At 37.0% G+C, this 1,153,433-nt stretch overlaps 1 protein-coding gene and 1 non-coding gene across 2 annotated transcripts; both read right to left on the reverse strand.

Moving 5' to 3' along the window:
• Positions 1 to 120,752: 120,752 nt before the first annotated feature.
• Positions 120,753 to 863,406, reverse strand: GRIK2 (glutamate ionotropic receptor kainate type subunit 2). Its single transcript, XM_069599226.1, has 17 exons — positions 863,263 to 863,406; positions 857,732 to 858,138; positions 578,553 to 578,720; positions 574,166 to 574,423; positions 515,687 to 515,868; positions 509,083 to 509,136; positions 504,979 to 505,152; positions 390,181 to 390,324; positions 386,618 to 386,725; positions 369,192 to 369,305; positions 335,732 to 335,938; positions 281,370 to 281,593; positions 247,235 to 247,353; positions 243,427 to 243,644; positions 162,437 to 162,662; positions 136,498 to 136,748; positions 120,753 to 122,457 (listed from the first exon to the last, which is right to left on the reverse strand). Exons 2-17 carry the CDS (start codon positions 857,844 to 857,846, stop codon positions 122,293 to 122,295), a joined length of 2,727 nt encoding a protein of 908 aa, XP_069455327.1. The 5' UTR covers positions 857,847 to 858,138; positions 863,263 to 863,406; the 3' UTR covers positions 120,753 to 122,292.
• A 14,291-nt stretch (positions 863,407 to 877,697) lies between these two features.
• Positions 877,698 to 877,770, reverse strand: TRNAG-CCC (transfer RNA glycine (anticodon CCC)). The gene has a single exon. It is a non-coding gene; the product is annotated as a tRNA-Gly (tRNA).
• Between the last annotated feature and the right edge of the window lie 275,663 nt (positions 877,771 to 1,153,433).

Here is a 1,153,433-nt window from a genome sequence, read left to right on the forward strand (position 1 = left end):
CATCATTTCATTAACATTTTGGAAGACAGAAAGTAAAAGAAGAAGCAGTTACTGGTGGAGAGACTTCAGAAAATTTGAGCTTTTATCCCTGGAAAGCTAAAGAATACCTGGAATGCCTGGGACTACAAAAAGGCAGGAAACAATGAGATGGAAATTTAAATTTGAATATTATTTGAAAGTCTGTGGTGGAATAATCAATCTCATCTCTCTTTCACATATATACTCTTCACTCTACCCTATATCCATTTTTAGAAAGTAAATTCAGAGTTACTCCAACACTAGAAAATAAGCTGGGAAGGAAAATATACAATATAAGAAATTGTGGCTATAGTCCAGGAAATCAAACAATGGTGCTAGAAGAGAGATGTCATGAAGATGGCAGAATAGAATGCTACAGACCTTCTTTCCCCGCAAAGACATTAACACTGAGTTAATAGTATATAGACCAGAACTCTAGTTGACAAGCTATAAAATTTACATATATATAAAATCAAAAAAGAATTCCAGCAAAAAGGATTTGAAAACCCACAAATGTTAAATACATATTTGTTCCTGTCTACCTACACAGTATTATGTATACGATCAGAAAAAAAACTACCATATTTGGACTCTCCCATTGGATGGAAACAAGAGTACATCCAACACTCTAGCTTGTTAGAAAGTTGCCTGGTGGAATGGTTTTTATCTTACATTTCTTGGACCACTTATGGAGCTGTGGTAGAGTCTTGAAGCCACTAACAATAAGCAAGCTCCATTGCATGTTAGAGCTGTATTTCCACATGCAGATTACAAGGGGAACAAGCAGCAAGAAAAGGTTTGAGAGGTCCTAATACTTTTAGCTGGGCTTCCCGGGTGGCTCTAGTGGTAAAGAATCCACCTGCCAATGCAAGAGACATAAAAGATGTGGGTTCAACCCCTGGGTTGAGAACATCCCTTGGAGGAAGGCATTGTATCCCACTCCAGTATTCTTGTCTGGAGAATCCCCAGGCAAGATGAATAAGTTTTGGGGGTGAAATGTATGATGTATTGACTATACTTAACAATACTAAATTAATTTTAATATTGTATGCTCGCAAACTGTTATATAGTAGATATTAAAATTTCTTACTGTACAGAGTAGCCTGGCAAGGTACAGTCCATATAGTCACAAAGAGTTTGACATGACTAAATCAACTTAGCACATGTGCAAACCTTTATCTAGGCTGACTAGCAAATGTTCGTAAAGTCAATATGTATAATAGGAATACAGAGTTTTTTTGTTTTATTGCCCCCCAAATTCCTGTGTTCCAGAAAAAGATTAAAGGCATATAAAGAAATAGCAAAAATGACCCACTCAAGGGAACAAAATAAAATTACGGAAACCAAAACTAAAAATAATACAGATGTATGAATTAGCTAACAATAATTTAATAACAACTATCATCAGTTCAGTTCAGTCACTCAGTCGTGTCCGACTCTTTACGACCCCATGAATCGCAGCACTCCAGGCCTCCCTGTCCATCACCAACTCCCAAAATTCACTCAGACTCACGTCCATCAAGTCAGTGATGCCATCTAGCCATCTCATCCTCTGTCGTTCCCTTCTCCTCCTGCCCTCAATCCCTCCCAGTATCAAAGTCTCTTCCAATGAGTTACTTCTTCGCATGAGGTGGCCAGAGTACTGGAGTTTCAGCTTTAGCATCATTCCTTCCAAAGAAGTCCCAGGGCTGATCTCCTTCAGAATGGACCGGTTGGAACTCCTTGCAGTCCAAGGGACTCTCAAGAGTCTTCTCCAACACCACATGACTACTGGAAAAACCATAGCCTTGACTAGACAGACCTTAGTCAGTAATGCCTCTGCTTTTGAATATGCTATCTAAGTTGGTCATAACTTTTCTTCCAAGGAGTAAGCGTCTTTTAATTTCATGGCTGCAGTCACCATCTGCAGTGATTTTGGAGCCCAAAAAAATAAAGTCTGACTCTCTCCACTGTTTCCCTATCTATTTCCCATGAAGTGATGGGACCGGATGCCATGATCTTCGTTTTCTGAATGTTGAGCTTTAAGCCAACTTTTTCACTCTCCTCTTTCACTTTCATCAAGAGGCTTTTCAGTTCCTCTTCACTTTCTGTCATAAGGGTGGTGTCATCTGCATATCTGAGGTTATTGAGATTTCTCCCGGCAATCTTGATTCCAGCTTGTGTTTCTTCCAGCCCAGCGTTTCTCATGATGTACTCTGCACAGAAGTTAAATAAGCAGGGTGACAATATACAGCCTTCACGTACTCCTTTTCCTATTTGGAACCAGTCTGTTGTTCCATGTCCAGTTCTAACTGTTGCTTCCTGACCTGCATACAGATTTCTCAAGAGGCAGGTCAGGTGGTCTGGTATTCCCATCTCTTTCAGAATTTTCCACAGTTTATTGTGATCCACACAGTCAAAGGCTTTGGTATATTCAATAAAGCAGAAATAGATATTTTTCTGGAACTCTCTTTCTTTTTCCATGATCCAGCAGATGTTGGCAATTTGATCTCTGGTTCCTCTACCTTTTCTAAAACCAGCTTGAACATCAGGAAGTTCATGGTTCACGTATTGCTGAAGCCTGGCTTGGAGAATTTTGAGCATTACTTAACTAGCATGTGAGATGAGTGCAATTGTGCATTAGTTTGAACATTCTTCGGCATTGCCTTTCTTTGGGATTGAAATGAAAACTGACCTTTTCCAGTCCTGTGGCCACTGCTGAGTCTTCCAAATTTGCTGGCATATTGAGTGCAGCACTTCACAGCACCATCTTTCAGGATTTGAAATAGCTCAACTGGAATGCCATCACCTCCACTAGCTTTGTTCATAGTGATGCTTTCTATGACCCACTTGATTTCACATTCCAGAATGTCTGGCTCTAGATGAGTGATCACACCATCATGATTATCTGGGTTGTGAAGATCTTTTTTGTACAGTACTTCCGTGTATTCTTGCCACCTCTTCTTAATATCTTGTGCTTCTGTCATAAAAATGTTCAATAACTTAAAGAGACTACCTATTTAAAAAAAATGTAGCCAGGAAAGCAGCCCATGAACTAAATGAGAATACCAACAAAAAGAAATTCAAAAAGAACCAAAAAGAAAGTCTAGAGTTGAAAAAAAAATTCACTGGATGATTTCAATCGCAGACTTTTTTAGGCAGAATAAAGAATGATCAAGCTTGAACACAAGTTAATTGAAGTCATTAAATAAGAAGAGAAAAAAATAGAAGTAAGAAATATGAATAAAACCTAAGAGATTTATAGAATAACATCAAGTGCACTCTGCATTTAAATGGGTATATCTTTCCTTTTGTCTTTTGCCTTTTGCTTATCTTCTTTTCATAGCTATTTGTAAGGCCTCCTCAGACAACCATTTTGCCTTTGAAATGTTGATGTGAACATTGACATTTTAGGAATCAGCAAACTAAAATGGACTGGAATGGGTGAATTTAACTCAGATGACAATTATATCTACTAGTGTATGAATTTAATTCAGATGACCTTTATATCTACTACTGTGGACCAGAATCCCTTAGAAGAAATGGAGTAGCCATCATAGTCAACAAAAGAGTCTGAAATGCAGTACTTGGATGCAACCTCAGAAATGACAGAATGATCTCTGTTCAGTTCCAAGGCAAACAATTCAATATCACAGTAATCCAAGTCTATGCCCCGACCAATAATGCTGAAGAAGCTGAAGTTGAACGGTTCTGTGAAGACCTATAAGACCTTCTAGAACTAACAGCCAAAAAAATCTCCTTTTCATTATAGGGGACTGGAATGCAAAAGTGGGAAGTCAAGAGATACCTGGATAACAGGCAAATTTGACCTTGGAGTACAGAATGAAACAGGGCAAAGGGTAATAGGGTTTTGCCAGGAGAACACACGAGCCATAGAAAACACCCTCTTCCAACAACACAGAAGAAGACTCTACAAATGGACATCACCAGATGGTCAACACCGAAATCAGATTGATTATATTTTCCTCAGCCAGAGATGGAGAAATTCTATACAGTCAGCAAAAAAAAAAAGACTGGGAGATAACTCTGGTACAGACCATGAACTCCTTATTGCCAAATTCAGAATTAAATAGAAGAAAGTAGAGAAAACCACTAGACCATTTAGGTATGACCAAAATCAAATACCTTGTGATTATACAGTGGAAGTGACAAGTAGATTTAAGGGATTTAGATCTGATAGATTGTCTGAAGAACTGGGGATGGAGGTTTGTAACTTTGTACAGGAGGCAGTGATCAAGACCATCCCCAAGGAAAAGAAATGTAAAAAGGCAAAATGGTCACCTAAGGAGGCCTTACAAATAGCTGTGAATAGAAGAGAAGCAAAAGACAAAGGAGAAAAGGAAAGATATACCCATTTGAATGCAGAGTTCCAAAGAATAGCAAGGAAAGATAAGAAAGCCTTCCTCAGTGCTCAATGCAAAGAAATAGAGGAAAAGAATAGAATGGGAAAGATTAGAGATCTCTTCAAGAAAACGAGAGATACCAAGGGAACATTTCATGCAAAGATGGGCACAATAAAGGACAGAAATGGTGTGGACCTAACAGGAGCAGAACATATTAAGAAGAGGTGGCAAGAATACAGAGAAGTACTATACAAAAAAGATCTTCATGACCCAGATAATCATAATAGTGTGATCACCCACCTAGAGCCAGACATCCTGGAATGCAAAGTCAAGTGGGCCTTAGGAAGCATCACTACAAACAAAGCTAGTGGAGGTGATGAAATTTCAGTTGAGCTATTTCAAATCCTAAAAGATGGTGCTGTGAAAGTGCTGCACTCAATATGCCAGGAAATTTGGAAGACTCAGCAGTGGCCACAGGACTGGAAAAGGTCAGTTTTCATTCCAATCCCAAAGAAAGGCAATGCCAAAGAATGTTCAAACTAATGCACAATTGCACTCATCTCACATGCTAGTTAAGTAATGCTTAAAATTCTCCAAGCCAGGCTTCAACAGTATGTAAACCATGAACTTCAAAATGTTCAAACTGGATTTAGAAAAGGCAGAGGAACCAGAGATCAAATTGCCAACATCTGCTGGATCATGGAAAAAGAAAGAGAGTTCCAGAAAAATATCTATTTCTGCTTTATTGACTATGCCAAAGCCTTTGACTGTGTGGATCACAATAAACTGTGGGAAAGCCTGAAAGAGATGGGAATACCAGACCACCTGACCTGCCTCTTGAGAAATCTGTATGCAGGTCAGGAAGCAACAGTTAGAACTGGACATGGAATGACAGACTGGTTCCAAATAGGAAAAGGAGTACGTGAAGGCTGTATATTGTCACCCTGCTTATTTAACTTCTGTGCAGAGTACATCATGAGAAACGCTGGGCTGGAAGAAGCACATGCTGGAATCAAGATTGCTGGGAGAAATCTCAGTAACCTCACATATGCAGATGACACCACCCTTACGCAGAAAGTGAAGAAGAACTAAAAAGCCTCTTGATGAAAGTGAAAGGGGAGAGTGGAAAAGCTGGCTTAAAACTCAACATTCAGGAAACAAAGATTATGGCATCTGGTCCCATCACTTCCTGGGAAATAGATGGGAAAACAGTGGAAACAGAACAGACTTCATTTTTGGGGGTTCCAAAATCACTGCAGATGGTGACTGTAGCCATGAAATTAAAAGATTCTTGCTCCTTGGAAGAAAAGCTATGACCAACCTAGACGGCATATTGAAAAGCAGACACATTACTTTGCCAACAAAGGTCTGTCTAGTCAAGGCTATGGTTTCTTGAGTAGTCATGTATGGATTTGAGATTTGGACTATAAAGAAAGCTGAGTGCTGAAGAATTGATGCTTTTGAACTGTGATATTGGAGAAGACTTTTGAGGGTCCCTTGGCCAGCAAGGAGATCCAACCAATCCATCTTAAAGGAAATCAGTCTTGAATATTCATTGGAAGGACTACTACTGAAGCTGAAACTCCAAAACTGTGGCTCATGATGTGAAGAGTTGACTCATTTGAAAAGACCCTGATGCTGGGAAAGATTGAAGATGAGAAGAGAAAGGGACAACAGAGGCTGAGATGGCTGGATAGCATCACCAACTCAATGGATATGAGTTTGAGTAAATTCCAGGAGTTTGTGATGGACAGGGTGGCCTGGTGCACTGCAGTCCATGGGGTCTCAAAGAGTCATACACAAACAGAGCGAATGAACTGAACTGATCCAATGGACTGAAATACACATTATAGAAATTCCAGAAGGAGAGACAAAAAGGGACGGAAAGCTTATTTCAAAATAATAATGGCTGAAAACTTCCCACATCTGATGAAATAAACTGACGTATAATTTTGAAAACCTCTAAATTCAAATAGAACTGCACAGTTACACATTCATTTTTATAAACTACCAGGAGTCACAAAGAATCTTGAAAGCAGCAAGAGATAAGTGACTCATCACATAAAAGAAAACTTTCATAAGATTGTCAGCAGATTTCTCAGAATAAACTTTACAGGCCAGTACAGATTGGGATACACACTTAGATGCTTAGAGACTAAAACTGTCAACAAAGAACATTAAATTCAGGGAAAAAAATCCTTCAAACGTGAAAAAGAAATTAAAATATTCCTAGATAAACAAAAACTTAGGGAGTTTATTAACACAATGCCAACTCCATATGAAACACAAAAGGGAACCAAAGGATGCTAGATGGTGTGAAGCTAGAACATGAAACTACATGAAAATATAAAGTTTTGTAGTAAATTTAATACATGGATAGATATATTAACCTGTGTTATTAAAAATTTGGTGCCTAGAATATGTGACAAAAATATTTTTAAAAACTGTTAGTCTATCTTAATGGGTACACAATATGTAAATAAATGAAAGGGGGATATTACTACCTATGACACAAGAAGATAAATGAATTATAAAATAGTGTTATAAACAATTATATACCAACAATTTTGATATCCTAAAAGAAGTGTATAAATTCCTAAAAACACCCACTTATCCAGACTGAATTATGAAGAAATAGAAAAATCTCAATAAACCAGTAGCTGGTAAGTTATTTCAATCAATAATCAAATCCCCTGTCGCTGTGCAACCCAACAAAGCCTAGGTTCACATGGCTTCACTGAACAGATGTACCAAACATTTAAAGAAGAATTAGCACCAATACTCTTGAAACTTCCAAGAAATTAAAGAGGAAGAAATAAGTCCTCATTTTATGAGGACATCATTACTTTGATGCCAATGCCAGACATAGACAATACAGCAAAACTATAGACCTATCTTTCTTATTATTATTTGTGTAAAAATCTCAACAATGCCCTTGCAAACTGAATTCAGCAGCACGTTAAAAGATTTATATTGCATGACAAAGTGAGATTTATTCCTGGAATTCAAGTACAGTTCAATATATGAAATAAAAAATGAAAATCAACCAATGTAATAGAGCACATAACGGAATGGACAAAAAAATAATTATATCAATTGATGAAGAAAAAACATTTGACAAGATTCAAGACCTTTTCATGATAAAAACACTTAATGAACTAGTGATAGAAGAAAACTACCTCAACATAATGGAATCCACCTATAAACAGCCCATAGCTAACATCATTGTCAATGGTGAAAGACTGAAAACTTTGCAAATACGTATTGTTTAACCATAAAAAATAAGAAAATGCTATCATTTGCAACAATATTTAATTTAAATATTTAAATTTAAACTGAAATAAATATGAGAAAAACAAATATTGTTTGACCTGAATTATACCTGTAATCTATACAACCCCAATTCATAGAAACAGAGAGTAAATTACTATTGCCAAGAGAGGAGTGAAGGTGGTCAAGGGGTACCAACTTAAGTGATGAGATTAGTAAGTTCTGGGGATGCAACGTAAGGCATAGTGACTACAGTTAACAGTATTAGATTTTGTACTTGCAGATCATTAAAATAGTAGGTATTAAAATTCTTACACAGAAAAAAAGATAACTATGTGGGATAATTAATATATTGACTACCCTCACTGTGGCAATACTTTCACAGTATGTGTTTATCAAATCATTGAATATTATACCTTAAACTTACACAACTTTATATGTTAATTTATCTCAATAAACCTTGAAAAAAATAAAATTAATACAACAGGAGTAGCATTTTGTTTATATGAATTAGAATTGTGTTCAAAAGAGTCTAAAGAGTTTATTTTCCCTGAGTGAGTGGGATTAAATAAGAATGGCAACATGGAGCCAGAGGAAAGCAGTGCAGAAGGATCTTAGATTTAACAGAAGTTATATTGATACAATTTAATTCATTAATGTATGCATGAAACATTGATAGGATATATACATTATTTGGGGGCTTCCCCAGTGGCGCACTGGTGGTAAAGAACCTGCTTGCCCATGCAGGAGACATAAGAGACACCGGCTTGATCCCTGGGTCAGGAAGATTCCCTGGAGAAGGAAATGGCAACCCACTCCAGTAGTCTTGCCTGGAGAATCCCCATGGACAGAGGAGCCTGGCAGGCTACAGTCCATGGGGTCACAAAGAGTCAGACGCAGCTGAAGTGACTGAGCACATATGCATTATTTTAGAGTAAAAACAGCTGGGTTTTGGCTAGAATACTTGCAGTATAAAATGGATATGGAAGAGATGTGTTCTACAATGTAAGTATTCTATACTTGGTTGATTAAGAGATTTGAAAGATAGCATACATTGATTTACCAACTCATGTGTCAGATTTGCATGAGTTTTTCTTTAAAAGGCCACTATCTTACTAGGGAGGGGCTGAGTATGGATCAAGGAGAAAAGGGGTTCAATAGCAATTCTTTAGTTTCAATTATTGAAGAAGCAGAAAACTACTCATGGATACTGCGGAGGACAGAGCAGAGACAAGGATCTTGACATCTCTTTTCTATAAGATGTACAAATCAATAAGGGTAAATAAACTCAGACAATGGCACCAACCTCCACAGAAACTTTAAACTAGACATCTTTGCAAGAATATACATTCACACTCTATGAATAGGTTAATATCAATTCATGAATTGCTAATTAGCAATTAACATTTAAACAAATAGAGAAAGCACTGTATTTTCTCTTAATTCTAATACATAGGTGTCTTTTAGCTGTTCTCCTTAAGACATGTAATTCCATCATTTACGGACTTTTCTTAAAAAGTGAAGTTTCCTTTATTGTGCCACAAATATTAGACTATTTTTTGCGGTTATATTTTCTTTCTGTACCATCTGCCTACAAAGCAAAAATTCAACAAGTTTGAGCTCAAAATAGTACCACTATCTCTGAAATCTCTCCTTTAACCTCAAATGTCCCAAATTAAATACATCATCTTCCCACAGTTCCCCTTCCTCCCTCCCCACCAGACATGTTCAGGCTGCCTTCCTTAGAGTTATCAGAAAACAAATCCCTTCATCTCCAGCCTCAGTCTCCAATATCTAAATCTCTGTCTCCATTCTGTCACTTTCTTTTCTGTAACTGTTCTCTCAGAATAATTTTTATGCCCAGACATCTAAAAAATTGTGGCAGTTTAAATCTGGTTGCTTTAACTCCAGTTGTACCCTGCTCAAAACCATGCCCACAATGCTGTCAAAATAATCGAATTACAAACCAAATATGTGTCTGTCTCTCTGCTGTTTAAAATGACACTCTTTTAGCTTCAAGATGAAAGTGAAGCATTAAGGATAGTTTATAAAGTTTTCCATGTTTTGATCTCTGTTGTTCCTTTAGCCCTGCTGCCTTGCTCTCACTGTGGCAGTGATGACGACCATAGCATCTTTGTACTCTTCCCATTGAGAGGTGGTGTCCAGTCACTGTCACCACCACCATACGCTCATGACTGAGTTTCTCCACTTGAATATGGTCGAAGTCATGCTGTTTACCTAATATCTAAACTCAGCTAATGAGTTTACATATATTACCCTGTGTGTCATCTCTATAATATAAGCTTACAACTACCATGCTATAGGTGAAGAAATTAAGGCCCAATAACTTTACAGATGTAACTAAGATTCAAACCCGAAAGCCAGGCTTAAAGAGATTTGCTTCTGCTTTCACCCTTGTCAATAATATTCATTCTTGGAGTCCAGTTTTAAGGTAGATCTTGTGGAGAGATCCACATGGAGGAGAACCCCAACTTGTAGCAAATAACTTCAGCTAAGATGCACCCAGTGACCAGCTCCAATGGCCAGTCGTATGAGTGATGCTTGTGCAGCAGATGATGTATCCCTGCTAAAATATGCCCTGATTGTATAATCATGAACAAGGAAATGATTATTAGTCCATTTGCCAAGTTGACAAAAAATCAAAATACATATGATTAACAAGTTATTTATATATATTATTTGCATATATGTGTGTATATATGTGTGTGTGTGTTGTTGTTATTCAGTCGCTAAGTCACGTCTGACACTTTGCAACCCCATGAACTGCAGCACATCAGTCTTCCGTGTCCTGCATTATCTCCCTGAGTTTGTTCAAACTCATGTCCATTGAGTCAGTGATGCCATCCAACCATCTGTCTTCTGTTGTCCCTTTGTTGTCCTCCTGCATTCAAACTTTCCCAGCATCAGGGTCTTTTCCGATGAGTCAGCTCTTTGCATCAGTTGGCCAAAGTACTGGAGCTTCAGCTTCAACCCCCAGCCCTCCCAATGAATATTTAGGGTTGGTTTTCTGTAAGACTGACTGGTTGGATCTCCTTGCAGTCCAAGGGACTAGCAAGAGTCTTCTCCAGCACCACAGTTTGAAAGCTTCAACTCTTTGGTACTCAGTCTTCTTTATGGCCCAACTCTCACATGCATACATGACTACTGGTAAAGTCATAGTTTTAAATTTTTGGACTTTTGTTGGCAAAGTGGTGTCTCTGCTTTTTAATATGCTGTCTAGATTTGTCATAGCTGTTCTCCCAAGGAGCAAGCATCTTATAATTTTGTGGCTGTAGTCACCATCTGCAGTGATTTTGAAACCAAAAAAAATGAAATGTGACACTGTTTCCACGTTTTTTTCCATCTATTTGCCATGAAGTGATAGGACCAGATGCCACAATCTTCATTTTTTTCAATGTTGAGTTTTAAGCCAGCGTTTTCACTCTCCTCTTTCACCTTCATAGAGAGGTTCTTTAGTTCCTCTTCACTTTCTGCCATTATACACATGATATAGTTCCAAAAACAAAGAGTTCTTGTCTATGCCTCTCTTATTCTATAGGCTTTTTCTAAAATGCCTTTCTTATCTAGAAACTCATTTTAACATGATTTAAAATCATTTAACATGATTTTCTCTTTTCACAGATAAAGAAACAGAGAGTATGTTTCTGTTTCATACAGTATGTCTGGCCTTGAGAAGTCATTATGATTAACAAGTGGCAAAGCAAAAAAATTGAATTCAGGATATCCTGATTACCAGTTAAAGGCTTTCATTGCATTTCAGTGAGATTTTACTTGTAACACACGTCAAATTTTGACTATAAGAATTTCAGTTCAAACAAAAGAAACAAAAGTATGTGTGTGTGTATATATATATATATAGTTATCTAAATTTTAAAAAAGAAAAAAAAATACAGGTGAAGGCAAATTCTTCACTCAGATGCATTCTTTGACTCTACTATCTCATCCTATCTCACATTGCAAAGTTGGACTTTGTATCCTTAGTTCTTCTCAATATTTATTAGAGTGAAACTTTCTGAGAACTGGTGGTGTGTATTATTCACTTTCGTTATATTTTCTTGTCACCTAGTCTCCCTGTCACTTGTACATGCCTAGACAAAAAATTATCAGTTAAATATTGAAATAACTAAACTTTCTTATTGTGTTAGCTGCCTGAATTGTGGACAAATCATCTTTGCAATAAAATGAGAGCAGAGAGTTAGGAGGAAGGTGGTGAAGGAAGGAGGAATTAAAATCTAAATGTAATGCACATAATTACATGTATTTAACACTTGTAGGCCAATACTTTGGCCACCTGATGTGAAGAGCTGACTCATTTGAAAAGACCCTGATGTTGGGAAAGATTGAAGGCAGGAGGAGAAGGGGATGACAAAGGATGAGAGGTTTGGATGGCATTACGAACTCAATGGACATGAGTTTAAGTAAACTTTGGGAGCTGGTGATGAACAGGGAAGCCTGGCATTCTGCAGTATATGGGGTTGCAAAGATTCTGACACAAATGAGCAACTGAACTGAACCCTTATAGGATCATTATGAAGCAATGTTAGTCCGCTTATTTTAGAAATGAAGAAATTGAGGTTCAAAGAGTTTACAGAGATAAATGAGATTCAATCTGAAGTGTAAGTGACTTCAGAGTTCTTACTCTTTCTACTATACTGTTGTGCCTTGTGTTCCCATGCAGTCTTCTAAAATTATTAAAGTCATATAGAATCAGGAAATTTACTAAGTTAGTATATTGTTCAAAGTTGGACATAGCAATGTGCTGATGCCTGATGTTTCACAATGTAGCGCCACAAAAAATGTTTTCTGGAAAACCATCTGTCATCACTACAAAGGGTGCTTGTAAAAACTGTAAATTCATGACCCTCACCCCTGAATTACTAAATCAAATCTTTGGTGTGGGGCCCAGTAATTTGCATTTAAGGAAGCCCCATGAATGATTTTAATGTTTTCTTATTTGAGAACCACTATCTTTGAATATCACAACCTTTGTGATCACAGCCATTTAACATGATTTTCTCTTTTCACAGATAAAGAAACAGAGGGTAACTATGTCTGGCCTTGTGAAGTCATTATGATTAACAAGTGGCAAAGCAAAAAACATCGAAGTCAGGATATGCTGATTACCAGTTAAAGGCTTTGATTGCATTTCAGTGAGATTTTACTTGTAACACACGTCAAATTTTAACTATAAAAATTTCAGTTCAAACAAAAGAAACAAAAGTATGTATACATATATATAGTTATCTAAATGCACTGAGATGACAATTGCTCTCAAAAGGACATGTGCTGAAAAATGAATCTCAGCAGGCTCCCATAGACAGCTGGAGTAGGGCAACAACAAGTGAGGTTCACAAAAGAAACACTTCAAGGATACACGGAACCAGCGTGAATTGATGAGGCATGATTATAGAGTGCAGAGACATAATCATAGCATAAAGAACAGGCTCAAGTACCAAAATCAGAAATGTGAGAAAAGCTCTGCAAACATCTGCTTTCACCCAACTCAAGAATACTAGTTACATTTGCCTGGGGTAAAACAATCTGCTGGTCACACTTTGTCAAACTTAGATAGAAATTCTGAAACATGAGATGGCCAAGAAAATGGATCTGTGTCCAATGTACAGAAATACCCAACACAAAACTTCATAAATATTATATATATATATATATATATATATACATATGCAGATGAATTTAGATACATGTCATTTTAGCACTCCCAAAGCCATAAAATATCTTTTTCATACTTTGAAACATTTAGGGAAAAAATTGAAAATGATAATAGAGTTCTGCCAAGAGAATGCACTGGTCATAGCAAACACCCTCTTCCAAGAACACAAGAGAAGACCTTACACATGGATATCACCAGACAGTCAACACTGAAATAAGATTGATTCTATCCTTTGCAGCCAAAGATGGAGAAGCTCTATACAGTCAGGAAAAACAAGACCGGAGGGTGACTGTGGCTCAGATCATGAACTCTTTACACCAAATTCAGATTTAAATTGAAGAAAGTGGGGAAAACCACCAGACCATTCAGGTATGACCTAAATCAGATCCCTTATGATTATATGGTAGAAGTGAGATATAGATTTAAGGCACTAGACAGAGGGCCTGATGAACTATAAAGGGAAGTTTGTGACATTGAACAAGAGACAGGGATCAAGACAATCCCCAAGAAAAAGAAATGTAAAAAGCAAAATGGCTCTCCGAGGAAGACTTAAAAATAGCTAAGAAAAGAGAATTCAAAAACAAAGGAAAAAAGGAAAGATTTACTCATTTGAATCCAGAGTTTCAAAGAATAGCAAGGAGAGATAAAAAAGCTTTCCTCAGCGATCAATGCAAAGAAATAGAGGAAAAGAATAGAATGGGAAAGACTAGAGATCTCTTCAAGAAAATTAAAGATACCAAGGGAATGTTTCATGCAATGATGGGCTCAATAAAGGACAGAAATGATATGGACCTAACAGAATCAGAAGATATTAAGAGGAGGTGGTAAGAATACAGTGAAGAACTATACAAAAAAGATCTTCATGACCGACCCAGATAATCACAATGGTATGATCACTCACCTAGAGCCAGACATCCTGGAATGTGAAGTCAGGTGGGCCTTAAGAAGCACCACTATGAACAAAGCTAGTGGAAGTGATGAAATTGCAGTTGAGCTATTTCAAATCCTAAAAGATGACGCTGTGAAAGTGCTATACTCATTATGTCACAAATTTGGAAAACTCAGCAGTGGCCATAGGACTGGAAAAGGTCAGTTTTCATTCCAATCCTAAGAAAGGCAATGCCAAAGAATGCTCAAACTACCGCACAATTTCACTCATCTCACATGCTAGTTAAGTAATGCTCAAAATTCTCCAAGCCAGGCTTCAGCAATACATGAACTGTGAACTTCCAGCTGTCAAACTGGTTTTAGAAAAGGCAGAGGAACCAGAGATCAAATTTCCATGATCTACTGGATCATGGAAAAAGCAAGAGAGTTCCAGAAAAACATCTATTTCTGCTTTATTGACTATGCCAAAGCCTTTGACTGTGTGGATCACAATAAACGGTGGAAAATTCTGAAAGAGATGGGAATACCAGACCTCTTGACTTGCCTCTTGAGAAACCTATATGCAGGTCAGGAAGCAACAGTTAGAACTGGACATGGAACAACAGACTGGTTCCAAATAGGAAAAGGAGTATGTCAAGGCTGTATATTGTCACCCTGCTTATTTAACTTCTATGCAGAGTGCATCATGAGAAATGCTGGGCTAGATGAAGCACAAGCTGGAATCAAGATTGCCTGAAGAAATATCAATAACCTCAGATATGCAGATGACACCACCCTTATGGCAGAAAGGGAAGAAGAACTTAAGAGCCTCTTGATGAAAGTGAAAGAGGAGAGTAAAAAAGTTGGCTGAAAGTGCAACATTCAGAAAACTAAGATAATGGCATCTGGTCCCATCACTTCATGGCAAATAGATGGGATACAGTGGAAACAGTGGATGACTTTATTTGAGGGGGCTCCAAAATCACTGCAGATAGTGATTGCAGCCATGAAATTAAAAGATGCTCACTCCTTGGAAGGAAAGTTATGACCAACCTAGACAGCATATTAAAAAGTAAAGACATTACTTTGCCAATGAAGCTCCATTTAATCAAGGCTATGATTTTTCCAGTAGTCGTGTGTGGATGTGAGAGTTGGGCTATAAAGAAAGCGGAGCACAGAAGAATTGATACTTTTGAACTATTTTCTCAGAGAAGACTCTTGAGAGTTCCTTGGACTGCAAGGAGATCCAACCAGTTCTTTCTAAAAGAAATCAGTCCTCGGTGTTCATTTAATGACTGATGTTGATGCTGAAACTCCAATATTTTTGCCACCTGATGTGAAGAGGTGACTCTTTTGAAAAGACTCTGATGTTGGAAAAGATTGAAGGCAGGAGGAGAAGAGAACAACAGAGGATGAAATGGTTAGATGGCATCACCGAGTCAATGGACATGAGTTTGAGTAAACTCCAGGAGTTGGTGATGGACATGGAGGCCTGGCGTGCTGTGGTTCATGGGGTCACAAAGAGTCAGACATGACTGAGTGGGTGAACTGAACTGATGCTGTGAAAGATTGAGGGCAGGAGGAGAAGGGGATGACAGAAAATGAGATGGTTGGATGCATCACCGACTCTATGGACATGAGTTTGTGTAAATTCCAGGAGTTTGTATGGACAGGGAGGCATGGCATGCTGTGGTTCATCAGGTTGCAAAGAGTCATACACGACTGAACGACTGAACTGAACTGAACTGAACTGAACTGAACTGAATCTCCTCTCGGAGGTTTTCATATGCTTTAGTGTATCAATATCCTTAAGTGTTCTAGAGGAAATCAAACCTTCTTTAAGTCTTTGTTACCCATTCTTCTTTGAACTAAGATTTAGAAAACAAATTCTAGCAAGTGTATACTCTTTTATTAATGACAAACCCCTGTCCTCTTACTCTCCTAGGATATCACTGCCTCTGTTGCCTATTCTTCTCTTGGAAAAGAAGCAAAGGCTTTATATGTCAAGTAGCACTAATACTCCTGTGGGAAAGAAATCACATGCTGAAGAGATTTTATATAAAATTTTGGGGTTTTGCCTTCTCTGGGGAAAAAAAAAAGTCTGAAAATATTTCACTTGCATTCTTGTAAAGCAACAATTAACTCTTGAGACAAAAGTTTTTGTGTTTGTGCAGTGGAACCAGAGATCAAATTGCCAACGTCTGCTGGATCATAGAAAAAGCAAGAGAGTTCCAGAAAAACATCTATTTCTGCTTTACTGACTATGCCAAAGCCTTTGACTGTGTGGATCACAATAAACCATGGAAAATTCTGAAAGAGACGGGAATGCCAGACCACCTGACCTGCCTCTTGAGAAACCTATATGCAGATCAGGAAGCAAGTTAAAACTGGACATGGAACAGCAGATTGGTTCCAATAGAAAAAGGAGTATGTCAAGGTTATATATTGTCACCTTGCTTATTTAACTTCTATGCAGAGTACATCATGAGAAACACTGGGCTGAAAGAAGCACAAACTGGAATCAAGATTGCCGGGAGAAATATCAATAACCTCAGATATGCAGATGACACCACTCTTATGGCAGAAAGTGAAGAGGAACTAAAAAGCCTCTTGATGAAAGTGAAAGAGAGTGAAAAAGTTGGCTTAAAGTGCAACATTCAGAAAACTAAGATCATGGCATCTGGTCCCATCACTTCATGGGAAATAGATGGGGAAACAGTGGAAACAATGTCATACTTTATTTTGGGGGGCTCCAAAATTACTGCAGATGGTGTTTGCAGCCATGAAATTAAAAGATGCTTACTCCTTGGAAGGAAAGTTATGACCAATCTAGATAGCATATTCAAAAGCAGAGACATTACTTTGCCAACAAAGGTCCATCTAGTCAAGGCTATGGTTTTTCCAGTGGTCATGTATGGATGTGAGAGTTGGACAGTGAAGAAAATTGAGTGCCGAAAAATTGATGCTTTTGAACTGTGGTGTTGGAGAAGACTCTTGAGAGTCCTTTGGACTGCAAGGAGATCCAACCAGTCCATTCTAAAGGAAATCAGTCCTCGGTATTCATTGGAAGGACTGATGCTGAAGCTGAAACTCCAATACTTTGGCCACCTCATGCGAAGAGTTGACTCATTGGAAAAGACTCTGATCCTGGGAGGGATTGGGGGCAGGAGGAGAAGGGAATGGCAGAGGATAAGATGTCTGGATGGCATCACTGACTAGATGGACGTGGGTTTGGGTGAACTCTGGGAGTTGATGATGGACAGTGAGGCCTAGCATGCTGCGGTTCATGGGATCACATAGAATCGGACATGACTGAGTGACCGAACCAAACTGAACTGAACCACTGCCACAGTTATTTTTATCAGTTATTTTTTAAAATGTACTCAGTTATTTTTATCTGCTTGACCCTCTAAGTTACAGAATTTGTTATCCTTCCCCTGGGACTTAGAGGGAAAAGGGTCACTCACTTTGGGTGACAGGATATTGCTAGTGATTTAAGTAGAGTTTGCGATTAATTACTTTGCAACTTCAGCTTCCCTGGTGGCTCAGACAGTAAAGAATTTGCCTGCAGTGCAGGAGACCCATGTTCAATCCCTGGGTCTGGAAAATCCCCTGAAGAAGGGAATGGCAATCCACTCCAGTATTCTTGCCTGGAGAATTTCATGGACCGAGGAGCCTTGTGGGCTATAGTCCATGGGGTTGCAAAGAGTCGACCATGACTGAGCAGCTAACACAAACACACACTTGCAACTTAGTGGATTTAACTCTTGCTTGAACTACTTGCTGCTGATATTCATAGGTGAGAATACCAATACTCACTCATGTTGTTTTCCTGCATACTCACTCCTATTCTGCCTGGTTATGGATGAAAATAATGAAGTCAAAGAACTATTGATAATTTGTGGCCTGAAATATATGTGTAAATAAAAAAAAAGTTTTCCTCTACATTTTAATAAGATGATTTAAAAATCATCTCATCTCTGCTCTTTAGAAAACTTATCTTCATTAATTAGCATTCCAGGCAGTCCTATTCCCATCTTCTCCATGAACATGAGGGAATCAGATTGCCATTTGCTTTTATTCTGTTTAAACACCTATGAGGAACAAGAGTAAAATAATAAATATGCTAAACTTCGTATTTGAACTGTGTTTAGTACAATGCCTAGATTTTGCTATTTGAAGACTATTCCTCCAGCAATAAAATTATTTTTTTTTAAGTGTGGAAATAATACATCATATTCACCATTTCTTTCCTCTGGTTTCTAAGAGCTGCTTTTCTTCTTCCTTCTGGGCATGAAAAGAAGATAAGCCACTCTGACTTTCTACTTCTGTTCACTTTTCACTTCTGATTATGTTTGTTCCTCAGGGAAAAGAAAGTGTCAGTAGGCTTAGGAAGCAGCTTAAGGGTTATATAGGCTGGTTTGTCCATTCTCTGCCTGCTTACTAAGGAACTGTGTTGTATTTGTTAGCCTCCTCAGTATTGTTAGGGACTTCCTGGACAAAAGAGAAAAAAAGGTAAGGTAATAGAGAGCATTAATTAAAAAAAAGAAAAAACTTTCTATGACTAGATAATTTTACATTCACTGAAGAGTTGCAAAAATATTATATATAATTTCTATATATATATCTCCACTAGTTTTGCCTTATGCTAATAACTTATTTAACCATAGAATATTTATCAAAACTAAGACATTAACACTGATACAATGCTATTAACCAAAATATATAATTTACGTGAAAAGTTATGTGAATTTCATCTTTTTTTTTTTTTAACTATTGTCCTTTTCTTTTCCAGGATCCAGTCAAGGATCTTGCATTGCATTCAACTGTTATGTCTCCTTAGTTTCCTGTAATGTAGGGGAGTGCCTCAGAATTTTCTTTTCTTTAAAAACCCTTATGCTTTTGAAAAGTACTATTTGTTTTATAGAATGCCCCTCAGTTTGATTTTTCTGGTATCTTCTCTTGATTAAATCGATGTTATCTGTTATTGGGAAGGATATCTCAGAGATCACATGCCTTTCTTAGTCATAGCAGGAGTATATGATAGACATATATCTATTACTGCTGATGTTAACCTTGCTCTTCACCACCGGGTAAAAGTGATGTTTGCTCTCATTTTGCGAATTTTCTTTGTTTTCCCTTTTTCAATGTTAATCATTTTGTAGGACATACCTTGAGACTGCACAAAGATCCTATTTCTGCTAAAAACTAATTTCTGCATCCACGATTACTAATTTTCTAATTGCTATTTTCCTTCTGTTGCTAATATTTGAAACTCTTCCGTAGGGAATATGTCTTATCTCCTCTGCTTGTTACTTTATTTTGTTATTATTGTATCATATGGACTCATGCATCTTGTGAAGTGACTTGAAAGTCACTCAGTCATGTCTGACTCTTTGTGACCCCATAGACTGTATAGTCCATGGAATTCTCCTGGCCAGAATTCTGGAGTGGGTAGCCCCTCCTCTCTCCAGGAGATCTTCTCAACCCAGAGATCGAAGCCAGGTCTCCTGCATTGCAGGTGGATTCTTTACCAGCTGAGTCACAAGGGAAGCCCAAGAATAATCGAGTGGGTGGCCTATCGCTTCTCCAGGGGATCTTACCAACCCAGGAATCAAACTGGAGTTTCCTGCATTGCAGGCAGATTCTTTACCAACTGAACTATGGGGGAAGCCCTCATGAATCTTCAGTTCACTTCAGTTCAGTTCAGTTCAGTTCAGTCATTCAGTCATGTCCGACTCTTTGCGACCCCATGAATCGCAGCACGCCAGACCTCCCTGTCCAACACCAACCCCCGGAGTTTACTCAAACTCATGTCCATTGAGTCAGTGATGCCATCCAGCCATCTCATCCTCTGTCGTCCCCTTCTCCTCCTGCCCCCAATCCCTCCCAGCATCAGTGTCTTTTCCAATGGGTCAACTCTTTGTATGACGTGGCCAAAGTACTGGAGTTTCAGCTTTAGCATCATTCCTTCCAAAGAAATCCCAGGGCTGGTCTCCTTCAGAATGGACTGGTTGGATCTCCTTGCAGTCCAAGGAACTCTCAAGAGTGTAAAAAAAAAAAAAAAAAAAAAAAAAAAAGAGTCTTCTCCAACACCACAGTTCAAAAGCATCAATTCTTCGGCACTCAGCCTTCTTCACAGTCCAACTCTCACATCCATACATGACCACTGGAAAAACCATAGCCTTGACTAGACGGACCTTAGTCGGCAACTTGCAGCACAAAAAATCATATATACCACAGAAATGAATAAATGTGATTATGTTCCAATAAAACTCTATTTATGTACACAATTGAATTCATATGATAGTTATATGCTATGAACTGTTATTTCTTTTATTTTTTCAACTATTAAAATGTAGGAATAATTCTTAGGTCACAGATGGTATTAAAACAACCAGTGGATAGGATAAAGCTCACAGACTAGAGTTTGACATTTTCTGGTCTAATTCATAAATTTAACCTTTTCTGAAATACCTGATGCAACACTTGTGGAAGAAATCCAGAATAACCAGGCTAAAAGTATCCAAGGAAAGAGACCTCTGAATATAAGAGACCTCAATATAAAGAGACCTCAAAAATATATTTAATAGCTTCCAGAATAGGAAGAGTGAATCTCACCAGTGTTTATTTGTTAGCTTGTCTTCTTTAACAGATTATTCTCAACAGAAAACTTTATTTTTTTAATCAATTAATTTATTTGTCTGCACCAGGTGTCAGTTGTGGCACATGGGGTCTTCTAGTTGTGACACTTGGAATTTTTAGTTGCAGCCTGAGCACTCTTATTTGTGACATGTGGGAATAGTTTCCCAACCAGGGATAAACCCTGGTCCCCCTGTATTGAGAGTATGGAGTTTTAGCCACTGGACCACCAGGAAAGTCCAAGACTTCTTTATATAAAGTCTACTAGAATCACCTTCTGAGAATGGAGTTGTAGTTTTGTTGCTTGTTTTCCCTGTTGTGACATTTATTTTTCAATAAATCTACAACAGATATCTTTGTCTAGAACCTCTAATTTGTCAGGAATTTTTCTAGACTCAGGATATAATTGTGAACAAAATAGGCAAAAATCTCTGTATTCATAAAGCTTATATTCTAATGTGTTTTGATGAGAGAGGGTAGAGATAGACATCAACAAATAAAAGCGATATAAATTTAAATAGTGAGATACCTTTGAAGGGGTTAAATAGTATTTAAAAAATGATCAAGGCAAAAGAGAAGGAGTAATGGAGTTGTGTTAGTTCTATTTTAAATCAAACAGAAGAGATATCACTGAGAAGATGACTTGAGAAAAAAAGATTTGAAGGAAGTTGGTGAATTAGCCTTGGAAAAAGCTGGGAGCTGAGAATTCCCAGAAGCTATAAGAACCAGTGGGAAACCTGTAATTTCCCAAGGCCTATACATCTGCAGCAGAGTGAGGCAAGACAGGAATTGCTGGAACAGAAGATACAGGGTTGAAGTGGACTGTTTGTCTTGATTTAATTCTGTGAAGACAAATAGCTTAGCTAATTAGATGCATGTCAGAATTTAAGAGAGAGAAGGGAATAAGAGAGAGAGGTAGTGGGAAGAAGTGAATGAGATGCTAAAGTAAAATGAAGGCCAGGCTTGAAAATCCCTCAGACAAAACCAATTAAACCATGTAAGCAAAACTAAATCTAGTTTGTCATGACCAAGCAAAATTTAGGATGTTTCTTATAAATCCCTCCAATGATAATTATAAAAAAAACTTTAGTATCTTTCTAAAGTGGCATAGGATAGTCATTTTTAACCAATCTCCTAATGTCTGGAACCGCTATTGTAACAACCTCTCATTGTAAAGGTTAAAATAACTTCCTTATTTTCACTTTATAAGCCATCCTGTAATATTACACCTCTAAGTTTGTATCCCTTTTGGATTTGAAAACTCCCAGTTTATGAGGTGTTCTTATATGTGCACTATACTCTTAACAAATCCTATTTTACTCATCTGGTTTTAACATTTACTGTTCCTGGATTTTTGACAGAGGGAAGACTGAAGATAAGGAGTAAAGGTGGGAGGGAGGGAGGAAGCAAAAAAGGAATCAAGGAGTGAAGGAAAGAAAGGAGGAAAAATACACTAGTTGGCCAAGAGGACGTTAATCTTCTGGTGTTATATACATTTTATTTTATTATGTTTATGAATACTGCCTACTATTAATTGAGGATTTAAGAATTCTGTAAAGGTAGCCATTGATTTGAATAAAATTGATAGCAGTGGCCATGTTTCATGTCAAATAGCAATGCAAGTGAATGTTCATATGCAAATAGAAATATTTTTATTGTCCACTAGGAAATCAGCCTCTTTTGTTCTTTTGTGTGTGATTCTGAAATGTTATTCTAGCATTCTATTTTTCTAAATAGAAATAAAAACTTTGAATAGAAATACCTTTATTTTCCTTAAACTTTTAAAAGTAAGGTTTCTCATTGAGAAGTTTAATAGATTTTTGAAAATGTTTATTCCATATTTCTATGAGAACTATCATTTTAATCTTTTGAAAGAGAATTTAAATAACATGAGTCATTAAACGGTATCCCCCTGATAAAGCCTAGATGAACAAAATAAACTGTTAAATGGCTGAAGCTGCAAGAAAGATTCTGGACATGTTCTTGACCATGTATATTCCTGTGGACCAAAATCTGTAGAGAGTATAGTCTACAAAAGCAGAGAGATAAAATGGAAGATGTATAATGAAGATTGACAGGATGATATGGGAAGAATTTTGATATTGTTCAAGTACTGGATTCTACTTTACTCTGAAGTCTAGCTCAGATCCTATCCGTGACTTCCACTGTACAGCCTAGAATAATTATTTATAAGTGCATTATTTTTAAGCTAATTTAAGTGGTACTGTTATTTGGTTGTTTGTAATGAAAACCCAACTTTAAAAAAAAAGTAAACTATAGTTCAAAATGTAGCGGGCTGGGCAGTAGATTCAACTAAGGATTCTTTCACAGTGGGTTGACAGATACCAGTCATTTTTATATTAATCACTCTAAGGCACATGCTAGGAAAGCACAGGAATGGGAGATTTAAAGTGATGTCAGGTTACCAGCTCATATATATTGTGTGATATGTGTGAGCTCTGCTCTAGAAACCATGGAAATATTACCCAAGTAAACTGACGAAAATGTTTTACCTCAGAGGAGTTTCAGTTCAGTTCAGTTCAGTTCAGTCGTTCAGTCGTCTCCGACTTTTTGCGACCCCACGAATCGCAGCACGCCAGGGCCTCCCTGTCCATCACCAACTCCCGGAGTTCATGAACATCGAGTCAGTGATGCCATCCAGCCATCTCATCCTCTGTCTTCCCCTTCTCCTCCTGCCCCCAATCCCTCCCAGCATCAGAGATTTTTCCAATGAGTCAACTCTTCTCATGCGGTGGCCAACGTACTGGATTTTCAGCTTTAGCATCATTCCCCCCAAAGAAATCCCAGGGCTGATCTCCTTCAGAATGGACTGGTTGGATCTCCTTGCAGTCCAAGGGACTTTCAAGAGTCTTCTCCAACACCGCAGTTCAAAAGCATCAATTCTTCGGCGCTCAACTTTCTTCACAGTCCAACTCTCACATCCATACATGACCACTGGAAAAACCATAGCCTTGACTAGATGGACCTTTGTTGGCAAAGTAATGTCTCTGCTTTTGAATATGCTATATCGGTTGGTAATAACTTTTCTTCCATGGAGTAAGTGTCTTTTAATTTCATGGCTGCAGTCACCATCTCCAGTGATTTTGGAGCCCCCCAAAATAAAGTCTAATACTGTTTCCACTGTTTCCCCATCTATTTCCCATGAAGTGATGGGACCAGATGCCATGATCTTCATTTTCTGAATATTGAGCTTTTAGCCAACTTTTTCACTCTCCACTTTCACTTTCATCAAGAGGCTTTTTAGTTCCTCTTCACTTTCTGCCATAAGGGTGGTGTCATTTGCATATCTGAGGTTATTGATATTTCTCCCAGCAATCTTGATTCCAGATTGTGCATCTTCCAGCCCAGCGTTTCTCATGGTGTACTCTACATATAAGTTAAATAAGCAGTGTGACAATATACAGCCTTGACGTACTCCTTTTCCTATTTGGAACCAGTCTGTTGGTCCATGTCCAGTTCTAACTATTGCTTCCTGATCTGCATATAGGTTTCTCAAGAGGCAGGTCAGGTGACCTAGTATTCCCATCTCTTTCAGAATTTTCCACAGTTTATTGTGATCCACACAGTCAAAGGCTTAGGCATAGTCAATAAAGCAGAAATAGATGTTTTTCTGAAACTCTCTTGCTTTTTCCATGACCCAGCGGATGTTGGCAATTTGATCTCTGGTTCCTCTGCCGTTTCTAAAACCAGCTTGAACATCTGGGAGTTCATGGTTCACGTATTGCTGAAGTCTGGCTTGGAGAATTTTGAGCATTACTTTACTAGCGTGTGCTTATATTTTGTTAAATAGTTGTTCACAGGGAAATTTTGTTCTCAGTAATAAAGAACTTACAACTGAAGCTAATTTTGTAAAAGGAAACTCTTTTTGCCTACCTTCAGATATATGTGGGAGAATGTGAGATTACCATGATCAAGAAAGACATTCTGGAAATGGCAGGGGAAATTCTTAATCTCTTGAGGCAATACCATTGCTGTGAATCCTTGCTAGGCAGCAAATGGCAGTGTATCTAAAAAAAGAAATACTGAGTCTCCATGCTTATTACCAAGAAACAGAGCCAAAAGTGTGGGGTCCAAATCAAATAGCAAGATTTCACAAAATTTCTGGATTTTTGCTAGCAGCAAACAGAACTCCTTCGAATGAAATTGCTAATACCAAAGTTTTAAGGATTAAAAAGTTTAAAGTTGATTCATACAGTTTATATTATTTTTGAATGATAGCTATTCTATAGAAGAATCCTCAACTTACTGAAAGCTTTAATTAAAATATGGACATGATTCATATGTTTGAGGAGTTCATAATTAGGCTGTGCAAAGCTGTGAGGAAATAAATAACAGTGCAGAGCAGAGAAGAAAAATGTCCAGAGGGATGTGCACAATCATAGATACGGCAACTGCCAAAGGGCCCAGATTTACTCTAAGCCTGAATCTATACACTTGACATTCAGAGGAAAGCTGAATCTCACTTTAATGAGACAATTTTATCATCAACTTCTGCCTTCCTCATATAAGAAGCTAGCTGCTAAAAGCATTATGTTAATGATTGACTTTAAAAGCAATCCTTGAAATAAGAAGTCCTAAAATGCCTACTTTATTCATATATTTTTACATTTATTTAGTGGAAAATTTTAAAATCATTTTCTATGCATTCTACTATGAATGCATTTGTAAACAGTGCCTTAGTGTCCTGTGGAAAAATAAACACAAAATTCATTCAAGAATAACAACAATAAAATAATAGAATAAGACAAGGAGACCTAATCCATAGAATCTCAGACTTTAGAGCTAGAAGATAATTTAGAGATTATTTATATCAATTCCCTTCATTTTGAAGAAAAGTAAAGGTCAAATAAGTTAAATGCATATACATTGCCAGGAATAGATTCAGATATTCCAAATGAAAGTGGCAGCCAGAACTAGAGGAGCCAGAGTCTATATAGTCTTACAGCTAAAGAAAACACTCATACACACACACACACACACACACACACACAAACATACATGAGCTCCATTTTCAAGTGTTCTTTGTTCTTATTTTTGTTTAATGCACAAAAGCACTACATTTTATTGATTCATAAATATATATTGAGAACATACCATATACCAGGCTTTCTATTAAATGTTAGCAAATACAGTGTCTGCCCAAGTATTTGTCTTCTAAAACAAATAAACCTACATGACCATGCTTTGAAATAAAGGTTATATTAAATCAGATTTTATCTATACCATGAAGCTATGACTCCTAATTCTCACTAAAATTATAATTCTAAAGTCATAGATATTGCTTGAAATTGTATTTTCAGAAAATTGCAATGGATGACATAAATAAATAGCATGCCATGCTAAAGTTTCCTATAAGAAAGAGCAGATCAAGTTATGATTGCCACAGGATGGGAATCTGAGAAGCTGATAGAGGGGTATTAGTCTCCCCTGCAGGATCAGGCCATCAGTTCAAGAAAAAGGCATAGAGAATTCAAATATCATCCATATTTTTCCAGTGGCGAACAATGTTCCCTCTGAGATAGTAAAGGATGACATGCATGGGTGGATTTCTGTAGGACAGTCATTTTCCACAGCAGCAATTTTTACAAGTTATCTAGTTAATTAGAGGGATATCAAAAGATGGCAGTATGATGGAAAGGTCCCAGAAAGCAGAGAAATATTTGAGGAAGTCAAGATTTCTAGATAAAATCTACCTGAAGACCAGGTTCTATATAACATACTATATAATCCTTAGGACATAGTAGGCACCTTATCAACTTGGTGAATTTATTGACTAAATTAATGATATTGTTATCAATCACCTTTGTAAGTAACATATTACATTCAGTCTTTCTTTGAATACAGGTTGCTTTGATACCTATAATATTCAAAGTAATCTGATAGCTTCTATTGATAATAAATACAAAGTAAAATGGACACAGTTCTGAACTCAAAGACTACAGAGTATAGTCAAGGACCCGTAACAAGCTTACCCATATCTAATTGATAAAGAAGTATAATGAATGCAAATAATTGACAGAAGTAAAATTCAAAGGAAAAAGTCACTGTTGTCAGAAGAAAAACCAGTATCTACAATTTGATTATAAGCAACAAAGAAACTGAGATGGAAAGAACAGAGGGTCATTGGCTTCTAAGAGAAACAGTGCAGAATATGGTTGGGCCAGGTTATAATGTATAAAAACAATGAGTAATCAGAAAAGGGGTTACAAGTTACAACAAGATCAAATCTTGAAAGCTTTGTAAATTATCCCTAATTTTCACTTTACTTGATGGTATAAAGAATCTGAAGGTCTGTGAGCAGTAGGGTCACAATTAAGCGACTGTGTAATGTTTAATGCGACAGTCATTTGTGATAGATAGAAAAGGAAGAATTCAGAAACCACATGCATAAAAATAAATTTGATGGCTATAACAAAGGCCCATATTAATAAACTTTAAAAAAAAACTATTATTTCCCATGAATTTTAATGTAGGAAGATGTAATTGCAAAAAAATAATACCTTGGTTCATATAAATTGGATATTTTATAGTAAACTCTTCTAAAGTCAAACATTGTGTGTTTTAGCAATGTCAAAGGAGTAATAAAAAATCAATGTAATATTAGTACTCCTATCTTACATTATAGCAAACTCGTAGCTATTATCGACTAAATGCTTTGAAAGTTCTTTAAGGAACATTATAATAGAGTTTTTAATGGAAAAAAAGAAGGTCAGTTTCACAGCAAGAGAGGTCTGCATCAAATGATAGAAGAAATTCACAGTTCACTGCCTTTTCTATAGTGCATCTTCTGTTTCTTGCTTGAGTTTGGGGCAGATAACAATGGCAGGTGGAGGTGGCAAAGGTCAAATTGCTCTGAAGGTGTTGAACTAAATCATTATATATATACAAGAAATGATAGAAAAGGCATGAACAGAATTCTCCAGGGAAAGAAACATTAAAATAAAAATTATTTGCCACTGTCCTACAAAGGCTGGATCTCTGTTGTCCTAATGTTGCAATCAGTTCTTGATTACCCACACTAATTGGAGAGGCAGTGGCACATTAATCTCAAGTTCATTTATATGTGATGACTGACTCAAGGACACTTGATAATACCCATGGCCTGTTGAGCCTCTTTGAGAACCATGTTCTAATGATCCAATACCAGTATTCTATCACAGATTCTTAGGACTTGTAGAGTACCCTTGAGAAGACCGAAAAGGAGTGAAAGAAACAGAAAAAAAATGAATATTCCATTTTACTTCATTAACTATAGAGAACCAGGAAGGGCATAACAACAACTAAAATACAATTTTCACAGAATTCAGCTAGGATATACTGCCAAGGCAGCTGTGAATTTCATTCTATGATGGAAATGTTCTTTTCTAAAACTACAGAAAATAGAATAAAATCTAAATCTACTGTACAGTAGGTACATTATGGTAGCATACTACCATAGTGTCCTATGGTGCATGTAGATACAACTATGTAGTTGTACCCTGCACAACTATATCAATTCAAAGTCTGACTTCATAGACCAATAAAATCTGCCATTCCTCATGTTCAAACACATTAGAATTGCAGAAAGTAATTAAAAAAACAGTGGATGGTGCAATTTCTCACTTCCCCCACCCCTCTCACATGTGCGCATGCGTATGTTACTCACAGATCAATGTGCACTTCTAATGGAAGTTGTATTCCATAATTCAGAAAAAAATATTAAATGTGCCTAATAATTTCCACAAAGTTTGAGGATGTTCACCAATCCCCTAAAACTTTCTCTAGTGAAAGAGTGAGGGTTTTTTGTCTAGAGTATAAAGCCTTCAGTTCTAGTCAGTTCTACCCAGTAGTTAGTTAAGCCTTGTGCTATGGAAAAGAGACTGCATCTGAGTGTGTCTGTCTTTCAATACGGATGTCTAGGAAGTGAAAATAATCATAGTCATACTCATAATTGTAAAAACAATAAATGTCACACCAAAATCTGAAGATTATATTTAAACTTCTTAATATAAGCCTTTTGTTTAAAGTAACTGGGGGAAACTGTGGCTTTATAAGTGATGAATAGGAATTCTCAAGAATTTTAAAAACTACTTAATCCAGGATTGTAATCTTAGTCTAAACATCCCTTTAGAATAGGAAGTTCTTAACACTGAACCTGTTTTAACTAAAGCAATGATTTGCCCGTGATAGTTTTCCTTTAAAAGCTTAGCGCATCTTTTCCTCTAAGTTTATGTTCTTTATCATTTTATATCTTGTTTTGATAGATATGTGGCTTTGGGATACACCGAACAGTTTTTGTTATTTCTAGAAGAGAATCAGACAGCTCCAAAACCTGTCAGGGAAACCTAGGGGAATGGTAAATATGGCTCACTTTTAAGGGGAAATCTTTCAGTGTGCCTGGTGTTGCAACCACTGACTTGCTCAAGGGGCAGGCAGAGAGATGGAAAGCAGAGTCTGCAAAGTGATTGAAAGATAAGCAGTTGGGAGGGTAGAATCCCTGCTGTGAGAATGACAGGCAACTTCTTGCAGGCTTGATGAGATTCTCACCTTAATCAGGTGGTATCAAAGCACTGGGACCTGAAGACTAGGGAGCTTGTTCTCCCAGCAGGGCACTGCTGCATGTTATTTTCCCATATACAAAGAAAACTGAAGCTTTTGAAATAGAAACATTTGTTTACGAATTTTGGAATCTTTTTTCTTAAACATTACCACCCTTGTGACAATCCAGTTACACATCTACTTTAATATGAATTAGAACAATGTGGTCCTTCTCTACATGTTTTGTTATTGTTCCTGTTGTTATTGATAAAAGTATAGATGGCCTAGAGATATGGCAAAAACTTAACTGTTTTAACTAAAGATACTAAATTTGGGAAAGTGATAAGGCATTTTTCCAACCAAGGTTATGCTTCTACTTCATCCATCACTCATATAACACCTTCTATATTCTTGATGGTGGCTTTCTCCCATTATCTGTCTTTAGCATATGCCTCAAGATTGTATCTTTGGTCCTATTCTTATTGTTTCATCAGTTCAGTTCAGTTCAGTTCAGTCACTCAGTCATGTCCGACTCTTTGCCACTCCATGAATCGCAGCACGCCAGGCCTCCCTGTCCATCACCAACTCCCGGAGTTCATCAAGTCAGTGATGCCATCCAACGATCTCATCCTCTGTCATCCCCTTCTCCTCCTGCCCTCAATCCCTCCTAGCATCAGAGTCTTTTCCATTGAGTCAACTCTTCGCATGAGGTGACCAAAGTATTGGAGTTTCAGCTTTAGCATCACTCCTTCCAATGAACGCCCAGGATTGATCTCCTTTAGGATGGACTGGTTGGATCTCCTTGCAGTCCAAGGGACTCTCAAGAGTCTTCTCCAACACCACAGTTCAAAAGCATCAATTCTTCAGTGCTCAGCATTCTTCACAGTCCAACTCTCACATCCATACATGACCACTGGAAAAATCATAGCCTTGAGTAGATGGACCTTTGTTGGCAGAGTAATGTCTCTGCTTTTGAATATGCTATCTAGGTTGGTCATAACTTTCCTTCCAAGGAGGAAATGTCTTTTAATTTCATTGTTCTCAAACCTTGCCCTGCATTTTAGTCTTTGCTTCCACTTAAGATGCACAGTCTACTCCCTCTATCTGGTTCATCTTCTCTTTTCTTTCATGACTAATTCTTTCATTAATTCATGCATGACTTTCTAGGTCATAAGATTCACTGTCTTGTCAGTGTCCACAACACTATATTTAATTTTCCACTTCTATGTTCATTTTGCATTAAATTTGCTTAGATTCCTTCCCCTTTTTGAAAAGCTTGTCATTTAAAAAAATGTTTAAATTTGTGCCATTAAATTAGCATTCACTTTTCTTCATTGCTCTTTGCTATTTTTACTTTCAACTTATCTTTTTTACCCCACTTTTTGTCATTACTTTCAGTCTCAGGATAATTAAAGAATTATCCAGTCATATTTTTTCTCGTCCCTGTTGCTTGAAGGAGGAAAGTGCTAGTGTAATGAGAATGAATGTGGTCAAAACATTTTGTGATCAGACAGAGCTGGATTTTGCATCCAGTGCTACCTAGATATGTAGACTTAGTTACCATTCCTATCACTTTCAGCCAATAGTTATAATACTTACAATTGAGGATTTTTAAAAGATAAATGTGTTAGGGAAAGCACACTGACAGAAACTGCCCAGCCTTGCCAGGCACCATAGTAACCATTTGCATGAGTTGTTTTAGGGCTGGAGGTCCTGGTAAGGAACATGTAACTAATAAGCCATCCCAACCAGAAGAGGTCAGGAAAGGTCAAAAGGAGACACCACATGTCCAGCCACCTCCCAGAATCCTCCTGTCTGGCATCCATCTTGGCTGAACAAGGCATGCACCACCATGAAGGACTCTGAGTCAGATGATTGGCTAAAAACAACTGAGAAACTAATCCCATCACCATAAAACCCAAGACTGCCAGCCACGTGGCAGAGCTGTTCTCCTGGGTTCCCTTACCTGATTGCTTTCCAACAAGGTGTCCTTTCCCAATAAAATCTCTTGCTTTGTCAGCACATGTGTCTCCTCGGACAATTCATTTCCGAGTGTTAGACAAGAGCCCAGGTTTGGGCCCTGGAAGGGGACCCTTTCCTGCAGCAAATGCATTATCGAATGTTCAGTGCTTGGGCAATTAGAGGCGTTAAAATACATTATTTCCTTTCTTCCCTTATATCTCAATACAAGTAAAGAAATAGGTAAACTTAATTATAAACCATGTAGAGAAAAACTCCCACTCTGGGCTTTAATTACAGCATTAAGAATATTATTTTATGATTCATACTTAACAATGTTAATATCCCACATGTTTGCTTGTGAAGAACAAGGCTGTATGATGTAAAAGACCTGAGTTCCAATCCCAGCTATGTCAGTCCTTGCTATATGACTGGGAAAGTTAATTAAACTGAAATTCAGCTTACATATCTGTAAAAAGTCAGTGTAATAATACTTATCCCTCAAAGGATCATTTGAAGATTAAATAAGATAGAGTTTGATTCACATTTATACCTATGCATGTATTGATCACAATTCTTGAAGGAAATAGTCTATGGCTTAATTGTTGCCTAAAGTTGAGTAACATAGCATCCAGAATTCACATGAAATTTTGTAAAATAATCAAATCACTCCTAATAGGAGTCTATGGAAAACAGTTCTCTCTATAATGTGCTTCTCTTATAGAATAAGAAACAAATGGGGTGGTGGAAGCTCAAGAGGGAGGGGGCAATTTATATATATATATATATATATATATGATTATGACTGATTCACATTGTTGTATGGCAGAGACAAGCACAAGAAAAAAAAAGAAACAAAGTCATAGCCTATTAAATATCTTGCACACATTCTTTTCTCTTCATTCTATTTTTATCCATTTTGCTCTAGTTCCTTGTGAATTTGACTTCACATAGGCATCTACTTCTTACTACTGTCTTCTGATATTTTCATGGTTTACAACTCTGACTGTACATTAGAATCAACTGAAGAGCTGTAGAGAAAATATGAATATCTACATTTTAGATAAATTGAATGGGGATCTCACAACGGTTCTTTAATTTACCATGAATCAGAATCATCTGGAGAGCCTCAGAAGACATAAGTGTCTAGAATTTATCCTGAGTTTCTGATGTAGTAGATATTTCCAACAAATTCTAAGGTGATGCTGATTCTACTGGTCCAGGGAATATTTTTGAGAACTACTACACTAAGGGGTAGGACTCTGATGTTAGCATTTTTATAAAAAATTCTCTCATGATCCTGATCATACTCAGAGATGAGCATTCCAGTGTTAGCCTTCACTTGGCTTCAAAAGCTACTGATTTTACCATTCATTGTTGTGCCCACCATTACCCACAGCCTGGACCTTTGGTTGTCAAGATAGTACTGTCAGCATATCATCCATCCGTTAATTCAGTCATCCAGGCAACCACCTGTTAAATAAATACTTACAATGAGATAAATTCCTTACTATCAGAATTTCAGGAGCTTGTGAAGAAGACTAACAAACAAAAATTTTAGTATAACAAAAATGTGTTTAATTTGGGATACTGTTATTGTTATTTAGTCACTAAGTCAGGTCCAACTCTTTGTGACTTCAGTGACTGTATCCCTTCAAGCTCTTCTGTCCATGGGATTTCCCAGGCAAGGATACTGGAGTGGGTTATTATTTCCTATTCCAGGGGATCCTCTTGACCCAGGGATCAAACCTGCATCTCCTGCATTGCAGATGGATTCTTTTACTGCTGAGCCATCCAGGAAGCCCCAATTTGTGGTGCAAGATTGGAGAAAAAAACTCTTTCTGACTTCATAGATCTCATGATGTTAATGTCAACTCTCAAATTATAAGTACAGATTCAACAAGTTAGCCAAGTAGGGCAGATAATTCTAAAACGCTTTTTGGTTTTGTTTCAATGTTTATTTGCTTAGAAGAATGGCACAAATTAAACTATAAATATTTTATTTCTTAAGTGATTAATTTTATGATGAAAGATGTTAACTATGTGATCTAGGCTGACTGTGAGATACTTGGGTGGGATATGGGTGAGAAAAGGAAAAATAACTTTTGTCAAACTATTCTGAAATTCAGCCCAAGTTTTAACATCTGTCAGCACAAATACACATTCTATAACTCAGAATAATCCTTACTTAGCAAAAAGAACAGTAGGACAGAAGTGCAACAATTTTCATCTAAAAATTTATCATAGTTATTTATCACTGAGCCCTTCCAGCGCCCCCATCGCACTTGGCATCTGGAGTTACTTATGTTTGGTCACTAACATGAAGATAGGCTGTAAATCAGGCTCCACTCTCTAACTGCATTGTTGCCACTGAAAAAATAATTAGCACCTGCACCCCAGGCTCAGACTGCAACTCCACTGCCTGTGTATGCATCATTCCAAGTACAAACCAAACTGTTTCTGCTGCCTGCTCTGACCACCTGCTATCCAAACCCTACATCATTTCTCTAAACATATGGTTCAGAAGTCATCTAAGGTGTGACAGACAATGTAACAGCTTTTTTGAAAGCCTCAGTTCTTGTGCCTGTTCATTTGAATGCTCGGTGCCAATTCTGTGCCCCTTTGTAGTACTGTCTGCCTACCTGCTAAATTGTCGCTGCCAGTTCCCATATTCTTGCTATTAACAATGGCTGCTGTTGCCATGTCTTCGTTTCAAATATCTGAGGTGACTACACAGTTCAAATACACTTGTGACAAACATAAAAATGCTTAATTTGTTCCCATGACTCCAGTGCTGAAGGAAATAATATCTGCATTGCTCCTGTCTGACACCTGCACTGAACATACAAATGTTTCACCTGCTTCAGTTTCTAATTCCATTTCCCAGAAACATTTAACTTGTCTGTGTGTACCAAGATGTTTTCATTAATAATCTCAAATTAACCTCAACTAATTTATAGTATATGAAAATAACAGTGTGCACATTTGTTTGTAATGCATGCAATGCAAACCAAGTATTTTGGGCATATATCTACAATACTAAGTGGAACACTTACAGGATCAAAGAATCACAGAGTTTTAGCAAGACCTTCCCTGGTGGCTCAGATGGTAAAGTGTCTGTCTACAATGCGGGAGACTGGGGTTCAAGCCCTGGATTGGGAAGATCCCCTGGAAAAGGAAATGGCAATCCACTCCAGCACTGCTGCCTGGAAAATCCCATGGAGAGAGGAGCCTGGTAGTCTATAGTCTGCTGCTGCTGCTAAGTCACTTCAGTCGTGTCCGTCTCAGTCTATGGGGTCGCAAAGAGTCGGATACAACTGAGCAACTTCACTTTCTTTCTTTTGGATATAATCTAGTCTTAACTTACATACACATGAGGATATTAAGATACAATAAAGTTATGTAACACAGACCTTTAATAGAACTGAAATTCCACTTATTCCAACTTCACATCCAGGAATCTTTTTATTAAGCTCAATTTTCAAAGTGCTTTCAAAAACAAAACCTGCCTAACATGGCAAAGTTAATGTGTAGAACTAACCCAGAGATTGAACCCGGTCTCCTGCATTGCAGCCAGATTCTTTATCATCTGAGCAACCTGGGAAGCCTAACATTGGCATGCAGGTTTTTTACTACAAGTGCCAACTGGGAAGACTCAAAATAAAATTATATATTATCTAATTAAAATGTCTACTTTAAAAATCTTCGATGCTGAACTCCTGCAAAATCAAAAGTGTGTACTTTAACTCTTATTCATGTTCATTTGTTAAAACTGCTTTTATAAGGCCATTGTAATTTATTCATTCTGCTTTAATGATTCCATTTCTCCACTTTTTATATGACAACAGTATTCACTTGTCTCTTCAGAGCATCACAGACAGCTGCAGAGGAGAAATCCAACTGCATATTGGCAGGAACCCACAGACATATAAGGCTGTTTGGGGTACAATCGCAGTTTAATTTAGGTTAATGAGAAAACACACCAGAGTTTGCTTGTCAGGAATCTGGCCATTTTTGCTGAATATTTATGCCCTTCCAAATTTCTACTATTCTTAATAAGAATTTTTTTAATCTATTTTACACTGTGTATATTAAAAAGGTAGGAGTTTTTTCACTGTTCCTTTCCACTTTAGAGACTAAGGTTGTCTAGTTCAAGCAGAAATTTTGCAGATGAGAAAACAGATCCTGAGAGGTTAATGGATACTGGCAAAGTCACACAGCTACTTCATTACAAAACTAAATTTCAGGATCCTCAGTTAATTCTGATTACCACTGGAATATAGTTTTTTTTTTAACAGGCATCATTAAGCAAAAATGTTTCAAAATTATTTTTTCTTAATTCCTAGATAAAGTAATGCAAAATCCATGACTCCCACTTCCCTCTCACCCACTCACTTCACCTAAATTACCACAATGCTCTCACAATATACTATGATGATCTAAAGCCATCCAATAATTATTTCCTGCTCTATTTTTTTAAACCGTAGTGTCATCCTTTTTATTTTTCTAATAATCTTAAAATTAGACTCCGCTTCTAAGAGTTTGTCTTGTATGATCTCCTTCATACTTTATTAACCTCTGCATTTCCCACTGTGTTATTCACCTAACCTCTCCTTGAACACTTTCAGTAGCAGGAAACTTTGTGAGGCAAGCTTTACTTTGTTAATCAGCTCTAATAGATTTTTATTTAATTTATGCTTATCATGAGCAAGGTGGTATAGTAAAGCATTATGACAATTACAAAGGAAATCACAACTGGTGATATCAGTAGTTCTTAGTCTAGCTGAGGACGAAAGAAGGCTTGTATGCACATAAGCATGATATGAATTAAAACTGGTAAGTTCCACAAAGGATTTAGATGAAATAACAAGAGCTAGAATTTCCTGAGTCATTTCTCTGTGCCAGACACTGTCCATGTAACTGTGATGTGGTAAGTGCTCATGGAGGTAAAGACAGTCATCCTCTAAATATTACTCATGAGGAGGTCAAAGCTTGGAATGCCAGATGCTATCTCAAAGCCACACAGCATGTTAATGGTGGATCTAGAACCTAAACCAAGGTCTGTGTCTAATCAACATTTTGGCACTAAGGTATTTTGCCAATCTTAAAGGGAAAGGGTGATTAGTAGAATTAGAGGTGGGGTTTAAAAAATTCACAATGAGAGAATAAAATCCACAAAAGCAGAAAGAAAGAAACATTTGATCAGAAGCAATAAAAGTGTTTCAGTTTCAAGAAAGAGTGTGAAAGGACAAGCAGGAAACATCAGCTGCTGTCAGATTACAGAGAACGTGGACCACCCACCCACAGTATGTGTTGGTTATTGAGGAGCTATTATAATTTTTGAGCACAAAAGACATGGCAGAGTAAAATTCAGGGATATTAATTTTGGAGGAGTTTAAGAAAATGTTGGGTGAAGCCAGAGATAGAGAGGCATATAAATTCAGTGGTGGCAGGGACAAAGAAAGTGATTTTTTTTTTACCATGAGCCAACATATTTCTCACTACATTTTTGTATTCTTGATCATATTTCTGCCTTCTGGGATGACAGAGGATATGTGCGCTGATATTTTTTGACAACCTAATATAAGGTTATAAGAAAAAAATTATATTTTAATGTATTTGTTCCAAAATGTCAAAGTTGTCTCATGCCCTACTTGCTAAATATTCTATTCTGGAAACCTGGCATATAATTGAATATGTATTTTATGTACTTTACAACGATAGCACCTAGAAAGTAACTATATAATAGATATGGTAATACTTTCACGATTTATACAAAGGCATGAGAAAATTTCCTATATGCATATTGCACAGTAATGTATCATTGCATTTGATTAAGTGATTTATGATACAGATATATGAAGTTTTTATGGTTTGACAACAGAAGTACAAAAATTTTTATCAAGTCCAGTACTATAGTTAAGTAATAGGGATGGATTATACCCATTATTAGACAATTTATATTATTAAAATGGATATAAACTCTTAACCTGTATCCTGAAACTGCTTGTCCTAAGCAACAAAATAATAAAAGCTATATTTTGATGACCTTTATGTATATATATTTATATTTCACATGAAAGGTGGATGCTAAGACAATTGGTTTTTTAACCAATTGATCCTTTTAAATACATTCAAGATTAAAGTCAAAATTCCTAAGAATGTGCATCCTACATGAACCATCAGTTTCCATTTTTCTAAGTATACAGTAATGACTATATGCCAGAATGTAGCTGCAAGCATGTCTGTCATACCTTTGCTAATATTAGAGAAAATTTGAAGATTTATTGAGTAAATGATGTTCTAACACCTTATAGATTATTTAGTGTTCATTTAATAAATAGAAAAATATTTTAAATAACTCAAGTGAAGAATCTAGGCAGTAGGACAATAAATAGGAAACAGTAAAATATATCATTTCTAATGCATTTCACCGTTTGGTAGTTTCATAGTTTTTTATGCTTTTATTCATTTAGCAAATTTTCTCCATTGGGACATATCTTGGAAAAGTATATTCTAAGACTTTTTGTGTGAACTACAGTGAGTCCTTTTGGTTCCCATACTTTGAGGCCATTTAGTTCACTGCAATTTTCTTCAATCATGTTACTGATTATGGCTCTCACCCAAAATTTTCTATTTCAGATATTTGTTTTCTCCATATGTACCAGCTTCTCACTTGTTATTTTCATTCATTCTTAAGCATTCTATAAGAAATAAACTATACCTCTAAACTACTCATTCAAGTTTTATATTGTTTACTTACCTTTATAAGTCCCTTGATATTTATATTTCCTTGTGATACATTTAGTTCCTTTCAGTCCATGCCACACATAATATTAACGTGGTATTTTTTTCATCTCCGTGTATATCCTCTTCATGGTGTTTGTTTCCCTCTCAAGGTAGAACTTCTATGTGTTATTGAGGATGCTAGTAGAATTCTGAGTAATTCTCTGAGTCTTTAGTAAGTAATTTTCAAAAGACTATATGATCCTTACTATAAGTCTTCAAGATTATGTTTCCATTTTTAGATGCTCATTATAGTTCATCAGTTGCTTTGCTTATTTAAAAAGAGATATGTATACTCCATTTGGCTTGAGTCCTTATTCAGTTGTGTCTTGATCACATCTCCTTCACAGACGCAGCTTAATAAGCATGTTTAAATGCATAATTTCCAGCTTGGTCTCTAGTGTCTAATGAGCATTCTTGGATCAAGATTATCCTGTTAGTATAGTATAGTTGTTAAGAGCATGAATTTTGAAACCAGAGCTTGAGTTATTTCACTAGCTATTTGAACTTGAACAAGTTACCTGAACTTTTCATAACTCAATCTCCTCATTCAAAACAAAAATAATAATAATCCCTACTTTACTGGCTGTTCTGAGAGTTAACTGAGTTAACATGCATAAAGTGCTTAGAATAACACTTGTCACACAGGAAACATCACAAAAAGTGTTGAATACTATTTTTACCCCACCCCTCATTCCTTGGCTCTCTGAAACTCTAATCATGAGCTAGAAAGGAGAAGAAAAAGGATAGTCTCAAGTATACAGTGATCTCTACCCCAACCTGTAGCATAAGGATTGCTGAGCCCAAACCTTCGGAGAAGAGACTTGGCCATCTTACCCAACACTTTTTCATCTACTATACTATGTCTCATCCAGACGCATTTTGTTATTTAGCATCTTAAGGTGGTTATTTAGAGGCACTCATGAAGATAATGATGGTGGTATGAGGACAAAATACTTTGGATCACTCAGTATGCAGTATATACACTATAAGAATAATATGCATTTTAAAAGTTCATTTCTCCTTTTTTTTTTTTTTTTTTTTTTTTGAGCCAAAGACCATACCTGAGAAAGCAGTGGATCCATTTCTTACAGACTTTCAGGAGACAGGATGTCACTTTTGTCATTGTTGTATGTTTTTTGATTGAGTTCTATTTTTGGTCATTTGCTGATTTTTTTATTAGATTCACCATAATTTTCATTAGTAGAAATGTTTCCTAAATATTATTAATAAGTTGAATATCAGATCTAGTTTTGGAGTTTCATTCTTATTTCTTTTATTTGTTCATGTTTTTATAAAAATGTAATGGGAATTTGGAAGAAGCAGTAGCAAGTGTTGCTAGTTAGATGCAAATGTAACTAAGGTTACCTATAAGGGATAGATTTATACAAGGGTTTGGAATGAGATTTTCTTTACTCTCTCTCAAAGCAAGAGAAATGGATGAAGTGCTAATGATTTATAGTGCAAAACATTTCACACTCCTTAGGAATATTGTGTTTCTGATGCTTATTAACTTTCTTGCCAAGAGTCCATTAATATACCCAGTATGAATTCTGTAGTAAGCTAGATGAAATTTAGGCAGATAGATGATTGATGGATAGATAGACAGGTAGGTAGATGACTGATAAGATAGATACTTAATGACAATTGATTATAGATGATCTATTTATAATTGATAGATAGATATAGATAGGTAATTGATAGATAGTTGATAGAATTAGAGACTAAATGAAGGAGGTGGCTGAGAAGATTCCTGTGTTTTTAGTTTCAGCTATTGGGTCCTGCATTGTCATTTAGTGGGATAACAAATCGTAACGATCTTCACAGAGGTTTGATGATAAGTCAAATTTTGAATATACTGAATTTGATATGCTAGTAGGGCATCTTATGGAAATTGGCAGTAAACTATTGGAAAGGAGAAGAGTATGATCACATTAAATCACAAATTATTTAATAAATACCTACTATAACATACAATGTGTCAGACACTGAACCAAGATCTGTGATATGACAAGACATAAGAAAAAATCCACTCTTTCTCTTCTACTGGAGACATAATTCAGCAGAATGAGTCAGGACAAACTCTGCAGGATGCCATTGACAAAAATAACAACTTGGGTTTTACTGATTGCTTTTTTGTTTTTGCTTTGTATTATTTACTTGTTTGTTTATAAACCAGCACAGAATATACCAGAGGTTGTAAAAGGATATGTAAGAGAAAGTGACAATCAGTTCTTTCCAGTTTCTTGTGGATATGAGCTCAAAGTTCTAAATATGTGGAATGAGAGATAAGAAACCTTCTAGGCAAAACAACCCCAAACTGAGGACTTGCTGTGTTTTGTCGCACTTTAGGCTGAAAGTTCTACATTAACTCTCAAGGGTCTATATAAGGGAATTTTGTTGTACCGCAATTACATATTTGCATTCCACTTCTTAACATGTCACTATTTCTACTTAAAGTTTCAACAGACAGTCCTGGTCATCTAATCACAGACAGTCCAGAGGCAACAAGCATCCTAACAGGTTATATTCTTTGATATGTTTCATACAATACAGAGTAGTACAGGGGGCTGGAGCCTAGTGCCTTGCTCTTTCCTTAACCCAATCCCAGTTGGTTACAATACTTACTTATTGGAATACATCAAAGATCTGAAAAACTATATTAATGCCCTCTCTCTCTTTTACTTTCTCTCTGTCTCTCTCAGTCTCACACACACACACACACACACACACACACACACACACACATACACACACACACACACACACACACACTCACAACCTGGAAGTCTAAGCTGTTTTTTCCGGTCTTCCAACTGATTGTCAGACCATGCAAATGCAAATTATTCAGGATAATCTCCTTTACTTAAGGGCAACTGGTTAAGGAGGATATTTACATCTGCAAAGTCCCTTCAGCAACGTATAGACTGTTGTTTCTCAGCTGTTAAGTTGTATCTGACTCTTTATGACCCATTGAACTGCAGCATGCTGGGCTTCCTTGTCCTTCACTATCCCCCAGAGTTTGCTCAAACTCATGTCCATTGAATTGGTGATGCTATCTAACCATCTCATTCTCTTCTGCTTTCAGTCTTTACCAGCATCAGGGTATTTTCCAGTGAGTTGATTCTTCACATCAGGTGGCAAAGTATTGAAACTTTAGCATCAGTTCTTCCAACAAATATTCAGGGCTGATTTCTTTTATAATTGGCTGATTTGATCTCCTTGCAGTCCAAGGGACTCTCAAGAGTCTTCTCCAAAATCACAGTTCAAAAGCATCAATTATTTGGCACTCAGCCATTTTTATGGTCCAACTCTCACATCTATACAAGACCACTGGAAAATCCATAGCTTTCACTACATGGACCTTTGTCAGCACAGTAATGTCTCTGCTTTTGAAGACACTGCCTAAGTTTGTCATAGCTTTTCTTCCAAGGAGCAAGCATCTTTTACTTCTGTGGCTGCAGTCAATGTCCACAGTGATTTTGGAGCTCAAGAAAATAGTTTGTCACTGTTTCCATTGTTTCCGCATCTATTTGCCATGAGGTGATGGGACTGGATGCTATGATCTTCGTTTTTTGAATGTTGAGTTTTAATCCAGCTTTTTCACTCTCTCCTTTCACCTTCATCAAGAGGCTCTTTAGTTCTCTTCACTTTCTGCCGTAAAGGTGGTATCAACTGCATTTCGGAAGTTGGTGCTATTTCTCCTGGCAATCTTAATTCCAGCTTGGGATTCATCCAGTCTGGCATATCACATGATGTACTCTGCATATAAGTTAAATAAACAAGGTGACAATATACAGCCTCGTGGGTCAGATGGTTAAGACTCTGCCTGCAGTGTAGGAGACCTGAGTTCAATCCCTGGGTCAGGAAAATCCCCTGTGAATGGAATGGCAACCCACTACAGAATCTTGCTTAGAGAATTCTATGGACAGAGGGGCCTGGCAGGCTATAGTCCATGGGGTAACGAAGAGTTGGACACGACTGAGCTACTAACATACTACATATGTAAGGTTATCTGAAAATTTTACATATTAATTCCACTAACTTTTCACTAGGAAAAACATAATCGTAAGACCCTACATTGCTACAAAGGATACAATGACTGGCAGTCTTCAACTGATAGTTGTGTACCCAGCTAAAACTCCATTACCTGCATTGATTATAAATTGCATATAAAACTTTTATAAAGTCATGTTGCTTTGTCTAGTAAAGATCCATCTCTCTCTTTTTTTCTTTATTTGGTTCTTCAATTTAATTATTAGAATTTCTAATCATTTCTATATAGTTTTTTGTATAACTTGCTTCTCCCCAGCTGTCATTTCTGGGCTTCATTCTTATCCTTCTTTCACTTTGCCTCAATTTTTCCCTTTCTAATATTACAAATATTTCATTTTTTAAAACAAAATTTATAATGAAAGCATCCACATCACATACTTCAATTAATTTTGTCCCACATCCATCTTTCTATCATTTATATCCTTTAGAGCTCAGATAGTAAAGAATCTGCCTGCCATGCAGGAGACCCAGGTTCAATACCCGGATCAGGGAGATACCCTGGAGAAGTGAATGGCAACCAATTCCAATATTCATACCTGGAGAATCCCGTGGACAGAGGAACCTGGTCATCTACAGTCTATGAGGTCACAAAGAATTGGACATGACTGAGTGACTAACATACACACACATACATATATATGTATATATCATTTTATTTTGCTAATGTATTATTTACTTCTTTTTTCAATGTTTTTGTTGGTAATAGCCAAATGAAATTTTCTCTCTTATTCCTTCTCTTCATCTCTTTAGTAAGAGAGTAAATAAAACAAAATTCACTAGTTTAATAAGATATTGAAGTTTTGCTATGGTCAACATCCTTAGAAAAACTTTATCTTATAGACACTTCATTAGAAAGCTAATTTAACATTTAAAATTTCCTCTTAGTATAATATATCCAGTAAATACATGGTAATATCTTGCTGGATAGAATGAGCAATTATAGCCAGCACATCAGGATTTGTTGATACCTTTTTTCTGAGAGAACTGGTTTTTTGAGAGGAGGATAAAAGAAGGGAAAATACTGATATCATGATGGTGGAGGTAGGGGAAAGGAAAGAAAAGAAATGAAAGGAGAAATCATGTAGAGAATGATTTTGCCAGAAGCCCATCTAAGATTTATCCCATTTGGACTCAAAGAGCACAATTCTAGAAGAACATAAAAGGCTTTGTAATAAGTATTGACTTCTTTTTTATAGATTGTTTTTATATTGGTACCTCACCAAATTTTAATTATCTACCAAGAGAATTACATTAGAATTCTTCATCTTCCCCAGTGAAGTGTCACCTTCAGAAGAATAAAGAGCTCTCTTTCATTTCAACACTTAGCACTACTCCAGGCACCATTGTTTGAAATATTTAATAAATAAATCATTCATGAAATGGACCAAGTTTTGAGTCAGAACTCCAGGATGATCCTTGGCTGATATTTATCTCTCTGATGACTTGATTTATATAAACAAGATGCTTCTTTCCTCCACTTGACTCCTCACAGTGTTCACCAAAAGGTGCAAAATTACTGGAGGCATTTTGGACTGTTTTTCACATTTTGTCCCCCGATCACAAGGAAAAAGAATTGAGTCCCCTCTCCCCATGAAAACTAAGTGTTGGAATACTGTGTCCTCTGCCCGCATCTTTATTGGGCTCTCCCCAAGTAAGTAAAAATTGAACATCTTATTAGTCCAACATTCATGAAGTCATATCTTACAAGTGTAGTGAAAGTTAATGCATATTCACCAATTCATTGTCTTCTGTTTCCTCAGTAAATAAAGGGCTTACTAATCAAGCTGGCTTACTCCAGTGTTTTAACTACCCTTGATCTTTCCAAAATCATACTGTGGACTCTCTTCCATTTCCTGCTCTTCATAGTAAGCACTCCCTTCTTAGGGCCTGGTTTCTCTTCCAGGAGTAAATGGACTTTAATTTGCAAAAAGAAGATCACTGAGATCTTAATTATACTCCCAGGTATCCATCCTACCTCCCAGAAAAATTGACCAGAGAAGGCAAGCCCTTCAGTAGGACAGAAGGAGAGAGCCTACCTGAAGATGTGGCGTATCAATTGGTGTCCCCAGACATACTTTATTTCACATATTTCATGTTAGAATATATTTGATGTATATGGAAATCCTAAAGTAGAAGGATAAATTACTGGATTAGGAAACTAACTTCCTATCCCTGACACCTACCAGCAAGAGAAGTATAGAAGTCCTTTGATACAATTTACAAACTGTCAGAGATAATCCTCATCAATTTTTTTTCCTACCCTCTTTCTGATAAATTTTTTATATAACCTATTGTCTTATCAGAGAACTCAATTAAGAGCCCTGCAAAACTGAAGTTATTTTTATTCTCACTGGCATGAGTCAATTATTTAATTTGGTTGGTACCACAAGATCCAGACATTTCTATCAGATATGTCCCCTGCAAGGCTGGGAAATATCCCCTTGCAGGGGATATCAGAATATCCCCAGCAAGGCTGTCACACTACCATTTTCATTCTTGCACCAGTCTCTTTTATTCCTTTATCCCTCCCTACTTTTCATCTGCTTTCTACAAACCTCATTTTCTCTTTCCCCTGTGAATCTTTATACCTTCCTGGTGAACTCACAGAAACCGCTAAACTCTGTGGTTGCCTCTTAAGGATAAAGCAGGTGTGTACCTAAAATTAGCCCGAACGTTGACTGTACTTTGTGATTCTCGACTAGATGATTTTACATCTCATAAACACCATCCCAAATATTCTATTATTTGTGTTCCTTTTTATTATGCCAAAAACTGGGCAATAAATTGGCTATGTCAGTCCCCTCAGCGCACTTCAAATGAGGCTCCTTCAGCACTGTGCATGAGTTAGCAGCACTTCAAGAGGCCAGTGATATGGCAGTGCTTTGCAGGGAGATTAGCAAGCCATGTTCGCTGAGACTGAAAGATTCTTCAGAAATACTGAATGGAGAAAATTAGACATGAACTAAGAACCCGAAGGATCATGTTACTTAAGAGCCATGGCTGGGAAACTTAATTATGAAAAGGGATGAGATTATTCTAGGGCAGGAGGTCAATTTTGCCTCTGATTTTCAGTCTTATTAATATATGGAAAAAAGTCCTTTTATGTGAGATGAAATTTGCTAAGCAACTCCCTTAAGTTTCTTATTATGTATTTACTAATTAAAAGCCTTTTCTAACCTTTAAATGATGAATGACCAGTAAATATCTCTATAAAATTCACATACCTGCTGTAATTTCTTTTAGAGCAAAGGCAGCCTGCATAGCATTATTTATTAAGAAGAGAAATTGAGCTCTTCACAAAATACTGAGAATGTGTTCCTCTGGCATAATCTAAACACAGATCCTTGAAAACACTCAATTAATAATATGTTGAGATGTATCAGTGCCCTACCCACTAATCACAGGATGAAAACATACATTCTTTCAGTTTTTTTCATTTTTAATGTTTAATCTCAAAACGTAAATTTCCCCCTACAGAGAACATCAAAAGACAAATTCTCTTAGTGGCATTTTACAATTAATTTTAATATCCGTGAACTAAGTACATAAATTTTTCCAGTCGTAGCATATGCAAATGTGTTTTTGCATATCTTTGAAGTAGCTGTTATTAAATGCAGATACCATCTCTGCTTGGGGCTGAGCATTAAAATAGTTTTTACAAAATAACAAAATATGTTGCATGTTATTTTCTAGATGGTTTGTTTTAGTCAATAAATTTCCTTAGACAGTAAAAGTGAAGATACTATAACTCAGATTCCATAACTTATACTATGGAATACAAGTCTAAGTATTTATAAAAGCTTCAAAATAATTAAAGTCAACTCCTCAAACTAGAGAGAAAAGACACAATAGAGAGGAAAACCTGGACAAAATCCACTCTAAATGGAAACATTCTACTTAGTAAATTTGAATTAGAAACATGAGGAGATGAATGATCCCAAGTTATGAAGAGCTTGTGGTATTTTATGCATCCCTATGTCTGTATTTTGGTAATATCCGTATGTATTTACTCAGGGTTCTCCAAAGAAAGAACAATAGGAGACCATATATGCATAAATGGGATGATATATATTAATAATGCTATCCAATTAGATATTGTAGTATTTATTTACATAATACATTATATTTTATTTATATTACACATGTGTGCATTTATAATATGCATAGTTGTATTTTGTGTGTGTGTGTGTGTGTGTGTGTGTGTGTGCTCATTTTCTTCTCCAGGGTGTTGGGGGAGTGTGTAATTTCCTCAGTTCTGTCTCATCACAGCAAAAATTTGAAGCAACAGACCAGACTTACAGGCTTCAGATGGACCAGTGTTACAGCTCTCAGATGGATCAGTGTTACAGCTCCGTGTTTCAGCTCAGTTTTATTTAGAAAGTAAAGGAAAATACATCCCTGAGGTGTGAGGGCATGCTGACCCAAAACAGACGAAGAGAAGAGAGAGAGAGACCCCCAGCCATTTAGCTCCTCTTTTTACATACTTTTTCTCCTCCCCCTGGACCTGCCGTAGGTAAATTGGATTAGTCATGAATGCTGTTTGTTCTACCTGAGGTCCTCACTCCAGTCCTCGGGTCTTCCTTTGTTTTATTTTTACCGGCTTTCCCCTTCCTTGTCTTTTAGCGACCGCCATTCTGGACTGCTCTTCCTATTCTAACTACCTAACAGGGGATCTTTCCAACCTAGGAATCAAACCTGTGCCTCTGACACCTCCTGCATTGGCGGGTGGATTCCTTACCACTAGTGCCACCTGTATGCATATACATATATGTAAAACAAGAAATTGACTCACACATTTATGCACGCTGGTGCATCCAATCTACAGAGTGTGTTGGTAGGCAGAAGACCTGGGGAGAAATATTGTTTTACTCTGAGGGCTTTCAGTAGGAAAGCCCAATGTGATGTTGCAGATAAGGTTTAGATGCAGTCTGCGGGAGAATTATCCCTTACCTGGGGGAGGACTTTTTGTTTAATCTAGGCTGTCAACTGATGGGATGGAATCAACTTGAGTTATAGAGAGTAATCTGTTTTAGTCTATCAATTAAAATGTTCATCTCATCTGTAAACACTCTTGCAGAAATGCCCAAAATATTAAGGCCAACTATCTGGTCTTCCCCAATGAACCCATCAAGTAGACACATGAAATAGACTGCCATCCTTCTAAGTCATTTAAAATAAAAAGTCGGTATTTAGCAAGTTAAAAATTGAGCAGATTTTCACATCAGAATGTCTATTGGAATAAAAAGTAATAGTCACATTGGTAAGTCTGATATTTCATGTAAAGCAAACTTAAAACTGTAGTTGCTTATCTAACCAAAATTAGAAGAAACAGTCATTAATTTTAAATTGGAAATCTTGTACCATATTCAGTGCACAACGGGGATTAAAAGTTTGATATTAAGCTAGAACAGTGTTTTCAAATAAGTAGCTCATTCAAATGAGAAGTACTTGAGAGTTTTCAGGAAATCCTAAAATTCAGACGTTGGGCCCTGAGTTAACATAATGTGGTACACATGATGAGCTTGATTAATTTTGTTCTAGGAGAAGAGTTGAGATGATAATAGAAATGTTATTGATAATCCTTGAGGAAAACACCTATGGACTAGTAGAGAAAGAAAGCATTGATGAATTTGAAAAATGGCTTAGCTTCTAAAATTTCAAAAATTCTAGAATTTGCTATCAAGTGGATGGACTGGAGGATACATTAGAAGCTGTTAAAGTAGTATTGAACATCCTTTCTTTTTAAAGAATTAATAAATTAGTATAGCAAAATGTTGTTGGTGTTCAGTCGTTCAGTCATGTCTGACTCTTTGAGACCCCATGGACTACAGTACACCAGGCTTCCCTATCCTTCACTATCTCCCTGAGTTTGCTCAAACTCATGTCCATTGAGTCGGTGATGAAATGCAACCATCTCATCCTCTGTCCTTGTCTTCTCCTCCTGCCCTCAACCTTTCCCAGCATCAGGATGTTCTCCAGTGATTTGGCTCTCTGCATCAGGTGGCAAAAGAGTTGGAGTTTCGGCTCCAGTATCAGTCCTTCCAGTGAATATTCAGGACTGATTTCCTTTACTACTGACTGGTTTGATCTCCTTGCTGTCCAAGAGACTCCCAAGAATCTTCTCCAGTACCACAATTCAAAAGCATCGATTCTTTGGTGCTCAGCCTCTTTTATGACCAACTCTCACATCTGTATTTGACACACTGGAAAAATCATAGCTTTGACTTTATGGATCTTTGTCTGCAAAGTAATGTCTCTGCTTTTTAATACACTGTCTAGGTTTGTCACGGAGAAGGCAATGGCAACACACTCCAGTACTCTTGCCTGGAAAATCCCATGGGCGGAGGAGCCTGGTAGGCTGCAGACCATGGGGTCACGAAGAATCAGACACGACTGAGCGACTTCACTTTCACTTTTCACTTTCATGCATTGGAGAAAGAAATGGCAACCTACTCCAGCGTTCTTGCCTGGAGTAGTTAAGCAATGGCTGCTTTATGTCTGGTTGACTTCCTTAGTGAATAGTGTCCTACCAAGGGCTTAGCATTGTTCTCTGTTACTCCTGGTTTGGATGTTGTGAGCCAGCTGTAGCTTCCTATTGACATGTGGATTTTCACACTGATCAAGAGGAATAAGTGTATGTCAGAGACAGAGTGTCATAGGTGGGTTACATATATATAAGGAGTCAGTATTTATGATCAGTAGGGAAGAAAGGTATTAAAAGAAGTGCTATAAATCGTTCATAATAAAAGTGTTTTCCTAATAAAACAAACAGAAAAGGAAAATTGTATCTTCTCTGACAAGGCTTAAAATGTCAGATAGATTTCAAGCTGAAATGTGGAAGGCAAAGGTTTAAAATTCTTCAAGACAATGTAGGAAATATATTCATGACTGAGGAAAGGGAAGATTTTTGCTTTGTTTTGTTCCATTTTATAAATAAGATAGGCAAACTATCATGGGAAAAGTGATAAATCACAAAATTATGAAATACTGTTGTCTTAAGATACTATAAGAAAGTGAAAAGACCAGTTCTCAACTAGGAGGCAATATTTCAGCTGATGTAACAGAAAACTATATCGGTAGAGAAAATATACAAATTTTGCAAATCAATATGACAAAAAGAAACATCCTAATAGAAACTGAAGAAATGATATGAAAAGAAATTTTACTCAAAACCAAACACAACTGAACAATAAATATAGGGACTGACACTCAGTGTCAGGAAATGCATAATAAAAGTACAATGAGGAAATAATTCATAGTTAACAAATTTGAAAAAAATGTAAATGTGCTACTGTGATTATAGAGTAAGGTGAATCAATATACTTATAGTACAATTGGATATCATGTAAGTACTTTGGAAAATAATTTATTAGCTCTCACAATAGACCACATACATATTCTGGACAGGCAGGAGTACAGGTACAGCACAGTGTCCAGGAGGAATGTGAAAACTCCACTAGACAAAAACAGAACCTGCTGATCAGAACCTGGTGTTAAAACTCAAGGATGACAACTTGAAGAATAACAGTCTATCACAGGCATAAAAAAGGAGCACCGTCATTATCACTCACTGTGCAAGAAATAGTAACAATACCTAAGGAAGCATGTTATTAAATGTTTTATAAATTTAAGAGTGTTGTCTGTGGAAAAAGTATGTTTACTTTGTTTGGTCACAGCAGCAAAAAAAAAGAGGCAGAAAATGAGTGTTCAAAATGTAATTTTTACCTAATTTGAAAAGAGAGAGAGAAAAGAAATATGTTTGTATGTAATATAAATGTACATGGAGAGGTTTCTCTGTCTATGTCTCTCTCCATCTCCCTCCCTCTCTTTTTCTTTCTTTCTCTCTCTCTCTCTCTCTCTATATATATATATATATATGTATATATATATATATACATATATATATACATACATATATATATACATGTATATATGTTTAAAGAAATACATACTATATATATATATATATAGTTATATAAATTTATTTCTTTAAACAATAGGGTGCTAAACAATGTGACTAGTTTTTTACCATATTTTAGAATAACCTTCCCTTGTCCCAAATGCCAAAATATATCTGAAGGGATAATGTAATTTAGTATTTCTTTTATCACTCAGGCAGCCTTTATAACACATTTCCAGAATCACATCATTCCACATAAGACATTTTAAAAATAACCATTTCAGAGTTGCTCTAATATTCCATGCAAGGATCAAAGACTGTGTGGTTCCAAGGATAACTTCTGCTTTAGAACTGCAGTCTCTGTCTGAATGAATTTATCAGCAAAAGTGTGGTATGGACAGGGAAGAATATAGACCCAGCTTAAACACTTCTTAGAGGTATCATCTTCTCTGAGCTTCTCCTTCTTCATCTGTAATATAGGATAATGGTATTGACTTCAAAGGACTGAGATGAGGATTAAATGATGATATAAATCTTGGCATCTTGTGTATAGGACTTATCATAAAGTAAGCTTTTAATCAAGTTATTATTAACAATGCAAGAATCAAAAGCTCTTTTTTCCCCTTATTCACAGCATTGAATCTTATGGAAAGTTTTATTCCACAGTGAAAAATGTTAGAAAAGAAATTTAAATGCCATAGCAAGAACTTTAATCAAAATATAAAATTTCAGGTCATTCCCTAAAATTTTAGGGAGTTTTATAAAACGCCATTTTTACATTTTATTGGCAAAATGAGCAGTTGATTAACACCTCCTATAAAGCACAGCATATGTATCAATAGTGAAATTTCAAGTAGTAATGGCACATGGAGGCCAAGCAAGAGACATACACTTTTGTATCTGTGGTAGGCAGAGAGACCAGGACTTCCACCCCCTAATGGGGACAGCTTACAAAATCCCTCTGCCTTGAGTGCCAGCAGAATATTAAATACTAGGCTACTAATCAATTGACTTTGAGTTAATCGAAAAGCAGATGATCTGGTTATGCCTGATGTAATGAGGCCAGCCCTTTTTGAAGTCAGAAGATTGGAGGGAACCATACGGCAAAGACCTAAAAACTGACAGCTAGCAAAAGAATGGGGATATCTATCTGGTCTGTGGTTTCAAGGAACTGAATTCTGCTGACAACCTGTGAGCTCTAAGAAGGATCCAAGCTTCAGAAAGAGAATAAACACAACCAACAACTTGACTTTAGCCTTGTGAGAGGAACACTGAGTAGGGGCCCAGTGAACCCATACCCTAGACAAGAGACCCACAGAAACTGTGAGATAGTATATCTGTGTGTTATTCACTGTTTATGGTAATTTATTACCACAGCAAGAGAACATCAATGTGATATTAAAGCCAAATTAGAAAGATGATTGATGCCAATGGTCTTAAAGAGTTAAGTTCAGTCTCTCTGTCGTGTCTGACTACTTGTAACCCCATGGACTGCAACACGCCAGGCCTCCCTGTCCATCACCAATTCCCAGAGTTTACTTAAAGGGTAAGATTGTGGGAAATGGTTTGCATAAAGAAAGAATGTGGGCCTCTAGTGTCCTTGAGTGTCAGGTTTTATGGTTTGTTTTGATTCAAGTAGTGCTAGTATTAAATACAGCATGCCCATACGATTGGCATAAGTCTTTTGGAAATATTTCAGAGATTATTGTATTTCTACCACCCTTTCATTTATATATAATGTCCAAAGACCCCCAAATCCTATCTACCCCTATAGACAGATCCTGCAGATAATGAAAGCACAGGCAAACTTCTCAAACTGAAAAGAAAAAGATTGTAGCTTTCAAGTAAGTCTACTGAAATGAATGGTGTTTTTCTAGCATTGTACATCTTAAGAGTTTAAAATATGTCATGAAATTTAGATTTTCTGGTTCAATATTTTAATAAATAAAAAATGTACTTCCTAATATTTCCTCCCCTGCAAATTTTTCATCTTTCTCTCTCACAAACAGTAATGACTTACTGCTGGATGGAAAAAAGTGAGCACTTCAAAGGACTTGTGGTGTACATAGCATGGTAGGAGGTACATGAAATCCAGCTACTTGAAAGACACGGTTTGTCTTTCATGTTAGTGGAAAACAAATAATTTTAACACACCCCATGGTAAGGCCAATGGGATTTTTATGATTATTACTGAAAGCATCACACTCCCCATTACCTTTGTTTCATTTCAAATATTGTGTCTGGTTCTTAACTCCTTTCTATGTTGATCCTTTGGTTATGACACAGAAGGAAACTGCTTTTCATGATCCTCCCCACAAGCATCATATTTACAAATAATTTCATACAACAGTTGAAAAAGACCACCATTGATTTTTTTCACACAGTCTTCATAGAAACTGCATATGGTTATAATAAGCTAAAAGAAAGTGTTGGAATCTACTTTTACAAAAAACTTTCCCAGATTTCCCTTGCTCCATTAAGAGGCTAGTATTGTTGCATGCTCATTTGAGTTTTAGCAGATATCGAAGCAAATATCTGCTTGGAACTAGATATTGCCAGTTCATCCTTGAGAGAGTTTGTACAGTTTTAACCAGCACTCTTGCCTGGAAAATCCCATGGACAGAGGAGCCTAGTGGGCTGCAGTCCATGGGGTCACTAAGGGTCGGACACGACTGAGTGAATTCACTTTCACTTTTCACTTTCATGCATTGGAGAGGGAAATGGCAACCCACTCCAGTGTTCTTGCCTGGAGAATCCCAGGGATGGCAGAACCTGGTGTGCGTCTGCCTATGGGGTCGCACAGAGTCAGACGCGACTGAAGTGATTTTGCAGCAAGCTCACCTCAGCACTATGAATGCAAATGTGTTGTTCACCATCAGCTCATAATTAATCTGCTTATCATCATATTAAAAATCACTTCGTGAGGGACTTGCCTAGTGGTTCAGTGGTTTGGACTTTGCCATCCATTACAGGGGATGCAGGTCTAATCCCTGGTCAGGGAGCTAAGATCCCGCATGCCTCGTGGCCAAAAAACCAAAACATGAAACAGAAATACTACTGTAAAACAGTCAATAAAGACTTTAAAAATGATCCACATCAAAAAAAATCGCTTTCCAGTCTGATGAGCAACACAGACCTGAAGATATTTTTAATTTTATATTTCTTTCATTACTAGTACTTTATACATAGTTCTTATTCATTTATATATTTCTTAGTCATTTATAGTTTCTTCTGCCATGTATATATTTCCTAGTCATTTCTTAGTCATGTATTGTTTATAATATAACACATTCACCTTAATTTGATCACCTTGTAGCTCAGACAGGATTCTTAACATATTGCTCAAACATTTTCCTCTTTGTTTCTCCAAAAACATAATGCATAAAGGAATTTTTTTTTGGCTTTCTCAGTAGGATCCATGTTAATACATTTGAAATAATAAAATGTTTTAAAATTTTTGTATTATTAAATTAATAACTGTTAATTATAGCAATTACTAATAGACAAAGGCTCATAATTTTAAAAATACATATTACCTGGAAGCTATTATTCAACAGATAAAATGAATAATCAACCTTAGCAGAAAGAACTGCTATATAATTGCAGGGATGATAAAATTTAGTATCAGTAAGATTTTTTCCATGTCTTAAAGGTAAAACTTGATTGTATTCAATACAAATTAGTTCTGTCAAATTTTAATATGCTCGTTCAATACATTAAAATACTTGCTGTATTTTGTGTTTAGAAAATTCATTATTTTTATAGATGTATTTTTTATTACAGTCTTTCTCTAAGTTTCACTTCTTCCTCAATTTAAACATGCTCACAGTTGAAAAAAGAAAAGTGATTGAGACAAAATGGAAATGTTTTTAAATAAACAGTTTGCCTTAATTTACTAGGAGTGATTATAACTAGATACCTGTAATCTATGAGATAAGTCAAAATAGTTGTATGTTTCAATAAGTGTGTTTATTAAGTTGATTAAAAATAAACTGTAGCTATTTATGTTCCATCTCAAAAACAATACTTTTATGTAATATTTTTATCATAAGGAAATTGGCTTTTAAAATGTTCTAAGTTTTGCCTAAGCATAATGTATCAATAGATTGCAAATATTTTTATGGTGCATATTTCAGCCTATTTATAATATATACTTTTTAATTTCAGGATATATTTATAAAATAACTGTCCTATAGATTTTCACCTTAAATTACTTAAAACATTTAGATAAATAAACATCAATCACTTTTTTCAGAAAAAAAGCATGTTAGTTTTCTATTGTTGCTGTAATGAATTGCTACAAATTTAGTGGATTAAAGCAACACAAATGTTTTTTTCTTTTATAAGTTCTGAAGTCCTAATATTTGTTTTGCCCAGAGTCCGAGTCCCCAAAACTGAGAGAACAAGACGTCCGCAGCAATGCAAAAGCATGAAGGGGTTTTATTTCTAGCTCAGCCAGGGCCCCCGCCACATCCAACACAGTGGAGTGGAGTAAGAGCCCCGAACCCAGATTTACAGCAGTATTTATAAGTTTAGAACAAAGACAGGGAGTTGGCAAGGGTTGACTGGCTGCAGGGGTTTCCTGGTATTTACTGATTGGCCAGTTATCATCCCTCTGATTGGCCAGAGTTATCATCCCGGGAAGCCCCAGAAGCATGACTCAGGGATTATTTTTGGCCTAGTGCACCTCTCTGAGCCTGTCATGGCTCTGGTGAGGTTGTAACAATATTCAAAAGCTGCATTACAGGGCAGAAAACAAGAAGTTGGCATTCTTCTAGATGCTTCAGGGGAACATCTGCTTCGTGTTCAGTTTCTTAAAACATTGGCTTTTCTTGGGTTGTAGTCACATCACTCCAGTATCTGCTTCCTTGGTCACATCACCTTTTCCTCTCTGTGACTTCTCCTGCCTTCCTTTGAGGATCTTTATGACTACACTGTGTGCGTGGTAAGTCACTTCAGTCATGTCCGACTTTTTGCGACCCCATAGAATGTAGCCTGCCAGGCTCCACTGTCCATGAGATTCTCCTGGCAAGAATACTGGAGTCAGTTGCCATTTCCTCCTTCAGGGGGTCTTCCCAACCCAGGGATCTAACCTGTGTCTCTTATGTCTCCTGCATTGGCAGACAGGTTCTTTGCCACCAGCATAATTACATTGGACACATCCAAATAATCCATGAAAATCTTATATCAAAATCATTAACTAAACCACATAGACACCTCCCTTTTTAACACTTAAGGGGTAATGTAATCTGATTTTAGGGCATGGACAATATGAGGGGATGATTTAGCCTAACACAAAAAACATCTATTTATCTTTTTTAGTGAGGAAATATGATATAAAACTGCCATCCAAAATCAGTAAAATTGTACCTACTGTCTGAAAAAGGTATCCTTTTGAAGGCAATAAGCTTCTATGAACTGTACATTGTACAAGATAGAAATTTGTAATAACATTTATTTTTACCCACAAGCATGACTGCCAAAGCACTATTAGTAACCCAAGAAGAGTTTGAGAGATTTATAATTGACATACTTTTGTTCTGTGCTATTACTAAATATGTATTATTCTGTTCCATATATTGAAATATGCAGAAAAATAAATGTTTTAATAAAGCAAATCAAGGAAATTCACCCTCACCTCAGAGTATACATTGATTTTCAGCTTGAAGGCTATCTTGACCACCAGAAGGACTATAAAGTGTACTTTAAAAGAGAGCTTATATATAGTATATAGAATCCATAAAATGTGAGGAAAATACCTTAATCTAGAATTCAGGGATTTTCTGCCTCTGCCTATGCTTATCATTCCACTTGGCTTTCAAAGAAAATTATCAGCAAGGTTCTTAAGCAGGTAATATTTCAAATAAGTTAATCAATGTTTATATGAGAATACTCTCAAGGCATTTGGATGCTTTCCTGTTGCACTTCTTAAATATCCCACTCTGCATTATTCTGCTCTGCCTTAGCTATAGTTCTGAGCCCAGAAGATGAATACAATTAATCATATTTCAGAGAATACAGTCCCCATTGTAACTCAGTGACATGATGTTTTTGGAATGAATCAGCTGTTAATGTTTGCTCTGTTTCAATAATACTATTTGCTCCATAGTTATAGAAGTTAGTATACGAAAGGAGAGAGAAAGAGGGAAAGAATGAGTATAGGAGAGAGAAAGAGATCTTAAGGAGTTGATTCACAAGACTGTGAGGAGTGGCAAGTCTAAACCTGCTGGGCTGACCATCAGACTGAAAACTTGGGCAGGGTATGTATTTTACAGTCTTCAGGCATGATTCCTTCTTATTTGGGAAACATCAATTTTTTTTTTCCGGCAAAACGATTGGATGAGACTCATACCTGTCATGGAGGGTGATCTGCTTTACTTACAGTCTACTGAATATAAATGTCAATCACATCTAAACAAACAAAATTTCACAGTAGGAAATGATTGGCCAAACAACTGGGCAGCAGAGTCTAGTTGAGTTGACACATAAAACTAATCACCACAGTCAAGAACTAAAATGTCTATAGAATGAAGATGATAATGCCATGGAGGTGGGATATTGCAAAAAGAGGGTCAGCAGGTGGCAGGTCTAGACCAGGAGATCAAAATCTCAGTGCCAAGGAACAAACTTTCCATTCTAATTTCTAAGTGAAAGTAGCCAATCTAGAAAGGCTGCCAACTGTGTGATTCCAGTCACAAGACATTCTGGAAAAGGTGAAAGTGTAGAAACAACAGAAAGATCAGTGGTTGTTGGTAGTGGGGAGGGATAGGGAAAGAGGAGAGATGAATAGGCAGAACTCTGAGAACTTTTAGGGCAGTGAAAACACTGTATGATGTTATAATGATTACGATGGATATGTCATTATACTTTTATCCAAACCCACAGAGCGTACTCAGTACGAGTGAACCCTAAGATAAATGACGGGCTTTGGATGATTATGATATATCAGTGTAGGTTCATCCTTATAACAAGGTAAGATTTTTGTGAGTGATATTAATAATGGGCTGGACCCGTGTGTCCCAGAGGGTGGTGTGGGACATCAGAATCCTCTGAGGACATGTCCAAAATATAGCTTCCTTGGTCCCACCTCAGCCTCTGGGTCAGGAAGCTGTGTATCTAACAAACTGCCAGGGAGATCCTAATTACAAGTGCCACACCATTGATGTTCACAACCCTGACCACTAGACCATCTTTTATTAACCGAATATTATGGTGTTATATCTTAAAAAGAGCCCTGAGGAGGGAATTAGGGGACCTGGTCCTTCACCCAGCTCTGATGTGGGTTAATTTTGCTGAGAATTTCCCATAAGCACTGAAGCAATGTACAATCTTATCCAAACGTTCAGTAAGACAACAGGCGAAAAAAAAAAAAAACACAGTCAAAAAGCAGGAGGAATTATCATTCCCCAAATCTGTCTGTCTTCCTAGGTGGCACAGTGGTAAAGAATCCATCTGCCAATGCAGGGGATGCAGAGACGTGGGTTTGATTCCTGAGTCTGAAAGATCTCCTGGAGTAGGAAGTGGTGACCCACGCCATTATTCTTACCTGGAAAATTCCACTGATAGAAGAGCCTGATGGCCTACAGTCCATGTGGTCACAAAGAGTTGGACATAACTGAGCATACATTAATAATGGGGGAGTCTGTGCTTATGAGGGGGCAGAAGGTATATGAGAAACATTTGTACCTTTCTCTCAATTGTGTCATAGATCTTAAAGTACTCAAAGAAGTCACAAACAAACCAAAGAGAGAAGCAAGTGAGTATGGTTTAGACCTAGAAGCACAAATAAGAAGTAAGTAGATCAATTAGTTGACTAGAACTCCATAGTTTACAGCTTGCTTTTAAATGTATTATTACTTTCAATTATATTGTTGAAGGATTCCTCAAATTGAGGTAACTTACTCGTTACTCATTGACACCACACGTTTACTGAGTGGCTTACGTGTGCCAGCTCACATGGGAGATACAGCGGAGAACAGAGACTCTACCTTCTTGAAGATTTCTGCGGAACAAACTGACATACTGAGAGAAGAGACAGCAATTAAAAAGCTTTTCTATAATTAAGAATAATCCATCTCCTTTCATAAGGTGCTTTTATTGTTATCATTTCACAGGGTCCTACGTATTTTTGAGCCTATGTATTGCTAGATGAAGAATTGAGATGTACAGACTGTCACATCACAGAGAGGCATTCTCAATTTACCATCACTTTCTGATTTTATCCTCAAGGCCATGCATTGAGATGATTTCAAAATTGACAGAAAAAATTGCCTTAGGGATTCCAATAAAAATGAAAGTGTTAGAATTCACTGTGATTATGGTCTATTGAGAACGGTTTAATAGCTAATACAAAATGATGTAGCCGTGGTTCAAGAAATTTTAGCATTTAGTTTTATGTCTGTAAACTTAGGATTATAGCACCAGAGTTTACACACAGTTTTGCAGAAATGTCAACATGTTATTTTAAAATATACATACCCTGTGGTTTGGGGAGAAAAAAAGTGACCCATGAGATCCATGAGTCCACTTTACCATTTTAAAGATTTAAGAGGAGTATAATTGAAATGTTTCTAGCTTGCATTATATTGAAGGGCAGAAAAAGAATTTCTCTGGGAATACTCCTGTACAGTGAAACTTTCTCAATATCTGGATATTATTCTTTATTCTCAATTTTTGCTTAGTTTACAAAAGTGTTAGAAATAAATTAAGACAGTAAAAAATTAAGGTCAATATAACTACCTGAATATTAAAATTCAATATATTGTTTTATTTTTTAATTTCAGTTCAGTCGCTCAGGCATGGCTGACTTTTTGTGATCTCTTGGACTGCAGCACGCCTGGCCTCCTTGTCCATCACCAACTCCCAGAGCTTACATAAACTCATGTCCATCGAGTCAGTTGGATGCTATCCAACAATCTCATCCTAGTTGTACCGTTCTTCTCATGCCTTAAATCTTTCCCAGCATTGGGGGCTTTTCAAATGAGTCAGTACTGTGCATCAGGTGGCCAAAGTATTGGAGTTTCAGCTTCAACATCAGTCCTTCCAATGAATATTCAGGACTGACTTCCTTTAGGATGGACTGCTTGGATCTCCTTGCAGTCCAAATGGTTGGATCTCCTTCTCCAACACCACAGTTAAAAAATATCAGTTCTTTAACATTCAGTTTTCTTTATAGTATAACTCTAACATCCATTCAGGACTACTGGAAAAAAGCATAGCTTTGACTAGATGGACCTTCGTTGGCAAAGTAATGTTTCTCCTTTTTAATATGCTGTCTAGGTTTGTTATAGCTTTTCTTCCAAGGAGCAAGTGTCTTTAATTTCATGGCTGCAGTCACCAACTGCAGTGATTTTGGAGACCAAAAAAATAAAGCCTGTCATTGTTTCCTTTGTTTCCCCATCTATTTTGACATGAAGTGATGGGGCCAGATGCCATGATCTTAGTTTTCTGAATGTTTAGTTTTAAGCCAACTTTTTCACTCTCCTCTTTCAATGTCTCAAGAAGTTCTTTAATTCTTTTTCAGTTTCTGTCATAAGGGTGGTGTCATCTGCATATCTGAGGTTATTGATATTTTTCCCAGCACTCTTGATTCCAGCTTGTGCTTCCTCCAACCCAGAGTTTCTCATGATGTACTCTGCATATAAGTTATATAAGCAGGGTGAAAATATACAGCCTTGATGTACTCCTTTCTCTGTTTGGAACCAGTCTGTTGTTCCATGTCCAGTTCTAATTGTTGAGTCTTGACCTGCATACAGATTTCTCAGGAGGAAGGTCAGGTGGTCAGGTATTGCCATCTCTTTAAGGATTTTCCAGAGTTGGTTGTGATCCACACAGTCAAAGATTTTGGCATAATCAGTAAAGCATGCTGCTGCTGCTTCTAAATCACTTCAGTCGTGTCCGACTCTGTGCGACCCCATAGACGGCAGCCCACCAGGCTCCCCTGTCCCTGGGATTCTCCAGGCAAGAACACTGGAGTGGGTTGCCATTTCCTTCTCCAATGCACAAAAGTGAAAAGTGAAAGTCAAGTCGCTCAGTCGTATCCGACTCTTAGCGACCCCATGGACTGCAGCCTACCAGGCTCCTCCGCCCATGGGATTTTCCAGGCAAGAGTACTGGAGTAGGGTGCCATTGCCTTCTCCTCAGTAAAGCATAAGTAGATGTTTTTCTGGAACTCTCTTGCTTTATCAATGATCCAACAGATATTGGCAATTTGATATTTGGTTCCTCTGCCTTTTCTAAATTTTTCTAAAACTTGAATATCTCGAAGTTCACAGTTCACATACTGTTGAAGCCTGGCTTAGAGAATTTTGAGCATTACTTTACTAGCGTGTGAAATGAGTGCAGTTGTGTGGTAGTTTGAGCATTCTTTGGCATTGACTTTCTTTTTGGGGATTGGAATGAAAACAGACTTTTTTCCAGTTCTGTGGCCAGCTTGGTTCCTAGTGATGCTTCCTAAGGCCCATTGACTTCACATTCCAGGATAGGTGGCTCTTGGTGAGTGATCACACTATCATGGTTATCTGGGTCATGAAGATCTTTTTTGTATAGTTCTTATGTGTATTCTTGCCACCACATCTTCATATCTTCTACTTCTGTTAGGTCCATACCATTTCTGTCCTCTTTGGTGCCCATCTTTGCATGAAATGTTCCCTTCAGTTTAGTTCAGTTCATTTCAGTCACTCAGTCATGTCTGACTGTTTGTGACTCCATGGCCTGCTGCTTGCCAGGCCTCCCTGTCCATCGTCAACTCCCAGAGTCTACTTAAACTTATGCCCCTTGAGTCAGTGATGCCATTCAACCATCTCATCCTCTGTCATTCCCTTTAGCTCATACCTTCAATATTTCCCAGCATGAGGGTCTTTTCAAATGAGTTGGCACCTCTAATTTTCTTGAAGAGATCTCTAATCTTTCCCATCCTATTGTTTTCCTCTATTTCTTTGCATTGATCACTAGGGAAGGCTTTCTTATCTCTGTGTGCTATTCTTTGGAACTCTGCATTCAAATGGGTGTATCTTTCCTTTTCTACTTTGCCTTTAACTTCTGTTCTTTTCTCAGATATTTGTGAGGCATCTTCAGACAATTATTTTGCCTTTTGCATTTCATTTTCTTGTGGATGGTCTTGATCCCTGCCTCCTATGTCATGAACCTCTGTCCATAGTTCTTCAGGCACTCTCTCTATCAGATCTAATCCCTTGAATCTATTTGTCCCTCCATTGCATAATCATAAGGAATTTGATTTAGGTCTCTGAGAGCTTCCCTGATGGCTCAGATGGTAAAGCGTCTGTCTACAATGCAGGAGACCTGGGTTCAATTTCCTGGGTTGGGAAGATTCCCTAGAGAAGGAAATGGCAACCCACTCCAGTACTCTTGCCTAGAAAATCCCATGGACAGAGGAGCCTAGTGTCCATGGGGTCACAAAGAGTTGGACACGACTGAGCGACTTCACTTCACTCACTTACTTGATTTAAGTCATACCTGAATGGTCTAGTGGTCTTCCCTATTTTCTTCAATTTAAGTCTGAATTTGTCTATAAGGAGATCTGAGCTACAGTCAGCTCCCAGTCTTGTCTTTGCTGACTGGATAGAGCTTCTCCATCTTGGGCTTCAAAGAATATAATCAATCTGATTTTGGTATTGACCATCTGATGATATCCATGTGTAGAGTCTTATCTTGTATTGTTGAAAGAGGGTGCTTGCTATGACCAGTGTGTTCTCTTTCCAAAATTCTGTTAGCCTTTGATCAGCTTTGTTTTGTACTCCAAGGCCAAATTTGCCTGTTACTCCAGGTGCCTCTTGACTTCCTACTTTGGAGGGATCCCCAAGAAGGAAGAATAAAAGAACATGCACTCAGCTTCTCCTGTGAGAACTCTAAAATTACAACTCGCTGCTGAACAACCATAGACAGGAGAATGTTGAATCCCACCGAAAAAAGTTACCCCAGGTCCCAGGGCAAAGGAGAAGCCCCAGCAAGACTGTAGGAGGGGCAAAATCATGTTTAAAATCATGCCAGAAATGCTTGGAGTGCTCAAACAAACCTTGTGTGCACCAGGACCCAGAGACTCCACAGAGACTGAACCAGAACTGGGTCTGAGTGTCTCCTGTGGATGTATGGGTCAGCAGTGGACTGCTGCAGGGGCAGGGCTCCAGGTGCAGTAGACCTTGGTATGGCATAAGCTGTCTTGGAGGAGGTCACCATTAACCCCACCATTAAGTTGCCAGAACTTACAAAGAATGCTCAAACTACCACACAATTGCACTCATCTCACACGCTAGTAAAGTAATGCTCAAAATTCTCCAAGCCAGGCTTAAGCAATACATGAACCGTGAACTTCCAGATGTTCAAGCTGGCTTTAGAAAAGGCAGAGGAACCAGATATCAAATTGCCAACATCTGTGGGATCAGTGAAAAAGCGAGAGTTCCAAAAAAACATCTCTTCCTATTTCATTGACTATGCCAATGCATTTGACTGTGTGGATCACAATAAACTGTGGAAAATTCTTAAAGAGATGGCAATACCAGAGCACCTAACCTGCCTGATGAGAAACCTGTATGCAGGTCAGGAAGCAACAGTTAGAGCTGGACGTGGAACAACAGACTGGTTCCAAATAGGAAAAGGAGCACATCAAGGCTGTATATTGTCATCCTGCTTATTTAACTTCTATGCAGAGTACATCATGAGAAACGCTGGGCTGGAAGAAGCACAAGCTGGAATCAAGATTGCTGGGAGCAATATCAATAAACTCAGATATACAGATGAAACCACCCTTGTGGAAGAAACTGAAAAAGAACTAAAGAGCCTCTTGATGACATTGAAAGAGGAGAGTGAAAAAGTTGGCTTAAAACTCAACATTCAGAAAACAAAGACCATGGCATCTGGTCCCATCACTTCATGGCAAATAGATGGGGAAACAGTGGCAAACTTTATTTTTTTGGTCTCCAAAATCACTGCAGTTGGTGACTGCAGCTTTGAAATTAAAAGACACTTACTCCTTGGAAAGAAAGTTATGCCCAACCTAGACAGCATATTAGAACCAGAGATATTACTTTGCAACAAAGGTCCATCTAGTCAAGGCTATGGTTTTTCCAGTAGTCATGTATCAATGTGAGAGTTGGACTATAAAGAAAGCTGAGCACTGAAGAATTGATGCTTTTGGACTGTGGTGTTGGAGAAGACTCTTAAGAGTCCCCTGAACTGCAAGGAGTTCCAACCAGTCCATCCTAAAGGAGATCAGTCCTGGGTGTTCATTTGAAGGACTGATGTTGAAGCTGAAACTCCACTACTTTGGCTACCTGATTGCAAACAGCTGATTCACTTGCAAAGATCCTGATGCTGGGAAAGATTGAGGGCAGGAGGAGAAGGGGATGACAGAGGATGAGATAGTTGGATGACATCACTGACTCAATGGGCATGAATTTGAGTAAACTCCAGGAGTTGGTGATGGACATGGAGGCCTGGCGTGCTGCAGTCCATGGGGTCAAAAAGTCAGATATGACTAAGCAACTGAACTGAACTGAACTGAACATAGGACTGGGAAAAAGACTAATGGAGGGCACAAACAAAAGCTTGTGCACACCATGACCCAGAAGAAAGGAGCAGTGACCCCACAAGTGACTGAAGCAGACTTTCCTATGAGTTTCCAGGATTCTCTGGCAGAGGCATGGGTCAGCAGTGGCCTGCTGCAGGGATGGAGGCACTGAGTGAAGCAGTGCCTACATCCAATGATAAATCTGACTTTGGAAAAATACTTGATTTTTTGTAATTATTTTTCTTCAACTTAAAGGACTAATGTTAGGGCTAAACTTTAAAATATAATTCGCTCTGTTACTCAGGCTATGTAATTTCTATTATTTCATCTTCTAGTTTATTTTGTGTTTCTATTATTTTGTCTCCTTCCAATCCTTTCCTCTGTAACCTTAATTCCACTGTTGAGTGCATTCATTGAGCTTTCTTTATCTTTTTCAGATCATTTTAATATCACTCATCTTAGTATTGGCATCTTGTTGAGATCTCCCTGTTTATTGATATAAGAGATGATTTCCATTTCAAACTTGAACCATTTCATATTATGAGACTCTGGGTCTTACTTAAATCTTTGTTTTCACTGGATTTCTCTGACACCATGCCAGCAGGGGCAGGAAATTGCCTTCTCAGAAGTCTGCAAGGAAACAGAAACCATTTATTATCCACTGTATTTCCCATATGAGCACATGTTTGTGCACTGGAGCCACTCAGAAAATATGTTATGTGTATGAGTAAAGAATGAGCTATTCAACTATGAGGAACATTCAGATAATTAAACTGAATGTCAAGTGGAGGTAGAAGCCCAGTTTTTCTAATTAACATCTTCTACCACCCTGTAATGGGGACAGGGTGGCACACTTCAAAACTTCTAAAATGTGACGAGGGTTCCAGCTTTTCATATGGTCTCCATGGACACGGTGGTGAAGGACTCCTCATTACAAGTGGGCAACGATGAAGGCCCTGATCGTTGGGTTAGGGCTCCTCTGATACCACCCCAGTGGGAGAGGGAGGATGGGACACCTTGTGACTGCCAAATGGAAACCCAGTTTCCTTATATAGTCTCCACTGACAAGAGGAGATGGTGGCCTCATGATCAGCTCTCAGGGATGAAAGTCCAGGCCTTCTCCTTGGCTTTCTCTGACATTACCATCTCCTCTCCTGGTGTTGGGAAACCTCATTACAACCTTACAAAGGTGGAGGTCAGACTCTCTACTCGGCCTTTGCTGGCACTGTATAACCACAGCTTTCCCAGTGGTGTTTGCCTGGAATACACAGATAATTGTTTCATTAAGCTGAACCCTTTCCTGATCCTTTGGTGAGAGAGAGCAAGCTTCTGTTTGGACTTTTGCTGGTCAGTGTCTGTCAAAGTGTAGAGGTTACAGATCTTCAGCTCTGAGAATCCCAAGGTCCCAAGCCAGTCTGCCTTCTCTTCTTATGTTTATTTTTTATATAATGTCCAGGAATTTTAGTTTATTGTAGGTAGAAATAGGGAAAAATCCATCTTTCTCTTGATTTATTTTTATATTTTGATGTATTGTTATTAGTGTGATAAATACATTTTAATCTATTTTTTCTCTGGTCTGTGTTGTCAGTCTTTATAGTTCTCCCTTTGCTTGTATGCAGAGTGACAGGAAATTTTAGTTCTGTGAAATTATTAAATCTTGACAAAAACAAATGCTTGTTTGACCCACTCCAAGGTGATCATTTGGGGATAATGTATTTGGCTATTGAAAAATAAAGCAGGGGCCTGTGATTATTGTAAATATATTTTCAGGCAACTCTATGAGAAATAAGCTGAAAACATTAAACTTTTGATGATCTATTATTAGGAAAAACAAAAGTAAATTGCTCATATCATAAAGGCTTTGCTTTTACCAGAGTTGTAAAAATCTAAAATTAAAGAAAAAATAAAAAAGCTTATTTATACAATATAAAGCAAAAATGATTTTCATATTTCAAATAAGATAATAATGAATTTCTTTATCAAAGCCCTCAGCAAAGGACTCTGAAATGTTTTCAAGGAGAATCTCATTAGCAGTCTATGAGTTTAGGGAAAACATATTCAAAGCCAGTCAGCCCAGATAATAGATTCTCATGCCTAAAGTAAACTGTGATATCAGTTGCAAAAACAAAAGCAAAGCTGTTGGCCTGCACTCACACATGGAAAAGTCTGGTTCTTTACAGCCACTTGAAATATTTGCATGAATTTGATAGTCTTATGATTCACAAGCCAAGTTGCATCTGGGTTAGACACTCACTTATCTATCTTTCACATCAGAAATAATTTTCAATCAATATTTTTTCTAAAGATCAGATTACAAAATAGCCTTGATGCATATTCAGAATAAAATATGGTCTCTTAATAACCTGAAAGTGTCAAGGCAAAAATAGTCAAGAAAAGAGGCTAAAGCTGTTTCAAAATGCAAGCATGCATACTAGATACTAGACTTTTAATCAGGAAAGAGTGGTTTAAGTTCTAGTTCTGTCATTGAGTGAAGTCATTTAGCTATTCTAAGATTCCTGCTTCCATTTGGAAGAATAGTTTTTACTGTTATATATTGCAGATTTTTATCAGTTATGTCCTGTGTGTCTCAGAGATCCAGTGAGAAGACCAAATAAGTTAATTTATTTTGCTTGAATAGATAAATATATTTGCTCAAATGTAAATATCATTTGCTCCTTACATGACAGACACTGGAAAATCTGAAGCCAGCTGAGCACAGTCTGGGCTCTCAAGGTGATTTTAGTGTCAGAGGCAGTAATGTCAAGAGATCAGGAAGGCTTCTCAGGAGGGTAGCACCCCAATCTAGAGGTAAATAGAGGAAATGACCTTCTGTATAAGAGTAGGTTTATGGGGAATTTGAAGGCCCACAGTCTTTCTAAATATGGTGCAAAGTGTGAACATACTTTTTTCTTGAGAGTGATCCCATAGCTTTTACCTGAAGAGCAAAATGTCACCAACTCCCAGCATGTCAAAACTATTGCCTTAAAGGAAGAGTAGGATTTAACATGAGCAGAGGGTGGGCCAGTGAGGTGTCCTAGGCAGAAGACCAACATGAGCAAAAATCCAGAGAATTAGAACTAGAGCTAGTGGGAAGCTGTTGTATAACACAGGTAGCACAGCTCGGTGCTCTGTGATGACTTAGATGGATGGGATGGGAAGCTGGGAAGGAGGCTCAGGAGAGGGGATATATGTGTTATATGGCTAATTCATGTGGCTGTACAGCAGAAACTAACACAACATTGTAAAGCAATTATATTCCAATTAAAAAGGGAAATAGGTCCCAGAGCACAATCTGCTTATCTTTAAGAGGAGACTTTTTCTTATCATCAAAAAGGGAGGTATTTAAAAATTTTAAAGTAGAAAAAAAATTCAGATTTAGAAGTAGAAAGATCCCTCTGACAGTTGCATGGATGCTGAATCCAACAACTAGACTAGAAGAAGAAGAAACCTAAATTCTATTCCAGAACAGAGAGGGTGATGGCTGTTATTAAAGCAGTGTGAGGAAGAGTGGAAAGGAAGAGACAGAGTTCATAAAAATTTAGAATAAAAATGACCAAGGTTGATATGATTGATAAAATTAATTTACTAAAATGTTTAAAAATCTATATAACAGTGAAGCTTCCATTTCCAATAGAGTTTCTCTCTTCTCTCTGGAAGAATAGAGGTTCTATTTTTTGGGTGATTTCACTAGAAAACAGAACCTGAGGCGAAGCTCATATGCAAAGATTTTACCAGGCCTCTAGGCAAGGAAGACAATAATGAGAAGCAATTACTTGGAGGAAAAGCAAATGCAAAGTGCAGAGCTATTAAACAAGCCCTGGCCTGTTGGAAACATTACTGGTTGATCAGTCCTGTGGTATGCATGGAAATACTGCACCTCCAACACCTGGCAGTGGGGACGACAAGGCACTTACTGTCTCTTTCCAGTCATCTGCTTCTTGTTGCCCACAGCTTTTCCCGTGGAGCATGAACTCTCCTGTGCTTCCAAGAGTGTTGCCCAGACACTACAGTCAGATGCTGGAGACTTCAGATGCACAATGAGGAACTTCGAGTAAGTCCAAAAGTGTTGGGAATCGTCAGAGTTTCCTTGAAGCCTGGTAGGTGTAGCCAGGGTACTGGGGTTTCTTGGGATCCGCCAGCAGACATGATGAGCTTCAGACAACTACTGGGCTTAAGAGATGTGGCAGAGCACCTCTCATATAGGTCACTGGTGGCTGGACAAGATCTGGGTCTCTCCTCTTCTTTTCTCCCATCTCCTCCCCGTCTACACTTTCAACCCTCAGTCTCTCCTTTTTCCTTCTTTTCTCTGCTAGGTAGTTAGAAAGGAAAAAGGAGTCCAGAAAGGCGGTGGCTAAAACACAAAGAAGGGAAAAGTCTGGGAGAATAGAACAAAGGAAGGTTTGAGGACCAGAGTGAGAACCCCAGGTGAAACAAATAGCCCTCCTGGCTAGCGCAATTTACACAGGGCAAGCTTGGGGTGGGGGGTGGAGACATAAAAAGAGGAGCCAAAATTGAGCCTCTGGCCTCTCTTCTCTTCACATCTTTTGGGTGAGCCCACCCTCATGCATCAAGGATGTATTTTTCTTTGCTTGCCAAATGAAACAGCTGTAACACTGGTCCATCCATCTCTTTAATTTTTTACTGCGGAGAGACAAAGCTGAGGAAATTACAAAATTCCCCAACAAAAATTGTGCCCTGACTCAGATTTAACCTGGCTGAAACAACCTCTGCTTGGCCCCTATGAGGCTGAGGCCAAGTACAGCAGAAGCCCAACTAGGAGAAAGCTCCCACAGTGGAAGCTGAACATGAAGAAAATCCAGCACAGTGGAAGTGACAAGAAGCCCAGCATGCTGGAAACCAGGACAACAGAAACAAACTCATCAGAAAGCTCACACAGATCAGTCAGTCTCTGTTTCCAGGAGACCTCCGGTTAAGGTAAGAAGTCCTCACTCCTACGGTTGGAAGAACATTTGGCTAACAAAATCTTAATTCCTTTACAATCTCTCACTTCTTGTTTCCTTAAACCCCCCACAAATAGGTGAACAGCAGTGGGTGCAGTTGAGGGACTCTGGAGAGGCTACTCCCCAGTGTGTCCCAAAGGCTCCACTATCTTCTGCCCTCTTGTAGCTGTTGCCCAGGTGGGTGGGGGTTCTTCTGTCCTTAACCTCCTTTGTGCCAAGGATCAGGCCAATGAAAACTGTGAGCACAGGTCAGGTATTTAGCAGATTTTCTGGCAGGTTATGAAGGGGATTCCTCAGCACATATTTCCCACTGATTTTTCCTACTTTAGCTCCTCTCTCCTTCTATGCCACTGCTTACAAAGTATTGGGCAAGTCCTCATCTTCCCATTTCTGAAAGTTGTGCTTGAAACTGTTTATCTAAGATTGGGACTCAAACCCACGTGGCAGGGACTCTGTGCTATGCTAAGTCACTCAGCAGTATCAGACAGGGACTTGAGCCCGACCAAAACCCAAGGTGCCTAGTTTTAGGACCTAATGAAGCTCAGGCTCTTGATATCTCATTACAAAATTTCCGTGAGAGACACAGCAATAGGTAAGAGTTGGATTTGTTCAGATTTGGAGAGAGGCACACTCCAGGAGTGTGGGCCATCACAGAGGGGAGTGCAGCGGCTATGGAATGTGGTATGGTTAGTTTTCACTAGCTGGGTGATTTCACGTGCTAATGAGTGGGAGGTTCATTCCAACAACTGGGGAACCATCCACTCCTTGGTCTTTTGACAGTGCCTTGAAACTGTCCTGGCACCTCTGGGTGTGTCATTTAGCCAGCAGATCAACAATCAAGGTTTAGTTAAATTTGACTTGTCTGACATCTTGAACCCATTTGATTTTATTCAATTTATATTATGCCCCTGGGCTATGTCATACTTTCAAAAGTTGTGCCCTATCCCTTGCCTCTTGTTTCATGCTCTTTTCCTGAGCCCTGTCTGGGCCCACAGTGTTTCCTCTACAATCTTCTGGAGGGACAACCAGAAAATAGCTGGTCCTTGAGAGAAAAATACTGTATAATATCCAATCCCTCTAGATATTCAAGCCTTCATCTTCCAGGTTTCCCACAACATGTGCAACAACAGCATCTCTCAGTGAACCCACTAGGGCAGGTGACAGGCACACAATGCCTGCTAGAAGTCCATCTGTTGGTGGCATCACGTCAAGGGCAACTGGGCTTCCAGGGATGTTTGCCACTTGGGAATTAGCCCTGCGGGCTGCTTGGGCCCAAATCCTTACCACCCTTCTCCTAAAGTTACAAACCTACCCCCAGATCAAATCTCCAGTCCACTTTTGTGGAACATATGGCTCTTTGCCTCTCACTAATTTGTTCCTAAGCTGTTTACTAACTCCTACAATCAGGACCCTGCCCCCTTGTAAGCAACATCACTCCACCCCGCTTATTATTAAAATACTCTTAATGCCTCTAACAGGGCCAGATAACCTATTCCTTTGTCATTACTTCTGCTATTACCTAAAATGGGTCTATGACAATGAAATATTTACATTGGAAACACCGTAAGCTGTTCTTATGGAGGAATAGGGGAGGAAATTGGTGACTTACTTTCCCTTAGAGCAATAAGAAGATAAGGCATATGGCTGTTTCACCAGGATCCCAGTCTCAGGGCACAGACTTGGATGGCTTTACATCATGGTATTTACTCCCATCTGTGGTGGACAAATCAGCAATGAGTGAAGATTTCAACCCCTTAATCCTATGCAGCACTGGTCTTGCTGGAGATGTTGGGGATGACCAACTCCAGTCCAGGGGTCCCAGGAGGTCGGCCTGCCTTGACCTGCCTAGGAATCTGGTCCTCAGAAGGTTGTCATGCCTCAACCTGCTCAAGGATCTGCCAGTCCAGGGGTCCCAGGAGGTCGACATGCCTCGACTTGCCCAGGGACCCAGTTCTCAGAAGGCCAACCTGCCTCGACCTGCCCAGTGATTCAATCTCCAGGAGGCTGTCACACCTCAGCCTACCTGGGGATCTGCACCCTGACCCAGGGATGCCTGGCTCTCAGGTTGCAACAGTACTGGGTAGGATAAGTCTCAAAAAGACTCACCCCTAAGGAAGTCCACGCATAAAAATAGGAGGCCTATTAGTTTTTTTCTTTTTTCTTTTCCTCCTGTCATCACTGTCTTTCAGATGGGAAATAACCAGTCCACTTCCCAACAGATGCCCTTGAGATGCATCCTTGATAACTGGAAGATTTTCAATCCTCTAACTCAAAGGAGAGTAAGTAAGTAAGTAAAGTCACTCAGTCGTGTCCGACTCTTTGTGACCCCGTGGACTGCAGCCCACCAGGCTCTTCAGTCCATGGGATTCTCCAGGCAAGAATACTGGAGTGGGTTGCTTGCTTAAAATTCTTTTGTGCCACTGCATTGCCACAGTATCCTCTGGGGGACAAAGAACGCTGGACTGAGGATGAGAGTTTAAATTACAGTACCATCCTTCAGCTAGACTTATTCTGAAAAAGACGAGGGAAATAGACAAAGATCCCCTATGTCCAATTTTTCTTCTGATTAAGATATATAAAGGAACTCTGTCTTAAGTATGGGATTGTTGTATTCCTTAAGAGTAAGCCTACAAGACAAATGGTGTTAGGCACAGACAACCAAGAGAAGGAAGCCCCCCATGCAGACTCACCTTCCATGGCTCCTGAGTTGCCTGGTGCTTCTTCCCTGTATCCAAAAGTGCCTCCATATCTGGGAGCAACCCCTCCACAAAAGCCAACTCAAGCAGGTCCCTTAGTTGAAACTGGAGGAGAATTCAGACCAGCCAAGGTCCATAAACCCTTCTCCCTCTTAGAACTAAGACAAATCCAATAAGACCTGGGAAGCTATACAGATGACCCAGGCAAATATATAGATACACTCCAACACATTATCTTGGCCTTTGACTTGATGTGGAAGGAAACCATAGTTATATTTAGTCAAATTTCATCTGAACTTAAGCATACTAGGGTCTTGAAGCCCGAAGTTATGCTACAGGACTTCACATGTCACGTGATAAATACCCAGTAGGGGAAACTGCGGTCCCCTCCTCAGATCTTAATTGAAATTATAATGACCCTGAACACATCTGGGAAAGGGATCATTTTCTTATCTGTGTAAAGGCAGGACTAAAGGCAGCCCAGCAAAAAGTAATCAGCTATGCCTTGCTCTCAGCGATAACTCAGGAGCCCAACAAGAACCCCATTGCCTTTCTGGAAAGGCTAAAAGAGTCCCTCCAAAAGTTTACCAATCTGGACTTAGACTCTTACGAGGGACAGGTGATTCTAAAGGACAAATCCCTGTCCCAGTGTGCATCGGTCATCAGGATAAAGTTACAACAGCTACAGCAGCAGGATCTTGCTACCTCTTTAGATGAGATTCTCCAGACAGGCCACCAGTACTTTTTATAACAGAGAACAGGAGAGAGAAGCCAAGGCCCAGAAGAGGAAGAGGAGAAAAGAGACAAAGCATGCCCAGATCTAGCTGCCCTCCAGGGAAGCCCTATGGCAAAACCTGAGTCCTTAAAAGACAAGGCACAAGCAAATGCCTAATCTGTAGACAGGTGGGACACTGGGCCAAAGAGTGTCCAAACCATGGCAAGTCTCCTAAAATGGCTTGCTACAAATGTCATCAACTGGGACACTGGGTGGCACTCTGCCCTGGGGAACCAGGAGCCTCAAGATCAAGCGCCAAGCCTTCCCTCATAGTTCAACAGGACTGAAGCAGCCTACTCCAGCCGGCCCGCCTGTCACCATCATGAGGCTAGAGCCAAGGATGCAAGTGCATGAGGCAGGTAGGCCAAGAATTTCTTAGTTAACACACAGGCTACCTACTCTGTCCTGCCTTCCTACTCTGGAGCCTTCTCCACCAAGATCTGTACCATTTTGGGTGCTACAGGAAAAACAGTTACAAAAAGATTCACCCAAGCACTTCTTTCTCGCTGGCAAGGACAAATATTTTCCCACCAGTTTCTGGTGGTCCCTGAGTGTCCTACTCCCTTATTGGGAAGAGATAAACTCACTAAATTGGGGACCACCCTTGTGAGAGGAAGCTTTTTAGCCCCTAAAGCCCTATAGCTTCTGGTTACTACTGAGAAATCCATTATACCCTCTCCAATAGAGGGACTAAATACTATGGGAAAACAAAATTAACCCCCAGGTATGGGGCCAGGGGAGTCCTAGATGAGGCCAGTTGTCATTGTCCTCCGAGATCCCACTCAGTCTCCAAACTGAAACAGTACCCCCTCAGAAGAGAAGCTCATAAAGGACTACAGCTTCTAATAAATAAATTCCTTGCCTGTGGGCTATTGGTTACAACTATTCACCATATAACACCCTGAGCAAATGGTTCAAGATCTCTGGATCATAAATGAAGCTGTAGTCCCCGTGCTCCATCCCACAGTACAGAGTCTGTATGTAATCTTGGGAGAAATCCCACCCAGTGCCAAGCGGTTTACAGTCCTGAATCTCAAAGATGCGTTCTTTTGCATACCACTGGCTAAAGAATCCCAATATCTTCTTGCCTTCTAGCGGGAGGCCCCAGGGGAAAAACACCAACAGATGACTTGGACAGGGGTTCAGAGATAGCCCCCACCTGTCTGGGCAGGCTCTTAACTGGGATCTCCTAGATGTGGACCTTAGATCTAATGGGAAAACATTACAATATGTACATGACCTATTAATCTGCTCTCCAGATGAGATAAATGCCCAACAACCTGCAATTCAGGTTCTAAACTTCTTGGCAGAGAAGGGATTAAATTCTCCCATGCTAAGGCACAGATGGTCAAGACAAAGGGCATTTACCTGGAAGTTCAGATTGCACATGGGTCCAGGAGGCTGTCCTCTGGAAGAGTTGAAGGAATCCTCCAGTTGTGCTCCCCCATGACTCAAAAACAATTGCGAGCTTTCCTTGGGCTAACTGGATATTGTAGAATCTGGATACCCAACTATGGTCTAATTGTCCAGCCCTTATGTGAAAGCTTGAAGGGATAGGATGATTCAATCCCACTGATGTGGGGAACTCCTCAAAATAAGGCAGAGGCTACACTAAAACAAGCCTTAACTCAAGCACCTACCTTGAGCTTGCCAGACCCAGAAAAAGCATTCCAAATGTATGTCCATGAAAAGGAAGTAATAGCCTTGGGAGTGTCAGCTCAAAGGTTGGGACCTGAGCCCTAGCCTGTAGCTTACTTATCCAAGAGGTTCAACCCAACCCCCCAAGGCTGGCCTCCCTGCTTTCAACATCTTGCAGCTATTACAATCCTGATAGAAGATGCTATAAAACTCTCTTTTGGGGGCAAACTAACTATGTTTACCAGCCACCAAGTGAAACAATTCCCAAATGAGAGGCCATTTATGGATGTTTAATTAAAGAATCCTTAGATATCAAGCAGTGTTGATGGAAAATCCAGGCCTGACTGTATCTCCTTGTGAGGTTCTTAACCCAGCCACCCTCCTGCCTACCCCTGAGGGCTCTCTCCCCTTTCACTCTTGCCTAGAAACCTTGGACCACTAGACAAAACCCCAAGAGGGAGTGTCAGAAGATCCTCTGACCAATCTTGAGGAAATCTGGTACACTGATGGAAGCAGCTTTGTCTTGGATGGAAAAAAGAAGAGCCGAATATGCAGTAGTCTCCAATTTTGAGCCAATAGAGGCTAAACCTTTTGACACCAAATACTTCAGCCCACTTAGCTGAGCTCATAGCCCTGACTCGAGCTTTAGAGCTGGGAAAAGGAAAAAGAGTAGCCATTTACACTGACTTCAAGTATGCCTTTCTGGTACTACATGCACGTGCTGCTAGTTGGAAAGAAAGAGGCCACTTGACCACCTGAGGGTCCCCAACCAAATATGGTGATCAAATCCTTCAGCTCTTGGAGACAGTTCATCTGCCCACAGAGGTTTCAGTCTCCCATTGTAAATGACACCAAAAAGGGAGCATGGAAGTGCATGAGGGAACCTGGCAGCTAAGAGAGCAGCATTACAGAACAATGACCTAACAGGGGTTTCTACCTTAGTTCCACAGGCTAATTTGCCAGAAACTCCTTCATATACTAAATCTGAGACTTAAAACCAAAAGTGGGGGCTTTCAAGATGAATATATGGGGTGGTTCCAAAAGGAGGGACTCCTTTTCCTGCCTGGGAACCTCCAATGGAAGTTGGCTAACTGATTACATGCCACCACTCATTTAGGGGAGAAGGCCCTCCAAAGGTTACTACAAAGGACCTTCAGAGGAATAGGCCTCCAAATGACTATAAGGCAAGTTATCTCCTCTGTCCCACTTGCCAATTAGAAAACCCCCAAGGAGCTCAAAGACCTTAACTGGCCCAGTCCATCCAATGACATAGGACCTATCCAGGAGAAGTAGGCGGATGGACTTCATCCAGATGCCAGTTTCTCAGCAGTATAAACACCTATTAGTCATGATAGATAACATTCACAGGATGGATTGAAGGCTTTCCAACCCGGACTGAGAAGGCTGAGGAGGTGGTTAAAAAAATAATAATAAAACAAAACAAAACAAAACTGCTGCATGAAATAATTCCAAGGTTTGGTCTGCCCAGGTCATTAGAAAGTGACAATGGGACATCATGTACTTCTAAGGTCACCCAAGAGGTCTCTAAAGCATTGGGAATTACTTGTTATATCCATTGAGCCTGGAAGCCTCAGTCTTCAGGAAGAGTAGAAAGAGCCAACCATTTCTTAAAATCAGTGATAAAAAAGATAACCTAGGAGACGTCCCTGAGATGGCAGGAGGCTTTACCAATAGCTCTCCTCTGCACCCGTATTTCCCCTAAGGAACAGGTTAGTCTTAGTCCTTACGAGATTCTATATGGGAGCCCTTTTGTTTATGTCAATGACCTCTTCCCAGATCCCTCCAATCTTATACCATGGCCATTGGGCAATTCCAACAGGATATATGCTTGTGGGGTATCAAACAGGACCCAAAATATTCTAAAGAGCCACCACTATATTTTCCAGGGGATCAAGTCATAATTAAAGTCAGGAAAGATGGGTCACCAAAGGCTCAACTCCAGCCCACATGGAAGGGCCCATACCCTGCAATACTTTCTACCACCACAGCAGTCAAGGTAATAGGACCTGACTCCTGGATTTACCACTCACGAGTCAAGCCGTGGAAGAAATCAGAAGAGGACATTTAATACACCTGTAAGCCCTGGGAGATCCCAGATACCTATTCAGAACTACAAATCAGTGTCATTCTAATGAAACCCCCCAAATTAGGTTTCTGGGGATAAGATTTCTCAGGACAGCTCTAAAGAGCTAACATAGCTTGGTAGGAGTTGTATTCCAAAATAGACAGGAGATAGATTTCCTGATCCCTGAACAAGGATGGACTTGAGCCATCTTGAATGAGATATGTTGTTTCTGGGTAAATACTTCCAGCTAAGTTAAAGAACGCCTCACAATCTTCAAGAAAAACACTCAGACCCTACAGGATCTCAAAGAATGAGCTGGCGAGTTCTTGGGGTGACTACAACCTCTCTTTGGAGGATCTGTCTCCTGGCAATGGGGAATTTGGAGTTGGCTAATGTGCCTACTAATCCATGTTATCATCATATTGATGCTGTTTATGATTGCTCCATATATTATCAATTGTCTAACCCATTTTGTCTCTGCCCAGGTCAACAAGCTACAACATGCAGTGCCAGTTCAGCAAGGATATATAAAACTTCACCCGACCATGGAAATTATCACTCACCCTTAGATGGACACTGCTATAAGGACTCTGAGGCTGGAGACTAGCAAGAGAGGGAGGTCCAATGCCCCTCGCCATCCCAGTTCACCAGGAAGTAGCCAGAGAGACCTTTACCCCCCTCTACCCAAAGAATTGGGCCTCCTATCTCTTGAGGGGGAAATGTTAGGTAGTTATAATAGGAAAAAAGAGTCCAGAAAGGACTAAAAGTGGTGGCCAAAAGACAAAGAAGGGAAAAGCCTGCAAAAATAGAACAAAGGAAGGTCTGAGGACTGGAGTGAGAACCTTAGGTGAAACAAACAGCCCTCCTGGCTAGCCCAATTTACATAGGGCAGGCTCAGGGGAAGGAGAAAAAAACATTAAAAGAGGAGCCAAAATTGAGCCTCTGGCCTTGCTTCTAATCTTTTGGGTTGGCCCACCCTCACACCTCGAGGATGTATTTTCCTTTGCTTGCCAAATAAAACTGAGCTGCAACACTAGTCCATCCGTATCTTGAAATTTTTGCTGCAGTGAGACAGAACCGAGGAAATTACAAACTCCTCCAACACTTCTTTTTTTCCATAACCCTAATGAAAATCAAGGAAGTCAAACTAATCACTATTATATTGAATCTTTGTCTACTAACTGAAAACTATAGACATAATCCCTACTTTTTCAACCATTTACCATAGTTACTTGGATCATTCATTTTTTTCCCCTTTGATCTGGTTTTTATCTTAATTCTTAGATTTCAATGAATTGAATATATTCAGAATTTTCCTCTACTTTGATTTGGTATTTTCACTCACAAAGTTTAATTATTTGAGGAAGGTGATTTTCTTTATTTTAATCTCAAACAGTGAAGAAAAATAAATGTTTAGTTGTACAGGATGAGTTTTGTAAAGTGCATGAAAGAGAGTATGTGTGTGTGTGTGTGTGTGTGTGTAGAGATATATTTGTTTTTATTTCCCAAAGCACAGGAAAGTAAAATAGTAATGGTGTAGGCAGAAGTGAACTAGAGGATATTTAGACTCTGATTAGTTTGAATTTCATGAAGAAGAAAGAAAAAAAATCAGTTATGACAACAGGTATTTTTAATTGATGGAAGTCAGAAAGATATTGTGTAAATAAACTAGAGAGCATTGTTGAACTTGGAAAATCAAGTAGAAATAGATTAACAATCTCCCTATTTCCAACAGAATTTGTGCTATTGTGGAAGACAACCTAATAAGTTCAAAAAGAGGTCATATCTTATGTATTTGTTAATGATATGATGCCAATTGTCTCAGAGACATACAGAGTATAAGTACTTAATATTATGGTTGTTTATTTCACTTTGTTTTAAATATTCATAATATTTGTCTATTTATTGTTCTTTTTTTTCCTCTAAATTTGCTTGACTAAATTTTGTTTTTGCAATAGTGTTACCATGAACTCTTGAGCCCCCTGTGTCTTTTATGGGCACACTGCTCTTAGGTTGGCATGTTGGATAGGGATTCAGTTGGTACCACTGTGAATGCCCTCCCTCAGCTGAAAATCAGTAAGGTGACATCTCACTTTGCCAAGCAGTCCATAAGCCATAAATCGGTTCATGTCTATTGTTCTGTCATAATTATTAATAGCACATTCATTCACTCTCAAAAGTGTCCTGGTTTGGATGATATATAAAAGAAGTCCAAAATGAGGGCAAAAAGACTGCTGCCAGGAAGTTAAAATAGAGAATTAATAGAAGGGATCCATTCAGAGACAGGCAAGTACATCTTCTGGCCAGAATTAAGGTCATTGGAAAGTAAGAGCATATCTAAAGAAACAGTGTTTCAATCAGAGAAGAGTTAGTGAGTAAAAGAAGTCAAGAAAAATAATTGTCACAGGTTCTGCTTGTACAAGTATGACCCAACTGCAATGATGTTGGGTCAGGATATTTTTATAACTGTTTTTTTTTTTTTTTTTAAAGCTATACCACTCAGCATGCAGGATCTGAGGTCCCAGACCAGGGATCGAACTCTTGCCCCCTGCATTGGAAGCATGGAGTCTTAACCACTGGAATGCCAGGGAAATTCCTCTATAATGTTTTAAGCACCCCAAAGTCCTCATTTTATTATGAAGATGCATGAATATGCCAATCATAGCATGATGCCATCAATCATTTGGAATCTACAACTTTACTTCCTGTGCTCTAATAATGTGTTTATCAACCAGTCTTCTGGATTATCTTTTGACTTTTCTTGTAGAATTATATATGCTCATTCTTTTATTCCACTTTTATTTAGCATCTACTATGTGAAAAGATGTGTAATGGTCAGTGGGGACACCAAGACAGATTATGCTGTCAAAAATCACTGCCATGATGAGAGAGAGATTGAGAGACTGGAAGAGAGAAAAGGACAAGAGGGAGAGAAAGGTGAGGGGTAGGAAGATAGAGAGAAAGAACAATAAAATATTATTGTTTAGTGTGACAAATATGAGAGTATGGGAGCATCAAACCATGCGAGCTGAGAATAGAGAGTGAGGAAAGTCAAGGAAGGCATCCTGGAGAAGGTGACCTTTAAGTGAAGTTAAGAGTGTTGTTGTTGTTTAGTCACTACATCATGTCCGATCCTTTGGCAACCCCATTTCGGGCTCCTCTGTCATGGGATTTCCCTGGCAAGGATACTAGAGTGAGGAGTTAAGAATAAAATGAATGATAACAAGCTGATCAGAAGGAATAAAACATTGTACATTACAGGTAAAGGTGGACAAAAGAAGCAATTTACATTTGAAAATGCAGTAGCAATGGTTTTGTTTTTTGTTTTTTAAAAACATATAGATTCATTTCTTAGCTGATCTACATAGTCTAGTGAGGGTAACAACTATATTTCTCATGATAAACAAATTGCCTTTTTATTGTTTTACAGCTTACCTATGGGACCTTGGCTAGAGGGAAAATACCCTTGATTAGAATTTTATTCATGTAGAGACTTTTATTCTCAAAATATGAGAAAAGTTAAATATGGATTTAATGGTGAAATTTTGAAAATATATCCACATTCCTTATGAATAGACCCCTGGCATCCATTCCTTTGTCATGGACCTATAAAATGGGAGGAATAGTAACATGCAAAAAAGGAGTATTAAATATTGGTTCCCATAAGGTGTGGAAGACATTCAGAATATTGCAGAAGCTTCATGAAACAGTAAGAAGACAGCTGATAGAATAAAGTTTACCTCTAGAAGAGACAAAATGTTTCTCACCAGACTAAGGATTAACATCAATCATAAATGTCTATGTTACCTACAATGATGAGGTGGTACCAAGTGATAGGAAAAGATTAGTGGTCCTTAGTAAACCAAGAGAACAACTAAAAATTTGCCAGCTGTAGGCTCTACAGTGAGTACCATCTTAAGAAAGAGAAATCTGAGAGAAATTGAGGGCAGAAAGTGAAAGTGAAAGTGAAGTCGCTCAGTCATGTCCGACTCTGCAACCCCGTGGACTGTAGCCCACCAGGCTTCTCCATCCATGGGATTCTCCAGGCAAGAGTACTGGAGTGGGTTGCCATTTCCAGAAGGCAGATATACATCTCTGCCTGGCAGCATCATACCTTCTTTACTAATAGCTCATTGACATCTTGGGGAAGAAGAGATGATGGAGAAGAGGTATGGAAACCTGAACATATACCCAAGAGTGATCAAAGAACCCTCTAAAAGACAATGTAGCGACTTCCCTGGTGTTTCGGTAGCTAGGACTCTCAGCTTTCACTGCTGAGGGCAGTTGGGTTGCTGGTCAGGTAATTAACAGACTTCTGTGTAGCTCAGACAGGTAAGGAATCTGCTTGCAATGCAGCAGACCTGGGTTCTATCCCTGGCTTGGGAAAATCCTCTGGAAAAGGGAATGGCAACCTACTCCAGTATTCTTGCCTGAAGAATCCCACGGAGAGAGGACCCTGGAAGACTACAGTCCATGGGGTCACAAAGAATCGTACAACAAGCTAAGCAACTAAGAGACTAAGCAACCAACACTATTATTATTAGATAATTAAGATCCTACAAGCTGTGCCAAAAAAAAAAAAAAAAGGCTATCTAAATCACAGCAGGGACTCTCCTGGTGGTCCAGTGAAGAATCTGTCTGTCAATGCAAGGGACACAGGTTCCATCCCTGATCCAGGAAGATCCCACATGCCACGGGGCCACTAAGCCCCTGTACCACAACTACTGAAGCCTGTGCACCTGGAACCTGTGGTCCCCACTGCAAAGAGAAGTCTTCACCCCACAACTAGAGAGTGGCCCATGCTCACCACAACAAGAGAAAACCCTTGCACAGCCACAAAGACCCAGCCTCAATAAATAAATAAATATCACAACACGAGGGTCCAAGGATAAATGAACAAGCACATATCTGCCCCCCATCTCTCATTACAAACAAGTCAATTACATGAGTTTGTATTCTTATGTCCTTCCATTCCATGAAGCATGGGAGGGATGCAGAAAATCCTCCATACATGATGGTGACAACAGGTTGAAGTGTGGAATGTGGACAGTGGCTGAGCACAGAGCCAGAAGGCTCTGTGTAACTGTTCCACAATTGTTGTGGAATTGCTCCATAAGCTATTGCTACATTAAAAAAATAAAATCATAAACAATGCAAATGTATTACTTTTCACATATGGTAGCATTTTAGACAGTTCTGTTGGATTTACCTGGGATTCCTCATGCACCTGAACTCGTATCAGCTCTGTTGGGGTGGGAGGGTCCAAAATGTCCTCACTCACATGCCAGAAAATGGGTCAAGGCTGTCAACTGAGTATCTTAATTCTTTTCCACAATGTTTCTCATTTTGCTGTAGGCTAACTTGAACTTCACCTCATGGCAATGCCAGGATTCCAAGAAAGAAGTAACAAAAGCTGCAACAGTACTTTCACTGCATCCTATGGACCAGCCTAGATTAAAGAGAGTGGAGAAACTGTCTCTTGAGTGGAGGCACAAAATTGTCACATGGATGGCAAAGGCCTGTGGACACAGGGAAACAGACTTTGGGGAGGTTTTTATTAACTCTCTCCCAGTAAGGAACAAGACGAGTCCATTACAGAAACTGGAGATTTTTAAAACCATGACGGGGCCATGAAGGATCTGCCATATCCACACACCAAATAAGGGACTGATGTTGCCAAAAGTACTGACAAGAACTTCTCTCAAAATGTCAGCAACAGTTGCACCTATGGGACTACAAAATACAGCTTCCCTGTGGGTGACAAGAAGAATCCCAACCCTCTTCTTTAAGCTGCATCTTGTTGAATAAGTCTGCAATTCCTGCTCACGAGGGCATCAATACTCTCATTCAGGCCATGCTTCCTCCCACCCTTTGTCCATTTCCCCTCACCAGTTTCCCCTTCCCCTTCATTCCTTTCCTCTCTCTACTTCTCTCTCTGTCCTCTCCTACTTTTCTCCTGACCTTCTGAGAGGGTGGATGTGGGGTAGTCACAGCATCACTCTTCAACTTGGGAGACCTGCTCCCTCTGGCCAGCACCTGCTAACCTGGATGAGTGACAAGCAGGGCAGGGAGAGGCTGGCCTCCCACCCTGAACAACTCAGTCCTATAGGCTCTCCCTTATGGGAGATTTCTGAGTGATAGAGGTTCACTCCTCATATCTTCTAGTAGCTGAAAGTCTGATTCTCAAAATATTATCATTTTTATTTTCCTGTATCCAAGAGAAGTCCCCTTGGGAACAGGCTGAAGAGGCAGATTCCTATATAAACCCATGGGTCAGAGTTCAACAGACGACTTTCAGAGAGCTGGTTTCTGGGCTTGATGCCCCTAGTGGGGAATGGACAGCATGTTCCTCCACTGGCTCTTTCTGGAAGTATGGAGACTAAAATCTGAATTGCCACTCACAGGGAGAGACTTGAAACCACAATCTCCCTCTTTCTCTTTTCCCTCTTCTCTACCTCTCTCCCTTGGTCCTCACCCACATACTCTGGGCTCTTTCATTCCACAGACTCCATCTATCTCACTAATTCTGGGCAGAGAGTTCTATGAACCTTTTTGTCCTCACTCTGGACCTCAAGTAGCTAGTTTTCAGCCTGGAAAACACCTATGGAATGTCCCCAAACTCCCATCTGAGTTGGATTCTTGACAAATGAAGAAACTTTAAATTAGAAGATTTTAAAAGGAATAAGCTGACTTTCTGTTGTAATCAGGCCTGGCCCCAGGTGACAAGGAGAAGTGCCCATGGACTCGATTCCTTAACTTTAATACCATTTTAGAATGATGGAACTATTTCATAAGCAGTCCCAAAGATGGAGAGACGTCCTATAGGTGCAGACGTTTAGGAAACTATCAAGACTTCCATCTGAGGGATTCCTATAGTGTGTGTGGAGCCTCATTCTTGTGTTGCCCCCAAAAGATTTGGAGCCAGACCTTCTCACAGATGCCCTGCTCAGCCTCCAGCTAGCCATGTGCACACCAAGCTTCAGTTACTGGCCCTGGGTTCTTCCCCTTCAGCATCATTTTCAGTCCCCAGACCCCCATCTTACCCTGTCAAGCAAAAATTCCCAAATCAGAGCTCCCAGTGCTTTCCCTAATGGTGGTCTGATCAAGTTCAGAGTTATCCCACATGGCTTTTATCCCCTCAGGAAGTAGCTGATGGGAATGGAGGGATTACTAGAATGTAGGTCCCCTTTTTGATGGAGGACCAAGAAATCTGTAAGGAGAGGTTTGGCAGGTTCTCAGAATAATCTGACAAGCTTAGGGATCTATTTTTCAAGCTGAGTTTAACATTCTACTTGATCTGAAAAGACATTGTAGTTATTTCTGTTGCACCCCAAATGAAAAGGAGCTTATATTGAGAAAGGTCAAAGGAGACATGAATGGCCTATTGGCCACCAATCCACGCAAACAAACTTATCAGCCAGGTGAGGATGGAATCCCAGAACATAACTACACTGAGACTATGATGATCACATAAGCTAGGCTAGGATGACATATTATATTACTTGTTTATCAGAAGGAATGAAAGGTGTATGGTAAAGCCTGTAATTTATAATAAGCTCTGAGAAGTTACACAAGAGAAAGATGAAAACTAACAGTCTTCCTGAGCCAGGTGACAGAGGCATTCAGGAAAGACACCAATACAGACCATGAGTCTGCAGAAAGGAGGTTGCTATGGCCAGGCATGTTATCAGCCAGTTCAATCCTGATTTTCAGAATAAATTTACAAAATCTTCAGGCTGGGCCCCAACCCTCCTGCAGAGGGTAGATGTAGAGGAGACCTTCAAGGTCTGTAATAGCCAAGAATTAACAGTTGAGGCCAATAAGGATTGGAGGCTAAATTAAAAAAAAAAAATATGTGCTGAGGTTCACCAGCCACATTCATGGGACCCTGGAGTGCTGAGAAGACCAAACACAGAGCCTAGAAGTTACATGGGCTAGAAACAGTTTGTCTTCTGTCAGAAGTAGAGCACTGGAATGTGGGGAGATATCCAGAGTGCCTTCCTGTGGGATGCCCACAGGATAACCCCAACTGGCCCCAGTTCCTCTTGAATCTCAAGGATGAGAGGTTCCCGGCACACAGATTGATGGAGACTCAGTGTCTGTCTGGCTTCAGATACTACTCAATCCACCCTCATCACACGGCACAGCCTCCAGTCACCCTCGAGGTGGCATGAAGGAGAAGGACACTGGAACCACCTAGTCTGCTGCGACTTGGCTGGCTACCCCCTCGTCAACCATAACTACTGAGAACGGAGCTAATGGACAGCCAAAGGTGAGGCAAATTCCATCTGCCCTTGCCTGCAAAGTCGGTTCCATTATCATTATTATTATTATTATTACTGAGGTATAGCTGATTTGGGGACTTTCCACGGGATTCAGTGGTAAAGAATCCACCTTCCAGTGGAGGAGATGCAAGAGACATAGGTTCAATACCTGGGTTAGGAAGCTCTCCTGGGGTAAGAAATCGCAACTTGCTCCAGTATTCTTGCCTGGAAAGTTCCACGAACAGAGGAGCCTGGTGGGCTACAATCCATGTGGTCACAAAGAGTCGGACACAACAAAGCAACTGAACACAGCATACACATAGTTTATTTACAGTTTTGTTTTAATTTTTATTGTACAGCAAAGTGACTCAGTTATGCGTTGTGTGTGTATACACGCACACACACACACACACATATATTCTATATTCTTCCTCATATTCTTTTCCATTATGGTTTACTACAAAATATTGAATATAGTCCCCTGTGCTATATAGTAGGACTTTATTTATTTTATATATAGTAGTTTATATATGCTAATGCCAAACTTCTAATTTATCCCTCCTCCACCCCCTTTACCCTTTGGTAACCCTAAGTTTGTTTTCTATGTCTGGGAGTCTGTTTCTGTTTCACAAATAAGTTCATTTGTATCATACAAGGAATATCATGTAATATTTGTCTCTGTCTGACTTACTTCACTTCGCACATGATAATCTCTAGGTCCATCTATGTTGCTGCAAATGGCATTATTTCATTCTTTTAATGGCTGAGCAGTATTCCATTGTAGGTGTGTGTGTGTGTATAGTGTATTATATATTGCATCTTTACCCATTCATCTGTTGATGGACCACTTTTGTATCTTGGCTCTTGTAAACAGTGATGCTATGAATATTGAGGTGTATGCATCTTTTCAAATTAGTTTTCCCTAGATATATTCTCAGGAGTAGGATTGCTACATGATATGACACTCTATGTTTAGTTTTTTAAGGAACTTCCATACTATTTTCTATAGTGACTACACAAGTTTACATTCCTTCCAACCACTTAGGAGAATTTCCTTTTCTTCACAAAAATCATATCTGTTACTATTACTCACAGCTTTTTGAATATGCCAGAATGACCTGCCTCACTCCTTGGAACATATTTGCTAGGAGTTAGTATATTCTTAGGAAAAGGTGAAATCCAAAAATGAAGAGAATTCAAATAGAGAACACATCTATTAGTAGACCCAGATGACCTAACTGCTGGTCAACAAAATAGTCCCCAGGAAATTAGAGAACAGGTGGATCCTGTAGTTTGGGACACCTCAGCACCAGGACAGACAAAATGTATACCCCCAAAAGAAATAAGATTAAAGTCTAGGGTAAAGTACCCTGGGAATAGACAATAATGCTTAAAGGCCTAGGGAGATTCAAACACTGCTTACTAAATTCCTAAAAAACCTAGTCATTAGACTCTGCCAATCCCCGTGTAACACCTCAATTCCCCCCTATTCAAAGTCTGACAGGAAGTATTGGTTTGACGAGACTTAGGAGCAATAAGTGAGGCAGGCATCTATCCACCCAGTGGTACCAAACCCATAACCATATTCACCCACGTGTCACAGAGGGACCCTGACACTCTGAAGCCTACACCATGTGTTTGGACAGTGCTTCCACTGGATTGTAGGAGAGCACCCATCTTTCTGGAAATGCCTTAGCAAGGGAACTGAGTCTTGCAAAGGGAATTCTGCTACACTCTATCGTTGATTTATTGATAAATGGTGAAACAAAGCAAGATTTGTTAAAATACTGTTAAGGTCTTATGTTTTTTGGAAGAAAGGGAATGTAAAGTCTGCCCAAGTAGGCTCAGACATCACAGCAATTGGTTAAGTATTCAGGATTCGTTTTAACCCAGGAGCAGAATCCTGGGCCAAGGACAGAAAATGATCTGTTCGTGAATTACCGCCTCCAACCACAAGGTGGCAACTCCGAGGCGTTCAGGATCTGGCATCATATTGAGCAATCAGTCCCCACACCCACTCAAGGGTGGAGCAAGGGAGCATGCTGCTTGTTTCCACTCCCTTGTGCTGCAACACGGTTCCCACAGCCTTGTCTGAATGTCTTGTCTGGCCTTGTATTAATGTTTATTGATGAAATTGTCCAAGAACCTGGTGGGTAACACAACCAGTTGAATATGTATATTAGAATGTATTCTCTTCCATCATTTTCATAATTACCTTATAGTCTTCTCCTTACAACCTACTTTACAACTCTATATTAGATTTTTGAACTTACAGAAAATGTTTTATACTTGATTTTAAAGTCACACTGTGTCTTTATGGTTACCAGACAATCCAGAGTGGAGAACAACTTAAAAATACCATGAATGGTTTCTACTTTCAAAGTTAATTGTTTAAACAGGAGGTTTTATCTCTATTACAGATAGTTCAATAATTGAAAGACGTTTGTACTTCTCACTAGAGAGGTCAAGTTTATATTCACAGGAACATCTCAGATTAAGAAATAGACCAAAGCTGAAGAAAGAATTAACCTGGAAAATAGAAAATTATTCAAAAGCACACGTTGTGATTTATTTTTTCTATTAGGTGAGCCTTAGCCTTTTTAAAAAATGGGTGCACCATCACCCTGAACACACACTCTCCCAAGCCAACTCTGCTGCTCTGCACTTTACACACATTCACACAAACACACGACCCACTGATTTCCCCAAGGCCTCTCTGATATAAAGGCAATTTTCTTCCTTTTCCCTCATGAAGCTTGTATTTTCCAACTGCTGTGAAACCATGCGTTCAGTATAGCTCTTTTCATTTCTTTTTCAATTACCTAAAAGAAATCTCCATCTTTTAAGTGCATTTAGGAATGTATCATCATAGTTCTAATAAGATAGATATCTTGTAGTGACTCCACTTCTTATAGTTAAGTTTGTAATTGATAAAGCCAATATATTTACATTGAAATTGATTCTCAGATACTGGCAGTTCTATGTAATTTTCCTTATACTTACTCTGACTGTTATTTGTTTGTGCACAGATTCATCGCTAACCTTAATGTAGTATTTACAAATAACTTCTGAGGTGATAATATTTTGCTAATAAATTATCTTTTTAATCATGTTAAGTATAGTAACATTTAATATAATTAATGGTGTTTACTGGGCTGTTTCATTTGTTGTGTAAGAAAAAACTCTAGGTTTCTTTTCATGTTTTGTGAAGAAAAATATTTCAATTACATTCAGAATTCATATATTACAATATTTTATTTAAATAATTATATCATCTCTACATTCTGGCCCTGGATGGTGATTCCAAAGTGAATATCACTAGTTTAAAAACAAAATATAATTTTGATTACACAATTAGAAGTTGGACATTGACTGCAAATAGTAATTTACATGTGAAGAGTAATGCTAACATGCTAGTGTTTGTTGTTTTGATTTTTTTAAATCAAGTAACTTGAAATCTGTGTGCATCTTTTTCTCACATGAAGAAATCAACAACTCTTGAGTAAGACAATAATCTGATTAGGGTGGCACTAGTGGGTAGTGGTATTGACTCATTGGAAAAGACTCTGATGCTGGGAGGGATTGAGGGCAGGAGGAAAAGGGGACGACAGAGGATGAGATGGCTGGATGGCATCACCGATTCAATGGACATGAGTTTGAGTGAACTCTGGGAGATGGTGATGGACAAGGAGGCCTGGTGTGCTGCGATTCATGGAGTTGCAAAGAGTCGGACATGACTGAGTGACTGAACTGAACTGAACTGAGTGGTAAAGAACACACCTGCCAATGCAGGAGACATAAGTGACTTAGATTTGATTCCTGGGTCAGGAAGATAACCTGGAAGGAAATGGCAACCCACTCCAGTATTCTGGCCTGGAGAATCCCACAGAAGAGGAGCCTGGCAGGCTACCGTCCATGGGGTCACAAAGAGTTGGACATGAATATAGCATAGCACGCAAAGCAAAGGAACCTAATTAAGTCTAAAGGGTCCAGGAAAGATCTCTGGAGGAAGTGTAGAAGATGAAATGTGAATAGTGAGGAAGAATTTTTCAGGCAGAGAAAAATCATTTTAAAGAAACTAAGGGAAGATATTGTATAGCATATTCTGAAATATGTTCAGAGCTCAGCTTCCCATGGGTGGAGAAAAGAAATGAAGTGCTTCAGAAGATGGAAGTTAGATGCTAGCAAGAGATAAAAACAGAGATTAAACAATGTATAGACCTATTATAGGTCATTCTTAACCAGTCTGTCATGTAGAGTCAGTGAAAATCTTAAAGTGGGGAGATGGAATATATAAATTGGTATTTAGAAAGAGAGAGCATTCTGGTTCAGTGGTGTCTTAGCCCATTCCGTTTGTTGTAACAGAACTCCCTAGACTGGGTGGCTTAAGAACAGAAACTTATTTCTCACAGTTCCTAGTGCTGTGAAGTCCATGATCAAGGTGCTGTCAGATTCAGTGTTTGGTGAAGGCTTGTTTCCTGGTTTAGAGATGGATATCTTCTAGCTACAGACTAGAACTTCACATGGTGGAAGGGCCAAAGGAATTCTGTTATGAGGGCACCATCCTGTCTCGCGAGTGCTCCACCAGCATGATCTAATCACCGCAGGAAAGCCTTGCCTTCAAAAGTCATCACATGGAAGATTAGCTTTTTAAGCTATCAATTTGGAAAGGGACACAAACATTCAAGCTCCAGAAAATAGCTAGGGAAGTTTTTGGACCTAGAATCCAGGATGATATTGTCCTTTTTTCCAGGATATATGTTGTTTTTTCACTGAGTAAAAATCTCAAGATTTCCTGAGATGTGTATCACTCATATGATATTTTCTGAATAATATTTTTCTCACAATATAATTTAGATGCTGTGTGATATATAGATTCTGACAGCTGTTTTGAGGTGTAATTGAAAAACAATAAACTGAACAGATTTAAAGGGTACAATTCGACAAGTTTTGACATATGTTAACACTTGCAAAACATCAGCACAAACAAAATATGACCGTATTCTCCAGAAAAAAGTATTGATGGTATAAAAGTTTGGAGAACAGATACCCTGGTTCTGTTGCTGATCTTAGGGAGAAAACATTCATTCTTTCACCATTAACTTTGATATTAGCTGTAAGTTTTTTGTAAAAGAAAATATTAGCAAATTGAACAACAATCTAGGATTCACTTCCCCTTACTACTGAACAACTGCTGTAAACAAATTACATAGAGACATATTTATCTAAAACAGTACATATTTTATATTTTGTGGGCCACACATGGTATCTGTCTCAAATTCTTCATTTGTGTGTATTTTGTTTATTTATATATCTTTAATATCAAAAAATCCATTTAGCTCAAAACTAATATCAAAATAGATCACAGGTCAGATATGGCTCACAGATTGTTGATACTGAATACAGCTCTAACCAAGCACCTGAACTGTGATTTTCCTGTCTCATCTGTTGGAAACAGCTGCCCTATGTGAACTTTATATATTATTTCTTCTAATTCTCTTTGGTGATTTTTTTCTCTACCCTTTGTTACTTTCCTCATATACATTTTTTCATTAGTACTCAGCTGAATAATTGAAAAGCACCCTCTCTAATTTTCTGTGTGTGCTTTTTCTAAGTTTTAGAACTCTATCCTGTGAACTCTACCTGTGTGAGCATCTCCAAACTCTCAGCTCCAACTTCTCAACTCCGGGAGACTGTTGCGGTCTATCTTCTCAGTTGCCACTCCCTGGGCCACAGTCTTTAATCCTCCTTTAGGCAATAAACTAGGGAAATGATACAATTCACTTTTGCTGTTTCCCTTCACTCAGTGTTCACTGTCATGTTACCTGCTTTTCAAGATCTTGAGTGTCATTATTTCATATGTTTTACCTATGTCTTTAAAATAGGCAGGAAAATCTGATCCCTATTACTTAAGTTTTCCAGAAGCAGAAATATAGTAGTATAGATCTCGATATAGAATTTAATGAGTTTAGACACATACACACATATATCATATATGTCTTATATATCATATATATATATCCATATGTCTATATATATCATATATATATATATATCCATATATATATAGACCTATGTAACTGCAACCTAAATCAAAATATAGATCATTTATATTGTGATGTAAAATTTCTCCTTGACCCCTTCCAGTTAATCTCACCTACATTAGAAGAAAATGTTTATATAAATTATTTAGCATGATTCTGTATGGGATTTTGTCTATTTTCCATAGTTATTTACTTCTTTAATCATAAATTATTTCATTTAGATGCATAGATATTTATTTCATACTTGGCATTATAATCCAATACTATTTTCTTTACTTTGTTGTTCAACTTGTTCCAGTTTTGCCATTGGGGGCTCTTTTGACTTGCTTTTGCATCCTTTTGACACACTCTGATCATTGCCCTTTTTTTCCCTTTTGTTTTTGCTGTTGTTTTCTCAACAATAATAAGTGTCTTTACTTTCTGGCACTCCAATATGCTTCCTGGTTTACCTTGTATATTCTTTGATCTAGTCCTAGAATCAGCCATTTCACCAACAATCCCTAGTTAATTTTATTGGATAATGATATTAAAACCAAGATCTGAATCACCAGTCTATGTCTGACGCAGGATACAGCATGCTTGGGGCTGGTTCATGGGGATGACCCACAGAGATGTTATGGGGAGGGAGGTGGGAGGGGGGTTCATGTTTGGGAACACATGTAAGAATTAAAGATTTTAAAATTTAAAAAAATAAATAAATAAATAAACCAAGGTCTGGTCTCTAATAATGTGCTCATTATCATTGCGGCGCCTTATTTTCTAAATCTCTTAGATGGCAAGTCTTGGAAACGTGTGCATATTAAAGTAGAGTGAAAGTGAAAGTTGCTTAGCCATGTCCGACTCTTGCGACCCCATGGGCTATACAGTCCATGGAATTCTCCAAGCCAGAGTACTGGAGTGGGTACCTCTTCCATTCTCCAGGGGATCTTCCCAGTCCAGGGATTGAACACAGGTCTCCTGCATGGCAGGTGAATTCTTCACCAGCTGAGCCACCCAGAAAGCCCAAGAATACTGACATGGGTAGCCTATCCCTTCTCCAGCAGATCTTCCCAACCCAGGAATCAAACCAGGGTCCCCTGTATACTGCAGTCAGATTCTTTAGCATCTGAGCTACCAGGGAAGATCTATGTATACTAAACTGTATAAATAATATACATAAGCATAAATATGTCTTTATTGATCCTTCTTTATACATATTAAGCTAAACATGCTACTGATGTCTCCAATTCGAATCTACCCACCACATAGATCATTCTAGCCCTTTGTTTCTATGAATAGCAAGGAGAGACAAAAAAAAAAAAGCCTTCCTAAGTGATCAATGCAAAAAAATCGAGGTAAACAATAGAATGGGAAAGAATAGCAATCTCTTCAAGAAAATTAGAGATACTAAGGGAATATTTCATGCAATGATAGGCACAATAAAGGACAGAAGGTATGGACGTAACAGAAGCAGAAGATATTAAGAAGAGGAAGCAAGAATACACAGAAGAACTATACAAAAATAATCTTCATGACACAGATAACCACGATGGTGTGATCACTCATCTAGAGCCAGACATCTTGGAATGTGAAGTCAAGCAGGCCTTAGGAAGCATCATTATGAATAAAGCTAGTGGAGGTGACGGAATTCCAGCTGACTTATTTCAAGTCCTAAAAGATGATGATGTGAAAGTGTTGCAAATTGTCAGCAAATTTGGAAAATTTAGTAATGGCCACAGGACTGGAAAAGGTCAGTTTTCATTCCAATCCCAAAGAAAGGCAATGCCAAAGAATGCTCAAACTATTGCACAGTTGCACTCATCTCACATGCTAGTAAAGTAATGCTCACAATTCTTCAAGCTAGGCTTCAGCACTATGTGAACCAAGAACTTCCAGTTGTTCAAGCTGGATTTAGAAAAGACAGAGGAACCAGAGATCAAATTGTCAACATGTGTTGGATCATAGAAAAAGCAAGAGAGTTCCAGAAAAATATCTACTTCTGTTTTATTCACTACGCTAAAGCCTTTGATTGTTTGGATCACAATAAACTGTGGAAAATTCTTCAAGAGATGGGAATACCAGACCACCTTACCTACCTCCTGAGTTATCTGTATGCAGGTCAAGAAGCAACAGTGAGAACCAGACATGGAAAAATGGACTGGTTCCAAACTGGGAAAGGAGAACATCAAGGCTGTATATTGTCACCCTGCTTATTAACTTAAATGCAGAGTACATGAAAAATGATGAAGCACAAGCTGGAATCAAGATTGCAGGGAGAAATTTCAATAATCTCAGATATGCAGATGACAACACCCTTATGGCAGAAAGCAAAGAACAACTAAAGAGCCTCTTAATGAAAGTGAAAGAGGAGAGTGAAAAAGCTGGCTTAAAACAGCAACCAAAAGAATAAGATCATAGCATCTGGTCCCATCACTTCATCACATAGATGGGGAAACAATGGAAACAGTGACAAACTTTATTTTCTTGGGCTCTAAAATCACTGCAGATGGTGACTGCAGCCGCGAAGTTTAAAGAGATTTGTTCCTTGGAAGAAAAGCTATGACCAGCTTAGACTGCATACTAAAAAGCAAAGGTATTACTTTGCTGGCAAATGTCCATATAATCAAAGCTGTGGTTTTTCCAGTAGTCCTGTATGGATGTGAGAGTTGGACCACAAAGAAAGCTGAGCACTGAAGAACTGATGCTTTTGAACTCTGGTGTTGGAGCAGACTCTTGAGAGTCCCTAGGACTGCAAGGAGATCAAACAATTCAGTCCTAAAGGAAATCATTACTGAATACACATTGGAATGGTTGATGCTGAAGCTGAAGCTTCAATACTTTGGCCACCTGATGTGAAGAACTGACTCATTAGAAAAGACTCTGATGCTAGAAGGAAATGGCAACCCACTCCAGTACTCTTGCCTGGAAAACCCCATGGATGGAGGAGCATGGTAGGCTATAGTCCATGGGGTTGCAAAGAGTCGGACACAACTGAGCGACTTCACTGATGCTAGGAAAGGTTGAAGGCAGGAGGATAAGGGGCTAACAGAGGACGAGATTATTGGATGTCATCACTGACTCGATGGACATGAGTTTGAAGAAGTTCTGGGAGTTGGTGATGGACAGGGAAGAGTGGCATGCTGCAGTCCTTGAGGTCATAAAGAGTCAGACATGACAGAGCAACTGAACTGAACTGAACAACAATAATCAGTCTCCAACAATAATCAGTCTGATTCACAACATCCAAAATCCACTTACTTCCTCACTTACATGTACAGTGGTTTCAGGATTGTTAACTAGTACTCCAATAAGTACTTTCAACAAGAGGAAAAATTCAAAACATCACCAGCTAGAATGAAGTGAAGTGAAGTGAAGTGAAGTGAAGTCCCTCAGTCATGTCCGACTCTTTCCACCCCATGGACTGTAGCTCACCAGGCTCCTCTGACCATGGGATTCTCCAGGCAAATATACTGGAGTGGGTTACCGTTTCCTTATCCAGGAGATCGTCCCGACCCAGGGATTGAACCCAGGTCTCCTGCATTGGAGGCAGATGCTTTAACCTCTTTTGTCTAATTCCTTTTCCCTTAATCTTACAGAATTCAATCATTACAAAGTCACATAAATGAGCAAGTTTTAACCAAACCCTGTGAAGTTATTTCATTCATTAAAACAGATTATTTTGTCAGAGTCTGTGTTCCATCTTGGGATTGCAGACTTAATTAATGATTTATTTAAAATCTTTATATATTAAGATGTACTCTTTGTAGTATAAAGTTCAATGACTTTTGACAAACGCATGATCATGATACATAGTCAGGATAATTTCACTCCCTAAAGAATCCTCAGTGTTTGTTTAATTCTTCCCTTTGCCAAGTACCCAACAAGCACTGTTCTGTGTATTATCTTAAAGTTTTGTCTTTTCCAAAATTCCATACAAATATGCATATCATATGATACTATACAATGTGTAGCTTTTAAGACTGGCTTCTTTTGCATAACAATGTGCGTTTAAGATATTCTCATTATTTTATGTGATTGGATATCTCATTCCTCCTTATTACTGAGTAATATTCCATTGTATGAAAGTATTGTTTGTCTCTACTTCCAACTATTGAAGTGCATCTTGGCTGCTTCTAGTTTTTAGTGATTATAAACAGAGCTGCTATAAATATCTGTGTTCAGATTTATGTTTGGACATAAATTTTAAAATCAGTAAGGTAAATACTCAGCAGTTTGATTGCTGAACTGTATGCAAAACTATGTTTATCTTTGCAAGAAACTATTGAACTCTCTTCCACCGTAACTCTAGCACTTTGTATTCTCACTAGCAACAAATGAGAATATCCATTGCTCTTCATCTAAATCAACTAAAAATTACTTTTGATTGCTATTGAATTTTAAATAAATAAGAAGCATATGATATGTACTGTTTTATGTCCTTTTTTCCCCTTGCTTTTGAGTTTCAATCATGTTTTTGCATATCAGAAGTTTTCTTTTAATTGGTTTGAAACTATCTATTGTATAAATATACAACACCTGGTTTATCTATCATCTTATTGATAGATATTCACGTTCTTTCCAGGTTTGAACTATTCTGAATGAAACTGCTACAAACATTTTTATCCAAGTATTTATATGAACATTTTATACTTTCATTTGCCTTATAGTTGAGAACCCCATGAACAGTATGAAAAGGCAAAATGATAGGATACTGAAAGAGGAACTCCCCAAATCAGTAGGTGCCCAATATACTACTGGATATCAGTGGAGAAATAAATCCAGAAAGAATGAAGGGATGAAGCCTAAGCAAAAACAATACCCAGTTGTGGATGTGACTGGTGATAGAAGCAAGATCTGATGCTGTAAAGAGCAATATTGCATAGGAACCTGGAATGTCAGCTCCATGAATATAAGCAAATTGGAAGTGGTCAAACAAGAGATGGCAAGGGTGAACGTCGACAGTGTAGGAATCAGCGAACTAAGATGGACTGGAATGGGTGAATTTAACTCAGATGACCATTATATCTACTACTGTGGACAGGAATCCCTCAGAAGAAATGGAGTAGCCATCATGGTCAACAAAAGAGTCTGAAACACAGTACTTGGATGCAATCTCAAAAACGACAGAATGATCTCTGTTCATCTCCAAGGCAAACCATTCAATATTACAGTTATCCAAGTCTATGCCCCAACCAGTAACGCTGAAGAAGCTGAAGTTGAATGGTTTTATGAAGACCTACAAGACCTTTTAGAACTAACACCCAAAAAAGATGTCCTTTTCATTATAGGGGACTGGAATGCAAAAGTAGGAAGTCAAGAAACACCTGGAGTAACAGGCAAATTTGGCCTTGGAATACGGAATGAAGCAGGGCAAAAACTAACAGAGTTTTGCCAGGAAAATGCACTGGTCATAGCAAATACCCTCTTCCAACAACACAAGAGAAGACTCTACACATGGACATCACCAGATGGTTAACACTGAAATCAGGTTGATTATATTCTTTGCAGCCAAAGATGGAGAAGCTCTATACAGTCAACAAAAACAAGACCAGGAGCTGACTGTGGCTCAGATCATGAACTCCTTATTACCAAATTCAGACTCAAATTGAAGAAAGTAGGGAAAACCGCTAGACCATTCAGGTATGACCTAAATCAAATCCCTTATGATTATACAGTGGAGGTGAGAAATAGATTTAAGAGCCTAGATCTGATAGATAGAGTGCCTGATGCAATGAGGTTCGTAACATTGTACAGGAGACAGGCATGAAGACCATCCCCATGGAAAAAAAATGCAAAAAAGCAAAATAGCTGTCTGGGGAGGCCTTAAAAAATAGCTGTGAAAAGAAGAGAGGCGAAAAGCAAAGGTGAAAAGGAAACATATAAGCATCTGAATGCAGAGTTCCAGAGAATAGCAAGAAGAGATAAGAAAGCCTTCTTCAGCGATCACTGCAAAGAAATAGAGGAAAACAACAGAATGGGAAAGACTAGAGATCTCTTCAAGAAAAGTAGAGATACCAAGGGAACATTTCATGCAAAGATGGGCTCGATAAAGCACAGAAATGGTATGGACTTAACAGAAGCAGAAGATATTAAGAAGAGGTGACAAGAATACTACACAGAAGAACTGTACAAAAAAGATCTTCATGACCCAGATAATCATGATGGTGTGATCACTAATTTAGAGCCAGGCATCCTGGAATGTGAAGTCCAGTGGGCCTTGGAAAGCATCGCTATGAACAAAGCTAATGGAGGTGATGGCATTCCAGTTGAGCTGTTTCAAATCCTGAAAGATGATGCTGTGTGACAGTGCTGTACTCAATATGCCAGCAAATTTGGAAAACTCAGCAGTGGCCACAGGACTGGAAAAGGCCAGTTTTCATTCCAATCCCAAAGAAAGGCAATGGCAAAAATGCTCAAACTACCGCACAATTACACTCATCTCACATACTAGTAAAGTAATGCTCAAAATTCTCCAAGCCAGGCTTCAGCAATACGTGAACTGTGAACTTCCCGATGTCCAAGCTGGATTTAGAAAAGGCAAAGGAACCAGAGATCAAATTGCCAACATCTGCTGGATTATGGAAAAAGCAAGAGAGTTCCAGAAAAACATCTATTTCTGCTTTATTGACTATGCCAAAGCCTTTGACTGTGTGGATCACAATAAACTGTGGAAAATTCTGAAAGAGATGGGCATAGCAGACCACCTGACCTGCCTCTTGAGAAATCTGTATGCTGATCAGGAAGCAACAGTTAGAACTGGACATGGAACAACAGACTGGCTCCAAATAGGAAAAGGAGTACGTCAAAGCTGTATATTGTCACACTGCTTATTTAACTTGTATGCAGAGTACATCATGAGAAATGCTGGACTGGAAGAAACACAAGCTGGAATCAAGATTGCCGGAAGAAATATCAATAACCTCAGATATGCAGATGACACCACCCTTATGGCAGAAAGTGAAGAGGAACTAAAAAGCCTCTTGATGAAAGTGAAAGAGGAGAGTGAAAAAGTTGGCCTAAAGCTCAACATTCAGAAAACGAAGATCATGGCATCTGGTCCCGTCACTTCATGGGAAATAGATGGGAAAACAGTGGAAACAATATCAGACTTTATTTTACGGGGCTCCAAAATCACTGCAGATGGTGACTGCAGCCATGAAATTAAAGGACACTTACTCCTTGGAAGAAAAGTTATGACCAACCTAGATAGCATATTCAAAAGCAGAGACATTACTTTGCCGACTATGGTCCATCTCATCAAGGCTATGGTTTTTCCTGTGGTCATGTATGGATGTGAGAGTTGGACTGTGAAGAAGGCTGAGAGCCAAAGAATTGATGCTTTTGAACTGTGGTGTTGGACAAGACTCTTGAGAGTCCCTTGGACTGCAAGGAGATCCAACCATTCCATTCTGAAGGAGATCAGCCCTGGGTGTTCTTTGGAAGGACTGATGCTGAAGCTGAAACTCCAGTACTTTGGCCACCTCATGTGAAGAGTTGACTCATTGGAAAAAACTGATGCTTGGAGGGATTGGGGGCAGGAGGAGAAGGGGATGACAGAGGATGAGATGGCTGGATGGCATCACTGACCTGATGGACGTGAGTCTGAGTGAACTCCGGGAGATGGTGTGGGACAGGGAGGCCTGGTGTGCTGCGATTCATGGGGTCGCAAGGAGTCGGACACAACTAAGCGACTGAACTGAACTGAATGCGTAATATTACTCGATCATAGGGTAATGTAATTTAAGTGTTTAAGAAATTTATAGATACCGATTTACTGAAGTAGTAAGAGTCTCTTACAGCTCTACCAACAAATTTTGAATGTTAGGTTCTCCAACATCACTCTATAATTTGGTTTCTCAGCATTTTAATTCTTTTAACTGTAGCTATTCTTATGAGTGTGATGTAGTAAATTTTTAATTTCTGGACAAAAATGGATGATTTTCATGTACTTAGTCATTTTTATATTTGTTATGGTGTATGTATTTGTTACCTTATTTTTTTTAATCTAATTTTTGTTACTGATTTTTGAAGTCCTTTATATATTCTTCATATGAACTGGAATGAGTTATAATTATTTTGCCTATTTTACTAATAATCTGAGGTTGATCTCATTTTTCATTAGTGTCTTTATAAAGCAGAAAACATTAATTTGGATAAAGCAGCATTAATATTTTCTTTTACATATAGTTATTATTATATTTGTTCCCTCAAATATAATCTTATATTTTATCTTAGAACCTTCATAATTTTAGGTTTAATGCTTAGGTTTGTGATAAATCTGTAATTAATTGCTGTGTATGGAGTGAGTTAAGGTTTGACAGATTTTTAATATGGATTTCTAGTGATTCTAACATCAATTTAAAGAAAATCTTTCTACTCCTCAAATTAACTCAAAAAATTGGTCCAAAATTAAGTTTAGATCTACTTCAAGGCTCTCAATTCTGTCTAGTTGATTCACTTGTTTATACTTATGCCAATACCACATTATCTAAATTACTATAGTTTTATGTTACATCTTAAAAATTCTTCAATGTAGCATAAAGCAGTTTATAACATTCCTGTATTAACTTCATTGTATAAAAATTGAGCCATATTTTTATTTATTTATTTATTTTAGCTGTATTTTTAAATCATGTATGTTCTTTCTTTGTTTTCTTGCTTGGTTTTAATTAACACTTTTTATGTTTTATCAAAGAATTAGCTCTGGTTTTTAAATATTTTCCTAATGATTATTCATATCTCATGTCTTCAGTTCCAGTGTTATATCTATTATTTTTAATTTTTTGGATATTATTTGCCCTTTTCCCCTTGCTTCTTAATGTAAACAGATCATAAGTTTGTTTATAATGTAAGCAATTAAAATTGCAATCTTCCATACAAAGACTTTTGTAGATTTGTCCCAAAGACTTTGACATTTTGTTTTAATTTCCTTTGAATATAAAATATATTCTAATTTCTTTTGTGTTTCCTTCTTTAGCTTATGATTATTTATACCTGTTACTTAATTTTTAATTATTTTCAGATTTTCTAGGTAATTTGTCATTGATTTTTATTGGTCCTCTTGATTTCTAATTTAATACTCTTATGATCAGAGATTACATACTTTTTCATCTTATCAAACAAATTTTAAGACCCAGCATAGGATCTATCTTAGTGAGTGCTCAATATGCACATTTAAAAGAACATGAATTTTGCAACTCTTGCATGTAGTGTTCACAAAAAGTTCAAATGGATTGATAATGTTCACGTTCTCTATGTCTTTATTGATTTATTTATTTGTTCTATGAGTTACCAGAAGAGGGCATTAAAATGAAGATTTTAGCAATGGTACGCTTTTCAGTTAGATTATTTTCAGCTGTCATTATGGCCTTAATTTCTCTATTTTCCCCCTTAGTTCTAAGATCTTATTACTCTGATAGTTAGTGTATACACATTTTATATTATTGTATCTTCTTAGTACATTCATCCTCTTATCATTATGAAATATCCACCTTTTTCTTTGTAATATTCCTGTTTTGAGGGATTTCCCTGGTGGCTCAGAAGTAAAGAACCTGCCTGCCAGTTCAGGAGACCTGGGTTCAATCTCTGGATCAAGAAGATCCCCTGGAGGAGGGCATGACAACCCACTCCAGTATTCTTGCATGGAGAATCCCACAGATAGAGGAGCCTGGTGGGCTATAGGCCATAGGGTCACAGAGTCAGATATGACTAGAGTGACTGAGTAAGCATGCACATGCATTCCTGTTTTGAATCCTATTATCTGACACTAAATAGCCTCACTGATTTTTAATATTATATAGTGTATATAATGTAAGGGTTTCCCAGGTGGCTCAATGGTGAAGAATCGACCTGCCCAGCAGGAGGTGAAGATTTGATTCCTGGGTTGGAAAGATCCCCTGCAGGAGGAAATGGCAACCCACTCCAGTATTCTTGCCTGGGAAATTCCATGGAAAGAGGAGACTGGCAGGCTACATACTTTCCAAAGAGTTGGACATGGCGTAGCAACTAAACCACCATCAGCACCACTATATATATGTATGTATGATGCATATGCATTATATATAGTATGTATCTCCTATGTATGCTATGTACTTTATTTTTCTGTTTAGTTTCAATTGACCCAATATTTATGTTAGGTTACTTATTGAAAACAACAACAACAACAACAACAACAACAACAAAAATGAGATTTGCTTGTATATAACATGATAAACTTTGTTGTTAAATGGAAAACTTGACTATGCTGGTATTACCAGACACCTTCCATGAAAATTCCTTGGCTTGCAGCTATGTGCAGTTTCAAGTCCCAGTTGTATCACAAGAGTCTAAAACAGTAGTTAGTAATCGAAGTAGAAATGGACTCGATAAAGGACAGAAATAATATGGACCTAACAGAAGCAGAAGATGTTAAGAAGAGGTGGCAAGAATACACAAGAGAACTGTACAAAAAAGAGCTTCATGACCAAGATAATCACGATGGTGTGATCACTCACCTAGAACCAGACATCCTGGAATGTGAAGTCAAGTGGGCCTTAGAAAGCATCACTATGAACAAAGCTAGTGGAGGTGATGGAATTCCAGTTGAGCTATTTCAAATCCTGAAAGATGATGCTGTGAAAGAGCTACACTCAATATGCCAGCAAATTTGGAAAACTCAGCAGTGGCCACAGGACGGAAAAGGTCAGTTTTCATTCCAATCCCAAAGAAAGGCAATGCCAAAGGTTGTTCAAACTACTGCACAATTGCACTCATCTCACACGCTAGTAAAGTAATGCTCAAAATTCTCCAAGCCAGGCTTCAGCAATATGTGAACTGAGAACTTCCAGATGTTCAAGCTGGATTTAGAAAAGGCAGAGGAACCTGAGATCAAATTGCCAACATCTGCTGGATTATGGAAAAAGCAAGAGAGTTCCAGAAAATCATCTATTTCTGCTTTATTGACTATGCTAAAGCCTTTGACTGTGTGGATCACAATAAACTGTGGAAAATTCTGAAAGAGATGGGCATAGCAGACCACCTGACCTGCCTCTTGAGAAATCTGTATGCCGGTCAGGAAGCAACAGTTAGAACTAGACATGGAACAACAGACTGGTTCCAAATAGGAAAAGGAGTACGTCAAGGCTGTATATTGTCACACTGCTTATTTAACTTAGATGCAGAGTACATCATGAGAAACACTGGACTGGAAGAAACACAAGCTGGAATCAAGATTGCCGGGAGAAATATCAATAACCTCAGATATGCAGATGACACCATCCTTATGGCAGAAAGTGAAGAGGAACTAAAAAGCCTCTTGATGAAAGTGAAAGAGGAGAGTGAAAATGTTGGCTTCAAGCTCAACATTTAGAATATGAAGATCATTGCCTCTGGTCCCATCACTTCATGGGAAATTGATGGGGAAACAGTGGAAATAGTGTCAGACTTTATTTTTTTGGGCTCCAAGATATCTGCTGATGGTGACTGCAGCCATGAAATTAAAAGATGCTTACTCCTTGGAAGGAAAGTTATGACCAACCTGGATAGCATATTCAAAAGTAGAGACATTACTTTGCCAACAAAGGTCTGTCTAGTCAAGGCTACGGTTTTTCCAGTGGTCATGTATGGATGTGAGAGTTGGGCTGTGATGAAAGCTGAGTGCCAAAGAATTGATGCTTTTGGACTGTGGTGTTGGAGAAGACTCTTGAGAGTCCCTTGGACTGCAAGGAGATCCAACCAGTCCATCCTGAAGGAGATCAGTCCTGGGTGTTCATTGGAAGGACTGATGCTGAAGCTGAAACTTCAGTACTTTGGCCACCTCATGTGAAGAGTTGACTCATTGGAAAAACTCTGATACTGGGAGGGATTGGGGGCAGAAGGAGAAGGGGACAACAGAGGATGAGATTGGCTGGATGGCATCACCAACTCACTGGATGTGAGTTTGGGTAAACTCCGGGAGTTGGTGATGGACAGGGAGGCCTGGTGTGCTGTGATTCATGGGGTCTCAAAGAGTCAGACACGACTGAGCGACTGAACTCAACTGAATTGAAGTAGATCTCCACTTGAATGAAATCTGATGTTTGTCTTCTAGAATCAGAATAGAGATGTTTCTGACCATCAACTAATTTCTTGGTGCTGATATTCAAAAACAACTTTTTTTCACACAGTGTTATAGTTTCTTATTAATGTCCCATCATAACTTATCCCTTGACAGTTTTCCATCTATACAATATGGCTTACAAAATCATCTTTAGTAAAAAAAAACCTATTCTCTTGTATGAATTTTTAATATTAAATTAAGCAAAAAGTCATAAAGTATTTTTTCATTACATATAAATTAGAAATGTACCAACAGTTAATTCTTAATAAGTATAGAAGTGGTTTGAAGAAATTATATGGCAAAATATTTTGTGGTATGTGAACAAGAGAACAATTGCTTTTACACATTTGACACTGTTGATACATGGCACTGTAATATTTAATATGAGTTTTGTCATAACTCACTCTTTTATTTTCTGATAAATTTGTAATTAATTACACAACTTCATTAATTCCCTAGTAATAGTATAACATGAAAATTTAAATAATCTTTTAATGTTTTTCTGTAAGCAATATAAGTAATGCATCTTTAACTATATAGTGCCTGTCTGACTTTAAAGGAAAAATTAATCATAATCCATATTCTTAAAAAGGAATTATTCTGAGTTTTGTCATGACAAACTATATAGTTTGTCTTACCTACTTTCTTGCTCTGCCATACCTGATAGCTAAAACAAAATATTTGATGGCTTCAATATACTTCACAAAATATTTTATAATGGGAAATACTTCAGCTAAGGGAAATTAAAAATTGTCAATCCCAGGAAATCTAATTCTCAAATACTCATCAGTGTATTTTTTTTTCTAACTCCCTGAGCAGAGTCTTTCACTTTTACCAGAATATACACATTTTCATTCTATCTTTTTCCTGTTCATTTTAAGATTATGATGCCACTCTACATTATAATGTTTAATGACTATATTTATCACCATATTTATATGTCATTAAACAATTTTAGGTCATTTACCCATTTCTGTGGAAGGAAATTAAAATTCTATACAATGATCACCATTAATATGCATTAAAAACAATTTGAAATTATCATAGTTCACATAAGTCAAAACAGACTATAAATTCTTTCCTGAATACAAGTCTGTAGCAAATATACAAACTTTTAAAACTTTTGTTGTTAAATATATTGCAAAATTTATGAGAAACTAATAATTAAAATTTTACCATATTTTGAAATTAATGTAAACTTTTTATTGCATTTCCTATGAAGCAGCCAAACTACTGAAGTGCTACGGAGAAATATCAAGAATTGAATTTTAATAAGGGTTTATGGAGAATTCATTTCAGAGTAATGGCTCTCAAATTTTTCATTGATTAAACACCTGAGAGTTTTGCCATGTAAAATGTTCTCCCATGAATAGTTTTGTTTTTTTTTTCCAGCTCTATACAAGAGAGTTTGGGTACATTTCTCTGATGTAATTGTACTTTCTTTCCCCAACCCAGTTATGTCATGGATTTATCTAGTCATCATGATTTAAAGAGTTACTATATTTTGAAGATTAAGGTTAACACTTTCATTGGTCTGACTTTTTTATAGTATTCTTTTGAGATATGCCTTAGATTATTCTCTTAAAGAAAAGAAAGCTGGTAAACAAAGGTACTCCCTGAAAAGTTCTGAGAGTTTTGTGCTAGGTAAGTTTAAAATGATTTATATATTTATCATATAAATCTATAAATTATAAAGCTCTGGTGTTTATATGTGTTCATTCATATGTTATTTATGATTTATTTACATATATTTACAAATAAGTCACTGCCCAAACCCAGTTTAAGTATGTTCACATTCATATATTTTATTCATTTTATTTCATAATTTGTTGTTCAGAAATACAGAATTTTAGAAATTTATAGCAGTAGATTTCTAGGGAAATAACCTTATTACTGTATTTATTAAATACAAAATTCATTTCTTTATAATCTACTATGATGTCACTTATATTTGAGATGCATAATAATGATATTCTTCACCAATTACTGACCAACGTTAATTATTCTCAAGTGTAGATGTATGGTTCATAGAGAATTTGGACCATCTTGATAAAACTTAAACTATTGCTCACAATATTACATTTGTTCTAGTATCTACAAACGGGAAAGGTAAATATGAAGAGGGTGAATAGAAGTTCCCCACAGATGAAGCTTAATTTTCTCCTTATAGGTCTTTTAAATTATTTGTTAAATCATTTAAGTTTACTTGACACATCAGGTAAACTAAATCTAATGTCCCATGATTTATTCACTCAACTAAGTTGAAACAATTGAGAAATTTTGTGTATGTGAGCATGACAAAAGCCATAGAAAAGCTTAAGAACTTGAAATTTGTAAATAAAGATGATACCTGACACCTTCCGGCATGAAAACTAGACTGAGGATAAACGATATGACAGTTGTTTTACCTCAAAGGAGAAAATATGTGTACGAGAAAGGATGTTAGCAAAGCTGAACCATAGAAAATGGAGATTCCCAAAATAAGTTAAAATCTGTGTGCCTTAAGCCCTCTCCCAAGAGATGACCTGCTGTCTGCTAGTAGAACTCTTTCTGTTCTGAGGCAGGCACACAGAGTGAAGATCTCTGATGAAGTCTGAGGAAAAAGATAACGTGAGACTCCCAGCTGCTCAAATTCACAAAACTCACTACCTGTAATCTGAATTTTGTATCACCAGCAAGTCCTGTATCACTTCCTTAAAAAAAAATAATTGGTTTCCTGTGTGGTTTTTCTCAAAGGGTAGAGAGTACCTGACAAATCAACATATATTCTAGTTACACTTACAATTTTTCATTCAAATTAAAACATAAGTATATGCTTTCTTTACTATGCCAAAGCCTTTGACTGTGTGGATCACAACAAACCACGGCAAATTCTTAAAGAGATGGGAATACCAGACCACCTGACCTGTTTCCTGAGAAATCTGTATGCAGGTCAAGAATCAACAGTTAGAACTGGACTTGGAACAACAGACTGGTTCCAAATCAGAAAAGGAGTATTTCAAGGCTATATATTGTCGCCCAGCTAATTTACTTATATGCAGAATACATTATGAGAAACGCTGGGCTGGAAGAAGCACAAGCTGGATTCAAGATTGCTGGGTGAAATATCAATAACCTCAGATATGCAGAACACCGCACTTATGGCAGAAAGTGAAGAACTAAAGACCTTCTTGATGAAAGTGAAAGAGGAAAGTGAAAAAGTTGGCTTAAAACTCAATATTCAAAAAACTAAGATCATGGCATCTGGTCCCATCACTTCATGGCAATAGATGGGGAAACAATGGAAACAGTGACAGACTATTTGCAGCGGTGGGGGGCTTCAAAATCACTGCAGATGGTGACTGCAGCCATGAAATTAAAACATGCTTGCTTCTTGGAAGAAAATTTATGACCAATCTAAACAGCATATTAAAAAGCAGATTTGCTATTTTGCCAACAAAGTTCTATCTAGTCAAGGCTATGGTTTTTCCAGGAGTCAAGTATGGATGTGAGAGTTGGACCATAAAGAAAGCCGAGCACAGAACTGATGCTTTTGAACTGTGGTGTTGGAGAAGATCTTGAGAGTCCCTTGGACTGCACAAAGATCCAACTAGTCCATCGTAAAGGAAATCAGTCCTGCATGTTCATTGGAAGGACTGATGTTGAAGCTGAAACTCCAATATTTTGGCCACCTGATGCAAAGAACTGACTCATTTGAAAAGACCCTGATGTTGGGAAAGACTGAAGGCCAGAGAGAAGGGGATGACAGAGGATGTGATGGTTGGATGGCATCACTGACTCAATGGACATGAATTTGAGTAAACTCCAGGAGTTGGTGATGATAGGGAGGCCTGGTATACTGCAGTCCATGGGGTCACAAAGAGTCAGACATGACTGAGCTACTGAACTGAACTGAACTGAACTGAACTGAATAGTCATTTTGGGGTAATGCTGACCAGTACAATAAGAAGCCACATGTGGAAAAGGTTTGGCTGCTAGGGGTAGGATTCTAGAGTTGAGAGCCAGATATGGAACTTTGGACTAGATGATGCTTAATACATGAGATTCTCAGCAACTGAGATTGGCAGCAGAGGCAGTGGAAGAGATCCAATTTCATTTTATTAGACATGATTTTTAAAAAAAGACAAAGGCAAACCAGATGCATAAGCAAAACATGAAGTGAAAAACTACATATAATTTGATACTAAATTCAATAAATAACTTGGGAGAAAATTTTCACCTAATAAGGACCTACTTTTTAGCACAAGGAACTCTTCTCAATATCCTATAATGACCTATATGAGAAAATAATCTAAGAAAGAGTGGATATATTTATAAATATTGCATTTTGCTGTAGAGCAGAAAGTAACACAATGTTTTAAAACAACTGCACTCCAATAAATTTATTTAAAGCTTAATTAAAAAAAGAAAAAAAGAATTTCCTTATTCTAAAGTTGCACTGCACAATAAAGTCACCACAAGTTAGCTGTTACTATTTACACATGTTTAACACGATTAAAATTAAATAAAATTCAGTTTTGTCAGCTGCACATATCAGTGCTCAATAACCACATGAAGTTAGGGGCTACTGTACGGTATAGTGCAGGTCTATGGCATTTCAGTCAATACAGAGAGCTCAATTGGACAGTCCTGATCCAAATGATGGCCTCATACATTTGTACATAGTGTAGCAACTTGTATTTGTAAGGATATGTCACCTTAGTTTACAGGTACCGCTTCTGAAATGACAATTCTGTGGAGATCAACAACTCTAATACAGATAAAATAAAATTCTGGACTTTCAAAACTTGTGACTAGATTTTGAACTGTAATGAAAAGAGCAAAGTCTTATGGAACCACACTCTTTCGTCTTTTCTCACTGGTGTCTCTAAAACTCCAACCGAATGTATTTCTGTTAGTCATTCATGAATTCACTCATTCATTCACTCATTCAAAAACGTTTGTATAAGTAACATTTGTCACCCCACAGTAGAAGGTCTAAATGCAAAGAAAACAGAGATACAGACTGTTGGTATAAGAATATCACTGCCAAAAAGTGGAGAAACACTGTTAGTGTTATACTGGAAATAGTTTTAGCTGCTTTCAAAAAGGTGATTCTCTCAGCAATTTTGAGAATTATTTAAGGGAAGGTGAGATCGGGGGCAAGAAAATAGTTTACATACCCAGTATGAAGTAAGGCAGTATTAAAGGTACTGGAAAGAATATAAATTCAAAAATAGTCAGGAGGACATTTGCTTACAAGTTTGTTAGAGATAGGGGCTAACACTTAATATGTTAGCTCAAGTATATAATAACTCTTAGTATGTTGGCTCAAGTACATTTACATCACTAAATAATCACTGGAGGAATGAAAAAAATATTCAGGAAGAGAAGTTAATGCAGTTAATAGTAGAGGTTAATAGAATTGAGTATGGGGTAGTGGAGAATGGAGTGAAAGATAAGTCACAAATCCCTTAGATCCTATGTTCTCTTATCCTATTATGAGACACAATCCTTGATGCTGCTACCAAGCCAGAAACCTGAGGGAGCCATTTTTGATTAATCCCTTACCTTTCCTCCACAGGCAATTATATCGTTTGACTTTTTAATTCTTTAATTTCTCTCAAAGTTGTTCAAATTTGGTCATCCTCATATCTACTGGCTTTTTTGTTATATTGTGTTGTACTTCCCCCCACCCCTTTCCTTACAGGGATTACAATCATCAGTTTCTTTTTGTTGTTGTTTTCTTTTAATATTCCAATCTAAGTTTCCTTCAAACCAGTTCTCATCCTGCCACTGAGGTGATGTCTTTTCCCTAAAATGGCAGTATACTCAAATCATCCCATTAATGTTTCAACACCTGCCCATTGTCTAATGGGTAAGTAGAAATGTCTCAGAATGGCATATCTTTAGGTTCTTTCTTCCCTGATGTATTTACAACCTGAAAGATAACCTTTGGACACTTTTTAAACTTTCACAGTTTTCTGAGTGAGGTGAACTCTTTTCCTCTTTAACATCTCTTTAGCATCAAAAAGGTGTTCCTCTTTTCCATATTTAAACATATCCCCCTTACTGGCAAGCCTTCCCATCTCAAGCAACAGACTTTGCCACGGAGGTTCCACTAGGCAGCTTATACCCGATCTCTTGAGGAGCCTTTCCCTGTTCATTTTTCCCAACTTTCTAGGGCTTCCCAGGTGGTGCTAGTGGCAAAAAGCAGGAGACATAAGAGACCCAGGTTCAATCCCTGGGTCGGGAAGATTCCCCTGGAGGAGGGCATGGCAACCCACTCCAGGATTCTTGCCTGGAGAATCCCATTGACAGTGGAGCCTGGCTTGCTACAGTCCATAGGGTCCCAAAGGATTTTGAAGCAACTTAGCACACACCCACACATTCTCAACAAGGTCATGAAATCCTGTGAAAGAGCGCTTTTTACAAAGAATTTCGAGCTGTTTATTGTAATACACTTGATTTCAGTTTTTCAGCATCTAGTAGGGTGCTTAGCCATGATTCTAATCAGGATGTGAAATACAGAGGGAGACTTGGAAGAAATCTCTAGATGTCTAATTGGTTACATAGAGATGTCTGGCAATCAGAGAATTATTCTAGGCTTGATAAAAATATGAGAGTCACTGAAATCTCATTAGTAACATAAGCAATGAGGTGGTTGAATAAAATATCCATGGAGGATGAGTATGTTGAGAAAGAAAGAAAAAAGGCAGAGTCTCTAGATGATTTCTTGATTTTCCTTTCAGTCCATAGTTCAATATTAAAAGTTAAAAGATTACAGTAACCCATGTTTTCTCCCATCTTTCTATATGATCTTATTACTAGCTTAGAATTTAATATTTTATATTATATTTTCATAATATTATTTGTTTTTAATGTTCAACTTGACTCTCCTAACATCTCATTATAATCAGATCTCCAAAACAGCTTCCCTCATCCCTCCAATCATTCTTTTCCAATAGATTTTTGACTATTAATTAATGCGTTGTTATTTTTTTTGAGATGCATTATTTTTTTCAACAAATATTTATTGGAAGTCTAAACCTTGAAAATTTTCAACAGACACAAAAACAAATAATGTGAAAGAGAACCACACACAAGACATTGCCCCCTAGCTTCCTATGGAATAATCAGGAAGGATTTGTTCTACTAGTAGACATAAGATTTCTTTTGGATTTTTTTTACTGGGAAAATCAGCAAAGTAAGTCTTTGTGTATTTAGATCCATGCATTTTCCACATCTTAAGGTTGCAGGTTCATACATGTCCCTAAGGGTCATTGGATACTCTTTCAGGAAAGACAACTGCCAACACTGTCTTTGAAAAACTCAAATTTGAACACATAACTCCTCTATTCAAAAACTTTTAATCCTTCTGACGGTATTAAACATATACAATTCTTTACATGAGCATCAAAGCCTCTAATGAGACAGTCTATGTGAAACTGCCAGTCTTACTCTCAAGTCATTCTTTTCCTTGCTCACTGTGCTTTGGTTATACCAGTCTTTTTCTCCTCCTTGCCTCAGTGTTTTCACACATGCTATTTATTTATATTTATTATTTTATTTTGTTATTTATTTTAAATTTATTTTATGTTGGAGTATAGTTGACTTACAATGGTTGTGATCCATGCTATTTATTGTTATCCTTTCCTAGAATTCTCAGCTTCACTCGCTTTTCTTATTCAATTCCAATTTTCATAGTTTAACTTAAAATTTCATTTACTCAAAGACAATCTTTACTCATGAATGTAAATTACACTCTCTGTTATGCTCTGTACTCACTCTACTGGGTAATTGGTTTTAATATATAATAATATATTGATCTAATTATTTGTGCCACATTTGCCTATGCATTGTACCATAGCCTCTATCAGAAAAATCCAATCTCCTTGCTAATGTCAACTCCTTAGTTAATGGTATACAGAACTTTTGAGGAAACATTTGTGGAATTAACATGCTTCAGGTTATTTTCTTTAGAAGGAAGTCAATTATAAATCATGATCTACAGACTCTCAACTAGCCTTAACAGAAATATTACTGACACATATGACAAATAGGATTTACTTTAGGAAGGACTGAATAATTAACAAAATAAAAACATGACAATGTGGAAGCAAATCCCTAAAACATATCATTATGCACTTGAAGCTATAATAAATGAACTATGTGTGTGAGTTCTGTGTCTGTTGCCAATACAGCCATAAGAATATATTAAAATTCTAGTTTTATACTTCCCTTACTGAAATTTAGCTAACTTTAAAACGTTATTTGCTTAATTTGTTCAGACTATAAAATAAAAATTAAAATTTTTTTCTGAAAGAAAAGTTTATATATCTCAATAACTGAACACTTACTAAGTGAAAGACACTAACGCTAACTCCTAGAAAACGTCAGTATTTCAATACTTCAACTTAGATACATTTCTACTTGTGAGGAGACCATGAAAAATAAGTAGAAACTTTTGTACGGGGAGAATGAGATAAGAACCTTTCAGGTACAGCAAGCATAGAAAATGAGGAATTTTGCAGCAAAATTATTAATTATTTGGGATGTTTGGAATATGATTTCCCAAATGACACAGTGGTAAAGAATCTGCCTGCCAAAGCAGGAAACTCCAGGGACTCGGGTTTGGTCCCTGAGTTGGGAAGATCCTCTGGATTAGGAAATGGCAACCCAGTCCAGTATTCTTGCCTGGAACCTGGTAGGCTACAGTGCGTGGTGTCACAAGGGTGAGACATGACTGAGCATGCATGCACACACAGATTTGGAACACAGAGTTTCTGGGTGCAGCAGGGAAAATGGAGCTAAGATGACAGTTTGGAATCAGTTTATGTGAGTTCAAAATGTCTAAATGGCAGGTCAGAAAGCTACTGTTTATGTTGTAGGTTACAGAGAAAACAAAGACTATTTTGCTCTTTGCAGCAAACACATTATTTATCAGGTCTATTTTGTCAAACACACAAAAAACAGAAAAAACATCTCTTGGGGGTGTGAGGGGTGAATTAAAAAGCAAAATACTGGAAAAACGGAAAAGCTAGGTAGAAAGTACTCGCAAATATAATAAGGATCCAGCTTCCGTGTGTGCATACACAAAGAATTCAAAATATCTGAGGGCATTTACTTGTTTGCTTTTGTAGCTCCACCACAAAGTCTGTCCCAGAGGACAGAATATAGTTCAGGTGGTATACTGTATCTTTGTAACTTGAACATCAACAGTCTTCGAAATGTAGGTAGAGATCTAGACAAGTGGTAAGGGGAGAGGGAAATTTTTAAGTGGAGATTATGATTTAAGGAGCAATTTAGGAAGACTGAGGAAAAATGAATAAGGTCATAAGAGGTTGGAAACATTTCCTTTAAAGTCAGGAAAACACAAAGATGTCTACTGCCACCTAGTATATTCAGCATTGTATTGGAGGTCATAGACAACTCCATAAGACATGAAACTGAAAAACAAAAGGAAGAGGAAGACACTCATTATTTGCATTTCATGTGGCTGTTTACATAGAAAATCCGAAACAACCTAGAATGAAATATACAGAAATTAAAGGAGAATTTAGCAAGGTGGTTGAATGTAAGATATATTGAATATAAGATATATATATATATATATTATACATATATATCCATTTCTATGTACAAGTAACATACAGTATAATAACAGCATTTTTTAAAAGACGTCATTTATAATAGAAAAACTATAATTCCATGGGAATAAATAAGTGTGTGAGAACTGTAAACAAAACTGTAAAGGACATTAAAGACAAATATATGTCTATGAGTTAGAAATAAATTCTTTCCAAATAGATACAAAGATTTGATTTCATTCTGATTAAAGTTCCAGTGTGTATGTACGTTTATCTTGAATGGTTGATTTTGAAATTTATGAGATACGACAAAAAATTTCTTAAGATAAAGAATAAGAAAGAATTAAATATAAAATCCAGAAATGGATGGATCCTTACAGGAAATCTTAATATGTTCCAGATGCAGTATGGCAGACCACTGAGAGAAGACACCACGTAACAAATTTAGGAGTAAAATAGTTATACAGATGGGGGCGGGGGGGAAGCACACATCTGAATTTACTAAAAGTATGAAACAAAACTAAAATTTTTAGAAAAACACATAGATGAATATGAACAATGATATTGCATTACCACTAAAGAAAACATTTCTTAAACAGGGTACCACAAGTACTAACAAAGTAACAGAATGATAAATTTGGCAACATTAAGATTAGCAACCTCTGTTTATCAAGCAGCCTTTAAGAAAAGTGAAAAATACATCGATAACAAGTGGGGAAGAGGTGTTTCCAGAAAATAAAATCAAATAACAGATTAGATAATATCACTGCTGTATAGACTTTTAGAAATCATTAAGAAAAATAATTCAATAGAAACCTTGGTAAAAGACCTGAGTAGCTAGACACTTCAAGGAATGTGAATACACATAGGGGAAGGTAAAAGTTCTACTAATCAAGAGGAAAATGACAAAGACATTTGGCACATTTGAAAAGCAACTTTTTTTTTAAATATGACAGAATTCCAGAGTGTGAAAGGGAAATGGATTATCAGTAGCTCTTACATATTGGTGATTAAGACATTGATTGTTACAGTGGCTTAGGCAGTGTTGTAGAGCAGAACAGTGACATACCCTGAGGCTGCTCAGATATGCAATGCAAGAAAAAGTTGAACAGATCAGTACCAGATGACAACGCAAAAATATACACACTAGCATAATATGCAGCTTAAAAAGAAAAAGAACAGTAAATACCTACTATCTGGACAACAAATTATAGTAGGTACAGTCAATATTATACAATTTAAAAAAAAAGAAAACAGACAAAGATGAGAATGAACTCAGGAGAAACATAAAAAAGTCTTAGTAATGTAAATTCCAGTTTAAAAAGAAAGCTTCAGAAGACATTCTGGAATGTCATACTTGTTCTTTCTCTTTCTATCCCTCTGTCTCCCTGGAAATTCTCACTTGCACTGTGTATTGATTGAATAGTGACTAAGAGTTATCTGCCTAAGTTCGACTACAGTAATTCTTTAAAAATTTATTTAAGTTCTCCTGTCTATGGTTTGCTTGTCTATAAAGTGATAATAATATTAGCCCTAGCCCATAGTGTTACTCAGAGAACTGGAATAAATAATTCATATAAAATACTTATTATAAACTATGGCAAAAAATATTAGCAATATTTCCACTAATTATTGAATTTATAATGAAATTATGTAAATTTTTGCCTAGTAAATATTTTTACTATTTCTGTCTTTTAAAATATTTTTAATATTCTATATCTTTCTATTGATCTTCATAGCAACCAATCGGGTTTTTATCTAAACTAACATAGTATTTTACCCAGACTGCTTGTGCTCAGTTGCATGAGACTTTTGCAGCCCTATGAACTGTGGCCCACCAGGCTTCTCTGTCCATGGGATTCTCCAAGCAAGAATACTGGAGTGGGTTGTCGTTTCCTCTTCCAGAGCATCTTCCCAACCCAGGGAGCAAACCCACATCTCCTGAGACTCCTGCACCGCAGACGGATTCTTTACCACTGAGCCACCTGGGAAGCCCATCTTGCCCAGACTACTTATTGATATTACTTCCTCACTAATTTCCTGTAACCACTGTGGTACCTACGTAAATCATACTCCCAACTGAAGCCTGAGTGTTCTTTCCAAAATGCAGATCTTATCCAACAATCTGGTTTCTGCTTAAGAGATGTAAGTGGTTTTCATTGCTCTTTGGACAAAGATCAAATTATTAATGTCACTGATCACCTGGCTAAGGTCTAGCTTTGAACTATATTTTAAATGCATCCTGATTACATATCCCTGTGCTCATCAACACTGGCTGCCTATCAGTTCCTCAAGAACATGCCATGCCCTCTCCTGTCACATGACTCTTACATGTACTTTGTCACAGGCGTGTAAAACTTTTTACTAAGTATGTGCTTCTCATCATCCACATTTCTGCACAATCACCATACAGTTCCTTTCCATAACCTGTGTGAAAGAGAGTGAAGTGTGGTTATGGGAAGGAATTGTATGGTGTTTTATGAGAGCTTATAATAAAAGAACGTTTACTTAGACTAGAGAATTGGGGTAGACTTTCCTGAGGAAGTGGTGATTGTGCAAAAATATGAATGATGAGAAGCACATACTTAGTAAAAAGTTTCATTTTTGAGCAAACATTTGGCCAAGAACTAAATATTTAAAATTTGGTTATTTCACCCTCTTTCAACAAGAATGTTCTCAGTGTTCCAAAACCAATTGTTAAATTGTTAGGTCACTGTTCATTTCTACCATGAAACAAAGACAAGAAACCTTAAAAAAAAAAAAAGAGCACTGATGACATATTTTGTTGTACCTAAATGAGGACCAAAAAAAACAACATAAGTGTAATAGTTTAGGTCAGAGGAAAACTTAGGTGAAGTTATGGTATCATATTTTGCATGTGGGACATCACCACCCTGAGTAACAGGATGATGATAATGGGCTAATAGAGTTTACATCTCAGTTTTTGCTCTGCAGACCTGGAAGAATCATACTTTGTGCCATGATTTGAAGCCAAGAGAAGCTATGTAGTCCTGGGAAGAAGACACAAAGCAGTAGTGTGTTTCATTATACCAATAAATGCTTCTCTGTGCATCCTTTATACATATAATCCAAGTTTTCACATTTCCAAGTATTAAACTGTACCACTTGATATCAAGTGAGTGAACTTCCATCATTCATCTGAATCTGACAGAAAGGAACACTTCTTGGTGACAGCACTTTTCAGATTGTATTTATATATTTAACACATTTGATTAAGGTCAGTCTCCTCTTCTAGACTTTGGGTTACCAAAGTAAGCACCATGTCTCTTTTTGATTATATTGCATACCCAGCATCTAACACAAATCTTAGTTTATAATGTAGATTTAGTAATTATTAAATATAAACAAATGTGTGCATGTTTAATTGATTCATAGTAGTGGGGCAGAGAGTGACAAGTCAATTCTAATCAAGGTGTCTGGATTTTTACAGAATGAGAAAGAATATTTTGGGAATCAAAGAAACGGTTAATGTAAGCTAGGTCTTTGTCTATAACTAAATGAAAGGCATTCTGCAAAGAAATTACCAAATGCTTCTTCCTTTGTTGACTGAAGACAAAAGATGTCCCTTCAAATCTGTTTATGCATTTAAAAGTAATAGAACCCCTAGCACATGGCTGCCTATATTAGTCTATTTCCAATCCTACCTTGCAGCTAAGTGTGAACATATCATTATTTCTACCACCTTAATGTACAACTTGTGGTATGTATCCTTACAAGGAAGGCACAAGACCTTTTAAATTTCCTTTTGTTCTTCCTCCTGGTGGAAATGTGATTATAGTGGCTGAAGCTACAGTATTTATTCTAAAGTATTAATATATGAAAACCCTGGATTATGAGCTGAGATACAAGGCTATAATTGTTGTTGTTTAGTCACTCAGTCACATCTGACTCTTGTGACTACACGTAGCCTGCCAGGCTCCTCTGTCCATGGGATTTCCCAGGCAAGAATACTGGAGGGGGCTGCCATTTCCTTCTCTGGGGGATCTTCCCAACCCAGGGATCAAACCTGCATCTCCAGCATTAGGTGGAATCTTTACTGCTGAGCCACCAAGGAAGCCTTGATATACAAGGTATATGTTAAAATGTAATTTAAATAGTATGGAAAGAGCATTGTGTAGTGTGTCTTTTATTTCCCTTTTTAACTGATGAATTTTGATCAAGGTGAGTAGAATTTATGATTTGAGATTTTTCAGTATATCAATGATATTAGATTAGATATTAAGCTCTACAGACTGACCTTAAGGTTAGTTAATTGGTAATTGAGAGTGCTATATTTTTGATGATGTGATATTATAGAAATATCTAGTTGAAAGGTAGAAAAACAGCTCTTCTCCTTTGCAAAGAGGCAGGGATGTATTTTTTTGTTAATTACATTCAATAAATTTGAAAATACAGTATTGTGTAAGGTAGTACATTAAAGAGGATTCTTAATATCTTACAGTTCATCATGGTTTGCTTAGAAAGTATTCCTTATCTTCAAACATACTTCTTGAGCTTTGTAAAATAGAAGTTGGAATGTTTTGAATTAGACCTAAGCTTTTGGGGTATAAATTACATTGGATTCCAAATTTAGCATTATTTGATAAGCACAAGGGGAAAATTAAAATCTTATTCACTTCAGAAATATTATTGGGATCTATTTTGTGAAATTCATTTGTATTGTAAAAGTATTCCTTAAAAAAAAGTATCGCCTTTACATATTGAGTTAGAAAAAGCATTCGGTCAGAAGAAAACATGGGCAATATTACATTTTTTACAATAATAAGAGCAAAGTCTGTTCTACCTCCATTATCTTTGAACCAGAGTAGTTCTGGTTTTTATTTGCTTCTATCCTTTCTGCACAATATTTTCTTTAAATACAGGGTTCTTGACCAAAATAAGAGTGAAGGATTGAGTGCATGTATCAAAAATTGCTCCCTACTCAACCATAAAAATTACAGTAGAGAGTTTTTTGTTTTTTAAAGTATTAAACTCCAAGATAAAGTGAACAAGAAAGGCGAAAATTTCAATAACATTTTTGGAAGGAGAAAAGCATATGAACAAATGATGGGTAATCAAGCAGACTAGAAAAAGTAGAATTCCAAGTGGTCAGTGTGAAAAGCTGTGAACCAATAAGATGACATCACAGAATCCTCCAAGGTACAGGACCTAGCTGTGCAATGTGTGTTAATAACTGATAATGCAGGAGAGCAAATACAACAAGGAGGGCCTCTTGAAAGTAGTTGGAAAACAATGGATCCTTGTGTTCTTTTCCTTCTTCTCCCCTGCAAGACCGTTCTTCAACCCATCAAAGTAATAAGGAATTATTCTCAAAAGGGAAAAAAAAGGAAGGAGTCCAGACTGGAATATGCTAGGTTCAGTAGAAAGCCTGAATGCTAAATTTTAAAACAGGGTGATTAAGTGACCTAGATCTCCTTGCATTTATTTTATGACTTTGTGTTGTGTCAAATTTGAGCTATATGTATGCTCCTTAGTGCTCAGTCATTCAGTCATGTCTGACTCTTTGTGACCCTCAGACTATAGCCCGCCAGGCTCCTGTGTCCATGGGATTCTTCAGGCAAGAATACTAAAGTAGGTTGCCCTTTCCTCCTCCAGGGGATCCTCCCGACCCAGGAATCGAACCCTCATCTTTAATGTCTTCTGCACTAGCAGGTGGGCTTTTTACTCCTGAGACGCCTGATAATAAGTTAGTCATTCTGAATGCAGAATGTAGTGATCTCAAGAGCTCTTAACCAGTGATTAGCAGAACACTGGCAGTTGAGGCTTAATCTTCAGGAAGAAAACTAAATTGATTACTGGGGTGTAATCAAAGGAAAGATCCAAAGACAGGGATGTTTCAAAGGATTCATTAATAAATAGTCCAACTAGACTTACCTGTGGTAAAACTCTAACTAGATGAAAAGTCTCCCCTACCCTATGTGTTGTGCACATAGAGCTCTCAAATCAGACTTTAGTTCCCTTTTCTTAATCATTAACAGGTTGCGAAGAATTAACAAGCATCTGAAGAAAAGCTCTAATACAGAAGATAGAAATCCAAACAAGCATATAGAAAAATACAACTTGGAAAAAACAAAACAAAACAAAACTGAGGTCTTTTCAGGAAGAAGGAAATGTCTTAAGATTACTGTTACTCGCTTCAAACATATGAGAAATTATTACTTACATAAAATAAGAATTCATAAAAATTAAAATAATTAGGTAGAAATGAAAAAAACTCAATTCAGTAATTTGAAATGTAAAGATGGCAGACATGAGAAATAGGAAAGCAAATCTTATAGATGTACACTCAGGACTTCAGTAGCTCCAATATTTTAGGGTACATCTGGACAATCAGAAGAAAAAAAAATTTAAGAGAGAATAAAAAAATCACAAAGAGTTGGAGATCTGAATGCCTTCACATTTGCACAGGGTGAGTTGAAAGTAAGAAAGCAGTGAAAGAAGGTTTTCAAATTTATCTAAGAAAATTATTTTCAACTTAGAATTAGACACCCCCCAGAAAACTAATAATTATTTATATGAGAGTAGAATAAAAGCATTTTTTAGACTGGAATATCAAAAAACTTGACCTCTGAGGTAGTCCTTCTTTATAATTCATCAAAATTAGAGATAAACCTAGGAAAGGGAGAACATCTGTTAGAAGCAACGGGGGATCCAACATGGTAGAGAAATTAAGGAAATCCCCAGAAGGCAAGAAAAGAGAGAAATCTCTCTATAATAATGATTGTGCTGCAGACACAAAGGGCTGTCTGAGAGTGAGTCAGTAGTATAGTTATTAGGATTCAAATCACAGATACACTCAAGACCTTCAAGACCAGGTTTGCCCTGCCATTGTGCCTGTGTGCATGCTCAGTCACTCACTTGTGTCTGCCTCTTTGCCATCCTATGGACTGTATCCCATTAGGCTCCTTTGTCCACGGGATTCTCCAGGCAAGAATACTGGAGTGGGTTGCCATTTCCTACTCCAGGGGATCTTCCTGACCTAGGGATCAAACCCACAACTCCTGAGTCGCTTTCATTGGTAGGCAGATTCTTTACCCCTGAGCCAACTGCCATTGCACCATCTTTTAAACTGAGGACAACATTCCTAAGTGAGCCTGGCCCATATTGTTTTCCATAGCTTGCTTGCCTTGATCAGAAACAAAGGAAGTTATTCCTGTACCCTTTACGCTCTCTTTCCTGAAACAGTGGGCAATCTCTTTTCTCTATTAAAGTATTCTGCTTATATATACACCTCAGTGTTGGAAGCGACTGTCAGTAAGCCTAGTCTTGGAATAGAATAGCCCACACCCAGTGACAATCTTTGATGCACACTACAGCCTGATGCTATAATTCTATTGTACATCTGATGCTATGATTCCCTTTATACATTGCATTGTACACAATTGGCTGCATTCACATTTCATAATAAACATTTAGAAGCACTGTGCTAAAATTCGTTAAAAAGCATTATTGTTTAGTACATAAATTCATTTAATAACAAGGAACTTATTCTTAAAAATATATAACTGAAGTGAAAAATATTTGAAAGATTTTAATTTATAAAATATCCTTATCCATTTTACATGTTTGTAAAATAGAATCTATTCCCTTGGTGCTCCCATAATGATTAGGGTTATTCAGTTGTAAATATATAAATATATCTCTGTGGCATTCTCATAGCTGTTAGGACTAATTATCTATGAAATATACTGAATATAAATCTTTGATATTTTCATCTGATTAGCATTATTTAGTGGTGATATATATAAATATATCCTCCCCCAGTGTTCCTTAGTGGCCAGAGTTATTTATTTGTGATGTATGTATCTCCACTTATTACCTGGAGTCATCAGGTTATATTGTCAACTAGAACAGGCATTTCTTCTTCTTCTTCTTCTTATAATTTGAGTGGTAGACACTGGAAAATAATCTTATGCCAATACACTGCCTTTCCACAGATAAGAGATATTCTTTCACTGGTTGAAATTATTTTGAAAGTAACCGAATTTTAATAAAATTAAGAAGAGTACTTCATATATGTATGAATATGCAATGAATAAAGCAATATCTATTTTGGCAGTAATGTAGAAACCTTTCAGGAAATGGATAAAAATTGAATATTATACATCATTTTTATATTCTAAATAACCTTTGGAGTTAAAATACAGCAAAATTTTTTATACTTTTTAAACTTTTTACGTTAATTCTTAAATTATCAGATCATACCAAAGATATAAATAATTAATTCCAGACTATTTAAAAGATAGTCATCATTTTCTGCCTATTACGTTTGTAATATAATGAAGAATTGAAATTTAAAAGTGCTTTAAAATCTTATTAGAATCTAATTGAGTGAAAGCTTAATATTCAGACCAAAATCTGAATATTTTATGAGCTATGTTATTTGAGGTTATTTACCAATACAAAAAAAAAAATGTTGAGATTTGTAACAGCAACTTGTGCAACTTCCTAAAATTTAATTTTGGGACATAAATGTCCTTGAAATATGAAATTTAACTTAACCCTGACACTAGAAATTTTGAAAATCCTTAGAAATTGAATTTTTAAGTAATGGCTATTAGAAATGTATGTTTTGGGGTTTTTTTTTTTTTGGATAGGAGTTCTAGTTAAAATGAGTTTTTTTTTAAATTTATTGTTGATATTGAGCCTATCTCTTCCTCTCCCTTTACTGAATTAAATTATCAATGTGCAATGAATTCTTAAATTGGACATGAGTTGAAGTTCACATATAATATCATAATCACTATATTGTCTTATACAACACTATGGACATAATCAATGTCCACTCACAGAAGAGCTAAGATCATGACTGTATCCTCTAAAACTGTTCTTTTTCACATCTGAACTGTCCTAAGCCTGAAGATTACATTTTCTATTCTGGCCCAGCTTTTAGCCTGATCTTTTTTCTTCTTTTCTCCAGGCAGTTTTGAAGTGGTCATCCTTGATGACCTGGAAGGATTCAGGAAGTGTACTTCCCTTCATGCAAACAACAAATAGTGTACACTCATTTACCCATATTAGAGAAAAATGAAAGTCAAAGCTGAAAGTAAAATGGACATAATTTTAATGATTTTTTAAATTTTGTGCATTGGATTCAAACAGCAAACTGTGTGCACTCAACTGTTATCACAATGTTGTCAAGAGGTCTGTGTCTTTTACCATTTTACACACAATTGTTCATTACAGTATGTTATCAGCCTCGTGGAAACCAGGGGTGTGGCATGGTAAGCAGTGGTGGTAGTGCACCTAGCTTTTATATTATCTAACTTGAAAATATTTCTCTTCTATGACTCCTTTTTTTCTTGATAAAAATAGTTTTCACCAAACGTTGGTGGTGCACACGCACTACCATTCATGCTCGACATCACACCCCTGACAGGAACGCATGTTCTTATTTTGTTGATAAAAAGTATTACAAAAATTTCCATACAAAAACTATTTTCATAGAAATCTTGCATTTCCACAAATAAACCTGAACATTTTTTGAAAAAAACTGCTCAAGAATTTTGTTCATTTAACATTGTGACTGTATTGATAAATGCAGTCCACATCAGAGTTCACCACACATACTTCTGTTTAGATGACCAGTCCCCTTTCTCCTTTCACTGAGATCTGCCCAGGCTCCATCAAGTTCATTTATAGCAGGAAGGAGGTTTTGGATTAACATGTCTGAATGTTAGAATGAAAGTTTCAGTCTTCCATAGAACTATCAATACTCAGCCCTCTTTTACAGCTTAAGAAAAAGATTGCAAAACATCATCCATTTTAATTCAGAATCTCTGAACCAACTGTTGCTTTTTTATTCTTGGTGTGAGGCTGGGGAAAGGGTAGCTGGAATAGGTAGGGATTTGGTAGAGATACATGTTAAATCTCCTGCCACAGTGAATATAAGAAAAAACATTATTGCCTTGGTAATTTGACACTTCTATTTCAATCAGTGACACAGACTGTCAAAAAAACAAAAAGAAAAGAAAGAAAAACACTGATGAAGATCTGCTTTATATTCCACTTGCCATGAAATTCAGATTTGTTTTGCTTTACATTTCTTCACATCCTATAAGCACATATTGTCTATTCAGATGACCATTATACTGAGTAGCTGGGGGCTAGTGACATCATCACCCTCTTATCTGGGTGTTCAGAAGACTTAACTGTCTCTTGTAACACTACAGTTTTTTGCTGATTCCAAGTATTTTTATTCTTAATGATTTTTTTTTCCTCTGGTTACCCTTGGGGCATTGATATTCCATCTCCTGGCAACAGTTGAACCTCAAAAGGAACCTGTAATTTCTTCCCGGACTGCATTTGAAACCAGCCACAAAATGGTTATGTAACATTCACTCAGAAGAAGGGAGGAACCCATGATAAACAGTGTAACCCCGTGTAACTCGGTTGATCCATGATGTTTATAAATCAAGTCTGATCATTGCAACTGCTTAGATCACAGAGTCTCTAGTTCATAGACACAGCGGCATGAGGTAACTCATTTTATTTTGCACAGGTTGCATATTTCCACAGGAAACATTCTCGCTAAATTGTTTGGAAAAAAAGACGACAGTTTGTGCTTGGGTGTTTGGCCTCCCAGCTTTATGCCATGGTTTCTTTACCTGGCAACCGTCTGTCGTTAAATGTGTGCATGTTGATAACTTCTTCTGTTTTCACAATAACTGGGGCCTGTGGCTTGTGTTTTAACCGACGCTGGCACTTCAGGGACATCCTCAGTTCCTCTACCATGGCGCTACAGAAGGACCTCTACGGAATAACACAGAAAAGGAAATATTACAAACACATAGACTGCAATGGTCCTGAAACAATATTAAATTCAGTCTCAACAGACTTGTCAACATAGCAGCCTTGACGTTTTGAAAAACTCCATTATAATGGTTATATCAAATTATTCCACTTTTAATACTCAAAACATGGTAATTAAAATATTTTATCAAAGTGGGCAAGTTTAAAGAAAATCTCCACCTGATAGTGAACTGCCAGCTAGGAATGCATACATTACACATAATTTGAATGACATTTTAAGATATATAATTGATTAACATAAGATATAATCTACCTTAAATTTTAAATATATGCACAAATAAATCAGCTACCAGAAATCCATCCATGCTATTAAAAAAAATTAGACAAAATGTACTGGCTTTTAGATCATAATGTAAGATATGAAAATTTTCTTTAAACATGGATTCTTGATTTTATCTTTCAAAACAGAACAAAAATAGCACTCACACATTTAGACATAAAATATGGAAAATTATTTTTGGTATTCATTATATCTTTTTTGTGATCATGCCTATAAAACTATCGGTGAAGATTACAAACACATATGACCTAATCATGAAATGACATTGTATCACATTTAAAAATCCATGCACAAATATTAACTAAACTTTTGGTATCATCAACTTGATTACTGAGGACTGATAAATAATTTATTCCATGAAGAAGAAATGACCCTATATATATATTTTTTTTTAATTCCTATTTCATTGGCAATAGATTTGCCAGAAATTCTATATACCTGGAACTTATTACACACTCCTCAAATACCTATTACAGAGTGAAAACATAAGACGGAAACTTGTTAGTCTCCCTTTCCATCTAACTGAGATACATGTGTTAGTTACATATAAATCAGATTCATGAACTAGTTGCATATTGTTGTTGACATTCAGATGGTCTAAGACATAGGCTCTTTTCTTGCAAGAACAAAAAATTTGGACAACAACTAAAAATGTGGACAAGAATGAAAAATTTACACAATTCCAAAAAGTGATATGAAAACATAATGAAATAAACCTAATCAAATATGCATGTGAAGTCTTTTTTGTTTTGCATTTTGTGTTGCTTCTTTGTTGTTTATCATCTTAGGCTAATTCCAAAATCCAAAAGCAAGCTTCGGGAGTTGGTGATGTTCAGGGAAGCCTGTTGTGCTGCAGTCCGTGGGGTTGCAAAGAGTCGGACACAACTGAGCGACTGAACTGAACTGAACTGAATTCCAAAATAATGTAGGATAACAATGGTTAATACCATATACATGCCTTATATTTTTAAAAATACTTTTCATATATCACCTTTTGTGACACAGACTAATACTGAATTAAGTTGGGCATCTATACGACAGAGGATAACTCACTTTCTGCAGCTCACAACTGCACCTCCAGCAAGATATTCTGATACCCAATTTTATGTATTTTGGTCCTGCCCTGATAGCTTCTTGTCCATTCCTGGCTATATTCTCATTTTTCTTCTTTAGGTTGCTGAAGAGTTTCCTTAGTGATCGTCCCAAACCTATGCCTTGTCTATTCCTGAAATTCTCACAATTATCAACAATAATCTATTGTTTTAAATATCCGTTATTAATAGTATTTTCTTGTCCAATAAACAGGTGAAATCCAAATCTCTTTTTTCCATCATGACCTCTCCGAGTTAATTTTACCTTATCTCTCCCCCAACCTATTCCTCTTCCTCTCCTTTTTTTTTTTTGTTTTTTCTCTTTACATACATGCTTCTCTTTGGACCTCCAAAGTTTTTCTCCTTTGTGTCTTCTTGCTCTGGTACTCAGCAGAGTTCTTTCATTTTTCACATCAGTTCAGTTTTATCCCTTACCTCCAGACATGTCTCAAATTTTAACTTATTCAGGAACCACTTTCCAGTTGACCAGGCTCATTATTTCTACTCAATTTACTATTTTTCCCTCACTATCATGTTTCTCTGTCTGACCTCTTGGGCTTCCATGTTTTCCTCTCATTGAATTGTAAAGAGTAGAGATCAAGTGCTCACAGCACTGTTGTACACATGTTGACTGAATTAACAATAGCCATACATGACCTTAACATTTTAATTCTTTTTAAGTAATGTTTGTAATTCAATTGCTTAAAATTTTTTTCAGAATCTTAGTAAAATACGTTATGTACAAGTGAGCTAATTAATCAGATAAAATTTTGTTATTTGTTTAATAACATTAAATTAATAAAAATATTAATTTATTAGTATTTGTCATGGGAGATGATTAAATGCTATACATGAATTCCAAACTAACTGCAAGTTATCTCTATGTATTATTTATTATGTGCTAAATTATACGGTTTTGAAATTCACAGATTCTATTTCTATTAAAGGATCTATATGACACCTGATAGCCAGTATATGGACACAGTGTTTCTTGTTACTTAATACCTACTATTAGATGTATTTATTAAGAACATGATGAAAATGATGATGAAGATGGTGATGATGACAACACTGTAGAAATGGAAAAATCTGACTCCAAAAGAGGGAGGAATACATAGTCTTGAGGTAATTTAGTCTTGGTTCTCTGTTGAAACATTTAACAGAAGAATTGATTAGATAATATAACAATGTCAGAACTTGATGCCATCGACACTTTAAAAATGTTATAGGATGTGAATAATGTTAATTGTTTGAAATAAGCCTTCATTTAAAATAACTAAATTTCCCAAATATTAAAAAATTTATAATGTTCTCTTTGGCAAACTCAGTTTTTAGATATCATGATTATATTGATTTCAAAAGTAATAAAATAGAGATATTGTTTTGTCCATAGTAAGAGAGTGGTCTAAACAACTGATTTTCTCAGGAAAAAATCTTACAAATGTACATAACTATTCAACCATGAACCGATTCAGTTTTATTTCTAGTTAGTTAGGAAGTCAATTGTATTAATAGCCTATACTTAACTTCAGACTACAAATAAATGCATTTAAACTCTTTTAAAGCAATTTTATGTAACATAAAACTTGTAATACTGATTAATATAAATTATAAGCATATATCCAGCCCCAATCAAGCATAAATAATTTAAAATTATCTCAAGTAAATGATATTTACAAATTTATAAACTCTGAAAATTGTAAACATGTAATCCCACCATTATCATTTTAGGCTTTCTCTATTATCTTGAGCCATTAGAAAGTAAAAAATTTAATCAAGCAAGCTTTAAGCAGTCAATCAGTAGTTTTGATTATAATATCATGTTACTACTTTTGTTATTTTTTTTCTCTAAATAAGCTGACTTTGACAGTTCTTTTTGATTTATCAATATGTTTTACCTAAAAAAAATAGTATTATCTTAGGTTCTAATACAGTCACCATGAAACTGTAGGTTCTTTTCTTACTTATATAATATTTCCAATCCTTCACAAAACTATGAAAATCTTTAGATTTGAGCAAAAATTTGAGACAACATTGAAAAATTTTAAAAATTTAATGATACCATAAAGTATGGTTCACTTGTATCACTAAAGAAAACACATTTTTAAAAATTTTTTTAAAGCTTTAAAATGTAAATTCTGTATCTTGATCTCTGTAAGACCTAAAGTTGAAACTGTACAGACGATTGTGAAATATAGCTGTTTCTCTGTGTTGTACGTTGCCAAAAAACTACCATGTCTGATTTTTAAACTTCTAACTTGTCATTTGATAGAGACAAATGTGTTTCCTAATTCATATCATGATCAGAATTTCTTACATGTCCTTTTATTGAACTATGGAATAAGATTTTGTAAAACCTAAATGCACTTGACAGGAATTTTCTGAGTTATAATGCAGAAGAAGGAAGCTGAGGAGGAGGAGGGGGGAGGAGAAGAAAGAATAAAAGAGAAAGGAAGAGAGGAAAAGGGGGCAGGGGACAAAGAAAGAGGGAAGAAATTAAGGGAGGGAGGAAGTGAGAGAGATTGAGGGAGGAAGAAAGAGAAAACTACCATGCTTTTCAAACCACTTCTTAGGGACAGAAACACACAAATTGTGTCAAAGTAAGTTTCTTAGGGTGAAAACAACAACAAAAATGTTTCTGTACAATATGACAGACTACAAAAAGAAAAAAAGGTGCAAGGATACTAACCATTATTAAAAACCTCTTTTAGTAAGTTTCAAAAGTTTACTAAACAGTGTCTGGATGGTAGGGTGGCACTAACCAAATAGAAGATTCCTGAAAATGAAAATTTAAATCTTTGAGCTGTTAGCATGTATAATTGCATTTAAATTAGTTAAACTCATTATAAAATTCACTATATTTAATGAGGCAACCTGTATTACACATCTCTAATTCTTGAAACAATGAAGGTTTGGAAACCTTAAAAATAATGAATTTGTCTAAATGTACATTGCCTTTTAAGTATAAGACAACACATAAATAGTCCACAGATAAATGTTCTCAAGAATATCATTTGTGGTGTTATAGAATAATTTAATCTTAATAGCGTAACTTTCTAATTTATAGATATGTTTATATGATACAAGATGTGATAGCATTTTGAGAAGCACATAAATTTTTTTAGTATTAGAAATCTAGTTGCAAACATGCTCCACATTGAACAGTGATATATTTAAACTTCATTTTTAAGTTAAATCCTTTATGTTTAGCAATGTCTTAAAAAAAAGCAACTGATGAAAAATAAGTTTAATTTTTTAAACTTTGAAGCTCATCACTTTCATGTTGAATATATAATAATTAACCAATTGAAGGAGAAATAATCATAAATATTGTATGCTATTATTAGGTCTCTATTTAGTATTTATTATGTAAAGAGGAAACTATGCTATACATCTTACTGTCTTATTTTTTAAGCGTATTAAATTAACTAAATATTCTTCCAATATTCAGAACAATTTCCAACCATATTTGTGTACAGTTTCTATTTGAAGCTTATTAAAACATCTTTGACTTCCCTGGTGGCTCAGAGGTTAAAGCATCTGCCTGCAATGAGGACGACCGGGGTTCAATCCCTGGGTTGGGAAGATCCCCTGGAGAAGGAAATGGCAACCCACTCCAGTATTCCTGCCTGGAGAATCCCATGGACGGAGGAGCCTGGTGGGCTACAGTCCACGGGGTTGCAAAGAGTCGGACACGACTGAGCGACTTCACTCACTCACTCAAAACATCTTTAAACTGCTTCTAAGAGACTTTGTAGTGCAACGTCCTAATATATACAGCATCTCTCAACGAAAATGTTTTGTTTTGCTTGTCATTTAAATTATTTGTTCACTGATTATGGATACCTCATTCATTCTCAGACATTTTCTAATTAATTTCGGATGCTGTAGGCCATTTGATCAAGAATTCCAGATTACATGTAGTAGAGACAAATCCAAACAGTCACTGTGATTAATCCCTGTGGAAAATTGCTCCACTTTAGGTAATACCTAAATTAACTGAATAATAACTAAAGGGAAATAAAAAGTATATTGCATGCAATATGCAACATTTTATATAAATGTTGGTGTCCTAAATAATGAAGATAAATGTCATTTAACAAGGCCCATTTATTTTGATTTTACTCTTTAATTGGAAGTCTTTTAAAAATATCAAATAGCTAGTGCTATCTATCAGAGTAGATTTACCTAAAGCTGTATGAATGTAACAGTGAAGCAATGAGATGAAAAATGACTAGCTAAGATACTCATGTCCAATATATATATATATAAACTTTATATATATATAAACTTTGATCTTGATGCTTAGTCTTAGAGCAGTACTCTTTTTAAAAAGTCCATATATACATATATATTATTTAAATATACTGTGCACTAGTCAGACAGGTATGTACACATTGATATTCTAACTAAAAGAGGAATACTGTTCTCTTGACTTCCATTCTGTGTGTTATTATATTAGCCTGCCTCACTAACAGTGATTTGAATTTCAGCTAAGTTCTTTTACCTGGACTCTATTATTAACAAATGGTAATTTTTGAATACTAAATAATAAATCAGACAGAAAAAATTATGGCACTAAATTATTTTTTCTCAATAAATAAAATGACAAAGCTTTCTATGTTTTAGCTTGGATTATTTTACAATGATAAACAGAACCAAAGATTAAAATATTCTCAGAAACCTTGACTATTACTGAATAACTTTATATTACATTTTGCAAATAAATGAGGCAGAGAAAAATGGGGCATCATTATACATTTTTACACTTCCCTTAGTTAAGTTAGAAAAATCAATAAATTAGGTCTGACAAGCTTCAACACCATTTTAGTCGATACAGCTGTGAAGTGAATTTTAAGAAAAAGCAATGTTAATCATATTCTTGCCAGTAGTTATAATAATAACATTTTTTCAACAAAGTATGTAACATCCAAATAACTAATGCTTAATTCCAGGAAAGCTCTCTTTCCTTTAAAGTACAGCAGTTAAAATGTATCAGTTTTATAAATAAAAATAATAATTATATTATAATGAAAGCTTCTTAGTATATGACAGACATGCAAAAAGCTCTATATATGTTAACTATATTAACTTCTAAAACATTTTCATTTATGGTGTATTTGTAACCCATTCATTTATTTAAAAGATATATAGAAAGATTAATATAACACAAAGTTGAACACACTTGAAGAATGATTCCAAGTCTTTTCTTTTTTTTTTTTTAAATTTCAAAACTCATGCTTAATGTCCAGGAAAGTGAAATAACTATACAGGGCTCATGATCAAAGCCCACAGTCTATTTATCTAACTCAAACTCCTACTCCATACATTTTGTTAATACAACATCAGGGATAAAACCTGCCAAGAAAAATAGCTAAATGTTCTACTTTTATGTCCTGCATAGTGGTGTAAACAGAATAGGCATATTTCTACTTGAGAAACATACTCGACCCTTGATATACTTATCCTCTTCTGCTCAATATGGATAATAATCTTTGCATAGCTCTGAGTAACTTTGTACTTACATGACATATAATACTTTAAAAATTCTAAAGTCATTTATGAAAACCAGCTATAATCTTGTTTTAAAACTTTATGGGCATTAAAAGAGTATGAGCCATCATAAACAAATGACTCAAAACTTCTTTTGCTGATTTGCAACTATTTAGTGAGCAAAAGGAAGACTGGCAATTGAAGTGTTATTTTATATTTATATATAAAAAGGTTTTTTGTTTTGAGCCATCCAGTTAGTCCCTATAGAGGTTATTAGTCGAAACTGAGAGATGCTCTGCTTTCAGAGAAAGGCAGTAATATAAAAACAAGACAAAATACACTTTTGTCCAAAGTTTATTTGCCACTTTTAACTTTTGAGTAGCAACATGCTTTATAGCTAGACTTTATATTAAAAATGTACTTAGAATGTTAACAGTTAAAACTCCATATATTAAATACAAACTCCCTATATGAAAAGTATAAATATTCCATGGTTTGTAAGTATTATTTGGAAAAATGTAAATATTGCAATAAATTTTTACTGATGATTTATGACAATGTTTGCTTTCATATATCTTCTCCAATAAATGTCTTCTTTTATGAAGCATTACTTCTGTTAGAACTAATTCTTCAGCATTCTGGAAGCAATTTGTGCATAAGGATTTATGAACATCTTGTTTTAATTCTCCTGATTCCATGAAATACAGATTCAGCCAGCTTTGAAAAGTGTTTTTCCTCTGAATAATTTTTCATACAGAATCTCTAGTCTTGCAAGTTTAAACTAAACCACTATGATTTTCTTCTTATTCCTCATATTTCTTTGTTTCATTCATTTGTCCTTCTATGAGTTACAACTGCCTTCTACATTTCTCATTCAACTATACACTGAAGAACATTCTATGAGCCCACAACACCTTTTTTGAATTTTCAATGACTGAAAATCACATTATATAAAGATTATTGTTGATAAGATTTACCAGTGTTCTATAATACAAACAACTATGTACACTAAAATGTACTATGTCCTGAAAAACAACTGTACAAAATAGCTCTTAAAATGTACTTTAATCACCATGCAGGAAAGCACAAAATATGTATCCAAGACACAGAATGTAGCTTAGAAATTAAATATCCAGCAATAATTTATATATTTTTATTTCTAAGATGTATTTACCATATTTTCTTTAATCTTAAATAACAGAAAGGGAATATTTTATTATATTTTCATATCAAGAAATGCAAAGATTTGTAATCAACCTGATGTTCAATAAGGAACAGTTTGTACAGGCAAATCTATTTCAGTTACATGGAAATAAATCTATTTATATATGTATCACACAGAAACAAAAGGTGCAACTATGTAAGTTATATTACCATTCTCATTGGATATCAAAAGAAGGCAGAATTATATATAGCTTTCAAAAGTGAACATATTCAAAAATTTAAGAAATGATTAATAATTCCAAACATAAATTAATACATAATAAGTATCATTATATAGTATTATACAAATTATTACATCAATTTATAACTCATACTTACAAAAATCAATGTATTATCATAAAAATATATTACCAGAGAAATTAAAATTCTAAATATTAAGCAAGTTTTTTAAGTTATAAGTAAGATTTAAAAGGTAAACACAGACTATTTCAAACAAATCTATGTTACCTGAAATGCATTGATAATTGCCTAAGACGTGCAACAATTTCTTGAATTGCTTACTGAATGAACCTCAAGTACTAACGTTTTTAAAAGCAAGGAAAATACAAGGCAAAAAGAAAATTAGAAAATGCACATGTTGATTAGTTGTTTTTCAAACATGTACAAATTGGAAAAACATTTTAAGTGATTTTTGTAATGGTCAGGTTATATGGTGAAAACCATCAAAAAAAGAAAAACACCTATTTAGTTTACAAGTTTGAATAAATGTGAAATGCAATATGTCCTTGAGGCATTAATATTTGCATCAAAATTAAAATCATTAGGTATTTTAAAAATTATAATACACCATCTTGTGGTTATTGGAAAGGAATGCAACTTACAATTTTTCTATTTTTATAAGGTCTACATATTTCAGCATTATCTTCTCTTTTTAGTTTAACCTGCCCTCATTTAAAAATAACACATTCTTATAGTACACTTAATTCTCAAACAGCTCAGAAATATAAAAACTTTATAGTAATTAAGACCAGTGTGATCCTTTAATATCTTACAAAATATATACTATAAAAGACATTATTTTCACCTTTAATAATAATCACTCATTTTATTATCATTATCAGAGGTAAGACTTGAAAGGTAATATATTAGTTATTCATAACTTTTATAAATAAACTTCATTTTCAACTAGATTTCATGTATATCATATCCACCAGCTTATTTAGATAAAGATAGAAATTTTCATTTGTTCTTTTTAAAAATCCTAGAATATTATGAATTAAAGAAAGAAGAAATAAAACAGAGAAAGATAAAGAGGTAAGAGATAAAGTATTTGGGAGCCGGAATTATGAATAATATATACTTGCTTACTCCAAAGTTCAAATAAAATTCATTGCACACTTGGTTCTCAATAAATAATTATTGAGTAAATGAATAATTTTAAAAATATTTACTTTGGTTTTAAAATCTAAAAATCTCAATTAAAGACACAAATCACAAGTGCAAATAAACTAAATTTCTGTGCACTCACATACATATTTTACAATAAAATCTAGGAATATTTCACAGCTAATTTTAATAAATTAACTAAGGTGTTAAACCATATAACCCAACAAAGTAAAATATTTTTCTCAGGAAAAATGAAGAGGAATGGAGCTCAGAACATAATTTATCACAATAAATACATTGGATCACATCTAATAAACCTATTATTTATTTACTTTATAAACTTTATTTCTTTTCAATTATGTGAAAACATAGTTCTTTTTTATTCTTTATGATCAACTTTTCTAAGTTTCTGGAATCAGTTTCATTATTTAACAGGTAAAGAGAGAGAAAAGGAAGGAAGGAGAAAAACAGAGAACTATAAAAAGGAAGAAAGAGTCTTACGCCAACAGAAACTGTCTGAGATATGGAGATACAAATCAAACTCACTAGTCCCTTTTCCTAGAGGAATTAAGAGGTAAGAATCTAATAAGGAAAGGGGGACCTCCCCTATCCCCCGCAGAAATCAGCAAATATGAATAAAATAGTGAGCTAAGTTTCCCTGATGGCTCAGATGGTAAAGAATCTGCCTGCCAAGAGGAAGACCTAGCTTTGATCCCTGGGTGAGGAAAATCCCTTTGAGAAGGTAAAGGCAACCCACTCCAGTATTCTTGCCTAGAGAATTCCATGGACAGAGGAGCCTGGCAGGCTACAGTCCATGGGGTCACAAAGAGCTGCACAGGACTGAGAGACTACACTTTCACTTTTACTTTCAAGGGAGAACTCTTGTCAAAGGCTTCACAGAGGAAAGAATGGACCTTGTTTGAAATGGATAAAATTCATTCCCAACTTTCTCAAAGGGGCAGCGAATGTTCTTGGAATGAGAATAGTTTCTGAAGTTAGCTAAGCTTTTTCAAAAAATGAGATGTACAGATAGAGTCATATGGTTTTCTTTTAAATCAGATCGATTCAGTCACTCAGTCGTGTCCAACTCTTTGTGACCCCATGGACTGTGGCATGCCAGGCTTACCTGTCCATCACCAACCCCTGGAGTTGGCTCAAACTCATGTCCATCGAATTGGTGATGCCTTCCAACCATTGCATACTCTGTTGTCCCCTTCTTCTTCTGCCTTCAATCTTTTCCAGCATCAGGGTCTTTTCCAATGAGTCAGTTCTTCACATCAGGTGGCCAAAGTATTGAAGCTTCAGCTTCAGAACCAGTCCTTCCAATGAATATTCAGGACTGATTTCCTCTAAGATGGACTAACGGTTTGATCTCTTTGCAGTCCAAGAGACTCTCAAGAGTCTTCTCCAACACCACAGTTTAAAAGCATCAATTCTTCAGTGCTCAGCTTTCTTTATAGCCCAACTCTCACATCCATACATGACCACTGGAAAAACTATAACTTTGGGAGATGGACCTTTGTCGACAAAGTAATGTCTCTACATTTTAATATGCTGTCTAGGTTGATCATAGCTTTTCTTCCAAGGAGTAAGCATCTTTTAATTTCATGGTTGCAGTCACCATCTGCAGTGATTTTGGAGCCCCCCTGCAAAAATAAAGTCTCTCACTGTTTCCATTGTTTTCCCATCTATTTACCATGAAGTGCTTGTACTGGATGCCATGATCTTAGTTTTTTGAATGCTGAGTTTTAAGCCAACTTTTTCACTCTGCTCTTTCACTTTCATCAAGAGGCTCTTTAGTTATTTGCTCTCTGCCATAAGGGTGGTGTCATCTGCATATCTAAGGTTTTTTATATTTCTCCGGGCAATCTTGATTCCAGCTTGTGCTTCATCCACCCTGGCATTTCACATGATATACTCTGCATATACATTAAATAAGCAGGGTGACAACATGCAGCCTTGACGTACTCCTTTCCCGATTTGGAACCAGTCTATTGTTCCATGTCCCATTCTAACTGTTGCTTCTTGACCTGCATACACATTTCTCAGGAGGTAGGTAAGGTGGACTGGTATTCCGATCTCTTTAAGAATTTTCCACAGTTTGCTGTGATCCACACAATCATAGGCTTTGGCATAGTCAATAAAGCAGTAGATGTTTTTCTGGAACTCTCTTTCTTTTTTGATGAGCCAATTTCATTGGAATAGAAAATAAAAATCTAACACCACCTTGTGGAAATAGTTGTACCCTGTACACAGATTCATTATACCTATTGATTAGGAAAACCTTTCTTGGTAAGTTGATGCCTAGTCTTGAATGCCTAACCTAAAATGACTAGTAGGAATTTGTCAGGTAAAAAATGGACAAAGCTTGCTCAGGTCAAATGGGAAGAGTATTTTAAAAAGCTGGCTGACCTTGGAAAATAGAAAGCAATTTAGTGCGGTTATAGTACAAGCACAAATTTGGGAGAAGCAAAATATGAAACTACAAAGATGAATAAAGAGAGATCCTGAAATGTCTCCTCTGAGAAGCTAGAGAATTTGAACTTCATTATGGAAGCTTTGTGGAGATGCTGACATCAGAGGATGTGACTCATATGCTCACGTCCTATCAAAACAGCTCTTTTTTTCCAATATAATATTTTATCTGCTTAAGCCCAAACAGGTCAATTGATTCCCACTTTAATTTTTAAGAAGGTCATAGAAGTCCACAGAAACTGAAAACTGGTTGATATGTGAAAAATTCAACTAAACTAGTTACTTATAAGAACAGTAAAGGTGATTGTACAAAAAGTAAATTCCCATGTCCTTTAAAAACACCTTAATGTTATAAAATAATTGTACATAGAGACAAGGCCCAGGTAAATCATACAAACAGGATACAAAGAGAAAAGGGCAATAGATTATCATATGCTGTCAAGAGATTAATGTATGTGTTTTATTTTAAACCTGAGCTATAAGTGAATGAAAACTACTGCATAGGGATGATGTGAAGTTCTAACTAGGCAACCTAAGTTCCTTACATTACTTTGGGACTCATTTTAAGCATTAACTAACCAAATATCACATTTGTTGATAACTTATAGTAAATATGAAAATTGAGGACTTAATAACTTTCTTCTTTGATTAGTTCTTAGGATTTGACCGCAAACTTCATTTTGACATCATAATAAAAATCATAATGTAAAAAGTGTACTTAGACCTACTTTTCAGTCACACCTGCTGCAAAAGATATTTGATTAAGTGTACTTAGACCTATTTTTCAGTAACATCTGTGGCAAAAGATATTTGATTTAGTCAGATCAGCAGATACAGCCATTAAATAAATCATATAGTTGTCCAAATTTCTCAAACTTTTTAGTTGGCTATTTTACTCATAGAATGGTACTATCAGAATAGTCATTTAACACTATTTCAAGGAATTAATTACCTTCCTTAATTAAATTAAGTGAAGTAAATTGAATTTAGTGTATTAAGTGAAGTGTAGGAATGCTGTATCCAGAATTTTGATTTCTGAAAAGATAACTGTATTATAAATTATTAAATATGAAGCAAATATCATATTTCTACTTTTATATTTACCAATAAATGTTTATAAACCTTTTCAATATTTAAAGCAATATAATCTCACTCTGATGCAGTATCTAAAAATTAAGATCTAAAAAACTGCTTTTCAGTTATAAACAGAAGAGATGTTTATATATTAAAAGACTTCCAAAAGGCTTAAAAATTTTAAAGCTGAATTTCATGTTCCGAGTCATACATTTATATTAAAGAGTAGCACATACTATCAGAAATATTTCTCTATAAATATCCATTCTCATATTTCTAGAACTAATGGAATTATAGGACTAGAAATATATAATATGAGCTAGGTTCACAAAGGTTTTAAAGACTAGAATGCAAGCATATTTGTACAAAGATTAAATATATTAAATTCCTAAGGAAAATTGCAATAATCACAATATTTTGAGGTTTATATATATTCTTCTAAAGACTCAAGTGCAAGACAAAAAAGATGCACTAAGAATAATATTAAATGGCAAAGAAGACACCCACAATATTCTCACATATTCATTAATGTAGAATATCCATTAAAATTTCCACAATGCGCTTTGAGATTTTTCAAATAGAAATGTATTGGAGAAAAAATCTTCAAATAAAAATTATATTTACTCTCTAACTTGAAACTATTAATGAGTATCATATCTTACAGCACTTAACTGCAGAGACAATTTTTTCTTCATATAACAGTTTCTGAGTCTTATTTCATTAATTATATTCTTCCAATAAACTAATCACAGTGAAATTCAAACAGCAAAAGTTTTTCCAATTTAGACTTTAATAAAAGGGAAAATAGTTGCTGGTTCTGAAACAGTTCAATTAAAAATATTACCTTTAAATTAAAAGCACAAAGCTAATCCTGAGTTCTATGAACCTTTGTATATAACGAGTGACAGAAGATCGTTAACAGTCACAGTTCTAAGTATTACCCTTGGTTGGCAAGATAAAAAATAATTGGCTTTATTATAACAACAATTGTTTTAAGTTGCAAAAAACTGACATTACCTTTTCCAACTGAGCGTTTTTTTTGGATTTGTATAAAAACTCTCCCACTGCCACAAAAACAGAGAGCACCAAGCCGGCTGCCAGAACAATGAAGATGCCACCAATATTTTGAACCCCCAGGGCACTGGCCTCCTTGCTCTCCTCCTCTGGACACCCATTGCCCCTCCACCACTTCTCCTTCATCATGTGCAGCTTGCCTTCCTCTTGCAGCTGAAGAATTGCTATGGTGATTTTGTCTCTATACGGAGAACCTAAGAAAAGAGAGGGTTTGTTAATGCTTTCCAGGAAACCAGAATTTCATAATTAAAGGTTAACATGATGAAAGAACAGAGCTCTTTCCAAACACTGTGCAATATGCCAGTATTTATTTTCAGCAGGAAAAATCAACTGGAAATGGCATAAAATACAAGTTTAACAAAATAAATAGAGGTGGCAGCCTTTCTGATTTTGATGGTTAAAATACATTTTGTTTTGAAAGAGGAAAATATCTCTTGCTAAATGCAGGCTCAACTCAGAGATTTGGGAAAACAATAAATGGTAAGTAGAAATCTACGAAAAGAAATGCAGAGCGGGCAAGGATATTTAGTTAATGGCTAGGAATTGTTCAACACCGAAAACAGAGCATTGACAAAATGGTAACCTTGCTTTTTAGGAAAGTTGTGCAAAAAATGGTGTTTCCCATGATTAAGTTGCAATAATCTGAAGCAGTCATGATTAACAAGCTCTGTTCAGTTCAGTTCAGTCACTCAGTCATGTCCAATTCTTTGCGACTGCATGAACTGCAGCACGCCAGGCTTCCCTCTCCATCACCAACTCCTGGAGCTTGCTCAAACTCATGTCCATCAAGTCGGTCTGTCATTGGTCATCCATCTCATCCTCTGTCGTCCCCCTCTCCTCCTGCCTTCAATCTTTCCCAGCATCAGGGTCTTTTCCAATAAGTCAGTTCTTCACATAAGGTGGCCAAAGTACTGAAGCTTCAGCTTCAGCACCAGTCCTTCGAATGAATATTCAGGGTTGATTTCCTTTAGGATTGACTGGTTTGATCTCCTGCCTGTCCAAAGGACTCTCAAGAGTCTTCTCAAAAGCATCAATCCTTCGGTGCTCAGCTTTCTTTATAGTCTAGCTCTCACATCCACACAAGACTACTGAAAAACCATAGCTTTGACAATATGGATCTTTGCTGGTAAAGTAATGTCCCTGCTTTTTAATATTCTGTCTAGGTTGGTCATAGTGTTTCTTCCAAGGAGCAAGCATCTTTCAGTTTCAAGGCTGCAGTCATGATCTGCAGTGATTTTGGAGCCCAAGAAAATAAAGTCTCTCATTGTTTCCCCATCTATTTCCATGAAGTGATGGGACCGGATAAAGTATGGATGGAGGTTCGTGACATTGTACAGGAGAAAAGGATCAAGACCATCCCCAAGAAAAAGAAATGCAAAAAAGCAAAATGGCTGTCTGAGGAGGCCTTAAAAATAGCTGTGAAAAGAAGAGAAATGAAAAGCAAAGGAGAAAAGGAAAGATATACCCATTTGAATGCAGAGTTCCAAAGAATAGCAAAAAGAGATAAGAAAGCCTTCCTTAGCAATCAATGCAAAGAAATAGAGGAAAAGAACAGAATGGGGAAGAATAGCGATCTCTTCAAGAAAATTAGAGATACCAAGGAAACATTTCATGCGAAGATGGGCACAATAAAGGACAGAAATGGTATGAACCTAACAGAAGCAGAAGATATTAAGAAGAGATGGCAAGAATACAAAGAAGAACTGTACAAAAAAGATTTTCATGACCCAGATAATTAAGGAGGTGTGATCACTCACCTAGAGCCAGACATCCTGGAATGCGAAGTCAAGTGGGCCTTAGGAAGCATCACTACGAACAAAGCTAATGGAGGTGATGGAATTTCAGTTGAGCTATCAAATCCTAAAAGGTGATGCTGTGAAAGTGCTGCACTCAATATGCCAACAAATTTGGAAAACTCAGCAGTGGCCACAGGACTGGAAAATGTCAGTTTCCTTCTAAACTCAAAGAAAGGCAATACCAAAGAATGCTCAAACTACCTCACAATTGCATTCATCTCACATGCTAGTAAAGTAATGCCCAAAATTCTCCAAGCCATGCTTCAGCTATCTGTGAACAGTGAAGTTCCAAAGCTATGTTTTTGTTTTTGTTTTTTTTTTCAGTAGACATGTATGGATGTGATAGCAGGACTATTTTAAAAAAAAGCCAAGCACCAAAGAATTGATGCTTTTGAACTGTGGTGTTGGAGAAGACTCTTGAGAGTCCCTTGGACTGACAGGAGATCAAACCAGTCAATCCTAAAGGAAGTCCTGAATATTCACTGGAAGGACTGATGCTGAAGATGAAGTTCCAATACTTTGGTTGCCTTATGCAAAGAATTGACTTACTGGAGCAGTCCCTGATGATGGGAATGATTGAAGGCAGGAGGACAAGTGGATGACAGAGGATGAGATGGTTGGATGGCATCACTAATTCAATGGACATGAGAGTTGGTGATGGACAGGGAGGCCTGGCGTGCCACAGTCCATGGGGTTGGAAAGAGTCAGACACGACTGCGCGACTGAAGTGAACTGAACTGATGGGACCAGATGCCATGATCTTCATTTTTTGAATGTTGAGTTTTAAGCCAGCTTTTTCACGTTCATCAAGAAGCTCCTCAGTTCCTCTTTGCTTTCTGCCATAATTGTGGTGTCATCTGCATACATGGGGTTATCGATATTTCTTCCTGTAATCTTGTTTCCAGCTTGTGCTTCATCCAGTCTGGCATTTTGCATGTTATACTCTGCATATAAGTTAAATAAGCAAGTTGACAATGTACAACTTTGATGTACTCCTTTCCCAATTTGGAACCTGTCCATTGCTCCATGTTCATCTAACTGTTTCTTCTTGACCTGCATGCAGATTTCTCAGGAAGCATGTAAGGTGGTCTAGTATTCCCATCTCTTGAAGTATTTTCCACAGTTTATTGTGATCTACACAGTTAATCGCTTTAGCATAGTCAATGAAAGAGAAGCAGATTTTTAGGGGAATGTTTTTGCTTTTTCTATGATCCAACACATGTTGGCATCTTGATCTCTGGTTCCTCTGTTTTTTCAAAATCCAGTTTGAACACCTGGGATTTCTCAGTTCATGTACTGCTGAAACTTAATCTGGAGAATTTTGAGTGTTACTTTGCTAGTGTGTGAGATGAGCGCAATTATGTGGTAGTTTAAACATTCTTTGGCACTGCTTTTCTTTGGGATTGGAATGTAAATTGACATTTTCCAGTCCTGTGGCCACTGCTGAGCTGTTCAAATTTCCTGACATATTGAGTGCAGCACTTTTACAGCAATATCTTTTATGATTTGAAATAGCTAAGCTGGAAGGAGCAGATAAAATTTTGCAGATAGTAATGATTTATATTTGTTATTTGAGACAAATACCAGAAGTAACAGTTTGTACAGACTTGGATCATTCAAAAATCATCATGGTGACACACTGTAAGATTTTTTTTTGGTTGTTTGTTTATCATTTTACACTTTGGAAAGAAATATTATTTTCATTGTAAGCAACAGTATAAATGAAATTTAGTATAGATGCTAATGGGGATAGATGTTCATCTGCATTAGTGTTATATGATAAGTAATGACTTTTCTAATTGATTGCCCCAAAGCATGGAATAATACTGAACTATATGCATCTTTCAACATCTGTCCCAAAGGATCAGTCTTATTGCGTTCTCTCATCCAGAAAATAGTATGTTATTAGTGTTCAATCATTCCTAAACTCTAATTTTTCCTAAACACTGCACATTACAGTTTTTTGCACAAATTCATCCATAAGGGTTTTTTCTGCTTATAGAAACATACTGATTTCAGCTTGCATTCCATGTTGTCTGTGATTTTGTCTTGATTTAAATATTCCTGCATCTACACCTAAAGATTATTTTTGCTAAAAGCAGTTAAAAACCTGATCTGGAAACTATTTTGCCCCACAAAGAACAGCACTATATGTCTTCTTTTCACTTGATCAGTATAACAGGACTAATTCAGTACTGCTCTTTTAGCAAGAACAGGCAAGCTAAAAAGCAGACATACAAGGAAAATCATGAAAAGTTAGTACCTTACTGAAAAGTTGGAGTGAAGATACACCAAGTCCAGATAGAAAGCTGTTTCCTTAACGTAATCCTCAATTTATGTAGAAGAATTGTTTAAGTACATGGCTTCTATATATCTTTTTTACTATCTTCCTAAAAGGTGCATTATCCATTCCTATAATTAGAACTAATTAATTTTTTTAACTGTGCAAAATCTAATTATGGTAGGATAATTTCTTCTCCTTAGTTTCCTTCCTCTGTCCTCTTCCAAATACTACTCTGATGAAGATGCTCAGTTTAAATTCTTCCTCTTAGCCCTTCAGATTTCAGTGGATTAGCCTAGTCCATACTATTTTCTACCTTGATTATTTACTGGAGACTCAGCTTAGGTCATTAAGTATCACTATTATTTACCTTTTAAGATGTGATCTATTTTCCTAAGTAGATTATAAACTCTAACATACTGTAAGAGTAACAATGGGGTGCTTTTAGACTTCTCTGGCATGTATTTAAAAAATATAAATGAAGGTCATCTTGTTTGGCTATCCAGTTTTCATTAATTCATTACATCTAGTCTAGAACCAGCTTTTAAGTCACGTGTACTCTGAATTACCATTCTGTTTAATCATGTATGTCCTGGGCAAAATAAACATTGATTGAGAAAAAATCATTTTAGCTTATCAAATATATCCTTCCATTGGAAAAATAACATCTGAAACAAATTTTGTACTTTTAGTACTTATAGAAATGACTATAGGTGGTTAATATAAAGATATAGCCTGAAAGTGCAATTATAAACAAATGTTTGGAGGATACTGACATGAAAAGTAGACTTTGAAATATGGAAAATTCTTGATCCATTTAAGCAATATTTTGCCACTGCTACTGCTGCTAAGTTGCTTCAGTCATGTCCAACTCTGCGACCCCAGAGACGGCAGCCCAACAGGCTCCCCTGTCCCTGGGATTCTCCAGGCAAGAACACTGGAGTGGGTTGCCATTTCCTTCTCCAGTAATATTTTGAGGCAGGTCATTTTTCATCCTGAGCAAAATTGAAAGAGTATTATTTTACTGCCAATTCACCAAAACTCCTGAATTACATAATGATGTTTATTCTAATATTTTCAAACACCATATTCTCTACTACATTCTCAAAATAAGGCACAGATTAAAAAATAAAAGTAAACCAATTTTTAACAAATGATGGGCACATCTTAATTTCTTCCTGGTTTGGCTTATCTCCAGCCCTTATTGTAAATATGAAAATGTCCTGTTGCTAACAGACCTCCCCACACGTGTTTTCCAGTGTAAACATAATATGTAAATAGAAATCTGTTCAAATACAAGCTAAAAAACTAATATACCTCAGTTTGAGTTTTTTAACAGGGTGAAATAATACAGATAATATAATTGATGACACTAAATCACTGCATTGCTTTGCCATCTATTATTGACTTATTTTAAAAACTAATAATTCATCAATAATGGCATTACTTCTTTGGTGTGTTATTTGATGCACCTTGGGAAGCATTTCTAGCAGATACCAATAAAGTCAAAAGTGGTTTGAAACTTTATCTAGTTGAAAAATTTCAAGGAGATATTGAGATCAATGAATAAAAGTATCTTTTATCTTCTTTTCAACATGAATAATCATGCACTTAGCTCTAATGAAGTGAACAGCCATTAGTCAGAGTTTAAGTTTTGCTCAAGTATGAACCTAGCTTCAATCCATAGGTTGTCAAGCCAAGAATTATGAGGCCATTGAGTGGCAGCTGTGAGAAGCTGGGGTTATGTACCATAAGGTTGCCTTCAAGGAAGATGAGTACCTTTGCAACAGGCTCTTAGGCTGGATTAGAAAACTACTGAGGAAATTGTAAATATGTCTAATATAACATATGCTTTTGCATCTAAAAGTCAATCATCAAATGCTTAAGAGGGCAAACAGGTAACTTGTGAAGAAACAAGTTTGACAAAAAGATCTGAAAAATTGTAACATCAAGTATGGAAAGATAATTTTCAGTTCAAGTTTTATTTAAAAATCTGTGGGAATTTCAACACAGGGTTCCCAGATACTTACTGCTACTGCTGCTAAGTCGCTTCAGTCATGTCCGACTCTGTGCGACCCCATAGACGGCAGCCCACTAGGCTCCACCATCCCTGGGATTCTCCAGGCAAGAACAGTGGAGTGGGTTGCCATTTCCTTCTCCAATGCATGAAAGTGAAAAGTGAAAGTGAAGTCTCTCAGTCGTGTCTGACTCTTAGCAACCCCACGGACTGCAGCCTACCAGGCTCCTCCGTCCATGGGATTTTCCAGGCAAGAGTACTGGAGTGGGGTGCCAGATACTTAAACCTTTATTATATCCCAGGAAATATTTCGCCTAAAATTCTCTACATTAAGATTTTGGCATATAAGTTACTTTTAAAAACACCATGTGAGAAAGGCAAATACCTCTTAAAGCTGAATTTAGCTCTGTGATTTTCACTATGCAATTTCTGGTTTTTATTTCATTTTATTCCTGCTTACAATGAGACTTTCTTTGGTTGTTTAAACATATGCTCCATTCTGACAATAAGGAACAATTATGTTTAAAAATAGTCTTTTTTCAAGTTGCTAAAGGATCCCATTTACCAGATGAAACTGTTTCTAGCTTACATGAAAGAAAAGGAGAGTGAAAGAGAAAGAAAGGGAAGGAGGAAGAAAGGAAGGAAGGAAAAAAGACATGTGAGTACTACATAGTGAAGTCCCTTGATAATGCCTGGGGCTCAAAAGAGCAATCAAGAAGACATAAAGGCACTTTTGAGTGACAAACAGAAACAATATATATGTGTGCATAAATAAAACCTACAAACACACCTATTCAGAATTCCTCAATTAAAAAAAAATATATTAGTCTCCAAATGTCCCCAAAGGTTAAATTTTGATCAAAGGACTTTACATAAAATTATAATTTCATGAACATTTCTCCTAACAAATAGACTAAAAGCTCCTTAGGTAAATAAACTGATTTGTTATAAACAATTAGTATAAATCTCACCAAGTAGTTCTGAGCCAACTTGCTGGGTTTACTAAATCGAGTTGACTCCCTTCTCTCTTACTTTCTTCCCTCCTTCCCCCTCCCTACCTTCCTTGTACCTTTCCTTCACTTTTTTCATACATTGTCTCTTTGTTTGCTTTCCTTCTTCTCCTTCCTTCCCCCTCCCACTCGCTTTCCTTTTCTCTCCGTCCTCTCCCACCTCCCCTCCCTCCTTCCCTTCCTTTCAATCCTTTGATGTCTCCTCCAGAATGGAATACACATGTAGTTATACATTCTTGGTTGTGAAGTTTAAATCTGCTACACATAAATCATCGATTTGCTCATTTGATTGTTTAGTTCATGCTCTTTACAAGCATACCAATTTAAGTGTGTACGAAACATTTTCCTTATCTTATTCAGGTAATATAATATAGAAGGGAAGTAACTTTACTTTTAACTCTTCGAGAGGCTTATTAATGGATATAAAGATTTTCTTTAAAGGTTGCATAGCAACTTTTCTAATACCTATCATGCTTTAGAGAAATATTTTAAAATCACAATATCCATATACCAGCAATCTCCCATCCATCCTGCCAAAAATGTTTTTACTTTCAAATTAGGCTTCTGCATGCTTTAATCGATTACTAAGATCAGGGGGAAAAAAAAAATCACTCTTTCTTTCTTAAAAAAAATCTCTTTCTAAAACTTATTATAACAATATTTCCTAAACTGGATTTTCCCCATACACTTCTTTTTTGGGAAGTGTACATCTGTGTTTCACTTTTAGTTTTTTATTTTTTAAATTTTAAAATCTTTAATTCTTACATGCATTCCCAAACATGAACCCCCCTCCCACCTCCCTCCCCATAACATCTTTCTGGGTCATCCCCATGCACCAGCCCCAAGCATGCTGCATCCTGCGTCAGACATAGACTGGCGATTCAATTCACATGATAGTATACATGTTAGAATGGCATTCTCCCAAATCATCCCACCCTCTCCCTCTCCCTCTGAGTCCAAAAGTCCGTTATACACATCTGTGTCTCTTTCCCTGTCTTGCATACAGGGTCGTCATTGCCATCTTCCTAAATTCCATATATATGTGTTAGTATACTGTATTGGTGTTTTTCTTTCTGGCTTACTTCACTCTGTATAATCGGCTCCAGTTTCATCCATCTCATCAGAACTGATTCAAATGAATTCTTTTTAACGGCTGAGTAATACTCCATTGTGTATATGTACCACAGCTTTCTTATCCATTCATCTGCTGATGGACATCTAGGTTGTTCTGTGTTTCACTTTTAAAGAATTCATTGCTCAAATAAGCTTGAAGAATACCACATAACAAATATATCTTTTGTGTAAATATACATTGTACATTAGCAAAATAAAAGGCTACTATCTCTCTACTGAAGGATAAAGTTTAAAAATGTCTTAAATGATTACATTTGTTTTATTGAAGAATTTTTTCCTTCCTATCGATTAATGTTCCCATCAATTATTTTGTTTTAATCTCAATTTGAAAAGCACTGCCTTCAATAACAGTAATTATACTGTTTCTACATCAGCTCTCTCTGTCAAAAATAAGCTGTTTCTTTTTAGATCTTGGCTTTGAATTTACACATCACAGGACTACTAATCAAGTCACATATTTTTTGTATGTTCTTTTTCTTCTCTTCATATGCTTCATGAAGCATCAGCTCATAAGTATCCTCATCACAATGAGTGATAATAGTTATGAGTTATTTAAATCTATCTGTATATCAAAACTGATGAAACCATTTCTGGGGGAAAATACACTGTCTTTATTTTTCCTAATAGTACCCAGATCCTTTAAATATTTTGTTAAAATTATAAGAGGCTGGCTAGGTATTTATGTTTCTCATAATAACAAATCCCCACTGTCCACTTTCTAAAGGAGTTTAGTGTCCTTTGTTTTATATTTCATAGTTATTCAACTCATCATAAAGATGTTATGAGCTGTGTATTACAGAGATTTAGGTAACATCCCAGAGAAGGCAATGGCACCCCACTCCAGTACTCTTGACTGGAAAATCCCATGGATGGAGGAGCCTGGTAGGCTGCAGTCCATGGGATCGCTACTAGTCCGACATGACTGAGCGACTTGACTTTCACTTTTCACTTTCATGCATTGGAGAAGGAAATGGCAACCCACTCCAGTGATCTTGCCTGGAGAATCCCAGGGACGGGGGAGCCTGGAGGGCTGCCGTCCATGGGGTCGCACAGAGTTGGACACGACTGAAGCGACTTAGAAGCAGTAGTAGCAGGTAACATCCTGGTATTTGTTTTCTTTGGATCTGGGAAGATGTTTGTATGAAATAGACTACTCATAAGCTTAGGTTTCCTCTAGCATAGCATGTCATTTCTCCAAGATACTGTGCACTTTCTGAAGTACAGTAACTTACACATTGTATGGGTATGTGACTATACTATATTCACTAAGTATATATAATTTCAATGATTTGACTCAAAGGGTTTCAATAATTCCTTAATTATTCCTCTTCTTTGAAGGTGTTTAATATGATAAATATTTCTAAGACACATACCAAATACTTGAAGTGCTTTAAATGATGACTTAAAACATCAGGCTACCTGTCAGTTATAGGTAATCAACCATCCATTATTCATCTTTTTTCATCCAGCATCTAGCACAGTTCTTTCACAAAGTAAGCATTTAACAATGTTTTTTGAATGAAACATTGAATCAGTTATAAAAATCCATTATGATATAGTCAAAATATGTTAAGGTATACAACTTCTGATATTGACATCTTCTCAGTTTCTTATTAAATTCAGTAGAACACATAGAGTTCATAAACATATGAGTTTCACACTTTTAGTGTTGACCATCTGGGATAAGTTAGGATGATAAGCAAGTTCATACATCTTTATGCCATCCGTCAGCTGTCAGAGGCGTCCCTTGGTCAGTGCCTTAATAAGTAAAAGAACTGTTAGCACAAAAGATCTGAGGCTATCTGCTGGAACCATCAACTTTCGTTCTTAAATTACAGTGCTGCTGGCAATGTTATATTTTATGAAACTGCTCCCTGCTTCCTATGCTGAGATGAGAGTTGGGTGCCCTAAATGCACACCATATTTTGGGTGCTTTTAGAGCTTTATCTCTTTTTACCATTATTTCCATGATAAAATCTTCCAATAATATTGGAACTAGGCCACATTTTCTTAGAGCCTTTTTTCTCAGTAAAAGATGGGTTTTATTAATTCTTAGGACACTGCCTCTCTCATATTTGTTTTTAAGAAGTGTTAAGTTAAATTTTATATTTACATTTCAGATTCAGTTTTATATTGCTATTCTCGTTTTATGCTGTATTCAGTCAACAGTGCTGTTATACAATACCATAGCATCACTGTTCTTTTCCTGTATAGAACTTGTCTCAGTTTGTAATAAAAAATAATTTGTGACTATTTGTTTAATGCTCATGTACAGTAACAGGCTGTAAATTTCATAAAGACAGGGGTTATTTCTGCTTTGTTAGTAGAACACCTGGCACACTCATTTGTGCAAGAGTGTGTGCTTAGTTGCTTCAGTCATGTCTGAATCTTTGCCACCCTATGGACCATAGCCCACCAGGCCCCTCTGTCCATGGGATTCTCCAGGCAAGAATACTGGAGTGGGTAGCCATGCCCTCCTCCAGGGGATATTCCAGATCCAGGGATTGAACATGAATCTCTTGTGTCTCATGCATTGGGAGGTGGGTTCTTTACCACTAACACCACCTGGGAAGACCAAATATAATATTTACATGCATGAATAAAATATTAATCACTTAACAGCTGGTCATGCATACCTGCAAATTTACCTTCAGTTATTTCTTATGAACCTAAACTATATATCTTTAATCTATATGCAATAATTACATTTATTTCAAAGGAAGTATTTAATATACATAGCAACTAAACACTCCATGGGACCCATTTCAGATTTCCTGTTAGATAAAAGCTAAACTAGTGTAAAGTTACAGTCATCATTCTTTGCATTTTATTTTGAAGGTATTCTATCAAAAAATCTCAATTTGATAGGGGTATAAAGAACTCACAAGTGATAATCATAAAAATTAAAGGAGATTAATCTTATCTTGGAAACAAATTACCAGCTCATAATGTTTAATCACAGAACAGTAAATGAGTGCTATACGTGATCATTTCTCCATATGATAACTTGTGATCTTTCCACACTGGAAATCTATGCACATCATTTTTTGCTTCAACATTTTTAGTGGTGCTCTAAAGCTATTGGACGAGTTTCCCTGGTGGCTTAGTGGTAAAGGATCCACCTGTCAATGCAGAAGATGCAAGTTCAGTCCCTGGGTTGGGAAGATCCCCTGGAGAAGGAAGTGGCAACCCGTTCCAGTATTATTGCCTGGGAAATCCCATGGACAGAGGAGCCTGGTGGGCTACAGACCTTGGCATGGCAAAGGGGATGTGACCTAGTGACTAAAACAAAGCAATACATCTATAGAATACAAGCTCAATTCCTAATGATGTCATAAAACCCCTTTCGTCAACATATCACAGACTTCTCAGACTGTATACTAACATTCCATTAGTACAAACTATGAAGTTCTATTTCTCTGGAGGGCCATGTTTTCATACTTTCTCCAATTTTTCTGGTTGAACATCCTCACAACCAGATAATCTGCTGCTCACCTTTCCCTGACTTTGTACACTTTTCTTTGGCTGTCACAGAGACATACAGGATCCTTCTTGTTTGGAGTCATAGCACATAGCAGATACTCCAGTACAACATTTGGTATGTGGTATTCTAATGTTTTGCTATATATCTTTTCCTATTGAATAATGATATGAGGGCTTCCCTGATGGCTCAGATTTTAAAGAATTTGCCTGCCATGTGAGGGACCCAGGTTTGAGAGTCATGTATGAATCTTTTTTTACTATTATTACATGTACAAACACAGGTGATAGATTCTAATCATTACATATAAATACACAGGTGCTAGGCATATAGGGATGAACAATGTAAGTTGAGTTTTTACTGTAACACAAAACACATGTATTGAATAACCTTTGCAACTATGAAGATGACTATAATGAACACCATATTATAGAAACATGTGACAGATGGAACTATGTTAGTCTGCTGATTTTGTATGCAAAAAGGGTTGCATTACTTTGAAGATCATAGGGACAATAATTCTTCTTTCTCTTTTGGCTGCCTTTCACCTATTTTTCCTCTATTTCCTTTCTATATGCATTCCTGGTTTAGAAAGGTATATATGAAAATGGCAAATAATAATGAGAGCACCCCCAAACTCACTTTGTTCATTTTTCTAGATACAGAGAACTAGTTCAAGATATTGGGTTCATGGTGGAATGGAACCAAATATAAATGCTTCTGTCAATGTAGGAATGTGGATATACCACCAAGGACTGCCAAATATATATATAAATTTAAGATAAAATTTTAAAAAGTAATTAAGCTAAATACCTATATTCAAATTCTATAACTTGCTTAAATTGGATAGAGATTGTTTTTTTTTCCTCTGTTGTAGACCTCAAAATTCAAAGTGTTAAGACCTCTATGGGAAAAAAGATTCTACTTCAAGGAGTATTTGTAGAATCCTTAGGAGAATATTTAAGTATCTAAGATCACAAAAGGACACGAGTATATGAGGCACACAGAATGCATCAATGCATGTACATGCTGTCTCTAGTCATGTCTGACTCTTTGTGATGCTGTGGACTGCCACCAGCCAGGCCGTTCTGTCCATGGTATTTTCCTGGCAAGAACACTGGTTGGGTTTCCATTTCCTACTCCAAAATGTACCAATAAAAACCTTCAAATTGCAGGGTAGATATTCTATCCAGTTACCTTTTATTACTATTCTGAATATTCTTTGACTTGTGTGAAAAAACAATAAGAAGGGCAAATGTTATCAGCACATAATGAAAAAGTAAACTATTATCACTTGTTCTGACCTATTTCATACATATTAGTTAAAAGTGACTGGTGACATAGATTTGTAGTCACATTGCTACATATTAAATCATGAAACCCTGACGCAAAATATGAAAACAGAAATAGTTTCATTCTAGAAGCCCTGTCTTCCTAACAATTTTTCATCTGCATGATAATCATTTGAATAGCGGTAAGAGTGATAATGTCAGGAATACTTTCCTCACTACGATGTTTTTGTTCCAAGTTCAGTATTAAACTTTGATGAATGAATTATAATAACTGGACAATCTGAACTAAAATCATCATACTATTTAATCTTCAAGAACCTCAAAACTGGGAGAGAATAACTTTTTTCAGGAGAGTAAAATGCCTGTCATTTAGCAATGGGTCCCCAATTTTTGTGTTACCAGGGACCTGTTTTCTGGAAGACAATTTTTCCATGGACTGGGACATGGGGGATGGTTTTGGGATGACTCAAGCACATTACACTTATTGTGCACTTTATTCTATTATTATTACATCAGTTTCACCTCAGATCATCCTACATTAGATCCTGGAGGTTGTAGACCCTGGCTCTAAGGGAGAACTCAAGTCAGTTTTTCAATTTTGCCAACTTTTGGGTCTCACCAACCTCTACCACTCTGAATCCCTGCATTAAACAACAGACTACTAGTTTATGTTCAATATTGCATTCCCCCTATTTGATGTTAAATTTGTTTTCCTATCTAAATTTCTATATATTTTTTTAAAGTCTATCTCCTTAAGAAAAGGGATGATCTATATTTATATTTTATGTTCAGTATTTTATAGATCCAAACTGGTTGAAGAGTGATAAAATTTCTTATACATTGACAAAATTAGAAGGAAACAAACATGCCTTCAGAGTTAATCCTCTCTGAATACAACCTGGATTCTGTTTACTAAACATTCAGGAAATGTTAAGAAAAAAATTATGTTGCTCATTCATGTAATGTCTTATAATACAATTGTTTTTAATAGAATAGATGGATTTCTCTCATAGCTCAGTCAGTAAAGAATCTGCCTGCAATGCAGGAGACCTGGGTTCAATTCCTGGGTTGGGAAGATCCCCTGGAGAAGGAAATGACAATCCACTCCAGTATTCTTGCCTGGAAAATCCCATGCACAGAGCAGCCTGGTGAGCTACAGTCCATGGGGTCTCAAGAGTTGGACACGACTTAGTGACTAAACAATAGAATAGATATTGATCACTTTCCTCTGAATGATGGTTACTTAACCTACAATATACTGATATGTTGATGCTAAAACCCTGGTTAGGTTCCAAAAGAAATGATTTCTAACTGCTTAGGAATCACATCAGTTTAGTCGCTCAGTCATGTCCAGCTCTTTGCAACCCCATGTACTACAGCATGTCAGGCCTCCCTGTCCATTACCAACTCCCGGAGTTTACCCAAACTCATGTCCATTGAATCGGTGATGCCATCCAACCATATCATCCTCTGTTGTCCCCTTCTCCTCCTGCCATGAATCTTTCCCAGCATCAGGGTCTTTCCCAATGAGTCAGTTCATCACATCAGGCAACAAAATTATTGGAGTTTCAGCTTCAGCATCAGTCCTTCCAATGAATATTCAAAACTGATTTCCTTTAGGCTGGACTGGTTGGATCGCCCTGCTGTCCAAGGGACTCTCAAGAGTCTTCTCCAACACCACAGCTCAAAAGCACCAGTTCTTTGGTGCTCAGCTTTCTTTACAGTCCAAGTCTAACATCCATACATGACTACAGGAAAAACCATAGCCTTGACTAGACAGACCTTTGTTGGCAAAGTAATGTCTCTGCTTTTGAATATGCTGTCTAGGTTGGTCATAACTTTTCTTCCAAGGAGCAAGCATCTTTTAATTTTATGGCTGCAGTCACCATTTGCAGTGATATTAAGCCTCCAAAATTAAGTCTGTCACTGTTTCCATTGTTTTCCCATGTATTTGCCATGAAGTGATGGATCAGATGCCATGATCTTAGTTTTCTGAATGTTGAATTAGCCAATTTTTTCCCTTTCCTCTTTCACTTTCATCAAGAGGCTCCTAAGTTGTTCTTCATTTTAAGCCATAAGTGTGATGTCTGCATATCTGAGATGACTGACTTTTCTCCCAGCAATCTTCATTCCAGCTTGTGCTTCATCAAGCCCAGCGTTTCTTATAGTGTATTCTGCATATAAGTTAAATAAGAGGATGACAATATACAACCTTGATGTACTCCTTTCCCTTTGCTAAACCTCTCTGTTATTCCATGTCCAGTTCTAACTGTTGCTTTCTGACCCGCATACAGGTTTCAGAAGAGGCAGGTCATGTGGTCTGGTATTCCCATATCTTTACAAATTTTCCAGAGTTTGTTGCGATCCACACAATCAAAGGCTTTGGCATAGTCAATAAAGCAGAAGTAGATTTTTTTTTTGAACTCTCTTGCTTTTTCAATGGTCCAATGGATGTTGGAAATTTGATCTCTGGTTCCTCTGCCTTTTCTACATCCAGCTTGACCATCAGAAAGTCCACGGTTCATGTATTGCTGAAGCCTGGCTTGGAGAATTTTGAGCATTACTGTACTAGCGTGTGAGATGTGTGCAATTGTGCAGTAGTTTGAACAAACTTTGGCATTGCCTTTCTTTGGGATTGGAGTGAAAACTGACCTTTTCCAGTCCTGTGGCCACTGCTGAGTTTTCTACATTTGCTGGCATATTGAGCACAGCACTTTCACAGCATCATCTTTTAGGATTTGAAATAGCTCGACTGGAATTCCATCACCTCCACCAGTTTTGTTCTTAGTGATGCTTCCTAAAGCCCACCTGACTTCACATTCCAGGATGTCTGGCTCTAGGCGAGTGCTCACACCATCGTGATTATCTGTGTCATGAAAATCTTTTTTGTATAGTTCTTCTGTGTATTCTTGCCATCTCTTCTTAATATCTTCTGCTTCTTTAGGTCCATACCATTTTTGTCCTTTATTGAGCCCATCTTTGAATGAAATGTTCCCTTGGTATCTCTAATTTTCTTGAAGAGATCTCTAGTCTTTCCCATTCTGTTGTTTTCCTCTATTTCTTTGCATTGATCGCTGACACGTCTAATTTATACGTTTGTGTGTGTCTAAATTTGACCTAAATGAATTGAACTCATATCATGAAAGGACAGATCAGTTTAAAAATATAAGCACCCTAATTCTTCATGTTGAAAATAAAGGGCAAGACCTTATTTCCCCCTTTTCTAGAGCACTTGGCTTGGAAGATTGTGTTTTATAAGTTTTTCTTTCCCTATAGCTTCAAATCTTTTTAGGAGTTAAATAAGCCACTTTTCAGTTTTAAGGAAGATGTTCCTCAAGAATTTGGGACCTGTCTTTTTTGGGGGGGTTAGGGGAGAAATATAATCATAAAGAATCTAATGTCCCATTTTCTAGTTTCTGTGAAAGAGTAGGAGCCTACTTTGGTGGGACCTCACTCCAAATTGCAAACCCTCCTCTTGTCATAACAAAAGATAACTTAATTTTTCTGTGGATGAATTCAGTTAGCTAACACAGATAGTCACTGCAATTATCAAATCAAATTATCTAATCCAATAATATAAACATGATTCTACCCATGTTGAGTCTCAGAGAGGCTTAGTAACTTCACCTATGACTCCTGGGACACTTAGGTGGAACTAAGATTTTTATATAAGTCATGTCTACAATGGGCACATATTACAGAAAATATTGTAGGGCAACACATGCAAGGCACTCATCTTTGGAATTTAGTGCTTATACATTCTACCCCTGTGCTTTGACTTTTTTTTTTTCCCTAATACCAGTGATTCATTGATCTTACTTAGTCATGTTAACCAAAGGATGACAGTCTGGCACAGTCAATCAGGCTAACTAATCTATAATGTAATTTGAATCCATGGCCTTGGAGTAATCACCATAAGGCACCAACAAAATAAATTCATGGTCTAATGTTTGCATATAAAATCTATCGGGACAGACTCTGTTTTCATGAGAATTATCCATGTATTTATTGTTTAGGTACCATGTGGTCAACATTTACAATATTAATGAAGGCTGCTCACATTGGTGCTCACAATTCATCAAATTCCCTCTGGAAACTTCCTAGATTCTAGCTTTCAGAGTTTGTTGATGATGTCTGTGGAGTATGCATAGCTTCCTGAGACTCATCTGTTTTCAGTGACATGAAATCTAGGCTTTAGCAAATATGCCAGGAAAATACAGGTGTATTTTGGCTTTTTGTTTGTTTGTTTAATTTAGGCTCTGAAAATTATTAGATCTCAATTGAGACTTGCAAAATCACTTCACCAACATTAAAATTATGCTGCTTGTGCAATGAAAAAATAGAATGCATTTTAATGGAAGGTTTGACCTGCAGAAAGATGAATAATTCGCATCAATTTTTGTGCATTATGTTCAACTAATGAAGACAAATGTATTCATTCATTTTAGTAAAGCTGAAGAACTAAAGACCAGCAATTTTATGCATCTATAATGATGAATATTACAGTACTTATTGTATGATGAATTGGGAATTCTAGAATTGGATGGTGAGCAAAACAGGGGAAAAACATGCTTCTCATACTGATTTCTATTTTTATAAACATGGGCATCTGCCTTAAACAAACAACATGCCTCTTTTTAGTACTGATCCCAATCTCTCACTTAGTCAAATAACAAGAAATAAAGAAGCAGTGAAATCTCATGCATTTAACATTAGAAAATACAAGAAAGAAATTTCACATTGTTCATGTCAAAGTGATATCCTTCTACCATAAAGAGTCTATGATACCATAATCAGCCTAAAGTCCTAATGTAACTTTAGGCTGATTATGTGGGAGGACATTATAATGAGATAAAAGTAACTTAAGAATTATTAATAGGGCTATAGCTATTTTATATTTGTTAATATAAAATGTTAGAAAACAGTTTATAAAGGTAATATTAAATTCCAATTGTGAAGTACGAATGTATCTTATTTATAAGTGAAGTAAAGTCACTCAGTCGTGTCTGACTCTTTGCGACCCCATGGATTGCAGCTTACCAGGCTCCTCTATCCATGGGATTTCCCAAGCAATAGTACTGGAGTGGATTGCCATTTCCTTCTCCAGGGGATCTTCCTGATCCAGGGATCGGATCCGGGTCTCCCTCATTGTAGACAGACGCTTAACTGTCTGAGCCACTCTTTATAATTGCATATAAAAGAAATAGATATATAGTAGAAATAAGATGCAAATAATTTTGTGTAAATAAAATAGAAATAAAATGTAAATACATTTACATAGAAAATTTAATAGAAATATAATGTATATAACAATTTTGTGTCTGATAAAATTGTCTTTAAATTTAACCTTAGTATTAAAGACATATATAAAAAATAAAAGATATTTATAAAGCCAGTATCTTTGCATTCATCTTTATTTTGTCTCTATATTGCCTATTATGTTCTTCATATATTATATATATTTCAGTAGTTTTCTATGATATGAGTAATTTAATGTGGATTTAGTTCACAGAAATAATTATACAATGACTATTTAAACTTTCTATTGATGTAACCCCACAAGTTAAGTGGGGATACATAAGGTTATAGAAAATTTTTAGCATTGTGGATGATAGGCACATAAACAGGATTTCCTGCATCCCCTTTTCAGTTGACTTGTATTTCCCATATGTTATTTATTGGTGGGGGCACCAATAAATGGATGAAGTGTACCACTAGCTTACTGTTAAAGATAGAAACAGTTTTAATGGGACCCTACAGACACTTTACAATATTTCTGCCAAACTGAACACAGCGAAGCAAAATAACACCAACTGGCTCTAATGGATTTCTCTAGATTGCTGCTTTCCTACCAGCTCACAACTGCTGAGTCTGCCTAGTCCTCAAAGTGCACTATGCACTCAAAATTTCAAAGACAGAAGCCAAGAAGGCTTTTAGTATGGGTGGTCAGAAGGGGGACAAGGCAGCTGAAAATGCCATTAAGTAGAAATGCTCCCTATTCAACTAAATAGATCATAACCTATGCTGAATTAACAAGCAAGACTGCAACCTCTCACACACATTTTAGTATTCCTTAATGAAAACTGCTGTGATTTGTTTTTTGCTTTACCACACCCCCACCCCGCATCCAGTTTTTGTTGTTTTAATTTGAATGGATGAAAAAGAATTTCAGTTAACGTATTATAAGAACACCAAAACTTCAAAAATCTACCATACCATAAATATCACATTAAAATAGCACCGCCACATTCTGGAAAACTATGAAAGGGATTTAATGTCACCATGAGCTTAATTAAGCCAGCTTATGCTTATTTAGCATTTACCTTCGAATCATTGTTGATTGCTCCACTAAGGTATTTTGTGTAAACAGAGCTTCCCTAATTAAATAGCTTCTATCTGAGTCATTCAGTGAGTCCACAACATGCTTTGGGCAGTAATCATCACACTCAGAGTGATGAATGGTCACAGCAGGACCCTAGATGAATCACAGGAGGCCTGGCAGGCTTAAAGGACACATAGACTTTTGGGGGAAAAAATGGAAAATACACATGAGTTTTGAAATATTTCTCAATACTCAGTCCAGAAGAGACATAGTATTTCTGTTTAACCTCCTGCACTTAAACACACATGCCTCTATGACAGTAACTAAAAATCTGAGTAACGTAAAAGGAAGGCAAAGGGAGTTCCTCTTTGATCTATTTACAATATTAATAAAAATAGAATTTTCATTTCAGTTTATGGCTCCTGCAGGCATATACTCAAAATCCTGAGGAATTTCTGGTATCGATCTAAATTTCCAGAAACAGCCTGCATTGCTTTGCTTTGAATAGAGTATCTCCTTAACTTTTGCTCGGAAAAGAAATTCAAATAACCTTTTATTTTTCACACCGAAAAGCATTATTTTCAAAAATGTATTCCTTATAATTAAACAAAATTTTAAAATTAAGTAAATATAAGTTATCAAAAAATCATAACTGTTCTTGGATAAGATTATATAAAAGGGAAATGCTAATTAATGAGTTGAGATATTCAGGTTATGATGTTGGTTGAAAGTTTATGGTATGTCAGAATCTCATTCAAGTACTAGAGTTGCATGTCATTTCATTTATTAATGACTTAAGTAATAATTTATGAAGTTATATTTTTGGCAGAGCTATGACATAAAAAATCATAAATTACTGCCTCAGAAGCATTTTTTTTCCTCAGAAGCATCTGAGGGGTTAAAGTGTGAAATGCCTGTTTCTAGATTATACCACTTTGATGAATCTATATGTTAATAAGACTCATAATGTATGGGAGACTCAAAATCATTTAATTTTGTGCTATTCTTGAATGAATAAAATAAAATTTACTAAGTTAAGAATTTAATATTATCAAGTCAAACAGAAGAAAACAAGTTATCTGAACAAGAGAAACAAAAAGTATATTGTAATACCTGCAGGTGACTGATTTGAATATTTATTCCTTTAAATGTATTTATATTATTCAGAATTAGGCTAAAAATAAAGTATATGTTGAATGTATTAAATAACTTTTATAATAAAGAGACATTTTAATAAATTTAAATTCAATATTATTTGGCAGTGAAAATAAAAATATGGTGAAATGTTCTTCCTAGTCTATAATTTTGCTATTTCAAAGTATTATTAGATATTTTGAATTTGTACTAATATATACTGATAATTTTATATTAAAATTCCAAGAAGGTCCTTATAAAAGAAATTTATCATGTGCTAGCTTCTAATTTTTAAAAATTCATTCTATTTAAAACATTAATATATTACATTATTACACCACACTGACTACATACTACAAAAATGATTCCACATAGATATATCATCCAACTTGATTTCTACAAGTTTTTCATGCAAGTGACCTTGCAAATATCAGTGACTATTTTTCACAATAACTAAACTTTTTAAGAAGGGCAAAAGTTGATCTGATCAGCTGAGTTGAGTAGATTAAAAACAAAAAAAGAGACTTCATCCTAAGGCTTATAGCTTAATTTGTTTTGTTCTCTCATCTTATCTATAAGGTTAAAATGAGAAGAAACAGAAATTCCAAATGTTGTGTATTTTTCTTAATTTAAAAAGTTACATTAAAAGTAAAGTATATATATATTATTATTTTAAATTGTTTTATATTTTCCTTATAAGTCAATATCTTACAGTAAACACTGTTGAGGGTAGGAATAAAAAAGCTGCTCTTTGTATAGTTCCCATAAACTATAACAGGGAGCTTCCCTAGAACTGATTGCACTATTATCTTTCCTTTTTAAAATAGCTTTCACATCTGAAATATCCCAGTGAGTTTTTGAGAATTATATACTATTTTGATTGATTGGGCTCCCCTTGTGGCTCAGCTGGTAAAGAATCCACCTGCAATGTGGGAGACCTCGGTTCGATTCCTGGGTTGGGAAGATCCCCTGGAGAAGGGAAAGGCTACCCCCTCCAGTATTCTGGCCTAAAGAATTCCATGGACAGTCTATGGGGTCACAAAGAGTCTGACAGGACTGAGCGACTTTTACTCACTTTGATTGATTTGTAGCAATCATGTCCTCAAAGCAAAACAATATGACAGTCTGGGTACACTGATACATTGTATTTACAACTCAAACAAGCAAGTAAACAAAAAACTCTCAAGCTTAAGGTTTTATATTTAATATAAGTCAAATTTCTTTATTTTAATAATTTGAAATTATGACTGTTATTATGTAACTAACATTCATGAAAAATATCTGTGCTATACTCCAAAGAGAAGCAAGTTAACAGGATGGCCTCCAACAGTTAGAGTTACCTCAGGCACCTGTATGGTGATGAGAACAGGAACCAAAATGAGATGCCCCAGGCCCCATACTCCAAAGAGGGCCTCCCCAGTGCCTCAGCCTTAAAGACTCTGCCTGCAGTGTAGGAGATATGGTTGAATTCCTGGGTTGGGAAGATCCAGGAGGATCCCCAAGGAAGAGGGCATGGCAACCCACTCCAGTATTCTTGCCTGGAAAATTCCATGGACAGAGGAGCCTAGTGAGCTACAGTCCATAGCGTCACAAATAGTCAGACCCGACTGAGGGGATTTAGCACACATACTCCAAAATCCTTATATATCCTCCCCAAATCTTATTTAATTCTCACTACCCTGAATCATTCTTGTTCAGTTAGGTCATCACATTGAATAATGTAAAATACTACACTGATCATTAGCTCCAAAAATTATTTGTTTTCTCTGTTTATAAATCTTGCTGCACCATCATATTTTTAGATGTAGAGTTTATTTGCTCAACAAATAATTGAAAGTCCACGGAGTGCTGGCAATAATCTTGTATGGGCTTACAACAACTAAAAGCCTGATATTTCTGTCCTCCTCCACATAATGTAAACCAAAGAGGAAGATATGGATATACAGGAATCTCACTCCTTGCAGAAACAAAATGAATTTATTTTCTTCAGTTCTTTCCAAATGAAACTGTGAAGCAATAGGAACCTATCAATCACTGCTTCCATTCTTCATAGGTGTTAAAGGTGTTTGATTTTTAAAATTTGTTCTGAGACATCAGCAAACCATATTGCTTCACATGATAGTTTCCTTCCCACTTTAAATCAAACTCTAGGAATCTGTCAAGCATATTATCTGAAACACCATATTTAGCATTAAATAGACCTTAGGTCTTCCTAGCCTAACTCTCTAATTTTACTAATTAAAAAAGAGAAATTTAGAAAATATAAACTTCATGTCACTTGTCCAAGATCACAATAAGTGATAAGACTAAATATAGAATATCATTGTGCAAAATACTATGTGATGATAGTTTTGAGCATATAATCAGCCTCTTTTCTAACATGGTAAAGAATCTGCCAGAGATTCTTGCATGAGACTTAGGTTCAATCCCTGGGTTGGGAAGATCCCCTAAAGGAGGGAATGGCTACCTGCTCAAGTATTCTTACCTGGTGAAGCCTATGGACAGAGGAGCCTGGAAGGCTATACTCCATGGTATGGCCAAGAGTCAGACATGACTGAGTGACTAATATTTTCACTTTCACTAAGCTTGAAAATTTATCAAAGTTGCTCATCATAAACTCCAAATAAATGGTACATGAATGCATGAAACTGTTGAATTCGTTAGGGAATTCTTACAGAGGGAAAAAACCATATGGGATCTAACTAGGGAGTATGCTAGAATTTGAACACATGATCAACATAAAACTATCACAATTAACTCAATCTTTATTATGAATATAAGTTAAAACATTTTGAAAAGACATGTTCCTTAAGCTTATTATAATTAGGATAACTCAATCATCTTTATATGTTAGAATTAATTATATATACTTTGGCACAATAATGGCAAAGCTTTGGATGGTCTGTTCCCGGTGTGAGCAGAAAAGGAGGTTCATTTTGTGTAGAGAATTTTAAAACAACAGTAGCAACAACTATCACCACACACTGGCAAGTCAAAACATGTCAATAATAAAACATCCCTCCCTGTAAAATATCTTTTGTTCATCTGAGTTCTAAGTATTTATTATTGAGTTTTAACAACCCTACTTATTGAACTTTGAATTAGCAAATATTTATTTTTTATTCTTTAATAAACATTGTACTCCACTGGGCAACTAAATTGGAGAATCCTCTTTATACAGCTTTAAAGTGAAAGTGAGTCACTCAGTCTTGTCCAACTCTTTGTGACCCCATGGACTATGCCATCCATGGAATTCTCCAAGCCAGAAGACTGGAATGAGTAGACTTTCCCTTCTCCAGGGGATCTTCCCAACTCAGAGATCAAACCCAGGTCTCCCACATTGCAGGCAGATTCTTTCTGGTTTTGTTTTGTTTTGCTTTATTTATTTCAACAGTGACGGTGGAATCATTATTTTTCATCTATCATATAAATGCTGGAATATGCAATGTTACAGGAGTGAATATCTCAAAATTCTCTCAGAGCCAGTTCAAACTATTTTCAGCTATAGTGAACCTGAATAGACTTCACCAAATATGAAAGAGTTCAATGTTGAATTTTTCTGAAGCTATTATTGTGGAAAATTTTTGGACTTCCTAGACTTTTGAAAGTTGTTAGAAATGATCCCAAAGAAACAAAGACATGGATAGTATTGCAATTTCTGAATTTATCATGAAATGGGATTTTTTATGAATCTGTGCCTCACTTTGTAATTATAGTATACATGTTTGTTGATTTGAAAGAAACTTTTCAAAATTAAAAGCAATAAAATTATGAATGAGGATACATTGAGAAATATGGCTATACCATTTATTAAACACAATTACATGAAAATCAATTTTGACCCAGTTGTTGAAAACTTTGCAGAAGTTTCAAAACTATTATAGTGTCATTGTTCACGATTGTTTTTTAAGCACTCTCTGGTATTTTATTTTTAGCAGCCCAGGTGGATTAGCATATGCACATTCTTTTTCTCACTACTTCTGTTGTGTTATCTCCTTAATTGTAACTCTGACACCTGTGCCTCCTTCTTATATGGACTCTTTCAATTACATTGGACCCACGTGGTTAATCTATGGATGTGAAAGTTGTACTGTGAAGAACACTGAGCGCCGAAGAATTGATGCTTTTGAACTGTGGTGTTGGAGAAGACTCTTGAAAGTCCCTTGGACTGCAAGGAGATCCAACCAGTCCATCCTAAAGGAGATCAGTCCTGGCTGTCCTTTGGAAGGACTGATGCTAAAGCTGAAACTCCAATACTTTGGCCACCTCATGGGAAGAGTTGACTCACTGGAAAAGACTCTGATGCTGGGAGGGATTGGGGGCAGGAGGAGAAGGGGACGACAGAGGATGAGGTGGCTGGATGGCATCACCGACTCGATGGAAGTGAGTTTGGGTGAACTCTGGGAGTTGGTGATGGACAGGGAGGCCTGGTGTGCTGCAGTTCATGGGGTCCCTAGGAGTCAGACACGACTGAGCAACTTCACTTTCACTTTTCACTTTCATGCATTGGAGAAGGAAATGGCCACCCACTCCAGTGTTCTTGCCTGGAGAATCCCAGGGATGGCAGAGCCTGGTGGACTGCTGTCTCTGGGGTCACACAGAGTTGGACATGACTGAAGCGACTTAGCAGCAGCAGCAGCAACATATTCACATGTTTGGGGCATTAAACCAGGGACATTTTGGGGGAGCCATTTTTATGCCCACAGCATGTATGTATATACTCTAATATTATGTATTTATTGATTCATTAACTTATCATATAAATATATATTCATATATTATACATAAATATTAAGCTCAATAAATGTAAATTTTCATTGTCTTTTCTGGCAATTATTATTATTTCATTCCATGATTATTACTGAAACTAATTTTGTCATATAGAAGAATGTTAAATACAATCATTCCTAGTGTAAATTATTCTAGGTATTTTACTGGTAAATCCTCTGCTAGTACTCTTAAATAAAACATACACTTCTCTTAAATAAAATGATTATTCACAGTAACCATTTAAAGCTCATTCTTTGAGTCAGCAAAATCAAAGACTATATTCATATACCACTAATCCAAAAATATAAAGTTCCAAAAATTTTATTTTATTCATCGAACTTTTTTTTTAGTGTAAAATTAAAGAGAAGGTCCTTTACGGGGGGTGTTGTAGATTTTTTCAACTCTGATATAGCAAAAATGTCTACTGACCATTTTAGTAGAAATCACTTTTTCTTTTGTCACTCATTCCTTTAGAAGCAGATGTCCAACTGCTTATTTTCCTGTTTTTATATAGTCACAGAATATAGCAAGATACATTTGTTTGAAGCAAAATTCCTAATGGCATATGGAGGCACTGTTTTTTTCTCCCTTCTCACAGCAGCTAGGATTAATGAACAAGGAACAAGTGGCTGACATGAAACCTACCCATGGGGGTGCCAACGCCATAACCTTTGGAGTCTATGAGGCCACCAATCTGTGTCAGGTTACAGTTCCGCTGGGTGACAAACTCGATGGTCGTTGACTCCATTAGGAAAGCATAATCAGAGGTGAGGACTCTCTGGATTCCTTCTTCATTACTTTTGACGAGCACAGACTGCCTCCTGCTACTCATAAAGGCCCACATTTTGTCATATGTGGAGATTTTTGATTTCTGGGGAAAAACAGGATACATAAGAAAGATATTCCTTAGTTTCCATGTGATCCTACAATATTTTGATGAGATTAACTATGTTTAGTTTGCTCATAATACTGTATAATTGTATTATTAGTAAACAACAACAACAACAAATCAAAATCTGTGAAGAATCATTTCTCAGAGCAATTCTTCATTGTATTTCCAGGCATGGAACAGATTTATTTAGCCAAATATATAAAAAAATGCCCTAAGATTCAAAATATCACAACTAGTAAATCATAGGAGGCAATAAAAAAAGAATAAAAGCAACTAATAAGGAGGGATTTTTGTGTTTGTATCTCACATGAGTATCTCATGTGTACAATTTTACCTTTCGACATTACTATAGCATCAAATTTGGAAAATGCAGACACTGGACACCGATTGACACTATAAAAGTGTAAGAGATTTTTTTTCCCCCGAATTCATTGTTGACTATAAGACAGATGTTACATTATCCCCCAAGGACACATACAAATATAAGTTGAAGAGACAAGAGGAATTTGTTACAAATAAGGATATTACAAGTAAGATGACTACATTTCTGCTGAGACACAATCTGGACACCATAGAACTTCTTTTAACCTGCCTCAGGACAACAGGAAATCAATCATCCAGGTCTTACTAACTAAGGATTCCTGGACCAAGAAAATAGAAGAGTTTTTATATCCAGCTGGAAATTCTCAGTAGGGCTTCAGTACGACTTATTGCTAAAGGAAAGGAATGGGTTTTGTTCAGAAGGCACTGCTAAAACATAAATAGGAAGAAGGTTAGCATCTGCTTATGGAAAGCTCATTTGTGAAACCCTTACCTTAGTTTCATTCTTATACCAACACAAAACATAATATTCCAATTATAAACACAAGGAGGATTTTCACCTCATTGGTTGTTCTGCCATAAAACATTGAAACTATTTTCCAGTAAACAGGTACACAATCTTTTGCAGTATAAGTATAAATTTAGTCCTACATGTGCCAGGACATAAATGTGATATTATTATTCCTCCCACTAAAAGTTAGTACAGAATAATATTTTTAAAAATTATGGCACTATTTCAATGATAAAATGGGAAGAAAAAAATTAATTTGGAGGTGGGGAAATACCTAATGGTGCAATATATGCTTTATAAAAACAAGTATAGCTTAGAGCTAAGAAGCAATAAAAATGTAAACCTTTGCTCTCCAATGAACATTAAAACATGCTGATAGGCCAGTCTTTGAAAGAAGGCAGCTAGAGCACCCAGAATGAGATTGGCGTGATAACAAATTTGGGCAGCTATGGTGGCATGTCAGTTGTTTTTAAGGAAAATAGTCAAATGTTTGGAGTAGAAATGGGAAATGAGAGGAAGACTGTGGTGATATTTTTACTGGAATCATTATGACCAATAGTGAGATTTTGCAAAGATATATTTCGCTATCCAAATTAGGAACATAATGAGGCTGGCTACAACAAGTTCATTTCCTTTCAAAGGTAAAAAATGTTTTCTCCTAATGTTTTGGATTAAGTGAGGTCAAAATACAAAATAAAATCAAAATCAGAGCTCACCTTCAGATTAAAGAGATTTTATGTAAAAAATAAAACTGGACACAGTTTTTGATTTAGTGAATCTGTGACTGATAACAAACACAATCCCATGAATGTAATACGAAAAATTCACGTATCAAAACTGCATGTTCATTACTTGACAATTTAAAATGTAACATCTTTGTTGTTGTTTAGTCAATAAGTTGTGTCTGACTCTTTTGTAACCCCATGGACCTGCCAGGCTCTTTTAGATTCTTTTTCCATACAGGCCATTACAGAGTATTGAGTTCTCTGTGCTATACAATAGGTCCTTATTAATAACTTCCTGTCTTCCATTTTTACTTAAATATCTCTTAATATACTTCTGGTTTTCTTGAATCTATTGTCTATGATTTTTGTACAGTTTCAATCATCTTTCCTGTCTACAGAAAATAAGCCTATTCCTAGTATTCTTATATGGGATAATAGGTTTTGATAGAAAAGTTACCCAAACTGTTTTGTTTCTCATTATAAACACCCAAATATTTCAGTGTAGAAATATTGCCTATCTGCTGCTCACTCACATTTTATATGGCTTGCTTGCTAGTTTGGCTGTCATTCTTTGACTACAATTTCCAACTGAGCACAGTCATCTATCAATTATGGGTATAAAACACAACACTGTGTAGCCAGATATGGGAGATAAGATTAAAGTCTTTGTAGATTGCATGTATGTATGTGTTGGTATGTGAGGCCTTTAAATTCAAACTATTTCTATAGAAAGTTAAAATACAAAACTAGTCTTTAGGGTCACCTGGAAATTTTATTACTTTTATCATTTTCAGTAGTGAAGATAGTATAGACGTTAGTTATCACTAGTTTAAAAACAAAAGGCTTGAACATGAATTTTACTGAAACACTTAAGTTTAAAGCAGCTAAGATTTCTTATAAAGTATATGAAGAAAGTATCTGAACAAAACACTAAGGCTGAATATGAAGCTTACTATGTACTTTTCTCTATAAATATGGCCACACATGAGTAATTGGTTACCTATACTTAACTAATATATAGATAAATTCTGAATAATGTAGGTCTGAGTCAGAATGATCACCAATTCTTTTTCTTTTGTTAAAAAATATGTTCTTATGCAAGCTAACTAATCTCTTTTAATTTTAGTTTAAATGGTAGTCAAATATCTACCAAACTTCTAAGGTTTTGTGAGGATTAAATAAGGACACTACATGAAAAAACACTATGCAGTAGTAAGACATTTTTGTTACTCTATTTGTTAAAAAGAGAGCATAATACTACCAAGTGCTTGTGTTATATTTTTGTTAAAAACACCAATATCATCTTTGAACACATATTCTCTCCTATGGTGTGAAACTACAAGGCAAAAGAGGATCAGATAAAGTGCAGCAGAACAAAAATTTGGAAGGAGGAATGCAGACAGATGAACGGCAATTGAGCTAATCAACTTTTAGGGCCCTCTTTTCCCCTGCAAAAGTTTCTGAGATTAACATTTCCATATCCCTCTCAAAGCCAGAATGATTAAAGGTCTAACAAAAGTAGAATATATTGAAAAAATGTCTTAAAAACACCTCTCTTTGTGACTGCTCTATCCAACCCAAGCAAAGGCCAAGAGGTTTTATTCTGTGGGAAGTAAACAAGAGCACACTGGATGAGTTGATCTAGGCAAGCCACACTTGCCTAGAATGAACATGTTGGAATCTATAACCAATGTTGAGGTCAGTCAGCCCTCTGTCTGTCTTTGATCTTTGAATTCCTCCAGGAAGATATTTTTAAGCAAAATTGAACTTCTCTAAAGAGACAGTAATAATATTAATAAAACAATAACAACAAAAAAGGTAATAATAGCAGTTAACACATATAGAGTTCAGCATGTGCCAAACATTATTATAAATTATTTATACATATTAAATCATTTAAGTCTTATAAGATTTTTATTAGGTGGTAGATATTTTTGTCCCCATTCTAAAATTAGAAAATGAAAACATAGAGCAGTTAATAGTTCACCTAAACTCATGTGGCTTCTTCCTGGCAAAAGTAGGAGGGAAACATGGGTAAATAGGCTACCAGTTCATAGTCTTAATTATTGTACTATAACAACTACAGCTAAAGGCACATATCATGGATTTACAAAAAAAATGAACCACTACATCACCCTAAAGTGAAGCTCATAGTTTTTCATCCTTAACTAAGCACTTGTGGTTTGCAGTGAGTCTCTAACATAAATGATAAAGAATAAAACAAATAAAATGACATTAATATTCTTAGCAAGGTAAAAGATATTACATAAATTCAAAGAAAAATTCTAAATAGACTTTGTTGAAAGAAAACACATTCAAAGATCAGATACATATTAAAAATCTGATATAAAAAATGGAATCCTCAAGTGAAATGTAGAATAAAAGAGGATTTTAAAACAGCGCAACTGACTTGACCTCTAATTTCAAAATACGTATATTAAATACATATGGAATTGTGCTAATACTCTAAGATCTAATGCATAAGGAGGAAATAAGGAGACTCAGCTAGTTTTATTTCTAGCAAAATAGAAATTGTTGAATACTTTCAAAGTAGAAAAGACCATAGGATCTCTAAGATTAAAAATAGTATATGAAAGCTTTACAAGTTAAATATTAAGAAGAAGAACTCATTTAAGGTCAGTAAGCAGGTAACTAAAAACAAAAGTAATAAATATTTATGTATTGTCTGAAAGTTTATGTTCACTTATTTAGAAATAAGGAAATATCAAGTTGCCATGTGAACTAAAGCTCATAGGTAGAAGATGGGGCATGTTAAAAGATTGATCTGTATATTATGTCCTCTCAATCTCCTCTTAGACTAATGTTAGCTTCATTCCATTAAGTAGCTGGTGATCATTGCCAAGGGACAAGATAAAATCAGAGATGGAGAATAAGCTGCTGAACCAAATGTAAACAGTCTTTGAAGGTTCTTCAGCAACAGTGACATAGAGAAGTGAGGACCTACACAGAGCACCAGAAAAGACTAAGGAATTGGAATATAGGTTGGCACCACTGATGCCAAATTTGTTACGAAGGACAGTCTAGAATAATGTATTATTTAAGAGAAACATGAAAAATGAAAGCCAGGTAATAAACTAAGCATGAAATATTATAAATTTTCCATAAGGCAAGAATTAAGGTAATGGCAAATTAGATATAGAAGAGAAGTTATTCAGATAGAGTATAGTCAAGTCAAAAAATGAATTAGTGAAAAAAAATTAAACATAAGAACATCTTGTTTCACTCCTTTACTTCACAGGTGAGTATACTAAGGCTACTTGATTAAAAAAGAATAGTAGTGAAGACAGATTTTAAAGAGAAACTTGCTGATAGGATTTATGACATCATAATTTTAAAGAAGGATTTTAATTTCATAATGAGACAATAATGTCTTTAGCAATAATGAAAAATATTCCCAAGTATTATCATTATAGTTATGTTGTACACAGTAATATAAAGTCAGGTAGATAAATCAAGTCTCATAGATATTGATTGAAACAAATAGTAAAATCAAAGCAATGTAAAGGAAACTCTGCGACTCCATGGATGATAGCCCACCAGGCTCCTCAGTCTATGGAATTCTCCAGGCAAGAATACTGGAGTGGATAGCCATTTCCATCTCCAGGGGATCTTCCCAAGCCAGGGACTGAATCTGGGTCTCCTTCATTACAGGTAGATTCTTCACTGTCTGCGCCACCAGGAAAATATATTTAAAATATTCAAAATAAAATATTCTGATTTTCTCACACAACTACACTGCCACTCTAAACACCAGAATAAATTTCTTTCTTTTGGGATGTGTGTATATGTGTGTGTGTCCCATATTAAGGACACTTTTCCTTCTATACTGGGCAGATTTAGGATGTCAATGTTTAGCGTGTTTATTTTATCAAAATGCTGACGCTTGTAAGTTGACTTGGTTTTTGCTATATCAACATAAAACCAATAAAATGAATTCATAAGGCACTGTCTCTTTATAATAGCAGTTTTCAGAGGCTATGAAATGTAAACAAACGGATTAAAAAAAAATCTTGTTAAGCATAAGAAATACAAGACTTTTTAAAAATTCACAGATGCCAAAAGATGTTGTGCTTTAAAAATAACATTCAGTATACTTAAAAGCTTTTAAATATATAGATGATGATTCCAAATGTAAACATATATAACTTTAGTTTCTGACAGAACTCAAGATAAACTATGCAACCTGAAAGTATCTGGCTCTTTGCAGATCTCCAATAACTAATGGGCTTTAGGCAACATTTTTCCTGAGCGTTCTAGAGAGAGACATTTAGAACATTTAGAACATTTAGATATTAGTGTAAGAATGTTGTTGTTGTTTAGTCAACTCAGTAGTGTCTGACTGTTGGTGATACCATGAACTATAGCCCACCAGGCTCCTCTGTCCATGGAATTTTCTAGGCAAGATTATTGGAGCAGGCTGCCATTTCCTTCTCCAGTGCTTTGAAATTTTGTTTCTATCCCATCTAAAACGTTATGAAAGCTAATCAAGTAACGGTTATTCTTGTACCACTGGCATAGAACTTTTGTTGTGAACAACATATTTTACGAATTCAAAGCCATCTTTAAAAAAAATCTTTGACTTAAATTGTTTAGTATGCAAGTGAATTATTCTCCCCACTCCCTTTGCTCAATGTCAAATACAAACTAAAATTCAAATAAAGCACAGGGAGCTCAGCTGGGTGCTCTGTGATGACACTGAGGGGTAGGATGTAGGGATGGAAAGAAGGTTCAAGAGGGAGGGAATATGGCTGATTTATTTCATAATACAGCAGAAACTAACACAACATTGTAAAGCAATTATATTCCAATTCATTTTTAAGTAAATGCAAAACCAGAAAAAATAAAATTCAGAAATCATTTTGTGTCTATGGACCTATAAACCTATTTGATACCTTAAAAATGGTAAGAAAATGTTTATGAAACCTCTGGAAACAAGAATTTAAATTAACTTTTTATGCCTGTTCTAGAGGAAAGCTTATTTTATTGAATAAGAGAAGAAATCTTTAATATTAATCTAGTTTGAACTATTATGACCACAAAGCATCAATAATACAAAGAAAATCCAGTACCATTTTGTAATGTTCTTTAAAACATAATATTTGAAGTTTTGGCTACAACTCAAATTCTTTAAAAAAGTTTATCAAGTAGTTGTTGTTCAGGGCTTTTTGTCCAACTCTTTGTGACAACATGGACTGCAGCCTGCCAGGCTCCTCTGTCCATGGGGTTCTCCAGGCAAGAATACTGGAGTGGGTTGCCAGTTCCTTCACCAGGGGATATTCCTGATCCAGGGATAGAATCTGGGTCTCGTATTGCAAGCAGATTCTTTACCCTCAGAGCCACCAGGGAAGCCCTTTTATCTAGTAGCATAGCACCTAAAACATCTTGAAGTAACTTTAAAGATATACTTCATTTATGTTAAGAACCCATTTATTTTTATTTTAAAATATAAAACATTCATGAAACAATAATTTATCTCCTTAGCAGAATTAGTTGAACTCTAATTTATGAATGGATATGGTGAAGTACTAGAAGAAGAAGCAGTAATTTCTGATGATTTTTCAAAATTACCAAAGTAAAGTTGGTGTCATTGGCACTTACTCAAAGTACTCCTTTTCAATAAATTTCACATTACCAATTTTATTTCTAATATTAACTTAAATATTTGATAAAAATGCTATAATAACATTTTTCATATTGTAATGAAAAAGTCAGTATGTATTCATTCCTAATACGTGATTTGAAAAAGCCCATACCAAGGGAGACCTTGGTAAAGGAGAATCTGGCTGAGATTTGCATTTTAATTTTTTATTACAGTAAATAAATTACCAACAACACTGGAACATATGTGCTAGGTAAGAACAGCTGAGCCCTATCTGGACTCATCTGACCTTGGTCACTAGGAAATTAGAGTTAATTCAGGAAAACAGGACTGAAGCCATATGTGGTTCATATCAAAGGTGGATCTGAGGCAAATGCAGTGATCTGAAAGCATTTGGTTGTTAGCAAACCTGACAGTCCTTGGAATAATCCTGGCAGCTTTATCTCAAAGCATCTGTAATCTTTTAAAACAGGTTATTTGAAGGGAAAGACAAAACAGAGAGAACTGCTCTTCTTAACATTATTGAGAGTTAGCAGAGGAATAAGACAGAGAATTATGACTGAGCATTATATGATGGGCAGCAAGTTTAAAGTTATTTGGTAAAGTTATCCTTTAGAGGAAGATGAGTCAGAATTTGATAGTTCATTCTACCCTGTTTAGAATTCCTGCTGATGATTCTTCTGGCCATTGCATTTTATTCTTTAAATGAGATATCATGAAATTTCATGGTCAAATATTTTATTCTCTCATAAATAATAGCAACCAGCAATAGATTTTACTATCACTTGGTCAAATTTAAATAAAATTAGGAACCATCTTCATTTGGTCAATGGAAGAACCTGAACCACAATTTCTTGGCCATATCGAATAAAATGCTTCCTTAACAATTTCACAGAAATGTTAAGGAGGAATGAATGAGAACAGACATAAAGTCACTTTGATTAGCAATAAAACTCTCTAAAGATATCAGGATTTTATTCTTGCTGCAAACTTATATGATCAAGCAATGGAGAAACATAACAACTTTCTTCTAGGACTGCAGCATATACCTATTAAATTCTGATATCTATTCCTTTACCTTTGGAATAATTTATAATTTATAGGACCATGGAAACATTCACTTGTTTACCCATTCACTCACTTACCCATTCACTCACTTGTTCTTTCATTCCAATATGTGTTGAGTACCAGCTTAGTAAAAAAGACCATACCAGGCACTGTGGATGCAAAGCTTAATATCTCATAAATGCTGGAAAAGTAAACTAAGAATTATGAAATGGTGGGATAAATGTCATGACAAATGACAGATGAGGTGTAACCTAAACTGATGAGGGGATGTATGACAGGAAGTCAGAGGAAATAATTCCCTTTCCTTTAGGATTAAAATTAATTATACTTTTGCTAGGTCTCTAGCTCCTCTCTAATTGAAACTCTGAAGTATAAATAGGTGTGAGGAAAAAAAATCATCAACATTTGAAACTCTTAAAAGAACCATCATTTTCTAATACAATGGACCAGTTAGAACTAATTGATATCTACAGGGAATTTCACCCCAAAACAATGAATTTCACCTTTTTTCTCAAGTGCACTTGGAATATACTCCAGGATAGATCACATCCTGGGCCATAAATCTAGCCTTGATAAATTCAAAAAAATTGAAATCATTTCAGGCATCTTTTCTGAACACAATGAGGTAAGATTAGATGTCAACTATAGGATAAAAAACTATTAAAAATACAAACATATGGAGGCTAAACAACATGCTTCTGAATAACCAACAGATCATGGAAGAAATAAAAAAGGAAATCAAAATATGCATAGAAACAAATGAAAATGAAAATACAACAACCCAAAACCTATGGGATTCAGTAAAACAGTGCTAAGGGGAAGATTCATAGCATTACAAGCTTACCTCAAGAAACAAGAGAAACATCAAATAAATAACCTAACTTTACACCTAAAGCAACCAGAGAAAGAATAAATGAAGAACCTGAAAAATTAATAGAAGGAAAGGAATCATAAAAATCAGAATAGGAACAAGTGACAAAGAAACAAAGAAGACCATAGCAAAAATCAACAAAACTAAAAGCTGGTTCCTTGAGAAAATAAATAAAATAGACAAACCATTAGCCAGACTCATCAAGAAAACAAGGGAGAAGAATCAAATCAGTAAAATTAGAAATGAAAATGGAGAAATCACAACAGACAACACAAAAATAAAAAGGATCATAAGAAATTACTATCAGCAACTATATGCCAATAAAATGGACAACTTGGAAGAAATGGCCACATTCTTAGAAGAGTATAACCTTCCAAAACTCTACCAGGAAGAAATAGAAAACCTTAACAGGTCCATCACAAGCCAGGAAAGTGTAATCAAAATTCTACCAACAAACAAAAGCCTAGGACCAAATGACTTCACAAGTGAATTCTACCAAAAATTTAGAGAAAAGCTAACACCTATCCTACCCAAACTCTTTAGAAAATTGCAGAGGAAGGTAAACTCCCAAACTCATTCTATGAGGCCACCATCACCCTAATAAAACCAGACCAAGATGCCACAAAAAAAGAATACTACAGGCCAATATCACTGATGAATATAGATGCAAAAATCCTCAACAAAATTCTAGCAAACAGAATCCAATAGATCACATATCATGACCAACTGGGCTTTATCCCACGGATGCAAGGATTCTTCAGTACTTGCAAATCAATCAATGTGATACACCACATCAACAAATTGAAAGATAAAAAACATGATTATTTCAATAGATGCAGAGAAAGCCTTTGACAAAATTCAATATGCATTTATGATTTTAAAAAAAAGAACCTCTGAAAAGCAGGCATAGAAGGCACATGCCTCAACATAATCTATGATAAACCCACAGCAAACATTATCCTCAATGGAAAAAAATTGAAAACATTTCCTCTAAAGTCAGGAACAAGACAAGGGTGTCCACCACTACTATTCAACATAAGTTTGGAAGTTTTAGCCACAGCATCAGAGAAGAAAAAGAAATGAAATACCAATTGGAAATGAAGAAATAAAACTCTCACTGTTTGCAGATGACATGATTCTCTACATAGAAAACCCTAAAGACACCACCAGAAAATTACTAGAGCTAATCAATAAATATAGTAAAGTTGTAGGATATAAAATTAATACACAGAAATTCCTTGCATTTCTATATACTGACAATGAAAAAACAGAGAAATTAAGGAAACAATCCCATTCACCATTGCAATGAAAAGAATAAAATACATAGGAATAAATTTACCTAAAGAAACAGAAGACCTGTATATATAAAAGTATAAAACACTGATGAAAGAAATCAAAGATGACACAAATAGATGGAGAAATATACCATGTTCATGGATTGGAAGAATCAATATAGTGAAAACGAATATACTACCCAAAGCAACATATAGATTCAGTGCAATCCCTATCAAGCTACCAGCAGTAATTTTCACAGAACTAGAACAAATAATTTCACAATTTGTATGAAAACCCCAAAAAAACCTCGAAGAGCCAGAGCAATCTTGAGAAAGAAGAAAGGAACTGGAGGAATCAACCAGCCTGATTTCAGACTATACTACAAAGCTATAGTCATCAAGACAGTATGGAACTGGCACAAAGACAGAAATATAGATCAATGGAACAAAATAGAAAGCCCAGAGATCAAACCACACACCTATTGGACACCTTATCTTTGACAAAGGAGGCAAAAATATACAATGGAGAAAAGATAATCTCTTTAACAAGTGGTGCTAGGAAAACTGGTCAACCACCTATAAAAGAATGAAACTAGAACACTTTCTAGCATCATACACAAAAATAAACTCAAAATGGATTAAAGATCTAAATGTAAGACCAGAAACTATAAAACTCCTAGATTAAAACATAGAACACTCTCTGACATAAATCACAGCAAGATCCTCTGTGACCCACCTCCCAGAATAATGGAAATAAAAGTAAAAATAAACAAATGGGACCTAATTAAACTTAAAATCTTTTGCACAACAAAGAAAACTATAAGCAAGGTGAAAAGACAGCCTTCAGAATGGGAGAAAATAATAGCAAATGAAACAACTGACAAAGTATTACTCTCCAAAATATATAAGCAGCTCATGCAGTTCAATACCAGAAAAATAAATGACCCAATCAAAAAATGGGCCAAAGAACTAAGCAGAGATTTCTCCAAAGGAGACATACAGATGGCTAACAAACACATGAAAAGATGCTCAACATCACTCATTATCAGTGAAATGCAAATAAAATCCACAATGAGGTACCATCTCACACCTGTCAGAATGACTGTCATCAAAAAGTCTACAAACAGTAAATGCTGGAGAGGGTGTGGAAAAAAGGGAACCCTCTTACACTGTTGATAGGAATGCAAACCTGTACAGCAACTATAGAGAACAGTGTGGAAATTCCTTCAAAAATTGGAACTGCCATATGAACCAGCAATCTCACTGCTGGGCATACACACCAAGGAAACCAGAATTGAAAGGGACAGGTGTACCCCAATGTTCATTGCAGCACTGTTTACAATAACTAGTGCATGGAAGCAACCTAGATGTCCATCAGCAGACGAATGGTAAGAAAGTTGTGGTACACATACACAATGGACTCAGCTATTAAAAAGAATGCATTTGAGTCAGTTCTAATGAGGTGGATGAAACTGGAGCCTATTATGCAGAGTGAAGTAAGTCAGAAAGAAAAACACAAATACTGTATATTAATGCATATATATGGAATTTAGAAAGATGGTAACAATAACCCTATATGCAAGACAGCAAAAGAGACACAGATGTAAAGAACAGACTTTTGGACTCTGTTTGATAAGGCAAGGGTGGGATGATTTGAGAGAATAGCATTGAAACCATATGTGAACTAGATGACAAGTGCAAGTTCAATGCATGAAATAGGGCACTCAGAGCCAATGCACTGGGGTAACCCAGAGGGATGCGATGGGGAGGGAGGAGGGAAGGGGTGTTTGGGATGGGAGGACACATGTACACCCATGACTGATTCATGGTGATGTATTTCAAAAATCACCATAATACTGTAAAGTAATCAGCCTCCAGTTAAAATAAATAAATAAATAAATAAATAAATAAATAAATAAATAAAATAGTACCATCATTTCACTTTCAACCAGTACCTTTTCCAAAATGTCTAAACCTTACTGGGAAATGATACAAATCTCATCAAAACATTTTAAGAATGATGTTTATATAATGTCTGTATTGCTGTTACCATATATATACATATATATATATATATATATATATATATATATATATATATATATACAAAATGGATTCTTTGCTTCTAAATAGTAGGAAAAAAAATCAGTCAAGCCACAAGGAGGAGAGAGAAACAACTTGAATTATTTCTCCATCTATTGGCTAATCAAGTTTACTTAATTACAATAATCATGAATTTAATATGTATAAGGTAATTACATCAATGATTATATAAATCATTCACCTGAGGTATATTTTAATTAGAAGAGCCGTATCTAACCCAGATGCTTGAACTTGCCATTTTCTCTAATTCTATGATACTTCCTTTGCATATCTGTGTGCCTCATACTTTCACTTCCTTTCAATCTTTGCTCGAACATCACTTTTTCAAAGGGACTTCCCTTGTTTATTCTCTTTATAATGCCATTCCAAGATAACACAGATGTTCCTCCTGCTTTATTTTCATCTATAGCACTTAATAACTATGCTGTATAGTATATTACATATTTCTTATTTTTTACTGATGTATTAGTTCAGTTCCTAGCTCCTTTTGTTATGAGATAAACTACACAAAGATGGAAAATTTCGCTTTGTTATGTTCATCATTTTATCCCCTTCTACTTAGAATAGTGCCTGATGTACATTAGGTACTAGAAGCTATTTATAGAAAGTGTGTGTGAGTGCATGCCTGTGTGTTAGTCATTCAGTTACATCCGACTCTTTGTGACCCCATGGACTATAGCCTGCCAGGCTCTTCTGTCCAATCAGTCATTTCAGTTATACGTTAGGTGCCTTCCTTTCAATACCTGTACTAGGTGTAGAGATACTAGACACCACCACTCAACAAGAGTCATGAAGAGTACAAAAAGCAACCAAATAGTCATTAAATAGAATATATACCTAAAAATTGCAAATGTTGGCTACAGTGTTCTATGAGAACATATAATTATGTTAAAAGTTACTAGCTTAAATGTTAAAGGCATATTGTGTGCATGCATGCTAAATCGCTTCTGTTGTGTCTGACTCTGTGACCCTAGGGACTGTAGCCTGCCAGACTCCTCTCTCTGTGGGATTCTCTAGGTAAGAATACTGGAGTGGGTTGCCACACCTTCCTCCAGGGCCTCTTCTAGACCCAGGGATTGAATCTGTGTATGTCATATCGCCTGCATTGGCAGGCTGGTTCTTTACCACTAGCACAACCTGGAAACTCACCTAAGCTCCAATGGAAAGCTACTCAGCCATAATAAGGAATCAGTTTGAGCCAGTAGATTTTTAAATCATTCTATGTTCTCATAGAAGGACTTCCCTGATAGCTCAGTTGGTAAAGAATCCGCCTGCAATGCAGGAGACACTGGTTCGATTCCTGGGTCAGGAAGATCCCCTGGAGAGGGAATAGGCTACCCACTCCAGTATTCTGTCCTGGAGAATCCCATGGACTGTACAGTCTGTGGGGTTGCAAAGAGTCGGACATGACTGAGTGACTTTCACTTCACTTCACATGTTCTCATAGTATACTGTAGCCAACCTTTGCAATTTTAAAGTATGTATCCTATTTAATGATTATTTGGTTACTTTTTGTACTCTTCATGATGGCTGTTGAGTTACAGTGTCAAGTGTTTCTCTACACCTAGCACAGGTACTGAGAGAAAAGCATCTGATATATATTTGAAGGAATGGATAGAGTACACTATTGAAGTGGTAAGCAATTAGTTATGAAACATCAGGTTATTATAAAAAATATACTATTGCTGAAGAAGCATCCCTCCCAAATTTAGAGAATACATTTTTTATTAATTCTAAAGGTATTAACTACACATGAAGTTATAGGATAACTGAAAGAAATATTCAGATTGATCATGAAAATGTACTAAATCTAATTCACTCAGTTGTGTCCAACTCTTTGTGACCCCATGGACTATAGCCTACCAGGCTCTTCCCTCCATGGGATTCTCCAAGCAAGAGTACTGGAGCGGGTTGTCATTTCCTTCTCCAGGGGATCTTCCCAACCCAGGGATCAAACCCGGGTCTCCTGCATTCCAGGCAGACATTTTAACCTCTGAGCCACCAGGGAAGTCCAATCTTCATGCAGGTAAGTTTAAATAATGGGCTAATTACCATTAACATAAGGATCCATTAAAGGAAGGCTCAGATTGATATTGCTATGTATATTCTTAGCTACTTTTCTTAAAACTACTCAACTTAGAACTTATTATTGTGCGAATCCTATGCTAAGCCTTTTAAGAACATAATGTTATTTAAATCTCTTCATGTCCCTGTGATATAGGTTTTGGGATAGCCATCACAAATGAGAAAAGTGAGATTAGGGAAATTAAACATCTATCCCAACATTTAAGGCAGACTTGCAACTTGCCTACTAAAGCCACTTGCTGTGAGTTTTAACAGTGGACACAATTTTGCTGAAATTGCTTTTCTGTAATTAGTTGTTGGTATTACTTCAGGCAGTGATTTAGAGATACACCAAAATAAACTTTAAGTACTGTAGGATGAAGCAAAATAGATGCACGACAAAACCCCATGGACAGAGGAACCTGTCAGCTACAGTCCATGTGGTCACAACAGTCAGACACGACTTAGCAATTAAACCAATACCAACAGGTTAAACAATCCAAAGTTTAAAAGGAACACCAAAAAATACTTATGCAAATGAGTATATGTAATGGAAAACAACAACAACAAAAATCCAGTAGAAATACCAAAAGAAGGGGGAAAAAAACCCAGAATTATACGCATAATAAGATATAGTTGAGTTTCAAGAAACACCCTTTGAAGTAAATTCAAAAAAATGATGATTTTAGGTATCTGTTAAGTGATTCCTAAATAAAGCTAAATTTAACCTTAAATTTAAGAGGATGGTAAGAAACTTGTGGTTTGTCTGTGTGTGTGTGGGGGGGGTGTGTGTATGTGTGCATGAGAGAGAGAGAGAGATGTTGGCAATCTGTTCAATTCCCCCTATATCACCTGAACAAAATTAAATCCACTGGGTGCAGAAAGAATATTTTAAGCAGTTAGAGGCTAAATTCAAACCAATTACAGGACAGTTTACAAGGAAAATGAGTAGGTATCCACCATTAACCAGCCCAGGGTTTCATCCAGGAAGGAAGGTCAATAACTACATGCTTTATTTAACACTGTCTATCAAAGGCAGTGGCAGAGACAACCCGCATGTGTTCTAGCCATAACTCTTTTGTATTTAATTAAAATTACTTTTGTCAAGAATTCTTTCTTTGTTTTGATACAAGCCTCTACTAGAATCTTCTCCCTGTACCTTCAAGTAGAAATAGGTCACATGTGGCTATATCTCTGATTAATTCCTAGCATTCAATAACCATTTCAAGTTAGAAAAGCATAGATTTGGAGGTTGTCTTTTAGATACTGTCTCAATAAAACTGATAATTAACTTTTATTTTTCCTTAGTCCAAATTTTATATTTGGTATATACCTATTATTTTTTTCTCTTTTCATACTGTTCATGGAGTTCTCAAGGCCAGAATACTGAAGTGATTTGCCATTCCCTTCTCCAGGGGACCATGTTTTGTCAGAACTCTCCACATGACCCATCCATCTTGGTTGGCTCTACATGGCATGGCTCATAGTTTCAGTGAGTTAGACAAGGCTGTGATCCATGTGATCAGTTTCCTTAGTTTTCTGTGACTATGGTTTTCAGAGGCTTATGGAAGCTCTCTGCTGGGAGAAACTGACCATGGGGGAAACTGGGTCTTGTTATGATGGGCGGGGCCAAGTTCAGTAAATCTTTAATCAAATTTTCTGTTGATGGGCAGAGCCGTGATTTCTCCCTGTTGTTTGGCCTATCATGACCTCCAAAAAGCTGGCTTAAAACTCAACATTCAAAAAACTAAGGTCATGACATCCAGTCCCATCACTTCATGGCAAATAGATGGGGAAACAGTGGAAACAGTCAGACATGTTATTTTCTTGGGCTCCAAAATCACTGTAGATGGTGACTGCAGCCATGAAATTAAAAGACACTCGTCTCCTTGGAAGAAAAGGTATGACCAACCTAGACAGCACATTAAAAAGCAGAGCTATTACTTTGCTGACAAAGGTCCATCTAGTCAAAGCTATGGTTTTTCCAGTACTAATGTATGCATGTTAGATTTGGACCATAAAGAAAGCTGAGCCCCAAAGAACTGATGCTTTTGAACTGTGGTGTTGGAGAAGACTCTTGAGAGTCCCTTTGACTACAAGGAAATCCAACTAGTCCATTCTAAAGGAAACCAGTCCTGAATATTCATTGGAAGGACTGGTGCTGAAGCTGAAGCTTCAATACTTTGGCCACCTGATGCAAAGAACTGACTCACTGAAAAAGACTCTGATCTTGGGAAAGATTGAAGGCAGGAAGAGAAGGGGACAGCAGAGGATGAGATGGCCGGATGGCACCACTGACACAATGGACATGAGTTTGAGCAAGCTCCAGGAGTTGGTGATGGACAGGGAAGTCTGGTGTGCTCCAGACCATGGGATTACAAAAAGTCAGACATGGCTGAAGAACTAAACTATTATTTTTAAAATAAGTTCCTGACTTAGCATTGCATACCTAGGTAGCTACAGATCTTATTCCATTTTATTTCTGCTTGCTAATGTTTAAGCTTTAATTTTGTTCAGTAAGCTCTGAAACAGGAGCTCCATTCCAGATCTCTCTTTCTCCACAGACACAATCACTCAAGAACAGTAGACTATGCCAAGCTTTTTATACCAGTGATCTAGGTTTCTTTCTAAATAGGTCCAATCTTAAACTTTATTTGATCACAGATAATCTATGTAATCTATGAAACTTTCAACCATTTTTAAAAGGAATATCCACATTTTTGAATGAATTACTGAAGTATAAGTAGTAATAGTATTAAAAATAAACAAGCACTCCAACAACCTTACTCAAGTAAGGTTTCAAAAGTGTTGTTACAAAAAAATATTTTCGGATGTGTGTCTGTGTATGTGTATTCCTATTTAATCAGTCAATTTTGTTAAAATTAGGAAGAACTAGTTAACTGAAAACCCTACAGTTGGTGGATCAGAGGGTAGAAAATCTGCTAGCCAAGGTAGGAGACCTGGGTTCAGTCCCTTGGTTGGGAAGATGCCCTGGAGAAGGGAATGGCAACCCACTCCAGTATTCTTGCCTAGAGAATTTCATAGACAGAGGAATCTGGTGGGCTACAGTCCACTGGGTCGTAAAGAGTCAGACATGACTAAGCTACTAAGACTACTACTACTCTTTAACTGAAAATATATTTTTCCTCTAATTCATTCAACAAAGTACATAAAATTCTGTATCATGGTGTATGGACTTTATTTTGAAAAGTGAAAGTGAAGTCACTCAGTCGTGTCCGACTCTTTGTGACTCCATGGACTGTAGCCTACCAAGCTCCTCTGTCCATGGGATTCTCCAGGCAAGAATACTGGAGTGGGTTGCCATTTCCTTCTCCAGGGGATCTTCCTAACCCAGGGATGGAACCTGGGTTACTGGCATTGGAGGCAGACGCTTTAACCTCTGAGCCACCAGGGAAGCCAGTATATTGGGGCTGGTGCATGGGGATGACCCAGAGAGATGTTATGGGGAGGGAGGTGGGAGGGGGGTTCATGTTTGGGAACACATGTACACCCATGGTGGATTCATGTCAATGTATGGCAAAACGAATACAGTATTGTAAAGTAAAATAAAGTAAAAATAAAAATTAAAAAAAATTATTACAAATAGACTCATTCAAAATGAATAGAAAAAAGTTCACTTTAAAAGCTAGAGAGGAGAATTGTTCTTGACAATGCCAATGAAATTAAAGAATAATATGGATTGCTTAGATAAATATGTGAGTCTAACTATACTCATAAAAAACAAGAAAATGTTCTGAATTGTTTATATACAGAGCTTTAATCTTTAAATGTGGGGACACCACTTTGGCCACACTGTGGTTGAAATAAATAAAGAAAGGTATATGCTAGTATTTAAACACAAACTTATTCACATTCACAAAACTCACTTTTTAAAATTTTGAATTAATTTTGGATGTGATTGAGGTTTCAAGGGCAATTTAAAAAATAACAACCATAATTCAGCCTTCTTAATACCCAGGCATGGGAGCTCAGCTGTGACTAAAAATGCATGAAATTAGATATGGATGGATTTAGTTAAAGAAAAGAAACATCAAGTGAAAATATGGTACAAAATAAGAATATTAAACCTAAGGAATGTGATTAAGAATTTCAATGAACCTCTAAAAAGACTAAACAGTAAAATTTTAGGTCTTTACCTTCACTTTCATTAATAGGCATTAAAATTTTATTATAATATAAATTAGCAAATTCCTAACTGAAAGCTAATGAATAGCATTAGTGAAAATTGCATAATAAATAATATAAAAATGATATGAAAAGAAACTAAAATTCAGTAAATATAACATAGATGGACTTTTTATTTCTAATATAATTATATGATTATTCACCTTCTGGACAGTATATTTTTAACCATGTAATCTCTATCAGGGAAAGTAAAACTGAAGGACTAGTTAAAACTTCAATATGGATAAATGAAAATTTGGTACTCACTTTTGAATTCAAGAATTTTATGAAAAAAATCACTTCTCTATTACAATAATAGCTGGGAAATTAATAACAACAAAATATTAGAAAATAGAGTACAATATTATTTCAGTATTTTCTGTTTAGCCATCTCTCTTTATCAGTCATGCTTTCTATTGTGCCTTAGAAAATAAAAAAAGTTTTTTCATAAAGACTATCAGTCTTTTCAATAGAATGAATTTGTCACTTTATTTTTACTTTCCATTTGACTGTGTCCATGTCCAGAAAGCACACAGTTCTCCATAAATAGAAAATGAATCAATAACTTATTAAATGAACATTATCCAATCAACACATCCAGATGACTCTTGCACTTTCAAAATACTCACTTTGCCTTAAATTTGATGCATTTTAAAATACTTTTTCTAGAATTGCCTTCAGAGGTTATACTATATCCTTTCAAGTATTTTCATTATTGACAATGGTGGCTCAGCCAGTAGAGTCCTCCTTCAATGCAGGAGACCCAGGCAATCCACTCCAGTATTCTTGCCTGGAAAGCCCACGGACAGAGAACTACAGTCCATGGGGTCCCAAAGAGTCAGACATGACTTAGCAACTAAACTATCATACCTATTGGGATAAATTTTCTTTGGAAAAGAAGAAAACATATTTGGAGTAAAACAATGTTTAAATGTAAGCTGTACACTACCTTTGTTGTTGTTCTGAAAGCAGGATAGTTTTATAAAAGGAGCTGGTTTTCTTGTGCTGTATATAAAAAATGTAATAGGAAAAGCAGATTTATTTATGTAGCAGATGTGCTTAACTTGCTCTTGACTCTGGCCACTATTAATTAAATGATCATTAGGAATTTATCATTTTGCTTAATTGCCTAATTGGCAAGGTTGGAAATAATGATAAGTCATGGGCTGTTTTGAACATAAGCTTTCTTAAAGTAGCTTTTTTCTTGGTAACTGTCTGTACTAACCACTATTTTGTGAATCATACATATGGCACACTTGATAAATATTTTTTTAGTTGAAAAATGAATAAATGTTATTTTTATGTATAGCCTCTAGTCAAATATTGCTAATGTAACATCTTATAAAATGCTGAGATATATTCTATTTATGAATACTTGACTCATGTCATTGATTTGATATTGACTTTTCAATGTCAAAGGAGAAAAGGAAATCAGAGTATAAATTGTCATATGTATCTTTTATTTGTTAAATGAATCATTAAAATTCCCATTGGCTTATGAAAAAAAAAAAAATAAAAAAAAAATAAAAAAAAATAAAAGTAACTCCTAAATGAAAGCTCTAAGAATTTTTTTTTTTTTATTTTAAGCAAACCACAATGTTGAAGATAATCTCTTGAGGGGTTTTCTTTGCTAAATGGTATTCATTTCATGGATACAATCTACAGGATTTGTACATAATGTAGTCCTCTTAAAGATGGTTTTATTTATTTTTAATATTTTTTTATCTATTTAGAGGGAAAATATTTATATAAAAACTAAATCTGCCTACAATCTCTTTAACATCTGTATGGGTAACAGGATGTTCAACTGGATATTTCAGTTGGACACCAAGAAAAAATTGACTTAAAACACAAAGTGTGAAATATACAACCAGAGGGCATTTCATAGCACGTGCGTGTGTTCAGTCACTTCAGTCATGTCTGACTCTTTGTGACTCTATAGACTGTAGGTCGCCAAGCTCCTCTGTCCATGGATATTCACCAGGCAAGAATACTGGAGTGGGTTGTAGTGCCTTCCTCCAAGGGATCTTCCCAACCCAGGGATTGAACCTGAGTCTCTCATGTCTCCTGCATTGGCAGGCAGGTTCTTTACCACTAGAGCCACCTGGAAAGCCCAATTGATGGCATATCTAGAAGCTATTGTGCTTCCCTGGTGGCTCAGTGGTAAAGAATAGACTTGCAAAGCAGGAGACATAGAGACACAAGTTCAATCCCTGCGTTGGGAAGAAATCCTGGAGGAGGTCATGGAAACCCACTCCAGTATTCTTGTCTGGATAATTCCATGGACAGAGGAGTCTTGTGGGCTATAGTCCATGGGGTTGCAAAGAGTCAGATGTGACTGGAGTGACTTAGCATGCACACACACCAGAAGCAATTAGATCACTGATCCGCAGAGAATATAATAAGATAATGACAGAGCTTAAGAACAAATATTTTAAGGATAATTTAAGAAAGAGCTGTGTTCTGACTAGAATTCTCAACACTCTTGCTCTGGTTTAAGTGGGATGTATCTCACATTCCCATGTGTGTAATGTACCTCATATTCCAGACTGGTTGAGAGGCAACAGGTGGAAGAGGTTGGTCAAAATCCACTACATCAATTGACATGGAAAACTGCTGCCCTTCACACCGTTAAGATAAAGCTAAAGAATAAATGCCTACAGATGAGAAATAACTACATCCATTTCCAGGATGACACAGGGGTTTGAAACCTCAGGATGCAATGCAGGTATCTGAGTAAGAATGCGAATCTTTGCCTAAAGGGGCAATTGCCATGGGAAGAAGTAGCTTGCTATCCAGTTCACTCAGACTAAGCACTTGCTGACGTAGGTGTCACAGCTACCCCAGCAGAATCCTGTTGTTGCTTCTAATGAAGCTGCAGATGTTGAGGAATGCCGCCTTTGCTGATGGCAAGTTTTTGTTACATCCATCAAAAAGATATTATGTCAAGACAGCATCAAACCAGATGGTAAAGACAAGCTTTGAGATGGCAGTTTGACTGACTCAAGTCCTAAATTTTGGCTGATGACATCTTTTTGACTTGATAAAACTAAGCACAACTGCTAGCATAACCAACTAATTTGCCTGAGCAAATGCTACTAATAAAATAGCCATCTTAATGATGTTGAGGAAAATTTTGTTTTAAAAATTGAGGCAAAAGAGCCAACTGGAAATACCATAAACTATTTCTTAAAATCCTTCTATAGGAAAAGAGAAGCTAAAATGTTTCAATGTGTATTTTGAACAAAAGAAAATGCCTTTAGAATGACTCATAGAATATTTTAGAGTGTTGCTTACTTTTAGAAAAGGTGCATTATTAGTAAAATCATTAAAATTGTTTTCTTTAAAGCCTTTCCTAGCAACATTGCCATTAAAAAAAATGTTGCTTAAGTTGTCATAAAGCTGTAGTTATTTACTACACGCAAGCTAAGTGACCTAATACACAGGCATGTTCCTTGCTCTGGGCTTCCCAGATGGCTCAGTGGTAAAGAATCCACCTGCCAATGCAGGAGATGCAGGAAATGCAGGTTCGATTCCTGGGTCAGGAAGATTCCCTGAAGGAGGTAATGGCAACTTACTGGGAAAAATCCCATGAATAGAGGAGCCTTATGGGCTATAGTCCACAGGGTCACAAAGAGTTGGACATAACTGAGCACACAGGCATGCTTTGCCCTAACTTTTCATGATTTCCAAACTCTCCTATTTTTAATGATTTTTCCTCAGGAGATTGTATACACATATTTAATTAGGTATTTGACTTACAAGAATACAGTTTCCTACCTAAAATAATACACAATGTTCCTGAATCTGCCCATGAAACCCACATATAACAGACATTAGACAGTTGTGCAGAAAATGATCAGAGAAGTAAAGCCAAAGACAGGGGAATAGGTGAAGGCAGAAGGGCAGTCATTAATGCAGTAAAGGAACTTAAGACATCAAAACGTGAATATTTTTGTATACGATGTTTTACATAGTAATTAATCTGGAGCTCATTATCTTCTATTCAAAGGTTTGGTCAGTCTATAACTTTCCTTTACTGCTACCACTGGGAGATAAAAGTCTCTCTATGGTGTTGGTGGAAGGCATTCCAGAGAGTGAAGTGTACCGTTATGTTTAAAAAAATCACATTGACCTAAGTGTTAGTAAACTAGGAACAGTAATAGTATATGTTTATAGAACTACTTTTTTTTTTGGAGATGCACACATCTCTTAAATAACTGCAAGTGGAGACCAGTAACACTTGGAGTTTATATAAAAGCCCTGCCAGGATTAGCCATTACAATGAAGACAAAGTGGGGCAATGTTCAAAGGGATGGACAAAAGTAAGTCCATAATACTGAACTACATAATTTAAAAAGTGCTTCATTAACTGGATCTGTTAATTCTTTTTCATTTTGTGTGTTCCGAGAACATAGAAGACACATCTACATGACCATGAAATATCCAAACCAAAACTAATTAATGCATGCTTAGTTATACATTTGTTGTCAAAATAAATGATTGGACTAGTTTATTTCAATTAATTTAATCAATCCTTAGTGAGCTTACTTCTGAATAATTTGATCTAAGTACTCTTTTGTAACTTATAATATACATTAGTTTTTCTGATATATTTCATTGTAAATATATATGTATATATATACATGCATGTATATGCTATTTAATATGTATAAAATGTCATGCATAACACAGTAGATAATAATAATGCATTGTTCTAAAAATTTTCCTCAGAAGTTATAATAAGATAGTAATGGTTTTGACTATTCATAGTTTTACAGTAATTTGTTCTTTTTCAAAATCCTGAAGCACTCTCTTTCAATAAGATTAACTATGATTCACAAGAAGTTTATCTTGGACTCATCAGAACATAAAATCATTTTTAGAAAAGAAATGAACCTTTAGCGGGGCTTCTCAGATGGTGCTAGTGGTAAAGAACCCTTCTGTCAATGCAGGAGACATGTCTCCAAGTTTGATCCCTGAATAGAGAAGACCCCTGGAGGAGAGTATGGCAACCCACTCCAGCTTTCTTGCCTGGAGAATCCCACGGACAGAGGAGCCTAGTGGACAGTCCGTAAGGGTCACAAATAGTTGGACGTGACTTGGAATGCATGCAAGCAGATGCCTTTAGAAAACATTTTACAATTGGAAAAGCCAAAAGTAAAATCTTAGATAAATCATCTAATATTTATATATCCTATGTATTTTATGTTTTAGAGGCAGCACTACTTCTAGAATTCAATCCCCCAAACTAACGGCCTCATTTTTTTTTTGTTTTTGTTTTTATTTATTTTATTTATTTATTTTTTTTTTAGTTTTTTATTTTTTTAATTTTAAAATCTTTAATTCTTACATGCATTCCCAAACATGAACCCCCCTCCCACCACCCTCCCCATAACATCTTTCTGGGTCATCCCCATGCACCAGCCCCAAGCATGCTGCATCCTGCGTCAGACATAGACTGGGGATTCAATTCACATGATAGTATGCATGTTAGAATGTCATTCTCCCAAATCATCCCACCCTCTCCCTCTCCCTCTGAGTCCAAAAGTCCGTTATACACATCTGTGTCTCTTTCCCTGTCTTGCATACAGGGTCATCATTGCCATCTTCCTAAATTCCATATATATGTGTTAGTATACTGTATTGGTGTTTTTCTTTCTGGCTTACTTCACTCTGTATAATCGGCTCCAGTTTCATCCATCTCATCAGAACTGATTCAAATGAATTCTTTTTAACGGCTGAGTAATACTCCATTGTGTATATGTACCACAGCTTTCTTATCCATTCATCTGCTGATGGACATCTAGGTTGTTTCCATGTCCTGGCTATTATAAACAGTGCTGCGATGAACATTGGGGTACATGTGTCTCTTTCAATCCTGGTTTCCTCGGTGTGTTTGCCCAGAAGTGGGATTGCTGGGTCATAAGGTAGTTCTATTTGCAATTTTTTAAGGAATCTCCACACTGTTCTCCATAGTGGCTGTACTAGTTTGCATTCCCACCAACAGTGTAGGAGGGTTCCCTTTTCTCCACACCCTCTCCAGCGTTTATTGCTTGCAGATTTTTGGATCGCAGCCATTCTGACTGGTGTGAAGTGGTACCTCATTGTGGTTTTGATTTGCATTTCTCTAATAATGAGTGATGTTGAGCATCTTTTCATGTGTTTGTTAGCCATCCGTATGTCTTCTTTGGAGAAATGTCTATTTAGTTCTTTGGCCCATTTTTTGATTGGGTCGTTTATTTTTCTGAAGTTGAGCTGCATAAGTTGCTTGTATATTTTTGAGATTAGTTTAACCTATCATTTAACCTACCAGTAATAAATCTCAGAGTGTATTATTAATGATAGGTCACCACAAACAGATCTCACATGAGTCTTTTTTGTTGGTTATCATTTTTGTTAACCTCTTTCTATGGCCATAGGAAATGATTATATACTTCTAAATCATCAAAACCCATTCTTACTTGTTTTTTGCATCAGATGACCTTGTGTCCAGTTTTACTGAAGCCATTCACGTCAGTTCCCTTTTATCCCTCTTGCCTACCTTGTGTTTTATTAGAAATATGCTTCCCTGTAACACACCTCTATGCTGTTGCTTGATCATAAGCTATTATACTTCTCCAAGTCCTGACTCAAAAACTATGCTCTCTCCCCCATGTCCTTCCCATCTCTACCTTTCAAATGCGTGTTGGTTGCTCAGTCTTGTCCAGCTCTTTGAGACCCCATGGATTGTAGCCCACCAGGCTCCTTTTTTCATCAAATTATCCAGGCAAGAATATTGGAATGGGTAGCCATTCTCTTCTCCAGAGGATCTCCCCAACCCAGGGATCAAACCCAGGTCTACTGCATTACAGGCAGATTCTTTACCAACTGAGCCACCAGGGAAGACCAACGCCTCTCAAATAACTTCGTCCAATTTGCACAGTAAACACACCAATGGCTTTCTCTCTCTACTCAGTCTTCTTGACATTCACTCTCTTTTCTCTTGTGTTATATAACATTATAGTTTAATGGTTCCACCTCTCTAATCTATTTTAAGATGTCACTTTCTTTCTTTCTTTCTAACTTTCCCTTCTAACATTTGATTTCTCTAAACTTTTCTGCCATTGCCTTTTCAAACTTTACCTTTGGTGAAAACTTTAAGAGTATGAATAATAATACATTAATGGAATGCTTTTCTCATCTAAGGTTCTCTTGGTAAGCAAACAAGGAAAGAGTCTATTTATTTCACAGTGCCAATCACTTGTAGTTCCAGTCTCTTAAACTCAAACCAGTTCAGAGCCACTGAAACTTTTTCCCCAAGAAAATCTTGTTTTTCCAAATTATGTTCATGCATATGGTATTACCTCTTTCTCCTTTCTTCCCTCACTATCACCTAGAATCAAAACTGTCCATTCCATATATTTTAATAAAATTCAACTTTTAAATTATAATAAGAATGTATTGTGTAAATTTTCTCATGGTATTTTCTGTGAGAAAAACAAGATATGTGCTACATATTCTGCCTCACACAGCTTAGATTCTATTAGGAGGGTCGAAAGAATACAGATTTTGATGATGCAAAGTAGATAAATAAAGCCACAAAGTGAAGGTGGAGGAAAAAGAATATTTTAGTAGATTACAAACTCATTTCTAAATGTCTTTGTCATTTACCATTCCCTTATCTATTCCTCAAATGTTATTTGATTTCACTACCTTATTATTTCTCATTCAAACTCACACTATGTATTCTTAAATTGGTCTATTTCCCTCTAATCGCTCTCTTTTTCAATTATCTTCTTAAAATATAATTTTTGATCACTCCACTTTGCTCCAATAGTTAAGGTCATGAATTTCTACAAATCTCCTCATAGGTTGTAACCACACTTCATGGAGTTTTACCTTTAAGGAAACTTCCATATTCAAATAAGCATACTAGTTTTACTAGGACCAATCGCCTTAAAAGCCAGAAATAAGTTTTGCTCACATTTGTATCATGCATGGCACCCAAGGTAGTATTTTATACATAAGAGGGACTCAACAAATATTCACTGATTTCCACCAAATTCAGATACTGTATAATTTTTAAATTACTGAAAAGTCTTATGTAAATTTTTCCAACAAAATTAATACTACTTATTTTCATTTGAAATGACACGGGGAACATATATTTCTTTTTGATCAAAAATGTGCTATATGAACCTGAAGATAATTTTAATAATGATAGTGATAATAATAATGATTTAATATCAAATGATAATGTATTATTTATAATTATAGTAGAACTTGCATATACATAACTCAATTGATCTTTCCAAACATTGCTCTACTAAACATATTATGAGAAAGAATGACAAGATTTAGAGAACTCAGGGGCCTAATAAGGATAATTAGTTTAATAAGAAATGATGCTGAGCCTAGAAGCCTTGTTATCTGTTCCCAAATCAAATATTTTCTTCTACTAATATCTCCTAATTAGTTCTACCAAAGAATAATAGGAGCTAGATTTATGTATTTTCATGGAGTTGCTCAGTAATTTACTCTCCAAAATAAATGTTTTGTTTTATTCCTTAAGACATAATTTTTATTTTTTCTCTACATCCAGTTCAGTCGCTCAGTCGTGTCCAACTCTTTGTGACCCCATGAATCACAGCACGCCAGGCCTCCCTGTCCATCACCAACTCCAGGAGTTTACCCAAACTCATGTCCATAGTCAGTGATGCCATCCAGCCATCTCATCCTCTGTTGTCCCCTTCTTCTCCTGCCCCCAGTCTCTCCCAGCATCAGGGTCTTTTCCAGTGAGTCAACTCTTCCCATGAGGTAGCTACATTACTATTACACAAAATATTTACTTCACAGAAATCTTGGTATTATGGGCTTAATTTTGTAGCCTCAAAATTTATATGTTGAAATTCGAACCCTCAGTACCTTAAAATGTGACTGTATTGGACATACAGCCTTTAACAGGTGATTAATGAAAAATGATTCAATTAAGTTGGGCCCTAATCCAATCTGACTGTTGCCCTGATAAGGAGAGGAAATCTGGACACAGGAAGACACATGAAGAAGGCACACACCCAGCGGGAACACTGGCTGAACACACAGAAGTCAGCCAAGCCAAAGGCTTCAGAAGAAACCAACCCTACTAGCATCTGGAGCTAGAACTTCAGCCTCCGAAACTGTGAAAAAAACAACTTCTGCTTTAAGTCACTCATTCTGTGGTATTTTATTTTGGTAGCCCTAGCAAATGAATAAAATTGAGTAAGATAGAAGACATTTTAATGTACTATATTTGAAGCTTTAAAGATAGTTAACTGAACTAAATGTAATGCTTTAGCATTCTAAACAATGGTCCAGTAGAAAAATTAATGTATCAGGGAAGTCTCTAATATATCAATTATAAAGCTTATTTATCTGAAAAGATTGGGTGAGTGGAGAGATTTATTCCTTTAACTGATGCATGCTGCTGCTGCTGCTAAGCTGCTTCAGTCATGTCTGACTCTGTGCGACCCCACAGACGGCAGCCCATGAGGCTCCCCCATCCCTGGGATTCTCCAGGCAAGAACATTGGAGTGGGTTTAACTGATGCATAGGACTGAGTAAACCCTCTTTTGTTATTCCTGGTTCCAGTACATACTTATACATTGACCTGGAGCTCAGAGATTGGCTTCTGGAATTTCCCTGTCTAAATATTATAATAGAAAGAAAATTATATGACTAATTTATAAATGATGCCATCCAAAATACATAGCAAAAACACATTTACAATTTTAGATTATATATTAATCTTTCATTTCAAGATCAACATTTTAATGAACATCTTTCATAGGGTTATATACTGTGGATATGAGTATGATTATATGTGTGCATTATGTATGTATAGATATGGTCATGTCCTAGAGTAAATTATAAGCCATTAACTATATAGTTAATGGCCTACAATATAATGGGCCATATATATATGTATATAATATTTCTATCTCTGACAATACAAATGTAACTATCAAAACGTCATAAGTAAAGAACATGTAGAAAAAGGAGAACTTTCCTGGTGGTACATCAGATAAGAATCCACCTGCCAGTGCAGGGGACGTGGTTCAATCCCTGATCCAGGAAGACTTAACATGCCTTGGGGCAACTGAGCCCATGCACCACAAGAACAGAGCTGGTGCTCTAGGGCCCAGAAGCCACAACTACTGAGCCCATGGGTCTAGAGCTTGTGTTCTACAAGAGAAGCCACTACAATGAGAAGCCCGTGCACCGCAACTAGGGAGTAGCCCCTGCTCACCACAACTAGAGAAAAGCCCACACAGCAATGAAGACCCAGTGCAGCCAAAAATAAATACACACATAAAATTAAGATACACAAACGTCCATGTCCATATCGTTGAAAAAAAGAAAAGAAAAACACATGAAAATCTGTTAGTTCTTGTCAAAAAAGTAGATAAACACAAGCTGTTGAAAATGTGCACTTTCCCATATAAGTTAAGAAGAGATTATTGATGCCTTAAACTAATATTAGAATTATGATAAGCCCTTGGGTGCACAAAAAGAAGTGAGTTCTGTTGTGGAGGGGAACACTTGAATCTGAGAAAATGGGGTGGTGGTGTTTATCATCATAGGGTAGGAAGTATATATAAATACTTTATATTATATATATATATATAAATATATGTATCTCCCCCTTCTTTTCCTTCATATTGACTATATCATAACATGCTCTACAATGATTCTAAATAGGAGAAATAATGACAGCTAAGCCTTTGCAATGTGAGATGGAGAAAACAACCTGGCACCAGAGGCCAGCGGAATGAAGATCTGCCACAGATACAGACAATGCTTTCATCTCTGAGAATAGAATTGCTTCTATTAATAATCATCTCTTCACTCATTATGTGGGATTAGAGGTTACAACTTTGAAATGTGGATCTTAAAAATAAGCAGGCCTGGAATGTAGGTATAGAAAGAGTCTCCCAAGGGATGCTCCACTGTAGTCGGGAGAAGCTGATGGACAAATAAGAACAGACTGCAAAGGCAGATTTGTCCAGCGGGACAGCTCACCTCTCTCTAACCTCCTAAAAGACTGTACAATGTGAGCAAGAGACTATTCTTGTTTTCCTCCTCTCAGTCTCTTATTACAACTTGAGGCAGATAAAGTTTCTGGAAGAATATAAAATTACAGGGAAAAAGATCTGCTCTAAAGAGAATATGAAACACTGTTAAAGACACACTGAAAAGGAGAGAGCAAAATGAAGAGAATTCATGGAACAGACACATAAGAAAACAAACAAAATATCAATATAATTAAATTAATAATTGATGATATTCAGACAAAACCAAGAAAGATTGACCAAATATAGGTAAATATAAAAAAGAAACTAGAAATACTAGGTAGTATAATGTGATATTGATTTAAGGAACAAAATAGATGTATAAAGAACTACAGCTAAAGAATGCTTACATGATTAGAAGTCTTTGAGAACAGTTGGTTTAACTAAAAAAGGGAAGCAGGAAATAAGGGAAACAAAAAAAAAGTAATTCTAGTTAGTAGGATAAAAACAATGTCAGATTAATAGAGCTTTTAGAATGCTAAGCAGGATAAAAATTTTTAAATCTACTTCTAATTATACAGTGTAGAAAATTTTAAATACTATCAAAAAAGGAAATCAAATCAAAACAAAGAAACAACTATTTATAAGTTTTCACAACAGCAACCCTAGATATGAGAAGCCAAAGGAATACATATGCATATACTAGAAAAGAAAAAATAAATCGATTACTTCAATTTTTTCTGTAAGAACTAGAAAGAGTCAATGAAATCAACAGTAAACAGAGAAGGGAAATAATATATTGAAAAGAATTTGGTGAATTAGAAAACAGTAAACAGCAGAGAAAATCAATGAGATTAAAATCTAGCTTTTTTTAAAAGTCAATAAAATTTATAAGCTTGAAGCCAGTGTGATCAGGAACAAAAGAGAGATGAAGAAAATTCCCAGTATCAGAAATGAGAGACTTGATACCACTATAGATTTTATAGATATAAAAAGAAATAATAATTAGGCAATATTATGGGCTACAGTCAGTGGGGTCGCAAAAAGTCAGACACAACTGAATGACTCACACTTTCACTTTCTTAAACAACTTTATGCCAATAAGTTCAATAATATGGATTAAATGAACAAATTTCTTGAAGGCAAAAACTACCAAAGTTTACTACAAATAAGATATCTAGGGCCCATATCTATGAAAAAATAAAATTAGTCAACATTTTTTCACAAAGAAAATTCTATGCCTAAGTGATTTCACTAGTAATTTCTACCATACCTTAAAGATAGCACTAACTTCAATTCTAAATACACTCTTCCAAAGATTGAGGATGAAATGCTGCTGCTGCTTAGATGCTCAGTCTTCCCTGACTCTGTGACCTCCTGGACTACAGCCCACCAGGCTTTTCTGTCCATGGGATTCTGAATACTGAAGTGGCTTGCCATGTCCTCCTCTAGGGGATCTTCCCAAACCCAGCCCTCCCACACTGCAGGCGGATTCTTTACCACTGAACCACCAGGGAAGCCCAAAGATGTAATATTCTTAACTTATTCTCTAAGATCCTCATTACAGTGATATCCAACTGTAGACCAATATTCCTCATGAATATATGCAATAAAGTTCTTCAGGAATTTCTACCAAATATAATCCAACAATGTACAAAATGGACAAAACATAAAGAAGTAGGGTTTATCCCAATAATAGAAGGTTGCTTTCATATTAGAAAAAAAAAAATCTTGTTCACCATGTTACACATATGATCATCTCAAAAGATGGAAAGAAAGGGGGGAAAATTATTCCTAATTATAAAACCAAAATTTTTGTAATAGCAGAGAAATTCATCGATCTGATAAAAAGTTTTAATAAAACCCTAAAGCTAATATATCACTTAATGGAAGAATGAATGCTCCCATCTAGGTTCACAACAAGAAAGGGCATTTCTTTACTAGTGTGTGAGATGAGCGCAACTGAAGCAGAAACAGAGGATGTTAAGAAGAGGTGGCAAGAATGCACAGAACTGTGCGAAAAAGATCTTCATGACTCATATAATCACAATGGTGTGATCACTCACCTAGAGCCAAACATCCTGGAATGTGAAGTCAAGTGGGCTTTAGGAAACATCACTATGAACAAAGCTAGTGGAGGTGATAGAATTCCAGTTGAGCTATTTCAAATCCTAAAAGATGATGCTGTGAAAGTGCTGTGCTCAATATGCCAGCAAATCTGGATTACTCAGCAGTGGCCACAGGACTGGAAAAGTTCAGTTTTCATTCCAATCCCAAAGAAAGGCAATGTCAAAAATGCTCAAACTACTGCACAATTGCACTCATCTCACAAACTAGCAAAGTAATGCTCAAAATTCTCCAAGCCATGTATTTTTTAAAGGAGTTCAAATATGAACAAACAAATATGTCTGAAAGTAATGTTTTTAACAGATTTCAATCCAGGGCTTAAAGTAATTTAAGGTATTTGGAAGATTGGGAAATTCTACCACAGGCTGCTGCTGCTAAGTCACTTCAGTCGTGTCCGACTCTGTGCGACCCCATAGATGGCAGCCCACCAGGCTCCCCCATCCCTGGGATTCTCCCCACACTGGCACTGACAACACTCATCAAAATAGCTCAATGGTGGAGGAAATTGAGTTTGTAAGTAGTGATTCAATACAACAAATCCATGAGCAAGCCTTGCTGAGTAAGTGTAAGCAGTACAGGTCTGCAGGCGAGCATATCCAAGCAACAAACCAAACCACGAGGCCAGCTAAAGAACTCTATCACTCTGTGTCTGCTTTCTGAAGCAAGGACATTCTGATGAGAGCATAAGCAGATGCAAATTACAATGTCTAATCTTCAGCATTAATAACCGCTTTCTTGTCACTGATGAGGCTCCATTTTATATTGGAAATTATGAAAAATAGCACTGTCAAGTTAACATCTCAAGCAAATGAAAGTACCTTTGTGCAAATATGAAGATTGTCCTGCTGAAAAATTTCAGAGGAAACCAAAGTTTTTGACATCTTTTGGCTATATACAAAAACTGAACAACTGGACGATGCTTATCAAATATAATGGAAAAGAAATAAACCTGATTGTAGTAGTTTTAAAAGATTATTTTCCACCATTTGAAACATCTTACCTTATTCACTTTGTTATCAAGTTTTCCCTCCAACTATAATGGCCTCTTCTGACAGAAAATCTAATGTAATATCAGAGAATAAAATTAAAGTAGTTTTGATTAAAAAAATAATTTTTGCCAAACTTCTCACTGACAGGATTATGCAAGGTTTTAGAAGTGGACTTCAGTACAGTGAAAAATTTAGAATAACTCAAGAACTCAATTAATCAAGGAGTATTATGGTATTATAGCAGAATTTCCAATAATAGTTGAAGGAAACAAAGCTGAAAAAATTTTGTTCAAATAGCTTACTGTGGATTTTTCTCTAGTCTAATTCAGTGATGTTACATGGACACTATAGTTCTTATATTCTTCTTAAAATATCTCCTTGTATTAATAACATATTATATATATTATATAAAACATACTATGAACTTATCTAAATGGGTGTATAAATTTTAAGCCAAAATAATGGGGATAATAGTTATGTTAATGTCTTGTTTTAAAACAAATATTTAAATAATTTCATGAACAGGCACATTCATAGATTCTTTATTCTTGCCCTGTGCTTTCCATTATAGGATTTTCAGGAGCAATTTTCTCTAAGTTCTTTGGAATGATGTGTGTCCTTTATACACACACACACACACACACACACACACACCCCACAAACACACCCACACCCACACACATAGTCCTTTCACATCTCACATATATCTTATAGACATACACTGGGCTTGAATAAATTTGAACATCAACTTCTGTCAAATTGTTCAACATTTGGAAATTGGTATGCTGAGCAGCATTAAAGCAGTCCACAATTTTCTATAAAATAGTAATAATAATTATAACTTTCTAAAAAAAAAGATCTTCAAAACTGGACAAAAGAGCCAAGATCACTAATGTCAAGAGTTCATTTCTGAAGAGAAATATGTGAATTACAAAATAAGCATCTATCAGAAAACACCCAGTTTTCACACCACCAGTTTTAAAGTTATAAGATCAAAGAAAATTAGAAAAATGTTAGCTCAGTAGTCAATTATTAATTTACGTAGGGAACACAGACTAATGTCCCTTTAGCCTCTTGATGAAAGTGAAAGAGGAGACTGAAAAAGTTGGCTTAAAGCTCAATATTCAGAAAACTAAGATCATGGCATCCGGTCCCATCACTTCATGGCAAATAGACGGGGAAACAGTGGAAATGGTAGCTGACTTTATTTGGGAGGGGGCTCTAAAATCACTGCAGATGGTGACTAAAGCGATGGGATAAAAAGGCTTCCTTGGAAGGAAAGTTACAACCAACCTAGATAGCATATTAAAAAGCAGAGACATTACTTTGCCAACAAAGGTCTATCTAGTCAAGGCTATGGTTTTTCCAGTAGTCATGTTTGGATGTGAGAGTTGGACTGTAAAGAAAGCTGAGAGGTGAAGAATTGATGCTTTTGAACTGTGGTGTTGGAGAAGGCTCTTGAGAGTCCCTTGGAGTGCAAGGAGATCCAACCAGTCCATTCTAAAGGAGCTCAGTCCTGGGTGTTCATTGGAAAGGACTGATGTTGAAGCTGAAAATCCAATACTTTGGCCACTTGATGTGAAGAACTGACTCATTGAAAAAGACCCTGATGCTGGGAAAGATTGAAGGCAGGAGGAGGAGACAACAGAGGATGAGATGGTTGGATGGCATCACCAATGCAATAGACATGAGTTTAGGTAAACTCCGGGAGTTGGTGATGGACAGGGAGGCCTGGCGTGCTGCAGTCCATAGGGTCGCAAAGAGTCAGACACAACTGAGCGACTGCACTGAACTGAATTGGAATTCTGTTTAATCAGAAAGAACCTCTCTGATTTCACTCAACCTTATTCAGCTGTTACAAGGCATGTGACTAAATTTCCCCATTTTATCCACTGGCTGGTATATCAAACTTGATTGGTTTGGATCTATCTTGGGTCTATTTTCACATGGTGAAACATCTTAAAATTATTTAGACAATATTTAGAGCCACTGATGGCTCAGAGGTAGAGTCTGCCTACAATACAGGAGACCCCAGTTGGATGTGTGGGTCGGGAAGATCCACGAGAGAAGGAAATGGCAATCCACTTCAATATTCTTGCCTGGAGAATTTCATGGACAGAGGAGAATCGCACGCTACAGTTGATGGTGTCACAAAGAGTTGGACATGACTGAGCAACTAAAACATTCACTTTTTTCAGAGTTTGTCATAGATAATTCAGTAGTATTTAAATAATAGACAAAACAATAGTCCATCTCAAAGTAGTTAAAAATATTTATATAAGTTTTCTACCCTTTATGTCATTTAAAATAGATTATTATATCATGGAGAAGACTCTTGAGGGTCCCTTGGACTGCAAGTAGATCCAATCAGTCCATTCTGAAGGAGATCAACCCTGGGATTTCTTTGGAAGGAATGATGCTAAAGCTGAAGCTCCAATATTTTGGCCACCTCATGCGAAGAGCTGACTCATTGGAAAAGACTCTGATGCTGGGAGAGATTGGGGGCAGAGGAGAAGGGGACAACCCAGGATGAGATGGCTGGATGGCATCACGGACTCGATGGACATGAGTCTGAGTGAACTCTGGGAGATGGTGATGGACAGGGAGGCCTGGCGTGCTGCGATTCATGGGGTCGCAAAGAGTCGGACACGACTGAAAGACTGAACTGAACTGAACTGACTGAATGGTCATAATCTAATATCTGATCAACACTGACAGCAAAATAACTTTGGTATAGCCTAGTCTATTTCTGATTTTTTTCTTATTTCTCTTTGAGCAATAGTTATGATAACCTTATGATTTATTGACACTATTAAGAGTGAAAGAAGGCACAATTAATGATTGATTCAAGACATGAGATATTAGGTAAGACTTCCTTGGAGAAACTGGGGTATATTTTCATCCTAACTGTAATGAAAAAAGATGAAGAATTTTTGACAAAGAGTCCTGGATTTCATTGCTAGTTCATCATCTACTAGAGGAGGAATCTTAGGCAAATATGTTTATGGTAGAATTTCCCCTCTATAAATTTAACTTGTTTTCCTGCTGTGTACTTTCAAGAGTACTGTGAAGATTTAATATATATTGAGTGCTTTCTATCTTCCAAAAAAAAACAAAAGTGTATTAAAAACATTAGTTCATTTTTATCATGATTTTATGTAATTCTGGAACAAGAGAATATACTTATGACTGATTCACTTTGAACAACAGAAACCAATACAACATTAAAGCAATTATCCTGCAATTATACGTTAAAAATACAAAAGCAAATAATGAAGGGTAGAAATGTTACTAAGTGTCCTAGCATGTGGAAAGCTCAAAAAGTAGGTGTTGTACCTGAGATCACTGCCAGGTTGGGAATGATTATGAGCAGAAAGTCCAATTTGGACCACAATAATCCACGTGGCTTAAGTGAACTAATTAGTGGCAATGTGCATATAGAGAATGGAACATTAGTTTAGTAGAATAAGATTATATATATATACAAACATATTTATATATTATTGCTAATATGATTCAGACATATGCCAGTATCAATATATTCAATTACATTTATTTTCAAGGAAAACTACCTATGGTTAAATAAATGTTTGTATTTCTAAAGGAAAAGGGTCAGGAATTGAAGTAATTTCAGCTCTGCTGCTGCTGCTAAGTCACTTCAGTCGTGTCTGACGCTGTGCAACCTCATAGATGGCAGCCCACGAGGCTCTCCCCGTCCCTGGGATTCTCCAGGCAAGAACACTGGAGTGGGTTGCCATTTCCTTCTCCAATGCATGAAAGTGAAAAGTTAAAGTGAAGTCACTCAGCCGTGTCCGACTCTTCGCGACCCCATGGACTGCAGCCTACCAGGCTCCTCTGTCCATGGGATTTCCCAGGCAAGAGTACTGGAGTGGGGTGCCATTGCCTTCTACAGAGCTATCTATTAAGCTTTAAGTAGCTACTTGCATGGTTACTATTTTATTCTAGATTACAAAAAATGCCTGAATTTATGCTACACTTATTAAAGCTATCTTTAATTATAAAGCTATGAAGCACAGACCATATATATTTTATAATCCTTGAAACCTTTCTACTCCTTGAAACGTACCTTATCAAATAAGCTTTGAATAAATAATTGAATTAAACAATAGTAAATATATTTGAAAAGAAATCCTGAGATAAGATTGAAAATGCCTCAGCAAGAGAATTAACAAAGAACTATTTGTATTATAAACAGGAGAATTTGTGTTTCTGTTCCTGTTTCCCTCATCCTCCTTTTTCCTCGTCCTCCTTGTTTTCAAATGTAGTGTGGCTTGTCTGATGGAGTCAATATGCTTAGGCAAAGAACTTAATTGCTTCTCTCTCAGAATCTGTCAAAAAGGAAGTTAGAGACCTCTGAGGATACTATTTACAGAAATATTTTTAAAGCCTTATAAATATAATACATACTCAGTTTAATTACAGAAAGTGTATCTCTAAAAATATATATGTACACATATCTACATATTGCATATTTGTAATATGAAATGATATCTAAATTACCTGTACTAAATAAAACTTGCACACATTCTAAACCCTTTTTACAAAAAAGATACTATAATCATTCAAAGTAGCCAAATGCCCTCCATAAAGCAACTTATATAATTTCATTTAATCTTCAGAATATTCCATTTATTTTCCTGTTGATAAAGAAGCCTCGTTTGTCTGGACAGTTCAAACTGGAGTACTTCTCTTAAAAGGCTCTGCTGAGAAGTCATTAAAACTTGCCCACTGTGCTTCTGCAAACTGAATCTGATTTTGTGACCTTTTATGTTTCACTTTTAAAATTTCAATCTGCCTGAAATCACTAGCTTGGTTTTTCTTTTTGCTTTTACCAGAATCCTCTCTATTGACCTCAGCCGCTTTGACCCTCACCCACATACAGTATGATTAATGCTGAAGTGGAGATGCATTAAGCATTTGCTTTGACTGGCTCATTATCGTTCCTTTTTGCTATTTTTCTTTGAGTCCTTTCTGCTATGTATGAATTCTTTGGAAATTGACAAGAGGCTTATGGTGATCTTATGCCCCCCTAAATAGGCTTTAATCTATGCCATTTCAAATGCTCCAGTAATATTAGAATGTATCATCCTTTTTACTTGGAGAACATAGCACAATCTATTTATCCAAAAAAATCAAATAATAAGGAAGAGACTAATCTGAGGTCATGTAACTGTCTTTCCTTGGGAACAACATCATGAATCTCTGTGGAAAAGCTGTTTATGGCTGATTTCTGAAACTGGCTGATCTACTACTCCTTTGCATCTACTTCCTTTTCTAAAAATTGACTCCTAATTTCTTAGTTATCATAAAAAATAACATTATTGATTACATGGACATCTATCTGTACAAAAATAAGACATTTCAGTTACTGCAAATGTATGAATCTTATATACAATAATACAACGCTAAATGACTTAATTGCAAAAAATTTTCTACAATTTCTACAGATTCAAAAGCAGTATAACTTCAATTAATAAATGTAAAATTATGTTTGTATATATATGTATCCTCTTTTTCTTCAATTATATAATTTGTGTTTAGCATGTGCATAAATACTCCCAGAAATTAGATGACAATATTGAATAAACTAGTCTGACTCTCTGACACATGATATATAACTTGATACTGCTTATTCTGTAAGTACAAATTGATATAATTATTAAAGAAATATGAGGAGAACATAGAGGTTTTAAGGTCAGTTATAAACCATGTTTACAGAGCCTTGTCTATTACTTCTAGCAATAATGACAGAATCAGACATATAGAATTTATTTTTATTATCACTAATCCAACTGCCAAAGTATAATTATGAATATAAAAACATTGTTTAGATTTCTATTTCTGAGACATTTGATTTGACATTAAATAGAACACCATGAATAATTACAATGACATTTGCTGTATATTTATGAATTTTCTTTAATTTTCCATTGGTCCACTAAGTAGATAAAATAAATATATTGTCCTTTTGAGTATTGTATTTTAATTCACTAATATAGAAATCTGGGCTCAAAAGCAGCTATATATCAAAGTCCTCTAACATTGTCATGAAGTGATTCATATTTTTTCATTATTTTTATTCTTTATAAAATAAAAAAGGCAATGAGTAGCAAGCTTTAGGAAACCACAGTAAATAAGATTTGGAGCTTTGGAATCAGATGCCCTGCTGCTGCTGCTGCTGCTGCTGCTAAGTCACTTCAGTCATGTCCCCAAGCTTTAGTTCCTTCATCTATGAAATGAGAACGAAGAACTAGGGAATATATATTATGCATTAGGCATTCTGCATGGTGCCTGGCACATGGGAAATACTCAGTAAAGAGTCCTGTTAATAATCATTGACTAAGGACTTCTCTGGCAGTCCAGTGGTTAAAACTTTGCCTTCCAGTGCAAACAGTGTGGGTTTGATCCCTGGTCAGGAGCTAAGATCCCAGATGCTTCATGGCCAAAAAGAAACTAAACATAGAACAGAAGCAATATTGTAACAAATTCAATAAAGATTTTAAGAATGGTCCACACCACCACCACCACCAACAACAACAAACATTGACTACTGAGATTCATTATCACCAATGGCTAGAGTGGGACTCCACAGAGAGGAGGAATGCAGTCAAAATTCTTACTTTTGGCAATATTATTCTAGCATGTATCAACAAAAGCAGTTTTTAGAATGGTGGTTTACACTTTAGCATATGCATCTCACACCTGCAGGAGCTTCAATGAAACATTTTATTGAATGTAGAGCTACTTCATTTTATTTAATTTATTATTTACTCACCATAGGGCATTTGGTGTGTATATTTACCATTAAAATGAATGAACACTGTATTTAAAAACCTTCCATTTTATAATTTATTCCCTAAACTAGATAGATCTAGAAAATAATTAAGAAGTTAATTTCAATGAAACATGTATCCCTATATGATGATCATTTCTCAATAGTCACTTACTTAACTTGGGCCTGAAGAAAATAATATTAGTTCCTGAATAATATAGATTTTATTGAAAATTTGGAGTAGACAAAAATCCCCTCTTTAGCTGTTATTTATTCAAATTAGAATAAGACTTTTGAAGCAATTTCTCTTCATAAAGCCATCTGAAATGGCACGCTTACATTCATATCATTTTCTAAGTCTGCATGTACAAATCTTCCACTTCCTCTCAGAGGTATTCAGACTTTAGAATGTGTTTAATATCATTCATTAGAGTTATAAATAATTAAACTCATTGATTATTTTCAGAGAAATGAAATATTAAGTGGAAATTTGAGTTAGAAAATGAACAATTATGGCATAGTGTAGTTTGAACTGATGGTCTCAGCTCAAATCTTAGGTCTGACAATTTATATCTTCATTTTCATCAATTTCTGAAATTTTATAGATTTTAAAATTACTTTTTTTATCAATGAAAATTACATTTTCATCAATTTCTTAAAATGTATAGATTTTAAAATTACTTTTATAGGTGGAAAATAAGAGCATCAAGATCTGAGCCTGATTGTAATAATTGTATGAAAAAATATCATGAAAAGGGCCTATCATCATATATATTCAGTATAGAGTGAATGCATATTGTTACTTCAGTCGCGTCTGATTCGTTGTGACCCCATGCACTGTAGATGCAAGGCTCCTCTGCCCATGAGATTCTCCAGGCAAAAATACTGAAGGGAGTTGCCATGCCCTCCTCCAGGGGATCTTCCTAACCCAGGGATCAATCCCACATCTCTATGGGCAAGTTCTTTACCACTAGTGCCACATACTCGTTAGGTAATATTACCAGTGTGTCAGAAATAAATCATTCCTACAAATAAGAGGCAATTCACATGTAGGTGACTCCTTACAACTAAAAATATTGTGATTACTTAATGTATTATTAAGTAATTGCATTAATAATTAATTAAATTAATGAAAAGAAAGGTAATAGTTTCCTATTACAAAGAAGAAATACAGAGTAGGATAAATATCTATATATTTAGGAGAATGTTCCTGGAAGATGCCTTATTTCTTTGAATCTATCTCATATTTCCTCTAATGACTCAAGAGGAGTCATGAATTAAATTCCCTGTCTGTTGTAATCATATTTTTAGTGAATGTCTGTTTCTAGAATCTAATAATCCAAAATAACAAAAGTACTTTTAAAAAAATCATGGCTCCCACTAAGGAAATAATGACTCTGAAATTTATTGTGTATCAATGAGCAGCTTGACCCTCTATTAAGTGTGTTTTATAACTCCCAGGTATAAAGAATCCTGCAAGGTAGAATTTCTTAAGCTCCATGATGTATTGAGGAAACTGAGGTTCAGGTGAAAGAATTTTTTCCCAGGTAAGATAAAGGATAGACAAAGGCTTGTGAGTTCTGATGAAATAAAATGTTACTTACTTAAGATAATTTAATTTTCTTATTTGAACAAAGCCATTGCTAATCCCAAATTTATTAACTAATTTTCCTAACTCAGAATTCACTTGCGTTCTTCTCCCAAATGAACTAACTAGAAGTGATATGAAATAAAAATGCCCTAGGTGATAAGAAGAGTTAAAATATCAGGATTGACTAGAAGTGGTATGAAATAAAAATACCCTAAGTGATATGAAGAGTTAAAAAAATCTGATGTTCTATCCAAGCATGCATGTCTTAATCCATAGCATACATAACACACTCAAAGACTCAATTAATAAATGTCTTTGATAAAGCAAGAATCTGAAAACATCAAAACCACTGTCAAGTATTTATGTAGAAAAAACTTTGAGGTGTGAGATGTGCAACAGAAGGGGCCTGTTTGCAAGGACATCCAAAAATAATTAATAAGCTCCTTAAGTTTCTTTTATAAAAACATAAAAAGTCAATGTACTTTGATTTCAAAATTGGGACTAAAAAATGCATGGTATTTATTGAGTTCCGTATTTGATTTTATTGATATTTAACATGCAGATTATCAGTTTAGGATGTAAATTAAGTTTCTCTTCAGATCATCAGCAACGTATTAGCATAGGTTTTAACTGAAGTTTAAGATTCATTATTTTCAAGTCAGTTGGTTGGATCCGTAATGTGACTTGGGTTTCCTAGGTGGCTCAGTGGTAAAGAGTCGGCCCGCCAATGCAGGAGATGTGGGTTTGATCCCTTGGTCAGGAAAATCCTCTGGAAAAAGTAATGGTAACCCACTCCAATGTTCTTGCCTGGGAAATCTCATGGACAGAGGAGTCTGGCAGGCTATGGCTCATGGGGGTGTAAATGAGTTGGACACTACTTAGCGACTAAACAGCAACAAAGTAACATGCATTACAAGAATTAACTCTTTATAACCCTATGCATGTGCATGTTCAATTGGGACTTTTTGCAACCCTATGGACAACAGCCCACCAGGCTCCTCTGTTCATGGGATTTTCCAGGCAAGAATACAAGCATTGGGTTGCCATTTCCTATACCAGGGGAACTTTCTGACCCAGGAATTTTGTCTTCTGCATTTACAGGAAGATTTTTTACCACTTGTACCACCAGGGAAGTCCTACAGGACTATGTTCAGTTCAGTTCAGTTCAGTCGCTCAGTCCTGTCTGACTCTTTGTGACCCTATGAACCACAGCACACCAGGCCTCCCTGTCCATCACCAACTCTCGGAGTTCACCCAAACCCAAGTCCATCGAGTCGGTGATGCCATCCAACCATCTCATCCTCTGTCTTCCCCTTCTCCTCCTGCCCTCAATTTTTCCCAGCATCAGGGTCTTTTCAAGTGAGTCAGCTCTTCACATCAGGTGGCCAAAGTATTGAAGTTTCAGCTTCAACATCAGTCCTTCCAATGAACACCCAGGACTGATCTTTAGGATGGACTGGTTGGATCTCCTTGCACTCCAAGGGACTAGGGCTTGTAAATATATTATATAGTCAGTCCTATATTCTTCCGACAGTGAAAACTACTGAGAGATTGTATGCAAAAGAGGGGCATGATCAGATTTCTCTTATCATAGCCCTGACTAGATGGACCTTTGTTGGCAAAGTAATGTCTCTTAAAATATGTTGTCTAGGTTGGTCACAACTTTTCTTCCAAAGAGTAAGTGTCTTTTAATTTCATGGATGGAATCACCATCTGCAGTGGTTTTGGAGCCCAGAAAAATAATGTCTCTCACTGTTTCCACTGTTTCCCCATCTATTTGCCATGAAGTAATGGGACTGGATGCCACGATCTTAGTTTTCTGAATGTTGAGCTTTAAGCCAACTTTTTCTCTCTCCTCTTTCACTTTCATGAAGAGGCTCTTTAGTTCTTCTTTACTTTCTGCCATAAGGGTGGTGTCATCTGCATATCTTAGGTTATTGATATTTCTCCTGGCAATCTTGGTTCCAGCTTGTGCTTCCTCCAGCCCAGTGATTCTCATAATGTACTCTGCATATAAGTTAAATAAGCAGGGTGACAATATATAGCCTTGACGTACTCCTTTTCCTATTTGGAACCAGCCTGTTGTTCCATGTCCAGTTTTAACTGTTGCTTCCTGACCTGTATACAAGTTTCTCAAGAGGCAGATCAGCTGGTCTGATATTCCCATCTCTTCCAGAATTTTCCAGTTTATTGTGATCCACCCAGTCAAAGGCTTTGGCATAGTTGATAAAGCAGAAATAGATGTTTTTCTGGAACTCTCTTGCTTTTTCAATGATCCAGCGGAAGTTGGTAATTTGATCTCTGGTTCCTCTGCCTTTTCTAAAACCAGCTTGAACATCTGGATGTTCACAGTTCATGTATTGCTGAAGCCTGGCTTGGAGAATTTTAAGCATTACTTTAGTAGTGTGTGTGATGAATGCAATTGTGCGGTAGTTTGAGCATTCTTTGGCACTCACTTTCTTGGGCATTGGAATGAAAACTGACCTTTTCCAGTCCTGTGGCCACTGCTGAGTTTTCCAAATTGGCTGGCATATTGTGTGCAGCACTTTCACAGCATCATCTTTCAGGATTTGAAATAGCTCAACTGCATTCCCATCACCTCCACTAGCTTTGTTTGTAGTGATGGTTCCTAGGGCCTACTTGACTTCACATTCCAGGATGTCTGGCTCTAGGTGAGTGTCCACACCATCATGATTATTTGGGATCATGAAGATCTTTACAGTTCTTCTGTGTATTCTTGCCATCTTTTCTTAATATTTTCTGCTTCTGTTAGGTCCAGACAATTTCTGTCCTTTATGGAGCCCATCTTTGCATGAAATGTTCCCTTGGTATCTCTAATTTTCTTGAAGAGATCTCTAATCTTTCCCATTCTATTGTTTTCCTCTATTTCTTTTCATTGATTGCTGAGGAAGGTTTTCTTATCTCTTCTTGCTATTCTTTGGAACTCTGCATTCAAATGATTATTTTTTCTCTTTTGTCCTTTGCTTTTTGCTTCCCTTCTTTTCACAGCTATTTGTAAGGCCTCCTCAGAGGACCATTTTGCTTTTTTTGCATTTCTTTTTCTTGGGGATGGTCTTGATTCCTGTCTCCTATAAAATGTCATGAATCTCTATCCGTTACATCTACTACTGTGGGCAGGAATCCCTTAGAAGAAATGGAGTAGCTATCATAGTCAACAAAAGAGTCTGAAATGCAATACTTGGTTGCAATCTCAAAAACGACAGAATGATCTCTGTTCGTTTCCAAAGCAAATCATTCAATATCATGGTAATCCAAGTCTATGCCCTGACCAGTAACACTGAAGAAGCTTAAGTTGAACAGTTCTATGAAGACCTACAAGACCTTCTAGAACTAACAACCCACAAAATGTCCTTTTCATTATAGGGGACTGGAATGCAAAAGTAGGAAGTCAAGAAACACTTGGAGTATCAGGCAAATTTGGCCTTGGAGCACAGAATGAAGCAGGGCAAAGGCTAATAGAGTTCTACCAAGAGAATGCACTGGTCATAGCATACACCCTCTTCTAACAACACAAGAGAAGACTACACATGGACATCACCAGATGATTGACATCAAAATCAGATTGATTATATTCTTTGCAGCCAAAGATGGAGAAGTCAAAACAGTCAGCAAAAACAAGACCAGGAGCTGACTGTGGCTCAGATCATGAACTCCTTATTGTCAAATTTAGACTGAAATTGAAAAAAGTGGAGAAAACCACTAGACCATTCAGGTATGACCTAAATCAAATCCCTTATGACTATACACTATAAGGTGAGTACTTTTATTATGCCTCAGTTACAGAGCATTAAGTAACTTGTCCAAGGTCAAACAACTGCTGTGTGGTGGAACTGGGATACAGATTGACAGTAGAGCCTCAACACCTAAATTATTTGTCATTACATTACTTTGCAATCTCTTTGGCAATCTTAAATCTCTATCTGCAGTCTTTCATAGTACAGATTAGACTTAAAAATAACTGCAAACATATCATCTAATACAAACTATGATAATATTGCATATATCTCATTGGTGAAATACTACATACTATAGACTCAGATGTTAGAATAGTCATACGATAATTTTCTCAAACTTCAACTTTTAGTCACATGATTAACTCTTTCAAATAACAATAGGGGGAAGCAATATATCATCAATATATACAATGCCATTATGTTCAAGTTTTATAACTCATGCACAAAACATGAACATACACACATACACATAGACCTAACACTTGCATCATCTCTGAGATTATCCGTTTCCACAACACCTAGTTATTTGAAGTAGTAGATGAAGGAGAAAGAAAGCAGTTTTATGATCTGATAAAAACAAAGAATAAAGGGACTATGTTCTTTAGATAAGTTTCCAAGGTAACTAGTTATGGATTTGCATCTATAAATTGGGGTACAGGAATTTTAAGCCCAAGAAGAAAAAGGAATTAATGCTACCATTTCATAGAAATGAATATAAATCAAGCAATAGATTAAGCCTTGTAGAAAACAGAAAACAAGAAATTAAAAAAATATTTACACTGGCTATATATGGACAACATAATGTACATTACAAATCTATACTGATTAGAACTTAGAAAAATGAATATATTAAAATGTAAATCTATAAGTATAATTTGATCAATATATACTTATGCAGTTAAATATACTATATATTATTACTTTTACATTTTATTGTGCTAATAATGAATATATATCTAATAACTATAATAGAGGAAGCTAGTAGTGCTTAATATGAATTCACTAGTAGGATTTAGTATATAATTAATCTTGAATGTCTTATATTAAGTATCAAATACCTAATAGGAATTTAATAAGCAATTACATTTTCATTACATTTATATACAAGCCAACCTTACTATTAAAAATTATCAAAGATCCATCTTCATTATGCTTAAAATTTAGATGTAATAGAAATTACTAAGTCAAAATTATGTGATTATTTTGAAGGAATTATTATTAATTATTGGAGGAGTAATCATTAATAAAGGAATACTGCTTGCCTGTTTTTATTTTGTTTCCTCACCATTAGAATTCCATTTGCTATAATTATAAAGAGCCAACCTAATATACAGCCACTCTGAATGTAGACATCTGTCTTCACAATGACTTATACAAAAGGGCTTCCCAAAATTAGTATAAAGTGAGTAACAATATACCTCTCATATAGTGATAAGCAGACTATTGTTCTTGAACTGCAAATGGCTCTTACATGTTTTCATATATGTAACAGATTTTTTTCACAGATTCATTAATTCAACCAATAAGCACTGGCTTTGTTTCACACATGAATTGTAACAGAATGATTCTTTGCTAATTCTGGTATAATATCATATTCAGGTCTAGATATAGTACTCTTCCACAGCCTCACCAGCTTATGCAGGGACGTGAAGTACCAATGAATGAAAACAAGCGAGAATAAACAGGCATATATGCTCAAGCACGTCTGATAGAAAAAGCAAATAAACCTCAAAAATTTTCATCAGGACATTATTTAAAACACTTATGACTCCTTATGACATGTATCTCCTTATGACTACTAAGGCTAGTGTGATGACAAAAGAGAGGTGTCAAGTTCAAACGATCCAGAAAATATGAAAACTGACTAATGTGTGGTTTGTTCAGTCAAACTATACATGTTCATGAACTGTTAAGTTACTCTTCTAATTTTGAATATGAGGCATAATTCTCACACATACAGTAAAATATAATGAAAGTAAAATTAAAATTTTATTTTAAATATAAATCTCTTTCATAAATTCTGGGGTCTGTACTCCTTTGTCAATTGGAGAAATAAAAATCAAGTTTTCATTTTTTGAATTCATAATTGTAACCCACTAAAATAAAATGATCCTATTCATGAGTGCTCTGAAAAAGAATCAAATGACATTTAAATCATATCAGAAGTACATTTAGTTCAATTTAATTGCTAATTTGTAAGACTGAAATCCAGACATTGAGATAAAAGTGCATAAACTCATATTCATATGTAGTTCCTCATAGTATAAAATGCATATGACATGAACCTTATAAGAGAGACACGTGTTTCTCAATAGAATGAGTATAAAATATGCAATAAAGTTTATATTACATCTTTTCCATTTTTAGACAGAAAATATAAAATGTAATTATATAATGGAGGCAAAAATACTACATACACCATACACTTTGATATAAGTTAAGATACTAACATGTGTGCACCTTAGCACTGCCTTTCTTTTCATTTTCCATCCTGTTTCATTACCATTTTCTTTTCCCCCTTTCTTCTACACTCTTCTGTTACAATGGATGCTCTATGCATTGATTCTAAGAACTTTCTTTTAAGTTCATCCTGGGCTATCACTTTGCATTCACATTTTTTGGCATCCAATGATAACTTTTGGCTTCTTTTATTAAGGGATAAGAATATTATGCATATTATAGCCCTAGAGTTTGGCTAATGGAAATGAGTCTCATTTATTGACTGGTTTTTGAGTGTAGCTAACATCTATGTTTTCAGAATAACATCCAAAACCTGTCCATATATATCAGAAGGCAATCAATTTCCAAAATTCATGAAAGATTTCACATTTTATTCAAAGAGGATGCAAAAAGCCAGAATGTGACTGAGATGTGGAATTACTTCTCTAGACTGCTGGAAGGAATTAGGGCTTTATCATTTTATTGGACTTGAAATATTAAAGATGGTGGTGGCTTTTCAGATAAATGTTTCATTATAATAAATTAACAAAATTTCTTCTAACAATGTAACAATGTCTAATCTGGAATACAGCAGAAACGCAGTCCTCAAGGACAAAATATTGGATAATAGGAAGTCTCAAGTTCATTTCAAACCTACCACTGCAGATTATCTAGGTCTGGCACAATTGACTTCAATTGCTTATTATCTGACTAGTCACTGAGTTTGGTGACTTCTACCTCACAGCAATACATTTTTTCCATAGTATTCTAAGGAGTCCTTGGGTTTAATAGAGACATCTCTTATGTTTCTGGAGAGAAAGAAAGCATGTGGAGAAGATGGCAACTATGGGACACTGAAGAGCTCAACTTTCATACATTTTCTACATTAGAGAGTATGCTACTTTGTTTGAAAAAATCATGTTTCCTTAGGGAAAAAAAAGATGCTTTAAAACCACTGTTCTAAAAATGTAGTTTAATTTCATTGTTGCTGCTATGTCGCTTCAGTTGTGTCCAACTTTGTGCGACCCCAGAGACAGCAGCTCTACCAGGCTCCTCTGTCCACGGGACTCTCCAGGCAAGAACCCTGGAGTGGGTTGCCATTTCCCTCTCCACTGGGGTCTGCCTTATAGATTGGCTTCTGGAAAATAATCTTATGGAAAGACTCCTTCTTGCTTCCAAAACTAATTCTCCTTGAATTGATTCCAAAATGGAGTTGCCTTTGATCAAATCTCACTACAGAGAAGATGCTGTTAAAAGAGAAAATATGCATGTGTGTGTATGTGTTTGATGTGTTTTCATGTGTATAAAACACAAAGATATCTGTGATTCTACTAGATTAATTGTTTCAGTTTAACTATTTCTAGATAACTGCTGAGCAATATTTTAACACTGGAGGTATCCTTTAAAATTGACTGAGGTCCAGAGAAAATAAATTAATAAGGGTTCCAATGTCCCAGTCAAGAAGAAAGCTATTAAAGACACATTTTGTGGGGGATAGTTTTTTGCTGGCCAGGCATTATCTCACACAGAAGAATGGGAAGTTAGTACCCCTTGTCCTCTGTGTTAGGATGAAGCCAAATAGTACATCTCATTTCACACATTTCCAAATGACTTTTCTACTAGGGATGGTAAGCTCTCCAGTTTAAAGTTAACAGATTATCACTTAAAACTGAATATGAGCCAAAGCTCTGTGATCTCTGTTCTGTTCTTTCCCCATTATACAAATACCTGTCAAATTAGTACTTTAAAAATATTTGAGAAAATTTGGTAATTTTACTCATTTGAAACTTGACTATTTTTTCTAACTTATAAAAGGTTATTTTCCTGTAGTTGTACTACAAGTAGAACAAACAAGATTTCTCTTTGAAAAATCCCAGTTTTGATATACCTATAAAAATATTTAATTTGCTTTTATTTCACTCGAAATAAATGACAAAGATGGCCATGTTATGAACAATATAACAAACATGCCTTCCAAATTTTTAAATACTATGGTTATTCTCAAGTTGATATTCTGAAAATAAAACCAGGATATGATTTGGATTTCAGACACTTGAAACCTAAGTTTTTTTAAAAAAAATCAACAAAACTAATTTAAGGAATTGCAGGTAAATAATCACTATGCTTTCCTAAGATAGCATTATTCAACACAACCTATTCTCTTTGAGATTGATAGGAAAATGTAGGGTGCTTTCAGGTGAAAAAATTTTAATTTGTTTTAGCCCTGCTTTATATGAAATGAAAGAGGGATTTCAAGTAAATTTATCACCAAGCGAGATATTTTGATCATTAACTCAACAATTACGTTAATATGCAAGATCATAATAATTTAAGCCAGTGTCTAGTAATATTAAAAACTCAATAATACTGAATTGCATTGACAGACACATATTAGTGCACAGTGTGTTAATCAGTAGAGAGATACCCGAGGTTTATGGTTGCACTAGAAAATTTTTATGGATACTCTAATAAAAGATGATGATGAGAAAATGACAATTAGAGACACAGCAGCAATTCACACTGAACTGTCTACCCAAGGTTGATGCAGAGGCTTAAAATTTAAACATTTAAAGTAATGTGCAAAAATAACCTTGATTTTCTATAGTTAATATTGATCTGAGTTTGAGTTTCCTATGATAGTGCAATATGCAGGAAATTTGGAAGGATGGAGAGAAAAGCAACCAAAAGACAACTGCTAATTAACTTTGTCAAGTTTACTCTTTTCGGATTAAAACCATAACATTAGTGTATATAAGCTTCCCAGGTGGCTCAGTAGTAAAGAATCTGCCTGCCAATGAAGGAGATGTGGAAGACGTGGGTTCTATCCTGGGTCGGGAAGATCCCCTGGAGAAGTGAATGACAACCCGCTCCAGTATTCTTGCCTGGAAAATTCCATTGACCAGAGAAGCCTGATGGACTACAGTCAGTGAGGTTGCAAAGTTGACACAACTGAGCGACGGAGCATGTAAGGGTACAAAAGTGGAAATGTTAGCCTCTTAGATGCATCTGAGCAACTTTGGGACTACATGGACTCTAGCCCGCCAGGCTCCTCTGTCAATGGAATTTTCCAGGAAAATACATTTAAGGGATTATATCTGATAGACACAGTACCTGAAGAATGATGGACAGAGGTTTGTGACATTATACAGGAGGCAGCAATGAGGACCACCTCCAAGGGAAAAAAATGGAAAAAGGCAAAATGGCTATCTGAGGAGTCCTTACAAATTGCTGAGAAAAGAAGACAAGCAAAAGGCAAAGGAGAAAAGGAAAGATACCCATTGGAATACAGAGTTCCAAGGAGAGATAAGAAGGGCTTCCTCAGTGATCAATGCAAAGAAATAAAGGAAAACAATAGAATGGGAAAGACTAGATATGTCTTCAATAAAATTAGACATACCAATGAAATATTTCATGCAAAGATGGGCACAGTCAAAGACAGAAATGGTATGGACCTAGCAGAAGCAGAAGATATTAAGATGAGGTGGCACGGATACACAGAAGAACTATACAAAAAAGATCTTCATGACCCAGATAACCATGATGGTGTGATCACTCACCTAGAGCCAGACATCCTGGAATGTGAAGTCAAGTGGGCCTTAGGAACCATCACTACAAACAAAGCTAGTGGAGGTGATGGGATTGCAGTTGAGCTATTTCAAATCCTAAAAGATGCTGCTGTGAAAGCGCTGTACACAATATGCCAGGCAATTTGGAAAACTCAACAGTGGCCACAGGACTGGAAAAGGTCAGTGTTCATTCCAATCCCAAAGAAAGGCAATACCAAAGAATTTTCAAACTAGCACACAACTGCACTCATCTCACACAATAGCAGAGTAATGTTCAATATTCTCCAAGCCATGCTTCAGTAGTACATGAATCTTGAACTTCCAGATGTTCAAGCTGGATATAGAAAAGGCAGAGGAACCAGAGATCAAATTACCAACATCCGCTGGATCATAGAAAAAGCAAGAGAGTTTCAAAAAAACATCTACTTCTGTTTTATTGACTATGCCAAAGCCTTTGACTGTGTGGATCACAATAAGCTGTGGAAAATTCTGAAAGAGATGGGAATACCAGACCACCCGCCTCCCGAGAACCTGTATGCAGGTCAGGAAGCAACAGTTAAAACTGGACATGGAACAACAGGCTGGTTCCAAATAGGAAAAGGAGTACATCAAGGCTGTATATTGTCACCCTGCTTATTTAACTTATATGCAGAGTACATCATGAGAATTGCTGGGCTGGAGGAAGCACAAGCTGGAATCAAGACTATCAGGAGAAATATCGATAACTTCAGATATGCAGATGACACCACCCTTAAGGCAGAAAGCAAAGAAGAACTAAAGTGTCTCTTGATGAAAGTGAAAGAGGAGAGTAAAAATGTTGGCTTAAAACTCAACATTCAGAAAATGAAGATCATAGTATCCAGTCCCATTACTTCATGCAAATAGATGGGGAAACAGTGGAAACAGTGAGAGACTTTATTTTTCTGGGCTCCAAAATCACTGCAGATGGTTACTGCAGCCATGAGATTAAAAGATACTTCCTCTGTGGAAGAAAAGCTATGACCAACCCAGACAGCATAAAAAGCAGAGACATTACTTTTCCAACAAAGATCCGTCTAGTCAAAGCTATGGTTTTACCAGTAGCTATATATGGATGTGAGATTTGGAATATAAATAAAGCTGAAGAATTGATGCTTTTGAACTGTCGTGTTGAAGACTCTTGAGAGTCTCTTGGACTGCAAGAAGATCCAACCAGTCCATCCTAAAGGAAATCAGTCCTGAATATTCACTGGAAGGACTAACGCTAAAGCTGAAACTCCAATATTTTGGCCACCTGATGTGAAGAAGTTACCCACTGGAAAGGACGCTGATGCTGGGAAAGATTGAAGGTGGGAAGAGAAGGAGACGACAGAGGATGAGATGTTTGGATGGCATCACAACTCGATGGACATGAGTTTAAGTAAGCTCTGGCTTTGGTGATGAACAGGGAAGCCTAGCATGCTGTAGTCCATGAAGCTGCAAAGAGTCGGACATGACTGAGCGACTGAACTGAACTGAAGCAACCTTGGGGCCCCATGGACTCTAGCCCACCAGGCTCCTCTGTCCATGGAATTCTCCAGGCAAAAATACTGTAGTGGGCCACTCCTCCTTTCTCCAGGGGATCTTTCTAAACCAGGGATCAAATAGAGTTCTCAAACTTTGCAGGCAAATTTTTTTACTGTCTCAGCAGGCATATATTAAACCAAATTAAAATTTCAAGCTTTTTGTTTGCAAGATGGCCATTTATTGTCCAATGGAAATGTTTTGTGACTGAAGAGTGGATACTAAAGCAATTAAAAGACTAAATTCATTTAAACAGACAGGGCTATCCTTGGAAACCTTGGTATTTGGATTCTATCTTTTAGAGGTGTTTTTTTTCTTTTCAAGGGAACTTCCCGCTTCCTTCTTTGTTCTGAAACCAACATCTGAGTGAATAAAGACATAGATTTATTTTTATAGACATAGAGTTAGGGGTCTGGTTCTCATGCTGACTCTAGGTTCTTACATGTCACTGCTGAGATGCCATTCATTTTATAAGGTCATCAGCATCTTAAAGGTATGTGCAAATGGTGCTATATGGATCTTTTGGAGCATTTTGCTGTATGTAATCTGCATTTTTTGTAATTCTAGGCACCTTTTATCCCTGTAGCTGATTCCTGTACACAACGCAAAGGGTGATGATAGCAGTTAATGATAAGAAAATGGCCATGGCTTCTGCATTTCCATTCTTGCCCTTTTCAAGTTTCGTTTCCTAAAACGTACTTCTCTCCTTCCTACCTTAAATTACATCTACAACTTATATGAGACTAAAGAGAAGCCACCCTTTAAATTACCTTCCTTCACATTTAGATTAAATGGATGATTATTCAGTCTACCATTCATGATCTTACATATATGGTAGAGTGACCATAAATGCAAACATCATGGTGTTGTAGCTTAACTCCACACATTTCATTTTTACCTATATGGTGGCACTAGTGGTAAAGAACCTGCGTGCCAGTGCAGGAAATGTAAGAGAGACAGGTTCAGTTCCAGGGTTGGAAAGATCCCCTGGAGGAGGGCATGGCAATCTGCTCCAGTATTCTTGCCTGGAGAATCTCAAGGACAGAGGCAACCATTGAGAACCATTTAGAAAACAACGTCATTAGAGAAAGACACAGAAGAATGACCTGAGAGTTATTTTCACCCTAAGAGAAAGAGAGTGGGCCCAAGTTATATGAATAGGCAAGGCTAAGGATCAAAAAGACCAGTGACCAATCATTTTTGCTGAACTATGATACAAATTAATTATAAATGGATATTCCTAACTCCATCACAAACTCTAATATTCCAGTTCCCTTTTGTTCTTTCAATTTGGTTTAAAATTGGGGGTGTAAAAATACACTGCCTGGGCAAAACTAGGAATTCAATAAATATCTGCTTCCATAGTTTCTATATTTCTTTGCTTCCATCCATCCATCCACCCAAACATTCACCCAATCATCCTCCTAGTTTTTTGATCCCTACCTCATTCTCACTAACCATACAAATCTGTCTTCTATCTACTCACCCAAGAACACCAAGACCATTTAAGTGAATTCTATTTTCTCATTTCTATTTCCAAATACTTTTTAGCCTCCACTTTTCTTCTCTTTCCATTTCATCCCAGAGGAAGAAGAATTTTCTTTTCCACTGTTCTTTTTTTGAAACTTTTATTCAAGGCATTGCTTAAATGATAACTCCACTGTAAATTTACTGCCATAGCCCTCCTTTCTTGACTTTTCATGATAGAATGAACCATCATTTCTTTGAATTCCTAAAGAACTCTGAGTGTACTATCATTATAGTAACTTTTCCTCTGTCATTGTATGTTAATCGAAAAGGCTGAACACTTCTACTACACTGGAAAAAGTTTGAAGTCAAGGATCATTTACTTCTTTATTAGACACTGACTATTAGTGTCTAGTAGACTCTGAGCATTAACAATGTTCAGTTGATGATTTTTGAGCTGAAAGATGTTGATGATGTAGATAACGTACCATAAGTTCTTCTGACCTTCTATATCCCTCTACCTCCAAATGAATGCCTGGTCTAGTCTTTCTCAGGCCTCTAAGATGTTAAACTTCAGTGAATCTGTTGTATAGAAAGTATTTTTCTTAGATAAGAATATAAGTTAAGAAATATATCTGGATTTTCTGGCAATGCTGATATTATAAACACAAAATTCTAAGTCCATGATGCTAAGAAGAGATATATTAATAAAGTTGAAACAAACAGAATAAAGCAGAGTAGAGAGGGTGGATTGGTTGATTCCACCAGACTGGTTGAGTCTGCATCAGGAATCAGGCAGGGATAGCTGAGAATTCAGCTCATGTTGTAAATGGAATACAAGTGTTCCAGGCAAAGTGGAAAAAATGGAGCTTGGTTTGCTGTTTGGCATGATAGATTAAGATGCAATTCTATTGCCTAAAGGGTATGGTTTACAGAAAGCTGCCTGACTAAGGACCCAAGAAGATGTAGAGACAACTAGCTGGCCAGGAACTAAGCCAAACTACCTATCCTGAAAAAAAATGAGAGGGTCATGATGAATCTGCTGCTTCTAATCTTTTACTTTTACAAAGACAATTTTAATTAATGTATTATATGCTCTGTGTTATGGACTGAATGTTTATGTTCCTGCAAAATTTATGTATTAAAACGTTAACCCCCAATGTGATGGTATTTGGAAGTAAGGTCTTTGTGAGGTAATTAGGTTTAAGTGGTGCTAGTGGTAAAGAATCCGTCTGCCAAGGCAGGAGATGCAAGAGATTTGGGTTCAATCCCTGGATCAGGAAGATCTCCTGGAGTAGGAAATGACAACACAGTCCAGTATTCTTGCCTGGAATTTCATCTCTATTTTTCTTTTCTATGTGATGACTTAGAAAGAAGGTAGACATCTGCAAGCCGAAAAGACAGTTCTTACCCAGAACTGAACTGGCTAGTAGTTTGATTGTGGACCTAGCCTCCAGAATTGTAAGAAATAAATATCTGTTATTTAAGCCACCCAGTTTATGATATTTTGTTAAGGTACTCTTTCTACTTTCTTTTAACTAAGGCAAATCTTTTAAACAATTTCAGGTAGCATTACAATTATTTCAGAGGAACGAGAGTAAACTGTATAGAGACATGATAGATCTTTTTTATATACTTAGAAACACAAATGGGGTAAATTCAGAAATCCTGATATTATATAAGCACATATATCACATCTTTGAAAAAGTGACACTGATCAAAAACAACATGTATTTTTTTTTTGGTGGCATAAAGTAAGGGATAGATAAATATTCCTGACTTACTATTGTGTAAAGATTGTTTACTGTACAGAGTCTATCATATGAAAAAGAGCAAATGGTTTTTAAAAGACCTGAGTAAGTCATGCTGTTGCTTTTATATTTCTTCTCAGTTCTTTGAATTCTTCTGCCATTAAGATAAGAAATTACTTTAGAAATATAGCAATCTCCAGTTCTACTTAGGGACCTCTAAGATACTACTTCACTCAGAAAGAAATTTCCCTTTTCTTCAGATTCAAGCAAAACAGTTGGAGAAGTGTGAACAATGGTAAAACATTCTTCATTCTGCTGAAAATAATCATTTGTGAAGTTGCCTTATAAGGTTTCAAAAGACATTTGCTTTTTTCAACAATCTCAGAAGCTACAAGCATAAGGAGAGTGTATGCAATTTAATGGGACATTCAGGGGAATTTTACAGAGTGCATGAAAAATACCAAGCTTGGGGCTGCCTCCATTCCACATTTTCTTCCTGCCTGACATGTTTGCCCACCTCACCAGAACCCTTTCAAAAAATATTAAATGTTGGTGTTTTTTTTTTTCTTCCAAAGAAACCCCTCTGACAACAAAAAACAAATCTCCATCTCCAGCTATATGCTTTTCTGACAAATGCAGTTTTCCTCTCTGGAAATTGGTATAGCTTTAATTGGTCATTATTTGTGAAGTAACTTGTTTGTCTCTCCTCTGCTCTTGACTGCAGCAGGACAAAGACTAAGCACTCACTATGGCCTCTGATGCTTTGGAGCAATTCAATGAATATTTACTAAGTGAATAAGGAGAAGGCAAAATATTCAAAGGAGTAAGAGACACAGAATATACAGCTTAGACAACCAAGTACACTTTTTAGGGTTTCCTGTCACCAAAGTGAAGTGGGAGTCCACATTCTGCCAGATTGCTTCAAATATATGACACAAAGATATTGAAGACATAATGAGCTTAAAGAGAGCAATATTCAAAGAGAAAAAAAAATAAGATAAGTGTAAGTATCCAACAGCTGTCAATCAGAATTAAATACCCTGTGATTACTATCTGAGTGTCAAAACAAAGGGAAACTCAACAGCAATGTATAATTCTATATTCATTCAGGGTCATTTGAAAAGATCGTGATGCTGGGAAAGTTTGAGGGCAGGAGGAGAAGGGGACGATAGAGCATGAGATGGTTGGATGGCATCACCGACTCAGTGGACATCAGTTTGAGTAAGCTCCAGGAGTTGGTGATGGACAGGGAGGCTTGGTGTGCTGCAATGCATGGAGTCGCAGAAAGTCGGACACGACTGACTAAACAAACTGAACTGACTGTAACCCATACCATTTTTTAAAGATCTTTGTAATACATGGCAGACATATGGGCACACTATTCTTAAACTTTTCATAATTAGGCGTGGAAATGTGTAATCAAGTACATACATCTACCATCAGTTTTCTAACTAAGAGATTCTCGTCCCCTTTAAACTTGAAACACCTGCGATGTATGTGTAGAATTTCAACTCAACAGATTTGATCCTTAACATGCTGACATCTAAGTCAAACTCTGCATGAAGATAGAAAGCTAACTGGTAACTAAGCTTATGGATTTAAGTCTTGGAGGATATAAATACTTGGGACTCAGAAAAATGTTTCATCTGCAGGAATGCAACTGTCATGATTTTTAAAAACATGTTTAGATCCAGAAAGGAATTACAATCATTTTCTTCTACAAGCAACAAATGCATTTAACTCAGAAGAATAAATCTGCCTAAGCCATTTCAAGTATATCTATCATCTAAAAAGTTCTCCGATTTAGTTCACACTATGAAAGGGAAAGTGAAAGTTGCTCAGTTGTGTCCGACTATTGTGATGCCATCACTATACAGTCCATGGAATTCTCCAGGCCAGAATAATGGAGTGGGGAGCCTTTCCCTACTCTAGAGGATCTTCCCAACCCAGGGATCAAATCCAGGTCTCCTACACTGCAGATGGATTCTGTATCATCTGAACCACCAAGGAAGCCCAGTTCATACTATAAGGCTTTATAAATTCCTCTCTCCCCTTATTATAGTCTCTACCTAATTCCTCAAAACTCCTTCACTCATTTAAGATGCTATCACCTATGACACAGTGCTCTCCATTCTTTTCTTATTATTTTTCTTATTGAAAGATAATTGCTTTATAGAATTTTGTTGTTTTCTGTCAAACCTCAACACGAATCAGGCATAGGTATACATATATTCCCTCCCTTTGAACCTCCCTCCCTTCTCCCGTCCCATCCCACCCCTCTAGATTGATACAGAGCTCCTGTTTGCTTCCTAAGCCATACAGCAAATTCCCATTGGATATCCTTTTAACATACGGTAGTGTAAGTTTTCTTGTTACTCTTTCGATACATCTCACCCTCTCCTCCCTCTCCCCACTTCCATAAGTCTATTCTTTCTGTCTGTGTCTCCATTGCTGCCTTGTAAATAAGTTCTTCAGTACCATTCTTCTAGATTCTGTACATATGTGTTGCTGCTGCTTCTGCTGCTGCTGAGTTAGAATACAGTATTTATCTTTCTCTTTTGGACTCACTTCACTCGTATAATAGGTTCTAGGTTCATCTGCCTGATCAGAACTGACTCAAATATGTTCCTTTTTATGGCTAAGTAATATTCCATTTTCTATATGTACCACACTTCTTTATCCATTCATCTGTTGATGAACATCTAGGTTGCTTCCTTGTTCTAGCTGTTGTAAATAGTGCTGCAATAAACAATGAGATACATGTGTCTTTTTCAATTTGGTTTTCTCAGGGTATATGCCTAGGAGTGGGATTGCTGGGTCATATGGTGGTTTTATGCCCAGTTTTGTAAGGAATTTCCATACCATCTTCCATAATGGCTGAATCAATTTACATTCCCTGAATCACGTACATACATTATATAAGAGGGTCCCCTTTTCTCCACACCCTCTCCAGCATTTATTGCTTGTAGAATTTTTGATGATGGCCACTCTGACAGGTGTGAGGTGATATCTCATTGTGGTTTTGATTTGCATTTCTCTAATAATGAGTGATATTGAGCATCTTTTCATGTGTTTGTTAGCCATCTGTATGTCTTCTTTGGACAAGTGTCTGTTTAGGTCTTTGTCCCACTTTTTGATTGGGTTGTTTGTTTTTCTGGCATTGAGTTGTATGAGCTTCTTGTATATTTTGGAAATTAATCCTTTGTCAGTTGTTTCATTTGCTATTATTTTCTCCCTTTCTGAGAGCTGTCTTTTCATCTCATTCTAATTCTTGAAATGATACCAACAGCTTTATATCTATACAGAAAATATGTTAAAGACCTAACTTGTCTTCTGAAAAATCTTCTCCACTCCTCCAAGCAACCTCCATTCCTTTAAGTAAGTTATTCTACTGAACAACTACAAACTTTCACCTTTCTTGCTTATCTGCTCAATACATGCTACTGCACCTTTTTTGGTGGAGAGTACTGACTACTAGTCTTTCTTTTCTCACCCTATCTTCTAACTTCTAATGTCCATTCCAAACTTAGATTCCACAGAGCATTTGCGGACCACTATTATTTCTCTTATTTTTTTAAAAGAAACACAAACTCATCTTCTTCATTATCTATATATAATTTTTTTTCACTCTCTGGAGAACTTTAATGGATACAGCTATTATAGCACCTGCTATATTTTATTGAGCATTCAATATATATGTAATTGAATCTCTCTCTCTCTCTCTCTCTCTCTCTCTCTCTCTCTCTCTCAAAATTCTCCATGCCAGGCTTCAAAAGCTCATGAACCAAGAACTTCCATATGTTCAAGTTGGATTCAGAAAAAGCAGAGGAACCAGACATCAAATTGTCAACATCCGTTGGATCATAGAAAAAGCAAGAGAGTTCCAGAAGGACATCTACTTCTGCTTTATTGACTACGCCAAAGCCTTTGACTGTGTGGATAACAAAAAATTGTGGAAAATTCTTAGAGATGGAAATACCAGACCACCTGACATGCCTATTGAAAACTCTGTATACAGCTCCGGAAGCAACAGTTAGCTCTGGACATGGAACAACAGACTGGTTCCAAATCGGGAAAGGAATATATCAATATATATATTGTCACCCTGCTTATTTAACTTATATACAGGGTAATTCATGAGAAATGCCAGGCTGGAAGAAGCACAAGCTGGAGTCAAGATTGCTGGGAGAAATATCAATAACCTCAGATATACAGATGATACCATCCTTATGGCAGAAAGCAAAGAAGAACTAAAGAGCCTCTTGATGAAAGTGAAAGAGGATAGTGACAAAGTTGGCTTAAAACTCAACATTCACAAAACTAAGGTTATGACATCTGATCTCATCACTTCATGACAAATAGATTGGGGAAACAATGGAAACAATGAGAGACTATTTTCTTGGGGTTCCAAAATCATTGCAGATGGTGACTGTAGCCATGAAATTAAAGACACTTCCTCAGTGGAAGAAAATCTATGACCAACCTCAGTTCAGTTCAGTTCAGTCACTCAGTCGTGTCCGACTCTTTGCGACCCCATGAATTGCAGCACACCTGGCCTCACTGTCCATCACCAACACTCGAAGTTCACCCAAACCCACGTCCATCGAGTTGGTGAAGCCATCCAGCCATCTCATTCTCTGTCGTCCCCTTCTTCTCCTGCCACCAATCCCTCCCAGCATCAGAGTCTTTTCCCAGGAGTTAATTCTTTGCATGAGGTGGCCAAAGTACTGGAGTTTCAGCTTTAGCATCATTCCTTCCAAAGAAATCCCAGGGATCTCCTTTAGAATGGACTGTTTGGATATCCTTGCAGTCCAAGGGACTCTCAAGAGTCTTCTCCAACACCACAGTTCAAAAGTATCAATTCTTCAGCACTCAGCTTTCTTCACAGTCCAACTCTCACATCCATACATGACAACTGGAAAAACCATAGCCTTGACTAGATGGACATTTGTTGGCAAAGTAATGTCTCTGCTTTTTAATATGCTATCTAGGTTGGTCATAACTTTCCTTCCAAGGAGTAAGTATCTTTTAATTTCATGGCTGCAGTCACCATCTGCAGTGATTTTGGAGCCCCCAAAAATAAAGTCTGACTCTGTTTTCACTAGATGTCATGATCTTCGTTTTCTGAATGTTGAGCTTTAAGCCAACTTTTTCACTCTCCTCTTTCACTTTCATCAAGAGGCTTTCTAGTTCCTCTTCACTTTCTGCCATAAGGGTGGTGTCATCTGCATATCTGAGGTTATTGATATTTCTCCCGGCAATCTTGATTCCAGCTTGTGCTTCTTCCAGCCCAGTGATTCTCATGATATACTCTGCATAGAAGTTATAAGCAGGGTGACAATATACAGCCTTGATGTACTCCTTTTCCTATTTGGAACCAGTTTGTTGTTCCATGTCCAGTTCTAACTGTTGCTTCCTGACCTGCATACAGGTTTCTCAAGAGGCAGGTCAGGTGGTCTGGTATGCCCATCTCTTTCAGAATTTTCCACAGTTTATTGTAATCCACACAATCAAAGGCTTTGGCATAGTCAATAAAGCAGAAATCCTAGACAGCATATTAAAAAGCAGAGACATCACTTTGCCAACAAAGGTTCATTAAGTCAAAGCTTTGGCTTTTCCAGTAGTCATGTACAGATGTGAGAATTGGACTCTAAATAAAGCTGAGCACTGAAGAATTAATGCTTTTGAACAGCGGTGTTGGAGAAGACTCTTGAGAGGCCCTTGGACTGCAAGGAGTTCCATCTAGTCCATGCTAAAGGAAATCAGTCCTGAATGCTCATTGGAAGGACTGATGTAGAAGCTGAAAGTCCAATACTTAGACCACCTGATGCAAAGAACTGACTCACTTGAAAAGACCCTGATGCTGGGAAAGATTGAAGGCAAGGGGAGAAGGGGATGACACAGGATGAAATGGTTGGATTGCATCATCGACTTGATGGACATGAGTTTGAGTAAGCTCCAGAGTTGGTGATGGACAGGGAAGCCTGGCATGTTGCAGTTGATGTGGTCACAAAGAATTGGATATGACTGACTGAAACTGAACTGAACTGATATATCTAATTGTGTCTTCAACATTTATCTTCTCTTCAAAATTACTAATCTCCAGGAGGGCAGGATATAACTCTTTTATTAATCAGTATCCCTAGAATCTAGCACATTTTCTATCACATACTTAAAAACATTTATTGAAATAAAGTATAAAGAATGTTGCATGTCTCATTTATTTTAATTCTTTGTAATACTCTTTGGTATCACATATATTTTTAAAACTGAATTTATTATGCAAAATTCTTTACAAAAAGGCAAGTTTGATAAATTTCCCTAGATATAAGTAATCAAAGTTATAGTACAGAATCAATAAATATAACTTCCAGAATTTGATTTGGTATAATTTAAATATGGTATGTTAATGGCTAATTTAAAAAATAATTAATGATTCACATAATTTAATTTAGTGCTATATTTCTTCAAGCTTTATTATGTTAAGTGACCAAATACCTTAGTTAGGTTAAATAATATAGGAACAGATTGCATTATGACATTTCAGGACTTCTCAGAGGACTTTTCTGGGGGTCTAATGGTAAGACTCTGCAGGCCAATGCAGGGGTCATGGGTTCGATTCCTGGTCTGGTAAGATTATACTACAGAGCAACTAAGCCCATGTACCACAAATACTGGGCCCATGTGCTTAGAGCCAGTGCTTCACAACAAGAGAAGCCACTGCAAGGAAAAGTCTATGCACCTCAATTAGACTGCAGCCATCCCCGAGCCACCACAACTAGAGAAAATTTGTAAGTCTATGCACAGCAATGAAGTTCCAGTGCAGCCAGAAATAAATAAGTAAATAAAATAAAATAACTTCTCAGTACCACAACTAGAGAAAATCTGTAAGTCTATGCACAGCAATGAAGTTCCAGTGCAGCCAAAAATAAATAAGTAAATAAAATAAATTAACTTCTCAGAGCCTTTGATATGTCAGCATTTACTGTGACACTGCACTGAGAAGTGCTCACAATACAGCATTTCTCACACTTAACCATAATAAAGTTTTTGGTTCACACTGTGTCCTAAGGAACAGTGTTCTGAAACTTTGCTTTGAGTAATATTGATGATTTAAAAGCCCACTTGGGAATGATTTTATATACTCCAGTCTTACCACATTCTTAATTCTTTAAAAGCATTATTTAATGCAAATAATGTTACAACTGGAAAACATGATCAAATGAAATAAAAACTAGGACACAGATTGAGTTTTACAAAGAGTTTGAAAAATCCTAGTGTTCCTAAATTGCCAAGAAAAGTCAACAAATGTGTTTTTCCAGATAGAATTTTTCTAAGTATATATCTTTCATTACAAAAGATCCTTAAGTTGTTGGAATTTTAGGTATTAGATTTGCAACTATAAGCACAAATGTATTTAAAAGTCGGTGTCTACTATTAAAGCATTCTGGTTTTAAAATTAAGAATTCAAAGGCATCACCTGGAGTATTTGCTAAAACTGAAAGCTTCTAGATCCAAAGATAGAGTTTCTGATTCAGTAAATTGGGGGAATGGCCCAGATTTTTATCTTTTTAATAAACTTATACTTGTGATCTTGCCTCTTTTTTTTTGTGCCCTAAGAAATTATAAACATAGAGGTTCTATTACAACTCTAGTCTCTCTCGTCTCATTCTTACATCAAGAATTTACTGTCCAAACGCTGATGTTGCTATTTACCGTAACTTTAATTTACATTTCACTTGGGCTTGCATGAGACACATTTATTAAAATTACAACTGGAAAGACTATTATTAGATTAAATATATGCACCAAGACCAAATGTATCTTATGGGTGTAAGAAAAGAAATAATTCTATTAGAGAGTAAAACTTACATTATATTTTTGGAAATAATTATTTATGCCATTGAGGTGACCATATTCTCTATAATCATTTTTAAACAATAACAATCATTTCAATACTACTCTTTGCTGTGTCTCCCATTAAGAAAGTTCATGACTTCTACCTTTAGAGGGTATTGAAATGGTTGGTATTGATACAGTTCAGTTCAGTTCAGTCGCTCAGTCATGTCCGACTCTTCGTGACCCCATGAATTGCAGCACGCCAGTATTGACAGCATAAATAAGCACCTCTTAAACTTAAGAAAACACTATTCTGATGAGTTTATAGAAATAAATAAGTGCTTACATAAACCTGAATATTCTTAAATACTCAGAAAATAATAAACAGAATATCTAATGCATGAATTGTGATAATCTCTAAAAGATGCTTATTCAAAGGTCATTTTCAATAAAAACCCAAATAAGATTGGTTTAATAATTATCCAGGGAAAAATGGTTATATGATTTTATGTAAATTGCCTATGTGATATAATATACAAGGACATAACTCAGTTATAAGATTTAGGTTTGATTTCTCAAGAAAAATACATGTAATATAAATTTATGAAGTTACTATCATGGTTTACTGATCAAATAAACTAAATTCATTCCTATATAAATGCTTAATATTGTTAAAAATATACTTTTGAAAATGAATTATTACTCTCTCAAACTTTGTATATGGATAATTTTGTGTTCTACAGTGTGTTTGACAAAATTTCTAAGATATTTAGGTAACTTAAACCTTAGATTAATATTACTGAGTTAGTTAATGGGTATTATTGAGTACGGAAATAATTTCTAAGATAATATAATGAAACATTTAACACTGAGGCTAATAATGTTGCTGTTTAGTTGCTAAATCATGTCCAACTCTTTTGTAACCCCAAGGACTGTAGCCCGTCAGGCTCCTCTGTCCATAGGATTTTCCAGGCAAGAATACTGGAGTGGATTGCCATTTCCTTCTCCAGAGGATCTTCCCCACCCAGGGATGGAACCCATGTCTCCTTCATTGGCAAGTGGCTTCCTTACCACTGAGCCTCCCGGGAAGCCCCATGAGTATGTTAACTAAGCATTATTATTTTTTTTTTCTGATATAAATGTAGCCACTCCAGGTTTCTTTTGCTACAAGAGATATTTAAAGTAACATTTAATATGTATGTACTTATTGACATTTTGTTAATTGTTTACTGGTTGCTTTTATAGTTCCTGTTTCTTTCTTTTTCTTTTGCTCAAGAGAAGACTGAATATATTAACCCCTCTCACACTCTTCTAAAAATGGAAGAAGAGGGGACTATTCCAAACTGATACATGCTATAACATGAATGAACCTTGAAAATATTATGCTAAGTGATAGAATCAATCACAAAAGGCTGCATGTTGATATAAGTTGTATGAAATGTTCAGAACAGGCAAATCTGTAGAGATAGAAATTAGATTGGTGATTACCAAGAGCTAAGGGAAGAGTAAATTTTTTTTAAAAAATAAGTAAGAAATGATTAGTTAGGCTTGTTTCATATATTCCATATTGCTTAATTAGTTAAGCACTGAGTTGACTGGGAAGAGCTAAACAGCAATGGGTTTCAAATCAAAGAGGCACTCTTCCTTAGTTAAGCTATACTGGTTCAATCTTATTAGTGTAACTATTACAGTGATTTTAAGCTCCATCTGAGTCCCTGGAACATTCAGAGTGCCTTCATTATCTATATCATTTTGTTACCCTCAGGAGAAATATTGATCAAATTTGTATTAAATAGTTACATATTGGACCCTAATAGAGAAATTTTATACTTCTCCATTTTTTTAACATAATTGGTTACTAAAACAAATTATTCAGACTTTGATGCATATCTAAAGGCTCTAATATAAGATATGAGATGAAAATTTTATCTCTAACTAAAGGCCTTCACAGAGCTTCATGAATAAGTTCTACAATGTACTTTGAATTCTTACCTCATTAATGAATAGACTCCTGGATATAGGCTTTGGGCTGTCATTAGTACAAAATATTCAGACTGTAAACGTGAACTGAGTCAGAATTTTTAGATCTCTTCTATCTACCCAAGACAGGCATATTTCATGGAAATAGATCAGAATTCCATAATTAAAAGGTATAAAAACTGATTACAGAAGAATGAATGAACCAATGAAGAAAATTTAAACGTGACTGTTCAGCATATTGTCAGTATTGTCTTTCTTTTTCCATTTTTGTGGCTATATAAGGAAACCCTTTCTCTTCCTTCAGTAGTTTCTCCAACATTTGATTTTTTTAGACTTTGCTTTCATAAATGAACATGAAAATATTTAAATATTATCTGATCATGACTTATCCTCTGAAATTCTGAAACTCCTTTTAAGTCCCCTTTGTGTGTGTTAGTCACTCAGTTATGTCCAACCCTTTGTAACTCCATGGACTGTAGCCCACAAGGCTTCTTTGTTTATGGCATTTTCCAGCCAAGACTACTGCAGGAGGTTGCCATTTCCTATTTCAGGGGATTTGCCTGACCCAGAGATTGAACCCATGTCTCTTGTGTCTCCTGCATTGGCAGGCAGATTCTTTACCACTGTACCACCTGAGAAGCCTCAAATTTGTCCACATGTATTTTTTAAACTAAAAAGATAATTTCATTATTTTTTGTTTAAAATAATAGTATATACTTCAGTTTAAGTACCAGATGGATTATATAAGTCAGTGTAATTTATGCCATCTGCATAAACTATTCAAACAAGTATATTACAATGTTACACCAGTACACACAAGAAATCATTTTTAACTGAGTCACTCCATTGCTGCTGACTGTATCACTGCTGTATTAATTTGCAATAAAAATTACACAGGTGCTAAATCACATGCTGTATAGTATAACATCATTCATGATACAAACTTTAAAATAGAATATAATGTTGTATTTAATGGGGAACTATCTTATACAGCCTCAGCTTCGTTGTTTCAATTAGTTAAATGAAATAAAATTAAATTAGTTAAATGAAATAAAATTAAAAATTTTATTTCTCAGTTCCACTAGCCACATATCAGGTGATCAACAGCCCTGAAAAGCCATTTTATGAAAAGCCATAATAAAAAAAATCCAGGCCTATTTCTTAGCCTGAGATAGTAAAACTTATTTGAAGAGTATCATAATAAACTACTGATACTATCAAAAGTTTTCCTAAATTCAAAAAGGATCAAGGACAAAATACTCAAGTGTTTCTCTAATGACTACTAACAGTAAATCATTGTATCCTTATTTTCAAGAAATATCATTAGCAATGCATTAGGCCTGAGATTTGGAAAGAAAAAAAAAAAACTCTGACAAGGATGAGTTAGGGTTCAGTTCAGTTCCGTTGCTCAGCTGTGCCTGACTCTTTGCGACCCCATGAACCTCAGCACGCCAGACCTCCCTGTCCATCACCAGCTCCCAGAGTCCACCCAAACCCATGTCCATTGAGTCAGTGATGCCATCCAACCATCTCATCCTCTGTCATCCCCTTCTCCTCCTGCCCTCAATCTTTCCCAATATTAGGGTCTTTTCAAATGAGTTAGGGTGGAGTTAGTGAAAGTCAGCGAAGCCTGGCTTGCTGCAGTTCATGGATTGCAGAGTTGGAAATGACTTAGTGACTGAACAAGAATAAGGATGGTAAGGGAGCTACTGTGGGTCTACTGGCAATGCAAAGAAAAAAAAGAAATGTAACTAGGGTTTGGCTATCACTTTTATTTTCAGTATACAATTAATTTTGCTCTTCTACCCACAAGAGTTTTACACTAAGAATGGCATACATTACTGTATCAGTGTAGAAATAAATGGAAGCAAAAACTTGCAATGGTTTGACCCCAAAGAGCAGCGCTGAAAGTGAAGCCTGGCAGACTTGATGCTTCCTCAACAACTGCTTCACTTAGACAAAGGCTTAATAAATTGATCTGAAGACTTTGGTTTGCATAATATTAGTTCTCAGACACCTTCAAATGCAGATACAAGTCTTTTTGTCTTTGGAAGATCACCCTTTACCTAAGGCTAGTTTATTTGGACTCTTGAGAAGGAATATTGCTGTTTTGTTTATTTTTTCTTTAATTCTTCTTTTTTTTTTCTCACAAATGTAAATAGTATTTTTCCTGGATTTCAAGGGGATCTATGTCAGATATTCAACACCTTCAACATCATCATTGGAATTGTCTCCAACAAATTTGTTTATGAGATCTTTTATAAAACATAATATTCCAGGCAGGCCTAAAAATGGTTATATTTAACCATGTTCATTTCTTAGTCATGGCCAACTATGCCATCACTTCATTCCATTTTGATAAAATGGATTCTGAATTTGCCCAGTGAAGTTCTAATTATTTGTTGGCGTCAGGCTGGGGTCCCTGCTGCTAGCATGTGCTGAGCAGCCTAGTATCAATGAGAAACTGAAGTCCAACCCAAATGCATTCAATGTTAACTCTTTGTGAGAGGGGCACAGGCATACAAGCGATCTTTCTGATTCATAGAAATGGAAAGGCTGGATAAACTGCAGCTAATAGACAAAGAAAAATGTTTCTATGATCATTCCTCTAAATGTTTATTAATATAACTTAACTGAACAAGGTTAACGATTATTTCTACTACATATCTTTTTTCCTCTTTCATCTGAAAACAAGATTACATTAGGAAGCCTAAACAGATAACTGTTAATATCATCTCTCTACTGATGTTACTTTAAAGTTTGTTAAAAAAAAAAAGAATTATTAAATTTAAATATCTTAAAGCATTGAATTTCTAATATTTTAATGAAATAAACATTAAAAATGAACATCCCAATCTCTTAAATATTTCAGTTAAAAATGATTTCTCTGCTGTATATGTGCATTTATATATGAACATACTTCACAATTGTGCAATGATTAAATTGGATGGGTTTAGAAATGAACAAAAGACTATTTTTTTAAAACTATGCCTCAAGAAAAAATATTTCTATACATATCATAAGAACATTCTTATAACCTTATTTTACTAAATCTTTAAAGTGTATTCCTGAAAAGAGCACCATTACCTGTGCTTAGTAAAAATAGAAGAAATTGTGTAGCTAGTGCACTAATACACTAATTGTGTATTAGTGCTAGAGTCTTTAATATTGAAATAAGAGGAAAGCCAAGAAGATCAAAATATATCTATACAAAAAATGCTGGAGGTTATTGTGACAGGATATTAAGAATTGTCTTTGGAGTTAGACTTGGGACATTTTCCCCTAAAATTATTATGAGTCATATATATTATTTTCATAAGAGAAAAAGAAATTTGCTTAAAAATACAATGGCTAAAATTTATAGAGAAGAACAATTAAAATGGGAGTTTTTCTTTTATATAAGCAAAAATTCTGAACATGAATTTTTTGTCAAAGCAAATCTCACATTAATTAAAAAGACCATTATTTAAACTATTAATATAAACCATTAATTAAAAAACTATATGTAAGTTATGGATGGAACTAGATTCATGATTAGTTTTATTTTTTCAGCAGTACAAGAGCTGAAATAATAATCCAGAAGATTATCCTTAAATAATTATTTGAAAATAATCTATAATCAAGATCAAATTATTAATGAAACAAAAATGCAATGAAGAGTCAGATCTTAGCACTAACAATAGGTAAATTGGGTATATTTCCAGGAATTAAAGCATTTATATTTGGGGAAATCATTTCACCTGCTACAGAGTTTAACAATTCAACTATTAAATTCCATACAATAAGAATTGTAGTAAGTACATAATGGGAGTTTGCACATGTTCAGGTCTCTATGTAAACAATCTATGAGACCCAGATTTATACCCCTAGTTTAACCTCTAAGAACATAGAAACCTGGAGAGACTGGCTAAATAATCCAAGTGGGAGACAGATGTAGGATTTCATGCCACAATCTAGACTATGCACTTAATCATTATGTTAAAATGCATTATAATGACTCAATAATTCTTTATATACTTTATTAATGCTGTTTTATGTTTCTCTGGTCTGTACTTAATTGTTTTTATAGTAAATTAAAATGAGGCACAAACTCACAGTGTTCTGAAAACAGTCAAGGGACCTACAAAGCAAACTAATTTATGGTGTAGCCTCTAATTAGCTGTAATTACAATATTTAATAAATGAAACACCTACTTTTAGAGATAATCAAATCTTTTCACTATACTCCACTAGTATAAGCTAATAACAATCAAAAGCATTATTCAAATGCTGTCAGGAAATATAAAAGTACAATTTATTGCCAACCCTGTAACATTTTTCTACCAAAACAGATTTCACATGGAAACTGGTTATAAGAAAAATAAATTATGTAATCATCCATAATTTAACTCCAATTAAGCTGGCATGTTTTATTCCTAAATAACTCATTCATTCAAGCATGTTTGCACATATACACATATATTCACTCATCTGAAATGTTCTTTATTTATTACTATTAAAGAATTTCTCTGAATATTTGAGGCCAATAAGAGTGTTCACCAGTAAGCATTACATATTTTAACAATTGTAGACACTGCCAGGATCATTAATATTACAGAAAAAGAAATGAGTTAAAACTAAGACATTTAATAGTAATGTTTAATCCAGTTATAGTTTTAAAACAATATTGTTAGGACACTATTATTCAGCCTGCAGTTATCAATGCCTGTTAACAAGTTCTGAAGTTTATTTTGTCTTTTTTTTCCAATCTACGTGTAGGTTAAGCAGAAGGATATGAAAAACTAGGAATGAGTTATGACTTCTTTACTCCTTGTGAATATGCATGACGATTGAGTATCAGATCACTGAGTGTCAGAAGGACTCATAACCATGTATTATGTTTGCTTCCAAAGGGGAATAACCACTGGCAGCAGCAGTAACAGTAAACTTCATTTTACTTAATGATATAATGAAAGGACTAATTCAACAATCATGTGATGTCTTAAATCAGCTCTTAATATCAAAGAACAAAGTGATATTACTGTTATTCAGACTTTGGGAAAGGAATAAGGCACAAATGAACTAAAGAAAATTCAGCTGACCAAAAATTCTAATTAGCGTAAATTCCATTTGTAAGGAAAGAACAGCTTCTCTCCAAAGAGACATTACAGTGCATGAAAAATCAAGAACATTAACTGCCAGAGATATTTTGGATTTAGTAGAGGTTTCAGTGTTGTCACTCTATAATTAACAGATGATCCAGAGGAATAGAATAATATGTCTTTTATGATATTTTAAAGTTGGATGCCCCCCAAAAAACCCATAAAAAGTAAGCATGATTAATAGATCTTTTAGCCCCAATGCCAATAAATATAATTTCCTAAAAACATTTACATAACAGAGAGTCTGGATTTTTTGTTCATACGTTTGCTTTTGAATCATTCTTGTATATGGCTATGTATGTAGATGAAATCATCACTTTATTTTTTAAGAAATAAAACATGATGGGTTTTTTTATATTTATCTCAGCCTAGTTTTTGTGTGTCCAAAAATGCGTCTTTCTTGAATTTCCTTCAAATTTTTGCCTAACCAGTGGCTATAAACTCTTACAGTGACAACTGTTATCATTATCCAGCATTTGACATGTCAGCTCGACATCACTATATTAACTGATTTTCAAGTTTTCTCATTCCCTGGGGGGCCCTCTCTCCTACGATTGATGAGGTACAAGGCAGTGTTTGAGTTGCCATTCTGACCTCACAAATAGCAAGAGTGGTCCCTGCACAGAGCAGAGAAGGGAAGGCAAAGGAGAGAGAGAACCACAGCTATCCTGGAATAACAGGAGCTCCACATACCTGCTTTCCAAGGCAATTAAAACATTGCTTCTCAAACTTTACACTTCAGTGGAACGCATGACTTGTTTCTTTCATTCCAGTGCTGCAAATCTTTATTGGTACATATTGAAACTTCAACAATTAGAGACTAAATTTTTGTCTCTGATATTTCACGGAAGCTAGAATAAAAGTGGCTGCTCCTTCCGAGTTTAAATACATTGAAACTCTAATCACTTATAATTCCCAGAATGGTGTTATCACTTACTTTTTAACTACTGAATTCACTCTGGCAGAGCTTGGGTAATAAAAGCCATCATATTCTAATTTTCGGACAGCTTGACAGAACCACTCTTCTTAGGACAGATAAAGTGTAATGGAGCACTTTCTTTCCCATAGGGAAGTCTTTGACTCGTATGCTTTGATGCCAGCTAGCCTTCACATCTGCTGTCTCACCATTGATAGCTGTAACTTGGCATGCTAAACTAGTGTCTGATGAAGCAGCTTTCCTCAAAGGCACCATTTTATTTCTTGCAATGGGAACATAGTAAAATGGTGTTGGTTTTCTGTAGGCCTTATGCAAATCCCTGTAATAAACATAGGATCGGGCCTCACATACAATAAATTGTGTGTTAGATGAGGATGGGGGAAGGAGACAACTTCTTTGGGTAAAAATCACTCCCTTATTCTGCCAATAAATTAAATGCATCATAAATACATGGTTTAAATATTTCAAACTTGACTAATTAATATCAAAGCCATACTAGACACTGAAAAGAATACAAAAACACTTCAAAAATACCAACCATATAATATTAAACAAAACATTAGCATTTAAACTAATGTTAACAATGATCCATTACCCACAATCAATATCTTGATATTATTAATAGAGAAAAAAATAATTTTGGAGAGTCAGAGAAATAACATGGCTACAAAAATCTGTGTTTTTTTTATTTCTAGAAAAAAGTATCTGATGAAGAATATATCAACATGAAGAAATGAACATTTCAGTAATAGTATTAATCACTAATCTAAACTGACTACTCAGATACGCTGGTTTTCAATCATACAAAACTTGTAAGTTTTGTTTCACTCTTCTAAGCTTATAGAAAAAAATTCAAAGTAAACTAAATTATCCCCAAAGTTGAATACACAAAGTAACAAAAAAATTAAAATGAAGTCTCTATTTATTCTGAATAACCACAGAGTAATTGCCCAGGTAGTAACTTGCAAGCAAGTTATCAAGAATAGATTTTGGCCAAGATTTAAACTATCTGGTTTTCCCATTTCCCAAGATAAAGCAGAATGTTAGGTTTGAGAAACATTTTGCTTCAGTTTAGATCTCTAGGGGGATACTGAAGAATTATAGTGAAACAAAGGAAGACTTCAATTTTAATTATGTAATAATTTATTCCCATCCATTAATGTAGGTACATTCTTTTGCCCACAAGGAAAGGAGTGACAGTGGCTCACCAAATATTACAGAATTGTACAGTAAGCTCAGGCAAGAAAACTGCATGAGCCCAAATTTCAAATGGTGCAGGTTGGGAAGTTCCCCTGTGGGAGGGAATGACAACCCATTCCAGTGCTCTTGCCTGGAGAATCCCATGCACAGAGGAGTCTGGTGGGCTACGGTCCATAGTGTCACAAAGAGTCAGACACAACTGAGCAACTCAGCAGGCACACACATGGTATGAAGTATTTCATCTCTTCTTAATCTCCTCCCCATTAGAAAAACAGAAAAGTCACATGTATCAACATAATCCTTTCAGGACTCTAGTATGCCCTGTTATAGGTCTCTTTAATTGCCCCTCCATCCCCGCCTTGACAGAAGAAACTGCAATAAAGGTTTATAAAGGAAAGGTGAATATATTCACTGCTCAGTTCCCATAAAACATATGCTTTCTCAACTTTTTAGGTACACAAACAAAAATCAGAATTTACCCCAGCATATTTCTTTGAGCAGGAGAAAGTTGTAACCTTCTTCATCCTGCTACAAGACAGTTCTTACGCATACCTATCAAGAGCCTCCAGGAATGGTGTCAAAAGTGAAGATGTAATTATGCTATTTATTCTCAGCAAACCTGTTGAAAAAGGCTTTAAACAATTCAAGTAAATAATCTAAAAGAAGTAAGAATGTGGTCAGCAGAATTATCATTTTATGCCTTTGTCTGATATTTTGTAATGTCTGAGTTGCAGAAGAGAAAAATGCCCACTGTAAATTGAAAGAAGTAGAAGTGGATGCAATTGGTTACTAACAAGTATTACCAATAAACAAGGGGCTATTTAAATATCAAATTAACTCTTTCTGCACATTAGAATCACTGGTGGAGGTTATAAAAAAGATGCTCAGGATCCTGCCTCAAGAAAGTTTTAATCACTTGGCTTGGAGAGAAGTGCTCTTTGAAAGCTCCCCAAGTGATTCTACTGTTCTAATGTGCAGATAGGTTGAGACTAATGACGTACATGAATGGATATTTTAAAGATGTTCATAACTTAGCAGATGGCATATCCAATAGGACAAAATAGTGACTCAATCCTTTCTAAAAGAAAAGTTGATATGAAAACCAAGACTATTATTCATCAGTGATATGACTGTCACAGACAAGACCATATTTCCATATGCTATGCATGCGATTTAGTCCTATAGTTTGCCATATTTTCTAGGACTTCAGTAGATTAAAAAAATAGCCCCATGATTTAAAGTAGTGCTAATAAAGTAGTTTTAATAAAGTAGTTAGCATGACTAACTTTACTGGGCTATGGTCTAGAACAAGGGTTCCCAAACCCTGGGATCTAATGTCTGATCATTGGATCTGGAGTTGATATAATAATAACAGAAATAAGTAAAGTAAGTAAGTAAAGTCACTCAGTCGTGTCCAACTCTTTGTGACCCTACGGACTGCAGCCCACCAGGCTCCTCAGTCCATGGGATTCTCCAGGCAAGAATACTGGAGTGGGTTGCCATTTCCTTCTCCAGGGGATCTTCCCAACCCAGGGATCGAACCCGGGTCTCCTGCGTTGGAGGCAGATGCTTTAACCTCTGAACCACCAGGGAAGCAAATAAAGTGTACAGTAAATGTAATGTGCTTGAATCATCCTGAAAATATCCAGACACCTCAGTCCGTGGAAAAATTGTCTTTTGTGAAACTGGTTCTGGTGTCAAAAAAAGTTGGGGACTGCTGGTCTAGAATTTTTGATGCATACATAGGGAGGCATACTCTATCAATGAGTCAAAAATTTTAATCACAAAATTTGATGCCAATATAACTATTCTCATATTAATATTTTATCTTTAAATTATTTTATAGTTATAGAGAAAATATTTCTCATCTGAGACAGAAAAATAACATTTGAGACCTTTTTTTCTAATTTATTGAGGAGAAAGGGGGGTATCATTACTAAGCATAAATTGATTCCAATAAGTTAAATTAACTGTGAACAAAGCTGTATGCTGGTTAGTGACACCTAAATAAAGTGGGCAATCCTTAGATTGAGCAAATATTTAAGAAGTTATCCCTGTACTTACTAAAGTACCATATGAATTTTCCAATTATTATATTGTCAGAGAATCCTTTCTGGATAATGGTAGAAATCATTAGAATATATTAAGTAGTAAATCTATTACACAATGAAAATCATACTCAATTTCTATCCATGTGCAAATAATTATTGAACCTTTTTTTGTGATCACCATGCTTAACTAAGAATTTGCCATAAAAAATATAAAGTCATTAAAGAATAAGTTCTGGAGATACAATGTGAAATATGATTATAGTCAACAATACTGCATTATAAACTTCTAAGTTGCTAAGAAACTAGATCTTGATTGTTCTAACCATAAATAGGAAATGATAATTATGATGTCACTGAGACATTGTCTAACGCTATAGTGGTAACCATACTGCAATACATATGTCTCTCAAATTAATACATTTTTCACCATAAACTTACACAATGCTGCATGTTGATTGTATAAAAACTAAAAATAAATAAAATAAATTCAAAACCAATGTTAAATATCTTTGCCATGTTCAAAAACTATTCTAGGTCAATTTCCTGAATATGCAAAATGGAAATTCCCAAGTATTTTACCATCAACTTAAGGGGAAAATAAACATTTATTTCAGAAAACACTTTTTGATCTGAAAAATAACTATAGATGCCATGTTAAGAATTGACTTTTCTAATGTATAAATCTCTTTATAGAAAATATATTATAATTCCATTAGCAGCACTATTCTCAATAAAAATAACAGAATTTATGTTTTGTAGAAATTAAGATCTATGAATAGTAAGTTTCTAAATCCATTTATTAAGTGCATGCAGTAAACTGTCAACTTTTTACATTCTATCCCTTGAGTCAGAAATTACTTACGTTCTCTTGGCATTTAAGAAACAAAAATCAGTCAAGCTTTCAGAAAATCATTACAGGCATGCCACACAAGCAATTCAGCCTTAAAAACCTGTACTGTCACCCCAGCATAATTTAATTTTAGAAAACCATTGAACTGATAAGCTTAGAATAAGTAGTAGACTATACCGAACATGCTATAGTTGTATCTGCCCCAATGGTTTAAGGCAAATATTTTAGAAACTTAATATGATCAAATAGTTGAGGTCATGTGGGTTAGCCCAAATGACAAATGCATTTAGCTCTTTTGAGTAATGATGGTTATGCCATGATGTCTTTGGCTATTACTTTTATTGTCAATATTATGAGTTCCTTGGTTATTGGTTTCATAATTAATAAGTCACTTAACCTCTCCATGGCCCAGTTTCCTCATCTGTTAAATGAGCATAATGATAATTGCTTCCTACCTTGATAGGGGTTGCTGGCAAGATTAATGAGTTGGCATTTAGAATGTACTTTGAATTCTTCTAAAGAGGGAAACTATGCATAAAGAAAAATGAAACAAAATAATACCTTCTTTGCTTCTAAGTAACAAAAGATAAAACTACCCTTCCCAGATGGATTAATTCATTTGCTTGCATTCCTAACTCTGTAACCTTCATACACGCTTGAATAAATTGATTTTTTAACCCAAGGTTAAAATGAAAATAGAGTAACAGGGAGGCCTGTTTCTATGATGACTTCCCTGGTGGCTCAGTTGATAAAGCATCTGCCTACAATGTGGGAGACCCGGGTTCGATCCCTGGGTTGGAAAGATCCCCTGGAGAAGGCAATGGCACCCCACTCCAGTACTCTTGCCTGGAAAATCCCATGGACAGAGGAGCCTGGTAGGCTACAGTCTATGGGGTCGCAAGTAGGACACGATTGAGTGACTTCACTAAAATGAAAATACTATGGAGGGCTACATATTTTCAAGAAACCTTTCCAACTCTACAGAATAGAAAAATTTTCAAAGTAAACGCATATTCTAAACACAGCTAAAATCCTTTATCACAGGTGTTGCATCAATGAATGGAATATTCATTGTTCCAAAAGATAACTGTACAGAAATTTGCTTTAAAAGAAGTGAGTTGCTGCTGTAAAGGAAACCTAACTATGTACCACTGATAGTAGATGGTGGAGTTAGGAATTAAGCTCAGGTTTCTCTGATTCCAGTTGCCTTCCCTCTTAACTATTCTAAATTGTAGAATATAAGTTCAGAAGTATTAAGTGATTTACATTAGATATTTGATACTACTTAAATGTCCTTTCAACATGTGGCAGAATTTATCTAATAACTATAAAGGAGGACACATATTTCCTGTGATATCTTTAGGAAAGACAGACTATATTAGTATACGTAACAAAACCGGAGATTTCAGGGAGACCAAACCCGGAAAGAAAATTTGTAGAAATTGAAAAACCTGAGTCACGAGTTGCACAGAAACAAGGTGATTTCAGCATCATTTTTAAAACACACGATCCACTTTGAAAATCTAGGGATTCTCAAAAGAGACCATACTACCTACAGGCTATGGCTAAGTTATTTTTGAGCTGATAATCTACATGTATTCATTCTCTTAATTTTTATACTTCAAGGAGAAAAGAATATTCTAGTTGCTTGGTAATATTCTACATTGTGTTGGGGTGAGGCTTCAGTTTGGCTACACCAAGTTCCTAGATTCTGAGAAGAATGGTTTGACTCCTACTTTATTGTTTTTCAATAAGATCCCTGGGACCTCAGCTATTTTATTATCTAAATATGACTATGAACATATTGGTGATGTCATATAGCTTTCTATTGTTTTACATGAAATTACAATGAAGAACCACCGTCTGCTCAATTTTGAGTTACTTTCCCAGTCATTGCTTTACATTTATCCCTGGAGAGAATGTGTGTGGCGTGTAATGGATATAGGGGAGATGAATGAAATCTTCTTGATAACAGTATACATGTAAGGTCAATGAACAAAGTCAGGCATGTTCTTTGGAAAAAGAATTGTTCAGTGCTGTAGAATGACTGTGTAACTCTGTTTTTGCAATACTGAACACTCACCCCTCCTTTAAGCCCAGATATCTTGAGCCAGCTCTTGCTTGCAGTAATACAACTTTACCATTCTTTAAAATAAATTTTGGAACTGAGCTGTTCCAGAACAATTCACTAGCAGCAGGGTCTTACTCAATTAGTAAAAACAGGATGGAAATTCCTTTAGAAAGTCAATGCCTTAAGGGTGCTTCCTAGAGTGTTTGTATGTATTGCTGTTAATTAAGAAAAAAATAATGGTATCAGATGTAAATTCACTACACACAATAGTCTCTGATTCACTGTAGAATTTCAAAATGAGTGTGCAATTGCTTCAATTCCAGATTGGTAGGGATTTTTTTTTTTTTAATTCATACTAATAGCTGGTATAGAAAATGAAAGTGTTCATCTCTCAGTCATGTCTGACTCTTTGGGACACCACGGACTGTATCCCACCAGGCTCTTCTGTCCATGGAGTTCTCCTGGCAAGAATATTGAGTGGGTTGTCATTCCCTTTTCCAGGGGATCTTTCCAACCCAGGGATCGAACCCGAGTCTCTGGCATTGCAGGCATATTCTGAGCCACCAGGAAAGGAGATTTCATATGAACAAAATTTCATACCAATAGCTGGTATAAGCATATAGTTTAACAAGCCAAAATATGTAGCTGAAATAAGTATCATTTAGGGATACACTAAAATAACTAAAGAAAAATCAACATTTACTGAATACTGTATCCTTTCAAATTTTAATGCCTTTTCAAGTTTCAACAGTAAGATGTCAGCATGTGATAAAACTATCAACATAATTGTCACCTTAGTGATTATCACTGTGTGGCTTTTATTGTGAGTATTGCACATTTCCAAAGGCTTCAATTTTATAGAAAGAAAGTCTGTGCTGCTAAAAACAGAAAGTTGTTTCACATCAATTTTCTCTGGGTGCTAGAGGCACTCCCATGTGTGAGAAAGGAAAACTAGAGATGAAAGACTAAGAAGAAAAGTGAGCAGCAAAGAAAAGTGAAGTTAGGTAAAATGACAGTGCAAGAGAGCAACTGAACTAAAACAACAGCAACAAAAAGCATAGCAGATGACTAGAAAGATTGTAAAGAAAAGAAAGGGAGAGATAAGCTCAAAGATGGGGAAAAGATGAAAAATTTCAGTGATTTTTCCGGAGGTGTATCTTGCTATAATACACAAAAGCTTTGAAATAGGATATGTAGGTAATCTAGAAAATAAAAACAAAATTTGAAGTATTTGTGAGGCTAAAATTATTACTTCTGGTATCAGACCACTTGCATTAGTATTTTATATGCATTATTGTACGAACTCAACTTCAAAAGCCCCTCAAACACTGCGATAATCTAAATGCACCACATATTCACTCTCTACAAAGTTACTAACACTGACGATATACATTTATAATTTTCAACAGCTAGTCTCTTTTTTTATTAAAAAAGGTTTTTTAATAAGAAAAACAATCTCTATTAATTTTTAATACTCAATTGGGAAAAATGATCAATTGCAATTAATATAATCAAATAGCACCATATTGATCTCAATGACTTGCTCATACTTGATTATTCAATAAGTTTAATTAAATGATAATAGTTTTCCAATTAAATGTAAAATATGCATCTAATCTTTAAGCTAGCCATTAAAAATATTGTCTTTGAAAGCAATTTAATTTTAAGAATTATGTGGATTTGACCAAAACATTCAATCGATTTCATTCTTTAGGTATTTGGTGATCTCCAGAACCCCCCAAGAAGCTGATTTAATTTGGTAAGAATTTTTACAAAGAAAATTATATAATTATTTGTCAAGTTAAGTCATATAAAATCCTGTTATATGATTGCTGATCCCGTCTGCAACAAACTATAAGTTTCTAAAAAGTGAGAATTAGATATTATTTGCTCTAGAATACCCAATGTGTAGCACAGTTTCTGGTACTTGGCAGGTGCTGCCTGGAGTTTTGTTGAAATAATTTATTTTTTATCTTGAATCAATTATTTTTTAAAGAGAAAAACAATATACCACTTCTGTCCACTTGAACTGCCAATTGCATTTGTGTGAACAATGAGGAAAATACCAAGGCTTAAAACTTTGCTAAATTACAAACAATATAAAAATACTCAGTAAAATAGAAAATAAATTATGACATAATACTGATTCCCTAAAGTGGAATCTCCTCATTGGCTCTACTCTGACCCAATGAGATCAGTGGAAGTAAGGAGACAATCTGAATATTATAGAGGAGGACAAGATGCTATGTACCTGGAATTTGGTGCCACCATAATTTCCACTTAAATGTTTAACAGACTTCCCCACTGCAAACCACTGCATGCCAATGGGGTAGCCCATTTTGAGATTCTACGCCTTCCAGAATATTAGATGGATGATTGTCCAGTGAATAGGAACTGTTTGTGCTTATTTTCTTTGTTTTTTTGTAGGCTCTCAACAAGTAAAACCTGTTTCATCTTAACAAAAAGAAATGCCTATATGGAAAACATTCTTACATGTAATCATTTTATTCTTCTGGAATATCCACACCTTGTAGAGTCTGAATCTCCCACTATTCAATTTTCAGTAGATACATTACTTTGTCTATTTACATTCAATGACAAAACCTTGGTGGGGAAAATAATGTTACTTCTAAACAGATTTTCCTCTAAACAAAGATGAAATACTTATAAAGCAACAACTCCTTGCCATTTGCAAGTATTAAAATGATTTGCTTTGATGACCCTATATTTAGTTGAATATGTCTCCATCCCATAAGAAATATGCTATTGATTATTCTCTACAAATAACAACGTTCCTATGCTCTTACATTCATTAACAAGAAAAGGTTTATTTGTATTCTATCATTTTAATACATAAATTTTAGATAACCAGTAAGACTTACCTTGAAAAAAGTCATGGTTGCACCATCCTCTACTGCTCCATACTCTATCTTGGTTTGTTTAGCTAAATCATCAGCAGAGTCAATAGGGGATTCCATGCGCTCCACTGTCAGAAAGGCGGCTAAGTTAGCAGTATACGAAGAAATGATGATAAGTGTGAAAAACCACCAAATGCCTCCCACTATCCTGGTGGAGAGCGCTTTGGGCATGAGCTCAGAACCTAACAAAGATTGGGGGGAAAAGGTGAGACGAATACAGAGAATTTGATCAGCAGTCAGGTACTTTTGGTCACAGTGGAAGAACGGAATCACTGTGTAATAAAAGCTTAAATCATAGATTTACATATCACTTTAGTAAGCAAGGAACAACCCGTGGGAGAGCAGAGGCTAACTTCAGATAGCATGTCTCTTAGGACATCTGTGCTTACATATAGTGACAGGAGACTGAGCTCTACCTGAGACTGTACAAAATAAGAATCACATAGTAATGACTGGATAGCCTTTATAAAAATAGCATTAGAATGGAGAATATCTCTCCTGTTTATAAACTACTTTTATAGATTTTTATATTCTATAAAAAAGCAGGTTTTAGAAGAAATGATTTAATGTACACTTTGATCCATTTCATAGCAATCTTTATTTATGTGAAGTTTCATTATTCATGTGCATGAAGCTCAAAAATCTTGTCTATACTGCCATTTTAAAAAGTAATGTATGAAAACAATTTCATTATCCACATTTTTTGAGCCAGGGGGCTTCAGTCCAGTTTTTATTTTAAAATAGGTAGTCAACTATTTTTTTATGCATAAACAAATGTCTCCTGTCACTATAGTTAGCTTCAGTGAGGGAAATCAGAATAAGAATAAATAGTTAAATTGGCATAAATTTATCTTTACACATATATACAAATTTCATAGTTATAGTACAATACGTGGCTGGAGTTGTCTGTTCATGGTATTAATAAGAGAATGAGATCTCATCATTACATATTGCTTTTGATTATTATTAATTTTAATTAATTTAGATTATACATTAAAATTCTAACACTTTTTAAATTGAGTCTTTTAGTTTTACCATGTTATTTATAGCCTTAATATGTAAATGTATAAATATCAGCATGTATAACTTTTTTAATAAGAAAATTATACAAAATTTATGTATATATATTACTATTTACCCTTCATCATTTTGAACCTATAATCAAGAAAGCATTGTCTACAAATAAATTAACTTTAATAAGGTTTGAGTAAAATGGAATGAAGCAAAGATGGACTCCATGTTTTATATATTTTTAAATATAATAATGAATACAGTAAGATAACATATCTCTATATGCATTAAACATACAACAAATTATTCATGCTAACATTGAAAAGAAGTGGTATCATGACTTGGTTCTAGCAAAACAGTCCATCTTATACTGCAGCTCATCTTACGCTTCCAATTTCAAACAAACAAACAACATTTTAGAAAGCAGACAGACTTGGACATGACAGCCAACTCCAGCTCCAGACTCTTGCCTACCACTCTGTAAGAAAAACAAAACAAAATAAAACAGAAAAGTACCTTTCTGATGTAGTTGCTCCTAGGCCCTGTCAGACACACACTTGGACACCGAAACACTAAAATATTCCCACCATGATCAGCAGCTTTGGCTGCCCAGTCTACCATTTCTTTTCTTTTTCTTTTTTGAACAACAACACCAATAAAGTCAAACAAGACTGAGAAAGAAAAGAACAGTGGAGACATTCGACAAAAAAGGCCCAATTACCACAAGTTCATATCTTACCCAAGGACTTAAAGTGAATACCTCTTAGGCTTGTGAATCAGAGCCTGGTTAGGGGCTGACTGTCATGTACTCAAGGTAACGTCATGTCCAGCACTATATCCCACTAATTCCTGGGGAGCTGGGCATCAGCCAGAATAGTATGGGTTCCTCTTTCATGTATCCACCAGCAGTGAAGTAGTTATGTGGCAAAGCAAATGTACATTTGAATTTTTCATTGCTTGGATTGCTTGTCATCATTTTTAGAGATATTATATATAATTTTATGTCTTATTGCTAGATTTTATAAATATCAAGTTCATCTCACCAATATTGAAATTCAAAAATATCCAAATATTTTATAAATTATACATAAAAATAATATACTATTTTTCAAAGTGGTAGGAAAAATAATTTTAAAAACTTTATTATGGTTAGATCTTTACTATGAGAATAATTCATTCCAGGCTATCAGAGTTAGTTATTAGCAGGTTACTAGCAATGTGCCTGGGTAAATCACATAATCCAGTGCTACTTGGAAGAGATTCCTGTCTCATATGATGTATTTTTATTTACTTTTATATTTTTTAAGATAACTCTAATATTATCTTCCATCTGTAAATAAATCTAAGGGGGAAAAAAAGCCACTGGACTCAAAATGTAGGAAAGGGCAAATACAGTTATTGATTATTCATTTTATTTAGAAAGAGATGCCACTCGCTTAATTAGTTTATGTAAGAGTTCTCTGAACCTTCAAGTTTCAGATTTAAATACATATATATCTGGATGTTCATATTTTTCAAAGCAAAAATTATCTCATTAGTAGGATTGCTTGCAACATGAATTTAAGTTAATTTTTTCCTTTTAATCTGCAAATATTTACTTTTAGTTTAGGAAGTAGTTTATAAATGAAACAGTCAGAAATAATGGATTTCTGCATAATATTAAACATGCAAAAGCAAAGTACCTATTTTATTAACAATTTATAATTTAACAATAAATTTTCTCTTCTTCAGTGCTATAGAATGAATTTCTTCAATGTGGATCATAAATACACCAGTAAAATTTAAGGTAAACCCTTATATGGGTGTGGTAACCCTTACAAATAAGTATGTTTTCTTTCCTTAATCCAGTCACTGTCAGTTGTTAAAGGGCATTTTGATTTATTTACAAAATTTTAAAACTTAAAAATATTACATTTTAAATGCATAAAATAGTCTGGTTTTGAAATCTTTTATACTGAGTAGTAGGTCTGACATATTAATTTACTGAACTTTATATAAATATTGAAAGATTAATAAAAGAAATCACAGCAGCAAAAAAAACAGTTAGCTTGGGAGAACTGAGACTAAAATAATAAATTCATAGTTATAAATATACCATTAAAACATATTGCATATATTATGTCATTTTCTAAGAAATGTAGCCTTTACTTTTAACATTAATATTATAATTTTTAAATAATTATGAAAGAGTATTTTTGCATGCACTTCTGAGCATGCAATACTTTATATTCTTATATACTATCAGATGCAGCTAATATTTTACTTGTAAAGGTAACTCTAAATGGTTAAATATTTTATTTTTACAAATTTATATGCAATAGATTTACTAATCATGCAATACAAAGGCATCTAGTCATCAAGAATTGATAGGAAAGGGAATTTTTTACATCAAAATGAAACAAGAAACAGGAGCAATACACTGTATTCTTGTCTCAAGAAGATGCAGTCTTAGTAGTGCTTTAAACGCAGCTTCTAGCTAATGGATCAGGTTAGCTGGGTTATCTATGAGATAATGTATCTACCATAGGTTAAGAAAGTTAGATGATATACGTTATGTGCAATTGCAAAAGCTAATTATTTTCTCAGAATCTCCCTTGAATGGGATTTGAGAATGCCTAAATGCATCAGATAGATGGAGAAGCTGGATTATGGTTACATGCAGAGAGGCACCCATGCAAGCGACTTGTGCCAGCAAGAGCTGTCACCCCCAGCAAAGAGTGGGACATGGTGCCCAAGGGAAATAGCAGGCTGAATCGTATACCTTGCTGCATGAGAGCTCCAACTCCAAACCAGAAACTATTTAGCAAGGTGAAATTGTTTTCCACCACGTCTGAGTCAGGGTTGCAAGGGTGTGGGTTATACCACTCATAGGGACTAAACCTGTGGTAATTGACAGAAGAAAAGAATATATTTAAATGGCAGTAAGAAGACATTCTATCCAGCATTTTTGCTGCAAAAGAAACAGAAAGACAGGTAAGATTAAGCAGAAACCAGAAATCAGCATTTTTATAGTATAATTTCATATTCATGACAGCAAGTTCTACGTTTTAAAGATACCTATCCTTATCAGCTGATTACATACTAAGATGATTAGCAGCATTTCTTTACCATATATGACATAAGAGAAAAATCTGTATATCATTAAACAAAGATTTTTAAGATGTAGGCTTTTCAAGAGAAGGATTAACAAAATTTTTTTAAAGACTAGAAATTCATTAAAGAAGAAAACAAACAGGTATGAAATAAACATTTTTAAAACTGTGGAAAACCCGTTAAAAACAGGAGAAATGATACAAAATCACTTTCAGAATTTTTTTATGCTATTATAGAAACTACCAAAGTGGAAGAGATTAAGTAATCAGTGAATAATTATTTTTCACATAAGAATACAGTACCATGGATTTATATTTTTATGTGTGACAAACTCACATCCAAATAGAACCAAATCAGAATGAACTACACTCTTATATATGCTTCTGACTTCATTATGTGTTTCAGAGAGGCTGGCAATATGCAAGATATCAAAGTAGTATGAGAAGCAGGAATGCATACGGACACTGGTATCCACATATTATTTGTTTTCAAATCTACAATTAGTTTGAATCACTGCTTTAAGACAATTTTTGAGGCCAATTATAGATGGTTTTAGAAATATAAACAAAATCTCTTGAAAAATGTAAACCAAGAACTTTATAAATTGTCATGTGTACACATAATTTATCCTAGTTATAATCCAGATATATTTTTCAATTAATGGTACTATCAAAAAATAAACAAAATATTTTCCCTAATATCTCAAATTTTAAAGCCACTCTTTTACAAATCAAAATTAGTGTGCGTGCCCTTTATGAAAGCATTAAAAAATCCTGCATTCAATCAAAGTTATTTGAATAACGTATCTGTCACTTCAGAAAGCCCAATTTTCTTCACAATAATCTTTCTGACATATTAAAATTCAGAAGATCAAACAAACCATTTACATCCTCCTAATGCAATTTTTAGAATACCCTTGTTTTAATAGGCTATCATTGACAAATGAAGGAATGTTTTGTTTGGTTCTCTAAGTTAAACTGACACACTGAACAGAAAGGTTGATTGGATAGTAATTAAACATTCTGATCTGATTTGTTATGTCTGACTGAAGTAGAAATAGCTTTAGTTGTAAACATTTTATTTTTATTTAAATGCCTTTATTACTTTTACCCTAGTAAAAATAGTTATATACATTTTTAAAAGTACTTCAAAGTATTAGAATATTGGTCATCAAACTTTATCCAAGACTGTCTTTTTTAAAAAAGAAAAATATTATTAATTTTCAATTATCCATAAACAATTCACTGTTCGTCAGAAGAAATGTGATCTAGTAATCAGATCACAGGCTCTGCAGCTGGACCATGCATCTCCATGGCCTTGGATAAGTTATATAAACTCTATTTTTAAATAATAAATATTTTAAAATGTGACTTTGCCTGTAGTTACATATTCTGACTCCTATTCTGATTCCTGGATAATTAAACTTTTCTTTTCCTACTGTTGACAGTATATCAGCTATAAACATAAAGCTGGTCTGTAAAAGCTCAATTTAGTTCTTGTACATGACAAATCTTAAAAACATAACCACAGAGGGTGAGCATGTAAAACCTGCCTAATCAAGATCTCTGGTTTTCACACAGAATCCCATGAGCCCTTGAATTTTATAAGTGCTTCAGGGGATTCCATTGAATGGGGAGAGGGAGATGTAGTTTTGGGGCTTGCAGAAATGGAAGTATAAATATGGGAGATTCTGCCCTTCCTCTCCATATGTGTATGTATTTTTACATGTACATATAAAAATATACATATATTTTTCATTCTGAGAAGGTAGGAAAGGAAGGAAGGAAGACAGGGAAAGAGAAATGAGGGAGGAAAGTGGAAGGAGAAGTGGAAAAAGTATGGAGGAAAAATCTGGAAATACACTCGTTTCAAGAGACTAATAATTACCTCAGTGAGTGATTTTTACATAATTTAATTGAAAGAAAAGAAAAAATGTATGACAAACTAATACTTAAATTCAAATTATGTACACCTTTCACCTTCTCCACTCTGTCTGCTTTTTACTGTAGCATGAAGATCTCCAGTGGGCCCAAAAGAGGTGGAATTAGCCTAACAAAAATGCTACCTAACTTGAATTTGCAATTTGTTCTTCATGGTGACACTCAGAAAGCTTTTCTTCTGTCTCCATTTGATGCAGTAACATTCTTCTAATAGTGAGATGTAAGTTATCCTTCAACACATACACACACACACACACACACATACACACACTTCACTGGCCTTGCACTGTCCTTTAGCTGCTTATCTTCCTCACATTGAAGTCAACACAGCTCTGATTCTAGTTCCAGTCTGGTTTTTTTTTTTTTTTTCCCCTGAACTGAATTACCTCTCCCATCTAAGATTAACTGCTATGTTTAACCCTTTCCTTTGTATTTCCAACGGATCTTGAGTCAATATTTCTTCCTTTTAATTCTTCTGACTCACCATTTTTAAAAATTCTATTGACTTCCACACTTTTTTCTGCCCATCAGAAAAATTTCAACCACCTCAAATCTATATTTAACCCTAATCACTTCCTAGATCTAAAGTGAATTTCCAGTGGCCAGATGATAGACTTTTCAATGCTAATATGTTCAATACAAACCCACAATCTTTCTCCCTAATCTTTCCCTTTTATTGTCTTCTCCATCTCTGTCACTAGCATCACCTGCTGGCATTCCCAAATCAAGTTACAAAGGTCCTGCTCTTAGTCCTTAGTTCACTTATCCTGAACACTTTAGTCAACTTCTGTTCTCTACATTTCATTTCTCCTAACACTGACCTCCAAAGTGAAGGTGAAAGTGAAGTTGCCCAGTCATGTCCGACTCTTTGCGACCCTGTGGACTGTAGCCCACCAGGCTCCTCCATCCATGGGATTCTCCAGGCAAGAATACTGTAGTGGGTTGCCATTTCCTTCTCCAGAGGATCTTCCAGACTCAGGGATCGAGCCCAGGTCTCCCTCATTGCAGGCAGACGCTTTAACCTCTGAGCCACCAGGGAAGCCCTCAGTTGTCAATTTAAATCAGTCTCCCTACAGAAAGACTTTCATTTCCTCCTCTCCTCCTTCCCTGTTTATTTCCATTGGCATTAATGCCAGTTCAGGTTGTCATATTCTGTAGCTATTGTCTCCGAGATAGTCTTTCCACCTTGCATTTCAAGTTTAAAAGCTCTAAATATTGCTTCCCAGTTTACTGTCATGTAGAATAATTTTTAAAATGATACAAACAAAACTTTAATCATGTCTACAGCCTACATACAAAATACCCAGACATTTAAGCATGGAATTTAAGATCCTCTGCACTGTGCTCCATAATACCATTCCAGGATTATGTTCTACTGCTTTTTTTCCTACTCACCAGCCTCTGGCCACTTTCCCCCAAAATCCTATATTGATTCTTACCCATTTCTTTGATCATCTTGTCCTTTAGCCTGTAATATCTTCTCTACTCCCTCCACTATTCAAATCCTATACCTACCCTTCAATTCCAATCACTGCCATCATTTAGTTTGACCTTTCCTGATCTTTTCTTAAAGTATCTAAGGCAGACACTGTTAACTACCCCTAAGTATTCATTGTCCTGCCTGAGTTTTACTAAGAACATTGATGTCCACATAATAAAACTATACTTTCTTCCCTTGAATGTAACTAAATATGAGCCTTTGCAATATGAACAGACGTGATGTGTATAACTTCTGAGAATTCTTTTTAAGGATATTTGCCTTGGACTTTCTTTGCCTTCTTCCTCTTTTAGGAAATGGTGATGACTACAGATTATTAGAAGCCTTGGGTTGAGGATCACAGAGATGCCCCAAGACCCTATACTACACTCCTCTAGGCTGCACAGTAGGAGAAATAAATGCTTTCTGAATCAAGGCACTGTATTTTTGGCTATCTTTGTTAAAGAAGCTTAACCAGTACTTGAATGACTCAGGTACTCTGCTCATTTTTATATATCTATAGTCCTAAAAGCTTCAAGTTACATTTATTATAACCCGGTTTCTTCATTATAATTTAATACACATATCTCCCCCCCCTTTTATTAATTGTGAATGAGTACATGCAAATGCAATATCTGATTAATCTTGTGTCTGCTACAATTTCTAGCACAAGGTGTTAAACCTAGTGGTCATCTAAAGCATATTTGAATTATTCTGAAGATCTTTTTACCTCACTTTCCTTTTCAATTTCAGGCTATACATCTAAAATTATAATCCTCCTATTTCTCTATACCTTAATAACTCCGTCACCCTATGCTTCCATCTCTGTAAATCTTTTTGAATGCATCATCTTTTTCCTTAAGACCATCACTTAATCAGTTTGCAACTTCTAATGAAATTCTCACTGAACGCCAGCCCTTTGATATCCTCTCTTTTAACTCTGTGATGTGTTCTCCTGATTATTTGTTCTCTGCTCCACTAATAGGAGATCCCTTTTGGCTAAATCATGGCTCTCAGATCTTTCCTCCCTCTTTAATGACTTAACACACTCACTGCTTGAACTCCTGTGCTGATAATTACAAAATCTTCTTAATTTATAGCCATGAATTTTCTCTCAAAGAATTTCCATCCATTTTTGAATATTCCAACTTTGGCAGCTCACCATTACCTTATACTTAAAATGCCTAAAACAAAAACCAAAAAATTCAACCATACTTGCCTTCACATTTTCTTTTTTTTTTTTAGCTCTATAATGATGTAGCACTTCTCTGAGTTGAGATTAAAAGCTTATTTCCATTTTATTTTAATCTATCTCCTTTCTTAAATACAAACAAATGTGATACACTTAAGCCGTATCAACTTTTGTTTTATAATGCCTCTTTGTTTTATTCCATCCATGCACTTTATCTCAGTTCTGAGTAGATGGTTTTAGGACTCAGTTCCTACATGTTTCCTATTTTCTCTATTTTGTTTTGCAAATGTCTTCACATATAGTTTTGTACCATGAAACTCCAGTTGTCTAGAACATATCAATTCTATTAAATACTGAATCAGGTTTAACCTGCTATGCCTCTGAATTTCAATGCTCTATATAATATGACTCAATGTGTTTAACCTTATTCAAACTATTATGTAGACTGGCCAATTGTCTCACTGTCTTTGTATATGCTGTTCTTGTTAATAGAAAAATCCTCTTTCCTTCAGTCGATTCACTCAGCCATGTGTCTGTGCTACTCCTTTCTGAAATTCCATAGTGCTTACTTTTCTCCCAAAGCCTAGTTATTTCAAATCTCTATATATTACATATTGCCTTGTGCTCTACTATTGGCATTTTGTATACTAATTTTTTATTTTCAAAATTTTATGATGCCTTTTAGATAGGCTGTTTATCAATATAACTATCATTATTAATATTTTATTTATTTTAAAATAAACATAATATTTTTATTATTTTAGGGTTTAAAAATTGTCTAACAGAATGCCTACAGGGTGACTATAAAACTTGAGTTTCAGCCGTATGTATATTTTGTGCTTGATGACATATTGCTAAATCTCTCTAAGCTGAAGATTTATTTCTAAAGAAGAGTAAAAGAAACCAAACTAAGCATGAGAGATAATATATGCAAAGCACTTTGCAGACTATACAGTGCTACAAAATGTTAATGAAAAGTATATAATCTTTTAATGATTTCTTACTCTAGAGTCTTATATCAAAAATAATTTAGATTATATATGAAATAATCTGCTCATTGGTAAATACTTTTACCATATTATGCAAAATGCTAATTTAACATTTATTTGAACATCTTTTTATAGCAGAGGCAAATTTTACCACAACCAATGTAGAGAACACAATTTTTCCATTACTCATTATTTTGAACCAATGAGCTATATACTTTCACATATCTGAATACTATTTTTGTGCTGCTTCTTTAAGCTGCAGTGACCTTTCTGCAAAGTGTCTCATTTATATTTCAGGATTTAAATTCAACATAAGTTCATCATCATTGTTATAATAATCCTCAGCTTTCATCTGCATCATAAATTCAAAACCAATCCTTTTTGAAAATTCACCAGAAGTAACTGTGATATTATGAATTTTTTGCTCTTCTTTACTTAATTATTTACTGAGACAGCAATTCTTCACCTCATTTTAAACTTGGGGTTAAACTGGTTGTAATAAGGGAATTAAACAATGTTCTAACTGAAATTATTTTTAAACAAAATAGATATAACCATTTCCAAAATCAAGTATAAACAAACATTCTAGCATGAAAATAAAAATTTTTAGCACTATATACTATTTACATATTGACTATGGTTTTTTTTTTCAGGGTCATATAATTAAACTGAGGATGTAATAACAAATGATCTTTTGACACTTTTCAGTTTAACACCCAAATAATATGAAAATCTAAAATTTGGTATTTAAATCTTCAATATTACTTCTCTGATTAGTGGAGAAAATAGACTATTTTAAATGATGGCCCAATGATTGATACATTTGACTGAATAAAATTTAGAATTCTCAAGAGAACATAAAATTATCCTTCTGAATAAAAAAGGTTACAGAATCCAAATTTGTTCTCTCTCTTTTTTATTAATAATCAAGTGACAGGTGATGCTGGATTGTTTAGAGAAGAAATGAGAAGCGAGTAAATGCTATATAAAAAATCAATATACATTAAAACTGTTCACAGAATAACTATAACCCATGTTTTCAGCAATAATTCTGAATTTTCCAAGAATCACCCCCCACTTCAGTTATGTTCAGCTATTCACTGAACATAAATGATATAATTTATTGACACATGTAAATGACATACTTGGTCAAAAGAGGTGATCAGGATAGGTTTGCACTAATACAGGTTAGCATGGAGCCACCAGTGTATTTGGTACTTACTTGAGAAGCAGAACATGGAAGTGGATGTCATAACTATCCCCAGCATTAAAGCAAATAGCCATAAATGTGAGAATATTTCTAGAAACTGGATCTAAATGGACTGAGAGGTGCTAAGGTCACTCCATTACTAGAAGTTAAAGGCACCATTAGTTTAATTCAGGAATGCCCTGAGGAGAGCTAGCTATAAGAGCTCCCATACTTGGGCAGAATAGCAGATTATAATCTAGGGAAGGGATAAAGCATGTGTATTTATTGAAAGTACGCCATTTTGAAGACAGCTCCTGTGGGAGCAGACATAACGTGGGAACTTTTAAAGTCTCTGAAAAGCAGGGTTGCCTTGTAGTAGGAAGAGTTTAAAGCAAGGCACCAAAGAACCACTTGATTTACTCAAAAGAAGTCAAGGTTAAATAAAACACTATTAAAAATGAAATATAGAATTAATAGCAATAATATCAGTTTGTGTCACACTTGCCAATTACAAAAACAAGTGCAGCTATATTCTGAACTGCCACAAATGACCAGAGAGAATGACAATATTATTGTCATTATTATTATTAAAAGCTGAGATTTAGATAGATCAGGGATCTTCCCAAGACACAAAGAAGGCTAGAGTCAGCTGTGCAATGAAGTCCCTTTTATCTCATTTTGCAGTGTCCAACCGTTATCACACCCCATCAAAAAGGAAAAGGGAATTCTTATGTTCTAATTCAGTTCCCTGTGATAGCAGTGAGAAACTGCTTGATTTTCGTTAGGGATAGAAAAAGACTTTATTTTATCACTTTTTAGCATACTTATATCTTGTACTCTGTAAAGTCAATTCTTGCACATTCAGAGCATTCAAAAATTAAGATTTAGTTAATGCCTTGATATCACTGGAGTACAAAAACATTCCCAAATTTTTCAACAAAATGTCATAATTTGATTAACAAAGGCATTAACTACTCTCTGATTTCAGAAATATTGCAGAAAGAATGTCAGGTTTTAAATTTACCACCCGACTAAGCCTGATAATACATTATAAATGTTAAAATTTAATAATATATGCATAGATATGAAATCCTTAAGGAAAGTTCAAATTCACCTAAATTTAAAGTATTTTTATAATATTATCTTTTCTCTATGATTTTACCATCACCATGTGAATTCTAGCTATTTTGAACATGTAATATAATATTGCTTCTCTTACACTGTCAGGGAAAGTTATATTTTTGAATCCATGAAAAAACGCTAAAAGCAGGAGCCTCAGCAATTTTTGTGAACCATCACAGTATCTTTGAGTTGACATAAATCAAGTTAAGGGAATTTAATTTAGCATTTTGGAAGAGGAAAAAATGTTCTAGGGTAGATGCTTATTTTTCAAAATAATTTATTTTTAATTAACTTTGATTTCAGAAAAGAAAACGTGCAGAAGTAAACTTGAAGTGTTTTTGTGTGCATATTAGCAGTCATTACGGCATTATGATCAGATAATGCCATGACTTTGGGAAAGTACCACATCCAACAATGCTTTTAGGTTCTCTTTCTGACATCTGTCGAAAACACAGGGCTTCCTGACAAGAAGCTTCTCTAAAAATGCACTTGTCATCCTAAAATTTAACCTGCCCCTTATCTTTTATGGTTCCGAAAGTCTAAGATAGAGACAGTTTCCTCAAACACTAATAGCTTTACTCCACAGCAAACAAAAGAGCAGTATCTTAGTAGTAGGCTCTACCAACAATCAAAACTGATTCTGACCAATTGCTTAAAGGGCATGATCGCCTTATATTCGAGGAGTATCATTTTACTTTCAGTGTTTTTTTTTTAAATTTATTCAATTGCTTGTTGCTTTCCGAATCCTTACTACCAAATAGGCCACTTTAGGTGCATAATTAATTCTAAACACTATTTCTTGCCAGAAAAGTAGTTTTGTGATCATTCCAAAAAAATAGTTTATATAAACTAAATAATTTATTTTGACAAATACAGATGACTAATATTCTATAGCAGTTGATACTGTATATTTTATGTTGATAGTCATCAATAACAAACACATACCCTGAAATAGTTCTTATTATTCTTTAAATTAAATTTGTTTTACTTGAAGTGACTGTGTGTGCACTGGATTATGAATCATACAAGCTCATACTGGAATATTTTAATTGTGCATACATTAAGGACTATAAGAATTGGTTTTTAAGGAAAAGACTTTCATGGTTATAGTTAATTTTAATTACCTTCCAAATCATTAATGAGCAGGATATTAGTTAAGGCTGTATTGTGTTTTCAATGCTCAGATGTAAAAGGTTTCATAATGTAATATGATGTGGTGAGGGTTTGAAATTGGATGGAGTTAAACTATGGTTAAGAAAGAAATGAAAGGAACAAAACATTTGGAAATCATTATTACATAAACTAGGAGATAATATGAGTGGGCAATTTAGAAAGATGATTTTAAAAAATAAACACAATTCAACAAAATATATTTAGTTCAATTAAATATATCTTAAGGAGTAAGAATTAGCTGTTATTCGTACATTCATGATCACATTTGATAAAAGTAGGTAAATTCTATTTTAGTATATTAGCCAGTTAGCACTGTGTCAGAAGATGCCCAAATAGAGTGATGATAAAAAAAAATGAGAGCAATAATATGACTTCACACTCCAAACCAAAGTAACTTCCTTATTGCAAAAACTATAATGTTGAAGATTCTCTGTACAGTGATTATTATCCATATAACTGAAAACCAGTCCTGTGCTCTATTCTTGGCATAATCCTATGCTGACTTTAAATTAACTTGAACATCTATGTATTCTCATCAGTTAAACTGATGAGATGCTCAGTTAAATCTCATCAGCTCTCTATCCTGTATTTCTAGCTGCCTATGAGAGATTTCCACCTGGTTGTAAAGCCATACCTCAAACTCAGCACAACTGAAATCAAACTGGTCAGCTTTCCCATACCAAAACAACCCAATGTCTATACTCAACTGATTTTAAAAAATAATCTAGGCATTTTCCAAAGCTCGAGATGAATATTCTTGAAGTCATCTGTCATCCCTTCAATGTCTTTATTCAGCATATCACCAAAGTTTACTGGATTTTTCATCAAAATAACTTTTGAATTTGCCCTTTATTTCCATTTTGCAATGCCTTATTACTAAAATTTTAGCTTAGGCTTTATTTATCCCTAATGCAATAAGTCTTCTTGACTTTTGATTCTCCCAACACCATCTCTCTTGTCCATCCTACATATAATTACCAGGTAAATCTTTCTGGACCTTAATATTGTTAGTTCTGTCATCAAAATCCTACAAGAAATCAATATTGCTTTCCAACTTTTTCTGTCCAATTTTCAAAGCTTTAGAAAGCTGAGCCTTCTCACCATGTTTCCTATTGCTGTTGGTTAGTTGCTAAGTCGTGTCCAACTCTTTTTCAACCCCATGGACTGTAGCCTGCCAGGCTCTTTTGTCCATGGAATTTCCCAGGCAGGAATGCTAGAGTGGGTTGCCATTTCCTTCTCCAGGGAATCTTCCCAACCCAGGGATAGAACCTGCATCTGCTGCATTGGCAGGCGGATTCTTACCATTGAGCCACAAGGGAACCCCATGTTTCCTATTATATCCCAACAAAAATCTTATAATCTATTTTAAAAAACCAATAAATATCTCACATAAAACATTCATATTAACATCTCCACATTTTTGCTATTGCTGTTCCTACAGATGAAAATATTCCATTACAATCTGTTAATTAAAACATACTTTTAATTAATGGACAATAAGTCTCTTCATAGGAGAAGACATACTATGTTTATTTTAAATTCCTCCATCTGAAATGCTCTCTCCATTTTCTTCTACTTAATATAGTTTTCCTCATCTTTTAAAGTCTAATTCACTTATTGGGATAGATGGCATGCTGTTTAAAAGAAGGGAGCATGTCATTGTAATCTTACATATTGTATACCATTAGAAAAATATTGGAAATAGAATAAGTACTTAATAACAGTATTGTTTTATTGAGTGTGTGTACCTGTATATATATATGTACATATATATATATATACACATACATATATATAATCCTGTGGCACTTTGTTTAGTATTACTTATAATGTGTGATACCGTCACTTCAAATGTCAGATTCTGAAGAAAAATGACTTCCATTGGGTTAGATTCAAGATGAAAAATAAGTTCAATGTAAAAAAATCAATTATCTAAATATATTTTATTAAAATGTTTAAACAAATAAGCTACAAATAATGATCACTTTAAAGGATGTCTACGTTAATCTTTAACTCAATATCTCATAAAATAGCACATTTGAAGTCAGTAGCAGATAGACTAAAACTATCCAGATAGCTTTTATTACATTTATAGGAAGAGAAATATTTTTTCCTTAACTCTTTAAAACTTTAAATAAAATTTTATGTGTATTTATAGGTCTTTCCTTCAGTCAGTACAGTGGGTGCTTTTATACTTTACACGGTATTAAACTACTCACTGATACATCTATAAAATACTGCCACAGGGGTGTGAAATTTATGTATATTAACTCCTCAAGAATCAGAAGTCATTATTCAACATCATCCTTTGCAACTCTAGAAGTATGTTATAGATTATTTAAAGTTTTAAGAAAATCTTAAAATTTAATTGCATTCAATTTTATCATTTTAGTTTTATTATTCACAAATATTTTGCCTGTTAAATATGGACATCAGAAATGTTTTAAATTTGAAATACATGTCAAATACATAAGACTGTATGTGTGCAGACACTGTTGAACAAATAGAGAGATAAAGAAATAATTATTGCAAAAAATTTTCCATTACTATTAGTATTCTTATCTGTCACCATCTCTATGTCTTATCTTTCATCTTCAGTGTCTTTATCTGTAGAGTGAGGAGGCTGCCCCAGGTCATCACTACAGCTTCCTTCAATATTAATAGTCCAGGATTTCATTATTCTTTTAAAACTATGTCCATTAACTATCTACCTATTTGCACCATATTATACGAGTAGTTGGGGCTTCCCCAGTGGCTCATTGGTAAAGAATCTGCCTGCAATGCAGGAGGCTTGCAGAAAAGACGAGGTTTGATCCCTCAAGTAGAAAATGGCAACCCACTCCAGTATTTTTGCCTGGAAAATCCCATGGGCAGAGGAGCCTGGAGGGCTTCAGTCCTTGGGGTCACAAAGAGTCCAACACAATGGAGCGACTAAACAACAATAATGTGAGTAATTATTCAAATAGGACAAATAGGATAAGCTTTAAATATAGAAGCAAATTTGTGTAAAAACTTTACAAAGTAATGCAATTTAAGCACAATTCTTTCAACATGCATATTTAAATTATGATCTAATAACATAATTGCATAAATTTGATCTAGATAAGAACTCTGAAAACTGTCATTCTCAGAGCATAATTCAGTGCAGATTTGTCATTTACTGCTTACGGTTATATTTTAGAGGAACAGAAAACTGGTTTAGCTTGCACAAGTTTTTATTGTGATCAAAGTATAGTTATTTTCCTTTGTTTACTTAGTGGATATATGGATAAATACATAAATATCTGAAAATATCAATATATGAGGAGATATATACATATATAGGAAATAGAACTATAATAATGAAATATGTTTAATCAAATAGATACAAATAAAATACCTGCTGATGAAATATCATTATAATAATTAGATCTGAACACTCGACCCATAGGCATAGAGACAAATGGTTTTGTGGTTGTGGCAGGCACCCCATGTTGGCAAGAAAGGGGAGACTCCAGTTAAAGCACTTTTTTATAGTTCCAGTATCCTCATGAGGGCATTAATTACTCCTTCTACCTTCCTGTCTATTTTCTTTGTATGATCAGCTCCCCTAAACCGGCTCTGATTTTTCTGGATACAGTTTAACCTCTCCTTTCCAGCTCATTTCTTCCTTGTTTACTATAACCCGAATGGAAGACAAAACAGCCCTCACATTTAAATGGCAGTGACAAGAGGGCAATAATGCAGACAGTGATTGGCTGCTTCTCTAGCTCTAAGGGACCGCTATACTTACAAATGAAGTGAATCCCCTAAAGGGCAAAACAAAAATGCCATCTAACAATGCATAAAGATACCTGAAAAATTATTAACCTGATAACGTGTGTGTGCTGTATATGGGGGTGTGTGTGTGTTGTGAGTCTGCAGTATTTTACTATTACTCTCTTTAGTTATGGTTATCCAATCATTTTGATAGAATGTTTACAGCATTCTTTAACCTCTATACCATCTCATTTGTTTAATTATGACTCTTTGTGACCCTTTGGACTGTAGCCCACCAAGTTCCTATGTTCATGGGGTTTTTCAGGCAAAAATATCTGGAATGGACTGTATTTCCTTCTCCAGTGTATCTTCCCCACCCAGGATTAAGCTAGTGTCTCCTGTGTCTTCTGCATTGCAGGCAGATTCTTTACCTGCTAAACCACTGGGGAAGCCCTCAAGATAAATGGCAAAATCTATTAATTAAAAGGCAAGCCTAGGTGGTTACTATAATTTTTATAAACTTAAGAAAATTAAAACATCTGAAAGCCATGTTATTTCGATATATAATATGCCCATATATACATATACAACATGATTTAGAGCTATGTGCCTCATGTATAAAACCATGCTGCATATTTATCACCAAAAAAAAATCTCATAAAATTACAAACTGCTTAATTCGATAAGAGCTGATGACATGCCATCTTTATCTATTTGTCTTCTATCTGTTATCAATTTAAGGCTGGAAGAATAAATTTAGTTTGTTATGTTTTCACTTAAGGCCAAAACAGAGTAAACATTAGATTAGTTTGGGTTTTGCATCTGGTTAACTGATTTTATGCTCTAATGCATGAATCACTAATATGTTTAGAGCTTTTATGTTCACAGTAAACCATTGTCAGTGACTCAATCAAAATACCTTTTCATAAATATGAATAAAACATTCCTTATTTTAAAACAAAGAGAGTTAAGAATTTAGGACTAGGAATATATAGCAACATTGATTCACAGCAACTGTGAGATTATCTGAATATTATAAAAAATATGGATACATTTAATGGATTTGTATGTAAACAATGGTTGAGAAAACTTAAAACATTAATGATATAACATTATGTAGTTTGAATATCAAGACTTAAAATAGCATTTGGCACATTTATTTAATGCCAGAAAAAGAATCATTGCCTTAGATTATTTTATAACATTGGAACAAGGTCCAGAGTATGATGATATTCTATTGTTTGGATAAAGGCATTTTATAAATTTCATACATATAAGAAGGTAGATCATCTTTCTAATTACTTTTACACACATAACATAACATGAACCTTATCATTAATATATACCTTCATACCAATGTTTAAAAATTTACCCTGCAGCCTCCTTATGACTCAACCTGCCTATTCAAGTTTGCTTGTTGTTTTGGACATTATAGTAAGCTACACTGATTTGGAAGATCACATATGAGTTTCTACTATTTTTATAATCAATTCATAGTATGGCTGTGCAATTATTTTAATAATTTCTTAGAATCTGCCATTGGATATAAACAGGAGGGATAAATTCAGATTATGGATACATTTTTTGTTTGCTCAAATTAATTCCTTAAACCTTTTCTTAAATTTAAAACTAATATTGTCCAGCCTTGTTCCCTAAAATCATTTCTTTCAACTGTACCATCAGAAAATAACTATCCATGTCTAATATTACTTGTATATTTATTGTAGCTCAACTATATTTTATTATCTCTACATCTATATCAATGCAATATGTGGCTGTTAGGAATGTGATACAAAATACACACTATATAATGAGATGCATTTTGTATAAAGCCAACCTTTACTCTATTACCTCCTATTCTGTATGTGATTTTTGTCTTATTTTATGGGCAGAAGAAGCAGCTTTAACTTCTAAAACTGTATGCTAGAATAAAATCCTGGAGTCAGAAAGGCAAAATGGAGTACTAGTTAACTTTAACTAAGAAAGCATGCATTTAAAGACATCTTATATTTGTACGACACAAAAGTAGATTAGTAGAAAGTAGCAGTAAACAGTAATAGAAGACTAGTAACTGTTCACTAAAATATAAATCAGGTTATGAATTCTCTATCACTTCTTCAGCTTCACTCGCTCAGTCGTGTCCGACTCTTTGCAACCCCGTGGACTGTAGCCCACCACGCTTCTTTGTCCATGGGATTCTCCAGGCAGGAATACTGGAGTGGGTTGCCATTTCCTTCTCCAGGGGATCTTCCCAACTCAGGGATCGAACCCAGGTCTCCCATATTAGAGGTAGACGCTTTAACCTCTGAGCCACCAGGGAAGTTATTTTCCTGTTTATTAGTTCCTTTTATGTTATATGTAAAATTTTAGAACACAGTTAATAATTGTAAGGAAAATTATAATATTTTCTAAAATGTACTATTATTTTGTCCAGAGAAAATTCCCTAAGCATTTGGATTTTGAAAATGGCATAAGAATTATATTGGCCAAGAGTCCTGAAAGTACCATTAATTCACAATATTTTAACTTGTATATAACAATTTTGAGTGCAAACAGGAACTTTAGACTATTTAACATATACAAAATACTTATGTATTAGATTAAAATAACGTCTTTCTTTTGTTCTTTGATATAGAAAAACATACTGCTTTTTTATTCTTTGCAAAATACTAAAGTTTAAGTAATTCTGCTTAATTCTCAAATTCTGTAACTGCATATAATAGGTGAATTTTATGAAATTCATGTCAAAAATAATCATATCAGAGCTTAGACACTTTATAACATTTATATTAGTTATGTGTTCTCAAAATTTTAAACATTTCTAATTAATCAGAATTTTTTCTCTCACTGATTCTTATATTGCATTTATACAAATAAGATTTTGTTTTGTCATGTAATTAAGAATTATTTTTAACTTGCAGCAAATGAGAATGAATATATACACTTGCATATATATGCATGCCTGCATGTGGGCTAATTTGCTTCAATTGTGTCCGATTCTTTGTGACCTCATGAACTGCAGCCCACCAGGCTCCTCTGCCCATGGAACTCTTCAGGCAAGAATACTGAAGTGGGTTGTATTCCCTTCTCCAGGGTATATATATGTTTATATACAATCTTCTACACACATATATAGCCATTTATTTTTAGAGAAAACTGTATCTTTCCAAACGATGAAGTTTTCTTCTACATTTTTATTCATTTAAATATATTTACTTATTCTAAGCCAATAAATTAGGAAATATGCTCATGAAAGGTGGCCAAGAAGTCCATCTGTCTGTTCATTTATCTGAGCTATCAGTTCTTTAATTTCTCAAAATATTTTTTATCTCAAGCTCAACTATCTGATTCATCCAATAAACTGTTCCAACTTCTAGCAATAAATAACTTTTAAACTCAATCCCAAGTGAACTTTTTAAAATAAGAAAGTAGCTCCCTCCTTCAGCATCCGAAAGATTTCCACTCAATCCGAAATCACTTTAGTATATATTTAAAGCACTTAAATTATCAATTCATACCCCTCTTTGTAGAAATTTCAAGTACATTAGCTCAACTGAGTTCTATAAACTACATAAAGCTAGTTTAGTTCAGTTCAGTTCAGTTGCTCAGTTGCGTCCAACTCTTTGCCACCCCATGGACTTCAGGAAGCCAGGCTTCCCTGTCCATCACCATCTCCTGGAGCTTACTCAAACTCATGTTCAGTGAATTGGTGATGCCGTCCAACCATCTCATCCTCTGTTGTTCCCTTTTCCTGCCGCCTTCAATCTTTCCCAGCATCATGGTCTTTCCCAGTGAGTCAGTTCTTTGCATCAGGTAGCCAAAGTATTGGAGTTTCAGCTTCAGCATCAGTCCTTCCAATGAACATTCAGGACTGATTTCCTTAAGTATTGACTGGTTGGATCTTCTTGCAGTCCAAGGGATTCTCAAGAGTCTTCTTCAACACCACAGTTCAAAAGCATCAATCCTTCAGTGCTCAGCTTTCTTTATAGTCCAACTCTCACATCCATACATGACTACTAGAAAAACCAGAGCTTTGACTATACAGACCTTTGTTGGCAAAGTAATGTCTCTACTTTTTAATATGCTGTCTAGGTTGGCCATAGCTTTTCTTCCAAGGAGCAATTTCATGGCTGCAGTCACCATCTGCAGGGATTTTGGAGCCCAAGAAAATAAAACTTCTCACTGTTTCCATTGTTCCCCCATCTATTTGCCATGAAGAGATGGGACCAGATGACATGATCTTAGTTTTCTGAATCTTGAGTTTTAAGCCAACTTTTTCACTCTCCTCTTTCACTTTCATCAAGAGACTCTTTAGTTCTTCTTCGATTTCTGCCATAAAAGTGGCATTATCTGTGTATCTGAGCTTATTGATATTTCTCCTGGAAATCCTGATTCCAGTTTGTGCTTCATCCAGCCCAGCATTTCTCATGATGTACTTTGCATATAAGTAAAATAAGAAGGTTGACCATATATAGCTTTGACATACTCCTTTTCCAATTTGTAACCAGTCCATTGTTCTATATCTAGTTCTAATTATTACTTCTTAACATGCATACAGGTTTTTCAGGAAGCATATAAGGTGCTCTTGTATTCCCATCTCTTGAAGAATTTTCCACAATTTGTTGTGATCCACACAGTCAAAGGCTTTAGCATAGTCAATGAAACAGAAGTAGATACATTTCTGGAATTCTTTTGCTTTTTCTATGATCTAATGGATGCTGGCAGTTTGATCTCTGGTTCCTCTGTCTTTTATAGACGTAGCTTGAACATCTGTCAGTTCTCAGATCACATACTGTTGAAGCCTAGCTTGAAGGATTTTGAGCATTACCTTGCTAACATGTGAAATGAGTGCAATTGTGAAGTAGTTTGAACATTCTTTGGCACCAACTTTCTTTGGGATTGGAATGAAAACTGACCTTTTTCAGTTCTGTGGCCACTGCTGAGTTTTCCAAATGTGCTGTCATATTGAGTGCAGCATTTTAACAGCATCATCTTATAGAATTTGAAGTAGCTCAGCTAGAATTACATCACCTCCACTTGCCTTGTTCATAGTGATGCTTCATAAGACTCACTTGATTTCATACTCCAGGGTGAATGGCTATAGGTGAGTGATATACCATTGTGGTTATTCCAGTCATTAAGATCCTTTTTGTATAGTTCCTCTGTGTATTGTTGCCACCTCTTCTTTACATCTTCTGCTTCTGTTAGGTCCATAGCATTTCTCTCCTTTATTGTGCCCATCTTTCCTAATATGGTATTACTTATTAATAAACTGATGGACATAGGAAGAGTTTTGATAGATCTAGCTGGTATAATTTTCAGACAATGAAAAGATCAATGAACTGAAAATCATGGGGGATTGTTGTTTAGAACCTAATCTGAATTTATATAACTTCAAACTTGTTATAAATTATGACCATAGACTTTTTTGTATATATATCATCATATGATCATAAAGTAAATAAATGTTTTATTTACATTGATTCTAAAAAGCAAATAAACAATACTTGGTCTAAATTAGATGGTGTAGCTGCCATTTATGAAGCTTTTACCTAGTAGCATTTTTCATTCAAACTAGCCTAAGACCTAACCTATAATACTTTCTATTAACTATAAATGAGAGTGTGTAAGAGGAGCTAGAAGACTACAAACAAAAGATTAAAATGAGCAAATATCTTGCAGGATAGAGCATATCCTTTAATAATTGCATTCATTTTAAGATGAGCCATTCAAAACTGCTACCTGTCCAACCTGCATATGGTGAGCAAACTAGAAGCATGTAAAAAAAATGCTGTTTGTCCCAAGACAGGCCATTTTAATATCCCTATAGCTGAGTTTTAAACACTTCAGGCTCACATGTCTGCTGAATTAACTACTTATTTTCTGGCTTTTGGCACATATGGTACTTGTAATCCATATTAAATTACAGCCTTAATTATTTTTGATGTTGTCTAATATGTAAGTTAAATTTAAAATACAGTGACCATTCATCCTTGTTTATAGAATAGAGTCATAAGCTAAACAAGTAAAATTTTAAAAAGGTTTTGCCCTCATAAAAATATGTAGCCTCAAAAGTATGTCTCAAGTTAAAATCTATATAATTTATCTACCTTGAGAGCTCTGATCATTTATATACAAAAATAGATAATTAATTTTATCCTTGCAATAAATACAAAATAAGTTATCAACTACTTTATAAAATACTTTCTCCTTAAACACATGAAGTACTATTAACAAAGCTGGAATATATTTAAGATACATGTTTGCACTCAACTCACAATTTTCCAGAATAAAAAACAGAGTTTGTTTGGTAAATTTATCATTATTCCAAAATAATTTTTTTCCCAATTACCTAATTATTTTATAACTTTTAACAAATTTAGGGAACTGTTTTTTGAAATTCAATGAGTATCTTTCTGACAATATAATAGAAAAACTTGATTTTCTAATCAAGTTCACACGTAAGTAATAATGAATGTCACAATATCAGACATTTTTAAACTGAAGAGAAAAGATTTTAATTACCTAATAAAACTTAAAAATTTCACATTTATTATATGACTTAAAAACAGAATATTAAAAATGAAAAAATAATAAAAATAATTTATAAAACTTTAAATGCTAATTATTAATATATTTCCACTTAATAGATGTGAAAAAATCTTGTCTTTATAAATAAGCAGGTGAGAGCTGATAATAACTCCTTGAGGAATGGAGCATGGATGCTAAATCAGTCTGGTAAAGGTGATTCAATCTATACAGAACGGGTATGATAAAAACTAAAATTTTAAATACACTTGTACATTAAAGCAATTCTTCACACCTTTGATTCAGCAAATTAATTGCCTGGCTATTAATGAAGAACATATAATAAGAGAGAAGTTAGAGATTAAAAGAAGAACAATGTTCACGGCCAAAAATATTTGGAAATGGCTTCGTTAAACTAACACAATGTAATTTTTTTTTAATTGCCAACCTTTTCAGAGCCTTTAATTTGCTAATAGCGGATCTCCAAGAGGAGGATCTAGCACACAATTCTCCTGACCTTACTCAGTTGTAGAACGCTCTTAAGGTGAAGGTAAAGTCGCTCAGTCGTGTCCGACTCTTTGCAACCCCATGGACTGTAACCTACTAGGCTTCTCCGTCCATGGGATTCTCCAGGCAAGAATACTGGAGTGGATTGCCATTTCCTTCTCCAGGGGATCTTCCCGACCCAGGGATCGAACCCAGGTCTCCTGCATTAGAGGCAGACGCTTTAACCTCTGAGCCACCAGGGATCTTGGGTTCATCCCTCTAGAAAGAGTTTAGCATCTAAGATTTTGTATTATCCCTAAAATATTGTATAATACTTTTTATATAGTGTGCTATGGAGCCTACACAATTTTTAAGGCTCAAACTTCTTCCTTGTTTTAGAAAAGTTAGGGAAAGCACTGATGTGCTGGAATATTCCATATCAATAATAAAGCAGAGTTATTTTCCATAGGAATGAAAATTTGCATAGGGTAACAATTCATGCTTCCTATACAAAACTAATTTGGTAATTTCGTGTATCAAGAATATTTGCCAGGAGAAGACAGAAAGTATACAGGACCTCTAAAATATGAAATATTTACACTTCTTTTTCATACATCTAAAGACAAGCTTCATTAACTTGTTTAAAAAAAAAAAAGAAAATAACAAAACAGGAAGGAGATAGGCTGGCTAGAGGTAGGCACCCTGAAAACAGATGAGAGCTTCTTTCTAAGAATAGTGTAGCAGAGAGATAGAAGGTACCAAGATTCCTGATACCACATTTAAGCAGCTATTTCAACTTTGCCCTTCTTAAGCCTCCAGTAGAACAACAATTTTATTTATTTACATAACTGTTTCATCAGATTTCCCATTACCCACACGTGAAACAGTTCCTACTAGCACAGGTCTGAACCTATTACTTAAATTTTCAGAGGATATTATTGATGTTTATATTAGTACTGAATACTCTTAGAAAATGTATCTTTTAAGATTTTTTGATTAAAAATTATAAGCAAGGAAGACCATTTTATGATCAAACATTTTCCATGTAAAGAGGTAAGGTTTTCTAATAGGATGATAAAATTGGCATCTGCAATAACACATTTCATGAGACTGTCAGATAGCTAGCATATTCCTCAGTGCATTTTCTCTTTTTAGTTGTTTTAATATGCAGTTGACTTCAAAAATTATGCAAATTGTATAGATATCAAATTATTTTATCAGTAAAGGGAAAAATGATATTTAAGTTTAGAATTACTTCAAAGGTTCTAATATATTAATAAAAACCCAACTGTTAACTTTTTCTTTTGAAGTTTTTTGGTGGTGGTTTAGTCACTAAGTCCTGTCCAACTCTTGCAACCCCATGGACTGTAGCCCACCAGGCTCCTCTGTCCATGGGATTTCCCAGGCAAGAATAATGGAGTGGGTTTCCATTTCCCTCTCCAGGGGATCTTCTGGACCCAGGGATTGAACCCCTGTTTCCTGCATTACAGGCAAATTCTTTACTGACCGAGCCACCAGGGAAGCCCTTTGCAGGCTTAGCTTTATAACCTCGTGTTATTGAGAAGACTCTTGAGAGTCTCTTGGACAGCAAGGAGCTCAAACCAGTCAATCCTAAAGGAAATCAACCCTGAATATTCATTAGAAGGACTGATGCTAAAGCTGAAGCTACAATATTTTGACCACCTGATACGAAGAGCTGACTCACTGGAAAAGATCCTAATGCTGAGAAAGATTAAAGGCTAAAGCAGAAGGGGGTGGCTTCTTCTTTAGCCTTCAAAAGGAGAAGAAGGGAGATGATGAGATGGTTAGATAAGGATCACTGACTCAATGAACAAGAATTTGAACAAACTCCAGGAGATAGGGGAGGACAGATGAGCCTCGTGGGCTGCAGTCCACTGGGTTGTGAAGAGTCTGACACAAGTTAGCAACTGAACAACAAAATCATCCTCATCTTTCTGATATACCCTGCATATATCTATAAATACATTCCAACTGGATAATTTGCTATTCATTTTTATGACCTTTGCTTCCCCCTTCATTTGAACCTGGTATATATCTAGCAGTATGCTGAAGGCAGCTCATACTGGCTTGTGAGACCTACTAATTTTCTACCTGTCTTCCCAACTCCATGTTCAGTGAGACTCCATTGGTAACTTGATATTAGCCATAGTGGTAGTATTTAATACCATGAAAATTGGCAATAAGTACAAATCAAAGCCTCTCTCATTGGTGTAGTCAGTTAATAAACAATTTTTATCATACCACTGAATAATACAAATCATTCATGTTAAAATTCTATGCCTTATATTTTTCCTTAATTAATTTTGGCACCATTTATTTGGTAGCTTTAATATCAAAAAGTAACCAGATTTGCACAGTGAAGCACAAGGATTACCTGTACATTAAAGCTATAATAATATGTTATTGAACATATTATTTACTAGATCTAAATGGTTTGGAAGGGCTTAATGAAATGGTAACAATGATCAGTTTCATTGATTTGTAATTTAGTAATGACAAATTTAAATTTAAATTGTAATCAGTTGTATTAAAGGTAGAATCGAGAAATACTAAATATCACTATCAACTATAAAGGGATTACTAGAAAAAATAAAAGTTTTCAAAATGTAGGACTTCCTACTGATTTCCATTTAAAATTTATATTTGATGTAGGAAATTAACTTCAACAATAGGCTGATTTCAGATGCTTATGACCTACACTTATTCTAAGAAATATTTTTTAAATAAACAAGTCATAAGGATGTCCAACAACTTATTTATATTTTAAACTATCTCAGACTGTTTTCATTGAATGAAATAAGAAAAGGCCTTATTATAATCACCTATGAGTTATTTTAAGATTTCTGAAGGAAAGGTATTATTTTGGTTTCCATAAAATCCAGACTTAATTTTACAAATGTAAGATAAAATATATAGATTTCTACATTTAAAGCTGGAATGTTTCTTTTTTAATTATACAATAGCTTTTCTGTTGTCTCATTAAATAGTTAAAATGCCATTTTTTATAAAACACTCAATTGTTCAGATTAAACTGAGTGGCTTTAAACTGAGAATATAAAGGAAAATATCTAACATACCAACATTGCAACGGAAAGTATAAGTTTGTTCTATCAATATCTTACTAATACAGCTATATGTTTCCAAGTGAAGTACCAAATATTAAAAAGTAGTTCTATTAAAATCAATATGAGCATAATTTACAGATTAAAGATTCTGTCTTAGATTTACACATCAGAAGCAAGTGTTTAGCTTGCAATACACTTGGTAAAGATTTTAAAAGAAAAGTCCAGTATTAAAAGCTCAAAGCAGACTGTCCTCTGATCAGTCTCATGGTTATGTGGATTCTAATACTGAAAAATGAAACAGACTATGCATTTTTTTAAAGGACATTCAGTAAATGAAGTTATCAACAAGAGTTAACAAGAATTTGAAGCCAGCATTAAATGGTAGCGTTTTATTTTTTAAGCATCAATTGAACATTTAAATTGCTTTAGATAATATGCAAATATCTAGAATATACCAAAGTACCAAATAAGCTACCATAAACATGCAAGGCTTATAAGGCTTGTTTTCTCATTGAATTTTTAAATATAAAATGACTTTAAATAAAATTTCACAGGTGGGCTTTCTGTTCTTCAATTAAATATCTTTTGAAATTTAATCTAGTGTACCAACGATATCAATAAAATCTTTTAAACTTAAGTGTATGCACCATATACATACTAGAGTATCTAAAACAACTGAACTATGTTTGGAAAGCACTCACTATCTTTCTTTTCAGCTCAAATATCTGAATTTTAAAAAATCAACACAAATATTTTAATTTTTTTGGCAGAAAGAAGACTTAAAACATTATCTTTAATATCTTCCTAATTCAAAAATTTTGAAGCCCTATTTGAAAATTGAAGCAGTAATATGAACATTTTGAAATCAACATGTTTCCCTGAATGTAAATTGTTTTTGCATGTCCTTCTACAAGCAAAATTTTCACAATTTTCAATTTCTTTTGGTAAAATCACCTGAGTAATATCAGTTTCCAAAACATACCTTCAGTCAGTCTAGTGAATTGCTAAACTTATGTTTAACACACCTCCCAGCACCCCCATTTTCAGTACCAGTAATAGTAAGGGAAGCAGGGAAACACTTACCTAAATTTTATTATGTTAAAATAATATTCAGGTGCATATTCTGAACCAACTTAGATGACAGTTGTAGCCCTATTCTGTTTATAAAGTTTATCATGCCAGTAACATTCAAAACCTACAATTTCACCTTTGCTTCAAATATCAAGTCCATTAAATTAAAGGGAAAATCTATTTTAAATTTATTCACCTCATTTTATCATCTCAGAGCTAGTCAGGCCACATGACAATGGGTAATGTTTTAAAATAATTTAGTGTTAAGCATCTCTCATAAAGAATAGCAGGAAATTAAGTTATATCCAGATTTGGGGGTGGAAGGGAAGTGGGAATGACTTTTTATATTTATTATAAAGTATTGAAACTGAAATTCTGCTTCAATTCAGTGTACATTAGATAAATAGAATTATCACAGTTTTAAAATACAAATGTGTATAATTTGTATAATTAATTCACTAATAAGGTTTTTGGGGTGGGGGTCGTCATAAATTCATCAGTTTAGTTTCTGGGGCTTCCAAACAAACTTTTAAAAATAGATATAAAATCCACATATTTCTAACAGAGATAACATCACATTTTTACAGTGTACCTTAGTATGCAATGGTTGAGTAAAAATATTTAAAACTATAGGTGTTGAAACTAACAGAATAGTTTGTGTTGTCACTTATTTTACAAATCCTATTTATATATAAAATAAATGATTTCAAGCTCATTCCATTCAAATATCATATTGAAATTCCCATTGCTATTTGAAAGAACAATATTTCACCCTAAAAAATATAAATATATATACCCAACAGGATTGATATGAAAACAATTTAAGTTGAATGATGTAATTATGTAATGGAATGTAAAAAAATTATAGCAATTAAAGTGTTGTGACATGCTCTAATGAATGAAGTTACATTGGTTGATGACACTATATCTCCTACTCATTAATTATTTGGATAGAGTGCATTAGGTTACATAGCATGAAGAAATAAAGCCATAAATTACCACTAAAAATTGCATCCATACATTTTCATTTAATATTGATGATATTTCTCAAACATCCACAAATTATTTTAAAAAATCAAAACAATATCAGTAGCACTTTGTATTCTCCAGGAAAGCTCACAACATGGTTCAGTTCTTCACTATATGCAGCTAGTGATTTTCAGGGGAAGAAAGTTAGCATTTCTAGAGAGTAAGTTTATAAAGCAAATTTACACATGTATGGCCTGTGTCGCCTGCTTAGATTCCCAAGTGACTGGAAATATTTTTAAAGCTTTCTTATTTTCAGATCTAAAGAGAAGATACATACTTCTTAAGTATAGGGTGTATTTTCACCCTAATTAGGGTGACATATTTAAGGAATCACCTGTTAATATAAAGCAATATACCACTAACACATAGTGCAAATATTAATGATAGCATTCTTTGAAATATTTTTAAAAGTAGCCAAGGTCTTTTTTTTTTTCTGAAATTTTAGAAGGAAAAGGTGGATGATGACTTTAATGTGATAGTCAGATAGACCCAAGTGATGTATCTTTTAAAATTTTGTTTTCTCATTTGTTCTAAATCTGTTTTCTTTTCGCTAGAACTTCCTCTGTATAATAAATTAGAATTTTAAAAGTATAACAGTAATAGTATTAAACAAACAGAAAACATCTCTCATCTAATTTTTGAGAGGCATGGGAGCAGGAATGATGTATACCTATTTATTTCTTAAGCCATAGAAATAGTTACTGAAAAAAGCTAATAAATTAATCTCTTTATGGTTCTCAAATTTGACTATTGTTGGCATGTAGTATTTATTAGTTCCCTCCTTTTTCTCTCTCAATTACTTCCTTCACATCATGCACCAGCCCAGTACAAGACTACAAAAGAAAACATCCATGTAAAAGAACTCTTACTCCAAGGAATTGACAGCAAAGGGACAGCTTCATCCAAGTAAAAAATGTGACTAATTCAGGTGCCATGCTTACGATTAAATTTTAAAAACATCTATTTCTCTGCACTTCTTAAGACGACTACCTTTTTGGGCTAGTAGTCTCAATCATTGTACAAACATACATAGAGAAAAACAAGCTCCTAGAGAATATTTCCTTACTCACAATCTTTGTTTCACTGGTGTGTGCTGCACAGCCTCTACTGTTTCAAAGTGTGTGTGAGAGCTTTGATCTCTCTTGACAAGACATTGTAGATTAAAATATTTTATAATGAATATTATTAAATTATTTTAAAAAGATACTGACTTTCCTGAGATAGTTTCAGATCGTGAAGACCTGCCTTAAGTGGCTGAGAAACCTCCCCAAAGTCCAAGGGGACCACTGGAAAGAGAGAAGTGCAATTTTGTTTGGAGAATTAACACAGACAAAACGTGCCTGTGAAATAGCTTCTCACAATTACAGTACTCTGCAGCTGTGGGAGAAGGAGCTATTGAGAAATCACAAAATATAAAAGAAAAAGTGTACTACTTGGTGAAATTCTGGGTTCTTTTTATCTTGTAGGCTCTTTCTCAAGAGTCATCTCAAAGAATTTCTTTCTAATGGTCATAAAAGAAAAGAAAAGATAAGAGAGCAAAGAAAAAATAAAAATAAAGAGAAATAAGCCAACAGAGTATTGTTCTTCTCCTATTAGTTTTCATCTGAATTAGCTAATGAGAAATGTACTAGAGACATGGTAGCAACTGCCAAAAAGCTACCACACTCCTTTCCCAAATATTTCAAAGAAAAACATAATTTCTTACAAGGTACTGCTTCTCATCAGGATCTGTGCATGTATGATAAAGTATCTGTGTGCACATGAGTATATAAAATATGATTCCATGTTCCATAAAGGATTCATTAAGAACAGAGATGTGCTATTTTTGGCAGCAAATAAAATAATTTAATAAACATCCAACTCCAACGTGGTTTTTTTTTAGCATTCTTAAGTTTCTTAATGTAAGTCTATACATCGTAACTTACCGAAATCAGTTTCTGTGATTTACTGATATAGGCATTGTTTCAACTGCTAAATTGAAATAAATCACCATAAGGTGACCAGAGTTCTCAGAAGCTTATTGTCTGAGATAGGTATTGAATGGACACGTTTAAGTGACTAGACAGAGGGAGCTTTTTGCTTCTAGGGGTATTTGAATTCAATTCAGTGATGGAGGCAAGTAAAGACACAGAGGCAAATAATTTATCCATAGGATACAAAAAGTGAAAATAGACTACCAAGCTTGTCTTGCATTTATACTTAATTTTGTCCTGACAATAAAAAAAAATGTGAAAAAATACTTTGGAAAGAGATATGGAAATTGTAAAAGATAGTCAAGCATAATTATCTTTAAAAGAAGATGTCAACAAGCATTTGATTACAGAAGATTACCAAAAATTCACTTTAATTTTAAATTGTTTTTGTCTTAATCAACTTTTTATCGTATCTTTTATCCTTGTAAATGTCTAGCATAATTGTGAAATTGAGAAGTAGAAAATGTTTATCTTCTTTTATGATGATTGAGAGTCTGTTCTTTATCCAATACAGATAATTTCAGTCAAAAGCTCCACTGTGTCAATTGTCAAGACACAATATTCACCATAGCTAAAAAAAAGTCACTGATTCAACTTAATTTCAATTGATTTTTTTCTATCAGTTTCAAAAACTAATTTTTTTCTTCATTAGTGACTTCATTTATACTTTAAAACCATGAATATTATTGGAATCATTAAAAATAAAGAGGTAAATTATTTTATAATTAGTTTACCAAATAGCAATTGTGAAAAAAAGGCCTGGTAACACAGAAGTAGCCCTAACTTGTATGGAAATGTAATTTGAATGTGCATTTAGTTTTATTCAATGTGACTTTTAGGCTCATAATTGACATATTTATTAGTATAATCAATTATAATAATCACTTCACAGGTGTGAAAAGCAGAAGAGGACTACTTCAAGCCAAATGTTCATTAAATTCTAGAAAAAAATCTAAATAGGAAGAGGAACAGATAGGCTTCTCTGCAATTTACTTAGGTTAAAAAATACTGAAAAATTAAAGCAAAATATATCAAAAATTATGGAGAGGTAAACCTGAAATGATATTCTAGTAAGAGGTGGGAAAGTTGGTGGCAAAGGCATAGAACAAAATTGGCATTTCATTTCAGTGTGACAACAGTCTTTTTGACAGCAGGTTAGTTTAACATTGCACATCCCACCAAAACAGTAATCCATTTCCAAGTGCATAATAATTCATTGTTGCCCTTCACTGTATATTAGATGTCACCCATCATTGTGACAGGAATATAAAAGCTACTGCACACTAGTCAGGAGCCAAAATCAAAGCTGTTAATGCAAGCACTTTGGACAGGGTTTTCCAAACCCAGTTAAACCATCAAAAAAAACCCCACTATGTTTACAACATCTTTACCCCTGAGCTCCAAGAGAAATATAGACTATTTTTGCAAGTATGAGGACTCTCAGTAAGGCAATAGCCTTGTCATCTTGTGACTGCAGACCATGTTAGAGCCAACACGTATATCAAGATGGTCTTGGCAGTCATTGTAATAATAACAAACCCTTGAACAGGTTCTAGGCAGACGAACCCTTGCTCCCCTGCAAACTAACCCAATAATACAATAGTTAATACTCTAAAATCATAAAAAACCATGCAAAGTAATTCAACACAAAGTTACATAAGAAATTCCTATATTCTTTTTAACTAAGAAAATCTAATCTTATATATTTAATAGTTTGAGTAGCCCTGATTTGCTATTCTTGATAAGAAGGCCAGGTTAGTCAATATTGCTTGGTTTCTTTTACTCTTTCTTCTATATTTGTCCTATTCATTTGCTCATTTAAGTAACCTAAGAAATTTTTCTGTGTAATAATATCCTTACTACCAAATTTGGTATAGTGTTATTTTTCATCTTCAGAATTTATTTGTATCTAATTTTAAAATGCCAATTTCAGAATAAAATATGCAATGTTCTTATATGCTTAGTGAATATTATTAAATTTACATCAATCCTGTTGGAGGGAAATGTATATGCCATTATTACTTTCTTTTAGGTTCAATTTTTAGTTCTTAATTTCTATATACCAAACTACTAAGGACCTCAGACCAAGATTTACATGCTAAATTTCTAAACAGCCCTAGTTTTCCTGGAAACAACTATAGCTAAAAGAAAATTTCAAACTCTCTAATATAATAGGGATTTAAATTGACTCATTTTATAAATAGGACCTATCGTAGCAATACTATCTATATTTTTAAAAAGGAAATATTTGAAGCAAGGTGAAAAATAATCTCTCATTAGTACAAAGGGTGGGTTCCCTAAATAGGCTTATTATATGACTAATTGCCATCTCTATACTAATATACCTAGAAAAAGAAAATAAAAGAATAGAAAGAAAGAGGAAAAGATTTAGGGGCACATATGATTAAGTACAAGCCCATTACGGAAAAGATTTCTTCCTAATCCTCTGTCAACCAAGAGCTATTGTTAGAATACCTAGGGTAAAGCCATTGTATGCCTAAAATGTAGTAGCTCAGGTTCATTTTTACTCTTAAATAAGAGTTCTCAGTTAATTAAGATAAGCATGCTGATTATGCCATTATGCTATAAACAATAATGCAACTGTTTGCGAGAGATCATGGTCTATAAAGCCATTCCGGGACAAACAAACAATATCATATATCTTGATTTTAATATTCACTAAAATAAATTTAGAGAATCTTCAAGTATTTCTTAGAATTTTTCTTATAAAAAAGTGAGGGGAAATATTAAAATGGTATTATAATTTACCTTTAAATTTAATTTTAAAAATATAAAAATCTAAGAATTATTATCATTTATCAGTTTATCACAAATTTAATGTTGTTAATACTATGATACAACAGATATTCAATAAGACTCAAATCTAGTATTCTAATAATAAATAACAAACTGCTTTATGTCTTATTTCCTTTATAGTTGTATATTTTTCAGTGAAACATACATTAACAAGTCATCTTCAGATAAATACATATAAAATATATGCAATCATTAAAAATGTTGGATAACTATAAAATATTTTCACCACTTTCATTCAAACCCAATATATATGTGTCAGATAAACACATTGGTTAAGAGTTTATTAGTGAATAAATGTATCAAGTCGTGTTTGTTCTTGGATTTGAGCATCTGGTAAGATTCTTAGAACATTATAGGTATCTAGTAGATAATTGCTGAATAAATTAATCTATAGATGAAGGGTATAAATTAATGCTTAATACTTTATAGAATACTAATTCTCCAGTGTTCACTACAGGTTGAAGAAATATTTGACTAATCAAGTGAATGATTGATGGAATAATTAAAGTGGAAACAGAAAACAAACTGAAGGTGTGGCTTGGTAGCTAAAAAGATAAAGAAGATTAATTGCAACAGTAAAAATTGGGACAATGTCATCTGGTGACTGAAAAAAGTAAAGTAATGCCAATTAAAAATTATAATTATATTTCAATCATTTATTATATTTTAATTTTGAGATAAAATAGATATTAGATAGTTTCTCAAAATATCATATAAAATAATATGCAATAATCTAAGAAATATGAATTCTGTTGAAGTGATATTACTTTAGAACTTTTCATTTTTATGAATTTCAGTGGAAATAAAATGATATCTGAGAATTTTTAAATGTAATTTGTCTTTCTTTGTTATCTTATGAGGATAAGGACAAAGAATATGCATAAAGAAAATGTGATTTTAATTTTGACATCAATAATGATGTTCACTTCATTTTTCAAAATCAGTGATCTCTATATGGCATAAGATATAATGCTTATTCATAGATAAAAATGCTATGCTTATTTTGAATTGATAACAAATGATTATAATACCATTTTGGTTAGAAAAGTAATTAAGTTCTTTGCAATTGAAATTCAGACATTTTGCTGTTATTTGTACATCGTGAACGTCTTTCACAGTAGCAGGAGTTCAATACAATGTCAGAGTGGATTTTAGTTATCCAAAATCATTTCGTTTTGGAGGTTCTGTTTAGAATTTAAATTGACTCATGATTGATTCATGAAATTGATTCATGAAATTTTCTTTTCATTTGAGTTTTAGTTTTATTTTTTAATTTGACAATATTTATATGAGATAACAATGTTGAGAATTGAAGGAAATATTCTGAGATAATATGTAAAGAATTGATTTTCACTATGTATACTTTTTCAAGAACATGAAATATATTTATTACTTAATAGAGGATACCCTATACTATTTTAATAGAATATTTGTTAATTTACCTATAAATGAAGATATTAAGCTTAATTATTCAAACTATATGAAATTGTTATCTCATTATTGAATGATGTGCTGAAATAGAATCATTTTCAAATCCATTCATTTAATCACTGACAAAATTCAACAGTAATATTCTAAAAGTCAAAGACAAAAAAATGGCATACCCGTTAATGGTATGTTTTCAGATAGAAGGACATGGATGGATTTCTTTTCTGTAAAATTTGTATAGCTTATCATAATTCTACAGATATTATATGATTTCATGTTTATCAAAGTAAGAGCTATAGATAATTTTAGAAGTGCAAATCAATATCACATGATTCTATTTGCTAATATACTTTTAAGCTGGAATTATATTCAGATGTCTCCATATTTGCTTTTGAACCTAATTTTAGAAGGAATATCTAAAATTTCTAAGTTGATTTTAAAGTAATTCAATAGTCTCTGCTTAAGATTCCCTGGAAACTGATATTAGAACTTAATTTAGCCTGACTGATGCCCACACAATGGCCTCATAACTGTCTCAGGACATTTTCCTCTAGGCTTTGTTTATATGCTTCCTGAGAATTTTGTTAATTTGATTAAGAGGGAACAGGTGTACCTGCAGACATCAAAAAAGAATTTTTCTATACTTCAGAATCTTTGTTTTTTTCTGTTTGTTCTGTGGGTGGGCTGCAGAGTTCTTTACTCATTGAATTATTTAAGCTGTAATCCATGAACTCAATTCTCTGAACACATAAACCAGGATGGCTTGTGTTAGACACTATAAAAAATGATGCAATTGGTCCAAAGAATCTCAAACATGAGGTTGAGCTTTATTTGCATAAGATATGGAAAAAACTGGAGCTAAAAATTTATGAGCTTCATATACCAAATTCTCACTTTGGGGGGAAAACACTCTAAAATTCAAATAAAATTTTTAACTCAATCTATCATATAACTACATATGTAATATGAATATATGATTCTAATATAGATTTTCAGTCAAATACAACTAATAATTTTCTGAAGAACTCACATGTTAATACTGAAATTATTAGGTGGAAAATAATAAGTCTATATAACATTTATGTGTAAATATATACACATATATTTCAGAAATGTGTATTATAAAAATATAAATATATGATATTTTTTTTTTCTTAACTGAATAAACTAAGCATTTTTCATGCTAGGAAAAAATATATGACTTTGTTAAAAATGTTCAAGGAAGAACAAATGTTCTTAGTGATAATTGATCAGAAGACTCACACATAATGTAATTGAAAAAAATAACCCACATATTTAATACTTAAATTTGGATTAAAGCAAAAATATTTATAGTTGCACTTTTTAAGTGTTATTATCAATGTGAAAAATTATAATTCATCTTGGATTTAGAGTTCTCTTTTTGATATCTGATAGAAAATAAATATTCAAAGACTACACTAAGTATTGACTTGGAAAGTCATTTGAGTAACAGTGGAACTCTGAGTCTGGTATAGTTTTAATCTCCTTAATCAAGACAAAAAAACAAAAAAAAAACAAAAAACTAAACCATATTAAAATAATCTATCTGTTGAAAATTTGATAGTGAGGTAAACAGAAATAAAACATGACCACAAATATTCACTTCCAGAGTGACAACAGAGTAGCAAAAACCACATATAGTGAGGTATATCATAGACTTTAAAAGTCATTATAAGACGTAAACATATATATTTTTCACTTAGGCAATTGAGTTTCTGATCCTGTGATTTAAATATACCTACATGTCAACAAATATAATGGAATGTTTTGTAGTGATGTGTTTATTATGTGAAAATATATATACATTTTACATAGAAAATCATGATAGGTTTTTATACTTAAAAAACTTATTTTTGATCAGCTTTTTTTTAAAAAAAAAGCCTCCTTTTAAATTTTACTACTTTGGTTTTTCTTATAATTATTTCATTAATTTAAATTAGTAAAATATATTGTTTTGCTGTCTGGTCCAAGATAAATTTTCAAAATGAGGAAGTAATTTTTATATCATAGTGATCTGAACTGCTTTTAGTTTCTGATTAAGAAGAGTAATCTTTAACACATCTCTGCTGCTGCTGCTGCTGCTGCTAAGTCTCTTCAGTCGTGTCTGACTCTGTGCGACCCCATAGATGGCAGCCCACCAGGCTCCCCCGTCCCTGGGATTCTCCAGGCAAGAACACTGGAGTGGGTTGCCATTTCCTTCTCCAATGCATGAAAGTGAAAAGTGAAAGTGAAGTTGCTCAGTCGTGTACGACTGTTAGCGGACCCCATGGACTGCAGCCCACCAGGCTCCTCCATCCTTGGGATTTTCCAGGCAAGAGTACCGGAGTGGGTTGCTATAGCTTACTGACATAACCAGCATGCTTTCTGCCCAAAAAGGCATCACAGTACATTTTATAAGCTATATGACTTAAAAGTTCATTATTCTACAGCACTTCATGGGAAATAAAGAAAAAGAAAAGTAAAATTGATTGTGACTTTTGACAATTATTAGTTAGAAAAAAGAGGTAACAATTGCCAAAAAAATCACAAAAGTGAGCATGTTACCTGGCTATGACAAAGAGCACACAACTGACACCCAAGTAAGCCAGCAGAATATACATCCAGATATCAGGGGAGAGAGGATTCAGGAAGGAGAAGACGCCTGGGTTTGTACCATTGGGCTTGCGGTACAAAATACTTATTCCAAGTGTCATAAAGGGCTTGGAAAAGTCGATGACCTTCTCTCGAACGTAGGTAATAGCCAGTGGAGCAACTGCAAGGTCAGCTTTCTGTAGAGAGAAACATAAAAAAGGAAAAAAAAAAAAATTGCTCTTAAGTCACAAGAAGGTAGCAATCATATTAAATAAAACAAAGACTTTACACTTCAGAATTGTCTCAAAACAGTCACGTTAACATTTAAAGCATTCTTTACTCTGAAGTGAAGTATTTGATTTACTCTGCTACTCATTTCTATGATTTTCTAGATTAGCAAATCCGCAGTTATGGCAAGTACATATGGGAAGAAAAAACTGTATAGGATGAAAAAACTGAAAAAACTATCATACATTTAGGAACTGAATTATTATGCTATTAAACTAGCTCATAATACTTTTAATTTGAACTTTATAAACAATATCAATTGTTATTTTCTAAACACTATGGTCAAATTGTAAACAATAATAATAACTACCTCAAATTGTTTAACTGATAATCAGGAAACACGTCTTTTACTGGTTTTAAAACTATAGAGTACCGTTAAAATGTTTTAGTCTTTAAACAGTTAAGATTGTGAAAATCCTCTTTTAATATGATTGTGTTTACTGCCTCTGAGTTTTGTTTCTATCTCTCTAATTTGTTTTATATTATTTAATGAAAATCCTTGCAGCCTTGCCTAAATCACATTAGGAAATTAGTTTTTCAATTTTCACAAAGTTGCTAATTTTCCACGGTAGCTTAAATATGTTAAATTACTAATGCTTTTCACTCACCATGTTATAACCATCTGTCAGGGATGAACTTAAGCTCTAATGTATTTCAAAAAATAATTATAATATTTTGAAATAACAAAAGCATTTATTTCAACCTATGATAGGAACCTATATTTCTATATTTCTTTTATGTTTATAAATATATGGAGCTTTCAGAGAATATACAGAAATGCTCATCTGAAAGAGCTACAGCAAGGTGTACAACAAAATGAAATTGGCCCTCTACTGTTTTCTTTTCTTAGGGATTGTTGGAGGACCTAAGGAAGAAGTTTCTCTAAGAGGCTAAGTTTGTTGACAGTGTTATTCTGAGTATGTGTTTATACGCATTTGTGTGTTGTGGGGGGGCGTGGGAGATGTTGGATAGAATATCTTTGATAGTAGCAATGGAGAAAGACAGACATTTCCTAACAACCAGAAAGGAAAAACAGATCTTTAGGGTCCTGGGAAGAGTACAATCTTATTTCACATTCATAAGTCAAGGAATATCAACTTATCACTAATAATATCCCTGGAGAATTTGCTATGCAACAGGCATTGTGCTAAGAAGGCTCCTTGAATTGTTACATTTAATTATTACACAATCCTACTATTTAGTCCCAGTTTCAGATATGGAAAGTGAAACCACAGATGTTAAAAACTTGTTCATTGTCATAGTGTGAATTTAGCAATGGAACCAAGGGCATAAACCTAAGCTTTTGGAATCTATACTAAAACTAACCAAGATGTGCATCTCAGAAACTAGAAATGGAACCATGGAGACATCATTCATTCAATCATGATAGATTTTGTAGAACTGGAAAGGGAACAAGAATCCACAGAAGCAAGGGTGGGAATTGATAGATTATAGTCTCAGAATTTAGAGGGTCAGGTGCAGAGTACAAGCAAATAGAGTATTTTCCACAAAAGAGATAGCACTTCCTCCAAGACAGAAAAAAGGAAGTAAAGATCGTCTGAAAAAACAAACAAGTTAGAGAAGGAAAGTGATAATTACAAGATTTGTATATATAAATGTATATATATTTTTAAAAGAGGACAACATAGAGTGGTGGTTTATTCCTAATTTGCTGATTGAATTCAGCACAGTTTTATCATGTATCACTGAACTTCATAACCTGCCCTCCTCCTAGGCACACAGAAAGCAAAATTTTGTCACATATAAAATGTGCAAGTGAATATGCTTTAAACTCATAAAATACTTTTTAATTCATAAAATATTATCAAAAGAAACATTTCAAGTAACATATATTAATACAAATTTACTACATTATTCCAAAGATGTTGTTCCATAGGCTTATATTAATATGATTGACAAAGCATACATCAAATTTCAAAATTTATTCAGCACTGCCTAAAAAAGTTATATTCCAATTATTAAAGGAAAAAACCCCCACAAATATATGTAATATGCTTTCAATTATAGAATAAATCAATTATTTGAAACAAAAGATACAGACACTTTTACCCATTTAAAAAAAATGCAGTGTTGCATGTGTAGAATAGAATATTATCCAGCAACATAAAGAAATGTGCTGTGAGTTAGTCACTCAGTCAACTCTTTGTGACACCATGGACTATAGCCCACCAGATTCTTCTGCCCATGGAATTTTCCAGGCATTAATATTATAGTGGATTTCCATTTCCTATTCCAGAGGATCTTCCCAATCCAGTGATCCAACCTGCAACTCTTGCATCTCTTGCATGAGCAGGTGGATTCTTTACCACTGTGTCACCTGGGAAGCCGTCAAGAAATGTGCTATCAAGCCACAAAAAGACATAGAAGACCCTAAATACAAATTGCTAAGTGAAAGATGCCTGTCTGAAAAGACAACATATTGTACAATTCCATATATATGACATTCTGGAAGAGACAAAACTATAAATACAATAAAGAGATCAGTGAGTACCCAGATATCCAGACATGAGAGAGTAATGAATAGGTAGAACACAGAACATTTTCAGGGCAGTGATGCTATCCTGTATGACACTGCAATGATGGATACATGACACTACACATTTATCAAAATCCATAAAACTAAAAGGAATCCATAAAATGGAAGATACAAAGAAGAATGAACCTTAGTGAAAAATATGGATTTTAGCTAATAATATCAATAAAAGTGCATCACTTGTAACAAATGTACTACACTCATGGTATCTGATATTAAGAGCAATTGTAGGGAAAGGGGGTAAGATAGAAGAAGATATATGGAATCTCTACTTTCTGCACAATTTAATAATAAACCTAAAACAGATCTTAAAATGCCTATTAACTATTTTTAAATAAGAGAATTTTTAAACCATATCCTCAGTTAGTAGAATTCATGTTATATCTTGATTAATTAAAACTAGGTTGTTAACTCTTAAAAATAAAACACAAAATTTACTGAACATCACTGGTCGAAAATAAGCCATACTGAATACGCAAGTAAAGTAATGCTCAAAATTCTCCAAGCCAGGCATCAGCAATAGGTGAACCGTGAACTTCCAGATGTTCAAGCTGGTTTTAGAATAGGCAGAGGAACCAGAGATCAAATTGCCAACATTCGCTGGATCATCAAAAAAGCAAGAGAGTTCCAGAAAAACATCTATTTCTGTTTTATTGACAATGCCAAAGCCTTTGACCGTGTGGATCACAATAAACTGTGGAAAACTCTGAAAGAGATGGGAATACCAGACCACTTGACCTGCCTCTTGAGAAACCTATATACAGGTCAGGAAGCAACAGTTAGAATTGGACATGGAACAACAGACTGGTTCCAAATAGGAAAAGGAGTACGTCAAGGCTGTATGTTGTCATCCTGCTTATTTAACTTATATGCAGAGTACATCATGAGAAACGCTGGGCTGGAAGAAGCACAAGCTGGAATCAAGATTGCTGGGAGAAGTCTCAATCACCTGATATGCAGTTGACACCACCCTTACGGCAGAAAGTGAAGAGGAGCTAAAAAGCCTCTTGATGAAAGTAAAAGAGGAGAGTGAAAAAGTTGTCTTAAAGCTCAACATTCAGAAAACGAAGATCATGGCATCCGGTCCCATCACTTCATGGCAAATAGATGGTGAAACAGTGGAAACAGTGTCAGACTTTATTTTCTTGGGCTCCCAAATCACTGCAGATGGCGACTGCAGCCATGAAATTAAAAGATGCTTACTCCTTGGAAGAAAAGTTATGACGAACCTAGATAGCATATTGAAAAGCAGAGACATTACTTTGCCAACAAAGGTCCGTCTAGTCAAGGCTATGGTTTTTCCAGTGGTTATGTATGGATGTGAGAGTTGGACTGTGAAGAAAGCTGAGCACCGAAGAATTGATGCTTTTGAACTGTGGTGTTGGAGAAGACTCTTGAGAGTCCCTTGGGATTTCTTTGGAAGGAATGATGCTAAAGCTGAAACTCCAGTACTTTGGCCACCTCGTGCGAAGAGTTGACTCATTGGAAAAGACTCTGATGCTGGAAGGGATTGGGAGCAGGAGGAGAAGGGGATGACAGAGAATGAAATGGCTGGATGGCATCGCTGACTCAATGGACATGAGTCTGAGTGAACTCCAGGAGTTGGTGATGGACAGGGAGGCCTGGCGTGCTGCGATTCATGGGGTCACAAAGAGTTGGACATGACTGAGCGACTGAACTGAACTGAATGCACACCAAAGCTATGTTAAAAATCCATTTAAAAAATGAGACCTCAGAACTATCTTGCAGCAGTAAAGATGACCACTTACTTATACATTATAGCATTATCCGTTAATAAGCTCTGACCTCATTAGAAACCCATTAATAATATAATAATTTTGGAATCTAATCAACATGTTATTATATTAAAGATGTTTATAATGAGAGCTGTGGTATTTTCCCATGAAACATCATGTTATTAAAGATTGAGCATTTGGAGAAAAGCCCCTGATGGTAAAATAGAATCACCTCAGAACTTTCAATCTCTGCAGATAGAGGTTAGTATGATTTAATGAAAATTGATTTGGTAATTGATTTTATTTTAAAGAATAAAGTATTCCTGGATTAGGAAGAGCCAGTAGTCAAAATTGATTTTTAAAAACTATTTCATCAATAGAAATATAAATAAGTAAAGTGTTAAGTGTCACATGAATAGTACAAACAAAAGGGAGAGTTCACGTCTACCACCAGATTGGGTCATAGAAGACCTTTCCAAACAATTATACTTGCATTATAGCTTGAAGAAGGAGCCTGAGATAAGAAAGGTCTGAATTAGGAGGGTGATAATAGCAGGAAAAAATAATATGTTAGCAGTAGCTAGCATCAAATGGATTCATCCTGGGCCAACACTATATTGCATTCTTTGCCCATAATAGTTATCATCAATTCTCACAACAGATAAACCAAATCTGTAGTGTGATTTCCTTTCCATTGATGAAAAAACCAGAACGGTGAGAGTTTAAACAGTTTGATCCCAAAGATGATTTAACCATATTAATTTCCCACCATTTTCTGTACAATCATCCAAATACAACATGACTAATTCTTCTGCTACAGTTCCTATATTCCCCTACCCCAAATGATCTCCCCATTTCTCCACTATACAAATCCTATGACACATCTCTGATTCTTTTCCTCCAATGTAGGTATCCCTGAATATACTCTACACATTAATTTCTCCTAAGCATGAGTTTGAGTGAACTCTGGGAGTTGGTGATGAACAGGGAGGCCTGGCGTGCTGCAATTCATGAGGTCACAAAGTGTTGGACACGATTGAGCCACTGAATTGAAATGAACTGAAGCAAATGTGTATGCCCTTATAAACTTAACCACGCAATTTAACATGCAACAATACTTTGTTGTGTTATTTCTGAGTTTTTCACAGGTAAGTCACCTAATATGAGAGTTTTGAATGCACACATTGTTGCAATTGTATTATCAGAATGTAAGCACTTTGAAGCCTGCAGGCATTCTCTTCAATCAAAGCACATAGCACTGAACTGAGAGAATGGTAAAGTAACTCTCCCAGGAAATTTCACAAAGATGTCTAGGCAGCACTATTTTATTAATTTAATAAGGATTAATTTACTATCATTCTATGTGAAACTCTTCCAAACTGTCTTAATTAGCCCTTGATCATAATCAATCTAACATCTCTAGGGTATTGGACAAATCTGACACCAAGGAATAGCTTAGCAAATGTTTGCTGAACACAGTTTCAATTTAAGTTACTGAAATGTTAAAAGAAAATTAAAAGGAAATCACTCAGAGAATTTTAAAATTAAACTTTTTTCTGATCTTGTACTAGAAATGAGATATTTGTACATTAATATAATTCTTAGTGAACTAGCCATCTAGGGAGAACAGAATAATTCTTTTTGTGGAGTTATATAGCTAATAGTAGTCCTTTGATTAATGTCTCATTAAGATCAAAGTAGAATGGTAGGATTTATTGGTGTAAGTTCTAATTCCACAATACAAAAATTAGATAATAAAGTAAATCTTCATGAATGCCACAATGACCCCAAATTTGATCATGTTAAGGAAACTTCTATTATGAAGTCCAAGAATCAAAGAACATAACAATGTTATGTTATTTGTGACCTGATCAGTGAAACATTTTATACATACTTCTGAAAGTTCTTGCAGTTTAACAATGGAAAACCAGTTCTAAACATTTTCTTTTCCATAGTTTTCTGAAATGCTTCGTAAACGGGTAAAATACAGTAGTAAGTGCACATGAATGAATTGGAATGTTTTAACTGATTTAGTTACGACATTAATCTAGTTAAAAAAATGATGTGTATTAAATTAAATGTCACTTATCAGTAGTAGCATACTTTCCCAAATTCTTCACGAAGTATAAATCTGAACAAATGCTTTGCCTCTGTGTGTACTTTCAGAGAAACAGTTCATTTTCTGTAAATATGGTAGAGAATCCTCCCAGTCGGAATCTTGCATGATACCTGCTTTCAGTCTTACGCAACTAGTATTTGTTCTTCGTCTAAAAACCAGGTTTTTAGATTTTTTTTCAGTTGTTTCTTTCTTCTTTTTTTATTGAAGGATAATTGCTTTACAGAATTTTGTTGTGTTATGTCAAACCTCAACATGGATCAGCCATAGGTATACATATATCCCCTCCCTTTTGAACCTCCCTCCCATCTCCCTCCCCATTCCACCCCTCTATATATAGAGCTCCTGTTTAAGTTTCCTGAGTCATACATCAAATTCCCGTTGGCTATCTATTTTACACATGGTAATGTAAGTTTCCATGTTACTCTTTCCATACATCTCACCCTCTCCTCCCCTCTCCCCATGTCCATAAGTCTATTCTCTGTGTCTATTTCTCCATTGCTGCCCTGATAATAAGTTCTTCAGTACCATCCTTCTAGATTCCATATATATGTATGTTAGAATACGATATTTATCTTTCTCTTTCTGACTCACTTCACTCTGTATAATAGGTTATATGTTCATCCACCTCATCAGAACTGACTCAAATGTGTTCCTTTTATGGCTGAGTAGTATCTCATTGTGTACCACAATTTATGTATCCATTCATCTCTTTATGGACATCTAGGCTGCTTTCATGTTCTAGCTATTGTAAATAGTGCCACATTGAACAATGGGATACATGTGTCTTTTTCAGTTTTGGTTTCCTCAGGGTATATGCCTAGGAGTAGGATTGCTGGGTCATATGGTGGCTTTATTCTTAGTTTTTTTAAGGAATCTCTATACCACCTTCCATAGTGGCTGTATCAGTTTACGTTTCCATCAACAGTGCAAGAGTGTTCCCTTTTCTGCACACCCTCTCCAGCATTTATTGTTTGTAGACTTTTTGATGAGGGCCATTCTGACCAGTGTGAGGTGATATCTCATTTTGGTTTTGATTGGCATTTCTCTAATAATGAGTTATATTGAGCATCTTTTCATGTGTTTGTTAGCCTTCTGTATGTCTTCTTGGGAGAAATGTCTGTTTAGGTCTTTTCCCCACTTTTTGATTGGGTTGTTTGTTTTTCTGGCATTGGGTTATATGAGCTGCTTATACATTTTGGAAATCAATATTTTTTTAGTTTTTTATTTGCTATTATTTTCTCCTATTCTGAGGGCTGTCTTTTCACCTGCTTATAGTTCTCTTTGCTGTGCAAAAACTTTTAAGTTTAATTAGGCCCCACTTCTTTACTATTGTTTTTATTTCCATTACTCTAGGAGGTGGGTCATAGAAAATCTTGCTTTGATTTATGTCATTGAGTGTTCTGCCTATGTTTTCCTCTAAGAGTTTTATAGTTTCTGGTCTTACATTTAGGTCTTTAATCCATTTTGAGTTTCTCTTTGTGTATGGTGTTAGAAAGTGTTCTAATTTCATTCTTTTACATATAGCTGTCCAGTTTTCCCAGCATCATTTATTGAAGAGGCTGTCTTTGCAACATTGTATATTCTTGCCTCCTTTGTCAAAAATAAGGTACCCACAGGTGCATGGGTTTATTTCTGGGCTTTCCATCTTCTTTCATTGGTCTATATTTCTGTTTTTGTGCCAGTGCCATACTGTCTTGATGACTGTAGCTTTATAGTATAATCTGAAGTCAGGAAGGTTGATCCCTCCAGCTTTATTCTTTTTTCTCAAGACTGCTTTGGCTATTTGGCATCTTTTGTGTTTCCATATGAATTGTGAATTTGTTTATTCTAGTTCTGTGAAAAAATGCCATTGGTAATTTGATAGGGATCACACTGAATCTGTAGGTTGCATTAGGTAATATAATAATTTTCAAAATATTGATTTTTCCTACCCAAGAATATGGAATATCTCTCCCTCTGTTTATGTCATCTTTGATTTCTTTCATTTAAAAGATCTTTCTGGTCTTTTTTTTTCCAAATGTGCATTTCTTTAATTTTGAAAAATATACACAGGAGAAGCCATGTGCTTTACATAGGAAACACACATTAACAAAGCATTTCTTATATTTTCCCAAAATTCCATTATATCTATCTAAAACTTGTAAATTAAATATATCAGGACCTTTTAAGTTAAAATGAGATCCCTGAAACTACTGGGTACACTCACTTTTTCTCAAGATCAAATGAACAGAGAATGTGAATATGGTTTGTGTTAAAAAAGGTTTATTGTTAGCTTTATTGCCTATGGTCTATAAGATGCAACTTTATTGCGGCTTTGTAAACAGAATACATTTCTTAAAAAAAAAAAACTGATCAAAATTTTCCATACATATAACTCTATATGTAGATTACAGTGTAACACTCTTGTTACATAGTTATAGAAATACTATAGAACCCAAGAGTATAGGGTAAGCAAAAGAAATGCAATCCTGAGCCATTTGAAAAAGATGATTTGATGACTCCTTTTAAGTGTAGGTTTAGAAAACATGGAGGAGGGGGGAATACATCCACACTGCAGTCAGGAGTGAAATACATTAAATACCTGTTCAGCGAGACACATGTGGGAGCAAATGGTGAATTTCAGACACATGCACACTCACTCATTTTCCCATTTCTTCTCCTGCTACCAGAAAGACCTTTCTGGTCTTTTAAATGTACAAACCAAATTATCATTTCTTGCTCAGAGTCTTCTACTGACTTCCAACACACAGAGAATAAAATCTAATCTCAGCCTACACCACACGCTACCTTATGTCATCAGTTCCAATCACCTGCTGGTCTTAGTTGGATTACTCTTGTTCCAACAACTCTTGTCCCCATGCTAATTTTCAAACCTGTGCACACATTTCTGTTCAAGATCTTTCTACCTGCTATTCCTTGTGCCTGGAAATCTTGTCCCTCATACTTCCATATAGCTTATTCTCCTCTTTCATGTATGTGTCAGTTCTGATGTCAGTCACTCAAAGGGATCTTTCCTGACCATTCATTCTATCACATTTATTTACTGACCATGTTTTCCTTTTCTTCATAAAACTTATCATAATCTACAATTATGTCACTTATTGTCAACCTATTCCAATAGAATAGAAGTTCCTTTAGAATAAGGAGTTTATTTTGTACAATTCTGTATCTCCAGTACCTAAGTACAGTGCCTGACACAAAGTAGTCATTAATTAACAAGTTGATAATTTATAATAAATAAATTAATGAACATTTTAAATGAATGAATAAACAGATAAAACTATCACTATTGCTAATTCTACCCCCAGCCACTCCTCAAACTTCTTTATAGAAGATAATATTCCTGAGGTTCATCTTCTGACTGATTTTCCTCCTAAAGAATTCTTCTAGATTGGTTTTGTATCATTGTTGTCATAAAGGCCATATAGTAATAAAGATAAAAATATTTAGGGAAAACACCTGTTTCCTTTTCCTTCAGACCACTGATATTTTTAGGTCTCTATTTCTGGCAGCATGAAAGAGAGAAGTATAAGTTGTATAAATTTCATATCAAAGTTTAAACTTCCATCAATTGTATATACAACATATTGTATACAACCTAGTATCCAATTTTTAGATTTACAAAAAGCTTATATTTGAAAAATATGCCTTATAGTTGCTTTTCACCAAAGTAGCAACCACAAGGTCCACAGTGGAAAGTAAAGTAGTCCAAAAAAAAAAAAAAAGGAAAGGAAAGGAAAATAGTCAAACGAGTTTTTAAAATAAGGATCATTTCACACCTGAAGACCTGACTAAGGACAACAGAGCAAGAGTTAAGAGAATTCTGGTTATGCAATGGCTAGGACACTGAGCTTCCACTGCAGAGGCCATGGGTTCAGTCCCTGGCTGGGAACTAGGATCTCATGCTGTATGGAACAGCCAAAAAAAAAAAAAAAAAAAAACAACTGCAAAGTCAAAAATTAAACACTAATAGTAGTAGATTCAGCTGCTAAAGCAGCAGCTGTCACTTTATTAGTGTTTAAGTAAGCCTGCTGATAATTTCAAATGATATTGACTAAATCTACCAATCTTGCCACTAATGACAGAATGAAAAATGAACTTCTCAACCGATAATTCTTTAGAAGAGCCATGAACCCAGAACAATGATTTTTGTTTTGGTGGTGAAAGATAGGTGGTTAATTTTTTTAGAGTTTGTTTTCTGTTCATTCCCATCCAGAATCTGATTTCATTGTAAGCTCTCAATTGGTTTAGAAATTAATATTCCTATACTAAAATTGTTACCTCTTTTCTCACTGCACTATTTCCATGAAATTTATGTATTTATGTATTAATTAAGCTTTACTTAGCTCACTCAGGAAAAAAAAATAGGTTCACAGAAATTGAAGTTTTTTTTTTCCACATTGATAGTTTAAAGATCACTAAATTTCTAATAAAACAATTTCTAATAAAAACAATTGGAAACATGCATATTAATATTTCAAAGTGGAATTGAGTATATGTATTATATACATAAACAAAGCACTGAATGATGGTGTCTCTGACATTTTCTTTCTGCATTTGTGGTATTACAGATTCTTGATTTTAAAATAATTAATGTCTTTTAAAATTATAATTTGAGTTAAAATATTTTATTCAGCAAAAGACAATCACTTAAGTAGGACTGATATTCTATTACTTTCTACAATTCCTATGGTTATATTTAAACATACAGTAAAAACAACACAAGGAAAACAATCCTAAAATATTATTCAAAATGTGATTCTATATTCGTCCAACAAGTACTTGGGAAGTGAGAGATGTTGAATCACAGCTTTGACACAAATTTATATGGAAGTTTCAAACCAGAAACTAGAAACATGTCAACATGGTATTTAAAATCTCAGGTTAGTTCTTGAGCCTATATAATTCATTTTTATTGATTTAAGCTATTATTCCACCTATATATCTTCAGCTAAACCTGTTTTCATACCCCAGTTTAAATGCTCTGGGAACAGAACTGGTGAACCAAGGGAAACTACTAGCACCAGAATGGATGACTATAAACTACAAGGAACCGTCTTAATGGAACTGTGAACTTATAATTCTGCTCTAGTAAACCATCAATGGACAATTGATTAAGCACATTGAATTTCCAGGATCTATTTTAAAATAATAGATAAATTATGAGAGTTGTAAATAACCAATATTATTAAATTTTCCAGTTATGAGCAGTTAGTATTAAAATGGACATTACTTAGTTTAGAATAAATTTATTATTAATTTATTGAGACTATGTCTTGCAATAACATTACTTCACAAAGGATTATTAAAACCTGACTATGCACCAGGCCTGGGCAAAGTTTAGGATACAAAGGTGTTTATGACAATCTCATTTCTCAGGTAACAGCTGCACAGGAAAGTTTAACATAGAAACAACTGGAAAGATATAACAAGTACATCAGTTAAAGTACGTATATGGTGCAACTGTACTATAATTTTAATGATGTGGCCCATTGTTACTTTAATGGGTTAATACAAAATAATATTCTTTACCAGAATTTACATTAATACTGCAAAATCTGGAGTTGAATGGGACTGATACATAAATGCTCCATCAGTAGTAGTATTAAAGGAAGTGGGATGAACTCAAAAAGGAAAAGTGAGAGGCATTATAAGCCATCTTAAAGCTCCTATGGAGAAGGCAATGACAACCCACTCCAGTACACTTGCCTGGGAAATTCCATGGAAGGAGAAGGAGGAGCCTGGTAGGCTACAGTCCATGGGGTGGCGAAGAGTCAGACATGACTGAGTGACTTCACTTTCACTTTTCACATTCATTCACTGGAGGAGGAAATGGCAACCCATTCCAGTGTTCTTGCCTGGAGAATCCCAGGGATGGGGGAAGCCTGGTGGGCTGCCATCAGTGAGGTCGAACAGAGTCGGACATGACTGACGTGACTTAGCAGCAGTAGTAAAGCTCCTAAATATTTACTGTCCATCACATGATTAACAACAATAGCTATGCTGAGGAGGTTAAAAATTAAAGTGATCTTTATTTTTTTTGAAGTGATCTTTAAAGTGATACATTCTTCAATACATTTGTTCAGTGAGTTCAGTTCAGTTCAGTCACTCAGTCGTGTTCAGACTCTGCGACCTCATGAATCGCAGCAAGCCAGGCCTCCCTGTCCATCACTAACTTGCAAAGTGCACTCAAACTCACGTCCATCGAGTCCGTGATGCCATCCAGCCATCTCATCCTTGGTCGTCCCCTCTCCTCCTGCCCCCAATCTCTACCAGCATCAGGGTCTTTTCCAATGAGTTAACTCTTCGCATGAGGTGGCCAAAGTATTGGAGTTTCAGCTTCAGCATCAGTCCCTCCAATGAATACCCAGGACTGATCTGCTTTAGGATGGATTGGTTGGATCTCCTTGCAGTCCAAGCGACTCTCCAGAATCTTCTCCAACATCACAGTTCAAAAGCATCAATTCTTCGGCACTCAGTTTTCTTCACAGTCCAACTCTCACATCCATACATAACCACTGGAAAAACCATAGCCTTGACTAGATGGACCTTTGTTGGCAAGGTAATATTTCTGCCTTGAATATGCTATCTAGGTTGGTCATAACTTTCCTTCCTAGGAGTAAGCATCTTTTAATTTCATGACTGCAAATACCATCTGCAGTGATTTGGGGCTTGAAAAAATAAAGTCTGACACTGTTTCCATTGTTTCCCCATCTATTTCCCATGAAGTGATGGGACCAGATGCCATGATATTAGTTTTCTGAATGTTGAGCTTCAAGTCAACTTTTTCACTCTCCTCTTTCACTTTCATCAAGAGGCTCTTTAGTCCCCCTTCACTTCCTGCCATAAGGGTGGTGTCATCTGCATATCTTAGGTTATTGATATTTCTCCCAGCAATCTTGATTCAAACTGTCCTTCTTCCAGCCCTGCATTTCTCATGATGTACTCTGCACAGAAGTTAATACACACGGTGACAATATACAGCCTGGATGTACTCCTTTTCCTATTTGGAACCAGTCTGTTGTTCCATGTCCAGTTCTAACTGTTTCTTCCTGACCTGCATATAGGTTTCTCAAGAGGCAGGTCAGGTGGTCTAGTATTCCCATCTCTTTCAGAATTTTCCACAGTTTATTGTGATCCACACAGTCAAAAGCTTTGGCATATTCAATAAAGCAGAAATAGATGTTTTTCTGGAACTCTCTTGCTTTTTCAATGATCCAGCAGAAGTTGGTAATTCTTGCCCACAGTGGTAGCTATAATGGTCATCTGAGTTCACTTCTCCCATTCCAGTCCATTTTAGTTCACTTATTCCTCAAATGTCGATGGTCACCCTTGCCATCTCCTGTTTGACCACTTCCAATTTGCCTTGATTCATGGACCTGACATTCCAGGTTCCTATGCAGTATTGCTGTTTTAAGCATTTTACTTCCATCACCAGTCACATCCACAGCTAGGTGTTGTTTTTGCTTTGGCTTTGTCTCTTTATCCTTTCTGGAGTCATTTTTTCCACTGATCTCCAGCAGCATATTGGGCACCTACCGACCTGGGGAGTTCATCTTTCAGTGTCATATCTTTTTGCCTTTTCTAACTTTTCATGGGGTTCTCAAGACAAGAATACCAAAGTGGTTTGCCATTACCTTCTCCAGTGGACCATGTTTTGTCAGGACTCTCCACATGACCCATCCATCTTGGCTGGCTCTACATGGCATGGCTCATAGTTGCACTGAGTTAGACAAGGCTGTGGTCTGTGTGGTCAGTTTGGTTAGTTTTCTGTGGTTGTGCTTTTCATTTCATCTGCCCTCTGATGGATAAGGATAAGAATCTTATGGAAGCTTCCTGATGGGAGAGACTGGCTGAGAGGGAAACTGGGTCCTTGTTCTGACAGGCACAGCCATGCTCAGTGAATCTATAATCCAATTTTCTGTTGATGAGCTGGGCTGTGTTCCCGCACTGTTGAGGCTTCCCTGGTGGCTCAGCTGGTAAAAAATCCAACTACTATGCGGGAGACCTGGGTTAGGTCCCTGGGTTGGAAAGATCTCCTGGAGAAGGGAAAGGCTACCCACTCCAGTATTCTGGCCTGGAGAATTCCATGGGGTTGCAAAGAGTCAAACATAGAGGATAAGCTCTCTTCTTATCTAAGAACAGAGATAACATTTTGCTGAATAGAACATACCTCTCTCCCAGAACTTACTTTACAAATAGATTTACTTCATATGCTGAATTACTAGGCAGACTTAACCAAGTGGGTCAAATCTAAATTATAAATTTACTTAACTCCTTAAATTTAAAAGTCTGTGTTATATGCTTAGAACAAATACAAAGCACATATTATATTTGTTAAACAGATAAACAAGGGCTTCCCTGGTGCCTCAGTGGTAAAGAATATGTATGTGCTAAGTCGCTTCAGTCATATCAACTGTTTGTGACCCCATGGACTGTCACCTACCATGCTCCTCTGTCCATCGGACTTTCCAGGTAAGAATACTAGAGTGGGTTGCCATGCTGTTCTCCAGGTGATCTTCCTGACCCAAGGATTGAACCCGTATATCTTATTTCTCCTGCATTGGCAGGTGGGTTCTTTATCATTAGTGTCATCTGGACACAACTTAGTAACTAAACAACAATGAAACAGATAAGACTGTTATAATAATACACACAGTAAGAAATAATTTGGGGCAATAAAATATTCAGATATATCTAAATAGTTAGCCTGTATTGCATGTAGCTGGAGAAGGAAATGGCAACCCACTCCAGTGTTTTTGCCTGGAGAATCCCAGGGACAGGGGAGCCTGGGGCTTCCGTCTATGGGGTTGCACAGAGTCAGACATGACTGAAGCGACTTAGCAGCAGCAGCAGCATGGCATGTAGATAACTTTATAATTGATACTCTAATAAAAAATACTTTGTAATATGTTTTCTCTGGTTTCCATGACTAATGAAATTCCTTTGTTGCTATTGGTTAGTCGCTAAGTCATATCTGACACTTTTGCAACCCCATAGACTTTAGCCGGCCAGGCTCCTCTATCCATGGAATTTCACAGGCAAGAATACTGGAGTGGGTTGCCATTTCCTTCTCCAGAAAATCTTCCCAATCCATAGATGGAACCCATTATCTCCTTCATTGGCATGCAGATTCTTTAGCCACTTGGGATTTCCAGTGAAATTCTTTAAATCTGTATTACTTAATTGCCTTAAAGGTTTTAACTGTTTATTTGATATTTGTTAAAATGTTTGATGGAGAAGGAAATGACAACCCACTCCTGTATTTCTTCTTTGGAGAATTCCACAGACAAGCCTGGTGGGCTACAGTCCATTGGGTCACAAAGAGTCGGACATGACTAAGTGACTAACTTTCACTTAAACTTTCAAAATGTTTGAGGTATGAGGGAACTAGGAATCTTGACATCTATCTGAAATCATTCACTCAATTATTTAACAACTTATTTTTGAGCAGTTCACTAATTTATTTAACAAATATTTATTCTTGAATGACTGCTTTGTAATAGGAACTGTTCTAGATGCTCATAGTACTGCAAAGACAGACAAAGTAAAGAAAACAGACACCTATCAGGAAACAATTAGATGCTATAATGTCAGGACATGAAGAGTGCTGAGAAAGAAGATAAATCAGGTTAAAAGGATCAGAGTGTGACTAGGGAAGAAGGGACTAAGATGAGCAAAGGAAATATCTCCAAGGTCCTGAAGTTTGCGTCCAGACCTCAGTGAAGTTGGGGATAGAGCCCTGAGATATTTTGATCTGAGTTCCCTGGCAGAGGGACTTATAAGTTTCAAATGCTCTGGGGTAGAAAGGAGCTGGGTATGTGGGAGGAGTAGTATACACGTCTCCACCTCCCCCCACCCCCCACAAGTTTCTCTCACTTTAATCATCCTCTTGAGAAAGTCCCTTGGAAATATAGAAACATCACATGACACACACTTCAAACCCTAAAGAAAAGGTGTCAGATTTAGAAAACTTGTTATTGTACCTCTCATTTCACTCTTGTTTGGTTTTTCCAATAAAGGGAAATGACATTTAGATATATGCTCTTCTGCTGCTGCTGCTGCTAAGTCGCTTTAGTCGTGTCTGACTCTGTATGACCCCATAGACTGCAGCCCACAAGGCTCCGCCGTCCCTGGGATTCTCCAGGCAAGAACACTGGAGTGGGTTGCCATTTCCTTCTCCAATGCATGAAAATGTAAAGTGAAGGTGAAGTCGCTCAGTCGTGTCCGATTCTTACCGACCTCATGGACTGTAGCCTACCAGGCTCCTCCGTCCATGGGATTTTCCAGGCAACAGTACTGGAGTGGGGTGCCACTGCCTTCTCCGTTATGCTCTTCTATTTACCCCATAAATGCGATTCTACAAATTCTTTTATTCAAATTAACTGCAAAAGAGCTGTTTAGTTGTGCCTTAGTATTTGTTAAAATACTATAATACCAATTAAATATTTAAGAAGAACCTCATGTTTGTGGTAATTCAGTTTTATATAAATAATACTAGAAGAATAGGTCAGTAACACTGTCCACAGTAATTCTGAATTTGTGACATGACCTTACTCCTATATCCACCCATGTGATCACTGACACCCTATAGAAATCTGTCAATTAGTAAAAATAGCTTTATGATTTTCTGCAAATATCACTGAGGAACAGCAATTTCCTTTCAGAATAGTTGATTTTTCTAATAATCCAGGTGTAATAATTGAGCTGATACCACTTCTTCATGTTAATAAAAATTGAAGCTATTCCCATATTTGTTTAATACAATTTAATAACATATTCCCATAATATTTAAGGATGCTTGAATAACTCAGTTAAGTCTGAACAAAAAAGGTTAAATAAGAAAAGTCCTGCAAAACAGCAAACAAAAATCTCTCTAATACTGCTATAGCTCCAGTAGTGTTTGATAGTAGAAAACTGCATGGAATATTAAGAAATAGATCCATAAAACAAAGGTTAGAATTTTCCATTTATTGTTTTTTCTAAGGTACCCCCACTTTGGTCCTTCTTTCTGCCTTCCTTTCTTCTTTCCTAACTCTTTCTCTTCTTTCTTTTTACTTCCCTAAAACCAGAACAAATGACTTTTTGGGTGTTGCTAAAAACTTTATGCGTGTTGCTAAAAACGTTATGCAATAGAATTAAAAGTCTAATTTCAGATGTAGAAGAACTTGGTGGAAATCATAAGCAAAAATGTTTTTATGGAATGAAAAATAGGCTACTCTTCCAGTCTGCTTAGATCTTATATCTATCCATTTTACTAGAATTACACATCTCAAATTTTTAGAAAATTTCCAAATTCAGAAAGAGGCTGATATATAAAAATATTTTTTCAAGATCACCTGTAATCTGGGACTGTGAGTAGCTTTCACGCCTTACAAGGGAATAGTTAATAAATTAGAATGTAACTAGAAAGAATTACCGGAGAAGGCGATGGCACTCCACTCCAGTACTCTTGCCTGGAAAATCCCATGGACAGAGGAGCCTAGTAGGCTGCAGTCCATGGGGTCACGAAGAGTTGGACACAACTGAGCGACTTCCCTTTCACTTTTCACTTTTATGCATTGGGGAAGGAAATGGCAACCCACTCCAGTGTTCTCGCCTGGAGAATCCCAGGGATGGGGGAGCCTAGTGGGCTGCCATCTATGGGATCACACAAAGTTGGACAGACTGAAGTGACTTAGCAGCAGCAGCAGAAAGAATTACTATACATTATTAAGCAGCATTTTACAAAGTTTCCAATGAAACTGCCTGAACACTGAGAAAGTGAAAGTGAAAGGCGCTCATTAGTGTCCAACTCCCTGCGACTCCATGGGCTACACAATCCATGGAATTCTCCAGGCCAGAATACTGGGGTGGGTAGCCTTTCCCTTCTCCAGGGGATCTTCCCAACCCAGGGATCGGACCCAGATCTCCCACATTGCAGGCAGATTCTTTACCAGCTGAGTCACAAGGGAAGCCCAAGTATACTGGAGTGGGTAGCCTATCCCCTCAACAGTCAATGAATATAGAAACACAATATTAAACATGAATTCAAGTCAATAAAAACATAGTAAAGATAAAACCTATAGATTATATGGATCTTGAGTTATACCAACTAATCACAAATTATAAAGCATTTTTAGATCTCAATTTAAGAAATTAAATACGACAAGACAACCAGGAAAATGTAAATAAGTACTGATTGTTGGGTCCTTGATGTCATTAAGGAGTCATTTTTCTTTACCAGCTGAGTCACAAGGGAAGCCCAAGTATACTGGAGTGGGTAGCCTATCCCCTCAACAGTCAATGAATATAGAAACACAATATTAAACATGAATTCAAGTCAATAAAAACATAGTAAAGATAAAACCTATAGATTATATGGATCTTGAGTTATACCAACTAATCACAAATTATAAAGCATTTTTAGATCTCAATTTAAGAAATTAAATACGACAAGACAACCAGGAAAATGTAAATAAGTACTGATTGTTGGGTCCTTGATGTCATTAAGGAGTCATTTTTCTTATGTGATAATGAGAGTGTGTCCATTTTTTAAAAATTTCAGTTCCTTCATTTTAGCGGTAAATACCGGAGTGTACATAACATGATATAAAGTCTTAAGATTTGTTTCAAAATACTGCAGGTGGCAAGCAAGTGTGCAGGAGCAGAGATGAAATAAAAATGGCCATGTGTTTATAATCCATGAGGCTTGGTGATGGGTACATAAAACTTCATTTTACTTTTCTATTTGTACATTTTGAAAAGTTGTATAAAACAATGTTTTGAAAGTACAGAATCAATGTAAATAAACTGAGCAAAATGTTAATAATAACACATATTCCATGTTAGAATAATAGTTTTTTATATTATTTCTTAATTTTATAATTTTTATCTACTGAAAATATATTTATTCCAAAGAGAAAGAATAATATGTATCATTTATATATATATGTATCCTTCCTTGAAAACTTTTACTAATCAAATGAAATGCAACTATGAACAATAAGTTAAATCTAGAGAATTTTTGTGGTCATTTTATTTAAGAATATAAAGACTGAGATACACATGAAAAATTTTACTTGACCAAAACTTACCAATTAACTTTAGCACAAATACAGCTTTCTTTTGATAGTAAATAATTTTAATACATGAAATGTGTAAATAGTTAAAGGACTCTTTACTTTTAATTTCTGAAAGCAATCAATGTGTTTGAGGGTATATAATAAGCTCCCCTTTCATAATAAGTATTTTATTCTGAACAATTCTGATGAAGTATCTGATATCAAATATTAAATAACATGTTGAAGAAAGTACTATTATATATCATAGCTATTGATTCTTAGCTTTTTTTAATATATATCCATGGAGTTTTTCCAGGAGTAAGAAGGAATAATACTCAATTTGATTATATTTCTGAATCTTTCCATATCTACACAAAAACTCAGAACAATGACTAAATTATAAAAACATTAGATATTCATGACTTCAGAAGGTAATTACTATTCATTCACTGGCTTAAAAGTTCACATAAATATATCTCATAGTAGAGTAAAATAAGCTTCTATTTTCTCAACTGTGAAACAATATGACAGGCTCTATCAATCACTATTTACTGGTAGACTAGGCAGAATAGGGATCCCTCCCAGAATGTATATAAGATTCCTTGAAGCAAGAAATACCAAAGGAATTATAAAAACATAATGAATTGTATGAAGAAAAGATCAATGGAGTTGTTAGGAGAAGATTCGGGGAATACTTTGAGACTTAAACTATGAGCAACAAAGACCAATATAGCAATTAACAATCATAGATTCTGGATTTATTAGTGATCCAAACTTCCTGATCAGCATCCAGAATCTATTTCCATGGTAGGTAGCTGCAGAGAGAGGTATATTTAGTCTGCCAGAATATAGTTTTCCAAAATAACAGACTAAAACATAGGGTACTGGCAATAGTGGGGGTCATAGTTATAAAAATGGCCTTGACTTTGGCCCACTTATAAGAAAGATCACATCCAGTTTGGGTTCTGTTTGATGCTAAGTTGCTTCAGTCGTGTCCAACTCTGTGCGACCCCATTGATGGCAGCCCACCAGGCTCCGCCGTCCCTAGGATTCTCCAGGCAAGAACACTGGAGTGGGTTGCCATTTCCTTCTCCAATGCATAAAAGTGAAAAGTGAAAATGAAGTTGCTCAGTCATGTCCGACCCTCAGCGACCCCATGGACTGCAGCTTTCTAGGCTCCTCCATCCATGGGATTTTCCAGGCAAGAGTACTGGAGTGGGCTGTCATTGCCTTCTCTGTGGGTTCTGTTTAGCTAGCACTAATCACGGATATTCACAGAAGCCCAGTGGACAACATCACATTTCAACTTGTCAGTGAACCAAGTCTAGGCATGTAGAAGAACTGCTATGAATCGAGGGCCCTGGTTAGTCAGCGGCTATTTTAAGCTGTGAAGTGGAGGATAAAATTTCCCCCAAAGGGACAGTTACCTTGGATAGCCAAGATGTCACTGCTGCCTGGCTGGCTGAGTTCTTCAATATGCTATTTCCACTTGATAAGTGAAACTTTCACAGTATTCCCATATTGTTAGTTACTAAAGCCTAAGTTGCCCTACCTCAAAATAGGACCATCAAGCCACAGAGTCATGAGGTTTCTGTGGATCAGGCATTCATTTTCATCAGCGGTCTAGCTGCAAACTAATAGCTGTACATATTTAATTCTGCAAGCATGTAGGATGCTTGCAAAGGATGTAGACGGTGGCCATGTCTAGAAGGTGATGAGCTCAGAATTCTGAGGGAAAACTTCAGGTACAGGACACTAAGAGGCAAAAGTATCAGCCACCCAGACTTACAGTCTAAAGGGGTCACTAGGATTGTGGGATTGAAAAGTATGTGAACTTCTCTACATGTAACATTTTATGATTGGGAAGATTCCTTCTGGGCTTTAAGAAATGACATATTACAGGTAAACTCGTTTTATTACATACATATGTAGAAGCAACAAATACACTATGTTGAATTGCTCCAAAGGACCCTCATACTGCTGCTGCTGCTGCTAAGTTGCTTCAGTTGTGCCCGACTCTGTGCGACCCCATAGACGGAAGCCCACCAGGCTCCCCCGTCCCTGGGATTCTCCAGGCAAGAACACTGGAGTGGGTTGCCATTTCCTTCTCCAGTGCATGAGAGTGAAAAGTGAAAGTGAACTCTCTCAGTTGTGTCCGACCCTTCGTGACCCCATGGACTGCAGCCTACCAGGCTCCTTCTTCCATGGGATTTTCCAGGCAAGAGTACTGGAGTGGGGTGCCATTGCCTTCTCCGACCCTTAACATAAGGCCATGTTTGATTCCTTCCTCTATTGTGGATCCTGACTAACACTGATCAGCAGAATGTGGATGACTCATGATACCAATGACACTAGGCAGTATGGTGCCTAGGTCACCTGTATCCAACAAAGCCAAACAAATTTTCTTACCTGACCAAAGTTCTCCAATATACACAAACAGATGTTTGCGGTCTTTAGCCTCTCTGGAAAACAGAAAGACTTTGTTCCAATCTCTGCTAATTCTTGTTCTTGAGTAAACTGGGATTGATAGAGATGGTGAGAGGGATCAGAGAGAATGGAGGTGGAGAGCAGCTCCCCACCAGGAAGCAAGACTCATTTATCAATACTTTCAATTTTGAGCAGTGTGTTGGTTGTTTGCTAATCACTCAAAGTTCCCATGTTTTTGGCCAGTCTAGTGATCTATATTAGATGGCAAGATCCTTAGTTTGAACTTATCTGTTTCACCAATGAGACCTGTTAATGCAGCAGCCACAGATACATTGCCTTTCAGCGAGAGCCATGGGGATTTTTGTATTAAATTCATGATAATACACTTTCTTCTCCCTGAACAATTCACCCTTTGGGCAGTATACTTCAGTACTACTTCCTGCTTTCTAGGCTCTAACCATCCATCAACAGCAAAAGATAGCCCCTTAATCTTTCTTCTTGCCCACTATTTGGATAAAAGCATTTGCTCCTAGATCCTAGGAATTGGTCCCAAACCATCAAACCCAGCTCACAGAGCCTGTGGCCTTGAAATTTTAGAAATCCATGTCTCTATTCATATCCCATTCTCACTGCCTATTTGCAAAAGTTCTTATAGTCTGAATACTTAAATTCCTTTGTCAGTTACATGCATTAGAAATCAGTCTGCTCCTTATTTTTTAATGTCTTTTCTCTCTGTATTGCTCACAATGGGGTAAATTTATTTATTTTTTTTGAGCCTATCCTATCTCTTAGAATATATTTTTTATTTATTGGTAAATATTTTACCAAAATTCCAGCAAATTCTCGGGTACTATCTTTTTAAATATTGCTTTTTTGCAATTATTTCCATTGTTTTCTTCTGGAACTCCTACTCAACATATGATGAAACTTCTCAATTTATTCTCCATTTCCCTTATCTCTTCTTTCAAAAAATTACATTTTTTTATTTATCTGTGTTTTGTGTTGATTAAATTAATCACTATTTTTAACTCATTCTCTTTTCATGTTTAGTATACCTAGTCTACTTTTTTAATGATATTTTTACTACTTGTTAAACATTCATTATTTTTATTTTTCATATTTTCATATATAATTTTACTATATAATTTCTTTTCATGCATTATATAGAATTTTAAGATATTTGCCTTTAGTTTTTATTGATAAAATATTGACAGTTGTACAAAATGTATTTCACAAAGATAAAACAATGTTCTATTGTGTTTTTTTCAATATAAGCTTACATTTTTTTTTTGTTATTTTTCCCTATTTCATTCCTTCTCTCACTCGCTCAAATATCCTCACAGATTCCTTTCAAGTGGCCCTATTATTTGTTTCATTCTGTGATCCCTTTCTCATCTTCCAATCCATAGCAATGTTTCAAAAGGGTAGTTTGAGTTTCACATCCCCTGGTGATATTGGTGGTATTTTGAATCTAGTTCTGAAATAATTAGGTAACTTGACAGGGTTCTTACTTACCTGACTGAATCTGTGCCTTTCTGTTTACCTAGGATCATAACTTTCAAATAAACCAAAGCCTCCAATAGTTTAACGGAGAAGGAAATGGCAACCTAATCCAGTATTCTTGCCTGGAGAATCCTGTGTACAGAGGAGCCTGGTGGGCTGCTGTCCATAAGGTCGCATAGAGTCAGACACGACTGAAGCGACTTAGCAGCAGTAGCAGCCAATAGTTTAATGCTGCTTTCACAATGAACCACACCCAAGGTCTTGGTTTCAAGCAGTAAACCGGCCTTCACACTTAGATTTCACACAAGGCACTCTTATATTGCTGATCCTGTTCGTGATGCCAATTGTCTTGCTGTTCACACTGTTTGCTGAACCCAGAGTAGGCAAGGCTTGAACTAAGAGGCTGGAAGAAGACGAGAGGAGCCATAGGAACTGCAGGCATGTCTATTCTCTCCTGGCTGGCACAGCAGCCACGACACAGCCTCTATCCTGGCTGACACAGCCTCTATCCTGGCTGACACAGCAGCTTCAGAAGCAGCCATAACATAGCCATTATAGAACCTCATATGACATAACCATGATGTTGCTCCAATGTAGTAGCCCCAGTGCAGCAGCAGCCAGGGCTTTCACAGTGCAGCTCATACAGGCATACTGCACAAAGTAGCCCATGACCAAGCAAATACCTTGTGATGTGCAAGTGCAGTGCTGTAAGTAATCTCAGCTGTTACATAACTGTGCAACGTCATTGCTTACAGAACATGGGGTGAGAGGGCATGAGAGCCTGGGGTGAGAGAGTCTAACTGGCAACATCTTGTTAATTTCCTCACAATTTTTAATTAGTGGATAATTCTAGACCAACAAACTCTATTTACGCATCAGGGCCCTGGAGTTGATAGCTTTAGCTGGGTTTATTCTGCTTATTTTGCATGGATTTTTGTTTTGGGTATTAACCAAGAAGGAGTCTTAATTAGTTTTGGGGTCTTAGAAGAATCTTCAAAGCTTGATATTTCTACATCATCTTAATAGCCAGGACATGGAAACAACCTAGATGTCCATCAGCAGATGAATGGATAAGAAAGCTGTGGTACATATACACAATGGAGTATTACTCAGCTGTGAAAAAGAATTCATTTGAATCAGTTCTGATGAGATGGATGAAACTGGAGCCGATTATACAGAGTGAAGTAAGCCAGAAAGAAAAACACCAATACAGTATATTAATACATATATATGGAATTTAGAAAGATGGCAATGATGACCCTGTATGCAAGACAGCAAAAAAGACACAGATGTGTATAGCGGACTTTTGGATTCAGAGGGAGAGGGAGAGGGTGGGATTATTTGGGAGAATGGCATTGAAACATGTATATTATCATGTAAGAATCGAATCGCCAGTCTATGTCCAATGCAGGATGCAGCATGCTTGGGGCTGGTGCACGGGGATGACCCAGAGAGATGTTATGGGGAGGGAGGAGGGAGGGGGGTTCATGTTTGGGAATGCATGTACACCCGTGGTGGATTCATGTCAATGTATGGCAAAACCAATACAGTATTGTAAAGTAACATAAACTAAAAATAAAAATTAAAAAAAAGAAAGAAAATTTAAAAATAAATAATAAAATAATAAAATAAACACATGATATAAACTAAAAAAAAAAAAAAAGAAATAAAGGAGTAGGGTTTTTTCCCCTAAGTTTATTATAATATACACACTTTCTGGCAACATTTAAAAGATGGTTCAAAGAGGTAAAGATAGCAAATAGCAACCTAAGAGGGAAAAATGAGGAAAACTGTATGGAAATCAGTGGCAAAGAATGCTTCAGAGTAGGAAGTTGAATAAATAGCTTTTTACAGATCAAATAAGATAAAGCTTGACAAATATCTATGGGATTTAGCAACTTGGCAACCTTAATAAGAGCAATTTTTGATGACATGTTTGCTCAAAAACAATTATTGGTGAGATATGAGATGTACTGTACAACCAAATAAAGAAGGAAAGGTAAAGATGATAAGGAAGGTTGCCTCAGAAGGTAACTTGAAACATTGGGTGACTGCTGAAATTTATTTTTCTTAATGAGAAATCATGATCCTTTAAAAACACAAATGTAAATTGATCAGAAGTGAAAGGCCTAGATGTCTAAAGCAGAGAAAGAAAGGAACATAGATCTAAAAATTCCTGAACACACAAGCTAGAATGGAAAAGAAAGATGGAAAGATAATCCTTGAGAAGGACCAATCTCTCCATCCAACCTACAAGAGGACAAAACAGCAGTTAGTGAGCAGTGCTTGTAAATTTGATGATCAGCATTGAGGTAGGACATTCCTATCTAATGATACTATTTCTCTTAGAAGCAGGAGAGCAGGTTTACTATTTAAGTTGGAGAGGGACTGGTAGACTTGAGAAGCAGAAAGAAACTAAGAACAGTGTTGTAGAATGTAAGAGAGTGTGGTAACTACAAAGAGTTCGTATCAGTTGTGACAGAATTGACAGCTCCTTTGGTATTACTATCAGTTATAGAGGCTTCATTTTTTCTGATGGGTTGATTTTCTCTAGCTGAGTTTATTTTTCTGAGTCAGGCCCATTGGAGAAGACAATGACACAAATACAGGGTCAAGTTTTGCTGTAAAACGACAGAGGAAAAATAAATTCGGTACTAGAGAAGAATGTCTGTGACAGTAAAAGAGAGAAACTAAGCTGGATATGGAGAAATACAATGAAGGAAAGAACTGTTATATGAAAAACAAATTGATGATTGATCAACTCATAGGTCCAAGAGGGTCAAAATCAAGTGTAATGGGGTCAAATACATTTGAAAGTAAGAGGAAAGGAGTTGAATTTCTGAGTTACTGATCTAAAAGCTAGTGTACTTTGAGTCACAATAATGATTGTGATGCAGTTGGAGCCTGGCGGGCTACAATCCAAGGGGATGCAAAAAGTTGGACAACTGAGTAAATAAGTACAGCACATAGGCATATACAAAACATGTGGCTAAAAGGCTCCTGGGAATGAACAACTCAAGAAGCTTGGGTCCATGGTGATGAATGGGTCGTCTATAAAGACATTGAAGACGTAAAGACATAAAAACGAAAAAGACATAAAGACAAAAAAAAATTATATAAAGACATAAAATCAACTATCTTAAAGTGATCCAGTGGTTAAAGTTAACAGTGGATGAGTAACTGTGATTAAGAAGTGAGTGGAGGATAACTTAAAAAAGAGAAGGAAGAATATATCCAGGGACATGCACCTCAAAGAAGCATGGCTTTTCTGGAGCTTAGAGAATTCATAAACTGGGAACAGCAATAAGGAGAGCGGTATTGGGTACTGAGGTATTCAATTATATTCTGGTTTTTCTTTTTCTGAGCACATAGTTGACTATACTCCTTTCTCGCCACGAAGATGAGCATAGTCATATGCTACTTTGGTCAGTGGAATAAAAGGAGAAGCAGTATGCTTTCATTTCTAAGGAGAAACTTTTAAGAGACAGTGTCCAATGCACTCTTCCCCCTCTTTCCCTGATGTGATCAATCAGCAATGCTCACATGGCAGTGGCTCCATCAGCCTGGCTTCTACCGAGAAACTATGGAGCAGAACCCTCAGCTGGCCTTTAATCAATACATAGTTGAAGTGAGAAACAATTTCTGCAGGCAAGAACTACAGACATTTGGGTTTAGCTCATGATGCCTGATCCAGTCTTTCTTAGGAATCTGACCCAGCCTATCGTACTGGAGCACCAAAGAACTGAGTCTTTCAGTTTGTGGTGCAGAGGACTCTTGAGAGTCTCTTGGGCAGCAAGGAGATCAAACCAATCAATCCTAAAGGAAATGAACCCCGAATATTTACTGGAAGAACTGATGCTAAATCTGAAGCTCCAATACTTTGGCCACCTGATGAGAAGAGCCAACTCATTGGAAAAGACCCTAATGCTGGAAAAAATAAAGGGCAGGAGGAGAATGAGGCAATGGAGGATGAGATGGTTGGATGGCATCACTGACTCAATGGACATGAGTTTCAGCAAACTCTGGGAAAGAGTGAAGGACAGGGAAGCCTGATTTGCTGTAGTCCATGGGGTTGCAAAGAGTTGGACACGACTTAGTGACTGAACAACAAAAACAGCCTCTCAAGATAAGTGAGGTGAGACAGAGTAGCCATCATGGACAAGGCTACAGAGAGGGAGCAATTTGAACAGGAAAGAGGCCAAACATTGTAGGAAAAAGCCAAGGAAGAGAATGGAAAGGAAGGAAGATTATTAATGATGGAGGGGTAGGGGTACAGAGAATATAATAAATGGCTTGTGAGAAAGGAAACAAGGGGTAACATAGGTCAGAGCAAAGTTAAAATATCCCAGTACATTGTACAAATAAAAACACAGGGATAATTAAATAGACCAGTTAGTCTTAAAGTGTTTATAATGTCTGATAATAAAATTGTGTGGTACATTTTGTTTAAAAAATCTTTTCATGTTTAAAAAATATACTATTAAGGACACAAATTGCAAGTTTTCATGGCTTTCCACAAAATTCTGACACACGCTGCTTGTTTTAGGAGTAGAATCCAGTGCCAACCCTCTCCTCTTCCTTCTCTCTAGTCACAGATTTAGGTGAAATAGGCATAAAATTTGACATTTGGATGGTCCTGTCCATAGATTCCAGAGAGGATGTGGACTTTTCCTTATTTGTTTATTCTATTGATAACTTCAATAGGAAGCAGACTGAGTAGAAGAGGCAGTGAGATGTCTGGGTTTATGTTTTCATTCATTTCAGATACTTGCTTTCCTTTCTAGTAGAAAAAAAGAAAAAAAAACTACTAATGACAGGTAACACTTACTGAAAGCTTATACTACACCTGGCATTAATTTTAGCACTTAGGATGTTTTATGTCATTTAATCTTTAGCATGAAGTTTTATGCTTTTGTCAATATTCTTTTTCAGGTTAAAACAATAAAAAAGTGAGGCTCAAGGACTTAGGCAAGTTGCTCAAAATCAGCCTATGATAATAAATAGAGGGGGGATTTGAAAATCTGGCTTGTTGCAGTTATTCTACTAGTTATAATTTTAAAGAATTTTAATACAAAAATATATTCGATGGACTGATTATCTTTCAACATAGAATGAAAATGTATTACGGAATAATGAATTGAAGAATAGATTTCACTGAGGATAGCAAATGAAGCCATGATCAAATCTCCACTAAGTTGTCTAAGTTCATATTGAACTTTAACTATGAGAAATTGTCCTTGACAACAACACTGAATCTTAATTCATTCAAACAATGCCTATATTTTTACTCAGATATTTTTATTCCTTTAAAATTATTAATACACATATACATACTTTTATACTGCTTGTATAAATTAATAGACATATATCACATGCCTATAAAAATATACATAAACATGCATGTTTGTCTATGTGTAATTGTACTATTATACCAATTCCTTTAAAAAATTATGAAGCTCAAGTTTACTTGTCTTAAAAACACTTAAACAATACACCATGACTTATATAGAGACACAAAGAGAACACATCAAAACATTAGTATTATTTGTATGCATATTACATATTCTGTTTTAATTAGAAAATTCAACCTTGTGTATTATATAAACTATATATAGTTTGACAAACTATAACATAAGTAATTTATGGAAAGAGATGCATGGGAATGAATCTGTCTACCTTAGCCAATACATAAAAGCAACGTCATTTATTTCAGGTCTTAGAATGACCTGAAAGTACTGCCTGGCAACAAGATTCATCATAATTCAAATAAATTCTTTACACCGTGAAAGATTGATTTGAAAACAGAAGGACACTAGTTGTTTTGTTACTCTGGCTTTTCCTGGCAGTAATCCAGGTATTACAACTGCACAACCTTACAAACAGCATAGGAATTGACTGTTTTAACAAAGGGTCTCAGCTGGGTCATGAGTGGTGCACATTAATTCTCACTGTGCATTGATGAGCTCTCTTTGAACTTTGCCAAGGTTTAAACAATAATGACAGGCCTCTGGCACTGTCCGAAAACATGGGCCTTGAACTATACTTCAAGAATGAAGCTTTTTCTTTGTTTTTTGTAGGAAACCACATTTTGGTCATTTAGACCAGTTATCAGTTTTCATTAGATCTGGAGTCTTAAGGAAACTTGAAAGTATCAGAAAAGAATTTTTTGCCACATCCATCTTCTAAAGCAAAGAACCTAATGTTGCTCTTAAATTAATCTTTAAAGGGTATATATTTAAATCCCATGGTAAGAAAAGTATCTGCAAACCTTTTAATGGTATGATAATAAGAGAAAATATATAGACTGGATCAAATGAAACCTGTGGCATTTCATTTTATGTGGTATTTCATTTTAATGTATAAAAATACCAATTTTATGTTTCAGCCTAATATTGCTATTTACATAATTAATTGATTTGCCTAAACATTTTTCCCTACATTTTGACTTCTAAATACTGACACCTGATTACATTTTTATTTGTAATATTGATCCCAAGGTAAGAGATCATTTTACTCTATTTTGAAACATTAATTAGCCTTTTTAAGCAAGGAAAATGAAACAAAATAGTTATGTGTGTATGTGTGCACACTTGCATATGCATTTTCCTGCAATTGATTCATCATAATTGTTGACAGATGTTGTTGACTAGTGAATAATATTTTAGGAGAAAGTGATAATAAATAATTTATACTGATTTGTAAACATTGTTTTCTTTTACAATGGTGACTGGTATTTATACAAAAACATTTCTTGAACTCATTTTTCTGATTCACAACTCTGATCATGTTGGATCTCTCATGACGCATTCACAATGCTATCTCACCACAACACCTTTAGCATGCTTCCAATCTTAGATATTCTCTCTTTGTGCTGGATTTACTCTCCAGCCCTCCTGGGTGCATCGTGACATCTGATTCTTTAATAAGTCTCTTATGGTAACTGTATATTCACATACAGTTTCTGTACCACATTACATATTCTAAAGGGAGGCGTGTGACACTGTGACACACAAGTCTATCTCTGTGACACTGACAGTGATTGGCACAGAGCAGAGAAAAAAGCAGCAGTCCTTCAATGAATAAATGAAATAAAAGGCCTTTGGGCTTCTTGTTGAATGTATTTATTCTCAGTGATATTAACAACATTGCTCTCTTTTTTATAACTCCTATGGTTTTGTTTAATTAAATATTATGTATTTAATTTTGATGTCCTCTCATTTGGGAATGAGGCCAGGAAAATGTCATTTCCCAAAGAAATAAAATCGACAATACCAAAATCCAATATACAATGAAAGGGACTAAGTATTTGTAGAGATATCCCACCAGTTGCATTTCCAGAAGGATTAAACGATCAGAATAGTTTTAATTGTGAACAACTAAAATGAAAGAAATACGAAGCCAGAGATTTTGAGCTGGCATTTGCTGAGTACACTGGCAACTCTCTAACCCTCATAGTCTAGCTCTGAGGTAGACTCCAAAGCTAAGAAGCCCAACTCCAAAGATAAGCCCCGGGTCTCAAACAAAATGAGAAATGAAAGATCAGATGTGAGCCTTTTGTATAAAAGCAACATGCCCTAGCACACTCATACTCAGTGGGTCGACTAAAATAAAGACCACGCCAGAGTCTAAGCTTTCTAAGGTCCTTGCATGGTTTTGATATTGACAGCTTGTTAAGCATGCTTGCTAAAATAGCCACTAAAATAATAAAAAGTAAATAAAGGTTATAACTTGAGACTAATAGAGGAAGAAAGGATTAAGACCAAAGAAAATTCATTCAATCCAAAAGAAATCAAGAAAAAAAGAAAAAGGGAGCAAATTTAGATGATAAAAATGAAATTGTCCTGAGAGATTATCATTGTGTCTTAATCACTTATCCATCTAATCAAGAAAAGCAGCTGCTTTTTCAAAAAATGATAGCTGACTTAATTATACTGTAACTTGAGTTAAATCCTTGAGTTAAAATGTTTGTGAGAGTCTTCCTAGTAAAATGAGAGAAAAAATAGTAGATTCAGGGTTTTAACCCCAGGAATGGAAGCACTGGTTCTTAATTCTCTGTATTTAGTACTTAGATATAAACATCATCAGAACACAGAATAAGAGAGCTGATTACTCGGGCTTTGTTCTTTTATTTCTAAGTTGGTTGACTGCTAAGTTGGTTTTTATTTGCACCTATGGAACAGGAGTAAGAACACCGAAAGCACCAATCCCTGTTGCACTCCCATAAAAGTTAATATTCTGGTTTCAAAATAAATTCTGTATGCTTAGTTATCTCAATAACTCTTTAATACTGCATAATAAGCATTGAGGATGTGCATAACTAAAGACTAGAACCAGAATCAGGAGATCTCCACTATGGAATCACTGGTTTGTAATGAGGCGCTCTGGTGAGAAGTGCTGCCAGTGTTAAACATGTTTAACTTAATCTTATCCTCAGTTCATGAAGCACAGCTCAGAATTCAGCTTATTATTAACATATCTTTAAAAATATTGCATTTCTAATTATTTAAATGCTGGTTGAAAATAGACATAAAATTCACCTAGTCTGTGTAATGGTTTGTGTACAAAAGCAGGCAAAATATACATCAGGAAGTTTGGAATAAATAGAAAATAACAGGGGCTTCTCTGGTGGTCCAGTGGTTAAGAATCCACCTGCCAGTGTAGAGGACATGGGTTCGAGCCCTGGTCTGGGAAGATCCCACATGCCAGTAAGCAAGAAAGAACTTATGCCACAACTACTGAGCCAGCACTCTAAAGCCCTTGAGCCACAACTGCTGAGCCTATGGGCCACAGCTACTGAGGCCTGTGCACTTACAGCCCATGCTCTGCAAGCAGAGAAAACACCACCGTGCATTGCAACAGAGTGGCCCCCTATTCACCACAACCAGAGAAAGCCCATGTGCAGCACTGAAGACCCAGTGCAGCCAAAAGTAGACAAACTTTTTAAAAAGGGTATCAGGAAATTATTGAGGCTGAAGATGATACGGTGAGACACAATGTGAGGTAAGTACATTTGGAATGGATGGGATATGGGGACTAGGTGACTCAATCAACAAGTATCCATATGAATCCATGAATATGGTAAAAGAGTCGAAATGTACGGTTACTGAGCTGATGTTTGCAGTACTGCAAACACAAACCACAGGAAAATATTCGGGAGCAATTAATTTTATATTTCTGGGTGATTGTAATGTAAAGAATAAAATTACCATGAAAATATTGACAGATATAAAGTTGTCAATTGGAGTTCGGATTATGTTCAATATATACAGTTTCAAAGAGTTAAATATATGTTATGCCTTCTAGAAATGTTTCCATCCAAAAAGACTTAAAAATGGTGTTTAAAAGATGACCAGGATGAAAAAAAAAATAACCAGGATGACTTGTTTTCCTAACAAGCTGATGCTAAAATTGTTACTTTTATACTGATGATCCTTTGCTTACATAATATTTCTATTCTGTTCTTTCCCTGAGGAAAAGCTACCTTTCAGCTGCGTCATATGTAATCAAATTTCATTTAATTTATACAAATATAATTGTGATAATTTCAACCTTCTGTGTACCTGTTATTTTGAGGGGAATAAGTACAAAGCTACCTACTTTTTCTAAGGTTCTTATTGTAACTCATGCTCTCCTATTATTACATCTTGTATTATCTGATGTATCTGACAATATTTGCTTGAGAAACTTTTAAAACTGACATTCCTATGTGCCTACAATTGGGATACAAAGTATTTCAGAATGCTTTTATCAATTATTCTCTATCTGTGACTAATTTCTCCATTTTTAATTTCTCATAAGTTCAACGGTCTTACCCCAATTTTTTCTCTTTTTCAGAGGGAATCTGTGATGATAGGAGAGCTATGGCTTAGAATAAAATCACAGGTATGATGCGAAGTTTATTACACTCTGCTAGTGTGCAGAGGAGTACAGGCAAGATGGACCATTGATACCCATCCATCTATTCTATGAATATTGTTTAACCATCTCTACTCTGTGTTTTGGGTGTTATGGGAGGTACCAAGAGGAAGATGAAATCATTCCTGCCTCAGTGAAGGTACTGACACCTGCATGGTGGAGACAAGGCATGCAAGTTGACAGCCAGAATATGAGTGTTGGGGAAATTCATTTGAGGCATATCCCTATTTATAAGTAGTTTTGTAGGTGGAGTTGGCCAAACTGACATGGATGGGAAAATAGGGTTGATTTATTTAAGAAAACCTCATTAAGAATCTGGTGAAGGACAGGGAAGCCTGGTGTGCTGCAGTCCATGGGGTCACAAAGAGTCACGAATGAGCGACTGAACAACAGCATTAAAAATCTACTGTGTCTTAGGCACTGTGCTAAGTCCTAGAGACACAGATTATCCAAAGCTTATATCCTAAACAGAGAGAGAAGCCTGAAGATGCATCTATTGAATAACAGAAAGTGACATCAGAGAGAATATTCGGAATCTAAATGTTGCTAAAAAAATTAATCTCAGGTGAAAGAAAAAAGTATAGTGCATCATAAGGTATCAAGGACAATCATTTCTTAAAAGAAGAAAATGCAAGGACTACATATTTTATATTGTCTAATACTAAACTATTGACACATAAAGAAGTACATATTATACATTTTTACTTGAATACATCCCATATACAATATCTTTGATATTCCAAAATCCAACTTGGATCTTGATTTTAAAAATTTGATCACAAATATCATCCTAATTAAATATATGAAAAAGAAACTTTTCTCTTCAATGACTTTAGCAAACTGAATGTCCTTGCTGCTGAAGCTGATGCTGCTAAGATGAGGAACCAGAAAACCTTAAATATAATTAAAAATAACTAGGAAATTCTGTAGGTGAAGACACATGCTTTAGCATAAAACAACATTGGTTAATGTTAGTATAATTACATAATAACAAATAAATGCATTCTCAATAGACTGTTCTTAATTAATATAAAAATAAACCCATCTGGCAAAGAGATAGAGAAATCTTTTGTTAATCCTGTCTTTAAAAGTATTCTTAATCAGATCAGAGTTATCTAAAATTGAATTGTTTTTCAATGCACTTAAATGAACCTGACCAAGTTATAGTTCATTCTTTTAGTCATGTGTGATGTTATATAAACTAACATCTTTTAGGTAGAACTACATTCTAAAATTAAATTAACTGCAGTGCTAAATATAGTATATTGGAAAAAGCATCTGTCATTTTCTTACAATTTAAGCTTAAAAACTTCCTTGATCCTTTTCCTTCCAGGTGGGATTAGATATATACCCCTCAAGTTTCCCAAATATCTTGCAAAGATCTCTATTATTGCATTACCTGAAGTATATATAATGTATTTATGTGCCTATGTCACCTAGGATTCATACTTGTCTTTAGTCTTCAGTGGCTAAAACTAGGACAGACTGAAAAATGCTGAGTTACTAGCACTGAATTATACTTCTATTTAGGGCAAAGAGTCAGACATGAATGAGAGACTAACACTTTCTCTTAGGGATATACCGAAGAATATCATTTTTTGGCCATCGCATTATTTCCACTATTCGAGTTTACTTTGAAAAGCAATTCCACATAACTCCTGTGGAAGAAAAATCCAGGCACAGTTTAAAAAAATGGTATTTATTCTATTAAGAGAATTCATTCTATGGCTGAATTTTTAAAGTTCTTTTAACTTTTGTTTAGAACTTTGTTTTGTTATTGTTTGGATTTGTTTCATGTTCTAAAGAAAAGGTCACCTTAAAAAAGTCACATTTATTTAAAATAGAGAACCAACAGGGACCTACTGTATAGCAGATGGAACTTTGCTCAATACTCTGTAATAACCTAAATAGGAAAAGAATCTGAAAAATTTATAGATACGTGTATATCTGTAACTGAATCACTTTGCTGTACACCTGAAACAAACACATTGTTAATAAACTATACCCTAATAGAAAATAATTTTATATCTGTTTTCAATTACATTTATTCTGCCTTTCTTATAATAGATGCGTGTCAGTGCTTATGATTAAATAACACCTTATACCACAGATAAACGAATTTTTCAGTCTACTGCTTCAACAGTGTCACTGTAAATTCACTCTCTGAGTCAAATATAAACTTCTTATTATTAAATTCAAATAATTCTAGATTTTTGATCTGCTCCTGTGGGCAATTTTCTCCCAGAATACCTTTGCCCTTATTGTTCTACTTTCATTTTTATTTAGTACTTTATTGTTTGAGTCATCACCAAATCCCCAATTTTGAACCTTCTTCATTCTAATCTGTTTTCTCCTGTTCATTTAAGAAGCTTTTTAAAAGAGTTTTCTTTCTTTTCTAAGAAGCTTTTCCTGACTATGTCAAGGAAAAGTTTCAATGCCTGGCAGTGTGAGACTGATTAGCTATGCACTGTTTTGTCAGAGGCAAAATTATATATAGGAGTGTATAGAAGTCTCCATACATCTATAGGAATCTCTATAATCCCGATTTAGCTTTTTACTTCTTCTAAAGTTTCTAATTATGTCTTATGGTATTTTTTTCTGATAATATTTATATTGAAAATATTCACTTTACAAAATTTTAAGTATTGTAAGTTTAACAATCTTGTTTGAAGAAAGTAGTATCCATGGGGGATATTTATTCAACAATATATAGTTACAAAATAAAATAATCCTTAAGACTGGTTTTTACTATAATATTATAACCAAATAGTAAATTACCAGGAGTTCATTATTAGGGAAATAATTAGGAAAATTTTAAAAATCTTGAGGATACAGCAAAATGTTTAAGTTGTTTTTAAAATTATATTTAAAAAACACTTAAATATTTCTAAAGATAATGTCAATGTTACTGCAAAAGTAAACAGAAAAGATAAAATAGAACCATTATATTTAAAAGATATTATAATGCTGTAGTTAACACTCTTTCCAAGGGGAGATATTCAATAAGCAGTTGCTATTAAGTAAGTATCAACTATGGGATAATTTCTTGTGAATAGTGATCTATTATACAGTATAAATCAGAATTACACTATTTCCACTTTCAACAACTTGCTGCTTTAATCACTGAAAAAATAGTTCAGTTCCAGAGAACTACATTAGCCCTTCTTAACATGTCATGAACTCTTCAAAGTACTTAGCTCTAATGTCTCAGTTAACAGTCAGAAGATTTCTCATTTAAAGTAAAAATCACTTTTTTACACTGGGTTTGTTTTTTTTTTCTCCCAAAGGAAAATTATTAACTAATATGTCTGACTTAGCCTATTTGGTTGTATATCCTCAGGAAGAGAGTGGAAAGAATTCAGACTTTTACTTAAGTATAAGTCCAACCAGTGCGGACTTAAGTCCGCACAAATTACTGAACAAACTGCATGTGGTGAAAGAACTAAATGTGAAAAAAACAAAAATATTAAGACTCTTAAATAATAGAATATCTTAATGAATTTCTAAGGAAGGATTTCCCCAACAAAGAAAAGTAAACATAACTCTGAAAAAAAATAAGTAAATCAACAAACTCAAACTTTAAAAAGTCTATTCCAAAATTCACACAAACACATACTTTAAACAAATTAAAAGACAACACCCTAACCAGGAAAAATGTTTGCATTATCAGTATACAAAAAATATAACACATTACTAAATATCAAAAAGGAAAGGTGAAGGAAGTAAGCGGGAAAATCAAAGGAGGAGAAACTAACTAAAAAGTCAATCAACATGGAAGGAGTGGGGGAAGAGACTACTAATAAAGGAATTATAAGTTAAAGCAATGGGATTCCTTATCTCCTGACTGTGTGTTTTAGTCCCTTAGTTGTGTCCAACTCTTTGCAATCCCATGGACTGGAATCCACCAAGCTCCTCTGTCCATGGAATTCTCTAGGCAAGAATATTAGAGTAAGCTGTCATTTCCTGCTCCAAGGGATCTTTCCAGCCCAGGGATTGAACCTGGGTCTTTCGCATTGCAGGCAGATACTTCATCATCTCGGCTTCCCTTGTGGCTCAGCTGGTAAAGAATCTGCATGCAATGGATTTGATCCCTGGGTTGGGAATACCCCCTGGAGAAGGAAAAGGCTCTCCACTCCAGTATTCTGGCCTGGAGAATTCCATGGACTGTAGTCCATGGGGTCGCAAAGAGTCGGGCATGACTGAGCCACTTTCACTTTTACTTTTTAAAATCATCTGAGCCACCAGGGAAGCCCTGACTGATCAAATTCAAATAGTGTGAATCTCAAGTTAGTGATTTTGCAGAGAAACAGAAACTCGTAAACTTATTGTAGAAATGCAAATTGGTAAAACAATTTGGAGAATAGTATTTTCAGTATCTAATGAAATGAAAAATATAGGTAAACTCTGACCAACAATTCCTTTCTTTTAGTGCATCTCTTAGAGCAGCTCTTGCATAGGAGCTCCAGAAGACAAGACAGCAAGACAAGACATGGCTCTTCCGACAGCATCCATTTTCACAGCATAACACTGGAAATAACTTGACTCTCTCTCCACAGGGACTGGTTAAATAAAAATGGTATGCTCCTAGTATCAACTATTCAAAATATTAAAAATTTATACATAATGATCTGAAAGAATATCAAACAAGAATAACTGCATGTGGGGAAGGATGAGGGAAATGTAATTATATTTTTGTAATTGATTTGGAAATTACTAAATTGACAAATTTTATGGTGAGTATATATAGAGTCTGTGTGTGTGTGTGTTAGTTGCTCAGTCCTGTCCAGCTCTTTGTGACTCCATTGACTGTAGTCCACCAGGCTACTCTGTCCATGGGATTCTCCAGGTAAGAATACTGGAATGGGTTGCTATGCCCTTCCCCAGGGGATCTTCCCAACCCAGGGATCAAACCCAGGTCTCCCAAACTATGGGCAGATTCTTTACCATCTGAGCTACCAGGGAAGCCCAGAGTAGATCATACAAAATGCAGGGCTGGATAACTCACAAGCTGGAATCAAGATTTGTGGGAGAAATATCAACAACTTCAAATATGCAGATGATACTACTTTAATGGCAGAAAGTGAAGAAAATCATCTTACCTACCTCCTGAGGAATCTGTATGCAAGTCAAGAAGTAACAGTTAGAACAGGACATGGAACAACAGACTGGTTCCAAATAGGGAAAGGAGTACATCAAGGCTGTATATTGTCACCTTGCTTATTTAACTTATATGCAGAATACATCATGAGAAATGCTGCGCTGGAGGAAGCACAAGCTGGAATCAAGACTGCTGAGAGAAATATCAATAATCTCATATATGCAGATGACACCACACTTATGGCAGAAAGCAAAGAACTAAAGAGCCTCTTGATGAAAGTGAAAAGAGGAGAGTGAAAAAATTGGCTTAAAGCTAAACATTCAGAAAACTAAGATCACTGCATCCAGTCCCATCACCTCATGGCAAATAGATAAACAGTGGATACAGTGGCTGACTTTATATTTTTGGGCCCCAAAATCACTGCAGATGGTGACTGCAGCCATGAAATTAAAAGATGCTTACTCCTTGGAAGGAAAGTTATGACCAACCTAGACAGCACATTAAAAAGCAGAGACATTACTTTGTTGACAAAGGTCTGTCTAGTCAAAGCTATTGTTTCCCAGTTGTCATGTATGGATGTGAGAGTTGGACTGTAATGAAAGTTGAGAGCCAAAGAATTGATGCTTTTGAACTGTGGTGTTGGAGAAGACTCTTGAGAGCCCCTTGAACTGCAAGGAGATCAAACCAGTCCATTTTAAAGGAAATCAGCCCTGAATATTTATTGGAAGGACTGATGCTGAAGTTGAAACTCCAATACTTTGGCCACCTCATGCGAAGAGTTGACTCATTGAAAAAGACCCTGATACTGGTAAAGATTGAAGGCTGGAGAAAAAGGTGATGACAATGGATGAGATGGTTGAATGGCATCACTGACTCAATGGACATGAGTTTGAGTAAATTCCAGGAGTTTGTGATGGACGGGGAAGCCTGGTGTGCTGCAGTCCATGGGGTCACAAAAAATCAGACATAATTCAGCAACTGAACTGAACTGAACTGACAAACAACCAAAGAGCCTCATGAAGGTGAAAGAGGAGAGTGAAAATGGTGACTTTAAACTCAATATTCAAAAAACGAAGATCATGGCATCCAGCCCTATCACTTCAAGGCAAACGGAAAAAAGTGGAAAGTGTCAGATTTCATTTTCTTGGTCTTCAAAATCAATGTGTATGGTGGCTGCAGTCACGAAATTAGAAGAATCCTTGGAAGAATAGCCATGATGAACCAAACAGTGTATTCAAAAGTAGAGACATCACTTTGCCGACAAACATCCAAATAGTCAAAGCTATGGTTTTTCCAGCAGTCATGTACAGATGTGAGCTTGCTTGCTTGCTTAGTTGCTCAGTCGTGTCTGACTCATTGAGACCCTATGGACTGCAGCCCTAGGTTCCTCTGTCCATGGAATTCCCCAGGCAAGAATATTGGAGTGGGTTGCCATGCCCTCCTCCAGGAAATCTCCCCAACCCAGGGATGGAACCTAGGTCTCCCACATTGCAGGAGGATTATTTTACTGTCTGAATCACCAGGGAAGCCCAAGAATACTGGAGTGGGTAGCCTGTCCCTTCTCCAGGGGATCTTTCTGCCCCAGGAATTAAACTGGGGTCTTCTACATTTGCAGGCAAATTCTTTAACAGCCTAGCTAGCCAGGAAACTCATGGATATGAGAGTTGGACCATAAAGAAGGGCGAGTGCCAAATAATTGATGCTTTCAAAATGTGGTATTGGAGAAGACTCTTGAGAGATCCTTGACAGCAAGGAGATCAAACCAGTCAATCCTAAAGGAAATCAACCCTGAATATTCATTGGAAGGACTGGTGCTGAAGCTGAAGCTTTAATACTTTGCCACCTGATGCAAAAAGCTGACCCTGGAAAAGACCCTGATGCTGGGAAATATTGAGGGCAAGCAGAAAAAGGGCCAGCAGAATATGAGATGGTTGGATGGCATCACTGACTCAATGGACCTGAGTTTGAGAAAAGTCAGAGAGATAGTGAAGGACCGGAAATCCTGGAAGCTGCAGTTCATGGGGTTACAAAGAGTCAGATACAACTTAGTGATTGAACAACAACAAGGGACTTCAGTATTATCTGTTATGTTTTATAACCTTTATGTTAAAAGAAACTGAAAGCAAAGTCAACAAACATGTTAACAGTTGCCACTTTGTGTCATGGGAAATTATAAATAAATTTGCAGTTCTATGTTTTAGTGATTTTCCTCAAATTAAAAAAATAATAACAATAACAATATTACCCTTGCTTAACTTTTTAAAATTGAAATACCAGAATGCTTCCAGTAGAATGCAAACTTGAGGCAACATGCTATCAAAATTCAAAAGCTATGGCACAGGTTAATTCCCATTTAGTAGAAACTGGCTTTTGATTTAGGCTTCCCATTTCTGTGATAATACCTGGAGACTTTTTAAGTTCCTTGATAAACAAATGTTTGACTTCCTCCCTGGTATATAATAAAAGAGCAATCAGAAGGCAAGGCAAAGTACAGTGAGGTCCTCTCAGGCTCACTTATGAAGTATAAAAGACTTGATAGTGTTAAACACCAATTGTGTTGTTGAGCCAGCATGCAGGGAAGCATTCAGGCAGCTGGGAACTGCTGCATTACTGGTCTTAAAATACATGTAAAAGAAGAGGGACTAGGCCCTAAAAGACTACCCAATTTGTAATAGTTTTTTATAAACTATAACCTATTTTTTCTCATTCTTTTCTTTTTTCTCATTCTTTTCTTTTTTTTTCTCATTCTTTTCTTAATCTGGCAAATGCTTTCAAGTTTTGTTTGCTTTTAAAATTTCAGTGGGCTCTTTAGAAATATGAAATGATCAGGAAAAGCCTTGGTGATCAGAGTTCCAACATGGAACCCTGTAGGCAAACTTTAAACAGGGAACAAGGAGAAAAAGCCTAAGGACTGCATGAATCACCAGGTGTCAGGGAACAGTGAGAAATAAATTAGATGTCAACATGTGTATTTGACATGCTGGGATTCCCTGGTAGCTCAGCTGGTAAAGAATCTGCCTGCAATGCAGGAGACCCTGCTTCGATTCCTGAGTTAGGAAGATCCTCTGTAGAAGGGATAGGCTACCTAATCCAGTATTCTTGGGTTTCCCTGGTGGCTCAGCTGGTAAAGAATCAGCCTGTGGTGCGAGAGACCTGGGTTCGACCCCTGGATTGGGAAGATCCCTTGGAGAAGGGAAAGGCTACCCACTCCAGTATTCTTGCCTGGAGAATTCCATGAACTGTATAGTCCATGGGGTCACAAAGAGTCCAACTCTTTGTTGGACTACTGAGCGACTTTCACTTACATGTATATTTGAAAGTTTATACTACAATCTATCAGTATCTCTGCAATACTTTGAGTAGGACAGCTTTGAGAAAACACTAGTGATTAAAGAAGAATCTGACTATAATGTGTAGGTACATTCCTAAAGAAGAGGCTGCTAAGTCGCTCAGTCGTATCCGACTCTGTATGACTCCATAGATGGCAGCCCACCAGGCTCCACTGTCCTTGGGAGTCTCCAAGCAATAACACTGGAGTGGGTTGCCATTTCCTTTTCCAATGCATGAAAGTGAAATTGCTCAGTCGTGTCCGACTCTTAGTAACCCCATGGACTGCAGCCAACCAGGCTCCTCCGTCCATGGGATTTTCCAGGCAAGAGTACTGGAGTGGGGTGTCATTGCCTTTTCCTAAAGAAGAGGCAGGGAGTACATAATAAAGACATAATAAAGTGGCAAGTATCTGAACTAAGTGTGTGAGTATAAAACTGGAAGAAAGGGACAGATCTAAGGCCTATTTTTAGCCTGCACAAAAAGAGACTTGACATCCTGCCTTATTAGCTTATGTATGGATATATACAAGTACATCTTCCTAGTTTCCCACTGCTAAGGCAAACATCATCCAAGATTGGAAAGTAATGCAACTGCCCTTGTCTCCTTTAAGGAATCCCATAATAATATGTGCTGCTAGTTTATTGTAGCCTATATGTTTTCCTTCAAACTTATTAATAACTCTAGCTGGATTTATGAATAACATACAACAGTTGTCTCATGAGCCCGCAAATGAGTTATCAGCCATAAGAAATTCATAGCCCAGAGCTACAAGTAAATATATGCTCAACTTATTACCATAGTTGCATCACCAAGTTTCTGTGTACTCATCTCTACTGCCAGGTTCAATAGCTAAGCTTGATTTTAATAATGAAAAATTTGATCAAATGTTTCATAAAATATTATACAAAAAGCTATGATGCTTTAATTTCCTGAGGAAAATGTGTCACTGTTTATTTCATTCCTTGGAGCTTGAATAGACGCTCTCATTGGGGCCCTTGGAAGATGATATTAAAAAAAAAGAATTTGGAAAACACATTGCATATTCTCTAAGGAGCAAGGTGTTTGAGTGTAACATTTATTGTGGCACACTATGGACCATTTATGTCATTCTTTCATTCTTGAATACTAAACACTTTCTCTCATCCTATTATTTGTGTCTCCTAGTTATTTTCAGTATATTTGAAGCACATGAATACTACCATGCACGTACCTCAATACCAGAGGATTTACGGAAGCAATGAACTGATACAGTAAAATAGTGTCCTGATATAGATTTTAATCAGTTTGGTGACTCACAGAATTTTCAGTTTTTATAGCTGCCCAGCACATTTCAAATAGAATGGCCCAACAATCATCATAAAAACTCAAATCATGGCTAGCTTGATGAATAGTCCTCTTAGCATTAAAATACTAAAATGAATAGGTCATCTATGTTAATGAAAAACTGCATAGATTTTACTTCATTTTCTCTGTAATAATACCTACTATTAATATATTCCATGAAACATTCAAATAATATGATTCTGGAAAATTTTTAAAGTATATATTTGAGAAATGTCTGTTTAAAGGATTAAAGCAAGGAAGATAAGCCTTTTAACATTCAGTCATACATTTAACTCAAATTTGACACAATACCAAATTATACAATAAATATAAGAAGATCCAAAAACATTTTGACTTTTCCAATAATGATTTATTTGATTTAAAAATAATATTAAATAGAAATTTTCAAATGAATTAGCTTGTCCCTTGATTTCCTATCAATTCTTCTCTATGTTTAATTAATTCTAATATAAAATTACCATTCACAAGACATGGATCATTTAGGTAGGAAAGCACTGAGATATTGGAACATTGAAGGTTCCAATGAATAAATTTTACATTAAAACTTAACACTAATTTTACTATGATTTAACATAAAATTAATATCAATAGCAACTATAATCCCTACATCTTTCTCATTATATAGTATCTAAATGTTATATTTTTAGTCTTCAAAAATAATACTCATAAGCTATAATAAAAACAGAATAAGTAAGAAGAGACAAACTGAATTTATTAGTTCAAACATATCTCTGTTTCTTGATTATCTATTGTCATACACTACATTAGGAAACATATGTTTGTATATATAATTAATAATTATTAATATGTATAACTATTTATTTTTGAGAAGATTAAGGCTTAAAGAACTTGAAGCAATGGGACCAAAGCATAAAACTATATAGTGAAACAATTAGGACCTGAACCAACATCTGTCTCACCAAGTACTTACTAGGATACTTTCTGTGCAGCCCTGTATTGGAAATGATGGGGGAGGAAGGTGTTTCAAGGGAGAAGGCTTATCATTTTCCAAAGACTAACAAGGCTTCAGGGAGCCACTCTCTCCTAATAACTTTCTGAGGTTCTGTCTTCATATAGCACCATCAACAATGGTCCCTGGTAAGATTAAAACAAACTTAGAGGTCATAACAAACCTTATATATTGAGGATCCTCTCAAGAATGAATGAGAGAGAAGAAGTGGGTAAAAGCAGTTATTACAAAAATAGACTTCTGACAGTCAGGGCAAATTAAAATTAAACATAAGAGACTCAATCCTCTCTACTGAAAATGATCAGAGACCTTTCCCTTTTTCTTAGAACATTTACTTAAGAAAACTTGTAATTTTAAGTCTTGTCTCTCTTTTTGACATTTATGAAAAAGTGAAAGCTAGTCAATCAGTCTATTACCCTTTGTTGTTTTCCAGTACTGAGTTGTGTCCAATTCTTTGCAACTCCATGTGTGTGTTAGTCGTTCAGTTGCTTCCAGCTCTTTGCAACCCCATGGACTGTAGCCTTCCAGGTTCCTATGTCCATGGAGCTCTCCAGGCAAGAACACTGGAGTGGGTTTCCAGTTCCTTCTCCAGAGAATCTTCCCCACCCAGAGATCCAAACCGTGCTGTTGCTGTGCTCAGTCACTCAGTCATGTCCGACTCTTTGCAACCCTATGAACTGTAGCCTGTCAGGTTTCTCTGTCCATTTGATTCTCCAGGCAAGAATACTGGTGGGTTGCCATGCCCTCCTCCAGGGATCTTCCCAAACCAGGGACTGAAAGCATCTGGCATTGCAAGCAGATTCTCTACCATTTGACCACCGAGGAAGCCCTTGCAACTCCATGGACTGAATTAATCTTTACAAGTCAGGTAAGCCTCTTGCCAGGTTTCCCACTAGAGGATGCCTTTTTTAAGGACCTGAGTAGTAACTATTTCAAATGGAAACACCAGGGGTGGGAGAGAGGCTCAAAAATGAAGGGATATAAATATATATATACATATTTGATTCACTTTTTTGTACAGCAGAAACTAACACAACATTGTAAGACAATTATATTCCAATAATATAATTTTTTTTTTAAAAAGGAATAGAATCACCCAGGAAGAGTGCATCCTAACTCCTAATTGCTGTGGAAATTTCTGTGGGTGAGTCCCTAAAATCTACCTGCTGTCATAAAAGTATGAGAAGCTAGTTCTTCTACAGTATGCTGCTGCTGCTGCTGCTGCTAAGTCACTTCAGTCATGTCCGACTCTGTGTGACCTCAGAGACGGCAGCCCAACAGGCTCCCCTGTCCCTAGGATTCTCCAGGCAAGAACACTGGAGTGGGTTGCCATGTCCTTCTCCAATGCATGAAAGTGAAAAGTGAAAGTGAAGTCACTCAGTCATGTCTGACTCTTCACGACCCCATGGACCGCAGTCTACCAGGCTCCTCTGTCCATGGGATTTTCCAGGCAAGAGTACTGGAGTGGGGTGCCATTGCCTTCTCCACTTCTACAGTATAATTGGCAGTATAAAGCCAATTATCTAACACAGATGGTTATCCCAGTTTAGTTCAGTCACTCAGGCATGTCTGACTGTTTGCGATCCCATGAACTGTAGCACACCAGGCTTCCCTGTCCATCACCAACTCCCAGAGCTTGCTCAAACTCATGTCCATCAAGTTGGTGATGCCATCCAACCATCTCATCCTCTCTGACCCCTTCTCCTCCAGTTACCAAACAAATTTAATATGAACTATGTGTGATGAGTAGTACTTTCAAGGCTTCTTGAGGACTAGTTGTTTCTATTCAGAACACATATGTACTATAATGGGTCGCGTCTGCTTGGCTATATTAAAGGCTGATATTTTTTTCTGTCTTTGCCATCTCTTAGCAAATTGCCTACAGTGCATATCACATTCCAATTTAATGCTTTTCCATAATATTATTTTCTTTTTCTTCTATCTTTGTGGAGATATTTTCTGGGTTGGAGGAAGATCTTATTTGTAATTACATTTCTCCATCACAACACCTGAATAAATAGTTTCTTTATTGGTTATGCCCCCTCTACTTGACCATAATTTCAAGAAAGTCTACAAAAGTGGATTGGCGCATAGCCTGTATAAGATAAGTATCATTTGCTTCTGTCCCCCAAGTTCACATACAAATGATAAGTACCATAATTCAGATGCAGCTGACTGTAGCCCACAATTCTAGATGTTGACATATGATCCAGGTGGGGCCATTCCACTAGCCACCTTCGTGGTCCCAGCCTTATGGCTTAGTTCACAGATGGGGACATGGTCCTAGTTGCCCCAGTTGACACCCCTCTCCCCTCATCCCAACACCCTAAAAATAGGTTTTGCTGAAATTTTGGCTAAAGGAGACCACTCTCTTTTTAGAAGGAGGACTCTAAGAAATAGGTAAACCTAGATTTCTCAGCCTCAATACTACTGGTATTTGGGACAAGTAACATTTTATTCTGAGGGCCTAAGTACATTATTCAGAGGCTAGTATTTCTAGCCTCTATCCCTTAGTGACAGCAGCAACACCCCTCCCACCTCCTTAAATTGTGACAATAAATATGTCCCCCAACATTGCCAAATGTTTGCTGGAAAAAAAAATGCCCCGAATTGAGAACCACTGGCCTAGCACCAACTTGAGCCACCATGTAGAAAGAATGTGTTTAAGAATAAAATCTGCACAACAAAGGAAAATATAAGCAAGGTGAAAAGACAGCCTTCTGAATGGGAGAAAATAATAGCAAATGAAGCAACTGACAAACAACTAATCTCAAAAATATACAAGCAACTTATGCAGCTCAATTCCAGAAAAATAAACGACCCAATCAAAAAATGGGCCAAAGAACTAAATAGACATTTCTCCAAAGAAGACATACGGATGGCTAACAAACACATGAAAAGATGCTCAACATCACTCATTATTAGAGAAATGCAAGTCAAAACCACAATGAGCTACCACTTCACACCAGTCAGAATGGCTGCGATCCAAAAATCTGCAAGCAATAAATGCTGGAGAGGGTGTGGAGAAAAGGGAACCCTCCTACACTGTTGGTGGGAATGCAAACTAGTACAGCCACTATGGAGAACAGTGTGGAGATTCCTTAAAAAATTGCAAATAGAACTACCTTATGACCCAGCAATCCCACTTCTGGGCATTCACACCGAGGAAACCAGAATTGAAAGAGACACATGTACCCCAATGTTCATCGCAGCACTGTTTATAATAGCCAGGACATGGAAACAACCTAGATGTCCATCAGCAGATGAATGGATAAGAAAGCTGTGGTACATATACACAATGGAGTATTACTCAGCCATTAAAAAGAATTCATTTGAATCAGTTCTGATGAGATGGATGAAACTGGAGCCGATTATACAGAGTGAAGTAAGCCAGAAAGAAAAACACCAATACAGTATACTAACACATATATATGGAATTTAGGAAGATGGCAATGACGACCCTGTATGCAAGACAGGGAAAGAGACACAGATGTGTATAACGGACTTTTGGACTCAGAGGGAGAGGGAGAGGGTGGGATGATTTGGGAGAATGACATTCTAACATGTATACTATCATGTGAATTGAATCGCCAGTCTATGTCTGACGCAGGATGCAGCATGCTTGGGGCTGGTGCATGGGGATGACCCAGAAAGATGTTATGGGGAGGGAGGTGGGAGGGGGGTTCATGTTTGGGAATGCATGTAAGAATTAAAGATTTTAAAATTTAAAAAATAAAAAACTAAAATTTAAAAAAAAAAAAAAAAGAAATGACTGAGTGACTGAACTGTACTGAAAATTAACTAAATTGCCTAAGATTACCTAGGTGATGACCGAGGTGGGTATTTCAAGTGCTAAAAAAAAAAAAAAAAAAAGAATAAAATCAATAAAGAGAGTAAAGCCAAGAGATAACAAGGCAGTGAAAGAGAGACCAATGTATGCAATGGCCTGCTTTAAGCCCCTGGGTTGAATGTACTTGAAGTGAAAATCACTGTTGGATGTTTTTTGTAATGTGGGGCTTTAAAAAAATATGTGTTTGTATAAGCTCTATTTAGCCAAGGTTCATATACTTGCAACTCATATAGCCCCAATTGATATTAAAACTACTATACAACTTTGTTATTGTTTAATCTCTTTGCCGTGTCTGAGTCTTTGGAGACCCCATGGACTGCAGCCCACAGGGCTTCTCAGTCCATGGGATTTCCCACACAAGAACACTATACAAATTACATGCAAGTAAATAGTATAGATATTAAGTTGGTAATTGAAGTGTAATGGTATTATACAATAAGAATTATGTGGGAACTCTTTGCAGGTAGACTTCCTGGGGCCTGGTGAGGAAGCCTCACGGATGAAGTGTTTCTGAAGCTGAGCAAAAGTAGTCTGGATCAGATGAGCTAGATGGGGGTTGAGGAGAGTTCTGAAGACAGAAAACTAGACTGGAGGCAAAGGAGAACAAGAATGAAAAAAGCCCACAAGTGGGTGGAGAGAGCAGAGTAGATGAAAATATACAAAGGTGTGTCAGTTAGAGTTTCAACAGAAAATAGGTGCACACTCATATGAGGATACATGAGCAGGATTTATTTACAAAAGGACTAACTGATTCTCAAACTTCAGAGAACATCAGAATATCATCAGGGAGGCTTGTTTAAAAGGAGATTGCCAGATTTCACCACAGTTTCAGATCAGGTAGGTCTAGAGTGGGACCTGAAAATGTGCATTTCCAACATGATTCTGCGGGTCTATGGAATATACTTTGAGAACTACTGGTAAAGAGAATTTTAAGGAATGGTGTAGGAACTCAAAGCCATTAGCAGCTAAGCTGTAACCACCCCTAAGATCAGAATAAACACAGCTATGTAGGGTAAAAATTGGAACTGAGAGCAGAGCAGAGATTTGTGATGATTGTAAGAAACTGGCATACAGTGTGAGGACACAAGCCAATCTGAGACACTATCTCAGAGAATGGAACAAGGAGCAAAATAAATACCCTAACCTTACTCTCCTCTCTGACTTGGACCTTTGCTTGGGAAGCTCTGTTGATTTATTCTATGTAGAACAACCTCCCAGCATGAAAGCAGGGTGGAGAAGCTCTGAGAGTCTGTCTGAAGGGTCAAAAAGATTTCCGCAGGAGATAAGCAATAATCAATGCAGTTCAGTTCAGTTGCTCAGTCGTGTCTGACTCTTTGTGACCCCATGAACTACAGCATGCCAGTCCTCCCTGTCCATCACCAACTCCCAGAGTCCACCCAAACCCATGTCCATTGAGTTGGTGATGCCATCCAACCATCTCATCCTCTGTGGTCCCCTTCTCTTCCTGCCCTCAATCTTTCCCAGCATCAGGGTATTTTCCAATGAGTCAGCTCTTCGCATCAGGTGGCCAAAGTATTGGAGTTTCAGCTTCAACATCAGTCCTTCCAATGAACACCCAGGACTGATCTCCTTTAGTATGGACTGGTAGGATCTCCTTGCAGTCCAAGGGACTAGGGCTTGTAAATATATTATATAGTCAGTCCTATATCCTTCCGACAGTGAAAACTACTGAGAGATTGTATGCAAAAGAGGGGCATGATCAGATTTCTCTTTCTTAAACAAGACTCTAGTTGAAGATATGAATAGGTACCAGATTAGAGAGCTTCCCTGGTGGCTTAGATGATAAAGCATTTGCCTGCAATGCAGGAGACCTGGGCTTGATCCCTGGGTCAGGAAGATCCCCTGGAGAAGAAGATGGCTATCCACTCTAGTATTCTTGCCTGGGGAATTCCATGGACAGAGGAGCCTGGCAGGCTATACAGTCCTTGGGGTAGCAAAGAGTCGGACATAACTGAGCAACTAAAGACACTTTCACCAGATTAAAAGGAAACAATTCTCATATGGGGCTCTTAATCCATGTAACAATGGAGCTGGAGAGAAGTGGGTAGCTTTCAGAATCATTTAAGAAGCACACTTAATATACATGGCAAACATGATACTAAATTTTTGGCTTGGGAAAACTATTGAATTGTTAATGCCACATTGATATATGAAACTCTTCGGAAGGAACAGATTCAGAAAAAATGAATAATGCCTTCAGCCTGGAACATGCTTCCTTTGAGGTGCTTATGAGACATTCACATGGAAAATATACCAGAGGTAGTTAGATATATGGGTGGAAAGCTCAGGGCTGAAGATATAGAATGGAGAAATTTCAGAATGAGAATGGTAATCAAGCTCTGAAAGAGGATAATTTTATCTAAGTAAAGTAAGGAGTGGGAGAAGTTCAGGGTGTTGATTAGTAGTTCAGTTACTACTTTACATTGAAATTAGCATATTCATGAACATGCAAACTAAGTTGAGGCGGTACAAGGGAAAATACACTGACTACAGTTATCATTCTGAGTTAAATGTGACATATGCTAAACATTAAAAACTAAGGCTACGCCAACAGTATGTATCATGAGGAAAGTATCAAGAAAGGGTGTATTGAAATAGGATAGTACTTTAGCACAGAAAAAAATAGAAAGTGAAGTGACAGGTATGACACTGAGGATAAATGATTAAACAACTTAAAAGCTGCATCAGTGGTCTCAATTCAATATCAAAAATACTTTTTGAGGAATAAATGTCAAATAATAAAACCTTCCTTACTATCCCTTCATTTGATGTATTATTATCTTTTATGCCACAGCTCTATCCCTGTAACCCAACCTTCATTTTCTACTTTATAGTTCTCTTAAAGAAACATATAGGTACAAAATCAAGAAAAAATAAATCTAAGAAACATAAAACTTCTAATCAATTTTGAATCTCAAAAAACTTAAATGAAAGAACATTAAGCACACATGACAAGTATAAAGCATAAAGGGATTGGTTTGGCATAGAGGCATGGATGATATAACATTTTTGTGTTTTGACTAAAATAAAAGTCTTCCATAAGTTAGTTACTCATAGAAATCTATAGTGAATATTCCTTGTATTGGTCTGTATAGCATTCAGTCCACTTTCTTCAAGTATAAGCAACCTAATTTTCTTCTGAAAACCCAGTTTCCCAACTCTAAATCTATATGGTTTTAATCTTCACTGGTGATCCAGTGGTTGACAATCTACCTTCCAATGCAGTGAAAGTGGGTTTGATCCCTTGTCAGGGAACTAAGGTCCCACAAACCCCAGGGGGAACTACGAAGATCCTTCATGCTGCAACTAAGCCCAGATGCAGCAAAAAAATTAATTAATTAATAATTAATTAAGGTATGACCCTACCTCCTAGTTTCTTGTGACTATACGCCTAGAATAATCGAGAATACCATTTGCCTCTGAATTGGATAACTGGCACAGAATTTAGTTTATGAAATGGCAACCCACTCCAGTATCTCTTGCCTGGGAAATCTGATGGACAGAGAAGCTTGGCGGGCTACAGTCCATGGGGTCACAGAGAGTTGGGCACAACTGAAGTGACTTAGCACTCACAAAGGTCAGGAAGGGGCTTCCCCAATAGTTCAGCAGGTAAAGAATCTGCCTGCAATGTAGGAGACACAGGAGATGTGGGTTTGATCCCTGGGTTGGGAAGATCCCCTTGAGAAGGAAATGGCAACCCACTCCAGTAGTCTTGCCTGGCGAATCCCCCGGACTGAGGACCCTTCCAAACAGGTGCAAACAATTGGACATGACTGAGTGACTACCCACACACACATAGGTCAGGCAAATAAAACTGAATTTGGAGTTTTTTATAAAATTATACCTTTCAGTTACTATATTTCTACCTAGAGGGTTAATCTAGAACTGCTGGTAGCAATTGTTGCTGTCACCTATTGAGAGGCACATGTCTAAGAGTTAGACGAATATAAGGAAGTGAGAACTAAATTGAGGCAAAAGATAAGAGAAATAAAATATTAATATTCCAAATCCAGCCACACTACCTCTAGACTCCACAGAGATGCAAACCAATAAATTACTTAAACCAGCTTGAGTTAGGTTTATGAAAGTTATTGTTATATTAATATAAACTAACAGAAGGAAAGTTATGACCAACCTAGATAGCATATTCAAAAGCAGAGACATTACTTTGCCAACAAAGGCCCATCTAGTCAAGGCTATGGTTTTTCCAGTGGTCATGTATGGATGTGAGAGTTGGACCGTGAAGAAAGTTGAGTGCCAAAGAATTGATGCTTTTGAACTGTGGTATTGGAAAAGACTCTTGAGAGTCCCTTGGACTGCAAAGAGATTCAGCCAGTCCATCTTTAAGGAGATCAGTCCTGGGTGTTCATTGGAAGGACTGATGTTAAAGCTGAAACTCCAGTACTTTGGCCACCTCATGTGAAGAACTGACTCATTAGAAAAGACCCTGATGCTGGGAGGGATCAGGGGCAGGAGGAGAAGGGGATGACAGAGGATGAAATGGTTGGATGGCATCACTGACTCCATGGACATGAGTTTGGGTAAACCTGGGAGTTGGTGATGGAGAGGGAGGCCTGGCGTGCTGGGATTCATGGGGTCTCAACGAGTCGGACACAACGGAGTGACTGAACTGAACTGAACTGAACATACAATTTAAGGTTTTATATTTGATCTCAGATCATGTGTATGTTCATTATCTCTCAATGTATTTTACAAAGTTAAAACATAAATGTCCCATATAAGGAGAATTTGTGAGAAATAATTGATCAAGTCTAGGAGTTCAGGAACTTACAGAGTAAATTCTAAGTCACTAAAATAAATATACTGAAATTTTGAAGAAAATTGGGTTTTCCTTGTGGCTCAGCTCGTAAAGAATCTGCCTGCAATGTAGGAGACCTGGGAAGATCCCCTGCAGAAAGGAAAGGCTACCCACACCATTATTCTGGCCTGGAGAATTCCATGGATTTTATAGACCATGGGATCGCAAAGAGTTGGACACAACTGAGCAACTTTCATTCACTTCACTTTGAAGAAAAAGGAATTTTTAAAATGGTAATCTGTTCCTAACCATTGTCTAATACCCCTTTCTTGACAGAGAGATAGATAGATAGCTAGGCAGATCTCCTTTATTTCTTTCTTGATGATGAACTTTGTAATTAATGGCAAAGTATCTTCAAAATGTTTTGAAAATTGCTTATATTTGCTACTTCTATTAAGTAAGAATTTTTATTTAGGATACAACTCACAATGTTTTTTAAAAGAAAATTATTTAAATAACTTTCCAGAATTCTTTACAATAATTATGTGCCTTAATATTAAGGAAAATGTCAAAATATGCTTAAATGTTACAAAACACATAGTCAAATATTATGTTATGATGTTTAAAAGAGTTTTTTTTTTAATAGATGAATTAATTAACACTGCCAACTGACAAATTATGAAATAATGTTTTCTTGACCAAGAATAAATGCCTGAATTATTTCTTAAAAAATAAAATAACTAGGGGGGCTCAGGATGGGGAACACATGTACACCCATGTCTGATTCATGTCAATGTATGCCAAAAACCATTACAATATTGTAAAGTAATTAGCCTTAAGTTAAAATAAACAAATTTTTAAAAGAAAAAAATAAATAAAATATCTGTCATTCTGCTTTAATATGCTTAATATTCTTGCTTTATTATTATATAGTATTTGATTCTAGATTTTTTGTACAGATTACTTTCATCTTTAAAGACAATAAGTATCTTATCTTAGTATAAAAAATTTTTATCATGAAATTTAGAATTTGTACCACCTATTCTCTCCATTGATTAGAAAGCTAATATTACGAAAGTGAAAAAGAAATTCACTGTTAAAAAACTGAATTCCATCTTACAAATCAAGACCAAAACTTCAAGATATTAAACCACTAACTACTAGTTAATTTAAGATAGACACATGTCTCTAATAGAATTATATTCATCCCTTATATTCTTTATGCTTGACAAAAATATATACTTTGAATAACATTATTGAAAAAGTAAATACTTAAAATACATCACTGTTCTTTGACTTTATTAGCCCTTGACCATCAAAAAAACGTAAATCTAATAGAAATCTTCCAAAGGTAGTAATAATGAGAAACGGGACTTACATGATCAATTAGTTCACGGACCATTCCATTCCATTGTCCATTGGCATCATCCTGGGCTCCATATTTCCCATCCTCCACAAGTCTAATTTCATATGTAAAGCCAAGGATTGTAGATAGCTCTCTGAGGAGGTCAATGCAATAGCCCTCAAATCGATCATTTCCATAAAGAGGTTTGTCAGACTTTTTAAACAGAACATAGGGTTCCTCCTGGAAACAGTGAACATGAAGAGAGGAAGTGTCAGTTAATCATGAAACTATTACAAAAATTATAACTTTGGTAATAAGTTGGTAAAGATAGAAAATTCCACGTTAATTTAAGGCAGTCAACTTTATTTTTTTCTCATTGTGATTAGCATAGGCATATGTGATTAACTAAGAAGGCATATTACTTTGAGAACACTTATGTCTCATAAGAGATACTTAAATATAATAACATCAACACAATTTATAATAAAATGATATGTTATATATATTATACCACATCTTATATAACATATGATAATATGTAAAATGATTATATACTATATAATATACCAAGATATAATTTCAATATATTATATTTAGTTATAATATATGATTACAATATCCCAATTTGAATTATAATTAATTTCAAGTACACTATTTTAGTGAGATTTATTGATGAAAGAATGAAAAAAGTCATTAACTAATTGCCTACCACGAGCTAAGAACTGAATTAGGCACTTATATATACACTATCATTCTTTATCTCATTCTGTTCTAAGAACTATCAAAATTACAACTATTATAATTATAAAAGAAAAAACAATAGCTTACTTTAGAGTATAGAGAAGAAACTAACACATATCAAGTGATTATTCATTCATCCAACATTTTATTGAGTACCTAATATAATTCCTGAATCATGAAGTTTATGGTATAGAATAAGAAACCAATAATAAATGCCTAAATGAACAGAACCCATTACTTCTGATGCTAATCAACTGTATAAAAACATAAAGTAGTGCAATAAGACATTGAATGAAATATCAAGGTACTTGCAAGATAAGGGAAGACAAAATTGTGTAATATGTCTGGAAACCTTTTCTGAGGAGATGAAACATGCGCTAGAACTTAAAAGATGAGAAGGAGTCTAGCCATTTGAAAATCTGAAAGAAGAGCATTTCAAGCCAAGGACACAGCAGTAAAAACCCTGAGATCAATAAGACACTAGAGTGTACCCGGAAGAGGACCACAGCTATCAATATGATTGAGGTCACATGTAGTAAGTAGGTGAGGGAATTAGTTGAATAAGGTAAAAATGAAGAGCAAGTGAAAGTGAAAGTCGCTCAGTCATGTCCTACTCTTTGCACCCCAATGGACTATATATCGATGGAATTCTCCAGGCCAGAATACTGGAGTGGGTAGCTTTTCCCTTCTCCAGGAGATCTTCCCAACCCAGGGATGGAACCCTGGTCTCCCACATTGCAGGTGGATTGTTTACCAGCTAAGCCACAAGGGAACCCCAAGAATCCTGGAGTGGGTAGCCTATCCCTTCTCCAGGGGATCTTCCTGACCCAGGAATCGAACTGGGGGCTCCTGCATTGCAGGTGGATTCTTTACCAACTGAGCTATGAGGGAAGCCCAATGAAGAGCAAGTGAGGAGCGAAATCTTATAAGGGTTTGCAAAGCAGGCCCTATCAAATACTGTATTTTAACTAAGCGCTAAGAAAATCCATGTATCAGCATATTTTATTGGAAGTGGGTGGAACATGATACGACAGATTGTCCTACAACAAAACTAGGGTGCAACTGGCTCTGCTACTTACTATCTGACAGTACAACACCTCTGGAAGTTTCTCTCTAGAGTAAGATGTTGCAAAGTGAAAAAGTTTAGGAGACTCCCATGCCAATCCATTTAGCAACCAATCACCCTCTTCTCAACCCCTGGAGAATATCAGTCATCTCATGAGGGCCATCGCACCAAAAGACTTTTTGGACCAACAGCAATGTGTCAGCTTGCCCATACTCATCTCAGAAACAAGACTAATTCCACCTCTCTTCCCATCTCCTTTGACCTGGCTTATCCCTACTGTTTCTTACACACTTTAACTTTCCTGCTCTTCTGATGCTCCAGTGTGTAAAAGAAGTCCTGCTCAAAGATCAGCACCTTAATTCCACATCTCACTTCCCTGGAATATAACATCCACATTGATTCATTATAGTATCTCCATGCTTAATATAATACTTGGCACATAATCTGTGCAAAGAAAATATTAATTGTATAAATGATAAATTAATTTTCAGACTCAGTTTTCTTGTCTCTAAGTTGATTCAACAATGCTTTTAAGTTGTTTTGAGAATTCAACAAAAGGAACGTAGCAGATATAGCTTAATATTATTTCATTATTTTAGATGCAATAATTTTCCATGGAATCTAATAGACTTTATTTCTATAGCAGTTTTAGATTTATAGTTAAATTAAATGCAAAGTTCAGAGTTCCCATATACCGCCTGCCATCATGCATGCCAAGCCTCCTCCTTTACCAGTATCCCCCACCAGATTGATACACTTATCTTTAACAAGCCTACAATGACACATAATTATCAGCGAACATCCACAATTTATATTAGGATTGTATTTTCTATAGGTTTTGTCAAATATATAATGACATGTAGTTCATCATTATAGCAACATACAGAGTAATTTCACTGCCCAAAAAGTCCTCTGTGCTCTACCTATTAACCCCTCCCTTTCCTCTAAACCCTGGCAACTGCCAATCTTTTTTGTCTACAGTTTTCTCTTTTCCAAATGTCATATAATTGGATTAACACTATAATAAGTATGTAGCCTTTTCATGCTGGCTTTTTTTACCAAGTAATATACATTTATGTTTCTTCCAAATATTTTTATGGCTTGATGGTTCATTTCTTTCAAGTGCTGAATAATATCCCATTATCTGAATGTACCACAGTTTGATGATCCATTCACCTACTGAAAGACATCTTGGTTGCTTCCAAGTTTTGTCAATTATGAATAAGCTGCTACAAACATTCACACGCAGGTTTTTATATGGATATAAGTTTCAACATATTTGGATAAACAGAGGTGCATTCAATTGTTATATCATACAAGAGTATGTTTAGTCTTGCTGCTGCTGCTAAGTCACCTCAGTCGTGTCTGACTCTGTGCAACCCCATAGACGGCAGCCCACCAGGCTCCCCCATCCCTGGGATTCTCCCGGCAAGAACACTGGAGTGGGTCTCCATTTCCTTCTCCAATGCATGAAAGTGAAAAGTGAGAGTGAAGTCGCTCAGTCGTGTCTGACTCTTAGCGACCCCATGGACTGCAGCCTACCAGGCTCCTCAGTCCATGGGATTTTCCGGGCAAGAGTACTGGAGTGGGGTGCCATTGCCTTAGTCTTGCTAGAAACTGCCAAAATGTCTTCCAAATTAGTTGTACCAGTTGGAGTTCACCACCAGCAATGAATGAGAGTTCCTGTTGTTGTACACCCTCAACAGCATTTGGTGTTGTCAGTTTTCTGGATTGTATTCATTCTAACAGGTATGTAGTAATTTTTCAGTGTTTCCTTATTGCACAGTTCTCTACGGAAAGATGATATTGAGAATCTTTTCATATGGTTCAACTGAGTTTCATTAGGACTCTCACTGTTGTCATTTTTCAAAGAGGTTAATTTTCCCAGGCCACACAGCTGAGAAGAAATAAAGAGCACCTGCTGCTGCTTCTGCTGCCAAGCCGCTTCAGTCGTGTCCGACTTTGTGCGACCCCATAGACGGCAGCCCACCAGGCTCTCCCGTCCCTGGGATTCTCCAGGCAAGAACACTGGAGTGGGTTGCCACTTCCTTCTCCAATGCATGAAAGTAAAAAGTGAAAGTGAAGTTGCTCAGCCGTGTCCAACTCTTAGTGACCCCATGGACTGCAGCCTACCAGGCTCCTCCATCCATGGGATTTTCCAGGCAAGAGTACTGGAGTGGGGTGCCATTGCCTTCTGCATAAAGAACACCTAAGAGGAGCCAAAGGATAGATTTGCACTCAGGTTTTCTAAATTCTGAGATGCATACTTTCCCACAATCTCATATTTCTTTCTAAACCATTTAGGTAACTTGTGGAAAACCCAGAGATGCTGCTTCCCTGGTGTCTTAGAGGGTAAAGCATCTGCCTGCAATGCGGGAGACCCAGGTTAGATTGGACACCCAGGTTCAATCTGAGAACCAGGTTAAATCCCTGGGTCAGGAAAATCCCCTGGAGAAGGAAATAGCAACCCACTCCAGTACTCTTGCCTGAAAAATCCCATGGGTGGTGGAGCTTGGTAGGCTAAAATCCATGGGGTCGCAAGGAGTCAGACACTACTGAGCGACTTCACACTTTCACATATGCTGCATTTTAAAATGGAATTAGTTAAAACACATAGAAATCAGAAATTAATATGTAATTAAATACAAAGTTAGATATTTGGGCTTACCAAAAGGTAAAAAGTACATTTAGGATCCTGTCTAATTTTATATGCGGTTACCTGGTGGCTCAGTTGTAAAGAGTCCACCTTCAATGCGGGAGATGCGGACTAGATCCCTGGGTTGGGAAGATCCCCTGGAGTAGGGCATAACAACCCACTCCAGTATTCTTGCCTGGAGAATCGCAGGGACAGAGTCCCTCGAGGGCTACATTCCAAAGAGTTGGACTTGACTGAAGCGACTTAGCGTGCACACACTAATTTTTATATACTATGTGATCATGTATAAAATGTATTTCCCGGGGATACAGAGTGCTGCAAATCTGACAGATATAGTCCTCTTCCACCCTTAGGGATATTATACTCATTTTCCTCTCTACACCTCCTGGCCTTCTAATTTTTAAAGTTGGATAACACATGTCCATGGATCACAAGTTAAATGCCCTTGTTACCTGGGGAGAGGAGGGAAGCCCTGCAGCTGAACAGCTTTCTTGTGCTAGGTATTCACAGTTCAGGCACAGTCCATTAGCTCTTTTTCTGCTGCCCCACAATAATTTTTACCATAATATTTATCATATTGAGTAGGCAGTGCTGATTTACATATATATCTTCTGAACTAGAATTGAGCCATTTATATGGCAAGATAGGAGCCATTTATATGGCAAATTTGCATCAAAAGCACCAAACATCACCAGGCACATAGCAGGGTTGCAAATAAATGACTGTGTAATGAACTGAATGGAAATGGACTGTTATGGTCAACTGGGGAATCCAAGGCAACTTGAACTTGAAGGAAACATTTTATAAGACAGCTAAGTTCTATGGGGTTTGGAGAAGGTGGTAACAAATCTTCAGGTTCCTAACCGATGGCCAGGGGTTTGGGGACTTGAGAATATATCATATTCCCCTTAAGAGGAAGGAACAGCGAGAACATTTCTGGCTGGTGGAATGCGGGACAAAGAAGCATTTTGGTACAAAAATTATCAAATTCATACTTTGGTTGCAGTCAGTTTCTGATTTATAAGTTAACAAATGTGTATTATTTTTATTTAAAAGTCCACAGGTTGACCATTTTTCAAGCTCCAGACACTAAGTAACAGCACTAACATTTTCCAAGTGTTTAATTACTGCCCATTCCTGTTCTAAAAGCTTTTCCTTGGATTAATTTATTCATTTCTCATGACAGGCAAGTGAGGTTAGTGATATCATTATTAATTTTTATATTTTACAGATAAATAAACTGAGGGCTGGGGTGCTAAGTCTTTTGCCCAAGGTCAACAGCCAGCATACAACCTAGGCAATCGGACTACTGAATCACTTACCTTTCTACTATACTTCCCACATTAAATAGTTCCCAGTGATGGTTTCCAAACTGCATACAAATGCATAATTATACAGCGCTCATCAGCTAACTTAACATGTATGGTCTGGTTTTATTATTACTTTTTCAATCAACTGGGATTAGTCATTAGTATACTGCATGCAAAATGGCAATACATTTATCAATTACACAATGCAATCAAAACGAAATTGGTAAATAGAGGTAAATATATAACCCTAAAAATTCATTTTCTACATAATAAATTATTTTCTTTTCAAATAAAAAACACACATTTTTATCATAATACTTGAAGAATTTGTAAAAATAGGGAATTCTCTGGCTGTCCAGTGGTTAGGATGCTCTGCTTTCACTGCAGAAGACACAGGTTCTATCCTTGGCTGGGGAACTAAGATCCTGTATGACAGTGCAGCCAGATATATAAATAAAAATAAAATATAATAATTTGTAAGAATAGCATATTTTCAGCCCAACAGATTTAGGAAGCAACATATTAGTATCTAAAAAATGTTTTCCCCCTATTTACACTATTAAGTCATGATGGTCTCTATTTAAAAATTTTGCTCCAAAATATTTATGGTACACTTTTCATACAAAGTTACCTGAACATTGGAGAAAATATGATAAACGTTAGTGATTACTTAAAAGTGCGTAAGGCAAAAGGACATACATGTACAAGGTACAAAAGCAGAGCAAAAATTCCAAAAATGATTGTGCTATTTAAATGTCACCCATCCAGCTTTTTGTAGTAACCATCCTACCTATTAATTTGATTTCCTTCACTTATCAGCTAATAAGAAAACCTCTGTCATAGGCAAATAAATGTGTTGATCTCCGTGAGATTAAAAAGCCTATTTAGATGTATATTTTAAACAGGTTTTCATATCACTAGGAAAAAATATGTTGTCTGAGTGCATCCTTTTAGTATTTATGTGTCTCCACAGTGTCTAATATCATTCTTCCCATATTTAATTCTGAGAAGTAAGACACTCTTTTCCAGCTGTGATTCCTATCTCCAGCTACACTGTGTCACAAGATAGTTTACATCGAGTTATGACTCTCCTTTAGACTCTTTCTCTGTTTCACACCGCACAAGGATAAATAATAACCTCGTGTAAGAAAAGAAAAATGATTCCAGAAGCAATTACTGTACCATATACTGAGTTCAATGAATAATATGATAAAACTCTCCTGGGCAACTTTACTGGTTTTTCACATAGTCTTAAATCTCCACATCAGCATTTGCTAGAGGCAAAGGCACTTCATTCCACTGGCATCTGTAATAAGGATTTGTCAGCATTTGTACTATCAACCCCAGTTTTAAGGAACCTAATAACTCACGTATTTTTATCTGTATTAGACTGGGATTTGACACAGAATAAACCCAAAATGAAGTTCTGAAAAAGTAAAATATGTTTAAGGTTAAGGGGAACAAAATGTTTTATTTAAATATAATAAAATTTTATACTTTTAAAATGTATAACTCATATATCCCTCAGCCCTTATCTAAAAAGATATAAATGATCTTTTTCATGTATTAACACTTGAACTATCATTGTCTTAAATGATTTAAAAAGATTAAAGATATTAAGATGCAAATTAATTTTCTATAATATATATAAAATATCCCCTACTATTACAACAATAAGAATAATAACTAATTTATTTATTTATTCAAACATATATCAAACTCTTATTGTGATATGTACTCCTTTAGGCTCCAGGTTAACAATGAAAATCAAAACAAAACAATACCTAAAATCCCAGCCCTTATGGAACTCTCAATCTAGTGATGAATTTAAAGTTTTCATCTATTTTAAATAATTCTGTATCATTTAATGGCTACTTTGATTCATTAATTACCAGAAGAAAATATCACTAGAGAGTACGTTTTTGAGAAACATGACTCTGTGTCTTAGAACATTCGGGTGTGTATCAGGATCTACGACCCTCAATTCATTTCTTTGGGAACACAGAAATGGATACTCAGTTAGCCCCAGTCAGGTTCAGAATTTACCCTTATAACCAAAACTCTTTTAAAATTTGTTTGCAAAAGCCAGATAAAACTGCATTTGTTTATGGGTAACAATATCCTTGCCTATGAAGTATTTATATTTTATGAATTTATATTTATATTGTTAATGTCATTTAAGGGCTAGCAAAAAATATCTTTTTTAATAGTATTCATATGAACCAAATGAAAAAGACACATGTGTATAATAGTAATATCATGTTAAACTTATGGAGATTAAAGCTTAAAACTGAATAGTTTATATTTTCCCAAGGAATCATTTATTTCTTTCTATTTTCTGACCTCTATACTCTTTGTGTCCTATCACTGCCCTCATACTGAAAGAATTACATAATAAGAGAACAACCTAATTAACAGAGTGTGGAAATCAAGTAGGTGCCACAAAGTTGATTAGAAGTAAAAGGCTAAGGACTGGGCAGCATGAATAGTGGACAAATGATGCTGATGAAGTTGGCTTCTGAGGGAGGTGACTCAGTTCTTTGAAAGCATAGAAATTATAACTTAATATGAGAAAAAATTAAAAAAACTCAACATCTGGCCCTTGGAAGCTCAAAGGAGGCAAATGAAGAATCATGCTTTCAAAAGGGAGATTAAGGATGAAAAAACAGTATCATACACAGCAATACCAAGAAGATGGATATTTCTTTAACAAGTAAGTTATCAACTCACTGTAACTATCTTACCATGACTTATCTCATTGCTCAAATAAACAACATCCATGGATGGAGTAAGAACACATAATGAATAATGTAAACATGTGAAGAAAAAGCTTATAACAGTAAGGATGTTTTCTCATTACTAAAATATGCTTTCAGTTGGCATGTTTTGATTTTAACCGGCTATCACCATTCTTAAATGGAATAGTGACCTCGAAGTAAAAACAGCAACTCTGAAGATGATCAATGAATGACCATGCTTCTCTAACACAGTAGATTCTAAGTTGTTAGATGATGTTTAACAAGATGCATGCAGATATCTACATTTAATAATCTAATGTTAAAATATAAATTTAAAATAGTTTTATTGTTCACCCATCCATTTATCCACTAACGCATCAATCATGCATGCACTAATGAAATATTTTTATGCAAATTTTGTATACCAATTTTCAAAACAGAGGTCAGCAAAGTGTCTCTTAAAAAACAAATAGTAAATATCTCTGGCTTTGTGGGCAATACATTTGTAACCATTCAACTTTACCATGGTAGAGAAAATCAGCCATAGAAGCAATGCCTAGGCTGGCAAAAAGTGTCAACACTCTTTTAAAATCAGTTTTTTAGAACTCTGGAATCTAATAAAAACTCGCAGCAACCAAGAGAATGCTTTGTGAAGAGGAAAACTATAGAATTTTGATAGGAGAGCTCTGTGGCATATCAATTTACCCAGTTACTACTGACACTCCCCAGCGCTGCAGCAGCCTTGAAAATGGAAACCTATTCCTGATGCAGGTTGCGCAGCCCCACAGGGAACACTGTGGACCTATTCTCAAATAATGTAGTAGTTCTGTGCTTTTACCCTTGTGGTGGTTCCCTGAAGAATCAGCTCAAGGATTTGGCTTTGTTTTGCCTACATAGCAGCTTCCCAGGGTTGAAGCTGCTTCCTGGGTGGTTTTTTCATAAGCATTAAAGGCAAATACACTTAGCCACTACCTTCTGGGCAAGAATAAACTGCAGGAGCAGGAGATAAACTAAAATGTCTGGCATAGAAAGGACAGAATAGGCTCAGGAAAGAGACTTGGGACAATTAGGGTTATGAGAAACACCAGCATATTCAAGGAAACCTAGAAAGTCACATATGTGCCTGTGGCAGGATGTCGGCTCAGAAAAGACCCAAAGACTCTAAGTATTTTTACCTCTGGCTGGACTTTAGTCTCTGTGCAACCAGAAAGGGAAGAAGGCAGAATTGTAAACTGCCTGGACAGTTACATTTATTCTGTTACTTTGATCTGCTGCTGCTGCTGCTGCTAAGTCGTTTCAGTCGTGTCAGAGTCTGTGCGACACCATAGACGGCAGCCCGCCAGGCTCCCCCGTCCCTGGGATTCTCCAGGCAAGAACACTGGAGTGGGTTGCCATTTCCTTCTCCAATGCATGAAAGCGAAAAGTGAAAGTGAAGTCGCTCAGTCATGTCCGACTCTTTGCGACCCCATGGACTGCAGCCCACCAGGCTCCTCCATCCGTGGGATTTTCCAGGCAAAAGTACTGGAGTGGGGTGCCATTGCCTTCTCCATTACTTTGATCTCACAAATAGCTAATAACAGTCCGTTACTTTACAACACTAGTTTCACTAACAAGCTCTACAGTACATTTAAGAAACAGTCCTCCACCACAAATACATTCCCTTAATTCTCAACTATGATAGACATATCTAAGGAGTGATTACTTTTTTAATATATATTTGAAAAATGTTAAAATTTATTAATAATAGTTAACATCACACAGTTAATCCAACTAGTTCTTTATTGTACATGACAACATCTTCACTAGACTGAGTGCTCAAGGGTTTGAGATGATCTGCTATTGAGTACATCGCAGTCATAGATTGAGAGTCAATACATTTACACAGGCAAAGCAGCGTCAGCAAGGAACTATCACCTAACTGTGGGAACACAACCATTCAAAACGCATTTTCCAGCATTCCGTTTTAGAAGCCACACACACAGCTCTACCTTTTAAAAATGTGCAATTTCATAGATGGTGCCTAATTTTTCAGGTTTAAAAGTTAAAGTTCACTTCTATTTCTTGGGCATCCCTTAGTGATATACAAATCTAGACACTGTTCTCACTACAAGTTTGATAAATGTGCAAAACTTGGGTGCTTTGAGTTGTGTTGTTTCATTTTTGTTTTGATCCTTGTATCCTACTCAATATTGTTAAAAGGCCTGCCCCTCTTTACTATGAAGTATATGGGTTTAATAAAAATATTAAAATGATTTAATATTTTAGGGCAGAAGTGGGCTCGCAGATTCAGGATTAACTGCACTCTAAAAGAGTAGGGTAAGGAAGGTTTTAGGTCCCTTTCCCTCTCCACCCAAGCAGTTTGAAACAAATACTTCTTGTAAAAACAGCTTAGCCTAGAAGTCTGTGGACAATACCTCTTATAGAACATTTACAAAACAAACCCAAGGTGAAATATGCTGGAAGGGTACAAATCCACCAAACATGTTATCCCTGAAGTTTTGTATGTTTGATTAATAGTTTGGTTTTGGTTTGCTATCAACAATTAGACCATTTTGCAAACATTTTTGGTGACTTCCTTTATCTTGTTAGAGAGGTTTAAAATACTACTAACTGCCTTAAGACTGAAGATTGCTAAGCAGTTTATTTGAAATGATTCCTGTTTCCTTTGTTAACATCTCATGTAATATTGTGCCAGAAAAGTTTCTAGACTGAGCAATCAGTTGGTGTGGTTTCTTCAGTCCACAGTCCCAACCCCCTTCACGCTATCCCCAGACACCTTCCAAATTTCTGAGTCTGCAGGGAAAGGAGGAGCTGCTTGACCATTCCCTCACTTTAATGATGTTTTCCTTCTCTTCCTGCAGATGAATGAGGTATTTCTAGTAACCGATTAGTATATCTTCATCTTCCATCCTTTAACTACATTGATCTATTGAGACCCTGTGTATTTATAGACATAACAAATTAACATGTAAATACATTACATACAAAGGATCATACAGTGCCAAGATGAAGGAGCAGATGTACTTCATGAACTAAATACATTTCAAATAAAAATTAAAATGAAAATACAGTGTTTCCACTTCTGCAGGAAAAAATTTTAAAACAGACCAAAAGTCTTTCCACCCCCAAAGGTCCACTGCTTATTGATGACCTGTGAACCTACTCCCAGGACTCTAGGCTTTGGTTTTGCTTGATCAGACTCAGGATGCTTTGATTCCAGGAACAGCATCCACTGGAACCCACCTGGCAAATGCTTAGAGATGAGGTTGAAGAGGGGCTGCCACATGGCTATCCATGGACTTCCCCTCCATTGCTGCCCCTCCCCCCTGCCTATGGGAGAATCAGGCTCAAGTCAATGGAGACCTCTCAGCTCTCTGAGAGGAGAAATAGCACCAACCTTCAAGCTGGGGGATGCTTTCCACCTAGAAATGTCATGGTCAGGCTTCAAGGTGAAGCAAACATATTTTTAATTTTTGTCCGCATCCTGTAGGGTTATACAGGGGTATGGAATTTGGCCAGGGGGATTACTAAAGATTAAATCTTTTTTTCGAGTTTTAAGAAAATCAATGGTAACAGTTGTGAAAAGTGTGAACAAATCCTTACTTCAAATTGTATTTATCTCAGGAGGGCCAAGGCTTGGGTACCAAACTCTACAATGAGTAGACAGAGACAAAACCTATATCTCCTTATATTTGTTTTTTATCTCAACACTGAAAGTTTAATGAGTAATAGTATAAATAAAATAAATTTCCCACTAAGCACAGCATTACAGGGCCTATTCTGTGGGTCAATCACCTTGTTTATAAGAAAATTAATTATTAGATATAATTTCTCAAATCTCTTATTTTACTCCATTCCAATCTCTTCAAATACCCTGATACTGGGAAAGATAGAGGGCAGGAGAAGAAGGGGATGACAGAGGATGAGATAGTTGGATGGTATCACCTACTCGATGGACATGAGTTTAACAAGCTCCAGGAGTTGGTGAAGGATAGGGAAGCCTGGCATGCTGCAGTCCATGGGGTCACAAAGAGTTGGACATGACTGAGTGACTGAACTGAACTGAACAGAATCTCTTCAAAGAGCATGTTTTCTCTTTCTATTTTTAAAATTATCACCAATAAGTCTGTTTTTATCTAATTTTTTCCTTATTATCTATAAAATAAATAAGTAATATCACTCTATCCATTCATTTATTCAGTCATTCAACAACCACTTAATAGATGTCTATAAAGCTGCAGGCATTGTTCTGTGTCATGAACATAAGACTAAGAAAACATGGTATCTATTCTTAAGAAACATTACAGTCTTGAGACAGAGATAGAGACTAAGACAAATTAACAGATAAGTAAATGTAAAATCTCATGGAAATAAAAAAAATAATAAAATAATAAAGAACACAAAAAATAAATAAACAAATAAAAATCTTATGGAAATAGCATTTGAATTCAGTTCTCAGCAATGATTGTACATAAAAATTAAATTAAATATTTTACAATTAAAATTATAATACTGATACCTGTGCTCCATCCCCAGAGATTCTGAAGTCAAATATCTAGGATGCTACCCTGGCATTATACTTTTCAAAAACTTTCTAGATGATTGTCATGTATGGCTGGGGGCAGTTTGAGAGTGTGTGATACGTGTAGTTTCACAGGACCCAGAACTCTGAAGATCTGTGCTAGGTTTAATATTCAACTGGTGCCCTTTTGAAATTCTTATCAATTTTTAGTAAGAGAGTCTTATTTTTGTTTTGTATTTTGGGTGGAAATGTATAGCTGGTCCTATATGCAGTAAGCAATGAAAACTACTGTCTTAAAGTGTTCTAGATGGTAATATTTCAGAGCAAGAAAACTGTTCATGTAGATGCTGAAAAGAATAAAGAGCTTTGTATGATTTAAGTAAAAAGAGAGTGTGGGACAAGAAAGGTACAGGGAATTAATATCATGAGAACCTCAGTAAGGAAACAGACTTTATTCCTATAAAATTCTGAAATACAACTTAAATATAATCACTGTTGATCATCAGTGCTTGAATTCATATCCTGCTTAGAATGGCATTTTCTTTTCCAAGATTATTTTTAAACATCTACCTAAAACCAATTTTGATGCAGGAAATTAAGTTGAGGGTTTTTTTTTTCTTTAATAATCTACTTTTAGGTAATTTCTTACTGTTTAGACATTAGATGAATTTGAATGCATGTTTGGGAGAGAGAGAAAGCAAACCAAAAGGAGGAAGATATGATTTGCTAAGTGACTAAAAAGTAGAGTTTTCAATCATTAGGATTTGGTTTCTTATAATTTAGTGAAATGATTAGAGGTTGGAGACTTTTTGGTTTTAGAAAGGAGGACCCAATGTTAACCATCCACTAACTCTTCTTATGCTTCTCCAAAAAAAGGCTGAAATACGCTGATAGAAAAAAATGGATTAGAATGAAGAACTAATACTAATTGGGTTTCTACCCTTATCCCATCCAAAGTTGATCAAATACTGGCAAACCTCTCAATGTTTCTGAATATGCATGCAAAACATGTACAATAAGGATTATTTATCAATGATTAGCAGCAGTTAGCAGCATTCATCTGCTGCAAGTTATTCTTTACACAATAAACAGTGAGTATAACTTTCAGCTGCTGCCTTTTGTAATCAATAAAATCAATAAATGTTTATTGAGTATCCATCATTTAAAAGAAAACACCATACTTTAGGAAAATGGTGCATCTCCTAAGCACCTTTTAATCTAATTGAAAATACAGAACTTGTACAGGAAAATGCAAACTAAGAATACAAATTTTCATGGAAGTGCCTAAGAAATAAGTTGTATAGATAAAAGGACCATTAGGTGGGCCCATTAAACGGATGTAAAAATGTCTCAAAGTAGTCAGATAAATCATCCTAGAGAAAAGGGCAGCAGAAAAAATGGACTGTACAATGAGTATAAATTAGATAAATGTGGAGGAAAAAAATTGTTCTCAGGTGGTGCAGTAGTAAAGAATTCTCCTGCCAACGCAAGCCACACAAGAGACACAGTTTCCATCCCTGGGTTGCGAAGATCCCCTAGAGTAGGAAATGGCAACTCACTCCAGTATTTTTGCCTGAAAAATTCCCTGGACAGAGAAGCCTGGTGGACTATAGTCCATAGGGATGCAAAGAGTTGGAATGGACTGAGTGACTGAGCACAGCACTTAAGAGTTATTCAGGCAAGAGAAATGAAGAAGAGGAATGACAGTTTCTAAGAGGAAGATATTAAAAAACATGTTAGAAAGCCTTACGGGAAAATAGTAAAATGAGAACTATTCGTTACTTACTAATTTTTGAATTACTTTATATCCATTAAAGTTATCATTTACTGATAACTTTGCACCAGGAACTATGTTCATATTTTCCAAATTTTTATCTCTACTACACACTTTAATTTGCATACTATTTTATTATCCTCATTATTAAATTATGGTAACTTGCCTAAGGTAGCTCATCTACTAAGTGGCCAACTCAAGATTCAAACCTAGATTTTCTGACTTCCATTTGTCCCTTCAATATGCAGAAAAGCCCTTAGTTAGGTATTAAACTGTTACCCAGTGTCAACAAACCATTGAAACTATCTGCTCCTCTGGTGGGGTAGGTAATTTAAGGATTTGCATACATAAATAAATTTCATCATAAAAATCAATGAGTACCTAAAAATCATTATGATTAAACTTAAATATAATGTATTTGTACACAGTGTATTCATCTGGAAAATTATCCTACAAGTTTTATTTTCTAGAAAAGACTCTGCAATTTAAAATATTTAGAAATTCTACATAATCACATCCCTTTGAGATATCCATGATACATATGAATTTATTAAAGACTTGGTGATAAGAAAACCTAGTAAATTTGGCTTAACTTAGTATTTCTGAAAATCTGTGAATCACAGAGTCATTGTAGGGTGTGCCTGTATCATATACCTAACAGAATTGTGGGGCATACTCCAACATTCTTAAGTAACCAAATATGTGTGTGTGTGTGTGTTTGTGTGTGTGTATACTCAGTCATGTCCAACTCTTTGTGGCCCCATGGACTGTAGTGTCCCAGGCTCTGCTCCTTGGAATTTTCCAGGCAAGAATACTGGAGTGGGTTGTCATTCCCTATGCCAGGGATCTTCTCAACCCAGGGATTGACCAGTATCTCTGTGTCTCCTGCTTTGGAAGATGGATTCTTTGCCACTAACACCAGCTGGGAAAACCGATGTAACCAGAAAAAAAAAAATTATATTGCTACACACATAGAAAGTGCAAGCTGTAATGTAAAAGCAGTGTTTTGTTTCTAAGGTCAGATAGTGTCATATTTGCCAAACAATTGCAAATTTAAAAGTTCCAAAGAGAAAATATAAATTTAGATTTTCTTTTTAAGAGCACAAAGCTATGACAAACATGAACAAATGTATGGCCTTTGACTCTAATTACATTTGAATTCAGTATAAAAAATTCTCCATATAATATGAAATGCTTTCCAAAGCTGTGTGACAAAGGCATTTCTTTTCTATTAGTTGTGAAATGAACTGGCTAAAAAAAAATATCCATTTAGTTGGTTTCTTTTACCAATATGGGTTTAACTCAAACAAAGTGATGAAAACAAATTAATGAGTTATTTCTTTTAATTAATTACTATATAGAACTAAAACTAAGAGGACTCAGAACATAAAATTTATAAGATCCTAGTTAATGGTATTCATTTTTATTTAGGTGACTAATTAGTGGCATAAATGCCTTATGAGTAGTAGACCTAATAAAATACATTGACTGATGAATGGGTAAGAACTGAGGGAATCAAGTGTTATCCTGGATTTCTAGGCAAAAAATATTCACTTTAGTGATGCCAGGAAAATGAAACATGCATGTGTTTTATACCATGGAAAGAGTTCTGTATCTTTCTTTCTTGAGTCACTGTAGTAGAGTTGAGCAGAGTTAGGATATAGTTTGTCACTAAGAGTATCATTTAAATCTCAAATAAAGAGAAGTAATTAGGAATCAGTGTAAAGTAATCAAGTGTGGTTCAGAACCACAGAGATCAGGACCTGAATATCAGACACATAATCAGAAAGGGAAGTTAAGTTGGAAGTATCTGACATGATTCAGGACTTACTGGTCTTGAAGGTCTCATAATTGTCATCTGACAACCACAATTTCCCAATATGTGTAAGGGATTCTTGAGTCTGACTCAAAGGATAGTATATTTTTTTCTCCCAGACTCTTTACATTCCTGGTAAGTCCTGAATTTATAATTATTTGTCAAGCCAAATAGAATACAGCAGATGGTCAGGACAGAAGCAACAAAAGCATTAGAAAAGGAAAAAATGTTCGGTGGTATAGATTCACAGAAAACACACACGAGTTCTCTACATGAACAGTATCACTAATATTCATGATTCAAACCTCTATTTTGATAATTCCAAATATGATTTCCAGTCCAGACCATTCTCTTTAGGTATGGAACTACATGTCTAACTGCCAACAAGATCATACACCATAGAAAAACTAAATGCTATATGTTCAAAATTAAAATTCAATTTGTATTATCCCAACTTGCTATTTTATGTCAGTTCTGCTTCCAGCCATATTTACCAGAAAAATAAAAGTGCTCTTAACCTCTGACCTCTTCTTAAACTCCAACTTGCAAACCATTACTCCCCTTTATCCCCCTTTCTTCACCCTATATGACTTGGAAATTTCATTTCTTTCCCCTATCTTTGAACAATGGCATAGTTTGGAACTTATCGTCTTTCACTCTTGCAATATTCTCTTGGCTAGTCTCACTAAATTCTATCTCATGAACTACACACAATTCTATCTCCAATACTAAGAAGGAATTTTAAAATCTCAAGTTGATTTTATCAATCATGCACTTAAAATCTTTCTAAATTGTCTCATGAATAGCAGACAGTCTTAACTCCTTCAGGAGGCCTACAAAGGCCTTTTCTCTGCTGTTGCCTGCCTTCTACCTTGCCCACCACTTCTCTCACACATTGGCTGTTCTCCACTGGGAGTGGACTACTTACAGGGAGTTATTCATATGCTCTAAGCTCTTTCACATGTCTGTACCTTCAAACACAGGCTACCAGGTGGCTTCCCAGCTGGCTTCCCAGGTGGCCCCGTGGTAAAGAATTTGTCTGCCAGTGCAGAAGATGCAGGAGACACAATATCTACCCAGGTAGGTAAGATCCCTTAGAGTAGAAAATAGCAACTCACTCCAGTCCTTGCCTAGAAAATTCCATAGACAGAGGAGCCTGGCGGGCTACAGTCCATGGGGTTGCAGAGTTGGGTATGATTGAGCACAAAGGTTTACAGTTTTCTGCGTTCAAACATGCATTTCCCACAGCCTGAAATATCTGGTATTCTTGACCTACTGGAGCCCTACTCCCAAAGTAAATATAGCTCAAGATTTGTGGAAAGCAGGCAGTGGCAGCCCCTCTCCTAATTCTTTACCAAAGTAGTTCTTAGGTTCTGGGCAAATATAAAAACTCCTGACAGTGAAAAGTAAGAGTAACAAAGTCCCACTGAAAGTTGCAGGGTTGGAATTTAGATATGTACAGAAAATTACATATGGAAGATAATTGCTAGGTTGCAGACAATGTGTAGGGCTTCCTATGTGGCACTAGCAGTAAAGAACCTGCCTGCCATTGCAGCAGATGTAAGAGTGAGATGCAGGTTCAATCCCTGGGTTTGGAAGGTTCCCTGGATGCAGGTTCAGTCCCTGGGTTTGGAAGGTTCCCTGGATGCAGGTTCAATCCCTGGGTTTGGAAGGTTCCTTGGAGAAGGGCATGGCAATCCACTCCAATATTCTTGCCTGAAGAATCCAAGGGATAGATAAGCCTGGTGGACTACAGACCACAGGGTTGCAAAGAGTCAGACAAGACTGAAGCGACTAAGCACACATACACACACACACACACACACACACACACACACACACACACAGAGTAAATGTGTAAACACACTAAGGCAAGAGCATGAACATGTCATCAAAAAGGGTTCCTTTCTACTTGAGAGATAAAGCATGTTCTAGACGGCTCCTAAGAAATAATTTGTAGAAAAGCAGAGTGAAAAGAGAGGACTGGTTTTGATGATGAATTCTGTTTAAAACAAAGAATGGATTCTTGGGAAACTGTATGTAGATCCAAAATTCAGTATATTTTCTCATTTAGATGTAGAAAATGCAACAGTATGCTGCTAGGGCAGGGTGGTCAAGCTGTCCTGCTCACGTGACTAGAATTCACAACTTTTTAAAAATAATTCTTGAAAATATACACTTATAAGGCAATTGATGAGGAAACTTGACTATCATTTTGAAAGAATTGACGATAAATGTAGACTGTAGGAAACCAAGAAGCTTTGGTCTCCTAAACGCAGCTGAAAGGAATGCTTTGTTTTCCTCATTAGAAGTTCTTGCTCAGAGGTCCATATTCCATGCCAACTAGACAACTAGGTAGATTCTCCAACACATTTCTGGGAAACTACCCTCTTCCCTTGCCTTGACCCTAGCAGAAAACTGAGGGAAAATTGAATTAATGGGACTCTGGATTAATCATGCTGAAATCTAGAGAACACAATTAAAGTTTGCATCAGTCAAAAGTTCATTCTACAACCTGCTTTTCCTTCCTGATTGAGAATGCTAGCATCCAAGATGATGTCACCTGGACTACGGGTTATAGGATTTCTTTCAGAAATTATATAACATGGAGAATAGATATATAGATGTAAATGTTTATCAGACCCTCCAGATGGAAAGTCACATCCCCTCAAACAGTCCATTATTATCTGAATTTCAAGCCTGATGTCATTTGAGAGATGATGGTTCTGCATAACTTCAAAGCACTCTGCTAAACATTAAGCTGTATGGTGCAGCTTCTATTTTAAAAATGTCTTCAAAGCACTTTTCAGAGAAAAGCTCAGCCTTATATAAATTTGTCATTAAACTATTTGAAACAAAATAAATAAATAGAACACATAAATAAGAATATATAATAATGGAAGACATTATGCAAAACATAAGAAAAATAGGAAATAAAAGAAAAATAAGTGAAGTAAAAAAACAGGAAAGAAAATGGCTAAATTATAAGCATGTATTATAGCAAAAATAATATGTCTTGGTAAAATTTAATGAACCAAATTTTTAAAAAAAGAAAAAATGAATAAAACTTTATATGAGAAAGTGACTCAGTAAACAAAGTTTATAAAATTTGTATGATGATCATACATGAAAAACTCTAGTACATCTGAATACCTGATACGCATCAATGCACCATATAAAATTGACTCAAAAAGAGGTGACAAAATGAATATGGCAACAACTATAAAATAAATTATATCAGTTATTAAATAAATCTTCCCAGAAAAAATCTAAATACTGTAGTGTTTTTAGTTTTGACCTAATATAAAACAAATAACCTCAATATATGGACTGCTTTGCTGCTGCTGCTGCTGCTAAGTCGCTTCAGTCGTGTCCGACTCTGTGCGATCCCATAGACAGCAGCCCACCAGGCTCCCCCGTCCCTGGGATTCTCCAGGCAAGAACACTGGAGTGGGTTGCCATTTCCTTCTCCAATGCATGAAAGTGAAAAGTGAAAGTGAAGTCGCTCAGTCGTGTCCAACTCTTAGTGACCCTGTGGACTGCAGCCTACCAGGCTCCTCCATCCATGGGATTTTCCAGGCAAGAGTACTGGAGTGGGGTGCCATCGCCTTCTCCAATGGACTGCTTTAGAGCACAGCAAATACTGTGGACCAGTTCCTTTCTTTTTTGTTTATTTATTTTTACTCATCTCATCATTTATGTTTTTATTGAGATATAAATGAGATGTAACATTATATTACTTCAGATGTGGAACATAATGGTATGATGCATATAGAGAAAAAGAATCACCACAATAATCCATCACCATGCATAATTACAATTTTTTTGGTTGTTATGAGAAATTTTAATATCTAGTCCCTTAGCAACTTTCAGATATACAGTATAATATTATTAACTGTAATCACCATGCTGCACATTATATTCAAGGACTCATTTATAACTAGAAGTTATAAATATTTTTATAATGGGAACTAAATATCCCAGAATTCAGTTATATCTTCCCATGCCAATTTCTCTTACATTCTAAGCAAATTTTGGAAGTTTCCTTTTTAGCTCTTTGAGAATTTGTAGTAATGAAACAAGCTAACCTGGGACTCTGACAAGACACACTGAACCCTTAATTCATTCTAACCAATCTAAAACTTAAAATATGACAGTTATCAAGCTTATGTCTTTAGGTTTAAATAATACCCAAATACTTTGTTACTTTAAGTAATACTTCTGCAGTAATAGAAATCTAAAAACATCACTAAAATTGTAGCTACATTTTTTTCATTGCTTGGGTTAATATTTACATTTACTTGACCATTTAAAACATTTAAATATCAGTCTCATGGATTCTGCATATTTTATTTTCTTTTTCTTTTTAAATTTTTTTAAAATTTAAATATATTTATTTTAATTGGAGGCTAATTACTTTACAATATCGTATTGGTTTTGCCATACATCAACATGAATCTGCCACGGGTGTACACATGTTCCCAATCCTACACCCCCCTCCCACCTCCCTTCCCGTACCGTCCCTCTGGGTCATCCCAGTGCACCAGCCCCAAGCATCCTGAATCCTGCATCGAACCTTGGACAGGCGATTTGTTTCTTATATGATATTATACACGTTTCAATGCCATTCTCCCAAATCATCCCACCCTCTCCCTCTCCCACAGAGTCCAAAAGACTGTTCTATACATCTGTGTGTCTTTTGCTGTCTCGCATACAGGGTTATCGTTACCATCTTTCTAAATTCCATATATATGCGTTAGTATACTGTATTGGTGTTTTTCTTTCTGGCTTACTTCACTCTGTATAATAGGCTCCAGCAGTTAGCATAACACTGACAAAAACAGCCAGCAAAATAGTTAAACACTGTAACTAAGGGTCCTAGTGAAGTCATAGTGAGGTCGTTCAGTCGTGTCCGACTCTTTGGGACCCCATGGACTATAGCCTGCCAGGCTCCTCTGTCCATGGGATTTTCCTGGCAAGGATACTGGAGTGGGTTGCCATTTCCTTCTCCAGGGGACCTTCCCGACCCAGAGATTGAACCCGGGTCTCCCGTATTATAGGCAGATGCTTTACCGTCTGAGCCACCAGGGAAGCCCAACTAAGGGTCAGTCACTATCAAATATTCCTAAAAACAAGATATAACAAACAAAACATAGCAGTCCATTGAAATAATTTTCTACCATATCCAATAATAGTTTATGTCTGGAATATAAAAATTTTAATATTCAGAAATTGACTAACACATTCTTCAGAAAAATAAGTACAACTAGAAAAATTAATAATAACCTCCACAGATAACTAATGTATTCAATAATAATTAGCATCCAATCCCAAGTGGCCCTAGTGGTAAAGAACATGCCTGCCATTGCAGGAGACATAAGAGACACAGGTTCAATCCCTGGATCTGGAAGATCCCCTGGAGGAGGGCATGGCAACCTACTCCAGTGTTCTTGCTTGGAGAATCTTTTGGACAGAGGAGCCTGAAGGGCTACAGTCCACAGGGTTGCAAAGAGTTAGACACGACTGAAGTGACTTAGCACAGCAGAGCACAATTTTGAAAAATAATTAATTGGAAAACTATGAATAAAAAGTATTCTTGAGAATACAGCTATTATTGTAGTTAATAATAAAAAGTACAATTGAAACAAGGAAAACAGAGAACAAAGTTCTCATCAAATACAAGTAAACAATAAAACAGATAAAGGCAATGAAAACTAGTAAAGAAGAGACGAAATTATAGCTCTGTGTAAGAAGCATGATAAAATAGCTAAACTATCAAGAAATAAAAATAAATTAAAAACTACCAAAGAAAATTAACCTGTAAAACTCTTAAATATAGGAATATTTCAATAAAGCGACTCAAGTTAAGGAAAACCTTCAAAAATAAATTATTTTCCTATATTTATATCATAAAAAACATAAAATCACATCGAATTCATAAATAGAGCCCACTCAGTTCAGTTCAGCTGCTCAGTCGTGTCCGACTCTTTGCGACTCCATGGACTGCAGCGCACCTGGCTTCCCTATCCATCACCAACTCCTGGAGTTTACTCAGACTCATGTCCATTAAGTTGATGATGCCAACCAACCATCTCACCTTCTCTAGAGGATCTTCCCAACCCAGGAATCGAACCGAGGTCTCCTGTACTGTTGGAGAATTCTTTACCAGCTGAGCTACAAGGTAGGTATGCCCGTAGAGCCCACTAATGTGTTTTAAAAGACAGTCAGCAGTCTGTTCACAAGCTCTATTTAACAGATATTCTCTTGAAATTATGGCATTTGGTCTCCTATTAACTTTAGCTTATTCTATCACTGTTTTTTTTTATTGCTTTCTGTTTTTTTTTAATATTCAATGAGAATTTTATTGAAATGCTAAGAAAGAACATCTTTTACAGTGTTAATCAGAATAACTTCTATTATGAACAGAATCTAGTGAATACTTTGATTACAGCTTTGCAGACAATTCTAATTGTTAGCACTGTAAAACCAATACCAGAATAAATAAAAATGACCACTAGTACTGAAACAGTAGATTAAAGATAAAAAATAGAGAACATGTTTAAACAGAAAGCAGGCTCTGAATGAAGAGGACTTTTATGCTTTATTCCTTCAGCTCTGTTTTTATTTAGATCTGACTTGGGTACGTCATAAGTAGCTTTCCTAAAGTAACTTCAGCTCTGTCTCCTGCTTGACAGCTGGTATAGGGGCTCCAGACCATCTGCCAAGTGAGGAGCCAAGTCATGGTCAGACACCTCCAAGCAGAGAGAACCAATATTCTCATGTCCTGATTTTTAAACAGTTTGCATTTTTCCCTCTGAAAAAGGTTGGTTGTTCTTATGTTTATCCTAAACTGCTTCAAAAATATATATTATATTTTATTATTTAGGAAAATTTCATGGAAACATTTATTATGACAGAAAAAATACAGATTTATAGAGCTTTACTCTAACTTAGCCAACTTTTGGTTAATGAGTATGAAAGAAATTATGTATCTCATAATTGGAAGATGATTTAAAAAGAAAAGAATTCTAAGTTTATCAATATTATACCAAATACATATATAAGTGATACTTTAGTTGATATGTTTTATACTTTCTTTCAAAATAAATTCAGAAGGTTACCACATTATATATAAATGATTCATTTTAAGGTATTTATTTGCATTCATCTTGTTACTTTAAAACAATAAGATTTAATCAGAATCTAGTATTATTAATATTTGTGAAGTTTATTGAACACTTGGTTTTATAACTTATAATTATCTAAGGCCTGCAGACAATTTCACTTTTAATAATACTACCACTGGTCTAAACCACAATTTAGTCATTCTAAAATAATTGTGTTATTTTTTTCTTAGCTCAATTAAAGAAATGTTATAAATGCATGTAATAAACTTTGATCTTAAAAATGGAAAGGGGTCATATTTAAGGGAATTATTTAAGAATAAACTTAGCTGCTATTTCATTACATTTTAATGATTCAGATTACCCTAAATGTAGTTGGAAAAATACATAGAAGCATGACAGATCAAAAAAATGTTCCATTCTTTAGGCAAGAAATGACCAATAACAATCATAAGCAACAGATAAGCATAAATAATATTTACACAGTTGAATGTTATCAGTCCATTGATTGGACAGTATTATTTCTTTCTTTTTTTGGCAGACTCTTATGCTTTTACTGCTGTAGGGCTGAGAAATCTTCCACTGTTTGAGTCCCAGTCTTTAAATTTCCTTCCATTCATCACGGCTCCTAGAATCTGAACTCTGCCATCCGTAATTAACATTCATGTCAAAAGCCAATGTGCACTACAGGCTATCTCAATTGAAAGTGAGAATACCAGGAGGAGAAAGTGAAAAACCTAGCAGCTACCATCAAAACAGCTTAATGTTTTCAACAAGAGGCAATACTAAAGATGACTGGCTTGTTAGGATCAAAGAGTACTGATGAGAGTCTCCATCTGAGCTCATACAGTGTTCTCTCGCCTGATTTTGACATCTCAAGACATGATAAAGGCACTTTCACATGAACATTCTGGATTGAAAATAAATAACTATCATAATCTGGAGCTTTTGTTTTAAAGAAACAACAAAATAGTGCAGCAGGCATGTAGAGCATGCCAATTGAGGTAGAATTGTTACCTTAATTTTTAATATAAATTATGTTTATTATTTACCTTTTATTTATTTTCAAAATTCAAGTGCATTCTGAGGCAAACTACAAAAGTTACTTTCTTTTATTTTGTTTTGCAAATCTACTAAGGAAAGGCATGCTTTTTAATGCCTGATTCTCACATAATCACACAAACACACAGATACACACACACATCCCTTTACTATACTATTGCAGGCACAATCAGCACACTCTTAGCTGCTGCAAACTGTTTACCTCTTTTCAGAAGAATAACTTCAGAGAACTTACATAATGTTAAAAAAAATCTAAGTTTTATTGGCCTCAATTACCATTCTATAGAGTTTTTGTTTTTAATCTATGTCTATAGAAAATCTCCGAGAATTTGGAAAGGTGAGAAGAATATCTTTCTCTCTGAAATGCAGAAACTGTAACTGACAGTGTAACAGATGGAAACGAACTGTCAAGAAAAAAGGACTAGAGTTCTGCTAGTTGTGCTGTTCCCCAACATTTCAGGAAAGATGCTTCTGTCAGAGCAATATGGATTTAAAGCAGGGCTTGGCTTAGTGATTATCATTCATTTTATTAAAAAAAAAAGCTGGTACGCTATTTAATTCTTACACTTGACTGATCAGTTTAGATTGGAGATCTGGGTTGTTACTGTCTTTCTACTGGAATTTGTATTTTAGCCATTAAATATTTCATTAGCTTAATTCACAAGTGAAAGAAGAAAGAGGGAAGAAAAGAAAAGCCAAAGCTCCAATCAATCAAATGTGCCATTTCACCGCTCTTCCAGTAAATGGTTTGATGGGAAGGGAGACTGCACCTATTAGCTAATCTCCAAACTGTATTTCATTTCTGAATCTAATTTATTATCCCCTTACATGAATAATCAAGATTTGACTACACAAAATTACTGCCAACATCTCCATTCAGACAGGACTAAATAGAACTCATTATCTCCCTTTCCAACATCCTTATCATGCTCTGTGGTAATGCTAATACCCCGCCTCATGAACTTTTAACTTTGAAGTCCTTGTTCACCTTTCTCAATTGTTTTTGCCCCACATGTTATGCATTCATGATAAATCTCATACATGATATTTTAACATTGTCTTCTCTTTTCCGTTGCATCTGGGTACAATATCTCTCAAATCAGACTCTGTAAATATCCCATTCATCAGTACCCATGAACAAACCATACCTCCCTTGTTCAAAATGTTCTTTGACTCAATTCTTTGTTGAACTGTCTTAGAAAAGGACATTCACGGATTCATCCTGTCTTTCTTTTTGGTGTCTAAATTACAAATATGGGATTTAAAGAGACTAGGGTATCTACTCTGGCTGAGTAAATATAAAATTACTGGAACCATAAACAGAGCTTGGAAATATAGGAGAAACAGATATGATGAGGCCTTGATTGAAGGATGTTTGAATCATGTTGAGTTTGATCTTCAACATGAAGCTAGATACATGTCCTGAGTAGTTACAAATTTACATCTGAATCTCAGATCAGGACATAGTTAAAATTTAGATTATACAATTTTACAAGGTACTATCATGATGACATCTTTGAGAAAACTAAGGCAAAATTATTTCATTTCCATGTAGTTTTCTGTGGTTAAACTGAACCAAAAATTCCTATTTTTCCAATCACTTCTTCTAGAACTTGGAATATGATATTTATAAGAAAATAATCTCCAACAAAATTACAGTATTGATAATAATGTTGACAACTGAAAAGAATATGACAACAAAATGAAAACACTTAAGGGTTTTTATTATGCTAGCATTTTAAAATTAGATTTAATAAAGAAGGATGAAGGAAGCAGATGTGTGTATGTGTGTGTATGTGAGACTATGTGCTAAAAAATGAGGTTCTGGTCACTTACAAAGCCTCTAAAGATTGAGACTCTAAGATTTTTTAAAGTATGCCTAATTTCACATTAAAACAAACAAAATAGTCACTGGCATGCTAAAATACTACTATTCATTAAGGGAAAGAACATGTTTCTTACTCTGTGATACAACTACTGACAGTTTTATGTTAATCTAGCTAATCTGGAGGTCTAAAGAATATGAGAATATATTTGAAATAAAATACAAAGAGCTACTAAAGAATGAAAACAAAAGCACAATCTCTGAAACAGAAGAAAAAAATATGATGAAAAAAGATTTGCTTGCTCTTGAACATGGTACGAGCAGCCTGAGTTTAAATGAGGCATTCATCTCACATAAACATTTAAGTAGTACTTGTACATGTATAGCTACTGTATCTCCCTTAAATTATGTTGATCTTACTATCTCCAGAGCACATGATTAAAACTGCTTAGAAACTGTATAGCGATTGATAACAATGAAAAACTTTTTTCTCTGTAAAGCACCAGTGTCTGGGTTTCCAAGCCTGAATGCTAGTAACTCTCTAAGAAGAACTACATGCTTGGCAGTCACCCTGTGACAATGGGAAGATAAGAATCAGAGGGAAAACCCTATTGCAGGGACAGATGTGAAGCCTTAGAAAACTTCTTTTGTTGATATGATGGAAGAAACTGCAGAACCATTTAGGGGATAGTTGGTCACTTCTCTCTTTTGTACTGTGATTCTTTCCATCGTTCTTGGGAGTTTGCTTCCAGATAAGCCACCTGTAGGCTGTGGACTCCCACAACAAAGCTTAATAAACCTAAGCAAGTAAACTCAGCACTGAAATACACAACCTTCCAGGAAGTGCTAGGAAAATAAAAAATAAGACTAAGTTGCAGATGCAAGCACATTTGTTCAATTCATTGAGCAACTGGGAAGAAAGAATCTCCTTAGGAGTGATTTTTCTGAAAAAGTAACCAAATTTCATAGTCATTGGCATGCTAAAGTGCTACTAGTCGTTAAGGGGAAGAGCATGTACAGTGGCATTTAGTGCTAGTAATCTTTTGATGGACAAAAATCAATTATTATAGAGGAGCCACAGAGTGGGAAGCACTCAGTATATTTTAACAGGCATGAAAAAATCTATTGAAAACCAAGAGCACAGAGGGGAAAATAAGCATTCCTTCTATGAGCTTAAATAAATATCCAGCCACCTGATACTGTCCCTTGCTAGTGTACCCAAGGTAGTAAGGACAACAGGATGAGGCTGATAAACTGAAAATAGAGCACACTTTGGTCTTCAAAAGCTCTCTATATCTCATTCTGAATGAGTATCTTTGTTATGATTTTGGTGATTATAAATTTATATTTTAACAATTGAAAAGTGTTAGTCACTCAGTCATTTCAAACTCTTTGCAACCCCGTGGACTGTAGCTTGCCAGACTCCCCTGTCCATGGAATTCTCCAGGCAAGAATACTGGAGTGGGTTGCCATTTCCTACTCCAGCAGATCCTGTCCCAGGGATCAAAACAGGGCCCACACGGCTGGTGGATTATTTATCATCTGAGCCATGAGGGAAGCCATTTTACAATTTTATGCTCATTTATGCTCATCTATGAAATCATCATAGATAAAAATGTGATCCTAAGGTTGATACTTTAAAATTCCATTTGTAATGATAAATACAAGAAGCAAGGGAATTTTAACAACCACTGAATTTGAAATTCTAAAACCAGAGAGATAATATGAGGAATATTCAGGAGATGGCATGAGTAGACTCAAGTTGTAGGTCTAGCCTCCTCCTGCAGAAGAGGCTACATAATTTCCAAATTATACAGTATCATATAATTAAAAACTAAAAAAAAAGGAATTACATATTTAAAAATTGTTTAGAGCTTCTGAAAATGAACACTTTCCATGAGATAACTATATTCTATACCTATACAGTGTATTGGGCATAGATTATGTTGTTGAAGAGGTGTAAAAACTATTTGTAAACCAGATGCTTAATCTCAATTCTAAAGAGAAAAAGTGAGTTAAGCTCCATTAATCTTGATTGCCTAGAAAGATCTGAGATGATGGTTTTAAGAAGCTGAAAGAAAACTGAGTGCTAAATTAGGAAAGGAGAGAAATGAGAAGATCAAGGCATCCAAGCAAGAGTAATCTAAATCTTGGTCCCTGAGGAAAGGTCTAGATGTCTGGGGACACACCTATAATGGTATCATGGTACTTTAGCATATGTGGGATTTCTGGATGAGAAACATTCTTTAGGTGAACAATTCTCAGTCAAGATACTATTTTGGTCATAAACTATAGCTGTTAGACTTTTCCAAGCTGGGATACTAGAGATTTCATTTTACAGTATTGGTTGTTCAAGTAGGCTACAGATTGGTTGAAAAAATTACTGTTCTATTTTCTAGCTCTGTGGTCATGAGTAGGTTACTTGGACAATCTGAATACCAGTTTTCCCACCTGTGAAAGAGTATGGATAATAGTGTCTAACAAAAAAGGTTATTATGACAATTAAATGAGTAAATCTAAGAGCAGTGCTTTGAACATTGTCAAGCACCTAGCAAGCATGCCAAAGATGTGTGCTATTAATTTTTGGTAATGAACCATATTCATATGGCAGTATTTAATGAACCTGAGAAGCATATAAAAAACTGGCTTCCGTCATTATGGTCTTCTTTGAATTTTGCAACTTTTTCAAGATCTTTCTTGCTTCAGGGCCTTGCATATGTTGTTTTATCTGCTGAGAATACTCCTTCGCCCTCCCTTTACTTTGATAATTTCTTCTCAAACTTCAGCTCTCTATCTTTCTGCAGTGAAGTCTAACCTGATTGATCCTTCCACACCTGATCCTTGGTGTCACTCTTGATCATTCTGTAAAAGGCAGCATGCCATGTATCTTTCTTTCATAACTAGTCACAAGTGGGTATTTCTCTGCGTGTGTGCGTGTATGTGTGTTTAGTTCTCCTTATGAATTCTACCATTTTCTAAGTTTCATAAAGGCAGAGACCATGTCTATTTTGTCCATTAAACACAGTGGTTAGCATAAACCCTAGTATATCATTATCATTAAGTACATATTTGTTAAATACAAAAAGAATGATAAAAAGTAAAGTAAATAAAATCTAAGAGAAATGGAGCTAATTATGATAAGCATATTGATAAGGTCAAATTTTAGAATACTTCACTGTCTTTTTTTTCTGACACATAATAAAAATGTCAAACAAGAAGCATTAAATGAACTCCTCTGAGATTTTTGAAGAAAGAAAGGGAAAAAATAACCATAGAATAAATCAAATGATCACACTTCTTTATAAAATATAAGTTAAGTATCAATAAATTATATCAAGCTGGCTTATAAAAATAAGGGAAATAATCTCTTTAAATCTTTTTCCTAATTATGGCTACTCTGTGATCAGACTGTTCAGAAAAAGATTTTTCAACTAAGTGATATAAAATAATAAAATACCTTTTCTTTTTAAGAAAATCACAATCACTTTGAAACTAACACAGTGACATAGTCTAAAATATAAAAGTGACCTATTTATTAATATATAAGCTTAAAGTTCTTGGAAGGAAAGTTATGACCAACCTAGATAGCATATTCAAAAGCAGACACGTTACTTTGCCAACAAAGGTCCATCTAGTCAAGGCTATGGTTTTTCCAGTGGTCATGTATGGATGTGAGAGTTGGACTGTGAAGAAAGCTGAGTGCCAAAGAATTGATGCTTTTAAACTGTGGTATTGGAGAAGATTCTTGAGAGTCCCTTGGACTGCAAGGAGATCCAACCAGTCCATTCTGAAGGAGATCAGCCCTGGGATTTCTTTGGAAGGAATGACACTAAAGCTGAAATTCCAGTACTATGACCACTTCATGCGAAGAGTTGCCTCATTAGAAAATACCGTGATGCTGGGAGGGATTGAGGGCAGGAGGAGAAGGGGACGACAGAAGATGAGATGGCTGGATGGCATCACTGACTCGATGGACGTGAGTTTGAGTGAACTCTGGGAGTTGGTGATGGACAGGGAGGCCTGGCGTGCTGCGATTCATGGGGTCGCAAAGAGTCGGACACGACTGAGCGACTGAACTGAACTGAACTGAACTGAAGCTTAGAGTGTATTTCAGAATTGATTATACATGTTGGTTATATGGAGTAATGATCTGAGGAATATGTCTCAAACATCATTAAAGATCAGAAAAACAAAATGTCCAAGATCCAAAGCCCAATAGTTTTTAAAAAGTTTTCTCTGGCTCTGATATTAAGATTTAATACCAATTGTTTATTAACAAATATAAAATTGTTTATTAGTGAGAAAAATATTTGAATACTTCTTGCAAAATAACTCTTGAGTAATTAAGCAAAACTGAGAAATTGTATGGGTAGTCTAATCACCTGCTTTGTTTGGACAGGAAGTTTGCAATAACCTGCACACTTGAAAAAATATTTAAATACAGTCATTTGAAAAGTATTTATTCTCTCTAATTTTCTGCTTAATTAAATACCAATTTTTAAAATTTAATTTGACAAATACTTACTGAGTGCCTGCTATGCCCCAGGCACTTTTCTCTGACACTGAGATCTAAAAAGTGTAAAATTTGATTTCTGGCCTTGTATAGATTTACACCAAATAGAGATCAGATAAACACAAATTTCTAACATAAAAAAGTAATGTATGGTAAGTAAAATGATAAAGTATTATGATACACATGTACACTTCCCTGCCTGCCCCAAACATACACAACTGAATGGAAAGATCAAAGAGTTTCACAGAGTGCATACAAACTGAGATGGGTCTGGAAGGATGAAAAACTTTTCACAGGAGAACATAATGAAGTGGGCAAAGATTTGAAGCCATAAAATAAGTGACGCATTTGAGAGTTTGGCTGTATCAGGGAGAACTGAGAAAGTAGTACAGGGGCTAGTTGCTGAAGACAAATGCCCTTGTCCAGCACACTTTATTTTGCGAGCACTGTAGAGGCATATATGGTATAAAAACAACAGACTTAGTCAGATCCTAATTCTCAAAGGAGTGGTCAGTGATGTTTGGAGAAATAGTGCACACATGAAATAATTCAAGAATAGTATAGTGTTAAACTTAAATATGAAGTACTGACAAGTTCTATATTTCAGGAATGGAGAGAAATATATTGCAAACAAAGGGAACAGGGCTAACACAGTCACAGTAGTGAGCTAACTGGTTACCCTAGATCAGTTAAAATACAGGATTGCTGAAAGGGAGAAATGGGAAATGAAGATAGAAAGATGAGAGAAGACTGTAAAAGGCTTTGAATAACAGGGTCAAGATTTGGGGACCTTTTTAATGTCCAATATGGACTCAAACAAGAATGTGTCTGCAATAAAGAGAAACGGATTCAATCCCTGGGTTGGGAAGATTCCCTGGAGGAGGATATGGCAACCTGCCCCAGTATTCTTGCTGGAAAAATCCTCTGTACAAAGTAGGCTGGTGAGCTACGGTCCATGGGGTTGCGGAGAGTCAGGCACAACTGAAGCGACTGAGCATAGCACAGCAGCAGGGACTCACTAAAGACTTATGAGCAGAGAAGCAGGGAATGACAGAGTTAGATCTGCACAGTGGACAGTGAAGTATATTATAAAGGGGAAATGTTGTCAGCAGGAGGAAGTTACACATTGCTGTAATTGTTCCAGCAGCAGGTTATGAGATCCAGAACATACTGGCAGAAAAAGAACGTAGTAGTGTCCTGTGAGAGCTAGCTTTGAAAAGAGAAGGGGATACAAAATTAAGTTAAAGGGGACCAGAGAAGTTTGGATATAGTGGAGCAAGTATTCACTGAAGTTCTTAGCAAAGGAGTTATTAAAAAACACCTCACGAACTTCTATCACCATCATTTCAGGATCACTACCTTGCTTCATTATCAAGAGTCTTTAACTTAAGCTGTTTTGTTTGGACATGTTTTGATCTAACATCTTGTATTGCTACTAAAAGGACAAGATTATGAATCCCTCCTGGCTTGATGTTCCGCCATAAATCAAATTTAGAAATCATGTAAATGCTAAAATTATGTGGAGGTTTGTTTTGGACATTAATCTCACATTCTTACTGGCTACCTGGGGAACAAGAGGAATCAACATCGATAAATTTATTCTGTAGGTGAAAGTACTTACTAAATTATATAAAAGTTCCTTGCTTGCCCTAAAATTAAAATTCTTATTTGCAAATGGCATAGTAGGCATACATGAATATTACTGTGATTTAATTAAAACATATAATTGCAAGAGGGGTAAAAATATCTAGCTTATCAGTATTAATTTAATTCTGTTGGTGGTGAAAATATTTCTGACTTAAAACAGCACTTGTCATTGGATTTCATTAGGGAGATTAGTGAAGTAAAAGTGATTTGCCATGATGAAAACAATTAAACTGAAAGCAAGGTTAAAACATAATTATAACGGAAAAAATTCTCAAAAATAAGTGGTGTGACCTCTGAAATTCATTTGCAGGAAATGAAAGCAGAAGCAAAGTTCACATGCAGCTTCTCACATAACTATATATATACAACAGCTTGTCCATGTATTTTTCAAATCTTAACAATTCACAGTTTTTCAACAGCAACTAATTTTGTAGAAACATAAAGATTCCCAGTAATAGATAAAGCTGTATTATTAAACAACATAAGCAGCCCAAACATTAATATAATTTGCATCATTAAAGGCTAACAAAATAAAACTGTGACTAAATTAACACTGACTTATCCATTATACAGCAATCACTAAATAACTGTAAAATATATTACATTCTGTTCATTACTACTCCAATTATAATGTCTTTTTCTATCCACTTCCATGTTTATCTGCATTTATCTAAAAAGAATGGAAAAACTAATACTTACCAAAATGGTGGTAACAATCAAAGAACGATTGGATAAGGAATCTGTGATGTTGGCTGGCTTTCCCTTTTGACTTTCTGTCATATTCAAGCCACTGGCTGGATCCCAAGTTCCAATCTATAAAATAGCATATGTACTTTGTAAATCATCCATCAGACACCTGGAGAGAGCACTGCAGAGAAAGTTAAGACTGCTAACACTTATTATTCACCTCTGCTACATTATCTGCTGTTGCTGAAGTAAAGGCTGCTTGTTTTAAGCATGATTCACTGCTTTGTGAAGTGTGTCCAGTGAAGTGTGACATTAAAGAACAAAATGATCCACTGCACTTCTACAGTCAGTGTGGGAGCTTAATTTTACATTCAAACTTTCATTCACCAAGATAAACCACAGTTGATGATACCTTGATAGTTGGCTGGAAACTCATTAACAGCATATATCTTTTATAGTAATGGATCTGTCTTATCCTTTCATTACAATGGTTACATGCCATATTATATGGACAAAGCTAAAAGAGCAAGACCTGGGGATCCAGGATAAATTAATAGGTAAAGGCAACTTAAAAGGGGCATTTATTTGTATTCACAGCACCCCCAGTAAGGTGAAATCATACCCCAAACTACCTCTGGAAGTTTTAAGAATATACCTTTGAAGCTTTTAAAATACTCCAAAAAAGGAGATTACAGCAAAATCTCATCTGGACAACCTATTCTAATATTACTTGTATTCTGTTCAGTGTGTATTTTAACTATTAGGTTGTTGCAAAAGTAACTGTGGTTTTGGACCATGAATTTTAAATTATTATAACAGGTTCAAACACATCTTTAATAATCAAAATAGGAACCATTACATATCAACAAATTTTTGCCAACAATATGTTGGTTTATTCCTGTAACATAAAAATCCATGCTTCAGAAGTCTATGAATTCTTGGAAAGCATTTTCAACCTCCTGCTCATTGTGGAAGCATTTCCTCTGCAGAAAGTTGTTGAGATGCTTGAAGAAGGTAGTCAGTTGGCAAGATGCCTGGTGAATATGGTGGATGAGGCAAAACTTCATAGCCCAGTTCATTGAACTTTTGAAGCATTGATTATAAGATGTGCCGTCAGGCCTTGTGAAGAAGAATCGGGCCCTTTCTGTTGACCAATGCTGGCTGCAGGTGTGGTTTTTGGTGCATTTCATCCGTTTGATGAGCATACTTCTCAGGTGTAATGGTTTCACTGGGATTCAGAAAGCTGCAGTGGATCAGACTGGCAGCAAACCACTAAACAGTGACCATGACCTTTTCTGATGCAAATTTGGCTTTGGGAAGTGCTTTGGAGCTTCTTCTCAATCCAGTCACTGAGCTGGTCATTGTGGGGTATTGTATAAAATCCACTTTTTGCTGCACGCCACAATCCGATCAAGAAATGGTTCAAGATAAGACAACATTTCAAAATGACTATTTTGTTTTTTGGGGGGGCCAGCTCATGAGGCACCCATTTATCAAACTTTCCAATTTGCCTCAAATGCTGAATAACCATAGACTGGTCAAGGCTGGGTTCTTCTGCAACTTCTCGTGTAGTTATAAGAAGATCAGCCTTCAGTGATTGCTCCCAGTTGATCACTGTCACCTTCTAATGACCAGCCACTGCACTCCTCATCTTCAAGGCTCTTGTCTCCTTTGCAAATTTCTTGAGCCATCACTGAACTGTAATACTGCACCTAATATTAACAATGCCCTCTGAAAGATTAAGCCAAATGCTGTGTTCAGATATATTATTCTCAGTGAACACAGTTTATAGAATGACCTCTGGAGATACATATAAGCATAAGATACACCTGTATATGTAGACTGAGTGGTTTACATACAGGCACCTGCACTATTGCATGCCATGTAACAATAGTGACCACTAACAAAAAGCAGAAGCAAAGGAGACACAGAGTCAGTGTTTTAGTCAGCATTAACTTTTCCTCACCCTCTCAAACCTGGGAGTCACCAGTTGTGAAATTTGTCTTTCTTATGTCCCTAGCCAATTACCCAAACAAAGCTATAAATTACTAATTTATTTTAACATAAAATTTTGTACATAAAAAGCTTTCTCAATTACAGATGAACCCATCATAAGTTGAAAATATTGTTAAGTCAAAATGCATTCAGTATACCAACCTACCAAACACCCTAGCTTAGCCCAGCCTATGTTAAACATGCTCAGAACACTTATATTAGCCTGCTGCTAAGTCACTTCAGTCGTGTCTGACTCTGTGCGATCCCATAGACAGCAGCCCACCAGGCTTCCCTGTCCCTGGGATTCTCCAGACAAGAACACTGGAGTGGGTTTGCCATTTCCTTCTCCAATGCATGAAAGTGAAAAGTGAAAGTGAAGTCGCTCAGTCGTGTCCAACCCTTAGCAACCCCATGGACTGCAGCCTACCAGGCTCCTCCATCCATGGGATTTTCCAGGCAAGAATACTGGAGTGGGGTACAGTTGGGCAAAATCATCTAATAGAAACCTTATTTTATATAAAGTGCTGAATATATCATGCAATTTATAGAATACGGTATTGAAAGTGAAAAACACACTGGTTGTATGTCTCACAGGGTGGTTGTAATGGTACTGGTTGGTTACCCCAGTGATGGAGTGGCTGACTGGGAGCTGCGGCTCAATGAGCTGCCAGCATTACAAGAAACTGTCATACTACATATCACCTGCTCAGGAAAAAAAGATCAAAATTAGAAGTATGGTCTCTACTGGATATGCATCACTTTTGCATTAGCACCATTATAAAGCTGACAAATCATAAATTGGGAACTGCCTGTAAATTGAATTATTTTTAAAGTGACATTGATTTGAAAGTGAAAGTGAAAGTCACTCAGTCATGTGCAACTCTTTGTGACCCCAGGGACTATAGAGTCCATGGAATTCTCCAGGCCAGAATACTGGAGTGGGTAGCCTTTCTCTTCTTCAGGGGATCTTCCCAATCCAGAAATCAAACCCAAGTCGTCCACATTGCAGGCAGATTCTTTACCAGATGAACCAACTACCTAAATATGCTAACAAAGATCTCATTGGTTTAAATCCAAATTAAATGTTATGATCTTTTCTATTTTCTTTACATTTTACTATGCGTGCTCTTTTGATCTCTCCATTTGCACAGCTTTATCAGTAGCTTTTTAAGGTGTCTATCTTCCTTTAATTGGAGTAGTACAAAAGTAGAAATGTTAATAATTTCTGTTCTTCATAAAAACAGATGTCATTCTAATAGTTGTATATAAATGTAGACCCCCATGTATTTTTTTTCAACAACTCATTTGGGGATTCAATGTAAATGTATTTAATAAAGTAAAAAAATCTTGTCATATTTTCTAATATTTAATTTTCTTCTGACCACCTAAAACTATATATTTCTGATATTTTTGTCAATAAAACAAAAAGTCAAATAATGCAGTAAGGGGAAAAAAAGAAAACAGTCTTGATTCAGCATTCTTTCCAAAGTAAATTACATACTGGTCAATTAAATTACTTTAAGACTGTGACTACCTTGATGTCATAAAGAGACTAATTACAATTTTGATTCAATAATGAAAAGTTTTCAGGGGCCAGACAGGTCATATCAATGTGTAAAGTGAAAGGGCATAAGCCAGTAGTAAGAATTTCTAGGCTAAAATGTGCAGTTTTTAAATCTCAAAAACATCTCAAGGCAGAAAAGCAACTGGGGCCCACTAACCCAACCTGCTCTGCTGTGTGCCTTGGGCTGCACACCGAGAATAAGCACTTTTTCCAAATCTCTAGCAAGGCATCACCAGAGTTAGCAGAGGCCCTGCTGAGGACCTGGGTGGAGGACAGAAGAGATGTCAAACCTAGAATTCCTGCTTGACCTGCTTAAATTGTTTCAAATTCAAAATCACTAAAACAAACAAACCCAAACAAAATTGCCCTGTTGGCTAAATAGACATCTGCAGACTGTATTTTGCAGTGACTGGCATTTTTCTGATCCTGATCTATGATTAATACCTATTACACATTTGTCCCTTAGATTTAATTGTCTTTTTCTTTGCCCACTATTGGCTAAATAGTTAGATTTTTTCAGACATATAATTCTGTTAGCAAAGCACTGGCAGGCATCATTTGCCCAGTGTCATCTGCCTAATGACAAGCTTGACCACTAAGTTTTTCAACTTTCTAACCAAATCACCAATACAAAATATTGTCCATTTCACTTACTGTTATCTTCCAGGACTACACTTTCAAAAAATAAGTTAGCTAAATGTTTACTCATCTAAACCTACTAATCCAGGTTCATTTTCAGTTGGTTGTTTTTCTAGCACTCTTTGAATGAAGGGGTTCTGGCTCATGAATCCATAATTACTTATAATCACAAATATTAGGTATCCTTTTTTATAAGCCTCAGGTTTCTACACAGAATATTAGAAAATTTCAGAAATTTCAGTGGCATGACAATTTAAATCAAATAAAATTTTGTATGATTCCCTGATTTTTAAGTCTCTTAGAACTGTATGACTCAAAAATTTCTATTGATTGAAGACGTTGCCACCAGTGGGGCTTTTTGTTTTGTTTTAATCACAAGAGCCATAGACTAAATCAAGACAATCTTTTTTCTTGCAATCTATTTTCAGAACCATAATTTTTTCATTATATTATTCAATCAAGTCATTGAACATTATTTTCAGTTTCAAAATATAATAAAGATATCTAAGTACTCTTGACCTCAAAGAGTTATGTTAAATAGGGTGAGTCTATCGGTTGGTTTACTTGAATACTTCAAGTTTACAGTTATCTTCTTGGTGTAGCAACCCTCTTGTACAATTTAAAATGTCATGGTTTGGATAAATCATTAAGTTCACTTTACTTATAAGCATAAAATTAGACAAAAGTAATACAAAAGTACTTCAAAAATCACAAAGAACAATAGAAAATCATAGTATTACTCATTTTTCTGTTTTATGTTCTGAACAGTTTTTAAATTTGCTCTTCTTCATAAAAAGAATGCATATTCTTGATATCAAATTATGAAACATACAAATAGAAAGGAGAACATCAATTTAAACTTTGAAGCTAAGCACATACCCATGTCAATCATGGCTAATGATTTAATGTATTTTCTTTACCTCTTTTATCTTCACATGTATTTTCTTTACATAATTTCCAATACAGTCTTGTAGGTAATCTCCCAGACTCGGAAGGGTGTGTCAGATGACAAGGGTCCTATTACATCTCCACAACTTATCATCAGGGGACTGGGGCACATTACTTCTCTCCGACTCAGTTTCCTCATCTATAAATGGGGAAATGACTTTGTCTGCCTCAAAGAGCTACTGTGAGGATCAAGTGATAGACACTGTAATGTGTTTATAGTGAAGTCGCTCAGTTGTGTCCGACTCTTTGCAACCCCATGGACTGTAGCCTGCCAGGCTCCTCTGTCCATGGGATTTTCCAGGCAAGAGTACAGGAGTGGGTTGCCATTTCCTTCGCTAGAGAATCTTCCTGACCCAGGGATTGAACCCAGGTCTCCCACACTGTAGGCAGACACTTTACTGTCTGAGCTACCAGGGAAGTCCCAATGTGTTTATAAGTGTGCTACAATTATCATAGAAATTAATATATCCTATTTTCATACTATTATAAGTATTTTCTTCTGACATTAAAAATTAATCACATTCAAAATTTTAATGAGTATAAAACAGGAACATCATATAAACATATCACAGTTTACCTAAGGCTGTTGATGTTTGACAGAAAACCACAAAATTCTGTAAAAAATTATCCTTCAATTAAAAATAAATTTTAAAAATAAGGCTTTAGTAAAACAGTTATTTACAAATATTTGCCCACATATTTTAGTATTTTAAAAACAGATTCCTAGAATTGGAATTACTGAGCAAAAAAAAAAAATAATAATAATAAGTCAAGATTGTTAGTACATGTTGCTATATAGCTTTCCAAAACTATTACTGTTCATTATGATCCACCTGACCATATATAGCATAACAAAACTTCCTCACAATTCATTTTCTACTTTTTTTCTGATATACAATGGGTTCTTCATTTCTTTATTTTTTATTGACGTATAATTGCTTTGCAATATTATATAAAGCAATTATATAAACTGTGTAGTTTCTGCTGTACAATGAAGTGAATCAGGCATATGCATGCATATATACCTTCCCTCTGAACCTCCTTCCCACCCATCATGTTAAAATATATATTCATAAGAATTTTATATATACACAATGTGCTTTATTTTTTACATTTCTCAGGATTTAAAAAAATTCTTCATATAATTTTGTGTGGTAAACTACATTTTCTCTTTTGTTGCTTTATTTTCTCATGTAGAAAAACATTTATTTTCAGATGATTTTAAAGTTATTTATCTCATTAATTAGTTGATGCTTTATTTATTTATCTTTGTTTCTGACTGTTTTCTCAGCATTAAATTTTCTTTGTTTTGTACTTCATATTGCTCCTTTGGCTGAGATTATGTTTTCTTTCCTCTCCTGAGATATGCAATTGTTTGTCTCATCTGTAATTAGCATTTTGTCATTTCTTCTAAACATGTATGTTAGTACTTTTCCTTGTGAGCAGATTCAGTGGGACAGGTTTTTTAATTCTCCTTGGAATTTGAAATAATGATTTTTGAAATGTATACCAAAAACTTTCTCAGGTAGAAACAAAATAAACACTTCCAGCTGGGTGTAAAATATTAGTTATATATGAAGTCAAGCTCATTTAAGGTTAAGAAATGATTTATCCACTAAAAAACATTTGGCATCATAGAATCTATTAAAATTCTATTTACACTCTCCTCTTGGCATTTGCTAACAATATAACCATGGATGTTGGGGAATAAGGAAAAGAATGATACAGTTTTCCATCACAGAACAATGTAAAAAGGAAAAAAAATTCTCTGATTATATATAATTTTTACTTAACTTTAGACAAATATGTCTTGAGCACAGAGCATAATTGGCAATTTTCTAAAGGCCTGTTTGGCGATAATGGGAAACCACACTGTACATTATATACAGTCTTAGCACAATGTGGAGTCTCTATCAAAAAATAAGGTTGCTTAAAAAAATTCTTTCTGATTTATAAAAAATATTAGAACATTCTCTAACACCATGCATAAAAATAAATTAAAATAGACTAAAGACCTATATACAAGACCAGAAACCATACAATTCCTAGAGGAAAAAATAGGCAGAAAAATCTTTGTCTTAAACATAGCAATATAGTTTTGGATCAGTCTCCTAAAGCAAAGGGAATAAAAGTAAGAACAAATGGGTCCGAATTAAACTTAAAATATTTTTCACAGAAAAGGAAACAAAATTATAAACAAAACAAAAAGACAACCTACTGAATAGAAGAAACTATTTGCAAATGATATGACCAATAAGGGTAGTTAATATATATCTGACATATATAAGTGTTAGTTCTCAGTTATGTCCGACCCTTCGTAACCCCACGGACTATAGCCTGCCAGCCTCCTTTATCCATGGAAATCTCCAGGCAAGAATACTGGAGTAGGTTGCCATTCCCTTCTCTAGGGATTCCTGACCCAGGTATCAAACCCATGTCTCCAATATTGCAGGTAGATTCTTTACCTGTTGAGCCATCAGGGTTCCTTAAATAGTGCATTCAATTCAAAATCAGGAAAATAAATAACCCAAATAAAAACTGGGCAGAAGAACTTAACAGACATTTTTCCGAAGAGGAAATGCAGATGACCAACAAATATATGAAAAGATGCTCAACATCACTAATCATCTTGGAAATACAAATCAAAACCACAGTGAGATACCAACTCATACCTGTCAGAACTTCTATCATCAAAAAGAACACAAGTAACAAATGTTGGTGTGGATGTGGAGAAAAGAGAATTCTTGTGCAGTTTGGTGGGAATGTAAATTGGTACAGCTACTGTGGAAAAGGTATGGAGCTTTCTCAAAAAAAAAAAAAAAAAAAAAAAGAACTACCATAGAACCAGCAATGGCACCCCACTCCAGTACTCTTCCCTGGAAAATGCATGGATGGAGGAGGCTGGTAGGGTGCAGTCCATGGGGTCGCAAAGAGTGGGACACAACTGAGCGACTTCCCTTTCACTTTTCACTTTCATGCATTGGAGAAGGAAATGGCAACCCACTCCAGTATTCTTGTCTGGAGAATCCCAGGAACTGGGGAGCCTGGTGGGCTGCTGTCTATGGGGTTGCACAGAGTCGGACACGACTGAAGTGACTTAGCAGCAGCAGCAGCAGAACCAGCAATTCTGCTCCTTGGTGTATATATATATATATATATATATATATATATATATATATATATATAAAAGACCAAAAAAACAAAACAGAAAACACTAATTCAAAAAGATAAATGCACCCCAGTGTTCATAGAAGCATTATGTACAATTGTCAAGACATGGAAGCAATCTAACTACTCATCACAGATAAATAGATAAATAAGAGATTTTATATATGTAAATACATATATAATTATTATATACATATGTATACATATATATTTACATACTCTCTCTCTCACACACACACAGACACACACACAAACATGCAGGGACTGAACCTGTGTCTCCTGCTTTGGCAGGCTGGTGTTTTACCACTGAGCTACCAGGGAAGTACCAATGAAATTGGTGGGCTGCATATTTCTCTGTTAACTAGTGCATCTATTCTTTCTAAATAATTTGCAAACTCAGGTTTCTCAAGGCTACATGGAACGTGAATAGTGGGCACTGAGTTTTTTCAACATAGCAGTTTTCTTACGAAGTATTACAGGTAGACAGTTTTTGCCTTCATTTACTTCACCCCTTCCAATGTTAGGGCTTCCCAATGGCTCAGTGGTAAAGAATCCACCTCAATTGCTGGAGACACTGGTTCAATCCCTGGATCAGGAAGATAGCCTAGAGAAGGAAAAGGGAACCCACTCCAATATTCTTGCCTGGAAAAGGCCATGGACCGAGGAGCCTGATGGGCCACAGTCCATAGAGTCACAAGAAAGTTGGACATGACTTAGTGACTAAACAACAATAGTAACACAATGCAAAGAACTCCTCAGTTGATGACTTTTCTAAAACTGCCTACCAGTTAACATAAGTCTGAAACTTCACCACTTGAGAACTATAGCATTAATATGAGAACAAGAAATCAATAAGTATATAATGATCTTACAGAAAGGGCTGAATAATCTAAACATAGATTTTTTTCCATCACTGATTTTTATTTTTGTTTAAAACAAAGTCTAAACATAATTAAAGAGTTAAGAGATAGGTGATACTTTTGATTTTTAAAATACAATTTGAATCAATGAATTTACTCTAATATAACTGTGATAACATTCAATTAAGGGCCATTGTTTTGCAAGGATAAAAAAGTCATTCAGAGATGACTTTGAACTCAAAACAATGCATTATAATTATGTTTAGTACACATGCATGCTACTTGCCAAATCGCTTCAGTTGTGTCTAACTCTGTGACAGTTATGAAGCAAAATAATAACTATAAATACACTGAAACACTGAAAAATATCATTAGTTATGAAATTTGGCATGTAATGATTCTTTGTGTGACTCAGACAAAAACAGTTAACATCTTCAAAGACAGACACTAAGTTTGGGTCCTTCCTAGGATCAATTTTTGCTTTTCAAGAAGCAAATGACACATTTACCACAGGTGTAAAGATTGTTGGTCAACATCATCATTATCATTGCTTTCCTAAAGGGAGGAAAATAAATCTTAGTTCCTAGGAAAGTTAGGAGTCATTGTTGCCATGGAGACCAAGTTGTATGTACCAAGTGTCATCAAAGAGAGAAAGATAAAAGCTGCTACGCATTATGTGAAGTTGCTCAGTCGTGTCCAACTCTTTACAACCCCATGGACTGTAGCCTACCAGACTCCTCAGTCCATGGGATTTTCCAGGCAAGAATGCTGGAGTGGGTTGCCATTTCCTTCTCCAGGGGATCCTCCCGACCCAGGGATCGAACTTGGGTCTCCTGCATTGTAGGCAGACGCTTTACCATCTGAGCTACCAGGGAAGCAAATGCTATGCATTAGGTGTTTACAAATCTATTAAACCAAAAAAAAAGTCTTCAGTGATCTCACGTAGATTTTCAGATTTAGATAAATTTTGGAGTGCAAATCCATTCAAATATCTTTTCAGTTCAGTTCAGTTCAGTTCAGTCGCACAGTCATATCCGACTCTTTGCGACCCCATGAATCACAGCACGCCAGGCCTCCCTGTCCATCACCAACTCCCGGAGTTCACTCAGACTCATGTCCATCGAGTCCGTGATGCCATCCAGCCATCTCATCCTCTGTTATCCCCTTCTCCTCCTGCCCCCAATCCCTCCCAGCATCACAGTCTTTTCCAATGAGTCAACTCTTCACATGAGGTGGCCAAAGTACTAGAGTTTCAGCTTTAGAATCAGTCCTTCCAAAGAAATCCCAGGGCTGATCTCCTTCAGAATGGACTGGTTGGATCTCCTTGTAGTCCAAGGGACTCTCAAGAATCTTCTCCAACACCACAGTTCAAAAGCATCAATTCTTCGGCGCTCAGCCTTCTTCACAGTCCAACTCTCACATCCATACATGACTACTGGAAAAACCATAGCCTTGACTAGATGGACCTTTGTTGGCAAAGTAATGTCTCTGCTTTTTAATATGCTATCTAGGTTGGTCATAACTTTCCTTCCAAGGAGTAAGCGTCTTTTAATTTTATGGCTGCAGTCATCATCTGCAGTGATTTTGGAGCCCAGAAAAATAAAGTCTGACACTGTTTCCACTGTTTCCCCATCTATTTGCCATGAAGTGATGGGACCGGATGCCATGATCTTCGTTTTCTGAATGTTGAGCTTTAAGCCAACTTTTTCACTATCCTCTTTCACTTTCATCAAGAGGTTTTTTAGTTCCTCTTCACTTTCTGCCATAACGGTGGTGTCATCTGCATATCTGAGATTATTGATATTTCTCCCGGCAATCTGGATTCCAGCTTGTGTTTCTTCCAGTCCAGCATTTCTCATGATGTACTCTTCATAGAAGTTAAATAAGCAGGGTGACAATATATAGCCTTGACGTATTCCTTTTCCTATTTGGAACCAGTCTGTTGTTCCATGTCCAGTTCTAACTGTTGCTTCCTGACCTGCATACAGATTTCTCAAGAGGCAGGTCAGGTGGTCTAGTATTCCCATCTCTTTCAGAATTTTCCACAGTTGATTGTGATCCACACAGTCAAAGGCTTTGGCATAGTCAATAAAGCAGAAATAGATGTTTTTCTGGAACTCTCTCGCTTTTTCCATGATCCAGCGGATGTTGGCAATTTGATCTCTGGTTCCTCTGCCTTTCCTAAAACGAGCTTGAACATCAGGAAGTTCACGATTCACATATTGCTGAAGCCTGGCTTGGAGAATTTTGAGCATTATTTTACTAGCATGTGAGATGAATGCAATTGTGCAGTAGTTTGAGCATTCTTTGGCATCGCCTTTCTTTGGGTTTGAATCAGAGGGGGTTAATGATTCTTCTGACAAGACAAAGTTCAACAGTAAAATTTTATACAGACATTACCATTCTTTCTTTAAAAATATATATATTCTACAAAAAATTTCTTCAAATGCACTTTGAAACATGTTCTCTTCCTGGAACATATATATTTGTAAACTCAGACAGGCAGAGTCTCACTACTAATTCTTACTCTTTCCATATATTATCAAAATATTTCAGTTTTTATAAGAAGTCTATGGATTGTTGATAGCAGTTTCTCTACATGTGGGTAAAAAAGCAAGTAGTGAATATTCAGAAAGCACAGATTTTAGAAGCTGAATCTTTTTTTGATAGTAAAATACAACAAATTCAAACTTTTACAGGTTTGCAAATATGGGTCATCTTGATTTATGTTGTTTATATAAATTCTTAGTTTTGTAGAAACTGGCAAACATATATTCCATAAGATGGCTCTTGATAGCCACTTTTCTCTCTCAAGATTGTCCCTAAGGGGGCTGATTTTATTCTAAAAGCATGCTGAGGCTTAGTTTGATCTTTGTGTTTTTTCTAGATTAATATAATATTAATAAAACAGCCACATTTCAATAAGGATTTATTAGGCCTTTCCACTGAGAAGACAGAACATTCTAGTCTCTAAGTTCTATTTTAATATATTAAATATCACATTTAGGAGACTATCAGAAAAATAACCAGAATAGAGAGGGCAAGAGAGGTACATAATTATGATTTTAGTTTAACATTTCTATTTAGATGAAAATAAAAAAATCCATTTAAATAACCAATAAAATATAATAGCAAGAGATTGATTTTTTTTTTCTTGGAAAGCTCATGATATACATAGTTGTCACAAAGAACATTCAGTAAGAAAATTCAATCAGGTGGTAGAATAAAGCAATTTTATTATTGTACTTATTATTGTACACAGTTTCTTGGAAGGAATTCTTTTTAAAGTCTAAGTGTTTTTTTAATGGCCTTTAGATAGCTCATTTTGCAATGGAAATGAACCATTATCATGTACTGTCATCAACTCAGTTCAAACCTATTTTGTGTAAAACCCTCCTAACTGTTTTTGCTTTAAACAGAATCTTTTTGATGTCATATTCTAAGAACCACCTGAATATTTCTTAATATCTATTGCCATTAGTCATGTTTTTGTTCCATCTGAAACTGGTCTTTCCTAAAATATAGCTAAGTCTCAGAGTACAAGATAAGTAAAGTCAAACCATTTCCAATCATAAATTATATCATAGTTACATATCCTTTAAAAAATCTATTAATTTTATTGTCAGTTATGAATAAATTTGTATATCTCCAATGTAGTTCCCAGGTGAAGGGTCTCCTGGTTATAATTATAGCAAAGGATGGGGAGGGAAGTAGATGGATTCTAAACGTATTTTGAAAGTGAAATATACAACCTGATCTTTGAACAATGATTCAAGCTGAGAAAATCATTTATTGTAACTTTCCTTTTTGTACTGTTTTTAATCTCAACTGTTGTTCAGTCACTAAGTTGTGTCCAACTCTTTGCAACCCCATGGACTGCAGCATTCCAGGCTCCTCTGTCCTCTATTATCTCCTGGAATTTGGTCAAATTCATGTCTATTTAGTTGGTGGTGCTATCTAACCATTTCATCCTATGCTGCCCTCTTCTCCTTTTGACTTCAATCTTTCCCAGCATCAGCATCAATCTTTTCCAGTGAGTCAGCTCTTTGCATCAGGTGGCCACAGTAGAGGAGCCTCAGCTGCAACATGTCCTACCAATGAATATTCAGGGTTGATTTACTCAGGATTGACTGGTTTGATCTCTTTGCTATCAAAGGGACTCACAAGAGTCTTTTCCATCACCCAGTCCCAAAGCATCAATTCTTTAGCACTTACCCTCCTTTATGGTCCAGCTTTCACATCCATACAACACTACGGGAAAAACCATAGCTTTGACTATATGGAACTTTGGAGGCAAAGTGATGTCTTTGCTTTTTAATATACTATGTAGATTTGTTATTGCTTTCCTTTGAAGAAGCAAGCATCTTTTAATTTCATGGCTGCAGTCATTGTCTGCAATGATTTTGGGGTTCAAGAGAGTAAAATCTATCACTGCTTCCACTTTTTCCCCTTCTATTAACCATGAAGTGATGGGATCAGATGCCATGATCAATACCAGGCTCTTAAAGAAATTGTCCTAGCATTGCCTGAGGGAAACAAAGTCATTTACTGTCTTACATCCTTAATCTTCCTCCTCTGTTTCAGAGAAAGGACTGCCATGTCCTGAGGGCTTTTTTGGACAGATGTGGTTGGATGTGTATGCGGTATTCTTGACCTTTCTTATATCTGACCAGGTCCACCTCTGAATGACTACAGGAAGGAAGAAATTAGCACCTCCCCTCCGGAAGCTGACCAGATCCAGGAAATGTTTGACTTAACCTCCTCCCCTTTCAGTATAAAAGAATTCTGATCTAACTCCTGGCTTTTTGAATAAAGACATTTTTTCTCACCCCAATTAAACCAATAATAATAATAATAACAATAATAATAGATGTGACTGCTTGTTTATGCAGTACAGGTGACCCTTCTCAGACCATGACTAACTGGGGTGGGTTCTTATCATCAAGGTCCCTGGCGAGACAAAGGAGAAGGAATTCACTTTGATCTGTGATTCCTAGATAAGAGGAAAGCTGTATCCAGAGTAGCATTTTAACCCCAAGTTCAGTTCCATGAATATGTCCTATTTCTCTCTGTTTGTCAGAAGTATACCTGTTCCTTCCTCCACAGGAAGCTCCACAGTCACAAATATCAGAAGTATGTATTATACTGCCATTAACTATTTTAATCCTAAGATTAACATTTGAGAAAACAATTCAAAATATATCTGTTTAATATTCATACAAACAAGAGGTCTTTATTTTAACATATATGACTGTCCAATCCTTTTTATAATTTTATGAATTCATTTGTTATTGGCAGGCTCTCTTCACTAGAGTACAACCATTGTAAAGGCATAAAATAGATGTTTATTGAATATTTGTTAGGGAATTAAATGAATAAATAAAGTCAAAGATGACAAGAATCAAAAAAGAACGTAGCATGAGCAGATAGGATTGAGGATAGTTAAAATTCCTAGCCTTACTCATATTAATGTAGTATTTTTAGGTTCTTTTAGAGACCACGATATCTTTTTCTTTGGCCAGTACAAGAGGGAAGTCCATTTCTCTCAGCCTTTTTTGAGGTGGGGAATTGGGCATAGTGAAGTTGGGTGGAAGGATGAAGTTCATACACTTGTGATAGAACTGGAATTGTAATTTAAGTCTCCTGAATCACCATTTATGAACCCTTCAAACTGTGAACTCTATCAGTTTAGGAACTCTGTCTTTTCATCTATGAATTGGTAACTATACTATTTAGGAAAACACAAAGGTAAAATCAACAAGACTTATGAGCCTTCAGGAGGCAAATATTGCTATTACCCACGATATAGCAGGAGTCACTGTATTTTAGAGGGAATAAGAAACCTGTTTGTAAATACTAAATGGTGGAACAAACATTTGAGCCCAATGCTGTTTGAATTTAGTCCTTGATCTATTAATCAGTCTACTAAATTAAAAAATGAATATATTTCACTGGTTTCTCTGGTGGCTCAGATGGTAAAGAATCTGCCTGCAATGAAGAAAATCTGGGTTCAATCCCTGGGCTGGGAAGATCCCCTGGAGACGAATGGCTACCCACTCCACTAGTCTTGCCTGGAGAATTCCATGTATGGAGGAAACTGGCAGGCTACAGTCCTTGGGGTCACAAAGAGTCACACACAGCTGAGCAATTTTCACTTTTCATTCCTATAATTTCAAAGTCAAGTCTGCCATAATGGCATTTCCAAAATATTTCCACTATTTGGAAAATAGTGACTAAACTAAAATACTGACTAAACTAAATTCCACTTCCCTCTTTTAGCTGATGACTTCATGTACTAATTTTCAAAGTTTCTGAAACTGTTTGATGTGAACTCTTAGTTCCTTTTCCCTATAGCTTAACTTCACCCACTCTCAGGACTTTATCTGTCTTCTCAGGAGATTTGTGCCAATTTCATTCTAAAGTAAATTTCCTTTCCTAATTTTTTTTTTTCTCCAGTGTTTGATTTCTAGTTCCATAACTAGCTCCTTTCACTTTTGCCATATAGGCACCACCATTATCCCTTAAAAACAGAGTCCCAGTAGTCTGCTCTTCTTTAAACTAACACTGATGAAGGTTCAGTTAATACCATCTGTCACTGTGTACTCTAAATTATACTCTCAGAAGAGTTTCATGGCTTCATAGTAAAGTTATTCCAAACTATATCTTTCCAAGCAACCCTCTTTGAATTCACAATGTATACGTTGCAAATATGATTGCAAATATCTTGATAAGGTGTTCATGGTATGACACAAACCAGCATTTTAGCTCTATTTCCCACTTCTACAGTATGTGAGAGAATGTGTGTGTGTATATAATATGTGTGTGTGTGTGTATATTCACATATATATGGCTCATGCTTGGTCGTCCAACTCTTTGTGACCCCATACACTGTGGCCCTCCAGGCTCCTCTGTCCAGGAGATTTACGAGGCAAGAATACTGGAGTGGGTTGCCATTCCCTTCTCCAGGGGATCTTCCCCACCCAGGGATTGAACTCAGGTCTCCTGCATTGCAGGCAGATTCTTTACCACTGAGCCACCTGGGAAGCCCTATGCATATATATATATAAATCAAATAAAATATTAAGTGTATATAAATTACCAAGTGAATATATATGCATATGTGTGCTCAGTCGTATCTGACTCTTTGTAGCCCCATGGACTGTAGCCCATCAGCTTCCTCTGTCCGTGGAATTTTCTGGGAAAGAATACTCGAGTGGGTCGCCATGCTCTCCTCCAGAGGATCTTCCCAACCCAGCGATCGAACTCAGGTCTTCCACATTGCAGGCAGATTCTTTACCATTTGAGCCACCAGGAATCCCAAGAATGCTGGTGTTGGTAGCCTATCCCTTCTCCAAGGGATCTTCCCAACCCAGGAATCAAACTGGGGTCTCTTGCATTGCAGGTGGATTCTTTACCAGCTGAGCAACCAGGGAAGACTGTGTACATGTACATATATATATATATGTGATCAAATGAAACATTATGCATGTCTTTCCTGTATTATTACATCTTTTTGAAATTATTCAATTTCTACTAATCTATAAATTCTCCATTATTCTAAGATAATTCTAAGATATTTTAATTCATAGCTTTCAATAAATCCATCAAAAAATATCTAAAATACATAAATTAAAAAATATAAGCAAACTTCTATTAAAATGTTCTAAAAGTAGAACACACACACCCAAACTCTGTACATCACCTCAGTTGTATAAATAAAATCAAGGAAGACAGAGTCAGTGTAATGTGTAGCATTCATGTTCATATCTAATTTACTTGTGCACATTAATTCAGACATTTCTCTTGAATATAACCCAGCAGTGGAAACATGTTTTAGTATTTAATCGTTTCATATGGTCTGCTCTAAGTGGGAAAGTCTACTATGCAGGCACATGTAATTATAAGCTACATATTCAAAGACTCATACTATACCAAATATCTTCTAATTATATCTTATAGCTAATTAGGATTATATTAATACATTAGTATACCTTACATTAAATTAAGATTACATACATTATATGCAGAGAATCAGAAAAACCTGATGAGAAAATAAAAACATAAAATATCTTAAAAGACATCTTTATCCTTGAGTTCTAATTGCCAATTATTATGTCCAATATAATGAATTGAGAACAAATTTCTTAAAGTTACTCAATAAATTTAAAAGTCAATGAAATGTGACTACAACAGGAAATATTTATTTCTTCATTAGGATATGTTTATTTAATAATTAAAGTAAATAAACTGAATGTTTCAAGTACCTTTTCCAGACCTTCTTCCTTGAGGCTGATCACATCCAAATCAAAATCTGTTCGCAAGCCATTGGTTTTGTTGAAAGTTATTCTGCCTGTGAGGCCTTCCCAATGTGCCTGTGGGGAAAACCAACAAACAAACAAAAACCATAGATTATTAAATATGTACAGGATGAGAAGATCAACCCTTTTTTGTACAAGGAAAAAGAAACACTATTTTTGTTACTTCTCATAAATTTACATTGCTGCCCATTTTTAATATTTATCATTTTATTATCTTCTGAACCTTGAAGGATGTTTCTTCCAAATATGCTATCCAAGTCTCAGGAAAAATTTATTGTAAATTTTTCATTTTAAATACTGCATTTGCCAGGTATAACCTTCCTTTATGAGAAACTTGTGGCTTATATTGTAAATAGCAAAGCTCTTCCAGCAAAGTGAGAACTTGAAATAGTAAATATCTCACTGGGGATTACAACTGCTGCTGCTACTGCTAAGTCGCCTCAGTCGTGTCCGACTCTGTGCGACCCCATAGTCGACAGCCCACCAGGCTCCGCCGTCCCTGGGATTCTCCAGGCAAGAACACTGGATTGGGTTGCCATTTTCTTCTCCAATGCATGAAAATGAAAAGTGAAAGTGAGGCCGCTCAGTCGTGTCCGACTCTTCGCGACCCCATGGACTGTAGCCTACCAGGCTTTTCCGTCTATGGGATTTTCCAGGCAAGAGTACTGGAGTGGGATGCCATCGCCTTCTCCGGGGGATTACAACTAGAAATACTATTACAAAATACTACTCCTAACATCAAACTAATACAAAATAAATATTTTATTACAATTAAAGAAACTGAATCTAGAAAACATTTTGTTATATTACTTCGATCATACACTTTATATTTAGAATAATCAACATTGCTTTATTTTACCCTGGGTGATACTGGGAGAAATGTATCGAAATTACTTCACATCAATGTACACTTCCCATAGGAGCATCCTTTCAGGTAGAAAGAGGTGAGAATATCTAGATACACAATGGATTATCCCTCAAGAGTGAGCAAATATCTAGGTTTTTTAATACAAAAAGATTTCTCATTCTGCTGGCTATATAGCCCAAATTAGATGTTATATATGTCATTTGCAAATAGCTTGGAAGAATAGTTACATGTGAAATTTTTAAATAATGTAACATATACTCATAATTAGGTTTGAATATATACTGAGACTCAAAAGAGGTAAAACCCAATAAAGGGTAACATTTCAAAAAGTATTACAAATGGATATAATTATTACTACATTTCTTAGGCTCCATGTGTTCCTTGGATACTTATACGTAGAAATTCTAAAACCATTTTAGGCTAATAAATTATAAGTAAATTAAAAAAAAAAAAACTATAATACATATCTCAGTGCATATTGCAAAAGGGCATCCTTGAGGTTACCGTGTGTCAACAGTTGTCCAGTAAGGAAAGAAAACATTTTTTAACTTAATTTTTTCCAAAGAAAATAATTGTGGGCAGTGAACAAAAATCTAAAGAGTATAAAAATAAGAAATGGGATCAAGAAGTACAGAAGAAGTTGCGAATAGTCAAAGAAATCTGGGTTAAAGACAGCACAGGGAAATGTACATCAATGAAACTGTGCAACTAATAAAACCAATCACAAATTAAATTCTGAACTTTCCAGCAACCAAAGCAAAGAAGAAAATATGATGAAAATACAAGATACAAAACCCATAATTTAAGACACGTCAATTACCCAGGAGAAACAGCTTTTCCCGGTACTGAAACTTGACAGAAATCTCTCTTTTTGGTCTTCATAAGAGAGACCCTATGTGATTTAGTGGACAAGATCCTCAATAACACCCTCCAATGAATATAATAGCGAATTCAGTTTCTTACAGGGCTGTTTGACACATGTCTCAATTGTCAAGTGCTTCATTCAGAAAAAGCTCTTCTTCAACTAGCCAAACCAGTGTGCTATGTTAGCAATCTTCTGAGACTTAGTTTTACACCAGAAGTAAATGCAGAATGTGGAGTAATAAGAGAACAATATACTGTTACAGGAATATCATTCCATCTACTCAGAGTTCAGTAATAATTAGACAAGGAACTCACGAATATTCTTTGCCAAGGTCTTGATGATTCTTAATTATGATTCTGTGTGCACTTTTATTTTCATGATAAATAATTTATTCTATGATGAGCTGATGATTTCCTTTAAGCAATAAATGAAAAATCTTATATATGGTAATAACAGCTGTGACTTTTCATAGTGAAGATTAAATATTCATAGTTAACCTTTCATATAAAAACTCATAAGTCAAATGTCCTTTAATAAAAAATAAAAAACTGCTGTATCAAATAAAAAATATCCTTAGCTGACAGTATTTCCTTCATGAGCAGATGAATAGGAAGAATATGTGTGTGAAGTAAATGTGTGAGTTTGCATGTTTGTGTATGATATTTAAAAATTCTCCCTTTTTATCCTTACTATAAGCAGTGGTCGCGTATGGATGTGAGAGTTGGACTGTGAAGAAGGCTGAGTGCTGAAGAATTGATGCTTTTGAACTGTGGTGTTGGCACAGACTCTTGAGAGTCCCTTGGACTGCAAGGAGATCCAACCAGTCCATTCTAATGGAGATTAGCTCTGGGTGTTCTTTGGAAGGAATGATGCTAAAGCTGAAACTCCAGTACTTTGGCCACCTCATGTGAAGAGCTGACTCATTGGAAAAGACTCTGATGCTGGGAGAGATTGGGGGCAGGAGGAGAAGGGGACGACAGAGGATGAGATGGCTGGATGGCATCACGGACTCGATGGACATGAGTTTGAGTAAACTCCCGGAGTTGGTGATGGACAGGGAGGCCTGGTGTGCTGTGATTCATGGGGTCGCAAAGAGTCAGACACGACTGAGCAACAGAACTGAACTGAACTGATGAGCATACTTGGTCTTAAACTGTAATAGACATAATTAGAAATGATACATTGCCATAAAAATGGTTATACTATGCAACATGAAGTAAACTTTGCACTCTTATGACTATATATTTTGTTTTATGTTAATGCTAATATAATTAAAATAACTAGATGTTATACTTAGCAACCATAGCTCTAAAAAGTAATTCTTGAAAATGTACAAATTGGGTGTAATTTAGTGTCGTGCAAAGGGCATTCAAGTTAAAAATGTATTGCATATTTTGTGACCTATGTTACAAATATTCTTTAAATATCTATTTTTCCACATAAATGAAAAATAACACAATCGGATATGACTGAGCAACACAACAACAACACACATAAAGATTCCTAAAGGTGAGGGGCAAACATGTCTAAATCACTGATTCTCATCTGTTCACACAATCATAGATGTTTTGTAGAAATTCATTTATTTATCATGTAATTTTTCCCTTTCTTCCATATTATTTAGTAAAAATGCTAATTTTGCTTGTATGGGAAAAATAAGAAAGCTTAATTTAAAAGATACAAGTAAAAGATTACCTGTGCGGGAAACTGCAATAATCTCAATTCATTCAACTTGAGGACAAGTGAGACAGAGCAGAGGCTCTTCTCCTGACTCACCTCTTTAATTAGGCTCATGAAGCGGGTCCCAAAGCGCCAGGGTTTGTGTCGATTGCACTGTAAGGAGCTCACTGTCATCTGGGGAAACTGCTGGACACCCACAGACACCACGTGCACCGCATCATACATGAGAGCAGCATCAGTCTTAAAAAGAGAGAAAAGGAAAAGTGGCGTCAATACAACATGGGAAACCCATGATAGCAGGTTTGTAAGTAGAGATAAAGAACCAGTGAGAGAAATAAATACCCAGTTTTTCTTCATGTAAGGGAGAAAACAATATTTCCACATGCTGTGGTTCTCTTAAAGAAGCAACTGTGATCAAATCCCTACATGGGCTCCATTAGCACATCTGACCTACCCTCCCTTTCCTGAAGTGATAACATAATTTCATATCATCCTACTGTCTCTGCTTAAGTAGGAAATGTGTGCAGACATGCATTATTTCATTTTTTGTCCCACCCTTTGTCTCTAGCTTACTCTGTTCCTCTATACACGTGTGTGTGTGTGCACATATACAAGGAATGCAAATATGAGCATTTTAATGGTTCCTTAAATTACATATTGTGTATAAAAGTAAATGAGTAAATAATTTCCTTTCATAGAAAGAAACAAGAGATTTGAAGAGATTTACCTAAAAAGCTTAAAGATAAACCCTAATTTTTCTTGCAATTCAGCTTTTCAAAAGGTTCAGTCTCAGAAATGATGATACAGTTTTGAATCTCAATACATGTGTTAATCCCTTTTCAAGAAACTAAGCTTAATCCCCTGTACTGTTTTCTTTTCCCAAAATTTCCATATGAATAAAAGTTCATTTTGGCTTCTCAAGCAAAATGAATATGAATTCTACTGTGTTTGCACCTGCTCAAATGACTGGCTACTTTAGAGGTGAATGATAAAAAATAAACTGTTTATAAGTCATAACAAACCAGAGGCTCAGGAACTGTCAAATGCTGTGTTAAATGGACCCTCACATTGTGTTTGACGGATCTATGCCAGGCTCACTACCTACAGAAGAGAGCCACACTGACAATGAGGGTAGCAATGAACTTTGGGCCATCTGCTTGGCATGCTTTGGAATAAAAGCATATATTTCCTCTTCTCATTCACACAATTAGTGAGCTGTGAAATGAATTCCAAAATGAATAGGAACCCTGTAGATTATAGCGTTTGCCACAATACAATACGAAATGAGTACACACAGTAGCTTTCATGCAAATGGATCCTCAGGAACTTAACCACATAAAATGGAAGGCGGCTAAAGAGCCCAGTGCGATGACAGAACATAATAATAATACCATTTTATAGTTCATAAATCTTTGGGGAATATAGCTCAGATTCATAACCTTCGTTTGGTAAATACCAGCTGACTACTTTCGCACATTGATGGCTGCAGAGTGAAAACTAGAGGAGTGGTGTTGATACAGGCACATATCATGAGCCTGAGGATCAGGCTGATATTTATCTTTGGCCTGAGTTAACACTCAGAGGACATATCTCATACACCACACTGGTGGTTATAAAAAAAGTTAACAAGATATGAAAGATATGTTTGATTTTAAAATAAAATGAATTTTTTAAAAGTCACTATCAACAAATGTATAGAGATATGAACACTTTAAGAGACTACTAGAGAGAAGACAAAGGGCAATTTTGCAAGTTGCACCACAAGGGAATTTTTAAAATATCCATGTTCTTTTTAGCTCAGTAATTTCTCTTTCTGGAATTTGCCCTGAGAAAATAAAAGATAAGAACAAAAGCTACACACAGTATTTGTTTTAATAAATAACAAAAAGTATAAATCAATAAATGTTCACAATAAGGAAATAGAAAATCACACTGATACTTTATATAACCATTAAAAATCATGTTTTAAAAAATAATCATTTAGATGAGAAACTGCATGTGATATAAAGCCAAGTGTGAAAACAGATTATACAGAACTGTATTTCCAGCATTTGTGTACTTAACATATATGCTATTTAACTTATTTCTCACAATAATAATTTAACAAAAATACTGATATTATATCCATTTTACAAATAATGAAACCAAGGCTGAGAGATGTTATGTAACTAACAAAGTCATACAACTAAGAAGTGGAGAGGCCCAGATTCAAACAGCCTCATTGGTCATAGAAAGTATTCTTAAACATCACACTGGGCATATTATGTGAATAACAATAAACAAAATTAAAGTGAAGAAAATACACTAAAATGATACTACTGATTACTCTTGGGAGACAGCAGTGAGTAAAATTTATATTTTTCTCCTCTTCTTTATCTTTTACAGTTTGTTTTTTTTTAAGATAGAGGTTTACTAAATACCATTGGAATTATTTCCAAGATGAAATTTTGTCATATAATAGCTAAAAGAACACAATCTATGATGCTCCTGCTATCCTGCTGGGACTTACTGCCTTATATGATCTTAAGTAAGTGAAGCCGCTCAGTCGTGTCCGACTCTTTGCGACCCCATGGACTGTAGCCTACCAGGTTTCTCCGTCCATGGGATTCTCCAGGCAAGAATACTGGAGTGGGTTGCCATTTCCTTCTCCAGGGGATCTTCCCGACCCAGGGATCAAACCCGAGTCTCCCGCATTGGAGGCAGACGCTTTAACCTTTGAGCCACCAGGGAAGATATATGATCTTATGTGACCTATATGAAAATTCTAAAAGAGTAATCTTATCTATTAATGACAACACTAGGAAAGAATTTTACCTAATTAAAAATTTGAAAATGATTTTTGGTACATAATTTCAGCTTCTGGATCACAGTGTATACTAGATGACAATAAAAGCATTTAAGATCTGTGATTTTAAATGTAATTACAAAAAGGAAACAACATTTATTAAGCTATAAGGTAAAGGTAAGTATTAGAGAAAAATCATAGTTAAAAAGTTGCTGTTTAAATATTTTCTTGAATTTCCATTTTAAAGTATGTTGATCTATTATAAATAAACAGAACTTCTGAAACTACTTTCTATATTTTCATCTGCTTAGGGTGCTTTTTTCATCCTACTTTTAAACTAGTTGCTTTACGTAATAATATGGAATTGTTTTCCATTTAGACTTGATATCCTGTCAGACTTAACTTTACTATCTTCTTCACAAAACTGTACATATGTAAATTCTTTCAACTTTGAAAAATCTTGAGAAAGCTCCAGCTTATCAAAAATGTTTTTCTTATTTTCACAAGAATGCATATACTTGACAATTTGCCTTAATTTAGTAACATTAGTAATGTTCACTCAGTATTTACTTTGTGTGAGGCACTTGCCCTAAATCATTGCCTTTAATTCTTATGACCATCATGCAGTTGGAAATTCACTGATGAATTTAATTCCTGTATAGAATAGGAAGTTAACGTAGAGGACAGTTAAACAACTGGTTTGAAAATCATAGCATGTAGAGATGGAGCTGGATTTAAATCTAAAAATACTACCCAGAGGTTACATCCTTCTCTCTAGTTTTTGTTCAGTGTTCAACTTTGAATAAAGGAAAACAATTTAAATTTTCAAAATATAAGAAACATCAATAAGTACTTGAATACATTTATATATATATAATTTTTGATAAACAGTAAATATTTACATAATGAAAATTCACTATAAAGTAAGGAAAATAGATTGTGGAGAACTGGTAAATATAAATTCACAAAAAATAAATACAATAATGTATGAGATTGAGTCAATAATAGGTTAGTTAGAAGGTTAGTATTAACCAGGAACGAGGTTGTGAAAGAAGCAGATTTGTTCTATACAGTTGCTGCTCAGTAGATTTTCACAAGGCAAAGGTCCAAGACTATCTCTTAAGATTATGCTGAAGAGGCATCTCTACTTCCAACTCTAAACTGTAGAGTTTTATTGAGCTGTTCTGGCTAAGTCTTCCACTCTCTCATATTGACTGTATAATCCTTTGCCTTGACTGTTCTCTAGAGGGAAAATACGAGGAAAGACAGGAGGAGTAGAAGAGGAGGAGAAAAATGGAGGAGATACATGGGTTCACTACTTTGTCAATATTTTAATAATGTTACTAACAAGCTACATTGCACACTTACTCTATGCCACACAACTGTGTCAATTTCTTCACACGCACTTCGTGTAGACCCTATATTTTAGTTGATACTACTTTTATCAGAGAAGAGAAAACTGAAGTTCAGCAAGTTTGAAGTAATCCTCTCAAGGTCTCATCACCTTGAGAAAAGAGACTCAACCAAAACTTAGCTCTTAGAATGACCCTCCAAACTATCATAACAAGATTGGCAGAAATAAGACTCAGACAAAAGATTTTAAAAACAAGATTCAGACACAGTCTAATTCTTGAAACCACTGTCCTAACTACCATAACCAATTACCTCCCTTAAACCAAATTCCCACTGAAACTATGACAGGCAATAGAAGGGAAAGGGACAGCAGTGGATCTCATCTTTCTGGAGATCCTGCTGAATACCAGAAATTTATGTCCCATAAAGCATGTCTCTGAGCTGAGATTCAAACAAAAGTTTGTTTGTCTTCCAGGTCAATTTTTTTTTTCCTTACACATCACAGCTACCTCGAAAAAAATCTTCAGCTACATAAAACATAAATGTGAATTAACCAAATCAATTAAAATAGAGTATGTGTACAATCTGGTTATTAAAATCCATAGGAGAGGGTTAGAAAAAGTTGTAGTTATTTAGATCTTAAACTGCTAAGACAAAAGCTAGGCAGAGAAAAAAAAAATAAATCAGCAAGGAAGACAAAACAGTTTATCCTATTTTCTCTCTTTCAGGTATAATTACTTATATATAAATAGATCATACTCATTGTGTGGTAAGTTAGAATATCTGTTCACCCTGAGAATATAGCCCAGAAGGAAGTGCAGTCTAGGTAAGTACAGTCAGATCCAAGTGCAGCCCTGCCTATTTCACTGCTAGGTCAAGCATCTATCAATAGCTATACAAGCCCTCTTGAGGTCCTATCTCAGATTAGACTGGAGTTGGAACTTTTTTCTTTCCAAAATAAATTAGTTAACCTACAAAGCATGTCCATCATCCAGAAACTTGTTTTGCAAACCTTTTAAACTGTGCAATATAGTCCTACACATTTCAGTAAAACAACAGTGATCTTTTTAAATGGATGGCTTGAAAAGATCACAAGTGCCTTCTCATATATTATAAATATGTATTAACCATCTCCCTAACTTATTGCTGGGTTTATCTTATACCCAGTCTAATTACTTTTAGGCATGGAGTGTGTAACGGAGATGCAGGTGGAAGAGTGATGAATGCTAATTTCTATGGTTGAGCTATTGCCACAGAAATTGGTTTAGTCACCCCGTTCTTTTTTCATCTATTTCAAGTAGCCTCATGTCTGATGAGACTGTAAAGCATCGAAGGAACAGTGAGATGTACATATGCTTACATTTCTTTTATGCTTGGAAAAAGCCCAGTGCATATTTTTAAATAATTGAAAACTCAGACAGATTAGATGCTTTCAAAATGATAAGAATTACCATTGCTAAATACTTTTGATTTTAAAAAAAATGAAACATTTCAAATAATAAAAAGGAATATTAATGGATTCTGTGAAAAGCTAAAATATTTCTATGTACTTAAATTTCATTTACAGAAGACTCTGGTACAAAGTGCTAATTACCAAGCATGTCCATGGGAAGTGCATATGTTATTTTAGTTTCTAATCACTATAATCATCATCATTAAACATTTTCTTTATAAAGTTGTGGGATAGATGTTCTAGAGTTATAAAAAATTAAAACAAAGCTTTTATTTGCATGAGGGATGAAGCAATTAGTTAGAAATGAGCAGTTTTGAACTACACAGGATCACAGAAGCAAACATCACTGTATTAAATCTCTTCAAAACACTAAATACACTAAAGACTTCTTTTCACAAAAGCTACCAAAGGTATTTACCTTTCTTCCCAATTGGGAGGCAGCCTTTTGGAATGCTCTGTCCCCTAGGATATAACGCTTTTGGGCATTCCATTGAGTTTTGCCTGGGAGAAGTTGTAAAACACCATTTTCCAATTTATTTTCTGTATTATGCCAGCAGATTTACATTTATGACAATGTCTTTCTGCTTAAGCACTTTTTACATAGTTGGGCTCTTGATCTGGGCTCCAAACACACCCAATATTGCATTTAATAATTTACACTTAAATGTAACTAAAGAGTGATGTGATACATGATATATATAAAGTATATATATATATATATGTATGTTACATATATAATATGTGACTAATATTAAGAGTATCGCCATATCCTGATTGTGGTGATGCTTATATGAGTGTATACTTAGGTCAAAACCTATCAAGTTATACAGCTTAAATATGGCAACTACAATGCATCAATTTTACTCTAATACAGCTATTAAGAAACTGATTATGCATTTTTCTGGGAAGATTGTTTGTAGATTTCATTTTATTCTATAGATATCTAGAATTCTCACAAATGAAGGATCACTGATCTGTATCTTCTTTCCTTCTTGACTATTCTACTTCTAATAAAATTCTTTACACTTGTTCACATTTTATGTTCTTTTCTAGACAAATACCTTTTGTATAATAATCATATCTCTCTTCATAAAACCATGCACAGTATTCCATATATTGCTTTGTCCACACTTTTTTACTACGGGCATGTATAAAAGCATTTTTCAATAAGTTGATGATTCAACCCAAAAGTTCATTTACACCATAAAAGAATAGGCTTTAGGAAGCTCTGAATAACAATCACACTTTGCCATCTAGCTAGAATGTATTCCCTCCCAGAGGTACAGTGAACCAAATCTGCCAGCAGCTCAAATCTGGGAGGAATGTGAGTGCAGCCTCTGTCCCGTTTCTAAATGAATTTATAGTAACAGCTTCGTGAACACATTTATCTTTCCATTAAATAAGTGCAGGCAGGTCCCCTTTGAGATCTGAATGCTAGCTGGCAGGTGGCAGATCTATTCTGGAACTCCTGCATCTCAGATTTTGCTCATTGCTGAATTCCCATCTGAAGTATGGTGCACAGCACAGAGAGCAGCCTGGTTGGTCTAATACATGGAGTTTAAGTTTATGAATCCTGGCTGTTTCGTTGACTTGATCTTTTATCTAAAACAAATAATAAAAATACTTAAATCCCCATTTGCCTTGTTTCCTCAGTTTATAATTGGAAATGAAAACTGATGATCTGCCATATCCATTCCTTGTTGGAAAAAAAGTCACTTTTATAAACCAGATAGTTCCAAGAGAAGAACGGTTACCAATATTGATTCTTCTATTAGATGTGACTATTAAGGGTGGTGGAGAAGGAACTACATTCTGACCTCTGGAGCTCCCTCGCACAATCAGCACAAGCCTAAATGGGACAGAGAATCGACCACCGCTCTGAGCAAGGGTGAGGGTCACACATGGAAGGCAGGCTGGTGTTCGCTCATTCAGCTGGCACACTGCAGCCAGCGCTCTGCCCGGCACAGAGCAGGTGCACAGTGGCTGGTAACGAAACCGAGGGATGGAAGAAGAAATGCCCTCAGACCCAGTCGGGAGCCAATTGTCAGAGACAATTCTCCCAGTTACATTGCAGCTGCCATTATGCTTACTGTGTTGCCGGCTCTTTGTACTGCTCTGAAACGGAGTTCTTTACCAGCAGCTGCCTGGACTACACAGACGGCATGAGATAATACATTAAAGCAGTTTGCACAATCCCTGGCTCGCGGTGCATAGGCAGGTGTTAGATGATGATGATGACGATCGCCAGAAGAGCGGTAATCTCATCAAGATGGATCCTATCCAGAATAAGGAGCCGGTTTAGAAAGTACAATGTTTCAACCCTTCTGCACCCACTGTTAGCCTAAATGAGGGAACAGGCCTCATGCTGTTCAAGAGAACAGATCAAGTTCTGGAGGGAGAAGGAGCAGGAAGGAAATTAACACACAACAACAACGTGATCCCTATAAAATGTGGTGTGTACATAATGCCACAATTCAGTGCTCAAAAAGAAAAGTTCCTGAACACACACAATATCTGACAAGTCTAGAATTTAAATATAAGTGGTAAAATATTACAGCATCTTGAATTTTGTTGCTAATTAAAGGACTGCTGTTGGACAGATAGTTACCCACCAGCAATGTGAACCTGGATAAATCTGCCTTGCAGTTTTTTCTAGTTTTCAGTTTCTTCATCTGTAAAAGGAGGGGCAGGAACCAAGTGAATTTTCAGGTGCCCTGTAGTTTACATTAGCACTGCTAGAAAAACTCATCTTTCATTTTGATTTTATATTGGCTTTTGTAATGCAATCATAATGTTAATTTATTCATCTCCTCCCTATAATTCTTTATGCTTTGTGTACTTTTTCAATAAACTTTAATACCAACATTTCATACACATATATAAATAAGAGAAATTAAAGTTAACTTTTCTTCAATCATTTGTCTGTGTTCATACTCTACCCATTTCCTCCCTGATCCAACAAAATCTGCCAATACTTGTATTATAGTTTCTTTGTTGTTTCAACTTTACTGTTAAAACTTCTCATGCACATTAAACACACCTTGGTTTCCTGATACTCTGCAGAGAAAAACTAAAGCCCCTTCTGTTATTCAAAGTCATTTACTAAACTATCCCAGGATTTTATCATGTTTTGTTCCTCTTCACAGTGAGGATATAGATAGATATGCCTGTTCTTCATCTTTTTTAACTAACCAGAATGATGCCTGTATTGAAGATTAGTTGAAAAAAAAGGAGATTCCAGAAACTGCATGGTGAAAGACCTTTAAAAGGAATATGGATTTTTGTAGTTACCTGTATGGCATTCGGTACCCAGGAGGGCTAAAAAGGAATAAGAGCTTAACGGAAATATAAAGAAAAGAGAAGGGAAAAGAATAGAATGAGTTCAAACTGATGAGTTAGGAAGAAAATTCAAGTTCAGCAAAGCTTTGAAGATTTAGAAAAGGAAACAGTATTGGATGATAGTGCTGCTGGGATTCAGAAAAAAAGAAAAAAAAAGGCCTGGTCTAGGATTAATGCAATGAGTAATTAATGGATCTGTTAAATTTGTGAATTTAGGTAAGTGTTTATGTTTTCTCAAACCAACACTCTCTGTCTTAGGCTTTAAAAGCTACCCCAAAAACTGTGGCAGCAATTTCACCTATTTTGAATAGGCAATCTAAGTGTTAATTTTGAGAGTAAGAGTTTTCATTGGCTCTTAATGTTTCCATTAAAAAAATTTCTATTATACAATTTCAATCTTGCAAGAACTCTTGCTGGACGCAGTTTCTTTAATAACAGTCAACAAGATAATTTTACAAAACAACATTATTTCTCTGTAAGCCTTTATATCTTTATAAGGTAAGAAATTCAGTCCATGGAATTTTAATGTTAGAATTCTGAAAGCTTTAGATGACTATTTTGCATTCTTTCCAAGAACTATATATGTTCATCTCAAATATTTTCTATATAATTTTCTTTCTTTCATACACATATCTTTAAAATGCACCATTTCCCAAGCAGAAAATATTTGTTTTCACTGCCACACTCTCTAAAGTACTTTAAACATTTATATACAAATTCCAAGATGTTTAGATGTTTCTCAAATACCATGTAGAGAAACTCTTCATTTTTTAAATATAAATGATTAAGGAACAGCTGTGAAGCAGGTTAGAAAATGCCAACAGGTTTTCAATTAAAAGTTTCATTTAACTAATGTAATTATTCTTACCTAATTAAATTTTTCCACTAAGATCAGTCCATTGAGATATCTCATTCTCTTTTAAAATGTTCCACGAAGCTCTTACTAGCGCCCATGAACCACACTGTATTGATGGGATTCTTAATGAACTCTCTAGCAACAATGCACTAGCCTTAATAATTTAGGTCCTGTTAAATCGTGTCTGCTGCTTTACTACATTTGGAACTGCTATTGATCTAGAGAAGAGTCAATATCAAGGGGAAGTATTCTCTGCACTTCCAGCATACGTCCAGTACATCCAATTATTCTGATATTTGGAGCTCAAATTAGCTTCTTACATTAAAAAATTTATATTCCTCAATATTGCTTATACTTACTTTTCTCAATGTAATGAATTAAAATTGATTTTATACTGTTAACAGACTGATTCTTTCTAATTTGAGATCCAAGATTATGTAAACCAAAAACATACCAGAAATTTGAGTTCATGTAAATACTAGTTTCAAATGCCTACAAAAATTGAGAACCTGATACTTTATATATTATTTACCCAAACCAAAAATTAAATGATAGTTAAGATCTATTTTAAGCATGATTTGAAGAATAAAGTTGAAGTTTACATCAATGTGTGTATGTTAGTCACTCAGTCGTGTCTGACTCTTTGCAATCCCATGGACTGTAGCCCCCCAGGCTCCTCTGTGTATGGAATTCTCCAGGCAAGAATACTGGAGTGGGTACTAATTTGCTTCTCCAGGGGATCTTCCTGACTCAGAGACTGAACTTGGGTCTCCTGCATTGCAGGCAAATTCTTTACTCTCTGAGCCACCAGGGAAATCCTTGATACAGATATTTCTGAAATAAATAAAATGATATCCAAATAAATCATACCAATATGTGTCCAAAACAAATTTTTGTGCTCTTCTTGTGAGTCTAGCTTTTTATATTGTGCTCTGTATATAAAATTGTAATAGTAACTTCTCATAGGGGCTTCCCTGGTGGCTCAGTGGTAAAGTCTTCTCATAGAAATGTGAAAAAAAGTAAAGTTTCACAGAAATTTAACAGGACTTACAGCTTTAGCTTTGTAATGTATTAGTCCCTATTGGAAATCATGCAATCTTTCCTAGCTTCATTTTTTTGATCTTTAAAATAAGTAGAATAATGATGTATCTCACATTGTAAGGATCAAATTAGATAAATTTAGAAAAGTGAGAACTATAAAGGTTTTAAATGTGTCATAATTACAGAATGGGGTAAGTGAGAATCTCAAGAATGTTAACACTAGTAATATCAACTTAGATTAGGACTCAGTCTTTGAGGGAAAAAAATAACAATTGATTTGCACGTTCACATTTCAGTGTACCTTAGATCTTAACGTGAAATTTTCCTATCTCTTCACTACTTTAAATAACCTGGTTGATTCCTACTTTAAAAATGCATTGATTTAACTAATTATTGTTTTTATTGCCAAAAGGAAATGTCTTTGCTTGCCCACTCTTGGGTCTCATGAATATCCCTTTTCCCATATGAGCATATGCTTTCTCAATTCTCTTTTTTTATTTAATTTGTATTTATGTGATTTTTAGTTTGATTCACTCATTCAACATTTATAAATATAATGTAATTTTATTACATTATAATAAAAATGTAATTAACATTATAATTAAAATGTAATTAACATCGAACACAATTATGAGTTTGGGTGATAAGACTGAGAGGCCAATTATTTAGACAAACAAATCAACATTCTTAATATACTGCCCCATGATGGGTAAAGGAGAGGTATTTGATTTTGTCTGGAGCAATGCCTGTCTATTGATATGTTAGAAAGTAGGTATTGTATGAAAGATTTTCCTATTAGCACCTACAGCTTCAACAAACAAAAGGAGTGGGGGAAAGCTTAGAAAGCAGAAGTTGGAAAGGATAGTAGGATCAAGGGGAAAAGTCAAACCAGAATTCTCACTAGTTTTTTTTTTTTTTTAAGATTATTTGTTGTTGTTTAGTCACTATCTTGTGTCTGACTCTTGTGACCCTATGGACTGTAGCCTGCCAGGTACTCACTCTGTCCATGGGATTTCCTAGGAAAGAATACTGGAGTCCGTTTCTTTCTCCAGGAGATCTTCCCAACCCAGGGATCAAACCCACATCTTCTGCACTGCAGGCAGATTCTTTACCCCTGAGCCATTGAGAAGTCCTTTTTAAGACTGTACTTTGTTCATATCCTGAGATTGCTAACATCTCCTTTCAAGACAATTAAAATATGCTTGTTCTTTAATGAAATAGATTTTAAAGGGTTCTCCTAAAGTTGAGTCTTTATATATCAGTTCATCTTATAACTGATCTAAACAGGAGATTTAAAGAATAGAGCATGGAACTCGGAAGACCAAGAATATGATTTTATTAAAATAATGTAACTATGTTGATGCAATTCTATTGTTATGCATTCTCAGCATCTCTTCCTATTACAGCAGAATATTTTTCCCCTCCCAGTTTTTCCCTGACCCAGTCTCCTAGCTCTATGCACTATAGGCCTATTGGTAACTACCACTGGTTCAGGCATGGCCAAGTTAAATCCAGGCCTTTTGAAGGAGCCACCAAAAAAGAAACACAGTCCTTCTCCTGAAGCTCTGTACCTGTGTATATGAACTTTGGTGGTGCCTCTGCACCCTCTGTCTGAGAACGGAACCAATACAAATAAAAAAGGGGCAGAGTGATGGAGATTAGCTTATTTATGACTTTATTACCTGGAACCAACTGGATTCAAGTCTATCTGAGGACAGATTATCTTCTACTTATGAGCTAGAGATTCAACATGCTTTTCTTTTGCTATTCACTAATTTTCAGGGAATTTTAGGCAATTAAAATTGAAAGAATCTTGAATAATGAAGGTCTAGGCTTTGATTTCCTCAAGGCAAAATGTGATTACTACTTCTATCTACTCACAGAGTTGGGATATAAATTTAGAAAAATAGGAAGATATATGCAAAAGAGGCCATATGTAATATTACAGATGCAAATACTAGAAAATGTAATAATTACATTAAATAAATTCACCAAATGTATAATTACTATCTTCTATTAATAATTCTTAATTTCTTGTAGAGAAACATTTAATATAGTAGGAAATTTGGGGGTAACTACTAAGACATCTACAGTATTGGGAATTGGTTACACTAATAAAAATAGAAACTGGAGCAACGGTAAGACGTATATACTCTGCCTGCCAAAACTTGTCTCAGTCAACATTACCATTCCTACTGCGAATTATACAGGTTCAGGGACAATCAGAATGGGAACTGAAGCAAAAAACTTTAATGGTACACTGCTGAGGACATTATTAAGACAGAAATCAGAGGACTCTGAAACCAAATGTAAACTAACCCTCTGCAATGCCCTTTGAGTCAGTAGGTTAATAAACTGACATCAAAACTGGAAATGACCGATTAAACTGTATCAGTTAACTCTTGACATTCATACTTTTGAGTTTTATACTTGATGAAACAAATTATAAATCACAAACCTGGACATAAAGGATTTTCATTACAACCGTTTCCTGTGTATGCTGAATCCTATGCCATTGAGGAAATTAATTCAAAGTAGACAAAGAGCAAGAGGTGAAGGTGATATCACTTTACTCAGAAGAGAAGACAGTTTGCTAAACTTCACCTGGTGGATTTTACACCTGAATAATTGCAGCCAAAGTAAGACTAGAGGGTGAGAAGGGGAGACTCAGAGGAAAACCAGAAGTAACAACATTTCCACAGAGAAATTAGCCATAAAAGGATGGTACAAATGTCTTAAAAGGCACAAAAAATGATCATCTGAAGAAACAAAAGGAAATTTAAGAAGTGATGAGGCAGTAAAAAAAAGAATAGCCTAAGCATTCTGAAAATAAAAGAGCTTAAAATGATTTTCCTTCTTAGTTGAAAGAGAAATTTGATAAATTTGTGAGGAAAAAATTTAAATAAAAAGACATTCCATATTTAACTTTATCCTTGAGCTTAGCTCATTTATAGGAGTTCTATAAAGCATGCATTGACTCAAAACTCACTGATGGCATCTGAGTACGTACAGTGAGCCTCAGTGCAAGGCTGTTAACCACTGAGTAGGCTCCTGTGTTTCCAGAGTTCATAGCATCAAATAGTATTTCTTCTGCTCCTTTGCATTCCTAACCCTGAGTCCTTCTGTTCCTCTCTTCCCCAAATGTATATCCTTCAGGGCCTTCTCTTTCCTTTCTCACCTTGTAAATATAAGCCACCTAATGAATACCTACAGATACTTTGAATGAATACCCACAGATATTTTGAAGGGAAAATTACTGCAATTATAAACATAATTCTATGTTAAATGTTGAACAGAATTTGACAGACTTTTTTATAATTAGATATTTGCAACTGCTTTTGTTCTCAAGGATACCAGTACACAGTTATTATACATATCTATCATGCAAAACAGAAGAATAAAGTTTACTTTTATTTTTTAATTCTTTGAAATTAGGTGAATCACAAGGACTATCCTTGACCAGAATGTAAAAGAAAGAAATTTACTATAGATATGAAAAAACTGGGTAATAAGCATATCTGTTATGACATTGGCATATTATGTTGATTTTTTAACTATATCCCATGAACAATGTTTTGCCTTTTTAAGTTAGAAAGTAAATACTTCACAAAGAAGTTATTTAATTACTTTCTACAACTCCTACCATACGGCATTGTGTAGGCACTTTTCAGATATGATTTAATTTTCTTTAACAATCTAATGGTGTGGGTAAAAGATTCTGAAGAGTTGAGGCTTAAATCATCCAGTAAGGGGCACACTTGAGAGATTCTGCTTTTCTGAAGCCATGATACATTATGACATCAATTGTGGCTATTTATAGCAGTGGCTAGAGAGCACAAGTTAACATCTATTTTAGAGACTAGCTCCACTCCTCTTAAGCTAATGCAGTGGGCTCTATGAAACAAAGATCACTGAAAAGATAGCTTTTATCCAACGCTTTTCACCATTGAAAAGTCAGCTTTCATTTCTTGATGACATGAAGTTATTGTTTTTCAATCCAGAGGTGAGAAAGAGTCAGTAAAACTTCTAGGTAAGAAAAACCACAATTTCTTCATGAGACATAGGTGCATAATGGTGTGCTAGTACCTATAGTTGAGTGCTAGAAAAAACAGTTAATACTATTCCGGAAAACAATCTGGAAATCAGTGTCAAGCACAAACTGGGACATTACAATTTCCCTTTGGAAATTTTACTCCATTGAAACAACAATACAAGATCACAGAGATGTATATACAAATACATGCATAAAACACAGTTTATACTTTTTTTTAGAATATAGCAGCCTGAATTTCAAAGCTAAGAAATTAATGTTATATAACTGAATATTATAAAACTATTAAATTATTGTCTAGAGCTATATGTATTGACATTTAAGTATAGATGTTAAAATTTAGATATCCATGCTATAAAATAATATATTCCTCTTGTAATGGATTATAGCATATAACCTTACATTCAGTAAAACAATTTAGAGTCTCCATCCATGCTCCAAACTTTGAGGTAATTATTCTCAATACCATTGATGTATAAACACAAACCCACATAGATATTGCATTTATTTTTATTGTTTTAATCAAGTGGAATAGTCTCAAGTTGCTTTAAAAAGAAAAGAAGAAAAAACTAAACTAAACTAAGAATATACCCTTCCGAGTTAGTGTTAGGTTCCACTTTATCATTTTTAGCTACTGAATAAATTTCAATTATGGATATTCTTAAGATATAAATTGTTTAGGCATAAACAAAATATAGGTTATACCTCTCCTAAGGCACAATTGTACTCATGCATGATAGTGGGTAACTATGTGTTGCGCCTATAAACAGCAGAATTTTAGGCATATTTTACTTTATTGTACCTTGCAGATACCATGCTTCTTATACATTGTAGGTCTGCGGTGACCTTGTATCCAGAAAGTTTATTGGTACTATTTTCTTTTTTTTCTTTTTTTTTTTTTGTTTATTATTTTTTAAATTTTAAAATCTTTAATTCTTACATGCATTCCCAAACATGAACCCCCCTCCCACCTCCCTCCCCATAACATCTTTCTGGGTCATCCCCATGCATATTGGTACTATTTTCTAACGGTACTCGCTCGCTTTGTGCCCGTGTTGCATTTACATAATTTTCACAATATTTAAAAGTTTTCCTTATTATTACTTGCTATGATGATCTGCAAAAAGATTAAAATCTTCAGTTTGCTGAAGATTCAGATAATGGTTACTATTTTTTAGCAATTGAGTGTATTTTGATTAAGGTTGTGCTTTGTATTTTTAGACATAATGCTATTGCACACTTAATAGACTACAGTATAGTAGAAACGTAACTTTTATATGTACTGGAAAATTTAAAAATTGCTATAACTTTTCTTTAACAGTGGTCTGGAACTGAACTTGCAATAACTTTAAGGTATGACTTAATGAAACAAATTCAAATTTTATGTTTTTATTAAAAGTAGCATGTTTAATGAACTTATTTACAAACCAGAAATACAGTCACAGATATAGAAAACAAAAGTATGGTTACCAAGAGGGAAAGTGTTGGCGGGGAGGGATACACTGGAAGATTGGGATTGACATACACACACTACTATGTATAAAATAGATAACTAACAAGGACCTGTGGTATAGTACAGGGAACTCTATTTAGTATACTGTAATGACTTACATGGGAAAAGAATTTTAAGAGTGGATATATGTATATTTATAACATTCACTTTGCTATACAGCAGAAACTAACACAACATTTTAAATCAACTACACTCCAGTAATTATCTTTTTTAAAGCATATTTTCTTCTGAATTTTAGGTAACTCACTGTTTACACAAGCCACTTCTAATTTCCCTAAAGTTTTCCACTACAGATTTTTTATCTTCATGCATGTAAACTCAACCAAAAGTAAAGGTCAGGTCCCAAGACTGTCAGATGAGAGCTGCCTGGATGACTTGGCATTGTAAAGACTGCCGGTTTTGGACAACTATAAACAACCCGTCAGGCCATCATCTGCGTCAGTGGACATAAAGAATTATTTTCTAAATATGGACATCAAAAGGAAAAAGTGATTAATCAAGTCATATCTTAAAGCTTTCCTACAAGCATTGTGCTGTTAATTAACATGGTATCTGCTTCCTGCAAATGAAGCCCCAAGCTATTAAATAAAATTACTGTGGTGCTCCCTAAGTGTGAGGCTCATTTGGAAAAACACTAATATGCTTTTTTTTCTGTCTTGAGCTAAGCGATTAGCAGGCAACTCAGCTCTACAAGATGACACTCCCAGAAGTCATCTGGTCTGAAAGGCATGCTGTATTTACCTAAAAAACAGTTTGACAATTATATGGCATGACTAGATGTTTTCAAACAAACATAGTAGTTTTTATGTATTTATGTATAGCTGACTTTGTTATAAAAAATATTTGAGGTAAGCACAGCCAATCTTTTTTTCCCAAATTGAATTTTACATAAATCCAAATGTGCTCATTTATATCAAATATGGGGGCTTCCCTGGTGGCTCAGAGGGTAAAGAATCTGTCTGCAATACAGGAGACCCACGTTTGATCCCTGGGTTGGGAAGATACCCTGGAGAAGAGAATAGCAACCTACTCCAGTATTCTTGCCTGGAAAATCCCATGGACAGAGGAGCCTGGTGGGCTACAGTCCACGGAGTCACAGAAGTTGGACACAACTGAGTGGCTAATACACATATACAGTATGTCAAGCATGACTTTGAGGAAGGTTTTAAATATTTCAGGACCTGTTTAGGACCATTATTTTGATATTATCAATGATATCACATATTGAACCATAAGATTTAGAAAATATATTCAAGAATAATTATTAAAAATTTACAATTAATACTATAGCTGCTGCTGCTGCTGCTAAAAGTCGCTTCAGTCATGTCCGACTCTGTGAGACCCCACAGATGGCAGCCCGCCAGGCTCCCTCATCCCTGGGATACTCCAGGCAAGAATACTGGAGTGGGTTGTCTTAAAATTATCTACTAATATTGATTTTCTCAATTTTCTCTAAAATCAAGTCCCAAATCAGTGAGCTATCATTTTAAGCATAAGTGGAATAAGTACATAAATTTTACCAGTAAAATGTTGTTTCAATGATGCCAGTCTATCATTTTCTTAAAATAAGTGATTTCTTCATATTGAAAATGCTTTACATTTATAAATTAATATTTGGCTCCTTATTCCAGTCAATGCATCTTGCAAAACAAAGGTAGCTTAAAATGTTGTTTTAATCATTTAATTTAAATTTTAATGGAATTAAACTCACATTCAACATTTTGAAATTTAGCCTCAATATTTGTAATGCAAAACAAAATGGATTCCATATAAATGACTTCTAGAACTTTTTTGAGAAATCAGACTTCAATAGATGTATAAGAAAACCTAAATTTGATATGTTCCTAATTTCCAAATAAGGGGTCACTTTAACCATTACACACCCAGATTAACTTCATTTAAAGGTAGTGCCTGCAATTTCTACAGACTCTGAAGAATAGGTTCAGTTCAGTTCAGTTCAGCCGCTCAGTCGTGTCCGACTCTTTGCAACCCCATAAATCGCAGCACACCAGGTCTCCCTGTCCATCACCATCTCCCGGAGTTCACTCAGACTCACGTCCATCAAGTCAGTGATGCCATCCAGCCATCTCATCCTCTGTTGTCCCCTTCTCCTCCTGCCCCCAATCCCTCCCAGCATCAGACTCTTTTCCAATGAGTCAACTCTTTGCATGAGGTGGCCAAAGTACTGGAGTTTCAGCTTTGGCATCAGTCCTTCCAAAGAAATCCCAGGATTGATCTCCTTCAGAATGGACTGGTTGGATCTCCTTACAGTCCAAGGGACCCTCAAGAGTCTTCTCCAACACCACAGTTCAAAAGCATCAATTCTTCAGTGCTCAGCCTTCTTCACAGTCCAACTCTCACATCCATACATGACCACTGGAAAAACCATAGCCTTGACTAGATGGACATTTCTGCTCCATGGATAGGAAGCAAGAAGGGCCGACTTCCTAAGAAAACACTTCCTCCCTCAAGGGAAAAAAAAAATATCTTGCTTCTGTTTTCATGTGCCTTCTTTCAGCAGTATATTAAGTCTCTACCTCTGGGTTAGGCAGAATAACTCTAAGACTAACCCAAGTAGCTTTTGCAAAAAAGGATGCAAATGCACTCTCTAAAACCAAAACACAGTCTGAATAGTTGAATCATTCATTCCACTATTCTTCCTAGAAAATATGCCAGCTATTAAAATCCAAATGATGTGCCCAACTGTGTTTGCATTTACATAACAGTGCTTCCCTGGTGGCTCAGATGGTAAAGCCTCTGACTGCAATACGGGACACCCAGGGTTTGATGCCTGGGTCTGGAAGATTCCATGGAGAAGGAAATTGCAATCCACTCCAGTAGTCTTGCTGGGAAAATTCCACGGATGGAGGAGCCTAGCAGGCTACACTCCATGGGGCCACAGAGAGTTGGACACGACTGAGCGACTTCACTTTAATTTTTACATAACAGTACATGGTTGTTTAGTTGCTAAGTCACATCTGACTCTTCTGTGACCCATGAACTGTAGCGCACCAGGCTCCTCTGTCCATGGCGTTTCCCAGGGAAGAATACTGGAAGGAGTTGCCCTTTCCTTCTCCAGGGGATCTTCCCATTCAGGGATTTAACCCATGTCTCCTGCATTGGCAGGTGTATTCTCCACCACTGAGTGACCATGGAAACCCAATAATACATTAATATAGTCATAACATATTTAGAGTCAGAAGAAAATCAGAGAGGATGCACACCAATAGACACATGCCTTCCATAATCAGCTACCTTATGGTAGACAAAGAGAAAAATGAATTAACTAATGAAATATTTAGATGTAGACTTTCCATTGATTGATTATTGAGGACATGAAAGGAGTAGTGACAAGAAGAAAGGAGGTTATAGTAACTCTCAGGTTTCTTAATATTGAGGCTAATAGAAAGATGATTATGATAGCCACTTATGATTATACAGTGGAAGTGAAAAATAGATTTAAGGGACTAGATCTGATAGACAGAGTGTCTGATTAATGATGGACAGAGGTTCGTGACATTGAACTGGGTACAGGGATCAAGATCATCACCATGGAAAAGAAATGCAAAAAAGCAAAATGGCTGCCTGAGGAGGCCATACAAATAGATGTGAAAAGAAGAGAAGCAAAAAGCAAAGGAGAAAAGGAAAGATATAAGCATCTGAATGCAGAGTTCCAAAGAAGAGCAAGGAGAGATAAAGCCTTCCTCAGTGATCAATGAAAAGAATTAGAGGAAAACAACAGAATGGGGAAGATTAGAGATTTCTTCAAGAAAATCAGAGATATCAATGGTACATTTCATGCAAAGATGGGCTCGATAAAGGACAAAAATGGTATGGACCTAACAGATGTAGAAGATATCAAGAAGAGGTGGCAAGAATACACAGAAGAACTGTACAAAAAAGAGCTTCAGGACCCAGATAATCACGATGGTGTCATCACTCACCTAGAGCCAGACATCCTGGAATATGAAGTCAAGTGGGCCTTAGAAAGCATCACTACGAACAAAGCTAGTGGAGGTGATGGAATTCCAGTTGAGCTATTTCAAATCCTGAAAGATGATGCTGTGAAAGTGCTGCATTCAATATGCTAGCAAATTTGGAAAACTCAGCAGTGGCCACAGGACTGGAAAAGGTCAGTTTTCATTCCAATCCCAAAGAAAGGCAATGCCGAAGAATGCTCAAACTACCACACAATTGCACTCATCTCACATGCTAGTAAAGTAATGCTCAAAATTCTCCAAGCCAGGCTTCAGCAATACGTGAACTGTGAACTTCCAGATGTTCAAGCTGGTTTTAGAAAAGGCAGAGGAACCAGAGATCAACTTGCCAACATCTGCTGGATCATGGAAAAAGCAAGAGAGTTCCAGAAAAACACCTATTTCTGTTTTATTGACTATCCCAAAGCCTTTGACTGTGTGGATCACAATAAACTGTGGAAAATTCTAAAAGAGATGGGAATACCAGAGCACCTGACCTGCCTCTTGAGAAACCTATATGCAGATCAGGAAGCAATAGTTAGAACTGGACATGGAATAACAGACTGGTTCCAAATTGGAAAAGGAGTACATCAAGGCTATATATTGTCACCCTGCTTATTTAACTTATATGCAGAGTACATCATGATAAACGCTGGGCTGGAAGAAGCACAAGCTGGAATCAAGATTGCCAAGAGAAATATCAATGAGCTCAGATATGCAGATGACACCACCCTTATGGCAGAAAGTGAAGAGGAACTAAAAAGACTCTTGATGAAAGTGAAAGTGGAGAGTGAAAAAGTTGGCTTAAAGCTCAACATTCAGAAAATGAAGATCATGCAATCTGGTCCCATCACTTCATGGGAAATAGATGGGGAAAAAGTGGAAATGGTGTCAGACTTTATTTTTGGGGGCTCCCAAATCACTGCAGATGGTGACTGCAGCCATGAAATTAAAAAGTGCTTACTCCTTGGAAGGAAAGTTATGACCAACCTAGATAGCATATTCAAAAACAGAAACATTACTTTGCCAACAAAGATCCGTCTAGTCAAGGCTATGGTTTTTCCAGTGGTCATGTATGGATGTGAGAGTTGGACTGTGAAGAAGGCTGAGCGCCGAAGAATTGATGCTTTTGAACTGTGGTGTTGGACAAGACTCTTGAGAGTCCCTTGGACTTCAAGGAGATCCAACTAGTCCATCCTAAAGGAGACCAGTCCTGGGTAGTCATTGGAAGGACTGATGCCAAAGCTCAAACTCCAGTACTTTGGCCACCTCATGTGAAGAGTTGACTCACTGGAAAAGACCCTGATGCTGGGAGGGATTGGGGGCAGGAGGAAAAGGGGACAACAGAGGATGAGATGACTGGATGGCATCACCAACTCAATGGAAGTGAGTTTGAGTGACCTCCAGGAGTTGGTGATGGACAGGGAGGCCTGGCATGCTGCAATTCATGGTGTTGCAAAGAGTCGGACACGACTGAGCAAGTGAACTGAACTGAAGATAAAATAATGTAGATAAATGCTGTCAACAATATGCCCTCACAATCACTTTATTCTCTTAGCTTGTCTGATTTTTCTTCAGAGCCCTTGTCATGATCTGACTCCATACACATGTGCATACGCAGAGTGTAGTTCTCTTCCCCTCCATTAGAACATAATCTCCATGGGCACAGAGACTTCACTGCTTATATCCATGAGTAGAGAAGAGGTTTCAGGTTGGACGATAAATTTGAGTTGTTTCTGAAACCTACAAGTAGAAATGTTGGACAGATGAGTTGGACACATGAATTTGTTTCAAGTTACAGGCATGGGCCAGGGATTGAAATTGGGAAATCACCAACAAATGGAGAAAGATTAAATAAAACCCAGGAGCAAATAACATTCAGAAAAAAAAGTAGAATGAAAGAAAAGCGTCCTGATGTTCAAGGCTATTTAAGGACTGAGAGAAGAGAAGTATGAGAGGGAGGCCACAGGTATAGAGAGACAGGAGATAGTCGTGTCAGGGAAAGCAAGTTCAGTTCAGTTCAATTGCTCAGTCGTGTCCTACTCTTTGAAACATGCCAGGACTGCAGCATGCCAGGATTCCCTGTCAATCACTAACTCCCAAAGCCTACTTAAATTCATGTCCATCGCGTTGGTGACGCCATTCAACTTTCTCATCCTCTGTTGTCCCTTTCTCCTCCCACCTTCAGTCTTTTCCAGCATCAGAGTCTTTTCTAATGAGTAAGTTTTTCACATCAAGGGGCCAAAGTACTAGAGCTTCAGCTTCAGTATCATTCCTGACAATGAATATTCAGGACTGATTTCCTTTAGGATGGGCTGGTTGGATCTCCTTGCAGTCCAAGGGACTCTCAAGAGTCTTCTCCAACACCACAGTTCAAAAGCATCAATTCTCTGGCACTCAGCTTTCTTTACAGTTCAACTCTTGCATCAATATATGACTAGTGAAAAAACCATAGTTTTGACTAGATGGACCTTTGTTGGTAAATTAATGTCTTTGTTTTTTCAATATGCTGTCTTGGTTGGTCATAGCTTTTCTTCCAAAGAGCAAGCGTCTTTCAATTTCATGGGTTCAGTCACCATCTGCAGTGATTTTGGAGCCCAGAAAAATAAAGTCTCTCACTGTTTCCCCATCTATTTGCCATGAAGTGATGGGACCAGATGCCATGTTCTTAGTTTTCTGAGTGTTGAGCTTTAAGCCAATTTTTTCACTCTCCTCTTTCACTTTCATCAAGAGACTCTTTAGCTCTTCTTCACTTTCTTCCATAAGGGTGGTGTCATCTGCATATCTGAGGTTTTCTCCTGGCAATCTTAATTCCAGTTTATGCTTCATCCAGCCCAGCATTTCTCATGATGTACTATGCATAAAAGTTAAATAAGCAGGGTGACAATATACAGGCTTGATGTACTCCTTTCCCTATCTGCAAGCAGTCTGTTGTTCCCTGTCTAGGTCTAACTGTTCTTTCTTGACCTGCATACAGGTTTCTCAGGAGGGGGTCAGGTTGTCTGATAATTCCACCTCTTTCAGAATTTTCCACAGTTTGTGTGTTTCACACAATCAAAGGCTTTGGCATAGTCAATAAAGCAAAAGTAGATGTTTTTCTGGAACTCTTACTTTTTTGATGATCCAATGGATGCTAGCAATCTGATCACTGGTTCCTCTGCCTTTTCTAAATCCAGCTTAAACATCTGAAGTTCAATCTTCATGTACTGCATTGAAGCCTGGCTTGGATAATTTTGAGCATTACTTTGCTAGCATGTGAGATGACTGCAATTGTGAGGTAGTTTGAACATTCTTTGGCATTGCCTTCCTTTGGGATTAGAGTGAAAACTGACCTTTTCCAGTCCTGTGGCCACTGCTGAGTTTTCCAGATTTTTTGGCATATTGAGTGCAGCATTTTCACAGCATCATCTTGATACAAGAATTAAAACTTTTGTAATTTTCTGAATTTGCTTTGACTTTCCTTAAGGTAAATGTTTATCTCTTCCCCACTATCAAGTCAGACAAAATTCCTAAGTTGTTTTTGCTTTCCACTGTGCCAGTGACAAGTCTGTAGCAGTACTAGCAACAATCAGGACTGGTTATATGATTTGTGGTGCCCAGTTTGAAATAAAAATATATGGCTTTGGGGTGAGAGATGGGAGGGAGGTTCAAGGGGGAGGGGATATATGTATACTTATGTCTGATTCATGTTGAGGTTTGACAGAAAACAACAAAATTCTGTAAAGCAATTATCCTTCAGTTAAAAAAAAAAACTGAAAAAAGAAAAGAAAAAAAAGGCATCTACTCAAAATTAAGATTTCACAATGGCAACAGCATAGCGTTAAAACAAGCACATGTCTCTTCTAATAATTGGGTCCCGTGTGACTGTACAAATCACATGCTTAAAAAACTGACTCTAGAATCAATCTTCATCTTCTAGTTTCAAATGGGTTCAGGTGAATGAAACAATAATATATTATTTCCCACAAAAGACAAAACATTTCATCTGGAAATTTTCTTAAATCTTTAGTGGGCAAGAGAAAAGAATCCTGTGATGTGTTAGAGTTATTAGCAAGAGCGATATATGACTTCTCAATCAATCAAAAAGGATTAATTTGAGTAGAAGATACTGATGATTTTGACTGGTTGAATAAACCAAGCATGATCATAAGGTGGTAATTTCCTTCCATTAAAAAACTGGAAATGAAATGTTTATCTTCTGGGATACACAGCATTAACAATATATCCAAATAGCCAGTTAATTTGAGTTATTTATTCAAATAACTGACAGTGATCACATAACAGACAGTGACTAAATAAGGCTGATATTCCATTTCTAGAAACCTCTGATTCAGTCTTTTTCAGGATTGAGTGAATTAGGACAATTACACCAGCCCAGAGCTTTGGTGCTGAGGGAATCACTCAGTTGTTAAAAACAAATCCTGAGACTCCAATGTTCTTACCACATTGTCAAGGAATCAAAGCAGTAGGCACAGCCCTTTGATTTTCTGCCAAGACCCTCGATCTTTACATTGTCCTTTTGTCATTATTTGTTTCTCAGGAGGATGGCCTTGATGTTCTTTGAAACATTATTTCATTTGTACATGAGCGTCTCCAAGGAACCCCCAGCATGATTTGTCCTGGCACTGCAGCCTCTTGCAGACAGTGCTGGGATCAGTACCTGCTGCTGAGACAGCCCGCCTGATTCTGGGAGATGCAGTTAAAAGCCAGTGTTTTATGTCTGATAATTCAGTCATAACAAAGTTTCTCATCCAAATGATTATGCCAAAAAAGAATAGAATGTACTGAAAGATTAGACTTTGATGCTGACTCTAGTTAGCTGTTAGATTAATCTCAGGGGTGTCTGAAACTGACCCATAGGACATATCTACTTTTTAGGTGAATATTAACTAGACCTGAAAGCTGTAATTAGCGTCTTGAATTTGGACAAATCTCAAACCCTGTCAAGTCAAGGTACCCAATGACACCATTTTAGACTAAGCCATTTATCAAACTGGACCCGGGAAACACCGGTCTTGTCACTCTGAATACCCAGATTCAGAGGCATATATAGACCTAAATCACCCCCTCTCATTCTGAGGAAGATTAGGAGGTATCCAATTAAGAAAAGAAATGGGAACATCATGGAAAGATGTGATTAGGTAAAACCTTTGCATCTGGTTTTGTTAAAAATATAACCCTGAAATATTCTGGCCACAAAAATTTTTACTGTGAGTCTGAAGAAAAGCAAAGACTCTTGGGGTCCTATTCTAGTGAAGTACTTTACAAGTTTGCTGATTTTAGAGTTAGGAGAAGAATACTGCAGAATGACAATGAAACTATAAGCATAGCCACCAGGGAAAGAGCATGTGTACTGTCAGGAACCCTGAGAGAAATGAAGGGGCCACAGTTACACAATTTTGTGTTCTCATCCTTTTGCTAAGTTCCCTGTGGGGACTTGTTTAAAAAAAAAAAAGTTGCTCGAACAACAACAAAAAGAAGGGCAGATGAAACCATCAGAGTCACATAGACGTAAAGCTCCTGCTTCCTTTCACAAATGATGTGTATGTGTGTGGTCAGTTGCTCAGTCATGTCTGACTCCTTGTAACCCTATGTACTGTAGCTCACCAGGCTCCTCAGTCCACAAAATTTTTCAGGCAAGAATCCTGGAGCAAGTTGACATTTCCTACTCTGGAGGATCTTCCTGACCCAGGGATTGAACCCGCGTCTCCTGTGTCTCCTGCAGATTCTTCACCCCTGAGCTATCTGGGAAACCCTTGCAAGGGATGAGTATCAGTCAAAACAAAAAGGCTACCTAACAGTTGACATTACTTCTCTTTGTAGCCAGAAAATACAGAGATGCTGGCCCTAAGGTGATTTTCACATGCAAGTGAGCTTGAAAAGATTAATGTTTGATCTATACTTCTCTCCAGACTGACAGGTATGATCTCTCTGCTGCTGCTAAGTGGCTTCAGTCATGTCCAACCCCATAGACGGCAGCCCACCAGGCTCCCCCGTCCCTGGGATTCTCCAGGCAAGAACACGAATGGGTTTCCATTTCCTTCTCCAATGCATGAAAGTGAAAAGTGAAAGTGAAGTTGCTCAGCAAATATCCGACTGTTGGTGATCCCATGGACTACAGCCTACCAGGCTCCTCCGTCCATGAGATCTCTCTAAATGGAGGCAAAAGAAGGCACTCAGTATATGAATTCTAGGGAGGATTTAACTGACTTAAGAGAGTTTACTCAGGTTCACTACTAGCACATCACTGAAACTGTGTCATCCATCGACTAACAGCTGACCCTTGATTCTCATTACTGTTTAACATATAGTAAGTATCACATATGAGACAGATACTGTACAGATAATGTAAACACATGATTGTCAAAGTCAAGAGATGAAAAGTTAACTTTGGCTGACAGTATTAGCTTTCTCAAAAATTATATTCACTAAGCAAATATCTCAAAATGATGCCTAGCACAGGAGGCATTGTTTGTGTTAACCCTGTTATGTATATTTTTAATTCTAAAATCTCACTCAATTTAGTACCACTAAATTCATATTTCAATAGCCTATAAAAATTTCCATAGGTATATCCTCACTCAAGGATATTAAACAATTTAAAATGTTCTTGTTTAAAAGTTAAGTGCTGCAGTGATCTAGCTAGTAATCACTAAAAGAGAGACCTTATTCTAATGAACTGAATATTGTTGAAATTGCTCACAGATTTTGAAATAACTACTAGGGAAATTATAATGCAAATAAGAGTATCTAAAGCCTCAAATATTAATGACATTAACTGTTGCTGATTAATATACAGCAAAGGACCTTAATGGTGTTTTTACTACTTCAACTCAAATGACCAGCATCTAATCTGTTCCGCAGTTAATAGCCCTATGTCCCCTGGTAAACTGTAACTTTTCCAAACCCCATCTTTCTCAGCTATAAACTGGGAGCAATAATACCTGTTCTACTTAGTAAACCATGGTGTAAGGGAGCTTAAAGGACATAATGTATGTAAAAGCACACTTAAATGTCTAAGCAGTCATCAGCTGCTTCATTATTCAAACCTAGATACTTCCAGCTTGGGGGAAGGCTCTTTCTTTTAATCATATTTTTTTTTCCCCAACCCCAACAACAATAATAAAAAGTAGCAATTTTTAGGTCTAACATTGAAGGAACTCATATAATTGTAACTTGTATTCTTTAATGTCATATTCAGATTTTAATACTTCTTTAAATAACATCAAAGTTGGGAAAAACAAAATATGTATTGTCCATTTATGGCAAAGCTTCAGCAGATTTGATCATTATAGATGTAGAAAATATGCCTAAGAATTTTTTAGTATGCTACTTGATATGCAAAAACGAAATTATCTGAAACTGCAGTGTTGTCAAGCATCATTTAGTTTGGGGGCACTGTAAATGGACTTAAAAGAAAAAAAATGAAAACCAGTCAATTCTACTTGAATACAAAATACTTTAACTTACAATTTAAAATATTTCTGCCACAACCTCCATATGATTTCAGTGAGATAGTTTTATTCTTTTGAAATGAAACAAAGTTAAACAAAAGCTTTTATTTGTTCCCAATTTATTTATTTTGTTTGCTAAAAGCTATCCTATGTAAGCCAATTATTTCCAAAGAATGAATTAAGAAATAGCTTGAAGAAAAAAGAATAATCCCCCCAGTTTATCAGGTAATAAAATCTATTACCCCTGAAATCATTTGACTTAATTCTCACTTGCTCTTGTATCCCATACTCCATTTTGCTAAGTGAAATTAAATAAATCTCTCAGTCCAGGATTAAATTTTACTGTTTTATGAACTGTTAAATTGCATTGTATGCTTATTAAAGCTGGTGTTCTCTCACTCCTAGATCCTAGACACATTCTCATCTCTACCCTATGGCACAATTAAACAAACAGCAGAGATTTTGTTTTCACCAGTGGAGTGTCTTCCAACAGGGAGTAATACATGAGCATCAGTAAGTCATTTAACTATAAACAATGTGCACTTAATCTGCACATGCCTTGAACTACATAAACTGTATTTTAAGGAGAATAATATATCAAATGAATAAAAGTCCCCAAATCATGGACTCTGACTAAAACAAGGTAGCTACTAAAATACACTGTAATATTAAAATACTATATATTATCTATACAGTATACTTTTTAAGCAACCTACTGAAGTTTAGTTACACTTTCATATTCACACAATGGGTTTACCTATCAAGTCCAGGGATGAAATTGGCATGTACATTTGAGGTGCCAATTATAAACATATTGCTGTAGATTCGAGGCTTCCCTGGTGGCTCAGTGGTAAAGAATCTGCCTGCAATGCAGGAGATGCGGCAGGAGCTTTGAGTTGGATCCCTGGGTCTGGAAGATCCTCTGGAGTAGGAAACGGCAGCCCGCTCCAGTATTCTTGCCTGGAAAATCTCATGGACAGAGGAGCATGGCGGACTACAGTCCTTGGGGTCATGAAACAATCAGACATGATTTAGAGACTAAACAGAAACACAGAGTGAAGTTAAGGATAAAACTTTTAAAGGAGATACCTTCGAAAAAGAAAACACTTGAGTGTTCTTTTCAGTCTGTAGACCACGAGTTGTCCTACCAAACTATACCTGGGAAAACATCAATTCCCTTAATGCATGGGCTCCAGAGCTTGTGCCTCGACTTAAAAGAGGCCCTTAGAACTCAGATGGTGAGACAGAATGGGAAAGAGACTTCGTTGTTTGAACATTGAGCTACGCGACCCTAATTTGTTCATCTCTTCTCAACCTCAGTGCACTACCAATAAATAAGAAAGACAACTGTGTTTACCTCAAGCAGATGTTGGGAAAATAAGTTAATTTTGATCCCAGTTTGAAAATTTAAATGAAATAATGTTTCATTGGGCTAAACACTCACTCATGAAAGCTTAGCTGTTATCATCATCATCGCTATATGTAATAGGATAAGAATCATCTGATTTTTACTTAATGTTTATATATTAATAATTTAATACATTCATGATTTTCCATACTTCCTATATTTTATGTTCCAGGAAGAAGTTAGTTTTTTGAAACTTTTTATTTCCCCCATAACATAGATACTATATAAATGACTATTGATTTAGTTAGAAAATTGTAGCCTAAACTTCAGTTTTCCTGTTTGAAAATGTATCTCTTTTGATAAATGATGTAAAAAAGTACTTGAATATATACTGGTTCAAAGGCAAGAAAAGCATGATAACCTAGCAATGTGGTATCAATAACTGGGTAAATATTTTCTATTCTCCTTCCCTGATGGCCTGTCCCATCAGCTTTTTAAATCAAACTTTTTGAAACCTGAACACCAGTCACTGGAGTTCTTTAGCAAGTAATTATTTATAAGATTTCAGGATCTTCAAAATTAAGTGCATAGATACCAAAAATAAAATAAAAAAAAATCTTTGCCCTTAAGAACATCCCCTTGATTTAAGGATTATGGGAATTGAACTCTTTATAAGTGCCATAGCAAAGACTTTGTCACTTTGTTGGCCAAATTTCATGAAAATCAAGGAATCCATGAATAGTGAGTGGCAGACAAGTTAACTCTAGTATTTTAACTAATGCAATGATTGAGCCTACTTGTCTAACAAGTTCTAATTCTCTGGCATTTTCAGTTAGCTCAGGATGGAAGTGGCAACCCACTCTAGTATTTTCCCCTGGAAAATCCCATGGACAGAGGAGCTTGGCAGGCTAGAGTCCATGGGCCCACAAAGAGTCAGACTTGACAGTGACTGAGCATGTGCACAAGACAGAAAACAAAGGTGACTTTTGAAATTCAAATGTTGGCCATCTGAAGAAACTGTTTTCCAAGAGAGCTGAATATTTATTTTCATATGAAGTCTTGATTTCATATGAAGTCTTGTCCTTTCATCAGAGTCTGCAGCAACCTTCCAAATGGTATTTTAAACAGCCTCTGAGAATCTCAGTTGGCAGAAGCCTTTATTCAGGAGAGAAATGTTAGTTACTCAATTGTGTCCGACTCTGCGACCCCGAGAACTGTAGCCCACCGGGCTCCTCTGTCCATGGGATTCTCCAGGCAAGAATATTGGAGTGAGTTACTATTCTCTTCTCCAGGGGATCTTCCTGACCCAGGGATTAAAACCTGGTCTCCTGCATTGCAGGCAGATTCCTTACCATCTGAGCCACCAAGGAAGCTCCTCATTTAGGATAGAAGGTACCTTTTAAACAGTATTGGTATAAAATGCCTAATATCTATAGTTCTTTACAAGTACACGTTATATGGGAAGAGGAAGCTTATTTTCCTAAGATAAATTATCTCCATGTTTCTTTTAGGACAGAGGCACTAGATTGCCAGGTGGGCTCCTGGCAAAGAACCCACCTATCAATGCAAGAGAGGTAAGAGAAGTGTGTTCAGTCCCACGGTTGGGAAGATCCTCTGGAGGAGGGCATGTTAACCCACTGCAGTACTCTTGCCTGGAGAATCCCATGGACAGAGGAGCCTGGCAGGCTGCAGTCCACCGGGTCACAAAAAGTCGGACATGACTGAAGGGACTTGGCACACATGCCACAGAGGCCGCACAGCAAAGTTGATTCTCCTCTGGTTCTTGCTCATTTCTATTCTCGCCTGTGTTTGGTCTTGACTCTAATTTCTTTTCTAAATAAGCCAGTGCCTTCCTCCATTTAATTAATTCTCTAACTACTCCCTCAGGGAAACTTACCTCTTCTGCTAGTCTTGTCTGAACTGTGCAGCAGCCGTACTAACTAGGAATGGCATCATGTTAGCCTCAGATGTTATTAAGGAACACAAAACCTGGAGGGAGAACGCTGTACATCACCTATAAATGTCCTCTAGTATAAAAACTCCTAATGCAGTATTACCTGCCCTCCCTCACCAGAAAGTATTTCTTACGAACACTTTCCCCTAGGTGTTCAAAGCTTCATGCTCAACAACTAACTGAAACAGTATAATTCCCTTATAACAATGTTTCTAAGCTGCTTTCCTAGAATAAAATTCACTGCATACATCAGTTTTTCCAATAGGTCAGGTATACATACAGGTATACTTATAAGAGAACAGAATACTTCACAATCATCAGTGCATGCTCAGTCATGTCTGACTCTTTTGCACCCCCAGGGACTGTAGCCCTCCAGGCTTCTCTGTCCCTGGAATTTTCCAGGGGTGCCATTTCCTTCTCCAGGGAATCTTCCTGACCAGGGAGTAAACACGCATCTCCTGCATTGGCAAGAAGATTCTTTACCATGGGTACCACCTGGAAAGCTCAAATTCACAGTAATTTGCTATTATTTTTGCATATTTTATTAATGTTATGATAGTGCTATCTCTGATAATACTCTGCTCCCAATGACTGAAAACTTATCTTACCCATTTGGTAGATAATGCTTTCAAATCAGATTTTTATTAGTATGTAGTTCGATTTCTGATCTATATGACAAGCGACGGCAAATGACACACAAGTTTACCTGGAAGACAGAACTAGTTTCCTTTCATTATGGCCCCATAAACTCTGTAGCCTCAAGACTAGGTAAAAGAGATTTGAGATTCAGATAGTGTTAGGAGTGATTTTAGAGATGATTTATGCTCGCTCTGTCATGAGGGAGAGTGAGTTTAAATGACCAGGTTTTCCTATCTCTTCCACTGTTTCTGGTATCAATTTGTTGAAATCCATTCTCCAGGCTTAAGTCTGAGTGAATTTTAAAACTTTTCAGAAGAGCCTCATTACTGACTGGACCAAGTCCACATCCTCCATGTGGCTTATGAGACCCTTCATGTTCTAGCCTCTTCTCATCCGGTCTTTACCATGTCCCACTCTCTCCATCCCCATGATTTCCATGATCCAGCCACACTGAATGATGCTTTATTTCCTCACAGGACCTACATTTTCTTACCTCTGAGCCTTTGCCCATGCTGCTTCCATCAAACAGATCATCCACCCTTGTTCCCCATTGCCCAATTCCCAGTTAATAGAGGTTTCATCTCCCTGAGCACTCAGGGTATCAACCTGGACCCTCTGCTTTGTGCTCATTTGGCAACCTGTCCTCCCTTTCACAGTACTTGCCACACTGTATGGAGATTAATCATGCATTTGTTTGTTTCCTTCAAGAGACCTTAAACGCTGTGAGGAGAAAGATCATGACTCCTGTGGTTGTTTTTATTGTGGGTGGGTATCATGGGCCTGGTGTATGGTAAGTGCTCACTAAATTAAATGTTCAGTAGCTAACTGAGTGGGCTTCTCTGGTAGCTCAGTTGGTAAAGAATCCACCTGCAATGCAGGACCCTGGTTTGATTCCTGGGTTGGGAAGATCTGCTGGAGAAAGCACAGGCTACCCACTCCAGCATTCTTGGTCTTCCCTGGTGGCTAATTGAATGGCCCCAGGTCAGTGAGAAAAGTGGGTCAGATAATCCAGAATAGATCCCATACCCAATGTGTTGTACTCGCTCTTATACCCCAGTATCTTTGTTTCCTTAAGCAAATTTGAGATGGGACAACCAATCATATTCAAAACACAGTTTAGACAGCTCTTTTATACATTGTGTGTATGTACATACACACACACACACACACACACACACACACACACACGCACACAATGGAATACTACCCAGCCATAAAAAGGAATGAAATTTTGACATTTACAACAACATGGATAAACTTGGAGGGCATTATACAAAGTGACATAAGTCAGACAGAGGAAGACAGATACCATACGATATTACTTATATGCAGAATCTAAATTGTACAACAAACTAGAAAATAAAAGAAAAAAGAAGCAGACTCACAGAATATAAACTAGTGGTTACCAGTGGGAGGATGAAAGGGGGAAGGTTTCAATATAGTTTCTGAGGTCAATATTTGAATGTGTAGCATAAAGTAAGTGATTTGCTATGGGATAGTCTTTTTATTGGTTTATAACATTATATCAGTTTCATGTTTGCATTATTATACTTTATCTTGTTTATACACAACTGTTTGCTCACCACCAAAAGTTTAGTTTCTATTCATCACCATACAGTTGACCCCCTTTACCCCTTTTGGCCTCCTCTCACACCTCTTTCTGCTCTAGTAGCTACTATTCTGCTTTCGCTATGTATGTTTCTGTTTAGTTTGGATTATTTATGTGGTGGTGGAGAGTTGTGTTTATATATATATATTTTCCATAAATGAGTGAAATCACATAGTATCTGTCTTCCTCCCTCTGACTTATTTCACTTAGAATAATACTTTCAGTTTCATCCATGTTGTGGCAGCTGGCAAAATTTCACCTCTTTTTATGGCTGAATAGTTGTGAAATTACAATTCTATAATTTCTGGTAACATTAAGAAACTAGATTCTCACTTTCAGGAAGAGAACAAAAAGATATAAAATAGAAGAAAAAAAATAAAAATACTGTAGTTGTAAATTTGAATGCTCAAAATAAACATATGGTATGTTTCATAATTTTGAACAAAAGAAATATTTCCCAGTTCTGTAGTACACAGAAGATACTTATAAACAATAGTACTTCAGTAGCAATGAGTACCACCAAAGTCCATAATATATTCTTGATACACCATTTCCTACTAAAAGGAATCAGACTCCTTGAATAAACCGCTACTTTTAAGACTGGGACAAAATTAAGATAAACCTGAAAAAGCTTGTTATTGCCCAATAAAATGAAAATAGATGAAAAATAAGTCTGACTCAAAATTATTTAGAGTCTTCTCTTGAAGTAATCACAATTACCAAAACAAAATAACTAGAAAATTAAGAATACTGAAATAGATTGAAACAGTAAATATAATTAATTATAGTTGGCAATAGTATAAAAATAAGCTAATTGATTAGTATTGATAGATGATAATGAGGTAATTTATTAACTTGGAAACTGATAAGTAAAAGGAAATAATTAAGCAACTATTATTTTCCTTTCCTCCAGAAAACTGTACTACTGGGAATCCAAATACATAAGCAAGGTTCTTCCTTCAGAAGTATTACAGCTAACAAACAATGAAGAAATGAAAGAACTAGAATCTCTTAATCTTACCTCTCTGAATTAATGGATCTTGGCACTGATCATTCTAACATTGCAAGAGGCAATCAAACATCAAGTGCTTTCTGATGGAAAACTACAGTATTACCTATGAAGTAATTTTGTCCCCAAACAAACTATCTGACCTGAATATAATTGTCTATCAATTTACAGAAAATACAGAGGACAAATGAACATGTCAGAGATTATCATGTGGATCCAATCAGTAAAATTCACACTAAAATAATGTCAGCCTATTATAATGAATAGATCTTATTTGGACCCCAATCTAAAAACTCATCTGTAAAGAAAAATGTATATAGAATTCATGAGGCAATTAGTAATTAGAACACTGTGTATTAGATGATTATAAGAATAATTCATTAATTTTAGGTACTAAACTGTTAATTAGATCACATTTTTAAGAGTCCTTAATTTTTAATGATAAATAATATAATATTTATGAATAAAATGATGTGATATTTAGGAATGAAGTAGAAAGGGATAATGAATCAAAATAACATAGTGAACTGATAATCTTTGTAGTTACAGAGAGTTCATAAAGATTTGCTGTTACTAGTTTGCCCACTTTTGTATATACTTACCATTTTAAAAAAAGTAAAAATGAAAAAGAAAAGAACATAAAATGTTTATAAAATAGAAGTGACTGTGTATTTACAGGTAGTAAGAAAGGGATTACAACATTTTGCTTCTGAATCTAGTACCTTTTTTCACTGTTTCACAATACTTTATAATGGTGAAAGAATTTTAAATTAACTTGAAATTAATGACAGTATCCTTCGGAGAACAGTCTTGAAACATTTGGCCTGTTAAGTCTAGTAAGGTCATAAAAAATAAATGAAAAAGCAGTGAAGGAAACAGTCAGTGGGCTTGTGTGAAACAGAGCATGGGAAGTCCACCATTCTAGGGATCATATGTCCACATGCCTTGACCAAACTATTTGCAGTTACAAAACTACTCCATCTTGGACCATTCAGTTGTTAACATTCCAAAAACCAGAAGCCTAGCAATATAGAGAAATAATTGCATCATTCTTCCTGAATGCTTTTTCTTGCCATAGCATTGAGTCATTGATAAATCTTGTTACTATAGCTGATGCTATAGATATGGGCAAGAGCCATGCAACTTGTGTGCTATTAATCAGTGCCCATGGAAGAAATATTGGTTATGCCATTGAGAAGAGAAAGGATTCTGATAAAAGTTTGATACTTTTATTATCTATCCAATTTCTGATGAATATGACTGAATGGTTTTCAAACCCATTTATCTGAGCTTCTGTGGGTGGGCTAAAAAAAGATGGCATCATGGACACATCACAAAATTTGGCTCTTATAAGAAGGGAAGCATTATTTATTGTGATTATAGAATATGGGCTTTGGATTTTTTTTTTTAAGCAAAAGAGTGTTTATTATTATGGCCTGTAATAGTAATCATGGCTAGTATTTTTTTAAGAAACTTATGTTCAAATTCCAGCCCTACTATGTGATTCTAGCCTACTTAGCCTCTCTAAGCTTAGACATATTCAACCGCAAATTGGTGAACATAATACAACTAGAAAACTATGGATTAAATGAAGCAATTTCAGTAAAACATTTCATAGAAGCTGGAACATATAAATGTCCAAAAAACAATAGTTAATCTGTGTTGCCATTGATGTAGCTATAGGAAAAAAAAGTCACATGTGAGGCTTCATTATCAGCCCAGGTTTCAGGCCAGTCTCATAACCTCTCAGTCTCAGCTTGAAATCTAATTACTAGAAATACACTTGCTTCCTTAAACAAAATTAGAAAAACAAAAAAAGCCAGATTTAAATTAGTCCACTGGTTATTTTTAAGCACTTATTGCAAATTTAACAACTACTTTAAGACTAAAAGTTTGGAATTTTTCTAAGCCATTCTCATCTTCTTAAACAAACAAAAAAAAACTTTCAAAATTTTCAACATATGTGTGTATGTTTATATATATATATGTATAAAACATTGTAGCAAATTAGAACATAATCATAATTAACATTTTTTAAAGTGGTGGAGACAATTACCCTGAAGAAGAGTCGCAGGTTCCTATCCAACTAATACCTTCGATTCAACATTTTTTTGTTTGTTTGTTTAATTTCTACTATCTACAGTGTGTCAGGTTCTGTGATAAATTCTGGCTATAGATACATCAATAATTCTGACCTAGTGGAACTCATAGTCTGGCAAAAGGAAGAAATTTACATAAATATTTATGATGTAAATAATGTATTAAAACTATTTAACTTGAATCATTAAATTATAGATACCAACCATTTTTGACTTATAGAAATGGCAATTTCATATGGTTTAATTAATATACTTAATGTCCTCCTTAAAGTCTTTAGTTGTACAAGAATTTCCTAATTCTGTACAAGAATTTCATTAATTTGTCCATTAATTGAGCAAGGATGATTAACTCCCAGAATACAAATTTTATCACTGCTAAATAATTTTTGTTTAATTATCTGCTTTGTGCTAAATTGATCAGAGTGGTAGAACCTAATTAATTATAACTGTATTCTATGACCTTTTCTAATAGATAACATATAATACTCTATTTTATTCTAATAACTTTTAGCATAAGAAATAGCTATGTCCAAAGTATTTACTTATTTTGCCTATAAAAATATTACACACTTTCCATTTTCACATCATCTGATAACCTACATTAACCCAACCAGAATGTGTCCCCGGTTTTACATGGTAGCTGCTATAGTATATAATTTTATTAATTTTTCCTAAAAATGTGAACAATTACAATGCCAAGTCCCTTTGGCTGGTATCTCTTTCTGACTTGGCAAAATTTGAAATCTCCCTGCAGAGACTCTGGCTGCTGGCCTCTTCAGCACACGATCTGCCAGCCACAGAACAAAATCAGATATTATTGTTGTTTAGTAATATTCAAATATAAATTCTATATCGTGGTTCTCTCTTATGTGCCCTATGGCCTCAAAAAGCCATAGAAGTAGTCTTTTTCTCTATTTTCATCTGAATTTAATTAGTATTCAGATATAATTTAAATAACCCAAATAACAGTGTGTTATGTGTCTATCAACACTAATGTCTATATTGTTATTACAAAAGTGTTATTAATTTTCAGATTTTTAAGTATATTAACTCAATAAAGACAGCCATACATCAATGAATCTACAGACATCAAGCACAGAAATTTCAAAATATCCAAGAAACTAGGTATTAATGACTTAGGAGAAAGTAAAGATCTATTTTTCAAGAAAGAATGAGGGCCATGGATAAAGGCTGTCATTCACCAAGGAGAAAGAATACATTTTGTGTAGACTTGACATGGCCAAATAGAAAGTACATTCTTTCTGGAACATGTGAACAGGACATAATAGAAAAACTGCCAAGATTTATCACACCTGCTGACAACTAGCCATGCTTGCTGGTTCTGTGGGTATGAATGGTGTCATCATGAGAAACATACAAATCATTTCTAGAAGCCACAATATCTTAAGCAGGAACTAAAGGGATCCTGGGACCCACATGCTGTTTTAAACTCTTCCTCCAATTTAATGTATGATTTCAGTTCAGTTCAGTCTCTCAGTCGTGTCCGACTCTTTGTGACCCCATGAATTGCAGCATGCCAGGCCTCCCTGTCCATCACCAACTCCCGGAGTTCACCCAAACTCATGTCCATCAAGTTGGTGATGCTATCCAGCCATCTCATCCTTTGTTGTCCCCTTCTCCTCCTGCCCCCTATCCCTTCCAGCATCAGAGTCTTTTCCAATGTGTCAACTCTTCGCATGAGGTGGCCAAAGTATTGGAGTTTCAGCTTTAGCATCAGTCTGAAAAAATGTTGAGTTGTTAGTTAAATAGGTGGTGACAAAATCATGGCAAAATCATGATTTAAGATGCCAAAATTGGTGGGTCTTGGCCAAGAAAATAATAGACATTATTATTTCTCTGGTGAATTGCTGATCTATCTGAGTATTTTAAAGTTAAATGTATAAGTAGAGGAAAATATTATCAAAATATTAGCAAGGATTATAAAAATTAAAATAGATGTGACCCAGAAAGAAAAATATTAGGGAGCTTCCCAAGGTGTTCATTTGTTGCTTAGTCACTCAGTAATATCTGACTCTTCATGACTCCATGGACTGAAGCCTGCCAAGCTCCTCTGTCCATGGGATTTCGCAGGCAAGAATATTGCAGTGGGTTACCATTTCCTTCTCCAGGGAATTTTCCTGACCCAGGGATTGAACACACATCTTCTGCATTAGCAGGCAGATTCTTTACCACTGTGCCACCAGGGAAGCCCAAGGTGCTCATAAAAGAACATAACTGGATATAGAAAATATCTGTGTCCTCAGATAGCTATGTATCAATGGCCAGAGTATTATAATAAAATGGATATGGTTGGTTGTGCATGTCCTTTCACTTGTGTACACGTGTATCGCCAAGGGAAATTGAGGGATTCAATATTAGAATGCAGCAGTGGCAAGTGTATGTTTTAACTGGAGAAACTATTTTATTAGAAGAATTAAATCACAAAATCTATCTTATCTGCCTAGATAGAAATTTGAAGGCAGCAGGACTTTACAATAAAAGAAGAGTGAATTGTACATGGTACCATCTGTGAGATTAATACATATTTTTGGTTTGATGATTGAAATAGATGATTATTTCACATTTATATCCCCCAATACTAGAGTGACTAGTTATACAAATGATCAGAAAGGGTGCTCAACTCTCCTTGGAGTGTCTTTTAGCTGAACAAGTTATTTTTTTGTTTGCTGGCTGCATAGCAATTTAATGCCTCAGATACCAGAGGAAGGAGTACAGTCACTCTGGATCAATAAGAAGAAGCTGGTGGGAAATCTGGAAAGATGAGATTCCATGAATATTACTTTCCATCATAAAGTTCAGATTAATGTTCAGAAAGGGTGGCTAGTAGGTGAAAATTACAGGATACGATGAGAATTTAGTCTATGTTTTAACAAGCCAGATTTTAAAAATTCAGAAAGTAGGAAGACCTAAGACTTTTATATGGTGAAATAGCTCAATCAGAAAGGATTGAAAAGAAATTACATAAACATTGAAATTAAAATGTTATAATGGTAAATGATCCCGATGAGGAGGGAAATTGGGAAACATCTAAAAATTATAGCTGCGTGGGAAGCATGGTGAAGAGCTAAGGTTTAATAAGACATTTATGAGAGAGAGAGAAAAAAAAAGAGGAGATATGGCTAAGAAATTGTTCTTTCCTTATTTTCAGTTTTGTAGGTGGTACCATCAAATTTGAGACCAGTTTAAAAAAAAAAAAAAAACCTAAATTTTACATGTAACTTCCAAATGCCCATCTATTCTTAATAAAATGTGCCTCGATCCCCAAGGGTAAGAATACCAATCAGCTTTTTTAATGTCCATAACTTTGCCAGGTGCTTTTTAAGCACTGACCCTCTTGGTAATCAGCAGTAGAAAAGCAGACACATCATATTCAGCTGTTTACCATGTGGGTGTTGTCAAACACAAGGAGCGGGACTACATGACGTGGCAGCTAGCCACTCCCTAAATTGTACAGATCTGAACTTCAGATTTTGAGCATTACTCTGCTAGAGTGTAAGATGAGTGCAATTGTGCAGTAGTTTGAACTTTCTTTGGCATTGCTTTTCTTTGGGATTGGAATGAAAACTGATCTTTTCCAGTCCTGTGGCCACTGCTGAGTTTTCCAAATTGGCTGGCATATTGATTGCAACACCTTAAGAGCATCATCTTTTAGGATTTGAAATAGCTCAAGTGGAATTCCATCACCTCCACTAGCTTTGTTCAAAGTGATGCTTCCTAAGGACCACTTGACTTCACATTCCAGGATGGCTGGCTCTAGGTAAATGATCACACCATCATGATTATCTGGGTCACGAAGACTTTTTTGTATAGTTCTTCTGTGTATTCTTGCCACCTCTTCCTAATATCTTATGCTTCTGTTAAGTCCATACCATTTCTGTCCTTTATTGAGCCCAGCTTTGCATGAAATGTTCCCTTGCTATGTCTGATTTTCTTGAAGAGGTCTCTAGTCTTTCCCATTCAATTATTTCACTCTATTTCTTTGCATTGAGCACCGAGGAAGGCTTTCTTACCTCTCCTTGCTATTCTTTGGAACTCTGCATTCAAATGGGTATATCTTTCCTTTTCTCCTTTGCCTTTAGCTTCTCTTCTTTTCTCAGCTATTTGTAAGGCCTCCTCAGACAACCATTTTGCCTTTTTGCATTTCTTTTTCTTGGGAATGGTCTTGATCACTGCCTCTTGTACAATGTCATGAACCTCCATCCATAGCTCTTCAGGCACTCTGTCTATCAGATCTAATCCCTTCAATCTATTTGTCACTTTCACTGTATAATCGTAAGGGATTTGACTTAGATCATACCTGAATGGTCTAGTGGTTTTCCCTACTTTCTTCAATTTAAGTCTGAATTAATTACACTCATCTCAAACGCTAGCAACGTAATTCTCAAAATTCTCCAAGACAGGCTTCAACAGTACATGAACAGAGAACTTCCAGATGTCCAAGCTGGATTTAGAAAAGGCAGAGGAACCAGATATCAAATTGCCATCTCTTGGATCATTGAAAAAGCAAGAGAGTTCCAGAAAAACATCTATTTTTGCTTTATTGACTACACCAAAGCCTTCGACTATATGGATCACAACAAACTGTGGAAAATTCTTCAAGAGATGGGAATACCAGTCCACCTTACTTGCCTCCTGAGAAATCTGTATGCAGTCAAGAAGCAACAGTTAGAACAGGACATGGAACAATAGCTGCTGCTGCTGCTGCTAAGTCACTTCAGTCATGTCCTACTCTGTGCAACCCCATAGACGGCAGCCCACCAGGCTCCTCTGTCCCTGGCTTCTCCAGGCAAGAACACTGGAGTGGGTTGCCATTTCCTTCTCCAATGCATGAAAGTGAGAAGTGAAAGTGAAGTCACTCAGTTATGTCCAAGTCTTTAAGACCCCATGGACTGTAGCCTACCAGGCTCCTCTGTCCATGGGATTTTCCTGGCAAGAGTACTGGGATGGGTTCCCATTTCCTTCTCCGATGGAACAACAGACTGGTTCCACATAGGGAAAGGAGTACTGTCAAGGCTGTATATTGTCACCCTCCTTATTTAACTTATATGCAGAGTACATCATGAGAAATGCTGAGCTGTATGAAGCACAAGCTGGAATCAAGATTGCTGGGAGAAATATCAATAACCTCAGATATGTAGATGACACCACACTTATGGCAGAAAGCGAGGAACTAAACAGCCTCTTGATGAAAGTGAAAGAGGAGAGTGAAAAAACTGGCTTAAAACTCAACATTCAGAAAATGAAGATCATGACATTCAGTCCCATCACGTCATGGCAAATAGATGGGAAAACAATGGAAACAGTGACAGACATCATTTGGGGGGGCTCCAAAATCACTGCAGATGGTGACTGCAGCCATGAAATTAAAAGACTCTTGCTCCTTGGAAGAAATGCTATGACAATCCTAGACAGCATATTAAAAAGCAGAGACATTACTTAACCAACAAATTTCCATCTAGTCAAAGCTATGGTTTTTCCAGTAGTCATATATGGATGTGAGAGTTGGACTGTAAAGAAAGCTGAGCACCAAAGAATTGATGTTTTTGAACTGTGGTGCTGGAGAAGTCTCCTGAGAGGCTCCTGGACTGTGAGGAGATCCAACCAATCAATCCTAAGGGAAATTGGTCCTGAATATTCATTGGAAGGACTGATGCAAAGAACTGACTCCCTGGAAAAGATCGCGATGCTAGGAAAGATTGAAAGTGGGAGGAGAAGGGGATGACAGAGAATGAGATGGTTGGATGGCATCACTGACTTGATGGGCATGAGTTTGAATAACCTCAAGGAGTTGGTGATGGACAGGGAAGCCTGGCGTGCTGCAGTCCATGAGGTTGCAAAGAGTTGGATTAAACTGAACTGAACTGAAACTTTAGATCTCCAAAATCTAGTTCTTGTTTAACACTTTTCATTACCTGTGGATATTCTTTCATTGAGTAACATGTCGATATATACTCTGATCTTTTATCAAAAGTTGAAAAAAGCTAAATTCTATAAAGAATGTTGCATGCACTCTTTTAAGAGCATGTTGTTTGATGTTCCTTATCTAAGCACTAACAGTACATTTCTCTTAGAGCATGAAATTCTGTTTTCAAAATCATTTTACCTCCTTTTTGCCTTGCCTACAAGGAGACTCAGATTAAAGCATTACTTAAATAAAGTAACTATAATGTCTACTGTAAGATTTGCCTTAATTGGCCTTTTTTATCCCTAAAAATAATGTATTACTTTTTAAAATTAAACTAACATTTACAAATAGAATACCAAACTAAATTTAATCTAATATACTAACAAAAGTATAATAAACTTTAGTAAATAAGGATTCTTCAATTTATGATACAGCTAAATGAGAAAGAAGTCAATTAAACACTCGGTTTAGCAAACATCAGCCACTGCTACCTGATTGCATAAATCCATGCTGTTTCACATTTAAGAGGAAACTCAGCTGAGGGGCCTCCTTGTCCTTTCCATTAGAAATGCCCTTAAGAGTGACAAACCCAGAGAATAAAAGCACAAGTTGGAGCTGAGGTCAAAATTTACTCCCCTTGCCTTAGGGGAAGTGGAAGGGATGTGTTACTTCACCAGGCCTACATGGAAGACAGTTTGATCAAAACAACCCAGGGTAAGATTTCTCTTGTGCAATATGGTGAGCATGGTCATGTCCTAATTCTGAAATTCAGGAAGAACATCTGTCATGTACCCATATCGAGAGCTGACGGAGATGCTTACATTTAAGTGATAAGTGCTGAGCTCTCCTAAAGAGCCACTTAAACTTTGAATTTATTTTTTGAGAAAGGAAAAAAATATGAAAATTACAGAACCTACCACATAGGACCCATTGTATCAATATTAAAGGAAAGGTTGACAGGATTCAGGATATGCTACCCCCAAATATGACAACTTGTCCTTTCAATATTTCAAGCTAAAGAAGTGTGAGTAAATGCGTGACTAAATGGCAGAAGCAGGAAGGATACTCTGACTTCCTCCCCTCACTTCAACCTTCTTCTCAGAAACAGGTTATAAAACTTCCATGGAAGAGGTACCCTTCTTCTACTTGGAAAGAAGGAGCATCTTTATCTCTGAAAAGAAAAGGATGCCAAGAAGAAACCTAGTGAACAGGCCTTGCTAAGTCTCCCTCAGTTTGCTGCAATGACCTCATACTTCTTAACCTATCATATTCCTCCAGGACTGCCCATTCTTCATCGAACCAAGCATAAAAATACTTGTCTATTTCTTAGGTCTTCTTTTCCTTATGTAGGCTCCCATGTCATGTAAAACTTATATTAAATAAATGTGAATGCTTTTATCCTATAATCTTTGTCCGTTTAATTTTCAGAACCTGTCAGAACCTAAAAGGGCTGAGGAAAACACATTTTCCTCCCCTACAGTATTATTGTCAGGGACCAGACAGAAAGAATAGAAAACCATGGAGTTCCAATTTTATTTCTTTTTTTCTTTGGCAAAGAGAAAAGCATTTAGATGGGAAAAGATGAAAAAGACTGTGGAAAGAGGCCTCTGAAGACCAACATAGAGAGTCATTAGGAAGACAGCACTTGGCTGTCTAAATTCAATGTTTCTGCACTCAAGTGAATTTCATCCCAGTGTACTGAGAAATTTTTCAAACGAGATGTTCAAGCCCCTCTAAGATACTGAAAGCTATAAAAAAAATGTCAATTTGCTATTTCCAGATATAGAAGAAGGTATATTCTAATTATCATCCCAAGCAAAATTTTACAAACGCATTATTAACCCAATTAGAATCTAGCATAAGCAGAAGGAAATGGCAACCCACTCCAGTATTCTTGCCTGGAGACTCCCATGGATGAAATAGCCTGACAGGCTATAGTTCATGGGGTCGCAAGAGTCAGAAATGACAGCAAACTCCAGAAATGTTCCCATGTAAAGAATAACATAATATAATAGAAAATGTTGACCTTGAAATCAGGTAAACCTAGAGTTAATCCTGACTCTGCTGTTTATTAGCTTTTGACCTTGGATAGAATATTTGTCCTACCTGAACAAAAAATGGGACATAGTAAGCATTCAAATATGACATAAAATTATATAATTTTTTTTTTTTTTATGTAGCTGTGGACCATACAATATTTCTCTGGTTTTAAGAGCTATCAGATGAATGCATCAGAGTTTGGGCACAAAGATTATTTTAAAGTGAAAATAAAGTGAAAAATATACACAAAAGATATAGAAAGAAATTTTTTCTGAACTTGCCTCCTTTGACTACAGCCAAGTCTCTAGAAAACACAGCTGCCATTAACCCCTTTCTATGGGAATTTCCTGTGAATTCAGCTGCCTTGGAAAAAGACTTCCCACTCATTAGCATAAAAAAGCCCAATAAAACCCTGAATGATTTCCCACTGAAGCTCTAAAGCTCTCTACCTTTTTTCTTGTGATGATACATAAACCACTGGACTTCCCAGGCGGCATTAGTGTTAAAGAACCAGCCTGCCAATCCAACAGACTCAAGACACACGGGTTTGATCCCTGGATCAGGTAGCTCCCCTAGAGGAGGGCATGGCAACCCACTCCAGTATTCTTGCCTAGAGAAACCCTTGGACAGAGGAGCCTGGCGGGTTGCAGTCCATAGGGTTGCAGAGAGTTGGGCACGACTAAAGCAACTTAGCACACATATGCATATAAAACTTTACTTCTGGCCATTCATCAAGTTACTAATCATTCACTTATAGTCTCATGTGTATATGTGCATGTGAGAGTATTTTTTTCCTATTAAACTATTGCCAGTTAATTTGTGGGTTTCAATCTTTTAAGCCTAAAGGTAATAGAGGAAAAATTTCTTTCTGATAGATAAAATCTGTAGACAAGTTATATCTGTATTTCATCAGGAAATTATGTGAAAAGTCTAGTAATACCCTTGTAAGAAGGAGAAATCTGGGTGAAATGGTCTACGTTATTATTGGATTCCTTACTATTGAAATATACAGTGTCTCTTGACCATACTTCACATACTGATCACCTGGTCAGTATTTTACAGTTTCAACACTGAGGTCACTTCTCAGTCCAGTTTGTATAGCGGAGGTTAAGAACCACTGTCCTAAGGGAAATCTCTAGTTGGATACTTGTGTGCTTGTGCCTTGCCCTGACCTTGCCTTCCCCAAGTTTGTTTATTTCATCTTGGATGAGAATCACAAAAGTCAATTAAATTTTCAGATGACAGGCTAAAACATGGGGTCAAATTTAACAAGATAAAAGAAAAACAAGAGCAAAGGTTAAGTTCTCAGCCTAGTCTAAAAAATAAAGTGAAAATCAGCACTGCACAAGTGTAAAACACAGTAGTCTGATGGAAGAGCGCTAGCCTCTTACCATTTTCTGTTTCCATTTTGTTTTTAGATATTAGTAATAAAGAACATTTGTGTTTATTGTGTGCCATGCACTGTCCTAAGAGCTTTTAGGTGTGATTTCACCAATCCCACTTCACTTAATCCCCACAAAAACTCAGAAGTAGCGAATATACTGCTATTTTCCAGCCAAATAATCTCTCAGAGATATTAAGTTCATGAAGTTCTGCCCATTCACTAGCATAAAAAAGCCCAATAAAATCCTCAGTAATTTCCCACTGAAGCCCTAAACCTCTCCCCCTTCTTTGTTGGGATAGTATATAAGTTTATACTTCTGGCTATTAAGTTACTCATCACTTGAGAAGGATAAACCAGCCTGGAATGCAGGGGTTTAACATGAGATCCTATTAGATAAGCCACTGTCCCATACTATACAGCCACAGTGGATATGGACTGGATTGAATCTTTAAAAAAAAAAAAAGCTGCTGGGAATGTATACTCCAACTTGGAATCTAGAAACACTAAAGCATGTCTTCTCAATGAAGTGGGAAAGAAAGGACTTTGCCATATCAAGCCCAGGGGGCAAAATCAGTTGTTGAGCTGGAACAAATGTGCAGCATTAACATTTCATGGGGTGAACAGTTAGGAAAACAATGTCTAAGAAGGCTCCTAGGTGGCTGAGGGCTGGTAATGAAAATGAGAATCACTGCCCTAGAACAAAAGCTGTAAGAGTCTCATTGTAGTTTGTTAGGTAGGGCACATCTAACAGAAAATTACGGTAAGTTTTCAGTGGAAAAGGTAAACATGGCAGACTGGAGGTAAATTTACCAGATAGTGCAGGAGGCTGAGAAAGTTAAAGATGTTATTCCAAAGAAACATTGAGTAATAGGAATAGTGACATTTGTTCTCCCTTGGTTTCAGTAGTATCTGAGAAATACAAATTATCTTTAATATATTTACCTGATTTTTAAACAGATATATATGGAAACTGAGGCCCCCCCCCAAAAGGGTATTTCCCTACTGAGTTTATAATTAAATTATCTAAAATCTTATTCCTTTTCTTGTCCTACTCCTATTCCCTTCAGAATTGACAAGTACCAAAGAAAAGGAGGGACTAAAACTAAGCAGACACTGCAGGGCCCTCCTGGGTACAAAAACTCCCCTTATACCCTGTTTCTTGTTTGTAGAAGGTTTTAGTCTCCTAAGCCTTCTTTAAGTTCCAAAGAGCAGTCACTCATTAGGGAAGTGAGAATGAAGAAACAACAAAAAAAAAACAGTCAAGAATTTGTGATAAAACAGAGTTCTTCCTCAAAGGATAGACATGACACTCTATTGCAAACTTTTGAGCTATTCTGCGGGATCTAAGATCCTTACCCAGGTAGAGGATGGTGTCTACATGCTGAGCAGACGTATGTAGATCCCAGATTGGTTGGAACCAGAAGTTTGATAATTAAGATTCCTGAAACACCACCACCTCACCATCTAGCAATCAGAAGAAAGTCATGCACCCTGCAACCCTCACCCCAAATGTTGCCTTTACAAATCCTTCCCTGAAAGCCACTGAGGCTTTTTGAGGATGAACCAACCATTCTCGTTGCTTGGCATCTATATCTGTATCTGTATCTATGTCTGTCTATCTATCTATCTATCTATCTACGTCTAGTCACAATCTTCTACCTTGGTAAGGGTCTTAGATCCTGCAGAATATCTCAAAAGTTTGTGGCAGAGTGTTATGTATAATCCCTTGAGGAAGAATACATATATATATGTGTGTGTATATAATATTTTATATATACATATAGAATATTTCAGTATATGGACAGAAGAGCCTGGTGGGGTATAGTCCATGGAGTCGCAAAGAGCCAGACATAAGTGAGCAACTAACACAGTCACTTTTTCACTTATTATATATTAATATTCATAACATTCAAAATGCTCTTATTTCTACTATATCATTTTTCATATAAAACTATGAAGTAAATTCCTTAAATATGTATAATAGTTCCTTTGAAGGGAAGATAACCAAAGGTAAATCGATTTGCTCAAAGTCCCCCCAGCCAGTTAATAACAGAACCTGAACTGGGATTTTCATGTGCTACTCACAGACACTGATCTTCATTTACCACAGTGTCACAGCCTAATTCAGGATGCTGACAATTGTGAAATTCATAAAAATGACAGATTAAATAATGTAACAAATAAAAATTAATTATTTAAGATAGATTAAATAATGTAACAAACAAAAATTAACAGAATAGTCTTAAATAAGTATACCTTCCAACCACCCACTGAGAGGCTATGTGACTTATTGATCTTCGTGTTTCCCAGTGGCAGAAATAGGACAGCAAAATCAATAGCATGTGATAGTGTATTTGAAGTTATGAATGTTCTATTCAGTGGAGGAACTTGACATATACAAAAAAAAATTTTACTGTGATTGTGGCATTTTGTAAATGGTCAAGAATCAGAGATAATGTAATCATATAAATAATATATCAGGCTGTTGTTTTGTTTAGTCACCAAGTCGTGTCTGACTTTTCGAGACTCCATGGACTGTAGCCTGCCAGGCTCCTCTGTCCATGGGATTACTCAGGCAAATACTGGAGTGGTCACCATTTTCTTTTTCAAAAACATCAGGCATTTGCTCTAATTGACAATTCTATAGAAAGGCTCTCATGACTGATGAGCACCCATGAAAAGAGAAATAGGCCTTCATGTGTCCCTGCTGCATGTTGCCTCTGTCCTTGATGAGAAACCTTTAGAATTTGTGCCCTGCTACCGCTCTTACCACAATCCCAGTTACTTTTACTTCACAGCACTGATCACCACTAATATTGTGTTTTCGACTGCCTATTTCTTCCATCTAGAACTTACAAGGGTGATTCTGCCACCAAGGGGACATTTGGCTCTGTCTAGAGGCATTTTTGGAAGGTGCTAGTGGGGTCGCACAGAGTCAGACACGACTGAAGTGACTTAGCAGCAGCAGCAGCAGTGGCATCTACTGGAAAGAGTCCATGGATGCTGCTAAACATCCAACATGACAACCCCTCTAAACAAATAATTATCTAAATTGTCAAGAGTGCCAATATCGAGAAACCCTGCTCTAGAATGTAACCTTGAGACTCTTTTGCTTAATAAATATTTACCGATGAATTAATAGATAAAGGAGTGAATGGTGCCCACATCCCAGAGGATAAAGAAGGTAGTGGACGAACAGGCTGTGAAGATAGGGCAGGTAGGAACACCAGAACAATTTCCGGGGGAAAAATACAAAACTAAAATTTGAACATCATCAAAGCATAAATCCTAAAGATAGTAGAAAATTGCAACACTAATTTCTTAAGAATTTACATAGCTTTACTCTATTTTGTCTATAATGTTGTGATAAGTTTCTGATTCCTCCACACGACCATTTAATTCTAAGTTACAGAGGAGTGGAGTTGTCTGTTACTTTTTACTAGGAAAAAAAAAAAGTCATACATCTAAATCTCTATCTTCTTAGACCTGATATTTCTGAGTAATCAATAATTCATTTGCCTCCAAAGCTCATTTAATTATTCCCATCCTAAATATCCTGTTGAAATTGGAAGTTTTTCCTGATTTTAATCAATTCTGAAGTAGATTGATTTTTGCTCAACCTCTTCCTTGATGCACCATCCGCTTCACATCTATAGCCAAAGTAGACCTACCGCCTACAAGGGCATTTTGCTGACAGATGTGAAAATTAACATAAAAGCAATAAAAGTTGAAACTCTTATTAAAATATGACCCAAACCTAGAGATTAAATGAAGTCATGGTTTCTGCACATTTTACACCAGGGTACTATTTTTTTCTAGATCCTGATATTTCTGAGTTAATGCATGAATGCTGATATATTGAACACAATAGGAACAAAGGACAACTGAGGGTGACTTCCTCCTCTATCCGTTAAATGCTGGTGCCTTTTCATTAAATCCCCTATTCTTCTCTATCTCTACAGTCTTTCCCTAAGGAACTCATGACCACTTGCAATGAGTACAATCACCCCAGACTGCACATCTGAACATCAGACCTGCACTGCCCAGATGAGGTCACCAGGCCCTCAAGCTACAGATATTAAAGCTACAGTCATCATCTCCCCCAGCCTTTCTCCTTCCTTAATTTCCTCTGCCTTGGTAATCATGGGTGCATGTGTATTCAGTCATATCTGACTTTCTGTGACGCCACAGACTGTAGCCCACTAGGCCCCTCTGCACATGGGATTTTCCAGGCAAGACTATGGGCCAACATTAGGTAAGAGAAGAGACTCTTAACAACTGGACGACAAATAGAACAAAAGCAAAAATGGAGGTGGAAAATAGGGGAAGGAGACTCCGATGAGGCCAGATGGATCAGAGTCTAGTAGACCTCAGTAAGGGAGGTAACTGAAAAATTTTCAGCAAGGACACGAAAGTCCACATTCGGTTGACTTTTTTAAAAGAGTAATTTAAGAGAGATGGCTGCATTTAGACATGTTACTTTCCAAAGTAGAAAGATAAACAAATGTTATATTCTAATCAGAATCTCATTATAAAGATAATGAAAACACAGAAGCAACAGGAATATGAATATTTTCAATTCTGGACTTGGCATAAAGTCCCTCCTGCATTATTTGATATGAAATTAAAAGAAATTAAACCACAGAATAAATACATATGTGCAGGTGATCTGTTGATATAAAACCAGACCTCCCATAGTATCTTTAAACTATTACCAAAAAACAAGTATCTACTCTATTGCAAAGCAAAAAATATATATATATATAATCATCTAATGCAATCTCAATAAAGTGATAATTCCTAAAAATAGTGTAATTAATTAATTATACCATTTCCTCTGCTTCAAAACAGACCCTGTAATTCTACCAGTAATCAAACCTTTACATGTTTCTATTCGAGATCCAAACAGGAGGTTAATTTGTTTCATCCATAGAAGACAGAAAAAAACATAATCCCAGAAGACTAGATCAACTAATTAGACCATGTGAAACATTAAGCTCTATGTAAAAGGAATAATCAAAATATAAAGCAGTGATGTCACTCTAAGAAAACAAAATTGTGTGTGTCTCTGTGTGTGTATAAACACCAAGAACTGAAAAATGTTTTATACAATAATTTGTGTAATCACGGTATTTATTTTTTGTAATGTTCATGATAGGCTACTTACTACTCATCTGAAAATGATGCAATGAGTGTTATTATGGTTCTCTAGGTTCTTAATGTTACTATTTGAGAGAAAACATCTATAATTCAAAGGAAAATGTCATATTGTTTACGTTGTTGGTGTTCAGCTGCTAAGTCGTGTCTGACTCTCCTGCCAGGCTCCTCTGTCCTTCACTATATCCTGGAGTTTGCTCAAATTCATGTTGATTGAGTCATTAATGCTATACAACCATCTCATCCTCTGCCACCCCCTTCTTCCTCCTGCCCTCAGTCTTTCTCAACATCAGGGTCTTTTCCAGTGAATCAGCTCTTTGTATCAGGTGGCCAAAGTATTGGAGCTTCAGCATCAGCATCAATCTTTTCCACTGAGTTGTTGTTTCCATTGAGAGTTGATTTCCTTTAGGATCGACTGGTTGGATCTCCTTGCAGTCCAAGGGACTCTCAAGATCCTTCTCCAGCACCACAATTCGAAAGCATCAATTCTTTGGGGCTCAGTGTTCTTTATGGTCCAACTCTCACATCCCTACAGGACAACTGGAAAAACCACAGCTTTGAGTATACAGACCTCTGTCGGCAAAGTGATGTCTCTGCTTTTCAATACACTGTCTACATTTGTCATAGCTTTCCTTCCAAGAAGCAAGCATCTTTCAATTTCATGGCTGTAGTCACCATTCTCAGTGTACTGTTTATAGCACTCTTGGCTTTGGCAGGTCAAAATTATAATTCTATGAAAGACAGTTTAAAACTTTATAAATTATGGGTGTTTAACACACATACAAATTCTGTCTTGTTTGATAGATCCTTTTGACTTCACTTTCCTTCCTTGTTGAAAAAAGAACTTGGCCTTTATTTGCATATTATTGGTCTATAGATGTATGTTCTTTGGATTCTCTTTTTAATTGGTTTTAATATCTGCCTGGTTCCCTTGCAAGTTAAATAAAATGTTTAACAGGTGTTGAATTTTACATCAATGTGAGGATCATGATTTCTACCTCTATATTTGAACACCATTATCTATTCTGTGGTTTATATAAAAGGTGAATTTACGTTCATTTTTACCAAACTCCCTAAAATAAACCCTAAACAAGAATGTTTTTGTCATGTGTCTATTCAGATTTCCATTCTAAATTCTAAATTTGCACTGTAATTAAATTTTGCATTTATAACAGGCTTTGAAATTGTCATGAGTCCAAATAGGAAAAGGAGTACGTCAAGGCTGCTTATTGTCACCCTGCTTATATAACTTATATGCAGAGTACATCATGAGAAATGCTGGACTGGAAGAAGCACAAGGTGGAATCAAGACTGCCGGGAGAAATATCAATAACCTCAGATATGCAGATGACACCACCTTTATGGCAGAGAGTGAAGAGGAACTAAAAAGCCTCCTGATGAAAGTGAAAGAGGAGAGTGAAAAAGTTGGCTTAAGGCTCAACATTCAGAAAATGAAGATCATGGCATCCGGTCCCATTACTTCATGGGAAATAGAGGGGAAAACAGTGGAAACTTTATTTTGGGGGGCTCCAAAATCACTGCAGATGGTGACTGCAGCCATGAAATTAAAAGACACTTACTCCTTGGAAGAAAAGTTATGACCAACCTAGAGGGCATATTGAAAAGCAGAGACATTACTTTGCCGACTAAGGTCCGTCTAGTTAAGGCTATGGTTTTTCCTGTGGTCATGTATGGATGTGAGAGTTGGACTGTGAAGAAGGCTGAGTGCCGAAGAATTGATGCTTTTGGACTGTGGTGTTGGACAAGACTCTTGAGAGTCCCTTGGACTGCAAGGAGATCCAACCAGTCCATTCTGAAGGAGATCAACCCTGGAATTTCTTTGGAAGGAATGATGCTAAAGCTGAAACTCCAGTACTTTGGCCACCTCATGCGAAGAGTTGACTCATTGGAAAAGACTTTGATGCTGGGAGGGATTGAGGGCAGGAGAAGAAGGGGACGACAGAGGATGAGATGGCTGGATGGCATCACTGACTCGATGGACGTAAGTCTGAGTGAACTCCGGGAGTTAGTGATGGACAGGGAGGCCTGGCGTGCTGCAATTCATGGGGTTGCAAAGAGTCAGACACGACTGAGCGACTGAACTGAACTGAACTGAACCTTGTTTTCCTAAGTACAGTGAACTTGGCAGAGATTTTGTATACATTTTATTCTTATTCCATCCTTAAGTTCTTAGTGATAACACAAAGATATTTTCCTGGTAGTCACCTCCATTGTTGTGTTGTTTTAGTTGCTAAACCATGTGTCTCTTTTGAAACCCCATAGACTATAGCCTGCCTGCTTCTCTATCCATGGAATTTCCCAGGCAAGAATATGGGGAAGTGGGTTGCCATTTCCTTCTCCAGGGGATCTTCCTGACCCAGGGACTGAACCTGTGTCTCCTGCATTGGCAGCAGGATTCTTTACCACTGAGCCATAAGGGAAGACCACCAGACCCTGTGTGACCCTTTCGTATATAGCTTCTGATCCTAACCCGGTTACCAAAATAAGCGTTTTGTTCCCCTTACTTGTTTCTCATCTCTGCCCTCCATATATATGCAATCCCCTCTCCAGAAAAGCTATTCAGTAATGCAGGGCAGGGATGATAAACAAAGGAAACAAAACACTTATTTTGGTAACCAGGTTAGGGTGGGAATTATCTATTAATAAAAGAGTCACAATTCGCTTTTAGTTTAAATTCATTCCTTCCTTAAGATATGTCATGCTCTCTTCACTGTCGGGATAATTTCTAAGACTTGTTAGCTACACAGACTGAAACTGCATAGAAACACTTGACAAATTGGCTTGTAAAGAAAGCTGAAAAATGATGAATAGTAATCAATCATCTGCTTTGCATTTCAAAGAAGTGATAAGATATGACAGCACTTTGAAGAGGAGCATTCAAGTAAATTGCAGTATGTGAGGAGCATAGTTTACTAACTCTTCAGACTCTGCTTTGGGGACCCTCCCTTTCCCTCAGTCTTCTTAATATTAACTTTCCATCTGTCTTATTCTCTCAAGTGCTGATAGACTCTCTCATTTTTTTCTCCTTTTTACATGACTCTGTCCTTGCAGTGAATGATCGGTTTTTCTCTTTTTTTCTTGATGTTCATCTTCCTGTTTTCTTCTTTCTCTCTCTTTCTCTCACAATCTCATTCTCACTTGTTTCTTTTCTTGCTTTCAACTCAAAATAAGAATGGAGGAGAAAAAAAAAGAATGGGGCAAAGGCAGTTGGAACACAAATGCACATATCAAGGTATTAATAACAATTATCATATAATAATTTTTTTGTTGGGTGGTAAAAAGTATCTTTCAGAACTTTTTTTTTTTAATGTTACTAGTCGCTGTGGGAAAAGAGAATGCGACATAAACATCTGGTGAGGAGGTAAAAGAATTCCCATCAAGACCAAATAACTTTCACTTTGCTGTACAGCAGAAAATAACACAACATTGTACAGCAACTACACTTCAATTTTAAAATAATAACACTAAAATAAAATAATTATTTATAAAAGATCAACTGAGCTTAAACTTATGAGACCACCTCTGGCTGCCTGACAAGATAGAACTGAAGTTTTATATTATGTGTGCTTCCTCTGGTAATGAAGCTGCCTTCAATGCAGGAGACAGGGTTTTGATCCCTGGGTCTTCAAGATCCCCTGGAGAAGGGAATGGCAACCCACTCCAGTATTCTTGCCTAGAGAATTCCGCGGACAGAGGAGCATGGTGGGCTACAGTCCATGGGGCATGGGGTCACAAAGAGTCAGACATGACTGAGCGACTAACGACTAACACATTTTTTATATTGTATTCTTATTTTGTATGTACACACACACACACACACACACACACGCATATAGTCTCAATCTCACTGTTACATACCTGCTAAATATGTTTTAACATATTGAGTTTTACTTCCATGTGACTCTGTTGATTTCTTCGCTCTTTGGAGATCAGGAGTTACCAACAGAGACTTCTTCAGTTCAGTTCAGTTCAGTTCAGTTCAGTTCAGTCGCTCAGTCGTGTCTGACTCTTTGCGACCCCATGAATTGCAGCACGCCAGGCCTCCCTGTCCATCACTAACTCCCGGAGTTCTCTCAGACTCACGTCCATTGAGTCAGTGATGCCATCCAGCCATCTCATCCTCTGTTGTCCCCTTCTCCTGCCCCCAATCCCTCCCAGCATCAGAGTCTTTTCCAATGAGTCAACTCTTGGCATGAGGTGGCCAAAGTACTGGAGTTTCAGCTTCAGCATCATTCCCTCCAAAGAAATCCCAGGGCTGATCTCCTTCAGAATGGACTGGTTGGATCTCCTTGCAGTCCAAGGGACTCTCAAGAGTCTTGTCCAACACCACAGTTCAAAAGCATCAATTCTTTGGTGCTCAGCCTTCTTCACAGTCCACCTCTCACATCCATACATGAACACTGGAAAAACCATAGCCTTGACTAGACGGACCTTAGTCAGCAAAGTAATGTCTCTTCTTCACTGTCTCACAATTACACATGATCTAGTATGTCAGCATATTGTGATCCTACAGAAGCAAATAAGTTGTTGTTTCTAATAAAATTTTAAAAAGAAAGTAATAAAAGACTGCCTAGTTAATGTTTAGCTATTATTAGTTCAGTTCGTTCATTTCAGTCACTCAGTCATGCCTGACTCTTTGTGACCCCATGGATTGCAGCACGCTAGGCTTCCCTGTCCATCACCAACTCCCAGACCTTGGTCAAACTTATGTTCACCAAGTTGGTGATGCCATCCGACCACCTCATCCTCTGTCATCCCCTTCTCCTCCCACCTTCAATCTTTCCCAGTACCAGGGTATTTTCCAATGAGTCAGTTCTTCACATCAAGTGGCCAAAGTATTGGTGTTTCAGCATCAGTCCTTTCAGTGGATATTCAGGACTGATTTCCCTTAGGATGAACAGGTTGGATCTCCTTGCTGTCCAAGTGACTCTCAAGAGTCTTCTCCAACACCACAGTTCAAAAGCATCAATTCTTCAGCACTCAGTTTTCTTTATGGTCTAACTTTCACATCCATATATGACTACTGGAAAAACCATAGATTTGACAAGACAGACCTTTGTTGGTAAATTAATGTCTCTGTTTTTTAATATGCTGTCTATGTTGGTCATAGATTTTCTTCCAAAGAGCAAGCATCTTTTAATTTCATGGTAGCAGTTACCATCTGCAGTGATTTTGAAGCCCCCCAAAATAAAGTCATGGATGCATGGAGTGTGGATGCATGAATGTATAGATGTGAGAATTGGACTATAAAGAAAGCTGAGTGCAGAATTGATGCTTTTGAACTGAGGTGTTGGAGAAGACTCTTGAGAGTCCCTTGGACTGCAAGGAGATCCAACCAGTCCATCCTAAAGGAGATCAGTCCTGGGTGTTCATTTGAGGGACTGATGTTGAAGCTGAAACTCCAATACTTTGGCCACCTGATGCAGAGAGCTGACTCATTTGAAAAGACCCTGATGCTGGGAAAGATTGAGGGCAGGAGGAGAAGGAGACGACAGAGGATGAGATGGTTGGATGGCATTGCCAACACAATGGACATGCGTTTAGGTGGATTCCCGGAGTTGGTGATGGACAGGGAGGCCTGGCATGCTGCGGTTCATGGGGTCGCAAAGAGTCGGACATGACTGAGCGACTGAACTGAACTGAAAATAAAGTCTGTCACTGTTTTCATTGTTTCCCCCTCTCTTTGCCATGAAGTAATGAGACCAGATGTCATGATGTTAGTTTTCTGAATATTGAGCTTTTCACTCTCCTGTTTCACTTTCATCAAGAGGTTCTTTAGTTTTTCTTTGCTTTCTGCCATAAGGGTGGTGTCATCTGCTTATTTGTGGTTATTGATATTTCTCCCGGCAATTGATTCCAGCTTGTGCTTCATCCAACCCTGCATTTCTATGATACGCTTTGCATATAAGTTAAATAAGCAGGGTGACATAATATAACCTTGATGTAATGCTTTCCCAGTTTGGAACCAGTCTGTAGTTCCATGTCCAATTATAAGTGTTGCTTCTTGACCTGCATACAGATTTCTCAGGAGGCAGGTTAGGTGGTCTGGTATTCCCATCTTTTTAAGAATTTTTCACAATTTGTTGTGATCCACACAGTTAAAGGCTTTGGCACAGTCAATGAAACATAAGTAGATGTTTTTTCTGGAACTCTCTTGCTTTTTGATGATCCAACAGATGTTGGCAATTTGATCTCTGGTTCCTCTGCCTTTTCTATATCCAGCTTGAACACGTGGAAGTTCTCAGTTCATGTACTGTCAAAGCCTGGCTTAGAGAATTTTGAGCATTACTTTGCTAGCGTGTGAGATGAGAGCAATTGTGCAGTAGTTTGAGCATTCTTTGGCATTGCCTTTCTTTGGGATTAGAATGAAAACTGACCTTTTTCAGTCCTGTGGCCACTGCTGAGTTTTCCAAATTTGCTGGCATATCGAGTGTAACACCTTAACAGCATCATCTTTTAGGATTTGAAATGGTTCTACTGTAATTCCATCACCTCCACTAGCTTTGTTTGAAGTGATGCTTCCTAAGGACCACTTGACTTTGCATTCCAGGATGTCTGGCTCCAGGTGAGTTATCACAACATCATGGTAATCTGGGTCATGAAGATATTTTTTGTATAATTCTTCTGTGTTTTGTTGCCACCTCTTCTTAATATCTTCTGCTTCTGTTAGGCCCATACCATTTCTGTCCTTTATTGTACCCATATTTGCATGATATGTTCCCTTGCTATCTCTAATTTTCTTGAAGATATGTTTAGTCTTTCTCATTTTATTGTTTTCCTCTATTTCTTTGTATTGATCACTGAGGAAGGCCATTATTAGCAGAGCTTCTAACTGACATTTCACTTATTGAAATTTATGCATCTAAAAAAAACCCTAAGGCTATTTAAAATAACTTGTAAATAATCATGTATATATTAACTTCATAGTCAACTAATTGCAGTTCATATAGGTCATTATTTCTGGTAGTAGAATTATAATATAGATAATAACCAGTCCTTTTCAAAGATTTTTAAATTACCATTATTAATATCTTAAACAGAGAAGGCAATGGCACCCCACTCCAGTACTCTTGCCTGGAAAATCCCATGGACGGAGGAGACTGGTAGGCTGCAGTCCATGGGGTCGCTGAGGGTCAGACATGACTATCTTAAAAGTAAAATATCTATACATTTGAAACTTCTGTTTCTGAACAAATGTTGTTACATAAAACTATTTTTACAACATGAAAAACAGATCATACCACCACGTCAAAACCATGGTTCAGTGATTGATCTTTTATGTATGAGAGATATCAGAACTGCTTCCTTTTTTCTCTTTTTACAGTGCTATTTCAGTGATTGGTTAAAATCAGTAGTTCAGAATTTGACAAGTATTTCTCTATTTTTCAATTCTTTGAAATTACAATCAACAAACAGTGTCATAGTTAGTGAACAAAGACATTTATTAAGGTGAAATATTAATCTAGAAAAGTCTATAAAACAGGAAATCAATTCCTATATGTATATTACCCAGTCTACTTGGATTAAATAACAATATAAGTTCTATAATTTTATAATTAGTACTCTCTATACAAGCTCAGTGGAACAATTAACCAAGGAATTTTAACTCTTTCAAAGCAATAAAATTTAATATTGAAGAAAAGCTTTGTATAATTGTGTGGGAATGTGTGTGTGTGTATGTGCACATATGTATGTATAGACCGAGGCATAAATTAATTGAAAAATTAGAAAAGTGGGAAGAACATATCTCTTTAATTAAATGCATAATCATGGATGCTGGTCCATGTTATTGATGCTAAATAGTTTCTACTTTAATGAGCCATTTAAAATGAAATGGTTGCTTGCAATTAGACATCTGCAATCCAAGGAAAGCAAGCCAACTCTGTAGTCTGGTTGCCAGAATTACAGTACATTCCTCAGCAGGACAATGAAGAAAAGAATAATTGTAATTATAACATATACATCTTTAATGTTCTGTGGCTGAAAGAATGTGCAAAACAAGGCTCCTTAATATATTTAATTGCTGTTAATAAAGGGCTATCACCAAGAGTTGCTTTTAATGTATCCATATTCCATTAGCAGTATTACTACCCAAAAGATATAAAGTACCTGTTTTCACATAGGAACTTGCTTAGAAAGAAAGGATAACGGACACTTACATTTTATGAGCTTCTTCTACTTGGGATCACAAAGGAATGATCAGATAGGTTACGATATTATTGAAAACAAAACATCACTTAAAATATTTGGGTGAGTATCAACAGTTATATTTACCATAGATAATGGAGTCAGTTAAAGTAACACATCTATCTTAATAGTATTAGCAATTTTGAGTGCTTACTGGATGTGTTGTTAGCCCCATGTTATAAATGTGGGAACCCAGGCACAAACAGAACGAGTCCGCAGAGCTACTACGCATCAGTGGTAGTCAGAATCTAAACCCAGGTCTGACTTTAAAGTCCGTGATCTCGATCACTCTATTAACTTAGTTAATTTCATTTTCTTTTTAAAAACAATGCCTGGTGTCAAGGATGTGGATGAAGATCTTTGCTGTGCTGCTTCATTATGAAGACTTGAGTTAAGTTACTTTCCTATCTAAGCACTGGTTTCCTTAAGTGTCAAATGGAAATACAAATAATGTTTATAATGTAAGGTTATTTATACAATTCAATGAAATAAGTTTTATGCTGTGTCTAGCACATAATGTATATTCAATGATTTGAAAGCTAACCCATGACAGTTCTCTGACTCTTATCATTTAACTCTCATACCTGCCAAACTTGTGCTAAGTAAAATAATTTCAAATATCTTTGGATTTCAGGTTAAATATTTTTATAATCTCAATTAAATAATTCATGAAATCATTTTTAAACCTAATTCAGCTGCATTTGATAAAGTATCATTTGGCAATTTATTCACAACTGTCTACACATGGGATATTTTATCATTTTTGCTTTAGATATTAGTTTGTGTACAATTCTTATCATTAAAACAACACACACACACATGCTTCACATGTACACGGATAACTCTCAATTATTGATAGGCTGTAACTTGGCTTTATATTTCTAAGCTATCCACTCTAGGGCTGGAGCCACAGGGCCCTTTTTCTCTATAACCTTCTCACTTCACACTCTTACCTCTTCTCTAGTGATGCTTCCTTTGTATTCTCTGGACAACTCAATGATACATGGACTGGGTTCTACTATAGGATAGTTACAAGGAATAACTCTGAGCTTTCAAACACCATTATTTTACTCAGAAAAATAGAAATCAGCCAGACAAATCATTAAAATATCAAAGAAGTTGAAAGTGACATGCCTGTTGTGTACTGGTCAGGCCAGTGAAGCCAGTAGAGGAGTGGGAAGCTGGACCGGAAGCCAAGGAGGGCCAGGCCAAGCCGTTCACATGGAATCATGGCAGACTCACTCTCTTGATAAGGTTTTTATGCACTCCAAGAATTCAACATGCCAATATTGGGCTTTATTCTTTAAAGTGCATTCCCATATCAAATACTCTGTATGATTTTTTACTACCTTTGCATTTTTCGATTCCTTGGTGGCTCAAACAGTAAAGAATCTCTCTGCAATGCAGGAGACCAGGGTTCGACACCTGGGTTAGGAAGATCCCCTGAAGAAAGGAACCCATTCCAGTAATCTTGCCTGGAGAATTCCATGGACAGAGGAGACTTGTGGGTTCCATGGGGTCACAAAGAGTAGGACATGACTGAATGACTAACACACACTGCATTATTCAGAGTTGTATTAACAGTATTATTTGAAAGATGAAATAATATCTATTTTCTGTGTTTTTCCCCTAAAGGGCTACCTGTTTCTGTGTGTAAATTTAAAAAGCATATAAATCAGAATTAGTTGTCTCACTGTGTTAAATAAGGCATATTTGGGAGAAATGATGCAGTCACTTATTTTATATAGCTTATCATAAAAATATTTACATTTTACCATATATAAGATCATATTTAAAATATAAAATGTCAGATACTAAAAACAAAGATAAAAACACAGTTTAAATAAAATATTTTTAAAAATTAATACTTGTGATTGTTTCAAGCAACTGGCAGCTTTCTGGCTAAGCAAGTTGGCAGGCAGGCCAGTAAATATAATAGGCTCAAAATATAAAATTATTTTGACTCCTTTTCTAACTTGGTTCCAATGCTGTAGAAATGTTATAAAAATAAGCCTGGAGAATCCCAGGGACAGGGAAGCCTGGTGGGCTGCCGTCTATGGGGTTGTACAGAGTCAGACACGACTGAAGCGACTTAGCAGTAGCAGCATAAAATTATTTTGACTCCTTTTCTAACTTGGTTCCAATGCTGTGGAAATGTTATAAAAATAAAATTATTAACCATACAGGTTTTCATGTCAAAAAACAAACTTATTGTTTAGTATCATCTATATCTTTTCATTTTTAAAAATATGTAGTAGGTAAACAATTTGACCAAAGAGAAGACAGTTGTGCACATAAAATGCTAAATATATACAGCACTCAAATAATTTTATAGGCTCTGTATGTTGCATACAATCATTATTTGAAATATTTGACTATATGTTACTTTGGATATATGTTCCAATTTCCACCAAAGTAAATTCTTATATCCATGTGTAGGTACTCCAGTCATCAATGTAACTGTCATAGGTTTGGTTCCTATCAAAGCCTCTGCTGCTGCTGCTAAGTCACTTCTGTTGTGTTCGTCTCTGTGCGACCCCATAGATGGCAGCCCACCAGGCTCCTCCGTCCATGGGATTCTCCAGGCAAGAATACTGGAGTGGGTTGCCATTTCCTTCTCCAATGCATGAAAGTGAAAAGTGAAAGTGAAGTCGCTCAGTCATGTCTGACTCTTCTCGACCCCATGGACTGCAGCCTACCAGGCTCCTCCATCCATGGGATTTTCCAGGCAAGAGTACTGGAGTGGGTTGCTATTGCCCTCTCCTCCGTCAAAGCAGGAGATTATAAATGTTTATGCTCCTTCCTGTCACACTTGATTCCTGCTTGTATGCATATCTGAATCACAAATTTTTTTTTATCAAAACAGAGCTATAACCAATTCATATGTATATTATGTATTCTAGTTTTCTTTAAGCATTTAAAACATGTAGCAGTAAGATTATTGATTCACTTTAGTACCTTTCCATTAGCATCTAGAAAAATCACTGCTATAATCTTCTGAATCAACAGACACTATCTTTGCACCAGCAAATCTTGATTTTCTATTAAATGTAGAGGCTAACCAAGCATAGCCACTTTTAATGAGGATTAGGTCTTTTTTCTGGACACTGTTTGCATAAGAGGTTATCCAAAGCACAAGGATTATTATTCTTCAAATCTTCCTATGAAGAGAAAATTATAATAATTATTAAGGCATATCTAGTGTTGTTTTAAAAATCCTGAAAAACTAATGGCTGCATTTAAAATTGACAAGTTGACTTTAAGATTTGGCTTTGCTAATCAAACTCACAAAATAGGCATTGCTACAAATAAGCCTCAATGAGAACTCATTATGTAATCATTATGTAATTGACATGCAAACCAAAAGCAAATATCATTTACCTTAAGAATGTGTGGAATAAATTTTGTTTGGGGGTTCGATAATCAGGTGAGCGCAATATACCACTTGTAAAAGAATGAAACTAGAACACTTTCTAACACCATACACAAAAATAAACTCAAAATGGATTAAAGATCTAAACGTAAGACCAGAAACTATAAAACTCCTAGAGAACATAGGCAAAACACTCTCTGACATAAATCACAGCAGGATCCTCTATGACCCACCTCCCAGAATACTGGAAACAAAAGCAAAAATAAACAAATGGGACCTAATTAAAATTAAAAGCTTCTGCACAACAAAGGAAACTATAAGCAAGGTGAAAAGACAGCCTTCTGAATGGGAGAAAATAATAGCAAATGAAGCAACTGACAAACAACTAATCTCAAAAATATACAAGCAACTTATGCAGCTCAATTCCAGAAAAATAAACGACCCAATCAAAAAACGGGCCGAAGAACTAAATAGACATTTCTCCAAAGAAGACATGCAGATGGCTAACAAACACATGAAAAGATGCTCAACATCACTCATTATCAGAGAAATGCAAATCAAAACCACAATGAGGTACCACGTCACACCAGTCAGAATGGCTACGATCCAAAAGTCTACAAGCAATAAATGCTGGAGAGGGTGTGGAGAAAAGGGAACCCTCTTACACTGTTGGTGAGAATGCGAACTAGTACAGCCACTATGGAGAACAGTGTGGAGATTCCTTAAAAAACTGGAAATAGAACTGCCTTATGACCCAGCAACCCCACTGCTGGGCATACACACCAAGGAAACCAGAATTGAAAGAGACACATGTACCCCAATGTTCATCGCAGCACTGTTTATAATAGCCAGGACATGGAAGCAACCTAGATGTCCATCAGCAGATGAATGGGTAAGAAAGCAGTGGTACATATACACAATGGAGTATTACTCAGCCATTAAAAAGAATGCATTTGAATCAGTTCTAATGAGGTGGATGAAATTGGAGCCGATTATACAGAGAGAAGTAAGCTAGAAAGAAAAACACCAATACAGTATACTAAGGCACATACATGGAATTTAGAAAGATGGTAGCAATAACCCTGTATGCGAGACAGCAAAAGAGATACAGATGTATAGAACAGACTTTTGGACTCTGTCGGGGAGAGAGAGGGTGGGATGATTTGGGGGAATGGCATTGAAACATGTATAATATCATGTAACAAACGAATCGCCAGTCTAGGTTCGATGCAGGATACAGGATGCTTGGGGCTGGTACACTGGGATGACCCAGAGGGATGGTATAGGGAGGGAGGTAGGAGGGGGATTCAGGATTGGAAACTCATGTGCACCCGTGGCAGATTCATGTTGATGTATGGCAAAACCAATACAGTATTGTAAAGTAAAGTAAAATTTAAATAAATAAATAAATAAAATATAAAAATCAAAAACTTTTTGGACTGTCAGTGACAAGTGCAAAGTGACACTCTCTTGAATTGTGATCAGAGACCTGGGGGGCCTTATAAATATTGAAGATGAAAGTTGTACATTTAAGAAATAATGGTATAACTAAGGTAAACCCACATTAAAGCCAAAGTTAATCATTGAGTCATTATGATTTTACTACCTGAACAGCAACTTAAAAAGATTAGATATCTTTTCTCAGATGATTTACTCATGGACACAAAAAAAGTCGTCTGTATAGAAATAAGTAAAAATTAATCAAAGTGTCTGTTGTCTCATAGATGTATAAGGCAAATACAGAGAAACGATCACTTCCTACTTCAATTCCCTGAGAAATTTCTTCTTAGTCAATGTCAGTTCAAATTTGGTGGAGGTGGTTTAGATAAAATAGTTTATAAATAGTGTTGACTCTAGATTTAACATTTTATGGAATTCCCATGGTACTAAAACCAGATAACCTTCAAAACATGGGCCAATCACTACTCAGAAAATCTACCTAACAGTGTTTCTTTGGGGAAACCCCACTCTGGGAAAAGTTCAGACCAAAGGAAAGACATAACTGCTGAAGTTCACTTTGAAGGACCACATATTTTGAATATAAGAGCAGCAACTTAATATATGAATGATTATTATCTGTGAAAAGCCTTAAGCCTGGATCATTGTTTCAAAGTAGCCATTAGATACATTAAATTTACAGAAAGGTTAAAATAACTTTTATAGAATTTAATGCTAGAAGAGATGGGAGCATAACATATACTAATATACAGAGAATAAGAAGATAAAGATAAGATTGAACAGGCATGCTCAGTTCACAGGGGTTCCTAGTGACACTATCTATAGGATAAGAAAATGTCAGAGTGGAGAGAAAGGGATGACTGCTTATCACTTCAGTCACCAAATCTGGCACTTCTCTGAGTTCTCATGTTAATTGGTCACATTACTTATTCTCTTACTTTATTAGATACTGACTTAACTACCTGAAGTGTTTATTCTCTCTCCAACTAGGCAACAATTTCCAAGTATAGGAATTATGTCTTGATCATAGATGTGATGTCAGGTGTTCAGAGGTAACATAATCTGCCTGCAATGCAGGAGATGTAGGAGACATGGATTTGATCCTGGCTTGGGAAGATTCCCTGGAGGAGGGAATGGCAACCCCCTCCAGTATTCTTGCCTGGAAAATCCCATGGACAGAAGAGCCTGATGGGCTATAGTCCACGGGGTTGCAAAGAGTCAGACATGACTTAGTTACTGAGCACAACCATTATAACTGTTATATCTCACCCATCCAAATCCACCCTGGCATTTTATGCATCCAATAAATTTCATTATGCCTGGTAGATAAAGATTATACATATGACAACGGTGACCACGTAATTTATCACCCAAACTGAGGCATGTTTTTGAGAATGGTAGAGAACATTATAAACTATTACACTATAATAACCAGGAATTCCAGGACACAACAGAATATATGACCACCTGACCTAAGATAAAGGTGGCCACTCTGTAACTCATTGAGGGTTACTACAAAGTAAAGACAGTCTAAATAGGACAACAGCTACTGACCCATACGAAGGGTACACATGCACTCATTTTTTTCTTCATAAAGGACCATGCTCTCCTTAACTTCAGTGGGAATGTAATTGGCCAGTAGTAGGACATTTTCTCTACTGAATGACATGTTTAAACTGATTAAACATGATATCGATTCTTCCACTCCTAGAACATATTAAGCACTAAATGATTCTAGAATTGCTTTTAAGCTGTTCCAATTTTCTCTAAGTTGACATTGGCTCAGACTTAGTATTTCTCAAGAGGATCAAAATAACGTAAATGAGTTTTTGCAACAGATATGGTAATGATCTTTATGATTGCTGTTAAGTGCCTTCCAACTGTTTAAACCTGAAACAATTATTGGAATTAAAAATGCTAATTTAACAGAAAATAACAACATGCTCATTTCTCTTCTAAAAAAGCAAAGATTAAATTGTGAGTTGTTTTAAGTCAGTAATTACCATGTCTTTAGAAGATTACAATTAAATGACACAGGTATTTGAATGTAATTTTTAAAGTTTTTTAAAGATAATTTATAGGATTATAAATTATTATATTTATAAATTATAAATTATTATTTATAAATTATTATATTCACTGCTTTATTCACTTTCTTCCTATTTTAACTAATTTGACTTTTTCTATTTTATTTTTTTCATCTCATTTACCTATTGATAATATACAATATTGTGTTAGTTTCAGGTATTCAACTGTAGATTCTTCTCCTTTATAAGTTATTATAAGATATTGAATATAGATAGTTCCTTTTGCTATACAGGAAATCCTTACTTATTTTATATATATTGGTGTGTATCTGTTAATCCCATACTTCTCATTTATCTGTCTCCTTTCCCTTGATTTTCTACTTTAAATTTCACTATAACCATTTCTTCTCAAATCAAACCAATTTTCTAACAGTCAGAGTTTTGTCTTTACTATTTTAAATCAAAGATTTACTTAAACTATGACACATTAACTCAGTCTCCACATGTTTACATCCAATTGGGTAAAGCAATAATTAAAAAAAAAAAAAGAAAGAAAGGAATGATGCTGAGAAAGGAAAGAGAAGACTACCAATTTTATCAAAAGTATTTTAATATATCAGTGGTTTTATAGACATATTTAATAAATGTACAATGTGAAATTAAAAAAAAGACTGTGAGAAGTGTTAGAGAGGATTTTTAACAGCACATAGTAAAATTCTCTATGTATATTTTCTTCATAGATATTAAATTCACTAAGAAGGAAGAAACTTAACTTCTTGACTTAGCTCTCTTACACTGCTCAACAGTTAATGTCATATTTTAAATTTATATCTATTAATTATTCATTTTAAAAGTACTGTTGAGTTTTTCACATGTTTTAGTGGATTTTATTTACTAATTATTCACTTAACTAACTTGGTTTTTAGCTTCCTGAGCTACAATAAGAAGGAATCACATGGATTGACCACTAGATTTTGTTCTGCTTCAGGATCATGATCTTATAATTATGGATATAACAGTATAGTAAAAAAATCTACAGCCTGGGAGTACAAATATCTTCTTGGAGGCAGGAAGTTGCTAGATATTTCTGAGATAAATACATCTTCAAGCTTCTGGTAACTGGCTTACTCAAAAAATGTTGCTAGGCACTTTGCAATCTAGTCTTATTTTTGTGATTTCTAAAATAATTTTCTTAGATGCTACAGTGGAAAATTTTGTCATTTTGCTGATATGACTCATAGTTGAGTGCTAATATGTCTAGAACAGAATGGTAAACACTGTCTCTGTGTGTATATGAAAATTTTACTTTTGCAGTTTACATAGATTTAGTTTCTGTGAAACAATAGGCTTGTAAAGAAAAAGATAAATGTTGAACATGAGTCATTTCTTTCTCAATCTTGGCTGTCTTATTATCCTTTGTACTTAAAGATGACACTGCTGACCCTACTCAAAATAGTGTCTTTGAGTTCTTTTTTCTAAAAGTGACTAGGAATTTAAACCTACCCACACTTTCCGTCTTACCTGTAACAAGGCATGACTAAGCACATCTTTTTATAAGTATTCGGTATAAGGATAAAGTTTCTAGATATGATCTCTTTATTATGTGCAAGGTGTATGTACCCCTGAGTAAGAAGGTCTGGCCCCTTAAAAGAGCTAGTAGTAAAAATGCTGCTACTGCTGCTAAGTCACTTCAGTTGTGTCGGACTCTGTGCGACCCCATAAACGGCAGCCCACCAGGCTCCCCCGTCTCTGGGATTCTCTAGGCAAGAACACTGGAGTGGGTTGCCATTTCCTTCTCCAGCACATGAAAGTGAAAAGTGAAAGTAAAGTCGCTCAGTCATGTCCGACTCTTTGGGACCCCATGGACTGCAGCCTACCAGGCTCCTCTGTCCATGGGATTTTCCAGGCAAGAGGACTGGAGTGGGGTGCCATTGCCTTCTCCAAGTACAAATGAGTGCCTCTCAAAAGTATTCTGTACTGATCACATCTTAGATTGCTAGTTCTCACATATTGTTTATTCTGTACTGTCGGTTTTGGCCCCACACTTTCTTGGTATCTGACTCTGAAGTTACCATCTTACTTATTTCTTTGAATTAGGAAACTCCTTTCTCCCCCGATCTTGTTTCAAAGCATTTCATTGCTTTGGTCCTCAATTTGCTCGACAATAACGAATTCCAAAAGTGGCTTTTAGAGTAGGTATCCATTCCACCATACGTATAGTCCAGGCGAGCTATTTGGTTGAAGAAGAGAAGAAATCTTTTAAATGGAACTAAAGATGAAGTTTGAAACACTGGCCTTGTGGCTCATTAACATCATGTGTAATTTCCATAGGTATGAGTTGTTACTACATCTAGTCATTTTAGCTATTCATATAAATGATATTATCAGTAATAAAAATGGTGAAAAGCATAAAGCACAAACAGGTGATGTAGAGTCAAATGCACAGCTTGTACTTAGATCTGAAAGTAAAAAGAAAACGGAAAAAAAAAATAGGCAAAATTAGCAATTTCAAATGTGGCCCTCTGTAGGTGAAATAAAGTTGTTGTGTGTGTGTGTGTGTTTTTTTTTAAATGGACAAGCTAATAGAAAGATCTACTAGATATAGGTTCTAGTCTAGTTCTGCCATAGATAAACAGTAAAAGCTTGAGATAGTCACTAATCTCCTTATACCATAGATGTTTTCTATTTAAAAGAGGAATGCTATTAATTACTATATATCTTTCAGAAATATTCAACATGTAGATGTAAATAATAATACCAACAACTATAACATCATCATATTTATTCCTTACTACTAATACTTTTAATAAAGTAAAAACATTACTGACCCCTCCTTTTAATAAGTATACTAAAACAGAAATGGACTCAAATAATATTTTTAGAGATTATCTAGGTTTAATTTTTGTGAAAAAAATAAATCTGAAGAAAATAGTGAGTGAAAACATTGAATTCCTTGAAAAGTATACAACATAATACTGGATTTTCTTTAAGGCTAGTAAAATAGATGAAAAATGAATGTTTGGTATTAGCCAATATATATGTCGCATATAAAAATGTCAGAATTCCACAGCAAGTTACAAAAAGTTAAAGGCATGAAATTAAAATAATGGAAAGGCCAGTGCAAAAATGCACAATTTATAAAAAGAGAATATGGAAAACTGAAATGTGGGCAAAGGAAATGAGAACATGCAACAAAAATAAAAGTTTGTTTCTGTGAGGCTGTTGTAAAACCTGCCTTAAAAAAAAGGAGACATTCATATGTTTGGACAACAAAAAGTGAACCAACAATGAACAAGCTAAATCATCGAGAGTACCTGTAGATTGAAAGAAACTTCCTGGTTTAAAAAACGACATTATTAAAACTTCTCATTCTGAAAAATAAATGGGCATATTAGATATAATTGCCTTATCCAAATGGTTAATTCCAACTTTTCAATTTTGCTAGTAATTTAAGAAATTACAAGACTTCTTACAGATCAACCTATACTCAAGTCTTAGCATGAGTAGTATTTTTATTTTTTATTTTATTTTATTTATTTATTTATTTTGAGTAGTATTTTTAAAGCAAAGGAACCTAGAAAGACAGTGCTAAGTTGTATCCAACTTTTGCGACACATGGACTATAGCCTGCTAGGCTCCTCTGTCCATGGGATTCTCCAGACAAGAATACTGGAGTGGGTTGCCATTTTCTTCTCCAGGCGATATTCCCAACCCAGGAATCGAACCCAGGTCTGCAGCATTGTAGGCAGATTCTTTACCAACTGAGCCCACATACAATTATAAATTGTTTTTCTTATGATGAGGACTTTTAAGATCTATTCTCTTAGCAACTTCCAAATATGCAATACGGTATTGCTAACTGTAGTCACCATGCTACATATTATATCCCCAGGGCTTATTCATTTTATCATTGGACGTTTGTATCTTCTGACCATCCTTCATCATTTCACCTCCACCTCCTGCTACCCCTACCTAGATGTATGAACAATTTATTTTTGACATAAGAAATATAAATACTAAGATTCAGCCTTTACAGATTTTTGTAGCACAATCTGGAAATAATTCTTAATGTGACCCCATTTTGTCCAGCAGCAAAATAAGGATGAAAACATAGTTTTGCATTTAATTATTTTTTTACTTGTATGGAAACAGAGTTCAACACAAACATGTTCCCTCCCTCTTTTAAAGTTGTTTTACTATAAGGCCATTTTAAGATTGATTTTTCCATGTCTAAGTAAATATTGGATGACTGAATTATTATTATTTTCAAAAGTACATGAAAATAGATATACTATGAGGGAAGTGATATCAGTAAATAAATAAAAAGAGTCTAGAATGTTTAGCAGGGCAAATACCAATACACTGGCCCAAGAAAAGTACTTTCAAGACCTAGGGCAGAAACACTAGGAATTATTAATAGATAATGCTACAACTGTACATTCTTAAGTCTAACGTAAAATTAGTTGAATGGAACATTTGGTTCAGTTCAGTCACTCAGTCGTGTCCAACTCTTTGCGACCCCATGAATTGCAGCACACCAGGCCTCCCTGTCCATCACCAATTCCCGGAGTTTACTCAAACTCACATACATTGAGTCGGTGATGCCATCCAGCCATCTCATCCTCTGTCGTCCCCTCTCCTCCTGCCCCCAATCCCTCCCAGCATCAGGGTCTTTTCCAATGAGTCAACTCTTCACATGAGGTGGCCAAATTATTGGAGTTTCAGCTTTAGCATCAGTCCTTCCACAGAACACCCAGGACTGATCTCCTTTAGAATGGACTGGTTGGATCTCTTTGCAGTCCAAGGGACTCTCAAGAGTCTTCTCCAACACCACAGTTCAAAAGCATCAATTCTTTGGCACTCAGCCTTCTTCACAGTCCAACTCTCACATCCATACATGACTACTGGAAAAACCATAGCCTTGACTAGATGGACCTTTGTTGGCAAAGTAATGCCTCTGCTTTTCAATATGCTATCTAGGTTGGTCATAACTTTCCTTCCAAGGAGTAAGCATCTTTTAATTTCATGGCTGAAATTACCATCTGCAGTGATTTTGGATCCCCCCAAAATAAAGTCAGCCACTGTTTCCACTGTTTCCCCATCTATTTCCCATGAAGTGATGGGACCAGATGCCATGATCTTAGTTAATAAGATACAAATTAACTGCTATGCTTAAACAAATGAGGAATTAAGATACTCAGGTATATTCCACCTGTACACTATGTGAATAAAGAACATATAGAAGATATGAGAAAAATAATTAATGGGAAAATGTTTTCAGTGGGAAAATTACATTAGCTATTTCATATACAAATGGCAGTTTGGTTGACAAAACATCAGCTTTCTTGAGTTGGGTGTTGAGGTGTCAAGCTGGGCCTGTCTCATAATGATATTGAGAATGCATCCTATACAGTGAGTGTCTTTCCTGCTGCAGCTTCATGGAGTATGAAAGATTCAGGTGGCAAGGGTGGGGAGGGAGGAAGAACAAAGAAAATCATCCTGAGCTACAAGTATTCAGTAAAAACAAAAACAACACAGAAATATCTTGCTTAAAACAAATCTTTGTATTAACTGCATTTGCATTAATTGCACTCGATCTTTCTTTCCTTTTTTCCTTTCCTTTCTTTCTGGACATGTATGAGCTCAAAAATATCACAACAACTTGTGCTTCTTTGTGAAATGAAAATAAAGAGCAGTACTATAACCACAGTGGCTCTAGAAGGAGAGTCAATGGACTATTAAATGGGAAATCATCTGTTTTTCAGATTTTACTTCACCACCATTACATTCCTCCAGTGGGCTGTTATCTGGTAGAGGGAGCCTTAATCGCCTCCTATGCTGGCAGAAAACTTCCATGCATTTAGCACAGCTATTCATATCGTAATGTGCAATCACCTCCACGCAAAAATTCCAACTAAAATATATGCTTTCCCAGCACAGCACTACCATTAGTGCATCTAAATGCCCACTGAACACCAAAGACTTAATGTAACTCTATTCCAGCCTATTGAAGGCTCATTATTTAATCTGGGCTAGTTGATGGTTCACAGTTACTTAGTTAATTTTTCCCCATTTTCTTTCTCCTATTGGGTGTTAGTCCCTTGGTGTAAGACATACACAGATATAAGTAAATGATATAAAGTCAAATATTACCACTAGGTCATGTATATGTTTAGCTAGCAATGAAAATATATTTTGTTAACAACTCCTCTGCTCGAGCTGCCATATAGTTTATGGTGAGAAGATATGAAAGCAAAACAACAACCAGTGGGCCTGGAGAGAATGTGTTTAATACTTTCCCCAAACAGCTGCTATTTGATTCCAGAAATCTGCCATGCAACAAATTAAAAATGCTTGAGACAATATGCAGTCGTGAAAAGAAAGGTCTTACAGTATATTGCACATTTCAGAATGCACATTTATTTACACAGCTTCTTAAGAATATATTCAAATGAAAATATTATATATATATATATTTATACTGTTTTGGGAAAGTATAGAGAAATAATCATGGAGCTGAGGGATAGAAGATGGAAATACTGAGGGAAATATATGCTTTATAGATTATTGTTTATATTTTATATGCTTAACCATGATAGATATGCTCATCAATTTGTATTTTCTTTAGAAGTATTGTCTTATTGGACAAATTATATAATTACATGACGACTTTAATCACAGCATGAAAATAGCTTGTCAGGGTTGAAATTTCTCTCTTGGTTGAGGATTGCGTATCAGACTTGGCATCAAATCTTCGCTTCTAAACACTATAAGAGGACAAGCTCAAATTACCTCTCTGGGCCTCAGTAACTTCATTTAACATGATGAACTGGATCATCTCAAAGTCCCCTCCTGTTACACAACAGTAGAATTCTCCACTGGCAGTATAATCTGCTGCTGCTGCTAAGTCGCTTCAGTCGTGTCCGACTCTGTGCAACCCCATAGACAGCAGCCCACTAGGCCCCTGTCCCTGGGATTCTCCAGGTCTAGGAAGGGCTTTTCTCAATACACTGGGAGAGGCACAGCCCAGAGAAGGGAAGGATGGCCATGGTTGGAAAATGAAACTCACAATCTTTTCTCCTTCTTCATAAAAATTTTTAGCTTGGAGATAATTTGTAATACTTCTGTGTTTTCAATTGTTCTCAGAATATCAGTATTCAGGAATAGTAAAAAGACTACTTAACATCTAATTTAAGACTTGTATGTCTGACCTTTTCTCTGATCTGTGATATTTTCACTATTATCTATAGAAATGCTTATAATAAAATTGTTCTTCTAATTTCTATGGTAAACATGAATCTGACAATTGTTTTCTAGCTGTTTTACAGTGCATTCTCCCTCCCTGTATGCATCATAATATCTTAGAAAATTACAAACAAGATTTCTCTTTTTTTTTCTTAAAGAGCACACAGAATAAGATAAGTGAGTTTGCCAATAGGAGAGTTGAGCCTTGCTGGAATATTCAATTAATATCAGTTTGCAGTTGTTTTTATTTTGTCTTAATGAATGAAACATAAAGTAAACACTATAAATCCAAAAAAGAATTGAGTGGTCCATACAAGATAACAATGCCTCATAAAACAATATGGGCAAGAGGATAAATAAGCCATGAGCAATGGCACCCCACTCTAGTACTTTTGCCTGGAAAATCCCATGGATGGAGGAGCCTGGAAGACTGCAGTCCATGGGGTTGCTGAGGGTCGGACACGACTGAGCGACTTCAATTTCACTTTTCACTTTCATGCATTGGAAAAGGAAATGGCAACCCACTCCAGTGTTCTTGCCTGGAGAATCCCAGGGACGGGGGAGCCTGGTGGGCTGCCATCTGTGGGGTCACACAGAGTCGGACATGACTGAAGCAACTCAGCAGCAATGCATTATTAAGAAGAATGGCTAATATAATTTTATATAACATTATATGAGTTATAGAAACCAGATATTTATGAACCTGTAAAGCACAGTATAACAAAGACTAAAGTCTTTCCCCAAATATATACAGTATTTTGCCAAATCTATATACCAGTTTTTAAGGATTATTATGGATTTAAAATATGATTATGAATATCAGTTGATTTATTTTCAATGATAAATTTAAATTGGTATTATTTATTCATATATTTCATATCCTAAAGGAAATCAACCCTGAATATTTACTAGAAGGACTGAGGCAGAAGCTAAAGTTCCAACACTTTGACCACCTGATGAGAAGAGCCAACTCATTGGAAAAGACCCTGAAGCTGGGAAAGATTGAAGACAAAGGAGAAGGGAAGGGGTTGGCAGAGGATGAGATGGTTAGATAGCATCACTAACTCAATGGACACGAATTTGAGAACACTCCGGGAGATAGTGAAGGACAGGGAAGCCTGGCATGCTGCAGTCCATGGAGTCACAAAGAATCTAACATGACTTAGTGACTGAACAACAACAACAAATTCACATATTTAAATATTCAGTACATATGTACCAAATTCTTCTTTAGTATTAAATACCGAAGATAACATTCAGGCAAATGCTTCAGTACCATTATGGAAGGAAGTTACATAAACACACATACACACACACACAAAGATTCCTCGCTCCTAAACTCACTAAACATATATAGGAAGAGAGTTTTATCCCATTGTGTTAAAAACAAAACAATAGGTCCAAAATGCAGTCACTTATGCTAAGTCCCGCCACACCACATTGAGCCTTAATTACAGTTTTGACTCTTCCAGAAAACAAATCTTAAACCAGTGAATCAAGAATTGCCTGATCAGCACTAGTTAGGTAATCTGCTTAACAGGTTCCTGCCACTCCCTAAGAGAAAGTGAATGAAAAGTGAAAGTTAGTCACTCAGTCTGACTGTGTGGACCTATGGACAGAAGAGCCTGGAGGGCAAGAAGAGCCTGGGGGCAATTCTCCAGGCAAGAACACTGCCAGTCCCTCCCTTCTCCAGGGTAATCTTCTCCACCCAGGGATCAAATCCAGGTCTCCTGCATTGTAGGCATATTCTTTACCTTCTGAGCCACCAGGGAAGCCTTCTAAGGGAAAGCCATAACCAAACTGTCATTTTGCCTAGTATAACTTTCTTGTTCCTGCTCCCGTCTGCCTACAGAAGTCTTTCATTTCATACAGCTCCTCACATCTCCTTTCTATCTGCTACACTGGATGCTGATTTCTGCTCAAATAAACTACCGAAAATGTTAACACACCTCAATTTCTCTTTTAACAATTTTTGTTGTGATAAGTTACCTTCCTTCTAAGGAAAGTCCTTATAATACATTTAAGGAATCATTTTTTTTTTCCTAATTAAAAGCACATAGGTTTTGAATCTTTACAGTTTGTAATTTAAGCTTGAATATATCCATTTCCAACGAATGATATGTTAACACTCAGCAGTATGAGTGGAAACAGAACAGTTAGTATTAAAGTTTTACTTTACTTTTAAAAAATGTTACCGTTAGGAAAAGGATGAGAGATGAAAGGCAGTTTACTTTCCCATGAAGGTTTGTCAGCTATTATGCTTATATTTTCTCATCTCATCTTACCCTCTTGTCTGTTCTTCTCTGCTTTCACTGTGTGCTCCCACTCACAACTCCTTTTTCTATACCTCTTTCACAAGGCTTGCTAAACCAGAAACTCCCCTAGAACAAATCCAAACACTTTCCATTCTTCTTTCAAAAATCCATTTCCTCCCCAAAGCTACTTAATTAGATGGAAGTAAAGTGCTAATTTGCTAAGGGGAAAGATCATTTGCATATCAATTTACACACTTTTCTCCAAGTATTTATAATTAGAGAGCAATCAACAAGCTTTTGAAGGCTGATAGAAAGGGGAAAATGATTCCTGTGGAGATTTAGGAGGTAGTAAAATACAGAGAGGAAAGGGCACTGGAGAAGAAGCCGGATGTCCTTATGTTGAGCAATTAATTTAACCTTTTGGAATCTCAATTTTTTAGCTATAAAATGGGAATAATTGTGCCTACTTTGAATGTTTCATAGGCTATGAGTATTAACTTTAATATGCATGAGGGCCCCAGTACAAAACCATTGCCTCTCCATACGTTGTCAGTAGAGTCCATAAGAAACCATTTTTCAACTTGCCTTCTCACATTGCTTTCTTTGCAAGTAGGAATTCATGTATCTACCCTAGGGAAGGTTGGATATTTAAACAAGATCAAAATATTTTAAATATCAGGAACATAATAAGGAATCAATGAATAGGAATTTATGGTTACTATTTTGGTTCCATATGGTGACTCAGATGGTAAAGAATCTGCCTACAATGCAGGAGACCTGGGTTCAATCCCTGGGTCTGGGAAGATGCCTTGGAACCCATTCCAGTATTCTTGCCTGGAGAATCCCATGGACAGAGAAGCCTGGAGGGCCACAGTCTATGGGGTCACAAAGAATAGGACATGATTGAGCAACTAACACTTCATGGTATTTCAATGACTTTTTAAATCATTCAGAATATCAGAACTTCTAGAACTTTCCTTGGCTATTGCCCTTTCCATTATTGTCTATCTCTCCTCCTCATTAGGTCCTGCCTCTGCTGAAGGGAAACAACTATTTGAACTCAGATGTATTCTTTGTCACTGCCCCCAAATGATCTCTTCACATTATTCCTTTCTCCCCTTCACTATTAATTAATGATTATTTAAACACCATTCAGGTATGAAAAAGATTGTCTAAAGGAACACTAGAAATGATCTGGGCAAATAACTTTCAAACTGCATTCATAAAGTCTTAGCTCTATCCATAGGAGCTCAGGAGTTGATATCAGAAAGAAAAAGTAGAAAGACGGCAAAATGCGGGTAGAGAAAAGGAGCAGGTGGAGAGGCTGGGATGGGGAGACAATGAGTTAGGAGAACTGGTTTCAAGAAGTCTTTCAAAATTTCCAACAAAGGCAATCAATTTTTATCTTGAATAACACAATTTTGTTAACACACACACTCACGTTAAATACAACTTACTTATTTTAGATAAAATATTATATATTTAAGAAACATAGGAACAAGCATGATATGTTTAAGAACACAAAGTTGGTTTATGAATAAAATTGAAATAACAACCAAGTATCAGCACTCCCCTTCCATGGTTCTCTCACATTCATTACTGAATTTCAACACTTTATTTTCAAACTTGTCCCAGTGTCCTTCCTTCACTTGCTACTGTGCTGATTTGGCAGCTACACTAGAAAGAATTTTCCTTCATAAAGGAATTTTAAAAACTTCTACATATCTTAAACATTTATGGACAGTTTTCAGACTATATTTTATTCTTGGTAGAATTAAAGATGCTGATTTAATCTTAAATTTCTCCATGTAAATCAGAGTAAACTACTGGCTATTTCCTGAATACGCTGTACTAGGTACTATGTACCACCAGGCTCCTCCGTCCATGGGATTCTCCAGGCAAGAATACTGGGGTGGGTTGCCATTTCCTTCTCCAGGGGATCTTCCCAACCCAGGGATCGAACCTCGGTCTCCCACATTGCAGGCAGATGCTTTAACCTCTGAGCCACCAGGGAAGCCCAAAGGTCTATTCCCGCTCTGCTTCGTGCACGCCTGCCCACGTACGCAAGCACGCACGCACGCATGCACGCACACACAGTCCTGTCTGACGCTTTGTGACCCTGTGGACGAGTTCTGCAGGCCAGATCGTAGCTTTCTCCCTTCGGCAGTGGATCTTCCCAACGCAGGCATCGAACTGGGGTCTCCTGCATTGCAGGCGAATCCTTTACCAACTGAGCTATCAGGGAAGCCCCAACTGTTATGTATTTCCATGACTTCTGATAAGCCACTTTCTCTGACTAAAACACTCCCGCTCAGTCTTGCCTTTCCTCTTTTCAGCCAGGAATTCATCCTCCAAGTTTCAGCTCAGCCTCACATGTGCTGTGAGGGCTTCCTTCAGACCAGACCAAAGTCTCCTTATCTCCTAATCTTGTGCTGTGTGCTCTATTTCCATAAGCACTTAACACCATAAATGACAGTAATTAGATTATAGGACCATTTATTGGAGAAGGAAATGGCAACCCACTCCAGTGTTCTTGTCTGGAGAATCCCAGGGATGGGGGAGTGGGCTGCCATCCATGGGGTCACACAGAGTCGGACACGACTGAAGTGACTTAGCAGCGGCAGCAACTGGTATATATACTTCTCCAGTTGGTGTCTGCTTATAAAAAGAGTCTAGCCAATGTCAGAGTTACAGTGATATTTCTGAAGTTAAACAGAAAATAACAGGAAACTTAACATTTTTATAAAAATTCCTAAACACCTCAAACGTTTCAAGCAAAGTCCATATTTATGATATTTTTGTCTGAAATTATATTATTCATTTCCTGTAAGTAAAATCTTACAGGGAACCTTTCCGTTAAGACCCTGTAAGTGAATATAAACATTTAAATACAATAACATTAGGGTCGAGAGTGAAGCCATTCAAAGTATGCTTTAATATTAGTTTTGAGTTACATGACTCATACATTTGGATCTAAATGTATTACTTTACAGGATAATTGCTATTTAAACTTTGGAAAATACTTAAAATTAATATAATGGTTTGTATTAATATCATATTGCTTTCTTTGATATATATCATAGGTTATTTTAAAATAAATTTATGTGATTTGGTATTAAAAATGATCATAATCATTTTTAAGAATTTTAAGTGGAGAGGTGAACCACACTAAGGATAAAAAGAAACAAAATGGAAACAAAACACAGTTCTTGTGACACAGTGAAAAGAATTAAGAAGAGTTAAAGTGAAATTAGACATTGTGTATGGTAAAAATCAAGCTTGAGAACAGATGTTGCACCAAAACAAAACAGCCTTGTGTGTGACCATCCCTAAACTGAGCATCCAACTGAAAACCCCAATGGAGAAGAGAAACAGAAAAGTTAATGTCAAATATTATTTTTGAAAGTATTCCTCTAAAATGAAATCTTAAAGCCAATTTTAAAAGAATCAAAAGTGCTAATTAAACACTCTTCTTTAGAGAAAGACATGTGGAGTAAGATCAGTTTATTAAAAGTGTGGGAGTCAAGACATCAAAAAGGATGTTCATTCCTGGTTACTAATGACTCAACAAATAAAAATCACGAAAGTCTTATGGAAAGTATTTCCAAAAGTTACTGTCCACGTTTATTTTTTAATTCTTTATTTTTGGAGATGATTTTCCTCATACTAAAAATAACTTTCCAACAATTAAGAGAAACATCTCAGGAAACTGGGCAAAGCTAAAGTGCTTTTCAGCTTAGAAGGGGATGCCTTGGTAACCTACCATGATTCCATACTGACCTCTGTAAATAACAAACAAAATATGCTACTGTAAAATATATCAGACATTTCCTTGTGTTTCAGTGTAAGAAAAGAAGGGGGATTTATTTCACTAAGAAGTAAGCTTATTTTGAAAGAAATAAACTTCATCTGACAGCTTAAATAAAAAGAGATTTCTAATTTTAACTTAATCTAGTATAAAGGAAAGAGAGCAATCCTTAAGTCAAAGGTTTTTAGGGTACTCTATAATTCATCCTCAACCCATTTTCACTTTTTAGAGAAGAGAAGATAAGGTGACAAAGGACAACTAGGCTGTTCTCTTCACTTCAAGACAGATATTATAAAAGACAAGGATAAGAGGGCTTAACTTTCTCTGTCACAAATGTGACCATAAGTTTGCTCATTTCTAATCATAATCACTAGGGAAAAAAAAAAAGTAAAAGGTTCTGATTACCTAAGAGATGGTTTAAACACCAATATGGACACTTGAAAGAAATAGCTGCTCAGATGGCACCCCACCCCAGTACTCTTCCCTGGAAAATCCCATGGATGGAGGAGCCTGATAGGCTGCAGTCCATGGGGTCACAAAGAGTCGGACACGACTGAGTGACTTCATTTTTACTTTTCACCTTCACGCATTGGAGAAGGAAATGGCAACCCATCCAGTGTTCTTGCCTGGAGAATCCCAGGGATGGGGGAGCCTGGTGGGCTGCCGTCTATGGGGTCGCACAGAGTCGGACATGACTGAAGTGACTTAGCAGCAGCAGCATGCAGCCTTAGACTGAGAAGTAGCTGGAATGAAAATGTCAAAGTAGCTTCAGTGAAAGGAAATGGATTTCTCACCTTTCACTGAATATCTATTCAACTTAACTGGTCTCATTCTATAAGATAATAAAGTCCATTTTGAGATTTTCTGCTGTTAAAACATAACTGAGTAACATCTATTTTACTAAAAAGAACTTACACTATGACATTGCATATTTGTACATAAAGTATCCCCTTGACTTCAGTTCAGTTCAGTTGCTCAGTCGTGTCCGACTCTTTGCAACCCCATGAATAGCAGCACGCTAGGCCTCCCTGTCCATCACCAATTCCCGGAGTTTACCCAAACTTATGTCCATCTAGTCAGTGATGCCATCCAGCCATCTCATCCTCTGTTGTCCCCTTCTTCTCCTGTCCCCAATCCCTCCCAGCATCAGGGTCTTTTCCATGAGTCAACTCTTTGCATGAGGTGGCCAAAGTACTGGAGTTTCAGCTTCAGCATCAGTCCTTCCAATGAACACCCAGGACTGATCTCCTTTAGGATGGACTGGTTGGATCTCCTTGCAGTCCAAGGAACTCTCAAGAGTCTTCTCCAACACCACAGCCCAAAAGCATCAATTCTTCGGCACTCAGCCTTCTTCACAGTCCAACTCTCACATCCATACATGACCACTGGAAAAACCATAGCCTTGACTAGATGGACCTTTGTTGGCAAAGTAATGTCTCTGCTTTTCAATACGCTATCTAGGTTGGTCATAACTTTCCTTCCAAGCAGTAAGCGTCTTTTAATTTCATGGCTGCAATCACCATCTGCAGTGATTTTGGAGCCCAGAAAAACAAAGTCAGCCACTGTTTCCACTGTTTCCCCATCTATTTGCCATGAAGTGATTGGATCAGATGCCATGATCTTCATTTTCTGAATGTTGAGCTTTAAGCCAACTTTTTCACTCTCCTCTTTCACTTTCATCAAGAGGCTTTTTAGCTCCTCTTCACTTTCTGCCATAAGGGTGGTATCATCTGCATATCTGAGGTTATTGATATTTCTCCTGGCAATCTTGATTCTAGCTTTTGCTTCTTCCAGCCCAGCGTTTTTCATGATGTACTGTGCATAGAAGTTAAATACGCAGGGTGACAATATACAGCCTTGACGTACTCCTTTTCTTATTTGGAACCAGTCTGTTGTTCTATATCCAATTCTAACTGTTGCTTCCTGACCTGCATATAGGTTTCTCAAGAGGCAGTCTCTATAAATTCCATTACCTGGAGGAAGTTAGTATTCTGAGTTATCAAGAAAGAAATAGCTCCAATTAGTAAGTCCTTAAGGAAAGAGCATTTACATGAGTTATAACATTTAGTGAAGAAAAGGTCAGGAGGGTTTTTTTCATGCATACAAATCAGCAGTGATGACAGACATCATTACTTTCAGTAGAAAAGTGGTGTAATTTTTATTTTTAAATGGGTAGTCTCACAACCGAAAATAGTGGCCTTTAGTCACAGTCACATTTTTTTTCTTACAGCCTACCCTCTCACACTTAGCGACTGCATCCACACTTCCCCTTTTCTTTATTCTTTGTAACAAGTTTCCATGGCAAAATGGAAAACTGAAGGACTTTTGTTTGTTTTCTCCTCTTTACCAAACATCTTAGAAATATGTTTTTCTTATATACTCAGCCCAATATTAGCATAGAGATAGGCTCAGTTTTTCAAAGAACTCTACTTTTTAAGAGAAAGCATATAAAATATCTGAGAAAAAGGAGTTCTGATCATAAGATTAAGTTAATTACTGTGTCTTTTATGTGAATTGACAACAGCCCTTACTCAAAGTCCAGTTGGAAACTGTAAATAAGATGTGAACAATGTGCTGCTGAACAGTGTGGTTTGAGTAGGAATCCAGTCAGTTAGTAACATTGGATGTATGACAATATTGTGGTATGGTGATAGAAATAAAAATTCAGCCCTGATACCTTATTGTCCAAAACCAGTTTATCACCTGAACAAAGCATTTAGTTTTAAATGTTTACTAGTAATTAAATATCAACACCTCATTCGTAGAAAATAAAATATTTATTACATAGCTCACTCTTGGGAATTTGGCTTTCTCATCCTCAGATAGACACAGAAAGTCTACTGGATATTAGATATTTCATTACAAAATTTATTTGCAGTCCACCTGGTAAGTAGTTTGTGTCTATTACTTGTAAGAAAAAAAATGAGAAAATACATAATGATATTCTAAATCTGTACTTCTCCAAGCTTAGTGGGCATACATATCACTGGGGATCTTATTAGAAAGGCAGATTCTGATTCAGTAGGTCTGGGGTGAGGCCTGAGATTCTATCTTTCTGCATTGATACTAAGGCTCCTGGTCAGTGAACCACATAAAAATAAAAAGATTCTAAATGATAGCAATTAACTATAATCCTATGGCTTAAACAAAAGAACTTCAACGTGTTGAGGAGCTAAATATAATTTTTTCTATGATTGACTTCATTCAGTTTCAATTATGTTTCTAATCATGATTGAAAATTCTAATTTCAGCTTGGCTGCAAATTTACTCAGTCATTTGGAGTGATTAATTTGACCTATCCAGGGGATAACTTGTTTATAGTTCATATCTTAGCAGTTGAAGAAAATTTAGAAAGCAAAATAAACACCATCTTACTATGAAATTGCTGTAGAAATATTGATAGAAACAACTATAAGAAGCTTTACTAAATGTCAAGTGTAATGCCATAGTCTAGTATTTTTGAGAAAAAAAAATCCTGCTTGCTAGCTTTCATCATGTAATATTTTGGCCAATTGTTGCTGATATGCATGCCCAGAATACATAAAAATGCCACCATACATTTTTAGTTATGATTCTTTGAGCTCAGGCCTTAAGTAGAAATTTTCTACTGATTCTGATTTAGCTGACATAACACACTTCCTCTTTTGATCTTAACATGTAAGTCAATAGTGTACTTTGACATTCAAATTCTCATCCCAGCATTAAAGAAATTTTATCTGGATGCTTTGCTTCAGAGGGTTTGGATGTAAGCTGCTGGCTTCCCAAGGAAGTAACGTATAAATAAGGAAAAAGCTATCTAATTTCAATTGTCTTGTTTAATGCAAATCACTGCATTATGTAGTTTATTAATAATTACTATTACTACCATATATTTAGAGAGAGCATGTATAAGCATATGGTCATGAATATTATTCTCCAAATTTTATATTAAAATTATAAATTTTCTTATATCTCAAATTATGGAGCCAAATTTAGGACACAGATGGACAAAATGTAGGCTCAGGATAATTTTAAAATATTCTTTTGTGGGTTTTTTTTTTATATATTTGGCATCATATTTACTATACAGTCAGAATTTCTTCATTACACTGAATTTATTGTGAAGAATGTTTTAAATCTTTCTAATGTTAGTCATAAACATTCATAGTTTATCTTCTAAAATTCAGCAGCCAATTAAGCTGCCAATGCAAAAAAAAAAACAAAAACAAAAAAAGCAAAAGGTGGCACAGTGGTAAAGTATCTGCTTGCCAATGCAGGGGACGCAGGAGATGTGGGTTTGATCCCTTGGTTGGGCAGATCCCCTGGAGGAGGAAATGGCAACACACTCCAGTATTCTTGCCTGGACAATCTCAAGAACAGAGGAGCCTGGTGGGCTGCAGTCCATGAGGTTGCAAAGAGTCGGACACAACTGAGCACACGTGCATAAATGCGATAAATAGGTGCAATCATAAGAGCCAACTCAGAAAACGTGTGTGTTTCCCTTGTGAATGCCTAGCATTGCCCCAGTTACTCCTACTGTTTCAGAGAATTCTTACAAATATGACACTCATAAGGGATGGGTGGCCATCTGAGGTTGTCCACATAGCCACACCAGCAAGGCTCCATGCATTGACTAAAATCCTCAAGGTGACTAGAACCTCAACCAGGTGCCAAAGTCAAGCAAGATAAAAACAGCATAAGTAAAACAAGGCAGTTCTTCACAATCATCCTAAGGCTAAGAAACTGGATACAAGTTTAAATACACTCATTTAAATCAAACTTACCTTTTTTAGATCAATTTCTGTCACTTCTCCCACAGAAAATAAAATAATATTTTTACTCGGGTGCTCCAACATTTCTCTTCTGGATAGATGTTTTAAAATATGAGTCTACATTTCTCTCAACAATCAGCATTTATTGAGTGCTTACAAGGCACTGTGTGCTGCTGTGCTTAGCTGAGTCTGATTCTTTGAGACCCTGTGGACTGAATCCTACCAGGCTCCTCTGCCCATGGGGATTCTCCAGGCAAGAATACTGGAGTGGGTTGCCATGCCCTGCTCTAAGGGATCTTCCCAACCCAGGGATATAACCCAGGTCTTCCACGTTGCAGGCAGATTCTTTACCATTTGAACCAGGAAGGAAGCCCCTGAGGCACGGTAGGAAATGCTTTACACAGTTTCCTGTTCCATGGTTTCACATACTTATTTTAAGAACCTTATGAAGTTGATGTTATCTTTATTTTTCAGATGATGAAACTGAAGTTCATTCATTCATTTAATAAATGAAGTTTGTTCTAGAGGTAGGGGCTACAGTGATAATCAAGACAGGCAAGATCCTTGCTTTTGTGGACCACCCACTGAGAGGAGAGACATCAAACAGTAAACACACAAAGAAACACTGTGAGAAGAGTAAAGCAGGTGACATCACAGTGACTAAGAGGGAATATGTCTGCAACGAAGGTGGGCGGGGAGTGTCTGAGGAAGCATGATACTTAGGGTGAGACCTCGCTGACGACAAAAGGGATTCACCGGATATGGAGGCTGAGGCAAAGGAGTAGAAATATTCCAGTATTTCTCCACAGTAAATAAACTCCAAGAGAAGAAGTATTCTCCTAAAATATTCGGAGCCAAATGCCAGAGGTGGCTAACTCGCTTATATAACAAACAAAGAGAAAAACATCAAGGTTTCTTTACAATAAACATGTCCATATAAGAAAGCAGCAGGTCTCCTAATATATATATATATATATATATATGTATATATTAATGGTTTACCAATGTTTCATCTCAGTTTCTAGGTAGGGAAATATATATCGAAAGTTTCTATGATCTTCATTAAAAGAGTTACATGATTTAGAGTTTTGATAACTGTTAAGAGTTAAGTAGGAAGTGGCATATAATCAGGAATTTTTAAATTATCTTCCCCATTCACAACTAACCAGAACTCTCATCAACGACTGAACCTCCCCTTTGAAGTCTATGTCTGTGATGGCACTGGTTTAACATTAGGAATACAAGGCGAAGTGGCACCAAATCGTTTTCAAGTGTCAACTCAACTGTCAAAATGCCTACCAATTATCAGGCAGTATATAAAAAGAGTCCTGGATGACAATAGGTAGATCAAGGCAGATTTATACTTAGTTTTTCCAACTATCAAATCTGCATGGATAACAAAAATATTACCTGTCAGTTTGGCTCCCATGAATGCACTGATCTGGGGTTTAGAATGAGCCCACATGGAAATTAAGGAATTCAATGATGGGTGGGATGGTTGAGTCATAGGAGGGGCTATGAACCATCTTTAATGATAATACTCTTCTGCCTAGAGTCAGCATCACTCAAACAAAATTTTAGTTATTAAAGAGCTTTATTTTTTAATCTATAGATTAAGTATGACTCAAAGGTTTATAAAGAGAGAAAAAATAATTACAGATCACAAAGTTTAATTACTCTTGATTCAAACTATAATGTTACATATATTTAGCTGTGTGTGTGTGTGCTCAGTCACTCATTTATGTCTGACTCTGAAACCCCATAGACTGTAGCCCTCCAGGCTCCTCTGTCCATGGGGATTCTCCAGGCAAGAATACTGGAGAGGGTCACCATGCCCTCATCCAGGTGATCTTCCCAACCCAGGAATCGAATCCAGGTCTCCCATCTTGCAGGCAGATTCTTTACCATCTGAGCCACCAGGGAAGCCCATGAATACTGGAGTGGGTGGCCTATCCCTTCTCCAGGGGATCTTCCTGACCTAGGAATTGAACCAGGGTCTCCTGCATTGCTGGTGGATTCTTTACCATTTGAGCCACCAGGGAAGCCCTTATATCTAACTGTAGGTATTCCCAAAACATTTGCAGAAACGTGGTCTCATTTGGCCTTCACAGTCAGCTTTTGTGGTGAACTTTATAAGCCCATCTGACTGATAAGAAAACATAGGTTCAAGTCACCTTTCCAACAATACATTGCACACAAGCAGCAACACCAGGACTAGAATCCAGGCATCTGATTGCAAATCTTCTGCTCTTCCATTTCACCATTACTGTCTCACACTCTGCACTGTCTCATCATCCCAAGAGAAGGCATTTAAAATACTCTCTGTCTGAAAATACTTTGAAATGAGGATTCCACAGTGGGCTCTTCATATGCTTAAAACATAATAAATGTCATTCTAATCAAATCAACTTAGGACCAACTCTCTCTGACAGTGGCATTGATGAATGTTTTGTAGAAAAGTTTGCCTCTCATGATATAATCCCCAGAGGCTAAGGATAAACCCAGAACATCCCTGAATTGACACTGTCAGGAAACTCTTTCCCTTCCAGAACTAACTCTGCATATTTTAGCTCTTTTGAGAGAAAGGCTGAACATTAATGACAAGAATTCTCTGCCTTATATCCCATAGAAATAGCAGATGACTCTTTGCCATCCTAGGTCTTTGCCAAGACCTGAAGTGAAGAGATAAGAGGTTAGCCAGAAATCACAAACATAACGTTTGCACCCTACAATCCAGTCACTACTTGAGCCATCAGCTTAAATACCTAGACCTTTCGAGGCCAGTTATTCAGCTGAGAGGATGATATATAAGCCTATTTACTTAATGGAAATTTCCCTTCCTTCAAATTTACAGCATTTTTTTCTATACTAACTAGAAAACAGCTGCTTAAATCTTTTTACAAAACAAAGTAAAGGATTAAAGGTAGGTTAATTGGTAGATATTTAGATAAAGTATAAATAAATATATACAGAATTCTCCAGCCAAGAATGCTAGAGTGGGTAGCTATTCCCTTCTCTGGGGGATCTTCCTGACCCAGAGATTAAACAGGGATCTTCCTGCATTGCAGGCATATTCTTTACCATCTGAGCCACCAGGGAAGCCTGTATAAATAAATATGTGGGCTTCCTAAATAAATACGTATAAATGATTGGCTTCCCCAGAGGTGCCTGGTAGGGTGCTTGGCCCTTATGGTCCATGGGGTCACAAAGAGTTGGATATGACTGAAGCAACTGAGCGTGCATTCTTACGCACTCTCCTATTATAAATGACATAATAATTCTCTGTCTTCTATATAATAAGTTTCATGAAGTCTCTTTTAAATTTTATTTTTCTGATTGATGAAAAGAATACAATAGTAAGAATGCTCAATCTGAGAAGAGTATGGGTAAGAATGAACTCTCAAATATTATCAGAGGTTGTATGAGTTTCTTAGGGTTACGTTAACAAATTACCACAAACTGAGATGGCTTAAAACAACACAAGTTTCTTCATGTGATGTTCTTCTCTATAAGTATGTGTGTCTGTGTTCAAATTCCCCTGTTCTTACAAAGACATCAGTCATATCAAATGACAGCCGCCCATCCTCAGTGACCTGATTTTAACCTGATTATATCTATAAAAACTATTTCCAAATAAGGTCACATTCAGAGATACTAGGAATCAAGACTTCAATATATATTTTTTAGGAGACATAACTCAATCCATAACAGAAGAAAACTGGAAAACCATTATATGAGGTTTGAAGAGTTATGTGGGCATACACATGGAAATTTAAAAACTGCACATACTTTGATTAAGTGTACCATTGTTAAGAATTTATCCTAAGTAATAGAAATGTTTATAAAAATTTATAAATAAAAAAATTTGTTTTTCACAGGAACTTTATTAAGTGGCTGGAAACAACCTAAATATCATCAATAAATTCTGTACCTATACATAACACTCTAGTAATCAAGAAAGATAAGGAAAAATAAAAGAAAAAAAAGAACAACAAATTCATAAATATTAAGTAAAAAAGCCAAGCTACTGAATATCATGTATAGGGAAATTAAATTCATGTTGAAAATATATCTGTGGGTGAGTTTATGACTATAAATTATTGAAGAATATATATCAAACTGTTAATTAAACTAATTCTGAAGATTTGTATTATCCAATTTATACCTTATTTTAATTTCTTAAAATAAAAATTTTTAGCAGGAAATAATTAAGATAGAATTTAAAGATATAATTACAAAGCAAGAATGTATAATTATTCTTATCTCAGCTTATTTTTCAATAATGTTTTCAAAAATAGACTTCATCAAATAAATTAAATTGACTTTATTCTTTATTGAGATCTAGGTTGACTTTTAAGTATTCTATATCTCAAGTTGTAGGATCTACAATAAAATCTATTAAAGAATTTAGTAGCATTAAATACAGAATAAAAGATTCTGTCTAAAAAGGGATATTACACAATTGGTTCTATTTGGGGGCTTGTTTATTTAATTATTCATTAATTTATTTTGTCTGCTTTGTCTACTTATTGCAGTATTCCCAGTATGTAGAAAAGCAATAGAAAAACACATATTCTATTTTTCTAGGGGGTGAATGAATGAAATTTCAATTAACCAACAAAAGAAAGGATAACATCTGCTTTGTTTTCCTGCTATTTTGGCAGTTCCCTTGAAGGACAATGCCTGGCACATAATCAACCCTCACTATAACTTATTAAGTTTTAAGAAACATAACTGCACAATGATAATTTTAAAGTAACTATATTAAATTATCATCTAGGAATACTTCAATCTTTGTGAATTTTTGTGAATCAAAAACTAAATTCTGACCTATTAATTAAGATAAAGTAAGCTGAGCTCCTTTCAGGGCTCAATGAGAGAGCCTGTTCATCTTTCTCTGTGCTGTGGAGTTTCATTTTCAGAGAGATGATACTATCACAATTCTTTGAATTTATTTAAGGTATTTGTAAGTAATATGGCTATTCTCAATTAACTCATTAGTAGATCTGCGTGCCTTCTAATCTGATTGCACTATTTTCCCTGCTTACTTACAAGTTTTCCTGTTTTGATGAGCACAGCTGGGAATTCCCCATTAAAATATAATAATCCTCTTGTGCTCACACTCAGTCATTTCAGTCATGTCCAGCTTTTTGTAACTCTATGTACTGTAGCCTGCTAGGCACCTCTGTCCAAAGGATTCTCCAGGCAGGAATACTGGAGTGGGTTGCCATGCCTTCTTCCAGGGGATCTTCCCCACCCAGGGATCACACCCCATCACGTCGACCGCACTGCAGACATATTCTTTACCCCGAGCTACTGGGAAAGCCTGATAGTCATCTTACAGTTTTGAATTAGTTTGTTCATAGTATTATGTGTCAAATGAAAACAAGTTTATTCATTTGTAAACACATAGAAGTTTACATTGTCCTATAATCAGGACATATGTCTTGAGATTTATTTATTTAACTGCTGCTGTTTTTAATCTAAGACCATGATGGAGCTACACAGTCCATCCTTGGTCTCTCACCTGATAACATATATGTGCATGCATGCATGCATCCTCAGTCGCTCAGTCATGTCTGACTCTTTGAGACCCTATGTACTATATCGCACCCGGTTTCTCTGAACATGGGATTCTCCAGGCAAGAATACTAGAGTAAGTTTCCATTTCCTCCTCCAAGGGATCTCCTTGACCCAGGGACCGAAACTGAGTCACCTGCATTAGTAGGCAGATTTTTTACCACTGAGCCACCTGGGAAGCCCGATAACACTCATAGCTCAGAGTTATGGATGGGCCTTACAAAGCAAAGAAACCAAGGAAGAAAATCTGCATCCCTGTGAGAATAACTCCACTAAAAGGCCCAATATCTGTATGTGTAAGGCAGTGTAGATGCCCTGCTCAAATCTTCCTTTAAGACAAAATGCTATAGGGAGGATAGCTGATTAATAGCCTTCAGGTTCTGCACCTTCTTATGCAACACCAAAACATATTTCTGCTGGACTGCTCACGGCCAAAGACTGAGCTCGGCAGCCTTCATAGACCCACACCATTCCTGCCTGATGTTCTTCTAGGGGGAAATTCGGACTAAAGAAATACCCTTCAGCATGGCTAGGAGTCTGTGCATTGCAGTCTGAGCTTCTTCCGATCCAATTCTAACTCCCTTTTCTCCTTTCATAGTTTCAGACCTGCATCTCAATCTGAAGACTCTCTACATAGCCTTCCTTCCTTTCTACCCTTTACTCGCATATCTGCCAATAATCATCTAATCATCTTGTTTCATAGATGACCAAAACAGATACCATATTGGATATACTTTTACTTACAAAATTAAAAACTAATTTTTTGTGTAATATGGGTACATGTTTGCAAATATATAACAATATGAGAAAACAAAATTTTTGCATAACGAATATGCTAACAGACAAGTCTTGGGGTGGTATTATATATTTTAGAGGGTGGGGACACCTACTTTAATGTTACATTCTGGTTAACAGTCTCTAATATATTAAAAATGATTTATTAATTTATTACTATCATGCATAGGAGATATTCAGTAAAACAAAAACAAGACAATTCATCTTCTACTATAGGAGATCTGAAACAAAATATGATAACTCACTCTGGGTGGTGTCCTCATGTTATTCATCTTTGAACTAAAAATGAAAATCAAAGCCTGAAGCACATTCACTGATTTATAGCTGAGTCATTTATGGGGTACTACAGAGCCACTAAAGATCATAGAAAGATATTCTGTCCAGCTGTGTTCCCATGGGTACATCCTGATGAAGGCAAAATATTGAATAAAACACCAGCAAGAATATTAGTATTCTGCATATCTCCTTATATATTCCCTAACCCTGTTGATTTCTTTTTCTATTATTGTACTTCTTAACAAATTTATTTCAAATAGCGCATTAAAGAAACAGAAACAATGCAGTTTAAAGAACTGCATATTCAATATTTAATATTTAAAGAGCATCAAAGTAGATGGTAAAACTAGTTGATGTGCAAGATATTTTTACTGCATTTAACTTTGTCACTTGTTGGCAATTATAAATGATTGCTGTCTTACACTGGTAGCATATTAAAACAGAAAATTCTTACATTAACTGTCACTAGTTCTATTTTACATACAATTTGATACATTTTACCAAATTTTCTGTTTCCTTTGTCACCACTTGAAGCATATGCACAGTCTATAAAGATTTTTCTGTTCCTTCTAAAGTAACTGTTCATGGGGTTCTCAAGGCAAGAATATTGGAGCAGTTCACTATTTCCTTCTCCAGTGGACCGTGTTTTGTCAGAACTCTCCACCATAACTCATCCGTCTTGGAAGGCCCTGCACAGAATGGTTCATAGCCTCATTGAATCAAACAGGACTGTGATCCATGTGATCATTTTGGTTAGCTTTCTGTGTTTGTGGTTTTCCCTCTAGAGGTTGTAAGATTGTAATTCTTGCTTCTTCTGTCTGCCCTCTAATGGATGAGGATAAGAGGATTTTGTAAGCTTCCTAATGGGAGGGACTGGTTGTGGGGAAAACTGGGTCTTGCTCTGGTGGGCAGAGCCATGCTCGTTAAATGGTTAATAAAGTAGCCTGCTGATGGGTGGGGATTTGCTCCTTTCCTGGTAGTTGTCTGGCCTGAGGTGACCCAGTTCTAGAGTCTACAGGCTCTATGGTAAGGCTACTGAAGATCTCCTAGAGGACTTACACCAACACACGCCTCCTAGGACTGCTGCTGCCAGTTCCCTTGTCCCCATGGCAGGACACTGCTGATATAGGCCTCCGCAGGAGACTCTCAAACACTCACAGGAAGGTCTGGCTCAGTCTCCTGTGGGGTCACTGCCCTTTTACCCTAGGTCCTGTTGGATACAAGGTTTTGTTTGTGCCCTCCAAGAGCATGCAGAGTAAGTACATCATTCAAATTGCTGGGCTGAATGAATCACAATCTGGAATCAAGATTGCAGGGAGAAATATCAGCAACATCAGATATGCAGATGATGCCATTCTAATGGCAGGAAGTGAAGAGGAACTAAAGAACCCCTTGATGAGGGTGAAAGAGGAGAGTGAAAAAGCTGACTTAAAACTCAACATTCATAAAACTAAGATCATGATATGCACTCCCATCACTTTAATGGTAAATAAATGGAGAAAAAGTGGAAATAGTAACAGCTTTTATTTTCCTGGGTTCCAAAATCACTGCAGACAGTAACTGCAGCCATGAAATTAAAAAGTGCTTGCTCCTTGGAAGAAAAGCTATGACAAACCTAGACAGCTTATTAAAAGCAGAGACATCACTTTGCTGACAAAAGTCCCATAGTCAAAGCTATTGGGTTTTCCAGTAGTCATGCACGGATGTGAGAGTTGAACACTAAAGAAAGCTGAGTGTTGAAGGATTGATGTTTTTGAACTGTGGTGCTGGAGAAAACTCTTGAGAGTCCCTTGGACATGAAGGAGATCAAACCAGTCAATCCTAAAGGAAATCATCCCTGAATATTTATTGGAAGGTTTGATGCTAAAGCTCCAATACTTTGGCCACCTGCTGTGAAGAGCTGACTCACTGGAAAAGACCTTCATGCTGTGAAAGTGTGGGGGCAGGAAGAGAAGGGGGCAACAGAGGATGAGATGGTTGTATAACATCACCGACTCAATGGACATGAGTTAGAGCAAACTCCAGGAAACAGTGAAGAACAGGGAAGTCTGGCATGCTGCAGTTCATGGGATCGCAAAGATTCAGACATGACTTAGTGACTGAACAACAACTAAAGTAACACTATTCTATTATGAAAAGAGACAGACATGGAGGCTCAAGAGAGAGGGAAGATATATATAGTTATGCCTGATTCATGTTGTCATATGGCAGAAACCAAGACAACGTTGTAAAGCAATTATCTTCCAATTAAAAATAAATAGATAAATTGGGCTTCCCAAATATTGAGGCTCAGTGGTGGAGAATGTAGGAGACATTCTCCTTGCCAATTGACATCCTTGCCAATGTAGGAGACATGGGTTCGATCCCTGGGAAGACCCCACATGCTCCAGAGCAACAGAGCCCCTGTGCCACAACTATTGAGCCTGGGCTCTACAGCCGGGGAGCCACTACCACAACCAGTTGAGCCCATGTGCTGAAGCTACTGAAGACCACACATTTCAGAGAAGACCACTGCTCTACAACAAGGGAAACCACTGCTATGAGAAACACACCCCCACAACTAAAGAGTGGGCCCTGCTTGCCACAACTAGGAAAAAAGCCAGCACAGCAAAGAAGACTCAGCACAGCCTAAAAAAAAAAAAATAAAAAAGTTTAAGATAAAAACATAATAGCAAAGAATTTTTAACACAAAAAATAAGAGAAATTCCCAGCAACTAGTGATCAGTTAAGTCAATACCCATTTGTAAAGGTGAGTACATATGAATTGCACCTAATGAACAACTCTAAACTCATCATACTTGAACAGTGTCAGGAGCATCATATGACACAATCGACTGTTGTCATTCTCCAAATGCTTTCTTCTCTAGGCTTCCAAGAAATCAGATTCTTCTCTGTTTTCCTTCTACCTTGCTACACATCTCTCTTGAATCACCTTTACTGGTTCCTTACTTTTCAGATCAATCTTTGATACTTTTCTGTCTACACCATCTTCCTAGATGATCTTATCCAGCCTCTTGGCTTTAAGTATTATTTATGTCCTGTGGCTCAGATGGTAAAGCGTCTACCTACAGTGCGGGAGACCCAGGTTCGAGCCCTGGGCTGGGAAGTTCCCCTGGAGAAGGAAATAGCAACCCATTCCAGGATTCTTGCCTGGCAAATCTCATGGATAGAGGAACCCAGTAGGCTACAGTCCATGGGGTCACAAAGAGTCAGACACGACTGAGAGACTTCACTTCACTTCACTTCATGTCCTGTTGACTCACAAATCTGTATTCCAATTCTGACTTTTCACCTAAGTTTTACCCTCATAATACATCTGCCATCCCCAAAGTATTTATTCCCCCAAATAATCCTTTCCTTCATTACATAAATATTGAGTGTCTTTTATGTGTAATATCACTTGACTATCTAAAATAATTCAAACAATGCATCAAAAGGGTTTTCTGATTTTTTCACCCTCAAATCAGCTTTGAAATATTCTCTATTTTCCATGAAAGTGAAAAGTGAAAGTGTTAGTTGCTCAGTCATGTCTGACTCTTTGCAACCCCATGGAATGTAGCCCACCAGGCTCCTCAGTCCATGGAATTCTCCAGGCGGGACTACTGAAGTGAGTAGCCATTTCCTTCTCTAGGGGGCCTTCCTGACCCAGGGATCAAATCCAGGTCTCCTGCACTGCAGGCAGGTTCATTACCATCTTAGCCACCAGGGAAGCCCTCTATTTTCCATACATGGCCCCATTTTCATCAACTCCCTCTGACTTTCAAAACTTATATGCACCCAATATAGGAGCACCACAATATGTAAGACAAATGCTAACAAGTATGAAAGGGGAAATCAACAATAACACAATAATAGTGGGAGACTTTAATACCCCACTCACACCTATGGACAGATCAACTAAACAGAAAATTAACAAAGAAACACAAACTTTAAATGATACATTAGATCAGTTAAACCTAATTGATATCTATAGGACATTTCACCCCAAAACAACGAATTTCACCTTTTTTTCAAGTGCTCATGGAACCTTCTCCAGGATAGATCACATCCTGGGCCATAAATCTAAACTTGATAAATTCAAGAAAATCGAAATCATTCCAAGCATCTTTTCTGACCATAATGCATTAAGATTAGATCTCAATTACAGGAGAAAAACTATTAAAAATTCCAACATATGGAGGTTGAACAACACACTTCTGAATAACCAACAAATCACAGAAGAAATCAAAAAAGAAATCAAAATATGCATAGAAACGAATGAAAATGAAAACACAACAACCCAAAACCTGTGGGACACTATAAAAGCAGTGCTAAGAGGAAAGTTCATAGCAATACAGGCATACCTCAAGAAACAAGAAAAAAGTCAAACAAATAACCTAACTCTACAACTAAAGCAACTAGAAAAGGAAGAGTTGGAGAACCCCAGAGTTAGTAGAAGGAAAGAAATCTTAAAAATTAGGGCAGAAATAAATGCAAAAGAAACAAAAGAGACCATAGCAAAAATCAACAAAGCCAAAAGCTGGTTCTTTGAAAGGATAAATAAAATTGACAAACCATTAGCCAGACTCATCAAGAAGCAAAGAGAGAAAAATCAAATCAATAAAATTAGAAATGAAAATGGAGAGATCACAACAGACAACACAGAAATACAAAGGATCATAAGAGACTACTATCAGCAGTTGTATGCCAATAAAATGGACAACGTGGAAGAAATGGACAAATTCTTAGAAAAGTACAATTTTCCAAAACTGAACCAGGAAGAAATAGAAAATCTTAACAGACCCATCACAAGCACGGAAATTGATAATGTAATCAGAAATCTTCCAGCAAACAAAAGCCCAGGTCCAGATGGCTTCACAGCTGAATTCTACCAAAAATTTCGAGAAGAGCTAACACCTATCCTCCTCACACTCTTCCAGAAAATTGCAGAGGAAGGTAAACTTCCAAACTCATTCTATGAGGCCACCATCACCCTAATACCAAAACCTGACAAAGATGTCACAAAAAAGGAAAACTACAGGCCAATATCACTGATGAACATAGATGCAAAAATCCTCAACAAAATTCTAGCAATCAGAATCCAACAACACATTAAAAAGATCATACACCATGACCAAGTGGGCTTTATCCCAGGGATGCAAGGATTCTTCAATATCTGCAAATCAATCAATGTAATTCACCACATTAACAAATTGAAAAATAAAAACCATATGATTATCTCAATAGATGCAGAGAAGGCCTTTGACAAAATTCAACATCCATTTATGATAAAAACTCTCCAGAAAGCAGGAATAGCAGGAACATACCTCAACATAATAAAAGCTATCTATGACAAACCCACAGCAAACATTATCCTCAATGGTGAAAAATTGAAAGCATTTCCCCTAAAGTCAGGAATAAGACAAGGGTGTCCACTTTCACCGCTACTATTCAACATAGTTCTGGAAGTTTTGGCCACAGCAATCAGAGCAGAAAAAGAAATAAAAGGAATCCAAATTGGAAAAGAAGAAGTAAAACTCTCACTGTTTGCAGATGACATGATCCTCTACATGGAAAACCCTAAAGACTCCACCAGAAAATTACTAGAGCTAATCAATGAATATAGTAAAGTTGCAGGATATAAAATCAACACACAGAAATCCCTTGCATTCCTATGCATGAATAATGAGAAAGTAGAAAAAGAAATTAAGGAAACAATTCCATTCACCATTGCAACGAAAAGAATAAAATACTTAGGAATATATCTACCTAAAGAAACTAAAGACCTGTATATAGAAAACTATAAAACACTGATGAAAGAAATCAAAGAGGACACTAATAGATGGAGAAATATACCATGTTCATGGATTGGAAGAATCAATATAGTGAAAATGAGTATACTACCCAAAGCAATTTACAAATTCAATGCAATCCCTATCAAGCTACCAGCCACATTTTTCACAGAACTAGAACAAATAATTTCAAGATTTGTATGGAAATACAAAAAACCTCGAATAGCCAAAGCAATCTTGAGAAAGAAGAATGGAACTGGAGGAATCAACTTGCCTGACTTCAGGCTCTACTACAAAGCCACAGTCATCAAGACAGTATGGTACTGGCACAAAGACAGACATATAGATCAATGGAACAAAATAGAAAGCCCAGAGATAAATCCACACACATATGGACACCTTATCTTTGACAAAGGAGGCAAGAATATACAATGGAGTAAAGACAATCTCTTTAACAAGTGGTGCTGGGAAAACTGGTCAACCACTTGTAAAAGAATGAAACTAGATCACTTTCTAACACCGCACACAAAAATAAACTCAAAATGGATTAAAGATCTAAATGTAAGATCAGAAACTATAAAACTCCTAGAGGAGAACATAGGCAAAACACTCTCAGACATAAATCACAGCAGGATCCTCTATGATCCACCTCCCAGAATTCTGGAAATAAAAGCAAAAATAAACAAATGGGATCTAATTAAAATTAAAAGCTTCTGCACAACAAAGGAAACTATAAGCAAGGTGAAAAGACAGCCTTCTGAATGGGAGAAAATAATAGCAAATGAAGCAACTGACAAACAACTAATCTCAAAAATATACAAGCAACTTATGCAGCTCAATTCCAGAAAAATAAACGACCCAATCAAAAAATGGGCCAAAGAACTAAATAGACATTTCTCCAAAGAAGACATACGGATGGCTAACAAACACATGAAAAGATGCTCAACATCACTCATTATTAGAGAAATGCAAATCAAAACCACAATGAGGTACCACTTCACACCAGTCAGAATGGCTGCGATCCAAAAATCTGCAAGCAATAAATGCTGGAGAGGGTGTGGAGAAAAGGGAACCCTCCTACACTGTTGGTGGGAATGCAAACTAGTACAGCCACTATGGAGAACGGTGTGGAGATTCCTTAAAAAATTGCAAATAGAACTACCTTATGACCCAGCAATCCCACTGCTGGGCATACACACCGAGGAAACCAGAATTGAAAGAGACACCTGTACCCCAATGTTCATTGCAGCACTGTTTATAATAGCCAGGACATGGAAACAACCTAGATGTCCATCAGCAGATGAATGGATAAGAAAGCTGTGGTACATATACACAATGGAGTATTACTCAGCCGTTAAAAAGAATTCATTTGAATCAGTTCTGATGAGATGGATGAAACTGGAGCCGATTATACAGAGTGAAGTAAGCCAGAAAGAAAAACACCAATACAGTATACTAACACATATATATGGAATTTAGGAAGATGGCAATGACGACCCTGTATGCAAGACAGGGAAAGAGACACAGATGTGTATAACGGACTTTTGGACTCAGAGGGAGAGGGAGAGGGTGGGATGATTTGGGAGAATGACATTCTAACATGTATACTATCATGTGAATTGAATCGCCAGTCTATGTCTGACGCAGGATGCAGCATGCTTGGGGCTGGTGCATGGGGATGACCCAGAAAGTTGTTATGGGAAGGGAGGTGGGAGGGGGGCTCATGTTTGGGAATGCATGTAAGAATTAAAGATTTTAAAATTAAAAAAAAAAACAAAAAAAAAAAAACAAAATACAACGGAAAAATAAAAAAAAAATAAAATATTTGCAGTTGAGGTAAAAAAAAAAAAAAAAAAAAACTTAGAGTTCCTCTGTCTCAGTTTGGGTTCCCACAGAAGCAGACTCAGGGATAAGGATTCAGTACAAGTGGCTTACCTGGCAGTTGCAGGCACTACCGGTAAGAAAGGGAAGATGATATATGATATGGGGAAGAGAAAGCAACTAATAAATGGCAAGTAAGCCAGCTACCATATATGTAAATGGAGTTTGATCTTACAGGGACATTTTGAGAAATTATACAAAGGATTTGTCTCAGAATTATCTTGCTCCAAGACTGAAGAAGCTGGGATATTTATACATTCATTCTCACTGGTTAAGTGTTTATTTGGGCCATGGGGGAAGGGAGTAACTGCCCAGTATCAGACTGCTAGACACAAGAGTAGAGATTCCTTCTGGAAAAAGTCCTTAGACACCAAGAAGCAGGTACTGGCAGCTACAGGTCTTCTGGGTACCCTGAACCATAAAGTCAGAGGGATATGTGTCTCAGTAAGACACTGAGAGTAGCTGCTACTTCCTCCTTACCTTTGCTGCTTCCCCTCATTTCCCCATGAATAAGTCCTGTTGTCATCACTCCAGATTTTAACTCAAATTCTATCATTTTATCGCAACAGCTCAAACCTGAGCCCAAGTCATCAGCGTCTTCCATCAGCAATACTAGCACAGATGTCTAATTCTTCCTACTTCAGTGTCACACACAAGCCACAGGCATCATCTCAGTGTCTGAATTGTATCACCACTTTCCCTTCGGTGAAGTCTTCCAGGGCTTCCACTGTAATTAGATCAAAATCCAAACTCTCATGTTCTTCAATGACCTGACTGTTATGTGTCATGACCACTTCTCCAAATCTTCTATCATTTTCCCTGTCACTTGAAATCATCCAGCTTACTGAAAGGTCACTTTTCTTTTCCTCAAATACAACTTAACTTACTGTTTCCATCTCAAAGAGTTTGCACTTATTTTTCCTTCTGCCTAGGATCTACTTCTCAGAAATCTCTGCATGGTTCCCTATTTCTCATTATTTAGGCCTACCCCACACATCATCTCCTTCCAACACCCTAGCTAAAGAACTCTCTGCAGCTCTCTTCACTGCCTGCCCCCTTACCCTAACTTGTTTTCTTTTATGTAGTCTTTACTCTGCCAAATAGAAGGTAAACTCCATCTTTAGCTTATCACCATATTCCTATGTCAGTAACAGTGCCTGACTCATAGCAGATTTTAAATAAATATTAGTTCAACTTTAAGAAAATATCATGCAAACATATACCATATGATCTTATTTCTAATAAAGTAGGTACAACTTCACAGGAAAATTGAGAAATAAGTACAGGGATGGCCTCTTTTCCAAAGTAAGCAAAGTTAATATTTGGCCAGTTAATTAAGATGCTTGATTAAATATATACTTAAATATATAATTTAAAATTCATTTTTATGTAAAACATCTAACTATACATTTATCCCTAATATATCAAGGTAGAGTTGAGGTCATTTTCTTGATTGGAACCCCTCTTCTGATTTGCATGAACCCCAAATATAATGGATTATTCATGATTTCCAGTTTTGGTTTAATTGAAAATGTCCTTGTGTTTTATTATTTTAGGTAATATTTAATTGAATTATGTCATTAATAAGTATGACAAGCATAAATTGACTTTGGAAGAAACACTAATGACCTTTTTATGAATATCCAACTATGGGAGGAAAACACAGAAGCAGAATTAGTTTTCAGGCTGCTATGAACATCAGTTTATTTTAGCCAATAGAGAGATAGAAATCTTTGGTTACTCCCCTGAATCAGTTAAGGAAAGGTAAGCTAAAAGAGCTTCCCACCCCGAAAATGTTGGTTGTCATTCTCTTTGCTTGGTGTGTTAATGATCAGGATATTTCCATTTTCTTTCATATATATTTTTTAAGTTTACACATTCTTTACAGTATGCATAATCTATTTGACAAAAATTAAATAATGTTCAATATTCAAAATATTCATCGATACTTTTAAAAGTGAACATTAATAGTGAGTAACACTTGTATTTATCTTATTGTGATTTTGATTGTTCAAATTTACTTAAATTTTAGTCCAGCAGGCTCTCAGACCTGGAAAACTAGGCATGATTTTTTTTCAGTTAAATTCATGTGCACCTGCCTTAGGGGCTAGAGAAGTTCATATTTGAAAAGCATTTCACAGTCTTTAATTTATCACTTATTCATTTCCCTTTTCCCTTTGATAAAGTAAAGGATTTGGGGAGAGGAATAAATATTTAAAGGCTGAGAATAGAGTCTGAAAAGTTGATTTTTAAAGGCAACATTTAGCAGGAGTAATATTTTCCTTGAAAACCAGGACCAGAATTCAAATTAACATCTTTTTTCCCAAGGCACATTGCCGGGACCTGAGATGTATTTGCTGTAGAGCCTCAGGCTATTCTGACAGAACTACTGAGAAACAAAGGCACTAAAAGGTGCAGTAATTCTTTACTGATATTCGATGCGACTTAAATTTTCTCACCGGTAGGGTTGCTTAGTCTAGATGGCTAAAAATGTTGGCTAGATCATATCCTTAGGATTGCAAACATCTACTCATAGAACTAGGATGTTTCCCTCTATTTCTGAGAAGGAAACTGAGGCATTACCTCAATAGGAAACAATAATGTGGCTTCTAACTTTCCACCAGGGCCTCCTCTCATTATCTCAAATTCTACAAGTCTGTAGACAACACCATCCCCTTTCGAAGCCAACTCCCCCTACAGATGGCCCCATTTTGGTTACAAACTCTATTGTTCTCCCAGTCACCCAAGCTGAAAAGCTGAAAAGCTTTTTAGTCCCCTTGTTCTTCTTACTGACCTCAAAAAGTCTTCCCCATTCGCTTGTTCCTTTGAAATCTCTTCACTCTACTTTTCAGTCACTGTTACTGCTGACTTGAATTACAGCTTCCTGCCTAGCACTGCGGTCAGTCGAATGTACCTGCTCAGAGCCGCCAGATGAGCCTTTCAGGGTGGAGCAGGAAGAGCATAGGCTACCAAGTTAGAAAGGTCTAGACTTAAAGTTCAGCTTCCACCTGAGCTCAGTGTCCTTGGACAACATACTAAGCATATCTGAGCTCAGGTCCATCATCTATAAAGTGAAAAGCAATGCTTATCTTGCACGATTTCGGTAAGAATCAGAGTGTGAGGCAAGCATATCTTTATACAATTACCACAAATAGCATAATGTTTAACAAAGAATGGATACATAGTAAATGTAAATATTACTCTTAGTGCACAGTCCCATTCTAAAACATTTCATGACTTCCCATTCTCTTCTAACATGGCTCTCCTGCTCCCATCTAATCTTATCAAAATGCTATTTGTGCTCAAATTCACATTCAAGATCCAGCTCAAGCACTACCTCATTCAAAACTCCCTTCTCAATATCACCAAACTTCCCAAAGACACCGCTGTTACAGATTCTTACCACCATGCAGCAGGTGTGTCCAGTACTTGTCATGATGGAATAATGATATAATAACTATTAATCTAGCTCTATGCTGAATGATGGAAACATCAAATTCTCTTGGTATAGGTTTTCTGTTTCTGAGAAGATCCATTGAGTGACCTTTTAAAAGAAAGGTATTGAGGTAGATGATAGCCCACTCTGCACCATCTCTGTGGCAGCCATAGCAACTGTGCATTTGGTTTTACAGAGACTACTCTTTTCTCCATTCCTTAATACTGAGGGTTTGAAAGTTGTTAGGAAGAAGTGGGAACATTTGCAAAAGAGTCAAAGAAACCCCTAGGAGAAAAACAATCAAGACCGCACTCTAGAATACCTCTGAGAGATGGAGGCTACCCTAGCGCAGTCAGATGAGAGGAAACACTCACAGCTGAGAGAGGCCACAGTCCAGACAAGGCCTGGGAGAACTGAACGAGGGCTGGTGACTACTGACAGGGGCTATAAATTCAGCCACGCTGGCAATATAGGCAGGTTCTCAGGTACAAGTTGTTGCATAAATTAAAGAGTTAAGTAGCTGAAAAGCTGAAAGTGGGAAGGCAGGCCAAGCTGAGAATGAACCTGAGCCCTAGTTCCAGAGGTGAGTGACCAGACAGGATGGGGAGAGACTACTGGCAAAAACAGCCCTAACACATGGGGCGATAGATGCATGAGCGGATAGAGATGATCATTTGCCAGCCTCATTTTCAGCAGAAATACAGAGACCTCAAAGACAGCAGCAGCACCAGGATTGCTCTACTACTTTCTGCAGTGCCTCAAATCGGGTAGCAGCCATGGAATGCTCCAGCCTGAACAGGGCACGTGTGAGGGGTGCATCCTACCGTGGAGCCTGTGGCTCCATCAATTGGACTGATCGACCTGATCAAGTCTCTCAGTTTCCTGAATTCATCACAAGATGGTGGTTTTTTGACAATGTCCAGTGAGGGGACTGCAAAGAAAGAGAACAGTTCTTCCTGTTAATGTGGGTATGTAACCCTTCTGAAGCTGTGATTTTATGTGAAGTTATAATTGCATCCTTAACACAAGGTAGATTAACTTCCTTCCAAACACACTATTTTCTGAAAAATATTCCTTATTATATGTCGGCATTTTTTGTATTATTTAAGGCCATGTTTTACCTATCTTACTTAATTGATAATTCCTCCAGTGCATACATCATGTAATATATAACACATTTAAATATATGCATTTTCTTATCATCCACATGATTTATTAACATAAATCACATATAGTAGGTATGCAATAACTATTTGGAGAATGTATTAGTGAGTAACAATATAAAGGACTTTCATGAAGGATCAATTTGGTATCATTTCAATATCTTGTGTCTGTTTAATAATTTCACTTTTCCCTTCTGGTTCAATTTGGTCACAGGGTATTCTGAAGATTAATGAATAAAATATTTATGAATTCTTTTAGAAAGGCAAATGAAAGATCAACATAATATTTCCTCTCTGCATAATAGAGCAAGAGAATTCCTAATATCCCTTAGGCAAATTCACCCTAAAACTCTTCATTTCATTTTGTCTGAAATATTCTTTTGATTTATTAATGTTGATTTAAAGAGTTGGCTAAGCATATCTTAGAAATTAGTGCATCAGAGTAGATCTTTGACCATTTCTTAGACTTTTATATCACAAAACTGTATGGACTACACTTTAAAAAAAAAAACTTTATAATTTAAACACAAGCACTTAGGTAGCAGTGAGATGAAATGAACATCAATAATTTGGTAGAGAAACTGGTGATGATACATGTCATTCATTCATCTCATCCAGAGCATCAAAGTAAACAACTACTTTTTCAAAGTAGTATTTAGACTTTTTTGTTTGTTGTTTTAGCCACTAAGTCCTGTCCAATTCTCTGTGATCCCATAGGGATTTCCCAGGCAAGAATACTGAAGTGGGTCACCATTTCCTTCTCCAGGGGATCTTCCCAATCCAGGATCAAATCCCTGTCTCCCTCATTGGCAGGTGGATTCTTTACCACTGACTGACCAGGGAAGCTGCTAGTATTTACACAGTTGAGTCCTAATTCAATTGTTATATATGTACAAACAGGGAATCAATAGACTTTGAGAATGTAAGTTTTACCCTGAATAGAAATAGCACTTATGTTAAAGTGCAGAGAGAGTCTTTAACTTAAAGTAAACAAATAACATTTTTGGAGGACTTACTATGTACTAGACACTGTCTTTGAGCAGTATAAAAGTTACGTATTTAATTTTCATAGTGATTCCCTGATGTAGGCATTACTGTTTGCTTTAAATAGATGCTGTACTTGAGGCTCAAAGATGCTAAATGATTAGCAGAAGTTTACACAGGAAGATTTAATAAGCAGACCTTGGTATCAATAGACAGATGATTCTGATTCCAAAAATTTTTTCCTAAAATGAGAACAGAAGTGATTTCATAGTCTTCTATAATTGGCATAAAAATTTCAAGTAAAAGCGCATCCTTCAATTCTGTGCTCAGCAAGCCATCTTCTCAACCTAAAAAAGAAGTGACCTGACATAGGAAATAAATGGCACATACAATTTCATAAACTTCTAACTAGATATTAAAACCTGTTAAATAAAGGTGTATCATTCAAATAGAACATTTCAAATTATCACAATTGGGCTCATTTTTTAAAAAAGACTAGTAGATTCTACTACTAAGAAGATTCTGTATGAATGCTTCTCAAGGTTTCCATGCCAATTAACCATCCAATACACACACACACACACACACACACACTACATATCTATTACAGTGGTACTGTATACAAGAGATAACAAAAGATGCTGAAATAATATGATTGAATTAATTAAGCTATAAGCACTGTTTCAAAATTTGTTTTATATTTGTAAGGCACTGAGATTTTTAAGAGGAGGCAATAATACAGCTTATACTTATAAAAAGTTGGATAAGTTTAAAATATTTTTCTATGTTAATTCATTATCTCTTCAATCCTTAGGACAACACACTAAAATTTATTATTTCTATTTGACAAGTGAGGCTCAAAGAGGTCAATTAAGTAACTTGCTTAAAATAACAGTATTAGATAGGGTTAGAAATTGGATTCAAAAGTTGGTTTCTGTTCTCTCTTGGTTTAATCTATTTGTGAAGGAAATGAAAGAGTTTAGTAGACCAACTACATCATCTCAACCCAAAGTGGTATGAAGCACTATATATTAAAGTTTAAGAATAAGCAATACATGTAACATTCTTTTCTGGTTTTGACTTAATCATGCCTAACTTTTAGGTCTGGGCTTCCCTGGTGGCTCAGATGGTAAAGAATCTTCATGCAATGCAGGAGACCTGGGTTCGATCCTAAGTTGGGAAGATCTCCTCAACAAGGGAATAGCAACCCACTTCAATATTCCTGTGTGGTGAATTCCATGGACAGAGGAGTCTGACTGGTGCAGTCTACAGGGTCACAAAGAGTCAGAAATGACTGAGTCATACACACACACACAACTTTTACCTCTGGACACTTAAGGATTCTTTTATATGCTTCTGACTATAGTCTTGGGATGTTCCTTTATATATAATTTACTATTCTATGTATATGCATCTGTAAAATGAGGATTACAACTGTCCCCATGATGTTGTTACAAGGCAATAATAGCCCTAGGATGTAGTAAGCACTAAATAGATTTCACAATTAGGCTATTTTATAACAGAGATTGTCAATACAAATGATACCATGCAACAGGAACTAGATTCAAAGTTTATATCCAAAGTCATTGCTTGGATCAAATGTCCTAGGACTCTTATACTTCCTATGGTTCTTAATATTCACTTTATATATGTGTATGCTCCTATTTCTACTAACAGAGTCAGGTAATTTTTTTGGATCAAGCAAGAGAATTTCTGCATTGGTAAGATACAGAGGTAGGTAATTTAAAAGCCAAAAAAAGGGCAACATCTACTATGGTATATATTTACATGGAAAACATGTTATAATAGTTGTTTATTACATACAATGTAAATTTTATTATATAAGGTTGTTGATTTCTTTGCAATATTTTCCATCTATCTCAATTTTTAAATAAAATCCTCTAAAATTGAGCATGACACAAAAAGCTGCAATTTGTTTCTTACAAATCACAGTAGTAAAGAAGGAAAATCAGTTAAAATTTGGCAGGAGTATTGAGTTCAAAAGCTTCCCTGCTGGCTCAGATGCTAAAGAATCCACCTGCAATGTGGGAGACATGGGTTCGATCCATGGATTGGGAAGATCCAATATACTTTCCTGGAGAATCCCCATGGACAGAGGAGCCTGGTGGGCTACAGTCCATGGGGTCCCAGAGTCAGACACGACTGAGCAACTAAGCACAGCACATTGGGTCCAAAATTAATGAATTTTATAGTTAAATGTGTTTCGTGTTTATAAATGAATAGTTTTACAGTTATGTTTAGTAGGCTTCCTACTCAGTGGTAAAGAATCTGCCTGCAGTGTAGGAGACCTGGGTTCAACCCCTGAGTTGGGAAGATCCCCTGGAGAACACACTCCAGTATTCTTGCCTGGAGAATATGCTGGATTGAAGAGCATGGCAGGTTATGGTTATATTTTAATGTGTCAAATAAGTAGTTTATAGTTAATGTTTCATAACAAAAATCTAACAAAATCTTTTATACATTTAGTATCTTCAGGTAATACATTATAAATGCTAATTATACTAGTAATATTTCAGCCAGTATCACTGTCTTTCTAGTAATAAATAAAAATATATAGCTTACTATTCAACAGCATCTAAATAGAAATTTATATAAATTCTAAATATATGTTATATTATTTGTTTTTATATAAGGCATATAAAAGTACTTAAATATAAGTATATATAAGTATATATATATACTTATATATGTAAGTACTTAAATAAATGAAAATTTACATTACTATTTATTATTTTTAAATCTGTATTGTGTAAAGATTTAGTAAGGCCAAGATATCTTTTATCACTATTACATTTAACATCTGTTAGAAATAAATTCCAAAATTATGAAAATGAAAAATAAAATACCTAAAATAAATTCCTAAAATTATGAATAAAAATGGAATAATAGAGGAACACATACAGTTTTGATAGTACTTATGACCAGTCTACTACCTCTCATTCTGTACTCTATACTCAATTACAGAATGTAGCTGAATATTTTACTCTCAAAGCAAGATAGCCAGAAAACATATTTTGTGCATTTTATAAATAGATTCACTCTGTCTTTCCACTTTAGAAATAGACCCAATGAAGAGAAATATTGTCTTTTATAACAATTATCCTTGCTTCCCCAGAACTTTTCTGTAGTTTATTAGGAATATGTATCTGAGTAATATTTCTTATTATTTATAGGCCCTCAATGTCATCTCTTACTTTCTGTTTTTAAATAACTTCAATTACTATTTTATGCTGACTTTATTCTGAACTCCCATATGGTAAATAGTGTACATTTAAAATAATCGGTTAATTGATATGTGAAACTTTTATTCCAGCTTTATCTTCCACTGTTTTCCAATCCATTTCTCTAATCCAGGACACTTAACAGTATGTTAAACTTGCCATTACCCTTATTCTAACCTGAGCACCAACTCTAGTTTAAAAAAAAAAAAAGCCATTGCTTATTTTCTTAACCACCTTGTATTCCCTTTGCAGGCTTCCCAGGTGTCTCAGTGGATAAAGAACCTGCCTGCAATTCAGGAGATACAGGAGATGCGGGTTCAGGCTTTGGGTCAGGAAGATCCTGAGGAGAAAGGAATGGCTACCCACTCCAGTATTCTTACCTAAAGAATCCCATGGACAGAGGAGCCTGGTGTACTACAGTCCTCAGGGTCATAACGAGCTGGACACAGCTGAGCAACTGAGCATGCATGCACATTCCCTTTGTAGTGTGCACTGTATTTGCTTTCCCAAATTGTATGACTCCTTACCTCTAAGATCTGCTTGGAAGTTCTTGTGTTTGTTTTTGTTTTTTTAAATTTCAAGGTTACATTCATTGCTTCAATTCTATCCTGATGATCAGTACAAATGTGGAGTCATAAATCTCAGAATGTTGCAATTTCCAGCCTCTGGAATGTTGAACTTTGCCCTCTTGTCAGAAAATTGGCCATCATCTTCTCTAGGTATTCTTGTCATTGACTATCACTCGAGGGACCCTCATTTTGAACAACACAGACTTTTGTTTAGATACACTTCCTCAACCCTCTGTGATTGTTTACATACATAAGTAACTATGTAGCTATTAAATATATAATAAAGAGCTGAGGATAACTGTGAACAGAAATGTATTAATCCTTTACAAGTTTGTAGTACATGATCTCAGATCAATGCTTTGAAGATAAATTCTAATTTTCAGGATGGCAAGTCTTTTGATTCAATCTTACCTTTTCCAAGTGAAAAGTTTTAAAATTGACCTAAAAAATAACACAACTATGAAGGAAGTGAATTACTGCCATCTTTCATGTAAAAAACAGTTACTTAAAATGGAAACTTCATCTCTTTATCAGCTTTATATAAATGCTGATTATTTAATGTGCCAATGAACAAAGGCAATTAAATGGAATCTTCCATGTTAATGGAAAAATGGAGGTTGCCAAGTAATCTCAATTACTTATATTCAGATTCAACTTGCCCCTTAGTACATCAAAAAGATTAATAGGTATATAAAGGGAAGAAATACAAGACCATTCTCTTATTCATGCCACATACTCATGTTCTTTTACTATTCATTAAATCAGTCATATACAAATGTAAATAAGTGTTGTGCTTATGATTTCATTACATACCCTGAAACATCTTATGGAAATATTTTCTACCATATTCATTTATAATACAGACCACAAAACATTTCGTCTGTGGTAAAGACCAGAGTGAAAATATCAGTTATGCAAATAAACTTTGTGAAATGTTACACATTTTCAGCAAAATGCTAAGAAGTTATCTAAAGTCCTTGGTAAGTATATATATTTTTGTCCTTGCTGTCACAAAATATTGTGGAAAACAAGGGATTTTAACAAGAACTTGAAAGAGAATTTAGGAACTAGAACAACTAAAGAAATACCAAATCAGTCTGAAATTAAAAATTAAAGTTGGAATATGATTTTTGTACGGATAAAGATACGAGATGTGATCAGCAAGACATCCACAGTCTTTTGATTTTGTCAGTTCCCTAAGTTCTTTGAAGAAACAGAAGTACTGACTTCATTACCACCCTGAATTCCTGGTATAAAATCCAGAGCATTGTGTACAACATACTCATGAATAAAGCTGATCAAAGAAAGGATAATTAATTCATTATTGTGTTACTTTTTATACTTTTGATGTTATAGTGGCATATGAAATAAAACCACCCTTTTCAAAATGTCTTCATTGATTAAAAAATGGCAAGTTAGTTTGACTCATTGTCTGGCAAGGTCCTGTATTTATTCTCATTTTAACTGAATCAAATAAAGTAGCTACAGCTAATTAAGACAAGCAGACAACAGCTAAGGCAGATTGTAATCCTAGCAACAAATGACAGCCTGCCATTCATTCTTTATTTCTCTGCAGTACTATCTTCATTGACTTTTCTAAAGGTAAGTCTTTGTGGAGTAACAGAGTGATCACTTGTGCCCCCTTATTTCATGAGCTAACTCCCTGCTGTGAAGGTATATGCAGGACATTATGTTTTTAAGTTAATCAAATGATGAAAGAAATAATAGTTTATGGATCATGGTCTGTTTTTATAAAGAAATAATGTTTAATTAGGAGGACACTGGAATTTAAATACATAAAGACTTACCTCCCTTCTAAATATCCTCCCTTCTTTTGTAAAAGAGAATGGGAACTACTCTAACGCACTAAATTTTCACTATTTAATCAAAAGCACTTCTAATTTTTTTTTTCAGGTATTATTCTAACAAATAATTGAGACTGGCCTAATTGGATTTTCTAAGTGATTGTATATCTTGATAATAAAATACTAGTAGGTAGACTTAAAAAAGCTCTCCAGAACTCATTTGGGGAAATGATTAGAATATGCATGCAGCATGATTAAAACAAATTAACCCACACATTTATTCAGGCACGCAGTCATCCCTCATGATGAGCCCCTGCTTTGCACTGGTTACTGAACTCAGTCTAGGGCCTTCAGGAATGACAGGCAAAACCTAATTCTTGCCTTGAAATAGCCTACAATCTATTGAGAAAGGGGCATGAAAACAAACTAAAGTCCCAGAATTAAATTTTAACATGGAGTTGTATATCAAGTGCATAAATAAGGTGCACATGTTTGAAATATCTAGAGGACTCAGAGCAAATTCATAGAAAATGCTACATAAGTCCTGAAAATTACAGCAAGAGTAGGAATACACCAGATTCAAACAGGGGTAAGTGGTTCAGACGATGAGGATATTCTGCACTGAAACGAGGAGGTGTGTCAGCACTGCTGATTCAGCCAGGGTGAGATAGTGAGATGGAAGAGCAGAGAGTAGGCAAATATGAGGCTGGACAAATAGCAGAAGCCAGATCATGGAAGGCCTTGAAGGCTTGGCAAATGAGCCAAAATTTCACCTAGCAAATGACAAGGAGTCACAGGTAATGCTTTGGTAAGATCACACTAGGAAAAAGGTAAGTGTAGGAGAGATGTTAGGAGTGGGATTCAGTGAGGAGACTACTCCAACAGCTAAGGGACACACCACAGGGTCCTTAATCAAGGCATAGCTCCAGGGGTGGAAAGAGAATACAGTTAAGAAATATATTGATACAATAAATTTGACAGTGTTTGATTGTTGGATGGATATGAAGAGAGGAGAAAGAAAATAAAGAAGTAAATATCTAAAATTTTCAATTTCCAAAACCAATAACCTCTCTATAGTAATTTGAATGAGAAAGCCAATCAACAGTCATTATTGATGTGATGCAATAATAATGTATGTGTTGCAACCTTGTCAAGGAACACATGCAGTATTAGATATCAACATAAGAATGGTATTTGTAAACTACCTGGATTACAGGTTTGTTAATTATTAAGATTGAAGGCATATTACGAGGGAGGGGACTTATGTACACCTAATACCAATTCATGCTGATGTATGGCAAAAATCATCACAGTAGTGTAAAGTAATTATCCTCTAATTAAGAAACAAAAAAAAGATGTATGGCATATTGAGAAAACTGGGAAGGAGTTACAGGACATAGCCAAACTTACAATTTAGCTTGAGTTGTTTGTACTAGATTTTATTATCTTAAACTAAGATTGCTGGAAACTCAATAAATCAATGGTGAATGTAACCATTGTCAAACTGATGACTTCAAAAAAGTGAATTCCCACCCTATGGTAATCGTGCCTGGGAAAATAGACATCTGGTCAGAAGATGGGGTGAAATGCCATTTGATTATGGGGTAAAGGACAGTGATAATGTTCACTGAAGGGGACTTCCCCACTCCCAAGGGGATGGATATGTAAAATAATTAATAAAGGATGAGCAGTAGAGAAAGGGTTTTACGATGTGGGTTCATGTCTGTGTTAGTCGCTCAATTGAGTCTGACTCTTTGCAACTCCATGGACTGTAGCCTGCCAGGCCCCTCTGTCCACGGGATTCTCCAAGGAGCTGGTAGCCATGTCCTTTGGGGAAGGTCCTTAAAGCACTACCTGGATGGCAGTGTGTGGGCATGGGGAAGAGTGGAAGAAAGGTGACGGAAGTTAGAAACAAAACTCTTATCTGTGTGAAGGAAGAGGGTTGGGCTTCCTTCCTTCCTGATGAGATCAGGCTTGGATGTACTATGTAACTTGGTTTCCTGATTGGGTTTATACCAAATAAAAATAAGAGTTCTACTGAGCTACTACTAACATTAATATCTTTAATAAGCTGTCCCATACCACTAAAGAAGGAACTACCACTATGGGAGAGATAGTCTTGTATTCAAGTCACTTAGCAGATAAACACTTAGCCCAGGGGTCAATTAAGGTGCTAAGTTAACCAGAAAAATTCTTATGAATCTCATTCATTATTCCTTTTTATAGCTCAAATATAAAGAAAGTGAAAGTCTAAGCACTGTGATCTTACATAGTGACAAATGACTATGATACTGATAATAGTAGGTCTTGCTCCAACTCTAGGAATTTTGCTGATAATCTATTTCTTAATGGGACCATAGGAAAAGAAAAGAACAAGGGATATATAAACACTGAGATCTCATGAATTGACTAAAGGGAATGTTGCCAACTTTACAATGCTAGGCTATAATTCTTCTCTTTTCTAACTAGAATCCTCTTAATTTCCTTAGCCTGTTCACAGAGGAAATAGCTTATTAATTTCTTTTCCTTTAATAACTAGGACAATGCTTACAATATAAACTTAAATGGAAAAGAAAGAGAATACTCATGCAAGGTATAAATATACCAACATTTTTATACAGATTTCACACTTTTTTTAATAAGCCTATACTATTTATAATTAATTAATTTCATATAACAATATATCCTACATATAATCTTTTATATTATATAATACTATATAATGAAAATATTTTAAAAGATAATATCAATTTTCCAAAAGGAAAATTGAAAAAAAAAAGTCATCAGTCTGCATCCATTTTAAAAGGTCTTTATTTTGATAGCAAATTTTATGTTTATTTCCAAAATACTTTGTATTCCATGCTCTATTTATAAATATAATAACATAAATAGCTGGCAGACATTTTTCGGTAAAAAATATTCAGAGAGTGCTCACATAGGGAAAATAATCATTCATTTAAAAAAATGTTCTCCTATAAACCTTCTGATGAAACTTATATTTTCCAGAAACTCAAACAAAAATATATAAATAGAAAGGCAATTATCTCCCATACTTTCTTTTTTTTTCTTATTTAAGATCTATTTGAAAAGTTATTTCATTACTACAACAAAGAAGAGAGTGTTGGCATTAAAAGTTCTTTTGAAGATGTCAATATCTATGGATTATATTTTCAATAAATAGGCTAATCATTTTCTCATCGATGCATTTTTGTTCTATCACTTTTCCATTCCCACTAAATTACTTGTCAGTAGAGAAGAAGGGCAAAACTGAGGAAAGGACTAGAAAGAAAAAACCCAAACTGCATTCATCCTAACACTCTTGTCTTTTCGATCCATTTTATGAAAATTAATTCTCTCTGAGAGCCCTTACCTTTCTAGATAAGAAATTAATTTACCTTCCTTTGAATTTATCTCTTTCAATAGTTTACTTAAGTTATTTGAATTTTCAGGGGATGACATGTAGCATCATACAGGAATCATATAGAAATATAGAGAGTACAAAAGGCTGGATAATTTTTGCAATTCTGATATATATAAAAAAGGACACTAATTCTTGGACACATCAGTGGAAGTCTTAAAGTATGAAAGTGTTAAGACTGTCATGATACTTATTAATATACTTTTCCTAAAACCATTTGACAACATTTTGAATAATGAATAACAAAATCTATCTTGAAATTAAAGACAGGTAAAAACAGTTAGAAAGCATATATGGAAAAAATATATACATGATTAAAATAATTTAAAAGGTAGTGTATATTTTAATTTTTAAAAGTAACATTGTCTATTAGGTGCCAAAAGTTTGATTCACCATCTTTAAACTGGGGATAAACTATAATATTTGTAATTAATTCTTAGTTGTATTTTATTTTTAATCTGGATGTACTTCAGAGGAAAAATACTTTCATTTTTAGATTATGTATTTTCCTCCCAATAAAGCCTCTCAAATATACCTTAAGATAAAACTAATATACTAGAACTAGCCAATCACCTATTTTTATACAAAGGAGTAAAATTCCCCTCATATTATTATTTTTTTTAAATTAATGTGGATATAAGACATTTTCAAATTCTAGTAGTTTATTTTTTTTCACAGTCTTTGTGAAGAAACTCAGTTTGTATTACTAAATCTTCAAAGGGAAAAGAAACAACAAATTTTCCCTTATTTTGCTACAACATTAAAAACATACTTTGAAGCCCCATTGAAACAATTAATGGGAACATTGCAACTATAATAGAAAAGGCTTTTCCCCACATCAGGATAGAGGATATTTCTGCTTACAAAGTTTCCATTTAGAAAGATACTTTTTAATGACCTAGGAAATATAAATATTCCCAAAGTACTGAGCTATTTCCTAAATTACAGTAGTAACTTTGTCTAAAGAAAATAGATTAATGAGAATTTATCAGACATTTATAATTTGTTAAATAGTACAGTATAAAATTACTTGGTCCTATAAGGTAGCCAGTAGCTACATTTGGCTACTGAGAACCTGAAGTGTGACTAGTCAGAACTAGCACATAAAGTGCCCAGTACAAACCAACTTTCAAAGACTTAGTAGAAAAAAGAATGTAAAATATCTCATTCATAATTTTATATTGATTGCATAAACAATGACATTTTTGGTATAATGGGTTAAATAAAATAAATTAATAATATTGAAATTTATCTTTTGTGTATACTTTTTTAACATAGCTATAAGAAAATTTGAAATTATGTACTTATATTGCATTAGATTTTCATTGGCAGAACTGGTATAAGCAACTAAAGTTATATAAGAATGTATCCTTTTATAGTTTATGCATTAATGCAGATTTTAGGTTTAAAACTAAGACTTGAAAATAACAAGTGTGATTATTGGTTAATCTGGAACCTTAAAGGGTAAGTTCAGGGGAAAATTTTGTCATTTATATGACATCAGATATCAGAAATCAACATGATGAGGAGTAATCATATTAAGATCAGAAGGATAACTTTCAGGTTAATATCTTCTTTTCAAGTCTCTAATTTATCCTATATATGGCAGTAACTAGAAAAATCCCTTATTGTAGTATTCTAATGGTAGTTGTAATGCTTTTTGAGATACGTGGATAAAAGTCTAAATTGCCATGTGAAATTGATTTAGATAATTTTTGTTAATAGAATTATTTGCAGTTGTGCTTCTGATAGCATGCCTTTAACATTGATAACTAAACCAAAGTTTGGATCCATAGGATTCAACAGTTTATATAATGTTACTTTGAATTACGCAAACTTATCTTTAAAGTGGGTATTCATACCGTCATAAATCCATCCAGCAAACCTGAATCGGGTTTCGGAGGTGCCTGCAACCGTTCCATGGACCACTTTTCAATGATGGAGGAGACTTGTGTATTTTCTGTATTTAATATTCTGAACCCTGTCATGTTAACACCACTGTATCGATAGGGTTCCACATCAAGAGCAAAGAGGTCCTAAAAGACAAATTTCTTTGTGTTAGTATCAAGAGAAAATATTCATAGGCAAGTATAGTTGAAATAATCATGTATTCTTGCTCCCCTTAGGATAGCTAATACTACTATGCCTCAAATGATATTTAATGTCACAAATCCCCAAGATTCAAATACACTTATTGTCATGTTTTGTCAATGTAAATATACATACATATATATATATATATATACACTCTACTTAAACATGTACATATATATATATTACTCCAAACCACTAATGGAACAATAGGCTTTTCCACAAACTTCCTTTAAAGTTTGCATAAGCTTTCTTCTCTATGTTAGGGATAGCTTACCCTTAATTTTATGCATTTGTGTTTTATATTTAACTGACTATAAGTATGCAGAGTACATCATGAGAAATGCTGGGCTGGAGGAAGCACAAGCTGGAATTAAGATTGCCAGAAGAAATATTAATAACCTCAATATATGCAGATGACACCACCCTTATGGCAGAAAGTGAAGAAGAACTAAAGAGCCTCTTGATGAAAGTGAAAAAGGAGAGCAAAAAAGTTGGCTTAAAGCTCAACATTCAGAAAACTAAGATCTTGGCATCCGGTCCCATCACTTCATGGCAAACAGATGAAGAAACAGTAGAAACAGTGGCTGACTTTATTTTTATGGGCTCCAAAATCACTGCAGATGGTGATTGCAGCCATGAAATTAAAGACACTTACTCCTTGACCAACCTAGACAGCATATTAAAAAGTAGAGGCATTACTTTGTCAACAAAGGTCCGTCTAGTCAAGGCTATGGTTTTTCCAGTGGTCATGTATGGATATGAGAGTTGGAATATAAAGAAAGCTGAGCACCGAAGAATTGATGCTTTTGAACTGTAGTGTTGGAGAAGACTTGTAAGTCGCTTTGACTGCAAGGAGATCCAACCAGTCCATCCTAAAGGAGATCAGTCCTGGGTGTTCATTGGTAGGGTTGATTCTGAATATGAAACTCCAATACTTTGGCCACCTGATGCGAAGAACTGACTCATTTGAAAAGACCCTGCTGCTGGGAAAGATTGAGGGCAGGAGGAAAAAGGGAGGACAGAGGATGAGATAGTTGGATGGCATCACTGACTCAATGGACATGGGTTTGGGTGGACTCTGGGAATCGGTGATAGACAGTGAGGCCTGGTGTGCTGCGGTTCATGGGGTCGCAAAGAGTTGGACACGACTGAGCGACTAAACTGAACTGCACTGACTACAAGTATTTTTCCATATCTTGCTTCTTTTATGATTGCCATTTTTGTGTATTTTGCCTTGCCTTTTATTTTTAAGAAATAAGTTATGATATATGGCCTCTAGCTTATTATATCAAAGCTGAGGCAAAAAGTCACCAAACTGGCCTTACTGGTTACAGAAATCTGATAGTTCCACTCTACTCAGCAACTCCCCTACAAATAACCTTTTAGATTGTGATTGCCCTTCCACTCTCTGTACAGTGAATGCTCTGGATCTGCCCTTTGGTTTCCCCAGGAGATAGGAGGTTAAAGCTGTCAGGGCAGTCAGATGTCACTAGGATAACATTCAAGATATGGGACTTCTGCCCTCTTTGAGTTAACATTAGTAATCCTTAGATATTGAGGACAACAATGAGAACCATTGAGAATTAGGCAGGGCAAGATCAATGCCATTGGGCCTGGGCTGGGCATAGCTTGCCTTAGACCCAGACAACTGTACAGACTAGATGAAGTTAAGTGAACTGAAAGTCGCTCAGTTGTATCCGACTCTTTGCAGTCCCATAGACTATACAGTCCACAGAATTCTCAGGCCAGAATACTGCAGTGGGTAGCCTTTCCCTTCTCCAGGGGATCTTCCCAACTCTGGTCTCCCACATTGCAGGTGGATTCTTTACCAGCTGAGCCACAAAGGAAGCTCTAGATTAGACACAGGAACTAAATTCAGTGGAGAGAAGCTGACACTGGCCTGAGTTCTGCTCTGTGCTGTGAAAAAAATAAGGAACTTTCAGGTTTTCAATTTTCAAAGTTTGCTGTCTAGCCAAGGAGAATCTCTCTCTCTTTGGCTATATATATATATATGGCTATATATATATAGACACACACACAGCAATACAATATATGCTAAGGGACAAAAGAGCACAAGTGCAAGCAGTGAGAAGCAAGACAAATGATTTTCAATTTTTATAGTCAGGAACAGCTTCATAGAGCAGATGGGATCTGAGCTGCCATTAAACAATGGCCATGCTTTTGATAGGCAAAAGGAGACCAAATGTCAGTAGAGACACAAAAATTAGAAAATATAAAAGCTACTCAGGAGACTAAATCATTTTGGCCATAAGAGAATTCATAAAGGAGAACAGCAACAAAAGAAAGTAGGGAAGTTAGGTTAGACTCAAACTATAAAAGGCCTTCAATTATAGGCTAATGAGTTCTATATATAATAGTGGTTTTTTTTTACCCAATTTTTTTTTCCTTTTTAAGAGATACTTTTGATTTCCCAAAATCTTATGATTATGGTATAACTGAGTTGCAAAGCATTGAAATATAATTTGCTGACAAGTGAAGGCTCCTACTCATTCTCCATCAGCCCATGACTAAGTTTCCCATGGGCTGCAAAACGCCACCTGGTAGGAAGGAATAAAGAGATACAGCAGAGTTAACCTTAGTATTTACCAGTAAAATACAACCTACTGTGTGAAGCATCTTTATTGGAAAAGAATTGTTTTTATAAGAAGCTATTGTGATCAACTAAATTTTAATAATTTGTTCTGATAAATTTAAGACTCCTAAAAGCAAAAAGATCAACTGGAAAACTTTTGAGTTAACAGTGAAAGAGCACTGGTGAGACTGGTCATTGCAAGAAGAAGATGCATACTAGAGACCCTAACCTAAGCCTGGCATGCTGCAGCCCATGGGGTGGCAAAGAGTCTAACGTGACCGAACTGAACTGAGAGACACTACAGAGGAAAAATCAGTAGAATTTGTTGGGGATACAGGAGTCAAAGATAATGGAATTTTTGAAGAATTCAGAAGATGAGTCAGTTGAGAGGACAATTCATTAAGGTTTAAATAACTTGAAATTATATTAAAGCCACAACAATTAGAAATGGTCTGCAATGCAGCAATATACAACAATTCAGGGATGTTACAGATGGGCATTTAGATCTCAGCTGAACAAAGGTAATGATTAAAGCTATAAAAACATACCACTTTTGAAGAAAATAATTGAAGAGAATAAAAGAAAATAAGATACAGGCCCAAACTTGGAGATACTTTCATACTGGGAGGTAGGCAGGAGAGAACTAGTAACAGAGACAGATACCAGTTTCACAGTGAATGGAAAACTAGGGTAATGTGTTGGTAAGAAATAGAGCTAAGGGTAAGTAGGTTTGATAAATGACAAAAGTCAGGTTTGCATGCATATTAAGAAAAAACTGTGTAGTGAGTATTAAAGCAAAAGATAAAGGTAACATTCAATTTGTTATTTGCAAATTACTTTATATATACTTAAAAATCCAACTTAACATATGCAAAAACAAAATAGAAATTTAATCTACTAAAGGAGCAGTTTAAGTAAATGTGATTTTTGTTAAGTCAATAGAGCTAACAACATAAGAATTTACGCTTTTCTAAAACATTGATTTCTCAGCAAACTAATCTTAAAATCCATGATGTCCTGACAGTCTTCTAAGCAATATAAAAATGACATTATTTTGAATTGATATCTAAAATTATATTATTTTAAATTCATCAGGTTCCCACCAAGAATCATTAGTTATCTGTGATGATAATTCCTCTTGGGTTTTATCAAAATAAAATAAATTCTAACTATAAAAGTGCTGCCATTATATTGCTTCCCACTCAAAACATTTTTCAGCCTGAAATTCATTATAAGAAACTTCAGAGCATTATGTTTATATTTTTCATAAATTACTTACCAGTGTGGTAAAGATATAATGGTAGTATTCTGTCATCATTCCCATAGCTAATGCCTAAGAAGTAAAAAATAAAATAAATATTTAAATATTAACATTGAAGGTACATATTACATGAAATACATTATGTCAATAAGACAAATGAGAAGAAAATAGTTCATATGTAATGAAGAATCAGTGTATAATATTCAGGTTACATTAAAACTGGGTTACATACAAATTAAATCTTTTTTCCATAGTTAAAGATTAGTGATTAGGAAGGAATTTCTGAACCAGTTCTCTTGACAGAAAAGCTATTAGTTGAATATTTGCAATTGTAAGGCTTATAGCTTTATATATTAAAAGAGGCATTAAATGTGAAACAAAACCTGAAATTAGCACATCCTAGTTCATTATATTTATGTCCCTACTACAAGTATCATAATAAGGAACACCTTTTATTTTGTTGAAAAGTTTTACTCAGTTAGGAAAAGAATGTTCCAAAGTACAATAACAACAGACTATTTTTTTAAGCATTTTAGACATTTTCTTAGTATTAATGAAGCAAATTGAAATCACCACTGTACAGATAGTGTTTTTTTGCTTTTTATTAATAGACCAATTGAAATTTACTGTTTTATTTCACACCACTACAGCCCTTGTCAATTTTAAACCATCAGTCCTAAAACAAGGGCTTTTGGAGTAGAACTTCCAGTCATAAGCGTCAATTTCCTCTCTGAAAATAGAGAATGCATTTGAAATAGCTGTTTATCAATGAACAATATTTGGCGATGATAGTTGAAAAATGGTGCATTTTTGAGCTGAATGAAGAGCTCTTAGTAAACAAGTATTCTCAGGTGCATCTAATACTCTTCTACAACTAACTACTCAAATTGGTTGACTAAGTGGCTGCCCGAGCTACATCCTCTCTATTCCATGTTCATAGGAAGGTATTAACCAATTAGGTCTAAAAAAATTTGTGTTTCTACAAATTACTATCTATCAGTCAAGAAAAGATAGATGCTTTTTGAAAAATCTGGGGGACGTATAAAATGTACTTTTTTAAAAGGGAGAAACATTTGTTAGTGAAAGTTGGCACCAAAGAATTGAGCAGAGCAAAGGAATTTAGAAAGTGTGATATTGTGATTTATAATAAGAAAATATGTATTTAGTCTTCATCCCCACTTCTGGCACAGAGCTCCAGACACTCTTGGAATTTCCCAAATGATAAAAGCAATGGGAACAACTTTTGTTATTATAGTTGGTCTCTTTTCTTCATTTCCTGAAATTACTTCAGAGCCATAAAAGTGAAATGAATGCCTTGTTATTTTTGACAAGCACCTTTAAACCACAACTGAGTTTACATGAAAAGAGGTGATTTGGGGAAATCCCCTAAAGATTGCAGGGGCGGGAGGGGGTTGCTTATTGTCAGGAAAGCAACCTTGTTAAAGGAAAATGGGAACTTTCAGTTCTACCCCTCTCTGCCCCCTGAACTCTTGGAAGGGAAGAGGGGCTGGAGATAGAGTTCAATCACTTCAAGCCAATGATTCAATCAGGCATGCCTATGTACTGAAGCCTCCATAAAAACCTAAAGGAGAGGATCTGGAGAGCTTCCAGATTGATGAACATGTGACCGTGCAAGGAGAGTAGATTATTCAGATGGGGCATGAAAGCTCCTTTCCCTCTCCCCATATTTTGACCTATGCACCTTTTCTATCTGCTTGTTACTGAGTAATATCCTTTCATAATAAACTGGGAATCTGGTAAGAAAAATGTTTCTGTGAGCTGCTCTAGCAAGTTAAACAAACCTAAGGAGGGGATTTTCAATCTATAGCCAATGGGTTAGAAGCATAGATGATAACCTGGATTTGTGGCTGGCATCTGAGGTGATGGGGAGGGAGGAGAAAGATGGTCTTATGTTAATAGAACTAAGCCCTTAACCTGTGGAGGCTGATGCTATCTCTGGATGCTGCTAAGTCACTTCAGTCATGTCCGCCTCTGTGCGACACCATAGATGGCAGCCCACTAGGCTCCTCTGTCCCTGGGATTCTCCAGGCAAGAACACTGGAGTGGGTTGCCATTTCCTTCTCCAATGCATGAAAGTGAAAAATGAAAGTGCAGTGATTCAGTCGTGCCTGACTCTTAGCGACCCCATGGACTGCAGCCTACCAGGCTCCTCCGTCCAAGGGATTTTCCAGGCAAGAGTACTGGAGTGGGTTGCCACTTCCTTCTCCATATCTCTGGATAGATACTGTCAAAACTGAGTTGGATTGTAGGACAATGAGCTGGTGTCAGAACATTGCTTGTGGTGTGGGGAACACCCTCCCCACTCTCCACAAGCACAGTTGAATTGGATGTACAGCCTTTAGGAAACAAATAATGTTTCCTGAATTGCTAAAAATTATATGAGCCAAAAAAAAAAATTGTATGAGCCAATAACACTGATAAAGTTTGTATTTAAGCAAAATGAGAGAAACTGTTTACAAATAAAAATTTATAAGATTTTCTTTGAAGAAGAAATTGTCCCTGATGGATATTCAGTAAAGGTTTCTCAACTTCAGAACTACTCAGTGGCAGCTCAGAATCACCCATGTCAACATTTTTCACTTTATGAACTCAATAGGCATAGAAATATATAGAGAGATATATGAAAGAAATAGCAATTCAGATGTACAACTATAAATAACAGTTATATAATGCCTAAAAAGTGTTAGGTACTATTCTAAGCACACTGCATATTTTAATCAATTTAAGCTTCATTAAAAAACCTATGAAGTAGTTCCTATTATCATACTTATTTTACAGGTGAAGAAACTAAGGCATATTAAGAAAGAATAAATTAGCCAACAAATTGAGAGAGCATGGAAAGATGAACTCCAGGTCTCTAACTCCTGGAGCTGGTATATACGGCATAATCTATGCCTTTTATAAAGTGGTGTATTTTATATTCCCAAAGATATAGATCATTTTACAATCTATACATTCTAAAATTTTGGCTGTTTCCTCCTTGATAATTTGAAAACCTGGGAATCTCAGGCCAAAGCTGGAAATTGTGTTTTGAAGGAGAGTGGGGTGTAGTTAAGGAGAGAGCACTCTGCACCAGCTGCAGATTTCTTCCTCGTGTTCTTGAGAAGAAAACTGTAAGGAATAACTGAGGACTGTGTGTGCCTTTCACTGATCTCCCTTAAGTCTTTGATACTGAAAACAAGAGTCAGTTATGGACTTCGAACTAAGATCTAAGTAGAGAAGTTTAGCTATAGCATGAACAAAAGTGTACAACTGGGATACTCTCTTGGAAGGTGAGCTAGTAATTTCCAATGGGAATTTAAAAAGAACTTGCACTCAATCTTCTTTTCATTAACGCCTTTAGGTCTTGCTAGTACTACATTTGAGTGAACTATATGCACACTTTAGATCTCATTAAAAAGAATAAAATTATCATCTTCTTATGGATAAATCAGAGTGACCACAATAGAAAATTGTTTGTGCCATGTCACCCTCCTGGAAAGAAACACCACAGATTAACTTTTCCAAAATAAAAACATTGTTAGAATTTTCCAACATTTAACTGATGTAGTGTAAACAATATCATATGACAAATTAGCATGCACAGTTATTCAGGCATACAATTTGCAGTCAGTTTATCCTCCACGTTATATCTGGACATTAGTGTCATCATTGTTTAGTTGTTCAACCATGTCCGACTCTTTGTGACCCTATGGACTGTGGCCCTTCAGGCTTCCTCTGTCTGTGGGATTTCCCAGGCAAGCATACTAGAATGGGTTGCCATTTCCTTTTCCAGGGCTCTTCCTGACCCAGGGATAGAACCCATGTTTCCTGCTTGGCAGGGAGATTCTTTACCACTAAGTCACCTGGGAAGCCCATGAGTTACATTGCTTAAGGTTAACAATTGGAGTGGTAGACTTTATACATCTTTCTTGAAATTTTATTTTATTTTACTTCTTGCTAATGCAGCGATTTCTTTGCTCCTGCTTTTACATTTTCCAGGCTAAAAAATTTGATTTCACATTCTCTGATATAGACTTCAAAGTTCTTGGTTGCTATTTCTTTCTGTGATAGAATGTCCTCCTGAGATTTTACTGCACATCATCTTGGCCCTACCATAGGGGATTCTCTTTGGCAAATGTGAGAAGACTGGAATCTCTTGCTATTAACACATGTATAACAATGAGTGCCCTGAATCTGCTTCAGAGGAAATCTAGCCAGGCCCAGGCTTCACTCACTTTTAAAGCTTTGAGGCAGGAAAATTCCAAATTTAGTAAGAGCTATGTTAGTTTAAATTAAACAAACAAAAATCTCTTTTTCTGGATATTCCTAATATTTGTTCTTGGAGTAAACCAGACAAGCTGAAAGTTCCAATTATGCCTGTTATTCAACTCTTAAACCATTTCTTTGGAGTTTCATCATTAGCCAGTGTTGAGGAATCTCAGAACAATTTCATAAGTCATAAAGTGGAGTCCTATTAAATATACTGCTACATTTACAAAAAAATAAGCTATTTACTTTCTTTTTGAATTGGTTTCTAGACTAACTGAGATCTATATATGAGACAAATGCTTTCTGGGACAAGGTAAGTTTTTAAAAATAACCTCACCATATGTGATCTGCCAGTGTTATAGAATCGAAAAGCATGCTTTCTATGTGAAAGTGTTATTCTGACTTCAACTTAACTTTCATATTCTCATTTTACTTTTGTTCTGATTTTTCACCTACTAATCTTGTTTAAATTACATAATTTTACTGTTTAATACATTTTGAATACAACTTTAATTTTGTTTTCATTTTCCAAATAGCAGGTTACACATCAGAAAGCAAATATAAAATAATGGATAAATCAATAAAAGAAAGAATGGAAATTCTGTTATTAAAAGTGATAGATAGTCTCATCTTTCAAACAGCAAAATAAGTCAGAGTTAATTACTCTAGAGAAAAGACAACTGATCATACATACATACTTGTTGGAAGTCTAGAGAAAGCATACTATCTGTCACTGACAAATAGTACAGTGCTACCCACTCCAGGCATAAAGGAAAGGTATTCTTTCCAAGTCTGTATATTACGAACATCATCAAGAATTTTTGTTATTGAATGAAAAATAAATTCCAACTCTAAATTCCAGTGCTTACTTTATTATATCATTTTATTCCAAAAATCCCAACCAAACAACCACAACCATGCTTACATTCTTTATTACTCAAATATAACACTAGAGCAATTTTCCAAATACAATTAAATATTTTATTGTAGTGAAATCAACACCCATATTGGAAGACTGGACCAACATCTGCTTAATAAACTAACCATGTTATAACAGGCATTTACTATTGGTAGTTATATTTTATGAGATATAATTTGACATCTGAGTCTGTATAACCCTCTAGTAGAGATATTTGGTCATAAATTTTATCAAGACAGTTGACTTATTTCCAGTGCCAGCATGTATAAAAGAGCTTAAAAAACAAAGTCCAAAGACTTGTGTTCAAATTCAGATTCTACTATATAGTACAGCTTTGTACTAGCTATTTAACCCCTTACATCAATCCCCTTATATATGAGCTAATAATAACTGTTTCTCAGTGGACTGTAAGGTTTGAATAGTGTTGAAGTCATAGTAAGAGGTTTTTACTGCTATGAATTGTTTCCTTTAGTTTATTTAGTATTATCTTTTTAGGTTCTGGAGAAGGGAATGGCAACCCACTCCAGTATTCTTGCCTGGAGAATCCCATGGACGGAGGAGCTTGGTGGGCTACAGTCCACAGGTCGCAAAGAGTCAGACACGACTGAGCAACTTCACTTTCACTTTCACTTTTAGGTAGGCAATGCTTTATTCTGGAAAGAATAGTTCCTAACATCACTAAGGAGAAATATAAATCCCTCTGCTATACACTTGCTGATAGAATTAGTAAAGTTACTTAACCTTTATGAGACTTTGGTTCCTCATCTGTAAAGTGGAGTTAGTCTCCATCTTTACAGATCATTTGTGGGTTTTTTTTTACATTAATTATTTGATTATTTTTAACATAATCATTACATAATCACTTTTTACATAATCCTTTGATTATGGTGATGATTAAATAAGATCATATGCATAAGGCATCCCAGCATAGCATACATGTCAGGTAAAGAACAGTTTGTTTTCTCTTATTTTTGCTTTGAAGTTTATTCCCTCATTTCAGCACAAAATAGAAATATATATTGCTTTAATCAATATTCACAATAACAAAAAGTATTTAGCTATTTGAAACTAACCTCAGAATTTCAATCTGCTTTGAAGATCATCACTATCTATATTACTTTCCTTTTAAGACAATTACTTAAAAGCACTTGTCAGATTCTTTTTATCAGAAAATTTATATCAAAGTGACTTCTCTGACTTTTTTTTAAACTGACCATGTAACAATAACAACTTCATTTAAAAATCAAAAAACCAGGGGACTTCTCTGGCAGCCCAGTGGTTAAGACTCTGTGCTTTCACCTCAGGTGGCACAGTTCAACCCCTGTTTGGGGAATTTCAAATGCCATGCAATGTGGACAAAAACAGACAAAAAACATGTTTCAAACTCAAATGTAATAAAGAAATTAAGAACTTAAATAATTTAGCAATTACCTGTTTCAAAATGCCTGCTGCCATTTCATGGCTACAGTCAAAGATGACATGGAATTCCTTGCCTCTTTTCATCTCTTTCAGTAAGGGTTTTGCATCCTTTGTATCAGCAGGTAGTTGACGGATCTTAAGTCGAAGATTGTATCTTGATGGAGCTTTGATGAGCTCCTGCAAGCGAATGAGACCTTTAATGAAAAAAAAAAAAGGAAAGAAGAACGTTAGAGAAAAATCACAGTGGATCATAGAAATCACAAAACACACTACAGCGCCTGATTTTCTTGACCATGTACATTTCACGATGTGGCCACTGAAATCCTGCTTCAGAATTCCTAATTGCCAGTTGTTTTTGTTAATGTGTCATGTGCTCAGTCATGTCTGACTCTTTGTGACCCTATCGACTCTGACAGACTCCTTTGTCCATGAGATTTCCCAGGCAAGAATACTGGAGTGGGTTGCCATTTCTTCCTCCCAAGGATCTTCCTGATCCAAGGATCAAACCGGCTTGTCCTGAGGCTCCTGCATTCAGATTCTTTACCTTCTGAGCCATCAGGGAAGCCCCATTTTAGTTAATATTACTTCTCAAAATCTTAGGGTATAGCTTAAAGAATGAAAGACATACATGGCTATTAGTTACATGTAAACAATTTAAATACATAAAAGACTATAGAATAAAATAGTCTCCCTTTGACCCTAATTCTACTCCCAGTGGGTTGTCATGGTTGATGGCTTGAAATATTATCTTCCATATATTTCTTATGTATTTGCACATATATACATAGAGGGCTTTATTGTACATTAATAGTTGTTTTGTGAGATTGTCTTACAGGTTATTATGTCAGTGACTACTGTTCTAGTTTCTCTAATTAATTAAACAATGGTTTTTAATAGATATACTTAATGCAGTTATTCTCTGTTATTAAAAACTTCGAAGGCTTCTTTCTTATTTATTTTACAAGTAGTGGTCTAGTAATTTGGTGTAGATGTATAACTTTGTTTAGAAACAGGAATAAAAAGTATCTTATTATGACTTCCCTGGTGGCTCAGACAGTAAAGTGTCTGCATATAATATAGGAGGCCCAGGTTCCATCCTTGGGTCAGGAAGATCCTCTGGAGAAGGAAATGGTAACCCACTCTGGTACTCCTGCCGGGAAAATCCCATGGATGGAGGGGTGTGGTAGGCTACAGCTCATGGGGTCACAAAGAGTCAGACATGCCTGAGAGACTAAACTTTCTATTATGACAAAAATACACTGCATATTAAAATAATATAAGAGATCCAAAGAATAAAATCTAAATCTGGGAATTTTTTCATTCAGTTTTTAATTAAATAATACATCCTCTTAGACATACAATGCTATATACATGTTAACAGGTTTCAACATAGTTAATACAATTAATATGACTAATTTTAAGTATTGCCATCCTTAGGATATAAAAGATAAAAAATATATAAATTCATAAATATACCTAATAACTTTTGCTTTTAAAGTATTGTCCCATAAAATTTACTTTAAGTTAGTTTATAATTTTGATATTTAAAATTCTGCAAATAATATTTACATAAATTATACAATATAATTATCTTATTTTGTTTTACAAGTTTAAGTGTTTATAACAATAGTAAAATAAATACTACATAATTAATTGACATCAAATGTACCCATTGAACATAATATAATTCAGTGTAGGGAATCATGTATGTAACGAGTACAGGTGTTAAAACTGAATTGTACAAAGGTGAAAACAAATATTTGAGTTTATAACACATGCTTAATTGTATTAGTATTTAACATTGGACTTATAAAATTCTCTAAAATGTGTATAAAATGCTATGCATTTCTTTGCACATGAGGTTACTTCAAAACTAAGTTATAATAAAAATTTAAAGGACAGTAATATTGTTTTGGGTTTCCCAGGTGGGATGCTGCTGCTGCTGCTAAGTCATGTCAGTCATGTCCGACTCTGTGCAACCCCATAGACGGAAACCCACCAGGCTCCTCTGTCCCTAGGATTCTCCAGGCAAGAACACTGGAGTGGGTTGCCATTTCTTTCTCCAATGCATGAAAGTAAAAAGTGAAACTGAAGTCGCTCAGTCGTGTCCGACTCTTAGCGACCCCATGGACTATAGCCTATGAAGCTCCTCCATCCATAGGATTTCCCAGGCAAGAGTAGTGGAGTGGGGTGCCATTGCCTTCTCCCCTAGGTGGGATAGTGGTAAAGAATCCACTTGCCAATGCAAGAGATGCAAGAGACACGAGTTTGATCCCTAGGTCAGGAAGATCCTCTGGAATAGAAAATGGCAACCCACACCAGTATTCTTGCCTGGAAAATTTGATGGGCAGAGGGGCCTGCTGGGCTACAGTCCATGAAGCTGAAAAGAATCAGACACAATTGAGCAATTGAGGGCACACACACACAGTAATATTGTTTAACAACTTTTTATAAATAGAGGAGACTTGCTCTAAGGCAGTGACTTCCAAACTTTGGAAGGGATGACAGTAATCTGTGAAGCTGGGTACAATCTTAATAACCAAGTCAGAATCTTCAGGGGATACAACTCATGCATGAGGATTTTTAATAATTGCTCCAGATGATTTTCTTGGTCATCAAAGAGTGTGGTCAATTTCCAAAGATAGATCCAATTTTCGGTGTCTTATGAGAGCTACCCTTTGAACCACTTTGGCAGAGCAATTTAATAGAATAATAAGTATTTTATATTAACTAGTAGCATAAGACAATAAAATAATTTTAAAACGATTTCCAACCAGGAAGAATTAGTTAGAAAACTGTAAATACAACTGAGTGTAGGAATAAGAGAGAGAAAGACAAAAAAATTCATTACTCATGCATCAAATGAATCTTCATTGGATTACCTCTAAAATATGCTTGTTCTAAATTTCTATTATTCTCATTATTTATATAAACACAGACAGATCTAATACCAACCTTAGGCGAATAAAGGAAAGAAAGCTACCCTTCACTACCTTATCTCACAAGATTTTGAGTGAGTCAAATGTACATTTGGGATATTTAGTCTATCAGAGTAGCAATATCCTGAGAGTTGAGCGTGAATCTCAGTTCAAAATAATCTATGATATGTGAATCTTTATGCAAGATATTATATCTGAGATTTGTTTTGCTTTCCTCTTTTCTATTAGAGGGTAAAACCATATAACCTATATCAATATATAAATTAATACATAAAACACCAAAGGGGAACTGGCTTATATTAGACTTTCAATAAGTAGTGGGTTTTTATTATTGTTATCTGGGCTAAGAAGGAAAGAATATAGTTATTTTTAAAATGTGTTGGTTACTAATCTATTCTTGGAAGTTATTTTGACACTGATATAGACTGAAAACCTAACACCACCAAAATATCAATCAAAATGTTGAGATAAACTCATTATCAAAGAAAAAGTAGCTATATAGTTAGAGATTAGCTCAACAGTTCTGAATTTAAAAAGTTCAACTGACTTGGAAGTAGAAATTTTCAGAAGTATTAAATCCACAAATAGCATTTGTAGGGCTCACCTTAAGTATAAATAGTGTCAATTATTTTCAAGTGTCTTAAGAACTCATGTGGATAGTCCATTGAGCCTCTAGGTACAATAAATGTTTACTTCTCTTCACATATATACATCCCTGCTGGCATGAATGTAACAGATTTCAGTTTGCCAGCTTCCCTGAGGAATAATACTCAAGAGATAAATTTTTTAAAAACAGCTGTTGCTAGTAGGACTTGCCATCTCCTTCTTGAATTCAAGGGAATTATTGTCTTCATTTATATATACAACATGTACTTACTGCATGTCTACTATGTACAAGGCATTGTTTCATGGATAAATATAATGATTAGATTAACAACATTTATTCAGTCTTTAACCACATGAGATACAGTTCTATAATGCCTTTCACAATCAGTTTTTGGAATAAAAATGGTTCAACATTTTAATCAAAGAGAAGAAATCCAGAGAGTTGTCTGAATACTGAAAGTAGACTCGTGATTTTTAAATTCCGGCTTTCCATCATCTTCTGCACAGGTGCGTAGAGATTTCTCTTGGCTTCTAAGATTTCATTACTCTGCCCAGTGCTATTGTTTCTCTTTTATCCATATTTCCATTCTAGATCCTCTGCCTTCCCTACTATTTGACATTTAGATACAAACCCCTCTGTGAATTCTATTATTCAGAACACCTTGAAAGAATAAGAGAGTTAACAAAATGGGAGGTGTATTCAAGACATCTGGAGTGGATTTTTACTCGGGAACTTAATATGAATTATTTGATGGCATCCCTGTAAGTTAATATACGTAGATGAGGTTTTTATTAAAAGGAGAAAGGGCTTAAACAATAGGAATGTCTTTTAATTACAATACTGGCCATGTATTTACTGCTGTGGATCTCTATTGATCTTCCTACTTCCAACAGCATTCCTATGCAACATATCACAGTCTAAAACTGCCAGTTTCAGAAAGGGTTACCCTAATCAATCCATCATACACAAGTCAATACTATTTTGTTGTAAAACAAAAGAGTTCCCTATTTAGGAAAAAAGTAAGCTCTTCAAAGTAATTGGGATAGTTTATATGTGATAAGACAGCACAGTAATGCTCAAAATTCTCCAAGCCAGGCTTCAACAGTACATGAACTGAAAAGTTCCAGATGTTCAAGCTGGATTTAGAAAAGGCAGAGGAACCAGAGATCAAATTGCCAACATCTGCTGGATCATCGAAAAAGCAAGAGATTTCCAGAAAAGCAACTACTTCTGCTTTATTGACTACACAAAAATCTTTGACTGTGTGTATCACAATAAACTGTGGAAAATTCTTAAGGAGAAGGGAATATGAGACCACCTTACCTGCCTCCTAAGAAATTTGTATGCAGGCCAGGAAGCAACAGTTAGTACTGGACATGGAAAAAACAGACTGGTTCCAAATAGAAAAAGGAGTAAGTCAAGGCTGTATATTGTCACCCTGCTTATTTAACTTATATACAGAGTACATCATGAGAAACGCTGGGCTGGATGAAGCACAAGCTGGAATCAAGATTGCTGGGAAAAATATCAATAACCTCAGATATGCAGATGACACCACCCTTATGGCAGAAAGCAAAGAAGAACTAAACAGCCTCTTGATGAAACTGAAAGAATAGAGTGGAAAAACTGGCTTAAAACCCAGCATTCAGAAAACTAAGATCATGGCATCTGATCCCATCACTTCATGGCAAATAGACGGGGAAACAATGGAAACAGTGAGAGACTTTATTTTTCTGGGCTCCAAAATCACTGCAGATGGTGACTGTAGCTATGAAATTCAAAGACGCTTGTTCCTTGGAAGAAAAGCTATGACCAACTTAGACAGCATACTAAAAAGCAGAGACATTACTTTGCCAACAAAGGTCCATCTAGTCAAAGCTATGGTTTTTCCAGTAGTCATGCATAGATGTGAAAGTTGGACCATAAAGAAAGCTGAGAGCCAAAGAACTGATGCTTTTGAACTGTGGTATTGGCGAATACTTTTGAGAATCCCTTGGAATGCAAGGAGATACAACCCGTCCATCCTAAAGGCAATCAGTCCTGAATATTCATTGGAAGGACTGATGCTGAAGCTGAAGCTCCAGTACTTTGGCCACCTGATGTGAAGAAGTGACTCCTTAGAAAAGACCCTGATGCTGGGAAAGATTGAAGGCAGGAGGAGAAGGGGACGACAGAGGATGAGACGGTTAGATGGCATCACCAACTTGATCAACGTAAGTCTGAGTAAGCTCTGGGAGTTGGTGATGGACTGAGAATCCTGGCATGCTGCAATCCATGGGGTTGCAAAGAGTTGGACATGACTTGAGTGACTGAACTGAACTGATATGTGCTCCTGGCTTCCCATGTGGCTCAGTGGTAAAGAACCACCCGCCAAGCATGAGATGTGAGTTCAATCCCTGGGATGGAAGTATCCCTGGCAACCCACTCCAGTATTCCTTCCTGGGAAATCCCATGGACAGAGGATCCTAGTGGGCTATAGTCCATGGGGTTGCAAAGAGTCAGACATGATTTATTGACTACACAACAACATATGTGATCCTGGCCTATGGTGCTCTGTTCAGAAGAGAAATAAAAGGGCCCAGCTACTAGATAAAACAAAAGGGTAAAATCTACTTTGTTTAAAATATGGTTAACACAAATAATTTCCAAATAACAGTTTTCAGAAATGTAGTTTACTTTAACAAATTTGGCACCTGGTTCAGTTATTTTATGGGAGGGTAGAATTGCAACACTTTAAAACAGTCTTTTAATTAAAATATCCCCTTTTCCCTAATGTAATTAGTTGATGTAATGATAATAAAATAGAAACAATTTGCACAGATGGGTTCCTGAAAATCTTCTAACAAAGAAGAGCACCACATTGCAATTATCCCTTTATTTTGGTAGATGAGTAACATTCTATCCCCTCTAATTCCTTCACTGAGAGTGCATTTTTTAAAGCTTTTTCTGCTTTCAGTTATTTTACAGTACTTAAAATCAAGGTTTATCTTAAGCTTACAGGAGACAGAGGTTTGAGATGCTCTTTTCAGAAGTTGCCATCAATTTAATTCTTAAGGAGAATCCAGAAGGAGCATTTATGCACACTCCAGCTGGCGTGTGCTTCTAATGAGATCAATCACATCCCTTCCCTGCAGGTCCAGCCTCCCTCAGCCCCAGGAAGGGAGTCCCAAGTTTCCTCCTGGACTGACGTATCCATTTCAGTAGCCACACAGACTAGAGCTTTGCCACCTGGCTTATTCATCAGGCCTATTAATCATCTCAGTGAATGTGGTCTGTGTATAGGCCAGACTCCCCTCACCCAAAATGCACTGCATAAAAATGATTCATCTATGTTCAATCACCACCAATGTGTTTTTCAGTGGGGAAAAGACAATTTATGGAAAGGCCAAATATAACATTTCAGGAAGTTATTGTTATTGAATGTTTTGTTGGTGCTACAGAGTGTTTAAAATAAAACTAAAATATGTAAACCAGTTGTAGACCTTGTAACATATGTTAATGTTTAAGTATAAAAGAAGGAAGCCAATCATTGTAAGAAAATCATAAATAATTTTGACAGGAGAGGTAGATTGACACTGAAAAAAAACACTATCTCCAAATTTTTGTCAGCCCTCCCCTCCTTGGGGGTGAGGTGAATTTGTTCAGCTCAGAGAAACTAGAAAATAAAGAAGAGGGGGGGTGTCTAGAAAAAAAGGGGGGTCTAGAAAAAAAAGTGGGGAGAAGAAAAGATGAGAGGAAACTTCAGGTGTGGTTTTCATCTTCTTAAAAAAGGGAGAGAGCACTATGGAAGCAAAATTAGAGCTCTGGTTTCCTGGAGGAAAAACCCTTAAATCCTAACATTAACTTTACAGGGGCTTCCTGGTAGCTCAGATAGTAAAGAATCTGCCTTCAATACAGGAGATCTGGATTCAATTCCTGGGTCGGGAAGAAGAACAAGTTCAGTCCCTGGGTTGGAACATCCCCTGGAAAAGGGAATGGCTACCCACTCCAGTGTACTCTTGCCGGCAGAATTCCATGGACACAGGAGTCTGGTGGGGTCCATGGGGTTGCAAAGAGTCACACATGACTGAGGGCCTAACACTTTCACATCGCTTTCACTTTCAACTGTGTAGACAGCCATTTACTTCTCTTTTTGAAATTTGCTAGATTTTTAAAGAATGACAGAGCTGATGGACAAGCATCTTGCACAGCTCAATACCATAAAAACAAACAACCTGATCAAAAAGTGGCAGAAGACCTAAACAGACATTTCTCAAAAGGAGACATACAGATGGCTAATAAACACATGAAACTATGTTTAACATCATTCATTATTTGAGCACTGCAAACCAAAATGACAATGAAGTATCACCTCACACCAGTCAGAATGGCCAGCATCAAAAAATCTATGAAGAATAAATGCTGAAGAGGGGATGGAGAAAAGGGACTCCTCTTGCACTGTTGGTAGGAATGTAAATTGATACAGCCATTATGAAGAACAGCATGGAGCTTCCTTAAAAAGCTAGGAATAAAACTACCACTTGAGCCAGCAGTCCAACTACTGGGCATATACTCTGAGGAAACCATAATTGAAAAAGACACATGCACCCCAGTGGTCATTGCAGCTATATGTACAACAGCCAGGACATGGAAGCAACCTAGCTGTCCATCAACAATGACTAGATAAAGATGGCAGACATATACAATAGAATATTACTCAGTCATAAAAAGGAATGCATTTGAGTCAGTTCCAATGAGGTGGATGAACGTTGAGCCTATTACACAGAGTTAAGTGTCATAAAGACAAAAACAAGTACCATAAATGAATGCATATGTATGAAATCTAGAAAGACAGAACTAAAGAGCCTATTTTCAGGGCAGCAGTGGAGATGAAAACATAGAGAACAGACTTGTGGACACAGTTGGGGAAGGAGAGGGAGGGACAAATTGGGAAAGTAGCACTGAAAAGTATAGTTTCAATGTAAACTCGTGATGTAAAATCGATAGCCAGTGGGAATTTGCTGTATGACTCAGGATGCTCAAACCCATGCTCAGTGAAAACCTAGAAGAGTAGGATGGACTGGGAAAATGGAAGAGAGGTTCAAGAGGGAGGAAATGTGTGTATACCTATGGCTGATTTATGTTGACATACGGCAGAAACCAACAAAATATTGTAAAGAAACTATTCTCCAATTAAAAAATAAATAAAATTTTAAAATAGTAATTAAAAAGAGTGACAGAGCCTTATAATTCAAGACTGAAAATATGTAAAAACATTTTTTGCTTGATGTACTAGAAACCAACTGGTAAACGAGTTTCAATTTACATTCCAGAGTCAATTGATTATCAGTGGCTACCTGGAGCAGTGTGTTGAGAAGGTGCATGAGACCACTTCTGTGATCAGGGACATGTATCAGGAAGGGATGTGAATCTTAGTGGTGGGGTACGTAGGCATGGTGGCATCATGCATCAGTCTTCCCTACATTACGATCTCTTTATTTATTAGTGTCATCAAATCCTATCCATGATATTGTTTGTGGATGGCAAAGATTTTCTATACTTCAGAATGGAAAATAATACACGGCAGGTCATACATTTTAGGCACCACACTCTCTGTTGAAGCCAGGCCCCTTATGGTTCTACACTGAACCAGGCATTCAAATGAGTAGAATCCAAATAGTAATTCTGATACTTATAGTCCCATAAACACATTTAAGAATTTTGTAAATATATTGCCAGTAATATTTAATATTACTCATTAAAATGCTATGTTGTTTCTCTTCTGAAATCTCCAAATCCTGAAAACTCACTCTAACACATAATACATACATAAGTGTGCACTTGTGTGTAAGCACACACAGATATACATGCATACACACATAAAGTTCAGTTCAGTTCACTCACTTAGTTCTGCCAACTCTTTATGAACCCATGGACTGCAGCATGCCAGGCCGCCCTGCTCATCACCAACTGCCGGAGTTCACACAAACTTATGTCCATCGAATTGGTGATGTCATCCAACCATCTTATCCTCTGTCATCCCCTTCTTCTCCTGCCTTCAATCTTTCCCACCATCAGGGTCTTTTCAAATGAGTCAGCTCATCGCATCAGGTGGCCAAAGTATTAGAGTTTCAGCTTTAACATCAGTCCTTTCAATGAACATTCAGGACTGAACTCCTTTAGGATGGACTGGTTGGATCTCCCTGAAGTCCAAGGGACTCTCAAGAATCTTCTCCAACACCACAGTTCAAAAGCATCAACTCTTTGGTGCTCAGCTTTCATTATAGTCCAACTCTCACATCCATACATGACTACTGGAAAAACCATACCCTTGACTAGCAAAAACAAGACTGGGAGCTGACTGTGGCTCAGATCATGAACTCTTTATTGCCAAATTCAGACTGAAATTGAAGAAAGTGGAGAAAACCACTAGACCATTCAGGTATGACCTAAATCAAATCCCTTAGGACTATACAGTGGAAGTGAGAAATAGATTTAAGGGACTAGATCTGATAGACAGAGTGCCTGATGAACTATGGACAGATGTTCATGACATTATACAGGAGACAAGAATCAAGGCCATCCCCAAGAAAAAGAAATGCAGAAAAGCAAAATAGCTGTCTGAGAAGGCCTTAAAAATAGCTGTGAAAAGAAGGGAAGTGAAAAGGAAAGGAGAAAAGGAAGATATACCCAGTTGAATGCAGAGTTTCAAAGAACAGCAAGGAGAGATAAGAAAGCCTTCCTCAGCAATGAATGCAAACAAATAGAGGAAAACAATAGAACAGGAAAGACTAGAGATCTCATCAAGAAAATTAGAAATATCAAGGGAATATTTCATGCAAAGATCGGCTCAATAAAGGACAAAAATGGTAGGGACCTAACAGAAGCAGAAGATATTAAAAAGAGGTGGCAAGAATACACAGAAGAAGTGTACAAAAGAGATCTTCATGACCTAGATAATCACGATGGTGTGATCAGTCACCTAGAGCCAGACATCCTGGAATGTGAAGTCAAGTGGGCCTTAGAAAGCATCACTACGAACAAAGCTAGTGGAGGTGATGGAATTCCAGTTGAGCTATTTCAAATCCTGAAAGATGATGCTGTGAAAGTGTTGCACTCAATATGCCAGCAAAAAAAAAAAAATGCCAGCAAATTTGGAAAACTCAGCAGTGGCCACAGGACTGGAAAAGGTCAGTTTTCATCCCAATCTCAAAGAAAGGCAATGCCAAAGAATGCTCAAACTATCGCCCAATTGCACTCATCTCACACACTAGTAAACTGATGCTTAAAATTCTCCAAGCCAGTCTTCAACAATATGTGAACTATGAACTTCCAGATGTTCAAGCTGGTTTTAGATAAGGCAGAGGAACCAGAGATCAAATTGCCAACATCTGCTGGATCATCGAAAAAGCAAGGGAGTTCCAGAAAAACATCTAGTTCTGCTTTATTGACTATGCCAAAGCCTTTGACTGTGTGGATCACAATCAACTGTGGAAAATTCTGAAAGAGATGGGAATACCAGACCACCTGACCTGCCTCTTGAGAAACCTATATGCAGGTCAGGAAGCAACAGTTAGAACTGGACGTGGAACAACAGACTGGTTCCAAATAGGAAAAGCAGTACATCAAGGCTGTATATTGTCACCCTGCTTATTTAACTTCTATGCAGCGTATATCATGAGAAGAGATGGGCTGGAGGAAGCACAAGCTGGAATCAAGATTGCTGGGAGAAATATCAATAACCTCAGATATGCAGATGACACTACCGTTATGGCAGAAAGTGAAGAAGAACTAAAGAGCCTCTTGTTGAAAGTGAAAGAGGAGACTGAAAAAGTTGGCAAAAGCTCAACATTCATAAAACTAAGATCACAGCATCTGGTCCCATCACTTCATGGCAAACAGATGGGGAAACAGTGGATGACTTTATTTTTCTAGGCTCCAAAATCACTGCAGATGGTGACTGCAGCCATGAAATTAAAAGACGCTTACTCCTTGGAAGGAAAGTTATGACCAACCTCGATAGCATATTAAAAAGCAGAGACATTACTTTGTCAACAAATATCCATCTAGTCAAGGCTATGGTTTTTCCAGGGATCATGTATGGATGTGAGAGTTGGACTGTGAAGAAGGGTGAATGCCAAAGAATTGATGCTTTTGAACTGTGGTGTTGGAGAAGACGCTTGAGAGTCCCTTGGACTGCAAAGAGATTCAACCAGTCCATCCTAAAGGAGATCAGTCCTGGGTGTTCATTGGAAGGACTGATGCTGAAGCTGAAACTCCAATACTTTGGTCCCCTGATGCAAATGGCTGACTCCTTTGAAAAAACCCTGATGCTGGGAAAGATTGAGCGCAGTAGTAGAAGGGGATGACAGAGGATGAGATGGTTGGATGGCATCACCAACTCAATTGACATGGGTTTCGGTGGTCTCCAGGAGCTGGTGATGGACAGGGAGGCCTGGCGTGCTGCGGTTCATGGGATCGCAAAGAATTGGACACGACTGAGTGACTGAACTGGACTCAACTGACTAGACAGACCTTTGTTGGCAAAGTTATGTCTCTGCTTTTTAATATGCTGTCTAGGTTGGTCATAACTTTTCTTCCAAGGAGTAATCGTCTTTTAATTTCATGGCTGCAGTTACCATGTGCAGTGGTTTTGGAGGGCCCAAAAATAAAATCTGCCACTCTTTCCCCACCTATTTGTCATGAAAAGACCCTGATGCTGGGGAAGATTGAAGGCAGGAGGAGAAGGGGACTACAGAGGATGAGATGGATGGATGGTATCACCAACTCAATGGACATAAGTTTGAGTAAACTCAGAGTTGGTGATGGACAGGGAGGCCTGTCATGCTGCAGTCCATGGTGTTGCAAAGAGCCAGACATGACTGAGTGACTGAACTGAACTGTTTCCCTGGGAAATCTAATTTGTCTCTGCCCTGACATATCCTCCAAGGAGTATCTGGCCATGATGTTCGTTTTCTTTATGGTCAGCTCCCATCTGGAAAGCCCATAACACAAAGGCTTATAAAACATTAATCTAGCAAAGCAGAGGCCCAGGAAGGCCTAAGTGGTAAATCACTAGCTAGAAATACCCTGCATATCCTTTAGCAGATAGTCGTGAAGAAAGGTTGGAACCATTTCAAACACTTTGAAACCCTTTCATGAGTTTAACATTTATTTATTTATTTGGTTGCACTGGATCTTTAGTTGCAGCCTGTGAACTCCTAGTTGCAGCATGTGGGATCCCCAACCAGGAATTGAATCCAGGCCCTCCTCATTGGTTGTATGAAGTCTTAGCCACTGGAGTACCAGGAAAGTCCCCCATAGGTTAATCTTATATGTGACATCATGATGCCAAATTTCTGAACTGTACTGTGGCATAGAAGTCTGCATCAGGCAGACATGGGTTGAATCTTACATCATTAACTTTCTACTGAATGACTGTAGACAAAGATATTTAAATTTTTAAAACATGTATTTTTTCATCTGGGAAAATGAGATTATAGTAATTATAATCATATTGAAAAATCAAATGAGCTAATGCACAGAGATCACTTATCACTGTGCCTGTAGCATGTTAACACTTCTCACTGGTTTCTGGTAATCACGCTCTTGGAGCTCAGAGATTCCTGCTAAGTGTGTGCCTCAAGAGGCCATCTTTGCACCCTAAACTGTGCCTGTTATCTTGTGAGTGGTCTTTATCAAAATCTCTTCAAGTATGTAAAGGAAGTTTGCTTCCTGCTAGGAACCTAATTAATACTCCATCTATATGCTGATGGCTTCCAAATTTATCTCTTACCAGACCATTTCCTTGAATTCTAGACTCCTAAATTCACTTTCCTATTTGACAACTGTATAATAAAAAAATTAACATTACCCACAGAGAGATCTGGCCTTTGCAATTAGCTCCTGGATGGTAATCTGTAAGCCCCAAGAAGAGTATCTTTGTTTATTCAGAGGACTTGGGCCACACAGGATATATAACAGTGTAATTAATTTATCTTAAGGCCTTTGGGTCATGAGGTATCAGCAAACCCCTAGAAAGGCTGGAGACCTACAGGTCAGTCAAGCAGGTTGTCAGCCAGGTATACATGACCAAACCCCAATAAAAACTCTGGACATCAAGTGTGAGCTTTCTTGGTTGGCATTACTCCATGCCTATTAACTCTGTTTCCTGGAAAAGTTAGGACTCCCTACAAAACTGTTGTGGGGAGAAGACAACTGGAACCTGAAGGCAGACCCTTCCTGGACTCTGCCCCATTTGCCTCTTTTCTTAGCTGATCTTATTCTGTATTCTTGTCATAAACCGTAATGGTGAGTATAGCAGCTTTTGGTCATTCTGTGAGTTCCAGTGAATTATCAAACCTGAGGGTAATCTTGGGGACTCCTAAAACAGCACTTGGTATCAGAAGTGAAGATGATCTTGTAGACCCTCAAACTTTGAAACTGATGTTAAAGGTAAGCGTGTTCTTGGAGACTCCTGAAGAAAGCAAAATCTCTACCTTGATGTATAGTAAATACTAAAAAACATTCTTCATCTCTTCCATCTCTAAAACTGTTCCTCCTTCAATTGTCTCCATCTATGATGATGGCAACTCTTTATCATTCCAATTACGTAGGACAAAAACCTTGATTTCATCTTTAATCCTTTCTTTCTATCACACATTACATCCAATTTATTAGAAATCTTATCAAGTTTACCATCAAATATATATAAAAAGCTGTTAACTCTTACTATTTCTAATATACTGAATTGAGCTATTGTCTATCAAATGGATTATTATAAAATAAATGCACTGCCCTTAAATATTTATATATCTAGGTTTAGCCAGTAGTGATTCATACCCTATGGTATGTATTTAATAAATCTGGTGACTGACTTATGAATTTTAGTTTGCATAGAATGATTTTAGTTAGCACAGCTGTGGATACTATGAGGGTAGGTAAGAAGAAATACACTCAGAGGCCACTGAAATTTGAAGTCCTAAGGCTTAACTCGATACATAAAGGATTCTAAAGCATGAGGCAAATGATATCAGTGGCTTGTGATTCTCCAGGCAAGTAAAGGGAAATATTATACCTCTATACAATCAGTCCATCTAGAGAAAATTGTTTCAATAAGAGTAGAGAAAGCACAATGCAATCCTACTTGAGTCTCAGAGCTTCACCCAGAGGTCTCAAGTTCAAAATGGGGGACACAACAGGGATAATGGGGACAATGTGGACAGAGAATGCCAGAACAGCTACCATGTGCGTGAGGCTGGATCTAAGCTGCAAGACAAGCTCCATCACACCCACAGGGCTTCTACCTGGTAACAGCCTATCCTAGAAAATGGACTGAGCTCAAGTGTTACATGTAGTGTATCACTGCTTCCTGGAAGGTAGGGGCTGCAGCCTATTACTCTTTTAGTTGATGCCAGAATATATTTTTCCTATTTCTTCTTTTGCTGCTATGAGAAAAAGCAATTATGTCATTATTAAGAAGCAAGCAGTGCTTTTGACCACATCAAAGCTAAAACCCTTTGGTCTCTAAAGCCTTTTGGTATAAGTTCAATGTGTGCAAAGGTCAATTTTCCATTCGGAATGTTCCAGTTTGTGAAAGCCAATAGAATTAATGCTGCATTTTCATTCTCTCTTACTGCTATTAAAATTTGCTTGCACAAATTCATGAGAAAATAAGCGCCTTAGAGGCTGATTTCCAGCAACAGTAACTTAAGTGCTGTGCTCACTAGGGGGTACCAGAGTCATGATAAGTGGCTTTGTCCTAGGCTCACAGAGCCCTAGATCTATCCTATCGTTTAATTTTTCTTTGTTCTTTTCATATACCTGCTGAATGTGGGTCTCTGCCTGGTGTAACGAGATAGGGCAGGTAAAAAGCTAGACAGTTTAATGAGAAGGCAGTTGTATTTGTCAGGAGTCTTTTGGTAATATATGCAGATCTAATTCACACCACACTGAGCAAAAATGAGACTTAACTGTCTCTGTAACTGAAAATAAACCCTGGGCCTGGTTGGAGAGAGGAATTCTTTCTTCATTGCTCAGTTTTCTCTTCCTCTATGCTACTTTTGTTACCACTTGATGTTTTCCCAGTTGATGACACAAATGACCAACAGAATATCACACTCAAGAAAGAGATCTGCCTCATCCAAATCCTATGAAGGACTCTGGCCTGCATTGGGGTTATTTGGTGGGAGTAGGAGGGACAAAGGAAGGACGCACTATTGGGTTATGGGGAAAGAAAGCCAGCCTCGTCTGAACCAGAGACTAGGAAGATGTCCTCAAAGGGATTCTGACTGAACAATACAAATGAAGGCAACCCAGAAATGTCACAGCAGTGTTTTAGAAATTCTTTAAAAATGATGACTGCACTTTGGTTTGTGATCAGCCTGGTGTTATTTTGATTCAGTGGTTGTTTACAATTAAAAGTCACTTTATAATTTTTTAATCAAACTAGGGCCCTTTTAATCTAAGGGGGGTAGTGGTAAGTGCATAGCAATTAGTCCAGGATAATAAGCATTACCCAGGATGTCCGGGGCAAACCAGGAGTTCTGAGCAGTCCTCCTCTTACTTCACAGCATCATTCATTCATCCTTCATCATGGATGTTTGACTGCCTGCTGTCCTGACAATGTTACTGACCCACCCCTAGAAGACCGGCTCACCTCATTGTTCATTTCTGATGGCCACATTGCAGGTCCCTTTGTCTCAAGATGATCCTGCTTAGATGTGCACCATCCTTCTGTCTCTCTACCTGTTCTCTCAGCTTGTGATATCTCAACTTCAGCTCTCCAGACAGTGGCTGATTAGGTAGCCTGCTGTTTTTTCTAATTCTTACTTGTGTCCAGGTCAGTGGGGTTATAAAGCAGCAAATGGTCCTTCACAGCTCTTCTTTTTTCTCTGTCCCAGGATGCTGCCGTTACTGATTTTATCCTGCCACTTTAAAGTTTTTATCCTGCCACACGATTTAAAGTTAACATGATGAAACAGCCCAAGAAACTTTATAAGGTGGGCCCACAACTAACAATAATTACTTGAACTACTGTGTGCTGCTGGGAATGCGAAGCAGAATGTAACTCTAGAGTTTTATCTTTTTGCCCCAGAAAAGAATACCATTAACTACCAATGTCTCTAGCAACTGTGTTCACTGAACATATATTTTATCTTATGAAAGACTGAAACATGAGGATATATCAGAAACATGACAGCACTTATTCTGTGCTTTGAATTGGCAGAAGTGAAATACCAAACCATATACAGTAGATATTTGCCATCTCAGAGATTATATGATAGTGTCTATCGTCTCTATAGGATGATAGACTTGCAAATCATTTTTCTACAAGGAATTTTATATAATAACATGACTCTAAAGTATAATGGAAGGGGTGGGGATAGAATGTCTAAGGAGGGGTAACCATTTGTCAGATGCAAAACGATGAATTACTTGTAGGAAGAGGAAACTGCAGGTAGAAAACTTATGAGAGTATGGAAAGTGTTATGAGAGTACGGGCAGTTCAAAAATCATGAGTTATTTGGTGGCTGCTACTAGAAAATTGAATATGAGCTGTCACACAGTGGGAGGTAAAGCTGGACCAGTAATAGACAAAAACCAGTTATGAAGGGCACCTTTTAAGAATGTACTTTCTAAGTAAAGAAACTTCACAGTTTCGAGGAGTAAAACAACAACAATTCAGGCTGGGTTAAGCAGAAATGGAGATTTTTAAGAAAAATCTAGGTAGTTTCATGAAACCCCCAGGTGAGAAATCAGTCATTCCTCAGAATTAGAAACAAGTACGAGCAGGGTTATTAAGATATCATCTCTCACTTCTGTTCTTTTCTGTGTGGGTCTGCTTCATTCTGATCTTTCCAATGAGACCAGCTTTCTGTTCTTCACAGTTCACACAGGAGACATGGCCATGCTTCAGATTTACTCCTGAGTTTACTTGTTATACATACAGCAGCTGGCAGAGACCAGCTAATCTCTCTTGGTTCCAATTCAAAATTCCTGGAGAGAGGATCTAATTGGCCCAGCTGTGTTAGCCCTTGGTCTAATCAACTGTAGCCAGGGGCACTGACTTACCATAAAGATTGAATATTAGCCTTGACTCCACCTCTGAGGATGAGGAAGCTGGGGGAATCACTATGGAATCACTGAGTAAAGTAAGGCAAATTACATAAATAAAATTTGATGTTAAAACATCATTTGATTGTCTACACAGGATGGAATTGTGTGTGATATACTAGGGGATACTGAAATAGTGAAAGATATTAGTGTAAAGGAAGTTGTTTTGTGTTTTGGCCTCTATTAGCATAAATGAGAGAATAGCAGGAGACATTTTCTCTACAGTCTTCCCTTTTCCTTGATTTTGGTAACATCCTACCATGTATTTGTAAGCATTCTCTATTATCCACTTCTCTGGAGGTATAATTTCTTATAAAGAAGAATTATCACTGAATTTAACCACATCCTTAACTGAGGCAATATATGTTGAAGTTTTGAAATTGACTTCAGCTCAAAAGACCTTTAGGTTGCTCTGAAACAAATGCCATGTTGCTAGCATAATGCACTCACATTAATCAAGATCATGAGAGTGAAATATAATCTAATCTATTAATTTATAATGAGAAATGTATTTGTCACAGACATGGCAAAACTTGAATTGCATAACCCAAGCATTCTCAGATTACATGAAAAACCATACAGCAATCTTAAATTTACTTAATATCACTTTGCGATCAGAACAAAGGTAATTGGCCCAATGAATGTAATAATCATAGATAGCACAATTGCAGGCTTGTGTTTTATCTGTAAGAACTCTAAAGAGGTACTGTTTTCAGTCCCAATTTGCAGATGAGATGAAGACACTGATACGTGGGTTATTATTTTCAAATCCCGTGTCTAGTAAGTCACAAAACCAAATTCCAACCCTGGAATCTTTCTCCAAAGTCAGTACTCAAACTTTGCATCCAGAATGCAAGACGTCTCATCTTCTTGGTAGTAAATCAACTAAAAATCTTTCCATTAACATTTTTTAGGTGTGTCATTTGCATTTTCCTGTTTTGGTCTAAAGAATGCAAATGTCTAACTTATCTTCTCGCTGATGGCCATATTCTTTCTTTAGATGTATCAGGTACCTTCAGACAGGAGGCATTCTGACTTCTAAGGTGGCTTTGCAAATTTTCATTCTCATCCATTATGTTTTGATTTCATAGTTTTAATTCTTAAAGCGGTGACTTAATTTGCAGGTGTTTCCAAAGTACTTTACTCCCAATTTCAATGTGATAATGGTACCAAAGAATCCATCAAATTGTTCTGTAGGTTTAATTTTATTTGCCCATAATGAGTTTGATGAGTAAAACTATTCTATTTGCCATTTATTTGTTATCCAAACATAAAATCTGCCTTTGTACTTAAGCATGTCTATTTTAAAATTTCTATGCCAAAATATTTTTAGAATTTAAACTTTATATTTTCTTTCAGTTATTATCTTACATGTATATTTTTGCCTCTGATTACCATTTGTCACTTCTGTTATTTTTCAAATCCTTCCCACTTTCCCATAAATCATCTAAGAACTTTTCAGTCTTAATAAGATGAAGGAGAACTTCATCTTAATAAGATGGAAGACTCTTCTATTTCTTTCTCAAATCATAGCATATGCATGACACAGTCTCTCTCATATCTGTTAGTAAGCAATAGTCCTAGATTGCCATTCCACGTGGAACTCCTAAATACAGAGTCTAGTTAGTATCCCCGACACACACACACCGAACACACACACACTTGGATATTTATACATTGTTCTCTGTCCTTGTTCTTTATCAGCACAATGCTATCTTGACATCACTACTGGTTGCTCCTTTATTTGTGTCTCTATGTCACACTGGGATTCATCCTAAACATAAAAAAGAAAATAAAAAATAAACTGTACATTATCTATTCTCATGCTTTCACAACTCAGAGGAGTTTTGATCATGATATTTGATAATGTTTATAATCACTTACTATACACAAAATTAGTGTTTTAGTAATTCTTCACAAAAATTCCAAGAGGTACTTTTATCCTGTTACACATGAAAAAGAGGCACGGGGATTTGAGCCAGTTGAAAATGGCTTAACTAATAAATGACAGAGCTGGAATCTCTACTCAGTACAGCTATATTTTTCTCATGAGCAACTGTTCATAAGAATAGTTGGTAAAATGAGCTCAATTAGGTTGGGTTGTTCTGCTTCTTTTTGCCAAACCTACCAAAATATATAGATAATGATTTGCCTTAAGAAGAATATTTAGCCATTTACATGAAAGATGGAATAAATTTCTACCAAAAATTCCTACTCTACCAGAAATTAATGTACCAGACTTCCTGGGAAGAACACAGACTCTGCAATTTATGCTACTCAAATCTAAAATGCTCTTAGCATATGAAATATGAAAATGTGTTTGGACCTTTTGGGACAATTGAAGGAAACCTATGAACTTGAGATGTGACAGAAGAAATGGACATTAAGTAACTACTTTGAAGTCAGAGGCAACCTGAAAACTGTTAACTTTTTATTGGAAGTAGGAGTGAGAATCACTGATTTGTCATGCAATGTTCCTTAGCCACAGTTTTCATACTAATCAAAGGTCAAAGTTATCGACATGCCTGCGTGCTAAGTCAATTCAGTCATATCCAACTTTTTGCAACCCTATGGACTGTAGCCCGCCAGGCCCCCCAGTCCATGGGAATTCTCCAGGCAAGAATACTGGAGTGGGTTCCCATGCCCTTCTCCAGGGGATCTTTCTGACCCAGGGACTGAATGCACATTACTTATATCCCATGCAGTGGAAGGTGGGTTCATTACCACTAGAGTCACCTAATATTAAATAATTAGAGCTGAGGCAAGCAGTGACGACAGGAGTCTGGCAGAAGGAATTAGCTATGTAACCTGGATGTGGTATCCTTCCACAGGTAGGCTCTGCTCTCACTCTATAAATCTGTTACAATTCTGAGGCAACTCTCGGCACATTTTGGTAGTTTCAAAAGAACACCTGCGAGTACAGATTCTACTGAAAAGTTATCAGGAAAGACAGCAGAGAGGTATATATCACAAGACAGGCCACACTCCCCAAATGCCCAAGTCTCTCTTCTTGGTTACGTGACACGGAGTCTTCTCCTGAGCACTTTCAGCTCTTACATTCATTCACTGTCTATTTCTCTCCCTCATCCCCAGGACAGATATAAACTCTTTCCTAACACTCTCAATCATAAGAGTCAGCTGACATAGTTGAGCTTCATGAAGAACCCCTTTTCCTTCCAAACACTCACTGTATGGAACTTGGAGGAAGACTACTGTCAGGCAAGGAGTCTCCCCCTTTCTGCTGTATTGTAACTGACCAAAAATCTATTTCATGCCAGCCATTTAAAAACTGGCTTTCTCAAACTTCGATTCATGATTTCTGGGAGAGCTGTGGGGAAAAAAAACCTAGATTAAGCCCTGAGCATTTGGAGTAGGAGCACTGACTCCAACACCCTAGATTACCAGAGAACTAATCCTAGGGGTATCAAATAGTGAGAACTCACACAAAGGAAACCCCTGGAATACAAGAGCTGGTATCACCCAACCATAGTCCCTGCTCAGGACACCTCATCTAAACAACAAACAAAACAAAAATAGAAATCTAATCATCAGCAGACAGGATTACCACTTCACTCAGCCTTGCCCATCACAGGAAAAACGAAAAAACAAAAACTCAGCACAGATCTCACCCTGAAAGAAAATCTTGCACAAACCACTGAACCAACCTAAGGAGGACAGAAACAAAAAGGAAGTAAGAATTCAACCTTGAAGTCTTGGAAAAGAAGACTTTAAACACAAAAAGTTAAAAAAAAATGAAAAAGCAGAGAAATACTACACAAATGAAGGAACAAACTAGAAACACAGAAGTCCAAATAAATGTAGAGGAAATAGGGAAACTACCTGAAAAACAATTCAGAATAATGATAGCAAATATGATCAAAAACCTTGAAAGCAAAATGGAGACAATGCAAGAATCAATTAACAAAGGCCTAGAAGAATTAAAGAGTAAAAATGCAGAGACAAACACAATTACTGAAATTAAAAATACTCTAGAAGGAATCAATAGCAGAATATCTGAAGCAGAAAAACAAAGCAGTGAGCTGGAAAATAAAATGGTGGAAATAACCTTTGAAGAGCAGAATAAAGTAAAAAGAAAGAAAAGAACTGAGGATAGGCTCAGAGACCTCTGGGACCATATCAAATGCAACAACATTTGAATTACAGGGGTCCCAGAAGCAGAAGAGAAAAAGTAAGGTATGAGAAAATTTTTGAAGAGATTATAGTTGAAAATTTCCCCAATGTGGAAAAGGAAATAGTCAATTAAGTCCAAGATGCACAAGCAGTCCCATACAGGATAAACCCAAGGAGAAACACACCAAGACACATACTAATTAAACTAACAAAGACTAAACACAAAGAAGAATATTAAAAGCATCAAGGGAGAAACAATGAGTAACATACAAGAGAAACCCCATACACTTAACAGCTGATCTTTCAGTAGAAACTATGCAGGCCAGATGGGAATGGCAGGATATATTTAAAGTACTGAAAGGGAAAAATCTATAACCAAGATTACTGTACCCAGCAAGGGTCTCATTAAAATTGATGGAGAAATAAAAAGCTTTCAGACAAGCAAAAGTTAAGAGAATTCAGTACCACCAAACCATCCTTACAACAAACGTTAAAGGGAATTATATAGTCAAGATATACAACAGAAAAAAAGATCGACAAAATTGACCCCAAACAATTAAGAAAACAGCAATAAAAACATACATATCAATAATTACTTTAAATGCTCCAAACAAAGGACACAGACTGGTTGAATGGATAAACAAATAAGACCCATATATATACTGTCTACAAGAAACTCAATTTAGACCTAAAGACACATATAGACTGAAAGTGAGAGAATGGAAAAATACATTCCACACAAATGGGAAGAAAAAGAAAGCTGGAGTAGTAATTCTCAAACCAGGCAAAATAGATCTTAAAATAAAGAAGTTTACAAGAGATAAGGAAGGACACTACATAATGATCAAGGGATCAATCCAAGAGGAAGACATAACAATTGTAAAATCTATGCATCTAACATAGGAGCACCTCAATACATAAGACAAAAACTAACAAACATAAATGGAGAAATTGACAGTAACACAATAATAGTAGGAGACTTTAACAGCCACTCACACCAATGGACAAATCATCAAAACAGAAAATTAATAAGGAAATACAAGTCTTAAATGATACGTTAGGTGAGATGGATCTCACTGATATCTTCAGGACGTTCCACCCAAATGCAGAAGCATGCACCTTTTTCTCAAGTCTACATGGAACATTCTTCAGGATAGACCACATCTTGGGTCACAAATCAAACCTCAGTAAATTTAATAAAATTGAAATCATATTAAGCATCTTCTCCAACCACAACAGTGTGAGACTAGATATCAACTACAAGAAAAAATGGTAAGAAACACATGGAGATGAAACAACACATTTCTAAATGACCAACAAGTTACTGAAGAAATCAAAAGGGAAATCAAAAAATTTCTAGAAACAAATGAAAAGGAAAACACGACAACTCAAAACCTATGGGATGCAGCCAAAGCAGTTCTAAGAGGGAAGTTTATAGCAATATGATCTTATCTCAAGAAACAAGAAAAACATTGAATAGACAACCTAATTTTACATACAAAGCAGCTGGAAAAGAAGAGGAAGAAGAAACAAACAAACAAACAAAAAAACAAATTAGTAGAAGGTAAGAAATCATGTGCTTACCCCTTGGAAGGAAAGTTATGAACAACTTCGATAGCATATTCAAAAGCAGAGACATTACTTTGCCAACAAATGTCCATCTAGTCAAGACTATGGTTTTTCCTGTGGTCATGTATGGATGTGAGAGTTGGACTGTGAAGAAGGCTGAGCACCAAAGAACTGATGTTGGAGAAGACTCTTGAGAGTCCCTTGGACTGCAAGGAGATCCAACCAGTCCATCCTAAAGGAGAGGAGTCCTGGGTGTTCTTTGGAAGGACTGATGCCGAAGCTGAAACTCCAATACTTTGGCCACCTCATGCAAAGAGTTGACTCACTGGAAAAGACCTGATGCTGGGAGGGATTGGGGGCAGGAGGAGAAGGGGATGACAGAGGATGAGATGGCTGAATGGCATCACTGACTCGATGGACATGAGTCTGAGTGAACTCCGGGAGTTGGTGATAACAAGGAGGCCTGGCATGCTGCGATTCATGGGGTCACAAAGAGTCAGACACAACTGAGTGACTGAATTGAACTGAACTGAACTGAAGAAATCATAAAGATCCAAGCATAAATAAAGGAATGAAACAATAGTAAAGATTAATAAAACTAAAAACTGGTTCTTTGAGGAGATAGACAAAATTGACAGGCCTTTAGCCTGTCAAGGCCTTTAGCCTTGACTGACTTGTTAAGAAAGAAACAGAGAAGAATCAAATCAACAAAATTAGAAATGAAAAAGGAGAGGTTACAACAGACAATGCAGAAATACAAAGGATTATAAGAGACTATTATGAATAATTATATAGCAATAAAATGGATAACCTGGAAGAAATGGACAGTTTCTTCAAAAAGTTCAATCTTCCAAGACTGAACCAGGAAGAAATAGCAGTTATGAGCAACCCAACTACAAGCACTGAAATTGAAGCTGTGATCAAACATCTCCCAAAAAACAAAAGCCCAAGACCAGATGCCTTCAGAGAATTCTATCAAACATTTAGAGAAGAGCTAATGCCTATCCTTCTAAAACTCTTTCAAAAAATTGCAGAGGAAGGAACACTTCCAAATTCATTCTACGAGGCCACCATCACCCTGATACCAAAACCAGGCAAAGACAACACAAAAGTGAAAACTACAGGCCAACATCACTGATGAACATAGATGCAAAAATCCTCAACAAAATTTTAGCAAACAGAGTTCAGCAACACATCAAAAAGATCATACACCATGATCAAGTTGGGTTTATTCCAGGGATGCAAGGATTCTCCGATATACACAAATCAATCAATGTGATATTAATGAATTGAAAGATAAAACCCATATGATAATCTTAATAGATGCAGGAAAAGTCTTTGACAAAGTTTATCACCCATTTATGATTAAAACTCTTCAAAAAAAATGGGCATAGAAGGAACCTACCTCCACATAGTAAAGGCCATATATAATAAGCCTATAGCAAACATTACTTTCAATGGTGAAAACCTGAAAGCATTCCTCCTAAGATTAAGAACAAGACAAGGGTGTCCACTTTTGCCACAATTATTCAACAGAGTTTTGGAAGTCCTAGCTACAGCAATCAGAGAAGAAAAAGAAATAAAAGGAATCCAGGTCAGAAAAGAAGAGGTACAGCTCTCACTGTTTGCAGATGACATGATACTGTACATAGAAAACCCTAAAGATGGTATCAGTAAATTACTAGAGTGAATCAGTGGATTTAGCAAGGTTGCAGGGATAAAATCAATACACAGAAATCATTTGCATTTCTATTTACTAACAATGAAAAATCAGAAAGAGTAATTAAGGAATCAATCCCATTCACCACTGCAACAAAAAGAATTAAATATCTAGGAATAAACTTACCTAAGGAGACAAAAGAGCTATACACAGAAAATGATAAGACACTGGGGAAAGAAATCAAAGATGACATAAACAGATAGAGAGACATTCCATATTGCCAGGTAGGAAAAATCAATATTGTGAAAATGACTACGCTACCAAATGCAATCTACAGATTCAATGTGATCCCTATCAAATTACCAATGGCATTTTTCACCAAACTTGAACAAAAAATTTCAAAGTTCATATGGAAACACAAAAGATCCCAAATAGCCAAACCAGTCTTGATAAAGAAGAATGGAGCTGGAGGAATCAAGCTTCCTGACTTCAGATTATATTACAAAGCTACAGTCATCAAGAGAGTGTGGTACTGGCATAAAAACAGAAATACAGACCAATAGAACAAGATAGAAAGCCCAGAAATAAACCCATGCATCTATGGGTACTTTATTTTTGACAAAGGAGGCAAGAATATACAGTGTAGCAAAGACAGCCTCTTCAATAAATGGTGCTAGGAAAACTGGACAGCTACACGTAAAAGAATGATTAGAATACCTGCTAACACCATACACAAAGATGAACTCAAAATAGATTAAAGACCTAAATGTAAGACCACAAACTATAAAACATTTTGAGGAAAAAATAGGCAAAGCACTCAATGATATAATCAAAGCAAGATCCTCTGTAACCCACTTCCTAGAGTAATGGAAATGAAAAGAAAAGTAAACAAGTGGGACCTGAATAAACTTAAAAGCTTTTGCACAGCAAAGGAAACTATAAGCAAGGTGAAAAGACAACCCTCAGAATGACAGAAAATAATAGCAAATGAAACAACTGACAAATGATTAATTTCCAAAATATAGAAGCAGCTCATACAATTCCAGTTGAGCTACTTCAATTCTGAAAGATGATGATGTGAAAGTGCTGCACTCAATATGCCAGCAAATTTGGAAAACTCAGCAGTGGCCACAGGACTGGAAAAGGTCAGTTTTCATTCCAATCCCAAAGAATGCTCAAACTACTGCACAATTGCACTCATCTCACAAGCTAGTAAATTAATGCTCAAAATTCTCCAAGCCAGGCTTTAGCAATACATGAACCATGAACTTCCAGATGTTCAAGCTGGTTTTAGAAAAGGCAGAGGAACCAGAGACCAAATTGCCAACATGCGCTGGATCATTGAAAAAGAAAGAGAGTTCCAGAAAAACATCTACTTCTTTATCGACTATGCCAAAGCCTTTGACTGTGTGGATCACAATAAACTGTGGAAAATTCTGAAAGAGATGGGAATACCAGACCATCTGACCTGCCTCTTGAGAAACCTATATGCAGATCAGGAAGCAACAGTTAGAACTGGACATGGAACAACAGACTGGTTTCAAATAGGAAAAGGAGTACGTCCAGGCTGTATATTGTCACCCTGCTCATTTAACTTCTATGTAGAGTACATCATGAGAAACGCTGGGCGGGAAGAAGCACAAGCTGGAATCAAGATTGCTGGGAGAAATATCAATAACCTCAGATATGCAGATGACACCACCCTTATAGCAGAAATTGAAGAGGAACTAAAAAGCCTCTTGATGAAAGTGAAAGTGGAGAGTGAAAAAGTTGGCTTAAAGCTCAACATTCAGAAAACGAAGATCATGGCATCTGGTCCCATCACTTCATGGGAAACAGATGGGGAACAGTGGAAACAGTGTCAGACTTTATTTTGGGGGGCTCCAAAATCACTGCATATGGTGATTGGAGCCATGAAATTAAAAGACGCTTACTCCTTGGAAGGAAAGTTATGACCAACCTAGAGGGCATATTCAAAAGCAGAGACATTACTTTGCCAACAAATGTCCATCTAGTCAAGACTATGGTTTTTCCAGTGGTCATGTATGGATGTGAGAGTTAGACTGTGGAGAAGGCTGAGCGCCGAAGAATTGATGCTTTTGAACTGTGGTGTTGGAGAAGACTCTTGAGAGTCCCTTGGACTGCAAGGAGATTCAACCAGTCCATTCTGAAGGCTATCAGTCCTGGGTGTTCTTTGGAAGGACTGATGCTAAAGCTGAAACTCCAGTACTTTGGCCACCTCACGTGAAGAGTTGATTCACTGGAAAAGACCTTGATGCTGGGAGGGATTGGGGGCAGGAGGAGAAGGGGACAACAGAGGATGAGATGGCTGAATGGCATCACCGACTTGATGGACTTGAGTTTGGGTGAACTCCAGGAGATAGTGATGGACAGAGAGGCCTGGTGTGCTGCAATTCATGGGGTCACAAAGAGTCGGGCGTGACTAAGCGACTAAAGTGAACTGAACTGAACATATAATTCAGTGCCAGAAAAACAAACAACCCAATCAAAAAGTGAGCAAAAGACCTAAACAGACATTTCTCCAAAGAAGACATACAGATGGCTAACAAACACATGAAAAGATGTTCAATATCACTCATTTTTAGAGAAATGCAAATCAAAACCACAATGAGATATCACCTCACACTGGTCAGAAGGGCCATCATCAAAAAGTCTACAAACCATAAATGTTGGAGAAGTGGAGAAAAGGGAATGCTCTTGCACCGTTGTTGGCAATTTGAATTGATACTGTGGAAGATGATATGGAGATTCCTTAAAAAACTAGGAATAAAACTACCATTTGACCCAGTAATCCCACTCCTAGGCTTATATCCTGAGCAAACCAGGGTTGAAAAGACACATGTATCCCATTGTTCATTGCAGAGCTATTTACAATAGCTAGATCATGGAAGCAACCTAGATGTCCATTGATGAATTAATGGATAAACTACTTGTACATATACACAATGGAATATTACTCAGCCATAAAAAGGAAAGCATATGAGTCAGTTCTGATGAGGTGGATGAACCTAGACAGCCTATTACAGAGTGAAGTGTGTCAGAAAGAGAAAGATAAATATTGTATTCTACCATACATATACAGAATCTAGATATATGGTACTAATTAGTTGATTTACAGGGCAGCAATGGAGAAACAGACATAGAGAATAGACTTATGGTCATGGGGAGAGGGGAGGAGAGGGTGAGGTATGTGGAAAAAGTAACATGGAAACTTACATTACAATACATAAAACAGATAGCCGATGGGAATTTGCTGTTTGGCTCAGGAAACTCAAACCAGGGCTCTGTATCAACCCAGATGTGTGGGATGGGGAGGGAGAAGGGAGGGAGGTTTAAAAGGGAGGGGATACATGTATACCTATGGCTGATTCATGTTGAGGTTTGACAGAAAACAACAAAATTCTATAAAGCAATTATTCTCCAATAAAAAAAATAAATTAGTTAAAAAAAAAAAAAAAAGAACCAGCTGACAGTGAAGGCCTGGAGGTCTAGATGCCAAGTGCGTCATCAAAAGAATCACAAATCTGGTCTCCTTCTGGGAGACTGCTATGCTCCCTGCTAGGGAAACTCACACTTCCTTCATACCATTATTATCGGCCACAGTTTTCCTTTCAACCCTGCACCGTCAATTCTCTCTTCTCTACTGGCCTATTCTCTGTAGAATACAAGTAGATCCTTATTTAACTTCAAGTAAATATTCTCTTGAGACTAATTTCCCCACCAGCTATCACTTCATCCCTCTGCTTTCTTTTATAAGAAAACTCCTAGAAAGAGCTCACTCATTGGAAAAGACCCTGATGCTGAGAAAGATCGAAGGCGGGAAGAGTAGGGAATTACAGAGGTTGAGATGGTTGGATGGCATCACCGACTCAATGGACATGAGTTTCAGTAAATTCCGGGAGGTGGTGATGGACAGGGAGGCTTAGTGTGCTGCAGTCCATGGGGTCACAAAGAGTCATACACAACTCAGCAACTGAACTGAACTGAACTGAACTGAACTGAAGAGCTGCCTATATTCACAGCCTCTGATTCCTCACCTCTGACTTTCAGGCAAACTCACTCTAATCAGGTTTTTATCTCCACTCCTCCACGGAAACTATCCTTGTCCAAGTTGCCAAGGATCTCTAGGTTGCTGAGGTCCACGGGCAAGTTTCAGCCTGCATTTCACTTGATAAATCAGCAACATCACCCCCTGCTTCCTTGATAGGATATCTTCACTGATTTCCAGGATATCCCATGGTCTTGGATTTCCTCTTGTCTTACAAACCATCTTTCGTCATCTTCTAATATCTTTTTACTTGTCTCATCAGTTTTATGGCTTTAATACTACTCTCAAATGAACAATCCAGTAGAGACCCTACTGGGCTCTTAGTCTTCTTTATCCAGCTGCCTACATCATCACATATCTGGCTGTTAACAAACCCCCAGAACTTGACTTATCCATAGCCATACATACTGCCCCCTTCACAGTCTTCCCAGAGTTAGTTGATGGCAATACTTTTCTTTCAAGTCCTCTGTAGTATATGTCCTTTACCTGTAATGCTCTTCTCCTACTTATTTGGATGGCTTACTCTCATTTGCTTTGACCACCTTATTTTTAAACTGTAGTCTTCTCTCTTTATCATTTCAGATTCCTCTTACATTGTTTTTCTCCCTCTGCTGTACTTATCACCTGCTAACTTATCCTATAACTGACATATTTATGAGACTAATTACTTATTCTCTGTCTCATTCCACTAGAATACAAACTCCATGGAGGCAGGGAATTTTGTCTGATTACTTCTTGGATGTAACTCCGGTAATTAGAACATGTCTAGAACTTGGTGGATGTTCAAAAACATTTGTTGAATGAATGAATGATCTTTATTCTTGAGAAGCTTGCAGTCCATTTGGGAAAATAAATTATATGTTGAAATAAAGAATGTCTGCCAGGACCAGGCAGAATGTGCCAAGTGATAAGTGAGTAGGACCCAAAGTGCTAAGACATTGTCTTTTTTAAGGATTCAGAAGACTGGGCTCAATTTGAATAATTCATTCTGGAAGAAAATTGATCATAATCTCTGAAAGTGAAGATGGGAGTAAAACATTTTAGATGAGAGCAATTTAGGGCCTCAATGACACTGCATTTCTGAATTTAAAAGGAAGCTATTTGTTGCCAAGAAGAAATACAAAGAGTCCACTCCAACTGGAGGTCTGTTTCTTCTTTGTCTACAAAAGTGCAAAACAATGTCCCACTAATGGGCCTTTTGGTTAATGCATATGCAGTGGCTGTTACTAAGAGCTAGGGCTGGCTGCACAGAAGGAAAAAGAAGTCAGTCTGTAAGCCCCATTACAAATCAGATTTTTTTCAACCAGTCCATGGCAAAATAAAGAGGGAAGGGAATTAAATAGTTACCTAGAAACAAAAGAAAAAAAACTGAAGTGGGCCAAGGGAAAAGCTTTTAGTAAATGTGAAAAAAATCATGCTGACATTGATGATGGGCCACTTAGAAGTGATTATTTCTAATGGAGCAAAGAAGGGCAGCGGGTGCTGTGAGGTGCAGGCTGGAGTCTCCTCAAAGAGACCCTTGGCTTCCCAACTGTCAATTTGTCTTAGGGCTGTAGCTGGCATTCCATTAATGCATCCTGCCCCTGCATCAGCTCTCCCTAAGCACATCCACTTAGGAGATGAAACAATTTTTGGTACAGCTTCTCTTTGTCTACTGAGTATTTTTTTCAGGGGGCAGTTGAAGGCTAAACTGAAAGAAAAATGGATAAAATTTATCTGTGCCCAAAGTTTCCCCTCCTGTCTTTTCCCTCTCATTGATGACCCCTCCAGTGCTTCAAGAACCAAGGGGACTGTAGGCTTTTTCTTCTTCTTCTAGCTAAAGAGAGGAAGACATATTTCTGGTCATTTATACTGATATCCTTACTAACTGGTTTCTAATATGTTTCTCCTAGTGGGATTACTGGTATATTAAACCTTTGCTCCTCAATTGTGATATGAAAAATTCTGCCTTCCAAGGAAGGTTGAGGAGAATTTAAGTATCTGAATTCAGCTTAAAAAGGGGGCCCAACCTGCTTTCAGATTGTTTTGGTCAAAGGAAACAGTTTGGATCTCTCAGGAAGCCCTGTTGCAATTTTAACTGCAGGAGGCTTACTTCCACAAGACTGAGGGATGTTAAAAGGATTTTTCTGGACTTGCCTGCTCTCACCTGCAGCCCTAAGGCATGGTCTCTATTCAGAAGTGATACTGAGGACCCCCTTGGCTGGCTATTTCCAGCTCTCTATACCATCTTCTTATGCAGATGACACCACCCTTATGGCAGAAAGCAAAGAACTAAACAGCCTCTTGATGAAAGTGAAAGAGGAGAGTGAAAAAGTTGGCTTAAAACTCAGCATTCAGAAAACTAAGATCATGGCATCTGGTCCCATCACTCATGGAAAATAGATGGGGAAACAGTGGAAACAGAGACAGACTTTATTTTCTTGGATTCCAAAATCACTGCATATGGTGACTGCAGCCATGAGATTAAAAGATGCTTGCTTCTTGGAGGAAAAGTTATTACCAACCTAGACAGCATATTAAACAGCAGAGACAATACTTTGACAACAAAGGTCTAGTCAAAGCTACGGTTTTTCCAGTAGTCATGTATGGATGTGCGAGTTGGACTATAAAGAAAGCTAAGCACCAAAGAATTGTTGCTTTTGAACTGTGGTGTTGGAGAAGACTGTTGAGATTCCCTTGGACTACAAGGATATCCAACCAGTCCATCCTAAAGGAAATCAGTCCTAAATATTCATTGGAAGGACTGATGCTGAAGCTGAAACTCCCAATACTTTGGCCACCTGGTGTGAAGAACTGACTCATTAGAAAAGACCCTGATGCTGGGAAAGATTGAAGGCAGGAGGAGAAGGAAACAACAGAGAATGAGATAATTGGATGACATCACTGACTCAATGGACATGAGTTTGAGTAAACTCCGGAGGTTGGCGATGGACAGGGAGGCCTGGCATGCTGCAGTCCTTGGCATTGCAGAGTCGGACACAACTGAATGACTGAATTGAACTGAACTGATACCTTCCACCTCCCACATGGTATAAACTCCTTTTCTTCACTCTCTCAGCCAACTAGTGTCAGCTGTAAGTGATATAGGGCTGGTACTGTGGGGTTTATCTTTGACTATTTTAACCTTGACTCTTGGCTGACACCTGGTCTGATATCCTTGACCCTACCCTAAAGCAGGGTGACTCCTGCCTTGTATATCATAAATTTATTTGCTTGTTCACTATAAATTTTAATTCTCCAAAGTCATTATGGGGAGGATGTCCAGAGTGGTTTAGGAAGGAGACTCAGTTCTAACAATGTAGGCAAATATAGGTAGAAGCTTGAATGTGGCTTGTACCTGTATGTGGACTAGGGTCAGCTATGAAATCCAGGGCTAATTATCAGCGAGTAAACATCTCCAATTTGTACCAGCTGTTGGTTACTGCTTGAGGAAATTGGTTGTTAAACATTTTTAATATTCCTTCAACTTACTGTGGCCCAGAGGCAAAATGGTAAAATGGCAAAAGCATAAATTTAGATCCATCCAGACATGAGTATTAATTAATGTGTGACCTTGGGCAAGCTACATAACTTATTTACACCTTCTATGATCCCTGTGATTTCCCTATGTTGCCTGAAAGGATTAAATAAGATGACAGAAATAAATATGTATTACAGTTTCTGGCACTATTATTATTTTACTTATTTGTTTGTTTATATTCCCAGACCTGACCTACTGTCAGAGGGAAGTAAAATTTGGGAAGGAGTTAGAAAGGAGCTTCTGGAAAGAGAATGATTCCAGCTATTATTTAGAATGTTTAGTCCCTTCTACAATTCTCTAAAAATAAAAGTGATTTTGAAGTATAGTTGTTATTATCTCAAATAGCAAATACATAGGATCACACGGTTGATAATATTTATAGCATTGAACTCAAGTTTTAGTTTATCACATAAGTATCTGTTTGCATTAAGGATATTGAACAGCATGGTGTATGGTATCTTGGCTCATAACTTTAAAAGAAAAAAACACTAAAAAATAGTTTTAAAGGCAATGCTCATATCTATTTCCCAGTGAAAACATGATAACTCAGTGAAAATATATCTATGTAGATACGAGATAATAAAGTCCACAATTTGTGATTTCTATTGAGCTAAGAGAATACAATAGACATTGGAGAATCTGGATGGATGAATAGTTTATGTAATTCTTGGTCTAATTCAGATCTCAACTATGTCATTTATTTTTATACCTCCAGAACCTGAAACAGTGACCTGCATTTAGTTGGTGATTAACAAATGTTTATGTGACCCATGAATTGTGACACTGTTAGCCCAATTCTAATTATCCTGAGCTATGTATATTATTAGCTTCTCAATTATAGACTTCTAAGCCATAACTAAAATTGCAGCCTATCTTTATTGAAAGTCTGCATTGTGTTTATATAATAATGTATTATTATTAATAATAAATATTAATAATATATAAATAATAGTACTAATGATAGTTTTACATTTATGTAATATTGTGGAGGAATGTATTCCAGGCCAGAATATTGGAGTGGGTAGCCTTTCCCTTCTCCAGGGGATCTTTCCAACACGGATTGAACCCAGGTCTCCCACATTGCAGGCAGATTCTTTACCAGCTGAGCCACAAGGGAAGCTCCACTAAATGATGTGGGGAAATCTATTAGGAGAAGCCAGCAGGTCTTCATCAGGGGTGATGTTTCCCTCAGGGTGTGTGTACACATGCATGTATAAAATTCGGCTGCCCCAGGTCTTGGCTGCATCACATAGGATCTTCCATCTTTGTTGTGGCATGCTGGATCTTTACTTTCAGCATATGAATTCTTAGTTGTGGCATATGGGATCTAATCTCCTGACCAGGGATTGAACCTGGGCCCCCCTGCATTGGCAGTGTGGAGTCTTAGCCTCTGGACCACCAGAGAAGTCCCTAGAAACACTTTTGCTTATTGCAACTGGGGGTGGGGACCTCTACTGACATCTAACAGGTAGAGGCCAGGGATGCTTCTAAACATTCTACCATGTATAAGACAGCTCCCCACAACAAAGAATTATCTGGTCTCAATGTGAACAGTACCAAGGACAAGAAACTCTGGTCTCAGCAATGGATATTTGAGAATGGCACTTAGCACATCACAATGATGGGTAATTTCATCTTCTTCTCATGCTGAATGCCTTCTGTCCTTATCCATAAGATGTGTATTCCAGCCATTTAGGTAGATTTTCCATTATTTAACTACTTTGCCTGCCCTTTTATAATATGGCAGAGACTATTCATCTTAAGTTAAAAAAAAAATGACTGAGTGAGTTCTTACAGGGGCATTATGCATCCCTTTTATAGTGACAGTCCTGGTTGAGATCTAATCTTTATCTGCTGTAAAACAGAGATACTATATATCATTTACTCATCTTATCTCCTATTTTTATCTGAAAAAAGTTTCTTGGTCACATAAAACAAAACCATGGTTTAATGTACACATTCTATAGCCTTGGTGAAAACTTTCAGTTCAGTTCAGTTCAGTCGCTCAGTTAGTGTCCGACTCTTTGCAACCCCATGAATTGCAGCATGCCAGGCCTCCCTGTCCATCACTAACTCCCGGAGTTTACCCTAACTCAACGTCCATCGAGTCAGTGATGCCATCCAGCCATCTCATCCTCTGTCGTCCCCTGCTCCTCCTGCCCCCAACCCCTCCCAGCATCAGAGTCTTTTCCAATGAGTCAACTCTTCGCATGAAGTGGCCACAGTATTGGAGTTTCAGCTATAGCATCAGTCCTTCCAGTGAAAACTTTGGGTCCTCAAAAACGTATACAGTACAACAGTTATAAAGATCATATTATTACTTCAGTTTAGTAATTTCTGGAGGCCTTAGTACTTCCCTATCTGGGGAAAACTATCTACATTGGAGCTTTGCCATGCAGAGATAGTCAGAGTTAACTATGGACCCCAGATAGCTCAGTTGGTAAAGAATCTGCCTGTAATGCAGGAGACCCCAATTCGATTCCTGGGTCAGGAAGACCTGCTGGAGAAGGGATGGGCTACCCACTCCAGTATTCTTGGGCTTCCCTTGTGGCTCAGCTGGTAAAGAATCCACCTGCAATGTGGGAGACCTGGGTTGGGAAGATCCCCTGGAGATGGGAAAGGCTACCCTACCCACTCCAGCATTCTGGCCTGACCCACTCCAGTATTCTGACCTGGAGAATTCCATGCACTGTATAATCCATGGGGTCGCAAAGAGTCAGACATGACTGAGCGACTTTCACTTATGGACCCCAGACTCCTATTTAGCTTCAGATGCCAAGTCCCTCCTCAAATGCCAGTATGTACAGAAGTTTGTTTCTTTCGTTGTCAGTCACCCCTCACTTGTGGTTCATCGATTTTTCCTTACTTGTGTCTGTTGTGAGAAGGTAGGGAATTGTAATGAAGAACATGAGTGCTGGGTTCAATACTTGGAATTCAGATCCTGAGTCTGACACTTAGTAGTGTTTTACCTTAGAAAGTTTCTTAATGTCTTTATGACTCAGATTCCACACTTGTATTCATGGGAACAATAAAAGAGAGTTGTGAAAGTAGAAAGTGAGGGATGTGTGCTAAGTACGCAGACCATAACACTCATGCAGCAAGTTCTCAATAGAAATGTTGTCATGATGATCAATATTGATATTTATCTCTCATGTGTCAGATCTTCCCTGTCTTTTCTCTGTGTTACTGGTGATGGAATAATTTCCCTTCCAAATGCCTCTGTTTCACTCCTTTCCATATATTCTTGGTTGAAGATTAAAAATTTTAAGATAGCACTGGCAGAGACAAAATGTAGCATGTTTAATTTCTCTCTGGCAAGAAATGTAATACATTTTGCTTACAAAGAATCTCAAAAGTCTTCCTCAATTTTCTATAGTGATATCTTTCACAAATCTTAAATGTAGGGGCAGAATATCTACAAAAACATTGTAGTTATTACAGAAAGCAATTTGATATGTTATTCTTATTTTCAGTTTTCAATTTTTTTCTGGTATAACTGAAGTGAACTAAAGTACATATATCTAAAGTATGAAATTTGATCAGTTTTGAATCAAGAAATCATAGCTACCATCAACATAAATATCCATCACCCATGAAGATTTCCTCATGCCCTTTTGTAACTATGTTTACTTTTTACTTTTTCATATAAGGCCAGGAGGTAAGAACAAGAAGGTAAGAACAAGAACAAGAGGTAAGAACAAAGAGGTAGATTTAAGCAAATCTCATTTTCTGAACTAGACATACAGAGTTATATTTAAATTATGAAGAAAGTAACAAAAGCTTTTCCTTTGAAATCCAAGTGGGACATGGAACTGTGTCAGAATACAGATTCTTAGATCCCATGACTGTATTGTATTTACTCATTTGTTCATTCAACAAATATACATATAACCATCAACTAGGTTCTCTTCCATGTGAGGACACAGGGCTAAGGAAGATAAATTCCCTGGAAAGACTTACTGAGGAGAGAAGCAATAAACTAAAATCTTATGAGATGAGTAGGAAGTCCCACATTACTTTTTTAAAATGCAATTTGAAAAGAAGTGGCAACAACAGAAAAATACTGTTGAAAGCACTAAGTTGTGAGATGTTTTATCACAAAAAGAATTTGCAAATATCATTTATGTGTAATAAGGCTTCCATAACAAAGCTGAATTTTTCATACTGGGCCCTAGTTTTGGAAGAGATAGTGAAGAGGAGAAGCATGACTCATATTTAAAATAAGTGTATATTAATGCAGTTTAAACATACTGAATTATCTTCAAAATTCTTAGAGGGAAAATAAGACTAGTCAAGAGCAGTAAAGTTCAGGATGATTTTTAGATAATGGTGCAAAAAATATCAGCAATTTATCAAATCAGTTCTAAAAAGAGAATTTTCAACAAATCAAATAAGTTCATAATTGCTTAAAGGACAACATAAAATTTACTTGCTTAGGATAGATAGGGAATGTATATATTATGCTACTGTGCTCCAGTTTTCTTTGAAAATAGTTTATATCTTAAAGTTAATAAATATTTACAATGTTTAATAAACAAACCTTCAGAAAGACAAAATAGCCCCTCTAGCATTTATTGTTGAGTGTACTATGTGACACTTATTTTACACATATTGTCTCATGTGAATTCAAAACAACTCAGTTATGTATCATGTCTTCCATCTAAGGGAGAAATTGTTGATAGCCAGTTGACATTCTTGTAGACAAAAACCTACAGCTTTATGATTACAAGCTGGATCATAATCCAACAGTAACTGACAGAAAAGCTAATCTCCTGGAAGGGAGATCAGAGTGTATAACTTTAGAAGAGTGAACATCTGTCACAATTAAGTTTATAATTGAAGTGATGATTAAGCTTGTACATAGTAACAAATACAGTTTAAGAGGTGAATATCAAAATAGTTAATGGCCCTTACCTCTTTTTGGTAAGATTGTGGTGGATTTTGAGTCTTTCTTCCTTTTCTGCTTATAATCAAGTCTTTCTACAGTCAATAGGTCTTATGTTTTCTAGTAGTTAGGATAAACCAAATGATTTTGTGATTAAAAACAAAATCAGCACCTGAATCTCAGCAGCTTAACAACATGCAAGTTTACTCCTATCTCCTACAACTTGTCTAACACGGATTGGTAGGGTGGCTCGGTACATTGCATTTGCTCTAGGACCTCTGTGTGGACATTGCTATCATCATTATCACGGCATGGGGAAGAAAATGTTACAAACTGATCATCAAAGCCTCCTGCAAAAAGTGATTCAGTATTCTTGCTCATATTTCACCGCTTAAAGAAAATCACATGACTTTGCTTAGCTTCACAGCTTGTGAGAAAATGCAATTCTGATTTGTGCCTAAAACCAGAGCCAAGTACATTTGGTGAATAGCACTTAATAACTATAAAACTTAATAACTAACTTTTAATGTTCTAAAATGTATTACATAGTTTTTAAAAATCTACTTACTTAAAAATTAATTACACCAATTCTCCTGGAAAGTTTATTGACTCCTATTAACCAACATTATGATGCTAAAACCAAGACTATTTCTAGTGTTGCTCCTAGGAAACTATTTACACCTCCAACCTGTCCAGTTATATTTAGTCACTTCAAGTTCCAGGGTTGGCTGTCTCCACAGGGTTACTTCTTAAATGGTTATATGCTGAGGTCAGGGCATACTAGACTCTTCATGATCTTTTCTGACCTACTTGTTCTTATTCTTAGACATTCCTAGCTGACATACTCTCTGTTTCAAACACAGTAGACATGTCATCATGCTCCAAATTCACCACACTCATTCACAGCTCTGTACCTTTGGAATTTCTTGTCTTACCTAACCTTTGTATATCTTGAGACTCAATTTAAATGTCAACTATATTTACTATCTCTAACAAGCTGATCTGCTTGCTCTCACTTCCTGTTTTGTCATAATACTTTTTATGTGACATTTTTAGCACTTAACATACTGCATTATAATTTACTTTCAATACCAGATTTTAAATACTTGAAGAATAGGAAACGTTTTACTCACATTTGGTTCTTCTTTGGCCAATAAAGGACTTCATTAGAAATTAATTTATTTAATCAGTATGTATCATCAGTATAAGGTAAGTTTACAAAGAAAAAAATGACTTTAAAATAATTGTTTCCTTCAATTATATCTTCAAATGAAGTATGATGTTATAGGAGCTAATGCAAAATGACTTCCCTCAATCTAACACTCAGAAGTGATGAAGAAGTTAGCCCAAATTAAAGAAGAAGGGTGAAACTTAGCTGAACCAGCACATGTACTGCTTTGAAATCTGAATCCATAAAGAGTCTCTGTTAGTTGACTGTCTATCAACTAGGTTAATATATTTAAAAATCAATGTGGTATCATCAACAAATATATCTTACTATAACTCTAATTTGCCTAGATTTAAATTTAGAAATTCCAAGTATATTATCCAAAGCAATCTACAGATTTAAGGCAATCCCTACCAACATCCCAATGGCATTTTTTTCAGGACTAGAAAATTCCATCCTAACATTCATTTGGAATCTCAAGAGATCAAAAATGGCAAAAAAAAAACAAAAAAACAAAAAAAAACCACAACAAACAAAAAACCAACAACCTAAATTGGAGGTCTCACACTTCCTAATTTCAAAAGGTATTACAAAGCTACATAAATCAAAACAATATGGTACTAGCACAAAGACAAACAAACGAAATAGAATAGAAAGGCTAGAAACAAATCCTCACATATATAGTCAAATGATTTTCAACAAGGATTCCAAGACCATTCAGTAGGAAAAGGACTCTTCTCAACAATTAATGTTAGGAAAATTGTATATCCACATGCAAGAGAGAAAAACTGGATGGATCCTCACCTTATACAGCAGACAAAAACTAACTCGAAATGGAGAAAGATTTAAATTTAAGATGCAAAATTATAAAAACATAGGGTAAAAAGCTCATAACATTTGGAGATTTGGCAATGATTTCTGGGATGTGATACAAAAGGCACATAAAACAAAAGCAAAAATAAATAAAACTATAAAATCAAAAACTTCTGTGTATCAAGGAATACAATAAATAGAGTGAAAAGTCAACCCACGAGATGAGAGAAAAATTTATAAATCATGCATCCAATGAGCAGGGTAATCTCCAGAATATAAAGAGAACTCCTATAGCTCAATAACAAAATTTCAAACCATCTGATACAAATATGGGCAACAAACTTAAATAACATTTTCCCAAATAAAATATACAAAAAGCAAACAAGAAATGAAAAAAAAAATGTACAACATGATTAACCATTCAGTTCAGTTCAGTCATTCAGTTGTGTCCAACTCTTTGTGACCGCACAGACTACAACATGGCAAGGCCTCCCTGACTAACAACAACTCCCTGAGTTTACTCAAACTCATGTCCATTGAGTTAGTGATGCTATCCAACCACTTCATCCTCTGTCGTCTCCTTCTCCTCCTGCTTCAATCTTTCCCAGCATCAGGGTTTTTCCAATGAGTCAGTTCTTCACATCAGGTGGCCAGCATCAGTCCTTCCAATGACTATTTAGGACTGATTTCCTTTAGGATGGACTGGTTGGATCTCCTTGCAGTCCAAGGGAATCTCAACAGTCCTCTCTAATACCACAATTTAAAAGCATCAATTCTTTGGTGCTTAGCTTTCTTTATAGTCCAGCTCTCACATCCATACATGACTATTGGAAAAACCACAGTTTTGACTAGACAGACCTTTGTTGGTAAAGTAATATCTCTGCTTTTTAATATGCTGTCTAGGTTTATCATAACTTTTCTTCCAAGGAGCAAGCATCTTTTAATTTCATGGCTGCAGTTACCATCTGCAGTGATTTTGGAGTGCAAAAAAATAAAGTCAGCCACTGTTTCCACTGTTTCCCCATCCATTTGCCATGAAGTGATGGGAATGGATGCCATGATCTTAGTTTTCTGAATGTTGAGCTTTAAGCCAACTTTTTCACTAGGGAAATGTAAATCAAAACCACAATGAGATATCAATAAGATATTAGCTCACACCCAGCAGGATGACTACTATCAAAAACAAAAACAGAAAATAATGTGTTGGTAAGGATGTAGAGAAATTGAAACCTGCATTCACTGCTGGAAGGAATGTAAAATGGTGTACTCTCTGTGGAAAACAGTAGGGTGTTTCCTCAAAAAATTAAACACAGACTAATCACCTTTTGTTATTCAATCTCTAACCATATAATCTATTAATTCAACTTCTGTATATATAACCAAAAGAAGGGGTCTTGAAGAGACAGTTGTACACTCATGTTCATAGAACATGTTATTATTCACAGTAGCCAAATGAAAGAAGTAACTACAGTATCCATTGACAGAAGAATGAATAAATAAAATATAGAAACCACATACGATGGAATGTGGAATACTATTCAGCCTTAAAAGAGGAAAGGCATTCTGACAGATACTGCAACATGAGTAAACCTAAAAGATTGAAATACGCCACTCACAAAACTATAAAAACTGTATGGTTCTACTTATATGTGGTATCCAGTGTAGTCAAATTCTTAGAAACAGAAAACATAATGTTGGCTGCCAGGGACTAAAGGGAGGGGATATGGGGCATTGCGACTTAATTAGTATAGAGTTTCAGTTTTGTAAGATGAAATTGTTTTGGAGATTGGTTTACAGCAATGTGAATATGCATAATATTATTGAACTGTAAATTATAAGTAGTTAAGACGGTAAACAGTATGTGTGTTTTATCACAATTAAAAAATTTTTAAGTTTTGACTACAATATTATGGTGTTACATATGTGTTTTAAGAAAATTACAACTAAACATTGCACACGTTTCAAGTCTGTCTCTACTCTAACCTAACAAACAAGAGTTGCAAACAATATTAGTTCTACAAAGTCTCGTAGAACCTATCCTAATCTCCAAACCAGTGACAATAATTTACACAACAATAAACAGTATTGAGAAAAATTAATATATACAACTATATAAATTATATCACATTCAGTCAATGCATATGTAAAATCTGTCCAATATAACTTAGATTTATTCCATTCAAACAACAACAACAACAAAACCCCAGACTTTGAAGAATTATTGCTTTAACAGGCAGAGAAGAAAAATATTTTGTGTATCTCTCTTACCAACAGCCTCTGTAAATACTCTCTGATCTTTATCATAAGGTAAGGACATAAAGAATTCTTTGTCAAAAGTGTAAAAGCTAAGATCTGGACACTGTGTGAAAGGCCTTATAGATTTGGCTTCTTTAGATTCATGGGGTTAGATATAGTAGACAAAAACAAAGCCTGAATAACTATGGATATAGGTTAATAACACGTAAGTCAGTGACCAAACCATCCCCAAGCAAAAGAAATGCAAGAAGGCAAAGTGGTTGTCTGAGGAGGACTTACAAATAGCTGAGAAAAGAAGAGACGCAAAAGGCAAAAGAGAAAGGGAAAGAAATGCCCAGCTGAATGCAGAGTTCCAGAAAAGAGCAAAGAGAGATTTTTAAAAAGCCTTCTTAAATGAACAATGCAAGGAAATAGAGGAAAACAATAGAATGGGAAAGACTAGCGATCTCTTCAGGAAAATTAGATACCAAGGGAACATTTCATGTAAGGATGAGCACAATAAAGGACAGAAACGGCAAGGACTTCACATAAGCAGAAAATATAAAGAAGTGGCAAGAATACTCAGAAGAACTATATGAAAAAGGAGTTAATAACCTGGATAACCATGATGGTGTGTTCACTCACTTAGAGCCAGACATCCTGCAGTGTGAAGTCAAGCGGGCCTTAGGAAGCATTACTACAAACAAAGCTAGCCGACGTGATGGGATGCAAGCTAAGCTATTTCAAATCCTAAAAGATGATGCTGTGAGAGTGCTCTACCCAATATGCCAGAAAATTTGGAAAACTCAGCAGTGTCCACAGGACTGGAGAAGGTCAGTTTTCATTCCAATCTCAAAGGAAGGCAATGCCAAAGAATGTTCACACTACCATACAACTGTGTTCATTTCACATGCTAGCAAGATAATGCTCAAAATCCTCCAAGCTAGGCTTCAACAGTTCATGAACTGAGAACTGCCAGATGTTCAAGCTGGATTTAGAAAAGGCAGAGGAACCAGGGATCAAATTGCCAACATTCACTGGATCACAGAAAATAAAACAAGGAAGTTCCAATAAAACATCTACTTCTGCTTCTTTGACTATGCTAAAGCTTTTGACTGGTGTGGATCACAACAAATTGTGGAAAATTCTTAAAGAGATAGGAATACCAGACCACCTTATTCTCCACGTGAGAAACCCATATATAGGTCAAGAAGCAACTGTTAAAACCACACATGGAAATATGGACTGGTTCAAAACTCTGAAAGAAGTATGTCATGGCTTTATATTGTCACCCTGCTTATCCGACTTACATGCAGAGTACAACATGCAAAATAATGGGCTGAGTGACGCAGAAGTTGGAATCAGGATTGCCAGGAGAAATAATAACCTCAGATATGCAGATGATATCATGCTAATGGCAGGAAGTGAAGAGGAACTAAAGAGCCTCTTGATGAGGGTGAAAGAGGAGAGTGAAAAAGCTGGCTTAAAACTCAACATTCAAAAACTGAAGATCATGGCACCAAGTCCCATCACTTCATGGCAAATAGATGGGAAATAAGTGGAAACAGTGACAGACTTCAGTTTCTTGGGCTCCAAAATCACTTCAGATGGTGACTGGCCATGAAAGTAAAAGATACTTGCACTTTGGAAGAAAAGCTATGACAAACCTAGACAGTGTATGCAAAAGCAAAGACACAATTTTGCCAACAAAGGTGCATATAGTCAAAGCTATGGTTTTTCCAGTTATCATGTATGGATGAGAGTTGGACCATAAACAAGGCTGAGTGCCAAAGAATCTACCCTCTCAAATTCTGTGAAGAAGATTCTTGAGAGTCCCTTGGACAGTAAAGACATCAAACCAGTCAATCCTAAAGGAAATCAACCCTGAATATTCACTGAAAGCACTGATGATAAAGCGGAAGCTCCGATACTTTGGCCACCTGATGCAAAGAGATGACTCATTGGAAAAAGACACTGACGCTTGTAAAGATTGATGATAGAGGATGAAATGGCTGCATGGAATGAGTTTGAACAAACTCTGAGAGACAGTTAAGGACAGGGAAGCATGGCATGCAGTGGTCCACAGAGTCAGAGAGTCAGACATGACTTAGTGACTGAACAACAACATATAAATACAAAGATCTTTGCTATGTACTTCTCTCTCTCCCCAACTTTATTGAGACATAATTGACATATAACTTTGTATAAGTTTAAGCCATACAACATGACTTCATACATGTACACACTGTAAAACGATGATCATATTAGGGTCATTAACACCTCCATTACCTCTCAAATTTACCATTTCTTCTTTTATGAGGGGGTGGGTGGTGAAAACATTTAAGGTCTAACTCTTTTAACAACTTTCAAAAATATAATACACCATTGTGAAGATTAGTCACGATACTATACATTAGATCTCCAGAACATATTTTTCTTATACCTGGAAGTTTGTACACTTTTGCCAATATCTCCCCATTTTCCCTATCCCTCAACCCCTGGTAATTATCACTCTATGTTTGTCTGACTTTGGCTTCTTTAGATTCCACATGTAAATGAGATCATATAATATCTGTCTTTCTTTGACTTATTTGACTTATTATAGGGGCCTCAGGGTCCATCCATATTGCTGCAAATGTCAGCATTTTCCTCTCTCTCAGGGCTGAATAGTATCCATGTGTATATTATTCATACATACATGTAGCTCAGACGGTAAAGCGTCTGCCTACAATGCAGGAGACCTGGGTTCGATCCCTGGGTCGGGAAGATCCCCTGGAGAAGGAAATGGCAACCCACTCCAGTATTCTTGCCCAGAAAATCCCACGAACAGAGGAGTCTGGTAGACTACAGTCTATGGGGTCACAAAGAGTCGGACACAACTGAGTGACTTCACTTTCACTTTCATACATCTTTTTATCCATTTATCCTTAGACAAACACATAGGTTGTTTTCATTTCTTGGCTACTATGAATAATGCTGCAATGAACAGCAGATATTTCTTTGAGATAATGGTTTTATTTGGGGGGTAGATACCCAGAAGTAGGATTGCTGTATTATACAGTATTTTTATTTCCAGTTTTTTGAGGAACCACTGTACTGTTTCTTATAGCAGCTGTGCCAACTTATATTTCCACCAACAGTGCACAAGCATCTCTCTTTTACACATCCTCGCCAACACTTATTATTTATTGTCAACAGATGTGAGGTGATATCTCACTGTGATTTTGATTTTAATTTCCCTGATGGTTAGTGATGTTGAGCATCTTTTCATGTAACCCTTGGCTATTTATTTGTCTCCTGTTCAGGCCCTCTCATCATTTTTAATTGAATTGTTTGTTTTTTTGCTATTGAGCATCAGGTTACTTCTTAATATATAATAGGTGGTGTTTCCTTTGAAAACAGATAAAAAACAAATTTTAAAGATTATGCTTAAACATTTATCTAGTTCCTTAGCTGAGTTTCCAATGACATCTGATGGTATTTATAAGAAAAAAATTGCATCATTTCCTTCAGTCTCTCAATATACCAATAAGAGCTCCTTGATCTTCAACCACACTTTAGAAAAGAAAATTATAACTTTTCATTTCTCATTGTGTCAGAGAAAGCAATGGCAACCCACTCCAGTACTCCCATGGAGGGAAGAGCCTCGTAGGCTGCAGTCCATGGTATCCTGAAGAGTCGGACAGGACTGAGCGACTTCACTTCACTTTTTACTTTTATGCATTGGAGAAGGAAATGGCAATCCACTCCAGTGTTCTTGCCTGGAGAATCCCAGGGACAGGGGAGCCTGGTGGGCTGCTGTCCATGGGATCGCACAGAGTCAGACATGACTGAAGTGACTTAGCAGCAGCATTTCTCATTGTGTAATTATAGGGTAATTAACAAGTTAGTATTAAGCTTTCAAGGACTGACTTAAGTTTCTTTCTTTAATGCCAAGACAGTTATTTCAATTGGATAAATGCATAAAATGTTCATTGTGAAAATGGAACAGGAGATTTTTTTTAAATGCTTAATTGACAAATCATGCTCATCAGTCCTGCAAATATCACTTTATACAAAATCTTTTTAAAATTAAATTTAAAAGTAAAACTATTTATAAACTTGTTGAAATAGATATTATAAAATATTTTATCTGCTTGATTATTTGAAATCATATTAATTTACACTTAAAATTTTTTATCATATTTATGTTACAATATTCTTCCTCCATATTATAACTAATTCAAAGCAGTTTAAAATACTCCAAGGACAAACATATTTATCAGAATTAAAACTACTCAATGTGGAAGTTCAGACAATGAATATATATTTTTAATAAGTGATTGATAATTTTGTCAATATTAAATCACTACAAATCATTCTAGTTTTATTTAAAATTTTAAAATTTGTTTTTATCTATAAAATTACGACTTTATTATACTGACAAATTTGACTTACTATCAATTATTTTTCAAAATATGATAATTTGCATAATATTCAAGATTAGATGGATCAATGTCTCTCAAAAGTTTGTCGCTGGACCAGCAGCATGATCACTTGGGTACTTAGGAAAAAACTCTCAGGCCACATCCCACACCTACTAAAAGCTGGGAGGAAAGCCAGGAAGCAGTGTTTTAACACGTTTCCCTAATGATTTTAATGCACACTAAAGTTTGAGAATGACTAGACTAGGCTGTGGTATAGGAAAAACTATCTCCAAACCACAGCAATTTAACAGAACAAGATTTTATGTCACATAAAAGCAAGGTCTGCTATAGATCTAAATAGCTTCCCAAGGCAGGTCTCTTTGATATTTTAGCTCAGTATTTTGAGATACTTCAAACAGTACAGGCAATTAAATGCTTCCAGAAGTGAGGAACCTCCTGCCCACACTCCATCACCTAAAACAATCCTTCAGTCTCTCAATATACCAATAAGAGCTCCTTGATCTTCAACCACACTTTAGAAAAGAAAATTATAACTTTTCATTTCTCATTGTGTCAGAGAAAGCAATGGCAACCTAAATAGGTGTGAGACTTCAATCTCTCTCTGTCTATAAGTAGAATTAGCCACATACTGATAAACATTAGTAATGCCTATCACAATTAGCTATGTGTCCTATTCAAATTGTAAGTCCTTGACTACAACCCTAGAGTTTCTGAGTAATAGCAGTTCGCCTAGAAACCTCTAGTTTTAACAGTAGCCCTGGAAATCCCATTCCTTGATATCAATTAAATTTAAGAATCAGAGCTTTGGACTTTAATTTTAATATCTGTTATACAATAAATTTTGTTTTATCAAAGCAAGATGACTGAGTTTACAGAAATGCAGGAATTTATGATGAGTAAAATAATACCTTTGGTTATTATATGAAGGCAAGGAAAGGTATATATTAGTTCTGCATCATCATTAGCTTCCACTAACCAAAGCTCTATGTATGACAGGATAGATTTAGTACATTTTTAATGCATTTATGCAAAAAATTCATTTCTTGAGGTTCGTTCTGAATCACCGAAATATAAACAGAGTGGACATTGTGCCACCTCCAAACTGGAATAATTCTAAAATAATGATGCACAATTAGCCTATCTAGAACTGGGGTGTGAACTCTTTTTTGCTTTTCAAATATAGTTTATATGCCTTATATTTAAAACAAGATAAACATTTAAAGAATGTTGAATAGGAAACAAAAAACTGTTTCAGAAGGTAGTCGTGTTCACCTGATATACAATGAATATCATTGTTTTAATCCATTCAGGATCTCGATTTTTTTAAAAAGTATTTCTGATACAGAACCAATTTATTTTAAATCAAGTATCTGATAAATGATCTATTACATCTTGCAGAATTTAATATCTCAAACTTACTCTTTTTTTCTTCTTCCCCTAAAGTTTTATTTCAATTATAAGTGAATCCTATCACTATTTTAAGGGTCAGTGCTATGGACCATGGGCTTCCCAGGTGACTTAGTGGTAAAGAATCTGCCTGCCAATGCAGGAGATGCAAGATGCGGATTCGATCCCTGGGTCAGAAAGATCCCCTGGAGAAGGAAATGGCAACCCACTCTAGTGTTCTTGCCTGGAGAATCCCATGGACAGAGGAGCCTTCCAGGCTACAGTCCATGGAGTCTCAAAGAGTCAGACACGACTGAGCAAATGAGACCACAACACAGCTCTGGGCCATAACCACTACTAACTAACTCATACACAAATAAGCTTGTATGTGGGAAAGTCTCTACAATGAGTTATCTTTAAATAAATAACTTACCATTGCCAAGACATATGGAACATGTCATAATGGAACATATACATATGCAGCCATATATGTACATATATACATAAACACATATACACACATTAAAAAATGACAGACGTCATAAAACTCTCCTTTAGTTTTCAGTTTCTGAAAACATCCTTCTCTAAACTGAAATTAAAAAAACAAACACACATACAAAAAAACCCTGCTTTACTTAAAATTCTTTCTCTCTTCTCCCTTGGTTATTTTTTTACCTTCTTGCTTTTTACCTGAAACACTCTTTCTTCAGACACTCCCATCACATATTTCCTCAGTTCATTCAAGACCAAGCTTAAATTTCACTTTCTAAATATGATCTTTTCTGACAATGCAGCTTAATATTCAATACTTCCTAATGCCTCCATTGCTTTATTTCTCTTCATAACACGTCATATTTGATCCTATATACTGACATATTTTGTTATTATCACTCTATACTAGAATGCAAACTCCACAAGGCAAAGAAGTTTTGTCTGTTTTGTTCACTCTTATATCTCCAGTACCTAAAACAATAATGACACAGAGTAAATGTGTGATACTTGTGAACTAAATAAGAAATAAATTATTTTTTTTAAATGAAGAAACAAACAAATGATAAATTAAACATAAAATATTTAGAGCTCTTCGACTAAGCAAAGTGTCACCTTTGCTACATGGGTCATGTGAACAGGTTGATAATTATACTACAAAATTGATGATGAACTATATTATCAACTAAACTCTTGCATCGTATGCACAAAGAATAGACTTGTGAGCTCATGTCAGGAAAAGTTAGGGATGGTTACTTCACAAATTAACCTTGTAAGAATATTTTAAGGTAAACCTGGAGGTGGTGAATAGATCCTTGAAAGAGAAGAGCATAACAAGCCGAGAGAACAATTTGTGCACAGCAAAGAGATTTGACAGAACAGAGGATGATTGTTAAGGGTGAACTACAATTATTCAGGGAGAGCTGCAGCCTAAGTGTTGAGAAAGCAAAGACCAGGGAAAGAAAATCAGAGGCATGAGGGTGCCAGCGAAGAAAGCCATACACGCCATGCTGTGGATCTAGAACTCATCTTTCCCGGAAATGAGGAACCACCAAACAGCTTTATGCCTGGGCATGACAGCACCACACTGTCCTTTTAAAAGAGACCATTTTGACTGCATCAGAGATATGAACTTAAATAGAGGACAGAACATAGTCTAGGTGATTTAGAATAAGGATATTAACTAAGACAGCTGGTTGGGATGGAGGAAGAGGTAAATTTGAGAAATGTGATACAAAAAGGAGAGGTATTAAGTGATCAGTTAGAAATGAAGGTTGAGAGGACAAACAAGAATCTAGAACGGCCACTAGGAATCTAGCTAGATGAAGACAGAAACCCAAGAGAAAAAGCAAGTTTGGGAATAAAAGCAGTATGTTTGTTTTTTGTTATGCTGGGGGAGATATCCACATAAAGATGACCAATGGGTGACTGGATCTAAGGTATCCAGTGGTGAGTCTATAGCATTCAGTCAAAGAAAGGCATAAGTCAGATGGAAGGCTTCAGGGAAAGTGAGGTAAACAAGCACAAAACAGGAAGCCTGGGAATAAAACCTTGAATGACATGAGCTTTTAAGGAGCAGAGAAAGAAAAAAAGAGTTTAAGAGTATGAGAATGGGAATAAATGGCTGAAAAGGAGATAACAAGGAGAGAATGATGGCACAGAGGCCAAACTAGGAGAATTTTACTCTTCCACTAAAGAAAGGAACAGTCAAAATTGTCAAGTATATCAGAAAGATAATTTAAGTGCTATCTTTCTCCTACACAGCACAGAGAGGGAGACAGATAAGACCAGAAAAAGGCTAGCAGAAAAGTAACTACCAAGATACTCATGCCAATATGTTTCATATTTAAATATAGAAAATTGGTAGTGTTTGACTATCACCAGGAAATTATTCTCACTTTATGTTATTTTTTTGCTTATTTTCTAATACTGGCAAATATTACTGATCATTGTAGACACTGTAGACATACATGTATATTTACTCCACTATTGGCAGAAATATGAAATGTATGATTGTTATGGATTAGAAATTAGATATTTGTCTTTTAGAGTTGGCAGTACTTTAAAGACTTTAAAACTCAGAGAAAGAATTCATTCTATGAACACGTTTAAAAATACTATTGTGTAACCAAAGTTTAATAATAATATTCCAAATAATTTTGAGGCTTGCTTAAATAGGAATAAAGAACCTATGTTCATGCAGAACCAACTTAATGGAAGCAGTAATATGCCATGCTATGTATTCACCTATATCCAAATAATTAGTTTTAACTCATAATTGCTAATTGTATTTCCACTTGGAACTAAAGAACTTGAAGGCTCTGCACTTAGAACATATAACATATAATCAATCATCTTAGATTCAAATTATCCCAGTCCTTGAAATAAAATTAAATTTATTTGGTTAGATGTTTTATAACAGGCTTCCCTAGAATTGTTATATTATTCAAAAGTTAGTAACTTTTAAAAACATATTTTTCCCATTAGCATCTATTGAATTATTTAATTTTATTTATTCTATTTAAACAAATATACCCCCCCCAAAATAAAATAATTTTTACTGTTAATTGACTTCGTGCATGCATGCTGAGTCATTTCAGTCATGTCCAACTCTTTGTTCTCCAGGCAAGAATACTGGAGTGGATTGCCATGTCCTCCTCCGGGGGATATTCCTGACCCAGGTATTGAACTGCTGTCTCCTGCCTCTCCTGCATTACATGTGGATTTTCACCCACTGTGCACCTGGGAAGCCCCATTAAATGACTTTACATTTTTCTTAAACTAACTCTAATCATACACAAGAGTATCTAGAAAATAGTCTATAAATAAAGTTCATTCAAGTTAATAAAGTTAGTAAAGAAATCATTTCTGCTTTTGCTTAGGATAAAGGTCCTGACCTTTTTTCCTATACTCATGTCATGAAATTAATCAAAGTTAAGTTTGTTAATGTTAACATCTAAAAAATTTACTGATTTTCTTCATTAATTAAAAAAATTTACATTCTCTCCCCTAAATTATTTTCAGGTCTATATGCATCTTCATGACTGCCTACTCTGAGCTTTCTCGTACCATGACTCTGTTTTTTGTCAACTGTCTTCATTTCCTCCTATCACAAAGAAGTCCAAATGGAAAGCAGAGGAGCATTATATGCCCATACTAAACTTTTATTTTTCAAGATGGATTTCTCTCTCCAATATAACTGTATGAGTCAAAGGTGCTTCAAGTTTAATGTGTTAAAAGTCAGACTTATTATACCTTTTCCCGCATTTTTTTTTCTTGTTTTCCTCTTTTAGGTAAATGTGCCATTGATTAGTAGTCCAGACCACAAATAGAGTGGTCATTCTTACTGTCTCTCTCTCCATTCCTTCTCTGTTTACTTACATACTAAGTCCTGCAATTGGTATCTCCTAAATCTCCCCAGAATTCTATTTCAATATCCTTCCATCAAAAACTCTTTAATTGAAACTTACCTTTTTTTCGACTTGACTAATTCAGAATTCTCTTGCTTCTGGTCTTATCCTATTCCCCATATTATCTGAATAGCCCTAATGCATTCTCCACACTGTAACCAGAGAAACTACCAAAAGAAGTTCTGACTAAGTCATTCCTGTTCTTAAAATAGTGACAACAAAATGAACCAAATAAAAACATGATAGCTATCATTATGTCACAATATTTAATACAGTGAGTTCTGCAGTTGATAGCGTTGGGTCAAAAATGCAGATCTACCATTTACTTGGGCTTCCTTGGGGGCTCAGTCTTTAAAGAATCTGCCTGCAATGTGGGTTCAAACCTGGGTTTGATCCCTGGGTCAGGAAGATCCCCTGGAGGAGGGCATGGCCACCTACTCCGGTATTCTTGCCTGGAGCATCCCCATGGACAGAGGAGACTGGCGGGCTACAGTCCATGGGGTTGCAGAGTAGGACACGACTGAGCGACTAAGCACAGCACAGCACTATTTACTTGCTGTGAAACCTTGGGCAACTTACCTCAACTTTTTACATCTAAATATCCTCATACTTTAAAATACAGGACTGAAGATAATTTCTTTTTCTTATAGTTAGGAATAAACAGAACACAGCACATGGCTTTTTTTTTTTTTTTTTTTCATGGCTGCCCGGGTCTTTGGTTACCTTGTAGACTTCTGTTGTTGCCCTGCAGCATGTGTGGGATTTTCATTTCCCGACCAGGGATCGAATCTGTATCTCCTGCATTGGTAGGCAGATTTTCAACCCTGAGCCATCAGGGAAGCCCCCAAGGCATTTCTACTGTTGACATTTTTAAGCTCCTGCATGGCATCTGGTCCCATCACTTCATGGGAAATAGATGGGGAAACAGTGGAAACAGTGTCAGACTTTAATTTGGAGGGCTCCAAAATCACTGCAGATGGTGACTGCAGCCATGAAATTAAAAGATGCTTACTCCTTGGAAGAAAAGTTATGACCAACCTAGATAGCATATTCAAAAGCAGAGACATTACTTTGCCTACTAAGGTCCATCTAGTCAAGGCTATGGTTTTTCCAGTGGTCATGTATGGATGTGAGAGTTGGACTGTGAAGAAGGCTGAGTGCCGAAGAATTGATGCTTTTGAACTGTGGTGTTGGAGAAGACTCTTGAGAGTCCCTTGGACTGCAAGGAGATCCAACCAGTCCATTCTGAAGGAGATCAACCCTGGGATTTCTTTGGAAGGAATGATGCTGAAGCTGAAACTCCAGTACTTTGGCCACCTCATGTGAAGAGTTGACTCATTGGAAAAGACTCTAATGCTGGGAGGGATTGGAGGCAGGAGGAGAAGGGGACGACAGAGGATGAGATGGCTAGATGGCATCACTGACTCGATGGACGTAAGTCTGAGTGAACTCCAGGAGTTGGTGATGGACAGGGAGGCCTGGCGTGCTGCAATTCATGGGGTTGCAAAGAGTCGGACACGACTGAGCGACTGAACTGAACTGAGGCTACATGGGAACTATAAAGCACTTTGCATATCTCACTAATCATGACAACAATCCCCTGATGTATGCATCATCTTCAAATTACAAATGTTGTCAACTCGTGTCTTTAAAGTCAAGTAACTAAAAAAAATAAAAAATAAAAAAATAAAGTCAAGTAACTTGCTGAAAATTACACAACAGAACCAGGATTTCAATCCAAAGTCCAGTCTATGGATATCCCTCTCTGTGTGTCCTTTTTGATTGCCTCTGAAAGGTACTGACTGAGTGTCTTTCTATCCCCGAGGCACTCGATGTGGTTTGAAAAGCAGGTTCACATCAGGCAGACACGACTGATAACTGCTGTAACATGCAAACTCCAAAGCACAGTAGCTAGGAAAAAGCTCCTTTTGATTTCTCCTACATTTGCCTTGTATACATTCTCCCTCATTCTTCCTCATCTTCCTTTTCCTGATGATCCATTGTAATGAAGTGCCTGCAATTCCCTGACAAACCAGCTTCCCAGGCATTCTCATATTTATACCTTACTCCCTTAAGCCCCTTCTCTAATTGAAGCATTTCTTCTTGTGCTTTATGATAATTTCAAAATTATCTCACGTTCTCCAAAATTCTCCTCTGCCTTTAAAACCTTCCACTCCCCTAAATTCTTTTATGTCTATATTCATCTCCTAAAATGTCACAATATTATTTTCTTGTCTCTATCTGTACTTGTTACACTATAATAGTACCTGTTCACATCCTCTATCTTCCCCTCACTCAACTCTGAGCACATGGAGACAAAGTTTTACCTATAATCCTGTCTCATGCTGAACATAGATCTGTACCTGGTATACAGAAGATACTTGATAATGATTGTTCAAATAAGTAAACAAGTAAATATATTTTAACTGCTGTTAACATATAAGCACAATTCACTCCAGATTACTTATAAAATTTTTGAAATGATAGGAGAAATCATGTCTATATATCTGAGAATTATTGTTGAATCTACTTATTCAATGGCAAAGTATTAAAAAGCTGTCAAACTAAGTCGACCTTGGACAGATGACTTAACCCATTGGAGCTTCTTTGTCTAAACACTGGATATGATAATACCTTTTTATGCATTCATTCCTTAAATATTGATTCAGGTATTTCCATTAGCCAGGTAATACCTAGGTGCTAGTGATAGAATGCTGGGCAACCTTAGGTTCTAAGCTATTCAGATTTGTATTTGATCTAGTGGAAAATTCAGCCAAGAACAGTCATCTGTGATGTAATGATGTTCTCATGGGGGAAGGTCACAGGAGAACCACAAGGCTATGGGAATGTATTGAGGGAAACCTATTTCTGCTTGGGAGCTGGGGTCAGGACAGCCTTTCTTTGTGACATCTAAGTCAAATGGTGCAAATGAATGTGCGGGTGCAAATACACAAGTGTATGTGTGTGTGTTTACTGGGGAGGAGGAGCAGGAGCCAGAATGAGAGAAACAGGCGGACAGGACAGTATTTTTCAGAAACCAAAGGAAATTTAATGGCTCAATTTAAGAGACCTAAGTGAAGGATTTAGACTCAAGTTTACATTCAAATATTGGAGAGGTACAGGAACTAGATCACATCAGATCTTATAAGACTTTCAAAAAAGCTTTGACTTTATCCTTAGACCAAGAGAAACTATTAATAGGATAACGGTCAGAATTGCATTTTTAAAATTTACTTTTTACTGGATTAGCAGGAACATCAGTTAGGAGGCTGTTAGTAATAATCCAGATGAAATATTTTGACTTAAGAATTAGTTAGAAAGCATGAAAGAATGAATAGATTTAAGAGTTCTCAGAGGTATAGAATTAAATAACCATTAGAGCTTGATTGCGGGGCTGAAGAAAGGTTGGAATCAAGGCAGATGCTCAGGTTTCTACCATGGGCTACTGGTGGGCAGAAGAGCCAACTACCGGAGGAAGCAAGGATAGCGAGATGATAACCTATATCCCTACAGTTGTGTTGTTTTTATAGAATTGCTCTGAAGATTAAGCATCATAATTTATGTACAATAGCAGCTACCTCAATGCCTAGTGCATCATAGCTGTTTTCTGTAGTCATTTCAATTTCCTTCTTCTCTTTTCCAAAGTTGTACCAGTAATTTAGTAACAAATTTGGGACTAGAATCCCAGGCTTCTGTTTACCAGTTCAGAGTTCTTTGTTAATGGTCTGCTGATCTATAAACAAAGATGAAACACAGGAATTTTAAAGCAAATATTCACAACTTATCTTGGAATTGCTTACAAGCTGAGAGCTATCCAACTTATTTTTAGTTTATATTTAAAATGAATCATATGTTCCAAAATGACTGACAGAAACACAGCTTTGTTTCTGAAGCCAATTCTTTTCCATCATTTTGGACATCGTTCAGAGCTATAACAGACTTTCAGGGTGTTTAAAAGCATTCATCCATGACAACAACAAATGCTAATTATCATAAAAAATAAACAGCTCCTGTTAACATCGTTCTAAGAATTTCTCCTACTCCAGCACTATATTTCATCTATCACCCCATCTGTTTTGGGGGTGGGAACAAAGACTGGATGAAAGTATAATTATCATGTATCAAACTGGACAACACAACAAAATAGAAATGAATATAAATGGGAGGAAGAGCACACATAATAAATCTGGAAAGGGGAAAAAGAAACATAAATAAAATGCACTTCATGCTGCAATGAACAGCAGATATATAAGTCCATAGTGAAGTTAATAATGTTTATCTCATTGGGTATAAGGTGGATGTTCTCCCATTTCAGTTCACTGTCCTAGCTGTCATCAGATTTTCTCCCACATGATCAAATAGTCATCTTGTTTACTTGGGAAGTTTACAGATTTTCTCTGTTGAGTTCTGTTGTTAAAATTCCACCTTGAGACTTTTAAACATATCCAAACAAACAAAAAAAGCCTACTTCTATAGATTTATGAACACAGTTCAAAGAGAATCTTCTATGTATCTTTGAGTCAGCTCTAGCCTCTAAAAAAATAATTAAGAATAGCAAAGTTCTCAAAAGTCTGTTAAAGGGAAGAGCACACACAATACAGTGGTTATAGAGGCAATTATTTCACTACAAATAATACTAAAAACATGAATAATTTCATGTCCTTAATTATAAACTAGAAACTCAAGAAGGGCCAGGATTTTGTTTCTTTTACTGGCATATACTCACACCTGGTATTGTCCCTGGCATGTAGCAGATGCTTAATCAAAATTTGTTGGATTAAATATTGCATAAAATGAAGCATTAACATGCTTTTTCTCCCCTCAGATGATTTTTAAGGATACCTATTCTATGAATAATCTTGTAATGACTCTTAGCATTCATATTAAAATAATCAAAGACTTTTGGAATATGTAAGTATTGATATCAACTTGAAGTGTTAGCTGTGGTAAAGTTTCTTTTAAATAGTAACTTAAACTTTAATAAGTTTAATCTCAGGTCAAGTTTCCATTAAAGGTCTATATATCTAATTAACTGACTATATATACATATATATATATATCTGTTTAAATTTGTCACAATGAAGTAAATACTTAGAATAATACTCCAGCAAAGGATCAATTATATATGACACACTGCTTTGCCAGATTATGATGTGACCTTGATTACAAATCTTATTATCCCTTTTTTCACTCACTCAAGAACCACATATATGAAATAAAAATGTCACATCCATATGCATACAAACAGAATAGTAAGGAAAGGTGGTATATCATAAACATTTCAGACATTTGCCAACTCTCTTTCTACTATGAGGGGCTTTAGGATAATAAATAAGTATAAAATATCACATCTAACATACATATATATATATAATATATGTGTGTATGTACCATGTGTATGTGCATGTACATATGAGGATATATAATATTTACTCAGAATTCACCTGCATTATAACAGGAAGGAAAGGAGAAGTAAATCAACAATAGATTCAGAATGAATTTATATTCATATTTTGTATATTTCTATATATGACCATTCATAAACATAAGTGGAGCTTTCCAGGCGGCACTAATGGTAAAGAGCATGCCTAGTTTTGCCTGGTGAACCCCATGGATGGAAAAGCTTGGCAAGCTACAGTCGATAGGGTTGCACAGAGTTGGACACAACTGAAGTGACTTCACACACATACAAACATAAGTGGACCAATTTGCAACTGAGCTAGCCCTGGAACATCATGTTATACATGCTCGGAGAAACCATTCACATAGAACCTGCCATTCATAATTTGGCATATATAACTTTATCGATGACACAAAATAATGATTTAGAATAAAACAATGCAATAAATTTAGTAACTCTATTTGAAGCTAAAAAACACATCAAAGGTACTTAGGTTATTTTAGGAATTTAAGTATTCTTTCTAAAATTAAGTTTTAAATAAAAATTTTACTTTTTTAACTAAAAAGTGCAAAATTACACTTGTGTGTGTGTGTGCGCATGTGTGTGCTCTGCTGTGTCTGACTCTTTGTGACCCAGTGGACTGTAGCTGCCAGGATCTTCTGTCTATGGAATTTTCCAGGCAAGAATGGGTTTCCATTTCCTACTGCAGGGAATCTTCTTGACCCAGAGATCATACCACACCTCTCGTCTCTGTGTCTCTTACACTGATTGGCAGATTCTTTACCACTGTGCCACCTGGGAAAAGCTTGCAAAACTACACTATTAATGTATAGTAAGACTTACTCTTTCTTATCCCATTTTTTTAAAATTTCAAATTATTTACATTGTTTCTCCAACCCTGTAACTCCCTGTAGACCAGTGATAAACATCTTAAGGTGACATTTCTTATCACTAGGTAATAAAATAGTATGCAGTTTCTTCACCAATATAACTTCCAAGCAAATTATTACTTTATTTTACTTTTTACTTTCTTTGTATTTTTGAGGTTTATTTTTATTTGATACTTCAAGATAACCATTCATATATAAAATAACATGCATTACAACAAGAAAGCACAGACAACCTCTAGCCAGCAAATATTCATTTAAAGACACAAAAATAAATACCATGTAGTAAGCCCTTATGTATGCATATAAACAGTTTTAACATGCTATACAGATAGAAAGGTTATTATTTTTCATACACATTCTTTGCACATAAATAAATACAGAAAATGTTAAGGCAAAATTCTAAATTTCTTTATTTCTCTAGATTTCTTGATAAGTTTCAGTGACAGCTCATTATAAGGCTTTCCTTTGGGAAAATACACTGAAACTGGTAGAAAAAAAATGGCTGAATAAATGTTTCAATGTGATATTTCATACTATCTCTATCCTTCATCCAACACTATAGTTCACAGTAACTGATCATTCGCACAACAAAAGTGCTTATTTTACTCATACACAGGAAAAAAATGTATGATTTAGTTGTTCTTTATTTGGATATATGAAATTAGTGTTTGATTACAAATGTTTTTCTATCCCTTAATTTTAAAACAAAAAACAATAACACAGCAAGAATCTCAAAAGAGTTTCAGAAAATTATCTACATTTAAAGCACAGCCCCAAAGGCTACTGATTTTTTCTTACCAGTGCTGTCATCATAGACAACTGTGACAGTTTTCCACTTGAAGAACTGCACCAAGTCCAAAATGGCACGGCTGAGTGAAGAGAAGTCTGGGTAGAGACTGACATAGAAGGAATCTTTGTTGTCTGACACCTGGTGCTTCCAGCGGGTCTGGATGTGGGGAACCCCCAGAGCATTACAGATAGACTGAACTGCATTTGCTGAAGAGCTGTGCGAAGGCCCGAAGATGGCAGCCACCCCAAGAGACAGCTGATCACAGGCTGCAGAGGAGACAGAAGTCTGTCAGTAATGAGAGGAGATGCCAGTGTGCCAACAGAACCACATTATCATTGTCCCAAAGGCATCATTCTGAAGGACGATTTGTTTGCCCTTAATATAACATCTACATCTAGCTTATTTTACGTTTTGCCTAACTCCAAATATTCTCAGTTTGCTAGAAGGGAAATTCACCTAGACACCTACAGCCTAATGTTCAAATATAAAAACTCCACAAATAATGTCAAGGGAGGAGAGGGGGAAGGAGAAAGAGAGAGAATATTTTAGAATTTAAGGGGTGAATATTCATTTTGCAAAAATACTTCATATCCAGGGGATCCTTCAGGGAAATACTTCGAATCAGGGGAATAATGTTCCTTCCCAAACTCTCTGGTCATCCTCTACAATTTCAGATTCTGAATCAGAATCCATCTATTGGGAGAATGGCATTGAAACCTGTATAATATCATATATGAAACGAATCGCCAGTCCAGGTTTGATGAATGATACTGGATGCTTGGGGCTGGTGCACTGGGTCAACCCAGAGGGATGGGAGGGACGGGGAGGGAAGAGGGAAGGGGGTTCAGGATGGGGAACACGTGTATACCTGTGGCGGATTCATGTTGATGTATGGCAAAACCAATACAATATTGTAAAGTAATTAACCTCCAATAAAAATAAATAAGTTTATATTAAAAAAAGAATCCATCTATTTTTCATGGCCCATCTAAAAAGCTATGGATGGGCACATAGTTTGTGTCTGCAATATCTGACGATATAGGTCAAGCTGTGCATACAAAGGCCCATACAAAACCTGACATGAGTCACAGAGGGTGAGTTCATAGGGATTAATCTCACTGAGTAGGAAGAACATCAAAGTATTTAATTAAAAACAGAAATATTTAATCATCTTTATTTGGCTTTTGGACACTATAAGACTTTTATGATGTACTAAATTAGTTTTAACTTTATATTTACATGTAGAAAATTTTATTCACATAAATAATAATTATAGTAATTAAGATACACATAAACAAATTAGAAGGTATTCAGACAGGAATAGCAAAACTGTGACAGGACTTTAAATTGTGTAAGGTATACTAAAGCAACTGGTAAGTCTGGGTCTAGAAAGTCAATAATTACTGGAAACATGAAACTCATCTTTAAATACATGAAGAATCTGATCTGTGAAAGAGGCTAAAATTTGTTTCTTTTGACTGGAAAAGGAAGAATTAGGGCAAATGTATAGAAGCGTCTCATGAATTCTGACACAACTTGAGAAATGTTCAAATATGGAAGTCTGCTCCAAGAGGCAACAGTCTGTCTATTCCTGAAAATATATAAGGATGACTAAAATATTTAACAGATGACGATTGTTACTAGGATTCAGGGATCAATTAGATTTTCAGTCTTAATCCTTTCAAAATAGTTTGTCATTCTACTGTGCAAAATTTACTGATTTTTCCTCCAGAGATTTTGCCACATAAAATGCAATTTGATGGATGGATTCTTAAGCACAGAGATATTTAATAAATTTTAGTTAGAAAAAACACATTTGTTTAATCTTTTTTCAAAAATGTAATTTGATATATATATAGTTTTTGAACACATAGAGATTATTAATTTTAAAGTAATAATCAGAATTCTGAATCAGTAGAAAGTTTGGAGCTTCAAGTTTTTCACTCACATAAATTTTAATTCACATACATTGAAAATAAAAGACCTTCCTTCTCTAGATTTTTGACAAGTCACAAATCAAGAAATGTTAAAAACATTATATTAGCTTATACAGAGCTTCTGAAGAGTGTTTCAAAGAAAAAATAGAGTTTTGGGGTATCAGAGGAGTCATTTAAAAGCAATATATGATTCAAAAAATAATTCAAATTCTAATGCATCAGAGTTTATTGAGCAAAACAGTATTATCTATTAAAAATATAAGATCATATGTCAGTGAAAATTTAAACATTGAACTTACATTCTTGCCTTGGAAAAATACATTTTAAAAAGTTTAACAATGTCCAAATGAATTGGTATTTTATAACGAATCATATCAGTATCACATATATTACTGAGGTCTCATAAGATTCAAAACTATATTAGATCTCTCCTTTTTATTAGTGGGATTTTCTGGTAGCTCAGCTGGTAAAGAATCCGCCTGCAATGCAGGAGACCCCGGTTTAATTCCTGGGTTGGGGAGATCTGCTGAAGAAGGGATTGGCTACCCACTGCAGTATTCTTGGGCTTCCCTGGTGGCTGAGATGGTAAAGAATCTGCCTGCAATGTGTTGGGAAGATCCCCTGGAGAAGGGAATGGGCTACCCACTTCAGTATTTTGGGCTGAGAATTCCATACATGACTGAGCGACTTTCACTTCATATTATCTCTTTACATATTGCTGTGCCACCCAGGCAGTCATAGGTTAACAAGCAAGTGCTTCACAAGACAAGATCCAAACCATGATATCCACCATTTCAATATCTCACAAAGAAAGTTATTCATACACTTATTTGAGCTTTTTCAGCTTCAGGCAAAAGTCACTTCAGGAATTAGATTCCCAATGGATTTTTAATGAGTGAAAAATTTGTAAATATTTTTTAATATTCTAAAAACCAAATGAGTTTACCACCTCATAATTTTGCTAAGATATTCCCAAGGTAGTAAGATGTTTGTTATCAGAACATTCTAGTCTACTTTTTTTTTTTATGTTGCTACTTTGAAGTCACCATTAAGAATCTATTAATATTTTATTTATACTGTACTCATATTCCATATTCTTTGGTCTAAATTATTTCATTTGAGACAGAGCTTCTTCTTCCTAATGGAAATAATCATGAATGATATCACTAATCAAATGCTCTTGTCTTGCAGCTAATGACTTATTTTGCAATTATGATGACACACATCGTATTTCACAATAACCTTTACCCCTATTTCAGCCTTCAAAACCTTTCATCACCTTGACATGGTTCTGAAATGTGGAAACTTATTTTTATTCATAAAGATATGAATTCAAAGGGCAGGCAGAACATAGGCTTTGATAAACACTAGTTAGCTGGGGGAAAAGAAGGATACTTTCATCTTAAGAAATATTATATCTTATCAACTGCCATTAATATTAATGAATTTAGAAGAACTCTGTACTGAGTTAGAATTATAAGTAATTATGTACATTTCTATCAATGTAAGGTAGCTAATAAAACAATATTAGCATTACAGAATAGCAAGCACTGTTTTAAAAATAAGAATTTAGAACAAACGCTTTCTAAGTCCACTCCTTTGAGAAAATCTACCTTATGGAATTTAATTTCATGAATGCTAACTATGCAAGAGAAAAAAATCACCTACTTAGACAAAGTAAGCCAATGAAAACATCTCTCAAAACATATTTATTTCTAAACCTGTTGTTTGGTTAAAATAATGCCTTGACAGTAGTTTCTCTATTACTTTAACATATGTATTAAACTCATATCTCAGAAAATTATATTTCTACTCATATTGAAAATACAGCTTTATAAAATAACAAATAAAATTCATAAGGTATTTTTATTATTTCTTCATGTAATCCAATTTTTATATCATTAGTCATTTATTCTCAGTTACAAAAAGAAATATCAAGTGGCTAAAAAATAGGCAACATAAATGAAAGACTGATCAAATTTTTCCAATTAAGTTTTAAAATTAGGCTGACATTTTAAAGTCACTTAGAACCATAGAACTTTCAAGATACTCAGTAAATTAAGACCACAGTAGTAAAGTAGAATTGACACATAATGCAAATAAAAATGTAAAATTGGATTGTAAACCTTGGTAAAATCCACTGATGGTATTTTTTTATTTTAGTAGGTTCTTAAAATAGAAATAGTTTAGTAGTAAAACAAAAGGATTAATGGGGGAAAAGAAAACAACTTCACTATCCCAGACCTAACTACATTTCATGTTATAAGCACATTTTTTCAGCAGGTAATCATATCACTTTACCTTTCCTGAAAAAAAATATGTAAGTGCAGCTCAAAAAGAAATATTTGCATGAAAATATTTCTAGTGACTTATTACTTACTTTGTAGATTAAGAAATCTCTTAGAGTAGCTAAAAATTTGAATTTCAGAAAACACACTATTAAATATCTATCAATTACCTTTCTTGGATGCTTCAAAACTGTCATAGAGGTTTATCTTCTGGGTGTCATAGGTAAGGGTGGTATTGGGCAACAAGGTTCTGTTTCTGTTGATTGTGTTCACAGCAAATCTGAATGCAAGTTCCTCAGCTCCCATTGGGCCAGATTCCACATATTCAAAAATACCACCTGGCAAAGAAAGGAAAAATCACACAGTTCTTACAAGATAGAGAAAATCTTGGAAGGTATCTGTACTTTTATGTATGTTATTTGGGTACTTAATTTGTGTGAGTGTGTGTGAGTATATGTGATTTGTCTAAGAATGTGGAGTATGAATACTTCAAATATTCAAATAAAAATTTGAATTTATGCATAAATTCACATTTAATATAAATTCACACTGGCAAAATTTCTTTGATATTGATATCAAAATTTTCTATGATTTGAATATGATTTTGTCTTTTTAGTTTGTAGTTGCTCCTTTTAGGGCCTAGGTATGTATAGATCCTGCATTAAGCACTGAACTCAAAGATTTGCACACAGTTCCAAAATAATCAGTCCTCTATATTGTTACAAAGCTATAAGGTTAGCATTGGGAAAACTGTATTAAATTTGTCTCTGTTAATTCAGACATCTGAATTCCTTAGCATAATTTTAATAGTTTTAAGTTTAATAATAACTTACCATGTTAAAAACCCAAAATACTTAATTCACTTGCAAATTGAAGCATTTTACTTGTAAGAAAAAGAACAAAGTAGCATTTTCTATGTGTTTTACTCTACATCCTGTTTCAGAAAAGACTTGACATTTTTGAAAGATAGCTCTCCCAAACCATGAAAATTCCTTAGGCAGTGAATAACACTGTAGCAAATAATTTTGGTCATAAAATGTGGAATATAATTTAACAGTGTGTTCTTTCCATTTGGCACCTTCCACCAGCTGTGTCTCAGGCGAGTCCCCTCAGTTGTGTCCCAGCCTTGATATCCTCTTTCTCTCTTCAGTTGTGAGTGACCTAACTGAGAACTTTATCTCCAAGAGAATCTCTTCCTTGTTGGTTTGGTGAATGAAATGAAAGGGGGAGCACCTGATAGCTGACATCCTCCAACCTCTGTCTTCAGGAAACCAAAACATTAAAAATAATGAACATTTATTTTTCTCCCTTTCAAACTTCACACCATGTGCTCTCAGCACAGTCATTCACAAATAAACTCCCTTGAATAAGACATTTCCACAGCTTGCAATTCATACCTCATCAAAAGTCTTTTGACACATGAATGTCGGGAGACATCAGCACACTACTTATTCTAAATGAGTAAGAAAGTCATGGTATGGTAATAATTCCTCCAAATATGAGGAATTAGGACTCAGAAGATACCACAGTGATTGGACAAATTTATATTCAGGAAGAATTGGAAATATTTCATTTTACATCATATTAGTTGGAAATATTTCTCTTTTTTCAACTAATTTGATGGTATGGTTACAGAACAGCCAACTTATTGTGAAATTATACTCTGAATATGTTTTAAATCACGGTGAGTTATGCTAAGCAGAAGGATAATAAGTACTTATTGACATCCAAATACTTAATGGGCATCAAGAACAAAATTAGATGTCATATATGTGGAGGAGAACAGTGGTATGAGCATGGACTCCAGAGCCAAACTGTGTTTACATTCTGGCTCTGCCACTTGTCATTCCAGGCAAATTGGGCAGTTGCTTAAATCTTCAGTCTGAGTTTCTTCATCTCTAAAAAAAGAGATGATGATAGAGCTAGTACATAGAATTGTTAATAGAGAGCAAATTATGTCATAAGAACGCACTTAGAATCAGTGATGACCATAGAGCAAAAACTACATAAGTATTTAAGATTTCACTGAGTCTTCAAAGCAATCCCAAGTAGTATAGTTTTACAGAACACTATCTTGTCACTGAAGATCATGCAGCTATCAAATGATAGAGGCAACATTAGAATCTGTTCATGCCTGACTTGAAAGCCCTTGCCTGCTCCACTACAAATTAGTAATTTTCTTCAAAATTTCATTCAGGCAAAATACACAAAACTTCCTAATTCCTAAAACGTGAGGTAAGATGACTTCAATAAAAATATGCAGTCAGAAATGTAAGATCATATATATGGAACCGAAAAATAATTGAGTAATTGGAAAATACTTCTTAAGCTTAATTAGGAACACAGAATTGATTCCAGAAGTGCAAACCTGAAGTTATTTCTTAACAGCAAAATAAAATGAAAAACTGAATCTTCTACTTTTCTCTGTTCAAATTTTAATTTGAATGTGGTATAAGTGCAAAATGGGGAAAATCCCCTGGAGGAGAGCATGGCAACCCACTCCAGTATTCTTGCTTGGAGAATCCCATAGACAGAGAGGAGCCTCGCAGGTTACAGTCCATAGTGGCGCACAAAGTCAGATATGACTTAAGCAACTTAGCATGCATAAATAGAAAATAAGGATACAGAAATGGTCAACACATGATAATAGCAGGTTACACCTTTCCTATCCATCACCTCTCTTCAAAATAACAATCTACTTTGAAAATGATGTGTCAGAGTCTTCTAATATTGAGACTACACCAACTCTGTGGCCCAAAATTTTGCTCCAGGTTTTATGTCCAAGAAAAACTGCATATCTATGTTCACCAAAATAAGAAGAAATATTGTATGACATCTCTTATATGTGGAATCTAAATAGAAATGATACAAATGAACTTACAAGACAAGAAACAGACACACAGACCTTAAGAACAAGCTTATGGTTGCCAGACGGAAGGATGGTGGGAAGGGATAGTTAGGGAGTTTGGGATGGACAGGTACACACTGCTATATTTAGAATGGATAATCAACAAGGACCTACTGGAGAGCACATGGAACTCTGCTCAAGGTTATGCAGCAATCTAGATGGGAGGGGAGTTTGGGGGAGAATGGATACATGAATATGCATGACAGAGTCCTTTCGTTGTTCACCTGACACTATCACAACATTGTTAACTGGCTATACTTCAATATAAAACAAAAAGTTCAAACAGCTAAAAAAAGAAGAAGAAAGAAAAACGTGTACAAGAATATTCATAGTAAGGCTTCCCTGGTAGATCAGCTGGTAAAGAATCTGCCTGCAGCACAGGAGATGCTGGTTTGATTCCTGGGTTGAGAAGATCCCCTGGAGAAGGAGAGGCTACACACTCCAGTATTTTGGGGCTTCCCAAGTGGCTCAGATGGTAATGAAGCCACCTGCAGTGTGAGAGACCTGGGTTTGATCCCTGGCTTAGGAAGATCCCCTGGAGGAGGGCATAGCAACCCACTACAGTATTCTTGCCTAGAGAATCCCCATGGACAGAGGTACACCCCAATACAAAACAGAAAGTTTAGAGGGAGAACACGATGGCAGAGAAGTAGGTGGATGTGGAGTACATCTCTCTCCATGGATACATCAGGAATACACCTTCAGACACAGAAGTGCATGCAGAACACCAGCTGAGAGCGGACAAGAGTACTTGACCAATGGAAAAGAATATATAGAACCATGCAAAACTTGGTAGGATGAAGGAAGTAGGGGAAAAAACAGGAGTGTTAGTAGGACTGGACCTGTCCTCAGCAAGTGGGGGAACTGAAGCAGGGGTCCAATCCCCAAGTCAGGGCAACTGTCTGAGTCAGAGAAAAAACATTTAAGGCTGAGAGTGAAACAGATGATCTGGGGCAGTCTAGATGGAATGAGAACAGACACTCCTTGCCATTGCCATACATACCCCAGGCAGGAATGTGGGTCTCCTGGAAGGGGCAGTGGCTGGGAACTGGAGTTTAGGGATTGTGGAGCAATCCCAGGGCGAGGGCTGCTGTTAACTGTAGAGAGACAGATTGAGGGGATGTGAGGGAGGAGATCGTGGTGGGAAATGCCTGTAGAGGAAACCAGGTAGCCATGGAAGTAAGGCGCTACTGTTGAGTCATGCAGAACACCAGTGACGCCATCATCATAGCCTCTCTCTTCACACACCAGCATCAGCAGCTGAACAATAGAGAGGCTGGCCCATCAAATGCTTTACACACTGAAGACAGAGTAGGACCCCACCCAAGGTGCTCCTTTCAGTGACTGATGCGTGGAACTAGAGTAGGATCCCAATCAGGGTACCCCCTTTAAGTGCCTGTCATACCAAACAACAAAGACCCCAGGCAAGATATCCCTCTAAGTGCCTGTATGGGCAGAGCCACGGAGAAAGACTGGCCAAAAAGGCCTTCTAATCGCCAGGCTCAAAAAAGGGCTCTGATAGGGCCATAACTCCTGCTGCAGAGGCAGTCCGAGTCCTTGCACACTTGGCGCCGCCAGGGTCCCCGCAAGCCAAGCAGCTGCACCACCTTTACGCTCAACTCTCACTGGGTCAGAGCTGCCACAGGCAAAAAAAAAAAGTCTTGTATTTATGCTCACAGGGTCGTTTTGGTCCTGTCTCTTTGCGACCCTGTAGACTGTGGCTTGCCAGGCTCCTCTGTCAGAGAGAGGGTTCTCCAGGCAAGAATACTGGAGTGTATTGCCAAAACTGGTTGCCATACCCCTCTAGAGCACTCTATTTCCTGCTGCCCTAGCCACCAACCCCCCTGAATGCCAGAACCCCTACGACCCAAGCAGCAGCACCATCTCCACACCTGGCCCTCACAGGGGCAAACCCAATCCCTCCAGGGCAGCCGCAGGAGCTGAAGCCCAAGGATGACACACACATGTAGAGGTGGAAATAAAACCACACTTGAAAACCAAGGGCAGTGTGGCTAAGGAAGAAGACCCAAAACCTTCCCACCAGCTATACAAGCTGCAGATTAAATCCACATGATCAACTAAGACGACTCTGTGTCTAAGGAATATATAAAAGGCCACTGAGAGTGCCCACAAAAGAAAACGCACTAGCTCTGATAGCTGTGGACATTGGAGGCAAGAACACACAGGAATAGGACCAGATTAGAATCTGAGCAGCCTCCACAGCAGGTCCAGAGATCAGCACAGTGTTGGAGCACATCCTAGGGAGGGAAGGTGAACTGTGATTCCTGGTATGGGAAAGGACCCTGACAGCAGCGATTCAAGAAAAACATTTATTATTTTTATTTTTTGACTTGTTCTGTAGATTCTTTTGGATTTTTTTTTTCCTTTTATACCGCTCTGTTGTAGTTGTCAATTTTATTGGCACTAAGCAATCCAATTACACTTTTGTGCTTTTTTCTTTCTTTTTCCTCAGACACATTTTTTTTTTTTTTTTACTGTCATAAACCTCTACCTCTACATTGAGCTTTTGCAGTTCTGTGGAGTTTTCCTCTTTTTTTCATTTTCCTTTTTTTTTTTAATTTTTAATTTTTTAAGCCTATTTTTTTCTACATTTATTCCTTTGTTTGCTTTTCCTGTCCCCTTACAGTTAATATTTAATGTACATAAATCATCTTTATCTACCTCTATTTAACTTTGTATATCTATTCTATCTTTTCTTTCTCTCCTTTCCTCTCAACATATTTGTTAGTTTTAATTTCATTGCTTTATTCCCCACTTGGCAACCTTGCTATAGTTTTGTTATTACTTAGTATTGTTGTGGTAGATACAATTTTTGTTTTTCTTTGTTTGTCAGGTGAATCTATTGTACCTAATGTTCGTTGGACTATTTTGATTTTGCTTATGGGTGTATATGTATATATGTATATTCAGTCACAATTTCTATTGTTGTTATAAACCTCTGCCTTGACATTGGGCTTTTGCAGTTCTGTGGAGTTTTCCTTCCCTCTCCCCCTTTTCTTTCATCTTCCGTTATTGCTCTTTTCTCATTTTTAATAATTTTAATTCTTAATTTTTAAACCTACTATATTTTTTATACACATTCCTACTACATACACTTACTGGTTTGCTTTTCCTACTGTTCTTTTCCCCTTTCAGTTAATCTTTCTTGTATATAAGTCTTCTTCATCTACCTCTCTCTAACTTTGCATATCTACTCTTTCATTCCTTTCCTTTCCTCTCAACATATATTTGTTAGTTTTCTTTTCATTGCTTTATTTCCCACTTGGCACCTTGCTTTAGTTTTGTTTTCTAGTCTGTGCTTAAGTTAGTTTTGTTCTTAACTGGTAAATATACTTTTTTAATTTTCTTTGTTTGCCAGATCAATCTACTGTACTTTATATTTGTTGGACTGTTTTTACTTTCTTCATGGGTATATATGTATATGTGTATATTCCATTATTTTAATTATTATTTGCCTGATTTTGTAACTTTCATTTGTCTGGGGTTCATCTTTGGTTTCTCCTTTTCAGATATTTGTTTTACTCTCCGTTAATGCCATAACAAACACTTGTGGACTCTTCGTTCCTGACCAGAGATCAAACTCTGAGCCTTTGGATTGAGAGCACTGAATCCAAGACCCTAGACTACCATAGAACTAACCCTAAGGAGTATCAAATAGTGAGAACTCACACAAAGGAAACCACTTGAATATAAGACCCGGGATCACCCAACCACCAATAGCACCCTGCGCAGGACGCCTCATCTATACGACAAACAAAACAAAAATACAAACCCAATCATCAGCAGACAGGAGTAACACCTCGCTCAGCCTTGCCCATCAGAGGAAAAACAAACAAAAACTCAGCATAATCACACCCTATAGGAAGTTCACACAAACCACTGACTAAACTTAGGAGGGCAGAAACCAAAAGGAAGAAAGAATTTAGCCTTCTTCAAGGAAATAATTCAACTTTCTTTGAAGCCTGGGAAAAGGGGACTTCAAACACAACATCTTAAAAAGAAAAAAAAGAAAAGTCAGAGAAATACAGTACAAATGAAGAAATAAACTAGAAACACATAAGTCCAAATAAATGAAGAGGAAATAGGAAAATTACCTGAAAAAGAATTGAGAATAATGATAGTAAAGATGATCAAAAACCTTGAAAGCAAAATGGAGACAATGCAAGAATCAATTAACAATGACCTAGAAGAATTAAAGAATAAGCATACAGAGACAAACAATACAATTACTGAAATTAAAAATACTCTAGAAGGAATCAATAGCAGCATATCTGAAGCAGAAAAACAAATCAGTGAGCTAGAAGATAAAATGGTGGAAATAACCTTTGAAGAGCAGAATAAAGTAAAAAGAATGAAAACAACTGAGGATAGGCTCAGAGACATCTGGGACCATATCAAATGCACCAACATCTGAATTATTGGGGTTCCAGAAGAAGAAGAAAAAAAGAAAGGTATGAGAAAAATTTTGAAGAGATTATAGTTTAAAATTTCCCAACATGGAAAAGGAAATAGCCAATCAAATCCAAGAGAGACAAACAGTCCCATGCAGGATAAACCCAAGGAGAAACACATCAAGACACATATTAATCAAACAAAGACTAAACACAAAGAAAAAGAATATTAAAAGCATCAAGGGAGAAGCAACAAGTAACATACAAGGGAAACCCCAAATGCTTAACAGCTGATCTTTCAACAGAAACTCTGCAAGCCAGAAGGGAATGGCAGGATATATTTAAAGTACTGAAAGGGAAAAATCTACAACCAAGATTACTGTACCCAGCAAGCATCTCATTAAAAATTGATGGAGAAATAAAAATCTTTTAAGACAAGCAAAATTTAAGAGAATTCAGTACCACCAAACCATCTTTACAACAAATGTTAAAATGGACTTATACAGTCAAGAAATACAACCGAAGAAAAAAGATCTATAAAATCAACACCAAACAATTAGAAAATGACAGTAGGAACATATATATCAATAATTACTTTCATTGTAAATGTACCATATGCTCCAACCAAAATACACACAGTGGTTGAATGGATACAAAACTAAGACCCATATATATGCTGTCTACAAGAAACCCACATCAGACCTAAAGACACATATAGACTGAAAGTGAGAGGATGGAAAAATATATTCCATGCAAATGGGAAGCAAAAGAAAGCTGGAGTAGCAATCCTCATATCAGACAAAATAGATCTTAAAGAAGTTTACAAGAGATAAGAAAGGACACTACATAATGATCAATGCATCAATCCAAGAGGAAGACATAACAATTGTAAATCAATACATAAGACAAACACTAACAGACATAAAAGGAGAAATTGACAGTGACACAATAATAGTAGGAGACTTTAACACCTTATTCATGCCAATGGACAGTTCGTGAAAACAGAAACTTAATAAGGAAACACAAGTCTTAAATGATATATTAGGTGGGATGGATCTCATTGATATCTTCAGGATGTTCCATCCAAATGGAGAAGAATACATGTTCTTCTCAAGTGCACATGAAACATTCTCTAGGATCGAGCGCATCTTGGGTCACAAATTAAACTTCAGTAAATTTAAGAAAACTGAAATTGTATCAAGCATATTCTCCGACCACAACACTATGAGACTAGATATCAATTACAAGAAAAAACTGTAAGAAACACAAACATGTGAAAATAAAACAATGTGCTTCTACATAACTAACAGGTTACAGAAGAAATCAAAAGCGATATCCAAAGATTTCTAGAAACAAATGACAAGGAAAACACGACAACTCAAAACTGATGGGATGCAGCCAAAGCAGTTCTAAGAGGGAATTTTATAGAAATGCAATTCTACCTCAAGAAACAACATGTTTCCCTTGTAGCTCAGCTGGTAAAGAGTCTTTCTACAATGCAGGAGACCTGGGATCAATTCCTGAGTTGGGAAGATCCTCTGGAGAAGAAAATGGCAACCCATTCCAGTATTCTTAACTGGAGAATCCCATGGACTGTAGCCTGCCAGTCTCCTCTGTCCATGGGATTGCAAGACTCAGACACAACTTAGCGACTAAACCACCACCACAACCTCAAGAAATAAGAAAAACATCAAACAGATCAACTAACTTTACAGATAAAGTAACTGGAAAAAGAAGAAGAAGAAGAAAAAAAACACAAATTAATAGAAGGTAAGAAATCAAAAAGATCTAAGCAAAAATAAAGGAAGGAAACAATAGTAGGATTAATAAAATTAAAAGCTGGTTCTTTGAGAAGATAAACAAAATTAACAGGCCTCTAGCCAGACTCACCAAGAAAAAAAGAGAGAAGAATCAAGTCAACAAAATTAGAAATGAAAAAGGAGAGGTTACAACAGACAATGCAGAAATACAAAAGATTATGAGAATATTATGCACAACCATATGGCAATAAAATGGATAACCTGAAAGAAATGGACAGATTCTTAGATAAGGTCAATCTTCCAAGACTGAACCAGGAAGAAATAGATACGAGCAACCCAATTACAAGCACTGAAATTGAAGCTCTGATCAAAAATCTCCCCAAAAGCAGAAGCTCAGGACAAGATGGCTTCACAGGAGAATTCAATCAAACATTTAGAGAAGATATCATGCCTATTCTCCTAAAACTCTTTCAAAAAATTTCAGAGGAAGGAACCCTTCCAAATTTGTTCTATGAGGTCACCATCACCCTGCTACAAAAACTAGACAAAGACAAAACAAAAAGAAAAAAATTACAGGCCAATATGACTGATGAACATAGATGTAAAAATCCTCAACAAAATTTTAGGAAACAGAATTCAGCAAAACATCAAAAAGCTCATACACCATAATCAAGGTGGGTTTATTACAGGGATGCAAGGATTCTTCATTTGAAAAGAACCTGATGCTGGGAAAGATTGAAGGCAGGAGGAGAAGGGGATGACAGAGGATAAGATGTTTGGATGGCATCACCGACTCAATGGACATGAGTTTGGGTAAACTCTGGGAGTTGGTGACGTACAGGGAGGCCTCACATGCTGTAGTCCATGGGGTAGCAAAGAGTCGGACATGACTGAGCGACTGAACTGACTTGAAGGATTCTTCAATATATGCAAATCAATCAATGTGATACACAGTAAAAAACAAATTGAAAGATAAAAACCATATGATATTCTCAATAGATGCAGAAAAAGCCTTTGACAAAATTCAGCACCAACTTATGATTAAAACTTTTCAAAAAATGGGCATAGAGGGAACTTACCTTAACATAGTAAAGGCCATATATGATAAGCCTACAGCAAATATTATTCTCAACGGTGAAAAACTGAAAGCAGGAATGAGACGGTATCCACTTTCACTACTATTATTCAACATAGTTCTGGAAGTCCTAGCTACAGCAATCAGAGAAGAAAAAGAAATAAAAGGAATCCAGATTGGAAAAGATGTACAGCTCTCACTGTTTGCAGATGACATGATACTGTACATAGAAAATCCTAAAGATGGTATTGGAAAATTACTAGAGCTAATCAGTGAATTTAGCAAAGTTGTGGGATATAAAATCAATACACAGAAATCACTTGCATTTCTATATACTAACAATGAAAAATCAGAAAGAGAAATTAAGGAACCAATCCCATTCACCACTGCAACAAGAAGAATTAAATATCTAAGAATAAACTTACCTAAGGAGACAAAAGAACTGTACACATAAAATGATAAGACACTAATGAAAGAAATCAAAGATGACATAAACAGAGAGATATTCCATGTTCCTAGGTAGAAAGAATCAATATTGTGAAAATGACTATACTACCAAATGCAATCCACAGATTCAATGAGATCCCTATCAAATTACCAATGGTGTTTTTTACTGAACTAGAACAAAAAATTTCACAATGCATATGGAAACACAAAAGACCCCAAATAGCCAAAGCAGTCTTGAGAAAAAAGAATGGAGCCAGAGAAATCAAGTTTCTTGACTTCATATTATACTACAAAGCTACAGTCATCAAGACAGTATGGTACTGGCAGAAAAACAGAAATATAGACCAGTGGAACAAGATAGAAAGCCCAGAAATAAACCCATGCACTGTTGGGTACCTTATGTTTTGCAAAGGAGGCAAGAATAGACAATGGGACAAAGACAGCCTCTTCGGGTGCTAGGAAAACTGGACAGCTACATGCAAACGAATGAAATTAGAACTATCCTAACACCATACACAAAGATAAACTCAAAATGTATTAAAGACTTAAATGTAAGACCACAAACTACAAAACTCTTAGAGGAACGCATGTAAGAATTAAAGATTAAAATAATAATAATAATAATAAAAGAAAAAAAATAGTCAAAAAAAAAACACTCAATGACATAAATCAAAGCAAAATCCTCTCTGACCCACCTCTAGAATAATAAAAAAAAAAAAAGGAAGGAAGTGGGACCTGATTAAACTTAAAAGCTTTTGCACAGCAAAGGAAACTATAAACAAGATGAAAAGACAACCCTCAGAATGGGAGAATAATAGCAAATGAAACAACTGACAAAGGATTACTTTCCAAAATATACAAGAAGCTCATACAACTCAATTCCAGAAAAACAAACAATCCAATCAAAAAGTGGTAAAAGGACCTAAACAGACAGTTCTCCAACGAAGACATACAGATGGCTAAGAAACACATGAAAAGATATTCAACATGGCTCATTATTAGAGAAATGTAAATCAAAACTACAATGAGATATCACCTCACACCAGTCAAAATGGCCATCATCAAAAAGTCTACAAACAATAAATGCTAGACAGGGTATGGAGAAAAGGGTTACACTCTTGCACTGTTGGTGGGAATGTGAATTGATACAGCCACTATGGAAGACAGTATGGAGATTCCTTAAAAAACTAGGAATAAAACCACCATATGACCCAGAAATCCCAATCCTAGGCATATACCCTGAGAAAAACAAAATTGAAAAAGACACATGTGTCCCATTGTTCATTGCAGCACTATTTACAATAGCTAGAACAAGGAAGCAGGAGAAGGTGATGGCACCCCACTCCAGCACTCTTGCCTGGAAAATCCCACGGACAGAGGAGCCTGGTAGGCTGCAGTCCATGGGGTCGCTAAGAGTCAGGCATGGCTGAGTGACTTCACTTTCACTTTTCACTTTCATGCATTGGAGAAGGAAATGGCAACCCACTCCAGTGTTCTTGCCTGGAGAATCCCAGGGACAGGGGAGCCTGGTGGGCTGCTGTCTATGGGGTCTCACAGAGTCGGACACGACTGAAGCGACTTAGCAGCAGCAGCAGCAGAGCATGGAACCAACCTATATGCCCATTGAGAGATGAATGGTTAAAGAAGGGGTGGAATATATATGCAATGGAATATTACTTAGCCGTAAAAAGGAATGATTTGAGTCAGTTCTGATGAGGTAGATAAACCTAGAACCTATTATACAGAGTAACATGAGTCAGAAAGAGAAAGATAAATACCGTATTCTAACACATATATACAGAATCTAGAAAAATGGTACTGAAGAATTTATCTACAAGGCAACAATGGAGAAACAGACAGAGAATAGACTTATGGACATGGGGACAGGGGAGGAGATGGTGAGATGTATGGATAAACTAACATGGAAACTTACATTACCATGTGTTAAATAGATAGCCAACAGAAATTTGCTGTATGGATTAGATAACTCAAACAGGGGCTTTGTATCAACCTAGAGGGATGGGATGGAAGGGAGATAGGAGAGAGGTTGAAAAGGGAGGGGATATATGTATACCCATGGCTGATTCATGTTGAGGTTTGACAGAAAACAGCAAAATTCTGTAAAGCAATTATCCTTCAATAAAAAATAAATAATTTTTTAAAAGTTTAAATGGTAGAAAAAAATATGTATAAGAATATTCATAGCAGCATGGAATAAATGCATCAGTGAACAAATACATTCAACACCAGGAGATGAATTTCATGATCAAAATGCTGAAAGGAGTTATCAGGCACAAGAGAATATTGCTGTATGATTTAATTCTTTTAAAAGTTCAAAAAATGGTGGTGGGGGTTAGGTATAGGAAGGGGGTATGATGTGCTTCTGGGTGCTAGGGATATTCTGTTTCTTATCCTAGGTTCTTGGATGTATATTATTAAGACTTAATGCTATGGTTTCTGTAGGTTGGCATGCATAGATCATCATTTAATAAAATTTTATGTTAAAAAGTAATTGCATAAAAGTGTGAAGACTCTTCTAAGTTTGATAACACAGGCAGTAAAAATAAGGGCAATATTGTTGACTATAACTTGAATATTTGAAAAAATTCATAATAAAACTAATAAAAATGATTAAAAGAAAAGTAAGAAAATATATCAAAGTTTGTTAAACCAAATACAAACATAGTATATGCAAAAGGATTGGTATCTTCAATATAAAATAATAACAACTAAAACATATAATTATACCAAAGGAAAAATTGGCAGAGTATGAATAGATAGTAAATATTATATACAAATATTCAATGAGTACACAATGTTCAAAATGTTCAAAATCAGAGAAAAAGGAAGGTTAAAACAATGAGATGGAATTTTTACAGGTCAAAATTATATCAATAACCTCAGATATGCAGATGACATCACCCTTATGGCAGAAAGTGAAGAGGAGCTAAAAAGCCTCTTGATGAAAGTGAAAGAGGAGAGGGAAAAAGTTGGCTTAAAGCTCAACATTCAGAAAACGAAGATCATGGCATCTGGTCCCATCACTTCATGGGAAATAGATGGGGAAATAGTAGAAACAGTGTCAGACTTTATTTTTTGGGGCTCCAAAAACACTGCAGATGGTGACTGACTGCAGCCATGAAATTAAAAGATGCTTACTCCTTGGAAGAAAAGTTATGACCAACCTAGACAGTAAATTCAAAAGCAGAGACATTACTTTGCTGACTAAGGTCCGTCTAGTCAAGGCTATGGTTTTTCCTGTGGTCATGTATGGATGTGAGAGTTGGACTGTGAAGAAAGCTGAGTGCCAAAGAATTGATGCTTTTGAACTGTGGTGTTGGAGAAGACTCTTGAGAGTCCCTTGGACTGCAAGGAGATCCAACCAGTCCATTCTGAAGGAGATCAACCCTGGGATTTCTTTGGAAGGAATGATGCTGAAGCTGAAGCTCCAGTACTTTGGCCACCTCATGCGAAGAGTTGACTGATTGGAAAAGACTCTGATGCTGGGAGAGATTGAGAGCAGGAGGAGAAGGGGACGACCCAGGATGAGATGGCTGGATGGCATCACAGACTCGATGGATGTGAGTCTGAGTGAACTCCGGGAGATGGTGATGGACAGGGAGGCCTGGCGTGCTGCGATTCATGGGGTCACAAAGAGTCGGACACAACTGAGCGACTGAGCTGAACTGAACTGAATTAAAAAGTACAGTCAAAAGAAAGCTAAACTGTTACAAACTTTCTTGAAAACTATTTTTCAGTTTATCAAGCTTTAAAATACCCACTTGAATTTGCTAATTCTAATAGGATACAACCTTAAGGAAAATATGGGGAGTTTAGCAGCAAGGGTACTCATTTTGTTCATAAGAATAATATTAGAAGCATTCTAAATATCCAATGGGAGCTAATTGTTTTCATAAATACAGTACATATAATTAATAAAATACTATGCATTTGGCCATTTTACTCTATAGAAGGTATCCGATGACAAAAATGTTTTATAAGAATGAAGATTCCTTAAAAAACTGGAAATAGAACTGCCATACAACCCAGAAATCCCACTGCTGGACATACACACCAAGGAAACCAGAATTGAAACAGACACATGTACCCCAATGTTCATTGCAGCACTGTTTATAATAGCCAGGACGTGGAAGCAACCTAGATGTCCATCAACAGATGAATGGATAAGAAAGCTGTGGTACATATACACAATGGAGTATTATTCAGCCATTAAAAAGAATATAGTTGAATCAGTTCTAATGAGGTGGATGAAACTGGAGCCTATTATACGGAGCGAAGTAAGCCAGAAAGAAAAACACCAATACAATATACTAACACATACATATGGAATTTAGAAAGATGGTAATGATAATCCTGTATGTGAGACAGCAAAAGAGACACAGATGTATAGAACAGTCTTTTGGACTCTGTGGGGGAAGGCGAGGGTGGGATGATTTGGGAGAATGGCATTGAAACATGTGTAATATCATATGTGAAACAAATCACCAGTCCAGGTTCGATGAATGATACAGGATGCTCGGGGCTGGTACACTGGGATGACCCAGAGGGATGGTATGGGTAGGGAGGTAGGAGGGGGGTTCAGGATGAGGAACACGTGTACACCCGTGGTGGATTCATGTCGATGTATGGCAAAACCAATACAATATTGTAAAGTAATTAATCTTCAATTAAAATAAATAAATTTATATTAAAAAATTACAATTTGCACTTACACTTAACAGAGTATTAACTGTGGTTTATTTTAAATGATAGACATTTGATTAATTTTCTTCTTTGTGTGCATTTTAAATAGTTATCAATAAACCTGTGTTAATGTTACAATGTTTTTAAAGTGGATAAAATACATTTTAAAATGAAGTTATAATATTAAGGGGTAGCAGAAAACAGAAGAATAACCAGAGATAGTACGAAATTTCAAGATATTTATGTATTTGTTATTTTTCAAATTTGTTATGTATTTGTTATTTTTCAAATTCAAAGCATGGGAAGTAGGCTAGGCCTTGGATAAAAGAAACCTTACTTACTCAACCACAAGGCTCATGCAGAGTTGAGCAACGAATTGAGAAATTAAATATTTTATTTATTTACTTTATGAAGTAGAAAATAGAAGTTTACAGATTTGATTCTCTGTGGAAGAAATAAGTTATTTTTATTCTAAAAGTATATCTTTGATCTTAAGCCTTGCTAACAAGAAATTGAAAGGTGAAATATTTTCTCCATCTGTTCCTAGACATACAAAAGGGTAATTTTTCACATGATCTGAACAGGGCCTTCTCTCTTATCATGCAAAATAATATCCACCTTGTGCTATGCACCTGCTGTAAAAGGTGTTTGGTCCTGGACTTATTCTTTTTATTATGAAGTATCAGAATTATAGGCAGCATTTTATAACCATGTGGTAATGAAGACAGAATTGCTACCCTAAGGAGTTCACAGAAAAGTATTTGGTGAATAAAATACATTCCAGGGTAATAAAGAACATAGAAGGACTGTAAGATCCTGAAGCAGCATCTTAGTAATCTGTAATTAAGTGCTTTCCACAGACTTGTACCAAGATTTACACAGTTTCATGAACCTAGAGACCACTATTTTATCACAATCAAATTCCCTATTCCTTTTTTTCCCACCGTTTTCTTATACTTATGTTTGGTTTTCTGAAAAAAAAAATCTAAGATAAACATTCTCATGGTTTTGTTTTTGTTTGGTTTAATTATTTTGTTTGCTTGTATTAATTTAGGAAAGGCTGCTGTTGCTGCTGCTAAGTCACTTCAGTCATGTCCGACTCTGTGAGACCCCATAGACGGCAGCCAATCAGGCTCCCCCGTCCATGGGATTCTTCAGGCAAGAACACTGGATTGGGTTGCCATTTCCTTTTCCAATGCATGAAAGTGAAAAGTGAAAGTGAAGTCATTCAATTGTGTCTGACTCTTAGCGACCCCATGGACTGCAGCCTACCAGGCTCCTCCATCCATGGGATTTTCCAGGCAAGAGTACTGGAGTGGGTTGCCATTGCCTTCTTCGTTAGGAAAGGCTATCACATCTCAAATAACCATTGCCTTCTTCGTTAGGAAAGGCTATCACATCTCAAATAACCTCAGCATCAAACAGTATGTGTGTTAGTCGTTCAGTTGTGTCCAACTTTTGTGACCCCATGCACAGTAGCCTGCCAGGCTCATCTGTCCAAGGAATTTTCCAGGCAATAATAGTCAAGTGGGTTTCCATTCCCTTCTCAGAGGATCTTCCTGACTCAGGGATCGAACCTGGGTCTCCTGCATGGCAGGCGGACTCTTTACTGCTGAGACACTAGGGAAACTACAGTCATAGAAAACTAACCAAACCGGTCACATGGATCATGCTCTTGTCTAACTTAATGAAACTATGAGCCATGCTGTATAGGGCCACCCAAGATGGATGGGTCATGATGGAGAGTTCTGACAAAACATGGTCCACTGGAGAAGGCAAACCACTTCAGTATTCTTTCCTTGAGAATCCCATGAACAGTATGAAAAGGCAAAAAGATAGGACACTGAAAGATGAACTCCCCAGGTTGCTAGGTACCCAATATGCTACTGAAGAAGAATGGAGAAATAATTCCAGAAAGAATGAATAGACGGAGCCAAAGTGAAAACACTGCCCAGTTATGGATGTGACTGGTGATGGAAGTAAAGTCCTATGCTGTAAAGAAAAATACTGCATAAGAACCTGGAATGTTAGGTCCATGAATCAAGGTAAATTGGATGTGGTCAAACAGGAGATGGCAAGAATGAACATCAACTTTTTAGGAATCAGTGAACTAAAATGGAACGACATGGGTGAATTTAACTCATATCACCATTATACCTACTAGTAAGGGCAAGAATCCCTTAGAAGAAATTGTGTAACTCTCATAATCAACAAAAGAATCTAAAATGCAGCATTTGGGTGCAATCTCAAAAATGACAGAATGATACCTGTTCATTTCCAAGGCAAAACATTCTTATAAGTCTATGCCCCAAATACTAATGCCACAGAAGCTGATGTTGAAAGGTTCTATGATGACCTACAAAATCTTCTAGAATTAACACCAAAAAAAGATGTCCTTTCCATCACAGGGGACTGGAATGCAAAAGTAGGAAGTCAAGAGATACCTGGAGTAACAGGTAAGTTTGGACTTGGAGTACAAAATAAAGCAGGCAAAGGCTAACAGAGTTTTGCCAATAGAACAACAACAGAGTTTTGCCAGTTTCAACAACAAAAGAGAAGACTCTACACATGGACAATCACCAGATGGTCAATACCAAAATCAGAATGATTATATTCTTTGTAGCCAAAGATGGAGAAGCTGTAGCTAGTCAGCAAAAACAAGACTGGGAGCTGACTGTGCCTCAGATCGTGAACTCCTTATTGCCAAATTCAGTTTAAATTTTTAAAAAGTAGGGAAAACCACTAGACCATTCATATATGACCTAAATCAAATCCCTTATGATTATACAGTAGTAGTGAGAAATAGATTCAAAAGATTAGATCTGATAGACAAGTGCCTAAAGAACTATGGATAGAGGTTCATGACATTGAACAGGAGGCAGTGATCAAGACCATTCCCAAGAAAAAGAAATGCAAAAAAGGCAAAATGGTTGTCTGAGAAGGCCTTATAAAAATAGTTGAGAAAAGAAGAGAAATAAAAGGCAAAGGAGAAAAGGAAAGATAAATATATTTGAATGCAGAATTCCAAAGAATAGCAAGGAGAGATAAGAAAGCATTCCTCAGTGATCAATGCAAAGAAATACAGGAAAACAATAGAATGGGAAAGACTAGAGATCCCTTCAAGAAAATTAGAGATACCACGGGAACATTTCATGCAAAGATGGGCACAATAAAAGAGAGAAACAGGATAGATCTAACAGAGGCAGATGATATTAAGAAGAGGTGGCAAGAATACATAGAAGAACTATACAAAAAAGATCTTCATGACCCAGATAACCATGATGATGTGATCACTCAATTAGAGCCAGACATTCTGGAATGTGAAGTCAAGTGGACTGTAGGAAGCATCACTACAAACAAAGCAAGTGGAGGTGATGGGATTCCAGTTGAACTAATTCAAATCCTAAATGATAATGCTGTGAAAGTGCTGCACTCAATATGCCAGCAAATTTGGAAAACTCAGCAGTGGCCATAGGACTGGAGAAGGTCATTTTCATTCTAATTCCAAAGAAAAGCAATGCCAAAGAATGTTCAAACTACCGCACAATTACACTCTTCTCACATGCTAGCAAAGTAATGCTCAAAATTCTCCAAGCTAAGCTTCAACAGTGCATGAACTGAGAAGTTCCAGATGTTCAAGCTGGATTTCAAAAAGGCAGAGGAACCAGAGCTCAAATTTCAACATTCACTGGATCATAGACAAAACAAGAGAGTTCCAGAAATACATCTACTTCTGCTTTATTGACTACACCAAATCCTTTGACTGTGTGAATCACAAACTGTGGAAAATTCTTAAAATGATGGGAATACCAGACCACCTTACCTACCTCAAACAATATGCCTGTGATTCTTTCTCCAAGCTTATACTAAAAGTTAATAGTTTTCTTCATTTTATAAGTGGCCTGTTAGGTAAAAAAAAGAAACAGAATGGAATAGAATAGACTTCTTTTTCATAAGTAGTTGGAAAAGTTTTCCATAGTTGCCCCACTTTGTTTAGCAGATATACAAGACCAAATGGTAAGGAATCCCTCATTTGTACAGAACTCACAATACTGCAGCTTTCTCCACCACAGACTATGACTCACTAAAGAACAACATTACTCAGGACTTGAAATGAAAGATTTATATTAGTCAACTGCTGAAGCTGATCCAAACTTTTTCTCATTTAGGTCAATTTTAACCACTGCTGAGGATTGTATGACTCATAAACCTGTGATAGATGTGCCAGCCAATGTCACAGCTAACTTCTATAACAGTTAAAAAAGATCCTATCTCAAAGTAGGTACAATCAGTGTCTTACACTCATTCACTTTAATAAAGGAATTGATGTTGTGAATGACACATCATTTGTTATCCTCTTAGAAGATATGCCAGTTTCTAGAATTTTTACTAAAAGAATGTTGGCCTCATCTAAGTTACAGAAGTAGCAGGTCCAAGAAGAGGGTGGTCTGGGGAGTAAAACTCAGATTCCTGTTCAACAACTTTAGTAAGAATGGTCCTTAAGAGTCTTCTGTGGGTACTGGTTGAATTGATTCCTGAGTACCTGCAGCTTAGGGAATCTGCCACTGGAAGTGGCATTACTTCAAAGTTAGATGGATCCTGTCCTGCATGCCCCAGACCTCATCTATCCAAAGTTCCAGAGAGAATGATGAGCATCTATATCACCACTACACCAACTTCTCAACACCCAAATTTTGGAAGACACAAAACCATCCCAGAGCCAAATGCAGTCACTAGAACAGCCTTCCCTCTGAGCCCCAATGCCCTTTTGTCTGGGGCTGCAAAGTTAAATGCCTACACTGGAGAGACAATAAGAGGTGGTGCGGACTAAAAAATATATTCTCCATCAAAAAGGAAGTTTAATTTTTAATGCTCTGCTCGCTAAACTCATCAGAAAATGCCGAATTCAGCGCAGTCACTCAGTCGTGTCCGACTTTTTGCAACCCCATGAATCGCAGCACACCAGGCCTCCCTGTCCATCACCAATTCCCGGAGTTTACTCAAATTCATCTCCATCGAGTTGGTGATGTCATCCAGCCATCTCATCCTCTGTCATCCCCTTCTCCTGCCCCCAATCCCTCCCAGTATCAGAGTCTTTTCCAATGAGTCAGCTCTTCACATGAGGTGGCAAAAGTATCAGTTTCAGCTTTAGCATCAGTCCTTCCAAAGAACACCCAGGACTGATCTCCTTTAGAATGGACTGGTTGGATCTCCTTGCAGTCCAAGGGACTCTCAAGAGTCTTCTCCAACACTGTAGTTCAAAAGCATCAATTCTTCAGCACTCATCTCTTTCTTCACAGTCCAACTCTCACATCCATACATGACCAGTGGAAAAAATAGTCTTGACTAGACGGAATCGATCAGAATAGTCATATGACAGACAATTAAAATATTTAAGTTTTAACCTGGCTAGAAGGAAATACAGTAAGAAGCTGGTATCTGTTTTCAAATTCTGGAAGATGATCACATGAAGAATTGATGCTTTTAAACTGTGGTGTTGGAGAAGATTCTTGAGAGTCCCTTGGACTGCAAGGAGATCCAACTAGTCCATCCTAAAGGAAATCAGTCCTGAGTGTTCATTGGAAGGAATTATGTTGAGGCTTAAACTGCCAATACTTTGGCCACCTGATATGAAGAACTGACTCATTTGAAAAGACCCTGATGCTGGAAAAGATTGAAGGTGGGAGGAGAAGGGGATGACAGAGATGAAATGGTTGGAAGACATCACTGACTCAATAGACATGGGTTTGAATAAACTTGGGGAGTTTGTGATGGACAGGAGGCCTGGCATGCTGCAGTCCATGGGGTTGCAAAGAATCACTGACTGACACGACTGAGCAACTGAACTTAACTGAATGGCAGATACCAATACAACATTATCAAGCAATTATCCTCTGATTAAAAATAAATTAAATAATCTCTCTCTGTATTTAGATAAACACACAATGAAAAACAATAAAATTCTTCCATTTGCAACAACATGGGTGAATCTGGGTAATACTATGCTTAGTAAAATAATTCAGACAGAGAAAGACAAATACTCTATATAATCAACAATACGTAGAATCTAAAAAGGAAAACAATGAATGTATATAACAAAACAGAAACAGACTCACAGGTATAGAAAACAAAATAGTGGTTATCAGTGGGAAGTGGGAAGGGAGGAGGAGCAAGACTAGTATATGGGATTCAGTTCAGTCCGACTCTTTGGGACCCCATGAACCGCAGCATGCCAGGTCTCCCTGTCCATCACGAACTCTTGGAGTTTACCCAAACTCATGTCCATTGAGTTGGTGATGCCATCTAACCATCTCATCCTCTGACGTCCCCTTTTCCTCCTGCCTTCAGTCTTTCCCAACATCAGGGTCTTTTCAAATGAGTCAGCTCTTCGCATCAGGTGGCCAAAATATTGGAGTTTCAGCATCAACATCAGTCCTTCCAATGAACACCTAGGACTGATTTCCTAGGACTGTTTGGATAGGGACACAAACTAACATGCTAAATTAATAAACAACAGGGATATACTGCAGAGCACAAATATACATAGATATTATGTAGTAATAACCCTGAAACTAGTATAACCTATAAAAATGTTTAATTATTATGTCATACATCTGACACTAATATAATATTGTAAATCAACTATACTTAAATTAAAAAAGAAAGAAAGTTAAATCAGTATGAAACATGGTAAACCCATGCTACTATGAAGGATGAAAGCTTCTAATAGTCAACATTCATTAAGAGTATATTTTATATCAGGCATCATAATAAATAATTTACAAACATAAACAGAATGACATCAAGAAATGTAGCTGAATCACATTTTCTGTCTTCGGTGTATTACATTGCTCTAATATGTCATATTTTAATTCTGAATATAACTTTGATATTTAAGTCTTTCATACTGGTAAGCCTAAGAATTCCTTCTCTTTTATGATCCATTGCCTCACAAGGTATTTTACTTTTTTAGGCCAAATGACTTACTTTACTGCGTCTAATGTCCTCTACTTTAGCAAGACCTTGGAGCAGGTCCAGCATCTTAAGAATCTTGCCTAAGGTCAGTTGCATGGTCTGAAAGTGATGGATACTGGATTCAGTCACAGAAGACCTCAATCTAGGCTCCAGCTTTTAATCACTATGCTGTGCTGCTTCCTGCTGGGTGAGATTGCTACTCTTCATCTTCAATTTCTGGTAGTTTTCACAGCAGCTTTCCTTTTTCTGAATGATAAACACTTTTAGTTTTCTAAGACAGATTCTTAGAGTTTTTCACACCCGTATGAAATATGACTATAACACTCTGAAACTGATTTTGTGTGAAGTTGATAGATACCACCCAGGTTGCTTAAGTGTATGCAATCAGAAGAACATATGCATACATGGACTTGAATGACTGACATGCCATGGAAAAATTAACAAGTAGGTCAAAGCTCCCAGAAAAGGACTGTGTGGAAAGCATATGGTATAATATATGAATTTTCCAAGAGGAGGAACAGTGATTCATCTCTTCCCTCACACTGAGTGACACTCCTCTCTTGTTTTTGACTCCCTTGAGCCATGAAGCAATGGGTATTTCTAATTTAGTTAAAGGACTGGCTTCAGAATTTTGAGACCTTTTATTCTAATGACAATAATGTTGTAAATTGTACTGTTACTAGTGAAATTTCATCTAGGCATACAAGTTCACACCTTTGTCAATATTTCAAGTAAACAAAAAATATACAGACATGTGACCAGTGAAAAGTTTTTCTTTAAAGTGTCCTGTACTTTTCTGCAGTTTTAGTACTCTGCAGTTCTTTAAATATAGAAGCTATGAAAGTTAATCTTGCATATCTCTTCCACATCTATCATAATCAATACAACTCAAATTGGTAGTGGTCATTTGGGAGAAGGAAGCTGCTGATAAGAATAAAGAACATGAGTTAGATGGCTCATAAAAACTGAAATCACATTGAAGGAAATGACATTATAGTTCCATTGGACAGAGATTAGTTATGCTCAGGCATGTAAATGTGCTTGCTTATTTTAAAAATAAATATGCTTTTAACTTTACAAACCTCCTACTGTTTCCAACATAATTTTTGCTAGTGTATAGAAAATAGGTGTTGATTTTTTTTTCTTTCTACAAATGGATCCTTAAAATGGTAGGGAGGATCACAGAGTTACACATTCAAATAATATTAATTTTAAAGTAGATGTACTACATACTGAGAGGAAAATTGGGAAATGGCTACTTAAATGTTAGCAATTTAGGACTGAGAAGGAATACACACTGATTGGGAAGGCAGATGCTGGAATAATATCGAGATATAAATAGAGCAGATCAAACTGAGATAACAGGGAAGGCAGCCACGTGAATAATCACCACATAAACAGTATAAATAACACCAATGATTTGAGGGCCAAAAGCACACACTTAATTATATTGATTCTTAAGAAATAGGTCAGCTATAAAAAAAAGGCAAAAATGATTGATGAGCAAACCCCACTCACTATCTAAACAAATGTTTGCTTCTCTGCAAAATGAAGGGTTGGGTGAATGATCTTGAAGATCAGAGGTTCAGAAAACTTTCCTGATTCTACAATTGCTTAAGAATTGCTCAGTAAATTGAGGAGCAATACTGATTCTGTCAGAAGTTAAGGACTGGTTACATGCTAGCCTCACTTTCATTTGTAAAAAAAACAAAAATTGATTTGAGAAATTCTGCATCAAAATATTACTGAATCCAGTCAATAAAAATATAGATATAAGTATGTTTTGAGTTTACAAAGAGGATTTGAATGTTATAAGGCTAAGTTGGAGGTATTAAAATAAATTTCCTTAAGTGGCTAGCAAATTGTTTTTAAAAAGAAATCAAACACATGAAAAGATGCTCAACATCACTCATTATTAGAGAAATGCAAATCAAAACCACAATGAGGTACCACTTCACACCAGTCAGAATGGCTGCGATCCAAAAATCTGCAAGCAATAAATGCTGGAGAGGGTGTGGAGAAAAGGGAACCCTCCTACACTGTTGGTGGGAATGCAAACTAGTACAGCCACTATGGAGAACAGTGTGGAGATTCCTTAAAAAATTGCAAATAGAACTATCTTATGACCCAGCAATCCCACTACTGGGCATACACACCGAGGAAACCAGAATTGAAAGAGACACATGTACCCCAATGTTCATCGCAGCACTGTTTATAATAGCCAGGACATGGAAACAACCTAGATGTCCATCAGCAGATGAATGGATAAGAAAGCTGTGGTACATATACACAATGGAGTATTACTCAGCCGTTAAAAAAAATTCATTTGACTCAGTTCTGATGAGATGGATGAAACTGGAGCCAATTATACAGAGTGAAGTAAGCCAGAAAGAAAAACACCAATACAGTATACTAACACATATATATGGAATTTAGGAAGATGGCAATGACGACCCTGTATGCAAGACAGGAAAAAAGACACAGATGTGTATAACGGACTTTTGGACTCAGAGGGAGAGGGAGAGGGTGGGATGATTTGGGAGAATGGCATTCTAACATGTATACTATCATGTGAATTGAATCGCCAGTCTATGTCTGACACAGGATACAGCATGCTTGGGGCTGGTGCATGGGGATGACCCAGAGAGATGTTATGGGGAGGGAGGTGGGAGGAGGGTTCATGTTTGGGAACGCATGTAAGAATTAAAGATTTTAAAATTTAAAAAAAAATAAATAAATAAAATAAAATAAAAAAAGAAATCAATTTAATAATAATAATATAACCCATGAAGCAGCCTAAATATGTAATTTTATATTACATGCAAAATAATTTACATTATTTATCTGGACGATAACATTAAGAAAATCCCTCCATTCTCCTTTACATATTTATTGTGCATAGTTTCCTAAAAAAATCTTCTTTATGCTATTAGCTGGACTATCAACTATTATGTATGAGCTGTGTATTTTTGCATTTATTATTTGCTTTTAATTGAGAGGATTAACAAATAATAAAGAAAGGAATTGTTTACACATTTGGGGGCAAAGTTTCTTAAATCCTTAAAAATATTTTGTTTCTCTTTTAAAAGCTATAGTATTAGTTTGATATAAAACCTTTGGAGATTATTAAAAATTTTAGGATTCATGTAGCCATTAATAAAACCTCATCATCTCTGTTGTAAAGCCTACCTCTCCACAAACTCCCTCAGTTAGATTTATAGTCATAACCTTCTGTTCCTGTATATGGTTCAATATGTATGGAACTCATTCATTTTTGACTCATTGGACTTAACTGTGTTAGGCATACATGTGTGTTTAATATATGTTTGAACAATAAACCACTAATGTGAGGAGAGAATATGAGTATTGCAAGTACTAATGCAGTATGTATATCAATACAATATAAAAGAAATATTAAAGAAATTGACCAAATGCACAACACTTATTTTCCTTTTCCCAGGCAACTACAAGAATCATGGGGATCAGACTGTGTCCCTTTCCCTGTGATTCTCTTAATATAACCTATAAGGCCTTTCTTATCTGCTAAAGCCATTTATAAATTAGTCTTATGAATTATTTTTTATAATTAGGAGAGCCTGTGGAATAGAAGTTTGTATCTCTAAGGCTAATTGGAAATTATATAAAAATCATAACTTTTCAGAACTAGTTTCAATATTTAGTAATGGATTTAATTTCCTAACAAATTTAAAAACTGAAAGAATTCAAAGCAGATGTAGAAAGAAAATATTGCAGACAATTGTACGTCAAGGAAAACGTAAATATGTAAATAGAGTATTAAAGTTAGTAAGTTTCTTTTTCAGAAATCCAGCTTGAGAAATCACTGTGGAAATTTTAATTGCAGATACTGTGACTAAGCCAGTAGAGGTCTCATAAGAAACAATGCTCCCATACGTGAGTATGCATGCAAAACTGATACACGCCCACAAAGGCGCATACAAAGGCAGGATCTGAAGAAAAGCCAACCAGCTCCTTAATCTAGAGGCAAAGCAGGGGAGAAAACAAGGTGACCTGACACTGTCAAATAAAGCAATATGTCACTGACAAAAATGTTTACACTGACTCCATGTAAATATAGCCTAAACAACGTGTTTTATGGTCAAATGAAAGGACCCAGCTATAGATTATTCTGTTTTGGGTGTTCAGAATGGAGAGTCAGTCAAAACATAAACACACACACGGTCAAAAAAGTTTCACTGAAAACTGTTACAACTCCTGAACATACCCTGGGAAACGATCAAGTAAAGCATTTTAAAAGTGTGTCTAAAATTCTTAAGTTAGTGGGAATAACTACCCTACAAACTCAAGCAATTGCTATAGTTGAATCCTCAGCTCTTAGCTGGGTGCCTGTCACATAGTACATGCTCAATAAAAAATTCCTTCACTAATGTAATTTTATTGACCTGCAGAATCAAGGAATAATCTTTGATCAGATAATTCTGTAGGGCAAATTTTATCAGCAGAAAGGCAAACTGCAAAGATATTTAAGAGTGAGACAAATTATACTAGAAATCATACATGTTCAAAGAAGTTCATAGCAGTATCATTTTTAATAAGGAAATAAACTGAAAACAATCTAAATGTATATCACCAGCAGAGTGGTTCTATATAGTACTGTAAACCACCAATGGAATAGTGTGCAATCATTAACATTCTTGGGTAGATGTATATTTATTAACATGGGAAAACATTCAGGATACATTGCTAATGGAATAGCAAGTACAAAATCAGCAAGTTTTTAAGAAGCAATATTATGTAATAGTTCAAAATAACATCTCTAGTGTCAGCCTGCTTGGATTCATAGCTCAGTTTAGCCCACTGGAAAAAATGTTATCTTATTGGCTTTATTAAGTACGTAGGACTGCAGAGAAAATTAAGTGAAAGGATATATAAAAACTCTTACAACAATGATTCTCAATAAAACTTAGCTATGCTATCAATAAGTGTTAAGTGTTAGTCACTTTAGTCATGTCCAACTCTTTGTGCCCCAATAAACTATAGCCCACCAGGCTCCTCTATAAATGGAATTCACCAGGCAAGAATACTGGAGTAGCTTGCAAGTCCATTCGCCAGGGGATCTTCCTGACCCAGGGATCCAACCTGCAGTCTCCTGCAGCTCCTGAATTGGGCAGGTGGGTTCTTTACCACTAGTGCCACCTGAGAACCCATCTAGATTTATGTCTAAATATTTATATACAGATCCCTATTTATTTCCAAGGCAAACCATTCAACGTCACAATAATCCAAGTCTAAGCCCCAACCACTAATGCCAAAGAAGCTGAAGTTGAATGGTTCCATGAAGACGTACAAGACCTTCTAGAATTAACACCAAAAATAGATGTCCTTTCATTATAGGGGGCTAGAATTCAAAAGTAGGAAGTTAAGGGATACCTGGAATAACAGGCAAGTTTGGTTTTGGGGTACAAAATGAATCAGGGCAAAGGCTAACAGAGTTTTGCTAAGAGAACGCACTGGTCATAGCAAACACCCTCTTCCAACAAGAGATGACTCTACACATGGACAACCACCAGATGGTCAATACTGAAATCAGATTGACTATATTCTTTGCAGTTGAAGATGGAAAAGCTCTACACAGTCAGCAAAAACAAGATCGGGAGCTGACTGTGGCTCAAATCATCAACTCTTTACTGCAAAATTTAGATTTAAACTGAAGAAAGGAAAACCACTAGATCATTCAAGTATGACATAAATCAAATCCCTTATGATTATGAACTGGAAGTGACAAATAGAGTCAAGGGATTAGATCTGGTAGACGGAGTGCCTCAAGAACTATGGACAGAGTTTCATAACATTGTATAGGAGACGGTGAGCAAAACTATTGCAATGAAAAAGAAATGCAAAGAGGCAAAATGGTTGTCTGAGGAGGCCTTACAAACAGCTGAGAAAAGAAGAAAAGCAAAATGCAAAGCAGAAAAGGAAAGATATACCCATTTGAATGAGAGTTGCAAAGAATAGCAAAGAGAGATAAGAAAGCCTTCTTCAGCAATCAATGCAAAGAAATAGAGAAAAACAATAGAATGGGAAAGACTAGAGATGTCTTTAAGAAAATTAGAGATACGAGGGAATATTTCATCAAAAGATGGGCACGGTATGGACCTAACAGAAGCAGACAATATCAAGAAGGGGTGGCAAGAATACACAGAAGAACTACAAAAAACAAAAAAGAAAAAAAAGCCCTAATGACCCAAATAGCCACGATGGTGTGATCACTCAACTAGAGCCAGACATTCTGGAGCATGAAGTCAAATGGGCTTTAGGAAGCATCACTACAAACAAAGCAAGTGGAGGTGATGGGATTCCAGTTGAGCTATTGCAAATCCTAAAAGATGATGCTGTGAAAGTGCCACACTCAATACGCCAGCAAATTTGGAAAACCCAGTAATGGCCACAGGACTAATAAAGCTGTTTTCATTCCAATCCCAAAGAAAGGAAATGCCAAAGAATGTTCAAACTAACACACAATTGTACTCATCTCACATGCTAGCAAAGCAATGCTCAAAATTCTCCAAGCCAGGCTTCAACAGTATGGGAACTGAGAACTTTCAGATGTTCAAGCTGGATTTAGAAAAGGCAGAGGAACCAGAGATCAAACTGCCAACATCTGTTGGATCATCGAAAAAGCAAGAGAGTTCCAAGAAAACATCTACTTTATTGACTATGCCAAAGCCTTTGCCTCCTAAGAAACGTGTATGCAGGTCAAGAAACTACAGCTAGAACCCGATATGGAACAACAGACTGGTTTCAAATTAGGAAAAAAGTACCTCAAGGCTGTATATTGTCACCCTGCTTATTTAACGTATATGCAGAGTACATCATGTGAAATGCTGGGCTGGATGAAGCACAAGTTGGAATCAAGATTGCTGGGAGAAATATCAATAACCTCAGATATGCAGATGACACCACTTTTATGACAGAAAGCAAAGAGGAGCTAAAGACCCTCTTGATGAAAGTGAAAGAGGGGAATGAAAAAGCTGACTTAAAACTCAACATTCAAAAAACAAAGATCATGGCATCTGGTCCCATTGCTGCTGCTGCTGCTGCTGCTGCTGCTGCTGCTGCTGCTGCTGCTGCTGCTGCTGCTGCTGCTGCCAAGCCGCTTCAGTCGTGTCCGACTCTGTGCAACCCCATAGACGGCAGCCAATCAGGCTCCCCTGTCCCTGGGATTCTCAAGGCAAGAACACTGGAGTGGGTTGCCATTTCCTTCTCCAATGCATGAAAGTGAAAAATGAAAGTGAAGTCACTCAGTTGTGCCTGACTCTTAGGGACTCCATGGACTGCAGCCTACCAGGCTCCTCCATCCATGGGATTTTCCAGGCAAGAGTACTGGAGTGGGTTGCTATTTCCTTCTCCAATGCAGGAAAGTGAAAAAGGAAAGTGAAGTCGCTCAGTCGTATCCGACTTTTAGTGACCCCATGGACCGCAGCCCACCAGGCTCCTCCATCCATGGGATTTTCCAGGCCAGAGTACTGGAGTGGGGTGCCATTGCCTTCTCCATCCGGTCCCATTACTTCATGGAAAATAGATGGGGAAACGATGGCAACAGTGACAGACTTTATTTTCTTGGGCTCCAAAATCACTGTGGATGGTGACTGCAGCCAAGAAATTATAAGGCACTTGATTCTTGGGTAAAAAGCCATGATCAACCTAGACAGAATATTAAAAAGCAGAGATAGGACTGATGCTGAAGCTGAAGCTCTAATACTCTGGCCACCTGATGCAAAGAACTGCTCACTGGATAAGACCCTGATGCTGGAAAACACTGAGGGCAGGAGGAGAAGGGAAAGACAGAGGATGACATGGTTGGATGACATCACTGACTTGATGGACATGAATTTGAGCAAGTTCCAGGAGTTGGTGAGAAACAGGGACGCCTGGTGTGATGCAGTCCACGACGTTGCAAAGAGTCAGACATGACTGAATGACTGAACTGAACTGAACAGATAAATAAAGATAAAAATACATAGATATAAGCCTGGAAGGACATATACCAAAATATTCATGGAGAATATCTATGAATAATAGGAATATAGATAATGACCATTTCCTAGACTTCTTGAAATAAAAAGAATTTTTATATATCTGAGATACCTTTATAGAAGAAATTATTTTTGAGGATGGAGTAATTTAGGACATAAGATTATACAATTTTGGATTCTTAGGACTGGATGGAACCCAAGCTAAAGGGAGAACATTTCCAATCATAGGAAATTATCCAAACATAAATTTAGCAAACTTAGCCCTTCACTATAGAGATGAACCATTTTATCTCTACCGAACAATGACCTTGAAAACTAAGCCTGAAAATGCCCTGTTTTTAGAAAGATGATTCTGATCAGGCACTGGAAATGCTGCATCCACTGCACCTGCCAGACTTTCCTAGTGGCTCAGTGTAAAGAATTTCTCTGGCAATGCAGGAGACATGGGTTTAACGCCTGGGTCTGGAAGATCCCCTGGAGAAGGAAATGGCAACCCACTTCTGTATTCTTGCCCAGAAAATTCCATGGACAGAGAAGTCTGGTGGGCTACAGTTCAGAGGGTCACAAGAGTCAGACACAATTTAGCAACTAAACCACCACCACCACCTGCATCCCTCAGAACAGCACTTTCCAATATGTTTTTGAGTAGTGACTCAGTTGAAATTTTCTCCCCAGCCTCAAGTGTGCTAAGCAAATTCAAAATCAAAATTGTTCCTTTTTAAATGAGAGGACAACTGTAAACTAAATGGGAAAAATATATTTAAAAATCAGTGAAAAACAAATACAGGAAAAGTAACTTTAAAAAAGTCTTCTAGTTGTAGCCAAGATAATGGGAAAGATAACTGATAATTCTCCTGAGACTGGCTATCACAAAGTAGTGAAGGTTTGTAAGGTGTCAAAAGAATGGGCAGAGGTTCTCATGTAAGGTAAGCTCTTTATCTGCCACTGAATCTAGAGTTTTCTTTGACTGTTCATTTTAGGAGAAGGATAATGAGAGTAATATTCATTTTATTAATTTTTATCCCATGGCTCTTGGCTTCTTAGTCCAAAATTAACCGAGGACATATGGAAGTGATGTGGACTGTACCCTGAAGGACCTCTGCCAAGAATATCTTGAGGTTATCCTGATATTATTGGTTACTTTAAGGTAGCACTTTCCTGCAGGCTCTAGAATGCTTAAACTGCTATGTAAGTTGCTATAAAGGTTAACTTAATTGATTCCGAGAAAGACAAATACTTCCCTAGCCGGGCAGCAGCCATGTGAGAATAATACAAAGCAAACTCTCTTTCTATCTCTGGTAAGTTAAAGAATGACAGGTTTCAGCAACATTTTCAAACATTATCATCTGCATAAAAGCCACAGATCAGAAGAGTGACTTCTAGTACTTTACAATTCAAAAATCAACTCTCATTCACTGTTCCATTTATCATAACAGATGTTCTGATCAGCATTCCCAGGTCACCATGTACAGTGTACATGTTTATATAATTACAAGAGAAAAGAGGTTAAAACGTTGTGCCTCATTCAATACTGTCAAAATGAACCAATACAACAATTCACACAGGGGAACAGCAAGCGAGTAAATGCAAGCACTATAAATATACATAAGCCACAACCTAAACTGTTTCCCAGCCCAACATCCAAAAATGGATTCCTCCCCATAGGCACATAAGAACCAATATATATCCCTAACTGCCTGGTATGACCTAGATGAAGGTAGTCTAGAGGCAGAAATGGAATTTCCACTATGTTTGTAGGATGCTATGAATATGTATTTAGCTTTTGTCAAAGGACAAGAGATATCCCAAAGTCCTAATCTGAGTAAAAGTGCCGTTTGTTTTTCTTCTCACATACCTGTTTCTGATGCATAAAAATGTGGCACAAAGTACACTTTAGAGGAAAGAGAGAAGGTTATTTATGGACAGACTCACAGAATGAAGATACAAAGAAAATGGTACAAATGTAAACAAAAATATGCCTGCACGCTAAGTCGCTTCAGTCATGTCCAACTCTTTAGGACCCCCTGCACTGTAGCCCGCCAGGCTCCTCTGTCCATGGGGATTCTCCAGCCAAGAACACTGGAGTGGGTTGCCATGCCCTCCTCCAGGGAATCTTCCTGACCAAGGGATCAGCATGTGTCTCTTACATCTCTTCATTGGTAGGTGGGTTCTTTACCACTAGCACCACCTGGGAAGCCCATAAACAAAGATACCCTTCCTCTAAAGCAAGGAAAGATTTTCTTGGGCGTTAATTTACACTGTCTGCATCTAAATGCGCCTACGTTTTCTCTGGTATCTGTTGTTTAAATTTCATTATTTATGTGCAGTACAAATATAGGAAACCTAATTATACTATATGACACTTCTGTGAATTGACAGAAAAACTTAAAAAGCATCATAGTTATAGTAAGTGCCAAGCCGGGCAGTGGCTCAATCTGAGATTCTAGTTATAGACTTGGCAATTATATGTTCTCTGCCTCAATTTACCAGGTTGTGAATTGAGGACCTTCCAGGACCTGAGTGATGTCAAGGCTGATGCTGTTCTTTTTATCTCCTTAATCTCAATGCCCAGCATAGTGCTTAGTTCAGAACAAATACTCATTGACTATTTGTGGAGATGAATGAGTGAATCATGTCGTGAATCAATGAATAATAAAAGTACCCATGAAATCCTTGCCACCTAAATTACTCATGACAACATGTGATTAATTTGCATGACAAACAAAACTTTACAAATCCTGGTTCTGAGGTGAACGTGCATTTTCTGAAATGGTATCTAGAAAGTAATATTACAACCTCACATCCTAAATCCCCTGCCAGTTTCCTCTGAATCATGTACCCGTCTGGAGGAAGCAAAGTTAATATAATGACTTAGCTGAGTCATCCACTGAGAGCCCGGTAATACAGGTAAAGTTAGAGACCTCATCCATGATCAAATTTCCACTGGTGGTGACTTAATTAACCATTGACCTTGTACTGAACAGCAGAAATCATAACTGTGGATTTCTGTCAGCCTGCTGCCTTTCCTGTTCATGCCACATCCACTAGAAAATTATTATCTTCCCCAAGAATAAGAAGTGGGCTCTACTTTATAGAAAGAGGTAATGTATTTGAAATAACCCAATCATTATATTTCTACCCTATGAAATTATTATGCTAATGAGCTGCTCTACAAAATCATTTTCTATGACTTTTGTTCAAGCTTGGAAGAAAAGGTTAGGAAGAAATAACTCTGATTTCAACTTATACCAAGGTAATTATGGGAGGTATCTAGTCATCCTGTAGTTAGAGGATACCTAAATATCTGCATAAACAGTGAAAATATGAGTTAAAACACTTTTTAATGTTTTACCCAACGTCTAGCAATGTAAGAACACTGTACAAGCTATTTTTTTTCTTTTAGAATCTTCCCCGGTATGGATAGCTATTGGAAGGAAAATGAAAGAGAGAAGGAATGGAGGCACAGAGGGAGGGAGAGAGGGAAGAAAAGGAAGGGAAAATAATACAAGAACTAATGACTCCACAGCACTTGATAAAGAGTACACCATTCTAATAATCAAGCATAGATTTACTATGAGTGAGTAAAGTATTAATACCATTCCAGTTTTCAAATGAAAAATTAGAGTCTCATTCAGAGAAATTAAGTGACTTGCTCAAGATCACACAGGAGAAAGGTAATGGAGTTAGGACTCAAACTCAGGTCTTCTGTATAAAAACATCAAACCTTTCCACTGTATTTCAGCCACAACATATGCATTTTGCTCAGAGAGAATGCAAGAGAGGAATTCATTCAAAAATGTAAATGGTGACACCTTATCTCTGACAGAATGGTACACAGCCAGAAGGGAGAGATACAAATCAATGGGATTGTTTCATCCAGTAATTATACAAGATTCCAAAGATCATTAACAATGGTGAACTCCTCTCCTTTTACTACGTATTATTGTTCTTTTCATGTCTTCAAATTTGTAGGCCTACCTTAAATATCATGGAGAAGGCAATGGCAACCCACTCTAGTACTCTTGCCTGGAAAATCCCATGGATGGAGGAGCCTGGTAGGCTGCAGTCCATGGGGTCGCTAGGAGTCGGACACGACTGAGCGACTTCACTTTCACTTTTCATTTTCATGCACTGGAGAAGGAAATGGCAACCTACTCCAGTGTTCTTGCCTGGAGAATCCCAGGGACGGGGGAGCCTGGTGGGCTGCCATCTATGGGGTCGCACACAGTTGGACACGACTGAGGCGACTTAGCAGCAGCAGCAGCAGCAGCAGCTTAAATATTAAGGTTCAAGCCACCCATTGTTTTGAAAACTTAGTATGCTTAATTATGTGTTAAATTGCTTCAGTTGTGTCCAACTCTATGCGACCTTGAGTTTGAGTTTGAGTAAGCTCTGGGAGCTGGTGATGGACAGGGAAGCCTGGAGTGCTGCAGTCCATGGGGTCGCAAAGAGTCGGACAGGACTGAGTGACTGAACTGAACTGAACTGAACTGAACTTTGCAACCCTATTGACCATAGCCCACCAGGTTCCTCTGTCCATGGGATTCTCCTGGCAAGAATAATGGAATTGGTTGTTGCGCCCTCCTCCAGGGGATCTTCCCAACCCAGTGATCAAATCTACCTCTCTAAAGTCTATTGCACTGGCAGACAGGCTCTTTACCACTAGCACCACCTGGGAAATCCGTGCATAATTATATCAATACCTAAAAAAGGAAGCTATTCAAAATTATTTTTAAATGTTATATATTATCATAAGGAAATTAAACTATAATATAGTGTTAAGTAAAGAGCAGGAAAAATGTTCATTATCAAATAGGTCATTACATATTTAAATAAATTATTGGCTTTTTAAACTATCATTATGTGGCTAATTAAGCAATTTTCTTATCTTCTAACAGCCCTTCAGATGGCATAGTTTATCATCCTCCTGTCTGAAACTTCCCTTTGGCCATTGACTAAAATGAATAAAATGAGTGTTAGAAAATTTGGAAAATCTCTATTCTTCTTAAAGGCAATATTTACATCTGTTAAACCTTAACAACACTTAAAATCTGTGTCCTGTATCAATTATACATTGTCTTGCCTTGTTCTTTATTTCTGCCATAACTTTGTGTTATTAAACTAAGTTACCATGGATAATGGGAACCCACTGTATACCAGAGGGAACTCTACTCAATGCTCTGTTGTGACCTAAACAGGAAGAGTATCAAAAGTGAGGGTGTGTATATACATAGAGATAATTCACTCTGCTGTATAGTAGAAATTAACACAATACTGTAAAGGAACTATACTCTAATAAAACTTTTTTAAAGATAAAAAGCAACTGTACTTACATTTTAAAAAAAATAAACTAGGCTCAAGAAACATCGTGGCTCTAGGAAAGCAACTGGGAGATGTCTTCACTGTCAGTTACCAATACATCCGTAGGATTTTACTGCGTTATCCACATGCATCTGGTGTCATATTATAATTACACATTACATGTAACATTGTTTTCACTTTAAAACACATATTTTAATTTTATGAACAGGGAGATTCTAAGACCAGTTTTCAAATGGTAGCAATTAACCTTTTAATGAGAAGCAGGGGCTTCAAGGGTTTATAAATTTTCTTAGGATAATTTGTAACTAACCTTTTCTACTAACAAAGATACATCCTTAAAAGGATTTCAATTCTAATTTTAGTACAATGCTACTATATCTTTTCAGGACCTTTAGTTATAGACAAATTTTTATACTTTACATAAGTGCTAAAAACTAGTTATTATACCTTAGGTTTACATTTTATACAACATAGCATCCCCAGACAACTATAATCCACTCTGAAGAGAAACTACAATTGTAAAACTTTTAAAAATGCATGCACACAATTTTTTTTCTTATTCTTGGCAATTATAAAAGTAATTATGAACAAGATTGCTGGTCAGATGTGTGAAATTCCTGGTTGTTAAAGCCCCAGCTCATAGCCTCTGCTTTAATGAAATATGTCATACAATGCACAGTTCTCTAATATCATTTAACCTATAAATTGTGCTTCTGACCCTTTCATCACTCAAATAGAGAATACAAAGAATAGAATTCATTATAAATTCATGGAGCTTCTAAAACATGAAGAGATACTGGCTATAATTCATTCATGAGTTATTTTCAGTTTATGAAGGAAGGTCTTGCCAAAAGAGAGTAAAAGCAAAGCGCATTAAAATATAAAATTATATGCAGATTTTGCTGAGCATGGTCTTTAAGTTTCTCCACAAATAGTTCCAGCCTTATTCCCACTCAACCCTCCAAATAAACCACTCTTTCCTATCATATGCACATTGGTATCCCAATCAAAAATTCTGCTTGCCAAAATTATGTTTATGCTATTTTTCCATCCCACGACAGTCTACCAGATCCTGTCTTATCTACAAACTTATGTTTCTAACCTTTTTCCTCAGATCTTTAATAAAATATCCACTTTGCTTCTAAGGTAGCTGTGATCAAGCCAGTTAAATCAACTACTCTGTCTACTTTGGCTTGATGTGAACATTTTGGAATTTGTGAAATTCTGCTCTATTCAGTTGACAATGATGAGCTATATGTTGAATATCTGCACTCTTATGTTCACATCCATTATTTTTCAGTTAAGTGGTAACATCATTGAGATTGGGGGATTGTGTTATTGATTTTATTTTTGTTAGCACAAAGGAAGTTAATATATTGAAATAATGCTCTAGACATCTATTATGCAAATGAATACAACAGTAGAATATATTCAACAAGAAGGAGATCGAGCATTTTGCATAGGAAATACAACGATGGCCATCTTATTCTGGAAGATAATTTCCTTTGAGTGGAGACTTAACCAATGTGATGTGAATCACTTAAAAATTCAAATTAGTGATAAATTCACATTACTGTTGGACATTCGCTTTGGGAGACATGTGAAAGCAGGAATGTTCTTTCTATACTGATTCTGTATACAGGTAAACACTACTGGTTTACCTTTTTTTGTTTTTTCTATAGTTATATAACATTAATAAGGAAGAGTACAGGAACAATAGTATTCAGAGTTGCTTTACTCCAATTCTATCACAGAGACCCAAAACTTTCCATAAATAATCTAACTAATAGGCCCCAAATATTCATGTTAAAATGTAGAGACACTACTGTATTATCTCTAAGCTACCCTCCATCTCTAAAAAAAGCCTATCATTCATTGATTCTCCCCCTCTGAGAATCAGTATAATTCAATTTTTTTAGATGAGAGAAAGAATGAAATAATTTCTGTTTATGAAGTATTAACTGGTGTCTTAAGCCATTAGAAAAACTGTTAAGAAAAATTCTTATTCTACTCAGTTGTCACGAAAATCCTATAAGCTGCCTAAACACAATGAAAGTGAGTTTAACAAGCTTCAACATTTAGTAATATAAAATCTAAAAGACCAATTCACCCATAAAAAATAAATATATGATGATCAGTTTCCCCAGAAGAGAGGCAATCAGCTGATCAAAATGAGTGAATAATGGCTTCTGGTTTTAGAGTAAAGAAGTACAATTTGCTTTCTTAAGCAGAGAGGAAATAATTTTACATTAATGTTGACTACTGGTAGTAGGTATATCTGTCTCTGGTGAAACACATTGACAAGGTACTTTGTTTTTTTCTTTTCTTTTTCCTTTTAAGAAGAGAGATCTTGAACCAAGATAATAATAATGGCTAACATTTAATGAAAGCGTTCTACCATACCACACTTTCCTAAGTGCTTTGCATTTATCAATTCATCACAGCCTTGCAAACATCATATAAGAAATTAAACCGGGACACAAAAAAGTTAAAACTATTTCCCAGAGAAAGACAGCTAACAAAAAGCAGAAGAAGACCAGCAATGAGATCATCGCCCAGAGTTCACATCCTTAAACACCGAACTACGTCACCACCAGGATGAGCAGAGACAAAGCTGTTCTGCTTAAGAAGAAAGAAATCAGGGTTGGAGACAAGAACAAGGGAACCAGGAAAAAAGGTTGTAAAAAAGGGGTTTAGAACAATCAGGAAGCCAAGTATAAGCCAAGGTGATACAAATAGGAGAGAATAAGTGAAAATGCAGGAGGACAGAAAGTGAACATTATCCACATAACTTAGAAATAGGGAGATGCAATATTCTATTCTGCAGTCCATGGGGTTGCTGCAGTCTGTGCTGCAGTCCACGGGGTCGCAGAGTTGGACATGACTGAGCGACTGAACTGAACTGAATATTCTATTCAAATTTACTACATGTGTTTTACTCATTCAGTTTCAGTTTCAGGGAAAGTCACTCAGTCGTGTCTGACTCTTTGTGACCCCATGGACTATACAGTCCATGGAATTTTCCAGACCAGAATACTGGAGTGGATAGCCATTCCCTTTACTCAGTTATACTTTCTGTCTTTATGTGGCTGGTATTTTGGGGTAATCAAAGAATGGAGACTTTTTTTGTTTTCATATTTGAGGAATGCAGTAACAGCTGCAACACCTGACAAAAATGGGAGAATTCAAAGCAATCAACTATAGCCAGAGATGACTGGGTAAAACGCCATCCCCACCCCTGCCAAAAAACTCTGAAGTTATTGGAAAAGACCAAGTGGCCTTGATGGCATCTTTGTTACATTAATACTTAAATACTATCTCTTAATGAAAAGTGAAAGAAAGTGAAGTCACTCAGTCGTGCCCGACTCTTTGTAACCCCATGGATAGTAGCCTGCACCAAGCTCCTCCGTCCATGGGATTTTCAAGGCAACAGTACTGGAGTGGGTTGCCATTTCCTTCTCCAGGGAATCTTCCCAACCCAGGGAACAAACCCAGGTCTCTCACATTGTAGACAGACGCTTTACTGTCTGAGCCACCAGGGAAGTCCAGACAAATCTTATACTGAAGATGGAAAAAATCTTTGCTATAATATGGATCTAAGGATAATGCCAGTGGAACAACAGATAGGGCAGGTGTGGGAACAGTGCAGGAAACTAAACTTGCTCTGAAACTTACAATGCTTTCTCACTTTTCTACCAAAATAGATCCCATTGCCTCAATAGTTTTAAAACTGAGAATATTCTAAATTATTTCATTCAACAAATTAGTATTGAGGATCTACTTAATGCCAGGGACTAGAGCACTGTATAAACAGTCAAAAGAATCCCTGTACTCATAAGCTTTACCTTCCAATAGCCTGACATTTCGGAGAAGGCAATGGCACCCTACTCCAGTACTTTTGCCTGGAAAATCCCATGGACGGAGGAGCCTGGTAGACTAAAGTCCATGGGGTCGCTAAGAGTCGGACACGACTGAGCGACTTCACTTTCACTTTTCACTTTCATGCATTGGAGAAGGAGATGGCAACCCACTTCAGTATTCTTGCCTGGACAATCCCAGGGACGGGGCAGCCTGGCGGGCTGCCATCTATGGGGTTGCACAGAGTCGGACACGACTGAAGCGACCTAGCAGCAGCAGCAGCAGCCTGACATTCTAATTCAGTATTCACTACTAATCATTCTAAGTGATAGTGATTCAACCACTGCCTTTTTTATACATACACTAAAATTAACACAAGGTTTGATAGGGATTTGCTTAAAATCACCTAAAGACTTTTCAAGAAAGAGTCATCCACTTTAGTTATTGCATTTCAGAAACCACATGTATTTTTCTTAAGGAAAGCCCTCCTGAGACTCAGAAGAGCCTTAATCACTGTTCCTACCTCCCTTACAGTTAAAATATTGCCTCCATTTAAGGGTTTTTGTGAGTACTTTTATGGTGAGATGGCAGAAGGTGAATTGGGTATTATTAATTATCTCTTATCTCAACCTAGAATATCATCAAGCCCATCTCCCAGAGATACTAAATACTAAGTTCCACTCACTCACTTCTAAAAATATACTTTTGCTCTTCATTTCAACCACATCACTTGATCCACCTCAATTATTCCTGTCATTTTTTTTTTAATGGAAAGGACAATACCAACCATAGAGAGTTGTGGTAATCACACAGAGGAACATAAATCAGATGTCTAGCAATTCAGAACCTAGTTTAAAACAATAAAGCCTGATACAGCTTACAACAAATTAAGCCTCTCAAATGAAAAGGTGAATTTCCAGGAAATGGTAGTTGGTAGAAATGAAAATAATGAAAAATATACCCGACTCTCTCTCTCTGCAACACAATTATTTCTTCCTTCACTTATTTTGCCTGAGAGTGAACAGAAAAGACACAGACAAAAAGGAAAAAAATAATCAGTTTAAAAACAATTCTGTCTGGGTCTATTGGCCACTTATCTGAAAAGCTCTTGGTGGCATGATGACCAAAAGGCCTTGTAAGAACATAAATGTCTAAAATTAGTTAAAAGTTTGAAATTGTTTGCTATGTGAATCATGATGCAAGGACTTGAACAGATTCACAGACCTTGAGTGAAAGAAGAGTAGAGTTTCATACAATGTTTTCATATTCGTGGATTTGGAGCTCCAGTGTGAAGGAAGAGAAGTTGTGAATTCCAGTTAGGCTGACCCCAGGGCAGAGGTAAAGAAAGGAATGCAAAACACAGAGGGAAGAATTTGGTAGATCAGAGATAACCAAAAGAATAGAAGGCCTCTATAACAGGCCAATCTTATTCAAATTCAAGAAATTAGAGATTCCAGATGACTTCTGGTATGTATTTGTGTGTATGAAAATGCATATGCATACATACATATAAACATTTACGTACATACATACATAAATCTAAGTGTGTACTCTTGTTTTTACAACCAGGAAATCCCTGTTTGTACATTCAGGAATGCCATAAAGTCATGCTAGTTTGGTAACCAAATAGACTGGCATAATCTGGATCAACAAACCATTTCCCTTAGGTCAAATCTAACCTGCCATCTGTTTTTGCAAGAATATAACATCAACTTTTGGCTTACATATTGTCTAAGGCTTTTTCATGCTACAAAGCAGAGTAAAATAGTTGCAACAGAGTTGATGGCTTTCAAATTCTAAATTTCAAATTCTAAAACCTGGCTCTTTATAGGAAAAGTCCCTTGCCCCAGGTATCACTCTCCAAACCTCCTGCCTATTAGAGAACATTTACTGAGTGTCAATCTTTATTATTTTTTCCCTATATTTAAAGGCTATTTTCAGAGCAGCTCTAGGTTCATAGCAACATTGAAAGGAAGGTCCAGGTATACCCCCTATCCCCACATATGCATAGCCTCCTCTATTATCAACATCCCTCACCAGAGTGGTGTTTGTTTGTTTGTTTGTTTGTTTTTTACAATTCATGAGCCTACATTGACACAGCATAATTTTTCAGAATCCATAGTTTACATTGGGGCTTCCCCGGTGGCTCAGCGGTAAGGAATTCGCCTGCAATGCAGGCAACCCAGGTTTGATCCCTGGGTCAGGAAGATCCCCTGGAGAAGGGAATGGAAATCCACTCCAGTATTAATTGCCTGGAGAATTCCATGGACAGAGGAGCCTGAAAGGCTACAGTCCATAGGGTCTCAAAGAGTCAGACATGACTGAAGCGACTGAGCATGCACGCATAGTTTACATTGGAAATAACTTTTGGTGGTATACATTCTATGGGTATGGACAAATTTATAATGACATGGATCCACCATTATTGCATCATACAGAATATTTTTGCTGCCCTAAGTGTCCTTTATCTTTATCTATCCCTGCGACCCCACCCCTCCCAATAACCCCTCACAATCAATAATCTTTTACACAGTTTTGCCCTTTCCAGAATATCATGTAGTTGAAATGATACAGTATGTAGCCTTTTCAGATTGACTCTCATCATTTGGTTAATAGACACTTAAGTTTCCTCCATGTTATTACATGGCTTAATAGACCTTTTTTTCCTAGCCCTGAATAGTATTTTATCATCCAGATGTACCACTGTTTATCCATTCCACTGCTAAAAGGACATCTTCATTGCTCCCAAGTTTTGACAATTACAAATAAAGCTGCTATAAGTATGTGTGTGCAGGCTTTTGTGTCAACACAAGGTCTCCGTTTCTTTAAGTAAATACCAAAGAATGTGATTACTGGATCATGCGGTAAGACTATATGGTAAGACTAGTGGTTTTGAGAGAAACCACTAAACTGTCTTCCAAAATGGTTGCTCCATTCTGCATTTCCACTAGCACTGAATGAGAGTTACTATTGCTCCACATCCTTATCAGCACTTGATGGTCTGGTGTTCTGGATTTTGGCCATTCTAATAGGAGGGTTATGGTATTGTACTGTTGTTTTAATTTGACTTTCCCTAATGTCAAGTTTGGAGAAGGCAATGGCACCCCACTCCAGTACTCTTGCCTGGAAAATCCCATGGATGGAGGAGCCTGGTGGCCTGCAGTCCATGGGGTCGCTAAGAGTCAGACATGACTGAGCAACTTCACTTTCACTTTTCACTTTCTTGCATTGGAGAAGGAAATGGCAACCCACTCCAGTGTTCTTGCCTGGAGAATCCCAGGGACGGGGGAGCCTGGTAGGCTGCCATCTATGGGGTCGCACAGAGTGGGACACGACTGAAGCGACTTAGCAGCAGCACCAATGCCAAGTTATGTGACAGATTTTTTTCATCCTTGTTATCTGCATGTTTTATTTAGTGAGGTACCTCTTAAGGTCTCTGCTGCTGCTATTGCTAAGTCGCTTCACTCATGTCCAACTCTGTGCAACTCCAGAGATGGCAGCCCACCAGGCTTCCCCCATCTTTGGGATTCTCCAGGCAAGAACACTGGAGTGGCCCTTAAAGTTTGGTTGCCTGCTTATTTTTAAGATATATTAGTTCCTTGTATGTTTTGGAAAGCAGTTCTCTCTCAGATGTGCCTTTTGCAAACATTTTCTGTCTATAGATTATCTTCTCATTCTCTTGACTTTTCTTCCTTTTTTCCCTTTTGTTTCCTTGTTTTTATCTCCCCATCATGTTCTCTAAAGTAACTATTTCAAACTTTTCCTGATTTTGAAAAGTCTGTTGATGTTCAAACAATACTTTGTTTCTCTGCACTTCACCTTCCTCTTTTTTTCACTTCTATTTTCCTCAAGTTTAACCACCCAAGTTTGCCCTGACTTAGCTTCCAGACATCGTTATGTTGCCCAAATCCATTCTCATATGCTTCTTTGTTTACCGATATTTTCTATTTTCCCTTCAAAAAAACATAAAAATGTTCCTGCCATTCTATAACTCACCACCCTATTTTCCTTGTTTCCCATGTTTCTAAACTACAAATATTTCTTTAAACATAACCCATATGCCACTGCCTATACTTTATTACCACCCACCTACACTGTAAATTTCTTATATCTGGCTTTGCCTTGCTACTCCACTGAATTTTACTCAGAAGACACCAAGGACTAACTGATAATCAATTTTCTGTTGTCTTCCTCCTTAAGATCTCTTCGGTAGTGGATTTTGTTGTGTCTTTACTGAAATTCTTTTCTGACATGGTTTCTGAGACCTTCTAAAACTTCTACCAGGACCCAAGTAAAATACACTGCTAACTTTTCCTCAAACATACGCTATACTTCCCAGCCTCAGGCCAATTTTCATAGTTCTGCTTTTTCCTTTTCTGAAATAACTAATGCTTTTATTGTAAGCACAAACTCTATCTACTTCAAGCTGTAATGCCACAAATCAGTCAAATACACAATATCAGTAAAAAAGACCCAGGAGGACAAATATCTTTCTTATTGTCTGTTACGTCACCAGTATCAGCTATATATTAAATAATAACTGAAAAAATGTATTTAATATCTTAAAGAAAATTAAAAAATCATCTACTCCATCACTGTTTGACTTTCTCATCCTGCTGTGAAATAAATAACTGGTAAAGGTAGAACATCAAAGCTCATTCCAGTGCTTGTTTCCATACTTTCATGCTGCCTCTATTGTTATTACTAAATTGTCATCTAACTGTTTTCTTCTCAAGGTATCTTTAAAAAAGTGCATGTGTGCTAATTTGATTCAGTCATGTCTGACTCTTTGCAATCCTATGGACTGTAGCCTGCCGGGCTTCTCTGTCCATGGGGATTCTCCACCCAAGAATACGGGAGTGGATTGCAATGTCCTCCAGGGACTCTTCCCGAACCAGGGATCAAACCCATGTCTCTTATGTCTCCTGTATTGGCAGGTGGGTTCTTTACCACTAGCACCACCTGGGACATAACTTACTAAATTAAGAAAATCACCTATTATGATTATCAGAAATTATGAGGTAGTTAATGTATGCTCCCATGTTAATTTTACTCTTACATATAAGCCTTACCTCCCTGAGATTTGGTTCATGTGATGAGAGTATATAGAAATATAGATATATTTTCCTTAGGAGAGGGCTGTATTCATTTTGGAGAAATACTTATATAGAACATTCCATCTGTATTTTCTGTAATATTTTCCTATAGCATGAGAAAAAAGGTTTCCCAAATGTGATATTACACCTGCAGTAACATATGAAGCTGTCATCTATCCAAAGACTAAACCTTGCTCATTCGGAAGTAAAAAATGAAAAAAAGTCAACTTTAATATTACTTGGAGTCATCTCTTGGCAGCATATTCTATAATGCCTAATTTTATGAGATCGTAGTGCCTCAAGTATGAGTTCCCATTCTTCCCACTAAAATCTGTTGATGGCTTTTCATATTCAAGACACTATCCTAGGATAGAAATGAGCTTTGTAGCTTGAAGAAGTTTATAGTGTTATAAGAAAGGAGTAATAATATTAAGCAACTGGACTTTACTTTTCATATGTAAAAACAGTGATAAAATTTCCTGTCCTGCCCACCTCATGGTATTCTTGGAAGAGTCAGATGAGTACTGAAAGCACTCTGTAAAATATGAATAAGTATACAAATCTCAGTTATTGTTGTTATGATGAGTACATTACAGCAAATTATCAAAGACCAAAATGTGTTGCACAATAAGGCCTGGGGCAGATGGGAAGGAAACATCAACATGGAGCAGAGAATTAGGAAGTTCTAATAAAGAAAGTTGCTTCCATTTCCGTCTCACCTCTGTCACCTGAGTCTAGACTTTGAAAATTGCCTATTAGTGGCCTACCATTCCCCAGTCTCCTACTTAAAGCTACTACACTACTGCCAGCCCAATTTCTCACTAAGTTCTTCACAATACTTCTGTCAACACCTTCAAACATTTCTAGGATCCTAGAAGAAACAGTTTAAATTCCTTGTTTATAGGCCTTTCAACCTTACCTCCAACTGCTCAGTTTTCCTAACTTTCCACTCCAACTAAACTCTTGCAGCAATAATTGTCTATATCATTAATTTGGTAATTTATTTTTATTTGTTCCAGCAAAGATTTAATGTGGCTCATTTGGCGATTAATCATGTAATATAATTCCTTGTGGCATCTGTTCTGCTGTTGCATCAAACTGTTACTTACATTTTCTTTTCACTTATACTGCTTCCTTTTAAAATTATATTTTGGTCTCCCAGTCAGACACTAAATGTCATTAAAAACCGATACCATGTGTTAATCTTCTCTTTATATCCACTATCCCAGGATCATGCATATGATTTTGCTTCAATTCTACAAACTTATTGATGGACAATGCTGCAAAGCAGGGTTATTCCTGCTAAAGAGAGATGGATGATACAGTTTTTGTCTATGAAACACAAAAAATATATGTATTACCAATTCTGCTCTGTGCCTTCTATATTCCTTCCCAAGACTTTCAAGACTAAAGGACTTATTCCCTTGGTTGCTGGAAATGTTGTCTACTAGCCTTCCCAGTAAATGCCTCTGCTGATGAGTCCTTCCCCCAAAGCACACCTCCTTAGAAAATCAACTTTCTGAAATCTACACAAACAAAAAATTTAGAGGGAAAGTTCTACCTCTAGGGCTAATAGAGAAAATCTAAAAAAGGGGCCACATTGTAAGCTCTTCCATTCCCTTGCCACAAGACTGATATTCACACTTTCAGGAAAGGTCTGCCTGGGGTATTCTAGCTCGGAGCTGGCTGGAAGCCACAATCTGGGTTGACATCAGAGTTCCCTTGAGCACTGTGGGCCAGAGCTGGTACACAAGAAGTTACCTTCTGGGTGGCATAGAGTAGAGTCAACCCACAACCACTGGGGTGCTGGAGAAATTCTCCAAAAATTGAGGGGAAAAACTCACTGAAGGGCCAGTAGCATTGGGTTCCTGCATGCCTATCCCCACATGCATGCTAAGAAGTGTCATACTAGAAACAGAAAGAAAAGATCTAAATAGACTTTTCTCCAAAGAAGACATACGGATGGTCCCCAGATACATGGAAAAGATACTTAACATCACTGATTGTTAGAGAAATACAAGTCAAAACTACAATGAGTTATCACTTCACACCAATCATAATAACCATCATCAAAAACATCTACAACAAATGCTAGAGAGGGTGTGGAGAAAAGGGAAATATCCCATACTATTGTTGTAAATTTGTATATCCACTATGGAAAACAGTAAGGATGTTCCTTTAGAAACTAAACATAGAGTTACCATATGACGCAGCAATCCCGCTGCTGGGTGGGATTTCATCTGGAAAAGATGAAAACTCTAACTTGAAAGGATACATGAACCACAATTGTCACTGCAGCATCATTTAAAATAGCCAAGACATGGAAGCAACCTACCAGTGCCCATCGACAGACAAATGGATGGAGAAGATGTGCTACATATCACTCCCCCATAAAAATGAACGAAATGATGCCATTTGCAACGACACAGGTGGACCTGGAGAACACCACGCTAAGTGAAATAAGTCAGAAAGACAAATATCGTGGTACGACATATATGTACTCTAAAAACCAGTATAAATGAACACATTTACAAAGCAGAAACAGGATCACAGACATAAAACACAAATTTAGTTATCAAAGGGGAAGGAAGGAGGGATCAATTAGGAGCATGGGATTAACAAATATACACTACCGTATATAAAATAGATAAACACTAAGGATTTACTATGTAGCATAGGAACTATATTCAATATCTTGTAATCATTTGTCATGGAAAAAATTCAACATATATACATATAACCAATTCACTTTGCTGTACACCCAGAAATAACAGTATTGCAAATTAACTATATTTCAATTAAAAAAAAGAAAGAAGCCCTTTCCTGTTCTCTAACGTATAGTATTCCCCAGTGTCCTCTATTGACAAAATCTAACACTGAGTTTGGAAAAGGCGATGGCACCCCACTCCAGTACTCTTGCCTGGAAAATCCCATGGATGGAGGAGCCTGGTGGGCTGCAGTCCATGGGGTAGCTAAGAGTTGGACACGACCGAGTGACTTCACTTTCACTTTTCACTTTCATGCATTGGAGAAGGAAATGGCAACCCACTCCAGTGTTCTTGCCTAGAGAATTCCAGGGACGGGGGAGCCTGGAGGGCTGCCATCTATAGGGTCGCACAGAGTCAGACACAACCGAAGCGACTTAGCAGCAGCAGCAGCAGCAGCAATACTGAGTTACCTTGACAAAGGAGAAATGTTTATAGGGTCCAGCTACAGTATCACAAAATGGGGAGGTGAGGGAGGTGGATTTGGAGCTGATAGATAATATGCTAATAACTAGTATAGTCTATTCCAAGTTTACTTGATATGATAAGAATTTGTTAAATGAAATAAGAAGAAGCACAAACTAATGAAAAATAAACTACAGTTTTTTACTTTTTTTTCAAATATACTGTGTTTTAAAAATAAAGAATTATGCCCAAATGCATCCTGAATATATTCTGTAGACAGATAAATACATTTAGTTCTAGATAGGGCTTCCCTAGTGGATCAGATGGTTAAAAAAAAAAAATCTGCCCACAAAGGAGACCTAGGTTTGATCCCTGGGTCAGGAAGATCCCCAGGAGAAGGGAATGACATCCCACTCCAGTATTGTTGCCTGGAGAATTCCACAGACAGAGAAGCCTGGCGGGTTAAATCAATGAGGTCAGAGTGACTGGATGACTAACACTTCCACTTTTTCATATGTTTCAAAGCCAAGGAAAAATCAGTCTATCTTTCTGAAGCACTAAAAATATTAACAAGTTATCATGACTATTCTTTTCAAATATGTAAATAAATTCAGTTAGTAAATAAATAATTCAGTTACCTACAAGATCTGAACCTGAAATCTCTGTCTCCAACACACCTTTAATCTGCTTTCTACCAAACACCTTTATTTGGATGTCTTATCAGTTCCTCTAGAACTAACATCCAAATCTCAGTCAGATACTTGAAAATAAAAACCAACCCTGAATATACTTTCTGCCAATTCCTGGAGTGTAAATGTTCCCAACATGGCCTCACAAATTTCTGACAAGTTAGCAGCCAGTAAGTCCTAATTACCTGTTTGGTGTCTTAGTGAATCCTCACTATAATAGTCAAACCAAAAGCCTTGGTTCCACCTATTATGTCTCTTCCCTCTTTACCACCCACTTCATTTTCTGCATTATATCAGTTCTTCAGCTTTGTTTCTCCAACCTGTAACTGCCTTTGTTCCCACTGCTACCACCTTAACATCAGGACATTTTTGTTTCACTCGGCTAACTGGTATTCTTGCTTCCAGTCTCTCTTTTCCAAGGATTATTTACTATGGCAAGAATGATCTTTATTTTTTTAGTTAACATATAATGGACATGTAACATTATGTAAGCATGAAGTGTACAATGCTGTTGATTTAATTCCTTTATTTATTGCAATATGTTTATAGCTGAAGTTTTAGCTAACAGCTTTATCATGTCAGATAATCATAGTTTCTTTTTTGTGGTAAGAAAATTTCAGATGTACTCTCTTGGCAACTTTGAAGTATATAATAAGTTGACTATAATCATCATGCTGTACATTAGATCTCCATTAACTTTTTATTAATATTTATTAATGCGAGCTGCAAGTTTGTATCCTTTAATCCAAGGGTTCCCAATCTCCAGGATCTAGTGCCTGATGATCTGAGGTGGAGCTGATGTAATAGTAATAGAAATAAAGTGCACAATAAATGTAATGTAATCGAATCATCCCCAAACCATCCCTCCATCCCCATCCGTGGAAATATTATCTTCCATGTAACAGGTCTCTGGTGCCAAAATGTTGGGAACTGCTGTGGTTTAATCAGAATCTCCCTAATTCCCCATACTGTAGCCTCTGGTAACCACCATTCTACACTTTGTTTCTATGAATTCAGGTTTTTTATATGCCACATTTATGTAATATCACACAGTGCTTATCTTTCCCTTTTTGACTTTTCTCTCTTAGCAAAATACCCTCAAGGTCCATCCATGTTGCTGCACACAGCAGGATTGCTCTTTCAATGCACATGAATCTGTTGGCTTCACTTATATTAAAAAAAAAAACTCGTGTGGCTTTTGAAACGGAATATGATGATCTCTGGGCTTCCCTGGTGGCTCAGTCGGTATAGAATCTGCCTGCAATGCGGGAGACCTGGGTTCAGTCCCTGGGTTGGGAAGATCCCCCGGAGGAGGGCACAGCAACCCACTCCAGTACACTTGCCTAGAGAATACCTATGAACACAGGAGCCTGGCAGGCTGCAGTCCATGGGACTGCAAAGAGTCAGATAATGACTGAGCGACAAAGCACACACACATGACGGTCTTTATGACTCCTGATCAGCTTTCTAACCTCATCTTGCCTTGCACCCTAATCCTTTTCTGACTGTGTACCCCAAACAACCTCCTGTTCAGCCACTGAGAACTATTTACAGCTCCAAACATAACTGCTTTCCCTGACTTTCAGGTTTTTACATACACAGCATTTTCTGCTTAGATTATTTTTTAATTTATACTTTTTTCTATCTTTTTCTTACCAATGGCCTGATCAATTTTTTAATCAATTTTTTAAACTCATAATTTAATGAATTAGTAAATTCATCTACTAATTTCAAAGTTGTACCTATTTACAATCTAATTACTCTTTTATTTTAGTAGAAGTTGCTCAGTAGTGTCCGACTCTTTGCGAGCCCACAGACAGTAGTCCATGGAATTATTCAGGCCAGAATACTGGAGTTGGTAGCTGTTCCATTCTCCATGGGATCTTCTCAATCCAGGGATTAAACCCAGGAATTCTGCACTGTATGTGGATTCTTTATCAGCTGGGCCACCAGGAAAGCCCTTCTATTTTAAGTTGTATGCATATTTTACCCTAACGAAATAGTAAGTTAAGGAAATTTCTACTCTGTTCCATTAAACAAAAACTTGAGAATGCCTATGCACAGGTCTTCCCCCTAACAATACCTTTATACTTGTCTGGTATTTTATTTATATCATTCTGTTAGCTGCCCCAAAGTTATTTTTAAAGCCATCAATTATTTACATTTGCCTATCTGCTCAGCAATTCTTTGCTCACCACTGCTTATGTCTCACATTTTTTCTACCCATTTTCAATTTCTTCAGTATACTGAAGTATACTCTTCAGTAGATCAGAAGGTGTCTTTGCAAAATAGAAACCTCTGCAGTCTTTGCCTGAAAATGTCTTTATTTTAGCCTCAATGTTCATTACTAATTTAGCAATTTTGAATTCGAATTCTAGTCTGACAATTATTTATTCTCAGCACTGAAAATCTCTGTTGTCCAACTAATTCTAATTCACTTGTTCATTATGTCTAAAAATGGATTTATTTGTATGTAATCTGATCAGCACTCTGTGGATTTCAATCTGGGGATTCACATATTTTATTAACTCAAAATCCCTCAGTCATTAGCTCCTTAATTATCTCTTCCCTATTCTATCAACTCCTTCTGGAAATCTCATTTCAGAGAGATAGATTCTATCATTTCATTTTCCATATCTCTTACTCTCCCATATTTTCTATCTCTTTTTCACGTGTGCCTCATTTGAGGAATTATCCTCACATCTTTCTTCTTGAGCATGGTTTTGTCTAATTTTCCCTATACCCATCTCCTATGTCTTTAAATTTTAACATCTATAATTTTCATTTCCAGAAAGTGAGACTTTGTTTTTTTCCACTTTGCCTATTAATTTCTTATTTTCACTTCTTTTTAAAAAAATTATTGCTAATAATTGTTTTCCTTTGAATCTCTTTGTTTTAAACATAATAATCTATCCAGCAAATTCTAGAGTTATCCTCAACACTGATGCTACAAAGGTAAATAAAACACACAGAGTTTTGTCATCATTTTGCTTATATTTTATGGAGATAAGCCAGGAGAATATCAATAACCTCAGATATGCAGATGACACTATCCTTATGGCAGAAAGTGAAAAGGAACTAAGCAGCCTCTTGATGAAAGTGAAAGAGGAGAGTGAAAAAGTTGGCTTAAAGCTCAACATTCAGAAAACTAAGATCATGGCATCTGGTCCCATCACTTCATGGGAAATAGATGGGGAAACAGCAGAAACAGTGTCAGACTTTATTTTGGGGGGCTCCAAAATCACTGCAGATGGTGACTGCAGCCACGAAATTAAAAGACACTTACTCCTTGGAAGAAAAGTTATGACCAACCTAGATAGCATATTGAAAAGCAGAGACATTACTTTGCCAACAAAGGTCCATCTAGTCAAGGCTATGGTTTTTCCAGTGGTCATGTATGGATGTGAGGGTTGGACTGTGAAGAAAGCTGAGTGCCAAAGAATTGATGCTTTTTAACTGTGGTGCTGGATAAGACTCTTGGGAGTCCCTTGAACTGCAAGGAGATCCAACCAGTCCATCCTAAAGGAGATCAGCCCTGGCTGTCCTTTGGAAGAACTGATGCTAAAGCTGAAACTCCAGTACTTTGGCCACCTCATGTGAAGAGTTGACTCATTGGAAAAGACTCTGACGCTGGGAGGGATTGGGGGCAGGAGGAAAAGGGGACAACAAAGGATGAGATGGCTGAATGGCATCACCGACTCGATGGACGTGAATTTGAGTGAACTCCGGGAGCTGGTGATGGACAGGGAGGCCTGGCGTGCTGTGATTCATGGGGTTGCAAAGCGTCGGACACGACTGAGCAACTGAACTGAACTGAACTGATATTTTATGGTCCTTTTCAGATTGTCGTTTTATCTAAAGTTCTCATGGATGCTGATGCTCCTATTTGTTATAATTTCTGTCACTCAAAGTGGATGATTTTTATAGGGGTGGTGAGGAGAGTCACAGAGCTCATCATGATAGGGGTTTTTTCACAAGTGGGACGCTGTATACAGCAACTGGGCTGGAAGTATTCCTTCAGAGTAGTTTCGCATCTGCATTTGATTCTACCAGATATCCAAAGGATTTCATCATGTAAGGTCAATTTTTATGATGTAATGTCCAGGTCAAAATTACTGCACCATAAAGAGAGTGAAACTTGTATATCACGTCCTGTATGAAACAAGCTTTGAGCTCTGATTTCTTATTTTAAAAAATGTTCTCTTTTTTTCCCCATTTTGTTTTGTTTTCCATTTAGAGCCTTGGACAAAGCTATGTCTCCTACTTCTTTCTGTGATTGCACAGGTAGAGATTTTAGTTCCTAGTCTATGGAAGATTTAGCCCTTCCAGAGTTTAGCTTTATGCAGAGATCTCAGTTTTAAATTCATGAACTGACCTGATCAATTGTTTCCTATTCCAGATTGTGAATTAAAACCCAAATATCTGATTGTTAGGGCCTAGCATTAGCACTAATGACTTAAATCCCAACTCTAAAACCCTCACTGCATTATCACAGCAACTCACATTGTTATTGCTTTAGGGGTCTTTTTCCCCTCCTTGATATTATTAGAAAACAAAAAACAGATTTATCCTTTTTGCTTGAAAGTTATTTATCATTTTCTGTCTACCACATGGATGGGGCCGTTTACACTCTCTGCCTGGAGCACCCAATTCACTCAGTACTCAATACCAGACAGCACTGCGCATGTTCTACTGAAGCAGGGCATGTGTGAGTGCTCAGTTGTGTCTCTTTGTGACCCCATGGACTGTAGCCTACCAGGCTGCTCTATCCATGGGATTTTCCAGGCAAGAATACTGGAGTGGGTTTCCATCTTCTCCAGGGGATCTGCCCGACCCAGGGATTGAACCCAGGACTTCCACAATGCAAGCAGACGCTTTACCCTCTGAGCCACCAGGGAAGCCCCCAGAATAGGTCTGGCACTGTAGTATTTCATTTTGTTTGAGTCTGTGCTCTACTATAGAACATGATAAGCCAGAAACCAAACCATCATGGATTGGTTTGTGCATTGATGCCAAAAGAGCAATCAGAGTCTGGCATATGGGGCATTTGAACAAGAAAATTGGTGGTAAGTATCTGGTTCTGTGTTTGGACTGCTTCAGAAGCTGGTGGATTTTGCTTGGTAATCTTAAGAGATAGCAGGGAGCAGAAAGAGAACAGCTGTGGCCACTCTGCCTGTAACTGGGCTAAATTACCTGCTTGGCCCTCCCACCTTCCCCATGTGAAAATTCATTTTTGGCTTCTTGGATGTTTTTCCAAACTGCTTAAAAGTTACTTGATGAAGAGTTATTTCTAGTTTTGGAACAAAATTGTTATTAAAATAGCACATTCACATTCAGTGAATATTTATTGAGTCTAACTGTGTATCAGGCAACATATGGATTATATTCATTGAGATACAAAATAAGATAATGGGTGAGAGCAATTTAGAAGCCAGATCACACAGGTTCAAATGACAACTCCTGCCACTTACAGTGTAGAAAATGCAGTTAAACTGCAGGCATCTAAATTCTACGTGCTTTGTTTTCCTCATCTGTCATTGGGCACCTTATAGAAGCTGGCATGATTGTTGTTCATTGTTCAGTCACTTAGTTGTACCCAACTCCTTGTGAACCCATGCACAGAAGCATGCCAGGCTTCTCTGTCCTTCACTGTCTCCTGGAGTTTGCTTAAACTCATGCCCATCGAATTGGTGATGCCTTCCAACCATCACATCCTCTGTTCCCTTCTCCTTCTGCCTTCATTCTTTCCCAGCATCAGGGTCTTTTCCAATGAGTTGGTTCTTCACATCAGGTGGCCAAAGTATTGGAGCTTCAGCTTCAGCATCAGTCCTTCCAATGAATATTCAGGCTTGGTTTCCTTTAAGGTTGACTGGTTTGATCTCCTTGCTGTTCAAGGGACTCTCAAGAGTCTTCTCTAGCACCACAATTCAAAAGCATCAGTTCTATGGTGCTCAGCCTTCTTTATGGTTCCACTCTCATATCTGTAGTAGTAGTAGTTTAGTCGCTAAGTCATGTCTGACTCTTGCGACCCCATGGGCTATAGCTCTCCAGGTTCCTCAGTCTGTGGGATTCTCCAGGCAAGAATGCTTGAGTGGGTTGCCATTTCCTTCTCCAGGGGATCTTCCCAACCCAGGGATCAAACGCAGGTCTCCTGCATTGCAGGCAAATTCTTTACCAACTGAGCTACAAGGGAATCTCAGCTAGACTGAGCTATCTGTACATGCCTACAAAGTCCATAGCTTTGACAATATGGACCTTTGTCATTAAGGTGATGTCTCTGCTTTTTAATACACTGTCTAGGTTTGTCACTGCTTTCCTTCTAAGGAGCAAGCATCTTTTTCTATTTTTTGGCTGCAGTCACCGTCTTCAGTGTTTTTGGAGCTCAGGAAAATAGAATCTGTCACTGTATTCATTTTTTCCCCTTCTATTGGCTATGAAGTGATGGGACTAGATGCCATGATGTTAATTTTTTTGAATGATGAATTTTACACCAGATTTTTCACTCTCTTTTTTCACCTTCATCAAGAGGCTCCCTAGTTCCTCTTCGCCTTCTACCACTAGAGTGGTATCATCTGCATATCTGAGGATGTTGATATTTCTCCAAGAAATCTTGATTCCAGCTTGTGATTCATGTTAGTATGATGCAGAGTGTTAAATGAACGAAGTAACCTCATGTTTTGGAAAGCACCAGTATTCCCAGTCCTTAGCTTTCACTTCTTTTTCTACACTCTTTTCTTAGGTTATCTTATCTAACACCTGTGACTTTAAATACTATAAATCTAATGTCTCCAAAATTTAAGTCTTAATTTATGGATTTCTCCTCCAAATTGTAGATTCTTATACTGAACTTTCTACATGACATTTCAAACTGAACTCCTGATTTTATCCTCCTATAACCTCTTATTTTGTCACCTTCCCTGCTTAAGCAATAGTGACTTCATCCTCCCAGTTGCACAGGGCCCAAAGTTTGAAAGTGATTTTTAAACCTTCTTTTTCCCTTATGCCAACATGTGATCTACCAGCCAAATCTGTCAGCTGTACGTTCAAATTATATCCAAAATCTGACCTCTTCTCACCATCTCTACCACTACTTCCTGGTCCAAGCCCATCACCATCTTTGACCTTGATTATTATAAGAGAAATCTGTATGCAGGTCAAGAAGCAATAGTTAGAACTGGACATGGAACGACACACTGGTTCCAAATCGGGAAAGGAGTATGTCAAGGCTGTATATTGTCACCCTGCTTATTTAACTTGTATGCAGAGTACATCATGAGAAATGCCAGGCTGGGTAAAGCACAAGCTGGAATCAAGATTGCCAGGAGAAATATCAATAACCTCACATACACAGATGACACCACCCTTATGGCAGAAAACAAAGAACTAAAGAGCCTCTTGATGAAAGTGAAAGAAGAGAGTGAACAAATTGGCTTAAAGCTCAACATTCAGAAAACTAAGATCGTGGCATCGGTCACATCACTTCACGGCAAATAGATGGGGAAACAGAGACTTTATATTTTTGGGCTCCAAAATCACTGCAGATGGTGACTGTAGCCATGAAATTAAAGGACGCTTACTCCTTGGAAGAAAATTATGACCAACCTAGACAGGATATTAAAAAGCAGAGACATTACTTTGCCAACAAAGGTCCCTCTTGTCAAAGATATGGTTTTTCCAGTAGTCATGTATGGATGTGAGAGTTGGACTATAGAGAAACCTGAGCGCCAAAGAATTTATGCTTTTGAACTGTGTTGTTGGAGAAGACTCTTGAGAGTCCCTTGGACTGCAAGGAGATCCAACCAGTCCATCCTAAAGGAGATCAGTCCTGAATATTCACTGGAAGGAATGAAGTTGAAACTCCAATATTTTGGCCACCTGATGCAAAGAACTGACTCATTGGAAAAGACCCTGATGCTGGGGAAGATTGAAGGCAGGAAGAGAAGGGTATGACAGAGGATGAGATGGTTGGATAGTATCACTGATTCAATGGACATGAGTTTGAGTAAACTCCAGGAGTTGGTGATGGACAGGGATGCCTGGCGTGCTGCAATCCATGGGATCGCAAAGATTCAGAGAAAACTGAGTGACTGAACTGAACTGACTGATTTAAGAGGCTCCTACTAGTCACCTTGTATCTACTCTTACCCCCATTCAGTTTCTGAACACAACATAATAATTTTTCCAAAGTGTAAGTAAAATCAGAGTACCAGCCTGCTGGGAAAAAAATCAAAATCCCTACAACCACCTCTAAGGCCCTACCTTAGCATCAGTCCCCTCCATCACTTCACTGCCCTCGGCAATGACTCCTCTCTCCTTTCCTCCTTCAGCTTCCATGACCTCCTTGTTCATTTTTGGACATGCCAGACATGCTCCAGCCTGCGGGTGTTTGCACTTTGCTGTTTCCTCTCCCCTGGTGCTCTTTCTTCAGACAGTTGGATAGCTCCCCCTTGGGACCTCTTCCAGGTCTGTGTACCATTGTCACCTTCTCAGTCAGCAGCTCCCTGATCATCTGTTAAAATTACCAGCTAGCTCCTAGCACTGCAAATTTTTCTTCCCTGTTTTCTTTTCCCTCATAACAATCCTTACCCTTTCACATATTGTATATTTTCCTTGTACACTTATTTTTTCCTCCAGCAGAATGTAACTTCCAAGAGAGCAGGGATCTTTGCCTTTTTTTGTGGTGTTGTTCACTGCTTTATCTTAAGAGCTTACAGGACTGACCAGGACATATTGGGCATGTCACAAATATTTGTTGACTGGTTGAGTTAACTTATTCTGTGAGAATTTTCTGAGCACTAAACATACAGCATTGAATTAGGTGCTGCTTAGAATAAAGAAAAGATAAAAATACTCCATACCTTCAAGAAACTTAAAATCAAAGTTGAGAAATAAAGCATACAAATATCTGCAGTATAAAACAATACAGGGGCATAAAAAATAGAAGTAAAATGCTAAGGGGAATAGGATGGGCGTTTAAAAGAAATTGTCCTTTAATATGTAATGGACCCTTAATATGTAGCAGGATTTCAGCTAGAAGTGTTGAGATGGGTATTAAAGGATTACTAAGACAGAAGCAATGACGTGAACAAATCGATATAGCAATGGGAAGGGTAGATTATATACGCAGAATAGTATGCATTTCAGTTTGAGAAGTGTGTGGAATACACACATCAAGGGAGTGGGAGATGTCAGTTATGTGTAGTAGATGCTCCTTCGTATACCCAGGCAAGGATGTGGAGAAAGGGAGCCGTAGCACCCTATAAGAATGTAGGCTGGCACAGCCACTGTGTAAAACAGTATGGAGGTTCCTCAAAAACTAAAAACAGAACTATCTTATGATCTAGCAGTTCCACTCCTGGGTATATATCCGGAAAGAAATGAGAATGCTAATTTAAAAAGATACATGCACCCCAATGTTCACAGACTCATTATTTATAATAGCCAAGATACGGAATCAACCTCAGTGTCCATCAGCAGATTAATGGACAGTGGAATATTACCCAGCCATGAAAAAAGAGTCAAATTCTACCACTGGCAGTGACATGGATGGATCTGGAGGGTATTATGCTTAGTGAAATGTCAGACAGAAAATCACAAATAATGTTATCACTTGTATTGGATCTAAAAATGGATGAATAAAATGTCTTTTCTTGGATTCCTATGAGGGTCTTTTCTGCCTTATTACCATCATAGATGCTTCTTGTGACCTATTATTTACAATCAACTGAGTGCATTGCTGATCCCTGCAAGTCAAATGCCCTTACACAAACAATTTGCCCTCTTGGAAGCAGCTTCCTCTTCTGAACTGTGATGTATCAAATGAAGTGGAGTTCTAGATGTCTTTCAAGGATCTCTATAGCAATGAAAAGAACCTACGATTCTTCTGTTAGATATTTACTGGTGTGTTTTCCATGTAGAATAGTATTATCATAAAGCAGACCATTGTTTATTTGGACAGCTGGAGACAGAAAAACAAAAAAACTAGCTTAGTGAAAACGTATGCAACTGGACTTTTTTCTCCTTTCATTTCATTTGGTTCTTTTGTTTGATATTGTATGTCTCATCCATGAAAGATGCGACCGTCCTAGAAAGATGAGAATTTAATTGCTCTCATCAAACATGCGGCCTAATAAATTGCTTACTCTGGCACAGGAAATTAGAAGTAGCTTTAATATGAGCAAAAGTCTTTTTATATGGCAGATTTTTATATGATGTAGATGTATATAACTAGATTTCTTTATATCATATGCCATCTGTCATTGGATATGGGCATGATAGCTGCAGTTGATGTTATTATAGGCATAAATGCAATGATAAATGGATCTTTTTTTGAATGCCTGTTGTATTTTCCAAATTTTCTCTTAAAGAAAAAAATATAAAATATTGTAAAATTTTGACATAAATCTGTATTTATAATGTAGAGGAATATCTTAATTCTACTTCATTTGTAATATATATTTTTGCTTTATTGAACTTGGTGATGCAAAGCAGGGAAATTAAATGCAATATGAAAATAAATTGAACTTCTCTTGGTGGTTTTTCCCATCTACTCAAATATAATTCAAACTATTTTCTGGCATTAGTAGAATTTGTTTCTTTCTCTAGATGAAGGTTTTTCTATAAGACAACCCATACTTCTCAAGTTTTCAAATAAAAACAGTCTATGTTAATGTAATTTCACAGCACTTTTTTTTCTTTTTAATAAGGATACTAACAAAGTCTGATACTTTGCTCAACATCAGAAAATCTTTTCTTAACATCAGGAGACAGTAGCAAAACTAACATTTGAAACATGCCATAATAAATCCAGATTCAGGAAACTGCTTGAGGAGCAAAATGCAGACAAAGTCAAAGAGAGGAATAATTCCTGTTTGTCAAGTGAATCAGCATCAAAGCTGTTCCTAGCTGCTTCTATGCTGTACTGTTGTTTAAATTTTTATAATAGTTTTAAAGAAGATAGCAGAAAAAATTCAAAATCAACATAATCATTTAAAGTTATAGCAATGTTACTTGGAAGACACAAAGAGAAAGGGAACTGACATTATGGACCATTTAACAGGGTGTTCAAAGATGTTTAATGCAATAACAAGTTAGAAACACATGCACTTATATGTCAGAAGTTGCAAAAATGCAAGACCATGGGGCTTGTCTTTTATATAATGTTACATGCCCCAGATTTCAATAGATGGGGAGCTTACTACATGAAAAAGGAGTATGATCAGTAAACCAGCCTTTTTCATTTTCCTAAGCTCTAATAAGGATCTTTTTCATTTGAAAAGTGAAGTAGAGAAATCCCCCGTTATAATTACTTATTTCTCATCTACATAACTAATTTAACAGGCTTATAGTAACATCCTGATAATCCTTAGGCATGATTATAATATAAAAAAATGGAGTTTTTTTTTTTCAAAAATAATCAGCATTAATAAATTAGTAAGATCTTCAAATTTCAGAAATTTATTCCATAACTGCCATCACATTTTAAAATAATTTGTTGATTATAGGGCTCTGTGTTTATTTAAATTCAAACACAGTTTTTTTAAATAAAATTAATTTTAAAATTTCAAAATTGTTTGTGTTTATATATGTATGTATGCCAAATGTGTAAGAATGTGAATCTCCTCATCCACTATGATAAAATGAATTCATGCATTTATATATTCAATTATTTAATCATTCAACAAATAGTGTCTACTGTGTCCTAGGCACTATGCTATCACATAATGATGAATGAGGTATGTATCCCAATCTCATGCAACTCATGAAAGAGGACACAATTCAAATAAAAAGACAGACAGTATAATAAGGTAAATAGTACATAAGATCCTCATAGGATAGTCTCCAGGTGGCTCAGTGGTTAAGCATCTGCTTGCCAGTGCAGGAGATGCGGGAGATATGGGTTCAATCCCTGAGTCAGGAAATTCCTTTGGAGGAGAAAATGCACCCACTCCAGCATTCTTGCCTGGAGAATCCCACAGACCGAGGAACCTGGAGAGCTATAGCCCATGGGGTCGCAAGAGTCGGACACGACTTAGCGACTAAACTACTACTACTACAGATATGAGAGTGGGACCATAAAGGCTGAGCACCAAAGGACTGATGCTTTTGGACTGTGGTGCTAGAGAGGACTCTTGAGAGTCCCTTGAACAGCAAGGAGATCAAACCAGTCAACCTTAAAGGAAACCAAGTCTGAATATTCATTGGAAGGACTGATGCTGAAGCTGAAGCTCCAATACTTTGGCCACCTGATGCGATCATTGGAAAAGACCCTGATGCTGGGAAAGAATGAAGGCAGAAGGAGAAGGGAACAGAGGATGTGATGGTTGGAAGGCATCACCAATTCGATGGGCATGAGTTTAAGCAAACTCCAGGAGACAGTGAAGGACAGAGAAGCCTGGCATGCTTCTGTGCATGGGTTCACAAGGAGTTGGGTACAACTAAGTGACTGAACAATGAACAACAATCATGCCAGCTTCTATAAGGTGCCCAATGACAGATGAGGAAAACAAAGCACGTAGAATTTAGATGCCTGCAGTTTAACTGCATTTTCTACACTGTAAGTGGCAGGAGTTGTCATTTGAACCTGTGTGATCTGGCTTCTAAATTGCTCTCACCCATTATCTTATTTTGTATCTCAATAAGTATAATCCATATGTTGCCTGATACACAGTTAGACTCAATAAATATTCACTGAATGTGGATGCGCTATTTCAGTAACAATTTTGTTCCAAAACTAGAAATAACTCTTCATCAAGTAACTTTTAAGCAGTTTGGAAAAACATCCAAGAAGCCAAAAATGAATTTTCACATGGGGAAGGTGGGAAGGCCAAGCAGTTACAGGTAGAGTGGCCACAGCTGTTCTCTTTCTGCTCCCTGCTATCTCTTAAGATTACCAAGCAAAATCCACCAGCTTCTGAAGCAGTCCAAACACAGAACCAGATACTTACCACCAATTTTCTTGTTCAAATGCCCCATATGCCAGACTCTGATTGCTCTTTTGGCATCAGTGCACAAACCAATCCATGATGGTTTGGTTTCTGGCTTATCATGTTCTATAGTAGAGCACAGACTCAAACAAAATGAAATACTACAGTGCCAGACCTATTCTGGGGGCTTCCCTGGTGGCTCAGAGGGTAAAGCGTCTGCTTGCATTGTGGAAGTCCTGGGTTCAATCTCTGGGTCGGGCAGATCCCCTGGAGAAGAAGATGGAAACCCACTCCAGTATTCTTGCCTGGAAAATCCCATGGATAGAGCAGCCTGGTAGGCTACAGTCCATGGGGTCACAAAGAGTCGGACACGACTGAGTGACTTCACTTTGACTTTCAATTTCACTTTAAAACCTATTCTGATCGTCTCATTTTAGACAATAATGTAGAAAATGCATAGGCAGAGTTCAGATTTAACTTGCTGCTGCAGGATGGTTCCTAGCATATCTTCAATTAATACATAGGGCATTTATTTCAGTTCTCCCAAGTCCTCCAGCTTGTTTCTTCTAAGTTAGGCATACTTTTACATAAGCCTGGGGCTTCCCAGGTGGCAAACTGGTAAAGAATCTGCCTGCCAGTGCAGGAGATGGGGAGACATGGGCGAGGTCCCTGGGTTGGAAAGATCCCCTTGAAGAGGAAACAGCAAGCCACTACAGTATTCTTGCTTGGAAAGTAGGACAGGAGAGTCTGTAGCCTGGTGGGCTACAGGCTATGGAGTTGCAAAGAGTCAGGCATGACTAAGCACGTGGGCAATGCCAATGGACTTGTAAGTCAGTGGAACAGAATACAGAGTCCAGAAATAGACCCACACATATCTGGTCTTTATATCTTATATAAGCCAAGAAAAGACAAAAAGAGGGAAAGGAAACTATTTAATGTTGTGGAGAAATGAACCAGTATGTCCCTTGGCCCTAGTGAAATGCACTGTTGGATAAAAAACAGGTCCCAGTCTTTCTTTTTAGGGAGTACCTGAGGTGAAGAGTTGGATTAAGAGGTGTCATTCATCCATACTACACGAACAAGTTGTCAGCTACAGCAAGTCAAGTTCATGATCAAGACTCAGACCTTCTGTAACTGTTCCCACTCTAGCTATATATCCCAGCCCACACACAGGAGCTTTCCGTCCATTCATCACATTAATGGTAGCTTTCCTATGGTCTTTCTCTCTCAAGGCTGCTTCATTATAAGCAAGAGATTATATATATTACATTGACTTATCTTTTTCTAAGACAATATGAGATCTAATTAACACTTTATTATCATACAGCAGGAAACAGTTTAATAAATCATCCATTCTTCTAATCAGTTATATTGACCTATGTTTTTCATTCACAATACAATTTGAGACAGACTCACTCACATGTATCCTAAATAGCCAAGGCTCCTGTTTTACTGAATGCTTTTATATAACATTTGATTTTCTTTTGTGATTTGAAGTTTTATTTAGGTTAAAGGCTCATCGAGTTATTATATATGTTCTAATCTGAGGTTCACTTGTGGATTATCATTTGGACCACAAGATCAAATCAATGAATCCTCAGGGAAATCAGTCCTAAATATTCATTGGAAGGACTGATGCTGAAGCTGAAACTCCAATACTTTGGCCACCTGGTGCAAAGAACTGACCTCTTGGAAAAGACCCTGATGCTGGGAAAGATTGAAGGCAGGAGGAGAAGGGGATGACAGAGGATGAGATGGTTGGATGGCATCACCAACTCAATGGACATGAGTTTGACCAAGCTCCAGGAGTTGGTGATGGACAGGGAACCCTGGCATGCTGCAGTCCATGGGGTCACAAAGAGTCAGACATGACTGAGCAACTGAACTGAACTGTGGATTATTCTTTCATTTAAAAGGAAAATTATGCTTTCTGTGAATATGTGGATTAGTTGGAATACTATTTGATTAATGTTTATGATTTGGAGACTGTTTTCATAAAAAATGTTATGCTATTAAAAGCATACAATATCATGTTACTTGCTATCATTTATATGGATTTTTAATGACATATTGTTGACCTTTAAAACTAAATACATCAATTTAATGAAAGCTATTTCTTTACAGTGCAAAATAGCCAATTAAATAGCTTCCTTTAAGAACACCTTGAATCAGATGCAAAGTTACATTTACCCTCATTTTTTTTTACCCATATGTAACCAAGCAAACAAAATCTAATCAGCAACCTATTAGTTGATTTTTAATGACACCTTTAAAACACCTATATTCTAATCCAAAACATCATTGTAAAGACATTTCTTAAGCAAGGCTGAAATTCTCATCATTTGCTTCTAAAAACAAGCTGATTAGACTGCCAGATATAAAAACAAGATGTGTTCATTGTATATTTATAGAATGTAGTTTTTTTTTAATATTGCAGAAGGAGATTTTTTTCTTTGAAATGACTCTTGTTTGTGACTCTCTAGTACTATACCTGTCCAACAAAACTCTTAGATAAAAGCCAAACTTAGAAACAAACAAGTTGCCAAAAATTTTAAGTTCAGGTACTCTAAATATGAGGGCTTCCCAGGTGACTCAGAATAAAGAAGCCGTCTGCAGTGTAGGAGCTGCGGGAGACGCAGGTTCGATCCCTGGGTGGGAGAGATCCAGTGGTGGAGGGCATCACAACCCACCCCAGTATTCTTGCCTCGGGGATTCCATGCACAGAGGAGCCTGTGGGCTACAGTCCTTAGGACTGGGAAGAGTCAGACACGACTGAAGTGACATAGCACACACTCTATATTAGGCAGCAATCCTCCTCATTTGCACAGTAAAATAATATATAAATGCTATTTTTCTTAAATACCTTATATTTCTCTTATGTCCTGGTAGGAAAAGAGCAAAAGAGATTAATTTAGCATTAGAAAATGAAAGTGTTAGTCGCTCAGTGGTGTCTGACTCTCTGAAGACCCCATGGACTATAGCTCACCAGGCTCCTCTGTCCATGGGATTCTCCAGGCAAGAATACTGGAGTGGGTTGCCTTGCATTCTCCAGGGGATATTCCTGACCCAGGGATCAAACCGAGGTCTCCTGAATTGCAGGCAGATTCTTTACCATCTGAGCTACCAGGGAAGTTAACATAAAAATTAATTTCTGTGCATTACATGACAGGTATTTGCCCAACGTGTATCACCCTGGAGATAAATATAAAAATCTTGATAAACATGCCAATTTCCTATACACAAACACCAGGGCTGAAGTATACTTACTCAAGATAAATAATTCCTCTGGGCAAAAAAGAAGGCAAAAATGGTGATTAATTATAATTCACACTGATTCTAGCGGAATATCAGGTTTAGATGTCTTAACAATTATCACTGCATAAATATTACACATGCTACCATGATTACAGCAATAACTGAAGATTTCCTACAGATTACAAGTTCCTTCAGGTTCACAAAATTTAGAGCAAGAAGCATGGTTTGAAGTACTCCCTAGAATTAGTGATTCCCTTGTCAACCCCGCCAATGCCTACTGGCATTACCAGTATAAAGCGAGATGGTTTTTTATTCCTTATCAGTGGTAACTGAGCACCTTGGAGAGCATGTCTGGATATTTGACATGCTCAACAAACCACCCATGTTTATTATACTGTAATTTGCCCTACTAAAGCACAAATTTTAGATTCAAATACTCTGGTTGTTTAGCAGAATAACAACTGTTTATTAGTTAGCCTTTCCAGACAAATCTCTAGATCGAAAACAGAGGAGGTGGAAACAGAAATTCTGACATAGGTTACACAGAAAAGGAGCCTTTAATGCCAAGTGATGGAATGAAATGAAAATGATAATGAAAGGACACACAGACTAGGCTACAGATGTTAATTTAAGACAATATAATGCAAAATGTGGCCAGCTGCAAAAGCCCATAATCAATCTCTTGCTTTACTATGTGACGATTATAAAGCCAGAGCTTAATGGTTTTAATAAAAACAGAAACAAAATTACTGTGTCTTTGAGAAAGCCTCAGAAATATGTTCAATTAATGGAATTAAAGAACAGGATACTGTTTATATTTTCCACATGAAATCATGATTTGACTAAAAGCAAATCAACCAAAAGGAAAAAAAAAAAAAAAACACATACTGGTATGTTTCTTCTCAAATTACCAACAAAATAAAGACCTATTTACTAATATAGAATGGTTACTTCCCAAATGCACCAAAATTCCTGAATGGAAATAATATACAGCTTATGGACTTATAGTATGGTCATTTATATTTTATACTAGTGTATACATTTATTTTCTTTTATTTAATTGAAACTTTTTTTAGATACTGTCTAATTTTTTCACCTGTAAAAGCCTGGTCTGCTAAGAAAAAACTTAGAAAAGTATTACACACATATATATGGGTGTAATTAACCTAAGATTACCTAGTATAATATTGTGTTGTCACCATCTATAATGAGAGAACTTAACTGGTTGCTTTTGAACTGTGGTGTTGGAGAAGACCCTTGAGAGTCCCTTGGACTGCAAGGAGATCCAACCAGTCCATTCTGAAGGAGATCAGCCCTGGGTGTTCTTTAAAAGGACTGATGCTAAAGCTGAAACTCTAATACTTTGGCCATCTCATGCGAAGAGTTGACTCGTTGGAAAAGACTCGGATGCTGGGAGGGATTGGGGGCAGGAGGAAAAGGGGACGACATAGGATGAGATGGCTGGATGGCCTCACCAACTCGATGGACAAGAGTTTGGGTGAACTTTGGGAGTTGGTGATGGATAGGGAGGCCTGGCGTGCTGCAATTCATGGGGTGGCAAAGAGTCAGACACGACTGAGTGACTGAACTGAACTGAATTGGTTGAGGCTTAGGGACAATTTCTTTCTGCTCTCTCATCTTTGAAAATAATAAAAAATATTATAACATATATTGCATATAAGAAAGAATAAAATTATCTAAAATATGAATAAATTGTGTGATAATATTAACTAATGACAGGTGCAACATATTTGTCTTCGAAAAGTCAACTCTTCATATAACAGAGGTATTCATTTCAATCTTATTTCCCCCAGCATATAATAAAGAGCAGCATTTTCAAGAAATTAATATAGGAACTGTTTGTTAAAGATAAACATATTCTAAATGACATACCTGAAATCCTTATGTTAGCTAATTCAGTAGCTGTTTCAAAAAAATGATAATATTTAATATGATTATCTGATGTACAATTACATCTTAGATTATAATTTTTTAATTTAAAGTTTGCTTTCTAGATTCACATTTTTCTCCACTAAAACTATGTTTTATAAACCAGGTTTTATAGCATGACACTAGCAGTGCGCTTTGTATTGTTTTTACAGAAGTAAGCCCTATACTGCCATGGAACTGCTGCTACTGCTGCTGCTAAGTCACTTCAGTCGTGCCCGACTCTGTGCGACCCCAGAAACGGCAGCCCACCAGGCTCCCCAGTCCCTGGGATTCTCCAGGCAAGAACACTGGAGTGGGTTGCCATTTCCTTCTCCAATGCATGAAAGTGAAAAGTGAAAGTGAAGTCACACAGTCGTGTCCAACTCTTAGCAACCCCATGGACTGCAGCCTACCATGCTCTTCCGTCTATGGGATTTGCCAGGCAAGAGTACTGGAGTGGGTTGCCATTGCCTTCTCCTAGGCAGTCCTAAAATATGGTGATTAAGATTTAACAATGACAGTGAAACACTTCAAGTACACATTGCCTGCTTTCCAATTCTTCATTCTTCTGCCACCATGTAATGTTTCTGTCCAAAAATTTAGCATGGAACTCTTTACTTACATGTTTTCTTTTCCTTCTTAACAAAATAAAGAGGTAACACTCTTACATTAGAACTTATCAGAAATATACATATATTTTAACAGCTTATTCATACCACAGTTGCCCCGATTGGATTTAAAACACATCTTTGCTGTTGTTAAATCTGCAGTTACTTTTTATTATCCCTTTATTTTTTGATAAATGGTTTCCATATCATCTATTATTTTTCCTCAAAAATAATATTCCCTTTCAATTTATGTTCTATGATAGTTTTATACATAATCTTAATAACAGGAATAATCAAAACCTAAACTCCTTTCACAGTACAAACTAAAAATTCCAGTGAATTACAGAGAAACAAACACAGCATGATGGGAACTGCCTGTAAGTTACATGACTTTCTTAGAGGAAGAAACTAACTACAGAGTCCAATAAGAGTTTAACTTTATTGGCAAAATACTTTTATAACTTAAAGGACATTCTTCTAGAGCCACCTTTTAATCTCTACCAAGGCAGGAGGCAGGGCATTCCTTAGCTTTTTTGTTTCCTAATTCTCAATTTAAATTTGATAAATGCTGTTTATTTGTACTGAAATGTTATTTGAATTTTTGTCCTGTCCCACAAAGTTTAAAGTGATCTATAATAAATGAACACCCTGAAAAAAGATAAATATATAAAATATAGAAGTCAGGTTTGGCAAAAATACCTCCACCAGAAGGTCATCACACATTATGGCATAATATGCCAGGCACAGTGCTAAGCTCTAGAGATTAGAAATAAATAAAACTAAGTCTGAATTTACTCATGTGTGAGTGAAAAATGATAGAAATACTCTAAAAGGAAAAGAAATGGCTCATGGAACAGAGTGAGTACTAGAGCTGATTCTCACCACAATTACCAAAAAGGAATATACATCTTCAGAATTGTGGCCTCTTTCAATAGTTAGCTTTGTTTCCTTGAACTGTCTTTGTTCCCATCAAGCTTAAAATGTACATATGTTCTACAGAAGAGGATTAGAACAAATGTTGAGGTCTTCCTACTCTCTTCATGCCATAATCCTGTAGTAGACAAGACTTCCACCACCATTACCAAAGCAGTACCACCACCACACGTTAATCATCTAACTTAAATGATTCTAAAAGAAGAAACTGAGGCCAAGTAAAAACAACACAGCTGCTACAGTAGAAAATAATACTGATTCTTTGTGACAGACAACATCTTGCAATAAATTTTGAATTGCATTGAATTGAATCTTGACCTTCATTTATGCTTGAGTGACTCTAAAGAGAACACATATCTCTTAACACATAACACATAAGATATTTTAATTAATAAGCAAAAGTAAAACAACTAACCTTGGCCTCCTCATATGGCATCTCCTATTCTACTATTTAATCATAAAATGAATTCAGCTTCAGTTTAATGTTAATGTTGAAAATGTTTATGCCATGTTATATTATGAACATTTAAAGTAAAATATTGGCTATAACAAAACTATGGATATATCAGAATGGTTTCAAACTCCTTACGGTAGAGGAGAGAGTGCTGGTATGCGGCAGGGGAAGAAACATATATTTCCAGAGCTAAAAACAAGAAAAATAAAATCACTGAACAAACCATTTGCTATACTATCCAAGAAAAAAAAAAGAAGACTCAAATTTTTAAAAAATTAATGAGACATTACAATTGATACCACACAAATACAAAGGATTGCAAGAGACTAATATAAATAATCATGGAATTCTCCAGGCCAGAATATTGGAGTGGGTAGCCTTTCCTTTCTCCAGGGGATCTTCCCAACACAGGAATCAAACCCAGGTCTCCTGCATTGCAGGTAGATTCTTTACCAGCTGAACCACCAAGGAAGTCCAATAAAAATAATTATATGCCAACAAATTGGACAAGCTAGAGAAACCAATAAATTCTTAGAAATATACAATTTATTAAGACTGAATCGCAAGGAAATATAACACCTGAACACACCAGTTGTTAGTAAGGAGATTTAATCAGTAATCAAAACCTCCCAATGAAGAAAAGTCCAGAAATAGATGGCTTTTCTGGTGAACTCTACCCAACATTTAAAGAAGAATGAATGCCAGTCTTCAAGCTCTTCCAAAAAATATAAGAGGTGCGAAATTCCTGAACTAATTTTACAAGGCCTGCAATACCCCCATGCCAAAACCAGATAAGAGAAAATTCAGTTCAGTTCAGTTCAGTCGCTCAGTCGTGTCCGACTCTTTGCCACCCCATGAATTGCAGCACGCCAGGCCTCCCTGTCCATCATCAACTCCCAGAGTTTATCCAAACTTATGTCCATAGAATCGGTGATGCCATCCATCCATCTCATCCTCTGTCGTCCCCTTCTCCTCCTGCCCCCAATCTCTCCCAGCATCAGAGTCTTTTCCAATGAGTCAACTCAAAGAGAAAATTACAAGTCAATATTCAAAAATCTTCAGCATAATATAAGCAAACTAGTACAACTGTACATTAAAAGAATCATACAAAATGATTCCAGGGATGCAAGGACAGTTCAAAATATATAAACCACTGTGACACACCACATTAACAAAATGAAAGATAAAATAATGTAATTATCTCAATAGATACAGAAAAAAACACTTGACAAAATTCAACATTTTTCATGCTAAAAACTCTCAACAAACTTGGTATAGAGGGAATGTATTTCAAATGATAAAGGGTATATATATATATATATATGCAAGCCCACAGCTACCACTAGACTCAACAGTGAAAAGCTGAAAGCATTTCCTCTGAGATCAGGAATAAGACAGGCTGTTCTTGCCATTTTTATTCAATATAGTATTAGAAGTCCTAGTTATAGTAATCAGACAAAAAACAAATTAAATAAAATAAAAGGAAACCAAACTGGAAAGGAAAAAGTAAAACTGTTTGCAGATGCCATGATGTTATATGCAGAAAATCTTAAAGATGCCACCAAAAAACTGTTAGGACTAATAAACAAACACAAGAAAGCTTCAGGATACAAGATTAATATACAAACATCAGTTGCACTTGTATATACTAACAACAAACTGTGAGGGGGGAAAATTAAGAAAACAGTCCTGTTCATAATTGCATCAAAAGAATAAAATACTTAGAAATTAATCCAAGAGGTGAAAGATCTTTACACTGAAAAGTATAAGACATTCATAAAAAAATCTGAAGACAAATAAAATGGAAAGGTATTCTATGCTCATGAATTAGAAGAATTAATATTGTTGAAAGGTTGATATTTCAAAGCACTGGACAAATTCAGTGCATCCCCATTAAAATTCCAAAGGCATTTTTCATGGAAATAGAAAAAACAGTCCTAAAATGTATATGGAACCATAAAAGACCTTGAATAGACAAAGCAATTATAGGAAAGAAGAACAAAGCTAGAGGCATTTCAGCCTCTTGATTTCTAACTATAATACAAAGCTTTACTAATCAAAACAGTATGATATCTGCATAAAAACAGATATATAGATTAATGTAATAGAGTAGAGATCCCAATAATGAATCTACACATATTTGGTTAATTAATTTATAATAAAGGAGTCAATAACACACAAAGGGAAAAGGATAGCCTCTTCAAAAAATGGTGCTGAGAAAACTGGATACACGTGCAAAAGAATGAAATTGGACCCATATTTTACACCACAAGGAAGAATCAACTCAAAACGGATAAAAGACTTTCAAAGACAGACATTAAGTGGCAGCAGAAAATAAGAAAAAGACAATAGCAGACTTTCAAGCACCAAGTGTAACTTTCCACCTTCATTTATTCTGACCTGTCCTTCCCTAATTCTCACATTGCTATTTACAGAACATCACAGTTTGTCTAGTATTTATCACATACCAGTAAGTGAGTTTAAGTGATTTATACAGATCATCTCATTTATCCCTTATGCCTACTTTATGAGGTTGATATTATTACTATAAGATTACCATTCAGAAAACCAAATTTTGCAGAGGTGAAATAAGCTTTCTGAAACCACAACAGATTGTGGAAGTGAAAGTCTCAGATTCAAACTCAAATCTTTGTGTTTCAAAGGACTCTGTTTTGAATCACTACACTATATTCAATGACTGAGAAGAACACAATTAAGCTGTTTCTGCAAGTCTCAGGCATTGGATCCATTTGGCTACATTTTCCACTCCATCTGTATCACTACCTGTACCTGAAGTTTTATTGCTTCACAATAAAGTTCATGAAGATTATTCTGAATCAAGAAGAAATGTTTGCCTCAAGCTCAGTATACTATTTATTTAAGAAGGCAAGAAAGAAAGTAATTCAAAAAGATTTCCAACAAGGATATTTAAAATAAGTATACCCAGGCTTATGCGGTTAATCTTAGTTATCCAAGAATTTACTCATCTTTCTAGAATTATTCCTTCTAAATGGATATATTTGAAGATTTATTCTAATACTTTTTAAAGATAAGCAGTGTTTTTTGTTTAAATACATAAGTTTTTGATGATTCTTTGGACAGAAATGTCAGCATACACAAGAATATGAAGAATTCACTAGGATATTCCTCCTATTATTTGGGTAACAATATGGGATAAAGTAAGATGGTACATATAAAGATTATATCATTGCAGATATGTATCACTGTATCATCTATAAACATACTGTGTGTGTATGTGTTTAGCTGCTCAGTTGTGTCCGACTCTTTGCAACACTTTCGACTATAGCCCACCAGGCTCCTCTGTCCATGGGATTTTTCAAGCTAGAATACTGGAGTGGGTTGCCATTTCCTCCTCCAGGGGATCTTCCCAACCCAGGAATGGAACCTGTATCTCCTTATCTCCTGTATTGCAAGCAGACAACACACTAAATACATTTAAAAGCATTCAGCAATAATGTTAAGCTAATCAGTTCTATGCCATTTGTATTTTATGAATTTACTAAGGCTATTACTTGCCATATATATTTCAAGGTAGCATCCATAAAGTAAACTTTGATTGGAATGCAATTCCATTTGAATCATAAAGTTAAATATCTACTTAACTATTTGGAAAGCTTTATTTATAACATTAAGAGTGAAGCTTCTTAAAAATCATCTTATTATGAAGTTTTAAGCATTTTATTCAGTATTATTTTTCTCTTACTTTAATTTATATGATTTAAATATCTTTTTAAATAATTTCCACCAATGCCAAAATGTATATTTTTTAAAGGAAAAATTAAAACTATTTGAGAAGCTAAATTTGATGTGAGCTAGATCTATTACAAAAGGCTCAGAAACAACAAAGCTATGGACATTATGCAGAATGTATGTTCCTTTCATATTAGAGAAGCTTTTCCTTCACTGGTATGTACTCATAGCTAGTAACAGTTGTGAATATCAGGGCTGTCAAAGCAAGGCCTTTTCCATGGAGGGCCCTTGTCTTTGTAATTACCTCCTACTCCAGCTCTTTAAGAGTCTGTTGAAAGACAGAATTCCAGGAAAATTGATTTTCATTTTGAGAAAGAGCATAGTTGATGTATGAGGAATTTCATTGCTATAGAGTAATGTAGTTTTATGCTACAGTGTTTTCTATAGACTTTCATATGTGAATTCATGGGCTTGTTATCAGAATAATAAACAAATCTTTAAAAGTAATTCTAAATAATTGAAAGCAATCTCCTAAACAAAAATGCCCTAAGGGGAAATTTTAACCATTTCTAAGAATGACAGAAATGATCACAAGGTTATAAAAAGAAATTTTATGGTTGGCATTTGTATTGTACTCTAAAAGTTCCAAAATATTAACATTCTTAGTAGCGTCATTTATACCTTCAAATTACCTTTATTAAGCATCTCCTTTAAAACATATGCAATACTAAGACTTCTGTGTAATAAAGGTAACCGGTGGAGCCTTTGTCATAGAGGATAGTTTAGTAAAGTACATATACAGAAGAAGGAACTCTCATAAAAGCAGTCTGAGCTCAAACCAGGATTTACTGCTACAATCAGTATTTTTTAGTAAATAGTGAAAAGCAGTATCTATGTAGGAGTGGAACATAGGCCAGATGACCTAATGACATAAAAAAGGACAGTAGAAGTTGGCCAATAACAAGCAAAACTTTACAAATTTAGTTTAAACCTAGCCTTACATGTAAGTAAAACAGAAACTAACAAGTACAAATAATAGTGGGGTGTGTACCACAAAAGCATATTTCAGCAAATATGCTTTTTTAAAGCTTTTCATTGAACATAGTAGCTATAAATAGCATAGAAGTATCATTATGCAACATATGTTTAAGAAACAGAGACTGCAAGTTAGGTACCTCTGGGATTCAGAGTAACTCAAAGACACTTAATACCATTTAGTAAATTTATTTATTTCTTAATTTACAATCTGATGAGCTACTTTCCCCTCTTATATAGAGAAGGGAAACTAGCCACATTCACTTTATTTTTTTTTTCTTTACAGGCACTTTATTTTCATGTGATAAATTACAAAACAAATGCACAACCATTCATCCTTAGATAATTTCACAGACACACAGGCATCCCATTAAAAACATCCCCAAAGTAAAGATTTTGTAAAAACAGCAAATATCTGAACATATATAAACTACCTACAGATAACTATATTTTGTTTTCTACACCACTTGGCTTTTAATTTTTATTTTATTTTATTTTTTGATGTTGAAAACAATTTTTTTATGTAAAATTTTATTTATTTATTTATTTATTTATTTATTTATTTTTTAAATTTTAAAATCTTTAATTCTTAAATGAGTTACCAAACATGAACCCCCCTCCCACCTCCCTCCCCATAATATCTCTCTGGGTCATCCCCATGCACCAGCCCCAAGCATGCTGCATCCTGCGTCAGACATAGACTGGCGATTCAATTCTTACATGATAGTATACATGTTAGACTGTCATTCTCCCAAATCATCCCACCCTCTCCCTCTCCCTCTGAGTCCAAAAGTCCGTTATACACATCTGTGTCTCTTTCCGTCTTGCATACAGGGTCGTCATTGCCATCTTCCTAAATTCCATATATATGTGTTAGTATACTGTATTGGTGTTTTTCTTTCTGGCTTACTTCACTCTGTATAATCGGCTCCAGTTTCATCCATCTCATCAGAACTGATTCAAATGAATTCTTTTTAACGGCTGAGTAATACTCCATTGTGTATATGTACCACAGCTTTCTTATCCACTCGTCTGCTGATGGACATCTAGGTTGTTTCCATGTCCTGGCTATTATAAACAGTGCTGCGATGAACATTGGGGTACATGTGTCTCTTTCAGAGGAGTATTCTGCTTCCACTTTCTCCTACTCATGAGAAAGGGTTTCCTCAAAGAAACTCTCCTTCTACATGTAGATAACCTTAGCATTAGTCCTTTTTTCTGCCAAACTGCTTATCAGATGAGTAGAAACATGCCTCACAATATAGTACTGAGAGTTAAAAAATCAAAAGAAAAATGACACAAAATAATTGGAAAAGAAAAAATTAACATATATGTGTAGTTTTATTAATATGACAAGAAAATGATGGCCACAAAAGCACTTCTTTTTTGGTTTACTAAGATAGAGGGTGTATATTCTGTAAAATTTGCCCACATTCCTTTATAATTGCAAGAGAAGCATAAGAGCTTTTACCTGTAAGAGATAAAGTGTATGCTTCACAGTTAAATATTGAGTTGAACAAAAGAATGGTGATGCTCAATAAGTAGATATTATGAAAAGAATGTATCATGTTCTTCCACAAAATATCTCTGGGTACCTTTCTAGCAGGTAGAATTGTAACTCTATTGAAGAAATTTTTTTTTTTTTCCAAGTAGGTAGCTATCTCAAACACCAACTTTGTTTCTAAATTGTGAGAAATGCAACAGAAGCAATCTCTTTATAGTTCTGGAGAGAAGATCATTTGAAGTGTAAACAGCCTAAGTGTAAGAAGTCTAAGCAGGTCTGAGTCCTATTTAGAAAATTCAGGGACTCTCTAAAGATGGCAGCATTATAATTGGACTTAAGGTGATTCTGGAGAGTAAGATCATGAAAACAGAAGGTTATTTCACTAGCCCAATTGTGAGACTGATGAAGGAAATATATGTTATAAGGGGAAAACATAAAATAGTTAAACAATAAAAAACAATGCCACTGTTGAGATTTTATAGAAATGGAGAACACAATAGAGTCCCTGAGTCTTCTGAGAAAGATAGAGAAAGGGTTGTGTTTATGAATATTAACCTGGCATTTATTTTATAGGATGGACTTAAAATAACATTTTTGAGGTAAAAAATAATTTATGAGGTTATTAAAATATGCTAAGAGAGAAGGTAGAAGTTTGAAGTTTAAGATAGAATGTGAATGAACAAGAATCTAGGTATAAAGAATTTGTAAAGTGATTCATCACTATTACCATCAAAAATATTTAGGGTCCCTAATACAGAGCATAGGACAATATGCTCACTCAGAAAGTACAATGAAATATATGTTCCTAGCTAAACAATTTCTGCCCTTCAAGTTGACAATATACCAAAAATCATAGATGATTTTTTTTTAGTACCCAAGCAAAATGAGTCTCCCAAGGGAATTTTTACTGTAACACAGATAGATAGATAGTACACAGACACATATATATATATATACATACAAATTCACAGATTTGAAGAAAAAAAATTTTGTGTGCTATTTATTCTTATTGGTAAATAAAAGACTGATTTTGAAGTAGCAAATAAGAGCAGGGGATACAAATAATCAGATGTTTTTGATTATGTCACAGATAATTGAACGGAGAAGGTGATGGCACCCCACTCCAGTACTCTTGCCTGGAAAATCCCATGGACGGAGGAGCCTGGTGGGCTGCAGTCCATGGGGTCGCTAGGAGTCGGACATGACTGAGTGACTTCACTTTCACTTTTCAGTTTCATGCATTGGAGAAGGAAATGGCAACCCACTCCAGTATTCTTGCCTGGAGAATCCCAGGGACAGGGGAGCCTGGCGGGCTGCTGTCTATGGGGTCACACAGAGTCGGACACGACTGAAGCGACTTAGCAGCAGCATGTTAATATATTACCTTTTAATTTATTTAAATAAAAATTATGTGGCACTGAAAAGGTCCTAAAGGAATGCATGATTTATTTTTTAAATGTTTAGGAGAAAAGAATCATTCAAATGTGTAGGCAAATGGTATACCTCTTGAGGGAGAAGGAACATAGAGGTGGATGTTTTAATGTGAAAGCAAATAAGGAATATAGGAGAGGTGTTTGTAGCATTTGCTGCAGTTCCAAATAGCATGTAATATTATGCCCTCAGAAGATATTTATTTTAATATAAAGTTTAATTTAGTAATCATTCTGCCATCAGATGAAATTTAAGACTTCAAAATATACACTGAATGATTATGATTTGTATTATAAACAGCCACAAAAATTGAATTGTTTTCATGTGACAGGATTTTTGTGTGTTGATTTCTGACACAGTTAGGAACTGATTAAATCTGATCCCTTAAAGAAAGTAAAAGATATATATTTAAATTATTGGCATAAAAGTCCGTTCAAGAGTTCCTTTCATTACATTTTATGCCTTCAATGTAATCATCTTTATTAAATGATTTGCTTATTATAGAAGGAGGTGCAAGATTAAATGTACATCACCACTGTCATATTTGACAGATGAACGGAATATTCCAAAGGACCGATACATGAAAAACATATTTTTTCAGAAAAAATATCCATTTAGAAGTTCTTCAAAGTAGAAAAATTAGAGAATTATATAAGAAACATATTATACTTTCTGGCTTACTTCACTCTGTATAATTGGCTCCAGTTTCATCCATCTCATCAGAACTGATTCAAATGAATTCTTTTTAACGGCTGAGTAATACTCCATTGTGTATATGTACCACAGCTTTCTGGAGCCAATTATACAGAGTGAAGTAAGCCAGAAAGAAAAACACCAATACAGTATACTAACACATATATATGGAATTTAGGAAGATGGCAATGACGACCCTGTATGCAAGACAGGAAAAAAGACACAAATGTGTATAATGGACTTTTGGACTCAGAGGGAGAGGGAGAGGGTGGGATGATTTGGGAGAATGGGAATTCTAACATGTATACTATCATGTAAGAATTGAATCGCCAGTCCATGTCTGACGTAGGGTGCAGCATGCTTGGGGCTGGTGCATGGGGATGACCCAGAGAGATGTTGTGGGGAGAGAGGTGGGAGGGGGGGTCATGTTTGGGAACGCATGTAAGAATTAAAGATTTTAAAATTAAAAAAAAATTAAAAATAAATAAAAATTAAAAAAAAAAGAAACATATTATACTGACTAGCAAAGTCTGAACCCAAGACTTTCTTCACAAAAACTGGAACATTTGTGCAAGAATTACTAGTACTTTCTGCCTTCTAGGATGGAGATTGGCAGAATTATATTTGGAACCAACTAACCTTTTGTAGTCAGAAGGACCATGATGGGAGACCCTACTTTTTATTCAGATATTCATATACATCCTTTTGGGGAGGCCTGAACACTGTAGGCAAATCAAGTGCAGATACTCCAGACAGAGATGGAAAGTGTTCTGTTTAGTAATGTAATTGGCATGTCCTTCAGAATAATCCAGACTCTATAAACTCTGTTAGCTTTTTTTAGAGCCCCTTAAATCTTAAAGTCCTAGATTTAGGTAGCTTCCTCCATGAAACAATATATTATTGAGAGAATAGAAGTCAGGAGGATACTGAGAATGGAGATGACAAAACTGCAGGAGGGAATACGTGTGTCGTGCATCGTCGCTCAGTCGTGTCCGACTCTTAGCGACCCCATGGACTGTAGCCCACCAGGCTCCTCCATCCATGGGATTTTCCAGGCAAGAGTACTGGAGTGGGGTGCCACTTCCTTCTCCAGGGGATCTTCCCGACCCAGGGATCGAACCAAAGGACAGTCCAAATACTTCCCTCCCTCTACAGAGTAAATGGAATTAAAAGTGTTGGGTAAAGTACAACATGGATCAGAAGGCTAATGTCCCAGGCATGTGTCACTTAAGGTTGAACAATCAGGAGTTTAGGAAATATTTTGGACCAGGATTTATCATGTTAGAACCATGGAGATGTGGGCTGAGAAATCTTCCTGAAAGTAACCTATCAGAGGAAGAAGGTAATCCAGGGGATCAAGGTCATGGGAGTTAGACAGATCAAGGGTGCTGCCCTATTTCTTTCCAGTAGTTAGTAATAAATGTGGCAACACTGTAGTCAAATCTCCAAGGCAAGCAGATGTCTGAAAAATATTTAGATTGAGGGAAAAATTGACTCCTGCCAGTGGGGAGGCCAGTTATTACAGAAGCTAGACAAAGAGGCACAGTTAGGGAACCTGAAGTCAACTTGGAGCATTTGGCTCTTTAAAAAAACCACTCCAGTTCCAACTGATATTACATTTAAGTATCCCACCTCATATTATCCTAGAGGTTATGCCCCAACCTTACCAAAGTCTGTGATTTTAGTTTAGTTTTGTTGTGAAGCAGTGGGAAAGACTCATGCAAACTTGTCAAAGTTGCCAAGAAGGAGCCAGAGCCCTTCTACCCTGTGGCTGAGCATCCATCAGAGGTTACCATGAAGGAGAGCTGTGCAAAACAGAAAGCCTTCCATGGGGGTCACTGCAAGTAGAGGAGCATTGTTGTAATAGGTAAGAAAGACACTGAAATACCTCCACCAAGGCTCCATGCGGGAGAGCACTAGAAATTTCTCAAAAGGAACTCAGAATGACTCAAGGGGATACAATTTCTAGCAATTAGCCCAATGAGGGGCTCGGTTTTAATCATTTGGATATATAAAATAAATGTGTCTTATTTTGTATTCAGGCTGGAAGGGATCCAGGATATCTATGTTGAGCAAATAATGAAGTTTTTATGGTAATATTCATAAATAGTAGATTAAAATAGAAATATTGAATATTACATCTCCTGCACTGCAATTTTTATATTGTTAATTTTACGTTTTCCTTGTTAAAGCTTAAGCTTTTTGGCTTGTGATAAAAGGAAATCTTCTAAAGGCTAAAATTTGCTAAAATCATACAGTCAAGAATAACAACTCTCCAAGTCAGCTACATAGAATTGATGGGAAAGAAGGGTGTTTAGACAATGTAAGTAAAAAGGCATTCTAAACTTTACAATTTATATAAGATAGTCCACGATACATTTTAAATTCTAATTTTAAGATTTAAAAAAAAACATTTAATATCTTTAGATTTGTTCATTTATAATTTATGAATCCTCTTTGAACTTTAGAAATTTTGATCTTCAGGCTTTCTTAACTTTTAAAATGCAAAAGTTGCATGGAGGGGAAATTGTGTGAGAAAAACATTTTCAAAAAACACTAATTCTTCTGATAATGTTAACTATTTAGGTACAACCTTGGAAAACATTCAACTGAAGTTTAATTGTTAAAATCAGTGCTCTACATATCACAGTATAGGACAGTGCAGGTTTCAACAAAGCTAAATTATCAAGATGTTTGTTGGAAATATGTTCTTCCCTTCATTATAAATAAAATTATCTTGTCAGTCAAAAACAAATTACTTTTTCTTCTCTCAGAACATGTGTTTTAAGCTTTTTAAAGTCAACAGTAATTTATTATTGGTATTTTAAGCTACTTAATGGCACCAAAAAATACAGTAAATGATAGATGTCCTGCCTACTGGTACACTGCCAATCCTTCATACCTAAGATTCTATTATTCTACTCTACAGTGTTTAACAGTTGCATATAAGCAGATGGAAATTATGGATATGGCATTATTGGGGGAGGGAGGGGCAAGGACCAAGGATGAAAATCAATGCAAGATTTAAAGACCTAGTAGGAACAGCTGCCCTTAAAAATACTTTTGGCTTTGAGATCTGGTAGGAGTAACTGCCCTTAAAATTATTCTTGGTGAATTTGCTAGGAGAGAGGATGCAGCCACAACTGTGGTAGTCCAGAAAGCTTTACTGCCCCTTTCTTATTTCTACTAATTTTATTTTAAAATCATGATTACATGGAATAAAAAAATAAGCACAGAGACCAGAAACTGACATTTGGATTCAAATAAATAGAAAGGTAATTATCAGTATGATACAGAAAGCATCATCTTCAAAACAAGATGGAAAATATCATTTATTAAGTGTATGGCACTCAACATTTTACCTATTTCATTTGATCAACAAAAAATGTAAAAGACAGATATGACAGTTCCCATTTAACAGATGAAAAAATGGGCTGAGAGAGGAAGCTTGCCCAAACAACTGCTAGTACTTGAACTGTTTGATATTCTTTCCATTATGCCAGAGATACTACCGTGGAGAATATAGCACTAAACACCAAATAAAAATCAGAATCAGAGCGTCCTCAAATGTTTTTTTAGGAAATTATATCAGATCTAAATCATTTTAGTTTGTGGATACTTCTGAAACCTGTTTTGTAAGGAATACAAGACAATAGAACAGACTGCCCCCCTTTTCACACTGAGCTAGAATATTAGAATAAAACAGGTACAAAGCTATGCTATTACTTTTTGCACTTCTGCCAGGCTAGTGGGGGTGATATCTACTAACTTCAAGCTAAGGTGAACCCCTGCTAGTTAACTTAGTTCAAAAACAGTTAAGATAATTAGTACAAGGAAAAAATATATGCACAAACAATATTACCTTTAAAAAATTATGTTCTTCACCATTTATCCTTATGTGTGCATTTAGTCAGTCAGTTGTGTCTGACTGTTTGTGACCTCATGGACTGTAGCTTGCCAGACTCCTCTGTGTAGGCAAGAATATTGGAAAGCGTAACCATTCCCTTCTTCAGGGGATTTTCTCAACCCAGGGGCTACTGCCAGATACATCTCTCTGTTCTTTCACAAACAGATTTCTTCTAATAATATCCCCATGTGTATTCCACTCGAATTTCAAATTTTTTAATACCAAAGACCAAATTGTCTTCACTAAGGTCCTAATGATTACCAAGCTGCTAAATTCATGGATAGTTTTCAGCTCTCATCTTTCTTGACTGTGCAGCAGCTTATGATATTGTTGACTGCATATCCCTTCATGAAACCCATTCCTGCAATGGTTTACATACATCACATTTCACCTTATGCCTCCATCTTCTGTGACAAAGTTTCACTAACTGCAACATTCTCCTCAAAAGTAACCAGTGCCACAGATTCTCAAGGGTTAGCCTTAGTGACTCCATCTGTCCTGCACACAAAGATCATCTAGTCAACACTTGTAGCTTGGCAACTGTAGAGTTACCAAACCAGCATATTAAACTGTCTTAACACTGTTAGCATAACACCTAGACACCTCAAATTCTAAACGTCAGAAACTAACTTGACCATCTTCTTCCAAAAGTCTGCCTACTTTCAACCCTCAACCAGTGCTAGTGAGAATCTAGTAATCATCTTTGGTACCCCTTTCTACCAATTGCTCTTATCCAGGAAATCACCAAATCACCTTTTCATTTTGCCTCCTAAAATATACCTTGAATCCTTCAATTTATCCTCAGTTCTTCAACCACCACCCGTATAATGATCTACCATCATCTTGCACCTAGAATACTGATTGCCTTTTAATTGGTCCCCTCAGATCTATTCTTTTTGCCGTCAATATTTTTTACAAAATGTAATCACGGTGATCATTTTGAAACTCAGTGTGACCATGTCACTCTGTTGTTTAAACCATTCAGCAATGCATCTTCAAGCTTGGGATAGAGGACAGAATTCTGGCACTGTGCTGATCAGATTCTACACACCTGACTTACCCACCGCTGATTTCCACCACTCCCTCCTCACTCTCATCATTTCATCTCTCTGGCTTACTCCTGGCTCCTCAAATGCCTCATACTCTGTCTCATAGAGCAATCACACATACTATCTTTTCTGCCTGATATTCTTTCCCCTTGCTTTCTTATATAGTTAATTCCTACCTTTCTTTTCATGCTCAGCCCAACAAAGTTTTCTTCAAGAAAGGCATCCTAACCTCTAAGACTAAATCAGGTCCCTAGGTACCCACTCTTAACAGTGCAAAGCAATACTCCCTTATAACATTAAAATTGTAAAAACTAACACAATAGTATAAACCAACTAAACTGCAATAAAAAGTATAATCGAAATTAAATAGGCAAGCAGTTATTTAATTACTGTCATTCCTACAAGCTTAAAAACTTGTTGACTTAAGGACTAGATCATCCCATTACTGTGCCCCAACACAATGCTTTACACATTTTGTTTACAACAAATTTATGTTGAAGAAATGAATTGGCAGTAGTTAACACTCATCTTTATTCTTTCACTTCTAACCAACACCCCAACATATCTTACTCTGGTGTTTGTTCTCTACCTCCCCCCGCCCCCGCAAGTAAAACTATTTTACTTCCAAAAACTATCATCCACGACCTTTAGTTGTCAAATATGGAAAATATATATGAGCTTATAATACTGAATTCCCACATCCTTTAGCACTTACGATTATTTTCTTATTCTTGAAACTGTATTCTCACCTAATGATCTTCTGTTTTCTCCAATTACTGTTCTTCCCTTCCTGGTCAGTCTTCCTGGCATACTGTTCAACTGCTTGTTCCCAGGTTTACAGTCCCAGCTCTCCTCCCCTGTGCACTCTCCTCAGGAATATACTACTTTTGTTAGTATATTATAAATATTATGTCAAAATTTCACATTTTTACTACTATATCATACATATTTTACTGATGAAGAAACTTAGATATTAAAAGGTTAATTGAATTTCTGAGGTCACAGAGTAATTAAGGAATTGGGGATCTGAATCCAATCAGATTCATTCAAGAATAGATTTATTGCCCTCTTTCTGCATTATAATTTAAACCATTTAATTGACTATCCCTTTACCATGATGATTCTCAAATCTTTGACTCCACCTCAAATAACTCTAACTATTCTGATAGCCACCTGCTAACTGAACACCTCCACTTAGTGTCACACAGCATTTTAAAAGCTACATGACCCCAAAACTGAACTCTTATCTTCACGCATTTTTTCTAAATTTCTTGTAAAACATCAAGAAATCAATCAAAAATCAATCAAAATCTTGTAAAACATCAAGACTTGTGTGAGGGTCATCACCATGACCCTCACACAAGTCTCAAATACCCAAGTCCAATTCCTTCTTCTCCCTCATCCCTACTGATATCACTGATATACTGACCCCTACTGATATCACTGATACACTGATGTCCCGAAGTTCAAGAGATTTTTCCATCTGTATATTCTCACACACATTCATTATTTTGCATTGACATCAATGCTCTGATAGTCCATGTTTTCTTTATTATTCATCTGTACAATATTGCCTTCTCAACTGGTCTATCTAAACTTACTTACTGATTTTGCTTATATTCTTCTTACTGCTGTCCAAGTGAATGTTCAAATACATTGATTTGACTGAGACATTTCTCTATTTTACAGCATTTAATGACTTACTGTCTCTTTCAAAATGAGAGCTTAATTATTTAGCAAAAAGTATAAGGGTCAACATCTTTGTCTGCCTCTTGTGTATATATTTATCCTTCCCTCCTATCAATTTGCTTGCATCCTAAGTTCCAGTCATCCTAACCACTTAAAATTCCTCTGAAGTGCCATTTTTTCCTCATGATTTCCTTTGGACAGAACCCTTTTAATCTCAACACAAACTATTTATACTTTACAGCCAGCTGAGATGTTGCATCTTTCAAATGAGCTTTCCTTGATCTTCACCTTGGGCCTAGTTATCTCAAATACCCAACCCACAGTGTCTTTAGAACGCTTACATCCTTTGGCAAAAGAATACCCACACTTTAATGAAGCTGTATATGAACGATCTGTTTCCAGGTTGCTATCTTTGTTCTTTCCTCACTTAGTCCAGTGCCTGGCTCACAGCTGAAATCTTCAGTGAATGATAAGTAAAAGCTTATATAACTAAAGTCTACATTTATTTCCTATTCCCTATAGAATAGACTTTATTGTTTTCCAAGTCTACATTCTCCAGAATACTACCTAATAGATATTTTTGCAAATATCCTTATCATTTTTATATAAAGAATAAAATAATACATCCTTAATACAGTCTTTCTTTTAAAAACCATTGCTGAACAACATCCAAATAGCCATTCTGTTTTCTTATCACAGAAATCCTATCTTCAAATTCCTAACACACTGATGATAAGAAATGAATGGAAATAATAAGCTTTAGACTGCTAGTAATACCAACATGACTTGAAATGAATTTTTAAAAATAGTGAAATTTCATGGGGTATTTTTTTCCATTTAAGACTTCTTTTTTCATTGCTTTGAGAAAAGAAACAATTTTATTGCTGCAAAGGGTATCAAGTTATCTTGCCAAATTAGAGATGTCTGGATGATTTATGTTAGAATTAAATAAAGTCTCTTAAATCATTTATTAATAATCACTGTGTTCAGTTTTAAGAATTTATCTGGTTTTTTAATTACCACTATTTTTGTAATATCCAGTCCCTAATTATCTATAGTGTGTTTCCAAATGATAAACCAAGTTAAAAGATGGAACTAATATTGTTAAGATCATGAAAATATTATTCCTGCATGAGAAATAATAACATGTGACCTGAATAATTATAGTCAGATGGAAATTTTTTAGTGACCCTAAAAACCAAAAAGACATTCTTACTACAAACAAGAGTAAGTACTGATATGCCCATAAATTCATTAAACAGCAAAATCCAACTCACTAGCATATAATATAAAATTATAAGTAAGAAATATTACTAAGGTAAAATCCATAATGGACCAATAAATAAATGTGGAATATTGAAGGAATATATTCCAGTCTTTTGATACTCACCACCCAATGAGGGTGAGTCCTGCCACCCACAAACAATCTAAATATTGGGTTGTGAGGACTAACTCTGAAGTCACAATCTGTAGCCAACTTTTTTAACAGTGCATCCAAAAAGCTGACCTATTCCTTTGCTATGAAACAACATCAAGTTGAAAAATCCTTCCAGAATTCTTGCTTTGTTCACAGGTTTTGTCCACTTCTTCTTTGAACTCCTTTTCTTAGACTATCCCTCATCTCCCTGACTCCTAATCTCCTGTTCCCTCTTGCTTTCTCATGTGGTGTTTTGAGAGCATTCTCTGGTGGCTCAGTTGGTAAAGAATCTGCCTGCAATGCAGGAGACTCCAGTTTAATCCCTGGGTTAGGAAGATCCCTTGGAGAAGGAAATGGCAAACTACTCCAGTATTCTTGCCTAGGAAATCTCATGGACAAAGGAGCCTGGCAGATGGCAGTTCATGGGGGTGCAAGTCAGACACAACTTAGCGATTAAACCACCACACCATGGTGTTTTGTACCTGGTAACTAATGTGGTGGGAGGAGAGTGAAAAAGTCGGCTTAAAGCTCAACATTCAGAAAACTAAGATTATGGCATCTGGCCCCATCACTTCATGGGAAATAGATGGGGAAACAGTGGAAACAGTCTCAGACTTTATTTTTGGGGGCTCCAAAATCACTGCAGATGGTGATTGCAGTGAAATTAAAAGATGCTTATTCCTTGGAAGAAAAGTTATGACCAACTTAGATAGCATATTAAAAAGTAGAGACATTACTTTGCTGACTAAGGTCCGCCTAGTCAAGGCTATAGTTTTTCCAGTGGTCATGTATGGATGTTGGACTGTGAAGAAAGCTGAGCACTGAAGAATTGGTGCTTTTGAACTGTGGTGTTGGAGAAGACTCTTGAGAGTCCCTTGGACTGCAAGGAGATCCAACCAGTCCATTCTAAAGGAGATCAGTCCTGGGTGTTCACTGGAAGGACTGATGCTAAAGCTGAAACTCTAATACTTTGGCTACCTCATGCGAAAAGTTGACTCATTGGAAAAGACTCTGATACTGGGAGGGATTGGGGGCAGGAGGAGAAGGGGATGACAGAGGATGAGATGGCTGGATGGCATCATTGACTCGATGGACATGAGTTTGTGTGAACTCTGGGAGTTGGTGATGGACAGGGAGGCCTGGCATGCTGTGATTCACGGGGTGGCAAAGAGTCGGACACGACTGAGAGACTGAAATGAACTGAACTGAACTGAACTAATGTGGTCCTTTAGTTACTAACCTTTGTTATAATCTGTGCTTTCTTCTCTATATCTAATCCCTCACTTAGTCCAGGACACTCCTGCAGAGTACCATATTAGTCCCACAGTTCATGTATTAATTAAGGTAGGCCACGTTGAGGTGTAGTAATAAATTTCAAGAAATCCGTGGCTTAAAACAAAATCTCTGGGCTCACTCTAAATCTGCTGCAGGTCCAGAAGCTCTGTAAGGCAACACCAATCCAAACAATGATTCAGGGGTTTGGATGGGTACAATCTTAACAGGAAGCTTACGATCACTGTGGCAGTAGGCAAAAATAACTCAGGAGTCTCACAACAGTTTTTAAATGCTCTGTCCTCAAAGAAACAAAGGTTACTCTCACACTTCGGTAGCTCGACAATTTACACAGTCCCATCTTATTCAAAAGAAGACGACAAATGTGAAGACACATACACATTTGGTAACCAATACATATCTCATTCAGATAACTTAACACCCTTTTCCACTTCAAAATATAGTGGTAGTCCCAATTAAATTAGTTTTATACTCAAATTAAAAGAGAATTACCAAATTTAAGAAAAATGATGAACTTTAAATGACAAGTTTACTTCTGAAAAATCACATTTCTGGTTTCGTTTTTCTTTAATTAAATGAGAATGAGAGGCTTAAAGTTTAATAAAAGTTTTCAAGGATGGCATAAACCAAGACTCTGTTGTTTACATGAATTCCTTTGTCTTCTATGAAATACAGAAAAATGGGATGGGGTGATTATTAAGCAAAAATAACATGCATTATAGATATTTTTAAACTTTTAAAATGAGCAACAGAAGTTCAGAATTTCATTTGAACATCGTAAATCACATCTCTCATTGTTCATATATATATATGTGTATGCGAGCATGTGTGTACATATACACACATATGCACACACACACACTGAAAACTACTGACTAGTGATTTCTTTGTCTAATGAAGGAGATTCTGCAGCACATAGGTAAATTCAAGTACAAATTAAGAAATTAGTGTGGTAATAAAAAAACAAAGTCTGCTTTTTTGAGAGCCTGCGGTCGAGTCAGCTAAATCAAATAGATTATTTGGTGGAAAGAGAGATTCAAAAGAATCATAAATATGCATGGTTTACAAAGAAGCAGTATCTTCCTCATTGTTATTGAAATTATAAGGCAGTTAAGGATGTAGGTATTAAACAATAAATATTTGAACAGTATTATGTGTTCAAAATTCTTGGGACACGTTGATTGCAAATATAGCTATAAATAAATCCCCGTCCTTGAAATGCTTACAGTCAAATATATCACATTCACTCTTAATCTCTAAATAATTGAGATACGTATGGTCAACACAAAGAACACTAAAACTTGAATAGGATGTTTCATTTGAATTCACATTATAATATTCAAGTAGTACAACTACTTGGTATCATTATAATATCCCAAATATAACCAAAAATATATGAAATATACACTTAAGAAATTGAAGTATCATTAGAGAAACAGATAAATTAACTACTTTGAAACAAAGTAGAATACATTAGTATTATCAGAGGTCCAAACCATGCTAAGTAAATGCAAAAAAATCAGGTGGTTCCAATTGGAGCTATGAAATAAGGTACAAAGAAGAGGTCCTAAAAACACTGGGCCTTAAGGGAAAGCGCGAGTTCAGTTCATGTGCAAGTGAGGCAAGGAGATGGACATACTAAATATTGAGTGAATCCTCAAGAGAATAAAAGAGAATATTCAGTGAATTGATAAAATATAGGGTAGGGTAGTCATGCAAGGGATTTCAAGAGCAAAAAGATAGGTGGCAGAAAGATTATCAAAGAGCCTCTGGACTGGAATGTCAACATTGGGTTCTATTTTGTACATAATTGAGTAATATGCAAAACTTTAGAAAGAAAATAAGATAATTGATTTAAACCACACTGTATATAGTTTTACATTATTTACTCCAGTATAAAAGATAAACTGAAGAAGAGGCTCCAGGTAGTGAAACCACCATTAAAATATTTGAACACAAATACTTTTTAAATATTACGTATACATTGATATTGACCATGGGGCTACCCTGGTGGCTCAGGTAAAGAACTCACCTGCAATGCAGGAGGCATGAGTTTGATCCCTGGGCTGGGAAGATTTCCTGAAGAAGGAAATGGCAACCCACGTCAGTATTCTTGCCTGGAAAATCCTATGGACAAGGAAGATGGGTGGACTACAGCCCATGTGGTCACAAGAGTTGGACATGACTAAGTGACTATACCACCACAACCCACTGACCATATTTAGTATGTGATGAATTTGACATACAACAGAAGATTAACATTCACATCTGCGGTCAGAAGAGAAGTCAGCGATAGAGATTACAGATGCTAGTAAGCGGCATGTACCTAATATAATGGTTGAGGACATGATGTAGAAAATGTCACCTGGGTAAAGATATAAGATGATACTGTTAGGTAGTTAGAATAGGAAAAAGGAGTCCAGATGGCGGTGACCAAAAGACAAAGAAGGGGAAGTGAAGTCGCTCAGTCACGTCTGACTCTTTGCAACTTCATGGACTATAGCCTACCGGACTCCTCCGTCCACGGGATTTTCCAGGCAAGAATACTGGAGTGGGTTGCCATTTCCTTCTTCAGGGGAACTTCCTGGCCCAGGGATCAAACCCAGGTCTCCCGCATTGTAGGCAGACGCTTTACCATCTGAGCCACAAGGGAAGCCTCTTGACTAAAAGACAAAGAAGAGGAAAGTCCACGAAAACAGAACAAACGAAGGTCAGAGGACCGGAGGACCTCGGGTAAAACAAACAGCACTCCTGGCTAGCCCAATTTACATAGGGCAGGCCCATGGGGAGGAGAAAAAACTTATAAAAACAGGAGCCAAATTGGGCCAGGGGCTTTCTCTTCAAGTCTTTTGGGTCAGTCTGCCCTCACACCTCAAGGATGTATTTTCCTTTTCTTTCTAAATAAAACTGAGCTGTAATATGGGGTTGTAACACTGGTCCATCTGAGGAAATTACACGGGGCTATAACACTGTCCATCAGTTGCTTCAAATTTTTGTTGCAATGAGACAGAACCAAGGAAATTATAAACTCCCATAACAATACTATATCATGGAAAAATCGTTTTTGAGGAGTAATCTAAAAAATTGGGAATCAGCCAAGGAAAGTAAGAATCAAAGAGAAAGAACAGAGGCAATGGAGAAAAGCTTCGAATCTGTACAGTCTGTCCCTGAACTGTTTCCAATTTTCTAATACTATACACAGTCCCATCCCATCCCCAGGCATTAAAAGTTTGAACCACACTGTTTCTAAAACATGCTATGCTTGTTCCCAACTCAGTGTTTCCTTGTACTATTTAAATAGCCTGGAATTCCCACCCACTAAAAGTTGGCTTAAAGCTCAACATTCAGGAAACGAAGATCATGGCATCCAGTCCCATCACTTCATGGGAAATAGATGGGGAAACAGTGGAAACAGTGTCAGACTTTATTTTTGGGGGCTCCAAAATCACTGCAGATGGTGACTGCAGCCATGAAATTAAAAGACGCTTACTCCTTGGAAGAAAAGTTATGACCAACCTAGATAGTATATTCATAAGCAGAGACATTACTTTGCCGACTAAGGTCCGTCTAGTCAAGGCTATGGTTTTTCCTGTGGTCATGTATAGATGTGAGAGTTGGACTGTGAAGAAGGCTGAGCACCGAAGAATTGATGCTTTTGAACTGTGGTGTTGGAGAAGACTCTTGAGAGTCCCTTGAACTGCAAGGAGATCCAACCAGTCCATTCTGAAGGAGATCAGCCCTGGGATTTCTTTGGAAGGAATGATGCTAAAGCTGAAACTCCAGTAGTTTGGCCACCTCATGTGAAGAGTTGACTCATTGGTAAAGACTCTGATGCTGGGAGGGATTGGGGGCAGGAGGAGAAAGGGACGACAGAGGATGAGATGGCTGAATGGCCTCACCGACTCGATGGACATGAGTCTGAGTGAACTCCGGGAGTTAGTGATGGACAGGGAGGCCTGGCGTGCTGCAATTCATGGGGCCGCAAAGAGTCGGACATGACTGTGCAACTGAACTGAACTGAACCCTTTCAAATACCACTTACCCTATGATATTCCCCCACCCTTTGTCCCACAATGTTTTACTCAGTAAACTTCATTAGAGCACACATCACCCTGTATGGTCATTGTTTTTGCACCTGTTTCCCTCAAGTAAATGGGAACTCCAAGTGGATCAAGGAGGGCCTTATTCAACTTCTAAAGCCAAGGCTTTGCACATAATGGGCATCTAAAGAACACTTATTGAATGCAGGTTTAGTGGATAGTAATGCTATAGGATTTTTAGCAGTTAGAATTAGCACAGAGAATAGGAAGTTGTATTTGCTATTTAGAAGGAAGTGATGACCTTTGTAAGAATGATTTCACTGCAGTACTGTGGGTAGAAGCCAGATAATAAAGGATTAAGGAAGGAGTTGGTAGTAATTAGAAAAGCTACAGATCACTTTATAATTTGCTACTAAAGGGCAGTTGAGAGATGAGAGAGTAACTTGACAGGGAAGAAGTGTTGAGGGATGGAATTTTAAGGATAAGGAAATCTTGAGTACATTTTTAAGCTGAAAGTAGATATTTAAGAAATTAAATAACAGGAGTAACTGTGATGTAGAGAGGGATTAAGAGAAAGAGAAACCAAGGGCACAGGTACATATGTGCTTAGTCGCTCAGTCATGTCCGGCTGTTTGCGACCCCATGGACTGTAGCCCTCCAGGCTCCTCTGTCCATGGAATTTCTCCAGGCGAGAATACTGGAATGAATTGCTTTTTCCTCCTCCAGGGGATCTCCCAGACCCAGGGATCTAACCCGCGTCTCCTGTCTCTTGTATCTCCTTCATTGGCAGGTGGATTCTTTACCACTGAGCTACCTACAGGAACAGGTATGTGCATGCTAAATCGCTTCAGTGGGGTCCAACTCTGTGCTACCCTATGGATGTCAGCCTGCCAGGCTTCTCCATCCATGGGATTCTCCAGGCAAGAATACTGGAGTGGGTTGCCATGCCCTCCTCCAGGGGATTTTCCTGACCCAGGGATTGAATCTGAGTCTTTTAAGTCGACCTGCACTGGAGGCAGTTTTTCACCATTAGCAACACCTGGGAAGCCCAAGGGCACAGATAGCTGAAAGCAAATGGGAAGCATTCCTCTTCTGAGATTAGAAGGTAAAGGAAAGGTAGTGTCCCTGTAGAAATCTTCTATTGTAGATGAGAAAAACTGAGAGATCTCTCTTCTTACTGCATGGCTTCTCTGATTAGGTGGTGAATTATTCTGCCATCTTCCATGAGTGTAGGAGTAAGTAAGGAATGAAACATGAAAAACTTGATATTGAATAAAGGAAGGTAGCATAACTATATAATTTAGTAACAAACGGAAAAATCCATTTTATTTGAACTGAGGCTAAATATGCAAAAATCCCATAGTTAAGTAACTAATTAATAAACTTTAACATCTTTGTCGTACATAATAAATATGAGTCTGGTTAACAAAATACCTCAGTTAATAGAGAGTTATATAAACCATGAGCTAGCTTGATAATTTTGACAGGTATATTTTTCTTAAATTGCCCCTAGTACCAAAATTAGATGACTCTTAACTTTGACTCTATTACTTATCTGCAATAGAAAATACTTCAGGATCCTACTCTGCCTTGGGAGTCAGGAGAATCATCTCTAATTTTCATGGTACTTGTAGTCTAAAAATATAAATCAAGAAATTTAAGGTCAGTAGACATCTAGAAAAAATAATTAACAGTGTGTGTTTTGTTACATTATATACATATTTCCTACATTAGACTGCACTAACTCCAAAGTCAATTTTTCAAGTTTTTTAAATGGTCTTCAGAAAAATGTGGCTTAAAATAGACTAAAATAATTTTAAAACACAATGCTTAAGTCAAAAATTATTTAGAGATTCTACATTTTTTCCAAACCCTGATGATACTTGAATTTTTCTTACTTTAATCCACTGTAAAGAAACACACATTCACTGTGTCATTTATCATCTTCAAAGTATCACCATGAAGCAGGTTCCTGAAACAGCACTGTGGATAAGAGGCTGAGGTTTGATATCAAACAATCCTATTTAAATACTCAATCCACCATTTACTAGTTAAGTCATCTTGGCAAGAGCTTTAAACTGTCCACACCTGTTACCTTTTTGTGCACTGGGGACACCACCACCAATCTCATAAGTTTGTAATGAAGATAAACAATTGGCTGCACATAAACCATTTAAAAAGGTGCCTGGCACAGAATAAGCTCTCAGTCAATAACAGCTGGACTTTCCAGATGGTGCTAATGGTAAGGAACCCTCCTGCCAATGCAGAAGTCACAGGAGATGCAAGTTCGATCCCAGGGCTGGGAAGATCACCTGCAGCATGGCAACCCACTCCAGTATTCTTTTCTGGAGAATCCCATGGACTGAGGAGCCTGGTAGGATATGGTCCATAGGGTCTGAAAGAGTCGGAAACAACTAAAAGAGACTTAGCAAGCACACAATGGCAGCTATTGTTATCAGTGATAGTGTTCTTCAGTTCAAGCATTTTCCTTCTGACATTATTCCTTTCTTACTAAAACAAAGGTTTGGGTTTTTTTGTTTTTTTGTTTTTGTTTTTGTTTTTAATCAAATACTCCTGTTCTTTGGAAGGACTGATGCTGAAGCTGAAACTCCAATAATTTGGCCACCTCATGCAAAGAGTTGACTCATTGGAAAAGACTCTGATGCTGGGAGGGATTTGGGAGCAGGAGGAGAAGGGGACAACAGAGGATGAGATGGCTGGATGGCATCACCGACTCGAAGGACATGAGTTTGAGTGAACTCCGGGAGTCAGTGATAGAGAGTCAGTGATAGGGAGGCCTGGCGTGATGCAATTCATGGGGTCGCAAAGAGTCAGACACAACTGAGCAACTGAACTGAATTGTGAAGGACGAGTTGCTAATCTATTAACAAATTTTAAAATATTACCAATATATCACACAGTGTAATAGTAGTATTTCTGGACAAATCAACTCTATAAAGAAATCTATCATATTAGATAAATATGCTAATAAAAATATGAAAACTAAATGCAGAAATTAAACTTTTCTTATTAAAATGCTTTATAGAGAACAGACTTTTGCATAACTTTCAAAAGTGTCATGTTTTTATGATTAACATTTGCAATTTGAAGTTATATCTGCTATATACATATTATTAAAAATAAAAATATACTCACTTAAGTGCATTCTGATAAAATATCAACATTAAATATTATAATCAATTACTAAAAACTTCAGTGTTTAATATTCCATTCATAGCATTGCTCTTATTTTCTCTCTTCTTCCTCACTAATTTATTTTTGCTTTCTTTCTTATATTAATACAGTGTTCCAGTGGTTAGTCAGATATTTGTTACCCATATGAAAGACATTTTCCCAAAATTCTCTGGAAATAGCTGAGTGAAAATTAAATCAAATAATGCAGCCAAAATAATCAAGTATTTCATGATGTTTGTTTCCACATGCATGAAAATGTAATTAAAAAAGTAATATTATTGAGGTAATTAATATTGAAACTTTACAAAATACTATAATGCTGGATTGAATGAATATATACTCTAAATACTTTTAGTAAGAAAAAGAATGTACTCAACAAAAAGAAAATCACATTAAATTTTAGATGAAAATCTGCAGTTATGGATGTGACTTTCTCTTGACTAACCCTGAAGTCCAAATACCTCCAGACATAGAAGTTACTCTAATATATCTATGTGTCTTATAATGCAAATAGGTCAAATTGACATTGAAAAGAGGAGCCAAGAACTACTGAGCCAGATGTTTTTTTTGAAAATTAAGAGAGCCATGATATGCATACTGTTTGCCATAAGAGGATCCATAAGAGGATCTGCTCCACTCCTTTTGTGTGTGTGTGTGTGTGTGTGTCTGTCTGTCTGTCTGTGTGTGTGTGTGTGTTCAGTTGTGTCCAACTCTCTGCGACCCTGTGGACTGTAGCTGGCTAGACTCCTTTGTCTATGGGATTCTCCAGGCAAGAATATTGGAGTGGGGTTGCCATTTCCTACTAGAGGGGATCTTCCCAACCCAGGGATCAAACCCACATCTCTTGTATCTCCTTCATTGACAAGTGGATTCTTTACCACTGAGCCACCTGGGAAGCTTCCTTAGGACCCTGTAATTACAGCAGAGTGGGGCTGGGAACTAGTTCTATTTACAGCACAGCACAGCACACCTCTGCAGAGCCCAGTCACTGTGTAAGAAGCTCATTTTTTTTGAAGACTAAAAGGGCTTTTGCTTTGATTCACTAGCATAAAAGTTAAAGAGGTTACCACAACAGAAACAGTAAAATCCAAATTAGCAATTAATGAACGGTAAAAGACAACAAACAGCATACTTTCAGTATTCAGTATTGAAATTGTTCTCAATAATGCTTCAACTATCAGTATTACAAGATAGTCAGGAATGAGTGTGGAAGTTCAGTTGCAACTCATTGTATTCTCTTGTTTAATAACTCAGTTATTAGATTAGCCAGTTATAGTGCTACCACATAATATCCTTTCACTTTGAGTGACTACATATAAATACAGTTGATTTGGGGAAAGATTCAATACTTAAGCCTGCATATTTAATAACAAAGTGTATCCTCTCTATATCCAACTAGAGATTTTTTTCAGCAATCATGTGTCAAGAATGTATTCAGTTTGGGCATTTTCATGGCACTATAGTGGACACTGGGTTTCCCTGGTGGCTCAATCAGTAAAGAATCTGCCTGCAATGCAGGAGATTCAGGTTCAGTCTCTGGGCTGGGAAGATCCCCTGAAAAAGGAAATGGCAACCCATTCCAGTATTTTTGCCTGGGAAATCCCATGGACAGAGGAGCCTGGAGGACTAAAGTCCATGGAGTTGCAGAGTCAGACACTACTGAGCACCTAAACCACCACCACCATAGTGGACACTAAAAGAGGAACAATAAATAATTCAAAACCTTAATCCTCAAAGCCTACTATCTAGTGGAGCATGCAGAGTCTGAATAAGAAGGAACTGTGAAGCTATATTTATTTCCATGAGATATATATATATATATATTTCCATTTATATATATATATATATTTCCATTATATATATATATTTCCATTATATATATATATATAAAAAATAGAGTTTGTAGGGCAAGTCTGACAGGCCAGCTAACCCAGATGGGGTAGACATGAGGGCAATTAGGAGATTTGAATTGTTTTCATTCAAATACAATGATGGAAATGTTCTGTCCACACAGTTCTCTTAATCCCACCTAACATCTCAACAACAACAAATTAGCATTTGTGAATGATTCAATTGGCTTTTTGGATGGATGGAAAGAACAAAATCCTACCTTAGTTACCTCTAACAACAACAACAGCAATAAAAATCTTGGATGTGTGTGGGGGGAGGGGGTGGTGGGGGGGTACAGGTGTGAAATTCTAAGGACATGGGTACCAGGAATGAAAAGCCCTCAGGAAATTTGGCAGTCCTCTCCCTCGGTGTCTCTCAGGGGCTGTCTGATCTCCTTCACATGGGGCCTCTGCGTAACTCTCTATTCTTTGCCTTGTGACTTTTGCTCCCTCATAATTTCAGCCATGGCTTTCCTGATTCACCTCCTCCCACTAGCAGATTTCATCTCTGCTTCATAGATATACACACCTCAGATTCTTAAGCCAGGTAAGGCATAGAAGAATGGGTTAGCTGTCTGTGGGTCAGGAGCCCATCCAAACCTACTAGTTAAGAGACAAGAAAATGCCCCAAACCATATGAGTCCATTGAGGCAGCTGTGTCTGTCAGCAGGCAGATTGGAGGCAGGCATGAACTGACCTCTGAGATTTAAGCTATCTCCTGATAAGGTTTAAGGCATTTTCTGTTTTTTTCCTGTTTTAGCCTTTGTTCTTATTACTTTGACTTTTAGAATCCTGTGGCTCCTTGCAGTTCTCTAAAATTTGATCTATGGCTGCAGAACCTAATTGCTTTAACTCAATTCCCAAATATTTTTGCCCTGCTGCCTTCCATGACACAAATTTAACTTGTTCATATAAGAAAGAAAACTTTGTCCTTGGCCTTATTAGTTCTGTGCACAGACTAAGGCTTTGAGTTTAAACTCCCTATGGTCATTTCTACTATGATTCTCTAATCAAACTCTGATGGTGGTATTGTCTTCATTTCAGGATAATTCATGCATTCATTAAATATTTATTTAGCTTGTACTATGTGCCAGGAAATGTTGTAAATACTGAGGTTATAGCCAGATACAAGCAAAATAATTTTTCAATCATCAGAAATTTCTAGAAAATAAAATATTCAAAATAATGACAAATTCTGCAACCAACATATAGTCCTTCGATTAACACATTTTGAATTGTCTTTCTATGAGAAATTTCAACCTTTTAATTGAGAATTTTGGAAACATTTAACCACTTCCTAATGATGAAGGATAATCATTATAAGCATCTATTGTTATATCATATGATACCTATGGCACCCTGCATATAATTCAATTATAGTGCTTATGATATCGTACATCAATTATTTTCTTTTTCTCTCTTCTTTCCAGAAATAGGAGCTCCTTGAAGACATCTTATATTTCCTCTCAGTGCCTGACAGATAACTGACCTTGACTATTGAATGGGTGAGAATGAGCAGTTCACAAGGATAGCATTGAAGGTTTAAGTAATTTGATCATGTACATTTCCAATATGATTGTAAGTGGAAGTTAAAGAGTGTGCTTCTGTGCAGGACTGCCCCGACCTACCAGAGTCCAGTAGTTTGAACTTCACACAGAGTGTTTTGAGAGTATTTCCTATTGATCATCTTGGAACATCAGTGAAAGAGTAAAAGGAAGCCTCAGGTGGCGGGAGAGGCTTTTTCATTAGAGGTTTTTAAAGTTCCTAGAGAAATAAGCTTATAACAGAATGCTGAGCACATCACCTTTCCAATTCTCAGGTGTACAGACAGCAGGTTAGACACATCTGTGCCGGGCAGAGCATCTGATTAGTGCCGCATCATGTGCAATGAAGCATCCCAAAGGCCAACAAAGCTAAATGTACACACTGGAGATTTCCCACCCATACATAATGCCAAAAAGGAACAGGACCAAGTTTTGGATGGGAGGAACCACTCTTTAAGAATTTCATGATTATCTTCTCTAACCCTTTTATTGTTTGCCCTCTAGACAATAAGGAGAAAATATGGGGATAACAAGGGATTCGTAAGTTTTACTTCAAAAAAAATTCCAGCCAAGGCATTATGAAGAAGATGATGCTGCATGAGACACATAATATATTTCAAGAGAACAAAAAAAAAGTAAAGAACAGACATCCTCTGGGTGAAAGCTCAGGACTATCCTCTGGTTTCCAAAACCAGAAAGAAGAGAATGCTAAACTTCATTGCCTCAAACCTTCTACATCTAAATGGTTGATTAAATTTCTCTATAAATCTGATCATTCATTTGAAATATACCAGCTCAAATTTTTTCAACTGTCAAATGAGATGAACAAACAATTTGTGCCAAGCACTATGAATTTATTCCCAATTCCAAGGTCTTCTCTTTTCTAAAACACAGTAAATAGTCTTTCCTTCCTCCCCTCCAGCCATGGCACTGAGAAAAAATTCCATACACCTCTTTCCCTCCCAAGTACTCCCCAGCACAACTGACCTGATGATAGACCAAACTAAAAGTCACCCAATATTTTTCATTTATGATTCACTAATTACCTTAACTCAGCTCTGTGCTTGATGCTGAAGCTTTACATCAATCTTCGCAACTCATAATCCTTGCCACAGTATCGGAAAGTTAGAGGCCACCACATAATCACATTTTGTCTATTACATTGGGACAATTTTTTGGCTTTTGTGACAAGACAGCATTCCAACAACCAAAAAAGAAGCAAAATAAAGACCAAAAGAATTACATCAGTAGGCATAACAATGATGCCTGGGTGAAAGTCAGCTCACATCTCATTGTTGAACACTTCCTGGTGTAAATCTTATGAGAGCAAATGTTTTTCTGTCTTGTTCACATTTGTGTCCCCAGGGCCTAGAAGAATGCCATCATGTGCCGGGTGCACAACAAATTCTTATTTATCAAATGAATGAATGAACATAATGGGGATTCAGCCAGATCCAGATATAAGCATATCCAATGACTAACTGAAAATAATTTAGGCTTCTAGATTATGAATGTCCCACATTGTCTCCTAAAATTTTGTGCACCCCAACCCTAATCTCTTCCCTAGTGGTTCAGCTGATAAAGAATCTGCCTGCAATGTGGGAGACCTGGGTTTTATCCCTGGGTTGTGAAGATCCCCTGGAGAAGGAAAAGCCTACCCACTCCAGTATTCTGGCCTGGAGAATTCCATGGACTGTATAGTTCATGGGGTTTCAAAGAGTCGGACATGACTGAGTGACGTTCATTTTCACAACCCTAATCTCTAGGTCTCCCATGCCTGTGGATAGTGATAAAAAGGAATAGCATAATAAGTTATGCATAACTTATGGTGGCATTCAAAGATGAACTAAGACACTCCTTATGGACTTAAGAAAGTGAACACAACCCATCACCTTAGTCTCTACAACCAGGAATACCACCTAAAACACCCAGCTGTAGATGCTACGGGAAGTTCTTCCAAATGGGAACAGCATATTTAACAGTCAGCTAGAAATTCACTGTTCACCAATCTCAAAAGGAAATCTTATACTCTGATTACATTTCATTGTGAATGTTTTCTGGACAAGCTGCCAGGAAACATATTACCCCTAAGGGGAACAGGGTAGGGAGAAATTTGAGATCACAGTGATTTAGCTACAGTTGTCTGTTCTCAAGAAAACTATAGTGTCATGGGTGAGCCTTAGGTGGGTGCTGACCTGAGGCTTCCCCAGGTCATTGGAGCAGGAACAGTATAGAGGTGAAACTAATAAAATTCCCAAGATCACAAAATACTCACAACTCAATCCCAAATGGCTTCCAAAAGATTTAAAATAACCCCTTCCTTTTAGAGGGAAGGAAACAAAATCCCAGAGAGGTAAGGAAACATACCCAAGGTTACTTGACTTAGTGGCAGATGGGGGTTCTCTCCAAACCATAAATGCTTAGAAAGGAAAATTGTATCCATAGCACATTTGCACGCCCAGCATCTGTCTACATTCACTGCACAGGCAGGCACATGCTACTCACTTTTAACTAGAAAGGTAAAATTGGGCCAAATAATATTTAATTCCCCACTGTAACAGTAGATTTACATTCCATATTCAGACAGCTGGCATAATTGAAGACAGCTTGGAACCCCTGAGGATATCCAAACTGTCACAATTGGAGAAAAGATTGACGTATCCTGCAGTGTAAGACCTACTCAATGACATTACAAAGCTGATTCAAAATATCATCTTTGTAGGATCCTCAATATCCAATCTATGAACAATAGACACAATTAAACATAAAAAGCTGTAAATTAAGCGGACTAAATGATGAAGCAAATCATTTCATTTTTGCACCTGTGAAGTACAGTATGCCATTGTCATTTTCCTCAAAGAAGACAGCACAGAAGAGTTCAGAGCAGTAGCAGCTATAATGGACAATAGATTTCTTTCCAAAAAAAAATGACTAAAAAGATATCAATGAATGTAGTTTTCAAGTCACAGTGAGAATACACAGCTGCCACCACAGATTCTATTTAATGTATTTCAATATGACTAATTAAAATTAAAAAAAAACTTAGGTCTCCTATTCTCAAGCTGGTAAAAGCAGAGAACATAGAAAAACAAGTTCAAGTTATCATTTTGTATGTCTCTGCAAGAGAGTTTCTGGCTTGTTTTGTGCTTGACAGCTACAGAAAATAGCTGCAAAGAAGCACCTTGCCTGGAGATGACTGTCCAAAAGGCAGTGTCGTCATGGTTAAGAGTATGGGTTCTGAAGACATAGACCTGGCTACAAATCTTACTTGGCCACCTCCTGAGTAGCCTCAGGCTAGGCTCCTCTGTCCATGGAATTATCTAGGCAAGAATATTGGAGTGGGTAGCCATTCCCTTCTCCAGGAGATCTTCCCAACCCAGGGATCAAATCCAGGTCTCCTGCCTTGCAGGCAGATTCTTTACCCTCTAAGATACCAGAAAAGCCCAAGTTATTTAACCCCTCCATATTTTGTTTTCTCCATGAGTAAAATGAGGATATCTATAGTTCCTCCCAGACTGGATTGTTGTGAGAATGAAAAGCTACAGATTAAGTAAAGCAGGTGAAACACTGATACTCAGTGACCACCCAGCAAGTGTTAGCTTCTATAACTGCAGTCTCAAATGTTGCATCTGGGGTTTTAAATGAAACCAACAAGAGCAGGTATTTAAGAAACTATTCTCACTCTAGCCTTTTAAGGGAAGATTCATATAGCAATCAAGGCAGTTTCATCCACAAAGTGGCTCTCTAAACATTTAAATTGAAAAAAAAAAAACTTACAGTATTAAAATCAGAAAAAAAGCAGATAAAAATATATTTTAATGTGAGCTGGAAAGATACTGGTAAGGTCATTGAACATATATTGCTATCAGAGACACACAGTGTCACCTCAAGCCTGGATTGAGCTAAAAGAGCCAAAGGAAAGATCTGCCAAAGAGCCCACCATGAACTAGCATAAAACCACCTGCAAAATCCATTCAAGCATCTGTCTCTGTGAAGTGCCAAGCCTTCTCCTCCCACCCCACCAGGCTGGCCTCATCTACCAGAGAGCAATACTAGAGGCCCCCTTTGTTTTACAGTTCAGTATTTCTCCATTTGATCAATCCAGGAGGCATTGCATGAAACATCATTCAGCAACTCCTTTTCCTTCTTTGTCACAATTTATGCCAAATACCCTTCTCCCTTTAATTTTAGTACCTGCCAAAATCAAATCAGGCCGATCCATGTGTTCAAGTATTAGACTTTTATTCTGTACTGGAGTATAGCTGATCAACAATGGTGTGACAGTTTCAGGTGGACAGCAAAGGGACTCAGCCATACATATATATGTATTCATTTTCCTTCACACTCCCCTCTAGTTTAATATTCCCTAAATAAATCCTCAAAACTGTTAGAAATGAGAAACACATCATCCACTCAGTGGTCATTTGTCATCTTATAAGGGTTCAAAGCCGGAGAAGGCAATGGCACTCCACTCCAGTACTCTCGCCCAGAAAATCCTATGGATGGAGGAGCCTGCGGTCCATGGAGTCACTAAGAGTCGGACATGACTAAGCGAATTCACTTTCACTTTCCAGTTTCATGCATTGGAGAAGGAAATGGCAACCCACTCCAGTGTTCTTGCCTGGAGAATCCCAGGGACAGGGGAGCCTGGTGGGCTGCCGTCTATGAGGTCACACAGCATTGGACACGACTAAAGCGACTTAGCAGCAGCAGCAGCAAGGGTTCAAAGCAGGGAAGAGAGGGTGGATCACCAACAAGAGGGTGTTTCAGCTGTACCAGTTCTCTGAGGCAATGCAAAGGTGAAAAAGAAGCAGGAGAAATGATGACACCACTACAATATTTCTGGATAATATTAGCTACCTCCTGGGACTCTTATGAAGATTCAATAATTCAATGTGTAAAGTGCTTAGATTAGTTCCTGGCAGGTCCTAAGCGTTCAGTAAATGTTAGTTATGATGAAATGATGATCATGATCAAGATGATGGTGATGGTGAAAGAAATTGCTAGTAGGCAATACATACCACAAACCAATAAGTGCAATTTGGAGAGGATAATTAGAATACTCAGCTCTCCCTCTGCTTTCAATAATTTCATATATTACAGGAGAAAACTGGAAGTATCATAATAGAGATGTTTATTTCATAAGTAAGACATGAGCTAGACGCAAAAATTGATGAGCTTTAAAAACAGAAAAGCCACAAGCTATGAAAAAGATGCCATGGAATTGTTAAGTTCAGCTCGAGATAACAAAATAATATCCCTGAATGATATTAATTAATATGCATGAAGCAGGTGCAATGAGTAAGGCACTGTTCTAAATTCTTTAACATATATCACTTATTTAATCCACACAACTATCCTGTGCAAGGAGACTATTATCATCCTCTGAAGTAGGGCACAGAAAGAGTAAATGATTTCCTCAAGGTTTCACAGCTGATAAGCGGTGAAATCAGGATTTTATCCCTTTAGTTTGTCTCGTCTTTGCCCTTAATTGCTGTACTATAATCCTTCTCAGTACATGAAGGAGAAGATCTTTTGAGAACTTTAACAATTAGTAGAAAAGAAAAACTATGAGTGGAGATGTGAAAAAATTCCTAAACAAAATACCAACATAAAACATCAACATTTCTTAAAGTATGATGTTAATCATTAGAGGAGATTATTATGCAACAGGTAAAGTAAGTAAATTCGGTTTAAGACAAATGTTTATCGTGTTTTTTCCTGATTGTTATTTGAGGAAATTGCATTATTTTATATGATTGTTTTTAATGATGTGATGCTTATTCCATATAAGATTTTTCTCATGTTTATTATTATCATAGTGCGATATCCTTCTTGTCCATAGGATAAGTGAACGGAAGTAATCTGTGCCTTTTGAGAGCCTACAATCCAGAACTGAATAACCATGAAAAATATGTGAAATACATTTAAATAAGGTAGAGGCTTTGCTTGATTTAGCAGCATGAGAGAGATGGATGGGGCATAAGATACAGTAAAATGAGAAAGCTGGAGAAATTAATTCAGAAAAAATATTGAGAATTAAAGGGTGGTATAGATAAATAAGAATTCTGAACTCATGAAAATAGGAAAGGAGAGGAAAAGGAGTAAAAACTGCAGATATATAATCAGACTAATGATAGAAAGGAACACAATATAAATTCTAAATAAATCTTTAGAGGTCTCTTTGAAAAAACACTTCAAGTTTTCTTGCTTAAGAATTGAGTGATATAATTATGGTTATACTATCTTAAATTAAACCCAAATGGAAATCTTAGCCAAGTAAAAAACTGCTTTATGAAAGACTACTATACATATTAGCTCTATATTTATGTAACAAACTCATGGTCTATTTTTCCATATCCTCCAAAATTGAGCCAAGTGTCGATGGAGTACAAAGATGCACACACATTTTATAATTGTTGTGCCATGTGTTCTCAGAAGGCAGCTTCTGAGATGAAGCAGAGCTCTTCTTAAGGACCCCTAGTGCTTTCAGCCTGGCACTCTGACACATGTATCTGCAGGATAAACATGGTCCACAGATCTGGCCAGGCACATTTCCTGGAAGGCTTGAGGAACACATTATTTTTATATTTCAACAAAAACCTCTGTATTATTAAGTAAAGTGAAAAATACACATAGAATTTAAAAAAGAAAACAGTAAACTTTCAAGAAATCTGTTCTTAAAGTAAGCCACTTTAGGCAACTCCAACTGAAAAAAAATGCAAATGGCCTATAGGCCCATAGAGACTCAAATGACAACATGCAGGAAGCACTGCTTGGCTTTGTTTCTTGAGATGATACATCAGAGTCTCTGTGTACCTGGGAGGTAGGAGATCAGAGCAGCACTAACCTGCTTAGTCAGGAAAAAGGCCAATCATCTGTCAATATCTCCCCAGTGACATAGCTAAATATTCCAAGACAGAATACAGAAATTATAATCTAAACTAAGAAACAATTTGAAAAGGTGTCCCACTTAAAAATTCAAGAGGAGAGAAACTTCAAGTGGAAGGAAAAGCATAGAAATAAATGTTAATTTAGCTTTGAACAAATTACCTAGAAAAACAGGAAACATCTGTGGGATCTACCCTAGGGTGGCCCTTTTTTTATTTTTCCTAAAAAAGAGCAAACAAACCCTCTATGAATTGATGTTGAAGCTGAAGCTCCAATACTTTGACCACCTGATGTGAAGAGCTGATTCATTAGAAAAGACCCTGATGCTAGGAAAGACAGAGGGCAGGAGAAGAGTGACAGAGGATGAGATGGTTGGATGGCATCACTGGCTCAACAGACATGAGTTGGAACAAATTCTGGGAAGCCTGGCATATTGCAGTCCACGAAGTCTTAAAGAGTCAGTCGGACATGACTTAGTGACTGAACAATGAACACTCTCTATTTGGAGGCACTTTTTGATACTTACCCCTTTAGTGCAACTCAACAGGTTTGGAAGAAATGTGCAGACTGTACAGTGAGAAAGCCAGGGTTTGAACTTCAGCTCCACCACTGCCTTGGAAAGCCTGGAGCAGGATAACTTTTCTGAACCTATTTCACCAACCAAACCATGAGCAGCATGATAGCTATATCAAAGATCCAGTTTAAGGATTAAATTATTTGAAATGTATAAAAGCACAGAGCATGGTGTAGAGGAGGCCACTCAAAGAAGGCTAGTTGCTTTGGAAAAAAAATCCATAGCACATCGAAAGAGGGAAATATATCACAGGTATGAATAGAAAATAAAATAATAACTGAGAGGAGATATTATAGAGCAAAACACTTCAGTTATGATTCATACAGGATCCTCAACAATGGTGCAGGGCTTACAGGGTGCAACAAATTGAGTTACACACACTTTACTTCCAAGGCAGGATAAAAGTGTTCCTTCCCCAGGGTGCAGTGCAAGCCCTATTCAGTGGAACACAAACATGGAAGTTCAGTGAATCAAAAGGCAGAGCCCATCCTGCTTTGTCATCAGTAATGACATGTAACAGGAAAGCTTTAAGCTTCTGTTTAGAGTACAAGATATCCTATTCAGAGAGTCCAAACTCTATTAATTTTCTCCAGCATATTCTTCAAAAATAAAGACATTGCTATTGTCTTTCCCAGGTAATCTCATTTTTCTCCAAATTATTTTTTAAAAGAAAAGGGAAGAAAAGGAGAAGAGAAGGAGGGAGGTGAGAAAACTAAATTGGTTACAATACACCAAAAAGAGGTGAAAGCACTTAACCCAGTGTCAAGGCTGTTCTGACACTTTTCCATCAACACAACCTAGTGTCTGTTTATTTTAAGTAATTACAGCACTGTGTTCTTGACATATGCTCCACCAATGTCCCACTGAGATCACAGCACTTCTTCTGCTATATTATACTCTGCTTACTCAATCATTTTCTATCTTGAGTATTGTTTGGAACGCATCATGAAAAGCAGTATTTTCGCTAACTCCTTACTAAGCATTATTCTATTTGAGTTACTCTTTTATCTAATTAACAATGCTTGTAGCATGGCTGAGGATCAGCCATTGTTTCATCATTTTAAGAACGATAGCTCACCCAATGCTTATAGCAACTCTAAAAACTAAAGATTATTATCAACAATTCTTGCCTGGGAAATCCCATGGACAGATGAGTCTGGTGGGCTACAGTCCATCGGGTCACAAAGAGTTGGACACGACTAATTGAGCACACATGCGCAGGTGCACACGCGCACACACACACATGCACACGCACACACACACACACACGACGAATCCTAGGCACAGAGAGTGGTATAATTGACCCAAGGCCACAGGTTAAGTGGTAAAGCTAGAGTATGAATCCAGACTCTGGAGTTCCTGACTTTAAACAGCACCTGATGCTGCTTCTTGAATAGAATAACTGAGTTAATATATGGAAACACCAAAGAATAAGTAACATCTGGAATATGATAAGGGCTGAATAAATGTCAGTTACACTTTATCATTTTGATGGTGGTGGTGTTGAGATCATAATTAGATTATATTAGATGATCGTTCCGGTAGGTTTTATTTGAAATGTTCCCATTGGCCAAAACTATTGCCATTCTTTTGAATATTGGTAGAAAAGTTTATGTTTTCCAGGTTGTTAATTGGGAATAGTTCAGAACAGAAGAAAAGCCTCACTGTATCAAGTTACACTGATACTTTGACTTTAGGTGGGTTTACTAAGTCTGTTACTCTGACACAAAAGAAAATTAGATTAATCCAACAAGAAGCATTCCTCATGGAGTCACATTGATTTTTGCCTGCACTGGATGTTCTTCTTTGCACTTAGAGAATTGATTCATTCCAAGTGAGCAGAAAATCTATCATTTTTGGAGTTTGTTTTCTGTCTGCTTGTTTTTCAAATGGCTCTGAGCTTACCAATTTCTAAACATATATTCCATAAGGATAATCAGAAGATAATCCAATTCTCCATATAATACATTTTTTCTTGTGTAGCTTAACTTCATTAATGGATGGTATCATCTCAATGATTTTCTTACCCTTCCTATAACAGTGGGTTTTGAGTAAATCAGTAGTTACCTAAACATACGAAAATCTGTAAATCAAACAGCCACTGATAATATTCTAAAAATAAAACAGGAGTATAATCATTAATGCAGCATTCTTGATATCACTGAATTTTCATTTTATGTGAAGACATTAATGTTTCATAGTTTACTTAATTTTCTGCTTGAGTTTTAAGGTCATTTACACTCTTAGTAATTATTGTACAACAATGTAACTATTAAAAAAACTTCAAATGCCTCATGATCCCAAACAGCTATTTGCAAGTAAGGTCTAAAAATGGCTGACTTGTAAATGCTTTGAATTTCTGCATAATACTTGAAATAGTATAAGCCACTATCTTTTGTGTACATTTGCTGACAGAAAGAAATGTGTTTTAAAGGAAGATGCTACCGCTTCTCCTAGATTCTGTACATCAAACACAACCTTCATGCTAAGGTGACTGTTCTTTAGGTGTGTTTGTTGCTGATATGGAAGCATTTATACAGATTATGTGCCTGTAAAATGCAAAGAACTCTGAGTTGCCAGTAATATTTCTTCAATCATGGATACAATGAACACTATAAATATGCAATTTATTTTAAGATAGTTATTTTCTGATTCCAACAATTATTCCAGCCTCGTTAACAGCATTTGAAATTCTCGTGTGATTCTTTTATTCCTCAAATTTACACGGAAAATCTCCCAAAGCTCATTATAAACTATGATTACATCTACTTTTGAACTGGATTTCATCAAAGCTTAAAAAAATTAGATGAGAGGCTTGATTATTACAGTTTCCTTAGAAACAAGGGAAACAGTAAAAACACCTTAGAATCGAAGACTTTTTGGCAAAGACTCTTACCGTCCATCTGCTGTGTTCAGCTATTAAGATAATACAAACAGAACAACTATATTTCAGATATCATTGTGTATAATTAGATTTTGTTAATAAAGGGAAAGAATTTACATTGTATTTATGATATGTAACTATACAATGAATGTATATTAGAAGACTATACAACGACTATATATATTAGAAGAAAGCAAGAAAGAAGAAAAGAGGGAGGGAGGGAGGAGAAAGGGAGAGAGCTAGGAAGAAGACGACGTAAAAGGAAATAAAAGGAAAAGGGAAGAAGAAATTAAAGCTTGAACTTCCTTCACTATCTAACGTGGTCAACATGTATTATAATAGCCTCTGAGGATCTCTGAGAAAATAGCTTGCTAAATTGTATTCTTTTCACCTACTGAGAGTAGACCAGCAAAATTCTAAGCTATATCACTTATATTCAGTTAGCAACCCACTCTAGTATTCTTGCCTGGAGAATCTCCATAGACAGAGGAGCCTGGTAGGCTGGAGTCCATGGGGTCGCAAAAAGTCAGACACAGCTGAGCAACTAAGCACAGCGCAGCATTCATTTGTTTTGTTTAACAAACATTTACTACACAAAATCCTATGCCCCAACAACTGGTGTAGGAGCTGAGGATTTAACAGTGAAAAAGACATAATCCTTGATTTCAAGACTTGGATGTCACTGGGAAGACAGAAAAAGAACAAATTCTTTAATAAAGATTATATCCTTCCTGATAGGGACAGAATGAAAGGACAAAATAGGTGGTTAAATAGTTAATCTCACTAGGAAATCTAAGTATAAAAACACGGGAGATTACTTTAAGTTAATGATTACTCGAGCAAGCAGGTTTGTTTAACCACAAAACCAAGCAGGCTTGCTTAGCAATAAAACCTGAGCGACTTCACTTTCACTTTTCACTTTCATACATTGGAGAAGGAAATGGCAGCCCACTCCAGCGTTCTTGCTTGGAGAATCCCAGGTACGGGGGAGCCTGGTGGGCTGCCGTCTATGGGGTCGCATAGAGTCAGACACGACTGAAGTGACTGAGCAGCAGCAGCAGCAGAAGCACAAGAGAAGCCCCCAAACAATGAAACAATGGTGGCATGAGACCTACATCCTACCCAGTGAGCTCAGTGAGTTAGTAACCCCCAAAGCATGTTCTTTGGCGCCTAAGACATGTTCTTTGCACAATACCCCCCAAATAATAAAACCACAGTAGAAAACAAGGCCTACAATCTGCCTTGGTGTTACCAAGGGCAGATGGTTAATGACTCCCAAAACAGGCTCTGGGCACACACACACATACAAACAATTATTTATGGAAAGGTGACTTTTCAGAATGGAAGACCTTCATTGTACTGAGACCTGAAAATATTTTTCCAACGTGCTACAATACTCCTGGCCTGACCATATGCTGCTGCTGCTGCTAAGTTGCTTCAGTCGTGTCTGACTCTGTGCGACCCCATAGATGGCAGCCCACTAGGCTCCCCCATCCCTGGGATTCTCCAGGCAAGAACACTGGAGTGGGTTGCCATTTCCTTCTCCAATGCATGAAAGTGAAAGTGAAGTCCCTCAGTCGTGTCCAACTCTTAGCGACCCCATGGACTGCAGCCCACCAGGCTCCTCCATCCATGGGATTTTCCAAGCAAGAGTACTGGAGTGGGCTGCCATTGTCTTCTCTGGCCTGACCATACAGGTGATGACAAGCAGATTTCCCTGCCCAACCTGGGGGAGGGAATGATGATGGAAATGGGACGTCTACTCAAGAAAGACAAAGAAGATCTTCTCCCTCTTCCCTCTCTTTCTCTGATTATAAAAATGGAAACTACTAACTACTCAGGGTAGTGCAATGCTTGGCTGCCTGCTGATGAACCTTACAAGCATTCTGTTCTAATAAATCACTTCTTATCTATCACTTTGCCTCTCTCTGAATTCCTTTCTGCATTGAGACATAAAGGGCTGTGGTGCAAGAGCACTTCAGGGCCCCCAAAGAGACACCAATTGGTTTCATTTCCTTTCGGCAACTCTTAACACATCCCTGTCTCAAAATACTACTTTCAATCAATATTCTTACTAGATCTTGATTCTGGTGTGGGTGGCAGTCACAGTACCCAGGATCTCTTCACCTACTGATCTCCTTCCCACTCCCTGCATTCACAACAGAGTGTTATAACTTAATTTAGGTCCATTGATGTTCTCTTGAAATTTGAATACCAAACACAGACACACAAGAACAGAAGAGTTTTGAAACTGAGGCAGAGCTGCTGCGGTTTCCACCTTTGCCCGAGGTTTGATTTCAATTCCTCATTCAATTCTGCAAACCAAAGATATCCCCCAAGAATCTCTTTTTCTTGCTTATGCTAGTCAGCTCTCTGTTGAAAACCTGGCTTATTAATGACTCTAATATATCACTGTAGAATATCAGGACAACTTACCTAATGCATTAGCTGAAAAAGACAGATGTTCTGAGTCTAATTCTTCATGGAATCCTTACTCAAGCAAAATTCCCAGATCAATATAATTATGTTTAATTTGGGACTCATAGAAACTTAAATTGAATTTTAAGTCAAAACTAAAATTAAGAACCTTAAGACAAGGTCATCTAGTCTCCCACTCACTGGTTTTGACAATCTCCTTTATGTAACCATTCAGTGGCTCCTTGAATACACCCACTGATAGGGAATGCACGCCACACAAGGCAGTTAGTTTCCTTTTAGATGACTTCAGTTGTCAGAAAGGCCTGGCATTTACGCTGTCTCATACATTTGTATCATAACTTTTCAAACATTAAATTCTTTGCCATTTCCTAAAAAAAGCTCTTAATTTGACACTTGCACTATCAACCGACCTTCTAATATGCTCCAACACAAACTGTCAGAATAGACTCAAAATCCAATAAAATGGAGTTTAAAAAAGGGTGTACATATTCACAGACCACAATTTTGACCACAGAAAAATAGCCATGCTTGAATGAGTATTAAAAGATCAGGTGAAAAAAATGCCAAGAATCTCTGACCTTTCGTGACAAGCTGCCAAGAAAATAAATACTTCTTGGCAGATAGACCAGATTCAAAGGCCAAATATCAATGGATGCACACTCATCCTCCAATCTTTAATATGACTCAATGAATCTTAGCATTGGCAGGAACTTTAGAGATCATGTAGCTAAAATTCTGTAATTTACTGCAAGGAAACTGAGGCATGGGAATTAACTACTATTTTCTAAATAAAGTTGCTGCCACTTTTTGAAATTCAAAGCTCTAAGAATTTCTTGTGTTTAAGATGTGAGGAAAAACTTACAGCTAAGAAATTACTATTTTTCATGTGCAGACATGACTTAGGACATTGAGAATTTTTCTTTATGGGTTTCTCTGCAACTCATCCATCTAGAATGCAGAGTGTGGGACAAATCCTTACTGTATTTGGGAGATAACATATTAGGGAAAAGAAGAGGATGACCACCAAAAAGCTACTTAAAGAAATGGAGACTGTTTGTAACTTATTACTACCCCTCCTAATAAGCAAATGACTTTGTTGCCAAGACCCCAGAATTAAATTTAAACCCTATGGTAATTAATCTGAGATGATAAATTATAGTCATTGCAGAATTTCAATTTCCCCCTTAGTTACTTAAAAACTTTTAAATAAAAGGCTTCAAATAATCAGATTATTTCCTTTCTTCCATTTTTATAATAGCTTTATTCATGTTCCAGAATTTGGAGTTGATTTGCAATAATTTGTATTTAATATATGTGCCTATCAGGGATGTATTTTTCTGTATAGAGCCTATTTCACCAAAGATTTATGTACTTCTGTTCTGTATGGTTGCTATTACAATTTGGTGTAATAAGAAAAGTAAATAAAGTAAAAGGTTATATTTACTCTCTAGAACACAAGTGAATTGCCCTTCAAAAACTCTCATTTTTAATTTCAAGAGTCTCTGTTAATAATTATCTAACCATTAGTATGAAGTGACAGTTCAATCTCTGTCTCTAAGTAATGATTATTTGTTGAATGACTCAATATTATTTAATTGACTTGCTAGATGATTCCTGAAACTCTTTTTTCTACATGTCCGATTTTTCATTTGTGCAATATTGTATCTAATACCTTTCAAAACATAATAACTCTACTTATCATTAAGTTAGCCATCCAGCATTCTCAATCACATGAAATTCATCTGGAATTAGAAGTTGATAAAAGAGACCTTTGGGCAGCAGAAATAAATTTTATACAACGTTCATCAAGACACCCACATTTTAATCACAGAAAAAGTCTTAGATGTTTACTAAGAGCTTGTTTGTTCTTGTTCTGCAGACATTTCTAACATATTCAAACTGATGGGAAATACTAAGTAAATGGGAGCTCCCCTGGTGGCTCAGAGATAAAGAATCTGCCTGCAATGCAGGAGACCCAGGTTAGATCCCTGGGTGGGGAAGATCCGCTAGAAGAGGGCATGGCAACCCACTCTAGTATTCTTGCTTGGAGAATCCCACGGACAGAGGAGGCTGGCAGGCTGCAGTCCATAGGGCTGCACAGAGTCAGACACGACTGAAGTGACTAAGCAGCAGCAGCAGTAAGTAACTGAATAATATGAAGAAGGAGCACTGGCAGCAATTGTATTACCTTTGATATGAAGGCTGCACTATAGCAGTCTGGAGTTACTTAGAGTAAACATGTGCACGAATGCATGCTTAGTCTCATAGTCGTGTCTGACTCTTTTCGAGCCCAGGACTGTAACGTGCCAAGCACCTCTGTCCATGGGATTCTCCAGGCAAAAATACTGGAGTGGGTAGCCATTTCCTTCTTCAGGGGATCTCCCCAACCCAGGATCAAACTTGGGTCTCCTGCACTGCAAGCAGAATTTTTACCTGCTAAGCCAACAGGGAAACCCAGAGTAAACACAAGCAGGGCTAAATAAACAAAATCTACTGAGGATATCTATGGGTCACAGTAAATTACTATAATCAATAGTCTTAATTATGAGCCCAGACTGTCAAGAAAAATGTTAAATGTGCTTAATGTATTATGTCTAAAAAGTCAAGAATATATTCGTGCCAAGTCATTTCAGTCATGTCTGACTCTTTGTGATGCTATGGACTGTGTAGCCTGCCAGGCCCTCTGTCCATGTGATTTTCCAGGCAAAGAATACTGGAGTGGGTTGCGATGACATCCTTCAGGGGATCTTCCCAACCCAGGATTACTCATCACAAAACTTTCTATTATGACTAGTGAAAACTTTAAAATATTACAAATGCTGAAAATGATTTTAATTATATGATAAATTATGCCAGGGAGATAGCATATTCTCTGCTGTTGGTTAGTTGCTAAGTTGTCTCTGACTCTTTTGCTATCCCATGTACTATAGCCCACCAGGCTCCTCTGTCCATGGGATTTCCCAGGCAAGAATACTGGGTTTCCATTTCTTTCTCAGGGGGAATCTTCCTGACCCAAGTTTCAAATCCCTGTCCCCTATGTGGTAGGTGGATTCTTTAATGACTGAGACACCTGGGAAGCCCAGCTTATTTTCTAGCATTGTCAAATAATATACAATGTCACAATAACAACACAGATCAGTGTAATTTTCACTCTATCTATTTGTACATCTGGGAGTCCAGTTCCTGTCACTAAGCTTAGATTAATCGATTCTGAATATAAAATATTTCCTGAATAATCTAGCTGAGCATCACAGCATCTTGAGAGAATCCTAGTTTTTCAAACAAAAGCCACTAGTATGTTTTTCAGTAAAAATACAAAACTGAAATTATTCTGTAAGCAAAGGATGCTAGGTTATAATGTGCTGTTATCAAGAGTCTTGTTGGTTTCAAATATTGTTGATCTTTTGCATATCTTCTTGTTTCTATGGTGATAAGTAGTTCCCTTTATTGAAGTTTTCATTGCAGTCAGTCTAAACCTGAACACTTCATCTCTATTATATTTCAGAAAATACGAAGGAAACAATATTATGCAGATGGTTTCAGGAAAATCTTAGTGTGACAGGCATGTGCTTAAAATGACTGTTCATGGTAAGGTATTCCCTCTAGCACTGCTGAAATGTTTTGTTCAATGGCAGTGGCATATGTAAAACAGTACACTTGAAAATACGAGTCTTTAGTTCCTTCTCCAGCTGCATGACTGATGATTTGTGGAGGTCAGTGAATGACTCTAGGCATGTTTCTTCAATCAAATAGCAAACTAGAGAAATAGTAAGTGTGTTTTTAAATAAGTTTATAGCACAATTTGAAATCCTCTCAAGCAATTCTACCTTGCCAAGATGATAACCCTCTCTCTGAGACACAGAGGCCCATCTGGCCACAATTATGAAAAATAGATAAAGAAATCACTAAGAAGGCATTGCTTTCTGCCTTTGTCACTCTCTGAAATACTGTCTCCCTAATTTGCTTAAAAAACCAAAAACCAAACAAAAAACACAACTACTCTCATTTTGTGACATCAAAACAAGTCACAGAATGCCCATTAGTTTTTGCTTGCTAGCTTTAGAGGAAATAGCAATGGACTCACTCTAGCTAGAACCAATATTCATTAAGCAAAACAAAACTGTCTCTGTTGATCTGTCCCCCAAATGGAAATAAAAGATATTATAAATTCCTTTTTAGTTCTTACTGAAAAGAATGTTCATATTTAACCTGAATTTCTTTGTTATTGTTGAGTTGCTAAGTCATGTCTGACTCTTTGCAACCCCATGGATTGGAGTCCTCCAGGCTCCTCTGTCCATGGGATTTCCCAGGCAAGAATACTAGAGTGGGTTGCCATTTCCTTCTCCAGGGGATCTTTCCAACCCAGGGATCCAACCTGCATCTCCTGCATTAGCAGGCAGATTCTTTACCAGAGTCACCTACAGTAATTGGTCAAATGTGGGGAGCCAAAAGTGTTTGACAAGAATAAACACATCTATTTCAGAAGTACTTTAACTTCTCTGGCCTACTTGGATATTGTTTCCAGTTCTATCAGAATAATATACCAAATAAAACTCCAGGAACCTTAAAGAGATACCTCCATGAATTCTGATCCACTTCTACAACAGACCAACAGCATACCACTCATTTCCAAAGCCATGTATTTAGAATTTTTATCGTTTTACTCTTCATTATGAAGATAAAATTCAATAATGCTGAACTCACTTACATTGTAGTAATGCGGCATTGATTAAAACTAAAATAAATTTGGCTTTTTAATTAAGAATCATTACCCACTGGAAGAATCTAGATGAATGTATCTGAATGACTTTTCATGGAAGAAAAATTTTGATATTCATAATAATAATCTGATTATAACCCAGAGACTGATAAATATCTATCCAAAAGCATTAAAGACAATAAGCCAGAGTAAAAGCATGTTATATCTTAAAGCATAATATAAATCAGAATAAATCTAATAATGCAAAAGATAATTATAATCAAAGGAATTGTAATTTCTATAAATGTCTTCTCTAAGGTTTTTTTCTTATTCATTGGTGTGTTTCTTATCCCACTCCGACTATGCTGGATTCTGTACCTAGAGAAAATTGAACGTATAGAGCTCCTTAAGAAAAAACCTTACATATAGAGTGAATTAGAAGAAGATGGGCATGCTAAAATGAAAAGGTGATGTGCCTGATGTGCCTAAAATCATTCTTGAAAATTGAATGTATTTTTTTTTCCTAGTATAATAGCATTTTATCTAAGGCACTGCAAAAATCAGGTCATCTTTGATGCACAACCTGAATAGAGTGTTGAAGCAATGTACATCATTCCTGAACACCTTTCAGTATCAGAGAGAAAGTGAGGGGTTTAAAAGCCAGCTCACAAAAAACAATCTCTTTTACCCTTTCAAAACGTCAATGAAACAAATGGGAAATGGAATTAATAAGAGGTTATTAGTATAACTTATCTTAGATGACCATGGAATTATAGTTTGTCCCTCAAACTATAGTAGTTTGTCCCTACTTTCATGCAACTAGGGAGAAATAAATCCATGAATGTAACTAGGGGGGGAAATGTATTAAAATCCAACAGACTATATACTTTATCTCTGAAGTATGGCTTACTAATTGGTTTGATGTTTTGCTTGAATACTGAAGTATGTGTGACCAAAACATTTACACAATACTTTATTTAGGTGCTTACTCTCAGTAAAAGCAGGATTTTACAGTAACAAGATATTCTGTCTTCATAAAATATGTCAGTATTATGAAAGAAAAGGGAAAAAAATCATAGCAAGTCAGCTGTCCACCATAGCTCATTCATGTCATATGCCACTATAATACTACAATTGCTTTTTACATAGATGAGAACCCAACAACAATTGTACAATGCGGCCCTATTTATTTTATATATTAGAGTTAATTCAGTGGAGGAAAGATGGGATGTGAGCAAATATACTGAAAACTGAAATAATAACATCGGCAATTATTTGATCTCAACTTTAATTAAAAAATGATCAGCACTTTGTTATTCCCTAGGTTCCCCAAACAAAGCCATCTTGCAGTACAGTTGCCTGGCTCTTAGTTTCTTTACATTAAAAACAAAAAGTTACCCAACACACACAGGAAATGAATTACGCTTTAGTTCAAAAAGTGAATTTTCATTTTCATGTGGTACAACAAGGCAGTTATATTCCTTTAGTTGACAAGTACGATATTGCTACCATACTGATGTAATCTCAGTTTAAGCCCAATATTTCATGAAAGTTTCTCATTTCTAGCCAAGATTTAGAGATATCAACAGTAAACACATCATGCTTTTATGGAGGTTTTCGTTCTCCTCTGACACACCATTTTAGTGATACATTTGTTACATTAATAGAATTCTGTTTTTTTTTTCTTTTACAACACTAGAGCAATACCTAGTTATTTTCAGAGAAATCATACTTTTTTGCTACTTGTAGAAAATGTGGGGTATTCGGCTACAAAATGAAACTACTTTACTCTTAGTCATAAGCAATATGTTAATGATGTAGCTCAGAACCCAGCAAAATAATGTCAAACTAATCTGCAATCTGCCCAGAAAAAATGAAATGTCAGCCAATTCTACCAAATGGCAAATCGTTTTGCTGTTCAAGTATATGGCTTATAAATCTGCTGGTTTAGAGTAAGGAGTAAAAGGGAAAGAAAAATGAAAAGCCTTGGGAAAAAAAAAAATAAAATAGCACTGTAATGGCAATCTTTTACTCTTCCTGATTATCTAAAATTTTGTTGGTCATGTTTTAATCGGCAAATTTTGTTTTGTTTTCAGTGCTTTTAGAATGATTTAGTCACTCAAAGATTTAAGTTACCATTTTTCAGGGTTTGTAGAATAATATGCTTCAAAGGAATTTTTATAAACAGAGACCATCTCCCTTGAATGTTATTAAGAATAGCCCTTATAAATAAAATCATTAAGTGGAATTTTGAATGTAAAGTCATCTATCTGTGTCAGTGTTCACTAGGATTTCCACAGATTTTATTGGGTGGTCATCTTTTAAAAGTAAGACCAGCATAAAATACAGATGCCTTTTACATATGGTTTAGATAATTTGAGTTGACTTTAAAATCACTCATGTTAGTACTGGCATGTAGAGTTAATATTTTGTGGGTAAGAAAACTAAACCCTGTATCTAGAAACAGCATCTTAAAAGTGATTCCTTCCTCAAAAATGTGAGTACCGCAAATTGCCTGAACTGAACTGTATTAAAGCATAAATTGAAAGCATTCAGTAGTGCCCTTGAATACCAGTGTCTAATCAACCAATATCAAAGAAATCTTATGTCAGCCATTAATAGCAGGAGACACAAAATTGTGAGGATCTGTCTTTCAAAGAAAGTTATTTTCCTAAAATAAGAAGTACTGCTAAATAACTGTGTAAATTATATTTGAAAAAATTTAAACTTTGATTTATATCACAGCTTATGCTTTGATTAGCTTACCACCATCAACCGTTTTTAGATAATCAGGAAAAGTGAATCTATTTGATCTGCATGTGGTCTTTTTGTAAGAATTGCCTCTTGAATCTGTAAATTCTTTTCCTTAATGTCAATGAGTTAAGAAGGTATGAAAAGAAAGAGAAGCAACGATATAAGAATATAAAAAATATAAAAGCAGAACTTCTAACCAAGAAAGGACAAATGCAAACTAAACACAGAAATACCACTGAACTATGATAAATAAGTTTCAGTGGCAGAAACAACTGGATAGTAACAGATTATGATTAATTGTGAGGGCAGATGTTTAATTTCCTTCATGATGAAAATAAGTGGTTCAACAGCTGTCATGTAGTAAAATCACTGAACTCTTATAGTTAGACACTCACACTCAAAACCAGAGCACATTATCTCTCCAGTACCGTACATGGATGCATGAATGGCCTAACAGCACTGTTGGCAGGCAAGTTGTGAGATTCAAGATTTACTTCTTAAATCTCAGCTATTTAAGAAGCCCATTTAAAGTCTTCAAACGGGTTTGCCTGTTCTCAACCATTTGTGAACTAAAAATCCTTTCATATGCACTATGCTATCTTCCAGAGTAGAATAAAGGACTTTCAAAAGGGAGGTTATAACAAGGTACAAAAAGTACCATCCTCTCCTTTTCCCAGACTTGACTGAAGCCTCCTGTCTAGACTCCAAGCTAAATAATCTTCAATTTCTATTTTTCCTCTGATAAACTTCACATCAATACTTCTTTTTGTTCTCACGATAAATTAGTCCCTACCCGGCAATTTCTGCTTGGATACTTGTATTTGCTTCTTAATTGCTCTTCCTGGAGATTTTCTCAATTCCTATAGCCAGGTAAACTTAATCCAACTCAAGCATCACTTGCAAAAGGACACTCAGGGAATAGGAAACCTTATAGAACAGACTAAAGCTGAAGTGCTTATCATAGCATTTAAAGCCTTTTACAATCTGACCTCAAATTAATAAATTAGTTTCCCAATGTGGTTATGGATGGTAAGTGTGCTAAAAAACAAGGATGAGGAAAGACCTGTGTTGACAGTTTCATGGAAAGGTTTGAGATAAGCTGGACCTAATTGTTCATTTTGTCTTAAATATTAATTTATTCAATTTATCCACTCTTTAAAAAAAACTTTAATTTTTCTTTATATATTTATTTTGGCTGTGCTGTCTTCATTGCTGCATGTGGGCTTTCTCTAGTTGTGGTGAGGGGGGCACTATTCTCTAGTTGTGGGGAGCATGGACTACCCTCTAGTTGCAGGACTACTCTCTCTACTCTTCTCATTGTGGTAGGTTTTCTTGTGGACCATGGGTTCTAAGGCACATGGCCTCAGTAGTTGCAGTGCAAGGGCTTAGTTGTCCCTTGGCATGTGGAATCTTCCCCAACCAGGATCAAACCCATGTCCACTGCATTGGCAGATGGAGTCTTAACTACTGGACCACTAGGGAAGTTCTTCAACTTAACTCTCAAAATACCTTCTCTATGTTTTTCCCATGCTTTTTTCCTTTCCTCATATTCCTTTCCTCCTGAAAAATACAAAGATATAAGGCAGAGCCCTGGACTTCCCTGGTGGTCCAGTGACTAAAACTCTGTGCTTTCATTGAAGGGGATGCAGGTTCCATCACTGGTTGGAGAACCAAGATCCTGCATGCCCTAAGCTGTGGTTAAAAAAGATAAAAGACAAAATTCTCTCCTTCTTCACCTTCATCCTTTCTTCCTCTTGTATAATCATATTTCCCCTTACATAGAGCTATATTCTAAAAACTCAAATATATTTTTATATCAGTTTCTTTCCAACAGCCCATACTCTCTTTTACATTTTCCCGTTCAAAGTATCTTGGGACTTGGAACTCTGATACTCCTTTGAGATTCGATTCTATTATTTTTTTAAACTACAGTCACAGACTCTGAGTCTTCTCATTCTAATTCCTTAAACTACTAAAGTCTATTACTACCCTTTACCTGTCTCCTAAAAGCATTATATGAAGGTCACAAATAAGAATTGAGTTAAAAAAAATAACAATAATCTCTAGTCATCAGCATACTTCTATGCAGAAGCTGATAAATATTTATTGGATGTTCAATATCTGCCAGGCACTGCACCTGGTGCCTGACTAAAAGATGACTAAGATAGTCTCTACTTTCTAAATATTCACAGTATAAACTCCTCTCTGGTAGGCATGTAAGTGCAACAATGTATGACAGAAAATATACATGGTATGAAGTACATTCAGGGCATAAGAGGGTGGTCAATTCTATCAGAAGAGGTCAGAGAACGTTTATTCAGATGAGATGGTAATTAAGTTTGTTTTTGAAAAAGAAATAAGAATTCTTCAGAGCAGAAGAGCGAGCATTCCCAAAGAGAGAAATTAATGAGGTACAAAATTGCAGTGGAGTGTTTGAGCTGTGATTAGGTTAGTACAGTTGGAAAGGTGAGTAAAAAATAGTAATGAAATTAGAGAAAACAAAACATAGCCGGCACCCTGCCACAGAGGTGTGTGATTTGTCATCTGAGCAACTGAGAACCATTGCAGCATTTTTTAAGAGATAAGTAAAATTATATTTGTGTTCTATAAAGATAATTCTGTTCTCTAATGGTGGGAGGTTGAGGGCACAGGTAAAACTAGAGAAAAGGAAGACAAGTTGATGGGTTACTGCAATGTTCCAGCTGATCAATTATGAGAACTGGAATCAATGAGAAGCAGAAGGAGTATATGAGGGCAGAGGGAGGTATACAGTTATGAGATGGTCAAGAAGTACATTTAATAGAAGAATCAGATTCATGTTTATGAGGAAATGTTGACTGCTAGCTTTCTGATATATTTCATGGTGGTGCAATGAACCAAAACAGGACTTGGGAAGGAGAACAGAATGATTAGGGAGAGTCATGATTCATTCAATGCTGGAATTCTTGACTTAGGGGGCTATTGAGAATGCAGTTTGGCTTCTCTCTAATGCAGGGAAGAGATCAGAGCTATAAATATATATTTGGAAGTCTCCACTCAATCAGTAATGCACCTCTATACTTATACACATGTGGGTGGGAGAGCTCAGCTAAAGGAAGCTCTTTTATAATTATATGGTTTTACTTGAGTACTTTCACCACATAGGTTCTATTACAACTACTAGCTATTGTTCAGTCTTGTCTGACTCTTTGCAAGCCCATGGACTACAGCACACCAGGATTCTCTGTCATCACCATCTCCCAGAGATTGCTCAAACTCATATCCATTGAGTCAATGAAGCCATCCAACCATTTCACCCTCTGTCATCCCCCTCTCCTCCTGCCCTCAATCTTTCTCAGCATGAGGGTCTTTTCCAGTGAGTCAGCTCTACACATCAGGTGGCCAAAATATTGGAGCTTCAGCATCAGTCCTTCCAATGAATAATCAAGGTTAATTTCCTTTAGGATTGACTGGTTTTATCTCCTCACAGTCTAAGGGACTCTCAAGAGTCTTCTCCAACACCACAGATTGAAACCATAAATACTTTGGTGCTCAGCCTTCTCTATGGTCCAGATCTCACATTCTCACATGACTACTGGGAAAACCATAGCTTGACTATACGGATCTTTGTCAGCAAAATGATGTCTGTGCTGTTTAATACTCTGTCTAGTTTTGTCAAAGCCTTTCTTCCAAGGAACAACGGTATTTTAATTTCACGGCTGCAGTCACTATCGACAGTGATGGAAGACTCTTGAATCCATATATTCCTTGTTTTCTTTCTTATTTATTCATCTAAACAATTTTGAGTGCCTACAGGACTGGCAGTGGACTAAGAACTGTACACATTTTCTTAAATGAATAAGGTGTGGTCCCTTCCTTCCTAAGCTATACATATAAATAGAAGTCAATAATATGAATAAACAAAATACAATTTAGTAAAATGGTATACCTATGCATAATTCTATGGGACCACAGAGAGGTCATTAATTTTTACTAAAAGGAAATACTGGGCTTGACAGAGCTCTCAAACTATATTTCTAATGGGTTTATCAGATATCCCAATTGAATTTCCTATGGTACTTCAAACTCAATGTATCTAAACTCAACATTTAACTGTAAAACTTTTGATGAGAGCCACTTAACCTATCTTTCATTTTCCTACATGCAATTAGAGAGAAGAAATAGTCACTTCCAGACGTAACGCTCTAATTTCTCTGAACTTTTCTCATAAACCTGTAGCTTTTTGTACTTTGTTTAGGCTGACACCAACAGTCTTAGTGGCTCTTTCCTCTCCTTTGCTTTCCTGACATTGATAATGGGTAAGCTCCCTTCATCCTCTCTCCAAAAAAATTTTAGTATGTGTATCTCTCCTGCATCTCTACTATCCCTGTCAAATTCCATGTCCTTCAACCTCTCTTGTATTAACCAACTTCTGCATTAACCTCTTAACTATCCCTTTTAATTCCAGCCTTGCTCACCAAAAATCTCTTCTAAAGACTGTTTTTAGAATAACTTTTAAATGAGGAATTTTGTTCATGCATTGCAGGAAGATTCTTTTCTGTCTGAACTACCAGGGAAGCCTTAGTGATCATGACTCAGCTCAAAACATCAGTTTCCCCTTTCTGCATTTGTCAGTCACATAAAGTCAAATCTGTATTTTTTTAACGCTTTCTAGGATTTTCCAACAATTAGTTTTCCAACTTCATATCACCTATATTTTCTTCATCACCTTTTAATACTTTTTCTTCTTCCACCAAACTGGATTCATGAATATACAAATATAGCCATAATTTCCTTGTAATTGCTGTGTTCTTCAATAATTTATCATTGATGGCTAAAATAGTGCTCATAATGACTTTTGACAAAATGATTTTTAAATTACTTGGTTTCTTTTTGTAAAACTGATTCATGTGTGCAACATGCTATGTTACTTTAGTCATATCTGACTCTTTGTGACCCTAAGAACTGTATCCCGCCAGGCTCCTCTATCCATGGAATTCTCCAGGCAAGAATACTGGAGTGAGTTGCCATGTCCTCCTCCAAGGGATCTTCTCAACCCAGGGATCAAACCCAAGTCTCTTATGTCTCCTGTGTTGGCAGGAGGGTTCTTTACTACTAGCACCATCTAGGAAGCCCAATAATTCAAAGAAAAATAGGTAAACACAAAGTGTAGGTAAAAATCATTTGAAATAATAGTTAACTTTTGTTTAACATCTTTCAGATAATTCTCCAGATATAAACATATGTATATAATTTTACACAGATAAATCATACTATGTATGCTGCTATTTGACTTGCCTTTTTTATGCAACAACATGCTGCAGACATCTTTCCATTATTTATTTTAATTATATATTCCATTGTAGATAAGGTTCACATTCAGCCAGTGTCACACAGAGGATGGCAGCTATCCATTCTAAAAAGTCAGACACCTATTCTGAATTGTCAGTGTACACATTGCACTGGTCATTGAATATTTTAATATCAATCTGATTATAGAAATGTATCATTATTTCTGTGGTATTCCCTGGTGGCTCAGCAGTAAAGAATCCGCCTTCAGTGCACGTGATGCAGATTTGATCCCTGGGTCAGGAAGAGCACCTGGAGAAGGAGATGGCAACTTACTGCAATATTGTTGCCCAGGAAATCCCATGGACAGAAGAGCCTAGCGGGATGCAGCCCATGGGGTTGCAAAGAGTCGGACAGGACTTAGTGGCTAAATAACAACAACAACATTATTATTTCTTAGTCTTCTCTTGATGGGAAAATAAAGATAATATTTTAATTGACTTTTTAATAAAAAAATGAGTTGCACTTATCCTTTGATATGCCACTTAATGCATTTTACTCCATTAAACCATTTTTAAAATCCTAAGCCAGAAATTATCTCCAGCCTTCTTCTGAATTCCCATGGGACTTTGCCCAGTCCTTGTCTATTGGGTCGCACAGAGTTGGACATGACTGAAGTGACTTAGTAGCAGCGGCAGCTGCACTTATCACTTTCAACCTTGAATTCTAATTATTTTAGTCGTCTATCACTAATAGAATATACGCTCCTTTAGGACAACAACTCTTAATATATTCCACAGTACTTGGCTCAATGCCTTGCTCATCATAAGCATTCAAAACTTGTTGAATAAATGGTAGAAATAATTAATATCAAAAATATGTCAACAAAGAATACTATATCACAAGGGCAATTCAGAATTCAGCATGTTGAAATTATTAGTGAATGCTCAAATAAATTATGTAACTTATACTAAATTATCTAGTAAGCAAATTACCAACTGTCAATGACTTTAGAAAGAAAAAGAAGACTTATCAAATAACAATTTCTCATAAAGCAAGTAAAAAAGCAATTAATGAATGGTGAGCCTTGGAGACTATAACGGAATTATTGGGTGGGAATGCCTTCATTTAGTCATCATTTTTCTAAACGTCAAATTTTACAAAATTAATTCGCTCATGGTGTTCTTCTATAAGGAGGCTTAAAAAAAAAAAAAGAAACCAACAGGAGAGAAATTGAATTGTGTGAACTTTGAGTTTTGCCATCCTCAGTGAACCCTAAGAGAATTGTGAAATTTATGGAGAAACAAAGTAAATGAATAATAATATAAGTTCAATTTCAAAAGGCATGGGGCTCCTAGGCACTCCACTTATTGTTGATGAGAAAGAAATCTAGCTTAACATTCCATCTGTACCATTAATCAGACCAAGTGAAATGCATGAATTCTGCCCTTAAGAGAAGATGTTCAATTTTAAAATTTAAATAATAAAAAACTAAAAAAAAAAAAAAAAAAGAGAAGATGTTCAGAGACTACGCCATAGTATCATCACCCAACCTCATGCTTTGGCAAACTAACTGTACTCAGCTACTCTAACTAGCTGAGTAGTATAGAAAGTTCTTCCATAGCTTAAATTTCATAACCAAAAAATGCCATGAATTAGAAACATCATCATAGAGTAAATATTCAGAATAGAGGAAAGAAAATGAGTTATGGTTTCTGGACATAACAGAATTACGTAGTTTGGCATTTTGTTACCTACTTTGACTTTGAATCAAATTTTCAAATAAACCTCAATTTCTACATAAGCACACGTAGGCATTACCTTTGCCTATGGAGAGCAAGACGGGAAAATGTGGGACCTGAAATATAGGCATGGAACCTTGGGTGTGGGTATCAGTAGAGCCCAGATGCTTTCTGAAAGAAAATGGGATGACCCAAAGCAAGATGGTTCTGTGAACATGAGATCCAGCTGGAAGCAGACCTGTCTGTCTTTTATAAAGGAAAATCTCTGAAGTAGTGAAGCAAGACCAAATTGTAAGAATATATTTTCTGAAAATCCAGCAAAGAGGTTTCAGTAAAGAATATTTTCATTCCATGCGTAAGTTTTTTTCAGTCCTAATTAAATATTAAGACCTTCATACAAGCCAGCTTTACCCTACAGAGAGGCCTGAGTCAGCAATAGTTTAAGAACCACAGAAAATGGTTCTGTCCATGTCCTTTCTAGGATGCTTGCCATACTGTTGCTGGATCTGCCTTGGCTAAGGAATATAAGAAAATACAATAGAGATCCACAATTCCTTTTCTAAAAATTGGGGTATAGTTTCTTTATAATATTTTATTAGTTCCTGCTATACAAAAACATGAATCAGCTATATGTACACATACACCTCCTACCTCTTGGATCTCCCTCCCTCCCCACCATCACACTCCTCTAGGTCACCACAGGGCACCAAGTTCCCTGTGCTCTCTGTAGCTCCCTGTGCTATATAGCAGCTTTCCACTAGCTGATTTACACATGGTCGTGCACACAGCTCAATTCCAGTCTCCCAGTTCTCACCCCTCTCCTTCCCATGTCCACATACATGTGTTAAAATTCGACATTTGCTTTCTTCTGACTTCACTCTTCACACAGACATCTACATCTGTACATCTACAGTCCATCTACATCTCTACAAATGACCCAATTTCATTCCTTTTTATCACTGAGAAATATTCACCTGAAATTAAAAAGTCTAAAACAATCTCTAACAAAAGATTTTCTTGGTAACTTTAGTAGCAAAATGAAGCTTGAACTGACCCAAGACTCTTTATAATTTTTAATCATCCCACAAAGCATGAATATTTTAGAGATTCTACAGCAGAAATATCAAAATGTTTAAGAACCACTGTCCCAGAACCTAAAGCGGGTATTCCATAATACAAAGTATAGATAACTTATAAAATCTAAAATATTCTAATTCCAAAATCTATAGCCCCACAGGTTTCAAATGTAACTAGGTAACAGTATCATAATTAACATTTACTAGGTGTGAGCTAAGTACTTCCTATGCAATTGCATATGCATTAGCTCATCTCATCTTCATCACAAGAACTCTATGATTATTCACATTTTACAGCTGAAGAAACTGAGGTAAAGGTTGGTTCAGGAACACGTGCAGAATGACCCATCACACTGAGTGGTAGAACTGGGATACCAAATCAGTGATCTGATACCATAGCCCACATTCCTACCAACTCCATATCACTCTCCATGTTTTCTTGGGAGACACTGTCAAATTAAAACTGCTCTTTGGAAGAATTAACTACCTAAAGCACTCTAATAAAGACTCTACATGGAAAGTTTAAGCACATAATTATCCACCAGTCGTCACTTGCTAAATTTTCCTTAGAAGAGAGTGGGTGAATGAGGAAAGAGCACCTCTTTTTCTATTATTTTCTACAGAATGTTACTGGACTGTTCCTCTAAAGAAGGAGAAATCCTGTCCTTAAATGAACTTTTAAGATGGTCACCACTTTTGGCATCTATTCCTAATAAAATCTGAAGAACACCAGAAATACCTCTGTTCACAGCCTGACATTACCCACAGAGTGTTGGAAACAAACAGGCAAGCCTGGCCTTCATCAAAATTACAAAATCAAAGTGGTCGACATGTTCTGAGAAAACACACCTATGATAATTGAAAACTGAGTAAAAATTGACTTTTTAGTCAATTTCCATTCCAAATTGCAGTTCTAACTCTATTGTCACTGTAATATATCTGTCTTGATAAAAGGTCACTGAGACCACCCTCTTTTGTGAATTCTTAAGCTGACACCATTTTGCAAGGAGACTTCCTTTCTTTTCCTGTGAAGGAGGTAAAGTCTACAGACCTCTAAGCTAAAGTCAGTCTATTGAGTTTGATCATAATACAGTGGTTTTCAGTGTGTGACTGTTTTACGGTTAACTGTTCTGAAAGGCTGAGCAGATAGTTTTTGCTTCAGATTAGAGAGTGAGGGGCACACTTGGGCCACCCTGCCATCCTTGATGTGTCAGATACCTGGTGTCTTTGATCTGTCCACTTTAAAAGAGCGGAGGCAACACTTTGCTGACCCCGATAGAAAGAGAGCCGAAAGCCTTTAGTCTGGACCGCCTGAGGCAACAGGATATAGGTCAGGTCTGTAACACCAGTGGGTACCTTCTCTGAACCCCAGGAAAGGACTCAGCCTTCTACAGGGCCCACAGCCTAAGGGGGGTCACTCCATTTACTCCCTGTAAACCATTAACTTGTGCTAAAATCCATGTGTAGGGATGAAAAATTGCAACACTTTACCTCTCTGCTCAGTACTTATCCTTTCTGGGTGTCATGAGAAGCTACAGGGAGCATTAAGCTCTGAGTCTACATCCCCCAAATAAAGCTCACCCATTTCCAGACAGGTCCCTATTTATATTGATTCAACTGAATGATTCTTCAACTTTACGATGGTGCCAAAGTGATTCATGATCAGAGGGAACTGTACTTAAAATTCTGAAGCCTGATCTTTCCCCAGACTAGTGACATACCATGTGATGCTCTCTCACAATGTTAGACAGAAACAGGGACTTGAAGCTCCCAACCAGCCATGCGATCATAAGGACAAACAATTGCTATACTTACATCCATTCTGTCCCCACACAACCATTCTGCCTTTCACCTGCAATACAGTATTCATAAATCACATGAGAGAGCCAACACTTTATTCTAAAATGGGCTTTGTGTTAGATGACTTTGCCCAAGTGTAGGCTAATAGTGTCCTTTTAAGGTAGGTGAGGCGAAGCTATAATGTTGGGTAGGTTAGGTATATTAAATGCATTTTGACTCATGATATTTTAAATTTACAATGGTTTTATCTGGACATCAACCCTTTGTAAGCTGAGAAAGGTCTGTAGAGAAGAATGACTTTCTCCAGATAAACATGTGGAATTAGAAAATTAGTACTAATAAATATATAAGCTATTATTTAATCTGCTTCATGTAAGGTGAGAGAATGTAATAGAGCATCTCCCTTCATGTTTTTGGATTGCAGGTCAAGAAGCAACAGTTAGAACTGGACATGGAACAACCAACTGGTTCCAAATAGGAAAAGGAGTACATCAAGGCTGTATAGTGTCACCCTGCTTATTTAACTTACATTCAGAGTACATCATGAGAAATGCTGGACTGGATGAAGCACAAGCTGGAATCAAGACTGCCAAGAGAAATATCAATAACAGCAGATATGCAGATGACACCACACTTATGGCACAAAGTGAAGAACTAAAGAGCCTCTTGATGAAAGTGAAAGAGGAAAGTGAAAAAGTTGGCTTATAACTCAGCATTCAGAAAACTAAGATCATGGCATTTGGTCCCATCACTTCATGGCAAATAGTTGGGGAAACAATGACAGACTTTATATTTTGGGGCTCCAAAATCACTGCAGATGGCAACTGCAGCCATGAAATTAAAAGACACTTGCTCCTTGGAAGAAAAGTTATGACCAACCTAGACTATTTAAAAGCAGAGGCATTGCTTTACCAACTCAGGTCCATCTAGTCAAAGCTTTGGTTTTTCCAGTAGTCATGTATGGATGTATGGATAAAGCTCATTGCCGAAGAATTGATGCTTTTGAACTGTGGTGTTGGAGAAGACTTTTGAAAGTCCCTTGGACAGCAAGAAGATCCAACCAGTCCATCCTAAAGGAGATCAGTCCTGAATATTCATTGGAAGGACTGATGCTGAAGCTGAAACTCCACTACTTTGGCCACCTGATGCAAAGAACTGGCTCATTGGAAAAGATCTTGATGCTGGGAATGACAGCAGGAGGAGAAGGAGATGACAGAGGATGAGATGGTTGGATGGCATCACCGACTTGATGGACATGAGTTTGACCAAGCTCCACTGGTTATGGACAGGGAAGCCTGGCATACTGCAGTCCACGGGGTCACAAAGAGTCAGACACTAGTGTGCAACTGAACTGAACTAAACTGAACAAGATTATCCAGCAAATGAGTTGAAACATGTTGATTTATGCATATTTTCTTTCTGGTTTAACAATAAGCAATTGTGTATAGTTTTATATATATACCCTGATTACTAGAAATTCTAACTTAATATGACCACTTAATTTTCTATTTTTAAAAACCCTGTCAATAAGTATCTGTTTGTAAAAGTATATAAATTTATTGAACCAAAAATTAGAAGAGTGAACACTGAAGCAAACCATTACCCTACTAAGAATAAACATCAGAGTTAATAAAGCTCTCTTTTCTGAAATAAAGTCAGGGATAATCTTGGAAGGCAAAAGGGACTGAGTCATGTGCAGAGACTGGTCCACAAGAAGGTCTAAGAGAGGAGTCGGTCTGTGCACACATCTAGGGAATCACTTCTACTCTGCTGCTTTTACAGCCATCATCCCAGCTTCAACTTCTGGCTTATGCACATTAACCTCCACAGTCTCAGCGCATCTTGCTGTACTTTATTTTACTCTATCACACTTTCTACTGCACTGGTGGTATTCGCTTTCCTCTCTTTTATTTATCATATTATATGGTCCTTAAATCAGTGCTGATGCTCATGAAAAGAAAGTGGAAAACTGTATACCTGATTAATATGTGAACTTGATAGTCCTCCCACATATAACAGAACTGGCAGCATGTAGTTACACACACTGGAAAAGGCAATGGCACCCCACTCCAGTACTCTTGCCTGGAAAATCCCATGGATGGAGGAGCCTGGTAGGCTACAGTCCATGGGGTTGTGAAGAGTCAGACACGACTGAGCAACTTTATTTTCACTTTTCACTTTCATGCACTGGAGAAGGAAATGGCAACCCACTCCAGTATTCTTGCCTGGAAAATCCCAGAGACAGAAGAGCCTGGTAGCTGCCGTCTATGGGGTCGCACAGAATAGGACACAACTGAAGCAACTTAGCAGCAGCAACAGCAGTTATACACACATATTATTTTCATAAAGTTGCTCACTCATGTCATATTTGAAATTCACAATACACATTTTGTAAAGTGAGTATAAGAAAACAGGGAATCTTGACTCATCCTAAAGCATTAGGAAATCAAAACTGGAGAATGAAAGTATATGAATGATTTCAACAGCTTACTCTTATCTGAAATTCAGGAATTGGTACTTTAAAGCTATCAGACATTTAAAAAGCAAAAGGGTCATTATTAACTAAGCTCTCTGAATTAGCCTGTGGCTCTAGCTGACACTATAAGAGTTTTTTTTAAAACACATTATTTTCTGTTTTTACAGCAAGGAGAAAAGAACTGAGAATACTGATGGGTATTACCCATGTTTATCTCAACTACTGAATTAATGCATTTATAAAATAGCATTCATGTTTTCTCCATAGTTGGAATGGCCCTCTGTACTGCTCAAGAATTTAAGGCTCAGATTTAATACTACTTTCTCCATAAAACTCTTCCTAATATTCTTAACTTGAAGATGTTGTTGATGGTTGATCTAAGAATAACAGTCCCAGCCCTTATCACTTATGTTATACTGCTTTTTGCAAGTTTTAATTGTATTTACATCTTAGTCCTAATCAAAGGTCAAATCTTTCAGGACAGAGATCTTGCCTCATTCATCTTTGAATCCCCTTCTCTGACTTCACTCAGCAAGTTCCTAGTATAGTTCTTATCACAGTAGATCTACAAAAAGTGTCTTGCTAATCGTGGCAAAGAAATAGGGACAACTTTTCTGGCTACCAGAAGTTAATTTCTTTTTACTTGCACTCAAATAGAATCCTATCCTTAGATTTCTTCAAATAGTGTTACGAACATAATATTTACTAAAAATATTTGATTCATCCATTAAGAAAGAATTTGCTTGTTGCATACTATCAGATATGAAACCATGGGAGAGTGAAAAGAAATTAACGCAGACCCAACTTAATCACTTAGCATTCTAACTAGAAGACTGCACATCATGGAAAACTGTTAGTTCATTAATTCAACAACATAAATATGCAGCTTATCATATGCCAGTTATTGTGAATAAAATTGTTAGCAAAAATTGATGAAGTCTTAGAAGGTCACAGACCTTGCAGTCTAGATAGAAAAAAATAGACAATGAAACAATTTGTTATGATAATGGAAAAATAAAGGACAAATGTTAAGAGCTTCTGGAGAAGATCAAGGGAGAGTTCGGTGGTCAAAATAAAGATACACAAACGTTTTGTTTAAGCTGTGTTTGGTAGATATTACTAATGTCTACCAGCATTCTCCTTCCTGGATATGTGGGCAAATTAACACTTCCAGAAAGTACTTAAAAGCTTTTGCCTAATTTCTTATGCTTTCTTTCTTTGCAGTCCTCCTACTGCAAAATCATGTTTGGATAGAAGTACTATAGGAATGGAAGCAACTAAAAGACAAGACATCACATGAAGGACATGACAGCCCATGACAGTGACCTCTATCAACAGGCTTGCATGACTCAGAAATAAAAACCTGTTATGCTAAGCCGCTTAGATTTGGTCTTTCCTTTTTTTAATGAATCATAATCTAGCTGATCCACACTAATACAAAGCTATCTAAGGGATGAGCAGTGATTAGGTAAATGAAAGTCGTGGGAAAGGAGAGAGAACCTGGTGTGCCAAGCAGGAAAATCAACTGGGACAAAGCCCTGATGTTAGAGATGACAGGTGCTTTTAAGAAAGTGAGCAAAATTAACTTTATGGTTTAAATTGCTGCAAAAGATCCTAAGTAATTAGTTTTTAGGGAGTTTTTTCAAACTGGTCTTTTAGCCCTAAAATTCTGATAGCTCCTAAGGATATATGAGGTACATATCTAATCAACAGTGATACAACCAAGGAGATACTTTCTCCATAATACCTTCAGAGTATTCATAAAAACAAATGCCCAACACAATCACTAAAATCTCATTAAATATAAAATATACTGTCTTACTTTAAATGTCTTACTTTACCTTTGATTTAAATAAACCAAAATTAAATAATGCATATTTCAAAAATTTTTTATTCTTTTTTTATATGTGGATTAAAATAAAGCTGAGCTCCTTTTATGTAGTTATTTCCTATCATCTCCCAGAAATGCATAATCCAGGAAGAAGAGAGGGAAGTAGTTATTTTACATCACATCACAACTTATTTCAGGAGAACTCTAATGTACTACTAGGAAAGCTAGAGAATTCCCTGGTGGTCCAGTGGTTGGGCCTCCATGCTTTCACTGTCAAGGGTCTGGGTATCCCAGCATAGTCAAAAACAAACAAACAAAAAGAAAAAGAAAACTAAACAACATTTGTCCTTTGTATAATAACTGCTTTAAATTAAAAGTACCTTAGTTACTTTATTTCACTTAATCTTATCTTAAATTCTACTCTACTCAATTTCTGATTAATATATTGTTCATTTTTTTACCACGTTTTTAACTTGATTACACTTTAGTTTGAGCAATTGAGAATTAAAACTTCAATCATGGAAAACAGTTTTGTGCTGCCAATTAATGTAGTAAAAGATTTGGGAACAGAAATACAGTAAGTAATCAAAAAGACCCACAAAGTTTACATGAAGACACTTGTAATGGTTCTATAAAATAATACTTCTGGAAACACACAGGAAAAAAAATCCCATAAGTATTGATTGGCTAATAAAATTAATGATTTGTTAAGATAATTTTATTTTTAATAAATCCCAGTAAACTAGTTTGAAATTAAAAACACAAAGCTTATTCTAGTAAAACTGGATGATGTTTTGTCTATACAAGTTTCTTTTTCTCATCCAGAATAGATGTGGCAACTCTAGCTACTAGAAATTGAACTTTTATCTTTGAAGCGTAATTTTATGCTTTCATTTCTTTAGAGAAACTATAGAAATTGGGTATAAATCTTCTTTAATCTAGAAGTCTTATTTTTCTGAAAAACCGTATGAATAATTATGTGAAAAATGAAAAACTAGCATGTCAAATATTACAGTTTTGCTCCTTTTATTTAAGCTTTCTTTCTAAATTTGAAATTTTTTTGCTAGAAACTAAATTTCTTTGATGTAAAATATGGTATAGCAAGGCATGGTACATCATACATACATTCATTAGTAATTATGAAAACTTTGAATCTAATAATATATTTTCCATGAAAACAATCATAAAACAGCTTTGTATAAGATTTCAAGACATTGCTCTGCAGTGGTACTGTAATAATGTCATTTCTCATTGCACAGTATGTACACTGAGAATTTCTGGGAGGTTGTGTTTTACCCTTAGTCTATGTTATCACTTGGTTGTTTGCATTTTTTAATTCTTATTTTGACTGTTCACTAGCAGATATACTTTCTCACAAAGGAGTTGTAAACAAAATGCCAAATGAAACTGGATACCAGATAAACAAGAAGCCTCTGATCTTTTTAGTACATCCAGTGAGATTTGAGAATTGCAGAAACATAAAATAACCAGTATTTCAATTGTACTGTCTTCCCTGAGTTCCTTTCCCTTCCTGTTCATTTTTAAAATTTTGTATTTATTTACTTAGGGCTGTTCAGGGTCTTCTTTGTTGCATGGACTTTTTTCCAGTTGCTGCAAGAAGGAGCTACTCTTGGCACACTATGATGGCTTCTCATTGTGGTGACGTCTCTTATTGTGGAGCACAGGCTCTCGGGCACGTGGACTCAGTAGTTGCAGCTCCCAGGCCTAGAATACAGGCTCAGCAGCTGTAGCACATGAGCTTTGTAGCCCTGTAGCATGTGGGATCTTCTGGACAAGTGATCAAACCCATGTTGCCTACATTGGCAGGTGCATTTTTTACTACTGAGCCACTAAAGAAGTCCCCCTCTTGTTCTTATTTGGTTATATACCTATAACATTAAACATACATGTACTAGGAATTTATTAATTGCTACTCCATCCTTTGTACATATTATCGCTGGTGCTTATGAGCTCATGTATTAATTTTGTGTATGTAACAATATAGAAACATTAAAAAATGCAAAAGGCAGAGGAACCAGAGATCAAATTGCCAACATCTGCTGGATCGTCGAAAAAGCAAGAGAGTTCCATAAAAACATCTATTTCTGCTTTATTGACTATCCCAAAGCCTTTGACTGTGTGCATCACAATAAACTGTGGAAAATTCTGAAAGAGATGGGAATACCAGATCACCTGAAATGCCTCTTGAGAAATCTGTATGCAGGTCAGGAAGCAACAGTTAGAACTGGACATGGAACAACAGACTGGTTCCAAATAGGAAAAGGAGTATGTCAAGGCTATATATTGTCACCCTGAGTATTTAACTTATATGCAGAGTACATCATGAGAAACGCTGGACTGGAAGAAACACAAGCTGGAATCAAGATTGCCGGCAGAAATGTCAATAACTTCAGATATGCAGATGACACCACCCTTATGGCAGAAAGTGAAGAGGAACTAAAAAGCCTCTTGATGAAAGTGAAAGAGGAGAGTGAAAAAGTTGGCTTAAAGTTCAACATTCAGAAAACGAAGATCATGGCATCTGGTCCCATCACTTCATGGGAAATAGACGGGGAAACAGTAGAAACAGTGTCAGACTTTATTTTTTGGGGCTCCAAAATCACTGCAGATGGTGACTGCAGCCATGAAATTAAAAGACGCTTACTCCTTGGAAGAAAAGTTATGACCAACCTAGATAGTATATTCAAAAGCAGAGACATTACTTTGCCGACTAAGGTCCATCTAGTCAAGGCTATGGTTTTTCCAGTGGTCATGTATGGATGTGAGAGTTGGACTGTGAAGAAGGCTGAGCGCCAAAGAATTGATGCTTTTGAACTGTGGTGTTGGAGAAGACTCTTGAGGGTCCCTTGGACTGCAAGGAGATCCAACCAGTCCATTCTGAAGGAGATCAACCCTAGGATTTCTTTGGAAGGAATGATGCTAAAGCTGAAGCTCCAGTACTTTGGCTACCTCATGTGAAGAGTTGACTCATTGGAAAAGACTCTGATGCTAGGAGAAATTGGGGGCAGGAGGAGAAGGGGACGACAGAGGATGAGATGGCTGGATGGCATCACGGACTCGATGGACGAGAGTCTGAGTGAACTCCAGGAGTTGGTGATGGACAGGGAGGCCCGGCGTGCTGAAATTCATGGGGTCGCAAAGAGTCGGACATGACTGAGCGACTGAACTGAACTGAACTGAACTGAATGTTACAGAAAAAATTCTTTGCAAAACAGCAGTTATCCAATTAACTATGAAAATTCAGTAAAAGTGTGAAAAATATTGATACCTTTTTAGAATTTGGTAGAATGAAAAAATATCTTTCTTCCATTTATAATAATATATTATAGAAAATAGTAACTTCAAAAATTCTCATTATTTTAGTACTCTAAACATGGTCCTCATCATTAATAGTTTGTTAATAATGTTGGACTTAAAAGACAGATTAACTTTGGAATCCTCATAGGCTCCTTGACTTTTGAGGCAATTTATGTCTTTCAGTCATTGTTTTCAGATAGATATCCTTCTCACATATTCTGCTGTAGAGAATACAGAGCTTATCTTATATCACAAACCAAAATTCAATATCAATTCTAGCTGATTACACTAAAAGAAAAACACAGGCAAGTCATCAAAATTGTTCCAGATGTACCTTACATAAATAGGAATTTATATAATTCCTTAAGAGAAAGTCAAATACAAAGGTTCAGATAAGCATTATGACTGGTTCCATTGTGAATCAAAAGAAGTTCAAAATTATACAAATATTTTGATAATTTTTATTCATATCTACTATAGCAACTCAAGTCACAGGGGTGGTTCATAATTTTTCTATTATTTTATATCCTAACAATAACTCAATCAAAGAATGTGGGTAGCAGAAAAGAAATCATACTTTCCCTCAAGAATGAGATAGAGAAGGTATTTTGTATTCTGGAGCTTAATTAGATGAAGTTTCTTTACCAATACAACAAAATGACTAAATGGGGTCTGAGATGGCATTCTGTTTCGGTTTGGGGAGGGGCATACTTTTTATTTTTCATAAATTTTTTATTGGAGCATAATTGCTTAACAATATTGTTAGTTTCTGCTATACAATGAAGTGAATCAGCTATATGTGTACATATATCCACTCCCTCATGAACCTCCCTCCCCCTCTCGCAATCCTACCTGTCTAGGTCAAGAGATGGAGTTTTGAATCTCTAACATACATTAGCAGTGTAACCCAAGGAAAATTACATGAAATCTCAGTCTTCCTATATACATTTAAAAAGGAAATAGTAACATTCATAGCATGCAATGATTTTGCGGAATAAGTTGTAATAAAGTTCTTAGAATGTTTCATATTAGCACCATTAGCCAAAAAAAAAAAAAAATCTTTCATTAAGTTCACAATGTGCCAACTGCTCATTTTGGACTAGGAGTTTGGAGTATCAACTGTAGAATGATGTCTCTTCTATCAAAATATTGCCCATCCACTGAGGCTGATTTAAGTCCCTCCTGCTCCATGAATCTTTTTCCAACCTTTCCAGTCTCCATAAATCTGTCTCTACTTCTCATCTCAGCAGCACATCTCGTGTATGCTGTTATATCTCAAGGTGCACTGGGAAATGTTGTGGAGGATACTGAATGGCATGCTGATGAGATTATCCTTCGTTCAGAGGCAAGGCTTAGCCAATTAAAAACTCTCAAATATGGGTAAATGTCTAGAAATACATTTCCAAAGGGCATTAATAGTTTATATTTTAGCATGTTTTGCCAAATTTCCCTCCCAAAAAGTTGTAACAATTTCTACTGCCCTCAATAATGCAGTTTTTAAAATGACTGTTTTAAAATCTTTCATTATAATAAATAAGTTTGCCCATCCTGTAAGGGGATGCTCTGTTGGATTAATTAGATTCTAAATCAAAGAGTATTTTCTAAAGTGGGCTCCTACAGGAGATACTCAGGACATGCTCAAAATAAGCTTGGAAAATTGCTTGTCCAAATAATTTTTACTGGCTCCTTTATTGCAGGGCTTCTCCATAGCAGGGCTTCTCAGACTCTTTAATATGCTGAAGTTATACTGTAAATCTCTAAAGGAGATATATATGGGGCCACATTTCCCAAACACATTTGGCCATAGAATATTTTCCTCAGAGCATTTCAAGGAAATAACATTTCATAGAATACTTTGGGAAATGCTGTTCATTACTTACTTATATATCAGCCAATATTGCTATCTGTTCCTTGCAGAGAATTTATTGCCTCTCCCATGTGATGGGAAGCTACTTACCTTACCTTACAATCTTTGTGCTCTGCATAACTACCATAACATATACTGCAGAAAAAGTGTGCAATATATCTTTGCTGATTATTAACAACAGAAAGATTATATATGCTAAAAGTTCAAACAGAGCACCTGGGAAAGTAATGCTCCTAAAGAGTAAATAGGACTCAAAGCCATTTCCATTTTTTAACTAATCAAGATACTTTAGGCTTTCATCACACTCAAAAGTATCATTAAATGCTAGAGTACATAACAGTAACTATTTTCTCTAACAACAATTAAACAGTTGCTATTGTACTTTTTAAAAACTTTATTGCCAACATATTTATCTTAACAAGAAGATACACTCCAATAAAAACTTTACCTTGCAATCTTAATAACTCAAAACACGTGTTGTCTAAAAAACACTCATAATGGCTCTTTTTAAGATATTTAAAATTTATCTTTTTATGTGTAAAGATTAGCTATAGGTTGAAAAAGTTACAATTTAAAATAATCACATAATTATATAGAAGATAACAGACACCAGGAGTCAATTCCTAACTGATAGTTAGCATATGCCATGACTACTGGAATCAATATTCAGAAGCATCACTGTGAACAAAGTTAGTGGAGATGATGGAATTCCAGTTGAGCTATTTCAAATCCTAAAAATGTTGATGTTAAAATGCAGTACTCAATATGCCAGCAAATTTGGAAAACTCAGTAATGGCCACAGTACTAGAAAAGGTCAGTTTTCATTCTAATCCCAAAGAAAGGCAATGTCAAAGAATGTTCAAACTACTGCATAATTCCACTCATCTCACATACTATCAAAATAATGCTCAAACTCTTCAACAGTACTTGAACCAAGAATGTCCAGATGTTCAAGCTGGATTTAGAAAAGGCAGAGGAACTAGAGATCAAATTGCTAACATCCACTGGATCATCAAAAAAGCAAGACAGTTCCGGAAAAACATCTACCTCTGCTTTATGGACTATGCCAAAGCCTTTGACTGTGTGGATCACAACAAACTATGGAAAATTCCTAAAGAGATGGGAATACCAGACCACCTTATCTGTCTCCTGAGAAATCTGTATGCAGATCAAGAAGCAACAGTTAGAACCAGACATGGAACAGTGGACTGGTTCCAAATTGGAAAAGGAGTATGTCAAAGTTGTATATTGTCACCCTACTTATTTAACATATGTAGTGTAAACCATATGAAATGCTGGGCTGGATGAAGCACAAGCTGGAATCAAGACTGCCAAGAGAAATATCAGTAACCTCAGATATGCAGATGATACCATGACAGAAAGCAAAGAACAGCTTCTTGATGAAAGTGAAAGAGGAGAGTGAAAATGTTGGCTTAAAACTCAACATTCAAAAAACTAAGATCATGTCATCTGGTCCCATCACTTCATGGCAAATAGTTGGGAAAACAATGGAAACAGTGACGGACTTTCATTTTGCGGGCTCCAAAATCACTCCAGATGGTGACTGTTCAGTTCAGTTCAGTCGCTGAGTCATGTCCGACTCTTTGCTACTCCATGAATCACAGCACGCCAGGCCTCCCTGTCTATCACCAACTCCCGGAGTTCACCCAGACTCATGTCCATCGAGTCGGTGATGCCATCCAGCCATCTCATCCTTGGTCGTCCTCTTCTCCTCCTGCCCCAATCCCTTCCAGCATCAGAGTCTTTTCCAATGAGTCAACTCTTCGCATGAGGTGGCCAAAGTATTGGAGTTTCAGCTTTAGCATCATTCCTTCCAAAGAACACCCAAGACTGATCTCCTTTATAATGGACTGGTTGGATTTCCTTGCAGTCTAAGGGACCCTCAAGAGTCTTCTCTAACACCACAGTTCAAAAGTAGCCATGAAATTAAAAGACGTTTGCTACTTGGAAGAAAAGTTACGACCAACCTAGATAGCATATTAAAAATCAGAGACATTACTTTGCCAACAAAGGTCCGTCTAATCGAAGCTCTGGTTTTCCCAGTAGTCATGTATGGGTGTGAGAGTTGGACTATAAAGAAAGCTGAGAACTGAAGAATTGATGCTTTTGAACTGTGGTATTGGAGAAGACTTTTGAGAGTCCCTTGGACTGCAAGGAGATCCAACCAGTCCATCCTAAAGGAAATCAGTCCTGGGAATATTCATCGGAAGGACTGATGCTGAAGATGAAACTCCAATAATTCGGTCACCTGATGAAAAGAACTGACTCCTTAGAAAAGACCTTGATGCTGGGAAAGATTGACAGTAGGAGGAAAAGGGGACAACAGAGGATGAGATGGTTGGATGGCATCACCGACTGGATGGACATGAGTTTGAGCAAGCTCCAGGAGTTGGTGATGGACAGAGAAGCCTGGTGTGCTGCAGTACAAGGGGTTGTAAAGAGCCAGACATGACTGAGCAACTGAACTGAACACATATGTTTTGGCTTCCCAGGTGGTTCAGTGGGTAAAGATTCCACCTGCCAATGCAGGAAACATAAAGGATGCCAGTTTGATTCCTGGGTCTGGAAGATCATCTGAAGTAGGAAATGGTAACCCACTCCAGCATTCTTGCCTGGAAAATTCCATGGACAGAGAAGTCTTGTGGCCTACAATCCATGGGGTTGCAAAGAGTCAGACATGACTGAGCACACAGTCGTTTTTTAAGGTATCTTTAGCCTGTTAATAAGATTCTTCATTAAGGAGCCAAATATTGCTTGAGGAACAGAAAGGCACTGAGTAAAATTACAACCAGTAACACATGATACTTCAGAGGAAGCTAATGAGTATGACTTGATATCTACTTAGAAGGCAACACATTCTCAGTAATTAAAATGAAGACTTAAAAGTCAAAATTGTGTTTGCCCACTTGACTGTTTCTTGACTAAAGTTCATCATGCTGCCTATTTTAAAGTACAATATATCAACAACTGGAAACCTCTTTTAGAAAGCTTGGATTTAAAGATGAAGATAAATACCATATTTAATATTTCAATAAATATTTAAAAAGGTTAAATTTTTCTTTGAATTTATAACAGTTTATAACAGTAAGATACATAATTTTTAGACTATCTCCTATGAAGATCTCTTTTCATATACTATAAATAGTTCCTTTAACATTTAACCTCACTTCTCAGATGTGCAAACTGAGACTTACTCAAGGTAAGCAACTTTCTTAAAGTTTCACAGGTACCAAGTGATAAGTTTAGGTTTCAACTTTCAGTCTATCTGATTTTAAACCTGTTCTCTTTCCCCTGCAGCAGGCTGGATCTTCACCGTACCTTCATATATTCCCACAAAATCTCCCGTATAGTATTATAACATATCCTATAATAGATGCAGATTTGTTAAATAAAAAGTAAAAAATTATAAAAGTAAGTGCCTCATAAATTTTCAGTAAGAAAGGACAGGGGATAAAATACATATTCCAGGAAAAAAGCAATTGGCCTTTGCTTATATAGTGAGTTAAGAATCTGTCCAATTTGTTCCATAAAAAACGTTAGCTTGGAACACAAGACTACATAAAATAATTACCAGAGTCAAAACATATCTTGTTCTTCTGCATGTGAATTTATCAAATATTGTAAAAAGATGTTATCACTGAAATATATAGATACATATTTTAAGGGTTGAGAAGGCCAACTTGCTTAACATATGAGGAAATTCAGTTTTATATACTTGCCTTTTGCTGGGAAGGCAGCCAAATTTCTAACTGAATCTAAGAAAGTCTATATTTTATTATAGCTATATCCATATAAATGAACAGCATATAAAATATAGACAGCGTCCTTTCAGGTTATTTAAACTATAAGGGATCAGTGTACCATTAAGAAAACATTCCCTGTTTCATCTTTTGCAGGAACTAAAGATTTCAAGATGTCTTCAAAAATTATGTCATTTCAGAATTTCAATGTTTCTATGAATCTACCCAGAAGAGCTGAAAAACAAAACACTGAAAAAGCTATGTGACCATTGCCTTCAGTTCAATTCAGTTCAGTCACTCAGTCATGTCCGACTCTGCAACCCCATGAATTGCAGGACGCCAGGCCTCTCTGTCCATCACCACCTCCCGGAGTTCACTCAAACTCACGTCCATCGAGTCGGTGATGCCATCCAGCCATCTCATCCTCTGTCGTCCCCTTCTCCTCCTGCCCCTAATCCCTCCCAGCATCAGAGGTCTTTTCCAATGAGTCAACTCTTCGTATGAGGTGGCCAAAGTACTGGAGTTTCAGCTTCAGCATCATTCCTTCCAAAGAAATCCCAGGGTTGACCTCCTTCAGAATGGACTGGTTGGACCTCCTTCAGAATGGACTGGTTGGACCTCCTTGCAGTCCAAGGGACTCTCAAGAGTCTTCTCCAACACCACAGTTCAAAAGCATCAATTCTTCGGCACTCAGCTTTCTTCACAGTCCAACTCTCACATCCATACATGACCACTGGAAAAACCTTTGCCTTATGTGATTCTATACTGTGTATCCTTGTTAGAGACATAATTTATCATCATGATCTTGTTCCCCTGAAAAAGACCTATATTCTGTCACCACTTTCATTCTTTTTTAAGTGGTAAGATTGCTACTACAGCTGACTCAAACATAAGTCTAACGTGTCTCAGATTGGGATGTTAGGCTATATCAATAAAATACAGCATGTTCTAATTTCGAGTATTAACCATTAAGAGAAAATTGCATTAGATAATTTATAACCTTAACATTAAATGAGTTCCTTAAAAAATAATATTCTATGGAAAGACTATATAACAAATGACAGTATGATAAGTCTGAATTTTAAAAAAAAAAACTAGAATTAGCAAAGCAATACAGATAAAGTCATTGTTTACATTAATCACAGTCAAAATGTTATGACAAAGAATTTGAAGCCAGAAGTTTTCCAAGTGTGACAGAATGTTGTCAAAACAAATAATTATTTGAAAACAAGGCTTTTAAAACATAGTGAATATTTATAGTACTTAGTTTTGAGGGGCATGATCACAAATACCACCTGCATCTCACAAAGGTTTGCTGATTATGGCAAAATGAAAAAAATGGTGGTTTATTGAAAACAGTTATTACTGTGAAGAGAATGTAGTAAAAGTGGATGTTTAGAAATATATTCATTGTGTGAAATGTTTCACAGGATTCTAAACCAGTTTGTTAAGAATATGTAAATCTAAACATGGCTGTCCATTAGAAACATATCTGGAGCCTCAGAGAAACATAGTAATACCCGGGCATTTGTATTTTTAAAAAATTCCAAGATAATTATGATATGCATCAGAAAAAACAACTGGACTATATGATGAGCTTTTCCTTTTATCCAGTTTGTTTCTGTTTTATATTCAGTGCTCCAATTTCATTTAGTTTGTTTTCCAATTTCTCCATCTTTATTTTTAATTCTTTCTCAAGACTTTACTAAGTGTAGTAGAAAAGCTTTTATATACATATATATATAGTATATACTATATATATATGTATATATATAAATGGCATCACAGACTTAATGGGCATGAGTTTGAGCAAGCTCCAGGAGTTGGTGATGGACAGGAAGCATGGCATGCTGCATTCCAAGGGGTCACAAAGAGTCAGATACGACTGAGCGATTGAACTGAACTGATATAAGTAGTATGTATGATATATATATTTTAGAAATCTTATGAATTTTTGTCTAACTAAAAATTTTATGACATTTTGATTTCACTTTGACTTTGTATGAATAGAATGCTACATTTCTAATTTAAAAAATAGATATTTTTAGAATTAGGCTTACTGTAATTAAGGTTTACTGTATATCACAGGAACTACAGTCAATATCAAAGCTTTACTGTATAGCATAGGAATTATAGTCAATATCTTGTAATAAACTATAATGGAGATAACTTCAAAATGATATATTATACATATATATTATATATATGAACCATATACACATGTATTATTTTGCAAGATCAAACCAGTCATTTCTAAAGGAAATCAACCCTGAATATTCACTGGAAGGACTGATGCTGAAGCAGAAGTTCCAACACTTGGCCACCAAATGTGAAGAACCAACTCACTGGAAAAGACCCTGATGCTGGGAAACATTGAAGGCAGGAGGAGAAGGGAACAACAGAGGATGAGATAACTGGATGGCATCATCAGTTCAACAGATATGAATTTCAGCAAACTCTGGGAGAGGGTGGAGGACAGAGAAGCCTGGCATGCTGCAGTCCGTGGGGTCACAAAGAGTCAGACATGGCTTAGCAACTGAACAAAACAACCATAACTGAATCACCTTCCTGTGCACCTGAAATACTGCAAGACAACTATACTTCAATAAAATATATATATTAAGAAAAAAAGAATATGTAAATCTAATACTATGTGATTAGTTTACAAGAATAGCTGATTCACTTCAACTGAGATAGAAATTCATCAACTGGATTTCAATAAAAGCCTTGGTAAATTTTTGGCCTACAAATTTCTTTCCTCATTTGGATCTATATATCGTTATGAGGAATCATTCTTCAGCTATTAATTAGCCATTAAAACCAATACACTTTAGAACTAGACTTTCATTTCTGTATTTCGAAGTGAGAATTTTCTAAAAAGTAATGATTCATTGTCTAATGCATTATTTCACAAAAATGTTAGAATTATTTCATTTCTATATTTTAGTCATTAAAAAAAATGCTTATATCATGAATGAGAATAAACTCTTTTTAAAAAGTCTGTTTTTTCACCATTATCTTTTTCTTTTATATTTCTACCTTGCAAATTTTATAATATACACAATGTAAGACAAGCATATATTACTCATAAATAAATGTAGTTATACTCTTAAAGATATTTTATGTATACCATGTATTATATATGCAGTTTTAACAAATAGACATATTCAACAAAAATGATTTTAGGAATCACACCTTTAGCAAATGACCCTTTTATCTTTTTTAAGTGTATTCATTATTTATTATTTGGCTGCACCAGGTCATAGTTGCAGCATGTTAGAACTTTAATCTTCCTGGCAGCATATGGGATCTTTAGCTGCATAATGTGGAATCTAGTTCCCTGACCAGGGATGGAATCCGGGCCTCCTGCCTTGGGAGCATAGAGCCTTAGCCACTGGACCACCAGGGAAATCCTACAAATGACTCTTTAAGGGCCCAACTTTTTATAGACTCCTTTTCTTGGGTAGTTACCCAGTTCCATTTTACTATTTAACCAATAATGTTTACACCTTTCTGTTATATGTGTCCAAAATGTCAGGAATTATGATGCTAACCCAATCATTGATTAGAGGTGGTTTCATTAAAAATTCACTACATTTTTCAATGAAACACTTTAAACGACTCTATAAGTTAATCATGAGTAAGATTACTTTAAAATATCTCAAGGTCATAAAACTATTCAGAAACAATAAGAAATGAGCACTGCCATTTTCTATTTCATTTTGCTAATTTCATAGCAGAGAAAACTTGAGACAATAATTTGGTTTTTTGTTTGTGTCTTTCTAACCATAAATTTTAATTTTTAGAAAATATATATATTTTGTAAACTTCTTGGAAATCAAAAATGCTTACTAATAATACATTAAGCTATGCCACACATATACATTTTAAATAAACATTAAATAATGATTATATTAATATTTCTCTCTATAAAGGGAATTTTCCTGTGCTAATTAACTTCACAAGTGCTGCTTGAAACAATTTGATCATAAGGTTTTACAGAATTGGAAAGGATCTTAAAGATCTTCCCCCAGAGCTTCACTTAAACGACAGCAGAAACCAAATAACTCGCTAGTTAAATAAAGGTCAAGAAACCAGGTCATGTAAATCTTTATCCAGTACATCTCCCATTAAACTACACAAATGTATGCATGAGACTTACTGTGAATTAAATTGTAATGATATCTTACTTGAATAAATAATTACTGATTATATGTAAACCATTGTTGCAAGGTAATTATAATCAGTATTCTTAGCCCCATAAGGTATTTACCCAGAGCCAGAGCAACTTTTCAAAGGCTAAGTAACTGGATGTTTATAAAGAGTCTTGCATATTTCCAGTAATGTTTCCACTTAGTACATAAGCTGCTTTGATAAGGTCACTACAGCATTTGCATTACTGTTGTTGTTGTTTAGTAGCTGTCGTGTTCCACTCTTCGGGATCCCATGGACTGTAGCCCACCAGGCTTCTCTGTCCATGGGATTTTCCAGGCAGGAATACTGGAGCGCATTGTCATTTCCTTCTCCAGATCTTTCTGACCCAGGGATTGAACCTGTGAACCCACGTCTCCTGCACTGGCACGCAGATGCTTTTACCACTGAGCCACCAGCAGAATACTGCATCTTTTAGTCAATAATCTTATTTTTATGAATCCTACTCTACCGGGTATTTTATGTTCATTGCCTGCCTGGAATTCACTATATTTTTTGTTAACAACAGCCCTATTTTATTGCTGTGGTTTAAAGATCTATTCTTCCCCATCTCTCAGATTATAACCTTACCTAACCAAACAAAAAGACTGTGAGCCAATAGGATACAAGCACACTTTTGCTGGGGAACAAAGAAGCTGGAGAAGACCTTCAGAGGATGATGAAATTGGGACTGCTGCAAACTACATTCCCACCCCTGAATCCCGAGAATATTACAATCACAGCCACTCAGGTGCAGTAATTCAGGATAAACCTCCTTTTTTCTCTCCAGGCCAGAATCCCTTTTTTTTTGTGGGGAGGAGGTTGGGCCATGAGGCATGTGAGATCTTAGTTCCCTGATAGGAACTCAAACTCATGTCTCCTGTATTGGAAGCATAGATTCTTAACCACTAGACCACCAAGGAAGTCCCAGGGCAGAATCCTTGACTGCGCTCTTTCTGTTAAACCTGAGAAAAAACTCTGTCATGCCAGGGGTTGCATAAAGCACAAAAGACTAACATGTCATGACTGTTAGCCTTGTTCATCTTTTTCTTTATATGCACAACTGCTGTAGTTCCATATAGAGCTAACCCATTATTCTCATGTCCTTAATGATATTATCATAATAGATGAAATGAGACATAATTTCAATTGTTATAGCAATTTCCATTTCTTTTCATATTACTTCATCAATAGATTAAATACAGTTTTACCTCTCAATTTTAGCTAAAATATACCCTTGAGGCTCAGCTGGTAAAGAATCAGCCTGCAATGCAGGAAACCTAGGTTCAATCCCTGGATTGAGAAGATCCTCTTGGAGAAGAGAAAGGCTACCCACTCCAGTATTCTGGCCTGGAGAATTCCATGGACAGTATAATCCATGGGGTCGCAAAGAGTTGGACACAATTGAATGACTTTCACTTTCACACCAATATAAATAGGTACCATTCTGTATCACAGACTCAATGGACATGAGTTCAAGCAAATTCCAGGAGACAGTAAAGGACAAGGAAGGCTGGCATGCTGCAGTCTATGGGGTCACAGAGTTGAACACAATTTACCACCTGAACAACAACCATGTATACAGTTTTAGTTCTTGTATCTGGAATTATTATTGAATGACTATTAAATCAATTATTATTGATTTTCACATAGTTTATAGTCTGTCTTTTCAAATATTAACTTGAATAAACTAATACATTTTTATTGCACATTCTATCAGTTTAAAAATTTGTATATAGCCCATCTTAAGTAAATTGTCTAAGTAATTGTCCAGTTTGTAAACAATATAACTTGTATATATGCATTTTAATGTGGATATTACTTATGCTTTCAACATTTAAATAATCTTCATGTTTCTTGAGTAACAATTTTGTGCCACAAAACCTCTAAGTATCTATAAGAACAGTGCTTCTCAAACCTTTTTGCACATATGAATTAGCTGGGGACCTTGTCAATTCAGATTCTGATTCAGTAAGTCTGGGTGGGAACCAGAGAATCTACGTTTCCAACAGCTTCAAGGAAGCATCATTTCTCCTGGACCAGGGAACACACTGAGGAGTAAGTTAGTAGGTAGTGAAATGGATATTTTTAAAATAATTTTATTTATTTATCTTTGACTGTGCTGGGTCTTTGTTGCTGTTTGGCCTTTCCTCTAGTTGCAGCAAGTGGGGTCTACTCTCTAGCTGTGGTACACAGGCTTCTCATTGCAGTGCTTCTCCTGTTGTGGAGCATGGGCTCGAGGGCACAGGGGCTTCAGTCGTTGTGTGGGGAATGGGCTCAGTCGCTCTGGGGCATATGGGATCTGCACGGAACAGGGATCACACCTGAGTCTCCTGCATTGGCAGACAGAGTCTTTACCACTGAGCCATCAGGCCAGGGATTGAATCTGAGTCTCCTGAGTTGGGAGATGGATTCTTCACCATTAGGGAAGCCCTAAAACTAATATTGATTGTACTACTAAATAACTTTGCTCTCATGATTTTATTTGGAATCTAGAGTTGAACTAACTATTCCTTCCTGTTAACTGCAAGGGGCCTAGATATACGTACAAGTTTCTCCATGTATGAAATAATAATATATTATCATATGTTATATTAATGAGTCAAATGGCTTGAAAGTTCACTGAAAGTTCATATATGTTGAAAGTTCATTTTCAACATATATTTTTTCCCTGCACATGCACACATCCATAGATTACGAATTTCCAGGTGACATCGAAATGTCATTTTCTCCAGGCCAAGATAGGTAATCTACAGAAGATATCACAGGATTAAAGATGCAATCTTTGATACCCAAAGGAATCATGTAAGTCAATATAGCAATTTAATAGCTAATTATGTTTCTTTTACAAAGAGATAAAATTTAATACAATTTCTGAAATTCAGATAAAGTATGCCAGATAATAGAGAAACAACCCCAAACTTGTATGTTCTCCCAATTAGTGGTGAGATAAGTCGTCCTTGCTCCTAGAAAGCAGGTCCGAAAAAAAAAGATTTAAGCAACTTCTCAGTATGTATAGCTGTTTCACATTTGGCTAAATTCTAGATAACTGCAGGATTACTTGCTTTAAAATCATAGTTTGTCTATTATCAATATTCCTTTAAAACATTTAGATGTTTAATTTCCAAATAACCCAGGATTAAAATTCTCAGGTGTGCCTGAGCAATTCTAAAATAATTTTTCTGTTAAAGAAGCAAACCGCTGTTACAAACTATGGTGTAAGCAGAATTATAAGCTATTATTTAAACATGTGAAAAAAAGTTTTAAAGATAAATTTATTTTGAAAAATCTTTTTCTCCCACCATCCCCTCCTACCTCAAAACAGCCAAACAGTTGTCAAAACCTTCCAAATATTGGCTTACAAAGACTCAAAATAGCCTTGCTGTTGTTTAGACATTAAGTCATAACCTACTCTTTGCCACCTCAAGCAGTGAAGCACACCAGACTCCTCTGTCCATGGGATTCTCTAGGCAAGAATATTGGAGTGGGTTGCCATTTCCTTCTCCAGGGGAATTTCCCAATCCACGGATAGAACTCACATATCTTGTGCTTCCTGCATTGCAGGTGGATTTTTTACAACTGAGCCACCAGGGAAGCCTAATGTTTCTAATTACTAGGTGATGGGTACTGATTTTAAGAAATTATAAACAAAAAGACACTTTAATGTCATTGAAATAAGTTTACCTATTGCTTTTTTTGTTTAAGTCACTAAGTCATGTCCAACTCTTTGCGGCCCCATGGACTGTAGCCTGCCAGACTCCTCTGTCTTTGGAATTCTCCAGGCAAAATACTGAAGTGGATTGCCATCTCCTTCTCTAGGGGATCTTTCAGATGCAGGAATCAAACCATCATCTCCCGCTTGGCAGACAGATTCTATACCACTGTGCCACCAGGGAAGCCCATAAGTTTACCTCTACCTCTTTAAAAATTGAGACAGTCATTTACTTAATAGGAATTAACTGCATATTTCTAAATTAATAAAAAGATTATGAGAGAAAATTTAGCCAGCTAATTATAAATAAATTATAGATTTGGAAGAGATTTGTAAGCATTTCTAAACAACTAGCAAAGTATTGCAAATTTCAAATAATTCATGAATGGTTCCTTTTTGGAAACTTGGTTGAACAGAATAGACAGGATAAAAAGATTAAAATGTAAACTATATTCTTTGCACTGTGCTGTACACACAGTAGTGACATTTCTACAGTCAACTCCTATTATTCATTCTAAGAGAGCAAAGCAATAGAGCAGAAAATACCAAATTGCAAATAATTCAAATATCATTTGGAATGCATGCATTGCTTTCTATTTGATTATAAGTACCCTTGATGCTTTGGACTTTACAGGCAAGACTTCAAACTAAATAGCAAAGCTGAGGTTAATATCTAATTCAGAAGCAGATGGAAAGTTTCCCAGATTCCTCACCCTCTACCTGGATCATTTCCCCTCTGGGCCCATTCCACTGTAGGCTGCAGATAAGGTAGTCAAAGCTTCTCTATAACTTCTTCCTAATCTTTCAGTTCAAGGCAGAAAGATAACTGCACATTTTTATTTAAAAGTTTATTTTCTAGTGGCTGAATTAGAAAGAGTCTTTCAACATCATTGACCTTCAACTTTTACCAGTTAATTCATTTATTAATTCAGTCCACTAGACACATATAATGTTCCAGGACTAGAGAATTCATGATTCAGTGTTTAAAAAAAAATCAACTTGCATACACTGAAGGCTTTCTCTTTAAGGGGCTTTATGTTCTATGTGGCATTATGGTGGATATAAACAAGTAACAGCCACTGTGGTCAAGCTGGCTAGGTGCTTTGTATACATCATAAAATGTAGTCCTCATAGCTCTGACTGGGAGGTGTTACCAATTCCACTTCGTTGGTGAAGAAACTGAAGCTTGGGGGAATTAAATCATTAAGTCATACAGGAAGAAAACGTCAGAGATGTAATTCAAAAAAAGTCTCTCTAAATCTTGATGTTCTTTTCAACATACCAAACTGATTCCAGGCCAAGAGCCTCTGCTACAAATGTACCTTTGGGATAAGCTGTATCACAGTTATTTCATGGAATTAAGACATTTGCCCCTACTTACATAAACTTGGCTTCCTTGGTAGCTCAGTTGATAAAGAATCTGCCTGCAGTGCAGGACACCTGGGTTCGATTCCTAGGTTGGGAAGATCCCCTGGAGAAGGAAATGGCAACCCACTCCAGCATTCTAGCCTGGAGAATTCCATGGACAGAGGGCTACAGTCCATGGGGTCACAAGAGTCGGACACAACGTAGTGACTAAACCACCACCATCTAAAACTTAGGTTTTAATAACTTTGTTAGCATTTTAATAACTTACAAAAGAAATTCCTAAGAGAGAGGACTGTTCAAGCTTATTAAATTAAAAAAGCTGACAATATTAAAAAGTCTCATGTTCTCTATACAAGCTCTCATATAAAGCTTTGCTTTATTCACATTTTTTTAAATGATGGTAGTCTCAAGGACTCCTTTCATTTAAATTTACCTAATACTTTGTGTTTTCAGAAGTTGTACTAATTGGAATTATGCTCAATACATTCAGTCTCTTGTCCCTACTGAACTTCAAGATCCTGAAATGCATCGTCCTCATTCTGGGATGCCACACTATCCAGTGTCATCTGACAAGTAATGTGAGAACTCAGTAAATATTTGTTAAGTTTAGTTTCCTCTTACATGCTTTAATTTGCTCTGAAATGATCTTCTCTTTGAAATGAAGATTAAATAGTGAAGCAAACTATGAAGTTTTAAGACAGGATGCTGTATCCAAAAAAAAAAAAAAATTCATATGGATATAACAACTTAATTGCCTAAATACTCCACTTCACTAGTTTCTTCGAAGGCAAATACAATGACAAACAGAAAATTAACTATTGCCTTTCAGGTTTTTCTATTATGTAGTATTTGGTGGTTCCAAAATAATGCATGCTATGTAAGTTATAAACCATGATAATAAAACTAACTCTTGTGGTCCCACCATTAACTTAAATCCTGGGATGGTATCATTATCTTTCCCCTAAACCCAGCCTTCTCAATAGGGGTATTATCCTGATTTTTGTATTTATCATTTTTCTTGCCACATTTTTGAATATCATTTCACACTTATTTGTGTGTTACTAAATACGCAGAGGTTAGTTTTGATGGTATTCAAGCATTGTGTGGCTCAGCTGGTAAAGAATCTGCTTGCAGTGCAGCAGACCTGGGTTGGGAAGACCCCCTGGAGAAGGGAAAGGCTGCTCACTCCAGTATTCTGGCCTGGAGAATTCCGTTGACTGTATAGTCCATGGTATCGCAAAGAGTCGGACACGACTGAGCAACTTTCAATTTCACTTTCAAGCATTGTAAAAATGGGACTATACATTGTCCTTTACAACTTATATTTTTCATTTCACATAATGTCCAATAATTCTATTGTTCATCTTTATTTTGCCTGCAGTCCATTCATATTTACATCCAGTGAACCATATTCCATTGTGTAAATATACCATATTTTCATCTTTTTCAGCTTTAAAACATTTTTAAACCTAATTTCTCAATCTTTGACATTTCAAAAGAAACCTGGCCTTAATCCAGATAGGAAAAATCTGATAAAGCTTTTATTAGGAAATATTTCTAATATATGAATAGAATAATATCATTAGTCTGTATAAGCATATATGAACAAATAGATATGTTTCTAAGGCAATAAGTTATATCTCTAAAACCAACTAATCAAGAGGCTCTTCTGCTCTTTGGAGTTACATAATTTATTAAAACAAAGTCCTCTAAAGCAGTGGTCCACAACCTTTATGGCACCAGCAACCAGTTTCGTGTAGGACAATTATTCCACAGACCAGGAGGGGGAAGGGTGGTTTGGGGCTGATTCAAAGTGTTACATTTATTTGCACTTTATTTCTATTATTACTACATCAGCTCTACCACAGAAATTCAAGTATTAGGTCCCAGAGGTTGGGGACCTCTGCTCTAAAGCAGCTATTATGTGTAGTTTCAAAGAAGATATTTTCCGAACTAATTAATTATAAACATAAAGAATGTGAATTTCTGAATGAGTTTTAGGATCAGTGTATCATTTCAAGATCCCTAAAAAAGTCATATCAAATTCTCAAAGTCAGTCATGTTTAATTAGATATACAAAAGAGTTCATGGGAATGCAGGAATCCCTCCTGCTTCCAAGGTCTGTAGAAAGTTGCATGGCTGTCTGTACCACTTTCCATACAGAATAATCTGAATAATTCAAGTGAATATCATATTAATGATAATAAGGACAGAGGTTTTTCACTAATGATTCCAACCTTACTTAGGTAAATCTTGAGTTAGTAAAGTGATTTACTTGGTATGAAAGCTTAGGATGTACTTTGTATCAGATTCATTTCTGCAAAATATTCCTCATGTCTTTACCCAATTCATAGCTCTTACAAAATATGCACATAGGTGTGCATTTTGAGACTTTAAAATGTATGAAACTCTTAGTAACATTTAAAATATGTCAGGAGCTAATGTTATTGGCAGCTTCTTTCCAAATTAGAAGGAAAAGCTCTATTGAGGTTTATCAATCACTAGTCCTTCCAGTCAAGAAATGAAAATGAAAACATTTGTAAGTGACAGTTTTAAATGCATTTTCATGGAACTTTCTTTTTGAAAGTATATATTTATCTAGTATACATAAAAACAAAAGTGAAAGTTGAAAATGTCAGTTCTAAAATCACATATTTCAGTTCAGTTCAGTCACTCAGTCATGTCCGACTCTTTGTGACCCCATGAACCGCAGCACGCCAGGCCTCCCTGTCCATCATCAACTCCTGGAGTCCACCCAAACCCATGTCCATTGAGTTGGTGATGCCATCCAACCATCTATTTCATCCTCTGTCGTCCCCTACTCCTCCTGCCCTCAATCTTTCCCAGCATCAGAGTCTTTTCAAATGAGTCAACTCTTCGCATAAGGTGGCCAAAGTATTGGAGCTTCAGCTTCAATGTCAGTCCTTCCAATGAACATCCATGACTGATCTCCTTTAGAATGGACTGGTTGGATCTCCTTGCAGTCTAAGGGGCTCTCAAGAGTCTTCTCCAAAATCACATATTTAGAAATATTAATATTTGAATTCTTTTAAAAGTTACTTTAAATAAATATGGTTGGAATCATTCAGACATACAATAATACATATGAGAAGAATATGGATTTCAAATTTTCATGTGAAAGTAAGATTTTTTTTTTTTAAAGAAACATTTAGCCCAACTTCTCTCAATTGGAAAGAAAAAAAAAAATCCCACTCATTGAACTGAGTCCTAATTCCCAGGAAGAATGTTCCTAACTAGACAGCAGCCCCAGTAGAGTTCAGGCCATGAGGCATGGGATTAGCTGCCCTGGCTTTTACCTCAGTTTTGCCTCTTCACAGCTGTGTGACCAAGAAGAAGGCAATGAATTTCAATACTCACTATCTTCCTCATCTGAAAAATGAAAATAATTATAATGCATGTTTCATTGTACACTGGCGGCTCAGCTGGTAAAGAATCCACCTGCAATGCAGGAGACCTGGGTCCGATCCCTGGATTGGAAAGATTCCCTGGAAAAGGGAATGGTAACCCACTCCAATATTCTGGCCTGGAGAATTCCATGGACTATTCCATAGGGTTGTAAAGAGTTTGGCAGGACTGAGCAACTTTCACTTTAATAAGTCAACGCTTTAATGTTTTATTGAATGAAAATGCACATTAAATAGGTTAGTTTGGACAAAGGTCAATTACAATACTTAGCACATAGTGGGTACTCAAAAAGGTTTGCATTTTGATTATTAACTTATACTGTGCTATTTCCAGTAACAACATATTGTATCCTAATTTAAAACCTTTAAGTGCTTTTTTAAATTTTATTTTTAATATAGTTTTTTAAAACATTATCAAGGGAGTGATTACAGATTGCCACTCATTTTGCTCTATTTTTCAGACAAAAAATAAAATCTTCTGCTTTTTAAGTTTTTCAAGTAGTCATACAGGAGACTGTGTAAACCTAATTTTCTTTAAGGTCTTATGTTAGAGAAGTGAGAATTGACTGTCCTTCCCTCCCCTACTTCTCTCTTTAAATTAGTACATTAGCTACTATTAATACATTAGTTACTAATCCACTTGGGACTTTGTGAAGTTGGATCAACAAACTGTGGGGACTTGCATACATTTAGTAAGGAAATGTCTATGTAATATGAATGATATTGTTTTAGTACCATTATTTTGGTTTTCCATGTCTTCTACAATAAAGTCAATCACATTTTCAGTTTAGTCCTATTGCTAATAACTTCAGAAGTCACAGAGAACAGAAGCATTGAAGGGGAGAGAGTCAACAGGCTAAGTCAAGGTTTGAAAACACTCTTCACTTTCCTAGAAGGAAGAACAAAACAAGAGCCAGCTGATTAATGTAGAAAAACTTCCATAAGTCATTGGAAAAGGACATCAGTTTAAGCAACATTTTCAAAGGCAGCAACAAATGAACTTCTCTTGGCATAAAATGTACCAGGTACTAGAAGACATCAAATCAGAATGGAAAACTCGTACAGAAAATAAAACATGAAAATGTATGCTAACTGAACAATATGGGTAATAAAAACAATGCAGTCCTCAGCAATCTAAGATATCAAATTCACCAAAGACTAAATAAACACAGTATTTTTAAACTTAATGCTAGAGCTGCACTTTATCAAATGAGGTTGGTCCCTAAAGCAAGCATATATATGCCTAGTATACCAACTTAAAAAAATACTGACTTAGGAAGTATGACATTTGAATTGCAAAAACTAATCATTTCTCATTCCTCTCTACAACTCACTATGATTGTATCTAGAGACACATTTTTTTCATGCAAATTTCTGATGGTATGAGGGAAATACATAGCTTACAGAAGGGGTATCTTGGGCTATGAAACTAATAGGCAACTTCTCGCTGCTGCTGCTGCTAAGTCGCTTCAGTCGTGTCCGACTCTGTGCGACCCCATAGACAGCAGCCCACCAGACTCCCCCGTCCCTGGGATTCTCCAGGCAAGAACACTAGAGTGGGTTGCTGTTTCCTTCTCCAATGCATGAAAGTGAAAAGTGAAAGTGAATTTGCTCAGTCGTGTCCGACTCCTAGCAACCCCATGGACTGCAGCCCACCAGGCTCCTCTGTCCATGGGATTTTCCAGGCAAGAGTACTGGGTGCCATTGCCTTCTCCAACTTCTTGCTGCTGCTAAGTCGCACCAGTACTTCTTGATAGATTTACCTTATTTTTTCATGCATAACCTCCTAAACTCCACAAAGGATTTAAGATAGTTTACAATGCAACATACAACAAAACATAGTACTTTTATATAATATCTGTCTAACTAAAGATTCACTTGCTAAATCCAGGTTTTCAATTACTGGCACAGTGTATAAAAACAAAACTAGTATAATTCATATTGTTATTCTTATCTGTGTATGACCAACACAAATAGAAAAATTCCTTTTAGTTTAAAGGCATCTCAAATGAAAAAAGTCTGAAAGAAAACTTTACTAAAAATCGTTATAATAATAAAGTCTCAATTATGGAATAATGGATTTTTCTTACTTTTCTACAGGTTCCGGGTTTTCTACAGTGATGTCTTAAATCACACACATAAACATATACATATTGAAGTATAATTCTCACCTGGTACATGATTCATATCCTTATAACTGAGTAAAATACTTGGTAAAATAAATGATCCCTTTGCTAAACACAACCTTTTAAATGTATTTTGTCTGTGTCTCAAGGAAGTGTATAAAATACCATGCAATATTTGGGTTGTTCCATGGATCAATGCAATAACTTAAATGGGACCAAAGATAAATATGAAATTTAGAATGTATTACCCATTTTAAAATTTATACACACACACACACACACATAATCCCTAATTTGTTCATCTCTGAAATAAAGAGAGTAGTATTTAGGCTTATCTGGTTCTCATTTTTTAATATAATTTATAGACGTCTCTAGGTTAAACCATGATGTTACATACTGCTTTCTTCATGGCTTCCAGATACCCTCCATCCAGCATTTCTAGATAAGCTTATCTTCTCCTCCCTTCCTCCTCCCACAGCCTACTGTTACAGCATCTTGCCTAATTCTACTGCTAGCCTAGAACTCTAGGATGGGAGAAAGTATAGAGTTTGACAGAAAGCAAGGCATAAGCAAGGCCAGAATTTTACAAATTAAACACTGAGGAGAGTGTCAAAGTACATAGTTTCCTACAAGTCATGTAAAGAGAGGGAACAGTTTATCATGAAACATGAATGCAATAAATTTGAACTGGGAAAATATATAAATTACTGAACACCCCCTTTGATCATCAAAAATCTCAGCAAAGTGTCCAAGAAAAAAAATGTCAAAATTAGAACAATATACCTTCTTGGGTCACCTTTCAAGAAAAACTGGCTGCAAAATGTATTATTCCTAAACAATAGCACTGATTTGATTTCCAGTTAATCATTTGAAGTTGGGATTTCTACCAAAAATGCTGACAAATTATTTTCAAAACTTGATAAGATTCTTGGACAACAAAGAGTCTCTGTCCTTTTATTCCTCCCTCTTCCCCTCCTATTGATACCCATTGATAATATAGTGCCTGTTTTCTCACCTTCTACTGATCTATCTTCTTTGGACTAGATCGTACTTCTCCCTCACCCCCCTCCAATCTCCATTGAAACTGTTCTCATCAGAGTTGACAGTTATCACTCTATACTTTAAAAATGAATGGCAATACCTAATGAAGCTGACTTTCCTATAGATTTTGCATGTTTGATCACTCTTTTCCTTTTTAAAACTTGGTCTTCCCCAGATTCCAATAATGCTACAAGCTCCAGGCTTTCCCCTATGTTTTGACTCCTTCTTCTTAGGGGATCTTTCCTACACTTTCCCCTTGAATATTGGCTTTTAATTTTCTTAACACTTTTCTCTCCTATATGTGTATAGTATCACCTAAAGCACACAAGGCCCTTCTGTGAGTTAGGCCTCACTTGTCAATTGGAATGTAAAGCCCATCAGAATATGTCTAGACACAATGAAGTGTGGTCATTTAGTAAATAAACATGACATATGTTGCTACTGAAGTATCTTTGAAGTAATTATGCAATCTAAAATTACAAGCAAGATAATTGGTATTAAGTAGTTTGATAAAAATCATTATCTACTATAATAATTTCAAATTTTATATTACATGCATAACATTAACTGATCTCTTAATTTTTAATTAACAGCAGAGTCTAGAAAAAATAAAACAATAAAACTAATTCAGTTCTAAGGCTCCCAAGTTAGCTCTTTAAATTCTTTAAAAACAGATGTCTAGAAAAGTAGTCCTATTTAATGGAATTAAAAAAAAATCCACTTCCAATATATTTATGTAGAATCATATGCTAATGCTGAGATGCAGATTGACGTGTTTGAGATTTTTCCCTGAGTCTTCCTTTATTAAAATTGCTTTTTATGATTCTGAATCTGCTTGGACAGTTTTGTTTACCTTTAAATCTGTACTTACATGATTGTCAAGAGAACTGGTCCTTAAGCTGAGAAAACATTCCTTTTATTAACACTAAAAGGTAACTCAACATCATATTTATCTCAAGATATACAACAATCTCTAGTTTTTAAAATGATACTGATTCTTTAAAAAACATTTTTTTAATCTTATTTATTTAATTTATTTGGCTGCACCAGGTCTTAGCTGAGGCATGCGAGATCTTCCATCTTTATTGTATCTGTGTTCTGCTGTGCTCAGTCATGTCCGGCTCCTTGCAACCCCATGGACTGTAGCCCAGCAGGCTCTTCTATTTATGGGGTTTCCCAGGCAAGAATACTGCAATGGTGACATGTGGGATCTAGTTCCCTGACCAGGGATCATACTCAGGCGTCCTACACTCATAATGCACTTTTAGCTACTGGACCAACAGGGAAGTTCCAACAATCTCTTATTTTTTGATAAAAGAACACTCTAGAACAGTTGTCAGAGCCTGTAAAGTATTGATAACAAGAACTAGCATTTATCAAGCAAGCTCCTCACCAAGCAGTGATCTAAACATCTGATATATCTTGTTTTACTCTACATTAAAACCTTGAAAGTTAGATGCTGTTTTAGTCAATTTACAGATATTTTCAGCCATAGAGTTGTCATGATCCAAACCCTGGCTTTGGATACTAAAAACTATACTTTACTAAAATATGCAGCATGGATCAGTAACATGAATAACCAATTACCTAAATGCCAATAAATATGAATAAAAGCATTTGAGGGACAATGATTTTCAAAAATACATTTTAGTGTTTCAGAGATGTGCTTTTTTTTTCATTTGCTCTTACCATCAATCATACAGGATAGGGTACTGTTAAGAGAAGCAAACTCTTATTTTTCTAGCATCTAGTTTACCCATTTAAATTCATTCAGAATTATGCAGAGGGAAATTCATCAAGATCAGGTTGAAAACCATTCACCAAAAGTGGTGGTTTTAAGTGTTAAGTCGTGTCCAATTCTTGCAACCTGATAGACTGTAGCCTGTCAGGCTCCTCTGTCCATGGGATTCTCCAGGTAAGAATACTGGAGTGGATTGTATTTGCTTCTTCAGGGGATCTTCCCAACCCAGGAATAGAACCCTGTCTCCTGCATTGCAGGCAGATTCTTTACCAACTGAGCTATGACGGAATCATTTTTTGTAAAGTTGCCTTAACCTAAAAGTCAGGTGTCTCTTCCAACAAATTTAGTCCTTCATAAAAACAACGATGTTACCTAGAAAACTCAGATCACTCCAAATCTCAACAATACAAATAAAGACCACAAAAAAAAAATATTCCTATGAAAATCCCATATATATTTGAGTCATAAATTCTAATTTATTATATATTAGAGCTACATTTACTTAAGAATTTAGAATTCCTAGACTTATTCAATTTTTTAAAAATTCCTCATGCAAAGATAATTGGCTTTCTTGGAAAAAAAAACATGCATATAAAGCCAATTCATATTGACAGTTCGACAGAGGACAGAATTTACTTGAAGGCCTTTAATCTAAAATCTACCATGACATAGATTATTTCCTAGGTAAAATTATTTCACTTCACAGGGTTCATGAAAATGTAGAATACTCAATCTTGTCCTTCCCAGATACTTAAAGGAAATACCAGTTCACTTTGTCCCTTCATTAATTAAGAAAGGAAATAAATATTCACTGAGCACAAACTAAATGCCAAGCACAATTCCAACCCCAGTGGATCTTAATATAGAGTATATGCTTATACTATGGCTGTAAATCTACAAGCATCAAGAAAATAGTTCAATTTGAAAACAAAAAGTTTTAGGACATATATGAGAAGAATTATCAAATACTGTGCATAAACAATACAGTTCTGAAAAGTTAACTGATTTTCTCCAGAAAGAAACAAACAAAAAAAAAAGAAAACATAAAAATAAGGGAGGAGACTTAAAGCAATCACAGAATCAAAGTACATTAAAATGTATTTAAATATCATTGCCACTTTTATAAACAATACAATCCTAAGTTTTATTTGCTACAAAATTAATTGAATGTTCTAAAACAAATAGAGCCTTTACTTTATGACAGCTATAAAATCTACTAATATATCAATAAAAATGCATGAAGTCTGCTAAAGAAAATAGAATATTTTACTTTTAGATTGACCAAGACATTTGCATTTGGTAAGTGAAAGAAAATAGTATTGCTATTTTAAATACCACCAAATTTTTCTAAAGCAAATTTTACCATCATGTATCAAAGTCTTTCGTAAACACATTCCATCTTTACAGTGTTTATTACAGTGTTTATTAATAAAAATGAGCTTATAAAAATAACTAACATTTAACATTTAAATTGGAACATTCAATTAGCATAACTTAGAACATTTTAGCCATAAATTTCTATTTCTTATTTGAAAGTAAAATTTCATAACATTTTTTAAATGCAGATATAAAGTTAACTTTAAATTACCTATGAATGTGAACATATGGAACTTTTAGATAAGGATAAATCTTTACTACTAAGTATGAAATTTTATGATATTAGGTATATAAAAAAGAATAAGCAATAATAGGTTCAGCATTCTTTTCAACTTCATACTCCCATCTGGTGGGATAAAAATGTTATTACTCCATTTTAAAATGTGAAAACCTAAGGTGTAAAACCTTTTATTTCAACAAAGCTCAATAAAATGTGCATAGAATCAACCCCAAAATTTATATGTTTTGGATTCATTCGTTTACTTATTCATTTTACATTATTATTTACATTACATTAAGCCAACAAAATATTTATTGACCATTTACTATGTGCCTGGCACTATGGCAGGTGTTACCAGAGGATGGTTAAAAAGTTAAGCATGATCTCTGACACCGTGGAGCTTATAATCTAATGCAGGAGGTGTAGACTGAATAAGCAAATGGAAAGGTGAATACAGAATCTCAAGTTGAGGCAAGGTCTATGAAGGAAGCAAAATGAGGGGGTATAAGGAGAAAGAAGAGAGAGGGTAGCTTTCTTAAACTGGCTCACACAAGGGAGCAAATTATTGGAAAATAAAAAGGAGAGTGAATAAAAGAAAACACACTGAGAAGAAAGCAGCACAGATGAAAGCCTTGAGGAGGAAAGGAATTTGGTATACTTGAGAAGCAGGGAGTTAGCTGGATCAGTGAGTGAGAAGGGCAGAAGAGAGTGAATTAGCTTCATTTAGCCTCTTGAAAAATGTGTGGATTTTACTTTAAAAACATTTTAGCCTACTTGGTCCCTTTTACCAAACATAAAACCAGAGGCCATCAAGTAACAAAGCTATTTCTTAAAGCTTGATTGAAGCTATTTCAAAGGTTTATTTGATCACTCTCTCTTTAAATTCTTATGTTATCAGCTTAACTAAGCTGGGAGGGGAAAAAAAAAAATAAATATATATATATATATAGGCCCAAATTGTAAGTGATCTCCAAGCTCAGGATAAGTACAGATCGTTTTTTGAAATTGAAAGTGCACTCATCATTTGGGGACTAATGATAGTGAATGATCACTTAAAACTTTAAAAAAAAAAATTCCAAAAACACACACTTTTTCATTGATATTGAAAATGATAAATTATATTCATGGGTGTTTATTTTTTCTCCAAACTGTGTTACTTTAAAAGGCACAGATTTTGTTTTTCTTAGGCACTGAAAGGAAGCATTTTTCTAGATGCCAAGTTAATCCTTGTTGGCAAAATACATACCGTGTATAATGTTTGTGCAATTTGTAATTACAAACTGACACCCACTGACAATACAAAATAGCTTCTATCCCAGCAAGTAGCTACAAATATTAAAGACCATTGTCTGATCCCATAACGCATGTCATTAACGTTCATTATTACTAATGGGAGCTACGGGCACACTTCCAAAGTAAATCATAGACACTGTGTCACAACACTGCTCCCCAAACTGCTTTATTTTCAGGTTGAATATTTTTGGCCATGCAGACACTTCATTATTTTATTTTTCTACTTAGAAAAGTCCAGATATACAAAATATGAACAAACATCTTTTCTTTCCCATCCTATTTTGCCTCTAAATCAGTATGTAATATAGGAGAGAAAATAAAATCAGTAAAAATATTTACTTAGAAAAATTTGATCAGAAACAAATATGTTTTTGTAAAAAAAAAAAAAAAAACTCCCAGTATTTGTAAGTGAAATGTATATTCACAAATATTCTATTTGAGATATAAACTTCCTGACCCAGGGATTGAACTCGGGTCTCCTGAACTATAGGTAGATTCTTTACCATCTGAGCTACAGGGAAGTCCCAGACTGTTAAAAACTTTATAGTAAACTGGCAGTGCGAATCAGAAGCCTTAAAACATCCCAAAACTTTTATTAAATAATCCCACATTAAGATATTTGTCATAAGAAAATAATCAGAGATGCATACATGCCCAAGACTCATTGACCTTGGGGAAGTCAATGAACTTTCCACAATTCATGGAAACCAATCCAGTATTACCTGCATCTTAAAGGCTGAATAATACAATTAATAAATGGGAATTCAGATAAATAGGTATGTAGAAAGGTAGATGTATAGGTGGTAGAAAGCTACATGATAGATTATATAATACATAGTATATACAAACATATTAATATGTTTATATATTATAAACTACATAATAGATAAATTAGGAGAAAGCCTGAAAGAAGGTAAATCAGAACATTAACAATTACTGTGAAAGTGAATGTGTTAGTCACTCAGTGGTGTCTGACTCTTTGCAACCCCAAGGACGGTAGCCAGCCAGGCTGCTCTGTCCATGGGATTCTGCAGGCAAGAATACTGGAGTGGGTTGCGATTTCCTTCTCCAGGTCTTCCCAACCCAAGTATCGAACCCAGGTCTCCTGCTTTGTAAGCAGATTCTTTACTTTCTGAACTACCAGGCAAGACCAATCAGAATACTGACAATTTCTAAATAAAGAAATAACAAGATAATTTTATTTTTATATATTTTATATATATTTATAAGTTATTAAATAATACAGAATATTATTTGTTTTAAAATGTATTAAGATGTATTGTGAACTATATAATTTGGTATTCCAAATTTTCTATATTGAATACTACTTAGTCTTACAGACAGTATAATCTGTAAAGGTAATAATTTTTAGTTTTTAAACCTCAGAGGTTTTAATACAGATGCTTTTAAAGAATATGTTGTGCACAAGCAAGGACTGAAATCCCCTCAAGCTCCTGACTAGATGCCTGCTTGTCCCTATAGATTAACTTCGTCCATTTTTCCCTACTTATTTATATTATTTTCATACTTTAGAAATTATAGCATGTATGTTGACATAATCTAATTGTAATCAAACAATATGAAGATAATAGATGCTTTAATTTCAGTCACGATGCCTCAGGTCTAAATGCTACTTTTGTCTAGTATTTTAATTCTTATTTATACTTTTAAAATTAGACCTTCTGTGCACATGTTGACCATTTTCTATAATTTCTTTTTGCATCCTTGACTTTATTTCAAGTCTCTTTTCCCTACATTGCATTCATTAAAATTTCACTGCTGCTGCTGCTGCTGCTGCTAAGTCGCTTCATTAGGTGATGATTAATAGATCACAGTAGAAATGTCTCAATTTTTGTGGCCTGAGAATATTTTTGCTTTGCCCATGTTTCTGAAGAGAAATATTACAAAGTATATGATTCTCTGTTGAGAGTTACTGTCTCTTAGAATCTGATGATATCAGTTCATAAACGTTTGGTTTCCATTGTTTCTATTCAGAAGTTACAAGTCAGTTGAATTTTGTTCATTTGTAGATAATCTTTATTCCCTGTCTGGTTGCTCCTAAAATTTTTCTGGTCTGTCTTTAATATTGTGGAATTTCACTGTATGTCTAGATATGAATTTCTTTTGTTGGATTTCCTGAATCTAAGGATTTGTGTCTTTTATATTTCCAGAAATTTCTTACTGATAATCTTTTTGCTTTTCTATTTTCTATAATCTCACCTTCAAGCAGCCTGATGAACTGTATATTATACCTTTTTAATCAGCTTTCTATATCTGAAATTTTCTAACATTTGTACTATATTCTGGATAATTCTGCAGATAATTTAATTTACTAATTCTCTTAGCTATGTCTAATCTACTATTGAAACTATCTATTGTACTTCTAAATACAAATACATATATTTTATTCCAAGAAGTTCTCCAGAAGTCCTATTTAATTCTTTTTCAAATCTACCAGTTTATTTTTGATAGTCTTATTTTACTAAACATCAATCCTCACTTTTATTTCTATTAGTATAGTAAACGTTTGGTTTTCTGAATATGATAATTATAATATTCATATTATTTGCAATTCTGATTCTAGAATTTGTTTTCTCTACTGTCTCCAGTGATACTCATCTTATCATACATGTTGTCTATTTTTTATCCAAAAGAATTGTCTGTCTTTAAAGGACATTACTCTGGACTCCCTGGAGAAGTGCCTAATTCCAGGTCTGGGGAAGAGAAAGTACAAGCATAGCCTAGGACATGTTGTGCTACACAAATAGGAAAGTAAAAAAAAAAAAAAAAAAAATGAGGGCATGTCAACAAGACAGAAGACAAAGCTTTGGACAAAGTGGCCTTCAAAAGAACAATAACTGTAATTTATTATAACGCATAGAATAAATTTTTAAAAATGAGTCCATAGTGATGCTCAAGATAAGAAAAAAAAAGGCAGAAGAGAGATTTATTATTTGTCCTTATTGGAGGTGACTCTTTTGTCAATAATTTTCTCTAAGAATTGGCAACAGAAAAGAAAAAAAATCATTTACCTTTTAGGACAAATGGCAGTTCACTCTCAGTTGATAAACGAAAAATCAGCATTACAGAAGAACATCAGCAAATGTTAAATATCAGCTAATGAATATCAACTCTCAAAGTAATTAATTAAGTTAGTATAATTTTAGGATGCTGAAACTAATAAGGGAAAAGTCCTTTGGAATCAAGGTATTCAATATGGGGCAAAGGATCATCCTAAGGATAATTTGCTAGTGGCAAAGATTAAAAACAAGTACAAGAACATCTGGTAATCACCACGTTAAATAAGTGATCAATCTTAGTCTAAGAGCAATATTTTAACTTCCTGTTCCTCCTAAAGAAATGCAATATGAAATTCATAATAGAAGTAATTTTTTCCAGTAAAAGTTTTTTACCTAATAGGCATTTAGAACTTACTTTCAGTTAATACATGTATATATTATACATATGCATATATGTGTATAATATGTATATGTTAACTATGATAGAATCCTATGAAAATAACAATGATAAAAATGATTTAGCATCATTCATGGAAATCTTAGTATACACTAGGTATGAGATGATATTACAAAATTATTATTATCTTAGAAGTAATGAAGATAGTAGCATTGTATGTAAGTATTTTGGGGAGATGTATGCTAAAATATTTATGGGTAAAGTGTTATAATATCTGTAACTTACATTCAAATATGTCAATAATGAGATAGAAAATGGAAAAGTAGAAACAGAAAGAAAAGAGACAGATATAGAGAAAATTTGGCAAAATGCTGACAAATGTTGAAGCTAAATGGTAGGTATATGAGTATTCCCAGTACTGCTATTTCAATATTTGTAAGTTTGAATTTTTTAATAATTAAAATTTTGGAATCATTTAACACATTAGACTACATTCCTCCAGAGCAGGTCTGTATCTGCTTCCTCCCTGTGCCTGGGGACCAGTGCGGAACAACTTAACTATAGTTGGAATTGATGATTTTCAGGCCACAGAGACTGTCAGTATAAACCCCAGCCCCAAAGGATTATGAAACTTTTCTCCTTTTCCCTGTTGTTTAGAAACAAGCTTTAAAATGATACATCACCATGTGTAAAATAGCTAGTGGGAAGCTGTTCTATAGCACAAGGAGCTCAGCTCCACGCTCTGTGATGACCTAGTGGGGAGGGATGAGGGAGGGTGGGAGGCAGGCTCAAGAGGGAGGGGACATATGTATACATAACAGCTGATTCAGTTTTTGTACAGTAGAAACTAACACAATATTGGAAAACACTTATACTCCAATTAAAAAAAAAAAAAAAGACATGCACATTTCTTATTTGGACAGACAGGTTTTTTGGAGTTTGTTTTCCTTTATTTCCTAAACTTTCCAAGAAAGTAGGCACTGAGGATCACAGGTTTTGGGTGACATTTTCCATCCAATCTCAACAGTACTAGTGTCCAGATTCTGTCCCCCTGACCTTCATACATGTGACTTAGTGAAGTGAGAGGGTCACCGGAAGTGGCAGGCCTCTCCAGATGCCAACTTTCTTACTCTGTTTGATTTCTGAAGATTTCTCTTACTTTTCCTCAATGTTTTTGTTTCGGGGCTTACACACACACACACACACACACACACACACACACATTATTTATTTGGCTGCACCAAGTCTTAGTTGCACCATGTGGGATCTTCAGTCTTCATTGCATATGCACGGTCTTTACTTGTGCCATGTGGGAACTTTAGTTGCAGGATGTGAGCTTCTAGTTGTGGCATGTGGGATCTAGTTCTAAGACCAAGGATTGAACCCAGTTCCCCTGCATTGGGAGCACAGTCTTAGCCACTGGACCACCAAGAATGTCCCTGGTTTTGTATTTTAAGATGCGCATTTGGGGTATATGAATGTGTGGCTAATGTTATCTATCAGTTAGTTCATCCTATTACTAGAAATGAAAGTGAAGATTCCAAAAAAACACCTTTTATAAGAACTACTTATCATAGGGCCTACATTAAGGATGTTCTGGTTTTTGTTGTTTTTGTCATTGTCACCACTTTCCTAAGGGTGCCATGCTGTAGTTTTGCTATTCTCCTTGGTAGAAAACTTACACTAGAGGCAGGCCAAATATCAATAAAAAGCAGTATACCTAGTGCCCTTAAAAATAAACTGTTAAAAATCAATGTGACCATGATCTCCTTCATCAACCTTTATTTTATAGTAATGCTTCTATTCAAGACAAACTGAATGCCAAAATTCATATGTTGAAGCCCTAATCCCATACTTCATGCTATTTGATATATTATATGGAGTCTTGGAAGGCAATGGGTTTTAGATGAGGTTATGGGGGTGGACCCCATGATGGGATCGCTGCCCTCATAAGAGAAAGAGCCCTGCGCTATCCATCTCTCTCCTTCCCTATTAGGACATAATGAAAAGGTAGATGCTTACAAGCGAGGAAGAGTGCTCTCACCAGGAATCGAACCTGCTAACATCCTGGCCTTCCCAGAGTCCAGAACTGTGAGAAATAAGTGCCTGCTGTTTAAGTCACTCAATAAATGATATTTTGTTATGGCAGCCTGAGCTGACCGATATAAAACATATTTCTAAGCACAGGTAAGGTCTCAGTTCTCTACAATGCCTTCCTGAACAACCACTACCTCCTCTGAACCTCTGTAACAATTCTTGTCTGGAGCATACTCCTTCGTGGGTTCGGGTTTGTGGGTTCAGGTTTGTGGGAAGGTTAAAAGCACAGACTGTCTGGAGTTTGACTCTTACCAATATGAGTCTGTCCTATCATTTTGGAGATGTACATTAAGCTTTCTATGTCTCTTCTTTCTCATTTGCAAACTGGAATTATCAGTAGTTACGCTTCACAGGACTCTTGATTATTTAATGAGATGACCCATAAGATGTTTAGCATAGCTCATAGCATGTTGTAAATTCCAAACACATTACTATTTAATGCTTATTCTGTTAGTCATCTCTGCAAACATCCTTTTCTCCTTCAGCATAGAGCAAAATTTCCTTGTAAATGAAAACCATGACACTATCATTGCTCTATGTCTCTTCATGGAAATTGCATGTCGCTGAGCATACTGTTAACCAGATTAAGTCATATTTATATTCAAGTTACGGTTATAGTCATGTAAGAATATCATCACCCTTTAAAGATTTTTCCTCTCGAGTAACTCTACTATAACACTGAAACTGAATCTTTCAGAGGAAAAAATACTATGTTTTCAAAACTGACAAAATATACTTCCAATAGTATATTAACTTAGAAAACAAATGAATGTTCTCACCTTCATTTAGAGAACAAAAGCCCTAAGGATGGTATTCCATAGTCCGTAACACTGTCCTGATGGGTAGCTGGGTTTATCTGGAGTCTTCTAAATTCATACCACATATTTAGAAAATGAGAACTTTATGAAAGAGCACCACATGCCTGGAGACGCCTTGCCAATCATTTGAAGAGCCTCTAAGAAGACTTCTTTGACTTCAACAATTTAATACGAAAGAGAATAACTTAGTAAGTTTAGCAAGAAAATAAAACAATATGTTATCATAATAGGCAAAAATGGTGATTTCACAATTTTGGTTTCTACAGAAGTGTTTCAAAATACCACCAATACTTGGAACTACAGCTGAATGCGGATATTCTCTAAGTAGGTTTATATTTAAAAATCATATTCAGTGGTTGTAGTGTTCAAAATAGTAACAGTCTTATAATTCTAATTAAAATATAGATATTCAACATTATTTTGGACATATTTGTGCTAAGCAGATTTAAATTTAGCTTTCTAAAAACTAATCACCTCTTGAAATACTAGTTAGCTTCTCTTTTCTATAGCCTGCCAATTAGTTTTTCTTCTAACTCTCATTATAAAGGAATATTCAGCAATTATATTTACATATTTTCTATACATATAAAGAGCTATACATACAAGAGCTAAAGAGCCTCTTGATGAAAGTGAAAGAGGAGAGTGAAAAAGTTGGCTTAAAACTCAGCATTCAGAAAACGAAGATCATGGCATCTGGTCCCATCACTTCAAGGCAAATAGATGGGAAACAATGGAAACAGTGAGAGACTCTTTTTTGGGCTCCAAAATCACTGCAGATGGTGACTGCAGCCATGAAATTAAAAGACGCTTGCTCCTTGGAAGAAAAGCTATGACCAACCTGGACAGCATACTAAAAAGAAGAGACATTACTTTACTGACAAAGGTCCGTATAGTCAAAGCTATGGTTTTTCCAGTAGTCATGAATGAATGTGAGAGTTGTACTATAAGGAAAGCTGAAGGCTGAAGAATTGATGCTTTTGAACTGTGGTATTGGAGAAGACTCTTGAGAGTTTCTTGGAATACAAGATCAATCAATCAATCAATCCTAAAGGAAATCAGTTCTGAATATTCATTGGAAGGACGGATGAAGAAGCTGAAACTCCAATACTCTGGCCACCTGATGCAAAGAACAGACTCCTTGGAAAAGACCCTAATGCTGGGAAAGATTGAAGGCAGAAGGAGAAGGTGATGACAAAGGATGAGGTGGTTGGATGGCATCACCGACACGATGGACATGAGTTTGAGCAAGCTCCGGAAATTGGTGATGGGCAGGGAAGCGTCCTGGTGTGCTACAGTCCATGGGGTTGCAAAGAGTTGGGCACAACCAAGTGACTGAACTGAACTGAACTGATACATATAAATTCATCCCTTGTGAAAGAGAAAAGGTAAATCCACCTATTATCAGGAAAGTAATATTGAGAAAATCATTTTGAAAATTAAGCAGAAGGATTTTTAAAAGTTTCTATAAATGTGAATGTAAGAGCTTAATTCAAAGTATTTAGACATCATTTGCTCTGATCACTTTATTTTAGATGAGGAAATACAAGCTGAGAGAAGAAAAAGTGGCTTCTAAGTTGCACATGATAAAACCAAAATCAGAATTCAGGTTCCCCCAAAACTAATAAGACATCCATCCATCAATAAATGTATTAACTGAAACAAGCACTAAAAGTGAAAATAATAATTTTCCCAACAATAATTCAGATTAAATTCATGCCAAATTCATCTCTACCAATTGAGTAAACACCTGCAACAAGTTGGGCATATTATAACAGGCACTGTTTTCTTCTATTGGTAAAAATATTTTCCCACAGAATGAAATCAAAAGCTTTCTAAATATCATGATCCTTGACCTCTTTTACCTCCTCTGCCCACATGGCCTGTCAAGAGATTACATTAATTTTGTGGGCCATAGACTATAGAAGTTATATGTCTACTATTGGAGAAGACTTTAAAGATTTTCATAAGCATGCTTTAACATTCCTCAACAAAATTTAAGTCAGAATAATTTGGCTAAATACAGGGCAGGATGATTATTTATAAGGAGAAAAGAAAATATTATAAAAATATTACTAGGAACAGTAACTAAGCCTAAAATATTTTAAGACTCATATGTATTTAAAGCTCCCTTATATTTGGCTTTCAAATACAGTCTAAACAGAAAGATGAGCACTGATGCTTTCAAAGTGTGGTGCTGGAGAAGACTGCTGAGAGTCCCAGTCAATCTTGAGATAAATCAACCCTGAATACTCATTGGAAGGACTGATGCTAAAGCTGAAACTTCAGTATTTTGGTCACCTGATGCAAACAGCTAACTCACTGGAAAAGTCTCTGATGCTGGGAAAGATCGGGGGCAGAAGGAGAAGAGAGCATCAAAGCATGAGATGGCTGGATGGCATCACTGATGCAATGGTCAGGAACTTGGGCAAACTTCAGGAGATGAAGAGGGACAGGGAGTCCTGGCATGCTGCAGTCCATGGGGTCGCAAAGAGGCAGACATGACTGAGCAACTGAACTGAACTGTACATTCCTTGGAATTAAAAGATCCAAATCAGACTTTGTTAAATAGTATTTTGCCTACTGACTAATGAAGTAAAATGATAACATTTATCACTGTTAATGTGTCTTTCCCTATATAATTCTGAAAAAAAATTCTCCCTAATTTTGCTTTTTCCCTACCAAAAGGCAAGCTCCATGAAAGCTAAGATTTTTGTCTTTTTTTTTTTTTTAATCCTGTATTCCCAAGCACCTAGAGTACCAAATAGTATAGTTAGCATATGGTATTAAGAAATAGTTGAATGAACAAATGAATGATGCAAAACAGGAGGGGCTACTATGTTTAAGTTACATGATAGCTCACAGTGTGACTTACTATGTGTAAGTCACACTGTATTTTTCAGCAGTTTATGTTGTATAACTCAACAGCGTGATTTACTATGTGCATGTCACATTGTATTTTTTCAGCAGCTTGTTTTACACATTGCTGCTGCTGCTGCTAAGTCACTTCAGTCATGTCCGACTCTGTGTGACCCCATAGACGGCAGCCCACCAGGCTCCCTCTTCCCTGGGATTCTCCAGGCAAGAACACTGGAGTGGGTTGCTGTTTCCTTCTCCAATGCATGAAAGTGAAAAGTGAAAGGGAAGTTGCTCAGTCGTGTCCGACTCTTCACGACCCCATGGACCACAGCCTACCAGGCTCCTCTGTCCATGGGATTTTCCAGGCAAGAGTACTGGAGTGGGGTGCCATTGCCCTCTCCACATTGCTTATTATCATCTAAGATAGCTTTTCTAATATTATAAAATAATGTGCTCTTATACAAGTAAAAAATAATAACAATTCCCACTAACATGCATCATCCCATTTTATATTATAATAATGCTATGCTCCATGTAAGACTGATATAATTACCTCCAGTTTGTAAGTGGAAAACTGAGGCTCAGGAGGAAGGGAAACTTAAGCACATTGTAAAGTCAGTCAGAAGCAGCCATTCCTAGAATAGTCAGTGTCTTTGACCTCTTGGACCATAATTTACTTCCATGAAACACTCTGGTTCTTCCTGGCATACTATAACCTAATTCTGGCAAAAAATATTAAGCATGACTGCATTGTGAATGCTAAGTTGCTTCAGCCATGTCCAACTCTTTATGACCCTATGGACTGTAACTCACCAGGCTCCCGTATTCTCCAGACAAGAATACTGTAGTGGGTTGTCATACTCTCCTCCAGGGGATCTTCCCAATCCTGGGATCAAAGCTATGTCTCTTATGTTTCCTGCATTGGAAGGTGAGTTCTTTATCACTAGCACCCCCTGGGAAGCCCAAGCATAACTACGTTACTACTGTAGTAAAAGACTAAAGCATTACTGGTTAAATGTTCAATTACATTAAATTTACTAAGCATCTGGCAAAAAATTACTTCGTCAGAACCTAAGACTGACTTTACACAAAGTCAGAATAAGTAGACATCTGCGCAGTTTGAACTGAGGGACAGTACTAGCCCTTCTTCCTCTCAAATTCTTCCTCATCTATGAAACTGCCTCTACAAATGAAAAGGTATTAGTTAAAGACAAACTCCATCTCCTCAAAAATAAAGCCCTGTGTGCCTGATTTTGGAATCTAATGTGTTATAACCAAGTATCTAGACAGAGTATTTAGAGACTTAATCTTATTCCACAGAACACCCTTCTCAGGATTTGGTGCTATTTTATACTCATAGTCATTGAGAGAGGAATCAGCAAATTAAAATATCTCACAATTACTACTAAAAATCATGCATGCAAGGGTTATAAGTAGATTACCTACACATAAACTCTGGCTCCTGTTTTTCTTGAGGGTTTCATATTTAGTAGACAAAGCTCCATTTTGATTTACTACTAGAAAAACTTGGAAACAGAATTGATGGAATGGATTTTGGAAGTCCACTTTTAAAGTCAATAAACAAAAGTACAAGCAAAGATCTAATAGATCATCAGGGTTCTTTCCTAATCTGTTTTTCTTTCATCACCCAAAGAGTTGGTCAACGTGACTCCAAGAATAAAAGTATCTTCTGGGCAATCAACCTCATTCAAGTTTCTGGCTTAAATGCCTTAGTAACTTCCTCTTACTTGTAGCTTGGAGTAAAAATCTTTTAATTTGTTAGGCTTTCCACAATCTGCCGAGTTACCTACCACACCTCAAAATTCCATTCCCATCATGCTAATCCAGTGGTTATACTTGCATGCCCTACAAAGAAGCCAGCCTCATAAATAAATATTCAGTCACTGCTGATCCATAGACTTCTTTCCTCCACACCCACTCAGGCTGAAAATTTCCTTGGTGACATGAGTTTGCCTTTTACCTCAAGGATGTTTTTTATTTATTTATTTATTTATTTATTTATTTTAACATGAATTTTACCTGTTAAATTTTTTTAGGGAAAAGGATACAAAAAACACTAGGGCATAGTTTTCCCCAGGCAACATCTCTCTTGGGGGAAACCTTGATACAAGAGTAAAGCTCATCAACATGTATCAGTTTTATTACCAACAGGTTGATAGACTGAATTTCAGATAATCATAAAAGTCTTAACTAGTAATCCATGTATTTCATATCATAATGCTTTACATACATATCATCAGCCCCACCCTCAAATAAAGTAAAGCTATTTTACTAAATACAAAGTAGCATAACAATTGTCTGCTAAACACATTTTCCTTTTTTACCAATCAGAAAAATGGCAGCATAAATTGAAAATATAAAGCTCCTTTGGATCACATATTATAGTTCAAAAGAACTATAGCTTTTCTTTGCCTATTATGCAGAAAAGTAGCTGTAACTGTGTTATTTTTCTAAAACAAATATTCATATTAAAGATTTTCTTTTTATATTCATGTTTTACTACCTAAGTATATTTCAACATAATTGGCCTTATCCCTATAAAACCTCTCTGACTGTTATAATCAAATCTACTACTATTTATGATGCAAATCCTTCTCTAAATTCCGTAAGAATTACTTTTCAGAATTAATGATCGAAACAAAATGACTAATATACAAGGTTATTGCCATATTTCACATAAATACCATAGAGCAAATTCCCCCAAAATGCCACAAGTGTATTCTTCACTAAATGATTTAATATTTTAAAGATACACAAAGCTCCTACAAAAGGAAAGTACTTATGTTTGAAAGCTTAAAGAAAAATTACAGGTCTTTCAAATTAGTTTACTATGCCTAAAAATTAATTAAGTTTAATGCAATGCAAAACAATAGTAAACTGGCCTGAAGTTATGCATCTTCAATTACATCGCTATTCATTATAACCAACTTAATCTTAGGAAGATCATATAATTTCTAGGGACTTGAATGTTCTCATCTATAAAATGAAGAAACTGAATTATCTCGTTGCTAAGGTACCTTCAAAATATATGAATATGGACAGGGAGGCCTGGCGCGCTACGATTCATGGGGTTGCAAAGAGTCAGACACGACTGAGTGACTAAACTGAACTGGACTGAAAACTATAACTAGTTTCCATAATTTAGAGTAAGATATAAGATTTAGTACATGGATATTTAGACCCGTTCTTTTTGCTGAAGCAAATGATCTGTGTTTAGTCAAGGTTGTTGTCATCACCCTATGTAAAGTCAAGGTTATTTGATGCTGCTTAGTTTTCCTGATATGAGAAATGTGTTTCAATTGAATTACGACATGCTTCTGCAGCCTGATTCCTGCAAGACAGCGACGGTCTGCTGTCTGTCAGCCATGCCAATAAAAGTGACAAATGTTCCCAGTGATTAAGTTATTTGTCAATAACAGAAGAAGCATTTTGAACTCATAAATTCTGCACCTATAATTTCATACTTGTCTAAAACTGTGTAATCTATTTAAGCATTGAACTCTAACAGAAACAGTCAAGGAAAACCAGAAGTACTTGTTCTAGGTTAAAGAAATATACTTTACTTCAAACTTCTCTGTTGCCTGAGAAGATCCCAATATGGGAATTTCACTGCCCCTTTGAGACAGTTGCCTGAATGTTATCTTAACATTATCCTACCAGATATCATTTGCTGATGTCAAAGACTTAAATACAAACTTATCATGTCCTATACATTTATATATATATATGTGTTTGTGTGTGTATTTGTGCATGTGTATACATACACACACATATACATGTACTTTAAATGTCATAGTAATATAGTATAAAAATTAATTAGCATAAATAAAAAGCATAAATAAATATAAAGTATTTAAAATTATTTTTTAAATCTGATGATTCCCAAGGAAATCTTTTCAGAAAATACAATGGAGGATAATATGCTAAAGTAGTAATATTCAAGCTGTAGTAGGTCTTCTGGGAAATATTCAATGCTCTCTTCAGCTTTCATTGAAAAACTAAACAAACCACAGGCAGCAGGACAGTTTTCCCTCTGGAAGCGGATGGTTATAGATGTATTAAGGAGTATAACATATGCTATTAAATATGATGGTGAATAATTCATATGTGCTATCAAAAGAGCCAAGCAACTGGGACTAATATCTACTCTGCTAAAATTCTCATTTTGCTCTTTGTTGTCTTTTGCAATCAGTAGGCTCGTGGAATATCAGATGTACATGATATAAGGTTGACTGCAAAGCTATAAAAAATAAACAAATTAAACTCAGGTTATAAGCCAATGCTGACACAGTCTCCTTTACTTGAGAAAATCCTCAAAACACTCTAAATAGCTGCCCAATATATCTTATTATAAGCTAAGTAATGTGTTGGCAGAATGTCCATATTAATTTTTTATTTTAAATATTTCTTTGGTTGAAGAGAGAGGGAAAGTAAACCAACAAAAAATGATGCAAGGAAACAGTAAAAGAAACAGTCATAGAAATCATATCAGTTTTGTAGAGTTTTTTAAGGTGATTATTTAAAGGTGACATTCTGCTTAAAAGGCATATCTAAATAAGCAAGAATGACATTTAGGAAAGTATCTCAGCTGGTATGGACTCTAAAGGTTCAGAAGTGGCATTTCTACACCTACTACTAATTGTATTGCAGAAATAATCTTAAAGAAGTGACAGTTGCTTATTTAACAAATTTTCTTTGATAGATGTTCCATAAGATGTTATGGAAAAATCTGAATGAACTTTTTGACCAACCCAATAGAAATCACTGAAAGTTATGTCATTGCCTCTTGCCCAGCACAGCCTTTGTCACAATAAAAATTCTTGAGGACAAGCCTCAGAAAGTACAATTTCATAAAAAATTAAATGTTCACTCTGAACTCTGTAACAGTTTAAGATCTATTTTAAAAATGAAATTTTAAAATTATGACTACTGCTTTTGAAAAATAACAAAAAAACACAATAATATAAGAACTGCTGTGATGAATTTGTAAACCTATTTTTCTTTAAACATCTGTATACCACACAGCTAATATATAAGAATTACATATTGGGTGCAAATAATTGTTTAGTAAAACTACTAAAGACAAAATTATTCTTGGTTTTGATTGTACACTTTGTTAAAATAACAAGTAAAAACATTCTCTCATGAACACTAAAAACAGCTTCATACAAGTAATAAATAAAGAATAATTTTAAAGTCTTGCTTTCCCATCTTTTATCACTTTCCACTTAGTCTCTGTTATATTGAGTCAACCATCCCATTCATTATTTCCTCATTCCCACTCCAACTACATTAGTAGTTTTCATCTAGATTACTCTCATGGTCTCCTAACACATCTCTCTCTGTTTCTGTATTTCAAGTGTACCTAAACCCCCATAACTTCACTTCAGCACTAAAAACATACAGAAGTCCATTGCTTCCAGAGTGATCTTCCTAAAATACAAATCAGATACCATTGCTATGCTCAGAACCCTTCAAAGACTGCCCATAAATTTGGTGCTATAATTCACAGTCCTCAGTTTAAATCATAAAGCCATTCCTAATCTCATTCCTTCTTGTCTCTGTAAACTGATCTGCTCTGGCCTCACACACTCTCCTCTGCTAGGCCCTGATGCTGCTGTGTCCCACCCTCAGACCTTTGCTCATATTGATTTCTCTGTATAAAAATGTCTTCCCCTTTGTTCCATTTACAATAACACATCCTTAAACACTGAGCTGACATCATCTAATTTGGGAGACCTGAAGTGCCCAGGCTATTAGGATTTGCCCATTTGAACCCCAGTTTACTCAGGGCAGCATATTTCAACCAAAGAAGTATCACTGACAACCCCTGCCTTGCTTGTTGATAAAGTTGAGGAATCCACTGAGAAGATGGAGCACAATTCATTTTATTTTTCCACTGCTGAGTTCAGGCGTGCCAATAGTACAATAGGTGCTCAATTATATTTGTTACTTGAGGGAATCTAAGGAAGGAAGTTTAACTAGCTGAGGGGAATAAAAATATTAATACTTCGACTTCACAGGTGCACATAATAAAGACCTATATCTACACTCATTCACCTATTAAACTCCAAACCAAGCATTTCTAAATGGTGAAATGTTTTAGAAAAACATTTTAGGTTAATTTTGGCCACCTGTAACTGAAAGAAATAAAATTGTATTTACCTGAAAATATTGTATATTTAATACTCAAAAATAATTTGAAACATCTGTATGTACAAAAAAGTACAAACTTTAGTTGAATAGTAAATAATTGTTTTAATTTCTATAATTTGTAACCTGTCCACTTGTAAATAATCTGTAATTTGTAAAGTTGTAAATAAATTATAACAAAGCACTGTTTTATGAATGTTGCCTTCATGGTAGCAATGCCTTCTAAGATTTAGTTTACCAATAGCTAGAGATTTATCTTTTTATCTCCAAGGATAGACTTCAAGCTTCTACTTGTGGAATAAGAACTAATTAATTGCTAATTGACAATTATGACACTAATAACAGCAAAATAGCCTTATGCATTCATTCCCAGTATCAAAAACAGCTTACATACTCCCTTTCCTAAAATCAACAAGGTTTCAAAAATTATGCTATTAGTTTCTCATCCCAACTAAAGAGAGTTCTTGAAAAATACAAGAATGATATATTTCCTCAGTCAAGTTAAAGAAAATCAATGTGTCACTGAGTTTATTTTTTAATTTCATGAACTTTAGAGTCAAACAGAGCTATTTGGACATCAAATTATCTCAAGGTTAAAAACAGACTTGTCTTCTAATTTGAAAATACATTTTCACAGAGAATCATTTTATATTTGCCAATACCATTCCTGTTGTCAACATACTATTCATTCACGTGATTAATGGAAAGGGGGAAAACTATGTATTTCAATATAAATACATATATATATGTGTGTATGTGTGTGTGTGTGTGTGACACGCTCAGGATCAGGGGGTTATCTGTGGACTCTGGGATTAAGAATGGTTTAAGTTTTCTTTTTTTCTGCTTCCTTGTCTTTTCAGCGTTTTCTATTCATAAAAACATTGACTTTCTAAAAAGCAAGTTGTACTTCATAATGAAAATAAAAGCCAAGAAGCCAAAGCAACAAAGTGTCAGTGGGCCTTTGTAGAAAGTAGGAGAATGAGCTTTGCTTTATAATAAGAAAATGACACTGGTTTTCCCCCTGGCAAAAGAGAAAGAGGACATTAGATAGGAAGACATGAAGAAGAGGAAAGGGGAGCCCAGTGGAATGCTATGAAGTTTGGAAAAAAACAAAATTCCTGAGAGATAGATATTAATAGCTAAGGTTCCAATTTAAAGTCATTGTATTGATGTGATATAGACCCTCCTTTCCTTGCTGTCCTAAAATCAGCTTAAATTTAATACTATTGAAAATAACTGGTTTAAATGGTTGGTTTGTGGACACTGATGAAGAAGCTTAGTGTCCCCTGTGGGTTCATACTTTGTAGAAAAGAAACTTCCCTAGAATAAACAGAAATCCTTCTATGGGATGACCTGGAGCATAAAATCTTTTCTACACTCTTTATAAATTTGCCAAAACCACATGGAGGGGATTGAACCTGCCTAGGGTATGGTCAGGAAGGATTCTCTGTTGATTCTCTTTTGATCTACAAGTTTAATAGATTTGGCAAATTCTACCTTTCTCTCTGTTGAATACAATATGACTTTGCCCCTCAAAATTGCAATATTTTGAAATAAAAACCTTTAGAATATACAATTCAAGGTACTGTCCACAAAAATAACCTGAAGGTCTAAAAACATTCAAAATGAAAAATGTTTGAGTTTCATTCACAAAGTGAAACATTTTTCAGTGTCTAAACATAAAAATTAAAAAGACATGTAAGTGTTGACAGTTGACATTTGTTGTGGATAAATGAATTTCATAACCTATTTCATTAAATAGGTAATTTACATATTACTGTTAATTATTTATTACTTTAACAAACAAGAAAAGAGCCAAAGTTAGCCAAAGATAAAATATGTTAAAGTTAGAATTAAAATAATTTTTTCAGTAAAAACTAGAAACTCAAAACTACTAGCATTAGTTTTTCAACTAATTTTTAAAATAAAATCGTTATTTTGCAGAACCCAAACTTTCGGCCTTCTAATCTGTATGCAGATCTCCTTACAAACACATGTTAAATATCTATGATGAAAATAAGTAAATAAATATCCATGAAGATAAATGACTTACTTGGCTATTATTTCAACTATGCCAAAGTCATATTAACCTTAAAATATAAAGAAAAAATTCTCACTCACCAAGAAGGGAATACTTATATGTTATAACTGTCCAGCAAATACCACTTAAGAGCACTTTTGAAACAGATATCCACGTGATGATTGCTAATAAAATTAGAAGAAATGGTACAGACTACTAAGAAGTAAAGGTTACAGAAAAAATAAGGTCAAGTAAATGAGATTAGTGACCACCACAACAAGAATGAGAGGTTGGCTCTGTCTAGACATTCTCTCTCTAATTTTTGTAATTGGGTAAGATTAAATTTTTAAAACCAAAATAAAATGAGGACAAGATACTATCAGCTTTCTCATTCATGATTACACATGCTTTTAATTTGCTTGTTGTTTACATGCCCAGTTGTATCTCTTCTTTTTATTTTTAAAAAATTATTTTAATTTTATTTTAGAATAGTTTTAGGTTTATAAAAAAGCTGCAAAGATAATACAAAGACTTCCAATATTTTTTCAACTGAAAAAGTCTGCTGATTTTGTAGCAATGGACAGTATAATCTATATCAGTAAAAACACCAATATATGTTTGCAAATTAAGGGTATACTGCTTCAAGTAACATACAAAAGGCTGACCATAACCAAACTAGGTAAAGCAAGTAGAATGAGGCAAAATGTGTAACATTCATTAGTATTGTACTCAGGCTTCAATTTTTAACACCACCTTTAAAATAGAAGTTATAAAAACATAATTTTTTTAAAAAGGTTATTCCTTTGCATATAATGTAATCTTTAAAATAAATCTCAACATTTTGACTTTATTTAAAATCATTTTAATTATTCTTCCAATCATCTTGTGCTTTGTTCATAGAAAATACTGAACAAATAAAATACACTAAAATAAAATACACTAAAATACACTAAAGATAAAACAGTCTCATTTAAATATTTTAGCTATCGTCTCAATTAAATTCTGGTGATAGAATCAGATTTTTGAATTCGTTGAAATTTGTAAGGACTCAAAACACCCACTCATGTAAAAATCTGGGTTAAAAGACTGCTTTCATTAACTTTTCCTGATTTTCAATGGACTTATTAATTATAAAATCCCATCCACATTATACCGCCCCATTTAATATGTACTTTTTTAGTAAAGATTAGTTCATAGTCCATAATCTACCCAAACTCTATGATAACAAAAATCAAAGATGCTCACTCAGCCATCTCAGCTTAAATTTCAAGCAGTGTCTGGCACAGACGCTAAGTATTTGATTTTAAACACATTCATATATTTTAAAGCCACCTGTTGTGCTATTTTCAGGAATGGCAAGCACGATACCCTGATAGCTTCTACAGCTATTATAATGCAATTGACAGTATAAAATGCAAATTATGGTCTAAACTGGTAAAGAGGGGAATCAATTAGTGCTTAATCTATTTGAAGTTCTTTCTGTAAGTCCCTAAGAATGGAAGACTCCTTCCCCCTGTTGCTCATTTAATATTAGCATTTCTATGTGGCAGATGGTGACCTTATCCCTATGCTTCAGCTAAAAAGATTTTTATTAAGGCTAAACAAGTGTGAACGGTGCTAATTTCTTGCAGCAGGCCGATATGAATAAACCTGCAGAATGAGTGTAAATGCCCTGCCTCACCATATGGTTGGGGTTCACATACTGCCAATAGAATGGACTGAAAAGTAGCCAACATGCTTGAATCCTGCCCTGAGCCCTGTGCTTCATCATTAGCCACCCAATCAAAGAACAGCTACAGAGGAAGGGAGACCATAATGGATGAGAAACATAATCTGAGGAACTGTTTGGTGGACCAGGCTCTGAAGAAGGGCCAGCTGTGGTTAGATTCTGAAATATGAAACATTCACCTTTTAGTAACCCTCATCATTCATGATTCTCCCTTATCAATGCCAGCATTCTGGCAATGCTCTTGCCACTTCTTTCACTAATATTCCCTGACTCTTCCCTTCTAATAATCCAGAGCCCAGTGGTGACTGATATTAATCATTATTCTGGGCATACCACTATAAACTGTGCCCTCTAAGTGTGGGTTCCAAGCTCTCAAGGGGTGTCTCAAACTTCAGAACTGCTATCACTTCCTTTAAAGAACATTTTCACAGTCTCCTAGTCTTAATTTATTTTACAAGGTTACTCAAACACATACAAACATAAACCATGTGGAATCTCGGTAAACTTTTAGTCCACAGGGAGTTAAAAATTTTACAAAGTAACATTTTAAAACCTCTACAATTAGTAAATAGTTAATTTGAATTAATCACAGTTTGCTGCTTTGCTGTGATAAATTGCTAGATATTTGAATATGGAATCATTTCTTCTAGGTTGATTACTCTACTACACCTTGGGTGGGGATCTAAGATCTCAGCACTTTGTCTTCCTGGAACCACTGTAAAACAATTTACTCATAGAGCCTTGACTTGACATCACTTGGTTTGAAAATGGTGTGAATGAGATTCTGTATGTTTAACATCTGGTCATCTCAGTGGTTAATCATTTGGTTAAGAGAGGGGATTATTTTTATAGATCATCAAAATAAACATTAAAAAATTAAACACTCTCACGAGTGTTTAAGAGCCACTACTCTAAAGTTTCAAGTCTTCTTTCCTCTACCAAAGTATAATTACCATATAAATAAGATTAAATTTAGTGAACTCTTTCCATGTGCCAGGCTCTTTATATGTCTTATCTCTGGCAACCCTCCCAACAGTCCTACAAGGAAGCTACTATAATCATTCACATTAAAGATTTAAAAACTAAGGTTATATAATTAGGATACAAATCAAGTTTTAGTGGACTCCAGAGCCTTTTCCTTTAATTACTACAATATGCCTTCTACCAACTTGTTCTCAGCTAGTTGTCCAGTGGAAAGGTCCCTACCAGTTAACTCTTCTTAAAAAGCTGACTATCTCTTCTGAGAAGATTTGTATTTCTCTACTTATTACTGCCCTCAAAATGAATAAAAACAAAAGCAAAAATAACAAAAGATTGGTGTGGAGAGGAACAAATCTTTCTGTAACAGAAGTATATTTCAAATGGAAGATGAATGAAGATAACTATATAGATAGCTACTTATTCTCTAATAGTTCAATCTAACTCCACTAGAGAGCACATAATAGCTGAGTCCACTGTAGTTATGTTCTAAATTAATTGTTAGGTATTCCTGGGATTAGTTGTAATATTTGTTGGATGAATGAAAAAGATAGCATGACCTTATATTTTTCAATGACTTAAAGAAAGTTGAAATACTTCATTTATGACATATCTGTTTTGTCCTTCTGCAAAATCTTCCATATTAGGCAGATCAAATATAATACTGTCACAACTCCTTTCTATGTATTTCACTCTACATCTAAAAGTATCTGTTCTTTATATTCTCCTCTAAGATTCGACTACTCATACTCAATCTGCACAGACAACAAAATTATAGTCTATTTATTTAAGTATAATGGTTTTCATTCTCATATGTCTTCTTCTCACAGTCCATTCATCCACATAAACATTGCCTCTTTTAGATTTAAATGTCAAGGCTGTATAAATTTTGTCAATAAGATATTTCATATCTACAAATAGTGCCATATATTAACAGATGACTACTGAATACTTTCTGCAACGCTCTCCTTCCTTTTGCTGATAGAAAGAAAAGTGATAGGAAGAGAGGCCCTGAATTCTTCAAATAGTATAACACAAAATCTAACAGAAGCATGGCAAAACAAACAAACCAAAAACAGAAACAAAAGTTTTCAAAGGCACTTAAGTGATGAAATAGCTATTTATAAACATCTTAAATGCGTTCCAACTTTTAAACTGATTAAAGGTTAGAGTCTACAACTTCCTTTTGTCTCAGCCAAAATAATTCCTTTTAACTACATCTAATACATTTCACAAGCAATTTTAACACATCATTTTGATGGACTCAGACAAATACAGTATATTTTTGATGTTAAAAAAAATAACACATTTACTTATGTGTTTGCCCATCAAGTTGGCTTTTCTAAATTCGCTAGACACAAGAGGATGATAAAATTCTAGTCAGTGAAGGAAAGCATCAACTCTCTAGGGCACAATACACCTTCCCTAAATGTGTGTCAACTTCAAACACATATAAGGCTTTAGATGTGTTATCAGTCATCAGAGACGTCAGGCAAAGCAGATAAGAATGTCTTTCAAGAATTCTTTTCCTAAGGCCTCAAGGGAAGTATCCTATAATTGATCAACACAAATGTTACATCTTCTGGTTATCTAGGAAGCACAAATGATCCATGTAATGAAGCACTCAAGCGTTTGCTTGCATAGGACTATGGGAAGAAGAAAAATCTGTCAGTTCCAAGAGTAGGAAAGAAATAACTGATATGAAGATTTATTTTTCAGGTTTCCCAAAATTTATAATTGTAGATACTGTGATAAATAGCATCATGTGAGCTTTTTAAAAACAGTTTTAAGAAAACTATACTTTTAATTGCCTTACCTACAAAAGTTATCTAATATCCAATCTGTACAATGCAATTTAGGTAGTGAAAGCACACAGTGAAGAAAACATGCCACTCTTCTACTCTTCTCCTGTGGAATCTGAATTTATTTCACTGACTCAGATGCAACAGTGATACATGTAAAAGCTTAGTATGAATATGAAATAGAGGGTAAGGGTCTTGGAACATGATTATCATAGAAATAAGATTTTTAGAACCATAATGCCTTCATAGCATACTATCAGAAAAATCCACAGCAAAATGCAAAGCACAATATTCAAGCCTAAATTTCTCATAATAAGTCAAATATTTTATTTGACCAGATAAATCTTTAGGACATTTATTATTTTATATATATATATATATATATACATATATATAATAAGACTAACACTAGGTAGGAAATATGTACTAAAAGTTTCTCCATATTCTGGTCATCATGGTCTTCCTCAAACAAGCATCCCATTTAACACTCTGCATGGCTTAAGAAATAAAGCCCTTGCAGTTTGAAATCTTCATTTCCAAATGATTAGGACATTTCCTTTCTAATTGTAAATAAATTTTAAAGTTAATCCTAATCTCAAGTTTTAAAATTATTTATTCAGTCAACTAGATTATTTTAAATGAACAGTCCAATAGTAACACTGGACTCGGTTCCAAATAGTCACAGCTCTTTTGGGGGTGCACTGACACAGCAAAGATGGTTTTGCTTCTTTTTCACTATGCCCTCATGTCAAACCCACTCTGCAACCACCTTTTCTGAAAACACCCCATTCAGGATTCATTAGTAGGACAATGTAGGGGAGAGGAGTCATTGAAAGAACTGGTCTATTAGCCATTTAGCTGATAAGTAAAAGAGTTCTGTGATGACCTAGAGGGGTGCAATGGTGTGGGGGTAGAGAAACTCAAGAGGGAGGGGATATATTTTTACATATAGCAGATTCACATTGTTGTACGGCAAAGGGGAACAAAACAATGCAAAGCAATTATATTCCAATAAAAACAAACAAACTAAAAAAGCTAGACAGCAAGTTTTCGTTGTTTTCTTTCAGTTGTCAAACAGTAAGGGTATATGTTGCCCAATATTCCTACAAAATTGTGTATAAGTTTAATCTGTGATATGGAAAAACAAGGCAACATGAGAAAGGCAACATCTGCTGCTTACTTTTCTATGCCTCCCATTTAGTGATCGATCACATCTATTCCTCAAAGCTATGAATGTAAGTGCTTTCCTTTATGATAGAGCAGACAAATAAAATGTGCTACAAACCTAAGGGCATTCAGTAGGTTGGAAATATGGGCAAAAAAAAAAAAAAAAAAAAGAATCACAACTAGTAACAGAACCAAATGATTTAGTTGTTATTTGTTTCTGAAACAAAAATACAAGCTATCTCAAAGATGGGAAGTAGAGTATATCAAAACCAGTCACTGAAAGTTTTAGTTCAGTTCTAATTCTGGTTTTGTTTGCTGAAAGAAAAGTATAGTGCCAGACAAACCAGAGTGCTATCTATGTTGCTCAAAAATAAAGAAGCATTCTAATTGTTTGCCAAATCCATATTGTGTGTAGGGAAACAGGAAGACAGAAAAACTGGGGTACCACTTGTCTAAAAACCTGAAAATTCCTAAAAGAAACAGTGAGTAAGTGAAACCTCAAAGCTGGAATAAATTATTTAATCCATCTTTCTGAGGTAGTATATCAAATTCTTAATTAAACACTTTTTTTTAATTAAAAAATTTAATTGTTTTTTGTCTGCCTCAAACTCTTTTTTAAAAAGCTCTCTTTAATTATAGGACTGAAGTTTCAGAAATAAAACCAAGAAAATCTGTTGTAAAAAATCATGCAGATGAAAGAACTTCCTTAAAATGGGCTGAATAAACACAAGTTGTGATCAATTAGAGGCAGTTTCAATTTTAGTTATTAAACCTCTTTCTCGTCCCTCCTCACATCTATTCTGAAATTTCTATTAAACTAAAAAATTGAAAATGAATACAATTTGTTGCTTTCCATTTTGAATATATAACATTTCTTATCCTGAAATGAATATCAATCTTTAAAATTAGCAATCAAAGAACTTTGAAAGCAGACAGTGCAACAAACTGCATAATGATTTTAAATCACTAGAAGGAAAAGCTGCCAATCAGCTAATTGTAATTATGTATTGTGCCTGCTCAAAAAGAACCTGAAATGGAAATTGTTTCTTATTCACACACTTAAAATAAATTTTGGTCTGCACAAACTTCATGAATTTTGAATAGACTTTAAGCCATACATTTTGTCAGTCAAGTTATGGGAGACTTTCCTGTTTTAAAAGAAAAAACAAAATAAAACAAAAAACAGTAGCTTTATATTTCTGTAAATATGTCATGGATGCATTTATTTAAAATGCACGTATTCAGTATGGAAAATCTGTGATGTGTCTCTTAGGACTCTATACTGAATACTGAAGTCAAAATAAATAACCCTGGATTTTTTAAAACTACCAGAACAAAAGATAATTTTCAGTATCAATGTTTCCAAACAGCATTGTATCTCTATAGCAAAAACAAATTCAAACAAAAAAAATAAAGCACAAAGGAAAGGATGTCTTTAAAAAGGCAATTTGGGGTGCTAAAATTTCCAAAAGAAGAGCTATTCCTAAAGAAAAAACTTAGGAAAAATCTAGATTACTGTAAAAAAAAAAGATATTAATAAAGAGCAATTGCCATTGCTGTATGGAAAACATATCCTATAACTAATAATCTAGGATAAATAACAATAAATATGTTTAGCAATATAAACCCAATATCTAAGTATCTTGAGAGAAAAACTATATTTCAAATGTTGTATGATAAGAGGGAAATATTCTTTATTGGAAAAAAAATATTTTTATAGACACTATGATTCTGTACAGATGTGAAAGTTGGACCATAAAGAAGGCTGAGTGCCGAAGAATTGATGCTTTGGAACTGTGATGTTGGAGAAGACTCTTGAGAGTCCCTTCGACTGCAAGGAAATCAGACCAGTCAATCCTACAAGAAACCAACCCTGAATATTCATTGGAAAGACTGTTGCTGAAGCTCCAATACTTTGGCCATCTGATGCAAAGAGCTGACTCATTGGGAAAGACACTGATGCTGGGAAAGATGGAAGGCGGGGGGAGAAGGGGACGACAGAGGACTAGATGGTTGGATGGCATCACCAGCTCAATGGACATGAGTTTGAGCAAGCTCCAGAAGACGAAGGACAGGAAAACCTGGCGTGCTGCAGTCCACGGTGTCACAGAGAGTTGGACACAATGGAGCAAGTGAACAACAAGTGATTCATGTGGAACACACAGCTAAACTTGAGTGCTTACAATACTGGCCTCTTTTCTGCTCATGTACACACAAAATAACTAAAGTTGTTTTATTAATAAAAAAGAAACATACTAAGTAAAAAGAATTTCTCTCAAATTAATATAAAACTAAATAAAGCAAACAAACAAAATATAACAAAACTAGAAACAAAGTCACAGATGCAGATAACAAACTAGTGGTTACCAAGGGGAGAGGACTAGAAAAGGGCCAGAATAGGTGAAGGGGATTAAGAGGTTAAAAATTACTAGGTACAAAATAAAGAATTTACAAGGATGTTTATGTACACCACAGAGGATATAGCCAAAATTTGTATAATTTCATATTAAAAAAATAAAATCACTGTTTTATACCTGAAACTAATATAACATTGTAAGTCAACTACATTGTTGCTGTTTAACTGCTAACATCTTGTCTGACTCTTTGCAAACCCATGGACTATAGCCCACCAGGTTTTTCTGTCCATGGAATTCTCCAGGCAAGAATACTGGAGTGGGTAGCCATTCCCTTCTCAAGGGGATCTTCCCAACCCAGGGTTCCAATCCAGGTGTCCTTAACTGCATGTGGATTCTTTACCATCTGAGCCGCCAGGACAGCTATGAGTTAACTACAACCCACAGATATGCTTATGTTTGAGTTACATTAGCAACTTTAAAGTTTTAATGATCTTTAAGCTATTGAGTTAATAAATTAAGAACTAACTACTTTCAAGAAAGATATCACTTCTCAAATAATAACTTTAAGACAGAAATCTCAATGTCAACTTTAATTTTAAAAAGAGACATAGACCTCCCAGAATATTGGAAATAAAAGCAAAAATAAACAAATGGGACCTAATTAAACTTAAAAGCTTCTGCACAACAAAGGAAACTATAAGCAAGGTGAAAAGACAGCCTTCAGAATGGGAGAAAATAATAGCAAATGAAGCAACTGACAAACAACTCATCTCAAAAATATACAAGCAACTTATGCAGCTCAATTCCAGAAAAATAAATGACCCAATCAAAAAATGGGCCAAAGAACTAAATAGACATTTCTCCAAAGAAGACATACAGATGGCTAACAAACACATGAAAAGATGCTCAACATCACTCATTATTAGAGAAATGCAAATCAAAACCACAATAAAGTACCATTTCATGCCAGTCAGAATGGCTGCGATCCAAAAGTCTACAAGAAATAAATGCTGGAGAGGGTGTGGAAAAAAGGGAAACCTCTTACACTGTTGGTGGGAATGCAAACTAATACAGCCACTATGGAGAACAGTCTGGAGATTCCTTAAAAAACTGGAAATAGAACTGCCTTATGACCCAGCAATCCCACTGCTGGGCATACACACCGAGGAAACCAGAATTGAAAGAGAAATATGTACCTCAATGTTCATCGCAGCACTGTTTATAATAGGACATGGAAGCAATCTAGATATTCATCAGGAGATGAATGGATAAGAAAGCAGTGGTACATATACACAGTGGAGTATTACTCAGCCATTAAAAAGAATACATTTGAATCAGTTCTAATGAGGTGGATGAAACTGGAGCCTATTATACAGAGTGAAGTAAGCCAGAAAGAAAAACACCAATACAGTATACTAACACATATATATGGAATTTAGAAAGATGGTAATGATAACCCTGTATGCGAGACAGCAAAAGAGACACAGATATATAGAACAGTCTTTTGGACTCTGTGGGAGAGGGAGAGGGTGGGATGATTTGAGAGAATGGCATTTAAACATGTATAATATCATATATGAAACGAATCATCAGTCCAGGTTTGATGCATGATACTGGATGCTTGGGGCTGGTGCACTGGGACAACCCAGAGGGATGGGAGGGATGGGGAGGGAGGAGGGAGGGGGGTTCAGGATGGGGAACACGTGTATACCTGTGGCGGATTTCTTTGATGTATGGCAAAACCAATACAATATTGTAAAGTAATTAACCTCCAATTAAAATTAAAAAAAAATAAAAAGACATAGAGACTTAACAAAATTCAAAGCATCTCAGTTTCATATAAACTACTCTTCATACTATTTAAAGTCATTGTTGTGATTGGTATTTAGCTGTAAGATATGTTTACCACTATATATCTAAGTTGTTGTATGACAGTAATCAAAATAATTAGCTGAAAGAACCTAAAGGTCTATTTTAACATGGTCATGTAAAAGTTACAGACATCAAATCATTATGAAATTATCAGGCTATTAGGGCCATAGTAAAACCAGGTGACACTCGGCCAACATTGAGCATGCGCATTAAATCATTAAGTTTTAATGCTTATTTTTATTTATTTAGTTGGCTGCATCAACTGCATTGAGTCTTAGTTGCAGCATGCAGGCTTTTTTTTTTTTTTTTCTAAGTGTGGCATGAGGGCTCCTTAGCTGTAGAATGCAGAATCTTTAGTTGCAGCATGGGAATTCTTAGTTAAGGCATGTTAGATCTAGTTCCTTGACCAGGGATCGAACCCAGACCCCCTGCATTAGAAGAACTGAGTTTTAGCCAAGGGACCACTGAAGTTTGAACTCCGGTTTGAGATTTGGACTCTAGACTGATGTCAAGTCCAGGCCTGTTTCCAATGCACATGCAAACAGGACATGCTGGTAGTATATTAATAGAAGAAAGTGAAAATATGGGACTGATACAGCCATGTCTTTGTGCAATGAAAAGTAACCAGTTGCATCCTTGTACTTAATTAGTTGTGTCTGACTTTTTGCCGCCCCACGGACTATAGCCTGCCATCCATGGGGATTCTCCAGGCAAGGATGCTGGAGTGGGTTGCCATGCCCTCCCTCCAGGGAACCTTTCCAACCCAGGGATTAAACCCAGCTCTCACACATTGCAGGCAGATTCTTTACCATCTGAGCCACCAGAGAAGCCCTCGGCTATCACTTTGCATTATGATATAACAAGAATACATCCAAAGATAGCAATTACTATTTGAGTTTTTGTAGTCAAATTAATAATTTCTTCCCAAAAGCATACTGGTCTTTATAACGTCATGGTTGTGGCTATAGATCATGCACGCCACTAAATGTGTTCACCTCTGTAAAATTCCTGATACAAAAAGATGTTGAATATTGGCTATTGTCCTTTAAAAAAAAAAAGTTGAGAAGTTGTTGTTTTCTTCCTATTTTTCTTATACAGTCTAATATCAGTGTGCAGGAGGGTAGTGAATAGGGAATCTCCTCTTTCTCTGAAATTGATTACTAAATTCACAGACTGAGAACAGACTCCTTGAGTCTGAAGACAATGACCTTCCTATCTTTTTTTTTAAATATAAATGTGGTTTTATTAATTTTTTTGGCTGTGTTAGGACCTCATTGCTGTAAGCAAGCTAATCTCTAGTTGTGCTGTGTGGGCTTCTCATTGCAATGGCTTCTCTTGTTGTGGCACGTGGGCTCAGTATTTGTAGCTACCAGGCTCTTGAACACAGGCTCAACTGCACAGGCTTAGTTGCTCCAAGAAATGTGGGATCTTCCTGCACCAGACCTACACATGGGATCAAACCCACGTCCCCTGAATTGATTGGCTGATTCTTTACCAGTGAGCCATCAGGGAAGTCCTTCTTGCAGGTCTTGAGCCCATCTTTCCAAAGGAACTATTCCCCTACTCTTTCCCCCTTCTTAGGATACATAAGAAGAGCAGTTGGGAAGAAAGGAGGTTTTCATAATCAACACGATGAGAGGGCTTCTGAAAAAAGGGAGAATTCCCCTTTCAAAGCAAGTGCTTATATGTGTGAGGGCTATTTTAAACAGAATGACACCTAACAATAGAAGGCTCTTCCAAGAAGTAAAATTGGTATTTTTCAGTTCAATTCAGTTCAGTCCAGTCACTCAGTCCTGTCCGACTCTTTGCAACCCATCAACTGCAACACAGGGTCTCCCTGTGCAACACACCAGGTCTCCCTGCCCATCACCCACACCCAGAGTTTACCCAAACTCATGTCCATTGAGTTGGTGATGCCATCCAACCACGTCATCCTCTGTCGTCCCCTTCTCCTCCTGCCTCCTCCCTCCCAGCATCAGGGTCGTTTCAAATGAGTCAGCTCTTCGCATCAGGTGGCCAAAGTATTGGAGTTTCAGCTTCAACATCAGCCCTTCCAAAGAACATTAAGGGCTGGTCTCCTTTAGGATGGACTGGTTGGAGATCCCTGCAGTCCAAGGGAATCTTCAACACCACAATTCAAAAGCATCAATTCTTCGGTACTCAGCTTTCTTTATAGTACAACTCTCATATCCATACATGACTACTGGAAAAACCTAGCTTTGACTAGGCAGACCTTTATTGACAAAGTAATGTCTCTACTTTTTAATACGCTGTCTAGATTGGTCATAACTTTTCTACCAAGGAGCAGGCATCTTTTAATTTCATAGCTACAGTCACCATCTGCAGTGATCTTGGAGCCCAAAAAAATAAAGTCTGACACTGTTTCCACTGCTTCCCCAACTATATGCCATGAAGTGATCAGACCAACTGCCATGATCTTAGCTTTCTGAGTGTTGAATTTTAAGCCAACTTCTTCATTCTCCTCTTTCACTTTCATCAAGAGGCTCTTTAGTTCTTCTTCACTTTCTGCCATAAGGGTGGTGTCATCTGCATATCTGAGGTTATTGATATTTCTCCTGGCAATCTTGATTCCAGCTTGTACTTCATCCAGCTCAGTGTTTCTCATGATGTACTCTACATAGAAGTTAAATAAGCAGGGTGACAACATACAGCCTTGATGTACTCCTTTCCCTATTTGAAACCAGTCTGTTGTTCCATGTCCAGTTCTAATTGTTGCTTCCTGACCTGCATACAGATTTCTCAGGAGGCAGATCAGGTGGTCTTGTATTCCCTTCTCTTGAAGAATTTTCCACAGTTTGTTGTGATCCACACAGTCAAAGGCTTTGGCATAGTCAATAAAGCAGAAGTAGATGTTTTTTCTGGAACTCTTTTGCTTTTTTGATGATCCAACAGATGTTGGCAATTTGATCTCTGGTTCCTCTGCCTTTTCTAAATCCAGCTTGAACATCTACAGGTTCACAATTCACATACTGTTGAAGCCTGGCTTGGAGAATTTTGAGTATTACTTTGCAAGCATGTGAGATGAGTGTGATTGTGTGGTAGTTTGAGCATTCTTTGGCATTGCCTTTCTTTGGGATTGGAATGAAAACACTTTTTCCAGTCCTGTGGCCACTGCTGAGTTTTCCAAATTTGCTGCTTATTGAGTGCAGCACTTTCACAGCATCATCTTTTAGGATTTGAAATAGCTCAATTGGAATTCCATCACCTCCACTAGCTTTGTTCATAGTAATGCTTCCTAAAGCCCTCCTCCACTAGCTTTGTTCATTGTAATGCTTCCTAAAGCCCTCCTCCACTAGCTTTGTTCATAGTAATGCTTCCTAAAGCCCACTTGACTTCGCATTCCAGGATGTCTGGCTCTAGGCAAGTGATCACACCATTGTGATTATCCAGGTCATGAAGATCTTTTTTAGTCTGCTTGGACAACAAACTTCCGGATTGTTCCCACATATAACAGAGCAAGGAAAAGAGACATGGAAACAGATGGCAGAGCAAAGAGAGAGGGGCCAGAGTAAAGCACTTCACAATCCACCCACTGTCCTGCAGGATGTAGGAGCATCCCTCAGGTCAGGAGAAAAGAGCCAAATTCAAGTTATTTTGCTGATACTCTACTCAAGAGAGCTATCGACCAGTAAGGGGACCCTAGAAACAAGCTGCTGTACTGCTGAGGCAGAGCTAAAATGGAAAAGTGGAAGAAGTAAAGCCTCCCTTGCTAAGGGTTTGTCCAATGGGAAGGCTCCCCTGAGCCTCCAAAGAGCTTGAGTGTGGACCAGCCACACAGAGGGCATGAGCACCCACGTAGTGTTAGCCCTAGAATCACTGATCATCAATCAAAAAATAAGAACAGCAGTGACCTAAGGGGAGAGGGTTCTTCATTTTGCCTCCTGATCCTTTGAATCCTGGAGGAGCCAGATCCTGAAGAGAAGTGTCTAGAAGCAAACGATACTCTCAATAACTGTGCTATGCCAAGAAACCATGAGCCCCCTCAAGTGTGCCGCTGGAAGATGGCACAGGATAAAATGAAAGTGACTATTAAACTGGATGGACTTTAAGGAATTAAAATGACTGGAAAGTTGTAGAATCTATTCAAGCTATTAGTAAAGGATGGAAAGTGAACACAATACTGAATGGTTAAAACAAGAGCATTCTGGGTTTTATATCCCACTATGTACTGAATTCAGAGATACTGAACCTGCCTTTATAAATGTGTAACTCATTGGTTTTTACATATCAATCAGTTCTTCATCAGTAATAACAGAAATTATGTTTGGACAGTCTATTAAGCTAAATAGGCCTAGTGAATTTATATCTTCTAAAAAGAAAAAAAAAGTGAGATTGTCTATTTTAAGTAATTTCCTTGGCTGGCTTGGGTCTTGCATTAAGGAGTCTTGCATGAGGAAGATAGTTGTCCTGTCTTGCATGCCAGTAACAGTTTCCCCTTTTTTTCATTTTCACATTATTTCAATCTTATAAAAATGATAAATAGCATCCCATGTGTTAAAATAGGGTAGGCCATGGATCAAGAAATCTGAAATCTTAAATTCCAACAGTCTTGACTAAACCTCATTTTCTCTAGTATGGGATTACAACCATAGAATGTGCTAGTTGGTGGGTGATCAGAGAACAGATGGTAGGCTTCTCACTCATGGTAAGATCTTCTTTTCAACACTTCTGAACCTGGGCTATCCAAATTCTATTTAAATATTTCCAGTTATTGCCTTCCAATGGCATCACTGTGACTGGAGCAGTCCTCTGGCATACTCACTCCTCACCCTACGGTCTGCATTTCACTGTTGTTCAACTAAATGAATGTAAGTGATTTGTGTAGGGAGGGGGAGGTAGAGAGAAGGAGCAAGTGAGGAAAGATGGGTTTATTATATATGGCACCTTAGTACATATGAAGGTTCCCTGTCCATGAACTTGAAAGAGCATATCACAGTTTGCTGGATTATTATGGTTCAAAGAAATCTCCTTGAACCTACCTGCAAAAGGTCTCCACCTTGTCCATTTCCCGTTCCATTACATCGGTAACAGGAAGGGCAGCTGTACAGAGGAACATGTCCTATTACCTGTCCAAATAGGAATGGGTTTTCACACTTGCTTCCAAAGCAAACTAAAAACCACAAGAGGTATCTATCCACCATTTTCAACATTTTTTAAAATTAATTTTTTAAATTTATTTATGGCTCTGCTTGGTATTCATTGCTGCACGGTCTTCTCTCTAGTTGCGGTGAACGGGGGCTACTCTGTTGCAGTGCTCTGGACTCTCATTGTGGTGGCTTCTCTCCTAGTGGAGCATGGGCTCTGAGGCACACGGGCTTTGGTAGTTGCAACACGTGGGCTCAGCAGTTGCGGCTTCTGGGCTCTAGGGCATGGGCTCAATAGTTATGGCCCATGTGGGATCTTCCTGGATCAGGGATCCAACCCATGTCTCCTGCATTGGTAGGCAGATTCTTTACCACTGAGCCACCAGAGAAGCACAATATTAAAAATATATATATATATATATATATATATATATATATTCACTAAAATCTGCCTAGAATTTCCATTGCAGTTCACATGAATAGCAACTGAAATTCTTGGTCCAAGTAAAGCATACTATAAAAAGGTATGGAGTAAAAAGATTATAAAAAGTTATCTGGAATTAGAACTTAGAGTAGTATCTGATCTAGTCCTTCAGTATAAACAGAAATTTTAAAATTGAACGTATTCATGTAAAGTTAAGCTTTAGTAGAGGAAGAGAAAGTGAAACCGAACTAAAGGAAGGAACGTAGAAAAAATGAGAAAGGATTATGGGAGCAGCACATACTGGGGACCCATATAAGAAATAATCATCTAGATTGCTTTTCACTACAGAGGGTTCCTATGTATATTCAGTATGTAAACTAATAGCCTGATGTTTATATGTTTACATTTTACTATGTTGCTGAACTTGAATGATACGTAAAGGAACAGAGAGTTCGACATTTTTACTAATTTTTAAAAATTTCTTCATTTGTTTTTATTTATATTTTTATTTGGCTGCGCCAGGTCTTAGTTGCAGCACTCGAGATCATCCGTCTTCCTTGCCGCATGTGTGAGCTAGTCCAGTACCAGGGATTAAACCTGGCCCCCTGCATTTGGGAGTGTGGAGTCTTAGCCACTGGACCACCTGGAAGTCCCAGTAGATAAACACTTTGAAATGTTATCATTCAGGGTAAAAATGTTTCCTTGGCAGTGTCCTACCTGCCATCCAGGGGAATTCCCCTGCCCCTTTCCCACTATACCAAGTAAGGTCAATATCAGGTAATGGGAGTGAGAACTCTGACTTAGTCAACTAGTGAAAAAAAAGGATGAAAGACTCTAACTTGCCCAACTCTACATATGAATCATTGTACATTTTTACCAGGCTCTTCAGAGGCACTGAAAACCTTGTCTCCGATCCAAACCTTGAAAGCTTTTTATCTTTTATAAAATTTTTGATTATGTTAGTAAAACACAATCCATAATTGGCCCATCTATGCTATTTTAGCATCTGGCAGTTTTACAAACTTGACTAAAAATATATGTGTAAAGCCCACTGCTGTATAATTAAATGAAAGTTTGGCTTTATTCAAACATGTAAATAAATTCTTGGCTTCTTCTCTTATACACTTTTAAATTATTTATATGTATTCCCCATCCCTAGCACTTTTTCTGGTCCAGAAACAATTCAATTTTAACAAATTTCCAATTTATTTAAAATTTTACAATAAAAAATGACTTTATACAATAAAAGCACATTTCTATTGCCGGAAAAGGGTATAAAATACATCTTGTGACATGCAACTTGCCAAATTAGAAGTGAATGAATAGACATTTCATTTTCTTGCATTATCTGACACAACTAGTGTGTATGTATAGTATAGCAGGTGCTTAGATCAAATCTCAAAAGAAAGGAAATTATTTTCATACATTATATAAAAGCAATTAATGCTTTTAAAAGCACCTTTAAATTTCATCCATCTTTTATTTATTTTTTTTATTTTAGTTTTTTATTTTTTAAATTTTAAAATCTTTAATTCTTACATGCATTCCCAAACATGAACCCCCCTCCCACCTCCCTCCCCACAACAACTCTCCGGGTCATCCCCATGCACCAGCCCCAAGCATGCTGCATCCTGCGTCAGACATAGACTGGCGATTCAATTCACATGATAGTATACATGTTAGAATGTCATTCTCCCAAATCATCCCACCCTCTCCCTCTCCCTCTGAGTCCAAAAGTCCGTTATACACATCTGTGTCTCTTTCCCTGTCTTGCATACAGGGTCGTCATTGCCATCTTCCTAAATTCCATATATATGTGTTAGTATACTGTATTGGTGTTTTTCTTTCTGGCTTACTTCACTCTGTATAATCGGCTCCAGTTTCATCCATCTCATCAGAACTGATTCAAATGAATTCTTTTTAACGGCTGAGTAATACTCCATTGTGTATATGTACCACAGCTTTCTTATCCATTCATCTGCTGATGGACATCTAGGTTGTTTCCATGTCCTGGCTATTATAAACAGTGCTGCGATGAACATTGGGGTACATGTGTCTCTTTCAATTCTGGTTTCCTCGGTGTGTATGCCCAGCAGTGGGATTGCTGGGTCATAAGGTAGTTCTATTTGCAATTTTTTAAGGAATCTCCACACCGTTCTCCATAGTGGCTGTACTAGTTTGCATTCCCACCAACAGTGTAGGAGGGTTCCCTTTTCTCCACACCCTCTCCAGCATTTATTGCTTGCAGATTTTTGGATCGCAGCCATTCTGACTGGTGTGAAGTGGTACCTCATTGTGGTTTTGATTTGCATTTCTCTAATAATGAGTGATGTTGAGCATCTTTTCATGTGTTTGTTAGCCATCCGTATGTCTTCTTTGGAGAAATGTCTATTTAGTTCTTTGGCCCATTTTTTGATTGGGTCGTTTATTTTTCTGGAATTGAGCTGCATAAGTTGCTTGTATATTTTTGAGATTAGTTGTTTGTCAGTTGCTTCATTTGCTATTATTTTCTCCCATTCAGAAGGCTGTCTTTTCACCTTGCTTATAGTTTCCTTTGTTGTGCAGAAGCTTTTAATTTTAATTAGATCCCATTTGTTTATTTTTGCTTTTATTTCCAGAATTCTGGGAGGTGGATCATAGAGGATCCTGCTGTGATTTATGTCTGAGAGTGTTTTGCCTATGTTCTCCTCTAGGAGTTTTATAGTTTCTGATCTTACATTTAGATCTTTAATCCATTTTGAGTTTATTTTTGTGTGCGGTGTTAGAAAGTGATCTAGTTTCATTCTTTTACAAGTGGTTGACCAGTTTTCCCAGCACCACTTGTTAAAGAGATTGTCTTTACTCCATTGTATATTCTTGCCTCCTTTGTCAAAGATAAGGTGTCCATATGTGTGTGGATTTATCTCTGGGCTTTCTATTTTGTTCCATTGATCTATATGTCTGTCTTTGTGCCAGTACCATACTGTCTTGATGACTGTGGCTTTGTAGTAGAGCCTGAAGTCTTCATCCATCTTTTAAATTTTAATCAGTCAAGAAGTAAATGTTTCCAATTGCATAGTCAACAGCAAGTAGCCAACAGTGAACATTTCCAGATTTCACCTTCATCATCTGCAAGAGTTTTCTTCTAAACATTCTGAAAGCACACTCACTCTTTCAGAGTTTTTGCAGTTGCCTAAAATAGTTTATGCCTCCTTCGTTCTCCATAAATTTTGGCATCTTGTGTTATATTTTCAAAAATGTACGAATGAAAGATGATATACATGGCACGATAAGTTGAGCTAATGATACAGATTTTATTTTTTAAACATTAATATTTCAAAGTAACCAACAAAGATGTTGCTACTAACTCTAAATGGTTTTATTTACACAGAAACTTACTACTAATTGTGAAGTCAATGGATGCTACAACCTGCACCACACAAAGAACTTCCTACTGAGTTTTGGTTATTTTTAGGGTTGTTCAACTCACTGAAATGGTGCTAATAATAATAGCATGCTGATATTAATCAAGTTATAAAAATACAGTACAAATGACACATTAGCTGTTTTCCTTTTATGCAAAAGTAAATAAAATAGAAGCATATTAATCAATGTTGTATTAAATCTGATACATTCATAAAGTACAACTGTGCTTCTCTGAGGTAAACAGAATACATTTAATAACAGGTCAATTTAATTTCAATGAATAGATGAAGTTTGAAGAGTTTTCAAGGTGATAAAACCATGACCCAGAAAGACATAATTTGACAAATTAAGAACACTGGCAATGACAGAAGCAAATATTTTGGAAGCAACTGAATAAGTGTGAACCATAACAACAGAGAGTGTCAATGACAACAACATTGACTGGAGGCCAAGATTTAAATAAAACCTGTCTTTGATTTATAGTTGTTCTTGTTCTTGTTTTTGAGCTCATTTGGGAAGATGATCTTACCTCATGCTTTTAGACATCGCCTCCCTCTAGTCAAAACAGCACTCAGCCTCCATAAGACTTGAATTAATCTCATCTTATTCTCCAAACTGAGGACAATTTTCTTGCTGAGAAACGCTGCTAAATACTTGACTTGGCTGGAATCTTAACATGTCTGAATTTCTTTGATTTAAATAACCCAAGTATCTGGCTTGATATTCCTCAGGTATAGGAGGGATATTTTTCTTATCCCAAAGGTTTTAGGGCAGTTTCCTCTGTGGTGGTCTGAGTGATCCTGGGCCTCCTATGTCAATCCTACCAGTAGCTAATCAGAAGTGGAGAGCCCTGAATCCCACTGCAGAACTACTAGGTCAGATTCTCTAAATCTGAGGTTTGAAAATATACTTTTACAATAACTTTTCCAAGAAAAGCCAAGATCCATTGTTCTCAGATATCAATTCCTTGACCATCATGCATTTCAAGACAATTAAAATGCTGTAGGTAATGAAATAGTAGAGAAAGAATTTAAGAGTCTTGCTATCAAAATTGGCTTCCAAAAAGCTAATGATCTAACATCCCTACATATCCCATCTCCGCCAGGTGTCCGCCATTTAAAAGACCTATGCTGTTCTACCTTGAAGAATTCACCAAAAACTATTTTTTCCAAAAGGGTGTGGTAAAAATTCTTAATACAGTTCGATGCAATTGCCTTTAACTACAGGCAAGGTTTATATCTGTCTCACTGACACCATCTCCTGCCTAAGAAAAAAACACAAAAAATGTCTGAAATCTGGAGCACTAAATTGCATCGTCTTCTTCACCAGGCTTCATGCATCTCTCCCTGTACTGCATATCACCTACTAAACTCTATTACTGCTAAGGACACTGACCTCCTCTCTAGGCTGAGCTGATCTTGTGTAGGATATCTCTTCTTCCTGATAGTCTGCTTTCTGCCTGCTGTCTTCCTTGCCAGCTTCCAAACTGGTGCTGGTGCTCTGTTCCACGTGTGCTCCTTTGCTAATCCTATCCACAGACACCTCACCTAAGCGGATTCCCAGTAAAAAAAAAAAAAAAGAAACACCCCCACAAAAAAACGAGCGGGTAATATAATCGAGTAATCTTGTGAAACATTGTGTACCATCTAGCTTACCTCCTCTGAGAGATGTACTCTACACATTAACGCTTTGAAGGAGATGAGAATTCTTACATCAAAGAAAAGTCATAATCCAATTCAGTATCCCAGGTGAACTCTTTTTTGGACAAACACAGCCATATTCACTGGGACTACTGCTCCTCAGAACCAACCTTAGAAAATACTGTTCTCTATATATGTTGGAGTCTCTTTGCCTTGTGCCCATAACCTGACTCCATCTGTACAGTGAAGGCTAGAATCCTAAAGTCCTTGAATGGAGGCAAATTCATGGAGGTACGTGCCTATAAGAACCTTCTTATCTTATGTGTATGTGAAGTGGTTCCCTGAGAAAGAGATATGGAATTTTAAACCATTCTCTCAAAAATTATTTTAAGGACTACTCCAAAAGGCCAGGTATATATTCCCAGTGGAAACTGAGTTTTCTAGTTTGATGTAATGGCAAGCAATGTCAACATGAAATACAATTTCTAATTTCATAATTTCATTCTGATTCCAACCATTATAACTGGCATCAAGACAGTCTACAGTTCTTAATTAGGAAAACCAAGTGACTTTTTTCCATCACATATTTATTTCTTTAATTTGTATTTATTCATTTATACTGGGTCTTAACTGCAGCATGTGGGATCTCCAATCTTTGCTGTGGCATGTGAGATTTTTAGTTGTGGCATGTGGGATCTAGTTCCCCAACCAGGGAATGAACCTGGGTCCCATGCATTGGCAGCAAAAAAGTCTTAACCAGGAGGGAAGTTCTACAAATTTCTTTAAAGACATAGCTTCTTTTAACCATCTTTAAAGACAAATTTCTTTTAACCATCACAGACATAAAAAGGTATTTATCAAGTAATACTGTGATCAACAAATACTAACCAAAGATATTCAGAAATAGATTGTGGCTTCTTTTTCTAAAATTCATACATTTTATGTGACTTCTTACAGACTGTGGAGACTTTGTCTCTAAAACATTGCCTTTAAAATGTCATTATTTAAGTTATTAAATTATGTTAAAAGAATAGTCATTGAAAGGATTTGTCATATTGCTGTACTTCATTCAAATTTCAAACAAAATATTTTGATAGCTATTTTCCCAAAAAGATAAATGTCTGAAATGTTTAAAACACCCAACTGCTAATCTATGGTATTTTAGTGCATCAATAAAAAAGAAGGTAGTTGCTTATTTTAACACAATAATCTTCAACTTTATTCAACTCTTCAACTCTTGCTTATGTAAGAGAGTCCTTTCCTTAGTTAACCCAGGTGTTCCAAGTTGCTAGATGTCTTCTTCCCCCTAGGACCCACTTATCAGTTCTCCTGGCCCATCCTCACCTTTCACTGACCACATCCCCCATGGTTGTGGGAATCACTGTGGGATGTATGCTTGGCTGTTAAATCAGGGATGAACGTTAACTGTCCCCTTGGACAGAAGCCCAGTCCAATCCCCTGACCTGCTCTTCTGCACTGACCCCTTGCTTCTCCATTCTGCACTCACCTGGGATATACTAGCTAAGTTTCTCATAACAAATTCCTTAAAAACACAGCAAGGTGGATGCACCTAATTGCCAGGCAGGAACAAAGATGCAGATGTAGAGAACAGACTTGTGGACACAGTGGGGAAAGGAGGGGGTGGGATGAATTCAGAGAGTAGCACTGCCATGCATATACTACCATATGTAAAACAGATAGTTAGTGCAGAGTTGCTGTATAACACAGGAGTTCAACCCAGCATTCTGTGATGACACAGAAGAGAGGGATGGGGGAGTTGTGGGAGGGAGGCTCATGAAGGAGGGGTTATAGATAGTTACGACTGATTCACATTGCTGTATGGCAGAAACCCATACAACACTGTAAAGTGATTATCCTCCAATTAAAAAAATAAAACCCTGGCAAGGGCCTGACTTTAATTCCCCAGAGCACAGACAAAAAAGTAGAACAGAGTGTAGAATGAGACATTTCTCTAGTCTTTGGGAAATTTCAAATCATAAACAAAGATTGAAATTGGACTGTAGATATTAATGTCCCCAAGCTCTACAGGCTCAGGCTCCAAACATTTCCTCAGCCTCAGCTGTCCCAATGATGCACAGACAGGCTATCCATTCCCTGTGTCCCATCCAGTCCCAATTCAAGCCACAAGCCCTTTTCATCATGACTTTCTTTACCGAAATTCTGGTTTCCTATTCATGGAGAGTTCTGGAAGAGAAAATCTTTTTCATTTCTTAACAGGAAAGATAATTTCTAATATGCACCTGTACCTACAATTTAAAAAATATTCTAATATGCACTTGTTCCTAAAATTTACACAATAAAGCAGAGAAAATTTATTGCTCAAGATCTTGAATATCTCTATTTCAGAGAGCATGACTTTACTTTTGCCAAAAGAAAAAGCCCAGTGACATTCTATTCTAAAAACAAAGGGGCATTCTGCCCTCTTAGGTGAATTCAACCTTCTCCTGAGAAATAGAAAATATGCTGTCAACTTCAGAACAACAATTTCTCATGATTCTCTCCAACCAGCCATCAATAAAAAAAATTACTTGGATGCAGTTTCAGATGGAGCACGCTGTCATATTAGGAAAAAAGACATTAAATGATGGGTATTGGGATGACTTAGTAGCAATGTATGGTCCTACAACAATTTTACATAACTTCTATACAATGCTAGGCACAAATAATTCTACCTGAACAACATATTAACATTCAGTTCAGTTCAGTTCAGTTGCTCAGTCGTGTCCGACTCTTTGCGACCCTATGAATTGTAGCACGCCAGGCCTCCTTGTACATCACCAACTCCCAGAGTTCACTCAGACTCACATCCATCGAGTCAGTGATGCCATCCAGCCATCTCATCCTCAGTCGTCCCCTTCTCCTCCTGCCCCCAATCCCTCCCAGCATCAGAGTCTTTTCCAATCAGTCAACTCTTCACATGAGGTGGCCAAAGTACTGGCGTTTCAGCTTTAGCATCATTCCTTCCAAAGAAATCCCAGGGTTGATCTCCTTCAGAATGGACTGGTTGGATCTCCTTGAAGTCCAAGGGACTCTCAAGAGTCTTCTCCAACATCACAGTTCAAAAGCATCAATTCTTCGGCGCTCAGCCTTCTTCACAGTCCAACTCTCACATCTATACACGACCACAGGAAAAACCATAGCCTTGACTAGACGGACCTTAGTCAGCAAAGTAATGTCTCTGCTTTTGAATATACTATCTAGGTTGGTCATAACTTTTCTTCCAAGGAGTAAGCGTCTTTTAATTTCATGGCTGCAATCACCATCCGCAGTGATTTTGGAGCCCAGAAAAATAAAGTCTGACACTGTTTCCACTGTTTCCCCATCTATTTCCCATGAAGTGATGAGACCAGATGCCACAATCTTCGTTTTCTGAATGTTGAGCTTTAAGCCAACTTTTTCACTCTCCACTTTCACTTTCATCAAGAGGCTTTTTAGTTCCTCTTCACTTTCTACCATAAGGGTGGTATTATCTGCATATCTGAGGTTATTGATATTTCTCCTGGCAATCTTGATTCCAGCTTGTGTTTCTTCCAGTCCAGCGTTTCTCATGATGTACTCTGCATATAAGTTAAATATGTAGGGTGACAATATACAGCTTGGACGTACTCCTCTTCCTATTTGGAATCAGTCTGTTGTTCCATGTCCAGTTCTAATTGTTGCTTCCTGACTTGCATACAGATTTCTCAAGAGGCAGGTCAGGTGGTCTGGTATTCCCATCTCTTTCAGAATTTTCCACAGTTTACTGAATATTAACATTAAACATCCCCAAATAGATATTATTAGTATCTCAATTTTATCTAAGTGAAATTAGGCATAGAAAGGTTACAAGATTCCCCACTATTACACAGTTAGGAAGACAGAACTGAGATTCAAAACCAAACACACTTGAGAAGCAATTTTCAGCCTCACAAATCTTGAGAATAGCTAGAAATGTCAGGAAACAGAACACTCTAATATGTTGGTTCTGTAGAAAAAGAATTTCAAAAGATTTGAGCTTTAGTACTTGCCAAACTAAGTTTTTACTTAGTCCTTTTTTTAAAGCCCAATTTAACCCAAACTGGTATTATCCCAGTAACCCCTAATGCTAAGTGATGTTTGGCAACTGATAACTATTAAGATCATTTTCTTCGGCACTGAGGCCAGTAGAAAAATGTCCTCTCAGAGATGTCCATGTTTTAATCCCTGTAACCTGTGAACACATAATGTTTCATGGCAAAAGGGACTTTGTAGACATGATCAAGAGTGTGGGCCAGTAGATATGGAAGATTATCATGGTCCCCCTGGTAGGCCTGTCTAATGATACAGATCCTTAAAAGTTGAGAACTTTACAAGGTTGCATCAGAAAAGTGCAATGTGAAGACCTGACCAGCCATTATTGGCTTTGAAGATGGAGGAGACTATGAGACCAGGAATGTGGCAGCATCTAGAACCTGGGAACAGCCATCAGCTGACAGCTTGCAAGTAAGCAGGATACTCCCACAACCACAAGAAACAGAATGCTGCCAACAACTGGCATAAGCAGGGAAAGCATTCACCCTTAGAACTTTGAAAAGAAATTTAGTCCTGTTGAAACCTTCATTTTCACCTGGTGAGACCCATAGCAGATTTCTGACCTATCGAACTGTAAGTTAATATACCATGTCGGCAACAGAAAACTAACATAAGCACCCAGAGACAACATGTATGGGTTATGGCTTCATCTCTAGGATTTAGGAATTGAAAAAATTCACTACTTTTTGCCTTAATTAAAGAATATTTTTTTAAAAAGCTGTCATTTCATCTCTACATTGCGTTATCCAGTTATATTTCCACACAATATCATCCTGTTAAATGTCTACAGTAATCCATAGACAGTGGGCACCCACACACACTGTTACTAAAAGTACTGCTGTTAAAAACAGTTATATGTTGCCTGTAACTCTCATCATAAAATGAATACTTACATAAACTGAATTACAGGAGTCAATTTGTTGTGAAATCAAAATTTTAAAAAAGATGACTTTTTGTTGGAAGGAAAAAAAAAAAAAAAACCTGACTTGTCAGAAATGTCCTTTTGCTTTCTCTCAGGCTCCTAAGAACACAAAATTTGGTCTTTGAGAACCCATATTTAATACTTTGAGGTATCCTTCCAGAGAATATGAAGGAATTCAATGGTGAAAATTGAAGATTCTCTTCATGGAGATAACCCCCTACAGTTCAAAGATTAAATGCTGATTTCTCCAGGATGGCGTTGTAAATACCTCTCTATCTAAATGAATTGGGCCAAAGCATTAATGTGCTGTATCATTTTTATTACATCAAAAAGGTAATCCAAACTTCAAAGGAATATTCTAGTTTATTTGCAGCAGTTCCTGTCAGTATTAAGAATGGTTGTTGCTACAAATTTGATTTTAAACCAGTATTGCATTATGAATATAATGTTTATTTGGGGATTTATTCTTCTACTCAAAAAGAAAACTTTCAGTTGAGGGCTTACACCTATTCTCTACATCAATATTACCAGAATGTTTATATAAGCTCTTAGATCTACAAAAGGAATGCCTCTCCTTCTCTGGGCATGTGTCCATGTATAAACAGACCTAAAAGGCCACAGGGAGAGCACAGTGACACTCTGCTTTGGGCATACAAGGCTGGAGGGAATTTAAGAAAGGCTTCACAGAGGAAGTGATATTTTAACTATGGTTTTGAAATTGTTACAGCAGCACATCTAGAAAACAGAGAGAAGAAAGTGGGAGAAGAAAAAGTAGGGGCAGAATCTGGAGGATGGCAGGAGAGGATAAGAGCAGGCAGTCTGTTATCTCCACACTTCAAAGCAGAACACCCCCCTAAAGTTCAAGAATACAAGAGGCATCATCAAGGATGCCCTGCAGGAAGCCTCTATATTTTGGGACTTGCTCATTGACCACCAGAAACATTCCAATATAGGTGAAATTCATAGTTCAATTCACCTGAAATTTCCTGTAAATTTCCCTTTTTGCATATTTAAGAGCCACCTGTAGGAGTAATCATCAGTATTATGCCCAAATAAGCTATACCTTTCAAAAAAATGTTTAGTCTCTTTATGAATAGAACTATAATACGAATTTCACTGACAAAGATTAGGAAAGTTATTTCAGTTAAGAATATATCATGATGGATTTTCTTAACATGCATAGTAAATGTATTTGTGACTTCTAAATGGAAGACTAAATGGTTTCTTCCACATCAACAGAAATGATAATATATGGCTATTACTCTTTTTCCTCTTTGGACTGAGTCTCACATGCTTTTAAAATGACAACATTTAAAGGTTCAATTCAATTTAGGTGATCATCAGAAATGTCAGCTGCCTTTCAAAGGACCCTTGAAGTCTGCCAAATTGGGCTAGAAATCATGCATGGATAGTTTTCATTACATGTGAGCTGACAGTTTCTGCTTCTAGTCAAGAAAAATCCATTCCTACAAAGAAGGTTTATTGGGTGGCTTAGCCCATGCCCAGGAAGAGCAGACAGGCTCTATTATCAGGCCTCCAACTTTAGAAAAAATAAAAAATGAGAATTGTGACACTTTGTACTTCTGTACTTTCTAAAAATTAGGGTTTGTAATTGCAAAAAAGATTCAGTTTACATTTTTTAACCAATATCAATCATATTCTGCTTTTCATGAGTAGTTCTCATAGGGAATTGACAAAGACCTACCGCTATCTTTTGTTTAAAGGCTACCGCCACCAGGCTCAACCTAGTTACAGGGAAGAAGTGAGCGAGATTTTACCAAATGATCACCGCAGTGGTAGGCATAGAATATGAAGGTCTCAACCCTGATGGAGCTCTGTACCCACACTGCCAAGACACAGGCCTGTCAGCACTCAGTGAGTGTCAATTACATCAGAGCCTCTCAACTGATGCACAGGTTAGGGGTGCCCTGAAGGAGGCAGGGGCATTGTTAGGCCTGGGCCAGCTATCTCAATCTACCAGCATCCTCATCTTTCCATTTATCCCACTCAGCCACAGGTAATCTAATAATTTTCTATGTGGGTTAAAATGGAGAAATATCAGAAACACTGAATTAAATGAATGAAGAGCCCTATCAAGGAAGTATCTAGCAAATCAGGCTAAAAAGAGACTGATTCACAACTTTTCACAAGCATAATTTGATAGGATACATCAGCTGCATAATCAAAATATGAACAACATTTATTTTAATGTTAAGATTTTTCTGTGGCTCAGCTGGTAAAGAATCTGCCTGTAATGTGGGAGTCCTGGGTTCGATCCCTGCATTGGGAAGATCCCCTAGAGAAGGGAAAGGGTACCCACTCCAGTATTCTGGCCTGGAGAATTACATGGATTGTATAGTCCACAGTTTTGCAGAGTCGGACACGACTGAGTGACTTTCACTTTCACTTTTCACTTCACTAAGATTTTTCTGGAATTTTTCTTTAAAATAATTATATCTCCTCCCAAAAGGGAAAAATGATAGAGTATAGAACAAAAATAATTAAATCTTCACTTCAGTAATAATCCTTTATATTTAAATAACAGAAATCTATGTTTGAATTTTTTAAAATATACACAGTGTGTTTTTATGGAATACTTATTTTTCATGAAAGGCTTTTAAATGATGGTTTAAGTGTTTTTGCTTTTTGCCTTTCAAAATAAATTAATTTCAAGTTCTATCAGTTTCATCATTTAAATAAATGTGTTACAGAAAGTTTGATGGTTTAAACTTATTGTAAAACACCTTGCTCTCACATTGGGTGTTCTTCACCTTTGCTTTCATTCGAGTAGTAGCCACAGGATTCTGTAACATCCCAGAAGTTGCTGTTTAATCAAGCAAGGAAATTATAACAAATTCTAATTCCAGGTTAGCCTTGTCAAATAGGATAAAACATTCAAAGGAATAACCTTTCGTGAAGCACAAAAACCTTAAATGTTAATGTATTTAAAATTCCTCCTTCAACAAAAAGGATGAAAGAACCCATTGGAGCATTTAGCAAGTAACTCTAACTAAAATTTGGTTATGTTCAAGAGAGCAAAGAGTCTATTCAGAGAGACTCTGATGAGACCAAAATGAGCATTTATTTCTAGAAGTTGAAAGACAAAATGTTAATTAAGATAGGATTGGCTATGAAAAAAATTAAATATTCTGTAAGAGTAAAATATGGATAGACTATGTTAGCTAATAAAGATTATACACAGATTTGTATATACATGTATATATAATTTTACATATACATATATATTTGAAACATATATATTTCTTTGATATATATATTTATTATATTTGATACCATCCTACAGGAATTTCCAAAAGCAATTTCTCTATTAAATATGCATTAAAGATATCAAGATTTCTTTGTAATCAATAAATGACTCCAAGAAGTACAAATTGATTAACATGTGCTGATGTCTCATCAAGTTTCCCATATATTATTACAATTACCTAGTTTATAATACTGGTGACATTAATATTAGGTACACAAGGAAAAAAACAGATATACACACAGAATATACTCATAAATTCCTGTGCATGGCTTAATTACTGACAATTACATATTTGCAGTTTAATGTTGTTGTTGTTTAGTCACGAAGTCGTGTCCTATTCTTTGTAACCCTATGGATTGCAGCACGCCAGCCTCCTCTGTACCACTATGTCCCAGAGTATGTTCAAACTCATGTCCATTGAGTTAGTGATACCATCCTACCATCTCATCCTCTGTCGCCCCCTCCTCCTCTTGCCCTCAATCTTTCCCAGCATCAGGATCTTTTCCAATGAGTTGCCTTTTTGCATCAGGTGGCCAAAGTACTGGAAATTCAGTTTCAGCATCAGTCCTTCCAATGAATATAAGGGTTGATTTCCTTTAAGACTGACTGGTTCGATTTCTTTGCAGTCTAAAGCACTCTCAAGAGTATTATTATCCAGCACCACGATTTGAAAGCATCAATTCTTTGACACCTAGCCTTCTTTACAATCCAACTCTCACATTCATACACTTTAATAAGCGTGCCATTTTACTCACTCATATACTTTGCTTCTCCTAAGCATACATACATAAACAAAACACCAAAGTGTTCCCTTTAGAACTGTTTAGCAGTTAGCTAATCCAACAAATCAGCTAAGTCAAAAGGCACATTTTTATCATAGCTTGCTTCAATTAGATGATTAAGTTCACTATGTTTTGGGTTTTCCCCAAATAATCCAGCAATAATCCTCTAAACTCTGAGCTTGTTCTCTAACATTGTGTTTGTTATATTTATATCTATGAAGTTCATTTTCTTTCTTATCTGACTAAAAGCCCCCAAAATTTAAAAGCTTTTAAGATTTAAACATATACATAACTGAAAATAAAGTTTCATACAATAATGCAAAAACCCAAGATCTATAAAATAAGAACAACACTAGGTAACTTTTTTGTATTTTTTTGTAATCTGTCACTCAGTTGTGTCTGACTCTTTGAGACCTCATGGACTGTATAGTCCATGGAACTCTCCAGGCCAGAATACTGGAGTGGGTAGCCTTTTCCCTTTTCTAGGGGACCTTCCCAACCCAGGGATTGAACCCAGGTACCCCACGTTGCAGGCTGATTCTTTACCAATTGAGCCACGTTGCAAGCTGATTCTTTACCAATTGAGCCACAAGGGAAGCCCAAGGATACTGGAGTGGGTAGCCTATCCCTTCTCCAGCGGATCTTCCCAATTCAGGGATTGAACCGAGGTCTCCTGCATTGCAGGCGGATTCTTTACCAACTGAGCTACAAGGGATTCCTCTTTCAGTTCAGTCACTCAGTTGTGTCTGAATCTTTGTGACCCCATGAACTGCAGTACTCCAGGCTTCCCTCTCCATCACCAACTCCCAGAGCTTGCTCAAACTCAAGTTCATCGAGTTGGTAAGGCCATTCAACCATCTGATCCTCTGTCACCCCCTTCTCTTCCTACCTTCAATCTTCCCCGGAATCAGGGTCTTTTCAAATGAGTTAGTCCTTTGCATCAGGTGGCCGAAGTATTGGAGCTTCAGCTTCAGCATCAGTCCTTCCAATGAATATTCAGGACTGATCTCCTTTAGGATTGACTGGTTTGATCTCTTTGCTGTCCAAGGGACTCTCAAAAGTCTTCTCCAGCATCACAGTTCAAAAGCATCAATTCTTTGGTGCCCAGCCTTCTTTATGGTCCAACTCTCACATCTGTACATGACTACTGGAAAAATCATAGCTTTGACTATATGGGCCTTTGTCAGTAAAGTAATATCTCTGTTTTTTAATATGCTGTCTAGGTTGGTCATCGGAGAAGGCAATGGCACCCCACTCCAGTACTCTTGCCTGGAAAATCCCATGGACGGGGAAGCCTGGTAGGCTGCAGTCCATAGGGGCGCAAACAGTCAGACACGACTGAGTGACTTCACTTTCACTTTTCACTTTCATGCATTGGAGACGGAAATGGCAACCCACTCCAGTGTTCTTGCCTGGAGAATCCCAGGGACGGGGGAGCCTGGTGGGCTGCCATCTTTGGGGTCACACAGAGTCAGACATGACTGAAGTGACTTAGCAGCAGCTGCAGGTTGGTCATAGATTTTTTTTAACTTCAATTTTTTTCAAATTAAGGTTGCATTCACATGCAAATGCACATATTTCACATACCAAATACACATTTGAAGTTGAATTATTATTTGCAATCTCTCAACAAAATTTTGAATATGTGCCAAATACTGGTCTGGGCACAGTGGATACAATGCTTATTTAAGATAACTGACTTGACTAAACTTAACTCTTCTGCTTATTGGAATTTGATATTCTGAACAACTGTAACTAAGGAGCCTGTATCTCCACTCCCCACACAGCTCCAGTATTAAGTAGCTTCTTCAACAAATAATATTCAGCCTAAGCAAGTTTGAGTATAAATATTTCCACGGACAATATTCTTCCTCAAATTGAAAATATATCAGTATCTAATTCTGGATTCTGCTAAAGCATTTCTGGGTTCTAGGCATTCATGACAGTCTTATCAGTTCAGGCCATATACAATCAAAAATCATGATGTTAATGAAGATTTCCTTTATTATCTTGTCAAATGCACATGCCCCCTTCAGCATCCCTCTTTTCTTTTTTAAAAATATGCAACTATTCCTGCCAATATTCAACAAGTTAAAAGTATCTAAAGCCCCCAAGACCTACCCTATATTAGAAGTATCTTGTATTCCAGATCAAGTTCATGAATCAAACATACCAAATTATCTCCTCTTTCAAATAATGGGAGAGTTTCTTAAGGGCGTGTTCTGTGTCAGGCCCCACACTAACACCCCTTTGAGATATCCTCTCTCATAAATGGCAGCCAACTCATCTGATAAGCTGAGCTAATGTGTAAGTGGGTCCTACTGGGATAATAGACCACTTTCACAGTAATATATTACATGCTAATAAAAGCTTCCTGGAGCTAGTACCTTAATCCATAGAGATTATTACAGTGGTTGAAACTTCAGGTACCAGGATAAGTCTGCATTTAAAAATCATTTCAGATCCAGAAAGGGTTTTCAAGACAGTCCAGTCAAACTCCATTTATAGAAACCCAAAAGTGTTACATGACCTCCCTAAAATCGTATATCTGGTTCCTTGAAAAAAATCAACATTTAGGTTTCAGTTTTCTTGTGCCCCAGGCTTTGGAGTTTTCATTTCTCAATCCAGGATAAACTATCAGCTATTTAATCAATTATATATTGAGCATATCCTGTGCTTGAAGTGAAGTGAAGTTGCTCAGTCGTGTCTGACTCTTTGCGACCCCGTGGACTATAGCCCACCAGGCTCCTCTGTCCATGGGATTCTCCAGGCAAGAATACTGGAATGGGTTGCCATTTCCTTCTCCAGGGAATCTTCCCAACCCAGGGATCGAACCCCGGTCTCCCACATTGCAGGCAGACGCTTTAACCTCTGAGCTACCAGGGAAGCCCTGTGCTTATGGAATTGCAATTCTGATTTGGCTGAATCACATCCAAAATCAGAAATAGTATAGTACAAGCAGATCACACGGACATAAAATAAATTATCCTATCAAGTTATAAACAGCATAATTTTCTTTCCTACTAAACCCTTAATATATATACATGGGACCATAAGATTAATGTGGACTTATCATGTTTATATGAAGCTTTTCAAAACAAACTATACCTACCTGTATTATCCAGGTAGGTGAACGACTAAATAAGAATTCAGAAAAATTATTGAGCCCTCAACTTATAAGAATTCCACAAATGTCTATATTCCAATGAAGTTAACTTGGGAAGTATAAATTTAACCACAGTTCAGTTCAGTTCAGTTGCTCAGTCAAGTTTGACTCTTTGTGACCCTATGGACTGCAGCCCCCAGGCTCCTCTGTCCATGCAGATTCTCCAGGCAAGAATACTGGTGTGGGTTGCCATGCTCACCTCCAGTGAGTGTTCCCAACCCAGGGATCGAACCCACACTACATCTTCTGCATTAGGCAGTCAGGTTACTTACCACTAGTGCCACCTGGGAAGCTCCTTAAGAGAGTATATCTAAGCTTCAGTTCAGTTCAGTTCAGTTCAGTCGCTCAGTCATGTCCGACTCTTTGCGACCCCATGAATTGCAGCACGCCAGGCCTCCCTGTCCATCACCAACTCCCAGAGTTCACTCAGACTTGCGTCCACTGAGTCAGTGATGCCATCCAGCCATCTCATCCTCTGTCATCCCTTTCTCCTCCTGCCCCCAATCCCTCCCAGCATCAGAGTCTTTTCCAATGAGTCAACTCTTCGCATGAGGTGGCCAAAGTACTGGAGTTTCAGCTTTAGCATCATTCCTTCCAAAGAAATCCCAGGGCTGAGCTCCTTTAGGATGGACTGGTTGGATCTCCTTGCAGTCCAAGGGACTCTCAAGAGTCTCCTCCAACACCACAGTTCAAAAGCATCAATTCTTTGGCGCTCAGCTTCTTCACAGTCCACTGCTTAAAACAAACCATTTAATTATTCAGACATCCTTGAACATCCAGTGAGTCCAGTAATTTCAATTTGCAGAAATAATTTTAATTTTAAAATATTAATGCCAATTATCACTGATACCTGCTCACTGATGAACTGACATACACCTAGGGCGGCTCCTCCTCCATTTATTAGCTTTCTATTGACTTTTTGGACAGCTTCTTTCCTCATTCTGTTTTTGTATAGAAGAGGTTCCATGGTTAGAGCTATATCCTAACGTTGGAGTGAATCCTGGACCTCTAGTCATATGGAACTGACCAAAAATTAAAAATAACCATAATATTTTTAACTTAAGAAATAAAAACTAAATCTAATGGTTATAAAGACCTGTAGTAACATGGGGAAATGTGTATAATCTTCTGTGAAAAAGCTGAATATAAAACTGCTTATAAAAAATAAATGCATGAAAAAATTGGAAGAAAATAAACTAATTTACTAATAATTATGTTAAGGGGTAAAGTTATAGTTGAAGTTTTTTTTCTTTTTTTAATTTCTATTTTCCAAACTTTCTGTGATACCAATATTTAATTTCTATAATGAAAATGGTTAATCAGAAAAGTATACTAAATTATTAATATATTATTAAAACCAAAATTTCCTTTAGATTACCTTGTTACTTTGCCAACTAAAGTCTGTCTAGTCAAGGCTATGGTTTTTCCAGTAGTCATGTATGGATGTGAGAGTTGGACTGTGAAGAAGGCTGAGCGCCAAAGAATTGATGCTTTTGAACTGTGGTGTTGGAGAAGACTCTCGAGAGTCCCTTGGACTGCAAGGAGATCCAACCAGTCCATCCTAAAGGAGCTCAGCCCTGGGATTTCTTTGGAAGGAATGATGCTAAAGCTGAAACTCCAGTACTTTGGCCACCTCATGCAAAGAGTTGACTCATTGAAAAAGACTCTGATGCTGGGAGGGATTGGGGGCAGGAGGAGAAAGGGATGACACAGGATGAGATGGTTGGATGGCATCACTGACTCGATGGATGTGAATCTGAGTGAACTCCAGGAGTTGGTGATGGACAGGGAGGCCTGGCGTGCTGCGATTCATGGGGTGGCAAAGAGTCGGACACGACTGAGTGACTGAACTGAACTGACTGACCTTAAAGTGATCATTAGGTTACCAATGCATTTTTTTTTTTCAAACTTAAACATTTTATTTTGCATTGGGGTATAACCGATTAACAATGTTGTGGTAGTGTCAGGTGAACAGCAAAGGGACTCAGCCATACATACACATGTACCTATTCTACCCCACACGTTCCCATCCAGGCTGGCACGTAACACTGAGTAGAGTTCCATGTGCTATACAAAAGGTCTTTATTGGTTATCCAGTTTGAATACAGCAGCGTGTACATTTTGTACAGAGCATTTTCATTCTGACTTAGCAGTGTCACCATATAATTTTAACAACAAAGCAATTGTTTACTCTTGTTCACAAGCAGGGAATGAGATCACACTTTAAAAACATATCTTCTAATTGAAAAAGCTAAAATAGTTCTGATGATTGTGTGTTGTTAATCTGATTTTGAATTCTAAGGTAGAAGTAACACTGAATATCAAAGAAATGTAATGTCTAAAAATCTTCAGAGCTCACCAAATTTATACCTCCTTGGCTATCATCAAATTCCTCCTTGGCTATCATCAAAAAGACTACAAAGAACAAATGTTGGTGAGGATGTGGAGAAAAGGGAACCCTTGTACACTGTTGGCGGGAATGTATATTGGTACAGCCACTGTTTTTTTAAGAAACTACGGAGATATTTCAAAAAACTAAAAATAGAACTACCACTACAACCAGAAATTCCACTCCTGGGTATTTATTTGAAAAGAAAATGAACCACTAATTCAAAAAGATACATGCCACCCCAATGCTCATATCAGCATTATTTACAATTGCCAGTCCACAAACATACACAGTAGAATACTACATGGCCGTAAAAAGAACGAAGTTTTGGCTTTTCCAACAACATGGATGGACTTAGAGGGTGAGGGTAAATACGTCAGACAGAGAAAAACAAATATTGTATGATATCACTCATATGTGGAATCTAAAAATTAAAGCTAGTGAATATAACATAAAAGGAACAGACTCACAAATACAGAGAACAAACAAGTAGTGCCAATAGGAAGAGGGAGGCAGGGAGGGCCAAGTTATGGGTAGACGATTAAGAGGTACAAACTATTATGTATAAAATAAATAAGCTACAAAGATATATAGTGCAACACAGGGAATATAGCCAATATTTTGTAATGCTTATAAATGAAATATAATCTTTCGTTGTGAATCACTATGCTGTACATGTGAAACATATAACATTTGTACACAAACTATGAAAAGTGAAAGTGTTAGTCACTCAGTTGTGCCCGACTCTTTGCAACCCCATGGACTTAGCCTGCCAGACTCCTGTATCCATGGGATTTCCCAGGCAAGAATACTGGATTGGGTTGCCATTTCCTTCCCCAAAGGATCTGCCCATTTGCAGGCAGATTCTTTACCATCTGAGCCGCCAGGGAAGACACACCAACTACATTTTAGTTTAAAAAAATTCAAATTCATCCTCTTTACAACATACTAAAGCTGATGCTACTGTAATCCTTCCAAGCTCTGCCCCAGTAGAGCTCATGGAAGGAAAAAAAAAAAAATACTAGTGGTTTCTCCACAGAAAAATGTATTAAAACTTCTCTAGCACTACAACATATAGAGCAGAATTCAGTAAAACCTAATGTTTGCACAGCAAATTCCCAGTGGCTATCTATTTTACATATGGTAATGTAAATATTTCAGTGTTGTATAAGGCAGGGAGCTCAGCTTGGTGTTCTGAAACAACCTGGAGGGGTGGAATGAGGTGAAAAGTGGGAGGGAAGTTAAGGAGGGAGAGGGCATATGTATATTTGTGGCTGATTCATGGTGATGTATGGCAGAAACCAACACAACATGGTAAAGCAATTATCCTCCAATTTGATTCAACTGTACCCTCCAAGGGTTTAGTTTTAGAAATTCTCAGTATCAGGCACATTACCCTGAGCAGTTTCATGGCCATGCCCACTGCTGTTAGCTGGTTACTCTCCTGTGTTGAAATGCGGACATTTAACAAAAGGCAGGCAATGGCACCCCACTCCAGTACTCTTGCCTGGAAAATCCCATGGACGGAGGAGCCTGGTAAGCTGCCGTCCATGGGGTTGCTAAGAGTCGGACATGACTGAGCGACTTCACTTTCACTTTCACTTTGATGCACTGGAGAAGGAAATGGCCACCCACTCCAGTGTTCTTGCCTGGAGAATCCCAGGGACAGGGGAGCCTGGTGGGCTGTCGTCTGTGGGGTCGCACAGGGTCGGACACGACTGAAGCGACTTAGCAGCAGCAGCAACAAACAGAAGGCATCATTCAGCACCAGTGGTTTGTCTAGAACAGCTACACTAGCTTTCCAGGCCTTCCCCTGCTGGGAAGAGCTAGCATGCGAAGAGCTAGCAAGCGTGGCCATACTTACGTGACAGCTAGACGTTGGACCCTGGCAACTCTCACTGTATCTCATGAATTTATATTGGATCTCACAAACTCCTTTAAAAATGCTCCCTCCCATAAATCATAGATTATTACACTGTCATTAAAATCTATGATTATAAACAAATAGCTTTTGGTATCCTGGACTTTTAAAATTCTGCAGTGTTTTTCTGTCTTGAAGGAAAGTCAAGGGAACAAATCTGTTTTATGTAAAATCAGATGCTTTAAATCTGCAGTTGGTAATGCTAGCAATCTGAGAAGACATGAAGGAGGACGAGAAGGGGCAGGGGGAGGAGGCAGCAGTGAAATATGTCTGCAATATGCAACAGGAATAACTCAATTTTGCCCCTCATACAAAGGTGAGCTCAGCTTCTCCTTGACTTACTTTATTGTTTCAGGTAACGATGATTTGGTGTTTAATATCTCCTAATAATGTCCCTTTTTAGATCTTATGCTTTGTTCAAACAATTGGGACTCCTCTAAGCCTGTTACTGAGAAGTAAGTTGATGTTTTAAAGATTTCTCAGTTGTATATTTTCAAAGAAACATGTCAATGAAGGGAAATTCAATGCAATAAGATTAACATATATGTGCTAAAGGGGTGCAGATAACGTCAAAGTATAGACATAGAGCACATGGACTGGAAGGTTACACATTTAATAACATAACATTTGGGGGCATTCCCAATATGTATTTCTGATGAAAAAGATTACATTTGTATTGCTCTACTGACTGGAAAATCACAAACAAATTAGACATTTTGAATGCATCACAACTAATAAGACTGTGGAAACCTTTCCTTATTAAACTAGGTTAACATTATCAATTTAAAGCATATTTCTGATAGTTCAAATACATTTTTTGGCCATGTAACAGGTTTGCAAATCTTAAATGGTTTCACATCTCTCTAAACCATAATAAGAGCATAACATGAATATTTAAGCAGCTTAGCTTTGATTTAAATATATTTGCTCAGGATATGCTGGCAGCAACCCAAAATGTAATGTAATACCCTCAAAGCTGGCAGTTCCAAACTCATTTAAGAAAGCAGATACTATGGGTTGGCAGCATTAAAGCAAATAAAGTCAATTAATTTTTTTTCTTAATTTGTTTTTTTCTAGCTTGAAATTGCCAGGGATGGATAAATCTGAAGATGAATAAAAAAAGAAACTACTGAGAAGGGACCAAAAACAAAAAAAGGATTAAAAAAAAATCTAAAGCTGCTATTTCTTATTTTGATCTTAATAGCAGGTTACAGTTGAATAATAACATTATCTATTGGAGGTCACTGAAATGTAGAGAGGGAAATACATTTTGAAAACTTTAATATGTAGAAAGTTGGTATATCATATCACAAGCAGGACCCTAAACAGAAAGGGTTTTTTAGCACTATGTTATAGAACACTGAATTGTTATAGTAACTGAAAGATGCAAACTTACTGCAAAAATAAAACTGTCATCTTCTTTTATTTTCATTAATCATATAGTTTGAAGTGCAATCTCTTGTTGAAGCTGAGGCTATTAAGCGGTGAGATTTCTACTGACCACACTCAAACAGTATTCTCAGTGTTTCACCACGTTCTTCAGCCCATTTTGTTTTACTATGGGACTATAACACCATTTTTCAGAAATGGGAAAGCTATAAAGAAGAACATTGAAATGGAATTCTAACCTGCTTTCCAATAAAAAAAAACAGTTTGCATTATTTAGTTTCTGCTTGAAGGCACTTCAATTTTTGATGCTTAGATGACTCAACTTAGGTGTTGAGCAAACGTATCTTTCATACTATCATTGCCACCTTTTTAGGAAAAAAAAATAGAGAGTAAAGCTGTTTTGGAGGAACTTAAAAGCTGTGTCTTATTTGATACTTAGAGAGCAATAGTTCTCAACTCTGGCTACACTTTGGAGAATTAGAAAAAAAAAAGAAATCCCCAAACTCTAGTTTGCATTGAAATCCCAAATCAATTAAATAACAATGCCTCTGGGTGAGCCCTCAGGCATCGGAAGTGTTTCAAAGTTCCCCAGGTGATTATATGGCCAGGCTTAGAACCACTGCTTTAAGAAAAAGTAATTCTTAAAGCATTAGAAATGTTTCTACTATTGCTAAATGGAGGCTTCTAATCTTTAATTAAACCAGGGCATCATAGCACACTGATTATCAATACTATAGCCACATTTTTAAAGAAAGCATTTTAACATATGGAAATCCGTATGCTACACTTGCATATCCATCTGCTCTGCTTCTATGTATATTTTTCAAAATATCATTTTATCCTATGTGTCATTTTCTTAAGAAACATGTCCTCCATTTTGATTAATAGAGGGGTATTTATTACTATGGGCTTCCCAGATGGCTCAGTGGTAAAGAATCCACCTGTTAATACAGGAGATGCAGGAGACTCAAGTTCGATCCCGGGGTTGGAAAGATCCCCTTGAGCAAAAAATGGCAACCCATTCCAAGAATCTGCCTGGATAATTCCATGGACAGAGAAGCCTGGTGAGCTACAATCCATGGGGTCGCAAAAGGGTTGGACGTGACTTAGCAACTAAACAACAACAACAATTTATTTTTATATGCATAATGGTTCAAAATTAATAAAAATATTATTTCAAGCTATAATTCATAGTAAAGTACTGGATAGTAGTTTGAATATTAGTGAATACTTTGTCTTATACTTTAATAGGTAATACTGGATATCATAAGTACCTCCATAGGAAGGAAGAACTAACCTAATAAGCAGTGAAAAACAAAATTTCTAACATTTACTAAAAGAGTAATAAAAAGAAAATTGATGTTTGCAGGGCAAATCCTCTGGTCAGTCACATTAAATATATTATTTATTTTTTCTTTTTAAAAATTTCCTGAGAGGTACGTAGCACTCATCATCAGAGTCGAATAATGTGATTTCAGAAAAATTAATAATTTATGCAGACAATCCAATAATTAAGTTAAAATATGGAATGCACTAGACTCAATGGACATGAGTTTGAGCAAATTCCAGGGAACAGTAAAGGACAGGGAAGCCTGGGGTGCTGCAATCCATGGGGTCACAGAGTTGGACATGACTTAGCAACTGAACAATGGAGTACAAATCCAGATTTTATTCTGTACTTTTTTCCAACCATTCCATGCAATCTTTAAGAAAGGCAGTTTTGTTTGGCTAACTTTACAAAACAACTGAAACATATCTCAAAAGAAATGACTAATTCACTAACTGTGTGATACAATCAAGAGCTGCTAACAGCTATCAAAGAAATAGGAATAAAACACATTCTACCACTGTCTTCAAATATATCATTACATAAATAATAAGTGATGATAAAAATATAGAAAGGCAATTAGATAAGTATAAACCAAGAAGTACTATTGTAAAGCAGACAGAGAAGAATTTTTCTGCATCAGGAATTAAGGAAGCAATGAAAGATGCCTGAGCTCAGCCATGAAGGTTAAGCAGAATTTCCATAGGACAAGTGTGTGAAAAAATTACACAATGATTAATCTACAAAGGGGGATGGTTTATAATGATTTAGAGACTAGTAAGATGTAGAGAAATCTAGCTGAAGTATAGAATACACAAAAAGATGGAGTGGGAAAGGAGACAGATATTGTCATGGGATCAAAACCAAAATCCTAAAAGCCACTTTAAAGATTATCAAGTAGTATATCCTCTCTTTTTACACCGAGAAAACTGCAGCCCAGTGACACTGAATGCTTCATCAGACATCACACCAGCAATAAGTAGCAGTGCATGCATGCTCAGTCACTAGGTCATGTTCAACTCTGAGATCCCATGGACTGTAGCTTGTCCATGGAATTTTCCAAGCAAGAATACTGGAGTGGGTTGCCATTATTTCTCCAGGGGATCTTCCTAATCCAGGGATCGAACTCACATCTCCTGCATTAGCAGGAGGATTCTTTACTGCTGAGCCAAGTGGGAAGCCCCATAAATATTATTACATTAACCCAAATGAAACTAAACTCCAAGCCATTACATATCTTACCTGAGTTCCAGAATGGCTTTCAATAGACTCAGTAATATTATGGAGTCTATTAGTAAATGTGCTGAACAGTGAATTTACCAGAGCAATTTATAAAGAAGAGAGTGAAAGTCATGATAATTGTAATTTCCCCAGACTTTTGTCCAAACTAGAAAATGTTCCCATTTTTCAGCTCTTTCCCAAAGTTTTATCTGTGTATTAGTAGTCTCCATACTTCAAGAAAATCATGTTTGGATTTCCCTGGTGCCACACGGTAGATAGGAATCTACCTGCCAAGGCATGGGACAGGGGTTCAATCCCTGGTCCAGAAATATTCCACATGTTGCTGAGCAACTAACCCAGGGCACCACAGCTACTAACCCTGCACTCTAGAGCACTTGAGCTGCAACTACGGAAGCCCGCTCACCTAGAGCCTGTTGCACAACCAGAGAAGCCACTGCTATGAGAAGCCTGCACACCACAACAAAGAGTCACCTCTGCTCCCCACAACTAGAGAAGCCAATGCAAGCAACAAAGACCCGTGCAGCCAAAAATAAAATAAATAAATAAAAATAATTTTAAAAAGAAAATCACGTTCACAGTCTTCCTATCAGATAGTTCTTTTTTATATTTTGAAATATTTATTAAAGGCATCTGAAATATCTAGAAAGAATTATTTTATTAATGAATATATTCAAAGCGGTAGAACTACCACTGACACTTTAAATAAATTTTCAAACAAAAATACTTTAAAAGCCTCAGTTTAAATAATTCAACTTAAAACAGCCATTATTTTCATGATTAATTATACTTTGCACAAAATTTATTAAATATTTTTATCATTCAAAAAATATTCATGAAAATAATTCATCTTAAATCTAAATATACATTATAATAAGTGTTAATCAATAACATAATTTTTTAAATTTCCTCACTTTGGATTGTTGATATACTAAGCATCCAAGTAAAATGACAGTAATTCAACATTCTGAGGACCTCAAAATACTCAAACATGAGGTATGTTGACAAAATATTTGTATATGTGATAAACCTTTTTTGGCATAAGCATTGAAGCAAAAATGAAGAAATTCTGAATGTTATATATAAATCATATGAAAGTGAAAGTGTGAGTCACTCAGTCGTGTCTGACTCTTGGGACCCCATGGACTGTAACCTGTGAGGCTCCTCTATCCATAGAATTCTCCAAGCAAAAATACTAGAGTAGGTTGCCATTTGCTAGTGCAGGGAATCTTCCAGATCCAGGAATCAAACCCATGTCTCTTAGGTCTCCTGCATTGGCAGGCAGGTTCTTTATAAATCATATACATACACACAAACATTCAGTACATAATTTCAAAATTCTTAAGTAAATTTTCACCATATTGTAGGAAGTACATCTTTGCATGATGTAGGTCTAGACAGAATATGTCAACCTTTTCATAATCATAACAGAATTAAAACTCCCTCAATCTGTTCAATCAAATTGATCTTCCTTCAATGTCAGAATATCTATATTCTAGGCATTTACCACAGGTAGCTCAGACGGTAAAGCATCTGCCTGCAATGTGGGAGACCTGGGTTTGATCCCCGGGTCGGGAAGATCCCCTGGAGAAGGAAATGGCAATCCACTCTCATATTCTTGTCTGGAAAATTCCATGGATGGAGGAGCCTGGTGGGCTACAGTCCATGGGACTGCAAAGAGTTGGACACGACTGAGCAACTTCACTGACTGCCTAACTGAAGCATTTACCCCAAAGATTTACCCCTAAACTGATCATTATCCAAGCTTTGTAAACAGTGCTGCTAAGATAGCTGGTATGTCAAAGGGCTGAGCTAGCCACTCCAAACTGATATTGTCAGATAATTAATATTGTTTTCACAAAATCCCAGCCAAATTGCTTTTTAATATTAAATCCTTGAATTATTACAGTGAAAAATCTAAAAATAACCAAAAGTGTTCCCAATAAAGCCACTAAGGCCACTGTCCATTCTGTTATTACTATTTCTTATTAAAAAAAAAAAACCCTTTTAAAAAGACGTCTTCATTTATCAGATTATAGCATTACTGCTAAGTGTTTCATGTTGCCCTGCCTTCCAGGATGCCTAGAGCTAAATTGTTTTATGTTGATTTCAATTATAAAGTAATACCCTAAAAAATTAAAAATATAGAGTAACATTAAATAAAAAGTAAACATCACTTTATACTCTTACATACAAGGAATGCACTCATTACCACTTCATTGGTTAAATAATTGTATTTTGTTTTTGTTATTGGCATTTATTTGATTACTAATGAGTAAAATATTATAGTAAATCCATGTCATTTTTATTTCTTATTAAGAGAATTTATATTTCAGAGTATGTGAGTTCTCTTTTAGGTCCTTTGTCGATTTTTCTAATTAATACTTAAAGATTTCCCTTATGAGTTTATGAAACACTATACTAATGATGATATTTAATGTATTTCTTTCAAGTATTTGCCCTGCTTGCTTATCTTTTAACAGGCATTCAAATGTCTGATGAACAGTTATTTAATAAGTAAGCCTCCATTTTTCTCACCAAATGAATGATGTAACTTTCTTATATATTAGTTTTTCTTCTAAAACTAAGATGTTTTGATTTATTGTTCAGTTGTTATGATATATAGCATTAAAATAAAGGTTTAATGGCCAAAATATGTGAGCATGGATGATTGGAATAATTATTTCTTTTATTTCCTAAGCAAATTTTAATATTTACTTTCATCCTTAAAAAGTTATTATAAAAAAGACAATTTAGGAATTCAAAAAAGTAAACTCATATTAAAATATCCTATTGCTGCTTTTGCTGTTGTTGTTCAGTCACTGAGTCGTGTCCTACTCTTTGAAAACCCACAGACTATAGCACACTGGGCCTCCCTGTCCTGCACCATCTCCCGAAGTTTGCTCAAACTCATTTCCACTGAGTCACATAAGCCATCCAATCGTATCATCCTTTGTCAGCCCCTTCTCTTCCTGCCCTCAATCTTTCCTGCATCAGGGTCTTTACCAATGAGTCAGCTCTCTGTATCAGGGGGCCAAACTATTGGAGCTTTAGCACCAGTCCTTCCAATGAATATTCAGGGCTGATTTCATTTAGGATTGGCTGATTTAATCTCCTTTCAGTCCAAGGGATTCTCAAGATTGACTCAAACACCACAGTTTGAAAGCATTGATTCTTTGGTGCTCAGCCTTCTTTATGGTCCAACTCTCACATTGATACATGACTACTGGAAAAACCATAGCTTTGACTAGACAGACCTTTGTTGGCAAGGTAATGCCTCTGCTCCTTAATATGCTATCTTGGTTGGCCATAACTTTTCTTCCAAGGAGCAAGTGTCTTTTAATATCATGGCTGCAGTCACCATCTGCAGTGATTTTGGAGCCCAGAAAAATAAAGTCTCTCACTGTTTCCATTGTTTCCCCATCTACCTGCCATGATGTAATGGGACCAGATGCCATGATCTTAGTTTTCTGAAAGTTGAGTTTTAAGCCAACTTTTTCACTCTCATCTTTTACTTTCATCAAGAGGCTCTTTAGTTCTTCTTCACTTTCTGCCATAAGGGTGGTGTCATCTGTATATCTGAGGTTATTTTTTATATATTTTATTTTTTTATTTTACTTTATTTTACTTTACAATACTGTATTGGTTTTGCCATGCATCAACATGAATCCGCCACAGGTGTACACATGTTACCAGTCGTGAACCTCCCTCCCACCTCCCTCCCCGTACTATCTCTCTGGGTCATCCCAGTGCACCAGCCCCAAGCATCCTGTATCCTGCATAACCTAGACAGGTGATTCATTTCTTATATGATATTATACATGTTTCAATGCCATTCTCTCAAATCATCCCACCCTCTCCACAGAGTCCAAAAGACTGTTCTATACATCTGTGTCTCTTTTGCTGTCTCGCATACAGGGTTATCGTTAACAACTTTCTAAATTCCATATATATGTGTTAGTATACTGTATTGGTGTTTTTCTTTCTGGCTTACTTCACTATTTCTCCCCGCAATCTTGATTCCAGCTTGTACTTCATCCAGCCCAGCATTTCACATGATATACTCTGCATATCAGTTAAATAAACAGAGTGACAAAACACAGCCCTGAGGTACTCCTTTCCCAATTTGGAACCAGTCATTGTTCCATGTCCAGTTATAACTGTTGCTTCTTAACCTGCATACAGATTTCTCAAGAGGCAGATAAGGTGGCCTGGTATTCACATTACTTTAAGAATTTTCCACCGTTTGTTGTGATCCACACAGTCAAAAGCTTTAACATAGTCAAGAAAGCAAAAATAGATGATTTTTTCTGGAATTCTTTTGCTTTTTTGAAGATCCAACAGATGTGGACAATTGGATCTCTGGTTCCTCTGCCTCTTCTAAATCCAGTTTGAGCATCTGCAAGTTTGCGGTTCATGTACTGTTGAAGCCTGGCTTGGAGAATTTAGAGCATTACTGTGCTAGCATGTGAGATGAGTGCAATTGTGTGGTATTTTGAACATTCTTTGACATTGCCTTTCTTTGGGATTGGAATGAAAACTGATCTTTTTTCATCCTGTGGCCACTGCTGAGTTTTCCAGATTTGCTGGCATACTGAGTGTAGCACTTTCACAGCATCATCTTTTAGGATTTGAAATAACTCAACTGGAATTCCATCACCTCCACTAGCTTTGTTCATAGTGATGCTTCCTATAAGGCCCACTTGACTTCACATTCCAGGATGTCTGGCTCTAGGTGAGCGATCACACCATTGTGGTTATCTGGGTCATGAAGATTTTTTTGTATAGTTCTTCTGTGTATTCTTGCCGCTTCTTCTTAGTATCCTCTGCTTCTGTTAGGTCCATACCATTTCTGTCCATTATTGTGCTCATCTTTACATGAAATGTTCCCTTGGTATCTCCAATTTTCTTGAAGAGATCTCTAGTCTTTCCCATTCTATTGTTTTCCTCTATTTCTTTGCACTGATCACTGAGGAAGGCTTTATCTCTCCTTGCTATTCTTTCGAACTCTACATTCAAATCCGTATATCTTGCCTTTTCTCCTTTGCCTTTAGCTTCTCTTCTTTTGTCAGCTATTTGTAAGGCCTCCTCAGACAACCATTTTGCCTTTTTTGTATTTCTTTTTCTTGGGGATGGTCTTGATCACTGCCTCCTGTACAATGTCACAAACCTCTGTCCACAGTTCTTCTGGCACTCTATCAGATCTAATCCCTTGACTCTATCTGTCACTTTCACTGTATAATTGTATGGGATTTGATTTAGGTCATACCTTAATGGTCTAGTGGTTTTCCCTACTTTCTTCCATTTCAGTCTGAACTTGGCAATATGGAGTTCATGATCTGAGCCACAGTCAGCTCTTGGTCTTGTTTTTGCTGACTGTATAGAGCTTCTTCATCTTTGGCTGCAAAGAATACAATCAATCTATTTCGGTGTTGACCATCTGGTGATGTCCATGTGTAGTCTTCTCTTGTGTGGTTGGAAGAGGGTGTTTACTATGACCGGTATATTCTCTTGGCAAAACTCTGTTAGTCTTTGTCCTGCTTCATTTTGTACTCCAAGGTCAAATTGCCTGTTACCCCATGTATCTCTTCACTTCCTATATTTGCATTGCAGTCCCCTATAATTAAGAGGACATCTTTTTTGCGTGTTAGTTCTAGAAGGTCTTGTAGGTCTTCATAGAACCGTTCAACTGCAGCTTCTTCAGCATTGCTGTTTGGGGCATAGACTTGGATTACCATGATATTGAATGCTTTGCCTTGGAAATGAACAGAGATCATTCTGTCATTTTTGAGATTACATGCAAGAACTGCATTTTGGAATTTTTGTTGACTATGAGGTCTACTCCATTTCTTCTAAGGGATTCTTGCCCACAGTAGTAGATGTAATGGTCAACTGAATTAAATTCGCCCATTCCAATCCATTTCAGTTCACTGATTCCTAAAATGTCGATGTTCACTCTCGCCATCTCCCGTTTAACCACTTCCAATTTACCTTGATTCGTGGACCTAACATTCCAGGTTCCTATGCAATATTGTTCTTACAGCACCAGACTTTACTTCCATCACCAGTCACATCCACATCTTGGCATTGTTTTCACTTTGGCTTCGTTTCTTCATTCTTTCTGGAGTTATTTTTCCACTCTTCTCCAGTAGCATATTGCATATCTTGAGGCTATTACCACATTAAAGCATCGACCACAAATAATTACTCAGAATAATGAAGATACTCATAATCTTTTATTTCTATAAACTGACCTACTCTTTCAGTCTTTTTGTCTCATATATCATACACCTGAGTAAGAACTGTATATTTTATAACTGGAAAGGACTTTGAATCATTTATTCACAGTATCATATTTCTGATTAGGATTTTGAAATTTTGCAGTTGAATTAGTCATTCTGGTAGAATAATAATCAGAATGAGAACCCACAGTTTCTCTAGACTTAGTACTCTTCCCAATCTACCATTAGCCCTTTGAATTCTAAAAAAAAAAAAAAAATTCCTATGTTAAATTTCCAACTGAATCATTTAAATTGCTGCTTTATATGTAATTTCTCTAACTGCTGACATTATATGAATTATGGTTAACATCATTAATATAAAAATGACATCTTTCTCAAGAAATAAGTATGATTCTTTGCATATTAAGAATATTTATTCTGAACATAGTAATATATATATATATATTAATGTGTCAGTAAAATACCCTAACCTAGGAGATCTCTCAGGTTCAGCCGAATCTTGTCAATGTCATGTACATGATATGCAATTACTTATCCAAATCTGACATTGTATTTATATTTCAATTCTTTTAACTCTTGTTGTCACTGCAAGAGAGTAATTTCTCTTTGATAGCAGTGGATCAAAACATATCTGACTTGTTTTCTATTGTAATATCAATAACTAGAATAGTACATGGTATGCAGTAGGTGCTTACTAAGTATTTACTAGATAAATTGTTAAAACTTTCAGTTTTCTTTTTCTCCTTGAGTATAAAAAGCATAATCTAATATATAATTAGATTAAAATTATAATCAGTTATCTTAAACATCATTAATCTCTCTATTTTGTTTGAACCTTATGAAATTTATTTTTATATATCAAAAATGGCCAAATATTAGTAATTACACATGGGTCAGTCAAATATAAACATGCAAAGGAAAGTTGGTTAAAATTTTTGGTACTCCTGATGTAAGCAAATATGCACTTATTTATCAGGTATTTAGAGGAATTAAGTATAAGTGAAAATCAAACAATTTCAAATCTAGTTTTTTAGTTGGTTGCTTGCTTTTGCCTTTGGAGTATGTGTTTGTATTAGAGAGAAAGAGAAAAAAAAATGAGGTTTGATTACCTTCATAAATAAGAAAGTTATATGTTTAAGTCTTTCAAAGCTTTAAGAAGCTTAAGTAAACTTTAATTCTTAGAATATACAACTTTAAAATAATTAATGAAATGTAAGCAGTTGGATACAAATATTTTCACAGTGTACTTCCCATTTTGCAAGGTACCTTAGTAATCTATTAACCCTAGCTCTCCTTTTCTGATTATTTGGACCATTTCATGAGGAACCTGAGAAGGCTGACCACACTACAAGCCAGGGATGTCCTCAGGCTCTGCTGAGACTATGAAGAGCTTTTAGCCTTAACTTCTAGCTGAAGTCCAAGCTATTGAGTCTTACATCTGTTTATTTAAATGAGTACACAACTGTCTGTCTGGGGGAAGGGAGGAATTATGTCTGCTCCCTTCTCTCAGGATATCTCTATAACTTCCTGATAATCTTTCTGTAGCTATCTACAGAGCCTGTTTCTTCCCCTGCCCATCTCAGACTTCAAACTGGCTCATAAAACAGAAAAATCAGGTTTAAAAAAGTAAATATGTCTGGAGAGTGTTTCTCTACTGTATAAACTTTATACCCAGCCATGTGATTATACAGATAATGAGACTCAGAAATGAATTTATTCCCCAAAGATTACTTTACTGCCTACTAACTTCTGGTTAGCACAATTTGGGGGAAAGGACTGGTCCATGCAGTTCTGATTAACTAAATGTCATGGATATTTAGCTCCTTATTCATAAATCACTTACTAAACAGTGCTTCAAATCTCAGGCTTAGATGTTCATGCTAAACACAGTTATCAGTTTATTTTGGTGCTGATATATGAAAAATTTAATATTTAAAATAAAAAATATATTTGACTAATGAGCTATCATAAAATATAAAATATTCACATTTTGAAAATAGAGATCAGTATCCAAACTCTTGTCAAGGAATTTGAGGATGAGCTATGTAAGACAAATTAACCACAACATATTGCATACCAGGTAAACTAAATCTAAACCATGCCTCTTGATGACCACAAATTCAATGAGCCAATGTTTGATCAGGCTCCCTAAAATAATAGAAGCCTAAAGTATAGTACATACAGCCATGCTCGCATCATGGTCACACAATATACTTTGTGCCAGATTACTGGGTTCACTTCTAAGAAGTCCATTTTTTAAATGGGACATTGAAAAAATATTTAAAGGCAAAAGATAGGATGACAAGAGGTCTGGGAACTATGCTATCAAATGGTTTAATTTAAAAATCTTAAGTAATTAAAGAGAAATGATATTTAAACAGATGTTCACATGCAACTGGGATTAGTCTTATTTGGTCAGATGTCAATCTGGGGATTTAGGGAATTTTCTAACAATATGAATTGCCAATAAATAATGGGCTCTAAAATAAGTAATGTCCCATCCATAGATGTGTACAAGATGACCTCAGATGAAAATCTATCTGTAAAAAGTTTCCTAGAGAAGATATCAGAACTGAACTACATGGCAGGCAAGTTTCTTCTAATTTTTACATGCAATCTATAGATTTCTAGAAATCCGTGAAAACTTACATTTCTATATATGTTTTAAAAGATCCAAATATGTTAGGTAATCAACAGACCTAAACAAGTAAGATATATGACTACAGCTCCCAAATTATCTATTTATACTATTACTAATCAGAACTCCCAAGAGACCTGTTGTCTCTTGAATATCTCCTCAAGAATATCAAGAGAGTAAATACAGGTCTCTTGGTAAACCTTTGTTTTGAAATGGATGTTACCTAAAAAGCAAAAAATTGGACTCTTGAAGAATTATTGGGTCAGATTAATTCAAATATATTTACCTGGGAAGAGATAAAACTTATAACTAATAGTTTTCCACTGGAAATTTATGTAAAGGGGCACAACTTCTTTGGAGAACATTTGAAAAGTCTTTCTTAGAGAATTTACCTCCAAGTCTCTAAGATTCTGATTCTCCTTTGGCCTTCTTCTACAGCAGTGAGAAATCACTGCTTCAGGAAGCTACTCTTATTGAAGGTCATGTGTTAGATCACTCAGATGTACTGAGGAGAGAATGAAGGTAGTGACATATGTATACAGTATTTTCCATGTTTAGTGTGTCTGGCCAAGAGCAAAGAAACAAGGTGATTGAAGTGACTCTATAACTCTAGTAAGGCATGGGTGGCATCTCCATAAATCTCCCACAAAAATACTAATATTGTCATGTGCGTAGAGTGTTTTTAAGTGTTTCGACATTTAATCTAGTTGTCCTTCAAGGTTCAGGTCTTTTAAGGACAATTTTGAAAATATATGGTTACTTTAAATGAAATTATTCTCCCTCATTGGAAAAGACACTGATGCTGGGAGGGATTGGGGGCAGGAGGAGAAGGGGATGACAGAGGATGAGATGGTTGCATGGCATCACCAACTCGATGGACATGACTTTGGGTAAACTCCAGGAGTCGGTAATGGACAGGGAGACCTGGCATGCTGCGATTCATGGGGTCGCAGGGTTGGACACAACTGAGCGACTGAACCGAACTGAACTGATTCTCCCAAAAAGATAATGAGAAAAGTGATCTGTAAATAAATAAATAAAGATAACCTTTCTGGGGGGCGGGAAAAGTGATCTATCATCTGTTTTCCTTTACCAGTGCTGATTCAGAAATATGCCTTAACAACAAGAGCTTGATTACCTAATGTGATTAACCTCTTTTACAAGAGAGACCATCTTATGCTTTTAAAACCATAAGGTTCTTAGTGTACAAAAGAAAGATAACACCAATGATGAGGACAAGCATCAGAGCCACTTTATATCTGTTATTATCATAACACTGTATAATTTTATTCTATGTAGAGAGAATTGTATTCTTTGTAATGAAGTATAATAATGAACTGAGTATATAAAAAGGATGAAAATTTCAAAAAAGTCCCGTGAATAACTACTAAACCCATAACCTTGTGCTATAAAGAGCATGCTTCTAAATTTGCAAAGCTTATCATTCATTTGAATTTGGTTCAGCAAAAATGCATTCTACCTAACTACACACAGATCATTGGGTTTACTACTACCAAAGATGCCAGCACCATAGAATCTCTTAGGACAGATTATCCAAAATAAAGATTCTACTCAGCAAAGCCAACAGAAACAAGCTGAGTGCTAAGTGGAAAGATGTCACAAAGAAGAGACTAGTATTTAAGTACTGAAATGTGAGCAAGGAGATTATAGTCGGAGACCAGGTTAAGTGACACAGAGGAAGTGGTAAAGTATGAGATGTGCCCATGGAATGAAAATAATACCAGGATCTTACAGATGTAAAACTGTGTTTATACATGTTTTTCACTAAGTCTTTACAAGTCCAGAAATTTAAAGGAAGCAAATACTTTTGCCTCATTCAGAGACAGAAAAATCACACCGCAATAGTTTCTATGTGTGTCGTGACAGGAAAAGTCCTGCAAGCCTTGAACTCTGGAGAGGTTTATCACAGCTACATTAGTGAATGATTCAGCTAGAGATGGAAAAAGCGGCTATGACCTGATTGCCAGAAAATTGCAAGAACTTGTTGCAGAATTAGTCAGTAAGCACTCCTGTGGTCCCAAGGCCCACATCAACTAAATTTTTTGGCCCATTACAAAAGAGAAAACAGACACAGGAGAATAACTAGTGCTTTGGAAAGATGAAAGGAAATTGGTAAAAAGATCAAAGGAACAATGGATTCTAAAGTGGTGGCAAGTGCCCTTCTGATATGGCTGTCCCTGGAGTACAAGCTGAACATTTAAGCAGATGAGCCAGAATGAATAAGACATGGTGGGAATATGAGAAGGACAGAAGGACTCGGGGGAGGAGATAAACAAGAAGTTCATTATGGGGGTGGAAGAGGGAGAAGAGAATGGAAAAGAAGATGGGATAAGATGTAGTGTTCACAGAAACTATGTTCTTGAAAATATATTTTCAAGTAATAATAGAAAATATAACCACAATGACAGGCAGGTCAAACTAGCTAAAACTGAATAGATACAAATGCCACTAGGTTTTAGTAGGTGAAAACAATGCAATATTAATACCAGTTTAGTCAAGGGTCATCATATGAGTATTGTCTCCAAATAAAATGGCAAGAGAAAGACAATGAGGAAGACTAAACCAAATTTTAAAGTTATGGAGAGGAGAGCAAAACAGTAGACATCAAGGATTGTGTTGAGCTTGCTTCCTAGTTCCAAGATTTTCAGGGACTTGATGGAGAGGTAGCCTACTCTAGAAGGAATTCCAGGGATGCTGTCACATTTGGGGTAATATAAAAAGCAGAAGAAGAAATGTCTGAGAAGTTCAAGTCTCAGGATTAGTGTGTTCCGAACAGGATGAGAAGTGCATACAGCAAAGTAGCTGCTACATCGCTTCAGTCGTGTCCAACTCTGTGCGACCCCACAGACAGAAGCCCACCAGGCTCCCCCGTCCCTGGCGTTCTCCAGGCAAGAACACTGGAGTGGGTCGCCATTTCCTTCTTCAATGCATGAAAGTGAAAAGTGAAAGTGAAGTCGCTCAGTCGTATCCGACTCTTAGCAACCCCATGGACTGCAGCCTACTCGGCTCCTTTGTCCATGGGATTTTCCAGGCAAGAGTACTGGAGTGGGGTGCCATTGCCTTCTCCGACAGCAAAGTAGAGGTAACTGATAAACAGCAGATAGGGTGAAGGGATCCTGAGGGCTTACTGCAGGGTAAGAAAACAATAGGATGTTGAAGAAAAAAGAAGTTCCACCCATGAGGGCCAATGCGCAAGGTTTAGCAATGGCATGAGGAGTGGTGAGTTAACTGACAAGAGTTAATGAAGACTTTAGTAGCATCAACCATGTGGGTCAAGTTGGCACTTTTCTTTGGAATCTGAAAAAGTAGAGATATTCAATAAGAAAGAAGGACCAAAACTCCCAAACTGGAAATTCTTAGTGAGCAAAGCATGTGGTTCCATAAGAAAATGCAATTAAGATAAACTTCACATAAAAATGGAAGGGATTTGTAAATTTGGATCATTATCACCTTTTCCACACAGTAGGAAACCCTCTCACAGGCAGGTCTGTGGGGAGTTTTGGAATCTCAGAAGGCAACATTAAAAAAAAAAAAAAGAAAAAAAACACAGAATATACATCTAACCACAACTGTGGAAAAGAGAACTTTCCTGCAAAAAGCTCTAACCTAACTAACTAATGCACAGCCTGGCCCACTCACAGAAGAAAGGATTGAGTTAATACCAAAGGAGAGCTAGCCTTCTGGGTACCCACCCCTCCCTGCTCAGAGGCAGAAAGGCAGGCTTGATAAAGCCAGAGCCAGAAAGCAAGGGGCTGCTACAATCTCAGCCCCAAAGACAGCAGCATCTTCCAGCAAACTGTGAGCAGGCTCCCAGCTGCTAACCATGTCTTCCTCAGAACCTGGATGGTTGACATCCCTAGGAGGGTCTCAGCCTAAGATCAGCTCTCCAGAGACATACTGCACACCTGAGACGGTGCTCTCCCTGTATACCCAGGAAACCGTGCGGCTGGGACCAAGGAGGTGATTAAGATGCATGGCACACCTGGGACAGTGAACTCGCCAAGCACCTGGTCACCTAGCTGCTCAGACCTGGGAAGGGCACAAAACGCATGCCCAAACCACAGAGACTAAACCAGAACTGTGTCTCCTGTGGAGGTGTGGGTCAGCAATGGCCTGCCGCAGGGGCTCTGGGTGCAGCAGACCTGGGTATATCATAAGCCCTCTTGGGGGAGGTCGCCATTAACCCCACCAAAGAACCACCAGAACTTTCGCAGGACTGGGGAGACAGACTCTTGGAGGGCACAAACAAAACCTGTGTGCACCAGGACCCAGGAGAAAGGAGAGGTGATCCCATAAGAAACTGACCCTACATGCCCATGAGTGTCCAGGAGTCTCTGGCAGAGGCGTGGGTCAGCAGTGGGGTGCTTCAGGTTGGAGGCACTCAGTGCAGCAGTGCCTGCATGGGACCTTTTGAAAGAGGTTGTCATTATCTTCATTACCTCCACCACAGTTTGGTCTCAGGTCAAACAACAGGGAGGGAACACAGCCCCATCCATCAACAGAAAATTGGATTAAAGATTTACTGAACATGGTCCTGAACATGGACCAACAGACTGGTTCCAAATAGGAAAAGGAGTATGTCAAGGTTGTATATTGTCACCTTGCTTATATAACTTATCTGCAGAGTGCATCATGAGAAACAATGGGCTGGAGCAAGCACAAGCTGGAATCAAGATTGCCGGGAGAAATACAATAACCTCAGATATGCAGATGACACCACCCTTATGGCAGAAAGTGAAGAAGAACTAAAGAGTCTCTTGATGAAATTGAAGGAGAGTGAGAAAGCTGGCTTAAAGCTCAACATGCAGAAAACTAAGATCATGGCATCTGGTCCCATCCCTTCATGGAAAACAGATGGGGAAACAGTGGAAATAGTGGCTGACTTTATTTTTCTGGGATCCAAAATAACTGCAGATGGTGACTGCAGCCATGAAATTAAAAGATGCTTATCCTTGGAAGGAAAGATATGACCAACCTAGACAGCATATTAAAAAGCAGAGACATTACTTTGCCAACAAAGGTCCATCTCGTCAAGGCTATGGTTTTTCCAGTGGTCATGTATGGATGTGAGTATTGGACCGTGAAGAAGGCTGAGCACTGAAGAATTGATGCTTTTGAACTGTGGTGTTGGAGAAGACTCTTGAGAGTCCCTTGGACTGCAAGAAGATCCAACCAGTCCATCCTAAAGGAAATCAGTCCTGAATACTCATTGGAAGGACTGATGCTGAAGCTGAAACTCCAATACTTTGGCCACCTGATGCGAAGAGCTGACTCATTTGAAAAGACACTGATGCTGGGAAAGATTGAGGGCAGGATGACGAGAGGACGACAGAGGATGAGATGGTTGGATGGCATCACTGACTCAATGGACATGGGTTTGGGTGGACTCGGGAAGTTGGTGATGGACAGGGACGCCTGGCATGCTGCAGTTCATGAGGTTGCAAAGAGTCAGACATGACTGAGTGACTGAACTGAACTGAACTGAACATGGCCCAGCCCACCAAAACAAGAACCAGTTTCCCCCTCAGTCAGTTTCTCCCATCAGGAAGCTTCCATAAGCTTCTTATCCCTATCCCTCAGAGGGCAGACAGAATGAAAACCACAATCACAGAAAGCTAAGAAAACTGATCACATGGACCACAGCCTTGTCTAGCTCAATGAAACTATGAGCCATGCCATGTAGGGCCACCCAAGAAGGACAGGTCATGGCAGAGAGTTCTGACAAAATGCAGTCCACTGGAGAAGGAAATGGCAAACCACTTCAGCATTCTTGCCTTGAGAACCACTTGAACAGGATGAAAAGGCAAAAAGTTATGACACTGAAAGATGAACTCCCCAGGTCGGTAGGTGCCCAATATGCTACTGGAAAAGAGTGGATAAATACTTCCAGAAAGAATGAAGAGACAGAGCCAAAGCAAAAACAACACCCAGCTGTGGATGTGACAGATGATGGAAATAAAGTTCATGCTGTAAAGGGCAATACTGCATAAGGGCCTGGAACGTTAGGTCCATGAATCAAGGTAAATTGGAAGTGGTCAAACAGGAGATGGGAAGAGTGAATATCAGCATTTTAGGAATCAGTGAGCTAAAATGGATTGGAATGGGCGAATTTAATTCAGTTGACCATTACACCTACTACTGTGGGCAAGAATCCCTTAGAAGAAATGGAGTAGACTCATAGTCAACAAAACAGTCTAAATTGCAATCTCAAAAACGACAGAATGATCTCTGTTCATTTCCAAGGCAAAACAGTATTACAGTAATCCAAGTCTGTGCCCTGACTAGTAATGCTGAAGACGCTGCAGTTGAACGGTTCTATGAAGACCTACAAGACCTTCTAGAACTAACACGCAAAAGATATCTTCTTCATTATAGGGAACTGGGATGTAAAAGTAGGAAGTTAAAAGCTACCTGGAGTAACAGGCAAATTTGGCCTTGCAGTACAAAACAAAGCAGGTCAAAGTCTAACAAAGTTTCACCAAAGGAACACACTGGTCATAGCAAACACCCTCTTCCAACAACACAAGAGAAGACTACACATGGACATCATCAGATGGTCAACACTGAAATAGATTGATTATATTCTTTGCAGCCAAAGATGGAGAAGCTCTATACAGTCTGCAAAAACAAGACCAGGAGCTGACTGTGGCTCAGATCATGAACTTCATATTGCCAAGTTCAGACTGAAATGGAAGAAAGTAGGGAAAACCACTAGACCATTAAGGTATGACCTAAATCAAATCCCATACGATTATACAGTGGAAGTGACAAATATAGTCAAGGGATTAGATCTGATTACAAAGTGCCTAAACAACTGTGGACAGAGGTTTGTGACACTGTACAGGAGGCAGTTATCAAGACCATCCCCAAGAAAAAGAAATACAAAAAGGCAAAATGGTTGTCTGAGGAGGCCTTACAAATAGCTGACAAAAAACAAGCTAAAGGCAAAGATAAATCTTTTCAGGCAAGATATATCCATCTGAATGCAGAGTCCAAAAGAATAGCATGGAGAGATAAAGCCTTCCTCAGTGATCAATGTAAAAAAATAGAGGAAAAAAAAATAGAATGGGAAAGACTAGAGATCTCTTCAAGAAAATTAGAGGGAACCAAGGGAACATTTCATGTAAAGATGGGTACAATAAAGGACAGAAATGATATAGACCTAACAGAAGCAGAAGATATTAAGAAGAGGTGGTAAGAATACACAGAAGAACTATACAAAAAAGATCTTCATGACCCAGATAACCATGGTGGTGTGATCACTCACCTAGAGCCAGACATTCTGGAATGTGAAGTCAAGTGGGCCTTAAGAAGCATCACTACAAACAAAGCTAGTGGAGGTGATGGAATTCCAGCTGAGCTTTTCAAACCCTAAAAGATGATGCTGTGGAAGTGTTGCACTCAATATGCCAGCAAATCTGGAAAATTTAGCAATGGCCACAGGACTGCAGAAGATCAGTGTTCATTCCAATCCCAAAGATAGGCAATGCCAAAGAATGGCATTGCCACACAACTGCACACATCTCACATGCTAGCAAAGTAATGCTCTAAATTCTCCAAGCCAGGCTTAAAAGTACAGGAACCATAAACTAGCATATGCTCAAGCTAGATTTAGAAAAGGCAGAGGAACCAGAGATCAAATTGCCCACAACTGCTGAATCACTGAAAAAGAGAGAGAGTTCAAAAAAAAACATCTACTTCTGTTTTATTGACTATGTTAAAGCCTTTGACTGTGTGGATCACAACAAAATGTGGAAAATTCTTAAATAGATGGGAATACCAGACCACCTGACCTGCCTCTTGAGAAATCTGTATGCAGGTCAAGAAACAACAGTTACAACTGGACATGGAACAACTAACTGGTTCCAAATAGGGAAAGGAGTACGTTGGGGCTATATATTGTCACCCTATCTATTTAACTTATATGCATAGTACTTCATGTGAAATGCTGGGCTGGATGAAGCACAAGCTAGAATCAAGATTGTTTGGAGAAATATCAATAACCTCAGATACACAGATGATACCACCCTTATTGCAGAAAGCCAAGAAGAACTAAAGAGCTTCTTGATGAAAGCAAAAGAGGAGAATGAAAAAGGTGGCTTACAACTCAACATTCAGAAAACTAAGATCATGGCATCTAGTCCCATCACTTCATGGCAAATATTTGGGGAAGCAGTGGAAACAGTGAGTGGAGCCTTATTTTCTTGGGCTCCAAAATCAATGCAGATGGTGATTGCAGCCATGAAATCAAAAGATGCTTGCTCCTTGGAAAAAAAGTTATGACCAACCTAGACAGCATATTAAAAAAGCAGAGACATTACTTTGCCAACAAAGGTCCATCTCATCAAGGCTATGGTTTTTCCAGTTGTCCTGTATGGATGTGAGAGTTGGACTATAAAGAAAGCTCAGCACTGAAGAATTGGTGCTTTTGAACTGTGGTGTTGGAGAAGACTCCAAATGTGGTGTTGGAGAAGACTCTTGAGAGTCCCTTGGACTGCAAGGAGATCCAACCAGTCCATCCTAAAGGAAATCAACCCTGGGTATTCATTGGAAGGACTGATGTTGAAGCTGAATACTTTGGCCACCTGATGCGAAGATCTGACTCATTGGAAAAGACTGAATCTGGGAAAGATTGAAGGCAGAAGGAGAAGGGGACAACAGAGGATGAGATGGTTGAAGACATCAACAATGCGATGGACTTGAATTTGAGTAGGCTCTGGGAATTGGTGATGGACACGGAAGACTGCTGTGCTGCAGTCCATGGGGGTTGCTAAGAGTCAGACGTGACTGAGTGACTGAACTGAACTGAACTGAACCACTCTTAAAAGAAAATTAAAACCCTAAAGAAACCAGAGGCTTATATAAAACAATGTTTTCTTTTCTAGTTCAGAAACCTTAACACATTTTACAAATAACCCATAATATTTTACAATCATAACCTTGGTCAAACTGCCAAGGTTTCATTTGAGATGAAATATTTTTACTAAATTGAATATATTATTTAGTATAATTGTAAAATATTTGTAAAAAATATAAAAGTAATAACTATATGAATAAAACAAGTAAAACTTTCACCTGGAGGACCTTATCTCAGAACATAAAATATGTTCTTCCTTGAGGTGGAAATAAAGTAATTCAAGAATGAATACATTTTCAGCCTGAGATACTAAAAATTGTCATCCTGAATGACGTAAGTTTGACAGAGAAAGACAAATATCATATAAAATCACTTACGTGTGTAATGTAAAAAAGAGATACAAATAAACTAATGTGCAAAGCAGAACATTACAAATGTGGAAAACAAACTTATGGTTACTAAGGGGTAATAGGGGAGAGATAAATTGGGGGAGATAAATTGAGACTGACATATACACACTACTATATATAAAAGAGATAAGAAGAACCTACTATATAGCAAATGGAGCTCTACTCAATATTCTGTAATGGCCTATGTGGGAAAAGAACATTCAAAAGAGTGGATATATGTATATACATAATTGATTTACTTTGCTGTACACCTGAAACGAACACAACCCTGTAAATCAATTACACACCAATAAAAATTTAAAAAATAAAGGAAAACACAGTTTTAAACAATATACAATGAATACATTTTCAGACTGAGATATTCCAAATTATACCTGATAAAGTATAAATTATTCCTGACAGCAATCACATTCCTAGAGCAAGTAATCAAGAAAGAGGGAAAACTATTATCTGGCTTTAGTTTGGAATTTTCCAAGAATATGCACATATTCAAACGATTCATCCTATTAAAATTTCAGAAATAATTTTCATTGACATATAATAAATAATAATCACTTTTAAAGTGGTTGTCAAAAAAATTTTCCATGTGTCCAAAATTTACTTGCCCATTTTAGCTTTGTTGTTGTCTCACAAGATAAAGCTAAACAACATTAAATTCCTTGATTAAAACTCAGAAACACATATTCCCTCATTTGTCTTGAGGAATAATCATAATACAACCACATAATTTGTTTTGACAGTTAATATACTCTGCTTTTTCCCATCAATCACTGGATATTTTTAGAACTTTTCTATATGATAGTATTTCTCTATGTAATTGGAATTCAATTATTTCATTTTTGTGATAGTATTTTCCATATATAGAGACATTTTTCCTCCTTTCATTTTCTGTCAAGTGAGCTGTTTGATTCTTAAACACACACACACACACACTACTGATGCTACTCACTTTTTTCACCCCACAAAGAATGTTACTGGTTTCCCCTTTTTCCTTAAGTGCACACAGCTGTGCGTTTTCTTGAAGACCAATTTCCAACTTTAGATATTAAGAAATGGGACTAGTAAATCTCAACCTGATCACTCTGTGATGCATCCTATTACATCAAAAAAAAGTGATGAAAATGAAACAGTATAATGCAAAGAGAGGTAGTAGTAGAATTGAAAGTACTCATGTCCAATTCCATGATAAACATTCAGTTCAGATCAGTTCAGTAGCTCAGTCGTGTCCAACTCTTTGCAATAAGAAAATAAAACTGGAGAGTAACTTGTGTAGTTTGTTAGTTCATTTATGACTGGCTAATACTAGGCATGATAAATATTCTTAATACCAGAAATCTTGGGAAACAGTCAACAGAAAAGGTGAAAAGTATCACTCTCAGGCCAAATCTACCTACTATCTGGTTTTGCAAATAAAGTTTTATTGAAACTCAGCTGTGTCTATTCATTTATGACTCACATACAAAGGTAGAGTTGAGTACTTGCTACAGAAATTGTATGTCCTAAAAAGTTTAAAATATTCACTATCTGACCCTTTACAGAAACAGTCTGCCGACCCTAGGTTTAGGTTCAAAAGAGTTCTCCTTTAATTCGTCCTTTCACCACTCTTTTTGTCTTATACTTCCTTCTAAGTCCAATGGTATTATATAGAAAACATAAGTTTCTGGTTTGTCTTTCAAGAAATGTGGCAGTGTGTCAAGCAACTATCAAGCTTCAGGACAGATCGATGGTTAAACCAGGCTCCATGCTATCCTTGCTTGTCATCCAGCAGACCCTGGAATCTTAGCCAATGTTGTTTTCCTCTTTAAAATTATCCTCACCCACTCTTACTTCTTGAAGTTACCCTTCTCCCAAGGATTAGAAAAACTCTTCTCTGCTCATCCTTTTCTTGCATTTCCTAAGAAACAAGAATTGACATCCTTTCCCTACCAAAAGTTTCACAAATCACTTTCGTGTACTCAGTAGTTTCAGCAACAAAATGAGGCCACAGAGACTTCTTACCTCATAAAGCTTTCCCAGGTCTTATAACCAATCAGGCACAATTATTGATGATCTGTTGTTGTAGGAGGTAAATCACTTCCTCAGGTTGGTAATACCATGTGGCACAGGCATCTCCAGGGTTAAAATGAAACAGAAACAAACCAAAATGATCTTGTTCTCTCACTATAAAAACAACCTGGAGACCTTCTAGAAATACAGGAAACTATGGCCACTTTTTTTTTTTTTCCCCTAATTTTCCAGTATAGAAACGGAATCTGATTGACCAGCCTAAGGAACTGCCAGGGTCAATTCCCTCAAAAGCAGAAATCCTGTAGAGACAGGAGACAGACACTAGACTACACAGAAAGTGTCACCCGGTGAGAAGTGCTATGTGAGGAGCGTGATTTTGGAAAGGGCTGAGTTTAGAGGCATATAAAGGTATTAGGCCTGCAAAATGGAAGGCAACAGCAAGTCCTGCAGTCTAACACTCTCCCCACTATGAATCTTTGGTAAAACTGAAAAACCAAACCAAAACATGGCATTTCTTATAGAATCTGGCAAAGAAGATGAATTTTTAGGTCTGAGTCTGATGACCCCTGGGTCTTAAAGTTCTTTGGAGATTTGGGGGTTGGAGGGAGGTTGGGATAGACAACAGAAGTAACACATTATAAGTCTATGAAAACAGCTTTGAGCTGTTCTAGGCTCTCATACAGAAATATGGGTAAATGTGTCAATATGTCCTATTGCAGAGAGGGGCCCCCAGTTGGAATCTGATCATCAATTTCAATTTCTTAAACTGAAAAGAATTAGGAAACAGAGTTGTTGGACAGCCTGCATGGGTTCCAGTTTTATTAAACAGGTAGAAAGATGTACAGCTTTCAGTTCCTCAGTCCAGTTACTTCCAACTGGGCATAATAATCTTCCTCAAATGATTTTCCTTCAAAGTTGACCAGTCTTAGAACTGGCTGATTAACCAGATCGACTGTGCAAGCATTTGTCCTAGGGTTCTTGTGGCTTCAAACCACTGGGTAAAGAAATAGAGATTCAAGTGTCTCAGCAGGATTATTTTAATTACTGATTAACTTAATGCACTGAGCCAAATTGCAACTTTGTTCATTTCTTCTTAAAATCTAGTTTTTCCCTCCAGTTTCTGTTGACATCAACTGACCCCTGTCAAATAAGATTTGCTCCATGCTGTGTCTTGTACATAATTCTGCTGTATTTCTCTGTATCTAATTTCACCTTTATTATTTCCTATTGTTTTAATAGAGTCTTTTTCAAGGACTTTCCCATGAAAAGGTCATTTTTATTTGCTATTCCATCATTTTTTCTGCAACTGTACATTGATGATTTTATATATAGATAGATAGATAGATAGATCCAATGTATTTCTTGGAAGCTGTTTTCTCCACTGGCATTTACTAACATTTGTTCATTCCATAGCATTTTCATAATCTCATTGAAATGTTCATTTTTTCAATAAAAACATTATTGCCATAATTGTAGTTTTTAATCCTAGAGTCTCACTAATTATTATGAACAAAATTAATGATAATTCATATATCAAGAATCTTTTCTACTCAGGACTCTCCTAAATCTTCTAGAATCTTCTTTACTCAAGACTCTACCTAAAGCAGAGCATTGCTTTTCATTGCAAACTGCCTTTAAGTCAAGGTAACTAGGTATAACCATTTCACCCAAAATTTTGAGCCAAATTCCCATCTTAATGTAATCTTATAATAGATATAACTACAGAATATAACTTACATTGCAGGTTTTTTCTTGTTTTTGTTATTTCAACTATTGTGTGTTATATTTCCATTTTAAAATAAATGCATATTCACCCGTATAATAATTTCAACAAGGAAATTTGAAAAGAAGAGTAATATCTATTATAGTCAGTAGAGCATAATGGGAAAAGCCCAAGTCTTTGGAAATCAGAAAATCCTGTATTCAAATGTCTATTTACATGAATTTAAGTAATTGGGCTTTAAAATTTAGTTTCTTGATCTAAAACATGAGATTAAGGATAATTTTCTTATAGGGTTGCTGTGAGGATTAAATGAAATATACATATAATGGAGCCTTTCAACATTAAGTGGCTGCCAGAACTATGGCTTCCTTCTAAGGCTAGAAGTCCCAAGATGTTCCCGCAGCATAAAGATGTTACTCTGCCCTATGGGTATCCAGTGAAACCATCACTGCTTTCTAGAACAAAATTAACTGTGTAAGGGATTGGTGGCCAAACTACAAACAAATATAAGTGAGCCCACCTCTGAGATAGGTTCCATGGAACAATGAACAGTAGTAATAATCCATATGATATAAATGTAAGAACCCAATGAAACCCACTTTCGGGAAGTAAACACACTCAGTACAACTGACAAAGTGGTTACCAAGCTCCAGCTGTATGCTGAAAGTAACAAAGCTTAAGATACAATCTTTGTTTAAGATATAAATGGCCTATTTTATATCGCAGGCTTAGATATTCTGAGACAAAATTGGGACTCAAGGCAAACGAAACCAGGATGACAGATATGTCAGACCTCATTAGTTCTATCATCAACCTCAAGAGTCACTGTTATTTTCACAAAAATCAATAGAACTACTAAAGTGTATCCCTTCTTGTAATCATAGATGTGCCCTCTTGAAGCAATTGAATCTTTTCCCAGGGATTCAATTTCTATCTGTGTGGTGACAACTCTCAAAGTCCCCTTATTTGTGACTTTATTTTAAGGCATAATTTATTCTATCAATTTACTGAGAAAAACACTAATAACATACAACATGTCACTTTTAAATATTACTTTATATATATTTACTGGAAAGCAGTGATGTCATATACCTATAAATTACAAATATGGACTCCCTGTAAGAGTGTGCCAGGGACAAAAAAAAGATGCTGATCACATGTTTGTGGATGGTGATCTCACAAAGCAGCTGCATTATTTTGGTCTTTCCAGAGGCCCTGTATTGGAAAGATCTATGTTCCATCCAGGAGTTCCTAACAAACATTTATTTTTAAGTGCAATAATGGACCTATTCACAGGATATATCAGCCTTTGTAATCTCAAATCTCTCAAATAAAACTCATCTAAAGAACTAAAGCAATTCAATTAATGGCCAGTGTCACTTCAGAACAAATTGTTCTGACCAACCATGTCAATCTGTGAAAAACGAAAACCTTTCAGTTGGCTAAGGTCTAAACAACAGCAAACGAGTGCCTTCCCTTGTACTAGCCATATCCCAATCAACCTTGAAAGCTCATTTTGTGTCCCTCTTCTTCCATGATACCTTCCTAATCATTTCAATCCACAAGGGCCACTAACTTATTAGAATTACAATAATCCTTACTGCCTCTATAACAAATTTGGCACTTAATCAAAGCCAGGTAAACCTTCACATAATGGATAAATGGAGACATGGAAAGACTTAGTGATCCAACCAAGGTCTTACAGCTGTTTGTGTCAAAATCAGAAAACTACTAGAGTTTACGGGGTTTCATGCCAAGTCTTTCCCCACTACTTTGTATGTTCTCTGCCCACTGCTCTGAATTTTATTTCCTTTTCAGTATGTTTTTGTCTCTCGCAATGAAAACACAAGCTATTTAGAGAAGGATGGAACTTGGAGGTGAGCTGGAAAGGAGATAAAGGGGAAAGTTTCAGGCACCTTGCTAGCTTCTTTACTTCTACTATAATTCTACTCAATACTTTATTCCTATAAATATCTCTCTCTATTTTACAGATAAGAATTTGAGACTTAGAAAGATTATGTTAGTTGGCCAAACCCACTCAAATGGCAAGATGGAGAGTTTAGACACTTTGGGAAAATGGGAAATCATTGGGCTGGGCTTTTCCTTATTCATTCACATATTAAGAATGTGTACCCATTTATTTATAGCACTCTCACATTCCTAAGAAATGTCTTATGAAATTACAATTTCCTGAAGGCATAATAACAGAAATAACAGAGAAATGGAGTAGGAAACTTTTAATCACAATATTTACCATATAGCAACAGAGAATATTAAAGGGGGCTTTGAAATAAATAGAAATGGAACAATCTTTTTTTGCCCTAATTGACATGGTTTTTGGCAGTTGTGAAGTACATCAGATGCTCATCACATTATGTTTCTATTAGGCAGCTAGACCATTATCAATAAAAGGAAAAAGAACATATTTGCTAAGACTTCCATTAACTAAATAGGTCTCATGAAGGAATGCAAAGTGACATTTTTGCTAATGCCTTTCCTTACGTGAGAATGGAATCAAGCTGAAGATTTTTCTGAGAATGGAAATAAGCCAGTAAATGTGGTCTGTTTACTCCCTACCAGCATTAAGCGACAGGAGAGTTATACGTATCTCCTTCAGTCCTATGTAAGTTTGGGGGATTTCTTTGCTACCTATTGGCTACAATAATGACACTGAGTTTATTTTAATTTTGTTCAAAAAATATAATATATATGTTCATATAGGTAGCTAAATCTGAAGTATTTAACTGTATAATTACATGCAATAGATAATACAATTATAAAGTATATGAAAAAATTTCTACTTTAAAACTACAATAATCCATTTATAATCTCAATTTAGAAAAAACTTGCAATATAATTTTAAATCATCTGGGGCTAACTATTTTTGCTTTAAATTATTATTGATTTTTACTCCCTGCCAAAGGTCTCTAATTATTAAAGAACAAGAAAAACTATAAGATCTTAAATCAGGTTATTTAGTTCTAGGAAACGATTATACATGATGAACCAAGAAGAATCTGAAAATCTGCAGAAGATACCAATTCTCCAAATTACATACTCTTCATGCAGACTAGTACTTGCTCCCACATAAAAATCTTGCTCCAGTAAGAGCAAGGATAACATAAATCATAGGGTCTAAATATGGAAGAAACCTAATTATTCATCACACCCCCACTCTATTCAAGCTTTGCCACAGAACTTTTTCTCACAAGGCAAATGCTAAAAGTCTCTGTACATAGCCTTGCAGCTGAAAAAAAAAGTAACAATGTCACTAAGAGTTCAGTACAGAGAAAAAAGCCATCATCATTTCAGCCAAGCTTTCTGTTTGTGGAATACTCTGACACTCAAAAAATACTGTAGGAATATAATATATAACAGCCTTCAAAAACACAGCTTGAAAATAATTGTTTATCTGATAAAAATGAATAATTATTAATACTTAGCAAAATTTGTTCATATACATTTAAGTATTATATAAAGACATCAACTTGTTCAAATGTTTTACTTCTGAAGAATTCTGCATAGAATCTATTAACAAATCTTATTTGAAAAGAACCAAGCAAGATCATACTTACAGAGAACCTTAAATTGAATCCTGAAAAGGATAAATAATAAATCCTAACACTAAAAAAATCAAGTACAACACATTTTAATATTTCTATATGAAATAAGATTGACAATAAACAAATTGGGAGCCAATTCTAATCATCCATGTGAACAAAAATAATGAGTACCTAACTGTGATTAAGTCAGATCTGGGAGGCTCTGAGAATAAAGTCTTCAAGCCTTGAAAAAGGTTTAGCCTTGAGAGTACGTATAGGAAAAAAATAAAAAGGCAAGTCCAATACTCTGAGTCTGAGTAACTGGAGAATGTCACTGGCATCAGTAAGAATAACGGGGATTCTTGGAAGAAGAAAATGAATGTGGTTTGGACACGTGACTTCTGAGGTTCCAGAGGAAATTACGATGGCATGAAAAGCAGACAGGACTAGAGACAGAGATTCCGAAACCACGCATGTAAAGGAAATTGTTTGACCCATTGGTACAGAGGTGATGGAAAAGGGAAACAGTAGAAAGAGAGGCCCAGAAGGTCCCAGGACGCTGGGGGAGAAATGAGCACAAGGAGAAAACTGGGTGAGCGACTTAATTGGCGTAGGGGTGGCTGGACCAATGCTACATCCTGATTTAAAACATCTGGTTTAAGCCCTCCTCTGTTGCAAAAATGAATAAACAAATAGAAATCACTCGTGTACCTTCAGAATGAAATTACTTGGAAATTGTCCAGTTCTTGGCACAGTTCAAGCAGGATAGGTGAAGACAAGAGTCTTGAAGGGAACGATCCCTGCTCTGAACAGCAGGAAGTATCAGCATCAGACACAGACAAGAGTGGTCCTACGGTGCACAACAGCTACTAGGGCCTTAAGCACAAGACATCATTACTGCTGCTGAGTCACACTATATTTATTCAAAGAGAAAAAGAATAAGAAAGTACACTCATGGATCTGGATGAAAGCACTCAACAATCTGATCCAGAAACTGTTAACACAGGGAAAAAAAAAAAAATTGCACTGATGAAAAAGAAGAAGCAATTTTAACTCGAAGAGCTGGGACTATGTGATGTATTATTTTCTTTGAAAATGCAAGCTCAGTTTGAACAACCTAAGTCTCTCTGGACAGAATTTTCTTTTCTCCTCAGGTTCCTCCTCAGGAGCTAAAATAGATTTGCCAAGTACTCAGGGTCCTCACAGGGTAGTTGCAGAGAAATAAGCAAAATATTGTTTATGTCCTGTGGTTTTTGTTTTCCCTTCAGTGAGCATGATGACCAGCTGGGGAAAGAACTATGCCCTCTGTGGTGGTGCCTTCAGACTGACACATCGGACAGACCCTCGAGGAAAAAGGACAGCTCTCCACAAGGATCAAGCATGTGATACATTAGATAATTGCAGCAAGGTTAGGAAAATCCCCTTCACCTGGGAAAGGCTTTATCTCATTCCAGAAAGTGGCAGGGAAAGAATACATTTTAAATCTCCACATCCAGAAGATGATGGTCAAACCACTAGGCAAAATTCAACAGAGCTATAACATTTTACCCAAGGTTCAAAAATGTCTCAGAAATAAAAATATATAAATGACTCATTTTTTTCTTGTCTCTTCTCATAAAAATATCAAATTAGTGGTGGGGGGCGGGGAGTCTACGTGTTAGCTCTTCCATTTACCGAATCAGCCACCTACACTTGATGTCTGAACTATCTGTCCGCTGATATCCAAAATTCCTTCCAGCTCTAGATTCTATTATTTTGAGTTTGTCTGAGAAAAGGGAAACTTTTCTGAGAATCCAAGTCTAGGGAGGTGCCCAGGGCCATTATAGGATGTCCCCCACAAATGATCCCAGGACATGTATTACGTGGCAGACTCTCTTTCTCAGTTCTTGGAGCTTCTGCTGAAGCCTCTAGAATTCTGTGGCCAGTGGCCTATCTCACCCACTGGAATAAGGAGCAAGCGTAGAAAACCCGCTTTGAGCTGTTTGCTTGCCAGTGTCTAAAAAAAATCCCACAGACAGATGTTATTCCATATTTAAGGGTGATCTATAAAACACCTATACACCCCTGTATCAGTGGGCCACAGTAAAATGTGGGGCCACGGAGCTTCTGTGATTGGTCATGCACTGTTTCTTCCAGCATAGTAAAGAGGGACTTGTAATCTCTAGTCACAATTTTAAGATCTATTCCTGGCCTGCACAACTCATAAAGTGTTCCTTAAGCTTCTCCGGGGAGTAATTTGCATAGGCAACTGGTAATCACTAACTGGGTGACTGCAAATACAGGCAATAGAGGATAAATGAATGTAGAGCTTTCTCTTTTAATCACACAGCTCACCTCTAGATTCAGAGGGAAAAAGAAGTTCTCATCCCCAAGGACCCCCTGCTCTGTTGTAGAATTCTAAACAGGAAGCTGTATATCTTGTTCTTCAGCATACCAAAAACAGTTAAAACAGTTTAAAAAAAGAAAAAAAAAAACACCTTAGATATGTACTTTCTGAGGAAGAGAAAAATGAAGCTAAGTTTTAGACACATAGAAACACAGAAGAAACCAAAATATAAATTTCTATTCTCAGGCATAATAAACATTTATTACATCCCTACTGCATGCAAGTCACTGGGCTAAGCACACTTTATACGTTGTCTCTTTTAATCTACATAACCATCCTACAAGGGAGCTGCTAATATTATCCTCATTTTAGAGATGAGGCAGTTGAAACTAAAGAGGTTAAGCAATTTTCTCAGGGTCACACAGCTAGAAAAACAGCAAGCCAGGACAGTCTTTATTCTTCTGGTCTTTTTAAACCTCAAGAAGTTAGATGATTCAATCTTATCAGAGGCAAACTGGTTAAGAATTAGAAGCAACATGTACCTCCCAAGAATTTTCTAGATGCCAGGCACTTTACTGGACACTTCACATACTTTTTTCATGTGGCCCATCCAACAGCACCCAGCATAGTTATAATTGCCTCCAATTTACAGAAAAGATCACTGGGGATTCTGGCAGCCACATGGTCCATCACAGCCTCTGTCTCTCACCCTGCAAGCAAAGACTCTCAGCTCTCAACTTGGAGTCCGTTGAGAGTCCGTGCCTCTGGCTCACTGTGTCATACAAGCTTATCTCTCCTCCTCCACTACATCCTTAAAATAATAGAGTCTGGAAAGGGGGGTGTCTTTTTTACCCCTCTGTTTCACATATTCTTCCCTGGCTCATCAAAGACTTAATAGTGGAGAAATTTCTCTCCTCCTTTTGTTGGGAAGAAAAAGATACTTAGAAGATCTCTTCTTGAGAAAATAGCCCAGGTTGTGTGATTATAATTGTGTTCTCTAATCCTACTCTTGAGTGACAGAAACTGAATATTATCATGGTCTTTTCTTACCAAATTCTAATCATCACCCCCTATCAACCCAAGCAGATGGATCTCTTGATAGACTAGGATGAATTTTGTTCCCAAAAAGGCAAAAGAGAAGTGCACAATTATTTTTAAATGTCACCCTCAATACATAGGTACCAATCTCCTCACTGATATTATCAGAATATGGAACTGAAGCTTTTTCATCTTTGTATTACTGCATTACATTAGGTGTTGAATTAATGTTTACAGAGTGAATTTTTGTTGAGTGTTATCTGGGCAGGAAATGTCACTTAATCCAACATTTTTGAGACTGACACAATAATACAAATTAGTTAATCAGAACAATTAAAGAAAGGTCCAACGGATTAGTATACTAGGATATAAACTCCAAGAGAATGAGGACCTTACCATTCTAGTAAGCGCTTAGGACAGGGACAAGAATAGAGCAGGATCCCCATAAACATTAGCTGAATGAATGCTTCATAAAGCAACTCTTCCTAGAGGAAGCAGAAGAGAAAAATCTTAAAATGTTGGAAAAATAGGCCTGATTCAATTATAGGTAAGAAGTCCAAGAAGGAGGCTCTGCGAAAGTGGGGAGAATTGTGAGAGTATGGTGTGTCTAGAGAGAAGCAGGACAGGATATAATGAGAAAAATAAAAATTACATGGACGCAAGATTCTTAATTGTGAATGAGAGTTTTAATTCCTTAACAGTTGCTCAAGATGAACTATTAGCTTCCTGTATGTGGAAAGTAGATGAGAATGGAGATCCTGCTTTTGATAAGGAATTACATTTTGTTGAGAATATGAACATGGTGCATTTACAGGGCTCCTAGTACCAACTGTCCACATTTGAAGAAAACATACACTTAATGGGCAGTGCTGCCAGTGCCGGAAGCCTTATGCCCCTCACCCTAATTGAGTGTTGGAAATTTCTCCTCTCTATAAAGAATATTATATCAAGAGCTATCAGGTATCCATTGCAGGCCAAGTAATAAAGCAATGACATGTGTTCTCATTTTTCAAATGGCCAAACTGATGCTACTGACAAGCTCTACCCTAGAAAATAATAACACAAGCTTGTTTAGGTCACATACACAAATACTCCAAGTGCACACACATAAGGCAAAACCCTCTTTTTCTTGAGGAAGTTTATTATCTTTGTCTCCCTTTTTATAGACCTGAGATCTTTTTATGGCTCCTGACCAAGAACTCTTCCAGGTTGCCACTGAGAGAAAAGATGTTAATTATCTACTTAGCACTTCCTTTTTAGAATCTCAGTAGTATCCACTCTTCATTTCTCTGCCAAGGTAATTCTTGGTCTATTATCAGAGCTCTGAGGCCCTTATGTCACCATTCTGACTTGCACCTGTGAACTAACCCGCTCAAGATATAAGGGAAGAAGGACAGCACATACATAGTTAGGATGGGTAACACATCTCCCTTTAAAGTGTTGATGAAAGATTCAGGAGTAAGCAGGGCATCATTTTACCTGATCTTATATGAATTCTCTCCTTAACCTGCTCTACTGCCACCTTCTTAACATGCTACTTACAAAACCAAGATTCCCGTGGTGCTTAAATTAGAAATAACAGGCAAATAACTACTTCTAAAGCATTCCGACTAGAAAAGATCTGATTCTGTCCATGTATGTCATTCCCACTAGTTGCTGTTGGGGTCAACAAGCTCAGCCTGACTTACTGTTTCCAACATGACTTAAAACAAAATGACAACACACAGAGAAATTAGTATTTTAGATGCAAACTGAGCTTCAGATATATACATTTAATTTTTGGTAAATAAGAAGTCATTTGGTTTTCCACAAGGTTATTCTTGGAATTTCAATGTAGCAAATTTTAATGAGAAACCTAAGAATTTGAAAGGAGAAAGAAGAATCATAAAGTAAATTTGAGAGAATGACTTTGGGATGTGCTGGAAGAACACAAGACTGGGAGGTAGGAGACACAGTCCAATGTAGACTAACTCCAGTCAGTGACTAACATTCCCATTCCTTATGGGAAGAATGTATTGGAAGTAATGATTTTTACATTACCCTCTGTTTTTAAACTCTATGGTTTTATGGATTCTGATTATATTTGCTTTTTTGTGAAAAAAAAAAAAAAAAAACTAACACTTGGATCATTCCTGCTTGATTCTTTATAAAAGTGCAAGTTTTGCTTGATCATGTTAACAATTTCCTTTTGTAAGTACAAGCTCTTCAATTTTAATGTACTTTCTTGTATCTTATCAAAGGCACCATAAGCCTTTAAAAATCAAGAAATCAATATAAAGTGATACTATCAGCCTACTAATATTTTAAAAATTATTTTCCAAATGTTAATTTTTTTTGTAGTGACCCAAGGTTTAAGCTTTTTCTTTTGTGTTGACAACCGACTGACAAAAGGCATTCTCAGCTTTGCTCTTCTTATTCAATGCTGTAAAAATAGTGCATTGGAAGTGAAATGCATTTTCCTCACTTCAGTATGGAGGGAAACATAAAGCTGCCTGTTAACAAATGAAAACCATACTAAAGTATTCTCAAGGCATAACTACCAACATAGTTAACAACAAGGTAATCACCAGGCTCAAGAGAACCCCTGACTTTTTTTAACATCAGTGATTCATATTCAGAAATTATCATTGTGTGTAGGTTTGGTTCACACAAAAGAAAATCACTGACTTTTAAAAAATTATTTATTTTTAAAATTTTTATTTATTTATTTGGCTGTGCCAAGTCTTAGTCTCAGCATATGGGAAATTTTCATTGTGGCATATGAATTCTTAGCTGCAGCATTTGGGATCTAGTTCCCTGACCAGGAACTGAAACCTGGCCCCGTCCATTGAGATTTGGGAATCTCAGCTATTGGACCACCAGGGAAGTCCCAACATTTTTGTTTATAGATGAGAAAATGCAGACTGAGTATTACTTCCGACAGAAGTACTAATTCTTAATGAGCTAATTAAAGAAAACTGGATCATGGCAGAATGTATTGAGCAAAAGATGTCTCTAAAATCACATGCTAGATAGATAACCCCATGGCAGGGGTCCTCAACCTCCGGGCCACAGACCAGTACCTCCTGTCAGATCAGCAGCAGCATTAAATTAGAAATAAAGTGCACAGTAAATGGAATGCACTTTAATCATCCCGAAACCATCCCTGCCCACTTCCTCAGTCCTTGGAAAAGTTGTCTTCCATGAAACCGGTCCCTGGAGCTGAAAAGTTTGGGGACCACTGCCCTAAAGGTTAAAAATACTATATTTTGCCTCTGTAGCCTATTAGATTATCCCAGAAATTGTACAACAGATTAAAGACAATCAATATTTTTTAAATTACAAACTGTTGGCATTCATTGAATGAATGTATGATAGATGAACTGACTGGCTGGTAGACTAAAGACAACCTACTAATAGACTGATCAATTAACTTTAAGCGAATCATTTAATTTTACAAAACAGTTCAGATCTATATTTTCTCACACAATTCAAAGACAGAAAATACTACTGTAACTCAAACCTGGTCATTTATTTGCAATCAGTGTGTAAAAATACTTGGGAGCTCAGGTACATTCTTTTCCAGGGGGGAAAAAATATTGAATAGTGCTGGTTCAAAGTTATTCACTCAGCAAATACTGATGGACTGCCTACTAGGATAAGAGCACCAGGGTATGGAATCATAGATGGAAAGCTTAGAGTCTGCCTACAAGTTTGTTTTCTAGCTACCGAGATAATCATACATAATTATATGTGTTCACATACAAAAAAAGAGCAGACAAATGAGTGACTTCCAAAATACTGAGTTATTTAGGAGTGCAATGAGATCTCAGAAAGATGAGTGAAGGTGGTATTTCATCTTGAATACGCAGGGATTTCAACAAAAGCTCAATGAGCAAGAAGAAGAGGGGCCAGGAGGCTAACATTCAGTCAGTATGCCTCAGTTTGAAAATGGAAGTTGTTAAAATGTTGAGATAATTGCATGCTAGGTGGTAATTGGGAATATTTTCATTTCTCCATTTTTATTTTCTCACTCATGTATAAAATGACACATAATTTTACAAAAATGCATTAAGTATGCTCATGTTGCTTCTTTTGTTTTTCCTCATTTCCTTTTTTGTCTGATTCCTGCCTTTGGTCTTCCCATCCACATCCATATTTCCCACATATATCCATACCTTTTCTTCTCCAGGGATCTATCTCAACAATCAATAGTTCTTCTCTGTAGTCATACAATCTCATACAGAGCTATATCTAACAAGGCATAGGCACACATACACACACAGACTCATTCAGAATACTCACACAGACATAACATGTGCACATATATTTACACACATATTTTATATCTATATTTTTACTTATTTTGTTCAACAATATCTTTTAGAAAATCCTCTAAATCATCTGCTATAGTCCCACTTTGTTTTTTTAATATAGATAAAATGTTACATGGCATGAATATATAATTTATTCAATGATTCTCTTAATAGAAACTTACTGTATTTCCTTTTTTTTTTTTGCTAAAACAAACAACACTTAAATAAAGAACCACTTACTTATGTCTTTGCACATAGTGCTTTTATGTATATGGGATAAGATCTTAGGAGTATACTGCTTGTGTATATATATTTAATTTTAACAGATACTGCCAGATTGCTTTCCAAAAAGGCTATAATGCTTCTCATTTCCACCAGCAAAGTATGAAAGTACCCTTTCCCCCACAGCTCAGCCAACACTATATGCAAAAGCTCTATTCTATTTCTGCCAGGCTGATGAGTGTGAAGAGATAGATCGCTTATTTTCAAATTGCCTTTCCCTGACTGAGAGTAAACTTGAACATCTTTTCATATGCATATTGGCCAACTGCCCTGAAAAACGAAGAAGTTTAGTTTTTCTTCTTTTTAGGGATACCCCATAGGGCTTTTTAAAGTATACCTAAAAACAAGTTTATCTAGCATACCCATGTGAGTAAAATGGGATTCTCTCTAGATATTCAAAACTAAGTCAGACTGGAAAAGATACTCAGCTGTGTTCCCCAGAGTCATTGAGGAATTCCCTAGTTCCAACCTGAAGTATCTAAGAGCAGTGGTCCCCAACCTTTTTGGCACCTGGGATCGGTTTTGTGGAAAACAATTTTTCCACAAACCAGAGTGGATGGGTGGTTTCAGGATGATTCAAGCACATTATATATAGTGTGCATTTTATTTCTATTACTATTATACCATCTCCACCTCAGATGATGAGGCATTAGATCCCAGAGGTTAGAGACCCCTACTAAGAGGGTTCAATATGGCCAAGGGTTTGCCTTGGGGGTTGTGGACTGAGTAAGTCTCAAAGACCCAAGTCTACTGGTGGAGTTAGCTGGGCAGTCAGCACTGCCTTCAGACTTTTATATTTAGCATGTGCTGTAGTACACAAGCCCATCTGCTCTCTGGCAGGACACATCCCATGTGGTAATAAAACCAAGAGACACTGAGATACTATGGCAACATGACGGTTCATATGAATTTCCATAAGAGCCATATGAAAAACAATTCAAAGAAAATATAAAAATACTCCATTCTGAGTTCTAAGAGGTGTTCCTGGTCATGTTCTAATGTTGAAGAATTCAGGGAGAAATATACACCTGACATTAAAATCATGTCCTGTGATTTTTAATGGTAAAGAAATATTTGTGAGTATTATATTGAATTTATATTCAAAAACACCTCTGTTCTTTTTTTTTTCTTTTGTCTTTTTACTCAGGAGTAGGGGTGGAGTAAACATGGAAGGCTGAGGTTATTTCTTTCCAAGAATATACTCAATGAAATTTTAAATGAAGTGTTTCTCTAAAAAGACTGAAAAAGAAAGGAGGACTTCATCAGGTAGGTCATAAAAGTGCTAAACATGGAGAAGTCAGAGCCATAATGATGCTCCAAATTAGCTTCCCTGAGGAGGGGATTCTGGCCATAACCTTTGTTAAGTGCTGCAATGTGTAGTAAGTAAAATGCATTATTCATGTAATACCTGAACATACTCTGGGAATTTCTGAAGGACCAGGAGAAAAATACGGTTTGTCTTTCAGGTGATGAGAAGAATATGGATCCTGATTTCAAGCAAATAATACAATTCAAGAGCAGCTTGCATTGATTTCATAATCTTTAGACTCTCCCTTCCCTCCCCAGTAAAAGCAGAGGAAATATAATTTAATCAGTTGGGTAAGAACCTGTGCTGATTATCTGAGCCCTCTCCTGAATTCTCAAAGGTGGGACTGCCATTCCTCATGCAGGATTTGCATTCAGCCTGCCTTTGCTAAGTACACAACTGCTGTTATTTGTGTATGCGAATTATTTCTTCTATAACAAGGCTGGAATTACATTTGGGAATTTAACTTAAATTAGGTATTCATAACAGCAGCAACTTTTTTTAATGTCATAAAAAGCACCATTGGTACTTAAAACATAGACTGTCACAAAGTATCCTGCCTCTTCCTGCATACCTTCAGGTTCTAACCCCATCATTAAATTTTCTGTCAAAATATTTTCTAAGTTATTACCAATGGAATGAAGGGAATTCAGGTGAGAGTCAATGCTCATTTCTCAAAAATTCTGTTTTTTTAAAACAAGAATATTCAGCAGACATTTACTCCCTTTTCTTTGGAAACTTGGTGACACAAATGGCCCAAGGATGCTTTCAAAAAGAACAAGAATTTACTTAGGACACATTATATGTATTTGTGTGCTTGCATGCTAAGTCGCTTCCTTTGTGTCCAACTTTTTCAGACCCTAGGGACTGTAGCCCACCTACAGCCTGTTCCTCTGTTCATGGAATTCTTCAGGCAAGAATATTGGAATGGATTGTCATGCCCTCCTCCAGGGGATTTTCCCAACCCAGGGATGGAATCCATGCCTCTTATGTCTCTTTACCACTAGGCAGGTTCTTTACCACTAGAGCCACCTAGCAAGCCCTACTTGTACTTAAGTGTTACTTACTGAAGTTGGCTACTAAATAATTAAGAAAATAAACCCAGGATGATATTAATAACTTCAAATGTTACTCAACAGGTAGTGGTCTTTAAACTTTCAGAACTCATGCCTGGAGCCTCAGTTTCTTATCTCTAAACTGGAGGTGATGCCTATGGTAAACAAAATTATGACAAAGGAGGTAAGAATATACAATGGAGAAAGGACAGTCTTTTCAATAAATGGTGTTGGGAGAACTGGACAGTTGCATGTAAAAGAATGAAATTAGAACACTCCCAAAGACCATGTGCATGCGTGCATGCTAAGTCATATATGACTCTGTGCTACCCTATGGACTGTAGCCTCCCAGGCTCTGCTCTGTCCAGGGGGATTCTCTAGGCAAGAATACTGGAATGGATTGTCATCTACATGAAAATAAACTCAAGATGGATTAAAGACCTAAATGTAAGACCAGATACTATAAAACTCTTAGAGAAAAACATACACAAAACACTCTCTGACATAAATCAAAGCAAGATCTTTTTTGATTCACTTCCTAGAGTAATGAAAGTGAAAGTGAAGTTGCCCAGTCATATCCGACTCTTTGCGACCCCATGGACTGTAGCCTGCCAGGTTCCACCGTCCATGGGATTTTCCAGGCAAGAATACTGGAGTGGGTTGCCATTTCAAAATAAAAACAAAAATAAACAAGTGGTACCTAATTAAACTTAAAAGCTTTTGCACAGCAAAGGAAACCATAAACAAAAAAACAACCCGCAGAACAGGAGAAAATACTTGGAAATGAAGCAACTGACAAGGAATTAATCCCCCAAATTTTCAAATTTTTTGAAGCTCAATATGAAAAAAACAAATAAATCAAAAAATGGGTGGAATATCTAAATAGACATTTCTCCAAAGAATACATACAGATGGCCAAAAAGGACAAGAAAAGATGCTCAACATCACTGATTATTAGAGAAATGCAAATCAAAATACAATGAGGTATCCACCTCACACCAGTCAGAACGGCCACTATCAAAAAAATCTAAAAAAATAAATGCTGGAGAGGATGTAGAGAAAAGGGAACTTCCTTCACCATTGGTGGGAATGTAAACTGGTACAGCCACTATGGAGAAGAGTATAGAGGTTCCCTAAAAACCTCAAAATGGAGCTACCATATTATCTAGCAATCCCATTCCTGGGCATATATCTGGAGAAAACCATAATTCAAAACGATCATACACCCCAGTGTTCACTCCAGCACTATTTACAACAGCCAGGCCATGCGAGCAACCTAAAGGTCCATCCACGGAGGAATGGATAAAGAGGACGTGGTACATACATACAATGGACTCAGCCATAAAAAGAACAAAACAAGGCCATTTGCCACAACGTTCACGGACACACAGACTGTCATGCTGAGTAAAGTCAGTCAGACAGAGAAGGACAAATATTGTATCATATCACTTACACGTGGAATCTAAAAATGTGGTACAAGTGAACTTTCCTACAAAACAGAAAGAGTCATACGTACAGAAAACAATCTTACGGTTACCAGGGAGAAAAAGAGGGAAGGATTAATTGGAAGACTGGAATTATATTCACACTACTATATATAAAATAGGTAAGTAAAAAGGACCTACTGTATAACACAAGGAACTCTACTCAATACTCTGTAATGACCTGTATGGGAAAAGAATACAAAAAAGAGTGGATACATGTATATGCCTAACTCATTCACTTGGCTGTACAGCAGAAAATAGCACATTTTAAATCTACTCAAATAAAAATGTTAAAAATAAGTAAAATAAAATGGGGGTCTTGGACCCACTATGAGGCTTGAATGAGATAACATGAAAAGTACCTCTACTGTATCTGACATGTAGCAGATATTGAATAAATAATAACCATCATCATTATTTTTAATTTCACCATTATTATCTTAACAAGGGTCCACACTCTAGAAATCAGAATAACTCATGTTCTTCTATGCATTTTCTCTCAATAAGAAGGAAAGCAGAGCTGGGCAAGGCTGCTTGAGAGTTATTACAAAAGAGTGATGGTTCTTCATGCTGAAGAAAATATTCTCATTATAGCATGTGATGCCTGCTCTAGATCCAACGGTGGGCTTGGAGAATCCACATCCTGATCACAGAACAGCAAAATTCAACTAAATTCTACCAACATCTACTGAAATGAAAGAATCGGAAGATTTACTGTCAGAAGTCTAAACCAGCTTCAAACTCCTCATTATTTGGACCATTTGGAAAAAGCTATTTAACCTTTCTCAGCCTGTTTCCTCATCTGTGAAAGGAGACTAAGAGTCCCTACTTTTTAGGCTTATGATAGGAATTAAATAAATATGGTGTGTGCAAGTATACACAACATGCAAACCATTAAACAAGTATATTTATTTGTGCAAAGTGCAGTGAGACAGTCCTAGGTTCAACCACACTATTCCATGGTCCCTGTAAGTCCAAACCTACCTGTCACACTGTGTTTTGATTCAGAACTTATAAAATGTGGTTATTGTACCTGTATGATCTCTAATTATCTCAGAACTTAAGCCATCCTCCTATGTTACCAGTGAGCCTAAATACCCTCCCCGCAACCCCAGCCCTATCACACAGGCATGTATGAGATTTTGGTAATTTAGTAAAGCCATTAACTAGACAAAGAGTGAAAGAAATACACAGAATAGAATGGGATGTTTATCAGTAAAAAGGAAATGGAAGTAAGTCCTGTAAAGGTGGGAGGGTGATGGGAAAAGATCCTATACTTCTGTAAAGAATAGATCATGTGATAGAACAAAGAAAGAGAATGAGTAAAGCCAGTTTGCTGCATAGGCTGAGGAAGAAGAGAAAAGATCAGGCATCAGAGCTGTCCACAGGGAAGGAACGAGTCAGAGAAAAGTAAGTCAGAGGAAAAACAATGTAAGTTGTATGAGAGGCTTTCTTCTTTCTAGCTTAGGTAGCTAACTGAGACTCATCTCTGCTCTTAAAGGCAAAAGAAGTCTTATAGACATGAGCACATTATAAATGGCACAGTCAAGATTTTTCAGTAGTGATTTGAAACCTCCTTAGCATGTCAGGGTGACCCTGTTACTGGAATTCTCAAATGAATAAGAGAAAATGGAAAATAACCTGGGTTTTGGGGCTCATTCTCTTCTGGATTTCATTACTGTCATTTTGCAGATGCTGTTTAGCGTAGCTATTTCTCATTCAACTGATACTGAAAAATTCCAGAAAAACACCTACATCTGCTTTATTGACTATGCAAAAGCCTTTGACTGTGTGGATCACAACAAACTGGAAAATTCTTAAAGAGATGCAAATACCAGGCCACCTTAGCTGCCTCCTGAGAAATCTGTATGCAGGTCAAGAAGCAAAAGTTAAAACCAGACATGGAACAATAGACTGGTTCCAAATAGCGAGAGGAGTACGTCAAGGCTATATATTGTCACCCTGCTTATTTAACTTATATGCAGAGTATATCATGTGAAATGCTGGGCTGGATGAAGCACAAGCTGGAATCAAGATTGCTGGGAGAAACATCAATAACCTCAGATACATAGATGACACCACCCTTTTGGCAGAAAGTGAAGAAGAACTAAACAGCTTCTTGATGAAGGTGAAAGAGGAGAGTGAAAAAGTCAGCTTAAAACTCTACATTCAGAAAACTAAGATCATGGCATGTGGTCCCAACACTTCATGGCAAGTAGATGGGGAAACAATGGAAACAGTGACAGACTTTATTTGGGGGGGGGGGGGCTCCAAAATCACTGCAGATGGTGACTGTAGCCATGAAATTAAGACACTTGCTCCTTGGCATAAAAGTTATGACCAACTTAGACAGCATATTAAAAAACAGAGACATTACTTTGCCAACAAAGGTCTGTCTAGGCAAAGCTATGGTTTTTCCAGTGGTCATGTATGGAAGAGAGTTGGACTATAGAGAAAGCTGAATGCTGAAGAATTGATGCTTTTGATCTGTGGTGTTGGAGAAGACTCTTGAGAGTCCCATGGACTGCAAGGAGATCAAACCAGTCAGTCCTAAAGGAAATCAATCCTGAATATTCATTGGAAGGACTGATGCTGAAGCTGAAACTCCAACACTTTGGCCACCTGATGTGAAGAACTGACTCAATGGAAAAGACCCTGATGCTGGGAAAGACTGAAGGTAGGAGGAGAAAGGGACAACAGAGGATGAGATGGTTGGATGACATCACTGACTCAATGGACACGAGTTTAAGCAAGCTCCAGGAGTTGATGATGGACAGGAAATCCTGGCATGCTGCAGTCCATGGGATCGCAAAGAGTCAGACACAACTGAGCAACTGAACTGAACTGATATTGAGGTCATTTCCATTATGAGAATTTGAAGAAAGAGGAACAAACGGTGGTTGATGAAAGAGGATTAGCAGAAGGAACAAAGGAGTCTCCTCTCCCTCCTTCCCTCATTCCCCTGACCATCACCCTCACAGAAAGCCCCAACCAACTCCATCATGCCCCTGTGGAAAAACCACAGGGACAGCTGCCTTTCTGGCCAACCCACATGACACGAAACTACAAGAAAGGAAAAGAAACACAACAGACAAGCATTTGCAACGCTTTCAGTCTCAAACTTCCTTAGAGTAATATTTTGATTCATGGAAACTTGAATCTACAATTTTACAAACATCAGTGGAAAACCTATCTTTATCCTACCCTCCATATGTAGTCTGGTACCAGTCCCTAACAGGGCTGTTAAACTCTGCACAGACCACTTTATAAAAATAGGCCCTTTTATCTGCTGCCAGAGAGCAACAAAAGAACTCTTGTGTGTCTGTGGAGATTCTAGGATTATGTTAGAATGGATAATAGAAAGACAAATACTCGCTAAAATATTGTCTGTTACTCCCAGAATCGCTATAGCAATACGATGCCAAGCAGCTGAGAAAAGCCTTAACACGCTATGCAATTCAAATGCAGCCCATCACTGCTGCTATAATTACAGGTGCCTCCCTTCCTCTTCTCAGATCTGTGGATAAAAGCCTAGGGCTGAATTTGTATCTCAGCTGCACAGAAGCTGAAACTAGTAGTCAATAAACACAGAGAACTCTGCATTTGACAGACAGGCTCTTGTAGGACAGAGAGCTAACCTATTGTTCAACTGTTCTTCCACACTCACATTATCGGGATGACAAAAAGGGAAGGGATGTTTTTGAATGCTCCCCAAATCCAAGGACTTTATTTCATTTAAGCCCCACAAGAATCACATGAGGTGCTATTACTCTTTTTTTTGTATTTTAAATAAGAAAAATGAGACTCAAAGGTTGAGTTATTTCCTTAGGTTACACAACTTTCTAAGTAGTAGAATCGGCCCTGGAATCTCAGCCTTTCCAACCACATTGTCCACGGGAAAAACACATGCCTTTTGCAGATCAGTGTGAAATCAGGTTCCTGTTAATAGTAGGCTATTAGCGATGGGTTTCCCTGGTGACTCAGTGGTAAAGAATCCACCTGCAATGTAGGAGAAGTGGGTTCGATCCATGGGTTGGGAAGGTCCCCTGAAGAAGGAAAAGGCCAACCCCTCCAGTATTCTTGCCTGGAAAATCCCATGGACAGAGGAGCCTGGTGGGGCTATAAAGCCCATGGGGACTCAAGAGTCAGACATGACTTAGGGACTAAACCACCATCACCACAGCAATGGGCTGTTGTTCTTATAACTTGTAAACTCCTCCCAAAGGCTAATACATAACAATTTTTAAATTAGAACTCTGCACCTCCACGCTTTTAGGGGAAGGTGGAATGATCAAGATTTAAAATTCACTGAAGCTGTATCTGTGTGCAGACAGATAAGAATACTGAACTTAAGGCAACCTAAAAGATTAAAAAGAGTACATCAGGGTAACTAGAGAAGCAATATTTGGGAAGACACAGAGGGGCAATGCTTATAATCTCTAGAATCTCTGCCTTATTAAAATAGAACTGAAAATATTTGTGCCAAGGTTGTATAGGTTCTATTAAAGGAAATGGACAGTGTCCACCAGCCATGTGAAAATTCACCTTCTTACACAGTGTAAGCTGTTCTCAGATTTTAGCTGTACTAACATTGAAATCACTTCTTTCTCTCTGAGCAGGCCAAAGGGATCTCCTTTCAGTGCTACAGGCTCCTCTCAAATAGAGAACCCAGGATAATTACTTCCACTGTCTCACTCTGGAGATCATACCATTAATCTATCTCAAAGGCTCCAGCCACACATTTTTATATACCATTTACTAGAAATCTTCCCAGGTGGCTCAGAGGTTAAAGTGTCTGCCTGCAATGCAGGAGACTTGGGTTCGATCCCTGGGTCAGGAAGATCCCAGGAAATGGCAATCCACTCCAGTATTCTTGCCTGGAGAATCCCATGGATGGAGGAGCTTGGTAGGCTACAGTCCACGGGGTCACAAAGAGTCGGACACGACTGAGCAGAAAAAAAATAATACTAGAAATTTATGAAGACTTAACATGTCCAGTTTTTAAAAATATGATCTGAAATACATAGAGAAAAATTAATCGACTATTTAAAAGTATACCCTTTAAAGAAAAACCTGGGTAAACCTAGCAACAAACCCTAAGGAATTACCCATTTCAGAATGTTAATTGTTATGTGGAAGTGACTTTTGAAGTTCAATTTAATTTCCTGAAAACCCCAAACTCTATTTCCCTACAGAAAATAATTAAGCATTGGGGATGATAATATGATTAGAAAGTAAAACACCTGGAATTTGCTTAGCAAATCAGAATGCAAAAAGAGGACTTCTGTGAAACTGCAGCTGTTCCTCTCCTACCCAACCTCATCACCACTGCTAAAAAGCCATTATCATCTTCAGAAGGTGGTGGGGGCAGTGGAGGGAGGCCTGCCACTGTAGAGAAATACTCCACTATTTATTTGTCACCTGTCTAAAGGTCTGCTGGGTCCTGGTTGATCATCTGGCCCCTCTTGTTCCTGAAGGGCAGCCCACTGGCCTGAAAAAAACCCCATAGAACTCTGGGGGAGGGGCGCAGGATCAAATCATCCTTGTGAGAGTAAGATGCAGAACCATCTGATCTAGAAGAGCCTGAACCAATTACAGAAATCAATAGTCTGTGTTGCAAAATCAATTAAATGATTGACCAATTGATTGATTATATTAACACTTAGGTTCTTATACACCAGATACTTCACTAAGCACTATATGTGTGTTATCTCTTTTAATCCCAAGAATAACTTTATAGATGAATAACATTAGCATGACCATTTTGCAAGGAGCTAAAACTTAGGAAGATTCAGCAGCATGTTCTAATCACACAATTCAAAAACAGCAGAGCCAGGTTCAAACTAAGATATGCTTAGTTCAAGCCCAAGTTCATGACCCTATAATAGAGCTGGTTGATAAATGACAGACATCTATACAGTGGAAAGTCAGACAGTTAAAAATTGGTTACAAAAAATACTTGAAGATAGAAAAATGTTTGCAATAAAGTGTTGTGAAAATAAATTAACAAAACATGTTCAGTAAAGAGTCAAGGAGATAAATCTCAGAATGACATTTATGGTAAAATAATGGGTGATCTTTAATCATTTATATATATATTTCTATTTTCTACAATAACTATGCATCACTTTTATACTCAATCCAAATATTTTAACTTTAAAAGGCAAGTAAATAGAAACAAAATTACAATAGTGGTTTTAGGTGAATGGCACAATTATGAGAGATCATTTTCACTTTTCCATATTTTCCCAAACGTATCACAAAGCATTACTCCATACCTATACTCACATACACACACTCACACACATAGTTAAAAATTCTAAAGAGCTGAGCTACTTTCTAAAATGTATAATTGGATGCCTGTGGCAAAGACTATCAGTGGTCCTTCAATATTCATTCTCCATGTCTTCTACAGGAATAGACCCTGAAATTTTCAACTGGCCCCATTTCCTGTAATATGGCTTCAATCCCCAGCCTCCTGTGCACACAGATGTAGCCATGTGACTAAGATCCTGTCAATAAGGTATGAGATAAAATGGAGTGTGCAACATCCAGGATGTGTCCATACTGCTTTTGAGAAGGTGCACAAGATGGCTAGACCATGAGAAAGGCCACATCAGATGCCAGATATAGATGCCAGGAGGGACAGCTGGAAGTAACACAGACCCAGGCAGGCTGCAGATGGCATGGCAGATCCACCATGCCATCCCTGACTTGTATGTAAGGGCCAAGAGAATATCTCTCATTCAGTTTTGTCTTTCTAGAAGGTAGGGTGAAGTTTATGTTACTGAATCTACATTCTAATTAATATAGTACTGAAACACTTAATTTACACTAGTCTATCTCTCCCTCTCTCTCTCTATATATATACACACACAGACACACACAAATGTGTATGTGCAAGTGTCATGCATATGTGTGTGAATATATACCTGTGTGTATATACATATATATATGAAAAACATTAACGGCATCACTGTGATTTGAGACGAGAGGCCCAGACCAGCTGAAGACTTCTGATGGAGCAGTGGAGAGAAGGAACACACACAGCACAGCCCCTCTAATAGCTAATCTAATATCAAGAATGGGATGTCCAAGTAAATGCCTTAGCAGGTCACAAGTCTTAATGAAAGATGCAAACAACAGGTTTTAGAAATCTTTCCCTGCAGATGTAGTCAGATTCCTCTTTTCATGTTAGATTATGTATTTACATGTTACTGTGTGCATTTGTCCCTTCGCTTTGCAATTTTCCTTTCGGTGGCTACCTATACCTGTAGAATATGAGAGCTACATAGACTTTTTTTTTTTTTTCTGGACGTGTCTATGGCACGCAGGATCTTAGCTTTCTGATAAGGGATTGAACCTATGCCCTCTGCAGTGGAAGCACAGAGTCTTAACCACTGGACCGCCAAAGAAGTCCTGATGCAGAGACTTTGAACTTAGTGTCCTAAAGCCAGTGGCATAAGGTAAGCAGTGAAATGTTTGCTAAATGAATGATTCAAAGAATGAATGAATGAAAAAATAACAAATAGGATTACTGGTCACTTGTACAAGACCAGAATTAAATACCAAGGTATTTATTGCAAATAGGCAATAGATTGCATGACATATATTAAAGTACAGATTCTAAATATTAGCAAAAAAAAAATCTCCAAGCATATACATTTTGATAAGTTATATCAAACTAAATGTGAATTTCTTTGTGTGTGTGTACTCAGTCATGTCTGAGTCCTTGCAGCCCCATGGACTGTAGCCCACCAGGTTCGTCTGTCCATGGAATTTCTCAAACAAGGAATACTGGAGTGGATTCCCATTTCCTACCCAGAGGATGTTCCTGAAGCAGGGATCAAACTCGCATCGCTTGCATCTTCTGCATTGGCAGGTGAGCTCTTTACCACTGTGCCACCTGGGAAGTCCCGAATTTCCTAAAGTCAATACAGTGGATTCTTCAAAATTAACAAGGTAAGGAGATAAAATATTGAAACATGGCCTATATTAAAGAATTTTTAAAATATAGATCTTGCTGCCTATAAGAAAAAAAAAACAGTAGCATTAGGAACCTCCACATAATGTATTTTGTAATAACTATATTGGGGGAAATTTTCATATTTTGAAGCTTCGGTTATATCTCGCTTTTCATTATTGTATTATGTCAATAATCAAAGAACTGGATTAGATAACAATGCTGAATAAATATTTGTTGAATTAAATATCTGAATCAAAAATGGAAGCAAAATTGAAAGAGTTGATAGGAAGCTTTTGGCTTCCTCCTGCTTCCCTGGTGGCTCAGAGGTTAAAGCATCTGCCCCCAATTTGGGAGACCCAGGTTCGATCCCTGGGTCCTGGGTTGGAAAGATCCTCTGGAGAGGAAATGGTAACCCACTCCAGTATTCTTGCCTGGAGAATCCCTTGGACGGAGAAGCCTGGTAGGCTACAGTCCATGGGGTCACAAAGAGTCAGACACGGCTGAGTGACTTCACTTTCACTTTCACTTTACAATTACAGTATAAAGCATTACTTTATTTCCTGATAAATGGTCAGAAAGATCCTCTGGAGAGGAAATGGTAACCCACTCCAGTATTCTTGCCTGGAAAATCCCATGGACGGAGAAGCCTAGTAGGTTACAGTCCACGGGGTCACAAAGAGTCGGACACGACTGAGTGACTTCAACTCTATTTTCTGATAAACAAGTTTAGCTTTATCTCTTTCTTGAACAATAGCATCAAAAGAGAGAGATTACTTATACTAAATACAGCTTTTTCTTACTAATATGTAGTGAATTTTTTGTATTCAAGTTCAGTGACCTTATAACATACACAGTACAAGAGAACAATAAACAAATTTCAGCGTTAAAATTCTATCCACACTTCACTTAGAAAATATGGTACTTTGAAACCTTAGCTAAGATTCTATCCTTGTTTATATTCAAAATGCTAATGTAGTTTGGCGACCTGCTAGGCAACAAAAGATGTACAAAATTCAAAGAACTTTGAGCAGTTCACTTCCCTTACCATTTACTTGCGGCTGTCAAGTTTAGTAAAGTCAGAAACCCCTATCTAAAGCCAATAAATGAGTATCCTTGAATAAATATAAATGCATTATTATCTACCATATGCATTTTTTCATATCCTATGTATATATATATATATATATATATATATATATATAAATTTATACTCCACAAATGGAAAGATTAAAGACAGAATAATGCTAGACTTATAATTGTATAAATATACATATGAAAACCTATCTCTGTTTTATAAATAATTTCATTTATATAATTTTTTCAGATTCCACATATAAGTGATATCATATGACATTTATTTACAAAACAGAAATAGACTCACAGACATAGAATATAAACTTATGGTTACCAAAGGGAAGCAATGGATAAATCAGAAGTTTTGGTTTAACAAATGCACACTGCTGCTGCTGCTAAGTCGCTTCAGTCGTGTCCGACTCTGTGCGACCCCATAGAGAGCAGCCCACCAGGCTCCCTCGTCCCTGGGATTCTCCAGGCAAGAACACTGGAGTGGGTTGCCATTTCCTTCTCCAATGCATGAAAGTGAAAAGTGATAGTCAAGTCACTCAGTCGTGTCCAAGTCTTCGTGACCCCACGGACTGCAGCCTCCCAGGCTCCTCCACCCATGGGATTTTCCAGGCAAGAGTACTGGAGTGGGGTGCCATTGCCTTCTCCACAAATGCACACTACTCTATACAAAATAAACAAGGACATGCTGTATAACACAGGGAACAATATAATAACTCATAAAGGAAAATAATCTGAAAAATAATATACATATACAAATGTAAAACTGAATCACTTTGCTGTACACCTGAAACTAACACAGCATTGTAAACCAACTATACTTAAATTAAAAAAAATTAGATAATAACAAAAAAACCTGTGAAATTCATACCATATAAAGGGGTTTTTCATTGTGTGTCTTCTTGAGAACTACACACCACCAAATACAAGTTTTTGAAATTACATGTTTCCATTAATTAAAATAATTGACAATATTTAAACACACAGTGGCAAACACAGCTAAATCCAAATAAAAACTTCTGAGGAATAGTAAAATTAACTCAATGAGCTCCCTCAATACATATCTTAAAATTATCATTAGCATTTAATTATGATGATTTCAATACTTTAAAACCTCTAACCAATTTATAATTGTGCTACTATTAATGGCACCATCAATAAGGTATCTCCTATACATAATTCTGTATAAAGTCTCCCATACTGAAATTTAAATTATTGGAATATACTTAATAAACTTGTGTCTTACCTAACTGGCAATAAATATGAAAAGCTCTTAGTTACCAATAATTTGGACAGATACAAATATTATCAGTTTTAATACTAAAGAAACATATATAATTGACAATGTCCACCTGAAACAAATATACAAGCATTCTGGTTTCATTCCAAAAGCAGTGTACAGATTTCAGCTCTTGGCTCCATGACTTAACAATGACACAGACAGTATAATCACAGCAATGGGAAGTGGGGTAAGGGAGGATGTAGTTTAGTCCAAGAGATTTCTAATGAACATCATCTAGGCTAGGCTCTATTTTCTCCCCGGATTCTGGGCCATTTCCATGTACTCATTCAGGGCACCTGAGTTAGGGTCTTCTTAACTAGACCGGATGCCTGCTACAATGTTTTTCTGATAGATTTTGTGAAAACAAAATTTTAAAAGGATCTGTTAGGGATGACTTTAGCAGGAGGTTGAGGGGGAAAGTTCCCACAACTATTCATCATTGTAGACATTATTTGTAAAACAACACCTGCTTAAGGTCCCTTTGGGCTGTGGGGTTGGTTATGTGAATGTGAATATTCTAAATGCTTAAGTTTTAAAGGATCAGTCAGCCCATCCGCGGTGTGCTGAGAGCCCAACACTGTGTGTGTCCTTCAAGGAATGATAAAATATCCAAGCCACAACCCTTATCTACAAAATTCACTCACTCTTTTTCACAGCCTAGTCATGATTATTGATTACCAGTCCAGAAAGTTGATGTACCCGCCCACTATAAACAGAGGAATTATAAATTTTAAGGTTAAAATCTCTTTAGGATTATTTAGCTCAGTGATTGATTTTCAACCTGTCTGGGAGTTTTAGTGTGTGTGTGTGTGTGTGTGTGTGTGTGTGTGTGTGTGTGTGTGTGTGTGTGTGTGTGTGTGTGTGTGTGTGTGTGTGTGTGTGTGTGTGTGTGTGTTTTAAGTGTATTCCTTAAGAGTTTGCTTTAAAAATATATTTTTAAAAGTAAAAGCACAACTATCCAGTTGTGAAACTATCCAGGTGTGAAACTATGCAGTTGTGAAAATTGAAACATTTAAAATCACAGTATCTCCAGGTTTGGGAATCAAGAGTTTAAATTATTAAATGTTTAAAATTATTATTATTATTATTATTAAATTATTAAATGTGAAACAAGATTTGGGGATCATTTATCTGATCAAATTTTCTTGCCAATGCTTGAATTTATTGTGCAGAATCCCCATCTAAGATAGACCCTTTGGAGGAGACAAAATGATCCAGATTTTTAAAAGGACAGCCGACGTATGGAAGAGCAAGAGGAAGAGAAATGCATCTTAGAGAACAAGCTGAGGATGAGTGATTGAAACATCACCCCTAGTCTCCAGGCAGGCTCCCTAACAGATCAACCCAGAACCCTCAGGGAAAGGCTACAGAATAGAATAGTGCTCTGTCCTTCACCCACCAGAAGCAGGAATTCAACTGCAACCTCACATTCTCCAACATCATTTCCACTACCATGCAGATGTGCTTCCAGAAAACACACAATCAAGACTTAAGACAGAATATTTTTCAGCCTGCATTCAGTCCATTCTTCCTTTAGATTATCATAAAATTTTGAAATTGCCCCTCCTTTATTCCACTCCTGTCAGTTGAGAATCACTGCTCCAAATGGGTCAAGTACAGTTAGTTGTGTATCTACAAAACCTGAATAATAGCTAAAGTTCTTTATAGGCAGATGGATAGAAGGAAAAAAAAAAAAAGTGTACATAAAAGCAGGCACAGCTTTGCAGAAAATGTTTCAAAACATAAATGAGAAAAAAAATATGCAGTTGTGGAAAAGTGAACAATCTTAAACCACTGGATTTAACATAATTTCTTTGCTTATGACAATATTTTGGCTTTTAAGTGAAAGCAAGTGAGTCACTCAGCCATGTCTGACTCTTTGTGACCCTATGGACTATGCAGTCCATGGAATTCTGTAGACCAGAATGCTAGAGTGGGTAGCCTTTCCCTTCTCCAGGGGATCTTCCCAACCCAGGAATCAAACCCAGGTCTCCCACATTGCAGGGAGATTCTTTACCAGCTGAGCCATTTTTGCTTTTAGTGGTAACTTATTTCCTACTTTTATTGTGTACAGTGGATAATGCCAATTAAATGCCTGATATAAAAAAAAGAAACTGTGGACTTTCTCTTCTATCTAACTACCAACAGAGTAGAAAGTTGGTTCTAAAAGTCAATAAACCTTTTAAACATGTTTATGATCACTTCAGGTGAAATGTAAGGAAGTCTTAGAAAAGACAGACTACCACAAACATTTTATGCACAGTTTAAGAAGTTGAATGAAATGCACATGAGTAATAACAAATTTGACGTTGCTCTACCCATACACAGTAAGTGAGTGACTATACCCTCAGTCCCCAAAGTCCTTTTCTACCAATAAGCCCAGGGTTCTATGCATCTTTCTGTTAATTCCAATATTATCCTTGGAAGTTAGATGGAAACTAAGTACCCATTCTACAGAAATATAAATCAAGGCCTAGTGAGATTTAATTATTTTTCACTAGGTGACAAAGTAAAAAGTAAAATTCATAATTCAAACAGGTCTGGGGTCCTGAGTTCATGTAGAATTAGAAAATACCACTACAATGAACTCATTCTACTAAAACTGCTTTCAATTTTAATTCAATTTTAAATTCTGATAATTTTATATTGTATAAAATGATACAATGATTACACACACACACATATATAATTTCAGTAATGGAAATCTCTTAGAATTAGCAACACTATGAATGCCTTGGAGGCAATATACTATATTCCTCAAAGACGCTAATGGTACTTTTAAGGTGGCTTCCAATGCATCTCCCTTAGATTAAGGAAACTTTTCTCTGCTTAATCATTTGATATGGCTATGAGTTAAAAAGATATCCCTTTATTTCATTTCAGAATTTCACTTAAGAAGTACCCGTGATCCCAGGCAAAGAATTTCTTCAAAACTTCAATGATCAAGGACAAGGGTGGGTTCTTTGCTTTCATTTCAATAACACAGAGAAAAGAGATCCACTTATTCTTCATAAAATGTAAGCAGCAGACTGAGAAACCACTTGACAGTGTGTTGCAGACCAAGTCAAGCCCATTCTTTCACTTTCAATTGCTTTTTAGGGGTAAAAATAGGAGTACAAACCCTGTAACCTAAATATTAAAGCTCTGAAAAAGTAAGGCCTTATCTATCCTGTAACAGGGCCAGTCTATTCCCTGTCCCAAACCTCACCTTCTTAACTTCTGCCTAAATTCTTTTCTTGTTCTGAGTCTTCTGCCAATGATACATTTCCCTCTCTTCTTCCCTATCACACTTTTTTTTTCCTTTAACAGGTCTCAGCCAGCATCTCATCCCGCCTTTAAAAGTACCCACCTATAGAAATCTCCTTTAAACAACTATTGTATATATTTTCTGTATCACTCAAATGGCACTTTAATATATATATGTGTTTTCTCTTTAATGGGATTACAAAATCTTTGAGGTCAGAATCTGGACCTTAGAATTCTATTGATATTTGCCTGGTACATCATATGTACTTAATTATTATTTGCTAAATAAATGGTGTGGTGAAAGCTCTGGACAAGGAAGAAGATGACTTCGACTTTGGCAGGTATGTGAGAAGGGGATGGCAGGAGCTACAGAAAGAGATAAAGAAAATGGATAACTCATGGGACACTGTTCTTTGAAAGAAAAGGTAGAAGAAACAAAGCAGGCAAAAGTCTTGGGGAAGTGGCAGGAACCAGTAACTCTTCCTAAAACTGATACAAAGCAAAGAGAGTCAGAGGCTACCCTAGAAAAAATAGCACAATTCACTGAAAAACATTACTCATCTGGCAGCCAGGATATTCATGTTTTCATCTAAAATCTGACATTAACTAGCTGTGACCAGAACAAGCAATTTCATTGCTCTTGGCAAATCACGTCTAAACCTTGGATACCAGACCTGATCTCTAAAGACCCCTTTGGCTCAGATATTACACGATTTTATAGTTTTCCTTCATCTTGAGAGAGTTTTCATTTCATTTCTTCTGGACAAAGAGGGGCCTGAATGTACTAAAAGGTATAATAAACAATACAGAAGCATTTGTTGCTAAAAAGATAAGCGGGATATAAAAGACAAAATAAACCAAATGCCTATGGTGACACTGAAGCAGAACTTTTCTTTAATATCTGCTTTGCTTATTTGATCACTTTAGCTGAGCAGTATTTCCATTGTAATAGGTCGAGGACTCAAGAGTGATACAGAGCTGTAGACAGAAATGGGAATTAGAGGCAACACCTTCCAAACACTCGCTTTAGCTCAATGATGGTAAAGTGCCTTGTTGATTTAAAAGGGTGTGAAAAGCATTTAAAGATCCTTTTCACTGGGAGGAGATATGCCAATATAAGAATATCACTGACATCTTATTTAAAACCATCACATATGCTCAAAGATTTGGACTAATACAAGCAAAACGATCAATTTACAATGCACCAAGATGTCTGGCATTAATCTAAAAATGACTGTGTATCAGACAGTATTTGACTTCCCTCTTTTTTCAGCCTCCCCTTCACATCAGTGCTAAGCACTCAGCACTCCCTTGAGTGAGTGAGTGAGTGAAGTCGCACAGTTGTGTCCGACTCTTTGCGACCCCATAGACTGTAGCCTACCAGACTCCTCTGTCCATGGGATTTTCCAGGCAATAGTACTGGAGTGGACTGCCATTTCCTTCTCCAGGGGATCTTCCCGACCCAGGGATCGAACCCAGGTCTCCTGCATTGTAGACAGACGCTTTACCATCTGAGCCACCAGGGAAGTCCTTAGGCACCTGGAATTCTCTTTTGTATCGGAGCATCTCTGCCACAGACAGAATCGACTGATGTAATAAACTCATCCTAACTTTACAGTCTAGGGACCATGTGCTCTCCCGTCCAGAATATACTTATCTTAAAACAAGGCCATGGGAGAGGGCAAATGCTAAACCAAAAAGAAAGACTGATAGATAGAACTACATGTATCAGTGGGGAAAATATTTAAAAGCCACAACCTCCCCAGATCCTTTTAGATCTTTACACATAGCTCTGCTGTCCAGTAACCTGTCTCTATTAAAAGAATGTTTAGTTTTAATTAAGAAAATAAAGGGCTCAAATCAATCAATAGGGAAATGCTATATTTGAATGTTGTGGTAAATGGAGAAGAGCCTCAAAGCCCAAATAGAAAAACAAAATGGAAAACAAAAAATCCTGCAGAAAAATGTTAAGGGTCTTCTCTAACCTCCCACCCAGTTTTACCATATTAGTGTTATCTGATAAGCTAATCGTCACTTTGGTTTTTTTTGTTTTTGTTTTTGTTGTTTTTTTTTTTTGCTCAGATAAAATATTATAGGTTTATTTAAAACTTAATTCTCACCTTGAGTATGCAAAATACAAACTCCACAAAATGTTCATTTTTTTACTTTGTAGTTTACAAATATACAAAATAGAAGTTTGCTTAAATTTATATTACATATTTATTAAGGCAAGGAACTATATAGAAAAAAACATTTGTTCTGCTTAAGGCATACTTGGGAATAAACCATTGTACAAATTATTGCACATCTGAAACCACAGTGCATAACAGACTGTCTGCATAAAAAGATTAAAGTAAACCAGGTGTATTTACCTGACTTAGGTCATAAATGTAGATCGGAAGACAAAAATAGATTTTCCTTGTCAAAGTATGCAGCAGTTTGAGAACTTTGGCCTCATTTGGTACCTTTAGAACCAAGACTTACCAAGCACCATCGTTTAGGCTATTAAACACCATTTTCTGTACCTGAATTTCTTCCTCTTCTAAGATCGTCATAATGGCTTTTAGAAGGCAAACAGAATACAAGGTGATCTTTATGCTTATATTGCATTAAAACACTCCTCAAGATACAGCAATATGAAATGTTTGGCTCTAAGCGTGTGAAGCAGGAGACAAATAAGCCAGTAATCCAGGGATGAATGAGTAGGAATGTGGGTAGGCAGGAGGGTAAAAACTGGTGACTTTGAGGCCACTTCCCACTTTCACGCATCTAGCTGTGTGCTTTTGGTTTGGTCAACCTGGAATTTCTTAAACAATTTTTAAAAAAATACGTAAAATCTAAATTGGGGAGATTTTTAAGTAAAAATTTGGGTTTCAGGTTTTTCTGGAATAATCAAAGGAACAGGCAACTTTGGGAAGACAATTTCACAAGGCAAGAAGCAGTTGGATGGGACAATCTCATAAGAGACTGAGGCTTGACTTTCACTATGGGACTGTCACTAAACGTGTTCTCAATGTAAACCAAAGAACTGTCCTTTTCAGGGGCAGAAGGAACCTGAATGCACTAAAGTATGGTAACCTGAACAGAGAAGTTTCATTAAGAAAAACAAGGGAAGGATTAAAAAGACAGCATAAAACCAAGGTCAAGTATCCAGGATGCCACTGAAACTGCAGAACAACATGTTTTAAAAATTATTTTTGCAGTTTCTCTAGTACAGATAAGTTCTGTTTAAAGAAAAAAAAAAGTTTAAAGAAAAGTCAAATTTGTTCTTTTCAGTTAGTGAAAAGAAAGGATTCATCATCACTTACCCTCAACAACCTGGATCATCTCAAAGAATTTTAAATGTCTTTTACTTTTGAAATAAAAAACACATTTAGTTCCATTTATGAAGTGAGCTCTTAAAGGTATTTCCTTATTAAAACCTGGTCCTAAACCTAGGTTCACAGTACATGGTGAAGGTCTGAAGAAAGCTTATTTAACCTACATTAAATCTTGAAAATGCATTAATGAGTCTTTTAAAGGTATAATTTTAACTCCACAATCTTCAACTATAAAGACTATATAGAGCTAATCTGCCTTGCCCTTTCGATTAAACTTGTTAAGGGCGTTCTATTTAGTCAGCACCCAGGATGGGCCATTAAAATTCTTGTTCGGTAAGAGTTGTGTTCAGTGCTCTGTTGTTTTAAATTCCATTAAATCCAAATGGTCTTTATCACCCCATGACCACCCCTGACTTCAATCAGCCAATTTAATTACCTTACAAAATTGTCAGCAGAAGCAGCAAGGAAAAACAGGAAGCCTTATGACGTTATCAGACTGAAATCTTCCTCTTCAGTGTTTCATCTAGACCAGTCAATAAGGATGATGAGCACCTACTTCCTTCCCTTTCAAGGGCTTTTGACCTTACCTTTCATGCTAAGATTTAGGGTTTAAGTTTCATTTGAAGCAATTCTAGTACCTTGAGAACTGGATTACAAATTGAAAACCCATAGAAGATAAAGCTTCACCACCCAAATGCAAAACAATCAACAATTCCATTTCAATACTTCAGATCATCCTACAGAGGAAAACCGAGGATCTCTCAGGAACCCCAGGTATTATGGATGCAGTAGATTAATGATTTAATGCAGATTAATGACGTAGTGATGTAAGGATAGTACAGTTGAAAGACAGTAAACTACTTTCTATTCTGATATGTCAAAATGGACATCGATAATTTCCAGGGAATAAACGGAACTGGAGCTACAATAACACAGTAAAATCCTAAGGACAGAAAGAAAATAAATTTCTCTCACTTGACTTTCTACCGAAAAAAATAAGGCATCTCTTTATCAGAAATTTTCACAATTAAAAGAAAATCAAAGATTATGTCATCACTATCATAGGCAACCCTTTATTTAAAGGTGAATAGACTTGAAAAGGCCCTGATAATCAATGATGCATCCCATGTTTGGTCTATGTTACGCTCCTCCTTTGTGTGGGAGCATTAACTTCCCTGTGCTGAGTAAATGTTGAAATAGTGTCATTTGAGAATTCCGGGAATGAACACACTGCAGTGATCACTTGACTTAAGTTAAAAAGCAAAAGGTGGTCTGTCTGGAGAAATGTCTACTGACATACAAACCCCTGCATAAAGACAACCTCACAACGCCAGAAAACGTGTTGAGTTCCATGTGTCTGGGTGGAGAAGCAGTGCTATTTCTAGAGGACGGAGAGATCATTTTTCAAAGTCATTTTCTGAAATGAGTGTGCCTCCGTTGATGGATCACATCAGAGCTATTCTTTGAAGCTTTAAGAATAAGTGGGAACTATGTCAAAAACAGATTTTTTTTTTTTTTCCTTTTTAGTGCGGCAGTAGTGTTGGCGATTCTTGGAAAGATTCCCCTCCCCTGCTTTCCAGAGCTCAGCTGAGCAGGTGTTCGGGCTTTATCTGCTTCACTCAGTAGCCGCTGTTACTCCCCCATCCCCGCCTCCCAAGAGCCAGTTTTCCAGCTTCCAGATGTAAGGCCACTCCTCCCTCCCGCCCACCTCACCTCCCAAAGGAAGAAAAATCTCTTTCAAAGAACTTGTAGAGAGTGGCAGCTTCCAAGCCCAGCCAATTCGCTCACACTCCTCTAAGATGTAGTACATCTGCTGCTAATTATTATATCTGGGAGCACATGAACTAGCCACTAAGTAGGGGGATTTCCATAAGAACCCATTCCGTTCCCTCTCACCCTGTGGGCTTTATAACCTGGGCTGTCCCTGAGCTGGCGGCCTTCACCTTCGGCCTGGGCACAAGGAGGAAGCTACGCGTGTGCATGGACGCAGGGCCAGCGCACAGTGTGCCAAGAGATCCGAGCGCGTCCTGGGAAGACCTCGCCTGGGAAAGCCTTTTAAGAAAGCCGCCCTACTGGCGAGCCGAAGAGAAAAGCTAGGTCGACAACTGAAAGGAATTAGTGGCCTACCAAAACCAGCTCAGCTCTTCCTAGAAAACAGTCTTGGAGAAACTGCCCACGAGTTTGGGAGAAAGTTTGGGTTCAAGTCTTCGTTCTTGGCATTCGAAATGCCATTTCAGATAAGGAATGTGATCAACTCGACCTCAAAGATCCTAAACAAGTGATGGTTTGGGGATTGATTCCTTGAAGAAGATACCAAAGCTCCCTTCCCCCCAAACTCCGGGCGGGGCTGCTAGCCCTGCGCGGAGCCCGCTCCCCAGCTGGCTTCTACTCCTCCCCTTGCTTTCCGGGGAGCAGAGGTCGAGCGGACCCGGAAGAGAGGGTGGCGAAAGTAACAAAAGAAACGTTCAAGTACCTCCGAGTCCCTGGCACTTTGGGAGAACGAGGCAGTGGGGTCCACACCCTAGGGGACGGAAGGATGTCGCCTGCGCCCCTCCAACCGCCGGCTGGGCCGGGCCGCAGCTGCGGGGAAACAAAGGTGCCTCATTTACATTGCCCGCCACTGCCGCCGGCTGCGGGGCGGGAGCGCACCAAAGAGGGCCGCGGGGGCGTGGCAGTTCCGCGCCTGGAAACGCCGACCCCCGGACGTTCGACATAACCGGGAGCGGGGAAACTAACCCTCTAACTGTCCAAGCTCCACCGTGTGCACGCGCCCACTGGGTGGTCGCCCTGGAGAAGGCAGGCTGGGCCAAACCAAGATCTTAGGAGGGGAATCCGCCACGACCCACCCGAGGCGCGGCGCCGGCCCGCCCACGGGCGAGGAGCTGACCCTAGGCTGATCCTCAGGTCGCTCCCCCAACGCCCCGGGCTGCCCGAAAGCTTCGGGAAAGCTCCCTGGAGTGGGCGCTCGGGAGACGGTCTCCCGGAAGTGTTTGCAAAGCATCTTCGGAGTAGCAGGCCCGGGTGTGCAGCCCCAGGTCAGGCGACGGGGAGGGGGCGCCGGGATACAGGCGCTGGCGCACGCGACTGCAGGAAGTTTTCCCGGGAACCAAAGAGGAGTCATTGTGCCAGAGTGGTGGACGTGCTTCCCGAGAGTGCATTTGTCGGCGCGCGCGCGAGTGTGTTTGTGACAGAGACAGAGAGCGAGAGAGAGAGAGACTGATCATCCATCCAGAAGATGGGCGGGGGTAGCGAGGGACTCGGCAAGTAGCAGTCAGCACTCTAAGCTGCTCCCCTACCCACACCCGTTGGTAGGAGGACGCAGGGTCAAGTCACCGTCATAGTGGGAACGGCGAAAACCGGGAACGGACTGCATAGAGCCCACGACGGTGGTTTTCCACCACCTACGGGAAAGGGGGCTGAGGACCGGGCGCTAGCCGAACTGGGCCCGCGGTTGCCATAGTGCCGCTGCAGAGACGCCGAGCGGCTGGCAGAGGCCACACCAGGGTCGGAGGGGGAAGGGGCTAGAGGCCACCTCCTCACCCGCGCCCCAGAGGCAGCTGCTCCACTAGCGAGTCAACCCCTTTCCCTTCCAAGGCTCCGGGCCAGCGGTGAGGCTCTGGTTCACCTTTTCAGCTGAAGTTGAAAATAACATTTCTCAAGAGTGGCTCATAGGCGCGCAACCAACCTCCACTTCATTCAGCGCATGTTTTTTCCAGAAGAAAATAAAACTCCCTCCATTGCATCAAAATATCTCCATCAGGGAAATGTTCCAATGGTTATAGTGTACACAATCCTTCACCACTCAACTCGAGTCACAAACCAGAGAAAATGGATCTCTGCGTGGAAGATGTTTGAAGTTAATGGAGAAAATAACAGGTTATCTAGAAACTGGACAGTTGGTTTAAGGTAGCAAGGCACAGGTGTGAAGGTGTTTTGCTACTCCCCCTATTTCTTACGGACATTCTTAGTAAGCACTGGTCTAGGAAAATGTATTTTTGTGTGTGTGTCAGCTCTTTTGGAAAGCTGCTACACACTCTGCTACAGTCGCCAAGATTTTTAATATGAAGATATGAAATGATCAGCGAATGTAACAATCTAATGATTCAGCAAATATTATGCTGCAAGACCAGAGCAGCAATAATTAAATCTTTATAGAGTATTGGTGGCCGTTTTCCGACTTCCAGCTTTCTTCTTTTCCCCCCTCTCAGTCCTCAAACTCACTAAGACACTCATTCACAAACACAGTTCAGAAGACACCTCGGTATTCCAAATAAGTAGGTTGTACTACGCAAAATATTGGGCAAAACTACCAAACTGGCACTTACAATGCTTGAAGCAGAGCAACTGAACACACAACACGTTTCTAATGATACTGCTACTGCTGCTAAGTCACTTCAGTCGTGTCTGACTCTATGCGACCCCATAGATGGCAGCCCACCAGGCTCTCCATCCCTGGGATTCTCCAAGCAAGAACACTGGAGCAGGTTGCCATTTCTTTCTCCATTCCAATGATACAGGGACCGACCCGTTTAATCTCATCCAAAGAAACAAGCATTCCTGTGGACTCTTGTTGCTAAGAGCAACCTGCTTAAGTACCATCCAAAGGCATGCAGAAAGCAGGAAAACTACAATGGTAGGAATCCACTTATTGTCTTTTCTCATTATCAGTCCTGTGGGCTCCAGGTGTGTCTATGTATTGGTGGGGGAGGGAAGGAAGGGTTCCCTTTCTCCCTATGTGAAAGGATTCCTACCCAGGTTCCACAAAGCCCCAGATAGGTGATAAATTTTATCATTATAGGAAAAGCGTATAAGAAACAGACAAGAGAGAAGATGCTGCTGACATAATGGGAAATGCAGGCAATCACTCTTTGATTTAAATTTGAGTGACTTAATGTATCTGCTTTTATCTCAAAGACACATACTCAGGATTATATGGTTTCCTGCACTCTTTGGTCTAAATCCACTTGAACTGTCAAAGGAGGCGCCCACAGTGGGAGCCTTTACCCTGCTGGCTTTCTCTTCTCTGGCTCTTATCTACTTAAGGAAACTTTTCCTGACTAGTTCTCCTACTGAAACTCCATTGGCCAGTGGAGAGAGGCTGAATATTGCCCACGCTTCATTTCCTCCAAGTAAATCTTCTGGCCAACCATTCCACTGGAGTCTCATGTTTAGATTTTCCTTTGAGCCCTAAAGAAACCTGATTTCTTAAGAAAAACAATGGATTCTCCTAATATATAATTGCCATTTCAGCTTTTTATTTTTTTTTAAGTCATGCTACAAGTGAAATAAAGCTGCAGACTTAGGCTCCCATACACAGACTCCCTCAGCCTCTATCATCACTGTTTATCACGTATTAGTCCGGGAGGCAGAGTGAGCAAGATGTGAGAAGACTCACAAGTTAAAAACAGACAGAAACCCTTCCTTCTGACGCTAGTTCACTCAAACAGCAGCCTCCCTGTGTTAAGTACCTTCAATCTTACAACAATATTTTTTTAAAGCTCCGCGTATCCATAAAGGCACCAAGCATTGAGAAAATGGAGAGATTAACCGAAAAGGCTCTCTCTGATGACAAATCAAAAAGATTAGCGCCCTTCACTTGCGGACCTGTCCAGGTCCCACGCGGAAGCGGACAGGCGCCAACTTGCCAAAGAGTTACCAGATATTAACTCATCAGCCGGGCAATCTGAGAGGCGTGTAGCCCCAGCCGCTCACGTTCTTGGGGAAGGAGCTGCACCCAAGCCCGGAGGCTCCCCGGGGGACAAGCGGGAGCAGCGGTGGTGGCGGTACCCCCAGCGTCATTACCGACTCTGACACTGGCTATCATGGGGAAGTAACGCAGCGACCACTACCACACACTGACACTCGCTGCATCCTCCCGCGGCTTTTTTTTTTTTTTTAATAAAAAGGGGGAAAATAAATGAAATGAAAAGCATAAGTGGGTCCTTTCAAACCCCGGAAAGCATCGGAGCCGGGAACAGGTCGAAATGCACCGAGCCCACCCGCCTAGCAGAGCCAACACGCCTGTTTACATCCGGCTGCCTCTGAGCCGGAGAGTAGGCAATGGAGAGGGATGGGGAATCTTACCAAATCTTAATACATGTGTGGTTCCTTGAGAATATCCAATCCACAGTAAGCAGAGCAGGAGTTTAATGGTGCGCCTGAAGACTGGATTACTTAGAACAGGGGAAATAATCTTCATGGTGTTTCTGTGTCCACACGCGCAGCACCCACTTCCCCGATCTAGCGTTAGGCTCCCGGTTTGGGTAGGAATGAGGATGCGTCGAGTGGTGACCGCAGACACGATCACGGCATGGTCACAGAGAGAGGAAGGAGTCTCCGCTTCCCAAACCGATTAGCAATCGCTGCATGTTCTTCACTCACTGCGCCAAGGAGCAACCTTCCACTGCAAGGGATGGTGGGACATCCATGTTAGTCGGGGAGCATCCGGGAGAAAGCCAGCACGCACACCCACAATGTCCGGCCGCGCGAGCCTGGGGAAGCAGAAGAGGAGGAAAATCAATAGGAAATCCAGCCTTGGAAACCGCCGAGGCTCCGGGAGCGATCCACGGTCCCAACACAAAAGGCGCTTTGCTCGCAAAGGTTTCGCCAGGCCCTATTCCACTGCACTGCTGCACAGCTTCTGACGTGAAGCCAAGATTAAGTGAGAAAAATTGAGATAGCTGCTTGCCTCTTAAGGCTTCCTGCCAGTGAGCTTCCCAATATCTATTATGCAACCAGTCTGGTCGCCCACCTTGAATTGCAAGGAGGAAGTTGGATTTATTTACTTGGGGGGGGGGGGGGAGGGGGGAACGTGCTTTTATTTCCAGTAAAAGTCTTTACTAAGATAGTGACTGAGGCATGCAAGTGGACTTCCTACATCAACAGATGAATTTTAATAAATGACAACTTAAGTCAAAGTCACTTTGCCTAGGAGTTGTAAATAAAGAAGTGGTCTAAAACAGAGAAATTTACTGCAAATGTAACTTGTTTTTAGGCTGAACGAGGGTCTTTTTATACTTTTAGAATTTTGCCTAGGCATTAATATAAATTGAAATACTATTGGAGAGGTAAAGATAGTCTTTAAACACTTGAGTGAGACATTCTTTGATTACTACCCAGCAATAAAAATACATTCTGCAAGTGGACTTTTAGGGAGGAAATGTTGAAATAAAATTAAGGAATCGTATTTCCCCACCCATTTTTTACCTTATCTTAAAATATTTGTGAATATATTAAAATACAATGATATTTGAAAAGGTGCAGCAAACTCCACAGGCTTCAATAATTTATGCCCAAATTTCTTCTCACTTTGATTTTCTGAATATCTTTTTCTTGAAGACATGAAATATGGAATTGTAGCTTAAGTGGCATTGAGTGTCATGGTTTTGTCTAAAAATGCCTTATTTTCTAGTGTTCTGATCAGAATAATCAGAGTCCCCAGACAGTGACTGTCTTGGCTTTCACAATTTATTCAAGAAAAAAAGTACATAATTATATTTTATTTTGTATTTTAGCTGTCCTCTATGATGCATATAGATAAAATATCCAACCATAATAGTTATATTAGTAAGTGAAAATAAATTGAACAGTGATAAATATATTACTATATATTAATATTTTTAAGTGTTAGGAAGCCCAAAAGGCAAATTGCTGAAACTGTATCTTAAAAGTAATATCTTTTTCATAACCAGCTAAGAGGACATATGTTAACCCTTATGAAAAAGTTATCAGATCAGATCATATTTGAAGAATACCTAATTTTTAAATGAGTGATATGAGAAGTATGTCTTCTAGATAGCAAGATTTGCTAAATCTATTTTAAATCTATTTTTCTTAAGATAGTATAAAATGCTGATCTGAAAATAAACCTACATTCTGCAAAGGCATTAGGTGGGCATTGATTTTTTTTTTTAATGGAGGCATATCTGCAGTGTCAAAAATAAATATCATGAATGGCTAGTTCTGCAGTGTAGCAGGCAATTCAATCAAATAATCTGACTATTTGAGCACTTTAAAGGGAACACCTTGTGCTAAAACCAAGGGTATCTAGCGACTCCTTCAGTCCATGTTTAAAATATCTCTTGTAAAGCATGTACAGCCCAACATGCCCTGTCTTGTATTTGCTGTCTCATTTATTCCATTCTATTTGTCCTTTTTCTCTTTGATCCTAAGAGAGATAATAATGATTGCCAGGGCAAAAATAAATATTCTTATATTTTATGTTAATATAATTGATATCTTCTACCTAAAAAGAGCACGTTCTGTTATAGCTAATCAAAATACGGCAGTTTTGCAGTATAGTTAGCATTTAATGGAACTTGAGAAAACAAAATGTACAATAACTCCTTGTTCATATATTCTGTTAACATAATGGCATTTGATATTACAGTTGTAATTTTTCTACTTAAAACTAGCATCCTAAACTATTAGGTTTTGTGAGATTATTTATTGGGTGTCTAGCTGTACTGAAAGATCAAGCTTCCAGATTCATGAAGTTCTTACATAGTAAATTAGGCAGTAAAAAGTCTATTGCAAAATTTTCTTACCATTAATTGGTCCCCAAAGAACCAATTTTGCACATATGCTAAATTAGGTTCATTTACATCCATCAGCTAATCTGAAAGACTTCAACACCACAGACAGCAACTCCACCTGTCCAATTGAACTTCTGCAAGACAAGAGACGACCTTTCTTCAGTACCGCGGACAGCGCTCCAGACGTAGATTAATTTTGGAGCAGTACAGCGAAAGTAGTACATTGAATGGGTAATGTACCATCGGAAGTGACACTGTGCGTATTTCTACTATACAGATTCTAGGAGTTTGAATTATTACATTGTTCACATTGTCAAGAAGACTATTTTGTCTATTGTGTTGTGTGTTTATTTCAGTGTGACTTAATGGGGATTGTCTAGCATACCCAGGATGTGCCAATAGCCATCCCTTTCCAAGGCATACTACTACAAAAGCCATTCATTTACATTAACTGTGAGTCCCCTCATGAGCACTAAACTACTTGTTTCTCAGTACAGAAGATTGCCTGAGAGACCACCAAAATTCAGAATACTGAATAATTCTGTCAGTGTTCAGTGGCTAAAGACATTTCTAAAATGTATAATTAGCTATCACTTTAGAATTCTCCACCTTCAGATTTCTATCTCTTACAGGGTTATCAGACTAATTCTCATTCTTTCTTATTAAACTTCACTCACTCCTGGGGCAAAAACAACAATAAAACCCCTAAAATTACCGCCCCAATATCAGAACAAAATGATTTGGTGGTGTAGAGGATGCCTTATAGTATGTCAATTCTGAAGTTATTACAAGTTTCTCCACAATACTGATACCATACATCATAGTTTGGGGTCTATATGAAGGATTGATAGAGTCATTATATAGTATTTACTGATCATATTTAACTCTTCTTTTAAATTTGTAATTTGCTCCTCAAAAGAAAAAGAAAAAACGCTAGTGGTGTCAGACAATCATATATATTTAGTAATTCTGAGGTTCATACATGTTATTCCATGGTTTTGATTGCTTTTTTTTCTCATTTTAACCATATGGCAACTTTTACTTCCAGGAGCCAAAGCTCTGTAGGTTCCAAGGTCAAAGCAGTGATGACAAACTGCAAATGCACACACATATACATACACACACAGAGGAACTGTGTCTAAAAGCAAGCCTAAAAAAGAAAAGAAAAAAGAAACCACACAGATAGAAGGTTGACATGAAAGATATCAAGCCCATGATAAATTAGCAAAGAACAAAATGCATTCCATGTTCACCCAGAGCTTGTTCCAATAACAACAAAAAGCCATTAGCTTCATCTTTTACTCTATTTTTATATTTACTGACACTAATGACCTCTTATTCTTGGGCACTATTACTTGAGAAGCAATTTTAGTTTTCTATTCTCCCAGTGAAAATGAATCTTATTCTAGTTAGCTGCCACCTGCTGGGGCATGTACAAATGTGTAATAATCCTTACAGCACAAGGTTTTAAAAGACAATGCCTCTACCTTTTGCAAGAAATAGCAAATACATATCCCAGGATAACTTGAATTTCAAAGGTTTTTTCAAAGGTTCTTTCATGTTATATCTATATTTCAGTTTTTCACATGGAATTTTTTCTAAGAATTCCACTTGACTTGTCACTGAAGTCCTGCTGATATGTGACATTTGAAAAACCTCATCTTATAGTAACACCTGACCTATTCTTCCATGCATGTGGCCTGTTGTATTGCAGCTAAGCTAAAATAAACAGCCTGTTCATCCATAGCATTAGAGGTGCCAGAGAATAATGTCAGAGCTGATATCAGTTAAAACCACACTGTTGCATATTTGCACTTCACCCTTCCTAACTATGAGTGCTATGCTATGCAATCCCTTGTGATTCTGAACACATTTCAGCTGTTACACCAACATTCTGCTGCATTGATGATTAATGACATTTAGAGCTTAATTAATTTTTAGATGAGAAAAGAAGTGTATCTTAATTAAGAAATTGAATTGGAATAGATTCACATGACCTGAAACCTTTTTAAAAATTTTTCAGAACTGTGTAATCTTTAATGGGTTTAAATAGAAGAAAACAGGTAAGATTTCTAGCCTCGTTTATTTCTCTAACACCTTCCCTCTGTGTGTTTCATTTTGTTTGTTTAATAAGTTTCTAGGGCCACTGGAAGCTGCTTTGGTGGTTACAGGAATGATTTATATAAAAAGTTACAAGGTAATGAACTTATACAAATCAAGATTGAAATATCAGTGCCTATCTTCAGCAGCTAAACTACAAACTAAGATTCAAATGAATCATGATCTGCTGTGAAATTAAAATAACCATCAATCCATAAGGTAATTTCTGATGACATGATACTTACAGCATGAAGATGAAGAAATGAGAGAAGATAATCTGTGCGTAACCATCAGGATAGTAGTAGTTAAGTTTTCTAACCTCTCCTAGTCCCTAAATTGGATATCGTTTTCTAAGGTGCCTCAACTAGGTCCCCTAGTTTAGTAAGGAACTCTTTGAAGGTAAAAATATCAGAGGATGAGAGTCATTAAAAGTTCTTGACGTTTATGATCCACCCTGGTAACACCACTCCCCTCACCCTAATGGGACACCGTCCGAGTTTTTTTCAGAGGCTCTTAATACTGGCACCGGTTAAAATGAATGTCTGTACTTCCTCAGCACCGAACTAAGGAGCAGGGTTAATAGATGAATGGGCGCATGGAAGGGAGGCTGGGGAGTTGGTCAGACCCGCAGGCGGACACACAGCTTCTTGCCATCTGTCTCTCTTCGCCTCGCGTGAGTCCCAGTAGCTGAGGCCACTTCCTGACACGTCCACTTATTAAATTATTTCATGGAGAGAACGCGAGCGCCTGCAGCCAACCGAGCCAGTTGCATCCTTGAGGGGAACTGGCTGAGGCGAGCGGGACAAAGCCACTCGTAGCTAGTCGGTCCAGCGGGTGCCCCGAGAGCACCGGGCTCCACCGCGCCTTCTTCCTCTCCAGGCGGAAAATGCCCCTCGCCCACCCCGGGGCTCTCCTGTCCTCGTGGGAGCAGACGTCTCCGGAGGCAGCCCGGAGCGGAGCCCACCCGAGGGAAGCCCTTACCTTTTGCTGGGGGTGAGGTGGGCGGGAAGGGGGAGGGGTGGTCCTCGGGGAGGAGCAGCCGGAGGAGGTCGGGCGGGAAGTCCCCGGCTGCCGGACAGAGCAGCGCAGCCGCGGGCGCCCAGCGCGAGTGACGGCGGCGGCGGAGACGAAGACCGCGGAGCCGCGGCGGCGGCGGAGACAGACACGCCTCCTGGCGGGGGTTCCTCTCCTCTTGCTTTAAAGGCGCCGCGCTCTATTCCCCGCGGTCCCTACACGCTCCGGGCCGCCGCGGCCACCAGGGCGCAGCGCTCGCCCCTGGACCGTAGGAGCTAAGGTGAGAAAATTCTGGGCGCCCACACACACTTGGACATAATGAACTCCCCGGCCTGGACTTCCCCCACCGTATACGCCTGCCTACTCAGATGGGGCGACTGGAAACATGATGCTTGGTTAGGGAGTGATGCAAATCGCCAACGGATTTGCCTGGCCCTGGGTGGTGGACAACAGGTAGAAGGAGCTCGCGCGCGTTCTGTTCTGGGTGGTGGCTTTTATACCTCTCCGAAACCATAGCAACGGATCCACTCTGCTGACAGGATTTGGGGAGCAAGCTGGTAGTCTCCAAGTGGCCCTCTTAGTCCAACTTCTGTCATTTCCCTATGAGAAAACCTTGACCTGCGCTTCACCCCCACCTCCACCTCGAATGCACCCTTATCAGTGGGCTTCCCCCGGGTATTCGTACTCCGTTAGACCTGCCGTCACGGCGCCCATCTCCCTGCCTCCATCTCTAAATCAGAGACAATCCCGAGTCAGGGGCTGGGGGCAGAAGGGTCAGCGGACAGTCTCTGAGCCCGTCTGGAGCCTCAGTGGCAGACGCCTACTTTCCTCCCAGATCCCTGACCTCCCAATCCAAATAAATCGCAGAAGGAAGTTGGGTTCGAGATCTGATGGGCGCCGAACCGTTGGTCTCAGACTCAAAGACTGGCGAAGGAAGCCAAGGAGAGCCTTCAGGCCTGGCGGCCGCCGGTCTAAAATCTCCAGTAAACTTCTTAAATAGGCTTGAATTGGGGAGAGGGTACCTAAATTTCCGAGACTTCTCGAAGCCCGGCTTCCAGGGAGGGGCAGCCGGCGGCGAGCAAACCCGGCTCCCCTTGCTTCTGAGTAGAAACGATTAGCTTCTGCAAACAATCCCAGATTTCCACTCCTCTGGGTCGGAAAAGTCAACATCTACTCAATACCGTCGCTATTTTATCCTCGGCCCTACAATATTAACTAGAGCAAAGACTGAAAGTTGCCCCCAGAGAAAGTTGGCAAGCAGCCGGATTCGCTGGGAAGTTTTGAGGATGAGCGGCAGCAGGCCGGGCTCGCTGGGCCGGGAGACAGTTTTCAAACCGGCTGTGTAAGGAGGGGCCCTGGTGAGATCCCGTGGAGCTGTCCTCATCCCTGGGGACACTCCAGTCTCTGATTCCTAAGCTCCGGAAGTAGAGAGATCCTGCACCCCCAAGGGACTGGCTGTCTAAGCTGGAGACAGCCTGTGTCCTTTTCTTGCTTCCTTTCTTGCAATCCTGGTAGAGTTAAGCCCTCGCCTGTAGTCTCCTGACTCAGCCTTGTGGCCCTCCACACCCTGGGGCTAGCGCCTGACTCAGACCAGCCCTGAAGCTCTCAGAAACTTACTCTCGACAAACGCTATCCGGCTTTCAAGCAAAACCACCAGTCTACCCGGCGGGTCACCACTCCAGGCCCTCCTGTTCCCTGCATGCCTACTGCCCACAGCCAGAGAGGGAACACTCGGGTTTTAAAGAAGTTAAGGTAGATGAGTTAGCGGCAATGTAGGGTCCAGTTAATCATTTAAAGATCCCTAGGGTGAAAGGGAGGCTCCCGTAATTAAGTCAACAGCGGCCTTGTTGTACGGAGTAAATAAATAGTCAATGACTCCATTGTGCCTCCTGGAGCGGGCAGCACAGACGCGTGACCCGGCTCTGGGCGCCTGGGCTCCAGCTGCTGTGACCTGCAGCCTAATGGGCCCTCGAGGTACAGCCAAGTTCGGGCCAGGCCCAGTAAAATATCCCATTCAATCCCACTGCCTCACAGGAGTAATGAAGACAACTTGTCTACTGGCCAAAGACACTTTCCTTGTCATCACAGGACTGGCCTCCCCACTTCCAGGGGAGGGAGGAGCGAAACACTGGATACAGAGTAGATTCTGCGGCAAATCCCTGGGCGGAAGGATCCAGCTTTGTTTTGCTGTTACTCTGAGAATGTAGGGAGTGTGCCTCATGTGGCTATGGTAAGCATAGGCTCTGGCATGCAGTAGGTGCAGAATGAAAGAATAAGGGATTCCTGGGCTCAGGCTCCCACTTTCACCTTGTTGGGCCTAAGACCACGTTGTTTCGGGAAAGAGAGGTGGCATCAGGCAACTTCCTCTAAGTGTTATGTGTGCTCTTAGAACCTAGTTGTAAATTTCGTTTCCAACCTGGTCGTGAATTTCTTTTCCAGAGCAAACAGGACACACTCATAAAGACAGAAATAACACGCACTGGAAAGGGCATGAGGGGTAGGAGGAGAGAGCTGCGAGAAAAGTGAAACAAATCAAAATTATGCAAGTTGTGACAAATTCATTTTCTAAATAAAATGTTATCTGGATTCTAATGAGAAAAGTGGACTCACGGGGGAACTTTAGCCTATACACACCCATTTAAACCTTCAAAATAAATTCTCCAAAACTGTAATATCTTTTTCATAATCTATGTCAGGATTTATGAAGTTAAACTTTAAGATATCAGATCCCAAGTTTCTCTGGAGAAAGTCATTCCCAGTCATCCTGAAGCCCTGATCTCCCATCTTTGAGAAGGTAGCTGAGTCCCTCAGCTTAAATTGGATGAAGGAACCACTTCTCCATCTTCCTTCTCAAAATGCTCTTAAAACATTAGCATGTCTGGGATTTTGACTCCTGAGAACTCAGCAGGGATCACTGAATTTCCAAGCTTACTACCAGGTTTTGTTTCTTTGTGTTCATCTCGTTTGTTACATGTATTTATTCAATTGGAAGAAACTGTTTGAATAATCTAGTTCAGTGTGTTCATTTTACAAGCGATATAAACCAAGGTGAGAAAAGAGGCATGAATAACTCAGGATGTGGCAGGACTGAGACTGCCTCCTAATTGTGGCAGTGCAACATCAGCTGGTCTTCTGCCATCCACCTTCAAAACTTAGAATCATATGAAGTTAGGACTGTAAGGAACGTCAAGGACTTCTACTCCATTTCAGGGTCGCAGATCTTAGTATGTGGAAAAAAATGTACACTTGGGCACATAGCCTCGAAATCTTGCATACAGTATAAGAGATGCACATATCACCTGAAGCCCACTGAAGGCTTATGAGCCCCTCAACCCCAGGCTAAGAACCACCAACCTAGTCTGACAACATTATTTTTCAGATGATGAAATCTAAGCAAACATACTTACTCAGAGTCACACTGGTTAAGGATAGTTCTACGTCTGGATACCTAGTGTCCAGACTAACAGTTTCAAGGGGAACAGTGGAAATGTTTGGGATTTGGAGAGGTACACAGCAATATAGAGATGAGAAGTGATAGAGAATAACCTGGAAGCCCCAGGCTTCTTGCAAAGATGCTATAAAAAGGGAGAAAAGGCAAGTAGGGGATAAGCCTAATGATCTCCAAGGTGTATGATGGTACTAAGGTTGTGGTGAGTGTGTGGGGTTGCTCTGGACCCTTGTTTTAACTTCTTCATATGAAAGTGTGGGTCAGAGAAGATCATATTATTGCCAGAACTCTGAACTCTCAAGGCTTTTGCCTGCTATTTTTTCTGGAGGAGATACCCTTCACCCCCCAGAAAAGAAAAGGTGGCAGAGAGATCTAAGTACCTCCTCCACTGCACTTTCCCATCTCACTAGGCATCTAAAACATACAACTGATGCTCTTTATTCTGGATGTGACCATATCCAGACCCAACACATCAATGAGACCTCCAAGTCACCAGAAATGACTCATTCTTCTACTTTTATAGACAGTTTATTACTTCATGTGTAAATCTATTTCCATTTAGCATCTTCCACACATAATGCATTCCAACTTTCTCAGTGTCAAAATTTGCTCACTCACTTAATCATTTCACTTCTGCCTGGACTACTGAAATAGTACCAAGACCAAAGTATTCCTCAAGTACTCTACTTAAATGTCTATAAATCTGTGAGCATTCCAAGGATTCTCATCCACCCTTCCTACTAATTTAAGTTTTAGGTTCTTGAAGTTACTTTGTACTGTCTCCCCTCATCTTTCTCACTATCATTGTCCCCTGCTGTCTCCAATCTCTAACTGGCCAAGTCCTTCTTCAACCCCTAGCTAATTTACTTGTTTATTAATTATCTTAGCATGTATTTGTATATGTTTTAAGGAAATGAAGATGAAACAATGAGGGAAAATGGAGGCAATATACTTTGCAAGATACTTCTAAAGGTACACAGTCACTTCTATTAGCTAGATCATAACATTCTTGCTCCTTCTTTTGTAGAAAGCACTGTTATAAAAGTTGGAATGTATTGGCACACAAGTGACATCTAGTAGAGAGGCACTGTACTAGAAAATATTTCTTATTAGACTCCCCATCCCACCTGCAACTAAGGAGGGAAGAAACTCTGAAGATCCTTAGGCATACGGACAGATAGAGGGGGTCCCACTGTGGGTGAGATAAGGCACACAGGGACAGAAGTACATGTTTCTTCAAAAAACAGCATCTTAATTGGTCATATCATGAAGGAACTGCCAACATAAATCCTCAGGACTATTCCCCACCTACCATTAATCTCTCCTGTTTCTTGGAAGCTTAATAAAAAGTTTCAGAGGGGAAAAATAGCTATTTATATAAGTCCTGTGCACGTGTGCGTGCATGCTAAGTTGCTTCACTCATGTCTGACTCTTTGTGACCCTACAGACTATAGCCCACTGGGCTCCTCTGTCCATGGGATTCTCCAGGCAAGAATACTTGAGTGGGTTGCCATACCCTCCTCCCAGGGATCTTCCTGACTCAGGGATCCAACCCACTTCTCTTACCTCTCCTGCATTGGCAGGAAACTTCTTTACCACTAGTGTCACCTGGGAAGCCCATATAAGTCCTACCCTATTCCAAAATGTTTTACATAAAATATCACATATGACTCTGAACAATCTTGTCAAAACTATAGTTACTAATTTAAGGATAATTAAAATATAGAAAGGTATGTAACTTGCCTATGGACAAACAAATAGCAAAGGCAAAACTGGGATTCACAACTTTGTAGTTTATTGTTCTTGCTGGTACAAGAGAAGAGGCAGACAGAACAAAGCAGTATCTGCCCAGCTCTCTCTTATCCTGAGGGTTTCAGATGCTGTTAGTAAGCTGCGAGGGGTAAAGCCCAGCAGTTCAGGCTGGGAATATGGAGGGCTGGAGAATATGCAACAACTCAGATTGAGCAGATCTGCTTCCTCAGCAACCCCCTGAGTGAAAGATTCATCCGGAGCCAAAAACCAGAAGCAGCTGCCTCTCAGAGGGGAAGCCAGCTTAAGAGCAAGGAGAGGGCATTTCTCAGCCTTTGTTAGAGTCCAAGGAAAAAACCCAGAATTTGATCTGATCCCGTAAGAGTGTTCTCAACAGAAACTAAAGGCTATCCTTTGGCAAGAGAGTAGTTCTTGCAATAAGGGAGAACTAAAGATAAAGACGCTTCTAGTAATAACTATTTGTCCTTAATGATAATACCTTCCTAGCTGTTTTCTCTATGAAAGAAGATATACCTTCCAGAGCTTATACTAACTTTCTGACTGTACAGCAGTCCAGCACTCTCCAAGAACTTTGTGTTCTTGGGTTGTTCCAATGATAGGATACTGTTCGCTTGTATATTTGCTTGTATTCAAGCAAACTTTGTAAACTAGGTTCAGAATGTTGAATAGGGCTTTATATTTAATTTTCATTCTGCAGGGAAACATTCTGATTAATTCAGTTCATCATAAAAGAAGTTGTTAGATACATAATTATTGTCTCCGTAACGGGCCCTGCCTAGAGAGGTCATCCAGGCTGTAGAAAGCTGTTATAGAGGAACTGACCAGGATCCTGATAGATTTTTCCTCTTCTACTTTAAAGTAGTGATGCTAATTAGCAGCTTTTGAATCTCTTATTGCAAGTGACCCCAGCTCCAAGGGCTGACATTCATTAAGAATATGGACACTGCTGACCTCCTACCTTTCACATTCCTTCCAACTAAAGGATCACACGGACTGTTGGATCGAGTTGTTGGGATTGTTTGGACATGCACTGTAGCAGAGCACACAACAGAGGTAATAGAATTCGGTTTTTAGGATCTGTAAATTATATGGTTTTTAATTCTGTAAATTAAGCTTAAAATGGAAAGAAAATAAATAGACTAGAAGCTAGGATCAAAATGTAGGTCCAAACTCTGTATACAAATGGAAAGTGTGAAAACTGGAAAATGAACTTATTTTGCAATCTGTTGCACCAACTTTTAATATATTAAGATAACTGTCTCAATCTGCTTCCAGATCAGTGTCCCTTTGTAAATATACATGAAATTTGAGTACAAAGAGATGAACAGCAATGCATCACTTAACTGTATCAATATTTTATGTAGTTGATCATGTAAGAATCAGAAGCAGATTTAGTCTTCTCTGTGGACTGTAGGGACTAAGGGTCTGTTGACCATATTTCTACTTCACAAACAGAGCTATCCAACCAAGACTTGCTTATAAACTGGAAATGTGCTCAAACACACTGTCCCTGATATTCTGTTTGCTATTCTAGGCTGACAAATTGCTAACTTTCTACAATACTAGATACATATATACTGTAATTAGGAAAACAGAAGAAAAGAATCTGTGATATGGAAACATTTCTGATGATAGCTGATAATTAAAATTGCTATTTTGAGGGATGAAACAGAAGAAATGTAGTAATTTCTATAATATTTTCCACTATTCACTAATTTTAAATTAAGACATAGATTTCATGTTTATATGTACTTTACTGTATCTATTTCACTACAATAAGGGACTTCAGAGTCAAGGTCCAAGTGTCAGAAACTAGAATTGTTGGAAAATGGTCTCAGCCATAACGGAGGACAATCTAGAATTCACAAATATTTTTCATTTATTTCTCTTCATTCTATACTTATAATAACCATTAAAAAGAGTTACCAATTCCCAGGTAGCTCAGTTCAGTTCAGTTGCTCAGTCGTGTCTGACTCTTTGCGACCTCATGGACTGCAGTAGGCCAAGCTTCCCTGTCCATCACCAACTCCTGGAGCTTGCTCAAACTCATGTCCATCAAATTGGTGATGCCATCCAACCATCTCATCCTCTGTCATCCCCTTTTCCTCCTGCCTTCGAGCTTTCCCAGCATCAGGGTCTTTTCAAATAAGTCAGTTCTTCCATTTGGTGGCCAAAGTATTGGAGCTTCAGCTTCAGCATCAGTCCTTCCAATGAATATTCAGGACCGATTTCCTTTAGGATTGACTGGTTTGATCTCCTTGCAGTCCAAGGGACTCTCGTGATCTGATTCTTACATGATTCCAGGTGGCTCAGTGGTAAAGAATTCTCCTGCCAATGCAGGAGGTACAGGAGACGTGGGTTGGATCCCTGGCTGGGTCAGGAAGATCCCCTGGAGAAGGAAATGGCAACCCACTCAGGTATTCTTGATTGAAAAATCCCATGGTCAGAAGAGCCTGATGGGCTACAGTCCATGGGGTTGCAAAGAGTCCGACGTGATTGAGCAGACACAAAAACAATCACAGGATATATTCTCCTCATTTTTAGAAATGAGGAGCAGAAGTTTTAGAACAATTGTATGCATAGCAAAAACAACACTGAACTAAGAGTTCCACCAGCTGAACCTCTATTTAAATATAATGTCTTTGTAACTCAGTTAATTCCTATAGGCTTCTGTCTACTTATTTGTAAACTCTGGAGAAGGGATTTATTAATATTTTTAAATCTGTGAGGAGATGAAAAATTTTTAAATGTGATAGTCTTGACAGACCCAGGATCACATCATAGTCACTGGTGAAATGGGAGTAGTACCCAGGCCTCCACAGTTTGACCATTATCCAGATGATGAAATGTATCTGAAATCAAAAACTGAGCTGCAAAAAAATATAGTTTTTTGTGTTCATCTTTCATTCAAAATCATCAGAAACACACAGAACTCATAATCTAACTTGAAAACAAATATTTCTATAAAAGAGATAAATTTTGTTCATTTAGCAAAATTCACTAAAAACACTAATTTAATAATTTGTGTCTAAAGTTAATGTGTACAGGAAGTGGTACCATAATAATTTTTATAACTATCACCCTGATTAAACTCATTTAGCATTTGGACCCAAGCAATAAACATTTCTAGAGAAAATCATAGAACTGGGATATATGGGTTGAATGAGTTCAGTTCAGTTCAGTTGCTCAGTCATGTCCGACTCTGCCATCCCATGAATCACAGCACGCCAGGTCTCATTGTCCATCACCAACTCCGGAATTCTCTCAAACTCCTGTCCATTGAGTCGGTGATGCCATCCAGCCATCTCATCCTCTGTCGTCCCTTTCTCCTCCTGCCCCCAATCCCTCCCAGCATCAAAGTCTTTTCCAATCAGTCAACTCTTCGCATGAGATGGCCAAAGTATAGGAGTTTCGGCTTCAGCATCAGTCCTTCCAATGAACACCCAGGACTGATCTCCTTTAGAATGGACTGGCTGGATCTCCTTGCAGTCCAAGGGACTCTCGAGAGTCTTCTCCAACACCACAGATCAAAAGCTTCAATTCTTCAGTGCTCAGCTTTCTTCACACTCCAACTCTCACATCCATACATGACCACTAGAAAAACCATAGCCTTGACTAGACGGACCTTAGTCGGCAAAGTAATGTCTCTGCTTTTTGTTTTGTTTTGTTTTTTGTTTTGTTTTTATTTATTTATTATTATTATTATTTTTATCTCTGCTTTTTAGTATGCTATCTAGGTTGGTCATAACTTTCCTTCCAAGGAGTAAGCATCTTTTAATTTCATGGCTGCAATCACCATCTGCAGTGACTTTGGAGCCCCCAAAAATAAAGTCTGACACTATTTCACCTATTTCCCCATCTATTTCCCATGAAGTGATGGGACCAGATGCCATGATCTTAGTTTTCTGAATGTGGAGCTTTAAGCCAACTTTTTCACTCTCCACTTTCACTTTTATCAAGAAGCTTTTTAGTTTCTCTTCACTTTCTGCCATAAGAGTGGTGTCATCCGCATATCTGAGGTTATTGATATTTCTCCCGGCAATTTTGATTCCAGCTTGTACTTCTTCTAGCCCAGCGTTTCTAATGATGTATTCTGCATATAAGTTAAGTAAGCAGGGTGACAATATACAGCCTTGACGTACTCATTTTCCTATTTGGAACCAGTCTGTTGTCCCATGTCCAGTTCTAACTGGGTTGAATAGTGTCTCTCTAAAATTCATATCTACCCAGACCTATGAATGTGACCTTATTTAGAAAAAGTCTTTGTATGTATTATCAAGTCGAGATTTACTGAAGAAGTCTTATTATCCCACAAGTATTTTTAAAAATGTAAATAATTTAATTGTAAAAATTATAATTTCTAACATCTAAAGCACAACATTATATAGTATACTATGGATCCATGTATAATTACTAGCTAAAATATTACAAAATTATTCCCCAAACTTATAAACTTTAAAACTGATTTTTTTCTTCTGAGATAGCATTTAATAATCAGATACAAGGAATGATCACTGCAGATGGTCAAGTTTCATAAGTAAGCCTCTGTTTTGCTAGTAACTGGACAATTCTAGAAGATAGTGATTCCATCCGACTGTGCTCAGAAGAGCCAGGGCTTTTAATGCATACATCAGCAGTGCATCTGCCCCTTTGCTGTCACTAAGACAAAATTATTGGAACAGCTCTTATAATCTAATTATTTCTTCTTTTCCCCAAGATTACTCATTTATCACTGTGTAACTCTGGCAGGAGTTCCATATTCAAGTTTCCCCTATAAAATCTGATGGCGAACTTACAGTATTACTTTTTTTTTTTGTCCTTGTCCTGGTTTTTAGATTGAAGAAGGTTAAAAACAACAACAACAACAACAACAACAAAACTTTGTTAAATATTGAGTTGGCCAAAAAGTTCGTTCAGTTTTTTCCATTCCATCTTACGGGAAAATCCAAACTTTTTGCCCAACCCACTATATGTTATATGGAGACACTCCAATAGGTGTTTTGCATATTTATCTCACTAACTCTGCCTAAAGCAATCCTGCAAAGAAGTTATAGAGACTGGCATTGAAGGGTACTCAGTTCCTCAGTCTACTCATGTTTGTTGAGCATAGTTTTGCTTACTTCTGAAGTTCAGACTCTTTCACTCTACTCCCTAGGAGTGACTTTAATAAGAAAGAAATACCATTTTGAAAATGAAAGGTACTAGGTGACAGGAGGCCTTCTCCTGGCCAAGTGTGTATTTTGATAATATGCTTGGTTTCACATCAGTACCATCAGTGCATCTTCAAAATAGTGTTGCCCTATTTTCTATAAAAGTAGTTTTTTTTTTCCAGAAGGACAACTCTGAAACATTTTGAAACTAAACTAATTTTCAAGGCTTTATCTCGCATATTGTTGAAATGTCTTATTTATATGTCAGTTTTCTTACAGTGCTTCCTGCAGAAAACAAATAAAACAATTGCTGATTCTTGTATTTTCCTGGTTGACATAGCTTTTAAACAGAAAAGAATTCTAACTTTCAACTCCACTGACCCTATAAAAACTCTTCAAGTTCAAAACTTGATTTTAAGTTTGACACTTTATATTGCCTGCAATAAAATAAGTGAGGGAAATCTAAGATTAAACAGTCAAGTGTGGAAAAGAAAGATATCATTGATAGAGAAAGGAGATGTGTACCCCCAGTTCACTTCTCTGCAAAATGAGATATTCTTAAAGATTGAAGAGCATTGAAGAAAAAAAAAAAAACAAACTAAGACTGTGGTGAAAGTCCTCCTGTATATTTAACATGTTGATTAATTTATATACATATAGCTAGCTATTCCTTCGGAGAAGGCGATGGCAACCCACTCCAGTACTCTTGCCTGGAAAATCCCATGGACGGAGGAGCCTGGTGGGCTGCAGTCCATGGGGTCTCGAAGAGTCGGACACGACTGAACAACTTCACTTTCACTTTTCACTTTCATGAGTCAGAGAAGAAAATGGCAACCCACTCCAGTGTTCTTACCTGGGGAATCCCAGGGATGGGGGATCCTGGTGGGCTGCCATCTATGGGGTCACACAGAGTCGGACACGACTGAAGCGACTTAGCAGCAGCAGCAGCAGCTATTCCTTAATGTAGAACTGGAACTCATGATCTCAATATAAAACAAAATAACTGAAATCTGAAACTTTCCAGAAAAAAACTAAGTTATATTTACAGAAGAATGCATAGTGTTTCCTATTTTTTTTTAAAGGGATATTTCATAGTATGGGTGCTTGTTACAAGCACATAATAAATTTCTTCATCTACTTCTTAACCTTCTCTGTCTCTCTTAAGAGTACACAGACATACAGTGATTTTTCTATTTGTCAAAGAAAGTACTACAATTTCTAAAGCTGCCCATTGAGTGGTTCTGAGCCATAGCCAAAAGCTATTTCAAAATGAGGACAGATCTCTTTTCTCCCTGGGGACAGACAGCATGCTGCTTCCTCAGCCCTGCAGTCTAAGCCTTTTCTCCCCCAGATCTTGTTTAATTCTAGGTGTAAAAAGGCACTTCCACTATTAAAATGCTGACAGCAATCAAGTTGGGAGTATGTCCATTTTTCATTCATTTCATGTTAAATTAAATCATCTGTAGTTCTATAACAATGAATTCGACCATACACTTAAAGAGAAACAAAAAAGATTTCAACTACTCCTTTGGAAAAAAAACAACTACCAAACTGTTCTCAGATATGAGTCAAGAATAGGTTATTGTGAGTATACTCCAACATAATTATGACATACATTCATAAAATCCTGGCACTGTCTCCACTTTCATCAAACAGGGAGCAAAGAGGTTGCTTTAGATATCAGTGGTTAAAGCCATCTCCTTTACCTGACCCATCACTGTGCTTTCTCAAATCCACCTTTCCCCTCCATCGTATTTCCATCTGTTAAACAACAATGCATTTTGTTACCATTGTAGTATTTCCCCAATATAGTGGCTTTTCATATTTCCATAGAGCTTGAACAACCTGCAGATGAATTCTCACAACATCCCTTCAGACTTCCCATGTGGATTCAAACACCATATGCAATTATGTCATTTATATCAGTACAGGGAAACTAAGAAAAGGTTAATGTTCCAGTGCTTTTAATGGAGTTCTTTCTGCATCATACCATTTTATTTCTCTGTGAGGGAAAAAAGAGTACAATTACAGATGGTGATAAAAGAACTGAACCAAATAGGCCCGGATCATGTTAATGATATTGAGTCAAGCCTTGGCTCTAAGAAATATCCCTGACTTGCTACCTTATAGGTACCCATGAAGCTACCAGCTTTCTTCCTCACTGTTTGGATTTTCTCCTATTTAACTTCCAGGATGGGAGAGGGAGAGAGGGAAGGGAAAGTAATATGTTTTGCATGCAAATCATTTTTTTATAAAGATAAACAGTGTTAATTTATCCGTTTCAAAAATTTCTAGCATTAATCCCATTTTGAAATGAAAATAAGAAAAAAATATTTTAATAACTAATATGTTAGTGGTTTTGTTAAAAATATTTTAATAACTACTATGTTAGTGGGGTTTTTTTGTACCTTAGCTACTAATAGTAATCCCATTTTGAAAAGAAAATAAGAAAAACATATTTTAATAACTTACCTTACCTAATATATTAGTCTTTTTGTGTATACACACGTGTGTGTGTTCATGAATTTTTTTTATTAGATTCACATGCCGTTGCATATTTCTCTCCCCAGGAGCAAGATTCCAGTTTGCTGCTTAGAAGAGGCTTGAATTTTGCCAAGGGCAAATGCATAAATATTTCTATAGCATTACTGCTATTCCCTGTCTGTCAACTGCCAAGGACTCTGGCAAGGATAAGACTTCACACAAGGGAAGGCCAACCAAACTGGTGGGTTTAGCAGAAGCCAGGGACCTACACAAGGATAGCTGTCAATGAGATACCAAGCTATGCAGTAAAAAGGAACATGGATCTAAGATGAGAGACAAATGAGTAAAAAGACAAAGGCTGACAGAACTCAAGTTCTGAGGACCAAGATCTTAGCAGCAGAGTTGGAGACTCTGGCACTTCAAGAGAGAACACTTGGGGCTGTATCTAGGCATAAAGAGACTCACAGTAAAGAGTAGGAATCCAGACAATTATAGATGGTACCCTCTTCAGCACACACACAAAAAAGAACTATCTATGAAAAGACGTGGAGGAGTGGTGATGCTTTTGAAATGTGTATAAATATCAAATCACAATAAGGTGTCCCAGGAATGAACAGAATGCTGTAGGTCAATTATACTTCAGAAACAAACTTGTAGAAAATGAGAGTAGATTTGTGAGGCAGGGAGGAGAGGGAAGGGGAACTGGATGAAGGTAGTCAAAAGGTCCAAACTTCCAGTATTGGATAAATAAATAGTAAGGATGTAATGTACAACATGATAAATATAATTAACACTGCTGTATATTATATGTGAAAGTTGTTGAGGGAATAAATCCTAAGGGTTTTCATTATAAGGAAAAAAAAATTTTTTTCTATTTCTGTAAATTTACATCTGTTTGAGATGATGAAGGTTCACTAAACTTATTATGGTAATCATTTCATAATTTTGTGTGATACTATAATGGTGGAAATGTGTCATGGCATGTTTGTCAAAGCCCATAGAATGTGCAAAACCAGGAGTAAAGCCCAACGCAAGCGTGAACTTTGGATGATTATGATGTGTCAATGCAGGTTTATCAGTTGTAACAAATGTGTCACTCTGATGGGGGAGGTTGATGGTGAGAGTAGCTGTGTGTGTGTAGAGGGTCAGGGAGTATATAGGACCTCTGTAGTTCCTGCTCAATTTTCCTATTAACCTAAAATTGCTCTAAAAAATAAAATCTCTTTAAAAAATATGATGCCATTAAGGTCAGAAGAGAACCAGCAGCAAGGCTCCTTCAGCATTGACCCAGAACACCAGGCAAAAAAGAGTCCTGAGCATGCCTTGCTCTCCAGGGCCAGGCTCAACTTTAGGGACAAAGAGACATGATTGAACCTAGAGCTGTATGACACTGCAGACCGAATTGTGTCCTCCCAAAGTTCGTATTTTGAAACTCTAACACCTACTGTGATGTCATTTGCAGATTGTACTTAAAAAATACATATATATTTGGCTGTAATAGGTCTCAGTTTCAGCAGGCAGGGTCTTTAGCTGTGGCATATGGGATCTAGTTCCCTGACCAGGGATCGAACCTAGGCCCCTTGCATTGGGAGTGCAGAGTCTTAGCCACTGGACCACCAAGAAAGTCCCCCCGAAGACTGGACTTTTTAGGAGATAATTATGTTTGGATGAGGTCATGAGAGTTCTCATAATAAGATTCATGTTCTTATAAGGAGACACAGAGCTAACCCTCTCTTTCTCTCTCATGTGAGGACACAGTGAAGTGGCCGTTCAAAAGCCAGGAAGAGTTTTCACCAGAATCCAACTATATTGGCACAGTGACCTCAGACTTCCAGCATCCAAAACAATGAGAAAATAAATAATTGTTAAAGTCATCCAATTTATGGTATTTTGTTTAGCCAACAAAAACATGTGATATCATTCAGGTCCTACTTCTCCTGAACCAATGTTTCTAAAGACCAATATAAACAGGGAGGAGGATAGGGAAACATAATCACTGCTTCTGTTTAATCAGGTATGTTTATCCAATAGGCATAGCTATCCAGACAGAGAGCACATGAAGGAAAGGGAAGGGCTTTCTCTGAGAGGTAGCTGAAATGAAGGGTGGGGGACTTGATTCTGTGGTTAAGTTAGGATTTTCCTTCTTGGTGGGAAGTCCCACTATTTACAAGGTTATAACCAACTTTCTATTAAAAGTAAGAATTAGGGGAGAAGGAAGGTAGGAAATCGGGTAGGAAAATGCCCTGTTGGTGGGTGCCCTCCTGGGTGCCCTCCAGGTAGATCTCCTGGTGTAGTGCTTCCCTTGCTTGGGACTAACTGCCCTGACAAGCTCAGTATAGATGAATGAATATGCTGTGTTGTGCTTAGTCACTCAGTCATGTCTGACTCTTTGCAACCCCATGAACTGTAGCCCACTAGGCCTCTCTGTCCGTGGGGATTTTCCAGGCCAGAATACTGGAGTGGGTTGCCATGCCTTCCTCCAGGGGATCTTCCCAACCCAGGGACTGAACCTAGATCTCCTGCATTGCAGGCAGATTCTTTACCATCTGAGCCGCCAGAGAAGCCCAAGAATACTGGAAGGGGTAGCCTATGCCTTCTCCAGAGAATCTTCCCAACCCAGGAATCCAACCGAGGTCTCCTGGATTGCAGGTGGATTCTTTACCAGCTGAGCTGCCAGGGGAGCCCCCATAAATGGATGGATGGAGTGAAGTGAAGTGAAAGTCCCTCAGTCGTGTCCAACTCTTGTGACCCCATGCACTACACAGTCCATGGAATCCTCCAGGCCAGAATACTGGAGTGGGTAGCTTCTCCAGGGGGTCTTCCCAACCCAGGGATCAAACCCAGGTCTCCCCATTGCAGGGGGATTCTTTATGAGCTGAGCCACAAGGGAAGCCCATAAATGGATAGTTAGCTCTACCTCAAAAGAAAAGGCTCTGTTGCTTGGTCCTCTATTTATAACATTAAGCAGAGTAGTATTTTAATGTTTTAATGTAGAAACAAAAAAAGTATTTGTATGGATATGAAGATGAATGTGTATTTTTTTTCATTAAGAGAAAAATACCATTCTGGTCACAGGGAGTCAAATTTGGGGGGAGTAGTCTGGGTAGAAATAAGCATCTTCTTTTGAGTAGGGGTGGGGAGGTGGTGCTTGAAAATTTGGCTGTTTGAGGCTATTATTCCCTCACTACCACTTCAGGGCTTCTATGTGCCCTGCTCACCCTTCGGGGGAGACTGATACTGGTTGGTTTAACTAGTGGAAGCCCGTGATAGTAGTAGTAGTCACCTGAGCCCTCGAGCTTTGGTTTAAAAGACACACATAAACACACAGGGGTTTGGAGATATGTTTCTTGGTCAACTTGAGATTGTTACTGATAAGAGAGTATAGGGGTTATTTACTGGTGGGATTAGCATATCACTGAAGCAAGTCATTTGACATATTAAAACATTTTTAAAGACAAACAGAAGCTTAGATTTGAGTCATATCTGTAGGGTTTCTAAGTGCTTGTTTCTCAGAATGGCTTGTCTCTTTCCCATCTCTGGTCTTGGAAGAAATGGGAAACGTATTGGAGTCAAAACACTTGTAATTTTGTATTCTGCTATCTATTCCCTGAGTGTGAGATATTCACTTCCTTTGTTAAGATTCCTGAGGAGTTATTTTTTTTTCTTTGATAATAAAACGAAACCCCACCTCGTCCCTACATTTCCCCGACTGTTTCTGGCTGTTTTTGTGTTGATTGCAGCAGGTCGACTATGGTTTTCTCAGATAATTTCTAATTACCAAGTAAAGTATGTTCAGAGTTAGGTAACTCCTCACTGTAAACAAACTGTGTTCACTGTCCAGAGCAGTTCTAATAAATCAGTTTAACACATTAATAAATAAATTCAACTTGTATACAGCCAATTTTGACAAAACTCTTCAGTCCTTGCAAGCTTCCAAGCCTTTCTGTCTTTGCTTCATATTTAGATGCATTTAAATCTTTTACTAGGCACAGAAGAAACTGCTGAAGGCAAGAAAACATATTTAGATGTCTACAATCCAACTTGCTTTGTGAATAAGTACTATGGTACATTGAATGAATATCAAGTCGTGTCTGACTCTTTGCAACCCATGGACTGCAGCACCCCACACTTCCCTGTCCTTCACCATCTACTGGAGCTTGTCAAACTCATGTCCATGAGTCAGTGATGCCATCCAACCGTCTTATCCTCTGTCACCCCCTTCTCCTCTTGCCCTCAATCTTTCCCAGCAGCAGGGTCTTTTCCAGTGAGTTGGCTCTTTGCATTAGGAGGCCAAATTATTGGAGCTTTAGCATCAGTCCTTCCAATAAATATTAAGGGTTGATTTCCTTTAGGATTGACTGTTTGATCTCCTTGCTGTCCAAGGGACTCTCAAGAGTCTTCTCCAGCATCACAGTTCAAAGGCATCAATTCTTGACTGGAGAACAACAAAAGTATAAAAGATGTGAAAAATCTTTAAGAGTATAGATGGAACTAAGGTGGTGAGTGTACCCACAAGTCCTCTTGGCCCTTCTTTGTTAAGTGAAAAGGCAATGGAAAATAGAGGAAATATAGATAAATATCATGCATTTTTGGTTTTTAAAAACCTCATCATTAAAATCATCTCAAACAAGAGTTGGCCTTGGCTTTTCCGTTCTTGTATTTGCTGAATAGATCCACACTTATCGGAGCCATTTCCCGTGTACTCTGACTCTTACTTCTAGAATAACACAGCCTCATTTTCAATTTATATTCAAAGGCACCCTAGTGTTCTTTTTTTCCCTCTTCCCTCAAGGGACAATTACTAGAATCGGGTGAAGTGCCCCATAACAGCACACTGAAACTTAGTGAAGGGTCAAACATAAAGATTTCCCCAGCCCTTCTTGGCTCAATGGTCAGAGAGTGAAGGTAGGGGTGGGCTCAAAGTCCTACTTCTGTGAATCCACCCATAAAGTAACATGATAACCCCTGTGCTTTTGCTAGTTGCAGTAAGAAAATGAAGTGCTAAAATTTTATTTTATTTTTTTGGATGTGATGGTGAAGATGACAATAATAGAAGCTAAAAATTTACTCTTCTATTAGAGTAGGATCTCAAAATTTCCATAGCCATTAAAAGATGAAAATCTGAGAACACTCTAGCAGAGAAGGGAAGGTGGGCAAAATAACATGTATGGGCAAAGGCAGAAGTTAGAAATTATATTGGTTCCTGTGTGTGCGTATGTGTGTGCATGTGTGTGTGTAAGTCGCTCAGTCTTGTCCGACTCTGCATCCCCATGGATTGTAGCCTGCGAGGCTTCTCTGTCTGTGGAATTCTCCAGGCAAGAATACTGGAGTGGGTTGGCATTCCCTTCTCCAGGGGATCTTCCCAACCCAGGTATCAAACCCAGGTCTTCTGAACTGCAGGCAGATTCTCTACCTGAGAACAGAATTAGCCTAATCTGTGGATATCATGTTACTAAAGTGCCCATCCACAGCTATTTGACTGCCATATCCTCCCAGTTCCAGATTGGCTGACATTCTGCCCTCCCAAAACATCCTGTTGTAGAGGTAATAATCCTCCCCAGGAAGGAAGCTCATTAGAATGACTTCCAGAACTAGGGCCATGTACTGAGGGCCTACTAAGTGCTATAGACACTCATTTAATACTCAGAGCAAACTTCAGAAATTTCCTTACTCTGATTTTTTTTTATTCAGGACATAGATTTAGAACTGGTAAATAATTTGACTAAGGTCAGAAAACAAGAAAGGATAAAAGATGTAATTTTACCCTATGCATGTAGAACTATAGTCCATGTAGCCAGAAGTATGTGGTGCTGTGTTGGAATTATAACCAGGAGAGGAAATGGCAACCCACTCCAGTATCCTTGCATGGAAAATTCCATGGACAAAGAAGCCTGGTGGGCCACAGTCCATCAGTTCAGTTCAGTTCAGTTCAGTCACTCAGTCGTGTCCAACTCTTTGCGACCCCATGAATCTCAGCACACCAGGCCTCCCTGTCCATGACCAACTCCCGGAGTTCACTCAGACTCACGTCCATCGAGTCAGTAATGCCATCCAGGCATCTCATCCTCTGTCGTCCCTTTCTCCTCCTGCCCCCAATCCCTCGCAGCATCAAAGTCTTTTCCAATGAGTCAACTCTTTGCATGAGGTGGCCAAAGTACTGGAGTTTCAGCTTTAGCATCATTCCTTCCAAAGAAATCCCAGGGCTGATCTCCTTCAGAATGGACTAGTTGGATATCCTTGCAGTCCAAGGGACTCTCAAGAGTCTTCTCCAACACCACAGTTCAAAAGCATCAATTCTTCAGCACTCAGCACTTCACAGTCCAACTCTCACATCCATACATGACCACAGGAAAAACCACAGCCTTGACTAGACGGACCTTAGTCAGCAAAGTAATGTCTCTGCTTTTGAATATGCTATCTAGGTTGGTCATAACTTTCCTTCCAAGGAGAAAGCATCTTTTAATTTCGTGGCTGCACTCACCATCTGCAGTGATTTTGGAGCCCACAAAAATAAAGTCTGACACTGTTTCCACTGTTTTCCCGTCTATTTCCCATGAAGTGATGGAACCGGATGCCATGATTTTCCTTTGCTGAATGTTGGGCTTTAAGCCAACTTTTTCACTCTCCTCTTTCACTTTCATCAAGAGGCTTTTTAGTTCCTTTTCACTTTCTGCCATAAGGGTGGTGTCATCTGCATATCTGAGGTTATTGATATTTCTCCCGGCAATCTGGATTCCAGCTTGTGTTTCTTCCAGTCCAGCATTTCTCATGATGTACTCTGCATAGAAGTTAAATAAGCAGGGTGACAATCTACAGCCTTGACGTACTCCTTTTCCTATTTGGAACCAGCCTGTTGTTCCATGTCCAGTTCTAACTGTTGCTTCCTCACCTGCGTACAGATTTCTCAAGAGGCAGGTCAGGTGGTCTGGTATTCCCATCTCTTTCAGAATTTTCCACAGTTTATTGTGATCCACACAGTCAAAGGCTTTGGCATAGTCAATAAAGCAGAAATAGATGTTTTTCTGGAACTCTCTTGCTTTTCCATGATCCAGCAGATGTTGGCAATTTGATCTCTGGTTCCTGTGCCTTTTCTAAAACCAGCTTGAACATCAGGAAGTTCATGGCTCATGTATTGCTGAAGCCTGGCTTGAAGAATTTTGAGCATTACTTTACTAGCATAGGGGCCACAAAAATGTCGGATATGACTTAGCAATTAAACAACAGCACAGTAACGTGGTGCTTTGTTGGGATTATAACTGGGAAGAAATTTGACACATGATTTTATATTAAAATAAGCACACATGACTAGTTTATATAACATAATGTCAATTTTATAAGGACTTTAAGACATGGGACTTCAAAGAAACTTTTAGGTGTATTAGGTTTATTAGTCCACCATGGACTCTGTCCCAGGTCCTCTTTCAGTTTCATTCTCCTGTGTATTGGATTGAAAAGGGGAGAGTACACTCCTTCCATGAAACTTCTTTGATAACAGAGTTTCAGCTTTTCTAAAGTATTTTGAGAACAAATGGAAAAAAGCATGACAAATGAAAACGCAAAAGCTTAGACATAGAAGAATAATTAAAAATATAGAATCCTTTGTGTTTGGGTTGACATCAACTCTGTGATCTCATTTCATTCCTGTTTCACTGGGCACCAGACAAGACAACCAGGCCAGCCAGCATCATGTGGAGTTGGGTCACCACTTTGCTTATGTTTGGAGGCTTTCTTGAGTACCCTCCACAAACCCCTTCTTGCCCTGTTTTTTTTTTTTTTAAATGTTCATTTACTTATTCGGCTGCACTGGGTCTTGGTTGTGTCATTTGGGATCTTTTGTTGCGGTGTACAGACTCTAAGCTGTGGCACCCGGGCTCTAGAGCATGCCAGCTCAGTAGTTGCACCATGGGCTTAGTCGCTCCGTAGTACATGGGATCCTGTTTCCCCAACCAGGAATCAAACTCGTGTTCCCTGCATTGCAAGGTGGATTCTTGACCACTGGAGAGTGAGGGAAGTCCTCCTTTCCCCCATTTCAAGGAAGAGCCCCACATCTGGCCCTGGCTCTGCTCCACCTCAGCTCTGAGGAACCACCTCATTATCCGGCTCCATATATCCCTCCCACTATACAACAACTCTACGGAGGACTTCGCCATCTGAAAGCCAGGAACACGTGCTTGCAGATTCCACCCCCGAGACTCCCTCCAGCACATGACTCACCCCTTTCTACTTTCTTCATTCCTTTGAACCATAACTACTACTGGTTATTATTACCACATAATCTCCACTATTAGTTGAAGATGAGCTCACATTCCAGCCTAAAGGAGCACAAGTAGCTCATCTCCTGAGCATTCCAATGGTTTTGATGTCTGCTGACATCGCCTAATCAGAGTCATTATCTCATGACACTCCCCATCAGGCTATCACTACCTGGTAGGAGTGTTTTACCCAGATAGGAAAATTTGGCAGCTATAGCTGAGAAATCACTGGGTTTTATCCTAGATTTCTATAATCCCAAATCAAGGAAAAGCCTATTATATACAATAGACAGAGAGTTTTTTAAATGGAGACAAGATCTGGGAACATGTGTCTGAGCCATATGTCTCCAGAGGCACAGTCTCCTTTACGTCGTTTTCTGTTCTATCTACCGGGCTCCCATCAAAATGTCCAGTCACTGAAACAGATCCCAAGACAGTTTACAGGAAGTGGTAAACAAACAGTGAGTCCAAACCTCCATCCCCAAATTAGAACGAATTCACTCAAATGAATCTCCAGTTGGTGAAGTATGTGGAAGAGCCCCCAGGGCAGGCAGACAGACTCTGCTCTGTTTCCATCACTACCTTGCAAACTAGTAAGGCCAGCAGCAAAATTCATGGAATCACGTGGCCTAATGCCATTCACCTGATGTCCTTTTTACCTTTTGAAAAAGGCTTTGTTTTCATCAGTAAAACAGTGAAAGCAGTCTTTCAATAGCAGAGAATATACATTTTAAACTATAGTGGAAAGTATCCAAAATAGAAGTTTTCTACCCTGCTTTCCCCCATTTTTGCTTTGCAGAAAATTCTATCATGAAAAATCAGAAAGAAATAACTCTTTATTGTCCTCATACCTTTCCAAATGAATTTGCAAATCTTCCGGTCTGTCCTTCCATCAAAAAATTTCTAGTTTGGAAAGCCTGCAAGATAGGATACAAATTCACCCCATTCTGCCTCCACACATGACCAATCACAAAAGCATAAAGCTCGTTCATTTTTCAAATGAACATGACTTTGGTGGAGAAGTCCTTTGTTTTGATACAAATCTCATTCTGCAAGAAAACATGAATAGTCAATATTTCCTGATGTATCATGCTGGTTCATCTACAATAACCAATTTATTCGGAGATTTATTACCTTACCCCAGCCCACTGCTTAGCACTGACAAAGCTGATAAGAAATTCACTGTGTTTATGAAACTACAATCCTTTTGGTTAGAGGAAAAAGGTACACATAAAGATGTGCAATAACTCTGTTTTTATGTAACTAGAGATAGATTCAGTGTGTTGAAAATGGCAGAGCCACCTTAAGGAGTCAAGTGTTGCTAAACCCAGCTGAGGGTCTCCTGGGTTCCCACTTAGGAGAGCTTCTATTAAGCAGAAACTGTATTATGAAAATGCCAGCTCCTTCATATCTCTGACAAGTATGTGTCAGTGTTAAGATCCCATTAAATGCAAATCTGATCTTTTATAAAATCATGTTTAAAGCTAATATCACAGAGCATCAGTTAGACTTCTGTATGCTTTGAGGAGGCTGAAAACTGCATTTATTTTGAAGATACCTTGTGATATGTATAAAACAGAAATTTAATCAAGTTTAATTACAATACAAGTAAAATTCCATTCCCAATATGTAAATAAAGTCATCTCCCTGTTGTTTACTTATTTGGTTCATTTTTCCTTTGAAGAATTCTGGGCCCTGAAATCAATAGTAACTGATTTATTCTTCAATCATGCTTTATTTACCAGGCATGAGAAATGAGGTTTTTGGAAAAAGGGAGGATTGTCTATCTTTTAAGCTATACTTTCAAACCTTAAAAATTTTAATTATGATAAGATAATCTTACAAATATACTTTATGCATTTCAATTACTCAAAGAACTTACATTATTCAATTAGATTTGGACCCTCTCCTTCACTCTGCAAGGTCTGTAAAACAAATATTTTCGCTAAACAGAGGGGGATAAAAAACGAAAGCTCAGAGAAGTTAAATGACTTTCAAAGTCACTTAACTTGTAAGTAGAAGACACAATATCAGAATCTTCAGACTCCACAAAAAGTGTTCTTTTCATCAATAAAGTCTTTTGAAAATATACTTAGCTCTCTGCTTTATAAAATAGAAGTTTCTCAAAATATTTTTTAAATTTTCTTGATGAATCAAAATTTTTTATGAACAACCAACAAACTGAACCATGCAGCAATATATTGCTATTTTCGGCTCTTGGAAGTAAGAAAGATTGCTTTCCCCAACACTGTATAATTCCAGAATGCTGTGCTGTTCTAATTGGTGAGCTTTAGTCTTAAATTGGCACTAAGAATCCCTAGAGGGTTACTGAGTCATGCAGAACCTAACTTGCCCTACACTAAGTGTCCTCAGAATACTGTAATGTTTGAATGGGTGTTTCTCTCCCTCTCCTCATTGTTATGTGGGGACGCTCTCATCATTGATCACATGTCAGTAAATTATCCCACTACCATTTTTCATCTCTAAAGGTAAATATCGTCATCTTCTGCTATACCTATTTTTCCCTGTCTCTTGCAGTCTTGCTAAGACTTGTTATTACATTTGACATCCACTGTGAGTGGATAGTTCTTCAGTTTGATGAACTAAATGATTACATTGCATTTCCTAGTGTCTCTTTGTTAAGCACTTATTTACTTGGTTGTGCCAGGTCTTAGTTGCAGCACACGGGATGTTTTACTTGTGGTATGTGGGATCTTCAGTTGTGGTATGTGGGATCTTCAGCTGTGGTATGTGGAATCTAGTTCCCTAACTATGGATGGAACCCATGCCCCCGACACTGGGAATCTGGAGTTTTAGCCACCGGACCACTAGGGAAGTCCTTCCCATTGTCTTTTTCTTTGTTTTGGTGACTCTTTAAAGCGATTTTAATCACTGTTCACACTTAGAATACATACACACACACACACACACACACAAATAAGTGGGAATGCTGCTGTTGTAAATTTAGAACAAATTATTCCAAACATTTAACACTTACATTTCTTTTGAATTGGGCTTCCTTGGTGGCTCAGATGGTAAAGAATCTGCCTGTAATGCAGGAAACCCAGGTTCAATCGCTGGGTCAGGAAGATCCCCTGGAGAAGGGAATGGCTGGCTACCCACCACAGTATTCTTGCCTGGAGAATTCCACGGACAGAGAAGCCTGGTGGGTTTATGGAGTCACAGAGTCAGACACGACCAAGCGTCCAACACTTTCACTTTTTTTCTTTTGAATTAATAAAATGAAATAAAGTCAGGAACAAGACAAGGGTGTCCACTTTCACCGCTACTATTCAACATAGTTCTGGAAGTTTTGGCCACAGCAATCAGAGCAGAAAAAGAAATAAAAGGAATCCAAATTGGAAAAGAAGAAGTAAAACTCTCACTGTTTGCAGATGACATGATCCTCTACATGGAAAACCCTAAAGACTCCACCAGAAAATTACTAGAGCTAATCAATGAATATAGTAAAGTTGCAGGATATAAAATCAACACACAGAAATCCCTTGCATTCCTATACACAAATAATGAGAAAGTAGAAAAAGAAATTAAGGAAACAATTCCATTCACCATTGCAACGAAAAGAATAAAATACTTAGGAATATATCTACCTAAAGAAACTAAAGACCTATATATAGAAAACTATAAAACACTGATGAAAGAAATCAAAGAGGACACTAATAGATGGAGAAATATACCATGTTCATGGATTGGAAGAATCAATATAGTGAAAATGAGTATACTACCCAAAGCAATTTACAAATTCAATGCAATCCCTATCAAGCTACCAGCCACATTTTTCACAGAACTAGAACAAATAATTTCAAGATTTGTATGGAAATACAAAAAACCTCGAATAGCCAAAGCAATCTTGAGAAAGAAGAATGGAACTGGAGGAATCAACTTGCCTGACTTCAGGCTCTACTACAAAGCCACAGTCATCAAGACAGTATGGTACTGGCACAAAGACAGACATATAGATCAATGGAACAAAATAGAAAGCCCAGAGATAAATCCACACACATATGGACACCTTATCTTTGACAAAGGAGGCAAGAATATACAATGGAGTAAAGACAATCTCTTTAACAAGTGGTGCTGGGAAAACTGGTCAACCATTTGTAAAAGAATGAAACTAGATCACTTTCTAACACCGCACACAAAAATAAACTCAAAATGGATTAAAGATCTAAATGTAAGATCAGAAACTATAAAACTCCTAGAGGAGAACATAGGCAAAACACTCTCAGACATAAATCACAGCAGGATCCTCTATGATCCACCTCCCAGAATTCTGGAAATAAAAGCAAAAATAAACAAATGGGATCTAATTAAAATTAAAAGCTTCTGCACAACAAAGGAAAATATAAGCAAGGTGAAAAGACAGCCTTCTGAATGGGAGAAAATAATAGCAAATGAAGCAACTGACAAACAACTAATCTCAAAAATATACAAGCAACTTATGCAGCTCAACTCCAGAAAAATAAACGACCCAATCAAAAAATGGGCCAAAGAACTAAATAGACATTTCTCCAAAGAAGACATACGGATGGCTAACAAACACATGAAAAGATGCTCAACATCACTCATTATTAGAGAAATGCAAATCAAAACCACAATGAGGTACCACTTCACACCAGTCAGAATGGCTGCGATCCAAAAATCTGCAAGCAATAAATGCTGGAGAGGGTGTGGAGAAAAGGGAACCCTCCTACACTGTTGGTGGGAATGCAAACTAGTACAGCCACTATGGAGAACGGTGTGGAGATTCCTTAAAAAATTGCAAATAGAACTACCTTATGACCCAGCAATCCCACTGCTGGGCATACACACCGAGGAAACCAGCATTGAAAGAGACACATGTACCCCAATGTTCATCGCAGCACTGTTTATAATAGCCAGGACATGGAAACAACCGAGATGTCCATCAGCAGATGAATGGATAAGAAAGCTGTGGTACATATACACAATGGAGTATTACTCAGCCGTTAAAAAGAATTCATTTGAATCAGTTCTGATGAGATGGATGAAACTGGAGCCGATTATACAGAGTGAAGTAAGCCAGAAAGAAAAACATCAATACAGTATACTAACACATATATATGGAATTTAGGAAGATGGCAATGACGACCCTGTATGCAAGACAGGGAAAGAGACACAGATGTGTATAACGGACTTTTGGACTCAGAGGGAGAGGGAGAGGGTGGGATGATTTGGGAGAATGCCATTCTAACATGTATACTCTCATGTGAATTGAATCGCCAGTCTATGTCTGACGCAGGATGCAGCATGCTTGGGGCTGGTGCATGGGGATGACCCAGAAAGATGTTATGGGGAGGGAGGTGGGAGGGGGGTTCATGTTAGGGAATGCATGTAAGAATTAAAGATTTTAAAATTTAAAAAATAAAAAACTAAAAAAAAAAAAAAAAGAAATAAAGTGATAACTCTCAGTGGTAGACAAAGTAACCCAAGAATATTTTATATCCATTTGGTTCCTGAGTGAAGACTGGAGAACATCCCTAGTGGAATAATGGGGTCATGGAATGTTATGGAACAGAGAGCCTTACAGACCACCTGAATTAGGCCCTGAAGTTCTCAACCTCTTTTTTGGAATTCACAAATGAGTCTCACAAGTGTGAACTATCTCCAATTATTTCCATCACATAAGCCACAAATCTATCCTTTTTCTGTCCCACTCAAAATTAGCACATAGGAATGAAAATTATTATGAATGTAATATTCAAGGCATAGCTACCCTAAAATCAAATGTTAATCCTTGGCAAATCTGACATGTTCTATACCCCTGTTTTTGTTCAGTCACTAAGTTATGTCTGACTCTTTGTGACCCCATGGACTTCAGCATGCCAGGCCTCCCTGTCCCTCACCATCTCCTGGAGTTCACCCAAGTTCACGTCCATTTAATCTGTGATGTTATCCAATTGGTGATGCTCATGACCTCATCCAGACCTAATTACTTCCCAAGGGCCCCATCTCTTAATACCATTACATTAGTGGTTAGAGCTTCAATATATAAATTTTGAGGGAACAACCATTCAGTTCCTAACAAGACCAAAGTGTTAGGTTCTGTGATTAGGCAGAAATAGATTTTATCATCATCTAATAATCAGCATATGTACAGTATCTTTTAAATATATATATATATATATACGTATATATATATATATATTCAAAAACACTACTTCTAATTCGATAGAATGTGCCTTGCTTTTCCTTGAAAGTGAAAGTGTTAGTCACTCAGTAGTGTCTGACACTTTAGCCTGCCAGGCTCTTCTGTCAATGGAATTCTCCAGACAAGATACTGGAGTGGGTTGCCATTCCCTTCCCCAGGGGATCTTCCTGACCCAGGGACTGAACCCAGGTCTCCTGCATTGCAGACAGATTCTTTACCAGCTGAGTCACCTTATGGGTAATTTTAATTTAATTTGGCTATCTGAAAACAAACTGCTTGTCAGATACATTAATAGCATCTACCATCTATTTCTCACACAGTTCACTTACCTGAGTGATAAAATTGTATTCCACATATTCTTTGGGGGTGAAAAAAATCACATTCTACTCTTTGCCTGATCCTGAATCACTCCTTTACGCTCTGTTACCCTTAATCGGTGATGATGCAAATTATACATACATATATTACACCATAAAACAACACGTGCTTACTTGAAACCATTCTGGCATCAAAGCAACATTTAATGTTGCTCACTTATCTGCTTTTTTGACATAAGATAAACCAATCCTCTAAATGAGCCTAGCCCCCATTTAAAGTGCAGGAAACCAATGTACCAGTGGAAAACGACCAGGACATATCAACAAATTTCGTATTGCCAAAAAGGAGCGTGTGATTTATCTTGAACAAAGATCATGAAGGCGAAAAACAAATCCACCAAATCGAGAGTCACAGTCTGTAATGGTTGTTTGAATTTACCCTCACCTAGCAAAGATAAAAAAAAAAAACCTTTAGACATGCTAATAAACATTTTCTTCAAAAGTGAAAACCAAATTTTATAAAGATAGTTGAAGATGAATGATTAAATGATTTTTGTAAATCCTAGAAAATAGATTCATTTTTAGCAACCTTTTTCTGTCAGTGCACATTAGGAAATTCAGAATGCATTTAGAATGATTTAAAGTCCTAAATGTGCAGCTAAAATATTTAATGCTTCCCAGTCTATATATGTCAAGTACTTTGAACTTACAACCATCAACAAATGATCATTGTCTTTCATCTGTGGGGAAAGAAGGAAAAGAACAAGAAAAAAATAAAGACTGTTCAGTTTTTAAAAACATAAATCTATTTTAGAAAAAGGTGAGGGTAATTGAAGATGTTAAGTAAATGCTACTTAACCATTTATTTGGATGCAATCTCGTTCGTTTCCAAGGCAAACCATTCAATATCACAGTAATCCAAGCCTACGCCCCAACCAGTAACACTGAAGAAGCTGAAGTCGAATGGTTCTATGAAGACCTACAAGACCTTTTAGAATTAACACCCAAAAGAGATGTCCTTTTCATTATAGGGGGCTGGAATGCAAAAGTAGGAAGTTAAGAAACACCTGGAGTAACAGGCAAATTTGGCCTTGGAATGTGGAATGAAGCAGGGCAAAGACTAATAGAGTTTTGCCAAGAAAATGCGCTGGGCATAGCAAACACCCTCTTCCAACAACACAAGAGAAGACTCTACACATGGACATCACCAGATGGTCAACACTGAAATCAGATTGATTATATTCTTTACAGCCAAAGATGGAAAAGCTCTATACAGTCAACAAAAACAAGACCAGGAGCTGACTATGGCTCAGATTATGAACTCCTTATTATCAAATTCAGACTTAAATTGAAGAAAGTAGGGAAAACCGCTAGACCATTAAGGTATGACCTAAATCAAATCCCTTATGATTATACAGTGGAAGTGAGAAATAGACTTAAGGGCCTAGATCTGATACATAGAGTGCCTGATGAACTATAGATTGAGGTTCGTGACATCGTACAGGAGACAGGGATCAAGACCATCCCCATGGAAAAGAAATGCAAAAAAGCAAAATGGCTGTCTGGGGAGGCCTTACAAATAGCTGTGAAAAGAAAAGAGGTGAAAAACAAAGCAGTAAAGGAAAGATGTAAGCATCTGAATTCAGAGTTCCAGAGACTAGCAAGAAGAGATAAGAAAGCCTTCCTCAGCAATCAATGCAAAGAAATAGAGGAAAACAACAGAATGGGAAAGACTAGATATCTCTTCAAGAAAATTAGAGATACCAAGGGAACATTTCATGCAAAGATGGGCTCAATAAAGGACAGAAATGGTATGGACCTAACAGAAGCAGAAGATATTATGAAGAGGTGGCAAGAATACACAGAAGAACAGTACAAAAATATCTTCATGACCAAGATAATCAAAATGGTGTGATCACTCACCTAGAGCCAGACATTCTGAAATGTGAAGTCAAGTGAGCCTTAGACAGCATCATTACAAACAAAGCTAGTGGAAGTGATGGAATTCCAGTTGAGCTATTTCAAATTCTGAAAGATAATTCTGTGAAAACACTGCACTCAGTATGCCAGCAAATCTGGAAAACTCAGCAGTGGCCACAGGACTGGAAAAGGTCAGTTTTCATTCCAATCCCAAAGAAAGGCAATGCCAAAGAATGCTCAAAGTGAAAGTGAAGTTGCTCAGTCATGTCCGACTCTTTGCGACCCCATGGACTGTAGCCCATCAGGCTCGTCTGTCCATGGGATTTTCCAGGCAAGAATGCTGGAGTGGGTTGCCATTTCCTTCTCAAACTACAGCACAATTGCACTCATTTCACATGCTAGTAAAGTAATGCTCAAAATTCTCCAAGCCAGGCTTCAGCAATACGTGAACCGTGAACTTGCTGATGTTCAAGCTGGTTTTAGAAAAGGCGGAGGAATCGGAGATCAAAATGCCAACATCTGCTGGATCATGGAAAAAGCAAGAGAGTTCCAGAAAAACATCCATTTCTGCTTTATTGACTATGCCAAAGCCTTTGACTGTGTGGATCACAATAAACTGTGGAAAATTCTGAAAGAGGTGGGAATATCAGACCACCTGACCTGCTTCTTGAAAAACCTATATGAGGGTCAGGAAGCAACAGTTAGAACTGGACATCGAACAAGAGACTGGTTCTAAATAGGAAAAGGAGTATGTCAGGCTGTATATTGTCACCCTGCTTATTTAACTTCTATGCAGAGTACATCATGAGAAATGCTGGACTGGAAGAAACACAAGCTGGAATCCAGATTGCCGGGAGAAATATCAATAACCTCAGATATGCAGATGACATCACCCTTATGGCAGAAAGTGAAAAGGAACTAAAAAGCCTCTTGATGAAAGTGAAAGAGGAGAGTGAAAAAGTTGACTTAAAGCTCAACACTCAGAAAAGGAAATTCATGGCATCCGGTTCCATCACTTCATGGGAAATAGACGGGGAAACAGTGGAAACAGTGTCAGACTTTATTTTTGTGGGCTCCAAAATCACTGCAGATGGGGAGTGCAGCCCCGAAATTAAAAGATGCTTACTCCTTGGAAGGAAAGTTATGACCAACCTAGACAGCATATTCAAAAGCAGAGACATTACTTTGCCGACTAAGGTCTGTCTAGTCAAGGCTATGGTTTTTCCTGTGGTCATGTATGGATGTGAGAGTTGGACTGTGAAGAAGGCTGAGTGCCGTAGAATTGATGCTTTTGAACTGTGGTGTTGGAGAAGACTCTTGAGAGTCCCTTGGACTGCAAGGATACCCAACCAGTCCATTCTGAAGGAGATCAGCCCTGGGATTTCTTTGGAAGGAATGTTGCTAAAGCTAAAACTCCAGTACTTTGGCCACCTCATGCGAAGAGTTGACTCATTGGAAAAGACTCTGATGCTGGGAGGGATTGGGGGCAGGAGGAGAAAGGGACGACAGAGGATGAGATGGCTGGATGGCATCACTGACTTGATGGATGTGAGTCTGAGTGAACTCTGGGAGTTGGTGATGGACAGGGAGGCCTGGTGTGCTGCGATTCTTGGGGTCGCAAAGAGTCGGACACGACTAAGCGACTGGACTGAACTGAACTGAACTAAATGGTAAGAAAACATGAGTATCAAACTGTTTTATTCTAAAGGTCAGTAGAACAGATTTTATTCTGTATTACCTTTTATTAACTTGTGCTAATCTGATTACAAAAAACAAAAACAAAGTAAGCCTTAACCACCTCTGCATAGAAGCCTGAGAAATTTAGTTACATTTCCATTAAGTAATTTGAAGCATATTGACCAAAAAGACATGTTAGAAAATATTCCTGGGGCTTCCCTGGTGGCTCAGTGGTAAAGAATTCGCCTGCCAATGAAGGAGACATGGGTTGATCCCTGGTCTGGGAAGATCCCACAGGGCACAGAGCAACTAAGCCCCGTGCACCACAACTGTTGAGTGTGAGCACTAGAGTCTGGGAGCAGCAACCGCTGAAACCCCAGCATGCTAGAACCCATGCTCTGCAACAGAAGAGGTCTCCAAAATGAGAAGCCCATGCACCTCAGCTAGAGAGTAGTCCTTGCTCGCCACAACTAGAGAAAAGCCCCAGCAGCAATAAAGACCCAACACAGCGAAAAGCAAATAAATAAAAATAAAAATGAAATATTCTTTTATTCAAAATCTTTGAATTTCAAATTCCAAACTTAATTAAATAATACCTTAAGAAAATTTTTCTTATATGTATATATAATATATGTAATACTCTAATAATATAAGGTATTTTAAAGCTATGAATTCTGTAATTTTCAAATATATTCACTTCAGTTCAGTTGCTCAGTCATGTCTGACTCTTTGTGACCCCATGAACCCCAGCACATGACATTGTACAGGAGATAGGGATCGAGACCATCCCCATGGAAAAGAAATGCAAAAAAGCAAAATGGCTGTCTGGGGAGGCCTTACAAATAGCTGTGAAATGAAGAGAAGTGAAAAGGAAAGCAGAAAAGGAAAGATGTAAGCATCTGATGCAAAGTTCCAAAGAACAGCAAGGAGAGATAAGAAAGCCTTCCTCAACAAGAAGTGCAAAGAAATAGAGGAAAACAACAGAATGGGAAAGACTAGAGATCTCTTCAAGAAAATTAGAGATACCAAGGGAACATTTCATGCAAAGATGGGCTTGATAAAGGACAGAAATGGTAGGGACCTAACTGAAGCAGAAGATATTAAGAGGTGGCAAGAATACACGGAAGAACTGTACAAAAAAGATCTTCATGACCAAGATAATCAGGATGATGTAATCACTGACCTAGAGCCAGACATCCTAGAATGTGAAGTCAAGTGGGCCTTAGAAAGCATCACTGCGAACAAAGCTAGTGGAGGTGATGGAATTCCAGTTGAGCTATTTCAAATTCTGAAAGATGATGCTGTGAAAGCACTGCACTCAATATGCCAGCAAATTTGGAAAACTCAGCAGTAGCCACAGGACTGGAAAAGGTCAGTTTTCATTCCAATCCCAGATAAAGGCAATGCCAAAGAATGCTCAAACTACCGCACAATTGCATTCATCTCACACGCTAGTAAAGTAATGCTCAAAATTCTCCCAGCCAGGCTTCAGCAACACATGAACTGTGAACTTCTGATGTTCAAACTGGTTTTTGGAAAGGCAGAGGAACCAGAGATCAAATTGCCAACAGTTCTGGACCATGGATAAAGCAAGAGAGTTCCAGAAGAACATCTATTTCTGCTTTATTGACTAAGCCAAAGCATTGACTGTGTGGATCACAATAAACTGTGGAAAATTCTGAAAGAGATGGGCATACCAGATCACCTGACCTGCCTTTTGAGAAACCTATATGCAGGTCAGGAAGCAACAGTTAGAACTGGACATGGAACTACAGACTGGTTCCAAAGAGGAAAAGGGGGTCGCAAAGAGTCGGACATGACTGAGCAACTGAACTGAACTTATATGAACTGAACTGCAGCACGCCAGGTCTCCCTGTCCATCACTGACTTCCGGAGTCCACCCAAATGCATGTCCATTGAGTCAGTGATGCCATCCAGCCATCTCATCCTCTGTTGTCCCCTTCTCCTCCTGCCCTCAATCTTTCCCAGCATCAGGGTCTTTTCAAATGAGTCAGCTCTTTACATCAGGTGGCCAAGATATTGGAGTTTCAGCTTTAGCATCAGTCCTTCCAATGAACACCCAGGACAGATCTCCTTTAGGATGGACTGGTTGGATCTTCTTGCAGTCCAAGGAAGTCTCAAGAGTCTTCTCCAACACCACAATTCAAAAACATCAATTCTTCGGCACTCAGCCTTCTTTATAGTCAAACTCTCACATTCATACATGACCACTGGAAAAACCGTAGCCTTGACTAGACGAACATTTGTTGGCAAAGTAATATCTCTTCTTTCCAATATGCTGTCTAGGTTGGTCATAACTTTCCTTCCAAGGAGTAAGCATCTTTTACTTTCATGGCTGCAATCACCATCTGCAGTGATTTGGGAGCCAAAAAAAAAAAAATTTTGACACTGTTTCCACTGTTTCCCCATCTATTTGCCATGAAGTGATCGACTGGAGGCCATAATCTTTGTTTTCTGAATGTTGAGCTTTAAGCCAACTTTTTCACTCTCCTCTTTCACTTTCATCAAGAGGCTCTTTAGTTCTTCTTCACTTTCTTCCATAAGGGTTGTGTCATCTGAATATCTGCGGTTATTGATATATCTCTTGGCAATTGATTCCAGCTTGTGCTTCATCCAGTCCAGCGTTTCTCTTGATGTACTCTGCATATAAGTTAAATAAGCAGAGTGGCAATATACAGCCTTGATGTACTCCTTTTCCTATTTGGAACCAGTCTGTTCTTCCATATGCAGTTCTAACTGTTGCTTCCTGACCTGCATATAGGTTTCTCAAGGGGCAAGTCAGGTGGTCTGGTATTCCCATCTCTTTCAGAATTTTCCACAGTTTATTGTGATCCACACAGTCAATGCTTTGGCATAGTCAGTAAAGCAGAAATAGATGTTTTTCTGGAAATTTCTTGCTTTTTCCATGATCCAGCGGATGTTGGCAATTTGATCTCTGGTTCCTCTGCCTTTTCTAAAACCAGCTTGAACATCAGGAAGTTCACGGTTCACGTATTGCTGAAGCCTGCCTTGGAGAATTTTGAGCATTGCTTTACTAGCATGTGAGATAAGTGCAATTATGCGGTAGTTTGAACATTCTTTGGCATTGCCTTTATCTGGGATTGGAATGAAAACTGACCTTTTCCAGTCCTGTGGCTACTGCTGAGTTTTCCAAATTTGCTGGCATATTGAGTGCAGCACTTTCACAGCATCATCTTTCAGAATTTGAAATAGCTCAACTGGAATTCCATCACCTCCACTAGCTTTGTTCGCAGTGATGCTTTCTAAGGCCCACTTGACTTCACATTCTAGGATGTCTGGCTCTAGGTGAGTGATTACATCATCGTGATTATCTTGGTCATGAAGATCTTTTTTGTACAGTTCTTCTGTGTATTCTTGTCACCTCTTCTTAATATCTTCTGCTTCAGTTAGGTCCCTACCATTTCTGTCCTTTATCAAGCCCATCTTTGCATGAAATATTCCCTTGGTATCTGTAATTCATAAAACTCAAATATTAGTTAAGCCCATATTTAGTTTAGTTTTAATCATTTCTTATATATTATACTTTTAAGTTCATAAATTATTAATGTTTCATTTCTAAAATATTTAAGAAACTTTCATTTCAGAATAGTTCAAAGATTGCTCAACTCCAAGATTATTAAACTCTTCCTTTAATAGGAGGATATTTCTAAGCAAAACAGTTGACAAACTTAGCCCCTGCCCACTTGTCTAAGTCTAAAATGAATTCATATTTAGGAATGATATAACTGTGGTTTTATTTCCAAGAGTATAAACTCCAAGAGGGTATTTTTGTCTGTTTTGCTCAATACTATATTTCTCACATCTAGAATAATGTTGAGCACATGATAAGTACTACAAGTTTTGGTAAATGTTGAATAAATATATTGCATTCTGAGAACTACTCCTGGAGAAAGTCTGTTACTCTTTTCTTTGGAAGACAAAAGTATGCAGGAACAAAGATATGCAATTTGACTTTTTCATGTGGTCTGGACTTGTCTCAGTCTCAAAATTAGTATTTTCTCAAATAATTACCTGCTGTTATTTTCAGATTTTAGTATACAATGTTGCTTTTAATCGTGTTGAATTGCAGGATCTTTTAGAATGTATGAAGTCACTTGGGTATACTTAAAGAGAAAAGCTCCTTGCTAAGCTTCCTCCTCAAGGAAGTTAACTGGCTAAGTGCAAATGTTCCAATTTATTCAGTGTAACCAGGAGACTGATGTGAGCTGTAAAATTTTTAAATGTTCCAAGGATTAGCATTTCAAAAAGACATATTACTAAATCCCTTTTTTAATTCCTCGTACTCAATTTACTTTGAGAACATTTCTCAAACATTAGTAGAAATAACTATTTCTAAAGATAAAATAAAGACAATCACAAAGATTAGAAAAAGTCACTTTTTTAAAGCATATCCATTGACAGAAATTAATAAGTAAAACACTTTTTGAAGTTCATTTCCTTCAAGGCAACATATTTCAGAGCTCATGTAAGAGAGACCATATTGAATATTTTGCTGTGTATTATCCAGAAATAATTTATCATTTTTTATTTCCTAGAAACTATAGAGATACTATATACACTCTTCAGCCTGACTTGTAGTCCTGGATCTCTGTTATACGGAACTTAAGTATGTGTCAGGAATATGTTTGCACTGTTCCTTTTAATCTGTTTAAAATTCTATTTTACTTGTGCTTAAAAAAGTACATTCTCATTGTTAAAACTACAAATATTAATAAAACATGTGAGGTAGAAATTGAAAATACCCAAGCCTCAAAATTAGTAACTATAATGTAGTCATAATACTTTTGCCAACGAACGTCTGTCTAGTCAAAGCTATTGTTTTCTAGCGGTCATGTATGGATGTGAGAGTTGGACTATAAAAGAAAGCTGAGTGCCGAAGAATTGATGCTTTTGAACTGCGGTGTTGGAGAAGACTCTTGAGAGTCCCTTGGAGCAAGAAGATCCAACCATTCCATCCTAAAGAAGATTAGTCCTTTTATTTTATTTTATTTTTTAAACTATTTGTCCAGAACTTTTCCCCAGCTGATTAATATGGAAATATGCAAAGAAATCTCTTAACATTTAAAGTATATATTTCCCCTCAATTAAGAGACTATTGCTTTTTTTCATTCCTATTTGTGTTTTGCTTTCCTTTTTCCCCTTCATTAAAGTATCTACTAGCTTAGCTTTTTCAACCAGATTTTTTTTTCAAAATAGCTCTCTGATTTATTTATGCCACTGCTTTCTTTTCTTCTAATATTTTTATTTTAACATTACTTTTCCCTGTATTTTTGAGTATATTTTTATTTTCCTAATTTCTTGAGTTTGATATTTAAGTAATTCATCTTTTTAGTTTTGTATTTAATAAGTTAAATGTTTAATGCTGGTATTTTTCTCTGAGTACATTCTTAGCCATATCCTTTAACTTTTGATTTATAATATAGTTTATCTTTATTTCTTAGAAATCCTACAACCATTTTGTTTTGATACTATCTTTCAGCAGGTTTTGATATTTTCTTTGATTTAAGAATTGAATTGTGAATCTGACAGAAATTATTTTTAGGAGGAAGAAAGAGGTTTAGTTGTATATATGTGGGGTTTTTTTAAAAATGTTTTCAGTTTTTCTTGATTTCTTTTTCTTTTCTTTTTTTTTTTTTTTTTTTTTACTATAACCTGCTTTATGGCTCTTGGTGAAAAATGTGTTTGTTTTTTTACTGATTTACTTCTTAAAATCTTCAGGTTTTACATTTATGGTCAATATGAGATTCTTTTAAAATTTTAATAGGTACATTTACACCTAATAGTAAATCTGAATTTAATATTAAAATTTATTTATATGCTCTTTGTTCTTTCTCTGAACTGATTTAAAAAAATAAGCTGAAATCACTACTTATCATTCATAGAATAAACTGAAATCACTACTTGGCATTAATGCTTTGATTCTATCAATGTAATTATATCCATTCACCCAATCCAACTGAACCTCAACAATGTGTCAAGCACGGAAATGATTTTATGAATGAGAAAACTGTGCAATTACAAAAAAAGACAGAGGGCCACACACAAAGTCCAGTGAGAGAACACAGTAGGGAGAAATTAATCCTGGGCGAACAATGAATGAAAGCAGTAGGAAATCATTGCCTTTCCTAACAGGGTCTCCAATATACATTGTTCAACATGTCGGTCCATGACAGAAATTCAAAGACAAGATGATCATTTTATATATATATATATATAATGATATATATATATACTCCTAAAATACCATGAAGTCTGTGCTGTAGACGTCATGGTTTGGATCATAAACCCAAAGTCGGAAATATTTCATTACACATCTTCCAATGGAAATTTTCTGGAAAGACTTGCTAATCTGTTTTTCAGATAATAGCAACCCCCTACCCTGCTTCAACCCACACAATTGAAAAAGATATGTCTTAAGGGAATTTATATTTGAAAGCATGAATCTCTGAGGCCATACTAAAAGCTAGTGAAGAAAAAAAAAATAAAGCCCATCAGAAAAGGAAAATAGATTTTATAAGACAAAATGGGACAGTTTTCTTATTATTAAAACATGCCATGGAACTCTAGGGACTGTGGTGCTCAGGTGCAGAATAATGAGCCTTGATTTGGCAATGGAAAATTCCATGAAGGGTCCAATAATATGTTATGCTTCATTAATATAAGAATTTTTACATTTATCCTGTGATTTTCACCCTTCATTATCCCAAAATGCTTTATTAACTGAAGCCTCAATGAAGAAAATCTCACCACCACCTTGGGAGAAGTTCCTTGTGGTATGTTTTTAAATTAAAATATCAAAAAACAATTTTGTTTAAGATAGGGAGAACAAAATGATACCTAAATAGAAGTTTCATAAATATCTTTAAGCCAGTAAATATTAGCACCAATCACATTTTAAGTGTAGATTTGTAGAGTCACTTATTTGCACTGAGAGTAAGGACAAAGGACTGGCCTGAGGTGATGGTTTAAGAGTTTACTTGGACACAGACCCTTCTGTCTGGCAATACCCTTGAGTGAGGATCTCTGGAAAACCAGATATAAAACTGCTACCTGACACTTATACAATCACTGTATGAGCACAGTGATACAGAGTGATGAACAACTCTGCAGTCTGCCCATTCCCCTGCCCCTGAGAAGGATGACTTAATTCTCACCAGCCCCCTTCTCTTCTCACAAAGTTCTTTCTGATGCTGCTAATAGAAGAAATGTGGATAGCTAACAGAGAAACAGCAGAGCCCTTGGCCTTGTCCTGGGTGTGCTAATAAAGAGGAGATCTCTCACCTCTAGCAGAAACACAGACTCCATGAACTAAGGTTGGGGTTCCCTGTTTTGTTCCAAGCAGTCAGAGTCACGGAGTCACACCAGTGCCCTTGGTTAGACTTCACTCAAGAACACATGGGCTGTTTCCCAAGGTGTCTTCCCCAGGACAGAAGAAGCAGCAGCATCCACAACAGGCTGTCAGGGAAGTTGATGGCTGGCGGTTGGCAGTGGCAGGGCAAACTGGTCAGAAGGGATGGACTGAGTTTCCTAGCCCTGAGAGTGTCTCTGTGATCACATCACCTCTCCAGGCTTCTGCTTTGAAGTAAGATAATAGATGTTGAAAAATAAAAGTGTTAGTTGCTCAGTCGTGTCCGACTCTTTGAGAGTCCATAGACTATAGCCCAAGAGGTTCCCCTGTCCATGGAATTCTCCAGGCTGTAACATGCTTTTTAAAGAAAACAAATGTTGGGAATTCCCCGGTGGTCCAACGGTCAGGACACCATGCTTTTACTGCCAAGGGCCCAGGTTCAATCCCTGGTCGAGGAACTGAGATCCCATAAGCTGTGAGGTATGGCTGAAAAGATAAATAAAAATTGATAAAGAAAGCAAATATAAATTTTATTCATCAAGGGGGAAAAAATGCAGATCATATTTGATCTCTAAAAGCCCTCTACTGCCCCAGAACTCTAATTCTTCTAGACCCTGGGTGGGCTCTGTCCAGTGTGGTCTCTTACACACTCTTCCTCAGAACCAAAAACTGTTCCCTATGTTGACTTTTCTAACTGTGTAGAAGTATGAGCTCTCAAGCTTATGAGCTGGGTGACCTTGAGCAAACTGCCTAATCACTTCTTGCCTAAAGTCCCTACCTGTGTACTTCAAAGCTTTATAAGGAAAGTCTTCTGAATAGTACTTCACATATAGAACCTACTTTACATAAACTGTTATTATTACTGGCCAGATTGTATATACAAGATATAATCAGATACATACTTCTGAAAATATGAAGGAACAAACTATAAAAATAATTACAAATCAAGCTAACCACCCAGCAATGCTTTACAAATTTACATATTTAAAAGCAAGGTGCCTGGCATTTTATTATAACCATTTCCCTTAATATAATAGGAGCATTTTTTCCTATCATTAATATTTTAACAATGGCTTTATTACAGTCTTTCCTATGAGGATCTATTGTGATATAGTTAAATACCTCTATTTAAGAAACAGACTGTTTCCAATCTACTATTTGAAAAATGCTGGGATAAATGCCCTTGATTACAAATATTGGGTGAAACAATTGATGTTTATTTCCTCAAGATATATCCTATGAATGAGATGTTTTGGTCAACAGGAATTATCTTCCTCAGGGCTCTTTATATGTAGCTCCCAATTGCTTTCCCAAAGGGCTGCACTAATTTGGAGTGTGAGGGTACTTATCAAACTACATCTTATTCAGCAATGAATATTACTTTATGTAATCTCTGTCAATTTGATAAAAATTATATAAAACTAGAGACTTCCCTGGTGGCTCAGATGGTAAAGCATCTGCCTACAATACAGGAGACCTGGGTTCAATCCCTGGGTTGGGAAGATCTCCTGGAGAAGGAAATGGCAACCCACTCCAGTATTCTTGCCTGGAGAATCCCTTGGATGGAGGAGCCTGGTAGGCTACAGTCCATGGGGTCGCATATATAAAACTAATATGAAACGTATGTGAAACTAATATGTTAATTTGAATGTTTGCTTACAGTGAGATTAAATCTTGTTTTCTCATAGCTCATACATTTTATATTTCTTCTTTAAATTATCTGTTCCTGTTTTTTGACCATCTTTTTACTATTTATTATAGTGTTTATGTTTTACTATGATTTGCTTTATTATATAACCCTTGGTCATATTTAGACAAAGCTTTCCTCACAATCACTATTCATCTCTTACTTCTGTTTCCAGTGATATTTTAGTCATTCAATGGTTATTTATTGAGCACCAACTGTGCCCTGATCTCTGCTCCCTGTTCTGGGAAAACTAGACAATATTTGCTGGGAAGCAAATAAAATAGAGAAGTCCTTGATCTCATAAAACTTTTATGGTCTAATTAGGACAGATATTAATGGAGAAAATAAGTAAGTAAATAATGTAATAAGAGTGATGTTCAAATGATATGGATCATTTTCACCTGCCAGAATATCACAATATAAGAAAGAGCCTTCCTTTTCTTCCCCAAAGAGGACTCACAGTTCTAGTTGCACTTGGAAGCACCAGCATATTAAATACCCACACCTGCCCAACCTTCCTACCCCATGAATTGGTCCTGGGTGAGGGTTATTGATATATTTTTTTAAGCTTGCCAGGCAAGTCTGATGTGAATTCAGTGGATGTGTTTGTGAAATCAGTGTTGAGAACAAAGGGTTGAAAAGGAATTTAGTAGTGCCTTCCTGATCTCTCAGCTTGACTACAAAGAGACCAAGACCTGGCTTTCATGTTACAGCTGAAGACACCAATCCAGCTCACCTTGGGACAATGCTGAGAGATACCACTCTCCTCATTCCTGAGTGAAATCCAGATGACTTGGAGATCAGACCTCAAATCATCCACGAATAGTTAAAGGGAAAGACCCTGGGAGTATGATGAACCACATACCCAAAGGTAAAACTAATCTAATTCTTATTGGCTAAAAACCATGTTTCTTGCTCAGGGTAAATATCTTGCAAGAGTTGGTAAGGAGTTCTACTTCATAGTCACACTTAGGATTTTAGGCTAACACATGAATTTAAACAAAAAGAAATAAGAGAAAATGAAAATCAAAGTACCCTCTCTTTCCAAGCTGGGCTGATGCCAATAAGATTACTGCTTTTTGCTCTACATTCACTAATAAAATGGTAGGTACCCTCCATATTTATTATTATTAACAATCAGATTATATCTCAAGGCAAAACTAGGTTTATTATTTCCTATCCAAAGCTGAATCCCATAAGGAAAAATAAGTCTGAGTTCACCAGTTTTTAACATATGTTGTCCTTGCTCATCAAGGATATGGTTTAAAAATTTACCCATTCAATTAGCAATGTCTCACATCTGGATGGGTGTAAGGGTGGCTGGAATTAAAAAGTATAGAGACACAAAGCCATTTACTTCTCCTCCATAGTTCCTGAAAATTATGGATAATGAAGTGGCATGAAGTGTGTATTCTACTTTTCTAAGCTGCTACTGTGTAATGTAGTTTGTGGAAAAGACAAGACCCAACAAAGTCAAGAAATAAAGAGTGTCATTCCCCCAAAAGAAAACACTAGGTAAGACTAAAGAATGAAAACAATACCAAAGAATGTATTTTTTTAAATATAATCATCACCTGATCCATGCTGACTCAAATGGATGGTGCAGTATAAGGCATTAGTTCAGCTGATTGAATGCCATGTTCCTGAAAAATTAGTCAACAGTGTGATCCAATGAAACCTCTTCTCCAAATCCATGTGACTATCCACCTCTTGGAAATAAGATGGGGTGCGATGAAAGAGGATGGGTGGATTACTTCAAATACTTCCCCGTTATCAGGAAAGGAAGTCAGAGCATAGGTCTCTTTTAACTTCAAAAACAACACTGCAGAAATAAAACCGTAGTTCTGCCTCGACTTCCACTGTGTTCTTGAAATACTCTCATGTGAAAAACTTACTGAGGGATTTAAGAGTCTGTAGGAATGGGTTTAGGGACTCGATGGCATGAGGGGACCTGTGAAAGCCCTATAAATAATTTTGGCATGTGTTTGCTCAGTTGTGTCTGATTCTTTGCAACCCCATGGACTGTAGCCCTCCAGGCTCTTTTGTCCATGGAGTTCTCCATGCAAAAGTACTGGAGCGGGTTGCCATTTCCTACTCTAGGGGGTCTTTCTGACCCAGGGATAGAACCCTGGGTCTCCTGCGTTGGCAGGCAGATCCTTTACCACTGAGCCACCAGGGAAGCCCTCTCTGACACTTTTTAACTGTTTCCTACCTAACAGGGAAGGCTTAGGATTGTTTGTTTCATCTTCTTATATCTGTTTTAAGGCAACACTGAAAAATCCTCTCCCATGCATTGCTGATTACCATTGTTTTATCTACCTCTGTGTTATAGAGCTGAAAAAATAAAACTTCCCTTTTTAGAATGTGGTGTTAGGTGCTTCCACAAGTGATGAACTAGTCAACCTCTGTTTTATCTTCTGCTTTGACTAGGAAATAAACATATAAGAAGAAATAAAAGAAAAAATATATAGTCTGCTATCAATTGAATTGTGCCCCCAAGCTGAGTTTCTTCCTCCCTCAATCTCTCTTCGTTTGTCAGATGAGGACATGGCAAGGAGATGACTGCAAGCCAGGAGGCAAAAGCCTTCACTAGGAATCAAGACAGCACCTTGATCTTGGACTTGCCAGTCTCGAGGAATACGAGAAATGAAGTTTGGTTGCTTAAGCAACGCAGTCTACGTTGTTTTTAGATAACAACTGAAGAAGACAAGTTACTGTCCCAGAATGATGATTATCTTTCATAAATCTGTGGACAATTCTGCCTTGTTTCTAAGGGTTATCATTTTTTTCTTCTTATTCGGAACCTGGGACACTACACTACACTACCCTCCTCTCTGGCTTCTCCCATGCACTTCCCCTGGGACTCATTTTGTCTCCTAAATCTCACCCAATTTTCTGCCACAAAATTGCTTCAAATTCCACATCTCCTAAAACTGAAATTCTCCACATTGAGGAGGCACTTTTTGAACCCAGTTCTCAAGGGAAAGAAACTTGTATGAGGACAAACTAAATTTAGAAATTTCAACTCAAAAATCTGTTATGGTATTTTTTTTTTTGTATTATACATATGGTACTGAACATTAATAAGGTAAAATTTAATTTAATAAAATTTTCCTCAAAGGAAACCATTTGCTCTTTCCCTAACTGCAGAGGTTAAAGTGTCTGCCTGCAATGTGGGAGACCTGGGTTCAATCCCTGGGTCGGGAAGATCCCCTGGAGAAGGAAATGGCAACCCACTCCAGTATTCTTGTCTGGAGAATCCCATGGACGGAGGAGCTTGGTGGGCTACAGTCCCCGGGTCACAAAGAGTCGACACGACTGAGCGACTTTACTTTCACTTTCACTTTAAGTAGACTTCAAAATTTGACTAATTCCTTTTCTTTTCTTTTTTTTTTTGATTGATTCCTTTTTAATGCTTGTTATATTTGAGAGGGTGAGGGTGTAAAAATGATCTCACATTTTGATTTTAGAAGAAAAATTATTATTTTGTGTAGAAAGCTCTATAGCCTAAATGTCCAGGGCTTTCTCAAACACAATTTAATGACCATTGTAAAGATATGGTCTCCTTTGCGTCTGGACCTGATAACTGGCCCTGGGGAGAAATGGACTGTTTTAGGATAGCCATCAGAGAAGGCAATGGCACCCCACTCCAGTACTCTTGCCTGGAAAATCCCATGGACAGAGGCGCCTGGTGGGCTGCAGTCCAGGGGGTCGCAAAGAGTCGGACACGACTGAGCGACTTCACTTTCACTTTCATGCATTGAAGAACGAAATGGCAACCCACTCCAGTGTTCTTGCCTGGAGAATCCCAGGGACGGGGGAGCCTGGTGGGCTGCCGTCTATGGGGTCGCACAGAGTCGGACTCAACTGAAGTGGCTTAGCAGCAGCAGCAGGATAGCCATATGTGATTCTAAGCTATGGTGCTACACTAACCTTGGTACCTTAGTTCTTCCTCTTCAAAGGAGTATTGGGGCCTCAAAGGACTTCAGTGTTGTCCTCATGTTTCATAGGTTCCTTGGGCTATAACATCCAGCCTGAACCTGTAACAGAATTCCCAGGGAAGCTTAGAGAAAGTCTGAAGCATAAGTTGCAGGCTCACAAAATTAATATGCATTTATAAAGACATGCTGTGTTTCCCTCCCAGGTTTTCTTCTATTTTCTGTTTGCAGGTAAATGCTCAGTTTACCAATTATAGGTTCATTTTTCTTCAAAGGCAAATATTTTAGCAAAATGATTTTGGTATTCTTCCTCTTCTAATAAAATAAAGCAACATAATTTGAAACTGCTAATTCCCTTGCAAGAGTCTCAGAAAATACTCAGCTTATAAATCAGCATTATTGCTAATTATTTCAAACTTTAAGGACTACCATTATGTTTGCTTCTGTATCTTCCTTTATGTTTGTTTTCCACATGTTTAAAGTGCTAATGACGTTCATTGCTTTTGAGATTTATCAGATTAGCACTACCATAACAGTTTATGGTGTTAGATTTTACAAGATTCACTTAATATAATTTTAATTATCACCGAAAAATGGCTTCTAGTCATAAAAATGCTTTAAAAATTATAAGCTAAACCCAAGCTAAATTAAAAGTCAAGGCTTGTGCTGTTAATAATTTTATAAAAGGAGAACATCACATGGCACAATAGCTTAAAACTGAAATATTCACATGTTAAAAAACAAAGTACATTTAGACATATAAAACTGTCAAATAAAATGGGTTGTTTGTGATAATGCTTTATGGTATTGTACAAATTGTTACTGGTGTGACAATCACAGGTTATTAGCAATGCGTATTATTTCAAGAAGCAAGATTTAGATTGGAATCTTGGCATTTAATCCCTACATGGTGCTTCCAAAATATCATAATGTGATAGTGATACCAGTGCAAGAATCAATTCTATGCTAAGCATTATGAGGACTGTACCTGCATACGCATTATACCTAATTTTGAATTACCTACAAATAGAAACTCAATAAAAGCTTTAAGTATTGACTCTGAGGAAACAATATTGCCTAAGATCTCTAGAGATTTTGCAAATTTTAAAAATTTTAGAAGCTCCGTTTAAGAGGATATTATAAACAAAGTATCAACACTTTATTCCAATCAAAACCACTATATAAAAGGATATTTATTATTTCATATAACTGCTTCTTCCTCCCCAAACTTGCTCTAGGATTACCTCTCTAATTTTCCTTAAATTTCTTCCCCTACCTCTAATTAGGATATTCTCCATTTCTCAATAACCCCCTACTACCCACCTCAATTTGCACTAGGTCTTATATTAATTTCAATACTTTGTTCAAGTCTAATAGTAGTAAGCAAAATAAAACAAATCCTTCAAGATTACTTATGCTTCTTGTCTAGGGTTAGACAAGCATTGAATCCTAAAAGGTTGGACAATGATGGTAAGGATTAAGGACATTAGTAACTCAAAGCATGAGATTATGGATCCAGAGGAAGAAATGAAATTTTTAAATGAGTTGATCAAGGGGAAAAAACAGATAGAACCAAACCATGCCCAGTCAAAAGTTCTAGACCATGCCTGAATTTCAAGACATCCTTTCAAGCTGGGTGTCAGGCAACAGCATAAGAGCTAAGAGACAAGTGGCCAGTATTTGAAAATCTGGAAAGAGATACTAGAAAACTATCTTGGAGAAGTTTATTTAGCAACAGAAAATTCTTTCTCTGGAGGGGTGGGGTAGAGATGGGTAGCTGGGAGGGATGGATACATCCACATAAGCCCAGGGGAAGCTTGATTATTGGAAACTTGAGGGTGATAGAAGCAAGGTTCGATACTGTAAAGAGTAATATTGCATAGGAACCTGGAATGTTAGGTCCATGAATCAAGGCAAATTGGAAGTGGTCAAACAGGAGATGGCAAGAGTGAACGTCGACATTCTAGGAATCAATGGACTAAAATGGACTGGAATGGGTGAATTTAACTCAGATGACCATTATATCTACTACTGCGGGCAGGAATCCCTCAGAAGAAATGGAGTAGCCATCATGGTCAACAAAAGAGTCTGAAATGCAGTACTTGGATGCAATCTCAAAAATGACACAATGATCTCTGTTTGTTTCCAAGGCAAACCATTCAATGTCACAGTAATCCAAGTCTATGCCCCAACTAGTAATGCTGAAGAAGCTGAAGTTGAACGGCTCTACAAAGACCTACAGGGCCTTTTAGAACTAACACCCCCAAAAGATGTCCTTTTCATTATAGGGGACTGGAATGCAAAAGCAGAAAGTCAAGAAATACATGGAGTAACAGGCAAATTTGGGCTTGGAATAGAGAATGAAGCAAGGCATAGGCTAATAGTTTTGCCAACAGAACTCACTGGCCATAGCAAACACCCTCTTCCAACAATTCACAAGAGAAGACTCTACACATGGACATCACCAGATGGTCAACACTGAAATCATATTGATTATATTCTTTGCAGCCAAAGATGGAAAGCTCTATACAGTCAGCAAAAACAAGACCAGGAGCTGACCGTGGCTCAGATCATGAACTCCTTATTGCCAAATTCAGACTTAAATTGAAGAAAGTGGGGGAAACCATTAGACCATTCAGGTATGACCTATATCAAATCCCTTACAGTTATACAGTGGAAGTGAGAAATATATTTAAGGGACTAGATCTGATAGATAGAGTGCCTGATGAACTATGGACAGAGGTTTGTGACATTGTACAGGAGACAGCGATCAAGACCATCCCCAAGAAAAAGAAATGCAAAAAAGAAAAATGGCTGTCTGAGGAGGCCTTACAAATAGCTAAGAAAAGAAGAAAGCCAAAAGCAAAGGAGAAAAGGAAAGATATACCCATTTGAATGCAGAGTTTCAAAGAATAGCAAGAAGAGATAAGAAAGCCTTCCTCAGCAATCAATGCAAAGAAATGGAGGAAAACAATAGAATAGGAAAGACTAGCGATCTCTTCAAGAAGAGTAGAGATACCAAGGGAACATTTCATGCAAAGATGGGCTCAATAGAAGACAGAAATGGTATGGACCTAACAGAAGCAGAAGATATTAAGAAGAGGTGGCAAGATCTTCATGACCCAAATAACCACAATGGTGTGATCACTTACCTAGAACCAGACATCCTGGAATGTGAAGTCAAGTGGGTCTTAGGAAGTAACACTATGAACAAAGCTAGTGGAGGTGATGGAATTCCAGTTGAGTTATTTCAAATCCTGAAAGATGATGCTGTGAAAGTGCTGCACTCAATATGCTAGCAAATTTGGAAAACTCAGCAGTGGCCACAGGACAGGAAAAGGTCAGTTTTCATTCCAATCTCAAAGAAAGGCAATGCCAAAGAATGCTTAAACTACCGCACAATTGCACTCATCTCACACGCTAGTAAAGTAATGCTCAAAATTCTCCAAGCCAGGCTTCAGCAATATGTGAACCGTGAACTTCCTGATGTTCAAGCTGGTTTTAGAAAAGGCAGAGGAACCAGAGATCAAATTGCCAACATCCGATGGATCGTGGAAAAAGCAAGAGAGTTCCAGAAAAACATCTATTTCTGCTTTATTGACTATGCCAAAGCCTTTGACTGTGTGGATCACAATCAACTGTGGAAAATTCTGAAAGAGATGGGCATACCAGACCACCTGACCTTCCTCTTGAGAAACCTGTATGCAGGTCAGGAAGCAACAGTTAGAACTGGACATGGAACAAGAGACTGGTTCCAAATAGGAAAAGGAGTATGTCAAGGCTGTATATTGTCACCTGCTTATTTAACTTCTATGCAGAGTACATCATAAGAAACGCTGGACTTGAGGAAGCACAAGCTGGAATCAAGATTGCTGTGAGAAATACCAATAAACTCAGATATGCAGATGACATTACCCTTATGGCAGAAAGTGGAGAAGAACTAAAGAGCCTCTTGATGAAAGTGAAAGAGGAGAGTAAAAAAGTTGGCTTAAAGCTCAACATTCAGAAAACGAAGATCATGGCATCCAGTCGATCACTTCATGGGAAATAGATGGGGAAACAGTGGAAACAGTGTCAGACTTTATTTTTCTGGGCTCTAAAATCACTGTAGATGGTGACTGCAGCCATGAAATTAAAAGATGCTTACTCCTTGGAAGAAAAGTTATGACCAATCTAGACAGCATATTAAAAAGCAGAGACATTACTTTATCAACAAAGGTTCATCTTGTCTAGGGTATGGTTTTTCTAGTGGCCCTGTATGGATGTGAGAGTCGGACTATAAAGTTGAGCACAGAAGAATTGATGCTTTTGAACTGTCGTGTTAGAGAAGACTCTTGAGAGTCCCCTGGACTGCAAGGAGATCCAACCAGTCCATCCTTAAGGAAATCAGTCCTGGGTATTCATTGGAAGGACTGATGTTGAAGCTGAAACTCCAAAATTTTGTCCAGCTGATGCAAAGAGCTGACTTATTTGAAAAGACCCTGATGCTGAGAAAGATTGAAGGCAGGAGGAGAAGGGCATGACAGAGGATGAGATGGTTAGATGGCATCACCAACTCAATGGACATGAGTTTGGGTAAACTCCGGGAGTTGGTGATGGACAGGGAGGCCATGGAGTATCGTGGTTCATGGGGTCGTAAAGAGTCAGACATGACTGAGCGATTGAACTGAACTGAACTGAACTGAAGCATCAGAATTTACCTCCTGATTTACAAAACAGGAATTCAAGAAATCGGTACGGTCCTGAGGCCAGAGTGGAGGCAAACACCCTAAGGACTAGAGTAGTCTAAGGTCTTGAGCAGGAGTAATCCTACACTGGGAGTCAGGAGCTCCAGTCATAAACAGAAGAAAAGTTTTCCTTAACTCAGTAAAAAACTGATTCCCTAGGAAAAATCAGAAGAGTCAGTCAGTCAGTTCAGTCACTCAGTCGTGTCCGACTCTTTGCGACCCAATGAATCGCAGAACACCAGGCCTCCCTGTCCATCGCCAACTCCTGGAGTTCACTCAGACTCACGTCCATCGAGTCAGTGATGCCATCCAGCCATCTCATCCTCTGTCGTCCCCTTCTTCTCCTGCCCCCAATCCCTCCCAGCATCAAAGTCTTCCAATCAGTCAACTCTTCGCATGAGGTGGCCAAAGTACTGGAGTTTCAGCTTTAGCATCATTCCTTCCAAAGAAATCCCAGGGTTGATCTCCTTGAGAATGGACTGGCTGGATCTCCTTGCAGTCCAAGGGACTCTCAAGAGTCTTCTCCAGCACCACACTTCAAAAGCATCAATTCTTCAGCGCTCAGCCTTCATAGTCCAACTCTCACAACCATACATGACTACTGGAAAAACCATAGCCTTGACTAGTCGGACCTTAGTTGGCAAAGTAATGTCTCTGCTTTTGAATATGCTATCTAGGTTGGTCATAACTTTTCTTCCAAGGAGTAAGCGTCTTTTAATTTCATGGCTGCAGTCACCATTTGCAAAAAAATAAAGTCTGACACTGTTTCCACTGTTTCTCCATCTATTTCCCATGAAGTGATGGGACCAGATGCCATGATCTTCCTTTTCTGAATGTTGAGCTTTAAGCCAACTTTTTCACTCTCCTCTTTTACTTTCATCAAGAGGCTCTTTAGCTCCTCTTCACTTTCTGCGATAAGGGTGGTGTCATCTGCATATCTGAGGTCATTGATATTTCTCCCGGCAATCTTGATTCCAGCTTGTTTCTTCCAGTCCAGCATTTCTCATGATGTACTCTGCATAGAAGTTAAATAAGCAGGGTGACAATCTACAGCCTTGACATACTCCTTTTCCTATTTGGAACCAGTCTCTTGTTCCATGTCCAGTTCTAACTGTTGCTTCCTGGCCTGCATACAGATTTCTCAAGAGGCAGGTTAGGTGATCTGGTATGACCATCTCTTTCAGAATTTTCCACAGTTGATTGTGATCCACACAGTCAAAGGCTTTGGCATAGTCAATAAAGCAGAAATAGATGTTTTTCTGGAACTCTCCTTTTTTTTCCATGATCCAGCAGATGTTGGCAATTTGATCTCTGGTTCCTCTGCCTTTTCTAAAAACGGCTTGAACATCAGGAAGTTCACGATTCACATATTGCTGAAGCCTGGCTTGGAGAATTTTGAGCATTACTTTACTAGTGTGTGAGATGAGTGCAATTGCGCGGTAGTTTAAGCATTCTTTGGCATTGCCTTTCTTTGAGATTGGAATGAAAACTGACCTTTTCCTGTCCTGTGGCCACTGCTGAGTTTTCCAAATTTGCTAGCATATTGAGTGCAGCACTTTCACAGCATCATCTCTCAGGATTTGAAATAGCTCTACTGGAATTCCATCACCTCCACTAGCTTTGTTCGTAGTGATGCTTTCTAAGGCCCACTTGACTTCACATTCCAAGATGTCTAGTTCTAGATGAGTGATCACACTATCGTGATTATCTGGGTGTGAAGATCCTTTTTGTACAGTTCTTCTGTGTATTCTTGCCATCTCTTCTTAATATCTTCTGCTTCTGTTAGGTCCATGCCATTTCTGTCCTTTATCGAGCCCATCTTTGCATGAACAAAAATTCCCAAGCCATTTCAGGTGACCCCTGTCATTTCAACACTGGAAGCATGAAATCTTACTCACTGGACTGCCAGGGATGTTCCCTTCCTTGTCATATCTGAAATCCATCTGTGGATCCTTTAGTGGTGGATGGAACACTCTCACAATAACTGGGTTTCTTTCCATTTGTGAGGCTGAAGCTTAGAAGACCACTGCCCTCCTTCCTCATGGAGCTTTCCCCTTGCCCCTATCTTTCCTTCTGAACTCCTGCAGTAATTATTATTTCCCTCATGAATTTAACATTTAGAATATGCTACCAATGTATGACTTTAAAAATATATTCATGTTCATGAGCTCCCTTTCCTCTGAAGTCTGAGACAATATTTTAAATCTCTTTACCCTTTATTTCCCAGGAGACTGGCACACTGGGTATTGATAACAGTTTGCAGATGATCGTGAGTTTGTAAAACAGGATGAGGGGAGTTGGTAAAGACACTGATTTTGAAAATTCAAAATGTCCAAAACGTTCAACAACTCTGAGGGAAAGGGGTAAGTTTATTTACCTTGAATGCCGGATATTGCTCTAGTAAGCTTCCAAATATCAGATAAACAGCTGTTCAGATTAACCAGATAAACTTTAAATCATTGCCAAGAGAATCTCACAGTTCTCAATATGATGAGAGAGGGAGGGAGGGTGGGAGGAGGAGGGAAGAAGGAGAAAGGGTGCAGTATGATTAACTTAAAATTGTTTAAATGAGGAGAGTTTTTATAATCATCTTTCAAATACTTATAGAAAAAGTGATTAAATGCATTGAAAAGAGAACATTTTAAGAGGCTTTAACAGTGTATGATTAAGATGAAATGAATGGAAAGAAGAAAAAGGAAATGAGGCTCAAAATCAGGAAAGATTTTGGTAGCAGAGCCATTATCCTGGAGTACATAGAAGCAGAGAGCAGGATTAAATATACTGTGAGCAGACAGACTTCTCATTGCCCCAGAGAACAGACTAGATTTCTGAGTCAATCTTTGGCCATCCAACTAGCGAGATGCTTTGTGAACTAATTGGTACTATTGTGGTTCTGAAAACACTTGCTCTCATTTTGCTTGTAAGAGTTTCTGCATTTATGAAAGAATTAATGGTTTTCTATCTCAGGATCATATCTTCGTTTCTTTTCTGCTGGTAGTGGCTCATACACTCACAGTCATTCAACAAGCAAACATGCACACGCACACTTACACAGCAGGAAAATGAGTAATCTGTGTTTCACGTAGCTTTGCGATACGACTGAAGAGATACCTTGTTTGCAACTTCTTGAATACTGACATGACTTACCTACGATCTTATCGACACTAAATGGAAAGATAGTCACCAGCCCCATAGTTGTCTCACCCGCTGGCCTCAGTGATTGAGGTACCTGTGCCTGTGGGAATGGAAGCTCTACCCACCTCAATTCCCAATTGAGGAGGGGCAGGTGCATGACAATGGCAGGTTACTAAGGGCAACAGGGAACAAGAGACACACTTGTGAAATACCCCCAAGTGTGACATAGCCATATAATGTAGACTGCAAGCAACAGTGACGGTAGATCTTAGAATGTAAATTCATAGACTATTACACTGGGAGAAACCTTGGCGGTCTCCCAGAACACCCTAACTTGCCCTCCTTAGATGAAGAATTTGAGGCCCCGTGAAGGTAAATGAGTTGCCTAGGGTCATATGCCTACTTAGCAATGGTGGGTCAAGTAGCATTACAGATTTGTGGAGCCAAGGCGCGGAGTGACACAGTCTTAAAGGCAGTTTGCTAACCAATGCCTGCCAAAAATTTCATGTAAAAACAAGGGTAAGACTTTATGCATGAATAATGGAAGTGTGTGTTAGCTGCCATTGCTGCTGCTACTGCTGCTAAGTCTCTTCAGTCGTGTCCAACTCTGTGCGACCCCATAGACAGCAGCCTACCAGTCTCCGCCACGGGGATTCTCCAGACAAGAACACTGGAGTGGGTTGCCATTTCCTTCTCCAATGTATGAAAGTGAAAAGTGAAAGTGAAGTCGCTCAGTCGTGTGCGACTCTTCGCGACCCCATGGACTGCAGCCTTCCAGGCTCCTCTGTCCATGGGATTTTCCAGGCAAGAGTACTGGAGTGGGGTGCCATTGCCTTCTGTTTAAAATTCCTTTCAATTATATAGATGTTGGTAGTGACATCTTCAAAGAGGGGAGAGTATCACATAACGGTACACAAACTGAATAAAAGCACTATTGTCTTCACTCAAATCTCTCACCTAACAATAGTAGCCCTAAGGATTGAACTCAGCAGCTTTGATCTACATAGAGGAAACCCTGCAAAAGCACTGTGCTTCCGGTTTAAAAAGTCACCTGCCTCCACTTCGTTCTGTTAGTCTCCTAAGCGCACTTTTATTCATTCATTCATTCACCCTCTCATTCAATGAACATTGTGTTCCAGACACCATCCCAGGTTACAGGAATAAGGAAGGTAACGAAACAGAAAAACTCTTTTCATCACTGGACTTAAATCTGGTGAATACAATAAAGCAGAGTAGACCAAATACCTCATGGCTTTTATAAGGATACACATATAGCTTAAACTATCTCTCAGAAAAGGAAAGAAAGGTTCTCCTAAATGATCTTCTACTGTCTTTTAGAACCTTATCATTTTACATCTGTCAGATTAATTGCTAGATATTAGAAATACAATCATAACTGAGAATTTAAACATCTCTGATATTACAAACTCCCATTCCAAGAGCAAAACCATAGTATCCAAGTATGGTGCTTTTTCTCTTTTTTCACTGGGGAGTCCCATTTCCATTTTCTATAAAGAATCACCATTCTTGCCTCTTATCTCAGAATAATAAATGATTTTAGGAAAATGTGTAAAACAATTTATTCAGTAATCTAGGAACTAATCAGTCCTTACCAAGTTCAAGGTGACTTCAGTTCCCTTCTATCCTCCTTCCCTTGCTCTCTTTCTCACGTTCCTCCCTCCAGCACTTGTGTGACACCAGGGCTCTGTAAATGAAGGACTTACTTTGATGGGGACAAGAAGACACCTTCCCCTTGACCCCTTCCTTGGAGCCCAGCAGATGGAAAATGTATCAGTTTTGTTTTCTGAAGCTGATCAATATAGATCCATACCCTGAATGTATCTCAGATCAGATAAATGTGAAAATAAATAAGAAAATAAAATACTATAATCTCAAATACTCCATTCCTTGCCATTTTGGTATAAGTGGTCTGGTGGACAAAAGATTTAACATAGAAGAACCTAAGATAAAAACGTGTGATACAATCAGTAAATAGTTTGCTTCACATTTATTAGCATTGTTATTCTAAAATACAATTACTAGAATTTTCTGTGCCCTCTAATTCCACTCTCTGAAACCTGATTTCCTGAAAAATATTAATATTAAATCACTGTGAAGTGGCATATTATTAGTTGCCAACTAAACAACGTATCAATATTCAAGTTTAATTTTTTTAATTTCATGTTTTTATTTATTGCTCCTGAGAAATACTTGTGTGCTTCTGAAACCATAGAAAAATGTAGGGGTCTGTGCTTTTCTTAATCAACAAATATTTACGTGGTAAATAGAATGCCTTTGGCCAAGAACTCGCATGTTGACTCGCATGCTGATGAAAATTTAAATAGCTGATTAAACTCCTCCAACGCAGGATTTATAATGGATGCCACTATCATTTTGCAAAGTAATTTAATGCATATTTAGTACAATTTTATGTGCTATCTTTTCAGGAGACCCAGCTGTGATTCTGCAAGTGTAAGAAAGAGAGCAGTTGGTATAAGGGCAGCATTTTGTTGAGATTTGTGTGAAGAAGGTCTTCTGATCCTTGCTTCACTAGAAAGATGTAATTGTAGCTTTGGGAAAACTTCAAGATGTCGCTACTAGATATTGTATGCATTTTGAGTACAGCAGACAAACAAATGTAATATTCAGTACTCAAGGACTTAAAAAATCTCTTTGGAAGCTCCTACCGCTAATTAGATAGACACACCTAGAGGAGGACACAGGCCTATGGCATAGCCCTAGACTAGGGAGGAGCAAGTGAGCCTCCGACTCAAGACTGTTGCCTGGAAGAGTCACACCTTATAACGTGCACGTGTGTGCATGCATGGCCCCATGAAGACTAACTAGCGTCACTGTTCTACCACTGTGTGAGTGAACCATACACACTAAGGTCCATCTTAAGTCAAACAAGAATTCTTCTCCTAATTTCCAAAGATTGTACTTTCATCAGAAATTATCCCTGAACTCTCTTAAGTCTCGATATTAACAATAATTGACTTGAATTTAATAATAATTTGCTAAAACTATTATTACTATCAACTCTCACTTAATGTTCTTCTAAGGTAGTAGAAGGTTCAGATCAGTTTTTGCCTGGAAACCATAGAAATCACATACTTCACAGAGAGAGAAAAGGAAGATAGAGAGAAACCAAAATAAAGGATGGAAAATATATTTTCAGATGAGAGTTAAAATGAACCTAACTAATGTTGTCCTGTAATTTATTTCAAGCTGTCTGAAGTCTGCACCAGGAATGTATTCTCAATTTTTGTGGCCTTTTAAGAGGAGAAAAGGCTTACTCAGTGTATCATATTTTGCATGTTTTCTTTCTGTTGCTTCTAATGAAAATGTTATCAAATTGTTGCAGTGCATTCTGGCATCACTGACTCATGGTATTTGGCCTGTATGTGCATGCTTGAAGCAGCCTTCTTGTAAGCACCTGAAATCTGTTAGCACCAATTCCCCATGTAAGAAGCATAATAAATATGTGAGTCCTCTGAACCTCATTTAGGTTGACATGTTTAGACCATTAACTGAAAATATGCCATTTCTTTCCTCTTTTTAAATGAAATCCAGGATTAGCTGTAGAAATGGAAAATAATTGGGAAAAACTGGTCTAGAAAATAATACTGTTTAACAAAATAATATTTGAGAAGCATTAATACTTGGTAATAAAAGGAGTGTAATAAAGGTGCCATGTGCTATCTCTGTCATTCCGTCAATCTGATGCTCTGTAGGGAAAGACAGAGTTGGGAGGAAGGAGAACCACACACATTTACTTTTTAAAATGGGAGAATGAGCAATAAAGAGCACCAAGATGAATATATTTTTAAGTTGGATTTATGTTACTATAAGAAAATGCACTCGATCCTTGGGAACTTCCACAAGAGTTAGTCAGTTTAGTAATCTGGATATCTAGGAATCAATCCTTTCAATCCAGTGCTTGAAGCCAAAAGGTAACCAGAGGGAGCCAAGGGAAAAGTCTAGAGCTTCAATTTATCAAATCTTAGCTAAACTCTCAGAGGAGCTCCAACATTATAACTTTGGAGTCTATATTTAATAACCACTGTTTGCTTTTTCAGTGTTTGTGTACTTGTTTATGCTTTTTAAGCAGGAGCAGAGAGGGAAGAAAATCATTCTTTCAATCGCCCTCCAACTGAGTTCAGTTTTACTGGAATGCAGAGAAGGAGCAGGGGAGAGCAAAGAAGAGGGACAGACCTAAATGACTTTCCTTCCAGAGAAATCAGGAAACTGAGGCAGAATCTGGAGAGTGTTGCTCAAAGTACATCAACTTTAGAGACTGATGTAGAGATTTCCACCACTGAGATCAAAGAGTGGTTAAAGACTCTTAAAAGCACTGAGGTAAGAAACTGAAGTCATTGTCTTTCAACTATCTCTGAATTATGTTTTCACAGAATAAATAATATGTGTTCTTGAAATGGGGGCTTCCCCAGTGGCTCAGCAGTAAAGCATCTGCCTGCAATCCAGAAGACCTAGGTGATGTGGGTTCACTCCCTGGGTGGGAAAGATCCCCTGGAGAAGGAAATGGCAACCCACTCCAGTATTCTTGCTTGGAAAATCTCATGGACAGAGGAGCCTGGTGGGCTGCAGTCCCCGGGGTTGCAGAGTCAGACACAATTGGGCACACATGCACATATCTTGAAATGTATACACTATGGAAATGTCAGATACAGGAGTATCCAGAACTCAAAACAACATTAAATTGTTTAGCAGTCCATATTTGCAATTTTGCATTACAAGCTTCATTGCTCCATTTCACCAACCAACTTCAATCCACAGCTTAGCAAGTATCTCTTGAAGTTCTACTATGCATCTAGCTTTGAACCATGAATATAGGCGATAGATAAATAGACAACTGTGAAGATGGTTTACACCCAAGAGAAATCGACAGTTTTAGTTGATGTTTGTATCTAGAGTTTCCCTACTGATTACAAAAAAGTTTGTTCCCTGTTCTAAGTGGACATGAAATAGAGCTTTATCAAAGGGATTTTTATGAAGAGTACAGTTCAGCAACAGGCTGAACCAATTCAATTGACTTTTCTAGTTTTGAATTCATGTTAATAAAAAGACTTTTTATAGTTATTAAAAATTAGAGTAATAGATTGTTTTGTGCCCTCTTGAGCCACAGACTCAGACAGTGAGTTTTCTTCTCTAAATTGAGTTCTACAATCAACATTATATCTCTGCTGTTATCCCTGTACCTGTCTTTTGTTTTGTTTTTTGACAAGCAACTGTGATTGAATAAGGCAGTTAACTGGTGTGTGAATAATACTGCTGGAAATGCTACATAGACACGAGGGAGGATTATCAAACTAGAATTGTGATGTAAGTTTTAGAACAGCTTGAGAAATATTCAAGACAAAGGTCAAAGAAACAGGCAGTGAAAATCAACATGGATTTAGGGATTTGAGGAAACCTGACTTACCAAGGGCACTACATAATTATTGCAGCTGGGGAGGACACATCAACACATGTGCCACCAAGAGTAGCTGGAAGAATGTATATTTGGAGGTGTATCAGGACATCAGGGATTTAAAGAGAAGCGTAATTACTAATGTGAGCTTCCAGGAGCAAATCAGCAGACCTTCACTATAGTATCCCCATAGAGAAAGGATATAATTTGTATTCCCACCACTAGGGCCTGACTGCATTTTCTGAGCAAGTTTCTAGCTAGGTATTCCCAGTGGTTAGAGAAAGAAATGGCAGCCCACTCTAGTATGCTTGTGTGGGGAATCCCATGGATAGAAGAGCCTGGTGGGCTACATTCCGTGGGGTCACAGAGTCAGACACGACTGAGCAATGACAGACTACTATGATCAGTAGTAAAAAGCTTTTGAGCATGTATTCTGAATATATGTAGATCTGCATCTTAACACAGAACATTTTAAAGGATGACATAGAGATTAAATATTCCTATCTTTTTGCCTTTTCATGCTGTTAGGAGCATTTAATCTCTATGTCACCCTTTAAAATTTGTTCTGTGTTAAGATGTGGATCTATATATATTCTGCTTTATTGACTATGCCAAAGCCTCTGACTGTGTGGATCACAGAAAAAAATGTGGAAAATTCTTAAATAGATGGGAATATCAGACCATCTGACCTACCTCTTGAGAAATCTGTATGCAGGTCAAGAAACAACAGCTAGAACTGGACATGGAACAACAGATTGGTTCCAAATAGGGAAAGGAGTACATCCAGGCTGTATATTGTCACCCTACTTATTTAACTTATATGCAGAGTACATCATGGGAAATGCCAGGCTGGGTGAAGCACAAGCTGGAATCAAGATTGCTGGGAAAAATATCAATAACCTCAGATATGCAGATGACACCACCCTTATGGCAGAAAGCAAAGAAGAACTAAAGAGCCTCTTGATGAAAGTGAGAGGAGAGTGAAAAAGTTGGCTTAAAGCTCAACATTCAGAAAACGAAGATCATGGCATCTGGTCCCATCACTTCATGGCAAATAGATGGGGAAATAATGGAAACAGTTTCAGACTTTATTTTCTTGGGCTCCAAAATCACTGCAGATGGTGACCACAGCCATGAAATTAAAAGACACTTGCTCCTTGGAAGAAAAGCTATGATCAATCTAGACAGCATATTAAAAAGCAGAGACATTACTTTGACAACAAACGTCTGTCTAATCAAAGCTATGGCTTTTCCAGTAGTCATGTATGAATGTGAAAGTTGGACTATAAAGAAAGCCGAGCGCCAAAGAATTGATGCTTTTGAACTGTGGTGCTGGAGGACTCTTAAGTCCCATAGACTGCAAGGATATCCAACCAGTCAATCCTAAAGGAAATCAGTCCTGAATATTCACTGGATGGACTGATCCTGGAGCTGAAACGCCAATACTTTGGCCACCTGATGTGAAGAACTGACTCCTTGGAAAAGTTGCTGGGAAAGATTGAAGGCGGGAGAAGAGGATGACAGAGGTTGTGATGGTTGGATGGCATCACAGACATGAGTTTGAGTAAGCTCCAGAAGTTGGTGATGGACAGGGAAGCCTGGCCTGCTGCAGTCCATGAGGTCACAATTAGTTGGACATGACTGAATGACTGAACTGAACTGAGAGACTAAATAATTATAAACATTAATTTTAATTAATAGGATAACCTTTATTGCTCCTTTTACAATATTGTCTATAATAAATTTGGTAAATGTTTTATTATTTTTTAATTGGCTTCAACTTTATGATTCAGTTATTTGAAGAAGTTCTGGTTTTTTAAGTCTGGTTTATGAGTACTTGATTTTATTTGCTATTGTAGTTGAAAAGACATCCCCAAAGTATACATAGTTTGAAAAAAGTACATCACTATCTATGTTTACAAAATCATAAAACTCACTGCCATCTACCAATTATATAAAATTTTTTGTCAAAATTCAGATAGCAAAATGTCCATCTTCCCTGATGTTAATCAGATGTTCTTACATGCAAATTGGAAGGTATTTTTCCTTATTTTTTTTTTAAACAAAGTAGTTCAAAATTCACTGAACAACTTTATTTGGAAGATTTTAAAAACAAGTTAAGAAATTCAGTTTTCCTGTTTTGTAAGTACATAGAGTTTATTAATACAAGAGTTTTTATAGGTGACACATTATTTTCAGTAATAAATCACACAGCAGTGGAAACATTTGCAAATATTAATTTTTGAAGGACTCTCATTGTAGTGAGTTTTTTTTAAGAAGTAACATTTTCTTTCTCATTTATTGTTTAAATGTCATCTTTACCTTTGAGAGGGACAGATTTGGTGAGAATTTTTTGATAGCTCCTAGACGGCATACTGTTGAAAGCCATTTCCCTCACAAAAATATTTAGCAAACTTAAAATATTTATCTTTTCATGAAATAAAAATATATAGCTTTTACACTTCAACAACTGTTGTAAAGATTTTGCTGCAAAATAAATGGCAAACTTCTGTGGGTAATAGACTTTCAAAGTCATTCCACTTCTCACTGCAAAGTATTTAAAAATTATAAAATTTCCAGCTCTTGCTTTTATTAAAATAATCACCTTGGTGGCAGTAAACGGCAAATAAACTACACTTTTGTCACAAGATGGCAAAATCAAATGAGTGAGGGCAGCCCTGTCAACACCTCCACCTTGAGAAACTTCCATTTCTCCTTCAGGAGGCCTCAAGGGCCTGGATTACTGGCTGAGATGTCAGGGGTGTGGGATCCAGTGTTAATTCGTATACGGATTATTAGAAAAGCTTTACTTTTGTTTGAAAAGTAATAAAGAAGGGCTCTACTTACTTTTGTCTGCTCTGCTGACTGTCCTTGCACACTCCAGGGAGCATAGGCGCTATGAAGACCATGTGGTGCTTGTCCAGATGTTTCTAGAAAACGGCGAGCAGAGGAACTGTAGAAGCACAGGTTTGAGATTTGAACCCAGGTGTTATAAGCTTCAGACTCAATTTAACCGTCTTACCCACAAGCCTTTACAGTGGGTGTGGGAATGACTGGCTCCTGCATTGCCTGCCAAGTCACTTCAGTCATGTCTGACTCTTTGAGACCCTGTGGACTGCAGCCTGCAAGGCTCCTCTGTCCATGGGATTCTCCAGACAAGAATACTGGAGTGGGTTGCCATGCCCTCCTACAGGAGATCTTCCCAACCCAGGGCTAAAACTCACATCTCTTACCTGTCCTGCATTGGCAGAGCAGTTCTTTACAACTAACGCCACATCACTTACCCAGATGTGTATATGACAAAGATGAAGTCAGAAGAGACCCACCTCCTGAGAACCCAGATGTCAAAGAGGAAAGCGGGCTGCTTGTTTCTGCCCCTGGACCACAAAGACCTTACCATTCATATAAGGACCAAGGAGCGTACCAAACATTGAGCAGAATATCGTGTTCTTCTTTTGCGAGGCGCATGAAGGAGTGAATGGTTTCCGCTGGCACTCTCCCCAGTTGAAAGAATAAAGGGTAAAACCTTCCATGTGAGCTGAGCTTCCCAATCACCTCTTGACAGTCAGGATAATTTCCTTCAACTCCTTTGAGCCTCTGTGTCCTTCCACTGTAACACAGAGATTAGAATTCCTGCTGCCAGGATTCAGTTCAATTCAGTCACTCAGTCATGTCCGACTCTTTGCAACCCCATGGACTACAGCACACCAGGCTTCCCTGTCCATCACCATCTCCCGGAACCTACTCAAACTCATGTCCATCTTGTTGGTGATGCCAGTGTATTTAATGAACTGTAAAAATTATAGCTATAATATATGGTTGGATCTGGTGAAAAGGAATGGAGAGGACCTTCACTCTCCTCAGTGGTTCCAGACAGAAAACATCCAGTGCCTGAGGCTGACTGGTGGGTGAATTGAGGAAGAGAATACTTTCTAACTAAGGCAATTTCAAAGAAATTGGTCTTCAGTTCACAGCTTGGGTGGGTACAAGTGATCCACCCACAGCCAGCTGTGCACAGAGAAAACCTAGTCCTGGATTGGGTGGCATCTGGGCTGCCTAGAAAGTTTGAAAAACAGTTCTATTTCTGGGCATCTCAAAACTCCCCAAGCACTCCTCCACAACATGCAATTTACTCAATGCTTTCCCTGGATGGCCTGCCTTCTCTTTATTGTATTACATGTTATAAAGCCTTTGGAAATGCAAAGAATTCTCATTAGCACAACTTTTTGTTTTCCCAAAACATGAGTTCTTCAAGCTGTGGAAACCTCATCCAGCAAGGAATGAGAAAATAAAAAAAGATACCCTTGTCTAAAAATGCTATACTTTTGTCCCATAAACCCCTGAACTTTACTCTGATAGAATTGCTTATGAAAGCTTCTTTCAATCCAGTATTGGGTATAAATGAAAGAGGAAATGAATAGCATAATTCATGATGAGATATTTCATAGGTCCTTTGCTTAAAGTCAGAACTCTGCTATGCCTCCCTTTATTGAAAGCTCCCAATAACCCATCTTATTATAATTCTGGTGTTGTGTATGTCATATATCTGAAAGGCAGATATTATGTAATGGATCTGAAAATAAACTTCAGATACAATTATGAATCAATTTTCTTTCTTCTAAAACTACTACCCTGAGTTTCTTCTCTTTACCATTGTACTTCTAGAATGAAAAGTCCATCTCAATCTGACATAGCCTGCAGCCTGCCTTCCTCTCTCATCACCAGACTGGAGCTGCTCTCTAGCAGATCATCAACGGAAACTTCATCTATTTTAAAGTCATGGAACAGTTGACATTCACATCCTCTCCTAGAAATCCTCGCCTCCACTGATATCAAGCTCGTTTCTTCATTCCTCTCAACCCCTTTCCGGTTCCTCTCCGTCAGCTCCCAGCCTTAGATGATCCATCCACAAGGGCTTTGTTACCTTGTGATTCACTTTGTAAATGCTCCCCTGGTTTGGCCCTCTTTATCTCTAACCGACAGTCCTTATGGATTATGACTACCATGTAGGGTAGACGTAGTCCTTTTAACTTTAACTTCATCCTTCTGACTCATCTGTCAGCTTTCAGGCTGTACTTTATTTTAATTCTTTAAACTTTTTCAATTATCTACCCCAAACACAGGCTAAATCACAGCATTCACCTCCTTAGAAAACCTGGTGGCTTCCCACTCCTTTGACAACACTGTGTAAATTCGCTGGCAATGATGGCTCTCTCAAGGTCTGATTCCAGCCCTGCTTTCAGCCTCATTTCCCAGCCATTCCTGTGAGAATTCCTCTCTCTGGGGATGGCAGATGTCTTATTGTTCTCTGAGGGCACTGTGCAGTTTTCATATCTCTGTTCCCTAGAATGCTGTACCTGAAGAATGAAAGGGATTTCAGTAAAGGCCAATACAAATGACCCCACCTCTGAGAAGCCTTCCAAAGTGAAATTCCACCTCTCCTCCCTTTGGCCCTCCCCTCCGGCTACACACATAGCATAGAGTCTGTCCTTGCTAAAGCATTAGGTGACTGTAGTTTGTGTGAACTGACTACATGCATGTTTTGCAAAGGAGATTTTAAAATGGAAAATTCACAATTAATATCTAATACAGGATATTAGATTGTCCTGACTTGCTAAAGATGAGGGAGAAGAGGGGATAATTTTTTAAATTATATAAAATTCTAAAATAAAGGGCAAATATATTATAATGAACACTAAGGCCCTAATGTACTACATGTAGATTATGTGTACACTAATGTACTAAACACTCATCCAGAAATAACAAATGTTGACATTTTGTGTTATTTGCCACAGATTTTTTTAATTTAACAAAATATTTCTGATACAGTGCAGTCCCTCTAGTGTTCAATCTATAATTTCATTTTCTCCTCTCTCTCACTGGAAGCAACTTCTCATGAAATCACTCTGTACCCAATTCACCTGAGTTTTTAATTTTTAATACTATTTATATGCTCAGTAATATATAAGTGATACTAAACAATATTAGTATTGTTTTATGCATTTTAAAAGTTTAAATAAATGGTAAAACCATGTACCTTGCTTTTTCTACTCAATATTAAACTTTAAAAATTTGCCCGTACTGGTACGTATGAATCTAGTTCATTCATCTGAATTACTATGTACCTCATTTGATAAACATACCATGATTCATTCATTCTCCTATTAATGGATATTAAATATTTATTTCCCCATCTTATTGGTGAGGAAATAGTCATGCAATGAGCATGACTGTCTCCTCTGCCTATTTTCAAGTGTTTCTCTACAGTATATGTTTAGACACAGAATTATTGGGTATTGTTTGTTCATTTTCATTTCCAACTTTAAGAGATATTGCCAACTTAATCCCCAAAATGGTGGTTAAGAATGGAGGCATGTTAATGAAATGTGAATGTAACTGAAAAAGAAAGACTTACTTATGTCATCCATGATGTTCAGAGCTAACTAAAACACTAGGAAGTAGAGGAACATATAAATTTCAGGAATTGGCCATTCACTCATTGCCAGCCAATAATCAAGTGAGCCTAATTTATAAAGACACCAGTGTCAGCAGTTTCTGTGATCTTTTTTTAACATTTTTATTTTATATTGGAGTATAGTAGATTAACAATGCTGTGTTAGTTTCAGGGGTACAGCAAAGTTATTATGCATATACATGTATCTATTCTTTTTCAGTGTGATCTTTTCTAGTATACAAATGTTATCATTCTTTAGCAATTATGAATCTTGATGAAAATCTCGAGTTAGCAAAAACTAAACCATTTCTCTTTTTCCTTTACGTCAACTAAACTTTTACTAATATCTCTATTCTTCTTTTGCACCCCCAATTCCCTGAGATATGCAGAGTTTCCAGGAACTTACATAACATCCCAGGTGGCTCAGATGGTAAAGAATCTACCTGCAATGAGGGGGACCCTGGTTCGATCCCTGGGTTGGGAAGATCCCCTGGAGAAGGGCATGGCAACCCACTCCAGTATTCTTGCCTGGAGAATCCCCATGGACAGAGGAGCCTGGAAGGCTACAGTCTATGGGGTCACAACATGACTGAGAGACTGAACACAGCATGTGACATTAGGGATTCCACAGTCCTCTTCAGTGACTGCTCCTGCCTATTACTGAAAACGGGCATGCAGCCCATTCAGATCTGGCAACTTTGCTTCTCATTAGTCACGTGTGGAGTGCAGAAATCTTTGTTGATGCAATGAGTACCTGTATGTAGAGTCCAGAGGACTCAGGAAACAGCAGGTGGGCTTTCGAGGTGTTTGCCCCTTCTGCAGGCCACTCTTGGGCTCTGATCTTGAGACTTTCCCACTTTTTTCCTTTCCTAGTGTATTCTGGAATCCAGTACTTCTCTGTCTCACTCACACTCACACACTCTCGCTCTGTCACTCACACTCTCACTCACACACACACACACACACACACACACACAATCTTTCTCCCTTCTCATTATCTTCAAAGATAAGATGATGAATCTCTTTCCACTCCAAAATATTTAGAAAAATACCCATGATTTATGATAACAAAGAACTTCTTTTGCCCTATGCTCTGTGGAATTTTAAAAAATTGAAACTTAAGTCCTAGATATTTCAGGGTCAATTACTATTTTTTGTTGATTAACACAAGAGGTAATTAGGGATATCAATTATCCAGAAGTATTACTTTAATTAAATGAAGTAATTATTTTCTATAGGACTTGGAAGAAACATGAGTAACCACAACTTAAACTATTGAGCAGTTTAGAGAGGACAGTTTTGGAATTACCAATTCTCATTTCTCATTTCATTCTGTGCATGCTCAGTCACTCAGCCGTGTCCAGCTCTTTGTGACACTATGGACTGTAGCCCACCAGGCTCCTCTGTTTGTGGAACTGTACAAGTGAGAATATTGGAGAGGGTTGCTATTTCCTCCTCTAGGGGATCTTCCTGGCCCAGGAATCAAACTCGTGACTCCTGTGTCTCCTGCATTGGCAAGTGGACTCTTTACCACTGTGCCACCTGGGAAGCTTTCATTTCTTCCCAATTTTTCTCAAATACTTTGGGCACAGAGTGTTCAAGCACAGAGTGAGTCCATAGTGCTGGACCATTACCATCTAACACCAGCTGGCAATGCTCTACCAATTATAAAGAAATAAAAATGACTGGGGCTTAGAGCTTTTTGTGTGAAAAACTGTTTTCAAACTACTAAACTGCTCAATTATTTGGTTCTATTTTATTAATGAACAGTTGGGGAAAGCCAAGGAAATCAGAAGAAGCCCATTAGGTGATTAGATTTCCAGCCCAAGTCACCTCCAGATCTCCATATTTTCTTAGAGCTCAGGGTGCACACCTTGAACAGAATGTCAAGACCTGGTATAGAATCTCCAGTGTGAACCCTGCTGCAGCTTTTGCTGAGGATACTCTGCGATGTCCTTATTGACCCAGATCCCGAGGTTTGGGAGTATAGAGATTGAGTCAAGACAAAAAATAAGTATAAAGGCCAAAAGCTTTGGTGAGGCCATCTGATTGAAAGTGAAAGCCTGAGTTTCACATACAAATTAGGACCTCTGATGTTAAGTCATCACTAACAAGGAGCATGTATGTGGATGGCCATACTCTAGTCACAACCGCCATACTTGAGCCAAATTCTATATATCAAAGGGCAATGGTGGGTAATCATACTAGCTGACTCTAAGTTTCACTGCTTATCTCATACTAAGTCTAAGCAACCAAAGATGTAGGTGCATTTTTCAGCTGCTCTGTCTACAGGCCATTAAAAATACTCTTGGTGGGGTGGGGAGTCAGTAGAATTTGGGGAAGAATATAACCCTGAAGGAATTATAACCCAGAAATTTGCCTCAGCTCTCTTGCCAAGGCAGTGGCTTGAGTAACCATAAACATATGGCAGTAAATAAATCAGTACATCCTCTGTTGGTGAGGCATTCTGGAGAAAAACCCAATAGTAGGTATTTAACTAAGGGAAGATCTCATAGAATTTACGCTATGAGAGTTATTTCTCAGCATATGGTGTTAAATCAGGAGTGAAACTTTAAAAGCCTTTTGTTCAGCAGAATGACTTGAGGTTGCGGGAATGAAGGAAATCAAGATACTAGCCTTTTATTTTTTCCAAGATGACCATTCAAGTAGAGAGATATCACTAAATTATGCTAAATATGACAGGAAAATGTTCCTGTGAGCAGAAGAGACAATGAAGCCAGTACATGACTTCTTTACCATTTGACAAAAATGTACCTCAGTTGCCCTTAAATACATTGAAGATAGGAAAAGGGGCCAAGAGAACTGGGATTAGTGTTCAGTATTCTGCTCAGTATTCAGCTAAGGCAAAGGAAAAGAGAGCCACTACTGCTCCCCCATGGGATGGAATAAATAACACTATGAGGCCAGAGTTAAGGTGCGGCCAGGTGCTAAAAGGGAAATCCACAGAACTGGAAAATTCCTGGAAAGTTGGTGATAACTGACATCTGCAAGTCATCTTTTTATCCACTGGAAAGAAATCCTAGGACTATACCTGTGTGTATATAAGGAAGAAGAATAGGGCTAGGATTTAAAGCAGCCCACAGGATAATATGCAGAATAAGGACAGGAATGTTAGAAACTGGCAACCAAATAGAGTGAAGAAAAGTCAAGCATTGAGGCAGAGTGGAAGATAGAGTGTCTGTATAAAAACAGGTCTTAACACCTGTGCAACACTGTTTAAAGTGGAAAGACCATTAAGATGATTGGGAGACTGATGGGGGATAAAGAGTTAGGATATCTAATTACAGAGGGAGGAGAAACTGTCCAAGAGGAATAAACTTGAATGAATAAATGAACACAAGTACCAGATAAGAAAAACATTGGAAATTTAAAAATGTAGCAACATTTTTAAACAATTTATGAGCAAAAAAGTAAAAACTGTAATGGAAATTAGACAATACTTGGAAAAGAATGACAATAAACTTGCAACATAGCAAAACTATGGAATGCGGGCTGAATGTTCCTGAAAGTCTGACCTATTGCCTGAACTGCTTAGAGAAAAAAAGGTAGAATAAAAATTGCTGAGTTAAGAGCTATATTTATAAAGCTAGAAAAAATCAGTAGACTAAATTTGAACCATGTGTATAGAATGAATCTAAAATATATTTTTGAAAAGTCTAAGGAAGTTGACAAATTTATAAGATTTATTAAGAAAAACAATATTAACAATGATAAAAGAGTTGTAACTACAGAAAGTAAAAAAATAAATATAAAAGAATACTATTAGTGATTTCCTGCTAATAAATGTGAAACTGTAGACAAAGTTTTCTGAAAAAAACAACTTACTAAAATGAATCTAAATGAAAGAGTAAAACTAACCATTCAATAAGTCATTAAAAATCTATCAGATTTAATGCAGTTTGTATTCGTTTTACATATGGTATTAGAGAATTTTCTCATCTCATTCTTTTATATGTGGTTTTCCAGTTTTCCCAGAACAGGCTGTGTTTTTCTATTGTATATTTTTGCCTCCTTTGTTGAAGATTAATTGGCCAAAGCTGTGTAGGTTTATATCTGAGCTTTCTGTCCTGTTCTGTTGATCTATATGTTTGTTTTTGTACTAGTACCATACTATTTTGATTACTACAACTTGGTAGTGTATTCTGAAAGCAAGAATTCTCCAGCTTGGTTTTTTTTTCTCAAGATTGCTTTGGCTAGTCATGGTCTTCTATGTTTCCATATGAATTAAAAAAACAAAAAGTTGCTATAGTTCTGTGAAAAATGCCATTGGTAATTTATTAGGAATTGCACTGAATCTATAGATTGCTTGGGTAGGAGTCATTTTAACAATATTGGTTCTTCCAGTCTAAGACAATCACATATCTTTCCAGCTGTGGGTGTTACCTTCAGTTTCTTTCATCAGTGTCTTATAGTTTTTGGACTACAGGTTTTTTGTCTCCTTACATAGGTTTATTCCTAGGTACTATATACTTCTTGATATGATGATAAATGGGGTTGTTTCCTTAATTTCTGTTTCTGATCTTTTGCTGTTATAGTCAATTGATTTTTGACAACTGTCACTACCATTCCAAAGGGAAATAATAGTCTTTTCAACAAATGGTGGTGGTTTAACTGGATATCAAACATGTTACAAAGTGACTTTGGATCCCACACCATATTATATAGTCCATACTATATACAAAAGTTAACTTAAAATAACCTCATTTTCCAGAGCTTTATTGACCTAAAGAGTTACTTTCCTTTATATTTTTTAAAGAAAATATTAAAAATCAACTGTCTCAGGAAAAAACTCAAAATAGATCAGATAGCTAAATATAGAGCTTGAAGAAACTCCTAGAAAATTTAGGTATAAATCTTTGTAATTTTGGATTATCAACATTTCCTATGATTGGATAGGCCTATCAAATTGTCAATCCTACCTCATTTGTTGCATTCTAATTTCTCTTTGGATTCATTCATCAAATTTATTCATTTATTCAACAGATATTATGAAATGGAAGATCCAAAAAGTCTTGATAAACGTGAAGTGTATACGACAATATAAACGTAAGTGAAATAAGAAATTATCAGTCTTGATAGATTCAAGTAGAAAAGAACAAAAGCATCTTTCTCACGGTGAGAAAGAAAAAAAAAATCCACAGTTATTTTATAGTTGGCTTAATAAAAATATAACAGAGAAGAATAAACCTGACTCCATATTGGATCTATTCCTTAGCTCCAACCTTTGTGCTCTATTGCCTGTGCTTAGTCATGTTGGCTTTGCACTCTGTAAAAATGCAAATGTTCTGTAAAGGAATGTTACCTATATACATGACAATTCATTCTCAAGGCTCTGACCTTTGAAGGGATAACACTTTTCCATCCATATAAAAAGTTACAGAACAGAAAATAGCATTTGTCCTGTTGGAGATTTATAGGACCATTATGATCAGACCTACATAGAGAGCTACAAGAATGAAGGATTATTGCAGCAAGAGGTTTGCAATAACCAGCCATACCTCTCCTCCTGTTAATACAAGGGAAGCTTGAAATCTAACCCAGGCAAGGTGGTTCCTTGGGACACTAGCTCATCATCTCCTCAGTCTGCTGGCTTTCTGAATAAAGTTGCTTTTTATTTCTGCAATACCTCATCTCTCTATTTATTGACCTGTCATACAGCAAGTTTGGACTTGGTTAACAAAATGAGTGATAGAGGCCTAAGTTCTAGTCTCAGCTCTGCCTCTGGCTTGGACCAGAACTTTAAACAACTGTATTAGTTTCATTGGCCCCTTGGTGAACACACACAACTTTTATAGATCCTTCCAGATTTCAAATCAGTAAAAGAGAGACAGGGGCAGGGGATGAGACAAAGAAGATAGTTGAGGAGTGCTTCTCTGGAAAAAAAATATTATTGTATTCATGAAGTCCTTCGCTTTGACATCATTACTATGGACTTAAAGCATTTCAGAATCTCAAATAGTGCCATGACTTCCTGTGGGGGAGGGACGCACTTTCAAAAGGCAATTATGAAAAATCCAGAGAAAGCTAGGCTGTTTTCTGTGAAAACAGAAAGTGACTGTTTAAGACAAAATTCTTTTTTAAGGGACTAAAGTGATACAAATGAAACCTAACTAGACAATCATGAATATGATCTTTTTTCCTCCAGCAAAATGATAGCTCTCTGAAGACTTGAGAACTTAGGAAACTTGAAAATTGAGTTTAAATAGAAAGTTTCACCAGTTTGTTCTTCTGTACTGACATCTCATTCAATTACACTGTTAATTTAACTGTTATTGAGACAGTCTTATGGTAGCAAGTTGACAATTTAGTGGGGGTAACAAGGGGAATTCATTTTGGCCATTAACTGCTCCCTCAAGGTTTCCATCTGAATGTCGCATCTCATTGTAACTGAAGCTAAGGTTCTGTAAAAATTACCATAAGAGGAAATTGCAGGATTCTCTGTTTCTCTTTTTCTTTGAAAAGTTGGTTAAGGTGGCATTGTCAATGAGTGGGAAACCCAATAAAGTCAATTTTTACCTAATTACTATCATTATAGGCTTTAAATGAGAAACATGAGGTTATGTTGAAATCAAGGCTGTGTAAGTTGTTGTCTGAGGTCCTGCCAGCTTCAAAGGAGAGGGGCTTCTCTCAGCCTGGGGAAGTGAGTTTTCTCCAATTGCATGAGTATAAGAGGATTACAAGGTCTTCAAAGGTCCATTATGCTAATGGAACCTGTGCTTGAATAAGATGTAAACTGTATGTATATTACAACTTAAACATTTCTGGCTTTATTCACATGATTTGGAGTTTTGGAAAAAACTGAAGAGACTGAATAAGAAAAAGAAAGCCCATATCAAGGACACTGAATAGGGAAATGGAATGTATAAAGGGAAGCAATTGAAGTTATTTTTGCTTGTTGCCTTTGCTATTTGTGTCAAATGCAGAAAGTATTTGATAGGCATCAAGTTGCTTTCTTCCAATGTTTTCTTTTAGAAGTTTCATGGTTTCACGTCTTATGTTTGAGTCTTTAATTTATTTGGAGTTAATCTGTGCATGGTGTAAGAGAGTGGTCCAGTTTCATTCTTTTGCATGTGTTGTCCACTTTTCCCAATATTAGTTTTAGAAGAGACTATCATTTTCTCATTACATATTCTTGGCTTTCTTGCTTCCTTTGTCAAAATTAATTGAGCATCTACTGATGGGTTTATTTCTGGGCTCTCTGTTCTGTTCAGTTGATCTATATGTCTATTTTTGTGCCAGTGCAATACTATTTTGATTACTACATCCTTGTAATATGGTTTGAAATTAAGAAGTGTGATGCCTTCAGCTTTGCTCTTCTTAAGTCTGCTTTGGCTATGATGGGTCTTTTGTGATTCTCTACAGAATTTAGAATTATTTTCTATTTCTGTGGAAAAAATACCATTTAAATTTTTGTAGGGTTTTGCATTGAAAGAGTTCTACATTTAACAACATTAGCATGTGAATCAGCAATAATAAAACCCTGAATGTATGTATCACTATGGTATCTATAAAAAATTTCCATATGCAATGTATTGTTTCATCTTCACAACAAACTTGTGAGATATTACAATGCTCACTTAACTAGTGGCCCATTAATTAGCTATCTCAATTATTGAGAGTATGATCAAGCATCTGGAGAGAAGCAAGAAACAAAACATTTTAATCAACTCAAATTAGTAATCTATTCTACTATTACGATTGCCCCTCAGTTTTACTCCGAACCTATTTTCACTTTCAGTTCAGTTCAGTCGCTCAGTCGTGTCCGACTCTGCGACCCCATGATTCGCAGCATGCCAGGCCTCCCTGTCCATCACCAACTCCCGGAGTTCACTCAGACTCATGTGCATTGAGTCGGTGATGCCATCCAGCCATCTCATCCTCTATCGTCCCCTTCTCCTCCTGCCTCCAATCCCTCCCAGCATCAGAGTCTTTTCCAATGAGTCAACTCTTCACATGAGGTGGCCAAAGTATTGGAGTTTCAGCTTCAGCATCAGTCCTTCCAATGAACACCCAGGACTGGTCTCCTCACTTTAGGCATCTCTAAGAAATTGGGCACATGATAAGAAAACAACTAGTAAAGACATTCAGTAAAGGAACAGCATGCTGTTATGATGTATACTTTCACTTTTCACTTTCACACATTGGAGAAGGAAATGGCAACCCACTCCAGTGTTGCCTGGAGAATCCCGGGGACAGGGGAGCCTGGTGGGCTGCTGTCTATGGGGTCACATAGAGTCGGACACGACTGAAGTGACTTAGCATGATGTATACAATTTTTAAGAATAGTAGTAAGTGATGTATAATATTTGAAATACAGACACATATTTTCACTTTAAAGCAAACTTATAACTACAAAATGGGATCATTTAAAGGAGGCATAAATGCCTCTGAGTTATTTTATCAAGTATAATGTATTAATTATAGGTATTCCTATTGATTGACTGGGCTTCCCTGGTAGCATAGCTGGAAAAGAATCCGCATGCAATGCAGGAGACCACGGTTTGATTCCTGGGTCAGGAAGATCCCCTGCAGAAGTGATAAGCTACCCACTCCAGTATTCTTGGGCTTCCATGGTGGCTCAGATGGTAAGGAATCCACCTGCAATGTGGGAGACCTCAGTTTGATCCCTGGGTTGGTAAGATCCCCTGGAGGGTGCTGTCCAAAGTACTTTATATTTTTACATTAGGATGAAATGCTCACCATAGTACTATGACATGGGAACTGTTAGTATCTATATTTTACGGATGGCAAAACTGAGACACAGAGAATTTAAGTAAACTGTCTTACGACTAAGCTTGGATTCCTATCTAAGTGGTTGAACTCCAGAGCATATGCTTTAAACAGCTCTATTCTAATTCATACAATGACCCTATACAGCCAAAGGACAAATCTACTATACACAATACACATGTTTTTAGAAAACAGGGAAATGGTTATGTTTTCAAGAAACATTTTCTACAAAAATATTTTCACATTTTTAGTTTGTTTCTTTACATTTATACATTTGTTATTTTAGAAAAAAAATAATTCTTCAATAATACTTGGGGTTTTGTTTTTTTGGTTGGTTGTACAGTACTTAAAATTTTTGGCTACCTATAGCCTAAATGTCTCACTGGGAAGTTAAATAGCTAGAAAGACTCAAGTGAGAACTCTCTCTGACTACTTTATTTGAGTAAAGAAAGGGGAATGGAAGAAAATAATAGGCATTTCAGATGAATTTGAATTGACTGTCTTCTATATGCTAAGGGCTTCCCTGGTGTCTCAGACAGTAAAGAATCTGCATGCAACATGGGAGACCCAGGTTCAATTCCCGGGTTGGGAAGATACCCTGGAGAAGGGAACGGCAACCCACTCCAGTATTCTTGCCTGGAGAATCCTATAGATGGAGGAGCCTTAAGAGCTACAGTCTGTGGGGTCGCAAAGAGTTGGATACGACTGAGCAACTAACACAATATCCCAAGTTTTACACATCAGGTGGCAGAGGGGAGAGTGTCCGCAGACTCATGGAGAAGCTGGAAGTGTGCAGGTTCTGCTAAGTGTAGAAGTCCCACCTTAGTCCCATCCAGTGCCTGGAGATGCAACTGGACTTCAGGAGTAAATAGCTATAGGGAGGTGACTACCCATTCCGGTTGGCCTAGAGAGGCCACCTTATCAGCCAGTTAGGTCAGTAGGGCCCCTGTTCACTCTCAAAATCTATTGATCTGGATCATAAATTTGGTGTAGCTAGAAAGGTTGAATGCTAGGCACCAAGTCCGCAGGCAAGTCAGGTGTCTTTGGCAACAGGAACAGAAGAGGGGCCTTGGACCAGAAACACTGCAGTGACAACCACTGAAGATTACAGACCAGGAGCCTTCAGAGTCTGAGACCTCCAACCTTTAAATTGGGGAGCTGGAAGAATGTGGGCTTCTCCATCATCTAGTAGAATGGGATTGGGGAAATCATTTTCATCTTAAAAGCAATAATAACATAATGTGAGATTTCTACACTTTGCACTTGAGACCAAGGGTGGCTTCATAGGCACGCATTAGATATCCATGGTCAAAAAGGCCTTGTGCCTGGTTTAAAGCTTTGTTGTTGCCATACTGAAATTCCTGGTTTATGAACAAGGGACCCAACATTTTGATTTTGTACCAGGCCTTGCAAATTATAACTAGTTCTGTTTGTGAATTTGCAGAGTTAAACTCATACCTACTACATATTATTTTGGAGACTTTTTACATCTCCATTCCACCTAATTTGAACTTTAATAGCAAACTGTCAGTAAATCTTAGGACTGAGTTAAAACTGTGCACCAAGTAAAATCTTACACCAAAGATAATTTTTCTTTTGTTTCACAATTCAATAATCTTGTTATCAAATTAAATTTTAGACCACAAAACCTTCCAGGCAAAGTAGCTTAAAAAAAAAATCCTTGTGGAGATGTATATTTTAAAGCCAAGTAATAATTGAATCCCTGCAGACTAAACAATATCACTTAGCAGCCTGCACAATGTGAAAGACTAAAAGCTTTTAATTAGACTTTTACTCAATAGGGGAGGAAAAAATAATTTAAAAGACTCAGGGCTAAAGCTGAATTGTTAGTTTTAACTTTGAACACAATGAAGAAACAATTTGACTAAATTAGTTTAGCTGTGCATTCATTAGCCTTTAATAGAAATGTGGATGCAAACTGACTCCAGGTTATTGTACTTAGAGCCAGTGTTTTAATTAGTGATTGGCAAAATGTTTATCTAGTTTGTTGTTGGAATGTTGAACCATTTACACAACAGGACTGTTGTAAACCTTTATGTAATCTTAATTGGATCTTTCAGGAGAACAAGATTTCATGTACATAAAATCACAAACTATAGCGATAAAGTTAGCTAATTTATATCAAAGTTGGTACTTAAAGAGAAGAAGTTGTGCTATTTGGCTCAATGAGGTGGAGAAATGGTTAACATCTATTTAAACTTAGTTAAATGTGATGCTCAGTTGAATTTGGCCAAACCTTGGTTATCATTGACTTTGAAGTTAGACAGACCTGGTTTCCAGGTGGTAAATGAGTCACTGATCCTATGATACTGGGCACATTAGTTAGCCTCTCTGAGCCTCGATTGCCTTATCTGTAAACTGGGTATTATATAATGGATTTCAAGCAGTCATTGTGAGCATCAAATATTCAAATGCTACAAAATTAAAAATGTACAAAGGATATACAGAGAAGAGTAATCTTCCATTCACTGTGACTAATGTGGCATTATGTGCATTGTTCAACAGGCTGCTAACGTGTCATAATAATAACATTGCATGATTATATGATAATAATTTATCCCAGAGTTCATTCTATTTCAATACATATAAAACTGTTTCATCCTCTTTGATGGCTACCTGGATATATAGTAATTAAAATAAGTAGTGTCTTATTATAAGAAAATTAACTCATATCCACCCTCTTGAAGCAGTATCACTGAAGAAAATATCCTTAGGCATAGCTTATTTTTCCCTGTGTAAGTATAGCCTGAGGATGAATTTTAAGAAGCAATATCAGTGGTGAAAGCATATTATGTACTTTTTTCACTTGGATAGACAGTACAAATTGCTCTCCACAGAATTGTCCCAATTTCCATTTTTAACAATGACTGTAAGTCCTTGTTTCCCTGCACCCTCATCTAGAGTATATCCATTAAAAAAAAATCTCTGCCAATCCTACATATGAACATTTTCTCCTTAGAGTAAATTTAGGACCTTTTATATATTTAAGAGTAATTCTCATGTCTCCTATATACTATTTCTTCCTGGTCTTGTCTCACATTTACTGGGTTAATGGTCTTTTTCTAAAATGCATTTTTCAGGAAAACTATATGTACTCATAAATTCCACCCTTTGTCTATTATATTTATTTTAATCATTTAATCTCCTCATATTTCCTTTATTTTATATAAAGTTATATATGCTTTCTTTTTTGGTTTAAGTGTTTTATATTATCTGTAACAGACTCTCTTCAAGGATTTTAAAAAAATCTTTCATGGTTCTTCTAGTGTATTTCTGCTTTGACTTTTTATATTTAAATCTTTGAAATTTTTTTAGCTGGTCATTTAGCTGCTCCAGCCTAATCTGCTGAATAATTAGTATTCTGTTCCCTATCAGAAAACAATATGATTTGATTATATGCTAAAATCATTTATTAATAAGTTGTACCTTTTTCTAGACTCTATTTAGTCGTACTGGTCTATTTGCCTTGCCAACTGTTTTAAATTCTATAGTGTTTATGCTATTTCAATATCTGTAACATAGCCAGTTCACTGTTATTCTCTTCTTTGACTAAAGTTCAGAATCATATTTTGCATTATAAAAAGATAATTGTTAGTATTTTATTAAAATTAAATGTTTCCCATATTAAGTTAGAGAAAATAATACTCTCATGACTTTATGTCTTTCCACACAAGAACCGAAATGCCTCTTCTTTTCTCATTTATACTTTGGTATCTTATTAACACATGAGAGCTTTCTTTTTCTATGTCTTGTATATTTCTTATGTTTGTTATTAAATATTATATTTTTCTGTAATTAAATCTTTTTCTCAATTATATTTTCAAATTGGTTTTTGTGTAACTACAAAAAAGTGCTATTACTTTTGATTATTATTTTTCTACAAAAACAATCCTCAGCAATATTGCTGGTTTTCTTACTTGTTGAAAACTATTTTGATTCTTTGGATTTTTCTGGTATGATAACAATACACCATTTATTAAGAAAAGGAATTATTTTACCTTTTGCTTTTCAGTTTTATCTCTCATTTCTTTCTCTTACCTATTCATTGAGCTTGAAACCTTCAGACTAAGTTAAATAATAATGGTGAGAGGGGTCACCATTACACTAATAGACATATTAATTATTTCACCGGTTTGGAAGTTGAGATAAATTTATTTTATAAAGTTAAGAAACCATCTACCCAATCTTACTATATTTTTAAAGATTAAATAAATATTGATTTTTTAAACACATTTTTATTATCTTTGTAAATAATCATATGCTTTCTTTCACTGAAACTATTCGTCTAGTGAATTTTATTGAATCATTCTTATATCACAATGTAACAATAGAAATGTTGGTCAAGACCCTAAGTGAGAGATAGCAACTCCCTAAAAGTGTGGAAAGATGGAACACTCAGAAGAACTTGCAAAAATTTAGTGGCCTGCAGCTATCTATAGTAGAAAGACATTGGCCTCCTCCTCCTCATTGCTTACAAGTTTCTATTCCCAGTAAGCTCTTCCTTGAGGAAAGAGGGATACAAGAAAACCCATTTTACTTAAGCATGGATAAGTAAAAAGTATCCATTTTACAAAGCATGGATATTCTAGTCTCTAAGTTATTCAATATTTTATTATTTCATTGTGACCAGGAAAGTCATGGGACTACTCCATGGACAGAGATTTTAAAAAGAAAAAGCAAGCTCGCTAAGCAAATTTCAAAGGACAGTAGCAGACAAGAGTAAACTTGCTTTGTGACTGAACCTTCCATTACAATCCTTCCTTCTAGGCTGAGGAGGAGTCTGTAACATTTTAAATTATCTTTATTTAATGATCTGATAGAATTTACCTCTGTTATATCTTTCCCTGGTACATTTTGTCATGATGTTCTTTAATAGCTTTCTTTCTACTATGGCAGTTGGTTTGTTTAGAATTTTTATCTTTCTAAATTCATTTTCAATAACTTATAAATTATATTTGCATTTCCTCCACTTATATTTTCAAATACAGTCTCTGATTAATTGTAGTCTCTTATGGCTTCTCTGGTGGCTTAGAGGTTAAAGCATCTGCCTGGAATGCGGGAGACCCGGGTTTGATCCCTGCGTCGGGAAGATCCCCTGGAGAAGGAAAATGGCAACCCACTCCAGTACTCTTGCCTGGAGAATCCCATGGAGGGAGGAGCCTGGCAGGCTACAGTCCATGGGGTCGAAAAGAGTTGGACACGAGTGAGCGACTTCACTTTACTTATGACTCTAATTTCCACCAAAGTCCTGGCTATTTCTCTATTCTCATGTGCTGTTTGGATAAGCTAATATATTATTGCCTTACTCATGCTACTGATATTGTTGCTTTTTATTAAAACAGCTCTTGGGTTTGTTGCTCAGCTATGGAATTTTTTGCTTTCTGATTTCAAGTCTTGTGTGTCTTTTTTCTTTGTCAAATCCTTTCTTCTGTTTTCATTTGACCAATTTTTTCATGTTTTTATAACTTCTTGAGTTTGATGCTTATTTTTATCCTTACTGTTTTATTTATATGGATTCTTAAGTATATGTATTTTCTCTGAATACTGTTTAGGCTGAATACAAATGGTTCTACAAGATTGTGAAATAATTATTATAATTTTCTAGATTCTGATATTTTTATTGGGAATTCCTTTAATCACGAAGCTTTTCTAAGTGAATCTTAAATTTTCAGATGACAGGATTTTTCTTTTCTAGTTTTACTATTTATTCTTTCATTGAATAAAAATGTCTTTATTCTACTTTTAAAAATGTAGTTTTCAATGCGCATAATATTTTTAATATATTAGAAGGCTTTAAAAGAGGATACATGTTCTGTTTCTTTGGAATTTGATATTTATTAATTTATACTTAATTAGATATAAATTCAGAGAAGGCAATGGCACCCCTCTCCAGTACTCTTGCCTCGAAATTCCCATGGATGGAGGAGCCTGGTAGGCTGCAGTTCACGGGGTTGCTAGGAGTCGGACACGACAGCGAATTCCCTTTCACTGTCCATTTTCATGCATTGGAGAAGGAAATGGCAACCCACTCCAGCGTTCTTGCCTGGAGAATCCCAGGGAGGGAGGAGCCTGGTGGGCTGCCCTGGATGGGGTCGCACAGAGTCGGACAGGACTGACGTGACTTAGCAGCAGACATAAATTATTATTAATCCTTTCAAAACTAATTACTTTCCACCTATTGAATTGATAATTTTCTGAGAAATAAATTTCAGTTGTTTGCTACCAAAGAAATCCTGTTTGCATCGTATTGTATTTTTATATTTTGAATTTTGTATTCAGCAAAATAAAGAGAGTGAATATTAGAGAAAATCATGAAGATCAAAAGCTGTCTTTTTTTAAAAAATAAAGTTGATGGACTATGAACATATGAGATATATTGAGATATCTAAAGAAAAAGAGAGAAAGAAAGAAACAGAGAGAACAAGGTTACCTCTGCTAGATATGGAAGAGGTGCCATCACTACAGAGTATAGAAGCAATAAAAGAATAATAAGCAAATATTAGAGGACTATATTTATGCCAATAGATTTGCCAGCTTAATTAAGCAGATAAACTACTTAAAAGACAAAAATTATCTAAAGTGATTTAAGAAGAAACAGAAATTCTGAGTAGCCATATACCTATTAAAGAGTTTCAATTGATAGCTACAATAAAGAAAATCCCAGGCCCAAATGTCTTCAATATGAATTTAATCAATCATCAAAGGAAGAAATAATACAAAAACTGTACAAACTCTTTCAGTAAATAGAAAATATGGAAACACTTTCCAATTTACATTATTAGTACAGGCTAGCACTGCCTTGATACCAAGATAAGAGACAAATATTACAAGAATCTTTCATGAAATAGACACAAAAACCCTCAGCAAAATATTATCAAGCCACATCCAACAATCTCTGAAAAGCTTACTATACCATGACCAACTATATTTTTCCCCAGGAACTCAAGGTTGGTTCAAGATTTGAAAATCAGTCAATGTAATTCAACATATTAACAAAGGAGGAAAAGCACATAATCATCTCAAAAGAAATTTTTTTAAAAAGCATTTAACAAAATTTGACATCCATTTATAAGTTAGTAATATAAATGAGTTTTTCATCTAATAAATGTTGTCCATAAAATACCTTTAGCTAACATCATCAATGATTAAAGATTAAAAAATTTCCCTAAGATTTGAAATAAGAAAGAAATGCTTGCTCACACCACTTTTATTCCACATTGCAAGAGAGGCTATAGCCAGTGCAATAATGCAAAAAAGGAGGGAAAAAAAGGAACAGAAGTGATGGAAAGAGGTAAAAATATGTAAAAACCATTCGTACTCTAAAACAACATAATAATGGTTGTGCACATTGAAAGTCCTTAGAGAAGTCGCTCAGTCGTGTCCGACTCTTTGCGACCCCATGGACTGTAGCCCACCAGGCCCCTCCATCCATAGGATTCTCCAGGCAAGAATACTGGAGTGGGTTGCCATTTCCTTCTCCAGGGGATCTTCCCGACCCAGGGATCAAACCCAGGTCTCCTGCATTGCAGGCAGACGCTTTAACCTCTGAGCCACCAGGGAAGCCCCTTGAAAGTCCTTAAAGGAGCTACCAAAAATTATCAGTGTTATAATTCACAGGCAAAATAGCAAGCTCATGGGATACAAGGGGACTATAAAAAAAAAATTCACTGCATTTGTATTTGTTGATAATGAAAAACTAGAAATTGAACTTTTAATTTTTACTATTTTCATTATATTTAAACATGAAATAATTAGGGAAATTTTAATAAAATACTAATACATGTCATATCTGTATACTATAAACTGTAAAACATTTTGACAAAACCTAAGGATCTAAACTAATATAAATATATGCCAAGTTTATGAATCAGAAAGACATACTACCTCCATCTCATCCTTTGTCATCCCCTTCTCTTCCTGCCCCCAATCTCTCCCAGCATCAGGGTTTTTCCAATGAGTCAACTCTTCGCATGAGGTGACCAAAGTATTGGAGTTTCAGCTTCAGCATCAGTCCTTCCAATGAACACCCAGGACTAATCTCCTTAAGGATGGACTGGTTGGATCTCCTTGCAATACAAGGGACTCTCAAGAGTCTTCTCTAACACCACAGTTCAAAAGCATCAATTCTTCGGCACTCAGCTTTCTTTATAGTCCAACTCTCACATCCATACCCATGTATGGAAAAACCATAGCCTTGACTAGACAGACCTTTGTTGGCAGGTAACATCTCTGCTTTTGAATATGCTATCTAGGTTGGTCAGAACTTTCCTTCCAAGGAGTAAGCGTCTTTTAATTTCATGGCTGCACTCACCATCTGCAGTGATTTTGGAGCCAAAAAAAATAAAGTCTGACACTGTTTCCCCATCTATTTGCCATAAAGTGATGGGACTGGATGCCATGATCTTAGTTTTCTGAATGTTGAGCTTTAAGCCAACCTTTTCACTCTCCTCTTTCACTTTCATCAAGAGGCTTTTTAGCTCCTCTTCACTTTCTGCTATAAGGATGGTGTCATCTATATATCTGAGGTTATTGATATTTCTCCCAGAAATCTTGATTCCAGCTTGTGTTTCTTCCAGCCCAGCGTTTCTCATGATGTACTCTGCATATAAGTTAAATACGCAGGGTGACAATATACAGCCTGGACGTACTCCTTTTCCTATTTGGAACCAGTCTGTTGTTCCATGTCCAGTTCTAACTGTTGCTTCCTGACCTGCATACAGATTTCTCAAGAGGCAGGTCAGGTGGTCTGGTATCCCCATCTCGTTCAGAATTTTCCACAGTTTATTGTGATCCACACAATCAAAGCAGGAGGAGAAGGGGACAACAGAGGATGAGATGGCTGGATGGCATCATTGACTCAATGCACATGAGTTTGAGTGAACTCTGGGAGTTGGTGATGGACAGGGAGGCCTGGCATGCTGCGATTCATGGGGTTGCAAATAGTCGTGACATTATTAAATATATATTGTATATATGACTAAAGATTTGTACTCATATGTTAATAACTCTTACAATTTGTGAAATAATAAATGTATTTCCCTGCATGTGTGTGCATATATATATATAATACATATATATTGGTCTCTGCCCCCTGTTTCTGCTAATATTTGATCTTTGATCCCAGTTTCTGACATTGAGCTTCTAAATTATTTGAAATTTCTAGGTTATCAGCTCAACTTTTGTTCCAGTGAGGTGACTCTTGGTGAGCTCCTGGATGGGGGCTTTAGAAAGAACCAAGCCATGATTAAAAGCTTGGAACTTTCAACTCTGAACCCTGTTCTGGAGAAGGGAGAGGGGTTGGAAATTTAGTTAATAATTGATCATGTCCGTATGATGAAGTCACCATTAAAAATTCCAAAAGTGCAGAGTGGGTGAACATACCCATGTACCAGGAGGATAGCACACCGCAACTACAAAGAGACTGAAGCTCCTACATTTAAGACCCATCCAGATCTCCACCTATATATCTCTTCATCTGGCTATCCATTGGTATTCTTTGTAGCAAATCAGCAATAGTAAGTAAATTGTTTACCTGGGTTATGTGAGCCACTCTAGCAAATTACTAACAAGAAGAAGAGGATCATGGGAACCTCTGATTTGTAGCCAAGTCAGACAGAAGTTGCAGGTAACCTGGGACCCACTGATTGTGATTGGTATCTGAAGTAGGGAGCAATCTTGTGAGACTGAGCCCTTAAAATGAGGGATATTCATTAACTCTGATTAGTGTCAGAATTGAGTTGAACTGTTAGAAAACTCAGCTGTTGTCACAGAACTGGTCAGCATTGGGGGGAAATCCACACATATCATAATAAAGAAAGTAAGTGTTTCCTATATAACTTGATAGGCAAGCAACCTAGTAGAAGGTAAATAAAGGGCCAAAAAGCACAATAAAGATGCTCAACATCATTCTGAGATGAAAAATAAAGCTATAATGAAATTCAACACAAACTCACCAGGATGGCCAAAATTAAAAAGACTTATGCTACCAAGTTTTGAAGAGGAACTCGTATATTGTTACTTGGAATGCAAAATGATATGGCCACTTTAGAAATGCTGGGGCAGTTTCTCATAAAACTAAACATGCCATAAAACACAAAAATTCCATCTCTAGGTACTTATTCAAGAGAAATTAAACATATGTTCATAAATAATCTTTTTCAAGAATATTCACACAACTTTATTTGTAATAGCCACAATATGGGAATAAACTAAATGTCCATCAATAAGTAAATGGGTAAGCATATAGAACCATACAATGGATTCAGCAAGAAAAAGAAACTAGTTACTGATACATGCAACAACATAATTGAATTTCCAAAGACAGGATGCTCAGCAGAAAAGCCAGATATAAAAGAACACTATATGATTCCATTTATATGAAAGTCTCAACACAAAAAATTTAGTATATAGTGGCAGAAATTATAGTGGTTGCTAGGGGCCAGAGAAGAAGGTGAGGACAGACAGGATAGGCGCATAAGGAAAACTTCCAAGATGATGGAAATTTTCTATATCTTGATTGTGGTGATCGCTATATTTGTCAAAATTCATGGAATGCTACACTTATAATGGATCTTTTTTCACAAAAATTATACATCAATTAAATTGCTATTTTGAAAAGCAAAAGCTGATTTTTTTTTTTATACTGGTGGTGAGTCTGCATGTGAGTGATGGATTTTATATGAGGTACTTGGTTGGCAGTGAGAGATTTTATAGAGCAGATTCTAAGAGAAAATAGATTCTGGACTTCAGATTTGGAAGGCTGAGTGCAGAGTACTCCAACTGATCCTGAATTAAGCTCACTGACTTCCTCTCCCCACACATAATTGTAGAGTTGGACAAATGATCTCCAAGCTTTTAGCATAAGACAGAGGAAGTTGTTCTGAGGCATCCTATAACAGGGGTCTCAAAAGACTGTCTGCTTTCTGTATGGAGACTGAGATGGTTAATTTTGTGTGATCAGCTTGACTAGGCTAAGAGATGTCCAGATAGCTGGCAAAACATAATTTATGTAAGAGTGTTTCCAGAAGAGGTTAGCATTTGAATCTGTAGACTGAGTAAAGAAATGAGCCGCACCAGTGTGGGTGGGCATTATTCAATCTGCTGAGGGCCTGACTAGAACAAAAAGACACAGGAACAGTGAATTTGCTTGCAATTGAGCTGGAACACCCTTCTTTTTCCACCCTCAGACATTGGTGGCCCTGGTTCTTAGGGCCTTGAAGTTGCTCTGAATTTGCCCTGAAATGACAACACTGGCTTTCCAAGACCTCCAACCTGCAGAGGGTAGATGGTGGAACTTCTCAACCCCCATAATGGTTAAGAGCTAGTCTTTCATTATCAATTTCTTTAGATCCATATCTCTACATATCCTGTTGGTGCTATTTCTCTAGATAAGACTGACTAATATAGAAATACAGGAAAGAAATTGAGCTTTTCAATTCAAAGGAGCCAATTTATTCCTGTGGAAAAATTGTGCTGTACATTTTATCTTTTGTATATGTATACATGTGTATCTATTTTTCTGTTTAATTTCACCTTTTTATTGTTTTGTCATGTTATCTTTTTAGTGTATCCTTTAATTTTATTTATTTACTTTTTGATTAGCAAAGACTATGGCTGGCAACACTGTTGAATGTAGTTCTCTGCTATATTAATTACTATGGTTCTGTGTCCAGATATATAAAAAGACACTGAATGTTATGGCTCTAAGTTCTCCTCATGAAAGAAAGTGTTAGTTGCTCAGTCCTGTCTGAATCTTTGGGACCCTACAGACTATAGCCCTCCCGGCTCCTCTGTCCTTGGGATTTTCCAGGCAAGAATACTGGAGTGGGTAGCCATTCCCTTTTCCAGGGGATCTTCCTGACCCAGGGATCAAACCTGGGTCTCCTGCATTGCAAGCAGATTTTTTACCATCTGACCCACCAGGGAAGTTCTCCCCATAGTAATTGATAAATTACCCAGTTGAAAATAGAATATCTCAGGTTATGTCATTATAAGTAGATATTAAAGTTAAATACAGTTATTACTAGGCTTCTACTTCTATAACACAAGAAACAGAGGCTTGGACTTCTTTTCCTTGTTTTTCTCAGCGCATTCCTTATGCATCACATGTAAACAAAGAGTGTATATTATTTCAAGTAGGAAAGATCTAGATTCAAGGATGTCCCTGGTGGTCCAGTGGTAAAGAATCCATTTTGCAATGCAGGGGACATGGGTTCAGTCCCTAGTTGGGGAACTAAGATCCCACATGATGAGGAGCAACTAAGCTCATGTACCACAGCTACAGAAGCCCGTTCACTCTGGAGCCTGCATGCCACAACTAGAGAGTTCAGGTGCCACAACTAGAGAGTCCTTGAGCTGCAATGAAAGATCCCACATGACACAATGAAGATCCCACATGCTGCAGTGAAGACCCGATTCAGCCAAATAAGTAAATATTCAACAACAAAAAGATCTAGGCTCAAATCCTGTCTTTGTCAGTGTCCCTGACCTTTGAGTGACAACTCTCCAATTAATTTCTTAACTTCCTCCTTTATTATGTAGGAATAGTAGTATCATGTGAGAGAGACTCTTTGGGCAAATCAAGGTTTCTTGGTGTTAGTGACATTTAAACTTACTTTAGTCAAGGTAGGTCATCAACAGATGGAAGAAAAAAATGCAACATCTGAAGCAGGGCACTGCCTGTGAAGGAACAGAGACAAGACATTACAGCATGTACAGGACAACTACTCCAGTTTGCATACAGAATGGCAAGACTATTGGAGAGATGTGAAGACAAGACATCAAGAGGGCCTTGAATGACAAGACACAGAATTTGTATAATTTCTAATGGGGATAAGAAAGTTCTTGACAAGAGAGTGACTGATCAGAATTATACTTTAAGAAGAATATTCTGGTGCTGAAAAGAATAATTGGAGTTTGAGAAAATAGTTATCAAAATTCAAGAGAGTGGTAAATAGGAGTTTATAAAAAGTAGGACATCAAGTCAGTTGTAAGATGCATCATTATTTTATGTGCTATTGTGAATTAACAGAAAGCACGGCTAATTAATACAATCCCAATACTATCAATTGTATGCCACATTTTACTTTCAGAGATGTTAACATTTGAACAAATATGGATGTTAGAATTGATTAAATATACTATAATGACTATAATGAAGAGGAAGAGATTAAAAGTTTTGACAGAATATGATAACTGAATAACTGAAAGTAGAGTGGAAAAAGAAGGAATCAAATATGGAGCTGAGATTTTGGGTTTTAATTCTTAATGCCAGTATCAAAAAATGGAAATGATTTCATTATGGTGCTACTGGAACTTCTGGGGTATTGTCAAAGAATTGGATATGTGGGCTAGAACTGGAAAATGGCTGATATTTGACAGTGATATTTGAAAATCAGTACTTAGAGGTGATCAGTGAAGTCTTGTGAAGATGTGAGCTCAGTAAAGAACAGAGGATGCAAAAAGAAAAGAATAGCATTAAAGACACACTTTAGGAGAAGGAAAAATGAATAAAGAAAACAGGTCAGAGGAATAGAAAAAGAGTCACACTAGGATAGAGAACCCCCAGATCAGGGGAGAAGAGAGCTTCCAGAAGAATGAGTTGGTTGTTCGTGTTTGTTAGTGGCTACAGAGCACGAAGGAAGCCAACTACTGGAAGAAAAAGCATGGTTCTGTTTCAACCAAAGTTAATTAAGTGAAGTTAAAATTTTACACCCTGAAAAATATTCTCAAAGAAACATGCCAAACAGATTTTATGTTCTTGTCTTTTTTGAGAAATTTCCAGCATTTAAGAGGGACATATTTTGTTTTAAAAGCTACTGCATAGGTGTTTAGAATCTGCCCCACATTTTTAAAAGCTAATGCATGCACTTTAGCAGTAATCTTAAGTGAATCTGAAATATAGCTGTCATAATAACTTCTCTAGTTCCTAGTGCCACAGATGGTCATTAGAATTTTCAAAGAGAAAAAAAAATATATGTAGCATCCAGAAATATAAAAACAAAGAGCAAAACATTTCTCCAAGTGAATAAATAAATATTAATATGAATCATACTATAAGTACTTCCTAACAGGTGATAAAGATGTCTGGTGTGCAGTCTTCTAGAGCCAGGAGTTCTACCTGCTGACATCATCTCAAAGACAGCATATTTTTACTGGGAGAAAGTCCCTTATCTTATGCCAAGCTTCTCTCTCACCCCCAAAACAAGCTGCTTATGTCACATGAAGGAAAACTGGGATTTTCTAGGTCCTTGCATGTGCATTGATCTCTCTACTTCCATTCCATTTTTTTCCCAGGTTCTGCTGTGTTCTTCAGTAATAAGAATAACCTAGCCTCCCAGTTCATTTATTGCTGGATATTATGAAATGGCAACCCACTCCAGTATTCTTGCCTGGAGAATCCCATGGACAAAGGAGCCTGGTAGGCTACAGTCCACAGGGTTGCAAGAGTCAGACATGACTTAGCAACTAAAACCACCATCACCGTGGCTTCTGAGGAAATGTTAGCATTAAACCCATTTCTAGAACTATGCCTGGGAAAAGAAAAGGGGCTAGGGAGAAGCAAACCACTTTCTTCAACAACCCCCACTCTGAACATTTCTATACTGGCAAAATTGCCACATCAAGCCCTGATGTAGAAAATGCAGGCTCAGAAAGCAGGGATGGAAACTAACATTTGTTGAGCATTTTACTACAAGCCAAATCATCTGCTAGATGCTCTAGTGATATTTTAAATTTTTATTCTCAAAACTGCACTGTGAGATATGTATTATTGGTCCCATTTTACAGGTTGTGATACTGAAGACACAAGAGGTTATGTGTACCATCTGACAAATCAGGGCTTAAATTCGGGTCTGACTCCAAAATGAAGGACCTTTCCCCAACACAGTGTTGCCTGCCTGAATATGAGAAGACATGAAAACAGAGACTTAACACTGTTTGGAGCAAGGTACAGGAGGGCTTGGTCCTCTTTTTCGTCATCAGCTTAAAGAGACATCATCTTCCCGCTATGTGTTCCTGTGTCAGTGCTCACCTGTCAACAACAGAGAGGCAGCGAAATTATCCATCCTGGATCCAAACCCAGTTCACACTCTTAAATACTATATACAATGCTGCTTCTATAAACTAGATAAACGTAGTGTGTTATTACCTATTTCTACCTGCATATAAACAATACTCTAAAGTCTTTTCAAAAGCTCTTTTAAATGGGATAAATGTATTCCACCAGACAATTTCTCTAACTAGAAAGCCCCTCCTTTTTCTATTCTAATTTGTTATATATTACCTTTTGACAAAGAACTAGGAATACAGCTGTTGTGGTTTAGTTGCTAAGTCCTGTCCGACTCTTTGTGATCCCATGGACTGCAGCCCACCAGGTTCCTCTGTCCATGGGATTTCCCAGGCAAGAATACTGGAGAGGGTTGCCATTTCCTTCTCCAGGGAATCTTCCCAACCCAGGGACTGAACCTATGTCTCCTACATTGGCAGGTGGATTTTTTACCACTGAGCCACCAGGGAAGCCTAGAATGCAACTAGTAGGCATTTGAGACACAGAAATACAGCTGCTGTATCTCAAATGCCCACTCAAATCAATGGGCTTAGGAAGTGGGACCCTAATGTATACATAACAATATCCACCTTCTAATATTGTTGTGAATATTAGGGATCATTTATTTATTCAAAAGTATTTGTTGAGCACCTGAATGTGAAGAAAACTTCTGGTTCTGTAACTCACCCAGCACTGTGCATGGCACATACTTGGGGCTGAATACATAAGGACCTAGGCCTCATCCCACAGGATCACAGAGAATAGAGAAGCACCTCTGACTAAAGGGGCCGCTCCTGACTTCTGAGAGGTGGCCCTTTTCCTTTGTCCTCTGGCAGCACAGTGATTGCTGAAGAACAGGTAGTATTTCAGCCACAGGTAGTGGCTGCTGCGCTCTGCCTCCTTCCCTACAGCTACATACCTGGGTAACCACTGTTATATAAACGGGCCAAAGATGACCCGTGTACATTGGCTTCTCTGTTGTTGACTTCTCCACAGCAGGCTAGGACTGTTAAATGCCGAAGCCTGCCAAACTCAAATTCTGACACATGCAATGGCTTTAAACATAGCCCAAGGAGGCATATTTTTAGACACATAGAGTCTGCCTGCTTTGCCCACCCGGTGGAACTGCATCCAACGTGTGTTAATCATAGATAAGTCAAATCAAATATGAAAAAACAACAACAACAACAAACATGTGTAAGAAACTAGACAGTTGCAATTCAATGGATATAGAGTTTCACTTAGAATCTAGAGATGTGCCATACAAAGCCGTGGTTAAGAACACTGTATCGTGCCCTTAAGGATTTGTTAAGAGGGTGGATCTTAAGGGTTCTTACCAAATGTTAAATACAAGAAACATAAGGAAAGAAATGCATTTTTTCCTAAAGCACAATGATACCTCACATACACATACACACACACACACACACACACACACACACACACACACAATCTCTAATAAAGGACCATCAGTGAAATTTAAGCTTAAGACTAACGGAAATAAATTGAAAGGATTGGCACTTATTTTACAACCTTATATACAAAGTTAATTTTACCTTATTAATATGTTAATTGTGGGCATTTGAGATACAGTATCTGTATTTCTACACTTCCTTGTTAAAAGTTAATATATAGCATTTTAGAATAGAAAAAGAAAGGGGCTTTCCAGCAAGAAAAAGTACATGGTGGGGCATATTTAATCCATTAAAACTACAATTTGAAAAAGTTTTAGGGTATTATTTACACGCAAATGGAAATAGCTGATAATAAACTATATTTATCCAGCTTTTAGAAGCAGTGTTTAATATAGTATTTTAAAATGTGGACTGGTTTAAATTTCAGTGGTCACTTAGTAGCTGTGTAGCTGGACAAGTTACTTATCTTCTTGAGGCCTCAGTGTTTTGATCTGTAAAATAGAGAGAATAACATTTAGGATGGCCCATATGGCACTGCTGATATTCCACAGCTTTTTATCTATAAAGACGGCAATTTCATGTGGTTTAAGTTAATAACAAACTCTAATATGTATGCTGAGGGGATTATAGAAATAATACGTGAAGAGCATCCTACCCACTTCCTGGAATATATTCAAGCCTCAGTAATGTTTCCTCATATTCCTCTCAGTTCTCCATGGATGCTGCTGACCTTTACATATAATCTGTTCTCAATTTTCTGTGTTTGTGAAGATAGCCATGGGATGGGAAACCAAATACGGCAAGTGATAACCATACACTCTAAAGAGCTGAATTGGACCTCAAATAAATTGCTCCATCATGCTATTTTTTTTCAGATGAGGAATCTGAACTGAGTCACTCACAGAGAATCCCCATCACCATTCTATGTTAAGATCATGGTCTATAAAAGCCTGCAAATTTTCCAACACAACCAGTCCATCAGGATACCACAGAATGCCTCTCAACCCAAACTTAAAATGCCAAACATCTAAAAGGGTCTCTTCATGATCATTTTAAAATTTTAAATGGGATTTAACATCAGTGGCAATTTAGACTGATATGAATACACCAAACATTACAAACTGTAGTCATTTTGATCACCAAGAACATTTATTAAAATACTTACAGAAGAAAATCCTTAAAATAGACCCGAAAATACTGGAGTGGGTTACCACGCCGTCCTCCATGGGATCCTCCCAACCCAGGGATCGAACCCAGATTCCCCATATTGCAGGTGGGTTCTTTACCATCTGAGCCACCAGGGAAGCCCAAAATATTAAATTAGCTCTAATTAAACAATGTAGATTTAATATAGCTTCCATGCTACTTCCTCTGAATTTCTTTCCTGTATGTCAACTAACTGTTCATGTATCTTTAAGGCCTCTGAGGTTTACTTATTTCACTCATACATTAACACAACAACAGAATATTCACAAAATTTTTAAAAAGAATAAGCTACCTTAATTTTAGGTGCGCTGTTGGCTTATATACCGTCACAGTATATATATATATATATATATATATATATATGCTATATCGAAAATAAGAATGTCAGCTGCTGGAAATAGCGGAGTGTCATGACCATTTCTGTTAAGAAGTGTAGTCATTTGTAAGCTTGATTAAGACGCTAGGCTTTGATTCAGAAAAGTGTTGAATAGAGTTCAGTCACATCTAGATTCCAAGCTGGCAAAGAGCAAACATATTAATAAATGGTCACAAATGGCTGATGGTCTTGGAAAAGTCTGGGAAGAAAACAAGAAGTTATTTTCTAGTTATGAAATGTAAGTATATCATAATCAATTTTCCTTGCTTTTACACTGTCCATGACATTATTATATTACCTATGGAATTCAAATTACAAGGCAATCTTTTTTTCCTGTGTTGTACTACTGTGCCAAGTGGGCCAACTACTCAGAAATATAAAACCTCAACTACAGCCCATCTTCAATAAAGAGGAAACAATTGGCTAGGTTTTTATTTGGTATAGTAGTGTTGCTATCCATAGACAAGTGGAAAAGTAAAATGAATGGAACATATTAAGAGGAAGGAAATAGGAAAGAAAAAATGGCCTGGCAGATGACTCAAGTTAACAAGCCACCAAAGAGTCAGAATCACAGAACCTCTTTGTCATTTGTTTTCTCAAAAAGTAGTCAAAGGTTGCTTCTGGCTTTTGAGTTAAGACCCTGAAACAATCCTGGCAGTATTTTTCTCTGTACCAACTATGCTATGCTCATTCCCTAACCTTGCTGGATATTAGTTCTTTTTTTTTTTTCTTCCTGATTACATCTACAAGAATGATGTAAAAACAATTGTATTGTGAATTTTGCTTTTCATAGCCCAATCAACCAAATGTAAAAGTGGCATATGGTACAAAAGCAAGCTGCAGATGGCTCAACAGCAGCCATGCACATCTGGCACATGGCTGTTGGATTTTGTATTTGCCAACTTGCCAGATGACTCTTTCTGGGAAGAAGCCCAGTAAGAGAAATTCACTCATCTTCCTTCTTCTACAGACTCAATACTTCAGCTACTCTTCTCACCCTAATCAATACAACCCCAAACAATCATAGATTCTCAACCCTTCTAAAAGAAAAAAAAAAAATATTCTCGAGCAGTATGATGGGAAAGAGTACCCAAGTTTTCTGATTTTACAACCTCTGTAACTGTTTCAGTGTTTTATCTTTGGGAGCTAGTTCGATAGCCTATGAAATGGAAGAACATGTGGTGCAATGATTATGCGGTGGTAAGAATACATTGATAGAAATTCAGCAATATCAGTCTCCCTCCAGAAGTTTTGCCACTAGATATTAGAGTCAAGCTGCCAAGATATTTTAAAGTTTACCCAATTTGACACCAGGGGTCCAGCTGAAATATATTGTGAAGAAATCACTCTTTGTTACAAAAAATCATGCTATATGGTAGAAAATTTGTGTGTTCTAGGGAAAGAACGCATACTCTTTTTATGTATGAACAATCTGTAATTCCTTAAATAATATACAGAGAGATATGTTGTCATCACTACAGAATTATACAACCTTCCCTCAAGCTCAGTTCCCTCCCAATACAATACTTCACATGTACCTAAATTCTTCTCCTCACCCAGGTCCCAGAATAGATACACCATCTACGTTAACATGCTGCTCTGTGCACTAAGCACTCTGAACTTGCCTGGTCTTTGGAATTTCCCCACTTACTTTACCGCAGAGATGACTAACTCTGGGACTATATTGTTAAGTGCTATAACCTGAGCTTCTGGCACATCTGTGTACTGGGAGATGGTGATGGACAGGGAGGCCTGGCATGCTGCGATTCATGGGGTCGCAAAGAGTCGGACACGACTGAGACGAAACAACTGAACTGAACTACACTTGTGCTAAGTCGCTTCAGTCATGTCTGACTCTTTGCAACCCCATGGACTATATATAGCCCGCCAGGCTCTCATGTCCATGAGATTCTCCGGGTACGAATACTGGAATGGGTTGCCATGCCCTCCTCCAGGGGATCTTCCTGACCCAGGGATCAAACTCATATTTCTTATATCTCCTGCATTGGCAGGCATGTTCTTTACCACTAGCACCACTTGGGAAGCCCCCAGTACATAGCACATGGTACTGACCAAGTAAATCTGTGTTGGACGAGAAGGAATGATGTCTCTGGTTTAGAGACCAGCTTCTCAGATTTAGGGATAAGTCTATGGGGTCATACAGAGTCAGACACGACGGAAGTGACTTAGCAGTAGAAGCTAATCCTGGAAGTACAACCAGAGTAACTTGAAGTTGGGTTCATAAATTTTGATGAGAAGCTATTACTGGACCTTAGGAAGATGTGAGAGTGGATCCTGCATCACAGTGAACAGGACTCTGAAAGGATGGGTCACAAAGCCTCCGGGTACCAAGTGAATACAATGATGATTCCATTTTAGGTTCACATTTGGGCTCTTCTGGTCTACAGAATAATGCTTTTTTTCCCCATCATTATATATCTTTACTAGAGCACATAAGTATTTCTTCAGGATGATATTTTTGGATTTGGATCCTTGGACCAGAAATATATAGGTTAAACTCACTTTGGGGAGGTCAGAGAAAAGTCTGAAACTGAATTCAAGTATCTTGTTAATAACAGAAATCCTCTGGCATTAGGAGTTAACTCAGGCCTATGCCTGTAGCTTGAATGCTGATCTTCTGTGTACCTAAGGAACCAACAGAGACCACGGCAGACAGCTCCTGTGGCCCAGGAGAAAGGTGTTGATGGTTTAGAGGAAGGAGGCTAAGGCATAGGGTCCCTTAGGCGAGATCAACAGGGATACTGAAACACTTTTAATGCTCCTAAATTTGCAACCTTCTTGTATAGTAGGTTATTGAAAGCACTAAAATAATGAAGGCCATATATTAAAACCACAATGGTATTTCAGTTTTTACCCTCCAAAAATATTGTTAAAGGCTTATTTAAAGATGATGCAGAGTTTGAATTGCTTTTGAGGTGATCAAGAGCAACTTAATTAGGCAGCTGGGTATAAACCATCCAAACACCTCATCACAGGTTTCAGGGCCTTAGCCAGCTGCCCTCCCAGCCTCACCAGCCCCTTCTTATCCCAGAAGCATCCTTGTTCCCTGCGGCCTAGATGCTTCAATATTGATTCTAAATCTCTAAAACTCAAATGTACCAAACACCTTCTCATTTCTTTGCTTTTATTTCTACCATTTCCTCCACTTGGAATTTTTTCCTAAAATATCTTCCTGTGATGTCTTCATCTCCTCAATCAGTCTCTGTTCAAACATCATCTGCTGAGAAAGGCCTTCCCTGAACACACTCTCTATAGAACAGCCTTCCCCACCCCATCGACCTTTTGTTCCTTCTCCTGATTTTTCTTCATAGTACTTATCATTCACCCAAATTATCTTCTCTGTTGATATATTTTTTTTGTTTATCATAGTATTCTATACTAGAATAGAATTCCTCAAGGAAAGAGAGTCGATAAACATCTGTTGAATAAATAAATGCATGAATGAACAAAATAAATCAAGCAGAACCTGTAGTTAGACTGATGTTGAACTTGAAACTATTGATAGAGGTTTCCATATCAGACAACTGCCAGCCCTTGTTACAGGATGGATCCCAAAGCTTGATGTGGGACCAAATTAAAATAATTAGAATCAGAATAATAACTATTAATAAATATCAATTCACATATATAGAACATTGACCAGGCCAGATACTGTGTCAAGCACTTTATATGCATTAACATTTAATTTGTAAATAATCCCATGAGATAGGTAACATGTTTATTTTACAGGTAAAGAAACTGATTGTTACAATGGCTAAGCTACTTGTTGAAGAACTTTTGGAAAGTAAAGGGCACAGAGGTAGAGATAGGGTCCATAAATGTATTATTTAAAGTGGAAGACCAATGCTACATCACATTGCTACATACATGCATCTCCTTTTCTTTTCTAGCAATTATTCCACTAAAGTATTTATGTAATTGTCTCACAGGTTTTTATTTTTGTTTTTTTGCTTCCTTATCATTCCTTCTTTCCCTCATGTCACAGAGGACATGAAATATAAAATAAATCTTTTGAACTTTCTACTTCCCCTGGGTTGTCATGACCTTGCTGACCCATGAGGGTTCCACAAGTCTCTCCTTACAGGTCACTAAGTCTTTGCAACATGGACATTTCCTTTACTGTTTATTTGGTTATGTCTTGGCAATCATTCTTTCCTTGCCCATTACTCATATCTTCTGCTCTCTGCCACTGACTACTGAATTTCACAGGACATTCTAAGGAAATCTATAATCTCTTTAGGGCACAAAATTAGATTGTCCACACAATTTTGAAATTCCGATTGCCTTCTCCGACTAGTGAATTTACCTTCCATTTTAAGGACTCTAAGATTTCCATCAGAGTTAGAGCAGTTCAATTAGAAAGAATTTCCCAGGTAACTTCCAAGATTCTAACGTTCTATTTTCATTCCAATACCTGGCATATGCACAGACATTTAAATACCTAAATTCTATAGGAGATAAGCATGTTTGTGATTAAAGATTTGGGACTAACAGCTTCTTCTTTTCAGTGTATCCACAAAAACAACAGAATGATGAGCAAAGAAAAAACTGGCACACCAATTATCTAAGCAGAGATAGGGATTATACTTAGTGGTAAGGGCAGCAGTCTCAGATATACAGATGATACCACTTTAATGGCAGAAAGTGAAGAACTTGATGAAGGTGAAAAAGCGTGAAAAAGCTGGCTTAAAATGCAACATTCAAAAAATGAAGATCATGGCATCGAGTCCCATCACCTCATGGTATATAGATGAAGAAAAAGTGGAAGCAATGACAGATTTTATTTTCCTGGGCTCTGAAATCACTGTGGATGATGACTGTACCATGCGATTAAAAGATGCTTGTACCTTGGAAGAATAATTATGACAAACCTCCACAGCATATTAAAAAGCAAAGACATTACTTTGCTGGCAAAGGTCCATATAGTCAAAGCTATGGTTTTCTAGTTTTCTGGTCATATATAGATGTGAGAGTTGAATCATAAGGAAGGTCAAGTGCCAAAGAATTGATGTCTTTGAATTGTGGTGCTAGAGAAGACTTTTGAGAATTTCTCGGATTGCAAGGAGATCCAACCAGTCAATTCTAAAGGAAATCAACCCTAAATATTCATTGGAAGGACTGATGCTAAGGCTGAAGTGCCAATATTTTGACCACCTGATGCAAAAAGACGACTCATTGGAAAAGGCCTTGATGCTGCGAAAGATGAAAGGCAAGATGATAAGAGGGTGGCAGAGGCTGAGATGGTTAGAGATAGCATCGCTGACTCAATGGAAATGAATCTGAGCAAACTCTGGGAGATAGCGAAAGACAGGGAAGCCTGGTGTGCTGTAGTCCATGAGGTTGCAAAGAGTAGACATGACTTAGTTGGACAACAAAAAGAGCAGCATTGGAAAACTGAACTGAGATTGGTCAAAACTAGGCTAAGTTCCTAGGAATTATCAACCCTGGCCTTAAAACAGGGTACCATGGGATAGGGTTTTGCTTTAAGGGTTTACTTTCCAAGCAGTGTTCTTTGTATGGCTATCATATCTTAATTTATACAACAAAAATATATTATTTATTAGGCAATACAATTGAGACTCAGCTCAGTGTTAGTGGGCTGGTTTAGCAACTGGACAATCAACATGATAGAAATTCAAGTAAATACTAACTCCTCTCTATGTATTTTTTCTTATAATTCATAACTCTAAATGTGGGCCTGTCCTTTAATTTTTTACACTTTCACATGGTTCCTTTCACTTATGTTTTCACATATGACTGATTAAATATAAAGTGATGTGAAAATCAAAGTTAAATAATCATCAAAGGAAAAACAAAACAGTCCGCATCAACAGGGTTTTGTAAGGAGAGGGTTTAGTGGTAATTGAGACAAGTATTTGAGAACTGCTTCTGCAATCAATACCTCTGGAGAAACATCTATGTTCTAATCAGATTCTATCTTAATAGGAAATGCCATACACGAAATACCCATGTGTAAGAGGGTCTAAGGTCATGGCTCTGGAATTAATCCCATACTAAATCCACACATCAAACTCCATGAACTTTAACTGAAGTTGAGAAAGACAATTTCAGGACCCAGCTGTAGGTGGATAATTTACGAGGTAGTGTGAAATAAAGAACTCTCTATACCTGAGCAATACAAAGGGCTAAATTTACTGTTGTCAATTACTTCTATACAACAGCAGGGTCAGCCTCTGCCCCCAATTACTCATGTGCAGAAACAGAGCTGGTAGCAAGGAAATCAACAGATCCTCAGAGGTTGTAAAAGAAACCTGGAAGTGGAAAGCAGGTAACACTGGTCTCTCCACCCTCTGCCTGGGCACCAAGCAAGAAAGCTGTGTGACCCTAAGAAACTCACAATCAGACTTCCTGATATTCTCATTCTTAAACAATGCCTTTGGTTTGGTTCTCCTTATGGTATGTGTAAGGATACAAATGAAGGAGGAGCTGGAACTTAAATGGAGTATATAACGTCTCGTTTTTTATCCACCGTTGACTGAAGCAGGCCAGGAGTGCTGTCTAGATACCAAAAAGCTACTTACTGAATGAAAATATCTTATGCAGAGGAAAAATATTTCACACCTCTATAAGACTTAGTCTCTGCCATGGTACATACCAATTCTATCAAAATGAGTAAGGCAAAACACAGCTACAGACCTACCAAAGCTCAGATCCAGTCTTCTCTCCATCCCCACGACTTATTTCCTATCTGCATGTTAGGAGTATGGGCCGGGACCAGGAGATATTGGTCACATTTTCTAACCTCTAAGTCAGTTATTTCTAACAGTGCTCCAATATCTAGGGTGCCACCTACTCCTTTATTCAACAAGAGAATCTCTGAACTTATTAGAGTTATATAAATGGGATACTAAGCAAGGTTTTGGGGCTTCCCTGGTAGCTCAACTGGGAAATAATCCACCTGCAATGCAGGAGACACCAGTTCAATTCCTGGATCTGGAAGATCCGTTGGAGAAGGGATAGGCTACCCACTCCAGTATTCCTGGGCTTCCCTGGGGGTGCAGATGGTAAAGAATCTGCCTGCAATGTGGGAGATCTAGGTTCAGTCCCTGGGTTGGGAAGATCTGCTTGGGGAGGGCATGGTAACTCAATCCAGTATTCTTGCCTTGAGAATTACCAGGGACAGAGGAGCCTGGTGGGTTACAGTCCATGGGGTAGCAAATTGTCAGACATGACTGAGTGATGAAGCACAGCACAGGCAAAGTTTTACTGGAATAAAGAGTATGTGGCTAAAGATATTGAAAATTACTTCAGAAGTGGAAACTCAAATTTTTCTTTACTCCTCACTTCTATATCTGAACTCCTCCCCTTGAAGAGATGAATATAATGCAGCTCTAAAGAGACTATGAGGCCAGATTATAAGGAAGTACAGCTTTTAGTAAGTGGGATTACACACTGAACTTGAATGGAAGCACTCTTTGGGAGGGACTTGTTTCTATCTGCCTCCGCGGAACCCTCTCCATTCACTCCCATTTAAGATAGAGTTGAGGATGTTAAGGAGGAAGATGGAGTAATAATACCTTTTAATGAGGAAGACATGGGACTAGAGTGGTGTTAAGGCAGGAGATGCATAGGGGGCACTTCCAGCAATGGGAGATGAAGTTCCTCTTTTGATCTTTCCCAAATTTCTCTTCCTGTTTTTAGAGTAGAAACTAAAGGCAAAACCATATATGTATCTAGTGGAAGGAGATAGCCTTTTTCTACTTTTAGTCTGGTCCCTTTACAGAAGGAAGGTAAAAACGTTCTTGAGGCTCACTTGTGGTTTAGACCAGCTTCACTGGAGTAAAAGATAAGATAGGGGTTGGAGTTCAATGCTCTAGCTAGTGATCATGTTTATACACATTGCTTGGTGTCTTCTGAGGATACATTGCAAGGATGGCACAGCTATGATAAATTCAAGATTTAGATTGAAGTTTCATGACCCGAGAGATCTTCCTTTAGAAGAAACATGAATAATAGAGTGGTCTAAGGGGCAGAGATCAGGTGTTTACAGAAATGAGTTACACCCTTTTAAAATGCTCACAATGGGTAGAGTTCTCTCCAGAGGACTAACTTGAAAGAACAGTCTCCAAGCAGGCATAAATTTTCTGGAAAGATAGATATCTAAATACTTTTTCTTGTCTTCAGCAATTTCTTCTGTACCCAGTGAGAGATTTAAATTCATCTGGCTATAGAGCAAAGAGAAAAAGGCCTGGAAATCTCCAAGGACTGAAGAGTATAGTCAGCATCTACTACATCCAAAGTTAAGGGTGGGCTTTGGTGACGCTAATGCAAGAAGAGTGGGACCTGGCCAGTATCACCTGTCTTAGTCTGCTCAGCTGTCATAACAGAATACCATACTGGGAGATTTAAACAACAGAAAATATTTCTCACTGTTATGGAGGCTGGAAGTCAAGATCAATATGCCAGCAAGGTGGGGTGAAAGTGAGAGTTTGCTTCCTGGCTTGCAGACAGCCACCTTCTTATGATGTCCTCACATGGCAGAGATGGGGAGCTGGGGCAGAGGGAAAGCAAGACAGAGAGAGATTGCTCTCTGGTGTCTCTTTTTGTAAGAACACTAATCCCATCATGAGGACTCCACCTTCATAACTTCATCTAAAAACCTAATAATCTCCCAAAGACCTCATCTCCAAATGCCATCACACTGGGAGTTAGGGCTTCAGTTATGTGAATCTGAGAGAGACATAATTCAGCCCCCAGCATAGAGTTTCTAAATACTTCAACGCGATTGTTCTGTATCTATAAACATACAAAATACCAAAATTATCATGATGAAGCACTAAGAAGGAAGAAGATTAAGAAGCTCTCAAGAACAGGACTAAACCTTTAAGAGATGCAGCATGATTTAGTGAAATAAATATGGGCACTTGGAACCCCACAGATTTGTCTTGAAATTGTACTCCAGCACTTGCTATCTCTGTGACAGGAGAGCTCTGGACAAGAGTAATACTAATTCCTTCCTAACAGAAGTGCTGTGAAGATTAGTGAAATAATGTAAAAAACATCTTATACCGCAGCTGGTACTTAGTACCTACTCATAAATATTAATATATCCTTTTGCCTTTTATCATTGGGGATGTTTTGAGCACAAATAATAGTAGCTTTGTTGGTAAACACAATTAATTGTCTCATAAAATTAAGAAGTCTGGAAGTATAAAGATCTAAGCCTGACACAGTAGCTCAACAAGGCCCTCGTGGACTGTTTAAATTTTTTCTCCATTACCTTAGTGATGTTGTTTTACCAAATAAGAACAGCATCAATTGATCATCAAGAGCATCATGTACATGCTTGTACACAGGTGGCTTGTCACGCGTGGGTGTCACCTCATGGTCATCAGTGGCCAGTGCAGCTCCAAGCATCATACCTGCATTGCATACAGGAAGGAAAAGTTCTGGAGTACCTGTTTATCAGAAAAGCAAAGGTTTCTCAGCTGCTTTTCAGGGAATTCCCTCTTAATGCTCCATCAGCCAGATCAACCGGTTGTCCTACCTGGAAGGGAGGCTGGAAAAGAGTGTGTGGCTGTCCAACTTCTATACTGCACATAGTAGGAGAGAAGAAAATTAGGTTATTCATCCATGGCAGTCTGAATTCTAAGACAGGCCCCCAAATTCTCAGCCTCCAGTGTGGACACACCTCTCAGTTACACAATCAAACTCTACTGTAAGTACTGCTATGAAGGGATTTTTGCAGATGTGATTAAGGACCCAAATCAGCTGACTTAAAGGGAGATAATCTGGATGGTTTTAACCTAATCACATAGCCCTTAAATACCAGGTCTAGATGTCAGAAACTGAGAAGTCAAGGAGCGTTCAAGGCAATTGTCTTGGCTGGATGATGGAGGAGGATACAGGCAAGGAAGGAGGTAACCTCAGGAGATTAGAGCAACCCCAGTGACAGGCGAGGAAAGGGGGAGCCCAGGCTATCACCTCAAGGAACTGAATTCTGTCAAGAGTCGAGCCGGGGCCACTCTTCGTTGTGGTACACAGCTTCTCATTGCAGTGGCTTCTCTCATTGCCCAGCACAGGCTCTAGACGCACGGGCTTCAGTAGCTGCAATACAGGGGCTCAGTAGTTGCAGCCTGTGGACTTTAGGGCATGTAGGCATCAGTAGTTGCTGCACAGAGGCTCAGTAGTTGTAGTGCACGGGCTTAGTTGCTCCAAGGCATGGAGAATCTTCCCAGACCAGGGATTAAACCTGTGTTCCCTGCATTGGTGGATTCTTATCCAATGAGACACCAGGGAAGCCCTCAGCTGATGTCTTGATTTCAGCCTGTGAGACCCTGATCACAGCTACCTTGAGAGAATGCTAACCTACAGACCTCTGAGCTAATAAATAGATATTGTTGCAAAGCTACTGAGTTTCTAGTAATTTGTTACACAGTATTAGAAAACAAATACACCATCCAGCACTGCCCACCACATCCCTGACTTTACTATTAAAGTATTCTTATAAAATGTATGCCGCTGCTGCTCCTAAGTTGCATCAGTCGTACCCAACTCTGTGCAACCCCATAGACATGTATAGCAAGTCATATTTACATAGAGTAATTTAGGAAAATAGTGCATAGTGAAGAGGTGAGAAATACTTTGATTTCTATTGAATCAAGAGGAAATGATTAATTTCTATAGAATCAGAAGATCTATTGAAGTCAGCATAATGAAAAGAGGCAGGAGCAAGGAGAGCTTTGACTGAAATCTCTAGACAGGAACAATTTGAGCTTTAAACTTAAAGTTCCAGGAAAATTAGATAATTAGTAAATTAAATTTTCTTAAAACAAGGAAGTTTTAAAACTTATTCCAAACGATGACAAAATTAGATTATTTTATAAAGCAATGACACTATCACTTGTTCCAAAGTTAACAAAACTTAGACATTAAACTAAGATATGAAATTGTTTGCATTTGATTTTACTAAAATGGTAAAAAGGCTTACTCTATGTGTCTTAAGAGGCACTACCATGAATTAAATTTACTTAGAGTCTGAATAAAATAGTTTCAAAAGTCACAACTGATTACCTAACAAATACACACTTAAGCTAAATGCATATGGGTTTCCATTGTGGCTCAGCTGGTAAAGAATCCGCCTGCAATGTGGGAGACCTGGGTTCGATCCCTGGGTTGGGAAGATCCCCTGGAGAAGGAAAAGGCTACCCACTCCAGTATTCTGACCTGGAGAATTCCATGGACTGTATAGTCCACAGGGTTGCAAAGAGTTGGACACGACTGGGTAAATTTCACTTTAACTTTTCACTAAATGCATATAACATCACTTTCCCAATATTCAATTTATGTGAATTAAAATATTGAGTGAAACACCACCAAGATAAACTTGTAGTATCCGTATCTATGTCAGATAAGGATAGATATGGGAGCCATGGGAGCCTCTGGCACTTATTCAGAAATGGAGAATCATTACTTGATTTGAAAGGGTCAGCCAGAATCCTGAACCCATACTACCTGGGATAGGTGAAAACTTACCAAACCTTCCTCTTCGCTGGAAAAAAGAAAATAAGCCAGAAGCACCCATGATCCCAACCCTGGCATCTTACAGAAGACGTGGTCATTTGTCAGACTGACATCAGGATACTTTAAGGAGAGTGTGAACTCTAAATATCATTCAGCACATTAGGATTCTGGAAGAGAAAAGTAAAAATCACCCTGTCACTTGGTGGAACTGAAGGCTAGAAAAATTAAACTTCCTCTTGATTAATGTGAGTACCTTCAGCTTCCGCTCCATCACCTACTTGGATGGAATCTGGGTTTATGTCGTGGGCAGGAAGAAGCAGTTAAAGCAAGCATCAAGGCAAAAACAGAACCAGCTTATAAAGAAAGATTGCTTTAACTCTTCAAAGAACCTCCCCTTTCACATACATCATGTCTCTTTCGGTGGCTGGCTCAGATCAACGAGTATAATTAGACTGAATCTCTGGTGGCAGGGCAGGTGGCAGCTGAATGGCTAGAAAATTACACACTTTGCTTCTAGGCTGCCAGAAGCTCCCGTTTTCCTGTTTCTGATTTTGTTCTTAAAAATTAAAAAAAAATGAAAAAAACTTTTTTCAAAGAACAAATTTAAAGAGAGCTACATTCACAATCATTATAAAATAGCTAATTTCATGGGAAGACAGTCCATAAACATAAAATCTTCTTGAAAATGATCAGTAAGTTAATAAAAAGTAATATTAATACTAATCAGACAGGGTAAGGAAAAAAGGAGCAATATCAATTATACACAATTACTTTAAGTTCATATAAAAATCTAACTGAACTTATTCCTTGTAGAGGCTGAAGGTAAGATCTTGATCCTTATACTGTTAAATAAGCATGTTTATTTTCATCTTCGAGATCTACAAGAATTAGCTAAAATTATGAATCCTCTCCACATGACAAATGTATATGTACATATGGTATAGTATCAGGACCTATAAGTTCTACAAGTATTTTCAATTAGAAATTGAATGGTTTCAAATCTTTTCAATTAGAATTCTATTCATGATAGATAGAAGAGTAGAAAATGGCAACCCACTCCAGTATTCTTACCTGGAAATTCCACGGACAGAAGAACCTGGCAGGTATAGTCCGTGGGGTCACAAAGAGTTGGACACAACTGAGCGACTGAGCATGCACACACAATAGATTAACAGATTTTAAAAGTCAAAAAGCATGAGGAAGATTTTTGAATATGACAGAACTGTTGTTTAACTTAAAACTTTCTTTTAAGAACATCTCAAACTGGACAAATGTCCAAGTGTGACAGTTCCTTTCCCAGAAGTAGTCTCTAAGGTTGATGAAGGTGTGCTATGAGATATATTAACGAAGGACTTCTTTCAAAGTAAGCTTTAAACTTAAAAAGAGATTTACAGAGGCCAGTAAATTAGTTAAGAAAGGGAATAGTGAGAAAAGTGTTAGACAAGGATTTACTAGACGGAGCAAAAAAAAGGAGAGGATGGTTATTTGGCTGGAGGCAAGGGAAAGGACAGAGCATATATAAAGATATACAAAAGGACACTGAAAGAATGCTCTGAAACCAGGAAAGGAATCTGCTGCAAAGAGCAACAGATGGACATGTGAAAACTATAAAGGGTGAGGATCCTTCTCAAAGTGATATCAAAAGGAAAAAGCAAAGGAGTTAGAAGAAATAAAGTTGATGGGAAAGAAAGTTTATTACGTGACTAAAGAAACACAAGGCAAGAAATTAAAAACAAATGACAAAGTTTAGAAATAATAAAAAGAAATGAGTGTCAGAGGTCTGATGGATTAATCAGATGGATTAATGATGGATTAATAGCTAGAATGACAATTTTTACAGCTAAAGTCATTATACTGTTTGACTTCTGTTTGCAAGTCTGTAGTCCAAACATGACCCAAGGGGCTGTGGAGCAAGAGGTGGAGAGAAACTTTCCTTGTTGTTCTCACTTGCTTGGAAGGCTTACCTTTCAACAAGACACTTGTGCAGATTTCGAGAATATCTGCTTTGCATAGATAGTCCCTATATCTATTGTATATCCTTTGGTGTCTCAATTCATTCCAAAACAAGAATCCATGACCACACCAAGGGAAAGATTTTTGGCCTCCCTGAGCTTCTTTGCTTCTGTATCTAACTGTCTGTCTCTGGTTAGAATCGGCTTCAGTGATCTATGATTTCTCCCAACTCCATGCCTTCAGCTCTGTCTCTCTGTCAATTTCTAGCTCTATTCTTACAGGTGCTTCCATTTGCCTATAGGAAAAGGTCAAGATCCCTCATCAGCATTAAAAAGATCCTTTAGAATCACCTGTTGATCTCTCTTCTCCCATCACCTTTATCTCCTGTTGTGCATCCCACTTACGGCCAAACTCAACTCCCCCAAACACACGGGCAGTCTTCCTGTCAGACAGGAAAATTCTACTTGCTTTTTACAAACCTCAAATATGACTTCTCAGAAGCCCCTGCCCTCCTTCCAGGATAGCTGAAAATCCACCTCTTCCGTGATACTCCGAGTGCCAAAACAAATATGATGACATGCTCACCTCTACTTCTAATACAGTGCCTGCTATATCTCATAAATTAGTACAAATACTGCAGCTCACATTGATGCTTTAACCTATAGTTTTCCTTAAGTACATTATTTTACCCAATATACAAAGTACACTTATGCCTCCAGAATGTTAGAATATAATAATAGGAAAGGATATTTGCCAGGTGCTTAGAAGTAGACATGAGACAGATTGGAAGCACATATATTCTTTCACCATATTATTTTCAGAGCAAAAATCAAAATAATAACCTTGATATAGCATGGCGTGCATTTAAAAAATACAAATTTGTATGTGATCAAAGGGATAGTTATCAAAGTCATCTAAGAACACAGAGGAAAAGAAGGGTAGTTGGGCCTTTCCTCCAATAATTAAACTAAGAAAGCAAATACAGAAGATATAAAAACAGTCTTTGGCCAGCAAACAGTATAGAATCTGCCTGCAGCACAGGAGACCTGGGTTTGATCCTGGGTCAGGAAGATCCTCTGGAGAGGAGAATGGCAATCCACTCCAGTATTCTTGCTTGGAGAATCCCATAGACAGAGAAGCCTGGAGGGCTACAGTTTGTGGGGTGGCAAAGGGTGGGACACGACTGAGGGACTGACACTTACTTCTTTAATTACTTATCTGGCCAGCAAGAATTGACCATAACCTAATCAACATTATCGATATAACTGAGCATAGAAAATGCCATTCAAAAAAGACAGCTATAAGAGCAGAAAAAGATTGTCACAGAGGTAAACATCCACAATGATAATACAAACACCTACCAGGAGAGAAAAATACCTTTCCAGGCAGGCATAAACATAGATCTGATCTGGATAGAGTATTTCTGTTATATAGTTGGACACTATTAGCTTCCAAAGATGGTTGCTGTTACACATCAAGCCCATTTAACTAATACCCCTTGCTCTAATTATACCATCACTAATCCCAAGTTGTTTGTCTATAGAGACAGAGGGGCAAGTCAGGTTCAGAAATATACCTGATTTTTTGAATAGTTATATACTCATTTTAAAGTAATAAGCTGTATTCTTGCTTTATATACTGGTCTTTTGTTAAGTCTTGTTTACATGATTCAACATGCCAGCTTCTTAGCACTGGAATACAGATATGAGACTAGATTTCTAACTTTACAAGGCTGAGTGCCAGACTCACTAGTCATACCTAAGACACACTCTTTACAATCACATGCTTTCTCCCAACACAAATTACCCCATAAAAAAGAGGGAAACATAGAACAACTGGTAGCAGTCTTAAGAAAACAACCTCCCGGAAAATGGCAGTAATTGGGATATACTGTGAGCTTAGTCTCTCAGTTGTGTCTGACTCTCTGTGACCCCATGGACTGTAGCTCTCCAGGCTCCTCTGTTCATGGGGATTCTCCAGGCAAGAATACTGGAATGGGTTGCCATATCCTCCAGGGAATCTTCCCAACCCAGGGATCGAACCCAGGTCTCCCACACTCCAGGTGTATTCTTTACCATCTGAGCCACTAGGGAAGCTAGCGGCTTGGAATAAGTTAAAGCAAAAAACTTTAGACAATGGTCAAAATATCCATCTAAAATAAAGCAGAAGAATGAGGGAATAAACTATACCTCTATGCAGGTCAGGAAGCAACAGTTAGAACTGGACATGGAACAACAGACTGGTTCCAAATAGGAAAAGGAGTATGTCAAGGCTGTATACTGTCACCCTGCTTATTTAACTTCTATGCAGAGTACATCATGAGAAATGCTGGACTGGAAGAAACACAAGCTGGAATCAAGATTGCCAGGAGAAATATCAATAACCTCAGATATGCCGATGACACCACCCTTATGGCAGAAAGTGAAGTGGAGCTAAAAAGCCTCTTGATGAAAGTGAAAGAGGAGAGCGAAAAAGTTGGCTTAAAGCTCAACATTAAGAAAGCGAAGATCATGGCATCCGGTCCCATCACTTCATGGGAAATAGATGGGGAAACAGTGGAAACAGTGTCAGAATTTATTTTGGGGGGCTCCAAAATCACTGCAGATGGTGACTGCAGCCACGAAAGTAGAAGACACTCCTTGGAAGAAAAGTTATGATCAACCTAGATAGTATATTCAAAAGCAGAGACATTACTTTGCCAACTAAGGTCCATCTAGTCAAGGCTATGGTTTTTCCAGCAGTCATGTATGGATGTGAGAGTTGGACTGTGAAGAAGGCTGAGTGCCAAAGAATTGATGCTTTTGAACTGTGGTGTTGGAGAAGACTCTTGAGAGTGCCTTGGACTCCAAGGAGATCCAACCAGTCCATTCTGAAGGAGATCAACCCTGGGTGTTCTTTGGAAGGAATGATGCTGAAGCTGAAACTCCAATACTTTGGCCACCTCATGAGAAGAGCTGACTTATTGGAAAAGACTCTGATGCTGGGAGGGATTGGGGGCAGGAGGAGAAGGGGACGGCCAAGGATGAGATGGCTAGATGGCATCACGGACTCGATGGACGTGAGTCTGACTGAACTCTGGGAGATGGTGATGAACAGGGAGGCCTGGTGTGCTGCGATTCATGGTGTTGCAGAGTCCTGCCTCCAATGAGGGAGACCCAGGTTCAATCCCTGGGTTGGGAAGATTCCCCTGGAGAAGGAAATGGTAACCCACTCTAGTATTCTTGCCTGGAGAATCCCATGGACAGAGAAGCCTGGTAGGCTACAGTTCACGGGGTCGCAAAGAGTCGGACACAACTGAGCGACTTCACTTTCACTTTCACTTTCTAGATCCTGAAGTATGATTTCAAGGGAGAAGAAGAAACAAAGTCAATGATGAACACCAGAAGGATAAGTAAAGAGACTATACACTTAGAACTGGTAATAAGGACATGATTTTAATGGACCAGAAACTAGGCTGCTGAGAATCTAAGAGAAGGCAAGAGAAAGAAAAGGCGATATATAGATCTTGTAATTCACAAGGAAAAGGGACACCGTAAGATCCACACCCATATAAATCCAAGAGCCTAGATAAATCTGGTATTTTGCTCTCAGATCAACAGCAAACCATCCTGGTCATGTGGCTGCAGGCATGACTGTGAGTAAGGAGATTTCAGAAAGGCAGTAGACCAAAAGAGAAGACGGTGGTCAGTGCTAACTATATAATACAAGAACTAAAGTGGCTTTGACATCCTGGCTTCTCATACCAAACCAATCCCAAGAGGAAAAGATAAAAGTTTAGGTGACAATAGAGAGGATGCTACATCCACTGTGAATAGCAGCATCAGGTTCCTGCTACTTTCCTGAAACAAAATCAAGACTATTGTGCCCTGTTTTTGAGCTCAAGTACAGATTGTGCCACCAATTTATGGGCAATTCAAGGGAAATTCTCAAACCAAATTTTAAAAAGTTAAGAAGCATTTTTTTTTTGTACTGTAAATACTTGTGGATTCCTCTTATGTAGAGGGATAACATTCACTGCTTTTGAAATGAAAATTTGAAGAGTAAGAGGATCAGTAACACAGTTGGCCAAGATAATCTAAGCTACTGATGTTGATCAGGATTTATCTAGTCTTTAGTGCTTAGAATGCTTTATATGATAATTTAAATATAGAACTGGGATAAACTCAAGCAGTTATTTGTTCTCTGAAATGGTCTCCTAAGGCAAGTAGTTCAAGTTCAGTAATTTAACATTTCTAAAGTTAAAGTGAAAATTATTTCCAGGGCTATTGAGAAAGTAATCCTTCATTGGCCCAGGACCAGGCTGCCAAATGGGTCTTTTCCATCTTTTATTTCTTCATGGACAATAAAAATTCTGAGACCTTTCTGCTCTTATGGGATTAGACAAACATGAACAGCAAGCTTTCTTAAGGTTTATGAAACTCCCCTTAAAGCAAAGCTCTGTGTTCTAACACATTTCAGCAGTTGAGCAAAGCTCAAGCTTTGGAGCAAATTGTGTGATGCTGAGCAGGGTCAGTGTTTTTATTTAGTTCTGCAGGGAGCTAAAGTAATGAGAAGAGAATGAAACACACTACAAATTTAAATCATAATTATCTAAATTTTTGCAAATGTTGATAAATTGCTCACCCAATGTTAAAAGTATGTATAAAAAATTGGAAACAATATTCCCAAGCATATTTTATCTACTTAACCATTTTTTCCTGCAGATCATGGACCACTTTTAGACTTTCATGGCTCACTCTCTAGTAAAAACCACAAACACACATACACATAGATATACAAAGACACATATCTAGGAAATAGATAATACAATGAATTCATGATAATACAATGAATTATCCAGACAAATATAAGTCATAGATCTGCATGCGGAACTCTGTCTTGCATATTACCCAGTTTTTAACCTAGATTTTTAAAATTGAAGTATAAGTGACTTACAATATTATATTAGTTTCAGGTGTATAACACAGTGATTTGATATTTTTGTACATTACAGAATGATCACACAAATTAATCTAGTTACCATGTCCCCATACAAAGTAATTACAACATTATTGGCTATATTTCCTATGATTTCACCTCTTTAATCTTGGATATTAATACTTCCTAGCACTCGCCTCTCTGGAATTTAATCCTTGGCGTGTAGCTTGGCCCCATGGTACCCACAGATGATAACGAGTCCTTTCTCCAGGGGATTTTCTGAGAGTCGTCATGCCTCTTCACTTTAGTCTTCTCTCACCCAAACTAGGGCTTCCTTGATAATTCAGTTGGTAAAGAATCCACCTGCAATGCACGAGACCCCAGTTTGATTCCTGGTTCGGGAAGACCCCCTGGAGAAGGGACAGACTACCCACTCCAGTATTGTTGGGCTTCCCTTGTGGCTCAGATGGTAAAGAATCTGTCCACAATACAGGAGACCTGGGTTTGACCCCTGGCTTGGGAAGATTCCCCAGAGAAGAGAACGGCTACCCACTCCAGTATTCTGGCCTGGAGAATTCCATAGACAGTATAGTCCATGTGAAGAGTTGGACAGGACTTTCACTTTCACCCAAACTGATCTGTGTCAGTTCCTTACTTCAGTTCATCTATACCCAGCATGGAACCCAAGGTCCTTCTCCGCTCAGATCTCTCTCTTTTTAATCTAAGTTCAAATTCACATTTTTGAAAGTCATGTCACTTTTTCAAATGAACCTCTAGTAAGCCATGTCTCTCCTGTGCCATACATGGGCAGCAGATCAAAATCGCAGAATGTTAAAGGCAGAAAATATCTCCAGAACTGCCCAGTCCACTTCTCCAACACATGAAGAAACTGAGATTTGTTGAGTGGTCACCCAAAGTTTTCAGCAAGTTCATAAGAGACTCAGATGAACATCCTGTTCTTGCTCCCTTGTACTCTAGCATCTTCTGCTGCCATGGATGTAGTTCCAGGTCTCTAATCTTCACAACTTCGATCCTGTAAAACTGACACTCTATACTCATTAAACAGTTTCTTAATTTTCCCTCTCTCCAGCCCCTGGTAACCATCATTCTGTTATGTTTCCATGACTTTGACCATTTTAGACACCTCATGTAGTGGAACCAGACAATATTTGTCCTTTTGAACTGCCTATTTCACTTAGCGTAATGTCCTCAAAGTCCATCCGTGGTGTAATATGTATCAGAATGCCCTTCCTTTTTAAGGTTTAATAATATTCAATTGCATGGACATCCTACATTTTGCTTATCCATTCATCTGCTGATGATTACTGGGTTGCTTCCACCTCTGGCTATTGTGAATAATGCTGTTATGAACATGGGTGTGCTCAAATGAAAAAATTTTAACTGTTTTTCTTAGCATCTATAAATGATAATTATATTAAAGTTAGCAAAACTAGAAGCCAATAAATCAAACATTATGCTCTTGGCAATAGACCAATAAAAGTTTCCATATAAAGTAAAAATAGTCAATTTAACAACCAAGTTCAAAATGAAAAAGCCTGTACTTGCCAAATATATAATTAGAAGAAACTCTTAGAAAAAGAAAATAATATGCTTTAGTTTTACATACATTATATATGTAAAGTCTCTAAATTTTACTAAATTCATTGAATAATTAAAAGCTGAAAGCAGATATAAAACCATTGCTTTAAAATTATTCAATATAATACAAGAAGATATTTCCTTACTGATGACTACAACTAAACTCCTTCAAAATAATTATCCTTTGTTATTAAGAAAATACCTTGGGATACATTCTGCAGGGTTTTTTGACAACAGAGCTAAAGACTGGTTTTAAAACTATGCACACAGAATAAGAGAAATGACTTAAACATATGGGTAGTTCTGCAGCTATAACTTACCAGATGGTTAATACTAAGCTTGAAAAACTGAAATGGAATTTCTTAACATCTTAATACACCATGTGATCTTATTTACCTGTTTAATGACAGTTATACCTTTCTATGATGTTGATTGTTTACATCTTGGCTATATGAGACAAGATTATAAAAAATACTTGTTAAATATAAGAAAAGGAAGTGAAATAACCATAAAAATTTACCTCAGGAATAATAACACTGATTTACTCATACAGTCTTTTAAAAAAAAGTATAGTAAAACTGATTATTAGGAGTTCGACTAAATCACATTCCTCACATTCAACACATATAAATCTTACTCTAATTCAAGAAGTCTCTGACATTAGTTTTAAGTGTTCTGGTTCTTTCAAACCCAAGTCTATTGTAGAATTCTATGCCTCTAAAAATAAAGTGTTTACAAAGACACCCCCCTCCCCAAGCCAGGTTCCTGGGTTACTAAAAACATACCTGGTTGTTTTGGGATATGACTTTAGAGAGGAAATTTTTAAATCTTAACTACCTATAGTCTGTGTATTTTGACTTTTTCATGCATTGAGTATGAAAGTATCTATTGTTTCTGATTATTTACACATGGAACTGACAAGAGTTGTATAAAAATTTGTTTGGAGAAATAAATATCTAATAGTTACAGAAAGGATTACCCACTGACATAGAGTAGCAAAGAAATTCAATTTGGTAGGAGAAAAAAGGAAGATGATTAAATACATGCAGTTGATTCTTACTATTTTCAGTAGTTATATTCTTTAAGGGACCGCTCAGAAGTGCAGTGGCTGCAACAGACCACACAAAGTATTCTTGCCTTGAGAACCCCATGAACAGTATGAAAAGGCAAAATGATAGGATACTGAAAGAGGAACTCCCCAGGTCGGTAAGTGCCCAATATGCTACTGGAGATCAGTGGAGAAATAACTCCAGAAAGAATGAAGAGACAGAGCCAAAGCAAAGACAATATCCAGTTGTGGATGTGACTGGTGATAGAAGCAAGGTCCAATGCTGTAAGAGCAATATTGCATAGGAACCTGGACTGAATCAAGGCAAATTGGAAGTTGTCAAACAGGAGATGGCAAGAGTGAACATCAACATTCTAGGAATCAGAGAACTAAAATGGACTGGAATGGGTGAATTTAACTCAGATGACCATTGTATCTACTACTGTGGCCAGGAATCCCTTAGAAGAAATGGAGTAGCCATCATGGTAAACAAAAGAGTCTGAAACGCCGTACTTAGATGCAGCTCAAAAACAACAGAATGATCTCTGTTTGTTTCCAAGGCAAACCATTCAATATTACTGTAATCCAAACGTATGCCCCAACCAGTAACAATGAAGAAGCTGAAGTTGAACCATTTTATGAAGACCTACAAGACCTTTTAGAATTAACACCTCAAAATATGTCTTTTTCAATATAGGGGACTGGAATGCAAAAGTAAGAAGTCAAGAAACACCTGGAGTAAGAGGCAAATTTGGCCTTGGAATGCAGAATGAAGCAAGGAAAGGGCTAATAGAGTTTTGCTAAGAGAACGCAATGGTCATAGCAAACACCCTCTTCCAACAACACAAGAGAAGACTCTACACATGGACATCACCAGATGGTCAACACCGAAATCAGATTGATTATATTCTTTGCAGCCAAAGATGGAGAAGCGCTATACAGTCAGCAAAAACAAGACTGGGAGCTGACTGTGGCTCAGGTCATGAACTCCTTATTGCCAAATTCAGATTTAAATTGAAGAAAATAGGGAAAACCACTAGACCATTGAGGTATGACCTAAATCAAATCCCTTATGATTATATAGTGGAAGTGAGAAATATATTTAAGGGACTAGATCTGATAGACAGAGTGCTTGATGAGCTATGGACAGAGGTTCGTGACATTGTACAGGAGACAGGGATGAAGACCATCTCCAAAAAAAGACATGCAAAAAAGCAAAATGGCTGTCTGGGGAGGCCTTACAAAGAGCTGTGAAAAGAAGAAAAGTGAAAAGCAAAGGAGAAAAGGAAAGATATAAGCATCTGAATGCAGAGTTCCAACGAATAGCAAGGAAGGATAAGAAAGCCTTCCTCAGCAATCAATGCAAAGAAATAGAGGAAAACAACAGAATGGGAAAGACTAGAGATCTCTTCCAAGAAAATTAGAGATACCAAGGGAACATTTCATGCAAAGATGGGCTCGATAAGGGACAGAAATGGTATGGACCTAAGAGAAGCAGAAGATATTAGGATGAGGTGGCAAGAATACACAGAAGAATCATACAAAAAAAGATCTTCACGACCCAGATAATCATGAAGGTATGATTACTCACCTAGAGCCAGACATCCTGGAATGGGAACTCAAGTGGGCCTTAGGAAGCATCACTACGAACAAAGCCAGTGGAGATGATGGAATTCCAGTTGAGCTATTTCAAATCCTGAAAGATGATGCTGTGAAAGTGCTGCACTCAATATGCCAGCAAATTTGGAAAACTCAGCAGTAGCCACAGGACTGGAAAAGGTTAGTTTTCATTCCAATCCCAAAGAAAGGCAATGCAAAAGAATGCTCAAACTATTGCACAATTGCACTCATCTCACACATTAGTAAAGTAATGCTCAAAATTCTCCAAGCCAGGCTTCAGCAATAGGTGAACCATGAACTCCCTGATTGTCAAGCTGGTTTTAGAAAAGGCAGAGGAACCAGAGATCGCCAACATCCGCTGGATCATGGAAAAAGTAAGAGAATTCCAGAAAAACATCTACTTCTGCTTTATTGACTATGCCAAAGCCCTTCAACTGTGTAGACCACAAAAAACTGTGGAAAATTCTGAAAGAGATGGGAATACCAGACCACCTGACCTGCCTCTTGAGAAACCTATATGCAGTTCAGGAAGCAACAGTTGGAACTGGGCATGGAACAACAGACTGGTTCCAAATAGGAAAAGGAGTACATCAAGGCTGTATATTGTCACCTTGCTTATTTAACATATATGCAGAGTACATCATGAGAAACGCTGGGCTGGAAGAAGCACAAGCTGGAATCAAGATTGCTGGGAGAAATATCAATAATCTCAGATATGCAGATAATACCACCCTTATGGCAGAAAGTGAAGAGGAACTAAAAGGCCTCTTAATGAAAGTGAAAGAGGGGACTGAAAAGATTGGCTTAAAGGTCAACATTCAGAAAACGAAGATCATGGCATCTGGTCCCATCACTTCATGGCAAATAGATGGGGAAACGGTGGAAACAGTGGCTGACTTTATTTTTCTGGGCTCTAAAATCACTGCAGATAGTGATTGCAGCCATGAAATTGAAAGATGCTTACTCCTTGGAAGGAAAATTATGACCATCCTAGATAGCATATTCAAAAGCAGAGATATTACTTTGCCAACAAAGGTCTGACTTGTCAAGGCTATGATTTTTCCAGTAGTAATGTATAGACGTGAGAGCTAGACTGTAAAGAAAGCTGAGGGCCGAAGAATTGATGCTTTTGTAGTGTTGGAGAAGACTCTTGAGAGTCCCTTGGACTGCAAGGAGATTCAACCAGTCCATCCTAAAGGAAATCAGTCCTGGGTGTTCATTGGAAGGATTGCTGCTGAGGCAGAAACCCAATATTTGGCCACCTCATGCAAAGAGTTGACTCATTGGAAAAGACCCTGATGCTAGGAGGGACTGGGGACAGGAGGAGAAGGGGATCACATAGGATGAGATGGCTGGATGGCATCACCGACTTGATGGACATGAGCTTGGGTAAATTCCGGGAGTTGGTGATGGACAGGGAAGCCTGGCATGGTACAACTCATGGGGTCGCAAAGTGTTGGACACGACTGAGCGACTGAACTGAACTGATGTTCTGTAAGGTTGCTGGGCTTCTCGGAAAGCTCAGTGGGTAAAGAATCTGTCTGCAATGCCCAAAGTTATGGGAGACAAAGTTTTGATCCCTGAGTCAGAAAGCTTTCCTGAAGGAGGAAATGGAAACCCACTCCAGTATTCTTATCTGTACATGAGTAAGCACAGCACAGCACAGCAACAACAAAGTTGCTGCCAACACTGAACTATCTCTCCGGGAAGAAATACAAGGTTAGCCTCCTGTGAGCCTCAGGTCACAAAATCTTTGTCAACCCAAACACCACTCTCATTATAGAGGTTCATTTGCCAATGTCCTTGTTAAATCAGCCAGCATCGTCCGTATTGAAAACCTGCTCTTCCACATAACCCTTTCCCTGTGTAACACTTTAGAGATACTTTTCAATTCTTTGGCAGCATCCTGATTCACAGAACTTGCCTCACCTTCAGGTTTAATGTTTTTCACACCATATCACCTTTTGAAATGTGTGAGCCAGCCAGCACTAGCCAAGAAAGGTTCAACATTTTCCTGACTCTGAGTAATGTGACCATAAACCCCTTTGGCTTTCAGCCTTTCAGCGTCATGACAATGCTACCCACTGCATTTTGAAAATCAGTTGTCATCTCACAAACTCACCAAACGAGCCACTTCTCCCATAACTTAATCACAAACCACAGATGTTACTTTAACACTGGAGCAGCTTCGCCTATAGACTGGAGAAATTTCCTCTGTTTATATCACTCCCAGACTGAGATCACCAAAGTCCAGCTATAGCCCCCAGGTTAAGTGTGGTCCTGAGGTACTTAATCACTGTGGCCTTTATAATCTCCCTTACAGTAGAAAAGACTATTTCATGTTCTTTTCTCACTCCATGTACACATAAACCAGAAATTGAGAGAAATATTTTTTTTTAAAGTTTAAAGGAGCTGGTTTTTCAAATCTTTTCAATTGTACCGTGGTAAAACATGTAATATAAACTTCACATACTTAACTTGTATAATTTTATAGGTTTTGAAACATGGATAAACCCATAAAACCAACACTACAATCAAAATAATAAGTATAGGGACTTCCCTGGTGGTCTGGTGGTTAAGACTTTGTGCTTCCAGTGCAAGATGGCACAGGTTCAATTCCTGGTCAGGGAATTAAGATCCCGCATGCTGTGCAGTGCAGCCAAAAAATAAATAATGATGATAGTTTCCTTGTACTCTTCTAATCTTTCCCTTCTATCCATCCTAGTCTCTCTCCCCATGCAACACTGATCTTTTTGTTTCTATAAATTAAAATGCATATTCTATAATTATATATAAATGAAATCATCCAGTATGATATTTCTGGCCTGACATTTTTCACTCAGCACAATTATTTTTGAGATTCATCCATGTGGCAGTATATTTCAGTCATTCATTTCTTTTTATTATTGACTGATATTCCATTGTGTGGGTGTATCAAGAATGCTATTCATTGATCTGTTGATGGATGTGTGTCCACTTTGGGGCCATGAGCATTCATATACAAATTGTACATGGACATTGTTGGGAAAAAATGTTCAATGAAAATTTTCACTTGTCTGTGAGCTAAGAACATTGGTATTTGTATTAAGAGATAATCAAGTAGCACTACTGGGGATATACCCTGGAAAAGGATAACTGAAAAAGACATATGTACCTCAGTGTTCATTGCAGCACTATTTACAATACCTAGGACATGGAAGCAGCCTGGATGTTCATCAACTGATGAATGGATAAAGAAGCTGTGGTGTATGTGTGTGTGTGTATGTATATATTACTCAGTCATAAAAAGGAATGCATTTGAGTCAATTCTAATGAAATGGATGAATACTTTGGCCACCTGATGCCAAGAACTGACTCATTTGAAAAGACCTTGATGCTGAGAAAGATTGAAGGCGGGAGGAGAAGGGGACGACAGAGGATGAGATGGTTGGATGGCATCACTGACTCAATGGACATGAATTTGAGTAAACTCTGGGAGTTGGTGATGGACAGGGAAGCCTGGCATGCTGCAGTCCATGGGGTCACAAAGAGTCAGACACGACCGAGTGACTGAACTGAATTGAGAGCCTATTACAGAGACTGAAGTAAGTCAGAAAGAGAAAAACAAATATATATTAACGCACATATATGGAATCTGGAAAGATGGTAATGATGAACTTATTTGCAGGGCAGCAGTGGAGACACAGACATAGAGAACAGACTGTGGACATGAGGGGAAGGAGCAGGTGGGACACATGGAGACAGCAGCATGGAAACCCATACACCACCACATGTAAAACAGGCAGCCAGTGGGGATTTGCTGTATTACTCAGGGTGCTCAAACAGGTACTTTGTGACAACCTAGAGTGGCGGGGTGTTGTGGGAGGGGGGAGGAGGGCCAAGATGGAGGGGACGTGTGTATACCTATGGTTGATTCATATTGATGTATGGCAGAAGCCAGCACAATATTGCAAAACAACGGACCGTCAATTAAAAATAAATTTTAAAAAATGGAGACAACGAGACAGATGTGAAGTCTTCTCTCTCCCTGCGTGTATGTGTGCCCAATGGCCTCAGTCATGCCCGACTCTCATGGACTGTAATCTGCCAGGCTTCTCTGTCCATGGGATTCTCCGGGCAAGAATATTGGAGTGGGTTGTCATTTCCTTCTCCAGGGAATCTTCCTAACCCAGAGATCAAACTCGTGTCTTCTGCATCTCCTGCATTGCAGCAGATTCTTTATCCACTGAGACACCTGAAAAGCCCCTTCTCTCTCCCTAAAGACATCATTCATTTCCATTCCAAATGATGATGACGCTAGAGACCTTCCCTCACCTCCTTAGAGAGGCTTCACTTATATTCTATATACTCTGGAGCAAAGCTTGCTTGCTCTTTCTCTCTCTGGAATAGAAAAAGGGGTATATTTGCCACCTGTTCTGTATAAAATCTGTGATTCATTATTTTAGAATCTCTCTCCTATGGTGCAAATTCCTTCCCATACATAGGACCATTAGGCCCTTATTGTATTAGCCTGTGGATTACTGAAACTTGAAGATAGGGCACTAAGATGCTCCTTGAGTAAATAATTGGTATGTCCTTTGACCCAGGAAGATAAAGACAAAAGAACTTTAACTGACTTTCATTTCTGCTTTCATTTCTCTTGGATAAATATGTAGGGGTAGAATTGCTAGATCATATGGCAGGTGGATATTGCACTTTTAAAGAAGCTTCCCAACTGCTTCATAAATTGGATATACCACTTTATATTCTCACAAGCAAAATATGAGGACTCCCATTTCTTCTCATTCTCCCCAACACTGGATAACCATTCTAGTAGATGCACAGTTTCATCTCATTGTAGTTTTAATTCGCATTTCCCTAATGATTAATGACATGGAGCATCTTTTCATGTATTTATTTGCTATCTGTAAATCTTCTATGGTGATATGTCTGTTCAAATTTTTGGCCCTGTTTATAAATTTTTTCGGGCTTCCCTGGTAACTCAGATGGTAAAGAATCCCCCTGCAATGCAGCAGAACTGGGTTCGATCCCTGGGTTTGGAAGATTCCCTGGAGGAGAGCATGGTAAACCACTCCAGTATTCTTGCCTGGAAAATTCCATGGACAGAGGAACCTGGCAGGCTACAGTCCATGGGGTCTCAAGGAGTAAGACATAATGGAGCGACTGTGCACACACATAAATTAATTCTCTGGTTCAGTATTATAAGTGCTCTCTGTTCAAAGTCATAAGCAAAATACACTTTTATTAATACAGTACTCCAAGTGCAGAGAAAATGCTAAGAAAATGTTGAAAATGAAAAGACTTGCCTTTACCTTTAGTCTATATTAAACGTTTGCATCACTTTTTCAATTATTTAACTTTTCAAGATATCTTTTTGCAATTCTGTAAAATAAAAACTTTCATGATTCATTTTATATTAAAGACCAGGAATCTGCAAACACATAGCGATTGTTAGTAAAGATTTTTAAAATTTATCTTTTCTTAAGTTAAGTTTAAATAAGGTGACCTATCCCTTGTTGACCAATGGATTTCACACTGCCTCTTGTGAACAGAGCCAAAGAGGAGAAAGTACACATTTCTTCCCCTTTTATTTGTATTTCTAAATGACTTATGGGTAGGTAAATATATCCTAGGGAAGAAAACAACATTATCATCAAAGCATATATTACTTATTTTTCAGTGATCTTTTCCACACTTTCTAGGGTTTCTTTAAAAGTAGGATTACCATTAAAATACAATTAAAAAGTGTTATTCAATAGATCTTTCACTTTTTTTACTATTAGTTAGTAACAAGGAATCAGTTTATATCAGAATCCTTTCCATTTTCCAACTCTATTTAAAGTGGTATTAAATTCATTTTAAAACTTTTAAAAGTAGTAGACTAAGAGTTCTTTCAATCAACACTTTGTGGCATAAATTAAGGTATATCTGCCTACTCTTCAGAACAATGCAATGCTTATTAGGAAGTGCTAGCTGGGAGCCACTTCACTGGACACATTTAATTTACACTTGGCCTACTTCTCACAAACCACCCCTAATTGAAGTCAGGTATAATTATATAAAGTTTGAATTATTTTTTTTGCATGCACCAGTTCATCATCTCAGATATACTTAAGCTTTCCATTTGTATTCTATAATTTTTCTAAAATGTTAGTTCTTTGAAGAAAATGATGTAGTTGCTCACCAAGTTAAACTGAATAATCCTTTTCATTCTACTGCTGCTGCTAAGTCACGTCAGTCGTGTCCGACTCTGTGCAACCCCATAGATGAGAGCCCACCAGGCTCCCCCATCCCTGGGATTCTCCAGGCAAGAACACTGGAGTGGGTTGCCATTTCCTTCTCCAATGCATGAAAGTGAAAAGTCAAAGTGAAGTCACTCAGTCGTGTCCAACTCTTAGCGACCTCATGGACTGCACCCTACCAGGCTCCTCCGTCCATAGGATTCTCCAGGCAAGAATACTGGAGTGGATTGCCTCTTCCTCCTCCAAGGGATCTTTCTGTCCCAGGGATCAAACCCTGATCTCTCCCATTGCAGGCAGATTCTTTACCACATGAACCATCAGGAAAGTCATTAAATATAATGATTTCTACAAATGGTGCTAGAACAATTGGATATTCATATGCCAAAAAAAGAACATTAATTCATATCTTGCACTGTACACAGAAGTTAGCTTAAAATGAATCATAGGCCTAAATATAATACATTAAACCATAAACCTCTAGAATGAAATATAATATAAAAAATATTTTTTCTTCGATTGGGCAGAGACTTCTTAGATACATTAACAGCATGATCCAGAAAAGAAACACTGATAAGCTGGACTTCCTCAAAATTAAAAACTTCTATTCCTTGAGAGACACTGAAATGAAAATATAAAAACAAATCACAGATCAAGAGAAAAGTATTTAAAAATCACAAATCTAATAAGGGACTTGGCTTCCCTGGTAGCTCAGATGGTAAAGAATCTGCCTGCAATGCGGGAGGCCTGTGTTCGACCCTTGAATTGGGAAGATCACCTAGAGGAGGGCATGGCAACCCAGTCCAGTATTCTTGCCTGGAGAATCCCCACGGACAGAGGAAATTCGTGGAGGCTACAATCCATGGGGTCACAAAGAGTTGGACACGACTAAGCGACTAAGCACAAACCCAATAATGGACTTGTATTTACAATATATAAATACTTCTCAAAGCTTAACAAGAAAATAAACAATCCAAGTTTTTTAAATGGGTTGAAAATTTGAAAGACTTTTACCAAAGATAATAATTGAACATATCTCAACAGCAGATAAATATATGAAAATACAATCAACATGATTAACTAATATGAAAATATAAACTCAAATGACAGTGAGATGCTGCTGCTGCTGTTGCTGCTGCTAAGTCGCTTCAGTCGTGTCTGACTCTGTGCGACCCCATAGACTACTACATATCTACTAGATACAGTGGAAGTAAGAAATATATTTAAGGGACTAGATCTGATAGACAGGGTGCCTGATGAACTATGGACTGAGGTTTCTGACATTGTACAGGAGACAGAGATCAAGACCATCGCTCAAAAAGATATGCACAAAAGCAAAATGGCTGTCTGAGGAGGCCTTACAAATAGCTGTGAAAAGAAGAGAAGCCAAAGGAAAGGAGAAAAGGAAAGATATACCCATTTGAATGCAGAGTTCCAAAGAATAGCAAGGAGAGAGAAGAATGCCTTTCTCAGTGATCAGTGCAAAGAAATAGAGGAAAATAATAGAATGGGAAGGCTAGCAATCTCTTCAAGAAAATTAGAGATACCAAGGGAACATTTCATGCAAAGATGGGCTCGATAAAGGACAGAAATGGTATGGACCTAACAGAAGCAGAAGATATTAAGAAGAGGTGGCAAGACTACACAGAACTGTACAAAAAAGATCTTCATGACCCAGATAATCATGATGGTATGATCACTCACCTAGAGCCAGACATCCTGGAATGTGAAGTCAAGTGGACCTTAGGAAGCATCACTATGAACAAAGCTAGTGGAAGTGATGGAATTCCAGTTGAGCTATTTCAAATCCTAAAAGATGATGCTGTGAAAGCACTGCACTCAATATGCCAGCAAATTTGGAAAACTCAGCAGTGGCTACAGGACTGGAAAATGTCGGTTTTCGTTCCAATCCCAAAGAAAGGCAATGCCAAAGAATGCTCAAACTGCTGCACAATTGCACTCATCTCACATGCTAGCAAAGTAATGCTCAAAATTCTTCAAGCCACACTTCAGCAGCACATGAACTGTGAACTTCCAGATGTTCAAGCAGGGTTTAGAAAAAGCAGAGAAACCAGAGATCAAATTGCCACCATCTGCTGGATCATTGAAAAAGCAAGAGAGTTCCAGAAAAAAAAAATCTATTTCTGCTTTATTGAGGATGCCAAAGCCTTTGACTGTGTGGATCACAATAAACTGTGGAAAATTCAACAAGAGATAGGACTACCAGACGACCTGACCTGCCTCTTGAGAAATCTGTATGCAGGTCAGGAAGCAACAGTCAGAACTGGACATGGAATAAGAGACTGGTTCCAAATAGGAAAAGGAGTACGTTGAGGCTGTATATTGTCACCCTGCTTATTTAACTTATATACAGTGTACATCATGAGAAATATTGGGCTGGATGCAGCACAAGCTGAAATGAAGATTGCTGGGGGAAATCTCAATAACCTCAGATATGCAGATGACACCCCCTTATGGCCGAAAGTGAAGAACTAAAGAGCCTCTTGATGAAAGTAAAAGAGGAGAGTGAAAAAGTTGGCTTAAAGTTCAACATTCAGAAAACTAAGATCATGGCATCCAGTCCCATCACATCATGGCAAACAGATGGGGAAACAGTGGAAACAGTGGCTGACTTTATTTTGGGCAGCTCCAAAATCACCGGAGATGGTGACTGCAGCCATGAAATTAAAAGATGCTTACCCCTTGGAAGGAAAGTTATGACCAACCCAGACAGCATATTAAAAAGCAGAGACATTGCTTTGCCAACAAAGGTCCAATTTGTCAAGGCTATGGTTTTTCCAGTGGTCATGTATGGATGTGAGAGTTGGACTATAAAGAAAGCTGAGCACCAAAGAACTGATGCTTTTTACTGTGACGTTGGAGAAGACTCTTGAGAGTCCCTTGGACTGCAAGGAGATCCAACCAATCCATCCTAAATGAGATCAGGCTTGGGTGTTCATTGGTAGGAATGATGTTGAAGCTGAAACTCCAATAGTTTGGCCACTTGATGGGAAGAGCTGACTCATTTGAAAAGACCCTGATGCTTGGAAAGAATGAAGGTAGGAGGAGAAGGGGACGACAGAGGATGAGATGGTTGCATGGCATTACTGACTCAATGGACATGAGTTTGGGTATACTCCCTGATTTGGTGATGGACAGGGAGGCCTGGCATGCTGTGGTCCATCCATGGGGTTGCAAAGAGTTGTACATGACTGAGCAACTGAACTGAAAAAAAAAAATTAAATATACCACACCAAGTATGATAAGTGCACCTCTTGTAAAATGTAAAATGGTACAACCTCTTTGAAAAACAACTTGGCAGTTTATTAAGAACTGAAAAATATACCTATACTGTGATCCAGCTATTTCACTAATATGTATTTACCTGAAAGAAATGAAAAACCATATCCATACAAAAGGTTGAACATTAACAGTCATAATGGTATTTTTTTTTCTGCAATAATCTACAACTGGTAACCACCCAAGTGTCCATCAGTAAGTAAATGTATAAACAAACTGGTGTAGGCATACACTGGATTACTTACAGCAATAAAAATGAATTAACAATGGTTGCACATAACATGATGGATGAAAAATAATTATGCTGAGTAAAAGGACTGTGTTGACTGTCCAGTTCCTTTTGAGTGAAAGCTAGAAAGTGAAAACTGATTTATGGTAATAAAAAGCAAGAAAGAAGTTGTCTGGGAATAGAGGGGAAGGGGCAGGATTATAAAGGAGCTAATGGAAACTTTGGGGAATGATAAATCCATACATTGAAACTGTACCTTTTTGATGCATTCATTTTATGGTGTTCCAATTTTACATTAATAAATTGTTCTAACATTTAAAAAAATAAACAGACAAAAGTCAAGTAGAGACAGGAAATGATCAGGTCTGCTTAGCATGAAAGTGAAAGTGAAATGGGCTTGTATCCAACTCTTTGCAACCCTATGGACTATATAGTCCATGGAACTCTCTAGGCCAGAATACTGGAGTAGGTAGCTGTTCCCTTCTCCAGTTGATCTTCCCAACCCAGGGATCAAACCCAGGTCTCCTGCATTGCAGGCAGATTCTTTACAGGTTAAGCCACCAGAGAAGCCCAACAAGAGATGTGGCAAACACTGAGTATTATTTAGGCAAGTATTAAAGTTTGTTTGCAGAGCTCTGAAGTGATCTAAGGAGTCTCTGCAAATGATGAGAACTGGGGGAGCTGAAGAGGTGAAGGCAAGAACACTGGAGTCAGTTGCCATTTCCTTCTCCAGGGGATCTTCCCGACCCAGGAATAGAACCCCTTTCTCTTATGTCTCCTGCATTTGCAGAAGGGTTCTTCACCACTAGTGCCAACACAAATCAGCCATAATTACACATATACCCTCCCTCCTGAGCCTCTCTCGCCTCCCCTGATCCTACCCCTCTAGGTCATCACAGAGTGCTAGGCTGGGTACCCTGTGTTATACAACAACTTCTCACCACCTATTTTACACATGATAGTGTGTATATGTCGATGATGCTTTCTCTATTCATCCCATTCTCCCATTCTCCCTCTGTGTCCACAAGCCCATTTTCTAATCTTTGTCTCCATTCCTTTACCCCAGCCTTTTTTTAGTTAAGTATATGAATAAACTTAATCATTCAGGAAGTTGTTTCAGGTTGGATTTACCGTCAATAGAAACAAAAGAAATTTGAACTGATATAGTGCCTTTTTCTATCTTATTCTCTGGGGTGAATTCTCAATCATTCAAAATTACAGCAATTACATGGAAAATTGAGATCTGACAAAATCATTAAAACCCCACTTGGTCTCCCAAGGCCTTGCCTTCATCTATGCTTCACTCTCAGAAACCACAGGGAAACAAAAGGACTGTATTTCCTCTGCATCCCATGAGCTGGTAGTATCCATTGATGATAAAGCATCACTGCTCTTTTCCTAACTAGGTTTAATTAGGGCTGACACGTTTAGCCAATAAAAATACAAAGATTGTATGGGATGTGTTTGTACTAAAATATTATTTGTCGTTTATCTGCAATTCAAACTTAACCGGGCGCTGTGTATTTTATCTGGCACCTCTAAGTGAGATAAATAATATCAGATTTCTATCTCTGACATCCTATATCCTGGAGCCATTTCTGTTAACAGAAATCATTTTAGGCATTTCAAGCAGAATAAGATTAAACAGAGAATTCTATACTTAAAACTACACTAGAAGGAAGGAAAATAAAGGTCATGGAAATTTCCTTTTACACCTCATGTGTACTATTAGTGCCCACTCAGAAACTGCCAGAAAACAGTTCCACTGGGCATAGCTATCTAAAGGCTAGGCAAACCACATGTCTGATAAGGGGTTAATGTCCAAATATATAAAGAATGTATATGACTCAGTAGCCAAAAAATAAATGAGTAAAGGATGCTGAATAGATGTTTTTTTCAAAGAAGAGAAACAAATGGTCTAAAGGTACATGAAAAATGCTTGCTATCACTAACCATTGGGGAAATACAAGTCAAAGCACATGAACAATCACCTCGCACCATTAGTATGTCTATTATCAATAAGATGAGATAAATGCTAGTGAGGATGTGGAGAAAAGGGAGATCTTGTACATAGTTGGTAGAAATGTAAACTTATATTTATGGAAGACAGTATGGAGGAAGTTCCTCAAAAATTAAAAACAGAACTACCGTATGATGTAGCAATCCCACTTCTGGGTATCTACCTAAAGGAAATGGAGCCAGGACCTTGAAGAGATATATGTACTCCTGTGCTCCTTGGAGCACATAGCCAAGGAATGGACACAACCGAAGTGTCTGTTGACAGATGAATGGATAAAGAAAAAACAGTGAATATAAACTATGAAATATCATTTAGTCTTAAAAAATAAGAAAATCCTGCCATTTACAACAACATGGATGAACATGGAGGACATTATGCGAAGTAAGTCAGAGAAAGAAAAAGAAAAGTACTATATAATCTCACTTATATGTGCAATCTATAAAATGAAAGAACTCATAGAAACAGAGTAGAAAAGTGGTTGTCAGTGGCTGGCAGATTGGGATAATAAGAAGTTGGTAGGAGAAAACAAGATGGCAGAGGAGTTCAGTTCAGTTCAGTTCAGTTTTGTGAACATGGAATATATCTCTCTCCACAGATACATCAGGGATACACCTTCAGACACAGAAATGCATGCAGAACATCAGCTGAAAGCAGACAGGAGTACCTGACCAGTGGAAAAGAATATATAGAACCATGCAAAACTCTGTAGGATGAAGGAACTAGGGAGAGAAACAGGAGTGTTAGTAGGCTTGGACCTGCCCTTGGTGGGTGGGGGAACGGAAGCAGGGGTCTGATTCCCACATCAAGGCAATTGTCTGAGTCAGAGGAGAAACATTTCAGGCTGAGAGTGAAACAGCTGTTATGGGGCAGTCTAAAATCACTGCAGATGGTGACTGCAGCCATGAAATTAAAAGATGCTTACTCCTTGGAAGAAAAGTTATGACCAAACTAGATAGTATATTCAAAAGCAGAGATATTACTTTGCCAACAAAGGTCCGTCTAGTCAAGACTATGGTTTTTCCAGTGGTCATATATAGATGTGAGAGTTGGACTGTGAAGAAGGCTGAGTGCCGAAGAATTGATGCTTTTGAACTGTGGTGTTGGAGAAGACTCTTGAGAGTCCCTTGGACTGCAAGGAGATCCAACCAGTCCATTCTGAAGGAGATCAGCCCTGGGATTTCTTTGGAAGGAATGATGCTAAAGCTGAAACTCCAGTACTTTGGCCACCTCATGCGAAGAGTTGACTCATTTGAAAAGACTCTGATGCTGGGAGGGATTGGGGGCAGGAGGAGAAGGGGATGACAGATGATGAGATGGCTGGATGGCATCACTGACTTGATGGATGTGAGTCTGAGTGAACTCTGGGAGTTGGTGATGGACAGGGAGGCCTGGCGTGCTGCGATTCATAGGGTCACAAAGAGTCGGACATGACTGAGCAACTGAACTGAACTGAAATGGAGTGAGAACAGACAGTCCTTGCTGCAGCCATACATACCTCAGACAGGAACACTGGTCTCCTGGAAGGGACAGTGGCCGGGAGCTGGAGTTAAGGGATTGTGGAGCAATCCCAGGACAAGGGCTGCTGTTGACCGAGGAGAGACAGATTGAGGGAATGTGAGGGAGATCATGGTGGGAAATGCCGGTGGAGGAAAGCCACGCAACCATGGAAGCAAAGCAATACTGCTGAGTCACACGCAGAGGGTGGAGCCATCAGCACAGCCTCTCTCTCCACATGCCAGCATCAGCAGCTGAACAGTAGAGAGGCTGGCCCATCAAATGCCTGATGCACTGAACTACAGAGTAGGACCCCACCCAGGGTGCCCCTGGGTGGCTGATGATCTGATCTACAGGGAAGGATCCCAGTCAGGGGGGCCCTTCTATGTGCCTGACCCACTGAACAATGGAGAAGGACCCCAGGCAAGGGAGCCCTCTAAGTGCCTGAATGGGCAGAGCAACAGAGAAAGACTGGCCAAAGAGGCCATCTGATTGCCAGCTACAAGAGGCTTAAAAAAAGACTCTGATAGGGCCATAACTCCTGTGGTGGAGGCAGTCTGTGTCCCTACACACTTGGTGCCACCAGGGTCCCCGCAAGTCAAGCAGCTATACTGCCTTCATGCTCAACTCTCACTGGGGCAGAGCTGCCACAGGAAAAAAAAAAGTCTTGCGTTTATGTGCACAGAGTCACTTCAGTTGTGTCCGACTCTTTGTGACCCTGTAGACTGTGGCCTGCCAGGCTTCTCTGTCAGAGAGCGGGTTCTCCAGGTAAGAATACTGGAGCATATTGGCCAAGACTGGTTGCCATATCTTTTCAGAGCACTATATTTCCTACTACCCTGGACACCAACCCCGCTGAGTACCTGGTGCTGCCAGAACCCCTGTGACCCAAGCGGCTGCACCACCTTCATACCTGGCCCTCACAGGAGCAAACCCAAGCCCTCTAGGACAGCCTCAGGAGCTAAAGCCCATGGACAACACACATGTAGAGGTGGAAATAAAACCACAATTGAAACCCAGAGGCAGTGTAGCTAAGGAAAAAGACCTAAAACCTTCCCACAAGCTGTACAAGCTGCAGATTAAATCCACACAATCAACTATGCAGACTCTGTGCCTATGGAATATATAAAAGGCCATTGAGAGTGCCCACAAAAGAAAACGCACTAGCTCTGATAGCTGTGGACATTGGAGGCAAGAACACACAGGAGTAGGACCTGATTAGAATCTGAGCAGCCCCCACAGCAGGTCCAGAAATCAGCACAGTGTTGGAGGGCATCCTAGGGAGGTAAGGTAAACTGTGATTCCCAGCGCAGGAAAGGACTCTGACAGCCGTGACTCAGTAAAAATATTTATTATTCTTATTTTTTGACTTGTTCTGTAGATTCTTTTGGACTTTCTACCCACTCCCCCCCCCCACCCCCGACCGTTGTAGTTGTCAATTTTATTGGCATTGCTGCTGCTGCTAGTCACATCAGTCATGTCCGACTCTGTGCGACCCATAGACAGCAGCCCACCAGGCTCCCCCGTCCCTGGGATTCTCCAGGCAAGAACACTGGAGTGGGTTGCCATTTCCTTCTCCAATGCATGAAAGTGAAAAGTGAAAGTGAAGTCGTTAGTTGTGTCTGACTCTTAGCGACCCCATGGACTGCAGCCCACCAGGCTCCTCTGTCCATAGGATTTTCCAGGCTAGAGTACTGGAGTGGAATGCCATTGCCATCTCCTTATTGGCACTAAGAAATCCAATTAAGCTTTTGAGTGTTTTTTTTCCTCAGTCACATTTTTTATTGTTGTCATAAACTTCTGCTTTTACATTGGGCTTTTGCAGTTCTGTGGAGTTTTCCTCTTCTTTTTTCTTTTCTTTAATTTTAATTTTTTAAACCTATTATTATTTTTTCTACATTTATTCCTCTGTTTGCTTTTCCTACTGTTCTTTTCCCCTTGCAGTTAATCTTTAATGTCTATAAATTTTCTTTATCTATGTTTATCTTTGCATACCTATTCTTTCTTTCTTTTCTTTCTCTCATCTCAAAATATTTGTTAGATTTATTTTCCTTGCTTTATTCCCCAATTGGCAACTTGCTTTAGTTTTGTTTTCCCATTTGTGCTTTAATTAGTTTTGTTCTGGTAGATATAATTTTTGGTTTCCTTTGTTCGCCAGGTCAATCTATTGTACTTTATTTTTGTTGGACTGTTTTGACTTTGCTTATGGGTGTATATATATGTGTGTATATTCAGTCACATTTTCTATTGTTATAAACCTCTGCCTCTACATTGAGATTTGCAGTTCTGTGGAGTTTCCCTTTTCCCCCCTTTTTCTTTCCTCTTCTGTTTTCTTCTCTTTTCTCCTTTCTATGATTTTAATTTTTAATTTTTTAAACCTATTGTAATTTTTCTACATTTATTCCTTTGCTTGCCTTTCCTACTGTTCTTTTCCCCTTGCAGTTAATCTTTAATGTATATAAATCGTCTTCATCTACCTCTGCTTAACTTTGCATATCTATTCTTTCCTTCCTTTCCATTCAACATATTTGTTAGTTTTGTTCTCATTGCTTTATTTCCCATTTGGCATCTTGTTTTAGTTTTATTTTCCAGTTTGTGCTTAAGTTAGTTTTGTTCTTAACTGGTAAACATAATTTTTTATTTCCTTTGTTCACCAGATCAATCTACTGTACTTTATTTTTGTTGGACTGTTTTCGCTTTGCCCATGGGTGTATATGTATATGTGTACATTTCATTATTTTAATTATTACTTGCCTCATTTTGTAACTGCCATTTGTCTGGGGTTCATCTTCAATTTCTTATTTTTGGATATTTGTTTTAATCTCACTTAATGCCATAACAAACCACTTATAGAATCTTCATTCCTAACCAGAGATCAAGCCCCAAGCCTTTGGAGTGGGAACACTGACTCCAAGACCCTAGACTACCAGAGAACTAACCCTAGGGAGTATCAAATAGTGAGAACTCACACAAAGGAAACCACTTGAATACAAGACCCAGCATCACCCAACCACCAGTAGCACCCTGCACAGGACACCTCATCTAAACAACAAACAAAACAAAAACACAAACCCAATCATTCGTAGATAGGAGTACCACCTCACTCAGCCTTGCCCATCAGAGGAAAAACAAACAAAAAAACAAAAACTCAGCATAAATCTCACCCTATATGGAGCTCAAACAAACCACTGGACCAACCTTAGGATGGCAAAAACCAAAAGGAAGAAAGAATTCAACCTTCTTCAAGGAAGGAATTCAACTTTCCTTGAAGCCTGGGAAAAGGAGACCTGAAATAAAATAACTTCAAAAAAAAAAAAAGAAAGAAAGAAAGAAAGAAAGAAAGAAAAGGCAGAGAAATACTGCACAAATGAAGGAACAAACTAGAAACACAGAACTCCAAATAAATGAAAAAGAAATAGGAAAATTACCTGAAAAGAATTCAGAATAAAGATAGTAAAGATGATCAAAAACCTTGAAAACAAAATGGAGAAAATGCAAGAATCAATTAACAAAGACCTAAGAGTCAAAGAATAAACATATAGAGACAAACAGCACAATCACTGAAATTAAAAATACTCTAGAAAGAATCAATAGAGCTTCCCTGGTGGCTCAGATGCTAAAGCGTCTATCTACAATGCGGGAGACCCGGGTTCAATCCGTGGGTCAGGAAGATCCCCTGGAGAAGGAAATGGCATCCCACTCCAGTATTCTTGCCTGGAAAATCCCATGGATGGAGGAACCTGGTAGGCTACAGTCCATGGGGTCACAAAGAGTCGGACACGACTGAGCGACTTTACTTTTACTCTAAACCAACTTTACAACAAATGTTAAATGGACTTAAATAGTCAAGAAATACAACAGAAGAAAAAAGATCTACAAAATCAATTCCAAACAATTAGAAAATGGCAATAGAAACATATATATCAATCATTACTTTAAATGTAAATGGACTTAATGCTCCAACCAAAAGACACATACTGGCTGAATGGATACAAAAACAAGACCCATATATATATGCTGTCTACAAGAAACCCACTTCAGACCTCAAGACAAATATAGACTGAAAGTGAGAGGATGAAAAAAAATATTCCCTGCAAATGGGAAGCAAAAGAAAGCTGGAGAAAGAATCTTCATATCAGACTAACACATATATATGGAATTTAGAAAGATGGTAATGATAACCCTGTGTGTGAGACAGCAAAAGAGACACAGATGTATAGAACAGACTTTTGGACTCTGAGGGAGAGGGAGAGGGTGGGATGATTTGGGAGAATGGCACTGAAACATGTATACTATCATGTAAGAAACGAATCGCCAGTCTATGTTTGATACAGGACACAGGATGCTTGGGGCTGGTGCACAGGGATGATCCAGAGAGATGATATGGGGTGGGAGATGGGAGGGGGGTTCAGGAATGGGAACTCATGTACACCCGTGGTGGATTCATGTCAATGTATGGCAAAACCAATACAGTATTGTAAAGTAAAATAAAATAAAATTAAAAATAAATAAATAAATAACCAACAGGTTACTGAAGAAATAAAAAAGTAAATCAAAAGATTTCTAGAAACAAACTACAGTGAAAAGATGACTACTCAAGACCTGTGGGATGCAGCAAAAGCAGTTCTAAGAGGGAAGCTTATAGCAATACAATCCTTCCTCAAGAAACAAGAAAAACATCAAACAGACAACCTAACTTTACACCTAAAGCAACTGAAAAAAGAGGAACAACAACAAAAATAGAACCAAAATTAGTAGAAGGAAAGAAATAATAAAGATCTGAGCAGAAATAAATGAAAAATAAATGAAAGAAACAATAGTAAAGATTAATAAAACTGAAAGCTGGTTCTTTGATAATTTAAACATAATTGACCAAAATAAAAATTTAAAAATAAATAAATAAATAAATAAACATAATTGACAAATTCTTAGCCAGACTCATCAAGAAAGAAAGAGAGAAGAATCAAATTAACAAAATTAGAAATGAAAAAGGAGAGGTTACAACAGACAATGCAGAAATACAAAGGATTATAAGAGCATACTATATGCCAATGAAACGGATAACCTGGAAGAAATGGACAGATTCTTAGAAAAGTTCAGTCTTCCAAGACTGAGCCAGGAAGAAACAGAAATTATGAGCAACCCAATTACAAGCACTGAAATTGAAGCTGTGATCAAATATCTCCCAAAAAACAAAAGCCCAGGACCAGATGGCTTCACAGGAGAATTCTATCAAACATTTAGAGAAGAGCTAATGCCTATCCTAAAACTCATTCAAAAAATTTCAGGGGAAGGAATACTTCCAAATTCATTCTATGAGGCTACCACCCTGATACCAAAACCAGATGAAGACAACACACAAGAAAGAAAACTACAGGCCAATATCACTGATCAACATAGGTGCAAAAATCCTCAACAAAATTTTAGCAAACAGAATTTAACAACACATCAAAAAGCTAATACACCATGATCAAGTTGAGTTTATTCCAGGGATGCAAGGATTCTCGAATATACAGACATCAATCAATGTGATACACCATTTTAACAAATTGAAAGATAAAAACCATATGATCATCTCAATGCTGCTGCTGCTAAGTCACTTCAGTCGTGTCTGACTCTGTGTGACCCCATAGACGGCAGCCCACCGGGCTCCTCTGTCCCTTGGATTCTCCAGGCAAGAACACTGGAGTGGGTTGCCATTTCCTTCTCCAATGCATGAAAGTGAAGAGTGAAAGTGAAGTTGCTCAGTCGTGTCAGACTTAGCGACCCCATGGACTGCAGCCTACCAGGCTCTTCCATCCATGGGATTTTCCAGGCAAGAGTAATGGAGTAGGGTGCCATCGCCTTCTCCGGATCATCTCAATAGATGCAAAAAAGTCTTTGACAAAATTCAGCACCCATTTATGATTAAAACGCTTCAAAAAATGGACATAGAAAGAACTTACCTCAACATAGTAAAGGCCATATGTGACAAGCCTACAGCAAACATTATTCTCAATGGTGAAAAACTGAAAGCATTCTCCCTAAGATCAGAAACAAGACAAGGGTGTCCACTTTTACCACTATTATTCAACATATTTCTGGAAGTCCTAGCTACAGCAATCAGAGAAGAAAAAGAAATAAAAGTAATCCAGATCAGAAAAGAAGTAAAGCTCTCACTGTTTGCAGATGACATGATACTGTACATAGAAAACCCTAAAGATGGTATCAGAAAATTACTAGAGCTAATCAGTGAATTTAGCAAAGTTGTAGGATACAAAATTAATACACAGAAGTGACTTGCATATCTATATACTAACAATGAAAAATCAAAAAGAGAAACTAAGGAATCAATCCCATTCAGCATCGCAACAAAAAGAATTAAATATCTAGGAATAAACTTACCTAAGGAGACAAAAGAACTGTACACAGAAAATTATAAGACACTAATGAAAGAAATCAAAGATGACATAAACAGATGGAGAGATATTTCATGTTCCTGGGTAGGAAGAATCAATATTGTGAATATGATTATGCTACAAAATGCAATCTACAGATTCAATGTGATACCTATCAAATTACCAAAGGCATTTTTTCACAGAAAAATTTCACAATTCATATGGAAACACAAACGACTCTGAAAAGCCAAAGCAGTCTTGAGAAAGAAGAATGGAGCTGGAGGAATCAACCTTTCTGACTTCATATTATACTACAAAGCTACAGTCATCAAGACAGTATGATACTGGCACAAAAACAGAAATATAGACCAATGGAACAAGATAGAAAGCCCAGAAATAAACCCATGAACCTACAGGTACTTTATTTTGACAAAGGAGGCAAGAATATACAATGGGGTAAAGACAGCTTCTTCAACAAACGGTGCTGGGAAAACTGGACAGCTACATGTAAAAGAATGAAATTAGAACACTTCCTAACACCAACAGTTCAGTTCAGTCACTCAGTCGTGTCTGACTCTTTGCGACCCCAAGGACTGCAGCACACCAGACCTCCCTGTCCATCACCAACTCCTGGAGTCCACCCAAACCCACATCCATTGGGTTGGTGATGCCATCCAACCATCACATCCTCTGTCGTCCCACTCTCCTCCTGCCTTCAATCTTTCCCAGCATCAGGGTCTTTTCCAAGGAGTCAGTTTTTCACATCAGGTGGCCAAAGTACTGGAGTTTCAGCTTCAACATCAGTCCTTCTAATAAACACTCAGCACTGATCTCCTCTACGGTGGACTGGTTGGATCTCCTTGGAGTTCAGGGGACTCTCCAAGAGTCTTCTCCAACATCACAGTTCAAAAGCATCAATTCTTCGGCACTCAGCTTTCTTTATAGTCCAACTCTCACATCCATACACAACTACTAGAAAAACCATACCCTTGACTAGATGGACCTTTGTTGGCAAAGTAATGTCTCTGCTTTTTTAATATGCTGTCTAGATTGATCATAACTTTCCTTCCAAGGAGTAAACGTCTTTTAATTTCATGGCTGTAGTCACCGTCTGCAGTGATTTTGAAGCCCCTCAAAATAAAGTCAGCCACTGTTTCCACTGTTTCTTCATCTATTTGCCATGAAGTGATGGGACCTGATGCCATGATCTTCGTTTTCTGAATGTTGAGCTTTAAGCCAACTTTTTCACTCTCTTCTTTCACTTTCATCAAGAGGCTTTTTAGTTCTTCTTCACTTTCTGCCATAAGGGTGGTGTCATCTGCATATCTGAGGTTATTGATATTTCTCCTGACAGTCTTGATTCCAGCTTGTGCTTCATCCGGGCCAATATTTTTCATGATGTACTCTTCATATAAGTTAAACAATCAGGGTGACAATATACAGCCTTGACATATACTCCTTTTCCTATTTGGAACCAGCCTGTTGTTCCATGTCCAGTTCTGATTGTTGTTTCTTGACCTGCATACAGATTTCTCAAGAGGCAGGTCAGGTGGTCTGGTATTACCATCTCTTGTTGAATTTTCCAGTTTATTGTGATCCACACAGTCAAAGGTTTTGGCATCTTCAATAAAGCAGAAATAGACGTTTTTTTCTGGAACTCTTTTCCTTTTTTGATGATCCAGCGGATGTTGGCAATTTGATCTCTGGTTCCTCTGCTTTATCTAAAACCCGCTTGAACATCTGGAAGTTCACAGTTCATGTACTGTTGAAGTCTGGCTTGGATAATTTTGAGCATTACTTTGCTAGCGTGTGGGATGAGTGCAATTATGCAGTAGTTTGAGCATTCTTTGACATTGTCTTTCTCTGGGATTGGAATGAAAGTAAGCTACTTTCCCTACTTTCCAGTCCTGTGGCCACTGCTGAGTTTTCCAAATTTGCTGGCTTATTGAGTGCAATGCTTTCACAGCATCGTCTTTCAGGATTTGAGATAGCTCAACTGGAATTCCATCACCTCCACTAACTTTGTTTGGAGTGATGCTTCCTAAGGCCTACTTGACTTCACATTCCAGGATGTCTGGCTCTAGATGAGTGATCACACCATCGTGATTATCTGGGTCATGAAGCTCTTTTTTGTACAGTTCTTCTGTGTATTCTTGCCACCTCATCTTAATATCTTCTGCTTCTGTTAGGTCCATACCATTTCTGTCCCTTATCAAGCCCATCTTTGCATGAAATGTTCCCTTGGTATCTCTAATTTTCTTGAAGAGATCTCTAGTCTTTCCCATTTCATTGTTTTCCTCTATTTCTTTGCATTGATTGCTAAGGAAGGCGTTCTTGTCTCTCCTTGTTATTCTTTGGAATGCTGCATTCAAATGGGTATATCTTTCCTTTTCTCCTTTGCTTTTTGCTTCTCTTCTTTTCACAGCAATTTGTAAGGCCTCCTCAGAGAACCATTTTGCTTTTTTTCGTTTCTTTTTCTTGGGGATGATCTTGATCCTGTCTCCTGTACAATGTCACAAACCTCTGCCCATAGTTCATCAGGCACTCTATTAGATCTAGTCCCTTAAATCTATTACTCACTTCCACTGTATAATCATAGGGGATTTGATTTAGGTCATACCTTAATGGTCTAGTGGTTTTCCCTACTTTCTTCAATTTAAGTCTGAATTTGGCAATAAGGAATTCATGATCTGAGCCACAGTCAGCTCCTGGTCTTGTTTTTCTTGACTGTATAGAGCTTCTCCATCTTTGGCTGCAAAGAATATAATCAATCTGATTTCAGTGTTGGCCATCTGGTGATGTCCATGTGTAGAGTCTTCTCTTGTGTTGTTGGAAGAGGGTGTTTGCTATGACCAGTATGCTCTCTTGGCAAAATTCTATTAACCTTTGCCCTACTTCATTCTATACTCCAAGGCCAAATTTGCCTGTTACTCCAGGTGTTTCTTGACTTCCTACTTTTATGTTCCAGTCCCCTAAAATGAAAAGGACATCTTTTTTGAATGTTAGTTCTAAAAAATCTTGTAGGTCTTCATAGAACCATTCAACTTCAGCTTCCTCAGCATCACTGGTAGGGGCATAGACTTGAAGTACCGTGATATTGAATGGTTTGCCTTGGAAATGAACAGAGATCATTCTGTCGTTTTTGAGATTGCATCCAAGTACTGCATTTAGGACTCTTTTTTTTTTTTTTTTAAATGATGGTTACTACAGTTCTTCTAAGGTATGCTTGCCCAGAGTAGTAGACATAATGGTCATCTGAGTTAAATTCACCCATCCAGTCCATTTTAGTTCTCTGATTCCTAGAATGTGGACGTTCACTCTTGCCATCTCCTGTTTGACCACTTCCAATTTGCCTTGATTCATGGACCTAACATTCCAGGTTCCTATGCAATATTGCTCTTTACAGCATTGGGCTTTGCTTCTATCACCAGTCACATCCACAGTTGGGTGTTGTTTTTGCTTTGGCTCCATCTCTTCATTCTTTCTAGAGTTATTTCTGTACTGATCTTCAGTAGCACATTGGGCACCTACCAACCTGCAGAGCTCATCTTTCAGTGTGTTATCCTTTTGCCTTTTCATACTGTTCATGGGGTTCTCAAGGCAAGAATACTGAAGTGGTTTGCCATTCTCTTCTCCAGTGGACCACATTCTCTCAGAACTCTCCACCATGACCCATCTGTCTTGGTCGGCCCTACATGGCATGGCTTAGTTTCATTGAGTTAGACGAGGCTGTGGTCCATGTGATTAGATTGGTTAGTTTTCTGTGATTGTGGTTTCAGTCTGTCTGCCCTCTGGTGCCCTCTCTCAGTGCCTACCATCTTACTCAGGTTTCTCTTGCCTTGGAGGTGGGATATCTCTTCAAGGCTGCTCCAGCAACTCCTTACCTTGGACGTGGGATATCTCCTCTCAGCTGCTTGCCACTCCAGTGCCGTGCAGCCATACAACAATGATAAGCACCATACACAATGACAAACTCAAAATGGATTAAAGACCTAAATATAAGACCAGAAACTATAAAACTCTTTGAGGAAAACATAGGCAGAACACTCGATGACATGAATCAAAGCAAGATCCTCTATGACCCACCTCCTGCTACTGCTGCTAAATCACTTCAGTTGTGTCCGACTCTGTGCGACCCCATAGACGGCAGCCCACCAGGCTCCCCTGTCCCTGGGATTCTCCAGGAAAGAACACTGGAGTGGGTTGCCATTTCCTTCTCCAATGCAGGAAAGTGAAAAGTGAAAGGGAAGTCGCTCAGTCGTGTCCGACTCTTCGCGACCCCTTGGACCACAGCCTACCAGGCTCCTCTGTCCATGGGATTTTCCAGGCAAGAGTACTGGAGTGGGGTTCCATCACCTTCTCCACACTTCCTAGAGTAACAGAAATAAAAATAAAAGGAAACAAGTGGGACCTGATTAAACTTAAAAGCTTTTGCACATAAAGGAAACTATAAGCAAGGTGAAAAGAAAACCCTCCTCATGGGAGAAAATAATAACAAATGAAACAATTGACAAAGGATTAATTTCCAAAATATACAAGCAGCTCATACAACCCAATACCAGAAAAACACACAAGCCAATCAAAAAGTGGGAAAAAGACCTAAACAGACATTTCTTCAAAGACATAACAGATTGCTAACAAACACATGAAAAGATGCTCAATGTCACTCACTCTTAGAGAAATGCAAATCAAAACTACAGTGAGATATCATCTCACACTGGTCAGAATGGCCATCATCCAAAAGTCTACAAACAATAAATGCTGGAGAGGGTGTGGAGAAAAGGGAACACTCTTGCACTGTTGATGGGAATGTAAATTGATACAGTTACTATGGAAGATGGTATGGAGATTCCTTAAAAAACTAGGAATAAAACCACCATATGACCCAGCAATAACCTCAGATATGCAGATGACACCACCCTTATGGCAGAAAGTGAAGAGGAACTAAAAGCCTCTTGATGAACGTGAAAGAGGAGAGCGAAAAAGTTGGCTTAAAGCTCAACATTCAGAAAACGAAGATCATGGCATCTGGTCCCATCACTTCATGGGAAATAGATGGGGAAACAGTAGAAACAGTGTCAGACTTTATTTTGTGGGGCTCCAAAATCACTGCAGATGGTGACTGCAGCCATGAAATTAAAAGACACTTACTCCTTGGAAGAAAAGTTATGACCAACCTAGATAGTATATTCAAAAGCAGAGACATTACTTTGCTGACTAAGGTCCATCTAGTCAAGGCTATGGTTTTTCCTGTGGTGATGTATGGATGTGAGAGTTGGACTGTGAAGAAGGCTGAGTACTGAAGAATTGATGCTTTTGAACTGTGGTGTTGGAGAAGACTCCTGAGAGTCCCTTGGACTGCAAGGAGATCCAACCAGTCCATTCTGAAGGAGATCAACCCTGGGATTTCTTTGGAAGGAATGATGCTAAAGCTGAAGCTCCACCTCATGTGAAGAGTTGACTCATTGGAAAAGACTCTGATGCTGGGAGGGATTGGGGGCAGGAGGAGAAGGGGACGACAGAGGATGAGATGGCTGGATGGCATCACGGACTTGATGGAGGCAAGTCTGGGTGAACTCCGGGAGTTGGTGATGGACAGGGAGGCCTAGCGTGCTGCGATTCATGGGGTCACAAAGAGTCGGACATGGCTGAGCGACTGAACTGAACTGATGACCCAGCAATCCCACTTCTAGGCGTATATCCTGAGGAAACCAAAACTGAAAGAGACACATGTATCCCATTGCTCACTGCAGCACTATTTACAATAGCTAGAACATGGAAGCAACCTAGATGTCCATCAACAGGGAATGGATAAAGAAGATGTGGGACACACACACAATGGAATATTCCTCAGCCATAAAAAGGAACACGTTTGAATCAGTTCTGATGAGATGGATGAGCCTAGAACCTATTATACAGAGTGAAGTGAGTCAGAAAGGGAAAGATAAATACCATATTCTAACACATATATATGGAATCTAGAAAAATGGTGTTGAAGAATTTATTTATAGGGCAGCAATGGAAAAACAGACATAGAGAATAGACTTATGGACATGGGGAGAGGGCAGGAGAGGGTGAGGTGCATGGAAAGAGTAACATGGAAACTTACCTCATCGTATGTAAAATAGATAGCCATCGGGAAATTGCCATATGGCTCAGGAAACTCAAACAGGGGCTCTGTATCAACCTAGAAGGGTGGGATGGGGAGGAAGATTGGAGGTTCAAAATGGAGGGGATATATGTATACCTATGGCTGATTCATGTTGAGGTTTGACAGAAAACAACAAAATTCTGTGAAGCAATTATCCTTCAATAAAAAATAAATTAATTAAAAAAGAAACTGGTAAAAGGTCACAAACTTTTAACTATAAAATGAATAAGGTCTGAAGATCTGATTTATAACATAGTGACTATAGTTGATAATACTGTATTGTATAAATTTCCTAAGAAGTAATACAAGTGTTTTCACCAAAGAAAAGTAAATACGTGAAGTGGTTGATGACAACACATACATATATCAAATCATCACTTTAAGTATATTATAATCCTGTTTGTAAATTATATTTCAATTAATCTTAGGAAGAGTAAATACTGTGTGTATCAATTTATATGAATTCCAAAAACAAACAAAGATGATCTAAGGTGTCAGAAGTTGGAAGAGTGGTCACCTCAGAGATTAACAGGAAGGATTTTCCTTGGGTGCTAAAAATATTCTGTGTCTTTAACAGGGTGTTGATTACATAAATAAATACACACACAAATATTCACCAAGCCATAAACTTAATGCACCTTACAGGATACATGTTACATCTCAATTGAAAGGTTTTTCAAAAGTCATGTTTGCTGAAGCACACATATTTATTTATTACTTTAGCAAAAGAACAATATTCTCTACTTTCCTTACAACTTTCAAATATTACCAAGTGCCTCTTGTTGATAAAAACTGGAGTCATACCAACAAAAGAATCAGGGGAGTTCATTTCCCAGGATTCTGGGCCCACAAAACAGGGAACAGTATAAAATGAAGTAAGAATAAACACTGAATATCCCTCTCAATGCACTTATCTTGTGAGAATTAAGTTAAAAACAAAGAATAAAAAGAATCCTAGAATATTGCACTACAGATGATATTCTTCTTTTAGTTTTTAATTTTCTTTAATTTTAAAGTCTTTAATTCTTACATGTGTTCCCAAACATGAACCCCCCTCCCACCTCCCTCCCCATAACATCTCTCTGGGTCATCCCCATGCACCAGCCCCAAGCATGCTGTATCCTGCGTCAGACATAGACTGGCAATTCAATTCTTACATGATAGTATACATGTTAGAATGCCATTCTCCCAAATCATCCCACCCTCTCCCTCTCCCTCTGAGTCCAAAAGTCCGTTATACACAGCTGTGTCTTTTTTGCTGTCTTGCATACAGGGTCGTCATTGCCATCTTTCTAAATTCCATATATATGTGTTAGTATACTGTATTGGTGTTTTTCTTTCTGGCTTACTTCACTCTGAATAATCGGCTCCAGTTTCATCCATCTCATCAGAACTGATTCAAATGAATTCTTTTTCACAGCTGAGTAATACTCCATTGTGTATATGTACCACAGCTTTCTTATCCATTCATCTGCTGATGGACATCTAGGTTGTTTCCATGTCCTGGCTATTATAAACAGTGCTGCGATGAACATTAGGGTACATGTGTCTCTTTCAATTCTGGTTTCCTCGGTGTGTATGCCCAGCAGTGGTATTGCTGGGTCATAAGGTAGTTCTATTTGCAATTTTTTAAGGAATCTCCACACTGTTCTCCATAGTGGCTGTACTAGTTTGCATTCCCACCAACAGTGTAGGAGGGTTCCCTTTTCCCCACACCCTCTCCAGCATTTATTACTTGCAGATTTTTGGATCACAGCCATTCTGACTGGTGTGAAGTGGTATCTCATTGTGGTTTTGATTTGCATTTCTCTGATAATGAGTGATGTTGAGCATCTTTTCATGTGTTTGTTAGCCATCCATATGTCTTCTTTGGAGAAATGTCTATTTAGTTCTTTGGCCCATTTTTTGATTGGGTCGTTTATTTTTCTGGAGTTGAGCTGCATAAGTTGCTTGTATATTTTTGAGATTAGTTGTTTGTCAGTTGCTTCATTTGCTATTGTTTTCTCCCATTCTGAAGGCTGTCTTTTCACCTTGCTTATATTTTCCTTTGTTGTGCAGAAGCTTTTAATTTTAATTAGATCCCATTTGTTTATTTTTGCTTTTATTTCCAGAATTCTGGGAGGTGGATCATAGAGGATCCTGCTGTGATTTATGTTGGAGAGTGTTTTGCCTATGTTCTCCTCTAGGAGTTTTATAGTTTCTGGTCTTGCATTTAGATCTTTAATCCATTTTGAGTTTATTTTCATGTGTGGTGTTAGAAAGTGATCTAGTTTCATTCTTTTACAGATGATATTTTTAAAGCATTCCTTTTGGGATATCCCAAGATTCATAATTAAAATCCAACAGATGTGTGTATATTTTAACCAGGATAGCAATATGAGGGAAACACAGTTATCTAAGAAATACAGTATTAAAATTAAGTCCCTATACAATTGCATGATTAAAATCTAAATGTTCTTAGAATGTAGGAATGACAGTTTTAATCAGACTATACCTTAAGAGAAATGAAACAAAAGCACTGATTCTCTAAAAAAAAATTTCTACTGAAATGATAGAAAATGCAACAAAATGAAAATAGCACATTTCAACTTTCTTAACATAATACATGATATAAAAATATGAATACCTGATCTATGTGTTCATTTTCCTTGTTTCATTTACTTAGTTAGAAATGTAATCTTTGAACGTACTATGTCTAGCTTCAAGCTTGTCAATCCAAGTTTATGATTTTTTTTAACTGGCATGTTTTACTACAGAGAGAAATATTTTGCATATCATAAAGTATGTTGTCATTTGTGGTGGACTTTTCTATTTTTTTCCAAATTAAAAACCTGTGATTATACCTGCCATAAATTAATAGCTCAATGTTTTATCCTACCATATTATAACTATAAAACCCATGTTATTCCTGATACTAGTAAGTTATAAGGCATACAAAGAACAATAAAAGTATTTTTAAAGATTTGTTGCCTACTGCTTTACTAATTTTCATCTTTAATAGTATCCCCATTGCTACAGTCTGTCATGCGTTCTCATCCATCCTTCTGTAGCTGCCCAGACAACATCACTGACAAGCAAAGCCTGTACAAGTCTTTTTTTTTTTTTTTTTGAAAGCCTCTCACTGTAACTTAGCTTAGCATAAATGTGACAGGTCTCCTTATGTGGAGGAACATAGGGCCACCCACTAAAGAAAGATCATTTTATCCCACTCCACCTATCATTTTATCTTTTCCCACCACTACTGAGTGTGGGAACCCTAGGTTCATTTGAATGTCATGTTCTCACGCATCCCAGCGTGGTCCTGAGCAGAAAAACACAGTCTCTCTAATCTAAAGTGTTCTCCCTACCTTCCTCAAATAGCATATTTTGCTATTCACTGATCATTTCCTTCTGATTTATGGTATACCACTGCGCTGCATGTGTCATCCAATAAACTATTCATGAGAACATTTGCAGCAGGATTACTAGGGGAAAAAAAAAAAGATGACTGGAAAATTACATTTACCAACATGAAGGTTTTCTCTCTTGCCATATTCTTTTTAAAATAACGTTATTATTTCAATATTGTAGTCATTTGACATTTTCCATACATCACTGAAGATTTTCATCTGAGTTAGATAAGAATATTTTCAAACATCCAAAATTCAGCATATCTCTGGCCCACCATAACTTCTGTAATTTTTCAGTGAAAACTTTTTCTTCTTCCATCGCTTCATGGACTTTGACACTCTTCTCCCAATTCTGTTTCTTTAGTGATCTCTGAACTCATTTTATGTAATGTTTTCAATGTTTTCCCTCTTCTCTGGTACATTCATATAAGTCTGAGCATGGCTCTCTTACAACTGTCAATATGCTTTACTTGGATATGTTTCTGTATATGCAAGTTGCATCTACTCTCTTGTTTGTTTCTGGTTTCCTTTCCTCAGCCTTTTCACCATCTCTTAACTATATTCTTTAACTATTTATGTTTCATTTTTCACTCTCTTTTTTTCTCTACCTATGCATACAGGAGGCCCCATGATACAAGGGAAAAGCCCAGGAGAGGCAAGAGATTTGGAGTGACTTCTAGCATATTAACTCTCTCTTTGACTTTAGGAAAACCACTGCCCCTCCGTGGGCCTCTCTTTCCTCACTGTAAATAAGAAAACTCACTGGGGTGGCTGTGTGAGGTTACAGCCCGTGCTAGAAATTCTGTAGTTCTAAGAATCAGTAATAGTATCTGTGCCTATTTGGCTACATCTATATCTAGTCATCTTGTTCCCCATTTTCTGTTTTTACATAAGACTAGAACCAAACTTTTCTCTGAGTTTCCAGTCCTAAATTCTGCAATATTATTTTTTTTTGCTCCTTTTAACTTTAACTTCTGCTTTATTTGTTGTCTATTTCTTCTTGTTTTTGGTCTGAACTCCAGAGAAATCAGATTCCAAAATCTGTAAATGTTCTGCTCTATAAATCTCAAATCTGGCAACATTTGTTAAGCTGCTTAGTTCGTGAACACATAAGCACACATACACATACTTTGCCACTTCTGAAATCATACTGGCCTAAGTTCAAACCCTAGCTGTACACTTCCGTTGCCATGCCATAGTTTCCTCAAATGTGAAAAGAAAGAAGTATCCTTACCTTGCTGTCGTCATTGTTTAGTCACTCAATTAGATCCAATTTTTTATGACCCCATGGACTATAGCCTGCCAGACCCCTCTGTCCATGGGATTCCCTAGGTAACAATACTGGAGTGGGTTGTCATTTCTTTCTCCAAAACATACCTTAGAGCTCTGTTATGAGAATTACATAGGATACTAGTTAAACAGGGTAGTGTTCCACACAGTGCCAATACTTAGTAGATCTTAAGCTATTCTTCTTCTCCTCCTTCTCACTGTTTTAATATTATTTCATATGCAAAATGTAACTCAGCTCCTTGAGACAAGTCAACTTCCTTTATCCTCCACACCAGGACACAGGACCTCCACACCTCCACACACAGGGCACCAGGACCATGATCCAGTGGAAAGATGGGAGTCCTTCAAATCTCTGGATCTCTTTTTAATAATACATAGAAGAGTTCTTTATTTGGAGATTTTCTGACAACGATAAAAGGATTTGTTGGCAATGACTAAATTGACTCCCTGTAAAGAAATTACATAAAGTATATTCTAAGGTGTGAGCATCAGTTCCAGGTCACCTCCTCTCCCCTGAGGAACTGGCACGTCACTTGGCCAGTGTGATCAAAGTGACACTTGCCTGGAACCTCTTCTAGATTTTGGCACATGCAGATTCCCCCCTCTTTTCCCCATAGGAACTCCTTGGTCTTCTCATGATGAAATCAATGAATCTAACTATATCCTTACCCTTATTTTTTACCTTGTCTTCTGTTATAATGGAAGACATGGCCTGCCAACCCTCTGCTTGTGCTCCAGATCCTACTTCCATTTCCCTTCTCAAAGGCTTTTCCTCTGCAGTCATCTCTTTCTCTCCTGCGTTATTGATTCCCTATTCTTGACCATGCCATTCCCATCAACCACTGACATGTTCTAGGATATACTTTCCTTAAAACATAAACTTTCTCCTTAATTCTAAATACTCCTATAGCTAATATAGCTAATACTCTATCTCTGACCCCCATTTCACAGCAGAACTTCTCAAAAATCTGCCCTCCTTTTTATTCCCTCAATTTTCATTCATTCTTCAATCATTCTGGTTTCCTTCACAATGAAATCAAAACTGTTTTTTATATGGCCACCAATAAACCATCATCTGGTCAAATCCAAGCCCATCTTTCTGGTCTTCTCTTCCCTAGCTTCTTAGTAGAATTCACAGAACACTCCCTTTTTTATTGAAATACTTTTCCCTTTACCTCCATGTTGTCACAGTCTTGGTTTTCCTTTTATTCTATCTTCTCTCTCCTTTGCTGCTTCATCCTTCTTCCAAACATCTAAATATTGGAGAATCTTAAGGCTCAGTCCCAAGAGGTTTGTTCTTAATCTTTCTGTATTTAGCCTCACCATCTGTAATCTCTTCCAGCTCTACAGATAGAACTGATGCTTTTGAACTGACTTCCAAAATTTTATCTCTAGCACCACGCTCCTCTCATAGACATCCTGTATTTCTAATTAGATATACAATAGGAATCTCATACTTGACATGTTCCAGACGAGTCTTTTAACATAACCCCCTCTCCTAATCTTTCCCATATCAGTAAATGGCACCAACCCCTTTCCTGTTACACAGGCTAAACACATAGTCTCATAGTCGATGCCTCTTTCCTCCCTTCTCCCAATTTAGTCTACTTAAGTCCTGCCTATTATTTCCACCTGTGAGTTAGATCTCACAATACCCATTTCTCTTTGCCTCAGATGCCCCTCTCCACAGTTAAACCACCATCTTTTCATGTTACCTGGGCAGAGAACTTGGAGCGAAGGAGGATTAAAGCATAATGCTAACATATTTACATGGCAAGGAATTTCCCCATTCTTCAGCCCTGTCTTTTCAAGAAGGAGTTTCAAAGGGGAGGAGAGGCATACTGTGTATACTTACTTCATTAGAAGAATTGGGGTGAAGAAGAAAAGGGTTTGCAAGTACAAAGAGCACATGGATGAAACAGATATTACTTTTGGGGGAGGTCCTTAGGCACCCCGCTCCAGTACTCTTCCTTGGAAAATCCCATGGATGGAGGAGCCTGGTGGGCTGCAGTCCATGGGGTTGCTAAGAGTCGGACACAGCTGAGCGACTTCACTTTGACTTTTCACTTTCATGCATTAGAGAAGGAAATGGCAACCCACTCCAGTGTTCTTGCCTGGAGAATCCCAGGGACGGTGAAGCCTGGTGGGCTGCCGTCTATGGGGTCACACAGAGTCAGACACGACTGAAGCAACTTAGCAGCAGCAACAGCAGCAGTTGGTACTGACTGGGATTCCCTCATGGCACAGTGGTAAGGAACCTACTTGCAAGGCAGGAGATGCATGTTTGATCCCTTGTCAGAAAGATCCCCTGGAGAAGGAAATGGTAACCCATTCCAGTATCCTTGTCTGCGAAGTCCCATGGACAGAGGTGGGCTACAGTCCATGAGGTCGTGAAAGAATTGGACAGAACTTAGCAACTAGACAAAAAAAATGTACTGACTAGTAGAAAAGCATAATGGTAATAGCTTAAATATTAAATTAGAAATAAATCCATGTTTTGAATGTGTAAATTCACAATGATTCCAAAGTGCATCAGCTCTGTTGTTCTAAACTGAATATATTAAATATGAAACTTTTCCTAAAGGCTCAAAATATTTGTGTTTTTAATATGCCATGGCCATAAAGAATTTGATAGAAAACATCTTCATGTGTGAAGTTAGAACTTAAAATGATTGTCATTTATTCTTCTTGCATCCCCACATCCCCACTTCTCACACAACTGAGAAAACAGTGATGCAGACATTGCTAAGTAATTCCTTCCTGCTCTAATGTAATAAATTAGTGACACTTATATGTATAAATTAACACTGACTCAGTTTTTCTTATGGGATCTAGAAATACCTCTTTCCATTTGAGTTACCTTCCAGTTCTCTGATTGGTCTCTTTACTCTGGAGAACAGGAGTTGCTGATTTTTTTATTTGCGTGTTTACATAGCTCTATGCTACCTTTCTGAAGAGGCCAGACGATGAAATGCAGTGGTGGAAGGACTGCTACGCCCCAACTTGGTGTTCTGTTTCGATTTAATCTCAGTGACTGGCTTTCCCTGCTCTCTAAAGAAGACAGTTGCTGCTATGGCCTTTCAAATATCTTCAGAGAACTAAAATCTTACTTCGGTTTCTCTCATTGTCATTTTCATTTCTTTGGCTTCTTCTAAGCAATCATTTTTCTCTTGTCCTCCTCTTCCCTAGATGACACTATTGTCCTCAACTATTCCTTTAAATCTCTCTCTGCCAATCAGAATAGCAATGTTGCTGCTAAGTTGCTTCAGTCATTTCCGACTCTGCAATGCCACCCTGCCCTATAGTATGTTCTCAGTCTCATTTTGTTAATACAGTGTGTTTAATTGATTCTCTCAAAACATCCTTTGAATTCTCCTCTTGATCTGCTGCCATTCTGACCATATTTTTCAATTCTATTTCTTTCCTCTTCCCTATTTCCACTTCTGTTATAGCTTCCACGCTTGTACCTCTATCAAAGCCACAGTGTCTCTCAGCCACACCTTTTCTGACCTTTACTTGTTTGTGTAGCATTCTTTTTTCTTAACTTATTCAGAGGAATCACTAAGATCACTTCAGGGTCCTGGCTTCTCTTCCTTCATGTATTCTCCAAAGTCTGATCCATTTTTTCTTTCCCCACCAATTTGAAGCTTACAGAAAATCCATTAATAACAAGGATTTTAATTATCTCAAACATGCCTCTTGTGTTCAATCCAACTGATTTTCTAATCAGTGTTCCCTGGTTGAACAACTCGTCTCAACCCCCTGTGGCGAATCTTCGCTGCAATTCTTCCCTCCAAGGCATTGCCAGCAGCATCCTTTTAGAGCCTCAACAACATCTTTCAAGCTTACTCTAAAACTCCTCCTGAAACTGGTCCTTATCTTTAAAAAATATCTAAGCCAACAAGGTGAGCTTGTTTTCCTTTTTCTCTCCTTCTTTTGTTTCGCTCTCCACACCAATTCAGCTTCTCACACTACCTCTCCTCTCTTTGAAATCTCCCATTTGCGGGACACAGGCCTGGCTGAGCTGAGGACCTCCGCTGACAGCGCAGCACAAGCATACGCCCCCTGGTGGGCACCCGCTGTACCTTTCCCCTCCACAAGGACCACAGTCGCCTGAGCAAAATGCTCAACTGTTGCTTTCCCCTGACTCCTCCAGCACCTGAACTAGTGATGCCTGAGCTCTTAGCTGTAGACTGAAAACTGGAAGCAGTGAAAATTGCTTTAGGAGTTTTGGGCCCTTTCCTCCTGATATTTTCTGTAAATTAAATGTGCTTTGCTTTCTTCTTTGCTCTTCCTTTACCCCTCATCCCAAGGGCAGTCTCACTGCCTCGTCAGAAATACAAGCCTCTCTCACAAGTATAAGAAGGTCCACAAGCTAAACTGAATATGAAGTCTATTTGAACTATATTTTCTCAAGTATTTGTAATTACTTCTAACCTGGAAATTACAGGGATCTGCTGTGATCTCGTCTGGCAGGGTACCACGATCAAAGAAACATAGGCAAACAAACAAAAGCAAGTAAAAGTTATTTCAAATCTGTATTTATGCCTTGCTGCTGCTGCTGCTGCTAAGTCGCTTCAGTCGTGTCTGACTCTGTGCGACCCCACAGACGGCAGCCCACCAGGTCAGGCAAGAACCCTGGAGTGGGTTGCCATTTCCTTCTCCAATACATAGTGAAAGAGCCTTAAAAATCCTTACTAGCCATCATTGCTACTCTCAATGTTCTCTGCACAGGCAGAGATGCTCTCAAAAACTCAACCCATATTTTCCTTCTCTCCGTATTTTCTCCCTAAAGTTAATGGTTAAAGTCACTCCTCCTTTCGTTCATGAACGCAGCTCCCCTGGTCTGCACATGGCTTTCCAGTTTCCCTCCCGTCGTGCTCAGGCCATCACTTCATCCGCCAATCTTCTCCAGAACACTCCAAAGTGCAGAGGAAAGAGGTGCAGTGAATCTGCTTCTCTCGCAAGAATCAGCATATCAGCCAAACTCTGCCCTACTCTGTGCAAGAAAGGAACTGGAAATTGATCCATCACTGGACAATGGAATTCTCCCTCCTTTAAAGTAGGCACTGGAGTGAGAAAAATTATGACTGTGCTTATTTTCTTTTTACAAAGTTCAAGTCCATAGTACTTGACTATCTCCTGCACAAAAAAGCATATATCCCAAGAAAAAGATGGTTCAAAAGAATACACCCCAATACGCACCCCAATGCGTTCACTGCAGCACTATTTATAATAGCCAAGATATGGAAGCAACTTAAATGTTCAATAACAAATAAATGGATAAGGAAGATATAGCACATATATATAAGGGACTATGACAGCCATTAAGAAGAATGAAATGATGATAGTTGCAGCAAAATGAATGGACTTGGATATTACCATATAAAGTGAGGTAAGTCAGAGGAAGACAAATATATGATACCGCTTGTATGGGGGGTCTAAAAAAAGGAATGATACAAATGTGCTTACTTACAAAACAGAAACAGACTCACAGACTTGGAGAATGAACTTATGGTTACCAGGTGAGGAGGGTGAGAGGGAGGGATAGATTGGGAGTTTAGGATGGACATGCACACGCTGCTATATTTAAAATAGATAATTAGCAAGGACCTTCTGTATAGCAAAGGGAATGCTGTTCGATATTCTGTAATAAATGGGAAAAGAATTTGAGACAGGATACATGTATATAAACTGAATCACTCTGTTGTACACTTGAAATTAACATAATATTGTTAATTATGCTTCAATATAAAATAAAGACATTTATAAAAAGGAGTAACAAATTATGAATCAAATAATCATTGTGGGCAACTGGAGCTGTTTCCTTCTGGGAACTCAGAGAGACTGTAAAGGAGATACCCTCAGAGTTAACTTCACTCCAGGATGAGGAAGATGGGGTATTTAAACAGCAGTTTCTATCAGACTTTGATTGGGAGCTTTTTGGTGGGGGGAGGAGATGTTACTTCTATGATAATGTTCCTTTAGAACAGACAGAGAAGGATCAGTTGATCAGAGTAAACACTCAGTCAAAGAGCCACAAATCCTACTAGTTTGAAGATTTTGCAGGGTGTGTGGAAGTAGTGATTATCAAAGGGCTATGAGCATGACACCTGTGGTGTCCTGCTATATTCTGTCCCTTGCACCATTCAGATTCTCTCATACTTCATGAAGGTCACTCCATCATATCGCTGGTTCACAATTTCTTTTGTAAAATGACTTTAGGAATATGAGCAGTTCCCAGTGCTCCAGTTGATTCTGAGACCCTGATTGATATGCCCTATGTCCTTCTTTAGGGCTTCCCTGGTGGTGCAGACAGTAAAGCGTCTGCCTGCAATGCGGGAGACCCTGGTTCGATTCCTGTGCTTGGAAGATCCCCTGGAGAAGGAAATTGTAATCCACTCCAGCACTCTTGCCTGGAAAATCCCATGGACGGAGGGGCCTGATAGGCTACAGTCCATGGGGTTGCGAAGAGTCGGACACGACTGAGAGTCCTTCTTTATCATTCATGCTCGCTTTTTCTTCCTTTTCAGCCAGCACTTGTTTCTCTAGGTTGCTTGCCTGGTAGGGCAGCCCAAACTCTCACCCTTGAAGGGTCTGAGTCCTGATTCTCATAGCCTTGTCAGAATGTGACTGCTGCAGTGTTTAATCAAAGTTATCAGGCATGGGAGACATCTCACTGAATCCCCTGGGTTCCAGACATGCTCTTTCTTTTCCTCGTTAGCTACCAGCAACTCTATCCCCTCTTGATAATCAGGGTATGCTATCCTGCCAGTATGGTAATTTCTTTCTTTGCCTGCTTGTCAGGCTCCAATACTTCGGCCACCTGATGCAAACAGCTGACTCATTGGAAAAGACCCTGATGCTGGGAAAGATTGAAGGCAGGAAGAGAAGGGGACAACAGAGGACGAGATGGTTGGATGGCATCACCAACTCAATGGACATGAGTTTGAGCAAACTCCAGGAGATGGTGAGGGACACAGAAGCCTGGTGTGTTGCAGTCCATGGGGCTGCAAATTGTTGGACGCAACTGGGCGACTGAACAACAACTGCTACTACTGTGAGAAGCACAGAATTACCAGACGACAGTCCTGGCTAAGGCTGAATGGAACACTCACCACATCTGTTTTCAGAAGACTTACTTCCCATTCTGCAAACCAAGACCTCTAATGCAGCAGAGTTTAAAATTGTGGAGAGAGGAATCACAAATTCCGCAATCAAACTGATGGGCCACTCTAACTTCCATCCCTCAGTTCTTTTTCTGTCAGGGACACAGAGTTATACAATGGCAAGAAATTCAAAAATTTACATAATACCTCTTGAAAGCAGAACCCCACCTCCTCAAAGCTTCATCCCCAGCTGGCTTTATAACCATGCCTTTAAAAACTAAAGAACAGCATTCCATAGGCCAGCATCTTCTGGGTGATGCATTAATAGTAGAGCTAATGAGTCCCTAGGTCATATACTCATTGTTGAACTTCTAACCCTATAAGTGCTTCCCTTGATCCAAGCAATGTCATGTGGGATTCCGTTATGATAAATCAGACATTCTGTGGGCCCTTTGATTGTGGTTGCTGGAAAGGCAAAAGGTCACATTTATTGTCAATCTGAAAGCAAGCTGGCATGCACAGAAATGATAAAAGCCAAAGGGATACAAGTGGGACATTGACATTATCTGTAAATTCCCTGAATCTGTCTCAACTGGACCAAATAATAATATATCTCATAGGATTTCTATGGGAACCTACTTTTGAAGCAGTATAGAAATGTAAGCTATAAATATTCAGTTGTTGTTGTTGTGTTTTTTTTGAGAGAAGCTACAAGTATCATTACTCCAACCTCCAGAAAATGAGAACCTATTTTGAGTTTTCTTTTGCATTATATTTCATACTTAGCCACCCGTGGTTAATAAATCTAAGCTATAAAAATTAGGCAACTAAAAAGAAAAATGATATACATTTAATTTATATATGAAAAACAAAGATTTCCAAGAGGGTTGTTGCTACTAATAATGTATACAAAAGAAATTAAGAATAATTAATCTTCTAAAACAAAATCTGAAATTAAATATTTGGGCAGTTGATGGAGGGGAAGGTCATTTACTTCATTATCTCAAAAAATATAATCAGTGAATGATACCCTTATTTCAAAGATTTAAGAACAGTAATCATTAAAGTAGGTTTTTCAGTATTATCTCAAAACTTATTACATTCCTTTAAATGTATCAACGGTATTTTGTTTCAATGAGTATCAGCTAAAACTATTTTATACTCAGTAAGTACATATCCATTTTGGTGAAAATCTAGTTTCTGCTAAGCTGCATTAATTTTTGTGGACTTTATAAGGAAAAATGATGGTGTAGCCTTCAGAACATGAGGCCATATTGTAAAATGCAAGAGCCAAGTCTAATAAAAAAAAAATGTTTACTAGAAAAGAAAAGGCATGAGGCTGAGATAGTAAGAAGAAAGGAAGTTTAATTGCTCAAAAAGAGCATTTTTGTACAAAGAAGTTGTTTTTAAGAGAAAGAGCAGATCTGACCTAGTTGGTCCAAATAGTAATGTTGATGAGTGAGATAACCTTGGAGAGATAGAACAAGTTTTCTCAGAGGAATCAGTGTCAACTGTCAGACCTGGTAACCAATTAAATCTTTAAAAACTACCGTTATTTTAAAAGAGAGACAGATTCTAGTTGCAGAAGTTTTCTTTGTTTTTCCTTTTTCATTTGTTATTATGGTTAACTGTAGTTGCCTTAAATATACATATCTTATTACAAATAAATATCAACATGAGCTTTTCTGAGACCATGGTGAAATCCGTTTGCACATTTCTGAGGCTGCTCAGTTATTCACACATAACTAAGGAATACCTAGTATCTCTTCTCACCCACTGCCAATAACATGAATGAGCACAAAATCTTAGCTGCAGCTGAGGAATCTAGTTAGATTTGTCTCAAACCTCAAAGTAATAAGAAAAATAATGGGCAAAGTTATACTCAGTAAGTAGAAAAACACGGTGAGATCCCCCCATCCTTTCACAAAAGGCAAACATGAAAAGAAAAAATTCATTAATGACAACAAACACCTGTCTCAAGGCTTCAGGCTGGACAAATCAGGACTGATAACTATACCAACATCCAAGATTAATGTTCTCTTTTGTTCACGTGGAGAACCCTAGACATGATTAAAGGTCCATCTCTGACCACATCTCCTCTTGTATTCTTTCCACAAACACAGAAATGCTTTCCTTCTCATCAACCTGAGAGATAGCTGTACCACATTCTCATACCCACACTCAGAAAAAATGTATATAATATTGTAAAGCAGATTGACTTCATGTATTTTACCACCTGTGACATAAACTGGTACATATGTATATATGTATATATATTCATATACACATATATATTTATAATATATACATTTTATATATGCAGTAAGTTTTATTCTTAACTTCTTGATGAGTTAAGCTTTTCTTCTATTAGCATAGAAGTATTTCCATGAAATATTTAAAGCTGATGTTCTAGAGGAAATAATATTTTTGGCAGTCCCAGGGAGTGAGGAGTTTATTTTTTCCATTATAATGCACAACTGCAGAGAAATTTGTTTCCTTTACATCTTTACACTTGGATGACATTTTGGATATTATTTTTTCAGGCTACCTTAAAAGAAATGTGCATCTCAAGGTATTTAATGATGAGTGCCATTCCCCCAAAACAAGGATATATGCAAAAAGGGAAAAAATGAAATGATTAAGAAGAAAGTTACATGATTACCAGGAGAGAAATTATTTTTAATCACAGGGTAACGATTTGAATCAAAATTCAAGCCCTTGGTATTATAATTTATAGTAGCATATTTTCTGTGAAATTTAAATATGTATAAACTAGATTCAATTCTGTCAAAATGGGAAACTAGATCAAATATTTTATCCAAAATGGATGTTCAATTCGCTTTGAAATTTTTAAACTGACTACCAGTTACATTATACAAATTGAAACACTTTTGTTCTATTTAAAGGAGAATACAAGAGTTAAAAGACAGAGTTCCTGATTATTGCAGTATTTATAGTATTATATTAATATATTTATTCTATTATGCTTTCTTGCTTAACAATTTTATTTAGATTTAATTTATATTAGTGCTGAGATATTCAACTAACCTGATCACCATACCAAAATTCTAAATATTAAATAAAAAACAGATTCAAGACAAAGTTGAATTTCCCTATTTGCCTCTAACACTTGGATTTTCAAAGACAGCAAATTTTAATGCAAGGGAAGTTCTGTGAACTGAAGATGCCACCTTTATGTAATACTGCTATTAAACGCCTACTACAACCATTTTATAAATTTACAACAGTCTGTCTTAGAACACTTTATACACTTAAGATGTTTAACAAAAAAATTGTGATTCTAATCCATATTCAAATATATGAAGCTCTCCTAGTAAGTAAACACAATAAGCAAATGTATTTGAATTCAACAGTATGAGTGTGCTCTGAATATTCTGAAATCTCCTCAAGTGACTCTACAAAAAACATGAAAAATCATGGAGAAAAGGATGGGAAAGGAACTAATATTTACTGAAGGCCTTTCTCTGTGTTTTCTCTGTTTCAGCATATTACATAGATCCTCTTCAACAGCAATTGTCTTCCCTTCTGTACTCTGAATCAAGGGTTGGCACATTTTTTTCTGTGAAGAGCTAGACAGTATTTTAGGCCCTACCTATCTCTGTCACGACTATTAACTGTCAACATGGCATCAAAGTAGCCATGGACTGTACATAACTGAAGTCCCTTGTTCCAATAAAACTTTATTTGTTTAGGCTGAAATTGGAGTTTCATAAAAATTTTTATGTCAAAAATATCCTTCTTGTAACTATTTTTTAACTGTTTTCAAAGGCAAAAATTATTCTTAGCTTGTGAGTTATACAAACAGGTGTCAGACTGGATTTGACCTACAGACTGGAGTTTGCTAATCTCTGCTCTAAATTTACCCCAGTATGATCTGTACTTTAACAAACTAAAGTAGTGGTATTTTAACAAATTAAATTAAACTGATGGTTTAATGAAAGATCTATTTACTTTTATTCAATTCTTATGCCTATGGATTCCATTTACTTATATGTTTATTTTTTAGCATCCAAACAATCTCATAAATTTAAGTAGAAATTTATGGCTAAAATCAAGGTGATTATTCCAATGTTAAATTTTGAAATTTCATTAATTTGAAAATGAAAGCTGATGGATACATGTATATAAACAAATATGAATCCAAATCATATAACCTAAGATTCAGATCAAGAAGATGGAGTAGGAGGACATAGAACTCACCTCTCATCAAGAACACATCAAAAATATGTCTACATGTGAAGCAACTCTCACTGAACACTAACCAAAAACTGGTTGAAAGATTCAGTACGACCAAGACTGTGAGAAAGATCCACATGGACTTGGGTAGGAATGGAAGAGGAGTGATCAGGTCAGGACCTATGCCCCTGGGAGGGGACTCAGAGGAAATAGAATACATGGGTGGAGGTCCTCCCTGGGAGGATCTTTGCGACCCCATGGATGCAGCATGCCAGGCTTCCCCATTCTCCACTATCTCCCAGAGTTTGCTCAAGTTCATGTCCATTAAGTGACTTGTGTTCCAGCCAAAGTGACTTCTTTCAGCTCCTCAAATGCACTGAACTTTTTCCTACCACAAGAAATCTGAGCTTGGGTTACAGTCATCCTGGAATGCTCTGCCCACCCTACTTGACTTGGTTAATTCTGACCTCTGCTCAAAAGTGTCTTCCTCAGAACAGTCTTTCCAACATCACTGTCTAACTTAGATCTCCTCTTTTTCCCTTCCCATAACATTGTATTTTCTTCACAAACTTGTTATATTTAAAATTAAACAAACATTTTTCTTTCTAATGATTCAATGTCTATCTCACCTACTGGGCTGAGTTTCCCACAAGGGTAGCAGGTTGACATAGGCTGCATCTGAGGTTTCATTATTAAAACTTTTTTTATGTTTCTTTTTATTTCATCCCATTAAAATGTGTTTATTTTATGCACTAATTTATTTATAAATTAGTAAAATAGTACAGGCATGCAATTTATAAATAACTATGCATATGCTAATTGTTGCTTCTAAAAATATTTTTCTAATAAAGCTATTCAATCAAACATTAAAAGCATTGCAGTAGACCATAAAGTCCACAAGAGGAGGGATTATGTCTGTCTCTGTCCCCTTCAAATGGCCTTGCACATGATTACACTCTATAAATACTTATTTAATAGATAAGTGAATAATAAGCATCTACAATTTACTGTCTTTAATAATTAGTTGGAATTATTATATGTATGCTAAAGTAACTAAATTTGTATTTGTAAAAACAAATTATTGTAGTCTTGCTTTAATAAACAGACAAAAATCAATTCATAAATAATAGCATGCATTTACATATGAACAATGTTCTAAAGTCTTCTACAATTATGTTTTCTCTTTCATAAAGGTTAAATACCTCACATCATCTTCTTTAAGTTATTCATCTGTTCAGTTAAAATTTTCTTCAATATAATATGAAAGGAAATGTCAGTCTTGGCAAATGATTGCCAATTCCAAATTAAATAGACTCTGAATTAATGAGGTTCTTACGGTATCTTCAAACCAACAAAATTCACTCACCATGCTCAAGGTCATTGCTTCCATTTTTAAATAATAAATTTAACTTTTATGTCAGTAGTGATTCTCCTTAATATCTTGCAATCATATCTTGGAAAACACTAAAATAATTATTGCTATAAAATTTCATGTCTTCAGTATAAACAACACTATACTTTTATAGCTTTTTCAAATCACATAGCTTCTTTACTATTTCTTAGACATATTAAAAATATAAACATTTTAATGTAATCTTTTCTATATAATATAGTTTATAGTTTAGAGCATTTCCAATTATCTGCCCTAATTTTTTTCCCCCTTTGTCTAGTTCCTTTTAAGCTGAAAGAACTCACTTTCTTCCTACTAGTAAGTTATCAAGATGAAGTGACAGAAAGTTTAGCAGGGCCTTGATCTCTGATATACACCAGTCTGTTTTTCTACAGTCAAAGCTGGAAGAATAAGTTAAGAATTCAATCAGTAGTGAATGACAAACACTAAGCTCAACATACAGTTAACAGTAGTATTTCCTCTCATTCATTTATTCACTCAATAGTCTTTATTTATGAAACCCCCTTATAGGTCAAGTGTTACAGATTGACGAACAGAAGACTCACACTCTGTCTTCATGGAGTTCACTATTCAGTAAGTGATCAGTGTTATACCCATGAAAAGATATGTGAATATATTCTTGCAAATTGTGATAAATGTTAAAAATCAGAAGAACAGATATTCTAATTGAAGCCTACCCACAGATTGGTGATTTGATAAACAAAATCAACTACAACAGTGAAAAGAACATTTTTTAAAAATCCCACCCTGTGTACTGGCAAATAGATGAGCATTAGCCAAGATTTTTCTGGTTAGAATTCACACACTGCTGTGATGATTGACTCTTGTTGCTGTAATCACCTCATACCTTGCTTTTCCCACTAGCTTTTATCTCAGTATTCTTGAATCTTTCATGGTTACTCTGTATAAAAAAGTGATGAAGAGCAAGGTGGGACTTGAAAGAGGAAGTCAAACTCCATTTTAAAAATATCTATGTAAAATAATAAAATGTCTACCATGGTAAACATTAAGGAACATTGAGATAAAGGCATGGAAAAACAGGAGGTATCTGAAATACTGACAAAGTAACAGTCATTCTTACACACTAGCCAGAAAATAATAGAGTCTGATTGCATTTGGCTAAAGACCATACATATGCATAAATGACTATATATCAAATATAGATATATATATATGTATGTATTTGATGTGTCAGTCAGGAAGATCCCCTGCAGAAGGAGATGGCCACCAACTCCAGTATTCTTACCTGGAAAATGCCATGGACAGAGGACCTTGGTGGGCCCTGGGCCCTGGGGTTGCAAAAGAGGCAGACATGACTGAGCCACTTAGCAACTGAGCACAAGCACAGTGGAACTCTTCAGTTTCTGCTGTGGAATGTGCTTAGTTATCTTTTTTTTTTTTTTCCTGAGCTTCCAGAGAAAATATCAATACAACCTTACAACACAGATGACAACATAGTTCATTACCATTTGTTGCTTCACAAACTTGGGATTTTTTCTGGTGAAATCTGAAACCAGCCCCCAACACAGAGGGCAAGGAGAGACCAAGGAATGAGGCAAACCACTCCAGACTGGTGAGTAGAAAACAGGGAGGAAGGCGATGGCGCCCCACTCCAGTTCTCTTGCCTGGGAAATCCCGTGGACGGAGGAGCCTGGTGGGCTGCAGTCCATGGGGTTGCGAAGAGTCGGACACGACTGAGCGACTTCACTTTGACTTTTCACTTTCACGCATTGGAGAAGGAAATGGCAACCCACTCCAGTGTTCTTGCCTGGAGAATCCCAGGGACGGGGAGCCTGGAGGGCTGCCATCTATGGGGTTGCACAGAGTCGGACACGACTGAAGTGACTTAGCAGCAGCAGCAGAGTCATGTCAGACTTTTGTATCCCCAGTCCCAAATTTCCATTTTTAATCTTTGACACTAGGTCTGGTGCTCCAAATGACATGATTTTACTTTTCTTTCTTGATTTATCAACTTCAGATACCATCTATTCCAGCAGGAGATCAATAGACAGGGCCTTAGCTCATTCACACCACTTCTCTGTCTTACGTCCCCTCTCTTCCTAATATAGTTATATCATTATTTTCAATTCATCTATTTTTTACATTTGTTACTATACAAAATTTAGTATCACTTAATTTTGCTCTATTTTAGACAGAATTACTAACTCTGTATTCAAAGATGAAGCTTCTAGCTTGCCCATTCTTTCCTCTATCTCTCCTTTACTCAAGGTTCGTTCATCCTGCACCTTCTAAAGGACAAATGATTTAGTTTCTAACAAAACAATGAGAAATCAGAAGGGTGGGTGGGGAGACTATTATACCATAAAAGGGACTTAGGAGACCAAGTACAAAAATAATATGTGAAACACAATTGATTCCTGTTTTGAATAAACCAACTGTAAAAATGCATCTTTGAGAAACAAGAAAATATGAATACAGACTGGATAATCCAATGACATTAAGGAATTATGATTAATTAGAATAGGCATGATAATGAGAGAATGAGTATATGAAAAATGCCTTTGCAGTTATAAATGAATATGAAAGTATTTATAGGTAAAAATGACATGATATCTTGGATTTGCTTTTAAAATATCTCAGCAAAATAGAATGTTGGGTATAATAGTGATAAAAAATGATGAAAATAAATGATGATTTTTGTCTCCAGGTGATGAGTACATTGGCGATAATTATACAATACTGTGTTCTCTATCTTTGTGTATATTTTAAGGTTTCTATAATATAAAATTTTTTTTCTAACTTAAGAAGTAAATGGATTTAGATGTAGTGGAAGATCTTATTTAGTAATGTATGATTTGTAGAAAAACTAAAATACGTAGATAAGCACAATTAAAACTGAAATTACAATGTCATTGTGATAAACACCATTCCAAATCTTTTTCAGAGTATGTGCATGTATAAAAAAGTGGTGGTTTGTATTTGAAGAAATAGAATTTATCTGTAGCAACAGGAACTAAGTGCTGGACAAAAGTGACGTGCTGATTTTACAGTTGTGACAGCTAGAAAAACCCTCTGGACCCAGCTACTGTGGACTTGCCTTGAAAATAGGGCTATGAGTGAACATTAAAACGATCAGAAGTTTGTGAGCAGAGCCAACCTTCCTGTTGAGAATTTCTGGCTGAAGAAAAGAACACTGAATAAAGAGTGTTCCTCCCTCACACTCCCAGGATCCTTGGGCTGAGCAGGGATGTGCACCCACGGAGGGGACAGTGAAAGAGCAGGAGGCTTGGCCCCAACCCTATCATTTCATGCTGACAAACCACAGGGGCAACACCTGCTTCCTGCCTTGTTGGAAACCTGGTAAAGCAACCAGCATTCAGCGCTAACATACTGTCCTTCACCCTCAAGGCAGAGTGGCTAAATTCTGACTCTTGCAACATGGCTAGTAATAGCAGGATGGGTCCTTTCAACTTGAAAAAACATCCCTAGGTGTTCTTGGAAATATCAGTGAAGAAGGGACCAAAGTGAAAAAAAATTTTTTTATTGCTATTTGTAAGAAGATGCTCCACTGTCATAACACAAATGTTGGATATTATTTATTGAAAGACATTATTTTCTCCCTAAACAACTAAGGAAAGAATCACAGTTAACTATGTATTAACATAAATATGATCATTTGTACATTTTCTTTGCTTTTTTCCACTTACTAAATTGTGAACATGTCAATAAACAAACCATGTTATCTTGCTTGCAAGTATTCCATGACAGTACTAAACTTCAGTTTGCTGTTTACCCTCTATGTCTAAATATTTAGCTTGTTTCCCAATTTTTACTATTATAAAAAATGACCCAATGGGTATTTTTATAGTTAAATCTTTGTGCTTATCCTTGTTTTCCTAGGATGAATTTCAAGCAGTGAAATTTCTGAGTCAATACAGTATTGCAAATGAGCAAAATAAAACGAAGCACTTCCTTGACGGCTCAGCGGGTGAAAAATTCACTTGCTATGCAGGAGACACAGGAGATGTGGGCTCGATCCCTGGGTTGGGCAAAAAACAAAATGAAGGGTGTCCCAGGTGGCTCAGTGGTAAACAGTTTGTCTGCCAAGCAGTAGACCCAGATTCGATCCCTGGGTTGGGAAGATCCCCTGGAGGAGGAAGCGGCAACCCACTCCAGTATTCTTGCCTGGAAAATCCCATGGACAGAGGAGCCTGATGGGCTACAGTCCAAGGGTCACAAAGAGTTAGACAGGACTTAGCAACTAAACAACAACAAAACAAAATGAACTGCCCTGAACAGAGCTCAGTATACGTAAAGTATTAAATATATGATAAAGTAGACATCATGGATTAAAATAGAGTGGAATTATTTTATGATAAATGCTACTAGGCTAATTGCTTAACTATTGACTAGATTTATTTTTTATACCCCTCTTTGTTCTTAAACAGTTTAAGATGGTTTACTAAGGTATGTATCATACAGCAAGATAAGATGAATTGTAGACGGGAAAAAAAAAGTAAGGAAGAAATAAAGAAAAGGAAAGAAGGCTGGTGTTTTTTAATGCATGTCTTAAAATAGTATAAATTTCTTACACATAAGCCACAAACCTAGCATCAAATGAGAAGACAGAAAGTAGTTGCAGTTATTTAATTGACATAGATAATGAAATAAAGACAACCTAGTTGACAGAAAGAAGTACAAATACTTGTCCATAAACCCTGAAGGAAAATCCCCCTGGGCTTTCTTGGAAGACAAGGTATAAATGAAATGGACAACACCCTTACAGTGCATAGCAATGCATTTCATCAGGCTGTTTACTGCAACATCCTTCAACATAAGTTAATGGCATTGTGTTGAAGTGAGAATCAATACAAACTCCACATGGGAAGGTGAGCAATAAAATGCAGTCCACACAGACAGCAACCTATTGTACTGATTTCATCCAGGACAGGGTATATAAAAGAGGATGAAGAGCATATTTTTTAACTCAATCCCTCTTAAATACAGTTTCTCTCAACCAGAGCTTTGATAGATAATGAGCATTAGGGAGTTAATACTTCCTGAAACGTGCTATGAGCATAACCATGTTAAACATGGTGAACAGACCAGTGAAACCCCTTACCCCTTCATGTAAGTCCATTTCATCTCTCTGAAGTAAGCAGAGCAAGTAGCTTTAAACAGTTTAAATGGAATAACGAGTCAGTTAATGGGTCCATAATCTTTATATCATGGTTGTAACTGAACCCTGATATAAAGATATATTTAATATTCCTGGCTAGACTGTAAGCTCTAAGGATAGAAACCATAGCTGTCTCACTCGTTGTTGCTGCTGTTTAGCCTCTAAGTCACGTCTGACTCTTTGTGACCCCATGGACTGTAGTCCACAAAGCTCTTCTGTCATGGGATTTCCCAGGAAAGAATACTAGAGTGGGTTGTCATTTCCTTTTCCAGGGGATCTTCCTGACTTAGGGATGGATCAAACCCAGGATCATCTCCTGCATTGGCAGGCAGGTTCTTTACCGCTAAGTCACCAGGGAAGCCCATCTCACTTGTACAAAACTTAACTATCATAGGCATTTACAACCCACCACTACCACCTCCTTATATTTTGCATGGAATATTGACCAATAACTTCAGGCTTGTAATTTATAAGCCAAAGAATGGCACACATTTTTGAGAGACTATTCAGTAAATTAATAGTATTGGGGGGGGGGATTAAAGGAGCTTCTGTTTTGAAAAGGGATACACTAAAACTTGGGACCTCACATCACTTATTTTACTTGTGTTGATAAACATGTAAGCAAGAGTTAAAGGCCAAACTGAAGAGAGCTTTTGACCATGTTAATATCAGAAATTCTTTCCCAGTTGCTTCATTTAGCTTAAAATTTTAATCACATTCTGAGTTCTGCAAAGTTTGAAGCAGGGGACTTTGGTTTATAAACTGGAAAAGATAAATCTTCCAGGTAGCAATTTCCCGGAAGTATTATGCTCCTTAAACAAACAAATCCCTAATTGATGGTAATGTGGATAGTGGTGGAGCTCCTAATCCACGGCTTTCTTTCTTCGGATACACTCTGCCTCTTGAGAGGAGGGTGGGGGAGAAATGAAAGAAACATATGAGCTTTCTTTTCTTCATTCTTAATCCTTGTTTACTTCATATATGTTTTGCTACCATGTAGGCTACTTTGTAATAATGTTTTGTACTGTAAGACACTTGGATCATACATCATGTGTAGTCCATAGTTTTAAATGAATTGTTACATAGTTTTTAATTATACAGTAGAATATTTTTCCTAAATAAAATGACAAAAAATAACTCTCCTTGAGATTCCAAGCTCTTCCATTCATGAGTTATCAAGAGTCCAGAGAAATGTATGGTGATATCATGATGAATTCTATGCTTAGAATACTGGCTCTGTGAAAATGTTTTCTTTGTATTTTTGTTTTTGCCCTGGTAGAACATGTAAAAATAAGTTATCTTATAATACAGTGGTGAACCATGCATAGGAGTGCAAGTCTTACTTTTTGCTAATATTACTTTACATAATATACATAGAAAACCAAAAATTTAAATTAAATATTTAAATAATTTAAAATCTATCCTCAATCTCATTATTAGGAAAAAATCAAATTTCTATAATGACAGTTGAACTTTACGAAGCTTGTACTTAATCTAGGAAACCAAACTAAACTCAACTAATATTTTATTTGCCTATAACCTCAATAATCAAGAAAAATTAGTTTTTCTTGAAGGCAGACAAAATGAAATTCAGTATTGAAACACAGTTTTCACAATTACTTGAAATGAAAAAACGGTAGAGCTGCCCTACGCTAAGTAAAACAGAGAGCAGGGTAGCACATATGTGCAATTATCTAGAAGCCCAAATCAACACTACCCATCTCTGGAACATTGATGACTTGCTGAACCATCTGTGCAGAGAATTCTAAAGTAGCAGGGGAGAGGGGATGTTGTGATGGAGCAGAAATTGAGAGGGAATAGGGAGAATTAATGGTCTAAGGCTTTATAAGGGACAGGCAGGGTCCCTGGGAGATTGCTAGAGAGAAAGGGAACTGAGTCACCAGACATGATTTGATCCACTGAGTAAACAAGCACCTGAATGCTTACAACATGCTAGACAACGGTCCAGGCACTAATGACATCAATTTCAAATACTTGAAACAAAATCTTCAAAGACATAGGATGCTGTAGTTCTTGCCAAAGTATTATGTAACTGAAACATAGTAAGAAACATGAGTACCAAGAAATGTAGAGCAAATGGAAAGAGTCAACACGGGCAAATGAGCAGGACCAATATCTGCCGGGCTTGACCGTCTCGACTAGAACGCATCATCAGCTGAAGGATGCTAAAGCACCTGCGATCCCTTTGTTTTATTTTCTCTCTTGATGGATAAATATGTTTCTTACCAACTTGTACATTAGAATATGACTTATATTTCATAATTTAAAGAGTCAGTTTTAAGTTGATAGCAACATTTTTTTTTCTGGTAGCATACATGGAACATATGTGGTCTCCTCTAAACTTCAATACACACACTCCTAACATTCTTCTTATTTGGATTTATTTGCAACTTGGAGCAAGATTTATAATTGCAAAAACCCTAAACTTAATGGTGACTAAAATTTTATGTGCTTGACAAAATTATTAATATTGTAGATACAAAATCATTACCAATCTATAGATTTAAGATCAAAGCTTACTTTGAAACATATAATATTTCAAGGCTCCAGGGCCATACATGTTCTTACTGTGTCAGCTACTTTCTTTTAACCCAACTCTATTTGAAAAACTGCTGTGGTGTCTTCTCTCCTTATCTGAATTAAGGATCACATTTATCCTCTGGCCTTGTCCTCATTGAGAGTCACTTAAAGACAGGGTGCCCTTTTTCTGTCAGCTGCTCACTGCTATTCATTCACTGAATAACAAGACTCAGAGAAAAACTTTGTCTGCTCTACCCCTATTCATCTAAGGGGAAACTTTTTAGAAAAATACAGATGCTGTGTGTAATTTTATAAATGGCAACCCAGTTAAAAAATTAAAAGCTAAATGATTATTACTACCAACATCCAAAAGATACATTGTAACATCTTAAGCACAATAGAAGTTCAATAAATATTTGCCGAATCAGTGAGCAAATTAATGATAAAGAAAATCAACCTATCTTTATACTCATTATGGAGCTGAATTATACTCACCTAATGATATGATATTTCATTTACTTGCTCTATATAATATTCTCCAAGATTTTGATATTACTTCTCTCTTTTCTAACCTATGAAACACTATATTCTACAACTTACATATATAAAAATTTTAATTAGGGGTGGCACATTTGTTGACCAGAGTCTTTTCTTCTCAATAAAAACTATTATTGACCCAGAAGATAATAGAGCCAAGACTACCTCATCTATTCGGCCAGTGATGACTGACCTCAAATGTCTTAAATTAGGTCAGAGCTCAGGAGACCATACTGACTGAATGAAACAAGTCATTAGGCTATTTCAACTTCTAACTTCTTCAGATCTTTCTAGATGATTATAAAAACATAATTTTTTTTAAAAAAGGAAAAATAAGTGGGAACGCTTTTTATACCCTCATATAGACATGACATTTAGACCTCCAAAGTTCATAATTTCCACAAAAGCTAAATGACTATTGCCAGTCACCCAGAGCTGTCATAGATTATAAAGCAATTAAGACCTTTTAAAGAGTTCATAATGACTATTTTTTCTTAAAGCACTATGGCAAGCAACAAATGACATTCCACTGCATTTAAGTCATTTTAATGGTTTGATTAGATCACATTTATCATTAAGGGGATAAAAAAAACTCAGAAGGCACATTTTTCACAATCACTTTGTACAAAGCACTGCTGCACATGCATTACTTAACAGACACTTCTCAGTTCCTGAATACAAGAGCATAAAGGTAGTCTTGAAAATTTAGCTTTACCTCTATTAACTTGAGTTGGTGCATTAATACTAGACTGTATCCTCAGCATTTTATGGGCATTCTTTCTGTTGCCTTAGGGCCCTCATGTCTGCTTATTTTTTATGCATAAGAAGATATAAACAGCTATGATCAGAAGGAAGTGTTTTTGAAAGCAAGCTATAATCATAGCTAAGTCTTTTAAATGATATGGAAGACAAGTGTAATGAGAAAATCTGTGTACTGGCTGGAGTGACAGGTGCTGATAAAGTCAAGTTCTGGTTATCAAGAAAGGACAGAAAGAAGCTCAGTGCTTAAGAAAAGTGAATGGAAGTGTGTTGCCTGAAGGCTCTGAAGTAGACACTGAGGTCTGGATGACAGCTTCCATTCTTACTTACTGCTTACAAAAGACTGATGGCAAGTAGTAGATGAAGGAATAAAGATAGCCCCGATCTTACATACACACAGCACCTTTCAGCAGTTTCCTTGGGAATATTAAAATTATTGTTTTTATATCCTAAATCCAGATAGAGTTCTAAAGAATAATCAATAATGCCAAAATGGCATTAACCCACAGGATTTGAAAGCATGGAATAATGAAAGCTAAAAATACATATAAGATAGGTTTGAAATTTAAACTAGTCTCTCATAATATTCAACATATATAATTGATCTGATGCATGCACTTAACTGTATGGATATAAAATAGCATGCAGTGACATTTTATTTTTACTAAACTTAGGCAACCACACTTTTTTGGAAAGCCATCCATGAGTCATTGTATGAAATCATTCCTCTTCGGTAGCACGAATATATAGGCCTTTAACCAGTCAAAAATTAAGCTATCTCCTATCATTTTTGAAATAGAGTGGATTGATGGACGGTGTGTGCATGCTCAGTCATGTCTGACTCTTTGTGACCCATGGACTGCAGCCTGCCAGGCTCCCCAGTCCATGGAATTTCCCAACAAGGATACTGGAGTAAGTCACCATTTCCTCCTCCAGAGGATCTTCCCTGCTGCTGCTGCTGCTGCTAAGTCGCTTTAGTTGTGTCTGACTCTGTTTGACCCCATAGACGGCAGCCCACCAGGCTCCCCCGTCCCTGGGATTCTCCAGGCAAGAACACTGGAGTGGGTTGCCATTTCCTTCTCCAATGCATGAAAGTGAAAAGTGAAAGTGAAGTCGCTCAGTCGTTCCAACCCTCAGCGACCCCATGGACTGCAGCCTTCCAGGCTCCTCCATCCCTGAGTCTCCTACATCTCCTGAATTGGCAGGAGGATTCTGTACTGCCGCATCACCCAGCAAGCCTAGATTGATGGATAGAGTCAGATAATTATGGTTTGCTGGTTTTGAATGTGTCAACTTGCAGGTATATCATCCCTTTTTTCAGTCATGGTGTCAATTGTCATCATCATCATTGTCATCATCCTCAAAAATGATAGAATGTTTGTATTAGAAGGAATATTAGAGATAAAGCTGCCAAACTGCTTAATTTTCAAGAAACTAAGGTCTAAAGAAGCTAAACAACACAGGACAACCTGGCAAAACAGCAGGAATTCAAGCATCGCCACACTTGCCAATACTTTGTAAGCCAATATCTAAGCCAATACTTTGCTACTAATTCTGCACTACTCTGGATGTCTGCTTCTATTATACTTTATCTCATTGAATGTAAGGCACTATCAAGTACATGGCACACAATTATTTTATATACCATTTTAAAAACAGATAATGGACATTAAACTATGCTATGTCATCAACTGTATGCCACATCTTCACTTCAAAGGTGTTAATTATGAAAAAAATGGGAATCTTAGACTTACTGAAATATGGTATCACATACTAAACATGAAGGAAAGGATCACTTCTTGGTTCAATCAAATTCATAATTAGATACTAATGATGATTATCTAATTCATACAATAACTTTAATTCTATAAGCAATTGGGATCCAGAAGAACAAGTGACTTTCCTTAATTATACAGAGATCTGATACAAATATTAAGACAAACACAAATTTGGTCCAGTGGTGATGGCAGCTTCCATAACTTGAGTCCTGTCTCAAATAGCAGGTCACTATGTGACTGTGGGTGAGTTGTATGGCTCTCTCTCTGGATTACTGGTTTAAGACAAGACATCTGCAATAAGAAGGCAGCACCCAGTGATTTGTGCAATTCTTTCCAGAATTAATGGTCTTTAATTATTCATGTATGCAATAGTATATTCTACACACACTAAATCATGGTTCGTATTAATAACATGCAAGAGAAATGCAAAAATTTACTGACATCTTTTCTGTACCTTATACAGAACTTGGTAAAGTGCAGGTGAAAGTGAAAGTCAGTCATGTCTGGCTCTTTGCAACCCCAAGGATTTATCCAGTCCATGGAATTCTCCAGGCCAGAATACTAGAGTGGGTAGCTTTTCCCTTCTCCAGGGGATCTTCCCAACCCAGGGATTAAAGCCAGGTCTCCCACATTGCCGTTGCAGGTGGATTCTTTACCAGCTGAGCCACAAGGGAATCCCACAGAATTCAGTAGAAAATCTAGAAAACAAAAATTCAAAATGTTTATGAAGGATCTGATTCTCGTCATGTCTACTATAATTACCACTTTCCACTCTTCCATTTCATGAAAAAGGTTATTGAAACTTCAGATATATAGTGGACATCAGTATCTTTGTGATCAAAATTTGTAGGTTGTAGCAGAGTTGAACGTTCCTCTTCACATCTAGATCCAACATATTAGGATTTGTTAAACATAACAAACCCTGAGCATTCACCATTCATTATACCTCTAGAACTGCCTACTGCTCTTCCACTCTCCTGAGCCTGGAGGTTGAGACTTGACACAGGCTCTGGACCCTATTTTGACCAGATATCCTGATATTCTTACTCATAGTGATCATCAAGGCAGCCAAATGGGGGAGACACTCCCAAAGGACTGAGGGACCAGCAAGGAAACTAGGTTGAAGTTGGTGTCCTGAGGAGGATGCTTCGGTATTCCATCCAGATCTGTTTAGGACCACCTGAGACACTTACTTCTGCAGCTGCCAGATGTGCTTATCAACAATGGTTCACAGCTGAATCTCGCTATAAGTAAGCATTGAAAAGTGTTAGCTGCTCAGTTGTGTCCAACTCTTTGTGACCACAAAGACTGTGGCCCTCCAGTGATTTCCCAGGCAAGAACTGAAGTGGAAAGCCATTTCCTTCTCCAGGGCATCTTCTGGACCCAGGGATAGAACCTGGGTCTCCCACATTGCAGGCAGATTCTTTACCATCTGAGCCATCAGGGAAGCATTGTCCTCAACCAAAGAGAGTGTCTTCACCCAATCTTATGCCCTCACTGGGGGTAACCTCTATTCAGTGATTAAGCAGTGTGGGGGTACAGAAGCCCAGCACCCTTGACTCAAGGTAGGACAACTCTGAGAGTCCATGACAGTCCCAAAGATCCCCATGGGGCCCACTGAGTGTTGCAACTTCATGGTAGTTCAGCTTCTCCCTGGCCCAGTCCCTCTGTCCTCTCTCCTTCACATGTGTTTTCTCCAAAAGCACTCCCAATACCTCAGTTCAGTTCAGTTCAGTTCATTCCAGTCACTCAGTGGTGTCCAACTCTTTGCAACCCCATGAATCACAGCACGCCAGGCCTCCCTGTCCATCACCAACTCCCAGAGTTCACTCAGACTCACGTCCATCGAGTCTGTGATGCCATCCAGCCATCTCATCCTGTCATCCCCTTCTCCTCCTGCCCCCAATCCCTCCCAGCATCAGAGTCTTTTCCAATGAGTCAACTCTTCACATGAGGTGGCCAAAGTACTGGAGTTTCAGCTTTAGCATCATTCCCTCCAAAGAAATCCCAGGGTTGATCTCCTTCAGAATGGACTGGCTGGATCTCCTTGCAGTCCAAGGGACTCTCAAGAGTCTTCTCCAACACCACAGTTCAAAAGCATCAGTTCTTCGGCGCTCAGCCTTCTTCACAGTCCAACTCTCACATCCATACATGACCACTGGAAAAACCATAGCCTTGACTAGATGGACCTTTGTTGGCAAAGTAATGTCTCTGCTTTTCAATATGCTATCTAGGTTGGTCATAACCTTTCTTCCAAGGAGTAAGCATTTTTTAATTTCATGGCTGCAGTCACCATCTGCAGTGATTTTGGAGCCCAAAAAATAAAGTCTGACACTGTTTCCACTGTTTCCCCATCTATTTCCCATGGAGTGATGGGACCAGATGCCATGATCTTCATTTTCTGAATGTTAATCTTTAAGCCAACTTTTCACTCTCCTCTTTCACTCTCATCAAGAGGCTTTTTAGTTCCTCTTCACTTTCTGCCATAAGGGTGGTGTCATCTGCATCACTTGCATGCAAATCTCTGTCCCAGAGTCTATTTCCCAGGGAAACCTACCTAAGAAAGGAACTATGGTCTTCTGCCCATTCTACCTCCCCGCAAAAAGTGTTGGGGAATAAGATTTAATTTATATAAATTAGATAATCTTATACTGAATAATCTGTTGCATTAAATAATTATATTATAAATATAAGTATTTTTGAAAGACTTAGTCAGTGTCCACATTTTTACATTAAATCCACTCAATAGAATGTTTTACACTGTGGGTTTTAGACCTGCAGTTGTTTTGTTACTGCTCTCATATATTTTTGTAAACCAATTGCTGGATACTATTCTAACACAGAGAAATCTATCAACACATTCATGTTCTATTCACGTAAGTGTTTTTAGACTAGCTTTTATATAATGAATATAATTTCTACATGATAGAAAAAATAATAACTACTTAGAAGAATATAAAATCAGTAACATCTCCCTTTACCCTTTTTTCTGAGGTCTAGGTCCCAAAAATGGCCACTTTATATTGTGTGTTTTGGTTTTTGGGGAGACTGCCATCACAACTCTACATAATGTAATTGAGCTTCTTTTTTATAGTTAATAAATATGTCTGATACTTTTGATTAAAGATGAATTTATACTATATTCTATAACTCCTGCCACTTTTCCATTTTGTTTCATTATATTATTATATGTAGTTCTTCTAATGGTTTCTCTTTTAAGTTTAAATAGCACACTGAAGACTCAAATTTTTGATTCAGACTGTGAGATATTGTTCATTACCTCCCCACTATTTATGGTAATAGTAAGTGGTGTGACTGGACCTAAGGTGAAATAATTAAAATTCCTTTCCCTTAAAAGACAAGCAACTAGCATCTTGTTGTTCTAAATTCTCTTTCAACTTTTTCTCAAATTTCACTTTTCTTAGATATAATTGCCTACCTTTATTTATTGTATCCTGTTCCATCTTTATTGTATTCATTTTATTGTTTTGATCATTTTACTGAAGTACTTACTCCCTGAGAGTGATACTTTACAGGTAGAGTATATGAACAGTAAGTGTTCCAAGTACTATTCTGTTCAAATTTTTTTTAATTTTTCTGATAATTTAGCTGAATATAAATTTGGGGGTTTTAAAATACACTCTGCTATACTTAAAATGGATAACCAACAAAGACTTATTGTATTGCACAGGGAACTCTGCTTGTATGTGGCAGCCTGGCTGGAAAGGGAGCTTGAGGGAGAAAGGTTACATGTATATGTATGGCTGAGTACCTTTGCTGTCTACCTGAAGTTGTTAGTCAGCAAACTCTAGTATAAAATATTTTTTTTAAAAACCCTCATGTACACCCGTGGCGGATTCATGTCAATGTATGGCAAAACCAATACAGTATTGTAAAGTAAAATAAATAAATAAATAAATAAAAATAGTTTTTAAAAAACCCTCAAAACTTTGAAGAAATTGTTCCATAATCTTCTGCTTTCCATTGATGCCAGAGTAGTTCTCATCCCTTTCAAGTGACCTCCTTTTTTTCTCCAAAAGGCTTTAGAATTTTGTTTGTCCTATGGGTTTTAAATTTCACCAGATTGTATCTAGGTGTTGTTTGGAGGTTTTGCTAATTTTTTTTAAATTTTCTTTTTATTAAACACACTTGGAATTTCATGGACTTTTTCCATTTAAAAACTATTTCTTCAGACCTGTGTTGATGTTTTGTTTTCTGTTTCATGACTCATTAATATCCTTCTCTTTCAACTTTATTTCCTATTTTAAACTTCACATTAGAAGAATATCGTATCAGTTAAAATATTCATTGATGTATTTTAGCTTCTCTAATATTTTGTTCAACTTTTTATTGCCTAGCTCTGTGTTCTCAAGTTTATCTTCCAAATAATAGGCTTGGTATTCACACAAGTCTATTTTACTCCTCAGTCATCCAATGAATGGTTTTTATTTAAGTAAACAATTTTAAGTTTTTTCTTGTTCTCTGTTTCTTTTCCATTAAAGCTTATTCTTGATTCATGGGCAAAAATTCTTCTGAGGTTAATCATTAGATTTATATATATAATATTTTATTTAACTGAAATATCTTTCTAAGAGGGATTTTGAGTCTTTATGGTGGATACTGTGGTGTGCTGCCCAGATTTCTATCCAGGAAGATCCTGTTACCTTAGCTGTGAGCATATTCCACTGTCAGCCCCATCAGCTGCAGAGAGTCCCCTGGGCGATACCGCTTCCCTGGATTTCCGACATCTCATGGGGGCTTGACATGGCCTAACCTGGGACAACTCTGAACTGCCACTTCAGTCCAGAGTTTCCCTTATGATTGGTTGAGGTTCTTATTAGGCCTACATCACAGTTCAATTTCTTCCTATGCCATGAGAAAGAAGGAAATCATGGAATTTATTTAGCCATAAGAAAGAAGAAAATCTTGCCACATGAAACCACATGGATGGGGCTTGAGAACATTATGCCAAGTGAGATAAGTCAGACAAAGAAAAACAAATACTGTTTGATATCATTTATACATGAAATCTAAAAAAGCTGAACTTATAGAGACAGAGATAGCATGGTGGTTGCCAGAAACTGGGATTGGGGAGAACTTGTCTAAGAGTACAAATTTACAACTAATAGATAAATTAGTTCTGGATACCCAATGCACAGTATACTAATTATATATAGCCAATAATACTGTATCCTTCACACTGCTAAGAGCATAGGTCATAATTATTCTCACCACAAAAAAAAGAAATGATAATTATGGGATGTGATAGAGGTGTCAGCTAATGCTTTGGTGGTAATCAGATTGCAATGCATAAGTGTATCAAATCAATACTTTATATCTTCTAAACTTACAAAATGTTATGTCAATTATCTCACTTTAAAAAAGAATGAATGCATCACTTCTGTTTCTTAAATGGCAAAAGGATTCATAGAAGAGATGAGATGTTATAGATGCCAGAACAGATGATATTGACTTTGTCTCTAATGCATTCTGAAAAAGGTGGATAATAGCAGATCTCATGTTTTGTATATTACAGCAACATTAAATGAAAGTAACAGTTTCACTTTCACCCTCGATACTTTATGCCACCAAGAAAATCTCTCAGCAGAGAGTGGTTTTGAAATAAGTATTATTGACTGACAAAACCAGAAGAAATTTAAAATATTTTAAACCATCGCCTCATTTCCATTTTCAAAAATGAGAGCTCATTGAGCTCCTCTGAAGTCAAAGCAGCTTGAAAAGTATGTGATAATTTGAGGGCAGGCCAACAACCTGATCCAAAACATTTCAAATGCCTAGAATAGATGTAAAATGCATCTCGACACTATAAAGACATGGTTAATCCCACTCACACAGAGTGGGAAATGCGAGATCAAATTTACTATAAATTGATTATCTTCCTTCTTTCCCTGAATTCAAGTTTTCTAAATTTCAAGCTATGAGTAATGACAAAGAAATGAACTAAATCCTATGTTGTCTGAATCTAACCATCTGCTATTCAAAATTATGTTTAGAAAAGGACACATAGGGACGAAGCAATCAAAATCTCTTCTACTGTAAATATTCTTTATTAAAGAAAGAAAAATTCCTTACATAGCAAGAATCTCACATGAAAACAAACCTTGAAAATTAAGTCTTGAAAATTTTTGACCATGAAAAACAAAGCATTGAGACATTTTTAATAAAAATGTTATATCAGTTTCAGATTTGAATCCAGGGCTTTTAAAATATAAGATACTTAAAATTGTTTATAGTGTTATTTTGGTTTGTTTTAACAAGACGGATTCCATATATGTAGCTTTTTTTAGAATCAACCATAGAGTAGTAAAAACTTGATACTTCTAGTCTTTAAAATACATACACACAGAACAACTTCATAGCTATTTACAGATAAAAGTAAAATTTTAAATGCATTATTTCTAGCACTTTTCTCTTGTGAATATGGCAAATTTTCTGGGTATTCCCATAATTATGTAGCTGTGTTTTCTATGTCTAGCTTAATTAGTTCTTATTTTTCATATTAATGAAATAAATCACAATCGTAGATAAACCAAAATAGTATACTACCCTCCCCTCACCAAGAAACCAAAACCTTTTGTTGGAAAATAATTCTGTCCTTTAGTATCAAGAGGCAGAATGTGAAATGGCTAAGAATGTGTGCTTAGAATCAGACCCCCTGGGATGGATTCCAAGCCTCTCTATACATGATTCTATAATTTTGAGCAGATTTCCAAACCTATCTAAGCCCTCGTATCCTCATCAGGTTTCTGATTCATGTTGGGCTCCTCTGGTGGCTCAGTGGTAAAACATCTGCCTGCCAGTGCAAGAGATACAGGTTTGATCCCTGGGTCAGGAAGATCGCCTGGAGAAGGGAATGGCAACCCACTCCGGTGTTCTTGTCTGGGAAATCTTATATATATGTAAGATTTTTATATATATAAATATATATATGTATATTTTTTTACGGGGGCTTCCCCAGTGGCTCAGTGGTAAAGAATCTGTCTGCAGTGCAGGAACTGCAGGAGATGCAGGTTCAATCCCTGGGTCTGGAAGATCTACTGGATCAGGGAATGGCAACTCACTCCAGTATTCTTGCCTGGAGAATTCCATGGACAGAGAAACCTGGCGGGCTACTGTCCATGGGGTCACACGGAGTTGGACACGACTGAAGCAACTGAGCACACATACATACATATACATATATATTATATATATATACATAAATTATATATAATACACATATTATATATAATCTATATACACACAATTATTATTCTCAGAGGAATTTTTACCTTGCAAATCAAAACTAAGCTTTAATGAAAAAGGAACAATCAGGGAACAAGAACAAATTTTTAAAATATGCTTACTTTAAAAATAATTCAGTGGATGACCGGAGAGAAGCTGAGAGCTGTAAGAATAAGTATAAAATATTAAAAAGCAAACAAATTCAGAGGTTAGAAGAAGCAATAGTCTGGTTTCATGCTAAAGAACCTATTTCCGTAAGAAGCTGGGAAACTGAGAAGCCTAAACAGTGAAATCAAAGCAAGGCAAGAACATCTGTAACAACTTCAGGGCAGTTAATTTATCATTACTGTTATTCCATCATTACTGTTATTCCCCTTGCTTGAAAGGTGAATCCAAAGAGTTTCAACAATAGAAAGAGATAAGAGTACCCGTGCATAATTTTTCTCCCTGTCTTTCTAGCCTGATTTCACTTGGAAGTAGGAAATATTAAATGATAATGAGAAACTAAAAGGTAATTTGAAGACTCCCCTCAACATAAATATGTAATGAGCAATGGGCCAAACCTATGATGTCCTATCAGTGGCTGTTTCAAAGAACAGAACCTGAGGGTTGAAGTGACAGCTTCCTTCATGAGACAGCAGTTCAGGGAGAAGGGCTTCAGGGATTTTAGGCCAATGCACTCAGCTGCCAAACAATGGCAGAGGTGCCCTCAGCAGCTGACCCGCCAACACTTCTGCTCCTAAGAAAAGCAGCTTCAGAATTAATGCCTCTAGCACCTATTCAAAAGACAGTGAGAATGAGTGGTATTAAAAACGAAAGACGTTGCACTGAGCTTCTTGTCTCTTTCAACTCTTGTTCCCTGTATATGTTTATATTTATCAGCTTCATGTACAGTGATTATTTTAATCATATTCATTCCAGAAGATTAAAAAAAACATATTTTATCTCTATCTGCTTTAATGCCTTTCTGTCTTTCTGCCTGTAAGCCCCGGTCTGCATTGCACCACCAAGTATTTTCTCTGCCTGTATCAGTTTCTTCAATTTGCAGAACGAGCCTGAAGACAGTAATGAGCCTAAAGAGGGCACGCCTTGCCAACATCATATGATTTTAGTGACAGCTCATAAGATTTGGAACTGAGAGAGACATGAACTACCCCTAATTTTAGGTAAGGACTCTGAAGCCAAAAAAGATTTAAAGAGAAAAAACGTGTCCAAGGTCACATGGCTGCTTTGCCACCACACCTCCCCCTGTGTTAGGGCTGGGCTATGCCGGCCTCTGTTCCACCCACTGAGGCAGCAGCTGCCACAGCTCCAGGCCCCAAGCCCAACCCAGAATTCTAGTTTTTCCCACTCTTCCATATTCATGTAAAGTGCTGTGCCATGGGACATACGATCTAGCTTCTAAGAGGCCAAATCCGGAAGTGCAGAAGATGACAATAAGGAGCTGACAGATCCCTTTCCCTTCCTCCCTCTCTGAGACTGTTCTGAAGTGCAATGGGCTCCACAGCTCATCTCAACCACAACTCACTGCGGTTTTTCACTGTCATGCAAGTTTGGTAATGAACCACCCCACGCTGACTGATTCTCCTCCCTTGCCTCTCCTTCCGTTTTGCCTCACTACTGCCTCGTTTCCTAGAATGATGTTCCACTCTGGGCTCTATTTTCTGGAGAGTCGTGGCTAAATATTTTGAGTCACTCCTCTGGGAGAGGTACTCCACAAACTGGAACACATATGTGTGCTGCTTTCCCTGAGTTTACCGCAAAAAGTATACCACGAACTAAGGGCTATATTTCAATACATGAGTGGTCCTAATTTATACCTGCAATAAAATAAAAATATTTAACATTGCTCTACTAATCTTCGTTCTTTTATAATTCCCAGATATGCATTCTAAAGTGTACTTGAAAGTCTTTTTCTCCCAGTTATTTTATTCTACCACGCTTTTCATGGGCTTCCCAGGTGATGCTAGTGGTAAAGAACACCCCTGCCAACTCAGGAGATGCAGGTCTGATCCCTAGGTCAGGAAGGTCCCCTCCAGAAGGAAGTGGTAACCCACTCCAGTATTCTTGCCCGGCAAATTCCATGCACAGAGAAGTACAGCCCACGGGGCTGCCAAGAGTCAGACTCTACCGTGTGACTGAGTACACAGTGGTAAAGAATCCGCCTGCCAATGCAGGAGACATAAGAGACGTAGGTTCAGTTCCTGGGTGGGGAAGATCCTCTGGAGGAAGAAATGGCAATCCACTCCAGTATTCTTGCCTGGAGAATCCCATGGACAGGGGAGCCTGCCTGGTTACAGTCCATAGCGTTTCAAGGAGTCGAACATGATTAAAGCAACTTAGCACTAGCTTCATAAGCTTTCATTTGAAAGTGCATTGTTTGAGGTTGAAATATTTCCACAACTTACCAAAGTTTTGATGGTACAGATTAAAAAAAATTTTTCCCCCTAAGTCAATGTTTTAAAAGGGAGGAGTGTTGTTGTTAAAAATGCAGAGCATGAGTACATACAAGAATAGAAGGCTTAATATTTTACCAATTCCTCCTCTATCTAGAGTAGACATGTAAGACACACATTTTTTGGAGGATACAATATAAAAAGAAGAGATAGTTGTTAAAATACTGTTCCATCACCTCTAGATTACTGACTAGAGAAAAGGTTGCACCATCAAAAGAAGAAAATTAATGCATTAGCAGGGAAGACTGAAAGGATATCAGACTATAAATACCTAATTTACAGGAAGTATAGGAGGTTTTGTTAGTTTCCATTGATTCAATGGATGCTTTCAGATATATTTATAATTAAGCTCAATGATAGTGATATATTGGAGATGAATTACATTTTCATTAATAGAATGTTCAAAGAATGTAGAGAGGATATACTAGGTCCTAAAGATCCCGAATATTGTAGATATTCAGTCCAACTTGAGGACATTCAAACAATGGCATCTTGTCATAGGCCATTACAACCAAACAAAGTCAAAGAAGAATTAACAACAGTACAGGTTCTCAAAAAGGAAAATATTAGACTCCCTTGCCTTTATTTTTTTTATTTTTTTTTGTTTTGTTTTTTATTTTTTAAATTTTAAAATCTTTAATTCTTACATGCATTCCCAAACATGAACCCCCCTCCCACCTCCCTCCCCATAACATCTTTCTGGGTCATCCCCATGCACCAGCCCCAAGCATGCTGCATCCTGCGTCAGACATTTTTCTTTTGGATATTTTAAGGTTGTTTTCCCTGAGATACAGTGAGAGCTAAAGAGTGCTTTCATTAAGCAGGTTCCAACATAACACCACTCAGAGACTATCAATTGAAATCTCAGCACAGGGGTGGCGGTGTCTTACCAACAACAAATAATAGACCAAAGACTGAGCGAGCAGATGTCTACCACTTTAGGGAAGTATCTGTTTTCCTCTGTGGAAAGCTGGGTGGATTATGGTGTATGCTCTTCTTTTCAGCTTTTAACACACTGGCCTTTGAGAAAGTCATCAAATCCCTGAGAACATGAATTTCCCTTCTGTCAAGGCAGCCTTCATTTAAACGAGTCAGTGATAGTAGAAATTTATAAAACTCCTCTAAATGTGATGGCGGCTTCCTTGGTTGAATTGAGTACACAAGCATTCACACATCTTTTTCAGAATATCAGGTACCCCTGATCTATGCAATTGGTGAACAGGGATCATAATAAAAAAGCATTTTGAAAAGTATGCTTTTTGAATAAATTGTGTTTGGTATATTAAAAATGTGTTTGAAAGGGTAAGGAAGAAAGAAGCAACTTTGAAATCAGCGGTCCACTTGCTTCAGTAAAGAAAACCTTATCTTTAGGAGCTAACGATCAGGAGCAAAAAAGAAGGGAGGAGGGAGGCACCAAGGAGGGTGGTGCCTTGGCCAGAATAAAAATAGCCACTGATAGAAGCTTGGAAAGATATAACTGTTGCTGATTGGAAGGTGAGCATCACAGGGAGACAGGAGAGAAAAAGAGAGAAAAGGAATAACATATTTTCTATTTTTATCTGAAATAGGCAACATCAAGCAGTTGTCCTTCTAAGGAATATGCTATAAACTAGCTTCCTAGATGGTGAGCTCCGGGAGAACAAGGTCTGTGTCTTCTTTATATCTTTTATCCCCAGCAGGCACATCATATGTGACACATAGAAGGTGTTCAATAGATGTTTACTGGATGAATAAATGACCAGGCAGCTCTTTAGTAAGAAGGAAGCACAGCCAAGCAGGATACAGAAACACAGAAAGTTAGCTCATGGAAGATGTTATCCATCAGTGAGCCCCCACACAAAGGAGCAGCGAAAAATACAGCTTGATAGACCCCCTGTCTTTCATCTTCTGTCTCTACCATTTTAGTTTTATGAGGTTCCTGAAGGAAGCCACTCTGGGCAAAGAAGTTGACAGTGTCTTTTTATATTTTAATCACAGCTGACACTTACCATTCTGTCTTGAAATATAACATTCTCTTCTGAAATGGTACTATCAAGGCTAGGGCATCCATACTTCATCCCCTGTCTCACCTTCTTTGCCAATTCACTCTACCAGCAGCTCAGTTTTCTTCTATATCACAGACATGCATATTCAGAATCACATTTACTTTATTTACTTGTGAAGTTCACACATTCATGGCACCCATTTGACTGTGGAATAGCTTGAGAATATATTCTAGTCACATTTTACGTTTATAATTAAGAAAAAATATTGGCTCAAATACCGATCTGTAGAAATAACTCTTCTTCTACCACCAAATGTATTCCATGGCTATTTGTTTGGGAGGTTTTAATGTCCCCAAACACCAATTCAGAACAGAACATAGGATGTCATTACTTAGAGCACAGCTACACTTTAAAGTGAGTGTTTAAGTGACTTTGTGAATTTGTTTTTTCTAGGTGACATTCACATTGTTTATTGTTTGACACATCCGTGTGTCATTCTCCTGAATACTTACATTAGAAAAAGCACTGCTGAACTACTGGGACACGCCCCATGATGTCTCGTCATAGCATGTGTGTCTGTCCCAGAAGCATATGCCACTAAGCACATACAGAGCATCCAGACCCAAGTTTCCCTTAATAGGTGAATCTCATGAACTAGCTGACACCTTGGTTTGACACACAATCCCATCAATCCTAGTTTTCTGACCTTGGCTATTCTCTTGCTTATGGCTTCATCTCTCCATTTTGGCAAACGCTCTCAGAAACAAAGCCCCTTTGTTTCTACCCGCTAGAACTCTAGATGTACATACCACCCCAGGTGGTAGTTTTCATCTGGTTTGCCCCCAATTTACAGAAAGAATTTGTACAATAGTTTGATCTACAATAGAATATATCATGCAAACCATGCATTATTATATGTGCTAATAAGTGTTTAACATAGATTTTCTCAGCATGACAAATTATCAGATACATGAAGCTCATCTTTCAACTCTCATCTTTTACCAGGTTCATCAACTAAACATCTTAGCCATAAAAATAAACACACTCACCTGTGACCATGCCTAGCTTGACTTACTGTCATTCAAGGATATGCAGATCTTCAGTTCAGTTCAGTCGCTCAGCCGTGTCCGATTCTTTGCGACCCCATGAATTGCAGCACGCCAGGCCTCCCTGTTCATCACCATCTCTCGGAGATCACTCAGACTTACATCCATCGAGTCCATGACGCCATCCAGCCATCTCATCCTTGGTCATCCCCTTCTCCTCCTGCCCCTAATCCCCTCCAGCATCAGAGTATTTTCCAATGAGTCAACTCGTCTCATGAGGTGGCCAAAGTACTGGAGTTTCAGCTTTAGCATCATTCCTTCCAAAGAAATCCCAGGGTTGATCTTCAGAATGGACTGGTTGGATCTCCTTGCAGTCCAAGGGACTCTCATGAGTCTTCTCCAACACCACAGTTCAAAAGCATCAATTCTTCTGCGCTCAGCCTTCTTCATAGTCCTACTCTCACATCCATACATGACCACAGGAAAAACCATAGCCTTGACTAGACAGACCTTAGTTGGCAATGTAATGTCTGCTTTTGAATATACTGTCTAGGCTGGTCATAACTTCCAAGGAGTAAGCGTCTTTCAATTTCATGGCTGCAATCACCATCTGCAGTGATTTTGGAGCTCCCCAAAATAAAGTCTGACACTGTTTCCACTGTTTCCCCATCAATTTCCCATGAAGTGATGGGACCAGATGCCATGATCTTTGTTTTCTGAATGTTGAGCTTTAAGCCAACTTTTCACTCTCCTCTTTCACTTTCATCAAGAGGCTTTTTAGCTCCTCTTCACTTTCTGCCATAAGGGTGATGTCATCTGCATATCTGAGGTTATTGAGATTTCTCCCGGCAATCTTGATTCCAGCTTGTGCTTCTTCCAGTCCAGCGTTTCTCATGATGTACTCTGCATAGAAGTTAAATAAGCAGGGTGACAATATACAGCCTGGATGTACTCCTTTTCCTAGTTGGAACCAGTCTGTTGTTCCATGTCCAGTTCTAACTGTTGCTTCCTGACCTGCATTTGGTTTCTCAAGAGGCAGGTTAGGTGGTCTGGTATTCCCATCTCTTTCAGAATTTTCCACAGTTTATTGTGATCCACACAGTCAAAGGCTTTGGCATAGTTGATAAAGCAGAAATAGATGTTTTTGTGGAACTCTCTTGCCTTTTCCATGATCCAGCAGATGTTGGCAATTTGATCTCTGGTTCCTCTGCCTTTTCTAAAACCAGCTTGAACATCAGGGAGTTCACCTCAATCCAAATAATGACCTCAGCCCAACTCATTTGGTCACATTCCCTCTCCTGAGCCTCACCTCCCTTGGAAGTTCCCTTTTGTTTCATTTTGACCATTTTTTTTCTCATTATTCTACTGACATCTGCTTATCCTCTCAAGCAGAGACTTTCCCACCAAAACTAATACACACTAAGTTGCTAACACTGGTAAAGCTTATTATGAAATCAGGCTTCGAGTAGCTTCATTCTAGTGATGAGCAACTGTTCACTAGTGGTCAAATCTCAATCATCAGCAGCAAAATTAAGAGGAGATATTCCAGGGAAGAAATCCTTCTCACAGGAACCTACTTATCTCTCCTACACAAAATGGACTGACCTCCTAGCCTTAGTCCTCAGGCTTCCAAAGTGTAAATGATCAACATAACTAAACTCTACTGAAGACATTAATTAAATGACAGCCTCTCCTATCACTGCCAGTAATTAGATTTCCTATCAGGTTCTATTGTTTCCTATTAACCAAATGTCAAGGTCTTTGATTTAATAAAATTAATATATCATCATCTCAGGAGGTTCCTGATAAATTCTACAGTGTTCTTCATTCAGTAAAACATCTTTCTTGATCTCTAGAGTCAATTACTCCAGAAAGGAAAACCTGAGATTTAATTGAGCAAAATTTAGCAAATTACATTGCTAAGAGCTTTATTTATGTGCTGCTAAATGATCAGACAATGATATCAAACTAGAAGTTCTCGTGTCAGAGATGACCTCCACACCACAGGCCAGAAAATATCTCTCAAGATTAAAATAGTAAACTTTCTCCATTAAGGCATAAAAAAGAAAATGTGATTATTAAGAGTGACTTAAATAGCAAAATCTATGTTTAGCAAGAGTTCAGAATGTCCCAGTCTCAAAAGTAATTATCCTAAAAGTAATGGTGAATGAAATTGAATTTAAAATTCAATCTTAAAATTGAAAGGCATTATCAATTCTAAATCTGAGATAAAAAGAAAAGCAGAATTTGCTAGTTTTCACATCATGCCCTTGTGTGATGATTCTAAGTCTCTGTGTTTGCTTTTCCCTTCAGTTGGGAAGAACCCACTCTCCTTGACCCCTTGGCCAAGGCTCTTTCAAGACTCTTGTTCAAATGAAACCTCCTCAATGAAATCTTTCCAAATATGGTGGGGCACTAATGATGGAAAAATCAGACATTATGTGCTTCATGATATGGATGTGATACATTAGGAAATATTCATCTCTGCCTATAAAACATAATTTCAAAAAAGTAGAAGCTCCATCTAAGCAAGCTCCTCAGTCTAACAATCAGTTTATTAGAAACATATGAACAGACAGATGAGCTAAATGACACCCCAAAGAAACAATTAACCAAATGCAGAATACGGGGCAGAATAAAAGATACAAAGATACATCATAACCAAATGCAATAGGTGGATCTTATTTTGCTCCTAATTCCAACAAAATAACTCTAAAAAGATATTTTTGAGATAATTAGACAAATTTTAGTATGTACTGGGTATTAGATGATATTAAGAAATGATCATTAATTAGTCAGATATTATAATTACATGGCTCTTATATTAAAATATTCTTTTCAGTCAGAGATTCATGTTAGGTGAAATGACATAGAATTTGCTTTAAAATACTTAAGCAAAAAATATGAGTAATTATAGTTAAAATAAAATTGGAAAAATTATGGAAATTATTGAGGCTGGTGATAGGTACCTGAGGGTTCACCGAACAACATTCTCTACTTTCTGTATCTTTGAAAATTTCCATAATAAGATGTTTTAAAGTGCCGAATATATGCAGTGTGGAGTAAAATCACAGAACTCTGTGTATATGAAGGCGAACAAAAGCTCCAGAGGAGCTTACAGTCTCAAGCAGGAAAAACAATAATAAGCAACTTAATTTTATGAATAGTTAATAAATTAGAATTTGTTAGTGCTCCAGAAGAAAAATACAGTGTGTCATGAGAATGAGCCTCTGTGTTTTCCTCAACACTCAGCTCAACCACTATACCAACTCTCAGAGTTCTTTTGTCCTAAGACATTCAATTTCTCTCTCCTTTGTCCCTTACCTATTATATCATACATAGTTTTATTCATAACATCTATTATAATTTACTGTACATATTTGACTCATGTCTGCCTAACCCATGCCCACCTCCTTTCCCCTTCAAATTTATAAGGACTTTAATGATAGGGAACACTATTCAATCCAGTTCTGGGTTACCTGGGCCTGTGTAGATACTACCTGCTCCCAGGACAACCAACTTCTCGCCTAATGGTTGGGCTGTACACTGGTAATCATTGCTCAGATACATTACTGGAGCAAAGTTTTGAAATTGTTGAAAAGGACACAGACTTCTGATGGGCAGGCCCTCCACCTGCCACTACACTAAAGCCACGTCAGGCCAAATGCCAGGACCCAGATGGACAGAAGGACCTCAGTCTGACCTCTGACACCTCAACTTCCTGACTTCACAGCTCATGTCCCCTCACTTCTGTTCACCCTAAATTGGGGTTTGAGTTTTTTTCCTGTCCTTTGGAAAACCTCTCACGGAAGGCAGAAGAACCTAGATTCAGAGTAGAATGAAGCCAAAACTCTCCAAGAAAACCAAGTATCTTCTCTCTCTCTAGTGTGTGTTGTGCTGAGTCACTTCAGTCATGTCTGACTCTGCAACTCCATGGACTGTAGCCCACTAGACTTCTCTGTCCATGGGATTTTCCAGGCAAGGATACCAGAGTGGGTTGCCACTTCCTACTCCAGGTGATCTTCCCAACCCAGGAATCAAACCCAAGTCGCTTAGGTCTCCTGCATTGGCAGGCAGGTTCTTTACCACTAGCACCACCTGGGAACCCCACTACACACCCCATGTAATCATGGAAGTGATTATATTACCTAGTACATCCATTACCTTTGCCATATTCTATTTTTAGAAGCAAGCCAAAGGTCTCACCTACACTCAAGGGCCAGACGTAAACATGGTAGCCATCCTAGGGTCTGTCTGCTACATTTATGAACAACATTTGCACTATAATATTACTATACATTAATTTGCTTTTGAAATTGCAGAATCAACTTACAAAGAATAGCTATTTATATTCATTATAAAGTTCATAACAGGAGAGATGAAAAATATTAAAAGATATGTTCTAAAGTGGGTAAATGAATAAATGGAGAGTATGTTATTGAAAGTCATAAAGGTGACCACTGGAAAAACTAAAAATAAGACATAATTTTTAAAAAAAAATAGGAGGAAAGTGAATAGTTTCCTGGTAGCTTTTTAAAATTTTTTTGAATTTTATTTATTGTATTCTTTATTTTTGGCTGTGCTGGGTCTTTGTTGCTGCACAAGGTTTTCTCTAGTTGTGGCAGGTGGGGGCTACCCTTTGTTGCATTGCCGGCTTCTCATTGGCACGGGCTCTAGGGCACGTGGTGTTCAATAGTTGCAGCTTCCAGGTTCTAGAACATAGGCTCAACAGTTGTGGTGATTGGGCTTAACTGCTCCACTGCTTGTGGGATCTTCCCAAATCAGGGATTGAAACTGTCTCTTGCACTGGCAGGCAAATTTTTTACCACTGAGCCACCAGGAAAACTCTGATATTTGTTTTTTGACTTATGTTTTCCCTTCATCTTTTATAAAGGGAATCAATGTTTTCTAGTAGTCAAACTAGAAATCAACCTACAAGTATATTGTTTAAATGGTAATCATTGAAAGAAGTAAAAAACAAAAGCCACTAATGCCTGCTTGTGTGGCACAGACCAGTGGTGGAAACAGGCAAGAAAGGAGACTCATGGTTTTTTAGACTCTGGTGTACTATTTGATTTTCTTTTTACCATCGCATTATTTTCATATTATTTTTAAACCTGCTTTAAACATAAGACATTTAAGGAATTGGGTGACAATGACACTGATGTTCAAGCTGAAATTCCAATACTTTGGCCACCTGATGCGAACAGCTGACTCATTTGAAAAGACCCTGATGCTGGGAAAGATTGAGGGCAGGAGGAGAAGGGGACGACAGAGGATGAGATGATTGGATGGCATCACCGACTCAATGAACATGGGTTTGGGTGGACTCTGGGAGTTAGTGATGGATAGGGAGGCCTGGTGTGCTGTGGTTCATGGGGTCGTAAAGAGTCAGACACAAATGAGCGACTGAATTGATTGATTTACATCAAATATAAAAGCTTGATAGGAACATAAAGATTATAAACACCAAGTCATAGAGAAATAATGACATAGTCATTGTTTAATCGAGATCGGGGTCCCCAGTCTCCATGCCTCAGACCAGTACTTACTATCAGGTGAATTGGTGGCATTAGATTAGGAGTAAAGTGCATGATAAATGTAATGTGCTTGAGTCATTCCAAAACCAGCCCCCTTTTCCAGTCCATGTAAAGTTTTCTTCCATGAAACCCATCTCTGGTGCCAAAAAGGCCTTGGACCATTGGAGATCATCCTGCTGACTCTAGGCAGAGCCTTGGTCTTCTGATTCTAAAGCATTCCCCATTCCCATAAACACAATGCTCAAATACATTTAAACAAAAGGCAGGAATTCTGAGTTCCAGTTCTGTATTTGCCATAATTTGTCTGGGGCAAGTCATTCATTGAACTTTAGTTTCCTAAGTTGCACAATCATGTATACATAGTGATTTTTAACTTTTTTTTAAGCAGCAAAATGTACTGTTCAAGTGAAATATTGGAGTCTCAGATTTGACAAAAGTTTGAAATGAAAGGGAAAAAAATCAAACCTGAGCTTCTTTGACTAAAAAGGGCAGAATGAACGCTTCAGGCTTCTACAGCCCAGGCAGATTCTTTCAGAGTCTAGAAATTTCTGTCGTCCAAGTATGTGAAAACCATCAAATTAGGTTCTAATTGAGAGGCTGGGTGGGCAGGGAGGCAGAGAGTCTACATTTCCAACAAGCTTCCATGTGGTGCTAATGTCGCTGGCCTTTTCATAAGTCACTGGATGCTCTCAAGCCCCTTTCTAATGCCTTGATGGATTTTATCTTATCTTCATTTCCTACTTAACATCCATCTTTATGAGCCCACTGACAACAGAGATTAATCTCAAAGAGCATCACCAGCTCTCGATTTACTAGTGAAGTTTACTAGTGAAGGAGCAGGACCACCTGAATCTGCAGTGAGGCACCAGAGCACAGTGACGGAGGATATAACTAACCTCTGGGTGTGACAATTTCAGATCTTAATTGTCCACTTACTGGTTAGGTGACCTTGGCAAGTAACTTCACCTCTGCGAGTGTTATGTTTCTCATCTGTAAAATAGAGATAAAAGTAGCTGTCTTCAAGGTTGTTGGGAGGATTATAAATGGTATTTATCTTTAAGAGCCTTAGCATGATGCCTTGAATGCCATGAAAAGTGTGGAAGTGTGAGTCGCTCAGTCATGCCCGACTCTTTGTGATCCCATGGACTGCAGCCCACCAGGCTCCTTTGTATATGGGATTTTCCAGGCAAGGATTCTGGAGTGGTTTGTCATTTTCTTCTCCAGGGGATCTTCCCCACCCAGGGATTGAACCCAGGTCTCCTGCCCTGCAAGCAGATTCTTTACTGACTGAGCTAGCAGGGAAGTCAATGGGCAATCAATACATGTTAGCCATTAAAGGGGCATAGGGGATATTTTAAAGAATTGCTTGCAAAGCCTTAAATCTGGTATCAAAGTACCTATGTATAAGGAATTCTAACCTATGGTTGGTACACTCAAGGCAAAGGTATGATGTACAGGGCAAAAGAACATGAAGGGTTCAGTAGCAGAAATAAATTGCTACTTTCACCAGGGCCCTACTGACTATTTACAGCCTATAAGAACAGCAGTGTCATGATTTCATTACAGTTACCCAATGTATCACCAGAAAGTATTGTTCACATAATGTGTCTTTGTAAGAACAAGTTATAAATAAAATACAGACAAGAACAGATCTTTTCTGTCAAAACTAACTAAAATCTGCTCTGAAACATTGATTCCACCTCCTTAGCTTTTCTGTCATTTTCTTCCTGATAAAATCTCTACTGTTATAAGAATATATATATAAATATATATATATATTACAATTATCCCCCAAACCAAGAATTAACATTCTTTCCATCATATCAAAAATAATCCCTCTAATATTTTCTCCCCACTCACAACAGACAAGTTACCAAAATAAATTTTTGTGAAGATTCTACACTATAGAATTCTAGATTTAAAGAAAGGAGGTCATACCACATTACTAGGAAACATACTCAAGAATGCTCTGGCTCTTTCTAATTTTCTCTGAAGTGGCACTTCCTATGACAATATAACTCATTGTGTGGTATAGCCTAGGAATTCAGTGATTTTGAGCTGAAGCCTCATGCTAAATTTTGGCAGAGTATTGTGCAAAGATCCAGCCTCAGTCAAAATGCAATTCCAGAAAGCTTAACCATGAATAGACAGCTAATTTAGAAAATAAATTGAAAACTTAATCTGTCAGCAGAATATGAAAGAATAAATGCTAAAGCTTCATCAAATGATTATTGACTAGAGACTGCACATATTTTCAAAAATAAAACAATTTATTAGAAGCACATACATTGCAGAAGGGCAACTGCATAAGGCAAAAAAGAAATTTGTTGAGTCTTAGTGAGTCTCCTGGGGGCTTCCCTGAGGGCTCAGTTGTAAAGAATCTGCCTGCCAATGCAGGAGACACGAGAGATGCAGGTTCAGTCCCTGGATGAGGAAGAACCCCTGGTGTAGGAAATGACAGCCCACTCTAGTATTCTTGCCTGGGAAATCCTACAGACAGATGAGCTTGGTGGGTTACAGTCCATGGGGTTGCAAAAGGGTCGAACATGACTTTGGGACTAAACAATAACAACAAAGTGAGTCTCCCAGACAATACTAAAGAAAAGAAGGTGGAGATAAAGCTCACATACATGTTCCAATATGATATATTTTGTTTTCTCAAATTCAAGAAGTGACATTGTCATTTTTATAACCTCTAGATTAAAAAGCAAGTGAATTGACTTATTCCCCAATTTTACCTTTAATGGGTTGCATGACCTTGGGCAAGTCATTCAGTTTCTCTGAACTTTGACTTATTGAATGAACGGATTGATCATTTCAATTATAATTTTGTTACAAATATAAACATGTTTATTTTATTAAAATATATAGAAAACTATATAAATTCTAGTTTTTCTATGTTTATTCTGTATTTTTATTGCAACCCTTTCAATACTCATTTTTTACTTTGGTTCAACCTTTCAGAAACTTAAGAGTAACAAATATTAAATGGTTAAAATAAACTGTATTTGAGAAGGAGGGGTGTATATGTGAGAAAAAGAGAAAACGAGTTCACACCTAAAAAAATACATATGTGTTTAAGATAAATGAATATCCCTTTCTAAAACAAACCTAGGTTTTAGTTTTATTTGACTTGTGTATATACACTGTTGCCTTCTGGAGAAGAAGTTCAGCTTCAGAAACATTCTGCACAGTATGTGTTACAGTCTCTCAGGCATTTAGGGAGTTATGAGGCATCATGCCCATTAGAACTGTTTCTTCCCCATAGAATTACTCTTCCTTCTCTTCCATGACAGTTCTTCATATTTCCCAAAAGGCACAGAGTCATATCTGGTAGCACTCAATACATGCTTGAGGAATGAATTTGAATGCTAGCCGATGTGAAAATAGAGCAAAAGAAGCAGTGTCTCCTTCTGAACTTCTTTCTCCGGGGTCCATAAGTGCCTTTCTCTTACTTTGAGGTCTCAGTGCCCATCCCACCAAGGAAGTCTGCCCTTTCTCTAGTTCTCTGCCCTTTCTCTAGTTCTCTAGTTCTCTGCAGACCTCCTGCAGCTCAGCCACCTGCTTCCTGATAGAGTTAACCAGCATGCACCTTCCACACCAGATGGCTCCCCTCCTTTGCCTTTGCTTGGCAAAATTTGCAAACATATTTCTATGTGTCCACACCGGGACATGCATGGACACATTCAAGGGTCAAGAGTCTGTATAAGCATCAGCAGAAGAAGCTCAAAGAGCCCCCAGTGAACTTGTAAGATTTGTATTTTTGCACTATTTTGCATTCTTTTCTGGTTTACACTGTGTGTGTGTGTGTGTGTGTGTGTGTGTGGTATACAAACACTTTGTTTTAGAAGCTTTCTTTCCCCCATCTATCATCAGAATTCCTCACAAATTTTTCCAGTTTCACTCAACAAAGCCATATCAGAGAACTGAAAATGATTTCTTTCGTCTCAGTTTCCCATCTGACCTCACAATTTTGTGTAACCTGCTTATCAAGCCCGACACCACTAGGATCATGATAGGAAGCCTGGAGTACTTCTTCAGTGCAGCCAGATTTAGAGGTTTGGGAGGGGAAAGCACGTGGAGGAGGCAGACTTTAGAAGCTGTTTGGAAACCAGACTAGCAGGTCACATGTGCAGGCTGAAAATTCAGTTTTCTATCCACATTTCAGAGAAGCCTATCCTGGCTCTCCTTCTTTTTGACTTAAATAGTTCAAAAGTGAACTCAGTTGTCAAAATGGGACTAGAGATACTATGGAGATGAAAGTTTTGTTTCTTCCTGGTCCACCTGTTACGGAGCTGAAGGAAGGAATAAAATTTCACTTCTACCTCAGTTCCTCCTCTTACACTGTACAAACTAATATAAAAAGTAAGAACATAGTGACCTTAGATTTAAAAAAAACAGAACAAGAATTTAATTCTCAAACTCTTTTACAACTATCTTCCTTCACTAAAAATCAGTGAGATATCTGAGCTATATAGCTCAGTTGGTTAGTTCCAAGGTCTCAGTATACAGGCAAGGACCAGCAAACCCTTAAGGTATACCAGATAAACTATAGTGGGGTCATAAATCACGTCATTTATGATGCTGCTGAGCCTGAGCTTACAACTATAGAGTAAATGAATAATTTCTCTCTAAGTTTTAGAAGACTTTTGCTGAGAACATTTAAAAACTGTCAGTTTGCCCCTTGTGTCCAGTGAAATTCTTTGGCTGGTCTGTTTGGTTGGGACGTTGGTTATAGTAGAAGTCTAAACTTGGTTTGAAAGGTCCTGGGCTTCCCAGGTGGAGCTTCTGGTAAAGAACTCACCTGCTCATGTGGGAGACTCAAGAGACGTGGTTCGATCCCTATGTTAGGAAGATCCCCAGGAGGAAGAAATGGCAACCCACTCCACTAAGCTTGCCTAGGAAATCTCATAGACAGAGAAGCCTGGCAGGCTACAGTACATGGGGTTGAAAAGAGTCAGACACAGCTGGGCACACAAACATGCACATACACATATGGCTGACTCTAGACATTATCAGGGCCATTGCACACATATTCCAACTTCCTTCTGTCCTTCTTCACTACTGTCTACGTGTGTGTAGCATAGTATAGTCACTCAGTTGTGTCCGACTCTTTACGACCCTGTGGACTATAGCCCACCAGGCTCCTCTGTCCATGGTATTCTCCAGGCAAGAATACGAGAGTGGATTGCCATTTCCTTCTCCAGGGAATCTTCCCGACCTAGGGATCAAACCTGGGTCTCTGGCATCACAGGCAGATGCTTTACCCTCTGAGCTGCCAGGGAAGCCCTATATATTTACTTGCACGTCTCCCAACTTCAAAAATCATCCTCCACCCACCTGGAGAAAGAAATGAGAAAAATCAATAAAAGCTGATGTCCTGAGTAATTTCCACTCCCAATTTCTTCTTGAAAAAGCAATCAAGGCAAAAACTTTATTAGTTTCCCAGCCAATGGGAGAGAGAAAAATCCATCATTTTCTTAAACATTTTCCTTTAGTTGAAGGAAATCCTTCCATTAAGAGCTGTCAACACTGAGCCACACAGTGTTGTTACGCCACACAGAGGGTTAAAACAAAAACACAGTGAAGGTTCCTAATATCTAAAGCTGCTTCACCCCTGCCCTCCCACTGATGCTGTCTGTCTGCATTCCTCTTCTTTGGAACCAGTCTAGCATGCTTTTCCTGTGGACCAAAGGTTCTGAAGCCAAAAGCCATAATTTTGAAAAAAAAAAAAAAAAGAGAGAGAGAGGGAGAGAGAGAAAGTAATGAACATAAACCTCACTTCTCAATCACTTTGCTTGCTTCCAAAAGCATTGGTGCATTCATTTTTATTACTTTCCTAACGACACTTGCCCTAAATTGCTCTCAAGAAATAGCTGAGGAAAGAAGTTGGGGAAGGAGAGAGAGAAATAAGAGACCAAAGTTAAGGGCTGGCATTCTGAGTGGGCACTGTGTGTAGCTGTCTACCTCCTGTTCTTTCAGAAAGGCTTCCTGCCTCACCAATTTCCTTACCCAACCAACTTCCTAAGGTTGAAAACGCCATCATTAGACTTAGAAAAGAGTTTGAATTAAAATGCTAGCTCCTACTAAATCACAATTGCAAATTCTGAGAAACCTTAAATGATGTATGAGATCCATTTATAAGACTACCGCTTGATAGCAGTAACGGATGACAAATATGAGAAACCTCAGAATGAATTTAGACAAGAGAGAGAGAGAAATTATTTCCCAAAATGATACAGAAAAATTATTGTTCAACATGATACAGATAAACTGCAAGTGACTAACTTTGAAGTCAGCATTAATTATGTTTTCAATAACAAGAAACAGGTTCTTGTGGTATATTCACATTATTTGCCTTCTCTCTCATAGAACAGTGGTGAAATGTGCAGATTCTGGCATCAGAATGCCTTTTTGGAAGCCTGGCTCTGCCACTTAAAATGTATGTAACTTTGGACATATCCCCTTACAGTCTCAACCTCCCCATCTGTGAAATGGGTATAATAATAGTGGCTGTGCATGTAAAGGTTAGTGACATGTTACACATAAAATGCTTCATTCAGTGTCTGCTACATTAGAAAAAAAACCTGAGTGTTTTCCGTTATCATCATCATATTATATAGGAATACCAAGAAGAAGATGGACTCTGTGTAAGAAAATTAGATAGTAAAATAGTTAATTTGAAAATAATTCCCATTTTAGGCAAATATTCTTATAATTAAGTTCAGTGTCATATTACAGTTTGCTCATCTTAAATGATAATCAGTTCGGTTCAATTGCTCAGTCGTGTCTGACTTTTTGCGACACCATGAATCGCAGCATGCCAGGCCTCCCTGTCCATCACCAACTCCCGGAGTTTATACAAACTCTTGTCCATCGAGTCCGTGATGCCATCCAGCCATCTCATCCTTGGTCATCCCCTTCTCCTCCTGCCCCCAACCCCTCCCAGCATCAGAGTCTTTTCCAATGAGTCAACTCTCCGCATGAGGTGGCCAAAGTACTGGAGTTTCAGCTTCAGCATCATTCATTCCAAAGAAATCCCAGGGCTGATCTCCTTCAGAATGGACTGGTTGGATCTCCTTGCAGTCTGACGGACTCTCAAGAGTCTTCTCCAACACCACAGTTCAAAAGCATCAATTCTTTGGTGCTCAGCTTTCTTCACAGTCCAACCCTCACATCCGTACATGACCACAGGAAAAACCATAGCCTTGGCTAGACGGACCTTTGTTGGCAAAGTAATGTCTCTGCTTTTCAATATGCTATCTAGATTGGTCATAACTTTCCTTCCAAGGAGTAAGCATCTTTTAATTTCATGGCTGCAATCACCATCTGCAGTGATTTTGATAGTTATCATTTATTGAGGAACTACTAAGTACAAAGTACTATGTTATTTACTATATGCATTCAGATTTAATCTAACACTTGGTACCTTCTACAAAGTTTCAGTTACACTTGATGATTAGCTCTGGATAACATAAGGCCTATAGTTAACAACATAATATCACATACTTAAAATTTTGCTAAGAACGTAGATATTATGCTAAGTGATCTTCCCACAAAAGAAAAATATTTTAAAAATAAATAGCAGGGGCAGGAGATAATTTTTGAGAGTGATGGGTAAGTTTATGGCCTTGATTATAGTGATAGCTTCATGGTCCAAACTCATGACATATTAAACAGTAAATATGTACAGCTTTTTGTATGTCAACCATAACTAAACAAAGTGGTTTCAAAAAAAAAAAAAAAAAAGATGCATTACCCTGGAGAAGAGCCAGTTTTTCCCAAATAAGCAGATTAAATTTTAAAATTTCTTTCCATACAGCAATTTATCTTCTAAATTTTTTTCTAGGGGAAAAGTATCATGCACAGAAATTTATATGCAACGTTTATAGCAGCATCACCCATAACTGTCAAAACAGTGGGAAGAAAACCTGGATGCCTAAAAATATAGAATTGGGTAAATACAAAATGTTCACCCTTTTTGACAAAATAAGATTAAATTGTTTCAAAAAGAAATATTTAATACCCTGGAAAATTATCCAAAATATGTAAGTAAAAAGAGCATTTTACAAAATGTTATTTATAGTATTATTTCACCTGTATAAATATTAGTACAAAGTTTCTAGCACAGAGCATAGATAAAATGAAACTTGTAAAACACATGAAAATCCAAAGAACAAAGACAGTAGGATGTTTAATGTTGTCAATGGTTATGTAGAGGCAGAGAGATTACAAGTGATCCTTGATTTCTTCTTTATATTTTTCTGATTTCTCTGAATTTTATATAATAAACAGATATTATTATTATTTAAAACAACAACAACAACACCACCTCATTCTGACTGTCTCAGAAAGTAACCAATCCTAAGAAGCTCACGAAGGAGAAGTATGTAGAGGAGACAAGAATGAAACCCTGTAGGACAGGTAAGTGAGGGCTTTCAAGACTGAGTGTAGGAAAAACCTGGACAAATTTCCTTAGCAGACATGGAGAACTGCAGCTGCTGTTGTTATATGCAGCAGGTAAGAACCAGACTGTAGGTGTTAAAATTCCAATCCACCTCGACATTCATTAGTGTAAGACCCCATGTGACCAATTCTTTTTAGGGTTTAGAACCAAAAGGAACAGTCATCCTCTCTAAAAGAAGCTGTTTAGATGTACCATCTTTCGGTCGGCGTCCACGTGTGGAAAATGAATATTATTGTAGTAACTAATTCATGGGCTTTGAGTGCGCGTGTGCTCAGTTGTGTCTGACTCTTTGCAACCACATGGACTGTAGCCCTCCAGGTTCACAAAGTTACACAAATTACCTTCTTTTTTTAAATTTTATTTTATTATTTTTTTTTAGTTTTTTATTTTTTAAATTTTAAAATCTTTAATTCTTACATGCGTTCCCAAACATGAACCCCCCTCCCACCTCCCTCCCCCACAAATTACCTTCTATAGGAAGTAACCTTTTGGTTTTAATCTCTTCATTCTACTTCTCTTTCTAACTAACAGTCTATCTCATCTCCTTCATACTCAAGATTCTCCTAAGGATTTTCTAACTCACTGATCAATTTCCTTTCTCCTCAGACCTCTGTGATCTGATTTTGATCTGTTGTGGCAAAATCACACCACTGAAGCGCCACCTTCTAAGGTCTGCAATGGCATCTGAATAACTAAATTCACTGGATATTTTCAGGGCTTCTTTTATCTGACATTCAACAGTGCTTGTCACTATTCCTTTCTCTTTGCTTTGCCTCCACGACACTCCTCACTTAATTCTTCTTCCAAAACCTCTGGCTTTTCCTTCTCTTTCTTAACTCACTGGCTCCTTCTCTCCACATTGGCCACTACAGTCAATATCTTCAGGTGCCAGGCTTAATCCCTCTCTTCTGCTCTCTATAGTTACATATTCGTTGATCTTCCTGGTGATTTCACCTTACTCATGCTATAATCCATCTGATGACTCTCAAATTATCTCTAGCTCTAGGCCCAAATAACCAGAGCCCACCAGCTTTCTCCACTTGGATGTCTCAAAGGATATTTATGTTGTCATCTCAAATCCAAAATCATAGTTTTCCCTCTAATTGTTTGAATGGCTTTATAAACCCCAACAGCAACAACAAAAATAATTCCCTTTCTCTAACCCCACATACAGTTTATTAATTGGCCTTACATGAGCTTCCCTCGTGGCTCAGATGGTGAAAGCATCTGCTTGCAATGCAGGAGACCCAGGTTCAGTCCCTGGGTAGGAAGATCCCCTGGAGAAGGAAATGGCAACCCACTCCAGTATTCTTGCCTGGAAAATTCCACGGATGGAGGAGACTTTGGGCTACAGTTTATGGGGTCGCAAAGAGTCAGATACGACTCAGTGATTTCACTTTCACTTACATAATTTACTAATACTTTTCTCTTCTTCCCTGCAACCAACCTGGTCCAAACTATCACCTCACTTTTGTAATACCCTTCAACCAACTTTATTCAAACTATCACCTCACTCACGTAATAGCCTCTTAATCAGTTTCCCCAGGTCTGTTTTGCCCATCACAAGACCATTCTCCATGTTATCTGACAAGAGTATTAAGTTTAGATCATAACCAAATGTCTGTTGTTGTTGTTGTTTTATTTGGAGGACAATTGCTTTACAATGTTGTGTTGCTTTCTGCCTTACAACAATGCGAGCCAGCCATAATTATACATAAATCCCCTCCCTCTTGAATTTCCCTCCCCTCTCCCATCCCACTTCTCTAGGTTATCACAGAGCGCCAGGCTAGGCTCCCTGTGTTGTACAGCAACTTCTTATCAGCTATGACTTTTACACATGCTGGTGTCTATATGTTGATGTCACTTCCTCCATTCATCCCATTCTCTCCTTCCCCCATTGTGTCCAACAAGTCCATTCTCTATATCTGCATCTCCATTCCATCCTTGCAAATAGGTTCCTTAGTACTATTTTTCTAGATTCCATATATACGTATTAATATATGATATTTGTCTCTTTCTGACTTACTTCACTCTGTAAAATAAGCTCTAGGTTCATCCACTTCACTAGAACTGACTCAAATTCATTCTTTTTTATTGTTGAATAATATTCCATTGCGTATATGTTCCACAACTTCTTTTTATCCAGTCATCTGTTGATGGACATCTAGGTTGCTTCCATGTCCTAGCTACTGTAAATAGTGCTGCAGTGAACATTGGAGTACATGTACCTTTTTCAATTATGGTTTTTCTCGGGAAACTATTCCCAGTAGTGGGATTGCAGGGTCATATGTCTCTACTGTTTTCAGTCCTTCATTCTTGGGGTAAAACACAAAGGTTTAATCTGACCTCTGAGACCTCGAGTGATCTGGCCTCTCCTTTCATACTGCTCTCCCTCTTATCCTCTGCTTCAGTTTCAGGGGTCTCCATCCAGTTGCCTGAATATAACACCAGTTTCTCCCTCACCTTGAGCTTTTGAATAAGCTAGTCCTTCTGCCTGGAATACTATTTCATTTCCCCCCCCCTTCTTTTGTATGTACTTCTTACCCTTTTATCTAATGTTACTTCTACAGGGAACCCTTCCCTGGGTCAGATCATCTAATCCATGATCTTGTAGCACCAAGTTTATTCCCTTCATAGCCCAGTGATTGTATTTACATAATTATTTGCAATTATTTGAATAGGTTCTTGCCCACTAGTTAGTAGTTAGTTCAGTCACTCAGTCATGTCCAACTCTTTGCGGCCCCATGGACTGCAGTTTCTTACCCACTGCTACTGCTGCTAAGTCACTTCAGTCGTGTCTGACTCTGTGCAACCCCATAGATGGCAGCTCACCAGGCTCCCCCGTCCCTGGGATTCTCCAGGCAAGAACACTGGAGTGGGCTGCCATTTCCTTCTCCAATGCATGAAAGTGAAAAGTGAAGAAAGTGAAAAGTGAAGTCGCTCAGTCGTGTCTGACTCCTAGCGACCCCATGGACTGCAGCCTACCCGGCTCCTCCATCCATGGGATTTTCCAGGCAAGAGTACTGGAGTGGGTTGCCATTGCCTTCTACTATGTCATAAATCTTATGAAGTCAAAGTCAATTTCTGTTTTGCTCGCCAGGGTTATTTCAGAATCTAGCAGAGTCTGGGGTATCCAGTATGTATTGATTGAATGAAGGCACAGTATATTTCACTTACCCACTTCTCCCCATACCTACTGCCTCTCCCAAATGAGATGGGCATCATCACTTTCCTAGGTTACTATAATACTCCTTAACTGGAATCCCCATCCTCCAGTCTCTTCCCCTTTTAGCACACTATATGATTCACTGCCAGATGAATCTTCCAGATGTAGAACCCTGATCATTTCATTCTCACCTCAGGAACCTTGAGTGGTTTTCCATTGCCCACAGAATAAATCCACATTCCTGATGGCCTCCAACCAACCTTTCCAATCTTACTTTCCCACTAATCTTCACGGGCCCTGTGCCCTGGTTAAACTTCACTGTGTGTGATCTGAGACATTTTGTGATTTTCTTGCTGCACATGGGATCCTTTTTTTTTCACAGTTTCTTTCACCTAGAATATTTTAATGATGCCCCTACCATCTCTACATATTCAAATCTGTGAGATTTTCCTAATTTAGTCAAAGTCTAATTCCCCCAAAAAGATCTCTTTGATTTCTTCTAACTAGAAATAATCTCTCTTGCTTTTGAATTCCCATCGTTTCTTTCCTATACCCCTTGAATCAAGACTATAGTTTTCTAGCATATATTAGAGCTATTTATTAATAATATGTGAAGCTCCACATCACTGCAAATTCTTTGGAGGCAGCACTCAATCAGTGCCTCGTGCACTGGAGGAGCTACACAAGTATTCACTGAATTTTAGACTTGTGTAAGTATATGAATTATTCTAGTAAGATGCTCATTAAAGATTATTTCATAATTAGAAAGGGAAAAAAATTCATCTACATTACCATTCCTTTGAGGAAACAAGTTGATTTTCATTGACCCAGTAGGTAATTTTCTTTGTTCACTTGCTTAATTTATTCTAATCACTAAAGTGGCAAAAAATGATACAGGAGAAAATTACACTTTTAGCCTTTTCCTCCTGTTTTGATGATAACTTCAGGAAATATCTGCTAGAGATCTTTTTGATAGAATATAATTATTATCTATAGTCTTTATCTGTTTCTTGCTAATTCCATTTGGGTGCTAAAACAGACAACTGAAATTCTTAGTTTTTCTTTTTGCCTGAACTGCTGCTTTCAGCCAGCTTAGACAGCTCATACTGTGTTCAGATCAGTAGCTCACTCATGTCCAACTCTTTGTGACCCCATGAACCTCAGCATGCCAGGCCTCCCTGTCCATCACCAGCTCCCAGAGTCCACCCAAACCCACGTCCATTGAGTCAATGATATCATCCAACCATCTCATCCTCCGTCATCCCCTTCTCCTCCTGCCCTCAATCTTTCCCAGCATCAGGGTCTTTTCAAATGAGTCAGCTCTTCGCATCAGGTGGCCAAAGTATTGGAGTTTCAGCTTCGACATCAGTCCTACCAATGAACACCCAGGACTGATCTCCTTTAGGATGGGCTGGTTGGATCTTCTTGCAGTCCAAGGGACTCAAGAGTCTTCTCCAACATCACAGTTCAAAAGCATCAATTCTTTGGCACTCAGCTTTCTTTATAGTCCAACTCTCACATCCATACATGACCACAGGAAAAACCATAGCCTTGACTAGATGGACCTTTGTTGGCAAAGTAATGTCTCTGCTTCTTAATATGCTATCTAGGTTGGTCATAACTTTCCTTCCAAGGAGTAAGCGTCTTTTAATTTCATGGCTGCAGTCACCATCTGCAGTGATTTTGGAGCCCAGAAAAATAAAGTCAGCCACTGTTTCCACTGTTTCCCCATCTATTTGCCATGAAGTGATGGGACCAGATGTTGTGATCTTAGTTTTCTGAATGTTGAGCTTTAAGCCAACTTTTGCACTCTCCTCTTTCACTTTCATCAAGAGGCCCTTTAGTTTTTCTTCACTTTCTGCCATAAGGGTGGTGTCATCTGCATATCTGAGGTGATTGATATTTCTCCCAGCAATCTTGATTCCAGCTTGTGCTTCTTCCAGCCCAGCGTTTCTCATGATGTACTCTGCATATAAGTTAAACAAGCAGGGTGACAATATACAGCCTTGACATACTTCTTTTCCTATTTGGAACCAGTCTGTTGTTCCATGTCCAGTTCTAACTGTTGCTTCCTGACCTGCATACAGGTTTCTCAAGAGGAAGGTCAGGTGGTCTGGTATTTCCATCTCTTTCAGAATTTTCCACAGTTTATTGTGATCCACACAGCATACCGTGTATCCAAGCCACTTCTCCCAATGGGCTCTTGCTTCATCTTCTGAAGTGAAGAGGCAAACCAGGGAGAAAAAGTGACTTTCCTGACAAATCTAAAGGTAGAAAGGGGAAATTAACCCATCAGCATCGCAGTGTGGACTGTTGTCACAATTTTATCCTCAAAAATTCAGAACGAAGTTAATTTTAGGAACATGAATTCAGATTAAGAGATCCCATAATGATGTCTTTAAACTTGCTTAGTACATTTAGTGTGATTATACAAATATAAGGCATTTTTAATACTAACCAGGTGTGATCCAAAAGATTGGTATAAACGTAACATTAAATTGTTCATGAAGCCATTGCATGTTATTTGAGAACCTAAAGTTTTTAAACAGGAAGTGACTCCATTCTTACCTTTCAGGCTGAGTGGCCTAATGCAAAGGATATTACAGTGACGTCAGGAAATCTGTGTTCTGGTTCCATCTGCCCCTTGCTTATCATGAGTCCTTGGAAAAAGTGCAAAACCTCTCTGAGCTGCAGATTTATTTTTCCTGAAATGAAAAAAATATTCTACCTACATTTCTAGATATTTTTTGAGAATCAAATGAAAACAAATAAAATAATAATTATGAAAGCATGCTATAAACTGAAAGTACATGATTTTAGTGACATATTTTCAGCCTAATGAATTAATATATGACATGAAATTCAACTTGTTTCCAAAAATATTTACCATAAACCAAATTTTAACTTTGCCCACCTTTATAAAAGGTGATGACAACATGCCTTCATACCTAATTGAGTGTGGTCTATCCTTATTTCTTCAAATAATCTGTTCTTTTTTAGGTAACACCATTACCTTGAGATTTTTCTCACAAAGTCTATTCCCTCAAAGTTGAAATCAGTCCTCTTCTTCTCTTCATCTTTTCCAAATTTCCAAAATCTGATTTAAAATGCTGATCTCAGCAGTAGACAGACTGAGACGATGGGTATTGATTTATGTTTTACCTTATTACCCCACAGGTAACAAGCTATATTCCAAAACCAGTTCACTTATCCTAGCATCATTCATTCAATCATATTTGTTGAGCACATAATATATGGAAGGCAGTAGAGAATGCAGCAATGTAGAGAATACAAATTTGTGCTTGGTTCTATCTTGTCTTTCCAGGAGTTTACACTTCTGATAGAGGAGACAACATGCAACAGGTGATACTGTCAGAGAACGCTTTGGTGTCAAAAACAGAATGTTTTTTAATTTGTGGAAACTTTATTCTGAGAAAGTAACTTAGACATTCAGATTGTCCCAGAAAGTTGACTTGAAAGGATATGTTTACTTCTCTCAGGGGCAGTTGTGTACTTAAATGCTAAAAGTCCTAGGCTAGCAGCATTTGCTAACTTTCTTCACATGTTTAAGTCACATTCTTCTTTACCAGGACCAGGGAACCTCCTGAATCTAACTGTGTTGCTGATTAATTTTTAGGTAGACATTTTAGGAGATAATGATGTTTTAATATGCACAACATTACTGACATCAAATAAAATCATAACCCAATGTGGCATTTTTAAGTGAAATAGAATGTTAGAAATCTTCTAATTCAAGCTCTTATTTTACAGATTTATAAAACTGAAGCCCCCCAAAATTCAGAAACTAGTCTGAGGTTCCATAAGTAAATAGTAACTAATCTGTGACGGTCTCTCCTCCAAGGCCAGGGTCTGATCTACGTTTCAAAACAATATTTTGCACAGCCAGAACCATAAACAAAATGAAAAGGCCACCTACTGAATGGTAGAAAATATTTGCAAATCATATGTCCCAAAAGGAGTTAATATGCAAAGTGTATAAGAGTATAAAACACATTAGCAAAAAAAAATCCAATAAAAAATGGACAGAAGATTTGAATAACATTTATCCAAAGAAGACATACAGAGGGCCAACAGGTATAAGAAAAGATGCTCATCATCACAGTAATGTATCATCCCACACCTGTTAGAATGGCTATTATCAAAAAAGGCAAGAAGTAACCGGTGAAAGGGACAGTGTGGAGGAAAAGGAACCCTTGTGCACTGTTGGTGAGAATGTGAATTGATGAAGCCACTAAGGAGAACAGTATGGAGCTTCCTCAAAAAATTAAAAATAGAATTATCATGTAATATAGCAATTCCACTTCTAGTATTATCCAAAAAAATGAGAACCGTAACTCAAAAAGATATATGCACCCCCCCCCATGTTCACTGTAGCATTATTTAAAATAACCAAGATATGGAAACAAGCTAACTGTTCATTGATGGATGAATGGATCAAGAAGATGTGATTATATAGACTATTATCGAGTTAAAAAAAGAAGGAAATCTTACCATTTGCAACAACACAGATAGAACCTGAGGAGATTATGCTGAGAGAAGTCAGTCAGACACAGAAAGACAAATACCATATGATCTCATTTATATTTGGAATCTAAACAAAAAAACAAAACAAGCTCATGGATACAGAGAACAGATTGGTGGTTGCTGGAAGTGGGTGCTAGGAGTTGGGCAGAATGAGAGAAGAGGGTCAGAGTACTAACTTACAATTACACAATAAATACATCATGGGGATATAATGTACAGCATGGTGACTAGTATAATTGATAATACTGTATTACAAACTTGAAAGTTGTTAGAGTAAGTCTGAAAAGTTCTCATCAGAAGAAAAAGTTGTAATTATATGTGGTGATGGATAATATCACACTTGTGGTCATCATTTTGTGATATGTATAAATATCAAATTATTATGTTATAAGTAGTACATCAATTATACCTCAATTTAAAATTTCTTAAAAAAAAAAAAAAAGGAACACCAGACACTTCTTGCAGAGCTGAACCTCTAGTTTGGAATTGAATGTGGTTAAAGAATTAAAGGTATGCTTGTAGCTTAAAATAAATTTCTTTTTCATTTAAAAATTTTAAAAAAGACTTTGCCTTTCAGAGATGAAGATGCAGAAAGAGAAAATAAATCCCATGAAAGGATGGAAAGGAGCTCTGTGCTCCATGATCCTACCTATTTAAAGTTTCTCTTCCCTCAACACTGCCTCTGCCAATCACTGTGAGGGCAGTGTGGCCTTAGAACAGACGCGGAATTTCCATTCCTGAGACCAACACTCTGGTTCCACCTCCATTTAATTAATTCTGATCAGAAATACGTTGCCCTTGTCTGTGCAATTAGAAACAAAGTTCAGTTCAGTTCAGTTCAGTCTCTCAGTCGTGTCCAGCTCTTTGTGACCCCAGGAACCACAGCACACCAGGCCTCCCTGCCCATCATCAACTCCTGGAGTCCATCCAAACCCATTTCCATTGAGCTGGTGATGTCATTCAACCATCTTATCCTCCGTCGTCCCTTTTTTCTCCTACCCTCAATCTTTCCTAGGATCAGGGTCTTTTCAAATGAGTCAGCTCTTCCCATCAGGTGGTCAAAGTATTGGAGTTTCAGCTTCAACATCAGTCCTACCAATGAACACCCAGGACTGATCTCCTTCAGAATGGATTGGTTGGATCGCCTTGAAGTCCAAGGGACTCTCAAGAGTCTTCTCCAACATCACAGTTCAAAAGCATCAATTCTTCTGTGCTCAGTTTTCTTTATAGTCCAACTCTCACATCCATACGTAACCACTGGAAAAACCATAGGCTTGACTAGACAGACCTTTGTGGACAAAGTGATGTCTCTGCTTTTTAATATGCTGTCTAGGTTGGTCATAACTTTCCTTCCAAGGAATGAGCGTCTTTTAATTTCATGGCTGCAATCACCATCTGCAGTGATTTTGGAGCCCAGAAAAATAAAGTCAGCCACTGTTTCCACTGTTTCCCCATCTATTTGCCTAAGATGCCGTGATCTTAGTTTTCTGAATGTTGAGATTTAAGCCAACTTTTTCACTCTCCTCTTTCACTTTCATCAAGAGGCCCTTTAGTTTTTCTTCACTTTCTGCCATAAGGGTGGTGTCATCTGCATATCTGAGGTTATTGATATTTCCCCTGGCAATCTTGATTCCAACTTGTGTTTCCTCTAGCCCAGCATTTCTCATGATGTACTCTGCATACAAGTTAAACAAGCAGGGTGACAATATACAGCCTTGACATACTCCTTTTCCTATTTGGAACCAGTCTGTTGTTCCATGTCCAGTTCTAACTGTTGCTTCCTGACCTGCATACAGGTTTCTCAAGAGGCAGGTCAGGTGGTCTGGTATCCCCATCTCCTTTCATAATTTTCCACAGAAGAAGTTTAAAGACTAGAGTCCCTAAACCTCTGTGATATTTTTCTTCCCTTGCCATCCTAACCCTACCCAGAAATGTAAAGTTCAGTAACAATAGATGTGCTTTAGGTCACTCACTGGCTCTAGAATGGAATGCTAACAGTCCAGGCAGATGATGCTTTCACAGTGTGTTCACTCACACTGTGAGTGGACTCACACAATCCCTTCCCTTCGTCAGGTGAGTGTATGCTCCTCAGTTCTGTCTCATCACAACAGAGATTTGGAGTGACGGACATTAAAGCCCTCGCTGTGTCACAGCTCACGTCTTGGACAGACTGTGTTATAGCTCTTAGACAAATCAGTGTTAGCTCCGTGTTACAGCTCTATTTTATTTAAAAACTAGCAGGAAAATCCATCCTCAAGGTATGAGGGCATGTCGACCCAAAGGCGCAAAGAGAAGAGCACCCCAGCGCAGGAGAGAGAGAGAGACTCCTGGCCCTTTGTCTCCTCTTTTTCTATGTCTTTTCCTCCCCCACTGGGCCTGCCCTATGTAAATTGGGCTAGCCAGGAGTGCTGTTTTTTCTACCTGAGGTCCTCACTTGGCTTCTTGGACCTTCCTTTGTTCTATTTTTGCAGGCTTTTCCCTTCCTTGTCTTTTAGCCACTGCCATTCTGGACTCCTATTTCCTATTCTAACTACCTAACATCTTGATCCTGAGGTAGAAGAGGCAAGTACTGCTAGTGAAGAAACCACACAGAGGAAGCATGTGCAGAGGGTACTTCTAGAATCTTCCAACCCCCAATCAAATACATCTCCAAATTATTCCCAGAAAAAAAGAAAAGAACTTCTCAGATAAAATTTCAAGTATCTCTAAGTTTTTGTTCCTCACTTCTTTTGCAATTCAACTTTCTTTATGTCAAAATTTACACTGCTCTGCATCTTTTCCAGAAAGATCCATATATTGTTAGCTCAGGAGGGCTAGTAGGATGAATTGAATCCCCACGCTGAACACAACAATTGGGCATAGAAGGGACTTAATTGTTTTTTTAATACATCAAGTAACAACTTCAAACAAGCAGATAATTGTCGTTATTTTCAAATGATTCATGATAGTTGAGAGAAACCATCTGCTTTTTAACTCAATGTATGTATATGATGATAAAGACTTCCCTGGTGGCTCAGAAGGTAAAGCGTCTGCCTACAATGCAGGAGACCCAGGTTCAGTCCCTGGGTTGGGAAGATCTCCTGGAGAAGGAAATGGTAACCCACTCCACTATTCTTGCCTGGAAAATCACATGGACGGAGGAGCCTGGTAGGCTACAGTCCACAGAGTCACAAAGAGTCAGATACGACTGAGCGACTTCACTTCACTTATATGATGATAATAAGCCTGATATATTAAGAAAATACTGACTCACCCAGAAATAACAGTGATATCACTATGCTCACAAAACAAACATAGGATTCCCAAATTCTCCTTTTGTCTGGATCCCAACTAAACATCCAGTTCACTATATCTGTGTTAGATACTACATTAAATAATCATAGATTCTCATTGAAGATAGAATATCCCAACACAAACCCTTTAAAAGCTATTTTTGCTGAATAAATAAGCTGGTTGGTTACAAAAGTTATCCATGTGGATAATTTAGGAGACTATGAGGTCAGGAGAAAGTAAATCTCGTTTTACATACTCTAAAACCTTTTACATTAACATCTTTGATCAAATGAATGGATTCTTTTGTCATGAAATGAATTTAGGATCTACTACTTCAAAGACATTATCTTCTTCTTTCCTTGATATTTTAATACTGCATTAAATTTGTCATAATCATTCAGACTTTCTTTGCATTTTCATTTTTCAGTCATATGTGAACATTATTTGCTTGAAAAATTTGCTCTCACTTGACTCCTAACACTTCCCTCAAAATTCATCATAGATGAAAAGTTCTAAAGTAATATTGAGTTTTTCATTTTTAGCAATATGTAGAATGACTTCATTCTTGCCTTGAAGGAGCTTTTTTTGAAGTTACTAAAAGATATGCAATAGAAGAAACAGAAGGGAATTAAAATCTAACTGTGAAAGTGTCTGTAAATGAACATAAAAATAAGATGAGAGATCCAGAAGACCTCAGACCTTTTCAACTGCAGAGCTGCATCCATTTTAACCAATGGATTGGTATGTTCAAAAGTGGGTAAATATTCTATGGAGAATATTCTATGGCTGTAATGAAAGAATATAGTGCTCTGAACATAGACTAATTGGTGAATTCTAGCACATTGGTGAGAGACTTTATTTTGGGGGGCTCAAAAATCACTGCAAATGGTGACCGCAGCCATGAAATTAAGACACTTGCTCCTTGGAAGAAAAGCTATGATCAATCTAGACAGCATATTAAAAAGCAGAGATATTACTTTGCCAACAAAGGTCCATCTAGCCAAAGCTATGGTTTTTCCAGTAGTCATGTATGGATGTGAGAGTTGGACTATAAAGAAAGCTGAGTGCTAAAGAATTGATGCTTTTGAACTGTGGTGTTGGAGAAGACTCTTGAGAGTCCCTTGGACTGCAGGGAGATCCAACCAGTCCATCCTAAAGGAAATCAGTCCTGAGTATTCATTGGAAGGACTGATGTCGAAGCTGAAACTCCAATACTTTGGCCACCTGATGCAAAGAGCTGACTCATTGAAAAAGACCCTGATACTGAGAAAGATTGAAGGTGGGAGGAGAAGGGGACAACAGAGGGTGAGATGGTTGGATGGTATCACCGACTAGACGGACATGAGTCTGAGTAAGCTCCAGGAGTTGGTAATGGACAGGGAAGGCTGGCATGCTGCAGTCCGTGGGGTCACAAAGAGTCAGACATGACTGAGCAACTGAACTGAACTTAACTGAGAGCATTGGACTTGCTATTTGGACACTGGGTCATTCTTTGCACCCCCCTAATTCCACATTAATCTCAATGTCAAATAAATCAATGAACATTTCTGGGTATCATATTCTGATTGTGTTATGAGGATTATAAAAACATGTCACTTTTCTACTTTACAAGTGTGAGGGGATGTTAATTATCTACAATATGTCTCAAGTAGTCTGAGGACAGCACTATGGAGAACTACACAAAACTGAAGGGATTTCTAAAGAGAAACAGATTTATGGAGGGGAAAAAATGAGAAAATGTATATACTGGCTGAATTACAAGTTTTAAAAGATGATCAAGGTATTTAGCCAATAATTTCTGTCATTTCAATGCATTTGATATCAAAAAATCACAGAATCATTACAAAATGTTATATGGTAGACAGACGGTGTGCTCTTGACAGCATAGCAAAAGTTCATGAATGGAAGGCTAAGTGTTAATTGTGTTGGCGGGATGCTAAAAAAAAATATGGACACTTCCTATTTAAGGCAAACATTTCAAGAACAGACCAGATTGCTCAGTTCTGATTTTTCAGCAAAGAGGAAGAGCAGTGGGTGCTTTCGTTTTTCTTTTGAGGAAGGGCATTAGTCAGAGGGCTCCCATTATTTCTTATTTGCACAGGATTCTGCATTATCATCTGGCCTGAACTCTTAGATGCCACTGATTTCACAACAATTTACTCTGATCACATTGTGAGTAATTGGCAATATCTTGATTTATATACTGTAAACTGAAAAATGGACATGGCACATGACAAAGCATCTAGAATTATGTCATCCATTTCCTTGAGGCAAAATCAGTAACAATGACATGATAAAGATATTGTACTTTAAAGATCTTACAAAGAAGATATTTAATCTGCCTCCAATATTTGCATTACAGGAAATATTCATGATTCACCTAATATTTATATAGTAGCTTTCTCTAAGGAAAGTGTTTTCATGACATGATTATTCTCAGAACAGTTAAAAGCAAGTGTTTGTTTTGTTTTGTTTTGTTTTAAACAGAGAAATTGCATTGTATTCAACAGCATGGCTAGCACTGGAAACCCAGGTTGCTTATCTCTTAGGCAGTATTCTATGCCACACTTCATTTATTCCTTCTTCAACCAGTGGATGAATAACTCCTATGTGTCAAATACAGTACTTGATACCATGAAAAGAGTACACAGGTTTGGAGCAGGAGTGTTCTGCTTTTGAAAATGAACTTCAGTTCAGTTCAGTCACTCAGTCGTGTCTGACTCTTTGCAACCCCATGAACCTCAGCACACCAGGCCTCCCTATCCATCATCACCTCCCGGAGTTCACCCAAACCCATGTCCATTGAGTTGGTAATGCCATCCAACCATCTCATCCTCCATTGTCCCTTTCTCCTCCTGCCCCCAATCCCTCCCAGCATCAGGGTCTTTTCAAATGAGTCAGCTCGTTGCATCAGGTGGCCAAAGTATTGGAGTCTCAGCTTCAGCATCAGTCCTTCCAATGAATATTCAGGACTGATTTCCTTTAGGATGGACTGGCTGGATTTCCTTGCAGTCCAAGGGACTGTCAAGAGTCTTCTCCAACACCACAGTTCAAAAGCATCAGTTCTTTGGCACTCAGCTTTTTTTATAGTCTAACTCTCCATATATCCATACATCCATACATGACCACTGGAAAAACCATAGCCTTGACTAGACAGACCTTTGTTGACAAAGTAATGTCTCTGCTTTTTAATATGCTGTTTAGGTTGGTCATAACTTTCCTTCCAAGGAGTAAGTGTCTTTTAATTTCATGGCTGCAATCACCATCTGCAGTGATTTTGGAGCCCATAAAAATAAAGTCAGCCACTGTTTCCACTGTTTCCCCATCTATTTCCCATGAAGTGATGGGACCAGATGCTGTGATCTTAGTTTTCTGAATGTTGAGCTTTAAGCCAACTTTTTCACTGTCCTCTTTCACCTTCATCAAGAGTTGTTACTAAATGCATGACAATGAGCAAATTCATGAGCTCTTTGAAACTTTCTTTCATGTATGATGTGGGTATCTACTTGATTCCATTGCTTTGAAATGGGATGCTGTAAGTAAGTTAAGTGTCTAGTATATTATAGATGCTCAATAAATGCAAAGGAGGAAAAAAGAAATGAGAAGTAGTGAGACTAAGAAGAAAACAGAATGAACTGGAAAAGGGAGGAGATATAACTATTCATTTTTGGCTTCAACTCCTTCACTTTAACCACAATCTTTGATTGTTTTTCTCTTTCATTATCTTCCCAAATTCAAACCACAACCACAATGGAAGTTCCGGCCATCAGGAACAAAGCTGACTGTTTACCTTACACTGGCAAAGAGTCGATGGCAAGGTTTCTGCAAAACATTTCTTTAAAATATTTTCTGCCCCTGGCTTCCTTTCTGCCTCTTTCTGCTGATCCCCCTCTTTCTCCTGATCCCCATTCTTCTTTGCTCATGGTTTTATTTCCTGTCAATCCTCATCTTCTTCACTTTCTCCTCTGCATAAATATAGTTTTTCCTAAAAGTTGTATCCTGAGAATTTATTTTATCTTTCTGTACATTCTCCTTCCCCATGATCTCATCTACTCTCATAACTTCAGCAATTCAAACCCCTCCTCCTGAGCCCAATGTTAACCATGTGCTCCAAATCGCATTTTTAACTCTGCTTGACATCTCAGCTAAAGTGCCCTGCATTGGTCTATAACTACACAGGACAGCTTTCAATTGCCCTCCAGATCACCACCATCCATCCTGCTGTGTGCCCTGGAGGCTGACCCAAATGGAAGACATTAACAGCTCTGTTGACCTCTGGCTTCCATTCATGCTTGGTCAAGGTGGGAGATCTCAAGAGAAAGCAGAAGTAGGGAGGAGAATAAGGTCAGGATATTTTCCCTAAAATTACTCTGAACTGACTGCCTCTTTCTCCCAAAGGCTTTCTGCTCTGCAGAGTTCTCTCCTGGTCCCGATAAAACTTCTGTCTCCTACCACTTCAGACCTAGCAGTGGTGATGGTTCCTGCTCTAACAAAGCCCAAAGAACTGTGTTATCTATCCTTTATGGTTCCCTCCACATAACTAGTCTTACCTTTGAAAACTACTTCTATTAAATTCTCCTCCATGATCTAAATTGAATGTGCCATTTGTTTCCTATCTGGACCCTATGTAACACTTCTTACATTCTTACTAAATCTCCAGTCCTCTCTCAATAATCTAGGTGCTAGAGTATTGCAATAATGTAATACTTCTCAACCTCTCATCCCTTTATCCTTCCCCACCATCATATCTGCCAGACCATATTTCTTATACCATAGCACCAAACCTACTCTTCTTTTCCTCAGACTCTTTCAGTGGCTCCACATTTCCAGTTAAATGAAGTCTGAGATATTTCACCTAATATTTCAACTAATATTTAGGCCTTTCTGCAGTAAGGCCACCCTGTCTATCTTCATCTTCCACCACTTCTCCAAGTGAACTTAGATCTAGATGCATTCAACAATTACAAAATAGTGAGTATTCAAATATTCACTATTTCAAAACAGAAGAACACTTTCCCACTAGCAAAGCTCTGCTCATGCTCTTCTTTCTCCAATCCCTTTGCTCCCCATCAAACAAAAGCCTACCCCTTCATGTCCTTCTTAAATGTCATCCTTTTCATGAACTTTAGCTACATGAACTAGTTTCTGCTCTTCAACTCCATATAAAATTATTGGTATTTTTCTTACTTGTTCTTAATTAGAATTATTTGTATTCTATTAATACTTTGAATTCCAGGGCCTATTCCACACAAAGTCTATATCTTAACCCATTTGTCATATTTGACCTACACATAGTGGTCTGTTAAATAATTGTTAATCAAAATGGAAAATAAAAATTGTCATATCATATTATCATACATTATATGTATATTTGATATATATTATTATTATTATTTAGTCACTAAGTCATGTCTGACTCTTTAGCAGCCCCAAAGACTGCAGCCTGCCAGGCTCCTCTGTGCATGGGATTTCCCAGCAAGAATACTGGAGTGGGTTGCCATTTCCTTTTCCAGGGCATCTTCCTGACCTAGAGATTGAACCCACATCTCATGCATTGGCAGATAGATTCTTTATCACTGAGCCACCAGGGAAATCCCATATATATGTATGTACATATAGCCAAAAATTATGAAAAATACGCTAGTTCTGGTTCTTGATATGACATATACCTTCTTGGCAGTTGTATAATTGTGTTATTCTTTATCTCTCTATAGTTTTTATAGTTTTGCACTTATACATAGCTAAAAGAAAAAGAGTAATTTCCTCACCAATTCTATTATTGCACTCACAACAGGCAATCAGATGGGACTCTGCGGTACTAGATTTTTGTCCCATGTATCCTGTAGGAAGCTACAGTGAAAGCACTGTCACAGAGACTAAGCTAAATGTCAATAATCCAAAAACGCTAACTTTTATAACAGAAGATGAAAGGGTAATATCTCCTGGCCTATTTGCTACCCCATGTATACTAGTTCACTGATGCTCAGAATCAGGGCAGAGCAAGAATAGAATTTCCAAATTCCCAACAAGACAGGAGAAAGTTGCAACTTTAGTACAGCTCAACTTTAGTACAACTCTCTTATTTCCATGTTAGCTGTCTTGTCCAAAGTCAGGCTGTTGGCGGCCGGTTGGCCACCAAAACAAAATACTACAGGGTCTTTGCTTGTATGTCTATTGGCCCATTCACCAATTCATTCAGTTACTCATTGAATACAAATTTGTGGAGGCCTACAATGTGCTGACCATGGAGAATCAACAAATAACAAAGAAAAAAGTAATACAAATTATAAAGAAATGCTTCAGGGAACTTACAAGCTGGTTGGAAAGGAACAGAATTCAACTCTTTCCTTTTAAAACAGATGTCTAGGAGAAGATATTTTTTTCTCTCACCCCAAAACATTAAGGCACATATATGATATGAACATTCTTAGCAGCTATTTTTTTATATTTCAATATAGAATTCTATTATATGACACATATTTATAACATATATCATGTAATGCACTTGATATACATCATTAAACAAAATGGAAAAAAATGGTGAGTTCCTTGGGCAGTTAAAATTTTAACTGTTGGGTGGAGAATACTTCACTATTTCACCATCCTGAAGCATCCCTGTGGAGCCACTGGGATCTCAAGAGCAGGATTTGAAACCTCCCCTCCTTTTCCAACGTGCCTCTTTGACATCCTCTCAAGAGTGGGGATAGGGGATTCTTCTTCATCACTAGAGGAAGTCTTCACTAACACTTCAGTGGTTTTTGACTTGTTTCTTAAACCAAAACACAGAAGTGGATAAGGATTTGAATAAAGAAACTCACAGTCAATTTCTACAGAGTCTATATGAATAAGGAGTCAAACAGTCCAGAAGAATGTGAATTCCAGAACCAATAGTTAATTGTTTGATCTAGTTCTTAGAGAGTGCTCACAATACAGTGGGTTAGGTGCCACATCAAATTAAAAACTGCATGGTTCTTGTCGTCCAGGAAACTAAAGATCTATTTTGACCTTTGTTTCAGAAGAGAATCCATGAGACTTCCCTTGGCTAAGACTCTGTGTTCCCAATACAGGCAGGTGGGGTTCTATCTCTAGTCAGGGAACTAGATCCTTTATGCTGCAACTGAAGATCTCACATACCCAACAAATATCAGAGATCCCAGGTGCTACAACTAAGTCACGGTGCAGTCAAATAAATAGATATTAAAACAACAACAACAGAATCCTCAAGTGGACCAGCATTCATTTAGTTTTTCTGTTTTACACGGAAGCAATACTCTGCTTCCCTTTGAGGGATGGACATTGTGAATGACCTGAATGAATGTTGGGAGCAATGACTCCTTCTATTTCAGTTGCATGATGTTTAGTGACTTTCTAGCTGTCTGATGACCAGACCCAAAACAGTGAAAGATCCTGTTTGTGCCTATTTTCTGAAAATAGCTTCCCCAAACCCTCAGTTTTGGTCTAACATAGAGAGTAGTCATTCCTGTCTGAAGTTATGTTGTCACCAAAAGTAGAGGTCAGTCCCACCTGAAAAATTGAAGAAGTCTGAAAGGAGTAAAAGAAAATATGTGTAAATAGATAATAGCAACATATACAATGAGAACATGGAGGAAATATTTTTTAACTAATAATTCTGAGTAATGTAAAATGAATAAAAAAACAATAACATTTCTAAATATTACATAAAAAGAGAATCTTTAAAAAGAGAAAAAGTCTACTAACTATAAGAATAAAGAAATAAAAGTAAAATAAAAGCAGTGAAATAACACCCAGCACACTGAGTGAAAAATGCCAACCAAAGTGGGGGGTGCAAAAGTGTGGTTGACATTTTATATCTAGCACGTGAGCTTTCCTAAATTTTTCTTTCCTATATTTTTTCTCATCAAACCTTAGTAGTCAAGGACCAAGGCTACATCATGCTGTGAAAATGAGAGAGGAAAAAAGATTTAATGACCGGAAGCTAATAATAATAACTACATGGAATGAAAAGGAATTTGGACAAAGCAAACGGTTATACGACAAAATCATCTTCTAAAGGTATAAGTTAATCTTTTTCATCATTTTATTGGAACAAAGGACGAATTGAAACATAAGCATTAGCTACTAACCTTCTGTCATAAAGATCTGATCTGTCTCTGTAATTGCTTTAAGAACAGCTTAATTCAAAGAAAGTAAGAAGAATATAATATCACAAACCACAAAAATCAAAGTAACTTATTTGTTAAGCAGATACGCTAACAAAAGAAGTTGGAAAGACTCCTCTAAACACTAAAATCAGTGAAGTGGTCTTCTGAGCCTTTATCCAAAGAAAACAAAAACACTCATTCGAAAAGTATATGAACTCCTATGTTCACTGCAGCATTATTTACAATAGCCACAATATGGGAACAACTGTGCCTATCAATAGATGAATGGATAAAGAAGATGTGAGAAGGATACACACATAGAGATAGAGAGACAGGAAAAAATTTTTAAGTGAATAGTCATAAAAAAAAAGAAGGAAACCTTTTGGACACAGAGAGTATTATGTTAAGTGAAATAAGACAGAGAAAGAGAAATAGCATATGATCTTTCCTATGTGTAGAATCTAAAAAACAAAACAGAAACAGACTCTCAGATACCAAGAATAAACAGGCGGTGGCCAGAGAGGAGTGGATGGAGGGTTAGGTGAAACTGGTGAAGGGGACTGAGAGATACAAACTTCCAGTTATAAAATAAGTAAGTCACGGGGATGGAATACATAGCATAAGTGAAAGTGAAAGCAAAAGTGGACTATACAGTCCTTGGAATTCTCCAGGTCAGAACACTGGAGTGGGTAAGCCTATCCCTTCTCCAGTGGATCTTCCCAAGTCAGGAACCAAACCAGGGTCTCCTGCATTGCAGGCAGATTCTTTACCCACTGAGCTATCAGGGAAGCCAGCATAAGAAGTATAGTTAATAATAACACTGTAATAATTTTGTATACTGACAGATGGTTACTAGATTTATCACAGTGATCATTTCATAATATATTTACTTGTCTAATCACTCTATGGCACACCCAAAACTAACATAATATTGCACATTAACTATACTTCAGTAAAAAGTCAACTCAAATGAAATCAAATCAAATCACTGGAATGGCCTGCTTCTAATGTTCATTCCTTACTTTTTACAATAGTCTGCAGTCATATTATGGAAATCATATGTCAGAAGAGCTGGCTGGCCTTCACTGAAACCTCTGTCTCTGACATCAAGTGTGAATACAGGTGTATAGGTTGAATTGTATCTTCCCCACAAAATTCATATGTTGAGGTCCTAACCCCCAGTATCTTAGAATGTGAATTTATTAGGAAATAGGGCCTTTGTAGATGAGATCTCCCTGTAGCTCAAACGGTAAAGACTCTACCTGTGATGCTGGAGACCAGGGTTCAATCTCTGGGTCGGGAAGATCCCCTGGAGAAGGGAATGGCAACCCACTCCAGTATTCTTGCCTGGAGAATCCCATGGACAGAGGATCCTAGTGGGTTACAGTCCATGGGGTCACAAAGAGTCAGACACGACTGAGTGGCTAACATACAATATAATAGGGCCATTGGAGATATAACTAGATAAGATGAAATCATACAGGATTAGGTAATCCTTCTAAAGAGAGGAAATTTGGATACAGACATGCACACAGGGAGAACACCATGTGACAGTTAGAGTTATGCTGTCCCAAACCATGGCAACTACCAGAAGGTAGGAGAGAGGTCTGGTACAGATCCATCTCTGGAGCCTTCAGAAGGGTATACGACCCTGTAAAGACCTTGATCTTGGATGTCTAACCTCCAGAACTGTAAAACAATAAATTTCTTCCATTTATAACACTAAATTTGTGGCTTGTTGTTGTTGTTGTTGTTCAGTAACTAAGTCGTGTCCAACTCTTTGCAATCCCATGGACTACAGCACACCAGGCTTCCCTGTCCTTCACTATGTTCTGCAATTTGCTCAAACTCATGTCCACTGAGTTGGTGATGCTATCCAACCATCTCATCCACTGTCACTTCCTTCTCCTCCTGCCTTCAATCTTTCCCAGCATCACGGTTTTTTCCAATAAGTTAGCTCTTCCCATCAGGTGGCCAAAGTACTGGAGCTTCAGCATCAGTCCTTCCAAAGAGTATTCAGGGTTCATCACCTATAGGATTGACTGGCTTAAATTCCTTGCTGTCCAAGGGACTCTCAAGAGTCTTTTCCAACACCACAGTTCGAAAGCATCAATTCTTTGGCACTTAGCTTTCTTCACAGTCCCACTCTCACATCCATACATGACCACTGGAAAAACCCTACCTATTTTCCATGAAGTGATGGAACCAGATGCCATGATCTTAGTTTTCTGAATGTTGAGTTTTAAATCAGCTTTTTCACTCTCCTCTTTTACCTTCATCAGTTTATAACGCTCAAATTTGTGGTACCAGAAACTAATGAAACTGAGCTATAAATACTCTATTAGGTTAATTAATTCCTATAAATTGTTTCCTTCATGGGCTTCTCTCATAGCTGAGTTGGTAAAGAACTCACCTGCATTGTGGGAGACCTGGGTTTGATCCCTGGGTTGGGAAGATCCCCTGAAGAAGGGAAAGGCTGCCTACTCCAGTATCCTGGCCTGGAAAATTCCATGGACTGTATAGTTCACGGGATCACAAACAGTCGGACGCAACTGAGCAACCTTCACTTTCAGTCTCATTCCCATGGTAGGGAAGTCATGAGAACTGGTCAAGTTTGTTGTTAAAGATAATCTGTCTCTACTTTAAATCAGAACCTATGGGTGAAAAATTGTTCAATTATCAAACCACTTATGGTGGAACTGAATTGCTGAATTAGAATATTAACGGGAGATATAGATTTAGAAAAATCTTGATACACCCTAAAATAATAGAAAAAGGAAAATTCAAGTTGCTTTAATCCTTAACTATTCTACAGGCACATGCATTTTTTTCCCCAAAAGAAAGAGTCATCACTGTATCATGAAGTTTTAGAATTACAGAACTAAATAAAAGGCCCAATAGCTTCTACAGTGCTTTTCCACATCCCTGGCTTAAAAAGTGTGATTTAAAAATTACACATATGAACCCCTAAAATGATGCTTCATGAATAAAATAGTAGAAGCAAAATAAATGGATGTGCATTCTCAAAGTGATAGATACTGGGCATACAGAATAAAGTATGTCTTGTATCATGGTTAATTTGAAATTATAAACCTAGAACCATGTGAGACCATTATTATTGTTCAGATAGACTATAGCAGATGAAATCTATTAATACATATTTACTGTAAATTTCATTAATTAAAAAGATCCTGAGATGCTGTTATATTAACAGTTCTTTAGTAAATATCATCTCTTCAAATATGAAGACTGGGGGCATTACAAAAGGGAGAAAAAGAACCCCATGAATTACATGTATCAAATGTTTTGCCCTAAGGACAGTATTTAGAAAATAAAGATGAAAAATACGGTATGATGTGTTGTTGCTATTCTTCAGTTAACAGCAACAATCACACATCAAGATATGGTGTGTATTTTTTACTAAAAAATTTTACTAACTCTTGGCTTTAATTTCATAGATTATTTACTTCTTTATTTCAGTCATATTTATTGATGTACAATTTACATGTATAACAAACTTCATACTTTATAGTGTTCAGTTCTATAGGCAGTTCTGGTAATTGCTTAGAATTATATAACCCTCATGAAACCAACAAACCAAACCAACAAACAGGTCCATCACTCCATAAAATTCTCTTATATCTTTTTGTAGTTAAGTTCTCCCTGCTATAGATTGAGTGTTCATATCTTTCCAAAATTTGTACACTGCTACCAACTTGATGGTATTAAGAGATATTGTATTTGGGAGGTCTTAGGTAATGAAGTTGTGTTCTTCATTAATGAAATTAGTGCCCTTATAAAAGAGAACCCACAGAATTCTCTAACCACTACCACCATGGAGAACACAGCAAAGACACTGAATCTGCTGGCACCTTGATGTTCAACTTTCCAGCTTTTAGAACTATGAGAAATAAATTTCTTTCATTTTTAAGCCACCCAGTCTACAGCATTTTTGCTATAGCAGCCCAAACATATTAAGACTCTCCTTCTACACCCATTATCTGGCAATCTCTGATCTGTTGCCTGTCTCACACTTTTGCCTTTTCCAGAACATCATACAGAAGGAATCATTCAGTGTTGTTGTTATTCAGTTGCTCAGTCATGTCCAACTCTTTGCTACCCCGTGGACTGCAGCATGCCAGATTTTCCCCTCTTTCACTGTCTCCCTTTTACCCAACACATTAGTATTTTTGAGATTCAGCTACCCATTGCCTATATCAGTAGTCCATTTCATTTTATGGCTTAGTATTCTACTTTATGAACGTCCCACAGTTGATGTATACATTTATTAGCTGCTAGACATTTTTGTGGGTTTCCCTCCTGACTCAGATGATAAAGAATCTGTCTGAAATACAGGAGACCTGGGTTTGATCCCTGGGTTGAGAAGATCCCCTGGAGAAGGCATGGCAAACCACTCCAGGAGAATCCTCATGGACAGAGGAGCCTGATGGGCTACAGTCCATGGGGTTGCAAAGAGTTAGACAAAGCTGAGGCACAGGCACAGCACAGGCATTTTGGTTGTTACTAGTTTAGGAGCTATTACAAATAAACCTGCTATAAACATTAGTGTACAATTATTTTTATTTCTCTAAAATAAATTACCTAAGAGTATTAATGCCAGACCTTATTTTAAGTGTTATGTTAAACTTCATAAAAAACTGGAGAACTGTTTTCTACAGTAGCTATATTATTTTATGTTCATATCAGTAATGCCTAAAGACTGATGCTGAAGCTCCAATACTTTGGCCAGCTCATGCAAAGAGCCAACTCATTGGAAAAGACCCTGATGCTGGGAAGAGTGAAGGCAAAAGAAGAAGAGTGAGGCAGAGGATGAGATGATTAGACAGCATCACTGACTCAATGGTATGAATTTGAGCAAACTCTGGGAAACAGTGAAGGACATGGAAGCTGCTGTGCTGCAATCCCTGGGAAAACAAAGAGTTGGACATGACTTAGCGATAGAACAACAACAATGCCTAAGAGTTCCAGTTGCTCCACATCCTTGCTAGTACTTGGTAATAGCAGTTTTATTTTTGTATTTTAAGCATTCTAACAAGTGTGTGGTGTTATCTCTTTGTGGATTTAAATTGCATTTTCTTAAAGAAAAATACTTATTTGCCATCCATCTTTCTTCTTGGTAAACTATATATTCAAATAATGTACTCACTTTTAAATCATTTTTTTTAAATTTATGATTATGTTATGAGATTTCTTTCTATATTTTGGATACTGTTGTTCAGGTGCCCAGTTATGTCCGATTATTTGTGACCCCAGGAACTGCAGCACACCAGGCCTCTCTTTCTCTCACAATCTCCCAAAGGTTGCCCAAGTTCATGTCCATTGCACCAGTGATGCCATCCAGCCATCTCATCCTCTGATGCCCTCTTCTCCTTCTACCCTCAATCTTTCCCAGCATCAGGGAGTTTTCCAATTAGTTGGCTCTTCCCATCAGATGACCAAAATACTGGAACTTCAGCATCAGTCCTTCGGATTAATATTCAGGATTGATTTCCCTTAAGATTGACTGATTTGATCTCCTTGCAGTCCAAGGGACTCTCAGGAGTCTTCTCCAGCACCATGGTTCAAAGACATCAATTCTTCAGCTCTCTGCCTTCTTTACAGTCCAGGTCTCACAACCATAAATGACCATTAGGAAGATCATAACCTTGACTATATGGACTTTTGATGGCAGAGTAATGTCTCCTCTTTTCAATACACTCTCTAGGTTTGTTATAGCTTTCCTGCCAAGAAGCAATAATCTTCTGATTCTGGCTACTAGTTCTTCATAAAAGATGTAGGAATTTGAAAACATTTTACTCATTCAGTGACTTGTCTTTTGATTTTTCTAAACTGCCTTATGGAAAATAAAAGTTTTTATCTTGATGAAATCAAATTTTCCTTCTATTCATCAAGCCTTGGATATCATTTCTAAAAAAAATTTTGCTGAACTTGAAATCACAAAGATTTTCTCCCATGTTTATTTCTAGAAGTTTTATAGTTTTAGGTTTTGCATTGAGGTCTATGATCTACTTTGAGTTAATTTTTAAATGGATGCAAGGTATGAATCAAGATTCTTTTTTGTTTCACATAGATGTTCAATTGTTCCAGCACCATCTGTTGAAAAACGATCCTGGATTTCCAGCTTCAGTTCCAACATGCAAAGAGCTTGGAAGTCATCACTCCCATCCTTACAAGAAAAATACTGAACAAACTGAAAATCAATGACTTTTCTTGGACCCAACAGAGAAATGAGATTGCAGGGCAAACTGCCACCCCTGAAACCTGGAGAGACAAGTGAATCTAAAGCATCACAGCTCAATCTTTTAATCTAAGAGTAGAAGCCACTAAGCACTTCCCAGGTGGCCAAGTAGTGAAGTGTCTTCCCAAGCAGTGACGAATCTGCCTGCCAGTGCAGGAGACAGAGGAAACGCAGGTTTGATCCCTATATTGAGAGGATTGCCTGGAGTAGAAATGGCAACCTACTCCAATATTTTTGTCTGGGAACCCCAGGGACAGAGGAGCCTTGTGGGCTAAAGTCCATGGGGTCACAAAAAGTTGGGCACGACTGAGCACACACACACATACAACCACTAAATAGTGGGAGCACATAAAGATAATTTAGACTAATTATTAGAAGTTGAGTGTGGATTAGTATTAAAGTAAGAAACTCCTCAGAGTCACAGTTTTAGGAGGGCTCCCAACCACAGTGGGATTAACCTTCAGAAATCCCACCAAATTCAAGAACAGAGCACTAGGATTAGAGAACTTTGCTGAACATAGTACCTCTTCATCTTTACATCTTCTGAGATATTTTTTTGCATTTCTCAAACTTGGGGTTGTATTATTTTCTTTTGGACTCATACCCATTTCCTATAATTAAGATGCCAAATAATTACAATGTTAACTATACTTATTTGGTTTATAACTACACACGAAGCATCTATCACCAGTGCAATAATTAATAAAATACTTGTGAGATATTTAAAGATAAATAGAAATATAAGCTATCATATCCATTAGAATTTATCAAACAGAAAGCCATCTTTTAAAAAGTGAAGTAAAGTCGCTCAGGTGTGTCCGACTCTTTGTGACCTCATGGACTGTAGCCTACCAGGCTTCTCCATCCATGGGATTTTCCAGGCAAGAATACTGGAGTGTGTTGCCATTTCCTTCACCAGGGGATCTTCCTGACCCAGGGATAGAACCCAGGTCTCCCACATTGCAGGCAGACGCTTTACCCTCTGAGCTACCAGGGAGACTGCAGCCATGAAATTAAAAGACGCTTACTCCTTGGAAGAAAAGTTATGACCAACCTAGATAGCATATTCAAAAGCAGAGACATTACTTTGCAAACAAAGGTCTGTCTAGTCAAGGCTATGGTTTTTCCAGCGGTCATGTATGGATGTGAGAGTTGGACTGTGAAGAAAGCTGAGTGCCAAAGAATTGATGCTTTTGAACTGTGGTGTTGGAGAAGACTCTTGAGAGTCCGTCAGACTGCAAGGAGATCCAACCAGTCCATTCTGAAGGAGATCAGCCCTGCGATTTCTTTGGAAGGAATGATGTTAAAGCTGAAACTCCAGTACTTTGGCCACCTCATGCAAAGAGTTGACTCATTGGAAAAGACTCTGATGCTGGGAGAGATTGGGGGCAGGAAGAGAAGGGGACGACCGAGGATGAGATGGCTGGATGGCATCACTGACTCAATGGACGTGAGTCTGAGTGAACTCTGGGAGTTGGTGATGGACAGGGAGGCCTGGCGTGCTGCGATTCATGGGGTCACAAAGAACTTGAGAGACTGAACTGAACTGAACTAAATTATTAAAATATAAATTGAAAATAATAACCTGCTAATAATAAATTCAAAAGGCTTTTTAAATTTGGTTGTTTCTGAAATGTCTGCATAAAGGAAAAGTAGAATTCAGTAGATCCACTAAGGTAAAGACCAGATTGGATAAATGCAGGAGTACATAAAAACTGTTTAATAACAAATGAAAAGCTGAATCACATTCAGTGATAAGAATATCTTTCAATAATGTGGCTTGAAAACTTGGAAGGAACTAGAAAAGGAATGATACCATAATGCTACAAGGCCAATAAGAATAACATATAAATATGCATGAGGAGTAGCTTGATTGATGGAAGAAATGTCTGCATTTTTCCAAACAGAAAAAGGAGCTAGGCAGAAATAACTTAAGTGCTTCCTTATTGTAGAATTCATGAATAAGATCAAGAAACACTGCAAAGAAGAATGGATGGAGCAGTGGGAATTGGAGAAAATAAGCATGCAGGTACTGATAAACCCAGACCACACATACAGAAATAAGGAGGGAAACTCAAGCAGAAATAAAAGATTTGGAAAAGGTCACACAGATATGGGATATACCGAAAATAAAAATTAACACAGGCAACGTGTTTCAAATATTGAAGCACAGACATAAATGCTAACCACATGCCAAGAAAATAAGAGATTTAAACAATAAAATCTCACTTGAAACTACAGAGAAGATTGCAAACAACTAAACAGAACACCTAAAGTTCATGAAAGTATATAATCAAAAATACATTTGAGTCAGTTCTGATGAGGTGGATGAACATAGAACCTATTATACAGAGTGAAGTGAGTCAGAAAGAGAAAGATAAATATTGTATTCGGACACATATATAGGGAATCTAGAAAAACGGTACTGAAGAACTTATCTACAGGGCAGCAATGGAAAACAGACATAGAGAATAGACTTATGGAAATGGGGAGGGGGAGGAGAGGGTGAGATGTATGGAAAAAGTAACAGGGAAACTTACATTACCATATATAAAAGAGATACCCTAGGGGAATTTGCTGTGTGGCTCAGGAAACTCAAACAGGGGCTCTGTAACAACCTAGAGGGGTGGGATGGGGAGGGAGATGGAGAGAGGTTCAAAAGGGAGGGGATATAAGTATACCTATGGCTGATTCATGCTGAGATATGACAGAAACAACAAAATTCTGTAATCATCATTCAATAAAAAATAAATTTAAAAAAAGGAATAAACCACAATATGTTACCACAATAGCTAGTGTAAAGTTTTTTTATAAAACATGTTTGTTTAAATCAGTTGTCTCATTTCTTTCATGAATTTGAAAGATGAACACACTAAAGAAGAGCCGATGATCTGGAGTGTAATTATTTTTTAAATGACTGCAATAAATAAACAATGCAAAAAATATAAGAAAAAGTATACTTATGTTTATCTAGTGCTTACTATATACATTAGCTGTGTCATTTGAACTTCATAGTAATACTTTAAAGTCAGTATTAATATTCACACTTTATAGTTAAAGAAAGTAAACTCAAAGAATTTAAGAAATCAACTGTAGGAATATAGCTCTAAGCCAAGCAACAGTATTCAGATATAGGTTGCTGAATGTAACATTCATCCTTTCCCACTTTCTGTGCTGCTCCCTTAATACAACTAAATCTAATGATGCACAAAATAGAAAAAATGTACAGTGCAGATTCTAGGAATCTGTAGTAGAACTAAGGAATTCACTGCAAAATTCATTCAACTTGGTTTGGTGTTTGAAAATTTTCAAAATAAAATGTTACCATTTAGGGTTAGCGAGATACCTAGAAGTTTAAAAGATCTAATTAGAAAAGAAACTCTAGACATTACCATGTTACTTACAAAGAATACCAAAAGGCTTAAAGGCCCAAGGGCACCTTCACTGGGGTGCCAAAAAGACATTAACATCTCTTTTGCTTAAGATATTTATAGCTCTATAAGGCTCCTGAGGAAATAGAGACATGTTGCCTGGAATGAGACCACAACTTAAACCATTTAAATCCATGAATACATCATGCTAAGAACATCCTCTTAATACTTCAGAAATCAGAGAAAGAGACTCTGGAATAATGGGACTGAGAACAGATATACTTTGATACCAAAAATAGTAATAATAACAAGAGCAGCTTCACACCTATACTGTGTTTGCTGTGTTACAGCCACTGTTCTAAATACATAATAAGTAATAACTCATTTAAACTTCTTAAAAACCCAATAAAGTACTGATACTAGCAGTTTTATCTGGAGGAGGGCATGGCAACCCACTCCAGTATTCTTGCCTGGAGAACCCCATGGACAGAGGAGCTTAGCAGGCTATGGTCCATTGGGTCGCAAAGAGTCAGACATGACTGAAGTGACTTAGCACGCCTGCAACAATTTGATTCCAGAGGACATGCTCTCAGTCACGTTCTGCAGTGCCTTTCTGAGGTTAATTGCAAGCTCTTTGGAACCCCTGGATATCTGGGAAATGGCAGAAAATATTGAAAGTGATAGTGGTCAAAGTCAGGATATGGGGAAGGGGTTAATGGTGAAGTAGGATTGAAAATAAACAGAACTATTGATACATGACTTCAGCTGGGTTCTTACCAGTACATTTCTTATAACAGTATAAGAAAGGAAAACAAGATATCAGCAAGATATTTTCAATCAAATAAGTAGAGAGAAAGAGGATATGAAGTCAATAAGAGAAAAAGTGAAAAAAAAAAGGAAGAAAAGAAATGCTCACACACTGGAAGAAATAAAAGTTGAGCAAGAAGAGCGGAAGATGATAAACAGTGAAGAACTCAAAAGTTTTATTTTTAAAAAGGAGAATATTTCCAAGTCAACAGTAATAACATTTTAAATAGAAAAGTATCTGAGGATAGAGTATGGAGTGAGTCTGTTAGTGCAAATGTAAGGCATATCCAAATCATTATGCATTTCTATGCAAATGTATTTCCTTTAAAATGTTTCCAGTTGCATTATTTCATTTCATTACTATGTTTTGCTACCCGGCATCCAAATACTTTCTTCTGGAGGAAAATCCCTCATTGTACCTTATGAGGGAAGTCTCCTCCTCCTATTCCTAGGAACTTCATGCCCTCAGAGAGAGTGAATGTATATAATCTATGGTTAGCCAACTGGTGTTCCCACTGAGGACTGGAAGTCTTGTGGGTGTGATGCACAAGCTCAGTGACTGGAATCTAATGCAGAAGCTCAGATTAGAGCCATGTCAGCTCCAGTCATCAGGCAGAAGTCTGGAAGTCTCCAGCAGGAAACCCAAACAGACTGCTCTGACACGTGACCTCGGCTGCACTGCCTGCTACAAATGCCTTATTGATTGCTATTCCTAGGCTAACCCATTAGTGTTTCTGTCAATTCATTTTCAGCTGAAATAGTCAGATTTCATTTTGTTGCTTGAAACTAGAAAACTTCATGAACAACAACAATAGGAACAATAAAAATGGTCCCCTGGAGGAGGCTGCACCAACAAGGGCAAGATATGGAAGGCCACACATCAAGAAGGGAATTGTGAGTGTCAAGACCTGCTGGTGACACCTCTTCCAGGGGCACTGAACAGATTAAAGAGGATGACTAGTTTATATCCCTAAATGTTTGCCTTAGGAAACAAACTAATACCTAGATATTAGGTCAATAGGGATTAGACCTTCTCTGAATAGATTAAAGGATTTCTTAAATCTTGAAACTTTAGGGTTGAGGTGGCCAAAAGCTATTCAGTTATGTCCACTGAAGTTTAGAGCTTCTTCAGGTTTCTTTCACATAAAAGTTACAGTAGCGATGAAGAAAGAATAGTATCCTATAAACTGTGATGGGGTAAATGAAAGGCTTTGGGAGACACAAAGCATTCTGAACCCCAACTTTCATTCTCACCTCTGTGAACTGTCATCCCCTCACTGTCTGTGAGACTGTTCCTCCTTACCTGGGGGGGGGGTGGTTACCTTACAAGAGGAGTGCATATTCAAATCTAGCCCCTTCTGGCTCCTTCTGCTTCAATCCCAGTGTGCCTGGAAGGTCAGATGCATCGCTGTCTGATTCACTGTGCTGCCTTGAGCAGCTGGGAAGGATTATAATTGATTGCTCAGCCGATAATTAGAAATTTGGAATCTGGTAGACTAACAAAAATGAATGTGCCAAAGTCCTCACTGACTTCCATTAGGAAATCCTGTTGGCTCTACATTCAAAATAGCTTCATGGTATGACACTTCTGATCATCTCAGGATACAACACTGAAATAATGAGATGATGGTAGTTCATAATGGTCTGAGCCACTATCATTTCCCATCAGGATTACTGCAAAAGCCTCCTAACAAGTTTCTTGAACGCTACCCTTGCCTCCTCCACCTTCATCCCTATAGAGCAGGAGTGCTGAATCTCTGGGGTGTAATGACAGATGATCTCAGGTGGAGATGATGTAATAATAACAGAAATACAGTGCACAATGAGTGTAATTCTCATGAATCATCCTGAAACCATCCCATCCCCCCATCCCACACTGGTCTCTAGAAAAACTATCTTCCACCAGACTGGTCCCTGGTGCCAAAAAGGTTGAGGACCACTGCTATAGATTATTCCTAGCTCAGCAGCCAGATGGATCTTTAAGAAATTGAAGTTATGCAGTGTCTCTTTCTTCAAAACCTTGCCAAGGCCCTCCACTCACCAGAGTAAACCCAAAACCTTTATACTGGCCCATAAAGCTCTCCATGACTCAGCTCCAGCTGGCCCTCTGCACCTTTCTCCTGCCATCCTCCTTCTCACTCACTGCTTTGTCCACACTGGCCTCTCTGGCTGGTCCCTGAACTTGCCCAACACAATTCACCTTGGGGCATTTTCCCATTTACTGCTCCTTCAACCTAGAACACTCTGCCCCCAATGGCTGTGTTGTTGGTTTCCTCACCTCTTTCTAGTTTTTCTCACCTTCTCAAAACATCCTGTTTAACTCTTTTCATCCTATCTGGCCACCTCTGTCTCTCTCGACTTCCTCTGCTTCATCCCCCATTGGCACGCATCCTCTTCTAACACAATATGAAATAATTTAGTTTATATGTTTACCATTGATCTTCAATCTTCTTGTGGTAAAAGATAAGTCTTCCTGTGTCAGGCTTCCTGTGCTGGTTTTTGGCTCACCTAATTTGCCCTCCAATTCCTTCCGAGCCCTTCCTCCACTCAGCTCTGTATCTAAGAGATGCTGACCTCTACAGGCTGCACTCCCAGACACCCAGCCACTCTGGACCAAAGGGAACCAGGAAACATGAAATTGGTTTGTAAAGTAGATATTATATCTTTCACCAACCCCCAACCCTGCCCACCACCCCCACTATACCATGGCCAGAATCCTGATGTTTTTAGAAAGATCTTTAACATCACTCTCCTAAGATTCTATTAACTGCAGTGAAGATGTGCAGTTTATTAAACAGTAACCTGAAGGTTTTAAAGAGTTAATGTCACTTTAAAATGAGCTGAACATAATCAGGTCAAATCTTTAGGGAAAGAAATGAAGTTTTGTTTCATTTGCTCAGATATTTGTTTCGCTCTGTACAGTTTCCCTCAAAATTTTAAAACTATCACATTCATTTGAAAAGGCATATAAGTTGAAAATTATTACAGAACACTTCTAAAGCTAATTTGTCTTCTCTTGATTATTTTCCATAAATATTCCCTGATGGCTCCTTCTGTCTTTTATGTCTTTTGGAGTAGTTTTGAAGTGTCTGAGAGATAGTCATGGTGAGCTAGCTGCATGCGAGCGTTCCAAAGTCTGTTTCCATATTTCCACCCGACAGTAGGCTATTTGTTCTTGGATATGTCCCGAGGCAATCTTGACACAGAAATGCAAAGTAATCACAGTTATCCAGAAGCTTTGATTAAAACTTACAGTGATAGCTTTGGCAGCAGAAATATTCTTATACACCAAGGTGTCATAAAGCTCGATTTTTAGACTGTGATTAGATAATGAATCCACATAATCCTGCAAAAGCACTTTTAAATTTATTGCAAAGGAAGCTATTTATTTAGCCCAGTTCTGACCTAGCCATTTTATAAATATTATCTTTTTGAATTTTTACAATCCAGCTAAGGCTATATTATCATTCCCATTTTACAGGTGAAAAACTGAACTCATATAACTCTATGTGGCTATATGTGAGTCATATAGCTATACGTGACAGCAGTGAGATCTCCATACAGCTCTCCCTGATTCCAAATTCTCCACTACTCTGTCACCTTGGTTTCTTTAATATATAAAAGGTAGAATGGAAAGAAATAGGGTTATATAAATATCTACAAAATTTTTATGATCCCCAAATAATATTAGCTCATTTCAGGAAGGAGATCTCAGGAGAATGAGGTGTAAAAATTCTAGCTCTGCTACCCAAGTTCTCTTGGTCCTAAGTTCTCCTGACCTAGTTTCTCTTGGTCCATTTCTTCTGAAAAAAAGAGAATAATAAATATTTTCTATGATTGTTCTAAGGGTAGCAAATTCTGGCCCATCAGCCAAATCTAGCTCATCTCCTGTTTTTGTACAGGCTGTAAGCTATCTCTAGTATATCCTGCAAGGGATATAATGTAGGTTTCTCTATGTAAACCAGCAGATACAGTGGGAAAGGGAGCCAACTGGAAGTAAACTGCTTGTTGTCTTTTGTGATGGTGGCACCTGCATATAGTATGTATAACAATAATTTCATTATTTCTAAATTGGTAAAGAAAAGACTGAGCAGATACATGGATGATGAGTTATTGAAGAATCCAGGTTGAATACACAGTGAAAATTTTCTCTACTACTATTAAATAAAAATAATAGATAAACTTTTCATGGTTTAATATGTGCCAGTCACTGGGAAAAGTATACGTAAGGGTCCTTTAAACTCTTACCATCAACTATTACGGCTGACAAAATTCAGAGAGGCTTAGAGTTTGTCTGATGTTTGGCAAATGTCAGAGTTTGCAATTAAAGCTCACGGTTTTGGGGGGTGGTTCAATTTTTTGGATGTGCCATGTGGCATGTGGGATCCTAGTCCCTTAACTAGGGATTGAACCCAGGCCCCCTGTATTTGAAGCACTGAGTTCTAGCCACCAGACAGCCAGGGAAGTCCCTTAAAGCCCATGTTTTTAACCAAAATTCTCCTAAGCACTGTGGAGCATCATAGTATACTGCTGAAATATAATGTAGCTTCACTCCATGTCCTCTACCTCTTGCAAGGACACAACATCTTAGGAAAATCATTTTAATTGTTCAGAATGCCATAGCACAGAACATTAAACAGAGCAATACTTAAAATCAGCTATATAAAGTTGTGAAACATCCATTATGGATCATTTGTTCTGCAATAGTAAGAATCATCAACTTTTCTCAACATAACATTTTGGAGGGAGATCTTATCTCCACCATAAAACCCCCAATGAATTCTCCCATCCCAATAGCCACATCTTTGTGTAGTCTGCTCCCACACTGACTCTCAGTATGCCCACATGCCTTTCTTTGGCCAGTAAAACACAGCAAATATAACACAAGCAGAGGGTTAATAAGTGCTAAAATGTTGGTGTATGTTCTTCTGGAAGACTCCCATCAAATTATCCTTCTGGAGAAACTACATGGAGGAGAACTAAGCAACCTCAGCCAAGAGCCCCAGACATGCAAGTGATATACTGTGGACCATCCAGCCACAAGTAAAACCCCAGATGACCGCAGACACAGGAATGACTCCAGACAAGATCAGCAGAAGAATCGCTAGCTGAACCTAGCCAAAACTAAAGAAGCATCAGTGTATAAATGGTTGTTATTTTAATCCAATAATTTGGGGCAGTCTGTTACCAACAGTAGCAAATTGATGTGATACAGTGTCATTTTTCTACATATATATAAGCATACACATGCACATGTGTGTGCACACATACACACACACACACACGTATATTTAGGCCCTACCTTTTTTTTAGTAATAAAAAGATTAAAGACTCCAGCAAGTTGGGAAAGAGTTTAACAGTAAATTGAGGAATACTTTAAGGAACATTGGCTCATGTAAATTTCATGACAAGATATAAAGTATGGACATCTGTTTATGGGACCCACAAAAATATTCTCCATACCTACATTACCCATAGATGATAGATATAGCATTAGGATATTAAATATTGTGATTCAGGGCTTTGTCCAAAGTAAAAATTCAAATGCTTGAGAAGGGGGACATCACTAGCCTCCTCATTCATTAACAACTTAGTATAATGATATTTCTCCTTAAGTAGGGATTTACCAGGATATTAGAAAGAATATAAAGAATCTAAGAACCCAAAGGTGATTGACTAACAAGAGAAAAGGGTGTGGGAGACATTCTGCATTTCAAATACATTTCATACTCTCAAGATCTAGAATGGAATCAGCCTGGCTAGATATGCTTTCAGGGAGGTAGGGAGGTACCAGTCACATGAGTCACCAACTCCAGAGAGGACCAGGTTTTATAGACACAGGATTTTAAAGACATACAGATGTCATTTATCTTAGGAGTCCCCAATTCCCCAACTTTCCACATAACACTGCAGTCTATGTCCGCATCCTTCCTAGGAATCTGTACAACTTAAAAAGGGAGAATCACAGGTTTTTGTGAAATAAGAGAAAAAATTCTAGCTCTGCTACCTAAGTTCTCTTGGTCCTAAGTTCTCTTGACCTAATTTCTCTTGGTCCGTTTCTTCTGAAAAAAGAGAATAATAAATCTTTTCTATGATTGTTCTAAGGGTTAGCAAATTCTGGCCCATCAGCCAAATCTAGCTTATCTCCTGTTTTTGTACAGGCTGTAAGCTATCTCTAGTATGTCCTGCAAGGGATATAACCAGCAATGTGACATTATTTTCTTCTGATCCCTACTAAAAATTTAACCTAATAATTCATACCAAAATTTAAAGATGATAAAGATTTAACAAATATTGCTTTTAATAAACTCTGAAAAATACAAAATAGTGTTTTTGTTAACTACTATGAAGGAAAGATAGTGTTTAGTACTTAGATGATGCTCATAGAAAACTTTTATATTAATAAATTTATTTAAACATTTTTATCCATTATTTACAGCTTAATTAGCTATCTCATTTGCTTATATACAGCCAGCAAAATCCCCCCAAATTCAGAGAATACTGGGTAAATTAAACTAATACAGATAAGAAAACCAATTTGCAAGATGGAATTATTCAAACTGGCTGGCTTTACTGCTCTAATTACATAATAATAGCTCTGATCCTGTCTGTTTTGACTTGTTTGTGTGGACCTTGTCTTAAACTATAAAGTGGAGGATATGAGGCTACAGAAAGCAGAAGAGGGAATATTCTAAGAGAAACAGAGGAATCCTGGGAGCAGATGGGCAGATTAGAGAAAGAACAGCAGAGCCGTGGCAGTAGCTGCACCTGTCAAAATTTGGCTGGAAAGTATGCTCCCAGTTGATCTGATTTTAGAGTAACAGGATGGGTCCGTGAAATACTTATCCTGACACTTTAAAATTGTGGATTTTATGGTTTGCTGCTGCTCCTGCTGGGCTGCCTGTTCTATTCAGCTATGCTGAATCCACATATCTGGACATGGCACCTCTTGTCGGAGGTAGGATGGCTTCCAAGAAGGCCAGTTGAGCCGAAAGAGACCCAAGACTGATACAAGGTATTATAAGGCCTGGAATGTAATAAAGAGTCAAATATTGGAGGAAATATTGCAGCTTTCTAGTAATCAGTGAAGTTGATAAATCATACCAAGATTTATTACCTGGCTCTGAATCTTGAACAGAATAAAACTTGGTTTCAATGGGCTCTAAAAGTCCTTCAATGATAGAATCTTTAATTAATTCAATTTATTTGAATCTGTTATGAATAAAGACTAAGATTGTAGAAGAGATACTGTGGCCCCCATCCTGGTAGAGCTCTGAGACGTGGACTGCATGAAAGTGAGCAAGAAGGAGGGGACCTGCCACTGCTGCTGCTGCTGCATCTCTCCAATCGTGTCCAACTCTGTGGGATGAGCCTAAACAGAGACTACAGTTTTGGACTCCTTCCCCTCCCACCACGTAGCCTCATCCTCTGCTCTCTCCTTAATCTGCTATCACTGGGCTTAAACCACCTACCAATACTCTCTCAAGGATGCCCCTAGTTACTGATACCACAACTCACTTTTTAGTAACAATCTGGTGAAATCAGTACCCTGATAGAAACTCTAACCAAAAAAGAGGGGAAAAAATGAAGAAAAAGTATGGATCAAATGTCATCTTAAAATCTTAAATTTACCTATGAGTTGAAAAGAAAGTAGGAAATACTGGGGGAAAAAACCAAAATGACAAAACTTAGCTTTCACCTTGTGAATATTTGCCAAATTGTGATACATTTTCTGCTCGGTTTCTGTGACTTTGAAATTAGAGAATACAGACAGAAGAAAAAAATTCAGGGTCTCCTAACTTGGAGAATGTCAAAAGATCTTCCACCATAAAACTGGACCTCAAATGGCTATAACCTCAGGGGAAAGGTGAGAGTGAGCTTGAAACAATTCTATCCAACCACCTACCTCTCAGAGAGTGACTGCAAAGAGAGTTGCCTTGGTTCTGAGCAAAAGGTTAACACCCTTGAGAACTTTTAACCATAATCCAGGCCTCACATGGGTTTTACTTAAATGCATACTGCTTATTTAATCTGAAAAACCTCAAGATGAGAATTTCAAGTGTTTCTTGACTGGAACTAGCAGAAGAAAATACAACTCTTCTTTGTATGAACATGCATTTATCCTGGATCTCAAATTATTCCTATAGATTAAACTCTAAGAAGTACTATCAGCCAAAATCAGGAAACACTGGAATAAATTGCCACAGGAAAAACATAGGACATATCAAACAAGTATACATTTCAGACATTGAAATTATCATATAGAATATAAAATAAGTATGTTTATTATGCTTTTAAAAAATAATGGAACAATAAAGTAAATAAAGAACAAAAGACTATAAAATGGCCAGTCATATTTGAAAAATAATCAAGTGATTTCTGAAAATGAAAAATGATTGAAATTTGAAACTCAATAAATGGATTTAATAGATGAGTTTAATTGGACAGTACAATATAACAAAACTGCAGCACAGAAAGACAGAGACAGACAAAGAAATTTTTTAAATGTTGAAACATGGAAGAGAAAATAAAGTCTAACATTTCTGTCTTAATTTATATCAAGCAATATGAATAAAAAAGATACCAATTCCCTAGTGAAATCACTGTAAATCTGCAAAAAAAGTAAGACAATCTTAAAACAGAAGGAAGAGATAGGCTGAATTTTAAAGAAAATACAATTATACTGATAGCAGACTTTTCAATGGCACCAATACAGGCCAGAAGCAAGTGGAATGCTTTCAACATATTGAGAAAAAAAAATGCAAACATCAGTCTAGAATCCTAAATCAAGTAAAAATATCTTACCAAAGAAAAGGACAAATAAGCCACTATTATATAATGAAAACATGAGTGTTTGCTTATCTATAGAACCTTACTATAGTTAAACATAAATGATATACACTAGGCAATAGGAAATTGATTCTCAGATCAGAAAAAAAAATGATCTGAGTAGCAAGAATAAATAAGATTGAGAAGCAAAAGAAAATAAAGAGAGAGACACTGGTAAGTATTTGGATAAATCTAAATATATACTGACTGAATTAAACAATAATAATGTACTGTGGGATAAAAAGATAGATGACAATAATAACATAACATTAGGAAAGAAGTAACTGAATTTAAGGATTTTAAGGCCCTTATATATATTTTTTTGAAGGGGAGAGTAAAACTGATTAAATTTAGACTTGAAAAATATGCATGCTAAGTTTTCTGGGATAATCACTTTTAAAATAATAAACTAATCCAAAAAAAAAAGCAAGAATCAAGAAAAAATACAGAATAAGCAAGGTAATAAAAAAATGCAGCTATAGAAATAAAATCAAATACTTTAATAATTGCAATAAATATAAATAAAAAATGTTTCATTAAGACAAATATCATGACTAATTTATTGGATGTCTACCTTGGATCTCTTAAGGAACATCTAAGATACAAAAAAAGAAAAAAGATACAGAATTCAGATATATTGAAAGACAAATGATGGAAAAAGATAGATCACTCAAACACTAACCAAAAGAAATTGGTGTCCCTCTCTTATTATCACACAAAATAGATTTAAAGTAAAAAAAATATTGTTTTAAGATAAAAGGTCACTACTTAGTAAGATTCAGAAATACATAAAAATTCAGAAAATATATTAAAACATATAAATATATAATTATAAAACTTTATATAATTAAAATATATAAAAATCCTGAAAAAACAGAGGCATTGTCTTTAAATATAATGAGAAAAAATCAAGGCAATTACAGGAAAAATTAATCTAAGCAGACAAGTAAGTCTAAGTAAGTCTAGTAGAGATACTGAAAACTTCAATTCATGTAATTAATAAGCTTTATATACATAAACATATATAAATAACTAGATTCATCATTTGCAGAATACATATTAATTTCAAGCTCACAGAGAACAATTACAAAATTTATCAAATAAATGTAATGCTAGCCTCAATCAATTTCAAAGAGCTGGGATTATAACCATTACATCTTCTGTAAAATCTGTGAAATTTTCAATATGTACCTCTAAATTATAAGGACTTTTTTTTACCATAACTACATCATTATTTTTGTATTTTAAAAATGAATTAAAATCTTAAACTATCCAGGAGAGATCAAGCATCCAACTGCCTCATATTTTCCATATATGTAAAATTATTTATACTTATAATTCCTTTATGTGACTCAAGAGCGACAGAAGTTTAGTACATTGTGATAAATTGATATAGCTCTGAAATCTTTTTTAATCTCAGATAGCTCTTCCATCTTTTGCAATTTATTAATTGAAGAAAATGGGTTGGATGTCTAGCAGAGTGCCCCACATCCCGGATAATTCTGACTGCATCTTTGTTGACTTCCCCGGTGGCTTAGACAGTAAAGCATCTGCCTGCAATGCGGGTTGGGAAGATTCCCCTGGAATAGGAAATGGCAACCCACTCCAGTACTCTTGCCTGGAGAATCCCATGGGCGGAGGAGCCTGGTAGGCTGCAGTCCATGGGGTCGCTAAGAGTCCATGGGGTCGCTAAGAGTCGGACACGACTGAGTGACTTCACTTTTACTTTTCACTTTCATGCACTGGAGAAGGAAATGGCAACCCACTCCAGTGTTCTTGCCTGGAGAATCCCAGGGACGGGGGAGCCTGGTGGGCTGCCATCAATGGGGTCGCACAGAGTCGGACACGACTGAAGCGACTTACCAGCAGCAGCAGCAACAGTGTCTAAACATCTTATTCACCTTTCATGTCTGAATGTAATACACTTTTCTTTGAGGGCACTCTTCCCTCACTTTTCTCATCAGTCTCTACTTCCATATAGAGGATATCATACTCTTTACCTCGCATTACTGTTACTTGTTAAAATGAGTATCTGCCCTGAAAACATGGAAGTCTAATGCGGTGGGGAACCACATCTGCTTATTTACCAACAAGCCCTCAAATCCTTGCACAATATCTGACACACAGTAAATATATAAAATGAAGAAAGAGAGAAAGAAAGGGAGAGGAAGGGAGGAAGCAGAGGAGAGAAAAAGGGAGAAAAACATTTCAAAAGGTTGGTGATTGGAATGGATTGCAAAACATGTCCACTGACAAAAGACTACATTCGTGCATGAACACAATGGAAGCAGAAAAAGAGAGCAGATACAGGGTTACCTGGATTTATTCTTCTTGCTAGAATTAGGCCATTTAACAAGCATGTCTCAGCATCTTTCAGACATAGATTGATGGATTTAGAGTTCTAAGTTCCCTCAGAAGAGATAAGAATAGTACAGAAAATAACGCATTATTCTCAGGAAGCTGAGATACTAAGAAATACTCTGGAAGACCTATAGTGATTGAACTGAAAAAAGAAAAACCAAACAGTAATGGGCAGAAATGTCAGAAATGTTTTGCCTAATGTCCTTCCCACACTCCCCACTATACTGGCTTCCTTCTTTGATAAGTATTTTCAGCTTGGAGAAAAAAATAAAAAAACTTCTATCTTCTCCTATCCCTGTCTTATACCCTGACATAGAGATATTTGCACTAGTTCTGAGAATGGAATGTAACGGAGTCACTAGTAGTTTGTGTTCCTGTAGGTAAGAAGCTAACTCTATTGTACCTGAGTATTATGTTTTATTGGAAATGTGAACAAACAATGGACAAGAAAAGCAATTAAAATAACCCTCCTTATTTATATAGAAGAAAGTAAAATGTCATTTTTCCATAATAATTATCTTTGTTGATAAAAAACTTGGCCCTTATGATCCTTTAAAATTCAGATGTCCAGGAAGATTTTTGGAACCCTTAGGATGGACAGAGGTCCTGCCTCACCATTCTGACAGTACTTTGGGTGTATCATCAACAAACTGTATTAAACTGAAATTTTCTGACAATCTCATTTCACGTACTCCTTTAGGGCAAGGGTAAAGTTGCTTTCATCATTATATTTCTGTACTGTAGCATATACATGCATAACATATGTGTTATGGATTTTTTTGAACAGTGGCAACAAGATGGTCCCATGTAAAATGACACATATGCTTCCCTTCATGTAATTATCACCTAAAGTAGTCCTCCAACACAGTGAGAGACACTATTCAATCTGCTGTTACAGTAAAAGAATAAACCCAGCAATCTTAACAAGAAAATTTTCCTTATGCAAGTTTCATCTCCACTGAAATTAAACTTCAACTGATGCCACTGATATGTAATGCTGATGCCTCATGCCAGGTAGAGTGCTTGATACAGAAAAACAGTGGATATGATGGTTCATGTTCATCTTTGAATACAGATATCCTCTCTAAGTGCTGAGCTTTTATATACTCCTCCCTTCCTTTCTTGGCAAGGTTATCTCATCTCCTCAAAACACTTTCAAACATTGAAGTTAATAATGTAATATGACGTAATATAATGCCCTCAAGCAATCCCACAGTGTCTGAAAGACAGGTTTATAACACAATAAAAGAATCCCTGCAATAACTTCAGGACTCTATATCAAATATAATCCATTTGTCCTATGTATCTGTTTCTCAGATTTCATGAGAAATAGACTTTCAACATCACTATAAAAATAACCCGGTTCTCACTGAGAATATTTTGTAGTGGAAAATTAATAATGTTTTCCTGTGAACTGATTTGGGGGGGTCTCTTTTAAATGAACAATTGGGAAAGCTGGATGGTGGGGATGTGGTTATTTTTTTTAATTGATTCTAAGTATTTAAGATTTTACACAAGTTAAATGAAATAACTTATTCATGGATTCATGTATGGGATCCAAACTAGGGAAGAGATGACTAATGTGTCTTGGTCAAGGTGAAGCATATCAAGAAAATATAGGAAAATATATAGCACTTCTTTTATCCCATTCTACTGACAATTCTCAATGAAATAGAATTTATGTGTGGATCCCCACCAGATCCAGTCTTTTTGGTTGTTGTTTGTTTTTGCTGGACATTTTAGAAAGCAGTACAGCACCTTTGATGGAATTCTCTTTTTATACTAGGGGGAAAGGTCTTAAGTGTGACCTTGTCAGGACTTTTTCTTTAGTCACAATTTTAAGAGCCCAGCAAAATTTGCACCCTCTCCCTACAGAGGTTGCCTATATGGGCTAATTACAAAACTGAACCCCCAATCTAGTATAATGAAGTCTGATTTTTGAGACTCTGATGATTATTACTGGGAGTTTATTGCAAGTCTGGAAAAATCAATAACTTTATCATTTCAACTCTTTTTGGAGAAGCTCAGGCAAAGGAGAAAAGTAAAGATATACCCATTTGAATAGAGTTCCAAAGAATAGCAAGCAGAGATAAGAAAGCCTTCTTCAGTGATCAGCACAAATAGAGGAAAACAATAGAATGGGAAAGATTACAGATCTCTTCAAGAAAATCAGAGATACCAAAGGAACATTTCATACAAAAATGGCACAATAAAAGACAGAAATGGTATGGACCTAACAGAAGCAGAAAATATTAAGAAGAGGTGGCAAGAATACACACAAAAAAAATGATATGAAAAAGATATTCATGACCTACATAACCATGATGGTGTGATCATCCACCCAGAGCAAGAAATCCTGAAATGCAAAGCCAAGTGGGCCTTAGGAAGCATGACTACGAACAAAGCTAGTGGAGGTGATGGAATTCCAGTTAAGCTATTTCAAAATCTAAAAGATGATGCCGTGAAAGTGCTGCACTCAATATGCCAGCAAATTTGGAAAACTCAGCAGTGACCACAGGACTGAAAAAGGTCAGTTTTCATTCCAATCCCAAAGAAAGGCAATGCCAAAGAATGCTCAAACTACCGCATAATTGCACTCATCTCACATGCTAGCAAAGTAATGCTCAAAATTCTCCAAGCCAGAGTTCAGCAATATGTGAACCGTGAACTTCCAGATGTTCAAGCTGGTTTTAGAAAAGGCAGAGATCAAATTGCCAACATCCACTGGATCATGGAAAAAGCAAGAGAGTTCCAGAAAAACATCTATTTCTGCTTTATTGACCATGCCAAAGAGACTGTGAATCACAATAAAGTGGAAAAGTCTTAAAGAGATGGGAATACCAGACCACCTGACCTGCCTCTTGAGAAATCTGTATGCAGGTCAAGAAGCAACAGTTAGAACTGGACATGGAACAACAGACTGGTTCCAAATAGGAAAAGGAGTACATCAAGGCTGTATATTGTCACTGCACTTATTTAACTTATATGCAGAGTACATCATGAGAAATGCTGGGCTGGATGAAGCACAAGCTGGAATCAATATTGCTAGAAGGAATATCAATAACCTCAGATACACAGATGATACCACCCTTATGGCAGAAAGCAAAGAACTAAAGACCCTCTTGATGAAAGTGAAAGAGGAGAGTGAAAAAGTTGGCTTAAAACTCAACTTTCAGATAATTAAGATCATGGCATCTGGTCCCATCACTTCATGGCAAATAGATGGGGAAACAATGGAAACAGTGAGAGCCTTTATTTTGGGGGGCTCCAAAATCACTGCAGGTGGTGACTGTAGCCATGAAATCAAAAGATGCTTACTCCTTGGAAGAAAAGTTATGACCAATTTAGACAGCATATTAAAAACCAGAGACATTACTTTAGCAACAAAGGTCCATCTCCCAAAGCTATGGTTTTCCCAGTAGTCATGTACAGATGTGAGAGTTGAACTATAAAGAAAGCTGAGTGCCAAAGAATTGATGCTTTTGAACTGTGGTGTTAGAGAAAACTCTTGAGAGTCCCTTGGACTGCAAGGAGATCCAACCAGTCAGTCCTAAACAAAATCAGTCTGGGTGTTCACTGGAAGGGCTGATGTTGAAGCTGAAACTCCAATACTTTGGCCACCTGATGTGAAGAATTGACTCATTTGAAAAGACCCTGATGCTGGGAAAGATTGAAGGCAGGAGGAGAAGGGGACAACAGAGGATGAGATGGTTGGATCGCATCACTGATTCGATGGACATGAGTTTGAGCAAGCCCCAGGAGTTGGTGATGAACAGGGAGGCCTGGCGTGGTGCGTTCCATGGGGTTGCAAAAAGTCGGACACGACTGAGCAGCTGAAGTGAACTGAACTCAGGCACTGTCTTAGGTGAGCATGGCGTCTAAAATGTGGAATGTTATTCCTATCCTCAAGTAGCATAGAGTGAGACTTAGCATGGCTTTGAGTAGTTTATGAGCATTAAAGGCAGGAGTATACTTCAGGGCAGTAGTGCACATGGGGTTAAAGGCTATAGACACTGAATCCTAGACAGGGTCCAGATACTAAGTTGCTTAATTTCAAAGGAGTTTCTGCCTTTTTTTTTTTTCTTTCTTTTCATGTGGACCATTTTTTAAAATTGTTATTGAATTAGTTATAATATTGCTTCTGTTTTATGTTTCAGAAGCTGGTAGGATTTTAGTTCCCTGACCAGAGATTGAACTTGTACCCCATGCACTGGAAGGCAAACTCTTAACCACCAGACCACCAGGGAAGTCCCAGTTTGGCTTCTTAAAGCCTCAGTTTCCTTAACTATAAAATGGAGCTAGTGATACTTACCTCATGGGGCTATTTGAGAGATCAAATTGGATAAGGTATACACAATGCTTAGCACGGTGACTGGCATGTGAAAAATAAAATAAGAGTTAACACAATGCCAAGAACAATAACTAATTAGTGTGTGTGGAAAGAATAAAATATTTTTACACTCTTTGACTTTCTTCCCAATGAAAACCTTTTATTTTCTGTAATATCCACAGGTAAGAATTTTTGGCCTGACTCTCGTACTCACTCTCTGTAGATGATAATCCTGGATTTTTCTTCTCTAATTTGTACTATACTTTGATCCTTTTTCAAAGGAGGTCTATTTGAGGTTGACTCTTTGGATTTTCTCTGTACAGCGTACTTACAAACTACAGAAATGAATTTAGGCTTGTTAGGGATGAGCTGAAAGAAGGAGTACTGAGGGATCCTGGATAGGATGAATCTACTTTTCTCCGTATCACATAAGTTTCATGGATTCTACTGTCAAGTGGGGCATAAATGATTTATGAATGCAGTCTCACTAGGTCTAGATTATACTGAGTGCCCCTGTTGGGACAAGATTAATGCTTGGTTGCTTCAAATAGGTTTCTTGTTTTTAATTCTATTACACTTCCTATAATGCCTTTTGCTAACAGTTGCAGTTTCCATAACATGCAGCACGGTTAATTTTACTATTTTGTCTGTATTTTTAATAATGGCTTTTAATTCATTTTTAATAGACCCAATTTGACTAGCTTCTATCACATAAGAATAAAGACTGCAACAAAATGACAGTAAACGTGTTACATTAGAAATTTCCTGTGGCCTTTTGCATGTCCTCTGGTCTTTGTGCTTTTAAAGCTAGAGGGGTAAATGCTAAAAATTACTGCATGAATTAAAACTTTGCCACATCAATTTCACCATAGTACTAATAGGTTGGCAGGATAGATTTCAGATTATCGTGATACAAAATGCTTAATCTCTGAGCAAAACAATAAAATTCAAAAACATAACATTCCTTTGCGGGGAGGAGTTGCTCTTGAATGAGTTCAATTAACAAAAAATGCCAACTGATTACTCCAAGAGCACTGAAAATTAGACATCGCCAGAAGGAACGTGTAAAAGGCTTTCTGATGGCTTGGATTAGAGACAACTGTTCCCACAAAGCCTATCAGAGATAAATGAAATAAATGGAAGGAAGACGCAGACGCGGTCTTTGTTCCAATAACTGCCGAATGTCATATTGGAATTCTCAACACAAAACCAAATGGCTGGCAAGATCATCTGTATGCAAATGCAGAGGGAGTGACCCGCCCCGCTCAGCAGCTATTTTGAGATAATTGAAATCTATGCTATATAGGAAAGCAGTTTCTCTCCAGAACTATGTTGCCTTTTCAAGAAACCTGAAAAATTCTATGGGAGCCCTTATTACCTAAAATGATGTTACTTTTATAGTTTAATAGATATACGCCATTCTTTTAACTGTCCAGCATCTGAAACCCCTTCCTACCTGGTAAAAGGCAACTCTTCATCTGTCTCTGAAAATCCTAGCAGGTGAGAGGCTGCCTCTGTCTGCCACAGACAGGTAGGACAGGTGACCCAGCCTTGGTCAATCTGATGATTCTGCCTGAATTGTGAGCAAGTGAAAGAAAGAAACAGGGACAGGTTAGAATTCATTCCAAGAGGTGTCTCCCAGTGCCAGTAGCAGCATCCGCTGTCTGGGGTGGTGGCCAGGGGAGGCGTGGTAGTCAGCAGAGTTCAGGGGGAATGTCCTCACCAGGCTATTTCTGCAGCATGACCTTGGCCTTGGTTCCTCCTGCTTGAACATGCATTCCTGCAGTTTACAGGGTCTCTAGGCCTCTCGGCAAACAAGTGAGCTTCCTGACAGCTTGCCAGCAGCTCTCTTTGCTGAAGTTAAAGAATCAGCTTCCGATGCTTACAACAAAGAACACTAACTGATAAAAAGAGGGTTTACTTACTGTTAAGTGCTGTCAGCGCTGCTCCAGTAGTTTTGTTCTAAGTATGAAAAGAAGAACACTTGATGAGAATTTACCCAGTCTTTCATGTGACTATTTGTATAATAAATAGCCTCATAATTCAAAGTCACCAGTTTAAAAACATCACTTTAGAGATAGATTAGTCAGAATTATTCAAAATTAATATTGTGGTTGTGTTATATGTCATGTAGTAGGCATAACAGAAGATTAGCTACTAAAAATCGTTGAAACAAATACTTTCAGCTCTTAAAAAAGCTTTGTTTATAAAGACTAAACAGAAAAATTCACAAATGTCCAACTGTATATAAGTAAAAATGTCACTTGAGAAAGACCTCACTAGCAAAAGACTTTAGGAGGTCTTTATAATTATAAGACTAGGGTCCTGGATTTCAAGTCCTTTTTTAAAAAAAAAAATATTTATTTGCGTTTTCCAGGGCTTTGTTGAATCTTTAGTTGTGCCATGCAGGATCTAGTTCCCTGGCCAGGGATCAAACCTAGGCCCTCTGTATTGGGAGTACAGAGTCTCAGACACTGGACCACCACAGAAGCCTCTGGGCTTTAATTCTAATTTGCCACTTTCTAGTCATGTGATTTTAACTGTTCTACATCACACCCTTCTTCTTTACGCAATGTGTGTTTCGATACCACTGAGTTCACAGGACTAACATGAGTTAATCCCAGAATCTGGGAGCACAGCACTAACTCATAAGAAGAGTTTACAGATGATGGAGGCCTATATGTCAGTTAAGTCTATTATCTGATGATACATTTGTCCCCAGTTATATGTGTGGCCCCAAAGCACCACTCATCACCACAAGCCTCTCCTATATTCCCACATGTAGATTTGTTGGAATTTATGTTGGAAAGGTAAACACAGATTGGATTAGCGTTCTCTCCCCTGGTCTTTCAGGGATTTCACCAAAAGACCCAGTGATCCCCCAGGTATCAGACCCTGGAATCTCCCGGCGGCAGTGGTGCTGCCCGCATGGTCGTTTTCCGGCCTCTGTCACATTAAATGAAAGGAAAAACAAAACACAAAACCTCAACTCTGCCTTGAAAACAGTATCAGGAAGTTTATTCCAAGATGAAACGCCCTCATGATCTAGACAAGGAGAGCAGCAACGGAGAAGCACCATTGGATTCCCCCAGCTTCTTCCAGACGATGTTTTCCTCCTATTCCTCCTCCATTGCTGCGTTGCCCAGCCCTACCCCGATTCCTCACCTTAGACCTGGAATTGACTGATGATAGAAGCATCCTGAAGCTTCAAATTATTGACTTCAGAGTAGGGTTGACAGTCCAAAGCTGCCCATTGCTAAAGGGCTGACCCACTGCATGCTGGCCCATCCAGCCTTCATTCCCTTCCCTGAACAAGCCACCAAATTCCCACTGTAGGACCTCTGTGTCAGCTTTTCTGCAGCACAAACCACCTTCAACCCTCAGATCATTTCCTAGTTACGTCCTATGCGTCAGTTCTCAGCTTAGATGTCACCATCACCCAAAGACTCTCAGTCCCATCACTCTGCTTTATTTTCTGCAAAGCTGCTTTCTGAAAAAAATCTGGCATGTTGTTTCTCTCTCAATTAAGCTCAATGCAAGCAAGAACCAATCCAGCTCTGTAGATGTCCCCAGTGCCTTAAGCCACATTTGACACATCAAAGTTACACAGTAAATACAGGTTACCTGCCTGCCTGATGGAAGCAATGGATGCTTGGTCTGCTTTGGAAACCCCCAAAAATAATGGTGTCTCCCATCTATACCCCATTCCTCTTTCTGAAAGTTCCTCTCATTTCTTGAGTATGTGCCAGAAAGAGAAAAAAAAAAAGGCTCCACAGGTGCCAGCAATTTCTGATTTGGCTAATAAAAGGGGCTTACAAGTGAGTGTATACAGGGACCCCAGCCTGGCACTCTGTGATGACCTACAGTGGTGGGATGGGAGGGGAAGGGAAGCTCAAGATGGAGAGAATTTTATTTATATATATATACTTAAATATATATATATATATAATTATGGCTGATTCACATTGTTGTACAGCAAAACCAACACAACATTATAAAGCCATTATCTTCCAATTAAAAAAAAAAAAAGGTGTATAGAGTCTGCCATTTTTCCAAACATCAGCCTGGACTTTCTTTTGCCAACAGGGTCTTCTGTGCTCCTCTCTGGACTAAGAAACCAGCCATCCAGTGCTGTCTTCCTAGATCAGATCATCAGCAGACACCCTCGTGTGGCAACACCACACCCAAGGTCAGGACACAGCATTTCCTTAGTGCACATCAAGGTATCAGAAGTACCTGAGGACAATTTCACGGCAGGTTTCCAGCTCCCCACACCAGAGGGTGAGGAGGCAGCTCATTAACCAAATTTGAATGTAAGTGTAAAATGCCATATTTTCACAGGAGGAAGTAGATGTGTTTTCTGCAAAGAATTCCAGTCTAATTTCTCACTCAGTCTTTTAATTCCTAAATGCAGGGGGGAGAAACAACTAAATAATAAGCCTGTTAGAATACACACAGAAGAAGCTCCGTTTAACCCTAAGCTATTTAACATCTCAGTGGTTCTGCAAGCACCAGAGTCTTATTAAATCTTATGTGTGTCTGTGTGTGGGTAAGCCACGGGGTGGCCCAGGAGTGATCACTGCCACCCTGACGGTCACACTGAATAAGCTGTGGAAGGACTGAAATTAGGCGGTGAGCAACAGTGACATCTAGTGTGGGGAAGCAATGCCAATAGTCACTGCAAACTCCAGCTCTTCCCCTAGCAAACGGGAAGACGTAACAGAAGCAGGCGGCACATTAGGGTCGGAAAAATAATGCTGAGGGTAAATGTGCAACCAGAATGCAGATATAACGGACGACTATAGAAAAAGAGGGATCTTCCCTGGTGGCTCAGATGGTAAAGAAACTGCCTACAATGCAGGAGACCTGGGTTCGAGCCCTGGGTCAGGAAGATCCCCTAGAGAAGGAAATGGCTACCCACTGTAGCATCCTTGCCTAGAGAATTCCACGGGCAGAGGAGCCTGGTGGGCCACAGTCCGTGGAGTCTCAGAGTTGGATACGACTGAATGACTATCCCATACACACATAGAAAAAAATCTACTCACGTAACATTGCCGCTAAATTCTCTCCCCAATTCTACATTGTTATGCACTTTCTCATCCCACAAAGTCCCTAAGGTGAGCCAATCTCCCATCTCTGCTTCCCCCACCCCATCCCAAACCCTCCCACTTGCGACCCCTGGAGCCATCCAGCCCCCTCATCCTCAGCCTCTTCTTGGAACACTTCGCCTCTTGTTAAAGATCTCTGTTTGGAGAACACCTGCTCTGAATCCCTGTTAAGGAAATGCTATTTTATTTATCTTACCCTGTGCTCCTCCCCAGCAACTTTCACTTCCCCTCATCCACGTCTTCCTGACTCTTAGCAAAAATCCTTGCTCCTTCAAGCTCCTGCTAACCAGATATATCACTCTATCCCCACACTGGTTGCAATCATCTGCCAAAGCCCTACTCATGCACAATCATTTGCTGACTATTTTAACTCTTAGCTCATAACTTTCCTTCAACCACACACTTATCATCATTTGCAGTGTCACCACTTACTTCATCTTCCATCAGTCCCCTCCTACATTTGCTGCCCTCCTACCCAGCCCAGATACTCAAGATCCAGTATTTATTCCCTGCCTTGCAAATACTCTCAATTCCCTTACTCCTTTCTCCCTTCATTAAACTGATGGATAAGCTGGCTTATCTATGCCTACAGATAAGCAGCTGAACACTCCTCAAGAAAAATTACTCAACCCAGCTGACTGGTTTCACTTTAAACTCATGACTACAGACAGGTGGATACTCACTAATGCCTGACAGTCCTACCATGTTTCTCTCAAGTAGTATTACTTCTAATTCACCAAGAACTATTTCATACATACTTCATCCTCCCTCTAGTACGAGGGCCTCACCTCATTACTCTTTGAAAATAAGAAAGTCAATGATCTGCTCTATCTTCTCAGCATGTGCACCATTTTTCCTTCTTCCTTCCTATCAAGTCCTGGTCCCTCCTTGTGTGAGCAGGGTCCCACCCTCTAGCTGGTGGATGTCACTGCTTTAGTCAATTCCTCCTGTTCTATGTTAGCATTTCCCCTCTGTATGAAAGCAACGCTATCTTTATACAAATACACTGCAGTATCATGGATCTAAAAAAAAAAAAAAACCCAAAACAAAAAATACCAAAACTCTCTCAATCCCAAAATATTCTGTTAACTCCTTCATAGCTGAATTCCTCTAAAGAAGCACTACCTGTGCTGCCTCCACTTTCTCACTTCCCTTTCACCCTTCCACCCACTTCAGTCTGGTTTCTGCCCCCACCATTCTGGTGAACACGTCTTTTCCCCGAAGCTCTCAGGAGCATTCAGCAGAGGTGACAATTCCACCCTCCACAGAGCACGGGACTCTGTACTCTGAGTTTTCTTCTACCTCCCTTGTTACTCCTTCTCAGTCTCCTCTTGAGATTTCTTCTCCCCCAGACTCAACCTAGAAGTGTTGGTAACTCTCCACGCTCTGTCCTGGTTCAAGTTTCTTTCCCACTTTATGGGATCTTGTGTATTTTGACTAAAAATACTGTTCATGTGCGCTGCCCTGCAGATAGGTTCATCATGAACCCAGGTCTCTCGTATTGCAGGCAGACTCTTTCTTATCTGAGCCACAACGGAAGGCCACCATCTTTCAACATTCCATCAGTCAGTTCAGTTCAGTCGCTCAGTTGTGTCCGACTCTTTGCAACCCCATGAATCGCAGCATGCTAGGCCTCCCTGTCCATCACCAACTCCCGGAGTTCACTCAGACTCACGTCCATCGAGTCAGTGATGCCATCCAGCCATCTCTTCCTCTGTTGTCCCCTTCTCCTGCCCCCAATCCCTCCCAGCATCAGAGTCTTTTCCAATGAGTCAACTCTTCGCATGCGGTGGCCAAAGTACTGGAGTTTCAGCTTTAGCATCATTCCTTCCAAAGAAATCCCAGGGCTGATCTCCTTCAGAATGGACTGGTTGGATCTCCTTGCAGTCCAAGGGACTCTCAAGAGTCTTCTCCAACACCACACTTCAAAAGCATCAATTCTTTGGCGCTCAGCCTTCTTCACAGTCCAACTCTCACATCCATACATGACTACAGGAAAAACCATAGCCTTGACTAGACGGACCTTAGTCGGCAAAGTAATGTCTCTGCTTTTGAACATACTATCTAGGTTGGTCATAGCTTATAGGCACTAATATATGATATTTGTTTTTCTCTTTCTGACTTACTTCACACTGTATATAGGCTCTAGGTTCATCCATGTCATTAGAACTGACTTGTGGACACAGTGGGGGGAGGAAAGGGTGGGATGAATTGAGAGAGTAGCACTGAAACATATACATTACCATGGGAATTTGCTGTATGATGCAAGGAGCTCAAACCCAGTGCTCTGTGACAACCTAGAGGGGTAGAATGGGGTGGGAGGTTGAAGGGGGATTCAAGGTGGGGGTGGGGGACGTGTGTGTGTGTGTGTGTGTGTGTGTGTGTGTGTGTGTTAGTCGCTCAGTCGTGTCCAACTCTTTGTTATCCCATGGACTGTAGCCCACCAGGTTCCTCTGTCCATGGGATTCTCTAGGCAACAATACTGGAGTGGTTTACCATTTCGTTCTCCAGGGGATCTTCCCCACACAGGGACTGAAGCTGAGTCTCCTGCATCGCAGGCAGATTCTTTACCATCTGAGCCACCAGGGAATCCGGGACATCTGCATACCAATGGCTGATTCATGTTGATATACGGCAGAAACCAACCCAACACTGTAAAGCAATTATCCTGCAATTAAAAATAAATTTTTAAAAAGAAAAAAATACTATTCATATGTTTTCCTCCTAGAAACTTAGGTTTCCAGCATGAATCTTTACTGTGAACCCCAGGCTCATATATCCAGCTGCTTTTTAATATTTGGCATATCCATTTAATACTTGGATATTTCACAGAAATCTCAGTTTTAATGTGTCTAAAGCTAAACATTTATCCTCCCGAAGTCACCCCTCCTTCTTTCTTTCTGATCTCAGTGAGCAGCAATAGTACACAACCCATCATTCTTCCTTTCCTTCCCTCCCCATATCTAAGTATTAATAGCAATGTCTGTATGCTTTTATGGAGAAGGAAATGGCAACCCACTCCAGTGTCCTTGCCTGGAGAATTCCAGGGACGGAGGAGTCTGGTGGGCTGCCGCCTATGGGGTCGCACAGAGTTGGACATGACTGAAGCAACTTAGCAGGTATCCTTTTATCCTTAGTGTATACCTTGAGTTACAGCACTTCCTCCATTTTTCTTGCAATCACCCTATTCATGGCCACCATTATTTCTCAGGAGGTTTCTGAAAAAGCCTCCAACATTAGTCAGGATAGGTTAGGTAATGCTGTTGCTGCAATCAATCATGACATCTGAGTGACGGAGAAGAGAAAAGAACTAGAAATAATCGGTATATGGCACTAATGACTATCACCCTCTGCCCCTCCTGTAGCCAAATATTACATTCATCATCTTTCCCACAGACCCTGTGCTTATCCATCATGCTCCCGAAGCTACTCAAAATTGCACCTGGCCACAGTATCAAGTTGTGTTTAGCATTTCCTGGTGATGTGTAATAAGCTCGAAACACTAAAAAATTTAAAAATGAACTATCTTCACTATATATTCCCTGCATACAGTAGTGGAACAGGAACAGAGTAAGTGCAATAAACACTCTTATTCGGAGAGCAAAAGAATTGGAAGACCCAAAGTAGTCAATATTCCGCAGTAATTGTGAAATCCCACCTGGGGCTGGAGAATGTTCTTTGATGAGGCCCAGATTCTTGTCCTGGAGAAGAGTTTCACATTCTCCACCCTCCCCTCTTTCCTTTACTAAAATTTTAGCTGGATTGAAATCAGCAACTCTATTGATTACTGCTGTATCTATAACACGAAGCTCAGTGCCAGAAGTATGCATAGTAGGCGCTAGTAAATAGTTGTTAAATGAATAATTAAATGAACCTTACCTAAGTTTCAATGATGATTCTGCTTTCAGCTCCACATTCTACTCTCTTAATTTTCACTTTTTTTTCTTATTTTTTTCTTGGTAAAAATGCTATGTTCCCAGTCCAGGTGTCTTCCAGTTCTAGTTTTCTATTATCCTTACTTTCCTCTCTCAAATAGTTTTTGAGTCCTGACAAGATGCTTAATTCTAACTAATATTCTTCATTTTTTTCCTTAAAGCATTATCTTAGCCCTCTCTCTTTTTCTGATGCCAAACTCTATGCCTTTATTTAGTTAAAAATGACACACAAAGAAACAGCAACTAAAGAGCCAAACTACATAAAATAGCCCATCTTTGAAACAAGGTCTCGCCCACTGGGTCCTGTGGCGCCCAGAGGCCACTGGGTAAGGACTAGCACATATCCCCGTGGTCCCGATTCCACTGTGTTCCTGAGAGTGGCACATTTCAGACGTCCCTCCCCAGGGCGTGTGTGCGTGCTAAGTCGCTCAGTCGTGCCCGACTCTTTGCGACGCTATGGATGGTAGCCCATCAGGCTTCTCTGTCCATGGGATTCTCTAAGCAAGAATACTGGAGTGGGTTGCCGTGCCCTTCCGCAGGACATCTTCCCAACCCAGGGATGAAACCGTGTTGCTTACGTCTATCTGCATTAGCAGGCGGGTTCTTTACCACTAGCGCCACCTGCAGGGCTGGTACAAACTAGAGCAGTGGTTTTCAATCTTAGCCGCGCAATAGAATGAGTTGCAGTTTTTGAAACTCAGCCCACTAGCCGCACACCAAACTAATTACATTGGAGTCTCAGGGGAAAGGAGGGGAGAACCGAAGATTCAGTAATGTATATAACTCCGCATGTTACCCCAATGTGTAGCCAAAACTGAGAACCACTTTTCCAGAGTGAGCTTTCTCTCTTTCTCCTTCTTTCCTCCATAGCTCTGAACCCTAACACTGATTGCTCAACCTATGGATCCACTATCGTTGCAAACAGCAAATCAACAAGTATTGAATTCCCTAAGTACTCACATCTGTGACTAATTTTACTTCCTCCTCACTCTTTTTCCCCCCTCCCAGCTGCATTTCTCCATCTCTATTCATGGCACTAAATTCTTGATTTTAACAATTGCACTTTAATTTCCTTTTAAATCTGTTTCCATGTCGTCTCTCCTCAATTGCAAAACTTTACTTAAAATTTCAACTAAATCTTCTACATTTTCTCATTCAGCATATGTACTGATTTTCTCTAGCTTTCATTTCTTCTCATCCACCTGTCTTTGTTTTGTATTAATCATAAAAGGAGTATACACAGATTTTTAGTGACTCAACATATCCCTGTTAGGTACTCTCATCTCTCCTGACTCGCTTTTTTAGTGCAATTGCTGATCATAACATCTTCCTAGATGTGACATTCTATAAGAAGGATACATTGTTACTTACTGTCTCAATGTCCGAAAAAAGTAATAAAAATGTAAATCACTATTTCATGTTTTGGTACCAGGCTAGTGGTTAACAAATAGAGTGTATTTGAAAAGAGCAAATGTTTGAAGATCCATAATTTTAACATACACACATAAACACAAAAATATATGAAGGATGAAAACACCCTTCAACATTCCATCATCTTTTTTAACATATCAAATGGCTGTGCATATGTGTGTGTAGAATAGCAAACTCTAGCTGCCTCTGAAGCTGGAGATGGAAGATGGTATTGCTGGCCAAATGCATTTAAACTTCCTCTGTAGATTCCACAACATTCTAAGTGGGACAGAGCAAGTAATTGAAAACTGACCACAGAAGTGTTTTTAGTGCAGAGTATAGTTGGTGCAGATCACAGGTATATGCAGTGGCTGAGTTCAACCACACCTGCCTGGAGACAAGAGACTAAGAGAAACCATCATGATCAGATGGAGAAAGGCCATTCACTGATCTGCTGAGCAAATTCTTGTTGATTTCTTAAACCTGCACAGGCACAGGGAAAACTACTGGAATTAAGAAAATCAAGGACAAGAGAAAGAGGTAGATATGCTAAAAAATGGTACTACAGTTCAAAAATGAGATGTACACTGAGTGGAAACATGACAGGAAGGAGTGCTTGAGTAAGTCTCCAGATCTACTGGGAATCAGGAGTTAGAGATCACAGAATTAAACTAAATATGCAGAAAATGTTGCAACAAGTAATTGACAAATATAAAGTTAGTGGGCCTTTTTGACAAGTAATGAACTTTCTTCCCACCGAAAGAAGCCTGGTCATACCTGAGAGAATGCTGGAAACTTCTTCAACTAGCGGTAAAGACAATCAAGATACCTTACTGAGTACCTCTTCCCTATTCTTCTCTTTGCAATCCTGGAGACTTAAAATTCAGGATGGAGACTTAAAAATGGAATCAAGTAGCTAGATGAAAATACTAGACATATAAAATGAGAACCAGCATATAGGAGAGAAAGATATGACAAACTTAGCTTAATACACAGACTTGGAAAGTTTCAAAGGAGAATCACTACTAGCAAAATCAATGAAGTCAAATGGAACAATTTCACTCACAAAATCTTTCCAAATATACTATCCTAAAACAACATGAAGAACCTCATGATTGAGACCTGTGGCTGCCATACTAACTTGTACAAACATTAGACATTTTCAATCATTTTGTGATAAACTATATCATACAGCAATCCAACCAGCCGATAGACTCCTTTCATCTCAGTACCGACATCACTTTATTATTCTAATCATTTTCCTACATGACCTCCTCAGGCTATTTCCCATTGAACTGGTTTCTACCCTGGGGTCCCTATTTTATAGGCCTCCCCAAAGCTTCTCATCATTTTACAGACTGCATCTCTAATAATGTCTTTGATTATGTTTTAAATACCTCACTCTATAGTATCGCATTGGTTATGTCAGCAGAATGTGATCAGAAAACCAGATCTCCTAATACTGAGGAAGAATGGGTTAACAATTTTTCAGCTGCATTTCTTACTGGTGAATATGCCACAGATGAATATTTTCAAAATGAATATGAGCAGTTTTAGATGAGTGCTCCTTAAATGTCACTGTGTATTAGTCATGCAAGGATCATTAAGGGGTATGAGAGGAGGTAGACATGCACATTTCATCCAAGACATAGATTCTCGCTGTAGACTGGAACTGCCAGAGTTGCCAGGTTAGACTCTGCTGCTAATGATTATTAATGCAACTGAAGCATTAAATGGTTCATTTTTCTCCATGTACAACAATATTTCCAAAATATACAGAAAAGAAGAACATTTTCTGCATGGGTCCTTGGGGGTGGCAAAGAAGACAAGGTAAATGGCCCACTAAAAATTCCAAAATAAATTGATAAATTGGAAATTATCTTCTATTATAATTTAACAATATATTACTATGCTTATTTATAGGTAGAAACATATTTCTGCAATGAACCACATTAGTGGTTCCAAAGTTCTTTAGGAAAACATACATCACTGAGTGTCTTGAATGCTTAAATGCCAGTAAATCTATATGTCTCCTTCCTTTTTGATACATCAGGTATCAGTCTCTTATAAGTATATAAGTATGTATAACTAAAGTTCAGTTGATAGCTGTGCTTCTTAGATATTTGTATGACAAACAGAAAATGCTTCACAATCTCTTTTCCAAACACATTTGGTGACCTATTATTTAGATTTTATTGGGATGTCAATTGTTTGACTCTTGAGGCTGATCAAAGAAGAGATCCTTTGAAACTTGCCAGATTGCCTCTGACAGCACACGTAGGCCAAAGGCAATTTTATGTAGGAAGGTAGGGTAGGTCTGGACCAATGGTCTGAGTCAAGTCCTAGAAACCTTTCTAAGAAATAATATCTCTTCTCAGAAGGGAACCCTCCTACACTATTGGTGAGAATGTAAACTGGTGCAGCCACTGTGGAAAACAGTATGAAAGTTCCTTAAAAAACTAAAAAATATAACTACCATATGATCCTGAAATCCCATTCCTGGGCATATGTCTAGAGAAAAACATGGTCTGAAAGGACACATGTACACCAATATTCACTGTAGCACTGTTTGAAATAGCCAAGACATGGAAGCCACCTAAATGTCTATTGGCAGATGAATGGATAAGGATGTAGTACATATATACAATAGAATATTACTCAGCCATTAAAAATAATGAAATAGTGCCATTTGAAGCAAGATGGATGGACCTAGAGATTGTCATACTGAGTGAAATAAGAGATAAAGAGAAATATCATATGATATGGCTTATATACTTAAAAAGCAGAGACATTACTTTGCTGACAAAGGTCCATCTAGTCCAAGTTATGGTTTTTCCAGTAGTCATGGATGTGAGAGTTGTATTATAAAGAACAATGAGTGCCGAAGAACTGATGCTTTTGAACTGTGGTTTTGGGGAAGACTCTTGACAGTCCCTTGGATAGCAAGGAGATCCAACCAGTCCTGTTTATTCATTGGGAGGACTGATGTTGAAGCTGAAACCCCAATACTTTGGCTACTTGATGTGAAGAACTGACTCATTGGAAAAGACCCTGATGCTGGGAAGGATTGAAGGCAGGAGGAGAAGGGGACGACAGAAGATGAGATGGTTGGATGGCATCACCAACTCAATAGACATGAGTTTGAGCAAGCTCCAGGAGTTGGTGATGGACAGGGAAGGCTGGCATGCTGTAGTCCATGTGGTCGCAAAGAATTGAACATGACTGAGCGACTGAACTGAACTGATGGCTTATATGCAGAATCTTAAAAAAAAAAAATACAAATGAACTTATTTACAAAACAGACTCACAGACTTAAAGAACAAGCTTATCATTACCTGAAGGGAGGGATAGTTAGAGAGTTTGGAACTGACATGAACACACTGCTATATTTAAAATAAATAACTAAGAAAGACAAAAATAAATAAATATATATATATATTTAAAAACGGTACCTCGTCTCAATACCAGATCTCACGTAATCATTTCCTTTGACTGAGTAAATCATTTACCTTCAGTTTCTCCATCCACAAAGTGAGAAGCAAACACCTCATGGGATGACAAGTATGCTTCAGGCTTTTAATAAGGTTCTTTAAAGAAAGTTAATACAATTTACTTATAATTACAGTATAGCAATTTGAATTTAAAGAATATTTTTCTCCTGAGTGATTCCAGTTACTGAGCACTCTTTGTCAATGTAGTAAATTATTCTAACTAGGTAGAGGTAGCTGGCAAAGTGTGAAAAGTTACTATCGGCATCTTCATTCTGCATTTAAAAAAGCTCTCATGATAAAATTGCAGACTCTTTTATCTGGCTGAAATATGAGTAAGACAGCAAATAGACGTGATTTTTAAGCCTCATTGTTAAACAATGAGCTCTTAAATTGAGCAGAAATCCCTGTGCAAGAAAGAGAATTCAGTGGTGTCTATTGTTATTACTATTATGTTTTCAGAATCCAAAGTTTTATATTAAAAGCTATAATTAGATTTCTAAATATTAAATCATTTCATAAACAAAACTTCCTTTTATCTCAGTAAAATAAAAATGATTTCCATTTCCTGACAAAAATATGATTTCTCTGAGAGAGGTCATTCTTGTCTATCTAACTCTATTTATCTCTCTCCTGTGCATAATCAAGAAAAAGTCTCCCAAGGCAACTCAAATGATTCAATAAAGCAGCCCTACATATCACAACCTCATTAACTGAGCTTGAAGTAGAAGTAGCAAGACATAGACGCATCTAAAATATACGTAGGCCAAACAGGAGGAGGGAAACTATTGTCATAACTTCCCTATCACTCCAGACAGTTTTCACTAAACAGTATGCTCCATTCCCATTCCTATTAAGTCTTGTATTAGAAGTATAATTGTGAACGTAATCATTGATTAGGATGCCAGGGATCAAGAAAATTAAATGACAGGTCCAGGAATCTTAACCAATCAAAAAGACACACACACACACACACATAGGTTTGGGACCAATCCCTCACTTGCTACCCTGGGCTTGCAAAGAACTGTAAACACGGTTTCCCAGCATCCTTGCCTCAGTCAATTCACCCTCCATACTCCTTGCATCATCAGGATGAAGCATAAATATCTTAGCAGCACCCATACAGCCCTTCTGACTTCGTCCTCATTTTCTTTATATCTTCAGATTCATTTCTTGCTACTCCTCCATGTACATTTCATGCTCTTTCTCATCTTTTCCTGACATAGTATACACATACAAATGTACATATATGGTCACAACACAAAGACTTTTCAATGTCTTCACACATTTATCCTTCACTACCCAGAACTCATTTTCATCCTTTAAATCTCCCTGTGAGGACCTCTCACCCAGGAAGTCTTCCCTGGCACCAAATCCCCGTCTATATCCCTCTAGTACTCTGCTCACTGCTGTCATAGTGATCTCTATAGTCTGCCTTTCCTCTGTTTTCTCTATAAACTGTATGCAGCTCAAGAACAAGGGCTTTTTATCCCCACAGCCTTGGAGCCTAACACAGGACTGAGACACACTGAGTGTTTGGATCTGGTCTCTTTTAGTACTAACAACCTGGTGAAAGCTAAGACATGCATGTATAATGCAGTTAAACAACATAAGCCCATGTCAAACTGAAAAATGGAATCTGGTGCTGATTGACATAGGGAGACTTTTTAGAGAAATAAGAATTTAGACAGAGTTTTCATGTACAAAAAAATGGAGGTGAATAATATAATATGATAACCAGGAAACCAAGAGAGAAGTCTAACAGCAGGGGAATGAAAAGAAAGAGACCTAAATCCAAACAACAGTAAAATATAATAATGTATTAATATTATGCACTTAAAAATCTATTAAGACAATAGATCTCTTATGAAGTATTCTTTCCAAAATAAAATAAAAGGCCCAATGTCACTTTTATAAACTAGTGTTGGAAATGTTAAAGTTGTACAGGCTTTCTAAAACGCAGTTTTTCACCAGGAATGCCTTAAAATATATCCATCCACATTGTCACCACTCTCTTGACAATATTCTTTTCCCTACCTACTGATACAATAATTCCATCTCTAGCAACCTTCCTAAAGAAACAATTAAGAATATGTGAAAAGATATGTATGAAGCATTTATTAGAGTATACTGAAAATTAGGCAAAAAAGGAAACTAGTAGTTTCCCATTAATAAAGGACTACTTAAATAAAGCATCACATTCTAGGTAATGAAATATCCAGCAATTATCCAGTTGATACTTCACTATGTATGTTATGTTATTATCATGTGATAGTAATAATAGTATTAAATGAAAATGCTAGAATATTAGAATATTAAAGGTACTGACTTAAAAAACCTCTAAGTTTATAAAAAGCATTTACATTGTTATTTTAAAATATACTGACAAGAAAACAACTGAAAATATAAGAACATGTCAACAATGAAGGAGTTATAGAACTTTTTTGTTTTTTTTCTTTGCATTCTGTGTATTTTCCAAAAGAATAGTCTATTTCTAGTAATAGTAAATTCATCTCAATTGACATAAAATCTTTACTGCTCTAAGAAATGAAGGAGAAAGGATATGTTAGGATAGGAAGATTATTTGGGGAAAATGCTGAGGTTATTTTAGAATTATATCTTATAGAATGATTGATAGAATCCAATGAGATCAAATATGAAAAAAGTTTGAGAACTGAGACGCATAGTGATTGAATTTCTTGAAGCCTCTTTTCAGGAATGCATAGAGAGTTTATGTCAAAACATTGCATTGGTATAATAAAGCTAGAATATTATGAATGAAGCAATGTTATAGGGATTTTCACTGCAGGACATATCAGAGCCTTTAATATGCTGGATTTTGCTGAGGAACTTTCAGTTCAGTTCAGTTCAGTCACTCAGTTGTGTCTGATTCTTTATGACCCCGTGGACTGTAGCACACCAGTCTTCCCTGTCCATCACCAAATCCCAGAGCTTGCTCAAACTCATGTCCATCGAGTTGGTGATGCCCTCCAACCATCTCATTCTCTGTCGTCCCCTTCTCCTCCTGCCTTCAATCTTCCCCGGCATCAGGGTCTTTTCCAATGAGTTAGTTCTTTGCATCAGGTGGCCAGAGTATTGGAGCTTCAGCTTCAACATCAGTCCTTCCAATGAAGAACACTAAAAGGGCACTATCATACATGTTGTTTCCCAAGCATATTTGGCTGTTTCTTCACAGAATATCTGCTGGACTTATGTTTCACAGAACACATTTGGGTAAGATGTTCTCATTAAAAAATACAATGTAGTGTTCATTTTGAAGTGATTACAAACATCTGTAAATTCAGGACTGGCACAATCAATGTTAGAGTCATCACCACAAGTCAGATTTTCTCAACCTGGCACTATTGATAACTGAGGGCATACAGTTCCTTGTTGTGGGGGGTAGTCCAGTGCACGTAGCATGTTTGACAGTACTCACTAATGAGCCCTAGTGATGCCAGTAGCAACCACCATCTCCCCCCACCCAGCTGTAACAACCAAAAATGCCTGTAGATATTGTCAAATGTCCACACCAATGGTAAAGACTGATTTGAGAAATTAGACTAGGAAGCTTTGACTGAGGTCAGAATTCCCAGGCCCAGTTCTTCAGTATTTTTAAATATAAGCTGTCTTAACATTTGCAAAATGTCTGTCTGCTCCAGCAAATGCAGAATGTCATCATGTTACTTTTCTAACACACTATGTCAAAAAGAACCATCTGTTAAAATGCTACATTGCGCATCTTCATCATTTTATCTATGTAACATTTTGACGAATTCTCAATTTAAAAAGTTATGAATTTTACAAACAAATGAATATATCCTCTTTTCTATATGTTAACTCAAACAAATAGGTGTGTTATTGGGCAAATCAGTTACTTAGAGTTTTGGTTTCCTCACAAACACACATACATACAAAAATGGTGGGTAGGCCATTGGCCAACATGATTTCTATAATCCCTTCCAAAGCTAACAATCAATAAAAGCTTACTTTTATTTTTCATTTATGATATAAAACATTTTACACATTAAACTTAAGTTCTGGTTGTCATAATACTTTCAATTGGGGAAATGCTACATTCAGACATAAGAGTGAATTATATTCAAAAGAAGCCAGGATTATAACCTTCTTTATACTTTGGAAGCCCAATGTGCAGCTGGGGAAATAAGCTATGAGTTCATCAAAAACAATAATACAAACATTTAACATAAGGAATGAGAAGAGAGATTTAACTTCAGAAACAGATTTTTCAATTATGAGCAATACTATGATAATATTAAAATTAGAATCACTGATGAAATAATTTTCTAGGATAAAAGTTGAAAGAAATTGAACAAGATGTCCAAAGAGAAGCCAAACTCAGTTTTAGGGAAGAATTCTTTCTTCAAAACACAGATTATTCTCCAGACTATTTTAATTCCTTCAGTGTAGAAAAATCTTGAAAACTTGTTGATTGTTTATAAAAAGCTATTATAATCATGATACTAGAACCAGAGTAGAAGTATCACCCCCCAAAAAATATATTAAAATACCAATCTCACTAACATAAATACAATAATCCAAAGCAAAATGTTAGTAAATCATATCCTGTAATGAATCAAAGGAAGTATCTGACATAATTAAGTGGGATTCAATCTATCTATTAATTCATTCAACAAATGTTTATTAAGCATTTATAATACAATTATAATTCTCAGTATTTGGAGTATATCATCATAAAACAAAGATATCTCTTTTCATGGAAATTACTTCATAGCAGGGGATTCCTAAAGGAAATCAACCATGATGAAAGGACTGTTGCTGAAGCTGAAGCTCCAATATTTGGCCGCCTGATGTAAAGAGAAACTCATTTGAAAAAGACCCTGATGCTGGGAAAGATTGAAGGCAAAACAAGAAGGAGGTGGCAGAGGATGAGATGGTTAGATAGCATCACTGACTGAATGGATATAAATTTGAGAAAACTGAGAGAGACAATGAAGGAGAGGGGAGCCTGGCATGCTACAGTCCATGTCACAAAGAGTTGGATACGACTTAGCAACTGAACAAAAGCAACACACTGGTATCAGTAACAGGTACATTTCACAGTACGTTAGTGACAAATGAGATAGGAAAAGAAAAATTAGAGTTGGATAAAGGGATCAGCAAGAAGAGATAAGAAAGCCTTCTTCAGCAATCAATGCAAAGAAATAGAGGAAAACAACAGAATGGGGAAGACTAGGGATCTCTTCAAGAAAATTAGAGATACCAAGAGAACATTTCATGCAAAGATGGGCTCGATAAAGGACAGAAATGGTATGGACCTAACAGAAGCAGAAGATATTAAGAAGAGGTGGCAAGAATACACAGAAGAACTGTACAAAAAAGATCTTCACAACCCAGATAATCATGATGATGTGATCACTAATCTAGAGCCAGACATCTTGGAATGTGAAGTCAAGTGGGCCTTAGAAAGCATCACTACGAACAAAGCTAGTGGAGGTGATGGAATTCCAGTGGAGCTGTTTCAAATCCCAAAAGATGATGCTGTGAAAGTGCTGCACTCAATATGCCAGCAAATTTGGAAAACTCAGCAGTGGCCACAGGATTGGAAAAGGTCAGTTTTCATTCCAATCCCAAAGAAAAGCAATGCCAAAGAATGCTCAAACTACCACACAATTGCACTCATCTCACATGCTAGTAAAGTAATGCTCAAAATTCTCCAAGCCAGGCTTCAGCAATACGTGAACCGGGAACTCCCTGATGTTCAAGCTGGTTTTAGAAAAGGCAGAGGAACCAGAGATAAAATTGCCAGCATCCGCTGGATCATGGAAAAAGCAAGAGAGTTCCAGAAAAACATCTATTTCTGCTTTATTGACTATGCCAAAGCCTTTGACTGTGTGGATCACAATAAGCTGTGGAAAATTCTGAAAGAGATGGGAATACCAGACCACCTAACCTGCCTCTTGAGAAATCTGTATGCAGGTCAGGAAGCAACAGTTAGAACTGGACATGGAACAACAGACTGGTTCCAAATAGGAAAAGGAGTACGTCAAGGCTGTGTATTGTCACCCTGCTTATTCAACTTCTATGCAGAGTACATCATGAGAAACGCTGGACTGGAAGAAACACAAGCTGGAATAAAGATTGCTGGGAGAAATATCAATAATCTCAGATATGCAGATGACACCACCCTTATGGCAGAAAATGAAGAGGAGCTAAAAAGCCTGTTGATGAAAGTGAAAGAGGAGAGTGAAAAAGTTTGCTTCAAGCTCAACATTCAGAAAACGAAGATCATGGCATCCGGTCCCATCACTTCATGGGAAATAGACGGGGAAGCAGTGGAAACAGTGTCGGACTTTATTTTTGGGGGCTCCAAAATCACTGCAGATGGTGACTGCAGCCATGAAATTAAAAGACACTTACTCCTTGGAAGAAAAGTTATGACCAACCTAGATAGCATATTCAAAAGCAGAGACATTACTTTGCTGACTAAGGTCTTTCTAGTCAAGGCTATGGTTTTTCCTGTGGTCATGTATGGATGTGAGAGTTGGACTGTGAAGAAGGCTGAGCACCAAAGAATTGATGCTTTTGAACTGTGGTGTTGGAGAAGAACTCGTGAGGGTCCCTTGGACTGCAAGGAGATCCAACCAGTCCATTCTGAAAGAGATCAACCCTGGGATTTCTTTGGAAGGAATAATGCTAAAGCTGAAACTCCAGTACTTTGGCCACCTCATGCGAAGAACTGACTCATTGGAAAAGAAAAGACTCTGATGCTGGGAGAGATTGGGGGCAGGAGGAGAAGGGGACGACCCAGGATACGGTGGCTGAATGGCATCACGGACTCGATGGACATGAGTCTGAGTGAACTCCGGGAGTTGGTGATGAACAGGGAGGCCTGGCGTGCTGCGATTCATGGGGTCACAAAGAGTCGGACACGACTGAGCAACTGAACTGAACTGATAGGGGTCAGGGTGATGAGATCAGGAGTGGATTGCCATTTTAAATAAATGTTCAGGAAGAGACCTCCACTGAGTTGATAGCATTTGAGCAAAAACATAAAGAAGACCTGGGAGTTAGCTTCATGGATACTCTGTGGAATAGCATTCTAGGCAGGGGATACAGCCAGAGCCAAGGCCCTAAGGCCAGATTATGCTTGGGAGGCTCAAGGAACAACAGAGGCCAGTGGAGTGGGAGGAGAGTGAAGTATGGGAGGAGCTGCAGACTGGGGTGGGAGAAATACCAGGGCCAGATCCTCTAGGGTTCCAGGCTAAGCCCAAGTGAAATGGGGAGACTTGGGGGACTAGAGCAGAGCAATAACATAGATGATCTACATTGTAAAAGAATCTCTCTGGCTGTTGTACTAAGAGTAGACTGTAGTGGGGAAGGATGGGATCTGGGAATACAGAAGATGATTGTGTATTCTGGGCAAGTGAGTGGCTTAGATCAGTGTGGTTCCTGGCATGGCGGTAAGAAGTGGTTGGAGTCTGGATATACTTTGAAAATACAACCGTCAGAAATAGCTGATGTATTGGCGAGAGAGGAGGTGACAGTGACTGCATGGTTTTTATCCTCAATACCTGGAAAGATGAAGCTACTATCAAGTGCAATTGGGAAGGCTATAAACTGAGAAAATTTGAAGGAGAAGATCAAAAAATGTTCTGAACATGTTGCACATAACAGGAATTTAGATGTCTATGAGGAGACAAGTAGGCACCTGGATAAGCATGTTTAGAACTTGAGAAAGAGTCAAAACTAGAGATACAAGGTTATAAATCTTCAGCATTGTTGCTTAGTTGCTCAGTCATGTCCAACTCTTTTGTGACCCCGGGGACTGTAGCCCGCCAGCCTCCTCTGTCCACGGGAATTCCTAGGCAGGAATACTGGAGTGGGTTGTCATTTTGGAGCTTGAGAAAGAGTCAAAACTAGAGACATAAATTTATAAATCTTCAGCCTATATATAGTATTTAAAGCCATGAGACTAGATAGGTTCAAGAGCAGAAAGCAATAAATCAGATTTATTTGTAGCACTTAAACATTAAGAGATTAGACAAAACTAGTAAAGGAAACTGAGAGGGAGAGAAAAAAAAAATAGTAAGCGTACCAGAAGAGAATGGTGTTCTAGTAATAGTGTTCAAGCTCTGTAAATTAAGTATGGGTCAGTTCAGTGAAGTAAGAACATAAGAGAGTCTATTAATATAATTATATTACTATAAGTATAATTATAGTAATATAATTATTAATTTCATCACATATAAATATTGATTGTTATATTAATAATTATATAATTAGTCATATTAATTATATTACTATAATTACATTAACATTATTTTATGTAATTAATGAAATAATAATACATCAAAGAAGAAAAATTATATCATCGTCTTAATGGATCTACCAGAATGTTAACTGATAGAACTGAAGGCTATTTTAAAAGGTATGTGATCAACTAATAGCCAATATAGGGCTTCCTGGTAGCTCAGACAGTAAAGAATCTGCCTGCAATGCAAGAGACCCAGGTTTGATCCTTGGGTCAGGAAGATACCCTGGAGAAGAGAATAACTACCCACTTCAGTATTTCTTACCTGGAGAATCCCATGGACAGATGAGCCTTGCAGGCTACAGTCCATGGGGTCACTCTCAACTGAAATGGTGGTAATTCTCATTGAAGCCAGGAAGAAAAACAGCATGCCTACAAGTAACACAATAACTTTAAAAAAAAAATTTTTTTTTGCAAATTCTCATGAAGGAAATAAGAAATGTCCCTCTATAAGAAAAAAAGGAAATAGTGAGTTATATATATTTGAATGTAGGACACAATATGATTACCTATTTAAAACCTTCTGAAAAATCAACTCTAAAATTTTGTAATAAGAGAATTAGTGAGATTAGTTACCAAGTAAATATGAAAATATTACTTTTTACTATAAAAAGCAGTAAAAACTATGAAGTAAAGATCCCATTTTCAATTAGTTCAAAAAGATAAAAGATCTAGAAGTAACAGTCAATATGATTTTTAAAAATGGCTACTGAAAGTGTCAGTTATAAAGCATGTAACTTTAGCCAAAAGGAGGCAAGAACGCTAACCTGTGTCATACAAGATATCAAGCACAATAGCCTGCATTACTCCTTTCCAGCATCTTTATTAGACCCATAACTGGAGTCACTTGCCTTCTCAGCTTTTCCTTTAGGCTATCTATGGAACCAATTTTATTTCTCGTCGGTGACAATTTTGCTATCTCCAGCCCAGACAGTAGTCATTTCTTCTCAAACTAGAAGTTCATAATTGTCATCATTATATCCCACCTGGAATATACTGCCTTATAACTAGAACCATGCTTTTTCAAAGCTGCAAAGTTTCTTGTCTCTTAGTTCCTTTCTATTTAGTATATATTTATTATTTGAGAGAGAATAGAATAATAGGGTGGTTGCCATGCCCTCCTCGAGGGAATTTTCCTGACCCAGGGATTAAACCTGCATCTCTTATCATCTCTTGCATCGGCAGTCAGGTTCTTTAACACTAGCATCACCTGAAGACCACTGAAACCTTATGGACATTGAAATGCTATGGTAATTTTAATTTTGGTGCAATAAAATACAAAATAGCTCCCAAAGAACTTTATGTGTTAATAGGTCAGACTTGGAAGAATGAGCCATAGAGAGCATCAGAACCTTTCTCTCAGACCCAAACAGGTATTTGAACCTCTGAAAATATTTCCAAAAATTATGATTAAGACCTGTCATAATGCTTGACCAGCAGGATGGTTGTTCACACACACACACACACACACACACACACACACACACACACACACACACAAACACAAAAGCTCAAAAAAGAAAAAAAAAATACCACATCTCCTGTGTATCCTCTATTGGCAGGCAGACTCTTTCCCATCACCTGGGAAGCCCTAGGTCATGAAGATAGTTAGCAGCAAAGCTCAAATTTGAACCCAGGCCTCCTGACAACAAACCCACTACATCTGTATAGCCCTGGACCAACCAGTTCCCTTCTCTAAAGACTCAGTTTTCATCACTATACTTTATAACTACTAATTCCTAGTCCTTCTGGGTCTAAATTCTTTGTGTTTTATAGAAGTTAAAAAAGAAGACGTTCAGAGTAATTGAAAAAATATATTATAAATGAAAATTTATATCCTATGTCTGATCAGTGAAAATCTTTTATTGAACTTTTATAATCTCATACACATCCCTTCTTAATTTTTGACACCACCAGCCAAATCTTGGTCCCCTAATTTCATGTTGCCAAAACCTAGCTGGTTTTACTGCTGGACTAATTGTAAGATATAGACAGTACCACACACAATACTTGTCTACTCAATGTCTTTTTACTATTTCCTCACATTTTCTAAATCTCATCTCTTCTGTTTGGTGTTCAGGTTCTCTCTGATTTGTTCTCATCTCATTTATTTAATCTTACTTTCCAACTTGAGTGCCTTTACGTATGAGACCAGTGTCCTTGCCAACCAAAGATGCAAAGTTCAGTCCCACTTTTGTGTCTTTGGTCACACAGTTCCCTCACCTGGAATTATTTCCTGATAGTCCACATATTTCAGTGCTATGTCTCTGGAAAGACTGCTCACTTTCTGCTATCACCTCAAAACCTCTTGCTGCTTCAAACTACTGATACCTCTTTGGCCAGCCTCTCCTCAAAAAGCCTCAAAATGCCCAGAGAACTCATGGTCTCCTCCTAAAGGTCTTAGTTAAATACAGTACAAAGTAGATATTTTTCCATTTACGACCACAGAGAATTGCTCATGCCCACCTATGTTCAGAAGTAAAGAAAGATCTAGTTTGTGTTCAGTGTACTACTTGAACTCTTGGTGCTGATACTTGAGACTCTTGATACTTGAGCTCTCGGTAAAACAAACATTCAGTATATTACTAACTGTGCCCTCAAATTATTTTATATAAGTCCTATTATCAATATTTTATATTGTTCTGGATGAACTACCTCAGCTTTCATTGAGAAATGTCTCCTGAAGCACAGACCTTAAAGGAAAACTAACCAAGTTGATTAACCAAATTTCTCATATATTGCTAGAGTCTAATATACATATCTAATATAAAACATCACTTTAGTAAGAAATCACAAGACATATTGAGGGAATATAAAATTATACATAAAATGTTTTAAAGTAGAGATTCTTAAGTTCTTTAATATTGCTACATTATAGGCAAGATGTAATATTCAAAATATTCTAATAGGTGAGTTATGAAATATACCTTACAGTTTCTATAAAAACTTAACTTTATACTTCCCTGAAGGCTTAGATCTGAGTTAACTTACTTGGAGAAAAGAGTCAGTTGAATTTAATGAATATTCTTGCCTGAATAATTTTCTGCTGACTGCTGTAACCATGGGTCTTTTTAATTTTTTAAGTAGGGAGAAGATAATCATGCTACATGTGAAACAAACCAAGAAGACTATAAATCTATTAAAAATGTAGCTAATAGTTAAAATAATAAGAATACTAATTACTGTGATGTATGACATTTGGAGGGAAGAAGGACATGGTCCTTCTGAAAAAAGCACTGGCTTTGGATGTATAAGACCCAAGTTATAGGACAGATCCTAACAACATAATAGTAGAGTGAATATCTATGTGAACTTGTATGAATAATCAGTTTTCACATCTGCAAATTAATCCCTGTAAGTCCTTCCATCATCTGACATGGAAAGAAGTTAAATAGATTACATATAATAATGTATAAAGTACTATACAATTTTCAACAATTTTTCTTGCTTATTTATGATTATAAAAGTTTGTCAAATAAAATAAGAAATGCAAGGTTTATTTAAAATTAAACATTTTCAAATTACTAATAATTTTTATCATACAATTATACTTTTCACTGTATGACTTTCTAGTTTTTCTTTGATGCATATATATGTGTATATGCATATAAATCTTTTAAAATTTTGCATTATGCTATGCTTATTGCTTTAAAAGTTACTTTCCTCATGTTAAAAATAGTACATAAATTTAAATCATCTTTAGGTGTATGTGACAATGAAGATACATAAATGTGGGGGAAAAGAGTTTTCCACAATCAAATCCAGTGTTGGGAGACCTGGGTTAAGGGGAAAAAAAACTACATCTGTATGTATGGCTGAGTCCCTTTGCAGTTCACTTGAAACTATCACAACATTGTTAATTGGCTATACCCCAATACAAAATTAAATGTTCAAAAAAATGTACTCTCTATAAAACTCATTGGCATAAAATTTTCCAAAATTTTCTTTCAAAAACCATTTAGTAAATTTAAAAAGCAAAGATAAAAAGTGTGTAGTGAGGAGACAACTTGGCATTGAAAATCTCTCTGGAAATCCCTGAATGTTTAACACAAAGGACCCTCAAGATTAGAGTCTCCCTGATTTTCCATTGAGGGCTACTCTGAACGTCCTCTAATTGAGAGCCCTGTATTTTCACAGGCTAGGGCAGCTTACACCTCAGACTTCACCCTGGAAGCAGATGGAGGAAGAGAAGGTGGGTGTGTGCCACGGCACACTGATCGGATGCCCTCTTCAGCCCAGAGGCATCATGGCCCAGCTGCTGGGGTTGCCGCTGATGCTGCGGAGCTCCCTGCTCGCTTGGAACGTCTCTGGCTGGGAGGGTGGGGACCACCTGAACCAGAGGTGGCTCCCAGCCTTTGACTCACTGATGCAGGTACCAAGGGTTGGCCTGTTGCCTCAATTGGGAACAAGTCTGAAGGGCCTTTCTCACTTTCCTATAGAGTATCACCACAGAGATTTCCCCATGAACCAACTTTTCCCCAGTATGGCCAATCTCAGCATTCGTTTGCAGAGCACCAATAACAACTCCTTCTCCAGGGGGGGGAAGAAAAGAACCCTGAAAAAGACTGTTACAGAAAGGAAAAAATGAAGATTTATAGCAAGAAATAGAAAGTTGGAATCCAGGGCCACTTTAAATAAAATATCATTAGGAGACAGTACTTTGCTGGTTACTAAAGACTTTCACATATATTCTCATTTGTTCCTTACAATAGGCTGGTGAGATATGTTTTATTATCTCCACTTTATAACTTAAGCATCTGAGAAAAGAAGACTGAACAGTGTGATTTATGGAGAAATAGTCCTACTGAAGGATTCCCCTTCTAACCCATTGACTCTGAAACTCTAAGATTTATCAGATATCTAAAGAAGAGTTAAGGAGATGTCTATTAATTTCTTTACAGTAAATTGTGTTGTTTTCACCACAGTTTCTGAGATGTAGTTTGAATGGGAACTTGGAGGAGATGAAATGGTGGTGGAAGAGATAGGGAATGAAGGTAATCTTAAAGGATAATCATCTCTTCCCCAACCCTCACACCTCATAAACTGGCACATCCTACATTTTCGATTTCAGCCTCTCACTACTCCCCATCTCATGGCTCATCCTTTAGCCAAGTTAAACTCTGTTCCTCAAGCAGATCCTATTCCTCCACTTTTTACACAGGACTTTGGTGTTCTCTGTCTGGACTGCACTTCATAGCCCTTTGTACATAGGAAACCTATATTCATCCTTCAAGATCCATTTTGAGTTCTCTGGAGTTCTCACTTTTTCCTGTATTGCCCAGATGGAGTTGATCTCTAATTTCACTACTCCATTTTCTTTCTTCTGTGTCTCTGTTCCACATTCATGCTCTGCTATGGCTCTGAAAGCATGGTCTTTTAATTATCTGCTTATATGTCTAGTTCAACCATTAAAATCTGAGGGGGCAGAATTGCATCTAATTCATCTTTTTATTTCACCAGGCTTTGTTCATTTTCTGGTAGGTCAGTTCAGTTCAGTTCAGTTCAGTTGCTCAGTCATGTCTGACTCTTTGCAACTCCATGGACTGCAGCACGCCAGTCTTCCCTGTCCATCACCAACTACTGGAGCTTGCTCAAACTCATGCCCATTGAGTCGGTGATGCCATCCAATCATCTCATCCTCTGTTGTCCCCTTCTCCTCCCACCTTCAATCTTTCCAAGCCTCAGGTTCTTTTCCAATGAGTCAGCTCTTCCCAACAGGTGGCCAAAGTATTGCAATTTCAGCTTCAGCATCAGTCCTTCCAATGAACACCCAGGATTGATCTCCTTAATGACGGACTGGTTGGATCTCCTTGCAGTCCAAGGGACTTTCAAGAGTCTCCTCCAACACCAAAGTTCAAAAGCATTAATTTTTTGGCGCTCAGCTTTCTTTATTGTCTAGCTGTCATATCCATACATGACCACTGGAAAAACCATAGCTTTAACTAGACAGACCTTTGTTGGCAAAGTAATGTCTCTGGTTTCAATGTGCTGTCTAGGTTGGTCATAGCTTTTCTTCCAAGGAGCTAGTGTCTTTTAACTTAATGGCTGCAGTCACCATCTGCAGTGATTTGGGGGCCCAAAAATAGAAAGTCTGTTACTTTTTCCATTGTTTCCCCATCTATTTGCATGAACTGATGGGACCAGATACCACAAGCTTAATTTTCTGAATGTTGAGTTTTAAGCCAACTTTTTCACTCTCCTCTTTCACTTTCATCAAGAGGCTCTTTAGTTCTTCTTCTCTTTCTGCCATAAGGGTGGTGTCATTTGTGTGTCTGAGGTTGTTGATATTTCTCCTGGCAATCTTGATTCCAGCTAGTGCTTCATCCAGCCCAGCATTTTTCATGATGTACTCTGCATATAAGTTAATAACCAGTGTGACAATATACAGCCTTGATGTACTCCTTTCCCTATTTGGAACCAGTCTGTTGTTCCATGTCCAGTTCTAACTGTGACTTCTTGACCTGCATACAGATTTCTGAAGAGGCAGGTCTGGTAGCGTGGTATTCTCATCTATTTAAGACTTTTCCACAGTTTGTTGTGATCCACACAGTCAAAGGCTTTGGCATAGTCAATAAAGCAGAAATAGATATTTTTCTGGAACTCTCTTGCTTTTTCCATGATCCAGCGGATGTTGGCAATTTGATCTCTGGTTCCTCTGCCTTTTCTAAATCCAGCTAGAGCATCTGGAAGTCCAAGGTTCACGTACTGCTGAAGCCTGGCTTGGAGAATTTCGAGCATTACTTTGCTAGCCTGTGAGATGAGTGCAATTGTGTGGTAGTTTGAGCATTCTTTGGCATTGCCTTTCTTTGGGATTGGAATAAAAACTGACCTTTTCCAGTCCTGTGGCCATTGCTGAGTTTTCCAAATTTGCTGGCGTATTGAGTGCAGCTCTCTCACAGCATCATCTTTTAGGATTTGAAATAGCTCAACTAGAATTCCGTGGGTTCTCAGTGTTTACAGAACATATGAATGAATAGGGAATGGATGGGGTAAAAAGCCACAGAAGGGTTGCATGAAGGCGGTTTAAAGCATTAAAATGGGTTTTGAAATGTAAATAGGAATATTAGAGTAATTTAGACATTTTTATCATGTGATTTATATTACCACATTTTACTTTATCAACTAAGAGTTTTGAAGCTGCATGTGGAAAACTATAATGCATCTGAATTTCATAAAGTAGATAGGAGAAGGAAAGGAGGATATGGAATGCCAAGACGGATAACAGCTGAAGCTACTTTTGTCAATAGGACTACAGAAACTCCATCTTACGTGTTGCTGTTGCTCAGTCACTCAGTCATGTCTGACTCTTTGTGACCCCACAGGCTGCTGCACGCCAGGCTTCCCTGCCCTTCACCATCTTATGTACCCATAGCCAAACAATAGCAGTGGCTGGTTTATCAGAAATTGCTTCATGTAAGAATAATTGGTTTTAGAAGTTTACCAAAAATTTGACTACTTGTGATTACAAAAAGGTTAGACAAATACAATACTAAAATTTACTTCACAGGGAAAAAAATAGTTGTGCTCAAAGGAAAGAAAAACTAAATAGAACCTTTAGAAGAGATTTATAATGATTTCCTCTTGCATTAAAGGCAGAAGGAAAAAAATTACCATTAACTCTAAACACATAAAATTATGCTTTTCATAACTTTGAAAGCATTTAAAGTGTTTTTATACTGCTAGATTCTATAGACAAAAAAAATAGTTTAATGTATAAGTGTATTGCAATTCCCTGAGATATTGAATTGTATATGCAGTGTTTTTCTAATCTGTAAATCAACTTGTTCAGAAAAACACCAGGGAAATTCAACAATTGATAGTTATAATTTTCTCCTGGATATTGTGTTAAGTGTTGCTTGGATAGTACTCTATGAATATTTTAGTAATCAAATTATTACTTGTTCTTCATATTGAAAACATAAAAGTTAAGTAAAATATCCATTTATTGCTATCAATTAATGATTTCTAAGTAAAACAATTTGAAGTTCTAAAATTAAATTATGGAAGGAATGTGTTCAATAATTTAAGAAACATTTGAAAACTAACTGTATTAATCTGATTCTCTTGAGCATAGCACTAACTCATTTCTATAATCTAAGATTTGTCCCTTTGTTTTTATCACAATTTGCCAAGTACAACTTACACTGCCACACAAGCCAATCCAAAACAAATTTTCTCCACAACACTGCATAATGATTGAGGCATGGCAAACAATTATTGACCTTGGAAATGGTGAGTTGTATGAAATATGTACCTGTAACCTTTTGCCTTTACTAGTGTTAGTAAAACCATTCTTACCCTAACCCCTGACCCCACTAAATCTGAGGAGCTTGGTATGAGTTTGCCCCCCAAATGCTATGGTTCTTAAGTTAAAAATCACAGTAACTCATGGAAATTGAAGATCATTAGTGAATCAAGTACTATTGAGTGTGTAAAACACAATTTATGTCTTTAGGACATTATTCTGAAATACAGTTGATGCTTGAACAACATGAGTTTGAACTACCTGGGTCCGTGCAGATTGTCTTTAATAGTAAATACTACAGCGCTACACGATCCACAGTTGGTTGAATCCTAGGATGGGGAACTGAATTTACAGAGGGCTGACTATAAATTATACATGGATTCTGATCGCAGGAGGGTGGGTGCCCCTAACCACAGCATTGTTCAATGTTCAAATGTAGCTCCAGAATTGTTTTGGCAATTATTATTAAGCCATTTACATTGGAAATATATAATCTTGTCAAGTTCATCTTATTCACTTCATGGAAATACTAAGGAACCTTATTACTTTTGTACTATCTCAACATTTACGTAAAATTGTAAATGTGGTACTGAATCTGCCGCGTTTGTTCTCCCCTCCACCCTTCAGCAGATGTGTCTCCCATCCTTCTCCACCATGCTGTGTGCTCAGGAAGCTGACCTCTCTGCCTTGCCTTCTGGATTCTGCTTGGGTTTGGCCAGTGAGAAGCACCAACAGCCTAGCGGAGGGTGGAAGGAAAGAGAGATGCAGGTATTTATTTCCCTGGCCCCCTCTCTGCTAAGAACCTATTAGCAGCAGCTACATTTTTCTGTCTAAGCCCACAGCTCCTGCTAGTCCCCTTCTCTTTCAGTTATAGTTCTCCTAGGATTTTGATAATCACTCCTCTTCACATAGATCCCTGCGGTTAGCCTTGCTGAGTTACCTTATTTCTGCCCACATGTTATAAACAGTCTATTCATTAACTGAGCCTAATTGCTAGAGTGGAGTGTGCCATTTATTTCCTACCAGGACCCTAGGTGATAAAAGTAACAAAGAAGAACACGTACTATTTTAGAAAAAATAAATATTTTCTTCCCTGCTCTCTTCCTGTTAAGCTGATTTACCACTTTAGACACTATTAATTAGGGAAAAACAGTTCTTTTGAGAAGAAACTATATTTCTCAAACATAGGGGACCATGAATTATCTTTCTATGGTACCCACCAAGCATCACAGTCCCTTTATTCCTAGAGGTAAGTATAGTAATAAAGTATAGTAATGTGTATCTGTTAAGCAATCAGCAAATGGTCAGTGGTTTTGAACACTGAAATCTAACCTAGGTAATTTCTATAAATGATTATTTTATGATCCCATCTGACACAGTAATGTTACCTAGGACAAAATTAATCATTAGGCAAAAAAAAAAAAAATCATGTCGATCAAAGAGGAAAGAGTACAGAGTAGCTTCAAACTCAAAAAACTTTTGAAATTTCTAGGACCACCTTTGGAAATTATCAGTGAAATTGAATAAAGCGGGTGGATAGGAAAGAGATCGTAGTTTGTAATCAAATACAAGTCTAGTAACTGCATATATTTCCTAATGGACAGAATTTAGCTTTTACTTAAGGTGTGAAATAACTTTATATGTATTTTTAAGAAAATTTCTTAAGAAGCAGGTGGATCTATATAATTATATAAAACAGAGGTTTTCCATCTCCTAAATTTTCCTTATCATTACAAATTACACATGGCCATCTTATAATATTTCAGAAATTACTATAGATAAATAGGGAGAAAAAATAATAAATGAATATGACAAATAGGGTTATTCCATAGCAGATTCAAATAAACATTGAAATGTTTTTCTTATTCATCATTCTTATCAAGTAGGTTATAAAAAGTTATTTGCACAGCCTAAAAATAGAAAATTTGTAGAAACTGAATCTTGCAGAAATTTATTAAACTTTTCATTATGTAAATCGAAGAAGCAGAGCACCCACAGCTTTGACAAATGAAGATTAAGTACCCTATTTGTTTTGGTTAGTTCAGTCTCTTTCACAAGTCACAGTCCTACAAATGAGAAGGGCCCCATTCCAGGTGAAAAGACAGACATTTTTAAGCCCAGAACAAGCTAATCTGCCCATCTAAACAACCTTGCCTCACAGAGGAAGATCAAAGACACAAAGGGATCTGTAAATCTAGGCTATGAGGACTTGTGTTACTTCAAGCACATTTGAGGAAGTCAGGGACATAAATCTTCCAAGACTGTAGAAATAGTTCATAATCTTCTCTATGCATAACTAGAAATTATATTTAATTACTTTATGATAAAATACTCAAGGCTCAGCACCTTAGAAATGTGATGCTCTAGTTTACAAGTATTGTGCCATGGAAAATAAATATAACAGAAAAAAATCTTCAGAATGACTAACATTGTTTATTTAGGAGCCACTAAAAAGTAGTTTTCCCTACCAAGTGAAATCTACCTCATCATACAAAAAATCAGTAATTTCTTACATAAAAAGCCATCATAATTCCAAAAGTCCTATAAATGAATTTTAAAGGTAGAAAAATTATATTATTAAAGTTTATGAATATTAATGTAGAGAAACATTTCAAATGTCAAATGGGAATAGCATTAATTCTAGAACAGAGTTTGCTTATAACCTTGTAATTACAATGTATTGTTCACTTTTTCTCAATCTATAATCCTGGAAAGCAAAGTTCTTGGTTGTTTTCTTTTAGAAGTTCAAGTCAATAAAATTGTTTTATGGTGACCTTATAAAGTAATATTTATTTTTTATATAGTAGTCTTTTAAATTTAAAATACAGGAAAATGTAAAGAAGGAGAAAATCATCTATAATAAATCAAGTAAAGACAGTCCCTCTTTATATTCCAGTATTGACTATGCCACTTGATTCCTGTCTAATTTTTTAACAACATATCATCAGTATTTTCTTGTGAGATGTATCACAATTTAGCTATTATAAGTAACATTTTAATTTGAATATGTTTTTAATTGAAGTTTTCACTGCATCCTGAGAATCTCCTTAGGAATGAGTTGTAATAATGAGAGATTGATATAGATGGTTGTGTGTGTGTGTGAAGTTGTTCAGTCATGTCCAACTCTTTTTGACCCCGTGGACTATAGCCTACCAGGCTTCTCCGTCCATGGGATTCTCCAGGCAAGAATACTGGAGTGGGTTACCATTTCCTTCTCCAGGAGATCTTACCAACCCAGGGATCGAACCTGAGTCTCCTGCATTGGAGGCAGACACTTTAACCTCTGAGCCACCAGGGAAGCCCCAGATGGTGGTTAATGTTCTCAAAAGAAATACCCCTTGTTGCTTAAAAAATATTTTTTCTGTGGTTTTATATGTTAAAATTCATAGAAAAAGAAAAGTATACTCAAAATACAAAACAGCCACCATAAGAACAAAGTTTACAGAGCAATTAGTAGCTAAAAATCACTTTTATTTAAAATTTACTTCTGTATTTTGTGTATTGGCTATCTTTCACAGTGGGCTACCCTGGTGGCTCAAATGATAAAGAATCTGCCTGCTATGCAGAAGACCCGGGCTCTATCCTTGGGTTGAGAAGATCCCCTGGAGGAGGGCATGGCAATCCACTCCAGTATTCTTGCCTGGAGAATCACCATGGACAGAAGAGACTGGTAGGCTATAGTCCATGGGGTTGCAGAGTCAGACATAACTGGGCAATTAAGCACAGAGATCCTTGACAAAGAAAAACCACACTGGAAGGGGTTAAACAGTCAAGGAAGATTTTATTCAAGACTAATGCAATATGGATAAGAGGTTGCATTCAATGTCCCTGGACCAAAGTTAGGAGAGTTTTTAAGTGCTGGGGTGAGCTAGTGGAAAAGTACTGAAGGACATTGGGGTGAGATGGTCAATAAGATTAGGCCATCTGTGTCTGCCAGTTGGTACTTATAGAAGTTAGGCTCCTACCTCCCATAGAGACTAAAATCTAGGGAACCATATTTTTTTTTATAATTTCATTTTAGAGGAATGACACAAGGTCCTTGAGAAAAAGAGTCCTGAGTTGTAGATTTCCATCTCAATGGGGCAGAGAAAGAATTTACAATTACAAGTTTTCTAATATAAGTGCTCTAGGAAAAGGAAGGTCAGGAGCCTGGAGTCAGTAAGAAGTCTGTGTAAAATTATGTCAAATTGAGGGGAAACTTAAGACCATCTTGGTCACTATCATCCATGAGGACGTTGCCCTATTGTACTGATGGCGGGTTTTATAGACATGAAAACCTAAGAAAAATATATCTATCTTAAGTAGTATCACTTCCTATTAGTTTTTTCTTTTTTTTTTTTTTTTTAGTTTTTTATTTTTTAAATTTTAAAATCTTTAATTCTTACATGCATTCCCAAACATGAACCCCCCTCCCACCTCCCTCCCCATAACATCTTTCTGGGTCATCCCCATGCACCAGCCCCAAGCATGCTGCATCCTGCGTCAGACATAGACTGGCGATTCAATTCACATGATAGTATACATGTTAGAATGTCATTCTCCCAAATCATCCCACCCTCTCCCTCTCCCTCTGAGTCCAAAAGTCCGTTATACACATCTGTGTCTCTTTCCCTGTCTTGCATACAGGGTCGTCATTGCCATCTTCCTAAATTCCATATATATGTGTTAGTATACTGTATTGGTGTTTTTCTTTCTGGCTTACTTCACTCTGTATAATCGGCTCCAGTTTCATCCATTATTAGTTTTTTCTTAATGACTACATAATAAGAAAGGATACTCAATAGCTGTTGCTGACTAAATCCTTCTAATGATGTATAAATGCACGCAAGTACCAAGCACTCAACCCATTTTTCCTGGTGATCTCAAAAATCTTAGCTGCATGTGATAAAATTCCCACAGACCATCACTGGCCTGTGATGTGAATGAGAAATAAACTTTTAGTGCAGTAAGTTCTAAATCTTTGTGGGGATTTCATTACTCAGTAATTACTTCTCCTAGCCCCCGACTAATTCAGCCTAGAAAAATCAGTAGGAATTCAAAAGGTGAACAAGAGAAGAATAAACCTGCTAAACTTCAAGGCAAACTTTCAAGTAAAATTTTCAACTACAAGGACCATAGTTTATCTCTAAATTTAATTATTTAACCTAATAATATTCAAAATCTCAAACAAAATGCCTATTTTCAACAGCTGGTAACTAGCCATATCATAAAGAGTAGATTGCTCTCATGGGCATACCATTCTAGCTAGTTGCTTTTCAGTCGCTAATCTGTGTTCAACTCTTTGCAACCCCATGGACTGTAATATGCCAGGTTCCTCTGTACCCCACTATCTCCTGGAGTTTGCTCAGATTCATGTCCATTGAGTGGGTGATGCTATCGAATCATCTCATCCTCTGTCACCCACTTCTCCTGTCTTCAATCTTTCTCATCTTTAGGGTCTTTTTCAATGACATAGCTCTTTGCATCAGGTGGCCAAATAATTGGAGCTTCAGCTTCAGCATCAGTCTTTCCAATGAACATTCAGGGCTGATTTCCTATCGGATTGACTGGTTTTATCTCCTTGCAGAACAAGGGGCTCTCAAAGAGTCTTCTCCAGCACACATTTGAAAAGCATCAATTCTAGTTTAAAACATCAACCATTCTAATCAAAGAAACATAATAACTGCTGTACTGGGACTTCCTTGACAGTCAAGTGATTAAGATTTCATGCTCCCAATGCAGGAGACACAGGTTGGATCCCTGGTTGGGGAACTAAGATCCTGCATGCTGTGGGCATGGCCAAAATAATAATAAATTTTTTTAAACCCAAAAAATTATTGTATAGAGGAATAAATGTTGAGGGAGGGGAGATAAAACGTTCAATTTATGTGTAGAGCCAGTATGTAAGTTTATTACTTGAAATTCCTCTAATTATTTAAGGACTAACTTATGTGAGTAAATTTTAAAAAAAAATAAATAAATAAAATAAAATTTTAAAAATAGGCTGATTAGTGGTAATCAAAGAACAATCAAATTTTAATACTGCTTGAGTTTTCTATAAAAGTGTGGATAAATTCTCCTGAAGTTTTTTTGAAAAAATTAGGAACTCTGTCCAAACATCTATTCCTCTAACAGACAATTCTCTCAGAAAATGCCCATCTAACCACACTTTACCAAATAATTCACCCTTTTCCCAAAATTTGACTGTAGCTCTACATAGAATTTATGTAATTATCTGCAGAATTCAGCATTAGTAGAGTAAAAACACACTACAAAAAATTGGGTAGTAGCATACAGACCTAGCCTTTCAGAAAGCCATTCTTTTGTAAATCCCTTTAATGGTTTTTGATATCTTTTTCAAAGCATACTTTGATTTATTATTGCAACATGGCTTGTAAGAATTAAACCTTACCTTTTTAAAAAGCTACGGTTTTAATGATCTGGGAATGGTTATCTGAGATGTCCCAAACCATGGTAAACCCATGTGGAGTATTCATTATACCTCAAACTCAGGTACCCTCATCATCTTCTCTCCAAAAGCATTTATTTGGCTACATCCCCATTTTAAAAAGGGCAATGCCAATATTCCTATAATAATCATAGATGTATAAAAATGAAATAGTTACATGGATATAAAACTTAAGAAAACTCACATAAATGATTTTTAAAAGCAAAAATGTTATTATCATCCTTTTAGTTATCCTGCCTTTCAACCTCAGGTACTCTGCCATTACCTTCTATGAGAAGGCCAAACTCTAAGGCCTGCTCATTCTGTAGCCATTATGTCCTCTCCCCTGTGCAATCCATATTACTACCAGAGTTATCTCTCTTTAAAAAAAAAAACAAATTGAAAGCACAGTAAGATATAACCCTACTGCTGCTGCTGCTGCTGCTGCTGCTGCTGCTGCTAAGTCGCGTCAGTCGTGTCCAACTCTGTGCGACCCCATAGACGGCAGCCCACCAGGCTCCCCCGTCCCTGGGATTCTCCAGGCAAGAACACTGGAGTCGGTTGCCATTTCCTTCTCCAGTGCATGAAAGTGAAAAGTGAAAGTGAAGTTGTTCAGCATGGACTGCAGCCCACCAGGCTCCTCTGTCCATGGGATTTTCCAGGCAAGAGTACTGGAGTGGGGTGCCACTGCCTTCTCCAAAGATATAATTCTAGACTCCTAGAAAGACTAAAAATGAAAAAAATATACCAAGTATGTCAATGTCGTTGAGAAGCCAAAACTTTACAAAAGCTAGTGAGAGTATAAATTGATGCAATGTGCTTAGAAGTCAGTTTGTAGTGTGTGGGCATTCCTGGTTGTTCAGATGCTAAAGAATCCACCTGCAATGCTGGAGACCTAAGTTTGATCCCTGGGTTGGGAAGATTCCCCTGGAGAAGGGAATGGCTATCCACTCCAATATTCTTGCCTAGAGTTCCATGGACAGTGGGCTTACAGTACATGGGGTTGCAGCGAGTCAGACACAACTGAGCGACTAACACACACACAGACTTGTAGTGTGTACTACAGCTGAGTTGGTACAGTTCAGTTCAGTCGCTCAGTCGTGTTCGACTCTTTGCAACCCCATGAATTGCAGCACGCCAGGCCTCCCTGTCCATCACCATCTCCCGGAGTTCACTCAGACTCATGTCCATCGAGTCCGTGATGCCATCCAGCCATCTCATCCTTTGTCATCCCCTTCTCCTCCTGCCCCAAACCCCTCCCAGCATCAGAGTCTTTTCCAATGAGTCAACTCTTCTCAAGAGGTGGCCAAAGTACTGGAACTTCAGCTTCAGCATCATTCCTTCCAAAGAAATCCCAGGGTTGATCTCCTTCAGAATGGACTGGTTGGATCTCCTTGCAGTCCAAGAGACTCTCAAGAGTCTTCTCCAACACCACAGTTCAAAAGCATCAATTCTTCGGCGCTCAGCCTTCTTCACAGTCCAACTCTCACATCCATACATGACCACAGGAAAAACCATAGCCTTGACTAGACGGATCTTAGTTGGCAAAGTAATGTCTTTGCTTTTGAATATACTATCTAGGTTGGTCATAACTTTTCCTCCAAGGAGTAAGCGTCTTTTAATTTCATGGCTGCAGTCACCATCTGCAGTGATTTTGGAGCCCCAAAAGATAGAGTCTGACACTGTTTCCACTGTTTCCCCATCTATTTCCCATGGAGTGATGGGACTGGATCACTAGTTTTCTGAATGCTGAGCTTTAAGCCAACTTTTTCACTCTCCTCTTTCACTTTCATCAAGAGGCTTTTTAGTTCCTCTTCACTTTCTGCCATAAGGGTGGTGTTATCTGCATATCTGAGGTTATTGACATTTCTCCCGGCAATCTTGATTCCAGCTGGTGTTTCTTCCAGTCTAGCTTTCTCATGATGTGCTCTGCATAGAAGTTAAATAAGCAGGGTGACAATATACACACCCAGCCAATTCACACCTAAGGATATTCCGCAAGTGGCAGGGAATGTGTTCACAATGTAACTTTCTTTGTTCTCTGAAAAAAGAATTAACAGAACAGAGGTAGCCATTCTTAACTAGACTACCAAAAGGATATATGCATGTACTTCTTATTTCTTTAACACAGTCATGACTGTAATACAATTAATAAAATATTATGGTTAGATTCAACTATAATAAACTATATTAGATATGCAGCAAATTATACACATTCAATTTAATGTACAGAGAAGGCAATGGCACCCCACTCCAGTACTCTTGCCTGGAAAATCCCATGGACGGAGGAGCCTGGTAGGCTGCAGTCCATGGGGTCGCTGAGAGTTGGACATGACTCAGTGACTTCACTTTCCCTTTTCACTTTCCTGCATTGGAGAAGGAAATGGCAACCGACTCCAGTGTTCTTGCCTGGAGAATCCCAGGGACAGGGGAGCCTGGTGGGCTGCCATCTATGGGGTGGCACAGAGTCGGACATGACTGAAGCCACTTAGCATTAGCAGTTTAATGTAACAACAAGGGCATTAGGCAGTAAGCGTCTTTTAGTGCCCTTCTGTACTTCCTGCTGGCTTTTTTCAGTTGTTCAGGCCATTATGACCACATTGCTTGTGTCTACCATCCTATTTTACTACTTTCGTAGGTGTTGGGTTTTTCTTTCCTGCTTGAAATTCAACTATTTACCAGTTGTTTTGTACAGTTTCCTTTTATACCAACATAATTTATTTGTACATTAAGGTACACTATAACGTTAAAGTGGCTCTTTATTTTTGTTGGAAAATTTTAATATAATTTCAAAAGTAATGCCACATTTAGACAAAAACTAATAAAGTAAATGTTATACTGTAAGCAAAATTTTTATTTCTATTTTGAATAGATTAAAAACTTGCTTGCTTGCAAATAAGAATCAGTATTTGTCATCATTTTGATTGTTGTAGCTTCTATTACTTTATTCATGTGACTATAAAAATTATTCTTATGAAAATCTTTTAGCATTTAGACTTAGATCTAATCCTCATAAAATAAAGTGAATCAATCTACAGAAGATTGCCACCCCAGAGGCAGATGTCTATCAATAATCTATTTGTCTTTTTTCATTTTTAACATGAAGCACAAAGCACCTTTCATAGCTGGAATAATTTTCATTTTCACTGCCATAATATACTCATAAGTTCAAACTACTTGTGTTGAGAGTCAGTTGAACCAGGGGGTGATGGAAAAGAAAACAAGTTGAACAGTGTTACATGTTACATATCAATTCTCCTAATTGTGACAGGAAATCAAATAACATATGCTTTATTGTAGGGGGATAATCCAGGATAATTTTTTTTGTCAACACATCTACTGCAAAAAATGGATTTCAGTTATAGTGTTTTATCTGACTGCTTTTGTTTATAATGAATCATTTTGAAAGTGTCATGACATTTTGCTCGGTCAGATAATCAATCTGTACTTTTCGTTTTAATACTCATTGCAACTCAATGATCATGTCATGGCTAATAAAGGGTATTGTAACAAAAAGCATGGGCTATGGGAAGATTGTGTAACTGCATGTTGGAGCTCAAAGCCTAGTTCAGCAGGCTTCTCTCAGGCCACCTTTGTGCACCTGGAATGGTGCTGGGGCTACAAGAGAAAAATGAAAGAGAAGAAGCAATAGTTTCTGTTCTTAAAGAACGGACCATCTAGGTAAAGAATAATGATGAATTACAAAGCAATGAAATGTTCTCTAAGAATTATTTGCTGCAGGACCCCACAGCAAAGAGTGACTAACCTGGGAGATTTGAGAACTCACTGGAAAATCTATGCGGTTATTCCTACTGGATTCTCAAGCTTCTCTGCGCTAGATCCTGGGAGAGGAATGAAGATTCCAGGCAGAAGAAAGATAGATTAGACCCCCAAAATGGACTCTCCAGGGAAGAAGAATGTTATCTGGTTCTAACACCAAGGAATCCCACAAAAGACAAGACTCTTTTCAGTTTGTAAATCAAATTACTCCAGTAATTCTTCGTTTATTCGGATTGGACAATTCTGAAGGAATTTATCTCATGCCAGAAAACTTAATGTATTATTAAAGCCATTAAGGCAAGGCATTTAAGCAGAACAATTGCAAAGTGTGTCTGTCGATGCACTTTGAAAGCAGCTAAAGGGCCTTTTTCTCTGGGTTTAATAATCCAATTAAAGTCTACAGAGCTAGACCCTATGGAAGGAAAAAGTGCTTTATTCTTTTTGTTGCAATTTTTTTCTTTTGTTCCATTCTGATATTTCAAGTCCATTTATGTTGAATGTAGGATGGGCTTAAGTCTCTTCAGCTGCTTAGCCTAAGAGTGAGATGAAGGTGAAAGAGTCAGGATAGGGACAGGAAGATTTTTCCAGGATCATTTCATTATCTTTATTATTTTTATTTAGGATGGATCATTTCTTTGTAAAACAAAGCAGTATATGTTACTAAGAGGGAGTTGTCAGTAATCTTCCATGGTTTGGGTTCAGATTAGGATATTGTCGAATCCTTAGTGTATCATGGCCGATGACATCTCCCCCAGTGAGATTTCAGTGATGACTACAATATGTTTGGCATGTGACGTTGTATAGAATTAGTATAATAAAGGACCAGGTTATTTACCCAATATGGTGTACTCAGAACATTTCTTTGTTGTTCTTAAATCTAAAGGTGTTTTTAAAACCAGAATGTTCATGATGATAAATTTTTAATACAGTTTTTAACATATGTTCACAAAGAAAATATCCCATTATCTAACACAATATCTCCTCTTCCTGGGATTCCTTATGTAGGAGATACATGTGGGGTTGTGTAAGCCAGTACACCAGATAGCAACTGTGGTATTATTTTCTTGACTGGAAGTGGAAACACTCTCACCTGAGTCCCATAACCAGCTGCAACAATATCTCATATCACTGTGTCCCCTATTTTGTCTCACTGCTCTTCTTTCTGTCTCTCAAACACAGAGTAATTCCTAGTTCAGGACACTTGTACTGCTGTTTTCCTCTACCTAGAATAACCTAATAATCTTTCATTAGGTCTGTGTGTGTGTGTGTGTGTGTGTGTGTCTGTGTGTATGTGTGTGTGAGGCAGCTCCTCCTGGAACTTATTTGCCATATGGGGCAAAGTCAACAGCCCCAGGAAAGGTCTCAGCCAACAACCAGCATCAACTGCCAGATATGAGAGCAAGCCTCCAGATGATCATGCTTCCCAGCCTTTGAGCCACTCCAGCTGATTCCAACTTGAGCAGAGCTAAACTATCTCTGCCAACTCCCGCCCCAACTGTGAGCAAAATATATGCTGCAATCATATTGCTGCTGCTGCTAAGTCACTTCAGTCATGTCCGACTCTGTGCAACCCCATAGACGGCAGCCCACCTGGGATTCTCCAGGCCATCTGGGATTCTCCAGGCAAGAACACTGGAGTGGGTTGCCATTTCCTTCTCCAATGCATGAAACTGAATAGTGAAAGTGAAGTCGCTCAGTCGTGTCCGACTCTTGGTGACCCCATGGACTGCAGCCTACCGGGCTCCTCCGTCCATGGGATTTTCCAGGCAAGAGTACTGGAATGGGATGCCATTGCATCTCTGCAATCATATTAGGCCACAAAAATTTGAAGGCATAGTAACTAGAACAGATCTTTGGTACACACACTGTATAGAATATACGTATACACACATATATGCATGTACCACACATGTAAGTACCACATATGTGGTATGTACCACATATGTACTACATACCGCAGTATGCAAGACACACACAGTTATGAGGACGTGTGTATAAAATAATTATACTGCACAAGAAGTACTTGTTTTCATGCTTTTATAAACAATGCTGTTTTTTCCCATCAATATTCATATATTCACACATTTTCCCTCTCCATAGTTCTATATTTTTTCCTCCATGCTTCCATTTATGATCATTTCCTTTGCTTAAAGAATATTTTTTAGTGTTCTCTAGCTTGGGTTTGCTGGTGACAACTTTTGTCACTTTTTGTTGAAAATGTCTTAATTTTGCTTATTTTTTGAAGGATATTTCATTGAGTAGAGAATTATAGATTGGAAATTATTTTCTCTTGGCACTTTGAAGAGACCATTCCATTGTCAGTCTAATTATTGCTGTATTGAAGATATTATGTCTTTTTCTCTAACTGGTTACAATATTGCCTCTTTGGTTTTTCAGCAGTTTGATTACATCATCTCTAAGTACAGTTGTCTTTGTATTCATCCAGCTGAGGGTTGATTGTGGCTTCTTAAATGTGCTTTAAATCTTTTTTCAGCAATTATCTGTTCAAGGGTAATTTTTGTCAAATCCTGTCCCTCTCTGCTCATTCTGGGACTAAAATTACATATATTGAAATTTTTCAACATGTTTCATATAACATATGTGTTCTATGTTCTCCATCCTTTCACCTTTCTGTGCTTCAGTCTGAATATTTCCTTCTTATCTATCTTCCAGTTAATCAGTTCTCTCTTCTGCTGTGAGTAATCTGATATTAAACCATTCTTTGAATTCTTAATTTCAGTTATTGCCTTTTCAGACAAAAATTTCTAGAAATTCTACCAATTATTTTTCTTACAATTGCTACTTCTTTAACAAAATACTTGTATTTTTAACTTATAAAACACATTCATCATATTACTGTAAATTCCAAGTTTGATAATATAATTTCAATATTTGAACCTTCTATAGGTATGTTTTGTTGTACAGGATTTTTTTGCTTGGCTTTCATTCAGTTCTTATCTTTCTATATATCTAGTTACTTTAGACTGAATGCTAAATATTGTGAAATCTCTGAATAATGTTATCTTTCATCAGAGAAGATTTACAATTGTTTTGGGCACACAACTTGACTAGTAAGAGATCACTATAATGTAATCAGGCATTGAGCTAATTCAAGACTGGGCCTCCATTATTTTGAGGGTTGGTTTATTACAGCATAGCCTTTCTCCTAGATATCAGCCCTTCGGGGTTCCAACTAAAAACTTCCAACTAAGAGGTGTTTAGCAGGGCCTCTCTACTTCAGAGAGGTCCAAACACTAGCAACACCCAGAGGCTACTAAAATCTCAGCTCAATTTATCCTCTAAGCCGAGGTTTTAACTTCAGTTTCTCAGCTTCCACTTATGAATCCGCAAATGCCTCAAGAGGAAAACTAATGCCAAATATTGGACTCATTTCTAGGTATTTCCTTACATATCTTCACTATCTTGCTATCTCTCTAATGCCATTAAATAGACTGCTTTTATTTATTCCAGCTTTATAGTTAGTCCCAGTGGGAGGGGGATAGAAAACAAATTCATTACTGAAAATTGATCTCTAGGTGGTTTGTTCTTAAACATTGCTGCTGCTGCTGCTGCTAAGTCGCTTCAGTCTGTCCAACTCTGTGCGACGCCACTGACGGCAGCCCACCAGGCTCTGCCGTCCCTGGGATTCTCCAGGCAAGAACACTGGAGTGATTTGCCATTTCCTTCTCCAATGCATGAAAGTGAAAAGTGAAAGTGAAGTCGCTCAGTGTCCGACCCTCAGCGACCCCTTGGACTGCAGCCCTCCAGGCTCCTCCATCCACGGGACTTTCCAGGCAAGAGTACTTCCAGTTCAGTTCAGTTCAGTCGCTCAGTCGTGTCCGACTCTTTGCGACCCCATGAATCGCACCACGCCAGGCCTCCCTGTCCATCACCAGCTCCCGGAGTTCACTCCGACTCACGTCCATCGAGTCAGTGATGCCATCCAGCCATCTCATCCTCTGTTGTCCCCTTCTCCTCCTGCCCCAAATCCCTCCCAGCATCAGAGTCTTTTCCAATGAGTCAACTCTTCCCATGAGGTGGCCAAAGTACTGGAGTTTCAGCTTCAGCATCATTCCCTCCAAAGAAATCCCAGGGCTGATCTCCTTCAGAATGGACTGGTTGGATCTCCTTGCAGTCCAAGGGACTCTCAAGAGTCCTCTCCAACACCACAGTTCAAAAGCATCAATTCTTCGGCGCTCAGCCTTCTTCACAGTCCAACTCTCACATCCATACATGACCACAGGAAAAACCATAGCCTTGACTAGATGGACCTTTGCTGGCAAAGTAATGTCTCTGCTTTTAAATATGCTATCTAGTTTGGTCATAACTTTTCTTCCAAGGAGTAAGCGTCTTTTAATTTCATGGCTGCAGTCACCATCTGCAGTGATTTGGGAGCCCAAAAAGATAGAGTCTGACACTATTTCCACTGTTTCCCCATCTATTTCCCATGGAGTGATGGGACCGGATGCCATGATCTTCGTTTTCTGAATGTTGAGCTTTAAGCCAACTTTTTCACTCTCCTCTTTCACTTTCATCAAGAGCCTTTTTAGTTCCTCTTCACTTTCTGCCATAAGGGTGGTGTCATCTGCATATCTGAGGTTATTGACATTTCTCCCAGCAATCTTGATTCCAGCTTGTGCTTCTTCCAGCCCAGCGTTTCTCATGATGCATAGAAGTTAAATAAGCAGAGTGACAATATACAGCCTTGATGCACTCCTTTTCCTATTTGGAACCAGTCTGTTGTTCCATGTCCAGTTCTAACTGTTGCTTCCTGACCTGCATATAGGTTTCTCAAGAGGCAGGTCAGGTGGTCTGGTATAGCTATTGCACTGTGCTAACAACGTCCTTTCTCTGCAAACCGTGAGAAGCCATGGGAGCATTTGAAAACCAGCACCCTACTACATCGCTTCTTAAATCACTAGGTATTGTGGCCACCATTATTCTCTCTCCAGAGTACTCTGCAATTAAAACTACTAATACAATTGCAAAATAATTTTCTTCTTCAACATTTCTTTTCTGCATCTTCCTACTTCATAGCTCTGAAAGTGTTTTTTAGGGAATCCACTTTTAAAATTTATTTTGAAATATCTCTCATACTGTCAAAGCTATTGTGTGTGTGTGCATACATATGCATGTATGTATGTGAGGGATAGGGAGAGAGATAGAGGGAACAAAATGGCAAGGACTCTGAAATATATTGTTAATGAATTCACTCTAAATAAGCCAGACATTCAATTTTCCTGAATCTCTGAACCATGCTCAGAGGACAAGGACATTTAAATCAAAGTTTGTTTTTACCTCTTGTAATACTCAGGGAGAAAAATGTCTTGTAGCTAACCTGAAACCTTGTGTGAAAACCATGAAGAGCCAGTTCTTGGGGTCTACTTACAAGATCTACATCAGAGTAGGTTGTGATAGCTGTGATAAGTCACTGCGAGTTTGTGCCAGGTAAGTACCTCAGAGAACCTTTTCTTCATACCAAAGGGAAGGTGAGCTTTAGGTTTACCACAGCCACAATAATTCTTTCTAGGTACTAACCAGAGATAGGCCTTCCAGAGTGAGGATGTTTTACCTACTTTTCTGGAAGACTTAGTTCTTTTCTATTCCATCTGGATAAGTAATAAAAAGGAAAGATGCTGGAACCAATCTAACATACACTGATTACTGTAGGAAGACTGATGGAGGAAGTAAAAGACAGAAAACAACTAACCCTTCATTCCTACTCTTTTAGTCGCAAAATTCAGCTTAAAGCCTTTTAAAGGTAAAGCTTGAGCCAGTGCTTGAACATAGGCCAGAAATCAAAATTTTAGAATAGCGGTCATCAGCTGGTAGCCTGTGGACTGAATTGATCCACACGTTATGTTGTTTTGGCTTGCGAAGTATTCATTAAAAATTGAATGTAATACCTAAAGGATTGGAAACGTGTCCTTCACTCCTCCAAATCTCCCATACCACCTAGTATTTTATACCACGTATGAGTCACTCAATCATGATGCATGCCTGGCCTCTATAGGCATTTCAGATTGCAATTTCAATTTTAGAATGTATGTATTCAGGTTTCTAAAATATATGAAATTATCTTTTAAAATAAAATGTACTAATTAGTTGTAGATATTAAATAATGATAATTATAATTTTTATTCCAAAGGAAATATTCAATATATTCAATCACTTAGATGCCAGAAGAGGTGAAATTCACAATCTAGAATTAAAAGATGGAACACAAGTTCAACTTTGTTTTATTTTGTTGGATTGCCTGAAGTCTCCCAAAATCATAAAAGTTATATACCATTTTAATTTTCACTCTAATTTGGCTTTATAATTTATCTGTACAATAGAAATAACAAATATGCATAAGATCTCAGTTCAGTTCAGTTCAGTCACTCCGTCGTGTCCGACTCTTTGCAACCCCATGAATCGCAGCACGCCAGGCCTCCCTGTCCATCACATCTCCCGGAGTTCACTCAGACTCACATCCATCGAGTCCGTGAAGCCATCCAGCCATCTCATCCTCGGTTGTCCACTTCCCCTCCTGCCCCAAATCCCTCCCAGCATCAGTCTTTTCCAATGAGTCAACTCTTCTCATGAGGTGGCCAAAGTACTAGAGCTTCAGCTTTAGCATATTCCTTCCAAAGAAATCCCAGGGCTGATCTCCTTCAGAATGGACTGGTTGGATCTCCTTGCAGTCCAAGGGACTCTCAAGAGTCTTCTCCAAAAGCATTAATTCTTCGGTGCTCAGCCTTCTTCACAGTCCAACTCTCACATCCATACATGACCACAGGAAAAACCATAGCCTTGACTAGACGGACCTTAGTGGGCAAAGTAATGTCTCTACTTTTGAATATACTATCTATCTAAGTTGGTCATAAATTCTCTTCCAAGGAGTAAGCGTCTTTTAATTTTATGGCTGCAGTCACCATCTGCAGTGATTTGGGAGCCCCCTAAAAATTAAGTCTGACACTATTTCCACTGTTTCCCCATCTATTTCCCATGAAGTGATGGGACCTGATGCCATGATCTTAGTTTTCTGAATGTTGAGCTTTAGCCAACTTTTTTGCTCTCCTCTTTCACTTTCATCAAGAGGCTTTTTAGCTCCTCTTCACTTTCAGCCATAATGGTGGTGTCATCTGCATATCTGAGGTTATTGATATTTCTCCGGGTAATCTTGACTACAGCTTGTGTTTCTTCCAGTCCAGCGTTTCTCATGATGTATTCTGCATAGAAGTTAAATAAGCAGGGTGACAATATACAGCCTTGACATACTCCTTTTCCTATTTGGAACCAGTCTGTTGTTCCATCCTTCAGAAGAAATGGAGGAGACATCATAATCAACAAAAGAGTCCGAACTACAGTACTTGGATGCAATTTCAAAAACGACAGAATGATCTCTGTTCATCTCCAAGGCAAACCATTCAATATCACAGTTATCCAACTGTATGCCCCAACCAGTAATGCTGAAGAAACTGAATTTGAACGGTTTTATGAAGACCTACAAGACCTTTTAGAACTAACAGCCAAAAAAGATGTCCTTTTCATTATAGGGGACTGGAATGCAAAAGTAGGAAGTCAAGAAACACCTGGAGTAACAGGCAAATTTGGCCTTGGAATGCGGAATGAAGCAGGGCAAACACTAATAGAGTTTTGCCAAGAAAATACACTGGTCATAGCAAAGACCCTCTTCCAACAACACAAGAGAAGACTCTACACATGGACATCACCAGACGGTCAGCACTGAAATCAGATTGATTATATTCTTTGCAGCCAAAGATGGAGAAGCTCTATACAGTCAACAAAAACGAGACCAGGAGCTGACTGTGGCTCACATCATGAACTCCTTATTACCAAATTCAGACTCAAATTGAAGAAAGTAGGGAAAACTGCTAGACCATTCAGGTATGACCTCAATCAAATCCCTTATGATTATACAGTGGAAGTGAGAAATATCTTTAAGGGCCTAGATCTGATAGATAGAGTGCCTGATAAACTATGGAATGAAGTTCATGACATTGTACAGGAGACAGGGATCAAGACCATCCCCATGGAAAAGAAATGCAAAAAAGCAAAATGGCTGTTTTGGGAGGCCTTACAAATAGCTGTGAAAAGAAGAGAGGCAAAAAGCAAAGGAGAAAAGGAAAGATACAAGCATCTGAATGCAGAGTTCCAAAGAATAGCAAGAAGAGGTAAGAAAGCCTTCTTCAGCAATCAATGCAAAGAAATAGAGGAAAACAACAGAATGGGAAAGACTAGAGATCTCTTCAAGAAAATTAGAGATCCCAAGGGAACATTTCATGCAAAGATGGGCTCGATAAAGGACAGAAATGGTCTGGACCTAACAGAAGCAGAAGATATTGAGAAGAGGTGGCAAGAATACATGGAAGAGCTGTACAAAAAAGATCTTCAAGACCCAGATAATCATGATGATGTGATCACTCATCTAGAGCCAGACATCTTGGAATGTGAAGTCAAGTGGGCCTTAGAAAGCATCACTATGAACAAAGCTAGTGGAGGTGATGGAATTCCAGTTGAGCTATTTCAAATCCTGAAAGATGATGCTGTGACAGTGCTGCACTCAAAATGCCAGCAAATTTGGAAAACTCAGCAGTGGCCACAGGACTGGAAAAGGTCAGTTTTCATTCCAATCCCAAAGAAAGGCAATGCCAAAGAATGCTCAAACTACTGCACAATTGCACTCATCTCAAATGCTAGTAAGGCAAAGCTCAAAATTCTCCAGGCCAGGCTTCAGCAATACATGAGCCATGAACTCCTTGACGTTCAAGCTGGTTTTAGAAAAGGCAGAGAAACCAGAGAAAAATTTGCCAACATCCGCTGGATAGTGGAAAAAGCAAGAGAGTTCCAGAAAAACATCTATTTCTGCTTTATTGACTATGTCAAAGACTTTGACTGTGTGGATCACAATAAGCTGTGGAATATTCTGAAAGAGATGGGAATACCAGACCACCTAACCTGCCTCTTAGGAAATCTGTATGCAGGTCAGAAAGCAACAGTTCGAACTGGACAGGGAACAACAGACTGGTTCCAAATAGGAAAAGGAGTGCGTCAAGGCTGTATATTGTGACCCTGCTTATTTAACTTCTATGCAGAGTACATCATGAGAAACGCTGGACTGGAAGAAACACAAGCTGGAATCCAGATTGCCAGGAGAAATATCAATAACCTCAGATATGCAGATGACACCACCCTTATGGCAGAAAGTGAAGAGGAACTCAAAAGCCTCTTGATGAAAGTGAAAGAGGAGAGTGAAAAAGTTGGCTTAAAGCTCAACATTCAGAAAACTAAGATCATGGCATCTGGTCCCATCACTTCATGGGAAATAGATGGGGAAACAGTGGAAACAGTGTCAGACTTTATTTTTGGGGGCTCCCAGATCACTGCAGATGGTGATTGCAGCCATAAAATTAAAAGACGCTTACTCCTTGGAAGAAAATTTATGACCAACTTAGATAGTATATTCAAAAGCAGAGACATTACTTTGCCCACTAAGATCCGTCTAGTCAAGACTATGGTTTTTCCTGTGGTGATGTATGGATGTGAGAGTTGGACTGTGAAGAAGGCTGAGCACTGAAGAATTGATGCTTTTGAACTGTGGTGTTGGAGAAGACGCTTGAGAATCCCTTGGACTGCAAAGAAATCCAACCAGTCCATTCTGAAGGAGATCAGCCATAGGATTTCTTCCAAGGGAATATCCTAAAGCTGAAGCTCCAGTACTTTGGCCACCTCATGCGAAGAGTTGACTCATTGGAAAACACTCTGATGCTGGGAGGGATTTGGGGCAGGAGGAGAAGGGGACAACCGAGGATGAGATGGCTGAATGGCATCACAGACTCAAATCACGTGAGTCTGAGTGAACTCCGGGAGTTGGTGATGGACAGGGAGGCCTGGAGTGCTGCGATTCATGGGGTAGAAAGGAGTCAGACACGACTGAGCGACTGAACTGAACTGAACTGTTGTTCCATGTCCAGTTTGAACTGTTGCTTCCTGACCTGCATACAGAAATCTCAAGAGGCAGGTCAGGTGGGCTGGTATTCCCATCTCTTTCAGAATTTTCCACAGTTTATTGTGATCCACACAGTCAAAGGCTTTGGAATAGTCAATAAAGTAGAAATAGATGTTTTTCTGGAACTCTCTTGCTTTTTGTCTGATGCAGCAGATGTTGGCAATTTGATCTCTGGTTCCTCTGCCTTTTCTAAAAACAGCTTGAACATCAGGGAGTTCACGGTTCACGTATTGCTGAAGCCTG

This window comes from Ovis canadensis, chromosome 8 (assembly GCF_042477335.2).
Source record: "Ovis canadensis isolate MfBH-ARS-UI-01 breed Bighorn chromosome 8, ARS-UI_OviCan_v2, whole genome shotgun sequence".
Taxonomy (NCBI): Eukaryota; Metazoa; Chordata; class Mammalia; order Artiodactyla; family Bovidae; genus Ovis; species Ovis canadensis.

What these genes read in the sequence shown, in the direction of transcription:
- GRIK2 (XM_069599226.1), bottom strand. Translation starts at nt 857,846, where the DNA reads ATGAAGATTATTTCCCCTGTTCTAAGTAATCCAGTCTTCAGGCGCACC. An exon ending in AGGAAGAAGGTCTGGAAAAG is followed by an intron (nt 369,306 to 386,617) that starts GTACTTGAAACA and finishes GCTATTTTATAG; the next exon opens with ATTGGAACTTGGGATCCAGC. An exon ending in CAACCATGACTTTTTTCAAG is followed by an intron (nt 162,663 to 243,426) that starts GTAAGTCTTACT and finishes GTTTTTCCCCAG; the next exon opens with AAATCAAAAATCTCCACATA.